General features: G+C 39.0%; 2 protein-coding genes, 1 non-coding gene and 4 pseudogenes across 6 annotated transcripts; 5 read left to right on the forward strand and 2 right to left on the reverse strand.

Annotated features, from left to right (window-relative positions):
• Nucleotides 1-115,184: 115,184 nt before the first annotated feature.
• PDE4D (phosphodiesterase 4D) lies at nucleotides 115,185-861,583 on the reverse strand. 4 transcript variants are annotated; one of them, XM_028119058.2, is made up of 15 exons: nucleotides 861,318-861,583; nucleotides 345,843-346,034; nucleotides 325,167-325,203; nucleotides 316,945-317,018; nucleotides 312,265-312,314; nucleotides 169,024-169,136; nucleotides 133,252-133,345; nucleotides 131,739-131,911; nucleotides 131,052-131,150; nucleotides 130,041-130,205; nucleotides 128,941-129,040; nucleotides 122,457-122,611; nucleotides 121,461-121,583; nucleotides 120,784-120,966; nucleotides 115,185-120,050 (listed from the first exon to the last, which is right to left on the reverse strand). In XM_028119058.2, the coding sequence occupies exons 1-15, from the start codon at nucleotides 861,581-861,583 to the stop codon at nucleotides 119,634-119,636; spliced, it is 2,241 nt and encodes a 746-aa protein (XP_027974859.1). In that variant the 3' UTR covers nucleotides 115,185-119,633. The 4 variants fall into 4 exon arrangements, with proteins under 4 accessions (XP_027974859.1, XP_027974860.1, XP_027974861.1 ...); XM_028119059.2 differs by lacking the exon at nucleotides 861,318-861,583 and adding an exon at nucleotides 673,585-673,707; XM_028119060.2 differs by lacking the exon at nucleotides 861,318-861,583 and adding an exon at nucleotides 474,240-474,393.
• LOC114220976 (U1 small nuclear ribonucleoprotein C pseudogene) lies at nucleotides 278,897-279,515 on the forward strand (annotated as a pseudogene).
• LOC114221042 (U6 spliceosomal RNA) lies at nucleotides 296,932-297,038 on the reverse strand. The gene has a single exon (XR_003611674.1). It is a non-coding gene; the product is annotated as a U6 spliceosomal RNA (small nuclear RNA).
• Nucleotides 441,915-442,961, forward strand: LOC114220974 (L-lactate dehydrogenase B chain-like). The gene has a single exon (XM_028119062.2). The coding sequence runs from the start codon at nucleotides 441,927-441,929 to the stop codon at nucleotides 442,929-442,931; it is 1,005 nt and encodes a 334-aa protein (XP_027974863.1). The 5' UTR covers nucleotides 441,915-441,926; the 3' UTR covers nucleotides 442,932-442,961.
• LOC114220977 (cytochrome c oxidase subunit 6B1 pseudogene) lies at nucleotides 800,413-800,789 on the forward strand (annotated as a pseudogene).
• A 252,100-nt stretch (nucleotides 861,584-1,113,683) lies between the features above and the next one.
• Nucleotides 1,113,684-1,114,002, forward strand: LOC148164348 (short coiled-coil protein B pseudogene; annotated as a pseudogene).
• A 30,554-nt stretch (nucleotides 1,114,003-1,144,556) lies between these two features.
• LOC114221034 (U6 spliceosomal RNA) lies at nucleotides 1,144,557-1,144,657 on the forward strand (annotated as a pseudogene).
• The last annotated feature ends 8,776 nt before the right edge of the window (nucleotides 1,144,658-1,153,433 follow it).

Genomic DNA, 1,153,433 nt, shown 5'->3' on the forward strand with positions numbered 1-1,153,433 from the left:
CAATCAGCTCATTGCTGCGGCCCTCTGCCCCTCCCCACCCTGCCTGCCCCTCCCCAGCTTCTACTGCCTTGGTGAACTTGACAGTAGGTTCTTACAGTTCCTGCTGAGGTTCACTTCAAGTCACTATCCCTTTGCTGCCCGGTAACTAAGTGCTAAGACTTTTATCTGTCAAGTGAGGGATGATGATGCCTTTGGTCATGGCAGAAAACTGCAACATCGTTATGATAAATGTGAAGTGTAAATACTAAAAACTATAACCAAACTTCTCCAAGACCCCTATGTCCTCAAACACATAGTATGTACACGGCACCTATTTAACTCTTATCCAGATGAAGGACAGACCTTTTGTTAAGCACACTGGTCATTTCTCAGACACCAATTTAAGCCTCCAATTCTAACTATGTCTATGCTGATAATAGACTTTCACATATTTTTTTAATAAAATATTCTATTATTAACTGAACTTCCCTAAAGCAACATGATTTTCAAGTGTGGTAGTCTGTTCTCAGAGGCTCATCATGATGGGCTCAGTCCACTGTATATCTTAGCACACAGTATGTTCTGTGCCTTCCTAGGTTGACTAGGTGGCATTTGTCAGACTGTATTTAAAATGTCTCCAGACTCTACCAAGCTCTCCCAAGGCTGAGGTAGCTGCTGCAGGTGAAAAACTGTGAGCTAAATCTTACCTTGAAGTCAGGACTAAAACCCTTTCAGACCAAAAAGTCTTAAACATTTTCATCTACTATTGGAATGCTCAACCAGGTATTGTTGGTGTGGGATACTTCGGAGGTGGTCTTTCTCTCTGAAGGATCCTCTCTCTGTAACTTAGAGACATTGCATGACTGGTGTTTCAAACTTTGTGTTCCTTTGTGTGTATACTCATCCAGTGTGCTAGGTCAGGGTAGCATGTGAGCAACTTGACCCCCGTGGCCTTTCTCCTCACCCTCTGGAAGATACAACCTCTGTGGCTTGGCTTCACTTTGCCTGTTTGTGTAGACTAACTGCGCTTGCAGAGTTTGCAAGTAAGTTGGAGAAGTCCTTCCGATGAGCTGGACCAGTCAGGTCAGCTTTCTGGATTGCTTTGTATTTAAAGTCATTTTTGGACCAAAGCCACTTAAAGACATAAACCTGTATCCTATTCGCGAATGAATTGGGACAAATTGGGTCAAAGAGAAACTGTATGATGACAAAAAAAAAAAAAAATTGTTCTCCCTGTAATGCACTTAAAGGGCTCCAGATTCTAGAATTACAGTATCCCCTAAGGGGGCAGCAACAGTCTGGGGAATTTATCTAAAATATATGTACCTATTGTTATTGCTATTTCATGAATAAATGTAGTTTGTCTTATAAACCTTTACAGAAATGCTTGACACTCCAGTCAACAAATAATTCCCTTCGGTAGATTAAAATATTTACACTTGGGCCACTTACATGGTGTTGTCTCTCCCAACACACACACACACACACACACACACACACACTTTTTTATGAAGGGAAATTTTCATAATATGGTGCTTTCTCAGTGCTAGGGAAAAGGGAGCTTTTGCTGTGTGCGAACTGTAACTCACATTTTGTTTAAAAAGGTCTACAAAATAGATTCCTTACACTGATTTGTATGTTTGTGCACATAATTTTCATGAAGAATAGAGAAAAATACATTTTGCAAACATTCTAGACAAAAAGAGTTCAAAACCTCTGTCAGAACATCTAGCTGGTAGACAAACTGAACTTTCCAATTGTGGTTCTCTTTTCCACTTTCTGATACTATTTTTCATTTCAGTTTTTAAAGCAGTCTCCTCTCACTGAACGACAGGACTAAGAATAGGAAGTGAGACTCAAATTTCACCATTTACCTGCAATCAGCACTATTGTTGGTGGAGTTTCAACCAGTCATTATCTGTTGAAATGAGGTGGGGGGTTTACCTGTGTATTTTCATTCACCTGTGTTCATACTTTCCTTCATAGTGGACAACTGAGAGTTGGTTGTGTTTTGTTTTGGTTTTTTTTTAGTGGTCATATTTCCATATTCACGTTTGGGGCTAGGGATTGCTTAGGTTCATGAATGCTGTTCTTAAGGACACAGATGGTATGTGAGCCACACAGGTGCCCAGCCTTTCAGGGACGTGAGTGTGACAGACACCTGGCTAGTGGTTCCCTGCTCCTCATACAAGTGAAACTGGGGATTGTTTGTTGTATCGGTAGGATGGTTTTCCATGCATTGTTTCATCATCCCTAGGATGTGTGCTAAATGAAAACTTCCTGTAATTCCTGTTAATATATTGTTGTCAGACGTGATGTGATACCGTTGGACTGTCCAAATGTACAACTATTTAATGGTGTTTGTGGGACTGAAATGTCTTAAATGTTGCATGAAATATGTTATAAAAATAGATTTGTTTTCTATTTTTCAACACCTCATAATTGAGGGTTCATGGGCCAATAAGTGCAATATTTAATGACTTACTCAGTGTATATAAACTAGCGTGAAAGAGTGCATTATAATGAATGTGTGAGATGCTTTGATGGTGTGTAACTTATTCAAATTATTTCTTGTAGCTGTATTTGTCTAGTGGTGCAATTTATACAGTAAATACCTTATTGGTGTCATGTGAAACTCCTCCGTGCCTATTTCAAAGTAATTTTTTCCCTATAAAACCAAACATTTAGCATTTGCAAATATATGTCAATTTTGCGCTTTAGAATTGTGGATTTTATTTTTAAGACAGAATGGATGTTCATTTATTTTATATAGGCATTCCCTTCTTAAATCCAGAAGTCTCTTAAAAGAGGCTAATTTAGATACCTAAGAAAAAATATGCACATAAAGTAAAGTCCTATTTATTCTTCTCAGAAATGTTGATCACTTGTTCTATGTAGTAAGAATTTTTCTTCTTGCATTTGTGTGTTTATTTTGTTGTTCAACCTTGTATTTTGTTTGCAAAGTTAACCCTGTCAACCCTGGGAATTCTAAAATATTGATGTCTTTTTAGGTTGTAGTTAATGTTATATTCACTTTCAATTCTCAATTGTCCACACTGGTGATACAGAAGAAGCAAAAGTCAGATTTCTTAAGTTGCTTTGGCATTTCAACAGAAACTTCTACATTCATCCTCAAACCCCCTTGGTTAATCTTAAAATTGGTGGCCTAGGACTTCAGTGAGATGCGAAAATTAAAAAAAAAAAAAAAAGAGTTTTTAATAATCCAGCAACCAGGCCTAAGTGTTTATTTATATGAAATTTAAAGTGGGTCACCTACCTTAAACTCCTATTTGCCATTAACTTTTAAGGCAAAACACTCATTTTAATACTGTGCTTTGCCTTTTCATTTAGTTAGCAGAGTGTAAATCATGATACCATTAGGAAGAAAAGTTATGACTTGTTCACTGAAAATGATGGAAAACAGTTGGTTTTAGATAACCTTGGCCATCTGTACATCATATGAAGCCTTCTGCTCTTTCTACAGCAGTTGCCTGAAACTGACATGTGAGGCCATGCCAATCATATTAAATGGCTTTGGGCTACCACCAGTGATGTGTGGCCCTATTTTAAAAATGATAGTGTGAACTTTGTACTCAGCTCTCAAACTGACTGAAGAAGTCACATGAATGTTGGAGAAGCAGGGAGATTAGGGATGACTTTGTGCCAAATTAAAAAAAAAAAGATAAACATAAGCACGTAGCCAACATTAGAATAATAATTTAAGAGCGTGTTTAAATGTTTAGTCATCACCGTTATTGAATACCAAGTGCTCAGTGCTGTGAGAATCAAACAGGGAAGAGTTGTAATTCCTATCCCCAGCAAACTTACTGACTGAAGAAGGAGTTAAAAAAAAAAAATCAGGATATTATGTAAATGCTAAATTATGTCCAGATATAGCAGCATAGAAAATGAGGGACCTCTAACAACTGGAACACTCAAGAATATGATCCCAGCAAGAATTGGATAATGAGGAGATTTTGCCAGACAGTAAATGGGAAAGGTCACATTCTGTTCCCTATGAATGAAAAGGTGGCAGAGGCAGCTGCTAAAGATCCTTGCTTTTCTCTAGAGAGCCCAACTAGCCCTGTAAAACCCAACAGATTGTCCACTGGGCTCTCTGGCTTTTGTCCCCATGAAGAAGACAAGCTGCAGCACTGACACAGTCCTCTGTGCTGAGCAGCCCCAGACTGCGCAACAGAACACAACCTGCTTTAAAGTCACATTAGAACAGTTGATTTAGACATCTTGCCCATGCACCAAACCACGAAACATTGTGTAATCCAATGTCAACAAGAAAGATGTGTGCCCAGAGATTTTCCTGGAGTTCCATGTCTCCCATCAAGGGTCTTGGGAAATGCACAGATGAAGACTTTCCTTTGTAACCGGGCACTTTCTGGCTCCTCAGTGATTATACTGTGGAGCTCTTCTTTAGAAAATCTTGAGTAACAGCTTAGTGTTTTCATATAGTGATTGTGACATGTAGTTGAAAACTAACAGCTGCACAGCAAATATTGTGACTCTTTATGTGTCCACAGGAGCTCTTGTCTGGGTTTAAAGCTACAAAGTATTCACATTGTGAAGTTTTAATTCTCTTTATTGAAATTAATTGTGTAAAACCTGTGCTCTATTAGGTATTAAGTTTGTATGTGAATTCTGTATAGAAAGTGGTTTTTGTCCTTTGGGTTTAATCTGGTTTTATTTTTTGGAGATTACAATAAATATCTAAGAGACTATATTCCTGAATTTCTCAGCCTTAGTCTGATAAATTTTTTCATTTCCTTTCAACTTATATTTTTTTTGGTCTTGGGATGCCTGTTTTCATTTTTTGTTACCTTCTCCTCCTGTAGTCCTAGGGACAATGATGAGCTTGAACTAAAGAATGCCAACACATTTTTATTTTAGCCTATGGTTTTCTAACGTGGATTTGGATTAGCATACGAGTTAATTCTAATAAATGCAACCTTTGAAGGTAAGTACTGTTTAATACATGATTGACTGCATTCCAGAGTCATAAAACTCTTGGTTGTAGAATCAAGAATAGCTATCAATGTATTCAAAAGTCACCTCTTCTACATGAACACTATCCCTGCATCTGGAGTTCAGGGTCCAATGATCATATGGGTATCCTACTAGCACAGTCTAAGAAAGGAGCACTCAACAAGGACAACATGTGTATTGGATGCGTAAGTGGTATGCGTCTGTTTAATGTGTGGTGCATGGTGTAGTAATGCTTCAGATGCCGTGCAGACTTGCCTTGGTCTTGGACCCCAGGGCATGCTGAAGCATCCTGCCATCAATCTATTTGCATCACAGCAGATCTAGTAATTTCAAGATCTCTTAGTGATTGAATTGTGCTACTAGCTCTATTTCTGGATATTTTCTTCTAAATGTGTTCTCGGGGCCATTTCCAGACTCTGTGCTAAGTAGAAGCCAAGTGAAGTCCCTGGAATAATCACATGGGTCCACATGGGTCAAAATAGCTTCCTAAACCAAACTCTGTGACAGGAATCTCACCTACCTAGGTAGACAAAACTGATAGCATACAAATCAAGGAAAAAATAACAAAAGGCTTCCATTTATATTGTCAACATTCATATATAGGATCTATTCTCTAGTTTCTTACTATACAGAAAAATACACACACTAGACTCCTGACCCTCAGTGAACTCATATAATTGTAATAAAGGGAAATTTATAAGTTAATATAAATTGCCAACAGCTCTAAATGTAATATTCCCTAATATGTGTGTCTAACAACTGAACATTAGAAATCTGTTTCATTTTGAGGCGCCTGGGTGGCTCAGCCAGTTGAGCGTCCAACTCTTGGTTTCGGCTCAGCTCGTGATCTCAGCGTTGTAAGACTGAGCCCCTGTTAGACTCCATGCTCAACACGGAGTCTGCCTGAGCGTCTCTCCCTCTCCCTCTGTCCCTCCCCACCCCCTGCTGATGCAGACTATCTAAATTTTTTGTTTCATTTTAAAAGATCTCATCAAAAAAAGTCTTCCTTGAAATGTTATAAAATACATTTTTTTAGACAATAGTCCTCTAATCCCCAGATAAAGTGGTAAAATTCTTGCCAGTGGCAAGACTTCAGAAAGATTTTATGTGCTTCCTGGTGATTCTGAGGTTACTGGGGCCAAACCAGTTCCAATAGGTTTTAAGCAGAAATTCCCTCTACTTTCACCTTACTACCTTAGTAATAACTCCTGAGTTTAAATTAATTTAAAAAATGAAGCATGCTTCTGTATGGCTATTTCTTTCTCAAAAGCATTAACAAGGTAGGAGATGAATACACCTGTTACCCTTGGAAGATGCTAGGCTTCCTACAGGACTTGAAAAAGCTGTATTCTAAAGAAAAGGGCACATGGCAGGTTCTGGTCTTTGGACACTTCCTGTGCAACAGCCACTTCTTGGTTATCTTATTTCACCCCACGCCCACCATGTCCAAAGACTCTTTAGTCTAGTGGAGAGGTAATCTGGCTGCCCCGCTATTCTTCCTGTTCTATTTATGTCCCCAGTCCTTTAACCCTAGACTTTCTTGTTTATGAATTCTAAGTCCCAGATAGTTTCAACTAAAAACTATATTCTCCATTTTTTCATGTTTTGTCTATCCCTTAAAGCAATTCTACTGATTGCCTTTCTTCCACTCAGAGGATGGAGACAATATAAGGCAGGCAGGTATTGGGAAAAAATCTGAATTAATGTTTCAAAATGATATCCTAGGCAACAATTACAGAACAATTTGTTAAGTGCCAAGAGAGGTTACACAGCGAAAGCACACAAGAGGGACAATTAACCCAAAATGGAGGCAAGGAAATTGGAATGTTCTAAGAAGGCCTACTTGAAGAAATGAGGCCTAAGCTAAAATATATAGGAGTTAGGTAGGGGCAGAGTGGAAGAAGACTGTTCCTAACAGAGGGAGAAGCAAATGCAAACCAGGGAGGTATCTCGAAGCATAGTGTACACATATGCTGAAGCCATTCACACAGGTGTTCACAGGGGGGCAGAAAAGGAGAATGAACCCAAGGCTGAGATCATGACACCTGTCTGAAATGCTTTCCAAGTCTGGATTTCATCCTCCAGCTGTGAAAAAGTCTTGAAGGAAGAAATTAGTTCCATCAGATTTGAGTTTTGAAGAATCCCTCAAATGGCAATATGGGAAATGGACTACTAGGAGACAATAGTGGAAATAGAACAAGTGCTAGAAAGCCATTATAATCATATACGGTTACATGCCTCAGTGAAATAGGACTTCGTACTGGGTTAGAGTGGGGGACACAAGACAGTTCAATTTAGAAGGCAGGTAGGTAACGGTAACCAGTAAGATTCCAATGGGGTGACAACTAGAAATCAAGGGTGACCCTGTGGTTTCTGGCTCAGCTTATTTGGTAGGTGTTAGTGCCATTACCTAAGAGAAAAAGTACGGGCTCCTGTGCAAGAAAGAGATGGAGCAAGATCCTGAACTCGCCTTATCCCACAGATACACCGAACCTGCAGCTACATATGGAACATCGCCCTCTGAAAAAAAGCCCCTAAAAACTGGTTGAACAACACCTAAACATCGGGCAAATGGCGGGGGGTGGGGGAGGGACGTACACACACACATGTTCAAGGTGTACAGGAAGGACAATTCTGCCATAAACCCCACCCTGGGCAAGGTGACCCCCTAATCAGGAGGGAACTCAAAACCTAGACCTTTTCCCTATGGAGCAAAGGCCTTGAACCCCATATTGGTCACCCCAACCTTCAAGACCTGAACCTGGAAGATGAGCCCACAAACTATCTGGCTTCAAAAACCAAAGGTACTCAAGTTGACCAGACTACAAGTGTATAGCAAACTAAGAGCAAACTCTTTCTGTGAAAGAGGCCTATTAGCTTATCTTGGTAATTTGGCCCAAGGGCCAGGATTACAATTAAGCACACATCTAAGAGGCAACACTAATCCTCAGTGGAGACCCCAGGGAATGGATACTGTATTTGTGTTCTCCCGCTACCACATTTAACAGTGCCAGTATCTCTCCAACACTGGTGCTCCAGACATATCTAAGAGCCCCATTCTATGTGTTTTGCCTACTTTTTAGGTCTTGTGCTTCAGTGTTTGTGGCTGCCACCTAGGAGATGCCCCTTAATTACCTAGCTGTGGTGGCCATCAAGAGTTGCATTCCTGGGTCCAGGAATTTTGCATAAGACCTTAACAAAAGGACTGGCATTTCTTGGCAGAGTACCACCCAAAGCACTGTGCAGACAGCAGAATAAAATACACCCCCAATCTTTCTATGCAAGAGGCTTATTTGCCACTCCTGGAGCTTCAGCCTGAGGAACAGGCTTCTCATTTGACACACGCTGAAGGGCCAAATGAGATGCACTGCAGGGATGAGGCCTCTGGAGGTCATCCTTGTGCTCTCCCTCTGCCTCACTCCAGGTCACTGGTATCTCTGGGAAAGGACCTTGTATGCTCTTCTGAGCTGATTTTTGTGACTGCCACCCAAGGGATGCCTCTAGATCGTAGCAGTGAGACTTTGATTGCAGTCACATAAGACTATACATCTGTGTACTTAAAGCTGCTGCCTGAGTGTCTGGCTCCAATCAGCCCAAACCTAAATGCCCCACTTAGGACACTAACACCATGAAATATTGGGAACCACTAAGAATAAATTTGGCTGTTTGGAAATCCCAAAGGTTTAAGAGACAACAAAGAGGGAGGCAGGGTTTAAAGAGAGAGAGAGCGAAAGGGAGAGAGAGAAAAAGAAAGAAAGAGAAAGAGAGAAAGCAAGCAAGCAAGCAAGCTTAAGGTACTTGGGGGCGGAGCAAGATGGCGGAGGAGGAGGAGACCTAAATTTCGTCTGGTCCCAGGAATTCAGCTGAATAGGGATCAAACCATTCTGAACACCTATGAACTCAACAGGAGATCGAAGAAAGAATAGCAGCAGCTCTCTGAACAGAAGAGTGACCACTTTCTGGAAGGTAGGACGTGCGGAGAAGTGAATCCGAGGCGATATTTGGGAGGATAGACGGGGGGGGGGGGGGGGGGGGGGGGGGGCCTCTGTCAGCCACTACCAGCAAGTGATGGAGCCACGGAGCACAAAATTGGAAATTTTAGAAGTCTGCTCTGCTTAGGGACGTCGCTCCAGTGGCTAAGCAGGGGGTGGAACCCTCGCGGGACAGTGTGGTCTCAGGACCCTTGGGGTCACAGAAAGACCAGGGGTGCCTGAGTGCAGCAGAGCTCCCAGGTATCGGAGCGGGGAAGCCGGCTGCAGAGACAGAGCCCAGGCGCGGGCTCTCAGCTCGGGGTGGCCATAAACTGTGATCCGCGGCCCAGTCGGGCCACTGCTCCTCCAGCAGGGACCCAACAAGCAGCAGAGCCGGGGAGACTCCCCTTCCTCCCCCTGGAGGAGCGGCGCGGGAGCGCACCACAGGGATCTGCTGGGTTTGGAGACTCCACACCGAGTCAGGAGCCAGAGATAGAAACGCTCGGTCACAGGCTGGGTGAGCACGGAGTGCGGCCGGAGACCAGGGAGACAGGAGTGACTGCTTTTCTCTGGGGGCACACTGAGGAGCAGAGCCCCGAGTTCTCAGCTCCTCTGGGCAGAGATTGGGAGGCCGCCATTTTCACTCTTGTCCTACAAAGCTGTACAGAAAGCTTACAGGGAACAAAAGCTCCCAAGAGCAAACCCGAGCAGATAACTTAGCCCAGACCTGGCGGGGGAGGGGCAATTCCACCTCCGGCAAAGACATTTGGGAACCACAGCAACAGGCCCCTCCCCCAGAAGATCAGCAAGAACAGCCAGCCAAGGCCAAGTTTACCGATCAATGAGAGTGGGAGAACTCCGGCGCTAGGGGAATACTGCACATAGAATCCATGGCTTTTTCCCCATGATTCTTTAGTCTTTCAAAGTTAAAGATTTTTTAAAAAGCTTTTTTTATTTTTCATGTTTAGAGCTATATTCTATCCCTTCATAGTAGTTAACCTTATTTTTGGTGTGTATATATATATATATATACATATATATATATATATGTTGTTCTATCTTTAAAATTTTGGCATACAGTTTCTTCAACCAGACGAAAATATACCCTAAATCTAAAAGTGTATGGTTTGTTCTAGTCTCCAGCCTGATTCCACTCACTCCTTTTTTATTTAATCCTTTCTTTTTTCAACCAACTTATCAATTCCTTTTATAAAATCTTTTATAATTTTCATCCTTACAATCATATACCATCCCTTCATCGTATTAACCCTTATTTTTCTACATATATAAGTTTTTCTTTCTTTAAAATTTTGGAAGGCACTTTCTTCTAACAGACCAGAATACACACAAAATCTAGTGTGTGGCACTGAACTATGCACCAGCCTGATCATATTTGATAATAATCTGGTTTTTGTTGTTGTTGTTTGTTTTTTATCTTTATCTTTTTTTTTCTTTCTTTCCCTTTCTTTTCCCTCGGTTTCAGGACTCTTCTGATTTGTTCAGTGTATATTTTTCTGGGGTCGTTGTTACCCTTTTAGTATTTTGTTCTCTCATTCACTTTTCTCCTCTGGACAAAATGACAAGACGGAAAAACTCACCTCCAAAAAAAAAGAACAAGAGGCAGTACCGACTGCCAGGGACCTAATCAATAGGGACATTAGTAAGATGTCAGAACTAGAGTTCAGATGACAATTATAAAGATACTAGCTGGGCTTGAAAAAAGCATGGAAGATACTAGAGAAACCCTTTCTGGAGAAATAAAAGAACTAAAATCAAACCAAGTTGAAATCAAAAAGGCTATTAATGAGGGGCAATAAAAAATGGAAGCTCTAACAGCTAGGATAAATGAGGCAAAAGAGAGAATTAGTGATATAGAAGACCAAATGATAGAAAATAAAGAAGCTGAGAAAAACAGTGATAAACAACTACTGGATCACGAGGGCAGAATTCAAGAGATAAATGATACCATAAGATGAAACAATATTAGAATAATTGGGATCCCAGAAGAAGAACGAAGAGAGAGGGGCAGAAGTATATTGGAGCAATGTATAGCAAAGAGCTTCCCTAATTTGGGGAAGGAAATGGGCCTCAAAATCCAGGAGGCACAGAGAACCCCTCTCAAAATCAATAAAAATAGATCAATACCCCGACATCTAATAGTAAAACTTATGAGTCTCAGAGACAAAGAGAAAATCCTGAAAGCAGCTTGGGACAAGAGATGGGTAACCTACAATGGTAGAAACATTAGTTTGGCAACAGACCTCTCCACAGAGACCTGGCAGGCCAGAAAAGACTGGCATGATATCTTCAGAGCACTAAATGAGAAAAATATGCAGCCAAGAATACTATATCCAGCTAGGCTGTCATTGAAAATAGAAGGAGAGATAAAAAGCATCCAGGACAAATAAAAACTAAAGGAATTTGCAAACATGAAACCAGCCCTCCAAGAAACATTGAAAGGGGTCCTCTAAGCAAAGAAAGAACCTTAAAGCAACATAGACCAGAAAGGAACACAGACAGTATACAGTAACAGTCACCTTACAGGCAATACGATGGTACTAAATTCATATCTTTCAATAGTTACCCTGAATGTAAATGGGCTAAATGCCCCAATCAAAAGACACAGGCTATCAGATTGGATAAAAAAAACAAGACCCATCAATATGCTGTCTGCAAGAGACTCATTTTAGACCCAAAGACACCCCCAGATTGAAAGTGAAGGGGTGGAAAACCATTTACCATGCTAATGGACACCAAAAGAAAGCTGGGGAGGCAATCCTTATATCAGACAAATCAGATTTTAAAAACAGAGTCTATAATAAGAGATAAGGAAGGACACTATATCCTACTTAAAGGGTCTGTCCAACAAGAAGACCTAACAATTGTAAATATCTATGCCCCTAACATGGGAGCAGCCAATTATATAAGCCAATTAATAACAAAAGCAAATAAATACATCAACAACAATACAATAATAGTGGGGGACTTTAACACCCTCCTCACTGAAATGGACAGATCATCTAAGCAAAAGAGCAACAGGGAAATAAAGACTTTAAATGACACACTGGACCAAAGGGACTTCACAGATATATTCAGAACATTCCATCCCAAAGCATCAGAATACATATTCTTCTCTAGTGCCCATGGAACCTTCTCCAGAATAGATCACATCCTAGGTCACAAATCAGGTCTCAACCGGTTCCAAAAGATTGGGATCATTCCCTGCATATTTTCAGACCACAATGCTTTGAAGCTAGAACTCAATCACAAGAGAAAAGTCGTAAAGAACTCAAATACATGGAGGCTAAAGAGCATCCTACTAAAGAATGAGTGGGTCAACCAGGAAATTAAAGAAGAATTAAAAAAATTAATGGAAACCAATGAAAATGAAAACACAACTGTTCAAAATCTTTGGGATACAGCAAAGGCAGTCCTAAGAGGAAAGTATATAGCAATACAGCCTTTCTCAAGAAACAAGAAAGGTCTCAAATACACAACCTAACCCTACACCTAAAGGAGCTGGAGAAAGAACAGCAAATAAAGCCTAAATCCAGCAGAAGAGAAATAATAAAGATCAGAACAGAAATCAACGAAATAGAAACCAAAAGAACAGTAGAACAAATCAACAAAACTAGGAGCTGGTTCTTTGAAAGAATTAACAAGATTGATAAACCCCTGGCCAGACTTATCAAAAAGAAAAGAGAAATGACCCAAATAAATAAAATCATGAATGAAAGAGGAGAGATCACAACCAACACCAAAGAAATACAAACAACTATAAGAACATATTATGAGCAACTATATGCCAGCAAATTAGATAATCTGGAAGAAATGGATGCATTTCTAGAGATGTATCAACTACCAAAACTGAACCAGGAAGAAATAGAAAACCTGAACAGACCCATAATCACTAAGGAAATTGAAGCAGTCATCAAAAATCTCCCAACAAACAAAAGCCCAGGGCCAGATGGCTTCCCAGGGGAATTCTACCAAACATTTGAAGAAGAAGGAATACCTATTCTTCTGGAACTGTTCCAAAAAATAGAAATGGAAGGAAAACTTCCAAACTCATTTTATGAGGCCAGCATTACCTTGATCCCCAAACCAAAGACCCCATCAAAAAGGAGAATTACAGACCAATATCCTTGATGAACATCAATGCAAAAATCCTCACCAAAATACTAACCAATAGGATCCCACAGTACATTCAAAGGATTATTCACCACGACCAAGTGGGATTTATCCCTGGGCTGCAAGGTTGGTTCAAAATCCACAAATCAATCATTGTGATACAATACATTAATAAAAGAAAGAACAAGAACCATATGATCCTCTCAATAGATGCAGAAAAAGAATTTGACAAAGTACAACATCCTTTCCTCATCAAAACTCTTCAGAGTAGAGGGATAGAGGGTACATACCTCAATATCATAAAAGCCAGCTATGAAAAACCCACAGCAAATATCATTCTCAATGGGGAAAAACTGAGAGCTTTCCCCCTAAGGTCAGGAACACGGCAGGGATGTCCACTATCACCACTGCTATTCAGCATAGCACTAGAAGTCCTAGCCACAGCAATCAGACAACAAAAAGAAATCAAAGGCATCCAGATCGGCAAGGAAGAAGTCAAACTCTCACTCTGCAGATGATATGATACTTTATGTGGAAAACCCAAAAGACTCCACCCCAAAACTGCTAGATCTCATATAGGAATTCAGTAAAGTGGCAGGATATAAAATCAATGCACAGAAATCAGTAGCATTCCTATACACCAACAACAAGACAGAAGAGAGAGAAATTAAGGAGTCGATCCCATTTACAATTGCACCCCAAACCATAAGATACCTAGGAATAAATCTATCCAAAGAGGCAAGGGATCTGTACTCAGAAAACTATAAAATACTCATGAAAGTAATTGAGGAAGACACAAAGAAATGGAAAAACATTCCATGCTCATGGATTGGAAGAACAAATATTGTGAAGATGTCAATGCTACCTAGAGCAATCTACACATTCAATCCAATCCTCATCAAAATACTATCCACGTTTTTCAAAGAAATGGAACAAATAATCCTAAAATTTGTATGGAATTAGAGAAGACCCCAAATAGCCAGAGGAATGTTGAAAAAGAAAAGCAAAGCTGATGACATCACAATTCCAGATTTCAAGTTCTATTACAAAGGTGTCATCATCAAGACAGTATGGTACTGGCACAAAAACAGACACATAGATCAATGTAACAGAACAGAGAACCCAGAAATAGACCCTCAACTCTATGATCAACTAATCTTCGACAGAGCAAGAAAGAATGTCCAATGGAAAAAAGATGGTCTCTTCAACAAATGGTGTTGGGAAAATTGGACAGCCACATGCAGAAGAATGAAATTGGACCATTTCCTTACACCACACACACAAATAGACTCAACAGGGTTGAAAGACCTAAACGTGAGGCAGGAGTCCATCAAAATCCTAAAGGAGAACACAGGCAGCAACCTCTTCGACCTCAGCCACAGCAACTGCTTCCTAGAAACATTGCCAAAGGCAAGGGAAGCAACGGCAAAAATGAACTATTGGGACCACATCAGGATAAAGAGCTTTTGCACAGCAAAAGAAATAGTCAACAAAACCAAAAGACAACCGACAGAATGGGAGAAAATATTTGCAAATGACATATCAGATAAAGGGCTGGTATCCAAAATCTATAAAGAACTTATCAAACTCAACACCCAAAGAACAAATGATCCAATCAAGAAATGGACAGAAGACATGAACAGACATTTTCCCAAAGAAGACATCCAAATGGCCACAGACACATGAAAAAGTGCTCAACATTGCTCGGCATCAGGGAAATCCAAATCAAAACCTCAATGAGATACCACCTCACACCAGTCAGCATGGCTAAAATTAACAAGTCAGGAAACGACAGATGTTGGTGGGGATGCGGAGAAAGGGGAACCCTCCTACACTGTTGGTGGGAATGCAAGCTGGTGCAGCCGCTCTGGAAAACAGTATGGAGGTTCCTCAAAAAGTTGAAAATAGAGCTACTATACGACCCAGCAATTGCACTACTGGGTACTTACCCCAAAGACACAAATGTAAGGATCCGAAGGGGTACATGCACCCCGATGTTTAAAGCAGCAATGTCCACAATAGCCAAACTGTGGAAAGAGCAAAGCTGTCCATCCACAGATGAATGGATAAAGAAGAAGTGGTATATATATACAATGGAATATTATGCAGCCATCAAAAGGAATGAAATCTTGCCATTTGCAACGACATGGATGGAACTGGAGGGTGTTATGCTGAGCAAAATAAGTCAATCAGAGGAAGACATGTATAATATGACCTCACTGATATGAGGAATTCTTAATCTCAGGAAACAAACTGAGGGTTGCTGGAGTGGTGGGGGGTGGGAGGGATGGGGTGGCTGGGTGATAGACATTGGGGAGGGTATGTGCTATGGTGAGCGCTGTGAATTGTGTAAGACTGTTGAATCACAGACCTGTACCTCTGAAACAAATAATACATTATATGTTAAAAAAGAAGAAGAAGAAGAAGAAGAAGAAGATAGCAGAAGGGGAAGAATGAAGGGGGAGAAATCGGAGGGGGAGATGAACCATGAGAGACGATGGACTCTGAAAAACAAACTGAGGGTTCTAGAGGGGAAGGGGGTGCAGGGATGGGTTAGCCTGGTGATGGGTATTAAAGAGTGCACATTCTGTGTGGAGCACTGCGTTTTATATGCAAACAATCATGGAATAGTACATCAGATGGTTAAGCATCTGCCTTTGGCTCAGGTCATGATCCCAGGGTCCTGGGATCGAGTCCCACATCGGGCTCCCTGCTCCTTGGGATCCTGCTTCTCCCTCTGCTTCTCTCTCTCTCTCTCTCTCTCCCTCTGTCTCTCATGAATAAATAAATAAAATCTTAAAAAAAACTAATGATGTAATATATGGTGATTAACATAATAAAAAAATAAATTAATTAAAAAAAGAACAACATGAAACAGACATTATTCTTTTTTTTTTTTTGCATTATTGGGGTCCCAGAAGGAGAAGAAAGGGACAGAAAGCTTATTTGAAAAAACAGTAAGTAAAAACTCACCTAACCTCAGGAAGGAAACAGACATCCAGATCCAAAATACTTAGGGACCAAAAGCAGATTTATCTGCTTTGGGGCAACGAAAGAAGTCACCGTTTAGAAGGCAACTAAAATATATAGGAACCAGGCTTAGAACTCTACTCAATGGTGGGGGAGTTGCTCCAACTCTCCTTGTGGGAGGGACTGGTGAGTACCACAGTTCATGTTGCCCTCCACCTTGTTAGTGTAAACAGGAGCAGGATGTGGGCATCCTAGCTAGCCTGCAACCCCAGCAAGCCCTGAGCTCTAAGACACACCAGCTCCAGATGTCATGGAACATAGGGAAAAAAATGCAGTTTAAAAGAGCAGTTAGAATAAAAAGGATGCAGCCTCAGAATTCCACAAAAACAATGAGGGAGCTACTGAAACTTTCTCTGGGCCAGAGGGACAGGTGAACATCACAATTTCATTCCCCCCTCCAACTTGATAGCACGAATGGGAGCAGAGTCTGGATGCCCCACCCAGCTTACCCCCTACATAAGCCCCAGGACCCTAATGCACACCAGACCATGCTGTCCAACCAAGGTGGACTCAGTGCACTGTACATGGGACATTACTGGTCAGGACTCACTACAACTCCAGCCATGTGGGAAAGGTGACACAGGTGCCAGTGACCCCAGAATACCCCAGGACCACAGCACCTCAATTTTCCAGGGCTCCTCCTACACAAAGCAACTGGGAAAGCCTGGCCTGCAACTGCCTCAGGTCTACCTACCACATCAGAGTGTCCCCCCAAGACGGTGACCTGAAAATCCCTGGCCTGTGCCTGCATCTGCTCCAGTCATTTGCCAGACCAACTCCTGTGCAGTGTGCCCTAAGTCACCCCAGCTTGCACCCACGTCAGCCTCAGCTATCCTGCCAGGGCACATTCCTTGCAGAGTCCCAGGATCACCCTGGCCCACACCCACTCCAATCTCCAGCCATCCCACCAGGACAGCCTAAGCATGGACAGCCCCAGAATCCCTCTCCACCAGCCACAGCACCAGCCAGCAAGCCAAAGTCACAGGGCACACACAGTCTCCATAGAGAATTATCATACACAAGGCATACACATCCTTCAAGTCTGGGAAAGTAACTGTTCCTCTTATCCATAGAAACAAACACAGACTGTTGAGTAAAATGAGGAGACAGAGGAATATGCCCCAACAAAAAAATAAGACAAAACCTCAGAAAAAGAATTAAATGAATTGGAAATAATCAATCTATCTAATAAAGAATTCAAAGTAATGGTCCTAAAGATGTTCACCTGACTGAAGAGAGAAATGAATGAACTCAGTAAGAACTTTAACAAAGGGAAAATATAAAAAAGAACCAATCAGAATTGAATAATACATGACTTAAAATGAAAAGTACACTACAGGCAATCAACAGAGTAGCAGATGCAGAAGGACAGATCAGCAATCTGGAAGACAGGCTAATGGAAAGCACTCAAGCGAAACAGCAAAAAGAAAAAAAGAATTGCAAAAATGTGGACAGGCTAAAGGAGATCTTGGACAACATCAAACCAGCAAACACCCTAGGGGCCCTGGAAGGAGAAGACAGAAAGAGGTAGAAATATTAGCTGAAGATATAACAGCTGAAAACTTCCCTACCTCGGGAAGGAAACAGATATCTATGTACAGCAAGCACAGAGAGTTCCAATCAAGATGAACCTAAGAATGTCCACACCAAACACATAATTAAAATGTCAACAGTTAAAGATAAATGGAGAATGTGAATTGGTGCAGCCAGTGTGGAAAACAATATGGATATCCCTCAGAAATTTAAAAATACAGCTACCCTATGACCCAGCAAGTGCAATACTAGGTATACCCAAAGAATACAAATATAGTAATTCATAGGGATACATGCACCCCGATGTTTACAGCAGCATTATATACAATAGCCAAATTATCAAAATAATGAAAGTGTCCTTTGCCCGCTGAATGGATAAAGAAGATGTGGGGTATATGTATGTGTGTGTTAATTATATATCTATATAATATATAAATATTATATTATTCAGCGAGGAAAAAAAAAGGAGGGAGAGAGAGAAAAAAATCTTCCCACTTGCAATGACCTGGGTGAGCTAGAGAGTATTTTGCTAAGCAAAATAAATCAATCAGAGGAAGACAAATACCATATGATTTCACTTATATGTGGAATTTAAGAAACAAAACAAATGAGCAAAGGGGGGAGAAAAAGGAAAACCAAAAAACAGACTCTTGACTGTAGAAAACAAACTGATGGTTACCAGAGGGCAGGTGGATAGGGAGAGGGGTTAAATAGGTGATAGTAAGGAGTACACTTCTTGTGGGGTGCCTGGGTGTCTCAGTTGGTTAAGCACCTGACTGGATTTTGGCTGAGGTCATGATCTCAGAGTTGTGAGATCAAGCCCTATGTTGGGCTCCGCACTGGGCATGGAGCCTGCCTAAGATTCTTTTTCTTCCTCTCCCTCTGCCCCTCTCCCCCTTAAAAGAATGCACTTGTTATGATGAACACTGGGTGATGTATGGAAGTGTTGAATCACTAAACCGTACACCCGAAACTAGTATTACACAGTATGTTAATTAACTGGAATTTAAATAACAACTTTTTAAAAAAGGGATATCTGTAAGGCTATCAGCTGATTTTCAACAGAAACTTAGCAGGCTAGAAGTGAGTGGCTGGTTATATTCAAAGTGATGAAAGGAAGAAACCTACAACCAAGAGTACTCTCTCTGGCAAGATTATCATTCAGAATTGAAAGAGAAATAAAGGTTCCCAGACAAACAAAGTTAAAGGAGTTTATCACCACTAAACTGGCCTAAAAGAAATAAAGCAATGTATTTAAGTGGAAAAGCAAAGGTCATAATTACATGTAAGAAAATAATGAAAGGAAAAAAATTCATGAGTAAATACATAGCAAACACATAGTAAATGTAGTAGATAAATCACTTATAGAGCTAGCATGAAGGTAAAAAAATTAAAACTAGTAAAATCAATTTTGTCTAAAAAACTAGTTATGGGGAGTAAAAATGAAGTTTTTTTAGAATGTTTTCAAACTTAAGCTACCACCAACTTAATAAGACAGCTATACAGACAGGATGTTATATATAAACCTCATGGTTACCATAAATGAAAAGCCTGTAAAAGATAAACAAAAATTAAAAATGAAAAAACAAGCATAAAACTAAACAAAACCATTAGCCCCAAGGAAAGAGTAAGGAAGGAAGGAACAGAGAACTTTCCAAACAACCAGAAGAAAATTAACAAAATGGCAATAACTAGATGCCTATCAACAATTACTTCAAATGTATGTAGTCTAAATTCTCCAAAGTCATAAGCTGACAGAATGAATTAAAAAAAAAAATGTATGCACTACCTATAAGAGACTGACTTCAAACATAATGACACATACAAACTGAAAGTGAAGGGATGGGAAAAGATACTCCATTCAAATAAAAGAGAGGAAAAAAAACCCCAAGGTAACAATATTTATATCAGAATAAAATGGATTTAAAACAAAAGACAAAAAAACTTTAAAAAATGATAAAGGGACCAATCCAATCAGAGGATAAATATCTATTCATCCATCATTGGAGCACCCAAATACATAAAGCAAGATTAACAGACATAATGGAAGAGGTTGACAGTATACAATGATAGTATAGGTCTTTAATACCCAACCAATATCAATAGATAGGTCAGTGAGGCAGAAAATCAATAAGGGAACTGTGGCTTTGAACAACAGATTAGACCAGATAGATAAATACAAAACATTTTAAACATGACAGAAGAATATACATCCTTTTCAAGTGCATATGAACACTGTCTAGAGTACCTATGTTATAGGTACTCTAGTACCTATTAGTATTAAATATAGTATTAAAAAATTTATATATAAAAAATATAGTATTAAAAAATTTAAGTAGGTTAAAATTCTATCAAGCATCTTTTTAGACCACAACTGTATGAAAATAAAATCAACTGTAAGAAAAAAAAATACTGGGGGGAAAAAAAACATGGCTAAACAATGGCTACTGAACAACCAATAGGTTAATGAAAAAATAAAGGTCTAAAAAGCCTTCTTACACCACTAAGAAAAAGAAATTCAAAATTGATGAAAGATATGAATGTAAGACCTGAACCATAAAACTCCTAGAAGAAACGTAGGCAATGCACTCCTTGCCATTGGTCTTGGTGATTATTTTTTTTAATCTGACTCCAAAAGCAAAGGCAACTAAAGCAAAACCAACACAGGATTACATTAAAATAAAAAAACTTGTACACACCAAAGGAAATCATCAACAAAATGGAAAGGCAACCTACTGAATGGGAGAAAATATGTGCAAACCATGTATTTGAGAAGGGGTTAATATACAAAATACATAAAAAACTCCTACAACTCAGGACCCCACCCTGAAAAAATTCTGATTAAAATATGGGAGGAGAATCTGAATAGGTTTTTTTCCAAAGAAGACATACAGATGACCAACAGGCATATGAAAAAAACATGTTCAACATTACTAGTCATCAAAAAAAAATTTAAACCAAAACCACAATGAGATATCCCCTCACAATTGTGAGAATAGCTATTATCAAAAAGATAAATAATAAGGGTTTGTGAGGATATGGAGAAAAGGGTACCCATGTGCACTGTTGGTGGGAATCTAACTTGGTGCAGGTACTGTGGAAAACAGTATGGAGTCTCCCCACAAAATTAGAACCACTACCATATGATCCAGAAATTCCACTTCTGGGTACTTATCCAAAGACGACAAAACACTAATTTGAAAAGATAGGTGCACACTCATGTTTACTTCAGCATTACTTAAAATAGTCAAGAAATCAAAAGACCCTAAGTGTTCACCAATGGACGGATGGAAGAAAAGATATGATGTGTGTGTGTGTGTGTGTGTGTGTGTGTGTGTGTGTGTGTGTGTGAGATGGAAAATTATTCAGCCATTAAAAAAAGCAAAGCCTGCCATTGCCATTTACAACAACATGGACAGACCTTGAGGACATTACATTAAGTGAAATAAGTTAGAGCAAGACAAATACATTTGATCTTGGGTGGCTGTGGCACTAGTCATGCCTTCAGCGGAGGAGGTGAAAAATCCAACTAGAGAGTGAAATTCTAAAGGGTGACACAGGGTAGAGTTGGAGAGCCCTGCTGCTCTTCAGCAACACTTCCATCTTTCAGGAAAGACCTTAATGATTTGGAGGAGGGAAAATAATGAGAAGGCGGCAGACCAGAACAGGGAGAACATGTTTTTTTTAACTGGACCCAGGGTTTTATTTATGTATTTATTTTGAAGATTTTTGTTTATTTATTTGAGAGAGAGAGTTCATGAGTGGGGGACAGGGAGGAGGAGCCTCAACCCAGGGCTCCATCCCAGGACCCTGAGATCATGACCTGAGTGGAAGGCACAAGCTTAACCAACTGAGGCACCCAGGCACCCCAGGTCCTGGGTTTTAGCAAGACATCCATGGTCAGACCCTCTGGAACTTCCCCATTCAAGAATTCCCCTACTGGACCAGAGGCGCATGGCAAGTCCCACACTTCCTCCAATTCTGTTTCCAATTTTTTTCCTCACTTTTTTTTTAAACATGCCTGTTCTCAACTTTATCAAAGAGTCAGTGCCAGTGAGAGAAACAAAAACTTGTGTTATATCGCCACCTTCTGGAAAGCGAAAGACAGATTTCTAACTGCCAAGCTGGTCAACTGTTAGAATTCAAAGTAAACCAAACCTTACCTAAAAAAAGGTGTTCCCCGCTTCCAGTGTGGCAGCACAGACACATTTCATCAAGCACTCTGAATAATTATGGTAAAATGGTACCGCAAAAACAAAATGACAATTCTCCAGCAAGTGAACTGAACAGTTAGAATCTAACTGATAAAGATTTCAAAATAGCTGTTATGAAGAAATTCAACAAGCTACAAGAAAATTCAAGAAGGCTCCTTAATGAACTCAGGAATAAAATAAACAGAAGTTCTTTACTAAAGAGATTGAAATTCTAAAAAAGAACCTAACAGAAATTCTAGAGCTAAAGCAATGAGTAAGTGAGGAAGAATACTTGAGAAAGCACTGGAAATACAGAAGATCAGGGGGAAGAGAGAATAAGAAATCTGGAAGATAGGAACTTAGAAGTTATTCAGAGGCGAGAGAACTAAGTTTTTGTTTTTATTTTTTAAAGTCGAGAAACCCTATGAGAGTTATCAGACTCCATTAGAAAAACAACAAGAATAATGATATACCAGAAGGGGAAGAGTAGGAGAATTGGGCATAGTTGACTTAAAGCAGTAATAGCTGAAAACATCACAAACCTGGGGGAGAAACTTGACATAAGAAGCTAATTAAGAGGGACGCCTGGGTGGCTCAGATGGCTAAACGTCTGCCTTCGGCTCAGGTCATGATTCCAGCGTCCTGGGATCGAGCCCCACATCGGGCCCCTGACTCAGCGGGGAGTCTGCTTCTCCCTCTCCCTCTGCCTCTCCCTCTGCCTCTCTCCCTGCTCGTGCTCTCTCTCTCTCTCTGTATCTCTGTGTCTCAAATGAATAAATAAAATCTTAAAAAAAAAAAAAGAAGCTTATTAAGAACACTTAATCACCTCAGGGCAAGAAGACCTTCTCCAAGATACATTATAAGGAAACAGTCAAAATCTATGACAAAGAATTGTAAAGATAAGAAAAAGGGGGCAGTAACCTACAAAGACAACTCCATTAGGGTATCAGCAGACTTTTCAGAAGAAACTGGACAGGCCAGGATAGAGTGGCAGTAGATATTCAAAGTATTGAAAGAAAAGTTGCTAACCAAAAATACTCTAGGTAGTAAAGTTATCCTTTAGACATGTTGGTGAAATAAAGGATTTCCCAGACACACAAAAGCTGAGGGAGTCTAGATCAGGCTGACAAAAAAAAAAAAAAAAAAATATATATATATATACATATATATATACATATATATATATATACAGACACACACATATATAATATATATAAAATTATATATAAAATATAAAATATATATATATATGCAAGCAGCTCTTCAATCTTTAAAAAAAAGCACCAAAAACTCTGTTTAAGGTGAAAAATACCTAGAATTAGAAAATTGTAACTCTATTTTAGAATACAGCATTTATCCATTATGCTGTAATTCAGCATTTAAGGGAAAAAAGCACCAAAAACATAGCTACAACAATTCTGTAATCAATTCATAACATAAGAAGAGGTAAATTGTGACATCAAGAATATAAAAGGAAGGGTAGGAGTAAAGAGATGTTGTACATAAACCTCAAGGTAACCACGAAGCAAAAGTCTAGAGCAGAGACCTAAAACATGAAAAAAGGGGTACTAAACCAATCACCATAGAAAATCATCAAGTTACAAAGGCAGACAGAACCAGAAGGTACTAGAAACAATGGAAACACAAAAATAACCAGAAAGCAAAAGATAAAATGGCAGAAGCAAGTCCTTACATGTCAATCATCTCCCTAAATCCAAGCCTACCTGAGGAAAGAAAAATCTCTAACAATCTAAACTTACACCTAAAGGAACTAAAAAAAAAAAAAAAAAGCCCAAAGTAACAGAAGGAAATAAAGAATAAAGATTGGAGCAGAAATAAATAGAACCCAAAATATAAAATAATTTAAAAAGATCAAGCAAACAAAAAGCTGGATCTTTGAAAAGATAAACAAAATTGATAACACTCCAGCCAGACTCATAAAGAAAAAAGATACATGGTCCACATATGAAATGAAAAAGGACAAGTTACAAATGATACCACAGAAATACAAAGGATTATAGAAGACTACTACAGACACTTATATGGCAAAAAATGGGACAACCTAGAAGAAAAGAATAAATACCTAGAAATATACAATCATTTGAGACTGAATCAAGAAGAAACAAAATCTTAACAGACCATTTACTAGTAATGTAATTGATTTAGTAACCAAAAAATCTCCCCCAATGAACTAAAGTCTAGGACCAGATGGCTTCACAGGTGAATTCTACCAAACATCTAAAAAGACTTAATATCTAGACTTTACAAAAATTAAGAGGAAGGAATGCTTCTAAAATTTATTCCACAAGTCCAAACTTACCTCAATACCAATACCAAATACAACACACACATACAACTGCAGACCAATATTCCTGAAGAATATAGATTTTTAAATCCTCTACAAAATATTAGCAAACCAAATTCAACACTATAGTAAGAGAATTCTACACTAGGATCTAGTGGGATTTATTTCGGGAATACAAAGATGATCCAATATGCACAAAACAATCAACATGATATACATATAAACTAAAAGAAGGATACAAATCAATGATCATCTCAATACATGCAGAAAAAGTATTTGATAAAGTTCAATACATTTGATAAAATTCAACATCCATTAATGATTTAAAAAAAAACTTTCAACAAAGTGGGTATAGTAGGAACATAATTCAAAATAGTAAAGGCTATATGTGACAAACCCACAACTAACATTATACTCAATGGAGAAAAATTGAAAGCACTTCCTCTAAGATGAGGAGCAAGACAAGGATGCTCAGTATTACTACTCCTATTTAATAGATTACTGAAATTCCAAGCTGGAGCAATTAGATAAGACAAAGAAAAATAAAAATGTACAAGTATAATTCTTGCTTTTTGCTGAGGATATAATTTGACATATAGAAACTCCCAGTTTCTATATATGTCAAACACACCACTCACAAATCTGTTGGAACTAATCAACAATTTCAGTCAAGTTTCAGGATACAAAATTAACATACAGAAGTCACTCATATTCATTTAAAATAATGATGAAACATTTGAAAAAGAATTAAAACTAACTTACAGTAGCATCAAAAACAATACTTAGGAATAAATTTAACCAAGAATGTGAAAAATCTATAACAAACAAACTACAAGACTTTGCTGAAAGTAATCTAAGACAACACAAACAAAAACATATCCCCTGTTCACAGATTGGAAGAATTGATATTATTAAAATATCCCGACTACCCAAAACCATCTACAGATTCAATGCAGTCCCCATCAAAATACTAAAGGCATTCTTCACAGAAGAGAAGAAGCAATCCTAAAATTTGTGTGGAACCACATAAGAGGTGAAGAGCCAAAGCAATCCTCTGAAAAAAGAGCAAAGTCGCAAGTATCACCTTTTCTGATTTCAAACTACACTACAAAATCATGGTAATATCAACAGTGTAGTACTGCCACAAAAATAGAACAATGCAACAGAATAGAGGGCCCAGAACTGCTTTCTGACATATGTGATTAACTAGTGTTCGTCAAGGAAGCCAACACCACCCAATGTACAAAGGATAGTCTGTTCAACAAATGGTGCTGGGAAAAGTGCAGAAACACATGCAGAACGATGAAACGGAACCACTATTTCACACCACTAACAAAAAATAACTCAAAATGCATGCCAGACTTAAATAGATCAGATAGTATAAAACTTCTAGAAGAAAACATAGGGAAAAACTTCCCCAATACTGCTCTTAACAATTACTTCTTTGACATGATGCCAAAAGCACTAATAGTAAAAGCAAAAATCAACAAACGGGGCTACAAATTCAAAAGCTTCTGCACCAAAAAAGATAGAAAATGGGAAGAACCTACAGAATGGGAGAACACTGTTGCATACCATATATTGGATAAGTGGCTAACATCTAAAATTTTACACAACTAAATATCATGATATGATTGAAAATCCAATTTAAAAAATGGGAGGAACTAAAGAGACCCTTTCCCAAAGAACACATCAAAATGGCCAACGAGGGCATGAAAGATGCTAATCATCAGGGAAATGCAAATCAAAACAATAATGAGATACACCTTACATCTATAACAATGTCTATTATCAAGAAGAAGAGAGACAATAGGTACTGTCAAGGATATGGTGAAAATGGAATCTTCATACACTGGTGGTAGGAATGTGAACTGATCTAACTACTAAGAACACAATATGGAAGTTCTTCAAAAAATTTAAAAAGGAGGTGCCTGTGTGGCTCAGTCAGTTAGGCATCTACCTTCAGCTTGGGTCATGGTCCCAGAGTCCTGGGATTGAGTCCCACATCAGGCTCCCTGCTCGGTGGGGAGTCTGCTTCTCTCTCTCCCTCTGCCCCTCCCCCTGTACATGTTCTCGCTCTCTCTCTAATAAGTAAAATTTAATTTAATTTAATTTAAAAAAGAACTACCAAATGCTCCAGCAATTCCACTTCTGGGTATATATTGTATAATATAATAAGAAATATATATCTAGATCTAGCTATAATATATCTGACCTTGGTTCCTGACACAGAGCTCCTAAAATCTTGTAATGATAAGAGCACTAGGAGGATATTTAGTTCTTTGAAAGTAACTATGGGTTGGCTCCTAGGTGGAGGGTGATGATCAGAAAAGACCAAGCCATCACAAGGAGTTGGAATTTTCAGTTTCACCCTTCATCCTCCAGAGAGAGAAGCAGGGCTGGAAATGGAGTGAATAAACGATTGTGCCTAAATGAAGAAGCCTTGGTAAAATACCAGAAGTACAGGGCTGAGAAAGCGTCCAAGTTGGTGAACATGTAGAGGTGCTGGGAACGTGGACTAATAGGGTATGGAAGTTCTGTGTTCTTCCCACATACGTCACTCTATTCACATCTTCCATCTGGATGTTACACTGTACCCCTTTGGCATATCCCTTTACAACAAGTCAGCAAAATAAATAAAATGTTTCTCTGAGTTCTGTGAGCCACTGCAGCAAATTAATTAAAACTGAGGTGGGGGTTGTTGGAGTATCTCATCTAAAGCTGGTTGGTCAAAAGCCTATGTGATGGAAAACCATTTACCATGCTAATGGACACCAAAAGAAAGCTGGGGAGGCAATCCTTATATCAGACAAATTAGATTTTAAAACAAAGACTATAATAAGAGATGAGGAAGGACACTATATCCTACTTAAAGGGTCTATCCAAAAAGAAGATCTAACAGTTGTAAATCTCTACTCCCCTAACATGGGAGCAGCCAATTATATAAGCCAATTAATAACAAAAGCAAATAAACACATCAACAACAATACAATAATAGTGCGGGACTTTAACACCCTCCTCACTGAAATGGACAGATCATCTAAGCAAAAGATCAACAAGGAAATAAAGACTTTAAATGACACACTGGACCAAAGGGACTTCACAGATATATTCAGAACATTCCATCCCAAAGCATCAGAATACACATTCTTCTCTAGTGCCCATGGAACCTTCTCTAGAATAGATCACATCCTAGGTCACAAATCAGGTCTCAACCGGTTCCAAAAGATTGGGATCATTCCCTGCATATTTTCAGACCACAATGCTTTGAAGCTAGAACTCAATCACAAGAGAAAAGTCGTAAAGAACTCAAATACATGGAGGCTAAAGAGCATCCTACTAAAGAATGAGTGGGTCAACCAGGAAATTAAAGAAGAATTAAAAAAATTAATGGAAACCAATGAAAATGGAAACACAACTGTTCAAAATCTTTGGGATGCAGCAAAGGCAGTCCTAAGAGGGAAGTATATAGCAATACAGCCTTTCTCAAGAAACAAGAAAGGTCTCAAATACACAACCTAACCCTACACCTAAAGGAGCTGGAGAAAGAACAGCAAATAAAGCCTAAACCCAGCAGGAGAAGCGAAATAATAAAGATCAGAGCAGAAATCAATGAAATAGAAACCAAAAGAACAGTAGAACAGATCAACAAAACTAGGAGCTGGTTCTTTGAAAGAATTAACAAGATTGATAAACCCCTGGCCAGACTTATCCAAAAGAAAAGAGAAATGACCCAAATAAATAAAATCATGAATGAAAGAGGAGCGATCACAACCAACACCAAAGAAATACAAACAACTATAAGAACATATTATGAGCAACTATATGCCAGCAAATTAGATAATCTGGAAGAAATGGATGCATCTCTAGAGATGTATCAACTACCAAAACTGAACCAGGAAGAAATAGAAAACCTGAACAGACCCATAATCACTAAGGAAATTGAAGCAGTCATCAAAAATCTCCCAACAAACAAAAGCCCAGGGCCAGATGGTTTCCCAGGGGAATTCTACCAAACATTTGAAGAAGAAGGAATACCTATTCTTCTGGAACTGTTCCAAAAAATAGAAATGGAAGGAAAAGTTCCAAACTCATTTTATGAGGTCACCATTACCTTGATCCCAAAACCAGACAAGACCCCATCAAAAAGGAGAGTTATAGACCAATATCCTTGCAATATCAATGCAAAAATTCTCACCAAAATACTAGCCAATAGGATTCCACAGTACATTCAAAGGATTATTCACCATGACCAAGTGGGATTTATCCCTGGGCTGCAAGGTTGGTTCAACATCCACAAATCAATCATTGTGATACAATACATTAATAAAAGAAAGAACAAGAAACATATGATCCTCTCAATAGATGCAGAAAAAGCATTTGACAAAGTACAGCATCCTTTCCTCATCAAAACTCTTCAGAGTAGAGGGATAGAGGGTACATACCTCAATATCATAAAAGCCAGCTATGAAAAATCCACAGCAAATATCATTCTCAATGGGGAAAAACTGAGAGCTTTCCCCCTAAGGTCAGGAACGCGGCAGGGATGTCCACTATCACCACTGCTATTCAACATAGCACTAGAAGTCCTAGCCACAGCAATCAGACAACAAAAAGAAATCAAAGGCATCCAGATCGGCAAGGAAGAAGTCAAACTCTCACTCTGCAGATGATATGATACTTTATGTGGAAAACCCAAAAGACTCCACCCCAAAACTGCTAGATCTCATACAGGAATTCAGTAAAGTGGCAGGATATAAAAATCAATGCACAGAAATCAGTGGCAATCCTATACACCAACAACAAGACAGAAGAAAGAGAAATTAAGGAGTCAATCCCATTTACAATTGCACCCAAAACCATAAGATACCTAGGAATAAATCTATCCAAAGAGGCAAAGAATCTGTACTCAGAAAACTATAAAATACTCATGAAAGTAATTGAGGAAGACACAAAGAAATGGAAAAACATTCCATGCTCATGGATTGGAAAAACAAATATTGTGGAGATGTCAAAGGTACATAGAGCAATCTACACATTCAATCCAATCCCCATCAAAATACCATCCACTTTTTTCAAAGAAATGGAACAAATAATCTGAAAATTTGTATGGAACTAGAGAAGACCCCAAATAGCCAGAGGAATGTTGAAAAAGAAAAGCAAAGCTGGCAGCATCACAATTCCAGACTTCAAGCTCTATTACAAAGGTGTCATCATCAAGACAGTATGGTACTGGCACAAAAACAGACACATAGATCAATGGAACAGAATCGAGAGCCCAGAAATGGACCCTCAACTCTATGGTCAACTAATCTTCGACAGAGCAAGAAAGAATGTCCAATGGAAAAAAGATGGTCTCTTCAACAAATGGTGTTGGGAAAATTGGACAGCCACATGCAGAAGAATGAAACTGGACCATTTCCTTACACCACACACACAAATAGACTCAACATGGTTGAAAGACCTAAATGTGAGACAGGAGTCCATCAAAATCCTAAAGGAGAACACAGGCAGCAACCTCTTCGACCTCAGCCACAGCAACTTCTTCCTAGAAACATTGCCAAAGGCAAGGGAAGCAATGGCAAAAATGAACTATTGGGACCACATCAGGATAAAAAGCTTTTGCACAGCAAAAGAAATAGTCAACAAAACCAAAAGACAACCGACAGAATGGGAGAAGTTATTTGCAAATGACATATCAGATAAAGGGCTAGTATCCAAAATCTATAAAGAACTTATTAAACTCAACACCCAAAGAACAAATGATCCAATCAAGAAATGGACAGAAGACATGAACAGACATTTTCCCAAAGAAGACATCCAAATGGCCACAGACACATGAAAAAGTGCTCAACATTGCTCGGCATCAGTGAAATCCAAATCAAAACCTCAGTGAGATATCACCTCACACCAGTCAGCATGGCTAAAATTAACAAGTCAGGAAACGACAGATGTTGGCGGGGATGCAGAGAAAGGGGAACCCTCCTACATTTTTGGTGGGAATGCAAGCTGGTGCAGCCCCTCTGGAAAACAGTATGGAGGTTCTTCAAACAGTTGAAAATAGAGCTCCCAAATGGGAGTATGTGCTATGGTGAGCGCTGTGAACTGTGCAAGACTGTTGAATCACAGATCTGTACCTCTGAAACAAATAATACATTATATGTTAAAAAAAAAAGAAGAAGAAGAAGAAAATAGTAGGAGGGAAAGAATGAAGGGGGGGAAATCGGAGGGGGGAGACAAACCATGAGAGACGATGGACTCTGAAAAACAAACTGAGGGTTCTAGAGGGGAGGTGGGTGGGAGGATGGGTTAGCCTGGTGATGAGTATTAAAGAGGGCACATTGTGCATGGAGCACTGGGTGTTATATGCAAACAATGAATCATGGAACACTACATCAAAAACTAATGATGTAATGTATGGTGATTAACATAACATAGAAAAAAAGAAAAGCCTATGTGAAAACCTTATCTTGAAACAGGTGTCTGAAGTCAGGGGTGGATGGGATTGAGCCTGTAACCTGTAGGATCTAATACTATTCAGGTAGAGAATGTTAGAATTAAGTTCAATTATAGGATACACAGATGGCATCATAAATATCTCCACACATTTAGTGACCAGACATTTCAGAGTGAAGAGTCTTGTCTAAGATGTTAAAGAGACTCAGGGGCGCCTGTATGGCTCAGATCTCATCAGATCATAGTCTCATCATCCAGGTCCTGGGATGGAGTCCCACATCAGGTTCCCTGCTCAGTGGGGAGTCTGCTTCTCCCTCTCCCTCTGCCTCTCCCCTCTGCTTGTTTTCTCTCTCAAATAAATAAATAAAATCTTTAAAAAAAAAGATGTTAAGGAGACTCACAGGGAATAAAGTCATTTATTTTTCATACAGAGAAAGGAAAAAGCTGAATTTTTCCTGTATTACTGTTGTTGTCAATGAAGTGGGATTTTGCTAAAATGGCCTAGCCCATGGAAGTATGTGGTTTGGGTAAAGAAAGGATCAAAGAGTGGCAAATGAGGAACTTTTTATTCCTGGGTGATCACAGGATTATCCACAGTTAGAGCAGCAATTGGGCTCTAATCAGTTACTAAAGATAAAAGTTACCAGTGGAATTCAGGGGTGGATTCAACTCCCAGGGAATTGGTTCACTCAATGTATAAGGAAATGCAAATAAGAAAAAGACAAAATAAATAATCCGTTGACTATTGTATAATAATACAATAACAAAATTCTAATAGCTAATCTAAAAGTAAAAAAGAATGCAGAGTTGGACATTGATGCTTGATCAAACTCAGATTTATTTTTTTTATTTTTTTAAGATTTTATTTATTTATTTGAGAAAGAGAAAATGAGAGAGAGCATGAGAGGGAGGAGGATCAGAAGAAGAAGCAGACTCCCTGCTGAGCAGGGAACCCGATGTGGGATTCCATCCCGGGACTCCAGGATCATGACCTGACCCGAAAGCAGTCACTTAACCAACTGAGCCACCCAGGTGCCCCTTCAAACTCAGATTTCAAGGAGTCTGACCTTCAGCCACTAGCCTCAAAGCCAGATCCCAAGGGAAAATGGCATAAGGACAACAAAGTACCTGTAAGACCTCTGGTTATCAAGAAGGTAGTCAACAAACAGAAAGGACAAAACCAAGAAGCCACTAAAACCAGAGGGTATTGTGTGAAAGCACTGTTTCCTTTTATATACATAATCACCAGTTCCAGAAGAACTTTTACTGAAATGGATTGTGAGCATGTCTAATTAAGGGGTATGTCTATGGCTCTGAATGCTGCAGAATGGAAGAGCATGTTTGGGTTGAAACAGGACTCAGCTCACTATGGAATAATCACAGATATGATCTAGGCACACAAGAAGTTACCCCTGAGGGAACAGCACACCTTGGGCACTGGATAAAAACCACAATAAGGTCTGTTTCCACTGAGAAGCAGGATTGTCCATCATCCACCTACAAATGCCAAATTGAAGACCTTAGAGCAATCAACTGATATGCCTCACATGCAAGCCATGTGGGACTGGCTTTATGATGATCAGGATATTCACCCACTAGGCCCATTAGTCATTCATAGTAAATGCTGTGGTTAAGGGGGGCCCTTTCTTATAGACACCCCATATAACATTGTTACAAAACCAAAGGGCATTTCAGAAAACCTTACTGAATTTGCTGTCTCAGCTTCCCCTTATGGGTTTTAGAGATACCAAAAGACATGAGATTACTAGAAAGTGGAAGATGGTAGAGTGGGAGGATCACTTCCTCCCATGGATACACCTAGGCAACAACTACATGCAATGCAACGCACTCTGAAAATGACATGTGTCCGGCACACCTTTCATGGCTAAAGCAGAAGAAGGCCACATGAAGAAGGGTGGAAGGGAAAACCACTGGCTCAGCAGTGACCCACAAGATCGAAGAATATCACAGACATGGAGGCATGCCCTGAGGACCAAGGGATTAAACCTACACCTGACCATGAAGACCTGTACTGGAAAGATGAGACTTCATAATGTCTGGCCTTGAAAATCTACAGGACTTAACCCTGGGAGCTTTGAAAATCAGCAGGGCTTACCTCAGAGAGAGGTGCAGGGTTTCAGGAAACCAAGTCTTTGCTCTCAAAGGGCCAGCATGCTAGAGCACTTTGCAGAAGACCCAGCACAGAAGCAGATTGAGAAGGAGATTTACTAATTTTAGAGCATGTGCCAGAGAGGCAGGGATCTGCAAGAGCTTTCTGAGAACAGAGGTGCCTTAGGCACCTTTTTTTTTTTTTTTAAATACCTTCAGCCTAGCTAGCCCAACACTTGTGGAACCAGTTCTAATACTCTTCATCTAGCTTGGTAGCACTGCCTGCCCCGCCCAGGTGCTCCTGAGGGACCGGCCCCACTCAATCCACCAGCTTCATCAAGTATACTCCCAGAGCAGCTCCCACACAGCCACACATAGTAGGCAGCCTCAGTAGGAACCTGTACCCCTCTAGAGTGATGCCCAGCCTGCCACACCAGCTAGCAATCCTGACTGGGACCAGTGCCCCTCCAGAGTGACTGCATCCTGGGGAATAGGGGTAACCTAGCCTCACTTGCCACCATCCACAGCAGCAGTGGCTGTAGCCCAGCCTCAATCAGTGGTGCCCATTAGTGCCCTCCACAGCACTCAAAGCCAGTAATTGCATACAGCCAGGCTGAGGACTGGCCCCATTCACAGGAGCACCTGTAGCAGTCATGGCCTCACCACAGCTGGAAGACATACACAGCCCACACAGGGAACACATCTGGAGTACCTGGTTCTGGTGACAGAGTTGGGGAGGGATTGCACTACTGGGCACCACAGAACACCTTCTATAGAAGGCCACTACTTTCAAGACCAGATGTAGATGACCAAGCTAATACACAGTAACACATACAGCAATCAGACAAAATTAGAGGAATATGAGCCAAATGAAGAAACAAGACAAAACCCCAGATAAAGAAAAACCAAAGGAAATGGAGATAAGCAATCTACTTGATAAGGACTTCAAAGTAATGGTCACAAAGATACTCACAAGGCTCTAGAGAGAAGTCCACGAACTCATGGATAATTTCAAAAAAGAGATTATATATATATATATATAAGAATGAGTCAGAGCTGAAGAATACACTAACTGAAATTAAAAATATGCTACAGGGACTTCTTGTTCAAGATGACAACGAAGGAAGAACATGATATCATTTCCTCCAAGGACACACCAAATCTACATCTATATATAGAGCAATTACTCCTGAAGACAAACAGAGGACTGACTTAATGGCTTCAGCCTAACAAAAGAAAGATAGACCACATAGAGAAGAGCAAGACACAGTAACTAAGGAACACCCACCCCCAATGCTGTGAACTGCAATGGGAAGAAATAGTAACGAAGGACTGTGAGCAGATCCATCTGCCCTGGGACATGGGGAAAAAAACCTGTGTTTACAAGAGCAACTAGAATATAAAAGATCCAGGGCGCCTGGGTGGCTCAGTCGTTAAGCTCCTGCCTTTGGCTCAGGTCATGATCCCAGGCTCCTGGGATCGAGCCCCATTACCGGGCTCCCCTGCTCACCTGGAAGCCTGCTTCTCCCTCTCTCACTCCCCCTGCTTGTGTTCCCTCTCTCGCTGTCTCTCTCTCTCTGTCAAATAAATAAATAAAATCTTAAAAAATATATATATAAAAGATCCTATCCTAGAATGTTGCCAAAAGGTGGGGGAGTTACTGGAACATTCTGGGTTGGAGGGGCTGGTGAGCACCACTGTTTATACTCCCTTTCCACCTTGACAATCCACACAAGAGCAGGGTCTGGACACATTAGCTGACTTATGGCCTCAATGAGCCCTGCCTGGGCCTCTAGATCACACCAGCCCAAGCCCTCCATCAAGGGAAGTCTCAGTGCCATGCCACTGGGACACCACAGGTTAGTGTTCACTATAGATCCAGGCATCTCACCAAGGTAATACAAGCACAAAGCCCTCTGATATACTCTAGGCCCACACTATTTCACTTCCAGACAACTTGCCAGGGCGTCCTTTCATGGAGCACCCCAGAACTCCTGGCTTGGAAAACAAGAAGAGTTGAATTTTGCAAGTCCTTGCAACCAGCAAGACTTAAAGCCTGGAGTTTTAAAGGTCAGTGGGCTTGGCTGGGATAGCCCTGAGCTGCTGTGCAGCTCCTGAACAGAAGGCAGGCCAACAACCCAGGGACAGACAGTGCAGAAACAACTCTCTGAAGAATGCCTGGGGCACAGAGTGGGGAGGTTATTCACTCTTCTTGTAGCCCCTCTCTGAGAGGCAGCATTCATGGACATGCTTCTCTGGGAACAAAGGAGCTGGCAGGTGCCATTTCCCTCCCTCACCCTTCAGCATAAACACAGGGCCACCTGCAGGAAGCAGCACAAAGCAGACACTGGCTGCTTTACTTACTACCTTGCTTACACCTAGCCCCACCCCCCTGTGCTCTTGCAGGACTGCCCTTTTCAGTCAGTTTGCCTCAGTCCCAGCACAGTGAGTCCCTCCCTCCTTCCCCTGCCCCCCGCCCAGAAAAGCAGCACAAACCCTGGCTCACACCATCTCTGCCTAACACAGAGTTCTGCAGGGCCTCAGTTCACAAGCAGATCAGAGCACATCTAGTTAAAACTCGCTACATTCAGGCCAAGGACCACACACTGCCCACAGCACAATGATGACTGGCCTGAGGTACAGAGCAACCAAAACACAACAGCAGAGTACACACAGCACACACCAGAGACCCTCCTTCAAGTGCGAGGCCCTGGGCACTACATGACCTCTTCTTCATGAAGCCATTCTTTTCAGGAGCAGGAAACATAATGGACTTTTCTAACACAGAGAAGGCCAAGACTTAGACAAAATACCAAGGCAAGCGAATTTATCCCAAATGAAAGAACAAGATAAGGCCATGGCCAGAAATCTAAGCCAATCAGATATAAGTAGCATGCTTAACAGAGAATTTAAAGCAACAATCATAAGGATATTCACTGGACTTGAGAAAAGAATAGAAGACATCAAGGAGACCCTTGTCACAGAGATAAAAGAGTTAAAGAATCAATCAGAGTTGAAGAATGCAATAGACAAGATTGGAAATAGTCTTGATGCAATATACAGCATGCTGGACAGAGGAATGAATTAGGGTTCTAGAAGACAAAGTAATGAAAGCTAATGAAGCTGAACAAAACAGAAAAAGAAATATGCAAAGAAAGAAAGAGAAAAAGAAAAAGAAGACATCAATGAAACCAGAAGCTGGTTCTTTGGGAAAAAAATACAATTGATAAATTTATAGCCAGACTTATCAAAAAGAAAAGATAAAGAATGCAAATAAAATAACAAATGACAGAGGAGAAATAACACCACAGAAAAACAATTATAAGAGAGTATTATCAAAAACTATAGGTCAACAAATCAGACAACCTAGAAGAAATGGATACATTCCTAGAAACATATAAAAACTGAAACAAGAAGAAATAGAAAACAAGAAAAATAGAAATAGAAAACTTGAACAGACTGATAAGCAGCAAAGAAACTGAATCAGTAATCAAAAAACTCCCAAGAAACAAAAGTCTAGGATCAGATGGCTTCACAGGTGAATTCTACCAAACATTTTAAGAACAGTTAATGGGGTGCCTGGGTGGAGCAGTTCATCGAGTGTCCAACACTTGGTTTCAGCTCAGGTTGGGGTCTCATGAACATGAGATCAAGCCCCACATCGGGCTCCATGCACAGTGCTGAGTCTGCTTGGGATTCTCTCCTTCTCCTTCTGCGCCTCCTGTTCATGCTCTCTCTCTCTAAAATAAATAAATAAATCTTTTCAAAATATTTATTATAAAGAAGAGTTAATACCTATTCTTCTCAAACTAGTCCAAAAAAAGGGAAGGAAAACTTCCAAATTCATGTAGGAGGCCAGCATTATCCTGATAACAAAACCAGATGAAGGCACCACTAAAAAAAAAAAAAAAAAAACTATAGGCCAATACCTCTGATGAACATGGACGCAAAAATTTTCAACAAAATACTAGCAAACCAAATTCAACAATACATTTAAAAAATCATTCACTACGATCAAGTGGGATTTATTCTCGTTTGCAAGGGTTCAATATTTGTAAATCAATGTGATATATCACATTAATAAGAGAACCATATGATCATTTCAAGAGATGCAGAAAAATCATCTGACAAAGTACAACATCATTCATGATAAAAACTCTCAACAAACTAGATTTACAGGGAACATACCTCAACATAAGGCCATCTATGAAAAATCCACAGCTATTATCATCCTCAATGGGGAAAAACTGAGAGCTTTTCCTGTTCAGGAACAAGACAGGGATGTCCACTATCACCATTTTTATTCTACATAGTACTGGAAGTCTCAGCCACAGCAGTCAGACAACAAAAAGAAAGAAAAGACATCCAAATTGGCAAGAAAGAAGTAAAACTTCTATTTCCACATGACATGATATTTTCTACAGAAAACCCAAAAACTCCACTAAAAAACTGCTAGAACTGGTAAATGAATTCAGTAAAATCAGAGGATACAAAAATCCAAGTACAGAAACCTATTGCATTTCTATACACCAATAATGAAGCAGCAGAAAGAGAAATCAAGGAATCCATCTCAGTTACAATTATAAAAACAATGAAGTACCTAGGAATAAACTTAACCAAAGAGGTAATAGACCTGTACTCTGAAAATTATAAAATGGTGATGAAAGAAACTGAACATGACACAAAGAAATGGAAACACATTCCATGCTTATGGATTAGAAGAATATTGCAAAAATGTCCGTACTCTGCAAAGCAATCTACACATTCAAAGCAATCCCTATCAAAATACCACCAGCATTTTTCACAGAGCTAGAACAAATAATCCTTAAATTTGTATGGAACCACAAAAGACCCTGAATAGCCAAAGCAATCTTGAAAAAGAAAAGCAAAGCTGGAAGCATCATGATTCAGGACTTCAAGTTATGTTACTAAGCTGTAGTGATCAAAATAGTATGGTACTGGCACCAAAATAGACACACTTGATCAATGGAGCAGAACAGAAAACCCAGAAATGAACCCACAATTATATGGTCAACTAATCTTCAACAAAGCAGGAAAGAATATCCAATGGGAAAAAGACCATTTCTTCAACAAATGGTGTTGGGAAAACTGGAGAGCAACATGCAGAAGAATGAAACTGGGTCACTTTCTTACACCACATGCAAAAATAAATTCAAAATGCACTAAAGACTTAAATGTGAGACCTGAAACTATTAAAATCCTAAGAATACAAAGTCATATCTTTGACATATGCCCTAGCAACTTCTTTCTAGATATGTCTCCTGAGGCAAGGTAAACAAAAGCAAAAATAAACTATTGGGACATCATTAAAATAAAAAGCTTCTGGACAGAGAAGCAAACAATGAATAAAACTAAAAGGCAACCTGTGGCATAGGAGAAGATATTTGCAAATGATGTATATGATAAAGGGTTAATATCCAAAATATACAAAGAATTTCTAAAACTCAACACCCCCCAAAAAATGGATAATCCAATTAAAAAAAGGGCAGAGGCCCTGAAAAGACGTTTTTCAAAAAAGACAGATGGCCAAAAGACAGATGAAAAGATGCTCAACATCACTCATCATCCAGGAAATGCAAATCAAAATTACAACTAAATATGACCTCACTCCTGTCAGAATGGCTAAAATGAACAACACAAGAAGTAAGTTTTAGCAAAGATGTGGAGAAACGGGAACCCTCTTGAACTCTTGGTGGGAATGGAAGCTTGTGCAGCCAATGCAGTAAACAGTATGGAGTCTCCTCAAAAAGCTAAAGATAGAATTAGATAGTATGATCCAGTATTTCCACTGCCAGGTATTTACCCAGGAAATATGAAAACAATAACTTGAAAAAAATTATGTACGCCCATGTTTATTACAACATTATTTACAGTAGCCAAATTATGGAAGCAGCCCAAGTGTCCATTGATAGATGAATGGATAAGGAAGTAGTGATATAAGTCACAATAAAAGAATAAGATCTTGCCATTTGCAACAACATGGATAGTTTTAGAAAGTATAATGCTAAGTGAAATAAGTTGGTCAGACAAAGACAAATTCCATATGACTTCACTCACACTGGAATTTAAAAAATGAAACAGACCAAGAAAGAAAAAGACGAAAATCAGACTTTTAAATATAGAAAACAGATGGTTACAGAGGGGAGGTGGGTGAGGGGATGGGTGAAATAGGTAAAGGGAATTAAGAGTACACTCATAGGAACCCTCCTACACTGTTGGTGGGAATGCAAGCTGGTGCAACCACTCTGGAAAACAGTATGGAGGTTCCTCAAACAGTTAAAGATAGAGCTACCCTATTACTCAGCAATTGCACTACTAGGTATTTATCCAAAGGATACAAACATAGTCATTCAAAGGGCACATGCACCCCAATGTTTATAGAAGCAATGTCCACAATAGCCAAAATATGGCGAGAGCCCAGATGTCCATCGACAGATGAATGGATAAAGATGTTATGTATATGTATATACATGTACAAACACACACACACACACAATGGAATATTACTCAGCCATGAGAAAGAATGAAATCTTGCCATTTGCAATGATGTAGATGGAACTAGAGGGTATTATGCTGAGTGAAATAAGACAGAGAAAGACAAGTATCATACGATTTCACTCATATGTGGAATCTAAGAAACAAAACAGATGAACATAGGGAAAAGGAAGGAAAAATAAGATGAAATCAGAGAGGGAGACAAACCATAAGAGACTCTTAACTACAGGAAACAAACTGAGGGTTGCTGGAGGGGAAGGGAGTAAGGAGATGTTATAACAAGGTGGTGGGTATTAAGGAGGGCAGTTGATGTAATGAGAACTGGGTATTATATTCAACTGATGAATCACTAAACTCTATATCTGAAACTAATACTATACTATATATTAATCGATTTTAAATAAGAAAAAAGTACATTTATGATGAGCACTGAGTAATGCATAGAGCTGTTGAATCACTATGTTGTACACCTGAAATTAATCTAACGGTATATTATACTGGAATTTATATATTATATATACAAACATATAAATATACATACACGAATTTTTTAAGTGGGTTAAATAAATGCATATTGATAGGATTAAATCAAAGGTTTAAATACAGCAGGATCAAAGAAACCCCCTGTTTGTCTCTCAACATTAGAGGGCCCTAAACAAGTAAGTTCTATTTACCCCAGTTTGGAAAAATTTTAAAGCAGAAATGTAGAGATTACTGTAAGAAATCTTACCAGCAATCTCTTAGGACAATAGTTAGGCACATTAATCAAGTTAAAGATTGACAAAAGGGCCAGGGTTCCTTGGCTGAACCCCTCACTGGGGATGCAAAGCCTTCTGTACAGGAGTGGGTAAAATGATCAGGGAGATTAAAAATAGAAGTTTCCAGGACTCCTTGATAAAGGAGGTCCCCAAACTATACTACCAAACCCATTCATTAAGTCCTGGTGGGACTACAATTAGATTGAAAGAGGATAAAAATGTGAGAGCTGCTAAGATTATGAAAGTTGCCATGTTCAAAGAGGCTTTAGGTAAAGAAGCTGTGTCTCCTTTACCTGAACGTTTCATGGGAATAAATAGTATGTCTGGCTGGGTAACAGTCCCCCTACCTAGTGTTATAAATCAAAATCTGTTGATAAAATCCTTAATAGAAGCTACAGTTAAGAGCAGAAGGGTTGATGGAATTAAGGTACAAGTGTGTAGGGAAACTGGTTTGTTTCGACATGACTCACATGAAATGGTTGTGCCTCCGCTGGCTGACCGTATTATGGGGATGAACACCGTATGTGACTTGACAGTGTTTCACATCCCCAGTATTGTAAAATAGAAGGCATGTAAATCTGCTTTTCAAGTCATGTTATAGCACACACTAAATGGAAACCAGTAAGATTGGGGGAACCCACACAGTGTCAAACAGAAGCTAGAATGACAGTACAAATTCTCTGTGCAGCACTCCGTGTGCAACCTAGACTGGGGCTATAGCAAAAGCCTGTGGGAACTTCCCAGCAAGGACTGTAGGACTTTGGACTAGAGAATCTCCATTTCAGGGATATTCACTATCCTACTGTCTAACATTAATTGATGCTCACCTGATGACTATAGAACACAAAGTGATCTTTAAACCTAGAATATCCAAAATGTCTAGAATGTTATCTGAGGGATGCTCTAATGGGGGTGAGGCAGTGTCCAGAAGAGTTCCATGATAAAATAGAAATGTTTTTTTCAGGATCATGCTACCTCCTGGGGAATCCGAGGAGGAGATACTCGCAAGCAGGGATCCTCTTTTCCCCTAGAACTGACTCAAACAGTGTGAGGACCTACTGGATTCTATTATCACTTGGACAGTGTCCTATCAACAGCTCTCAAGTGACCAAAGAGCTACCTGGATTGGGGATGGCAGTTCCATGACAAATAGATCCTGTTTGGAAAGCTCCTGCATTAAGAGCTTTGACACTTAGAACATTGGTTGCCTAAAATGGAGGAAAATAAAGACCTGAAAGGCTTTTGTACCCACCTTCATGAGTGTGTGCTTACACTCGACAGGAGTGGAATTAAAGGAGTGTCGTCATTGGATAGATGCCTTAATTTTTCTAGTAGATCTGGAGAAGAGGGGGTAGGGAAGGACACTGGTAGTGCCTTTCCTAAAGCACTTCATTTTTTCCCCCCTTTCCTTACCTGATGCAGGGGTCATATGACCAGGGCTTTAACCACAATGGCTGGAAGTAGGGATGATTTCAAAGCAACTAACCGTATTTTAAACCTCTAGGTCAGAATTCCTTAGGGCCTGATAGGAAAAGATGTGCCTTTACCTTATCTGACAAAATTGGGAGTAACAGTAAATGCAGCTATATTGCCTGATGGTCAAAATAGCTCACTCATTCTCCATGTAACCTTACCCTACATGAAAAGGAAGAGAGTAAGAGGGAGGCACTTGCTAGACTAGTATTGCTGCCTGCAATTCAGATCAGCGTGGTGGCCAAAACCAATGTCCCTTCCGAAGGAGAATTTGGATATAAACAGATAGGAGGAGGAGACCATTAGCTTAATGGTGGAGTAATGAATAAATGGGATATATAATTAAGGAAAACCAGTATTACTTTAACACCTCAAAAGAGGATCAGAGCAATAAAAGGTTATATCTTAACTCAGCTTTATATACATATATAGGCTTCAAAGGGTGAACCCCAGTGTTTATGGACACCACTCCTGCTTTTGGAACCTGAATACTGAATGGAAGCCTACAAAACTGAGTGGCCTTGCCTTGGGGGATTTTTTCTTTTTAGGTTAATATTTAAGGATTACTGACCACTACTTAAATAATCGATTCATGTATTTAAGTGGTCATATACAGGAGTTAATTTTTTAGTTTTTATTTTAAATTCCAATATAATAGCATTAGGTTTCAGGTGTACGATATAGTCATTCAATAATTCTATACATTATCAGTGCTCGTCAAGAGTAGTCTTAATCCCCTTCACCTATTTCACCCATCCTCCCACCCACCTTTCCCCTCTAGTAACACCAGTTTGTTCTCTATAATTAAGGCTTTTTTTAAAATCTGTTTGCTTTTCATATAGTAATGATGGTCTGCAAAGATTATTAATCACTGCATGGGATTCCACTAAGGTGTCAGTAGTCTTAGTCATTTAGCTTCTCTATCATTTTGCTTTAAGAAGTGTGTAGCCAGAGACCAAGGGGTGGACTGTTAGCTCAATGCCAAAAAAACAAAAACAAAAAACACTGTCCAGTTCTTCACACAGAGCTCCTAAAACTCTTGTAATTCTTTAAATGTTAAGAGCAGTAGATCCATCCTTTGTTCTATTGAAGTCAATGAGTGGGTTCTTGGATGGCTCCTGGATGGGGGCTGGTAAACAAAGATCAAGCCATGATTAGAAACTTGGAATTTTCAGCCCTCCCCTTCATCTTTCAGAGAGGAGAGGAACTGGAAAGGAGTTAATTGGTCATGCCTATGTGAAGGAGCCTCTATGAAAATCATATAGGAAGGGGTTTGGAGAACTTCCAGGCTGGTGAACACCTTGAGATGAAAGGAGTGTGACACTTCCAGAGGGCATGGAAGCACTCTGCATCTCTCCCTTGCCTTACTCATTTCTTCCGTGAGTATGTCCAACTGTATCCTTTAGCATGGTTGGTTTGTTTTTATAATTAACCACTATAAGTAAATACAATGTTTCAGTTCTGTCAGCCACTCCATCCAATTAGTAGAACCTGAGGCAGGGATTACTGGAATCTCTGATCTATACCTTGCAAATGGTGTGGTGGTATAGGAGTTTTGTGGGACTGAACCCTTAACCTGGGGGATCTAACACTATGCAGGTAGACAATGTTAGAATGGAATGGAGTTAAACTATAGGGTCAACTGTAGTCATAGTGAAGTGCTTAGTACGGGTAAAACCCTCCACACATTTGGTAGCTAGAAGTGTTTATTGTGCACAGTAAAGGACACTGACAGGCAAGGAACTCAGGGAGGGTCCCCCCCCGCCAAAGGAAAGAGGAAATGAAAACAGGATTTCCCAGAGAGATAGGGACATACCTGTATATTGCAGCATTATTCACGATTGACAAGATGGGGCACCTAAATGTCCATCAACATATGAAAGGATAAAAAAAGATGTGGCATTTATACACAATGGATTCTTCTTTAGCCAGGATAAAGCTGGTTATCCTGCCTTTTTGTTGTTGTTGACAACATGAATGGACCTTGAACACATTATACCAAGTGAGACAAGTCAGAAAGACAAAGTACTGCTGAGTATCCCTTATATGTGAAATCTCAAAGAATGCAACTTGCAAAAACAAAACAAGCCAGAGTAAAATGGTAGTTACTAGGGAATGGGTGGGATGGAGGAATACAATTCATGTTGTTTAAAAGGTACAAATGTGCAGCAAGTAGTGAATAAGCCACAGAGAACTAACATACAGTGTAATATCAGTATTGTACTAGAGTTAGGTAAGGTGGTAAGTATTGCTACAACTGTGTTCATATTACAGTACATCAATGTACCAAAGCAAAGTGGCATACATCTGAAATTCATACATTGTATTTTTTATTGAGTATATTTCACATAAAACCAATGATAATCAAAATTCTGGAAATGGAGGGAAAAATTCTTTCACATGAGCCAGGAGTGAACTGGGAACTAGGATTCAGCACATCTGCAGACAACTGAGGAAGGCAGGCTCACAAAGGAGACTTGAAAAGGGATGGCCAAAAAGATGGACAGAGAATGGCGTGAGAGTGGGGTACAAGGAACCAAGAAAGGAGCAAGTTGAGATGGAAGGAATGATGCACCACACACTGTCGAATGATATGAAGAAAAAAAACAAAGATTTCCAATCACCTTGACAAGAGCGGTTTTAGAGGAACAATGGAGAGACACACAGCCCTGAATGGAGCATGAACGATAGCGGTGAACACAGGATTCTATGCCGATGGGTACTTTGAAAGAAAACCCAAGAGAGAGTAATTGAATCATGACAGTCTAAGAAGGACTTATCCGGCCCCCCCGCCAAAATCAGAAGCTTATTTATCATTATATATTAAGAACACCAATAGAGTTTGAAGATAAAAGCAAAAATTGATATCCTTTCCATCCAAGGAGTGGACTCTCACTTCTATTCCCGTTCCTATCTCCTCTACTCCCACGCTACACACTTTTTCAATTAATTTGCTATAGTTGTGTTGATTTTTGTCCTTTCCTAAATATTACTCATTTCTAGGAGTTTCCAACAACTATTTGTGATGAAATCAACAATGCTCTCTATTTCTGATGTCCACACTGCAATAGACCTTTATTTTCCAACTAGCCAAGAAATGCACTATCTCATTATAACAGTGATGAATACACAGTTAATGTAATCAAGGCCAGAAGTCAGCCAACAAGTAGGTGACAAGCCTAACTGAGCTAGGGTTTTAAAGTGTGGTTTTCCCCAGCTTGCAAAACCATTCCCCAGACAAGTAAAAGCTATCCTGTTTCTGAAAAGTTGGCAGCTGCTTCTTTACCCTTTTTCCCCATCTCATCAGTATGCACCTGGTGTAATCCGTTTCCTGTGGTCAACATCACTCCAGAGCAAGTGTAAATTAGTGTATCTCTTGGCATCTTTCTGCGCTTGCCTCTATTCATAGAGCAGAGAAGTCAAAAGACAGGTCAGCTAATGGAGATCAAGCCAAAATTCAAAGGACATTTAAAAATAGAACTTGAGAGGGAGGAGTGGTATTGCTAATGGAAATCCTGGAAACCGACACATAACCATAGGCTTAGCAAGGAAGAAAATGGCCTTCACAAGAGAGCATGTGTTGACACTTGATCTAAAGGGGAAGACAGGTTTTGTGAGGTATGTGGCGGGGGGGGGGGGGGGGGGGGAGGGTATTTCTTAGAGATTTGATGGTATGAGCAAGAAATCAGTATCTGGTTTTAAAAAGTCTTGAAACAGATTCTCAGGTGTAAAGAATTCCAAACCTTGAGCTGAAAACAGTGTTTGGTCAACACCACAATATTTCTTTTATCATCAAAAATCGAATGAAACCTGAAGAAGACATCTACACAATCTCTTTTCTGCCTTTTCTGGAAAATACAGTCACTCTTAGGGCATACTACACATTGGCTGATGCTTGGGTCGGCTATTAAGGAAAAAAAAGCCCATTTCATTATTTCGCTTACACACCTGTCTCCCTTCAGATAGTAAAGATCTATAACATTTTCTTGTGCTATCAGTAGAAAAGAGAAAGCGCTTCAAAGTGCAGTGTTATATTTTAAAAACCAAATAACTTTCCAGAAGCTTTAAAATAATCATTTGATCCCCAGGCCTTCCCTGTCAATGCAATGATTTTCATCTAAAAGAAACAAACCCTGGATTTTAAATGTCATTTAGTATTAAGAGCACCCTAAAAAAAATCACTCCATGATCTCGTCATTAAAACCAAGTACAGGGGGCACCTGTGTGGCTCAGTCAGTTGAGCATCTGCCTTCAGCTCAGGTCATGATCCCAGCATTGTGGGATCGAGGCCCGTGTCAGGCTCCCTGCTCAGGGGGGAGCCTGCTTCTCCCTCTCCCTCAACCCCTTCCCCTGCTCATGCTCACTCTCATTCACCTTCTTTCAAATACGTAAATAAAATCTTAAAACAAGTACAGGTTTATGGTATCTCCAATCTTTTCCTCTAGGGCCTCAAGGTACATTATTTTATTCATCTACTCATTCTTTTATTTTAGAGTCTTTATCTATCAGGCATGTAAGTTGAATTCTTCATTACACTCTGAGGTTCTTTTCCATGAAAACAGCCAGTTAGCCAGCTGTCACCCTGATCCCCATAGTGATGAAAGTGACCCAGCTGAAACAAATTCTGCAGGGAAGATTCCAGAGAGAAAAGTTTTCCAAGTTCACTATCTCCACCTTGACTAATCAGAGCATATGGTGATGAAGCCCAGGATAAAAAAATTTTTTTAAAGTTTCTCAAGTGCTTTTCATGTGATCCAGTTTTGTGAAGCGTGCACACACACACAAATCCCAATAGGAGATAAACAATAGCACAATTTGGTACAGCTTTCCCCCAGTACAGAGCAAATTAGAGTTTTCTTTCCCCTCAAGGGTTCTACACCTATTCAAGAGTCGTTACACATGCTCTTCCACCTGTCCCCTATTCTTCACCAACCAGGACTTATCAAGTCCAAGAGTAACAGCTGCCTTACTTACATTAGGCTCGACATCTGAGCGTGCAAATTCAGCCCTGGGCAGAGCAACTTAAGCCATGGCAACATCGTGGAAAAAACAACTCCCCAAACAAACGGACTAACAGTGAATGATCCCTGAAAGACCTCCCCGTTTGTCTCCTTTTCAGGCAATTTCTAATTTCTGGTGGCGTCCCATGACAATGAATTTGCCCACTCCACTTTCAACAGTGCAGGGACATTAGAGTAACTTTCCCATTCATGGTACTGGCAGAGAGAGCTCTTCATTTACAGGTAAACCCAAGAGCAGCAGAAAGTGCTCTCCACTCTAGGAGACACTCTAGGAGACACTCATTCACCTGGCACAGACTCCGTGTGGTAAATAGCCCCTAATGATCCCATATCCTGGTTTTCATGCTTCTAGTCACTTCATAGTACAGCTGTAACAAATTACAATAGGCTTAGCTTAAAACACCACCCACATATTATCTTGCGATTCAGTAGGCAGAAGCCCTACTGGTACCACCAGCCTAAAATTAATGTGTTGGCAGGGACGTGTTCCTTACTAGAGGCTCTGGGTATGAATCTGTTCCCAAGCGCTTTCACGTTCTCGGACGAGTTCCGTTTCGTGGTTGTAGGACTGAGATCTTCAGTACTTCGCTATCACTCAGGAACCAATCTTTACTCCTACAGCCAGTCTGCATACATCCTTATGCTTTAGAATAAGTCCTAGAAGGCACTCTCTAGTCATTGTACTTCGTGCCTCAGAGCCGGCAAGCACACGTCAAATACCTTTCACCGTTAAAATCTTTCTGACTTTCCTTCTGCCCTTTCTCTGCACTTTCCTCTTCAGGCTGCCTCTTCTGCTTTTAAGGGCTCAGGTGATTTCATTGGACCCACTTTCCAGATTTATTTACTTTCCAGATTATTTCCCACATTATTCCAGAATAATCACTACACCTTAAGGTCCATAACCTTAATTACATTTGCAAACTCCCTTTTGCCATGTAATGTAACATATCAACAGGTCCCAGGAATTACAGAGTGAATATTTTTAGAAGGAGCCATTATGATGCCTAGCATATGCCTTTACCTAACTCCCTCCCCTTAACTAGGGAATGGATTTAGCAAGTACAATGCAACAGAGGTTATGAGATGTCACTTTCAAGACTAATTATAAAAAGAATGCAAATTCCGATTGGGGCACTCTCTCTCTCTCTCCATCCCTTGCTCTGGGCATGCCGCTTGCCAGGTTGTGAGGCAAACATACAATGAAGAGGTCCATGGGACTTAGCTTGGAAGCAGAAGATCTTCTTAGGACTGGTAACAGCCAAATGAATGACTTTGGAAGTACATCTACCTGAGTAAAGCCTTGAAAGATCTGCAGGTGCAGCCAACTTCTTGATTGTATCTTTGTTAAGAACCTGTGCCTGACATACTCAGCTAAGCCACTCCCAGGTTCCTGACATACAGAAACTAAAATAATGCTTGTTGTTTTAAGCTGCTAAATTCTGGAATTATTTGTTATGAATTTGGGACATATTAGCCTTGGATTCAAGGAGACTAGTCCATGTAAATAGGGGGAAAAAATACTGAGCATACAATATGATTGGCCACAACAGGGAAAAGAAGTGTTGGCCTTCTCTTTGGTAGCTGCAGCAGGGTACTGGAGCAGTGTTTCTCAAAGTGTGGTTCCCGGACCACTTTTTTGGAATTACCTAGGATGGCTGACTAAATTGCAGATTCCTGGGCCATCTAAATTAGAATCTCCGGGGAGTAAATGTGCCGTCCTAATAAGCTTCTCAAATGGTATTTATTCTCATAAAAGTTCTAGAACCACTGATATGGTGGTTAGGAATCAGACTTTGAGCAATCTGTATTTAAATCTCAACTCTTTTGAAAATGTTAACTATTTTGTTCCTTCAGGATCCCCAGCACCTAAACAGCACCTGGCACATAGCTGCTGGTCAAAAAATGTTTCTTGAAAACAGGGTTGATGGAGGGGACGGGCTAGATGGGTGAAGAGTATTAAGGAGGGCAGTCATTATGATGAACGATGGGTGTTTATTGTATCTAAGTGAGGAATCACTGAATTCTACTCCAGAAACCAATATTGCACTGTATGTTAACTACCTAAAACTTAAATAAAAAACTAAACTAAACTAAAAAAATAAAAAAATAAAAAGATACATATGATCTCTAAAAAAAAGTTTGTGAACAAATAACTGAATAGGTGATCAAGGACAATTGCCTTAATTTCACTGATTTTCTTATTAGAAAAAAATGAAAACAAGGCTGGTAACCCCTATGTTATAGGGCTATTGTAAGAATTAAATGAGCTAACGTGTGTGCAACGGTTTGCTCAGAGCCCAATAGCCATACAGAGTGTCTACTGCGTCGAGGTGGTAATGGCGCTTGTGATTCTATGGTCCTCACATAAGTGCTTGTGACAGTAACAACAACAGAGAAAACCCTTTGCTCTCAGAAAACCTCAGGAGCTGGAAAATGTGTTCTCTTTGTGCTTGTTGAAGAGATGCAGGGTGAGCATGCTAGGACTAAGGACATGTTTTCAGTGTGGATCAGAAAAAAAAACATTCTTTAGAAGGTCCAAATAATTTTCCAGTGAGTCTGAGAGGGGGTCAAAGGCCTGACATAAGGAAATATAAATTATGTGCATATTCTTATTTATCCTCTGCTGCATCCTTTCTCCTTTCTTTTTCCCCCAAATAAGGAATTTTTATATTTCTGGTTAGGTATCACTGGATGTTCATTGGCTTCAGGCATAAAAGATGTGCCAACTGCTCTCAGTACAATTTTGAAAACGCTTTAAAAATAATTCAGACTGAAAGGTGCTCTGTGAATACAAGGTAGCAGTGGAATTTGGAAAAATACTTTGTGCAATGTAATCACTTCACCAGAATTCAAATATTAGAGACAGTGACATTTAATTTGGCTTAGAATTTGATTAATACGGGGTGTTATTCTTTATCTTGATCATGTTGCTGATTTCGTGGCTGCAGGGATTTTAAAATGTGCTCACAGTTTCTCTGATACTCTTCCTTTTAAGGAATGGAACCTAATTCCCCTTCCCTGGAGTGTGAGCTGCACTTAGCGATCTGCTTCCAACAAACAGGAAAGAGAGGAAGTGATGATAGACTTCAGGGACTAGGTCATAACACACTGCAGTTTCCTCTTTCTTGCTCTCTCTTGGATCACACACTCTGAGGGAAGTCACTTGCCATTGCAAGGACACTGAAGTTAACGTAAGACATCCGGTCAACAGCCATGAGAGTCAGCCATCTTGGAAACAGATGCTCTGGCCTCAGTCAAACCGTCAGGTGTTTGCAGTTCTTTTAACATCCTGGCTGGCACCATAGGAGAGGTCCTGGGCCTGGGACACCCAGATAAGCTGCTCCCCAATTCCTGATCCACAGAAACTGTGTGATGACAAGCGCTTGCTGTTTTAAGCCACTAATTTGGGGGATAATTTGTTACATAACAAGAGATAACTAATGCAACAGGTATACACATATGTCAAATTTATCACATTATACACTTTAAATTTGTGCAGTTTATTATTTCTCAGTTATAACTCAATAAAACCAAAAAAGTAAAAGATGCAAAATAGAACTAAAATACTATGATTTATTACTGAATGGAAATTTGGGCTCTTAAGATGACCAATGTGCAGATTAAAGCCAGGTGTAGAACTGGATTTTTGGTCAACCAGACCCCCTCCCCCCATCCCAAAAAGAATTCCAGGAAATAATGATGTTGTTATATCAACTCCATATTCAAAATAAAGAGTCAGCCATGGTTGTTGGATTCCTATCCCCGTTGGTTGTCAAGATCTTTTCCTTATTCAGCCCAAGTCTCCTGATATGCTAAAAAGAAAATATGAACAAAACAATTTCTTTCTAAGAGGAGTGGAAATGCTTTAATTAACTACAATCCAGTCTTGATTAAAACAACAACTAGAGGAAAGAAAGAGTTCTGGAGTGACACAGAATATTCTGGGAGATCTTGAAGAAGGAAATTGACACTGGAAGGAAATCGTGTATTTATAACACAATGTTTATGTACATAATTTTGAGATAGATGAATGAGAGTTTATAGAATTGTATTTTCCCAGGTTATAGCCCATACAATAATTTTAATTTCTATTTATAGTTCATTTTCATATGAATACTGTAATTTTTATAAGCAATTTTCTGTTATTGATACATGGCTCATTTCTAACTTTTTGGTCATCAGTAATGCTTTGATGAGCATCCTTTTAGCTAAAGCTTTACTGGCTTCTCTCTTCAGGGCAGATTTTTTCAAAGTGAAAGTTCAACATGTCTGAACATTGTTAAAGGTCATATTACAAATTACCAATTGCTTTCCAAAAACACCAGGCCAATTTACAGACTCATTTACATGATATAAGAATTCCTGTCTCACCACATTCTTGTAAGCATTGTGGAATTTTTTTAAGTTGTACCATTTATTTTTCGTAAGTTTCTGAGGAATTTTAAGAGTTTTACAATCCCCACAACTGCTTCATACCATTTGTTTCCTTCATTGAAAACATGTTCGTTTGGCGATAACTCTGTTTTCAAGCATGGTAAGGCCTTTTGGTTGGCAGGTTTTAGCACCAAATAGTGACCAAATCTTCGATAAACCATTGAATTCGCAAATTCATAAATTTTTTTTATTAGGAGATACATTTCTAAATGACTTTGAATAGAATAATATAAAAGCAATAAAAGTTGAATGAACAGATTCTCATTTGAGGCTAAGTATCTACCCTTCGTTATTTAATAAAAACAAAGGCAACTCTCTCATAAACTAGACCCACTGAGGAAAAAATTCAGTTCCCAAGGTCAACTTTATGAGATGCCAAAGGACTGTAAGTACCTTTCTACCAGGGGAAGATTATATGGGGAAGTTATATAAAAGACAAGAACAACAACAACAAAAAAGTGTGCCTAATAAATTTGAGTTTGGAGCATGCACAATATTTTTCAACAGATTATGGTCATCAGACTTACCATGCAGTGGTTGCTTATCTTGTATTTTCATGAATTACCTCATTCAGTTCTCACCGAAGATGTCTGAAACATGGCCACTACTATCCTCATAGATAGTAGGAGATGAGAAACTTTGAGACATTAACTAACTTGTCAAAGGTAACAGAGACTAAGTGGCAGGGATAGGGTTTACAGCCACGTCTTTCTGACACCAAATCCTGTACTCTTCCCTGTACATAGGAATCAGAGACCCAATGCATAGTTTTGTTCGACTGTTCTTTGTCCAAGATGTTGGATTGGAGGCAGCATGGCGTAATAGAATGAACAGAGGCTTTACATTTGGACATCCTTAGATTTGAGTCTTGCCTCTAGATACTAGATTCTGACTTCTACGGCCTTCGGTTTCCTTAAAATAGCATCTCCAATTGTTGTGTGACTTAAATGATACAATGTCTGCCACAGGGCTCAGGTGATGCTCAGTATGTGTTACAGATTATTACGTATACCCTACAAAGTAAACAAGAGTAGAAAGGAAACAGTTGCACTCAATTACCTCCACTAGGGGGCAGAGTAAGAATTACTATGTCTTTTCCTGTGCCATTTTTTGATAAGGGAAACTAGAAGGTGAGGCAAGAGCATAGTTTATTTTTTTTTAAAGATTTTATTTATTTATTTTAGGGGGTAGACACAGAGGGAGAAGCAGACTCCTCGCTGAGCATGGAGCCGGATGCGGGGCTCCATCCCAGGACCCTGGTTCATGACCTGAGCTGAAGTCAGACACTTAACTGACTGAGCCACCCAGGTGCCCCATGAGTGCATAATTTAAATACCACTTACAAATCTTTAAATCTTGAGCATCTATAACACACTTAAAAAGAGAATAATAACATAAAAACTAAATATGTGGACAATAATAAACTGAATATTATTTTACATTCTATAAATTATTAAAGCTGGAAAGTTTGATAGTGAGGAAAAATATAAAGTCATTATAAGGGTTTTTAAAGTTCAAAAAGTAATCAGCAATATCCTTAAACTTATTCTAGAATATGATATAGGGGTAAATAGAACAAATAGAAAAATGAAAAAAAAATATACAATTGCCTATGTTAAAGAGTACAAGTGGCAAAATATTTCCCAGGAAAAAAAAGTTAAGATTTTTTAAATCACAGAAGTAAGACTGTACTAAAGGAAGAGAGGGAAGCAAAACTATGTCAGAGTGAAAACGAATCCTTGAATATAACCATTCCTGAGTTATCCAACACTCCCCGGGGGTGCAGGGAATATGCCTACCAAAGAAAATAAATCACTCCCTACTTCTTGTCAGTGTCTCACTCAGTGGCAACCACTTGTCGTTCTGTGTACATTTCCTCTAGAAAGACAGGGAGGACTTTGGGGTAGATGTATCAAAAGCCAACTTACTGCTACAGCTCTTTCAGAAACACCAAACCCATCATTAAAGAGGCTCAGTCTAATGATGCTTGCCATGTAAACTGGTCCCATGCAAAGTGTGTTTTATTCCTTAATTACTTGATCTTTCAAGGAAAAAGTAAGTCCTGGGTAATCGTTCTACTTCATGAGCTGAGAATGACCTTCCATTGTTGATACCTTAGACAAATCCTCACACTTTCTCAACTCAGGGCACTGATACAGTCTCGTCGGTGGCCATGAAGACAGACCTTCCATTAGGGGGTCTGCTCTCCCTCTTGCCAAGACCCCTCCCAGGTGTGCAAACATTCTGACATCCTCTGGTGCCTGCATACCTTTCAGGGGGAGCTGCCCTAACTGCCCATTATGAAGCAGAGCTACATTTTGTGGCCCTTACTGCCCAAGGGGTCAGATCCTCTAGGGATCTTTTCAGTGGGTCCCAAATGCCCACCCGTGAATGTGTCCAGAATCACAGGTGGGCATGTTACAATTACACATTCCCAGATCCAATCTCAGACCTACTGATTAGAATCTCCCAAACTGGATATCAAGAATCTATATGTTTAACTCTTTCATTAGAATCTCCATGAACCCTAGATTTCAGAACTGCTGAACTAGGGGAGAGCTAGCAAATTGGGTATAATGATAACACAGTACCAAATTCTCCACCGAGTTTACACGATGCAAAGGAACCTAACCTGCGTTTTCCCATTGACCATCCCATTAGGAACCTACTTGCATCACTTACTTACAGTCACTCTCTTGTATCCTCTAGGAGGTAGGTTCTATTACCTGGGATTGTTATTCTAACTGTGGTGAGGAGCAAAGGCTTTAAAAAAAAGATGTGGTTGTTCAAGATCAGATTCAGAAGTGAGTAGAGGTTTGATTCTAGACTCTCTAACTCCCAATCTTTCTACCACACAACACGATCTTGATAACTTCCAAGGTAGACAGAGGCAGGCCTTAGCTTTCAGGTGAGGAAATTTAGACCCAGAAGGTCTGGGACAACATCAGCATCCCCCTCATTTCCAAATACCTAGTGGTTAATTGCCTTGACAACAATATTTTTTGGAGGCAGATTTAATGTATTTTTTATTATTTTTAAAGACGTTCCTGGAACAGCTGCAGGTGGAATTCCTTTTCAAGCTCTGGAAATAAGTTTAGACTGACCCATCCATATTCTTCCTAGGTTTTTGTTAAAACAACCTTTGCCCTTAATGAGACACAGACATACTTGAGGGATTTCTCTGCAGCCATAGCAGACTCGAAAAAAAGATGAATTCCCTCTGACCGCAGTAAGCTGGCTGCAGCAGACCTTATTTTCTGAAAATGACCACAGAAGTATTTCCAGTCCTGCTTGCTTCTCCGGGACTTTGTCATTTACCCAAGAGGTGGTTTCTATGTCCCCTCCCCTTGATCCTAGGCAGGCTTTTGACTGTTCCATTCCATAGAATATAGCAGAAGTGATGCTAACTGACTTCCAAGCCTGGGTCATCCAAAAGGGATACAGCTTCTCCTGGGTCCATCTTTCAGGGACACATGTGTGAGCACAGGAAGCCCAAGTTAGCCCACGAGGAGATGAGGCTCCCAGCATGAAATTGGATGTTCTCTTACATCGTTTTCTTGGTTCCCATCATGTTAAGTCTGTTCTCCAGGAAGTTGTGCTATGTTTTTCCCTAGGAGGTTACCCAGGGGTACAATTATCTCACCATAAGAAGCATGGATTTACATACTATCCCCCGCAGAGCTATTCAAATTTTAATAACAGACCCAGCCTTAGAATAAATCTAACTGCAGTGTACAATATCAATGATGGGGAGGCATCCTGAAGGGCAGGTGAATTGTTTACATTTCTGTAAAATCATAGGAAGGATGCTGACCTCCACTTCGCTCCAGGGCGAAGCATGTGTTCAGCCAAGCCCTGGTGGCTTCTAATATGAACCAAAAGGAATTTGGGCAGCTTATCCAATTTCTCTTGATTGGATTTAATTTCTCTTTATTCTTTATTCAGAATAAAGTCCTTCAGATACAGCAAGACCCAATAATAGCTTGAACACTTGAACACTGTATTTTAGGCTAAGTTTGGTGAGAAACACTCTTGGTACACTGTGTATATTGGAGACATGGCATCACTGTACACGTAGAAGGAAGACAGAAAAGAACTTAAAGAACTTGCTATATATTAAAAATATGGTGCAATGTGGTCCTTCTAATAGAGTTGTACCAGACAATATCTCTTGGGTTCTCTACACATAGCCGTGTCACCAATTTGGTGTGTGATATTAGGAAGGTCCTATTACTTCTCTGGTTCTTACCTACTCATCAACAATAGGGAGTTTGTAGACCTACTTCAGTCATCATTTCACTAATATATACAAATTTGATATACAAATATCAAATCAGTATGTTGGACATATGAAACTAATACAATCAAATCTCACTAAAAGAGTAATAGGGAGTTTGAATCACATGGCTTTCTACTAAGTCTACCACTCTGTGATTCCAGGCTCCAGACTCGGCCTTCACCACAAGAAGACTCTGGCATTGTCCCAGAGAAGACTGCATTAGAAAACTCTCCTTTGACCTTATGCCAGGAATGAAATATCTCCCACTAATATCATCTAGGGTATTTTTGGCTGAAAATAAAAATCTAACTCAAAATGGCTTTAAATATCAATTTTGTAAAATTCCAACATAAAAATCTCAGAGGTAGGATTGCTCCAGAGCAGGTTACTATAATAGTGGCTTAACAATGTCATCCACACCCAGGGCGTTCTGAGCTTTGATGTTTACTTCAGCCACAGGCAGACAGCCAGGTAGCTTCCGTGGATCGCATTCACACCAAATATCATGAAGGAAAAAACAAAACAAAACACCAGTATCTCCTTCTGGCACCTTCTCTCAGGTAAGAGAGACCCTTCCCAAAATGACACCCCAACCTCCAACCAGCAGCAGCAGACTTCTTAAGTCATATGCTCTACCCTGACCCCATGACTGGCCAGGAGTGTGAGGGTCTCGTAGTTAGCTTAGATTAAGTATCTAGAGGGAAAGAGATGTTGAGAGTCAATTGTAACGTCCACTACATTCCCCCTCTGACTCTGCCTCAATCACTCCCAACAGAAGCACTGGCTGCTTCACCTTCCTCTTCCATCAAGCAGTAGTGGGTAGGTGATACCAAACTGTTGTTCTGTGCAATGGCTCTCAACACCGGATGTTCAGTAGAACCACATGGGAAGAATTTTAGAACCTAGTGAGTCTAAACCCCAGACCAATGATAATGGCATCTTTGATGGCAAGAGCTGATGATCCTGGTTTGCCCGGGATTGTAGAAAGTTAGGGAAGGAACCAAGTCTCCTGACTCCAGGTCCAATGTTCTTTCAGCTAATGGCTTCTACTCTCTTATCTTATGCAATTTGATATATGTTAAAATGATTTGACTAATAACTAACATTCTATAAACTTTCATTTCCATGAGAACAACAGAAGTCAAGCTTTGTATCAATACTTTTCTCCCCCAACTTTTCTTCTTTTTAGATTTCTTCAGAAATGATTGGGGGAAAAAAGACTCCTATCTGAACCTGACTTGTGTTTGATAGCCCCCTAATGTAGTTTTACAGTAAATGCATCTTCAGAAAATACTTTAGCAGAAAGTGCATGTCTCATAATAATCTGACATACAATGACATCCATAGATTCTCCACTTTGCAGTCAATCATTTAAAAAGATGCTCATTCCTCAGTGTGTTTTAAAATGGATCTCAGTGAGGACTCGACTTTGAACCATCGTAAGACAAAGAAAGATTTTTAGTTCCTTCCCCAGGGTCTCCTTATGGGGACAAAAGAAATAAGCATACAAAATCTTAATTTCACTTTGAAATCAAGGTGGATTTAAAAAAATCAAAAGTCAGTAATGTTCTATGCATAACATCCTACATTTTAAAACCGTTTATTTCAACTCCTGTTGGTTCTCTCTCCTCACAATAGGTATAGATTGCATAAACTAGAGACATTGAAAAAAATATCATTCTCTTTAAATTGAAATAAAAAGTGCTGGGTCAAATTAGGAAGAACAATATAAATAATAAGGACAGACAATGAGGCAAAAGAATGCTACTTCGTCCTTCTAGAAACCACAGCAAGCCAAGAACCCCTTCCCGCAGCGGATGGAGCTGTAAAAGTTAAGGACAAACTACCTCTCATCAGGCTCGCCCAAACCAAGGTGGGAGGAAATAGCATACTTAAGTAAAAAGCCTACTAAATATTTAATGAACCAAGATTACAAAACCCTTTCTATCTTTACAGTTCTGATTGCTTCCTGCCTTTTGCTGTTCTCCCTTCCTTTCCTCCGTAAAGTGAACACTCTTCTGGCTCCCGCTCTTGCCCGTACCTCTGCTGCTGGAAGACAGTCAGTGCCCAGGCTGACAGCTGCTTGCTCCACCTTTCCTCAGCTCCTCAAGCCAACTTTTCTGAGCTAGCTCCTCCATCCAGCCCTCCTGGCTGATTTAAGAAATATCTCTCCTTGGTAACAGTATCTTCTAGCCGCCCAGGCTTGAAGCCACTCATTGCCCTGGGCCCACCTGTGCCTTATCCCTCATTCCTGGTTCTCACCATGTCCTCCACTGCTATCAGCCTAGGACCTGCAGGGAGCAAGAATGTTAGGTGCATGCCAGTTGCAGTGAGCCTGGCTGCCTGCTGGTCCAGAGCCCCCAGCTCCCAGATTTAGGACCATATGGAAGTTATTTAACTGCTCTGTGACTCGTTTTCCTCAGCTACAAAAGAAAGTTGGTAATAATCATTCTTACCCCAGTGGCTTGTTGCGACAGGGTTAAATTAGATAACAGAGTACTTGGAGAGTGGACAGTGTTTGCTGCCTTTGAAGTGTAGGGCCTTATGGGTACACACCTGTACCTCTGCACCATCCTCCTCGCTGAGGTCACTCCTTAGTCCTCCAATGTCACCTGCACACTTGCACACATTCCAAAGATTAAGTCTGTTAATCCCACTCCACTGCTCCAACGGCGTCCGTGGCCCTCAGCTGCTAAAGAGGCTTGATTCATCCTCCATCAGCAGGATCCACAACAGATCCACAGTCTGCATTTCTGGCCCTCAAACAGCTTTTGCCAACCCTGTGTTCCAGCTCCATCTGTCCCCAACCCCATCCTCCTTAGCCTGTAGCCACCTTCCCTCTTCTTTTGCTCCCATTCCTCCCTCTACATGGCATTTCCTCCTTCTCCCTCCCAAATCCTTTGACTCTGAGATACTTCAAACAAGTAAAAAAAATATATGTAGCAGAAAATAATACAACGAACTTACCCTCCACCCAATGCTCACAATTCTCAATATTTACCACACCTGCTTCACATCTCTTTAAAGAGATAAAACACTACAGATGTATCTGGAGCAACTGCGTGTTCCTCCCCTGACTCCTTGGCCCTCAAAACATCCCTAGAGGTAAACAAGGCCCTGGATCTGGTATTTGTGATTTCCTTGCACTTTTAAAATACTCTTATTGATCAAGAACAAGGTAAGTCTGAGATACTATCGCAGCAAAGGGGAACCTAAGGACACGTGAAGACTAAATGTAATAGGATATCCTAGATGGAGCCTGAAGCAGAAAAAAGGAAATTAGGGAATAAGAAAGAAATCTCACTACTGTGGACTTTAGTTAATAGTGCATCAATATCTATTCATTATTTGTGAAAAATGTACCATACTATGTAAGATGTTAATAATAAGGGAAACTGGGTATAGGTATATGGGAATTATCTCTACTCTTCTCATAATTTTTCTGTAACTCTAAATTTATTCTACCATAAAAAGATTATCTTAAAAATGTTATAACCATCTTAGCCATTGACAACATATAACATTGTTCTAAGCATTCTATAGGTTTTCCAATTTGTATAAATGATATTACACATCACTATATACCATTATACATTTCATTACACAACTAGCTCTTTTAAGTATTTAGTCTCCAAAGCCCCACCCTGATTCTGTTCTCTGTCCTTCTTCATGACTCCCTATGCCCAAAATTGTGACCTCCATGAATTGCATCTTCAGGCTTCCTTGTCCTCTGCTGCTGGTTGAATCTGTCCATTGGAAAGCAACTGCAGGAGACTGCAAAGTGTCAAAAGGGAAAGTACAACATGGTAGGCAGAATAATGACCCCCAAAGATATGCTTGTCCCATTCTTCTCAAATAAACCTGAACTTATACCTTAACAAACTAGGAAAAGAAGAACAAACTAAAGTTAGCAGAAAGAAATAGCAAAGATCAGAGCAGAAATAAATCAGACAGTGACGAGAAAAACAATAACAAAGATCAATGAAATTGACTTGGGTTTTTGAAAAGATTAACAAAATTGACAAACATTTATCTAGATTAAGAAGAAAAGAGAGACTCAAATAAATAAAATTATAAATGAAAGATAAGACGTACTACATGAAAGACACTAATACTATAGAAACAGAAAAGATCATAAGAGACCACTCTGAACAGTTATATACCAACAAATTTGATAACTTAGAAAAAAATGGATAAATTCCTTTTTTTTTTTAAAGATTTTATTTATTTGACAGAGAGAGATGCAGCGAGGGAGGGAACACAAGCAGGGGGAGTGGGAGAGGGAGAAGCAGGCTTCCCATGGAGCAGAGAGCCAGATGTGGGGCTCAATCCCAGGACCTCGGGACCATGACCTGGGCCAAAGGCAGATGCCTAACAACTGAGCCACCCAGGTGCCCCCAAAATGGATAAATTCCTAAAAAAAACATACAACATATCAAGACTGAATCATGAAGTACAAGACTGAACAAACCAATAGAAAATAAAAAATCTATGGGTGGCTCAGTTGGTTAAGCATCTGACTCTTGATTTCACCTCAGGTCATGAACCTCAGGGTCATGAGATCGAGCCCCACGTTGGGCTCCACGCTGAGCATAGAGTCTGCTTAAGATTCTCTGTCTTCTTCTCCCTCTGTCCCTGCCCCACTATCGCACGCTCTCTCTCTTAAAAAAAAAAAATGTAAACAGACCAATAATGAGCAAGGAGGTTGAATATGTAATCAAAAATCTCCCAACAAATAAAATCCCAGGACCAGATGGCTTCACTGGTGAATTCTACTAAATATTTAAAGAAGAATTAATACCAATACTTTCCAAACTCTTCTAGAAAAAACTGAAGAGAAAGGAACACTGGCAAACTCAATTTAATGAGACAAGCATTACCCTGATACTGCACCCAGACAAGGACACTACAAGAAAAGAAAATTACAGGCCAACATCCCTAGTGAACATACATGCAAAATTCCTCAACAAAATACTAGCAAACTGGGGTGCCTCAGTGGCTCAGTTAAGTGACTGACTCTTGATCTCAGGGTTGTGAGTTCAAGCCCCGCATTGGCGTGGAGCCTATATTTTTTTAAAAAAAGAGTGTCTTTATTTTTTTAAAGATTTATTTATTTATTTGAGGGGGGGAGGGGCAGAGGGAGAAGAAAATAGAGACTCTTAAGTAGGCACCAAGCACAGACACCTACACGGGGCTGGATCCCATGACCACGAGATCGTGACCTGAGCCAAAACCAAGAGCCAGACACTTAACCCACAGAGCCATCCAGGCACCCCAAAAGAGTATCTTAAAAAAAAAAAAAAACTAACAAACTGAATTCAAAAACACATTAAAAGGATCATACTCCCTGATCAAGTGATATTTAGCCCTAGGATACAAGGATGGTTTAACATGTGCAAATCACTAAATGATACCACATTAATAGAATGAAGGATAAAAATCATATAATCATTTTATTTTTTTAAAGATTTTATTTATTTATTTGAGAGAGAGAATGAGAGATAGAGAGCACGAGAGGGAAGAGGGTCAGAGGGAGAAGCAGACTCCCTGCTGAGCAGGGAGCCCGATGTGGGACTCGATCCCAGGACTCCAGGATCATGACCTGAGCCGAAGGCAGTCGCTTAACCAACTGAGCCACCCAGGTGCCCTAAAAATCATATAATCATTTTAATAGATGCATAAACAACATTTGACAAAATTCACTATCCTTTTATAATAAAAACTCTTAACAAATGAGGTATAAAAGGAGTATACCTCAACATAGAAAGGTCCTATGTAAAAAGCTTGCAGCTAATATCATACTTGATGGTGAAAAGTTAATAGCCTTTCCTTTAAAATCAGGAACAGACAAGGATGCCCACTCTGTCCACATCTATTCAGCATAGTACTGGAAGTCCTAGCCACAGAAATTAGACAATAAAAACAAATAAAAGGCATCCAAATTGGAAGGGAATGAGTAAAAGTATTTTTATTTACAGATAACATGAACTTATATATATATATAAAACCCTAAAGACTCTACCTAAAAACTGTTAGAATATGTGAATTCAGTAAAATTGCAGGATACGAAATTAACATATAAAACGCAGTTGTGTTTCTATCTATATGTTAACAGCGAATTATCCAAAAGAGAAATTAAGAAAGCAGTCTCATTTATCAAGACAATCAAAGACAATAAAATACTTAGGTATAAATTTAACCAAGGAGGTAAAAGATCTGTACACTGAAAATTATAAGATGTTGATTAAAGAGTTGAAGAAGACACAACTAAATGGGAAGACATCTGTGTTAGAGAATGGAATTAGTATTGTTAAAATGCCCATACTACCCAAGGTGATCTACATTCTCAGGCAATCCCTATCAAAATTGTACACCCTGAAAGTAATAGTACACTGTATGTTAGTTAGCTAGAATTTAAATAAAAACTTGAAACTAAAAAAAAAAAAAAAAAAAAACTTCATTGTCATTTTTCACAGAAATAGAAAAACAATCCTAAATTTGTGTGGAGCCACAAGAGACCCTGGATAGTCAAAGCACTCTTAAAAAGCACAAAAAAAAAGCTGGAGGCATCACATTTCCTGATTTCAAAGTATATTACAAAGCTACATTAATCAAAACAGTAAAGTGAGAGCATAAAAACAAGCACATACACTGGCAGAATAGAACACAGAACCTGGAAATGAATTCATGCATATACAGTCAACCAATCTTTGGCAAGGATGCCAAAAACACACAATAGGAAAGAATAGTCTCTTCAGTAAATACTATTGAGAAAACTGGATATCCAGAAGGAAAAATAATGAAAGTGGATTCCTATTTTACATCACTCACAAAAATTAACTCAAAATGGATTAAAGACTTAAATGTAAGAGCAAAACCATTAAACTTCTAGAAGCAAACATAGGGAAAAGGCTTATTGACTTTGGTCTGGGCAATGATGTTTTTGGATAAGACACCAAAAACATAGGCAACAAAAGCTAAAGTAAACAAATGGCATTACATCAAACTAAACAACAGCAACAACAAAAAAACTTCTGCACAGCAAAAGAAATCGTCAAAAAATTGAAAAGGCAACCTTTTCAGAATGAGAGAAAATATTTTCAAACCATGTATCTGATAAAGGGTTAATATCCAAAACATATAAAGAACTCATACAACTCAATAGCAAAATAGCAAATAATCCAATTAAAAATTCAGCAGAGGACCCAAGGAGATATTTTACAAAAGACGACATACAAATGGCCAGTTGGTACATGAAAAGGTGTGTTCAACATCACTTATAATCAGAAAATACAAATCAAAACCACAAGGAGGTATCACCTCACTCCTGTTAAGATTGTTATTATCAGAAAGACAAAGGATATCAAATGTTGTCCAGGATGCACACTGTTAGCGGAAATGTAAATTGGTATAGCTACCACGGAAAACAGTATGGCGGTTTCTCAAAAAGATAAAAAAATAGGACAATTATATGATCTGGCCATCTCACTCCTGGCAATGTATCCAAAGGAAATGAAATCGGTATCTCTAAGAGATATCTCCCTTCCTGTGTTCATTGCCACATTATTCCCAGTAGCCAAGATATAGAAAAAAACAAAATGCCCTTAGACCGATGAATGGAGACACACCGTGAAATATTATTCAGCCATAAAAAAAGAAGAGCATCATGCTAAGTGAAATAAGCCAAACGGAGAAAGACAAATATTGTTTGGTATCATTTACACATAGAATTTTTTAAAAATTGTAAGTCAAACTCATAGAAACAGAGAATAGAATGGTGGTTGCCAGGGGGCAGGAGGTGGCGAAATGGGAAGATGTGGGTCAAAGGGACAAACTTGCAGTTATATGGTGAGTGAGTTCTGAGGGTCTCATGTACAGCACAGTGGTGACTACAGTTAACAGTACAGACAGTATTCTATTCTTGAAAGCTGCTGAGGATAGATCTTAAGTGTTCTCACCACCCTCCCCCCTCACACACACAGTTAACTATGTGGTGACAGGTGTGTTTAGTATCTTGATCTTGGCAATCATTCTACAATGTATGTGTCTATCAAATCATCCGGTTTGTATGCTGTAAATACAGACAATCATATTTGTCAATTATTCCTCAATAAGCTTGGAAAAGGAAAAAAATGCCATTCGGAGCCCGAATTCACTTACTATTCTCCCCTTCGTCCCAGCCCTCCATGACTGGATTCCTCCTTCTCCAAGTGTGTCTTGCTATTGTCCTTTATCCAAGCCTTTGTTCCTGCTTTCATCTGGAAGGCTCTCCTTTTGTTAAGATTTATTTATTTATTTATTTATTTATTTATTTATTTATTTGACAGAGAGAGAGAGAGAGAGCACACAAGCAGGGGGAGCGGCAGGCAGAGGGAGAAGCAGACGCCCCACTGAGCAAGGAGCCCGACGTGGGGCTCCATTCCAGGACTCTGGGATCATGGGATCCGAAGGCAGACGCTTAACTGACTGAGCCACCCGGGTGCCCCTTGAAAGGCTCTCCTTTTCCCCTGTTGAAATTTCCCTTTTCCTAAGATCTCTGCAAATGTTGCCTGTTAAAAAAGAAGGAATCCCTTCCTTTTCCCTTCCTAGGTCCACCTCCTGCCCTGGAGCCATTGCCACCATGTTGGGGTATCTTCTTGCCAATTGTAACTTGTGATTCCTAGCATGGCACTCAGGTTACTGGTGCCAGCATCATGCCGACTGTAGACCTCCACAAATCCTTGTCAGCTTACAGAGGACAGAGACTATGTTTTAATGATTACCCAAACCAACTCTACTATATTCTGTCTTTCTCTTCCTTAAATCCTTCAATTGCTCCCCATTCTCTAAGAATACCATCAAATTCTCAATATAGCCTAACACCTGCCTCTTCCCTGGCATCGTCCCGGGCCACACTGTTCCCTCCCCGTCCCACTCCAGCCTTGTCTCTCTTGCCTCAGGACTTTCATTGTGCTGGCTGTTCCTTTCCTACTGTTCTCCTTGCTATTTTGCTAAACAGCTCATTATCCATCCCTCAGGTCTCAGCCTACACTTCACTGCATTCACTTGTTCCTTCCATAGTATTCATTTGGTGCCTACTATGTGCCAGGAAGTCTCCTAGGCCCTGGGGTTAGAGCAGGAAACAAAGCACACCAAGATCCCTGCCCCCATGGGGCTCACATGCTTCCTCCAGGAAGTCTTTCTTGGTTTCCCCCAACATATACACACACAAGGTCTGTTTCCTCCTATCGTGTGCTGTCACAGCACCCTGACTTCTCAGCAGTACCTATCACTACTAAGCACGCTTACAGATTTAACCATGTCACAGTATCCATCTTCCTCAGTAAGCTGAAAGATTCTTGAAGGCGGGGTCATTGTGTCCTCACTTTACTTTGTACTGTTGTACTTTGTACATGAAGCACCTTGTGAGGCATGGAGTGGGTCCTCAGGAAATTTCTTGAATGAAAAAAGAAATGCAATAAAGCCCCTTGCTAGACGAAAGAAGAAACAGTAGTCCAGGGCATGGAGCGGAGAGGCCATTGGCCCCTTCCCATCCCATAATGAGGTAGCACAGGGAGGCGGGGCCGGGACGAGACCGGGGGACACCTGACTCCCGTTCCAGGGCACTTTTCCTTTCAATAAAATTGAAATGGAGAAGACAATGTGAGTGAGTGGGGGAAGGGACACAGGGCAAACGTAAAAGAGGGAAAAAATTACTAAGAGAAGAACAGGCAAAACTGTTAAAACAATTTTTGTGAACCCAGGACGAGAGAAGAGGAAAGGGAAGACGTGCCAACAGAAGAGACCACGGGTGTGGGAACGTCCAAGAGGAGGCGCGGCGGCAGCGCTGTGTGTGCTTCTATTCGCGTCCCTTTCCCGACACTGGGTAGGATGCGTTTTTTTCTCTCCCCTCCTCTCCTCTCCCCTCCCTTCCCCTCGCCTCTCCTCTCCTCTCTTTCTTTTCCTCTCCCCTCCTCTCCTCTCCTTTCCTATTCTTTTCTCTTTTCTTTTCTTTCCTTTTCTCTTCTCCTTCCTTTCCTTTTTCTTTTTCCTTTCCTTTCCTTTCCTTTTCTTTTTTCTTTTGATGGTTAGACCGTCTTCACCTTTGATCACCTTCCCAAGTGTTAGATGGTCTCCATTTGCCCCTTCATGTCCAATCTCTACCTTTCCTTACCTTGCTTTGTACTTGAAAGCCTCACCCCCAGGGACTGCATCATGGGCTCCCTGGACTATTGGCTTCTGACTGTGCTCAGTCAATGGGAGGCTCCAGCTGGAGACTGAAAAGTGGGACGAGAAAGGAACCAGGGTATTTATGCTCCCAGCTTCCCCAGTGCCAAGACACATGCTGATCATGGCTGTCTTCCTCTGCTTGAAACCACAACTCCTACAGCTATCAGTCTCACCACATTTCATTAATACTCCCCATCTTTTCAGGTCACAGGGTGGTCATGGCCTCCCACTTTTGTTGGCCCTGGGGAACTTGTTGGTTTCCCCTCTTGCTGTCCACATCTTTACAATTAGTCTCTCATTAAACTCCTGAATCAGTTGAGATGACCAAGAACTTAACTAAAACATTTGGTTTGAAGAATCGCCCACCTCCACCCCTTAGGAGGCAGAGACAGCTTTCTTTGTAGAAGCCCAGTGCTCACTTTCCCAGCTGCTCTTGCAACTAGGGTAGAGGCATTCTACCTGGGCTCCACGGATGGGGTGCACCCACATGAGAACTTGAATCTGACAGTGGGAAAGCAGGAGGATTAATCCATGCTGGGCACGGCCAGTTCCTAGCAGCACAGACACAAAGCCTGGTTTTTCAAACCCTTGCCAGGATTCTGAGAATCCTCTGCTTAATCAAGCCAGAGTTGGATTCTATTGTTGGCAAATGAAAACCATCAGTGATACCTCCCTCTCCTGGACCCATTTACACTGGATGCCTGGCTGATTTTCTTGACTTATTTTCCCAACTTCCAGCCACAGGTTACTGTTTGATTTTAATGCCTCCTATTCTTGCACTGGGGAATAAAAGATGTATTCTTCGCTTCCAGTCACCAAAGTTGAGCTAACTTGACTTCTAAAAATAATCCTTATAAAAGCCGATCACATGGAAATCAGGAAAATAGAGTTGTTTAGTATGTGGTCTACAGGAGGCCCCGGACCCAAATGTCCTCCTGTTCCTCGCTTCAACCCTGGCCTGACTCTATTCATTAGTGGTTGTGGGAGAAATTGGTCCTGACTCCTCGTGTGAGCATTCTATAAACGCTAATCATGAACAGCCACACATTTCTGACCCTGGGCTCTGCTGCTTTTCAAGGGACTCAGTTAAGAAAAAGGAGAAAACTCCTTTTCAAGTAACACGTGTCACCTATATTATCTACTGTGGGTTTCTACTGTGTACAATAGAAGAACACATGTGGCCACGTGCACATCAGTGTTTCAGTCCGAGGGACTAGAAAATGTGTCCCAATTTCATTGTGCTCATATGAACTGCTCAGAGACTAGAGACAGGGACTTTCACTTTTACCCTGAGACCCTTACTGAGGATCCAAGCCAGCCAGTCAGCTTCACATAGGGGTCTAGATAATAATGAGGTTGATTTGTCCATATCTAAAAGGTAGGGCACATGGTGCAGAATCACATGGGTGATATTAATGACACCTTCCGATCATTGTGCTATTTTTTTTTTTTTTATGTCTTTGCTCTCACAATCACCAACACCTAATAGTCCAGCTAGCAGGGGGCTTGAAATTCATCTGGTTAAATTCCTTCATTTTATAGATAAGGAAACTGGAATCCAGAAATGTTAAGTGTCTGCCCAGGTCAGACAGCTGCTAAGAGCCAGAGCCAGATGCAAGCCTGATTCTTTCTGGCTTCCAAACCAGTGTAATTTCAAACCTCGGGAATCCAACTTTCCAATGAATGGGGAAAAAAGTAGCCTTGGGTCTTTATTTAATAGGAGGTCTTTCCACAACCCAAAGATTCATTAAATTTTTCTGTACAGAACTTATTATCTATGGGGGAAAAATTGGGAATAATGTGCTATCCACATTTTGGATATGAGAAAACTGCAGAATAAAAAATACTTTAAAATGCCTTTTCCTATAGTAGCCAACTTTGTGCAGGGAGCCGATCTTGTAAAGTGAACAACCTGTGGCAGTAAGCGTGGCTGCAAGCTAAAGTAGTGACTCACAAAGAAATCCAAGCACTAATTACAGAATCTGTTGGGTCCCTCTCTTGAAGGCCACGTGTCTGATGTGGCAACACTGGCATCCAGGCTCTGTACATGGCTTGGGAAGGCGGAAAAGGGCAACGCTGGGGCCTGGGCTCTAGAATATGGCTGTTCAGACTTGCCCTGCTCCATGACTCATCTGTGTGATCTCCACACACTTCTCTGTGCCTGTGTTTGCTCATTTGCAAGATGGGGATACGATTGTCAGGGTAAATTCATCTAGGATCCCATAGGCATTAAGTGTTCAAAAAAGTTAGCTTATCATTATCAACAAAAGATCTAAAAGAGATCTAAGAGCTCACATAGGGGTTGTCTGAAATTACCTATTCCTGCATTTGGTGGGCTGGAAATTTAAGGAGCGTGCTCAGAACAGCCACTAGAGGGAGCCATCTGGTCAGACTGGAGAGGCCGAGGCCGAGGCCCGAGGCCCGAGGCCCAGGCAGAGAGCACCCGCACTCTCCTTGGCGCCCGCAAAACACAGGGCCTTGCAGAAAACCCACAACCTCTGGCTGAGGCCCATGGGATTTGTAAATCGGACGTCCACCTTGAGCTGAGGGTTCTGTCAGGGGCAGGTTTTTAGGATGTGTCACTGAATTCCATGATTTTCAAGTTCCTGAAGCTGCAGTTCCTCACTGTCGTCAGGACTGGGTCATGAAGAGCGTGACTGAGGATACAGTGAGGCACTCGAGCCTGAGGGGGTTGTGTGCATGTGTGTAGTCTCTCAGAGAGAGGGACAAAAGGAGTCACGGTCACCACTTCATCAGTGCCACCACATGCTGCATTCGGAGCGGCAGAGAGGAGGGTGTTGCTGGGAGCACGCAAACTCATGGGACTTCATCCATGTGTGTTTTGGAAGGCAGATCTTCTGGAAGTTTAGGACCAAGGCCTGGGCAGGGAGGGCAATGCTCATCTCCAAATGGCACAGCACCTCAGAAAGGCACTGTCTGCGGCCTGTTTAGGTTCCGTTCAGGCACAAGGTGTAGGCTCTGTCCCGGGTGAGGCAAACGAAGTGCCTGCAGCCAAGACTCAAAGCAGCGCTCACCCCGTGTTCCCTGCCCCACTCTGCCACCACCCACCCCCAAGCCCTTCTCAGGCACAGCCTCTGGTGTGATTATCCCTCCCTTCCCTTTCCCCCATCCAAAATGTTGGCAGGGTCTCCTCAGCTTGATTTCAGAACATCGTTAGCATTTCCAGAAGCATCCATGCGTTAACTTAGCTGTAGGGTTTGACTTAAAGGCTTTCTCCATCCCGTCCTTCTTTTACGTCCAACTTGATTTCAAGCCTCACCCCAAGCCCAGAACAGTGCCGGCCATCAGACTGAAGGTGTTTCCCAGACAGAGGTCTTGCTCTTTGCCTCTGTGGATTTCCAATTTCTTTATTGAAGACTACCCCAGCCCCCGACTTGTTCTCCAGCATATCCTGTCACTGAGCTCTTGTCCTGAGCTGCTTTAATCCTGCTAGTGGCATTTACACTTGTGGGGTGCAGGGATTCTGGTGGGGGCGGATGGAAATCACAAGCCCACTCCCAGGTCAGGGGTCAGAGCCTTAAGCAGCCTGTGGCAGACGCAGCGTGTGGTCATTTCTCCCTGCCAGGCTGGTCCAGGTCTTGCCAGGCGGGAGAAGAGTGAAGAGTCACCCAGCAGGTCGACTCTGGGTTTCCATCCCCTCAGGGCAGACTGTCGTTCCCTGGAGTGGTGGAACCATTTCTCTGCTGGCCTCACATGCGAGCTCTTTGACTTTTGCGTGCAAATGTTGTCGGAGCCACTGGTCTTCCCAACTTGGCACCTGTCCTCCGGGCTCTGCCCAAGGCGGGGGGGGGGGAGGTCTGTCTGGCTTTGCTCCGGTTGTGTCCTTGCTATCGTCCCCCTGATCTCTAACACTGCGTGGTCCCTGCTCCCCTTGCTGGACCTCCCATAGATCTATTCAGCCTCTCCTTGCCTAAGAAAAATCCATTTTGTGAAAGTGCCATTAACAGCCGGCCCAGATTTCCCCCCAAGTCACTAGTTTCCCTGATTAGGGTGCCCACTCCCCATACAGCCTCCCTCTCACATCCATCCCTCTGGGGGGGATTTGTAGTAAAAATGTGTAAATGTGTGTAGGTAGATATGCATATGAAAGGCAACCATCATCTTCCCCTCAGAAGTCCTGATGATCTCTCCTTAATGCTTTAAAAATAGTGAAACCTACAGTCGCTTCTTGAGGTGGGGCACTGCTGGCTGTTTGTTTTCAACCACACAAGCTTTTCCCTCCTTCCAAAACGCTATCGTGAGGGGGGAAAAAGCACCACTTAGGCCATACATTCTTGGTTTTTTGTTTTGTCTGAAAACTCCTTCATCACCCACCCTAAATTCTGACCTCATTCCTGGCCACTCTGAGATGCATACACTGAGACCAGGAGACCCATGGTGTTAGGATAGAAGAAAAACATCTTCTTTTTAAAATGTGTTTAGCTCTGAAAAAAAAGGAAAAGAAACATTGAGCAGACTGGACTTTATTGTTTTTGCCTCAAGTGGCCATCTCTTGTCATTGATTTCAGGGTACCTAGGGTAGATAATTTTGTTAGCCCTTTAATCGCAGTTTTAATAAATGAGATAAAATTGAGCAAATTTAAAAAAAAAAGTATGCTAGATTTCTCCTCAGCGCAGCAAACCCTAGTGTTCTCTCCTTCCCTCTCAGAAGAGCTACAACAACCCACTTCTGGCCACCGACAGAAGGGGACAGGGGCTGAGAGACCGGGGAGTTATAGGGAATTAAGGAGAATGTCTCTGCTCCCACATTCGGCATGGCATGCCCAAACACAGCGTGGACCCCGGCGCTGCAGGCAGATCTTCCTAAACCCAAGATACCCCACAGTGGATGCCTTAAACCTTGGGGATGGAAGCAATCTCAGAGAATCTGTGGCCAAGCACCTCCATTTTTCCAGACAAAATGACAAGCCTGTGATTCCCTGGAAGCAGAGAGGTGGATGGGGGCTTGGACTCTGGTGCCGGCTGCCTGGGTTCGAATTCAGACCGTCCAATTACTAGCTGCTGTGTGTGACCCTGGCGTAGTCCAGAATGAAACTGTGCTCAGCTTCTCCGCTTGTTAAATGGAAATAATGAGACTATTGACCTCTGAGGGCTGTAGAAGGGAGTTGATGTATTTAAAGTGCCGGGTGCTGTGTGAGTTCTGGATACAGGGCAGGGGGGACTCATTCTGCAGTCCTGGCAAGGATCAGAGTGCCAAGCGTTTGGCTGCGGTGCAGTAAATAGATCAGGAGTGCGTGAATAATTAAACAAGGACTAGTACCCCCATGTTGCAGATAAAGAAAGGAGGCTAGAGAAGTTAAGAGACACATACAGGGTTATAAACCTAATGAAAGGTGAAGCGGTGAACCACACCGCTGTCTCCCACTGATGACGACCATGGTGAGGCTCAGCAAGTGCACCCTTCAGGTCACCTCGACCGCGTCCTGCCTCCCACCCACACTAAGCACAGCCAGTGACCCTCTGTCCCCTGGCATGCATCAGACTCTGTTGCAAATTTACCCCGGCTCCTTCAGCCACTCCCAGAGGGCAAGTCCCGGAGGAGTCTTTCCCTGTGACACTCCGGGAGGAAACACCCAGCCTCTACTCATCCCCAGCTCCTTCTCCTTTTTTATTTTTATTTTATTTTATTTCCTTCTCCTTTTTTAAACTGAACTGCCAACCCGCTGCCTCGGCTCTCCTACAAACTCCCACAGGGCTGTCACAGAAGCCTGAGGATTCGGAGAGCTTGGTTCTCCCTTTGTTCTGAAGGCGGCTATTTCTGCAGGGCCCTCCTTCCAGCCCTCCCCTCTCCCTCCCACCTCTACTTACTATTCTGATGAAATTCTCTGAGAACCAGAACTCCCACTGGGTGGCCCCTCTCCCCCTCCCTCTCTCCTCTCACCCCATTCCCTGTCATCCTCTCTTAAACATCACTTCCCTTTCCCTGCCTGCTTTTCTTTGCCTGCACCTCTTGACTTACTTTGTCCTTCTGGGTTTTAAAGGGGAGGGGGAGACGGCTAGTGATAGCGATCAGCTCCCTGTTCCTCAGCGCAACCTGATCCACACGGGACAGTCTTGACACCTCATCCTTGGACTATTAAAATGTCTTCTTTGCTGTTTCACTCCCCAGCGGGCGCATTAAGGACACATGCATAACTGTCATTGTTCGGTTCTATTCTCCCAAGGAGCAGCCTCCTGACGTTACAGTGAGTGACCTTGAGCTCAAGAAAAATGCTGTGTCGGTACTAACAGTCACCACCAGAAGCCCCCCAGAGGAGTAGTTGTTCAAGGATGAATAGGAGGGAAAGCAGCACACAATCATGTCACTCATCTGAGAGAGAAGAGGATTTCAGGCTCTGCACTCTCCAATTAGGGACCAAGTTTTAGGTTTTGATTTCTTTCTCAGGAAGGGCAAGTTTAGCCTCAAGGTATCATTGTTCTGTGATGACACCCAGCTTCAGGGAGCGAGAACAGTGCACAGGCCACACTCCATCCTGGCCTTCGGGATGTAGAACTGTAGAATCCAGGCGGAATGATCCCTTTTGCTATAGGTTCCCCGTCTTAGTTGCACTGGCCCTTTAAGCACAGATTGTTAATGCAGTCTCCCTCTGTTGCCACCTGTGTCACTCTCCTCTTGTCCCACCTGTGCCTCTCTGCCTCCTCCACCCCTTTGTTTCCTTTGAGCCAGATGGGTTTCACTCTCTCTTTCAGCCACTGCTGCATGGGAGCTTAGTTTTGGTTCCCCAGAAATGCATCCTCAGCCTGAAGGGGAGACCCACCCTACAGGCTGCGGGGAGCCTACGGGAGGAAAAACGGGCTCAACGCTGCAGGTTGAAGGAACCACCACCAGATGGCACTCTACAGTGCTTTCTGCAGATGCGACTCTGATGAGAAATTCCTGACTGGTTCAAAAAAAAAAAAAAATCACTGGAAAGCACCATGAGACATCGCTAAGCCCAGTGGCCTCCAGATATTTTTTTAAATTTCTCACCTCTATACTTAATAACTTTCTAATCATGCAGACCCACATGGATTTATTTCTCAGTACTATGTACTATCAAGCTATATTAAACATCAGTAAAACTCCATAAAAATTATGTTTAGATGAAAATCAGAGTGTCTACTTATATAAACTTTGTAATATTTTCTTCCTACACTAAAGCTAATCACTTTATACACCTTCCAGAGGGATCAATGATCTGCTTCCTATTTCCTTTCTCCAAAAGGACATTTCAATAAAACAAGTACTTTCACGCTCCTACTGTGTACTCGGCACCATGGAAGGGACAAAAAGTGATTCAAAACAAGAATCAAATGTTTTTTTCTATCTACAAGTTTCTTATGTCATAGCTGCAGGAGGCAAGATCTAGCAATAGTTACAAAAGCTTTAAAGACAATGTAAAACACGATGCATGTGGCACTCAGAACATTTTACCTACAAACAATATAGCCACTCTTACTATTTCAAACAAAAAGAAATTTATTAGGTAGCTTACAGAATCTCTTAGAGGACCAATAAGTAAACCAGGACTGGATGCTAGGCAACAGCCAGGCAAAATAATCAACCACTCCAGGGCTGTGCAGGTGGAAATCAGCGGTATAATCTGTCGCTCAACACCAGTGACACCAGGGACCAGAGAGTGCAAACTGCTAGCGATGCCAGGGGAAACATACTTGGGCCACCCAGGCTTGCAAGGAGAGCTGGGCTCACTGCAGGCAGCACGTCCTCCTTCCCAGTAGTATGGGGCAGCATCGGCTAGGCGGAACTCAGGCTGTATCCAGGACCAGCCTTCAAGGACGGGCCTTTGTCTCTCCTGGCGCTAATGGGGAGGAAGCAACTAGAGGCTGGAATGAAGACTGACTGAGCCAGTCCACAGGATCTGCCATGTTACAATAGAGTCTACTTGAGGAAAAATGCCAAGGCGTGCCTTGAGCTCTCGTGTGAACAATGCAGGGAGGCTAGTCAAGACCTGTGGACATTTAAGGCAGGCTCGAGGTGGATCTCAGCCTCAGACGGCCATGAGTTCCTGCCCAACAGGCAAACTCTTAAGACACTTCCTATCTGTGACACTTTCCCCTAAGTTCCAAAGGTTCCTTGCCTATGTTCAGGTGTGTCTATTTTAACTCTCCCAAGTCTACAGTTGACTGTCACCCACTGCTTCATTTTAATTTCCAATGTCTCTGCTCTCCTCTGTTCTTACTTGACTCCGGAGCTCCATTTTGTATTGACCTCCATTTCTTCCTATTCCCTGACTCCTCCCTGCAAACAAATATTTGATTCACAGCTTCACCTGGTGTTTGGCTTTTATCTTATCCCTTGTCTTGCTATTAGCCTCATCATCTCCAGACTGCCTGAATCCCTGCTTATGCCTCGACTCTTAGGTATGTGGGCTCAGCCCCAGCTAGAGGTCCTGAGGGAGTGGGGCTCTGGGAACTGAGTGATATGGAGAACTAGAAGGACATTCTCTGTGGGGACGACCAAGGGCAGAGGTACTCTTTGGCTGGCCTGGAGGGAAGGAAGAGCAACTAATAAGAGGAGCATGGAAGGGCCTTACTTTCATAAGGAAAGTAAGATGAATGATATGATTTGCCAAAATCTGAATATCCCTTAGTGCCTTAGTTAGAAGGTGATACAACACAGAGACCAAAACAAAAGTGTTTTACATAGCTCAAAGTTTCTTTTTCTTTCTCATAAAAATCCAAGCTCCTCAAAGGTGCCAGGAGTCCAGGCTTCAGTTCTCGGTTTCCACTATTGGTGGCCACCATTTTGTCTAAACAGAAGGAAGGGTAAGAGAGGGTATGCTCTTCCCTTTAGAGAGGTGACCCAGATATTGCACACCTCATTTCCTCTCATATCCAGTTGACCAGAAAGTAGTCACTTGGCCACACCAAGCTGCAAGGGAAGCTGGGAAGTATGGATTTCACCAGCCATGTGCACAGCTAGAACCTCTGTTTCTATTTGAGAAGGGAAGAATGAATATTGGGGCAGAACCAGCACTCTGTGGACTGTGCTGTGACTAGGCTACAGGAGCAATTCTCAGGGAAAGATTGCTACTGTCTTGCAGGATGAGGTTGATCAAGGTGGTCTTCTCTGGAGGGAATGTGGGCCAACTGATAGCCAATGCCTTATTAGAAAACATCGTACTTACTGACGGGGGTAGGTAAAGGTACATGAGAGAATGCATTGTAACCCTACACAATGTAACCCACACTCCACCCACCCACACTCTGCCCCAAGCCACCACCTGGGGTGAGAGCCTCGTGGAGCCTTCAGAGCACTGTCATCTAGCACAGGTCCAGGTTCAAATCCCAGCTCACCCATTAACCACCTGTGCCATCTTGAGCAATTTGCCTTCCCTCCCTGTGCTTCCATCTGCTTATCTATAAAAGAAATAGTGATGGTACTTACCCCATAGGGTTTTTTGGAGGATTAAATGAACTAATGCATATTCATAGTACCTGATACATAGTAAAGACTCAATGATTCTTGGCTACATTACAACACAAACTATAAACATACAAATAGACCCTCACCCCCAATCTACAAACATGTACATAGTTCTTCCTGACTCTGATGTGGCAAAGGAGAAAGAGTAGATTTATGCCTGGTTCCTTCCATCACCTTCCATAACCCAGGCTCCACTGTGGGAGAAACAGTGCCAACAAGAAGGACAACAGCAAGATGCAAAGGTACAGAAGCAAGAGTGAAAATGGCTTTGGAAAACAACAAAAAGCCCAGACCCGCTAAAATGGAAGTAGAAAATAAATTTGGATAGTTCAATTCATGCACTCATCAATAAACACTGATAAAATGTGAAACCATCTAACAAGGAAGCTCTCCAGTTGTTCAAAATTCATTTGAGAAGGACATTCTTAGCACTAGCTGTGGCAGCAGGAATCCCTGCTACAATGGTTGCAATGAGCACCATCAGGACCAGGATCGATACACCCATGTTCTAACACCCAACGTGCTCTTAATACCCAACGTGCTCACAATGCTATGTCTGGACTCAAACTGTCTGGACAAAACTTTGAAAAATTAGCACCCATGTTCCTTATAATCTCCCCACCAAATGCCAGGAGCTTGCTCCATTTGTTAATTATCTACAAAGGTAATTCTCAATGATAGGGAATGAGGGTTGCTTGAAGTTCCCTTAGAGGAACTTCTCAGAATCATCTGGGGAGCGTTTCATCTGCATGCTACATAAGTCCCCCCAGAGACTGTAATACCCACTTACCTACTTACTAATGATGTGCTGGCGTGTGGGAGCTAGCTCCTACAAGCTCACAAGAGCAGATCTGCGTTTCTTCTTCCAACTCTGTGCTCAGTGGCATCCCGTTGATAGCTTGAAAGCAACATGGTGGGAATATTTACTTATTTATTATTTATTTATTTATTTGTTTATTTATTATTTGACAGAGAGAGAGACAGAGAGAGAGGGAACACAAGCAGGGGGAATGGGAGAGGGAGAAGCAGGCTACCCACTGAGCAGGGAGCCCGATGCGGGGCTCAATCCCAGGACCCCGGGATCCTGACCTGAGCCGAAGGCAGACGCTTAAGGACAGAGCCACCCAGGTGCCCCCGTGGTGGGAATATTTAAATGGAAAATGGCAACCACTATAAATCAGGGCTCCCCCGCCCCTGCCTCAGACAGCTGCTTTTTCAATATTTATCAACACACCACTGCCACACATTTTTAAGAATCACTGCAGTAAATGTTCGTGTTAGTAAGGATAACATATTTGCCTCCTGTTGTGTGGGAGTGGAAAGAGAGAATTCAATGTTCTATAGTATGTGCAGAACTATGCTGGGTGCTAGAAGGCCTTTGTTCTCTAGAAGGGTCAGATGTTTGATGACTCCAAGCAGAGTGATGAGCTCAGCTCTGATTGTGAGGAAGCCCTATGGAAGGTCCTACTGGGTAGAAACATGAGTATCTGCCCTTGTCATACTTCGGACTTGGGTGATAGGCAAGGTACAGAGCATATATATAATAGACAATAACATATGGAGAGGTGCCAAGTAACTGGTGTAGGTACTAAATACTCAAAAAAGAGGAGAGTTGACTGAGTGGTACTCAATGTGTGCCATGCACAATACTAGATTCTGGGGACTCTAGTGAGCAAGAAAGGCTTGCTTATTGACTGTGGAGTGCTCACCACTGAGTGCGGTGCCTTTCAAGGTCTGGTATGATGACTGCATCAGAATCATGACTAGTAATGAAAGCTAACAAGTATTAAGGGTATACTATGTGCCAGCCACTGAACTAAGTGCATTACATGTATTATAATTTCATTCTCAGAACACTATATTTGACCTATTATTATATTTCCATTTTACAGACTAGAAAACTGAAACCAAAAAACTAATTACCTTGCCCAAGTTTGCACCATTTGGAAACAACAAAGCCGTTAGTGAAACCTGGAAGTCTGGACTTGGTATCCATGTCCTCAACCTACATTAAAAAGATTGATTCCTTGGGCCCAGAGTAACTGAAGCAGAATCTTTGGGACTGGATCCACCCTAATTTTACATTTTAAATTGGATCCCTAAGTAGTTGTGATGCGTATAAGTATTGATACTCAGTGGCCTGGAGATGAAGTCTGACAATTCCAAAAGCAATCATAATAAAAATAACATGTGATAAGCATCCCATAAGGGGCAACTACAGGATATTAAGGGAGCACTTAGCCTAGATATGGTCAAGGAAGTCTTCCTCAGAGGATTGCTCACACCTGCCTCAGAGGTAGGTGCTAGCTAAGTATCAAGAGGGTAAGAAAGCTTCCAGACTGAGCAGATTTGGATCACAAGGCCAGAGGGAAGAAAACCGCTCGGCCTTTGAAGAAGTAGAATAAATCCACTGTGGCCAGAAAATAGTATGGTTGGGCCCCTGCCTAAGGAAGAAGGCAAAAGTGCCAGGTGGAGGTGAGTGAGGGCTTCCCGAAGGTTGTGCTGTTTGTGCACTGCATAAAATTTCTACATCCACTCAGGCAAGGGCCTTTTTGTAACTCAACCCCTCTCCCACATACCTTGCAGCAATTTGCATGGAGAGACTATCTGACTCTTGGGGGGGGCGGGGCCATCAGTGGTCTATCAGTGGCCCTGGGTCAGATCCGGAGGAGCTGTATTTGTAACTTCAGAAGCTCGGACAATGAGTAGCTCTTGGTGGATTTTAAAATAGGAGCAACATGGTTGGATTTAGGGATTTGAAGGATCATTGTGGCTGAGAAGCTCAGCAATTCTACAGAGCACACTTACTGGGAGCACAGAAGTCGCAAAGAGGGTTCCGTGGTGAGGTCGCCCCTGTGGCTCCTCCTGACCGATGAGGTGGCAGATTCTTTCCCACCATTGGGACAATGAGTTTCCTCTCATACATTCAGAATGTCATCCTGCCCACCCCCACTTCTCCACAAGCTAACCTCCACACAGCATGGCACTTAATCCTTACAACTATATTTACCCATAAAGAAACTGAAGGTCAGAGAGGTTATGTGCCCTAGGCCACACAGGTGCAAAAACAGAAGCTGAAACCAAGGAGTTTCTGTTCCAAAGCTCTTGCTCCCTGCCACTATACTCAACTGCCTCCAAGTCTATGTGAACAGGGTAAAGCCAGACTCTCCTACGGTCCCTATATGATAAAACCGGCATGGGAAATTAAGAAAAACTCCATTTCCTCTTCAACCTTTCACACCACATAAGGCTGTGAATGAATCCAAGCTCCTCATATCAGACAGGACTAGTGTAGCTCGCAGTGAAAGAACGCAAACCAACTGGCTTAAGCCAGGCATTTAAATAGCTTACAGAACTAAAAAATCTGATTCTGAGCCCAGCAGATCCTAAGACCTTGGTCACCCTCATTGCATCTTAGCTTCGCTTCTCTCTAGGTGGCTTCATCTGAAGGGGGCTCTCCCATGGTGACAAAAATAACAGACAAGAGCAGCTCCAGCTTATGTCTTGCCTGCTTAGACACCTCAGCTGGAAAAATGCCTTTTCTACTGTATCCAGAGAAAGTTCTGGCCAGGGACCTCAGAGGCCAAGTCTGAGCCATGTGCGAGCCTCTAGAGAGCAGATGTGGTCAACCCCACTTGACCACATGGTCTAAAGGTGGGAGTAGAGCACCCCTAAAGGAAAATGAAATGCTGTTATCAAAGAAAGAACCAGATAGGAGGATAGGGAAAACAGATTTCAAGACCACACAGAATTTTCTAATCCCTGCAATTTAGACCCAATAGGATCACAATGGCTTCACTTTCTCCACAAACTTCTAGGCCTCTCCTCACTCTCTAGGCAGTGATAATTTGAGATACTCCTTAATAAGAATTACCAGCCAAAAAAAAAAAAAAAGTCTCCCTTTGGTTTCATGTACTTTAACATAAGAAACAGAGTCCTTAATTTCATGGAAATATCAAATAACATACTTAATTAGTTGGAAATTTAGTAAGAAAGTAACAAACATGAAAGATGAAAAAATGATTTAGTTTAATAAAGTTCTGGGGCCAATGAGAATGAGCAAAGTTGGAAGACAGGAAGAAAAGGACAATTATTTTGCAAATTGAGGTAGCAGAGAAGGAAGAGCCAGTCAAGGTTAGTTGGATGTTTCAAGAAAGCAGAAATCCATCAACTCAACCAAGACATCTATGTGAAAATTGCTGAGCTGTCAAGTATGCTGCTGTTCTCAAGATGACAGGTTATAGAACCAGCCAAGATGGGTGCCTGGGTGGCTCAGTCAGTTAGGCATCTGCCTTCAGCTCAGGTCGTGATCTCAGGGTCCTGGGATGGAGCCCCACATCGGGCTCCCTGCTGAGCAGGGAGCCTGCTTCTCCCTCTCCTTCTGCTTGCTGCTCCCCCTGCTTGTGCTTTCTCTCTATGTCAAATAAAATCTTAAAAAAAAAAAAAAAAGAACGAGCCAAGAAGGCAAGAAGATTTTGCGATGCTAACTGGCTCCTCCATTGCCATGACAACAGCACAAGTAGAAAACAGTGATGCTGATAATGTCATAATCTAATTATTTTTCTCTTCCACCTCTGTTTTTCAGTGCTTAAGATGATGTCCATAAAGTGTCTTTGTTTACTTTATTCCACGCAGATTTTCCTCACTTTGGTGGAAACCGTAGATGCTATTCTATATAGCAGTTGGCTCAAAGGTAATAAGTTATTTAGAGAAATGTGTAGATGGTAGAGGAGAAAAATACTTTGTCCATGATTGAGCTAATAACACCTTATCATTTGGGGACAACTATCCACCTGCATGTGAAAAGCATCTCAGTGGGCTTGGTCCTCCATGGAGCACTGAACACTGTGGGTGCACACATCCTCTTAAGGTCTGGTGGTTTGAATTTTTTTTTAAGATGCTACAACAAACAACGGTCCTATTAGTTCAACCACAATTATCATCATCTTTGAAATCCTGAAAACAGTTACTGCTTATTAAGAGCTTGCTGTGTGCCAGCCATCATGCCAAACACTTCTTGTGTCCCATTTATTATACGAAACACTGAGGCGTGGAGGAAAACTGAGGCTCAAATTCCTTGAGCAAGGGAACAAATCTAGGGAGGAGCAGAACCAAGATGCACACACAGGGCTGGTCATCCCGGTTAGCACCCCACATTAATGGAGACAAACCAGAGATTAAACACATACCAGGACCAATGAGCCTTGCAATGTTCTAAGACCAGAGAGTTCATTCTTGTCCTTTGCCACTGAAGTGATTCCTCCAAAAGGGGGATGAGCAAAAGAATGTTCTTTAGCTACTAAAAGTCCAACTTGTGATGTGCACAGATGATAACCCTCATCACCTTCCTCAAATGTGGAGCCTAGCATATAATTATTTTATATTCACCAAATTCTACTGATGGATAATTTAATACATTGACTGCACACTCTGTGCAAGATACTGAGCTCATAACTTCAGTGGGAGAACCCTTACGAGTTAAAGTGAGACCATTGTTTCTGAGAGCTTACAATATGGAGCAGGGTAGGAGAGGACGAAGAAGCTCAGAGGAACCGTCTACAAGAAAACAAGCCATCATTGGAAAACCATAAAGGAGCTATAAACCAAGTGTTACAAGGGTTCAAAGACAGAGAGGAATCCCATCCATTTGTGGAAAGGCTTCACCAAGGATATACCATGTGATGGGGCCCTGAGAGGAGGCAGTTAGTTAGGCTTTAATGGGGTGCCTCGAGACCAGCAAAGGGGAATCAAGGCCCCTTACCAGGAAAGTTAGCGACCTGCCCTGGCAGCATCCCACAAACATGGCCACAAAGAAGCCACAAGAAGCCAGATCAAACCAGACAGGTCCAAGACAAGCAAGGTCGGAGACCCTGACCAAATAAAGAAGAAAAGGCTCAAAACCCTGCTCCCAAAGAAATCCCCTCCAAATAATAAATATCACACCCCTCAGTTAACAACTGTCAGTACAAGACAGAGACCCAAACCGTGGGCACAGCTCTCCCTTGAGCTCACCGGCTCCCCTGGCTCGAGAGTATACTCTTGCTCACTTTAATAAACCCTTCACTTGCGCCACTCGAACACGGTCTGGTCTGTCCTTGAATTCTTTTCTTGAGACAGACTAAGACCCTCCCATGATGTTCCCCCCATCCCCCAGCCACCCCAGCTGGGCAGAGGCCTCAGGCCCCCAAGGTCTCAGTCCACCCGGGAACATTCGCAATCTGACAAGATGTCACCATGCACAGAGGAAAGGAAAAGAGGGTGTATCAGACAGAAAGAACAGCATCAGGAAGGGCAAGCAACAGCATGAATGTGTGGTCGGGCACACACACTCGTGTGGTGAATGAAATACTCTCGTCTGAGGGGAGGTGAATGTGTGCATGAGGAGTGCTAAAGCAGGGACTGCAGAGTCTGGCTTGATCTCTTGGCCAAGCTGAAACACTGGGCTGGGTGTGCCAGGCGATGGGGAAAACCTACAGACCCATGAGCAGGGAGCAGTCAGGGTGGATAAAATAAACAGTTCAATCGGAATTGATACAATCAGGTTGTTATGACAACACCAACATTTAGGCCAGTGCTACTCAAACTTTAAAGTGCCTAAGAATCCCCAGGGGGCTTGTTAAAATACAAATTTGCTTTCAGTATCCCAGACAGGGAACCTGAGGTTCTGCATTTGTAACAAGCTCCCCCATAAGGCCCATACAGCTTACTTTGAAACCAGCACTCGAAAACCTCAGTCTCTACAAAACAACATGGAAGACATGCTTGGGCATTTGCCTTCACTGTTACTCCCACTGGGTTCTCTGCCCAGGTACTTGTTCGTTGTTTTGCATTTTCAACTGAACAGCTGAAATTTCCACCTGTGGCTCTTCCTGTCCCCGCATTTTTTTAACTCTTTAAATACCATCTTGAAGAATAGGAAAAACCAAGCGGATGAAATGAGGTCACTTAAGCAATTTGTGGTTTCAGCTGAAGCTTTGTGTTATCGTAAAAGGGAAGCAGAAAACATGTGGATGTATAAATAGAGGTGTAGAACACAAGTTCACAGAAATTTATTCTCTCACTGTATAAGGATGAGCTCACATTTAGAACGCAGGCTCCAAGCTGGTTGCCTTCGTGAGAAATGGGATACTGGTTTCGCTGAGGACAACTGGAGCAATTTAGTTCTTTCTGGCACTTGCCGTGGACCAGATGCTGGGGCATTGGCCTCTGGAGCAAATTAAACTGAAGACATTTAATAGCAACTTAAATCTTAATGGCTGAAAGAGGAAATGCAGCAGAGGATTTGAAACTAGGTCAAGGAGGAACCTCTGGTAAACCTCCCAAGATGGCTGAATTTCCAACATTATAATTCTTCCTATCAGTCATTTTCAAAAGGAAAGCGTGTTTTCCCAAATGGTATCCTTCCTGAGCTCAAAACAAGATAAGGAAGCAGTCACGCCTGGAGAGACATAGGGACAAAAATCCAAGCCAGCTGCACACCCTTACCTCTGCACCGCCAAACTTCCATTCCCACTTCGTGTGTATAGTTATGCTGCCTCCTGGCCATGGAGAACAATGGAGGCAGAAGCAAACTGACCTGGGATGAGAAATATCCATAAGGACACAGATTAATCCACAGTCTGAGGTCACTATAATTCAACCCATTTTAGATGGTTACTTGACTGAATAGATGGTGGTAGTGTCCAATGCATAAGCTCCAGTCAATTTCTTGACCCACGTCCACTCACACCACGGAAAAGATGAGCTGCCTGCAGCCGGCAGTCTAAAGCAAGATTAGAGGAGGTATCACCATGGCTTTCTAAAATTCTCCTGGCATTCTCTTGTGATGGTGTCCGTTCCCTTGTGAGTAAAGAAATAAAACTCTGCCTATCTCACTTGAATATTTCCTTCAAGGGAACTTAATGGTTGTCACAAAAAGGAAGTATCACCAAGGGAAAGAGCAATCGTTCCTATGTCAGATGAAAACATACAGGACAAGACACTACTGAAGCTATGGGCGTTTTTACTGAAACCGTGTTTGTGGCAGACGCTGTGTGAGACCCTCAGTCCTTTTGAGAAACACTGCCCCACCAAGGTAAGGAGCCTTGAGCAGTAATTCCAGTAGGATCAGCAATGTTCAGGCCAGAAGACCCACTCTGGGGTGAAAACTACCAATCCCCAGATTGTCCTGGGACCTGTCTCAAACAAAAAGTTCTGTAAAAATGGAAAAGGTAATTAGGAAGCCAGTCAGACCTTCCTCAAAAGTGAAGCTGGAAAAAGTGGAGAGAATGAGGTGAAGGTAGTCGTGGGTCATTTTAGAGGTCATCCATGGTCTGTCTGCGCAGGAGCGGTCAGGGGGTAAGCTCAAACTGGTCTGGGTGGTCTAGGCCAGCTGGAGTGCTTGTCAGGGTGGGTGCTATGGCTAGAGGGGCAGTTTCACTTTCCATTTGCCTGAGTTAAGAGATAAACTGGAGGAAGAGCTTAAGGGAAAGAGTGGGACAAAGATTGGTGAGTATAAGCCGGTGGGCAATAAAGGCCAGGTCTTGGGGTCTACCTGGTGACATTAGCATTTGATCTCTTTCAGTAATAGAGATTGGAGGGTTGGAGACTCAAGTGTTGCCATCGGGAATGTCAGCTGATAGCTGTGTCTTAGGGAAACTCATGAAGAATTTAATCATTAAGCTCCATAGAGCAGGCTTGTAAGGGTGGGTCTCACAAAGCCTGGGAGGGGTCAGATGGCTTTTTGGGACCACCCTCCCTCCAGTCTCTAAGCACCGGAGCAGCAGGATACACTCTCTCTTCCTTCTATGCTCTGCCTTTCCTGTGGGTCTGCTCCTCTCTGCTTCTCTTATCTTTGTATCTTCTTGCTTCCTTCCCCACTATTGGAAAAAGTAGAAAGACCCTAGATTTTGTGTGGCATAGCATTCTGTTCTTAAGATTTCTCAGTATTTTTTGGGGGGGCGCCTGCGTGGCTCAGTCATTAAGCGCCTGCCTTTGGCTCAGGTCATGATCCCAGGGTCCTGGGATCAAGCCCCGCATCGGGCTCCCTGCTCAGTGGGAAGCCTGCTTCTCTGTTTCCCACTCCCCCTGCTTGTGTTCCTGCTCTCTCTCTCTCTCTCTGTCAAATAAATAAATAAAATCTTTAAAAAAAAAGTTTTCTCAGTATTTTTAATTATTATCAAAATTCTAAAGACCACTAGAGTTTCTTGTTATTAATAAAGAATGGACTGTAGTTAGGCAGAAGAGAACAGTGCCCACCTTTTGTGAGGAAATCTGAAAAAGAGTGACACAGTTGGCTTCCTTTATAAAAGTTATACTCTCTATGGTGATTAACATAACAATAAAAAAATTTAAAAAAAAGTTATACTCTCTGCCTCGGAGAAAGTAAAAATTCCTAAATTGGCAAATTTCACTGAAAAGGGATAATTAGTTCTTTTCATTCAAACTTCTAGCTTGCTCTGACACAGTATGTCACCACGTTAAATACCTAGCTGTGTAACCATGGTCAGATTAACAACTTACTAAGTTAGGAGAGCTGAGTAATGGTGGTCAAATTACTCATCTCTCCAGATGGGAGAGCTGTGCTCTAACTACAGTATTATCACTAACTCACAGTATGACCATGAGCAAATCAATCCTCACACCTCATCCCCCCCCCCAAATGTCAAATGAAGGTTACGTGCTTGCTTTCCTATTTAGCTCGAGGCCATGCTCCTCAGCATTTTGTTCTTTAGGGTCATAACTGTAGACAACAGTCACACCCTGGATGCACTACCACAAGTCAAGATGGCTCATGAGAGGGCTAAGCAGGTTAGATTGCAGCTTATGCTCAATACCCCCCAAGTGCCACTAACTTCTTCTCTTGCTGATACCAGATTTATCAGTATGGTAGGCAGCCTCTAAGTTAGTTCCCTGTAACTCCCAGCCTCCTGGTATTGACACCATTGCACAGTTCTCTCCCCTTAGGTGTGGGCTGGACTAAGTGACTCTCTTCTAACAAAGAGAATATAGTAAAAGTTGTGAGATATCGCTTCTGAGACTACATGACAAAAAAACTGTGTCTTGCTCATTCCCTCTTGCTATTTTAGTCACTCTGATGAAATCAGTGAAGGATGTCCACAGGGAAATGAACTGAGGCAGGCCCCCAGCCAACATCTAGCAAAGAATTAAGACCTTCAAATCCTCTAAGGAACTGAGTCCTGTCAACAAGCATGTGAGTGAGCTTGGAAGTGGAATCTTCTGCTTTTCAGTTGAGCCTTCAGATAAGACCACTGCTCTGGCCAACATTTTGACTACAGCTTTTTCAGAGACTGTGAGACCATGAGGCCTATGCACCTAGCTAAGCAATGCCTGGATGCCCGACCCACAGAAACTCAGCTTATAAGGGGGTGTTGTTTTAAGCCACTTATTTTGGGGATAATTGTCAGGTGCAACAATAGATAGCTAATAACCAGTATGGTCAGAAATCATGATACAATATTTTCAATGAAGTGATGGTTTTTAAATGTCTATGTCTCAATCCACTCTAATGGTTATAACTCAATTTAGTGAGGTACTGAGCCTCAACAGGCATTTTTTAATGAAACAGAATGAAATGGAATGGAATATAAAAGAAAGTATATCAGAACTCATAAGTGTCGAAAATAAATATTGTCTTTAGAAACTTTTATTTCATAAATACATTTTATACATTGGGTCATGATATAAAATGTATTTTTTAATATGAATTGAGCTAAAAATGTTTGAAAGACACAGTCCTAAAGGGCAATTGTAGAAATCAAATGAGAAAATAAATTGAACTCTTGCTGTGGTCTGAATGTCTGTGTCTTCCCAAAATTCACGAGTTGGAATCCTAATGCAATGTGATATCAGAAAATCACATGGATAGAGCCCTCATGAATGGGATTATTGCTCTGATAAAAGAGATCCCCCCTCCTCCACCACCACCAACCAGAGCTCCCTGGTCCCTTCTACCATGTGAGGACACAATGAGAAGTCTGTGACCTGGATGACCATCTTCACCCAAACATGCTGGTGCCAGAATTCTAGCCTCCAGAACTGTGAGAAATACATTTTTTTCTTATTTATAAGCCACTTAGTCTGTGGCACTTTGTTATAGCTATCCAAATGGATTAAGACAACTCTCTTCCCCTCTGCCTGGCCAAATTCAACAAAATGTTAAGGCTTGGCTCAAGTCTTTCCCCTCTCTAGAGCCTTCTGTCACCACTCCAGCCCAGTGGCTTTCTCCACTCCTTCTTGGAATGTAAGGCTTATAAGAATCCAGTGTCAATGGCAATAAGTTATATTAATTTGAGGTGTTAGTTATTGTTGAACATGGGGTATTTCTCCTGAAATGATGGCACGATTTTTGAGAACAAGGGCCGTGATTTCACTTCTCCGTGTCCTCCACAGTATATACTGTGGCAAGTGTAAAACGTGTGAAGAAGAGGTTTTTGGATCACCTTTGATGATGGAGGTTTATTACGGAAGAGCACAGGAATGCAGAACAGCACCACAATTGTCTCCTTGTGTCGGGCTGAAGAACCGTCCCGACCCCAAAGAGATCCATATTCTAATCCCTGGAACCTGGAATTGTTACTTTATACGGAAAAAAGATCGTTCCATATGAGATTAAGTTAAGGATCCTGAGATGAGGAGATTATCCTATTTTATAAGAGTGACTCCTAAATGCAATCATATATATTCTTATATATGGGAGGCAGAGGGACTTAAGGCACAGATGAAGAGAAAATCACTGGGGCCTCAGAGACAGAGATTAGAGTAATGCGGGTCCAAACCAAAAAATGCTGGTAGGCACTAGAGACCAGAAGAAGAAACAGATTCTCCCCTAGAGCCTCCAGAGGGAGCATAGCCCCAGCGCCAATACCTTGCTTTTGACCTAATGGTACTGGTTTTGGACATCTGTATTCCAAAACTACGAGAGAATAAATTTCTACTATTTTATGCCACCTAGTTTGTGGTAATTTGTCCCAGTAGCCACAAGAAATTTACACACTCAATACCATTTTTACCTCTGTGTGCAGCATAACCAATATCATGATGTGCGGCAGGCTTTATTACTCTCAAAAATGTTTCTTCAGGAAACATTCCTATTTATTCAGGAATTTCCAGGAAAATAACCTAAAAAGCAGTGACCAACTTTCTTCCCAAGGAGACGATTAGGCTGGGCTGGTTGGTGCCACTAAGGATGGAATATCTCTAGTAGGCAATGCTCTTGACAAATTATCTTGAAGGCAACTGGACTTCCATGTATCCACACCATTTGTGGTAACTCTGGGGTCATGCCAGTCTTGATCAGGTTACCTGGAAGCAGAGTCTAAGACAGGCATTCTCGTTCAAATAATTTGTTGAGGGATGCTGTCAGGATAAGGGGAATAAGAGAAGAAGAGCAGGTGGGGCAAAACCGGATGTGGTCTCAGCCAGAGACGAGCTTCAGTCAGATCTTATGGAAAGTCGTTGCACCACAAAGTTGGTCCCATCTGGAGGCAAGAGGCCCAGTGTTTGTATCCCCACCCTGTCACCCAACAACTGAGAAATGGAAAGATGGGAGGAGAAACTAGGACCTCCCAGGCAGAGAGCAAATCGTTCCATGGGCTTGTTACAAGGAATCGTTAATAAAAATATCTGTAAATAAAATCACACACGCAAGGCATTATGTCAACAGTTAATGAGTGTACGCATTATAAAATATTATTAGGACAAATTCAGATGGCTCTGAAAGTGCTGGCACAAAGGCAGTCCATGAGTCTGAACTCTGGGTTCCCTTAGCCTGTGGCACAAGGTGGCAGCCTAGTAAATCTCAATCAGGCTACAGAAACAAACCTGACCTTCAGTAATCCCGGGATGACACTCAGCTCGAAGAAAGCCTTTACAAGGCATTACATAAAGGTGGCAACATGTTCCTACAGGCCAGTGGAAGGACCTCTTCATAGCAGGTGACGTCTATGAACTAGGGGAAGCAGGATCAGCAGGTGTTTGGGATCCTCGCTTGAGCCTAGGATGAAAAGCATGATCCAAACACAGCCTAGATGGAACCAGCGCTGTCTTGTTGGTTCTTACAGGCAGACAGAGTGAAACAGAAAAGTATCCACAGAGGTGTGAATCCTCCCCTTCATGTGGGGAAATGTGTGACCTGCGAAGACTTGCTTTTGATCATTTAAATCCAACACTTCTGAACAGGTCCTTGAAACTCAGAAAACGCCTTGTGAATTTTCAAGGCATTTCTGAGACATGCTAGACTGCCACACTGCCGAAGTCAGCTGGGTGCAAGAGTCCGGCAGAGATGGGGGAGTGAAGGAGGGGAGCCACGGCCACAGGGGCCCCTCCCCCCCCCGCCCCCCCAACCCCCGCCCCCTCAGCTCAGTCCTCAACCAGCATTTTCCAGACCCATGCCTGGGTAAAACAGATGAGAGAGAGGGGCCCCTGGGTGGCTCAGTCGTTAAACGTCTGCCTTTGGCTCAGGTCATGATCCCAGGGTCCTGGGTTCGAGCCCCGCATCGGGCTCCCTGCTCAGCGGGAAGCCTGCTTCTCCCTCTCCCACTCCCCCTGCTTGTGCTCTCTCTCTCTCACTCTCTCTCTGTCAAATAAATAAGATCTTTAAAGAAAAAAAAAAAAACAGATGAGAGAGAAGAGGAAACAGAGACAGAGAATGAAACAGCCCTGCAGACTCTTTTTATGACATTTCAAAACAGCAAAATACCAAAAAGTCATCCACCAAGCTACTTTTTCACAAATGAAAGCCATTTGAATTAAAAAAAAAAAAAACAAAGCAAATGATGTCAGAATAACAGGCAGTCCTTTAAGTTGAAGAGATTTCATTTTAGGAAAAACTCATTACCTTACACTTACTTTTTTTATTTTACCTCAAGTCAGTATTTTAGGTACCTCAAAGCCAGGATTTGAGACTTCAGTCCATTGAAGCTCCCTCCTTCTCATAAACATGGACAAGAGCTGGGCCCCTTCCAGCCCAACACAAATGAAGAACAAGTGAAATACCTGCCCCAAATAAAAGATGTGCAAAGTCATGGAAACTCTTCAACCAACCATTCCCAAATCTAGTTTTGTTCACTACCCTAGGGAATTTCTCATCTCAATAATGCTGCCAGAAAAAGTTCCGATAACCCAGAACAAATTAAAGTTTAGCTCTTATATCCCATGTTATTTAACACTTTAAAAAATAAAGATGACATTAACATTAATTGAGTGCCTGACTCTATGTCAGATGCTGTGCCAAGACATAGGGACACATGTATGCACTTCCCCTATATTTAAAAATTCAAATATTATTATTATTATTTTTTAAAGAGTTTATTTATTTATTTGATAGAGAGACAGCGAGAGAGGGAACACAAGCAGGGGGAGTGGCAGAGGGAGAAGCAGGCTCCCCGCGGAGCAGGGAGCCTGATGCGGGGCTCGATCCCAGGACCCCGGGATCACGACCTGAGCTGAAGGCAGACGCTTAAGGACTGAGCCACCCAGGTGCCCCTAAAAATTCAAGTATTATTTACATATAATAAAATTTAGACTTTTTTTACAGCGACATTCTAGGAATTAGACGAATACATACGTTGTGTCTCTGTCACCACAATGAAGATAGAGAACAGTTTCATTCGCTCCAAAATCTCTCCTTTGTAGTCAACCCTTAACCTTGGCCCCAATCCCTGGAAACCACTGATCTGTTTTCTGTCCCCACAGTTCTGCCCTTTCCAGAATGTCCATATAATAATTCTCCAGATTTCCATCTGAAAAGAATCATAAAGTAGATAGCCTTTTGAATCTGTTCTCTTGAACTTAGCATAGGACACCCGACATTGTTGTGTTGTACGGATCAGCAGTTCCTCCCGTTACTGCCCAGTATGACACACTCTGCTCATCTGCTCATCAGTCAAGGCACCGTTGGGTTGTTTTCTTTTAGGGGGAAGAAAGACTAAAAAAAAAACCCATAAACACTCAAATACTATTTTTATGTGAACCTAAGTTTTATTTCTCTTGGGTAAACACGTAGGAGTGGGATATTTGAGTCTGAAGGTACGAGTATGCTTAAAAGAAAAAAGAAAGAAACTACCAAACTATTTTCCAAAATGACTCTCATTTTTCATTCCCAACAGTGATGCATGAGAGTTATAGTTGCTCTGTATCTCTGCTAGCACTTGGTATTGTCAATTCTTATGCATATATATGTTTATATACATTTGTGTCTCCCATATATATATCTTACATATGTATCTCTCTCTCTCATATACATAGTTTCTATATATATTGAATATCTCATATACACAGAGATAGAACACACAGAGAGAGAGGGAGAAAGACTTTTTAGTAAATATATAGAGATATTTTCTGTGGTTTTTAACTTTTTAAATTAAAATTCACATAACATTAACAATTTCCACCACTTAAATGTATACATTTCAGGGGTTTCTGGTATATTCATAATGTTGTGCAACCATCACCATTATGTGATTCCAGAATATTAGACAGTGATGATCATTAATTTTATGTGTCATGTTGACTGGACTATGGGTACCAAGACGGTTACTCAAACAAACATTATTCTGGGTCTGGTCTTTTCTTTCTTTCCTTCCTTTCTTTCCTTCCTTCCCTCCTTCCTTCCTTCTTTCCTTCTTTTTATTCTGGGTGTTTCTATGAGGATATTTTTTAATGGAAATCCATGGTAAGAGAACTCCTTAAAGATTTTAAAAACTCTATCCAGTGGATCTGGACAGATTTGAGAGGAAAGGGCAGAAAGAGCCATATAAAATACTCACAGCACAACGTGATGAATACAGTCATTGGAGAACTGCTTGCACCTCAAAGCAGTCTGACCAAGAAATGTGTAGCATTGAGATTCTAAAAGAAAGCATTGCAAAGATGGGAGGAGAGCCAGGAAGGACATGCATAGACTGAGACTAGACCTGAGCTAAATTCTGCTCTCATGGGAGAGTATCTCCCTGAAGGGATTACCCAACTCACGTAGAAGTTAAACAAGATTTATATAAAATAAGGGATGTTTTTGATGGACCCAGAACGTATTGATGTGCTATTTTTCATGACTGGATAGCCCACAACACAAGAGCCAGAGGAGTGTGATTGAAAGCAAATGTCTGGACCAGAAGGCAAAGAACGTGTGAAAAGAAGGCAGGCTCTTAATTCCTGCAAATAATCTGAGGAAGAAGGGGAGCAGTTTGAGAAGAGAGTCAACTGTCAGGGACCCACTGAAGCCTCCCAGAGTAGAAGGGAAGACACAAGGAAGGGGGACATGGGAGGCAGAGTCAGGATGGCAGCGAGAGGTCGCAGAAGAAATGCTACTCAAGTCTGGACAGCCAAGAGCTAGAGAGGGCCTGGAGGTGCACCCAGCAGGGGCACATCTGTTGTCTAAGCCCCGGGGACACGAGCTGTTAAAATCCACAAAGACCGGAAAGCATCCACAATAGTAACAAAGGAAAGTCTTACAGGAAAAGAAGTGAGTGGAAGATCCCTGAGGAACTGTATTAGTCCGGGTCCTCCAGAGAAACAGAACCAATAGGATATAGAGAGACATATATCTCCGAGGTGATTTATTCTAGAAATTGGCTCAAGGGCTTATGGAGGCCAAGAAGTCTCATAATCTGCTACCTGCAAGTTGGAGAAGCGGGAAACAAGGTGGTGTCATTTAGTCCAAGTCCTTGAAACAGGAGCAAAGACATCCAGGGCAGGAGAAGACAGATGTCTCAGCTCAAGCAGGGAAACAGCCAGTTGGCCCTTCCACCACCTTTTTAGTCTATGATTTAGGCCCTCAACCAAATGGACGCTGCCCACCCACAACAGGGACGGTCATCCGCTTCACTGCTCCACTCAGCTCACCAAGTCTAATGCTAATGTCTTACAGAACACCCTCACAGACACACCCAGAAATAATGCTTTACCAGCTGTGTGGGCATCTCTTAGCCAAGCTGACATGTAAAATTAACCATCACAGGGCTACTCAGACAGTCAGAGTGAGACGTTTACGACCAAAGTTATGTTACCCTTATTCTTGCTCTTTATTTATATACTGCCTTTCCACCAAAGAGTAGAATGGAAGAAGGCAGTCCAATCCTAATTTTCTTCCCCCTCTTCCTAGACAAGTAAATGCTAAACAGAAAAGTGACACACACTTACAAAAGGGTAGAGACGTCCTTTGTGTTAAAGGGGGTCAGAGGACCTCTTCGTTCAGAGCAACCTGGCCCCAGGGATAAGCACAATGACGGGACTAGCTAGGTAAGGTCTCACTGATAAAATGAATTACTGCAAGATAAAGGAGCAGACGTGAAGTGTTCCAAGTACTACCTACATGTCCCAAATTAATGAAATAAATTAAAAAAGCAAAAGAAAAAGCAAAGCAAGTTCTGGCTTTGGGCTCCATACCCTGGAGCCATTACCCCAGCAACAGAAAACTCAAAACGGGAAACAACCTGATTGGCTGGTATCAGAGACACAGTGGCTTTTGCCAAGTGCTGCCTCAGTGTGATTCCCGGCCTCTTACACAGACCTTCTCTTCGTATGTCCCTCAACCATGGGAATCACCACTGATCTTATAAAGGAAAGAATCGAGCTTCTGCTTTGCTCCATTTGCAGCAGGAGAGGACACTAAGCAGATGGGGTCATCTAAGTAACGTTATTAGACAATATTCCTCTTCCTGGATTCTAAAACCTAAAACATTTGTCATTCTGTCTGCCAAACCAGAATTAGTTATCCTAATGGGTCACAATAACAGATTTTATTATATGAGTTTGTCAGGGAAGAAAACATAATAAGGTAATATTACCTTCTCCCTTTTTAATTTATCCACAGCCTGGCAATTTGGAAGCAGCTATATTTCATCTTGAACCATGTCCAGGTGCATCTATAACAAAAGGAGACTCTTGGGTAAAACGTTTCCTCTTTCTTTTATCTGAAGTCCCCCCGTGTTAAGGTCAACTTTCCTCATGAAGACCTCATTGTCCATTTTGTGGCTAGGGTGACCATATGATTTATTATCAAACAGGGACACTGGATGTAAAAGGGGGACAATGGGCATACACAGATTCCAGGCAAACGTGGTCACCATCTGGATGACATTTCCTCGATGACCTTGCTGTGTTAATGAATCGTTTTATCAGCTTCATGCATCATTAATTATTCTTTCAAGTCTGAGTTCTGAGTCAAGTTTTCCTGGTTGAAAATAACTGAGACACCTTAAACTAGCTGAAGCCAAAAAACAAAGGGGGAGAAGATTTATTTTAAGCACTTGGGCAATCCCATGGAGTCCAAGAGCAGAGAGCACAGCACGTCTCATGAGCCGCTTGTGTATCCAAGGACTGGGACAGCACTGGGAACCAGGATGATGTGCACCAGTCGGTGGTCTAACAATTCTCCAATCTCCACTTCTACCTATCTATTTAAGTCTTCTTTTTATCCAAGACTACAAATAAGATAGCTTCTGGGAAACCATGGGGTGCAAAATGCCTGCACTCAGAATGATACTTCCATGCACTCTGGTCACTTGGTGTCCTAATTTTTCAGTTCCTCATGCTCAGCTATGCAAGACACTTGAGGTTTTATTACTCACTGACTTCTTTTTATATAGTTTCTTAACTGCGTTTCTCTTTCCCAAAGGGACATCTGAAAATGCATATTGGCAGAGGGATTTAGTGTGGGTGATGGGGGGGCGTGGTGGGAGAGACATGCTACTCATTGCTCACTGCAGGGACAGCTCTGTACAATGAACTGCCCAAACCCCAACCCCTCTCACTCTCCTCTTCCTCCTTCCCCCAAATGCCAGTCGAGCTCCCACTGAGAGACACTGAAACATAGCTTGCTGCCTGCAGGAGCCTGGATGGCTGAGTGTGAAACAGGTCACTGGATTGAGATGAAGCACAACGCTCTGGGGTTCGTTAGCCGGGTGTGATTTCAGAGAAGGACCTTCAGTGGTACTAGATGGAAAAATAAAAACCATAGCAGAAGAGATTGTTGTTGCATGTGCCTTTATATACTAGCTAAAGGTCACTAAGACACATTTGTGGTTCTGGCTACACTAAATGTGGGCCGCGTCACAAAACATGGCTTAACAGCACTAAACATGACATCGCGCACACACCCTCAGGTCACGACAACCGTCTTCAGAAAGCGAATGTGAAAATCCCCCAGATTAAAGCAAGTGTCCCTTGTGTGCTGACAAGCTGCGGGGTGTTAAAATAGCCTGTTCGGGTCCCTGGGATATTTCAATCAATCTTATCAAAGCATTCTTAAATGCCAGAAGCTTCTATCACCTGCTATTTCCCACACTGATTTTAGGGGACGTTTGGTCCATAAACCACAAGAATCTTTGAGCCTCAGAATCTAGACCTGGTTGAACTGGCTTGGTTAGGAGGTCTGCAATTACTTCCCAGATGGGATTTTGGGCTTTTCGTGTCATAGATTCTTAAGCTGGGGAGCTATGAAGCCAGAGCTGTAATGGGAGCTTGGAGCCTCGGAGCACCCCTCCTACCTCCAGACACGCTGCCAGTCTTCCGGCCCTGTGCTGTCACTTGGCCACCACGTGGTTATGAGGGGGAAGCTTGGCTCCCCACGCCCTGCCCCACTCCCCCACACCCCTTGCCCCACTCCCGAGCTCATCCCTTGAAGACCATTTCAAACTGCTCCTATCTAGTATCAGAAGACAGAGAGGAGGTTTACAAAGACATCTTCCAGGGCTATCTAATAGCTTTCCTGAATGACGGAGGAAAAAAGAAATCCTGAGGTACAAAAATAAAACTCAGCACCATCATCCAGCTTCACAGAAAAAGAGCTTCTCTTTCCCTCTTCATTATTAATGAAGTCAAAAAAAGAGCCCGAAGTTTCGATCCAGGAAGCACCAAGGGCAAACGTGGTAAACCATCTCTGTATATTAACAGGCTCAGGGTGAACACCTTCCACGGCAGGCAGCTCAGTGTGTGAGCATCTGGCCCGCCATCCAGGTGTGGGCTTGCTGTGGGCGCGGGGCCAAGCCTGACGCAGGACGATGGCAGCTCGCGGGCGCATTTCCTCAGGCAGAATTCCCAGTGAGGAAACACAGACAAATGCACATGGTGCCTAGACTTTTCTGGACTATAATTGTTTGTGTCTTCCTCCTCTCAACCTGATGAGCTCTTTTATTTTCCTGGAACACTGAATTAAACTGTTTTTATTTTTATCCTGTGAACTCACGTCGTTTGAATGACAATTACAGTCATTGGTATTAATCGGTTCATTGAACAACCGAGATCTTTTCTGCATGAGGGTTGAGAATAAAAAGCATGGTGGGCATTCAAGTTTATTTCAGCTTATGTCGTGTCTTGTTTTTAGCTTTCCATTCTTTCTCTCTGAGTCAGACATCAGGAAAGGGTTTTTTTTTTTTTAATTACTTTAATTTAAAAAGTCTAATATTAAATGGATGGTGTGTGTGAAGTCCTAAGCCCATAAAAGGAAATCTAGTGATGGCTGCTCAGCTGGCTCATGATGCAGTAATGTGAGCTAAAATCGGAGCTTGACGTATATGACACACAAACACATAATTTATATGCACAGATAATTGTTCCAGACACGGCATCTCTGTGCAGAGAGAATTACCCTAGTCCCTCCTCAGGAGGTCTTGACTACCCAGGATGAGGAGACCTTGGTTAAACTTCTCCCATTCTGCTGTTCGTAACTGCTGACCAGCAGTTATCGGGATGACCTGCTGATACTGGGGTAGAATCTAGCTGTAGACTAGAGGTTTCCTCCGAGTGGAGCTCAAAGTCTAAAGGAGGTGGTTATTCGAAAGCTTGACACAATTAGCACCAGTGGTTTAACTGAGGCAGAGACTTACCTCGTTCCACATAGGACCACCCCACTCTTACTTTCATAGCTGGCCCTACAAAGACCATGCTGCCCCTTCTCTGCTTTGATACTATGCAAAATTGAGCAGCTAGATTATTTGGGCACCAAGCCAGTATAATTTCGGGGATCATAATCTAAGTGATACTGTCTGTATTCCCATAAATCTCTCTAGAAAAATAGTATTTTACATACGCTGTAAAAGGAAACATTTGGGCAATTTTTTTGGTTATGAAATAGAATACAAGAAAGGTGCATTTGGAGCAAAAGCTGTTTTTAAGCTCACTCTATTTGCTCTGCATCTTCACGGTAGTGGTGGTCTTCCTAGTGAGGGTCTGGTCACATCCCCAGTGAGGATTACATCTGCACTAATCAGACTGAAGGATGGTGGCCCAGCCACGCTACTCTGAGCAAAGCTATCGTGTGGGTGGATCCACTGCATGGACCACCTGGAAGCCAAGCAGGAGAGCAAGGGTGGCTTCTGGAAGAGCGTCTGGAAGAGTGGTAACCTTGGCTGTGGTTCCAGCAGTGGGAGGAGATGCGGAGCTACAGCTACTTCTATACTCCTGGGACTGGTGACCTGTCTGGCCTTTTGCTTGCTCACCAGCCCACTGGGACGTAAAAGGTCTTGAACCAGTCACTGGCCGGTTCACCCCATTATCAACACCTTCTTTCCTGAATGCCTATCTTAGAGAAATGAAGGAGACTAGAAGTTCCGGAGGCTAATACCCGTCAATAATTTAGGATAACATTCTCCTTAGATAACTTGTCACTGAGATGGAAGCAACAAGCTTCAGTGAATTAAGATGAAAGGAAAAGTGCACAAAATAAAAATAACTACTACAAATAGGAAGGGCCACCAAGAGCAAACTGCATTCTTTGTCCCAGTATATGATCCTTGTCTCCTTCACCGGAGGGCCTTGTTTCCCAACCTTGCCGGTCAAGTGTGAACTCAGAACATTTCCAAGGAAGTCTCAGCTTCTCGGGTATGAACGCTTTCAGTTTTGTCTCAGAACTTCACAGTGCAGAGGTGAGTTCTGGGGCTGGGGATACTGTGTGCTCATGACTACAACCTTCTCTTTTGTCTCCCTACCCACTCAACACACCCCACCGCCCAGCCCCAACCCACTCCATCAGCTCCAAGCAGTACGTTAGAACCAAATGTGTTGTGTCTCTTTAACAATTTGAAGATTTACAAACTCATGGCAGAACGTGTAGGAGTGGAAGAGACTTGAACTCTGAGGTAGAGTTGGCTTCTAAGTAAGAATGGAAGAAAAAAAATTCACTTTAGGGGATTTACCTCTTTGGGGCTTTAACAAGAAGCTAAAAACATTAACTCTTCAGTGATTTATTTGTATTGCCTGCACATGAAATTAGATACAAGGAAACTAGGACGTTTTGGGGAGATGATGATGATTACACCCTAGCCTAGTAGCGTCGTATCTGCAACTACAGTTAGACCCAAATTGGAACTCTGGAGGCATGAAACTCAGCCTGAAGCTGGGTGCTTTAAGTCAGCCCTGTGCCCAGGGTGTGGGAGAGCAGGGAGTTAGGGCCCTCATCCAGAAACTTCGATGAAGCGCAGAGCCATCACCAGGCACTACAGCTGTGCTGGGAGGGGATGGATAATCTGTTCACCAAATTCTCCACTTGCTCCAGCTCTTCACCCCGCCAACCCTGCCCCCACTCCCCAACTTATTACAGTGCCTGGAATTCCTGTATGAGAGAGTCTCTTTTCGGTATATTGAGGAGTGAAAGATTTTCAGGGTTCTTTGGGAGTGTAGTATGGACCCAAATCATTACTGGTTAAATATTTCCCCTACAAGCCTTCTACGGGAAGACCTCCGTTCACACTGTTCTGCTGTCCTTGTTTTAATAATAAAAAATAGGGTCCAGAAGCAGAAGTACGATAAGACAGAGTCAAGAAGATCACTTTTCAGGGGTGCCTGTGTGGCTCAGTCGTTGGGTGACTGCCTTCAGCTCAGGTCATGATCCCAGGGTCCTGGAATCGAGCCCTGCATCGGGCTCCCTGCTCAGCAGGAAGCCTGCTTCTCCCTCTCCCACTCCCCCTGCTTGTGTTCCCTCTCTCGCTGTCTCTCTCTGTCAAATAAATAAATAAAATCTTAAAAAAAAAAGAAGATCACTTTTCATAGGATAGTGTAGAAGTGCAGAAGCCCTGGATTAAAAAGCTGGAGAAGGGGGAGAGGAGAAAAGTGAGTGTGGGGGAATCAGGTGGGGAGAGAATCCTTAAGATCAGTTTTTAGACATTTTGTTGCTGTTTTCTGCTACCCATCTTTGCCACCTTATTTAAGATTTCAGGAGAGACAGCGTTTTTCTAAGGCTTTCTTGTTAGATTTTTGTTTTGAGATAAATGTTGAGGACGGAGCCCAGATTTACTTTATGTCTATCTACATGGTAGCACAGATGGCGAGAGCCAGCCAAGTCAGAGCAAGGTTTTGCTGAGTTGGTCTGAGGCAGGCAAAGGGACCAAGGGTGCTGGGAGGGGTGGCGTGCGGCAAGGCACCCCGGACACACTGCCTCTCCTCGGTTGTGCCCTGGGCTAGCCCTACAGAGCTCCTTGTTTTTGGCCTTCCGCGTGCCCTTGCTGCACCAAAGGAAGACGCAGGTAGTTGCCAGAGGGAGTGGAGCGGCGGCAGCTGGGAGGCTGGGTGGCCGTCCACTGGCTTGGGGCTGTCAGCACTGTGGGCCTGTCCACCCTCTCCACCCACATGCTCCTCATTAGGGCATCAGGGCAAACCTGAGCCGTCCTCAGTCCCCTCCACTTTCTCCCAACCCCGCCCCCCAACGTCCCAAGGATGACCTTGGGGTACGATCTGTAGGCAGAAGCACATTGCCCACTTCTCCCTTGAAGCCAGCCTCCGGCCAAATGCTCTTCTAGACTCGGCCTGTGAGGGGTGGGCCCTGGCACCTTGGGTAGAGGATGTTGGCATTTGGTAGCAAGTCTGGCTCCCTACAAAGAGACGGATCCCTTGGGAATTCAGTGCCTCTGTGGTGCTTTTAGAAACAGTTCCTAGCTTGACTGAGGAAGAGAAATTTTTGTGGAAAATGCCTGTCATTCATGTTCCTGGCAGACCTGCAAGCATTTTAATGGCACAGATGCGGCTCTGATTGCGCACGCTACAAACACGGACGGAAACTTTGTCAGGACACTGGCTGTGGCGGGGGCCAGGTAGCAGACCAACATGGCGGGGCTCAGACAAAGAGCAAAGGGTGATTTCTGAGCACCGGAGAGGTGAGGACATGCGCTCTCTCCAGCACCCTGATGCCACTCCAACATTGTCATCTCCACCTTAAGGATAAAGTTGTTCCTCCTGCCCAGAGTATCTAAGGGCGTGTGGGAGACGTGAACTTACATTTATCCCAGAGTTACGGGTTGAATCATGTACTTCCAAAAAGATATGCTAAAGTCCTAACCCCAATGCCTCAGAATCTGACCTTATATTTGGAAATAGGTCTTTGCAGAGGTCATTAGTTAAGATGGAGTCTTATTGGAGTAAGACGAGCTCTTAATCTAACGTGACGGTATGCTTCTAAGCCAAGAGAAGGTCATGTGAAGACACAGAGACACAGGGACAGGTTGGCTTTGGGCTCGGCAGAGGCACACTGCGGAGGGAGGCAGCTACAAACCAGGGAATGCCAAGGTCAAACTGCCAGGAGCTAGGAAGAGGCAAGTAATGATTCTCCTCTAAAGCCTCAGAGAGCATGGACCTGAGAGAGCATGGACCTGCTGACTCCCTAATTTCAGACTTACGGACTTCAAGAACCCTGAGAAAATAAATTTATGTTGTTGGAAGCCACCCAGTTTTGGGACTTGGTGATAGCAGCCCTAGAAAATGAGCAGACCACATAACATTGGCTTGGTGAGTGGCACCCTGAGCTGGCCAACGTGCAGAGGTTAGCTAAGGGAGATCCCAAGCGAACGCCCCATCAAGAGCACCAGGTAAAGAGCATGTACTACTGCAAACTATTTTTGTTGTTTTCTATCTGAAAATGCTTCTCTTCCATGGCCCTTGGATGGATCTGTAATCCCTTTTCCGTATCAAACAGACCAAAGGCGTCAACGGTGGTCACCACGTCCAGTAATAAACATGTTAATTCCTGGAGCCTTTGTCCTGTGACTGAGACTTGGCAGATAAGACAACGGTCCTTGGGAATAAAAGCTCAATCATGTCTATTTGGTCTCAATAAGGAAAGTTCGAATCCCTCCAGAAGAAAACAACCTACTCTCCTGATTGGGCCTAACAGCCTGGGAGGCTGGTCACACCGTCCCTGGGCTTTTAGCCACTCACTTCTGATTAGAGTCTGGGGCTGAATGAACATAACCTTAGCTTTCAGCCGTGGCAGAGAGTGACCTCGGAGGCCTTGAGCTGTCTATAAAGAAAGTCGACTTGGCATCACTTTGGGGATTAAATGGAAGGGAAATTTGGCTGGAGAGCATGGCAGGGCGGAGACGGTGTAATCTACGCACGATAAAGCCACTACTTGAGCCAGAGCAGGATAGTGAAGGTTAAGGGGACAGGGTAGCTTTCAGGGAAAGAAGCAACTTGAACATAAGGACAACAAGAAAGTTCCTAAAGACTGTGGCAAATGTCTGCGTGTGGTAATGGAATATTAAGGGAATTCACTTCATTTCACCCAGGGGAGAAAGGGTTTATCTGACTGATTTTTAAAACACCTAGATTTCCAGGAATATCCCAGGCATCTCATAAAATCAAATATTATATAAAATAGGAGGATTAAGAATTAAAGAACAAAAAAGATTATATAAAAAGAGACGAAGGGATAGAGTTTACAGGTACGTGCATAAAAGGAAGTGTTACAATTGAATGCCAAGGCAAAAAGAAATCATCTACATAGTTCTCCTTGCGTACAACAGACAAACTCATCTACAGACTTTTCCTAGAAGTGAGCGAGAACATTTTTATACCTTTAATCTATATTCTTTTTATGAAGAATTGATCATTACATATCTCCTTTTCTAGGTGTGGGGTGTTTCTTCATTTCTTCAAAACTTAACTGCACTGCATTGAGGTTCAATTTAAAGTTTGCAAATGCATTCCCTAATTTCTATGATTATTATCCTATCCTTAAGAAATAAGATTGTGCTAAGGAGCCCCATTAAAGATATGCATGATTTTACAATAAATACATTCTCTCTTAACTACTGCCGGGTCTTAGAGCCACAGACCGAGCAATGGGTGGTAATTGAAAGACAATCAGGTTTTAACAGGGCAAGAAAGCAGATGATACCTTTAATCCTTCAGAGGTGTAATTATCTCCTGCAAATCCCAGAGTGTGGAGAAGTCTCCTTGCTATTATTAGATTTCTTTCAGTTTGGGATGGAAGTAGATGCTGGAAGTCACTCACTGAAAAATACTGGTTTCTCTATCAGCGTGTTTGAAATCCGAGCTGTGTGGGTGATTAATTTGGTCCTTGAGCTAGGTGAAGCCTCGCTTTGGCTCTCCCAGAGTGCAGAGCTTCATTCTGAATGCCACTGCTGTGTTGCCCCTTATTCTACTTTTGCACGTGTTCCCGGAAAACAGCAGGACTGCTCTTATGGACAGCCAAGATTCTTCCAAGTTCAAGATTTTGTTCCGTTGACTCTTTTTTCCCGTCAGCAGTTTCAAAGGTTCTTAGTGGCATTTCTTTTGTAATGGCATAACCAAAGATTGGAAGGCTGCCCAAGTACCTGATCAAAACAAAGCCTTCTCGCCATGTCACCTGACTTCATGAGTCCCCCGCCACTCCCCTCTCCCCCTCCTGTTCTTTGTGGCTTATGCTGTCATGTTTTCCAGAACCAACTGTTTTAACAATGGACAAAAGGACTGACTTGCAGGTTCAAAATGATTAACAGAATTAAAGACGCCCAGTTTATATGGAAATGAGAGATGCAGTGTTAATGCCGTCTCTCACTCTCCACACATGCACACACACTTGTTAGCAAAGAAATATGGTGAAGAGTTAACTAAGGGACCAACTAAACATTTGTAGGGGAAAAGACCCATTCCAATATTTAGTGGCTAATGTTAATAATGGTCGGACCCCTCTGTAAGCCAGGCGGTACAGACACTTTATGGCATTACCTACAGTGTCCTAACTAACCCTGCTAGGTGACTACTGTTCGGTTCCCTGTGCCAATGAGGAAAGGGAGGCTTTAAGAGGTTAAGTGACTGCCCAAGACTGCTCATCTACAAGTATTAAAACAAGAACGTGACCTTGCATCTGTATTGTTTCTAAGCTATTCTTACTCTCTTTCTATTCTACCAAAGACAGAGAGCGGTCATCTAAATACAAAATAACTGACTTCCATAATACATGTATATGTTAACGATGTTCACTATAGCCACTTCTGAGTTAACTATGGCATAATCACTGAGGCCTCTCTTCTCCTGGGCAATAGTCAAATGAGATTTGCTAAACTCTCAACCCAGGTCAGTGTTTTCGCGCCAAACGCTCTGCAGCCTGGTGAGCCTGCTTCTTCCTCTTCTTTCCTTCCTCCCCAGAGCGCGGCAGCATGAGAGTTTAGCCCCACGGCCCATCTCTCTGTTCTTCCTGGGGTTTGCAAGCGAGCATGGCCAGCTCACTGACCCACAGAATCCTCAGCCTGGAAAATCCCACCCCTGATCTTCCATGGAACCGGCTCTCTGTGCACTCAAGCAATTGGAATTGCTCAGGGAGCAGCAGGGAAACGAAGACAAGCTGACCTAGGACATCAGAGGCCAACGCTGCTTCTCTTTGGTGGTTTCACGAGACTGTTAGCAATAGTGCCCCCTAGTCCTGGAATAGCTGCGACTCACTGTGCAGTGTCAGTCCCCCATACCGCTCCCCTGAGAACTTTCCACACGACTGGAACCTCTGCCGTCCTTCTTTCTTTCCTGTTCTTCCTTCCCTTCCATTTCCATTCCTTGTCTCTTCCTTTTTTTTTTTTAAATGACCTCCAGGTGCAGAGGAATGCCTTAATCATAGGTCTCAGTTTATGATACACTGTCCTCATGAACCCACACAAGGACGCTTTCTTGTTTCATATAAATGTCCTTCTTCCTCTTTCCTCCCGATCTCCATTCCTCCGTCCTCGGGTCCCCACGTTAATGTGCCTGATTTGCGTTACTTATGTACATGTTTGTGGCGGACACTGCTTCTTGTCCCCCTTACACACTAACAGAATTTGTAGCGGGCTGTTAGGCTGACGTCACTACCTAATTTTGGCAGTGGGACACGGGCAAAAGTGACATGCCAACCTCTAGGTTGCCCTATAGGCAGAAATGTGTACTTCTCCTTCCTCTTCTTCCTTCCCATGCCCCGACTGGGAGGATGAGGGAGGAGATCAAGCAGCCTCAGGGGACCCAGTCTATAAGCCACAATGAGGTGGGAAAGCACAAGGATAGAAGCAGTTGTGTCCTCAGTGATTTTCAGTCACAATGCTCCCGTGGGCTGCCCGCCTGAATTTTTACAGGAGAAAAAAAATGTATCTGGTTTAATCTATGATTATTTAGAGTGCTTCTGTTATAGCCATTCTAATTCCCTAAATAAATACAGCATCTTTGCAAAGTATTCAGGGCCATTTTCTGTGTCTGCATATGTTTCACATTGTGGATGGTATTGTTTTCTTTCTTTGGCTTTGGTTTTTCACTCAGCACTGTTTTTTAAAAATCTATCCTTCTACCCTAAGCACATCTAGTTCCTGCTTCTAAGTACTGAAGAGCAGACCACTGTGTGCTTCTACCATTTTCCCATACACTCCCCTAGCGACAGACACCTAGGTTTCCAGCTTCTCCTTACCAGGAACAACACCATGACGGTGTCCTCGGTGATGTCCCTACAGAAACTTTAAAGGACTTTCTCTTGGGTCTATGTCGAGAGAACAATCCCTGGTCACAGAGCAGTCTCACGTTTGTTCCATGAAGTTCTGCCAAATCACTTTCCAGAATGGCTTTACCAGTCTGCATGGCCATTAGCAATGTCTGAGGCCTCCTATGCCTCCACATTGTTGCCAATGCTTTATTTCAGTGTCTAATTTTTGCCAGTCTCCAACGATTCATTTTTGCTCACAGTTCTATGATTATTAGTGTTTATGTAACTGTTCATATACTCGTTAGCCATTTGGGTTTTTCCTTCTGTGAATTTCCTCTTTATACCCTTTTCCAACTTTGTGATATACTCGTGACACTAATTCTTGTTGGTTTTAGTCACTTCTAGTCATGATCCTTCAAGGCAGGAATCCCTATCACCTTATTAGCCTTTTAGTATTAGTTTCCACATTGGTCTGCAACCCCTATCAATTCCCACAGTTTGTGCCAGCGCCCCCCCCAGGGCCCCTAACATTCCCAATGTCACTGAGCTGCCCGCCAACTGCCAGATGTCCTCAGCTTCCTGTAACTCTGCTGGTGAGCCAACTCTCCCCCTCACTCCCCTCACTATTTTAGTCCCTAAATCTAAATACGGGCATCAGGTGGCGACCCTTTTCCTTTCCCATACTCTTTTTTGCTTCCTCTGTAGTTAAGGGGCAGAGGGGAATGGGCTGGGATTTGGATTATGCAGCTAGAGGCTAACACTTAAGACGTCAACATTTGGAGGCTGGGCTGGGGCAGGATGGGGGGTATGGAAGGTATAGAGGGGCGGGGGGGGTGGCATGCCCTGCAAGGTGGGGTCTAGGGATCCCCCCCTCATGCTGGCCTGCCACCTCCCAGGATGTGTTTCTCCTGATCTGGTGCCACAAGACCATCATCATCATGGAGGCCGAGGAGTGGAGCCCGGTGCTGGAGCTGAAGCCCATCGTTGAGGGCATCCTTAAGCGGCGCCCCGACATGCAGCTTTTCTACAGGGATGACCAGCTTCTGGATGGCGGCAGGGTGCTGGGAGAGTGTGGTTTCACCAGTGAGATTGGGCGGCCGCAGGTCCCAACCACTGAAGGGCTGGCCTCCCAGGCAGATGAAGTTTCTAGGCCCTGCACATGGAGCCCTGCCCCAGCCCACCTGGGCTGCCTGGTGTGATGACCCCACAGGACTCCAGGAGCAGCGCCAACGAATAGGGGCGCAGTGAGGGGGCCCCGGGCCCACCGCCGGGGCACCCGTCCCCAATAAGAGAGATTTGGGTGTCTGAGAAAAAACAAGATTTCAACATTTGGAAATGGAAATTTGGGTGAAAATTTAAACGAGAAACTTGTAAGGTCCCTCCTGATTCTAAAGAGTCCGACTCTTCAGAGTACATGTGGGAATTTACAGCACTTTTCAAACCAAGAGTTTTCCATTAGCTATACTTCCTATTTGCTGCTTAGTTTTTACTGATTGCCTCACCAAAGGGCTATTCTCCCTCCGGATTTGTTAACACTTGCCTTCGGCTTAGCAAAGCCCACCACCATCTACAATAGGAGGCCACGGAAGTTGTCAACCCTGGATTTTTTTCTTTACGGCAACCTGGGAAAATGGCAGCCCACGAAAGCCAGTGCCAAAAATTTCATTTGGCCAAACAGAGAAAAATATTTTAAAAGAGCCCCCCCCCCCCCAACTAACAAACCAAGTAGGGAATAAAGCTGATTTCACTGTTGGAATAGAAAGAGGAAGGTTGTACCACTGCTGGGGCGCCTGGTGTTGACCAGGGTCCTTTAGGTCATGATAGTTTCTTAGCCGTCGCTTTTGGCTCTAATCATGGGTCACTGCTACACCACTCAGTCTGCTAGTTAATACACATAATCTTTGACCTTTTATTCTTCTGTCATTCCTGCTTGGGAAAACTCCAACCTGAGATTAATTCAGCCATGCTCCTTCTGTGCTCCCACAGAGAAGCACTCTTGCTGAACACCTCTGGCAAAGGTCACACCATGGTACCGATGGAGGCTCTGCACAAATCTGTGGTTTCCAACCATATCTGGGCTTTCAAGACTGCCTGGCAATGTTCCCATGATCTGCAACACCATTCCCTCCAAGATACTCTTTTAGATTTCCCTCTCTCTTTTATGTCGATTTTATTACATTCACTTCCTTCCTCACTCTGAACACATCCTAACCTCCAACTTGACAAAGGATAAGGCACAGGATAACTCCCTCAACCCCATGTCCTCCCCTACTTCTCCTCATGTGTATCTCATCCACCTTTTTGACATTCCGGAGGCAGTGTCCAGTGCTTCTCCTGCTTCATGCTTCTATCTTTGCTGATGATTCTCAACTGAATCAGATCCAACAGCCTCATTTTTAAAAAATACTTTGCAAACCTCTTGCTCTTTATTACTGAGAAATCAACCTAACCTACCTAAGATACATACTTACATTGTAATTGATTTAATGCTGCAATTACAAAATAAAAGGGAAATTAAAGGGTAGTAATGAACATTTCAATACGTAAAAGTTCCGGCCCTACTATACTGAATACACAATTAGGCACACAAATGCTTGCACCTAGCTGTAGAGTCAACATATGATCGTTACGCGTGTGCAGGCTGATACACGTATTTGGTATTGGGACTCAAACAGGAGAGGCAAAAACGCCATCCCCAAAATGATGAACCCTTGCTAAAACTCTCAACAAAATACAGTATAATTTCCCCTCAATTTACATAACAGTTGAATCTTTGGAAAAATTATATTAACATTGCATAAAAATTCTTTTTTGTTTATGTGAAAACCAGAATTAGGTGCCAGGCTCAGATGATTCTAAACAGGTTCTTCACCCTCCCGTTTGGCGGGTCATTTGAAAGCTGTCCAGGACATAGAAACGTCCTCCCCTATGTTGCCCATCACAGAATGTTACCTCCCAGGGCTCTGCCCACTCAATGCCTTAATCCTCTCTCCCCCACCGACCCTGCTATAAATCACCTCAACCCTCCAGACTGTCCCACACATTTCCAAAATGCCTCTCAGGAGAGCCGCAACCCTGAGTGGAGACCTTCTGGTCTGTGTCCTGGATCTTTCCCCAGGGACCCCATTTCATTCTAACCCTTTCCCGTCAACCTTCGCCCTTACCTTCTCCACTTGCTGTTTTCCCTCAATTCTGTCTCATAATGAAGTCAAAACAAAACAGCGACTTTCCCGCCAACACTAGGTCCTCTGGTGAGCACACTGCCTCCCCGCCGTCCCAGATCACCTGCATGCCAGCCTGCCCTCCTGACACTGGCAGCTCTCTTGGCCCCTATGACACCAAAGGAATTGCTCTTGTCTGGATGACACGGAACTCTTCCTTCCTGGCTTTCCCCGTTTCTGAGGGGCTGTTTGCTGTCTTGTGTTCATCTTGATCCTCCTGGACAAGCTATCTCTTAGGTGAGCACCTCCATCAGTCTCATCTCACCAGCATCCGGGGTCCACCTGGAGGCCATGACATCACCACAGCCCAATCAGAAACCAGGGGCTCCGCCCGACCCTCGGCCCCCAACCTTTGGCCAGCCACGAACTTCTGTTGCTTCTCCTTCCTTAACATTGAGACTGCTACAGAAACCTAGAGGCGGATGGAAATTAACATGGACACACTAATGCTTCAGCAAGGCTTGACTCTAAACGGAACAAATTGTTCTCTTTCTTGCTCCTAGAGCCTCCCCCTCCCCTTCAGTTGCTTTTCTATAGGATCCTTTGTTCCAGGAACTCGGTATCAATATTGACATCTCGCCGGCCTCCACGTCTACTCAGCAATGAGACTCAGAGCCCAGTGTGGGCGCTAGTCAGGAGCCCACCGGGAAGGCACGGGAAGCCCGGACCAGATTCCTCCTGGATAACGCAGATCCTGTATTTCCCTACGACACCCTTCAGCCCTTCACTCTGGGTGGGTCTGCACTTGTAAAGGCAGTAGCCTGCTGCAGCCTCCTTTGCCTGGCAAAGTGATAAAATGAGCGTTCCTCTTCCTCCCCAAGCTCTGTGTTGTATTCCGGCTCTGGAGCACGGAGGTCGGTTTTCAATAACAGTATCTCCTCAATCTTTTCTCCTTTCTCCATATCTCCCAGGCCTCCATCTCTCGACTGGACTAGTGTAAAAACGTTCTCGTCTCTGCCCACTCCACATCCTGCACTGATCCCGCCACTGCCTTTGAAAACGTTTTCAATACAATGTCAGGATGAACTCTAAACCCCTAAGCAGAGCAGAAACCGGCCGGTCAGAGCCTGATGTCAGTCCCAGTGCCCAGTTCATCGCTTACCCTGACTCCCCTGCAGACCCACCAGCCAGATCAGTGACTGGCTGTCCCCCCACGCACCAGGCTCTCCACTGCTCCTTCGTACTAGCACGCGCTCTTGGTCCTTGGATTGCGGCCCCATCGTTCAGAGGCTTCATGTGCTTCAAGGTACAGCTCAGACCTGCTCTCCTCCAGAAAGCCGTCCCTGAACTACCTGTCCCCAGACTGCAGCCACGTCAGGGCGCCTAGCCCGCTGCCGAGTAAACAAGGCATCTTGTGTCTATCAGAGAGTGAGTTCTCTGCTGTCTCTCATCTCTGCATCCCAGGGTCTAGCCAAGTGCCTGGTACGAAATCAAAACTGTGAGATCAATCAATAAACAAACAGGAGTTCACGTCTACACCTACAGACTAACTAAGGGCGAGCTTATGGAACCTAAGGACTAGTCCAGTAGCTTACTTGAAAGAAACCACCACCACCACCACAAAAATCCTCTATTTGTCAGTGATGGACTCACCCTAAATCCTTGTCACTCCTTAAAGGATGTAATGGCTGGTTAAGTGTTCAGACAAACGCCACGTGTGGAGCTTTCTACTTCAAAGCTGGGTGCCAATCGCTTTGCACAGTCAGGCAAGAAGCAGTTTGCATCAGGATAGGAGGAAGATCCCTAACAGAGCCTAGAGAGCCCTAGGGGAGGGGGCTGTGTAGTGATGTGGGAAACAAAGGCAGAAGAGAACTTATTAACTGTCCTACAGCCCACTGACAAGTCCTTGAAACAGGCAGAGTGACATTCCTCTAGGGACTCAGCTGCCTCGATGTTAATACTTTGCTAAAGGCAAAAGGCAATCCTAGCCTGAACAACACCGCCCCCACCCCCCCCCCCAGGACCCTGTAAGCCTACTTTAACATATAAAAATTCCTTTGGAGACTTCCTTTATCTCTAACCCCCAAGATACGTGTTGACAATCACCCCCAAGCATATGGCCCACCGATATACATCTGAAGGGTCTCATGACTAAGGTTTTATTAGACGGTAATAAATGACTTTTCTCAACAATAGCTAGCCTCCTCAAGGTCCTGGAAACCTGGCTTCCAAAATTCCTTAGAGACACACTATTCCCTAGCCCCCTCCCAACTTGAGGGTATATAATGGGCCACTCCGCGTGACCCCGGTGCAGCTCCTTCTGCCCACGGGTCCCGTCCCGGTGCTTTAATAAAACCACCTTTTTGCACCAAAGACGTCTCAAGAATTCTTTCTTGGCTGTCGGCTTCGAACCCTAACATCTTTCCTACATTGCTTAGGGCTGTAGGGATAGAACGTCTGGAGACGTCTCCGACAGGGTGTCCGTGAACACTTGACTGCAGCCGAGGCCTAACTAACTACAAAACAAGTGTTAGAATGGGCAGAGGTTGAGGTGCTGGGAAAGGAACACACATTTTTACAAGATCAAGGACCTTGTCTCTTTACATCTGTATTTGCAGCAATTAGAATAAGTCCCGGTATTCTGTAAGTGCCCAATAAATATCTGATGAATTATTAAATAAATCTTTCATGGGTAACATGACAAAGTATGGACGGTGGTTGGCTCTGGGTGTGGTATTTGGAGTCTCTTCCCCCTCCCCCTTTTTATGCTTGTTGCTTCTACCCAAATACTCAACAGTAAGCCTGTATTCCTTTTAAAATTCCTTTTGTAGTTAGAAGTGTTTCGTGGACACAAAAGGAAGTGCTTGCGTAATGCATTTCTTTGGCAGTGGGGGTGGTGGGGGTGGTGACATTAGTGGGGAATAGAGTTTGTGCTCACTCATTCCTTCACGCCCTCCTAGGGGAAGGAGTATACCTTATACAGAGCAGTTAAGCAGGAAAGGCCATTGTAGAACCCTCTCCCCGCCCCCCCCATCCCTCTGTCTCTCTTTCACATGCAGCAAAGAACTATGTGGGCTGCCTGTGAAGACGATGCAGACAGGAAAATGATAGGGATTTTCCATGCATTTGAAAAACTGTGTGGGAATATGTTCTTTCAAATCACATGGAAAGCTATTTGAAAGGCAAGCCTATTGTGAATGGTGCACGAGGGGCGGATCTCTCAGGATGTTCTTGGTGTGTACAAATGCAATACTCCCACGAGTCCCCGAGCAGCCCAAGAATCCCCCAGTGCACGGGCACTAAACTAGATTTAAAGGTTACCGAGTTCTGACATCATGCTCCGGCCTCCCCAAAACAGCAGTATAAAACACTTCATACAGATGCCAATGAGGAGACAATCACCAAGGATTACTGATACGAAGCGGAAGCAAACCAAACTGCAAATTATGGGATATGACTAAAGGAGAAAAATTTTTTCAGCTGGTGTTTCAGAGGAACTGGAGCTGATGGACAAAAGAGTTGGGGGGCAGGGAAGATTCCAAAATCTAGGGGAAGTTATCAGGTAAATAAGCAGTCTGCAAATGGGCTTTCCACATTGACATATAAGTTCAAAGTCATTCCAAGCCTTCCAGGAAGCCCACAACGATCCTATTATTTTCCAAAGTGACCCTCCATTTGCACATATCTGGGGCTTTACCCCAGAGTAAACTGCTTGTCCTCCTACTTAAGAAACTCATAATTCTCTATTGAACTATCATCCAAATAGGGTAAAATAAAAATAAAACTTTTCACATTAAAAGTTTTGTAAACTTACCTGCTATGCACCCTTTCTTAGGAAGCTAATACATGAGCTATAGAAAACTAAGCAAAGTAATAGATAAACTAAGCCACTAATAACATCAGGATCCAGGAAGTGGAAGATTGAGTAGAGCCAGGAGGAAAGCGACTGTCCAGGAGGTTGCTGAACAAAGATCAAAGCCAGCGGTCAAGACAAGATCTCAGAGCCATATGCCAAGAGAATACCATCCCAGATAGAGTGGGCACGGGAGACTGAAAGCCAATGCCCCCTGACGTGTTCAACCCCAATAAAAGGAGGCTTGTTTCAATGGAGTGCACTGAGCGAATAGTAGTTAGGATTTTACAAACTAAGGTAATAAAAAAATAAAATAATTATCTCCAGGAAAGAAGCTACGTAAAAATGGAAATGTAATTATGACAAATGACATAGATTGGCTGTCAATTATTTTTTTACGACCATAACCATGCAAACTTTTAAATAATAATGCAACCAGAACATGTGATAGAATTCTAGTAGAAGACTTTAAGAGAGCATGTGAGGACGAGATCTGGGGGGAAATCCCCATCTGTCAGTCAGAAGTGTATACCTAAAATCAGAAAGGCAAGAGGTAGTGGTGCAAACAAGTCACTTACAAATATGGCAGTAAAAGCAGGAAGAAAGAGTAAAAGGGGGTCTCGGCTTTCAGTAGGTAGAAATCGGTGCAGCAGGTAAAGGATTTCCTTTTGTTGGCTCTTAGGGGTTGAACGGTGTCCCCCGCCAAGTCTCTATGTTGAAGCCCTAACCCCCAGTACCTCAGAACGTGGCTCTACTTGGAGATAGGGTATTTTGAAGAGGTAAGGTCATGTATGTAGTACTAACCCAATTTGATCGGTATCCTTATAAGGGGAGACTAGTTACACACAGACACCAGGGATGGGGACACATAGAGGAAAGGCTGTGTGAAGTCATAGGGAGAAGGTGGCTACCTACAAGCCAAGAAGAGAGGCTTCAGGAGACACCAAACCTGTTGATACACTGATCTTGAATTGCCAGACCCCAGAACCGTGAGGAAATAAATTTCTTTTGTTGAAGCCACCCAATCTGTGGTATTTTTTTAGGGCAGCCTAAGTCGACTAACACATAGTGGATCAGGTCAGAATTGACTTTTTAAACAATGTACCTGTGTTACTTTTACAAAATTAAAAAAAAATGGTTAAAAGAAACAAACAAACTAACCAACAGGTGAAGCAGTTCTTACAAGAAAAAACAAAAGACCAGAGCTCAGACTAGTTGAAGACTATGCCCAGGTGAGGCATCTGAAAGCCAGGTGTGTCTCTCGCCAGCCAGAGATCTCCCAGTTTCTCCGGGAGTCCGGGGAGGGGGGCAGGGGGACACCACAAAGCCCTCAGCCCTTTCGTGACGACATGACAGCACTAGCGCTGGGTACTTAGACCAGTACCTTGGACTGCCCCTGGGGAGAGGCTATGCATGGTTTCCCTGCAGGCCCCTGCCGCCGGGCCCTGGCTATGATCAGCCCAGCAGCTCTGTGGGTGGGATTTGAACAATAAAAACCTTAGAGGTCTCTTTGCCCATCAGCATACCCTTTGAATGCCACTGCCCAGCTCTTAGGGCAGGCCTGGGAGTGATTCTGGCAGAAAGGTGTGGTTGACCTTTGTACCTGGAGCTGAAAGCTGTAGTTCTCTTGAGGTCTGCGTTGATAGAGGAAACACTTCTGTTTCTCTTATAAAAGAAAAAGAGTCCATATGAGGCCATGGTGCTAAGAACCTGAGCAAAATGACAGGAAGAATTATAAGATGCTCGTGGAGAAACTTCTGTTTCTCCCCAAGGCGATCTGGGTTGAGGAAAGAGACAAGACCATAAACAAAAGTCCACTAAAGGAGTTACCTTACAGCTGCAACCACTCCAAAGCCAACACCTAAACCACCTGGGCCTTTGCCGTGGCACCCTGGTAGGCGTGCCTCATCAAGACGCTGGCCAGAATTCAGAGTCGAATTTGCAGTCAAGCAGGACAAAGGAAAATGGATTGTTTGGGAAGCTTTTGTCAAATAATTCCACACCAAAGAGAAAGCCCCCGTATCTATCGGTGAAGTAGAGCCCCACTCAGGGTTGACGGGACTCCCAGGGATTCTCCAGTAAACTGCTATCAGTCCCCTTAAACAGCAACGGGGAAAGTAAAATTAATGTAAAACCTTTCCAAATTCTAGTAGCTACCAGGGCTACACTGCTTAAAACCCCACTCACTGTGGAGCCCCGCCGGTGGGATCTCAGCAAACCTGACCCAAGGCAGCAAGGCTTACGAATTCTTACCAGAGTCTGCTCTCCTGGATCTCCGCAGTGCCCAGTCCCAGTTGGAAGAGGAAGGTAAGATTTCAAGTTCTCTCTTCCTTTCCAGATCCCGACTCCGTGGTTGTCCATCCTTTCTCTTCCAGGAATAGCAACTGCCTCCTTGTTTCTTTCGCTGAGAACTTAGCTTGGCTGAACTATTATTTAACGTATGCTATTCCTACAATGTTTTCTTTTCCATATTTCAAGTAATAGGATTCTTGTAGAGGGGAGGGGGGGACAGACAGTAGTCATAATCACCTCTAGTCTTTTTTTTTTTCTTTTTAAGTTTAATTCCAATGAAGAGCAAAATAAGGAAGGAAGGAGAGAGGAGTCGCTAGAGGCCAGTGGAGAGAGCGTCCCTGGGTTCAGGAGAAGGAGGGTTGCAGCTACTGGAGTAGGTAGTAAAGAGGCATTAAAAAAACAGGCTCTCTTTAGACACAAAAACTACATAATGAGTTTAAGGAAGTAGGTCCCCAACCTCAGCTTATATTACCTGTTTATCAATGCATGACCAGGAGGCAAAGGGCCGACAGACTGTAAGGAATCAGGGACTGGATGACACAGAGGCCAGGTGCTCAGGCTCAGCTGGAGATGAGAGAAGCTTTACTTTGGGAGGGAGGGGCGTATGCTAATGATGACAGAGATGGAAATTCCCAATACCCTGGAAAAACACGGAGCCCCAGTTAATTGACTGAAATGAAATAAAGTAGTATTTCTTGCTCACCCAAGTCCGTGGACTAAGATTCACACCCACTGCACTCAGTTTGACATTGAGTATTTGTGGGGGAAACGGCGCCCAAATCAGGAAGCTGGGAAAGCACAGGTGGAATTCCTCTGAAACGAGGCTCTGTGGATAAGTGCGTGCCCACTGCTGGTGGAGTGCTCTGGCAACCGGAAGTGGGCCCCTCCCTTGCCCCCCAAGTGTAGTGTTTTGCTATTTTAAGTTTGTAGCTGTGTATCTGAGGAAATGTCTCCAGGTGAAAGCCCTAAACTCAGATGGGCTCAACACACCCAAAACTGACCTAAATCAGTTGGGGGGGACAAGTGGGAAAGAAGGCAGATGGTTTTTTGGTCCCAAAGTCTCACCTTGGAACCATAGACTCTGAGGAATGGACCTCGGGTTTAGATCAAGAATTCCCTGAAGGTGTCAACTGGGCACCTTGTGGCCATAGTCACTGTCATTCTTTGTGGTAGTGGGAGGAAATTAGTGAGGGGCTAAGCATATCATTCTATTTAGTGATCCTTATTCTATTTAAGTTTTGAGGGTTCTGGGATTAAATTTTTGCTGAAATTTTTACTCTCATCACAATAAATGGATTTTTATTTTTGTCATGCAGAAAAAAAATTGTGAGGAAGAGGCAAGTAGAGTTTTTGGCTAGCAATAAGATAAAAAAAAAAAAAACCTCTAAACTTTATCTGGGATCTTAGCAAGCTCAAAAACCACCACCAGAGTATTTTTATGGTATCAACTTAACAAATTCTCTAAGACCCCAAAATGTTTTATCAGATTGAATTCTATCCAATATCAGTTTGGTGGCTCTATTAAATATTAAACACTTAAGAGCCCACAAGGCTGGTTTTAGGTGTAAGCAGATTTTGCTCTCATGAAGCTTTGTTCTGGTGGCATAGACAGAGAATGGACAAATACACAGATAGATAAGCCAGTTTGTAATAAGCATTGTCAAGGAAATTAAAGCAGGGTAAGGAATAAAGAGTAATGGGGGAGGATTGCTTTCTTTCCATTTCACCAGAGCTCTCAAGCTCATTGATACCTAAGGACTTCTGCAAGTGGTTTCTCATCTGGACCACATCTCCCTTCCTCTTCCTATCAACTCTCCCTTCTTGCCTGGTTACCTCTCACTACCCTTCAGCACTCAGTCCCAAATCGTTCTTAAGGAAGCCTTCTTTGGCCCTCCAGAAGAGATCAAGTTCCGGTGCCCACTTAATCACAGCACAGGAGCTTCTTCCTTTGTACTGAGCACTTAATGATGGCCTGTGTTTGGAAGTGTTAATGTCTGTGTCCCTTCCAAAGTCTGGCTCAGGAAAGCAGAGACTGTCTTGTTCTCTGCTGAATCCTTAGAATCTTGTCGTTGGTGGAGTATGTACCCGACAATAATTGTTGAACGTCTGCATCATCTCGGGTATACCAGAACACTTCATTAAGCGGAGATGTACCCTTCCCAACCCTGTTTAGAAAACACTGCTTAATCTTAGGGGCCATCTAATTTGGGCAATTTTTTCTGTAACAAGGTGAATCGACATAATTTGGTTTCATTTGATTATGAGTATCAGTACTAACTTATGCCACTATCCTTTCACTTCGTCCATCTGCATCACTCTTGAAAACCTGGGCTGAATAACCTACAGTTTAAAATGAATAATCTTTTATTTGTAAAAGATCGAGTCATAAATAGGCAGAATCAACCCATGCTTTTATTTTCATTGCATATAAAAATTTCATATGAAGGTATTGATGTACAGTACTATCCCCATGGGCTGTAAGAGAGGCTAAGAAACCACTAAAAGAATCATCATCATTTGTAATGCTCACACACAATTTACCACTCTGAAAACATATCCTAAGAAATAAAATTAAAAACAACCAAAATCAGTAAGGATGTTTTTCATAATTATAGTGTCCCCTTTGTACTGTTTAAAACAAAAGTAATCAAATTCCTTTGGGCCAGGGCTGCTAAAATCTACAGTTTGTGTCAAAAAAATAAAATAAAATAACAGGAGGCTCATTTTTTCCTAGAAAAAGGATCTCTCGCTAAGTCAAGTGCTCTGAGGGCTGGGCAAGAGTGGGAGGCAGTTTCCATACCACCCAGTGGGAATTTTTCATAACTTTTCATAACTTTTGGGAGCTGGCCATTATGCCAAGTTTAATTTTTAAAATTCGAAAGCCACAGTAGTTTCGCAGAAACAAATTCTAGAGAATGGTGAATCGTTTTTGTGTGAATTGGCATCATATAAAAACTGTTTTATCTATGGATTTACATACATTATGGAAATTTCGTTGATTTTAGTTGAAAAACTCCAGGGTTAAAAAAAAATGACCTTTTCCTATTATATATTCTCGTAACAGGAAGCTGATGAATAAATGACTGACCAACACGTGTGGCCTGAGGCTCTAGTTTCAAATCAAGTTCATTTGCCTATGTGCTTAAGAAGCCAAGAAGACTTTGTTATCATTGGATAAGAACATATTTTCCCAACTAGTGTTTGAGAGTGAAAAAAAACCCCAACAATCAGATGTAACTACCTGAAGTAGCTCCTGAAAGAATCATTATGTACGCAGTGCTGCTTCATGGCAAGAAATACTTAAAAGCTTGTATCTCAGAAGGGTCTCAGAATCTTCCAGCTGAAATCCAATTGGTTCAAAGCTTGGACGTAAAATGCCCAGCCCTAGCCCCCCCTCCCCCCCCACCCATTACCTTACTTTCAAATGCAGCAAAACAGAAGAAAATGTTGGTTAAAGTTAAGGCACAGCCCTGGGACCAAAGACCTGCAGCTCTGTTTTTTAAATTTATATATCTTTATGTATTTTATAGTTTTCTTGAATCTTCCATAAACAAGCTCTAAGGTGACAAGACTATATTACAGGAGAAAAGAAAATGTACAAGGAGTATGTACACACACCATTCATTCTCTCACCAAGAGTTTCCAAATATATCAACACCATCCCATCATGGGATGATGTTTTAATAAGAACTGATAATTTACAATTAACATTACAGTATGTACATTACAATAAATACATGGTTGTAAACAGACAAACAAGACTGTATTACAGGTAAGGTCATTTGGTGAGAAAAAAATGCATGGCACAAAAAATAAATAATGCATTCAAAAATTATCATAAAGCTTTCTGTAAAATCCATTTCATTCAAGTTTTTTTTCCTTGTCTGCAATTTGTTCTATCTACATTATTTTCTTGTGAATTTTAAGTGATGTAAAAGAAAATTAAAACAGCATTATTGTGTTTAGTAACTTGCAAGCTGAAATGTACTGGTTTTATGCAAACTTGGACATTTTTTCCCCATACAGTACCCAGATATTGCATTTTCTTATGGCATTTTAGGAAATGTAAAGCCACTTGTATAAGGATGTTCTCTTTAAAGCAGTGTATAATTCTGAAGCACACTTTGGCGAAAGAGAAGGAAAGAGAAAGAGGATAAGCAGATTGTACGGTGCAGGAGTCCCTGTCTCTTGGATATTATGCATGCCTTTTCTACAATTTTGATTGTCCACCGGTGAGCATCTTCACAACATGTGACCATTATAAACCAACAAACTGAAAACAAAAAACAAAAAAAACCTGTTTTTCAATGCAGTTACAAATCCTTCCAGGTCTGGATTTGTTTGTGATATATTGCTACTTTAATTTTTTCCCTATTATTATTAAGATTTTAGGCACTCTGGGGGGGAAATACCAAGCATTAGTGAGAGGAGAGAATGACAATATTTTGGATAAAGGAATAAGCTCTAGATGTTTGCCTTTTTTTTTTAGACCTCCATCAAGGACAAATAAAATTAAACAAGTTTCCAGATGTTCTTGCAAAACCACTTGGCTAAACACAGGACTTTACTTGAAAGATTACCGATTTTTTTTCAGGGAGAGGAGAGTGGAAATCTGATAATTAATTGGTTGATTCCTGTTCTGCTCTAAGAACAGATCCGAGCTACATAATTTTTCTATCAAAGTTTCCCCTGTGGATCTCAAGGTTTTAAAACAGGGACTATCTTCATCTTTGGGTCATTTCCCAGGCTGATGACTTAGTTATTAGTCCCCAGTAAACTCCTTGAGAAATCTCAAATATAAATGTTTTTCAGGGTTACAACTTTTCTTGACAGTTTATTTTCCATTTGGTCAGATAACCTTTTTGGTCTCTATTTCAATTTTTGGATATCAATGTGAAGAATGATTATTTGGGCTCCAAATTCTTCATAGAGAAGGCAAACACTTTATTAAGAGCTGAAATGGGAAGAAAGTCCAAAGTAAGTAAGTCCCCCAGGGTGCCAACCGAAGGTAAATACTGGGAAGTAATCCCAAAAGTTGTAATACATTTCTTGGTGCTAAATGCAGCCAAGAGCCATCTCTTTTACTTTGGTAGAATCCTCTTATCCAACCTAGTATTTTAGGGTGGCAGAATATTACCAAACCTCTGGTGCCATTGGCGTCATCAACTTCTTTCCCTCAGTGCATTTAAAGTTCTCCTCTACAAGACATACTTATGGACCAATGATAACTGAGAAAGCAATTTCTACATTATGTGGCTGTCCATTAAGGAAGAGTAGTTGCTACACTTAAAATCCCTTCTCAAGAATATTCCTCATCTAGTTCTTAATCCCATGGTGAAATCATGGAAACAAAAGAGCATTAGTTGTAGTGGTGTTTGTTAATATATTCTGCTAATATTGTTAAAAATCACCTAGCTGGCTGTTAACTTCTCTCTATGAATCAAGAGTAAAAGTTAGTCATTATATATGGCCTTGTGGTCAAAATGAATGGTGACTCTAGCCTGACTACCTGCTTCTCTTCATCAATCAGAATGGTGGTGATATATTTGATAAGACCCCATCTAGTGAACATGGACAGAGGTTCATACACACACTAAAGAATAAAGCAGCACAAGGGGAAAAAGTTTTTCTTACTACAACTGACTGTGAAAACAATAAAAATGAGCATAAAATGTGTGGGTTATTACAAAGACATGCACTTGTGAAATGAGGGTCTATTGACACAGCAAAAAGTTACCAGAAGACACTAAATAGGAAAATATCTAAAAAAGACTGACCATTTTAGCTACTGGATATTTATATATCTCTTACTTGTTTCAGACAACACCAACTGATGATTGTTTATGAGGCTTAAGACACAGTAGACAGAATGCACATCAAAGTATTACAGAACAAATATTTACTTTGTACACCGTGAAAAAAATGTCAGTGGGAGCAACTCTGAAAAGACTGAAATGAAAGCCAAGTAAATGAAGACCTACAAAAAGGGTTTCCTGCAACATAAAGTTGGGTTTTGTTTTAAAATATGGAAGTCATTGGTATATAAAACAATGAATCACTACAAATTATTTAATTGCTATGAACTCTAAGGTGCAAGTAAAATTCGTAAATTAGATTTATCCAGTGTAGCACAGATTTGTACTGAAAACTTGCAAGTTACTCCTTAGAAAAAAAACCAGTGGCAGATGAAGTTTTGAACATAGTTTTTTAAATATACCTCAATACATTTAATAATAAAAGTAAGCTCTACAAAAAATCTGTTTTACATATCATACAAAATGTAGAAGTCAGTGCAGCTCACGGAACCGCACTGTTCAGTCATGTATCAGGAAGACTTGAAATTAGAAAATTATGCAATTTCTGTGGCTCATCTTCCTCCCGGTAACAGACTCGCGCTGTGTCCTATTCCTGACACATTCGTTGCTTCATCCATGAGTTCACTCTGTGTAATGCCTTCTTTCTGCTGAAAATATTGCAAACAAATAAAAAGTAAAGAAACCCCAAAGCCTATCAACTCTTGGGCTGCCCGATGAGCCACACTCCCTTGAAAACATTTTGGAGTTGATTTTCTCTGCTCTGTCAGCTCTTACCAAGCTGAAGTCTTGTTAAAATGCTGTTCGTGAAGATGTCCCCCTTGCTCTGATGACACGGAGGTGAAAAACTGGTTACAGTATTCCTGAGCGCCAGACTGCGTAGTGAAGGTCAGTTTTGTTCAACAGACATCCTGGCAGACGACAGTGAGGTGTGACCATGGTTGTGGCATGTGACATGCACTTTGGAAACAATTTCTCTACTTAAATTAAAAAAAAAAAAGAAAAGGCGTGACATTCTTTGCACTGTTACGTGTCAGGAGAATGGTCTTCTATTACACAGGCTGTGGGCTGGCTGTCTTCTTCCTCCCCCACTGTCTCCTCTTCCACCTGCTCATCAAGGGGAATTTCGGTAGACTCCGAGTCTTGAGTACAGAGAGTCTTGGAGTCACTGCAGCTAGTGTCTTCTTCCACCTGACTTCCACTGTCCTTTTCGGTGTCGGACTCGCCATCTTCCTCCAAAGTGAGTTCAAACTGGAACTTCTCGGTTTGACCCTGCCGGCCTTCTTCCTGGTCATCAGGCGCTGGGGAGGGGCTCTGAGGAATTGTGCTCTGATACCATTCACGATTGTCCTCCAAAGTGTCCAGTATGTCCTGGGCGTCAGGATGCACGAGGTCTGCCCATGTCTCCCAGAGAGGATGAACGATATAGTCTATGAAGCCCACCTAGTTAAAAACAATTCCGATTTGAGTAGAAGACTTGGGACTAAGAAACAATGGAAAAGGTGAACGAGATCCTACAAAGGTATCTGATTATATATCTAATTATATCAATTTATATACATGTATATAATTTATGTTAAAATATAAAAAATACAACATGGCCCACAAACATAACACTGAACAGAAGACTTCTAGCCTGAGTGTGGTATAATCGGCACTATTTTGGGCAACAGAACATATAAAAGTGTTGTTACTATCTGGTGGAAATTAGCAAGAACTCTTGAGTTAAATTTAAAAGAGTATGTTTATGGTGTAAAAATTTCCCTTTGTTTATATATAAGTAGGGCTTGGGCATTAGACCTGGACTTTATTTTAGAATGGCCAATTTATAGGTGAGTCCAGATAAGTAAAGTCAGACCAGGTACTCTATATGGCTTCATATAACCGAATTAACTTATGAGTTCAGATGGCCCCAAATCTCTATATATGTATATACTATATGAATACGGTCATAATGGATAAATATAATGTCATGAGAAATGAATATATGACCATATGAATAAAAATAATAAGAATGAGAGTTTTCTGGCTCATAAACACTAAAGTGAAATTGAGCCTGTCAAAAACAAAGTAATTTTAAAGACCCAATGAAATACTGTGTGATGTGTAGACAAAGTGATCAAATGTTCAGGTTGGAGTTGTGTTCTCTCTGCAAACTTTATGCTTAATGTATCACCTGTGACTTTTCCACAGATGCGTTGTGCTTGTCACACATGGGACTGATCTCCATGCCCCGCTCCCTCTCTCTGTCTCCTTGGCGGAAGAACTCCTCCATGATGCGGTCCGTCCACTGGCGGTACAGTTGGAGAGGCTTTGTGGGGTTGCTCAGGTCTGCACAGTGCACCATATTCTGAAGGACCTATTAAAAGAGACGCTTTATTCAGCACCTGCTTTTTTTTTTTTTTACTAGAAATTCACAGTGGATGAATGTGACACTTAAAAATACATGCATTGTAAGATTCCTTCCAAATAGCTCAACTATGATGTGTCTGTGTATGGTTCACAGTTGTATTAATAGCCCCCAATAATGTCCCTTCCACCATACCTAAATATCACTTGAAACTGCTTATGTGTGCATGGCTGATTAAATTCAGGGCTGCTTAAGTGGTCAGTTTTGTGAGACATTAGGTTTTTTTTTCTTTTAATGCAAATGCAAATGCAAAAAACCAATAGAATCTTATCTGGTTAATTCTCAAGATTAAGAATTTGGTTAAAAATTCTGCTTAAAATTAAAATCTGCTTAAAATTAAAATCATAAGCTGGAAGAAAGGAAACAGAAATCTTATCAAAGTTACTCTTAACAAAGTTAGACATGTGCACACAAACACCGAACAAATTCAAATGATGTTTTACCTGAATCCTATCTGAATAATTATCAAGAAGAAGAACTCCAGAACTTGTCACTTTCTTTGTTTCAACCATAGTTTTCAAATCAGCCAGTAGATTCATGTGTTTTGACATGTCTGTTGCAAGTACCTTAAAAGAGTATTTTAGTAAGTAACAAAGTCCAGAGGAAAAGTCAGACTTTGCACATGAAAACATTAACGCAGAACGTGAAAGAAATGGAGAAACACTATGACATCTAACAGCAATGAATGGGAATTCTGTACTACTCCTTTGGGCAGCCTCTTGGACTTTGCTATAGGTTTTCTGGAAGCCCAGATAAACATGTGTAATATACAGAAGGTTAGCACCCAGCAACCACTTTCATGGTGAAGAAAGGGGATGAGATCTCCATGGATAAGAAATCAGCATACGTTCTGAAGTTTTTTCTGTTCCTTGGACTAGAAAGTGGTACCTGAACTATGACCAAGCAATTCAACGTTGCTCACAGAATACTTCAGAAAATGGTTAATTTTCTACTGTTCCAAGACAGATAATTCCTACCTTTGTAGGTATAAAGCTTAACACAGTAAGTTTCTGATAACCAGAGGCTTTCCTGTGTCTTCTAATTACTGTGAATAATATGCATAAAGAGAAGTCATGAATGTCTGTAAACAGCACCGTCTACTGACATAAATTTATTTTCCATTTCACAAGTGGAGAAAATCCATTTGAACTAACTGCTTTTGTTAGTCATTTTCCATGCCTGCCACCAGACTGGAGAAGTTCAGAAAATAAAACTAGAATGATGAGGACAAGCTGTCACTATTCTGAACTCCAAACTGCTGAAAGGAGAAAACCTACTGGAGAACCTCATTGCACAGCACAGGCGGCTTCTTGAATGTAAGAGGCAGCGTGAAATTTTGAAACACATGGTTCCATTTACCTGATATTCATCTCATTCTTACTCTTTTAAAAAAAACACTTGCATTACAACTTTCTTTTTTGCTTTTATCAGCTACTTACAATGTCAATGACCATCTTCCTTAATGATTGTCTTTGCTTTTTGGTCAAATTCTGGAAAATATCACAGTTTTCTTCCTGAAGCAACTTAAAGCCCACAGCCAAATGATGGTTCTCCAAGACAGAAGAATCATTGTACATCAAGGCAAGTTCGGAGTCTTGGAAGATAGAAAGGAGATAAAAGATAAGCAAAGCCATTTTTTCTGAGTTTATCTTAGTCTTCATATTCTGAGACAGTTTGGGTTTAAGAAGCAATTCCCCTCAACATCTCTGTTAGCCTTACCATGACATGACACCACCCAGGAGAGAATAAACTAGTTAGTGTAACCGTGGAAAGGACCACTGGAATCTTGGGAGTGAATTCTAATGCTACTGACCTGCGACAAGTCATTTCACTCTACGGTCCTCAGCTGCCTCTTTTCTAAAGTGGAAGAAGAGTTGGGCCAAATGTTCTTGAACCTCCCCTCCAGATGTACCACAGGCAGCTGCATGGGCAGCAGGACACGGCATCATTTCTAATAGCTGTAACATGTCAACAGCATAAGGTGCACGTTCCTGCTAACTGTGGACCACCTTCCCAACATTTCATAGAATGTGAGGATCATGTGATTTAGGATTATACTCAAGAACAGTCTGGAACAAATGAACAATATTAGATTTGTTCATCTGCTCTTACTCATTTTTTTTTCCATAGCACAGCTTTGGAAGTCAAAGTGTTACTCATTTTTTCCATGTTCTTTCCCAAGTATCATGGCAGTCGCTACATACAGATATATAGCCCTTCCCACCTGCATGCTTGTGACTTCACAGAGACAGGTGTTCAGCTGCCTACATAACTCCATGGTGAAGATTTTGCTGCTCCCTTATGACTGCCCTGGACCTGAGTATTTTAGGCAGTAAGATCCTGCTCCTTTCTTGGTTCCTGTAAATAGTAGACCAACTCCATAAGGTAGTCATTAAAAAAAATTGGTGCTTTATTCTGTTTCCACTTAGGTCACTGTAAAGACCAAAAGCACATGTATTTGATCTTTTTTCCTGACTAATGCATGGGAAATATACATTCATTTCTAAGAAAGAAATATCCAATACTACTCAATGACTATTTTAAAGGAACCAGGAAGGAAAAGAGAGGTTTAAGACATATTTCTATTGTGAAATCCTATGAATTTACCAGTACTATAGAAATAGGAATTTACACATCTAAATTTTTGCTCTCAAACTATAGGAACGGAGATGTTTAGAGTACCAAGGAGTAGGTATGTACAGTCTCTTTTGGGGGGATAAAACAATAGTGTTCACTCATTCATTCAGTTAGTATCTGGTCAAGTCTGACTTTCAAATAGTCTCTGAAAGCTTCTAACTGTGAACATTTATCTATAGATGTTAAACATAGAAATAAAAAAATTAACACTATATAGGATCTTAGCCCCTGGTATTTTTGTTTCTACAGTAGAATCCTATTAAAGAGATATATATTGGAAAGAAGGCAAATGTTTTCTGACTGGACAAATAACGCCCAATTCAACTTTCAGGGTTCTCATAAGGGAATAAATATGTTTATAGATAAGAGGCATTAATGCACCAGCTGACTCAGGCTTACAAAAACCCAGACAAGTTTATATACCTCATGAAGAAAGAAGAAAGAAAATAAGGCTGTGGAGCCTACAAAAGAACAAGGTGAGGATTGTTACTTTAAGGAAGAAGGTGATCTGTGGTACGGATGCTCTAACAACAAGTCTCAATTCTAATCAATGTAAAGATGACCTTGCACACAGAGGGCAGTCCAAAGAGTCCGGACAAAGCCTGCCTTGGAAAACTGTTGGCTCCTCACGTTTACTAAGAATCCAGACTGGCCAGAAAGGTGATGAAAAGATTTCTTACAAGTGGGTCTCCCCTGCCTCTCCAGTTTTGGGGCTGTTAACAAGAAGGTGGTGAAGACCACTGATTTTTAAATGAACATGTGGTAGCATTTAAGCAACTGAATCTCAGGGTAGTCATTTAACTTTCTACTCTTTAGGGCTGAAGGCACGTGGACACATCTAAAGGAGGTAAGATTATGCATCTCCTGAGAAGTTTTTCTCCAAAGACACTACTGTAGCACTTCTACATAGAATCCTTGAAGGTTCGGGCATTACCAGAAAGTTGCCTTCACACTTTGCTCTAAGGTACAGGAAGGTTGGGGGGGGTGAGAAAATAGTTTATAGAACATTTCTATTGAAACCCGTTCATCCTCAAGGCCCAGTACAAGTCACCTCTTGCATGAAGCCCTTCCTGATTACCATAGGCAGAGCTGCTCACTTTTTGCTATAAAGTCCTTTATAATTTGTACCACTGATTTGGCCCCAATCACATTCCACCTGACTTGTCATTATCTCTGTTCAAGTCTTAACAATCTCTTCCAAAGACCTCCCAACCCACTTAGAGACTTAAGACCCTATATAAAATGAAAAGTTATTCATGTAATGTGCATGGTTGTCTGGTTTCTCCAACACTTCTGAACAAAATATTTTTCCTTGAAATAGGGAAGGGAAGTGGTAGTTTTAAGATCTAGTTGCCAAGGACAAAGGATTAAAACTGGCTCACTCCCTCAATTCATTAATGCCCTATGCCTGTACCCTGCCTTATTTTTCTCCATGGGACTAGTCCCATCTGATATTCATGTGTTACAGTTTATTCTCTTCCAGTGGAATGCAAGCTCTTCAAAGCCAGGCCAGTACCTTGTTCACCCATTTATTCCTGATGCCTAGAACGTTGTTTGGCACACAGTAGACTCTCAGTATTTTTTTGTTGAATAAAATCTCAATCTCTGTAGTATTTCTATGTAATCACATTTGATAAAAATGAATTCATCCTTATTTTGAAAGTGTTAGATTTATGCAGAAAAGTAACACTCTCTATATAACCCACAGACAAAGCTATGGAAAGCTCACTTTAAATGAGACCAAAGAGAACAGTGTGTACACCGGCAGCTAAATACAGCTCCACTTTACTACAGTGAAATGTCTGCTCTTGGAAACCAAAACCATATGCTTCGAACACATGACCAATGTGAGTAAATCTTTTTCCCTAAAACTTAGGCATCCTTGCTATAAACAAAAATTACTTGTTTTCCAAGTAAAATGTAATACTATATATCATCTGTACTTTTGACGGTGCTTTATTGTTTCAGAAAATAATGCTGTGAAGTCAAACGCTTTTGTTATGATAAATACTCTCCAGCATGTTCTATTCAAAACTTTATGATTCCATTTACATTTTATGGGTTTATTTACATGTACTGTCCTTGGAAAAGACTGACGCAGCTCCCTACCCTGGAATTTCAACTTCTCAAAATCCTACTCGGGTTCCCCCATTCCCCCAAATCACTTACAAAACTTAACCAACTCTGCCAGTAGAAATGATGTCTCTGTTTCTCAAAACCTCTGGCATGTTTACCAAGAGTGTACGTATCATTAGTATCAAATCATTTGGCACCTACAAGTGGAACAAATGATGGGAACTGTTGTCATCACTAAGAAGCAGAGGAGTACTTGGACTGGGAAGCAGCCTGGTGAGCTCCAGAACCCTTCTACCAGAGGTGGTCATGCCACCTCACTGCGCCTCTGGAGCCTCCTTAAAATAGGACAAGTGACCTCCCAACTATGGGTATGTAACTGTGATGATTAGAAGTCTTTAGACTTCTCTATTATAAGAAACAGATTCAACCCTTGGCTTTGGACAAGTTGGCAGCACCAGCTCCAAGGTAAGAGCTGGGAGTGTGCTAGTCTGAACCGCTGAGGCTCAATCAATCCATGAAAAAAACAGAAAACATACACTTAATGTCTATATATTAAAAGAAAAAAGGGGGGGTTGCTGCAAACTAAAAATAATCACATAATTTTGATAGAGTATTTCAACAAAGCTATTTATTACAAGTTTACAAGTTATGAGAGGGACTCCTTTATAGAATGCTATGAAGTTCAAACTTACTTGTGATACTGGTTACTTATTAACCTCTCCTGTGTCCTGAAATAAAATACTTGCTGGCATGACCCCTAGTCAAAAGCTAACTAAGGCCTTGAATTGTCATAACGACCCGGGGCCCTGATCCACCCTGGGATACTTTCGTGTACCAGCTGATGATGCTGATTCATTCTCGCAAGAATAACACAGCCTCCTCACACCCTGCCCTGGAGAAAACATTAGGGATCCAAAGCTGCTTTGGGAACTGTTAACCTCCTAGTGTTGCTGAGGTCTCGGAGAAAGGAGATCATCCCACCATCACTGAATAACAAAGTACTTCTAGAAGTAGGATCGGTTACCCTTCCACCTCAGGCAGGTCATCAGCAAAATGACCTTAAACAGGCCGCTGTTACTGTATGTATTAGTGTCCCCTAAATCTGTTCATCATCTATCTCAGAGGGTCTCAAACTTTGGAGGGCATCTGACTCATCTGTGGACTGACGCCTTGCTAGCTTCAATTTTACACTCATGGGTACCCTAATGCCTGCCAGAGTTCTCCAGTGCCACCCTAAGCCCATTTGACCTTAGGGGGTCTCCGAGAGAGAATAACAGAGCCAGTTCTCATTTTTCTTAAAAACATTATCAGAGTACTTGGAAACAGTGACTTTATTATCCTCTGTTTTCATCTGGTCTCTAATCTCTTCTTAATTGTAATGCTACAGTAAGAGAAAAAAAGTACTGTATGGAGTAGAATGCAAAGATAACACACCAGTCTTTATCTTGGGTGTTAATTTAAAGAAAAAAAATGCATATCTTTTTTTAAAGGCTGACATTAAAACAACATTTTTATGTCTTTGTAAAACCTTGATATGCATGCATAAGAATCAAAATAATAAACCGGGTCAGGCTAAGGAAAAGTGCCAGTTATAGTACACTGTACTGTATGACCTCTCTGCCCTTCCCAGAAGGACACTCAACCCTAAGCACTGATACTGGAGACTCATATAGTTGCATTTGATGTGTATAAATAGTTATGTGTTAATATGTAGTAATGCCTTGATGACTCTTGAAAGCACCCCAGTATAGGTTCTCATAAGATAGCTGGAACATGAGATTTAGCCTCTCCAATCCTGGGTTAGTAAGTTCATAAACCAAACTTCTAAAATGTACTTGAGTAACCACACCTCTCAGGAAATCCATGACCTTCCCAACCCTCCTACGTATGAGTCACAGAGGTGCATTTTGTTATAGAGTAGTCCAGAGCCAACTGATATATAAAAAATAGATGTAAATAATCTTAAAGACCTGAGTTAAATCTCTCAAAATGAGGTTACATTTAAATTGCCTCTTTAAACCTGGCTACAGCAAAGTATAGGGAATAAAAGGGGAATGAAAAGATGCCAAAGAGTTCAACTTCTTTAGTCACAAGAAGGCTGTTAATCCACAATCTCACAGCAAAAAAAGGGCATATTTTTAACAGATATAAGAAATTCTCTAACAACTTTGCATTTTTTTGTATATAAATGTGAATTTATAACATTTGATATACCACAGTATATGGGAGGAAATTAAATAATACATTTAAATCATTTACCAATTAACTTCAAGTATCAAAAGAATAGAAATTTTGTAAAACTGAAACCTCTTTGCAAAGGCATAGCTCAAGTATTGCCTAAACATTCCCTACAGAGGTTTTTCTATGAAGCCGTGTGTCAGAGATGCCCCATATTAAACAGTCTCTATCACTCCTCATATGTCCAAATTCAGTGATGCCTTTTTTTTTTAAATAAAGATTTTATTTATTTACTTGAGGGGGGGGCAGGCAAGCACGTGCATGAGCAGAGGTTGGGGGTCTGCGGGTGAGAGAGAAGCTGGCTCCTCGCTGAGCAGGGAACCTGGGGCTCAATCCCAGGACCCTGTGATCATGACCTGAGCTGAAGGCAGACGCATAACCGACTGAGCCACCCAGGCGTCCCAAGGGCTGACTTCTTATTTGATGGTATGTCATGGGTTCAAGAAAAAATTTAATGGTTAAAAATATTTAAATAAAAGAGAAATCAGAAGAGATAAAAAGTCAAAGAGATGTTCCTACTGCCCTCAACAGAAGATGTAAAAAGGAAAGAACAGAGCTGGGCATGGTGGTGTATGAGGAAAGAGTAATCACAGCCTCTGAAGAGGATGAAATGACAACCTACATAAAGTGAGGAAGGTTTAACTTTTCCTGTTTTTATTTCAAACTTTAGGGACAATATAACTATCTAAATGTTTCTGCAAACTTTCACTTTTGATTATCCTTGTCTACTAACATATTATTTCTAGAGAAGTACTGGAATGCATGTTTTTCAAACAACATAAGCCTCATGGGATAGAATGATAATTTTCAGAGCTAGGTTACATTAACATACACTATCAATAAAATGCACATTTACACATCCCAAAAGAACATTATGGCTCTGGAAACATCCCAAGTTTATAAACAAGCTCAGTCATTCTAAAACATACAAAGGAAAAATTTTTTCTGCAAAAACAAACAAACTTCACTCACTTGTATTGATCAGAAACTGATTTGACACACCGGGATGATCTACATCATGTATTGCACTAGCAAAAATTGCTGCAAGAATCTCCAAATCTGTAAACACAGCCTATAAAATCAGAAAGACAGATAACATTATTATTCTGTAATAATATAATGGAAGACATATACAAATGTTGAAATTACTTCCTAGAATTTGTTGGAAAACAGAATGAAGCTTCAAAATATTTAATAGCTTGTTTTAAAAGTATTTAAGATGTTTAAGGATGTCCTGAAAATGTACATAAAATTAATGACATGAGCAATTATTTTCTTTCATTCAAACAGGGACTCTCAATCTCAGCAGAATTGACAACTGGGGCCAGATTATTCTTTGTTGTGGGAGGCTATCCTGTGCACTGTAGTATCAGGATCCTAGCATGAGATGTCAGAAGCATCTATCTCCCAAGTTGTGACAGACAACAAGGTCTCCACATATTGTCAAATGTCCCTGAGGATGGGGGGGTCAGGGCAGGGGGAATAGGGAGGAACCACCCCCAGTAGAGAACCACTTACTCAGATGATGAGGTATTAACACAATTTTATTATGAAAACAATCTGAACTATAAAATATATCAACAAGAGAATCTTTCCCCCAAATGATTAAGGAAATCAAATTGTCTTAATAAACATTTAATGGAACAACTTCTTAAAATCTGGTAGAATTAAAGATGTGTTTCTTTCTGAAAAATTCCATGAAAAATATCAAAGCATTGTCTCTATTTTGTAAATATCATCCGTTGAACTATAAATGTAAAAGGCATCAGGCTAAATTCCAAAAAAACTAAGTGAAACTGAATAAGCCAGATGTACTTTATGGAATGTCCACTAGGTCATTTCAAAGAAGCAGTATCATGGACAGATGAATCCCTAAATCTTTGATCAACTTTCACAGGCAAAATTCATCAAAGGCTGAACTGTTTATTAATCACAACATTTCTTCCCTATAACTCAACATACTTCCCATGAAGCCATTAGTTTTCTGCCCCATACACCCTTCAGTATTGAAGTTTAAGAGATGTTTATGAGTAGCAGGTTAGTGGTCTCAAAGTTTTAGAAACCAGATTTACCTCCAAAGCAGGTGTAGATAACAGCACATGTGTTGACTGGACTACATCTGCAGCATGAATATTGTTGTGGTAGGCCACGTCAGCATGATAATGGTCTTCCAGGGTCATAAGGTATGTAATTAAAGTGTCTACTGGAATTTTAAATGTTTTTAATAAATCCCGTTCCTGTAGGAAAGGAAATCCTCTTAACATTTTGTTTTCACATAAAAATATTTTCCACAGAGCATGTTAAGAGAAAAATCACACCAGTGTCATCTATGGATAACCCAGAAATAGAAATAGCATTCTTACAGTGTCTAGTGAGGAAAATGGAACCCTTTGAGAATATCCAGGGGCTCTGGGGACAAAGCCAGGGTAGGGCTGTCCTTCCGGGGCCCCACGTTGCTTTCCTCAAGAGGTATGGTGTCAGGAACGAGCTGCCAACTGTCAAGGTGTCTGTGTCTGATAATCATGAAGGCAGCTTCAGCCCAGTACTGCTGACTTAGCTAATGGATCACACCAGCTGGAACTCAGCATTTTCTCTAGGGTTGGAACTGCCATGCTAGTCCCATGTTGTCCACAGCCTCAACTCATTTATATCCTAATCCTGAGCTGGGGCAAAAGCTCAAGAGAATGGGGACATTGACATGAAGAGAGCAGTACAAGAAAGAGCAACTGAAGAAATTATATGCTAAGGTCGGTCAGCAAGGGGCTTACTCATTTTTTAGTTAGTACTCTACTCTGTGCAAATCAGGTCATGTAGATGATTTTTAAACTCTTGTTTTAATGAATTGCTTCAATTTTCCCACATGACTTCTTGGAATGGAAAAAATAACAAAATTGGTTTAGTTGTCTTTGATCCATACCCCATACTTTATCATTTGTCCCTTGGTAAAGGGGCAAATGAGAAAAAAAAGCATCAAAATAAGCAAAAGAGAGTGAATAGTAAAGAAGATAAAACACAAGCACATTTCACAGACTAGACATTATGTCACCCAATAAAGGAAAGGTGATAGAACTTAACCACATTACCTGAAAAATAGTATGCATGATAACAGTCAAAGGCCGGTTACCAGACAGCTCTGCTATTCTGAAAACATGAAGACCCCACTTATTCACATCTTCTAGTTCCTGGGGTTACAGAAAGATTGAAAAAATTAGGAAGCCGAAGTGGAATATAAATCAATAAACACAGTCATTTAAATGTTACTGACCTTAATAAAAAGAGTGTTAGATTTTTTAAAAAAAGGTTCATTTTAAATGTAATGGATCTAAGTACAGGCAAACTTCTAGGTAAACCCACTTAAATATACTGAAAACTGAATAGTATGCTTAAACTTACGCCTTTGACAATACAATGTAGTTATACACTTTAACTATCAATTTCAAAGCATTTCTTCAATAGATAAAATCTATTCACAAAACCTTAACTATTCTTATGAAACTGAAAAGATATAAAATATTTCTAACTCTTGAAAGTAAAACAGTCAAATGGAAATGTAAAAAAGCAACAAACACATACACCAAACCACCTAAGTCCACATATTAATAACATCCAAATAATTTGTAAAGAGCTTTATAAAGTACTTTGCCACCTTTCAAAAAAAAAAAGGACCCCACAAATTAATGAACTAGTCCATCTACTTAAAAGAGAAAGAATCAAAACTCATTAAAAGGCATCCCAACATATTATAATCATGATCCTTAAAATCACCTTACCTTGGCAAGGACATCCTCTTGTTCAGTTTTAACCCCAAATCTTGGGATGCTTGAATTCGTCAAACTGGAGCTGTGCATCAACTTCTTGACCCCACTGATCTGAGACATTGGCCTTTTCTTTTTCTCCTTTTCCTTCTGAGTTGGAGAAGGAATTTCCACTTCATGTTGCTTATCTGAAGAAAGTTAGAAAAGGTTCTACATTTACTGGTAAGTCTACCTGAATTGTTAATTTTTAATCATAATGTCCATAACTGGACAGGTTTTAATTAATTATATGTTCCAGAAAATGTTTCCAAGAAACACTTCTTTTATAGAAGTTGAGTATTTACAATTTGATATGGGCCTACTATGATACCCTCCAACACAAAATTGAGCAAATAAATCCCACTGCAAAATAATTAACATAAAATGTATTCAGTGGTTACTACTTGGATGGAATGCTGTAATAAATTTTTTTTTTTGCAAGACTTATGATAGCAGACTTGGAAAAAACAAAACATGTTGGTTATTTCCACTGTTTATCAACTCCATCCCTGTTTGAAATTCACCTAGTGGCTTGGAAACTGCTCTTGCCACCTAAGGATTCCAGTTTTAACACTTATTTTGAAAAGGAAGGAACTTCATACACAAATATAAAAACAGCACTGGGTGAACCTAATGGCTTATTGAAGTGGGTCATAATGTAAGAATACAAACAGTATATTTGAATGACTTACATTGTTTCTGCTATTTTATATTTTATATTTTATATACTATAGTGAGATAATTATGTTATGATGTAACAAAGGGAGCATAGGAAATTTCCAGTATCATCTGATAAAGTAACTGTCAGATTCGTTGTTTTCAAATAAAAGACATTAGATGCCTCAGTATTTTCATCAACTATTTCAAGGCAGTGAGCTCCTCTAAATCATCCTTGCACATAGCGTGTGTTCAATAAGTGTCTCTTTAGTGAAAGTGCTAATTAGAGATTACAGCAATTTTGAAAATAAATTCAAATCAAGGATATGTTCACATTATTGACTTTCACTAAATGAATTTTCTTCCCGTGGATGGGGGGTGGGGTGATGTCCCAGTACACCACACTGTCAACTATTATTATCAGCAAGCTTTTCTTTAGTTGTTGTATTATATCTGCCTCATCAGTCTACCAGGCTTGGTGTTCATGCCCAGCAATGTCTGAAATTTAACAAGAATTTGTTAACACATGCACAGATCTCTCCATAAAACACATTTTATGGTTTAGTGCTTTGGAAAAACTGGCAACCTACAACTTTAATCCATAGAATCCCTAAAGTCCTGAATAAAACTAAAAGATAAAAAAATGCATTTTGTCACCTTAGATTCCAAAGCTTAGAGGCTTAGATACTCAAATTATTAATAGGATGAATGAAAACAAATGGAATTCCTAATACTCGTTTGCTTTCCAAAATGAGTTGGTGCCCCAATCCACTGCCAAAAACAAACAACTCAAAAGAAAACTTTAAAATTGCATTTAAATTATTATTCTCACCTAAGAATGTGTTTGATATATACTCTGACACTTGATTTCCAGACCGACTCATTTCAGAGAGATGGGTGAGCTCCCGATTAAGCATCCTTTTAAACTGAAAAAGAGAAAAACAAAATGAAGTAACATAAGAGGAAAATGCAATTGAGGTAATATGAGCATACTGTAAGATAGAGAAAACATGCCCAAGAATTTTTAAATTGTCCTGACAGTTTAGATCAGTGAAATCCAACAGAACTTTCTACAATGTTGGAAAGTTCTAGAATCTGAGCTGTCCATTACTGTAGCCACTAGTCACATGTGGCTCTTAAGCACTTGAAATATGGTTAGTGAAAATGAGCTGAATTTTGAATTTTATTTCATTTAAATTTAAATTTAAATAGCCACATGCAGCATAGATTTAGACACTCAAGGACATTAAGGGGGAGAAAGGAATAAAAATTAAGGTGCATTATTAGTATTTAGAGAAGGAAAAATCCTAATCTATTGGCACACATATGTGCTGCCACACAATAGAACACAATTTATCAATTAATTTGTCATTTGCAGAAATTAATACGTATACTGGTTAGAGGTTAAAATGTTGTCTTTTACCCCAAAGCAAAAGTGAATAGATTTGAGAATTCTTTCAGAACTATAGAGAAGTAAAATATTTGAACAGATACTATATACTTTTTCCTTTTAAAGTTTTTCCAAGTAGAAAGTATAAGATTTTCTGATTCTCAGTATCTGTGGGATTTACCAAGCCATTTCTCTAAAGTCATATAAATACAAAACAGGTCAGTTTTCAATACTCAACTTCATTACTTCACAATTTATTTTATTGATGCCATGGTGCCTATTTTATCCTAAGAAACAGTGGAATTGGGGTGCCTGGGTGGCTCAGTCATTAAGCGTCTGCCTTCGGCTCAGGTCATGATCCCAGGGTCCTGAGATAGGCTCCCTGCTCAGCAGGAAGCCTGCTTCTCCCTCTCCCACTCCCCCTGCTTGTGTTCCCTCTCTGTCTCTCTCTGTCAAAAAATAAATAAAATCTTTAAAAAAAATGGAATTAACTTATAATCATCACATGGCATTACTCAAATCCAAGATTCTCTAGGACTTTATGCTTTTCCATCTATCAGCTGTTTGTTACTATGTTTTCTTTTGATTCCCAAAATAGCCCAGATGGTCCTTTAATTTAAGTATGCTTTAATATTTCTCTTAATATACAGAAACAATAATTTTTTCTGTTACATAGATTACTATTAGATACTTGATCAAAAAAGTCAAACACATTTTACTCTAATGTTTAGCAGCCTTTAGAATTTGAAATTTCACCATAAATTCTCATTTGAGCCTGGGGAAAAGAGAGTAGTGAATTTACCATTTAGTAATGTTTGAAATGTAATTCTAACTCAGTATTTAGTTTATTAGAATTTAAGAAAAAATCTTCTCTGAATAATTCATACCAAGGTGTCCTAATTCAAGATAATTTGGCAAATCGCTTCTAAAGGCAATCTTATTGGCCATTTAGATTAGGTATAGGAATTTATCACAAAAGTACTGAGGGAGATCAATAAAAACATTTCAACAGACTGCTGGGTGTAAGAAATGTATATTAGCATCGTCTTGTAGCCAAAACTGAAGAACTGGCCATAACCACTATTAATTTTCCTGGTTGTTAATTTATAGGTCTAGGGAGTTTATTCTTGAACTCAGGAACATAAAGTTCATTTTTTTTGGTTCATGTATTTTTTTCAATAAATTTTCTCTGATTATAAAGTGCATACATGATAGAGAAAATCTAAAAAGCTATGTGGAAAAAATTAGAAATCGTGCATATCCCCATTGCTCAGAGATAACCACAGATAATTACCTATATTTCCATCTATTGTCTTTTTTCCCAACATTTACTTGTATATATTTTAAATTGGCATCATGCAGTATACAAAACATAGGCTGCTGCTTGTTTCCACTCCGCATTATACATTATGATCTGCTGGGAAAAATCTGGGCCTCCTAAGAATATTCATGAAGACATTTATAATAGTGTACAAAACATTTTCTGTCCATTTTTCATAAAGTTATATTGAGTTAAGTTATAAGCTATTAACTAATTAAATGAGCTAATAGAAAGTATCTTGTTTTGGGCCTGGCACATAGCAGGTGCTTAACATTGAGTTCCTTCTATCTCCCAGTTCCCTGGGCCTTTTACAGTGATAGCTGATTTTTATCATTGCAGGACAAATAGATGGAAGATCTGACTAGTTAGGCCCACAAAAAAATACATATATAAACATCTAGCTCCCCTACCCATTCTAAAAAGTAATTTAGAATATTACTCACGTAGGAGATGATAACCATGCTTCAAAAATATGACAAAAAATACAATGAGCAAAGCAAAGGTAAGTAAATCCTTGCTTAACAAATGAAGTTTACTCTTGGAAAAACCTATTCTTTAGGCAAAACAAAATCAAAAGAGACTCTGCTAAACATTTAAAACATATACTGAGTGAATATCTCTTTGACCTGAAAGTGTCTGTGCTATGAATTAAAAGTTGCCATTAAGAGCAGCCTGGTCATGACGAAGTGTGTTCTGGGGAGGGGGGCATGCTGGGCAGGTGGGCGGGGCCTTCAGCCACTGCTAGCCCTTCTTCAGTCCATACAGCGGCTGCTGTCCACCTGCCCTCCATGCATTTCTCTCCGTGTAACTAAAAAATGATGTAAGCTAGCGCGTAGGGGAGGGTGCAATTGGAAAAGTTAGATACGGCCCAGTTTTTCCATAAAACTACCTTCTAAATTGGAAGCAACCTAGTATGAGGAATATGTTGCCATATGCTCAGCAGAAAAAATTACATGGTACCTGTAGATATGCAACACAAATTACTGGATTCTCTGGAATAATATAAATAATGAATTGTAATTTTCCTGGCAGTTCGTTTATATAATCCCTCAAAATAGCCAGTCAATAGAGATAACTAAGGCAAAAAAAGCCAGTGCAAGGAAATCTATTCTACAGACTGATAAATTGCAGGTTGCATATGCACTGATTGTACCTGCACATACCCATCTATTCCCAGGCTACGCTTATGCTGTTCAAAACCCAGAAGTGTGGGGTGGAGAAACCCTTCAGCGCACACCTACATCCCTGCCAAGGTTAAGGTTTGTCAGGTGCTCTAAGGAAGGCAACGTTTCCTCTTAACATGATTAGAAGAGACAGTATTTTCAGCAGTCCTCTTTCTTCCCAAGGGAAAGGCTGTGGGAGATTTCTTAAAGACAATTTTCAAAGAGTCAATTAAGTTATAACATAAGAGCATTTTCTAAAAGGAGTTAAAATTGCTTCCCTTTTTTGCTGTTGATATAGAACTTTCCGGGAAGCTAAATTAATAACCACAAAGATTACCATCAGGGCTTTCTCAACTGGTCTTACAGTACGATTTTGGAGTATAGAGCTGGCTGTACTAAAGAACAAGACACTAAACAATTCAACAATCATTTTAAAATCTAAGTGGAATCTTTCTCATTTAAGATGACTACATACCATTTAAGAGGATAACTACACAAAATTATCCTGAGAGGAAAATGATTAGAAAAGGTAATAAAATATGTTTTTCCTAGAACATTGCTACAGTCCTCAATTTATAGATTTAGAAGAGATACAATACAGAACTGATTAAAAAAAAAAACTGGTTGCAAGATGCAGAACAATTTAATTGAGCATTTAGATATTTTAAAAAATGACCTCTAAATATTTTCTGTTGATGAGTTATTCTGATTGCTTTTGGTCTAAACAGTATGAAAAAATAGATGGAATTACTGTTCCAACAATGAAAAAAAGAGGAAGATTTAAGTGAATGCTTTCAAATCCTTTGTTCTCATCATGCATCAGAATGTCTGCGTGCAGCATGTAAAGCATAAAGAAAAGTGAAAATGCAGTTGAAATAAATTCTGTATTTTGCTTTTTAAACTCCCATTTTCCAATTTATGTTCTACATTTAAGACTGTTGAGGAAGCAAAATTAAATAATAAAATAAAGTTAGAGTATTCTTAAATACAATCCCTGTATGCCAATGTCCTGGGTACATTTTATATTCTCCTAGTATATAATTAAGAAGGTGGTAAAGGTCAAACATTCAGAAAATCCTTGCCCTGTCCCACCCTTGACCCCAGCCAATATTCTGCTAAAAATCATTTGAATATGCTGCATTGTGATATATTACAAGTTTGGTAGATATAAGCATTAAAAGCTAAAATAAATACTGCATTGGCTGTATAAAAATAAATCTGTCAAAATGCATAACACTAAATATATTTGTATTTGCCCTTCTTAGGTGTTTTTAGCAGCATACTATTAAAACATAAACAAGGCTGGCCAGCAACAATTTTCCTCAAAAATATAAGCTCTACAATTCCTTAGATTCTTGGAAGTATTGTTCATAATCATAATACAAATATGAAGCCCTTCAAAAACAAAAAATGAGCAGTCTTAAAGCTAAGAGATGAGTTCTAGGGAGATTACGGGATTTTCCTTTATTCCTATAGTTTTCTGTACTAAAAAAATTTTTTAAGCCAAAAATGGCTAACAAAATTCAAATAATGGAAGTCTGTATATTTCAAAAACAATTTAAAAAATTTGGGCCATCCACTGACTTAAAATGAAGTGGGGAATCATGACTCCTTGGACAACTAAAAGTGAAATAAGTTTTCTTAGAATGCAAGAAAATCTCACAGCAAAGAGGATATTTTCCTCTACAAAGAAACAAAGAAAATGAAAAATATTTCAGTCTGCGAGTCCTTAAAGTAATGGGAAAGGATTCTTAAAAATTATGTATTTTGATTGGCTCAAATGTTCAAGAATAGATTTCAAGTTCTGAAGTGATGCTTCATTTAGGACTGAAGAAGGTTTCTCTACCTCCTGCTTCTGTTACAGAGATCAGATCGCCAGGCTAGCATTACCATGAGGCATGCGGGAGGCTTTGCCAAGCGGAACAGAATCTTAGTAAATTCAGTGATTTACTTCATTTCCTGAGATTAACAAAAGTAGCAGTATCAGATGAACTTATATATTTCTTTCAGTTTTACAAATAGATAATTAGGTTTTCATTTTAATAATATATCACTTAAATAGTCAAGTAATGTCAATTTTTAATGTCATCTAGAGCTTTATATCCAAAGATGAAAAAAAAAATACCCATCAGTTTAAAGTGGTATAGATTTTTAGAGTCACAAATTAATTTTCATAAACTTTACGTGCTACATATGAACTGGAACCCATACATCAGTGCAAGTAATTGGGCCCAATAATTTACTTCCAATGATTTTGTTTGATTACCTTGATATTAAAAAGCACAACTCAAATCTATACCCTATGACAAAAAGAACCACTGCACATTAAAAAGCTATTTTAACATGCAAACTACAATAAAAGTTATACATTTTCTCCTTATCTTGACCACTAAAAACACTTATTTCTTCTGTAGTTCACATCTAAGAAAAAATAAAAGACTGCTTACAAAGGTTGTCTCCATTGTAATTTATTAAAGCTATCAGTTATATAATCAGAGCAATTAGGAGCTAAATAAATCTTACCTTAATGTAGCCCCAAGACACTGACAGTAAATAGTTTGCTTCAGGCATTTTTGATTGATTATATAAAGAGATAGTAAGTTCTAAAACATGTATATCTTCAAAAGCTTGATACTTTTAACAAGATCCGTAAGCCAGAGTGTGGGTTTTTAAAGATTTTTGGTAATTAAGTATACACAAGAAAGCCTTGCACTAGATCCCATCCAGCCGTCTTTCCATTGAACACATTCCATTTGTAAAACTCCAGAATGGAACAGAATTCTACAACTATTCTGAATAAAGAAAATTCATGTGATAAAGAAATATCTAACGATCTAAGGGTCTGCATCTTTTTCTTCCTGAGCTCCAGGGCTTAATGAATAATGTATGTCAAGATGCTTAGCTGCAAGAAAGACTAGTTCTGTCAAAAGCTACCAAATAAGGAACTGCAGGGAAGCCAGGAAGAGTGACAAGAAACCCCTCCCATAAAAGCCCAACTATGCACCAATCACACTCCATCACTGGGTCTACCAGGGTGGGGGGTGTGTGTGGACTCAGAGCAGGCTGTGTCGTGATTGGTTGGCGGGGGCAAACCTCTGGGGAGGAGGTTTTCCTCCTCACCCCTGGTAAACGCCATTTAATAATGGTATCCCTACAGCTGAGGCTGCCGAGTAAAAAGATGAATGGGGTTTCCCGCTCGCAGATGATGAATAACGACCATAAAACTCTTCAAAATTCACAGTTCATTCTTAAATAAGGATTGCCAATCTTTTTGGAATCCTTCCTATGAGTTTTATTATTCTCTGACTTCTCTTCCTTCAAAATAAAAGCTGCTTTGAAAAGGGCCATTAGGCATTTTAACTGCCTCCCTCTCTCTCCAATCCAAAGCAAGGAGCTTCCCTGGTGACACAGATATAACCAAAGTTTTCCCTCCGCCCAACATAAAAGCATAGTGTGATTTTAAAATACAATCAATGTCCAGAATTGACAAATGGGAAGGATACATTTTCTCACCTGTGTGTATGGCTGTTCTCAGCTTTTTGTTTCTATTGTTACATGTAGCTGAGCTCCATCACCTTAAAAATCTAAGGGTGTGTATGATTTATATAATTCTGATTGCTAAAGCACTGTGTATGGTTAAAGAATGCAGCGTTCTGAGTACAGATTTTAAAATCTGTATTTTGACCAAAAGAGAACATATTTTTATGATTGCACACGAAGCTAAGAAAGGTATTAACAGTGGCTCTTGGAGGAATATAGCATTAAGCTCGAGTAATCAGGCCTTTTGAAGGAGAATTAAATAAGGAATCTAAATTTTTTAAAGAAAAACAATCTTTTCTTTTTGGTTTGGGGCAGTGTCATTCTTTAATTTGTATACTAAAGACTTGTGGATAAAAAAATGAGGGAAGTCTAGCTTTTACTCTATTTTAACATAAAATTCTGTCCTGTTCCTTTCTTCCTCATCTCCATCTCAAAGCATTTAACTGCTTTGTGCTTCTGTGCCTTGCTAATATTGTTACTTTTCAGTTTTACTGCTTTTGCTCTGTTTTAGATAGTGCACCCATCAGAAACATCCATATAATACTATTCCTCTTTGAATCTGTAATGGTCCTTTGCTTGCAAAGTCTTCAGGGGCAGTTCACACTTATTGTGTTAATTTCCTAAATTCCTCTTAATCCCTTACAAAAGAAAAAATTAAACCCCAAAAAGGCCACTAAAACTGCCTCCAGAAGAATACAAAAAGGTCCTCCTCTTTCCTAGTCTTTCATTCTCCTTCACTGCTCACAAGTGTTCATCAATGTACTCTCCCCACTCTCCTTCAAGTGCAGCATCCTCCACTGCTCTGCCTTTCTCCCCACTTCTCTGACCTTGCCTTCTTTGCCTTCTTCTATTCATCCTCTAACTTGGGATACCCACAAGACTCTGTCCTGGGCCACACTCTTCGATGACTGCTTCTAACATGAACTGCAGCACCATATTTCCAAATGACTACGGTTCCCTCCCCTGTCGAATGCCCTGCCACTCATCACAGACTTTTTCAAAATCGATGGATCTATTTATCTATTTAAAGTAGTTCTTACTATAACTACTCCCATTTCAGTCAGTGGGCTGATATTTCTCCCAGTATCACAGACTGAAATCTGTGACTCTTTGTTACCATTCAATAGGCATTTCATGTGAGTCAGCCACCATTAGATGTTTAATATAAATCATCTAACTGGATCCTTGAATAACCCTAATGTGTTCCCCATCTACATCACATTCCCTCCTTCACCAACTTTATTATCATGTTTTATCTTTTATAAAATGCTTTTTCATTTACTGTTCCTTCTCATCCCCACCCCCATCATCTAAACCCAAGGGCTGAACGCCTCTGAGAAATGGGAAGCATCTTCAATATCAAATCCTCTAATCTCATTTCCACATGAGAGAGAGAGAAAGTGACTTTCCCAAGTTCATCCAGGTACCAAGTACAGAGGCTTGAGTTCAAATCCTTTAGTGCATAATCTTTAACAAATAATCTCACCTTTTAGTGTTCTGGTTTCATCTGTAAAATTGGGTTATGATGGTAGCTAGTCTCCAAAGATGCCTACTAATGAGCCATCCAGCCCTACATTGAATCTGAGCTGGCTTGTACAACCAACCGGTAGTGCTGTCACAAGAAATGGAGGCTGTCAGAAGAAGTCTTGAAGCTTTCACCTTGGTTGCCTTGAATGCACTACTAGGATTCCGGAGCCACTCTGTTAGCAAGTCTGACTATTCTTAAGACTGCCATGCTATGAGAAAGCCCAGGCTAACATCACAGAGAGGCTGCCGAGAGAGTAAGGGTAAGGAGAGAGAGACAGAAAGAGCAGATGTGTGCCCGGACAATCTCTAGCTATGCCAGCCATCCTAGCCCAGAGCCAGACCTGACAGTGAAGAGGCCATCTTAGTCATCCTGACAGGGAAGCCTTTAGATGACTCCAGCCCCAGCTGCCAAATGACTAAAACCACATGAGGGACTTGAAGTGAGAATGCCTAAGCAAGCCCAGTTAGCCCATGAAACGATTAAAAAAAATAGCACATTGATATTTTAAGCCACTAAGTTTGAAGTGATTTGTTTAACAGCAATAAATAACTAGAACAGTTATTATGAGGATTAAATGAGATGGTATATGCAAAGCACTTAAAACAACATCTGGTACATAGTGACAAATAGGTATTAGGGGGTGGCGGTGATGATGATGAAGAAAACAATGATGTAGATTATGATAACTATCCCATTATGGTGACCAGATTTTTTAACTCCCAGGCTTATCCTGTGTGTGTGAGCGTGTGTGTGTGTGTAATTTATCATGTTTTAACTGCATCACATCATTATGCGTCATAGACCCAAAACACAATACTTGCTTCTTAGCTCATCTTCTTTGGCTTTTCTCCTTCTAATCCCATTCTTATCTTTGCTGCCAGGCCAAGTTTTCTCAAATCCAGCCTCAGCCTGCCACTCCAAAGCTATTACCTAAAAACTCGGCATCACCTCCCTCATCACATCCATATTCCTCTGTGAGCCCCAGACTGACAACCTCTGACCCTAATCCCTAACTCCAAGCCCATCTCCAGCTGCTCTTTACACTCACGCTCCGTTACTGAAAGGCTAGTATTCCACCCAGCTTTATGATTTAGCCGACAGTCCTATTTCTATTTTTACTTTCACTGAATTCACTGTCTAGAATACCCTCTTTCTTCTACTCCTTCTCCTTCAAGCTGGTTTTTCAGAAAAAGTCAGATTTAAATCATCCAAAATACATCTCAAGACCAAATTATCTCAGCCCCCTCCTAGCTTTATTTTGCATTCACTCCTTTATTTAATAAATACTTATTAAGCTCCTACTGTGTGCCAGGCTCTGTCCTGGATAATGAGGACACAGCAGTGAACAAAGGGAAGGTTTTTCACCTGTAGCTTACATTCAACAACTGAGTCAGCAAAAATATACTATGTCATGTGGTGATAAATTGAATGGGGGAAAAAGAAAGGATAAGGAGGCTATGGCATGTTAGCAATGGAGGTTCCTGTAGTATAAAATGGTCAGGGAGAGCCTCTGATGAGATGACATATGCTCAGAGATCTGGAGAAAGAGAGGGAGCAAGTCACCTGACTATCCAGGGCAGTGGAGAAAGGGGAGTCAAGTGAGGGGAACACCAACACCAAAAGCCCTGAGACAGGAGCATGCTTGGTGTGCTTCCAAAGAACAAGGTGTGTCATACAATGTCATTTACATCCAAATGATGCTTTCTATCCATCCATCAATCTATTTCATTCTTTAACTACCTTCAAACTAAGTTCCTTCTTTCTTTTTATAACAAATATTTTTGATGTTGGCGGGCATGCAGAGAAAGGGGAGCCCTCCTACACTGTTGGTGGGAATGCAAGCTGGTGCAACCACTCTGGAAAACAGTATGGAGGGTCCTCAAACAGTTGAAAATAGAGCTACCATACGATCCAGCAATTGCACTACTGGGTATTTACCACAAAGATACAAATGTAGGGATCCGAAGGGGTACGTGCACCCCGATGTTTATAGCAGCAATGTCCACAATAGCCAAACTGTGGAAAGAGCCAAGATGTCCATCGACAGATGAATGGATAAAGAAGATGTGGTATATATACACAATGGAATATGATGCAGCCATCCAAAGGAATGAGATCTTGCCATTTGCAATGACGTGGATGGAACTGGAGGGTGTTATGCTGAGTGAAATAAGCCCATCAGAGAAAGACATGTATCATATGACCTCACTGATATGAGGAATTCTTGATCTCAGGAAACAAACTGAAGGTTGCTGGAGTGGTGGGGGGTGGGAGGGATGGGGTGGCTGGGTGATAGACATTGGGGAGGGTATGTGCTATGGCGAGTGCTGCGAATTGTGCAAGACTGTTGAATCACAGATCTGTACTTCTGAAACCAATAATGCAATATATGTTAAGAAAAGAAAAAAAAAAGAAGATAGCAGGAGGGGAAGAATGAAGGTGGGTAAATCGGAGGGGAGACGAACCATGAGAGATGATGGACTCTGAAAAACAAACTGAGGGTTCTAGAAGGGAGGGGGGGTGGGGGATGGGTTAGCCTGGTGATGGGTATTAAAGAGGGCACATTCTGCGTGGAGCACTGGGTGTTATGCACAAACAATGAATCATGGAACACTACATCAAAAACTAATGATGTAATGTATGGTGATTAACATAACAATAAAAAATAAAAATAAAAAAAATTAAAAAAATATTTTACCCTGATAAAAAAATTCCTACTTTGCTAACATATGCACTTCACTAAATACATGCATACATACTAAATAATCCCTATATAGACACTTTAAAAAACCCATATAGTGGCTTATCAGTAACATAAAGGAAAAATAAAATTATATTACACACTGCAAAATATAGCGTGTACACAAGTACACTAAAAAGAAAAAGTAGTCAAAAGCTGAGATCTTACTATCACTTACTGTGTGACCTTGACAAAGTTATCTAAACTTTCTCACTTTACTTCATCTTCAGTTTACTCATCTGGAAAATGAGAATAATAATAGCATCCACCTTACAAGTTGTTGTAAGAATTAGCTGGTACATACATGTAAAGCACTTAGAACAGTAAGTGCTTTGCAAGTGTTTGCTCTGCTTCCTCTGATATGGAGAATTACGATGAATGTGACAGCAACAGGGAAATGAATACAGGAGTACTGTATTAGAAAGACAATCTTTTTCCAAAATGGTGAACGACTCTTGAAAGGTCTCAGATGTAACAAAGAACAATTCTCCTTTAGTATACACTGTGGTTACATTACTGAAAAAATAAGTGTGGATTAAAATCATGTAAAAATATTTTGTTTCATATATATAAAGTAGTTGTGTTCTAGGCTCAGGTAATTGTAAGTGAATATTTCACCTGCTTGAATGGTTTACTGGGACACAGAACAATTCCTCCTTGCTGAAGGACTGTTCCATGTATTCCAGGACACCTAGCCCCCCTGGCTTCTGTCCATGAAATGCCAGCAGGGCTCCCCAGTCAGTGCACCCTGAAATTGCCTAAATGTTCACCAGTGTTAAGAATCACTGTTCCAGTTACTTCAACTGCCTTGAACTTTGCCTCCTCAACCAAGGTCGAGGATCCTTTGGGCAAGAAAGATATCTAATTCTTTATCTTTCCCAAAATAATTAATGGACCACAGGCACAAAAGATTCAACTGTAAACCCCTAATCTGCTGTAGTAGAGGAGATAATAGTAATGATATTAGTAGTAGCAATAATTACAATAACATCAAGTAAAATGTACTAAATACAGTTTCCGTAATTCTAGTTAATAAGAAATCTTTAAGATTTTATTTTATTTATTTATTTGTTTGTTTGTTTGAGAGAGAGTGAGGACGAGCAGGGGAGGGGCAGAGGGAGAAGCAGACTCCCCACTGAAGAGGGAGCCCATTGCAGGGGCTTGGTGCCGGGACCCTGGGATCATGACCTGGGCTGAAGGCAGACACTTAACTGACTGAGCCACCCAGGCGCCCCTGAAATCTTTCTTAAGCTCTGAGCTAAATAAAAATTCATTTCATTTTCCCCATTGTCAGAGACCAACTAGAAGCTCCTTCCCTTTGCTACAGTAGTAGCAGATGGCAGAAAGAATCTGGACAACCCAGAGCAGAAATCTGGATGGGGCCAGAGAAATATAATTCTTAGAATTAGACTTAGCTTCTGACAGTTCTAAAAGGGGAAACTGGAATCTGTTAAAGCATTTGTTAAGACCTATTATGTACGAAGAGCTTTATATACCTTAATGCTAACCTTTGCAACATGCTGGTAAGATAGCTATTATCCCCACTTTAAGGTGAAAAGACAGATAGATACTCTTAAAAATTCAATAACCTGCCCAGTATATGACAAGGGCTGACAGCCAGGCCAGGTCGCTTTTAGTCTTTGCTCTTTATAGTGTTATGAGTCAGTCATCATATAATTAGGTGTTTGCAAATTCCTTGATAAACGGTATGAATCTAGGAGTGGACTCATTTATCCTCAATCTTTTTTTGAGCCCCATGTGGGGCTCAAACTCATGACCCTGAGATCAAGAGATGCATGCTCTTCCAGCTGAGCCAACCAGGCATCCCACTTTATCCTTAATCTTTGTGCTGATTTACAATGTCCTGAATTAAAGAACCACTGATCCTATTCCTGTGGTCAGATCTCTGGACAGCATGGTTCCTACTAACTAGTGAAGTCAGGAAGCTTGTGCCCAAAGACAGGCTGCCTCCCCTGATAAGGAGAGCTCCTGACATGTGGGACAGTGACACTTAGATGTGGGCGTGTTCCATGAATGAGACACAGATGCTCTCACACACAGCTAGAAGCCATATTTCCTGACTGGTAGTCTGCTGTGTTCAAACACCCAAATGTGTACATGTACTCAAATTAAAAAAAAAAAATATATATATATACATAATTTCCTTCAGCATTTAGTTCTCTTTTTCTGTCTTCTCCTAAAAATACTCCTCAAAATCTTTAGATAACAATCCTCTTTTATTATTCATTTTCTCAGTTCTTAAATGAGACACCAAGCAATCAAACTTTATGGAGTATCTTAGGATATTTCAGGATACTTAAAATTCTGCTGATGGAATTGAGGCTTTGATACATTAACCACTGCTGGAATTAGGGACTTTGCAACAGATGTTAAGACAGGTTAAGATATATTTTTGATTAGGGAAAAAGAAAAACAGACAAACTAAACTATGAGGAAACTGAGTCTCAGAAGTCAAAGTATCTTAACCAAGGTCACAAAGCCAAGCTGCAGAGCCGGGATTTAAACCCACTGTCCGGCTACTGGACCAAAATGCCAAAAAATATTTCAGGCATTAATCTATACAGTTATCCTAGAGCCTGTAAACAACATGTCTATTAACATAATAAATTCTAAGCTGTACATATTACAGTTTGAAATATTAAAGAAATATTATTTAAAGTTAAGTGTATTAATGACTCTTAGATTTCTACAACCTAAGGGATCTTCCTGGCAATAGCACTGTTTTCAGTAGGACTAATACCTTTGGAAAATATTTTATTTTATAATCAATCTATATTTATTTTACATATTTCTACTTAGGATCAACGTTCTGGGAATTGTTGTTAATCAAGAAGCTAATCTGTGTAAAGTGGGCTGCCACACATCCAATACTGTTCTGCTTAACATATGCAAATCCAGTTACTAAATGCCCCTGAAGAATTCTGAGGCAAGAGGAAACTTCAAATATTAAACACAATAAATACAACACACCAGTGTTTAAAAAATCACCGTTCCTTTGCTTTCACTACAAAAATCGTTATAGAGGCAGGCAATAATACAGAATTAATCTATAAGCTATGTTTTAAGTAACAGAATTTTAAATCTATTTTTACATTATAAAATTATACTTTCTTTGATTAATGCTAATATTACAAAAAACACCTTATATCCACTAAATCTGTTTGTGTTTACTGCCCTCTAGTGATGATGGATCCAAACACAATTTAAGGAACTTCTCTGTTCTAAGAGTCGTCATCTTAGAACGTATCTTACAAATATTATGGAAGCTTGAGATGAGGAGGAACTACAGCTTGATTTTTAAAAACAAAATCATCATCCAAAAAGGCTAAGGATCATTCTCCAATTAACCTGGCTTGAGAATTTTCACCAAAAAATTTTATTTAAGAAACACCTCTAACATTTACTAAAAAAGGAAGTTCCAATATAAGAAACTTTATTTTTGTTGAAAGGTACTCTGAGGCTGAAAGAACATCAAACTGATCAATGATTACTTAAATTTTGCTTCTACATGGTCTCTTTTGCGTGGCATTCTATAATTACTGATACATTTTGAATCATATACACTTGGTAGAAGATTTTCTATGTCCACAACTACTAAGCAAATCCAGCTGAAACCACTACTGCTACCACCAGCCACCATCATTATCACATCCACCAAGGATTTTTGTTTCAACGAAGAATAATTAAGGCGATGAATGCATGCACAAACCTCACATAAATGAAACCTCCAAACAAAAAAATCTTGTATAAATATAGACTTTGTACTTACAGGGAAAATTAGGACTCCCAATTCACTTAAACTGTTCTCAGTTAATACCAATTTTCCATGCTTATGATGGCCATGATAATCACCATAAAATACTTACTAATATTGCTTCTGTACTTCTTTGTGTGCTTTGTGAAAATAGTTTAAACAGAGAATACCTGTCTCCTAAAGCAATAATAAAAAAAGCAAACAGGCAGATTTCTGGAAATACATATTTGATCCTTTATAAAGCACACCACTTTTATTGTGGATCTTAGAGTAATTTTAAGTTATAAAACTTGGGCTATATATTCCTTTCAGCAAATAGCACTTAAACACATGGATGTCCATTCACAAAAAAATGAATTTCCACCTTTACTTTGCACCATATTAGTATACATCTACTCAAAATGGATCCTAGAACTAAATGTAAAACCTGAAACTATACAACTTCTAGTAGAAAATGCAGAAAATATTTGTGATCCTGGGTTAGGCAAAGATTTCTTAGAACACAAAAAAGCATGACACATAAAAGACAAGACTGATAAACTAGACTTCATCAAAGCTTTTCTTTGAAAGAAACTGATAAGAAAATAGAACCAGCCATAGACTTGTGGAAGAATATATGTGTAAAATATGTATCTGATATTTATATCTGGAATTATAAAAATTCTTACAACTTAAAAAGATCAATAAGCACATGTAAAGATGTGCAACATCATTAGTCATTAAGAAAACAAAAATTAAAACCAAAATGTAATGCTACTACATACTAGATACGAGCAATACAAAATGCTGGCCAGGATGCAGAGTCCATGGAACCCTTGTCCACTGTTGGTAAGACTGCAAAATGGGATAGTGACTTTGGAAAACAGTTTGGCATCTTCTTGTAAAGTTAACAATTATATTCACTACACGTCCCAGCAATCCCACTCCAAGTTATTTACCCAAGAGAAATGAAAAAGGTCTATGTGCAAACGTTTACAGCAATTCTATTTATAACAGCTGAAGCCTGCAAATAGCCCTGATGTCAATCAACTGGCGAACGAACACAAACTGTGGTATATCCATAAAATAAAATACTAGAAAGCAATAAAAATAAATTACTAATATATGCATAGTGTTATTACTGGGTGAATCTCAAAAGCATTATGCGAAGTGAAAGAAGCCATTAACAAAAGGCTTTTTATAATTGTATGATTTTATTCATATGATATTCTGGAAAAGGCAAAACTATAGGGAAATGAGATCACTGGTTGCCAGCAATTGGTAGTAGGGGGAAGGGAATGAATACAAAGGGAGCATTAGAACTCTTTTTGGGTGATGAAAATATTCTATATCTAGATTATGGTGGTAGTTATCCAATTGTATACATTTGTCAAAATGCACTCAACTAGATCTAAAAAGTGGACGTGTTACCAATATGTAAATTATACCTCAAAACTTGACTTTAAAAAATATTAGTTAGAGGCGCCTGGGTGGCTCAATTGTTTAAGTGTCTGCCTTCGTCTTAGGTCATGATCCCGAAGTCCTGGGATCAAGCCCCACATCAGGCTCCCTGCTCGGCGGGGAGTTGGCTTCTCCCTCTGCTCCTCACCCTGCTCGTGCTCCCTCCCTCTCAAATAAATGAATAAAATCTTAAAAAAAAAATGTTAGGTAATTTTACCCAATTACTTTAATCCCAAATTTGCTTAACTTTGCCTAAAGAGAAATGAAACAAAAATCTCAAGCTTGGAGCACCTGGGTGGCTCAGTCGGTTAAATATCTGACTCTTGATTTCTCCCAAGAGGTCATGGGATTGAGTCCTGTGTTGGGCCCCGTGCTTCTGGGCGTGAGTCCTGCTTAGGATTCTCTCTCTCCCACTCCCTCTGCCCCTCCCCTCCTCGGCCCCTCTCTCTTAAAACAAAACAAAACAAAACAAAAACCAAGCGTAGTTATATACGGTAAAATAAGTTTCACTCTAAGAGCTCCACCATTTTATCTCAAATAGGCATATGTTTGTCTATAAAATCCATGTTAGCTTTGAATAATGCAATATATGGTAAATTCCTAGTTATACAAAGCATTTACGCAATATAAGAACAGCTTAAGTATTCTCTTAAGTACTAATATTTTACTTTTAATTCTTTGGAATGAAACATTTCCTAAAATACTTTAGATATGTTCGTGCTTTTCCTAAACAAACCAAACTGATCTTAATTAACTTAACGATTTAACGGTGATCCTGGGCCACCTTTATGCACTCACTGATGAACAGTCAACAGATACTTACTGTATGTTCACTCTAGGCCAAGCACTGTGCCAGCGCTGGAGCTAGAAATATCCAAGAAAGCAGGAAGAGCTGTTCGCAGAAAACTCGATAGTCCCAGCTGCTGTATTCTTTTTGAATCCTTCCATCACTTTTTCATAGGTTTTATTTATTTTTTTTTCTGAGTCCTTGGTTGATAGCCTGTTCTCCTGAGAGTCAGTATAAATCTGCCTCCTTGTACTCCACATAGTGTCTCTTTCCCCCTGTCTATTATGATGGGTTTTTGTCTCAGGCAGCAGTTTTCAGAATGTGTTTTAAAGAACAGCAGTCTGATGTGATAATTCTCAAAGAAGACTTCCAGGGTCAAACTTTTGACATAGTGCCAACCTTCTTGGAGACTGTACATTAGCATATTAAAAGCTTTGCCAAGGACGATATATAACCCTGTTTTATTTTGTTTAATCTAGTATTTTCAAACTTGTTCTACTATCTAACTCTTTGCTCCCTTCCCATTTATTAACAAGTAAAATCAAACAAAAATACCAGGGTTTCAAGAAAACAAAAATAGAAAATAAAATCAATAATTCTTGTGGAAAGCAAAAGGCTTTAAATATCTGATAATGAATTGTTTAGGATGGTGATTCGCTTCTTCACTCAACAATTATCTATTACACAACCACTATGTGCCAGCACAGGGGGCACAGTGATAAACACAAAAGAGTTCCCTGAGCATGTAAATCTTGAACTCTTGGGGCAAAAAGACACAAAATGAGCAAGAAACATACTGAGTGGAAGAAAAGGGAGTAATGTGATACCATGATCGTGGACTATTCAACTAAATAGTCAGGAAAAGCTGCACTGAGAAGGTGGTATCTGACACGAGACCCAAAAGACTAGAAAGAACCAACCAGAAGATCTGGGGCAGAGCATTCCCAGCAAGGGCTGAAGAAACACAGCCAGCATGAGGGAGGACAGGTACACAGAATCAGATCAGAAGAACATCAAGGCAAGATTGTGTGGGTTCCTGTAAGCCTTGCAGAGAGTGCGGGCTATCACTGAAAGGTTCCGAGTTTTGTGGCGTGATTTACATTTTAAAAAGTTGTCTTTGTGGAGAATGGTTTATAGAAGGGCAGAGCAGACAGAGGAGGAGAGGAAGCAGTGAGGAAGAGCTGACCTGACTTGGTGAACTCAACATTGCAAGCGAAGAGAAGAATCAGCCCCTAGACTTCTGGTATGATCAGCATGTGACTTGGATGGATATTTGTGCCGTTTGCTGAAATGGAGAAGACTGGGGGAGGTACAGATGTAGAGGATGTAAGTAAAGCGACAGAAGAGTTATAGGAGTCAAGTGTAAGAAAATTTATAAATACATGTTTATTTTTCTGTTGAGGACCACCCCCCCAACCAGAAACTCTGCTGTACTTGTTCTTCCATATGTGAATCTAATACCCTAGCAGATAATGAGTCGATCACATATGTTAGGTGGAATGGGATCATCAAACACACCATAATTCTGTGATTCTGTGAAATATAGCCAAGTTGGAAAGCTCCACTGAAGACATTTAGTCCAACCTACACAGACAGGAGTCCTACAAGTCTTCATAAATAATAATCCACTTCTGGATTTCTTCTATTGCTGTGTAAGTCTGTTCCTCTTTGAGTGAAAGTAGTTTTAAAATGCTGAGCTAATACTGAGGTAATGACCATTAGCTTGCATTAAGCTAATACCATTTTTCAAAAGGTCTTTATAAACCCCTTGAAATTGATTTGACTCTGGACACAGCAATGGAAAAAAAAAATATGGCTCAAGGGATCTTATAGAAGTTGCAGTAAACAGAAGAGCAGTAAATATTCTTAAACTTTTGTGTAAAAAAAAAATTCTAGGTCTTATAAACAGTGACTAACAGCTAAGCATGAGTAATTATAGCTTGGGCTCTCACTTTCCCCTAACAGGTAGAAAAGCAAGGATGTGAATTAGGACATATGAACGCCCACTTGGGGTACTGAAGAAACACCCCATGCAAATGGCTTTTATACAGCTTCCAGAATAGCACGTGTAGTAAATCACAAAACTATCTGTCCCTAAAACCCACAGTAAAAAATAATAGCTAACATTTGCTGAGTGTCTACAATGTGACAAGGATACTGCTGAATACCTTCCTGACATTATTTCATTTATTTCTAGTAACAACCTTATGAGGACTAGTGTTATTCCCATTTTACAGAGGAGCCCTAAGGTCTTAACCACCAACCCTGCACAGGCAACCCCCAGCTAAGGTCCTATCCTACTACCAAAAATCCAGTCCTAACAACTGAAGCCCTACAGGGTGTTTTTCCTTTGATATGTGGTCTTACCTCAATTTCATGTCTAAAAATTTAACCACCTTTCACTCCACCTCAAACTGGCTTTCTAATTTTCCAACTGTTATCCTAACGTTTGCGTTTAGAATTTTGTCCTTTCTTATTTGCTGCAGTCCTGCCCCCCAAATCCTGTCACCCCAAATCCTGTCACCCCATATCCTGTCACCCCAAATCCTGTCACCCCAAATCCTGTCACCCCATATCCTGTCACCCCATATCCTGTCACCCCAAATCCTGTCACCCCATATCCTGTCACCCCAAATCCTGCCCCATATCCTGTCACCCCAAATCCTGTCCTCCTCTCACCCATTACTCTCCTCTCATCCCATCCTCTATCAGTCCCTCATCACTTACCTGCCTAATTTTCTAACAGACCCTTCTGGCTTTCACTATTTCCCCTCCATATGATCTAGACCACCACAAGACTTATCTTTATAAAATTATTTTGTTATTTTCCTTGCAATATTTTCCTTAAAATAAAATGCAAGTGTTCTTTAGGGCTTGGAAGATAATGTGGAGATGGCTTAGTCGGGCATTGAAGGTACTCTTTACTGTGGTCCCAAGTCCACATTTCTCAGACCTGCCTCAGTTCCCAGCATTAGATTTTCTGTCCCAGGCAGACCCATTCTTACAAAACACCCACTACGTGCCCACTTCCACAAACATACAATAAAGCTAAATCCACAATAGTGCCCCATCCTACCCTGCCTCATCTAACCCCTGGAATGCCATCTCTTCCTTTGTTAGCAACCCATATGAATCCTCCATGTTCGAGATCTAGCTTAAGTAACACTTTTTTCTGGGATGCTTCCCAATCATTTTCGTCCTCTGTGTTGAATGCATTCTAAACTTCTCTACAGGACCAGAAGACCGTGCACTACTCTATTATTCGTTAACACACAAGTTTACTTATATGACTAGTTATATTTTCAGTCTGTATATCTATATGCCTTTCTTTCTTTTCTATCATCTATCTATCTATCTACTTGAATACAAACACACATATAAAAATCTCATTTTGTCTCTAAAAACCTTTGGAGTAGATACATGTCCTACTGTAACTAGGCAAAAACAAAAATCCTTTAGTGAAAGCCTAAATACTGGATTGTGATTATCTAAAACAAATGGTACAAAACAACAACAAAAAACTTCCTAGTGATATAGTTGCCACATGAAAATGGTATCTGATCTAGAAAATGGTTAAGGATCAAACACAAATAATAAAAACTAAAAATTTCATTCAAAAGTGAATATGTCAATAAAGACCAAAACCTAGGTCTTATGTCTAGCAACAAAAAATTTGTATTTTCCACAAGAGAAAAGCCTTGACAAAAGTAACACAGTACTATTTTGTTCCAGGTCACTTCAACTCTCCTGTACCTTGTTACCTCATCTTAAAATGAAGGAGGCAAATAGGCCGATACCACAAATCTCTTTTACCTCTAAGGATATTTGGAATTTTAAGAAAAAAAAAAACCCACTTTTATTAAGCATGGCAAAGTATGATTTCTCTGCAAAATGGCTGAGAGTAAGTAGACAATGGAAAGGAATCAATCACCTATTCATTGACTCATTTTCAACTCTTAGAACAACTACACGGTTGGGGAATTTGTTCTTCCTCTGCTATGGCTAGTGTCAGATCTATGACTAAGATCGCATCATGAGCTGAAACCAGGTTCAAAGTGATTTCATCCAGGCTCTCTTTCGCAGCTGGATTGGCATTTTAAATCCATCCCATGATTAAAGATTCTATTTTTGGTTCTTGTTTCTATTTTTCCCAAGAAGAGACACCTAGTTACCTGATATGATTGATATTTGACACTCTAGTTAATAATCATAATCTCAGTATTTCACAATCATAAAAATCATTTGGAGGGGTCTTGAAGGTCTTCCAAGGTGAGGGAGAAGTGAAGCATAAGTGCTGCGCCCATTTTTAGACATGGTGGAATGAAGATCTACATGAGACCTCACAACTCTAATAAAAGTTTCTTTCATGGCTGCCTTCATACATATTCTTTCAAGGTAATCATAATTAAGTGGTCAGTGAGAGTGTAAATAAAAATATGCTATCACAGAGTGCTAGGTAACTGAGCTAAAACTAAAGTAAACAAACTCAGTGGGCCATCACATATGCAAGCTAGTAAGGTCCCATAAATCACCATGACTGGGTATCGGGATTTCAAAGGCACACTCTGTGAGCTCTTTCACCCAGACCTGCTGATTCAAGCTCAGGTTGCACTGGGTTACCTATATGGCAGCATATAAAGCTCACCTTTTAAGTTTATAAAAAATTCCAATCTCCATCCCTACTAAAGACAGGCCACTTTCTGTGCCTATTAGGTCTGTGTACCGCTCCACACACTTCGGAGAGGTTTTCATCTAATTCATACAACAAGCCTCTGAGATAGATATTTTAGTCCTGATTTACAGAGAAAATAGGTTCAGAGAAGTTGAAGCAATTATCCAAGGTGACAATCTAGTGTGGGGTAATACAGAAGAGGAATTGCTGAACTCACTGGAATTAGGAGATTAACGGCTGAATTTTAAAGATAAAGGTTCACACCGTCACCTGCTATTGTTTCACTTTACTCTTCTGCCATCCAGTGACTTACAGTATACTGGACTGAGCTCATCCATGCTTATTTTGACACATTCCCTCTTCACCCTGTTCCAGCTTGTACTTTGCTGTCCCCGGTCCTCACTCCCAGGCAGCTGGTTCCTTGAGGGATGGCCCAGCATTGAATGTGACAATCCACTCATGCTGCTACTGGGCTATGACTCAAGGAGGCAACAGGTGAAGGAAAGGATGCCAGCTATTGATGCTAAAAAAGACTCTAGCCTCATGCAGTATACTTCATCTGTAAATCTGCCCTCTCCAGTCATTTGCCCCAATCCCTAACCCCACAGCTGACTGTCCTGCCTTTGAAACATTCACACCCTCACCCTGACACGTCTGGATTTCTTTTTTTCTTCAAGAGTGTCCCAAAGGTTCATTCCAACCAGATTTCACCCTGCAGTGGAAAGGGGGAAGGAACATGAACACATCAGTCTGCCTCTAGCCAAGGAAAGCCCTGATCTAGGTGAGCCCGGTCTGAGGCTGTTCCTTCTTCCATACCTCCCCTTCCTCATCTCACTATCCGAAAAGTCACGTCTTTCTTTCCTTCCTTCAATCTTCATTTCTCACTCTATCCATGAGTCTTTCTTCCTTCTCCATTTTGCCCCTGCTAAGAAAACAGACCTCCAAGGCAACCTCACAGTAACAGATCATTTTAAAAATCCTGACACCTGCTTACACCTTCCCTGAGTTTATCCTATACCGTCTGCTGCCACACTCCCCACCATTAGTCAAGCTTCATCCCGTCCAGTTGTACCCACATCCTCTCCAAATCCTTGCCATCTCAGGGGCTCAGATCTGCTTTTGCCAATTGGTCTTCTCATCCCACTTACCCCGTTACCCATCATTTGATATCTGTGCCCTGTTAACTACCTGCCTGCTAGGTTCACTCCCAACCTAACATGCTATCTGTCTCGCCATCACACTCTTCCTAGGTCAGGAAACTAGGTCCTGTCTGCCCATCCTGACACGACAGAGAACAAGGGAAGCAGAATAAGCTGCACTAGGAATTACATTTTGCTGAAACTGTTCTTGCTATTTTGGAGTCTAATACTTATTAAAAAATTACATTAAGACATATTTTGAAAACATAGTCTCAGAACAAACACTTGTTTTTCTATTTCCCCATCCTCCCCCCGAGAAGCCACATTCAGAAAAATAATTACCTTTATATCTACTAAGAGGCACATGGATCTTGGTACAAGTCTAACTAAGCCTCAGTTTTTCATCTTTAAAAATAAGACCTACTGTTTTGGCATGTAGTGTACTGTTTCTGGGACTAAGTTAGAGACTTAGGGTTTGAAGTATGAGAGAACACCAGGATCATGCCTTTTATTAGAAAGTAAGTTATATACCAGTGTTTCCTGACCACTTGTAGTCAAAGACTGCTCATAGGTAACAAAGGTTACGTATGTTACACTGAAAATAAAGCCAAGGGGCAAAATGTTATTAATCTTTCCACTGAGTTTTACTTTTGAGAGAACAAATTGCTTTCAATCTGTAATGATGTAAGCTCTCTGTTTGTTTGTTTGTTCTACTATGTACCCTTTCATCATTTTACTGCTCATTAACACTGTAGGGAAAAATTAAGATTTAGGCCCAAACAGTATCTTCCAGGAGAAAAACTAATCTTTTCCTGATGTATAGTAAAGAAATTAGGATATTTCTAGTAAAACATTCCTAGGATTTCTTGAAACCTAATTATCACTTACCCTTATGGAGATCTCAAAGACCATGCTGAGAATATATGATTAAGAAAACAAAGAAAAAAATAAAAGTTTATGCCAAAGATAATATTAATTAGTTTCATTCTTATCACAGCATATTGTTGAAACAGACTTGAAATATTCAAAATAAAAAAAAATACAAGAGGATCAAGTGCTTATTTTAAAAGGGGTAGGAAAAAATCAGCAAATACCCACTGAATTCCTAATCTATGAAAGCCTTTGAACAAATCTCTCTCTTTCAAAAAAAAAAAATAAAGTTCAAATTTCAGGTCTCCTAAATCTAATTTCTGCATACTCTTTTAACAGAATTACAGCCTTTTTCATTCTTTGCAGTCTTTAACCTCTTTTGTGAAATAAGGTTGCCTTACAAATAATGAAATGACACCTACATATATTTAAAGCACCCATGACAGCATTTTATCTCTTTATTAAAAAGTGGTAAAGCCCTTCCAAATTTGAAATTTATCTTCCTGAGTTCTTGTGACAAAGCCCATCATTGTTAAAGCTGTAGTTCATTATTTTTCTGAAGCTTGAAAAAAACCGAGCAAACATAAAATAGAAACTTTCTTGGTCAAAGAATGTACTCCTTTTCTAAAACCTGAACTTGATGTAAGAGACATAAACAACAGAAAGTCAACTTACTGAGAAATGCTCTTTTCTTTGCAATTCTGTGTATCAGTATAATTTATGATTCTTTAAATAAACACATGATTATTTGATTTTTGTATATATTTTTTAATACTTTCCCATTGCAATGAAATGTCTGTTCTTTCTCCCTAATGGGTTTGCACTGGATGTCAGGTGAAATTAAAGGAGAAAAACAAAAGGGAAACACTTCGATATATTCTCTCAAAATATTTTGGAAAGTATTATTTAAGATGTTTTTATTCACACTTAGGTCTAACACAAAAACCAAGCAACAGAAACATGCTATGCCAACAGTGGAAAGCAGCCTGGGTTCTTTTCTGAAATGAGGAGAAAGCTCTCAGCCTGCACTTACTCCACGGTGGCAGCCTCGCTCATCTTTGCCTGTTGCTATGGACACGTCCCTGTCAGCCTTCGCCTTCTCCTCTCTAGGCCTGTTTATGACAGGCTGAGGTGTTTCCTATTATGGTGCCTATGTCTGCACAGCACACTGCTTGCCAGTAATAAAAGCCAGAGGCTGCCACGACAGGGATTACAGCACAGCGGACCAGAGATGCTGACGGAAACCCAAGCACGCCCTGGGTAAAACTGCACAGAACACTTCCTAACAGGCAAAAGCCGACAAACACATCCTTTCTTCCCAGGCTAACAGAGAAAGTACGCAGAAATGTCATTTTTAGTTGGAACCAACTTATATAAGAATGTTGTTGCTAAAATAGGTATGGAGGAGAGAGAACAGTTTATGGCCTTTGCCTGTGCACTATAGATTTTTAATTTAAATGAGACTAATCTGAGCATAAATTATGCTAAAATTTCTGAGACCTAAGTGTCTATGCTGAACGGAGACTCTTAAGTGGAAATGATCAGGATTCTTAGCAAGGAAAAAAATAAAAACCACCTTTCTTGCAAGGCATCAACCACAATGCACAGACTCTGAGTCTACAAATCCAAGATGAGAAATGGCATTTACATTAACCAACATTATGCATCTGGTACTAATTCATGTGATCAAAATACAAAATAATATATTGATACACACTACGTTTGAGCTACGAGCCACATGGAAGACCTCATCAATACTCCTAATGGCTGGGTAGAAAACTCACTGTTTATGCATTTAAACAGTTATAAAACCCATATGCTTATCAGAAATATGGCTTGTAGTCCATTAATACATTCAAATAAAAAAAGTATAATCTCCCTCCCACAATTATGAATATGATTTAAAATAAAGGCTCCATACATGAACCCAAACGATGCTGAGACCCTCCAGAAAGTGAACTACGTAAGTCATGAGATTTCTAGCTGTCCAGGTGGACCTGAACAAGGTTTGGGCCTCATTTTCCAACTCAAACTGGATGAGTTAGACAAATGATCACTTTTAACTTTTTTAGTTCTAAAACAAAGCTTCAGGATAACAGTACCAACGCTTTCAAATACTGATCATGCTAAATACCACCAAAACTATCAAAAACTGTGTGGTAGGCAGGAACAGATTATATTTTCATTTTATTAATTTACATTTGGACTCAAACAACATTAGACTGGAAAATTTCTTCAGTTCTTTGACCAAATGTTCAGTAACTTCCTTGCAAAGAGTGTGACAAACAGTAAAATTGAAGCTATTATTCATAAAAGAAGAACTTTGAGGGCTTTTAGGTCTTTTTTTTAAAGATTTTATTTATTTATTTTGACAGAGAGAGAGAGAGAGAGAGAGAGACAGTGAGAGAGGGAACACAAGCAGGGGGAGTGGGAGAAGGAGAAGCAGGCTTCCCGCGGAGCAGGGAGCCCGACGTGGGGCTTGATCCCAGGACCCTGGGATCATGACCTGAGCCAAAGGCAGAGGCTTAAGGACTGCTGAGCCACCCAGGCGCCCCCGAGGGCTTTTAGGTCTTAAAAAGAGTAAAGTCCCTGAGACTGATCAGTCATGATCCCTACGGTACTGAAGGCAAAAACACTTAAAGCTGCATTGCAAGGACCGTAATACCATTCACACAATTCACCCAATATTTATTGAGTGCCTACTTAACAAGGCTTTGTGTCCAATGCTATGGGTGCTGGAAAAATGAGTAAGACTAACAACCTAGTATACAACAAAACCCAGTAAAACAAAGAAACAAAATACAGTATTTAGAGTTAAGAGATCTACAAATAAAAGTCTTGTGGAAGATCAAAGAAGAAAGACATGACACGCAATCAGGGGAGGCTGGGGTGGGAGACACGGGAGAAGAGAGGACAGAAAAAACTTTGTGGAGGAGACAGCATTCCAAATAGACCTTAAAGGATGGTTAAGATTTGTTTAAAAATTTTTTATTTTGGAAAAGTTTTAGATTTACAGAAAAATTGTGAAGATAAGTAGAGAGTTCCCATATGCCCCATATCCAGTTTCCCCTATTATTAATACTACATTTAATGATACATTTGTCACAACTGCAGAATCAACACGGATGCATTATTATTAACTGCAGTCCACACTTTATTCAAATTTCCTTAGTTTTCACCTACTGTTCTTTTTCTGGTCCAGGATCCTATCCATGATCTCGTGTTACATTTAGTAACTTAGGCTCCTCTTGCCTGTGGCAGTTTCTCCGATTTTCCTTTTTCTTGTTAACTTCGACGGTTCTGAGAACTAGTCAGATATTTCGTAGAATGTTCCTTTGCTAGGAATTATCTGATGTTTTTCTCATGATTAGAATGGGGTTATATGTTTTCAGTAGGAAGACCACAGATGTAAAGAACCATTTTCATCAGAGCATATCAAGGGTGTATATACTACTACAACCTGGCATATCACGGTTGATGCTGACTTCAATGACCTAGTTGAAGCAGTGTGTGTGTGTGCTTGTGTGTGTGTATATATGTGGGTGCGTGTGTGTGTGTGTGTGTGTGTGGTTTCTCTACTACATTGTCATTTTTTTCCCTCTTTCCATATTGGCTTTTTGGAAGGAAGTCAATATGTATAGCCCACACTTCAGGAGAGAGTTTCGCTCTCCTTCCTTGAGAGCAGAGTATCTACATAAATTACGTGGAATTCTGTGCATGGAGATTTGTCCATTCTCCCCCATTTATTTATTTATTCAATAAATTATATCAGTATTAACACAAGGATATTTATTTTTTATTTTGGGTTATAATCCAATACCAGTTTATTTTCTTGATCAAATAGTTCCAGCTTTGGTAAATGGTAGCTCTTTCGGTTCGCTCTTGTGTCCCTCTGATATGTTCCCATCAATGTGGGATTCGGTTTGAGCACTTCCTTACTTTCTGGCACTACAACATGCTCCTGCCTCACTTCCTGCCCCACTCCTAGAATTAGATATTTTCCAAGGAATCCTGGTTTCTTTGGAGAATGGCATTAGAAACCAAGATGAGGGTGCTGGGTGTGTTCATTGCTACTGGGGTGTTGTTTCTTTAGGCCTTCTCAGTTGACAGAGCAAGGAAATATTTATATACATACTAGATGGTCAAGATGTTGAGAGGTGCAATGGGAGGCTATGTCCTTAACAGGATTTTCTTAACATTAAATATTAATGAGAAATTCTCTGCCTGGGTTATTTTCAGTCTCATTCACAGGAATAACTGGGATATATTCATTTATGATAAAAACTGGTTAGACTATTCTATTCTCTACTGTTTTAACTAGAAACAGCTCTGGGAGTTTTAGATATTCTGATAAATCTTTAGGTCAATTTGATGAGCTTTAGTGTAAAATTACACAAAGAAAATAGAGTTAAACTTCTTGAAAAGTCACTGAGTGGGAGAAGAGCCAGTGAAACATTCCAACAGTATTCTTTGGTTTACTTCAACATCACTAGGCCACTGCTGCCTCTTAAAAGCTCATTAGAGGGGCGCCTGGGTGGCTCAGTCGGTTAAGCGTCTGCCTTTGGCTCGGGTCATGATCCCAGGGTCCTGGGATCGAGCCCTACATCGGGCTCCCTGCTCAGCGGGGAGCCTGCTTCTCCCTCTGCCTCTGCCTGCCTGCCTGCCTACTTGTGCTCTCTCTCTCTCTGTCAAATAAATAAATAAAATCTTAAAAAAAAAAAGCTCATTAGAAGCATAGATATCAGGATGGCAAATAAACACCTTCTCTAGCCCTCACTTCGCAAAATAAGAAAAGAAAGATGATATTCCTTTATGGATGGAAATAAAGGATTTAACATTACTCAACATCTATGTTCCTGACTCTGTCTAGACAATTACTGTCTTTTAATTAATGAAATCATCATAGCAACTATTTAACAGATGAGGAACTGAGGCACAGAAGGTAAGCTGTCCAAATTACATCTAGCAAAGGGCAGCAGGAGAATCCAACTCAGGCAGTCTGGTTACAAAAGGGTGCTGCAAATCCATACACCATTCTGCCTGAGGAATGAATGCCTAATGAATGGGAGATTTCTGCTGGTGAAATTTGGCATTTTTCTCCTCCAGTGAGGAGGTCCCATTAGTGGCAGAGAAAGAAAACCATAGGTTGTTTAAAATAAACATATTTTTCTGACTAAAAGTGACTCCTAAAGTTGTTCTTGCTACTGGTTTAGTATATTCAAAAGCATACTCAGTATCTATGAGTGGTAAGCAAAATGCTTCAAGGTAGTATATGGAAGAATATTTTCTCACCTTGTTACATATTAATTTTAATGTATTTTTTCAAATGTATATCAGAAAAAAATATAAGTAGGACACCAAATCCATGGTTTCATAAATATCCTTACTTAAGATGAAGCACTCAGGGCGTGTGGGTGGCTCAGTTGGTTAAGCGACTGCCTTCGGCTCAGGTCATGATCCTGGAGTCCCGGGATCGAGTCCCACATTGGGCTCCCTGCTCAGCGGGGAGTCTGCTTCTCCCTCTGACCCTCTTCCCTCTCGTGCTCTCTATCTCTCATTCTCTCTCTCTCAAATAAATAAATAAAATCTTTAAAAAAAAAAAAAAGATGAAGCACTCAGATAGATGTCTGCATTTAAAAAATACCCTAAATAAAAACTCTCAAGATATAGCATATACAATATACACAGAAACAACAAAGTATGAGCAACACTAATTTAGACTTATTTGCTGCAGAAAAGAAAGGTAATGCTTTTCTTCTAAAAAATATTATGTTCTTACATTGCAAGGAGTATATGACACAGGGTTCTTCTTTATCTCTCTTTTTCAGTATATCCTAGGCATAGAATAAATTACATGTAATTTATTGAGCACTGAGTATGTGCTATGCACCAAACTGAGCTTTGCATACATTATATTTAATGCTCTCAATAACCTTTCAATTTTATTTTCTCTTTTTACTATCTCCCTTTATAATGAGGAAATTGAGAATCAGAGAGGTGATGCCTGTTGCCCCAAATATTAGGTCAGAAGCAGCAGAGCTGAAATTTGAAACCAAGTTCGCCTGACCGAAAAGAAAGAAAAGAAAAAAAGAAACAACTCTATTCTTTCCACTCTACAAAGCTGCCATAAGCATTGCTAGTGAACACTATCAAGCCAAGGAGTAAATATCACTTATCCTCATCATATACAAACTGTGGCCAAACAATAACCAAAAGTTCAGGGTATTAAACGATAATAATAATGAAAAATCCTTCATTAAAGATAAAGTTTTCTTTTAAAGAATCATACACCCATTACTACTACAGCTGGGAATCCAATGTAACTAATTTCCTAATGAACACTGCAGAATTGTTTGTTGCTTGAGCAAATTTCCCCTCCCCATCCTCAGTTAGAGTGAATAAAAGGAAATGCATTCCTAAAAGGTCTTTTAGGACCAGTGTGAATATTAAAATGAACGGCGACCCATCTCTCTATTTCCTAGAAAGATCTCAAACTAGTCGGGCCAATGAAGCCATCACGAGTACCAGGTACAGCCCGACTGCCCTAGCAGAGCTAGACCATCACAAAATAAACCCTAGCTATTTGCAGTTTTAAAGGGCTGGCCTCTTTCTAAAAATGAGATAATCAGCTTCTATATACTTGAGGGATAATCTGAAAATCATGACATTATCAACATTTCACATCTGCCATGTATGTGTATCTTAAGTAACAGCTATCATCTATGTGACTATCACGGAAATCTTCTTAAATTGAACAACAGCATTATCTATTATCCTTGTTACTTGGGAAAAAAGTTTGTTTAATCTGTCCATAGCATTGGGAAAAGTACTATTTTATCTTGGCCAAGCATATTTTTTGAAATTAAAAAAAAAAAAAAAGGACATAGTTCATTATGCTCTCAGGCCAAAGTCACCACTACCCTATAATGAAATAAAAATGTAATAACTGAAAGTGATTTCTCTAGTAATGACTAATTCACTGAACCACAAAAATTATAAGTTTTGGATAATTAAATGTTAGGCATATTGAAGCTTACTGCCACTAAATACTGACACAAGAACTGAGATGATGACAATAGAGACAAATTAAGATTTGTTTTAATGCTTAGTGTTTTATTAAGTCAAGGTTTTACTCTTCAACGAAAAATGAAAATTTTCATTTAAAAGTATTTCCTGCTTTCTATTATTACTTAAAATAAAAGCAAAAATGTATTTTTTTTCCTAATGGTGATCATAAAAACAAGCATTCCCAACTCTCCATATTAACTTTAAGGCACTACACGTAAACCACCTAAGTCTTTGCCAAATCTACTTTTATTAAGTGGACGGAAAAGGAGACAGCAAACTCAAAATATCAGTAAGTCGAGTTTCTACAGTTACAGAAGATAGATTCTTTTAAAACATAAGGTTTTCTTTTAGTCATGTTAATTCTTAATTCTCTTACGACCATATCAGTAAGTTTTAATGTAGAAAATAAGTGTTATTTGTGATTTGCTCTTCATTAAATTAAAATGCTTTTCCAACTAAACCTTCTTTCTTAGCAAAAGTTAAACATTTATTTCTGTTCTGAGAGTTATATCCTTGTAATGCTGAGATATTTTAGGATTTAACCACTCCTATGAACATTCTATATTCATTCCAGCACCCGTCTTGCCCAGAAGAAAAAATATCAGCAGCCACAGAAAGCTCTAATATTGCTTTATGTATGCACTGACTATTCAAAAGCACCAGGGGGAGCAGACAGTGGAAGAACGAAGAACAAGCACCCCAGAAAAGCAATTAATTTACAGGCAACATAAACATGATAGAGATGTTGGTTAATAAGTAAATTGACAAAATAAATTCCATAAGAAAGTCATGACCACATTTGCTAAGTTGGTAATGCTAGATGTCTATCTAGAATTAACTAAACAAAAATCTGAAGTCCCTTGGAAGGATGCTTGAATCCTAACTTCAAGAGACTTGCCACTTGAAGCATGGCAGTTTCCAGCAATGCCAAGCCTCGAAAGTGCCCCCAAATTAGAGAGGAGAAACAAAATATACTTTTATAGTGGTATATTTTAGGAGGAAATCAAAATGATTTTGTTTTCTCCTTTAAAACATCACTGCACTCACTCTGAAGGCCTGGTGAAATATGTATTATTAGGTCACAAGAGGATAAAGTGACAGGGTTCCACAGCAGAATCTTTTTTTTAAGATTTAATTATTAATTTTAGAGGTGGGGTGGGGCAGAGGCAGAGGGAGAGAGAGAATCTTAAGCAGACTCTGTTGAGCATGGAGCCCAATGTGGGATTTGATCTCACGATCACGAGATCATGACCTGAGCCAAAATCCTGAGGCAAAATCAAGGGTTGGATGCTCAACCAACTGAGCTACCCAGGCACCTCTCCAAAGCATAATTTTTGAAAGCCCTGAGGCTTAGACTCCTGGCCTGCCCTCCTCACATCCTCAACTTATTTTCCTTGAGAGAAAGGTAACCAAAAACACTGAGAAACTATTTTGCATTAAAAACAGTCTAAAAAGGTATTTTAGCTTTGCAAATTCTGTACAAAAGAATGGAAATGTCCTCACCAATCCCACATTATGGTTTAGCATATTCCAAGAATTAATAAAGTGCTGTGTTTTCAGTTTTAGAGTAAAACAGAAAAAGTATTTTGCACTTCTGTCTGGAATTCTGTAACTGGAATTTAAGGAAAGACTTGGAAGTTCAAAATGTTTCTATCTGAATTATACCAAAAATTGTGTAAATATAATATAAGCCTTTTTTCATAATATAGAGATGTGTACTAAAGACGGTTATCTAAGGACTGCATTGTAACAATTCGGGAAACCTAAAATGTCAAGCAAAAGTTATAACTGAATAGTAAAAAAACCGTATTTTAGCTAAGAAGACCATTAAGGAAGTTTGACCTAAATCTCAAATAATACCAGTAACAACAGGAATAGTGCCTACTATCATAAAGTTTTTATTAGACAGCTCTTTTATATATATTCTTTCAAACTCTTACATTGATCTTTCAAAATGGATATTATCGTGCTCATCTTATGCTAAAGAAACTGAAGCTAAAAGAGTTGAATGTAACTCAGCAAGCAAGGAACAAAACCAAGATTTAACTTCCAGGTCTGCCTACTTGCAAAGCTTTGAGACCTTACCAAAACCTCCCTCAACTGTAGCAATGAGGTTCCAAAGGAAATCTGTACAAATCTCAGGGAGATTAATGTGCTTATGAGGGTAAGTGCTGTAGATTTAATCACTCAAATTAAATGCCATCTGGAGTCTCTTACCCTACTTGGTACAAGCATTCTACATGTATTACAGTCCATTTTGGCCTTGGCCAAGAATTCAATAATTCTCCTGTCTTAGTAGCATCAATAAGCATTATGCACATTACAGTATCAGGAAATATAGGTAGTTACTTCTAAAGCATCATTTTAAAACTGCTAATTTGGATTCCTTTAATTAAGATTTTCAAAAACACAGAAATAATCTATTAACCCAAATGGTTAAATGGGTTGAAGGAATCAATTTCCTTCTTCCTAATACTCAAATCTGTATCTGTAATAAATATTTCCTCTCTATAAGCACTTAAAAATCATGACCTTACTAGTATTTTTATTATGTTACATTATACTATTAAATTTGAAAAAGAAACTCAAGTGAGAAGAACATGTAAAAATGTCATGATTTTTCAAAGGTGGAAAGAGAATAATCTGAAAATACTGGCTGGTTCAAACAAGTATATGTAAAAATAATGGACAGCAATAAAACATAACCAGAAAGCAATGTTTTCAGACGTTATTCATTCATCCTCAAGAGATGTGTGTTGCAAGCTGTCACATTTCCAGTTCAGACTTTGGTTGGGCATCACTCACAGGGACCTTCAGATCAGCTGTTCCCATTCAGTTTACAGCTTATGTGGACGTGACTTTTTCCTGCCCTTGTTATGAAAGCAGAAGGGTAACTTTACAACATTTACCAAGAGCTTTTTTTCCTTCTACGATAATCCCTTTTCACCTATAAAAAGTTACATGAGTTTAGCATTCTTGTAAAAATGAACGGGTTAAAAAAAGGAAATGGATAGCTTAGAAATTAGAAGTTTAAGCAACAGCTTCAGTCAAGCTGAGTTTTTTTAATGTTAAAAATAAGTGTCCTGTCAATAATCTTTCAACCACAAGACACAAACAGCTAGAATCACCTTCTTAAAAAGTCTTTTCTCACTTAACCTACATTTCCTTTCAACCAAATAAATGCACCTTCTCTACTAAATCTGTAAATAACTCAAAGTTTAACTGGGTGCTTTCACAATGGAGATTTTTAAAAAAAATCCTGTCTTATTTAGTGCCATTGAAGAAAGAAATCATCTTGATCAATTACTGTGACCTAAAGCTTTATTTTTTAAAAATCTTAAAGTATAGATAAACTAATTACTTGACAGTTGACATCACTTACAATACATTATTAGATTTCATGTTAATTTTTAAATTCAAATATAGGTCTCATCATTAAGAATATGGATTTCTGGGGAAAGTAATTATAACTGCTCAGGTTCATTTCTCTGAAAAAGTACTGTCAGATCACCTGGAAAACATAACCAAATGTGTGCATATCCCTTTGGGTGCCTTCCGATTCTGCTCTTCTTTTTTATACAGAATTAACCAGACAAGAGAATTAAGAACTCAATCCCCCTGCAGAATGGTCCCATTCAGCATGCAGGACATTGAAGATACTCAGCCTAGTCTACTGCTATTATCAATCAAATTATTTTTTTAAAAATTTCTATTTTATGAAATTAGTCAATGAACTAAGACTTTGTTAACCAGATGCAAACAATGGCACCTGATGCCACAGCAGGAAGTAAGAACCCAATGATGGGTTATTTTGATGAGGAGCCATACCAAATTTCAAAATGAGGCGGAAACAATACAAACAAAAAACCCAGATCTGATCCCCAGTGTGCATTTGGGTTAGGTCAGTGTGCTTGTGGGTAAGTTAGTGCCTGTAGACAGTGCGTGAGGAGTCTCTTTTATTCTATTTGAAGTTAACTTCTCACTTCAAAAACAATGCAATCTATGTAAGCATTGTCAACAGATAAGACAATCAAGTGACTGATATGCTATGGTATTTAAAAAAAAAACTGGGGGACAAAAAAAGTGGGATAAAAACTACAATAAGCTAAGAAAAAGCATCACCCAGTTAAAGATATGTGCACACAGATAAACCGTAAAATGGTATAACCTTCCTGACCTTGTAAATAGGTGGCCAAAATATTTAAATATCGTTAAGAGGCAACTGTTAGTAATTGCCACACAAAGTTAACAGTTTTTACTGGTTGAATCCCTCAGTCATCTGCATCCAACATGAATGTGCCTCCTTTCCTATCCCCTCAGCCAGAAAGTCATTAAAAACATACATAATCCCAGTTATTTCCTTACATAACTAAAGACACAAGGAAGAGAAATTCCAAAAAATACAGTAACACTGACAACACTATACCTTGCTTTAAGGCTGTCTCAGGCTGAAGGTTACTTCTCAGTCCCCCAAAACTCCACTGACCACCAAGGCCAGCACTTCAGCATACATGGCACAAATGACCCACTGAAGCATACTAAATGACCTCTGAAAACTGGATTTCTCCCCAAGATTCATGAAAACAAAGGTAATGATCATAATGAACTTTCTAACTTTCTTGATATTTCCTGTGGACACCTAAGGCTAAGTGAACATATAAAAGCTCAGTTCTTACAATGTACCCTAACATCTAGATAAATGAGAGTTAAGGTTCCAAGTTCAGGGAACTCTACTGAGCACTGAGTGCGGTAGGTGGTGACATCCCAGAGATTGCACTGACCTCCAGCAACTCTTATGTCCAACTGGGAATCCCAAGAATACCCTTAAGCATGCAATGCCAATGGCCCCGCCTGGGTTTCTGCCGCAAGGGCAAAGTGTCACTGACAAGCCCACTCCCCTCCCCCCCAAAAAATCCCCACTCACTGTGGCCTGGGGGTGCTGTAATCAAACTCTGTCAAAGTTGCTTTTGCAAAATGTTTACTTTATCTGGAGTGAATGTAAGAGACAGGGAAGGCACAGAGACAGGAACCTCCCTCCAAGGGAGCAAAACAGCCAACATGCAGTGTGACAAAATCTCTATGTATTTCTCAGGGCCACAGGGGCTGGCGGCTTCACCAGCGTGGGAATCAGCAGTCTAGGGGCCCTGGCGACAGGCAGAGCCGGGGCTTACCTTGTTGGAGGCCATCTCACTGACGGAGTGCCTGGTCTGCAGCGTCTCTAGCTGGTCCAGACACCAGTCCAGCTCCTCCAGGGTCTCGCTGGCCAGTTTCTGGTAGGCCTCCTCTGCGAAGAGACAGGGAAAGGGGGACTCAGTTCTCAAGCGCTTCACGGCGCCGCCAGCGAGTTCAAAGGGGGCCATCCTGCCATACCCCGCCATGCTCGGATGCCCAGTGCCCGCACATGAGGGCTGCTCCTTCATAGTGCCGAGCCGGCCACCACGCTGGGAGCCGAGGCTCAGCTAGCTGGGCGGCCGGCCTCGGGGAAGCACGGTTTCTCCAGCTTGGCGTCTCAGTCCCGCGTCCAGGGAGGGCGCACAAAGTGCGGCAAGCCAACTTTTACACGGAGACACGGGCAAAAACCCCACGGTGCGACTTTTCGACGGTGCGACGGGCCCGAGCGCCGGCCCGGGAGCTGGCGAAGGGGGCGGCGCGCGCGCCTTGGGGCCAGCCCCGCGGAGGGAGCGCCTGGTCCACGGCCCGATCTCGTCGCCGGCCGACCCGAGCCGCGTCCCCGCGCCCACTCCGCCTGCCGAGCTTTCTCACGACGCGAATGAATCAGCCGCGGCCGGGTGCGCGGCCACCACGTTTCCTGTTTTCTTTCTCAACTCCTCCGGCGCCCGGCACAGCGCGGCTCCATCACCGCCGCTTTCCGGGAACACTCCCCCTCACGCCCCTCGCGGCTCTCGCCGCTGCCTAGCCCCTCCTCAGCTCCCTTACAAGGAGCCTGCCAACTGCCAAGGCCCGCCCGCGCCCCCCGCCGCCGCCTTCCCCGAAGTCCCAGCCTCGACCGCCCCGCCGCCTCGCCGGGGCATCACCCCGCGCAGCCCGGGGCCGCTCGCTTTGAAGCCGAGCCCGGGAGGCGCGGGCGCGAGCGCGTGTGTCTGTGGGGCTGCCGTGGGGCTGCGCGAGGGGAGCGGCCCAAAACCCGGCGTGGAGCGCCCGCCACCCGGGGTCGCGCCCGCCGCGGGGCTCAGGCGAGACCTGGCGCGCACGCGCGCGCGGCCGCGCACCTGCCCCGCGGGGAGCCCGCGCGCCCCTCCCGGTCGCCCCGACTGCCCCAGCCTCAGCGTCTTCACCATCCGTTGCTCCCTGCGAGGTTTCGCGGGAGAGCCCGACGACGGGCGGCACAAATAACGTTACTTAGGACCCGGGCAACCGTTTCTGTGGGTTTGGGTTTTAGGTTTTTGAGGCTTCGTTTCTGAGGGCTTAGGATTTACCTACTTTAAGGGAACAGGGTGGTTGTGGGAATAAAATTACTTCTATTAAAACCAGACTCTTTCAGTACCCAGCCCGGCCCCTCCTAAGTACCAGACTTCTAAATGTTGGGGTGGACATAAACGAGCAAACAAAAACAATGTTGACGGCTTTAGAATATGCAGATTGGACAATATGCTGTATTTTCACATTCAGAATTGTCTAATAAGAGTTCTCTCTTAAAGGAACAGCAATGTGAATGCACCACGTAGTATGAGCACTTGACACATGTCCTGCATACGTGCTTCCTTCGTCTGTGGAATTGCAAATCAGAGACCGGGACGGTCTTCTGATGCCAAAGGAAAAAGTCTGGAAGGGTGTTTCTGCCCACCATGTGCAGAATAAACTACAAACGTGAGAAAATGAAAAGACCATATCCAAAGGCACAGTATGGAAGCTAGTCCTATTTACAAAAGCTGACCCTGGGGATCATGGGCGCTCTACATGAAAGGATCAATTGCAAGAACCTCACTACATTAGCAAGCAGATAAACGATACTTTCAGAGAGGAAAATAGCCCAAACTCTGAAGAGTCCCATCTTATAAAACTTGGTTATTGTCAATTACAAAGAATACATTGAAAAGCTCACATGAAGTCGGCGAGATCCCTTTTCTTTGTCTTCGAATCTACAGGTATTGAAGGAGAAGAAACTCTGCCCGTGAAGTTTAGACTCCATAAATGATCACTGGCACAACAGAGAATTTCACAGACTGAATCTCAGGCTCCCGGGGATTTACCAGATAGGTTTTTACGTAAAATTTGTAAAAGTTAGAATAACTTCCAAGTATTTGTTACATGGGCCACATGGCTCATTGTTATCAAGGATTCTTGAACTGTTTGGTATTCACTTTGGGGACTCTATGTTAAAATTTGCTTCTTTTATTCCTTTTTGTTTTCTGCAGCAATCTCTGTATAACAAACAGCCGCTTAAACCTTGCCAGGTAAATTAAAGAGTAAGATTGGGCCTTTCCCCCCCAACAAAAGTAACAACCTTAAAGATAATTTAAAATAGTATTAAATGTTTTATCTGCATAGCCTTTCCCTGATTATAAGAATGTAAAAATATAACGTGATTCTTCTAAAAATGGAAATATCACACAAGGATGTAATGTGAAAAAGTCCCTTGTAATCCCATACCCTAAGGACTACAAACAATAATTAAGCCTATGATCATAACACATTTTCATTTTACTTAATACCTTCCGTATGCAAGTATAGGGCAACCTAGTTGAAATGGTAGTACATCTACTATATGGTTTTTTGTTTTTGTATTTTCCCCCCTCCCTCTACTGTATGAAATAAGGATGTAGGACACTTTAAGAGGAAATCAACTTATTTTAGGTTATTTGAGTTGTCAATAGTGAGCACATCCAGTGGGTTATAGATGCAAAACCACTGTGCCTAGGATGTGTTCATTGCATCTTTCTGGTCACTGGTTACATACAGAAGCCAGGAATCCTCGCTCCATACCTCTAAAGCTTGGCTTTCCATGTTCCTTTCCCTGCACTCCAGTCTTTTAAAGTCTCAGCCTCAAAGGGACTTTCCCAGTATAAGTAATCTCCCCACCTTCACCAACTTCTCAAACTTTTCAGAAATACAGGCCTTGGACTTAGCTGGATGTGGCACTACATATTATATTCCAGTATTTACTTTTTAATTGTAAAAGGGGAAAATAATTCAGGAAAGTTTCAATGCTTTCACACATTATATATTTATATATAATTAAGAAGGCAGTATATCAACAAGAGGGACAACTTATTTCAGAAGATCTACTTTATATCCAAATCATAGATTAGCCATTTTGACAATCAGCATTTGAGTACAATAATAATGTGGTACATACATATATTTTAAGTTCTAACTACCTCTGCATGCATTGTATAAATCTGGAGAATGGAAAAAGAGTGACCTGAACACATCTACATACCAATAAGCAGGAAAATAATTACTGACAGAGTAAAGAAATTTGTTCTATAAAACTGTCGCTCAAATAAAGAATTATTGCTGATATTAGTATAGAGTTGAGAATACTACTTTTCCCAAATTCCGAGGTTTACAGGCAATATGGCTAGCCACAGTTTCTAGGGTCATTATTAAAGTTTAACTTCTAGGAATTTTACCCCAAATTTCTAAGACATCAAGTAACTGACCTTTTCATCCCCACTAAAAAAACCTCAGTGTGGAGTTGCCAGGTATCCTACAGGAAATTGAGTCACCACACCAAACAACACACCTAAATGTCATCGACAGCTAGCAGGACAAAAACAGTGACCTAGTTTAATTTTGGATTATACCAAGAACACATATTGCATTCATTAATAAAAGGCTTTCTCCCCAGAGAGTATTCACTGTGGCACTACTTGAAAATAGTACATGAAAACACTTTTTTCCCCAACTGTCCAAAATCTTGCTAAGTCAAGGAACTAGAGGGAGAAAAATGCCCAAGCAACAACTGTTAGCTAAATCCCATAAAAGCAAGGAGAGGACTGTGGAAGAGCAAATGAGAAATAACTTGAGCGCTTGGAAGTCCCCTCCTACAGCAGTGTCGGTTTTTTTCAAGGCACCCTTGAACTATATAACACCCCTGTTTCTGCTCGGGATCTTCTGTGAACAAACAGTCCTCCATGCTTGCAGGCCAGCACTTGGCTTCCGTCACTGTGATGCGATCAAGGATTCCCCTGACACATGGCCTGAACTGCTGCCAGGGGCTCCCAGAGAAGATGCTGAAGCAGCAGCTTCCCTTTGAAAAGGAAAAAAGTAATCACCTCCAAGCCCAGCAGTTAGTTAGAGGTTGAGGTCGTTTTCTTGGGAAATGTTCAGCCAATTACTCTTATCCGCAACTTACAGCAACACTGACCATTGAGATAAAAGGATCCATATGTAATTGTGTAGATATTGGTTTCTCTTTTTCTTTCTTTCTTTTTTTTTTTTTTTTTGCCAGTATTTGAATGATTAAAGGTCAATATAACTTAGTCGTAATTCCTAGACAGGCCTACTGGTGTAAATGAAGAGAACAAGTACAAAATCACTTACTTTGGGCACCATTTGCCTACACTTAGTTAAAAAATAAATATAAATTAAAACAGTTGATTCAGGTTTTCCTTAAAATTAAAAAAAAAACTTCACTAAATGCCTTCACAGAGCAAATACTTAAATATATATCTTCCTAACCAGTTCCAGCTTCTCCCATTCTAATTCCCACCAAAATTCCCTCTTTGTTCCAAAGGATGGAATTGATAGTGTCTAAAGTAGGTAGAACCAGAGAAAAATGATTCCCATTTCACCACGTATTGCTTCGAGCTAGTTACTCCCTGAGTTTGCTACAGCAGAAGATTTGTCCAGGTTAGTTCTAACTTTTGCTGACTTATTTTTTCCCCCCTCTATACATTTTATCTGATGGGAAATACATAAAGGAATTGGATTCGTTTTCAGTGTGTACATGTAACAGGTTTAAGCAGAGCACTGGCAAGCTGCTCTCATTTCCAAACGTATTACTGGCAGCAAGTTCTTGTTTTGAAGTATTTAAAAATCTTATGAAATATAAAAAATTTCACTTAGTACTTCCAAAATCTCTAAAGGGAAGATGTACATAATTTTGTGGGGTTTCTTTTTTTACTTTTATCTTCCCACAATCTATGATTTTTTTCTAGTGCCGCCTAAGGTTCTAGTAGAATTTTTTAAATGAAATAAACACAAGATTAGGTTTCATTGACTTCTAGGACCATCAGTAATTCAACAAATATTTGTTTAGCCCCAACTATGTGTCATGCATTTTATTAGAGTCTGCAAAAACAAGGTGTCTAAAAGACTGTGTCTCTTATCCAAGGAAAACCTAGACTTTGATAGTGGAGATGATTTCAGCATACTATACTGTAGAAAGCATTCTGAAAGAAGATAGCATGTAGGCTATTGGAGAATAAAACAAGGCTATTTAAATCAGACTGGGACAGAGGTGGAGTGGGAGGCCAAGTCCTAACGAATGAAAACAGGAAGTTAGTGGAGAGTGAGGGAAGGGGTTTTAAGAGAGAACATATGAGCAAGGACTTGGGCATATGTTCAATGAGATGTGTGTGTATGGGTATGTAAAGAAAGGAACTACCATGAATACTACCGAGGGCCTTGCTCGGGGGAAAGAGGCTGGAGAAATCTGCAGACACTGGCCATGAAAATATTGTCAGGCATCCGCAATACAGACTGGGACTGAATCTTCGAGAGCAGAAGCCACTGAGTGATTCAGAGTACTGTGTGTTATGGGATTGGATTTTATTTAGATGGAAAATTCTAGGGCTCCGAATAAATGGGGCTAAGGAAGCAAAGCTGACATTGGTAAGACCATTATCTTTGACCATATTATTGGTAGAATAAAATTAAAAATAATTTATAGAACATTTGCTTTCTGATGACTATTCTTATCTAAGACAATCTCAGTATTAAAATTTTACATAGGCATATGTCAGGCATGAAAGACTGTCCAGTGGGATAAGCTTCTTGCTCTGAACACTACAATCTTCCGGTCACTGGAATTTTAATCATACTGTATTCAACAGAATTTCTTGCAGGGAGAAACTGCCTGCAAAAAAAGCACCTGATACGGTTACCTATTACAGAAGGTGAGAGCCCTGGTTTGGGTGGAACTCATCTGTGATCTTTCTGACATAGGAAAGGGGAAGAATATGCTGCTTGTGTGTGTGTGTGTGTGTGTGTGTGTGTGTGTGTGTGTGTGTGTGTGTGTGTGTGTGTGTGTGTGTAACACAAAGGAGTCAGCTTGGCCTACGGGATAAGGATAATTCCACCCAATAGATCTCCCCCTCCTCCAATCTGTAATAAAGTTGCTGAAGGCACAAGATGCAGCAAGAGTTTTGTTTTGTTTTAATCCAGCGAAGGGACTGAGTTTGGAGGACAGATTGGCACAGACAGAAATGTCAGCCCGAGCTGACACTGGAAAGAAGAGGCAGAGGAAGAGAAGCAAGCTTTTGGAACTCATTGTAAGATGACGGAGGCTTTTGTCCAAGAAATTGGAGTCTGAGTTAAGTTTCATCAGACAGGTGGGCTGGGGACTCCACATGACTCCATATGACACCAGACCGTTAGCACTATTTTTCCTTGATTGAAACTGAAGGAGTAGAAGGAGGTTCCCATCTCCACTCCACCTCATATAAACCATAATCCCTGGGAGATCACCTAATTTTTCTTGGGCCACAATTTCCTCACCTGTAGATTGGAGATAATAAAATCTTGTTGATTATTTTAGTGTAAGTGAGAGACCATGGGTTAAGTAACTTCGCATTGCTCACCTGATAGATTCTTTTCTGGGCACTGCAACAAATGATGGAGATTCAGCAATGAGCAATGAAGTGAAAAGTTCCTGCCCGCTCTCTAGGAGTTTATATTCTACTGGTTACGATGCTCTTCTCTTCATTTTAATAAATATATATTGAATACCTGCTATGGGCCAGGTGCTGACTATACCAAAGAGAAGGAAGTAACTTTGGGTTTCAAGAAGTTCATAGTCCAGGGAGGAAGACAATTACAGTTGACCCTTGAACAACACAGGGTTTAGGGACACTGACCCCTTCTACGGTCCAAAATCCACATATAACTTTTGACTCCCCCTCAAATTTAACTACTACTAGCCTACTGTTGACCTGAAACCTTACTGATAACATAAATAGTGGATTAGCATATATTTAGTATGTTAAATGTATTATAGACTGTGTTCTTACAATAAAGGGAAAGAAAACATCATTAAGAAAATCATAAGGAAGAAAAAATACATTTATAGTTCTGTAGTGTATTTACCGAAAAAAATCCTCATAGAAGCGGACCCACACAGTTCAAACCTGTGTTGTTCAAGGGTCAACTGCCTAGGAGAGTATGTAGGTAAGTTGTCCACTAAAATTAGGCAGTAGGTGCAGGTGTAATGTAAGCACAAGACAGAGCTGGGGGACAGGGAAGGCACACCTACTGCAGCCTGGGAAAGACCCGGGAGAGATTTCTGAAAGAAAAAATGTGCACCCCGAGTCTCCAAAGATGAAGCAAAGCATTGGCTAGGTAAGGAATGGAAATTGCTATTTGAAATAGAGGGCAAATATGTGCCACTGACAGCTGGAGAACATAGGCCATTCAGGTAGCTGCAAGTGGTAAGGAGGTAAAGTGGGGTCTGGCAAAGGACAAAGATAAAGGTGGAGAAGTAGTCATGGGGGACTTAGCACACTAATCTAAGAGTTTATGTTTTTTTCTGCAAGACCTGTTAGAAATCTCAGCGAGGAAGTCACATGGTCAGATCTGCTTTTCAGAAAGCTTGCTCTGGGAATAGTATGAAAGGAAGATGAGAGAAGGAAAGGACCCATCGGGAGGCCTAGAGTGGGAGAAGCAGCAGCCAGAAAAGTAGAAGAGAACCTTTCATGAGCCAAGAAGCAGCAGAACTTCAAAGGAGAATATCTAGGCATACTCCCTGACACTCAAGGTAGGCCCTAAATACCCACCAATTTGGGCTAAGAAAAAATTTAATCTCTAATTCACATTTCAACCACACAGGACAAAAGAGGGTATTAAGCAAATGCTAGCGAAGATGAAGATTTTGCCGGGGAAGTTGTTTTAATAAAGTAACAATAAACTTTTTGCAAGAAGGCTGATAAAGGTACTAGAACTATACACATTATTTCCATATTCCCGTTACAGCCTTAGGAATCATTTTTATTCTGGTGGGCGGCTTGTAGGAGGCTATCTGTGTTTCCATCATATACAATCAACCTTCAAGTATGACGCAGGCTTTGGGACTTTATCTTTGTCAGTTACTGCACGAAGTATTCCTTATAGAAAATAAGGAGTTTGAAGAGATGGTAGATGATCTCTAGTGCCTATCCAGCTCCAACATTTATGTATTCTATGACTGCTGACACTATGTTTTCTGGGTGGGGTATTGGTTTTAAGGGTGTCCACTCCTGGTTAACCTGTGGGGGAGGAGGATCAGGAATTACTATAGAGGGAATTCTTGAATGGAGCAGATGCCTTCGAAGATGCCATTCAATTCCAGAATTCTGTAACTCTGTGAGGTTAGTTCAACTATTTATCAGGTATGGATGTTTTACACTTGAAATTGAGATTCTCTGACAAAGAAAGTTACTGATAAATAGAAAGTCTTGGAATATATTGACACCCATCTCTGCTGTATATTTACATCCATCTCCAACCCTGTCCCAAACATATTCCTATCTAATACTTTGCCATTTGATTTACCAATTTCTTAATTTCTATAAATGCCACCTTCAGTTAAATTCTCATCTATGTATTTCTAGATTCGTGTAAAAGCCTAGTACTGGATCTCCTGGGGTTCAATTTTTTTTCACCACAGTACTGTTTAGAAAGTCAGAATAATCTTCCTTAAACTGTTTTCTTTCTTTCTTTTTTAGAGAGAAAGATAGAGAAAGTGTGGCAGGGTGGGTGGGGGCGGGGGAGGGCAGAGGGAGAGAGAGAGAATCCCAAGCATACTCCATGCCTAGCACAGAGCCCGATGCAGGGCTCAATCTCATGACCCTGAGATCATGACCTGAGCCAAAACCAAGAGTGAGATGCTTAACCAAATGAGCTTCCAGGTGCCCACTTAAACTCTGTTTTTAATGTGTCAGTCCTTTGCTCAAATACCTTACTATATCAATGCCATACTCCTGTGTTCACATAAGGCCTTTCTTCAGTGGGCTTTTCAATAAAACTCTCAGCTCTCTTTTATTCACTCTCCCATCTAAGGCTGCCCTTCTCAGTCAATCCTTTCACCTGGATACAATTTGCTGACCACTGTCTCTGTGACTTTGTTTATATCATCTTTATATTTGTTTCTAGGCCTTTCTGTAAGTGTCTAGACCGGTTCCTGACATTTACAGGCATGCAACAAATGTTTTTCAGTAAATAACCAATAAGTACTCATGTATTATAACAAGTCAGAATATTTCTTTGCAAGTACTGTTCGAGCCGTAATACTATCCTGAGTATGGCTCTCTAGATGTATTCATCTTCATCTATCTATCTCTTATGCTCAGTCTACTGCTTTCATCTTCTCCTATTTGTCAGGAACTAACATTGCCAGAACTTCGATTAAGCACACCATGGTGTCTTTCTGGAGTGAAATATTAATATTAGACTTAAAGTGATAGATATTATAATATATATGCAGAATGATCTTTACAAAACTAAATGAAATTTTGAAGAACCCACCAATACCCAGGTATGAAGTTTGGGGGTAACAGGTGAATGAACTAAAGGTCATGCGCTATCCTACCAAGATCAGGAGAATGTAGATTAAAACCGGGAGGATAACTGAATCTCCTGCTTACTCTTGCTATTCTAAGTTTAGCCAATCTGTAGTGCTCATGTTACTTTCTAGCAGACATTTAAATATATATTTCTCTCTCAATATAACAAAATTAAATCCTGTCTATCCCCTCTCCATGAAATTATTCTGTGTTTTCACTGCTTCATTTCTACCATCACAATCCCATCTGCTTCCCCACCCTGTGCCACACACACATATGTACTCTGCTGGTTTTGTTTAGATTTTCCTTAGAACATGACTTAAGAACCACTTCTTAGTCTTTGTATTATAATGACCAGTTACATTTATGATGTATTTGTTTTCTCTATAAATTTTACTTGATTCGTTGCTCACTACCCTATCTTGGACATTCCATCATCTTCATCTCCTGATCTTTGTTCTGAGTTTTCACAAGGAAAGAGAACTTCCTTAAATGATTGCCCATAAAGGAGACACTGGTGGTAGGTATCCTTTTTGATTTCTTGCATTTCAAAAGTCACAGTGCTTCTTAACCTTTTTGGCAGTCTAATAAACTTTCTGAGAATCTCCCTAGGAAATTGGACATAAAAGTTGATGTGATCAACTTTTCTTTTTTTAAAAGTATTCACTGGCCTCCCTGAAGTCACCAGGGACTCCAGGCTGAGAATTCCCATCTGAATAGGGAAGAGAAAATACTTGTTTTAATCAATACTGCTCCAGAATCTTTCATTCAGAATCAGTACCTTTGCTGCCCTCTTTGTTCCCTAACTCCCCTCACTGTGAGATACCTAAAGAGAAGTAATGCCAAAGGGGCATTTCATTCCATTTAAAGGAATTGAAGTCAGAGCTAAGAAAAAAATATACAAAAGGTGTGCAAAAAAGACTAGGCTTTTATTTTTATTTATTTATTTTTTTTAAAGATTATTTTACTTATTGAGAGAGAGAGAGAATGATAGAGAGAGAGCATGAGAGGGAGGAGGGTCAGAGGGAGAAGCAGACTCCCTCCTGAACTGGGAGACCAATGCGGGACTTGATCCCGGGACTCCAGGATCATGACCTGAGCCGAAGGCAGCCGCTTAACCAACTGAGCCACCCAGGCGCCTAAGACTAGGCTTTTTAAACAGGCTATAAACAGAGTCCCAGCAGGGTCATTTATTATGTCCAATTTTTATTCTCACTACTTGTGCTGTAAATTGAATATATGAGTGAGAAGTCATGTTGGCCTACTGGTAAACCCGCATTTGTTAAATGTGTGTACATTATAGAACAAGTTTTGGAACTCAGGATCATATTAGGACTAATTGGCTTATTTACTTGTTTGTGAGCTGGCTCCATACACAAACTTAATTAAAAGAAATTAGTTTTCTAGATGTACAAGACTATCTAGGGATATTTAGATTTGGATAAGAAAGCTCTTACACAAATGTCCAAGAATCTATAACCTATAGAGTTCCCCATGGGAAGTGGTATGACAGATCAGAAAGGGTATGGCTTTTTGAGTCACCCAGAATTTAAATTCTTCTGCCATTGTTCTAGTTGTATTATCTTAAATTAGTCATTTAAATATCCAAACCTTTATATATAAGTCACAAATTAATTTTTATGAGAAATGCATATGAAAAATCCATGCAAAACCCCCAAGGGCCATATCTGACTTACAGTAGGTACTCAATCAGTAGTAACTATTATTCTGACTCACCTTACAAGGTTGTTTAAACAAGTTAATCTGCAATAAGGCATTTAACACATGAAGGGTTTCTTCCACTCTCATGGGTTCTTAATCCTTAACCAATTCTAATTTTCCTATCATCACCATCAAAACTCAACCATTAACCAGTTCTGGGCTGAATATTAGTGAGGAATCTAAGATCTAGAATAGCCTTCATAAGACCACCCCAATCATGCCAAGTCATAATGTATAAAAAATACAGATAAGATGTGTCACTGGTTAATAAAAGAGCACCATTTCCTGTGAGGTTCCTGGGAGGTTCATTCCAGTATTTCCCAAAGAACATTCAACTGATAATTACTCCTACAAGATTCTCCTTACCAAAAGAATTCTGTAGTCACACAGGTTTGGGAAATGTATTTGCAGCCTCTTTGCCATGATTTGTAATGGATGCGCACCTACCAAAAGCTAGAAGTTTCACAGCAAAGAAACCTAACATCATTTAACACATATTATCTAAACTTATTTGATCTTGAAACACTTTTTTTTCATGTGACCATTATCATCTTTTGAAGCATACTTTGGAAAACTTTGTCCTATACTATATATGGCAAGTCCCAAAACATAAACACAATGCCTGTGTTTTGTAGGTCCCCACGTATTTGAAATCTGTCATGTATTGGACATCTAATTTTTCCTCCTCAGGGCTTTGGGTACTGTTGAGAAATGGCCAGAAAGTAATCTATCTTCCTTCCTCCCTTCCTTCCCCCTTTCCTTCCTTCCTTCCTTCCTTCCTACCTTCCTTCCTTCCCCCTTTCCTTCCTTCCTTCCTCCCTCCCTCCCTTCCTTCCTTCCTTCCTCTTTTTCTTTTCCCCAGCAAAAGAGCAGTTAAAAAACCCATGCATATTTATTGAGTCTCTCTGATGTGCTGGTTGCTGTGGAATACAAGAACACGAAAGATTCAGTGGCCTGGACCTGGGTAGGAACTTAGAATATCCCGCTGAGAAAATCTGACATGTGACCAGCCTAGAGAAATTGTGAGGTGATGTAGAAATCATTCAGCTTGGAAGTGCTACTGCAGTTCAGAGAAAGGAGGGGAAGGGATGGACTGTAGCTAAGTGCATAGGGCTCCAGGAAGAAGGTGAACCTGGATGTAGGTCTTTGACAAAGTCTATGGTTTGAATGGCTGTGGGAGGAGGGCATCAGCTGGCATTCTTTTCAGGTGGAAGAAATGTCTGGAGCCTGAATAAGGGTCATGTGTGTTGGTGGTAAATAGCCTGGATGGAGTAGACTCCTTTGAGGGAGGAAAAGGAAAATCAGGTTGGATACTTAAATGTGTGGCCTTGAGCTAATGGATTTTGTGGGAATTGGAAAAGTGCACTGGTAGACCAGGAGGATGAAATAAAGAAGTGAGAAGGAGGGAGGTTACAAATCCATTCCAGTAGTCCAGATGTACAGTGGTAAGTAAGGAGTTCTAAAAGTATCCATTTTAATGGTCTACTGTGACAGTGATGAACAACAGAAAGAGCATGGCATTGGGGAGAGAGATCTAGGTTCAAAGGCTGGCTCTGTAACTTAGCAACCATGTGGCAAATTTAGGCAAATTATTTTACTTCTTTACCTTAGTTTTCTCTTTTGCAAAATAGGGTTAAAAATACACCACCAAAGGTTACCCTCCTAACGCTGGCTATTTTCCACATTTTACTTGAATTTTAAGACTAATGTTAATTTAATTTTTTTAGATTTTACTTATTTATTTGAGAGAGAGACATAGCAAGAGAGAGAGCATGAACAGGGGGAGGGGCAGAGAGAGAGGGAGAAGCAGACTCCCCGATGAGCAGAGAGCCAGATGTGGGGCTTGATTCCAGGACCCCAGGATCATGACCTGAACCGAAGGCAGACGCTTAACCAACTAAGCCACTCAGGCACCCCAAGACTAATGTTAGTTTTAAAATCTGTTCATCCGCCTATTTCGTTTTTGTTCATTTCAACTTAAATGCATGATTTGTTTAAAAAATTGTAAAAAGGGGCGCCTGGGTGGCTCAGTCGTTAAGCGTCTGCCTTCGGCTCAGGTCATGATCTCAGAGTCCTGGGATTGAGTCCCACATCAGGCTCCCTGCTCATCAGGGAGTCTGCTTCTCCCTCTCCCTCTGCCCCTCTCCCCATGCTCCTGCTGTCTCTCTCTCTCTCAAATAAATAAAATCTTTTAAAAAAATAAATAAAAAAATAAAAAAATAAATATTTATCAAGTCAGTTACATGCAATACATGACAGCTGCTTTTAACAGCAATGCATCTCCTCCCCATCTCTTCTTAAAACACAAAGTTATCAAAACAATTCTGTACATATTTTTGATACTAGTAGTAGTCAGCACCTGCATCACTCTGAAAATTAAACCAGTTAGTATTCATTACACCTGCTACGTTAGCAATTTAAAATGCAGTTCTTTTATTAAACAAAATGAATAAAGCAGGCTGTTCATATTTTATTTCATTCTTGAGATTAGATTTGGAAAATACATATTATTCCATAGCAATCTGAACACTTCTTGCCATGCCCTGATCTTGTAAACCCAAATTTTATTTTAAGTATTCCAGGTTTATGCTTAAATGATATCTCCTTCATAAGAGGAAAAAACATTGCTTAGCATCTTCTTCCTGTTGTTTAAAAACCAAATGGCTGTACACACACACACACATACACACACACACACACATTTATTTATGTAGGTATTCATAAATCTCCAGGGCACATTTACTAGCTAGAATTACTTTATTTAATGTGTGGGCATTTTGCATTGAGATCAGTAAGGCATTAACATGAGTAGAAGATTTTTGACTTAAGTTTGAGATCCACAAAAAGTAATTGTTGTAGTATGTCCTTCTGGCAATTTTATATTTTTTTAAACAGCATTACATAACTCTGGAAGTACAACTTTTAAGTTTTAGGAGTTTTGCCATTTTGCTAATACTACTATGCTCAGGACATCCACTATTTCATGGGGATTATTTATTTCATTCATACAAATTTTTGTTGCATATCAAAGCAATGGAGAAGCTTCTGGATACTCAGGTCGACATTCTAATTTCAGTTCTGTATATTTTGTTTTCATATTTTGTCCTTGGTAACCTAACAACCATACCTGCCCACCTTGAAAGTATCCTTTATTCATAAGCTTCAAGGTGGATAACCAGATTATTTCCTTTGGCATTCTTTGAGATCTTCCAATTGCAGAAATTATGGGGACCTTCAGCTCCTATGGAGAACTGCCATTTTCTTCTGAAGGCCCAGACTCCACCCATACAGAATTTTGGGGGAAGACTAAGTGAGATGAGGCAGTGACTTTCAAACTTTCTTGACACTGTACCACAGTAAGAAATACATTTTATACTATGACTAGCCCACTTGTTTAAAGTAGGAGCTGCAATGAATATTATTGTGCTTATTTTTTAAGTAGTGTGGGTGCTGACTCCTAGTACAAAAATATGTACAGTAATGTTTTGATACCTGTATTTGTTTAAAAAAGGTGGGGAGGAGTGAACTCTTATTAAAAGCAACTCCTGTGTGTTACATATAATAGTCATGACAAAATTTGTTCATGGTCTTTTTTTAAGAAACCATGCACTTAAGTGAAAGCAACAAAAATAATTATATATACACAGTATAAAGGAAATCTCTACATAATTGAAACAGTATATATACACATACATACATACACATACATATATTTGATCTAGTATATAAAGAATTCAAACAGAACTTACATGAAGTGATGTTTAGCCTTACCATGTATGATTCGCTCTGATGTTTCCTATTCTATTCTATTTAATTCAAAAAATATTGATTGTGACCCACTAATCTGATTTTGCAATCTACGAGTAAGTTTGTAAACGCTGAGGAAAGGTATCACTTAGCTTAATGAATGTTAGTTTTCTCTCCCTCTGCTCTCTTCCTCCCACTTTATAATAAAAATTCTTCTTGTACTCTCCTGCAAGGGAGAAGCAGAACACAAGGATTTCTACGGACAGTCTCCAATATGCAGATACTCTGTAAATCACTTCTCCTTATACGTGTGAGTTTCCTCAGGCAGTAGGGGTTTACCAGTTGAACACATAAAGCAGGGATAGCTCACTCAAGGTCCCACCAGAAGGAACGATGTGGTGGTTGGGGAGTTCAGGGGCAGTAGGTGGGGACTTCAGAGAGTGTACGTGGGAAAGCTGGCCAACTGCTGTCAGCTCTTCAGATTTTTTGAAAGAATCCCCACATTTGAATTTTTAAATGCAAAATCTACGTTGTTTAAACTTTGGCAACTAATTCAAAACAAGTTTTCAGGACGAAACAAGAGTCTATGGACATTCATGGCCAAATTGCAACCTCTAACATAAACAGCGTTTAGCACAAGTGACAGAAACCTTCCTGAGCGCAGTGTTTTAGACAAGCCCATAAGGACCTAATTATAAATTTCAAGGTAGAGAAATTAAGTTAAGAAGTGTTTCTGGAATCTAGAATGCTAATGTGGGGTTGTTAAAAGATGATATGAAGTCAAAAGACAGATTCTGTTCCAGGTTCCAGTGGTTGCTCAGGACTGGTCTGGGCTAAATAGTCTCAGCTGTCCATGCACCAACTGGACCCCTGTGAGATGTGCTATGAGGAATTAGGCCTGACAAAACTATCTAACTCCAATGACTTAACGATTACTACTAACAGCCCACCTAATCAGGGAGCTCTGTTCCCAAAAACTGCCACACATCCTAACCCTTTCATTGGCAAATGAATAGGAAAAATAAATCTTTCCATTTAGCCTTCATTTTCCTTTTTAGCTCTTACTATCTTACAAATAAATTCCTGGAACACCTATCTGTTTCCTCCATTTCTAGGGGACTTTTCCTTTGTCAACCCCCTCCTACATAATCTTATGTTCCCAAAGTACCTCTTGTATAATAGTATCTGCCCTTAAGCAAGACCATATTCTGCAATTTTAATCCCTGTTGGTTTGTATCCAAATTTGTTCGACTCTTGAGAGCCCCTCTAAAATCCATCTCCCCGGACCCATCTGTCCTCACCATCCCCTGTGGCTGACCCCACCTACACACCCACCTTTTGTCAGCAAGTTCCCTGAGAGTCCTATTTCTTCATATTTGGTCATGTTTGCCGCTTCCTGGTCCAGTCCTTCCCTCCCACTTTCCTTCCACCTATTCAGTTCCTGACTTTCACAGGTTAAGTCCTTTATGCAAAGGTTCCTTCAAAGGAAGCTCTGCATAGAAGCAGGTGACAAGCTCTCCCCAGGAATAGCAGGAAGGCCTGGGGTGGAGGGAGTCAGTCTTGAGATCACCTAGGGCCGGGCAGCACTCAAGACGAGATTAAGGGTAATAGGTTCCCAAGTTGGAAGGAAACCACATACTTAGTCTGTTTTGGTTTTACCTGGAGATGAGTACTTTCCATGGACAAAGTTGAGAAACTAGAAATTGTTACGTGATTCATCCTTTTCTACCTAAACTTTGGTTTGATTCAACAAGCCAACAAATACTTGTTAAACACCTGCCAGGGGTATCTGGTAGTTTAAGAGGTATTAAACTTGCAGAGCTAAATTCAGATCTCTGGCTTCAGGGAGTCTGCCCCTAGAGGTTATGAACAACAAATGAACAATTGCAGTAATTTCAAAAGAAACGCATGCGTGTGACAACAGAAGCATGTAGAAGGTAGGGAAAACTTAGAGGATCCAAATAGGCTTCCTGGAGAGCCTGTCCATGTCCTCCTCCACCTGCTAACTCATGATCAGAGTTTGCAAACTTGGCTGGGACTTTAGAGAACAGTGTGTGAACAACAGAGAGATGGATCTGGTGGCTCAGGTTGGGTGAGAACAAGCTCAGGCACAGGATGCACAAGAGAGTCTTCTCCTTCTCCAAACTTCCAAATTCTCTGGTGGAAGCCTAGGAATGAGGGAGAAAAGGAGGCGGGGAGCTCCACCCACTGTAGCCAAGAAGGAAAGAGTAGGCCTGAGTCTCTACAAGTGTAGAAACTCAGCCAACTGTAAGCTGGAACATCAAGAAGATAATGTTTATTCAAAAAGGATAATTAAAGAGGCAACTGTGGGAGGCAGAGGAGAAAAACTGGGGCTGCCTGATAAGTGGGTGAAGAAAATCCAGCACTTTAAGAACTTGATTGTATTTTGCAGCCTTAATTTCCTACTTGCTGCTCCCTCTGCCTGCCTCCCCCTCCTCCACAAGAGCTGGGCTCTGTGGCCCCAGAGTCATGCTCTTTTTGTGGGGAATGAACATTTAGAAATGAATTCATCTGGGCAAGCAACCATTGATAAGTAATTTTCCTTCAGGGTGAGTGAGACTGGCATTTGAATTTAACCTGTTTGGTTGGGTCCTAGAGGCATGTGCCTGTTCTGCCTACAGAAAGCCCCTATTCCAGCTCTGACCCCCTCCAGTTCTTTATTTAGAAACAAGGCCAGCAGGTCCTTGCTCTTTTTAATCACTGAATGGACAATATGCTGGCTTATTCTGGGACAGAGGGGGACCTTATGAGGACTGAAGATTCAAGAGAACAGTTTTTAGATTAAGGCAGTCCTTGTTTCCAAACCTAAGTTTTGCCACTGACTAACTAGAGATCCTCATATAAGCTCATTAACTTACCTAAGCTTGTTCTCTAATTTGTAAAATGAAGAAAGCAGTACCTATATCATATGATGATTTTGAAGATTAAATAGGATTCTGCACGTAAAGCAGTACTTGAGAAATAGTAAGTGCCCCCCAAATAATGATGATGATGAATTTTATATGCAGGCATACAGAGAATATTAGGATTTTCTGAATTATTTCCAGCTCACCCTAATGTTTCACTCTTCTTCCAGATTCTGTTATCTACTGGCTTACTGACAGGGTCTTCCAAGCATTTATCAATGTGATTAGGAACAGTAATTCTGGAAAGTACTCTCAAATTATTTATCTAATTAAACAAGCAAACCTTTTTAACCCAGACACCCTAAATCTCTGTAGCTTGTCTCTGCTGATTTGGTCAGAACAGCTCAGATGGTAGGGAAGGGCTTTCCGGGTGGAAAAAAAATAAATTAGCTGTCTGGAAAACAAGGACCTCTGAGTTAAAAAAAAAAAAAAAAAGCCTCCCTAAAGCAGACTGTTTACTTTTGCCATGGTGTCTCACATTCGTTGGGACTGGGAAAATCCAGGTTACCACCCAGCAGGAGTTCCCTCTAAAGATAGAGACTGGCAAATACCATATTTGATGCATGAGAGCCAAATCAGAAGGTCACTCTTCAAGTAATTAAATCACTAACCAGTCTCTCACAATGCTGTGTTTACTAGTAGACAGATTTTCTCCAGGGTTGGAACCAGATCAAATTCATTCTTCAATCTCTGGTGCTAGACATTGGCTGTCACATACCAGGTATCCAATACATGTTTTTGAATTGAACTAAAAAAGCCTGGAACAATCCCTTTACTAAGACTACCTTTTCTGTAATGTTTCCAGAGCTTCCAACACACCTGAGAATCAATAACTCCATTGTTAGAGGAATATTAATGTGGTTCAGGGGCTTGGAAACCTCACTATTATAAGATTACTGCAACTTTTTTTTTTTTACGTATTTATTTACTTACTTAACTGAAAGCTTTTTGAAAAACAAGCTGCTATACACAAAAGGTATTATTACTATTATGTACATGACCAGCATGGAATGTCAACTCAGGGTAATAAATCCTCCCTGGTGAGGTGATATGAGTGGGTAGGAAGGTGACATAAGCCTTAAATCACAAGCCTGGCACTTGATTAGGAGTCCATGGAAAGTAGTCCCAGGTGATGGGGAAGCTATTTCACAGATTGGGGTGGACGACACGGCCGACGGTCATTTCCTGGTTTGTCTTTGTTTGACTGTGCTTGCTTTTTCCTCGTTCTTGGTATTTAGATCCTGATATATAACTGAGTACATCCAAGGACTGCAAACTCAAATGCCTCTAATGGGGTCAGGCAGGTAAATTAAAGGAGGCAGTGAATTATATATTTTAGTCCCATGTTGCTATATGGGAGTGTGGGTCATCAGTGTACTATATCTTCTAAATTTTCAAGGGAAGTTACAAATGCTATTTTTATGGAAAGTCTCCTATTTTACAAATATCGGCAACTAGTTCAAAAAGTTTTAAATACTTCTGGACTCAATACAACACATCAATAGGCTAGGTATGATAACCTTGGGGCGGCCAGGTTTTGGTCTCTGATATGTGGCCATCTTGGATTTCCTAGCGACATTCTGAAATTAGCCTGGAGTTCTTACCCCTTCCTACTTCCATAGCAGGCTGATGTGTCTTCCCAATTGTTCTTAGTTCTTTATCTTTGACACTTAACATAGCCAATTGTGCAGTAATGCATCTTGGAAAAAACTGTCTGGGAAAATGAGCTTAAAAACTTGGCCAACTCCTGTAGAAGTTGATCTGGTGATAGATGATATGAACTTGTTAGTGCTACTTATCATTATCAGGCTTGTTTATGTAGGTAAGTCTCTTCTTAACTAGGCAGATATAAAATCTTTATTATGTCTTTTCTCCAGTCCATTAGTTGTCACTTTCTTTTCTTTTTTTTTTTTGATTTTTATTTTTATAGTCGTATCCCATCCCTTCATTATGAGTACAGTAACTTTTGTACTGGGGAGAGAAATCCCTGGTAGATGTGATCCAAATCTCCATTTCCCCCCTTCTAGTGTCCTACAGAACCATTTATTCTCCAGGCACCTAAAAATACCAATACATTTATTTGTTTACATATCTGTTCCTTACAGGTAGGAGGTTCATAAAACCCAACTGGCCCAGAATTTACCAGGCTTATGTCTGTTACCCAAGGGTAATTATGAATAGCATTGCCTTTCACTCTAAAAAGTGTCCTGCTTTGAATGCTAAATCATATGGGCACTCTACTTATGGGGGAGTTCATCACACATCATTTAGCTGCCCAGCCCTGCCTCTTCTGGAAGTCTGGGCACTAGGCCTGCCCAGGGCTTTCCTCTGTGGAGGTAGCTCCCTCAGTCACTGCATTCAGAAGCTTTGGACCCGCTCCTGAAAGAACAATCACCTCTCTCTGGAGAGAGTGTTGGTAGAAAAACAACAACAAAAATCAATTCGCTAAATTCAATTCTCTCCTTTCATCTCAGGCCCCTGGCAAATACTAAGAAACAAAGGATCCCTAATAATTACAACCCCAAATTTACTGAAATCTAGAAGACATATCTATTTGAAAATTCTAATCTAGTAATTATACTTAAGCTTCTCAGGTTATACTGCACCTTAATAAGGTAGCTTATTTTGTCAAAATCAGTTAAGGCCTTCTAATGTGATTTGGAAGAAATGGATAGACAAAAATTAAAATGTGGCTGGTCAAGGTAATCCAAAAGCTCAACTCATTCAGTAAATAAAAATGACACTTTAACAGGTTCTTTTTACTAATAGGATGTAATTGTGCTTGGCTTTAATTTGTTGTAATGATGGAACAAATTTGATTACTTCATACTTTTAGGGACATTTGGCTACATCATGTTTTGGTGTTTCCATAAGCCCTAGTGGAAATTAAATCAGCTCTGTGATTGCTCATTTCCCCTATTTAGTGACATGTCTGCCTCGTATCAGCAAAATGGTAACCATTGTCTACCTTAATCCAAGATACTGCAGGAGATTTAAAAGAAATTACCTCCTGTGCCCTTCTCCTTTCAGATCGCCCTATTTGTAGCTATCAAATTTTGGCATGCTTGCTGGGATGCAATCTTGTTTGAACAAGCGAAGTAATTCCCACGTAAGACTTTAGGATTCTCTGTACTGTAAGTTCTAAATGCACCTATAATTCAAATTTAGATGAGGGTTATGAGTTGGTAAGAACATGAAAAGCACCAAAAGTTTTAAGAACTTAAACTTTTATTTTGTGCTACCAGCTTCTCCTTTCCCCAATTCTAGGTGGACATACAAGTTTTGAGGTAGGGAGTTTACTGCCACATACTATGAAAAATAGTCATTAGTCTAGCACATTTAGTCTTTATGCCCTTACCCAGAGCAGGTAAAATATTCTGGCAGGACTTAACACAAGTTTCCTGACATTGTAGGTACTAAGCTCATACAGTGAAAGATCATACTACACAAACATTGCAAATATGGTACTGCAGACTGACATTGTTAAAAACACACATGGAACATTAATAGGCAACACTGTGGCAGAGACTGCTAGCTGTCCCCTAACATTGATGCTTTTCTTCCTCAGTTATATTAGAATCCTAATTTACCTAAGCATATGACTGCTTAAAATAGAGAACATTCCCAGACTCCTATGCAGCAAGGTACTGCCATATAAGTAAGTTCTGATAAATGGTTGAAAGTAGAAGTGTTATGTGGCGGTTTCAGGAACTGTCGTCAAAAGACATCTGTCCTGTATCTTTTATCTGTCCTTTTCCATTCTTTTCTCTTTCCTCCTGGCTAGAATAAGAAGTTGATGGCTGACACTAGAGCAGCCAAATTGGACCATGAGTTGAATTTAGTTAGAATAAAGGCCATATCTAAAGCATCAAAAGGAAAGGAGCATGTGTCTTTGAAGTCTTTGTGGAACAGTGTTGCCCATTAGTTCTAGATTGCCTACTTTCAGATTTTAACAGGATAGAGAAATGAACATCTGTCTTCTTTAAGTCACTTCTATTTTAAATCTGTATTTGAGTAAAACACTTTCCCAACTAATACAAACACCAGTAACAAAACTCTTATTCATCTATGATTTAAGACTGTATTTTAGTCTTGTTAACAAAGTGTGTTCACCTAGGCCAGGCTAAAATTTAGATATTGGACGACTGGTTGCCAGCTTACTATAATTCAAAGATATTGTGTAGTAACACATCGTTAGTTAAGAGCTTGTTCCAGGACTATCTCAAAATGATTTCTAGAAAATTTGCCAAACAAAATCCTATAAGCACCATGCTAAAGTTTCCCCTGAGGTTCAGATATTTGTCTTTCCATCCAGATTTGAAAGTCACTCAAGCCTGGAAGCCATTGCAATGGACCAAAAAGTGGTTTCCCTGCCATGAAGAAGAACACTGTCATTTCAGGGAGGGAGGTTCTCCTTTGGTCCCCTCTCCCACTCATTTATACACTTGAATACATGAATGTTTACATATTTTTTTCTGACTCAACAGTCTCTGAGCACATTGCTCTTGTTAAATCATTAAAAGCTGGAGGGTCTTTTCAAAATTCTTTCTGTGATTTATCATTTAAAGCCAATGTTCTCTCCTCCTGCAAATCCAACAGCTTTAAAACTAAATTCTTGCAGATCCGAGTCATGTCTGAAAGGTTTATAAAATGACATACTGTGATCATATGGTCAGTGCACAAATATCTCTGATTGTACAATATTTTAAGGCAAAACATTTTATGTGTAACCTCCATGAGGTTACAGAGCATGGCCTACTTATTTATTACCAAATCCCCAGCTTCTGGAACAGTGCCCCACAACATAAATCTGTTGAATGAATAAATGAAGAATCTGCCTGGTGTAGTAAAATTGTGATTTACATACATTTGAGGCTCATCTCTTTGTGTACGCTGGGTGTACACATAGTCTCCTGGATGATTCTGCAGTACTGTGCATCTATATTGTCCACCAACAGACCTGTTTACCATAGGGACCTGTTACCAAGGGACCTGTTTTTCATAAATGGCTCCAGCATCACACTTTCCTCCTACAGTGACTACTGCTGCCCATTCTAAATCCCTAAAGCACTGTCATTTTCACTTAGATCCTGCAATACAGAAACATATTGTTGGACATACTTGGGTGGAGAGGAATATGCATGCTCAAGCTTCCTTTGAAAAGAAATCGCAACTGTCAGAAATGTGTTATCAAAATTAGCTCCATAGATTATGGACATAAATCTTCGTTCTATTTGTTCATAGTAGTGTAAACTTGCATTTTTAAAATTAAGTTAGGAAATAAAAATAGCTGTAGGAACCATTTTGGGAGAGACCTTCCATTATCGGTCTCAGTGAAGGGACAGCTGGGGTGTGTATTAGGATGGTTCCCCACAGGACTCCAGCTTTCTAGAACCCACTCGCCAGTACCCTCTCCACTTCTCTACTGCTCACTGATACACAACTAGGCAAGGGCATTGTCTAAATAGAAACTCCTTCAGTCTTTCAAAACCTAGAGCTATCTGATCACAAAAAGAAAAACAGGATCAAAAATACAGAAAGACAAGATGTTCTGTCTGTCCAAGTGAATGCCAGCTAACGGTAATGCCATTGATAAGTTCACTAAACAGAGAAGATTTGTTAATTAAGGGGAATCTCTATTTGTATCAACTTATCAAATCTCCCTAAAACCAGTCATTTCACACATGTTGACATATAATATTTGTTTGCAAAATTTAAAATGTTAGTGACATGACTTTTTTTTTTTCAAGGTAATTCAGCTGCTCCTTCTCCCAGTTTCAGTATCAGTATCTGGGTTAGAATTTGAGGTAAAAGGTATAAATAAATAAGTCATCCTGAAACATTCAAAGGCAATCAGATGTTTGAGACTGTAATGTAGTTATAAGGAAAAGTGTCCTTGTTCTTGGGAGGTATACACTGGGGAGTTTGAGGATGGAGGGCCATGATGTATATAGCTCTCTCTAGGGTGGGTCAGAGAAGAAAAACAGTGTGTGTGTGTGTGTGTGTGTGTGTGTGTGTGTGTGTGTGTAAACAGAGAGAGATAAAGCACATGAAAGAGGATGTCGCCAACGGTGAGGGATATGCATGTATTCTTTCTACTATTCATGAAGCTATCCATTAAGTTTGGAATTGTTTCCAAATAAAGCATTTTTTAAAAAGGTGATCAGAACAGTGACAATAAATAAATTATTTCATATTTGAGCATTCTTTCCTGCCCCCACTATGTATACAGAACTCATACACACATAGATATACATAAGTGACACTCATTGTACTTTCTTGCCTACATAATGAGTATTATTAGCACAGTACATATTGGGAAATTTGTCTTGTAATCTGTTCATGAATTCAAGCTCTAAGTGATTCTAAGAGACCTTTTAGACAATGATCTGATTTTTAAGACAATGAATTTGAAGATGTGATGTCCTTCCTTGTAAGTGAGGCCACCCTTCATGATATATTTAATGTGCTGAATGGGAAAAATCTGCAGCCAAGAATACTCTATCCAGCACAGCTATCATTAAGAATAGAAGAGATAAAGAATTCCCCAAACAAAAACGAAACGAGTTCATGACCACTAAACCAGCCCTGAAAGAAATACTAAAGGGGACTTTTTGAGTGAGAAAGAAAGACCAAGTGTGACAATGACTAGAAAGGAAAGAGAAAATTTCTAGATTCAATGACAAAATAAGTAATAAAATGGCAATAAATATATATCTATCAGTAACTGCTCTGAATGTAAACAGACTAAACACTCCAATTAAAAGACACAGGGTGTCAGAATGGATAAAAAACACAAGACCTACCTATATGCTGCCTACAAGAGACTCATTTTAGACCTAAAGACACCTGCAGATTGAAATTGAGGGGATGGAGAAACAATTATCATGCAAGTGGAAGTCAAAAGAAAGCTGGAGTAGCAATATTTACATCAGACAAACGAGATTTTATATAATTAATTAATTAATTAATTAATTAATTTTTAAGTAGGCTCCATCCCCAGGATGGAGTCCAACATGTGGCTTGAACTCAAAACCCTGAGATCAAGACCTGAGCTGAGAGATCAAGAGTCAGATGCTTTACTGACTGAGCCACCCAGGCACCCCCAGAGAAGCTACATATTGAGCCAAAGACTATAACAAGAGATGAAGAAAGCCACTATATCATAACACAGGGGACTATCTAACAAGAAGATCTAACAATTGTAAATATGTATGCCCCCAACATGGGAGCACCTGAATATATAAAATAATTAATAACAAACATAAAGGAAATCATTCATAATAATACAATAATAGCAGGGGACTTTAACACCCCACTTACAGCAATGGATGTAGCATGTAAACAGAAGATCAACAAGGAAAAAATGGCTTTGAATGACACACGGGACCCGATGGACTTTACAGATACATTCAGAACATTTCATCCTAAAGCAGCAGAATACACATTCTTTTCTTTTTTTTTTTTTTGAAAGATTTTATTTATTTATTTTACAGAGAGAGTTAGCAAGAACAGAAACACAAGCAGGGAGAGTGGGAGAGGGAGAAGCAGGCCTCCCACTAAGCAGGGAGCCGGATGAGGGGCTCGATCCCAGGACCCTGGGATCATGACATGAGCCGAAGGCAGACGCTTAATGACTGAGCCACCCAGGTGCCCCTACACATTCTTTTCAAGTACACACGGGGACATTCTCCAGAATAGATCACATACTAGGTCACAAATCAGGCCTCAACAAGTACAATAAGACTGAGATCATAGCATGCATATTTTCTGACCACAAAGCTATGAAAGTTGAAGTCAACCACAAGAAAAAATTTGGAAAGACCATAAAAACATGAAGGTTAAACAACATGCTACTAAAGAATGAATGGGTCAATCAGGAAATGAAAGAAGAAATTAAAAAAAAATACACGGAAGCAAATGAAAATGAAAACACGATGGTCCAACACCTTTGGGATGCAGCAAAAGTGGTCCTAAGAGGGAAATATATAGCAATACAGGCTGACCTCGAGAAACAAGAAAAATCTCAAATATACAACCTAAACTTACACTGAAAGGAGCTAGAAAAAGAACAACCAAAGCCTAAAGCCGGCAGGAGAAGGGAAATAATAAAGATTAGAGCAGAGAGAAATGATATAGAACCCAAAAAAACAAAAAACAATAGAACAGATTAATGAAACCAGGAGTTGATTCTTTGAAAAAATTAATACAATTCATAACCCCCTTGCCAGACTATCAAAAAGAAAAAGAAAGGACCCAAATAAATAAAATCACAAATGAGAGAGGAGAAGTAACAACCAACACCACAGAAATACAAACAACTGTAAGAGTATATTATGAAAAATTGTATGCCAATAAACTGGACAATGTGGAAGAAATGCATAAATTCCTAGAAACATATAAACTACCAAAATTGAAACAGGAAGAAATAGAAAACTTGAACAGACTCATAACCAGTAAAGAAATTGAATCAGTAATCAAAAATCTCCCAACAAACAAAAGTCCAGGGCCAGATGGTTTCACAGGGGAATTCTACCAAGCATTTAAAGAACAGTTAATACCTATTCTTCTCAAACTATTCCAAAAAATATAAACGGAAGGAAAACTTCCAAACTCATTCTATGAGGCCAGCATTACCCTGATTCCAAAACCAGACAGACTCTCCACTAAAAAAGACAGCTACAGGCTCATATCCCTGATAAACACTGTTGCAAAAATTCTCAACAAAATACTAGCAAATTGAACCCAACAGTACATTAAAAGAATAATTCACTACGATCAAATGGGATTTATTCCTGGGCTGCACAGGTGGTTCAGTATTTGCAAATCAATCAACGTGATACACCACATTAATAAAAGAAAGGATAAGAACCATATGATCCTTTCAATAGATGCAGGAAAAGCATTTGACAAAGTACAACATCCACTCATGATAAAAACCTTCAACAAAGTAGGGCTAGAACATACCTCAACCTAATAAATACCACATATGAAAAACCCACAGCTAATATCATCCTCGGTGGGGAAAAACAGAGCTTTTCCTCTACAGTCAGGAACAAGACAGGGATGTCTACTCTCACCACTGTTATTTAACATAGTACTGCAAGTCCTAGGCTCAGCAATCAGACAACAAAAATAAATAAAAGGCATCCAAATAGGCAATGAAGAAGTCAAACTTTCACTATTTGCAGATGACATGGTACTTTATATAGAAAACCCAAAAACTCCACCAAAAAATTGCTAGAAATAATACACAAATTCAATACAGTCGCACAATGCAAAATCAAGGTACAGAAATCTGTAGCGTTTCTATACACCAATAGTGAAACAGCAGAAAGAGCAATCAAGGAATCAATCCCATTTACAATTGCACCAAAAACCGTAAGATACCTGGGAATAAACCTAACCAAAGAGGTAAAAGATGTGTACTCTAAAAAGTATAAAACACTGATGAAAGAAACTGAAGAGGACACAAAGAAATGGGAAGACATTCCATGCTTATGGATTGGAAGAACAATGTTGTTAAAATGTCTATACTACTCAAAGCTATCTACACATTTAATGCAATCCCTATCAAAATACCACCAGCATTTTTCACAGAGCTAGAACAAACAATCCTAAAATTTGTATGAAACCACAAAAGACCCCAAATAACCAAAGCAATCTCGAAAAAGAAAAGCAAACCTGGGGGTATCACAGTTCCAGACTTCAAGTTATATTACAAAGCTGTAGTGATCAAGACACTATGTTACTGGCACAAAAACAGACACACAAATCAATGGAACAGAATAGAAAACCCAGAAATAGACCCACAACTATATGGTCAACTAATCTTCGACAAAGCAGGAAAGAATATCCCATGGAGAAAAGACAGTCTCTTCAGTAACTGGTGTTGGGAAAATTGGACAGCCACATGCAGAAGAATGAAACTGGACCACTTTCTTATACCATACACAAAAGTAATTTCAAAATGGGTGGAAGACCTAAATGTGAGACAGGAAATCATCAAAACCCTAGAGGAGAACACAGGCAATAACCTCTTTGACATCGGCCATAGCAACTTCTTACTAGAAGTCTCCTGAGGCAAGGGAAACAAAAGCAAAAATAAACTACTGGGACTTCATCAATATAAAAAGCTTCTGCACAGTGAAGGAAACCACAGTGAAGGAAACCAACAAAACTAAAAGACAACCTAGGGAATGGGAGAAGATGTTTGCAAATGTTGTATCGGAGAAAGGGTTAGTATCCAAAATATGTAAAGAACTGATACAACTGAATACCCAAAAAACCAAATAATCCAGTTAAAAAATGGGCAGAAGACATGAATAGACATTTTCTCAAAGAAAACAGACAGATGGCTAATAGACATGAAAAGATGTTCGAAATCACTCATTATCAGGGAAATAACAAATCAAAACTACAATAAGATATCACCTCACACCAGTCAGAATGGCTAAAATTAACAACACAGAAAACAACTGACATTGGCAAGGATGCAGAGAAAGGGGAACCCTCTTACACTGTTGGTGGGAATGCAAACCGGTGCAGCCACTCTGGGAAACAGTATGGAGGTTCCTCAAAATTTTTAAAAACAGAACTACTGTATGATCCAGCAACTATTTTACAAGGGATTGGCCCAAAGGATACAACAATACTGATTCGAAGGGATATAGGCACCCCGATGTTTACAGCAGCATTATCAACAATAGCCAAACTATGGAAAGGGCCCTAATGTCCATCTACTGATGAATGGCTAAAGAAGAGGTTTTATATATATATATAGATATATATACACAATGGAATATTACTCAGCCACCAAAAAGAATGAAATCTTGCCATTTGCAATGACATGGATGGAGCTAGAAGTATTATGCTAAGCAAAATAAGTCAGTCAGAGAAAGATAAACACCATGTGATTTCACTTATATGTGGAATTCAAGAAACAAAACAGATGAACATAGCAGGGAAGAAAAAGAGAGGGAGGCAAACCAGGAAAAAGACTCTTTTAACTACAGAGAACAAACTGAGGGTTCCTGGAGGGGAAGTGGGTTAAATGGATAATGGGGATTAAGGAGAGCACTTGCCATGGTGAGCCCTGGGTGTTATATGTAAATGATAAATCACTAAATTCTATACCGGAAACTAATATTACACTGTATGTTAACTAGCTGGAATATAAATAAAAGCTTGAAAAAAAAATACACGAGGCCACCCTTTTGCCACTTGAGATTTGGTTGACACTGGCCCATGGCATCCAATTACCTGAGAACACACCCTGGAAAAAGACAGCTGAGGCATATTGCCTAAACCACAGGCTATTGAAAACTTGGCCGAAAGTGACTAGTTTGGATTGCTGACTTCAAAAGTGCTGATGAATACAATGAACTGTGGAAGATGTATGATTTGTTTTGCACACATTTACTATGATTGATAGCCCCAATTTGGCAAGTTCGTTCACTCCCAGTGGAGATGAAAGTTTCACTGCCTTGCTTCTTTCAACATTCCTGTTGAGACAGATTTCATTCTTATTGGCCAATGTACTAACAAATCACGTATAATTTGCAGCATAATGAATTTATTAGCTACACTGTGGATCAATGCTGTACATAATATTCCTGAGTCAACATGAGCTCTTAATTAAATTTCCTTATTATAATGCCTCTGGAAATTTTTCTTCAGACTAGTAAACTTCAAGACATGAGTCTAGGTTTCAACCAGTAATTATGCTAGTAATTTTTCTAAGATGGGCCAGGGCCAGGGTCAGGTTAGGAAGTGATCTATTATGAATGGCAGTTTATAAAGCGGATATATGCGATCAAAACCACCCATAACTGACTCAAACCATTCTATGTCTCAAGTTATTCTGACACCCAGAGCAGCCTCTGAGCAAGTCAGTTTCAGTTATTCCCTTATAAATAGAAAAGAAAAAAGATGGCAGTGGCAGAGGTGTGGGGAATGAAAAAGAAGTTAAAAATAAGGGAGAATAGGATAGAACTAGTTCTTTAGTACAAAACTGAAATCCTTATTTTTAAATTGAAGATCACTCAGAAGTACAAAAAGAGCAGTGAGGGAGTAAGAAACTAATTCTAAGGTAATTCCAAGGAAGGGGTTATTTCAACTAAAAATCTGACCGGGATTCTGTCCAAAACCGAAGTGTTTTGTTGTTGTCATTAATAATCATGAGAAATTATATTTTTCTCTTGGTACCTACCAAGAAAGAAAAAAAAAGGGAGGGAAGACAGAGAAGGGAGAGAGAGAGAAAGAGAGAGAAGAGAGAGGCTGACAAAGAGACAAAATCTCAGATGAGATTATCATGGTGATCATTTCATAATGCATATAAATATCAAATCACAGTTGTACACCTGAAACTGATTTAATATGGTATGTCAATTATACCTCAATAAAAAATAATAAGGGCACCTGGGTGGTGCAGTTGGTTAAGCAGCTGACTCTTGATTTTGGCTCAGGTCATGATCTCAGGGTTGTGAGATTGAACTCCTCCTCAGGCTTGGTGCTGGGCGTGGAGTCTGCTTAAGATTCTCTCTCTTCCTCTCCCTCTGCCCCTCCCCCCAACTCTCTCTCTCTCAAATAAATAAATAAATCTTTAAAAAGGTAAAAATAAAAATAAAAAATAAATAAATGCCACAAGAAAGAAAAAAAAAATACTCTTGCTTATCTGAAAGTTGTCAAGGGAGTAGATCTTACAAGTTCTCATCACAAGCCAAAGAAAAATTCGTAACAAGGTAAGGTGACAGACTGTTAACTAGACTTATTGTGGTGATCACTGTACAATATACACAACTATTGAATCATTATATTGTACACCTGAAACTAATATAATGTTATGAATCAATTATACCTCGATTAAAAACAAAAACAAGAACAAAGTCTGTCAAGAAATAAAAATCCAGCTTGAAGATCCCAAAATATGCTGTCATGCCCCCTTCAAAATATAAAATTTTGTTTAAATATATTAGAAAAGGTTTTTTTTTATTTTTAAAAATCAATTAGTAGGCCAGTTAGCCAGTGTGACATTTACATTCTTGGTACTCTCTCAAGTGAACTTCGTGGGCTCCCATCAGAAAGCCCTGGTCAAGCTCTCATTGGTCCACTTTGTGCAAGGTGCTGGGTACGCTACACAGCCTCTTAGAAAAAAACCACACAGCCCGATGCAGACGCTGTGAAAGTGGAGTTTGCTGTCAGGTCCTATAAGCTACTCATGCCCCAGTATTTTATCACAATGAATCAGATGGGAATGAAATACCTGGGAACAGGCCATAAATCTACTGGCAATGGATATTCAATATCTTGCACAACGTGGTGATTTGTTAATATAGATTTAGTCTCTTTTAAACTACTTTTTACTCCTCTTGAAAATATCAATAAACTATCTGCTTTTACTTGTTTACCAAATAACTTTTTAAAAATGTTTTAAATCCAAGAATCAGTAACCCATGAATCAATCCATCCATTAGTGATAATCCCCTCTCCTTGCTTTGTTTTCTTTTTAGGCACTGGCTTTGTTTCCTATCCTTCCAACATACAGCCTGACTTCCAAGAGTAAGGAGCATTTCAGTTGTAAAAATGTCCGCACAGTGCCCCACTTTCATAACAGGAAATAAATAAGTTTTACTAAAGAAAGAAAAGTCAGAACATTCTATGCTTGCCTTATACATCCAATTCAAGTTCACTCATACTTAATTTTCATATTTTGGGAGTTTTACTTCTTTCTGCACATGGGGCTCCTTTCATTCCCTGGCCACAAAGGATAAATGTGGTCTACTATTCACATTTATAATGTAAATAACATATCACAAACTTTTCTTTGCAGAATAAACACTTTAAAGCTAAGATTTCCTTGGAAAATAAGATCAGGAAATAATTGTCAAGAAAGTGTACATCATGGGGTGTGTGTGTGTGTGTGTGTGTATATATATAAATGGATAATGGGGATTATATATATGTATATATATATAAAATATCCCATTGTGTGTGTGTGTATATATATACACACACACAATGGGAATACACACACACACAATGGGATATTATGCAGCCATCAAAAGGAATGAAATCCTGCCATTTACAAAGACATGGATGGAACTGGAGGGTATTATGCTGAGCGAAATAAGTCAATCAGAGAAAGACATGTATCATATGACCTCACTGATATGAGGAATTCTTAATCTCAGGAAACAAACTGAGGGTTGCTGGAGTGGTGGTGGGGTGGGAGGGATGGGGTGGCTGGGTGACAGACCCTGGGGAGGGTATGTGCTATGGTGAGCGCTGTGAATTGTGTCAGACTGTTGAATCACAGACCTGTACCTCTGAAACAAATAATACATTATATGTTAAAAAGAAGAAGAAGAAGAAGATAGCAGGAGGGAAAAATGAAGGGGGGGAAATCGGAGGGGGAGACGAACCATGAGAGACTGTGGACTCTGAGAAACAAACTGAGGGTTCTAGAGGGGAGGGGGGTGAGGGGATGGGTTAGCCTGGTGATGGGTATTAAAGAGGGCATGTTCTGCGTGGAGCACAGGGTGTTATACGCAAACAATGAATCACGGAACACTACATCAAAAACTAATGATGTAATGTATGGTGATTAACATAACATAATTAAAAAACACACAAAAAGACAGTTTTAACAAATAATACAGTATATATTAAAAAAAAGAAGATAGTAGGAAGGGAAAAATGAAGAGGGGGAAATTGGAGGGGGAGATGAATCATGAGAGACTACGGACTCTGAGAAACAAACTGAGGGTTCTGGAGGGGAGGGGGTGGGGGGATGGGTTAGCCTGGTGATGGGTATTAAAGAGGGCACGTTCTGCATGGAGCACTGGGTGTTATACGCAAACAATGAATCATGGAACACTACATCAAAAACTAATGATGTAATGTATGGTGATTACCATAACAATAAAATAAAATTAAAAAAAGAAAGTATATATCAATAAAATATTCTGTCAAAGAATATCAAGTACACTGATAACCTAGAAATCCTGTTTCTTCCTTTGTCTCATACTGTTTTAATCATATGACATCCTGCATATCAGTATTTGAAAGCTATTGGCTATTGGGACATTTCAACATAATATTGTCCTTAAAATCTATGATCTGGGATCTCGTATAAAGAAAGTCCATTTTAGGGCACCTGGGTGGCTCAGTCGGTTAAACATCTGCCTTCAGCTCAGGTCATGATCCCAGGGTTCTGGGATCGAGTTCTGAGTCAGGGTCCTTGGGAGTCGGCTTCTCCCTCTGCTCTTCCCCTCCTCCCCATCCTGCTCACTCTCTCTCTCAAAATAAATAAATAAATAAATAAATAAATAAATAAATAAATAAATAAATAAATAAAATCTTAAAAGGAAAGTCCATTTTATACCAATTTGTTTGGTTCCTTGGCAACTAGATCTCCTTTGATAGGATCTGAGAATTAATATTCCTGTTTCATAAAGAATGTAAGAGAGACCTAAGCATATAATTTCAAAGGTGGTCTCTGTCCAAGTACTTTTTCCTCGAACAAAGTTGTCCTAATTTTCCCTGTGTGTTTTTCAGATTCTGTTCTAAGAAATCTACCTCATTCACTTTGCTAATGGAAAATCATTGATTTCTTGATTCATTCAACAAATATTTATTGAACGTGAAGTAGACACTAAACAATGGATAAGAGGCTGGACACAAACAATCCAAGTGTACCCCCTATGATAAGGGCTCCAACAGCACATACAGAATGCAGAGACATCTAATTTGGTCTTGGGGTTGGAAGGCTAACCTATAGGAGGATATTCTTGATATATCCAAAAAACAGGAAGAATTAGGTGTGAAGAAGAAGGAGCAAGGGTGGAGTGGAGGGAAGGAATGACTAGATGGGGAGTCCCAGACAGATCACATGGACAGAGGTGCAGACTCAGAGGAATACAGCACAGAGGTTACAGTAGAGGGGGTGTGTGCAGGAGAACAGTGTGAAATGAGACTGGAGAGACAGGAAAGAGAGGGTCAGGAAAGATCAATGATCAGTAGTGTCACTGCTTATCTGGTCATGTCCCAAAGTGCTGGGGGAGCATGGAGACATTTTTATTTGTAAGACACTGATTCTTCTTCTTTTTCTTTCTCATTCTATGGAGGATAGAAGAGACAATATGCCTTTATGGAAAGTGAGTTGAAAGGCAGAAAATAGCCATGGGTTTCTGAAAAGAGAGAAAGATAAATGATCAATACCCTGTCCCAATGAGGACTTTTTTTTTTGAAATGGACAAAGTCATCCACATTTCTGGTCTCTATGATGGTACTGAAATATTGACTAGGTTTCTGATATTCTGGAGTATGAATGTCACTACAGGGATGAATAAACCAAACAGATTGGATTCATATGGGTTTGCCATATGACATATTTTTTTCCACATAAGATCAGAGGAAAAACTGATTTCACTCAATTTCCTGCCTTATGTGGGTTAAAACTAAAGTCAGTGCTATTATCCCTTTGCCTATTCTTTCGTATTTAAATTTGATGTGGGATTGTGTTTTTACAGAAGAAATCATTTAATACCTTCTGCTACCTATTATTTCTTTTTTGTCATGGGTTTTAATTTTAAAAAGAAAAACAGGACATGGACTTTCTTTTCTATGAAAACCCCACGATTTCTAGACTTCAAGAACTTTTTGAGTTATCAAATAAAAAGATGTATTAATTTATCCTAACTACAGTATAATTCTTTACAGGCTAAGTATCTTGTAATATGTGCAATCTTTTATATTATCCTTATGTGGTCAGTTTTTAATAGCTCAAAAGTTAGGAAAACTTCATAAGACCACCAAAATGAAGTTGTATTACACGGAGATCCTATAGTGACAAAACGTGAACCACACTGGCTTGAGGCCCAGAGCTTAAAAGTGCCTACTCGCGCTCTAGTTAGAAAATACCTATATGTATGAAATACAGAATCTGACATCTCTACAGAGTATTCTGAAGTCTCAGTATCTTTGTTTATAAGAAGGTAAAACTTGTCCCTAACCCATACTGCCAACATGCTGAGATTCCCTTAGGATACAGATTTCATGTGCGTGAACACAGTTATTGATAGTGGGAGTATATTTCACACGTACTTAAGCTATCACTGTCTATTCAGACAATGAGGACAGTGAAAGTGAAAAAGTATTGTTTGGCTAGGAGCTGGATCTCACTCTTCCTGCTTCATTCTTTGTTCATTTGCACACTCATTTGTTAGTTTATTCACTCAAAAATATATATTGAGCAATTTCTGTGGTAGACACAGTGACAGGTGCTCAATTCAATGATGATTAAAACACATCTGGTTTCTATGATTGAGCATCTTGCCTGTGGAGTGCAGAGTCAAAGAATGTTAATAAAAACTAGAAATTTTAAATCTGATTTTTATATGTAAAAATGCCACCCTCCAAAAAAAGACAATTTATCTTTCAGAAGGAATGAAGATTCAGTCCATTGAGGAAGATAAACACGTAAACAAATATAAATCCGAATGATCGGTAGGTGATGGAGATTGCAAAAACAATAATAATAATAAAAGATTTCAGAGGCAGGAAGTCCTGGCTTTGGATTTGGGTTTCAAGTCTAGTCACGTGCCCTTCAGCCAGTTATTCAAGTCCTTTAAACCTCAGTCCTCTCTTCTGTAAAGTGAGGATAAAACTACCCTTGCTTATTGGATAGTATAAGAATTGGGTAAGGTACAGGCAGCTCATTAAATTGTAGTTATCATGATTGTTATTTCCTGGAGTCATGGAATTTTTCACATTGGAGGGAACATTTCAAGTTGGTCTGAAAGACAAGTAGAGTTTATCAGGCAGAAAAAGTTTGCTAGGATGTTCCAGAGAAAAGGAACAAAGTGTGCGAATTCATGTGACCAGAATTAAAATAGTTTCTTGGGAGAACAGCAAATGGCTGAGTGCAGGTGGAGCATAATGGTATCCAAATAATTGATTTTTCTACCCTTTCTTTCAACTGATAAACATAGGAAAGCATTCTAAAAATCAATTTAAATTCTTCTTTCTCTTTATCCTTTCTCCATACCCTATACCAATGAAATACATACATCTTTTAGAGTAACTCAATGTTAAGAGACTTGGTACATCAAGATTAGCAGATTTCACAGCACTGGACAAAAAAGAGAAAGACAACTTGAAAGCAAACATGTTTCGTGTGAGAGTTTGAGTGCTCCAGCAGGTTTAGAAGACACAGTTAAAGTGCTAAAAACTGGTTCAGAGGTATTTAGTGGAGCTCCTACCACCATCCCGATCACTTTTCTACCTAATAAAAAGTGATTTCTTATCACTTATACTATTTGTGAATTCCCTTCCAGGAAGGGAGTTCCTTTTTTAGGCAATGGGAAAGCCCTCTCCTTCTTCCCTGAGAGATTCCTGAGCAATCACCAGCAGTGACCATGAACACAGCCAGTACTTGTGTGGGTCCTCTTGTGCATGGCACCTGAATGACTCGCACTTCTGGATGGCCGTGTAAGCCTTCATCCAGACTCAACTCTTGGCAGTCTTAACCCGACCTGGGGCTGTGTCAATATGTAGCTTTTCTCTGTTGTAAGGACCAGGATTTTTAAAATTAAAACTGTCTACTGCTCTGATTTCTGAATATGAAAGTATCTTTCTTCAGTATAGATTATTTGGAAAAAATTGCAGAGAGAACAAAATTGAAAAATTGATGTATTTCTGTCTTATCTTTCTTTCTTTCCCTAAGTAGATCCCTAAGAGATTTCCAACAGGGGAATTACTAGGTCAAAGGAAATAAACATTTTTAAGTCTCTTGATGTATACTGTCAAATTGGTTTTTTTAGAAATATTAGAAATGTTTAGAAAAGCAATTTCTGCTTTTACAGGTACTGAGAATGTCACATGATATTCTAATCAACATATAATAAATATGTAAAAACTTGGCAAATATGTTATTTCTTTGTTTTAATTTCTACTTATTATAAGTAAGAAAGATTAATTTTTATTTTATTTATATTGTTTTCCTTTTTTTAAGTATAGTTGAGATAGTGTTACATTACTTTCTTTTTTTAAAAAATTCAATTAGCCAACATATAGTACATTGTTAGTTTCAGATGTAGTATTTAGTAATTCATCAGATGCATATAACACCCAGTGCTCATCACGTCACTTACATTACTTTCAGGTGATTCAACAAGTATGATTCAATAAGTCTATATCATCTATGCTATACTAAGCCCACCACAAGTAGAGGTATGATTTGAAGAAAGATCAATTTTTAAATTTATATTTTATTTTTAGCAAAGTTATATAGGCACATAAATAATTTAATAGTATTATACCAAGACAAAAAAAAAAAAAAATCCCCTGCACTGCTGCCTCTCCAACCCCTGTACATACAGGTACCTTCCATTCCCCAAAGGTAGTCACTTTCAAATTCTGCAGCTGATTTATTTGCTCTATTCTTCTATATCTCTAAATAACTTACCTGTATTGCTACTTCTTAATACTTCAATTTTAGGCATCGGTTATTGATATTCAATTAGAAGATGAGAATTTAGCTTCTCATCTATTCATACTTCTTATCTCCAATCCTTCTAATATAGATTGTAATTTTGGTTAGATTGAGTTATTGTGTTTATATTAGTGGGACTAAGGAAACACTATAAGTAGCTTAAACTATGTTGGATTAATTTTGTTTTCTTCACAAGTTTTTGCTTTCTTTGTAGTTGAAGATTCTTGTCTTGTTTGTTTCCTTAAATGTCTGTAAATTTATGATTAATTCAATCCCAAATTTTGCCCCAACTGCAAAGCTCTCCTCTTAAGTATGGTTCAAATACATCAATAATTTTATCATTTTCTTTAAGAAATATTTCCCAAAGGCCTCTTCTGATCTAGAACGGTTATTCCCTATATCTGTTGCACAGCTGTGACTTTGGGATGTTCCTTCATCATTATCCTGATGATAATGTTTTTTAAAGTTTACTCCCTTGTTTTGATAAGCACATTTCCAGGAGCTTCCTGAGAAAGTATGTATCCAAGGCAAATTTGTCGAGGACACGCATCTTTGAAATTCTTTATTCTACGCTCACTCCTGGTTAATGACTTGGGTGAGTATAGAATTCTTGGTTGGATCATTTTCCCTCAAAACTTAAAAGGCAGTGTTCCACTGTTTTCTAGGTTTCAATGTGCATCTTAAGAAGTCTGATGACTGGGGCGCCTGGGTGGCTCAGTCGTTAAGTGTCTGCCTTCGGCTCAGGTCATGGTCCCAGGGTCCTGGATCGAGTCCCACATCGGGCTCCCTGCTCCGTGGGAAGCCTGCTTCTCCCTCTCTCACTCCCTCTGCTTGTGTTCCCTCTCTCACTGTGTCTCTCTCTGTCAAATAAATAAACAAAATCTTAAAAAAACAAAACAATGCATCTTTATAAAAAAAAAGAAGTCTGATGACCTTTTGATTTTTGATCATTTGTATATGATCTGATGATGATCCTAAGGATAAGTCTTTTATATTCATATTGTGCCGGATGCTCCTATTAATGAGTTCTGAAAATTTTTATTTATTTATTGCCTCCTGCAGTTTTATTTTCCTTATAGAAATTGTATTATTTGGATGTTAGATTTCTTGGGCTGGTCCTCTAATTTTCTCATGTTTTTTTCCTATATTTTCTATTTCTTTGTCTTTTGGTCTATTTTCCTGATGATATTCTAAAATTTATCTTTTTATTCTATTGACTTTTTTTTATATCTGCTATCATATTTTACTTGTCAAGAATTCTTCTTGTTCTCTAAATGTTCCCTTTTTTATAGCATTCTGTTCTTGTTTCATGAAAGCAGTGCTAATAATACTGATAGATACATTATCAACAATAACTCCTCTTTTCTCTCTGAGCATATTTTATAAGTTTGCTTCTTCCTCCAGCATCTGTACTTCTTGTAAGCTGGTCTTTTAAAATTTATTTTGGTTTCCATCCTTCATTTAAATACTTTCCCCAAATATTTGGTAAATCTTATCTGGCTACTCATATTTAGATTAGAGCACTAAAAATTGGATTGGAAGCTCTGTTTTCACAGTAAGATTTGTCAACCATAATCTTTACCACAGAGTGATCTTGGGTGGCTGTTTCTTTGGGTCTTTTCTCTTGGGCTGGTGAATTCTCCACAGTATGCTTCAATCTCCTGTCCAGAAGGTTTATGCATAGTTGGAAAATCAGTGGAGTAAAAAGACTGGAACTCTCAATATTTAAAACTCATTCACCAGATAAGTGAGTATCTATATTTTCCAGCCTCTATTATAACCTCTGAAGTAAAAGCGGTAAATAAAATTGAAAAATCCTTACATTATTATGAACAAAAATATGTAAATGTTTACTTAATCCCTCTCTTTTCAGGATCACACCTCAATTTTCATCTATGCCTGTTGTTTCTCAGTCTAAAGACTGTTTTATACTCGGGCGTCTGGGTGGCTCAGTTGGTTAAGCGACTGCCTTCGGCTCAGGTTATGATCCTGGAGTCCTGGGATCAAGTCCCGCATCGGGCTCCCTGCTCAGCAGGGAGTCTGCTTCTCCCTCTGACCCTCTTCCCTCCCACGCTCTCTATCTCTCATTCTCTCTCTCTCAAATAAATAAATAAAATCTTTAAAAAAAAAAAGACTGTTTTATACTCTTCTGGGCCACTTTCTTACACCATCCAAAAAAATAAGCTCAAAATGGATTAAAGACTTAAATGTAAAACCTGAAACTCCTAGAAGAAAACAGTCAGTAAGTTCTTTGATATCAATCTTAGTGACATTTTTCGGTTTTGTTTTTGGATCTGTCTCCTCATGCAAGGACAACAAAAGCAAAAATAAACAAATGAGACTATATTAAACTAAAACGTTTTTACATAGTGAAAAGAAAATGAAAAAGCCAACCTACTGAACGAGAGAAGATATCTGCAGATGATATATATATATGATAAGGGGTTAACATATAAAATACACAAAAGAACTCATAAAACTCAATATAAAAAAAACCAGTCTGATTAAAAAATAGGGAGGACCTAAACAGACATTTTTCCAAAGAAGATATACAGATGGCCAACAGACACATGGAAAGATGCTTCATATCACTCATCCTCAGGGAAATACAGATCCAAACCACAATGAGATAACACTTCACAACACTCAGAATGGCTAGTATGAAAAAGACAAGAAATAAGGAGTGTGGGCAAGGATGTAGAGAAAAGGGAACCCTTGTGCACCACTGGTAGAAATATAAATTGATGCAGCTACTGTGGAAAACAGAATGAATGTTCCTCAAAAAATTAAAAACAGAACTATGATACGATCCAGCAATTCTACTTCCAGTTATTTATCTGAAGAAAACAAACACACTAATTTGAAAAGACATATGCGCCCTATGTTCATTGCAGTGTAATTGATTGGTTTGATTTGATTTATTTGAGAGAGAGAGAGAGTGCATGAATGGCAGGGAGGGGCAGAGGGAGAGGGAGAAGCAGACTCCCCTCAGAGCAAGGAACGGGATGCGGGGCTCAATCCCAAAACCCTGGGATCATGACCTGAGTCAAAGGCAGATGCTTAATAGAGCCACCCAGGCACCCTGCAGTGTGATTTACAATAGCCAGGACAGGGAAACACTCTAAATGTTCATTGATAGATATATGAATAAGGAAGATGTGTGTGAGAGAGATATATATAGCAGAACATCACTTGGCCATAAAAAAGAATAAAATCTTGCCATCTGCAATAACATGGATAGACTTGGAGGGCGTTATGCTAAGTGAAATAAGTCAGACAGAGAAAGACAAATACCATGTGATTACACTTATTTGTGGAATCTGAAAAAACAAAACAAACAAACAAAGCAAAACAGAAACAGACTCACAGATACAGAGAACAAACTGGTAGTTGCCAAAGGAGGGGGGGGGATAGGTAAAACAGGTAAAGGGATTAAGAGGGACAATCTTCCAGTTATAAAATAAATAAGACAAGAGGATGTAAGGTACAGCACGGGGAATATAGTCAGTAATATTATAACAATTCTGTGTGGCGACAGAGCTAGGGAGACTTCTTGTGGTGACCATTTTGTAACGTAAATATCAAATTACTATGTTGTACATCTGGCACTAATATAATATTGTACGTCAATTATTCTTCAATAAAAAAGTAAAGAAAAATTTTAAAAGTCCTTTAATGGTTTCAGAAGGTAGAGGTGTTAAAGGTGCTAATTGCTCTGTCTCAGCCAGAGGTTCAAATGTTTTTTAATATTCTAACTTGTCATTTATCTATCTTCTTTTGTGAATTGTCTGAACATATCTCTGATGAATTAACATTGACGCTTTAATGTTTTCCTTGCTTATTTGCATGAGCTCTTTCTTTGTTAGTGTATTAACCAATGACCCGAAATATGTTTAGGGTGACTGATCTCAAAGCCCACTGAGTAGTTCTAGTGGTTTAGAATGTATAGAGGTTATGAATTACTTAGATGGAAAAGATGTAATAAAACTTACTCTGAATATTTTGCCAAAATGTATGTATTTAAAAATCACATAAACAACAATCTTCAATCACTAGACTTTAAATTTGTAAAAGACAGATGTTGATCTTTAACTATATTAATTCAATAAACTTCCATTGAACAGCTGATATGTGTGAAGCACCACATCCCTAAGAGTACAAATACTAAGGGTCTGAGTCCTTTTCTTTACAGGATTTTCAGGAGAAAACAGATCAATAAATAATTATAAAACAATGAGGGTGATCTATATCAGAAGCACAAATCTGAGGACAACTCATTTGACCTGTTAGGGAGAACTGGTTAAGTTTTAGAGCTAAACAGTTGATATTTGAGTGGGACCTTGAAAGGTGAGTGCAGGTTTTGCTACGTTGCAAACGTGACAAAGGGCATCCCAGGATGAAAAAAGAGAATGTGCAAAATGTTGCAGATAAAAAAAAAAAAAAAGTGTATTTAGGGAATGGTGAAAAGTCTTAAAGGGTTACTGAAGGTATAGAAAATAAAAAGTTGAAACTGGACAGAATTTTAAAAAAAGAGTCTACCCTAACCTCCTTAATTTTATAGATTGGAAATGAGTGCTAGAGAAGTTACAAGTTGTCAAAGATTGCATACTTAATGACGGAACCGGTATTGAGATACTGAGACATAATATTCTGACTTCTTTTAGAGCATTTCTTATCATACAACATAATTACTTGCTTCTCACTATAGATGCATTTTTCTAAAAGCAAGTATAAAAAGAACTGATCAGAAGATTTGGGAGACGAATTAGAATTCAATTCTAATCTATTGCTAGTGGCTCCTTTGATGTCCTTTTCAAGAAGGATTCTAAGATCTAAAGAAAAAAGCCAATTTCTTAATTAGGTCTATCCACCACAGGCATAGGATGGGAAAAGTGCCATGTAATTATTTTCCATGGACAGGAGCCACCTAATGGGGAATGAGGAGTGGAGAATAAGAGAAAGAATACACCATATGTAATTTATGACTGATCTCATTTTGGCTTAGTTTACATTATAAATTTATTCTTTTGAAAAAGTCATTAAATTTTGGATTAGATCATCTGAAACCTCTCCCTTTTCAAATATGATTTCTTTTCTTGTTTTAGTTTGCTCTTTTGGATAGTGAATATGCTTACTATTCAGTATTTACGATTACACAAAAGTATTATTTAGTCACCGTAATTCCTTTGGAATAGAAAGTTTGTTGTTTTTGTAATCTTTCAAATTATTGGTATGTATATTTGAAGCAAAAAACACATTCTGTCAGATTTTAGTTTCTCACTCAAGTAATTAGGTATTTATTAAGATACTGCATTTCTTTGAAATGAAAAAAACTGTGTCCAAACGTGCTTATTTGGAATCAGGTACATAAGAAGAAAAAGACTTTCTATAATATAGAATTATTTCAAAATCTATTATTACTACTTACAAATGTAGAGCATACAAAAGATTCTCATCGTTTTTCTAAGATTAACATTAGGTAGGCATAAGTTACCTTTCAGCATACTATGTTAATTTTTTCCAAATTTTTCCAAAACCTATTTATTTTATCTGTATTTTCAGTTATAAATATCTACTGATGTTTTTTAAAGACCCACACTATTTTTTTCCTATTTGGTTTCACCTAAAATGACATTCTCTTATATGAGGTAATTTCTTTATTCATTTTTCTACTTTCTGATGCTTGCCAGTCCTAAATGCCATGGCAGATCCTTCTAGAAAGCACTTTTTAAGAATTGTGCTTTATTTTGGAGCTCTTCGGTAACCTGTTGAGAATTCTTGGAATAAGCCAGAAGGAAGGCTAGAGAGACAAAAGAACACTATAGCTTCCTTAAAGTTAATGAAACAGATTCCTCTGGCTCACTTTAACAGTCAGTGCAAACTAAAATGGCCATTTTCACATTAGTAACATATTTTATAGAGTGGATACTTTACGCTGATGTTTATAAATGAGAAAACAACACATTACTCTAGCCATAAATGGAGCCTTCTGGCAAATAAAAGAAAAACTTATTCCCATTAATAAAACACTGGAGTTTAAATCTAGAGAACAAGTATTTTTAAAATCTAATAGAAAAAGTCCCTGATTTGTAATCTATGTAAGCAATTAGACTTGAGAATATTGCTATACAATCAGAAAATACCAACTAGACTGTCTTCACTGACAATAAGAGAAACAGAAAAAAAGTAAGCTAACTCTACAACAGTGAAAATATGTAACCTTAGGAGTATCTGGTGACCATAAATATACACATTTATGAGCCTAACAATTGATATATAGTTCATGCAATTAGCAAGTTTGATAAATACGATCATTACTCTCAAGTTGAAACAAATACTGTTAGCTAAGAGAAAGGATTAGTATTGAGCAGATGGTATTACTTTTTATTGCCAATTTATATTCATAAAACTCCATAACTGCTTAGTCTTAGAAATGTCAAATAACTCAGATTTCGGGATAATACACACCAACTAACCTGCTCTGGCTTATCTCCACCCTGTCACTCTCCTCTTCAAGAGTTCAAACAAGATAGTCTGATTGACACAAATAAAAGGAAAAACCTTATTTTCTTTACTGCTACATGGTCTTATCTATAATGTACCATTTCAATGTCTTATAAAAGATGCCATAATTCAAAGCAATAATATATCCCAAAGTACTGAAGTGCTAATCTACAACATATATACATATATGTATACATATATACATAAATATCTACAACATATATGCATATATATGTATATATGGTATGTTGAACATTTTTTATTCTTGTGGGAATTGCCACCAATAAGAAAACATTTGATTGCCAACTAAATAAGAGCTGATTTCCAGTCTGGTGTTAAGAGGCAGAATTTTAAATATATAAAGAAATTGGGTTTGAATCCTAACTACCATTTATAAGCTGTGTGACAACTGGTCAAGGGACTTAACCTCTCTGGTCTCACAGCTTTCTTATTCATAAAGTTGTGAATGTAGGGCTCTTCTGAATGTTAAAAAGGCATTTATATCTAAAGGTCTTAGCATAATGTGTGCAGAGGATAAATATTTAACAAAATGGTTACTAATACTGGTTTAGTTATTAGAGAACTAAAGTTTTCCAAAAACTAAAGAGTTGTCTCTAAGATGCATTCAATGCCAGCATGATTGTTTTAAAATTCTTTTTTATCACTTTGATTTTCTAGGGAGAAAACCTCCCCCCATTTTTTTCAAGTTTGCTTCGGTAAAACAGATCTGTAGGCAGTTGAAGCAGTTACACCGTACCATCCATGCATAAGACTGACAGCTGATTTTCCAGGTTTGGCAAGAGTCCTCAACATTTTTTCTCACACACACCTGAAGGCTATCATGCAGAAGTGATCAGTCAGCTGCTCGGGGAGGGAGGGCTGTGGCAGGGAAAGGACAGGACGAGCCAAGACTCTGTCCTCCCCACCCACCAGACACCTGCCCCATCCCTTACCCACCCTAGGACGGCAACCTTCTGGCTGTAGATCAGAGGAGTAGCTCTTTCTTGAACAAGAACGACAAAGGCGAAAACCATCTCAGCAGTGTGGGTTTTTACCCGAACTTCCGAGGAGCCCCTGAATTCTCCCAAATCTCCATTCTTCAGTGGAATTGTTATTACTTGGGTGAGCATCTGAATCTTTTGTGGAGTCTGGTAAGACAGGGAGGAGGACTATTCTCTCTTCCAGAAACATCTGATCCTATCTCCTTTAGGCCCCTCTTATGTCCCTCTCCCCACTTACTGCCTTTCTTTCTATCTTTATAATTAGTTCCCTGAGTTAAAAATCAATAGAGCACATAAACAAGCATGTACAACAATGTTCACTGCAGAGCTGTTTGTAATTTTAAAAACTGTCCCTCTATAGGAAACAATTAAATGAGAAATTTGACATATATCCTATGCTGCAATTTAAAAACACTGGTATAAAAATAAAATAAAATAAAATACAAACACTAGTATAGACGTATATGTACTGAAACGAAATAATATCCAAAATATATTTTATTATCATTATTTTCTAAAGACTTTAATTTTTCAAGGAATCTCTACACCCAGCGCGGGACTTGAACCTAAACACCCGAGATCAAGAGTCGCATGCTCTGTCGACTGAGTCAGCCAGACACCCCCAAAATATATTAACTACAAAAGGCAGTCACAGAATAACATGTGTAGTATGCATGTCCAATAAAAAATAATTCCCATAATTCTAATATATGAATATTCAGTTAAAAATTCTGGAAGGATATATATCGAATTGTTTCCATTGCTAAGTGGATGAGTAAACCTAAAGGAGAGCAAAGCTAAAAAGGAGCACAAAGAGGGACTTTCTCATATTATGTAATTTTTTTCATAGTCTGTAATATTTTGAGAGTATTTTATGACATGAAAATACTTATCTATTACTTATGTAATAAAACTATATACATTTAAAAAAATCTCATGGTAGGAATCTTAGGAAATACAGGGGAAGTAGAAGAAATAATGAAGAAAAAGCACATGGAATTCTACAACTCCATGTTCATCACTATAAAAATTTTTATATTTTTTCCGAATACATTTCTATATATGTATGTACACATTAAATTTTTTAAGCATTATTGGGTCTCATTTCATTGGCCTGATACCCTAACAATTTTGAAATATAAAAAAAATTAATTCTTACTAAGAAATAGTATTAGGAATAAGAGGGTAAATAGGCTGTGGTTTTCTAGTTGTATAGCTTAAAGACCAGCTGAAAACATGAAGCACAGAAAAAGGATGCTACAATCTCACACACACACACACACACACACACACACACACACACACACACAAACACGTTTTCCATGTTCCCAATCCCAGTCAGGTCAGGGAAGCTGAAGATTGCCTGGGGGACTGCACTGTCTTAAGCTACTGACCTAATTCTCAGTATTTCACTTTGGTCCATTTCCTGCATGACCTCAGAATGTGTCATTGTGAATTCTGTAATACACAGCAGTTGCACATTGTGGAATGTGGATTCTGATAGGTGGCTTAAATAAATGCTAGGGACATGCCACTGGAGCTCTGTGGGCCTCAGGTTCCTCATCTCTCCACTGATCTCTATAGCCCCTTCCAGTACAAACAGTCTGTAATTTACTGAACACCACGAAGAATCGTGCTGAACGGACCACCACAGCTACTCTCAGAGTTCTCAAATTAATCCCACAGCCAAACTTCCTGCAAAATGACTTCACTGCTATATTGTGTGGCATTTGTCTCCATTCTCCAGAATGCTCACCAGATGGTGAAGGAGTGTCTCTCTCCATGTAGCAACATTTTCTTAGCGTTTCTTGCCACTCACTACTGAAAAGTTGTAAAAAACAACAACAACAACAACAACAACAACAACAAAACCTGTGGAAGTCAGTACTCAGCTGAAAAATGTGGCTTTCTCTTTAGGAAGTGTCTGCAGGGCAAAACACAGGCCCCAAACAGCTATCGTGTGATGATACAGATGATCCTTGGTTTTGATCTTCTTTGAAGTTTATTAAAAACAAACTTGAATCTGTACCAATCTTGACAGGCATGGGAGTCAGAAGCACAAATAGGAAATGTGAAGCTCTCCCAATATTCTATTTAATCTTATGATACAATCATGAAACTCATTATAATTCAAGGTCTGTACTATTATTACTATGAAGGAATTAGTACATAAATATATAATCTTACCCCAAGTATAATTAGATAAAATCTTAAAACTAAAACCATCGTGTGATACTATCAGCCACTGTGAAGGAGAATAACAAAAGTTTTCATCAACGTCCCAAGAAGTTTATGTTAGACACTTTAAAAAAAAATTTTACTTATTTGAGAGAAGGAGCATGCGCAGGTGTGCACGAAATGGGGGGTAGAGGGCAGATAGAGGGGGAGAAGCAGGCCGATGCCAGGTCCCTGAGACCCTGAGATCATGACCTGAGCTGAAGGCAGCCGCTTAACTGACTGAGCCACCCAGGAACCCCATACGTTAGATAGTTTTAATAAGATATAGGAATAGTAGATTAATTTCAAGTAAACATTCATACTCAAATTGCTGACTATTTTGTTTGGAAATTTGTTGTTCATAGAACAATGAGGAAAAAGCATCACGTCTTACTTAATATCTCCAAGGAGGAGTCATGTTTTTAATGATGCCAAGCCATCCATGACAGGAAAATTTTTTTATTTGAAAAAGCTTAAAAAATCATCAGAATGGATGGTGTGGGAGCCAAATATTATTTAAGAAATATTTTACAGAAACCACAAAATTGTTGAGAAGAGTGACTACAGTATCAATTACTGGTGTTCATGGTTTCAGAAGAGAAAGTTGAAGGCTGTCCTATCTCTAAGGAGTAATAACTTCCTGCTACTCAGTTTTGAGTTTTATAAGTGTATATAATAAGCAGGATTTTAATTGAAGTGTAATTGACATATAATATTCTCCTAGCTTCAGGTGTACATCACAGTTATTCATATACATTATATAATATCCCTACAACAAGTTTAGTTACCATCTGTCACTATACAAAGTTTTACAATATTATTGGCTATATTTCCTAGGTGGTACCTTACAGCCCCATAACATTTATTTTATAACTGGAAGTTTGTCCTTCACCTATTGTGCCTCACCCCCTACCATCTAGGTTTGTTTTTAGCAGTTACGTATAAAGTCCACTCAATATCAATATGGATGTTAAACTCCTTTGCTATCAAATATTCTGCATCTTATGGGCCAGAAGAAATCAGATAAGGGAAGTGGATTTGTTTTCTGACCCTTCTCTTAAGTTGTATCCTCCTGAATGTATTTCCTCTCCCTTTGTCCCAATGATTATACAAATATCACCGGATGGCTAAATTACTAAACAGTTGTCTATATATCTTTCTCAAAATCATATTTATTCTATGATGGTCCCCTGCAGGAGAAAATTGAATCCACAGTATTTTTCCTAGCATTCAGCAATGTCCATCAGGCAGCCCATCACAGTTATTAAAGAATTGATAGTAAAATAGGACTACTAGTACAGTAAAAATAGAACGTTCCTTATCATGCTAGTAAATAGCTTTCATTCAACATCTACAGTTAACATTGAAGCAAATCAGAAACAAAACAAGGCTGCTCACTGTGTCCAGTATTTCACGCTGCTCAGGAAATTTTAACCTAAGCAATCAGATAAGAAAACCAAATATGAGGTTCAAGTGTTTGAAAGGAGGGGGCAAAATTATATTTTTGGATGACAATTCTATAACTACAGCTCAGGAGAATCAACTAAAATGTGTAAGAAAGGCAGGACAGTATGGTTTATAGGAAAGGTAGAATGCTATAAAATACATATACACAATAGATTTTCCATATAACAGCAACAGTCACTTAGAAAATGGAGAAAGTATCCCATTTATAAGACACAAAACATAAAATACCTAGAAATAAACTTAGTAAAAAACGTAAAAGTCTTATATAAATAATACTGTAAAACTTCACTGAAGGACATTTTACAAAACTAAAAAATATGTAAAAACATTTAATTTCCTGGGTGGGAAGACTCAGTATCCTAAGGACAGATTAATTTATAACTTCAATGTACTTTGGACCTAAAAGGTTAAACGTTTCTTAAATATGCAATTTGATTTATGATATCTACTTTCTTCTTGAAGATATTCTTCTTGGAACCCTGTGAAGACTCTTTCTAATTTAGGTGCCCTGCTTTCTAGGCCTATTATACTGTTGTCATCCTGGAATTTATTTTCATAAGACATCTGAGCTAGGTCCAGTGCTCTTCGTATCCTGGGTTATCTTCTATATAGGATCCTTGTTGTTTTGTTTTGCTGAAACATATCTTCAAAAACTGTTTTTTAATTAGGAAGAATGTGTAGGAGGTGAACTTATAAACTTGAGCCCTTATGTATGTTTAACCGTGTCTTTAGTTTGTCCTAACACTCCATAGATTGGCTATCAATTCTGGGTTCTAATTAATCCTTCTCAAAACTTTGAAACATTGCCTCATCTGTCCCAGCTTCCAGCTTTGCTGATGAGAAGTCTGATAACTTTGAAAGATCCTTTTTTGTTCTCTAGAAGCTTTTAGGATCAATTTCTTATCCTTGGAATTTGGAAATTTCATCACGTGTCTTGGTATGCATTGTTTTTTTTTTTTTCCTCTGTTGGGCAATGGATAACCCTTTTCAATCTGAAGACTTTAATCACTCTTCAGGTCAAGATTTTTTCCCCCCAATTATTTCCCCCCTGCCCCTTGTCACTCTGCTACACTCTTGATTATTTCTTTTTTCCATTATATTTTATATTCTTGTCTTTTTGCCCCACTTTCTGGAAGTCTTGCTTAATTCAGGATTCAAAGCATGTTCAGTAGTTCATCCAATCTTCCTATTTTTTTTCAGCATCCTGCTCCTATTTCACAAAAACTTAATCATACTTAACAAACATATTTTTCCCTTTAATCTCTCCAAAAATTTAATATTTTAAATTTTTTTCCCATACTTTTTCTTTTCTCTGTTTCTTCCAGAAACAGAAGACAAATTTTCTCCAGAAAAATGCATTTGTTTTGTTCATTCATTAGTTTCTTTTCATTCATGCTATTGGTTCTCTTCAAATGTCTGGTGACCCTTTCTTGACTGAATATTTATAGTTTCAGAACCAGGAGTTTCTTAGATGGTTGGCAGGGGTTTCATAAGTATTTGTGTAGTACTTGTAAATGGATTAATTAGCAACCTAATGCAATTTCAATCACAAACCTAATGGGATTTCTTGGGAGGATTTCACAAATAGATTAGAAAATTAATTTTTTATAATTTAAAAATTAATATTTATGAATTAGCAAAATCAAATAAGGGTAACTGAGAAAATTCTGAAAAATAAGATTAGTTAAGAGGGTGCATGTTCTCTCACATACTAAACTGTATTTTTTTATCCATAATAATCATAACATGGCATTTTTGGTATAGGAATAGGCTATATGGGTTAAAAAACAGAGCCGAACATTATTAAATTTAGTAAAATATAGAAGTAAGGTCTCAAGCCAATGACAAAACTGGATTATTTAATAAATAGTGTTCTTTAAATTTAGGAATCCTAGGTAAAGAATATTAGTGTCCTAACTTACCATAAAATTTATCCCATAATTATCAATGATTTAAACATGTAATGCAAATCCACAAAGGACTAACATAAAATATAGGTATATATATATTGGGGTGGGAAAAGTCTTGCTGAGGACTTATAAAGTATATTTATATTTTAAAAATACTTACATACAGGCTATATAAACTGTTTAAAACTCCTGTTTATTAAAGGAAAATACCCATAAACATAAAATTCTAAATGAAGGTTGGGATGGTAGAGGGGCAAATAACAAAATATTCAGAAATAGCTAAACACCGTGTTGTGTACGTAAAATCATCCTGAGATTTCCAAGAAGTCTATACAGCAGAGTAAAAAAATAAACAATTTAGTGGTAAATTACTATTACTGTCCCCATTTTATACATGAAAAAACTGAGACTTGGAAGGTGACAAAGCTTGCTGAGGATCATGTAACTAAGAGTGTGGAGCTGGGACTTCAATCTAAGGAGTCTGGTTTCAGAGCCCGGCTCTCAGCCCAACGCTGTACTATTTTAGCCAACCCTCTGGGATGAATTTTACATACCACTCTGTGAGACTGCTTATAATACTTCCCGACCCAGAACCCATACCTCTTCTTTCCTGCCCTACCAGTTGCCCTTGTATTTCCACACCCAGTTCCATTAAAAACTTCACCACGAAGTTTTTCAACAATTCCAGCCCTTCCTGAAATTCCCTCCTCTCTTGGATTTGAGAACACTCTCCGGTTCCTCTACCTACGTCTCCGTCACTCTTTTTCAATCTCTTTGTTGGATTCTTCTTTCTCTACATGTTTCTTTTCTCACCCTACTCAATGCCCCTGCGAGTACATTTCTCCCCAAAACAGCAGTATCTACCTAGTTATGTTCTGAAAATGCTAGCTTAGATTGCTCTTCTGCATTCCACAGATCTCCATCTGAATGTTCAGACATCTCAAACTCCATATCTGCAACACTAGTTCTTATTTGTTTGCTATTTTTACTGTCTTACTGAGATGTCACCAACATTCACTCAGCTACTGAAGCCAGAAGTCCAAGCATGATCCTTAACTCTTCCCTCTCGTATCTCCTGGATGTCACCACATTCTGTCCATTTTACTTTGTAAATAACTACTAAGTTTTTCCCCTCTCTTCTGCATTCCCTTAGTTCAAGCCCCCTTTATTTCTCATGTGATTATTGTAGTAGGCTCTCAGTTGGTTCCTGTTTTTCCTCTATTCATTCCAATTTAATCTCTGCATCAGCATTTCTCAAATTTGAGAGGTCACAGATTTCCTAAGACACTTCCACAACTCTCACTGGCATACAGTTTCCATATGACAAACTTTGCAGCAAAAAGTTATGTACTTTTCATCAGGTGACTATGTATGGTTAATGCAATAATTCATGCACATTAGTAAATACAAAGGAAAAATTTAGGCACATGATCCAGAAAATGGTGGCATTTGATTTTTTTAAAAAGTATATTAAAAATGAAACTTCTACTATGAAAATTATAAAACATTAATGAAAGAAATTGAAGACAACACAAATGGAAAGATATTCCATGATCATAATTTGGAAGAACAAATATTGTTGAAATATCCATACTATCTAAAGCAATCTACATATTTAATGCAATCTCTATCAAAATACCAACAGGATTTTTCACAGAACTAGAACAAATAATCCTAAAATTTGTATGGAACCACAAATGACTTCTGAATAGTCAAAGCAATCTTAAAAAGATGATAGAACAGAACAGAGTCCAGAAAGAAACCCACAATTATACGGTCAATTAACCTTTGACAAAGGAGGCAAGAACATGCAACGGGAAAAAGACAGTCTCTTCAACAGATGGTGTTGGGAAAACTGGACAGCTACATACAAAAGAATAAAACTGGACCACTTTATTACACAATACACAAAAATAAACTCAAAATGAATTAAAGACATAAATGTGAGACCTGAAACCATAAAGATCTGAGAAGAGGGTACAGGCAACAATTTCTCTGACACAGGTCATAGCAACATTTTTCTAGATATGTCTCCTGAGGTAAGGGAAACAAAAGCAAAAATAAACTATTGGGACTACATCAAAATAAAAAGCTTCTGCACAGTGAAGGAAAGAATCAACAAAACCAAAAGTCAACCTACTGAATGCGGAAGATATTTGCAAGTGACATATCGGATGAAGGGTTAGCATCCAAAATATATAAAGAAATTGTACACCTCAACACACAAAAAAGCAAATAATGCAATTAAAAGTGGGCAGAAGACATAAACAAACCTCTCTCCAGAGAAGACATACAGATGGCCAAAACACACATGAAAAGATGCTCAACATCACTCATCATTGGGAAATGCAAATCAAAACCACAATGAAATATCACCTCACACCTGTCAGAATGGTTAAAATCAACAACACAAGAAACAAGTGTTGGCAAGGGTGTGGAGACAAAGGAACCCTCTTACGCTGTTGGTGGGAATGCAAACTGGTGCAGCCACTGTGGAAGACAGGATGGAGGTTCCTCTAAAAGTTAAAAATAGAGCTACCATATGACCCAGTAATTCTACTACTAGGTATTTACCCAGAGATTATGAAAACACTAATTTGAAAAGATATATGCACCCCTATGTTTATCACAGCATTATTGACAATAGCCAAATTGTGAAAGTGTCTATCGATAGATAAATGGATAAAGAAGATGTGGCATATATATACAATGAAATATTACCCAGCCATAAAAAAGGAAATCTTGCCATTTGTAACAACATGGATAGATCTAGAGAATATAATACTAAATGAAATAAGTCAGTCAGAAAAAGACAAATACCATATGATTTCACTCATACATGGAATTTAAGAAACAAAACAAAGAAGGAACAAACCAAGAAACAGACTCTTAACTACAGAGTATCAACCGATGGTGACCACAGGGCAGGTGGCTGTGGAGATGGGTGAAACAGGTGATGGGGATTAAGAGTTCTCTCATCATGCTGAGCACTGAGTAATGTACAGAACTGTTGAATCACTATATTGTCCTGTATTGTATTGTACGTTAATGATACCGGAATTAAAATAAAAATACATTAAAAATGAAAACACAAAATTAAAAAAAATATTACAAGGACTCCTTTAAGCATACAACTCTACATCGTGTCAAAATGTTTTCATGATAAAATTTTAGGCTGATATTTCTCCTTTTGAATAAAGTCACCCCAATGCTTAAAGAAAAAAAAATATACAAGCTCCTTGGTATGACTTTCAAGACTTAGGAAGTCATGATAGGTTGCTTCTCTTTAATCACCTCTCTTACCCTTCCCCATCACCCGTTGCGCCACATACTGCAACCTGTCTGGGGTTCACTGGTGTCTTTTACATGCAGTATTTGCTTGGATTATTGACACCCAACCACAATACATCTTTCCTGGTCTAGCTCATTTCTCATCCTCAAAGACTAGCTCAGTGATTTTCATCTCTGGGAGAAAATCTCTGATTTTCTTCTCTTCCCTTTTCCAGTCTTGGACTGGTATATGTGCACCTATGGCATGCCATGATGTAATTGACCATTTATCTTTCCGTTTAGTGCTCTTGGCTGCTGGGTCCTTGAAATCTGGGACGGTATTAATCCACTTTCCAGTCTCCAAGCCTACCACAATTATGAGGCACTCGATACATCTTTGTTAAATAGATCAGTGACCTTTCATCTATATTTACCTTTCTTTTTTTAATCGCAATTCATTCATTCATTCATTCATTTATTCATTTACTAGTCCATTATCTGCTAGTTTTGGAGAATATAAAGATGAATAAGACATAGCCCTGGCTCCTACAGAGCACTTTATTATTGTACTGTATCATCTCGTATTTTTTTTCCTCTAATCATTTAGTTGTATTAGTCTTTTCTTCAAAAGAATAGTAGGGACCCATCATAATATCTTCTCTGCTCCTCATAGTTCTTAGACTACTGCAGAAGTTCAATATGTGTTTCTGGAATAGCCTTATTTTGCCTTTAGGGGATGCCTATTAATGCATAGTTCTACCAGGGGACCCTATTCTGTGGAAACCCCAAGTGCTGCACTTCAAAGCAACTGAGGCAATTTATTTATTTTTTTTTATTTTTTTTTAAAGATTTTATTTATTTATTTGAGAGGGAGAGAATGAGAGACAGAGAGCACAAGAGGGAAGAGGGTCAGAGGGAGAAGCAGACTCCCTGCCGAGCAGGGAGCCCGATGCGGGACTCAATCCCGGGACTCCAGGATCATGACCTGAGCCGAAGGCAGTCGCTTAACCAACTGAGCCACCCAGGCGCCCGCAACTGAGGCAATTTATAGGTTTTTCTGGCATAACTGTGCTAAGTGGGCTGGCAGGTGGAATTACGAGTTCAGGAAAGAAAGAGAATGTTGTATGTGATTCCCGGTCATCAGCCAATCTCTGAGGGTGATACTGATTTCATCAAGATAAATAGACTAATTTCTTCTGAATTTTAGTCAACATTATATATTAGTTTTACAATATTTATTTCTATATTTACAGATTAAGAAAACAAAGCAACTGACCTAGGTTGATAGGTACAAAAATTACTTTTAGTTCTGGTGGCTCTCTCTCTTATTTTTTCTGGGTAAATATGTTACTGCTCTTTAATACTAGATAACAAGGGAAGATAACAGAGCTAACATTTGTTGAGCATTTATATTGGATAAGCTCAGCTTTAAGCAGTTTTACATGTATTAATACACTGAAGCTTTACAACAACTCTTATTATATCTATTTCATTGCTAGGGAAACTGAAGCATAGACAGCCTCAGTAACTTGCCCAAGGTAACTTGGCTACTTAGTGTGGAGCTGGAATTCACACACAGGCAGGCTGCACTTTTTACAAGTGATTTATACTGCCTATAAAAGGAGCACTGGACTGGTTGTTACAAAACCAGGCTTCAAATCTTAAACTCACAATACAATAGCGGAGTGAATTTAAGGACATCATTTCATTTTATCTTCTGAGTTTCATTGTCTTTGTACCCCTTACAGCCTGTGAGGAGGAGTAACTTTATATAGTCTTTTTTAAACTAAAAAGTGTTATAAATTCAAGAATTTTTTTTACATTAAAATTTTGTTTAAGAGCCTGAAAGAGAGTCTTCCAGAAAGTCTTTGTGAAGGCAGAGACAAGGTGAGACAACCAGCACTGAATGTTCAGACTCCTACTAACTGTGTTAAGCTGCACATTTTATTGCTAAACCTAAGGGAGGGATTAGAGGGGAGGAGAGTGGAAAGTAAAAAGGTATAAAGCCTGGCTTTTTAGAGAGTGGTATAAACTATTTTCTTGATTAGTTTCAGAGCATTAACAATTACTTCTAAGATAAGCAGAGTTAAAGGGGTCTCAGGAAGGAGTAAAATTATTTTTAAAAATACAGGCAAATTGTTAAAAATTATCAGAATCATCTGTGAAAAGTACATGAGGTTTCATCATCCCTTTCAAAAAAATTATGCTCTAGCTGCTTAGTATTAGCAATCAGGGGATGAACACTCCTCATGTTTTATGCATAGAACAGTTGACACCATGTCTAGTGCACTTGGTATTAGCCAAGGAGTTAGAAAGGCTGAGTTCTGTGCCCATTTTGTTCCAGGTCAATAAAGAAGCGGCCATCTTCCTCCGGGGAGATGTGTCTCCTCCAGTAACAAGGAGCATGTTGATGCACTTGCCTCCTCTGCATCGCCGAGGGAAGTTCTGAAGATTGGTAAGACAATGTCTATAAAGTCTTTCAACTCTTTACAAGGTAAAACATATGGAGACATACTGGCATGAGAAGCACGGTCATTAATTCTTTCATACATGAGAGCAACAAGAAGGAAAAAACAAAAACAAAGGCAGTCCCAAATTATAAAAACACTGGGTAGGGATGCAAAAAGTTTGAGAATAGAAAACAGCAACATTGGGGTGCCTGGGTGGCTCAGTCATTAAGCGTCTGCCTTCAGCTCAGGTCATGATCCCAGGGTCCTAGGATTGGGCCCCGCATCGGGCTCCCTGCTCGGCGGGAAGCCTGCTTCTCCCTCTCCCACTCCCCCTGCTTGTGTTCCCTCTCTCGCTCTGTCTCCCTCTGTCAAATAAATAAATAAAATCTTAAAAAAAAAAAAACAACAACATTGAATCCAAACTAATATTTGTACTCTATATTCTGCAGATTCTCAGAAGGGTACTTCACTGACCGCTCCAGGGTATTATCACCCTTTCTCATTGACATGTTGTAGCTAATATTTTAACTTATGTGGCCTTTGGCTCCCTAAAAGGTACTCAAAAATTCCTTTGAGAAATACTTTTTATGAAGAAGTATAATCACAACAAAAAAGAAAATTCAAATAGCTACTAAACTTACGAAAGAATGCTCATCCTCATTACTACTCAGGGAAAGGCAATAATCCTATTATAGAATCTCCATATTTGGAAAAAGACTAGAAAGTCTGACAATATCATGTGTTTCTGACTGGGATGTGGAGTGACAGGAATCCTCAGACACTTTTCATACACTTCATCAAACACTTGCCTTTTATCTAGTAAAGTTAAAGATATGCATTACCCAGGATTCCATTCTTTGGTATACTCCCCTACAGAAATGCATGCTATTTGTACCAACAAATGTTCATAATATTCCTTACTCATAATATTCCCAATCTAGAAACTGCTCAACTTCATAAGAAGAGAAGATAGGACAAATAAGTTGTTGTTCCTTTATACAACAGAACACTATATAGTCATGAAAATGTATAATCCTCAGCTACATGCAACACTGATGTATTGTACAAGTATGATACTGTGTAAAAGAAGGAAATCATAAAAGCATCCATGAGATTGGTCCATTTACATAAAATACAAAAACAAACTAAGCTGAACTCCATTGTTTTGAGATGCATACATAGTGGTAAACCATATCACAAAGAAAAGCAGGAAGAGAAAGAAAGGTTACGATAGTGGTTATCCCTTTGGAGAGGAAGAAATGGAAAAAAATAGAGTGCTTCTGAAGGATGATTAAAATAGGTATTTATTTTAGAACTATGTGAAACTGAACACTCACATTTTACATACTTTTCTAAGTGTTTGTTGTATTTCACAATTTAAAAATTTATGAAGACACCATAAGCTATAGTAATCAAGGCAGTATAGTATTGGAGAAAGAAGAGACAAATCAGTCAATGGAACAGAATAGAGAGCTCCCAAATAGACCCATATAAATGTAGTCAACTGATCTTTCCCAAAGAAGCAAAGGCAATAAAATGGAAAAAAGATATTTCAACAAATGGTGCTAGAACAATTGGACATCCACATGCAAAAAAAAAAAAAGGAGAGGGAGATCTAGACACAGACACTACACTCTTCACAAAAGTTAACTCAAAATGGATCACAGACCTAAATGTAAAACACAAAATGACAAAACTCCTAGATTATAACATAGTGAAAATCTAGATGACTTTGAGTTTACTCATGACTTTTTAGATACAACACCAGATGCATATAATCCATGAAAGAAATAGTTGATAAGCTAGACTTCATTAAAACTGAAAGTTTCTGTTCTGTGAAAGATAATGGCCACAAGAATGAGAAGACAATCCATAGACTTGGAGAAAATATTTGCAATGATATATCTGATCAAGGACGGTTATTCAAAATATACAAAAAAAATCTTAAAACTCAACAATAAGGGGCACCTGGGTGGCTCAGTTGGTTGAGCGACTGCCTTCGGCTCAGATCATGATCCTGGAGTCCCGGGATCGAGTCCCGCATTGGGCTCCCTGCTCAGCGGGGAGTCTGCTTCTCCCTCTGACCTTCCCCCCTCTCATGTACTCTCTCTCTCTCTCATTCTCTCTCTCAAATAAATAAATAAATAATCTTTAAAAAAAAAACTCAACAATAAGAAAATAAGCAACTAGATTAAAAATGAGCCAATTCCTTAAGAGACACCTAGCCAAATAAGATGCACAGACTGCAAATAAGCACATGAAAAGATTCTTCACATATGTCACCAGAAAAATGCCAATTAAAACAAGGAGATCCCACTACACACCTAATATAATGGCCAAAATCTGTAACACTGAGAGTAACTCTCATTCATTGCTGGTGCAAATGATTCAGGCACTTTGGAGGACAGTGTGGCAAGCTCCTACCAAAGTAAACATACTCTTAGCAAACGAGTTGGCAACTGGATTACTTGAAATTTACCCAAAAGAGGTGAAAATGTACATCCACACGAAAACCTGCAAGTGCCTATTTATATATAGCAGCCTTATTCATAATTGCCAGAACTTGGAAGCACTAAGCTGTCCTTCAGTAGGTGAATGGATAAATAAACTGTGGTACATCCAGACAATGGAGTATTATTCATCGCTAAAAAGAAATGAGCTATCGAGCATGAAAAAGACATAGAGGAACATAAAATGCACATTAGTAAATGAAAGAAGCTAATCTGAAAGGGCTACATACTGTATGATTCCAACTCTATGACATTCTGGAGGAGGCAAAACTTTGGAGATGGTAAAGAGATCACCGGTTGCCGAGGGGGTGAGGGATAATAAATAAATATGTGGAGCAGGGAGGATTTTTAGGCAATGAAAATACTGTCTCACTCTCAAGAGGGAGACCCAGTATAAACTAAAAATTTGGGGTGATAATGATAGGTTGACGTAGGTTCATCAATTGTAAAAAATGGGGAATGTTGATACTTGGGGAGACTGTGCATGTGTCCGGGTTGGGAGTATATGAGAAATCTCTACTTTCTGCTCAATTCTGCTGTCAAACTAAAACTGCTCTAAAAAATAAAGTCTACTAAAACAACAACAACCCAAACCCAAAAAAACGAAAGCCTGAGCACTCGTGGCTTCCTGGAAGTTTACAAAAATTTCACAAAGCCTAAAGTGATCAAAAAAAGATTAATTATTCGGAAACTTTTACCCCTCAATCAACTATATCAGTGCTGATGAAGATCACCTGGTGGATAATTCAGAGGTTTAATGTGAAAAGTCTCCTTAAATAACATACACTTATTGGGGAAGAGCCCAAAGTTCAAACTACAAACTGTTAGCAGGGGAAAGAACTGAAGACTTTTCTCTTCAAAACTGCCAAGCGAGTCTGGGTTAATTGAAATTGATGGCAAAGACAACAGAGCACACTTAATTGAATTTTAATCTGAATGATCTCTACGCCATGTTTGAAACATAAACATACATGTGAGAGTTCTTCAAGATGTTGGACATGAATCTGTTTTCATAATTCAAAAGCATACTTTGCTTATGAATCTCTTTTTAACAAGCTTTGGCTAGGCATTCTTTTCTTCCAGATGTTTGGTGTTGTATCGACACAACTTCCATCTCTCTGCATATAATTTAAAACAAAGTTATAAAGAATATATTTATTTTACAAACTGGTAAGATTCAAATGAATTGTCTATAGGTTTATATAACTATGAGTCCTTATGTGTCATAAAGCCCTACAGATAGCATCTCTTCATCTGAAGAAAGACCTCTTACTACTTTCAAACCCCAAAGCAGCAGCAGCATCTTCTAGAATCTTCCCGATCTTGCATCCAAATTGTTTTATCCCACTTATTTTTTTCTACTATGAAGTGCTTGTCCAGGCCACCTTCCTCCTCAGTTATGGTTCCCCTGGATTTCTAGCAAAAGGTGGTGAAATTATATATGCTTTTCTTCTCTTTCTCTTTCTGACACTTCAGTAAAATGAAAGTAAAGGAATAAAAACACACAAATCCACAAAGGCATAGGTCGTGGGGGAGGAGAGATCAGCAAAGGAGAGATTTCAACTGACTTTCCACTCTTCAGAGAGTGGATAGAGGAGTAGAAACTGCCTTAGCACAATGCAGGAAAACAGTAAATTTGAAGAGAAAGTGAACTAATGTGCTCTGCTAAACCCAGAAAGCCTTAGTGCTTAGAGGCAGCACACACTAAGGAAGGCAGGAGTTTAGTGAGAGGCTGAGAGCATATTACAGTTATACGGAGACTTTGGATCCCAACTACTTCTCTCTCCTCCTGGACACTGAATCTTTCCTTTCTGAAGAAAATAAGCTAGAGGGACTTCAAACTGAGAACATTAGGGACTGTAGCAGACAAGGTGAGGCTCAAAACTGAAAAATAGACACTACTTACTGAGGAGTTCCCAGTAAGATGCCCAGCCTCCTTATATGCCATGCTCCCCAAACACTGGTGTTCAGGTAAATGCCCCTAGGCAGATGTTTTCCAGACAGGATTTAGAGAATCTCTTCATAATGACACTGGAGAACTTCCCAAAGAATAAGCCAGCTGAACAACCAGTCATATTACAGTGAAGCCCTACAGCTGATGAGCCCCATCCACGTTTGCCCAACTTTGATGGTGTTGGTGTTGTCATGATTGTTGTTGTTTTATTATCTTTGTGCATGTGTGTGTGTGCCACTTTTATTTATTTTTGTAAAGATTTTATTTATTTAAGAGAGAGAGAGAGAGAGAAATAGCACGAGCGAGGGGGGGGAGCTGGTGAGGGCAGAGGCAGAGGGAGAAGCAGACTCCCCACTGAGAGCAGAGCCCTGATGCGGGGCTCAATCCCAGGACCCCGAGATCATAACCCAAGCTGAAGTCAGGAGTCAGAGGTTTAACCTACTGAGCCACCCAGGTACCCCTTTGTGTGTCACTTTTAAATAAGAACGGACAGGGGCACCTGGGTGGCTCAGTGGTTAAGGGTCTGCCTTTGGCTCAGGTCATGCTTCTCCCTCTCCCACTCCCCTTGCTTGTGTTCCCTCTCACACTGTCTCTTTCTCTGTCAAATAAAAAAAATAAAACTCTAAAAAAAATAAATAAGAATGGACAACCACAAGGGAATTCTCCAGAATGAAGAAAAGAGGCTAAAATAAGCATACCACATCAACTGAATATAGAAATCCACAGGAAACAGATAGTGAAAAACCTCTGAAGAGCTATCATTTGTGCCATTGGAAAGATAATGCGTTCCTGATGTAAGAATAGATGCTATTAAAAAGGAATTGTCAAAGAACAAGAGAGTATTGAAATCTCAAAAAATAAAATTTTAACCAAAAGGCTGGAAGATAAATTTGAAGAACTCTTCCAGAAGCCAGAACAAAACACTGAGGAGGTAAAAAATGGGAAGAAAAAAATGAGGAAATTAAGGGATCTGATCTAGGAGATCTGACGCTCAATGATGAGGAATCCCAGGAAGAGAGAATAGAGAAAATGGAGAAAGTAAAATTATTGATGAACTAATAAAAGCAAAAATTCCAGAATTAAAGGACCCATAGGTCTAGAGTGAAAAGATCTAGTATGTGTCCAGGACAATGGATGAAGACCCAGACCAGGATGACTGGCCATGAAATATAGAAATATTGGTGATGAAGAGAAGCTCATAAAAACCTTTTGCCAAGAAAAATAGGTTTTGAACAGATATCAGGATGTCATCCATGGTAGAAAACGATGGAATGATCCCTGCAAAATATGAGAAAATACATTTGTAATCTAGAATTCAACTGTAGTTAATCCATGCCTGAGATGACTGAGGGTTTAAATGCAGAGCAGGTGGAATCTAAGTAGCATACAGGGTTGGTTCCTGAAAAGGAGACCTCACAAGTTAGGTTTTATCCTCAACTTTGAAACTCAATGTTAGAGACACAAGAAAGAAAAAGGAGTACCCTCAGCACTACCTGAAGACTATGAACACCCTGCGAAAAACATTGCTTTTTTGCTAATACCACCGAGTCAGGGTATCAAGAGGTTGAGCAGATTTATAAAGTGTACCAGCCTTTGTGTTTTGGAAGAAGCAGACTTTCTTTTCATTCAGCTGATACTTCTTTTTTTTTTTTTTTAAGATTTTATTTATTTGATAGAGAGAGACAGCAAGAGAGGGAACACAAGCAGGGGGAGTGGGAGAGGGAGAAGCAGGCTTCCCGCTGAGCAGGGAGCCCGATGTGGGGCTCGATCCCAGGACCCTGGGATCATGACCTGAGCTGAAGGCAGACGCTTAATGACTTAGCTTAATGACTGAGCCACCCAGGCGCCCCCAGCTGATACTTCTGAATAGATGGGTCAGTAGATAAAATGCGGTAAGAAATAAAAGCCAAATACTAATTCGGAAGTCAGTTTTGCTTAGGCTTTGTATATTGCACCAAATTTTGTGAGCTACTAAAAAAATAACTAAGAATGACTCTTTGCCTTTAATTAATGATTTAACCATCTTGCATGACAAAGCAGACAAATATTTTTTGTTTTTATGCATATGAAATTGCCATGGACAATTTTATTAACAATCCCATGAGGTGTTGTTTTTAGATGCTAATTTCTTACCTCAAAGGAATGGAGCAACAAAAACAAAATAAACTAAGATAAAACCCAAAAATCCTTCTTGGTACTCTAGTATTCTTTTACAAAGGATCCAGCTTATCACAGTAATTGATTCCTTCTCCTACTTACACTGGCGATATTACTATATTAAATGGCTGAAGGATAAACGTAGGTAACAGTGGAGCTATAGTTCTTCCAGAAATAAGATAATTAAATAGCTATGTGTGCCAAGAAACCTTTCTTTGAACATTTCTATTGCACCCTCTCATTATTTCTGGCTACCTGATTAGTAGTAGACTTGGGTGACTGCTTTCTCCTGATACCACTTCCAGTCTGCTCTTGAGTTCTCCAGGCCTCACGCTGATTACCAGTAAAAAAAAAAAAAAAAAAATGAAGACAGCATTTTCTTCACTACTTAAACAATACGCTGAACTGTTTATAACATTCCCAGTTTTTCTCCTTCTCATTCCCCAAGATAATTTTATAATTGGCTAAGACTGATGATACTAGATTAATAAGTCTGAAATAATTATAAATAAACTCCTCCTTAAAAGAAGAAGAGTTTCCAGAAGCCGAAGATGAACAAGAATTCAAACAAAGCTGCTGAACAGGCTGTTTCTCGGGTTCTCAACTCATTCCTGCTAAGGGTAGATGGCTTCGTATTTCCCTCAAATGTCCTTTATTCATGTCACAAATATCACTTAACTGTGTACCACGAACCAAGCACTGTGGTGGTTACTGTGGAGGAAACCCAGGGGAAAAAAATTGAGTGTTTTCCTTCAAGATGGAGATGGGATTTAGTGGCAGGGGTACCTGAGGAGGAACTGATGAATGAGAAGGACTGGAGAAAGTCAGGACAAGGAACTAAGTTGTGAATAAAGGTGGGCCCTAGTGACAGTTAATCCAATAATTAGTGAAATGTGATCTGTGTTTAGCCCTGCTTTCCTGGGCAGTCCTCTTGAGCTGTGAAGAGACAGAACTGGCATCGAGTTCAAATGGGCAGTAAGACTTCAGAATCCACTCGTTAGCTCTGATTCATCTGTCATGAGCTGATATCCATGAGAAGTTGCCATCTCATCAAGAAATACGACTGCATCTCTAGTGAACAGCTGGTTGTTATGGATGACCAGCATTCAGTTCTCCTTTCTTTTGAAAACAATACCTGATTTCCTTTGAAGAAACTCCTTAATGTTAGGTGGGACCACTGTGATTGGTTCAGGGCAGGATCTACCATCTTTAATTATAAGGGAGCTACTAGAGAGAGATGCTCTTTTTTTCTGTTGATCATAAAACCTGGAAAGATAGAGCTCTAGCATTCTGACATGGGGGCTGTGCCTATGTATATGGAAACTGAGAATAAAGCCCAAAATGGAGAGAGAAAATCCTCATAAAGAGTTCTAAGGCAAATGGCACCCATAGTCTGCTTAAAACCTGAGGGAACCCCGTTGAGTGGCGGTTTGAAGCCATCCACCTGCTACCCGTAGGAGAGAAGCATCCAGGAGGACATTCTGCCGAGTGTGAAAATGAGTGTGTAACAACTGCTCAAGGGTGTGTGATACTCTTCACTATTATAATCCACAAGGTCAAATTTTGCTTGCTAAACTGACTGAGGAATATTTCTCAAGGGAATGGAAGAAACAAAGTTGCCTATCAATTTCCGGAAATATTTGCGTAATTGTCAGGTAAAACTTAAAAACAGATTTTAAAAAAGGAATTTTCTCTTGCAGAAAATAACTATGGAACGGGCATAGGACAAGCACTGTGATAACTGACACTTGTAAGTCAACATGCAAAACCAACCAAACAGGAAAACATCCAGATATGTGAAAAATGAAGCAGTTCTTCTGACAGCCAAAAAACACAACTTTACAAGACCGCTTGAGTTATGTATTTTGACTGGTAATGCGTCACGTTAGTACTTTTATTTAAACCACAACAACGTTTGTCTTCCTAAAAATAGTTCCTGCACTTTAGAAAAGTACAATCTGAAGTTTCAGACTAGTGCTGCGCTCAACACACCCACAGAGCTGTAAGAGATTTTCGAGGCCCCTGCTCATTGGATTTCACAAACATCCCATCTCCCCGACCAGTTCCACTCAAAACACACATGCAAGCAAATCACAACAAAGCATAATCACTGAAGAACATCATAACCTGCAAATTACAATCTGAAAAAGAGAATCACTGAAGAAAAACTGAAAAAAACAATCATATAATTATGTTAGAAGAGAACTTTTCTCCTTAAATATAATTTGTCTTTCCATTGAGCACGCACAAAAGCCACCCGTGAGCACTCATGTGGTTCCTTTTTAGCCTTTGTCTGTTTTCTTTAAAGACAAGACGAGAAGAATCTGCTTAAAAGCCAAATACACTGATAAATGTTTACCGATAAAATCTTCCAGATGGGACTACTTTCAAGGAAGGTCAATTACAAGCCTCGTGGCTCTCCTTTTAATGATATCCTTTAATGATCCCCTTCCTCTCCCAGAAAATTAAATCACAAAAACAGCTTTGGCTGAGAATGACCCAGTAATCCTCATAATCACATTGCAATAACAGACAAGGAGATCAAAGCACAGGTGTACTGAGAAATAGAGGTTTCCATCCTACTATAAAATGTGAACTTGCCTCAGACTAAGATCAAAGTGCTTTTAGCTCCCCCAGCCCCAACAACTTACAATATTTTAAAAATTCTGTGGTTTCCTTGGTTCATAAACTTCCTTCGATTTTCCTCCTCCCAATTTCTACCAAACACATTGGCAACTGTTCACATATCATGGCTGTTTTTTCATATCTAATAATTAATTAATTTTAGAAATCTGGTGAATTATGTTGAATCTCTAATTGCACCACGAAGACCCCCAAGTTCATTAGTAAGCTATTGCCTCCAGTATTGCAAAGACAGAACCGAATGATGGAAAATTATGTAAAGATAAATGTGATGCTAATATATGAGTTTAGAAATTGACTTAGGCAGCTAGTAGTGGCTTCAGTAAGAGAGGGATTTCTTTTTGTTTCATGTCTTTTTAAGATTTATTTGTTTGAGGGAGAGAGCATGCGCGCGCATGCATGAGTTCACATGGGGGGAGGGACAGAGGGAGAAAATCTTCAAGCAGACTCCCTGCTGAGTGGGGGCACCAACTGTGGGCTCCATCTCAAGACCTATGAAATCATGACCCGGGTCTGAAACCCAGAGTCGGACACTTAACTGACTGAGCCACCCAGGTGCCCCTTTGGTTTCATGTTAAGATAATTCAGTGATAGGCCAAGGCTGGAACGATGACACCATTTTCACCGGAGACCTGGGCTCCTATCATCTTCCTGCTCCACCAGCCCTCCCACATGCCGTTCATTCTCAAGGCCATGCAGGTCGCTGGATGGCCGCAGATGCTCCAGCCAGCACATGAACATTCACAAGTCCATGCTGTAGGAAGAGTGGCGAGGGTAAAAGACAGAGGAACTGAGAGCAGAAAGAGTACGTTGTTTTCCCCAAACTATAGAATCAGCCAAGAATGAGAAGCAAAATTCAGACCCTTAATCTATCAGTAAAGATCCAGGTTTTTGCCAACAAAGCAAACTTTAGCGAGGTTAGCCCAGGATATTCAGCTAACCAACTGAACGGTAACACATCTTACTACCTGGGTAAGACCCCGTGACTCATGCTTGAGGCTTTACGGTCATAAGTGCTCACAAACTGTAAAACCCACCCTCTTTGGTTATAAAGTGAGAATCACCATATTTACCACAAGTCATATACAGGTTTATAAGGCCAGTAAATTACCAAGAAAATGAGAGAGATGCTGGATAACGTGACGGTATGAGTTATAGTTTGCAGGGCAGCAGAATGTTCCACATTCAAGAGCAAAAACTGGTACTTGAATTTCAGGAGTGAACTCAAGGTCCTTCATGGTTGTAGCATTTGAAGCACACACACAAACATATTATTATGGTGTCTCCTGAAATTGATGTTCTCAAAATAGCATCTGCCATTATACAAAGGAGGATCGGATGTTTTGAGGCTTTTACTTTTTTTTTTTTTTTTTTTAAGACATTGCTCTGCTCCTCTTATCTCTTCTTCGATTATGGTCCTCACTTCCTCACCCTCTCCCAGCAGCCTTCTTTACCAACCACAGTGCACAAGGGTAATCCAGGTATGGCATGCTTTCTTCAGCACTTCCAACTACATGGTGAGGCACTTGCTCTCAGGTTGCACCTGTTTTGTGTCTCAAGCTTGTTGAGAGCAGGGTCTACATCTTATTTTCCCCAACACACAGCCTACGATAAAGATCTCAATTTTCTTCCACAATGTCATGCTTAGAACACTTCTTCTTTTTAAGATTTTATTTATTTATTTATTTGAGAGACAGAGAGAGAGAGAGAGAGAGATCAGGAGCATGGGGAGAGAGGGAGAGGGAGAAGCAGACTCCCTGCTGAACACGGAGCCTGATGTGGGACTCGATCCCAGGACTCTGAGATCACGACCCAAGCTGAAGGCAGACACTTAACTGACTGAGCCACCTGGGAGCCCCTAGAACATTTCAGCGTTCTCCCAAACTAGACTCCCTCCCTGCTTCCAGCAGTTCCATGAATCCTCTCCACTTAGCGGCACTCACAACCTGTCCCACCTACGTCACCTAAACTGCAGAATGTGGCATGACTCACTTATCCATATTTGGTGGTACACCACTGTTTATAAGTAAGATTTTTTAGAAGGTGGCCCCAACCTGCATTCACACCTAGTCTTATCCCTTGCCATTCCGTCTGCACCCTACATACTATAAGCTACTCAGAATAGTCACCTCTTTTTTTACGTGTCTGTGACTTTACACATGCTGTCCCCTCTGTCTGAAATGCCTTTTTAAAATTTCATTTATGAAGACATTACAAAAGGCCTCCAAAGTGTAAGTGAATTACCTACCATCTGTGAAACTCTATACTACATATATTTAGCATGCTCTAAAAGACAGGGAAACTTAAGCATATCTTTGCAAGTACTTTCACGATCACACCTATTCTATTGGATTTGGAAGATTCCATGAGGTTAGAGTTATGTTTATTTTAGTCCACTGTGGATCCCAGGTTCTGGCACAGAGGAGATACTCAATAGTTTGCTGAATGTATGAGTGTCAGTTTCCCTAACTAGATATGAGTAATTTTCTTGAGAGTCTTCCTGCTTGTCATTATGGGTCTTATCTCATTTGATTCTATATCCACAGAGGCTAGCAGAATGCTTAGATGTAAATATTGTCTCTTCCTTCTTGAACCGCCCCCCCTCCAAACTGCCCAAGAACCTCAGGAGTTATTCAGACTAAAATAAGGTCTTGCTTCTCAACCTCAGGTGGAGAGAGGATTGTCAGTTAGCATGAAGGCTTCTGCTGTTGTTACACTGTATCACACTGAACACTAGTCCTGTGAAGTCCTGGGTCTTGCTGGTGCAGATCTCCCCAGGCTTCTAGGATAGCCCAACCCTGGACTCCCAAGATTGTGGCTCTTTGATTTCATCTCGCTTATTTAGACAAAAATCAGCCCTCAATCAACACCCTTGGGCTGTTGCCTGGATCAGGCACCTGGGCTTTTCCTTGCCTCCAGATGTGTCAAGCCCTCTAGGGCCTGTTATTCAGCATTCTTTCCTGTCGATAACTTCCTGGTCCCACCTGATCTGTTCTCACGGGCTTCCCTTACGTGTAACAGCAGAGAGAGGTTACGACTCTCTTCTCCCAGTAGACTCCTCAAATTCTTAGGTAATTAGGTCTAGTCTCTCAAATTTTACCAAGGGGGAGGGGCAGCTTCTAATGAAAAGGGGGAGATCTCATCATACTCTTTCTCTAGGGAAAGAGAGGCCAACAAGGCCTTGTATTTACATACCAAGGGACTCCCCTCAGTGATTTTTTTTCCAAAAAATCATAAATATATGAACCCCCAGGACGTTTTCCAAAACTGGACTGAGAAATGGCGAGCATGGATTTAGAATGTCCGCCTCTCCAGTCATCCCCTTTCATACGCATGAAGATGCTTAGTGAAATGTAACAGTCATTTTTTCCAAGACCTCTTTTCTTAGGAACAGTAATTTATGACCATAAAGGCAAGGTAGAATTAGGACAGTGGAACAATCCTTGTCCTATAATTGTCCTTTTCTGAGAGGCCAAGGAAACAGTGAGTCGGATAATCAGTGGTGGGGAAAAAAAAAAAAAGGTGCATAGCCTTAACAATCTAATAAGACAAAAAGAGATGCAGGCCATAGTGAAGATCTGGCAGTGCAGGGTCATGTTTGAGTAGGAGAGGACAGACAGAATAACAATAAATTTCAATTAGATGACAAAGTCAGCCATAGATCACTGTGTCTCTTTCATTAAGAACTAGAAAAGGGAGGCTTACCATTCAGCTTGTGTTCGTGTAAAGAAGATACATAGCAATCCTTTCTTCATATGGGTCCACCCAGTTCAGCTTTATATAATATAATCTAGAGAATACCCCAAACCGAGGCTTACTTTACTGAATTGCAATGACTCTAAAAAAAGCACATTCTTTTCCCACAGTTGTAGTGCGTCTAAAATCCATGTGTCTTACAATCAATGGCATCTTGAATTCAATAAAATGAAGTAATTAGTCAAATATTTTTAATTAAATAAAATGCTTTAAAAATGTAAACACGGACAACCTAAAAATTGTCCAAACATCCAGGTTCGAGTTCCTGATCCTACATTAGCCTGTTAAAGCAGAGACACAGGTAACAGTGGCAGGTGAAGACAAGCTGGAGCTAGGTGGTTCTCAAAGAGGGTTCCCCATCAAGCAGTCCATGCGCATCAGCATCACTTGAGAAGTTGTTAGAAACGCAAAATTCTCAGGTCCCACCCCAGAAGTACTGAATCAGAATCCCTGGGGTATAGGGCCCTGCAATCTGAGTTTTAACAAAATCTCACCATGAGTTTGAGAACCACACCTCCAGTAGCAGAAACACCTGGCCAGCATTATTTGGCATATCTGGGTCCTAATATTTCAACCCAGTGGCAAGCCTACCATAAGGAGAGGAAGATTCCAGCATCTGACACAGGGAAACACTTCTTTAAAGTCCCTCAGTTCCCAGGTTCTGACTCAATATTCACAAAAGCAGCTTCTGATTAGGAGTTTGCTTCCCAGGGGCTGAATTACTAGGAAAGAATGAATTGAGCAGGCCAATATGGTGTCCTGTCTACTTGACAATGCATTTCTCACTGTAAATTACTTAATTAGTGTTCTTGCTGTCACATTAAATTCTTGAGTTCTGAGTATCAGTCACAGTACCCGGTCTAACTAGGTTCTGAGAAAATCAAATTTCTGCACCTGGAAAAAGAAAGGTCAGTCTCTGAAATTTGCATATACTGTGAAGAACTGCCCAGAAATGTCCACCATATACACAAGCCATTTAAATGGATTGTTTTTTTTAACTAGGTCAAGAGAAATACAGAATTAAGGACAGTTAGGTCAAGGCTGCAAACTAGCTGGCAGTCTTCTGGCCAGATGTGGTCCACGGATGTGGTCTGGCCCACACACATTGTTTAAAAATTGGGAAATTTCACATAAAATTTTGGATTTCTTCCTGTCTTAAAAAAGCTAAAGATTTGACAACAGGGATCCCACATCCTGGCACTTTAACAAGAGCCTGGAACTAAGCAGAAACTGCTTTCTTTAGATGGGCTGTTCCCTCCAGCTTGCCACTGTCCCTACAACTCCTTATTGCCTTATAGCTGGCTGGCTTGTCCTTTTCTATCACCTGCCTGACCCCTGATGCATTTGAGTTTGAGGACAACTGATTTATATAAATATTTTTCATGGGATGATTAATTGAGATGATCTGAATAAAATACATTACTCAGAAAATTAACTCAACTTGATTTTGTACCTTTATAGCTACTGGTATATACATGTGGGCAGGGGTATATGGGTTATTCTTTTTTTTTCTTTAAAGATTTATTTATTTATTTTACAGAGAGGGAGAGGGGAGGCAGGGGCAGAGAGAGAGGGAGAGAGAGAATCTTAAGCAGACTCCCCACTGAGCACGGAGCCTGATGCAGGGCTCAGTCGTACAACCCTGAGATCATGACCTGAGCCGAAACCAAGTCAGCCGCTTAACCGACTGAGCCACCCGGTGGCCCCTACGGGTTAGACATTCTTAAAAACAGATGCAGTGATGAGGGCAAACACTGTTGTGGTAAAATAGAAAGTGTACTGGACTGGGCCTCTAAAGCCTAGATTTGGATCTACCACTTTACTGAATGTAGAATTATCCCTGAGCCTCAGTTTATGGATGTTGTATGGGAATGATTACATCCACCACACATAGAGTTTACTGCGGTGATTAAATTAGATAATGTATGTTCAACTTCCTGACATACCATAGACTCACGAAATGTCTGTTGAATTAAAATTGGATGTGTTTGGTTACCTTACTTTAGAAATTATACATAACACGGATAAACGTTTGGAAAAAAAAATTCAAAACGGACTCCCGCAAAACCCTACATTGCAATGAGATAAAGGAACTGATGTCTACTGACTGTAAACTATGAACCATGCACTACCCTGGAAGTTTTATATACACTCTCCTCTACAGCAATACTATGGGTTAGTATTATCCCTCTTTTACACGTTGAAACTAAGGGCTTCAAAAGTTTAGGTAATTTACCCAAAGTCACCCAACTACTGTTGATAACCAGGGTGCAACTCACTCACAGCCTTTAATTGTGAGAACTGTAGCGGTTCTCAAACTAGCCTAATTATAAGAATCAGTTGGGCTGCTAGTTAAAAACAGCTTCTCTATTCCTTTCCAAGCTGAATGAATCAGATTCTGAAGCGAATAGCCTGGGACCCTGCATGTTGTATTAAAGCCTTAGGCAATTCTTATTAATAGCAAGGACACACTGCTTGAAAAAGCTGACAAAGAGTCAAAGTAAGCAGAAATAGAATTGATTTGCATTATGCTCAGTAGAAGGAAAAAAAGAAGGAAGGAAAAGAGGAAGGGACAGAGGGACACAAAGAATCCTGGAGCTCATGTCTATGCCATTTGAAGGATTATGAGAATGCACTTACTACATGGGTGCTTTCTTTCCAACTGTACCCAGGCTGTTTAACGCAAACACAAGGAGCCGGCCAACAGGAAGCTCAGCTTGCCACTGCAGAGGAGTAAAGCACTTTGAACTACAGGCATCTTGTACACCCAAATTACATGCTGTGATACACATAGTATTTGAGCTGTTCCGCAAGACAGAAGCCAATTATTCTTGGCACGCACTTCTATCGTGCTATCCAAATCACCATCCCTCACATGTGGAACTGTGCCACATCAAATGCACCAAGCCATAAATTCCTTAAACTCTTAGGGATGAAGGTCAAATATTGGAGAAAAAGATAGTTTGGTAGACACACTGTATAGCAGAAAAGATGTATGCTTAACTTAGCACTGTTGGATCTAGTATGAGAAAACGGGCAGCAAAATTCTGCTTTCAGAAATGTTTCCGAGTGTAAACTGAATTTTTTCAATGTAATTCAGCATAATGATGGCATTTTCAATTTTTGGGAAAGTCACCTCATTTATAGTATTCATCTTAAAATAATTGACTTTCCAGGCTCTTTCTCTAAATGTTTTTAAACTTGGTGGAAAAACATAGACACTAAAACCCAGAGTCGAGCTGTAGGTACCCTAGGATTCTGTTGGGGGGTCACAGAAACTACACCTATGCCCTGAACGGTAGTGTTATTTAATAATCAGACTGATTAGTTGATCCACTCCCCCTTCCCTTGCCTCCTGCAAATCTTGAAGTTAAGAGATTTCATGAAAACTGGTAGGTGATATTAAAATAGAAATACAATGATAATTGTTAATGTTATAGAGAATTTAAAAACACAGATCCTGAAAGACTGAAGAAACAGGACATGAGCTATTAGATGCACTAGGCTTCTAATATTTTAATGTGCTCAGCCACCTCCTAGCAACCTGCTTAAAATGCAGATTCTGATTGAGGAGGGCTGCATTTCTGAGTGCTGAGGTTCTGCAGCTCTAACAAGCGCTCAGGTGATGTTCATGCTGTTGGTCTAGGGATCACAATGGGACTAGCAAGTCCACCAAATTAAGAATGCTCACACTGGTGAAGTTGCCAGAGGCATGATAAGCAATCTCCATCAGGAGGGTTATAACATAACATCAGAGTTACCCAGAAGTAAAATGCAAAGATGAAAGACCGAAGGGTTTACATAAATGTCCAATTTCTCTGGGAAGAACTGGTTACACATGCAATTGAAAAAGAATCATATTTTTTGATTCAGAAGAGAGGGATTCTAAGAGGGCAGGCAGATTTAAAATCAATATAATTGGGATTCTTAAACTTTAAAATTCTGATGAGCTTACCGGACTGTCTCCCCAGAAAAATGTAGATGTGAACATGGACACACATTTCTGCCTGCAATTTCCGAAGGCTCACAGAACTTTCTTCCGAAAAGCACGAACCACCTCGGGGCCACAGATCACAATTTAAGGCTATCAGTGTACAAAATGGGTGCAGGGGGAAATCCAGAGTTCTAAGAGTGATAGGGCAACTTCAGACCTGCCTTTGTATTTGACTGATGATACTATTGTAAAAAAGCTATTGGTTCCTCAAACATTTCCATAAAACATAAGCTGGTTGAAATGTGTATTTTTCTAAGCTAAGACATTAAGCTTCTTCATGGTAGGTAGGAGGAAATCACCATATAAAAAAGTGAAATATAGGGGCGCCTGGGTGGCTCAGTTGGTTAAGTGACTGCCTTCGGCTCAGGTCATGATCCTGGAGTCCCAGGATCGAGTACCGCATCAGGCTCCCTGCTCAGCAGGGAGTCTGCTTCTCCCTCTGACCCTCCCCCAGCTCATGCTCTCTCTCTCTCTATCTCATTCTCTCTCTCAAATAAATAAATAAAATCTTAAAAAAAAAAGTTAAATATAAACTGGGGACAAAAACACAAGACAAATTTCTAGATATAAAAATTACTATATAGAAAACAGGTTTCTAAAGATATAAAGTGCAATTGTTTTATGCTGGTGCTCCATGTAGTGTGCTTTTATTCCCCCAATAGTTTTGAGCATCTCACCACCTATCTCTTTATACTAGTGAAAAATTATATTTAGAGTTGTCATTTAAGAGGCATAAGAACCAGTTTATTTTTTCAAGACTTAGTTATCACCTAATCTAGATAAGCAGCTTAGAATCTAGAAAGGAAGCTATACGTGTGTGTGTGTGTGCGCGCGCACGTGTGTGTGTGTGTACAACTATATGCCAAGGCATGATACGAAACGTAGCCATAAAGCTGTGTGAGTACTGAGTACTGAGAGTACTAATAAAAGGGTGATTCCTTCGAGCATGAGATAACGGGGCAGGGGGCATCAAGAAAAGAGTCACAGAAGTAGCTTTGAGCTGGACCCAGAAAGATGAGTAGGATTTCAATAGATGGAGAAACAAATGAAGGACAGTTGACCCCAAAAAAGGGCTCATATTGGCAAAGCATTTGCAGAGGTGGGATGCGGGGAAATGTACATTTTGGACCAAAAAGAGTATGATATTCTATTACATTTGTTATAATAATACGACTTGTAGAGTCTCTTTTCCTTGAATCTGGGCTGGGCCTGGGACTTGCTTTATGTGGCAAAACTGGCTGTATGCCAGTTCTGGGCTTATGCATTAAGATGGCCTGGCTTTTGTGTTCTGGGAGTTCTGAGCTGCCAGGTAAGGAAGTCTCACTACCTTGTAGGAGAGATCACATGGAGAGTCCACATGGAGAGACAGAGAAAAGCCTTGAGCCTGCAGGAAGTGGCCAGAAGGTAGGGTTATCCTAGCTGAGCCTCCAGCCTCCAGTCAACCCACCAAGGGAATGCAGTCACATTTAGAGCCACAGTAAGACGAGCAGAACTGCCTAGCTGAGCCCAGTGGGGGCTGCAGAGTAGAACAGTTGCTTTTTAGACATCAATTTTTGGAATAGTCTGTTATACAATAATATAAAACTGAAACAGAGTGTTTATTACCATTTTAAATCAGTACCTTCTTTTGATAAATATTAAACTCATATACCCACCTGGAGATTCAGATGTAGCCCTGTCCCCTTTGACACACACTAGTCAAGATTTGTTTTAAACCTTATTGCTGGAGTTTAGTATACAAAATTCTACCATTTTTTTTTTCTTTTTACCAATCAACACTGCCTGCATCACCCCTCCTTTCGCCCTTCCTTAATAAGAGCACCTTGGATTACAAAGTGTGTGTACCTTTGTGCACAAGCATGCCTGTATGTGTGCATGTGTGTGGGATGTGTTGTGTTATATAGATGTGTTTATCCTGAAACAAATTTACATTAAATAATTCCTTATGCATGATGCATGGTCATTTTTTCTATTTTATTCAATTTCTTCTTTTCTTACTTCTTGTTGTAACCCACTGAATTGGTTTCATAATGCATGAGTAGGTTGATACCTTTGGTTTTAAAAACACTGTCCTGCTACCTGTAAAAAAATGAAATTGGACCACCTTTTAACACCATACACAAAAATAAACTCAAAATGGATTAAAGAACAAAATGTGAGACCTGAAACCGTTAAAGGTCCCAGAAGAGAACACAAGCTTGACATGGGCCATAGCAACATTTTCCTATATACGTCTCCTAAGCAAAGAGAAACAAAAGCAAAAATAAACAAGTCCTAATTAGGACTGCATCAAAACTAAAACAAAACAAAACAACTTTTGCACATCAAAGGAAACCACCAATAAGACTAAAAGGCAAACTACAGAATGGGAGGAGATATTTGCAAAGGATATATCCTATAAGGGGTTAAAATCCAAAACAAATAAACTCATACAACTCAACACCAAAAAAAAATTCCAATTAAAAAATGGGCAGGGGATCTGAATAGACATTTTTTCCAAAGAAGACATATAGATGGCCAAGAGACAAATGAAAAGATGTTCAACATCATCAGGGAAATGCAAATCAAAACTACAATGAGATTTCACCCTATACCTGTCACAGTGGCTAGAATCAAAAAGACAAGAAATAAGCGTTGCCAAGGATGTGGAGCAAAGGGAACACTTTTGCATTGTGGTGGGAATGTAAATCGGTGCAACCACTGTGGAAAACAATATGAAGGTTCCTCAAAAAAATAAAAACAGAAATACCGTATGATCCAATAATTCTATTATTGGGTATTTACCCAAGGAAAATGAAAAAAAAAACTAATTAGAAATGATATATGCACCCCTATGCTTATTATTGCAGCATTACTTACAATACCAAACTATGGAAGCAACCTAAATGTCCATCAGTAGACAAAAATGGATAAGGGAGATGTGGTATATATACGCAATGGAATATTATGCAGCCATAAAAGGATGGGATCATGCCATTTGAGACAACATGGACAGACCTAGAGGGTATTTTGCTAAGTCAGGTAAGTCAGACTGAAAAAGACAAATACCATATGATTTTACTCAAAAGTGTAATCTAAAAAAAAAAAACAAAACCCAAATGAATAAACAAATAAAAAGCAGAATCAGATCTATAAATACGGAGAATGAACTGATGGCTACCAGAGGGGAAGGGGGTGGTAGTTTGGGCAAAATGGGTGAAGCGAAGTGGGAGGTACTGGTTTCTAGTTAGAGAATGAGTAAGTCATGGGAATGAAGGGCACAGCATAAGGAATATAGTCAATGATATTGTAAAAGGGATATATGGGGATGGATGGCCGTTACACTTGTGAACACAGCATAATGCATAAACTTGTTGAACCACTATGTTGTATTCCTGAAATAATGTACCGTTGTGTGTCAACTATACTCCAATAAAAAATAAATTAAATTAAATAAAAATTTAAACAAACAACTGAAAACACTGCCCTAAGGGGCATTAACATCCAGTGAATATTCATTAAACCCTTGTATGTGACATACAGTGTTTTAATCTCTTGGCTACAATAGTAAAAAGACAAACACAACTCCTTCTTTCATGTGCAAAATAGTCATTAAACAGTAAAAACAACAAAGTATGACTTAATTTCATTTTTAATACATGCTGAGAAACCACGATAAAGAGACATCACTGAATCTGGAGCATTGAGGTGGATCTCCTCATGGATGCCAAGTTAGGGCAAGTCTGAAGCAATAGAGGTCAGTCTTCAGACAGCATTTCCTGACTCTCTGGCCTTCCAAGGCGGGCAGAGGAGGACAGCAGGAAGCTGCTGAGAAAACTAAGTGGGGCCCAGGTTGGGCTCCTGCTTCCTCCAGTCCAAAAGGTGGTTGTAGGGGCTGGTATATGACTTTAGCCTGTTGGGCCCAGCTTGTACTTAACACTTTCCAACAATTCTTGGCTTCTTGGGTCTTCTTGGGAGAGAAGAGTCAAGCAGACAATATTGAAATATTCCTCTTTGAGCCCAGAATTGAACAAAGCAAAATTGCCTACCACATCTCAGGATCAAATTAAGAGACTGATCCAGAGTTACGCAAAATCATCTCCAAGAGACTCCCAAGGTGGACCCTGACAGTAACTGGTTGAGGGTGTTAACACATCTGGAATGTGAAAGAATGTGCCCATTAAAGGGAGGGTGGTAGCAAGTCACTCTGAGAAAAAGGACACATGTGCTGCCCACGAGGAAGGGAAGTGCCTCTGTGGGCCCAGGGAAGGGGCCTGTCCTACTGCAAAGCCTAGTCCTACTGCTTATGCCAACATCCTAGGTCCTCAAAAGCAGGAGACAGTAAACATTGTGATCGTGTGTAACTCTGTCCATTCTAAATCCATGCTATGTCATAATTTGGCTTTCTGAACTTACCTACAGAGGGAGAATGTGTGCACTGGCAAAGTCAAAACATTTCTGCAGCTTTTAAGCAATGAACTGATATTGTGGCTTTAAGGCTCTTGTGAACTTTGAGAATGGGAGTCAGTGTAGTCAAGTATCATCCTTCTAAGACTGCATGGCAGAGGGGCAGAGCCTGGGGTACAGTTAATTCACCAGGGAAAATACTACTCTGTAAGCACCTGCCTGGATGGCGAACAGTCCTTCCCCAGGCAATATTCCTAGATAATTCCCTTTCCCTTCCCTGAACACCATTTTTCATTTAAAATTTCTAGAAGGGTAGTAACTAACTACAGTAGCTATGCAGCACAACAGCAGCTGAGTTTTGTCCAATGCTGCCCACATACTAGGCATTGTGCCAAGCACAATGTGGATTACCTGAATCTTCACACTAGGGGAGGTCCTACTATTATTCCTCTTTTACCGCTATGAACACTGAGGTTAGGCCCAAGGTCTCACAAGCAGTAATGTCAGAGCTGGGATTCAGAGAAGTATGGTTCCAGAGCTGGCACCTTGAACCCATATATAATGCCGATGCCTCAAGGATTTGAGCTCTATCAAAAAGTCCATGGGTTTCCAAAATGTAGCTTGCAAAGTTGGTAGTCTTTAAAGGGAAGACAACAAAGGACCTCTACCTGTATGCAGTGATGATCTACACACGTTTCTTGGTGTCACACAGGATTTCAATGTTTCCTCCTCTGGGTTGTCCAGTGCTCCATTTAAATTCGGGTTCCTACCTGCAACCTCATCTTTTCTCCTGGCTTTTCTGTGGTCTCACAGGGTATAGTTCCTACATATTTCCAATTTGTTTCAGTTTGCCTCTTTCCAATCTAGGACTGTGTAGGCATGATCCCAGAACTAGAAAGTGTGGACTTAGCCTCCAGGGAACTCTCTGTAGTTTCTTAAGGTGATAATAGAAAGCTACTTAGGATCTCACTTTTGGATAGGTTCTTGGAGTTTTGACTGTCCCCCTAGATATCTCCTGCTGTGCACCTGGCCTAATGTAGGAATGGCCACTTACACAAACCTCGATCACTAACTAAGACGTTGTTTTTCAAAAGATGTCATCTTTCTTTTAAAATATTTCTTACATATGGGGTGTTTGAACCTACATTTTTCTATCCTAAATCCAGGGACAATTAGGCAGCCAGAAACCAAGACTGCAGCTTTCAGGGACCTTCATTGGTTTCCCATTAAAAGCATTGTTCTCATTGCTAAGCCCACCTCCCCAGTCAAGAGTTTCAGCTAGGAGAACATTACATTACACCATTAGTTTTTGATGTGCTGCCCACGAGGCAGGGAAGTGCCTCTGTGGGCCCCGGGAGGGGGCCTGTCCTACTGCAAAGCCTAGTCCTACTGCTCAATAGATTGAATGAATATATATATATATATATATGAAAAAGAAAAAGAAAAAAAAAGGATATACTGAACACCTACCATGACTAAAGCAATATTCTATATATATATCTGTATCAGTGAACAAAATAGGCAAAGATGTAGTAAATTATGTGTTAGAAAGAAAGACATGAAATATAAACAAACACACACACACACACACACATAGTACAGCAGGGACTGGAAATGAGAGTGATTCAGGATGCAGTTAAAAAGTATGATGGTCTCATACCAATGGCTAGTCTCATGTGGAAAATTAAACACGAGCAAAATCTTGAGGAAAATTAGGGAACTGGAGTGAAGTTACTGGGGAGAAGAGCAATCCATGCAGTGCCATGGTCTCAAGATGGAAGCATACATGATGTGCCTGAAGATCAGCAAGGAGTCTAGTGTGGCTGGTGCTGAGGGAACGACGGGGAGGAGAGTACAAAAGAAAGCCAGAGATGAGGGGCGCCTGGGTGGCTCAGTTGGTTAAGCGACTACCTTCGGCTCAGGTCATGATCCTGGAGTCCCTGGATCGAGTCCCGCATCGGGCTCCCTGCTCGGCAGGGAGTCTGCTTCTCCCTCTGACCCTCCCCCTCTCATGTGCTCTCTCTCTTTCATTCTCTCTCTCTCAAATAAATAAATAAAATCTTTAAAAAAAAAAAAAGAAAGCCAGAGATGAAACACATTCCAGATCAGGTTGGCTGATCTGTGGGCTGCAATAACCACTTGAACTCCAAGGAAAATGGCAGTCACTGCAAGATTGTGAGCAGAGGAATGACATGATCTGCACTGGCTCCTGTCTTCAGAACAGACTGCAGTGCCCTGAAGATAGAAGCAGAGTGACCTATTAAGAGGCTACTGCAATCATCCAGGCCGAAGAAGATGGTGGCTTGCAAGAGGGAAGTAATCATGGAGGTGATGGGAAGGAGTTGGGCTCTGGGTATATTCTGGCAGTAGGGGCTTCAGGGGTTCCTGATGGACTGAATATGAGATGTGATAGAAGGAAGTGACATGAGGATATCTTCAAACTCTGGCCTGAGCAAGTCTATGATTAAAGCAAATTGTGTGGGAGGAGGCTGGGGAAATTCTGGAGTTTAGTTCTTTCCTCCTCCCTTCCTTTCCACCTTTCTTTCCTCTTTTCCTTCCACCATTCCTTCTTTCCTTCCTTCCTTTCTTCCACCCTCGCCTCCTTCCTTCTCTCCCTCCTTTTCTTCTTCCCACCCTCTCTCACTTCCTTATTTCCTTCCCTCCTTCTGTGCACATCTACAAATGCCAGACACTGCACCTAAAGATACCACCGCCACAAAGCATCCTCCTCCCCAGCAAACAGAGTATGAAAGACAGAAGGAGGCAGAGAGGTGGAATTAATGGTAGAGGACTGCCTACATTCTATTACTGCTTAAAAATTTAGCTCTTGATGTTAGCATATTTAAATAATTCATGATTTTAAAACCATAATTTGGAAAATGTTCCAACACATTCACATTGATTCTCTTTAAAAAATTGTTAAACTTGAAATTAGGGTTCCACTGTCAAACTGCTGGTATATTTTCTTGCCCACCATACTATCAAAAACAAACCAGAATACCACTGATAAGAATGAAACATTCATCACTATCTCACAGAGATGGTGTCTTTTATTCTGTTTCTCTGTCCATTAAAGGTTTTGATAATTCAGCCAACTATATTATTTATTGGTTTTATTCTAAGAAATTGAATGCTAATAAGTGGTACACTCTAGTAGAAAGGATGCCCTAGGGTACAACAAAAGGCAGATCAGCACCGCTCTTAGGAGGCTGATCTTCGGAACAGACTGCCCAAATCTGGCTCCTGACTCTGTTTCTTATTACCTCCATGAACCTGGGCTAGTTATTTAATCCCTCTGCACCTTAGTTTCCACAACTATAAAATAAGAATAGTAATATATCCAACCTCACAGATGGGTGGTGAGGATTAAACAAAGTCTTTAGAAGCATGGGGCACACGGAAAGCACTCGGTGAATGGCATTCCTTATTGAGCTATTGAGTATACTCAGGCAAATATTACTGCTACTACCATACACCTGGAAGTTCTCACCTCTCATGCCAGGAGCTTATTTTTATATTTGATAACACTTTTTTTTTTTTAATAGCCATTTCTTTCCTAAGGAAAAAGCAAGAAGGGAAAGAAAATGGACAACGATGATATAAATGCTCAACACTGTAGGTTCAGGAACACTATTGGCTAGAATAGCAACAACTCCAAAACTAATTTTGGAAAAGTGTATTTTGAGGCAGAAGAATGTCTAAGATTTTTTGCTAAAATAAAAAAAAAAAAACTGTTGCAGCGGTAAATGGTCAAATGATATGATCTCATTAAAATATATTTTAAATATACAAACATTTGGAAGGATATAGGATATAAAGCAAATATGAATGGCGGTTATCTCTGCATGACTAGATTTATGGAGTTTTATTGTCTTTTGTGACTCATTTTTGTTTTATTTTCTGAATGTGTATGAAGTGCTCAGATGACTCAGTAGTGTCACCCAACCGAGATACAACAAGAGGAACAAATTTAGGGAAAAGCTAAATTTGATTTTGGATATGAAGAATTTGATCAACTTGTGAGATGCACAGATGAGAATTTTCAATAAATATACCAGTTTTCAAAACTTCATGAAAGTGTCTAAGACGGACTTGGATATGACTTTAGGGTTATCAGCAGAGAGATGGCGGTTAAAATAACAAGAATACGTGAGTGAATTCTGGAAAACACGCAGAGTGACCAACATCAAAGGAAGGGTGGAGGAAATGCAGACTAGGAGGAAACCAGAAAGAGTACATGGCCTCAAGGCAGGAGGAAGAGCCTTTCAAGGAGGACAAACTGACAATTGCCTTACTAAAGTCTAGTAAGAAATTAGCTGAAAAGTATCGATTTGATTTGACAAGTAGGAGATGGGAGGAACCACAGCAGGAGCAAGAGGGCTGAGAAAAGAAAAGGCAAGGAGTAAGGGTATACTCTCCTTTCCAGAAGTTTGGGTGAGAAAATCAGTAGTGATAAAGGCTGATAAATGGAGCAGGACACAGGATTAAAGAAGGGAGGAACCCAACCATTCTGAGGGAGAAGAAGGCACCAGAGAGTAGGTCGAAGACAGAAGAGGAAGAGGGGAAGATGAATGGAAGAACATCCAAGAAGAAGTGAAGGAACCAGAGGTTAAGTTGGAGGTTATTTTGTCCCCTTATTTTTAAGTGCACAAAATAGGTATCTTTCTATAATATGACCCAAGAAATCAATAGAGGCTGAACAAATTTTAATTTAGCCTTTCTTGGATAACTCCATGTCATCAGTTTGAATGTCAATTATACATCGCTGACCAGACAGAGATGCTGTTAGGGTTTCCCAAGACAGGTTGAGCTTATTGTACCTTCAAAAAGGCCCCCAAATAGCTATGCTTTTTTTGGGTGATGTTGACAGATTCTGTTTCTTCTTTTGTTTGCAGGTCATCAGCGGTCACTTGGCTACTCTCAGTTGTGATTTTCCCTAGAATCTCTTACTCACCCTTTTCTAATTTGCTCATCTGATTTTGAAAGACTTGGAACCACATGACTGAGCTCATATAAGTCACCGCTCATATACCGGCATACATTTCTCTTGCTAGCGAAGTGCATTATCTTTGGTAGGCAAAGTTCTGAACATCTATTTTGGGTGCTTAGAGACCTCTTTTGCTTCCTTCCTGGTGTTCATCTTTATTACAGGAAGAAAGGGACACTATGGGGGCTGCTGGATTCTTAATAGCTGGGATACATATTGCTGTTAATAAGTGAGATCTACATATATATTAGGTTTGCTAAAACATAATGTATATATAGAGAAAAGGCTGATGGAACACTCAGCTTAACTTATCAAGAGTTATTGCTCGGGCGCCCGGGTGGCTCAGTTGGTTGAGCGGCTGCCTTCGGCTCGGGTCATGATCCTGGAGTCCCGGGATCGAGTCCCATGTCAGGCTCCCTGCTCGGCGGGGAGTCTGCCTCTCCCTCTGACCCTCTTCCCTCTCGTGCTATTTCTCATTCTCTCTCTCTCGAATAAATAAATAAAATCTTAAAAAAAAAAAAGAGTTATTGCTCTTCCACAAAACCTGCACAATTTGTTGAATGACTTCATCAGATTCGTCTGCAAAGCCATAATCTATGATTACATAAATAATTAATGATAGTTTTAAAATACCTTTACAATAATTGTGGTTCTGTCTAGATCCCCAACAATGTAACTCCCACAATATTTTGGCAGGTTTATAATTACTATTGGAAAATACATTTCTTATCTCAGACAGTTGGTGAATTAATGCTTCCTGTAGACCTAATAAATATATAGCCAAAAAATGTGTAAAAGTTCAGGAAATGAAATGGAGATCTTTGTCCAAATTCATTATCAACCTCTTTTCAGCATGTATTGTGCATTATAATGTACTTTTCTTGAGCAAATATATTCAAGAAATTAAAATGGCATAAAGCATACAATTCCCCATTGTATAATCAGAATAAACAAGAAGACTGATTTTCAGAAAGCTCATCCCTTGGGCTTCTTTTTAATGTATACAACACTATAGGTAATTTACATTCTATGATGAGGATACTAACCAAACTTTTGCCCTCTGACCCTGATCTACCAATTTTTACACAGCTCAGACCTGCTAAGACAGGTTTCAAAAATCACATTTGCCAAGAACATGTGCAAGCATGCTCCAAGAGCATCTATGCACATGTATTTTACTACCTTTCCTTTCTTTTTCACTCTGAGTGCTTTTAAAAATCAACATAACTGCAATAAAAAGAAACCACAAGGGCCCCATTATGGAGTCACAAAGCAATGTGTGTGGGAAACACCCCTCTGGAGTTTTAAGAGAGTCAAAAGGAAGATGCTCTGCACGTACTCCACGGCTGCAGGAATTCTGGTGAAAGGAGATACCAGTCCAGAGCTGCTTGAATGATGGCTGTGCAGCCCGGCCAGAGGTGGGGAATGACTGGAAAGCTTGGGAAGCTGATTGGCAGGCAGGAGGGGCGGGCAGGGGGGAGTGGAAGGCCAAGGGCAGAGAAGACTGAGAAGTGCAGATATGTGGCTAGAGTAGACCTCCTATTCCAAGTTTCCATATTTCAAGCAAGTTTTTAAAAAGTTCAAAGGAAGATAACTTTCTGCAAGTTGCTTTAGGGACCTGGTTTTAAATAATTAATGGTTGGCAATTATTCAGTGAAATCATTAGCAACAACAATGGCAAGACTAAATACCAATAAAAATACTTCACAGTACACGGTGGATCCAGGTGCCAACTCCTTTATCTGAACTCAGTTTCTCTACACTTAGCCACTATTATTTTTCTGGCTTCATAGTGGCTTTACCCAACACGCCAGGGTACCACTTCTCCACATAGGGGTCCTTACAAAATGTCAAGATTGCTGCTAAGTCGAATTGCTCTCACCTACATGAAGTGGGTCTCACTAGCCTATTATTCTATTCTGGGGTCTCACTGCTACCAATTCATCTAATTGTCACATAAATCATCCTAAAATACTGTTTTTGTCAAAATATTGTTATGCGCCCTCTGTGTTCAAAAACCATTACCGACTGTCTGCTAACTTTAGGTTAACATCTGAAACATCTCAGTTTGACTGGCCAAGCCTTTCCCTTCTAATCTCACTCATCCCGACTCTCTTACTACAGGACTATCACACTCATCACACACATCTTTGATTCAACAACTGTGCCTCTCATGTGGGCTGCCTCCTCCTCTCTATTTAAATACTTTATCTGTAAGACCCAACTTACTTCCTCCATGGAGTCTTACTTCTCCCTGACTAATCTAGCTCTCAAACATCTCCCCCTCCTCTTCTGTTTCTCTGTCTTCATATCCATGTGATTTATTGGTTCTATTACTTATCCGATGTTAAGAATTACAGAATTACCATTGCAATAGTATGCTGGAGCGGGCTGCTGTCAAATGGGAAATATTTGAGAAATTTGCAAAAGGACTGTTACACCGGTGTCACTTAAAATGAGCCGTAATGGGAGCATTTACACTCTGGCAATAGGCAAATGCTGCAGATCATGTCTGTTTGCTTGTTTTTTTGGTGGGAAAGGGGGGAAAGGAAGAGAAATGGTTTACCAGCACACCACTGCAACAGACCCTCTAAGATGACTTTCTTTTTTTTTTTTAAGGAGGAGTTTTTTTTATTATGTTATGTTAATCACCATACATTACATCGTTAGTCCTTGATGCAGCGTTCCATGATTCATTGCCCACGCACAACACCCAGTGCTCCATTCAGTACGTGCCCTCTTTAATACCCATCACCAGGCTAACCCACGCCCCCACACCCCTCCCCTCTAGAACCCTCACTTTGTTTTTCAGAGTCCACAGTCTCTCATGGTTCGTCTCCCCCTCCGATTTCCTCCCCTTCATTTTTCCCTTCCTACTATCCTTTTTTTTTTTTTAACATATAATGTATTATTTGTTTCAGAGGTACAGGTCTGTGATTCACCAGTCTTACACAATTCACAGCGCTCACCATAGCACATGCCCTATTCTTAATACAGTTAAGATATTTTACCTATCGCCTATTATAGTTGGCCAGTATAAATTTAAATACTTCCAGGACTCAGTAAACCATGACCTCCCAAGGAATTAAATTCCATCATGGACATGTATCTGTATATATAAACTGACCTGTAAGCTCCATAATAGCTGGCTAAATCTCCTTTATATTTTGTATTCTTCATAGTGCCCAGCACAATATACAGTGAAAAGCAGGATTCTTCTACCTTTCTAGCTTCACTTGCCAGGTCTCTTCATTGCCCTTTCCAACGTATGCCTTATCAAACCTTAGAGCTTTTCCCTCAACATATCTGGTATTTCTTACCTTTGCAGTTTTCCAGAAGCTACTTCCGCACTTTGGCTGTGTGTGTGCAGCAACTCAGATAAATAAATGAAGCTATTTCTATAAGGTGGGTCCACTCTGGCTCTGGTCTACAGCATCGATTAAGGAATAGGTCTCAGTGACTTCGCTACAACTTTTTTTCTACAAAGCAGCCACGAGGGAATACATTTCAAAAGGAAAGAGTATATTCACAACTAAGTATTGCTTCCTTCCGAGGCACCATCCCATGTGCTTGACACCTCATTCTCCTGACTCTTCGGGACAATGGTCCGTTCTTCCAGTTTAGACGCTTTTCTTGCATGCATCTGTGCTCTTTCTCCACTTTATCTGCACCAACAGCAGAGGCACCACAATTCAAGTGAACTCTTGTTTACCTTGGGAAATCTTCACAGTGGTTCTGGGGTCTTATGCTTAATTAACCTTCCAAATGAAAATTAGGCCATAGGACTTGGGGGACTAAAGGAATTACGAAAGAAAGGAGAAAAGATACGAGAGTGAAGGAAAGCATGAGAGAATTGTATAAACTGGGGCGGGGAGGATGAAATAAAAAAAAAATATTTTCGGGAGCCAAAATGTAACAATGTTCTAAAACTCTTAATCCAACCTTACTGCCTGCCTCCTCCTTTAAGGAACATAGCTGGTAATCATATCCATAAAAGTGAGTTTCTTTCTAAGTTGCCAAATTCTTATTTTTTAATTTAAAGATCCTAGAATCCTTCCAACAATGGGCAAGCAAAATAAAAATAAATGCTTTTAGAAAAACCCCAATTAGTATTAAATATCAAGAGAAGAGAGGAAAGTTACGCTTTCTGTGTAGAATATGCAGGTTACCAACATATGGGTTCTGTCTACAAAAGTATATTATTTGGGCAGTTGAAATAATTCTTTAGACAGTCCAGGCAAAAGTTTTTAACACCAGAGCAGAGGATTAATTTTATGAAGACTGACTTCCTTTCTTGTTTATAGAGCACCAGATTGTTATTATGTTTTCCATCCCATCTCTAACTTGTGTGTTTTCAAAGGTGCTTATATGACAAAGAAAATAACAGAGGGCTGTAATAAAGAGACTTTAGCATATAGTGACTTTCATCTCAGTAACACTATTTTTCAATCACCGAGCTCTACTGTATGTCTTAGCATTTGCCATTCAGTCATGCTCTGAAAGGGATAAGGTGGAAACATCCTGTGATTCATTTCAATTCCACTACCTTCCCAGCTGTTCATAATCAGAGAAAGAGATATGAAGGTCCTGAGACAGAAATGCAGGACAAAAGAAAATCCTACTTGTAATCTGCAGTTCCAGAGAAGCTGATGGTATGACCTGGACAGAATCGTCTGTCCATTCATTGATCAAGTACATATGAATCCCATTTACGTGCCAGGCACTTTGAGTACATCGAATTCCAATATCAGTAAGACCTAGTATAAACTCTAAAGAACATCACAGGCTTATGGTTAGCCAAGGCCACATTTTTTAAAATTCATAAAGCTATACTCTGATATTCTTAGTGCTAAATTCTTATTTATTGAGGTGACATTCACATTATATAAAATTAAAATTTTAAAGTGAACAATTCAGTGGCATTTAGCACATTGACCATGTTGTGCAACTACCACCTCACTCTTATTCCAAACATTTCCGTCATTCTAATAACATCCCTGACCCATTAAACAGCTTCTCTCTCCAAGACCACCGTAAATTTCAACATGTAAGAAGTAGGAAGTTTTCATCTAAAAGCAGGCTTTGAAAAAACTCATCTATACCCATAATCACTCTAATTTAAATAATGGAACTGAGAAAAGATATTGAGGTCAAAGAGCCTTTCAAAATCAGAGCTCCAATCTTAGGATTTTAAAAATGGCATTCTGCATTTGGTTTGGGGGTTCTGCATTTTGTTTTTCAGTCATGGACAATTTCCCAGATTCTCATTTCCCAATGCCTGCAGATGTTTCCTTTGGTCTAGTGGCTAAGGCACTGTTGTACTGATAATATTAGGACACACCTAATTTCTAAAGACCAATTGATGCGAAGAATTTTCAGATCTGTGTGTTTGTTTATTCTCTATGCGCCTTAGGACTACATCTAAATCACAGAGCCTCCTTTTCTCTCTGCACCATAAGCAACAGCACAGCTGATTCTAAAAATGTCTCCACAGCATCTTCTTTGTTTAATTTTCTTTCAGTAAACCCTTCTTTGAGATTTACTTTCTCGGCCAATTCAGGTAACTTGGTTGATTAAAAAACCGAAACTCTCTCCAGGTAATCTTTGTTCCCCTTTCATAATCTGCTGTTTACAAATCTTCTTACTTCTTAATTTTGCTAAACTTACCTTCAATTGTTTGTTCCTACAACTGTTGCTTTGCCATCAGAATATTTGATTCCAAACCCTGTGACCTCTCTAGTTTGTTTATTTTTTTAAAAGATTTTATTTATTTATTCATGAGAGAGAGAGAGAGAGAGAGGCAGAGGCAGAGGGAGAAACAGCCTCTCGAGGAGCAGGGAGCCCGATGTGGGACTCGATTCCAGGACCCTGGGATCATGACCTGGCAGACGCTTAACGACTGAGCCCTCCAGGCACCCTCTCTAGTTCATTTAAAACATTAGTGCCCAAGTTTCTTGCTCTTGACACTGGAGTTCTTAATAGAAGCATCAAACCAAATGTTTTACCCTCAATTCTACTCCACTTCAGACACCATGTCCCCTAATACTTATAGACTGAAAATACGTAAGCCCCTGGAAATCTGACAACTTGTGGTTGTGGAGGCCTGAGTAGCAGACAGGTCAGAAATAAGTGCGTTCTAGAAGGAACCTGTCCGGAGGCAGTGGAGTGCAGTGCTCTGGCTAAACACATGTCCTGAAAGCCAGACAGGACTTGGGTCCACATCTTGACTCTACTACTGACAAACTAGAACTCTGCCCATGTTGTTTAAATTCCCTGAGCATCGGCTTTCTCAATGGCACAATGTAAAAAAGCAGTACTGTTTAACGGGCAGATCTTGTCTTGACATCACTTACAATATGCATACCACTGTAGTTCAGCGTTTTACCTCAGAAACCGTTGAAAAGTTTACCTGTCAAATGTCCTCAGAGAGGAACATTTCCTACTGCAAGCGCAGCTTCAGATTCTGCCCTGAGAGGTGTCTGTAAATCGTAACACCTTTCTCATCCTCACGTCCCTAGCTATGAACTAAGGGAGGTTGAGCAAGGAGTTGTATTCCTTGCATTCTCCCTCTGCAGCTCTGGCATTTGATTTTACACATGAGGACCACTGAGTACTCGAGAGAGGCTGCCGTGGGCTGAGGCTTGCTCCAGGCCTCCCAGAGAGACCTGCTGCAAACCGTCTCAGCCTAAACTGGTTCCCAGCAAGTTTGGTTTCCACTTTTGTCAAGCATACTCTCTTATTTCTCTCTTCTCATGTATCACAGCTCAGTCTGACGCTAAGCTGCTTGCACCTAATAACACTGCAGTCTAATGAACCTACCTCTCTGTGAGATTTTCTCACCTAAAGTGATTGTTCTATTAACCTCCCCGTATCTGTTACTTTACTGCTACTGATCTGTGGCAACCAATCAAAATCAATGGGAGCTATAAGGTAAAACAGAACAAGAGAAAAAGAAATCAAACACACACAATGTTGGGTTAAAAATTTTAAGCTCAAAGATACTGGTGAGTTTTCAAAAACACAATACATTATTTATGAATAAAATATATACAGCAAAAAAGATGAAAATGTGGACAGGATGACTATTTCCCAAATTTACAGCAGAGACTGTTCTGGAGAAGGAGGCAGGGAAATGGGCTTGGTGGTGGTGGTGGGGCCATGGGGTTTTCCCAAAATTCATCTCTATAGTTTTATTTCTTCTTTTCAAAAAAAATCTTGAGGTAACTATAGCCAATACTAAGACTTGTTCATCTTAATTTGTGGACACTTTTTTTTTTTTTTAGATCTTGGAATCCCTGGTAACTTTTTTTCCCAAGTTAATTCTAAAAGAGTAATACGTGATACTCAAAGAATTAAGACATCTTAGATCTCTCACCGAACAGTTCAAATGCTGAGGCGAGGCCTCTACTACAACTTTGTGTAACCAAAGCCACAGTGCTCTCAAGACTTCTAGTTTTGGATTTCAGCAGTTAGAGGAGATTGGGCTATTTTGTTTCCATGGCTCATTAAGCTAGAGTTAGACTGGTGTCCATAATCAAATTCACTGCATTTATCCCTGCCTCCTCCCTATGAAATGAGGCCAGACCTTAGGGAAAAGAAAGAGTAAAACATATCCCAAGTCCATGGTAATTCTGCCCATAAAGGAAATTAACACACCTGAAACAGATTAAATACTTTTTCCTTTTCTAAATGATCCCCTTCCTTAAGCTTCCTCTGTCAGTTGACTGCCAACCCTATTTGCTAATTCCCATCCCTCATCGGTCTCACTAGCACTTCCTGTTGCCAATTAGTGTTCCGTGAACCTGAGCCTGACATCTCCCAAACACACCCAGACTCCGGGGTGGGGGGGGCTTCTGGGCTTCCTGCTGGGGTGTCTGGTGCAAAGGGCACCCAAACATTGCCAGGGGCTGATCAATCAACTGGCCTGGGAGTGTTCCTGGTGTGAGGAAGGAACGGTAAGAGACAAAAGGAATTTGTCGGTGGGAAGGAGGGAGAGGGTTTTCATTATTTTCCAGTGGAGGAAATGATCTGGACTGAGAATAATGGAGCACCAAAGGAGAGAGGTGGGGCTCATGGAGAGATGACAGGCCCAAGGACAGGAGCAATTTGGAGTGACAGGTCACAACACTTGTCACCAAGGTAACACAGCAGAAAAGTTGCAGAGAATGTAACAGTTGGTTTCTATTGTGTTGACGGAATTAATATCAAAGCTTTTGAACCTTTTTGGGGACAAGAGCCTTGTGAGAAGACTCACCTCCACCCCATGCTTACCTCCTCACCCACGGTACCATCCCACACCCAGGCTTCTGCAGTTGGAGGGAGGGCTCTGATCCTCTCAGACCTGATCCAGGACCTTAGAAGGTCCTGGGACTGCAGCTGCAGAATCCTTTCTTTTTGGTTATAAAAACAAGAATGTAGTATTAAAAAAAAGAAGAAGAAGAGAAAGAAGAAAAGAAGGAAGAGAGGAAGGGAAAGAGGAAGGAAAGATTTCATTTATAAGCCTCAGACAAAACTAACACGAAAACAAAACAAAAACAGCCAATATGAGCCAAGGTACAGATTTATTTGTGTCCTTCCAGAGGGCACAACCTTCCAGAGGGCATGGGTAATTAGCCATCTTTCCGTGATGACACTGAACTAGACAGGGTAAGTGTCCATAGTAAACATGCTTTGCTAAAGTCCTTCCCCCTTATTTACTCTGTCACATTAAATGGAAGAAGCCCATTTTAATGTAATCTTGATTTTTCCAAAAAAATTTGAGAGAAGGGTGGGCTCTACCCCACGTACTAATTGTGTATTTGGAAGGCGTGCTGCCTGGTGTTTCTTCTTTTTCAAAAAGAAACAGGTCTTGGAAAACGAGGCACAGAAGAACCTTCCCTGTGTTTCTCTCTCCTGCAGCTGCTCCTCCAGGACCGGCCACTTAAAATAGGAGTTTCAAATAATGCAGTTTATTAAATCCATGTTTTCCGCCAGATTCTGCTTAATGTGCCTATGTTCTTTTGTTTCCCTCCTCACATTTCCATGGCTCAGAAGCCATTCTTTCTGGTATAGCTGAAGGATATGGGTATTAGAATCAGATCAGCAAACGATTGTATGGACTTGGGAGGCTGCCAATCAATGCTATAAAATAAAGCACGTTGTGTAGCTGATATCATCAAGTCTCTTCTGTGTAGTTTTAATATTGCGGGAGGAGGGGCTGGAGCGAGGGTGGACCTGGCAGAACAATGGGGAGTGGGCAAGAGAATGAAAGGATTAATTGTGGAATTTGAAAGTGGGGGGCAATTTACATTAAAGAATTGTTTTCAAAGTCTTCCTAACCTCCCAGACATTTTCCAGTCTAGGTAACCTTTGAAACACAGCTGGAGGTGATGTTCTTGGAGCCACCTCTGAAAGCTGCAATCACAACACGCCTGCAGTGTTCCCTTCCCAAACACACAACTTTGTCATTTTCCCAAGCAGACACACAAACACTCAAGAGTCCATAGTCATGTTTCAGCGGGGGAAGAAAGGGTTTGTTGCTTTGTAGCAGCTCTTTTGAAGTGTTTAATTCCTCCTTTGTAATCTGTTCAACAACACTCATTTCAAGCATATCAGTTTTAGCTCAACAATCGCATTCTCTGGGGCTTATTTTCTCCTGTGGCTCAGGGCCTCTGTCCAGCATCTGTGGCACAGTTTGGTTTGATCTGAATTCAGACATGTTAACAAAATTAAATTATTTCTCTCTCTCTCATCCTTTCCTCCGGCCAATTCAGGCTAAGGTGCCACTGAGGCGGAGTGTGAGCGAGTGTGTGTGTGTGTGTGTGTGTGTGTGTGTGTGTGTGCCCGCGTACAGGAGCACCCTGCGCCTGTCTTTGTAAAATACAGGAAATGCATAAAAGAAAGAAGAGTTCAGCTGGAGCCACTGCTGCTCAGCTTGGCTCCTTCCCCCTCCTCCTTTCTTCCCCCTCCCCCCACCCAGCACCGGCTTTTAATTTTCAAAAGCACTGCAATTGCTTGGTGTGGTTTCAAGAGCTGGGGTGCCATTCTCCCTGATGATGACTCTGCTGACGTCAATGGCATTCTTATCATGCCTAGTGCGACATCAGAAACCAGCCCTCAGAGGCTCCTCTTATTCACGGCTGCCTGGGCTCTCGGTAAAACGTGGACTGGATTTCTCAAATGAAAGGGACTCGCTCTCCCATTCTAGCAAGCCCTGCTCTCAGCCAGATACCCTTCTTCTGTAGGGCAGCTTGTCAGTTAAGGCTTTGCTCCTTAGCATTCTCTCCTGCTAAGACCCCCTGAAGAAGAAGAGAAGACTAAATGTAGCACAGCGTTACCTCTGTGTCTGAGCTTTCGGAGACCTGAGTGTGTGTGTGTGTGTTCCCTCCACCAAAGCAAGACTGCTTGACCTGATTATTCTTTCGGTTTTGCTAAAGCCTTTGATAAAGTGGTTCCCCCTATACAGTGGACCAGATCCATCCATTTAAGTACTCCTGGCTTACTCTCCGGGGCAGAACTGGAGCTCAGGTCCAAAAATCAAGCCCATATTCACTTCCAGATTACAGCAAACACCCCTCTCCTCTTTTTTTTTTTTAATTGAAGAAAATAAATAGGAGATTGGGAGAAGAGGGGAAATAATTACAGCTGAATAATGAGTAATAATAATAGCTGAATACAAAAACAATATCATTGAGAATTTAACACTTTCCTCTAAATACTCATATGAGTCTTTCAAGACATCTGATCTCAAAAGGTAGAATTATAAGGTAGCCACTTGATGCTAAAATCCACCATTCGCTCTCCACCCAGCAGTTTGAGAGCAGCTGTTACGCTGATGACGAAACTCTCTTTTGGTCCAAATCTACCCCAAAACATTCCAGATATGTCTACTGTTCAAATCCAGAGTCATGGCCATTTAACATGATGACAGAATGGTGCACATCTAGGTAGGTTTCCTCTGCCCAATCTTTGCTATAAACACATCAAAATGCTATAGACAAATCTATCAAACAAATAATGATGGTTCCTCTTGAAGATTACTGAGCCACCGTTAATACACTTTTTGGGAGCAACTGTTCTAGAAAGGGGCCATTTAGTAATGTTAAATTTAACAATATGAAATGTACAATTATTAATTCCCTCTAGAACTAGTTGGAGTTATAACATTAAGGAGACATGAGCTTACATCTAGTTTAACCCTTCCACCCTCATGTGGAGAAACTGAGGCCCAGGGGTAGTTTCAAGATTTACTCAAGGTCATGCAACAATGAAGTGGCAAGACTGACAAACTCAAGCTGTCTCACTCTATTCATATGTTCTTTTCGCTTCTGCTCCTGATTACTTACAGCCCACACTCTTTTGCCTGGAAGTTTTCATTTTTCATACAAATACGCATAATAATTCTGAATTTCTTGATTGGAATAAATTTTCAGGAGTTTTTAGATGAACAGAGTCCTTATAAATTTCTTCTCGTTTTCAGGGAGTTCCACAACTAGTGAAAAGATTATTAAATTAAATGGAACAAAATAAAATATGTTGGAATGCATGAAATTCAGGTGGCTTTTTAAAAATTAATGATGGAGCCTGAGAAGAGACATGAAAGATGTACCTAGACATTCCAATACCCGAGCCCCCTGCATTCCAGCCATCATTCTGCCTTATTTAATACCTAGCTTCTAGCTGCCTGATTGTAGCATGGTAATACTCATGTAATTTATTCCCTCTCTAATGGAAGCCATTGGCTTAATGTTTGCTCATTTGTCCATATGATATTTATACCTACCTTGTACCCTCCTCCTCCCACCCATACAGTTTTGCCCTCTCCTGAGAGCACTGTAACTGCTTTCATAAGTCACCTTATGACTCTCTCTTTTTGACAAACAAGTATCACGTTCTGGTCCAGAATGGAGAAGGGTTGGGATGGAGTTGAGAGATGCTGGCTTTAGTGTTGGCAACCGGGCTTGCTACTATACAATTTTAGGGCATTTCTTCACTTTTCTGAGTCTCAGCTTCCTTATCTGTATAATGGGAATAATGATCCCTACTAACCTGGAGGATTATTAGAAAGGTTAGTGATGATGTTTACTAAGCTCCTATCACAATACCTGGCACATAGTAGAAACTCAAGAAAGGATAATGATGATTACGATGATGATAAAAAATAATAAGTGGGGAGAATCATAAAATTAGTAAGGACTAATAAAGTGGGACAAACAAAGGAAGGACAGATAGTATTTTTCTCCTGGTAACCCCAGTTAGATCTAAGGACTGCTACTACAACTGAAAGAGCAATATTTCTTTAAAGAATTTTTCTAGTGAAAAACGAATGATCTGAACCAAACACATGAGCATAAGCCTGCATGATAAATTTCTGTAAGATGTTAGCGGAATGTGTTTTGCATTAGGTGTTTGATTGCAATTAGATGTCAAGTAGCTATAAAACCTAATTGTGCTCTTAAAAAATCTTCAAGGATTATCTTGAAACTGGTCTGTGAGAGCTACTTTAAGGGTAAGCGATCCTGGGCTGGTCAGTTTCTGGTTCTTCTTTCCCTGAGACAAACTGCCAGTACCCACTAGACGTTAAGTAGCTTTGTGTACACTGAGATAAGAAGCCAAATTAATTCCTTAAACTCAAAGGCAGACCCACATTAAGGTCACAAGGGTTTTGGAAAGCCTAGCTGTCCATTAGTGAGATAAACCACAGCGTCCCACAGTGCACATTCTCACTAAATACCACATTACTACAAAATTGAGTTCGTTTCATTAATAACAAAATTTATCAAAATATGCCTTCCCCTTTGCAGAAGTCAATAATTTAATATAAACTAACAACAGCATTTAACTCAGAAACAAATTACAGCCATGTCTGTTTAAGGTGGCTCACCCAAATTTCATAACATGAACCCCTGAAAAGAAGTGTGTGTGATTCAGAAAAGGGGGTTCATCTTGGCAATTTAGCCCTGAAACCAATCATTTCTGCCTGGGACACTAGAGGAAAAAAAGCTCTCCTTTCTAACGAGTCTTCAGGGTTTTACCCATCCAATAAAAGTTTTGCACACCATCAACAGCTTAGTCAACTTGTAATATTTGATGTCCTCTTCTGCCTCAACTCAAGCAAATGGTAAGAAAGGGTTTAGTCATATCTAACTATTTCAAACCAATAAGTAAAGTTAAAATGCAAATCTGATCATGTCCTTCCCCTTCCTTACAACCCTTCTTCTTCGACAATGGTCCATTCACTTATCCCTGGCCTTGGTGGGGCTAAGAATCCCTAATTATCTAGCCAAGGGGACTGCTCTTTTGTAACTATCTGCCTAGAGATGGCGCCTTTCAAAAATATACAAAAGGTGTCTTAAATATACAAAAGGCACAGAGGCTGTCCTTTCGGAATTAGCTTTGTGCTGATTTGATCATATGCTCCCGCAGCAACTTGTATTTTGCCTTCATGGTATTTAAGACATTTCAATCACGTATTCTTAATTTTTCTTTGCCCTACCAGACTGCAAGGTAGGAATTATGACCACATAATTCATTTATATATCTTCAGCTCCTAATATAGTGCTTGCTACAAAGTATTTGGTCAAAAAAACATTGTTATATAAAGTTGGATTGCTATGTTATGTTCAATAGTTGATGTGATTCTCACTAGAAGTTATTCTTGAAAGGATATAAAATAATTCTGTATCCTATGAATGACTTTATCATAGTCATTACCAAACACCAAGGGCATATACTTTCCAAAATAGAGTCTTATTGGCCCTTGGTGAAATAACAATAATAATAATGATAGGGCCGAACACAGTTACACACACACACACACACACACACACACACACATTAACGCAAGGTTTCAACAGCTCCCTTTTGGGGATGACCAGTCTTTAAGTCTTTTCCTATCTTGCAATATTAAATGTATGTGGGATGTAGGACATAAAGATCCTAATATGAAATCATGATTCTAGTAAATGGCAGTTGTTCTTTTGAAAATAGCTTTATTTGGCAAAAGTTAGTAAGAGTTGATGGGTTGGTAACCTATGTTGGGCCTCTCATTTTTTTTTTTTTTAATTTTGAAATTCCAAAGTCTGGGAATCATTGACTGAGCAGGATTTTCCCATCGGAACACAGACTTGAGGATTTTTGTGATGCACGTCTGAGTTTCTAATTGTGTGTGGCTCCAAATTACAATCCTTCCTTCATTTACTTCTCCATCCTTATATTTTGCCTTTTCTGATACTCCCCAGGACTACACCATTTCCCGACTTTATTGTTTTCAACAAGCAATTCTGTACAGTTCTTGTCCCCACTTAGGGCCACTTAAGGCCTCCATATCTTTTACATAGTATATTTTACTTTAAGAGAAATAGGTTAAGATTTTAAAATTCTAATTACATTCATTAGAATAATGGGTCTGATACATTCACCCACAGGTGACAGAAATAATTAAAGGTATAAACTTTATAGGTAAAAGTAAACTAAGTTTTCTTTACATACACTAAACTTCCTAATGGTTTGCTAGGGGTAGGTATCACAGTTGAGCCAGACAATGATTTCCCTCAGTCCTTGAAGCAAATGAGTAGGAGAATGAACACAAGCCACATTCTTTATTTACTCTAGCATCCACTAGAAATATAATTATCTACACGTGCCATTTGGGAAGCACTGACCCAAATGATTTACATGATTCAATACACATGTAAGTTGAAATGGACAATGCGAAATAGCAAAACTAGTCAGAGGGCCATATTCGATGGGATAGTAACATTTCAAATTTTAAATTCCGGCACAGTACATTCTCAAGTATAATTTTTTACAATGGTCAATATAGAGAAGCACACAATTAATGAACACATGAAAATCACACTATCCTCACCCTGCCTTTAAGAAAAGTTCCTATTGGTATTCCTGTTACAGATACAGGCTTGGGACTTTGTGGCATTTACGGCATGTTGACATTATTAACATTTTCACTTGATTGCGGGAAGTCGCTTTCATTTTTAGCTCTGCTTTCGAATACTATTAACCTGATTTCAAGATAATATATTAGAAATGTCCTTGTCAGTCAAACCCCCTGAGCTGTAGAAATGATCATGTTGTTCAACAAGTTCAGCCTAATTTGACAAGGTTGGCAAGTCAAGCCTGTTCCGGCAAAGAGGGCGCTTCCTATTGCAGCAAGAATGTCTTTATTCCTTTCGTGAAAATTAGTACTGGGATCCATGTCTGTTAAAGAAGATACTGGCATCATCTTATCCACTGTTTTTCCATTCTCTTATAATTTGGAGAATTGGAAAATTCACCACAAAAATCCACTGTGTCTCTTGTCTGTCTCTGTCTCTCTGTCCTCCCCCTGCCCCCCACGACCTATGAAAATCTTGCCATGTGAATAAAACACAAAAAGAAAAAAGGTAGAGATTTTGTTGTAAGCATGAAGCAGAAGAACTCTCCTCCTCACTGCTTCTCAGACCTAGAATTCGTACTTTTCTAGTGGGAACAGTAAAATAGATCCTGATTCTACAGCGTGGGTTAATGGACTTAGAAGGAGAAAGCCCAGGGTTCAGATTCTTGCCCTGCCACTTCCTAGCTCTGTGAGTCTCAATTTTCTCATCTATAAAATGGAGTCCAAAAAGTTTTGAGGATTACACAAGATCATTTACGTGAGGCATTTAGCACAACACCTTGTACAAATTAGGCACTCAAATGACAGGAGATATAGCACTAAACTATAGTACGCTATATCAGGACATCAGAGAACCTTAATTTAATAAATCTCTGGTCTCAGCCCTTCTGATTCTGTTAGTAAGCTGTGAGAACACGAGGCCCCGTTTATGGCCTTCCCAGGTCCACTCCGCCCAACCTACCCCTGGGGCAGAGGCTACTTTCCCAGCTTCCTAGCCAGAACAGCCCCCAACAAAGTCTCGGCCATCACTGCAATTGCCTGACCTTTTCTTCTGCCTCAGCACCCTGGAGGCCCTGGCATGGGCAACAGCCTCTGACTTGACAGGAACCATCCAGCTACAGGTAACATGGGGAGCCTCCGGCTTCCCCAGGGATTTCTGGGAGAGTCAGAGGAGTCAAGGTTCTGTAGAGCAAAGTGACCAATGAGAGACAAAAGACTTGTGAGCAGAAAAGCTGCTCATCCTTTCTCCCCTAGAGCGAATGTTCCAAGACACAGTGTCTCTATACAATCTCACAGGTGATATCTTTAGTAACTTAGTCACTAGCTGTGTTTCTGGTAAAGACGTGGCAAGCTTGGTAAGGCATGACCTTGTATTTACTTTTCTTCTCCTCTACTGCTCGTCCTTTCACCCCTACCCCCACTCCTCTCCTGCTTTCTCTGGATTGCATGACTCCCAGTCCCCCATAAAATGCTAGCAGGGCATCAGCCACCTCTTAGGAGGTTTGGGCTAAGACTGTGAGAGTTAGGAAAAGAAGGAGGCAATGAGAGTACAAGAATAAAAGAGAGAAAATTCAGTGTATTAGACACGAATCTACTTATCTATATAATTCCTTGGATTCTCTCAAGAGTGGAAGCTCTTAAGGCCACATTACCACCTTATTTTTATTATTTTTTAAATTTGCATCCTTATTTATTTATTTTTAAAAGATTTTATTTATTTATTTGACAGAGAGAGAGAGAGCGAGAGCAGGAACACAAGCAGGGGGAGAGGGAGAGGGAGAAGCAGGCTTCCCGCCGAGCAGGGAGCCCGATGTGGGGCTTGATCTAGGGACCCCGGGACCACGACCTGAGCCGAAGGCAGACGCTTAACGACTGAGCCACCCAGGTGCCCCCGCATCTTTATTTTTAAATATGGATAGTTTTGTCTATTATTCCATACAAGATTACCACCTTATTAACAAAGCATAACTGATCAAAGCAGTAAACAAGAGGCCTTTGAAGACAACACACTATTTCTTTCCTTCCATAGAGTTGAATTTCAGTTATAACGGAAGATAACATACTTGGAACCACTTAATCCTGTCTTGCAGGACAGAGGGACAGAGACACACACATAGAGAGAGAGAATGAGAGAGAAAAAGATTTTTCCCTTTGAAAGGTCATGTTCCTTTGTATTTAACTAAAATGCAACAGGATGCCAAAATGCAACCCTGGCATTTTTCTTTCCGTCAGAAATATGCCCACATTTTATAGAGAAAGCTATATATTGAGGTTCCATAAAAAAAGAAATGCAATTTTCACATTAAACATAGATTCTAACGTCTGGCATTTCTCCTAGTGCTTGCACATAATTATCCATAATTGCAGTTTTCCACCAGGGGACCCACAGTAGTCACTCTGATTCATTCTGCATTATATGACCCTCTCACACGGTGATAATGATCTTCAATTCCAGGGGCCCTGGCCCGCCATCTCTCTGCAACCTACATGGAACACTTCCTCTCGTGCCTCTTGACGTCAAATATATGAGCTCTAGGTTGTTATTCAGGCTTCTTTCACCCTCATTTTCTGTATTTTTTTATGACTGTTTTTTGCATAGGCACATTTGCTGAGTTGGCGCCTCACAGGTGGTTTGGTTTGTGGCATATTTTAATAGCTATGAAACCATGGGCTCAGCTATTGGGTTGCAATGAATTACATAATGCATGTGCAATTCAGGGCATTAACGAGAGGATTTTCCTAAGACCCCAAATGACCCGGGAAACTGACACATGGAAGGGACCACATCTCGCTGAACATCCTCTGACATGGATGCACTTATCCTGAAGGTCACACTCTTACTCTGAGGGATGGTGCTCTGTGGAGAGCAGATCTGGTCATCATCCAAGTAGACTAAGGCACATTTATTTCTGTTGCTGTTTGGTTCATTTTACTTTGGTTTGGTTTGTTTTCTGTTCTTAGCAATCAGGCCGTTTTATGAGGACTTGGCAAAGAAGGAGTAATAGTTGTTTTCTCTAGGAAAGTTTTAACCTTTCAACACAGTAGCAATGTGATAGACATTATGAATTCAATTAAATGTGGTCCCTGGTCCAGGTTGGTGGTCATAAACCTTTTTATTTCCCTTGCCACTCTTGGTTACTTAGAAATAAGTGTGATGCTCCAGCGATATTACAATAAATTGAATTCTGGGCCTGTACACACAACTGTTTCTCGTCTAAGCTTATTTTCAAGAAATGCTTGTCACTGGTACAGGAGGATAAAGTCCATCCCAGTTCTCTTCATCTCATCTTTCTCATCGTTCATTCATTCATTCCACACACAGTACCTTCTGTGTTCCAGCACTGTGCAAGGTGACAGGGATAACACGTTGAGCAAGATCCCTGCCCGGCTAAGATGACGCGCCAGGAGGTTCTGTTGAAATACAGGTTTTGGCATTCTTTTTCCAAATCTCCAAGATTATAAGGAGGAATAAGAAGAAGCAAATAATATCATTCATTTTATCCACACATTCATTATCCATTCATTTAAAAAAAATACTGAATATCTCCTATGTGATAGGCGCTGTACCAAATGCCAGCAAAACAAGGATAAAAGATAGGGAGTGTCTACAAGCCATAAGAAAAAGATGAATCTGAAAACAGAACTATTTTAAAAACCTAAATGTTAAAACACCCTAAACAAAGAAAATGGAAAGTTTGAAAAAAAAAAAGGCTCATTTTATTAATATACCCAGAACATTAACACATCAAACAAACCCCCCAAAGGATAACTGATTTAATGAATCTTTTACAGGGAGAAAGAGTGAACATAGGAAAAGGTGGTCCACTGTATTTATAATTAAATTAATTGACAAAATATTTTGTTTGTGAATGCCAGGGTCAGAGGGTATGGGGTATATATGCACTTCTTATGCTGACAGTGGGACTGCTACTTGATACAGTCTTTGGAAGACAGCTTAGCAATGCCTATGAAAATTTAAAGTGTAATTTCACTGCTAGTAATTTACCCAACAAATATACTCAAAAAAGGTTAGAAAAATGTTCAGGTACAAGGAAGCTCACAAATGTTATTTGCAGTAGTAAAAAACAAAACAAAAACGGAAGTGATCTAAAAGTCTATCAACAGAGTTAAATAGATTATTGAACGTAATGGCATACTAAGTATCAGGTAACAAGAATGAGAGGTAGATCATTATCTATATAAACACACACAAAAGAGCCTCAAGATGTGCTGTTAAATTAAAAAGAGCATGGTGCAGACTGATATTTATAATACTCTCTGGAAAGATATATGCCAAACTCCGAACGCCTTACTGCACACAGCCACAAGCAAGCAATTCGAGTTGGCACAAGTGACAACTGTTTGCTCTTCTGCTCTCCCACGTGGTACTGTTTACTCTAAGCAGGGTTCTCTCTGAGGTATGTTGGTCTAAGATCTTCATGGGGCGCCTGGGTGGCTCAGTCGTTTAAGTGTCTGCCATCGGCTCAGGTCATGATCCCAGGGTTCTGGGATCGAGCCCCACATCGGGCTCCCTGCTCGGCGTGAAGCCTGCTTCTCCCTCTCCCACTCCCCCTGCCTGTGTTCTCTCTCTCACTGTCTCCCTCTCTGTCAAATAAAAAAAAAAAATCTTCAGATATCTGCATACAGCTAGAATCAGGAAGAAATGAAGATCGATGCATGTTTTCAAAGGAATTAGGACTTAGCGAGAGAAAGAAAAGCATAAACAGCAAGGGGTAGGCAAGGGCATTAACTTATCCCAATTTGTCCAGGATTTTCCTAGTTTGACTACTGAGTGTCCCATGTGCTGGGAAACTCTTCAATACCAGGCAAACAACTGGGGGCTGTACTGGAACAGCTGGTCACCCTGGCCTGCCTTGGAGTTACTACAGAGACTTGTGCATTAACCATATGCACAGGAGAAGCGGAGGTGAGGTACTTTCTCTCCTGCCTATGTTGTGTTTCTTTATACCTCTTCCTAGATGCCAAAGGGTCCCTGCAATTTTCCCCAGCTGGAATTTTCATCACTGTCCTTTGGTGCAAAGATTTTGACACTTGTTTTGCTGACGTGACTTTCCAGATTAGGATTTCTAAAACTGGGGTTTTCTGGAGTTTGTATAGAGTTTATAGGAGCAAAGAAGTTATTGTAAAAGCCTTAAAAGGGAAGGAATTCAGATATGTTATTTGTGGGACTAAGAATAAGAAATCCAGAGGTTTTCAAGGCAAGGAAAATCTTTATGGTATGGATGGCAGGGGTAAAGCAATATTCATTAGAAAAATTGAGATGGTGTCTAAAATTAAGTTAGGTAAAAATGGGGGCCTTTTAGGGGGGCAACTGGGTGGCTCAGTTGGTTAAGCGTCTGCCTTTGGCTCAGGTCATGATCCCAGGGTCCTGCAATTGAGCTCCACATGGGGCTCCCTGCTCAGCGGGGAGTCTGCTTGAGATTCTCTCTCTCTCTCTCTCCTTCTGCCCCTTTGCCCACTTGCATGCTCTCTCTCTCTCAAATAAATCAATCTTAAAAAAAATGGGGGCATTTTAGGGGAAAACTTTCAAAACAAAACATGCCAACGCTTAGGACCTACTGGATGTAATCAACAATTTACATGCTTCTGGCCCTTTCCATAGGACCCAGGATGCTGTGGAAGGAATAGCTGGCTAATGCAAAAGACTGCAATTATCCCTGGTGGCAGGTGCTGGGCTGTGTGCATACGATCACCCTAACAAGGTTAAAGGAGAAACCCCTGGAGAATCTCATTGTTTTCAGTGTCTATGGCAAGAGGGAAGCCAAACACTGGGGACACATGTTACTACAGTTTGGTCCAGAAAGCAAGTGATGTTTCAGATTTAAGAATGGCACCAGAAGCATAGCTATTCAGTGTGTGTGTTTCTCATCATGACGTTGGTATTCCTCTCACATGTGTCCCCACAGTAACCATTTACGGAAGGAAAGCTGAAGCCATTTTAGCCTGGCTGCATTTTCTAAGACTTCCTACAGAAAGAACTCTTCGCTCTTACAAGTCACTAAGTCTGTTGCCTTCCTAATTTCTGCCCATCTAAGGACGGGTGTGTTGCTTTTTGTGTTGACAGATTAGGAGCTATGCCACTTTTTCAAAACCATATTTATTCTGCACTCTGGACCATTCATTCAATCGTCTAACATTTGCGAGGAAATGTGTGGGGGCCTGGGGCTTCATAGATGAGTAAGACACAGATGCCTCTCTCAAGAGGTAATGGCACATTAGTGAACCTAAGACCAACTAATATGACAATGTAAGATGGAGGACGTGTGAGAAAGATTTTATGGAAAGATTAAACTCAAGAGGAATTCAGGAAGTGTCTTCAGGGGCAAGGAGACACCCTCCAGTTTCTGTAAGAGATGAGGGTGGGAAAGATCTCGAGGGGTGGCAGAACAACGTATGCAAAAGCTACAGAGGTGTGGGAGAGCGTGGCTTCCCCCAGGAAACTGCCAACTGTGGGCGGGAATCCAGGGTAGCACAGGATGGAAGCGCGCATATGTGGGAGGAAGGAGCCAGACAGAGGAAGGGGGGAGCAAGGGCGCTCATACTTACTGAGCATTTATTTTGTCCCAGGCTTTTTCCATCTGGTATCTCACATGAGGACTTTAATGACCTCCTGACATGGTTCATTACTCCATTATGCCAATGAGGAAACAGAAGATGAGAAAGGTTACACCTGAGCTGACCCACGGTTTGAGGCCAAGCATATCTAATGCCAAAGCCCCTGGTCAATTTACCACAGGGCACAGTTTCTAGGTGAAAGGTAGAGTTTAAACTGTACCCTGAAGGCTCTGAGTACTCTCTAGTGGGGATCAGTACGAGAGAGACATGATCACAACTGCATTTGAGAAAAAAAAAAATTACTCTGAAATCATGTATGTGAGGGGTAAGTGGAGGCAGCGAAAACAGGGAAGGGGCTTTTCCTAGGAAGACAGAGAAACAGCTTTCTCATTTTTGTGCAACAAAGATCAGAATCTAGTGGCACACCCAGAAAAGTCAAGGTTTCCTTAGGCCTTGACTTTGTCGTATTTGCATTACGCTTCGAAACAGTCAAGTGTGAAATACAAGTTATGATTCTGAAGACGATGGATCCCAGGAACTCTGACCCATCTTAGAGAGGAGTGGGAGTGGAGAAGGAGCATAAGGGCAAAATAATAATGGATTTCTAAAATTGAGAAGCATAATGAAAATATATGCAGATGCAGTCCCATATGGATGGCCAGGCTGCCATTCTTCTTAAGGACAAAGAGTCGGAGATGCTGGGAGCAGGTAAAGCAGTTGTAACTTGCACTTGTGTAATCGTTGCAGAGGCTTACACTTTGGTTAAGCGATCCCATTGCTTTAGAAGTCCGAGATGATGCCTGGCCTAAGAGTTTAGCTGCATATCTCACTGTAGCTATAAATTTCAGTCAAGTTATGTCCTGCAAACTGGGTCTAGTTAAAGACCTCGGGAATGGGGAGAGAGGTGTGGATAGGGATATAGACTCAGGGCTGGGAAGTTAATTGACTTTTTGGATTGAAAATCTGATAACCATTTTCATCCTCTTTGGTTTGAAAAAGTAGGTCCTTAAAATACATTCATTTGGCACAAATGAAAGAAGTAAAACAAAAATCAGGGAGTGTTAAAATTCTTAGACTAAGGACTACCTTAATAAGCTCTCGTAAACAAGGATAGAGACTATTTTGGGTAGAACTGGGAAATTTTTTTGCCTGATCTTTTTCAGAAACCATAACAAGACATCTATATTCTATAGTAGGTACAGATGTTTGCTACAGAGGGTCAAGATTTTGAGATGGTAAGCAAACATTCTTAGCATGGTTGCAGGAATTAACTTTGAGAGCAGTAATATTCCTTGATGAGATCTTGTCATAAAAGGTTAAAACCTCTACTAGGTTTACATCTTAGGGTCAAGAAAATATTCTTTGAAGGTTGCAAAGGCCTGGCTAGATTCAGGAATCACTAGAGTGCTCCACTGAAGGCAAACTCTGTTCCTTTGAAGGTAAAATTTATATCTATGCATACATGTTCCATTTGTAAAACTGGAAAGAATCTTCCATCTATAAACTGTAAATGGCTTATACTTACTATAAATGGACACTTTACTTTTATGGCAGAGGGAAAGTTCTAGAGGTTTGAAGATCCATAGGAGGAAAGAAAATGCAATGTACCTGGCTGACAAATGGCAACTCATTTGGTGATTTTAAAACTAATAATAAAACTAAAAAAAAAAATTAGTTTTGGAATAAAAATTATTCCAAAACTAAAAATTCCTACAGATGCTGTTACTTGAAGATTTACACTTATGTAATAATTTCTTTACACTTACAAAACAAAGACATCCCAAAGTGTATATTGGACCAGTTTAATAATCTTTCAGTTCCTTTTTGTGCTTGCTCCCGTATGTTGTGATAGCTGTTAAAAACAGTTTGGTTCATAGCTAAAACCATCTTTAAAAAGTAGTTTAGGCTACATTCATAGTTCACTGATAAGGTCCAGAAAGGTAAAATAATTTTTTTCGAGGTCATGTATGTGCTCATAGTCTGTTATTAACAAAATCAAGACAATAACAACTGCAGGATCTTGTTTTTGTTTTTTGGGGGGTTTTTTTTGGTGTTTTTTGGTGTTTTGTTGGTTCTGAGGAGTTTCCTGAGAGGCCTATCCTGGAAAGTAAATAAAATAAGGAGGCAACCAGGTGGTGTTCATGACCCCACACCTGACTTCATCTAAAGCAGGTCTGCTGCGTTAGGCAGAATTATATGTCGGGGGGCGCCTGGGTGGCTCAGTTGGTTAATCGACTGCCTTCGGCTCAGGTCATGATCCTGGAGTCCCGGGATCGAGTCCCACATCGGGCTCCCTGCTGAGTGGGGAGTCTGCTTCTCCCTCTGAACCTCTTGCCTCTCATGCTATCTCTCATTCTCTCTCTCTCTCAAATAAATAAATAAAATCTTTAAAAAAAAAAAAAGAAAGCCAGTGATACTGGGAAATACCTTCCATTTAAAAAAAAAAAAGAATTATATGTTAGGCTTCTTTCTGAATAACATTTATTTAAAGAAAGACCTCTTCTGCTAAATGAAATTTTTAAATGAGTACACGCTGAACCACACTGCTATACTGGGCATGTGGAAGAGAAGATGTTCAGATATCGGTGGGCACTCTGCATATTCCAGAAGGCCAGAGCTCTGTCCTACTCAACTTGGAATTTTTCCCAGAATGGAAATTGGTGTCTTAGGGCCTTTAGGGTCTGAAGGTTATACCTCTTGTAGTTATACCTCCAGGGGTTTCCTTCTGACCTCACATAGTTTTCTAATTATCTTCTTGTTTTCCTCCACTGACCCATGGGATGCAGTCAGCTTGCGTCTCTAAAGGCCAATCCTGACTTTTTCTTGACATACATACTTTAGAGTTGGTGATATAGTCTCCCAGTCGGGACCCACCCTTTTGTCTCTGCACAAGCCTTGAAATATATGCGAATGAATGAATGAATGAATATTAGGTTGAGTATAACTGCAGGGAAAGAGATAAGAGGTAACAAAAATAACACTGATGAAATTTATACGATAGTAGAGTCCCTGATACCTAAGAAAGGAAAATGAGTTCAATCTAGCTTTCCACTGTTCTTCTTAGAAATTTTTACGACTGCTTTTGAGTAAGGGACAGGTGGGGCTAGGTAAGGAGAGATAGGTAGGGGGCTACGGGATTAGGCTCACAAAAATCCCCAAAATGTGGAGGTGTAAGGAAACCAGGGAACAAACCAGACCACCCTGCCTTAGGTGTCAGAGGTGGGGTCTTGTTGTAACAGTCACTTGTGAGCAACAGCGAATTACCAGACCCTAAAAAGGAAGTAAGCCATTAAAGATGTTATCACCAGTCCTTACTCAAACCAAGACATCACAAGAATGATAAGGCCACAAGTTCCCTGGTTAGCTGTCAATAAAAGACCAACCCTAAAATCCCTCAGTGGCATCCTGGCAGGGACCGCTCTCACTCCTGAGAGTTTTTTCTGTAATCTCACTTAATAAAACTCTATCTCTTTACTCTCTCCCCTTTGCGAGATTTATTCTTTGACTCCATGAGACAAGAACCTCGCTCTCCTGCTTCACATTCTCTCCTCTTTTACTATTTTATTCTTGAGAGGCATCTCATCCTTTCCTACCTATAACGTCTTCGTAATTCTTCCCTGAAGGTATTTTCTTGGTGAATCCTGAAGAATCTTTTCTCCCCTAAAATGGGAGTTCGTCAAGGTGATGGACAATGATCTCTAAGTAATATATGATTTGGGGTTAAGAGGGAATATAAAGTAGCATTGGGAAGTGTGTTCTAAAATTTATATTATAAAAACAACATAGTAATAGAGGTTCTAGGGAGGCACTAAGTTCCTTTCCCTTTCCTTTTTTTTCCCATCACCCCTTCCTTTCTTTCCCTTTATCCTTCCCTCCCTTCCATCCTTCTTAGAATCCTCAAATGTTCACTTTTATTCAAATACAAACTCCAATTTGACTGGGTTTTACAGTGACAATCCCATTTCAAAGAAAACTAAAATGAAATGTCACCATCAATAAATCAACTAAAGGATCAAGAAGATTTATAGCATGAGCGCAGAAATCAATTTAGCATAGGGATTAAGAGGTTATTGACTCAGCCAGAACCCAGTCTAGACTCGAGCTCTACCATTATTGTGCACGTCCTTGAGTTAACTAAAGTAAATCACACATCTTCCTATGAAAAGTGGAGATAACACAATCTCCACGTGTAATTGTAAAGATTAGATGATAATGTGCACATGAAAAGCTTAGATGTGCCTGGAATACAGCGAGTATTCAATAAATATGATAATTAATATAGCATTACAAAATCTTATAATATCTTATACTAGCCATAGTATTGTGAAATGATAAAGCAAAAGACATTCCAATACTCCAGCTAATTAAGCAAATGAGTATTTAAGCAATAATTCGTGTACTTCCCGTGTTGTTTACTATTATTTCATTCAAATGACATCTTGTAAAAACCATTTGATCCTCCAGTTGACTTGGATTTTAGAACCAATAGTGAATTGACAGGCTTTGAACTTGGGAAAGCTCAATCGAGTCTTGGGAATTCCACGGGTTGACGTTGATTCACTGCTCATCAAATGTGTACCTCTACTCTGAAGCTGGCTAGCAATGCAGAATAGGGCAAAGGTACTTCAATTCTTTCATAATCACATGTTTTCATTTTAATCCAATTATAGCTATTAGCCACATGTTTTAAAGATCACAGATCAAAAAAAAAAAGGAACCATCAGGAATTTCTCTATGGTTTATAAAAGGGAAACATTTTTTATGACTTCATTAGTCTAATTTTCTATTATTGGTAAAGAGAAAAAAAATTCCTTTGTTCTTTGCCTTCTTAAGAAAACCAAGTGTGCTGTGAGTCAGGAGATGTGAGTTCTGGCCACCGACCAGCTGTGACCACTGAGTGCCGAGACGAGTCTTGTCTCTAAAATGGACCCTGCACTGATGATCAGTGAGATCCTTTCCAGCTCTAACAGCCTATTATTTCACACCAAGTTACTTTCCCAGATGAACTAGAAGGCTGTAAATGGTATATTCAGAGAAGACAAGAGGGGACGGAGTGAAAAACAAGGTGTGTGTCCTCAGAAAGCAAAGAAAAAAAATCAATGGATGCTATTCATTAGATGGTTAATGAGCAGAAAGATGAGTGGTGTTTTGAATATTGATTTTCGTGATATGTCAGCTGTTAAAATTAGCTTTATTGTGAATGGACTGCATACAACAGGGCTTTGTAAGTCTTAAGCAAGCATTTGTTGAGCACTGACAGTGTACAGAGTTTATATTTAGCTGCCAGGGAGTTTGACGAAGTTTGGGTGTAACGGAGTCTGTCCTGCAGCAGCTTGCAATCCAGTGGACAGGCAAGAACAATGAAGATTTAAAATAAATTGCTTCGGGGCGCCTGGGTGGCTCAGTCGTTAAGCGTCTGCCTTCGGCTCAGGTCAGGATCCCAGGGTCCTGGGATCGAGCCCCGCATCGGGCTCCCTGCTTAGCAGGAAGCCTGCTTCTCCCTCTCCCACTCCCCCTGCTTGTGTTCCCTCTCTCGCTGTCTCTCTCTCTCTGTCAAATAAATAAATAAAATCTTTAAAAAAAAAAAATAAATAAAATAAAATAAATTGCTTCAGAGGTGACAGAGAAGTCATGTCTAAATCAAATCTCATCCAGGTTAAGTTGACTAACTTGGGGTTATGGACTTAAATGGTTTACATGTTCAACACATGTTTTTGGATTTCCCTTTTAGAGACTCCCCCCACTTAACAATTTAAAAATTCTTACCCAGGGAGTGGCCAACGGCCTGCAGAGCAACATGCCTAAGTTCTATTGTGACTACTGCGACACGTACCTCACCCATGACTCTCCATCTGTGAGAAAGACACACTGCAGTGGTAGGAAACGCAAAGAGAATGTGAAAGACTACTATCAGAAAGGCATGGAAGAGCAGGCTCAGAGCCTGATCGACAAAACAACCGCTGCATTTCAACAAGGAAAGATACCTCCTACTCCATTCTCTGCTCCTCCTCCTGCAGGGGCAATGATCCCACCTCCTCCCAGTCTCCCGGGTCCTCCTCGCCCTGGTATGATGCCAGCGCCCCATATGGTGGGCCCTCCCATGATGCCAATGATGGGCCCTCCTCCTCCTGGGATGATGCCAGTGGGACCTGCTCCTGGAATGAGACCACCTATGGGAGGCCACATGCCAATGATGCCTGGGCCCCCAATGATGAGACCTCCTGCCGGTCCCATCATGGTGCCCACTCGGCCAGGAATGACTCGACCAGACAGATAAGAAGAGATAGGAACCTCTTTATGTTCATTTTATATTACTTGTTTACTTCACCAGGAGATCATGGTGTTGTGACTCTGGGTGTTTTCTCACAGCAGGACAAGGAAGACTTGCTCCCCCTTCCTATCTAAGAGAGAATAGTTTTTGCCGGGGAGTAGTGGGACAAAAAAAAAAAAAAAAGCAATCTTCATTTGTATTGTGAAATGTGAAAATAAAATTGTCAACTGTTTTAGTTAAAAAAAAAAAATTCTTACCCAGAAGCAACTTTATTATTTTATAGATGCTCTTCCTCTTTTAAAGAGATGTTAAAGTCGTGTGTGATTTTTATTACAGAATATATACCCATTAAAGATACTACATTAGAAAATACAGAAGAGATTTTTTTTATTCTAAAGAAAATAAAGGGTATATAGAATGCAAAGATCATTTTCAAGTGCAAAGCTGTATTTGTTGAATGCTTTTTGTGTTGTGTATTGCGTACTCTCCATACAGTCTCATTTAATCTTTAATAACACATGGTATTATCACCATTCTGTGTGACAGATGAGAGAAATGAGACTCATGGAGGCCCAGCGATTTTCCTGAAATCACCAGGCAAATAAATTAGGGAGGTGTAATAGGCTCCAAATCTCATGTTCTTCCTGCTTTCTCATGCTTCTTCTCATTCTTAGTGCTTCTCTGGAATTGTTCACATACAGACAGAAGTCAGGAGGCAGCTGCTTTTACCTCTGCTCGACAGAGAGGATGAAAAATAATCCTATGAGACTTATTGACCAGCCTGGGTTACGAAAAATGTATGTCTATCTTCCCTGTAGGATTTTATAAAAAATCAGATTTGCAATGCATGAATTTTAGATGCAATTTTCCATTCTCCTACCAAGAATGTATAGGTCCTTCCTAGAGATATAAGAAATCTATTGAAATCAAGAAAAACACTATGCCAGAGATTCAAAGGGTCAAAGCATGACTGATTGCCATAAAAGATATCCTATATCTAATATTATCAAGTCTTACTTGAAAACTGCTGATTTCATTTACATAATTCCATGGTCAGGCAAATTATGCATTGTTTCCAATGGAAGTAAATATATTTACAAACACCTAAGAAAAATTTAAAATATGTCTTTGAAGACATTTAATAGGTTTTGAAAAATAAAATCCTGTTCTTATTTTAAAAAAATACTAAAGAAACCATAGGAAGCTTTCTTTCCCTATTGATACCTTTCAAAATATTAACCTAATAAGATTAAACATTTCCTATTATATATTTTTTTAAGATTTTATTTATTTATTTGACAGAGAGAGAGACACAGCGAGAGAGGGAGCACAAGTAGGGGGAGTGGGAGAGGGAGAAGCAGGCTTCCTGCGGAGCAGGGAGCCCGACGTGGGGCTCGATCCCAGGACCCCGGGATCATGACCTGAGCCGAAGGCAGACGCTTAATGACTGAGCCACCCAGGAGCCCCTCCTATTATATTTTTAAAAGGTTGCTAGAAAATTCATGTCTTGCTTGTATATGCATAAGATGTGCTTACCTAACACAAAAGAAACTATTCACATTTTGATTTTTGGAACCCTTTTGAATTTTGTATTTGGAAGCATGAGAATCTATTATTTATTAAAAATATTTTCAATTGTAAACAAAGTCCTAGGTATGAGTGGTCATCACTACAAATAGCATAGGATAGAAATGTTAACTTTCCAAGCCACTGAAGAGAGCCATTTCCTTAAAGTCGGTAAATGAGAGAGTTATTTCATCAAGAAATGGAAACGGTCTGACTCACTTTCTTCCAAATCAAATAATGTGGTCCAGTGCAAAACTGTTGAAAGAGTTTTGATTCTTTGATTTCTAAATTGGATTTTGAGAGTTTCTTCTTATTCAGACTCTGTCGCGGGCAGGAGCAGAGCCGCAGGACCGAGCCTGATAGTGTAATTGGATGAGGCTCTCTACAGAAACAGTGCAGAACACAATTGCCTAGGACTTTATTTCCTCAGTAAAAAATATACCTTGATAAAATAGATAGAAATGTTGAAAAGAGTATATTTAAGTTAGACTTGTACTCTCCTTGAACAACTCTTCCACACCTCTGGCCAGAACGTCAATAGTTAAGGATATAAGGCAGTACACTAAGCCAATTTGAAAAATCGAGTGTCTTTGCAACTTGTGTTTCAAATATTCCTTACCATACAACAACAAAAAATACATTCTTATGGTACAGTTGAGAGGAGAGAGAGGTACTTTGAAAAATAGAAAAGAAATACCTATTAAGAGCTTTCAGTTGAACCGGAAGAGACTTTTTTTAAACCCAAATATTGTCTAAACCCTCAAGTCATTCTTAAGATGGATCGTTTGGAATAAAATTGATAACATTTCACTGCTTGTCAAAGCTGCCTACATTTTTCAGTGAATCGGGCAGTGTGAGTCATCTACAGTCTCATCTTGACTTTGACCCCTGAAAACCACAAGTTGTGAAACTGTTTAAATCTCTTCTCTTTTAACACTTCTCTAAATAGATGGCATTTAGAATTTCTTAAGGTCTTGTTTTTGTCTCCAAAATCCTAACTCAGATTTTAAGACATTTCTACGGTAAACTCAAAAGAGTTTTAACTTAGTAACTATATGTCCTATCACTGGTTCTTTTGCCAAAATTTGTTTCTCTCCAACTACATCCAATGAGATACAGTAATTATACCCCCCTCCAAAATTCTATCATTTGAATAGTGTTTTCTTGACCTTCCCATTCGATTGTCTCCACAATCCTTCAAGTAAGAGAACAGTTATGAATATCACCCACACTAAACTGTATTAGGCCCCAGCGTGTGATTTATTGGTATGAGGGGATTTTCAAATGTCTTCCTAACTCAGCAGCCATTTTCATCATTTATATCTGAGTTATTTCCTGTTTTTCTTAGTACAGGAATGATTTGGTACTCAGGCCAGTAATCTTGGTGATTTAGTCATGTCATTATTGGAAGTATCCTCAGTTAGAAAAAAATACGCATTTTCCTGAATTGCTGACTTACTTTGTTGGGATTTTGGTGGCAGTGACTTGAGAGTCCTGTTTCTATAATGTATAGGCTGGGTGACCTTATTTCAGTTGACAGTAGAAGAGAAAAAATATATTTTAAAAGTGGGAAAGAAACACTAAGACTTTTCAGTTGAACTGAAGGAGGCTTTTTTCTTCTCACTGTAACTCCTCAAATATTATCTAACCCCTTAAGTCATTCCTCTTCTCTCAGCTTCTGGGTTCTCCTCTGTCCCATGGGAATAACAATGACAGACCTGCACCTCACACAGCATGGGGAGGAAGAAATAACAAGGCAAGCAGGAAGCTTAGCCCAGCCCCTGGCATAACAAGCACTCAGTACAAGTTGTGTGTTATTACTTTAACTGGGTATTAATTGTATTTTATATATAACCTATTCTCCCCAGAATAAATCCATCACCAACGAAGACTTTTTAAAAGGAACTCCACAGAATCACAGATCTGTACTTCTGAAACAAATAATGCAACATATTTTAAGAAAAAAGAAAAAGAAGAAGATAGCAGGAGAGGAAGAATGAAGGGGAGTAAGTCAGAGGGGGAGACGAACCATGAGAGATGATGGACTCTGAAAAACAAACTGAGGTTTCTGGAGGGGAGGAGGGTAGCGGGATGGGTTAGCCTGGTGATGGGTTTTAAAGAGGGCACATTCTGCATGGAGCACTGGGTGTTATGAACAAACAATGAATCATGGAACACTACATCAAAAACAAATGATGTAATATATGGTGATTAACATAACAATAAAAAATTTAAAAAAAATAAAAGGAACTCCACAGATGATAGATTATTCAGTGGACCTCTAAATAAAGATTCACTGGAAATAAAACTGTTTACTAAAAGCAAATACGGATCAGATTATCTATCTATCCATCTATCTATCTGATCTGATATACACATATATACATATATGTAAAGTATATATGTACAATTTATGTATATATGTATATATATGTAAAGTATAATATATGTACAATTCTTTAAAGAATTGGTTTTGTTCTGGGCGCCTGGGTGGCTCAGATGGGTAAGCGTCTGCCTTCGGCTCAGGTCATGATCCCAGGGTCCTGGGATCGAGTCCCGCATCGGGCTCCCTGCTCCTTGGGAGCCTGCTTCTCCCTCTGCTTCTCTCTCTCTCTCTCTCTCATGAATAAATAAATAAAATCTTAAAAAAAAAAAAAAAAGAATTGGTTTTGTTCTAAATAGCAGGAAAAATATTTCCATTACTCTAAGCCACATGTGATTCAAATACACCGATGATGTTTATTGTTCCAAGGAAAAGCTGACCAATATTAGGCTGTAGAATCCTATAATGCTTCTGCTCAGTGTGGGCCTGGGCATCGGGATTATGTGTAAGAGATGCCAGACCTATTCTGGTGGTAGTGGCACTAATCATTGCCCAAACTTGGCAATCATCAGCTCATAGAATTTGGTGCTTTGAGCAAAGGTGTTTTTAGTCCCCTCCCCCCTTTCTTTAAGAGTACCCTTGTCTCTTAAACTAACACACATCCTCAGGCTTAACTAGACAGAAAAGCAAACATGGGCAAAGTAGATGGGCATACAACAGTGAATCTGAGGGTATACCCTGCATTTGATTCCAAAACTAATGCCAAACTCAGTTTGGTCAATAGTAAACATTTCCTCTTAAGCATATAGGGGTCAACAGAAACAACAAGAATTAGGGGTCAACACCCTTCCACAGTGTTAAGTTCTTTCACTAAGGGACCAGGTTCTTTCAGGTGCTCTCTTATTTGGATTTTCGTTTGTCCTGACATCCCTCCAAGAACGATTACAGCACACCACATCACTGTATTCCATTTAGCTCCCAAACCACGGGGAAACTGGCTGCAGCATCAAACAACACTATTAAAAATACCACAGGGGAACCTTGGAGTAGGAATTCCAGGCACAAGCGACAGCCTAGGGACAAAGAGAGGCTGTAAAGACTTTGAGTGATACTGGGATGGAGATTTAGCAGAATTTCAGAGTCTGAAAGAAAACAGTCTGTATAACTTTTATGTTAGGTTCCTAGGGATGGTTCTCTGTGGTTGCATGCAGGTTTGTTAAAAGAGAAGAATCAAACTAATGGTGTAGTGTACGGTGACTAACATAACATAAAAAAAAAAAAAAAGACAAGAATAAACTTCCTCTCTCCCTACCTCCCTTAAATTTTTCTTGTCAATAGATCTGTGACCAAGTGTAACTACAACTCACGGTGGCTTGGCAAAGTTGTCCAAAAGGGAGGTTCCCCATTACTGGGCCTTGCAAAGAACAGCAGACTCATTAGTACATATTTTCTCTTTTAACTTGGATATCTTTATTGTGCCATCTAAGCAATTACTTGGAAGTCTTCTGGTGAAATCCTGACTCTAAGGGTTTAAGATGCAAGTGTGGAAATTAACACAGCCCGGCTACATGAGAGGCCCCAGGCATCCAAATGTGAATGAGTGTTTTGAAAATCTAGCAGACTTAATGGATTAGTCAAGAGTCCTGCCACTTGGGAGGTCCAAATTCAGGGCCTTAGATCTGGGAGGAAGATGTTACAGTTGTGTTGGTGAAGGAAGAGGAGGAAGGGGAGCCAGCACTCATCTTTCAAAGAAAGACACCTTTTCTGGGTGGGAGAACAGCAAGAAGCCGGTGCTGCCTTTCAAGTTCTGCCACAGAGTCATCACTAACTGGGTACGACAATGGAAGAAAAGGCTTTTGGCATAAACTCGCTTATTCTGGTTGACTGGCTTTCATGCTTCTGGATTCTTCTCAGAAGATCCAGTCAGCTAGACATGATTATTTATTTTTGCAGGAGATTCCAGCAGCATGGGCAGACTGGGCTTCTTCTGGTCTGCCCCTCTCCTGGAGATTTTCCTTCATATCACATACTTCAGTTTGGAATTTTACACTCTGTATTATGATTATCTGAATAATGTATATCTCCCTTCTCCTGGCTCCCAGATTAGAGGGACTCAGGACAGGGATAATGCTGCTTTTCGGTCATCTTTGTATCCCAAGAGCCCTGCTTAGGTCTGGCACATGGAGACTCTCAAAAAAATTACTTGTTAAAAGAATATTGTCTAAAATGTTAAATAGACCAGATCTGGAGATCTAACCGCAAAGCAAGCAATTCATGGGCTCAGTAGTTAACAATGGCTTATTTCATATGTGCCTAGAATAAAAAATGGTCTAATTTACTTGTAAATCTGTAGGTTCTATTTGACTGTAATTGTCAATAAGACATTGTAAACATGCTAACGGGTATCAGGAGAAGTAAAAAACAAATCCATCTATAGGTGCTCTGAAGTCAAGTCGGAGTTCGAAAAGCTATGGTAAGCCATGTGCAGGCGGGGACGATGAACACGCAGAGCATGAAGAGCAGAAGAAGTGGGCCCAGAACAAGAAAACACCAGATAGGCAAACAAACAAACAGATGGCAGAGTCTCAAGAAAGATACCCAATGTCCTACCAGCAAAAGATGAAGTTGTAGCTCTCTAGAGATGATGATTCCTCAAAACTGTTACACCCTAATCCTTGTAAGAATGACATTTATTTCGATCTAGTTATTTCTGATAACTAAGCCAATGTGATGGGAATGCTACTATATGCTGATGCGGGACCTTTGTGAAGTACTGTGTGAAGGCACCCACTCTTTGCCAATAGCCTGGAAATCTGGAGTTCTTTCCTGGAACTCTTAAGAGTGGTTCCAGGAAAAGTTACTTAATAGCCTTGATTCAAGGAAATGAAACTCTTCTGTCTTGTACTGGCTGTTTGAAAATAAGGTCACTCAAGCAAGATATAAATTTTTTCAAAGTACTACATCATGGTGTACCCCTTAACATTTACTGCAATTGTACATAGGAATTCTCCTTGTCTTGGGTCTCAGAGTCCTAGAGTTGGTTTCTATTTGCTGCCTGGTGCTCACTTCCTGGTAGTGATGATAGCCAAGATGGATTTTCTTTTTTGAGTCACTAGAGACCATCTGGAGTTCAACAGAAACCCAACTTGGGAGATCTCTGGCAGCAATGAAATTCCCTTTTATCATCACTTTAGAATCACGAACGGCACTCCTTGTGTATGGGAACAGAGTGGCACAGGCTCTTCTTGAACATAACCTTGCTTTGTCTTGCGCTTCAAACCACACCCCACTCCCAGCTCACACACAGATGCTGGGAAAGCAGCAGTCAAGAATGGCAGAGGAGCAGGGTCTCGGGCTGGGAGATGCTGCCATGAGAAAGGAGGAGGTGTCATGAGGGGAGAAGGGGACGGGTTCTGGGAGCTTGGAATTAACAGGGTATAGAGGACAAGGAAAGCACCATTAGATAAGATACAGGAGATCATAGAGAAATAAGGGAAGGAGGCAGAGAAGAGAATAGGAAAAAACGAGGCAGAGGATATAATGAAAGAAGTGTGGGAGACTGCAGTGGAGAACACGAGAATAGAGAGAATAGCGAAGAAACAAAAACGAACGGCAAGGACATGAGAGCGAAGGGATAGAGGGTTGTGTTCTGGGTGTAGAATCTGAACTGTAACTGCCAGGGTTGGAATCCCAGCCATACAACTTTTTGGAATAATGACTATGGGAAATAATGACTATGAGCCTCAACTTGCTCTTCTGTAAAAGGTGTAATAATTCTACCTTACAAAGTTGTGAGAATCCAGTGTGATCACGTGTGTTGTCTCAGCACAGGGCTTGGCACAGAGTTGGTGTTACCGTGAGTGGAGTTAAAAGAGATGGGAACAGAAGGGCAACGGAAAGCACAAGATGGAGAAAGTCAGAAGGAGAGAGATTCAGACAGAAGAATGAAAAAGAAAGAAGTGAATTTCTCATAATGATTTTAACCTTTCTTTTCCCATATTATAATCCAAGTTTCTATGCCCACTCTATTATTTCTACCTGTTTTCATGACACTTGGGAAAAACGGGTAACTGTTGAATATTTTTTTTAAAGATTTTATTTATTTATTTGACAGAGAGAGACACAGCGAGAGAGGGAACACAAGCAGGGGGAGTGGGAGAGGGAGAAGCAGGCTTCCTACAGAGCAGGGAGCCCGATGCGGGGCTCGATCCCAGGACCCCGGGATCATGACCTGAGCCGAAGGCAGATGCTTAACGACTGAGCCACCCAGGCGCCCCAGGTCCATGTTGAATATGAATACCTTTTTAAATGTATTTTTGTATTAAACTAACCTGCAATAGGTTGCATTTCTTTTAAGAGTTGAAATTATTCCTCAGAAATGAGTAAGATCAAGGTTACATGATGCTAAACCAGTCATCCAAAAAACCCACTTATTTTCCCTTCTTCCTTACTGTATTGACTAGCCGTTTGATGGAACTAAATGAACTGAATGGTTATTTTGAAATGTGCAAACCCAGCTGTAGCCTGTAGGGAGAATAGAGCACCTAGTGTTCTTGGTGGTGTATTTCCAAGTTTCTCTCCACAACATGAACCACTTCCTTTTACTTGAAGTCATTTTGCTTTTCTCATTAGTCTCATGGTCCAGGGCTAGTGTTGAGTACTGAGGCAGCTCTAAGCCCAAGACCATAAAACAACACAATGGAATTGGCCCAAAGCATAAAAGGAAGGCACTATGGAGTTGTTCTTACCCTCTCAAGGAAAGGAAGAAGAAAAGTGGAGCCGTAGGTAAAGTATGAAGAAGATATCAAAGAGATCTATTCTTACATTAGGGAGGAGAAATGAAGCCACAGCCCAAATCAGAAGGAAAAAACTCTTTACACTCATCACACAGATGCTCCAAAGTGCACCTGGCACAGAGCTGAGTACTTGTCAATCACGGACATGCCTCCCTAGTATTTCCACAAAGCTGGGTAAATGGTGGGCTCCCGGACCTGCCGGTGGCAGTGAGGTGAGAGGTTTACCTTCACTGACCGTGAGTGAGCCTACTCTTAAATGCCACTCAGAATAAGCCAAAAGCAGTTTTATCTTTTTCATATAAACATGCCCTTTTGGAGGACCATGGGACTTATTTAAAATATTGGCCAGTGAACAATAGGCCAGTACTGGCACCGCTTCTCACATTTTCCTCATTCCAATTCAGGGGTATGACAATACGGAAGTCATCCATCCTTTCCTTCTTTCAAATTCTTCTCTTCTGTCAAAGGGGTTAAGAGGCAGTTTTATTCCACTTTCCTTCTTGTGCAGGAGAAACAGTTTTCAACGTTGGTGTCTACTGCCCTCTGTTTGGCTTCCAGATTCTACTTCATAGACATTTTAAGACGTTCCGAGAAGAGATACATAAGGACCTCTTGACCCCAGGACTATCGGACACACAAGTCAAACAAGATGGTATTCTAGCACTAGACGCTGCATGAAAACACAACAAAAGAACTGACGTAGTAATGGACAGGCTGTATGGGAATAAAGAGGCATAAACTACAATTTTTAGAACAATTTTACTAGAGGGGCGCCTGGGTGGCTCAGTTGGTTAAACGTCCAACTCTTGGATTTCAGCTCAGATCATGATCCCAGGGTCGTGAGATCGAGCCCTCCCCATGCTTGGTGGGGAATCTGCTTGAGATTCTCTCCCTCTCCCTTGGCCCGTCCCCTCGCTCTCTCTCTCAAATAAATAAAGTTTTAAAAAAATTTCATTAGAGTTGAGCTGGAGGTAGGTATGCACGTTATGGAAACACAGAGAAGGTCCTGACCCAGCCTGGGGAAGACGACAGGGCTTGGACTCAGGTGTCACCTTACCCAAAGAATGAGGTGAAGTGAGCCAGGCAATTAAGAGAGTAAAGTGAGTTCTAGATGAAGAGAAGAGAAGGAGCAAACACAGAGAGCTGTGAAACATGTTATCTATGGGTGGGAGAAATTTGCTGCTGGAAGAGTCAGGTGGGTCTTTGGTACCCACTGCCAAGGAGATAAGATTTTATCTGGTGCCTGATGGGAGGTACAGAAGGGTTTTAAGCAGGGCAATGCCATTTTCAGACTAATTTTTCAACTATATCAATTTGGTTGCACTGCAGAAGGCAGAGCTAAGGGGAATACACCAAAGATACACTATTTAAGAAAGTGGTTCTCAAATTTTTTGATATATACTAAGATATACATTTTCCTGGTAAAATAGCTGTATTTGTGTGTATGTCAACAATATCATAAAACAATATTTACCCTAGATACTATAATTTTTTTTTATAAAATGCCAAATGCAACTGATGGTTTCAAAATACTATTTCAGGGACTCCTGCAGTAATCTGGGGAGAGCTGATGAGTACCTGAACTGGAGAAGGATCAGTGGGGTGGACAGGAGAGCACAGATTTGACAAATATTTAGAAAGTAAAATAAAAAGATAGTTATTTATTTGATGGAGAGGCATATGATGTCCAAGTTTCAGTCTAGGATAATCGGAGCGGGAGACGAACCATGAAAGACGATGGACTCTGAGAAACAAACTGAGGGTTCTAGAGGGGAGGGGGGTGGGGGGATGGGTTAGCCTGGTGATGGGTATTAAAGAGGGCATGTTCTGCGTGGAACACTGGGTATTATGCACAAACAATGAATCATGGAACACTACATCAAAAACTAATGGTGTAATGTATGGTGATTAACATAACAATAAAAAATTTAAAAAATAATAAAAAGAAAAAAAAAGAAAGGATATTCGGAGCAGCAAGAAAAGAAGAGAGTAGAATCATTCGGGAGAGAATGGTTCCTAATAAATTTGTGTTGAATAAAGGCTTAGCAAGTAATTGAATAAGGGGAGGGTTTCAGAGGAAGGTCTCTCAGATCAGAGCGGAGAAGGCGAAAAGGAGCTCCCTGGACACCGTGGTGAGGGCGGTGGGAGCACAGGTGTATGAGAAAGTCCACCTACCATGGCTTGGGTGGTGCCTGGGAGGTGAGAAGGGGGAGCAGCTTGGCCAAGAAGGGAAAAAGGAATGAGCTAAGGGATCAACAAGGGGTCTGTCACTGGGCTTTGCTATTGTTTTGTCTTGTTTTTTAAGACTGAGAGACATGGGGGCACCTGGGTGGCTCATTCAATAAGTATCTGCCTTCGGCTCAGGTCATGACCCCAGGGCCCTGGGATGGAGCCCCGCATCGGGCTCCCGGCTCTGTGGGAAGCCTGCTTCTCCCTCTCCTACCCACCCCTGCTTGTGTTCCCTCTCTCGCTCTCTCTCTCTCTCTGTCGAATAAATAAATAAAATCTTTAAAAAAAAAAAAAGACTGAGAGAAATGACTAGGGAAAGAGGCAGAAGAAAAAGAGAGATTGCAGATGTGAGAAAAAGAAAGGAAAAAGTGGGAGCAAGGTCCTGGAGGTACTGAGAAGAAAGGGCCCAGGGCATAGAGGCAGAGGTTGCCTTAGAGCCAGGAAAGGGAAGGGACACATCACCTGCTGAGACCAGAAGGGAGAAAAGGATGGGTATGGGTGTCACTAAGAGGACGCAGACCTGAGGAAGTTCATATCCTTATAGTGACTTTCTTCATTAGGCAGCAAGTAAAGGCATTTGCTGCAAAGTGGTGAGCAGCTGCGGGGTCAGGAGGCTTGACAAGGGGAAGGAAGGTTAGAATAAGCACCAAGGGAAGTAAGAGAGGGCAGAGAGCAAGGATAAAGTGTCAAGTGGCACTGAGGGTCCAGCCAAGGGGACAGCCTTGACTTTACTCCAATTCCAGCTTGAAGTCATGTGGATTTTTCCCGCCAAGAGTTCAGATAAGGAAGTGGAGCAGGCAATTCCTGAAACTGACAGTGCTGGGTTTTTCCTGCGAGGTGTAAGGAGATCAGGATGGCGTGGAATTGAGAGCCTGGGTAAGCAAGAAGGAGAGGAAAGGAGCCTGAAATCCCCGAATTAGGGGATTGCCAGAGAACATATTCTATTTCCCAGGGTCCTTTGCAGCTAGATGTGGCAGGTATCTAAGTGAGCCAAAGAAGCTATAAATAGAAGCATCATGTGGGGTTTCTGGGAATTCTCTTCCAAAGGAGGGGCTGTGCTGGCAATTTAGATGTGATGACTAGAGCTTTCTAGACGTTACCTTGGACCATGGAGGCAAAGCCTATATGGTGGAGGAATTAGCTGAAAAAATCGTAGGTCCCTAATGATGTTAGAGCAGCTGTACCAGCCTGGACTGCCCACTCCAGGTCTTTTTTACAGGAAAGAGAAATAAACTTCTATCTCGATTAAAGCGTAACTTTTCAGGTCTCTTTCATTCCTGCTGAACCAAAGTCCAGCTACAACAGCACGCACACATAGTGACCAGAACACTTAGAAGGCTGCCTTGGCAGAGGATGTTTACCTTCCACCACCCAATGCCAAGCAGGGAACACATTTTACAATAAGCAAAGAAGCTTTGGTCTTTCTAGAAGATTACAGACTGCTCTTGATTTGAAAGGAGAGGACACAAAAGCTAAAACTTGGATTTCTTCATTAAATTTTTTTAAAATAAAAGAAAGCCACAGCAATGTTATTGCTTTTTTCCTGTGACAGTTGTCGCTGCACTTTTTGTAAAGAAATGTACTAAAATTAATGACAACATTAACACCCAGCATGACACATTTCCACTGTCTTACACATTTTTTTTCCTTCCCTGAAGGGTCAGAATTCCCATCGGTTGGCATAAAATGGTCTAAGTCCAAGCCTAGTAAATCATTTGTATTGCTTTGTTTTTAAAGTGACTAAGCAGCTGGAGTTTTCAAGGTCAGCCGAATCATTTGCCAGGGTCACATGTGTTTCGCATGTCAAGTAACGTATATGGGTCCCACTCCATCCAGGATTGTACGGAAAAAGACATTTGCAAACAAGTGATCCGAAGCCATGTTTCCAAACAGCTGCTATGGTTATGCGGATAAGAGTTACTATGTAAATTGTGTAAGTTGAGGACTATGTTTCCAATCACTCAAAAAGAATATTCATTACAATCCATAATGTCCAAACCGAGAAGGTCAGTTTCTGATAATGAAGACACACAATAAATATTCAATCAGGATAAAAAGTAAAAGTATATGATTGCTGTTATTATCATAATGAACTTGCTCATGTGCAAGTGGGAAGAATGTGTACTGGGTATAAAAATAACACCAAGGAAACACGTAAGATGGGACCTAGTTAAATAGCTAAAGACGGAGGACTTCAGGTAACGAGACTTGGCTAATACTTCTCCTTCCATTTCATACTGCAGGCAACACTGACTAGAAGTTGCAGACATGATGCTAATAACTTCCTTAACAAGCTGGAGTAATTGGTATTATGGAGCCAGACTCATGGCACAGGGAGGGGATGACCTGAGGATTTAGGAGTTTAGGAATAGAAAAACTTTTTTTTTTAACTTCACATTTTAACTTAGAGCATAGTTAGAGATGTCTGGCTTCAACAAAGAGAAGGATAGGGGTATTGATTTTTGTGAACAGCTCCTCCAGTGGGCTGTCCTAACTCAAAAGGGATAACTGGCTTTGAAGAGTAGCTCTTACATTGAATTTTATTGAGTTCTTAAAATGTTCTTGGTCTGTGCTCTTCAAAGCCCACAGTCAGCCTCTTCATCTTGTTTGTATTTACTAGTCTTAATGATCTCTCATGTGCGAGATGTGCTACATGAAGATTGCCTTCTGACCAGTTAACCCCTCTGCAGGTTTCAAGGTTGGCTTCTGTATTCTGGAAGCAAAATAACAGGCACCTCCCAGTCAGCGGAGTGGCGCAGACAGGCATAGACAAATACCCACTCTAGCTAAGTATGGGCTCCAGTCAAGCTGGAAAAGGTCTCTCAGCTCTGAGTCACTTATACAATCAAGTCCCTGAACATGTTTCTGTCCCTAATATTTTGTTGCTCTAGGCAACCATCAAGTTCACACGAAGACTTCTGCCAACTGGAGAACATGACTAGCCAGGGGAGCCAGAATTTTCTTTTAACTCTTTGTTGAAAATTCAAGAGCAAATGGTGGGTGTCATGGATATTCTCTACAGGATCTATATTGGGGAAAGTGGAATTCACATACATTGACTTAGTGTATCTTTTATTCACTTCTTAGGGAAATATAATTATACAGAAAATATAATTATAGAAAGGCAATCAGAAGCATGCATGTTTTAAAAAATAAAAAAGAAAACAAGAAAGAGCTGGTTGGATTTTTGGATATCAACTAGTCCAATATCCTCATTTTATAGATGGAAAACCAGCTTAAATTACTGACCCAAGGTTAAACAGGGAGCTAATGACAGAGCTGGGATTATAACTGTGGTCCCCAAACCCCAGGGTTATTGCTCTTTCTACAAGTTTCCCAAATTTAGGGCCACATGTAGGATGAAGGAATGTTAATAAATCACAAGTGAGGGGCGCCTGGGTAGTTTGGTTGGTTAGGCATCCAACTCTTGATTTCGGCTCAGGTCATGATCTCGGGGTTGTGGGATGAAGCCCTGCATTGGGCTCCATGCTCAGTGGGGAATTTGCTTGAGATTCTCTCTCTCTTTCTCCCTCTGCTCCTCCCGCCACCTACTCGCTCTCTCTCTCTCTCAAATAAACAAATCCTTAAAAAAAAAATAAATCGCAAGGGATCATCTCTCTTTTGTAATAGCAAATAGCAAATGTTCCTACAAAGGGCTATTTTGCTAGGATGCTGGAAGCAATCCTAAACCTCTGTGGCTAGGTAGTGATCATCCGTTAACACGCCCCTTATGAGAGTCTGGCCAGGGGGGACATTTACCTAAAGTATTTGAAAAGCATTCAAGGTATATCATTGCTTATCTGAATTTGATCTTTGCTTCCTCTGAATTCTTAAGACACGTATTCTCTGTGACACAATCCTGGAGAGTATCTAAGATTCTTGGTTATCTTTTTCATATGAACAATTATATCTTGCTAAGTCCTTGCAAGTAGGACTGCAACTTATTCATTTCCATTTCCCTGAAACCCAGAGTACAGAATTAAACATGTTTTTGTTGACTGCTTGATGATAAGTCAATATTAATTTTATTAGCTCTAGTAGTTTAGTAATAACCTATTTACCCAGAAACTGTCCAGGAACTTCTACAATTCAATACCAGTAAATAGGTGCAGAGAACACCAGAACAGTCAACAAATGCATTTAAAAGCTTAGTTGTTAAAAAGCAGAATCAGGCCTATAAATACAGAGAACAAACTGATGGCTGCCAGAGGGAACAGGGGTCGGGGATGGGCAAGATGGGTGAAGGGGAGTGGGAGACCCAGGCTTCCAGTTATGGAATGAACAAGTCACAGGGACGAAAGGCACAGCGTAGGGAACGTAGTCGATGATACTGTAACGGCGTTTTACAGCAGCGGATGGGAGCTACACTGGTGGTGAGCACAGCATAACGAGAAGCTGAATCACTATGTCCTACACCTGAAACTAATGTAACACTGTGTAGCAACTATACTCAAATTGAAAAAAAATAAAAAAAAACCTTATTTGTTTTTTTAATTTCATTTTTTTAAAGATTTTTAATTTATTCACTTGAGACACAGAGATACAGAGAGAGGGAGCATGAGCAGGGGGAGAGGCAGAGGGAGAGGGAGAAGCAGGCTGCCCGCTGAGCAGGGAGCCCGATGCGGGGCTCGATCCCAGGACCCTGGGACCATGACCTGAGCCGAAGGCAGGTGCTTAACGACTGAGCCACCCAGGCGCCCCAAACCCTTATTTGTTATATGCATTAAATACCCTAAAGCTTACCTCAGAGATGGATTGGCCCCAACCCCACTCTTATTTTGAGTTCATTTGTTCTTAGTTTAGACTCAATGCAATGGCTAGGACTCTGATTTGCCAAGGTGAAAGAAGCAGCAGATCAGAAGAGGCCACTAAAGCCAGGTTCACTAACAACGTTAAGAGGTAATCATTGGGAGCAGCAGATGAGAAGTTAAAATGCAGCAACATTTGGGGCTCTTAAATATTGGGGGAGAAATCCATAGGTCATTAGCTCCAAAGGGCATCTGTGAATGTCAAAGAAGTGTAAAAGTAGATGTATATAATCATGACCAGAGCCACTAAAAATAATTTCCTTACATTCAACGCATGCCTTTAAGAGGTTAAGAATGAGCATAATACCTTTCAAAGATTTTCATTCCAAATGATTAAAATAAGATTATGAACTTTGGTTTCCCAGAATATTTGACATATGGATCATTTTCTCCTAAATGAAATGTAGGTAATCTATGCACTGAGATAAACCAGCCTTAAATTCCAAACTGGAATTCAAGCATCAAACTATTTTTATCCGATATATAATCCTATATATACTATATATAATAGCAAGGATCATAAGGGTTCATATATTGTCAGAGCCATTTTACATCCACTCAAAATCATACAATTACCAGTTACTAAATCCCATACACCTGTTCTTTTATCATTTGCAACAATCTTTTGCTCTATATTTCTGTGATCTAGCTATTTTGCTAGTATAGGGCCATTATTAGACCTTACTCTTTAAACATCTCTATTGTGCTCTAACTGGTCTCTGAAACTTTTATATTTTCTTCTTTCACTCTTTGGAATTTTAAAAGGATTCCCAGGTGATCCTAATGAACAAACAAGTTTGTGAACCACTACCCTAAATGCTTAGTGCAATATTCATTTGACTCTTAACTACACCCTTAAATGGAACTAACTCCTTTAGTGGCCGACAACATGTGTCTGTGATTTCTGAGCTCAGCTGCTCTTAAAGAATGTTTCCCTTCGTTTCCGTTTTTCCCTTCGGTTTACTTAACAACTATTTAATAATTCTTAGGTGCCGCTCCTTCCATTAGACCTTCCATATCTTGTTTTAGATCTCCAGCAGAGATGTACTAATGTTTTCTCTGCTTCTCTTTTTAGGGGTGCCATTTGATGCTTAGGCTCAAAGAGACAAAGATGGTGGGGTGGGAGTGGCTCTCTCAGTTTTACTTTTTCTTTGTAGGGAAACACCTAAGGGGGGATCTGTCACACTCATGAATCTACCCTTGTTTGAAGGTCTGATTTGAAAGCAGATTGGGCTACACTTTGCACAAAGGCATTTTAAGTGTGCAGGTGTGACTGCCCAAATCAACAACAATACTTTGAACTTTTACAGAACCTTTCATCAAATGATATCAAAACAATTCAGCTTATAAAGTCTTAGGAAGCTGGAAGACAAAATTTTCTATTGATATATAAATGGGGATTTACTGCATTAGCTATGTGGGTGATTTGTTTCAAGTCCCCAAACAACGGGACGTTTAGGTGGAGGAAACTATTTTCGGTGGGCTACGTCTCCATCCAAACTGTGACATTTAATTTCAAAAACCTTTAAGAAAAAACAATCCTTTTCTTTTTAAATTTTTGCTGAATTTTGGTTACCAGTTCACAGGTACTTGTGTTGAGAACTTAATAATCCTTTTTTCTTGGGTGCCTGGGTGGCTCAGATGGTTAAGCGTCTGCCTTCGGCTCAGGTCATGATCCCGGGGTCCTGGGATCGAGTCCCACATCGGGCTCCCTGCTCCTTGGGAGCCTGCTTCTCCCTCTGCTTCTCTCTCTCTCTCCCTCTCTCATGAATAAATAAATAAAATCTTTAAAAAAAATAATCCTTTTTTCTTAAAAAAAAAATTAAGGAATGCTTCACCAATTTGCATGTCATCCTCAAGCAGGGGCCATGCTAATCTTCTCTGCATCATTCCAATTTTAGTGTATGTGCTGCTGAAACGAGCACAGAACCTAATAATTATTTTTCCCTCTTAATTTGACCAAGCATTAGCTTCTTTTTGATAATCCAAAGAAGCCCACTGAACACACTAAAACGGACTTCACCTGTGGTGAGGGAGAACAATATTTACCAATGGTTTTTAAATGAACAAAAGTGTGGTACAAATCTGTTTGAGTCTTGTATTATTTAAATGTGTAGCTGTGTACCACGTCTCTCCAAAAACACTTACAAATCTAATCCTTTTCTGTTTTCCTCCTGGCTTCTTTCGCTGTTTTTCCTCACATACAATTCTGTGAGCTCTAGACTGGGAAGAGCAGTGCCTTCCCATTTTCCCGTATTTTAAATCTGTTGTAAAGTAAATATGAGCAAAATGTGTCTGAGGAATGTTTATCAGACTATGGTTTTTATTTGGCTTTGTCCTAGCATATTAGTTTTTTTTTTAATTTTTTGCCCCATTGCAATGGTTTCTTTGATGTCTTGTTTTGACCAGCTGCTGAGCTTTTTGTGGCTGTCCATTTACATCACTTTAAAAAATGGTACATAAATGAAATTTGAACAAAATGAACAGTACTTTCACATTGTTTCAAAATCAAACATGTTCCTAAGGAATCTGATTTATGGCAGATGGAGAACAAAACCTTCCAGAGGGAGGGCTGTTAAATGAGTCTTAATTGCTTGCACATGAAAATATAGTGACTAAGATTGTGTGCACAATTAGGAATTTAAACATGTAGAAAAGAACTGGCCATGGAAACATTTTTGCAGGCATAGCTAGTTTGTATGAACACAGACAATAGAAGACAAGTTAGTAAAGGAAAATAATTTTAAGAGAAATTTAGTTGTTTACTTGTTCTTTTTTATGTCAAGCTTCCAATTGTAAAGATGATTCATTTACCTCTGAAACTCACTGTACACTCAAGAAAAAAAAGTTTATTCAAGATTTAGAATTTCTTTTTTAGTCCCCACTATGTGCTAGATACTAGGCTTGGTGCTTATTCATTTCATTTAATCCTAATAATAACTCTCTGAGATAGGTTGGTTAGTGATCTACATTTTATAGATGACAAATTGAGGCTCAGAGCATAAGTTGCTTAAAGTGAAATGGCTAACAAGTGGCATAGCCAGGATTCTCTGTATTGACTGAATAAATCAAAGCTGCCTTCCCTACTCCCTCCCCGCCAGCCTCCACCGTGCCTAGCTCTTTCCCTGGAAAAAAATACACACCTGGGCGCCTGGGTGGCTCAGTCGGTTAAGCGACTGCCTTCGGCTCCGGTCATGATCCTGGAGTCCCGGGATCGAGTCCCACATCGGGCTCCCTGCTCGGCAGGGAGTCTGCTTCTCCCTCTGACCCTCTTCCCTCTCGTGCTCTCTCTCTCTCAAATAAATAAATAAAATCTTTAAAAAAAAAGAAAAAATACACACCTTTCAAAAAAAGTAAACTAAGGTGTTCTACTTTCAGTTTCCAATCAAAATGCCTTCCTTGTGTTGGGTGATATGGCATGGTGAGGTTGGGTGGACGGGCCAGAGTTAGTCAGTCAGGTCTGGGGTACAAGGTTGGGACAAAGATGGTAGGTTTAGACACACAGGCCAAAGTGGGTTGGCTTCAGAAGCTCTGCCTGAGTGTGGGGGTCAGGTGGAAGCATCTAGTCAAGAGATTCAGTGCCTTAGTGGCTTTGTAGACAGCAACTGTGAGGACAGTGAGGTTCTATCTGACTGGTTCTGCCACAGTGTGTGGCACTCAGTCTAGCTCCCCACAGCCCAGGGCTGTGCCCTCCTCCTCACGATAATGCTGACATTCCAAATGAGTAGTTTGTGTGGTGTTCTACAGTGAGTTTCCATTTGTCTTCAGAGATCTAAGTCCATTTCATGCCTCTGATGGACTAGATTCCCAGGGATACATTAATGAACATGTGCCATCCACATTTCTAAGAACCTTAATATCATAAAGAGCAGCTTGCTGAGAAATATATATTAGCAAAGTAAAGTGTGTTGTGGCCAACCTTCTTATCTCACTATAATCAACAATAATTTTTGATCCACCAACATTTATTTCCCTTTTCTAATGGTACCCTACTTTGCTTCAGGGAATTATTTAGTGTCTCCATGGATAATTTAATAACAGCATAGCCCACAATGATCAAGTGCTTTCTATGTGCCATGCATTGTGCTTAGTTTTTTTTTTTATAAATAATACCTCAATTTTCATGAACTCCTTACGAGATAATTACTATTACTATGCCCACTTCAAAAATGAGGGACTTGAGGCTCTGGAAGGCTAAATGAAGTGTTTGAGGAGAAACATCTATAAGCGGCACAGCTGAGATATGAATCCACACAATCTGGCCTCATAATTTAGGCTCTTAGTACTACATTATATTACACAGTCTGACAGAAGAGCCAGATACCCTGTTCTCCTGTAGTCAAGACCCAAGACCCAAACTAGACCAATTAGACCCCTTCCTGGAATGTGACATGACACAGATGAACAAAGAAACTAAAAACAGTTGCAGGAGGCTCACTAGGTTGCTCCTGCCATGAGAATTTCCCTTTATTTGTGCCTTTCTCGCACTCTGAAGATGAACTGATTCCTTCAACCCTGATCCTCCAGCATCCCCACTAATATTCCAGGAATTGGAGGGTGACTGGGTGGCTCAGTTGGTTAAGCGACTGCCTTCGGCTCAGATTATGATCCTGGAGTCCCGGGATCGAGTCCCGCATCGGGCTCCCCGCTCAGCGGGGAGTCTGCTTCTCCCTCTCACCCTCCTCCCTCTCATGCTCTCTGTCTCTCATTCTCTCTCTCAAATAAATAAATAAAATCTTTTAAAAAAGTACTCCAGGAATTGGAAATTATCCCAATATTCTATTTTACTTAAGGAGATTAGATTTCATTTTACTAGATTCTATTTTACATAAGTTAGCAGAGTTGGTTTTTACCTTGCAACCAGAGGATCACTGCTGACACACCATTATCTAAGGAGGGGTAGAAGCCAGCCTAGGAGAGAATGGTATGAATCCTCAAAGAACAGGATGTTGAAGCACAGTAAGTGCCCAGGGATAATGTGATAGACTCAGTGAGAAGTACCGTGTGCCAGAATGCCAGGTTGACTTCCTCTGCTGCCCTTTCTGTTGAAATGATGAGGGCTTGGGTCCCCCTCTAAGCCAGTGGGCTGGGACACGCTGGCCTTCTCCTTTATCTCTGGGACTTTGAGCCGTTTCCAGTGAATGGGACGGGCTTGGAAGATCTTTAGAAATACAGACTGTACAAGGTATGACTGAAGAGGCAAAAAGACTCCTAGAGATCATTGCTTTCCCCTCACAAACTGACAAGATTTCAGATGAAGCTGACTCTTTCAAAGTGTCCCCTGGGAAAACCTAACTATATGCTTATTCCATATGTTGCCGTCACTCTACGATTCTAGGACACTGTCTTGGGAATGCCTCCCTTCAGAGTCCACGCTATATTTCTTTCAAATCCCTCAAAATTGTCTTATCCCTTGGAATGGATTCATTTCTAGAATTAGCCTGATCCAGGCTATTCTGACATCCTGTTTGTTGACTAGGGTTGGTAATCATATTGGAAATAATATTTCTGGTCAAAAGTGAAGCATGGCAGCAAACCAATCAGGTGACTTTTTCCTAATATGGCCTATGAAATATCTCTAAAACCATTTCTAAAATGCTCTCAGCAGGGGTAGGTGGGCTAAAAAAAGGTACAGTTTACAAAGATAACTACTTTGAGGATCAACATGAATAGTGCAATAGTGTCTATAGGTAGTCTTGTAATGCTTTTCAGTATATAAGGTGCTTTTCGCCTACCAGGCACTGTGCCAAATTTTCTACACACATTACCTTGTGTAATCCTCACAATTGGGAGGGTATTATTCTAGTTATTCACTGCATTTTAAGAGAAAAGACTCAGGGCATAGAGTAAGTTGTCTAAGATCACAAAGTGGGTGAGCAGGAGAACCAGCCATGAAACCCCAATCCCCTGCTCTTCCTCCTCTAGGTTCTGATCTGTATGTCAAACGAGCAAACAACACTTGTAACAGTTTGGAATTTTTTTCAAAACAAAAACCTGCAGGAAAAGAAAACCTAGGCCTACTTCTAGGTGAACAATTTTAGTTAAAGAACCTAGTCACACAGTCACTGACTTGAGGCATTTCAGAAGCCCTTGTCTGCTCCTCAGCTTCAAGCTCTCAGTTCCAGGACCTGTCCTGTTCTGTTCCCTTCCCTAGTGATGGGGAAAACATTTCCTCTTTTACTACTCTGTCTTCTACTTTCTCGTGCTGCTAAGTTTTCCCTAAGTTCATGAACTGGGTCTACAGACCCTTTCCAGTCTGTGAGCTAAATAACAGTGTAGACAGCTTCTCGGTTCTCTAGAGAAAAGACCTCTCATCCTGACTCATTTCTTCCTCTTTTATTCAGCTACTTAATTCATTTACAAGCCCTTTCGTTTTCTCTTACCTTAATGCTCTTTGTCAATCAACAGGGCACATTTTTATCTTTTTCAGTTCTGAGAACCTCTGGGAGGATGGTTCTAAAGCTCAGTGGAGGTATTTTATGCCTCACTGGGTCCTCAGAGCCTAAACACAGTCTCTCACATCTCAGAAACAGAGAGAAAAAGAGCAAAGCCAGGAGGGAACACAGAAATGAGGTTCTCCACATGGACAATTCAGTGTGCAGTATGCAAACATCGGAAACATATCAGAAAGAAGATACACAACAAAAGCACTCATTTGTGTTACCAGGCATGTAAAATACAGTGAACTAGAAGTACTTCCAGAGTGCCGACATGCCAGGAGAGAAACACAAAAAGAGAGAGCGGATAACACACTAAAAACACTGGATATTTAAACATCAGAAACATCTAGAGGAAGTCTGGGGGGAGAGAGAGCCAAGGAATTTCACGGCTAGAAATAGAACCCAAGAAAATGACATGGGTATGAAGAGCCTATGGCAAATCTACAACAAAAAGATGGTGAATCTCATCACTCCATAGAAACTGCTATTTCAGGGGCTAATAGTGAGTGGTCCTAGAAGCAAGGGGAGTGCTGAGTCTCAAGCACTGCCTTGCCCCCATCCTCTTAAAATTTTTTTAAGATTTATTTAATCTTAGAGAGACAGAGCATGAGCGGGAGAGGCAGAGGGAGGGAGAGAGAGAACCCCAAGCACACCCCACGCCGAGTGCGGCGGAGCCCGTTGTGGGGCTTGATCCCAGGACCCGGAGATCATCACCTGAGCTGAAACCAACAGTCGGACGCTTAACTCACTGGGCCACCCAGGCGCCCCTGCCCCCAAACTTCTGACATAGTCCATCTGAGTGAGGCACTTCTCACACGGACCATGCAGCCTTTTCCCTAAGTTCCTGCCCTGGGCACTCTCACTGAACACGTACTTCAGTCGGAGGAGTCAGGAAGGGGACCGTGGGAATTAAAGAATGCTCGAGGAATTCTATGTCCCAGGCAGGAGTCCTTTCCTTAGCTTACATAACTGAGTTCTTAGGATTTCCCAAAGGTTTCTCTGTATCCATAGACCTTAGCCATTCTCTTTTTCCTACTCTCCATTCATCGCCATTCAGGAAAAGGACCCTATAAATTCATTTTCTGCTCTCCTTTAAAAAATAGAAAAGAAGAACAGGAAAAGAAATTTCTGGGAAAGAACTCTCCAAGGCGAGAGGCAGATGACAATAGATGGTGTGTTTTTGTGTGCACATGTCAATAAATCTTAAGAAGAGAAACCTTAAAGATATGCCTTTGAGTCAACTATAACCTATACTTTGTCATTTGCAGCTGTATCTCGGATTCTCATAGACTTAAAGGAGATTATGCATGTAGAGTCTTTAGTACATACTAAATGTCAGAAAATGTTACCTTTTATTAACATTAGTAGTCATGACATATCCAACGGATTTTGAAAAAACATTTTCTTAGATGGTAGAAGAAGGCTGCTAGAAGTGAACTCCCCATTGATTCATGGAGTCAAACAATTCAGTGTTTAACCAGTAAAATTTGGGAAATTAGACCCAAAGGAAATTTCACTACTTTGCCCCACCACAGTAATGTGTTTCTGAGTAGGCCTAGAATATTCTCTAAGGCATACATGGGTGGGAAGCACTTTGTGGGTAGAGGGAGCGACTTAAAAATGCAGCTTTTGTTCTTTCCTTTTTTTTTTTAAAGGAAACTTGGTACTGTGTCTAAGAAGACAAAAAGGATACAGTTACTAAACATAACATTTCCCAAGCCCGCTCCCACCCCCGTACACAAACATGGACACGATCCTTCATTTTCTGCTAGGAGAAGAGCAAGCTGGGCTAATTAAAATCTTGTATACATTTCGAGAGATAACAACGATGACAGCCCGCTGATGACGACGATGATGACGTGCTTTGTGCTGATAATAGTATCACCTCGTCTTGCTTCCTAATCATACAGCACTTTCACACATAGTATCTTGTTTGTCCTGGACTGCATTGTTTGTTACATGGGGGGTGTGGGTGTCACCAATGCACTTTCCAGAAAGACAGTGATTTTCCAGCAAGTTATGAGCAACCCCGTGACAACGCTGTACTCTGCCCTCTTACCCACATCATTCAGTATCCCATTATTCCCCCAAATTTGGCCGGCCAAATGGTTCACCCGGGAGCCCTCGTTAGTAATATAAAGATCGTGGGCCTTCTCCCAAAGATTCTGTTCTGGACTGTCTGGGAATCCATTTGTTTTCCACCATCCCCTGGTGATCTCTTTGGTCCAGGGGGTTTGGGAAATACTGTCCTTTTCAAACTCGGGGAAGTGAGGAAGGGATACTGGCTGCAGGGGACTTGGGTGACGTTCGGATCCGCTCTTTGGTGGTAGCTTTGCTGATCACTGGGAGGATCATGGAACGGTCCTGCCATAGGTATCACAGGCTCAGTACCTACAGACACGGTACTGTCCTATTCAAGGGATATTCTTTGAAAATACAGTTAATTCTTCACTATGGCTCCCGAATACTGAAATATCACTGGGCAGCATGTCAGTAGTACCTTTTCCAGGTGGGGAGAGGCAACCAACGACTGAGACCTGAGAAATACTTACACGTTTGTCACTAGATTCTAGGTAAAACAGTGAAGCTATCTGCCTTTGCTACTTACTAGTCAACAGCTAAGAAAAGTCTTAAATCCATTACACTTAGCACTTTATCAAGTATTCTTTAAAACAGAAGCATTTTTACATGACTAAAATTTTCTCATAAATCATTTAAAAACCTTTTTATTATAGAATTTTTTATACCTAAATAGAATTCATATATTATTTAGCATTTGGGGTTGTTTTCAATCTTTGATGCATATATATATATATATATATATATATATGTGTGTGTGTGTGTGCTGTGATGAACATCTGTGTATATAACTAAAGCTTTCACGTCTTTTCTCATCACTCCTCAAGCTAATCAACTGCCAAGTCTTCTCAGCTTGGTCTCTGGAGAGAGCTGTGAATCTATGCCCTCATCCTCAATGGCCACACCACCACCCTAGTTCAGAGCTGCATTATCTTTAGCGTGTACTTGATAGATAACAGCCTCCTAATGAGTATGGGGCTGCCTCTGCTCTGTTTTTTGGTCTGTTTCCATTTCATTTCTTTTATTTTTTTCTTTTGGGGGGGAAGGGCAGAGGGAGAGGGAGAGAAAGAAAATTTTAAGCAGGCTCTATGCTCGCCATGGAGCAGACATGGGGCTCGATCTCACAACCCTGAAATCAAGACCTGAGCCAAAATCAAAAGTCAGACGCTTAACCGACTGGGCCACCCAGGCGCCCCTTCCAATGTTGTCATCCTAAAATACATACTTACTTCTCTGCATAGAAATGATTGATGGTTTTCCCTTGCCCATAAAATACAGTCCACAACGATCAACACTGGCTTCCAATACTCTTCACACCACTGCCTTAATCTGCTCCTGCAGCCTCCTATTTGGTAGGTCCATACACTTTCAACTCTCTTTGTCCTTTACTGTCTCCAGTCCCCTGATCTGACAGGCATTCTCTCTCTGCTTCTACTTCTCACTCTTACTGATCCCTTGGGGTCAGGTGATCATCCCCTAACTAACTATAAGCAGAACTCTATGTTCTTCAAAGCTCAGCAGGGAGACTTCCTCGGGTGGTACATGTATTTGAAGTTGCTTCAATCATGGCCCTTCACTTGCACATTATTCATGATTCCTTCTCCCCTCAACTGTGAATTCCTTGATGCCAGTAGTCACATTTTACTCATCTCTTGATCTCCAACGCTTACCTTATTGCAGGCCATATAGAAGGTGCACAGAAAATATTTATTCACCAAATGGTTGATAACAATAATAAAATTATAGCATTTACACTACCTACCACTTGTTGAATACATTTGGGTACCAATCACTGACTTAGGATTTACTGATGAGAAAATAAATGCTTAGAGAATTTAAGTAAATTGACCACAATTACACAGCTAATAAAAGTAAAGCTAGGGTTTCAACCTATATGGTTTGACTCATAACGTTTTTACTGTGCTGACCAAATGAATATGTAATCTCATTTAATTATGTCATTTAAAGTTATAAAAAAATACCCAGAGCAGATATTCAGGCAAAAGAGATTCAATTAATTATTTTTCCCACAATTATGCATTTGTTTTCACTGTTTAAAAAACCAAGTATGACGGGGCGCCTGGGTGGCTCAGATGGTTAAGCGTCTGCCTTCGGCTCAGGTCATGATCCCAGGGTCCTGGGATCGAGTCCCGCATCAGGCTCCCTGCTCCTTGGGAGCCTGCTTCTCCCTCTGCCTCTCTCTCTCTCTCTCTCTCTGTCTCTCATGAATAAATAAATAAAATCTTTAAAAAAAAAAAAAAACAAGTATGACGTCAATTAATTCCTGGTTGAAAAGTTACTGTGTCAGACCTGGGTTTTTTTATATATTAGTGTGTGTGTGTGTGTGTGTGTGTGTGTGTGTGTGTGTGTATTCTACTAATCTAAATAAGACTAAAGAAAGGCAAAATAAGTTAGCTTATAAGAAAGAAAACAGACTTTTACACCTCTAATGTAACAGTCATATAGTTATATTCCATGCATTTAAGCAAATCTTTTAGTTTGACACTTTTTCCAGGAAAGTCTTTTAATTTTTGTAAAAGTAACCTCCTTTAGCTTAAAAAATTTTATTTATTTATTTTTTAAAGACTTTATTCATTTATTTGAGAGAGAGTGCAAACAGGGGGAGGAGCAGAGGGAGAGAGACGAGCAGACTCCACACTGAGCACAGAGCCCAATGTGGGGCTGGATCTCACAACCCTGAGATCATGACCAGAGCTGAAATCAAGAGTCAAACGCTTAACTGACTGAGCCAACCTGGCACCCCTGACTTAAAAACTTCTAAACACTCAGTAGTCATTAGATGTATCAAGTGTAAAAGTAAAATAAGCAAAAAACTTCCCAAAAAGTCAATATACAAACACTTACATACACAATCTTCATCAATTTTTCATTCAAGCTATTAAACCACATGTACTCAGCATTTTTCAATCACATTCCTAAAAAAGCTAACTGAGCTCTCATTTTCTGCAATTATTAGAAAGGAGAGGACATCTGGGTGCCTCAGTCATTAAGCATCTGACTTCAGCTCAGGTCATGATCCCAGGGTCCTGGGATCGAGCCCCACATCGGGCTCCCCGCTCAGTGGGGAGCCTGCTTCTCCCTCTCCCACTCCCCTGCTTGTGTTCCCTCTCTCGCTGTCTCTCCCTGTAAAATAAATAAATAAAATCTTAAAAAAAATAAAAAGAAAGGGGAAAAAAAGGAACTACGTGATGAAGCAGTGCCTGCTACTGGTTGATGAGGACTTCTGTGGACTGGCTTAGACCTCCTCCTCCTTGCACATTGTCCTATCACACATTTTAGCTCAGAGTCTCCCCGTGCCTCGCTCCCCCTACATCCATTTTGCCTTCTTTATGCAGATCTTGCTTTCAATTATTATCTGTTATATTACATATATTTTTTTTATATTATATACACTACTTGTTTTTATTCCCCCCCATACACACAGACTTAAAAGGACCTAAGTACCTAGTACCATTACTGTTACCATAAAATAGTTTCTTGGTTTCTTTTCTTTAATAAGCTCAAAATGTTAAATGATTAGTCCAGATAATAACATAGTAATTGTTCAGTTAAGTATTTTTGTTTCTTTTCCCCCTTGTTGGATTTTAGGAATGGCTTTGTGCTTTAGAAGAACAATAATCCTACAAGCTCAAGTTTCTACTCATTGTGTTTTGACTGATTAGTACTATTTGGATAATTTACTTTTTAAGTCCTCTACTTACCAACTAACTAAATTCTATTTAGAACACAGTCATTTTTTAAGGAGTTGTGAATATTCAGGATGAAAAAATATGAAGTGGAGTGGAGACTTACACCAAAATGTTTTTTGGACTAAAACCAATTTTGTTTTATGCTTGTCACTGCATCAACTGTGTCCCTCTACAGGTAAAGTGTAAGCAGTTATACTCACTCTATTGCTTGGAGAAAAAAGCTTGTATTTTCTAAAATCTCAAGTCTTTTGCCTTAGACAACCAAGCTCTACTTATCTGAGGGTCTATAAGTTATATTCAGTGAACATAATCAAAAGAGCTCTAAATATAAAGACCTGTCTAGTGAGAAGGTGGGACATGATATTTTCTAATTTTCAAGTTTATATACAAGAAATAAAATGTTCTATTGCGCAGAATAATATCATCATCACAATTAATATCCTTTAATTCTTCTTTTACTTTCCCCAAATATACACTTCCACGGTGGGTCTGAAGGCTACCCTACTAAGATGGATGATTTTACAGGGTGTAAGAAGGTCCCTGACTCAGAGATATTTATTCCTGGATCTATGTCTAAGTAGCATTGGCTCTTACAAGGTTTCAGTTTTCTCAACTCTATTTGAGAGAGGGAGAGAGAGAGAGAGAGTGAGAGAATGAGCCAGAAGGGCAGAGGGAAAGAGAGAGAGAGAGAGAGAGAGAACACGAAGCAGGCTCCACGCTGAGCATGGAGCCCAATGCAGGGTTCCATCTCACGACCCTGAGATCATGACCTCAGCCAAAATCAAGAGTTGGACGTGTAACCGACTGAACCACCCAGGTGCCCCTCAGTTTTCTCATGTTTACGATAGAGAAGCTTAAATAAAATCTCCCTGGGTTACTTTCTTGTGTGAAAATCCTTAATTTGAAAATGATTAAATAAAGCAATTGAAAATATGGAAATTAGAAACGTAGTAAAAAGTGATATTGTGAAGACATGATAAGGTTTTATGAGATGACTTTTCCTGAGTTAACATCGTTTGAAAACGAAATGCTCCAAAGGACTAATTATACCCAAAGAGATGTGGCTGTACTCCCAAACCAATACAGAACAGCACGATACCGTCATGGCTTGGGCATCCCTGACGCTTTGCTGCCCCCTCATGTTCCAACACACTCTTCAGTTCTATTCTTTATGGCTCCTCAAGGACCTGTGCAGGTGAGTCTTGCTCTAAGTAATACAAAGATTCCTAAAAATGTCCTGTTGTTACTATTTAAAAACAATCATAAATGAAATGTTCCAGAGAGGCTGACACATGATCACCATCTTCCTCCTCTACTTTCTGAGTTTTCAAATTAGCTTTAAGAACAACAATAAAAATGCCAGGCATGGATTATGGTTGTAGGAAGAAGCACTTGGTGAGTTACTCATAACCTGCTGACTTCTGGTGTTTGTCTAACTTATCTCCCTGAGTTTTTTCCACAGCACGGAGAGCTAGCTACTCACGTCTCCATTCTTCAAATGACGGAGACAGGCTTTGCACTCCAGCTCCAAATGCCACACACCCTGTTTTTGTTACATCATAGTAAAGAACAAAATAGCTATTTAGCAATAAGACTCTTATAAATGTGCATTTGGAAACTTTTTTTGAAAATTGTGAGATCATTTTAGAACTGTGTATTTACCTATCAGGTATGGACACAAAAACTGCCAAGTGATTTACATGCTTTAACTCTAATGATACAAAATCATACTCTCCTGGCTTTAAAACATGTCAATTGGAAAAACCTCAAAGGGGAAAAGGGGTTTCTAAGTTCTACAGGAGAAAGCCTTAGAAAACATAGCGTGACATATGTAGACTCTTAAAGTTCTTACCTCTTCTTTTTAAAAAAAATCAAACAGTGATTTATGGAAAAAGTTATAAAGAGTTCATTATTTTCCTTCAAAGAGCTATGACTCCAATGTAAGTTGTTCGATTTTGAAAATGATTCTGAACCACACTTTATTGCCCATATCACAAAGGCACCGATGTCTGTGGCAGTGAGGAGAGGAAGGGACAGAGCACTGGGAACAATGGAAGGGCCCATTTTTGACGGCACCAAAGAAGTATGTCCATTTTGGGGGCTCCATATTTCATGCGCCTGCAAGCTGTCTTTCTCTCATTCTTCTTTCATCATTCTGCCCTATTCTTTCCATTACCCCTCATTCTACATCCAGAGAATAAAAACAAGGGCAAAGTGAAAGAGAAAATGATGCACTGAGTGCCTACTCTGTGAAGCACTATGCTAAGAGCATCCACATGTGAACTCATTTAATTTGGCAATAACTATGAGATATGATAACCAATTTATAAATGGGGAAACTGAGGCAGAGAAAGGTTATGTGGCCAGCTCAGGGTCACGCAGCTATCATGGCAGAGCATGATTTGAATTCTAGATAGGCAGAGCACCCACGCTGCACAACTCCAGGGACTCCTGTCAGTGATGTTCTATGGGGTTGCCCCCCAGGGGCCCTTGGAGATGTCACCACAGTACCCATTTGGACCCCTCATGGACTTTGCCATATGCTACACTTTTCCTCTAGATCCTCAACAAAGTATCAAAGAAGGTCAAGTTCATCCTAAAGGATGTCCCACTGACTCTTTTTAACACTCTTCCCTGTCCTTCCCAGGACCACCACAGAGGTGTAGCTGGGTTCCAACAGCAGGGGGAGTGAACTTGGAGGTAGAACCTGAATAGTCAGCTGCTGAGGGAGAGAATTCACTTTTCTGTGTGTCTCAACTCTTACCACTGTCGAAGTTTATGTTTTTAAGGGTCTGCTTTTCCGGAATGGGCTTAGAGAGGGGAATCTTTTCCTGCTATTGCCTTCATTCCCTTATCCCCCATTCCACTTTTCCACCTTGGTTTGCTAGGCTGAGGCAAGGAAAACGACTTCCATTTTCTAGTTAATCTCCTGGTGTGCTTTGTGATGAACACGGCTGCGCTAAGCAGTTAATGACAGTTAATCAGTTTCACTTCCTAGGTAAGATATTTCTGTAGTCCCACTGTCCCTAGGCCCCAGGTCAGAAACTTGTGGGTACAAATGAGGCCATGTTAACCTTAATTCCCAGATTTCAGTTCCCTCTGGCATTGCTCCTGGGTCTCAATACTATGTGAACATTTCTGGGAGCTGCTAGAGGGTCTCTCACATGTGTTTAAGACAAAGTCTGTGCCCTTTGAGTGCAATTACTCTCCCTTTAATCACTTCCAGGCATCTGCCAGGGTGGCTGGACAGCTGCCCGGACCGCTGACCACCCACCACTTCTTGATGGACACAACCATCTCCACTGGGACCTGCAGCTGCTCTCAGGGAGGATGCTCCTGTGGGGCTGGCTCCTATGTGACCCTCAAGCTACAAAAGCTTTCAGGAACCAAAATAGCCCTGCATTCTGCTCAAACCGCAACATCAGAGTCCTGCCTGTGGCAAAAATAGCAGGGGGGGGGGATGGTCCCTCCTCATAGGGGTAAGATCTAGGGCCCGGAGCTGGGCTGGGGACAAGCTTCCATGCGGTCTCTCACACTAGAGTCCCCAGCTGCATGCCCACAAAGGTTGGCCTGCTTGTCCCTCAACATAAAATGCAAGTGCACAGAGACAAAGCCATTCACTTCTACACCCCAGTTTCAGTGTAGGCTCATTGAGCATCGAATTTGGCTATCTGGAAAGAAATTTGTTATCCAAAGAACTTATTTTGATATATAGGAATTTCAGTTATTTTCCACCTCTTGACCAACGACAGAGAGGAAAACTGGTGGGCCAGGCATTCACAATGAAATGATAGTGGAAAATCGTCACCAATAAGATCTTGAAAGATAAGCATGGGAAAGAGAATCAACAATTTAATATTCATTGAAGTACAAATCCCATTCAAGAGACATTCAGAAAAGAACTACATTACCAACTGTTCCAGATTCAACTCTGAGGTAGTGACCACAAAGGAGACCAGAGGAAAAGTGCTGACCTGAACAGTGAAGTTAACTTTTAAGCAAAGTGTTCTCACTAATAACTTAATAAGGAGCTCTCAGAATATTCGGAGTTGGAGTCCAAGGAAGGCACTTGAATCAAATGAAGTATTGGTCTAATTTGGAGACTATGTTAATTTTCTTCTGGTAATAATTTTAGAAAACATAGGTTTGCTTTTTCCAGGCAATTATTTTAATGAATCAATTGGGGTTTCAAGAAATGATTAAATGAGTTCAATTTGGTTTCAGGTTCAGCAAAATGAGATCATTTGTTCTGTTTTTGGTTCAGATGAGGTCAAGTCCTGTGTCCAAAAAAGACTAATAGGAATCGGGATAAATTTTTTTTTTTTTTTTTTTTTTTTGCCTTTTACGTCCCTCATCCTTCCTTCCCCCTCTCTTCCCCAAACAGCTGTTCTTTTGATCTCACTGAACTTTGCTGTGTTGTATAATTACTTCTTCTCTCCCCTCCCAAAGTAAATTTCTTCTCAATTCTGAGTCCAAATCAGGACTACTGGAATGGGGTTCCTTCCTACACACAACTGGGATATCAATTAACCAGGAAGGTCCCTTTTATTTATGCTTTCACTTTCATTAAACCAAACTACCACATATTAATATCATGCTGGTAGCATAAGACTGGAAACAACACAGTCAACATTTGGAAGGTAACACTATCTCTTAAAATATAAATGCCCAGAGCAATGTTAAACTCAGCACAAGCACAGATTTAAATGGTTTTTTAAAATGGCACATCAGTAAAGATTTCCCAAGTAACAGCTTAAATGGACAACTTGTGGGCTCAATGAAATAAGTCATAATAGAAAAAGGATCAACTTCTTTAAAATTATAGAATTGCAATATAAAATTGGTGGTAGTCTTGTGTCAAACCTTGGAAGATAGGGTTTCTTTCTAGACATAAGAAGACAAAGCTATTAGATCTTCCTTACCTGTTATGGTGGCTTTGTTGATGGACGGTTGGTTGCACATGGGTGATCTTCTGACAAAGAGAAAAAAGTACAAAGTAGTAAATATGTGGTGCGTGTTAATTTGAGGACTCTTTGAGTCATTTCAGACATGTCATTTTAATTTAAAGAATTATTTTTAAGCTAGGACATGCAAATGAAGACTTCTTTCAGACTAGCCACTTAAGTTCCCAAGCACCCTTTGCACTATAGTTCAGATCACACATGTCAAAAAAGAAAATAGTTAAATCTCATAGTGATAGACTTTGGGGCAAATAAAGCTGAAGTAAATGTCATAGGGACATGATAGAGGAGGACGTTCCTATTGATTGACTACGTTCCATTAAACCAGGGCGTATAGAGCAAACACAGACTTGGTGAATTTGAAAAGCAGTCAATCTACCAGTCATTTCCCAAATATGGTGGTGAGAAACTTATTTTTGGCACAAATTCTCAGAGGTGAACGACTCCTTGTAAAATGTATTACAATTATAGAAGCTATTTAAACCCTTTCGTTTCTCCTTCCTCATATTGAGTAACATCTCTGATGCATTTGTTAGAGAGGCATATTAATGCTTTGTCCAAATACATGCTACAGAGGCTTTAGAAATACTATAAAGGTACTTGAATAGATTCTATCTTGTGTCCTCTAAGTTTTCAGATGTTTCCCAAGTTTCACAAGGTGATTATAAACCCCTTGACCTAAAAAACGCTGCTATAAAACTAATTTGTTTTCTCTACAGAGCCCAGAACAATGTATCCAGTATTCAATCAATGCTTAATAAATTATACTGAAAAGAATATCATTTACGAAATACAACTTCAGAAAGTTGTTACTTATCATTGGAAACTTTTAAAATATTGCATAGTGATCTTTAACACTTAACCAACACTTATGAAACATTTATTGTGTGTCAGACACTGTGCTACATGAGCACTTTACATGAATAGTCTACTTTGATCCTCAAAAGAAACCTTAGGGCAGGTAATCTCACTGTTTCAATTTTACCAGTGAGGAAAACAAAGCTTTGGGAAGTTGAATCACTTGTTCAGAGGAAGAGGGCTAGGATTTGAACTAAAGCAGTGGAATTCTAGGGTGAGCGGTCTGCTATACTGCCTTACTTTTAGGATGCTTTTGAGGAACCTGGACAAACAGCCACACATCTGTGCACATGGGAGGCCCTTGCAAAGCCATGTTCACATCTGCTCTCCTGAGATGACAATTCTCTTAACTGGGGAATGCAATCAAATGCTTCGTAAATTCTCACTGCCTTGGTTCCAGTCAGTATCTGGCTCTGTCTTATTGCTCTTAAGTTTACTGATGTCAGTTTGGGACTGAAGTTTTCGTGTTTGACTGGAAATGCATCAAAATCAACTATGAAATTATTTTAGTTTTTATTAGTAAATCAAATGAGGAAATTTGAAACTTGATTAATGCTTCATAAAACAGAAAGGTTAATGTTCTAAATTGCTACTCTGAAATAGATCTGATCTCCATATAAACAGTTATCTTGCTAAGAGTTTATTATTTAAATAATTTATAACTGAATTTAGTTCTTTCTCTGTGAAAATTTTGGAAGCATTTTATCTGAAAACGGTATAACATGAATTGTCCTAAACTTTTCTACTGTTTTGGAAAACTAAATTATTGACTTGTTACTTATTATCTTTTTTAATATCAATCCTACAACTTGGGGACTTGATATTTCAACAAGTAATGACAAGCAGAAACTATTAATCATGTGATTCATGGTTACAGTGATAAATGATTTAATGAAGAATGAGCCAGAACTCACTCTGGAATTGAAAATCTCAAAGGCATGCAAGAGCAAGGTGATAGGAACCAACGGTAGGCTAGCAAAGTCAGCAATGCACATTTGAGTACCCACAGGGGCTAGGCTTCCCATGCCTTCTTCCTGGACTGACTCCTTTCCTGGAGCAAACAAAAAGGGTGGATTGTGCAAGGTAGCACATGCCTTCCATAAAATCCATGGGTCAGCTTGGAAATGTTTTAGTGGCACTGTAAGCGTCCATCAGGGAAAATTCTGATTCCCTCATGGTCATCATGTGATGGGCCAGAGTTATAACCATTTCACTGTCACTGAACACAGCAGAGCTTAGCTGTGTGTAGACTGAATCCTACTAGTCTGATACCGGAAAACATTGGTTTGATTTGAATCAGTAAAGAAGGTACAAATCTGCATTAACCGAAAGAGAGACCACAAAGTCCTTCACTTAGAGGCTATCAGCTACTATTGTTTGGTTAGATGTCACTGGGCATACAGTTAGTCAGATTTAGGCATGAACTATGAGTTTCTATCCTCCTCTAGCTGGTCTTTTCCCTCTAATCTGTTTTGTCCTTGTAAATCAGTTGAAAACTTCTGTTTTGCAAGGATTGGGCTTTAGGTCATCTCTTTAGAGACAGAAGGCCAGTCTGATGCCTTCACACCTGTCTGGCCAACGGCTTGCCTGCCACAGGTTTAGATGCTGGCACCCAAGTGACCATGTCTGAAGGAAGTGTAAAGGCATTTTACAGTTTCTTGTTGCCTTTTAAAGATCTTGACTGAATTTCCTGGATATTTGGGACTAAAGAATTTGGGAATGACACCAGTAATTTCATGCCTTCTGTGAGGCTGAGACTCAGAGAGGTCAGAGGAGGTGACCTCACCTATGAGTTATCAAATGTCAAAAGCCCCATGAGGCTGTTGAGGTTGAGTGTGGTATTGTATGGCCATGGAGCACAGAAGACATGTTTGGTGATGAACAAATACCTCAAGTACACCCTCTGATTCCACATGCTACATTATCAGTTCATTCTTCCAGCCAACAAACACATGCCGAGTGATTTCTCTGTGCCGTGTATTATGCTAGGCACCCAGGGTACACATGTGAGCCAGATACAAGCCCTGCTCACTGCAGACTGATGTTCTTAAGGGGCACTAGGACAAGTAAGTAGGCATGTGGAGCACAGAGCGAGAGCTGCTAACACAGGAGTTAGGTGCAGGATGCTGTCGATGGAGATGGAAGGGCATACCTTCCAGTTTGAGACCTGTGGGCATGTGTGTATGCTGAGTGTTAGTTAGGGATGATGGCCCCAAATAAATTATATTTAAGCTGCCACCTAAAGAATGAATTATAGTTAGTCCAATGGATGGGGTTGAGGTGGGGGGAAGAAGGTGAGAAATGTTCAAACTGAGGAAACAGGACTGCAAAAATTCATTACCTGGAAAAAACGACAAGTGACTGAAGCTTCTGGGTCCCATTCGAATTATTTGCATTGTGGCTTTTATACTGATTTTTTAAAAACATTTTCTATCATAGGAAATGCATGCATAATGGCCAAAGCTTTTTTTAATCATAGAAATGTGAATTGGGGAGGTCAATTACAGTATTATGGGATGGAAAATTCAGATTTTTCATATTCTTTTATACACTTAGCTAAGTTATAATTCCAAATAAATTTCTATTCACTGTCCTCTTACTATGGATTTTTTTTATTACTATGGATTTTTTTTAAAGATTTTATTTATTTTTGACTTATTTGAGAAAGATAAAACAAGAGAGAGAGAGAAAGAGAGAGAGAGCATGAGGCGGGGAGGGTCAGAGGGAGAAGTAGACTCACTGCTGAGCAGGGAGCCCGATGTGGGACTTGATCCCGGGACTCCAGGATCATGACCTGAGCCAAAGGCAGTCACTTAATCAACTGAACCACCCAAGCGCCCCCTCTTACTATGGATTTTAAAAATGTGTTTTTTTTTCCTTTTGGAAATATCTTTAGAGTTGACATTTTAATAACTTTTTGTTTATTATTAACAACAGATTGTCAAATTAAGCAGTATTTTAATAATTAGTTTTCCACTTAATCATGAAAATTATTTTCTCTTTTTAGATTTTTCGCTTTTATTAGCACTTCCAAATAATAATCAATTCCCATCTCAGCTTTCCTTTTTTCAACTGCTTCCTCTGTTATCACAAAAATCAGTTTTAGGGATGCCTGGGTGGCTCAGTCAGTTAAGTGTCTGCCTTCGGCTCAGGTCATGATCCCAGGGTCCAGGGATCGATCCCCGCATCGGGCTCCCTGCTCCGCGGGAAGCCTGCTTCTCCCTCTCCCACTCTCCCTGCTTGTGTTCTTTCTCTCACTGTGTCTCTTTCTGTCAAATAAATAAAAACAATCTTTAAAAAAAAATCACAACTTTATTAATTGCTCCATGACACTCCTGATCTGAGTTTCAGTAACAGCAGGAGAATCAAAAGATCTTTGGTATGATATGATGCTTCTCCAAGTAATTGTTGCTTAGAATTAAGAGGATGACTTTGGACTGACTTTAAAGTCTTGATGAGATTCTTTGTCCATGGTTAATTTATGAAGTAAGCCGAAACTATAAAGTTACCCTGAGTGTAAATAACTGGGCAGAGGACTGATTATGCCAGATGATTTCTGACAGACGCAATCACCATATTTATTTCTCATACTACTTCATTTCTGATATTAGAACCATCACTACAAAGTATTTATAGAAAATTAACAGAACATCTTATGACTTAGTGTAAATGGTTAGACAACATGGCAACGACTCAGAGAAATCTAATTTATTGCCCTGAGTTCAAACTGAGAAAACACCGTCTAAACGTTCAGCAAGAAGGAGTGGGGAAAGAATAACTTACTTGCTAGGTGCTCGATCTTGCAAATTAGTTAACGCAGCAAAGTTGTTTCGCACAGTTCGCAGGCTGGCCAAGACCTACAACAAAAAGGGATTATTTAAGCTACTTGGAGTACGGCTATCTTTAATGCAATTTAAAATGGTTTGGTGATTTAAAAAGTAGTCTGTTAAATGAAAACCTGATATTGCTTTCAACCTAGTTTCATATACCATTAAAGAATCTTCTAGCCCTTAGTGAAGTTTACATGTATCTATTTGAAATCTAGGGAGGCCTAGATTCTGGGCCTCCAGAGTCTAGGGGAGGCCCGGACTGCAAAGATTTTCCAGACATTTCTCTTCATTGTCTATGAATATGGTGACAGTAGCAACAGTTTCCACAGTATTCCTGTATTCCTCAGCCACCAGAACAATGTCCCAGGCAATATACATAGAGTGTTGCTACACTTTAGGCAAATCTGAAACAGTATAATATAAAATAATAATAAACTCTCACTTTAAGGGTTAAAATTGTAAATGTATATATCCCCAAATTCTCCTCAAACATTCACCAAGAATGTTAGACTTTCAAAGACAGAAAGCTAGGTGAATTTTTAAATTGTTTTTTTCACCTTTGCTATATGGCTATCTAGTAAAGAGAAATTATTTTCTTTGTTAAGGTTATCTGAATCACTAAGGGATGCATTTTCACATAAAACAGGACCACCCTGATGTGCACAGAGGTGGGCCCATAGAAGATACTAAAAAAAAAAAAAATGTGTTGCATAAATGAATACATAGACACAACATACCTACACACCTAAGGCAGGACCAATATGTCCCCCTACCTCTGAAGGTCCTTCTTTTTCTAATTCTAGTGCAACCAGAAGGTGGCAAAAGAATTGGAAGTAAGCCTAGGAGAGAAAATTTACAATAGCTTTACCTGTCTCCCTTTCCACTAGTATGGGCAAGTTTCCCCCAGGCTGGAGCCCATATTAGGTGAGACTATAATTAATCTGGGTGACAATGAGAATGTTGAAGTTGCACTAAAACAAAGATTTCAAATGCCTAGTAGGTACTACCTAACAACCCAGATAGCCTGACTCGGTTATGTATTCACTGTGTGAACTAAAACAAGTTACACAGTCTCTGTGTGCCTCAGTTTCCTTTTCTATAACCTAGGATAGTGATAGCTATCTCTGAGGGTTGTTCTGAAGATGATAGGATAAGTGCCAAGGACAGTGCCCGGCAAACAGAAAGCACTCAACGAATATAAGCCCATTATGGCAACATGCCAGCTGATTAATGATTTGGCACGTGCATGGGGAGTTTACTTAATGCCTGTCATTCGGTAAACAAGGGGGGGGGTGAGGCATGCAAATTTATAATTGCTCCAAGTGTTCCAGAACTATATCCAGAATGTTCTCATCTGGCACTGACTTAGACTAAAGTCAGTCTAAATGTTTTTCTAAGACAAAAATGTCTCAGACATTTCTGAAACTGGCATTAATTCTTGTAAGTCACTGGGGTGCTGTTTACACCCTGGGACGGTGACCTACAGCATTTTCCCCTGAAGGAGTTAACGGTGCTTCCTGAGGTGCCAACCATGATTAACTCAGTCAGTGGAAAAACCTGGCTCATTACCACATATAAACAACTCACAGCACTGAAAGGTCATGCTGCCTATGACGGAGTATTCAAATAGCGCACTGTTGACATCAGAGCATGCTGTCTTTCATTAGGCATGAAATCTTGAATGATGCAGAAATAAATCTGATCAGTGATCCACTGTCATTAAATCATGCAGGCCTAATTTATGCTTTAAGAATTGAATATCAAATACACTAATAAAACATTTTAAATAAGATTACTGCACTCTCTAAATGCTCCTTTTTCTAGGCGAAATTTAACCTCAGAATTCTGAGGACTCTGTTCTAATAAGTTACAGTAAGCGCACTGCACTTGACACCTACGTAAATAGAAACACTGCTGCAGGTAATGCAAGTTCTACACTCATTTGAAAGGAAACATTAGTTCATGAAAGATATAGTATAATTATTTCTTCACTCTGGTATAATAAAAATATTAAATCAAATGATTTTGTTTCAGTTTTTAATTTAAATTTAATGTATTTCTTTTGTATAATCTGTATCTTCACATGGTACAGAATTTAACCAGAATATAAAGGCAGAATGTAGAATGCATCCCCCTCATTAAAAAAGACAAAAACCAAAATTATTGTTATTTGTGAGAGGAGGCAGGTAGATGAAATCAGGGAAGTATGCTCTGGGGTATTAAAAATATTGGTACTGTTCTAATTCTTTAACTGTGATTTTAGTGTTCTTCGTATTTTAGATAGTCACTGCTATATTCTCTTATTATGTATGAAGAATTTCCAAATAAAAAATGAAAAAAGAAATTGCCTTCCCAGCCTCTCCCTCCAGAAATTCTGCCTGTCCCCTCTACCAATGGACTTTTAGGTTGTCTCCTAGAGTTTGCTTTTACAAACACCGCCGCAGTAAATAATTTTGTAAATCCATCGTCCCTTATGCGTGCAAGTATTAGACCACTGTTTTTGTGATAGGACAAATAATACTCTGTAAATTTTATATTAAGGATTATTATATCCTGCCCTACGGCACACATAGGATAATGGCAGAAGTGTAAATAAAAGTTCCAGACAGGGGCGCCTGGGTGGCTCAGTCGGATAAGCAGCTGATTCTTGGTTGACGCTCAGGTCATGATCTCATGGGTGGAGGGATCCAGTCCCTCCAGGGGCTCCAAGCTCAGCAAGGAGCTGGCTTGGGATTCTCTCCCTCTGCCAGCCACCCACCCCCACTCCCCACCCCATTCATACGTGCGCATTCTCTCTCTCTCAAATAAATACATTTCTTTTTTTAAGTTCCAGACAATTGTTATGGAAAGCATCGCCCTAGATTTAGCTGATTGATTCTAGGTGCCTCCACCACCAATGCGCTGAGTTAGTCTTTCATGCTCTTACTTATCTTGCAGACTACAGAGTGAGGCATCTGGTTCTATAGGCTGTGGGGGAGAACCGGAAACAGTTTTACTCAAGCCCTTGAGTCAGGATTCAATTATTCTTTGCTTTTGCTCTAGGGCAGTTCTCACTCCCCTTGAATTCAACCTTTTAAGAACTGTAGTCAGGGCTTTAACGCTCCTATGCTTTTCTCCACGCCTCAGTGCTTGCTAACCAAAAAGAACCTTGAGGTTTGCCCTTACACAGCTCAATGGTTAGAAAATTAAGGCCATTTCTTTCTCTTCGGCCACTCCAAGCAAAACTGTAATCAGTCAAAGTCAAAAATGCATTTGAAATGATGAGAAATATATACATTTTAGGAAAGGAATCATGATGGTGCTATGGAAAACTGTGGCAGAAATGGATCATGTACTGGCTCAGGAGAAGGATTAAATGTTATTTATACACACTAATCTCAGATTTTCTTAAATACTTTTAACATTTATTAACCAATACAATTCACTGAATCTTAACTTTTCATTGAAAAGTTAAACAACTGAACATATAGCCTAAAAGCAATGTATACTTCTATAGTAATGATTACTTGAAAAGATTTGAAGAGGAGGTTGCTGTAAATAAACAAAAAAGATGTGGCAACAACGTTCTCCTTAAAAACCCCTGCTTAAAAAGTGAACAAAGAATTTTGAGAATTGTTTTTCATTACAAATACACTTGACGTCACTAGATGGTGCTAAAACACAGATCAAGAGTTGTCACAGTTGCCATGGGCGTTGGGGTAAAGGAGAAGGAGAAAAAATTCCTTGTCTTGATTTTACTTCCAGAAAAAACAAAAACAAAAACAAAAACAAAACAAAACAAAACAAGCAAACAATAACAATAAAAAAATGGAGTCAAATTATGATTACTTACAAGATAGAAAGGTCATTTTGATAGAAACCTTTCCAAGTTATGTTTTGGTTAAATTGTATGAAATTGCTCTTCTTGTATGTCAACAAAGGTTGAACATTGATGATTTCATATAGTTTGATCTAAAAAGTACTTTGATTTATAGACGATGCTAGCGGAAATGTGATGACTAGCTTCCAGCAGGGGGCGCCTGGTAGCTTCATCAACCTGGGGATTAAGATGAGGCCACAAGGTAGCTGTGGCTGGGTGAAATGGGGCAGGGACAATCAGGGGCATAAAAAAAAAATACTGGCAATGTTCTATTACCAAATGGAATAGTAATGTTCTATGGCGTTAAATACTAGTACATTTTTTACAAAATTATCCCAGATGCTGTGTTTTGATTAAAGCTAAAATGACTAATCTGTTCCTACCCTGTAGATTTAAATCAGGCATATCTCCTTAGTCTGAATAACATGAGGGTTCTCCAGGGATCTGAGAAAATAGTTGGGTAATTTCTGTCTCTTCCTTAAGCAAATATTCCACTTCTTTTAACAGTCCATACTTCAAGATGAGAATTCTAATTGACTTGTAGTCATATCACATATCTGGGTGGGTGTGGCCGGAGGCAACTGATTACAAAGGTCTCCTACATTTCATCGGTGTTGTGACTTGCTGGTATTCCCGAATCCCCCTAAAGAGCTCTGGCCAAACTGTTACTATACTTTTGGACGGAAAAGGCAAATTGTGGAGTGGCATGATGTGGCATGGCACTGGGATTCCTCTCAACAGCTCGCCTTTGTGCCTAAGAAAATCCCCACACTAAAAGATCTCAACAAAAACAGAGAATATTTCAAAAGGAACTAAATCACATCTATAAAAATGTCATGTTTGTGAGGACCAAAAGGATTCTGAGCTTTTAGGGAAAACATAAGAAATTGGAAGTGGCAAACGGTATAGGGTAAACACCAGAAAGAATTTCTTACCCTGACAGTGTTGGAGACATGGGAACACGACCTGAAGCAGGGTTGTAGGACCCTTTCTGAAGATGACACCTATCCCGGATGGGTTAGGGTTCAGCCCTGTCCATCAAATTGGATGTCTTTCTAAATTCTCTTCTAACAAGATTCTGTTCTCTTAGCTTCACAGGAAACCATGACTGGCAAACAAACGAGGGAGGTGTCCTTTCATGTTTTGGGGAGGCACTCAGGCATAAAGAAATGAGTTCTCAGGTGGAGGTGGATGAGGTGGGTTTGGAAGACTTTTGACCACTTTAGACAGTGCGAGGCCAGTTACTAAGAATTATGGGAAGGAAAACACACACAGAAAAATATACCTAGGAGGATATAAAGTAAAATGTCAATACTAGTTATTAAGGGAGTTGGAATTATGGGAAATTTTCATTTTCTTCCTTTTCTTTATATTTTTTCTAAACTTTTTTATGGAAAAAAATTCTATTTTGAAAGCAGTGTGTCTTTTTAATATTTTATTTATTTATTTATTTGAGAGAGAGAGAGAATGGAAGTGGGGGCAGAGGCAGAGGGAGAAGGAGAGAGAATCCTCAAGCAGACTCCCCGCTGAGCACAGAGCCCGACATGGGGCTCATTCTCATGACCCTGAGAGCATGACCTGAGCCGAAATCAAGAGTCAGGCGCTTAACCAACTGAGCCACCCAGGAACCCCCAAAAGCAGTATGTCTTTTTAACCAGAATAATTTAGTGTGAGATTCTAAACTCCAAAGCACGCTGGAGGAAGGAGATAATTCTTTGGCCTATTTGAACATTGCCCTGAGTGACTTGTCTAAAATCAAGTCTCCTGTCCATTTGCAAAAGCAACTATGGTATATTAAGCCAAATAACGTTGTTATCACTTCAGGTGACATAAACATCTCTCATTTTAAACGTTATATTATATTATATTATATTATATTATATTATATTATATTATATTATATTATACTATATTATATTATATTTAAACATTATATTTAAACATTGAATATTATGTCCTGTATTAAAAATTTGAGATGTTACTGGATCGGTGAACAAAATATGCTAGCAGGGCTTAAGAGATGGTCATAGACAAACTGCTGCTACTGGTCCTTACCTGCTTTCCCAAAGATGCTCTATCAGTGGTGAAACTGCTCAGGATTTAACAAGCTTTTTATTTAAAAAAATTTTTTAATTCTAGTATAGCTTTCCAGATCATATACCCAAGTAAAAGGCCATTTGTGCAAAATATGAAGTGCTTAAAAAAAAAAAAAACCCTGCAACCTCTGGGACAATGACCATTTTCCATAAGGTGTTACAAGTCATTAAGCTAATCATAAGCAAACTTTTCTAAATACATTCCAGGATTATTTTTAGGCATCAGATATGCCTACATATTACACAGAGTTGGTTTATATTCAAAGTCCTAATTTCAAATGTATTAAATATATATGTTTATTTTAATAGCTTACTAACCTAGACTAAATGATTTTTTTACATCTGTATATATTTCTCAGTGTACTAAAATTCTGTTAGTTTTTTTGTAGTTTATAGGTATACTACAGAATATGTCTAATTATATAAAAGACTAGATTTCCTAGGAATTTAAGACCATTGATGGCAAGGACCAAATCAAATTTATTAATCTATTTATTGGAGAAAAAAATCTTTTTTTAATCAAATAAAAGTATTTTTATTTGTAAATATTTTTTGTACAAATTTTTATTTGTAAAAGTTGTAAATGTTTTTGAACATAGAAATATAGGTACTAGAAAGAATCTATGATTTCCAGCAAAGCCTTAAGCAAACAAAACATTAACTTCTAAAAGATATGGTGGTCATATTCTATTTCCAATTGACTGCAGTAATGAAAAAAAATCACTATTATATGGTGTATTACTTATGGATTCATTCAATTTTGGTCTGAATTATAGCAATCACAGAATTTCAGGAAATTTGAAAAAAGGGAAGAATTACACATAATCTAAACACTGCCATTATGTATTTAAAAAATAACCTATTATAACATTTTTGAGATGAAAGCTCTTACTAATTACAACATTTAAAATTCATCTTGTTTTCTAGAAATTGTGCTTAGCGTTTCACAAGCTTGGTGTTATTTTAATATCTTATAAGCCTCACGAAATGGGTTCTCTTGGAACTTTCATCTAGCAGAGGAGTAAACCAGGCTTGAAAAAGTCCAGTGACTTGCCCAAGGCCATTCACTGAGCAAGAGGAACAGATGGGGTTTGAACTGAGGTCTACCTTTATCCAGGCAAGTCGTCTAGTTTTACCAGTTGAAAAAAGAAGTCGTAGAGAGGTTAAATGAGTTGCCCCCCGAGGCACTAAAACTAGTTTTGATTATGATTATGATTAGCCCCGATTATCATTTTTATAATCTGTCTGGATCACTTGTATCCTAATATTCAACATTTCTTTTTAGAGTTAGTGTCAGCTTTAACCCTGTTTTACGCCCTAGTTAAATCAGTATACCCCGTCCTGTTCCCAGGAAAAATACCGGTCCTTTAAAAAACACAGGTGCTTGTGTACTGCATGGAGCACTGGGTGTTATACGCAAACAATGAACCATGGAACACTACATCAGAAACTAATGATGTAATGTACAGTGATTAACATAATAAAAAAATTAAAAAATAAAAAAAAATACAGGTGCTTGGATCCAACCCCCAGATTTTTGGATCTGGGATCCAAAAGTTGATCAGGGATACGGCCTGGGATAACAGCTTTCTAGGTGATTCTAATGGGCAGCTAGGGTAGCAAAGCACTGGCCTTTATAGATATATCTTTATAAAGATATTCTTTATAGAATATCTGCCTATCAACCATTTTATATATATTCCAAATGCTTTAGATTGTTTTATCACCTTCTAGTATTTATGTTATATGGTTAAAGTATTTTCATGATTTGTATGCCTAAAAGGAACAAATAAAGATAAATTTAAATCTGTACAAATGACACATAAAAAAGGAGTAAATAAAGCATCAGGTTGAACTGAAATATTAAATTTCAAGCACTGATCAGGCATCTAGTTACACTAAATGTAATTTAATCCATGATATAGCCCTCTGCTTCTAGTGTTTATATAAGTTAAGTAACTATGGTCCCATTTAAATATGTCACTTAGGTAATTTGTAATCTGAAGCAAAGACATTCTTTGGGTCTAGGGATTTATAAGGAAACAGTCCAATATGGTTAAGGTCACATTCTCCAGCACTGCCTTTGATTTACTTAAATGAACCACAGAATTTTTATTGTATTTGCATCTGACTTAAAATGAAATTAAGAACCAGAACTAATCCCCCAAATTAAATTTTCACATCTGTGAGAAACCTGCCCATTCACCAAACTGTGCTTACCTGAGCAAATGGAGTCACAATCAAGTCATCTCCATGTCTGAAAAATAAACCAAATCCCATGTTAGAAATTATAACTCTATGACCACATTTGATCAGTATTAAATAGTAAGTTGCACTTTCATAAATTTCCATAAAGAATTACAGTAATTCCATCCTTATTCTTCAGCACGTGTTCTTCCCAGCCAGTGGGGTGAAAAACTGTCTTCTGGGATATTAACCATTGTCCAGCTGTCTGGGTTAAAAGGGGCTTCTTGATCATCAAGCAAGGTCACTGTTGCTTTTTATGTGCACATGATATACAACAGAAGAAAGACAGTTCCGGCCGCGGGGCCTGAGTTTTACTCGTGGCTTCTTATTGTAGAGGCATTAGTAAGGGGTGCTGTGGAAGGAGCTAGCAACTGCAGTGGCCTCAATGAGAGGCCCCTGGACCAGCTAACATTTGAAGGTGATGAGCATCGAGTGTCCCGCATCATGGTGTATGAGGTTTGGACAGGCTAGCAACTGTAGATGACATGGGACTGCATCATACACTAATAAAAACCCGGCCTAACTTTTCGACTGACTCACGTCCCGATGCTGTAGCTAATGGGAGAATGTTAGCCCGTGTGTGCTGTTGCCGCAGCAACGTCGGCCACACCGAGCCTGGGATGCAGGAGCAAGGTGTCAGCATGACGTGTCTCGGAGAAACCGGGAAAGGCAAGGAAAGTTTTGCAACATTCTACTTGGAGGAAAGCAAGGAGCCAGGGCCCAGAGTTCTTTCGTGGTATTTCTTAGCATGGGTGACTCGTGAGAAGGATTTCCAAAATCTCCATGGGGTATTTCATGATCTAGCTAGCTGAAGCTCTCTCATCAAAAGTGAATGTAATTACTCTACACAGAAAGCTTCCTGGACATGACTTTGACTGAGAACACTGCAACTGAACTGTGCACTCAGTCATGAACAATTCAGAAAAGGACTGAACGACCTCAAACACCACCCATGAAATATGTTTCAGCCCAAGCAGCATATGGGTGACGTCAGTACCTGGATCGTTACCAGTGATTAGACCATTCGTTACGGCCATCATCAAATTCCACAGAGATCTTGAAATTCAAAGTGTGGGAAAATAAAAAGCAGGAAAGGTCGGCACACACTTTAAAGGAAACGTGTTATTTTGCACCCCGTTGCTCCAGGATTACATTGGGGGGGGGGGTACTTGTTTTTTCTGTAGATTATTTGGATGGTCAAAATTAAAGTAATATGAAATCTAGATGTTTTCCCAAGGGACAGTCTTCTCTCCCATTTCATTCTTTATAATTGCCTGGCTACAAAGTTTATTTTCTAAGAATTAAGTTATGCTGACAAAGGCACACCACTAATCTGAAATTGATCCCTGGAAATAAGTCTTCTCATTTTCTATATGAATTACATTGGATGACTCTAAACTAAAAAGGGTGTGAATGTTTATTAAAACATGAATTCTTTCTTTGGTTGTAAGCTCTGTAAAAGATATATTTAGAATATACAATATTTAGGATGATTTACCAGTCTTGCTTCCCTTTCCTGTCAAAGCAGAAAGAAAGACAGTTATAATTTTAGGGATGGAGATACTTCATTCTTTTGAATTGCTCAGAAATTGATTTTGCCAAATATCTCAAGATTGTCTCATTTCAGTAACAGTAAAATTATTTCTACTCTTTCAATGGGCAAATGTCCTCAATCAAGGGCAGGTTACAGTCTATCGTTTTCTTTTCAAAATGATGTAATGCTTAAATAATCTGAATATATAACTTCTAAGCCTTTGTCTAAGTCCTCACCTCAATATTGAAATGTCTTATCAGACCTACTGTCATAAGTACAATGATGCAGGTAAAATATATGTTATTTTGTGTATGGAAGAAAATAAATATTATGTGAACATATATTTTAAATGTACCCTGTAATATGTTTATAATAATAAAAGATTATTAAGTTCCAAGGAATTCATTTCATTGTTACCTCTAATTTGGCTTAAAGTATGTGTGAGTTTTAATCACCTGTAAATGCACACACACACTCAAAAGCCTATGACAGACTATGATTCTGAAATGCTGCATTTGAACGACCTTACCAACATGGAACTTTTGAAACAAAGAAACTTAGCCAATAAAAGCACAGCTAGAAGGAGTTACAATACCACACAATAAGATTATTGGGGCTCCCTAAAATGGGAAGAGACTACTAGGATCCTCTATAACCTGATGAGAAGCTAGATTCAAATTTGCACAGTGAGCACTGTCTGGAGACTTGAAATTGTACCCCCTGGTGATAAGATTCTTCTGAAGAGGATTATGTAATATTGTCTCTCATTTAAATAAAATCAAACAAACATAGCAACAAAAAACTTTAACAAAAAAGGAAGAGGAACAGTTTTAAGGAGAGAAAATAGCTTTTGCAGGGGGGATTGGTATATTTATAGGGACAGGGAGTGATATGGGATGGGGGTGAGATCAGAAAAGAGGCTCCATTTCAGACATTGTATGTATGTATGCATGTGTGTATGTATGCATATGTGTGTGCATGTATAAATGCATGCATGTGGGCAATGAGGACATTCGTACCCAGGTAACAGCCACAGCAGTCAGTGCCAGGCACCTCCAGTCTCATGATGTGCAAGGAGGTGCTCAGTAGCCCGCCCTGGCTACCACAGATTGAAACAGAGTCACCCACTCTAGGCAGGGAGGGCTTGGCTGTCCCCTCTCCCAAGAACTTGCTGAACGCGCACTGCTGAATTTTCTCTCCCAAAGAGGCATGACAATGAGAGTCCAGAACTACTCCCCAGGCCTTTGGCCATCCTTCCCCTACTTCTGTATCACTTCCCACTTTATTTTCTGCCCTCATTCTTTCTACAACAAGAAGCCAGAAACATTAGCAAAAAGCTGAAGAGAACAACCCAAAAGCAAACCCTCACAGAGACTTCATTGGTTTCCGGAAACTATTCAAGTCCTTAAATGTGGCAAAGCCCCTGGTCATCTAACAAAATGAATTCAACTAACAGCAACCTCTTATAAACTAGCTCTTTTCAAAATTGTGTTGAAGCACATGAGGCCGCAACCTCTCCACGTTTCATTATGACCAAACCAGAAGGAAAAGCAGATGACGTTATTCAGAAGAAAGTCTTACTTTATTAATCAAAGATCCCTAATCCTATGGTACCAAAATCACTAAGGGCCACAAAGTACCGGCTGCCTCCAATGAGCATGCCCGGCAGTGACATTGGGCACGACCAGCGGTCATATGAACTAGCACTCTGAAGCGAAGCCAAAGGCTTAGTTTCTGAATCTAATCTCATGCAAACTTCTAGGTCTTCTGTGCTTCACTCGGTCTGGCTCTAAAACAAGAAAGAAATTCTCCCCTGGAGTTTGTCAGAGAGGATTAGGGAACGGATGAACTTATAGATAACTGACCGGTCTTTTGAAATCCTGGTGTCTTTCTTCCCTTTGACTCAAAACTATCACCCATTCCCCAACTCACTCTTGATCCACCTCTCTGGAAATGTAGAGAAACAAGCATGTTCTCATTTCTAGTATGTACATAAAAATGTTTTTGGGCATCTAGGCTATCTGACAACCCCCGAGAATTAGCTACAGGAGGAACACATCTACTCACCACTCTACTCCCATGTTCACAGAAGTACGAACATATAAAATACACAAGCAAACAAATATGGAAACAGATTTCTATACTTGACCTTTCGAAAAACTAATATATACATTTTGAATGTAAATTGCATATTAATTGTAGAAACTTCAGAAAATACAAAAAAAACTTGCAGGACTACCCAAAAATAACTGTCAATAACATTTTCCTTCTGGATGCATGTAAGCACATGTATGTTATATATGATTTTTATGGAATGCATGATTTCTTACACAATTAGAATCATACTGTGTATTTCATTTTATATCTTGCTTTTAATAATAAACATACTGAGTCATGAAGAATTGCACATGCCTTTATACTTTTAAAACATTTTTTAATGATTCCAGTCTATTTTTAGTAATCTCTAAATTTTTCAAGTAGATATCCAAATGTATTAAAATCTAAGTGCTGATTCTATTTTAAAATGAAAACAATTTTAAATAATGTGTGAATACTCAAATTCATTTCAGTTCTTCATTCCTTTAAAAACAACTCACTAAAGAAAATGTGCCTATTTTGATAAAACACTCATAAGATAAAGCTAAATATTAAAATACTACATGAAAAACTGGGTTCACTGAGTACAAATTCATGAGGATGTTGAATATTTTATGTTGTTACCCTTTTAAATTAAAATCATAAAACTATGATTTCAGACAATAAAGGTACCAAGTACATTTTGTGAAACTAAATTATATTTTTCCATAGATGTCATTTTTAAAAGGTGACCTGTTTTTTTTTCCAAAAAATAATGTTGGCTATGAGAAACTACAGGTGTCACATTTAAGAATATAATGAACCCTTGGGGCACCTGAGTGGCTCAGCTGGTTAAGAGCCTGCCTTCGGCTCAGGTCATGATCACAGGGTCCTGGGATTGAGTCCCTCATCGGGCTCCCTGCTCAGTGGGGAGTCTGATTCTCCTTCTCTTTCTGCCCCTTCCCCTGCTCAGGCTCTCTTTCTCTCTCTCACAAATAAATAAATAAAATCTTTTAAAAAGAAGAATATAATGAACCCTTTAAAATTACTTATGAAGACAATATGATTTTGGTAAACTCCTAGTAGGCATTATACTGCTAAAATAAACAAAAAACAAATGAAAAAAATGTGCTTCATTTGTATCAGATTCACCTGATGATAGTGCTCCTCTGTATTGCTTGGCCTTTTAACTTAGAACTGGCTCCACTCTAAGTAAAAAAAAAAAAAAAAATTAAGTAATACCATATTTATGGAACCCTAGGGATTGAAGTTTCTTTGTAACAAAGCCAACCTCCGCCAGACCTGAAATCTGATTTTCCTCTTTGAAGCTACTGCCATGTAGAATTCAAGTAGTCCATTACCACAAAAGCTTGGTTCTGTGGTCAAAAGTCACAACTACCAAAACTTGCATTTTGGCAGGAATGTTCAACATTTTACTGAGAACCCAAAATAATGTAAATTAATATAAGGGCAAAATTAAAGCTGTTCAGTATTGTGTAAGGCAGTATCTTCCAATCTGAATTTTTTCAGTGTCAAACTCCAAGTCACATTTGTGTGTATTTGTATATATAATTGTGATGGTGTTTTGATAATGCTAACTATAGTTATGAGTCATCAAGTTGGAATGTTTACCCTAACTGAAGAGCACCTTTGTATTTATATTCCATACCAGCACAAAAAGGAAAAAACAAACTTATAGTTCTTTCCTCACTTTTAACAGACAAATAAGCTAATATAAAAACAGGTAAGGGGCACCTGGGTGGCCTAGTCAGTTGATTAGTGGACTCTTGATTTTGGCTCAGGTCATGGTCACACGGTCTTGGGATCAAGTCCAGAGTTGGGCTCTGAGCTCACTGGTGAGTCTGCTTGGGATTCTCTCTCTCCCCCTCTGCTCCTCCCCACCACCCCCTCTCTCTATAGTAAATAAATAAATCTTAAAAACAAAGCAAACAGGTGAATGAGGCCATCTAAGTTCTTAAGTTTATTGAGGAAACAGCCTGTCTTATATTTATATACTTTTAACCCTTTCTTTGCCCTTGAATTGTAGTTTCCTAATATACTTGAGTGATAACTTATTCTGAAGTCTTTTTCACTGATGCCCTGTGGAATACCCCAATGTCATGTTGGTTTTAGCACTGGAGGCCCTTGTAATATGTTACCATTATTTTTTTTTTTAATTTCTAAACTGGGCTTTCAATATAATTATTTTAGAAAAATCAGAGTACAAATATCCAGCAAAATTGTAAATAATAATGGTAATAATCACAAAGAATGATAATGATTATGAAACAATAATGATAACATTTATTGAATGATTACTGTGTGCCAGGCACTGTGCAAAGCACTTTACATTGAGTATCTCTTATTAAAGTCTTTTTGTAGATGAGGAAAGGGAAGCCCAAGAAGGACAAAAAGTCACATGCCTGTGGAGTGATGAGGCCAGGATTCAAATTTGGGCAGTATGGCTTTGGTGGGTCTGCACTTAAATACTGCAAATCTATACCTGTCATATATTTATCATTGCCAAAAGCACATTCGAAACAATAGCCAACCTCTAGTACATTTTCCATTTCATGAAGGTGATATGTATGATAAAGATAATAAACAGAAATTACATATAAATACAAAAAATAAAAAACCAAACCAAGCCAAAAAAAACCCATCATTACCAATGACTTACAAAACAAAACAAGCTTTGTCTACCTACTGAATTGCATGTCCTTCCACCCAAAAATAAAATAATAAATGCAATGAAATAAAATAACTTTTGGTTTCTAACCAGGTGATTGTTCTGGCTGATAACCGAATATCATATGTCCATATTCAGAGTGTAGCAAGACTGTATGCATGCTGTATGTAACAAAGTCCTCTGGAGATAGCATTTACGTGCCTATACATTTATATGTAAATATATGTAAATGTGTGTGTGTGTGTGCGTGTGTGTGTGTGCGCACACGTGCACGTGCACATAATCCTTAGGGAAATTTTCTGGGCTCTCTTTCCTTTGACGTAAGTATGTTGGTTTTCTGCCTCTGTACTTCAAATAAGAGGGAAAAAAGGTACTGTGGGAGAGAAAACCCACCACCATCCTCATTAGCATAAAGAGAATTTACTTTATTATTTTGCCTGTATGACTCAATGGAAAAAACTCTTTAAAGAACATCTGCTCTGCAAACATTACATTTTAAGGAGTATTTCATAGATTAAAACAACATCTAATGTGTCCACGCAGACCCTGCATTCTGGGGTGGGGTAGGACAGATATAGGAAATTTCTGTGCCTTCCTCTTAATTTTGCTGTGAAATTGAAACTACTTTTAAAAGTAAAGTCCTAAAATTAAATATCTATCTATCTATCTATCTATCTATCTATCTATCTATCTATCTATCTATAATCTATATCTTTAGAAATGGATGTGACCTTAGAAGTTATTTAGTCTTCCGAAATTTAACCCATTTGTTCACTTCTTATTCACATTTTAAGAATTACGGCCTAGACTGGTACTTGACCCCCCAAAATTCTTAAAACAAAACTCAATATTTGGCCCACATGCGTTCTTCTTACATGCACTGATGATAAAGCAAATGGAAGTGGAGTTAATGCAGCATGAGCACAAATTCTCTAGTCTGAAGTGTCATCTCTTCTTTATTTGTCATAAAACAAAAATTTCGGCATCATTAGAGAAGGTACATTATACCAATAAATCCCCTCAAATTTGTTAGTTACATGATAGAACAAAAGACAGTCTCTTTTTAAAATTATGTATCAAAACCTTTTCCAATTTTAGTAGGATAAAAGTGTCCATAGATACAGTCACTAAAGCATATTAGTTATTTTGTTTAATAAAAGCCACTACATTGGAGGGATTCTTCCAGGGGTGTGGCTGTCACAAATTACCGTCATCGCTTTGAATACGGACTTCTGTGGAGGGGGCGGAGTGAAGGGAGGGCTGAGGACTCAGCAAGCTTTCACAAGTGCCCTCACTTTGTGTTCTAGAACAGGTTCTTCTTTCACAGAAACGTATCTTATTTGATGGTCCCATTCTTAAGGTCAGTGACCCTGCCCTCTTGGTTTTTCTCCAGGATGGGTTTTAGGAAGAAAGATTTATGGGGAGCTAATGCAACAATTTTTAAAGATCTTCATGTGGTAAAAGGACTCAGTATATAAAAAGAAGGGCACGATCAAACAGAGAAGAGTGAGAGCAGTACCATTTTATGCATGCCTACTATGCACCAGACACTGTGTTCTACTGGCATAAAGTATTTAATTCTGATGAGTATGCATTAAAAGGATACTCATATTCCCATTCTAAGATAAGGAACGAGGCTCAGGGGACCTAAGTGGCGGTCATGCCCTTGGCAAGTGGTAGAGTTCAATGGTTTCCAAATGACAAGCCGAGAGCTGGTGCTTGCCCAACAGAATGTTCACTGGTCCTTGTCAAAATAAAAACAAACATGGACCATGGGGTGAGGTTTCAAACAAGGTAAACACATTCCTTTTGAAAACTTTCCTTCATTCTGAGATCATGCCTTTTCATTTTTATTGAAATGAAAATGCCTTTCAAAAATAAAGTGATTGTGTATATTGATGAGGATTTTCTTGTTAGTGTCCTTTATTTGGCAAAGTATGTGCTTTGCAACCCTTGGTCAGTCTCCCAGGTAGTTTCTGAAATCTGACTGGGTCATGAAATCTCAAGGCATGGAAATGCGTAGTGTAGCTGGATTTAAACACAGGCTTTTAAGATAACTATTTAGTTTCTACCACACCATGTTGCTCTCTGCGTACTTAAATGGATTCAGACTACTCTGCAACCACATAGTAGCACATACCCCAGACTCTGAAACAGCACTGTCCAACAGAAACTTCTGCAAAGATGGAAATATTAAATATTCTCTATCCATGCTGTCCGAAACAGTATCCACCAGCCACATGTGGTTACTTAGGACATGAAATGTGCCTAGTGAGACTGGGAAACTGAATTTTGCTTTTATTTAATTTTAATTAATTTAAATTATGAGAAGGTCACATGTGGCTAATGGCTACCATGTTAACCACTGCAACTCTTGAGCAATCTTTAGAAAACTTCAGTTGCAAGTCTTCTGAGTCATCTTTAACATAACTGAATAAAAAAGTATCTACTCTAAACTTGGAGGCAAAAGAATGTTGACATATTAACATAACAAAAATTCCTGATTGTTTGGCAAAGGCCCTAAGTTAAAAAAATTTGCCCAGAAGCCCATTAAGATTCTCCATCCCTTAAAGAGAAATAAAGATTTCAGTTTAATTGTTTTACTGATTTATTACATTCTCATCTAAAGGCTGTTGGACCTGAAAGCAAATGCCAAACCGTTGATCAAAATCATTATGTTCGGGGTCAAGATATCTGAATTCTAATTCATTGGGTGTGCATGCATGTATTCAATCACACGCAAGACACAATATTTTTGAGCAGAATTTTGTGATTTCTAAAACTGAGCTTATGATAGTTTCCTTAGTTTTCCTAATATGATTGTTTTGAGGATCAAGCATTACACTTCCTGGGAGAATTCTCCATCAACCTAAAGACCTTACAGATGCCAGACAATTTGAAGAACATGTTCCTCCTCTGTATATTTCCAGGCATGTACCAATTACTTGTCAAGAACTAAAAGGTATATACTTCACTCAAAGAGTCTACTGAAGTTTAGCTACAAAGGAGGGAACATGGTAGACCTTGTGAACATCCCAAACTTGAACTGATGAGTGCAAGGTTTGTTTAGGAATCTTTAAAACATATTTTTGTCACTTTGCTTCTGTGTTTGGAGAACTGGATTCTAGACAAGCTGTCTGCCTGGGAAACAACTAGTCCCTTTCCTTGATACATAATACAAGATGGGCTACCTGTCAACAATGCAAAACAAACAAATGAGAAACCAAGAAATAGTGACACATAGAAATTTTACCTCATCTCTATAGCAGGTGGAATAAATGAATAGAAACTCAGTGTACTGAACATAAAGAATACATACAAAAACCATGTGTGTGTCAACACATGCAATTAACTCTATGATTTAATGTAAAATATTTCTTTTTATCAACTGCCTTCTGTTTGGTTTCTGTAGCAATGTATTCATAATTGAAAATAATAACAATGGGATGAAAGTTTTGTTCTACTGCACTTAAAAAAAGTTGCCATAGGGACCTATAGATAACACATAAATCGTAATGCTTGTTTTCTGACTTTTTTGGCAAAACAAAACAAAAAACCAAAAATCAAAAAGAGACACAAAAAATAACCAGCCAAACAAACACAACTGGCCCTCGTGCAGAGAACAAATTCAGTTTGAAGTTCTCTAAGTTTCTGAGAAGTTTTGAAGTTGCAAAGAAGGACTGGACATTTGAGACAGGGAAACGCGTGATCTGCATACAAGCCTCGCTCTCCCTGGGAGTGAAACAATGAGCTGAAAGGTCTTGGTTTGGGGACCACTCATGACTAGGAGACAAGGTCATCCACTGAATTCCTTCAGTGATTCCCTGTCACAGGCAATTCCCACATATGCAGAGGTGCACACAGCTACTCTCTCTTCCTGTTTTTAAATTTTCCTCTCCCAGTGAGAAGTTGCAGGAACTGACGTCTTACAGATGTCTAGACATAACTGTCCACTGATCAATGACAACACGTTTTTCTGCACCAAGGTTAAGAAAACCCCTGAAATCTCAAAACAATTAAGGGAAAGCTGACACAAAACCAGAGAGAAATTGCGATAGGCAGGTGGAATTAATTGCACTATTTCTTTTTTTTTTAAGATTTTATTTATTTATTTGAGAGAGAGAGAGAATGAGAGATAGAGAGCACGAGAAGGAAGAGGGTCAGAGGGAGAAGCAGACTCCCTGCTGAGCAGGGAGCCCGATGCGAGATTCAATCCCGGGACTCCAGGGTCATGACCTGAGCCGAAGGCAGTCGCTTAACCAACTGAGCCACCCAGGCGCCCTGCACTATTTCTTCAGCAAATCTCACCTGAGCTACACGACAAAGTGCCAGGAATCTGATAGCAAAGCCCAGTGTTTATATAGTCTTTATTTGGTTTTTCTGAAGAAAAAACATGGGTCTGGTTGAAGGCCTTATTTGTCCATTTTTGTAATAGTATATCTTTGAATGTTTCATACTGCATGGGTTTAGTGAGAATGAGTTACTCATACTCCTTAGTACATCTTATCTCAAGAAACACATCCCATAAATGTTCCAGCACTGTGATTACTTTTCCTTATGAGGCTCAGACAATAATTCACTAAGGATCTAAGACTGACAAGCAAAATAAATGTTTAAAGTCACTGATATGGTAGTGAAAACAGGGATATATTTATAAGAATCTTAATATTGACTGGATAAGTCTCCTATGTACAATTTACAAAAAAAATGACAGGAATGCATGATATCAACAAAAGTTTTCTTTTGTTTTCATAGGTCTATGGCATCTTCAGACAGTACCCTGGCATGGAGTAGGCACTGTCAATATTTGCTAAATGAGGAAAAGCATGACACTCTCATTAAAAATGCACCAATATACTCCTTTATTTGGAATGTGGTCGAAGACACAGATTGGGCACCTCCCTCAGGAATGGACTGTCTTCTTTCTCTGGGCCTGTCACCAACTGCCCATTCCTACCACCCATCATCAGAATTTAAAATTTAGAATTTTCATTTTCTAATATACTGTCGCATTGTTTTCATCTTAGTCCTCCTAAATACACAGGGGAAAGAGCATTGGGGAAAGGAAACAAATGAGAGCCACCAGGTCTGGCCCACAACCGAAAGAACTAGAACCTCTTTTGTAATGGCCATCTGCCCCTTACAAGTCAAGGGAGAGGAAGAGCCAATAATTTCAACCCGAGTCACTCACCGAGGGCAACTCGGCATTGACAGCACGGGTCAGGCTACCATGCTAGTTTTTCCTCTTAGAGATGGTTTTCAAAATTTCCTAATTTTAGTTATTTTACTCACAAATTGCTCTGAGGGGTTGTGTTCTTTGTACACACTGAAAAATAAGCCAGTTCCTCCTTGACCGAGGTTGATCCAAGTTTCCTCTTTGGCAGGGGTCTGATGACTCACAGAATTGTGGGGTGATCATTTTTATTTTAAGCCACCCTTTCTTCTCATTTTTTTAAAAAGTAGATGTTACCCTTTATTAAGTCTAAGGTAAAAAGTACAGCTGCATAATCAAACATTTAGAAGTTTAAATAGCTCACCTTCACAGTGCCTTTTCTCTTAGGTATGGGAGTTGACGAACACGCAGGTGACTATTTTTTTGTTTCTTTTTTTTTTCCTCCATAGTTACAACTAGAGTCCAAACACCAAGGAACATACAGGATATGAAGGAAATTCAGAAAGGAAAATTGCACGCTAAATATTAGGGCAAATTCCCCTGAAGGTGTAAAAGATTGCAGAAATCTTATCACAGAAATAATGAATTTTTTTTGAGAGACTGAGAGAGTGTGATGGCAGGGGAGGGGCAGAGGGAGAGAGAGAGGGTCTTACGCAGGCTCCATGCCCAGTGCAGAGCCCATTGTGGGGCTGTATCTCATAACCCTGAGATCATGACCTGAGCCGAAATCAAGAGCTGGATGCTTAACTGATTGAGTCATCCAGGCACCCCAGAAATAATGAACTTTTAATATTTGGTCATTCTCCTTTTCTTTTTCCACCTGCTTTAAGAACTTTTCAAGACTAATATTTATCTCTCCACGTCCCCTAAAACCTCAAGATATATCTATTACTTTGACAGCAATAATCAAGGGGTATTACAACACATAACTAGTTATTTAAAAGACTGGAGTAGGGGCTCCTGGGTGGCTCAGCCAGTTAAGCGGCTGCCTTCAGCTTGGGTCATGATTCCGGGGTCCTGGGATCGAGCCCCACGTTGGGCTCCCTGCTCAGCGGGGAGTCTGCTTCTGCTTCTCCCTCTCCCTCTGACCCTCCTCCCCACTTGTGCTCTCTCTCTCAAATAAATAAATAAAATCTTTAAAAATAAATAAATAAAAGACTGGAGGACAGTACAGTGACACCCAAACACACTGACACCATCTTGGAGTAATATAGTAAATTCAACTCTTTAGTTTTACCCTCTGGCATCAACAAACAAGATAATTCAAAATGTCAGAACATTAGAATTTCCTTTTTATGATTTTTTTAAAAGCATGAGATTAAAAACATATAAAATGTGTACCTGACTGGTATTTTTAATTCCTTAATTCAAAGACTGAAGAAGTATGTTTAACTACTTTATAAGTATTATTTTTTACCATTCATGGAGCTCCTGTTTTTTTGTGTATGGTTTTTCTTCTTGTTGTTGTTTTGGTTTCTTGAGACAGAAATAAAATGACCTCAGTGACTGGGCAAAGAAGTGGAATTTTTAAAAAAGAGAAGAAAAAAAGTAGCAATGAAGGTAATTCTAGTAGCCAATGACCCAAGAATACTCTGTCAATAGAGTTCTTGGTATTTAATGGCTAGTGTTAGTGTCTGCCTCAATTCTCTACAGCAATAATAGCAATAGTGGCCAACCCACTGGGAATGGAAAAAAAAAAAAAAAGCCTGCTTTATCAGGCTCATTATCAAAATAATACTGCTTTTGACAATAATAAAAGATTTTCTCTACTTGGGGTCCTAACAGAGTTAGAAATAGAACAAATTCTCTAGCGCTCATCAAGAAGTTTATGGCTTTAAATTTGTCGAGTTGTTTTTTTCTTTCTCTTAACAAAATCTCTCTTCACACAGACATTTGATTTAGCTCCAGTCCTAAGGACATGTATAAACACCCTAACACAGAGGTTCTCAGACTTTCTCAGTTCACAACACTCTTAGCTTCTCAGGTAATTGTTTACGGCAAATCACCGGCCAAAAGAAATAACTAATAGTTCCAAATATTAAGTAGTTAGGTCCAAATTGTTGAATAAGGGTTTGTCACAGCAGTTCAGTGCCTGTTGAGGTCTACACAACTTCTCACTTTAGAATAAGATCAGACGCTGCCTGCCCCATATCTTGTTCCACGTTGATTTTTGTGTAGCACCTGCTTTTGATCACAGCAATCCTCAAAAACTCAGTTTTGCAAAGCTATGGTATCACAGAAACAAAAGTAATGACTAGGGCGCCTGGGTGGCTCAGTTCGTTGGGCGACTGCCTTCGGCTCAGGTCATGATCCTGGAGTCCCGGGATCAAGTCCCACATTGGGCTCCGTGCTCGGTGGGGAGTCTGCTTCTCCCTCTGACCCTCTTCCCTCTCGTGCTCTCTATCTCTCATTCTCTCTCTCTTAAATAAATAAAATCTTTAAAAAAAAAAAAAAGAAAAGTAACGACTAAAGTTGAAACTGGGAACTACGTCTAGCTATTGGTTCCCCAGGGGACTGACAGATGTTTTGATGTTTCCCTTAATATATCCCAGGCAGCCATGTGAGTTCCTGGGGTGCCCCAGGGACCTCGGCACATGTTTTGAGAACCCTGGCCCTGGTCTTGTTACTCTCACACCATGCATGATGGGATGAGAACTCCTTAGTTGAGAAAATTCAGGAATTTGGGCAGAGATTATGTGGCCATGATACCTTTCCATGTTTAGACAATGTTAGAGGATTCTCAAACGGTAAATCAAGGCTAAGAAAGGAGATGGACTCACTGGTGTAATAAGATCTAAAATCTAGCTAGGTGGGACTATAAACATTTCATGTAGAACCCAGGAGGACTAGAACTTTTGTAATGCAACGTATCTTTTTCTTTCTTCTTTCTTTTTTTTTTGATGATTTTGTTTATTTATTTGAGAGAGAGAGAGCACAGACAGGGGGTAGAGGCAGAGGGAGAAGCAGACTCCCAGCTGAGCAGGGAGCCCCACCCTGGGCTTGATCCCAGGACCCTGGGATCATGACCTGAGCCAAAGGCAGAAGGTTAACCTACTGAGCCACCCAGGTGCCCCTTATTTTTCTTTTTAGAGATCCCCTAGTAAGGCCAAGCAAGAATAATGTAACCTGTAACAGAAGAGATGAACAGACATATCAACAATCATCCTTCCTTTTTCAAACTCAGGACCGGGGGCACAGCATCCTTCTATTCAAGAAGTGGTGAAGAATGGCTAGGACTGAAAACTCTCATTAGGGACTCAAGAGGTGGTGAGGGAGTTGCTACCTGCTAAAGAAAGGGTAGCAATTTGGGAAGCGGATGAGGGATATCCATTACCTGGCAGAATGTCCACATGCGGCTGATCAAGGGACTGATCAATGCAGTCTTGCACTTCTATAAGATGATGGGGACTAATGAGCTAGACTGCCAAGTGGGCCCCAGTGTCCTATGGTATGCTGAGTCCACTCACCTCCTTCTTGTTGCCCCTTCTCCACCTTCCCCCCCCCTTCTGTATATATAAGTAAGTATGGCTAAAGAGCTGCTTGCATTGCCTCTGGATTCTCTATGTTAATGTTTACTCAGCAGAAGATAGGGACTAGAAGGCCCGTTCCCCAGGTGAACTGAAAACTTTTTAACTGAAGTGGTTTGCCAGGCACTTTGTCCTCAATAAACTCATAGCTTTAGGACTAAATTCTATTTGTCTTGTCTCTGATAATTCTCCTGTTAAATTTCCCAGGATATCCGTGTATTTGCAAATACAAACAACAATACATTCCTGGAGGGAGTGCAACAAGAGAAATAACTGTTATTCAGAAGTTAAAACAATTTTAAACGCATTTTGAGGAAATTTAAGAGGGAAACAACTGCATACATTTTATATAATTACTCATTTAATCTGTAATGTTCTTTGTGTTTCTTCATGACAGCGTTTGGGCAACCTTCTGCTATGTAGTCATTTCTATTGTTATAAGATACCTCTTATTATTAATGGTAGTTTAAATTCACTTTTCATGTATTTATTTCTCTACTGTGCTTACGCTAATACTGAAAATTTTCTTCTTTCTTATTATTCTTGCTACGGGGGACACATTGAACAAACTATATGGCAGTCTTCTGAGCAGAAGCTGCCAGAAATTTCTCTTTTGCCTTAAATAAGCTAGTTTTTTAGATGCAAAGTTTAGCCTCAACCTATTCATCCTATAGATTTGTATATATTTTCCATGAAAAATCAGTCACATATTTTCTTTACTGTTTCTTTGACACATCTGAGCTTTCTATTTAATTTTATTCTTTTTTTAAATTTTTTTAAAGAATTTATTTATTTATTTATTTGAGAGAGTGAGAATGAGAGAGAGAGAGAGAGCACATGAGAGGGGGGAGGGTTAGAGGGAGAAGCAGACTCCCCGCTGAGCAGGGAGCCCGATGTGGGACCCGATCCCGCGACTCCAGGATCATGACCTGAGCTGAAGGCAGTCGCTTAACCAACTGAGCCACCAAGGCGCCCTTAATTTTATTCTTAAAATATAATTAAAACCCAAATTTTCATAATGCCAAGTAATCCATTTGGTCAAAAGAATTTGGTCGACAGCGAGTTCTATTCTTAGCAGTTTCTGCTGCAACAGTGGCCAGCACTTTGTTTATAATGGCATTATCAACATAATGTTCTAGAAATGATCCAAATGCTTGCCGTGCTTTAAAAACAGTTTAAGCTGTGAGGACCTTGGATTTCTTAATTGTAAAATGGCAGAATGATGTTTCTATCCATAGGACTATGCAAAGTATTAAAGTAATCAAAGTATCAGATTGCAGTTGTGAAAATACTTGCCCAGTGAAGGGTGACATACACAGCCAATGAGTGCTATGATTATCATTATGCCCATTATTAGTCTTATTCTCTCCCGATGTCTCCACTATTTAACTAGTATCTATTTATAGAAGATAGGATGATGACATCCCATCTATTAAGGAAGCAATGATTTTCCACCTCACTTTTTCAATAAATTAAACAATTATATTTCAACTTAAAGAGCATTTAAAAGTTCTCCAAAACAATTCACTTACATAGAAAAGCAAAGACCTTCACTGCTACTGTTTGTATTTGAGGTTTCTAAGGGGTTTTCTCAATGGAAATGTTAACTGGAACAATAAATATAAAACCATCGAAAGTGATTAAGATATATGATGATGTCATTCCCTGTAAAGGACAGTTGACTTACAGACACTGAATAATCTTCCCAGCATTATCAGAAACCAGGTGAGATAAGAAAATAGAGGTTTACATGTGGCCACGTTTGGCGTCAAATGAAGAGAAGGCATAATCCTTTATGTATAGAAGATATGTGTACTATCAGATTAAAGACTAAAATGGTAATTATTTATTCTATTCACCTTGCTTCTCAGAGAAACTTGATCTTCCTAGTAGAAAGTATGCTTTCCAGGAGCCTATAATCTTATTGCTCCAGTGTAATATCCAGGGGGAATGAGAAAGCTGAACATGTCAAGACACTATTTTTTCAAAAGTTTATCGAGTTGCATCAAGGCCTGATTAAATTTGTCATTCTTACATGAGTCCAGTCAAATAAAGAAACTCTTGAACAGGTACAGGGAAAAATGAGGTCATCCTTGTAAGTTTGCTTTGGAAAGAAAAGCACCATTTAAATATAAAATATAGACTTTTTATAAAATGCATGGAATATTTAATCTTTACTAGAGTAGAGGGTCTAAGAGAAATAATCTATACACTGGTATCCAAAAATCAATTTTAGGGCGCCTGGGTGGCTCAGTTGGTTAAGCGACTGCCTTCGGCTCAGGTCATGATCCTGGAGTCCCGGGATCGAGTCCCACATCGGGCTCCCTGCTCAGCAGGGAGTCTGCTTCTCCCTCTGACCCTCTTCCCTCTCATGCTCTCTATCTCTCATTCTCTCTCTCTCTCAAGTAAATAAATAAAATCTTTAAAAAAAATCAATTTTAGAGAATAGGTGGCATCACTTGTCTGTGACTTTACCGAAGTTAATCCCTTACTTGAGCTCATGATGGTTATTTTTGTCAGCAGCTACAGCTCCATATTTAATGTCCCCTCCTTGCCTCAGCTCAAGTGTCCTGAATTCAAAGAAATTTTTCCTTGAACCTAATTCTCCCTGAAGCAGCTTTAGTTCTCTTTCCCCCTTTAACTTGTCAACTTTGAAAGAGATGCTTGCATCTGCTGATATCTCTCCTTTGAATTCACTCCTCAACCCAGTGGGCTTCTAGTTCTATTACCTTCACTCAGGTGTCAACCCAAACCTAGCAATTACAGAAGGTAACTGGTTCTTCTAATTTCTCCTCATCCTCGCGACAGTTGTTTCTGCTCTCTGCGCTTGTCCTTTAATTGTAGTCTCGTTTCCCATAGAGTTCTATCTTCATCATGTAAAACCCAAATTCATTATCCATTATCTGCCATCATGTTGTCCACCCTCTATCCTGTGTTCCTCAAGTCAATATCATCACTCATTTACTTGTTCAGGGTGAAAACTTCAGCATCCTTTTTGATTCTCTTACCCACTGGCTGTCCCCCAACACACACACACACACACACACACACACACACACACACACACACCCCATTTTGTAAGCCTCCTGCCACTAGACCAACTTCATCATCCAACCTCCACGTCCTTCACCTGGGCTTGCATTATGTTTAGCGAACTTTGTTGCTACAAATTTTAACATGATCTACTTGCCCTATGGGCAAGATTCACTCTCTACAATCATTTAACAATAGAGTAATCAGAAGCAATAAAAATAAGAATATGAGCATGTCAAATCCCAGCTAAAAACCTCTGTGACTCTCAGGTCCCAAAGACTGGATTCAAATCTTTCTCTCCTGCCACATTTCACTATTGACACCAACCAGACTGTCACTGTTTAAGTGAGCCATGATTTTCTAGGCCTCACCTTATGCAAATGTTACCCCCTTAGCTGCCTTTCCCTGACTGGCAAACTGTCCTTCTCTCTCTGCTCCCATAGTTTTGTAAATGCCTCAAGGATGGTGCTCACCATTTTTTATTATAATGGTCTGAAACGTCAGCCCTCCCACTATCTGCAGATTGGCAGCTTTGAATATACCATATTTGCTCAATAAGTGTTTTCATTATGTGTGAAGGAATAAATGAATGTCTTGAATTTCAAACGTGAGAATATGGGACAAAAATAACATAGAGACAGGGCCATTGGGAAAAGGGAGTTGTTTCGGGGTGAAGAAGAATGGACACCATTGTCCATATTATACAATGACTTAATGATGAACATATACTGATAATGAGCATAATAGTTGAATAGAAACTATAAATTCCCAGAAAGCATTTAAGTGTTACGGATCTGGAGCTCAACTGAGGTTGCAGGACAAGAGATACTGAACAGTATGTCATTTGATGAAAGCTGATAGTTGAACCCATACACAAAAGAGTTTCCCGAAGCACAGACCAGAGGTCAGGGGCTATATTTTTGGGGAAATATGTTGCAGAGTGATAAAATATGCTGCTGAAGAAGAGGTTTGTGAGCAGGAAGAGAGGACACACAGTGATAAGGCCAGGAGATAAGATGCACCTTGTATTTCCTCTAATGACTGGCACCATTCCTTCCACCTATGGGTAACTGAGAAATATTACTTAAATTAATGGATTTTCTGAGGTCAATAGGAATGGAAGATAGATTTCAGAATATTAACGCAATACAACATGGTAAGGAACCATAGAGAACAGATGCAGATCTGTGGGATAGAGGCAGGAGGATAGGGAGACCTAGAGCCAACTGAAAAAGTTTCATTGCCAAAAAAGCAGAGAAAAACAAAAGTAGATTAAATATTTTTGGAAAGATGGTCCAGATCTGTGCATAATGAAAGGCAGGTGGTGAGACACCTTTACCTGTAGCTCACAGGGACACACATCAGGGCTTACGTGTCATCTTTCCCAGTAATGACTAGATCTGAGACCTGTCATTCCATGAGATGATTAGTTAACTGAGATCAAGAATCCTGTTTTATAGTTTTCTTATATCTCCTGCACTGCTTCAAAGACAGCTACAATAAGAGGGGTTTAGTAATTCAGTATCTGAATCAAAATGACTGCAGTTTCATTGTTCATTCCTGGAAAGAATATAGTATCATCATCTTACAGCTATTAATAAAATGGCAACCAGAACCATAGGTTGTGAGAAATGCGTAAAACATGATTTCATTTCTAGAGCCTCATTTACACCTATTGGCCATATGTTGATCATCTGTTGGCATACCATGAATAACACTGACCCTCAGGGACCCCATCCCACCTAATTCCTATATGATGAATTGCAACTTGTACTGAGTTTTTGAGATGGTGTCATGAAAGATGGTGAGTGTTATTGGACAAACATCCAGATGCAGAGGAGGAAAGTAGAGACCGACTCTATACGGGGGCAGTTACAAATGATAGCACAAGTATTGAGTGAGAATAAGGTCCTAATTAGGAGCTTCCAGAAATTAGAATACTAATGAACACAACAGTAAACACAAAAATGGAGTGTTCTGAGAAAACGAGTTAACGACGGTATATGATCTGCAAACCTGCTTATCAGTTTTAATTATTTTCTAAGCAGTGCCATGTCTTAAATGATATTCAAATCTGTCTAATGTTTTCAGTGCTTGCCTCTAGTGATTAATATTCCAAAAATGGTTTAATTTTAGCAAAACCCTCCCAAGATCTCTCAAATGATATGGCATACCAGTGCAAACATCTATAGAGTACATCAACTGAGATATATTCACACTGCTATTCATTCTATTACCACAAGGTTTTCAAACTTGAGTTTAAAGCATTTTGAAATATTAGGAAATGTTCATGTGGCTAGGTAGCTAAAACTCAGGTCCTACATGAATATAAGCTAATATTTTAAGTATAAATGTTTCCATTAAATATTTAATTTTCACTTTTCTCAGACTGTATTCTCCGAGAAAATAAATGTTTCTTTTCAAGAGTGACAGGGTATTTAAGTTAAATCTACCATTTATCTTCAGCTTGTATAATTTTACTCACTATTCTTTCGAACATAGAGAATGATGGAGTTGAACAAATGTCATTGGTTTTCTTATGTCACCAACCGACCAGGTAAATGTACCCGATTTTCTACAGAAGCTCCCTCTTCTCTTTTCTCATCATTGTACTTACATATCACTGGCAATGGAGGAGTTCCGGGACATAGACTTTGGAGACAGGTCATAATCACTGTCAGATCGATACAGAAAGGACTCTCGACGTTGACTGTGGACAAAGTTTGCTTGGAGAATTAGCCCAGATCCTGGGCTGGTCATGGGATCCAAGGGACTCCGTCCCGCAGATGTGCCATTGTCCACATCAAAACTGTAAAAGAAGGAGAAGGAATAACATTGTTATGAATGCTTGCATGCTGATGTTTTAGTAAAGGGAGATTTCGGTTTAGGAAGTCAGAGTGGGAACATTTACAGCTGATTCCCACTATTAAGGAATGACAATATTAAAACACACAAAAGTAAAAAAGGACACATAGCTTCATATTCTTGTCTTCCTTAAGTTTTGGGTACTTTTGTTAATCAACTAGATACAAGACATGTGTCTCTCTAAACCTGAGTTAAAAAGGAATCATTCTGCAAAGAATAGTTCTACTAAGTAAATTCTACTAAGGAACCATTCTACTAAGAATAGTTCTACTAAAATCTTTAGGAAAGAACAAAACCATAGTAATCCTGTAACGATTTGGGTTCAATTCAACAAGTTCCCATTATATGCCTAACATCATCGCTTTCCCAGACCTGGGCTCTCTCTTCCTCCTGCCTACACCCATCCAAACACGAATTTCTGCTATATCCATTTCCCTCCACCCGCAAGTCCAATATATTAAGTTCAGGATTTCATCAACTCTCACCTACACTATTATAAGACCCTTTAAGTTAGTCTCTTGAATCCATTTTCCACTCTGTACCCTGTGGAGCGTCTTCCTAAAGTGTAAATCGGACCATGATCTTTGTCAGGTCAAAACCTTTCAGTAGTTCTCTCCTGTCCTCGGGATAAAGTCCGAATTTCTTGGCTAGACTGACAGAGTCTGAACTACCCATTTTCAGTTGCAGTTAACCATTTTGCCAACCTCAACATGCAACCTTCTTCCGTCAGCCACTTTATGCTCCACTCATTGAATTACCACCTCCTTGTCTCACTCAGGCCATCATTACCTAATCTCCTGCTCCCCTGACTACTCAACCCTCTTATCCCCTGCCTCATTGTTACTTATCCTTGAGGACTTACCCTTTACCTGAAACGCTGCCCTGATGTCCCACACCTTTGCGAAATGCCTTTCTCTGTGCTCCCAGGACATCTTCCTGCTCCCTATTGGTAGTATTTACAACGAACTGAAAATGCTTACCACTTGGTCTCTATTCCTAGACTGTTAGTTCTCTGAGAATAGAGACTCTGCGTGTTCTTAGCACTTCACATGGCAGCTCAGAAACCATTACTAAGCAGTTTGAATAGATGACTGAATAAATAGAAGGTACTGTGCTGGGCAATACAGATTTTAGAGTTGGGAAAAGACAGAACCACAAGTGCACCGTTCTTAATGTCATGGTCCTTACAATTGAGATAAACTTTCTACAAAGAGCTTTTCTAGTCAGGTATCAACGAGTATTAACGTCAAGTCTCATGTGCTCTTATGAGAGGACTGGAATAGCTCAGACAGCCCAGTAAGTATGTGGTTTAAAAAACAGTTGAACGAATAAATAAATGATTTCAAGTTTAGCTGTTATCAATGTTTTTCCCATTACATTTACCCAAACTATTAACTAGTTAATTTAAAAACATTATTTTACTTTCTCCATCAGAGTTATTAATAAATAGTGTTATGACCCCAAGATTTGGAGGCCAATGTGGAAGTGAAGGGTTTGATGTTTCATGAATCACCTATGAGTCTATAACTAAAGAAACACTGACTCCAAATTAATCCATCTAGTAAAAAAAAAAAAAAAAAAAGGAAAAACCCATAATCTAATTTGGCCATTCATAAATAAGTTTTCCAATTTAAATTTTTTAAAGAGTTGCCTCACTTTATAGATGTATTTATTTGGTCACCAAAGACAATGAGAAGTTCTCGAGTTGAACAGTCATTTTATAGACATGGATACCAGTTCCTAGAAAAGTTAACTGACCAAAGTTACTGAGCTAACTTTGGATTTAATCATCTACTGTTCCTGAAACTCTTCCAGCTCTAATGAATAATTGTGTAAACCATAAATGTATGTTAGCAACTGTGACGCGCAAGCAGGGGACATCTGTTTCACCTGGACAAGGCACTTCATGCATGTGGGACTTTGGGCAATCCTGAGGGTGGTCAGGGGGAAAGGATCTCCAATCAGGAAAGACTTATTCAGGACCTCAGACAAGCTCTTCTTGGATATGCTTAATTAAATGAGCACTTGTTGGGGCGCCTGGGTGGCTCAGTCATTAAGCATCTGCCTTTGGCTCAGGTCATGGTCTCAGGGTCCTGGGATAGAGCCCCGCATCGGGCTTCCTGCTCCACGGGGGGCCTGCTTCTCCCTCTCCCACTCCCCCTACTTGTGTTCCCTCTCTCACTGTGTCTCTCTCTGTCAAATAAATAAAATCTTTAAATAAATAAATAAATAAATGAGCACTTGTTAAGCACCTATTATGAGCACACTAAGATACAAAAATAAAGGTGATAAGATTAATCCAAGCTGGGTTTAATCCAGACTTCTGAGAAGTTTTCATATAATAGTCGTATTTTAAGAAGGCTTTTAAAGGTATTTGGCATTCAGCTGAAAGACACTAAAGTCCATTGAACAGGAAGAAAGAAAGAGGAGATTTCTGCTCTGGGGACACAGTCATTGCAGCTCTTCAGTATGAGAAGGACCTAATGTGAACACATAAGAAAACGTTTATGTCTATTTCCCTTCAATATCAAGATGCTCTTACTGTTTTAATAAAGATACTTACTGCTATGCACAAGCAGAAATATAAGAGATACAGGAATGTGACAGTTCAACTGAGTAATACCAATACAATCCCCCAAATCAGTAAATTCTTTTTTTATTATTACAATTTTTCCAGTTAAGTTAAGCAACTTCTTAAAGAAACATTTCACTGTAAGTTTTGGAAAACAATAGTGCTAAGTATCTTAAAATATTTAATAATCTTTACAATAACGCTACTTACTAAAACCAAAAATTTATTAATAGGTCAATAAAATGCTTGATACGGGCTATTGTAGGGGCTTTATTTTTCTACGTAGGCTGTATTATAAAAATTTGTCCACTAGATGGAGACCACCACCCTAAGGAATATCTACGGTAAATAAGGACCAAAACTATTTTTTTAAACTCATGAAAACAACCGCTTAACGATTATCACCAAAATAAAACCTCACAATCTGTAGAAAGTGATTACCAAAGGTTGGCAAAATTATATTAACTAGTAAATATTAGTATTAGGTTGACAGATTGAGAATGATCGGAAAGACGGTCCCTGATGTTTTATTAGACATTTACTTAAAACCAAAAAAAACCCTGAGAAGCTCTTTTGTTCAAAAATTAGAACTAAGGAGCTTCCTTCAGAGAAGACAGGTTTGGGACAAATCAAGGCAGTACTGCTTCTCTCCGTGAATAGCAAATTAACTTGATTTAGGCTGAAAATATAGACGGGTTCACATAAGCTACTTATTTTTGAAACATAACTTTATAAACAGTCCATGTCAAGGCATGATTAATAAAACAAGAAGTCAGTGAAGGTTAACCCTAACCTTAGATATTAGAACAGAAGAGACCAGCTGTGAACTTCCTAAGCACATTCTTTGGCAAACACTTTCATATAACGAATTCTCCCATGACTCACAGCCAAAGAGATAGAGTCCAAGTAAAAGATTAGCAGAAGCTTGGGAAAGTAATTGAAGAATTGGGGAGGGTAGTAATGATGATGGTGATCATTGTAATCATATTGATGATAATGACAGTAAAACTTTTGGAATACTTTCCAGGAGCCAGACCTTGCGCTCTGTGCTTTATATACATTATCTCATTGAATCTCCACAATAACCCTTTGAAGTAGGCATTATATTTTCTGCTTGACAAGTGAGTAATCTGGGTCACAGAGAAGTGGCTCTACATTAAGTAATGTGTTCGAGGCTATGCAGTTTGTAAGTGGGTTTTAAACTCAAGATGTCTTTATTCCAGAGCCCAGGTGAACGATCCCTGTGTGTCTGTCTCTATTGCAAATCCACCTACTAACCATTAGAAAAGTACAAGAACATCTCTTAGTTTCCTTCCCTGGATGGAACTTCAAATGGTAACTCTTTGAAAGGATCATTCAAATATAAGTATCCTTAACTTATAGATCTGGCATGCCAAGTCTAATTCTGAGACTGCCTTCATAAGTCCCCAAATTTTGGAACTGGCCACATTTCTTATTTTTCCAGTTTTGAATACAACAGTAAGGTATAAAAGAGTGTTTGCTGTAACCCGTCTGATGGATTTCTTTATAGAGTTTAGGAGTTCATTTGGAATAAGGACAGTCAGTGGGTCTGCACAAGGTCTTAGCAAATGGAGCTAAGTGAGATGCTCTGTTATTCTACATGTTTGCTGTCCTTAATGCAGTTCAAGGATGCATACATTCTCTAACGGAGCTGGCTTTCACCCAGAAGGCATCTGTGGAGAAACACCGATGCAGCTGTGGATGGCCCCCCACAACGGGGCGGGAAGAGTAATGATCAGCTGACCTGTTGCAGTCAAACTGTTAAAGGCCATGAATACTAGGACTACTCAGGACCATTCCCTCCACAGGCCCGTCCCTTTCTGTGGACCCTATTCCACACAAAAACCATACAGATAACAGACAAACTGACCAATCAGCCAAACGGCTCCCTATCTCTCCACACGGTGCCGTGTGGGTAGAACTACCGGCTACCCTTCCTGACCCACCTTCACTCCAGCTTCCTCCACTGCTCCCACGGTTTGGGTCTCCTGATCTTGCGGTTATTTGCTTGGAGTCATTTCCCACCCTTTGGCCTGATGCTTCTGGCTGAGACATTTTGCCTCTCTTCTTGGCCATAATTTGGGCTCTCCCCTGAGCCACAGTCCTGCTATTGCACTGGGTAAGCAGCTCATCTCATGTAGCCTGACCCTCAGGACCTTGCATCTCCGGGGTGGAGCCCAGAGGAGGTGAGACACATGAGGACTCCAGAGGGCAGCTGCTGGAAGCCCCTATCAACAGATGTCCCATTATCAAAGCATCTGTGAAGAGCTCCCAAGGCAAGACCCCAGAGAGGACGAGCAGCTGCTGAAAGCTGTATGCTGGTGGGAACCCGGTAAGTCTCCCCTAATGCCAGGAGCATCTGAGAGCTGCCTCTGTCACTGTGTATTAAGGACACTGGCATGTTGACAATAAAAGATCTTACTGCCCCGGATAGGGAGATATCCAATGGTCCTGTTAAAACACTCACTTGGGAGATAGAAAAGGTGGGTTAAATTTCAAACCTTGGTTCTGCCACTTTCTGGCTTCATGCTCTTGGGTAAGTTACTGTACCTCTCTAAGCCCCCAGCTCTGATAAGGATAATTCCAGGGCCTAGCTCCAGGGCCACGAAAGGGATTAGAAGAGAAAACATTTGGAAAGCATTTAGCACACTGCCTGGCAGCTAGTACCTTCCCAGTATTTAGCAGCTATTGTCATTGTTATTGTTATTGCCCTTTTTCGTTGAGGGGGACTTTCCTTCTAGGTCATTCTCTGTACCTGAATACACTGCTTTGGGAAGGACCTAAACGGAGAGAGAGAGAAAGCAAACCAGGAGGGTGGGGCAACCAAACCACCTGAATCAAACCTGGGGAAGCAGTGAGGTAAGAGCCACTGCACCCAGAAGGCTCTTCCAGCTTTAGCTGCTGTTTGGTCTCCACCCAGTGTCATGATTCCAGTGTGATAACATCTGGGGAGAGGAGTGGAGCCGCTTGATTTTTCTCAAGATACTCCTCACTGAGGAGAAAGAACCATTTCCTGCTAGGAACTATGGAGGGCATGGAGGTCCCAACCACCTGGGTGGGGTTCCAACCGAATATAATGCGAATATAATGAGCAGAAACAGTCCTACAGTACTGGGTGTACTTGGGGGACGTGGAATCACAAAGACATTGCTGTTTTCTTCCTATGCCCGACTCTCCTATGTACACTGCAGCCCATGCTGTTGGCTCTACAAGGGAATCCAATCGAACTGGGGGGGAGGGTGCGGGGGTCGGTTCATCTGCAAGCTTAATATAAGTGTAACCAGAGCTGGATAATCTGTTTAAAATATCTTTTCTCTTTATAATAAATATTTTATCCATTTTTATCAATACCATAAGGCTATGAAACCTGTTTATAATTAATGCCAGAGGTATTTCCCATTCGAGATCTCCCTGCAGGTCAAACAGCTTCTCTGGAGTAAAGACAATCCTGCTTCTGAAATTTCCCCATTTTAATATTTACTTAGCTCAGATTATCTATAGAAATGAGACTGTAGCAAAAAGCATTCTTTTCCAATCAATCAAACACTGCATCTCAAGTTTAAATAGGACACCCTGGCAGGACATGATATTTAGCCACGCTGGTGGATTATACAGTTAAATGATGGTATGCATTGCTAGTTTGCATCATACTTACATTTGCACAGAGGATTAGCATTTAAGAACAGGAACATTTCACCCTTTGTTTTCACAGATGATTTTTTATAAACGAAAGCTTGGCACAAAGGTGAAAGGTGTACGCTTATTTACGAGTAAAATTATCAAGTGATCTCTGGAAACACACATCATTTTGTTTGTGACTTGTCAATGACACTCCCAAGTGACACAGGACAATAAAAAAGATTCCAGATGAAAAAGACAGCATACGTTTAATGTTTGGACTGGAAGCCAGAAGGGACAAGCTGGATTTGGGCAGTAGATTTTTGCCAAATGAGATGGCAAAAGGCCAAGTTTTCCAAAAAAGTTTTGTTAGCTCTAACATTTTAAAAAAGTCCAAACCAAGAATTATTTTACTTGAGGCTTACAGATTTTTCAATGATCATTTTAAAGGAATCTCTTCTTAAATGAGATTCTGCTTAACCAAGGATCTCGAATGGGTCCTCACATGGAAGCAGGGGGTTGTGAGTCAGCGGCAAAACCTGCAGGCGTGGGCTGAGGCCCCTACTGGCAGCAATTCTCTACAAATAACCAACAGTCCAAGTCATAAATACAGATTTAACCTGATACATGGCCGACAATGGGATGTGTCTATTTTCATTGTTGTTAGTGGCCCTGAATTTATATAAAAAAAAGTCATTCAGGCTTCTCTGTGATTGAGAATAAAACAAGCAAGCACGCATGCCTTTCCCCTGCCACCGTTTTCATTTGCTGATCTCACACGGAGAGTAGGGAGGGGACGGGGAGAGCAGCGAAGACCTGAGCATCAGAGGCAGTTCTGCCAAGTTTCTCCGCTTTACTTTCCTCATGTTGCATGTAACGGGTCACTGCCAACCTGCTGTTCTCTAAGACCACTTCTAAGCTGTGATATTTCCAAAATGCAGTCTTCCTCATCTAGGCTTCGGCAAGCACAAGCCCAAAGAGGAACAGGGTCGTGTTAACCAGGTGGAGGTGAGGGGGTTTCTGTATTTATTTATTTTTCTGTGATTCAGAGCAACCAAGACCACTTGGATAAGCCCTCAGTGGAACACTGTTTTTTAATGGTGTGCCCCTTACTTCCGCCACACACATGCTTATTCTTTGTGCTGCAGACAGAGGGATACTGCTAACATACCATCACATCCCTGCCACCCCAGCTCGCCATCCTCCAGTGGCTTCCTATTTTATTAATAGTAACTACTATGTCCTCACAGTGGCTCATGGCCTTCTAGGAGTGATCTGGGTCCCTGAGGCCTCTCTAATCTTATCCTGTACCTCCTTCCCTCTTGTTCACTCTGCCTCAATCTCTTAGCCGCCTGGCAGTTCTTTGAACACATGCAAGCAGCCCGTCTTCGGGGCCTTTGTGCTTGGAGTTCCCTCTGCCTCCAATATTCTCTACCCAGATATCAGCTCAATGTCACCTTCATGAAGAGATATTCCCAGGCTACTCTATTTACAACTGTCACCCTAATCTCCTAGCCTTTTCTAGCCCCCTAGTGGGAGGAACCACGGTGCACTGTTGGTGGGAATGTCAATCGGTGTAGCCACAATGGAAAACAGCTTGGAGGTTCCCGAAGAAATTAGAAATGGAACTACCATATGTGAGCCAGCATTCCCACTTCTGAGTATAGATCCAAAGGAAATGAAATCACTATTTTGAAGAGATCCCTGCACCCCCACGTTCACTGTGGCATTATTTACAATAGCTGAGTCATGTAAACAACCAAAGTGTCTATCGACCATGAATGGATAAAAAACAATGGAATATTATTCAGCTATAAAAAAGGAGGAAATCCTGCCCTTTACAACAGCATGGATGAAATCAGAGGGCACTATGTTAAGTGAAATAAATCAGAAAGAAAAAGTCAAATACTGTATGATCACATTGCATGGACTCTAAAAAAACAAACAAACTACTCACAGCTAGAACAGATTAGTGGTTGCCAGGGGCAGAGGGAAGGTAGGGGAAATAATGAAGGTGGTCAAAAGCTACAAACCTCCAGTTGTAAGATGAGAAAGTGCAGGAACATAATGTACGGCACAGTGACTATAGATGATAATACTGTATTAAATATTCGAAGATTGCTAAGAGTAAATTTTAAAGGCTTTCACCACACACACACAACAGGTTGTCACTATGTGAAGTAATGAATGTGCTAACTAACCTTATGTTGGTAATCATTTTATATATTAAAAAAGTGATGAACAGATATCAAATCATTGTACTGTACACCTTAAATTTACACAATGTTTTATGTGTATTATATCTCAGTGACGCTGGAAAAAAATTACCAGAAAAAAATTAAATAAATTCCTACTCTAATCTCCTAGCCTTTTCTAAATTCCTTCTATTATTGTTTTTTTTTTTCCTCCACAGCATTTATCAGGCTCGGATAAGCTTTATTTATTTTGTTTATCTTATTCTCCCCATTAGAATGTAACCTCTACAAAGGCAAAGATTTGTATCTATTTTGGTCATTAATGTATCCCCAGCACCTAAAATAATGTCTGGCACATAGTAGTTGCTCAAGAAATATCTGTATTATGAATGCATTAATATCCTTAGATGCAGCACTATTCATTATGTCCTCATTATTTACCATGGTTACCTGTGTGGCTCTCTTCAAATGGACCTTATTATTATTTTTAACTTTGGCCAGGAATCAGTCACTTTTCAAAACAAAGAATCCTACCAACTAATGAGATTGATTAGTTCTCCTGAAGAAATTATCTGGAAAGGCATTTAGAAAGCTAGGGTGTTAAAAGGCATTTTGTTTTTTTATTTTTACTTTTTCTTAAAGATTTTATTTATTTATTTGAGAGAGTGCATGAGAGAAAGAGAGAGAGAGAGCATGAGCAGGGGGGAGGGGCAGAGGGAGAGGAAGAAGCAGACTCCCCACTGAGCAGAGAGCCTGATGTGGGGCTTGATTCCAGGACCCCAGGGATCATGACCTGAGCCAAAGGCAGACGCTTAACCGATTGAGCCACCCAGGTATCCAAAAAAAGGCATTTTAATATGAGTTATTTTGAGTATCTTTCTGACCACCAATCAGTCACAGAATCAGGGGCGGGATCCAGGTTTTGTGGTACATGAAGGTTATAAAGTTTTGAGAGTCTGCTTTGAGAAAAATCATACCAAAAAAAATCTTAGTTTTACAAATTTTACAAAACCTGTTACTATGTGAAGCTCCAATACCCCTCCCTCCTAGAACCTGGAAAGGGCCTGGCGAGTGAGGGGCTCTGAGCTTGATGTGCATTGATTTCCCAGTTGATCTGCACGTGAGGCAATGATGGAGCATGAGAGCACAGGAAAAACAACAGAATGACTGAAATGGGAAATGTAGTACCATGTTTTTTCATAAAAGATGAATTGTTCTAGAGGTGATTTCTTTCTTCATCCTTTATTTTCTATTTATTTACTGATGTATTTATTGCTCAAATTTTCAAAGCTTACTCCTGTTTTTCAGAATTTTTCTTGCTATTTGCACTTGCATAGTCTTCCAGATCAGTGATTATCAGCTGTCCTGGAGGAGTCGGGAGTGAGTCCACCAGGTAGGATATTAGAATCACTTTGAAGGTTTGAAGACGGATGTTCTTTAAACCATACCTGTCTCACAGAAATTATGATTATCTTTTTGAGGGGTGGGCTTTTAAAATGGGGTTCTTAGTCTCACTCCTGGCTATTCATGTATTTAGACTTATCAAAAAGTAATTTCCAAATGGCTTCATTGAATGACTAAGAATTATTAAATTATGAATCCTTTGTGAAAATACCATTTAAAATATTATAAGTCAAGTAGATTAAGTCTAGGCAAGATTATAACTGAAAACAAAAACTATAATAGTTCTACTAGAATTGCCTTTAAAAATATAACCTAAATCTGATTTTTTTCCACTAATGAATATGAAGACTCATACACCATGTTTTTCTCTGGGTCTGGACTCTCCCTTAAACAGGTCAGGAAACAATTTACCAGCCATACTATTAAATCTATTTTGGAGAAGTGATATTACTCCGTTTCCAACCTCAATGATCCAAACAGATGGGTTTTTTCTACTTTGATGGGGATAGAAGAGAACAGAGAAGGGCTGCCAAGAGCTGTGGGGCCTGAATTTGATATCATTTCTTCTAGTCTACCAGGGTAAAGCAATTAGAAGAATATTACCCTCTGATGGCCATAAACAAGCACTCTCTTCTGCAATTCTTTAAAAATGTATCACGGAGAATAAAATGCTCACACCAAACAGCACGCATCTCATTGCATTACGGGCACACTGAAATTAGCTTTCCTTTGTGAGCTCTTATTCTGGGTGAATTGCACATACTTACAAATTATCCTTCAAAGATTTAAAGACATTGGGGTGGACAGCCAAAAAGTTGTGGGATCCGCTTCAACAATGATTTTAAAGAGTAAAGATATCTTTTATATTTCCTTGAAATGGTTTTGTATATAATCCTGACTAAAGACAAAACAATCTTGGAAAAGCATAGAATTCAATCATCAGGACCGTGAATGTGGCAAATTCTGCTTGCTGTCCACCAAATTCCATTCTTTCCATTCTCCGCTTGTTCCTGGGCATACAAGAAGTCCTCCTTTCCACGCTTCTTTTGCAATTAGATTTGGCCACATGAATGTGAGCAGAAATATCGTATGCCACTTTCAGGACTGGCTCACGACCCCTCCCACAGGCTCATCTACGGGCTCTTTCTCTAGCCAGCAGTATGCTAGGAGGGCTGAAGCTGTGAAGGATGGTAAGAAACACAGGATGGTAAGAAACACAGATCCTGGCACCTGAATGAGAGCAAGAAAAGCTGCCCTGCCCCCTAAGCCCCACTCTAGACAGTGACTTGATGAAAACCGAGCTTATTTTTTTACGACACTTGATTTGGGGGGTTCATGTGTTAGCACAGTATCATCTAAGACACTGCATTGCACCAAACTAAATTGGCAGTACTGGAAGGAAAACTGTCTAACGTTTCACACTCGATCTACCTCTGGACTAAAAAAGTTCCCCACAGAGGCCCAAGTGAAACCCACTAGCTCTCTGATTCTACCATTTTTCACACTTCGTTTGGTTCCCCCACCCCCTTGATCTCCTTTAGTTACACATACTTTCATGATCTCATGAAGACATTTCTTAGCATCCAAGTGCTTAAGTGTTAGAGAGTAAGTTTATAATCATTACACACAGTTGTAATTGTTCTGTAAAGAGCAAAAGCCAATCCGTTTCTGTTCTGCCTTGATGCCAATCAGAAAAGCTGGAGAGAATCAGTTCAAGCATGAGGTTGACGCATGAATGTGTCTCTGAATCACGGAAGAGTTACCGTAAGAAAGGAATCTGTTTCCCTCAGGATTTGGAGCCATGCTCCACTTGAGTCAATGAGGTCTCTGAAGTACCAGACCCAGCTAGACTTGCGTTATTTAGAGTGGGATTCTGGGGGCACCTGGGTGGCTCATTCTTCAAGTGTCTGCCTTCGGCTCAGGTCATGATCCCGGGGTTCTAGGATCGGGCCCTGCATCAGGCTCCCTGCTAGGCCGGAAGCTTTCTTCTCCCTCTCCCACTTGCCCTGTTTGTGTTCCTGCCCTCACTCTCTCTGTCTGTCAAATAAATAAATAAAATCTTTAAAAAAAAATAGAATGGGATTCTGGACCAGAATGCCATTCTGAATGTGTACATTTCTAGGAGTATGGGCCAGAGTCTGTGGGAAAAAATTCTAGGAATATTTCATAGCTTACCCAAATCTAGAATAGAACTACTCTTTACTGTTGTCTAGCTCATTTGCAAGGAATAAGGGCTGAGTTGGTTCTTCAGTCTGGGAACATTGTGGGTTGAATCAGATGCCTAAGGCCCTTCCTGTTCTGAACTCTTAAGACTAAATAGAGAGTCAGATGTACTTCTCCAGAGGAAGGAAAGGAAATTACTGAGGATTCTTTTGGCTACAGAGCTTCTTAAATAATGGAGTGGAGTTCAGTTTTTGGTTTCCTTCACTAAGCTTCAATGTATTTCTGGTATGAGAAAGCATTTTGTTGTCCCCTTAGAGATCAAACTCAAATGACCCATACATTCTGAAGGTGACGGAATATGTCACAGAAATGAGTCTCCCCATTCTGCAAATATTCATCAACCATCTACTATTGCCAGACACTGTTGGGGAGGAATGAAGTTAACTGAGAAGACATAGGACTAGTAGTTGCAGTGAGTTTCTGCTTCTAAATTAAAATGGGACTTTCTACCCTCAGGACAACCAAATTCATGGTGAGACTGTTCATAAATCCTATTGACTCGCCAAGTCCATAGCTAAGAGAAATGCATGGCTATTTTCTAAACACATTTGACCTCTTGTCAATTCATCTCAAGGGGCAAAGCAATTCTATTGCCTACCTCCTTTGCTTTGACATTAACTATGTTTTTGAAAAAAAGTTAAATTTTCCTTTAGCCATTAAAATTCCTTTTAATGATATATTCCACATATTTGGATATAGTCATCCATTTCTGCCAACTTGCCCATTTTCTGGATGGACTCTGTTATTCAACTGTGTATATTTTGTCCCTCTTTTTTCACCTTTATCGAATTTTTTCTGTGTAATGCTGCTCCCATTTTTGGATTATTTCCCATTTAAACTCTTTTTAAAAAATGACTTAACACTTTTTTGGGATAGGTGAAATGAGTGAAAGGAGTCAAAGTGAAAGGAGTCAAGAGTTATAAAATAAATAAATCATGGGAATGTAATGTACAGCATGGTGACTATAATCAATAACATTGTAGCGCATACCTGAAAGTTACCAAAAGAATAAATCTTAAAATTTCTCATCACAAGAAAATTCTTTTTTTGTAATTTTGTGTGGTGATAGAGGGTAACTAGACGTATTGGGGTGATCACTGTGCAGTATATGTAAATACAGAATCATTATGTTGTAAACCTGAAACTAATTTAACGTTATACGTCAATTATATCTCTATTAAAAAGAAAAAAGACATACCATTTTTTTTAGAGAGAGTGAGCAGAGTGAGCACGCACTAGGTTGTGGGGGGAGCGGCAGAGGGAAAGGAAGAGACAATCTTAGGCAGACTGCTTGCTGAGTGCAGAGCCTGGAGCCCCACATGGGGCTCCATCTCACAACCCGAGATCATGATCTGTGTGAAAACCAAGAGTCAAGACACTTAACTGACTGAGCCACCCAGGCGCCCCTGTCTGGAACTTTTATTTACACTTCTGTCATTATCCTATGTGTGCCGTAGGGCAGGATATAATAATCCTTAATATAAAATTTACAGAGTATTATTTGTCCTATCACAAAAACAGTGGTCTAATACTTGCACGCATAAGGGACGATGGATTTACAAAATTATTTACTGCAGCAGTGTTTGTAAAAGCAAACTCTAGGAGACAACCTAAAAGTCCGTTGGTAGAGGGGACAGGCAGAATGTCTGGAGGGAGGGGCTGGGAAGGTAACTTTTTTAAGGAGGAATCCAAAATGGTACATAGAGCTCTAAGGACAGTATAAACGGGGCCATCTGTAATAATGGGACAGCCTTTCAACATAGCAAAGATTTCTCTAACTGGCTAAAAATGGTCATGCCAGAATTTTAAATATAGTATTTCTTAACAGGCACTGTAAATGTTTTGATTCCTGGCCTGCAAAATATTTAGTACTACATTGTACTACCATAGTGAAATATGTGAATAGAACCTCCATCTCTAGCCTGCCTAGATAAATAAGTACCACTGATAGATAATTTAATTTGAAATTTACTTTTATAGAAAATAAATTTTATAAGATAAATTTTATTCTTTTTCATATATTAAGCTACTGAGAGGTCTAAAAAAAAGAATAGATGTCAGTTTTTTAACTTAGTTTGGAAGAAAAAACCCCAAACAGTACTATATACTTTGCTAACTTTGAAAATTTAATTTTACCACATGTTGAAAATAGGTCTAGAGATGCCTGTAGTCCACAAATTCCAAATCAGAGTATAAGCATTTATTCAATGTAGGTAACTTTCTTGCTTTTTTCCTATCTTTAGAACGTAAAAAAAAAAAAAAAAACCTTAAAATGTGACTTTTTTACCCTTCATCTTTTCCTGTAAAATTTAGAACTAGAAATTAAATTTGACAAGAGGGGGAAAAAAATCCAAACCATGTCTACGCTTCTTCTGCTCTTGGCTTCTCCGTACACAGCTGTCCTTTGGTGGGGTTCAGAGCAGGTTGCCCCAGAAGGTACCACTTTGGCATGTGGATTATTTTAGCAATTAAGGCTAACAGACTCAAGAGGAGCTCTGAACCTCCCCCTTAAGTCCCTAAAAAAAATGTAGATTGGGAGTCTGTACCAAGAAGAGAGCTATTACCAAAGACAGCTTTCTACATCAGAAAGACACTTGCATGGCAGGGCAAACATTTGTTCTTCTCATCTTCCTGTGGATTGTCTTCCTTCCCTTTGGAGCCCCAAACTCCTAGAGCCTTCTTCTGAGGTCAGGAAGGCATATAAGCCTCAATTGCCTATCTTTGACCCTCCCATGACTATGGGAGGCTCCTTTATGGACAAAATTAAATTTGTTTTTCTCCTGTTAATTTGTCTTAAGTCAACTTATTATTATTAGGCCAGCCAAAAAACCTAGAAGGGTAGAAGGGAAAAGATTTCCTCCCCCATGCCTTTAAACTTGGAGCGTAATTATGAGTTTGAATACCATGTTTGCCATTAATGTAGCTGGTCCTTCAGGCAGCAGGGAAATCATCTCTCAGGGCACTTGCCTTGTCCATGAGCTCCAGCTGTGCCTCTATTATGAGCCGGACTATGATGTCCTGTCCTGGGGGAAACAAAGGAATTCCTCCTGAAGGCCTTTCCCTCCTGTGCTTCTGGCATAGTCCCACAGTGTTTCTAAAGCCCTTTCATAGCCATTGTTCAGTGGCGTTCACACAGTGACCCTGGGCACTCCGCGGCGGGGCTGGGGGGCGGGGGGGCATGGATTCTTATCCTCCTTTGCAAAGAGGAAATTGAGACTCAGGAAGGAGGGCAATGGTTGGCCCAGAGTCTCACTGATTTAAGTGGCTGTATTATGATTCACACCAAAATCTTCTGATCTTTGCACTAAAGATTTACAGGGAAGATTGAACGATTGGATTAGTTTTAATTCCATAAAGCTTGAAACAAAGACAAATTCTTATTCTAATGTCCCCCTATTAGAACTCACTGTGAGATATTATCGAACTGCCTTGAGCACAATGTTCAAAACCTTTGCGCAGAATGTGACATTTTGCTGAAATGAATGGATGTATTTACAGGTCTCTAAATAATAGTATGACAAAATCTTAAGAGGGACTATAGTAAGGGTCCTCCACTTTGGTTACCTTGTTAATCATCTTAACCACATTGTGATGCCTTACCCGTGTGGTAAATGCTTAATAAAACTTGGGGGAGGGTATAGCAAACAACAATGTGATTAAACTTATTTAAATACATCACAGACCAGCTTTGTAAAACAAAGACGTTCCTATTTCTTAATCTAAGGAACTTTTGAGGGAAAAAAAGGAATCTATTTCTTTATAACAGAAAGGTAAGAACTGACCCTGGGCCAAAGCACTGAGCTGGGAATTGAGAGCCCTGAGTTTGAGTTCTAACTCCTCTACCAACTAGTTGTGACTTTGGCGCAACTTGACTTTGACAGCTCTTGACTTTTGTGGGATTCAGTAATTTTAAGTAACGTAAAGAGAATGACTACCAGTCATTCTTGATTACTGATCTGCATACTACTCAAGAAAGACTTTTAAAAACACAGATTCTGGGGCACCTGGGTGGCTCAGTCGTTGAGCATCTCACCCGATTTCGGCTCAGGTCCTGATCTCAGGGTCCTGAGATTGAACCCCGCAGCAACAAGTCTGCGCTCAGTGGAGAGCTTGCTTGAGGTTCTCTCTTTCCCTCCCCCTCTACCCCTCCCTCCGCTTGCATGCACATGCGTGCACACATGCTAAATAAATAATAATAAAATCTTTTTAAAAATACAGATTCTTAGGCCTCCTTTTGCATACTCCTGAGTCAGTAGATCTGCGGTTGGGCCCAGGACTCTCTATTTTTAGAAAGCTGCCCAAGCCATTCGATGTGTTGTCAAGTTAGGAACACCAGATTTGTCTGCAAGGCCCCTTCCAGCTTTAGCATTCCTGTTTTCAACTGCACAGCACTGAACTCCTGTTCCTGTAGTCTGCTCACTTGGGAGGAAAGGCATTCAGATCCAAAGCTGTTCTCACCCAAAATATCACGCCAGCTTCCTAGGAGGTGTCCCTGCTCACATGTCCTATTGCTCTACACCCTTCTCTACACTGCTGTCAGGATTTTGTATGTCCTTTGGCCCCACTTACCCATGGTTTCCCTATCGGTAGTTTCAGTTACCCAGGGTCGGTCACAGTCTGGAAGCAGATGATCCCCTTTTTGACATATTATCAGAAGGTCAACAGTAGCCTAATGCCATGTCACAATGTCATTCACCTCACTTCATCCTGTCACATAGGCATTTTATCATTTTACATCATCACAAAAGAATAAGGGTGAGTAGAGTGCAATGAGATATTTTGAGAGAGAGAGAGCCCATATTCACACAACTTATTACAGTATACTGTTATAATTGTTCTATTTTATTAATTATTGTTGTTAGTCTCTTACTGTGCCTAATTTATAAACTTTGTCATAGGTTTGTATGTATAGGGAAAAATAGTGTATGTAGGGTTTGATATCATCTTCAGTTTCAGGCATCCACTGCGAGGCTTGGAATTATTTTCCCCATGGAAAGGGGAGACTACTGTAGTTGAATGGAAGTAAGAAAGAAAGGAAGGGGAAAGAGGAAGGGAAGGAGGGAGGGAGGGAAAGGAGAGGGAAGATAAGTTGAAGCGGTGAGAAAATGTGATTATGTTGTTTTCTTGAATAACTACTCTTGTAGTTACTCAAACTACAAAAGAAGATTAAAATCCTTTTTTTTTAAGATAAAATTCTTTATCACAATATTTAAATTACTAAAATCTAGACCCAACCTCCTTCAAATCTAAGTTCTGGTCTCTCCAAAGATACTTTTTATTTTATTTTATTTTATTATGTTATATTAATCACCATACGTTACATCCTTAGTTTTTGATGTAGTGTTCCATGATTCATCGTTTGCGTGTAACACCCAGTGCTCCATGCAGTCCGTGTCCTCCTTAATACCCGTCACCAGGCTAACCCATCCCCCCACCCCCTCCCCTCTAGAACCCTCAGTTTGTTTCTCAGGGTCCATAGTCTCTCATGGTTCATCTCCCCCTCTGATCCCCCACCCCTTCATTTTTCCCTTCCTGCTATCTTCTTCTTCTTCTTCTTTTTTTTTTTTAACATATAATATATTATTTGTTTCAGAGGTACAGCTCTGTGATTCATCAGTCTTACACAATTCACAGCGCTCCAAAGATACTTTTGCTCAAGCTGTTCTCAGACCTGGAGTACATTTTACACATGATGAAGTTTCATCCGATTCCCACCATTTCTACCCATGAAATCTTGCTTCTTATTCAAAGCTCCAGATGTACTAACCTGACATCTAATATGTGTCCAGTTCCTGCTCCTGCAATTCCAGATATCTTATTAAGGTCCTCAATAAAGTATTACCTCAGGGTATTGCAACTGGCTTCAGAAACCTTTCTTCCCTTATCAACTGCCCCAGGCCAGCTATTTGAGGTTGGGAGGCTACATACCATTTGCTTTAATCATCATAATAGAAATAGCATTTACGTAATGCTTTACTATTTACCAAATGCTTTTGCACCCATTATTTTATTTGCTCACAATATCTATGAAAAACATTTTATTGTCACCCCCTATTTTATGGATGATGAAATTGCAACTCAGAGAAATCGAATGACTTGTTAGTTAATGATGGTGCTGAGATTTGAACCTTGATGCTATGAATTTAAATGTTGTGCTTGCTCTATACTGCCTAACAAGACATCAGCAGACAGCAGATGCTCCATAAATGCATATTAAATGATCAAGTGAATGAAAGGGGAGAGGAGGCACCATGGGGTAGTGGGAAAATAACAGACTTGGGCGACAGAGAAATTCTCTGCGTCTTGAATCTGCCACTTGCTAATCGGAAAATTGTTAAACAACTTACTTAATCTGCCTGAGTTTCTGTTTCCTCATCTATAGCATGAAGAGATAGAACTGCCCTCATAAAGTTGAGTGCGTGTGTGTGCGCGCGTGAACTCAGCAATATAAAATCTGAAATGCATTTTCTCAAGTGCGTGCACAGAGTAAGTACTCATTATGTGCCGGATTGTTTACTTCGTAGGAGAGAGTCTTTCGACTAGCACTTGCTTTTTTTTTTTCTCGACTATCAATTGTTTTTTTGTTTTTCTTTTTTGAGGGTGCCTGGTCATTTATTTTTGCGTGACGGAGGACAAGCCTCACAGCCATGTGATGAGGGGGCCACGGGGAGGGCAGTTTAGTCTTTTTTTTTTTTATTTTTTATTGTTATGTTAATCACCATATATTACATCATTAGTTTTTGATGTAGTGTTCCATGATTCCTTGTTTGTTCATAACACCGAGTGCTCCATGCAGAATGTGCCCTCTTTAATACCCATCACCAGGCTGACCCATCCCCCTACCCTCCTCCCCTCTAGAACCCTCAGTTTGTTTTTCAGAGTCCATCATCTCTCATGGTTCGTCTATCAATTGTTTTTGAGTTTTATGCATATGCCTTCCTGTGGAGGGTAGCCAGCTTCTGAGAATTTAACCTCTCCTCTTCAGAGAACACTTCAAGGCACTATATCCTGAGGGTTAAGAACACATGGGTTAGGCTGCCTGGGTTCCAAACTTCACTCTCTCTCCCTTACTAGCTCTGTGAGCTTGGCCAAGTTATTTGACCTCTCCATGCCTCAGTTTCCTCTTCCACGAAATGGGGAAAACAGATTAGTTAGAAAACAGATTTACGGTCCTGGCATGTGACCAGGACTCCGTAAACACTGGCTATTTCCTGTGTCACAGAAAGGCACTTAGCTAATAAAAGCCCTGCTTAGCATAAGGAGAGATTTGTCCTTCATGTTTCTCAGCCAAATAGATTGATAACTTCTGTAAACTAGGAACAGAAGTAACACTAAAACCTTGTCATGTCCATTTGGATTACTAAATAATGTAATTAACTGAGTATTCGGCCAATAGGTTTGAGCTCACAAATCTATAGAAAAAAGAAATGGGAATGCGTGTTTTGTACTTAAACACAATGAAATACCAGTTCTTGTGGATTTATGAAAGAAGTAGGAAAAACAAGTCAATTGCCTTCTGTTGTTACTGCCTTTGATGCTGTCATCTGGAATAACGAAATCTGCCTCTTATTAGCCCCAGCTCCACTACCGAAGAGAAAAAAACTAGAAGGAGAAAGGGGTGCTGTCCTTTAGAAATGGTTCCCCTGAATCAGACTTATCCCTTTTGAATACTATAGCAAAGGCTCCACTTCACCTGAGAAATCTCACATGTTTCAAAATTCAAAATAAAAACTGTAATAAAATATGTGCTACCTGTGCCAAAATAGTATCGAGCAGAATACAGTGATTGCTCTCATTTTCCAGTCTTGCTTATAGTGTGAGGTGAAAGCAAAGGTATTTTTTGACCGTAAGATGGTAAGTAATGTGAGATCGGCGTCCTTGAGAGTAACTAGAAGCCTGAGCTATTTACTGCATAGAGATAATGTTTTGTGTCCTCTACTGATGTTGAGATTACCTCAGAAAAGTTATCTTTGGAATGGTGGCGATTAAGTTGCTTCTGGAAGCCAGGCATTCCTGTTACCAAAATAAATACCGCTTAAGTAATGGCAAACATGGAAACGGAACCACAGAAGAAGGGTTTTTCCCATCTCCTTGCTGGAGTTCTGTTTGGTAAAAGAGGCCAACAATTTTGGGAGGCCAGCATTCAAATCTACCCCCATGGGGTATGAGTTCCAGAGCTCTGTTGCGTGTGGATACACCCATGCTTTCTTCTGGAGGCTTCAAACTTTGGCTGGTGTCCCTGAGAGAAAGTGTGATCTTTCACATCTTTCTTAGCTCTGGTAACAGCGATTACCTTGCTGAAGGATCTCCTCACGGAAGACCTACCTGTCCAGCTCTCCCTAACCCTGCCCTCTGCTGCTGCATTCCCAGGCAGAATTAGAGCTGATAGCCTAGCAGCCAGCCCTCCCAGACAGTCCCCATGTGGGCGATCCACTGCCCATGGGAACCCTACCGCTCCTGTTCTCAGGGCCTTTCTCTGGGCCTTTGTTTAAGGATAACACAATAATAATAGTAGATAAATACAAGAGAGAACTTACTATTCTTGGCATTTCATATCCATCGTCGATTCTTATTACTACATTGGATAAAGAAACCATGCTCAGAGAAGTTAAGTAACCTGCCTGAAGTTCATGTTTTTATCCGTTATACTTTAGTGCTTCCCTAGGGTCCCTTCTCTAGATCCCTTACTAAAAAAATTGATACAGTTAACCAAAACTGGGTCCCCAGATGCTATTTAGCTCCCCGAAAGTATCATATCTTAGCAGAAACCACATAGGCTTTGGAATAGATCTGGATTTTGAACGAGCTCTGTTCCTTGCCAGCCCTGGGACCTTAAGCAATAGCTCCTTAGGCACTCTCAGCCTGAGATTCCACACTAGTTGAAATGGAGTATAAAACACTCAACATTTAGAAAACCAAAACAGGCTAATGAATGTAAAAGCGCCAAGGCAGTGTTTTCAAAGTGGTATATCAATTAATTGTTAATTCTCTTTTTATTCTTTCTCCTTTAAATATACCAGAATGTCCCATCTATTTCTTTGATAGTTCAATAAGATGGTCTTTTTTTTAAAGATTTTTAAAAAAAATTTATTTGTGAGAGAGAGCTTGCAAGCAGGGGGAGCAGCAGGCAGAGGGAAAGGAAGGCTCCCCATTGAGCAGGGAGCCCGATGCGGGACTCGATCCCAGACCCTGGGATCATGACCTGAGCCAAAGGCAGACGCTCAACCGACTGAGCCACCCAGGCACCCCAAGAGGGTCTTAATTTGGCTCACTGCATGTACCTTGAGGCCAGCAAAACACTAAAGAAATGGTCATTTGCAAGCCTTCCAGCCACTGAAACTAATGTCTAACACACAACCTCCTCAGTTCAGACACTCCACCTCTATTTTTAATGGAGGTGTTAGTATATTTATAGTTTCTATCATAAAAAAAAATTCTGTGATTACTTTGACTCTAAGACTTCTTTTACAGTGGCTGGGCCTTTGTAAGAGCAGAGGGGAGGATGTGACTTTGATCCTTTTTTTTCTTTTTTTCTTTAAAAAGAGGAATCTCACTACTATCAACTAGTTGAAAACTCTTTATTATTGACTAGCATATTCCAATCTTTGCCTAGGGTAACAGGCCAGTTTTAGCAAGATAAGATCAAGCTAAATGGAATGCTCCAAATTTATGATTTCTTTGTCCCTGAGCTCACCTCTTATTTTCCTGCATCTCTTCTAGTTCTCTGGATATTTAATGTGTGGCCTAAGTTTCATTTTTTGAAAGCTAGTATCAACCTGGTGTTGGGGCCCAAGGAGAGGTGTGGTCAAATGGTAGTGGTAGTGAGCCACACATGTCTATGAAGCACATGTTTCTCCGTTCCAGACCTGCAGATCTCCCACTATGAAAAGTGGTTAAATGGACAGCCCAAGTGTAGACAGCACAAGTGTAGACTATGGAACAGACTGTTTCTGCTGGGGCCGTTCTAGTCTATACATACAGCCACCCTGTGCAGAGAGTTTCAAATTTTGGAGATCAGAGATCCCTTTAAGAATCAAACGACTTGAAAATCTTCATAAATATAGGCTTCAGAAAAAATCATAAACACACACACACATACCCTTGGACATAATTCCAGAAAGTTCAGTATGGCCTAGTGATTCAGCCTAAGGACTGTAGAGTCAGATAGCCTTGGTAAACACCCTCACTCTGGTGCTATGTAGGTATAGAGCTTCTGCAAGTTATTTAACCTCCTTAAATCTCATTTTCCTCATCTTCAAAATGGAAATAAATACAGTACCTATTTGACAGGGCCATTATGAGGTTTAAATGAGATAAAGCATGCAAACTGCTTAGCACGCTGTGGGACACTAAGTGCTTTGTAAATTTTTATTGTTATTCTTTTAAGGGAGTTACAGCTCCTTAACGCCTATTTACGAACTCCATGGTAAGAATTTCTGCTATGAAACTGGACGAAGTTCAAACCAATTAAGGACAATCTCACTACCATAAAAGCAACAAGATCCTACTGAAGTAAAACAACTGTCAATAAAAGGGCATGAAACAAGGGCTATCCTGCCTGGCCCTGAGCAAGCAGGACAATGGGTCCAGCCATGTTCCCTGTTCTTAAAGAGCACCAGCCTGTACCAGCCACAAAAACTTGGCAGGAATGGCTTCTTTCTGCACTTGGGCAAAACAGCCTTTTGGCTGCCTGAACCCCATAAGGCTATTGTTCTGTTCCTAACATATTGTTCACAAGGTCCTTGGTATAAGAAAGGCCTTTAGAAGGGTTTAATGAGAGAATATTTAAGTCACCAGTTGAATGACTGACATACCACAACCTCTCAAGAAATGCTGTCTCTTTCCATGGCTCAGGAAGGAGGGTAACTTGGCTTGACAAAGTCACAGCTCTGGGAGAAATTCCACTGGCACTCAGGGGAATGTCTAAGTTATGTAGTTTAACTAAATATGACTTGAAGTAAGTAGGCCTTTGAGAGGGTTTTTCCTTGGGGATTATATAAAATTATGCTGCCATATTGATATTTTCTCTTAAGACATTTGACCTCTGCTCTAAGGTATCCTATTTTAGTCAAAGTAGAGTCTTTAGCCAAATTAGTCCAACTTAAATTGTTTGGCATATCTAGCAGCCAGCCATTTCAGATACATTAATCTTCACTAGGAAGTAGCCACAAATTAAAAAGTGCCTGAAGGTTCTGTATCAGACTTTTTTTGTTCAGAAAACTTATCACAGAAAACAGATGAATCAAATTACTCTGATATATTCATTTCTGTATAGGAACTTAATAACTCTTTATGGAGTGATTTTGCTATGTAGGGACTTCACTATCCACGTAAAGAAAAATTAGTACTTACTGACTATCTACTATGTGTTTAAGATTATGCTGAATCCTTTTGCAGGGCTAATTTTCTTTTTTTAATTTTTTTAATCCTCACAACAATCCCAGGCAGAGAAAGCTAAAGTTTCCTGACTCTCTTTGTAGATAAGGAAATTGAGGCAGAGACATGTAATTTAATTTCCATCTAAATTACAGATAGATGGAAAGCTGGTGTCAAAGCACCAAAGTCAGAATTCTTCATCATCATACCCAGTATTTCTAAGAGTGTGGCCATGGACCATCTGCCTCACAATTAACTGGGGTGCTCATTAAAATGAATAGTTATCAGTCTGACACAGAGCTTACCGAATCGATCTGAAGGATGAAGCCCAGGACTCTATATTTAAAATATGAACACACAACATTTTTTCTGTACACCATAGTTTGAGAACCATTGTCTGGGCAGCATGAATTTCATTGCATGCTATGGCTACATGAACCAGACTGAATACAATGATTCTTATTTTTACTAGAGGGGCCCTACTTATAAGGGTCAAAATATATCACCACATTTAAAATAAAATATTGAAATATTCTCCACCAAAAAATGTCCCAAACTGTTTCTCTACTGAATTGATAATATAAATGTAACTGGTTTTGGCCAGATTTCGAAGAAAGATTTTTGTGCTACTCTTTTTTATGGACTTTGGGCCGTATTTTTCCATCTATAAGACAAGAGTGTCTGACTGGATGACATGTTAAAAAAAATTAAGATTTTATTAAATACCAATGACAAATTTTTGCTTTTTTTTTTTAAAAAGAATCTGCCATAGTATTTCTTTAAAGAACAATTATCTTTAAGTAAGAGTCAAATCTGTTTCAGTAAATATCTGGCAATATAGTATGTATTGGGAGATTTATAAACATATAAACTCTTTGACCCAGTAATGGTATTTCCAAGAATTTTGCCTAAGTAATTAGTCGCAGATACAGATTAAGATTTCTATTACAAATATGTTCAATGAACCATTACTCATAACAGAGAAAAAAGGGGAAAACATCAATGTACAACAATTAAAAGAAAGGCTCAATTAATCATTTTATTATATGTAAAAAGAAATCTATACCACCATCAGAGTATCAGGTTTTCTTAGAATACTGAATGATATGGGAAAATGCTTATTAAAAAGGTTAAGTAAAAACTGCCAAATAAAATATACATTAAAAAAATTACAGAGAGTCAGCTGACACACAACAAAATATATATGGCAATAACTATGTTTCAAATGTTCAACTTCCAGGACCCAATTTTGTTCATTCTTAATTTATATCTACGTGTGTGTGTGTGTGTGTGTGTGTGTGTGTGTGTGTGTGTTGAATATGGTTGTGTATGAGTATGTGCTTTAAGAAGTGATGCAGGAAATAAACCAATATGTTTTAATAATGGCTATCCCTGATGCTGCATTTACAGGTTATTCATATTTTATAACATGTATTTTCTGTAGTTCCCACTTTTTCCACAATGAACATGTTTATTTTGTACTTATAAAAATATGTGTTATTACGACACAATTCAGTGAGTAACTACTTTTGGAAATACATTTATGATGCAAAATGAAACCTGTCTGCCTTGTGCTCCTCGCTGACAAAGAGGTCTCTGAGGCAGGCCTCACCAAGGTGCCCGCCGACGGTAAATTTGGTGCTAATTGTGTTGTCAGGGGAGCTCCAAACTCAAACACTGCAATTATGAGCTTGGGCACACAAAGACACATTCGAAGTGGCAGGCAATGTCAGATTCCGCCAAAATAATGATCGAGTGACTGTGTGCTTTTGCCCAAAAAGGAAAGTAATGGGGCTGTAACTGGATATTGTAAATAAGTGGTCAAAGGATCCCTAAATAAGCAACATCACATAAGCCTCCTTGCAGCATATTTTTCCTTCTGGGATCCGTGTCAGGCTCACAGACATGAAGGCAGCCAGAAAACTGTTATCTGTTTACTTGTAATTTATTTTTATAACCATACATGCCAGCAATGGGAGAAAATGTTTAAGAGAAAAATAAAATTGACAATAAACCCTCTGAGTTTTTGAAAAATTTTAACAAACTCAAACTTCTACTTATCATGTGGTTGTCAAACCTAGCCTCATCAAAACTTTATTTTCAATTGACTTTGAGTATGTATGTATGTGTGCGTGCATGAGTGTATGTATGTATGCATATATGTGTGTTATGTATGTGTGTGTGTGTGAATCGCAATCTTGAGACTTGGCCTCAAATCCTGGCTCTGCCAGGAGTTTTGTGCCTTTGGGGAAGATTTTGTGGCCTCTCTACATCTTGGTTTTGTCATCTATAAATGTAGACAGTCTTATGCAACACAGGGTTCTGGGAGGTTGGGTGAGCCAATGAGAATAAAGTACAGAGCACAAAGCCAGGCACATTGTAAATACTGAATAAAAATCAACTTCATCCCATTCCCCTCCTAGTATCTGCTTAAACAACAACTAAACCTTTGAAAATCCTTTATTGTCCCTGGCGAGTTCTATTCAGGTGCCAATGCTCCTGGTCAAAGAAAAAAACAATCCATTTCTCTTCTACAAAGTCAGCTTTGTTTAAACAACACAATGGCATCTATTTAGAAAGGTACTCATCTTATTTCTTTTCAAATATTTCTTTTTAAACCTCTCTGAGGTTTCTTTAAAGCCAATGGCAATAAACATGTTTCAACCTCTGTTTTGCTTCACCATGGGCTCTGTGTGTGGTTAGGTTATGAAATAAAAATGAGTTTGACATTACAGATATTATTTTAAAATGAAAAAAATATATATACAGAATGATGTTGATAAATCTGTGCTCATTATCCTAATAAAAACACATAAATGTCCACAAAGAAATACACAATTACCCATTAGGTCTTCCATCTGTTATTAAACAACAGTGGTTAACATCACAGTTCTGGTCAAAACTAACCCTGATCTTAATAAATCTGATATAAGAACATATCGCCAGATGGGGACTATGTTAACCTTACGTATTATTTTCTACCATGATGACTAGTTCTATAATTTGTATATGGACGCTCTTACTGAGAGAAGAGTAACCATTCTGGAGGTATACTACCTCCTTGAAAGGAAGGCCACATCGACATACATGTCAACATACTAATAAAAAGTAAACACACAATGAAATTAGTCAACAATCTGGAATCAAGGTCATTTTTATAGTTGCAGATGCTGATCTTTATCTAGATAAAGTGAAACTATTTTATTTTTTTCAAAACTCTAAAAATGAAATATTTATATCAAATACATAGACAAATACTCTATCACAGTGTGTGTATAAATGTGCATGCACGTATGCTTATGTTATGAGAATCCAATTTGATTTTGCAAAATTTATTTCAGCTATAAGCTATCATGCTTGTATGACACATTTTGTTGGTAAAAACCAACCTACAACCCCGCACTATTATAAGATGGCTTTTTAAACTATTTCATGTACTTGACTATATTTGATCATAACAGGAACCATAATCTAATTGAAATAACTGCCTCTGTCATGAAACTAAGTCAGTTAATTAGTGACTGTAAAAGCAGTTGATTTATAGGACTGTCCATTCTACTGCCATGCTAACTGAGCAAATTAATGACATGTGTCATGCAATGCTCATTAAATTAGTGAATGCTCTTACATTAAAAGGCACACAGTAAATAACCCCTTTAAAGCACAGTTTAAACACTTCACTCAGATAAAAAGTGTAAGTAAACAGATCATCTTACTTTTATACAGAAAACATATGAGTCTACTCTTTGTTACTTACATACATTTTGAGGGTTCTAGTGTATTAGCACAAACACTTGTTCAATAGTTTTAATGAATAAAGAAATGAAAGTATAAATACCTTACCTTCTTATAGCAAAATATTTATTTAGCTAAAATCTAAAATAAAGTGGGTAGGCAGTTATCCAACAACCGCCAAAAAAGAACTAATGTTGTTCATTTATTGACAATTTTAATTAAAATCTTTGAGGTTATGCAAAGCAAAAGAAAATCCCAAATTGTGAAAATTATGGGTTTTATACTTTGTCACAGAGTCATCTTAAAGAGCTGTTGTCACGACCTACTGCGTACATATGTATACACTATACATGTACATTGTAATGACTCTAGTTTGGATCACTGGCCACTTCAACAGAGAAATTAGAAGACTTTAGAATGAAGGCTGAAGTTTTAATCTACTTCCGACTAACAATCTGTAATAAAGATCAAATACTTCAGAAGTGAAACTCTGATGTAGAAAATGTGACTAAGCATGTTAAAGATGAATTCACACTTGATTTTTCCTACAGCATCTTATTGTATAACTCAAAGTCTACACTTAATTGATACATGGTCAAAATGAGAAAAAAAATGAAGTTCCTCTGGGGTGCCTGGTTGGCTCAGTTGGTTAAGTGGCTGACTCTTGGTTTCCTGGTTCACCTCAGGTCATGATCTCAGGGTCCTGGGATGAGGCCTCACGTTGAGCCCGTCTCTGCTTGTGGATTCTCTCTCTCACATTCCCTCTGCCCCTCCCCCTGATCATGCTCTCTCTCTCACTCTCTAAAATAAATAAATATTTTTTTTAAAAAAATTGAAGTCTCTCAACCAATGTCTAAATAAGCACTCTAGAGTGCATACTCTTTATGACGGTTATCTTAAACTCAGACAAATGCTGGGCATGATTTTGTGAAAATGGAGTAAAGTGCTGCTTTTCAGGAGGTGAACTAGTACTTTCAAAAAAATGTTTGTGGGCACCATTTAATGCAGAAGAAGTCTACGTTCACCGAGTGAAAGAGAAAAATAAGAGGCACTGACCACATTCTCTCAAGGCTAAAGGAAATTTCAGTTTCCCAGAGCTTCAACAATGGGCTCTTCAGGAAGGGTGTGGTCAAGATGGTTAGACGGGATCGAATAAAATGGCTTTTTACAATGATAAAATTTGCTGTACAATTTTTACTGATGGACTTCTTTTTATAGAAATGGAATATAGCCACAGCCATCATTGATCAAGGATTCCCTCTACTGTGTATTAGAAACATGCTTGAACAAAGCAAAATAAGTCAATCAGAGAAAGACAATTATCATCTGAGTTCACTCATTTGTGGAATTTAAGAAACAAAACAGAGGAGCATAGAGGAAGGGAGGGAAAAATAAAACAAGACAAAATCAGAGAGGGAGACAAACCAGAAGAGACTCTTAACCATAGGAAACAAACTGAGGGTTGCTGGAGGGGAGGTGGCAGGATGGGGTAACTGGGTGATGGGCATTAAGGGCACGTGATGTAATGAGCACTGGGTGTTAGATACAACTGATGAATCACTGAACGCTACCTCTGAAATTAATAATACACAATATGTTAATTAATTGAATTTAAATAAAAATATGAAAACATACAAAAAATTTTAAAAAATTAAAAATATTGATAAAAAAAGAAAAATGGAAATTTGATAAACAGGTGCCCTGGACCACAATTTCTGCAACCTGATCCTCTCTCCACTGTTGACACTTGACCCTTAACCTGATGCTCTCCCTCCTCCTTGGTCTCAAGAAATAATCTGGATTTTAAGCAGGAGCAAATTTAGGTACTGTCCTGCAGCACTTTGGGAGATGGCATCACACCACCCTTGCCACGGTCACCTTGAATACATGTCCCATCTCTGATTACTGACTTCTGCCTTGGTTCCTTGTGCCTGTCTTTGCTTTCTAAGAATCCAGTTCATATGACCTTCAGATGTGGACTTGTGTTCCTGTTCCATCTCTGAATCACAAGCTGATTACGTATAGGCCTTCCTGAGGTCGCATGATCTAGACCCGTGATCTCAAATCTTATGAGAGAATATATTCCTAAATGCATGCACCTCCATCATGTATTTATTTTTAGTAAGTTAGGTTATATTCTTGTATTACAATACAATACAAAATATTCTACTTCATTACAGAAATAAATTTTGAAAGGTTGAGAAAAAATATAATCTTTTCTTTCCAAATTCCAATAAATTGTCTTGTTATATCCTTGTCATAGATTTCTAAGATCCACCTGCTCTGAGCCACTTGTTAGAACACTGTCATGTTTTGTCCCTAAATATCAGTTAGTAGATCATATTACCATCATGTCTGACCAGATGGAACTTCCCTTCATGCTCATTAGGGAAATGTCCTCCATCTACCACCCCCACCCACCTCCCACCAGGTCCCATCGATCTCTGCTTTCTTTATCTTAGTGAAAGGGCTCATCCATGGGGTGCCTAGGTGGCTCAGCCGTTAAGTGGCTGCCTTTGGCTCAGGTCATGATCCCGGTGTCCTGGGATCAAGCCCCATGTCAGGCTCCCTGCTCAGCGGGGAGCCTGCTTCTCCTTCTCTAGCTCCCCCTTGCTTGTGTTCCCTGTCAAATAAATAAATAAAATCTTAAAAACAAAACAAAACAAAACACGAAAGGGCTCATGCAGGTTCCAACCTCTCTCATTTTGCCTTACCTAATATAATTAACTAATCAAGTCTCTCAGACAAGAAAAGATCAAGGTTACTACAGGGGTTAGCAAATGGACACAAGCAATAAAAAGTGTTCAAAGGCAAATATAAAAATAGACAAGTGTAATAGTTTTAATAAAGTATGTTTCAATCAATGGGCTGCACAGGGTTCTTTTTTTTTTTTTTACTGGCTTCTATTATGACGCTAATTGAAAAATGTAATTTTTATACCTAAAAAGGGTCCAAATGATAGATGATATATGAAATTTTATATGTAATACAAAGTAGAGAGTATTTATTTATTTACTTATTTTTAAAGATTTATTTATTTAAGGAATCTCGACATCCAACGTGGGGCTCAAACTCACAGCTCTGAGATTAAGAGTCACACACTCCGTTGAATCAGCCAGGCGCCCTAAAGTAGGGGGTGTTTAACAAATGGTCCTGGAATATATGGTTAACTATTTGGGAATAGAATAAACTTAGATCCTTATGTTAAAATAAATTCCAAACAGATAAAAGAATTGGATAAAAAATTAATCCACAAATAGAGAAAATGCAGCCAAATACGTATCCACTCTTAGTATAGAAAAAAAAAACCCTCATATTGTTAAAGCAAAGAAAGAAGTTACAAAAGAAAAAAAAATCAATAGATTTGTCTATAAAAGACACATAAATAGCTTTTTATAATAAAAAACTATTTTAATAAAAGAAAATACATAGGGACTAGGGTGGCTCGATTGTAAATATTTTGCACATTATCTGGCAACAAGGTTAAAATTAGTACTGTTTTCCTATTTGAATAAAATATGAAGGAATCCTCAACAACGGAATGAAGTTAGAACCAGTGAAATATTTTATTTTATATTTGACTTGGGAGCAAGCCATTACTGTGCTACAGTTTGTTTAAAGCACTGTATTAAGGCAGTTTCCAAAGGCAAGTTGTGTGAGATGCACACAACTTGTGTGCATGATGCGTGAAGGGCACAGGCTCTCGTGTCCAGCAGTCTGGCTTGGAGTTGACCAAGTTCCACGTTCCACCACCACCTTCACCTCTACAAGCCTCAGCCCAACCGACCAGACAGACGTCACTGTTTTCCCTGCAGAGATGCCTTATCAACCCCACTTTCTTACAACTAAATAATGAGTTAATACGGTAATTCATGTCATCCAGATTGTAAACAGCGAAGTGATAGTATGGAATGGACAGGATGAGATCCAGAAATAAACACATGCCCTAGTGATAATCTTGCCATTGTTTTCTTCACTGGACACTGCGCTCCGAGCACAACAATAACGCACAACACCCACTGCCAGGCTCCCTAGCACTTGCATCTAGATCAGGATTAACAGTACAGTCACATTACATATAAAAATGTCAAGGAATTTTTTTTGTTGTTGTTGAGGTATAAGATTAGTCTACTGAAAGGTTTTTACAAAACAAAATTCTTTGTTAACTCTGTTGACGTTTGGCAAATAAATTACTGGTTGCCTCATGGCGGCAAAATCTCATGGATGTAAAAAAAATGCTGTGATTACTCAGTGTCTTGTCTAAAAGTAAACAACAGTCCTGCCAAAGGGAAAATGTATCATGAGTTAAAAGGAATAAATTTTATGATGTAAAATATCTCCATATTTAAATAAAATGAAATGTAACAAGAACTTCTCTTTAGTTATAATCCTCTTTATAAACGAATTCTTCAGGAACAGATGTTAATAGGCAGGTTAACTGGATGTAGTACTTGTTCTGGTAGCATCTTTCTTAATTCCCTCACTAACCCCCTCTCCATTCCCAAACACAGTTACCACACATAGCATATTCCTCATTCTGCAGCAGGATGTAAACAATTATTGCAGAAAAATAAACTCATGGTTTTATTCCTCTGAAAAAGACTTTAGCTTGAAGGAATTTGTTTTATAAATTTCTGACAAAACCAAATTATTATACAACCTTCTTTAAGATTTAATTCTTATAGAATCTTTTCTCTATATCTTGATGTATTTTTAAGCTAATTCATATTGATTGCTGACATTACCTTTTTCATTTTACAGAAGAACTGAGTGAGCCAAAGTCATGTAATTTTCAAAATCAGGTTTGGTTTATGTATCTTAAAAACAAAACAAAACAAAACAAAAAGCCCTTTAAGGATTTTGACCATTAAGGGAGGCTAAATTATTCTTCGTCCAGCTGGAAATCATGCCATCGAAGGTACCAGAGAAGGAGCCATCACTCACTAAGGAGTGGTGTCATAGCGGTGTTGAAAGAATACATGCTCAGTGAATAAATGAGTGACTGCACAGATGGATAAATCAACAAGCAAATTAACGTGAGCACTTTTCTCTCACATAGTAAGGCAAGCTAATTTAACCAAAGGCAGAAGTCAGAATCTACTCGTGTTAAGATATAATCACTATAGGTTTTGTCTTAAAAAAGAGAAAAGCTCATACTACAACAGCTGATTTTTGAGCACAGATGAAAGCAACACAAGGCCATTTTAGAGCTAGGTGACGGATGCGGAGATAAGAGGTGTTCCCTCTTTCAGTCACGTAAGACTTAGACAGACTACATAGGGAACTGTGAAAGACTCCAGACCAACCAGTCCCGCTCATTAACGTAGCATCTTTCATGCTCCATTTGCCCATCCTTCTCTTGTTTCTCAATCCCATGGTTCACACAGATGTTCACCCTAGACTTTTTTTTTTCCTTTTATGTGGCTACGTTTTATAAGACAGTTGGGAAACATTATATTAGAGTAAAAACTCACAATGTCTTTCTCTGAAATGATATCATGGCTCTTAAAGATAGAAAAGCAGACATTAAATTTTTGCCCTAACAATTAAAATGACATCAAACTAGGCAGTAAACAAGAAGATAGGTTGTGTGGCCTCGCAGTGCAGGATGACTGATACAAAGCACAGGTCAGGGAGCTCCTACCTTGTCAACCATTTGTCACAAGAGTACCAAAAAAAAAAAAAAAATCTGCTTTTTTACCCTAAGGATTCATATTCTCAATTGAAAAACTAATCAGTGCACTAGCAAAAATCTTCTAAATTCAAAACAGTGAGTATTCAACCCTTTTCCACCTCAGATTCCCAAGCCTGTGGCCACCTTTTCTCCAAAGTTAGCAACTATTACCATTGTCTTGAGAGTACATGCAGTAAAACACTTGCAGGTAAAAACATATTCATGTGTGCTGACAGTCTCTGCATACTTACATAAATGGAAATGTGGAGCCGTAACTTTTTCATTTAAAAAATATACTCAAACTAAATTAGTAATGATGCAGTTACTCCATGGAATAATTTTCTGCAGTGAAAAAAGAGTGAGAATACAGCCACTTGGGAAAACAGAAAGTTAAACCCAGAGATACCATTTGATCCAGCAATGCCACTACTGGGTATATGCCCAAGAGAAATAAAATCGTATGGCCACACAAAAACTTTTACATAAATATTCACAGCAGCACAGTCCATACTAGCCAAAAGTTGATCATAACCCAAATGTCTAATAACTAATTAATGAATAAACAAAATGTTGTATAGCGATACAATAGAATGCTATTTGTTCATAAAAAGGAGTGAAATAATGTTCACTGCTACAACACAGAGGAACCCTGAAAACATTAAACTGAGGGAAAGAAGCCAGTCATGGAAGATTACATATTATTTGACTCTATTTGTATAAAACATTCTGAACAGACACAACTAGAGAAATAAAAAACAGATTAGTAGTTGCGTAGGGCTGAGAGTGGAGACAGTGAAGGGGAAATGGAGGGTGACAGCTAGATTATACTGGGTTTCTTTGAGGGTGACACAATGTTCTAAAACTGTGATGATGGTTGCACAACTGTGTGAATATACTAAAAATCAATGAATCATAGACTTTCAATAGATGACTAGGATGGTATGTGAATTACATCTCAATAAAGCTCCTTCAAGGAAGAGCAGGAAGGCTCTTCATGTACGAGCATGTTGTCAAGTGAAAAACGCAAGCTGCAGAACTAAGTGTAAAGTGATTTTTTGTATAAAAAAGGAGGAATGAATAGAATTCATATTCTCTTTGTCTGCATTTACATAAACTCTGAGAGATACACAAAATTAATGAAAGTGGATACCTGTGAGTATGAGTATAATCTTTTCAAATTATGACAATAATAGTAAACGTCACCTGGAGAGAGCTCTGTACCAGAACATAAGAGATCATCCTCAGAGCTACACAATATTCCATTATAATTTCCCATAAACTGTTCAATCAACTGCATTCTGATATTTAGGCTGTTTCTAGACTTCTATTACAAAAACTGCTGTAGCATATCTTTGTGCATATACTTTTTCAACTATACACAGGCATACAGGTAAATATTAAAAAGTAGAATTGCTAGATTAAAGACAGACCATCTAAGAAATCCTTAAAGTAATGCAACCAAAAAATACCCCTTAAATGTCTTACAGCTGTAGCAGCTGTTAAACTCCAACAGAGTTTAATTACAATTATCAAGCAAAATACATTTCTCTGAAAAAGATTAAATGAAAATTTAGGATGTTCTCATTTTCTGTTGTGAGTGCATTAAAGAAATAGCACAATAAGCTCTATATAAAAAAATTCTGTCGAAACCCAATGGTTTATTCAACGTAAGCTCTGGAACTTGAGACAGAGAAGCCTCCTTTTAATAGGCATGAATTTATTTGAATTCATTATGTGGTTTTCCAAATAATGTGCACATTTAAAGTGGCCTTTCAGCCTCAGAGTAGGAGGCTCAGAACAAAAGGATGAAGAAAATCTCAGTTTCAATTAAGATAAACATCAACTGTAAGTCCCAATTAGACTACTTAGCGCCCAAGAAGGCAAAACTATCATCAAAAGAAATGGAAAGCATCTAGGCAACAGTAAACTTGATAAAATTTAAATGTGTGAAATTTTGATGGTACAAAGTGATATTACTGAGTGTTCATGGAATACAGGGCTATGTCTGGATGCATTCATCTCTTGTCTTCCTTCCACTGCCTCTGGCTCATTTTGAAGTTGTTTCTGAATGGTTCTATTTAGCTGCATTATCGTCTCTGCTTAAATAGACATATCTGGGCAGAGTAAACTCTGTCATTCACTGTGGTCAAAGAATGTTAGGATTTAATTAACAAAATGCTAAGGTTGACAGAATATATATACATATATGTATACACGTACACATATAGTATATATGTATATGTGCATATGTATCTCTCTGTATCTATCTAACTTTCTATCTATCTATAGTGCACGTTAGGATGCCAAAAGAATTAGAAAGCAATCTATTTCACACTAAAACCTTAATTTACTTATTTTTAGTTGTTATTGTTCCTTTTACCATTATTATGTTGTTTTAAGATGCAGAAAGTACTTGAGTTCTTGGAGGATGAGTAGAGAATGATGGCTGTGGTGATAATTAGTGATGGGTTTTGGTTAATACAGGCCAATAGTGTATTTGCTGTTTGAAGCTAACAGAACTCATTTATGAACTACTCAAGGGTGGCCAGGGAAAAGAACACTACATATGCCAAGAGCATTCTTGCCCACTAGAACTTCTGTCTTTTGCATCATTCATCTTTTCACAGTGGGCACACCCTATTATCAGCTGAAGGTCAACATTATATGCTTTGGGAAGATTATTCCAGCCAGTTTGGACAACTATTGTTTTTACACACCTATATCTATTAACCAATTACATATTGAAAACTCAAATCTTAACTAAATTTAGTCCATAGCGGCATTAGGACACTGAAACCTATGTACTCATAGCAAGAGACAATTCAATACGGGTTGCCTTATGGGCAACTTGCTACCTAAAGTTAAAGAAAATTTACCATGAAAAGACACAGATGTTACTGTTGCTTTTTAAGAGTAATCACAGGACTAAGTAGTTCTTAGTGATTTCGGGAAGTTCTTTCTTTTCCTTGGCTGGGAGAGGCACTGGAAAGCAGAGATCTTAAGCCTAGTAAAAATGCACTTCGAGAATCGAGCAAGTCAAATCCCAGGAGGCTCTTAAACTTCCCATAAAGAGATTTGCAACAACAAAGCATCCTGAGGGCACTTTTACTCTAGGAGGCTTTCTTTCTATCCCTAAATCAAGTTCACTTTCTCTGACTTTGGCTCACTGGGGCTTGCAGGAACACATTCTAGCACCAGAGGTCAAGGTCAGATACAGACAAAAAAAACCCAGACAAAGATGGACACGGAGGATTGACAGTGGGGAACCCATCATTTTGGGATTTTCAACTCTTCCCTGCAAATGTGAATGTGAAGACCATATAAATGCAAGGTTTTTAGAGAGCATTCTCTCATTTCTTTTCCTTTTTTAAATGATTGCAAAAGATGGCTTTCTTTCTGTTCCTCATACCTACTAGATAGATATTCAAGGGCTTTGTACTGTAATCCTCTTCTACCCAATTTTTGCTCAACGGTTACTTTAGTTCTCAGGTTTCCTGACTACCTTGACAAAAAGTACATCTTCGCGCGCACGCACACACACACACACACATCTCATTAACGCAGTCCTTTGTGTATTATCTTCACTGCATTTAACAATATTGGAAATCATTTTATTTCATTATTTTTGCTCAGTAAGCTCCATGAAGGGAGGGAGGCACTATGATATCTCCAGTGCCTCACACATAAAAGGGACTAAATACATATTTGTTCTTAAGAGAAATATACAGAAACTACCCAATACAAAACTGTAGAAAATTATCCTAAGTAAAAAGTCGTGTTGAACTTTAAAAAAGAAAACTATTCATACCTTTATCTTCTTGTGGCATTGTTGCAGGCTACTAGTGAAATAGATAGGAATCATTCATGTATATTAAAGAATGAAACATAAAGTAACATATTCCTAAATAATACAGTACTTAGAAAATAATATATATTTTTAAGAAGGCTATCTCAAAGAAGTTTCCAGTCTAGATTTAGCTAGAAGTGAAGTTAATTCCTTCCATATTCATGTAAATTTATTTAACAGAATAAGTTTAGATTAAGTCAAGATTTACACATATTAATCTTCAAATTAAATGATAACTAGGTTTTACCTACAGCTGTCATGACATTTTCTCGGTAAAATTTCCATTATCATTTCACTTGAGAAAGATCTTATGTGAAAATCACATATATGTCACATCATATATCATTTTGGAAAGGGTAAAAATCCCTACAACCTCAAATAGTAACTTGTATCAAAGCGTAACTTGTGTCAAAACTAACAACTTTACGTTATGAGAGCATAAACAAGAAAATGTTAATGGGAGTTTTTTCCCTTCTGATAATAATAAATGGGAGAATATTTATGTGGTTTGCTGTGTGCCCGGCATTGAGCCAGGCGAGGACTCTCCATGTATTCTTCCATTGAACCTTCATAAGGACCCCATGGGTAGTTTTTCCCCTCGTCCAAAATCACCCAGTTTGTAAGTGGAGGACCCTAGTTTTGAACTTCACTGGCTTCAGGAGCCGCCCCATCTCTTCAGTACCTATGTCAGCAATTCCAAACTGCCCTTGAATTTCATTAACTCTACTCGAGGATCTCATACACTGTTTTCCCAGGGCCTAAAGAGATCGAGATATTTTGAATGCAGTCAAGCAGATAAAGTCTGGTATCAAAATGATATCAAAGATTAAAACTACCCCTTAACTTGGTACATGGAACAAAAGGAATATCTACACAGCCATAGAGAACATGGCCATCTGGCCTAGTCCTGGGGCAGGAAGCTTAAACATGGGACACCAAACTTTCTAAGTGCTTTTTATTTCTGCCTGCAAAAGGGTTAGTGGGTTTCTTAGATAATAGAGAAAAACAGAACTCACTCTCTCTTAAAGATTCCTGATTAAATATCTTTATATGCAGCATCATCTCCCCCTTCACCTGCCAGTAAAATCAACTCAGACCTACTCAGAGTCCTTCCCCAAATCTCTTGGAAGTCACCAGAATTATTTTGAGGAACCAGCCCTTGTTTTCTCAGTATTACTCCCCATAGTCAGAACTCACTTTACGAGGGATATTTCCTTCTCTCCAATGGTAGGAATTAATTTACTCAGGATGTTATAAAGAAATCAGAAATTGCTAGGATTGAGACCAAAATCTATAGAAGTTTTCACGGATTTAACTTCCTTTCCCACCAAACGTCTTCACAAGCTCCAACGTGAGTTGATACCCAAGATGCTACTTTTTCTTCTATCTGACTCCCTGAATCTACTCCATCTTAGTGCGAACAGATTATCACCCATCTAAAAAAGACCGTCCTGAGAGTATTTTTTCATTTTTTCTCTTCAAGTAGATTCACATTCTAAATCTGGGCACTAATAAATATAGAAAGTCAAGAAAGAATTTAAAGCAACTTTTTATTCAGAAATATTTGAGAAGACACCAAGGTATTCATTTGGTATTCAATTAAATCTTACCTTGAAGACCAGAGCTTCTTTATGTGAGTTGAAATTTACAGGGTAAGTTACACCTGTGCGATATTTAGGAAGCAACTGGGTGAACACGAAATGCCTAGAGAGACTGGTGCCAAGAGAATTTGGTCCTTTAAAATATTTTGGGAAGCCCAAGATGGCAAGTGTAGGTCTGTATTCTGTATTCTTTCTGCATCTCTTATGTATCCATTCACTAATACACAAATGGCATGAATTATGGAAGCAAATGTGTTTGCTTGGTGCTTTGAACAAATTATCCAGTTTATTGTAGTAAATTGTCTAAAACTTCTTTGTGTGTTGGAAATTCAGGAATTTTTGACTAGAAAATTACACATGTGTGGGTTTTAAAAGAATTATACATGAAATTACCAGCACTTTATAAAGAAAGTAAACTCACCAACAGGACAAAACCAGAAGTGGAAAAAACAAAAAACCAAAAAACCTTCAAAAGTTAGTTACATAAGAAGCGATGACTAAGGGTATAAAGTTTGCAGAAAGGGGAGATTCAAGTGTGAAATTACTTTAAAATTTGCTAAAGTCTTATAAACAAAGTTCATGAACAAAATCGCACAGTTTTTCTGACTGCTGGCTAAAGTTCATAAAAGTTGTTTATGGAATTGCCCACAGTCGGTACCGAAGAGACAGGGTTTACTGAACGGGGTGGGTTCTGAAGTCAGACTGAGTTCCCAACTAGCAGTACAACCAGAGCTGTTAAAATGGCACGGAAATGCCAGTAGTCTAGATGTGTGACTGAGAACCATGGGATAACGTGGCTCATTGGGAAAGCCCGATGATAATTTGACATTCTGTCGGCAAACAGGTTTTCCATTGTTCCCTTAGAGGGCAGTCGTAATCCGTAAGGGCAAATCCTTTACAGTGAACTGCAGCGGGGACATGAATGACATTTTCTCCCGATTTTCAACATGGAATCTGTGTTTGACAATTCTCTCAAAAGCTCCTATTGGATCCCTGTTGGATGAAACGGCCTTACTTAGATTAATTCAGCTAAAGCCATGGATTATGCGTGACGTTATAAAGGAATATAACTGGGAATATAACAATAACTCAACCGTGGCAATAGTAAAATGAGTTTATTTAGAGGGCAGGCAAACCAGCTAGTAGTGGTTATTTGTGGAAAGGAAAGTTTATCTCCCTTATTAGTGAAACAAGGTCCTCAAAGATTTTACAACATTTAACTAAGATCTATAAAAATAAAAGTCTCCTGGAGATTATCTGTAAAAACAAACATTTGACAGTAAGTTAAATTATGTCAAATATTAATTTTATGAGTCATTTTTTAAAATTCACTTCTTTCTAGCTATTTTTCCTGATGTTCCCTTCTCATGTTCCCTTCCTGTATATACATTAAAATTTCCTAGTTTATACATTTTAAGTTTGAAAAACTAAAGGCTAAATTCATCTAAATAAAAAAGAAATTTGTTGGTTTTAAGGTTTATTTAAATAAAATAAATTTAAATATTTAATTTGGCTAGCACAGCCTTGTTAAGAGGTGACTAAATAAACAATGTATTTAGAATGAAAATATCCCTCTAGCCCAGGGAAAATATTTTGGCCTAAAAAATCAAATATTCCAGATTTATTTCCTATTACCCCCCCCCACACACACACACACAAATTCAAGCAGTGAGAATAATTCTTAAATTATTCTGTTCACCACTGGATTTCGGAAAGCAAGTGAAACAACTTTTAAACCCTAAATGTTCTCCCTTATAATGAAACTGAAAAGTATGCCAGAGATGTAGTAGTAAAACTAAAAATCCTCTGCCCCTGCAGGAATATTTTAGAGAGTCACTAGACTGGAAATTTTATGAAGGTGAGGGCTATATATTTTATCAACGTCTCTCTAACAGCCAGCAGAATGCCTGGAGCAAAACCATGTTAATAAACATTGTTAAATGAAGCGATGAAAAATGCTCCTTTACTTTTGCAACTAACAGAAAAGCTACAGAGATAAAACTCTTCTTTAAGGACTGTACCTTTTAGGCTACAGAATCAAACGGTCCCGTGGCTAGAAAATTTTTTTGTACAACAATAAAAGCAAATCACTTCCTCTATCATTAAGGATTAGGCCTTAATTTCTTAGCATTCCAAATATTTAAGTCTAGAAGTGTGGTAAAACTAAAGGCTAACTTAATAATGGGAAAAGTTCACAGTACAAGTAGGAATGCTAACCCTGACTTTGGAGGTCAGTGGTCAACTCCATTTGTTAGGGCTCTAGGACAAGGCTGACACTTTGACTCAGGATCTGGGCTGTGGAATCTGCCAGTGGTGACAGCTGTGATGAGCTTCAAAATGTTCCCAGTGAGGCTGAAGTGAGCCTGGTGGGGGTGGTCTTAGCACTTACCTCCAGTCGGTCCCTCAGAGGCCCATAAGAACCACCCCCACGGACAGGGCAGACGTCAGCCATGTTCCCTGGGCGATTAACGTGGCAACACACATTAGCATTTTCTGTTTGCACTGTTCCTCACTAGTTGATGGTGCTGAGAGGAGTCACTCAGGCAAGGAGAAAATGCTGAGGGAAACTGGAGACTGCAGAGTCTAAAGTGAGAGACGTGTGACGGAATGGAGAGAAGGACTGAGACCGGTATTACTAGTGGGGATGGTATACCATGGGGGAAAGCCACGGGACAGCAAAAGTCCTCTCAGATACTTTACAACGGCTTGCACAGAGAGTAAACTGTCTCACAACTCACTCCGTACAATTGCTAGCAGAATGGCATCTATTTTAAAAAAAAATTAAAATGGAAACAGACTGTAACATTTCCTTCGTAATATAGAACAACTCACGGCTCTTGTCCCTGCACGCAACAGGCCGATCTTGAACGCCCAGGGTGGCAGAGGCACCGCGCTGAGCACAGAGCTACAGGGAACAAGCCCAGGTTCCCACAACACGCTCACGTCCAAGCAGCGCGGCGGGCAACGAGGTAGACAACTGCGGCAAGGCTCTCATACAGAAATGGACCGGGTTTCACGAGGACACGGAGAAGGCAGTTTTAATTCCGAATGCGGAGGTCTAGGAAGGCTTCCCGGAAGAAATGTCCCACTGGGGGCAAATCTAAGCAATGGAGTTTGGCCATGAAATTGTATTCAAACAATTACCGTAAACTGACAACAGCTTTAGTGCTCATATAGTCCTATATACCAAATTATGATTTAAACAATTAGCACATCAGGGCCCTGGGTGACTCAGTTGGTTAAGCGTCCGACTCTTGATTTCAGCTTAGGTCATGATCTCAGCATCATGCAATTAAGCCCCCTGCCCCCCCCCCCCCATGGTGCTCTGTACTCAGCGTGGAGTCTGCTTGATATTCTCTCTCTCCCTCTTCCTCTGCTCCTCCCCCACACCCCCCGCTTGCATGTTCTCTGTCAAAATAAATAAATAACAGTTAGCGCATCTAATTTTCACCCTGAATTCATATTTCAAATCAAAGTTTGTGAGAATTTATGAACTACATATACATCAACATGGGATAAATCTCAAACATCGTTTGGCAGGAAAAAAAAACCAGACAGACACAAAATAGTATACACTGTATTATTACTTTTAGATAAAATTCAAAAGCAGAAAATAATAATGTGTGATCTTTGAAATCAGGGCAGTTGTTACATACGAGGGGGTGGGCAGTGGCTGAGAGCGGCACAAAGGTGGCTTCAAGACTGCTGGTAGGAGTATTTTTATTCTAGGTGGTGATGACAGGGGTGGCCATTGATAATTAAAATTACCTTTTTTGGAGGTGGGGGGTTACAATATCCAAAAAGAGTTTTTATGCTTTACACTATTCACATATAGTGCGTTCTTCACAGGTGACAAATTACTAAAAACATGTCAAAAATTTCTAAAAATTACACGTGTATGCATATATAAACCCTGCTTCTGCTACAATGGTATTTGCATGCAAATTTAATGGCAGAGTTTACGCATAAAGCATTATTTTGAGGTCACCAGGGCCACACAGATGGCAAGCAGCCACATTACTCCCCTCTCTCTGCAGATATCACCAGCTGATGGCAGCAATCTTTGTCTCCAAGCCCCAAAGCAGCATCCAGTACTTTACTGCATGTGGCTATTACTAATTGAGAGAGATGAAAAAGATTAGCCATCTTGGCTTTAAACAATGGGGACTAATTCTTTTGTTATGTACATGAGAAATGCTTTACAATTATGGAGGAATTTCAGGTGCATTTCTAGGGAAGGGTATAATTTCAGGCCTATGTATGTAAGATGGCTTTCCCAATTACAATAACATCTTAAATAAAGGCATGTTTCCTAAAAGCAGGCTTCATATTACCATAGAAACACTTACAGATTCATATACAATTAGACTCAGTTTTAACAAGAAGACACAGATAAACAATTGGGACTTATTTTTCCAAGCAGGAGACTCAGAGAATCTTTCGTGGGCCAATATTTTCCCCCCAGGTAGTTCACGTCACCCTCAACCACACATTTTAACCTAAGGTACAGTGGTTAATTATGACAAAGTAATGCTTTTACACATTCTTATTGATAACTATTCATGAAAAAATAAGTAGGGGCATCTGGGTGGCTCAGTCGTTAAGCGTCTGCCTTCGGCTCAGGTCATGATCCCAGGCTCCTGGAATCGAGTCCCATATCGGGCTCCCTGCTCCCCGGGAAGCCCGATTCCTCCTCCCCACCCCCCCATCCCCGGTTGTGTTCCCTCTCTTGCTGTCTCTCTCTCTGTCAAATAAATAAATAAAATCTTTAAAAAAAAAAATAAGTAGACACCAGAGACCATGGAATGCTAACTGCCACTCTCACGAAGCCACTGCATTCTCCACATTTCTAGCCCCTCTGCCTCAGAGCCCATCCTGAAATAACACTCAGGCCCCAGGAACTGATCTTCTTTTTTTTTTTTTTTTAAGATTTTATTTATTTATTTATTTATTTGAGAGAGAGAGAATGAGAGAGAGAGAGAGAGAGAGAGCGAGCACATGAGAGGGGGAAGGGTCAGAGGGACAAGCAGACTCCCTGCTGAGCAGGGAGCCTGATGCAGGACTTGATCCTGAGACTCCAGGATCATGACCTGAGCCGAAAGCAGTCCCTTAACCAACTGAGCCACCCAGGCGCCCCAGGAACTGATCTTCTAATCAGATGTCATATTTTGCCTGTTGTCTTTCTAGAAATGGAGAAGGAGGCTGAAGCCCTTTTTTGCTGAGCTAGGAGGAAAGGGTAAACTAAACAGAATTCCTGCCCAACCTGGGGCCTGCAAAGGAGGAGGAGATTCAGGCTGAACAATGTGAAAGCGACACAACCAAGAATAGGAGGGGAGCAGTGGATCCGGACAGGTGGGGAAGGTCCTGGCGGTGAGAGTACGGTAAGGCTGAGCCACCAGGCAGCCCCGAGTGAGGAGATTACCGGGAGAAAGTCTTCACAGGTGCGCCCAGGGACAACGCCCAGGCACCGGCCCTTCCTTTCAGATTCAAACCCTGCTGGAACCGCTTCCCTAGAGGATGCTGACCAATTTTTAAAAAGACAAAATCAGAGCTGTTTTAGCTTCCAGCTGACCAGTTCTTATACTCCCACCTTCTCCGTGTCCTTTATTTCTTTAACCCATCGGAATGGAAGGAGGTCTTCTTTGAATCACAGTGCTGGTGTGATTGATTCACAAGACCCAGCTTTGCGTAAGTGCTCAATTCTGAGATGTGCCCAAGAAGGCTGCCTTATGGAGAAAGAGCCCTTACAGATGAAATCAGTTTTCATATGCTGAGTTCTTGATTTTTTAAAAAGTCACACGAACATAGAAACTTGAAAAATGCATCACACAAGCTAACATTTCCTAGGTGCTCACAGGAGTCAGCCCCTGTGCTAAGGACAGTAGGTTTAGTAACACAACTGACATACGAATATATGTATCATCCTTAAAGGTGACATTTTATAATTTTTCAGGGTACATGAATCCATGAAGTTCTCTTATTTTCCATGCAATCTTGGGTAAGTCAGTTTACTTCACAAGGCCTCAGTGTTCTCATTTATAACATGAAGAAGAGCAACAGAAACCTCATAGGATTTATGATGAGGACCTGATGGGACCATTCTTGTCAAACGCATAGCAGAGCATTCAGTAAATAGTAATTACCACTCTTTTTATTGCCGTGAATACTATATTGGGGGAGCAGAAAGGGGTGAAGTTAGAATTTCAAGACATGAATTTTAGCTACTTAATTAACTATGTGAGTTCCAAAAAATTTAATGATCAGGTTCAGTTGTCTGGTGAGGACTTTGGTCAAAACAATGTCTTGAGTTTCCTTCAGGGGATTGCTGGGGCCTCAAGCTCCACACCTCTCCACACATAACCCTCCAATCCAGTTTGTGAGAAGTGATGATACAATTAACATGGTATTAGTTAACTTCACAGACACAGTTTAGAATTAAAGTCCCATACAAATTATAATAGCACTGCCTTCACACACTTCCCTGATAGACTAAGTTTTAACTCTTTACTTCACCTCAAACTTCATTTTTGTGTTTTTTCAAAAAATATTTCTCCAATATAAACCTTTGCCACATAAGCACTGACATTGTTTCTAACAGCTTCTCTTGACCCTATTTGACTAGAAATGTTAAAGACTAGCAAAACTTTTCTGCTTCCAAAATGGGGTCAGGGATGGGGAGAATTAGATTATAGGTTACTCTCTGTGGTCCCTTTCATTTCAAAGGGTTTATGGTTCTACGGACTGGTCAAATGCCAGAGAGGAAGAAGGCAGTGCAGTTTATAGTCAGACTGAGGGAGAGAGTCAATAAACTGAACGTGTCAGGAACTAGCTAGATTTCCAAAGAAGGGAGCTGTGTCAAAGTCCATTTTCTATTTCTTGACACATGTCTGTGGTCCATGGTTAAGGCTTGTATGCAAATCTCAAGAAAGAAGGCAGACAAAATATAAAGATGTTCTTGAGATGCACAAGGGTAAAAGGAGAAACGACCAAGCTAGGGCAGGAAGGAAAGGTATTCGTCACAGCCAACTGCGTACTTTTTGGAATACTATGAGGCAGGACACTGTGTCACCAAGGCAGTTCAGAAAGTGGACAGAAGTAAATAAAACAAGGACAACAACAGTGGTAACAACTAACCTGGCATTTAGAATGAGACCACATTTTTTCTTTAGCTCCGTGATTTATAAGCTGCGTGATTTCAGTTGTACCTCATATGGTGCTTTTGAGGGCAAAAGGAGCTAAGTTGTGTAAAGCACCATGTCCAACGTCTGACAAACAGTAAATACTCAATATATTGTAGCGACTGTCATTACAACAGCTACTACTGCTCGGACTATGACTGGAGGCCTGGGAGCTGCTGTCCTAGCTAGCTGGTGGTCCAGGCACCAGTCCGTTACCTGCTATTACCCTACAAAGCTGTAGGATCAGAGGGACTGTTACCGCAACACTCACTCGCAATCTAGAATGCTACTGCTTAAAAGTGGACACACTTTGCAGTAATTTATCCTAACTAAAACAGTATCAGTCATACAAATTCCTTGACACAAAGAGGAATTCGTTGCCGCATTGCAATGGAATGAAATCATGGATGTTAGGAGGTATTATTTGCTCTATTCCAGATATATATGAGTATTTCACGCATGTTATTTAAAAGGAGTTGAATTTCTCATCTTGGATGTATTGCAAACAAGAAGGAGAATTAGGTACAATGGGAACACTCTTCTGTGTGAAGCCTGAAAACAATTACATATTGAAACTATGTTTTACAAAACATTTTTTTTTTAACAGGTCACACTGGTGCCGTCTACTTTATAATTCAAAATTAACATTGCGCAGTGTGACCCGAGAAAAGACCACAGTCCCTTACTAGCAGTTTTCACATGTCTTAAAGAAGAATCTACTTATTGTTTGTTTCACTATCCCTCTATCCACTGTAACTAGGAAGAAATGGGTTAGATTTTAAGCAAGAGAGATTCGAATTAGATATAAATAAAATGTCTTAACTGTGTGGATTGTAAAACATCAGGGCTGTTTGCTGTAAGAAAGTTTCAGAAGCTGCAGTCCCAATGTGCACATATTCTAGTTTTTACTTTTCTAATTTCTTGTTCTCCCTCATGTGTGGTAGAAAAGTAAGATTTGCAGTTGACTCTGGCATAAGTTTTTTTTTTAACATTTTATTTATTTTTATTATTATGTTATGTTAATCACCATACATTACATCATTAGTTTTTGATGTAGTGTTCCATGATTCATTGTTTGTGTACAACACCCAAGGCTCCATGCAGAACGTGCCCTCTTTACTACCCATCACCAGGCTAACCCATCCCCCCACCTCCCTGGCATAAGTCTTTAAGACTGAGATATGAGGGGATAAAATGTCTTCGACATTCAAATCCATTAATAACAGCTTTTGCCCGGCAGGTGGCAGTGTGATTAAATGGGGCAGGGCTCTACGTGGTGGACGTCTGGTGCGAGACTGGCTGGAGTTCTTCCATATTGGCCTCCTTTCTGATCTTCCTTCCAACTTCTCTAGCCACACTTCCTCAGTTCTTATCCAGAATGTTTTCTTTCTATTCTTTTTCTAACTTTTATTCTGAAGAACAGTTTAGCTTAGCTTCCCCAATTCACATCTTCACCCATCATCCCCCAGAATGCTCCTAGGAGAGACAATTCCCTTAAAAGGCTGAGGGTGAATAATAAATACATATAGTTGATATTTCCCTGTTAAGAGAAACTGAACTAAGAGACTGCATACATGGGTTCTGGCTTCTCCCTATTCTCCATTCTTTTGAAAGACTTCCTATTTTATGCTAAACTTGACCACGGAGCAAGACATTTTGAGAGGCATCGACACAGCCTCCCGTTAGTTCACATGGTTACACTTAATAGTACCTTACCCAGGCTCACTGTCTTCGGCCCCTCTAATATCCCAGTCCTTTCTGTGGGCCCTGATCCCTGGAGAGATTTGGTGCTTTTGGCTAGAATATACCATACTTCCACTATCCATTTTCTAATACATCTTTTTTTTTTTTTAAACACTTTATTTATTTATTTAAGAGAGAGAGAATGAGATAGAGAGCACGAGAGGGAAGAGGGTCAGAGGGAGAAGCAGACTCCCTGCCGAGCAGGGAGACCGATGTGGGACTCAATCCCAGGACTCCAGGATCATGACCTGAGCCGAAGGCAGTCTCTTAACCAACTGAGCCACCCAGGCGCCCCATTTTCTAATAAATCTTAAACCTCAGTTTCATCTCTTGAGAAGCTGGATAATCTCTGGAAGGGCTCCTAAGAAAATCTATGTTGGCTTTTAACTAAGACTGTACTTTCTCTGTGACTACATTCCTCACCAACCTAGTTAATAGCCCCCAGGTCCCATTCTTGATATCTTCATCCAGGCTTTAACAAGTCGATATGTTTAGTATTAGTATTATTCAGAACACTTATACATAGCTCTCAGGTATCTTTTCCTAAGGAAAATCTCCTTGAAGACCTCATTAACATTCTTCCTTCTCAGCTTCATCTTAGAATCTACCTTTCTCATCTTGCTAATGACAGTTGGGTGGACACACAACTAACCACTCCTATGGTGGTTGATTATGAATGATTACATTCATGTCCTCATTTCTTCTGATTTAATAAAATTTACTGTATGATTGGAATGACTGACAAAGGGACTAACAAGTGAGCTAAACTTTATCTCTCCTAAAAGGCAAATTTCACTGGTGGGGACAAAACCATGGCATGCTCCAGATCAACAGGGAGGAAAAGAGGAGAGCCAGAGATAGGAAAAAGTGTGACTGCACAGATAACCACAACTAGTTCGATTAACGTGGAGTCTAAAGAGGGCAATGTCCCTGAAGAGAGTGTTGCATGGGGCAACATTACCGATGAACTTTATTTACCAGTGACATGACAGAAAAAGTGGGTTGAGAATCCCATTATGAAATGCCCAAACTAAAGAAACACCTTTCTTCAGAAGCATTCGCTACCAATTCAGCATTTCTTTACCAACCACCATGCTGAATTCCTGACATTCCAGCTATATAGCACATATTTAATCAATGATGATTTTCCCATCCAAAACAAGCCTAAACAACTCTTCTGTGATTTCTCCGAAATGAGAATCATCCCATAACTTTACAGTCTTCTGAGGTAGAAGTATGTGAACTGTTGTTATTTGAACTTCCCAGAAAGTTTTACTACCAGCAAGTTTATCCTGGTCCATGCTGGGGTACAGAAAACACAAATGGCTCTTCAGTGGAAGGGGAACACTAAAGAAAGTAGAACGAAAAAGGATCTTAGTAGTTTATTAGCTCTCAAACAATATTTCTTGGAACCCTAGAGCTCCTTAGAGGTATTGCAAGGACAGGGATTGGATTTGGGATGGGGAGAAAGGTGCAAATTCAGTGGTGATTTTGTTATATGTATGTTTATGTATTCTTACCTATATATTTCATAAATATATATGTTTTAACAATTTTACCTCTAGGTATCAGATATACATATAATTTTAAATCTTCCATATATACTCACTTATGTATATTAGCATTTCATTTATAAAAAGTGTTCCATTGAAAAAAGCGTATTTGAAATTCATGGATCTAGCCCACTCCCTTTATTTTACAGTGAGTGAACGTGGCTATCAAGGGACTAGGTGGCTTCTCCAGGGCCACAGCAAGTTAGAAGTAGGGTGGACAAAGGACAAAGGGCTTTTTCAGGGAATCTCAAAATTTACGACTTTAAAGATTATACATATCTGTAATCTACTCTGTGCTTCCCTAGTTATGTTTTAAATGACACTCAAGGGGGGCGCCTGGGTGGCTCAGTCGTTAAGCGTCTGCCTTCGGCTCAGGTCATGATCGCTGGGTCCTGGGATCGAGCCCCGCATCGGGCTCCCTGCTCGGTGGGAAGCCTGCTTCTCCCTCTCCCACTCCCCCTGCTCGTGTTCCCTCTCTCGGTGTGTCTGTCTGTCGAATGGATAAATAAAATCTTTAAAAATAAATAAATAATAAATGATACTCAAGGGATCTTAATCACTTCTCTTAAAAGCTGTGTATCTTTAAGTCTATTATATAACAGAAGTGATACAAGCTTCAGGAAGAGGATCAGAAAAGTTTATCATATGGTCAAAACTCTGAGCCAACCTAAGCCATGTCACAGAGTATTCTGCACAGGGAGAAAGTATGCAAATTCCACTTGTTTTCCCCCTCATAAATGCTTCTAAGATAAAAGGTATAGGAAAGAAGATTCTGTACCTTTTTCAGAGCTGACTTAAAACAGTAAAAAACTTCATACAAAGTCTGAGATATAGTATTTATTTCTAAACTGAAGCCTTACAGAGCTTTCAGAGAACAAAGAAAGAACATCTATTCAAAACTGGGAGGCACTGAACTTTTGCTCTTTATTTCTCTATAATAGGGAACTTATTTGCCACCAAAAAAGAATATACTAGCCTAGAGGCTATAATTGCAGGCATCTTTCAAACAGTGGTTTTCAACACCCATCATCAGCCCTAAACTTCATAGGCTATCATACATCTAAAAAGACATCTTCCAATTTATTTCCTCAATATCTAACCAAATATTTTCCTGCATTTAGATAATATTCACAAGATGGACACTTTTACAGTCATTAAAACGATAATCGCATAGACAGCAGAGGGAGGCAACATGCTGAAGTAAAAAGAGCAGTCTCTGGAGCAGGCCCACTGGAGTTCTGATTCCAGCCTTCCCTGAAAACTGAATTGCCTTGACCAAGTTATTTCATATTTTAGGCTCATTTCCTCTTCTGCAAAATGTAGATCGACAACTCTTTCCATGTTGTTATGAAGACAAAATAAGATACTGTATGTAAAATTCTCCGCAGAGTTTTCATTCACAAAACACACCCGATAAAATGAAAGCTACAAGTATTGTTATAAGAAAAGTAGAAAAATGCCACTATGTTAAGTGAAGCAGAGCACAGAATGGTATTTACAACCACTGATTAAAATATGCAAGTTAAATTAAAAAAAATGAAAACAGTTGAGGATGGGATACTGGCAGTTATGAGTAACTTGCCCTCCAAAATATTAATCAATATTATTACATCTTTTTATTTTCAGTTATAAAACTGGTGGTTTTAGTCCACTCAGTGCTTTTCACTGGCATCTTGAGGTCAATATAAGAATTCTCAGCCAGACTGAATTTTTACCTTAGGAGAAGAGAGTCGACAGGAAAAAAAAAAAAGCAATAATTTATTGATCTGAGCAGCAGTATTATTCAGAAAATCTAATCTGCTCAGTATTGAAACGCTTATTCCCCATATTTTGGACACTGAGCACACTGTTGTTTACCAGATGTGTAGACATCTACACATAAAAAGATGAGCTTGCTACTGCACATGGTATTTTTTTTTTAAGATTTTATTTATTTATTTGAGAGAGAGCGAGAGAGATCACAGAGGGAGAAGGAGAAGCAGACACGCCGCTGAGTGGAGAGCCGAATGTGGGGCTCAATCCCAGGACACTGAGATCATGACCTGAGCTGAAGGCAGATGCTTAACCGACTGAGCCACCCAGGAGCCCCTGCACATGGTAGTTCTATTTTGAACCTATTTAAACTTAAAGGTATAATACTTGCTTGAGGAAAACACTCATACAATATTGAAGTACAGTGATAAGAGAAGAGAAATTCTCCCTTACCTCCCTTCCTGTCATTTTTACCCTCACAATTAAGCAACTACTATGAAAGGCTTTGGAAGAGCCTTCAAGACTTTTTGTATATCTACAATCCTAAGTATAACTTTTACATATTTAATAATAGTAATCTGTTTCAAAATTTGCTTTATAAAACTCCAGTTATATTTCAGACAGTAGCATCTCTTTTATCCCCAGTACACATAATGAACAATCTTAAATATAACAAGTATATGCCAAATAATGAACACCTGATAGCAAAAAAGAACAAAATCCAGTTTTACAAGCCAAAATTCTCTTTATATTTATATTTGGAAAGTTAATCATTTTTTATTTAAACCGAATTACATAAGTCTTAATTAACAAAAGTATCTCTGGGATAGGTTTGTAAATGGCAAAATGCTATAATATTATAGTATTATTATAATATATAATTGCTGACTAAAATTGAATTTAAGACATGAAAAATTAAAATATTTATGGAAATGTAACTCCATCAGTGCTTTCTTATATACAATTTAAAGGTAGACTATTGTTGGCGCCTGTGTGGCTCAGTCGTTAAGCGTCTGCCTTTGGCTCAGGTCATGATCCCAGGGTCCTGGGATGGAGCCCCGCATTGGGCCCCCTGCTTGGTGGGAGGCCTGCTTCTCCCTCTCCCACTCCCCCTGCTTGTGTTCCCTCTCTCACTGTGTCTCTCTCTGTCAAATAAATAAAATCTTTAAAAAAAATAAAAAATAAAAATAAAGGTAGACTATTGTTAATGAAATGACCAGAAAGGCAAACAATGCCCCAACCAATGAGCTTGCTAATTTTATTAACTTTATGAGCATAAAAAAATACATATAGTAAGTTTTTCTCAATTTCATGCATGCATATTTTTTAAAGGAAAGCTAAAGGACAAATGCCATAATCATATTCTACTAAAACCTGGCACATACTATGTACTCAATAAATACCAGCTGAATAAATAGAAATAGCCTAGTATTTATTCTTATTATATAATATTTTAAATTTCTGATACCTATAACTACAAGGAAACAAATTTCAAGATTAATTTTTACTATTTCAAAATTCATAAAATTTTAACTATAAGGCTTTTCTTCTAAGTCTATGGACTAAAAGGAAAGGTATAGGCTATCATTAGGAGTTTGTATGTAATCCCTTTTAAAAATGTGACTATATCTCACAGGGATTTAATCAGGGCTGTAAACAACAAGCTGGTATGGATTGCTTTTTCTGGTATACTGGATGGGGAGAAACAGGAAAAAATAAAGGAAAAGTAATCTGAAATGTTGGATTCTTGTAGAAGGCAGTTAGCAAACCTCCAAAGGTAGCATTTAGCTTGGAGGTGTCTGAGAGGAAAGTAGACAGTTTTGGAGAAAGCAGGCCAATGGAACAGAAAATAGATTTAGAAAAGCAAAATGAAGATGGTAAAGCCAAAAGATGGGTCCCCAAGAACAAAGTACTCAGATGTCCAGAACGAAATAAAATCATCTGAAATAGGGATTAATGGTAAATCGGGGGGTCTCACTTGTGGGTAAGTCAACTGTTAAGAGGATGAAGTAGTCTTTGGCATTTGAAAAGGAAAGGAGGTGTAAGGTGGGGTGGGGGGGTGTGATGGAGAAGTTAGAACAGAAAAGCTGGTAAGGAGAAGACATTGTCCCACAGAGCTCTCTGGGGCCTGTAGGTGCAGAGGCACAGGGAGAAAAATGCTATTTTTTTTAATTAAGTAAATATATATATATATGCATGTATGCATCTATACACACATATATGTTTCCTCTATATACCTAATCTATAATCTGTGTAGATTTCACTATATATAACTATAAAGGTATGCATAATATTTGAATTGATAAAAGGGATAATAAAATGTTAAACCTATAATTACAGCACTTACAACCTCAGGCCTAATGATTTAGAGGCAGCAGTGATGTACTCGAGCAGTTATGTTGTTAATAAGTCAGATATAAGATTAATAACTGGAGAGGTATCCCAGGTATGCTGTTAAATCCAGGACTCATTTAGCATAAAGAGACGAAACATCTATTTCTTACATGAAAACCATTCTGACCCCAACACTATGCAAAATATTTAAACTTAAATGGAACAATATACACATTCACAAGTTAATATTTTTTAAAATATATTTTGAACTGTTTCATTTGTTTACAGAAAATAACTTAGAGAGTTTAGAATAATAGAATAGTTGTGGATAAAAATAAACTGTCAGCCTCGGAGGAGTAAAGGATGTTAATGTTACTAGACACCTGAAATGAACCAATCATTACCCATTGAACCTGGAATTTAAAAATAAGTCTCCTGGAAGTTTAGGCAGAAAGGGAAATAGGTTGGCTAAGTACTATTTATTCAAGTATCAGATTAGTTTTTCACATAGGCGGGAGAGAAATCACAGATGAATAAAATGCACGTATTGAATAAATTCTGATTACCCATTTATTTTGGTCAGTGATTTATATTAGTTATGGTAATTAATAAAAGGATTATAAGTATTTACCAGTATTCATTATTTGGCATAAAAGAGCTGTACAAATTAATTTGCAGATGCGAGCTTTTCTTTAAATAAGCTCAAGGAGGAACTTATTGCATATAGTCTTTAAAACAATTTTTTTGCATGTATTATTTTATGAGGAATCACAAGTGATATAAGAGAAAACCTGCATCTATAGTTTTTAAGACACAGAAATACTACTGAAGGGACAGTTCTTGATTCTAGGTCCCTATGAAACACTAGTACAATAATAGCAAATGATAACCCAACCACATAAATGTGGGCTGAATTCCTTACGCAATTATCATGAGTATTTGCATGTGTGTTTGACTGCTCGTATAATAATACATAATAGATTTTGCCTGCCTACTTCTATCCTCTCCCCAACCACCTGCCCTTGATCATTGCTTTTATTTCCCCTATGTGAACTCTAGTGATTTCCATTTCAAAGAGTTGAGCTTATTTTTTTATAATCAAGCACTAAGATAAACAAAGTAAGATTAACCTCTGAAAAGTACTCTGTAAATAGCTATTCTAGACACAGAAGTCACTTTATTGAGAAACTATCCCTTAAGGGCTATTTGCTTATGAGCATATCAAATCAGTATTGAGGGAAATAGTAGATTAAAATATTAGAATAAATTGAAATTAAGATACTTTTTAATAAATACTTGCTTTACTGCTGTGTTTCACAAAGTAATAAATATCAAGCACTCATTTTTACTGTATCTTTACCTATACACCTGTATTTAGGCTGAATTTATAATTTTTATAATCTTAAACAGATACTTTTCATTAGATTGAAAACATTAAAGTTACCAAAAAAATATTACCAGGGAACATTATAAATAAAATAAAACATAGAAGATGACTGAATGATAAGCAACTTCATATACACTTAGCCACATGGTTAAATTTTAGTCATATGATTAAAGATACGTAACATTATTAATTTCTCCAACATATCTGTATCTGTGCTAAAATCCAAGACATCTTCTGAACACAATGGCAAAGACTGCCAAGTACCAGCCTGCTTGCAGCAGGCAAGAAACATGAGAAAACAAGACCGGACAGTGAAAATGACAAGTTTTCATCTAAACTCCCAACATACATGCAAGTTTCTTTCCTTCCTAAAAATTACCATCAAATGAATCGCTGTAGTCCACATGGAGTTAAAAAAAGTGAGCACCCCTGTTTTTAGAACAGACAAAAATGGGCACAAAATAGACAATGAAAGTGCTCCCAATCCTGTGCTTTCCTCCAAAGCCTTAACATCACACCTAACTCTTGAACCTCATCAGCAATTACTAAAAACTCAAGTGTTACGTCAACCTTAAAAGGAAAGAAGGGGAGAAGCACGAGAGAAAAGCACATTACCAAGCTGCGTCTGTGGTCCTTAAGGAACTTGTAGATCGGGATCTTGGCTTCATAATAATGCTCATTTTGGGGGGGGGAAAGAAAGGAAAAAAGAAAAAGAAAAAAAAAGAAAAATGTCTTCAAGTATTCTGATTAATACATTTCAGCTGTCTTTCTACAAAGATGATTTTAAATATATTCCATTTCCAAGGGAGGCTGCTTGAAGAAATCCAAATTTCCCAGGGTCCAGCTCAGGCCCCCAGTCTGGAACATAAGGAAGCTTCTAAGACACAGGAGCTCTTTTCCTCTTTCATGCTGAATTTACTCCAGCACCAGGCGGTTCGGAAGTGAACAGTTTCTTTTATGTTTTGCATTGCCAAGGGAGGAACTGAATTTTGAATCTATTCTTCATCTGGTCACAAGGGAAACACTGTGAAAGAGCCTCTTGATCTTGTCTTTGCTGCAAATCTCTCTTAAAGGCTTCCAACACTCTCCAAGTACTCAGGTAGAGTGAAAGGGAAAGAAAATGACTGCAAGTTACTGAACAACAGAGAGCTGTCAGGGAAGTTCCATTTCAGGGCGACCACAGGAAAACACTCTTCTCCGGGGAGCCAGGAAGTTAGGGAGTGAACAGAGCTCTCCACACTTCAGCTGGGCCCCGTGCTTTACCTGTGAATGCAATTTCCGCTGTGTCCCCTGCTTAGAATCTGACTCCAAGCCTTTGTGAATGAGAACTATCATTCAATCTCGCCAGGCAGAAACTATTCCTCAAGGGCTGTATGACGTCTGTAGGAAGGCAGTTCAAAACATCGCAGGGAAGTGAGAGAGGAAAAAAAAAAAAAACAAAACACAAAAAACAAAAAACCCAGCGCCCAGCCCCGCATTGTCAATTGCTGAAACTTACAAAGCGAAGGGGCAGACAGACCCAGCGCCAGGGACCAGGACTGTAAACCAGCCAAGCAGACAGACCTCTCCAAACTTATAAAAATGTTTCTTCCTCTGGGAAATGAGGTGTCTGTATTATTCAGGGTAAGATTCCCTGACCACCTTTATGAGGAATACACCCCTTTGCAACTGACTTGTTTCTCTTCCCTTCAACAAAAAGGTGATTTTCTCAAAGTCCCACACTGAAACTAAAATTTCTCATCAGAAGCAAAGTTGAGAGAACTTGAGGGCTTAGCAGTTGTTATTCTGAGCCTATTTAATGAAATGTCACGCTTCGAGTTTGGTTGCAGAGACGCAAACTGCCTCTTGAAAATTAAACTCTGTAGCAGACATCGCTGCATCAGATCGCGCTGGAATGCCTAAACTGAAAACTCTAATATATTACTGCTGGACAAGTGGCTACATGTACTAAGCCTGTTCCCTTGCACAATGTTTTCTAAATCTTATTTCTTTTTGAAAATCATATGCAAATTTTATTGATCTTTATATACTGAAGGCTCTGCATTTGTTAAGTCTTAACGGCCTTCAGTAAGGAATGAAGCTCTTACCATATCATCTTAACATCTCTTACTATTGTGAAGACCAATCCCTGCCATCTGAAATGAAAACTGTTCTATTATAGTAGACATAATCTACACTGATTTGAATTGCTCCTAGGAGAAGGAACATTTGACCACCCTGGCTATCCCCCTCTGAACATTTGCATAGAGGATATATATTCGTCAGGGTGTGCCAAATTGTTATTTTGCGTGTGAATTAGCGACTGAAAATAATTTAAGGATTCTGATTCTTTAAATGACATTAGTTAGTACGTTGGTTCTCTAGTCTGACGTGAACTTGGTATTTATTTAGCATTTGCAGGCAGGATGTTGGAGTGCAACTGTGACCCACCCAAAGGATTTGGAAAATTAATGTAGTAAGGCACCCCGCCAGGGACTCTGGCTGCTTACTGCAACAAAACCTCCAATTCCTTCTCTGGTCACATTTCAAGGTACCGTTGTGATTTTTGTCTCCTCTCCGTGACCCTCATGCCACTTAAGGTAAATGCTAATAAACTACTTCCCATAGCATTATTTCCTTAAGCTTTTCAGTTTTTCTATGACTGCTCAGGGATAGTCACACATTCCCAGTTCTGTCCCATGTTTAGTGCATTTCTGGCACTGTAAGGCACGTTAACCAATCACGTATTTTTAGAAATTCAAAAGGTTTGTGATACTACTCATTTTGGGGGGGGTATGGGGTTTACAGGAGGAGATTTATCTTTCATCTCCTTAGAATTTTAATGTGGGGAAAGGATGAAAGAACAGAGTGCAAGTAAGCAACTACTATTATTTACGTGAAGCACCATTCTCTTCTGTGTAAGGTCTATCAAATATCCTCTGGTTGCCATTTCAGCAAGAAAATGATAATGATCACAGAATGTAATGTCTGAATGTTGTGTGTTAAATTTTCCTGAAATAATCAGTCCTGTATTTTACCATCTCCCAGAAGGCTCTCTGTAGCAGTGAGATTACTTAGCTCACTGTCAATCCCTTGGCGTCACATACACAGAAGAGGTTAGTGCTGCCCCAGGAGCTTTTCCTTACTTACTTGCTCAATGTTCTGTGTATTCCAAGGATCTATCTCTGAAAATCCTAACCCACTTACTGGGTATCTCCTAAACACTGTATAACAGTCCTATAATGACAAACATACCATCCTTGTCCCCAAAGAAGACAAGTTGAAGTGGGGTATCTGACAATGTGCTCAACTAACCAGAACACTCAAAGCTTCTTGGATGGGTAACTCAAGGTTGTTCACAGAGAAAGAAAGATGCACAGTACCATCAGGTCTCTGAGATTTGAGTTTTTATTTTACTTTTACTTGTAATATTTAAGGTAGTGACAGATTAAAAAACTAACAGTACTCATTCAATATTACAGTGTCTTCTCCATTCTGTCAGTTTTTCACACATCCATTTCTGAAATAATGTTTTGTAAACTGACAGTTGTTGTCTGTTTTCCTCTGAAAAGCTTCTCAGAATGGAGCAGATATCGCACTGCTCCCCAAATTCCTGTTAGTAAACAAGTATATGATATTATACAGGCTGACAAAGATGTCTGAATCTAGGAAGACTGGACATTAGGAACCATACATCTCTTGTCTAAAGAGCTTTGGAGAATATGCATTTGATCCAGAAGCTGCTATTTTTTCTAGCATTCACCTGATGTATTCAATTATATAATGTTATATAGACTTCTATATGTCTCTTGTCACCACAACTTTTCAATGGACCTGAGATGTATAAATTCCTTTGGGTCATTTATCCTTATGTATTTTTGTTGAATTAAACCACTATGTAATACAATGTTTCCTAAACTTCAGTCATTTGGACATGATTTCCACAAGTTTTGCCATATTGGCACACAATCTATACGATTACTTACTTGATATTTTTCTTCACTGACTCAATTTTTAACTTAAATAACATAGATTTAAAAGGTAACCTTATACTTATTTGGTAAATGTGTTTGATATGTTGGTTATTCCCAGCCCCATGACCCAAGTATTAATAGAAAAAAAAAAAAAAGAGTCCAAATACCACCTAAAATCTCTCCCATATCTAATAGGGTCTGTAATGCTCATGTGGAAAACACCAATTGCATACAAGTAAATTAGATGCACCTTAAAATATGATTTCCCCTTCTCTTATCATTTAATGGTGAGCATGACTTATGAGACTAATGTCACTTACCAAGTGCTAAGAACTAAATATGAAGCAGTAACTGGAACCAATTAAATGAGGTGTTAAGGAATGATTCTGCCATACAATGCAAGTTTTCTCAGATATTACTTTGAAATACTCTGCCCATTTTGAAATCTTCTGTTTTCTGAGTCAACTCTTATTTTCAGATTACAGTAGATACTCTACACTTTCCAATCTGTCATGGGCAAATTTTTGAGAACCACATTATGAACGAACAGAACATTCAAGCCTGTCAAATGGGCTTAAATTCAGCACTGCAGATATGTCTAGTAACATTTTGGGAAAAATGACCACGGAGCTGCAGTTTTTAAAAAGTTTCCTGGTATTCTATATTGTACTCTAACATTCGTAAGAACAAGTCACTTTGAAGTCTTATATTATTTCCTCATTATTGAGAAATAATGTGGTATTTTTCTTATCTGGAGGGGAATTTGGGGCAGATTCAAGCAGTTTCTCATCTTATTACACTCACTAAGTAAACAGTTGGATTCAAAGACTTTCTTATATGTGTGAACCTCCTTGGAGCTAAATTCCTTCATTCCTGAGGAAAAGCCCAGAGTATTATATTTTGAAGGCTTCTGACCTTCAGATTTTCTACCTCTTTTGTAAAACATTAGGTTAGAATCATAATCATCATGTTTTTATGTCCCACATATACTAATTTTGCTTTTGTTGTCATATCCAAAGAAATCATCACCAAGACCAACGTTAAGGAGTTTTCCCCCTGTTTTCTTCTAGGAGTTTCTTATAGTTTCGAGCCTCATATTTAAGTCTTCAATTCATGTTGGGTTAATTTTTTTTTAATTTTATTTTATCATGTTATGTTAATCACCATACATTACATCATTAGTTTTTGATGTAGTGTTCCATGATTCATTGTTTGCGTATAACACACAGTGCTCCATTCAATACGTGCCCTCTTTAATACCCATCACCAGGCTAACCCACTCCCCCAACCCCCTCCCCTTTAGAACCCTCAGTTTGTTTCTCAGAGTCCATAGTCTCACATGGTTCATCTCCCCCTCCAATTTCCCACCTTCATTTATCCCTTCCTACTATCTTTTTTTTTCTTTTTTTTAACATATAATGTATTATTTGTTTCAGAGGTACAGGTCTGTGATTCACCAGTCTTACACAATTCACAGCGCTCACCATATCACATACCCTCCCAATGTCTATCACCCAGCCACCCCATCCCTCCCACCCCCTACCACTCCAGCAACCCTCAGTTTGTTTCCTGAGATTAAGAATTCCTCATATCAGTGAGATCATAGGATACATGTCTTTCTCTGATTGACTTATTTTGCTTAGCATAATACCCTCTAGTTCCAACCACGTCGTTGCAAATGGCAAGATTTCAGGGTTTTTTTGATGGCTGCATAATATTCCAGTGTGTGTGTGTGTGTGTGTGTGTGTGTGTGTGTGTGTGTGTGTGTGTGTGTGTGTGTGTATACCACATCTTCAACCATTCATCTGTTGATGGACATCTAGGCTCTTTCCATAGTTTGGTTATTGTGGACATTGCTGCTGTAAACATCGGGGTGCATGTACCCCTTTGGATCCCTATATTTGTATCTTTGGGGTAAATACAGTAGTGCAATTGCTGGGTCATATGGTAGCTGTATTTTCAACTTTTTGAGGAACCTCCATACTGTTTTCCAGAGTGGCTGCACCAGCTTGCATTCCCACCAACAGTGTAGGAGGGTTCCCCTTTCTCTGCATCTCCGCCAACATCTGTTGTTTCCTGAATTGTTAATTTTAGCCATTCTGACGGGTGTGAGGTGGTATCTCATTGAGGTTTTGATTTGGATTTCCCTGATGCCGAGCGATGTTGAGCACTTTTTCATGTGTCTGTTGGCCATTTGGATGTCTTCTTTGGAAAAATGTCTGTTCATGTCTTCTGTCCATTTCTTGATTGGATCATTTGTCTTTTGGTTTTGTCGACTGTTTCCTTTTGCTGTGCAAAAGCTTTTCATCTTGATGAAGTCCCAATAGTTCATTTTTGCCCTCGCTTCCCTTGCCTTTGGCGATGTTTCTAGGAAGAAGTTGCTGCGGCTGAGGTGGAAGAGGCTGCTGCCTGTGTTCTCCTCTAGGATTTTGATGGACTCCTGTCTCACATTTAGGTCTTTCATCCATTTTGAGTCTATTTTTGTGTGTGGTGTAAGGAAATGGTTCAGTTTCATTCTTCTGCATGTGGCTGTCCAATTTTCCCAACGCCATTTGTTGAAGAGACTGTCTTTTTTCCGTTGGACATTTTTTCCTGCTTGGTCGAAGATTTGTTGACCATAGAGTTGAGGGTCCATTTCTGGGCTCTCTATTCTGTTCCATTGATCTATGTGTCTGTTTTTGTGCCAGTACCATACTCTCTTGATGATGACAGCTTTGTAATAGAGCTTGAAGTCCGGATTTGTGATGCCACCAGCTTTGCTTTTCTTTTTCAACATTCTTCTGGCTATTCGGGGTCTTTTCTGGTTCCATACAAATTTTAGGATTATTTGTTCCATTTCTTTGAAAAAAGTGGATGGCGATTGCATTACATGTGTAGATTGCTCTAGGTAGTATTGACATCATCACAATATTTGTTCTTCCAAAAGCCATCTATGAAAAACCCACAATGAATATCATTCTCAATGGGGAAACACTGAGAACTTTTCCCCTAAGGTCAGGAACACGGCAGGGATGTCCACTATCACCACTCCTATTCAACATAGTTCTAGAAGTCCTAGCCACAGAAATCAGACAACAAAAAGAAATGAAAGGCATCTGAATTGGCGAAGAAGTCAAACTCTTACTCTTTGCAGATGCTATGATACTTTATGTGGAAAACCCAAAAGACTCCACCCCAAAACTGCTAGAACTCATACAAGAATTCAGTAAGGTGGTAGGATATAAAATCAATGCACAGAAATCAGTCGCATTACTATACACCAACAAGACAGAAGAAAGAGAAATTAAGGAGTTGATCCCACTTACAGTTGCACCCAAAACCATAAGATACCTAGGAATAAATCTAACCAAAGAGGCAAAGAATCTCTACTCAGAAAACTATAAAATACTCATGTTGAGTTAATTTTTGTGAGTGATATAAGATGGGGATCCACTTTCATTCTTTTTCATGTGGACATCCAGTTTTCTCAACACTATTTATTGATGAGATCATCCTTGCCCTATTGTATGTTCTTGGCTCCCTTGTTGGAAATTAACTGACCATAGATGGCACAGCTTTACTTCTGGACTTTTTGTCCTATTTCGTTGATCTATAAGTCTTGTTTTCATGTCAGTACTAGAGCTTTGGGTTTGGGTTACTAGAGCTTTGTAATATGGTTTGAAATCAGGAAGTATGATGCCTCCAGCTTTATCCTTTCTCAAGATTGCCCTGGCTATTTATGGTCATGGTCCTTCACGGTCACATGACTTTTAAGATTTTTTTTTCTATTTTTGTGAAAAATGCCATTGGGATTTTGATAGGAATTGCAATGAATCTTTACATCAAACTAAAAAGTTTCTTCACAAATGAAACCATCAAAAAAATTCTTTTTGGTTCTGTACCCAATTCTAACATGTATATGTGTCTGCGGGGAAGTGGGCTTCCTCACACCAACAAAGCAATTATTTGACACCAGTAGAGTGTCCCAGAATTCAAATCAATTCTGACCACTATCTACTCAAGGCATCAGATTCCAGAGGTTAAGGGCACAGTCCCATAAGAATGCACTCTCTCCCCTTCAGATGCCAGTCACAAGCCTGAGTTGTTAACATGTTTTTCTGAACAGCCAGCTAGAGATTGGCAGTTCCCACAACCCCTTCCTTGGAATCAGTTGTTACCTGTACTTCTGACCAAGTGGCTATAAATCAGAGATTACCCCCCTTTGATCCCCTCCTTGCGTTCGATTAATTTGCTATTTGCTAGAGTGTCTCCCAGAACTTATGAAACTTATTTACTAAATTATCAATTTATTATAAAAGGATAATTAAGGAACAGCCAGCCAGATGGAAGAGGTGCACAGGGCAAAGTATGGGAAAAGGGTGCAGAGCTTCCTGGTTCTCTTCCCTTTATAGCCACTCTGCCCCCATCTCCACATGTTCACCAACCTAGAAGCTCTCTGAACCCAATCCTTTTGGGTTTTTATGGAGACTTCATTACATAAGCAGGATTGATTAAATCACTGATCATTGGTCACTGATTCAACCTTCAGCCCTTCTCCCCTCCCCAGAGGTCATGGTCTTTGACCATGGTTGGGTGGGGCTGAAAGTTCTAACCCTTTTATCAAGGCTGGTTCCCCTGGCAACCAGTCCCCAGCCTTGGGTGACCTAGGGGGTTTCCCAAAGTCACCTTATTAGCATAACATAGGATACTTTTATCATTATTATCACAGGAAATTCAAGGGTTCTAGGAGCTGAGAGCCCGTAACTAGTGGATTAAGACTAAGTATATATGAAAAATACATTTTGTTCATCTGAATAACTAAATATATATTTCTCACAAATCACAATATCACAAATATCAAAAGGCAACCTATGGAATAGAAGACACTTTTTTGCAAACCACATATCTGAGAAGGGATTAATATCCAAAGTGTATAAGGAATTCATACACCTTAATAGCAAAAAAATCCAAATAATACAATTAAAACATAGGCAAAGGACCTGAGTACACATTTTTCCAAGATGTACGAACGACAAATAGGTATATGAAAAGGTGTTCAACATCACTAATCATTATAGTAATGCAAATCAAAACCACAATAAGATATCAGCTCACATATATTAGGACAGCTTTTATCAAAAAGACTAGAGATTAGTGCTTGCAAAGGTATGGAGAAAAGGGAACCCTTGTGCACTGGTGGAGGGAATGTAAACTGGTGCAGCCACGTGGAAAACAGTATGGAGGTTCCTCAAAAAATTAAAAATAGAGCTTACATATGAGCCAGCAATCCCACTACTGATTCTATATCCAAAAATAAATAAATAATTAAAATCAGTATCTCAAAGGATATCTGCACTCCCATGTTCACTGCAGCATTATTCACAATACCCAAGATATGGAAACAACCTCAGTGTTAGTGGATGGATGAGTGGATAAAGATGAGGTGTGTATGTATATACATATATGTATCATATATAAATATAAGTATATATCATATATATGTATATTCATGTATGTATCATATATAACAATAATATCCCATTATATATGTATATACATGCATGTTTATATATATGTGTGTGTATGTGTACGTATATATAACAGAATATTATTCAGCCATGAGAAAGAAGGAAATCATGTCATTTGTGACAACATATATATGGAGTCTAAAAGAAAAAAAGAGAAGTCAAACTGTTAGAAACGGGAAGTTGAATGGTGGTACCAGGAACTGGGGGTATGTGGGAAATGGTGGGATGCTGGTCAAAGCATACAAGACTTCAGGTTCCTGCAGATCTAATGAACAATATGGTGACTTTGGTTAATCCTGTACTGGATATTTGCAATTTGCTAAGACAGTAGATCTTAAGCATTTTAACCCCCGCCCCCAGTGGTTAGCTATGTGAGGTGATGGATGTGTTAATTACCCTGACTGTGATAATCACTTCATAATGTATTTGTGTATCAAAAATCATCACATTATACACTTCAATTTAAATATATAAAATTTTATTCATGATTTATACTTCAAGACAGCTGGGGGAAAAAGGAGAAGAATTGACATTTTACTTGACATAATATCAAGAAATTAAACTTCTAACAGAATAAAATAAAATGTAAACAGAGTACAAAACAATGACACACAAAAAATGTATATAAAAAAGAGAATCATCAAAGCCAAAGCTGGTTCCTTGTAAAGAATAAGAAATTGACACACGCCTAGCAATTCTGATCAAGAACTAAATTGAGAAAGCACAAATTATCAGTATCAATTCCTACAGACATAAAAAATAACGAAACTATATTATGAACAAGTTTATGCCAATGAATTTGAAAATTTAAGCAACATGACCAAATTCCTTAAAAATTGAAAAAAGAAACGAAACAGATGAAAAGAGGGGAAGGGAAGGAAAAATAAAATAAGATGAAAATAAAGAGGGAGGCAAACCATAAGAGGCGCTGAACTCTAGGAAACAAAAGGAAGGTTGCCGGTGGGGAGGTGAGTTGGGGAAGGGATAATTGGGTGATGGGCATTAGGAGGGCACTTGATGTAATGAGCACTGGGTGCTATCACTAAGTTCTACTCCCGAAAATAATAATACAGTATAGGTTAACTAAATTGAATTTAAATAAAGAATTAAAGAAAACTGAGAAGACATAGAAAAACTAATCATTCTGCACTGATTAGATATTAAATCTGTATTTAAAAATTAATTAAGAATAATAAAGCTTTCCTCCTGAGGCAAGGGAAACAAAATACATTTTAAAAAAGAATAAAGCTTTCATACACAAAAATAATAATAATCACTATTATTTATTAATCGCCTGCTAAGTATATTAGATATACTTTATTATTTATTCATAACAACACCCCTACAAGTTAGGTGTTATAATACTAATTTTATGAATAAAGAAAAGTAGTGATTTGTTCAAGTCCCATCACTGGTGGCAGAAAAAGTATTTGTATCCAGATGTATCTGGTGTGTGTGTGTGTGTGTGTGTGTGTGTGTGTGTGCGTGCGCGTGCATGCACATGCATGATGGAAGAAGGTGGGAGATTAAAAATTGCTACTATGTTATTTGGAATTGTTTTTAAGCCACCTATCCCCTTCAGCTGGACAGTGGCAATGAAGAAAGATCCATTAAAAATGGTGTGTAAGTTACAGGTATAACAACAAACATATCTAATAGCCAGCAAACTTGCGAGTTTTAAAGATATCCAGGATTAAACAATCTAGCTCACTGTCCTTGTTTCTAATTTTTAGGTTCATTTTTTAGGCTATGATGAAGGTATATATAACACTATCGCAAGTCTGTTAGCCATAAAACGTGATAAGGTCTTCAGACATACTCATAACATGGGTAGTGGTGGTTTGCTGTTACCTACACAATAGATGGCATTTTGATGCCTCATTAGATAAAACCGGCTAACAAATGATCATTTTAAAAGGTAACAATATGTGAGACCTCTGATAACGTATGGACTTCAACATTTGTCAACAAATTACATTTTCTACTAAAAAGGCAGAAAAGCACTTTTTAAAAATGAATCCAACTTTTCTGCACGGGATCAGTAATGTGGACACGAAATGCATTTTGTGACTGACTTCCAGAACTTTGCACTAATTCAAAATATTGGGTAAAGAAACCACTGCAGGGATCAAATAAATGATCTAACCCAAAATTTCATAAGTGATGTTGTATTTCCTTTCTATTCTATCTCTTCTTCTCTTCCCCTGTTACTCTTCAGGTTCTTTCTGATTCTCAAATGCATCTTTGCAAATTTAACCTCACTTTTAACTAAACATTTGAATATTATTCAAGAAGCGGATGCAAATAGACCACCAAAGTGGTAAGAGCAGGATCCTCAAATTCCTGCATTGATCCTTGACCCCAGTTGATAAATGGAGGTGGGCCCTCGAAAGGTGAAGGGAAGCTCTGGGTGCGCAGGTGGGGCTTGTGCCCTGGGAGCTTTACTACAGCACACTCAGGTGCCCAGCAAGCGTTCTATCTGGGCAGCCCAGATATCACTGGATGATTCCTTCCTCTGGGGTAGCTTGGCTTTTTTTAGAGATGGATGCAGATCTGCTTGCTCACATTCTGGTGCGGGCAGAGAAGGGAGCAGAGATCTTGCCAATCAGTTTGCAGATGGTCATTTAATTATCCCCTTTTCTCCCCTCTGCCAATTATTCCAGAATATGTCTTTTGTTGGGAGGGATGTGAGGTATAGTGACTATACTGAGAAAGAGTGAGGGCTGGTTGATAAGTATATGTTATACACACTTTTATCCACTCCCTATTTTCAGAGCTCACTCATCTTCCAAAGAACTTTCTGGGGTCCTGGGGGCAGCTCAGCTTACTTGTCTTCAGTATTTTACCCTTATTTGGTTAAATCATTGGCCACTTCTCTATCCACTTCTGTCTTTACTCATCATGGCTTGAAGTTACAGAGAGCTCCTAGTTTCCTCAAATATGGGATCTACCTTTTTGTTTCTTGCACTAATTATTGATTTGGGGGATTTTTTTTTAAAAGATTTTATTTATTTGACAGAGAGAGCACAAGCAGAGGGAGAGAGAGGGAGAAGCAGGCTCCCTGCTGAGCAAGGAGCCTGATGTGGGACTCGATCCCAGGACCCTGGGATCATGACCCGGGCCGAAGGCAGCCGCTTAACCGACTGAGCCACCCAGGAGTCCCAATTTGGGGGATGTTTTTAGCGAAAAATGGAGCAGGGAGGTCTTTTATCCACCATTTGAAAGCTAAAAATCTATATATTTCACTTTAAAATAAAGGAATTGGCTGTATCTATCAAAGCCCAAGTATTAAAAATTCTTTTTATCAAGTGACTAAATATATTTTGGTTCTCTATAAGTATGTGTCAAGATTATTTTTTGTTGTAAAATATATATAACATAAGATTTACCATTTTAATCCTTTTTAATGTACGGTTCAATGGCATTAAGCACATTCACATTTGCTGTGTAACCGAAGTCACCATCCATCTCCAGATCTTTCTCATTTCACCAAACTGAAACTCTGTACCCATTAAACAATAACTCTCTACTCCCCACGCCCCCAGCCTCTGACAACCACCATTCTACTTTCTGTCTCTGTAAATTTGACTCCTCTAGATACCTCATGTAAGTGGAATCAAGAAGATTAAAGTTTAATGGTAGATTTAAAATCTGATAGCAAGTCTTGTTCTAGATGTCTCATTCTTAAAGAGAAAAAGCATTAGAAAGAAAAGGTTTAAGACAGCAGCAATTCTCACCTCAAGAAATCAATGTACTTGCTTTATTCAGCACTGATTCTTTATAAAATATTGCTGGCTATTATATAGACACAGACAAAACCAAGAACAAAAATATTGGCCTTGACCAACATCTGGTGTGTTTTCTTTTAAATCATCTCTTTATCTGTTATTTTGTTTCAATGTATACAAACGTCATCAGTGCATATCCAGACTAGTCATGTCAAAACTTTGGTTCTGAGGGGCGCCTGGGTGGCTCAGTCAGTTATGCATCTGCCTTCAGCTCAGGCCATGATCCCGGGGTCCTGGGACGGAGCCCCGAGTTGCTTCTCCCTCTCACTCTGCCCCTCCCGCGCATGAGCTCTTGCTCCGTCTCTCTCAAATGAATAAATAAAAAATCTTAAAAAAAAAACAACCAGAAACTTTAGTTCCAATTTCAAATTTATAATAGCCCCAATGTTAAATGAAGTGGTTCCTAACTATACGTAACCCAAGAATTAAAGTAATATTCTAAAATTAAATTGTATTGATAAAAATCATTTTTAGAAGATTTTTTGAAAGAGACAAAACAACTGGAAAAATCACATTGCCACATTACCTCTTTGTAATATTGTGAAGCGAATGGAGGTATTCATTAAAGTAGGGTTTGGAAAATAGTCTGTCAGAAACGTGTGCACACAGAATGTGCTCTAATGATAATTTAATGACTGATGCAAGAGACAATGCCAAAAATGGATTAGAAAGGAAACTTTCATTGGGCCCATTTAATTTACATTTATGTGATAACATTTTCTCCTGCCCATGTTAAAAGTAATGGTAAAATAATCCAGGCAACACAAGCAATTTCTCCTTGACCACATTACAAATAAGTTCTATTTAATATGAAAGATCTGCTCTTTGAGATAATGTCTATTAATTATGGAGGGCATATAGGATCAAGTTAAATAGTGACCTTTGGCATCAGGCTGCGTGCATGCAAATCCAAGTTCCACTAATGACTAGTTGTTTGACCTTGAACAAGTTACGTAGCCTATCCAAGCCCTAGTTTCCTCCACTATAAATGGAGATAAAATAGGACTTTGTGAGGATTAAATGAGACACGGAAAACCTTGGCAAAGTGTTTGGCATATATTAAAGGCTCAATAAATAATACGTATTATTAAAGATAAATTTTAAAAGAGTTCAGTGAGTATGGAGGAAAGCAGTTTTACAAGTGAGAAGTATGTGATACTATAATACTTTGATTTAAAAAAATTATTTTGTGTTTTCATCTTAGTTTTGACCCAGACCCCCTGACTCCCTCTACACAATAGATTGTAAATAGTTTTCCCCACCCCGCCTCGGTCTCAGACTTTGAAGGGTTAGTGTCTGCATTGTCTCTGGGTTATTTTTCAAAGACACAAGACTTAAAATGTTAAATTCCCTGCTTACAAACCTTCAGGAGCTTCCCATTCCTTATAAAATCGACGGCAACCTTCTCTTTGTGTTAAAATAAAACTTATACCATTTGGATGCAATTTATCATTGAGTCTGGCCTAATTTTTCATAACCTAGCATGGCAGCCACATAACAGAGCATGCCTTGCTCCAAATCTGCCTGGGCTGTTTCTCCTGCCTGGGAAGTGCTGCACATTCTTCTCCCTTCTCTGCAAGCAAATGTCCTACCTCTCCTTCAAGGTCTAGCACAAGTAGTAGTAAAGGCCACTTAAGTCCAAGGCAAACTTAGAAATTCTGTCTCCTTGGCTTCATTCAATCTATGAACATCTTGGGTTAATTTTGATGATGATGATGATAATGATGATGGTGATGATGATGATGATATTCTGGAAATTATAGGGACATTGGAGTTCCTTAGTCACTGCTGAGCCACTGTTTTGACTGTGTTACCTTCAAAAACAACTTAATCTCAATTAATGCTCAACACCTTCTATAAAATGGGACAATACAAGCACCTACCTTCTTCCAGGGTGGTTTTAGGATGAATGAGAAAACATATTGGTTTATCTGCACTCCCGTGCTGTCACTTTCAGATCTTTGCACATGCTTCTCTGGCAGCATTATGCTTCTTCCCTTTTCCTCTCTTTTTTTGGTCAGGAATTAACTCAGGGGTCAACTCCTCTAGTTTCACTGCTTTGCAGTTTGAATGAGGTGTCCTGGGCCCCGCAAATCTCTAGATTCTGATGCTAATTCCAACCAGGGTGCTGGTGAACACTCAAGTGTGAGCTTCTCATTTGGCTAAGGGGACGGCATCATGGCTTTGCATGCACGTGTTCCCAGGGTCTGGCCCCGAAGAGACACGTGGGCCTCCACAATATGTGAGTTCCCTGAAAACAGGGAATGGGGTTTATTCACCTTTGTATTCACAGTACCTAGCATAATATCTGGCTCACAGGGTGTTTGCTTAACAGAATAAATCTTCAGTCAACAGTGGCAAAGAAGCGTTTTACAGATTTTCTTCCTGTGCCCTTTTGTGGGATTTGCTTCATGGCTGGAATTTCAAAAATTGAGTCTTGTCTGTTTTCTTTTTCATAAGCCTCTATCCCTGAAAGCTACTCTTGACACCTTCTTTGCCAAAACAGAGTTCTCATATCCTTACGATAAAAATTTTCTCCCAAAGAAAAAGGAACACGGTAAGAAATACACTGGGAAAAGTCATAGGCAAGCACTGAATGGACCCGAGCATCACTGTTAAGGAGAGAAGGTTCTTTCCTAAAATTTAGGAAAAACAGCCTTAATCTAGAGAAAATATTAGGTAATGTACTGTTCAACCCAGAGATATTTGAATTCTCCTAGGGACCTTTTGGAAGCTCAGTTCAAAGGAATGACTTTTCCAGGAAGAGTTTCCCCACATCTGGCAAGAAAATGCTTGTGGCATCCTATAAAATCTGCCCAATTCAGGCTACCTGCCAGCCTACGAATGAGATGGCTGTGCCTCTGAGGGGGACAGCTACATTCCGGCCAGTGCTCTGAAAACCTGTTTGGAGTCACTGAGTGTTTTACACGTGTTAGCACATTCACTTCTACGCTAATCATGTGAAGCCTTTATCTACTCATTTATCAGATGATGGAACTCAAGTACAAAGAGAGTGCTTGCCCAGCTACTTGAGTGGGAGAACCAGACCAGAGAGAACTCAGGGTTTCTGACTCCAGAGGAAGGAATCTGAAAACGATAGGCTCATCACGTTCCGGGCACAAGGTAAGAGGCTCTGCACACACGTCATGTCATTTAATTTTTAAAATAGACTCATGAAATAGGTACTATAATTTCCTCAGTTGGGGAAGCTGAGGTTCCGACGAAGTTAGGTAACATGCTCAGGGCTTCAAGTTGGGACTTAGATTTGTCTTTTATAAGAGCCAAACATCATTTGGGGAAAAAGAGGACCTCAAGAACTAAACAGCATCTCAAAAAGAGAATTATTTATTTATTTTTAAAGATTTTATTTATTTATTTGACAGAGAGAGACACAGCGAGAGAGGGAACACAAGCAGGGGGAGTGGGAGAGGGAGAAGCAGGCTCCCCGCCGAGCAGGGAGCCCCATGCGATGCGGCACTCGATCCCAGGACTCTGGGATCATGATGTGAGCCAAAGGCAGATGCTTAACAACTGAGCCACCCAGGCACCCCCAAAAGAATTATTTTTTAACTTGTTTAAGCAACTGTTAGACAAATATGACAGGATGGGTACACTTAACCACCCCTGAGCACAGTTTCGTTTTTGTGGACATGACACTGAAATCTTTAGAAATTAATCATTATTTCATTCTAGGAACTAAGACTCACAAATATTTCAAGTATTTACATACCTGACTGTAGGTGTATAGAAATGTGGTATTCAACAGTAACTTTTGAAAAAAATGCATTTTTATTTTACTATGTTGATTCTTTTTTCAAAATTAAGACTACTTTTGGGCACCTGGGTGGTTCAGATGGTTAAGCGTCTGCCTTTGGCTCAGGTCATGATCCCGGGGTCCTGGGATTGAGTCCCGCATCGGGCTCCCTGCTCCTTGGGAGCCTGCTTCTCCCTCCGCCTCTCTCTCTCTCTCTCTCTCTCTCTCTGTCTCTCATGAATAAATAAATTAAATCTTTAAAAAAAAATTAAGACTACTTTTTCCTTCCTTACCCAAGAAAAATTTCTATAGGTATATTATACTTACAGTTAAATTTTGTTTTTAGGACACAGCTCCTAAAGAAAGTAACTTAGACACTGTTTAACCTGACCTTGTGTGTCCATCTGTGATCTTCTAGGAAGAAAGACAGCCTGTTCATTCCAGGCATGCAGTGAACTCTAAAAAAACACTTGCAAACAACACAGTACTGGGATTTTCAGAGAAACTACTCTAGGGTGTTCCCTTTGTTCTTGAAGAGAGTGCTTTGTTTGATATTTCTGCAAAATAGTTGAGTCTTAAGGGATAACAGCTGGCAGGTACTGCTTTATGGAAAACTGAAAGCAAATGAGCTAGAAGAGATACTGCCAAAAGGCTTTGTACTTTGAGGGCAGATTGTTATTCCATATGGGTAGAGAATACGAAAGTTTCCCCATCCAAGTCCATGAAATTTAAGCTGAATTTCATTCAGCAGACAATTCCCTTTTTTAAATTTTAAAAATTTTTATTTATTTATTTTTTTAAAGTTTTATTTATTCATTTGAGAGAGAGAGAGCAGGAATGTGGAGGGGAGGGGCAGAGGGAGAAGCAGCCTCCTTGCTGAGCATCCCAGGACCTCAGGATCATGACCTGAGCTGAAGGCAGATGCTTAACTGACTGAGCCACCCAGGCACCCCTCCGCTGACAATTCTGTAAGATTCCTGCAAGACCTAAGTTATTCTCTGGTTGACTCACAGACTTCTCTACTGATGGTTAATCTTTTTCTTATGAGTTACCTTACAGTAACTCTAAAGTATAATTGATTTAAAATGCAGCCATTTAAAATAACAATAAAATAAAAAAACAAGTTATTTTAAAAGTAACAATTGTGCAAATAGGTAGTAGCTTAAGCAAGGCTGTTTTAACAGCTTTGTAGCCCCACCACCACATCACATCCAACAAATTAAAATGGACTCACTTCTCACATTCTACAATATGTTTGCTATAAAAATCTGGAAAGGATCTTTATATAATTTTGATTTTAAAATTACTTGGTTAAAATAATAATGATAATAATAATACTTGGTTAATCTTAAATTCATTTAACTAATGATTGGCCCTAATTTCTCTGCAATCATCCAGCATGTTCGAGAAATACCTGCAAGATGACAAAAAATTCAGCCCACAAGTTTTCCTCAAATGTAATAAAGTTTTTTATGAATAACTTGTTTGACAATTATTGAAGTTGACAGATTATACTTTGAATATTTCACTAAACTCTAATCTTAATTTTGCCATTTCCTTTTTGCATTTTGGAGTCAATTGCTTCGTTTTTCAATTGTCACGTATTTTTGTAGGCCCATTAAAAAGCTCAAATGCTCTAAACACTGAGGACCATAATATGTGCCATGGATAACAGGGCCCCAGAAGATGGGATCGGGTAGGAAAGGGAATTCTTGTAAGAAGTGATTCGTGCAAGGTGGCATGTTGACTATTTCCAGGTAGTGTACTATTTCCTGCTAGTGAGGTGAAGTAAGGCATCGAGCATTCCCCACAGGGACTTACTCCTGATTTAGCTCATACTAGAAATCGTAGGTGATGAAAAAGCACGAGACATGGTTGCTACCATTGAGAACCTACTAGTTTAGTTGGGAAGAAAAATATTACTCTCCTTAAGGTTTTCTCCATAATAACTGAACACATAAGACTGCAAGATAATAAATCCAGTGTTTGGGTACTTGAATGACCAAATTAAAACAATAATATTGCTGCATGGTTGTGGCAAAATGTGTTAAATTGCCCTTTAAAATACCTGGTTAGTGACTTGTGAACCAAGATAGTTGCTGGGGCCCAGCAGTGTCTCCATAACCTAGGAGGAAGTATTAGAGTCCTTATGAGGGCCAATTTTATTTTCACTCAGTCCCAGGAATGTAGCTTTGAACTGGGGTTGCACTTCTACTCAATTAGAGAAAATAGAAACATGGAGAGCCGATTTTAGCCCAAAGTGAAACAGGTGTATCTAAGTTTAAACCTCTGACTCCCGCTCTGCTTGATGGCTCAGTGAGGATGGTCAATATTTTTTCTCTGAGGTAGACTTTGTTTTCTAAGAATAACTGGGATGAAGTGTTTTGAAACAGCATGAGATATTCAACAGAGGCCTCAATTACCAAATTCTTTTTCTCCATTGTTGTTGTCTTCAAGGGCCCTATAATGGAAATAATATAGCTTCAGGAATGCTGAGGAGTTCTTGCCTTTTTGTAACTGGGTCAGTGCATGTGCACAGAGGCCACCGGGTCAAATTTTAGTGCTTGAGCGACTCTCCTGCCTCAATGGGAGTCACACACCACTGGGCACACACTGGGTCACTGTGCGTTCTACCGGAGGAGGATGGTGAGTCACCATTTTATACTCAGCTCTGCAACGGCATGGAAAAGTTACCGCCCCACTGGCCCATCTCAGGGAAACCTGTAAGCTCCCTGCCTCCAACTCCTCAGAGGTCATTTCTGAGAAAGTTTGTCTTCAACTGTTTCTTGACATGACTGGCAGCAGAAGAAATAGCTGGAGAGGATTTCACTTCACCCTGAGGAACTGCCCAGCAATCTTGAGAGGATGTAAAACCAGCTGTAGAAACTTAACCCTGTTCTTTCATTCCTAGCATGAGGAGAGACTGAAGTAGAAACTGTTACTGAGGGGCCGCAAGTGTCACTAAGAATCATTTAAAGGAATAAAGAGGAAAACCCTTTGGTGTGTGGGGTCACTTGAGCAAGGCTACGACAGGTGTGGGCAAGCTGTCCATTGCAAGATCCAGAGGCTACCACTGACACGAGCCACAGTGTGAACTGTACCTTCGGAATCACGCAAAATGGTGATCCTACCTTTGTTTCTCAAATCATGGGACAATACAGTGATATTTTTCATCTTTAAATAAATCCCAAAAGCCTAAGTTGGAGCACAGAGGCTAATGCTCTGAGCGCTACAGAGAAAGCAGTATCAGCCAAGTAGTGGTTAGAAACACCTTATACGCAGAGTGGCATGGTGTAAACCCCCAACTTGGTCCCCTGCCCCAGTCATGTTAATTAACTTTTCTATCCCTCAGGCTTTTCAGTTGTAAAATGGGTGTAATCAGGGTGGCTGGGAGAATTATATTAGATATTGCAGGTAAAATACTTACAACAGTGCTCAACACACAGTCAAGGACTCAATAAATGTTAACCTTTACCATTAAAGAAGATGGTGTCTCCCTTTTGTTCCACTATTAGGATTCTGGAATGAATAAAAATGATCACTGCTGTATTATTATGATTCTCATGTTTCAAGTGTGTTTATGGCTCCAGAGGAAACACTGTCTGTGTCTTTTAAGGATAAAAACTAGGAACAGCTTAAAAGGACACTTTTGGAGAAAATGCAAAATAGCATTTTGTGATTGTCATTAAGAATGTTAAGAAGCTGGGACGCCTGGGTGGCTTAGTCACTGGGTGTCTGCCTTCGACTCAGGTCATGATCCCAGGGTCCTGGGATTGAGCCCCGCGTCGGGCTCCCTGCTCAGCGGGAAGCCTGCTTCTCCCACTTCTACTCCCCCTGCTTGTGTTCCCTCTCTCGCTGTGTCTCTCTCTGCCCAATAAATAAATAAAATCTTAAAAAAAAATTAAGTTTGTTGTAGGACTTTTTGTCCGCTGTATACTTATACTTTCAAATGTAATTACTGCTAAAGGCTGATAGAAATCCAGAAATATTCAGATGTTGATAGAAAATGATAGGCATTCCAAAAAATGAATATGAGTAGAAACTACAAAAATAGTACTACCCTTTCCCTGCCTTTTTTTTTTCTCTCAAAAGGCACTGAAAGCAAGGCCAAGGGTCACTAAGCAATTTGAAGAGTTTTAAATATTAGGATAATCCCCCAGAGAGCCCAATGTGACCAATTTTTCTCATTTGTAAAGAGAAATTTGAAATTATATGAGACATCTTCCCATATTAAATACTGGTGCTAACTCAAACTCTTAAAAAAAGCTGTCTGGACAGTAGTATGAAGCCAAACAAAGTAAGTTTGGGGCACGCGTGGTGGTGGTTTTACCAGATTTTCTTTGCATCACTGTTTAGGACTACTCACTGATTTATTGTTCTATTAATCTCTGAGAAACTCCTTTATGTGAAGTAGCTAATGCATCAGCAGGCTATCAGGTATTTATATTTTAATAGTACATATGGTAAATAACATAACACAGTGGAATTTCCAATGGTAAACATTCCAGGCCTCTAATGAGGAAACGTTTGAATTGGAGAATTAATTGTGATGAAATGTCAAATGCCTATTCCATCCATGCATAAAACCAACCAATCCTAGTGACTTAATTAAAAAAAAATCTGTATTGTTACTCTTTAGCTAATCATTAGTCAAAATCTGAGTGACTAGTTGAATGAGTATTTGGTTACATAAACCAGAGAAGGTGGAAGAAAACTAGCATTTATTCAATGCTACTATCAACTTGGTTCTTTATCGATATTTTCTCTTCCCATATTCAAAATGACGCTCTAAAATAGTTATAATTATTCTTTACTTTGTAGCTGTAAGTTGATGTCTGGAGAGGCCTAACTCCTTTAGACACTGCTATGCCTTTATACAATCGATGTTGATGTTGCCAAATACTAGCTCAGAAACTGGTTCAGTAAGCAATCAGTAAAGTGTGTGCATGCACACATACATGCGCACACACCAGCATTTAAGAAAAGGTTAAATTCACTAGGTGAAAGAAGGTCAGCTGCCATGTTATTCAAAGGGAAGAATTCTATGCTGATAAACAGAAGCCTTTTCACCTAATTGGAGTCATCATGTATCATTGTTGGGCACTGTATGTAGAGTATTCATTAACTGGGAACTCGGACTTCCTCATGTCCATCATGAAGATTAACACAGGGCTAAAAGTGAAATTAAATGTAAGTAGGTGATTTAAGCTTTCAGATCTTTCTAAAGGAGAGATGGGGGTCTGATGTGTTGCTGTGGGAGGGGTCAATAGAGATTAGGGGGATTAAGAAACCAGCAGGGTCTGTTTTGATTTCAAAGGAGGTAAAGGACAGAGAGCTGAAAGGGAAAGTAAGTATACATCTCCATGACAGCTTCAGATGTAACCATTTATAACAAAATCTACCAACTGTGATATTGGTTAAGCCTCCCACAAGTGTAAAATGTGTCCCTCCTTGCAATAGCTACTGTAGTTATGACATTATCAACTTAATCCAACTTCACATAAATCCCAAATCGTCAAATATTTAGAAGAGTATCACACACTTAAGAAGATGGATCAGTAGATATTTATGGGTCACTGTGGTAAATACGAATAAATAAAAGAAGGGAGTGTTGCTTCGGGAGGTTATAATAAAAATAGAGATGGATAGTAAAAGACGTATGCCCAGGAAAAACAGGACATGACTGTGTTTTATTCACTTCATAGTTCTTATCATATCTGAAAAGGTTTTGTTCTCCATTGTAGGTCTCACCTTCCAGGGCAGTTCTATGTCTAGAACTAGTTCTAGTTCTACCCCTATGTCTGTGTTCTATGAGCACAGGCACTGCCTGTGTTGTATCTTCCTATGTCTTTAGAACTACAGCAGTGCCTGGCACACGGGAATCCCTCAGTGAATACGGGGCAAGTGGACGAATGAATGAATGACACAGATCATGAATATTAGGACAAGAAAGTAGAGAAGGAAAATGCCTTGTGAAGCGGTCAGTCAGAAGATTTCAAGGAGAGAGGATCCTCTTAGACACGGGGCTTACAAGCTGGTGGAAGAGAAAGCCATTCCCTCGTGAAGCATGGCAGAGACAAAAAGCACGAGTGAGGCAGGAGAGGTATCTGCAGCAGTATCTAATGTTACCCCATCAGAAAAATCTTGATGAAGAAATTGGGGTTAGATCAAGAACTTTTCAACCAAACTGGAATGGGCTCTTTAGGGTCGGTGAAAGGGACAATTTATGAGAGGAGCGGTGTTGGGAGATCTGGGTAGAAGACCACACAAGGAAACTGTGGTAGAAGGTAGTCAGGCCCTGACCTGAGAAGTGGCCTCTGACCTTGGCATTCCAGGCCTCTGTTTTTGCCTTATTGCTGAAATGATTTAGGAGAAATTCTTAAAATCCTTGAATTACTCATAAATAGAGCCTTGCATTTTTCTTCCTAAACCAAGAGAAAGCTCAATTAACCACAGGGTTATTTGATCTTGTATCTGGTGAGACCGCATTTTAGCCAGTAGGGAAACAGTTGTTTTACCACTTAGCTCTGGAAGTGGTAATTGAGAGTGACATTTAAGAAATATTTCCTACAGATTTCATGAGATGATTAATCATTTTGTTTTGAAGGTTTACAATATGATAAAGTATTTTTAAAGCCCCTTATAATTAAACAGCTTACAGAAAAATACCTTTAAATCTCACCCTATGGAAGCTCTTATTTCAAATGGCAGTCTACAGAGAACTTCAAATAAACCCATGACTGTACATCTGATTTTGTGATAAATAAAACAAATTTGCTCTATATTAAGATCATCTTTGGTGTTACAGATTCGAAATCCAAAATACGAATACAAAAATAATAGTTCTTTATAAATTTTTCAAACACATAGAACGAAGAGAGGTCTTGATTCATAATACTCATACACACATGCAGATAAAATTGACTCAGTGTCTATGACCCCTAAAACTGGTTACCTCTCAAAACCGGTTACTCCAAATACCTGCAACTCCCTGCCTGAGGGTTTTTGGTTCTCTTTCTCTCTCTCTCTCTCTCTCTCTCTGTCTTTCTTTTATACCTATGAGTCTCTGCTTAAGGGCTATATTCTGGCCATGGTTACATGCTTACCCCATACATAAAAAAAAAACAGAATCGGTGGGTTGTTAATGATCCCCAGAAACAGGTGACGGATGGAGGGTTGGCAGATAAGTACTCCAGCTTTCTCACCCCTTGGATGGGATAACTCTGAGGAGTTCTGCACACATTGCCTCGCGGAGGCTGGGAGTCAGGCTGGGCATCACTTCCCTGTGGTAACCGGCCTGATGAAGCATGATTTGTGTTCTTCCATTTCATGCCTGACTTCCCTACACCCCTTTACTTTTTTTTTAAAGATTTCATGTATTCATTTGACAGAGAGAGGGAGAGAGCACAAGCAGGGGTGCAGCAGAGGGAGAAGGAGGCTCCCCGCTGAGCAGGGAACCCCACTCGGGGCTCGATTCCAGGACCTTGGGATCATGACCTGAGCTGAAGGCAGACGCTTAACTGACTGAGCCACCCAGGCACCCCTCCTTCACTTCTTTTAGATGAACTTCCTAAATAAACTGCTTGTATTCCTGGTCTTGGGGTTTATTTCTAGGGGAACTTAGACCAGAACATGTTCTTCCACTATTTTGTGACACCAAAGAAGAGTTTTAATCGAGACTTGGGAACTATAAATGAAAGTTGATTAAAGTGAGAGTGAGATTGTTATATTTGTTTGTTCTTTGTCAACCACTGAATTTGCTATCATTTTAATTTAATAAATTGTTGAGTTTTCTCAAGTCCCTCCTTTCTTTTCTATATCCCCTCTCTTTTTTGTCCTTTGGCCTTTTCAATATCTGGCACATACATATGAGCTAGGATGCCACAGGGAAGGTTAATGAGAAACAGTGAAATGAAAAAAAAATTACAGCCTCACAGTGCTTACAACATGAACCGATAATACACTTTACTATTTTTGCGTGTGTGTTAGGGGGTCATATGGATAGATTATATATTAGCAAATGAATGTATTATTTCTAGAAGAAATGGAAATATCAATTTATTTGCCTGGGTTAAATCAGTATATTTTCTTACAGGTGAAACCAACATACACAAATGGAAACAGAAACACACACACACACCTCTACGTGCATGTGCACTTGCTTGACGTAGATTCCTTAATAAAATGAACACACTAAAGATACTGTCAAATCAAATCAACAATAAATCTTCAATTCAGAGTTATTGCCTGAATCATGTCCCTTTTCTAGCAAGGTCTGTCTAAAATAAAACAAACAAACAAACACCAAACCTGGAGCCACCATAGACTCATATTATGTTGCTCATTAGTGAACACTATTTAAAAGCCAGCTATATCAGAATGGCTTCTGAATCTCCAATTATTTATAGCAAGTATTCTAACTTGGGGAGAAGAAAAGGACAGATTTTCTTCAGATATGAGGCCAGTAAAGGACCTTTTTGACTCTTTTCCTCGCTAAATCCTTAGGAAGGAAAAAGCCCATCTGAAATGTTAAGTGGGGGGAGAGGAGTAGATAGACATTTTGGTGTGATTTGGATCTCCATTTCATAAGTAGAAATAGGAGTTTTTTTTTTAAGGTTTTATTTATTGATTTGAGAGAGAGAGAGCATGAGCAGGGTGAGGGGCAGAGAGAGAGAGAAGCGGACTCCCCACTGAGCAGGGACCCTGACCCCCGGGACCCTGGGACCATGACCTGAGCCGAAGGCAGACGCTTATCTGACTGAGCCACCCAGGTGCCCCTGAAATAGAAAGGAGTTTTGAGGTGGTTTGAATGTAAGAGAGAGAGAATAAGAAAAGAAATGAGAGAACAAATAAGGGTAAGACGTTTTCAGACTTTTCATAATCACTTAAATATTTGACCAAAAGGTAAAGACAGATAATGGCCCCAACCCCAACATTATAAATGCTTGTAGCTTCAGATATACAAGGCTTTACAATCACAAAGGCATATTGGGGATCTCTATTTGGATTTGGAATCAGTATAACCATAACGTTTATGAAATACTGAAAATGACTTTTTCTTACATGTTTATGATCACTAAAGCTAGCTCTTTAAAAAAATATTATCTGAGCTCTTTTTTTTTTAAGATTTTATTTATTTATTTGACAGAGAGAGACACAACGAGAGAGGGAACACAAGCAGGGGGAGTGGGAGAGGGAGTAGCAGGCTCCCCTCTGAGCAGGGAGCCTGATGTGGGGCTCGATCCCAGGATCCCGATCCCAGGATCCCGAAATCATGACCTGAGCCGAAGGCAAACGCTTAACGACTGAGCCACCCAGGCGCCCCTGAGCTCCTTTTTTGAATACTGAATGTGTTTTTTTTTATGTTATAGAAGTAGCTTAAATATTGACAACAGGGTAGGAGCTTCCTGGCTTTGGTCCTGGCAATGATTTTTTGGATGTGGTCCTCAAAGCACAGGCAAAAAAAAAAAAAAAAAAGCAAAAATAAAGATAAATAAAAATAAAAACATAAGAATAAATAAATGGGACTATATCAAGCTAAAAAGCTTCTGCACAGCAAAGGAAAGCATCAACAAAATGAAAAGGCAACCTTCAGAATGGGAGAAAATATTTGCAAACCACATATCTGAAATGGGTGACTATCCAAAATATATAAGGAACTCATACAACTCAATAGAAAAAACCCTAAATAATCTAGTTAAAAACTAGGCAGAGACTCTGAATAGACATTTTCCCAAAGAAGACACACAAACGGCCAACAAGTACATGAAAGGGTGTTCAACATCACTAGTCATCAGAGAAAAGCAAATCAAAACCACAGTGAGCTATCACCTCACACCTGTTAGAATAGTTTTCATCAAAAAGTCAAGAGATAAGTATTGGCAAGGGTGTGGGGAAAGGGAACACTTGTGCACTGTTGGTGGGAATATAAATTGGTGCAGCCACATGGAAAACAGTACAGAGGTCCTCAAAAAATAGAACCACCACATGATCCAGGAATCCCACTACGGTACAGGGTATATATCCAAAGGAAATGAAAGCACCATCTTGAAGAGAGATCTGTGCTCCCATGTCCATCACAGCGTTATTCACAATAGCCAAGACATGCAAAAAACCTATTTCCATTGAGAGATGACTGGATGTAGAAAATGTACACAGCACAATGGAATATTATTCAGTCGTATGAAAGTAAGAAATCCTGTCATTAGAGAAAATATTGATGAACCTGGAAGACATTACGGTAAGTGGAATAAGCCAGACAGAGAAAGACAAATAGTGTAGAATCCCACTTATGTATGGAATATAAAAAAGTCGAACTCATAGAAACAAAGTAAACAGTAGTTACTAAGGGCCGGGGTGGGGGGTGGGGTGGGAAAAATGGAAATATGTCAGTCAAAGGGTACCAACTTTCACTTCCAGGATGAATGAATTCTGGAGATCTAACGTGCAGCATGGTAACTATGGTGCATGTTGTTCTGTATACATGAAATACGCTGAGAGAGTAGATCTTAAGTGATCTTACCACACACACACACACAAAAGGGGGGGCACTCTAAGGTGATGGATGTGCTCATTAACTCGACTGTGAAAAAATAGATGATCATGTTCTAGAGCAAGTGATGGAAAGTGTATTTTGGGTTAGAAATGGGGAAGAAGGAAATGTATAAAGGGTTAGGTACCTCAGCAGGTTAAAAACATCATAAAGCTCAGAGTGAATTTCCATCTTGCTGCTGATTTGCATACAAACTATACTCAGGTAGAGGAAGAAGTGGGGAAATCATCTGGCTTACATGGAAGAGGAAAAGGCTACATCCAGTTGATTTTTCAAAACTCCTTATTAACTTATCCGCAGACACAGCTTTGCATAATGAACTCTAGAATGTGGGTAGTGTCAGTTTCAATTGTGGATGGAGGAAGCAGTTTCCACCAAACTTAGCTGATGATGTCTGTAAAAGTTGGCACAGCGACTGGACTGAGGAGAACAGATGCCAGGATAACCACTGGCCACCTGTCTTTCTTGGCTCTATGAAAATATCTGCTACCTTATACATGGGCAGAGGTAGAGAAATGAGAAAGCACGTCCTTAGACACTGAAGTCCCAAACCTGATGCCAAGGTCAAGTGCTGTGTCACCGGAGTATTTCCAAATCTATTTAGGGATTGAGACTATGGTCACTCAAGAAACACTGGTCACAGCCTCAAGGCTACAGGACAGACAGGTACCAACGCCGCAGGTGTCAAGCCATGTTGATAATTTGAGATGTCAGAGCTGGTGATACTCCTTCTTCACACACCAGCTGCCTCTACTAGGCCAGTGCCCATCTCAGCCAAAGGAGATTTTTCTGGCGCTTGTCTAGACGTTGAGAGCACCCACTGGCTTGGTGGACAACAACTGGCAAGAAGGGAAACCCCTGGCCAAGGAGGGTTGTGAGAAGGCCCTATTCTGGCCTTTCAGGAGTAGCTGCATTCATACCACTCACTAGAGGAGGAGCACAGAGCCACTGTACATGCGTTCTCTGCCTTCTTCAGTCAGTGGGAGGGAGGCCAGTTACTGATTTTTTTCAACTCTTTATCAAAATCAATTAACACATTGCTACACTTAGATAGTAGCATCTACGCAGGGGACCACCAGACTTCCCCAAGAGCCTTTTCATTAAGGAGATACATTTTAGGTCATCGTACCCTACATCTCTGCAGCATAATATGACACCCCAAATTACAGGCCTGTTGGTCTAACAAAGAGTCACAGCCCCTTCAGGCAGCAGAGTCAACTTAAGTCTGACTTAACCTCTTTTTTACCGTCATCAACAACTGAAGACTGGCTCAGGCACAGGCAGAGAATTAGCAGGAAGACACGATGTGAGGACATGGGGATATGATTAGAGAAGGGGAGGGGATGTGCTGCTCACAGGAAATGAAAAGCTCTAAAGCCCAAAGCATCTCCTTTCATTTTTCCATGTAGTTCCCTTGAGTTTATGCAGCTGAATAGTCTCAGAGCTAAGAGCAGACTGCTTATTATAAACCAGTCCTCTCTACCTTCTGATATTTCCAGGCCCTCTGTTATGATGATAGACTCAGCACTCAGTTATTCCTCAAATCAAAGCAGATGTGCGTCTAAGGTGTCCGATCCTAGTGTCTTGGAAGGCAGCAAGATTAAAGAACATACGGAATCTTGGTTGTCACTGACCTTATTTCTTCCTTTAAAGACCATTCTCCTGTTTATGTAAACTAAGCCTGGAACAATAGAGTTTTGACAAATGAGAAAGGGAAGAACTTTTAAGTTAACTAATGACATATACCTTGAGAAGGAACACATAATGAACATTTCATAAATAAAAATACATAATAAACATTTAAAATAAGTCACAGTTTCTTCCGGTCTGGGATATACTGAAGACATTTCAAAAAATGTCACATGGTTTACTAACAAATCTAGTGCACTGTCCCAGATTGGTCTTTTCTGTTAGATCAGAGGAAATTTTAGACTAAAAATAATACTAACAATAACAATACAGCATTTAGCCATTACCGGCTCTGTATCTTATCCACATTTTACAGATGAGAAAATTGAGGTACAGTACAGTTGAATAATTTGCTTATATCACATAACTATAGACACATACTTATAAACTGGCAAGGATATGAGATTGAATTTAATGACATGCAGCCATGAATTAATTTAAACCACAAAATTCTCTGTATTCTCTTCCATTTTTGAAAGAAAAATCTGTCTGTTCCCTGAGGGGCAGCAACTTATAGAATATACACAGTAGAGTTAAACCGAAATTGTTTAACTGAAACGTACCAAAAAAGTCATTAAAATACAAAAAAGATTCTCAACGAGGGGAATTCTCTTGTAGTCAATGAAGCAGAGCCAAAAAGTACATTTGTAGATTGATTATAATTCATGGAAAAATAAAATATATAAAGAAATGTTTAAAAAAATGTTAACTAGGGGCACCTGGGTGGCTCCTTCGGCTCAGGTCATGATCTCAGGGTCCTGGGATCAAGCCCTGTGTCAGGCTCTCTGCTCAGCAGGGAGTCTGTTTCTCCCCCTCTCGGCTCATGCTCTCTCTCAAATAATAAAATCTTTAAAAAACTAAAATAAAAACATGTTAACTATAATTATTGTGCACTTGTGTTAGAACGATAGGCAAGATTTTTTTTAACTTCTTGTTCTACAATTGGGTGTGTGTGTTTGTGTGTTTGTAATTAACAGTGTGTTTAAGAAATAAACTATGTAAGGGGTTTCTGGGTGGCTCAGTCGTTAAGCGACTGCCTTGGGCTCAGGTCATGATCCCAGGGTCCTGGGACTGAGCCCCACATCGGGCTCCCTGCTCCGCGGGAAGCCTGATTCTCCCTCTCCTACTCCACCTGCTTGTGTTCCTTCTCTCGCTGTGTCTCTCTCTGTCAGATAAATAAATCGAATCTAAAAAAAGAAAGAAAGAAAGAAAGAAACTATGTAAGCCTAGTCTCTTTCTGCACAAGATGGCTGTAGATGTTATAATATTTTAGCTCAATCTACATATAGATTAATTTTTATGATCTTTTATCACCGGTCATGAAGTTGGGAAATTCTTCCTGTAAGAAGACGGAAGAATATAGTCTTTATATTCATTTTGGGCAGTCGTTAGTTAAGACAACACACAGAAAAAGGAGAACAAGTTATTAAGTACGAAGGGTATTTTATTTAAAAAAAAGCAAAGTCCCTACTTTCAAAGTGCTTAGAATCTATTGAAAGACAAGTTAAACTCAATTGTGGAACTGGTGTTCAGTACCCTTAGACTGCATGCTAATTTCAAATATGGGAGAATATGTATACATTTTTCTTCCCAGAGGCCCTTCCTCCCCATTTAAAAAAAAATATCATTTTGCCAAGGGAAAATAAATGAAACGAAATGGTTTGGAGTTGATTCAAACTATGACTATTTGAATTCTAATTTGGCTCTAAACTCAGGAAAAAAAGTCTAGCCTCCTGGTATAATACTTTTAAAGCAAATGGAATCCATCATGCATGAAAAACTAATCTCTGACCTTTAATGGTAATTTTACCAATTGAAAAGAGTTTCAAACACTCAGTTGTGAAAAGGAAACAGACATTTGCTCACAGTCTGTAGACTCCAGCTCAGCTGAGAGTAATTTTCCACTGATGGGGAGAAATCATGGAAATGACACAGCTATGGCTAGCCTTAGGCTGGTCCTATATAAACGTCAGCCATGATACTGTGTTTTTTCTTTTGTGTGGGTAAAATACCAGCCAAGTCTGTGTAAAAGGACGTTACTAATATTTCTGAGGTGACCTATACTTACGGTATGCTATAGTTTTGTCTCTTAGGTTTACTGACTATAGTTGATGCACTTGCAATACTTACACAAGCCCAGTTAAAATTCTGCTGGGAAAGCAAAAAGTACTCTGTTTGAAATTGTTTTTACAAACAATATAGAAAAGTTTTCAATGACTTGAAATTTTCCATATCAGACGGTGTCGAAATGTATTTTTCCAAATGCAGAGATGGGAGGATACCTTCTAAACCCTGAGCCATTTCTGTAGGTACGAAGAAGAACATCAAAGAGTAAAATAAAACAAAAATCCATGCCCCACTTAGAAAGCAATGAAATAAAACTACTGCCAAGGATTGGTGAGGAGCCAATCACATAAATGTGGCCCCCACGCCTAAATGCCAGGATAGTCCTGATGACATCCCCAAGCACATTTTTCTGAATCTTTGTGGCCAATCTTGTGCTCTCATGTTTTAGAATTCCACAATAATCAGAATTCCAACTGCAAAAGTGTGTGTGTGTGTGTGTGTGTGTGTGTGTGTGTGTGTGTGTAGGGAAACTCACTTTTAGGGGTGAAGTGTTGATAAAGCTACAGAAATACTAACCAAGCAGCCTAAATGAATTAATGCATATAAAGCACTTAGAACAATTCTTGACACTTAGTCTGGAAACACAGGTGACTACACATAATATCAAAAAGGACATCTTTAGTCTATTAAAATAGAAACTTATCTGTGTTTCCAGACTTTACAGACACTCTATAAGACATTATTTATGAGAAGCCTTTAAACAAGGGGAAAGTAGGGTGAAATACTTTTAATCATAACACCTTATTGAATTTTAACTTAAAAGCATTTACTTATAATTATACTTATTTGATATAATTTGTTATCTATATTTTGTCTTCAGCAACCTGTAAAAAAACTTTGAGATGCTAATAATCACCTATTTAAAATCCAAAAACCATTGAGATGTGATGAATCTAGGTCATGAAGACTGAAAAAAGTAGTACAAGGTTTGATTAGAGGTTATAATTTATTAATGATAAAGTGTGGCTTTCAAAAACAGTAAAATCAGAGCCCTATTTTCCTGCCTGATCTCCTTCCCTTGCATCCTTTCCTCCTTCATTTCTTTCCATCCTCCCCCTTCCCTTCCTTACTTTTTGTTTATTCACTCCCCATGCAACCCACCAACCGAGCAGCAATGATTTGCTGAATTTGGTAATTTTTCAAGACAAACCAATTAAGTACTCCACCAGTTTTTCAACTGATAAATTTGAAGCAAATAGAATAAAGTTCTTCCATTTCCAAAGTCTGCTGCTCTAAGGACTCACCCCAGCCGGAAAAGTCCTTAACCCACAGACGGAACACAGTCTCACAGTGTTCATATTAAACTTGACCTGACTCTATCTGTACCTTGTTCAGTTCCCATTTGTTATGTCAACTGTGCTTTCATTCTTCTGACTTCTCTTCTACTCTTATTCATCCAACCCATGGCATCCTCATGGGTTCTCAAAATACATCTGCTATGTTACCAAGACTACGTCTTCTCTCCCGCTCCCTGGGAGAGTGCTCTGGGCAACTGGCTTTGACTGAGACCTCCTCCCATGACAGGTGCAGTGATGAGTCCTCAGATGTACAAGATACTTAGGCTCAGGGCTGGAATCTGATTTTTCAAGCACAATCCCTGGAACAGCTAATATTTAAGGATCTCAGGAAGATTTAATTTGTGAAAGATTAAATACGAATATAATTTTTAAATATGGTTTCTTGCTCATCTTCTTGTTTTCGTGTTTCCCCTGTTCTCCCCTCTCTCTCCAAGTCCTCCAATATCAAGAAAAGTCTGCAATGGAAAAGTAATCAGAAGAGAAAAGCCAGAGCTTTGTTCTGAAATGTCTATGGGATGGAGAGAAGAGAAGCAGTCACACGTTATCGTCTCTGATATGAAAAAGAATCTCAGGACAGAACTATTCCTGGAGAAGCCACTTTTTTTCACTGTACGTGGTCTTCTTGGGTCCCTGGTCATTGCTAGCAGCACAGAAGCCACAGAACGAACTGAGAAAGGCGCCGAGTGGAGTTTCGGAAGTGAAGAGAGACAAGAAGTGAGCTCCCCTCGAGTATTTTATAACTATTGTCACCAGTAGCCATATTAAACGATGATCTTCTAAAAATAGGACACACCCACACGCACAGACGGCTCTACTCAAGCACCATGAGACTATTTGGGCTTGAGAATTTATGGACCAATTAACGCAATTATAGTCGCAATTAGGAACTCAAAAATGGCTAAAATCTCTTGCTTATGAAGCAATTAAGGAGAGATTTAGAGACAGCATAGGTGGAGGATATCTACAGGTCTAACATACGTAACTTAGCTGTGCCATGATGGGAAAATTATGTCACTTCCATGGGCCACATATTTTCTCAGAGATAATTAAGACACATTATTAGTATAATAACCAGCACAAGGCCTTAGCATGGCTTTCACAAATGTGCTACATTTTTGGAAGAAGTCCAGAAACTACATATTAAAGAAAATAGTGAAATCACTTTTTTAAATGTTTTAGTTCTTATCACTCACACGTAGTGCTGGCGGGGGAGGTAATGTTAACCTCTAACCAGTCCTTGAGGAATAGACTGATACTGTTGCATGAAACTAAAAGAAACTAATCATGACCATGAGATGGTCATGAAGCTTCTGGTTCTGATTCTGACCAATAATTAATCAGCTCCATAAGCAGTTTATGGGCCCCTGTCATCCCTTTGGAAAGCATAAGTATATGCAAAAAAAGGAGGCCACTCAAATTTGGTTGCTCTCCTGATTTTGTCTAAGAAGCCAAATGGATACTCCCCAGTTGAGAACCCTGATGTTCCAGGAACTGTGTGGCGGATGGTCAAATCCCATGACAACTCAAGTTTCTTTTTTTTTTTTTTTTTAAAAGGTTTTATTTATTTATCTGACAGAGACACAGCGAGAGAGGGAACACAAGCAGGGGGAGAGGGAGAGGGAGAAGCAGGCTTCCCGCCGAGCAGGGAGCCCGATGCGGGGCTCGATCCCAGGACCCCGGGACCATGACCCGAGCCGAAGGCAGACGCTTAACGACTGAGCCACCCAGGCACCCCACAACTCAAGTTTCTATCTATCCTCGTGTCACAGATTAGATTATTATTCAGCAAATTATTCTCTGCCTTCCCTGTCCTCTCCCTCCCCCACCAACTCCCTGAATGATATTGGGCTTGGCCATATTGTACGTTTTGACCAACAGAATGTGGGCACGAATGATACTGCCTATTTCAAATTGAGGTCTTACAAGTTATAAAATGTTTCCACTTGCCACTCTGGGAGTTCTCAACTCGGCCATGAGAAGAACAGGCCCTGGGAAACCGCTGATTGAAGAAGGAGAAACAGGAGGAACAAACATGAAGGTAACCGGCAGCCTGAAACAGAGCCACCCCAGCGCACTAGCAGACCCAGGAGCACGAAACAATTGCCTTATTGTTACATGCTACTGATATTTTATGGTTGGTTGTTATGTAGCATTACTGTGTCTATAACTAACACACCTTGCAATAAAGATTATTATAGGTAATATGTATAATTTTTTTCTCCTGGGATCCTAGGTGTTCTGACCAATACAAACTGCATTTTATCGTACCCATTCGAACTTGCCCTAGCAACCCAGCGAATTGCCATGCCTCGTAGAGAGTACAGTGCTCCCATCCCTCTACAATTCCCATTTGTCTAATTTCAGATTCTCCTGTTCTTTTATTCCTCAGGAAGAAGCATTTCCTTCTTCTCTAAACCATATCTGACTTTTTTTTTACTTCGCATCTTTAGCAATAAATTATATAGTACCTCTAGAAAGGTCTACATCACTTCCTGGGGAATATATCCCTTAGCACTTGAAAGTACTCTAAGAACAGGAATATCTCTCTTGAATTTCAGACAGAATAGGCCTCTCGAACTAATTAAGTACAATGTAAATTTGTCCATCTCCCCTCCAAGTTGGCTTCTCCTTTGTTATCCTAAATAAACATCATCTCTATCCTTCTAGGTACCATGTCAAAACTCTGAGTAATTATGGATCGCCACTCCTCTCCTCTCCTTTTAACCAAGTCTTGTTTAGTCAAAACTCCCAAATATCAATTAAATCTATCCACCTGTCTGCAGCCGCATCACCATTTTTTCCCCCGGGATTGCTGTAATTGATTCTCACCCTTTCCTACCTCCACTCTTAATCATATACAAACCAATTTCTCACAGCCGCTAAAGAGATTTTTTTTTTGAGTGCAAATCTGATTATGTCATTTGCTACCTAAAAATCTTTCATTGGCTCCCCACTGCAGAAATATGAGGTATAAATTTCTATATGACTTATTAGACTTATTATTTAGCTTAGTATTCCTCTCCAGTCTGATTTCAAATTGATGCCTTCCTTGTGCTCTATACCTTAGGCAAACTGAATTTTTTGCATTTCCCCAAGCCCACTATGTTCTCTCTTATCCCCAGTCACTTGCATGTGATATTCCATCTGATACTTTCTTTCGCCGCCCACCACCCTTCCCTTGCTTATTTTCTCATACCCTTTATTTCTCTGGTCAGGTAACTTTCTTTAGGAGACCACTCTCTCTGACTCTCTCTCCCTTGTTCTCATAACCCTAGCTAGATGTCCTTCTTGTGTGTTTCTATAGTGTCCTGAACTTAGATGCTTCCTCTTGCACTTATTACCCTATAATACTGTTCTGATTACATTGTGGCTGACTCTAGAGGGGTCCTAATCAAAAGCCATTTCTCCTTCTAATTAGACCCTTAATACGATTCAAATATCCACACACCATTGCATGTACGTAACAGTGAGGCGAGTCTCAGACCCAGCTCCCATGAGGGAAACCCAACTGTCCCAACTAATCATGGAGGTATCATTTCTGCGGTAGTAATTGGTTAGGACATGTGATACAATTCTGAAAAATGAGACGTTGAAGAGAAGTCAGACACAGGAAGTATGTTTGGGAAACATGTTTTTTCATCTTAAAAGAAGACTTAAAAAGAAAGATTTTTTTTTTAAACCTCTCATAATTATCTGAATTTTGATAGCTACAACTGTGACAGACGTCTTGAGATCATGGGGGAACAAGCCAAAAAAAAAAAAAAATCACCAGTACTTGAGGGTGGCAAAAATTAACGAAGGACAGGACTTTGATAATGTCATTGAATTACTTAGAGTGACTTGAGTTTCCCACTTCGGGCTTATGTTTTAAGCCAGTTGAGTTACAGTTTTCTGTTACAGCTAAAAAGATTCTAACACTTGTCTATCTTCCTCACTGCACTGATATTAATAACAATCCGTGCTTGTATATAGGAACTGTAAAAGAACAAAGAATTAAAAAAAAAAAAATCTTGGAAGGCTGCACGGCCTGATGACAGCTGAAAAGGAAAACATTATTAATGTGGTACCATGTAGAGAATTGGAGTCAGCGTTTGAGGAAAAGGCTGTAGAAGTCAACTGATTTATCCCCTGGGCCAGAAAATAAAATGAAACTGTGATAGCCCTTTGAAAAGCTGAGTATGAAATGATCACAGGGATCATGCTGTAGCAAATTCAGAAGCCTAGAGAAATGTCACCTAGCTTTTCTGTTCTGCTTCCTGCCTTTCTCTTTCTTTCTCAGGCCAGCTCTGGTTTTACTTCGAAAGCTGACAAATGTAAAAGAGGAAAGCCTCCCCCAACATATTCACCTAAGCTTTGAGCAAAGATCCAAGAAAAGGTCAAGGTGACAGCCAAACCCACAATTACATTAGCTTTTTGTGGACTGAACATCGAATAATGCAGTAGCCTCTACTGCTGCAGAATTTCTCATTAGAAACAGGAATTTGAAGAATAGCGAGAAAGAGAAAACCTCGATTTTTGGTCTATAAATCTCTAAAAATAATTGGCAAGCTTAGATTCCTCTGACGGATAACTTCTTCCTACTTTCTTTCTTCTTCTTTTTTTTTTTTTCATTTACTATGAAGTGCTAAGCACAGAGGGCCTATACAGCAGTCTGTTAAACAGTAGCATCCTGCTATTTCTCCATAATAAAACTAATTGTCCATTTTCAGAAGGAAGTGAAAAATAATGATAGTAATGATAACTAAGATTATTGTCTGATCACATTTAAAAAATTAGTTAACAATTTAAGCTTCTACTAGTGCTGCAAAGGAAACTGTATACTTAAGGATAGTCACTTGTAAAATGAGACAATTTGTAAAAGGGACAAGTTCCCTCTTCTTTGAAAGTTTGGTAGAAGTTGTAGGTAGAATGATCTGAGTCAATACTTTCGACGATTGGTTTATTTACTAATTTGGAGGGGGTGGTTAAAATGGTACTGATTCAATTTCTCTAATGGTTACAGGTCATTCTAATTTTTTTTTTATCTTGTTGAGTCAGTTAGGTAGAATTTTACTTTTGGGCCTTTACATTAAAATCAAACTTTAAAAATAAGAAATAATAAAAAAAACTGTAGCTTTAAAAAAGCATAGTAATCTTACCCCTGTGATACTAGAGCTATATTGTCTCATAGGGTAGCCCCAAGCCACATGGACCTACCTATGAAGTACTTGAAATATGGCTAGTCCAAACTGATATTGTCAAAAGTATAATATATACTCTGGATTTTGAGAACTTAGTACAAAAAAATTTAACATAGCCAATTAACAATTTTTATATTGATTACATCTTGAAATTATATTCTGGATATATGCAGTTAAATAAAATACATTCTAAAATTAATTTCACTTTTTTGAACCCTTTAAAGGTGGCTATTAAAAAATTAAAATTGCGGTATGCATTATATATATTTTTAAAAGATTTGATTTATTTATTTGACACAGGGAGAGAGAATTAGAGAGGGAAGCAGGGGGAGTGGCAGAGAGAGAAGCAGGCTTCCCGCCGAGCAGGGAGCCCGATGCGGGGCTCGATCCCAGGACCCTGGGATCATGACCTGAGCTGAAGGCAGACGCTTAACGACTGAGCCACCCAGGCGCCCTGCATTATATTTTCATTCGGTAATACTGTTCTAGGACATTCATCAGCTCCTCTCCCATGATGCTCTGCACCGTAGATACTGACATAGGTGTAATCTCTAAAACACATCATGATGATGAAAACAGTATCCTCCCAAATAGATGTGTGTTCTTGGAAAATTCATACAATTTGCCTGGGTTCTCCACTGCGTCATCTCTTAAAAATAAAAGGGCTATATGAGATGATTCTTAAATTCCATGAAATATATGATCTTCGTATATTTCATGAATTCATAAGTTCCTGACTAGATACCAAGGCAGGGGGATACAGTTCATAGGATAACCCATTTCAGCTTAACAAGTATTTCTGGAGCATCTACCATGTGTCCGGTCCTGTGATAAGCTAATTTTACATCTAAACATTTCCCATTATATTTAGCACTATTCTTCACTCTTGGTAACTCTTAGAGAAATATTAATGAATGAATAAATACGTTATTATGCTGCCCTGTCTTACATGTTAATACAGAAAGGAAAAATTTACATGCATACACCCTGATACTCCAAGAAACTGGCTGTAAATGAAATATCAAAAAAAAGTTTTTTGAAAAACTGAGTTGTGATTCTTAGCAGAGAAGCTCAAGTGCTCATACAACTGAATGGTTTCTGAACCTCACAGCTAAAAATGCCTTGCTCCTTCTGAAAAATGGAAAATGCATTTTGATTGTACATAAAGAGCACTTCAATTTTACCTGCCTTTGTCCTCTTCGAGGCTTGCCTGGGTCAATAATTAGCAACACAGCTTCTGGGGCTGAGTGAAGGAAGGGAATGATAAACGAGTGCAAATGAGCTACCTTAAAAAAGCAATAGCAAAAAGCAAGAGAGCACTTGAGACTTGTCCTCTCAAGGTGTTCACATTAGCTGGCCAAGAAATGAAAATTAATAAGCCGGAACCGAGCTATGTGCACTTAACTTGACCTAGCCCACCGTTAACATAATGTGTTTTCACCTTCTACTTTAGTGAGAACTAAAATTATCTAAAATTATTCTAAATGTTTCTCACAAAATTGTTCACCGGTTTTGTTAGGATTCTTAAACTTCTCACTTTTTTTTTTTTTTCAAACTATAAGACAAAGAAATGAGGGAACAGTATGACATTCTGGAAAAAGGGCTGTAGATTGAGAGCCAGGAAATCTGATTTCTGGTCTTAGAACTGCTACAAACTTGTGATGTGAAGCTGAACAAACTGTTTAATCTTTCTGATGTTTCTTCATTTGCAAAAAGAGGATAAAGCCCTATGCATTCTAAAGACTAATGAGGGGATCAAATGAGATAACCATAAGGAGAAACATTTAACAATACATAAATTTACTACAAATGTAAACTATTTTATGTATGATCATCAGAGAAGTTTCTTATGAGCTAAAATCTGGTAATATTACATGTGCTCCTAGATCCAAAGGAGAAGACAAAGAAGAAATATAAATAACAGAAAAACCTTATGTCTACTATTAGAAATAGCACAATAGTCATAAACCAATATTTTAAAAGCATATGGTACAGCAGTCAATTGTATAGACTTGGAGACAGACCAGTAAGATCTGAGGTCTGACTGCCGTTTCCTAGCTGTGGCTGTGTGATTCGGAACACACCACTTCATCTCTCTATTCCTTAGTTTTCACATCTGTAAAATGGGGGTAATCATAGTTACATACCTCATATGTTTATTGTTAAGAATAAAGTACTTACTACATATAAAACATTAGAATGGTGTTGGCATATAGTAGGTATTACATACGTGTAGCTGCTTTTTAGGAGTTCATTCTATGATGCTTTAAACACTAGGCTAACCTAGCTGGGCATTTGTCTCACATTGTTTGAAAAAGTGCACAGATTTCCCACGTGCACAGCAGATGGTGGAAGTATCGCCAGGGCGTGTTGTAGAACAAAGGAAAGTGACTTCAATACTCAGTTCACAAATCGACAGCCTAGATGAGCTACACGTTCTAGATGCCTGCAGTAGGTGGGAAAACAACGCTATCTCATATGGGACCTTGTAAAATTGGTGGCTCTCTTTATTTTTACATTCTCCTCAGGTACTGAAATAATGACTAAAAGTTATCTTGTACTTGCATTGTGATTTCAAAAATCACTTTCACATCCATCACATCATTAGAACCTCAGGGCAATTAAAGGTCAACAATGAACTCACTTTCACCGGCACATAGCTCTTTGAGGAATCGAGTCAATTGAATACTTGCACAGGAGAAAACAGGTGGGCTCTGTGCCAGACACTTTCTGGCAGCTCGTAAGCCTGAGCTTTTCATCTGAGCCAAGTGCAGGCCTGGAAGGATGCAAAGGGGCAGCTCACCTGCTCATCAGATCTTGCTGCCGCTGTACTGTGGCGGGGCCACACTTTCCACAAGCAGCTCTCTGTCAATAGGTGAATCACTGACTGCATCTTCCTCTAAAGGAAGGACATTTTGAATGCTTTACCAAGTTCAAGAATGGGAGGCAGAGAAGACTGACCAGTGGGGACTTCCTTTAGGATTTTCCCTTTGGCTACACCCAGTGGCCTCATTCCATCTGTTGGATTCAAAGGTGATTTTCCATGAGACTATACCTACTGGAAGGGAAAGTCTTGGGCTGTTACTTATCTCATTTGACAACTGTTACATCAGCATTGTTGACTTAGAGCCCCAAGATGAGGCAAATATGGCAGACTTCCATGCCAATGTTTTCATGGAGTCATACCTTAAGAGACCTCCCTAGAGAAAAGCATTGACATAAACCATTTTGGAAGGCCCAGGTTAAATCTAATCAGAATGCTTGCTTCATAAGTAAATTGTTCTCAGAAATTACACTGTCTGACCAAGTTTCTCTCTTTTGTCTAAACACTTAATTGAAATCCTTAAATATATCTTGACAATGAAATGTACTAAACACAGGTTAATGTTTCATCATGAAACACAGCGTAATTCTGGAGGTCCAAGATTTGGATTAACAATCATAAGACTTTAGGTATTGAATGTATAAAATTGAGCACATCTGTATTCACTCAGGAACAAAACAAGGTGGTTCTAAAAATTCTTTCATCATCTTGTGTTCTTTGATTTTGGTCCTTCCTCCTATGATTTGAACTTAACACCTTTAAGGGTTAAACAAGAACGTAAAAGAATGTAAAACACCTAAAGGCAATTACACATTTTCTACTTTTTCAGAATCTTTCCCCCAACACCTAGAGCACTGCTTAAAATACAGTAGTTATTAAAAAATATTTATAAAGACGCAGCTAACATTGTCTTCTTCGCACGACTCTCCCCGTGGGTTCTCTCTGGGCACAATGGCAACTCTTAAGGAAAAACTGATTGCACCAGTTGCAGAAGAAGAGGCAACCATCCCAAACAATAAGATCACTGTAGTGGGTGTTGGACAAGTTGGTATGGCGTGTGCCATCAGCATTCTGGGAAAGTCTCTGGCTGATGAACTTGCCCTTGTGGATGTTTTAGAAGATAAACTCAAAGGAGAAATGATGGATCTGCAACATGGGAGCTTATTTCTTCAGACACCTAAAATTGTGGAGGATAAAGATTACTCTGTGACTGCCAATTCTAAGATTGTGGTGGTGACTACAGGAGTCCGCCAGCAGGAAGGGGAGAGCTGGCTCAATCTGGTGCAGAGGAATGTTAATGTCCTCAAATTCATTATTCCGCAGATAGTCAAGTACAGTCCTGATTGTATCATAATTGTGGTTTCCAACCCAGTGGATATTCTCACATATGTTACCTGGAAACTAAGTGGACTACCCAAGCACCGTGTAATTGGAAGTGGGTGTAATCTGGATTCTGCTAGATTTCGCTATCTCATGGCTGAAAAACTTGGCATTCATCCCAGCAGCTGCCATGGATGGATTTTGGGAGAACATGGCAATTCAAGTGTGGCTGTGTGGAGTGGAATGAATGTGGCAGGCGTTTCTCTTCAGGAACTGAATCCAGAAATGGGAACAGACAACGACAGTGAAAATTGGAAGGAAGTGCATAAGATGGTTGTGGAAAGTGCCTACGAAGTCATCAAGCTAAAAGGATATACCAACTGGGCTATTGGATTAAGTGTGGCTGATCTCATTGAATCCATGTTGAAAAATCTATCCAGGATTCATCCAGTGTCAACAATGGTGAAGGGGATGTATGGCATTGAGAACGAAGTCTTCCTGAGCCTTCCATGTATCCTGAACGCTCGGGGCTTAACCAGTGTGATCAACCAGAAGCTGAAGGATGATGAGGTTGCCCAGCTCAAGAAAAGTGCAGATACCTTGTGGGACATCCAGAAAGACCTAAAAGATCTGTGACTTCTGGCTTCTAGGCTGTAGACATTTAAAACTATGATGTGATTAACTGTGAGCCTTTATTTTTTCATCCATATACATGGATCACAGTTTGCTTTTATCTTCCTAAATATGTGAATCTGGGCTCACAAAATCAAAGCCCATGCTTGCTTTAATGCTTGCAATATGAGCCCTTGAACAAATAAAATTAACTATTGCAGTGCGAAAAAAAAATTTATAAAATAAACAGCTATCTCAGAAGTTTGGGTCATTCGAACCACACTAACATTTTTATTTATCTATAGACATTAAGGGGAATTGATCACTATTAAATAACAGCAGCGAAAATGTTTTCGTTTGCAGGAACTTAATGCTAAATTGCACAAAGTCAAAAAGTAATCTACAAATTAATTACAGAGCATTATTAAATGAGTCAAAACCATTCTATAAATAAATAATGCAGTACTTTGCTAAAGGTTGTTGCTATTATGCGTAAGCCCTCAGGATGAAAACTAGGAGTCCTATTTTTAATATGTTCGTCACATTAATTAATGAACAATATAAACAATTCATGCAAGCACGTCAGCTAAGCTTCACTCTTGGGATCCAGTGGGACATTTTAGTAACAAGAGATAAAAGCAGGGAACACTCTTTTGACTTGGAAAGCTAATTCTAAATTCTTGATTTTCCCCAATGGGTAGGGTTTAAGCAAAATACGGCACAGAAGTGAAATATATAATCAAAGCCAACTTTCCCTTAGTAAGGGAAATATGATCCTTTCACTATTTTGAGACGATTTGGATGCCGTCTCCCAACTGGCCACAGGCAACCTCTTCTGTGTGGTACTCACGGCACCTCCTCTTGCACCATATGCTCTCTTGCAGAAGGAGGGGGAGTGTGTCTCAATGTTTCCCACTCTCCACTAATGCCAATTAAAATCTATTCTCAGGAAAGAATCTAATCTCATATATTCATACTTGTATGAATTCAAATCATCATTTGACCTTTCCATGAAGCATTTGCCTTTTTGGTCTTACCAAAATATAAAAGCTTTAGGTTTTTTTTTTTTTTCTCCTTTTCAAAAGAAATTTTAAGCATTAGACATCAGAAAGATAAGGTTGCTTAGTTGGTTTATTTGGTTTTAAAATCAAAGAGCTTTGTCTGTCACTGAAATGATATATAAAGAAATTCAGTGATACTGTTTCAGCTATTTAAAAGGAACTGTACAGTTCATTTTTTGGTGGTTCGGGCTCTGGCACTTTGTTTATACTCAATACTGGCTTACTTGGCCATCTCATCAGTTTCTGAATGTCTGACACACATTTCTGACTTCTTGATGGATGCCTCTACCATAAGGATCCAGCACCTTCTGAATGGAAACACAGCTGAAACCATATCCATCTTTTTCTTCTACCAACCCAGTGTCCTTTTGGACTTGCCTATTTCCCAGTCTTTACAGCTCAGTCATGACTGACCTTTTATCCCCATGCCCCACTGCATTAGTTGTGAATTTCAGGGATGTTCTACCTACAGAATACGTCCAGAAACTTCCTTTGTTCTAATTTTACTTCCACGAGTTTAGTTTATTATCTCACTACTTTTTTTTTTTAACAAAAGTAATATTTGCTCATTGTATTAGTTTGCTAGGGCTGCCATAACAAATAGCACACACTCTGTGGCCTATACAACAGAAATTTATTTTCTTCCAGGTCTGGAGGCTAGAAGTCCACGATCAAGGTGTGGACAGGATTGGTTTCTTCTGGAGGCCACTCTCCTTGTCTTGTAGGTGGTCATCTCCCTTTAATCTTCACAAAGTCTCTGTGCCTGTCTGTGTTCTAATCTCTTAAGGACACCAGTTACATGGGTGTTATATGGGTTAGGCTATATGGGTTATATGGGTCCTTCTTATAAGGACACCAGTTACATGGGTTAGGGTCTACCCAGATGACCTCATTTTTTACCTTAAACATGTCTTTAAAGGCCCTATCTCCAAATATAATCACATTCTGAGGTACTGGAGTTAGGACCTCAACATGAATTTTAGGAGAACACAATTCAGTCTGTAACACTCATATGTTTCCTGTGGCACATGCCCTCATCCCAGAATGTTGTAGTTCTCCCTTATCCACGGGAGATACGTTTCAAGACTCCCCGTGGATGTGTGAAACTGCAGAGAGTACTGAACCCTATATATCCTGTTGTTTTCTTTTTTTTTTAAAGATTTTATTTATTTATTTGAGAGAGAGAATGAGAGAGAGAGAGAGAGAGAGCATGAGAGGGGGGAGGGTCAGAGGGAGAAGCAGACTCCCCGCTGAGCGGGGAGCCCGATGCGGGACTCGATCCCGGGACTCCAGGATCATGACCTGAGCCGAAGGCAGTTGCTTAACCAACTGAGCGACCCAGGCGCCCCTATCCTGTTGTTTTCTATATATGCATACCTATGAGAAAATTTAATTTAAACATTAGGCACAGTAAGAGATGAACAACAATAACTCATAATCGAACAGTTATAACAAGCTAACCATAATAAAAGTGATGTGAAGGTGGTCTTTCTTTCCCTCTAAAACATCTTATCATACTGTACTCTGTGGTCACGTGAGATGGTAAAATGCCTATGTGAGGAGATGTCGTGAGGGGAATGACGTGGGTATTCTGACGTAGCGTTAGGCGGCTACTGACCTTCTGAAGATATGTCAGAAGGAGGATCATCTGCTTCTGGACTGTGGTTGGCTGTGGTAACGGCAACCGTGGGTTAGGGAGGATTACACTAATATTTTTTCCCAGGACCATTTTGATAGTCTTTAGAAAAACCGTGTTCTGCAGCCATAGACACATCTTTTTAAACAAAGCACCGCTCAGGGCTCCTGGGTGGCTCAGTCATTAAGTGTCTGCCTTCGGCTCAGGTCAAGATCCCAGGGTCCTGGGATCGAGCCCCGTGTCCGGCTCCCTGCTCCGCAGGAAGCCTGCTTCTCCCTCTCCTACTCCCCCTGCTTGTGTTCCCTCTCTCGCTGTCTCTCTCTGTCAAATAAATAAATAAAACCTTTAAAAAAAAATAAACAAAGTACTGCTCTTCAGAATGTCCCGTGTTAATTTCCTCATTTCCTCATTTCAGGACTTCTACAATTCAAATTTCCATCTTCCAAGTTTTCTTTCCTATGATTCCAGTAAAACACAGTCACTCTCGATTACTCACACACAGACCTCTATATCCCATGTCTGTTGCTTCCACCCATTTTCTAGGAGTGGCATCATTCTGCAAGACTCTGATCGAATGCTCGCATACTTTAGCATAACCCTTCTCAAACTTATACACACCCTTCCAAACAACAATTGTTCCCAGTTCCTTGAGCCACAGCCCATCTATTCGACCTTGTCCTATTTCATTTATCATTCTCTGCCAGTTTCCTCACTCCCCAAATCCTAAGTACTCCTTTAGCAGAAGACTTGTTGCAACATGGGTACTGAATAAACCATTGATTGAGTTGATGAAAGCCAGTTTATTCACCATCATTTGTTTCAGGGGATAATATGATTAAAATGTCCCAGGCAATTATTATTTATTCTTGTGTTCATCCTATAGACAGGGCATAAATCATGGTTGATGACTAAGAGACAGCAATGGTTATTTTGGTTGATTGTTTTTCTCCTGCAAATAACAAATTTTTCACCTTAAATAATTACAGATTGGTAATGTTATATCTTTCCATTTATTTTTATAAATTTATATACTTCACCAAGATATTTTTGGTGTTATTTGTGAAAACTAGGAGAAATACTCTTATTTTCTACATTACGGGTTAGAGAACCTTAGGATCCATGACTGACTGGCTTACCTAAAGTTTTATTAAGATCTGGTGTCAAGGCACTTTTTGATCATTTCTAGTTGATTTTCCATCGTACTTCACTCTTTCCAAGGGTTACGTTGCATTTGGCACGAAGATTTTAGCTCTTCTCTATCCTCTTGTCCTTGAGAAAGCTTAACAAATTAACTTAAGGCTTTGAAAACAATATATGAATATAGAGCAAATGTGTCCATGATAGTCTTGTTCGTATAGCCTTTTCCATCTCCCAATCATCCTTGCTGCACTTATTATAGAGACTAGAGAGTAAATATTAACTTTCCGATTTCCTTCCCATTAGAGATGGCCATATGGTATGGTTCTGGCTAATGGGCTATAAGCTGAAATCTTTTAAGGGCTTTGAGGAAGGCTTTTGTGTTTCTGATAAATGGAATAGAAACAACTAGAGCTGCCTCTCTCCTCCCCAGTCCTCTTCTTTCTCCTCATCACCACATGTAACACCAACATGGTGTCTGTAGTCGCACTAGCATCTTGCCGTCGTGAAGAACAACCAAGAAAACTGCATAGACGTTGGCCTTCTGCACTTGGTGCTAACATCATAAACAGCTGAAATGCCTCCAGTGGTCACTTCATCAAAAGCAACGCCTATCTCTTCAAGCCATTGTAGGTCCTGGTATCTCATTACTTACAGCCAAAAATATTTAAAACGAATACAACAAAGTTAGTAGTTCGAGTTTTTCTTCTATGGCCACAGAATGTGCTTCCTAATCAAAATCCAGTTACAAACCCACAAATTCAGTTCCCTAGGTAAAAAGGAGGCAAGGGAAAGTGAGCTGGCTGTTTTCACATAAATTGCTCACCAGTAAGGGAATCTCTGTTACCCTCTTCCCTCAGGGATTATTGCTATTTTTTCTACATATTGGAAGACAAGGAAAGAGCTACATTAAAAATTAGATGGAAAGGAGGAACTTTGTGAGTTATTCATTGATAGCCTTCATGCAAGCATTATTATCATCTGCTTCTCGTTAGTGAAGGAGGCATAGAATGGTATAGAATTTTGTTGTCCCTCTGTTTCTGTTTTGTTTTTACATTCCCCATACAGAATCCCTCATAACTGTGGGGGCGCCTTGGTGGTTCAGTTAAGCATCTGACTCTTAATTTCAGCTCAGGTCTCGATCTCAGGGTCATGAGTTCAAGACCCATGTTGGGCTCCACTCTGGGCATGGTGCCTACTCGAAAAAAAAAAAAAAAAAAGAATACCTCATAACTGATCCAGAGCTGACAAGAATATCATTCACTTCTTTTTTTTTTTTTAAGATTTTATTTATTTATTTGAGAGAGAGAAAGCACGAGAGGGAAGAGGGTCAGAGGGAGAAGCAGACTCCCCGCTGAGCAGGGAGCCCGATGTGGGACTCGATCCCGGGACTCCAGGATCATGACCTGAGCCGAAGGCAGTCGCCCAACCAACTGAGCCACCCAGGCGACCAATATCATTCACTTCTAAAAGAAATTCAGGAAGCTCAGTGTGCCTCTCCTGAGCTCATTTTTAAAACAATTAAAATCAGCTGTTATAATGCTGTTTTTTAGGGTTCAGATTTTGTTAATTTATGTGACCTGAGGCATTGTTCATTTTTATGGAGAGATTTTGGTTCCAGTTCTGCCAAGTCCTAAAGAGTTCTAATTAAAGACTCCTTAGGGAGTTTTTCCTTCATCTGCTGGATTCGAGATTTTTTACTCAATAACCTGCTAAGATTATTTCTGGTGGAGATTGTTTATCTTTAATTTTAATGCCTTAACTGTTTTTTACACACATCCTGAAACCCAAGGACAGTAATCTCATTAAGAAATACAAAACTGTATTTATAATATGTTAAAATGAAAACAATACATTGTTTAAGGATGTATGCAAATTGTTAAACCTGCAGGTCTTGTTTATGCTGAAACAAAGCTGAAAAGTAATATTGCTGCTTATCTGAATAATAGATACCCTCACATGTTTAATGCTACTTATAGTTCTCTTTCAGGGACAAAACTTAAACATAAAATGCACAGAATCATTATTATGCCTCTGAGCAGTTTCAAACTGAATTGTGTCCTTTCTCCATACGTCCGATAGCCTTTTAAGACTGGTAACTTGTCTGACAAAAGCCGCTTAACGTAAGGAATGAGAGGAAACAAGTGGGAGGAGCTGACCTGGAGGACTTTCCTTGAAGCTGTGTTTGCATAGTAAGCACTTTGGTTGCAAGGGGTATTTACATTTTTATGTTGGTTGTCAGCACACTGGGAAAACCAGTGCCTTCCAGCAACTCCTTCATACCACCGCTGTTTGACCGAGGTTAACAGGGAGGAGAGCAGAACTGTATGAACACAGTTGTATAATAACATTAATGCGGCTCTCCCCTTATTCCTTGAAACAAACCTCTTCTTATATTTTATCAATTACATTGTACATATATCATCTATGGAAGAGATAAACCGGTGAATCAGTCACTCCTTAGTAAAAATAATGGAAATCACCTGGCACTTCCCACCTCTTCCTGAAAGTTACTGGTACGTGTTTTTTCCCTTTTCTAAAACACTCTTTCTTCTGTTTTTCCCTTGGCTAGTTCCTATTCACCCTTCATTTCTCAGCTTTTATATTATTTTCTCCCATAAGCTCTGATTTTCCAACCCCATATTAACTGGTTTTCCCCTTTATAGTATCTTTTGGGCTTTTTACTTCCCCTTTGATATGCTTTATCTGATTATGCATTTAATTTTGGTATGACAAGTTTAATGTTTGTCCTCCCTACTCATTGGTCAGGCTTGTGAGGGCAGAGACCATACCTGTTTTATTCACCAATGTTTTCTCAGAGCCCAGCCCCGGCCAGGATAATATAAGTGCTCTATACGCTAATCAACAGTAAAGGGCTCAGATTGCCTTCCTGGACTGAGAGCATGGGAACCAGCCCTGAATAACAGCAACAGTAGGAGTCTTCAGAGAGTAGAACACCCATTTTGCAGAGGAGAAACCTGCGAAGACTGGAAGGTGGCCAGACTCTGGAACTAAGGAGGAAGAGAAGGAAGAATTGCATTTTTTTCACAGTCTTGCTCAGGGTCATGGTGGTGGCTAATCATCTTTGTTACTCAAGAAACATATACTTTTTGCCTCTATGGGGGGGGGGGTCAGTGCTTAGTGATTGTAAATGGAGTTGAACCATACAACATGCATTCATCAATTTTACCCAAAGATCAACTTAAAGAAAGACACCAGTAGAATAATAATGAGAGCTTTTTTTGTTGTTTTCTTTCTTTTTACAGATTCTGTGGTACCTCTACAAGTGTCTCCCTCTCAGGGATGAAAGAAGAATTGCTTCTTTAGCACCTACCTTTCTGTGTGACGGGGGAAATGCCTGAAAGTAGAAACGGGAAAAACTAGATGGTAGCAGACTGCTTTGGTCTTATCATAAGCTTCCCATACCCTTATTAATGAACAGAGAGGAGCAGGCTTACAATCGATGCAGTATTCACATAAACCATAGAAATAGCTCAAAAGATTCCAAAAATAAATTCTGAAGCCACTCCCTGCCATTTGGAACAAGGATGGTTTGGAATGTTCCCCATCTCTGTAATTCTGAGAAAAATGGTCTAGACTAGACGGTCCATGACTATATTCAGATGATCCCAATTCATAAAATGAGAACAGAAGAGAACCGGCCTCTGTAACAGTGACACCACTGGGAGAACAAATTGGCTCAAGAAGCAATAAAACAACCGGGAAGGCACCCTAAGGTAATCAATTTTGCTGTATCGCTTTCTGCTGTGACTCTGAAGAAAGCTAATTTAGTTTCTGAAAGTAGTATCTTGCTGCCTGGAATTGGTACCCACAAGCTTCAAATAAACTCTGCCATGAACTGTAAGCTGCCCTTGACAGAAAGAAGGGCACACTCAGCTGCCAGCCACCAGGGAAGGTATAATTTCACAAAGCCAGACAGCCAGGGAAAGCGATCCTCAGAGGGAACCCTTGCAGGGAAAAAAAACTTTACATTTCTTTTTGCCTCTCCATCAGTAACCTCAACAGAGCTATTTTTGGATTATTTCTCTTTATCCCTATTTCTGGCTATTATCATATTTTTTGGAAATGTATTTTTGGTGCTTGTTGTCAGATGCAGGTACAGTCCCTAAGAGTTTAAATGCAGAGCGAGGCATCCCAGTTTCAAACCTCAGCTACCTAGCTCCTCATGAGCCAGCAGGCCCCTTACCCACATGACTTCCGTTTTCAGAGCCGTTAACAAAAAGTATGTGTGCAATAATAATGCCCACCTCTCAGAACTGTTGTGAGAATTAGTCAAATGACCACTGAAAATGCCCAGCACGAGGCCAGGCCTATAAAATGGACTTAATACATCGAAATCTTGTTCCCTTTAATTTTTTTGGCCTTCTCTCCTTCCTGTTTTTTTCCATCTTCAGCGTATCAGCCTCACTAGTAGATGATTATCTGGCATGCCCGCCAAACCTGCTGCCCACAGAGAAGTCCTGTGTGCCTGACGCAGGATGCAGCTCCATTAGGGATTTAGTCTGTGCACTCAGTGCTCAGTTCATGTCAGCATGCAAGTGCTCCTGAGAGGAAAAAAAAAAAAGCACTAATTCGTGTCTAATGATTTATTTACACTTTGAAGTCTTCTTCACTTGTCAGCAGATTCTGCTAAGGAATATACAGGAAGAACAGCTCTGAGGACATGGAGGTGTGCAGGGGGCACAGAGGGGAAGAAGGGAGAGGGGGCTGTCAAAAGCAAGCTGCCTGCATCAGTTGCTCTTTTGAAACCACCCACCCCACCCCCGCCCAATTCCTGGGTAAATCAAACAGGCATGCTTTTTTAAACTGTCTACTGTTAGTTTCCATGTTTTAATGACCAAAATATTTAGGTGTAATATTTGTGAATGGCAGTGTTTCGTTTTCACAGGTGATGTTTTACAGAGTCAACCAAAAACTAATCCTCAATCCTGCCTGTTCCAGTAATCTGATCCATTCCTGAAAGCTCTTCTAGGTTAGGATTCTTTGAAACTATTTCAGAGATTGGTACATTAACATTGTATTAGTTCTAGGACGCCGGGGTGGCTCAGTCGGTTCAGTGTCTGCCTTCGGCTCAGGTCGTGATCCCAGGGTCCTGGGATGGAGCCCCGCATCAGGCTCCCTGCTTGGCGGGGAGCCTGCTTCTCTCCCTCTGCCTGCCGCTTCCCCTGTTTGTGCCCTCTCTCTGACAAATAAATAAAATCTTAAGAAAAAACACTGTATTAGTTCTAGGGGTAGTTATATTAAAAATTAAAAACAAACTGGGGACAATAAATTGTATGTATTTTAAATATATGGATCTAAAAAATAGGAATCTTATCTTTAAAAATCTAGCAGCCTATCTAAAGTTGGAGTGGGAATCTAGAATGTCCTACATTGAGATAGCACCCAGAAAGATGCTATTAAAGTGAAATGTCTTCCCTTTTGTTAAAGAGTACTAGTTGACAGTTATCTTCCAATTATTTTTAGAGTAAGTTGCACCTATATGAGGCAAGCACATCAATGACTGGATGCTTTAAGGGTTTACAGGTTTTAAGAGCCTCATTTTCTCCATCCTTAAGATGTAGCTCATCTTTATTATATATTTGAAGTGGGCATAAAATCTATGTTAAGTTTTGCATGATTTATGCTAAATATTTTCCTGACACTTGCTGACTGTATTTAATGCGTTCGACAGGAATTTTGTTAAAGTTACATATCAAGCAATACTGTCACTAAAGAAAAATTTTTAAAATTCTAAAATGCTGTTAAAAGGGCACTTCTAATCATCAAGAAAATTAATTTTAATATTCTGAGAAGTAAACAGAAAAGTATAAATTTCATTTGTTCGTAGGTGTGTATTGAGAATGACTTCAGAAGTTATGGTAGACTACTATTCTTTGGATAAAAAGAAAATATAAGAGGTGTAGGACCCTTAGAATCCAAGTTACTCTCTTCAAGTATAATCACAGACTTGGTGAATGAGTTTAGCCAAAGTTAATTATTTTGTTTCCTAAACAGTATCTTGAAAAAAATATCACCTATATAAACTTCTCTTAACCCTGAATACAGAAGTGTTGACTTGCCAAAAAAAGAGGGAATAGCCATTATTCATTCTCTATTCATTTTTATAATACAGGGAACATTTCAAACAAGTTGCAGTTTTGCCAGAACAGAATTTAGTAGCCAAGAGCCTATTGTCATTTGCAATTATTATTAGCCCTTTTATAGTCTCTTAATGGAGCTACTGGTATTTTTTAAAAGAATTAGTACAAGTAAAGGGAATTCATCAAGCCCTGTCTTTAATGATGATGGTTGCAAACAGCAGCAGCAGACGTAGTAACAGCTAATGTTTCTGGGGTACTCACCATATGTCAGGCACTATATTGAGCATTTTACAATACTATCTCACTAATTTCCACAGAAACCTTATGAGGTGGGTACTACCGTTATTTCCACTTACAGATGGGGACACTGAAGCCGAGAGCGGGTTCACAGCTAGTAAGTGAAGGAATCAGCTTGTAGGCAATAGCCCAAACCCGGTCTCACTCCAGAGACCAGGACTATGCGTCTCTTGGATGAACTCCATAGGACCTGCACATGATTCTACCAGAACATTCAAAATGATTTCATAAGGTCATTTTTTTTTCTGCCTCTAAAGTGATTCTTAGAGGACATGGAGAAATTTTAAGAGATCACAGGATGATTAGCTTAAATCTAGGAATGGCATGAGAATCCTCCATCTTCTGGACTCTCTTACCTACCACCTCCATTCCCATCTTCATTCACGTTACACAACACATTACTGTAAACTACTTTTTTTTGGTAGTGGGGAGGGATGTTGTGAGGAAGAGTCATGGGAAATTTTATAGGTTAAAAATCAGGAGAACCACTGGTTTTATATATAATTTCACATGAATGTTTAAGACAATCTCTCAAGGATTCTTTAAGGTTCCATAATCTATGATGCCCACCAGCAAATGTTGTATCACATGATAAAACTTTATACTCCTATGGTATTTCACAAACAAACCTCATTTGACTCTCACAGAAAACCTCTGAGCTGATGCGGAAAGAGAAATATAGCCCTACTTCACAGAGACAAAGATAAGGATCAAGGCTACATGGTGCAGTACAAACAGGATCCAAAGCTAGCCTCTAGGTTCTTAACCCCAATCAGTCTTTCATGAGTGCAAAGGTGTTCTGCTGTATAATAGCCTATGGCTTGGTGAACACAGTCTTCTCAGTGAACTGCACTTTGCAGAAGGAAACCAAGGGCTCCGTAATCTCATGTCCTTGTTTAGTGTATCTCAGGATTCACTGAAGTGTCAAATCTAAAGAAGCTGGCTATCTCAAAAGAATGTCTGGTGAAGCAGGGCTGGAAGAATGCATGTCTTTAACTCTTGAAACTTGTTACCACTGAGTTTGTGTTCCTAAATTGTTTCTTTCTGGGAGGAAGCTGGAGGATCATGTTCTGAACCCAAGATAATCAAAGTCAGGTGGACAGGACAGGAATGTGACCAGGATACTAATCAGGAACTCCGTGGTAAGTATGCAGCTCCCAAGGTCCCAGAGACAGAAGTGCCTCTGAGAAATGCTCAATTTCCAAATATAGAAGAGCTAAGTAACAAGATTTTGCTTTTTGTTTGAACTCTTTCAAATTTCTCACTGCTGTAGGAACTCGACAACAGTCTGTTTTCATGATCCTTGATGGCATTTTTTGCACAATTTATAGAAAAATAGTCATAAAATGAAAAATAATGTAAACCAGGAAATACGTTATGAAACTTTTGTCATTAGGTAATCAGTACCAATTGTGGGGCCATTACATTTCTGATGGCAATGATGCATTTGTTATGTTGCCAATGCTTCTTCAAGTCCCAAGTTCTTACTTAGAAGTGTAATCTTATTAGAAGCAAACCCTACCCTATGTCCCCTGAAAACAGACTCCTAGACAGTGATGAGTCTAAATACAGCTTTCTTTGAATGTCTCTGGATCACACGCTATGGATATAATAACTAAGAAATGCATCCAAGTGTATTTTTAAATCCCAGGTTTGATTCTCTGATCAAGCTAGAAGGGAGCCATCTGAACATGACATGATATATCATCCTGAAGATTTTATATTTTCTCAAAGTCACCTTCACTTGTAATTCATAATTAAAAATCAACAGTGACAGATAATAGGAAGCAGCTGAATATATTTCAGCTTTTCCAAGTCTTGTTCTCGAGATGAGTTCCGGCATATACAGGTGATATGTGATATATAAATGCACGTGAAGGGGAAGAGGTGCTCTGTGGTAAAGTAAGTTTGAGAAAAAAATGTAACAAAGTTCAATAGATTTTCAGTACTTCCCAGTGCCTTTAATATACTAACAAATGGATAATGTTCCACAGGGAAACAGAATATGCAGCTTTTCTGAAAACTATTGAGCATAAAAGCATTATTTTGCAGAGCAGTTCCAGGGACCAAGGTCTCAAGGCTATATTTTGTCACAGGAGCCTGGGAATCACACAGGTGTGGATTCCTAGTATAGCTCAACATTGCTGTGCAACCTTGAGAGAGTTAATGAAATACAGTAGCCCCTCCCTTTATTCGCAGTTTCTCCTTCTGCAGTTTCGGTTAGCTGTGGCCAACCACAGTCTGGAAGCAGACGATCCTCCTTCTGACATATATGCAGAAGGTCAGTAGTAACCTAATGCTACATCACAATGCCTACGTCATTCACCATTGACCTCACCTCATCCTGTCACATGGGCACTTTATCATCTCACACCATCACAAGAAGAAGGATGAGTACAGTACAATAATACACTTTGAGAGAGAGACCACATTCACATTACTTTTATTACGGTATATTGTCATAATTTCTCTATTTTATTGTTATTGTTGTTCATCTCTTACTGTGTCTAATTTACAAACTAAACTTCATCATAGGTATGTATTTATAGGAAAAAAAAACCAGTATATACAGGGTATTGTACTATCTGTGGTTTCAGGCGTCCACTGGGGGTCTAGGAACATATCCCCCACAGATAAGAGGGGACTACTGTATTCTAAGCTTTGATGTCTTGAGGTTAAAAAAAAGGTTATAAAATTAAAAAAATACTAGGGAAAACCACATTATATCCTCGACATTCAAATGCATCTAGGATCTTCACAAATCCCCAAATTTACTAATATCACCATAAGATACACTTTTCCCTTAGAAAATTGACTAAAATAAATACTCTCATTGCTGCTTTCACCCCATCACTTTATAGAAATGTTTTCAGTTCTCTTGCCTCTCCTAGAATCTGACTTCCATTAACAGCTCTAGTTTGCTAAAGTTTCAATTCTCACTTGGTGAACAATTTTGCATTGACTGGAACACTATATGAAATATTCAAAATCTTTTTTGGGGGGAATACAAGCATATTGCCGACTATGGTGGACTTGTTCATAGAAGTTATTGTTATTTATCACTTTAAATTTCATACCTTCTATCATTTTTCTAAGAATTATTTTCTTAGCTGTTTTCTTTCTTGTCACTTCTGCCGAGATCGGGGCTATTCAATAGAAATATAATGTGAACCATGAATGGGGACCGTATCTGTAATTTTAAATTTTCTAAAAGCCACATTACAAAAAGTTTTTTAAAGACCAGGTGAAATTGGGGCGACTGGGTGGCTCAGTCGTTAAGTGTCTGCCTTCGGCTCAGGTCATGATCCCGGGGTCCTGGGATCAAGTCCCGCATCGGGCTCCCTGCTCAGCGGGAAGCCTGCTTCTCCCTCTCCCACTCCCCCTGCTTGTGTTCCTGCTCTCACTGTCTCTCTCTGTCAAATAAATAATAAAATCTTAAAAAAAAAGACCAGGTGAAATTAATTTTTTTAAAGATTTTATTTTTAAGTAATCTCTACACCCAACGGGGGGTTGGAACCCACAACCCCTAGATCGAGTCATACATTCTACTGACTGAGCCAGTCAGGTGCCTCCCATGAAATTAATTTTAAAATAATATATTTTATTTAACCCAATATATGCAAAATATTATCACATACATGTAATCTTAATAAAAATTATTGAGATTTTTTTCACTTTTGTTCATACCAAGTATTTGAAATCTCTGCATTTTACACCTACAGTACATCTCAAATGGATTAGCCACAGTTCAAGTGCTCTGGGGCCAGTAGCTACCTTGTTGGACAGCCCAGGTCTAGATTAGCAATCAACTTTCTTTGGAGGCCGTTTTTCCACACAGATACAAAATACACTGATACACAGAGCTACTGCATCTGCAAGGAAGAATAGAGAAAGAGACTACCAATACTGTGATGTGGATACTGGGTGATCCATAGGCTCATTCAATAATAGTTAAGTACCTTACATCCACCGAAGAGCTTAGCTATACATGGGCTCCTATTACTACTTGACACGAAGCCCCAGAGTCCTTTATAATAGCTCAGTTTGCTAAAGCCAAGGGGTTTTTGTAACTGATTTGCAAGTAGAAAAAGCAGTAACAGTAATCTGAAATGTAAAAAAAATTAAATTCTGTAAATAAACACCATTTGCATACATAGCACCTGACTAGGTCCTGACATTCTGGAACAGTTATTAGATATAAGAAGTTCAATCTCCCAGGCTGTGGTATGTATGTATGTATGTACACAAGCACACACACATATCCAAACATACACATAAATGCACATAGGCGCATATGTATGTTTGGTATAAATCCCACTTTTTTATAAAAGAGTATTTATTTATTTATTTATTTGACAGAGAGAGAGAGAGAGAGAGAGAGAGAGAGCGCGCGCGCGCGCAAGGGAGCACAAGCAGGGAGAAGCAGAGGAAGAGGCAGAAGCAGACTCCCCACTGAGCAGGGGCTCGATCCCAGGACTCTGGGATCATGACTTGAGCCGAAGGCAGCCCCTTAACTGACTGAGCCACCCAGGCGCCCCTAAGTCCCACTTTTTAAGGGGTCGGTGGTTGTTGATTGTTATTTCTCTTTTTTTAAATAACGGGCACTACAGAACAGAAGGCAGAGAATCATTCATGTTCCATAGACAAGCTTGCTATTCACACTTAAGCTTGCCTTCAATGGAAAGAAATACGCAGCTTATTCTTGCCAGTAATGATAATTACTGTAAACGGACTGCTTCTATATGTCACAGTGGTCTAAGGGTCATGCGAGCATTCTCTCAATACTGCAGTTAATGATGTATGTGCAGAGGCAACTGAACAGAGTCCCTTTAAGAAGCTTAATAAATGCCAAACAACCCATAAACGGAAACGATTTGAACTTAGGAATCTCTGCTCAGCCATGAAGCTAAACTATTCACTTTAAATGCATGATGTTCTAAACACTCTCTTTCTAGATACGATTTTTTATCTAACCTGAATTAGGTACTTATAAGCAATACTGATATTTCTTAGGACTTAAATATCTCTGAAGATCTTAATGGGAAAAAACTTTGTAAATACCTAGTTTTATACTGAGCATAACCTCTCATTTTATTCTATTAGAAGACCCATCCAGGAATAGGCTCAGCTTCTTTCCTTATCTCTGACAAATACCAGAATCTATAACATATGGTGCCTTTTCCTGGCATCATTTCTCCCAGTGCTTGCATTCATCTTTAATGTGATTATTTTGTGGTCTGCTGGCTCTTGAGATGATAGACACCTTCTCCTTTGAACTGTGAATTACCATATTTGGACTTGCTTCTTCATATGCTTTTTACTAGTCCCTTTCGTTTCTCTCATTTGTTAAACTGAAACATTAAAATGATCAAATTTATCCTAATAGTACCTCAATTTTTGTTTTGGAAATGCGACAGAGTTTAATTTACGAGTAGTTGCACATAAACTGGTTGAATCAACTAGACAAGTAAATAGCCCACTGATTTCACAGGAATCCAGCAACAGGGAGGTTTCTTTCTTGGAACACCAGAATATACAATATAAGGTAAAAAACCAGTCTTCATTTTCACAACTATCCTCTTGCTTGCACTTACCAGCATTCAAAAGAATAATTACTACTGTTCAGAAGAACAATGTTACCAATAGGGTCACTTTTGAAAGTCTGCCAAGCCCTGATTTAAGCAACATATATCAGAATTGAACATATAAAACTTGAGGCTTCATATGTCTAGCAGATTATACATCCCCATACATTGGTTGAATGAATGCTTGAATTGCATATAAGCTTACAGGGACATTGAACTATTCATTGATCATTCTTTGATCTTTCCTGAACTTGGTGTTAGTATCAGGAATACCTGCTTGGTTATGAAGGAATATTTAGGCAAATACCCTGGGTCATTTACAGTTTTTTATGCTTCTGTAATGCTATTTCTATAAATTTAAAGAGATATAGTAATTGTATAGTTTATACATTCAATTTCACACGAGGAGGCTGAGGTCTATGGAAGTTAAGTAACTTGCCTGATACTGTATAATGAGCCAAGATAAGAGTGGAAATCTAGTAGTGCTGACTGCTGCTATTCCAAGCAAAAACTGGTATAGTCCATATTATGATTACCATAAAAAATAACCTCAATAAATACTGCATCTGGGACTTTATCACTATGATAATAAAGAACATTTATATCAAAAATAAGAAATTATATTTTGTGTGGTGAGTTACACAATAAATAGTAAATAGATGAAGTCTGATACTGGATTTGAATATGAAAACTTACATTAGGTCTTCATACAATATACAAAATAATTTATGGAAAGGATTTTTTCCTCAGGTGTTATAATAACAATCCCTTCTATCTATTTACTCCTCCCTTAGTTGTCATTTTAAACCAAGGGAAACTAAAAAAGGTCCTGGCTCCCCATAATTCACTGTCACTGATACTAAAAGATGTGTAAAAATGCTTGAAAAATGATCACTAAGTTTTTAACACAAACTTCCTGATATTTCCGGTGTTACAGGACACTCGTCAGCTTCCTCAGAAGCATTACAAATTTGTCTCTGAGGATGGGGACAATATTGGTGGATGGGGATGGCTTCCAGACTTGGCCTCTTAAATTCATACTTCAGCTATGCCTCAAAGCTCTATTTTAGTGGTTTAAATCATTCATGGAAAAGCAAATGTTCTGGCAATCTCATTCTGAACATCTCAAGAAACAAAACAGCTTAAATTCTCTATCTTTCCTTCTCATCTTCCCTGTCAGTGCTGTCATCTTAAAACTATTTCTATCAATTGAACCTGGAGTACACCATTGAAAGCTGCGGATATGTATTTATTTTAAGCATTTACAAAAGTTCCCATGATTCATTTTCAGTGTCTACATATTTTGTTAGTGTATCACTGCATTATGTCATGAAGTCTCTACTATAATACTAACAAGAAGGAGGAATACATCTGGATTCTACTAGGGGATCACAATTAAATTTTGACTGATTTCACATGGAAGCAGACATACGTATTTTACTTGCAAGATTAACGCTATCTTAAAAATTTACTCTTTTTTTTGGTAGGAGAATCTTTATTACTTCTGTGTACAGAAAACTGAACAGCATACACTTTGCCTAATTTTTCGGCTACTTCTTCAGCCTTTGCCTTTTCCAGCTTGGCACTGTGAGCCACTGATTTTGGACCCAGGACATTGTCTTCCCAGTGATGGCAGATCTCATCATATCTGTCATTATAATTGGTCCTGATGGCTTCTACCAGCTTAGTCAGAGCTCCTTTGTCTCCCGAGTTAACCTATGTGAAGGCAATGGTGGTGCAGATCTTCCTGTGGACCAGATGCCCCAGCTTGGCCCTTCTCTTGATAATGCAGAGGGAACCCTCATCTGATGACACAAGCCAGGTGGGGAGACTGCCAGCTTGATGGGATCCACATCATGTGCAATCACTACCAGATGAGTCTTCTTGTTTCCCCCCAAGATGGGACAGTATTAATCCCTGCTGGAAGGACTCTCGGTGGGGATGTGTCCTTTGCACTTCCTATCTCCTAAACCCTTTCTGCTCATACTGGGGGGTCCAAGGAATAGCAGCAGTAGCACCATCCTGGAGCTTGGTGGAGATGCAGAGTCTCAGGCCTTACTCTTGACCTATTCAGTCAGAAGTTTCATTCTAACAAGATCCCCAGGAGATGTGTGTGCATTCCGTTTTTAGAGGCACTGGCCTAAGGCATGGTATTCAGTAATTACAAACTGTCATATTCTTTGCAGCAAAAGTGTCAGTTCTTCAGTTTCTGATACTGAGCCTAACTATATATTCGTTCAAATATAGTAAAATGAGGGGCTCCTGGGTGGCTCAGTTTGTTAAGCGTCTGCCTTGGGCTCAGGTCATGATTCTATGGTCCTGGGATCGAGTCTTACATCGGCTCCTTGCTCAGTGGGGAGCCCCGTTTTTCCCTCTGCCTGCCGCTCCCCCTGCTTGTGCTCTCTCTCTCTGACAAATAAATAAATAAAATCTTAAAAAAAAGAAATATAGTAAAATGATTGAAAACAAAGAACAAAAGAAAAAATCTAAGATAAAAATAAAGCCTGTAAAATATCATGTCTTTTGTTTATTTTACTCTCCAAAGTTGTGGTTTGGTTTTTTGTTTGCTTGTTTGTTTGCTGTCAGATTCTTCTATAAAGCACTGTCTCAGAATAAGTTCCCCAATAGAGGTTGAATGCTATCATGCCTGGTGGACCCATCTGCATTCGATGACCATTAGGCTGATTATCTACTTAAAGGATGATCCTTATTCCTAGAACTCCCCTTTCTGTTTGAATTTGGATATTTCATATCTTGTGGTCACCCCTGGCAGCAGGTAGGACAACAGGGAATTGAAAACAAAGATAAGCCATTCTGCTTTTCTTCAGCAGTTTTGCTAAAAGATTCAATAGTTTGAAATATTTGATAGGTTAAAATGAATTCTGTGGACTCTTATTTACCAAGGCTCAATGACAAATTTTCATTTATCACTGACAAAATGATTAGCGATGCTAAGCTGCTATCTGGTATGTACTGGAAATAACATTTTAGTGACCTGGAAGAATTCATATGAGTTCCAGTGGGACCCAGGGAGTTTTAGGCACCGGGAAAGTTTGGTTCTGAGGATTATATTTTTAGTAAAACCTCATTTCTAAGGAACCTAAAAGTGAAGCTCAAATATAACAACTTCAGGAGCCCACAAAGTTAGAGATTAAAATTTAAAAGAGAACATTATAAATCCTTAATGCCTTTCCCAATTTTCAAGTCAGGTGACCTTATGTAGAAACTCTTATTTTCAAAGTTCATGATTTAAAGTATCTGTATGGTAATAAAGTATACATTGTTTCATATCATGAAACCTGCAATATACATTTATACTGCCTTAACTTTCCTTTTTGTTCTATGGAATATGCCACCAATTAGAGAGACTTGGGATTGGATTTTGAAAGCTTCAAGAAATAGGACCCACAGATACTGCACACGCTAAATTTCTCCAGTCATCATCTAAAATTAATGATCACATTTTGACATGGTACAAACTGAACCTGGGTCAGCTTACTTACTTGATGTACCAATAGTCAGACTGGTATCATAAATCAGAAGGGATGACATACAAAAGAAGATTATATGTCACCAGGATCTTGACATTAAAAAAAAATAAATCTTGACATTAAAAATAAATAATAAATAAAGACAAAGAAAGAAGAAAAAGAATAAAGGGAATGTACTGTATCGTGACTTGTATTGTCTATGTATTCAATAGTGTGTTTACACAAGTTAACTTGGCTCGGGAAAAGCCCTAACCAACTTTTCCAAGAAATAATTTATAGGATGGAAAAACCTCATTTAAAGTGAGCATAGGATATATAGCTAGAACTAAAAGTAGGAGATGGTCATTTTAAAATAGAATAAAAAGATTATTAATTGGTTTTGCTCACAGAGGTTATTGTTGGGTTGACAAATGACTCTGAATAAAATGTAAGAATAAGATTACAGACTTACACTGAATATGGGTCAAAGACAGGGTCAATTCTCTTTCTGCACAGCGAGTCAAGTTTTCTACTAGGGGCACTCATTTCATAGGTGTGGACTATTTACCATGAGGAGAAGTAGAATTTGCTTCACTATTCCTGGAAAAAGAGGTCCCGTAAATCAGAATATCCATCTCCTAGATAATCATTTATTAAGATGCTGTCACTGAAAATGGAATATCTAGATGGCCTGCCCTTTGGCAAGGAGGTGGAAAACTGGAACGCAGCTTTGGGAATTATATAAATGGTACAGTCACTTTAGGAACCTATTTGGTGGTATCTAAAAACATGCATAAATGGCAACCCAGAAATACTACTCTTCGGGATACACCCAACATATGTGTATGTATACAAACTTATGCATACTCCACGCACACTTGTTTATCAAGTGACATATCCTAGAATGTTCACAGCATCTCTTATTCATTATAGCCTCAAACTAAAATACCCAACTATCCATCAACAAATTAATGAGTAATTTGCAGTATATTCACTTGATGAAATATAATCACGAGAATGAACAATTGACAACCACACAAAACAATATAGATGAATACTACTATCACAATGTTGATGGGAAGAAGCCAAAATAGAAGAGTTTATAATTGTATAATTTCATTCATTAAAGAAGTTGAGAAACAGGCAAAACAAATCTATACTCGTGGAAGTCAGGATGGTGGTTATCTTTGGAAGCATAGTGACTGAAGGGAGGATGAAAGGGTATCCTTGGTCATGTTTTATTTCTGGATCTGAGTGCTGGTTATATGAATATGGCTAAGCATTGTTTTCTCTCACCCAGTTGCATATTCGAACCTATCATCTACCGATCAGATTCTCTTAGAGGGCTAAGGGCTACATATACATAATTTAACAAGGAAGGAGAGTCTCTTCCCTTTTTTACCAATACTGGCTAGGCAAGATACTTACATTTTAAATTCTTTAGGGCTGACACAAACATTAAGCCTTTCAAATTCATTTCAAAACACAAGATAATTGTTTCCCTCGCCAAAAATGTCTTCTTTCCCTTTCTTGCCATTTCTGCAAGTGAGATTTCTCTGATGATTCTGTTGCCTCAGTCCAAATGGATTTTCTTTAGGAAGAGACATCTAGGGTTGAGGTTTTTTTGTCCCTGAGTATCACAGCCAAGGATCAGGGGAGCAGCATACACAACAGAAGTTGTAGTAATCCTCCTCCTCCACCAGGGGGGACAGAACGAAAACGTACCCACCAGCAGCACCAGCACTACTCGCAACAGGCAACTAACTGCCTTTGCTCGAGACATTGTGAACTGTAATAAATGGCTAGAGAAGGTTATGGTAGGAAAGTATCTAGTCATTTTATAGGCAATGGTAAGATACAGAAATAAAACAATTATATGACTATATGAGCATATGAGATATATGTCTTTTAGTTCATCTGAGATCGGGGCAGTGATACTTTGTGGAACCCACAGATGAGAACTTTTTATCAAATATGACCCAAAAATGGCAAAAGGATTTTTTGGTCACGTTTTTCTCTCCCCTACGGTGACCCCTCTTTCACTAGGGAATGTACTTACATCATCAAATCAATGTGATTCTTAAACAGGACATAAACATTCCCTTTCGATGAGAACTCCAATCAGATTCAGCTAGTTTTTCATTTTCCATCTATCTAAACACTGCCATTATGTGGAAAGAAAAATCCCTGAAAAACCAAGGCTACTTTACAGAGTTAGACCTCTCTTCCCAGCCAGTCCATTTTATCACTCTATATAAACAAATTCTGCCATTGCATTCCTTTATCCATAGCAACTTCAAGTAGATAATCCACAAATCAATTAAAGACAAGTTAATTGCCAGAAAGGATCAAGGAACAAGCATTAGAAACATAATATTTACAGGCACCATCCTAAAACTGATGCGTTAGAGAAAAGTTGGTCTGACTAGCTTTCCTTCTAATCCAACGTTTGAATTTGTATGATTGCTTTTGAAAATAAAAAAGTCATCACACCATTACTCTTACCTTATGACTTCCATGTTTTGGGCTGACATGGACAGATAAACCAAGCAAAAAAAAAAAAAAAAAAAAGATACTACTATACGATATGCTACTGCTATTGATTTTTAACTTTAATTTTTTTATCTTTAACATTTTCTACGTTTGGAACTTTTTGAGGATTGCACAAAATAATGCAACAGAAAGTACGATATCCACTCCCCTCTCCTCCTCCTCCTTACACGTCTACAATAAAGGAGAAAGAGAGGCAAATTCAGTGAGGAGACTGGACTCTGATCTGCCCAAGAACACAGTCAGTGATGAGGTCAATATTCATATGTTTCCATCAACTTGGTGCAGTTCTGAGTTATGTCTTGTCTGCCTAGGACTGCAATGTACTTAGGGATATACGGAATGGATACACTTCAACTTCTATGTAAATAAATTGTTGTTTTCTTTACGCAGGCTTCTTGACTTTTCCAAGCAGAATCTCTTATCTCAGTACATACGTTGTTTTATTTCATTGTTAACTTGGTTTGTTTTCTCCCTTCTTCTACCACAATGTAAGCTTTATGAGAGCAAAGACCTAATCCGTTTTACTCATCATTCTATCCCTATTATACGGTCAGTAGTTTTAGGTGGCTAAGAAAGCAGGAGGCATGGTGGGGTGCGAGAGCTGTCCATACCAGCTGACAAAAGCAGACTCTTAAATTTTTAGGAGTATGGATAAATTGGTTGTTAGACCCAGCAACTATAAAAAGTTAAATTATATAAACTTATAATTCAAAAAAGTAATTTAATTAAATAATTAAATAAATTATGTTATAATTACATAATAAATATTCAAGACTCTTCACTTCCTTATAGTTTGCCTACGTTGTGATATCACGTATGTTCTTGAGGTCATTTACATGTACATATCTGTATGTGTTATAGTGCTTGCTAACTCTCTATTTAGTGCCCTCTATAACTTTAAATGGGCCGCGGGGAGCATTTTTGCCTTGGAAATCAGCAAATACTACAAATAGACTTTGTCTGTGTGTGTGTGTGTGTGTGTCTTCACAGAAAGCTGGCTGTTAACATTCACCAGCCCACTAATGAAAAGGCTTATCATAGGCATTCAAAAATAGTTTCTGAATGAATGTATTCATCTTTTATATGAATTCTGATTACATTTGAGTGATTTGTTCGTGGTCACATTAGTTCTTAGTTTATTCCCTTAGCCCACCACAAAGCTTCTCTTTTTCAGGTTCACTTTCAAGCCCTCTTTTCAGAACAGGGCGTACAGACTTGTTGCTCTTGGGAAATGTCTATCTTTTGCATTTGATTGACTTCACAGAGTTAAAGTAGTGCGTATCTACTCTGTTCACAAATCCGTCTTTTCTCTTTAACATTTGAGTTGTTCCCTTCCAAATTCACATTATCATCAGGTATTAAATTATACAATTCGACAAGTTTATTAGTTCCATATTGTCCTCTCCTTTGCCAATGGAATTTTCTTTTGCTCTGATTCACAGTAACTCTGCATACTTCTCTAACTCAGCCTTACAGGAAGTCAGAGGCTTTCTTTAGCCCCTTGTCAAGAAAATTAGAAAAGCTTTCCAATTATGGTTTGAAAGTGAAAAACATAATGGAAGTTATGAGGGGGCATAGCCAAGGCAGGAGGTGGGTAAATGGCTGGGGCAAAACATATCGGGGCTGGGGCCTCCACAATGAGAAGCAGCAAAGGAAGGGGTACAGAAGCAAATGCTCCCTGTTTCGTAAAGTGTTCATTATTTGCTCTGCTCAGACTAAACAAGTCTTCTCCGGGCTGCTCACTAAAGGTACTATCCCTTAAAATTATGTGCTGGGGATTCCTCAGTTTCATGACTTACAGTCAAAATACTACTAGCTGAAAATCATAAAATCAACCTTATGACAATAATATAAATTTTATTACCCACAAATTAAACATGGATGCTCACTTCCATTACACATTCAGAAATGGTATACTTTAAAAGCATGGTATGGCTCTCATGTGGACCATCAGAACTCTTCACAAGCGTAATTACAAGCTCTCAGCCCCTGGGGGGGTGTCTCTGCTTCTTCTGCCACCTTGATTTCTGCCTCTCTTGCCTGTCCACATTTGACAGTGCTCCATGCCGGTTGGTAGCCCACAGCCACCTCTTAATCAGTACTTTTGTAATAATCACACAGTTTTATGTCTTTCTGTGGTTGCTCCGTGTGTCGTCTTGATAGTACAGAGAACTCACAAGCCTTATTTCCCCTCTCCATTTCTGTTTCTGGTCAGCATTGCTTTGCTAATTGCACAGATCCCTTTGAATGCTCGAGACAGGACTTTCTTTCAATTTAGGAAATCTCAGCTAATGCCTTCCACAAAAAATCTATTTACAAAAAGGTCCCTGCAAAAACGCTATTGCAGCTGTTGTAGGACGGGATTGTTAGACTTGTAAGTCAAGTGTCTAAGTTTAGTTTTACTTGAAGGAGTCTTTCTAATATTTAGAAGCTCATCCTTTTGTGGTAGCTGCCCAAATCTGACTTTTGCACTCCTCGTTGCAGAAAGTGGCAACCATTCTGCTTACTGCCTTACCAAAGTCAATGAATAAGATGGGATCTACATTGAAGTGAGGTGCTGGAACGCTGGAGAAAAAATTTCTGCAGAAGTGCACAGAGCCATGGTTTCAAGCACTGGCTATGACACTATCAAATTTCATGACCTGGGCTCTCTCTAGGTCTTGAGGTTTTTCTTTTTTTTTTAGAGTTGGGGGGTGGGGCGCAGGCGGAGGAGAGGGAGAATCCCAAGCAGGCTCCACACCCAGCATGGAGCCCTAGGCAGGGCTTGATCTCACGACTCTGAGAATGTGACCTGAGCCAAAGTCAAGAGTCTGACGCTCAACCAACTGAGCCACCCAGGCGCCCTGGTCTCTAGATTTTTCAATGTTAGTTGATGGGTCTGAGCAGATGAACTCTTGGGTCTCTTCAGCTTTTGCCCTCTGCTCTGTGAATGTGGGGGAAGGAAGTAGAGTGTCCCCATTCTTGACAGGGGTCTAAAAACATTTGTTGGTAGTTTCATTCATTGAAGGCATATTCATCAACCACCTACACCATGTCACACACCCTTACAGGCATTAAAGATAAAGAGGTGGAAAAGAGAAGGCAAAAATTACTGTCATATGGAGCTTCTATTCTAGTATTAATAACAGCTCACACTTATTTTAGTGTTTTCATGTGCCAGGAATTCTATATGATGAACAGGCTTAATCCTCACAACATCCCATTTTACAGATCAGAAAACCAAGGCAATCAAGTTCAATACTCCACAGCACCTTTCAAAGATGCAGCTGCTTATACATGCAACCTGCCACTGTATTGTACTATTCGGTAACCCAATGTGGCCCTGGTGACAATGGCTAACCTATAAACCCATTTGACAAAGAAGCATCACAAAATTGGTGAGATGATAAGAGGACGGTGGAAAATGCTGTAAAAGAGGGGGCTAGGCAACCCACTTTTCTGTACATATTCTCACTGAGGGGCGAAATGGCCTTTTGAAGGAGGCATTAATATTTTCCATTTACAGACATGGAATCTACTAATGCAGGTTAGCGAAACTGCCCAGGCAAGAAAGCAGCAGAGTTGGATGCAAACTTCATGTGTTCAGCTCTAAAGTCTTTCCCCAATACCATGCTACCTCCCCACGTGTGCTATGATTGTTAGCCTTCCTGTTATTCCTATAACGGTTGTTATGTTGCCTTTATGGTAACTATTTTTCCCATTTTCAATTATGTTATTATTAGTCCCGATTTGGAATATCATGAAGAAGGCCCATTTAATGTTCAAAACAATGCCAGTGGCGTGAAACGGCATGAAGTTGACCTCTTTTGCTCAGAGAATCTTCAGGCTCCACTGAACAGCTGGCTAAGGAGCAGCATTCTGGCAGTGCAACGCAACCACATGACCAATGTTTCTGGCTAGATGAAATGGACCAGATGGAAGCCCGTGGAGCGAAATCCAGGGAGAGGGTAGAGCCAGGCTGCTTTAATCACTGATTCGTGTTTTGTTTTTGTTTTTGTTTATGATTGTTTTACTTAAGAAATCCTTTTCTTTTTTTTTTTTTTTTTTTTAGAGAGAAAGTGAGCAGGAGGAGGGGCAGAGGGAGGGGGAGAGAGAGAACCTTAAGTAGGCTCCAGGCCTAGTGAAGAGCTGGAGGAGGGGCTCAATCTGACAGCTCCGAGATCATGACCTGAGCCTAAATCAAGAGTCAGCCGCTTAACTGACTGAGCTACCCACCCAGGTGCCCCAGGAAATACTTACATTTTGATGCTCTTGTTTAACACTGCTTTAAAGCAGTATCAATTAGGTTAGATGACAGTTCAGATATTATTTAGTAAGTTTATATTTTAATTGACCACTAAGCCATGTTCTACATCAAATTACAAGGTGCTCTCTCTTCAGGGAAAGATTCTGAGGTGAACCGAGGAGGATAGTGGATCTATTAGAATAGTACCTCTCATGACGGAACTCCTCCTTGTGTGGTCATGGGAAGATGTGGTCAGGAAACTGGAGGTAGCAGAGTGACTATTTAGAATTCTAGGCTCTAGGACAGACTGCTGGGGATCAAACTTGGGCACATTTCTTAAACCATGCCTAGTTTCCTCAGCTGTAAAATAAAGACAATACTAGATCCATCTCGTGGGGTTTTGTGCAATGAAATGAGATAATGTGTGTATGTTACTGGGAATGTGGCATGGCCCAGAGTAAGTGTCTACTAGAAATTAGATCTTATTACTTATTACTTATTATTACGCCAGACTTGACTGCCCTCCTGTGTCTGTGTGGCCTCTGATCTCTGAACCTTCCATTCTTCCTCCCCCATTTAGTGGTAAGTGTTCCCATTCTCTTCCCTACAGAATTAAATGAGATGAGCTGTGGGGCACTAAAGAGTCATTACACCTTTCACATCTGGAAAGCTTTTAAAAAAAATGCTACACAATGGGAGGCATGAATGTGGTATCTGTGAAGTGACATCCCAGGGTACTGACTCCATGTTGGTGGCACCCATTCCCCCTCCTAAGGCCTTGGCGCTGCCTGCATTTCTAGTGCGTACTGCTAGGTTTACTTTGACAGCAACTGACGTGCTACTGCTCAGGTTTTCCTGGTAACACAGTAGTGGAAACCACACTCTCCTCTTGCCCTTGCTATCAGATGTCCAGATCGACGTTGCAGGTCTGAACATAACTTTCTAAGAGCACAGGGGATGATTTAAGGTCATTGAGGGCTTTTCGTTTTAGTAAATACGGCTTTATCTTTCCATGGCTCGAAATCACTTAGGCTTTTTATTTCTCCATCCGATTGCTTGTTAATCCTCCTTTCCACTGATGGGTGTGTTTCCCACTAAAAAGTTTACCTGTTAGCCCTTCTACAACAGGTGCAAGTATGCTTACATGGATTTAATTAATCACCTATTTGGCAGCTCTGTTAAAATGCTGGGGGAGGGATGTTGATGTTGACGTTGAAACTATTGGCAAAAAAGAGATCTGGAGAGTTTCTGAGTGTCTCAATTATTGAGTGTATCCCACAACCCCTATTAGTATAAGAGATGGGAAAAACTAGAACTGCTTTCTGTTTCGTCTCTGTCCTAAGTGTACCTTGGATGACTTTCTCTTCTACCCACCTCATAGTCACCCCATATGTTTTTTTCTTTGTTTTAATGTCCCTTTCTGAGAAGAGAGAAAGCAGACAGTTTTGTGATTTGTTCTGGTTGGAAGACAGGACCATGTCTTGAAGAGTAACTTTCTATTTAAAGTTTCCTTAAATGTTACTATACTTTTAAACAATAACATTTAGAAAAACAAAATGTCCCAACCTAGTTCCCCTGGGGAGTTGGCAGAGTCCACCAACCTGCTAAGTCTTACTCCTCATTCTTTCTTTGCTTCCCAGATCATTTTCTTTCCAATTTTTTTTAGGTACTATATTTAAAACTCCAACATAAATTCACTCATTTGCATTATCTCCTCAAACCTAATGTGATGAACACACCATTCCCTTCTCTCTCCTCTAAAAAGATAGGAGAGGTGTGGCTCTAAAGAAGGACTGACACTCATTCCAGATCCACAGAGGAAAGTTAGCCTCCTAAGTATGTAATCCTCTCTTTCTCTCTCTGTATCAAGTCAAATTTGGCTTAACAAGTTATATATTAATCATATTTGGCTTTTTATAAAAACGTATTTTACCCACAAAAGACAAAAATTTGTCACTGCCGAAAAACCACTTTCAAATCAATTTTAAGCATTGCATAACTGTCCAAAATCGTATTTCTCAGGGATGAATACTCATCCAATGTATATGATTTGCTATTACTTTAACAAAGCAGACTCTTTAACTGAATTTCACATATTATAGACTTGGCTTTCCTTTACCCTGAATGTTACAAGAAAGGGAAGACAATCCCAAAGAAAACTATTCCAGTTTTAAAGTTAAGTGTACCACCAGTATCAGGCATTCATGTCCATTCTATCTTCAAAGAAAAAAAAATTATATTACACTAGACACATTTGAGGATTTTACAGACCAACGGTCTCATAAAGGAGAAATTCAATGAAGAAATATAGGTTAATGCCCAGTTATTTCAGTTGCTTCAATAGTAAAATCATATCCAAAGCCTCTCAAAGGTCAAGGTAAGCTTAAGCTACTCCCATGCTTTAAGGATCTTATATATATTATTTTTAAAGATTTTATTTATTTATTTGAGAGATAGAATGAGAGAGAGAGAGAGCACGAGAGGGGGGAGAGTCAGAGGGAGAAACAGACTCCCCACTGAGCAGGGAGCCCAATGCGGGACTCGATCCTGGGACTCCAGGATCATGACCCGAGCCGAAGGCAGTCGCTCAACCAACTGAGCCATCCAAGCGCCCAGGATCTTATATATTTAAAAAACGCAAAAACAGAATTGCAAAATTGTGGGGAAATTTAAATGTTCACATCAAACAGTTTAATACCTTTAACTCTAGGAATGCTCTGCAACAAGAATGTGCTATTCAAAAGATAACTGTAGAATTTAAGTGTGTGTGTGTGTGTGTGTGTGTGTGTGTGTGTGTACACATACGTATATATTTTTTTTTTTTTAAAGATTTTATTTATTTGTTTGAGAGAGAGAGAGAGAGCATGAGAGGGGGGAGGGTCAGAGGGAGAAGCAGACTCCCCGCCGAGCAGGGAGCCCGATGCGGGACTCGATCCTGGGACTCCAGGATCATGACCTGAGCCAAAGGCAGCCGCCTAACCAACTGAGCCACCCAGGCGCCCCACATACGTATATTGATTCATGGTTCATCTGAGATGGTGTGGCCTGTTAAAAGTTTATAGCTATAGGATAAACATCCTTTTTATTATTGTCAGTATATTGCTATAGTTGAATGCAAAATCTTTTTGAGCACTGACAGACCTCTGAAAATATGAGACCAGAGTGGCCAACTGCCCTCCTAGTTCCCTAACTTTCTACTGGACTCTTTGCCTGTGATAGGCCCTGATTATTCAAGTTGACTTTGCAAATAAAGGGGTGATACCAACTAAGACCGTGGAGCAAGATGCCTCATCAAATATACATTAATGGCACTCCTGTCACATAAAAGGGAGCCTCTGGCATCAAAGGATTTATAGTCCAAATGGAGAGACAAAAGAGGACCCACAGAACAGTAAAGACAGTATGTATAAATAGTTTAATTATTACATGTGCTATTCACATACAAATTAAAAGCAAATCAATGAGGGACAAGGTCTCTCAAGCTCCAAAGGAGACTGGCCCAATGATGGTCACTCTAACCTCTTATTAGGAAAAAGGCATGTTAGAACTACCAACATGGGCACTTAAATGCATGGAACACTCATCCTTAGACATCCCAGTGGCTTGTTGTATTTTGGAAAGGATCAGAACTTGACCAAAGGACAACGAAATAACTTTGCCAGATGAAGGCAAGTTTCATAATGTATCTGCAAATCATACGGTAGAGCTTAAACGGCATTTTTTGTGGAGATTTCTGAAACACTAGTGTCACATGCTATTCCTTTCACACTATTCAGTAGTTAGACATGTACGATATCCCAGGACGCGTTATCAGCTCTCATTAATGAGGAGAGTCTAGAAGTCAACATCTGTTGGAAATAAGCACTGTAATGCCTACAAATCTTTGATGAGAATACAACTTAGTACACGAGAAGCACAAGATACAATAAGCATGAGATGTGCATTCAGTAGAATGCAAAGCATATAGTAAGGTGTATCATTTCTAATGTTGAACTGTATTCATAACTAATAAATTAATATAATTAGTAAAATAAATGGTATTTATTTTGTTTTGAACTAGAAATAAATGGAATTGCTACTTACACTTTTAGCTGCCAATTTTTATCCTTTGTCAAAGTTTGCTTATGCATTGTTACTGTAAGTGAAGTATATAATTTGATTTCTCTGATTTTACAGTTCCCTAGTAAGTTCCAAGGGCACTATCTTCCATACTGTCTAAAATAAATAACTCCCATGAATTATTGTAAACCAAAACTCAAATGTTTTTATGCAAATAAATCAGAATACATTATAATTCAAATTTAATGCATACTTCTATATAGGCCAAGTAGTCTCCAGATATGTTGCATTTGGTCTAAATAAGAAAGATATTCTCAAGACTTTGCAAACAGTTTCAGCTGTATTTGCTCTTCCTGAAATGGCTTTCACTGCTTACAGACTAACCAATCAGAAACAAACAAAAAAAGTGTGAAGAATCAATCTTTTCCTTATAAATAGCTAGACTACTCAAGCAAAGAAGGAAATCAAAGATTTTTTTTTTCCTCACTGTCTTCTTTCTTTTTTCTAGTTACTTGGTTAAAATAAGCTAACTTGGATGTAAAACAAAGTTGTCATTGACAATTTATTGAGACTGTGAAGTCAAGATCTTTCATGTGACTTCTATAGAACTCTTCAGAAAGAAAAGACTAATAGAACATCGATTTTGATTTTATGGTGTCTAATTCTCCTAGACAAGACTAAAACACTGAATTACCGTCTAGATCCCAGAGATAGTTGCCACTTTTCCACGTGAATGTGCCCCGGAAACCCTTATAAACAAGATAGTATTATTTCCTCTTTGTTGCTTGATTGCCTGTTTAATCAAGCATGACACTTTTCCTGACATTTAAAGGGTTAACTGAACGTTTTAGCACGACCAGCGTTGGCTCTTTTAACTCCGGCAGGGATGCTAATACCCTTGTTTTCCAGATGCTAGTAACAGGAATGCTGGTTTTTTTTTTTAAGTTCACCATTTAACACTCAAAATCAGCTTTTAGAGTTAGTCAACTTCTTGCTACTTCTCAGGTTCCCATGTACCCCCTGACTATTTTAAGGTTCATCTCTTTGTCACTCATATTTCATATATGCCAACTTAATGCCTGTTAGGAGTTAAATAGATCAACACAGGCCAAAAGCATATTGGGGGGGGGCGTGGAGGGGCAGGCTAAAGCTACAGAGACTGATTTAAAAAATTCTTCCCGGCTACAAAAAGTAAACAGTGATACCTGTAGGACTTTGAGAAACGCAATCTTGTTTTGGCTCTGGGAGATGGTCCTGGCACTGTGACTCCCTGAGGATCCCAAACAAAAGCCATTTTTGAGGAAGGTGCCAGGATCGCTGGAAACCGCAGAAAGTCAGAGTTGGTGCAGGGCCTGGGGGCCGGAGGGCCCCGCGCTGAGCAGGAGGCACTTGTGGCTGAGGGAGGGCATTTCCTCTGTGCGGTGGTATGCGCTGACAAGGAGGTGGCAGGCTGGCTGAAGCAGGCTGGCTGAAGCAGGCGTGGAAGGGATGGCCAGGACTTCCTGCTGTGTGACACTTGCCCTTTGCAACAGAGCTTGCTTCACTCGGACCTTATCTCATTAATAACATGAGCGACACTCTCTCACAAATTTGTTTTTAAATATAGTCCTGATTAAACAACATAGTCATATGCCACTCCTGAAAAGTGCAATACACAGACACACACACACACACACACACACACACACACACACACACACACACTATGAAAAGTACGACTGAATGTGGGTGAACCTTTATATCAAGTGTGAAGTTCAAAAAAAAAAAAAAGGTAAACAGAGGGCCTTTGTTAAAAAAGAAGTAATTACATATCTACAATGGGGAAATTCAACAAAGATTACTACATTTCACACAACTAGCTGCCAAATATAATTTTCCTTGCTCCAACTTCTCTTAGAAACAGGGATGGGCATCGTTATTTGCAAACCTTCCACAAGAATTTAATCATCTTGAAATACTAGCACCTCCCTGCAAGTCAGTGTAAGAAGAAAACAGGCAGATCACTTTCAAAGCTTTTGGCAGCTTCTCCCTCAAGGAGATGGTGCGTCACCTTGGAGAGTGAATTCTAATGCATGACTTTGACAACAAAGATCAATTTTCTTGTTCACTTTCTATTCCCTAGAAACATTTCTTAACTCTCTGATAAATACCTTAAAACAACTTTCTTTCAAATTAAATAAATGATGAAAGCCAAACAGAGCCCTTCGCATGTTTTATGAGTCAGCACATTTCAGGGAGGCATATATTTCAAGATATTGTGTGCAAGGAGTCAAAGGACCCCAATGCCGTCATCAGTCCTCACCAGGGAGTGGTATTTAATGTTAACAGTGCAGCATAATTCCATCAGTCCCTGTCCAAACACTGCCCCATGGGTGACCTCAACTGTAAACCAAGGCAGAGCTCCACTTCTCCTGGATAAGATTAGAGAGGCTTGGAGAGCCAGAGAGTGAATTTAACCCACTCTGAGCAGGACAAAATTGGCTGACAGCTGAGCTTACTGATGGACACCACATCTGCCAAATTTTGAGACCCATATGACCCCGTCTATCTCTTACATAGCTGAGGGGTCCAAAATATTCATGTACTTTCCATGGAAGCTGAAGTAAGTAAATAGGACACTTATTTTCCCAACAGCATCTGGCACACCAGGGGTTCTTGAGAGCACGACATGTTCCATATCGGCTTTGTGAATGAGTAAGAGAAAACATTTTTGGGGTTTCAGCTCTTTGTTATCTGGCAGACGGGCTCCAAGAGTGGGTAGGTGAGAGCTGACTGAACAGCAGCCAACTCGGAGGAGCCAAGAGTTCATAAACAAACACGTTCTCTCTGAATCAATCATCAATATTTGAATGCTTCACAAATCACAACTTTCTGCTCTTGTACGCGGATCCACACCTCACAAGAGCGAAATCAGAGGCCACCTTCCACGTATTCTTTGAGAAAGATCGAGAAAGTGCCTGTGTCTATACCCATGTGAGTCTGCCCTTCTTAGTGGATGAAATTCCACTATTATCATTTCATTTTTTTATACTATTTGATTTCCACGTCAGGACAGCTCGAAGAAAATGCAAACACTCCTGGCAGAGTTAACAAGCTGCTCAACAACTTGGTATTTAGTAGCATGGTTTATCTGAAACTGAAGTCAGAAAGTATAGGAGAATGGGGAGTGAGGAGGAACCCCTGAGAGCAAGTGTGCGGAGACAGTGGGGGGAGGGGGGACCCAAAGACAGGCATGAGAGCAGGAGGGGTGGGACTAACGAGGATGAGCTCCTCTCACCTTCCATGCAGGACAGAACTCTCCTTCTAACTGGTGGCATTTTACATTTTACAGGTGAAATAGCCTCAGTGTGCCCTGAAAATAAAAGCTGCAGTCCACATATACGACTCTGGGAGCAAAAAAACATGACTTGCTTTGTTACCCCGATTATACTGGTAAGGGCCAGATGGACCCTATCTCCCTGTGCAAGCTGAAGCCAGTCATAGGTATTTTGGCTAATATCTGTCTTTGTCTCCATTCCAATTTACATTTTTAAAAGAATGTTCTATTAATTTCTATCTGATAAAATATCAGGGCATAATAATAACGCAGAATGGAAATACTGTGGAATGTCCAACTTTTTCTAAAAGAAATGTACAATGAAGGAGATGCAAAGTTGTCTTTTTCATTACTGCCAAAGTATTTCTTCCTTCTTTTCTCCCTTGATTCTTGACATTGGACAACTGGAATCCTTAAGCAGGATAAAAACAATGTAAATGTAAGTGGTGCCTGAGTGGCTCAGTCGGTTGAGCGTCTGACCGTGGCTCAGGCCCTGATCTCAGGGTCCTGGGATAGAGCCCTACATCGGGCTCCTCACTCAGTGGGGAGTCTGCTTGTCTCTCTCCCTCTGCCCCTCCGCTCATGCTCTCGTCCTCTCAAATAAATAAATATTTAAAAAAATAAATGTAAATGTAAAATGATGACCAGGGAAATGGAAAATTTGGTCCTTTTTAAAGCCTAGTGTGAAATTGGATATGGACACAAGAAGTGTCTTCCAACGTTAATGTTATTTTTTCCTTAAATAATTACTCACTTCCTCCTTTTCATTTCTTCTGTACAGCCATATATAATCCCCCCGGAGGTTCCCAGGCCTCAACAAGGTCACAGAAATAAGCTACTTATTTCTGACATTAAGCATGAGTAAAATTAAGACTTGATTTCAGGTATAAATACCAATATCCTTCGGAAGGACTGGCTAGTACTTCATAGACATGAGAATTTAGACAACTGGAAAAAAATAAAAATTAAATAAGATGTTTGCTAGGATGAACCTTTGCTGTCATTTACGTTTTAAACAGTTGTTTTTAACTTTCACTACACATGTATTAAAGAGTAGAAAAAGAAATAAGGTAATATTTTGAATATTTTAACATGTCACTTTTCAACACTCCTTTATCCATAAGAGTATTAGTAGAAACAGGATTTGGTGGCAGAGAAGTTCCACCCCCGAGACAAACTTCTTCTACAACTTGGAAACTAAACTTATACACCCAGGAAAACCAGATTCTGAAATCTAAACTTTGCCTCCACCAAACTGCTATCCAATAATTCCCAACCTCCCTAAAAGCTCAACAACTTGCCCACCTCCTCCCATTAATGTAGATCTTATGCTCTGCAGCTCTATATAAGGCATTTTCTTTGCCTCTTGAATATTTCTGGGATTTTGGTTCCAAGATTCCACATGTTACAAGTGGCAAATTTGGGGTTTGGTGTATGACACAGAAACTCAGCATTTCCTTTATAGGAGATAGCCTCTATGAATCAAATTGGAAGTCCCAAATTTTGAAGTGGAAGACTTTAAACACAACCCAACATAGATATTTGCTTACTCCAAGTCACTATATTTTGACAGGTGGGGGTTGGTGAGCTGAGCTTGAGAGAAACAAAAAGTTACATTAGTGGGGTTGCATTATGTTGAAATACATTGCCTCAGGAAGCCAGAGCAGGCAGAGATAGGGTCCAGGATAATGCTGTATTTTGAAATCATAGCTAGTCACAGACTCGAAGGTGGCAGAAGTGAACATGGGGGCAAATAATCTCATTTCATGTTCATTTATCAGCTACCTCTGACAGGAGTTTCATTGTAAGAATTCTATTTTCACGGTGATCAATTGCAAAAGAGCGTGCCAGAAGGAAATTTAACAATCAGACTTGCACACTTCTCTAACCTAGTATTCATATGGTATCAGTAACTATGGGTTTGATTACATTCATGTATTATCAAAATCAACTATCAATTTTTTTAAAGATGTATTTATTTATTTGAGAGAGAGTGTGTGTTGGGGGGAGAGGGGCAGTGGAAGAAGGAGAGAGAGAAAATCTCAAGCAGACTCCCTGCTGAGCATGGAGCCCAATTCAGGGCTCTATCTCACAACACGGAGATCATGACCTGAGCTGAAATCAAGAGTCAGATGCTTAACTGACTGAGGCACTCAGGCGCCCCTCAGCTATCGATTATTATTCCAAATGGAAATGCCACAAAATAACGCTAGCCTTTTTTTGATCTGCTTTCAAATAGTCGTTCTAAACCTTACATGTGCCTACTTGATTTAGAGGTCAATTTGTCTGTGTTCTAAAATGGAGGACAATTATCTTATAAGTTGTAACACTAACAGAATGCCAACAGAATTGACATGGGTACCATGGTCTTAAGACCTCACGATATGAGGAATTCTTAATCTCAGGAAACAAACTGAGGGTTGCTGGAGTGGTGGGGGGTGGGAGGGATGGGGTGGCTGGGTGATAGACATTGGGGAGGGTATGTGCTATGGTGAGCACTGTGAATTGTGTAAGACTGTTGAATCACAGACCTGTACCCCTGAAACAAATAATATATTATATGTTTTTTTAAAAAAAGAAGATAGTAGGAAGGAGAAATGAAGGGAGGGAAATCAGAGGGGGAGACGAACCATGAGAGACTGTGGACTCTGAGAAACAAACTGAGGGTTCTAGAGGGGAGGGGGTGGGGGGATGGGTTAGCCTGGTGATGGGTATTAAAGAGGGCACATATTGAATGGAGCACTGGGTGTTATACGCAAACAATGAATCATGGAACACTACATCAAAAACTAACGATGTATGGTGATTACTATAACATAATAAAAAAAAGAGCATTAGGAAAGCATGCTCTGTATTTTAAGCCGCTACAAACACATCCTTTATTCATTTATGTCTCAGAACACAATCAGAAATAAAATGTAGGGTGCCTGGGTGGCTCAGTTGGTTGGGCGACTGCCTTCGGCTCAGGTCATGATCCTGGAGTCCTGGGATCGAGTCCCGCATCAGGCTCCCTGCTCAGTGGGGAGCCTGCTTCTCCCTCTGACTCTCTCCCCTCTCATGCTGTTTCTCTCTCGCTCGCTAATAAATAAATAAAATCTTAAAAAAATAAATAAAATGTAATTAAAGAGCTAACATTATTAAGACATAGAATAAAACAACTGAAAAGAGGCATGATTAAATATCAGAATAAAAGATAACTAAAACTGGATTGTGAACCCAAATGCTTTTAAGCTTCCCATCTACATTAGAGTATTTTAGGATTCTTTTTATCAATTCAGAAGATAATTAAGTCAAACCCTTTCTAACCAAAAAAGCACTGAGTTCGTTCTAAATACTTGGGTAAAAAGGGGGTGAAGGAAAGAAATCAAGGAGGAAAAAACTAGCAGGAAGGGAAATACATTTTATGTTTATTAATCATCTACTAGATGACTGATAAAATCTGAAGAGATTTTTCTAAGCAGTCAAGAGGAAATATTTTAGAGTCAAATTCTTTAAAAAATTTGGAATTAGTATATGCTAATCACTTGAAATGAAAAAAACACGATGTTTTTGATGTGTGTAAAAGTATCCTTGGGTCAATAATTGTCCAATTGTCCAGTTTTCTGTGCATGAAATTTTTAAAAGTCAGAAAACCTTTTTCTTTTCCAATATTACATTCATGCGTGCAGACTGAAAAAAACAAAAACAAAAATAAAACACCTCTCCTTTGGTCTTAACTAGTAAGCGAAAAGGTGAATTAGAGAATTTCATTTTGAAAGCTACTTCCTCCGAGAAGCCTTCCCTGCTTTCCCAGACCAAGGGAAGTCTCCACAGCACTCTGCGCTTCTCTTTGTCACCGTCAGCACATTTGTAATCACTACTTATTCAACATCAGGCTTCCCTGATGGACCTAGTCATCTAAAGGACACAGACCATGTTTGCTTTTCCACTGGATGCCCAGTGCCTGGCAAATGACCCAGGAAAATAAGTCACGATAATGTTTGTTTAATGAATGAACAAACCAATAACCTCAGGGCCTCCTGACAAGAAGATGCATCACCTTTATTATATTCTTTTGTGTTCCCAAATAGGGGCAAAACATTTTTGCCATGGTAGGACTTACTTATTTTCTCTTTCCTTACATGTTCCCTTTGTCAAAGCCATAACTGTAGCAACAAGTAAATAAATAAAACAATAAAACCAGAAAAAATACTGTCACTGTTATGACCAAATGAATTACAGGCCTATCCTCAGATTAGGGTTTTGTTGTTGTTGTTGTTGTTGCTTTGGTTTGTTTTGTTTTTTGATGAATCATCATTGGGCAAATATGCAGGGCAGTCCTGATAGAGGGTATTAGAGCAATAGTAATGCCATAAACTTGCCACGTGACCTTGAGCACTGTTACCCGACCTTGCTGAGTTTCAGTGCCTCACTTACCCAAATGAGAACTACTGTAAAGAGGTTTGGAGAAGAATGAATAGGGTACTTTACACAAAAGTTTTCTGAAAAGACCACACAAGGTTTTAAGCATTACTACTGACAATGTCAAGCTTTTTGGTCAGCTGGGAAAATTATTTATTTTACTGTTAGAAATATTTCCAATGTTCAAAATCATACTGTAAAATGGGTCACCTCATAAACATGGTAAGTAGCAATACCATTCTACCAGTTGCAAAAGGGGTATCAATATTCAATTTTGATGGGTAATTTTTTTTTCTATTTGAAATCTTTTTTATCCTAAGTGTAAAGGGACAGAATATCAAGCCGTTATATTTTACAAGTTAGTCCTTTAACAAAATCTTAATGTTTTATTTGCAGAATGAAACCCCTCTCCTTGTTCTGTGCACTAGAAGTAAAAAAATAAATAAATAAGGGACAAGAAATTCTACTAAAATTAGCTAATGGAATTTTTCACAATTGTTCAAAATCCTGGGCTTCACCTAAATATAGAAACATTTCCATTTATTTTTTGAAAACTTAAGGGATGCTGCAGACAGGTTGTTTAACTGAAAAAGCATTTGCAACACTGACTCCAACTCATGCTGCTCCCATTGTTGACCACAAACCAAATAAGGACAGAAATGGCCTCTTTTCAGCTTTTTAGAACTATGTTAACAAGCAAGCGAAAGCAGTGATGGAATGAATTACCAGGCTGAGAAACAAAATCACTCTCTGGGGAGAAAGAAAAAGACCCCAAATACCAAGACTCTCTAAATAACAACAACTTCATGTGTTCAAATTTGGCACTGTCATTTTTTTCCATGACCGTGTTCAATATCTCGCTAAATCTGGATATCCATTTATTGGAGACAACATTCATGAACTTTTCCGTTCCTGGGTACTTACTGTCACCCCTGTTACCCGCAGACCCCCTTTCCTCACCCTGACACTCACTCCTCATGTGTTGACTGAGTCTGTGAAGCAAATGTTACCACAAGGTCAGGGGTATCCTTTTGTGATTCCTTATCTTACTATGATGGTATCAACCACTAATTTGGTATTTATTCTGTGATAAGGGCATAACATACCTTATATCATCCCCATAATACTGTATCTATGAGTTTAGTCTATTTTTATTCTGTTTTATGACAGAAGAAAAAGAGGCTTAGAAAGTTGAGGTGACTTGCCCCTCTGGTCATGCAGCCAAGGAGCAGGAGATCTGAGACTAAGACTGGGGTCTTTCCAATTAGAAAACCTGTGCTCTTAGCCAACAGAGGCCTAGAATATAACTGAAAGAGGAATGAAGGAGCGCAGGTCCCTTTCTCCGGAGAGGTAAGTCATGGCGGAAGTTTTGCATTTTTACAGAAGGAACAGGCAATATGTACAACAGTTACATAATCTTGTTTAATCTTAACCCACCCTTTCAGATAGACATATTGTTGTGATTTTATTTTTTTTTAAAGATTTATTTATTCATTCTATAGAGAGAGTTTGAACGAGGGAGAGGGAGAATCCCAGACTCCCCGCTGAGCGCAGAGCCCCAGGCAGGGCTGGGCCCACAGGTCATGAGCTGAGCTGAAACCAGGAGTCAGACACTCAGCTGACTGCGCCACCCAGGTGCCCCTATTGTTGCCATTTTATAGATGAGAACCCTGAGGCTCGCAGACACCACAAAACTAATATACGATGGAGATGTGTGTCCAAGTCAGTTCTGCCTATCCCGAATCTTGTCTCCACGGTAGCTGGCTTCCCCAAGTTCTTTAAATTCCTAATTCTAGGGCCTGAGCACCGAGGCTGAGAACAGGGCCGCGTGAGCTCAGCTGTGGTAACCAGAGTGTTACGGAGGCAGGGAGAGAGGAGGCCTGGCAGAGGATGGCGAGGCTTGAGGAAAAGTGACAATGTCAGTGTTTTTGAATGCCCTGTGTACTGCTCTGCATTCTCCCTCTGTATAGTTTACATCAAGAGAAACAGAAACACTTTTCAGTCTGTCTAACCAATGGCAGCAATTCACTAGGGGCTACAATAGAAATCTGGGTATTTCAGTAATGGTGAAAGAAAGCAAAGTGTGTTTATGTTATTGGTTTTTATTTTGTAATAGGATGCAGATAACTTAAGGTACCATTTTCTAGCTATCCCTCAAAACCACCTAAGAAATTTATAACAGACATTTATACAATTAGGGCATAAATAAGAAAATAGGGTACATTCTGGCCCTTGCTTCTGCTGCCATCACTAAATTTACTTCTATTGGTTCAGCGGAGTTGAGTGACTTTCTCAAGTTTGGTAAGTGGTAAATAATGAGCCTTGATTGAAACTTCAGCTTACCTCTAAATTTTGGAAAATAAGCCATTTCTAAATTAGGGACTTACTCTATTAAATTCACTGCCTTTAAAATGTAGACGTAAATTGGAGAAGGCACAGTTGTTTTTCATTGGTCAGATGATATCAAGTAAAATAATCTATTTATAGTAAATTCTGATTCCAATGCTGATTTAAATTGTACCTATATTAGTTTGATATGTAAGTTATACCTAAGTATTAAGGGATTGAATTTACATTTGAAAATAAAATAAATTGCAGTCAAAGAAACAAAACCATAGCCGTGGGTTTTCAAGCAGTATTGAATACTAGATAATGAAATATTTTGCGGCAGTGAGTATTTTTCTTGATACTCTAAGAGTGAGCTTAACTAAATCACAAAATCCTAAAAGATATGGCCTATAGTAAAGTAGTTTCCATATGAAATTTTATTCAACAGGTAACTCTTCTTCCCTTCCTTTCTCCCCTCCCTTTCTTCCTCCTTCCCTCCCATCCACTCATAAATACCTATTAGGCATCTACTATATACCAAGGGCTAAGCCATATGCATGCTAACAATTAATGGTGAAGATAATCATGCCCAAACAGACCTTAGAACTGCCTGAACCAAAGACTGAAACTTCAGCCTTATAAGAAATTGGGACTGGGGTTTACATTTTTTAAAAGGGTCAAGGAAGTAGAAAGAGAAGGGATATAAAATATTTATAGAAGTAGAAAATTGCTTGAGGTCTTGTTTATGAAAATACAACTAAGGAGAAGGTGATTCTTCAGATGATCAACATTAAAAACAGATCAAATGAGATATTTTTGGTGAAACACTTTCCTCAGCAGCTGGCCCAGGGGAAACACTTCTCTGACAGTAAATTCATAGTATTTTATGAAACTGGGAGGGTGGCGGGAGAGACACATTCATAAAGAAGCTCTTGTCTCATGACTAGTGCCAAGCGTGGGTGTAAATCCGTGCTAGGTTGTTGGGAATACAAAAGAAAATGGAAACCGGTCCCTCTTTGGAGAGGCTTGCAACCGGGAAAAATCTCACCTCATAAAAACATTATTGTAACCTATGCTGATTAATGTTTTCTTAAGAAAGCATATCAATAGTGCTCACAACATTAAAACTGACACACTGTCCCTCGGCATCTTTTACAAATCAAGAGAAAAATAAACATGCCGTAAATAGGGCAATCATCACTGCAGTAATCCAGATCAAGCCGAATTACAGATGTTTAAAACACAAACTTGACGGGCACATAAAACTTGTTTCAGAAAAAAAAAATGCAGAATATGGTTCTTGCCATATCAAAAAGGGATTTTTTTCCCAAAATAGTATTATAAAAATTTTCAAAAATACCTAAAAGTTAAAAGAATTTTACAGTGAACACCTGGGTATTTACCCCTTAGATTATGCTGGTAACATTCAAGAGACTTTCTTTCTCTCTCTCTCTTTCTTTTAAAGATTTTATTTATTTACTTGACAGAGAGTGAGAGAGCACAAGCAGCGGGAGTGGGAGAGGGAGAAGCAGGCTCCCTGCTGAGCAGGGAGGGCCCGATGTGGGACTCGATCCCAGGACCCTGGGATCATGACCTGAGCTGGAGGCAGACACTTAACCGCCTGAACTACCCAGGCGCCCCTTAAGAGACTGTTTCGTAATAGGAAATTATCATATTGGATTTGAACAATGAGAACTGTGCTGTTATAGTACTATTCATCTGAATAATATTTACAGATTGTTTATTATGTTAAACCTAAATTATAAGTCTCTGTGCTTTAATATTTAGTCTATTTTAAAGGGTGGCCTTTGTACAGGCAGACACGTGGGTTTTTTTTTCTATGTAATATAAAGAACATAGTAAATTTGAATTCCTAAATCTTGCTAAAAAATAAGTTAATGATAAAAAGTAAATGTTAAAGATATGATCAAAGATTATGAATTATCAAAATCAATATCCATTTAAGTGATAAAACTGTTAACCATGAGGTTTTTCTCCAGTTTAGATAATATGTTTTCTCCAGTCCTAGGTAATACGTTTTCAGGATTGTTTCATACACAGTTATTCTTAGAAAATTATGAGTTCAGTCAGGTGATTAGAAATGGGATAATTGGGAATATTCCAGTTACTAATATGACACAAAATATCCTAGAAAATCTGTAAATCAGGTGCTCTGTGGGAGGAGGGGAAGGGGGGGGAAGAGAGAGAGAGAATATCCAAGCAGACTCTGTGCTGAACTCGAAGCCCCACAAGGGGCTCGATCCCATGACCCGAGCCGAAACCAAGAGTTGGACACTTAACCGACTGAGCCACCCAGGTTCCCCTTGTTATATTTTTTTAATGAATATAATATAATATAAATGTCAAGTCTAGTTCATTAAGGACAAGAAAGAGACTCTGCGTCAGTAATAAATGAAATAGTAAATCCCAACATCATTGAATCCGTTTTTCACTTACTATTTCTGATGTGCCTATGACCTTCTCAACAATTTGACATACAAGTTCAAATGACATCACCAGAGTGACAGAGGAAACCTAATTTTAGTCTCCATGATACTGAAAGAACACAGATAAGTACTGAATACTCTCAGCTCATGTTTAGAGTTGATACTGGAAAAGGAATCCAATCAAGGAGCACGTATTGCAGAGTGTTGCCCAAAGCTGGGGCTCTCAGGTGCTCCAAGGATTGTGGAGCATCTCAGATTCAGACGATCAACTTTTCATGTACATTTAAGGGTGTGTATTTTCAACTCTAATACCACCTCATTACAGCAGTCCAGTGAGAATAGCAAATATAGCTATAAAAAGCAGGCAGTGGCCTTTTCAAGATGTTAGTGTTAATACTTTGTTAAGGAGCGCATCATGAAGTGGTATGTATACATAATGGGATATTATTCAGCCATGGGAAAGAAGGAAATACCACCATTTGTGACAATATGGACGGGCCTTGTGGGTATTATGCTAAGTGGGATGTCAGAGAAAGACAAATACTGTATGTTATCACTTATATGTGGGATCTAAAGAAGTCAAACTCATCAAAACAGAGAGTAAAATGGGGGTTACCAGACGCTGGCGGTGGGGAATTAGGGGAAGTGTGGTTGAAGGGTACAAACTTGTAACTACTAGTTAAATAAGTCCTGGAGATCTAATGCACAGCAGTGATTACAGATAACAATATTGTATTATGACCATCAAACTAGCTAATTGACTGGATCTTAATTAGTCCCAACACAAAAAAGAACTGACAATTATATGAAGGGATAGAGGTTTTAGCTAATGCTATAATGCAAGCATATTACAATATATAAATGTATCAAATCAACATGTTAGCCACTGTAAATTTACACAATTTTATATATCAACTATATTTCAATAAAAGAGAAATGCATTATGACATTGCTGATACTAAATAGACTCTAATTACTCACGGCAAGTATTTTACAATTAAATCCAATTAATTAAAATATACACCAAAGTGCTGATAGTGCTGGGTATTAGGATTGCAGGCATTTTTAAACTTTCTTTTCTAGGGTGCCTGGGTGGCTCAGTCGGTTAAGCGTCTGCCTTCGGCTCAGGTCACGATCTCAGGGTTCTGGGATCAAGCCCCACATTGGGCTCCTTCTCAGCAGGGAGCCTGCTTCTTCTCTCCCTCTCCTCTTCCCCCTTGCTCGTTCTCTCTCTCTCTCAAACAAAATCTTAAAAAAAAAAACTTTCTTTTCTATAGTGTTCAAATTTTCTACGACAAATATAAATTACTTTTACAATAATATAAAACTAAATATAGGCTACAAGAAACTCAGTAAAATTTCTTTTTTCCCCACCAGGAGTTTTTTTTATTTTGATCAGATTTCAACCAAGGGTCCATGAATAAAAACTTTTGAATTTATACTAACTTAAGTACATCTTATAGTTTACACATTGTTGAGATGGTAAAGGGTCAGAGAGAAAGGGCTGTAAAGCCAGGTAAGCATACACATCATTTAACACCTATGATGATCTGGATTTAAAATCCAATGAAAAACAGAATGATGCGGTCTGCAGACATTTCACTGGAGAGGACAGAGCAGTCTGCCCCCTAGAGGTAGAAGAGCCAGGGCCAGAAAAAAAGCAAGAAGGCTGCAGAACTCGTTAGAGATTTGAAGAGGCTCTTCATGTCATTCTGTGAGAAAATGTTCTTCTGTGAAAAGAGCTAGATGTTTGAACAGTGCCCCCTTGTGAAGAGAGGTTCTCATGACTGTGCCTTCACCCAAAGAAAGAGCCAAGAGCTTCTACTAGCCGTAAAAGCATCTGGTTAGCCTTCATGATCTGATGACTGACTTCTAAACCTTACAGAAGACACATATGTGCACAGAGGTGATGCACAGACAAGGTATCCTACATGTTATTAAAGGTGTACATAAACATTTCACATGGTTGTATGTTTTAATGGGAATGCTTTAAAAATAACTTCTTAAAATAGGAAAGCAACATTATTTGCCCCCATTACTTCAGAAAACTTGTTCTTTTGCTCTGTTTCTCAATTTGACAAAAGAAAATTGAGTACGGAAAATTGGGGAATACATTTAAAAATCAAATATTGACGATTTATCTTAATAATATAGAGCCATTTATTTATAAAATGTTTCTATGAATGTGAGTACCATTTGGAAATGTATCAGTCACCTGAAACTTCATGTGAGAGCCACTGATAAGAATATTACCATCTTAGTAATGTGAAAGTGGGGGTACCTTTAGGTGTTGGAATTAACTCTTCAGTTAGAATAAAAAATCTCATTCATATAAATGATTTCACTAATTTAAAAGTATCTGAATAACTGTTCATCAGGAAAAACCAAATTCTGGATGATGTTCCATGCAAAGGGGAAATTACTCTGAAATATGATACAGTGTATATAAGAAGAGTTGTGCCTTGTTTGAGTCAAAACAGGAGAGAGAATGATCTGTTTTCACATTCAGTTTAACAATTGATTGGAAATGAGTACAGTCTTCACATCGCCTGTTGCTGGCTACACTATGCCATAGAAGAGTCATGCTTTTGAACCCTGAGCCAAGGTAGTGAACAAGTATCAGTTAGCACAAACGACATTTAAAAAGCAACCAAAGGATGGCGTTAGGTAGCCCTCCATAATCTCCATCAGTTTTTCCAAAACCACCCCAAATAAACATATAGGGAAAGTAAAAACAATGTCCTTCCTACGCAACTGCAGATTCAAGACGAGTCCTCAAGAACCCCTTAAGTGCAATCAAATTGTCATCACTATTCAAACTACTACTATCTAGAAATTCTGCTGTAGCTTCTGCTAAAAGCTCAGACTGTTCATTGACAAGCATCATTGTGTCCATGTGGAAAAGAGAAATGAAGCACTGGAAAGGAACAAGTATGTGTAGGAACCTACCCATATTCAGATCTTGGGCAATAGGCTTTCAAATACGCTTGTAAACAACTAATCCTTTCCCGTCTTATCTCCATCCCTGACATTTTACCTGACGTCCAAAAGAGTATTTCCACCTCCTTCTCCGATCTCTAATAGTGTTAGGGTAAATTCCTCCCAGGCAGACCCTGCAAAGTCTTGGCATGGTGTTTAATTTGGAGAGGAGGTGGGGAGCTAATTATATGAAGTTAGGGCAGCAGGAAGAGAGGAAAGTCAATAAAGTGTGCATTAATAAGCTGTGGGTAAATGGAACTCAATCTTCTTGGGAACCTTCCAAGTGGTATTGACATGCCTTGGCATTGTCCCTCTGCAGAATGTGAAACTTGGGGTGTATAAATATTCCCTAGTCCCTCAATGCATGCAGGTTACCCCGGGAGCACTTAGTCACAAGCCCTTCTAGGTGGCCCACACACAGTATAGCAAGCTCCTTTGAACTGGAGAAGGTGTTTGGATGCCGCAGATGAGAAGCTGACCTGGTACACAGAAAGCGGCCATCACACATGCAGGGGAACTCTGGGGTCGGTCAGTAAGAGATGGGGTGGGGCTCAAAGCCTCTACCACAAAGAGGACGCTCAAACTTAAGATGCCCAAACTGAATTTCTAGTTCATGTCTCCATCATCCCATCACTAAACTACTCTTCCCTTGTTCTTTCCCCAACTCAGCAAATGAAAGCACATGTTTTTAATATTTTCAGGCTAAAATCCTTGAAGCATCTTTGGCTCATTTACTTTTCTCTTACCCCATGTGAAATTCCATCATTCAATGCTGTCAGCTCAGTTTTCAAATTATAGCCAGAATCGGTCACTTCTTACCAATTCCACTGCCACTACCCTGGCCCAGGTCACCATTGTCTCCTGCCCAAATTACTGCAATGGCTTCTTAACCCTTTCCCCTGCTTCTGCCCTTGCTCCAAGGCCATTCTTCACAAAATACCAGACTACTCAGAGTGACCCTTTGAAACGGTATATCACTTCTCCTCTCAAAACCCTCTACTAGTTTCCCACTTCACTTGGGATAAAATCCCGACTCTTTACCATGGCTTACAGAAGCCCTTTCCTATCTCTCTAACCTGTTTTCCTTCTCCTGTCCCTTTTGCTTACTTGATTCTACCCATACTGGTCTTTTTTTTTTTTTTTTAATTGATCTCTTTCCTAATCCTTGAACACAAGGTAGCTGCTCCTACCTCAGGATCTTTGCACTTGCTATTTCCCTTCCTGAAACGCTCTTCCTTCAGATATCTGCATAGTTCTTTCATTTTGTTAAGATCCAAATGTCAGTTTAATACAGAGGACTACCTGTTCTATTTGATCTAAAATAGCACTGCAATCACTCTCTTTCTTTCCTCTGCATGATTTTTCTTGATAGAACTTAGCATCATGACATAGTTATTTTGTATATGTTTGTGTATTTTACATTGCTTATTCCCCCACAAAAAAATAAAGTTACACACACACACACACACACGAAGAAGAGACTCTGCTTTTTTCACTGCTGCATGCCAGCAACTGGAATAGGGACCGTTAGTGGTAGGGGTCCAATATATATTTGCTTAGTGAATGAACTCACTGATCTGACAGCCATAGGAGATAAATATTGATACATATTAATCAAATATTTATCAAACACTGTGACTGCTATTGTCCTATAGTAAGTATAAGCAGCTGAGGCTCTTTAGAAGCAAGATACAGCCAGTGCGTGAGGACACAAGACACAACCAGTGCGTGGTGAAATCAGTGGTGTTCAGAGGGGAGCTTATTATAGACCGTGATAGCTAGGAAAAGATAGGAAAGAAAGGCTGAGACCAGACTGTGAAAAACTTTGAATGTTATGTTAGGAATGGGGAACTTTGTTCCTTTTAGAAATGAAACGGCCTCCAAAGTTTCTGAGCAAGGGAGTAAAATAATGAAAGAAGAATTTTACAACAATTAATATTTTACTCTATTCCCATAAGGATTCGAGCAAGAAAGACTGGAGCCAGGTGGACAGTGTCATGAATTTTTTCCCTCTCAAATCCTCCTTTTTCTAAATATCCAAGACATTGACATATATAATAACCATAGTTAAAAAAACCCCACCTGTAGAGTGGAATAATTGGTACACAAAATATGCACATATTTGATGTATACAATTTGATGGGTTTAGACATACGCATACATTCATGAAACGATCACCACAGTCAAGATAACAGACATATCTCCATCACCTCCACAACTCTTCTTGGGTCTCGTTGGTTTTGGATGTGTGTGTGGGGGTGGGGTGGGGTAATAACACATTACATGAGCTCTACCATCTTAAATTATCAAGTGTACCAACACAGCGTTGTTAACTATAGGCACAATATTGCACAGCAGATCTCTAGAACTTACTCATCCTTTCAACATAGTTTTTATACTGCTGTATCATTCCATACTTTTCATATTAAGTTAGGAAACTTTTTGTCCTTACTGGGAACGTTAACTTTAGCTGAAAAAAGATTGGTCCGTAGTTTCCCTGGACTTTTCACATGAACCTACTACAGGTGTGAAAAAAGCGCAGATCCATTCTCCTTCAGGTTATCTGAGAACTAATAAATAAGGAAGTGAAAAAAGATAAGGCTGGACACGAGCGAACGTGCTATGGGTTATCTGGTGAGATATGGATATGAGTAAATGGAAATAAACATGTCAAAGGCGTCTATGGTGAATGGCAAGTATTTTTCACTTCTTTAATTTTTGTCTTTTCTAGGGCATAATACACACTGCAGTCTCCCTTTCTCTCTGAAGGAGTGCTGAGAATAAAATGAGAGCAATATGCTCAGTGTCTACTGGGCTGCGAACTTCTGGGGCAATGTATCCCTGGGACTGCCCAGTGCAGTAGGAGCTAAGTAAACGTATGTTAAATGAATCCCTCCAAATCTTTACAAGACAGATTCCAGGGGAATTTCATTATTTACCTCTAAATTCTGTTATTCCTTCTTCTAATGAATATTTAATTCTGCTCTGTTCCAGAAAGGATTAAAAGCTTCTCTGTTTCCTTTGGTAATTAGTTTAGATAAGCCATTTCATCCATTTCTCCACCTACCCAATGGCCAATAGCCAATACTTAAATATTTATAGCTTTGTTTGCACCTTGCAATGTTTGAGAACATTTCATATATATAAAGCAGTAAGTATCACTTGAGGATAATAAGCTAGCAAACTTAAGAATGTCTGACATATCTTCATAAACAATTCCAAACAGCTGATTCTGTCAGTTTATGTTAAAAGACAATTTGGTTCAAAATTTAAAAATAAGAAGAAAATTGTATGTAGAGAAAATTAAGTCACAAAATTGTTTGATGGAATTAGCTAGTCTCAATTCCATCTCATCACATAGTTCTCATTCTCCTAGGTACTAGGGATTAAAAGCTCTGAGGAAAATGTTAAATAGTTCATAGTGCGTTAAGAAAAACAATTATTCCATGTAGCCCAAACTTTGTGCCTTTGCTTATGCCATGTTCACCCTTCCAGATATCTTTTTACAAAATAAAAAAGGAAAAAGCTACATTTTTAGCACATCATTCCTGCTACTAAAAGACTCACAAGGAAAAGTTGAATTGAAACTAGTGACAAGCTTTTGCTTTGTCATATGATTGTGGCATTTTTTGTCAGTATTATTTATGGGACTCCTTCCAATATTTAATGCAAAGCCATCCTGTGGAATTTTGTGTTCAGAGCGAAGTCCAGTGTGGCATTCTCCAGGCTCCTGTTTCTATCTCCAGCCCTCGCCATACACATTTCCCTGATGTCCATTTGTAAGGAAAAGCAAGGGCGGAAAGCAGATGCTGAAGGGAGAAAGGGGTGAGGGCGATGTGCATGTGTGCACATGCTCATGTGTGTTTTGCATGTGGCCTGCTTTACCACAGTCCAGGGAGCTTCTGGGGAAGTTCTGTGCTCAATCTCGGCACCACTGGCCTTTGCAGCAGGCTTTTGCTTCCCTGGTCTGCTTCCCAGGCCTCATTCCCCTCTTCCTGCCCCAGGGCACGGAAGCTCACCCACAACACAGAAGCAAGACAAATTAGCTTATCCCACAGGGTTGAAAAGGTGACTCTACCGATGGACCTGCCTAACAATTAATAATTCATTTAAATGCCTTTTCTGATGCATAAAATAACATATTTTTCTTATAACTGGCTAACTTTTTACCAGCACTGACCTAAGGATCAGACCCAAAAAAGGGCTGTGAGATGCTGAAATCATTTTCAGTTTGAATAACATTTTATGACTATATAAATGATGAATGAATATAAAAAATTTGGAAAATGTAAAAGAGTAAAAGAAGAAAAGAAAAATCATCTATATCCAGAGGTAATTGTTGTAAATCTCCGGGCTCATTTTTTTCCTTATTTTTATGTGTACACACATAAATTTATCCACCTAAATTAAACATTTGATTGAGATTTTAGTATATTTGATATGGAATTCTGCTTTGCATTTCATTTTATCCTATAAACAATTTCCCATATCATTTAAATTTATTTGAAAACCTTTTTAATGGTTGATAAGATTCTACTGGCTGAGTCTAATATCAAAATTTATTTAAACGTTAGCTTATCTGGAAAACGTAGAATATATGCAGCTTTTCAATAATATAGGTACTTGTGTGGCAATAATTTCAATGTAAATCTTTTTATTATCTCAGATTACCTCCCTAACCGAAATGCCTGTAAGCAGAATTACTAGAGAAAGGGTATGAGCATTTTTGAGGCTTGAGGTCCTGAGGAGTTTTAATCATTTTTATGGAATAAGACCCTCCAACTAGTTCAAAAATCAACAGAACACACTATATTTGTACACATTATTTTCTTATGACTTGTTTTTAAGATTAGAAAAAATAAGGTAATGGAAGATAACCTGTTTTACTGCCAAAAGGACCCATACCACATGAAAATCAGAACCTAGAGCAATTAAAAAAATGATTCTTCTCTTATAAGATGGGAAAAAAATTCCACTATATAAATCCATAAGTTTGGCTACATTGCATGAAAAGGTCAAAGGCAAGCATTAAAAAAAAAAGACATATGGCTGTTATTACAGCAACACAGAGTTGGTCAACCACTTCAAGATCTTGCGGCCTCAGGTGACAAATTATGCACACTGAGGTCACATTGCTCTCCTCGAGGCAGTTTTTCATAATTGTAGAGTTCTGTTTCCAAAATATCCTTACTTAAAAATATCCTTTTGTGCCCTCTAGTGTTTAAATTCATCAGAGCTTTTGAGAAATGTATTTTTTATTTCTAAACTATAGTTGAACACTGTTTCGTTCTTATTTACACAAAGGGTTAACCTATATTAGGAGATGGCCAAAATACATACCTTTCCAAAAATTTTTTAACTTGCTTAAAATTTTTCATTTCAAGGGGAGTTAGAGCAGGGGCTGGAAACCTGACACAGGGCAAATCCGCCCCCCCCCCACCTCTTTCTGTAAATAAGGTTTTCCTGGGACGGCCCTGGCTGATTCGTTACACGTTGTCTGAATATCCCTGCATTTACTTGAACCGCAGAGTTGAGTAGTTACTTCAGAGAACTTCTGTCCTGCAAAGTCTAAAATTATATCTTGCCCTTCACAGAGAAAGTTGACCCATGGGCTACAGAATTTCTCTGATACTTAGATTACTAGAGAGACAGAAAAAAACACATATATTTTCCTAAAGATATCATGGCATTTTACATGTCCTTTAATTCTAATTTTTTCCATCAACTACTGAAATACTAGTTAAAATGAAGAGAGCTGGAGGCCATTAGTTTTGTGGTTCAAGTGCCAAACGGATATTTTCTCAGTGAAAACATTTGCAGTCCTGGCTTTTTTTGTAAGATCTACTCAGGGTGATAATATTGACTCCATCATGACTTTGACATTGATATGATTATATTGGTGAAAATATAATGAGATCAAAGTTCTCTACCCATCAAGGTCAGGGGCTCAAGAACATTTTTAACTCCTGAGCTATATCAACTCTTATTGATTAGGTGGAACTCAGACTAGGAATAGATTTAGTGTTCCCACCTCTGTTTATTTTTATACATTTAAATAATAAAGCTTACAATAACCTTTAAAGCCCATACAGTCTGTTAAAAAAGAAAACCACAGGCTCCAAATAGCATCACTTGGGCAGAGTCCCCAAACTGGGGCTTCATACAAAATCCAATTGCAGTTTCAACCTGCCCGGAAATAATGGTCTTAACCAGCCAGTCAGGACAATTCTGATGGGGACCAAAGAGTCCACCACTGGGAACCTCTGAACCTCTTCACCCCCCCAAGGGAAGATAAGGTAAACTGCATGATAAAACCCTCTGCTCTTCTCCCTAAGGGGAAGTGACCTTGCCTGGAACAATCCTTTACTTTTGTTAATATCTTTCTTGCCTCATCCTTCTATAAAAGCCTTCCATTTCGTACAACTCCTCAGAGCTCCTCTCTACTTGCTGGGTGGGCTGTTGCCAAATTCATGAATCATTTAATAAAGCAATTAGATCCTCAAATTCACTCGGTTGAATTTCATTTTTTAATAAGTCATCCTACAATAAACATACCATTTATAACTAACATGGAGTTTACTTCAGTTATGTGCTTTGTTCAATCTCACACAATCCCATCCTTCATATATGAATGAAAGCACAGTGCACAATAAGGCCATAGACCTATGGAGGCAATTTAACAGGCTGCCTTCCTTCCCCAGTACAAATCCCACATCTCCAGTGCCTCTGGTATTTTATCTTCTCTTTTGTGTATCTAGAAGCTTTACTGAAATTTCCTTCCCCTTTTCTGAAATGGTTAATATATTGTTCATTAGAGGTGGGTTTTTTTTTTTTTTTCCTTTTTTCCTTTCTCACATGGTTTCCAGGAGTGGATCTATTTTTATTGTTTTCTAACTTAAAATTTGACTTTGGTTCAAAGTGGTACAGCCATTCCTTTTTCAGAGATACAGATCAGCAATAGCCTGGCCAGAAATTTTGCATGATAATAGAAGAAAACACAAAACCGAGGGCTTAGAAGAGCAAATGAAAACAGCTTCTGCTTGATTGCCCGTGCTCAGGAAGAGGCATCTTATTCTTGGGACACACATTCACAGCCATCGTACAGTATATGCCTGGAGCTGAAGGTCGCTGCCCTTCTCAGCTTTACAGACTCCCACTGCATGCATATTCTTTGCTCTTCTTATATTTCCCTTATTCCTGATACAATCCCCTTCCTTGTACACGACACAGAAACCCAAATACATACCCTGCACAGGCTTACTTTATGGAATCACAGACTAAAAACACCTGAATCAAATTCCTTAAACCCATAATGTCACCTTCAAAAATTTGCAATAACGACAGAGACAAGAACAAGAACAAAATGCAAGTTGAAACATGTCATCTCCCACGCCCCATGTTAAAAGCAATTAAAATAAAATGCAAGAAAAAGTGACATCATACCTCTATTCCATAAGTAAAATAAATTATTTCCAAACTTACCTGCAAAAGAAAAGAAAAAAGCAATAAATCTCAAATCAGAGTGCATTTTAATTCATTTTTCTCTAGTAAATTAGGCAAAATTGTCATCCTAAACACAGTTCATTCTTAATTATCACTGGGAATCATTCTCTGCAAATGATGCTTTCTAGTTCTTGTAAGATGCCAGTAGGGCTGGCGGTGACATTTGCTACAGACCAATTGTCACTATGCATAGAAACACTTGCGGTATTTAGTCTGAACCTAGTAGGTGAATTTTTAGACCAAAAACTTAAGTAATTTCCTGGACCCGGGAAATCTGTGTGTTACAAGACATAGTTTTGGGAGTCAAATGCAGACAGTGCAGCAAATGGTTTTAGAGTCAGAACAACGTGAGGTTAAATCCCAGTTCTACTACAGCCTGATAAGTCATTTTACACTCCTTAAGTCTCAGTATTCTCATCTGTAAAGTGTGAATGTTGTATTTAACTAACTGGATTATTCTGAGCATTAAATAAAGGCATGTTGTAGAAGTCAACTTCCGACCATCCTGAGATTTGTTCAAGCAATCTATGTGTATTTTATTTTTTAAATTTTTTTAAAGATTTTATTTATTTTACAGAGAGAGAGAGAGACAGCAAAAGAGGGAACACAAGCAGGGGGAGCTGCAGGCAGAGGGAGAAGCAGGCTTCCCGCTGAGCAGGGAGCCCAATACGGGGCTCGATCCCAGGACCCTGGGATCATGACCTGAGCCGAAGGCAGACGCTTAACGACTGAGCCACCCAGGCGCCCCATATCTGTGTATATTTTAAAATCTATCTTACCACCACAGTGGGTTATATGTAGGACCTGATATTCGAAGACTGGCACTGAGGGCCAGTGCAGGGCTTATTTCATTCGGTTTACCACAGTTCACAAAGTGTTGACATAATCCACCCTTATAATACGAGATCAGTTGTTACTCACGTACGGAAATAACATGAAAAATGGAGCTTTTTCATGAACTTTACACTGTCCAGCACTCTGCTGATCATCCAGGTCAATTCAAGAAGTATAGTCGGAGTACCTGCTGTGTTTCAAGTACTGTGATCAGCACTATCGGATTCTGCTACCTTTACTCAAACTTCCTAGGAAATCGATTCTACTTTCAGCTGTTCGTAAATGCGACAGACGGTGCAATCTGGGGCTGCTCACCTGTTCCTGGTTTGCTGCTCTATCTGCTCTCCCTGCTGGAAAACATTGTTTGTTACTGTGATTTTCCTGGGAATCAGTGTATGATGTCACTGCCTCTTTTTTAAGTCTTTAATTGTTTTGTGTTCATTTTAAGGAAACCCACTAAATCAAGTTAATATTAAAGGAGGACCACTTATTAAGAAAAAAAACATAAAATCTATCTATCTTTGTATCTCTAGTTCAGCTTCTGCCAAAATGTTTCCTAAGAAGCACCAACTCCATTAGATATTCTGAAAACAAGTTCCATCTTTAATGAAGTTTGAGATATTTACATAGTATCTCTTTCTTGGAGATTTAAAATATTTATTCAATCTGTTAAAGACTTCGGGAAACTCCCAGTAATATATCAGCTTAACTTTGTGAATCTCAGCTTATTTGACCATAGAACCATTTTGTGTGTTGCCCCTGTTAATACGATTCGGAACTAGCATTCCACAGAACCTACTTTAGGATATACTGACTTAGGCTACTTAGGGTTTTTGATCCCAAGAGATGAAAACATAAACTACTATAAATGTTAAAGGAAAAAAATAAAGAGCCCCAGTGGTCCTGACTAAGAGAGGTGATTTTTGTGAATGCACCCAGTTTCTTAATGAAAAAGGATGAGGGAATAGAGAACTAGCAGTTTGGCTGTATTTATGTACTGAGGGTAGCATATGGCTCAGGACCCTTTGCTCAAATGTATCAACCTCATAGTATCATGGCTTAAGTAACCCATGATTGTGGGTTCAAGGGTAAGCTGTAATTCCAAAATACATCTTTTATTTTGGATAGAAGGAACATCAAGGATCTTTGACATATCATGAATGATATGAGCTTAATATCAAAATTTTATCTTTGTTGATATTAGGCACATTAAGAAACTAAAAACTATAAATAATAAGATTTAGCTTAAAGACTCAAACAATATAGCAAAAAATATTTCATCATGATTTTGTCTATCTTATGAAATTGTGTGATCATGGGGTTTTGGGGATAAAGAGATAATGGAATCAAAATTTAGTTTTCAACCCCAAACCTTCCAGATCTTCCTCGTGTATTATGTATTGTAGGAATTTAAAGTATGAAGTCCATGAGCAGGTTCATGAGTAAACTGCGGGGAGCTGGTGAAACATCTGAAATTATATGCAAAATTGTGTATATATTTGCATTTCTCAGGGGAGTGGAATGATAGATTTAATCAGATTTTCAAAGTACCCCTAAACTTCCAAAAAGTGATAGATGATTTGAAGAGATAATCTCTAAGGGCTCTTTTTCTTTTCTGATTTTTATTTTGTAAGGTATCTTATGGATGATGCATAAGTCATGTTTTGATATTTAGTACTTTCTTTGCTGGGATCCTCATTTTTAGACATTCAAAAAATTTTAAAAATACTGTAAAGACTACAATTAGTTTATGGGAATTGGTTAAAATATGCTTAGTTATATAAAATTTTAATAAATTTTTTTTTTTCATTTTGCTGCTAGGACAGAGAGAACCGCTTTATCTAAAGATCTTATTTGAGTGAGAAACTGAATTGCCCACAAGATGGCTCTCCATAATCTTAGATATATGAGTTTCCCGAACCAGTTTCTCACAAAGTGATTTCTAATGTCTTCTCTTCCCTTAAAAATCTTATATTTGCAGTAAGTCATTCTCTCTTTTATTCCCAAGCTTGAAAATCTAGCAATGCCTAACAAAGCATTTATTAATATTTTTTGCATGAACAGTTTAATTGAACAGATGTTTCAGACATTCATGAATCACTCACTGCATTATTATTACATTATTATTTATCTGCTACATACATAGCCTGGTACTATGCACAGTTGGTCGATTTAAAAACAAACAAAAAGAAAGTTTAAAAAGCAAATCATCGTTCTCATATTTGAGGGAAGGTAAGATTTTCATACCAAAATATTTCAGAGGATATTTAGATGAAAACTGATTGGTATAGACAAATAATAGAAGTACAAAGAATAGGAGACATCAATGAGGGGTTCAATTAGATAAAAGACCTTAAGAGGTTAGTTTGGCCTATAAAGAACCGCAAACGTTATATGAGAAGAAGGTAAGGGGGAAATATTTCTGAAAGGGCAAATAGAACAAGAAAAAAATTGGAATTATGTGGTCATCCACACAAGAAATTGGCCTCTCCGTAGTTAAGACTGGGTGAGTTATAGAGTGTTAAAAGTCATTCCAAGGGGAAAGAAAGGCAATTAATATTCATTGAGGATATACTATTCATGCTTGATTAAATGATCCCTCTACTATGACAATATATGTGCCTCTTATTAAATATTGGAATTGCAGTGCTATATTTGGAAATTTTGAGGGTAGGTGGTTCTTTCTGAATTGTTGTAGTAAATCGCAGTATACAATCACCAGAGCAAAAGAAAGATCCTCAGTGGAAAACCTAGAATTAAGGAAGTGGGCCGTAAGTAAGCAGAAGAGGAGACTAAGCTCTTCTGTCTTGATTCTGAATGTCTCACATGCAGATGTGTCTTTTAGAACTCTCTGTTGGGGTAAGGTTAAAAATGGCTTCTGCTGCCCAGTGTGGAGTGGGGGCCAGAAGGAAAACTTTCCTAAGGGACCGAATTTGAGGAAAATATATCCTATAAGAACTCAAATTCTCTAGTTTCATGATGTTTTGATGTCACATACTTCCTTTTGTCAGCGAAGTCTCGCTTAAAAATTTCTGCTTTGTCTTAGCTGCTGATACCAAAGAGAGGAGGTTTGTTTGTTTTTATCCATATTTGGATCAAATTGGGTTAGGAGAAGCAATCTCTATCTCTCCAAAGGATGACGATAGCGACAACAAAAAATTAGAAAGGAAAAAGAGTTCATCCTAAGGGAAAGAGAGTTGAAGCATGTGGTCTAGCTACTTCATTCCAAATTGAGAATTTCCCTCCATTCCAACCTTGAACTTCAAACTTAGGTGTCAAAAGGTCTACTCAACATCCCCTTATAAACATCTTAATTTAATATGTTCATAACAAAACTTCTAATCTTCCCTCCCCAAGCCTTCTTTTTCTAACACCTTGTCCCAGCTCTGTTTCTGGCAACTCCATTCTTCCAGTAGTTCGGCCCAGAACTTTGGTCACCCACCGTCATTTCTTATGATAAAGTGTCCTCCTTGGACTCTACTCCTTCCCTTTCTTCCAAATTAGTAGTCAGAGTGATCTTGTTAAAACCTGTTCAAAGCTCCTTTCTGGCTTATTGTTTCACTCAGAATTAAGGCCAAAGTCACTAAGAGCCACAAAGCCCGATAGGATTTCCCCCCAATCTGCCCCCCAGCCCTTTCCCATAACCCCCTTATGTTTCATCTTCCAACTTTGTCTCCTCTTGATTTCTACTTTGCTACTTCCCCTCAGCCCTGGAGCCTCCTTACTGTTCCTCATCATGGCAGCAATACTCCCTCTAGGACATGGCCTAAGACACTCTTTCCTCACATATCCACCTCCTTCACGTATTTACTGAAATGCCACCTTTTCAGTGACATCTTTCCTAACCACCCTACTTAAAATTTTACTACATGCACACATACTCAAGAACTTCTTTTCTCATATATCTTTCTTCTAAGCATTTATCACAAAATCATTCTTAATCTCTATCTTATTTTTTTTTCTTTTTCCTCTAACAAGAAGCATCATGAAGGTAGAATTTTTGACAGTTTTTTCCCTGTTGTATCTCCTCTAGCACATAGAATAAAGTTCAGTAATAGAATTCTTTCAATAGATATTTATTGAATAAATTTTTTCTTTAAGTCTTGATTTCTGTGTTCTGAAAAATGAGAAAATCTGCCAACACTGGCCTGTGTTTTCACATGGCAACAACCGGTAGGGGTTTAGACAGACGTAGCTACACCGGCAGATGGGGATGTACTTTCCCATTGGCCAGGATCACCACCTGTGTGAGTTGTGCCCTCTGCTGGGAGAGCTCTGATAGGGAGTGACAGGATCCAGTGTCAGTATACCAGCTGGGGGGGGGGGCGGGGGTGTGAGATTGATGTAGTAGTGAGCCTGGATACAGACATTATAGTGGTGTCTACTGTCCAAGTCCGGGCAGGAATGCGTGAGGATTTGTGCAAGGGTCCCATGGTGCAGAATGAAGGACAGAGGAAGCCAAGTTTGAAGGAAACGTGAATTGAACTTGTGGATGGACTGCATTTGGAAATGAAAGAAAAGTGAGGAATGATGACTAAAATTTCTAACCTGGTGGATTAGGAGAATGGCAACCCCTGATGTTAAAAGAGAATTTGGAAAAGAATCAATCTAGGAGATCAGAAGGCCTACAAATGCAAAACAATATACAATCTCAATGAATATAACTTGAGTTTGATGCTACAGATTCAAAGGCATTTGATAACAAAAATGGACTTTGAGATCAATGTCAGAGATGAGGACTCAGGATCCGATTTTGCATACTGTTTATATACTGCCTATGAGGAGGCACATTATTGTAAAGACCACTCATGAACAGAATATCTAGAACAAGAGATAAAAAATAGGGCACAAAAGAGAAGATTGCCAATCATAGGTCAAGTGGGTAGAATGAGATTTAAAGGCGAAACTCCTCTCCTTCCCCCCACCAAAAGCACAGACTTACACAAACGTAAGTGTCAATAATTGAGTGTGTTGAAGGCTGCCACTTCCACACTCTGTGTGTGCCCACATTTCCCCACTCCATATCCAGGATAATCTCACTGTAGCGAAGACAAATTATAAATGACACCATGGATATCTGAAAAGTTTCCCTCCTTCTTCTTTCCTGACTTTGTATTTCCAAACCATATATACTCTGTGGAAATCTCTGGATAAAGAGAAAATAGTTCTATGTGCTGGCTTTTAAGTTATTTAAAAAGAGACTGGTTATTTTTAACTCAAATGCCATGTGAAATTCTTCTTCAACAAAGGGCATATACCAGGTCCAGCACCACGAGTCTAACAGGTGGTCTGGTTTCCTTCCCTTTCCTCTGAAGCTTGAATAAAGCCTATGCTGTATCATTCCAGAAAATATGTAATTTAATTAAAAGTGGAAGAAAAAAGTGATGAAAAGTTTTCCTCAAGCTCTTTCAAGCAAGTTCAATCTACATAGGTTGGAAATATTATTTTTACTCTTCTACTAAGGGACATTGCCTTGGGGGGCCTAATGTTTCAGATTTGGGATACTCATTTCTTTGGATTGAAGGTGTCGTGAGGTATTGGAAAATCTTTAATGCTCAGAAGTGGCTTCCTTTGAGTTGCTAAAATATAGTCTGTCATTTTGGCTGCCAAACAGACCTACAGAGGCCTGCTATTTGTATTTGGCAGATAAATGACAGCAGATGGAATCAAGCATGCATCCTGTCTCCTTGGCAAGCTTGCAGCCTTAGAAAAAGGGATGTGTCCCCGAAGCGTTATGCAGGTTATTCGACTAGCATCAGTGTCACTGTCATAGCTGGTGAAAGGGAAATTGGCAAATCACTATACATAGTAGGCAAACCGCCACCCTCACAATTCCCGGAGGCATATTTTCCTCACTCACATCTTGTCTTTTTGCCGAGGGCAGGCTTCTGGGCCAAGATGTTTTGCCATCCTAGAACTTTTTTTGCCCAGTGTGTAGAAAGATAATTAATATTATCATCAAAGTATGTGCTGCCATTAATATTCCATTAGTGCTATCCATGTATTAGGAAACAAACACAAAAGTTTTTAATTACAACTTACTGGGCATATACTATGTTATCAGCTTACCACGCTATACAATCACCTTTTTTATTATTATTTTTAGAAATAACAAAAGTAAACACTTTTATAGTGCTTATCATAAACAAGGCATAGTTCCAAGGCTTTCATAAATATTAACTTTTAAAATCCTTACAGCAACCTTATAAGCTTAGCATTGCCAACCTCATTTTAGATATAAGAGAGAACCATAATAATAGTTATTGCTTATACTAACCCTAGTGATAATGATGGCCAACATGAGTGTTTACTGTTAGGCTCTAGTATATGTATGTATGTATATTATATATATGTGTATATATGGATATATGAAAGTATATGTATATATTCACGTGCATGTGTACATATGTATATACATGTAGATAGTGTGTGAATACATATAGATGTATTATACACAAACACAAACACACACTCTTTTAATTCTCACAATAACACTGTGAGTTTGGCATCATCATTTTCACTTAGAAATAAGGAAACTAACAATAGTAATAATAAATAATGTTAATAAGAGCAATAATAGCTATGTATCAGCATATTAACATCTGCAACGCAGATATTATCTCATTTTGTCTTTGGAGAGGCCGACATTACATCCTGGTTCTAGAGATGATGAATCTTTAAGAATTCAAGGACAAATAAATAACGAGTAAGTGGGGGCTGGGTTTTTACATTAGATAGAGTCCAAAGTTGACTCCTTCACTGGGATGCTAGACCACAGGCAATGCATTCTGGAAAAACAGGAGTGAGTGAGACACAGGGAGTTAATACAGAGTGAAGGGTGTTTTACAACATATTACATCAATTGGAAAATGCAATTTAAAAAATCTGTTTTTTGAGGCCCCACTATGTGCAAAACTAAGAGCTAAGCCATGGGAGAAATGCAAGATGAAAATAATACATGGGCCCCACCTTCGTAGGAACTTGGGATCCTACAGGGGATAGAGATATGCATGTGAATAATGCAAGAGAGTGACTGAAGGGGGCAGAACTGCGAGGAGAAGTGAGAGCTGAACTCTGTGCTGGAATGCCAGGCTTACGGTGCAGAACGCTAGGGTATTACACTAAAATATTTGAGTTTCTCACTGGGCTATTTGTCTCTCTCTATTGACTCCATTTACATTTAGCTCTGCTGATGTTGCTCTTGCAGCCACTGGTTTTCTCAATTAACAGGAAAGCGAGGGAACAGCGGGAGGCATTGGTTCTTGCTGCTCAGCAATGGAACAGCGCCGCTCTGAATGTTGTGTGGTTCGGTTTGTTTACTGCATTGCTGACACACCTGGCTTTCAGGAAGCCTGGCAGTCGGATATGCCCAATGAACCTGCACTGGAAAGCCCTTCATTTGGACAAAGCACCGGACTTGCCTGTTAAATCAAGGAGTTCTCACAGTGTGTGTTCTGCCAGCCATGCTGAAGGTCACAAAAACTGTTGGGATGCTTTTGAGGCAAAGGGAACTGGAAACCTGCAAAGAGCAGCCTGGGTCATGGTAACTCTGATAGACAAGATGGGACTGAAAAGGAGCCAGATGTATTCTGCAAAGCCCTGCACAGAAAACCAACCTCATTATGCTGCCCTTTCACTCAAGTAGGGTCAACAATGGCACGAAAATCATGGGTTTTATTTTACTCTTCGTAAAGATTACTTCATTGCAGTGGGAATTCAACAACGCATAGTGGTATAGTGACTTCTTTTTATCTTGATTATTTTACATGATTATCTTGCTTACCAGTGAGAAGACGAGAGGTGGAGAGTATTAGTGATAAGTCATCTATAGAGTGACAATTGCACAGGATAATCTAATACCTGAACAACCTAACTGCCCTCAATGTCTACAACCTCACTCATCACCAGCACTAAATCTGCTGGTGTGGTTAGCCAGGTGTTCATGTCTCCTTTCTTCTGATAGGTCAGGGGAAACCAGTCCTACCCCTGCCAATAAACAGTACCACTGGTTCCTGCTTTACAGGAAGTAACAGTGTGAAATCTATCAAGGATTAAAGGGGAAATAGAATATTCCATTCAAATATTGAACAATCCCAATCCAAGACATTTAACTGTGACCGTGCTAATTATACAGAGGACATTTATCATATTGGGAAATTTGATTGCTTTGGTTCCTATCAAATTTACAAAACAATTGTTTAACTATTTTCCCCCCAGTTGTATTACACAAACTTAGAACAAGAAACAGGGTTCCTGTGTGCCCCTCGTCTCACTCTCTGAAACTCTTTTAATCCATTCTTCTGGTATTTTAACTCCACATGCTTATTAACTTCCCATTATGGATGATGATGATTTCACACTCCTTTACCATCTCAATTCCCCCCTTCCCACCTTCTATTCTCCTACTACAGTTAAGTAACGATTGATGGCTAATAAAAATTCAGGTTTTATCTTATTATCCCTGGGAAGTAAAGTTTATTAATAGGTTACACAGTGTGCCATGATTATGTTTCACTTACTGAACAAGGTTTTCTTTTTTCTGAAGTTGTAAATTGCCTCTTTTTAAAAAAAATTTTGCTTAATTTTATGTGGCATTATCACTAATTCTTCCAGAACTTCCCAGTATGACTCTAAAAAGCCTTTTGAAAAATATTTTCTGCCTGGGTCAACACATCAATTATTTTCTCAGTTGCTCACACTTGATTGATGATTTAGCTGGGGTTAGAGTTCCGGACTGCAAATCATTTTTACTTAGAATTTTGCATACCTTGCTCCATTGTCTTATAGGTATCAATGTGCTTTTGAGAGAATAAATTGATACCACATGAACCCCTATGAGAAATGTACTGTGGGCTTTTTTTTTTTTTCTCCTCTTCTCAAAGCTTTTAGGACATTCTATTTGTAGCTGTGGTCTGAAATGTCCAGATATGTTTTTCACATGGGTCTGTTTCCTTTGTTGTGATAGTACTCATAGGCCATTTTAATGAAGAGAAATATGTCTCTCTCTCTCAGTATGAGGAAATTTTTGTATTCTTTATTGGATGAGCTTATTCCCTCTATTTTCTGTTTTGTTTTTCTTTCTCAAACTCCTAGTAGTTAGATCTTAGTCACAGAATTATTTTTCCATTTTTCCTAACTTCTATTGTCCATCTCTTTGTCTCTTTGTCTTACTTGCTGGAAGATTTCTAAAACTGTATCTTTCAGCTCTCTCATTGAGTGTTTAATTTTATCTATCATTGTTTTAAATTTTAACGACTTCTTTGTTCTTATTAATTTTGTATGGTATCATCTTGTTTTATGAATGTAATAAGTTTATTATATTTTGTCTAAAATTTCTTTTTGTTCCATAACTTGTTTTTGTATCTTTTTATTATTATTATTATTATTATTATCATTGTAATTTGTTTGTTTTAGACTTTATGTTGGAGAGTTTCTTTAAGGTTTGTGGGGCCTTGGCTGTCCATTCATTTTAAAGAGAAAGACATTAAAATGCTGCCTGGGAGCTCTGCATGACTTAAAGTGTGCTTGTAGAGTCTTGGCATTTACAGCAGGGTATATGGGGAATTAAGAACCTTGCCTTTTTCACTAGGTAGCCACGTAGTGCTGGTATCTGTAGGTCTCTTCCCTGGGTGGTGATTCTAATTTTCTAGAGAAGAATTCTTCAATCTCTTGACTAAGCATTATATGCCTAACTGACACAGTTCCTATTCCTAAGTGCTACTAGAGAAGTCAGGGCTTCCCTATTCAATTGATAGACTTTTATTTAATCATCCACTTTCCACTGTGCCTGGTATCGCCAAGTTGGAACCCCTCTCGTCAAATAAATTTCCAGTCTTCTGATGAGGATGGAGTGGGATTGGTCTCTAGCTGTGCAGGGTAAGAAGAAGATCCATGGAAGAACTCACTTTATGTGCAGACTTTCCACCAATTTCTGCCTACATTTAATTATACACCATTCCTCAATTCCCAAGTCTTCCCAGATTTCCACAAAGGCAGTTGTTTCCTTCTCCCGATACCCTCCTCTTTGAGCATTTTATAATTAGCATTCCCAACCTGGCTAATTTCCGGTCTCTATTTTCCATTTCTAAAACACTCCTTTCTCATCTCCAGTTGTCTCCTTTCTCATTCTTCTACTCTTGAGGATTTATACTCTCCTATTTGCTTACCATCATTTTAAGAGAGGATTTTCAAAGGTAGCAATTTACAAAAGGTTGTGAGTTTGCTTAACCTGCCACAGCAAATACCACAGACTGTGTGGTTTAAACAACAGAGACTTGCTTTCTTAACAGTTCTGGAGGCTGGACATCCAAGATCCAAGTGGCAGCAGGTTTGGCTTTTTCGGAGGCCTCTTTCCTTGGCTTGCAGATGGCTGCCCTCTTGCTGTGTGTTCACATGGCTCTCTCTGTGTACATGTCTGGTATCTCTCTTTGTGTTTCCAATTTTTCTCTTCTTATAAGAACATAAATTATACTGGATTAGGACCTACCCTAAAGACCTCATTTTAACCTAATCATCTTTAAAGACCTTACCTCCAAAAATAGCTACATTTTGAGGTCCTGGGTAATAGAAGTTCAACATATGAATTTGGGGAAGATATAATTCAACCTATAACAAAGGTCATGTTTTAAAATTATTTTAAAAATTCTTAAGAGTACTCCAAGCATTCAAATATCCTGTATTTTTTTATTAAAATGACACTAGACTCACCTATCCAAATTAATAGTGTTCTCTCTGAAATAGCACATCCTTCATTAATTCATTCACTCACTTATTAAATACTGATTGGGCATCTCTTTTTGCAAGGTTTTTAGTTTAGCAGCACAAGGGATATAAAAGTAAGTCAGACCCAATCTCTGAATATCAGAGAGTTTCACTAGGAGTGATAAGAGCTAAGGGTTTGCAGCACATGACAAAAGTTCTAACAAGTCTGGCACATGGCTTTTCTCACTTGGCAAATATATGGGGTTGAAGAGCATGGCTGCATCTTTTGCTTCTAAGGCATACCGATCCACAGAAAAATATTAATGATTAACCTAAAGTTAAGCAATGAGAGGTTGTTACTTTGTACCAGCGATTTTTTGCCTCGACCATCTATATAAATTTCCTGCAGAATTAGAATAAAGCAATAAGTAAATGATAATTTCTTTATGGGTAAGTTTTCCTGGTCCTTTACCAAAATAGGAGGATTAACTTTAGTCTGACCTGAGACTCCCTAATGAGCAGTCCTAACTGTTATCCCCAGAATATTCTGTGCATATATCTCTCGGGTCCTCCATTGGCTATAGGGGATTTTCTGTGTGTGTAAATTTAAGCTTAAAAACAATAATTATGCAAGGGCTTCTTTGCTCTGTACCTCTTACAGGCAATTTTCTATATTTTGGCATGACTCTTGCTGTATTGTGGTACAGATATGAAATTCAGCAAACCTTAAACGTTGCTGATACTAGAGAGGATTTGGGGAAAATATAATCGAAATTTTAGGGTTTTCCAATCAAAAGACTATTCTCTTCAGCAAAGACTTTTTACATATTATGTTTAAGTATTAATTGTATTTACCAACAGACTGTTTTTACTCTTTTTCAGGAAAAAGAAATTCAAGTGTCATTTGTCATTCCCGACAGCAATGCTGAACACTGGAGATTTATACTCTATTATTCCCTTAACATTATTTTAGGAGAGGATTTTCAAAGGTAGCAATTTAAAAAGGTTGCATGTGGGAATGTGGGAAAAAATAGAATTGAACAGATTTGGACAAAAATGTATAAACGCTGTTTGAATTTCCTGTCTCTATCACTTTAAGATCTGGATTGATTTGGGAAGGACTCAAATCCTTCAAGTCCCAGTTCTTTGTGGATAAAACAGAAACATTATCAACTTCCGCATGGAATGGTGCCTCCTTGTGGGGATTAAATGAGTCAATACACATGAAAGCACCCCTCTTTCTTCTGATATCTGTAAGTATCCCCATATGTATCCGCTTTTGTATGTGTGCCCACCATTCAACTAGGTGCTAGTTGTAGCCCAGAAACTTGTAGTCTAGTTTGAAATAAAGCATATATTGTAGAGTGATCCAAATGACAATGAAATCCTACACTAAAAGATATCTTAGAAGCTACATGATTAGATGCCCTATGATCATACTGAAAACAACAGAGCTCACATACTCTCTCTGAACCCTCACTGAATACCAATATATATATTATCCTTAATATTCAAGATAACCTTGAAACTTAGGTTTTGTTACTCTAATTACATACAGTAAGAATGTGAGGCTCATAGCAGATAGGCAATTTGGTCAGCAAAACAGACAGATCCACTTGGACCCCAAGTCTGATGTAATCCTTAATCCACAGCCCAGTGCAGTGCATGATGTTCTGCGATGTCATCATGGCAGAAAGATGAACTAGAACTTAACAAAAGGGTAGAATTTGGGCAGGTCAAGAGGAGACTGGGGACACTTCAGGAGAGGGGATAGTGAGCCAAGGCATGGAGAGGGAAAACAGAAAGCATATCTGAGACAGTTACATACTAGTTTGACTAGAGATAAACTATGTGGAGGAGAAGCAGAGATAGGACCAGGAAAGTAGATTGGGGCTACTTTTGGAGGCCTTGGATGACAGACAAGGAGTGTGATTAGCTAGATCATACAAAAAATGAGAATTTACAGAGGAACTACTGTGGTGTATTGTAGAGAGATCAAGACATAAAAGAAACAAACAACAATAAAAAACCCATAAAGCAAAACCAGCAATAAAACAGCCTCTGTCTTTTTGAAGCTAAGGGCCCACAGTGGGGTCACTGTGGGTCTACAGTGGGGTCACTGTATGGAATCAAGTTCTGGGGCTTTGGTAGATATCTGAGTGGAAGATGCAATGATACACGCAAGGGGATTATCACTTGGACCCCCTATCATGGGCACAGAATTTGTCAAGAAAGGCTTTATAGAGGAGATGGTTTTATTCCGGAAGTCACGGGCAGTGAAGAAAGGATTTAAACAACGGAATTGTATAATAGGAATACCATTTTCAGAAGATTAATTCAATAGCAGCATATGACAGCCACAATGTAATGGTTAGAGAGTGGTAGCTGAAGTTCAGTAATTAGGGGACCATTGCAGCTGTCCAGGCAAGATGAGGGGGTGGTGGCTGTGGATATGAAAAGGCAGGAAAGCATGAGGTTTTATGCTGAAAATCTGGGGGCACCTGATGATTGCTCACAAGGGTGAGGAGAGAGGAGGATTCAGTGATGATTCTAAGGTCCTGGGTTTAGATAAATGGAAAAATAGCATTGTCCTGGAGAGAAATATGTGAGTTTTACTCAGCAAAGCTGATGTAAGCAGAAAGGGGAGTTGAAGTTAGCCAGGTTGACACTCTAACAGCAGGATATCTAAGCAGTTGGAGATAGGGATCTGGAACAGAAGGGGCTTACATTTCTGCATGTGGTCCAGCATCTGTCTGCTTCACAAACCCAAAAAATGAGAACTTGATTTCTGCCAGACACTCAAAAGTTGATAATGTTACAAATTATGAAAGCAAATACATGACGACAGCACAAACAATAATAATAATAATAATAATTAATAATAAAAGCTAATATTTGTTGAGGCCTCATTATGTATTGGGCACTGTGGTAAGTGTTTAGCTGTATTATTGGTATTATTTCACTTAATCCTAATATTAACCTTCTGATGTAGGTACTATTATTATCTCCATTTTAGAGATGAGGAAACTAAGCCAACAAAGAGAAACCAACACACTCAAGAAAATGCAGTCAATGAGTGGCACAGTCTGAGGTCAAACCCAGACAGTCTAAGCATGCACTTTCCAATATGGCAGACACCAACCACACAAGGCGATGAAGAATTGAAAGGGGCTAATGTGACTGAAGAACTAAATTTTTAGTCTTATTTAATTTTTACTAATTCATACCTAAATGTTAAAATCGATAATTGATTCAGTTATTGGAGAACTTTTAAGTATATTTGGAACAACTTGAGTAAGTGCATCTACATTTCTGATTGTAAATTTTATGAAATCTAAATACAGATTAAGTACAATTAATGAAAAGTTAGCATCCCAGTTGATACATATATAAAACACACAAAGGATTTCCAAGATTTTAGGATGGGGAAAGAATTTTAAATATCTCAATGATAGTTTATTATATATTGATTGCAAACTGAAATGCTATTTTTGTATAGTGGGTCAAATAAAATACAGAGTTGAAATTGGTCTTTCCTGTTGCTTTTTATTTTTTAAATGTGGTACTAGAAAATTTAAAGTTACAGGTGTGGCTCACCTAATATTTCTATTGGCCAGCATAGGCCTAAATACTGAGAAATAAATAAATAAGAGGCCAAATGCATGACAAAACAACTGACATGGTTAATGAGACACAAGTTATTCCTTTTCCTGTTCTGGGTTCCTATTTTTTGAGGATGCCTGTGAAGAATAAAGAAATTGTCTTAGTTCAATGGGACAGTGAGCCCTCGATCCGATGGCATTGTTGATCTTCCCACTTTTCTGTCTAGGCCAATGCTTCCATGGTTTGTAGGGAAAACAACTGTAACTACCTTCTCTTATGTGTGTGTCTTATATTTGTTTACTTCACAAAGGTGAATTATTAGGCTCACAGCTGTTTTCCTTCTTCCAACCACAAGCTTGATCTTCACGTCAATCTCAATCTAGAACCCAGAAGAGAGCCCAATAGAGCCTCTTGAAGCTGTTCTGAGAAAATAGTAACTAGAAAACTGAGAGTTATTCAATATCAGCGTATAGCTTTCTACGCTGGATTTTTTCGGAGGGGGGATTATAGTCTGATAGTGTGTACACACATAAATGGTGTGTTTGAGAACTGTTGATAATAATTCAGATGTTTGCTCTTCTAAGAGTTATATGTGCGATAGATAAAAGGTAGACGATTTTAACTAAATGGAAAAAAAGGATGATAGCTAAGCACTTGAGAATCTTTGGGTATTGCAAAAATTAAGGCAGCATCATTTATCAAGAAAAGAAATCTAAAATTCTACCAATTTTCAGGCATTCAGTGTATATAAAGCAATATGTCCCCAAAGTTAGAATCATCCAGATGTTTTAAATTGGTCAGAGTAAACATTCGATTCATCACAGATTCACCAAAGTCAGAAGTAGAAAATTCACATCTCCTTGCAAGCTAAGGGGAGTAGTGCTTTTTGCATTCTCTCAGCCAGCTGTCTTGACATACTTAGCATCTACCTCACAGAGTAATTCAGGTCAGTGGATTTGGAGCCAAATGCCACTATAGGAAACTCTGAGAAAATGATATTTCCATATTTATACAATACACGTATGGAATATTTCATCCTCCATGAGATCTTCCAATTTTTGAATATATTGTATATTAAGTCTCAGTGAGACAGATTAAAAACTGATCTACTTCACTCCTTTCTAAGGTCTAGTTATTTTTTTTATTTTTTTAAAGATTTTATTTATTTATTTGACATAGAGAGACACAGCGAGAGAGGGAACACAAGCAGGGAGAGTGGGAGAGGGAGAAGCAGGCTTCCCGGAGCAGGGAGCCTGATGCGGGGTTCAATCCCAGGACCCTGGGATCATGACCTGAGCTGAAGGCAGCCGCTTAACGACTGAGCCACCCAGGCGCCCCTATTTTTTTTTAAATATTTTATTTATTTATTTGACAGAGAGAGAGAGACAGTGAGAGAGGGAACACAAGCAGGGTGAGTGGGGGAGGGAGAAGCAGGCTTCCCGCTGAGCAGGGAGCCCATTGCGGGGCTCGATCCCAGGACCCTGGGATCATGACCTGAGCCGAAGGCAGATGCTTAACCATCTGAGCCACCCAGGTGCCCCTATAAAACAGATTTAAGCATAAACTCTTCACAAATTTTAATTTTAAGTTATCTATAATTCATATCATATTACAGGTATGAATGGAATGCCAAAATGCCATAATTATGGGTTATAGCAATGAGGTCCTCACATTATAAGGCAAATGAAAATTAACTTCCCTGGGCAAGTGAAAAGAGAGCTTCAGGAAAAAGATAAACAAACCCCTTAGAGAGGACACTAAACGCATTTGAAATGGCCTCAATAAAATAGGTAAGCTCCTGGGAAAATAATGTATCTAACTACTGATAAAAGTGCTTTTAGAACTACTAAACGGGAAGAGCACAAATATCCACATCTAGTCTACTGAATTTCCAGGAAGACATGTTTGGTTAAAAAGAAAAGCCTGTTTTAACATTTCTTCTTTTTTTAACAAGCAACACAATAGAAATGATAGAACACAACCTCAAAACTAATTCGCACCGTGTGACTACAAACTTCTTTCCAGTGACTGGGGAATGGCACACTATTTTTTGTTGGTCCCTTCTCTGTTCTCTTCTATAATTCCAAAATCAGGTAATTCCATTCATAAGCAACAAATCCCTAATTATCAGGCCAATTTTGGTTGATATCTGGAAATTGTGCCACTTAAACAAATTCTCATTTAATATTTATTGCTGAGAATGTAATAATAGTGTTGGGTTGGTTGTGTCTTATTAATATTTACTTTTTGTAAACATTTGTTGGTTCCAAAACATTTCAGGATTCAATAGGATGAGTTGATTTGAAATTAATGGTCAGTTTAAAAATGAATGCTGTTTCACAAAGCACTTGCAATTTATGTGTCTTATAATCTAGCCAGCATCTGAGTGATCTCAGCAATAAAATATTTAGGAACAAAGTCTGATTTATTTGGGATGTTTCTGTAAATTATTTATCTTCTATTCAAACTGCATTTAGAGGTCTGCATGATATATTACAAGGCTCTGAATTGCAAACAAATAAACAAAAAAATTGATTGTGTCTTTGGGGAAAAAAAAAAAAGCTTTGTTAAATTAAGTCTAACTCCCAAATGTAGATGTTCCTAAAGGATCTTTCCTTGGCCGTCTTCAGTTTTCATCTCCAGTTCTGACTTCTTTCTCTTGGTTTGAAAATTGTTGGCTCATCTTCATCTATTTGTTCTGACAAATTTTCAAGGTCAGTTTATCCATCAATACATCATTATTTTTCCTATCAAACCTGCTCCTCCTCTTCCTAGTCTGATTACTGTTCACTGTACAACTCTCCTGCCAGAAATCCAGGACTCAATGTGGTGTCCAGGTATCATCATGGAAACCACATCCTTTTTTCCTTTCTTACACAAGTTTTCAAGTCTTGCCAGTCCTTCCTCTGTATGTCTCCATCTTATCCAAATTTATTACTACATGCATCACTTTGTTTTAGGCCCTAAATATCTGCTCTCTTAAAAATTTACTTTCCTCATAAATTTTTATATAGTCACTGCAGAAAATATAGAAGATACAAAAAATATAACCAAAATTAATACTGTGATCGATCATCTTGTGTTAACTAGCACTTTCTTACCTCTGAAGTACATTACTCTTCTAACTCCTCTACTAGTTTCTTTAGTCTTCCACTGTTCCAAGTTATGTCTTCATTAATGTCACTTTCATCTTTCTTAAGCAAAACTAAAACTGTAGGATTCCCCTGTTCAAAAATCTTCAATAGCTCACCTTGGTCTAGAAAATACTTCTTAGCTTGGTTTTCATGACCCTAAAAATGCAATCTCATGGTCTCTTTCCAATTTCATTTCCCATGATTGCTTCTCAGCTTTACTTAGTTTTGGCCACAATCATCAATTTTCGTAGAAATGTTCCCTTATTTTCCTATATCTGTATCTTTGCCAGATTCTCAACTCCACATAACTAAAGACAAACTGCCACACCCAATGCCATTTTGCCCACAAAGCACTCTATGACCTCCAGTTAGAAGTAAACGCTCCCCCTCCAGAGCCGTCAGAGCATTTCACTTCTACTCTCCCTACGGTGCTTAATAGAACCTAGAGTGCAGATGACTGGGGCTCAGGTACTGATTCTAGCATTTAAGTAACTCTATGCCATGAACAAAACCCTTAAGCCCTTAGGGTCTCAGTTTTCTCATCAGTTGATACGATTTCAAAGAAGATGATATAGGAAAATCTCCTTTCTAAACTACAGAGTGCTGCTATATAATAGGAGTTCCTTCTCTGCTGAGTGTTCCCTTTCAAGTACCCCCTTTCAGGAGAATTCTTCATTCTCTTTCAGCACCTCATTTGTAAGATCTTCCCTGAACGGCCCAGCTGTTGGTGGTGTTTGGCCCTGTGTGCTCCCAGAGGACTCTTAAAGTCCCTCTGCGGTATAATTTAATTTTTCCTTTAAGTTTTGCTTGAGCAATTAGACTGTGATCTCTTTGAAGGCTGGGAATTTGTCTTACCCAGTTTTGTAATCCTAGCAGAGAGCTCTGAACTCAGTATCTTGTTCAGCAAGTATTTGTTGAATGAATGAATGCATCAGTGAATGAGTACATGAATGGATGACATGTCAATCTTATGGAACATTTATTTATGTGTGGTATTTGTCATCTGGCTTTAGACTCTAAGCTCCATTAGGGTAGGCTCTTTGTGTTATCCATCTTTGTATCTCTATAGTTCCAAGTACGTGATATGAAATAAATATTTACAGAAAGTTGAATAGAAAAATGTAGCTAAGCTGGATCATGAACTGGGATGCTCATGCATGTAAAGCTTTCCTATATACCAGGTTTTTTCCTGGTGTGCATGTAACCTTAATATCCTTTTAACTTTGCAAAAGAAGCTAATTACATTTACCATCAACATCAGAGTTCCTTCTCAAATTGAATATAAGGACGTTCATAAACATAGATACATCTTTCAATGATACAGAAATAGAAACTTCAGTGGGGTCATATCTTAGTTTAAGTTCTAACATCAACCTTTGTGGCAAAAATCTAGTATAGTTAATACTACCATGCAGAATCCCTTAAATAACCCAAATATAAGGCAAGCTGTTCATATTGTGGCAGGCCTACAGGAACTGAGATGGGGAAAGAGCATATCCCATCCCACACTAGTGGCCATAGATCCATCCATTGTGGTGGCACATGAAGAAAGTGGCACTGCCCTATTTACATTGCTATTTCTCTCTCACTTATTTCTTCCCTTCTGCGTAGTATGTATATTTAAATTTGCATTATTAAGTGCTCAGACAGTGTAACTCTATTGAATTGTTCTTTTATAGCATGTCCTTAGTCACAATAGCCTGGAAAGATGAATGAGTCTGTCTAAATCTCATTAGTCCTTGACTAACTTAACCCCAATCATCCCTATACTAACTTGAATCTAGATCGGACATGGAGAGTATTGTGGGCTGAGTCAAAATAGCAATTTATCATTAAAAACTGCCAGTAATGCAAAGGTTGACTTTCATTTTACTTTTTTTTTTTTTTTTTAAGATTTTATTTGTTTGAGAGACAGTGAGAGAGAAAGAAGGAGCAAGGGGAGGGGCAGAGGAAGAAGCAGACTCCCAGATGAGCAGGGAGCCCAATGTGGGGCTCGATTCCAGGACTCTGGGATCATGACCCGAGCTGAAGGCAGACGCCTAACCGACTGAGCCACCTGGGCGCCCCTTCTTATTATTTTTGGGTGATTTTGAAGATATCCTGGAGTCAGAGACAACGGTAACCCCAGGGCTGGAATGTCCTGCTTCCACAGGACTCATCATACTGAATTTCTGACTTCTCTCAGCCTTAGGATTCAAATTATTTTTCCCCCAGAGGGAAGAAAACTTTACGAACAACAACAACTCTCTTGCAAGCAAAATCTCTTGCAAGTCAAAATGACTAAGAACTCCCTTGGTAGCAGAGTATGACTCCAACCACAAGCAAGAGAAAGGGAAAATGGGACTGTGTTATTCTTTCTGGATTCCAAAGAGAGAGAGAGAGAGAAGTGGGTGAAAGAAAAAGAGAAAGAAAGAGAGAGAAAAGGGCAGGAAGGAAAGGGAAGAGAAGGGAAGGGACAAAAAGAGGAACTCTAAGAGAAGAGAAAACTGCTGGTGTTCTTGACTTTGGTATATACAAGAGGAATTACCATGGTAACACCAGTATCATATAACTCATCTTACATCGGATACCAGTATGTATTGTTCAGAAATAACAGTACAGGGGCACCTGGGTGGCTCAGTCAGTTAAGCATCCGACTCTTGGTTTCAGCTCAGGTCATGTTCTCAGGGTTGTGAGATTGAGCCCTGCGTCAGGCTCCGTGCTCAGTGCAGAGTCTGCTTGAGATTCTCTCTCTTTCCCTCTCCCTCCCCCTCTGCTCCTCTCCCCACTGGTGCACTTGCTCTCTCTCTCTCTAAATGTTTAAAAATCTTAAAAAATAAAGAAATAACAGTACAAACAAAAGTACGTATTTTGAATTAAAGTGGCAGGGGCCAGAGGGAAATTACAAATTTAGGAAAATTGTATGCCCAGAACAAGAGCAAGTTGAATAATTTGTGACTGTTCAACAGACTTTGAGGATTCTGTAGCTGTATTCATATATATATATATATATATTTTTTTTTCTCCAACTTTGCCTGGATTAAAAGGCAATGACTAAATGCTACATACTTACAGTAATCTCTCATGTATTATGATAAACCGAGGGCTACATGTTTGTGAGATGGTTTACTGTGAATTCTCATAAAATCATAAGCTCAGATTTCAAGAAATCTTAGGGGAATTTTAAGTGTTTTCCTCATGCATATCAGGCAAATTCATTGTTTTCTGACTCAGCCATTGCTGAGAAAGAAATACCACAGAGGTGGAATTTGTATTTTTATACTTGGGGTCAATTATAAAATTTTGGAACTGAATATCTACCACCCAAAGGGTTTTGTTGAATTTACTGGTATTGGAGAAAAGTGAATGTCAGTGTAATAAAGAAAATAAACCAACAAACACACAAGCAGCCCTTCTGGGTAGAGTCTATAGAACCAGTGATGTAAAGATCACTTAAGAATCTCTAATCATAGATTACATTCATAAGCAGTATTAGTTAAGACAGAGTGGAAGTGACTCACAGAAGGATTTAATAGCAGATAAAGGGAATTCATTGATGATGGAGGGAGCTGAGATAAAGGCCGGCAAGTAAGGTGACTCCTGTGTTTCTGGTTTGGATAAGTGGGTAGTAATCAATTAAGTTTTCCAACCAAGGAACAGGAGAAAAGGAATAGATTTTTTTAAAAAAGATTTATTTATTTATTTTAGAGAGAAAGAGAGAACATGGGAGGAGGGATAGAGGGAGGGAGAGGGAGGGAGAGCTGGAGAGGGAGAGAGAGAGAAACAGAGAGAGAGAGACAGACAGACAGACAAGCAGACTCTGTGCAGAGCGCAGGGCTCAATGCGGGGCTCGATCTCACTAACCTGAGATCGTGGCCTGAGTGGAAACCAAGAGTCGGATGTTTAAATGACTGAGCCACCCAGGCACACCCAGGAAAGGAACAGATTTTAAGAGTAAGACAATAAGTTCAATTTTGGCCAAAAAAACCCACCCTGATTTCAGGCAGTGAGTATCACACATTTTTAAATGAGAAGAGTGGTCGGGGCTTGAGATGCAGGTTTGGAAGTTGCTGAAATGAATTTAATATGTTTTCCAAAAGGTACACATTTATTTAACTGTCTCTGATTACTTTCTTATTCCTAGTTGGAAAAACGAATTTAACAAGAACTGCTTGAATGTCTATTATATGTCAGGCCCTGTACAAAGCACTTGACACACTGTGAATTAAAACACCGGGTTAGACCCTGTTCCCATGGTTCCATAACTGAATGTGGAAGGAGGCTGTTAGGCCAACAAAATATATAAATATGTGATTACAATTGTGAGAACAGCTAAAAAGAAGATAATGGTGCAATAAGAGTATATAAATAGATGCCTTTAACACTGTCTGGGCATTTAGGGATATTTCCCTGGGGATGTTAAGGCCTGAAGAGTGAGTAACACCATGTGCCACCAAGAACCACATGAATGGAGCCCTGACCATCTTTCAAAATTCAGAGCACATTCCACCTTGTCTGGGAAGCTGATTATCCTTCCCTTGGACATCTGCAACTTCCTTCTCATCAAACTTCTCTCCAGGGTACCTCTCTTTCTCACGACTGGCAGAACTATCTTCTTTGCTGGAGCAGCCTTCCTCTTAGGGCCATAGAAAACATAGCATTATGGATCCAGGCCAAGGTCATCACTCTTGTTTCAAAGGCTTTTGGTAGACTGACTGACAACTCCTCTTTTTTGCTTTTTTTTCTTTCAGATATTCTATACTCATCTATAAACTGTTTGATAACCAGTTTCTATCCTAAACCTGAAAAGCTTTGTCAGAATTCACTACTTCATTCATCACAGTTTCCAATGTAAAATTAACAGTGATAATAGAAGCTTTCCTTTTTCTGCACCAGTTTACTTGTGTAAATAATTTTGTTCAGCGCAAGACCGAAGCTACGGAGAACTAAAAATTAACAGCAACAAAACAACAACAACAATAATGAAAAAAATTCAAAGGGCTTTGTAATTTAACATCTCTAATTGGATGTAGAAATATGACTAACACATGAAGGTCACCGTGATTACATAGTCTTCTGCACTTCACTGGCAGTAAACATACTAAGTATTCTTAATGGTCCCATTCTACTCCTTTTGGCACAGGTACAGTTAGGTCATGGGTGAATGCAGAAGGACAAAGGTTAATGTTTATGACTGTTTTTATTTATCCCTTGCAGTTGGCAATGGATTGGAAAATTGACCTTTTTTTTAAACTTCGGTTGGAAGATTTTATCAACTGTTTATCTCAATGTTTTTAAATCCTAAATCATAAATAAGACACTAATAATATATTCTTAGATTGCATTTCCAGTGAATAAATTAGAAAACTATTTAACGTTTCTCTCTGAAACAGAATGAATTATTTAGTAGATTCACCTTTAAAAAAGAGCCATCTCCCTCCCTATCTTCTCCACTTGGTTTCTGCCACTCTCCTCCCTGTCTCATTATATTTCAGACACCTTATCTTTTTAGTTTCTTTAACATTCACATCAGGGCTTGATTCACAGTTCTCCACAGAACATGTTGCTCATCTTCAGACCTCATCATCCCCGGAAGAATATTTTCCAAATGTGCAGACTATGTTAGGTACTGATTCATATACTCTTAGTGGGCCCTTTCCTCCTTTTGAGCAGTTCTCACAATTGTAATCACATATTTATGTATTTTGTAATTGTAATGAAACTGTCCCTGCCAAAATTTTACACCACTCGCTTCTACAAAGATAGGGCTTAAGCCTTTTCCATTTGAATTTATGTTGCGTGCCATAGCCAAACTATTCTCCCTAAAACAGCTGTTTCCCTCACACCATTCTTAAGGAGCAGGAAAGATATGAAATACACAAACGATTAAGGTTCATTATGAGAAAGCTGTGATAGACGTGTAAGAAAAGGAAGAGCTGCAAGCTGAAGGAGAAACTCCCATTTGGAAACAGGGAATTGGAAAAGGCTTAATGAAAAAGATGTCAGGAGCAGTTGGAGTTCACAAAATGTGGGGAGAGGGGAATTGTAGGCAAAATCGGAGGTATGGTCAATACTTCTTACATCCAAAATGCAGAGTATAGTGGGTGATGAGCGATATTTACAAGGATAGAGAAATCAGAACAGAATAGATCATCATCATTTGGAATTTAGACTTTTTTTGTAGGCAATGAAAAGCTACTGTTATTGGGCGTGGAGGTATCGTGAGGAAATTTGAGAAAAATTAATCTGTGGATGATGAGTCAGAACAAGGATGACAGTAGAATAAAGACACCAAATATGAAGTTAGTGGTCTTTCAGGCAAAAGAGCACCAGGGTTTGGATTAGGGTGGCATAGTGGGGATGACAACAAAGGGAAGAGGGAAGTAGGCACCAGCCACCAGCTAGTGGTGGAGCAGTAATGCCGAAGGGAGGAAGCATGGAGGAGGACTTCTTGGTCTCGTCATGGATCGCTGAGGAAATGGAAGATGGTGAGGATCCCTGGGTCATTTTAATTTCAAATATATTGAACTTAAGTTTTCTGGAGGACCTTTGGATCATAGGTAGTTGGATCTACTTGGATCTACTATTCTGGAACTCAGGAGAGAATGAGGAAGATGGAAACACGTTCTAGTTTGAACTGTTACTGCCAACAATTTTTACCTAGATGTAAGAAGGGTCAGAAGACATCCTGATTTGGGGACCAGACAAAGACCCCTTCAAAAAGGAGAATTACATGAACATGGATGCAAAAATTCTCACCAAAATACTAGCTAAGAGGATCCAACAGTACATTAAAAGGATTATTCACCACGACCAAGTGGGATTTATCCCTGGGCTGCAAAATTGGTTCAACATCCGCAAATCAATCAATGTGATACAATACATTCATAAAAGAAAGAACAAGAACCATATGATCCTCTCAATAGATGCAGAAAAAGCATTTGACAAAGTACAGCAACCTTTCTTGATCAAAACTCTTCAGAGTATAGGGATAGAGGGTACATGCCTCAATATCATAGAAGCCATCTATGAAAAACCCACAACGAATATCAATTCTCAATGGGGAAAAACTGAGAGCTTTCCCCTTAAGGTCAGGAACACGGCAGGGATGTCCACTATCACCACTGCTATTCAACATATTACTAGAAGTCCTAGCCACAGCAAATTAGACAACAAAAAGAAAACAAAGGCACCCGAATTGGCAAAGAAGAAGTCAAACTCTCACTCTTTGCAGATGATATGATACTGTATGTGGAAAACCCAAAAGACTCCACCCCAAAACTGCTAGAACTCATACAGGAATTCAGTAAAGTGGCAGGATATAAAATCAATGCACAGAAATCAGTGGCATTCCTATACACCAACAAGACAGAAGAGAGACAAATTAAGGATTTGATCCCGTTTACAACTGCACCCAAAACCATAAGATACCTAGGAATAAATCTAACCAAAGAGGCAAAGAATCTGTACTCAGAAAACTATAAAATACTCATGAAAGAAATTGAGGAAGACACAAAGAAATGGAAAAACGTTCCATGTTCACGGATCGGAAGAATAAACATTGTGAAGATGTCAATCTACCTAGAGTAATCTACACATTCAATGAAATCCCTATCAAAATACCATCAACTTTTTTCAAAGAAATGGAACAAATAATCCTAAAATTTGTATGGAACCAGAAAAGACCCCAAATAGCCAGACGAATGTTGAAAAAGAAAAGCAAAGCTGGTGGCATCACAATTCCGGACTTAAAGCTCTATTACAAAGCTGTCATCATCAAGACAGTATGGTACTGGCACAAAAACAGATGCATAGATCAATGGAACAGAATAGAGAGCCCAGAAATGGACCCCCAACTCTATGATCAACTAATCTTCAACCAAGCAGGAAAGAATGTCCAATGGAAAAAAGACAGCCTCTTCCAACAAATGGTGTTGGGAAAATTGGACAGCCACATGCCGAAGAATGAAACTGGACCATTTCCTTACACCACACACACAAATAGACTCAACATGGTTGAAAGACCTAAATGTGAGACAGGAGTCCATCAAAATCCTAAAGGAGAACACAGGCAGCAACCTCTTCGACCTCAGCCACAGCAACTTCTTCCTAGAAACATCGCCAAAGGCAAGGGAAGCAAGGGCAAAAATGAACTATTGGGACTTCATCAAGATGAAAAGCTTTTGCACAGCCAAAGAAACAGTCAACAAAACCAAAAGACAACCGACAGAATGGGAGAAGAATTTGCAAATTACATATCAGATAAAGGGCTAGTATCCAAAGTCTATAAAGAACCTATCAAACTCAACACCCAAAGAACAAATGATCCAATCAAGAAATGGACAGAAGACATGAACAGACATTTTTCCAAAGAAGACATCCAAATGGTCAACAGTCACATGAAAAAGTGCTCAACATCACTCAGCATCAGGGAAATCCAAATCAAAACCTCAATGAGATACCACCTCACACCAGTCAGAATGGCTAAAATTAACAAGTCAGGAAACGACAGATGTTGGCGAGGATGCGAAAAAAGGGGAACCCTCCTACACTGTTGGTGGGAATGCAAGCTGGTGCAACCACTCTGGAAAACAGTATGGAGGTTCCTCAAACAGTTGAAAATAGAGCTACCATACGGTCCAGCAATTGCACTACTGGGTATTTACCCCAAAGATACAAATGTAGGGATCCGAAGGGGTACGTGTACCCCAATGTTTTTAGCAGCAATGTCCACAATAGCCAAACTGTGGAAAGAGCCAAGATGTCCATTGACAGATGAATGGATAAAGAAGATGTGGTATATATATACAATGGAATATTATGAAGCCATCAAAAGGAATGAAATCTTGCCATTTGCAATGACGTGGACAGAACTGGAGGGTATTATGCTGAGTGAAATAAGTCAATCAGAGAAAGACATGTATCATATGACCTCACTGATATGAGGAATTCTTAATCTCAGGAAACAAACTGAGGGTTGCTGGAGTGGTGGGGGGTGGGAGGGATGGGCTGGCTGGGTGATGGACATTGGGGAGGGTATGTGCTATGGTAAGCACTGTGAATTGTGTAAGACTGATGAATCATAGACCTGTACCTCTGAAACAAATAATACATTATATGTTAAAAAAAAAAAAAAGAAGATAGCAGGAAGGAAAAATGAAGGGAGGGAAATTGGAGGGGGAGACGAACCATGAGAGACTATGGACTCTGAGAAACAAACTGAGGGTTCTAGAGGGGAGGGGGTGAGGGGATGGGTTAGCCTGGTGATGGGTATTAAAGAGGGCATGTATTGAATGAAGCACTGGGTGTTACACGCAAACAATGAATCATGGAACAGTACTTCAAAAACTAATGATGTAATGTATGGTGATTAACATAATAAAATAAAATAAAATAAAATAAAAAAGAAGACATCCCGAGGATAATTAGAAATTTTATTTAGTGAAAAGAAGGACCTTTCGTCAAAGAAAGCACTCCCTTTCCCTCAGAGTTTTTCCTTTATGAAACGTGCTCTTTGCTATCAGGATGAGCTGGTTACGAGGAAAACATACATGTGTCTCACACATTCACAGTCAATGTGCCCAGGCTTGTCATTGTGGGGATGGGTGGCAAGGGTCCAGCAGAGCTTCATTATACCATGCCAACAGCATGATCACTTAATATTCGTTATCTTCTGTGTAATTTCACCTAGTATTTTTCACTTCACTTTGAAAAGCAGATCAATGTTTAGCACCTAGCCTGGAGCTCTAAGAATGTATTAGATCATTTATTCTGCTTTCTGTAATGAAATCTCAGTAGTACCTCTACTGAAAGAATAATAGGCCCTGACAATGCAATAAAGCCACTAATTCAGACAAATCAGAAGATTGGGCAGTTTGAATCATAGAATATTTTAGACCATTTTAAAAGTGTGGCGGGTGTCTTTTTTTAACCAGGCTAAGAGAGTATTATCTATTAGTTACTACGAGAAAGAGAAGAGAAAGTGTTTTATGAATACATAAAAAATATCAGTAGTCTGGATATAAATACAGGCTTTCAGAGAGCTTCGAAGTACTCCCCAACCCAAGCCATTTACATAAGGATTTCTCCATCTCAGCACTATGAGATTTGGGGGTCAAATAATGCTTTGTTGTAGAGGCTGTCCTATGTGCTGTATGCTATTTAACTACATCCCTGTCTTCTACCTTATCTTGATACCATTAGCCAGCCCCCAACGTATGAAAATAAAAATGTCCCTACATGTTGCCAAATGTCCCTGGGAGTAAAACTGCCCTAGTTGAGAACCACTAGCTACAGTGACAATTAATTTAATACCCATTTAAAATAAAAGAATATAGGGGACCCTGGGTGGCTCAGCCGGTTACGTGTCTGCCTTTGGCTCAGGTCGTGATCTCCAGGTCCTGAGATCAAGCCCTGAGTCAGGCTTCCTGCTCAGCAGTGAGTCTGCTTCTCTCTCTCTCTCTCTCTCTCTCTCTCTCCCTCTCCTCATTCTCTCTCTCAAATAAATAAATACAATCTTTAAAAAATAAAAGATATAGAAAAGCAAATGCTGGTCTAGGCTCGGTTTGAATGATTATAGATTCCAAATGAAAGAGGTTCTATTTGATGAAGATTGATTGTTCATAATGTGTAACTGTTTTCTTTGGTACAAAAAGTGGGAAATATTTTTTTTATACTCTGTAATGCCTCACTCCTGCAGGTTCAGATTTACTGATGAGATACATTTTTATGAACACAAGGTCACTGATTCTGGAGGAATCGTAGCACAATTCCTATGCTCCTCTATAGTCATTACTAGCAAATCATTTCTATGGATACAAGTTGCTATGTGCTGAATTGGGTCTCCCAAAATTCTTATACTGCATCCCTAATCCCCAGTACCTCAGAATGGGACTGTTTCTGAGACAGGGTCTTTAAGTAGGTAATCAATGAGACCATCAGGGTGCACTTTAATCCAGTCTGACTGGTGTTCTTATCAGAAGAGTAAATTTGGACACACACAGACACCAGGAACGCACACACGGAGGAATGACCACGTGAGGACGCAGGGAGAAGGCGGCCATCTGCAGGCCAAGAAGAGAGGCCTCAGGAGAAACCAACCAGGTTGACACATTGATCTTGAACTCCCAGCCTCCAGAGCCAAGAGCTCAAGCCACTCTGCCTGTCGTGTTTTGTTATACCAGTCCTAGCACAATAATACAGCATTTGAGTCAATGAATAAGCTTGACAATTGGTCAGACATCTAAGTTCGCAACTTTGTAATTTTTCCCCAAAGAGGAAATGGGCTGATTAACTTATACTCAAACTTGTTATTTTTATTCCCGTCTTCTGGCTTTTTGTATCCTGCTTTTTCCTAATCCCAGAGAGAATAGGTAGAACAAGCCCACCTCCAGGATTTAGATAAAGAGAGGCCAGAGCATGAATGAGAGAAGCAGATGGGAACAAGAAGGAGCAGCAGACGCGGGTAGAAGCCCTGAATGTCTGGGCAGAGGGCTGGCCTAGACCCAGCGCTGCACTTGTCTGTGAAAGGCGGTGTGCTAGAACACAGAAGCTTTCCACAAGGCTGGGGGGCTAGTGAGCTCTGGCTCATCTCTTCACTCCCCCTCGTTTTGTTTTCTATTTTGATTAACATTTCTGTGAGTTTTACATTACAGCAGGACAAACAGAACCAGGGCTTACCTTTCATAATTTTGGTAACTTACTTTAAGAATTTACGTGCTTATATCTCATTTCTTATAGTTGCGAGGCTTTTCCCCCTCTAGGAGCTCCCCTCTGTCCCCTCCCACATTGACTTTTCCTCCTCCTTTCTACCACATGGAGCTTTATATATATACTTATGAATACAGAAATGACTTTCAGGTTCTGCTTTGCTGAACTGGTAATAACAAAAGCGGTGATCCCCAACCACTTGAGTTCCTAGTCACTGCTGCACGTAGCTTCTATAGGTAAATAAGGAAGGAGAATACAAGTGATCTGGAAGAATAGCAGAGGCAAAGTCTTGCCAAAGTCTCTTTAGGGTAGCACCCAGGGGAGTGATATGTATGCCTGTGCCAAGATGGGTAATATACACTTTCTCATCATTTATTTATTAAACAAGCATTTATCCTCTGATGTGTGCTGGGTTCTTTGGTGGGCACTAAAAATATAACAACAAACAGGACATGATCTACGCGATCAAAAACCCTGCAGCCTAATTGGGTGAGGAGGGAGTGGAAAAGCCAGATTAAATCTGATTACTCAATTTCTATGTATTAAATTGAGACATCAAGTTTTTATAAAATTAAAAGGAAATTATATTTCTTTCAGGAGTAAAAATAGAGCTCTAGAGTCTGTGGAATCTACAAATAATTAAAAGGAAAAAAATTAAACTAAAGAATATGGAAATTCATAAGGATCACAGATGGTAGGATGGCCATTCTCTGCAACATTGAGCTTAATTAACATTTAACAGTGTTCACTGCTTTGTTAATCTCTTCATTGATGCTTGAAATAAAAATTAAGAACTATTAAATGACCATGTGGTCACACTTCTAATATAGCTAATTTTTAATTTGGAAATTTTTTCCCCGTGTTCCAAGAAAACATGCTGTTCTTTCAATAAGGCATTATAAATAAGGATATATTTGTATTTAAATTGAGCTATATTTTGGGGTGCCTGGGTGGCTCAGTTGGTTAGGTGTCTGCCTTTGGCTCAGGTCATGATCCCAGGGTCCTGAGATCGAGCCCTACATCGGGCTCCCTGCCCGGCTGGAAGCCTGCTTCTCCCTCTCCCTATGCCCCTCCCCCTGCTTGTGCTCTCTCCCTCTCTCTCAGATAAATAAATAAAATCTTAAAAAAAATAAATACATCGAGCTATATTTTGCATTTATGGTTAGAGTTCCTTCTTTAGCCTCCCAATTTAGTAAAAAGTCAAATTTCTTTTTATCACCTCAATTTTATGCTTCACTGAAATAGGTTACAACATCAACATATAGTCCCTCTTCTTTAGATTTCTTTCTTTTTCTCTCTCTTTCCTTCTGTCCTTCCTTCCTTTTAGTAATTAAGAAAGCAATGACCTTTTTGGCCAATTAGCACAACTGTGACTACATGACAATAAACTTAAACATGTTTTAGACAAATCTTGGATGAGTCCTAGCAAGCATTCCTGAAAACTTAACTGGTTAATTTGGGATAGATTTTAGTGGGTCTAGGATGATAACCTATCACCATTCCAGGTGTACTATTTTCTTAGCAGACCAGAAAGAAGTTCAAATAAAGGTTTTAAAATGTACAACTTAAAAAAAATGAGTTATACAATAAAAAAGGCATTCTCTATGATTTGGATCTTCATTCATTCATCTACCCCTCCAACCATTGTTTCCATTACACATTTGTTGTCATACCTCCATGGGATAAAAGCTCTAGATAGAATGATTTAATGATTACATATCTTTTCACAGAAAGCCATCTATTTGATTTACCCTCTCTATATGAGCAATGTATTATGCTAAAAGAAAAGTCGGACCTGACATTTTTACATTTCAAGGTCTATGCTACAAAAGGCTGGTTATTGCCAAATGCCTTGCAAGAATTCCTGCTTGCAAAATACAGTGTGATGCTCAATGTCAAAACTGATTGGGGTTGAGTCTGAAATTGCCTAGTTATAATACAGTATGCTGTGGATCCACCTTCTATGCACATTTACATCAGTTTACATCAACATATGATTCCCTTTATATAGAAAGTTGACTTTTAAGCAGAAAAAAAATAAGGTAACATGAATAGGGATATAACATCTACATGTGGACTTGGCAACTTACAAGGTTTGCTGTATCACACCACTGATTACAGAAGGGAGTGAGAAGGCAGCAACTGAGACAGGTCATGTGTCTCAGGAAGTTATCTTGAAATCGTTAGTTGCTGTTAGCCTGTTATAAGTAAAGATGGTGCTAGAACTGGACAGAAAAACCTTGACACCCTGGATAAAAGAATAAAATATTTCCCCTCAAAAACATTTAAAAAGTTTAATCCCATCAAATCATCATCACCAACACCCCCCCCCACAGCCTCTTTTTTTTTTCCTTCTGTTGGAAAAACTAACCCCAAGGCATTTCTGAAGGTTTGGAAATTTTTTTAAATTAATCAAATGTCTGAATGTTACTTCATGTTTATAACCAGGTCAAACCCGGCAAAATGTATGCTTTCTCTGTGAGTCTGTGTGTGTGTTACTAGAAAAAGAAAAGTAGAAGAGTAAGATGATAATGATACTCTTCAAGCAAAATATGTTACTTTTAGAATTTTAGATTTTTCTTCCAAGACTTCATCAACTTAGGGAGAACCGGCATTTTCATAGACAGAATGGAACATCCTTATAAAATGCTTCTGACGTTCACCGTGAAATTCTAAATAAAATGACTTTGTTTAAAACCAAAACTGAGGAATGATTTTTGGACCCATGAGTCAAACATCTCATCCCTGTTCTGACACTGCAGAGAAATGCTGGGAGACAGAACGGGCTTACTTATTGTACACCCTCTTTCCTTCTAATGAAAACACTGAGCTCAACTCTGAGATTCCTAATTACACAGCCTGAGTCTGCCTGTGTAGTGTGTGTGTGTGTGTGTGTGTGTGTGTGTGTGTGTACACGCATGTGTGTGTGCTATGGGGGTGTATGGAGTTAGCAGAATCCTGGAACACTGATGTACAAATGACATTTTCTTTGGAGGAAAAATATCTATCCCTGTTCTTGCCTCCATAGTGACCACATGAAAATTAATGCTTTTAGTAGAATTTTAACATATTTATTGCAAACTGGCCTTGAGGAATGTTACGGGTAGATCATGAGATAATGGGCATCGGGTAATAAGAGCCATTAATAAATACACCCATTATTCGGCTAAGTCCTCCTTCAAATATTCATTATGGATGATTCTGATGGTAGTATAAACACTAACCGTGTTTCAAAATCTTAAAATCTACAGACCCTGAAACCAGATCAGCTTTTGCTGAACAGCTAAGAATATTTTCCAGCTTTTTCTCTTTGGTTAATTTTTTTCCTAACTGTTCAGTAGGCTGAATTTTAAAAGTAATCTCTCACCATGACCCTCCCACCTCAGCAGACCTCCAAAGCAGCTACCAAAGGGTAAGGGTAACAAAACACAATTTCACTGACAAACAGCTAGAAGAAAGGAAAGCAGTTACCGTCTCCTCTGTGGCTTAATATCAATTGGCTTGTTGATTGCATAAGGCGATCCATGCACATAAGGGCTTCGGAATCTAGCTACCTTCCCCAGCGTTAGGTACTCACAGCCGGTTGGCAAACTCATTTTATCCAAAAGACAGGAAGTAAAAACAAATCTTAGCAGTCAGACCAGCATTCCTGGGAACGCTGGAAAGAACATGTCAGATAAAGGATTTCAGACATATGCTGCTTACTGGTCGGGGTGTGCAGCTTTTCTTCAAAAGTAAATGCGTGTTTCTCCGGGGCTACATGCGCTACCTTGTTTTCTGTTCATGGATACAGGAAGCTTGTTGCTTATTTCTAACCAGAGTCGTGCTCCGACCAATTATTGGCTGAGCAGATTAAGTAGAAATTCTGTAGCTCCACAAAACCCTATTTCCACTCCAACCAAATCTCGGAGTAGGCAGCGTGGTATAATCCATTTGTGTCTAATGTCTAAAAGAACATCAACCTAATGTAACAGTGGTTGGGAAATCAGTTATTTACCTATACACCAAGCATGCAACTGATAAGGAGGAAATAATCAATTATTTGGTATATTTTCAAAAGGGGAAAATTGTTTGCTAAATTGATGATAGATATGTAGAAAATGAAATGGAAATGATTACGGGTGCTTTTCCAATGTTTCGGTCAAAAAATTGTGGGTTCTTATTCATAAATTACTGTTCACAATACAATTGAACTCAGCCTCTCAGGAACATAAAATTGTAAGCTAAGGTCTTTATACACTAACATTTTGACTTTGGTGGTGATTTTTTTCCTCATTAGAAATATTCTCTAAGAAATACAATCTTTATCGGCTCACTGGATTAAGATCTATTGAAAAATTGATAGGATATTCTTTAACAATTGTTTGTAAGTCAGTTTTTCATAACAACGAGAGACAAATTGGAGAAACTGCAAATGACATCAAGTAAGTCCACGTAAAGTGGTGGGGTCAGAGCCAAGTCCAGCTTTAATCTGCCCACAGTTCTCGCTAGCCCTTACCCCATTTCCTACAGTTCTAGCAACAAAACCGCTGAGGCCCTCGTGTGGAGCCTCCAGATAGGAGGAGTTCAGAGTACTCTGAAGGGTAATTTTTATATTTGAAAATGATTTCTTATCTAGGATTTGAATAAACACAACCTATTTATTTAAGAGTCCGGACCTGAGCAAACACAAAGTTGCTGAGAGAAAGCCATATTCCGTTGTGTAGTGGCCAAGTTCAGACACTGTTTGGGTTTAAATAACAGACATCATTTAAATTCAGAATTTCTTTTTAAGTTCAAAAGGGAAGATGGTTTTCCAGTTCATAATAAGCATTTCTGTCCAATGATTCTCTTTTTTTATACTTTTTTTATTATGAAATGACGCATGCTCATTTTAACATCTAAAATGACACAGAAGTGTACAAATAAAAAATGCTTGTCTTTTCCTTCCTATTAATCCTAGCTTTTATGTTAATTGTATCAATGTATATGTAGACACATAATATATACATAAGACACACACACTGACACCTATCTCCTTCCTTTTTGTGCAAACTAGGCTTATACTATACATAATCCTAAGTATTTTTGTACTTAAAAAAATCACGGACGATTTTTCAGTAAATGCAGAGCTCTAGCATGCTCTTTTTAATAGTTACATAAGATTCCATAGAATAGATGCATTATTTATGCAGCCAATCCTTTACTGGCAGACATATAATTGTGAAATTCTATAAACAATAAACACATTTGTTAATATATTTTCTTACTGTTTGGTGCTTTTATTTCTGGAACTAGGTTGCAAGATCACAAACTACATACAGTTTTCCCTTTAATAGGCTCCAGCAGTTCACCCTCTTACGAGTCATGCAGAAAGATGTCCATTTCCCCATACTCTTGACAACACTATCTATTGATGTTCAAAGCCAGCTCTCCAAAATGCCCAGGGACTGCATACATTTCCTGGCTAATAGGAAACTGTTATTAAGGTGCCTACAAAGGTAAGAGCAGTCTATCTGAACTAATCCCTACCAACCAAAAGTCTAGCCTCTACATCAAAATGAGAAAAAATCTAAGCAAAACAGAGAGAATTTGCTGCTTAATTTGCATAATTAAAGAAGATAAAATAGAGAGGGAGTCCCAGCTGTGTTTCTACTCTTTCTTAATCGGGATTATAGTTCATAATTTGGGGCAAGTCGCATAATTTTATCATGTGGAGGTAGTGCTTAATGACTAGCACTTGATTGCAATGCATAACTGTGTGTAATTTAGTTTTTTGAATTTACGAGGCCCTTTGGACCCACTGCCTCATCTTAAAAGTCCTAAAAACAAATGCGCAGTATTTTTAACTGTAAGCTAATTTAGGGTCTTTGTCCAGCATTAGAGAATAAGAGCTGCTTCACATAAGAATTTCCTAAAAAGGAAAAAAAATAAAAAAGTGAAGAGTAAGACATAAACCTCTGTGGGAGGGAAATACGTGTCCTGGGATGGGTATTGGTTGGATTCCTTGGTTTTCTTAGCAGGGACAGTTTTGCTTGTACCTGGTCAATGATTTACCATGAGTGGGGCAGGGTCTCATGGGAATTACTTGTACTTAATTGGGATGAGAAGAGATTACTGCTAAAATCCACCCCACCAAGAGTCTAGAATTTGTGAGAACACTGGCCCATTAGCAGGGAGTGGCCTCTGAGGGAAACTCAAATCCTCCTGTCTTCCACAATTCCCTTTCTCTCAGGCTGGGTGGAGGTAGTTGGAGCCTTTTTCTTTGAGAAAATAAAAACACACTGGGGAACCTAAATTCATCTACAGATTAAAACCACAGTCTGTAACGAGTTTACAGCAAAATAGGGCTCCAATCACTCCAAGGAATGGTCAGGCCTACCCACTGACATTTTGTTTGCTTTTGCATACTGGGATTTCTGTGGTGGGATGGGCACAGCATCAAATCTCACTCATCACTCCCACGATTCTAAGCTCTTGAGAACACGCAAACAAGGGCAAGTATCACACCAGACTATCTAGAACATCAATATTTTTCAGTGCATTAGAGGTTGCGATGTTAGTAATGTCCTTAACAGCAATTAAAAGCAATTGCTAGCAAGCAACATTTTGAGGCCACAGGACTTTTCTAATAATTCTAATATTTATTAAAGATGATTCTTTCAGCTGTTAGTTCTAACCTAGCCTGAATTTGGCAATTTTAAAAGCTGGAGGAGTTCGTTCAGGACATGAGGATGTCATCTGTTCATGACCATGTCAGAGAATAAGAAATGACTGAATCATTTCCCTTTGTTTATGGCTGGGAAAGACTCCCCACACCAGAGAGCAATAATCCTGGGGTCAAAAACTTGCACATCTTTTTCCATAGTCCATACCTTTCTGCTGTTATAATCAAATGCTCATGAGAAAATTCCATTTGGAAGTCCACCGGTACCTCATTCCAGCATTTAGAATGGAATTCACATCTATTCTCTTTCTCTACCCTCAAAATGCATTTCTTTTTGTGTTCTCTGACACTATCCCATTCAACCAACCATAAGACAATAACTTCTAATCAGGCCACAAATCCTAGAGATATGAATGCTAAATAATATAATATTATATTAAAAATAATATATTGCATTATTATAAAATTATAATGATGTTATATTATAACATTATATTAACAATAGTATTAATGGTAACAATAAATAAGAGCTAATATCGATCAGATGATTTTTATGGTGCTGGACATTGTTAATGATAATAATTCGCTCCTTTAATCTTCATAAAATTGTATGAGTTGGATGCTTTTGCTATGCTAATTTTGTGGATGAGCAAAACAAGGCAAAGGAGAAATGAGACACATGCCCCAGGTCACACAGCATGTTAAGTGGTGGAGTCAGAGTTAGAAACCAGTTAATCTGGCTCCAAAGATCAGACCAAATTATCCCTCTCCACAGATTGTAATTTCCTCATTATCTTTCTTATTTATCTCTTTGCCCCCCATAATTTGCCTAGAGTTAATACTTTCAGCCTTCTCCTCCTTAATTCTATCCTTCACTTGAATGCCATGTGGATCATTATAAGATGAAAATCTGAATATGTGATTCTCTTTGCTTGTAATCATTCAATGGCTCCCCATTCCTTTAGTGATGAAGTTAAAAATTGAAGTTCCAAAGCTTAGCACCGGGATTCCCTAGGGTCATGCTCTGACTTTCGCTCCAGTTTCTGCCACAAGTAACCCTGCAAATCTCCTGCACACAGCCTGCTCATTCACACCACTGGCCCCTCAAAGATGATAAGCCCTCATGACCAGAACATTTCTGTCTCCCTTCTATGAGTGGCTGTTTCTAAGTGTCATCTTTTCCCCAAAACTTACTCTTCGCTCCTCAGTTTTATTTAGATGCCTCCTACCTATTTCCCCCATCTACATATGACTAGATCATACTGGTTCATGGCTGTTGATATATTTATAACTCCTCACCTTGGAACCATAGTTTCTGGAGGGCAGATATTCGGCTTTATTTGTTCTTTGCAATACCAGTGCCCAGAACAATACTTACTTGTTAAATAAAGCTGCTGAAATTACAAGGTGCTGGATGTTCCAAAAACCTGCTTAACTCTCTCCTTAACTCCCTCATTTTAGCTACTCCTCCAGAATAATAATAAAAATATCTGCCATTGAAATACATTGGAAGTAGAGGCACTATTCACTGTATGCTAGCAGACAGAAATATTTCACAAACAGCACCCACCATAATATGAGAGCAATGTCTCTTCTCAGGGAGTGAGGGACATATATGGATTTTAGTTGGAGGTGATGGAGATGTGTCTGTCTGGGTTGACAATTTCAGTTCAATAAATAAAAATTGTCAAAAGTAGTTATTCCAGCACTTGAATAAGCTTGCGATTATGGCTTTATTTAATCATGTTCTCTGCTTTGAGAACAGGCAAATTCAAAATTAATTAATGAATCAATCTTGCCCTATTAAGGGTTAGCTACTTGTTTTAATACATTTGACTTTTCTGATAACCCATTTCTTTCTTTTTTTTTTTTAAGATTTTATTTATTTATTTGAGAGAGAGAGAGCGAGAGGGAGAGCACAAGCAGGTAGGGGAGAGGGAGAAGCAGGCTCCCTGAGCAGGGAGCCTGATGCAGGACTTGATCCCAGGACCTGAGCCGAAGGCAAATGCTTAACCGACTGAGCCACCCAGGCGCCTCGTCTGATAACCCATTTCTTAAATACTGAACATATAACATTTCACACAGCTTGTACAAAATGGCTTCAATCAGAAGGGAATTCCAGAAGTCCACAGTGTTTTCCAAAATAGTGAAATATCCTTAGTGTCCAAATGCCCAAATAAAATGTGGAATATCCACTTAATGTAAATATCATAAACCCATTAAAGGGACTGTGTTGAAATACTTCTTTATGTCTATACTAAGATATGCTAATAAGTAACTTAAACACATAAGCACAGAGAAATACACATGAATTCCAAAGCCACATACATTTGGGAAATTCTAGGTTAAATAAAGACAGACTTTACAAGGAAGCAGTTCTCAGAGTTTTTCTTATGCTAACATTTGCTCTGAATTGTCAATAAAGTATGGATAGAGTATATAGCATCCTCCATGGGAATTTATGAAGACAAAACATCTCACATGACACCCTGGGAATTGTTTTAAAAATAATACTTAAGGACATGGAGAAGTATTCATAAACATCAACTTAGTAAAAAATTAAGTTATAACACAATATAACAGAATGAGATTATTTTTGACCAAGGAAAAATATATTCATACATTGAAAAATAAGAGAATAAAAAGAATATACATTGAATATAAAAAAATACCTGGATAGGAAAAAAATGTATGATTTTAATTTTCTTCTTCTCCCCATCTATGTTATCTAAATATTCTAGATGTCTTTTGTGTTAACTATTTTAATAACAAAAATGGGGTTGTTATTAAAGTTTCAAAATCTGGATTCTATCAACTAAAAATAAAAAGTATTGATTGTGATCAATTAGCACATTACATACCAGAGAGTAAGAGAAACAGTGATGACTTTTTCTTTGTGTTTGCTGTCTGTGGCATTTTTGCATGTCTTCATGTACAGCTGTAGAAGTAGCAAAGAATTACTCTAATTTGATTAGCAAACTAAAAGAGAATATAGTTCTTGTAAATAAGGGAGGCCCTAAAATCTGGGTATCCTTTAGAGCTAAAGCTAATAAGAAATCACAGTATGGATGAAATTCACAGCCCATAGAATGTTTTCAAAAACTTAGACCATTAAGGTTTATTAAAGTGCTCCCTTATTTATTATTAGTAACATATTTCAATCAAAATAAATCTGTAAACTTTGGCAATTATAGTACTTTGAAAATGTAGTGAAATAAAGGAGGACAATAGGCTAACTGTAAATACAAACAGAGGGGCTAGTGGTCTTGCTGACGTTGGGAAAAAATAATTCATTTATAATAACAACAGTGTTGAGTATTCTAAATCCAACTAACTTGATTTAGTTATTTATATGGAATTTTTAAAGATTTTATTTATTTATTTATTTATTTATTTATTTATTTATTTAGAGCATGCAAGTAGAGGGAGGGGCAAAGGGACAGGGAGAGAATCTCAAGCAGACTCCCCACTGAGCTTGGAGCCTGAAGCAGGGCTCAGTCCCACAATTTTGAGATCATGACCTGAGCAAAAATCAAGAGTCAGAAGTTCAACTGCCTGAGTCACCCAGACACCCCATGGACAAATTCTTAAAGAATAATTATAAAGTGAAATATAGTGGAAAGTGAAAAAGCTTAATACCTTCTTAAGAAGATACAATTCTCCCTGATCTGACTGACATTCAGAAGCAACTTCCTGATCTACAATTTGGCTTCTTAAGTAGAGTTATCTAGAAAATGGGAGTCACGTGGAAATGGTGTTTTTCATAGACCAGTTATATCTTCAGTTATAAAGGACAGTGCTAGCCATTATGATGTATAAATTATTATTCTCTTGGAAATTTTATAAGCATGACTCAGTTCCTCAGATTGTGAAAACCAACAAGACTCAACTGTGTATGCCTTTTAGAACTTAAAGAATATAAAGCACCATAAATCAGGAAGTCATTAGGCTTAATTCAACTTTATAGCAAGGATAATTTTTATTTAAATCAATAAGCTGCTTCACTTCAAAAGAAGGCAATTTGGGGATGAATGAACCAAAGGTTCTCAGCTTCTTAAAAAAAGTCTTATTCATCTAGTAGAGTCCCCGTTGGGAGCAATTTCTCTCAAATTCTTATTTTATTTGTTAACTTTCAATTCTTCAAAAGCCCAGCAGAAATCTATTGATCACATAAAGTTAAATTTATTAAACTGACTGCAGTAAGGGAGAAGAGCCCTTGAACCAGGCATTATTAATACCTTAGAAGAAGAAATCAGGAGTGAAAAGTTATTTCTGCTTGTCCTCAGTTTTGTTTAATCCAAGGACAGGAAATTCTGTTGGTTTCACTTTCACTCCCAATAACTGCCCATGACAGCTGATAATCTTAACAAACCCATTAGATAACCGAAGTTTAGGCTGAGTTAAAGTAGCAATCAAATCAACTGAATAAAATGATGCTCATTCATTGAAATTTCAGGTAGGCCCACACAATTCATATCTCCAAGTTTTTTAGTAAACTGTTTGAATGTTAAATGGGGTGACAATTTGCTTTAAAAGGTATAGGAATGGAAACAAATGAGTTCAATATACATAATGGGCTGTGACAACATGACTTCTTCAACAGATGTCCTATACTACTTCCCACACTTTCATCCTTAAAAAGCACAGTCTACTTGCCAAGATATACACTGTTGCCAAAATTCAGCTGGGAAAGAACTTCCAACAGTAGGAACCAGTGGAAAGAATTAAAGCACGTTTAAGCTTATTTCCAAATAACCAGATGTCTTATATCATTATAAAATCTGAAGATGAAAATTAATCATGCTGTAAGTTCTTCCTCCAGTTGGTCAAGCAAAAAGACTAGCTGGTCAAGCAAAGAGGGGGGTGTCTTTGGCAAAGATTGTTCTACATCTGGTTGCTAGATGATTTTTAAAAAATACATCAATTCATTCCTCTACCTCAGTCAGTTGGCCGGCCAGCCAGCCAACGGGAGTTGAACATTTACTCTATATATACACAGAAGCAAATGGTCTGACTCTTAACTAGAAAAAGTCACACAATCCATTCAACGTCCAATTCATGTATCATGACAGGATGCACTTCGAATGACCACCTATGAGATAGAAATGAAACGTGGCACAGTATCAGCGATCCTATTTGAAACCTTGTGGTTGGCTAGTATCACATCAAGCTTACACTTAGCTTCAGCCATCATTTACTTCTTTATATTGTGTTGTTAATGTTCTCTCTCCCATGTGGCTTATAAAGCACAAGACGGTCAGATCCGTGGCTTACTCATCTTTGAATTCTCCCCAGTGCCTGATACATTGCTCTCCATATAGTAGATGCTCAGTAACTATTTGTTAGAAAAAGAACTTGCACCCCACGTTTTATAGTTAATTTTTTAAACTAGGGGACCATATTCTTCAGTTTGCCTGAAGAGCATAAACTGTTGTGCCAGTGTGACTATTAAATGGTGCTTCCTTTGATTCTCAAAAGTATCACTTGTTTGGGTTATAAGTTGTCTGGTTATCATCTGGGTCTGAGACTGCACCTGTACAAGGCTGCCTCAGCCACTAGACTGAAAACAGCTTCAAGGCAAACACTGGGTCTTACTCGTTACTGCTTCTCTAAATCCATCACTGCATGCACTGTTTCTAGGATCTGCATTAACGATTCAAGAAACAATAACAGTAATAAGAGGGAAACTCATGATAGATTTAACCAGATTGAACAAATCCAGGGAGAAAACAAAACGTAAAGGAGTGTTCTGCATAGACATGGGTGAGGTAGATAAACACCGACCTGGATAGTCTCTTAAGTTCAGATGATAGCAAAAGTTATCCCCTTGCATTCAAATCCACAGAGCAGGAAAATTCTGGAGTGATTTGTACTCGAGGGAGAGAGCAAGAATGAGGATGCTAGTTTTGAAGCCAAGTGACTTTGGTTCACAACACTGCACTGCCAAAAACGGGTTAGGTAACCCTGGAGGATACATGACACCTCTCTAGTATCAGTTTCCGTGACATTTAAGCTTTATTCGTTCATTCAACAAATATTTACCAAGTCACTATTCTAGGTGTTAGGAATCTGGGAGCAAATAACACAGACAAATATTCCTGCCTTCATGGAATGGACATTCCAGTAGAGGCAGGTAGATGGACATACAGGTAAGTAAATTATATAAGAGAGGTGATAAATGACAGGAAGAAAAATGCAGCAGGAAGGGACATAAAGAGTTCAGGGACAGGGGCCTCAGGGTCAGGGTCTGGGGCTCTGAGGTGTCTGAGGGTCTGCTCTTCCTCTAGTGACCGATTCAGAAGGAAAGAAAGGGAAAGGACACTGATACAGAGGTGAGGAGACAGGTGCAGGCCCAGTTAGTGCTGGTACATCACTTGTTGGCTGAATAAGTGAGTGAACTAGTGAATGCCTTCAACAGAGAGCAGCTGCAATCCTGAGAGGTAAACAAATCTATCACCTGAGAAAAAAATTCAACAGAGCTAACACGACCTAGAATATTACCGCTCCTAAGATTCTACAACCCCCTTAACTGAAACATTCCTCTTAATTAATGGAAGAGATGCATTTTTTTTCCTGACATGATTCATTCCTTTGTTGATGGACTATTGCTATGTTAGTCACTAGATAATTTAATATAAGCAACTGTGATTTAGCAAGTGCTTAGAATTTTCCTGTTAAATTTGATGAACAAATCCCCAATCTAGGCAATATAGAATGTAAAGGCAATTATAGAAACCATAAAGTGGTAACAAATGAACAGTAAATCAGTTACATGTACCACAGGCCCTTATTAATTACCTTAATTATTTAGCAACAGAAGCTGTGCTAAAATTTTAAAGAGTTGCCTTCTCTTTATTTATTCCCCTTAGACAAATAGCTACAAATTCATAAATTAGCATCTACCAATAACAATTATAGCTAATATCTACTGAGTAATTGATGACATCAGGCACGATGTTAAGGACTTTTCATAAAATCAATTCTCCTAATTGAAAGGTTTATTAGAAGTGATTGGAAATGTAGTCTTTTCCGAATGCATGAACACTCTCCAGGGAGAAGCAAGTATCTGCTCTCGGGTGAGTGCATCTTGGTATGAGGTCCACCCTGCTTCATGGGGCAGCATGCTTACTTGGAGCAGATCCAAATATTACAAAGTCATTTGTACCAAATTAATTTTCACCTTTCTAGAAGTACTGTCTCTTAATTGTAGACTTGGAATCATTCTAACATAGGCCTAATTCTTTTTTTTTTAATATGACAGCCTGGTGATCATCTAAAGAAAGGTTCCAGTTTCCCTTTCCAGGCCCCTTGATCAAAGTTCTTTTCGTTGTTCTTATCATGCTTCTGGACTTATTCCTGCTTGTTGATTCCTCTTAACCTGTTATATCTGAAATTAAACTGACATTCCGGGTGTGGTATGCCTCTTCTGGGGCAGAAAGGGACAATCATCTCCGTTTCTCTCTTCATTGTAAATCTATGAATGAGGTTTAAGACAATTCTCCTCACACTCTTAATTCATGTACCATTTCCATTAGGATTCCACTGTCCAGTTCAGATTAATTGCGAACTTGAAACTGTAGTCATTTTGATTAGCAAACATATATAATTGCTAATCCTAACATCGCATTCCAGTGTATTCACATCACTTTCAAGTCCATTTCTCTGTACCTTTGATTGGATGAATAATCTTCCATCCAGGAAAACAGTTACTCCTTATTCATTATTTCTCATCTATGTTGTTCAACTGGGAATAAGTCCATTTAACTGCATTTTCAACTAGCCCATATGTCCACTCTATCTGCAACTATACCACAAGGGATTTTTTCAAATACTTTACCAAAATAAAAACATGGTATTTGTACAGCCTTTATCTGATCTACCCACACAACAGGGAGATATGACTAATTCTGTGTGAACTGGAAAAAGCAAATGATAAAAATGGGCTTTGGGCCTAGACATTTTTATTAATGAGACCGAATGCTTTGTGAGAGAGAAGTCAAAGAAATGTTAGGTAGCATCTTGGACGATCATTCAGATATTAAATTGAATATGGATATTTTGTAATACAGAAAACCAATTTAGTTGAACCAAGGCAGTGTAACTTGTGGTGAACATCAAACAGTGTATACAAAAGGGGAATGAAAATGTGCATTGTCAACAACAAGTGTTATATCACCGATAATTCATTGATAAATCAACAAGTTAACAGCTCAGTACAAAAGCAAGAAGGTCTAATGAATGGGTGACGAAAAGGATCAAGGCATGAGGGTCTTTGAGCTCACTCTCCCTGTATAGACTCCCTGACCAAGTGAGAGACCTCTCTCAGTTTGAAGAGGGGCACTCACAGAACGTTCATAGGAGAAGATACTGTGACTGAGAATGTTTAAATAAATTGGTATCGTTTTGCCTAGAGATGAGAAGACACAGCCGATTTAATGCATGGTTCAGAGATGTTTGGCAAAGATGTCTACCTAATTCTACCCTCTCTTAAGAAATAAGGTGGGACTGGGGCGCCTGGGTGGCTCAGTCGTTAAGCGTCTGCCTTCGGCTCAGGCCATGATCCCGGGGTCCTGGGACGGAGCCCCGCGTCGGGCTCCCGGTTCTTCAGGGAGCCTGCTTCTCCCCCTCCTCCCCACTCATGTTCTCTCTTGATATCTCTGTCTCTCTCTCTCAAATAAATATGTAAATCTTAAAAAAAAGAAGAAGAAGAAGAAAGAAGGTGGGATTTTAAAGAAAAGCGGAGAAATGGAATATGGCAATATAGGGAGATTACCTGGCAGGAAAGGCCTATTGAGCACCAGGCATTTGTTGGAAAGGCTTTCAAAATGTCCTCAAGGTCCCTTTCATCTACACTCTAATGCCACAGAAGTTCACACAGGAAGAGCCCTGGCTAAGAATAAACAGTTTATACACCTGAATTAGGTGTGGATAAAAGAAGCCATTGACCTTCACCCGTCCACAACATGTGCTAACTTAAGCAACAACTTTTTTGAAAACTTTCCCCCTATTTTACAGCATTAAAAATCATTTACTTCTTATTTATTGGGCCCTTAGAAAAGTCCAGCAGAATGAGAGACACAAAAGGAGAATAAATGGTCCCCAATTTCACAAAGCTTACAATATTCTTTAGAAGAAAGACTCAAACACATGAATAAATTTTCTGTCATTGTGAGAGAGTACATACGTGTGTGGCTCAAACATGAAATGTTGTAAGAGCTCAGGGAGAGCAAGATCAATATCCACCCCGATGTAAACTCATTTCAGTTTACACAGAGACTCTTGCTCTAGATCTTTCCAGACAGACAACAGAATCCCAGAAGATAATTGACTGCACAGTTCTAAAATATGCATAAGACAATCTGATCATTTCTCTTATGAATTTACATAAAGAAGTAGATAAAACAGCAAATATTATGCCCAAATGCCTATATAATGTTACCTTCAAAGATGGCATATGTTTGCACTTGATTTTTTATTTCCATAAAAGAAATGTTAGAATTTCTGAACTGACAGTCTATTTAAGAAGAAGCATGTACTTAGTTATTCTCCTTTCCAACATGGGAAAAGTCAATGATATAATTACATGGAGAGAGAAAAAGCCTAGGTCATCTGCATTTCCAATGTCATTGCTATTATCAACGAGAGTACAGTATCTAGAATTTATTTAACATGTGATTATTTTGCTATCGTGGATAATGTTAATACCCAAGAGAACAGATGGTATAAGCATATTTTAAATTATTCAACGAAGGGTATTTTTTAAACCGCAAATGTGTATTAGCAGAGTGGATTTATTTGGCATTTAATCCTTCCTTCTATTTTTGCCCTCTTATATTGGAAGAGATAACCTTAGTCAACTGAGAAGTATCCCTTTCTTTCTCCCGACTTTTTGAATACAAAGTAACAGAAAACAGGTAATAAGGGGGGGGGGGGAGTCACAAAATTTAGTCTGGGGGTGGGAAAAAAAGAAAAGAGACAAACAAGAGAAAATATACAATTTTTCTTGGGTGGTACAGTGGGTTTTTACCATGAGAGGCCATCTTTATTTAGCAAATTGCTAAGAACTAAATTAGTTGAGATCAAGTAGGAAAGTACCTTATCCCACCCTTTAGTGCCTTTCTTTAGGGATACCCCGTTCACATGAAATACACCCTAATTTTAGAACTGACCTGACCGTTTCAAGGCTCACAAGAGCCAAGGCACTTTGCCTTTTTGTTTTGGGCTACCTATCCTTACAGCATGGTGAGAAAAATAGGAGAACCTTTCTGGGCATTTTCTAAAGGTACCAGAAGTAAATCCAGGGCTTGGCTATAGACCTCTGGCCTTACACAGAGCTGAAGATAAATCAGAGAGTACTTCCACAAAAGGGGACACAGGGAAGCACTCCAGCACCAACAGGGTGTAGGATGGAGTAGGTGAGCTGGCTGTCCTTGAGCCATCCACGGCTAGCAGACCTGGGTTTGACTGACACACTGTTATTTTTTCTTTTAGTCCAATATTTAAAGCACACAGGAAATGCCACAAAAAAGTTGAGATTTTGAATTCTTTTGAAAATTTATAAGGTCTAAAATGTGGGACACCTTCCCCCCCCAATCCATTCCTATATGGTGACTTGAAACCAGAGCAGACCATTCACTATCTTCTTTGGACAAGGCAGGCGTTCTTCAATGTGACGCAACTCCCACCCAAGCTACACAACTCTGATGTGTTTCTTCCTGGCTTCTTTAAGTGCTTGTCTTGAAGACGTTTCAAGTGAAACTCGGAGGTGGGAAAGAAGTATATCTGCTATCACCTTGTCAAATTCTAATCCAAACATTAGCACTCAGCTAGAGTCCTGGCCTTCACATCACATCTTGCCATTCCCAGAAACGATTTTCACCTCTCAACAAAGAGCTCTTTACAAAGTTGTACAGAGCTTTACCACAGCCCTGGCATGACCTCGTTTGTATGTATCTGCAACTCTTCACTATACAATTAAACAGAATGTTTTAATTTACCAATACAGAGCTGTATTTAAACCAAGATCAATAAATATAATCACTTTTTGTGAAAGAAGGAATTATCTGATAGGACATTTTTTATATATTCAAGAATCATATAAGGGCGCCTGGGTGGCTCAGTCGGTTAAGTGTCCAACTCTTGGTTTCAGCTCAGGTCATGATCTCATAGGTTTTTGAGATGGAGCCCTGGGTAGGCCTCTGTGCTCAGTGGGGAGTGGGCTTGGGAATTTCTCCCTCTGCCCCTCCCCCCACTCGTATGCATGCATTCCTCTCTCTCTCTCTCTCCAATAAAATAAAAAAATCTTTAAAAAAAACAAAGAAAGAAACACGTACTGAGTTTATGCCAGGAAATACTTTTTCAGAGGGACTGACATTTATTGTTGGGTCTGGTTTATGGTGACATGTCCGAAGTTTCTGAAAATTCTGTTTTCAACATTTATATGCTATGAAATTGCAGATTAAGCTGCCTGAATATATAGATCTTATTGCAACTGTAAAGACAGTCAATTATTTAATGAGAATTTAAGAAGACTATTTACATGATCTCGATAATACCAAATGATTTAGTCAAAATTGTACTTTTCAAATACTTTCAGACATGAAGACACAGCTTAAAGCTAGTCTTAAATGCTTCAGACTCATAGCAGAAAATTTCACAGTTTGGGAATTATGTTATTTTATGTTGCTTATACACATATGTATATATTTATTTACAATATTTGTACAAAGAAGACACACAACACTTTAGAAAAATGCATGTCTTTCTGTCCTACAGGATAATATATTTTTAATAGCTAGAAATGCTAAAGAACAGAAAGTGTGATACATAGCACACTACAGATAGTTTAGTCTTTTGTCACTGACTATCCCACATGGTAATATATAGCCGAGTTTGAAGAGTATAAAGGAAGCTCCATCAGTCTACAGATACAATATCCAATAATGAAATAATTTATCTGGTATTATCTGCTAGTTAGGGGTTTCTGATATAATAAAGTAATTGCTTCAGAGCATAATATGGATTTTTTTGGAAATTGAAAACAGCTGTAAAAGAATAATTTAATTTGCTAATTGGGCTTGTGTATATATACATAAATGCATATGTGTGTGTATATATACATATGTGTGTAATCTTTTATGTATTCAAATATCATATAAATATTACAAATAACCTATCATTTTATTAATATTAATTTCAAGAAATTACTAAGTAAACTGCCTATAAAACAATGAGAATGACTATGCAGTGGATGAATAGAGCTTGCCTGCTGAGTGAATGCTACCAGGGCTGATGACATTTTTGGCTAATCCCTTAGGAATTATCATTACAGCCATTTCCAGTGTGCACGAGGAAACAGTTTCTTGATTTTATAGTCACTTCCCATTTGACCCAGACAACATTAGCTAAGTGGATCATCCGCTTTAATCATCAGACTTAATGCCAAAGAACTTTTGGCAGCATCACGGAATCAGATCCACCTTAGCAGATGGAGATGTGTCATCAGCGAACTAAAAAGAAAATGTGTAGCCCAGGCTCTGAAGGGAAGTTCAAAAGGGGAACCCTCCAAACATGTGTACAATGGAAAATCCCTAGAAGAAGGGGAGAGCTTGCTTCCCACAGGCATCATTTCGGAGGGCTCAATCTGCATTGATCAATGTTTTAAATGTATAAAATCTGGTTTGTTCTAGTCGATCTCTCTCCCTTTCTTCTCTTCATATGTGTTTTAAAAATAGTAAAACAAAATTTAATTTCCAGAGTCAATGTCAGATGTTAATGCTGTATTTAGACTTTTTGACAGGACAGATTTTCATTAATGAGTAAACAATTAATAAAATGTCACATCAAAAATCATGAAAAATGTTACTGATTTACATATTCCTTTAGTGACTTTATGTCATCTGTACAGGTGATTCAAGATCTGTTTTCTTGAGAATCTAATAAGGGTTAGACTTGTCAGACTGGGTACAGCATTGGCAGTTTATTGTCCCAGTTCCTTAGTGCTCTGGGATAGGTCAGACTTGGCAGGGACCAAGCTTGAAGTTACATGGACTTGTGTTCAGCATGCAAAATTCAAGAAGAATTTTACCTTCACTGAACAATACAAGGGAATCCATCAACATTTCTTTCCTTGGATTTGCCTCTCCATACTTTCCACCTAGCAAACACCAAGCCATGCTTCAAGATTCCACTGTGATTTCTACTTCTTTTACAAGATGGCTTGTTGGAGCGGGGTGGGGTGTTGAGGTGGAGAAAGCATATGCAAACACTCCCTCATGGATCTATTAATTCATTAACAGTCAATAGCTGTTTATAAGGGTGTCTGTTACAAGCCAGCCACATGCTAGGGACTCACGGATGAACATCACATTGCTCCTGCTCTCAAGGGCCCACCATCGAGTAAAGGAGACAGACAAGTAAACCTGCACAACAGAGCTCCTGGGTAATATGTGAGTTCGTAAGCACAGCTAAGAAGAAAAACAACAGTAATTTATCAGAATGACAAAGTAACATTAGGGACAACATGAGGGCGGTACACAGAATATATGTTAAAGATTTCAAGTCATTTTTGTCATTAATTTGGAAGACTGTGATAGATTAGGTTATTTACAAAATATTTAATGGATTTCTGAACCCATTCCTATCCAAGGGTCCTTCTTCCTGCTTCATGGTTTTTCAAAAGCGTGGCCGTGCAACTTACTTTGGCCAGGGGCATAAGGGAAGAGATCTGTGGCATTTCTGAATAGCAGCTTTAAAAGCCATTGTGTGGCCCTGCCACCTCCTACTTCTAGTGCCTTCCCAGGACAGGCTGGTCCTTAATGAAAAAGGTAAGGAACAGAGAGCAACATGGGGCGCCTAAGGACGCGCACCAAGAGCAAGAAACAAAACTGTGGTCGCAGCCCCTGCAATATCAGGGTGGTCTGGGTCAGCATAACTAGTCTAAACTGGCAGAAACAAAAATAAGTTCATCGTTGTCTGAACAGATGGTGGGGAGAGCTTTTTAATTTTCTTTACACAAAGAAGGCTGACAAAGAGAGCTTCAGTTGGAAAAGATTATGGGATTTTGTCAAAGAAAATGGTACCTTCTCTTATTTTTCATGATGTTTTTGGTAATGAACTCTAAGAAGATCCTCTGGCTGCTGTTGGAGGCAAAGTTCCATGCTTTAGCACTCCCTCAGCTGCCCTGAAGGCAAGGTTTTTCCTGTTTCCCTTTTCTCAGTTCCCTGCTCTGGGCTCTGTTCTGCCAAGCGCCTCAGGCATTCCTCTCCTTGGGCTTTCGGAGTGCTGGTTGAGTTGGGAATGAAGTTCCTTGAATTTTCAACACACCAGAGTATCATTCCCGGGATCATTATAACCATAATTCATGTAAATTTACAACCAAAGTAATTGCAGCTACAATTCAGAGAACAACCTTTACAGTGGTGATTCTCAATGCTGGTTGTTGTTCTCCCCCCCCCCGCCGTGCCAACACAGAGAGTGAAGGCAAGGATGTTGTAGTTTGGGAATAAAAATTTTAACATAGAAAATAAAAAAGCTTTTCCCCATGTGAATCTGTTTCAACCCTCCACCTTCCCACCCACGTGTTGTCTGGTGACTCTAATTCCAGGTTGGGAGGTTGAGAGGACCTTCTTCATAGGAGACCTGAGAGATTATTGATCACATAACAACGCGTGTGATGCACCAAAAGATACAAATACTACCATTTGCAGACACGTGCTCAAATGTGAATGGCTTCAATGCCCCTTCCCCAAGAGTATTCCACATTGCCCATGATCTCCCCGCTCTGCCTGAGATAGCCCTGCTTTTACCTGTTTCTGGGTTTGCTCCTGTTTGTCTGTGAAATTATTAAGAGTCCACCTTTTAGTCCTGGACAGCGAATTATTTGGCCACTCCGAATCGAGGCTCATTACCAAGTCGTGTTAAGGTACTGGAAAGCTTGTGCCAGGAATTTTCCACAGTGCTCTCTCACACCGGGCTTTACTAGCTTTCTTCCCAGATCTACCCCTTCAAAAATGCTAAAAAAAAATCTTTTAAAATATCCTACCCAACAAAATCTGGATCTAAGTGTACAGAAGTATTCTTTACTTCACCTGGGGAACTTTATATTAATTATTCATATTGAACTCCCTTTTCCTACATGTCATAAATCCCTTGCAAGGACAGAGGCATCTATCAAATCACTGGAGTTCGGGAGTCAGAAGGACAGCTTTCTTTTCCGTGCTTTAAGAATGTCTGTATTGTTAACTCGGTTACTTGTGTTGGTTTTCTCGGTCTAACATATCACGCTGGGGCACGGTGGGAACATAGGGAGTTGACAGGGGCAGGAAAAGGCCACCGGCCATGGTCCACTCCCATTCCCAAACTTCACTATGAAACAGTAAGGAAACTCCCGAGAATGACTTGATTTCCTTGAATCACTTCAACTTAAACAGCACTATTTGCAGGACCTTTTTAAAAGCAAAGATTTGGATGAATATCTGACATTTCATTTACTCAAGAGCATACATATGTTCACCAAATGGGAGCCAACTGATGGAATTCAGTTTCTATGTGGTGTTTGCCATTTGGAAGTTGTCTTTCCAGCATTCTGGCTCTATGTACCATACTGGCATCCAGAGCAATGCAATTTCTGGTTTATTTTCAAAAAAATGTGAAGTCAAAGCTCTATTCTGACTATGCAAATAGCCTCCTAGTGCCAAATGATTAGCATTTTTGAGGCAAATAATTTGGGTGAGATGGTATGTGAGAGCATATTACACTTGGTGTGAAAGCAATTCGTGTGTTTCCTAAGGTTGTTGTGGTACTATAGTCTTTCTCTGCCCCATCAACTGTAGGTCAAATTGAGGGATGTGTTATTTAAGATTTCTTTTTAAAGAAAATAGTTCACATCGAGGAGTTAGTAAGTCAATTTACCGTTCTATCAGTCAGTATTGGCTGGTAACAAAAGGAACATGGCAGGTCAGCCTTTTGGCAGAGAGTGCGTCATTTCCATCTAGTGGCCAAACGGGTGACTGTGTACTTTGAAGAAGTTTAGCAGCATGAGAAATAAAATGCAAAAAGGCAAGGCTGCTAATAATTCTTAAATCACTATATATAATCCAAGCAGTTTACATACATTTTAAAATTCTAACAACTATCAATCATCTCTCTCCCATTTTCTCTAAAGACTATGGAAAATATCCTTTCTTCTTTTTCTCAAACACTTGCTTCCTACTTGCCACACACAGCAGATGATTTTTCTCCTCAGAAAGGAATGTAACCATCAAAAATGAAAGTTCTCCACGTCCAGCCACCAAACTGACAAACTCAGCTGCACCCACATTCACAATTTCCATTTTACCCTCCTTCCACCTGGGCTGTGGGTCTCAATCCCTCTCACGTCCTCAAAAGCCCAGCTTCATCAATTATCCCCCACTACCGTCTTCCTCTTCATCAAATCCTTTCCATAAGGATTCAAATGGAATCAATTATCTCCCATCTTTGATACAACCTTATTCAATTTCTACTTCTTTGTACAGTTACCTTTATACCTCCCTCTCATTCTGTGCCAAATCTTGAAACACTTTCCTTTATATCCACTGTTGTGACTCTCCCTTCGTACTTACACCATAAACAACCATCATCTGGTTTCTGCTCCCGCCACTATGGGTATTTCTCTCATGGGTCACCAAGTGATGTATGTTCTATTAGTCAATGAACATTTCCAAACCTGCTGACCCCTTACCTCCTTTGTGAAACACTCGTTTCTCTTGGCTTCCACCACACACACCTAACTCTCTTCATTTTCTTAACTTTCTATTCATGTCTCAGTTTATTTTTCAGCCTCTTCCTTACCCTCCCGTTCCAAGGCTGGTGTTGCTCAGGGCTGAGACAGGGCCCACTTGTTCTCCTAGTTTTGCATACTGTTTGGTTGATCTCATTAACCATTACTCCCCTCCAGTAAGTATTCCCTCTTGCTGTGAATAATACCCCACGGATTTATCTAGTTGCCCTATCTTGAATCCTGAGAACAATTCGAACTCCATCCTAAGCCTTATCTCCTAGAGCCTATCGATTACCAAGACCTGCAGACTCTACTTTTACCTCTGTTCCTCAAATTGGTTCACTATTCTCTGTTGCCATGCCCTCATTCTCAAGACTTCACCATCACCATCTGCAACTGTTCTAAATGGTTCTTGGCCTCCTTTCCAAACAATTCTATTCACTGGGGCCACTGACTTTAGAAAACAACAATGCCCATATCACTCTACTCTTCCAGGACCCTGAGATCATGACCTGAACACCACATCTTGCTCTCCACTCAGGGGCGAGTCTGCTTCTCCCTCTCTCTCTCTCTCTCTCTCTCTGTCATCTTTTTCGCTTTTGCGCTCTCTCAAATAAATAAATAAAATCCTAAAAAAAAAAAAGAAAGAAAGAAAGGAAAGGGGCGGCTGGGTGACTCAGTCAGCTAAGCAACAGACTCTTGATCTCAGTTTAGGTCATGATCTTAGGGTCATGAGATCGAGTCCCACATTGGGCTCCCTGCTCTGTGTGGAGTCTGTTTGTCCCACTCCACGCCCCCCCCATGCATATATGTGCTCTCTCTCAAATAAATAAATAAATTACATTACATAAATACATTCTGGAAAATAACTACACAATTGATGAATGAGTAATTTTAAACCATTATTGAGGTCTAACTATCTGAGGCTCCAAGAGATAGATGGGCTGACTCTAAACAAAGAAATATAAATCTAGGGAACGCCTGGATGGCTCAGTCGGTTAAGCGTCTGCCTTAAGTTCAAGTCATGATCCCGGGGTCCTGGGATCCTGTTTCGCATCAGGCTTTCTGCTCAGTGGGGAGTCTGCTTCCCCCTCTGCCCCTCCCCCTGCTTGTGCGCCCTCTCTCTGTGACAAATAAATAAATAAAATCTTGAAAAAAAAAGAAATCTAAATCTATTGGGTAAAAAAAAATCAGATGTAAATATAATATTCTCTTTTGGTGCTTCTATGACCACTAAAATAACCTGGCTGGAATTTTCCACTTTGTGGTGGTTGTTGTTTTTCATTGTATCGATAGTCTTATAGGTTTAAAGATAATTATCAATTTAATTAAATAATTTTGTAAAAATTAACAACACCTATAAAATAATAAGAATCAACTATAGTGCCTTGTAACCGAACCTAAGGAATCCCATTTCCTAACTGGGAAAATAAGACTCAACGTGTTCCTTGAAACTGAGGAATAGGGATTTGCTTTAAGAGAAAAAAGAAAAATGGAACAGTAGTCAAATAGGGGCCAGTTAATTAAGCCAGGGAAAAAAAAACAGTCATATTGGTAACTTGTTGATCTATAACAATCTCTCTTTTGCCAGAATAAAATGGCATGCATAAAAAGAATGCAGAAAGATCAGCTGACATTGTTCTGTTTCAATAGGCTAGATCTGCAATGAAATTTGATTTCTTTCACTTATATGAAACTTGTCATTGAGATCCCTGCCCCTTGTCAACCTTATATTTTATTGGTAATGAGAAAAGACATAATTTGCACGACAGAAAGTAGAAAATTAGAAAAATTAACTACAAAGTTGTTTACTTATAATAGTTTATGTTTATCTTAATTATAAATAATTAATGCATATTTTTCCTTCATGATTGAACTTGTAATGAATAACTAGTCAATGTTTAATTTGTTCTTTTAGAATAAAAACTGTTCTCAGGGACCATCTTAGCTGGACTCTCTTTAGTTTTCACTGTTATCAAAGCAGAAAGATTGCTTACTTCATCCCTAAGTAATTTGAAGGGAAAATTGTGTTAAAGTTTAAACAATGGTATTTCAAAAGACCAAGTTAATTTTTAAAAGTATCCATTTGGGGGGTGGGGTATCTTTCTGATAGGTAAAATATTCTTCTACAAGTTAAGATAGGGGAGAGTGCCTGGGTTGTTTTTTTTTTTTTTTTCCTATCTTGATTGTTCCAACAGCGCTTAACCTATTTCATGTTCTATTCATTCAAGCTTTCAGTCCAGTGGTTCTCAACTCTGGCTGCACCTTGACTTGACCCCTACCCTGACCATTTAATAGAATCAATATCTACCAGGTAGAGGATTAGGCATCAGTATTTTTAACATTACACAGGTGAAACATAATGTGCAGCTAAGGTTTCAATCTAACAAATTTGAAACAGCTTGGCTGCTTGGATGATCCTATGATACTGAAATCACACCAAAGTTGGCTACCAAGTTCTAGGAGTCCAAAAATCGAAATAACTTTCTGGCTCTAATTAGGCATTCACTTAACTTGTTCAATCTATTTTGCTCTTTTAGCTATGGAAGGAATGTTGACTCAGTCCTGTGTGGTTCTTAATTTATCATAGATCTCTGACCATCTGATGAGGCTAAGGATACACTCTCCAGAATACTGCATGTTTGTACAAAATTTTATGTACAATTTCAGTATCCCCAGATGTGTGAAACCAGCCATCTATTTCTCTTAGGCACAAAGCTAAGAACATAACTGACTTAAAATCAGGCAAACTTAAAATCAGTATAAAACAAAAACTTCTAACAATTAGAGCTTCCCTATAATATAATACTATGAAGGCATTAAATAAGGAAAATGATGATCATGTGAAAATAATATAGATAAGTTTTTAAAAAACAAACATAAGTGAAAAAAGTGCAGGGCAAAATTATATATACCCTTTGGTTAAATGCGCATGTTATATAGATACTAATTGGAAAAAATGTAAATAAGAAAAAACAGGAAATGAATTAATATTTTATTGCAAAATTCTTTTAATAAAATTATATTTTCTAGAAAAATGACAACAAACAAGTATTACGCTATCTGAAAAGATGATTTTTATTATCTTGCCTTTGTGAAAGACATGGCAGGATTAAACAACACCAAATTAGTTGGAAGAAGGTAATGCAGAAACCAACTGTGTTAGAAAATTAAACAGGGGTCAAAAAAAAAAAAAAAAAAGAAAATTAAACAGGGATCACCAAACAAGGAAGTGGTGCCAAGATGTCAGTTTTGTTATTATTCAAGCCTGTCTAGGAATAATGATTTAACCAGGAGAACACCATGTGTGGCATTTTCCAAAAATGACCTTGATAGCTCACTCTGGGTTGTTTGGACAATGAACTAGCTGTTGGCAGCTGCCCCGGTCTCTCATCTAGAGAGGTTTCATCCACACTCAGCTTCCCGCGAGACTGGTGGCCATCTTTTCCTGGCTGAAGGGGCTGCAACTTCCCATGCCTCTCTGAGGTCTCTAGGGCTGGGCAGCTAGTCTTCCTACACAACCCCTCTAAAAACAGCTTGCATCTACACCAAAACAATTCAGCAACCAAAAAGGCTGTCTGTATCCCACTGACAAAGTTCTTCTCTACATATGTCCTAAAAATGAGTCAGCTAAAGGGATGATGCAGGGACAATGGACCACAACCCCTTCTCTTCTTACCAATACTTGAATAGTAAGGTACTCAAAGCCTGCTCCTTAACCCATACTACCTACTGCTGGGGGCACATGAGCTCTCCAGGACATGTGACAACCATGAAGGAACCCACAAGCCCAATGGGTTGAACAAGGTGGGATGGGGAGGACAGTAGCTTTCTCAGGCAAAGACCCAAACTTTAAGTTGGCCCAAACTTTATGGACCATTCTCAGATAGCCAGGGTTTCTCTTGGGAGTATTCTGCTTTGTTCTACATAAAACTTCATAGAGGGCACCTGGGTGGCTCAGTTGGTTAAGCGACTGCCTTTGGCTCAGGTCATGATCCTGGAGTCCCGGGATCGAGTCCCGCATCGGGCTCCCTGCTCGGCGGGGAATCTGCTTCTCCCTCTGACCCTTCCCCCTCTCATGTGCTCTATCTCTCTCACTCTCTCTCTCTCAAATAAAAATAAATTTAAAAAATTAAAAAACAACTTCAAAGATAGCTATTTATCTACATCAATACACACTGGTCTAACAAATTTTATGTTAAAAAAATGTTGAAAAGCACTTAGTGAATTTCCATTTCAGTAAAAATACTTATAGACTAAACTTTATATTTTCTCCACAAAGTTAGCCATTTGCTGTTTGTTTTAACTAGTATATTTGTGTAGACCTGAATTCATCATTGCCTTAGAGAAAACTGGACGTTTTCCAAAGGATTGTTCTTCAGATCGCTAATTTGTTTCTCCTAATCTGCCACCTTGTAAACTGGACAGATTTTTCTGGAATCTGGTGATCCTTTCCATAGACTCTCAGTAAAATCTCCCGCACATGGTCATATCTGATCCCTATTTCTTGTCCATTTTAGAAGTTCTTAATGGAAGGGGCACCTGGGTAGCTCAGTTGGTTAGGCGTCTGCCTTTGGCTCAGGTCATGATCCCAGAGTCCTGGGACTGAGACCTGCATCTCTTCTTCTCCCTCTCCTGCTCTCCCTGCGCGTGCTCTCTCTCTCTGTTACATAAATAAAATTGTAAAAAAAAAATTCTTAATGGAAAAATAGACTGTTTATGATTTCATGTAAAAATTGTTAGTATTTTGCTAACCAAGATACTGGCCTATGTGGTTGGTATTTGCAAGCTCTCATTCCTTTTTAAGATTTTATTTATTTTGAGAGAGAGAGTGAGAGTGAGTACACTAGTGGGGGAAGGCGGGGAGGGGCAGAGGGAGAAGGAGAGAGAATATCAAGCAGACTCCACACTGAGCATGGAGCCCTACTCTGGGCTAGATTCCAGGACCATGAGATCATGACCTGAGCCAAAATCAAGAGTTGGACACTTAACCGACTGAGTCACCCAGGTGCCCCATGAGCTCGCGTTCTGAAGAGCCTAGCTATGCTAAAATGGTCAGGTTAAGTAACGGAAGCGAATAACATACGATAGCATTCAAAAAATTGTTTTGAATAAGTAAATTAACACATCAGTAAATGCAATTATTTAATAGTCCATTGTTCTTTTTCTAAAGCTGAAAAAATATTTCTGAGAAGAACAAGTAGAACAATTTAACCTAAATTATCTCCATATCTCTTTCCCAAATTATTTTTGTCTTCATTATATTATTGTGTAATTTGACTAATTCTGTCACTTGACAAAACAAATTTCTTGGATTCTACAATTTAGCCTGGCAAGATTAGTTAGTATCTGTAGATGGTACCAAGATATCCCAGCTGTCTGGGCTCATACTGCCAGGCATACCTCAGCCAAACGACGTGCATGCTGTTCCTCTTTCTAACCAGCACCTCCAGCAAGTCAGATTAGTTCTGAGCATCCTGGGACTTTGTGAGAGTCAGAAGAGTACAAATGCATACTATCTTATCATTTTTTCTTTCACATATGCAAAAGTCAGTCTGCAAACAGATGCATTTTTCTTCCTAAACATCAAACATGTATTGTCAGCAACAGCTTTTTTGTCCATGAATGGAATTCACCTGTATATGTTTGATTTGTTTAGATCAATATTTTGCATGAAATCTACTAAATGGGGCAAACAAAGCAAGGAAGAAGAACCTGGACTGGCACACACCAAAGTTACATCTTTGGATATAAGACATACAGTGATGCTACATTTAACAGTAAAACAGATTACATCTTTAATAAGTGGAATTAACTTTCTATTTTCTGACGTTCCATCTTTGCTAATAGTACGTCATAGGAGTATTTAAAAACAAAATAGGCACGGGACACCTGGGTGGCTCAGTCGTTAAGCATCTGCCTTAGGCTCAGGTCATGATCCCAGGGTCCTGGAATAGAGCCCCGCGTCGGGCTCCTTGCTCAGCGGGGAGTCTGCTTCTCCCTCTCCCTCTGCTGCTCCCCCCTGCTCCTGTTCTCTCACTCACGCTCTCTCTCTCTCTCTCAAATAAATAAATAAAATCTTAAAAAAAAACCCGAAACAGGATGAGTGAAGGGGGAGAAATCACTTATAATAAGGCGATTGTAAGCAACCTGCAGATACGTTCTTCTTTCATCACTATTTATTTAAACATCATATCATACTTGGTGATACCTGTGTTCTTCATACTTTCCATGTAATTAGTTAAGAAGCTGCAATGACTAAAGTCCCTTTGGTTAGTCATTAAAGTCAAATTTATTGCATATCCAGTAGGTATTGTCACAGTTCAACATTAACATGGGGCCTCTCATTAAGAACTGGATAAAATGTTATGTTTATTAACTTGGACTACTTAAATTGGGGGTAGATGAGAAGGACGCTGTTGAAATGGCAGGATGGAGATGCATTCATATCATCCTGAAACATGAACTTTGCTGTGAAAACAAATGTACTCTAAGGAAACCCTCTGATTCCCTACACTTCTGAAATACATCTTTACTGATTACAGTATGCATTGTTTCAGATGGTTAACAGAGAACATTTCAAGAAGAAATGGAAAAGGAAGTTAAATTCACGTAAGTGACAGCTGCAAGTAAAATTTCTTGCCAGTGAAACAAAGCAAAAATTTCTCCTTATTAAAATCCATGACTGGTGCCAACATGGTTCACAGGATGGCTTGAGGATCAAGAGGGGTGGATGTCCCCTCTTAGAATCACACAAGTTTTCTACTAAAACCAGGTGGCCCAGGGTTCACCTATGACAACAAAGGTGCTGCAAGGGAATTATGACAGTCACTCTATTGTTTGACGTTCCCATTGCGGGACCGTACAACTCCTCAGTGAAATTAGCAGAGAGGTTTTTGCCAGAATGTTTTTCTCTGATAATTGGGTCAAATTAGCAGCTGCACTTGGAAGTTGAAATCAGCATTTCTTTGTAAGTGTCACTGATCCAGAAAATAGAATATGCTGGGCCCTTAAAAGATCTCCGGTCATTCAGGAATCCTATGTGCAAAGTTAATGCAATAAAAACACACCTATAAGGGGAAAAACTTCTGTGTGTTTTCTGTAAATGCGCATACTCTGAATTTCTATGTTCTTGCAAAAGCATTGGAGGATGAAACAAACCTTTTCAAAATACAAATGTGACTATGTTATGGAACTCACTTTCTCACCCACTAAAGCCTTTTAGTGGCTTCCTATAATTCTTAGGGTAGAAGACAAACTCCTTAAGTAGTCTGCATGGCTCTGCCTCAGTGGGTCCCTACCCTCTTCTCTAGGCACTATCTTACTTTGTGTTCCTGCATCTTGGCCTCACTGGTCTTCTTTTGGCAAAGGATACTCTCCCTTCTGCTTCCATGTCAAGACTCTGCACATGTTGTTTTCTGAATACTTACCTTCTATTTATTTTATCCTCCTGCTTCTCCCTTCCAGCACCACCGTTACTACCACCATTACCCTAACCACTATTACTACTGGAACACACACACACACACACACACACACACTTTCCAACTTAGCTCACGTGTTATATTCTAAGAAATATTTCCCAATGTCTCCCACATGCTCTCAAAGAAAACCCCAAACCCAAGCCAAAACAAAATAGAAAACCTGGTCTCCCTGTTACAAAATCTCCTAGCACTGCATAACACTTATCATTGCTTTAATTTTACATATATCTTTGGACCTTTTAATGTCCACCTCTCCAAGAGAATTGGGACTCTGTTTCTTCTCACTATTATTTACCCAACATCTAGCATGAAATCAAGATAGAGTGGATACTAACACCTAAATATTGCTGAAATGAGAGAATGAGTGAAAAATCAACCAATCAAATCTGCACCCCTTTTCTATGATAGATTCTAATCCCCTGGGCAAAATTCAGTCTGAGGGAGTGATTTAAAAAAGGGAACATTTGTTGAGCTCAACTATTTTGCAAGGACTAGGCTAACTGCTTTGCATATCTTAATTTAATACCAGCAACTTCCCAGTAAAGTAGGTATTCTGATTCTCATTTTACAGATGGAGAATCTTAAACTCACTTGAGCTTAGTAACTTGTCCAAGGATGCACATCTAGTAAGAGAAAGAACACGGTTATGCTGAAGTTTGGTGGGTTTTGTAGTTTGTTAGGATTTTCTATAAAACATGGAGTCATGTTTATAACTACATTAAATGAGCATTTGTATAATTTGAATTTAGGATGATTCTATTTTAAAGCACTGAAAATACTTTTTGAATGTCAGCTCTAGAAATTATAGAATATGACAAAAACTAAAGTATCCAAATGGAGCCAGCGCTTTCAGTGTTGGGAATTTAAGGAGGTAATCACATGACATACAAATTAGAATACATACATTTAGAATTATTAGTGAAGGGTTAAGCAGGATTTCAGAACTTAAATATGATTTCAAGAACTAAACCTTATTTTCATTCCAGAATACTCAGTTTACTACCTTGGAACCATCAATGTGTTCACAGTTTTACCCTTCAGAAACCTGCCTCTAGTTCCAAAGACTCTTAATTAGGTAATTATTTTCCATGAGCCCAAATGGTCATCTGTGGTGTGTGTCCGGGTTCAACATCCTTTACATTTTCACCCATTTGCAGAAGTCAACATTTCCTTTCCAGGGATTGCCTCTACTGACCAGAATGCTGATGGGGCTCCCAGGAATAAAACAGACACCATGCACTTGCCCAACGCCTGACCCTGAGATGGTACTGGTTTCATTCTGTCAAGACCAGGGAGCTGAAGTCATCACAAACTGACAAAAAGACTCACTTTGGTCCTTTTACTCTGTTCTTTCCAACATTTCCAAACATCAAATATTTACTTTTTATTATTATGTGCCTGGCCCTATAGGTACTATGAATGAAGTAAATAAAATTTAAAATATGATCAGTACTTATCTTTGAGACTTGTGTTCTAAGTGGGGAAGACAGAACTAATTTACATGGAATGATAAGAAAACTTAAGTGAGAAACTGTAATATGAATTGTTATGAACTGTGTGTCCTCACTCCCACAAAAAAATTCATAGGTTGAAATCGTAAGCCCTAGTATCTTGGAATGTGACTGCACTTGTAGGTAGTGTTAAGTTTTTAGCATGGACCCTACTCGATTAGGACTAGTGTCCTTTAAAAAGAGGAGATCAGGACACATACAGAGGGGAAGACCATGATGATATGGGGAAAAAACAGCCATCTACAAAACCAGAGATGGGCTTCAGAAGCTGACATCTTAATCTCTGACTTCCTGCCTCCAGAAGAATGAGGAAATAAATTCTACTGTTTAAGCCACCAGTCTGTGGTACTTTGTTATAGTGGCCTGAGCAAACATATATAGACTCTCTTGAAGAATAATTTAAGGCAGGGATGAACCAGGATGTGTTGGAAGGTTTTATGTGGGACACGGGGTCAGAATTGAACACAGACAAAAACCAGGTGAAGGAGAGGCAGAGAGATGATATTTCGGGAGAGCAGCAACTCAATGCAGTAAGTGTAGTAACTGGTAGAGAAAATAATTTAGTCATTGGCAGCAGTCACTGAAGTCTTTGAACCTTTGCTATTTGTTCATATTAAGTATTAATGTCTTTCTATTAACATATTTTCATTTATGTTGAATAGAAAATTTCCATTTACATTACATAATGTGCAATTAAAAGGGCTACACTGACATTGATATAAACATATACGATACCATTCATATTTAAATCTTGAGATATATAGCCAAATAAAAAATGACTGTGCAGGCAAAATACTGTTGAAGCATTATAAATGCAACTGTATTTTATATGTTATTTCCCATGTACCCAGAAGCTATCTATGTACAATGAGACAGGATCCCTGCAATAGATGACATTAAAAAGAAAAAAAGAAACTATGTTTGAGTCAACTGATATTTGTCTCTCATCGACCGCATTATATGCATTTATCATCCAAAGCTTCAAGTATTTTTTTCTGGATGAAGTTTATACATATATTCATGATCATATGTTACTGAAGCTTTTAAGTAGATAGTCTCATGCCAGTGCAAATAAAAAATTAAATGTTAAAATATTTTATTCTTGACTCCCTGTTAGAAACAGACAGAGGGACAGACAAAAACTTGTAGGCATTGCCCACATCTGTTTACATTTGTGATTTTCAGAAAATGTTTAAAAGCAGCATTGAGGTGAATAATTTCCAATCTGGAAAATGGCAAGCCAGCTCAGAACCACAGCTATTCATCTGCCCAAAAAGCAGGTGAGAATACATATTTCATGAACATTCCTTATAACTTTCTTACTCTCGACAGCAACAACCCCATCCCCCATCTTCCCATACCGTCAGCTCCCTTGCTTAGAAAAGAGAAGGGTGTTTCAATGCCACTTCCCATTCTTACCAGTAGCAGGCAGCGTGTCATACTTTACTGTCCACATTATTTTTTATCTTTGGGTTTTGGTGTTTATGAGCCATTTGCTTTACATCAAGCAGATGCATTTTCTTTCAGCATTAGGGAAGAGGAAAACGAAAAGTACTTACCTAAAAAACAAAACAGAGAAAGAGAAGGATTAAAGTGAATTCAGTGGAACACCTGATCGCTTGACAAAGCACTGAGGTGGAGGTAAAGACCCCGAAAGCGCCTAACACCCTAACAGCACCGAGCCCTCCAGCAAACAAAGCGCGTGAAGCAGCCAGAAGCAGCTGAGGAATGCACACAGAAGGCGCACACTATTCTCAAAGTGAACAAAGCAAAGGCGTATTCCTTCTTATTTAAGAAAAATGAACAGGTAAAGCAAAGTTTTCACTTGACACTCTTTTCAATTTTCTAAACAACTTAGATGACCACAAACCCCACCCTGTGTTTATCATCTCTCTCTCTCTCTCTCTCTCTCTCTCTCTCTCTCTCGGTACTTTAACAGGTTTTGTTGACTGCCTGTAATAACGCTTTGATAATGATAAAAACCAGGAGACCATGACCCTAGATCTTATATCTACTCTAAATCAGAGACTCAGTGCTGTGTCTCCCAACATCAGCGGTTAGAGAGGACAGGGACATGCGTGACATTGATAAGGTATGAGAGAAACAAAGGTTTTGCTAACAGTTATCTTCCTGACTATGAGGCTTCCCTTGATAGGAGCCATTGTAATATTGGTAGAAGGGTCCTTTTATGAGATTTTGGTGCAGGATTAACATGGATGGCATCCAAGCTAACACACAAAATCAGATGCAGCATATGACGAACAATAGCAGGCTTTATACAGAGTTAGGAAAAGTTACATTCAAATCATAAATGGCAAATATCTGTGGTTTTCATCAATGTGTCATCTTTGTCTAGGTATGACATCTTTGACAATACGCGGATCACAGAAAGCCCTCCACACCGGGAAAGCAGGAAATGTGCTTGTCAGAGCTTTAGTGAGTGACAGTTCTGGAATGGTTGGTAGAAGGCACAGGACATACCAAGTGAAGAAATTTGTTCACTCTGTCATTTATCAAAAGCCAAAGGAACAGTTCCTTCAGAAGTAATGATTTTCCCATTCTTTTCTTGACAGACAAGAGCCAAGCAAAAGAAAGAGTCCCAAGAGAAAAAGGGACTTTTGAGAGGGGAGCAGACGAGGCCCCATTTATAATGAGGACATGGTGCCCACCTAGAGCTGCTGGCCCCCGTGCTGGCTGGTGAACCAATGCAAAGGGCAGAGGCACAAAAAGGCATTGCTTCCCAAGGCGTGTGTCACAAATTGTGACACGTCACAATTGCTTGGTAAAAATAGGACATTCCTAGGGCCTACCTAGACCTCTTGAATCAGTGTCTCTGGAGGTGAGATCTTGGACTTTCATTTTAAATAAGCTCCCCAGGTGGATTTTATCAAGCCAGCCTGGTGCGAATCAACACACTTAGGAACCACATACTAGAAGGTTTGGGCTGTCTCCTTTTTAAGTGCTGCTTGTCAGAGATCATTCTCTGAGGTGACTGAGTTATATCACTGTGTCAGAATTTAGTAAAACATCATGATTTCATGAAACATCATTTACAGTGAGAGGGAATATGTCTCTTCTTTATCTAATTTTTCTTCACCAACAACCTGCTGATAAGAAAAAAAATAGCATAGTTTATTATTTTAGCTAATAGTGGCCGGTGCCACTAATCATGCTCTTTTCCATTCCTACAATATAAGAATTCTTGCTAATCAGACGCATTCTGGGGGCACCTGGGTGGCTCCGTCGGTTAAGTGTCCAACTCTTGATTTTGGCTCAGGTCATGATTTCAGGGTCTTGAGATGGAGCCCTATTTTTGGCACTGCGCTGGGCATGGGGCCTGCTTAAGATTCTCTCTCTCCCTCTGCCTGTTCTCTCTTGAACACGCGCTCTCGCTCTCTCAAAATAAAATAAATTTTAAAAAAAGGATGCATTCTGCACTCCCACTCATAGAGGGCACTACTTTCCTGTTTGTTCATTCTGTTGTAGACAGTTGGTAACAATAACAAACAAAGCAAACAAAACTCTTCCACAGTCTCATCAGGGAGTTGATCCAAGAACTAGTTCTTAATGTTACAGAATGCACAGAGAAAATCTCTTTAGTGCAAACTCCCATGAACCTGAGCAGACTGTAGCATCCTTAATCCACAGTCTTTTAGTATACCTCCATTTTTTTCTTCAGAAAATGTTTTGATTACATTCTAATATTTCTTTGCTTTTGACATTTGGAAATGTTGATCTCACTTTCAGGATGAACTGGCATATTTAAAAGGATGAAACAGCGCCTCACAGGAGTATATCGAATTTCATACTATATCCAAAGAGATGCTTTCTTTCAGTCTAAGGTGCTCTACTGCTAAGTAAAAAAGAAAAAAAAAAGAAAAGAAAACTAGTCATGATACCAGCAAACTGTGAACTGACCTCAATATTAATACCTACATTCATCAGAGTCTAAATGGAAATGGCTTTATGTTTCATATTTGCAGGTGAACCTGTACGATGATTTTAAAAGATTTTCTACATGTCTATCTTGGCATATAAGCTTTCGTTTGGTGTTTCTTACAAAGGGGAAAAGATGATGAAGATTCAAAGAAGGGCACAGCGTTGGCCAGAGCTGAAAGATTTGGGGGTGGAGGTCAGTGGAATAATTTTTAGAATATCTCCTATATTTTAGAACATAAAAATGGAGGAAAGATGAAATATTAACTGGCACAGGGCACAAGGCACCACAAAGCAGCACAGACAGCTTTGAAGGCTTCTGTAAATCCCAAGGATCATCCTAAGACTCACATCCCTCCACACTCCTCCAACTCATGTTATTCATTTCCTTTTCCCTTTCCAATTGCCCAAGTGGCAACAGCTAGAAAATGCATCATCCAAAGGCAGATGGTTAGAATGGCCTGGAAGAATATAAAGGGACATGTGGTTCGGCTCTGTATGGCCTTTCACCAGTAGCTCACAGAGTGTTGTCTCTCCTTCCTCATTTTTATGGTGACAGTATAACATGGTATAGGCCTAAACCCATCACCAAGTAGCCAAGCTTCCAGAAGTAGCTACTCTGTGTTCAAAATAACTTGTTTACAGTACAGATTTCATTTTTGTATTTATGAAAAAAAAGGTTAAAAAACTGTAACTTTCCTTATTCCACATGAAAATAGTTTAGGGGCGCCTGGGTGGCTCAGTTGGTTCAGTGTCTGCCTTCGGCTCAGATCATGATCTCAGGGTCGTGGGATCGAGCCCCATGTCAGGCTCCCTGCTCAGCCGGAGTCTCCTTCTTCCTCTCCCTCTGCCCCTTCCCCTGCCCCAAATAAATAAATAAATAAACAAATCATAAAAAAAAGGAAATTGTTTAATGCATACATAATAACTAGGGATATGACCTAAGTACCCCTACCAGAGACAGGTCAGTCAGCAGAGAAACGAGGGAAACACGCAAGGAGAACGGAAGGGCTAATGTTTACAAAAAGAGGAATCACGTATTCTTTTATTCTACATAGTCTGTGACAGTCCAACAATTTTTAGGCTCAAATTAAGCAGACTGCATTCAAGTTTAGCCAGTTAAATTACAAAGAGTAAGTAAATACAAACCTAAAGTAAATATGCCTGTTTACTGAAGCATCCAGTGAGATTGGTCTCATTACTGAAAATCATACCAAGAATACACATGACTGGAAGCCAAGTCTGGACAGTGTTTTTCATATACAAAGGCTGATTTTGTGCTGGAAACGGGAAAGGAGAGAGAGCCAAAAAGTTGGAAGAGAGATGTGCCACAGTCAACCTGGCTCCTAAACCCAGGATGCTTTTTATACGCTGTAAACCATTTCCCCAAAGGCAACAACCCATTTCACTTGCGGACATCGCTCTTGAACAGCCTGCCTGACAAACAGCTTTTCATTAGCTCTCAAAGACTTCCTATCTGGGCCCTTCATCTCCTGCAAATGCATGGATATAACCTTTCTGTCACCTTCACTTTTAATTCCCCTTCAAAATAGGAATCTTCTGAATTGTTTTGACAGGTCATATAAGTCTTTCAACACAATTCATAAAATTTGTTGTTTCACATGCTTTAAAATTAAGACTGTAAACCACTTCCATATTTTCATAATAATGCCTTTCTGAAATCTATGCTGAAGACTGCAGGCTAGCCATACTGGGCCTAATTAAAGGGCTAATAATTCACAAACTGATTTAAAAATTACCGGAGACTGAGTACTCCTGCTTGTTAACAGCTTAAAACAAACAGAAAGAGCTCCGACTAGAAATGCTGTCAACGTGCATGGAAAATAAAGATTAAAAGCCTCTCAACCCCTCCAGACACTGTGACCAAGAGTACCTTTAGTCTAGTAACAAGAGCATAGGTCATCTTGTCAGAGACAGATACATTCATGACCCTTAATCTAGTCATATCTGGTTTGAACCACTCTATTTTTTCATGAAAAAAAAAAGGAGGGGAGAATACTGAAGGAAAGAAATAAAGAATGATTTAGAAGAAAGCCTAGAATGTGGTATGTACAGATTAAATGGTATTTGTTACAGTGATTAGGGGCAAAAGTAGTTCAAAGTACAAAAATGAGTCCAAAATTGGTCTCATGAGTCCAAAGGGTAAGACTTTAGTCTTTTTTTTTTTTTTTTTTAAGACTTTAGTCTTTTTAAGTAAGGACAAAATTCTGCAAAGAGCCGATCATCCCTGCTGTGTTTAAAATTAGATTCTGATACAAGAAATCTGTGAAACACAGGCACATCGACATAACTTGCAAGTACTCTTTCCAGGCCACAGAATGTAGTCCCTAATCTGGAATATAAACAGACCCCATGCTAAAACCTCTTTCCTGACAAGTGATTACTTACCGATAATTTGGAACCTATCGCTTAAGAACATTGCTCATCTCACTGCTAGTTGTCACAGGGTGAGAGTACTTCCCCACAACCCATGCATGGCAGTGACGGGACATGGTTCGGTTCCATCATTTGTGGAAAGTGCACTTTGAATTCTTTTCCTTGTCTTCTCTCTATTTCTTCTTTAACTTTCCATGAAGGATATTCTCAAGACTGTTCTAGATCTTTCGCTTTATCACACGAACTAGCTCAGTGAACTAATTTACTCTCATATTTTTAATTATAGAATGCCTTCCGAATATGTCGTTCAGACCCTGATTTCTAATCAAAGCTCTGCTCTTTCCTTTCCAGTGGCCAGGAGAGAAATGTCACATAATCCATCACGGCATTACAACAATAATCCATGCATTTTAGTCAGGAATTTTTGATGAAGTGATACACACTGACAATTATATCTAAAGCCTATAATTAGTTGTGCTATGTAAATTGTAGCCAATGCCAGACCACTCCATCAAATCCGCCAATGACACCTTCCCTTTCTCTGGAAAATGGTCAGGAAGGCTTGGTCAGAATTCCTATTTATTTTGCAAGGACAAGAATTTCATGCTTCTTGTGGCTACCTTCTTAAAATACCTCTGCTTTCACAAAAAGAGCTCTGTGCTAGGTCTTTTCGATGTCCAAATTTCCAGATGTTATTATTGCTGACAATGGATCTGCATTGATTTCATATGTGTTTAAGAAATCTGTGAAGCTAGGGCTCATCCAACCTGTCACTATCACTCCTCATCACCCTTAAGGAAATGGTCAGGCTGAAAGAACAGTGAAGACCACTAAGGACACCCTCAAGTGAGCTGTGAGAGGAAAATGACCAAGAAGATTTGCCAAGTTTCTCATCACTCAACATGTCACTCCAAGTGGGACAACAGGAGTCAGTTCTGCTGAATAAAAAATGGAGCAATCCTGTAATTGTTCCTATGACAGTTTCTATAAAAAGCTTAGAATTTATAGATAAACCAGAATGTATTTTGGACGTTGCATCACTCTTAATTTAATTTTTCCATTAAAGTTGGTCTTGACTGATAATTTTAAAGGTAAGCAGATAGGGGCTTGTTCCTACATAATTTAAATCACAGTGCATGTGATATTATAAGGGCTAGACTATCGGTCATCCCGGGTGAAATAAAACTAAGAATGATTTATTGTTCTGTTAAGTTTTGTTTTTAAATTCCTGCTTGTATTTTATTTCTTTTGAGTTTATTATAGGCTAATGTGTACCCATTTATTTTAAGTTCAGGTTCATTATATAACATAGTTCCTCTGAGGTATTTTTTTCACAAAAAAAAAAAAAAAAAAGAGTTAAGCCCCCTTTCCCTACTTAACTGCAACCAAATCTCCAAAAAGTTAGGAAAAATTGGAGGGAGTCCCGAAAAGTGTAAAGTCATGATAAATGTGTCTACCAAATATTCTTAGCTCTTCTCTTTCTGGACACATGATAGGATTGCCCTTACCCTCTCTCCCCCTCTTTTATGTCAGGCATGGTCATGTGATATACTTTGACCAATGGATTTAAGCAAAAGTAGTATGTGTCACTTCTGGGTGAAGGTATTAAGATCCTATGCCTGATAGACTACATTCTTCTTCCCTGTTAAGGTAACTGTGGGAAGCATGGGTAACTGGAGAAGAAGCATCAGCCACCCTGGGTCCCAGATTGGCTGCAAAGCTGAGCCACCTTGCCAGTCTATCTTGGATATGTAGGAAGGGTAAGAAATAAACTATTGTTGTATTAAACTACTGACATTTTGGGTTACTGAAGAATAATCTAGCCTATCCTGTCTTGTACAATGAGTGACCAAAATAATAAAATAATAGTAACTGCAGCCATGGAGAGTTTTATGCTAAAAAAGGGGGGATTATTGATACCAAGTATTTAAGTTAAAAATTGAGAAGCCACTTAAGATTGATTTAATCCCTGCTATCAAGTTACAGAAACAGGGCTGTGTTTCCTTTTTCTTTCTACTAGACATGTACTTCTAAAAGAAATGTACTTCTGTTTAACAAAAATGAAACTAACTTGAAGCAGGATAATTTTGGTTTGGTAATAAGAAAAAAATAAAATAATTTTCAGCTTATGAAGGAAGAAGATGAAACTGAGCAAGGGGTAAATAATGAAGGCTCCTGCCCTAGAGAACTATAAGAAGACAGAAACTTCCATCACCACCAGATTGTTTCCACTGCTGGACTTCGGAATTTTGGAATTCAGAATAAGGACTAAAGGATTAGTTTAGGGATCCTCAAAGGGGTTCATGGATTAGTTTAAGAGGGTCTGTGACCTTGACTAAGCCAGTAGCTAAAGTGTGTATGGCTCTGACTTTCAGAGAAGGCCTATAGCTTTAGTCATATTCTTCAAGGGGTCTCTAATCCAAAATAAGGCTAAAAACTATGGCTAGATACTGACCCTACTTTAAGTAGGAAATTATAAAATATAATCTTAGTTTTATTCCATAACTCTCTTGGGTATGGCAAATCTGTAGCCTTACTTTCATCCTCAAATCAGTATGGAAGCACCCCAAGAATTTTTATTTTACTTCTGCCATCTTAAGCTGAAAATTAGCCTTGCAAAGCAGAAACCCTAACTTGAATTCTATCTAAGATGTTAATCAGAATTAAGTTCAAGGAATTTGCAGAAGATGTCTTAGAGGGGCTGAGAATTCTCAGTTTTCTATCTTATATCTAAGGTCTACTCATGTCTCTCTCTTTTTAAAAAGACAAAGGTTGGCTTAGCCTCCCACACATTGCTTTTTTGACAGAATGCTTTATTTGACTGTCAGAATCTAAGATTTCCAGGCATAACGGCTGTGGGGCTGAGCTTGCTGATCGCCATATGCCTCAATGTCCCTAGGCTTCTAGGGTGTTTCCCCTGGCCACTCAAGCCCAAAAGGAAAATATAGGGCAGGCAGTTTCTTTAAAAACTCTCTTCTTCCCTTTATATTTCTGTCTGTTTCATTTTTATCATTAAACTATACAAAATAAAGGTCTACAATAAATGTGTAAGGGACCAAAAGTAGTCGTTTTCAAAAACTTCACCAAGCACCTCACTAAAAGACACAAAGCAAGGCTCTTAAAACCTTGGTTATGTATGTCATTGTGTAGAATGAATGAGAAGTAGGAGTTTCTCCCTAGCAATCTATACAACTTCCCCTCCCTCCATTTTATGGAGAAAATGGTGAAATTAAAATCTGAGTTCTATTTCTGGCTATGATAAAATATATTAGGAAAAAGCAACATCCGATACAAGAACACATAATTGTTAAAAAAAAAAAAAAAAGACAAAACTTAATCTGATGTGATAGAAGCCAGGATTTTGGTTACTCTTGTGGGGCACAGTGGGAGGGTTGGTGATTAGAGTATGGTACCAAGGACTTCTGGAAGACTTGATAATATTCTATTTTCTGATCTGGATGATGGTTACATAAATATGTTAATTTTGTGGGCATTCATCAAGCTGTGCACTTACAATTGGGTGCTTTTATGTAGGTTTTATTTCAGTAACATATATATATATTTTTAAATGGCTCAGTCGGTTAAGCATTCCACACTTGTTTTCTGCTCAGGTCATGATCTCATGGGTTGTGAGATCGAGCTCTGCATTGGGCTCCATACCCAGCATGCAGCCTGCTTGAGATTCTCTCTCTCCCTCCGCCCATCCCTCCATCCTCTCTCTCTCTAAAAAAAAAAAATAATAATAATAATAAAAATAAAATAAAAATGTTAACTGATCGTAATAGGCCTGGTGAATGCCTAGAAATACAACATTAGCAAAATGCAAGCATATGTATATTGTCTCTGAGGACCTTAAAGTTTGGCCATTTTGCTGAATGTGTTCAAATTTATTCCCATGGAATTATTCTCCTCTGGCACTTTTATATAAGTTTGAGATGAGATGGGACTGTCTTTGGTTGGCAAGTTCATGTATAACACAATCTTGTATAAAGCACTGCCCATTTGGCATTGCATTTGCCTCAAATATGGTTTTGTGTTACGCACTTTGGAAAACCACATTGCATGTGATCAAATGTCCATCATCTTCCCTCACTCCCATAACTCAACTCAACATAAGTTTCATGTTGGAAAAGGAGGCTATTTTATACAGAATCTATGTAGCCTATAATTACAAAACAAATATCCTGTACTACATTTTAAATAGACAAAACTTTGAAATATTGCTTGCAAACTACACTTCTTAATGGCATTACAACATGTAACAATAGATCATTTTAGATGGTAATTGAATTAAATCTCATAATAAGTTTCAACAGTCTATAGAGAAATATTCAGAGGTAACAGTAACACATGAAAAAGAATAACAGGACCATCAGTCTGCGAAAAGAAGCTAGGCAACACAAACATTTCACCATTATTGAATTCAGTAATTTGACTTTCTATTCACAATTGACAGAGAATATTCTAAGGCAGCTATAAAAACCACCTACAGAAAATTAAAATGAGGATATTAATTCTGCTTGAGAAAAAAAGAACTTGGTAGTGATATTAAGATAAACATTTCTATAACTTGCTTTTTCACTGAGCAACAGTGGCTACTAAATTGATTTTACTCTCAAAATAATCATATGAATAGAATTCATATGACTCAGTATCTTTTATTCTTGAAAAGCAAAAACAAAGAGACAGATTATTGATGTTATAAAATATTAAAATATGTATGTATAAAAATAGTAAAAATTATTAAAATATTAAGGAAGAAGTATGCTCACTGCTCAACAAAACAAACAGTGAAGGCTAAAAGTGCATATAATAAAAAGAAATGGATTCTGGCAGGTTCAAGTTACAAACTCTTATAGAATTTTAAAATACTAAATTTAGTTGAGAACATCAGTAAGTATCATATGGGGATATCCATATCTGGTTTTGTTTTAGGCATTAGTAATTTTTGCCAGAGTGGTATCTAATTAGAAATGGTAAAAATCTGTGTATGCACAGAGCTGAGGTTTATAACCAGACTATTTTTTCTCAGATAGATTAAAAACATCTAAACATCTAAACTAAATTTGGGAAAAAGATTGCAGAGGCAGTGTTAAAATTACCTAAAAGAACAACCTGTTTTTAAGAACTCAAGTGTCTGTTTATATGTGAAAAATGGATATGCTAACTACAAATCATTTTATCTTATTAAACTGGGCACCGAAAGATCTTCTATTTGTCAGTAGTTTAAAACTCTAAATTAGTTTACTCAATGTTCAAGATACTGTGGAAAACAATTCAGTCATTACATACCAAAGAGATTAAAAGCTACAATATGGGGCGCCTGGGTGGCTCAGTTGGTTAAGCGACTGCCTTCGGCTCAGGTCATGGTCCTGCAGTCCCGGGATCGAGTCCCGCATCGGGCTCCCTGCTCAGCAGGGAGTCTGCTTCTCCCTCTGACCCTCTTCCCTCTCATGCTCTCTATCTCTCAAATAAATAAATAAAATCTTTAAAAAAAAAAAGCTACACTATGTGTTTGTGCAACAATTTTAACTAAAATCTATGGCAAAGTTACACAATTCATTTTTGATTTTGAAAGATAATCAATAACATATCTAAGGATTATTTAAGTGTATTATTTGAATAAATATAAGTACTCCAAACTATCCATTCTATGCAATGTTAATTAGATTTCTCCCGAGCCATATTCAACTAGCAAAACAGTACTTAAAATATAGCCTTGCTCAACGGATTCTTAATAAGATTTTAAATAAACTACAGGTATAATACTTTAGTAATAAGTATCTTAAAATGTAAGGCTTAACAATGCATAATTATTTACTCTATCTAACCTCAGTCATTTTTAAATACTTCTTGCTCTTGGGTGATGGACATGATACATCTCAAAAAATATCACGTAAAAAAGAATTGATAGAGTGACAAAAGTATTCAATGCACAAGACATAATCATGGGCTCAGAATAACCAATGATGGTTTGAACCCTAACTGCATATTAGAGTTACCTGGGGAGCTTCCTGGAAATACTGATGCCCATGCCTGCTGTTCAGAGATTCTGATTCAACTGGCCTGGACTTCATCTTCCAACGTTCCCCAGGTGATTCTAAAGCACCACTAGGGCTGGAAGACCCACTCCACAACAACTTTTAGGCAGATACCGTGCTAATAAAAACAAAGTCTGCCCTCACCAGCTACGGTTAAGTCCAAATGATTCCAGATCAGATCAATACCTAAGTACGTTTTTGACTCATTTCCTTTGATCTGTCCTCAGAAGAAAGAGAGACCAAATAATCCAACTTCCTGTTTATTGATCCTTCCAACCTTGATTGTGTTTTCAGATCCCCATTTGGATTTTTACCTTGGATCAGCATATTTCACTGTGGGCTTGGGGCCAACAGGAAAGTTGTGTAACAAGTGGCATGGCCTGTGACAAATTTTAAACAACTAACAGAATAGATGAGACTCACAACTGACCTACCTGTAGTAAGAGTAAGTACGACTTGGTGAAACTTTTGCCTCAGTTAAATTTACATATATATGTGTATGAATGCGTATGCTGGGTGAGAAAATAAAAGTATTTCTGCACCAGGTTGTTGGGTTCTCAGGCATTTCTAGCTGCTTCTCCTTTCTCACTGTCAGAAAATTGATACACTTCTATAAGCTCATGAAAAGTAGTAGTTTATCCAGCCATAATTTTAATTAAAACAGCACTGACCTCATAAAAATATCTTCTAATAGAATAACCAGGCATATATCCTGTAAATGCAGATTGGGGTAGGGAGGGTAGGCAAATTAATTTCTAATTTCCACTGCTACAGATTATCTTGTCTTTTTCTCTAAATATTTCACTAATATCTTGTGGCAAAATAAAATGGACCTCCTACTCACAGGGGACATTTTTGGAAGCTGTTTTTAATTCTGTTTTTTCAATAGTGAAGATTTTTAGAAGTGTGAAAACTTCAATAACTTCATTAAAGGAGAAATTCTCCAAGATATTTTTCCACGAATATTCTATGAGTTTTTTTAGTTAACTATTCAGTGATGTTTTTAAATTTGCAAAGTTATCAAAAAAGGGTTGGATAATTTACATGAGAAAATGATGCTGCTTTTGGCAATATTATTGTCCAGGCACATGGAAAGTATGTATATCTCTTTGAAAAAACTGTCCTTTCAGCATGTATAGTGTTAACAGGGAGATAATGTTTCTCTATGTTCTCTGAATGTTCTAGGATAAACACTGTCAGTGTCACAGATGACCTCCCTTATTTTATTTCCCACTTTTACCCAACACCCAGGTTCTGGTCCCATCTAGGGTATTCAAGAACTTTTCTCTCTTTTTTTTTTCATTCATGATGGGCACTGTAGATGCACTATCATGGTACCGAGCCATGTTGGCTCACTGAGATTTATCAGCAGAGAAGTCAATGGAACCAACATGCTAGGATGGGGCACCTTATGAAGCTAGGCATACTTAACGGCATGTGGTTTCATTCAAATAATTTTGCATCCTTCCAATAAATCTTTTTACTTGAACTAATTTGATTTCTGTTCATTCATTCACTTATTGAGCACCTACCATGTTCCAGAGAGGTAATATTATGTAACATGGCAAAGTTGTCCCTGCCTTTAGGGAGTCTACTTCTTTATAGGCAAATTGCCCCTACTAAAATAGTTTATATCATTCTCCTCCCTTGAAATGAACTTAAAGTCAAGGCTTATATGCTTTAGTGTTTGCAGAATAACCAAGATAGAAATGACCAGGCAGCACCATGTACATGGTATGCTTGAACTCAATGACTGTTTGTGTACCAAGTTGATTGTGGGAGCTCTTTCTCTCCCATTTCACCAGAGGTCCTAAAAAAGCAAAAGACATGGGAGCCTTGGTGGTTCAGTTGGTTAAGCATCTGACTCTTGATTTCAGGTCAGGTCATGATCTCAGGGTCCTGGGATCAAGCCACGTCTTGTTGGGCTCCTTGCTCAGTGGGGAGTCTGCTTCTCCCTCTCCCTCTTCCCCCACTCACGCTCACACACTCTCTCTCAAATAAATACATAAAATCTTTAAAAAAAGAAAAAGCTAAAAACAAAGCAAGAGAAGGCAAATAATCCTAAACCCTGGAGTTGTTAGATGATCTTGTAGGACTTGCAAAGGTGCTTTTCTGATCCCTTAGCTGACATTCCACACCCAGCTTCTAAAAGAGGCCAGAAGGACCAATAAAGAAGAAACAAGAAATTCAAGAGAGAATTTCTCTTGAGAGAGTTGTAGGCATTTTGGGTCTCACTTCTCCATTGAGTTTTAAAGTCAGTGGAGGAAAAGACAAATGTTTTCTGACTCTGTTTCACGAGTCCTACTTGTTCAACTGGGCAGTTACATTTTCTGATAAATTGAGAATATTATGTCGGCAAATCTTCCTCTCCCTAAAAGAAAACCAAAAAAATATGAATCAGGAAGTCTAGTCCGGGATTGGCACCATCTAGCTGTGTGTCTCTAAATATGTCATTAGACGCACTGAGCCACACCTGCTTCATCTCTAAAATGGGATTGAATTAGGCCTGCAAATGCTGCACATTGTAAATCTCCCTAAAATCTCTGGCCCCTCTTCTTGGTCTGTAGGTGCCTCTGGGTGATGGTGGGGAAAGGCTGTCCCAAGGACACAGTTTGAAAACCTCTTGGCCAGAATACTGTGGTCTTTCCCAACATTAAGATTCTAGGATTTGACTTTTTTTGGAAGTAAAGCCCTTGGTCACTGTGGTGTTCCCATCACTGTCACCATTAACCCACCCTCTTTGTCAAAACTATTCCTCACTTTGTGGGCATGATTCTCTTTATACTTTTTGTGCATACGAGATAGACTTCACAGGAAAAACAACAACATACTAAAAAAGACTGCAACTCTCATGTTCTCAGTTTGTGCATCAGACTTAAAACAGCAAACCTGTAGTCTCCAACATCCCCTCACTCTTCAGACTCTCTCCAGGTTGCTAATTAACAAATGACAGACATTTCTTCATAGCTGGATTGATTTGAGGCTTCTTGTATTCTCTACCATTACATGTTCTAACTCCTTAAAAAATAATTTTGGAAAATTGCTTCAGTAATAATGTATTTATTGAAACATGTTGGTTCAACTATGGTCTATACTGTATACTTTCTAGGGAATGAGTGTTAAGGGAAAAAAGAGGGACCATTTATTTTGGCATTGTTCTTTAAAATGCTCTCTTTAAAATGACCCCTGCTACGGTGATGAGCTCTGTAAGAAGTGATTTTGCCATTTCAAATACACCAAGACAAAATCATCTTTGTAGTAACTGGGGAATATGCTCTTGAAAATGCAAGATTTTTCATAAACTATTCAAAATAAATTGAAAAAATATCAAAACGAAAGAAAAAAATTAAGTGATTTTCTCTTTTGTTGTTGTTGTTGTTGTTGTTGAAACAGCCCCAAATAAGGTATTGTGATATACTAGTTAATAAGGCCAGGTTTTAAAAGTGTGCATAAATCATTATCCTAACAGTGCAAACCTTTCTGACTCTTGCTTAATGATCATCAGCAAAGACATCTTTCTAATGGTAATTACCATCTTACGCTCCTCACTAATAAAACCCCATATTTTGCATATCCCATATGAATTCAATCATTGTTTACACCAAAATATACATACTTAGAAATATTTTTTTAAATCCTTTAAATAATAAAATATGTGAGCACCTCACATATTTTACCTTGAGTCCATCTCCTTCTTGAAAGTCCATAGATAAAAATATCCATAATCTTTAGTCTTTTACTATTCTCAAGGGCCTGCCTAGAGCAGCAAAGCTGCTGAAGGGGTACTCTTCCTGCTTCTTTTTATTTAAGTGACTGATATCAATCAGGGACTAGAAGAGGTAGTAGAAAGTTCATTTCAGTTGGTGTCAAAATGACCATACATAAAGCTCACCAGCATGTATGTCCTGTTAAGGCTGGTTGCCTGGCAACAGTGGCCTCTCCCCCATAATGGACTCAGGATGCAAATTAGTGTTTAGAAACACACTTGCACCTCCCTTTGTCTCTAAAGCTGAGTCTTATATTTACTAGAAAGGACCATGCTCTCTTCTTCCTTATTAACACTAACGTTAATGGTCATTAACTAGGTGGGCAAACATTCACACTATAAACAATGAAATTGAACCAAAGTGGCAAAGAGTATTAATGTTTCTGTTCAAGGGGCAATGTAGCTACATTTCAACAGGAAGGACACAGTTCACTGGGGGTTAGGGACAAGCACATCCTGGTTTTCACTTGGGTCTCTTTCACTTATGGGGCACTCCTGACACAGCTCTGCTGTCTCCCCTGCTTACGCCCTTCTTCCCAGTAGCATCATCTACAAAGAATTCCAACTGAGCCAAACATCTCTGATAATTCCACTGGCACCCAGGCTTCCCCATGACTGGAAGTTTCTTAAAAGGCGAGTCAAAACTATGGTTCTCCAGGGATTTCACATCTGTATACTCTAAGCAAAATGTATTTATCTTGATACCAGTACTAACTAGTGATTAAGTAGCTGATAAATAAGGTTTTCATTTTCATGCCCAACGTGTAATGTACTGTGGGTGTCTAAAGCCAACCAATTAGCATATCTTTATTTTCCCAGACTGGTCCTATAAATATCATATCTAGGAAAATGACATCCTATAATTCAAGTCTCTATGACTACGGGGTTCTGTACTTTGAGAGAGTCTAGGTAATCCTACACCAGTCAGAAAACCCACTAAGACTTGTGGAGCCAGATCTTATTTTCTTATTTTACACATCCCCATCATCATTCCAGAACAAATACATGAATTGGGTACACGGGTGATATTTGTGCCCCTGCCTTTTTCCTTCCCATCTTTAGTCAAAGACGGCAGCAAACCCAAGATACTGTGCGCCCCCATTGCCATGATGGCGCTTTTGATCCCACACATTTCTGTGATGTAGTAACACTAGAAAAAACATCAGATCTGTTAGCAGTCTATAGTTGAAGCCTCAGTTTTGACACTAACTAGTTGCCTTGCCCTGGTGAAATCACTTAGTCATTTATTTCACATTTTCTCTTCTGTAAAAACAACTTGAGTCGGCTCTGAATTTCTCTGAGTTCTGAAATTTCCTTCGTTCCATGATTCATCAACCACTGCTTGACAACCAGTAATATCCACCATGATGCATGAGACTCAAGCTAGTAAACAGGCTAGTTAAGCAGCCACCACAGCAAACTCAGCTCTGGTTTTGGATTGCTTTTGAAAATAACTGCGACAAACCCAGGGAAGCCTAGAGTCTAAGGATAATAGAAATAAAAGCAAATGGTGTTATGGCAGTGTGTTTTTATAATCCCCCTGGTCAGTAGCACAGTGCTTTGTTCATAGAAGACACAGTAGATACTTGTCATTTGATTGATGAATAGATAAAAAGATGATCTGTATTATCTATTAGTATTCAGGAAACTAAGGAATGACTATATCGTACATCCAATGATTTGTGCAATGTGTCACCCATCTGGGCTTTATTTTCACTGTATGTCATTGTTATTTATTAAAGAGTAGGAATAATTAAGACAGAGACATCTGGCCCTGCCTATCTACCCACACTGAAAGTTTTTAAAAAAGATATACACAGGAAACTAACATTTAGATTTGGACATAAAAGGAGAGCTTCATTTTTTTCAGTCCCTACCAGTAAGATTTTACAAAATAACCTCTCTTCCTAAGAATGGTGCCTTGAAGCAAGACTTCTACCAAACTTTGTAGGTATATATTTTTAGATTTGTTATATAGGTACATATATTTATTGTATAGCTATATACAATCTTACCGCAGAACAGTTTTTCTAGAAGAAATGTCCTGACTGAAGACCAAGAAGGTAAAGTTTCCAAGTGCTTTTATTTTTACATAAGATCAGAGCTAACACTGTCAGAAAATGACTAACACTCAGACATTGTCACTATTGTCGAAGTAGTCCACAAAGAAGCAGAATGTAGGATTGCCTTGGGCATTCCCAGCCCCCTGATGTCAATGCAGATCAAATTCAGATAACTTGCTATGCCAACTGCTTGATTCTCCTGGGTTCTGTGAGAATATAGTTCTCTTTAAAATGAGGTTGTCATCTAAATACCATCAAAGCTACTTTGAAATACTGGCAAAAGAGTTTAAGTTTTTTCAAATGCCTTTGACCAACCCACAAAAGCAAGCCTGAAAAAAAATGGTCAACTCTTTCCTATTCCTTTCAATTATGATCACGATCATGATATAAAATATTTTTTTCTGAAGCCCACTGTTTGATTTGGAGTGGAGACAACTGGCGCCCTGTTAAAATTTACCTCATATGGTTTCATGGGTATGATTTTGTTGTGGGCTCTGTAATGCACGCGCCACCTCTGGGGTTCTGAAGGCAGCGTTACCTAGGAAACCATATTATTTGATTCATTTGCGCCCCACCTCTCATTTCCCATCTTCACCTTCCTCAGTCTTTTCCCCGTTGTTACATAATGTCACAATCGACGTTTCATGGTTGCTTTTCAGAAACTGAAAAAGTCTTTCAAATATTTGAGCTATCATCATAATTCTTTGTCCACTAACAGCTGTAAACTTTTCATCACAGTTACCACAGATGTTTTCCTTAAAGCATCTTAAATTAATCTTAAATTATTAAGAAATTAATAATAATAACTAACACTTAGGAAATATTATGGTGTGCTCTACCGTATGCTTTATACAAATGTCTTATTTCAGTTAACTCTTACAACACCGTTAGGAGACAGATATTATTATTATCCCCATTTTATAGCTGAAGAACCACATGCCTGTAGCTGTTAAGATATTTAAAATTTTCATTTGTATTCAGTTAAGCGGAGACCAAGAGAAAATGAGTAAATATGATAGCAAGCTGTAGACAGGAAGGCGAGGGTCAGGAGCCAGGCTTGCATGCCTCTCACATAAGAAATTCACTGGGTGATGTTGGGCAAGCTACTTAAATTTTGCTTCCTTAGGGCTAAAATGATGCTATCAGCTACATCCCCTTCCTAGTTAGTTGTCTAGTTAATTATATACGTTCTTACTCCATAGAAAGGGTTTAGAGCAGTTTTTAAGGATTTGTAAAGCTAAAAGATTTTTAAAAAGCAGATCAGGAAGGGGAGGTGCAACCAAAAAGTGCCAGAAATTATTAGAAAAGGCATGTCTTGGAGAATTAGACCCTGGCTATGAACTTGACTCTAAGTCTTTGAGGGGCACCTGGGTGGCTCAATCGGTTAAGCGTCTGACTTCAGCTCAGGTCATGACCCCAGGGTCCTGGGATGGAGCCTGGAGCCCCATGCCAGGCTCCCTGCTTAAGCCTCCAGCTTGCTTCTCCCTCTCCCTCTGCCCCGCCCCAACTTGCGCTCCCTCTCTCACTCTCTCTCTCTCTCTCTCTCTTTCTCAAATAAATAAATAAAATCTTAAAAAAATTAAAGCAATCATTGAACAAGTGAAACCTGGTGAGTTGCATAAGTTCAGAGGAGAAGTATCTGTCTCCTAGCATTGCAAGCTCAAAGAGATCCCACAACAACTAATGTTAATTTCCTCTCCCCTCTGCTCTATGGGATGGGAGGCGGGACAGGAGCTGCCAAGAAAGGAAGCCTGTCAAGACAGGCGCTTTACAGAACTACCGTAGGGTCCTTCCCACCGCTCCGCTTGCCCCTGCTCTCTGCCTCTGTACGTCAGACACCCATTTGTGGACACACGGGGGCATCACTCTTCCACCCACACTGCCCTTGCCCTTCTGTGGCAAGGATTCTTTTTTTTTTTTATAATTTTTTATTGTTATGTTAATCACCATACATTACATCATTAGTTCTCGATGTAGTGTTCCATGATTCATTGTTTGTGCATAACACCCAGTGCTCCACGCAGAATGTGCCCTCTTTAATACACATCACCAGGCTAACCCATCCCCCCACCCCCTCCCCTCTAGAACCCTCAGTTTGTTTCTCAGAGTCCATCGTCTCTCATGGTTCGTCTCCCCCTCCGACTTACTCCCCTTCATTCTTCCCCTCCTGCTATCTTCTTCTTCTTTTTTTTTTCTTAACATATATTGCATTATTTGTTTCAGAAGTACAGATCTGTGATTCAACAGTCTTGTACAATTCACAGTGCTCACCATAGCACATACCCTCCCCAATGTCTATCACCCAGCCACCCCATCCCTCCCACCCCCACCACTCCAGCAACCCTCAGTTTGTTTCCTGAGATTAAGAATTCCTCATATCAGTGAGGTCATATGATACATGTCTTTCTCTGATTGACTTATTTCACTCAGCATAACACCCTCCACTTCCATCCACGTCGTTGCAAATGGCAAGATCTCATTCCTTTGGATGGCTGCATCATATTCCATTGTGTATATATACCACATCTTCTTTATCCATTCATCTGTCGATGGACATCTTGGCTCTTTCCACAGTTTGGCTATTGTGGACATTGCTGCTATAAACATGGGGGTGCACGTACCCCTTCGGATCCCTACATTTGTAGCTTTGGGGTAAATACCCAGTGGTGCAATTGCTGGATCGTATGGTAGCTCTATTTTCAACTGTTTGAGGAACCTCCATACTGTTTTCCAGAGTGGTTGCACCAGCTTGCATTCCCACCAACAGTGTAGGAGGGTTCCCCTTTCTCCACATCCCTGCCAACATCTGTCGTTTCCTGACTTGTTAATTTTAGCTATTCTGACGGGTGTGAGGTGGTATCTCATTGAGGTTTTGATTTGGATTTCCCTGATGCCGAGCGATGTTGAGCACTTTTTCATGTGTCTGTTGGCCATTTGGATGTCTTCTTTGGAAAAATGTCTGTTCATGTCTTCTGTGTGGCAAGGATTCTTGAGCTAATTACTCTGAGTGCCCCCTAGTTCTCTCATGTTTTAGACCTCTCACACAGATCTTATGATATCAGAAAGAGCAAAAAAAAAAAAAAAAAAAAAGTAATAATAAAGTTTCGCAGTTGAAGCAAAATAAAATAGATACAAAAGCACTACAGTTTTTAAAGTCTGGAGGCCACTGGGTCTATAGCTTTCATTTCCTTTTTTTATCTCATATTTTCATGCTCTACCAGCACCAAATAATTCGAGCTATTCAGCTGATGCAAGCCGGGGGTGGGGGGTGGGGAGAGTGAAGAGATGTGCATCTTGTAAGACTTGGAATGCAGCTATTTAATTTATCAGAAATGAATTTAGAGTAGATAAGCTGTTTAAATATGCATTTGAAATACCATTACCAGGAACATCTCTTCTCTTTGCTATGTATTGTGTTTTTTTAATAAAACAGGTAACGGTGCCATTAGCATGCACACTGCTTAGCAAACAGTTACTTAATGCCAATATATGCATTCGTATAAAAAATAACCAGATACATATTTAGCAGAACAATAAACTTTTTAAAGAAATGTAATCACCGGGATAATCTTTCTTTTCCCAAGGAGTCTTCAGAAAGCTTTCAAAATAGGATTGGGATATCCACGGTTTCAAGACATTTGTATGCACTCAAATACAACAGTTGAATTATCACCATGATAAAATATTTTTGGATGTATTAGGATTGATGGTTCAGCTGGTAAGTAGAATTTAAGGGTGAGTGGGAGAGAGACAGATATAGAGAACATCTGTGCTTTCCAACTGAGATGTGTCAAAAAAGGAGAAAAACGACAAAGTCCTCTGGTAAATAAGCGGTGGGCTGCTTTCCAATCCAAGCGCATTTCTTTATTTTAATATTAATAACTATTGCTGCGGCTCACTCTGCAATCCTGTTCTCCTCCTGGGGCCTCCACTTACTTAGGCTCTTTTGTTTCTTATAAAAGCACATGCCTCTAGAAGTATTAATTAGTTTCTCTCTTGATATGTCAGAGCTATTCTTTAATTAAATGCAATTTTAGTTGATAAATGGAATTACTTTGTTTTTCAGACCTCCATACTTCTAGGGAGAATCACATATAATGTTTAAAGTTCATATCTTAAGGAACCTCGCCTGGAAAATATGGAGTTGTTTGGTATAAGAATCAGATATATTTGCTTTTTTAATGAAAGCAAGTATATGGAGTTCCAGTATTCTTTTTTTCCTTCATCGCTTTAAGTCTCTCAACAATTACATTACTAAGATTTGGGGTGCCTTAGCAGTGGGAATAGATTTTTATTCATTTCTATGTGCCCACATAAAAAGGGCTCAAAATGACTCATTAGTGGGAAAGAAATCTTAAAAGGAAAGAATTATGTCATGGTTGGGTCTCAAGGGAAACTTGACAATATCATAGAATTGTTTTCTTCTTATTTCTTTATATTTTAATAACCCACCAACTCTGCCTTCCCCATGAAGTTGTTTTCTTACACATATAGTGGTGATAACAGTATCCAAGATTTCCACTTTTTAAAAGTATGTGTTTAGGGGCACCTGGGTGGCTCAGTTGGTTAAGCATCTGCCTTCGGCTCAGGTCATGATCCCAGGGCCCTGGGATTGAGCCCCGCGTCGGGCTCCCTGCTCAGTGGAGAGCCTGCTTCTTCCTCTCTCTCTGCCTGCCATTCTGCCTGCTTGTGCTCTCTATCTCTCTGTCAAATAAATAAATAAAATCTTTAAAAAATAAAAATAAAAAATAAAAGTGTGTGTTTAATAAAATCCCTGGTATTTCTCTAGAGAAAATGAAATTATAAAACAACATCCCTTTAATAAAATAACAATAATATTTTAATTGGTTAGTACTGCCTGTGTAGCAAGAAAATAATTTTTCAAATATTTGTTTATCTCTTTGAACTCTCATACGTCCACAAAAATGAGACACCTTTATAAGTAAAGTCAATTGATTTTTTTTTCTCTCTCTCTTCTCTAAATCAACTACAGAGTAAGTACCCTCTTAAGATAGGTTCCCATGTGCCAAATGATTTTTTAAACAGCAGCTGGTAGAACTTAGTCAAATAAAATTATTATAGAAATATTTCATATATTGGCTGTTTCCCAACCACCTCCCCCCACCCACCACATGCAAAAATAGCTTTTTGTTTTCCAAGTGACGGGGGGGGGGGGGCCAGTAAGTAGGGAGTAGTTACTTCACACCAATCACTCTGTCAAATGCCTTCAGAGGCATCATCTCGGTTATGTATGCGAGTCCCATGAAATACATATGCTGATCCCCACTTTACAGATGACGCTTAGGGACCTAAATAACAAATGTGGAAAAGAAATAAAACCAACTAAAAATGGTTTCCTCACTTTAAAAAAGATCCCATTCAAAGAATATATGCTCAAGCCCAGAATTTAAACCACTTAGAAATGCAGCATTACTTCTTTGCTACACTCTACATTTGTCATTTTTGTGCACTGCTGTATGCACGTGCATTTGTGCACTATAATAACTAATTATATTAAATTGAAGTAAATGAAGCTAATATAACTAAATTATCTTGTTCTCTTGATGTGGTACAGAAAATAACGGAACAGGTGAACATATCATACTTTATTAAGTGCCAAAATTAATTGGAAACTGATATGGTACCACAAAAGTAAAAGGCTCAATCACCTCCCCCACCATAAAGCAGCTCTACAAAATACGTTTCTAGCGGGGCTATGAATCTAATAGGGAGTACAGAGAAAGTCTGTAAAACAGAGGGAAGGAACATGAGCTCCTGAGCCCATTCATAGCAGATCCAATCTCAGCTCTATATACTAGCGGAGTGAATTTGCGCAAGTTATTTCATCACTTTCTCAACTTATTTTTCCTCAGCTTGAACATGTAGGGGTTAAAAGGTATTTCAAATGTATCAATAATAGTTTATATATTTCTAAAAGTCATCTGCAGCAAATCTGCCTTTTGATGAGAGGGTTAAAATCAGTTATTTCTGTGCAATGGCTATATGTATGACTTTATATTGCTTTCTCAACTTTTCCACATGTTTGAAATATCTCAGTTGTTTAAAAAGAATAAAATGAATGTATTAATAACATGACAACAGATAATATCTACTTCTAGGTGGAGGGCTGAAGTGGACTTTAAGTCAGATCTCATATATAAAGTAGATAACACATAGGAGGTACCTCTCAAATATTTGTCACCCTTTCCATGTACAATTATTTTCTCGCAATACACCATTACCTTCTACATCACCAAATTCAACCACAAACCCTAACACGGACTTTCCAGTAAAGCAAATCAGTACTGATGTCAGTAGGCACTGATAAGATACTAATTAAGCATCTACTACATAGGGAAATCACATAACACTGAAAGCAAATTTTATTTAAAATTTTTAGAGAACCTCCGTATTCTCATTTTGAACAGTAACTGATAGCTAGTTACATAAGATTCAGATATTTTTCTCAGTGTTTCTCTGAAAAGATGAAATAAAAATTTAAAGTACTTTTGGTATCACTGTTGAAATGTATATACATCCATACAGATCCAAAAAGGAACTCAGATACCTTATGTTTTACTTTATCTTATTATAATAATTTCTATAGTTAAACCTAAAGAACAAGACATGCAAAAATTAACTGTCAGATCAGTTCCAAACTATTATATTTTTCCTTCAATAACTGATTTCAGGCATTTTGGCAAAAAAGCAAACCACGCGTTGGGAACATCAACAAAAGAGACTATTCTGAAGAAAAGCTATTTCTTTTGCAGGTGGCTAAAATCCTTTGTAAAGATTCAAAGATTAATGTAAAGCTGTTGAAACATGATAAGGCCCCATTTTTTCTCATCTTCTCTCATTCTCAAATGGCATATTAAATGTCCCATCCAGTTATAAATATAAATTAAATAATTTTTTCTCTAATAAACAGAGACTCAAGTTATAGAGTCCAAATGATAGGTGTCCCAGTGTTTAAATATATAATTGCAGTGTTTGAATGTGTAGATAAATTACTAGGACAGAAACTACATGATTGACTATTGATTGATGTTGCAGGGTATTTTAGGATCCACAGTAATGGGAGAACTGAATCTATTTATTTGTGAAAATACATGACTGTTTAAGTTAGATTCATGAAGCCACGCAATTCTAGAAGGACATGCAGCATAACAGAATATGGGAGCATTATGGAAGAAGGTGGGCCACATGTGTCTGCACATGAAACAGTGATCTGATCACAGTTGACCACGTTACAAAACAGGTCTTTTTTCTCAGTTATATTAAGGACTACTTCAAAAGTTAAATGGCTTAATATACAGGCATGGAAATAGGATTAGAAACAACATGAGCTTTGCAAACTTGGCTTTGACCCTAGTAACCCCAATTAAGATCAGAGAAATATTTCCTTTAACAGTCTGCAGGTGTGCTATCAAAAATGCAGTGGAACCCAGTAAGACAATGTAATGCTCTGAGTGTTACTACCTGGCGTGATACTGAAAATGCAATGCAACCTAGTGAGACAGACAATGTGACGCTCTGAGTGTCGCTATCTGGTGAGTTCGGACCAATAACAACAGGGAAAATATCATCTAAGCTGCCAGATTTGTCTGTGCTCCATTTGTGAACATCACAATGTGCCAGACATGCAATGAAGGAGTTTTCTAGAATTTGCATAACCATTAAAAACCTCCGAAGTATTGCCATGTTAGTAGACCGATGGCTTATAGAACCAAAAATAAATACTAGCTAGAACTAAGATACAAATTCAGCTCCTGAACATCTGTTAGTGAAAGTCAGTGTCCTAATTTGACACGGGTATCAGATCTGTGAACCCAAGCAAAAAACCTGGAAACTTCTTTCCTGGTCCATATTAATTCTTACAGAAAGTGAGACATCAGGAGAAAGTTGAAATGTTAGTCATAGTTTTCACCTCATTAAGATGTTTTAAATTCTTCTATGCTTAAGCCTTAGCATTTTTTTTGTGTGAGTTTCATTAATTATTGTAAAAAAAAAAAAAATGTGACCAAGGTTGCGCAATAATCTTTTAAACTATTATTAACTATCTCTAAACTCTGGCTTCCAAAGCATCAGAAAAAGCTCTCAACATCTAACAGACCCCTTGCACCTGCACTGGAACTTTGAAGCAGCCCCACTGGCAGCCTGCACGTCCCAACAAGCCCAGAAAAATATCACTCATTGATAGAGACTTTGAGATATGCCCGAATCTTATTCCTCACTTGGAGCCTCCCTTGAAGGAATGAATTTGTTCTGTACGTTTCTGTAACAAAAAACTAGTCTCTAACACAGGATCCTGTGTTCAAAACCCGTTCAGGCAACTCTCCAGTTACCAACCAAGGCAGAAATCTCTCTAAGCTGCTACTTTTGTCAATTTGTTCTCTTTGCCATATCCAGGCCATTTTAGGCTTACCTCCTCCACCAACAATTACCTCTCATTGAGGTAAGATGGGTCTTCTCTAGCTTTCGTGATACGGTAAGCAAACTTACATATATGCCTGATCAGTTCTGAAGATAACTTGTTCAGGCCCTTGACCACACTGAAATCAAGCTTCCCCTGATGGCACTAACTTGCAAAATTTTTTCTATCAGAAGGGGTTTCCTTGTTTGTTATGCCTCTTGGAGTCCATTAGTCTATCTCCACCCTTCAAGAAGGCTTCCACTTTGCAAGCACATCACATCCTCTTACGCCCCTCTCTCTGGGCTTATCATATTATCATATATCAGCTTTTGAATCTTTTGTTTCCATGGTAAAATTTATCATCAAACTTCAAAAAGCCTCAACACAAATCCTTACCTCCCGTATCTCCATTCCATTTCCATCCTTCAGAAGTATAGATGCCTCTCCCACTCTGATCTGACTGGTCATTGTATTACTTCTAGGGATGAAGTTAATAAATTTTAATTGTTCTGTTTCTCCTCTTGTTCATCCCTTCTAATCTTTCTTTCCCCAATGTCACTTCCAGTACTGTATTTCCATCCTGTTGTTCCAAATTAAAACCTCACATGCTAGACCAGCTTACTTTCTTCCTCATTTAGCTTGAACTCCAGAATTCAATTTACCAGCCACAGGCACACTAGCACTCCTGAATCGTATCCTTGGCCTCCAGAAGTTCCACCTTGGGAAACCCACTGCCTCTCTCATTATAGCATTTTTCCCCATTAAAATAAAGTCTTAACTTTGAAGACTTTTTACACATATTCCCCTCAGTCTGTCTGCCTTCTAATTTGGATTATGTTTGTCTATAGAGATTTTTTTTATTGGGCAGCCTAAACTGTCAGCCTTTTATTTCCTATTAAAAAGAAGTAGGGATGCCTGGGTGTCTCAGTCATTAAGCGTCTGTCTTCGGCTCAGGTCATGATCCCAGGGTCCTGGGTTCTTTGCTCAGCGGGGAGCCTGCTTCTCCCTCCGCCTGCCGTGCTCTCTCTCTCTCTCTCTCTCTGGCAAATAAAGAAAATCTTAAAAAAAAAAGAAAGAGAAGCAATGGTGGGGCACCTGGGTGGCTCAGTAAGTTAAGTGCCCTCTACTCCTCCCCTTGCTTGTGCTCTAGGTGTCTGTCTCTCTCTAAAGGAAATAAATAAATCTTTTAAAAAAATCAATGCCATATCCTTTACCTATGCTGGGATATGGAGAGTATACTGATGAACTTGAGGTTCAAATTTGGTCACTTCAATAAACATTTATTAGATACATACACACTGGACAGAGTGGATAAGTAAAAGAATAGCTCCTAGTCTTAAGGAGCTTGCAATCTTTGGGGACAAATGAACACAGAAGCAAATTTCCACATTACATAGCAAGTGCAATGAGAGATGAATACAGCATATAGGAGTACAAAGGAGGTATCAAATGCCTCTTGGAAGTCAGGAACATGACAGGATGTATCCAGAGGAGGATGGAATTTGTGGTGAATCTCAGAAAGTCAGAAAGAGGCATCTGGGGAAGAAAGAGGGGTAGATGTTCTAGAAAGAGAAAACAGCAGGCTGTGTACGAGACCATGAAAGCACTTAGATAGGAACAAAGAGTAGGATGGCCATATGTGCCATCACTTTCTGAATCTGCATCCCCAACATAAGAATTAATAGCCTCCTCATTTATTCTCAAAAGTTCCCTGTTTCAACAATAAATTAAATCATAATAAGACTATTCAAAGGCGAAAGCTGAAGAAATTCATTTGGAGAAGTTATTGTAGAACTTCCTACAGTTTGAGGATCCTATCCTGTAGTTTCTGAAGTCCCCAAAGAATCATAAGCGGAAATGTTGCCTGGTTAGATTTCCATTTTTGATAGGTTTCTCCCATGCCTGTGTGAGCGATGCATTTAAGTGAACAGAAGACTGGAGGAACGGAACCCAGTTAGAAAGCTGTTACCAGGGTCCCGTGAGGGCTGATGAGGATCTCAATGGGTGCAGTCATGATAGAGCTGATAAGAAGTGGGGACCTGAGAGATACTGAGCACATAAAACCAGCATATGATTGAGTGATTGGATGTACTAGCTAACTATACCGGGGAAATACTTCTGCAGTGAGAGATCAGGCGAGTGATACGATTTCACATTCTGACAGGTGGAGGGTGAGCTGCTAACCGGAATGTCAAGTGGAATAGACAGTAGAGAGTCTACATTTTAATGGAGAGTTTGGGGATTACCTGAAGGTTCCCCAGGAAATTTAAAACTTCCTTTGGAGACCTGGAGAAGCTGTCTTGTTCTTCTAAGTTCCTTCCTTGCATTGGTGTTCCCCGCACTGTTATATTTTCCCGAGGATTTGAGCTATGCTCAGTCTATCTGTATATGCCTTATATCTCTTAGAAGAGAACAATTACTCAATAAATGTTTATTAAATTAAAAGGTTCTTAATGGTAGAGAATACCACTTCATTCTATGGAGGACATATAACTAATGACTGGATTAAATTTAAGTGGGATACCAAAGGACAACAAAATGCCTAAATGCATCTGTTCCATTAATAGATAACTCCATCTGAGACTATAACCCAAAGCAAAGAGAAAGAGGTCAGACTTTCATGACATGACTTTCAAAGGTAAAACACCCAACCGCATAGTTGCCTTTAGAACAGATATTTACTCAATCACCTCTAACCTGTGGAAATCAGGTCTGTCTCAAGCAATATGGCTCAGATTCAGAAAACTGTCAACTTGGGCTATGAGCAATAGGAGTTTCCTCAATATATGGCCACCCAATTAAAACCTGGAGTGGATATCAAAAAAATAGAAACACTTTGTTCACTTCAGGAACAAGACAAATTAGACCTGGATAATTGTTTGAATTCAATTAGGAAAATCATTATTTTCCACTTAGATAACTTCTTTATCCATAAAGGTGTTTTTGGCTTTGTTGTTTTGTTTTGGTTTTTGTTTTTTTTGGCTGGTGTTTTGTTTTTTCTTGTAAGACACCCCCCAGGGAATATTGCAAGACTTATTTTTCTTTACACTGATACGGAAAATAAAAATGGAGAAATTCTAGTGGAAAGAACAAATTAATATCTGATACCACACTATTTCTAAACCTAACTCACTGTATCTTAAAGGGATGGAGGCATTTTGTAGGAGGTTAAAAGTTCTTATTTTATTTATTTACTTATTTTTTTTTTTTTACTGAGATTGCTTTAATTTGATCATTTTTAAGAGGTTGGTCTCAGTCTTTTAATCGTCATTTATGTACAGTGTAAATTCTATATTCGGAGAAAAAAATCCAGAAGGATCCAAAGACAAATGCATAGCATCCGAAAGTATAATTTAAAGAGGGTTCTGCTATGGAGATTCCCCCATCTCAGTATCCTTCAGGGTAGGAAAAAAAAGGAGGTTAGACTACAATATCCCTGAATATTATTTTCACGTTCTGGAATTCTCAGGTAATTTTACAGAGTGTCCAAAGTGACGAAAGTTCAATAGGTCCATTATCTATGACAACTCCTGGAAAATCAGAGAAGAAACTATACCTACATTCTCAGAAACATGTGCTTTCAAGTGAAGGGAAAATTAAAAGAGTAAAGTTACTCAAAGCAATGATGGATGTCTGAGGGCAGGTTCATCTCGTTGGAAGTGCTCTCACTCTTGGTGCATAACAAAGGTTCTCATAAAAACCAAGACTGCACAATACAGTGGTAGTGCTATATATCTAGTGATATTCTGCTGGTAATATAACTAGATAAAGACATGTGGTCTAAAGTACTTAGGTACTGTGGTCCATGGCCATCCATAAATGACAACTCTCCAGTAGAATGGAATGCACAGAGCAGGATTTATTTAAAATTCGATGAACTTGAGGTTTTACTTCCTCACTTTCTAAAAACTTTAGAGGATATGTTCTCAGATTTCTTTCACTTTCTTTTGCTGTGATTTTCAAGCTTGGTTTCATCCTGGATTATGACCTTTCAGTGAGCCAAAGCAGCAATATGGCTCTGAATGCCACAGGTCAGCCCATCTGAAGCAGAATGTGATTTACTCTCTTGGTATGAGCAAACACTTTATTTTGAGTCAGAAGTCTGCAAACAGTATGTGATAGAAGATAAAACAAGAAACAAATAAGGTATTGATGGCTTTTCTCACAATCATAATGAATCTGTCCTGTTAAAAATATATATATATATATTTAAGATTTATTTTTATTTTTGGGGGAAAGAAGGGGGAGAGGGAGAGGGAGAGAGAGTCTTAAGCAGGCTCCCAGCTGAGCACGGAGCCCTATGTGGGGCTACATCGCATGACCCTGAGATTATGACCTGATCCGAAACCATGCGTCGGATACTTAACTAACTGTGCCAACCAGGTGCCCCAAAACATATTTATTTATAAGGGTTCTGGAAGTCTCAAACAACATATCCAGAATAATCAGTATACTTCTCTACCAGAGACCTTACAATATTGCATATCTGTTATTATTCTGTGTTCTTATTTTTCTAAAAGACTATGAACTTCTTAAGACAAGCATAAAATATTAATTTTTAAAATACTGGATCTGAAGCATGTTGGGGGAACAGTAAAATATTCAGTGAATGAACAAAAGATAGAATGATTGGAAAATAAGCAACCTATATATATATATATATATATATATATATATATATATATATATAATGACATGTAATAGATATAATGCATATACCAGACTTGACATCATGTCATGAGACCTAAGAGTTATATTGAGCCCCTTTGAATCCCAATACTGCTTGTCATCCTATTTTTTAAGAAAGTTACATGCTATATCATTTCATAATATCATTGTACCAAGTACGAGTTATATACATATGCATATTTAGTAACAATGAATTTTGCATTTATCAGTAGAAAAATATATTATTTTAAGTAATTCAAAAGAAACAGAATTATTCCTATTTGTATGACCAAAGTTCAGAGGGAAAACTCAAAATCTCCATGTAATACAATTTGGTTAAATAATCAAATAGAAATGTCATCAATAGAAACACACGCTTCTAAAAAGCTCCCCTAGATCTCAGTCCTAGGAAACACGGGTTGTGTATCATTGCGGTCCATTGCTCTGTTCTCATACATCTTAATCTCTGTAAAAGAAGTCTGACTCCATTTTTTGACGTTGGCCGACGGCTTTTACGTCTCACCTCTCCCTCTTCATCCCTGTCCCCCACCTGCGCAAGCTGATAAGGAAGCCCAGTTGTTCTCTCCTTCAGTGTTGGTGAGAGAGTCACACCACACAAGCCTCCAACAAGCAACCCTCTCAGCTTGGGCTCCATCCTTAAATATCGTAAAATCCCCACGGCAGTCAACTTTCTCAGTTTTCTCCAGAAAAATCTCAATTATGCAGGTAATGAGTGTTTTGCTAACTACTGTGTGTGTGCGTGTGTCTATGTATGTGTATGGGGGCATCATTAGTTTCAACGTTCAAACCAAATTTTGGGTTGGGGTTCATCTAAATCTATACCATGGCTACCACAGTCTAATCTAGATTTCGGTAATTTGGTTATCCTCCTCTGCTTCTCCCCTTAGGAGGAGAGCAAAAAGCTGAAATAATATGTGTCCCCAGGTTATACTCAGAAGCTAGTCAAAGGGAACTGCAGCTTTAATATAACAAGAACTTAGGGGGAAGTACAGAAGTGATATTATTATTAGCAGAACTTAAAAACACCCACCTGCCTAATTCTCAATTGGCCCTGGCATCAACAGTCTTTCTAGAATATGTTCAAACAGGATTATTAGCGGAGGGTGCTGAGAAGAGCAGGAAATTACTCTTTTTACGCCTACATTTGATTGGCCTCTTGCAGTGCATTAATATAAGGGTATGTGGCACCATTTCCAAAACTAATGTTAAGGAAATTATCATGGACAGAAGAAAAGCAGATTTTCAATATTTAAATAGCACATTCTCAAGAGGAAAATGCCCACTTATGGCTTATTCATAAGACAATAACTGTTTAACATACAGCTTAGAATTTACCATGTGCCAAGTACGGTGCTAAGCTTTTTATGCACATTATTGCCTTTATCATGATAAAAACCCTACAGATTGGACGTTATCATTACTGAGATCCATATTCAAGGTCCATTATCTCATGAACTCATTATATGGCTTCAAATCTACATTGTTAAGGCTATGAATTTTCTTGCCTTTTGATGCTTTTTAAAGTATAATAGGTCTTTACAAAGCTAAACTGCCAAGCTTGAGAAAGGGATGCCTTTTTTATGATGTGATGTACGGAGACATTATCTGTCACAGTTGATGAAGTACATATAAACACTGCACAGGGAGCTGTACTCACTTCAGCTACATTTGCCCTAAAGAAAGGTACACCATGAATTTGGATGTAGCAAGAAGAGTTGAATAAACACCTTTCGATTTTTTTCAATGGCTAATTACTGAATTAGGTCAAAGTAAATATTCTGGGAACCATGAGGAAGTAGAGAAAGATACCAAGTCATGACTCCAACACATTTACTGTATACCCGAAGAGATAACATATGACTCTGTAATTTGCCTAGTGTTTAACCATTCAAAGTGTTAATTTATTACATTAATACAAATAGGTTTACATGACAAGTATGTTTTTTAAAAACTACCAGTTTTTAAGTATTACTTTTAAATCTCTTTTGTCCTAAGTCAGTATCTAAATTGATTGACACCCTCTGCTTTTGGAAAAAAGGAAACGTTTCTGTTTAAAATAGCTTATTATCTAAGAATTCATCGTTTTAAAGCGAATTATGCATCATCAACAGGTATATAATTTAAGTGGAAAACAGCAGGGGGAGCTCAAAGACAGGATGGACAAATTAAGGGTTGTACTTCTGTACTTTAAGAGTACAGAAACAATTATTTTAAGACAGTTTTGAGGAGAAGAAAAAGAAATAAGAACAGAAATGCACAGTGAAATTAGTAGATGACATTTATACAGGCTGAAGTAATTCCTAACAAAATAATGAACTAGGTGCACAGAGGAACACTTGCCAATAGGGAACACTTCAAAAGGCTGGATAAAAATGGCCAAGAAAGATTTTTTTAAACAGGCAAAGAGTCACTAGATATCAGGAAAATGCAAATTAAAACTACAATGACATACCCCTACATACCCATCAGAATGGTTAAAATGAAAAAAAGACATATAATAACAAGCGTTGGCAAGAATGTGGGGCAATTAGAAAACAGAGACAATATTGCTTGAAATCTAAATTTGAAAACCTACTTGGGAAAGCTGTTGGCAGTATCTTCTAAAACAGAAAAAAACTCATGACTCACGATCAAGCAATTTCATTTCTGGCCACACACCTAACAGAAATGTAAACTTATGTACACAAAAAGAGATGTATAATAATGTTCATAGTAGCATGATTTGTAATAACTTCAAATGAAAACAAAAAGGCTTATCAACGATAAAACAGATAAATAATATATGGCATACTCTTACGAGGATGAAAATGAAATCTTTATATAAAAAGACAGATGAATTTTCCAAATATAATAGTGGGGGAAAAAAAAAAGCCAGACATTAGTAGTACATGAGAAGCTAGACACTTACAGGGTATATTCTCTTTAGTGAATAATGTCATCGATGGTGTCAGAAGCCAGGTTAGCAGTTACTCCTGGGAGAGCATATCTGGAAGAAGGCACAAGAAGGGCTTCTGCAGTTTGGTAACGTTCTGCTTCTTGAACCAGTTGCTAGTTAATGGGCAAATTCATTTCATGAACATTCATCATGCTGTGCATTTAGGTTTGTGTGTTTTTCTCTATAATGACATAAATCATCAAAATCTGCTCTAAATATTATACTGGATGTTTGTTTTAAAGCATTAACTTAAAAGTTATAATTTGAGGGCGCCTGGGTGGCTCAGTTGGTTAAGCAACTGCCTTCGGCTCAGGTCATGATCCTGGAGTCCTGGGATCGAGTCCCGCATCGGGTTCCCTCCTTGGCAAGGGGCCTGCTTCTCCCTCTAACCCTCTCCGCTCTCATGTACTCTCTCTCTCTCTCTCTCTCATTCTCACTCTCTCAAAATAAATAAATAAATCTTTAAAAAAAAGTTATAATTTGAGGACTGAAGTCAAGAAAGAATAGTTTTACAGAGATAACGAAACACTAGAGTTGATGTTTACCTTGAAGGCATCTGCCAGTCCTTTGTCTGCCAGGGAAAGAATCAAAGCTGGGGGCCTACATAGAGAAAGTCACATTCAAACTCCTCACGAAACCTCACACCTAAAAGTTAATACCCAGAGTGAGTGTACTAGATAAATTTCCATGCAGAACAAGATGTATCTTGGTTCCAGGTAGCTTATTAAAAAAGAAAAATGCTTCTTTTGAAAATTTCTAATCACAAGTGTGTACTCATATGAGATTGGATACTTGTCTGGCTGGCCTGGAAGTTGAACATTTAGTTTAAAGTGGGTCTATGGTTGGTAGATCATGCAGTTACTTGGTGTAAGCAAATTACCTCTGGAAAAATATACTTTAAACACAAATAATTCCCACAGATAAAATACTAAGGAGCATCACAGAAAAATTAGTGAATGCATAAAAGTAAACTCCCATGAAAAACAATCAACAGAAATAATAAGCTATAGAAATAGACCATAAGGACTGCAGATATTTGAAATATCAAATAACTATAATAAAATATTTAATCTACTTAAAGGAATACAAGAAATGATAGAATAGCAGATGAGCAGGAAACCATTAAAAGTCACCAGGCGTATTTAAAATAAAAATACACAGAACCTTTAAAATTGAACGTCTAGGGGCGCCTGGGTGGCTCAGTCACTTAAGCCTCTGCCTTTGGCTCAGGTCATGATCCCAGGGTCCTGGGACTGAGCCCCGCGTTGGACTCCCTGCTCAGTGGGGAGCCTGTTTCCCCCTCTCCCACTCCCTCTGCTTGTACTCTCTCTCTCTGTCAAATAAATAAAATCTTAAAAAAATTAAAATTAAACATATAATAACTGAAATTAAAAACTTAACAGAAAGATTAAGCAACAGATGAGACAGAGATGAAGGCTTCAGTAGTAGGACAGAAAACATAAATGAATGAAACTTTCAGAAAGTGATACAGAGAAAAAAGAGATGAAAAATACAAAAGACAGGTTAAGAGAAGTGGATGATAGAGTGAGAAGGTTGAAATATGTGGTTTCAGAGGGAAGAATAAAAGGAACGGTAGGGAGTTAATATTTGACAGTATAATGGCTAAGAGTTGTCGAAAGCAATAAAAGACACCTATGCTTATGTGTAGGGAGGTCGGTGAATCTTTCATAGGGCAAATTTTAATAAAATCAACGTCTGGACCTATTAGTTGAAATTGTGCCACAAAGATAAAAAGAAGAATTTAAAAGCACCCACAGTGAAGAGATAGAGCCAAAAAACACCAATCAGACTGGAAGGTGATTTCTTTTTTTTTTTTTAATTTTTTATTGTTATGTGAATCACCATACATTACATCATTAGTTTTTGATGGAGTGTTCCATGATTCATTGTTTGTGCATAACACCCAGTGCTCCACGCAGAACGTGCCCTCTTTAATACCCATCACCAGGCTAACCCATTCCCCCACGCTCCTCCCCTCTAAAACCCTCAGTTTGTTTCTCAGAGTCCATCGTCTCTCATGGTTCGTCTCCCCCTCTGACTTACTCCCCTTCATTCTTTGGAAGGTGATTTCTTAAGAGACAATTTAGTACTATCTTTAATGAAGTGCTGAGAGGAAAGTTGCCAACCCAGAAATACACATACAGCAAAACCATCTTTTAAGTACAAGTGCAAAATAAAGATTGTAAGAAAATCAAACATTAAGAGAATTGTCTACTATGGGGCACTAGTGGAACTTCTAAGAAGATGTATTTTAAGAATAAGGAAGGGCAGAGATGCCAAGAACAGTGGTGAACAAAAAATAAAATAAAATAGAATATACATAGTAAACACTCAGAAAAATAAACTTATCAAAATTATAATAATAATGTCTAAAATGTTAGGTAAGCATGAGGAGAACTAAAATCCATTTTTCTTATATTGTTGAAGGGGAGGGTAAAGACACTTACATTTTAGCCTTTAATAAATTCAATATACAAAGAAATTTTTCTGGGGTTATTACTAAAATTGAGAAAAAAACTCAAAATTAGAAGGAAAAATACAATGAGAAAAGGATGGAGCTCATTTTGATCCAAAATGATACAAGGAAAGAAGGAAGTAAAGAGAAAGCAAATATAAAATAAGATAAATAGGAAGCCTAAAATAATAGATTTGCATATTATGATTATAAATAACCAAATGTTCATGAACCCACTAATATTTCCAGTTAAAGCAAGTTTCTACACGTCAGAGAATAAGTATTATACAAATATCTTTTTTGATAACAATGAAACAAAGTTAGAAATTAGTAACTATATATATTATATATATATTATATATATATATAAACCCTTTCCTTTGGGAAAAAAATTAGAAGCATTTCTAAATAATGCTTGGGTCAGAGGCGATATCATGGCATAATGTAGGAAATACTTAAAATTGAATAATATATATCTTGTGAATCAAATGCATGGGATGCAAGTAAACAGAATTAAATGAAAATATCAGAAATAAATGAAAGCTAAAAATCAATGCCAAGGCAACTTGCTTAAGAATACAGTAAAAATAGAAAAATAAATCCAAAGAAAGTAGAAGGAAAAAATAATAATGGTAAGGAAAAAATAATTATAACGGAGAAAAAATACAGTAATAGAAATTTAAAAATTGAAAGCTCTTTGAATAAACCAACAATGTAGTCTGGCAAATTGACAAAAAGAATAGAGGAAGAAAGAAAACAATATATATTTTTTTTAATTTTGGAAAGGAAACTTGGGAAGGAAAAGAATGGCAAAATATGAAAGACAGAGATGGGTAAGTGATAGGGTAGGCACACAGACGGGTAGAGAGAAAGACAGATACACATACAAATTATAGTAAGCACTTAATGGAGGCGTAACTTACCCAGAAAAATATAGAACAGGAAGTGTAGATAAAAGAACCAGATTGCATTTATGTGCATAAAGCAAGAAAATGCAATGGATCAGGTAAAGTTCTCAGTGAAAACTGCTGAGCAAGGCAAAAGGAACACAATGAAAAGTGGTTGCACCACTGATCCCGACAGATGCGGTGAGGGGGCTTAAACATATAACTATACTTTCTATCACTCAGTCTCTCTTTTTTTATTTTTTAAAGTCCTTTCTGTTTTACTATAAAAAACTTAAACCTAAGTTATAAAAAGATTTAATTCGAGAAAGGTAGGATTTGACTCATTTATGATCGAAAACAAAATAAGGATAAAAAGCAAATTAACAAGCAGGGCTTAGTCAAGAGCATCTTTTTGGCCACAAAATGGCAAGAGATGTGACTATGACCGTAGAGTCCGACCTAGTGATTCTACCGCTCGGAATTTATCCTAAACAGATAATTTAAAAGATGAAAAAAATTCAGAAGATGTTTCCAGAACCATTATTTGTAACAGCAGTAAATGAGGCAAAACCAGAAACATACATAAAAACAAACATACACATAGAAAATCTCAAGTCATAATCAAAATGATATGTTTGAAGACCGGCAGACGACAAAAAGCGTTTAAGGAATAATGTTAGGTTTTGAAAGTAGGATAAAAACTCATATATGATTATAGCTACATAAAATCTGTGTACCAACAAAGAACATTTGGAAGGGAAAGAAGAAATGAAAATTGTTGCATTTCAGTGGTAGACTTACGGCTAATTTTAAAAATCTGTGTTTTTGTATATATTTGGAGACTAATATATTTTTTTAAATTTTACGTCTGCCTATTGACTAACATGCACAATTGTAGTAGAGACAGACAGACCATTAGTTAGTATTTTTATAAAGTCACAGGAAATTCACAAAGCTAAGGAAAAAAAGCATAAAATTCTTTAACATTAGATCCTCTTTAACATTAGATCCAAAAGTGCAATCATTATGTTGTTTTCCAATTTTGCTTAATTAAATATAAAAATGAATAATTTTCAAATATATAGAAAAGTACATGTTACAAGGCTACATCTGATGCAGGCTTATAATGAACAAATAGTATCCAATTAATTCAATGTTCTTAGAAGCTATGGTAACAGGCCAAATTACAGCTAGTTGGATAATGTGACTTTGGGAAATTTCCCACATGATATTCTCAGTAGCCACACAGAAACACTGCATTTCTGTTCCATGGACTCAGCACCCCATGAGATATTCCTAATAAGTCTTCCTTAAAAATGTGGCAATTTGAGGTCTAAATTAAATTCAAAGATGCAAGAGAGTTTAGTGTTCCAGGATACAAACAAAACATAAAATGGGTGTGGATTTCTAAACTTTTGAATATATCCAATCTTAACATCTGGTTTGTATGCTCAACTGCTTTCCGAGTACATAAAATGCCTACAATGTTAATGATTCAGTGTTCAGCATGAAAAAAAAATTAAGCTCAGCCATTTAATAGATTGTAAAATATCCATCTTTAGAGATCTTAAAAATGTTCATAGACAACTCCTTTTTGTTGATGTGGTTACTTATCTCCTGGAAGGAGCAGGGTAGGTCAAATGACCTAAAAACGTTTTTCCTGCCTTTGTTTCCATTAAGGTTACATTTCTGTCTGAGTCAGTAATACCAATCGCAGTGTGTGCGTGTCTATTGCAAAATCACTCATCTATCAAAACACTCTTTTCTCCTGAGTCTCAGAACCCCATATGGCTCATAATCTTTAAAAAGACATATTCCAGGAAGCCACTATCAATCAATGAAAACAATTTTCAACCAGATTTAATTAAAGAGAAGAAGACTAGATGAATGAACATGAGGTGAATGTTTTGAAATGTCTCTCCAATTTTACTTCAGGAACACTCAACCCCATCGAACTGTTAAACCAAAAATTCTAGATATATTTGAAGTCTATACAGCTATAGACTTCATCGTATTAAATGGTTTAACATCAGATTTTCTATTTCAAAGGAACGGAAGTCAAGAAGATAGTATTCATTCAGAGAGCAGTTTATGTCAGTTAAATCAAGGGACATTTGTAAAAACAGTTTACTGTTCAAGTACAGATAGGGACATTTTTGCTAATAAAATTTTGCTTCACACAAAAGTAGTATCACCAAACAAACAAGTATGAAGCCATACCGAGGACAAAGAGAGAAAGTTACTTCTGTTTTTGAAAAGAAGTTAGGTGGTGTCTAGTTTAAAAAGGAAAGAAAACATGTCAAACTATAAAATTCAGTCATTTTATTTGACCATACAGTTTAGGTTGTCTTTCTCATTGTCACACAAAAATATTATCAGTAACTTCCAAAGTCTAAATGTGATTTTAAAATATCAGTGATAAATACAAAAGGCAAAGTAGTCACCTTAAAATATGATAAAAATATAGAAGTTTCTCATGCCTATATCAGTTTACATTTTGTTAGAATAAGTTAATACTATTTTTGTACTTAGGCCACTAAATCTAGCATTTCAAAATTGTCAGTGGTGATATGCCTGAAAGAATGATTCAGGCTTGGAAATGTTCAGCAACTCTATACCCTATTAACAATATTAATGAGATAAAAAAAGAGTGGAGTCAACACTGATATTGACAAAAATCAGTCTACCACATCATCTAGATAATGGGTTTCTGAACCTTCTAGGAAAATGATACATGGCATTAATTATGCATATTTGTGTTTGAATGAGAAAATACTGTCTAAGGATGAACAAAATCCTTAAAGGTAGAGCTGGTAGACAGGTGAGAGACTGTCTAGCTCAAACACTTTTCTCAGATGAGGAAACTGATTTTTTAAGAGATTAAATAATATGTGCAGGTTGTACACGTCATGGGCAGGATAATGTCTCTTCTATTTTCCTCCATTATCATATCTATACAGCAAAGAGAAAAAAATCCCTGAGTTTGTACCAATGTGGCAACAAGTAAGAATTTACGGAAAACCATTTGATAAAACCTGAAGAATCAAACGTCGAGTAGTAACAAAGTAAACGTATATTAATGCGTACAATAGGACTTCATGAAGGATTATGACAGGTTCTTGCATCATTCTGAAGTCAGCTGTGAAAAGATAGGTTTAAGGTCATAAAGAGAGACGGAGATTCATTTACAAAGGAAAACTTCTTAAAGTTGAAGTTCTTACGTTAGGACCAAGAAAGGTTATAAAAAGGGATAGACTCCTACCTATGATTAATTATGCTAAATCACTGCTGAATTCAGACAAAGGTCTACATACTAAACAAAATCATTAGCTTTTAGCATAGGCCACTGAGTCACAGAGCCAAGGAAAGCTTATTTTTCAATTTAGAATCCAGAGTCTACTACCACGGCTTGATAGGGGTTGGGAAGCTGTTACAAATTACCAAGGAACCCACTTTTGCAGGTGACCTGAAAAAATGTGTTGTTTTTTTTTTTCCCCCACAAGGATCTAGGTCTGCTTTTAGTAGTCTTGAAAACTGTTTGGAACTGAAGTAATGAATTCAACTCAAGACTGAATAAATGAATCAGTGACTAAAACCAACTTTTTTTCCTTATCATTACTTTCATTGTTCAAGAGACACAATATTAATGAACCTTAGCTTCATCATTTAACTAGCTGTGTGACTTTGAGCAACTGTAGAACCTCTATGTATCCCAGTTTGTATATCAGTAAAATGCTGTAATAATAAAATGTATCTCAAAACATTACTACAAGAAATGAGTTAAATATAAAGAGCTTAAAATAAGAGGGTATACACCTAATTCACTTTCTAATGATATTTTTTTAAATTAGAAATCATCAAAGATTGCACATAGTCACTCAAAATCACAGAGACAGGTTAAAAATTCTAAACCAAATCTTAGCAAATAAAGCAGTAATAAATACACATTTGTGTGTGTAAACATATATGTGTGTATATATGTATGGTGAATAATATGGAAAACTATAAACACTACAGGTTCTAACGATTTAGACACTGATAGATTAAAGGAGAAAAACCATCAACATATCTCAATAAATGCTGAAAATGCTTTGGCAAAATTCAATAACCATTCATGATAAAACATTATAACAAATTTGGAAGAGAGGGAACTTACTAAAAGTGGAGAAATGTAGAAGCATGACTTTTAAACTTAGAAACAAAAAAATAATGCTTGCTATCTCTATTTCTACTTAACAATTTACTCAAAGTCTAGTTATATCCAACTAACATCATCCCCATCACCTGGGACCATGTTAGAAATGCAGACTCTCGGACCCTAACCCACTACTAAGCCAGGATCTTCATTTGAATATGATCTCCAGATGACTTACACACATTTTAAAGTTTGAGAAGCACTGGCCTAAGTGGGGTATCAAGACAATAAATCTTTTTACAAGTGGCATAAAATACGAGTATAAAAATTGGAATGGAAGAAACAAATCTTATTATTCAGAGATGATATGATTGTCTACCTAAAAGAATCAGAAGAAAAATTATTAATAGTATAAAAAAAATTTGATAAATTTTCTGGATATTTGGAAAACATAAAAAATGACTAGATTTGTATACAATTGCAGCAAGCATTTAGAAAACGTATTTTGAAAATTATTGCCATTTTGCAATGACAACAGAAGTATACAGTGCAAATGAGTAAAAGATGCACAAGATCTTTAGAGCAAAATTTATAAAACTTACTGAAAAACACTAAAAAAGAACCAATGGGAAATACCCCGAAATTATAGATAGAAATAGAATATCCTGAATACATCACTTTTTCTTAAATTGATCTAGAGATTCAATGAATTTCAATAGTACTATAATAGTTGACTTCAGGGGATTTAATAAACTGATTCAAAAATGTTTTATGGAGGTGATAAAGGTAAAGAACAGCTAACACACAAATGAAGGAAAAAAATTAGGCAGGGGGAATTATTTCCCTGATATGCATTATTGTAATGTTGTAGAAATTAGGGCCACGTGGATTTGGAACAGAGATAGAAAAAAATAGGCAAATGAAACAGAATAGAAACCCCAGAAAGAACCCAGCAGGGTTAAGAAATGAGGTATGTGTCAAAGGTAGTACTACCAGTCAGTGGGAAATGATGGAGTAGTCAATCAGTGGTTAGCCATGTGGAAAATGTATATAAAATTAGATTCCTTCTCACACCATATGCAAAATTCCATTCAATATGTCTAGTGACTTCAATGTAAAAGGCAGAACTTGAAAACTTTTTGAGAAATTCTTGCCAAAAAAAAAAAAAAAGAAAACTCCTACTTCTCAAAAGCCTCCAATAGTAACTTACTGAGAGAAGATATTACCAGCACTTACCATCAACAAGGAATTGCAGACTATATAAAGAATCCTAAAAATTGATCAGAAAAAGACAGCTCAGGAGAAAAATGGGCAAAAGACTTGGGTAAGAGTTTTATGGAAGAGGAAAAATGAATGACGAATAATCATACTTTTAAATGCTCAAGTTTATTAGTTATCAGAGAAACTAAAATTAATACCACAATTAGTTTCATTTTCAATTCATACTAGATTGAAAGACTATTTAGCTCTGACAAAAAAAGAATCACTTAAGAGAGCTCTGACAAACTGCATATGACCACACATCCCATTTGCTCTAACACTCATAGAGAATCACTAAATGTTACACACACACACACACACACACACACACACACACACACACAGCCATTCAAGGTTAAATTATGGTAGCATTTCCTAACTCACTTAAAAATTATTGTGTTGATTTTTCATCTAAAATGTTAAACTCTTTTTCAATGTTTGAACTTGTTACTGAGAAATGAGAAAAATACTTTAATATTTAATTTCTTAGTTTATAAAGGGAAAAATTGTAGGCCCTGAGATTTTCTTATTTTAATATTATATCAATTAAAAGTATACTAGAAAATGCATCTCACCTCCATTTTACCAGTCTATCCTTAAAAAGTTCTTTAACCTCGTATAAAATGCATTCATATTCTTCAAAAAGCTCTTTTTGTAGAAGAATACCAGGATTTTAATGTAAATCACAATAAATTTTCTGATTGCAAATGCCATTAAGATCAAATTCTCTAGTTTTTAAGGATCAAATGCTTACTTTTATGCCACCTTTCAAACTGTGTTTTAGGTTCTGGGACTCATTTGCTGTGGTTTTATCTACTTAGACCACAGTTTCCTGAGGGACTGAGCAGCATTCAGATACTGCGTCGCTGTATGACCGTGGGTAAGTAACTGTGTCTTGCTGAGTTTTGATTCCTTTTGAGTTAAATGAGGCTTATAGGAGCACCTACCTCATGAGTTGTGGCATTTATATGAGTTAAAACACACAAAGGGCTTAAGCAGTGCCTGGTACACAGCAAGTGTCTATGAATGTTAGCTACTGTTATTCACATTACTCGTGTTTAATAATAGATCAGGCTGCAGAAAATGCCATCAAAGCAATTGTCATGTCAGACAATCTAAGTGGCTTTTCCTCTTGACAGTATTTTCTATTTAAAAGTTTCCAGTAAAAGTATAATGCTAACCCCATTTATAATAGCAAAACAGGGCAACAAGATCTTCCCCGACAATCAGAATATCTAAATATATTAAATAAATTAATTATCTTTTGTTTCTTACTTCCATTAATATTTCCATGAATGGCATCATCCCATTCTGGTCAGTACTTCTAGCTGATGTTCTCAAGCATTCAAATTAGATGTGCTAGAATTTGGCCCTGATTACTTCAAGATTTTGCTCTAGGGATTAATGTCTCTTAACAAATTAAATAAACATGCGTATTATTTTTACTAGTGGCAACATAGTGATTTTAGTTTTACAAGACAAATAATGTTTGCTCTCTATAATCACTCTTTAGTTTAAAAAAATATGCGTCATAAAGCATGCTTAGGTGCTTTTGCTGTCTGAATACTCTAACCCCATTCCTCATTGTACAGGTGAGTCAGGATGAAAATAACAAATGAATATTATTAATTCCCATTACAGCAGTGCTAGGATGTGCAATTTGGCGGTTGCTTCGAAAGAGGGGGAGCAGGACATGATTACTCACATCAAGGATCCTGCATCAGTTTAAGGAGACAGATCTAAAAGACCCCAAACAACAGTGAGCCATAACAAATAGTTTCAGGTCAACCTATTGATAGCATACAGGGGTCTAATAAAAAATAAGAGAGAAAGAGGTGAGGAGGGCAGTAGTCAAGGAAGGTTTCATGGATGAAGTGGGAATTGCAATGGCCCTTGAAGAAAAATAGAATTTTTGTAGGTCAGTTACCCCAGACTTCAAGCGTTAGACCACTAGCTTTATATTTTGCCATGTCCACACTTCTATCTCATGATTTTTTTTTTTTTTTTTTTGTATCTGAGTTTCCCTATGCCATTACTGGGGTTTTCTAAAATTCTGAAACAGAAAATATTTTGAAAACCCCAAATATTGTTATCTGCAGGGAAATGGAGAGTCAACATCTCTTGCCATAAAAAGAGGGAGGGATTTGAAAATAAGTACAATGTAAACAGAACAACTTTATTAGTTTTTATACAGAGAATGCTGCTTCCCAAAGGCCCCAGGCTAGAGGCCAGTTTTGTCTTTGTTTAAAAGAGATATTAAGTAGATATTAAGAAGTGTTAGGGACTTAGTGACACTACCATGAGACTTTCCAATCCTTCCTTCCTCTCTACCATCCTTCTTCCTTCCTTCTCTTCTTTTCCAGACTTCCTCCTTTTCTGCTTCCCTTTCTTTCAGTCCTGCCTTAGCCTCCCTCCCTCCCTCCCTCCCTTCCTTCCTTCCTCCCTCCTTCCCTCTCTCCTTTCCTTTCCTTTCACATTTACTGAGCACATATTCTGTGCCAGGTACCATTCCAGGCACTGGAGATGCAATGGTGAACAAATTGACAAAACTCCTTGCCTTCACTGAGCTTAGATTTTCACTGGAGGAGGGCAGTCAATAAATAAAGAAACAAGACAAGGTATAGTAGATCATAGGTGCTCTGAAGAAAAGTAGAGCAGGGAGTCTGCGGGGGGCAGGAATATTATGGACAGGGAAGGATTCACTGTTAAAGTGACAAATGAGCAGTGATTTGAAGGACACAATGGGACCAGACAGGCAGATACTTAAAGGAAGAGATTATCCAGCAGTGGGAACAGTAAGTTCCAAGGCTGTGATACAGAATATGCCTGGTATGTTCAAGGAACAGCAATGACGACAGAGTGGCTGAAGTGAGGGGTGATGGGAGAGCAGCTTGAGAAGAGTTTGGATCACTGGAAGTGGACGGTAGAGATCAGATCACGCCGACCTTTCAAAGTCACCACAAGAACATTGACTTTGACTCCAAATGATATAGGAAGCCAATGGATTGCTTTGAGCAGAAAGCAATGCAATATAAGCTAATTACTGGTTTTGTGGAATAACTCCACTGTGTAGAGATTGGACCGGAAGGTGCAAGAGTCTAAGTAAGGAAATTGGTTACAGGGGTATTGCAATAATCTAAGAGAGAGATGACAGAATACTGAGTCCTGGGGGAAGCACCAGAAATAGTCAGAAATATTGGATTCATACAGCAAAGTGAACCCAATCTCTCCCTCCCTCCCACACTATATAAAAAAAACAACAACCTCTATTTCAGCACTCATGTATTTATAGGTCTATTTTCCCTGTCCCATGGCTGTTGCCAGGGACCAGGAATCATGCCTTATTCATCTGTAATTCTTAGTCCTGACCACAGTGCCTGATAAAGGTGCTTCAAAGGTTTATAGAGCTGAATTCCAAACAAGTGGCATAATGAAAGGCACAGAGTCAAGAAGGGTCACAGTAGATATCTGGGACAAAACCCATGTGGGAAGAGGAAAGACAGCATGAGAAGTGAGAAGTGCCTTGCCGGGAAACTGAGGCTCACGTGAGAATGAGTTTTCACAAAAGGAGAACTAAGAGGGGTATATAAGAGAAAAGTACATTTAAAATGATGGAAAAGAGGAACAGTTCCAGGGAAACTTTCATTCAAAGAAAAATGTAATATGGGTAAAGAGGCATAATCGGGTTCAGGATTTACTACACAGCTTTTATTTTAAAACCAGTAAAAATCCTCTGAAATCCTAAGGCTTCACCTAGTAATTCACTGAATATTGGCAATATTTTTTTTTGTTATTTTGCTTCTTTTATGAGAGAAAAAAAGAACAGCTCATAACCTATGGAATATATATGCATACTCCTCAGTTTCAAAGACTGGTGAGGAATTGCTCCTTTAGATACACAAGGAACCTTCCATTCCTGAGGTTTACAGATATGCTGGCATCCTGAAGGTTCACCGAAGTTAACTAGGTGTATTTCAAGGGATCCAAAGGAACAATAGAGCATCATGCCTATAAAAATCTCCACTGCAAAATAAGACTAATAGGAATTAAGTAGGACAGGGTCAGCCACAGTGAATGATACGCAGCTGTGAAGGAAGAAAGAGGAGCTGAGGCATGGGAATCCGGAGGAAAGGTGGCTGGAGGGAGCAGAAGGTGCCTTGACTTTATGTAAATGTATTCCTGACGTTGAATCAGGGAGATGTGGCTGATATTGCATGAGGCAAACAAGTCAGAATAAAAGGCAAAATACATGCGTGAGTGTCCCATCTCCTGCCTGTAGCATGGGACACCCAAGCCTGGCATGGAGGAAAGAGGGCCCACAATCATTTTATAGGTAAAAGACAATGCTTTCTGTTTCCTAATGCAGGTCAGCCTCATCCCTTGCCTTTACTATAGACATGACTTCTTAATTGGCCTTGCACATCTACACTTGCCCCCATGCACTCCCTTCTTCACCAGCCAACCACAATGGCCTCTGAGTGCTCCTTAACTAACTACCAAGTCTTACATAATCTAGCTCTACCTCATTCCCTAACAATTCCACCTTTTCTCACTCCCAACCCCCCCAATTACATAATTTCCCGATGAAGTTTTAGAAAAGTTACCTGTTCTAACAGCAGACCCTGCTTCTTCCCACCCCCCCCACTTCTCTGTTATAATATTTGAATCACTTGTAATTCCACATCTGTCTTCCCCAGAGGGTAGAAAAGTAAGCACTTAAATATCTGTTAACCACTGAAGTTTGAAAGTTGAATGTTGACTACTGATGAACATGAAGATATGAAGACAGTAGCTGATAGTTTATTGAGAATGTAAAAGGTTTTTATATTAATTTACATTTCAGATAAGGTGCAGCTGGCTCTCAGATACCTTAAAAAGTGTGCTGAATGAATAGGAACAGTTTTTCTCTGAGATGAAAAGATAAGGAAACTCAGGTTTAGAATTATTATAGAACATTGTATAATCACCCACATTCACAAATTAAAAAAAAAATAAATGCAGTACAATATAACCAAAATTAAATTCGTGTAAAGTATGCTTGAGAATTTATTCAGCTTCTCAGAGGAAAAAAAAAATTAAAATTTACCTGGAATGGTCATTGAATGGTTATCATTTAAATATTTGTTCTTGAACTAAGACTAAGTATGCAGAAATGTGAGAAAAATTAAATTTAAAAGGGTATTTATTTGGAGTAGTATTAAAGCAAGTCCTATGAATCAAGGTCAATACTCACATATGTGTGCTCATGGAACTGGAGTGCACTTTATTCTCCTATAAACCCAAGTCTTAGATACAGTTGCTAGCCACACATAAACAGCTTCACTATTCACTGTTTCACACAAACAGCAATCGAGTTGCAAGAGAGGGTAATTCTCCAGTCCTGAGTTACTTCCCAGTGTGTATCAGATGTTTAATCTGCACATCCACTAACTCATTTAGGCTACCAGAGTAACTTTTCATGCACTGAAGCTGTAATTTGAGAAGACGATTTCATCTTGAAGATAAATGGCCCAAAAAAGAGAAATGGCCAAAAACTTTTAGCACTTGCTCTTATTAAAATGTAAATTCTGGGCAAAGAACCTTGTGGTCGAGTGAAGTTGCTTATGCCATTTGACATTAACGATCTCCAGGATGTGATTCTAATACGTCTGCCATTTTCAGAAAGTTGCACATAGAAAACTTTCTCAACTCACAGAGGGACTCTACTGCTACAGGGATTGTATTTCTGTTAACCTGAGTAAAAATTATCCTTAAAGGGGACAGAAAAGGTCAGGAGCAGAACACTGACTTTCCAACATTCACAAGGCATACAGTTTATAAGTATTTAGTCTTGAAAGAGAGTCTCTTCTATCATTGTTAATACGAATATTTATGAAGCACCATCAGTAGGCTTAACACAGTTCCTGTCCAATCAGCTTATAATTTAATTAGTCATAAATGCAAATCCTCTAAATTGGGGTAGTTGGTTCTGAAATCGATGCCAACCAATACCATTGTCAGTGGCTCTCTATCTTTTGGCTCTTTCTCTTTCCCTTTTTTCCTTTTTCATGCATTTCACTTATTCACACACACCCCACGCTCATTTTTTTCTCACTGAAAAGATGTAAAAATCAAGGTGTACCTTTAAAAGAACAAATCTTATGGTCAACACTAAATTTTAAAATCTGTAATATGCTTTGAAGATTAAGAAGATATTTTTTGAATATTTAAAGATGATCTAACACATATTTATACAGTTTTCAAGTATGAGTTTTGAACCATGAAAACATTCCTCGGATATTTAAACAAACTGATTTCTACATCGAGTTTTCCATCTTTTTCCATTTGAATTTCACACATCTGGATTTCCAATACAGTTTCTGAGAGTGCTCCCTATCTGTCTTGGCTCTTACAGGATTAGAGAATGTACCTTGTTTTGTGCTATATTCTCTCTCGAAAGGCTTCAGCCGTATTACCAGTTGTATTACCATGATCATAGAAGATCACTCACTAATATAGAAAGTGGAAAAAAGTTGGCCCCTAAGAAAACTGACTTTAATAAGCTGCTTTGTTAACAACAACAACAAAAAAAGATACACTTCTCTTGACTAAAAACAAACAACTCTTGCACTCACAAACACTTTCATTTTGAAGCACTATGAAAAACAGACGTACGGCAAATTTCTCTATTATTGCTTCCTGTGCCCTTTGCTACATAGCAGAGCCTGTTGCGCTTGCTGAGGCACCGACGTACTCATCTCCAGATAAACGTGTTCCAGTGACGTCACAGGGCCAACAGTCTCATGGAAACTGACTGCACAGCTTCAGAAAAGGATATGCTGCATACCACAATGAGGCAATAAGGAGAAACTTCCTACCACTGTCAATAACAAAGAATGTTTCTCTTAAGCCCTCAAAGCTCTATCTGGCTCTGTGAAGCCACGCACTGATGACTTCTAAGGACCGGGCAGGGAAAAACACAGAATGATGTCTACTCACCATTTCCGTGATGGTTTGACAAGAGAACACTGAAACTGAGAGCAATGGTTTAAAAAAAAAAAAAAGTCTATGTTTGCTTCAATGCATTTTTTTTCTCTCCACTTTTATTGTAAAGTCAGGGAAAATTAAACATTTATCTGTTCTTATTATTTTTAACAGTTACTATTTCAGGAAGTTATCTTGTCACTGAATACCATAGGAAATCTGCATGTTGATCAGCTTTTAAAATGACCACAATAATCTTTTCCCATTGCTTAATTTTCTTAGGTTTCCTTTTCTGTTTACATAGCCTTTCCCCTATTGATACATATTTTATTCATTTCTGTTTTTCACTATTACAAAGTATGCTTTGAGGAAATTTTTATTTTTATTATTTTTTTAAAGATTTTATTTATTTATTTATTTGTCAGAGAGAGAGAGAGACAGAGCGAGAGAGCACAAGCAGGGCAAGCAGCAGGCAGGGGGAGAAGCAGGCTCCCCGCTGAGCAAGGAGCCGGACGCAGGACTCGATCCCAGGACCCCAGGATCAGGACCTGAGCCAAAGGCAGCCACTTAACCAAGACTGAGCCACCCAGGTATCTCTGGGGAAATTTTTAATTAAAACTTTCTATTTTTCTTCTTATGCCAAGAGGAAAGCTTATAAGAGAAAATATGGAAAAGCAAAAATGTGAAAATATTTAGAAGTGTCTACAATCCTACTTTGAAATAATCACCTAATAATTCGGTGGTGTGTGTTTGTAAGTGTGTTCATACAGGATGCTTTACTCTCTGAGTACAAGCATATATGGTAAGTGAACAAATTTACATATATGTAAATAAACAAATGCATCAACTTATAAAATTTAGATGGTACTAAACATACTTTCTATGAAGTGTTGATTTTTAATCCTGTGAGGCTTCTGAAGTATCTGAAACAGTATCCACTTTCTAGCAATATATTCAGAGTTTGCATTTTTTAACCACCAAAGGAAAGTATATTACAGTAGGCAAAGAAAAGGTAACTTGAGGGGCGCCTGGGTGGCTCAGTCATTAAGCATCTGCCTTTGGCTCAGGTCATGATCCCAGGGTCCTGGGATCGAGCGCCAGGTCGGGCTCCCTGCTCGGCGGGAAGCCTGCTTCTCCCTCTCCCGCTCCCCCTGCTTGTGTTCCCTCTCTCGCTGTCTCTCTCCCTCTGTCAAAGAAATAAAAATCTTAAAAAAAAAAAAAGAAAGAAAAGGTAACTTGAAAGTTATCCTCCTAACATTTGAGAGAACTTCATAGATGAGGCTTGATGTACTTAATTTAAATGAGATAAAGTGAAATCTAACTTGAAATATTCAAGTATTTTTCACAAAGTAGAATCCAAACCCTTCTTATTCCTTCAAAAATGTTACATGGTTAATGAGTTAAGGTGTCTCCAACTGAAAGGAATAATATTATGGTCTTGCTTCTAAATTTTATATAATTCCTTCTGTTTTGATTCTTCTGTCACAGACATTTAATTAGTAAGAGTCACTGCAGCAAGGGGTTTGTCTATAATTTGATTGAGTCACCCATTTCTGAGTCATCAACTTCTGATTTGCTTTAAAATCAAAAGCAAGATCAATCACCACGGGCTAGGAACTCAAAAGAATAAACCAATTATAGCCTTCTTTGATGCACCCCTAACTTCATTTGAACCCTCTATTTTGCTAACAAAAGTCAGAGTTCTATTCCTTAAAAGGCATTTCCTAAGTAAGCATCCTTCTGGTATTATCTGAAACACCAAGTCCTCAATTCATCTTTTGTTATCAGTAAACCATCAACCACCATCCAGTCAGAGTCAATAATATTAACTGTGTACTTAAAGGTAAGCAAAACTGTAAAGAGAAAACAGAAGACCCCTGAAAACAGGAGTTTGTAATCTAATAGAGGAATAGTGATTAATTGACATATTTAAGAACACATACACATGTGCCAGGAAATAAATTCCTACTTAGTAACATCACTTACATGTGATTAAAGCTTATTTAAAGCAGATTAAGGGAGCAGTTACAGACTTTATTAATAGAGAAGGGTCTGGTTTGGGGAATGAATTTGATGACTTCAAGCTGGGAAGAATAGTTAATAGAATGCATGATAGAATCAGGATATAAAAAGAGCTTAATGGCCCCAAAGTAACCATATGGAGTTAAATAGGGACACATTTCAAAGTCCTGCCCTTTAGTTAGAACAAAATCATCTAATTGAGCAGCTACTAATGGGGAAGGGGATGGTTGCTAAGCTGAGTGTGTTTAGTGAAATGTATGTCACATGGGACAACAAGAGGATGTGGTAGCCAAAGAGCTGACATGATTTAAAGTCACATTCACTGATAAGGTCCAGGAATAGGTAATAAAATAAAAGATGGTCTTTCTGATGCTCTGAGATACTTGGGTTACATTTGAAATAATTTGCTCATTTGTGGTCCACAAATTGAAAAGAAAAAGTGCCGTAAGATAGGAGATAATCTAAAGGGGAGTCACTAGGATACAGAAAGGATAGTATAAGGCTTTTTTTTTAACTTAAAGAATAGAACCTAGTGGGGACAGGCCTGATGATTAAAGACACAAAAGAGTGTCGAGTAAAAGCTGCATTTCATTTGCCTTGTGCGTCTCCAAGCTTCAGAAACAGGAGCATCGCTACTTGGAAGCTTCATGGAGGCAGAAGTAGATTCAAGGAAAGCAAGAACAAGGCAACAGCACAGAGCTGGCTGACAACATGTAATACAAAGTGCCTGGGAGGAAGGTGAGTTCCCTGAGTGAGCACGGACAGGAGCATCAAGCACTGGCCTTTGAAAGATCAAGTGCTAGCTTGCATTCGCTCTGAGCCAGAGGGTGCTGGCTGCTTCCTGCAACCTGAAAATTCTGATTCAACAAGAAGTTTGTACTCTTCTTTCTTATCCTTTGTGTTTTCAATTTACCTTCCGCTAAACCAGTTAAATGTCTACACACTTCAACTTACGCTGTTACATCTTTAAAAATATGTCAGCCAATTTAAGGTTTTGAAATCTAAACCAGAAGCGTCCAGAAGGTTTGCTAGTGTCTCAGAAAGCCCAACACTACCGACTTCTGTGTACCTATCTCCAGAGCTCTAAGATACTAAGCTCCCCTCGATGAAAACAACTTCTCAAAATATGATATGCTAGAGCACTGAATTCAGAATAATGTGAGATCATGTGCGCTTGCCAAGATCTAAACTTAGTGGCAAGATTCATCATCAGAGTTTCAGGTACAGCCTCAGTGCGTCCTTTTTACACTTAATGTGCCCATGGATCGCCTGGGATCTTGTTAAACTGCAAACTGTGACCTGTTAGGTCAGGGGTGGGGTCCCAGGATGTACATTTCTACCCATTTCCCAGGTGCTGCTCAGGCTTCTGGTTCATGGGCCACACTTTGAGTAGCAAGGTAAGGCACGTTTATTGTGAAATATCATTGCAGAATGTCTATTATTATACCAGTAATTACCTCCACATTTGTTTTCCGTATACATTAACATTTCTATTGACACAGATCATAGACTTTCCATTCTCCTTCCTTTGAAAATTAAAATAAATGCTACCGTGAAACAATAAGAATCAGACACCCAGTTCTTTTTTCCCAGGTACTTAAGAGGATGACTACAGGAAACCATTGACTTGGTCTCTACAGTCGGATTACTTCAAACTACCAACAGACAATTCCATCAAGATTAATGACCAATTGTTGCACTGAATTAGCAGTCTGATTTTATTTTTATTTATTTAGTATGTGAGAGACAGTCTATGATAATAAAATAATTACAGTAGCTTCCCCCCTAGCACTTAATTTATCGTAGCAACAATTCAGAGTCAGATATTGTCTGAAATGCCTTTGTAGTGCTATGAACAGTTGATTGATAATCATGTTAATAAATAGTCCCAAGGGACTCAAGTCTGATGGGTCCCCAAATTGTTTGCTTTAGACCAAGTTTTAAGATATCTTTTCTTTTAATGCTGTGCAAATCAAATAATCCTGAATTTTTCCATATATTCCCCAGAAAATATGAAAAAGTGACCATGTTATTTAAGACAGGATGTTTACTTCCTTACAGAAAAATCAGAATATCATCTTCTGAGTTTTGAGCTTTTATCTTAAATATATGGTCACTGGGGGAAGCTGGGATATTCTGGAATGGTCATTGCTCTCTTGATGTTGATATTCAGGATCTCCTTGTGCAGCTCCATTGTTTTGGACTGAGAGAGTTTGGCTTCCTGTTCTCTCTCTGAAGTGTTCCTTCCCCTCCCTTACCTCCTTCAAGTCTTTACACAATGTCAACGTGGTAGGCTATTCTATCTAACATTGCATTCCCTCCTGATACATCCCTGACTTATTTTTCTCCTTAGTACTTATTACTATCCAAAATATAATACACTTTGCTTATTTTTCTTGCAAATTGTCTCTCTTCCTCTCCATTAGTTTTCTATTGCTGGTATGACAAATTACCACAAATACAGTGGTCTAACAATGAAAATTTATTATTTTATAGTTCTGTAGGTTGAAAGTCTAACACTCACTGGCCTAAAATCAAGACGTTGGCAGGACTGCACTCCTTTCTGGAGGCTCTAGGGAAAATCTGTGTCTTTTCTTTTGCCAGATTCTAGAGGTCACCCACACTCCTTGGCTCACGGGCCCCTTCCTCCATCCTCAAAGCCAGCGACACTGCATCCTTCTGACCTTCTGGTGTCATCACATCTTTTTCTTTCACTGTTACAAAAGAGTTTGTGCTTGTAAAGACTCAAGTGATTGGACTGGGCCCACCAGAATAACCCAGGACAATCTACATCTCAAGGTCTCAATCACATCTGCAGAGTCTCCTTTTCCATGTAAGACAACACATCCACAGGATCTGTCCATCAGGCAGTGAAATCTTTGTGGGGGCCATTATTCTGCCTACCGTACCCCCCACTGCAATGCAAGCTCCATGAGGTCATGACAATTTGTTTTGTTGTATCCTAAGCACTTAGAACAGCATCTTGCACATAGTATGTGCTCAATAAATCTTTTTTCAATGAATGCATGAATGAAATCCAGATTTCGTTGACAATGGGCACATATTTGAAGTGCTCTGCTAGAACACAGGCCTCCAGCTGCATTTGAAGAGTGTATCCCTTGAATTGAAGAGGCCTTATTAGCCCTCATTTGAAAAACAAGGTGAGCACTTTGTCCAATTCACAGAGTCAATATGATTTACACTGAAATGGTGTGAATATTCTTAAAGAGATGTAAAGGACTACCAGAATACTTTTTAAGTTGGTCTTAGTGTCCTTACCTAAAATATAAATTTCTGCAAGCTCAAAATATCAGCAATCCTGGTCGGAGGTTCTCTTTCCAGCTTTGGGAAGCCCCATCCAAAGAGGTTAAAAAAGATACTTGGGAAGACCTTACAGTGAGACTGTAACCTTCTTTGATCTCTCTTCCTGCTAGATAAGCCATCCTGAGGGCCACGCCCCCAGACCAAGTGCAGTGTACCTGGACCACCTTAGGAGGGGTGGGAGAGCAGGAGGTTATAGGGTATCTCCAAACCTCAGTCTACTCCAGGCTTTTGACCAATTTGGGCATATCAGTGAATTTCTCCAAGGCTCCTGTCCCTTACAGTCTATCATTCTCAGTCACATGTTACTAAAAGATGCTGGCAAATACAAAGGTACACTATCAACCTTATGTTTTATTTCCTTAAGACAGAACTAGGACATGATTTGTCCAACACACTGGCTTCAGGTAACACCAGTATCCAACCAATAACAGACTAAAGTTAATAACATGCCAGCAAATACTGGTAGAACTTTTTTGCTGATTTTTTCAAAAAGAACAGGTGGAACTCTTTCCATTTATTTGTAGAATACCTATGCAAAGAAATGAGTCTCTCTGACTTTATTGTCAGAGATTTCATTAAGTTAAAAAAAATCCAATATGCCTTTAAAAAATAGAGGTTGCCTGGAACTCACATGCTTATATTTACTAGAAGAGTGAAAATCAAAATGTTTAAGATAGAAACTTCTGTTGTTTCAAAAAAAAATCTGTGATGCTAAGATTAGAAAACATTTATTTTTTCTCCAGGATTGATGTAATTAAACATACTAAAGTAGGCCAAAACAGCAACAACAGCAAAACAGTCTTTTTTTTTTTAAGATTTATTTATTTATTTTAGAGAGAAAAAGAGCACAAGCACAAGCAGGGGGAAGGGCAAAAGGAGAGGGAGAGACAGAATCAGACTCCCTGTTGAGCCTGACATGGGGCTTGATCTGAAGACCCGGAGATCATGACCTGAGCCAAAACTAAGAGTTGGATGCTTAACTGACTGAGCCACCCAGGCGCCCCCAACAGCAAAAAGATCTTAATATAAACATGGTTTACTTCTGTGGGTCTATGACTATATACAGATATCTCCAAACATTAGGATGTTTGGTGACAATCAGGCTAATCACTGTTAGTCAACGGGTATATGCATTGTAGTTAAAGCTCAACTGCTAAATGGTTAAAATAATCCAGTCATTCTCGAAATGGGGTCACTAGACCAGAGCCACCTGGGACTTGTTGGATGAACACAACTGGGGGCTCACCACAGACCTACAGGATCAGGAACTTTAGGGAAGGGGTCCACAGTGTGTGTTTCATTAGCCCGTCCCCCCCATTTGGATGCTCACTCAGGTCGGAGAAACCCTTGGCTGAAGTCACAATGAATGCCTTTCTATTTTATTCTAAAATGTTGTGTCTTACTGTTTGACACAGTAGTCTTGTTTGATGGTATGTGCAGAAAAGTAAAACTGCTTGTTAAACGGTGAAAATTGGAATAAACCATTAGCTGTTTGGGCTAAATTCTATCTAAATCATGTGGGCAGATTATTTTGGAAGCTGAATATTTGAATCTGCTGAAAATATGATAGCACCTCCCACAATCCAAATCTAAAAGTCTCATTTACTCTTCAACAGTTAACAAAAATCGCTCATGCAAAAAAGCATTATATATTATATCAAGAAATTCTTTTTGGATATTAATAGAAATCTGGCATATTTTATTAGCATTCCTCTCTCGTTCTTTAGACATATTTTCCAGATTGACTTTCTCTCTCAACAAAAATCTAGGGGTGAAACATGAAAAAGCAAAACCAAACAAATAAACAAAATCCTATTTGTATACAACCCTATTTTAAAATCTTCAGAGTCTTCAAAAATACGGGTATTTTCCTTTGTGAGTTAAAATAAGCACAAAACACATGTATTGTGGTGTTTTTTGTTTTTTAAAGATTTAATTAACCAATTAATTAATTAGAGAGTGTGAGCAGAGGGAGGCGCGGAGGGAGAGGGAAAGAGAGCATCCCAAGCAGATTCTCTGCCCCCAAGTGCAGAGCCCCACTCGGGGCTTGATCCCACGATGCTGAGATAAATGACCTGAGCCGAAGAAATCAAGAGTGCGTTGCTTAGCCCACTGACCCACCCAGGCGCCCCACAAACCACATATATTGTATTGTCTATCGTTCTATTTGAGTAACCAAAAGTGGCATTTTAGTTACATAACATTTGCTATAATAAAGGTGGAGCCGACCTGCTGAGAGAACCCAGAGCGCATAGCAGCTAATTCTTTCTGGAGAACCAGGGACAGTGGCCCAGAAGAGGCACTATTGAGCTGTTGGATGATGAGTTTCCAAGGTACAGAATGGGACTGAAGACTTTTTCCACAAAACGTGCGTGCACAAGAACACCCCGTCATGAAGTAGTGGAGTGAATCTGTCAGCGGTGGAGTTGGGCCAAGCTGGACTTCATGTGAGTTAAGGGTTTTTTTTTTTTTGAAGGCAGCAAGCGGAGAGCCAATGAGAGTTTCTAGGCAGTGAATTTACGTAACACAATCTCTTGTTAGAAATTTGGGTTCTGAGCTCTGGACTGAATCTCACAGAATGTCGTCAGAGAATCCTGGCAACTTCTAACCTGACCAAAGACCAGGCCAGTGCAGGAGTGATGGAGATACAGGCAAGAACTTGAGAGGCATTTGAGCTGGGTGTGAATGTGATGGCCGGGAGAGGGGGGGCAAGGAGGAATTTTAAGCGTCTTATTAAGCATTTCTTAATATTAGGTGTGATGCTTATTTTTGCATTTGTTTTTCGTGCAAATTGTTGAAAGCTAAATAGGGCTTTTATGCTCAGATTGCAACTGGGAGGGGGGCGGAGTCCTCCTCTCATGTGTCCAGCTGGTTCAAATGATCGCTCTTCAAAATGACAGGAACAGGTGGAAAGTAGTAACACTGGGAGGCACAGCAGGTGTGGGGGAAGCATTACTTAACCAAGCACTTCCATGAGTGGAGCTTAGTGAGTCTTTGAAGTGGTGGAGTCCCTGGGGGCAGGGGCTGGTTAAATGTGCTGTCTCCTGAGGCATTTCCCCTGAAACTCTCTTGTCATTAGTCCAGGTATCTGGCCTGGGCATGAGATTTTTAAAAGTTCCCCAAATGATTTAAGGTGGGTGAGAAATATTGCTTGAAAATATAAGTGAAGGCTTTTTCAGTTAGATAATGTAGCTTTAAATTTTCATTCTGTTGATTTGCCTAATAATCTGTTGTGATGCTAATGAAACAAGAGTGTCATATATTGACCTCCTAGCGATGATGTAAAAGCAAATAGGATAATATGTGTGAAAGTACATTGAGCTGGTCTTTGTTTAGGGCCTATTATCAGCACCAGTGTTTCAAAAATTTCTTATGGGAGGTAAATACTTACATAAATCATTGGGAAAAATACAACAAAAGAGCATACTTTCTTCACTTTTATCTTTAACACATAGACTATAAACTTTTCATAAACACTATCTGCCACAGCTTATAATAAATATGTCCTTTTTACTGACATAAGATGAGTGGATATATTTTTAAAAGGCATCAGAGAGGCTATAAATGCAAACTGAATATTAACACTCATCTTTGGGGGGTTTCACTTTTCTTTATAAAATCTTATAAATGACAGATCCCACAGATCCTATATTATCCTAACCTTGCATTGTCTGGGGCCGGGTTGTGGCTGAAGAAACTGATCTCTTACAAGCCTTAAAGAATAGTGACCAAAACATACCAGCATGATAATCTGGGCAAAGATGTAACTACAATGCTCTTAAATAATTCAAATGCCTAAAACAAGGAATGGAAATATTTTTTTTAGGGTGCTGAGGGAAATATGATTTTAAAAATTATTTGAAGAAAGAAGCCATAGAGAAAAAACAGAAAACAATGTTGGGCGTCCAAGAAGAGAAGAAAAGAGAAGAGAAGAGAGAGAAGAGAAGAGAAGAGAAGAGAAGAGAAGAGAAGAGAAGAGAAGAGAAGAGAAGAGAGAAATGTCAGAGGCAATGTCAAAATACAGGGCTCAGTGGATTATATTTTAAAAATAATAAGGATGCAAAACAAAAGAATAGATCATGGTTTCTGGATGCGGAAATTGGAGTAATAGCAAGTACATTTTAAAATTTTTATCTGTAATCTGTGATTAGAAAAGAGAATTCTTACCTACTCAAAGCTTTTCAACATGAATATTGGTACTTCCCAGGTCAGGATCCAATTCAGATCTCTCAACCCTGTGTATTTATAATATTTAACTCCTCCCACTTCTTCAACTCTCTTACATTTCAGCTTATATGGCTTATTTCTAAAGATTTTATCCACTTATTCCACTTGCAGTCTTTTAAAAAAGAATTTTTGGGAGCCTGGGTGGCTCAGTTGGTTAAGCAACTGCCTTCAGCTCAGGTCATGATCCTGGAGTCCTGGGATCGAGTCCCGCATCGGGCTCCCTGCTCAGCAGGGAGTCTGCTCCTCCCTCTGACTCCCCCCTCTCGTGCTCTCTCTATCTATCTCATTCTCTCTCTCAAAATAAATAAATAAGATCTTTAAAAAAAAATTAAAAAAGAATTTTCTTTTCTTTTTGGTATGAGATTTACCATGTACCTACTGCAGTGAATGACGTTATGAAAAAAGACACATAATTCTGTAGTTCTGTATTCTCTGTAAATTAGCTCATCTAATTTGTTTACCACCACAAATCTGGGACATCCTATATGACGTAGGATCTCAGTTCTAAATATAATACTGCTCCATATATGACGTCCAATATATAGTTAGTATATGAACCACTGTTAGGTTGCAATAATTATCCACCCCCCAATTTAAACAAGCTTATCCTGAATGTGCAGAAGATTTAACATAGTTTATTGAATAGTTAAGTGTATATGTGTGTGTATGTGTATGTGCGCGCGCACACACACACACACACATACATATTTTATTGAATGGCTAAAGACAAAGTCATGATAGAACATGAGGATGAACACCGTCCTGGCTGGAATAAAGCTTTTGTTAGTGAGAATAAGGGTTCTAGTGACCTGAATTATGACAAAGAGCTCAGGAAAAGAAAATGGGCCTGCAGAAGACACACTTTAACAGTTTTGACCAGCTCCCAACCTGTCCAGCTTTAATCTACATTATGTATGAGCAGGAATTTTGTATTTCAAATAGAATTATTAATCAGAAAATTAATTATGAATCAGAAGAGGTTTTCATGTAGTACATCACAAGAGTAGGCTTAATCGTCTACTTAATAGACTAAAGTAATGCAGGTGTTAAAAAGAATTTATCATCAGAAATATTTCCTACGTGCTTCCCTACTTTTTCTAATTTGGTTACTTGCAAATGGTAAGATTTTACTATTCTAAATTTTGTTGAGGACGCTTGCTCTCATTATTCTGCAGGCTAGCAGAAATTTATGTGTTTTTGTATTAATTTGTGTGACAGGGCGCCTGGGTGGCTCAGTCGTTAAGCGTCTGCCTTCGGCTCAGGTCACGATCCCAGGGTCCTGGGATCGAGCCCCACATCGGGCTCCTTGCTCGGCAGGAAGCCTGCTTCTCCCTCTCCCCCTCTCCCTGCTTGTGTTCCTTCTCTCGCTGTGTCTCTCTCTGTCAAATAAATAAATAAAATCTTTAAAAAAAATTTGTGTGACAACTTGTGGTTTCTCAAAAATAGCTTCAAAAGTTCCATCATTATGGAGAGAATTTTGGGTAAAAATTTAGAGTAATTAATAATTTATATGAGTTTTTTTTAAGTTTTTGACAGCCATTACTTGTACATGCAATTACTCAGTAAATAAGAGGCCCTCAAAGTCTTTTTCGACATGACAAAGCTTCTAACATTCAAATTTAAATATTTTATGTGAAAATGCACTGCTACATCATTATAAAACTAAGGACAGTTGTGTGATAACTGTAATTCCTCTTTCTCAAAATAAGAACATTTGTCTTGCTCTTTAGCTGTTATATTCACCCGTTCGTTTTCTAGTGTTGCTCACACCAAGCAACAAATCTACAGCAGAAGTATTTACAGTTTACTCTTAGAGGGAAATGATCTGTGATGTAAATGAGGATAGGCATATTTAAATTGGGCTGAGACCATTCCAGTTCTCTCCTATCTTCCACCGTTGAAATAAAATACCAACTGAAAGGTAATATATGTGGTTGGTTGGTAAGCATGTTTCACTGAGTAAACCAAACTGCTTCCTAGGATGTCTTGCAGAAAAATACCTCACTCTAAAATTCACTTAGCACTTAAAACTGGCAGCTAAAGTAGTGCCAAATCACTATGGGAGCAATCAAGGACATAAAGAAAGTTCTTTGGTTTAAGCTTCTCCATGATAAAGCATGGAAAGCATTTAGGAGGACGGAGCGGCCTAAGAGAGGAGCCCAGATTACTTGTGTTCCAGGCCTACATTGCATTTCCAACAGTTTGTCATGGGCAACCACAGAATACTCAGACTCAGCATGTCCATATGGAAGTGTCATTTCACTCTAGAACCTGTGAGCTCTCCTGCGCCCTTGGCTCAGTGAATAGCCCACAAGCTGATTGGGGTGTCTGCTTCCCCGTCACGTCCACACCTAATCAATCACCAGGTCCAGTGAATCTGCTTCCTGACTAGCTAATTTCTCAATCTTTTTATTCCTCCGCATCCTCACTTTGCTGCTGATCCAAGTGATGAATACTTGTCTGAATTATTACAACAGTGTCTCTACTGGTCTCCTTTCCTCCAGCACCATGCTTCCCCAATTCAGTCTCTACAGAGTGCAGCCCAAACCTACAACCTCAAAGGCTTTCCATTTTGTTGGATTAAAGTCCTGAATCCTTAGCATGGCTAGCAAGGCCTTTTTCCCCTCCCCCCTGCTTCCTTGTGTTCTTTGCCAGCTTTATCTCTCTCTCTCTCCAGAACCTGTGTAGTCACCACCTGCCCCCATCTCCACCAGACGGGGCTATGGTCAGCCACTTGAGAGCTCTAAGAACTCACTGCCTTAGTGCTTTGCGTATGCTCTTCTCAGTCTGCCCATGCTTCGTCTGGCTAGTTTCTACTCAGCCTGGAAATTCTAGCACATCTTCCACGAACTCTCTCTTCCTGACCACCCCACCCCCTTGCCCGTGCCTCAAGTCTAGGAGGGCTGCTCTCACAGCATCTGCCTCATCTGAAAATACTAGACTTCAGTTATTGCTTGTTTACTCATGTAGCTTTACCTTTGGATCTTTGTCTTCACAAGGACCATGGCTGTGTCTGTCTTGCTCATTTGTCCAACCCTGTGCATTAGAGTGAGAAGTTCATGGCAGATGTTCCACAGACACTTGTGAAATGAACAAATCCGAATGGAGTTATGTACAAAGGCTTGAGAGTTCAGATGTCTGTTGATGCCCTTAGCTATCTGGTCAAAGTACTACAGGAAATAGTATGTGATAATTAGCTGTCCGCTTTTAAAAAGTTACCTCCCTGCTACAAAGTTTCACCACCCTGCCCCCTCTCCCCCCAGTGCCCTCCCAAATCCAATAACTGGCTAGATTTAAATCTATTTGACTTCTCTCAGACTTGGTAAGAACTGTAGCAACCATTGTTATATTTAAGAAAATTAAATTACTAATATCGGTCTACCCATTTCTCCAAGAAAATGAAATTATTTCTCTACAGAATTAAAACACCATTTCCTTGAACTTGATGAAGCAGCCAATTTTCTATTGTGTTTCCTGCCTCAAAAAAGAATGTGTGTCTAGACATAATATTAGTGAAGTTTTTCATGAGATACACTTTCCACTAGAACAAACTCCATTATTCCTACACAACGACATAAATAGCTCACTGTACCTTTTTGCTTCTTAATTAAAAAAAAAGTGAAAGAAATTCTAACTCCTATCTCCAAACATAGAATTCTGCTTAAAAAACAAAGCAACAACAAAAAACCCACTCTGGATTATATATGGTTTCTCCAACTTTCTAAGTATTACCATACTGATTTTGAGAGGTGCTGTGGTATTCATTGTAGTAACAACTGTCAGACTTTAGCACACCTCAGAATCTCCTGCGGGTTTTTTTAAAACACAGGTTTCTGGGCACATGCCTTAGACCTGAGACGGAACCAGAAAATTTGCCTCTCTAACAAGTTCCCAAGTGACACCTACACAGCTGGCCTGGAGACCACACTTGGAGATGGAAATTACACAATCAACTCTCCTTTCCCTTTTTTTAAAATATTTGGTCATCGGTGTCTAAACCAGTTTTGCTGCCTAAAAATGTGAAACATGTACTCAGTGCTGAAACTTAACAGCACAAGGGCACATCACTTTCTTAAAAAGAAGCCTCTTTCTGCAAGCTTAAAAAATGCAATGGAAAAACAGCCTGAAGAAGGGACGTTTTACCTTCAACCACAAACATGTTTTGCCTCTGTTCTGATTTCTTTGTTCCGGTGCCAAGCTGGCACAAGGAACAGGTGCCATGGGTTTACTATGATGATAGTGTAGCCCTTGTAAGCCCCGGAACAAGGAGGGTCCACACATAAGCTCCTGCCAAGGAAGTTCTAGTTCCTTCTCTTGCTACCTAGATGGTGCTGCTCATTCTGAGTTCTCAGTGCCACAAAGGAAGGGGAAGATTTTCTTTTGATCCTGTCACACCCTCCCCCATTTATACCATTTTATAGCCTTAACTTATAGAAGCAATCTTAATCTTCTTTAAACGAGAGAACTAATTGTAAAGTCCACCAACAAAGTGGCACTTTGGAATCTCTTTGCTGCAAAGACTTTCCATTACCCCTGTTCCTCTGCACAATCACTGGCTGAGAAGAGCACGTTGAAAACCCTATCTTGGGCTGAGCTTGTTAGAAGGGTTATTTTTGTCTTACAGCTTTTGTATTTTAATCTTCTTAGAATTTCTTAGGAAGTTCTAATTCTCATCAGTTCTGGCATAAGCTGAGTCAAATAAAGGGTCTCAGAATTTCAAGAGCGATGCCCTTAGTAAGGACTGCTGAAGAAACCAGGCACACCATGCTGGGACCATTACAAGGCACTATGCCAGTTCTCATTCTTCTCAAAGGTTCTTGCAGACTGGGGACCTTTGCCTTGTTCACCGCTATATCCCTATGTTTTAAAATAATGCCCCCAAAATATAAAGGACTCAATACATAATATTTATTGCCTGACTGGCTCTCGCTATAAGCTTTACAGGTGGCACACAATAAAAATGAAGGAACTGTAGCATTACACTGAAATTCATGAATTAAATGTTACCAAAACTGAGATTGCTCCTACAAATGAAAAAAATGAACCAGAAGATAGGTTGTGTTTTATTTGTTTGTTTTTTAGAGAGGGAGAGAGAGATGGGGATGGGCAGAGGGAAAGGGAGAGGGAGAGAGAGAGAGAATCCTAAGCAGGTTCCACGCCCAGCACAGAGCCTGATGCCTGGCTTCATCTCACAACCCTGAGATCATGACCTGAGCCGCAATCAGGAGTCGTACACTTAACCAACTGAGCCACCCAGGTGCCCCAAAGATACCTTATTAGAATATAACCTCCTCTACCCCCCAGTCTACAAATATATCCATCACCAGACTTAGGGGCAAATGTTCAACATAAATACACATTTACATTTCAGGACTTAAATCCCTGGTTCTGTATTCGGGAATTACCCAAACTAGTAACACTTTCCCCCTACCCACTTTAAATCGTCTATCACTTTATAAATGGAAAGGAATTCCCCATGGGACACCCCCCCCACACACACACACCCTTTATATAGGGAACACAGTTTTGGCTAAATCCTTTTCAATTGTGTAGCAAGAGCATATATTTAGTAGGCAGACAAATGTGACGGCCATTTCTCTTTAACACCAATGGTTTCCTCAAGGTTGCTTCCCCATTTTATAGTTATATCAGTTTATCTATCTTTTTTTATTTTTTAAAATATTTTATTTATTTATTTGACAGAGAGAGACACAGTGAGAGAGGGAACACAAGCAGGGGGAGTGGGAGAGGGAGAAGCAGGCTTCGCAATGAGCAGGGAGCCCGATGTGGGGCTCGATCCCAGGACCCTGGGATCATGACCTGAGCCAAAGGCAGATGCTTAACGACAGAGCCACCCAGGCGCCCCTCAGTTTATCTATCTTTACAGCCCCTTCTGTTGCAGCTAGCTACTCTCTAGCCTCAGCCTATCTGCTCATGAAAGAATCCAGCCAGGGAGGAATCCATTACAAGAACTTTAGGTGCAACTAAGTCATGCCTCTCAGATATGGCCCTAGAGGTCAGCCTTGACTGCTGGCTCCTCAGTAATCTACTCTTCCACCCACGTTACTCATCCCCTGAGGTCTGTTTCACGGACACTAGACCCTGCGTCAAATGCCCAAATTAGGAGGGCCTTGCACCGTGAGGCTTTATTGCCCTTTCTAGCTTTGGATCTCCTGTAACCCAATACCTCCTAATCCAAGCCAGACTCTCTTGGGCCCTTTGGATACTCTTCCTCTAATGAGTCATAAGCCAGTTCTCCCAAGTCCCTTCTAGCACCTATGTTCGATTTTTTTTCTTCCAGGTTCTCATTTCTTTCCCAGTTCCTGTTGCTGAAATACCACTGAACCCCTCATGGGCAACCCAAATCCTGGCAAGTTACAGTGTTGCTGTCTTAAGTTCATTTTCAGGGCTGAAGGCATAGCAATGACTAGTCAGCACCCAACAAGCACATTGGACAGACAGGACAGAAATTGGGGTGGAAGGAGGCCAGAGATAAGGCCCTAGGTGCTAACACATATTTCCACAGAATAATACAATTGGTGAATTCTCATCTCCAGCAAGGACCAAATCGATGTACTATTTTAGCACTCCCGCAAGAATTCTCCTACGTCATTTCTGCAGAGTTTTATTTTATGGAAACGTTCCATGCTTTTTAACATACTATATCATCTCCTCATGCCAAGTAGTTTCACATTTTAAGAATTATAAAATGTACTCATCAAAAATTTTTGGCACCCCATGTGCTGTGTATTACATGCTTAGATATGTTTAAAAATCCTGAACAAATCTCTTTTGAGGTTCTATTTAAACTACAACCACCAGCACAGCAAAGTATGATAGAAACACAGAACGACTCACAGAAGACTAGCACCTGCCCCACAGGTACCATACTTTGAAATTTTGTTGAAATACTTTGAAAATCAGCTGTGGAGTATATAAGAACAAAGGCAAGCTAGCATATTTCCTTCTTCTGCACAACATTAAAGCCTCAGAAATGAAATGTCCAAACCTCTTCTAGAAATAAAAATCAATAGAGAAGAGCAGCCCAGAAAGCATTAATGCAATCAGTCTGCATGCTGCCAGCTAATTTACAATCCATGACAAGCAGAGCCAAGTGAGAGTTATTTACGTTTGTTCTTCTGGTATAATAGGAAGGATGAGAGTGAACAGGACCTGCTGAATCAGATCATGTTTGACTGAGGAGTGACAGAGGAGTTTTCTTCAATTAATTGCCAGCTGCATAACTTGAGCTAATACCAGCTGGGCTTTCGTCATGAAGTGACACAAAAATAAATTACTCTGTACTTGGGTGCTGGCTGTGATGCAGTTAATTCATCCATCCAAAGTTGGAGGAGGGGGAGGGGCAGTGGTGATGCTACCTGAATTTTATGAGCGTATTTTGGCAACTGTTTTAACAATGCTGAGTTCATATTAATTATCAAAGTGTCCAAATGTATCCATTTAGGCTCAAATTTGGATGAAGAGATTCTTAGAAGGGATGAACCAAAGAGGGGAGAGAAGTGGCCCGGTCAAGGTCATGTTGATTTCTTTCACCATTAGTGAAATCCATATTCACATTCAAGTCACATGGTCAAGGGCTGGAAAAGGCAAAAAGGGTTTTATTAAGGGATATCCTTATGGGGGAATCCTGAGGAGGGGAAAAGTGATGACTCGAGTGACGTAAAGAGATCCAGTATAAGGTTTAAAGAAGTCAAACGTCTGCTGGTACATTCAGAAGAGATTAACAGGCCCAGCTGCTGGGACTTTTCGAGCGAGGTGACTGTCCTGGTGGTCACAAGTCCATGTGTCTTCTGGCTGCCTCGCCACATTCCCGTCTGTCTGGATGGAAGAGTGCCCACCCACAAGCCAGACCTTTTCATTACGGGAAAGTTTCCGAGGTTCCATGTGTCAGGCAAACTTCACTTACCCATCACTTCATGTAAACACCTCTTCTATGGAGATTTCTTACAGAAAAACCCACTTGAAAACGTCTAACCAAAGAAATGAAGGTCAGAAAACCAGAAGCTACATGGGAATCTAGGTATGGAATATACAGACATGAAAGAAGTTCTCCAAATGAGGAAGCAGTAGCAGCTTGACCTCTGAATTCTTTGCTGTCTGTTTGCTCCATCGGTTTTCAAAACTGTAGCCCTGGATATATAAACACAGTTCTAAACATTCACAGGCCTGCGGCATTTCAGCTTCACAACTGGGGCGTGCAGACCATAAATTCTGTGGTGGGAGGAGGGGAGGTCCAGAAATGGCCTGGCACTGGTCAGCACCCTTCACCAAAGAAAACTGGGCACAAGCAAGAGGCCACTGGCAGCCCACTCCTGGGTTTTCTCATTCATTGAAGTAGGATCCCAAGGATTGAATTACCCAGTTGACGCTAGTTCTACCCATGCCAGGGGGCAAGAGTGAGAAGACCGCCCAAGGCCATAGCTGTTTTGGATTTCGGCAGAACTGTTTGGTCTCGAGTGTGGTCATGAACACTCCCATTCTGACACGGAGTTTAGAGAAGGACTCGGGGACAACCCGCCCAGGGTTTGACTCTAACTCTGTCCGCAGGAGAGAAAAACCTAATTTGTGTGACAGATGAGAAATAGTCTTTGCTCCTGACGACACAGAACGGAAAGGGCAAGACAAGAAAACCAACGCTATTAGTTACATTCAGAGCAATGGAGAGCAATGCCTACAACCACCTAGCACCCTGTTCCATTAGCGGTTGGTTAGTCCGGGAGACTCTAAGCCATTAACTGAAAACTATCTTCACAGTGAGTCCTGGGGGAGGTGAGCTGTTAGCAAGCTGAATTAACAACTCCTTTTTCAACTGCCACATGTAATGGCAATGGGCGCCCTAAGTGTAACTCCCTTCCAAGCCAGTGATTTTTAGCAAGAATATCGGCGAAATTTCTAGGTATGAGTATCGCATGACATCGTTTCCCAAACATTAGCTTACCTCTTTCTTGTAACGTGAAACACTTTAGTTTTAATTTTCTAGCTCCCTCTACCTCACAACCAAATGTATAACTGGAAACAGAAAATTCTGATCATTCCTGTTTAAGAACTTTGTTTTGTTTCTGTAATCTTTACACAGAGCAGACGGAGATTCTTTTTCTGGAATAATACCTATACTTGGGATAAATGATACATACGGACGTATTAACAGACTCTCTGACTGAAACACAAACATATAGAGTTCATGAGACATGAATATACTCATCGCTTTCATTCAGGGCCTGATTATCTAATCAGTGATTCATTTTCTTCCCCATTTTTCCCCTTTGACGTTCTCTTTATCAAAAAAAGAAGTGAAAGAAATGGAAACTGCAAAAGGCATGTCCCTGGTTTGATGTTGGATAATATTTATACATTTTGTCTTTAAACCTAACAACCTCCTGAGGGTAATATCCACTTACATGGAGATCAAGAGAAGCTCAGTGGCAGAGAGATGCGCCAAAACATCACTTCCTCCAAGGCTTACTTGATGGCATAACCTGATTTAAGAGATGCTCAGACACTTTTGCTTTATCCTATCATTCTTTTCAGAAGCTCTCCATTTACTTATCTTCCTTTTTAAACTGTGATTTCCTTGAAGATAGGACCTGCATCTTACTCAGCTTTTTACCCACAGAGCCCTGAACGGTGCCTGGCCCCTGGTAGGCCATCACATATGCCAGGAATAAGTGTAAGCCATGCAGCCCATAGGCAACAACACTGGATTTTCAATCTAGAAACGTCTGATTCCAACACCTACCAAGTAAAACCCACTGGAGTTTATCAGTTAATATTTGGCAGGAGAATAGGTATTGAGAAGAGTTTATCCAGTTTTATTCTGGATCGTTTACAACCAAAAAGTTCTCAAGACATAAATGTTGACAGAATTTGTGTGACCAGGTTAGCTGTGTTTGCTGAAACCACAGACAACTGGAAACTAAAGATTCAGAAAAGAGTCAGCTTCAAGGAAGGAACAGGAGCCTTCATTGAACATATGAATGAGCACTTACTTTGTTAAAATGTAGGCTGGCTTTTCCCCTGGATTACAGGGAAAATACTCCAACATCAATTTTACTTTGGAGAACTATATTCAGTAAAACCCTAAGTGTTCTCTGCATGAAAAATTCTAGTTTTTCCTTACTATACAAATTCACAATGTAAATATAATCACAATGGCATGTCCTTTCTCAGCATCATTTAAAAACACAAACCTTTGAAGAACAAGGATTTTGGCCAACTAAGTAAAACAGCTTTAAATCCCGTGAAAAGAAATTGCAGACACAAAACCTGAGAAGGATTTTCAGAGGTAGCTTCACTGATGGAGCATTATACCAGATTATATCAGCTTCCTTTCCAAACTCTGGGTCTCCCTCCTCCTGCCTGACTTGTAACTGATGTTAATAATACAAACATACTTACACTAAAAAGATGAAGGATAGGTAGAAAACAGTTGTTTGGCTTAAAATGTAACCAATGTAACTAGGAGAAGGCCACCTTCACTTCAGTAATAGGCACAGTAGATACCTTGCCCTGGGCCCATAATACTATTAGAAACCCATGAAAATGTTTTCACTTCTTTAAAAAAAAAAATTGAACGTAATCCAGGTTATATTTGTTTTATACCAATGTAGTCGTAAAGTATAATTTTTAGTATTTTTTTAATGGAAGAAGAGGCCGACAAAGCCCAAGTGAATAGAACCCACAAAAGTCAAAATATGTTCCCCAGCTAGGCTACTTTTAATCTTAATAAATTTGTTATGGCATTATTATTTGTTGGAATTATTTCAGCCATTTATTTCTTCTCTCCACCATAAAAACCAACCCCTCAAAAAACAATGGAAATTCTTATTTACCGGATTGGATATGGACAGGATTTTAATGGATATCAGCCACAAATTCAATTCATCTGTGCCATGAAAGATTTCTTAGGATTTCCTAAGAAAGCCTTCCCTTTCCCTATCTCACATCTTGTACCTGGAAGGCAACAATTTAGAAATAATCCCAATTTCAGAGGAATAAATAAAGACGAACTGCGAGAGCACTGTACCTTATTTTTTGTGGTTATTACAATGCATCTCTGCATACTTGTCATGCATCCTCCCTTTCCTCTGTTCTGTTAGAGAATCACACTCCAAAGGATGGGGTGGACCTCTGTGATGGGGTACACAGAGGCCTGGTCAGTCACATGACTGATTCAAGCCTGGCACTTAATCCATTTCAAGTCAGCTCTGAGTCTCCTCTGGACTCATTGCAAAATATATGCTCTCATGCCACTGGAATTTCTCCAGGAAGAATTACACCTGGTGTTGCCTCAGCTCTCTTCACCACCACATGGGGAAAGCCTGAGAAAGACCGTAATGCAGAGAGGGACAGAGAAAGACAGAGATTGATATCCTCATCACATCTCAAGAGCACCTGGAACAAGCCCTGCACCCACGAAAATCAGCTGCACTCCTTGGATTTCCCAGTTTCAAGATCCCATAAACTGCCTTTCTATTTGCTGAAATCAGTTTAAATTTAGTTTCTATTGCTTGCAAATAATGGGGGGGGGGAAACTCTGATGAATATACTATTTCACCACATGGATCATTTTTTCAGTATTAAGGAATGTAATAGAAATCCTGATGAGATGCAAATCTACTCCGCTTAGCCCTCTCTTTGCTGCCTTTGTATTTGGTCGACAATAAGAGAATACAATTGTTTGTTGTTGCACCATTGGGGCAAATTCATTAACTCATTCATAAATCCAGCAGATGCTCACTGCACACCTATTATGTGTCAGGTAACCAATGAAGATTCATAATTTAACAGAACACACAAATGGTCTCCTTTCATAAAGTTTACAATCTTATGGAAAGGAGTCAACACTTAAAGAGAGAGACCACATTTAGATGAGGGATAGCTGTATGTGGTAGAGAGAAAAGTAATGCAGGAAAGAGAATACAGAGTGTCTGGGTTTGATGATGGGTTTTGTTTTGTTGTTGTTAAGATTTTATTTTATTTATTTGAGAGAGAGAGTGAGAGACCACAAGAGGGGGCAGGTTCAGAGGGAGAAGCAGGCTCCTTACTGAGCAGGGAGCCCGATGCGGGACTCAATCCCGGGACTCTGGGATCATGACCTGAGCCGAAGGCAGTCGCTTAACCAACTGAGCCACCCAGGCGCCCCTGTTTTGTTGGTTTTTAAATAGTCAGGGAAGGTCTCATTAAGGAATTGATACTTGAGCAAAGACCTAAAGAAAGGGAGTTAGTTCTTCACTCAGGAAGGTATGGGTCCTGGAACAAAATATAGTAAGATTCAACTCAGTAGGGTGGATGGCAAATTTTCCTTACAGGAGTTGACCTATTTACGCAAGAGAGAGCCTCCCATTGATGGCCCACTAGAAACTTTTGCTGCGAGCTCTCTGAGGGAAACCAGCGTATTTGTTTTATTTCACTGGGCAAACACAAGTATGGGTTAGGGATGACTGTATGTTCCATGAATCATTGTTATTTTCAGTGTGCACTCTCAGGCGTAAAGGCTGTGATGTGAATTGCTGACTAATTTTATAAAGCACCTGGGGCTCCTCAGGGCAAAGGCACTATGTCAATACCAACATTAAACAAATAGCAATAATTGGCCAAATCCTTGGGTGGTGTAAGGCAAATAAAATATGTTCCCTCTTGGAAGCTCATGACGTCTGCCAGGTTTACCACTCCGCAACCTGGATTAAGCAAGAAAGAGGCAAAGGATTTTTAGAGAGCCACTTTTGCTACCATTGTAACCGGCTTCCAAACAACCGCTGTGAAATGTTGAGTATTTAACAGCAAATTAAAACTGAGTATGTTTTTTATTTCACTATCACAATAACGTACTGAATAACCACTTGAAATATTAGGCCTTTTCATTTTCCAGGCAATTTCACTATTAGTCAGAAATAAGAATAGAGCAATATTCATTAGATAAAAGCAGAACCAATTTCCAAGCTCCAATTTTTAGAGCACATACAAATCTCTACTTAGCAAAAGCACTTTTTAAAGCATTGCATCTCTTACAATTTCTCATTATGAATTTTGATTAAAGAAAATTTCCAAAACCAAGAACAGCTGGTAGGGTTCTAAATTATAGATGAAACTCTAAAAATGTATATAACATATTAACAAGATGTCTTTGTGTTTCTAAGAATTCTATAAGGAAACGTACCTAATTTTAGTACAATTCTTTACTCACTCTACCCTACTCCACACAAAAATAGGCATGCATAAATGAGAAAAGGCAATATATATATATACAATTTATAAAGAAATTATCAGGATTTGAATTTTAACTTAACAAGGGATAGCTCAGAATAACTTGATTTTACTTTAACTCTGAAGTTCAATGGGAAAAAAAAGCCTGATCATTTTCTCAAAGTTATTAAACTATCATTGCTCTTAGAATTATGAGACAATTTTTTTCTGAAGGATTTTAGAATTAATCTAGTATGACTTTTATTTCACAGATGAAGAGACTACATCTCAGAAGGGTCACCTCTGTAGGAATATAAAAATCAATTATCATACCTTGAGCCATAGCTACTGTTAGTATTTTGGGATGTCCTTCCAGATGTTTTCCGGCGATTTATTATATATAGTTCTTTTTTTTTTTTAAGCTGTCTCTCATTTTACATGTTGTTTTTATATTGTTTTCATTTAACATACCATGAATATCCACCATGCTAAAAATTCTCCTTGTACATCAGTATTCCATCACGTGTATCTACTTTGATAAACTAATCCTCATTACTGGACAGGTATTAGAGTAACTTGCAATTTTCAACTATAATATACAAAGATGTAGCTAAACTTTTTTATACATTCTTAATTATTTCCTTAGGATAAATTCTTAAAACAGAAATCACTCTTTCACGGAGTATGGATTTCTTTTTTTTTAGGTTTTTGGTAATTATTATTGAATTGCCTTTTAGAAAGGCTAATCAAATTTTCACTTTCACTGCTAGGGAATAAGAATGTCCCAACTTGAATCAATATTTGGTTTTATCTGGATTTGTTTTTTAATCTTTAACATTTTCATTAGACAAACTGCCCCCCCATTGTTGTTGTTGTTATTTTAAGATTTTATTTATTTATTTGAGAGAGAGCGAGAGCATGGATGCATGAGTTGGGGTGGGGTGGAGCAGAGGGAGAAAGACAATCAGACTCTGTGCTGAGCTCAGAGCCCCACTCAGCGCTTAAGCTTAAAACACTGACATCATGGCCCGAGCGAAATCAAGAGTCTGAGGCTTAAGCTACTGAGCCACCTAGGGGTCCCACCCCCATTGTTTAATTTGCATTTATCTTTAATGGGCTTTGGGCTTTTACTCACCTTACTGGAAAACTGGGTTTCTTTTCTTATGAATTGATTGTGTGCTGATTTTTCTCTGAGGATGCTCATCATTTCTGTTATTGACTTCTAAGGAATTTTTAATACATTAGAGTTAATGCCCCTTTAGCAATGTTAAAAACTGACCTCCTGATTTGTCAAGTGCCTTTACATTTTATGTGTGGCATTTTTTTTAATGTGCAGAAATATTTAATTTTTTGAAAGCTTTTATTTTAATTCCAGTTAGATAACATACAGTGTTATATTAGTTTCAGGTGCACAATATAGTGATTCAACACTTCCATACGTCACCTGGTGCGCATCATGACACGTGCCCTCTTTAATCCCCATCACCTGTTTCACCCCCCCCCCCACCTACCTCCCCTCTGGTGACCCTCATTGTGTTCTCTATAGTGAAGGGTCTGTTGGTTTGTCTCGCTCTCTCTCTCTTTTTATTCTCCTTTGCTCATTTGTTTTGTTTCTTAGATTCCACAAATGAGTAAGATCATATGGTATTTGTCTTTCTCTGACTGACTTGTTTCACTTAGCATTATACTCTCTAGCTCCATCCATGAAAATATTTTATTTTTATGTGCACATATTTACTAGACATTTTTTTCAATTTTGTAGCTCTGGTCATATGCTTAGAAATACTTCCCCACTTTGAAATAAATATTCACCTATATTTATAGTAATTTTATACTTTTCAGTTGGTGCATTTCTTTAAAAACTTATTTTTTTAAGATTTTACTTATTTGAGAGAGAGAGAAAGTGAGAGATACAGCACAAGCGGGGGACAGGGCAGAGAGAGGTAGAAGCAGACTCCCCACTGAGCAGGGAGCCTGACGTGGGTCTTGATTCCAGGACCCTCAGATCATGACCTGAGCCAAAATATAGAAGCAGGCCAAGTATCCAACAATGGATGAATGGATAAAGAAGATGTGGTATATACTTACAATGGAGTATAGCTTAGCCATAAAAGAGAATGAAATCTTGCCATTCACAACAACATAGACAGACCTAGAGGGTATTATGCTAAATGAAATAAGTCAGACAGAAAAAAGATAAATACCATATGATTTCACTTATATGTGGACTCTAACGAAACAAAACACAGAAGTAGACCCATAAATACAGAGGACAAACTGGTAGTTGCCAGAGGTGGGAGGGGTGGGGGGATAAAGAGGTACAAACTTCAAGTTATAAAATGAATAATTCACAGGATTAAAAGTACAGCATAGGAAATATAGCCAATAATATTGTAATAACTTTGTATGGTGACAGAGGGTAACTACACTTACCACAGTGAGCATTTAGTAATGAATATAATTGCTGAATCACTATGTTGTACACCTGAAACTAATATAATATTGTATGTCAATATACTTCAATAAAAATAAAAGTTAAAAAATAAAATGAAATCATACTATTTAATAATGCATAATATATAATTTTATTAATGTACCAACTGAGGGGCGCCTGGGTGGCTCAGTCAGTTAGGCATCTGCCTGCAGTTCAGGTCATGATCCCGGGGTCTTGGGATCGAGCCCACTTGGGCTTCCTGCTCATCAGGGAGTTTGCTTCTCTCGCTCCCTCTGCCCTTCCCCACCGGCTCATGCTCCTGAATGCTCTCTCTCTCTCAAATGAATAAATAAAAAATCTTTTAAAAATGTGAAAAAAATTAGAGTTTTTGTATTCTTCAGGTAAATACCTAAGAGTGGAATCACTGGGTCCTATAGTATCTCTATTTTTAATTTTTGGAGGAACCTCCCATACTGTTTTCCAATCTGGTTGTACCAATTTACATTTTCTCCAACAGTGCTTATTTTATGTTATGTTATGTTATTTTTATTTTTTTACTTTATTTCATTTTATTTTTTATGTCATTTTATTTCATTTTAATTAAATCCTTAATATGTATTTTTATGGGAGGTATAAGAAAAAAATATGTTTATTTTATTTTCCCGAATGATTAGCTATTTCCTTAACACTACTTGTTGAATAACCATCCCTTTTCTCATTGAATAAAATGTTACTTTAATCCTATATGTATATCTATATGTTTGAGTACACACACACACTCATACACACAAAGTCTAATTAGGAATCTGTAGACTTGCCAATAATCTTTATCTAGTTCTTCACCTGAACCAATGTCCTAATTCTTACAGTTTTTATAACATGTTACAATTTCTGGAATGGTGAGTTCTCCATCTCTCCACTCCTCAACCTCTGTGCTTCTTTTCAAGTTGTTCTTGGCATTCTCATGTATTTACTCCTTTAGATGAACTTTTGAAATATTTCATCAAAATAAGAAATAATATCTCATTGGTATTGAGTGTAACTGAATAAACTGGGTAACCAGCCAGAACTGGCATTTTTAGCTTTTTTTCCTTTTTAAAAGATTTATTTATTTATTTATTTGGAGAGAGAGAGAGCGCGCATGAGGGGGGTTAGGGTTAGAGGGGGAGAGAGAGAGAAACCAAAGCAGACTCTGCACTGACCGTGGAGCTCTACGTGGAGCTCAATCTCAGGACCCTGAGATCACTACCTGAACCTAAAGCAAGAGTCCGTTGCTTAAATGACTGTGCTACCCAGGTGCCCCATTTTTAGTTTTTTTTTTTTTTTTTTTGCTGGGAAATTCTTTTTTCTCTAATTTTATTTTATTATGTTAGTCACCATACATTACATCATTAGTTTTTGATGCAGTGTTCCATGATTCATTGTTTGTGTATAACACCCAGTGCTCCAAGCAGAACGTGCCCTCTTTAAGACCCATCACTGGGCTAACCCATCCCCCACCCCCCTCCCCTCTAGAACCCTCAGTTTGTTTCTCAGAGTCCATAGTCTCTCATGGTTTGTCTCCCCCTCCGATTTCTCCCCCTTCATTTTTCCCTTCCTACTATCTTTTTATTTTTTTTTAACATATAACGTATCACTTGTTTCAGAGGTACAGGTCTGTGATTCATCAGTCTTACACAATTCACAGCGCTCACCACAGCACATACCCTCCTCAATGTCCATCACCCAGTCACCCCATCCCTCCCACCCCCCACCACTCCAGCAACCCTCAGTTTGTTTCCTGAGATTAAGAGTCTCTTATGGTTTGTCTCTGGTTTCATCTTGTTTCATTTTTTTCCTCCCTTCCCCTATGATCCTCTGTCTTGTTTCTCAAACTCCTCATATCAGTGAGATCATGTGATACTTGTCTTTCTCTGACTGACTTATTTCGCTTAGCATGATACCCTCTAGTTCCATCCACATTGTTGTAAATGGCAAGATTTTGTTTTTTTGATGGCTGCATAATATTCCATTGTATATATACACCACCCATTTTTAGCTTCTTAATAGGTCTTCCCATGGCATAGTAAGAGTGAAGTTCAGAAATAATCTGCATAGATTAGAATCATAGCTTCAGCTTTTAGCAGCTCTGTGATTTTGGGCAAGGGTCTTAATTTCTCTGAATCCTAGCAACCACATTTGTAAAATTGGGATAATAACACTAGCTGCACCTTCATAGGATCATATAAAATTAACAGATGATTTAATATGCACTGTACAAGGCACTTAAATCCTTAATTAGTATGATATGATTATGATGCCTTTAAGTTTTCTTTAGTTACAATTAATTGTTTTCCTCATTAAAAACTCCTACTAATTTCTTATTATTTTCATTCATAAGGACAGTGTGTTTTGTGACTTGAATCTTGGGTAGTTAAAAGATATTTTCCCACTATGGTTTCTAAAATACTCTTTTACAGAAAAGGTAAAAATGATTTCCTTATACATATTTTTATTTGGCCACCTCACTGAATCTCCACATTATTTAACAATATTTCAACTAATTCCTTTGGCTCTTCCACGTGAATACCCAGAGAGTTATAAAACCACTTTTCATTTTATATTTTATGTTTCAAATAACTGGACTAATTAGAACTTCCCAAATATTACATATAAATATTTTAATACTACATGATAGTGCTTATAAACTGAGCTGATTTTAATAGAACTGACTCACTCTTAAAAATCTCTTCAACTATTGAGATAGGCACTACATCCCACTGTTATTTCACCTGTTCTTTTTTTTAACAATAAATGGATATTAAATTCGAATCAAATGCTATTCTCACATCTGTCATTATAAGCCTATTGCTCTCTCTTTTCACCTATTAATATGATGGATTCTGTGAGTGGATTCCCTCACAATGAACCAGGTGTGCACTTACAGAATCAACCGTATTTGACATGAGCATTATTTTTTTAGCAAAATGTAGGGTTTGATTTACTATTATTGTACCTAGAAATTTATCTCTTTATTAGTAAGTAGTAATAACTAATTAATTAATTGTAAGTAATTAGTAAAAGTAAGATGTTGAGAGACTTCCTATCACACTTAAGTCTAGTTCATACAATGAATTGTGAAGTTGAGTTTCTTCTCATACTCTCTAAAAAATTCTAAATAACTTACCACCTTTTTATTCTTCAAAGACTGTAAACACTTTCAAAGAAATTCTCTCAGCCTGATGTCCTTTGCAAGGCTGTTTTCCAAAAGCAAAGTTTCCAATTTTTTTTCTAACAGATAATGCTTTATCAGGTTATGTACTTCAATTTTTATCAATTTTAGAAATATATGTGTACATATACACAAATATAGGTTTTTTAAAATAGAAAGGTATCATTTTAATCAAGACTTTTTGGTAAATATTATTCTATTACATATAATTAATGCAATTTTCTCTTTGTCTTTCTGTCTATATGTGTGATTATATAAATAGTGACATATATAGGTATGTATACACACACACACACACACACACACACACATTATGTATGTAACTTTTACCAACTGTTAGGTATCACCGCGTCTCATTTTCTCTCACCATAGAAAACTGGGAAAGACATTTAGGAGGTGAGAAATAAAGCATCCTCTCCCAACTTTCACCATCTCCCAAGAGAAATATTATTGTCTCACAGATGGGTCTCTGTACCAATAGTGCATACCTCTGTGATCATTTTCCCTACTAACCTGGGAGCCATTCCCCACTTTGCACTTCAAAAGAATTAGCAGGGATCCCCTGCTTATCACCTAGCTGCTAAGTGATTTAATAGATGTTTCATAAAATTCAAAAGCAGTAGTAAGCTTTATAACAGAAACACTTCTCAACTGTCTCCATTCTCACATGCTGGCTCTGAATACAGGGAGTTCTTTAGGCCTAATTTCGGAAAGAACATGTACTTTTTTCCCTATTATGTAACATTTTGAGCAGCATTTAAATGAATGCTCAGTGAGATTTTTCAAATAGAAATTTAAAATATTTTCATGCTACTAACTAAGAAAGGTTCACAGAGCAAAACAAACCATACTTAATATTTCAGGAACAAGTGTAGTAAACTGCTGTTTAAAAAATAAAAGTCAAGGTAAACATTACAAAGTGAAACCTGGAGGAACCAAAGCTCTTAAAATAATTAAACCTTCCCTCTAGCAGACCCTCATGGAGTTCTCTATTACTGAGTTGGTAACAAATGGAGCAAAGTATGGAAGGTAATAATAGCTACACTGTCTTGAGCACTTGCCACATATCTGGCATAATGCTGAGTGTTGTATGCATTAGCTCTACTCCTCAAGACAACCATAAGGAGGCATAGCAGAGGACAGGGGACATTGCCTATACCTCTTAACTGCTAGACACCTGAACCAATGAGTTCTTTGTAGGAACCATCTCAGTACATTTCCAAAACCATCTTGCAGAACAATTATTATTGCCCCCATCTTGGAGATGAGAAAACTGAGTCTCAGATCCCAAAGTCAGGGAGCTAGGAAGTGGCAATTAATAAGAAAAAAGTCCACACTGTTTACATTGTACCACTGTTTCAAGTTTGACTCAACTTGTTTCTGAGAACAATGGCTAACTTGTTAGCTACTTAGAACATTGTAATAAGCAGTACTTTATATGTATCACCTTCTTAAATCCTCGCAGCAACCTTAAAAAAATAGGGCCCAGGAAGGACCCCTTAATCCCGACTTAATAGAGAAGGAAACTGGAGACTTAGGTTGACCTGCCCAAGGTCACACAAGTGATGAGTGCCAGGGCCAGGCTATGTACCCAGACTACCTACTTCCAGACTGCAAGCTTTTAATCACTATACTTTGGGAAATGCCCACCATGCAAGATGGCTGAATTTGGGGAATACTATTTATAAAACCTAAGTGAACATGAATAAATTAGCATTCGGAAGAGATGTCTATGATTTCTAAGTCAGTGATGGGCAGTTTCCCTTAGACGGCAAGTATTCTGAGTCTCCACTGAGGAGGGAACACAACGAAATACCACTGAAATGGTGACAGGAAGGTGAACCAGAAAACAACTGTAGGCACCTGAGTCAGAAGCAGGTATCACTTTTCCAAAAGAGGTCGGTTACATTTTGCCTCACTACAAAGATTTTAGGATCCTGTTTCTGCCTTCAACGTGGTAATTTAGAATGAGGCAGTAAAGGGAAGAAAAACAAAGGGTAGATAACTATCTGAGTAAATGTGTTCCCATTCTAAACCTCTAAGGGGGTAGGGGTGGGAGAAGACGAAACACACAGAGTGAAGGTAAACTTAATTGTGGAAGAGTTTCCGGGAAGAACAAAAGGAAACACTGGCCCCTGGACAAGAAGTCTATCTCCTTTCTTAAGGTCTTCCTGCTCATCACCTCTCGTCCCTAACTTGTTACAAAACCTTAAGATTTCTGACCCTCTGAACTCTCCTTCCATTCGGCCCTCTGGGGACTGAAGCAAAAAGAGTCCTTGGCACCAGTGACATTTTCAGATGCTGAGGTGGGTATGCTAATTCATGCCTGTCTTTTCTGCCGCTTCTCTCTCAACTGTAATGAGAGTATTCCAAGGCCAATGAGGATGTCTCAGAATCCCCATTCCTCCTGTAAAAAGACGAAGCACTGTGACCTTGTTTCCAGCTGGTGCTGGGATGAGCACGAGCTTCATTAGAACGTGTCAGTCTGTGCTCTGTGAAACCCTGGTCGCTGCCTGTTATTTGCGGGAGGAGGTGCAATTCACCTTAGCTCAGGTGAATAAATATACAGCTCAGGTTTCCATAATTTTTTCAAACCTACTCTGTTTTATGCCCTTTCTTATCGGTTTCCAGAATTTATGAACCCCAGCCTTGATATATTTTTTTCTTAGAAATAAGCTTTCTAGAGAGTATCAGTACTTTTTCTTCCCCTTTCTGACTATGCTGAGTCCTCTTGAGGGACAGTGAATGTTACACTACGTGACGAGAAGCCTGCACACCTGAGATAGAGGACCTCTCGAGCACCTGGCAAAACTGCGATTGAATTTCTAACCTGTGTCATAATGTTCTGATTCTGACATGTTAGTCAAATTATCTCTCATTCTCTGTGTATTTATTTTATACTAGGTGTCCACCGTGCTAAGTGCTTCTCGTTTAACCAGCACAGCAATCCTATAAGAAAGACACTCTGGCTAAAAAAAAAAAGAAAGACTCTCTGGCTTCCAAATATCAGAGCAGGGAGATGGGAGGTGGAGAGAGTCTAAGTGACCTGCATAGAGCCATGGCCATGACTTGGGAATTCTGCTTTGCCAGGAGGCCGCACTAAAGACAGTGGCTATTACAACACTCATTGTTCTTTATCCACATAGTATGCCACAAGAAAATACATTTCAGGGTTGGAGACAAGGAAAGTTTTTGTCTTCCCCGAGAAATGGATATTGTGTTCTTCTCATCTAGCATTTCTCTTGTTTTACTGCAAAGTTTGGACACTCTGTAGCTATGAGACAGATTTCTGGGCTCCTTCAGAGGAAACACAATGACCTGTATTATTGGAATATTCACTTTCCTTTCATCCAATTTTCCTTTTCAATTTCTGAATAAAAAGAGAAGACTTTTGTCTTCTTTTTGCCTTTGTACTTTTTGTAAGATCCTGCAAGTCCTTTTTGGAAACAGGCAGGGCATCAATAAAGGAAGGGAGGGAGAGGAAGAGAAAAAGCTGGCCAGAAGTCAAGGAGGCAGACATGTAACATGACTGCCATTTATATTTTTTAAATAATGGGAAGATAGTTTTCCCATAACTAAAACCTTAATAAAATGCTACACAGAACTGCTATCTCTAGGAATCGTTTATGTAAAGTTTTGTCAAATAAGAAAAGGAGTAAGAGTAGTATGCTAAAACAAGTGAACTTTTGGTAAGCAGAGGAGTCTTTGACCTACCGTTCCCTGCTGGCTACACCTAAAGGTTTCCCAAGAGTAAACCTGAACCGTGTGAGGACTTTTGCTAAATGCAGTCTTATGATATGCACTACTGTAAAACCAAATGTCGTACGGCTGTGACTTACACTTTCACCATGACAATCCTTTAGACTATTCTAAGCAATGTTGTAATAACGACTGAAAATACTGCATGCTCTGATTTTACACCAATTTGCAAGTCATGTCAGCCTTCCTCACCCCCTGCGTTGGCAGATAATTGTGGCAACCGTAACACACAGCGTGTGTTATTTCCTGGCCACGTCAGCATCTTGGGATCGAGAACCTTCACATACCAGCCCTGCCATCTTGATAATTGGCTCCATGTCTAAAAGCCATAGAGACACTGAGCACAGCTGAAGATTGCGGTCAGCCTTTCTCACTTTGTCAAATGTTTAAAGTCCAATGACGGTTTGTAGAATATACCTTAGAAATAATTTTTGTCAATAGGTCATGTCCATTAGTGTATGTCCTGTGAGTTAATAGAAGCGTTTTACACTAACCACCGTAGCTGGTATACCCTTCTTTTAGTTGCAGACATCCTGAGAGAACAAGGCATTTAATTAAATAAAGAATGAGCTAAAATAGCAATGTGAGAATAAGGAAAATAAACATTGAAGCCACACAATGCTAAACACGGATCAGCATTGCTATATTTGCAGATGAAATCAGCTAAAGGAAGGAAAGTGTAAACTTACAAGGCAATGCATGCACTGGAGAAAATGAGAACCTGTGGAAGGAAAAACCCAACAGTACCTTCCTTCAGGTCTTCCAGTTGGAAAGGACTGCTGACAGGGTGATCTGTCATTAACACTCCACCTCCTTTTAAGATGGTGTGCATTTACTATAGAACATCATTGGGAGCTATAGAGGGCGTATACTTGGTTGTGCAGAAACCATAAATATTAGGGATACTACTAAACAATGAACATTTGCAGATTTACAGCAGAAGAAATTTGTCCATTTTTCCCCTACAAATCTTCTTCTAAGATTTTATTTCTTTTTTGAGAGAGCGAGCGAGCATGTGCACAAGTAAGGGGAATGCAGGCAGAAGAGAAACAGGCTCCCTGCTGAACAAGGAGACCGACCTGGGACTCAATCCCAGGACCCCGAGATCATGACCTGAGCCGAAGGCAGACGCTTAACCGACTGAGCCACCCAGGCGCCCCTCCCCTACAAATCTTAATTGAGCATCTACCATATACTAAGTGCTGATCTAGGCACAGGGATATGACAGGAAACAAAACAGACCAAATGTCTTTTCTTATGGAGTTCATATTGTGGTTGGAGGAATATGAACATTAAAATAAACAGGTAAATTATAAGGTATAATAGAAAGAGATAAGTATGATAGAGAAAAATACAACAGAGAAGTCTACAAGGGTAGGAGTTAGGAATGGAGACTGCAGTTCTCAATCTGTTGGTTAAAAAACACCACACTAAGGTGACTTTTGAGCGAAGACTCAAGGGAGAGAACCATGCAAATATCAGGTGGAAAGCAAACCGCTTCCTCATTTGGATATAAATGTGCCGGGGGGAGAAAAGCATTTTTTCTACTCCTGGACTGTGCCTCTCAAGCAGCAGCATGCAGATGACAGAATAGTAGAAGGGAAATCAAAGCCAACAATTTGAAGAAAAAGAACATATTTTTATGTTGAAAAAAAATAGAGAAAAGTAAAGGATCAGAACACATAGATTTTTAAGATAAAACTGGAGGCGTTAAAAAAATTATATTTGACACCATAATTCCAGGCTACTCCCCCGGACACCAGGTGCACATGTTCAGTTTCTTCTGGCATGAAAAGTTGTCGTGTAAGAGTTAGACAAGTCCTCATCCCACTGCTGCAAAAGTCCTGTTAGGGTGATGGCTGGGTTCAGGGGAATTCAAGGTCACTAACATACCCTTGGGTTCATCCCATGTGCAAGACATCGGGGCTACAGCATGTGGGCTACCCTTCATCTCCCAAGTAGTCTGCATGGATTTCACACAGATCTAAGCTACACGAAATAGGTGGGGACATACATCAGTGAATGGAGTGGGAAGACTGTGACCCTCAGAACTACAAGCAAGCCATTTTTTTTTTTTTTTGAACTAGTGCAGCCTTGACTGATGGCAATGGAGGAAAAAGAAAGCCCATGAGCCAAATGATCCATACCCAAATGAAATCATGGGTCTGTCCTCTGTGGTCATGAGGAAACTGCCTAATTTCAGATACTTCATTCATTGAATGAGTTATGAACCAATCTAATACATGTAAACTCATAACATGGTACCTCTCCACCTATCATCTTATGAGACTAATGGTTTAGTATCTTTTTTTTTAAAGATTTTTTATTTATTTGACAGAGAGAGACACAGTGAGAGAGCGAACACAAGCAGGGGGAGTGGGAGAGGGAGAAGCCGGCTTCCCGCGGAGCAGGGAGCCCAATGCGGGGCTCAATCCCAGGACCCTGGGCTCATGACCTGAGCCAAAGGCAGACGCCCAACGACTGAGCCACCCAGGCGCCCCTGGTTTAGCATCTTTTAAAGAGAGATATTCATTGAAAAAAGGCCTGAATATAGGTAACTACTTTACTATTTATTATTATAGTTTTTAAATAAGCTGTACAATTAAAAATAATACAATTCTTAGTTCATATGAACCATGTTATGATTTCCAGTAATTTGGGACCCATTGATATGTGTGGTTCATTACAATGTTGTTTGAAAGAGATGATTCCATTTATTACACGAATGCTGTTTGAGGAAATTAATAGAAAAAATGTAAATGTTTGTTCTGGAGAGGTTTCATGCTATTAACTTCAAAGCACCGAAGCCTCCAGTGACCCTCTTGGACCTGAGCTGCAGATATGAGTGTGAATGACGCTGATTGTTCTGGTGTGGAAACATTTCATGAAGTCATTCTCAAAGTTCACCTGTGATGTCAAAGGTCAGCTGTAGCTGATAGCTCTTGAACATATTCCCACAATACTGAATTCATTGTTCAAATACACTTTTCAGGCCTGCTGGTTAGGAAAGCTAAAATTTAAACTTTAAATTTAAAATTGAAACATTTCCTAGGAATACACTGAATATTTTGAAAAGCTGCTTATAGCACTCACGAAGGATTTCTGCATCTTTGTTCTTGTTTTCTGGAACGATGTCCTCATGGATCAATCACATTCTTTAAGGGCTAAGTATATTTTCACAATTTCCATTTTTTTCCTACCCAAAGCACATGAGAATAATTTACATATAAATGAAGAAACATGCCACCCTTTTAAAATGTCATTTTCTTGACATACAGTCCAATGAATTGCCGCAATTTTAAGGCTTCAATAGATTCAAGGTTAAAGAAATGGCCTGTTACTTAAGAAAGAGTTTCCAAAGCACATGGGTTGCCTTGTTTTGTAGACAATGTTTCTTAAATATTTGGTTTAGGATATGACACCAGAGGCTTTGGCAATGGATACTCTGTAGAAATGTAAAGTTTAATAAATCCATGAAAATGAGACCCAGATGTGGTTTATGACTGACTCCCTGTTTTTAAACATATCCAGTATATCAAGTCTAAATGTAACAGAGAGCAGAAATCTATTCCTAGTGATAGGACAAGGTAAACTCAATTAATTTAAGCACTTTTTGTGTACTACTACTCTATGAAATGCTCATTGTAGGTCCTATGGGCTACACCAAGAAGAAAAACATACTGCCCTAAAGAACATGAACAGTCAGGCAGAGTAAAGCAGGTAAAAACCATTCATCTATTATTCATTCATTGAACAGATATATATTGAGCCCCTACTCTGGGTTAGACACTCTTTGGGTGATATCAAGATAAGTGAGATTTGATTCTTGTTCTTTTTTTTTTTTTTTTTTTTTAGATTTTATTCATTTATTTGAGAGAGAGAGAGGGAGAGAGAAACAGAGAGAGAGAGCGAGCAAAGGCAGGGTGAGGGGCAGAGGGAGAAGCAGACTCCCTGCTAAGAAGGGAGCCAGATGCGGGGCTGGATCCCGGGACCCCGGGATCATGGCCTGAACTGAAAGCAGACGCTTAACCAACTGAGCCAACCACGCACCCCTGGTTCTTGTTCTCTAGTGCTTTTCCTGGTTAGTAGGGAGGAGAGAGACAGGTAAACAGCTCATTATAACCCAGTAAGAATTACGTTAAAAATCACTAATGAAGCTCACAGGAGGAGCACCAGCAATAATCCAGTCCTCAGGTCTGGAGCCTGAAGGAAGTTAGTGGCATTTTGAAAGAATTACCAAAGGAGATAGATGTGAGGCTGGTTGGGGAAGGGTGATCCCAACAGATGAAGCCGACTGTACAAAGGTAGGAGAAATAAGCAGGAAATGGAGAACAATGAGGTCCTTGTTCGTAGAGGGAATCTTATGGGACATGGCAAACAGAGAGAGAGAGGGCCCGGTGAGAGACGCAGGCGCTGGGTTACTGGCAGGCGAAAGGCCCAGCTAAAGAGTCTGGATTCTTCTATCTTCAGTGCTCTGGGAAGCCGCGGAAAGATTTTATGCAAAAGATTTTGAAAAACATGACAGTGTAAGATTATACTATGATCCTCATTTACAAATTGAGGCAGACATTTTCAACTGGACCAATTTCCAGTTTTTCTTCTTCCTCTGACCCCATAGGGGACTTGTGCTTCCTTGTGTCCTTGAAGTTAACAAAGTCACACTGCTCTGAAAAATAAAATGATTCCTTTTTTTCTGGGTGGAAGTATTTAATTGCAACTGCTTGGACCTCTAACCCTTTCTTCTGTTGTGGGGACTGCAGACTCCCGTGGTTGGTATGGAAGTGGCGCTCTAATGGATCACATGAACCTGCTGGCCTGACAGCTCACCCGGATTCACAGTGGGATTGTTTGTGACCGGAGTATAACTTTGCCTGCTGTGACTAACACACTAACCCAAGGAATGGGGGTATTCTTATAATTAACAAGCTCTTAGCACTATTTTGTAATTTGTTCAAAACAAACAAGTTAAATATGTTCCTATTTAGAACGGCTCACCTGTCAAAAATGTTTCCTATACTGATACACCAAATCATTCCTGCCAGATTTTGGAAGTGGCAGTTAATAGAGCTTTTGTTTCTTTATTTACTTATGATTAGGTTTTATTTTAAAAATGCAGAGTACGGAGAAGAAGGTGTGCATTTTATTTTGATAACTTTTAGAAAGAAGCAGCACATTAGTAATATGGTATCAGTATTAAAACATTTTAGAAGAGTGGGTTAGCTCCTAAAAGTGAATATTGTACATGTTTGTATGCATCTTATTCTTTGTGCTTTCTGATGTTGCTTGCTTACTGTTTGCTTCCCATCACTGATTTGTCTCTGCCTCATATGTCAAAAAATGTTTAGAAACGTTGAAGGATGCAGAGGAAGCCAGAAGTCTTCTTTCTCAGGGATGCATCTAAATGTTTTCTATGAAAATGGGAAAATTCACTGAGAAGCCATTCTTTAGACATGCTTTTAAACCTTTTGTACCAGCAGGGATTTATTATTTAGTATGACAAAGGGGAAAATTGTTCATTCTTATGCTTATAGAATCAGATAATTTATCCCATTTAAAATGTGACATGGACTAGGTCTCAGGAGAGGAATACAGTATGTCCGTGTACTATACAAATAAGATATTTCTGAAAAGATGGTAGCGCTGGAAACACTTCCTGAAATGACAAGATATAAATTTGCCTGTAAAATCAGAATGCCTTAGCTAATCCTTTGGGATTTGGTCAGGATGATCCCCTGGGTAAGGAATCTGACCCTTTCGAATTGCATGAAAATTAGAAGACAAATGAAGATGTCATGGATGAAAATTCATTTCCAAATAAACCACTGGATGGAAATCATTAGGATGAAAGTTGTTTTTTTAAACTATGTTTTTTTTTTCCCTCTGTCACTCACGATTATCTCAGACATGTGCACTTTGCTTAAAGCATAAAATATCTAGTTAGGTTTGAGTCCTCATTTAGAAAAATCTCTTAGAGTGGTTTTGTTTTGTTTTGTTTTGTTTTTGAAAAATATTACTACTTTAAACAAAGAATCTTAACATGAACACGGATGTTAGTGGCCAAGGAAAGCATTTTATTTTGTATTTTCTGTGTACTAGGAAGGGAAAGAAAATCCATTTCTCGCTGCCTTACATGGTAACTGTATCTCCGGAGAGCTAAGTACTCAGGACAACAGGGCATATTACTGTGAGGCATTTTACACTTGGCTTAGCCATTTTATAAAATCACAGATAGTGATTAACCCAGAGGTTCTTTCTCATTTCCTTTTCAGTGGCGTTTAGCTATTGATAAATATTTAAATTGTGTGATCTGGTTGCCCAATTCAGAGAAAGGAGCTGTCAGTTTGCCAATTCCAAACTGTGTTACCAGAGGGCTCCTAGCTGGCATGGCCCCTCTGGGCACTGCCAGGTCGCCGAGGAAGTGGCCGAGTCGGGTGGCAGTAGGTGTCAGACATGCCGCTGAGCAGAACATCTCCGCAGCACTGAGAAGAGGAGAGGAGAGAAAGGCTGCCGCATGAAGGGCTTAGCTGAGACCCCAGAGGAATCTCAGAGTCAAAGAAATTTGAGGAGAAAAAGGTTTCACAACATTTCACTTCCCCAGGGCTGGAGCAGCACGACTTATTGATAGAGAAGCAAATAAAAGTCCCATTAGTTAACAGAACTCTCCAATAAAAATGAGATCCCTGGCAGCCCCAGCAGCCAGTTGGAAGATACCGGGCAACAGTCACTCAACTGAGATTTAGGGATATTGCTTAGGTGCAAGGGACGTCTAGCTGTGAGGGAATGACAGTAGGTGATGTCCACGGCAAAGTCATTACGTACCAGGCTTGGGCATGGCTGTTAGTGCTTTTTGGGCTCATTTAGCTCACTCCGTCTTCACAGCCACGCTCTGAGGGAAGTATTATAACTTGCCCCATTGTGCAGATGCAGAAAGAGAGGCACAGAAAAGTGAAGGAACTTGCCCAAGGTGATACACCTCCTACCAAGGAGAGCCACAATATAAACCTGAGAAGCCTACCTCTAGAACCCCCACTCTTAACCACCAAACTGTATCAGCTGTCAGTGAGGAAATTACAAAGCAGAAAATCCCCACAGTTTGCTTCCAAGAGGAGACACAAGTTATGTCCATGAAAAGATAATGATCATGAGATTACAGAAAATGACAGAGGCCCAGTGAGTGCCAAGACATAATCTAGTTGTTGAAATAGGGCCATAGGAAAGGAGGTAAGAAGAAGCAAAAAAAAAAAAAGAAACAACCCTTGAGAAGTGGATCCTTGAATTGGATGTGGGTAAGTAGGGAGTGCGTGGTGTGGAAAGAAGGGCCTGAGCTCAGATCCCAGCTCTGCCACGTGCAAGCTGTGTGTGCTTGAGTAAGTTACTTGGTTCTCTGTGCTTTAGTTTCCCTGTCTGAAGGATAATAAAACCTATTTCAAAGGATCTTCATGAAGATTAAGCAAGATTTGTTAAACACAGGTCTTAACATAGTACCTGGCACAGGGTGACCATTTAATATATTTATTTTTCTCCAGTTGAGGGTTGATGGGAAGAGGATTTCAGATGAGGAGGAAAGACTATGAAATAAACCTGTAAAAGCCAGAAATACAACTTCCATCAGCTCAGTTGAAGCTCCTCGATGGGTTATGTGACTGACTTGAGCTTAGAATTGAGAGAAAAACAGCCTTGGACATTCACCAGGGGGTCCCAAGGCTGAGAAGAACTGCATGTGGTCATTTTGACCAATAAGCATTAGGCATTAAGTGTAGGAAAAGACTTAGAGACACCTGGAAAAGGGAAACTTATTCTATTTGTGGTGATACAGTCTGGAGCCTGGAGAAAATGGAATGATTGACCAGAAGAGCAGAAAAATAGGGATTCATTCATTAATCAAAAAAAAAAAATTGTCTGATACCAAGCAGGTGCCAATCTCCAGCTGGCTGTTACGGTGTGCAATGAATGAAGTAGAGAAGGCTAGGAGCCCCCAGGAAACTCAATCTTGGGAGGGAGACAGATAAGAAAACACCACGCACAGTCCTATTTAAGAACCCAAACAAGAAGCAATGCACAAGCTGCGGGGGGTGGGGTGGGGTGCACAGAAACTTAGGCTACAACACAGGGGGTGGGGTAGGAAAGACTTCTTTTTTCTTTTCAGGTAACATCTTTTTTTTTTTTAATTCAAGTTAGTTAACATATAGCATATTATTAATTTCAGGAGTAGTATTTAGTGATTCATAGTTGCATATAACACCCAGTGCTCACCACATCACGTGCCCTCCTTAACACCCATCAACCAGGTACCCCATCCTCCCACCCACCCCTCCAGCAACCCTCAGTTTGTTCCCTATAGTTAAGCATCTCTTATGGTTTGCCTCCCTCTCTGTTATCCCTATCTTATTTTATTTTTCTTTCTCTTTCCCTAAGTTCATCTGTTTTGTTTCTTAAATTCCATACATAAGTGAAATTATATATTTGTCTTTCTCTGACTTATTTTGATGAGCATAATACACTCTAGTTCTATCCATGTTGTTGCAAATGGCAAGATTTCATTCCTGTTGACGGCTGAGTAATATTCCATTATATGTATGTATATCCCACATATGTATATATATGTTTGTGTGTGTATGAATACACACACACACACACACACACACACACATATCCATCCCACATCTTCTTTATCTATTCATTGGTCGATGGACATTTGGGCTCTTCCATATTTTGGCTATTATGGACATTGCAGCTATAAACACTAGGGTGCATGTGCCCCTTCAAATCACTATTTTTATATCCTGTGGATAAATACCTAGTAGTGCAATTGCTGGGTCGTAGGGTAGTTCTATTTTTCAGTTTTTGAGGAACCTCCATACCGTTTTCCAGAGTGGCTGCACCGGTTTGCATTCCCACCAACAGTGTAAGAGGGTTCCCCTTTCTCTGCATCCTCACCAACATCTGCTGTTTCCTGGGTTGTTAATTTTAGCCGTTCTGACTGGTGTGAGGTGGTATCTCACTGTGGTTTTGATTTGGATTTCCCTGATGCTGAGCGATGTTGAGTATTTTTTTCGTGTGTCTGTTGGCCATTTGGATGTCTTCTTTGGAGAAATCTCTGTTCGTGTCTTCTGCCCATTTCTTGACTGGAGATTTTTGTTCTTTGGGTGAGTTTGATAAGTTCTTTACAGATTTTGGATATTAGCCCTTTATCTGATATTCATTTTCAAATATCTTCTTCCATTCCATAGGTTGTCTTTTACTTTTGTGGACTGGAAAAGACTTTTAAGAAGAGACAGCCTGCCACTGAGTCTCACGGGGAGAGGCAGGTCTCACCAAGCAGCTGGAGGGAGGGTGGGGAAACACTGTGATCAGAGGGAACAGCACGGGCAGAAGGTGATAATGAAATAAGAGGACACATTTAAGGAGCTGTAAACACTTCTCATGGACAGGGTACAGGTGGGGTGCAGCACGCAAGGTTGAGAAATCATGTTCTAAAGACTCTGGAGACCCACAAAGGAAGATGTAGGAGAGGGATGGGATTGGGCTTTCCTCTTTAGAGAGGTCCCTATGGAAGGAGAATGGAGTAAGTGGTGAGACTAGAGGCCTGCACACTCTTTAGAAAGTGATTGCATGGAATGCAGGTGAGATATAGTTTCAGTGTCATGGGGTGACAAAGGGAGGGACTCAGTTGATGAACTGTGACATAAGCCTAATGAGAAAAGTTAGAGCACCACATTCTCCTTAGCTCAAGTAAAGATGGCCAAGTGTTGGGGAAAGGGAAGGCCCCAGACAGATGCTCAAGATGATGGATCACAGCCTCTGAACACTCGGTGCAGCTGCCCCTCTCTAGCACTCTCTCTCCTGTACCCCACACCACACTGTCCTTCTCTGCTCTCTGGGATACCTCCCCTCATCACATAATTGAGAAATGAAGTGGAGGGCAATGAGTACTAGAGAGATAGTCAGAATAACAAAGGGCAATAGAGAGAGAGAAGGAGATAAACAAAAAGAGACTTGAGGAGACAGGCAGTCCTTTTGCTAATGTCACCAAGAAAATGAAACATGAAAATAGATTTTATCTATAAACACAAACACATGCCTCCGTGTGTGGATTATCAATGATGTCCCCTCTGGGCCAGCATGATCTTTTCTAACAGATTAAGAAATGGAAGTATCAGAGGCTCGGATGGGTGGCATTTGGTCCCCTTTGAAAAATGGGTCATATTTTTATTTTTAGAGGAACATGGGGGAGAATGCCTTCTTGATCTTGGAAATGCAGTGGCTGCCCAGCACTCTCAGGATCACGTGAGTAGGGGACTTTCACAGGGCCAATAAGGCCCGGATGAGCTGGCCCTGCCCATCTGCTTAGCTTTATCTCCTACTTCCGCACCTACCTCCACTCAGGCTCTTTGACTTCCTTTATATTCACCACTCACCCCTTGTTCATTTACCATACCAGGCTCTCTCTCTTGTCTTTCTTCCCCTGGTTAATTCTTATTGATCCTTCAAATGACAGGATCCCTGGTTCCTCAGGGAACCCAGTCCTGATAGCCCTAATCAGGTCAAATACTACCTAATGGATTCTCTGAACCCTGTCTGCTTTTCTTCCAAAACATCTGCCCCAGGTCTAGTTTCATGTGCGTGTAAGTGACCCTGAAAGAGAGAGGGAGAGAGAGAGAGAGAGTGTGTGTGAGAGATGATTTGATTAATACTTCTCTGCCCCACTTGATTATAAATTCCATGTGGGCAGGAACCATGTTTGATTTTGCATACCATTTTACCCTTAATGTCTCAAATGAGTGCTAAATGGAAATGGGGGCATGGGGAGATAATGTCAGGATCAGATAAGAGGTTGAGGGAGCTGAAGCTGAAAAGTGGTGTCAAAGAGCAACTTAATCTATTGACCATTTTATCTACCCCATGTTCACACTATATTTCTCGTTTTCTGAGTGAGAAAATACAGCTATTCAAAGTTTTACTTAATTTTTTTTTAGTTTCCTAAAATCTTAAGACTACACACAAGAGCACTGCTGGGTAGTATACTTTTGTTACAATCCAAAGGCATGTGGGTGTTCATGAGTCCTATAATTGTTACATTACAGATTTTCTATATTAGCTGTCAACCTAACACAAAATTAAGTGCATATTGAAGGCGTATTAACTATTTTATGTAAAATCCTAACATTAGTTCCTTTAGGACAATCATTGAAAGTATGGCTCATTATTGAAAATCCATTCCTCAGTGTGTTTCTGTCTAACCACCACAAAAAGACTTGATTTAATGTCTGAAGCCAAATCCCTGCTTTCTTCTGGAATTATAAGAACTCTCAGTAAATCAGAGCATGGCCAATGTCCAACTGCTAAAAGTGGGTCCTACAAGTTACTCTTCTCAAGCTACCTACAGGAGATGGCCAACATGTAGTTCTTTGGTATCTCTCTAAGAAATGTAGAGATTTATAGGTAAAGAAGATAAGATTCAAATTAGTCAATTTTTTATTATAGATATAGTAAGCATGTAGAGAGCATACTTGTTAGAAAAGACGGTTAAAGCAAGAGATAAACTTAAATTGTGGAACTATCTGAGAATTTACCTTATTTATATATAACTCAACTTACCATGAGCAAGTTGGCTATATCAACCTTATACAGAAAAGTTTCTGGGACCCAGACTTTAAAGTCATTAGAGTTTGCGGAGTAAAAAACATTTTTATTTTTTGGGAAAAAATATCTAATTCCTCTAAGGCTTTGAGAAAAAAATCAGCTTTCGTTTATGTATTTCAACTTCAGCCAGGATAAATGGAACAGCTCCATTGGACATTCACTGAATAATAGTGGATGGTGGGAGCTAGGTTTCCAACTGTTGGGGTGGAAGGTTACAGATCAGCAAGGGGAAGAAGCTATAATAATCCATGTAGTAATGGATTAAAGTTGGAAACATCAGAATAAACTCATGCTTTTTTATCAACCTACCAATCTATCAATATAAAGATAGTTACATACAGACATATTTATAGATACATGTATACACTCAGGTTAGTATACACACATATATCCCCTTGCTCTGTCAGACAAGATGGCCGAGAGGCAATGACATGCAGTAGCAATGAGCATACCTAGCACCCAAATGTTGGTTTTTAATATCATTTTCCAATGAAGGAAACCAGAGATCCTTGGAGAAGTGGCTGAATCTCAGACTGGGAAAGAAAATATACAAGATGAGCCTGCATCTTATAATGGCAGAAAGTAAAAAAAATCACACACTGATGGGAATATGTCAAAGGGACCCAAGAGCCAACTGAAAGAACCCTCAATGGCTAAAGCTGGAACAATGTATGCAACAGCATATTACTGAATTATAACCTAAAGTAGAAAATCAATACCCATGGGCCCATACTAATACTCACAAATGATTAAGATAAATATATAAATGGAACAGAACAGATAACTCTATGGAGAAGAATTCTAAATATTTTATGTAGATATTCTGCCTTCAAGGAGGTTGAGCGTAACTCTCTCCCCCTTAAAGTGTAGACTGGTCATAATGACTTCTTTCTGGAGAGTACAGTATGAAAATAAAAAGAATAAGTCTACAGTGGAAAACATGACAAAAAAAAAAAAACACCTCAACTAGGTGATCAAGGTTAACATCAATAGCAGTAAGTCATTTTGATAGTGTGATGGAGATGGTACTTTACCCTCTGTGGTCTTCCTCCTCAAAATACATAACCCCAGGCAGTAACGAGAAAGAAAAACATCAGAAAATCCCAACTTTGAGGGATATTCTACAAAATACCTGACCAGTACTCCTCAAAACTGTCAAGGTGATCAAAAACAAAGAAAATCTGAGAAAATGTCAGGCAAGAGGACTCTAAGGAACCACGATAACTAAACATAATGTGTATTCTTTTCTTAGAATAGAGAAAGGATGTTGGGTAAAACTAAGGAAATACGACTCCAGTACAGACTTTGGTTAATAATACTATATTAATATTGATTCATCAATTATAACAAAAGTATCATACTCATGTAAGGTATTTACAACAATACAGGAACGTGGGAATGGGGTCCATGCACTCTCCTTGCAATTTTTCTATAAATCTAAAACTTTTAAAATAGGAAGTTTATTTTACAGAAAACCTACAAGGCTATACATTTACTTTACACTGGTAGAATTAAATAGTAAGATCTAATCTTACTGATATAAGCTGATATTTAATTCTCTTAAACAAAAAGCCATAGTATTCTTCATGTATTAACCTCTATGACCAATTGCTTTCTCCACATTTCTTTAGAAAACATTAGCTCAAGTTACACATCACCAATTCAAGCCAGGTTACAATGTTAGGGAACTGCTGAATATCTGACTCATTTAAAGAAGAGTTTACTAAAAGGCAGGAAACATTTACATGAGATATGCATTAGCTATACAAATATATCTTTCAAAGGGACAAAGAAGAGTCAAGAATGGTTTAGTGTTCTAAGACACAAAAAAACACAGCATAAACTAGGGAAGAAATGTGAAGTTTTAAATCAACCAGAAAAAAAGATAAATTTCATCAAACGGTTATCATTTACTCTTGTTTTTTGATCGTAGCAAACAATGCACATTTGCCCATCCCTACATCCTCACCTAGACCCACGCAAACTATATCTCAGGAAATGCTGCTTCTGTCCATGAAAGCAATCCACACCCATTCTGGGGTGAAATCTCTGTTATCACAGGGGCACTCACTAGTTACATTTCAGATTCGCAGCCACAAAGAACAACTCTCATCCAAGTACCAGTCCTTCAATTGCTGCATTGTGTTCTTTCTTCAACTGCAGTCCTTCAACCACTTTATATGTGACAAGGCGTGAGTTTGCTTCCATCCTTGTCACTCCTTGGAGTCATCTCTAATAGGTGTGCAGCCCCGAGGTGAGCACAATCCTCCAGCTGATGTATGAGTGATTCAGGGTCATGTGCACTCATTAGCTCTTTATTTTGGGTCATCTGAGTTCTAGGAAGGGAGCCCAGTTATTACATTATTACTTCAAAACTGGATGATAGATGCAAATACTACACCATCTGTGATTACTGTGAAGGAAGTTAGTACATTATTCTTTGGTTGTAAATATCATACTTGGCTGCCTGGAAGCCCTCCTATGATGACCCAGTCAGAGGCACTCTCAGATGACACACAGTCCATCCTTCCTTTACTCTAAAAAAAAAAAAAAAAAACCCAAAACCAAACTCCACCTTCTTGTTTGTTTGTTCTAGCTATATAGATACAAAATCAGAACCGAACGTAATGGTGGAAAGTGAGCACTCTTTAACCTCAGTGCTTAATTTATTAGTATTTTCTGAACATCTTCAAGTACATGTATTCCCAGGAGAAATATTATTGCCCGTCTCATAATGCTGTCATACAAAATTAACAATTTAAGGACACTCTAAAATTCAAGTGCCAAAGAATATATTTTTCTAGTTTTTTATAGAAAATATGCAAAATAATACAAATTTCATTTGTATATTGTGAAAACTGTGTTGGAACAAAATGATTTAATGCAGATGATAGCTTTCTTTGAAATGCACTTAAAGTCCTGTTATTGATCCATCTGATTCAATTCCATCAATTCTATTGACCAAGATAGAGATATTTTAAACATTAATGCTTTCAGGAATATACAACACTAATAAATATGCCAAAAATGAAAAATATCCAAGAAAAAAATAAGTAGTGAATGCCAGCTAAATTTTCAACTGAAATAAGTAAGCTACTCAGTGATATTATTGGTATCTTTAATCTAGAAAGAAGAATCACATTAGTCTTAGAAGTTTATTTATAGCGGACTTAGATTAACTAATACAAGTAACAGCTATAGAATTTGTAGATCGGTATCAGAGGACAAGAAAAACATATTAATCAAGTAGACATGTTAACAAAATAAGAGATTAGCCAGGATTACATTTGAATAAATTAGCAGAGGAAAAAGATATCCATAAAAATAGCTAGTTTTAGGTTCCTTACAAGAAAATGGTCTGTTTTGCAGACTAATTCACACAAATGTCCAAGAAATAAGTACTCAATTCTACTCTTCAAATATACTGTAGCATATATGAAACAACAATTTGCTCCTCCCTAAAGAATTTTGATTTGAGATTTTTTTTAAGTAATGTGGGAATGAAGGAGAGGCTCTTCCATGCTAGACAGAAGGTTCCTACACACAACATTTTGTTGAGGCAAAGCACAATGCAAAAGGCACCAGGAACCTTAATTTAAGAACAATAGACATGAGGGGTGCCTGGGTGGTTGGTCGTTAAGCATCTGCCTTCAGCTCAGGTCATGATCCCAGGGTCCTAGGATCGAGCCCCACATCGGGCTCCCTGCTCAGCGGGAAGCCTGCTTCTCCCTCTCCCACTCCCCCTGCTTGTGTTCCCTCTCTCGCTGTGTCACCCTCTGTCAAATAAATAAATAAAATATTAAAAAAAAAAAGAATAATAGACACGAAAGGGGCACCTGGATGGCTCAGACAGGTAAGCATCCGACTCCTTATTTCAGTTCAGGTCATGATCTCAGTGTCATGAGATGGGGCCCCGGGGTGGGATTCCTCGTTGAGCCGGGAGTCTGCTTAAGATTCTCTCTCTCCAAGGGGAACCCTCCTACAATGTTGGTGGGAATGCAGGTTGGTGCAACCACTCTGGAAAACAGTATGGAGGTTCCTCAAACAGTTGAAAATAGAGCTACCATACGATCCAGCAATTGCACTACTGGGTATTTACCCCAAAGCTACAAATGTAGGGATCTGAAGGGGTACGTGCACCCCAATGTTTATAGCAGCAATGTCCACAATAGCCAAACTGTGGAAAGAGCCAAGATGTCCCTCGACAGATGAATGGATAAAGAAGATGTGGTATATATACACAGTGGAATATGATGCAGCCATCCAAAGGAATGAGATCTTGCCATTTGCAACGACGTGGATGGAAGTGGAGGGTGTTATGCTGAGTGAAATAAGCCCATCAGAGAAAGACATGTATCATATGACCTCGCTGATATGAGGAATTCTTAATCTCAGGAAACAAACTGAGGGTTGCTGGAGTGGTAGGGGGGTGGGAGGGATGGGGTGGCTGGGTGATAGACATTGGGGAGGGTATGTGCTATGGTGAGCGCTGTGAATTGTGCAAGACTGTTGAATCACAGATCTGTATTTCTGAAACAAATAAGGCAATATATGTTAAGAAAAAAAAAAAGAAGAAGATAGCAGGAGAGGAAGATTGAAGGGGAGGAAATCGGAGGGGGAGATGAACCATGAGAGACGATGGTCTCTGAAAAACAAACTGGGGGTTCTAGAGGGGAGGGGGTGGGGGGATGGGTTAGCCTGATGATGGGTATTAAAGGGGGCACGTTCTGCGTGGAGCACTGGGTGTTATGCACAAACAATGAATCATGGAACACTACACCCAAAACTAATGATGTAATGTATGGGGGTGATTAACATAACAATAAAAAATTAAAAAAATTCTCTCTCTCTCCCTCTCCCTCTGCTCCTCCTCCTGCCCATGCTCTCTCTCTCTAAAATTAATAAATAAATCTTTAAAAAAAGAAAGAAAAATAGGCACGAGGCTGATGTGCTGGTTGCTTCCTGAACACTGTACTCAGCAGTTCTGGGGCACTTAGTGATGAATAGGTGTGAAGAACAGGGTTCTGAGAAGCCATTTCCTTGGAAATGAAACCTTCCCCCCCCCCTTTTATCTTTTGCCTGTCTCGACTGAAGCTCTGAAGAAACCAAGGCTACAGAAGGTGTGGGAAAATATGCAACTCAGATTACCCAAAGGAGACACTCATGACGAGTCTAAATGAAAATAGATTCTGAGGAAAGGTGGGGTGTGGGGTGGGGTCACCATAATCTTCAAAATTCTTCTGATGTGTATTGCTTTCAAAGCAGTGGATTTTCTCAAGGTAAAGCTGTGTGATACACTTTGTCTATACACTCCTCTCCAGGCTGCCTGTCATTTTATAATCATTTTCCTGATTTCCACTATGCTTACCATATGAATTTATGCCTGAAACATTTCAAGCACAGGGAAGCAATCTTGTGAATTGGCAAGAACTGACAGATCCCACTGGCCTCGCTCAGAAGTTTGACTTCAACATTCTTACACAACAAAAGTCCACAGACTCCAGAACATTTGCCTCTCAGCTGTAGATCTCCTTAAAAGTCACACCAGGCTGCACCACTGTATACTACTTTTGCCATTACAAATGGAACAGGAGTCCCGATTCCAAAACCCGGCTATGATAGGCCATGAGAGGCAAGAGTGTGGGAGTGTTTCTAACTCCAAGATAGTCACTTGGAAAGACAGAACTTTATATATATATAACAAACATATTTTTATTCAGATTGTCCTTTTATGAATATCTCAATATTTGCAATGGTATTTAATGAAATTTTAAAGTCTTATGTATGGAAGTTCTTTCGATCATTAACTGACAACAGCTTCTGCAATTTTCAAACAGCTTTCAAATATACTACAACATTCATAGAAACTTGTGGGGAACGAAAAGGGCGGGAGGGGAAGTAAAATGCATCAAACACCTTATGTATATCAGGTGCTATGATTTTTATATAACTCATTCTTCTTTATGTGCTTCCACAGGACAAATTTCCCTCCAATCGGTATCAGAAGTAGGGGTGCTTCCTCTGAGCCACTGAGTTGCTTATATCTAGGGACACTGGGATTTGTATGTAAGCTTCCCGATTTACACTAGCTTCTAGAAAGCTTAAGGAAAACTTTTACTTTTTTATTTTTTAGAGAGAACTTTATATTTCATCTGGTATACCTGTAAACTTCATGGACTGCTAAAGGCTTAGAAGCTGGAGGGTTCTCTGTTTCCCTTGAGATTTAGACAAAATCAGTTTGGACTTCCCAATTTCATGACCAGTAAGAGTCCCAAAACTCAGCCTTTGATCTGTGATAACCTCCTAGGGGCAGGGCTCAATGACCTCTCTTGCTAATCTAAAATGATTCCTTTTAGATTTGCAAACCATGACCACCACCAGAAGCACTGACTTTTACTCAGGAAGGCTTGAAGCGAGACATACATACATTGGTGGTCTTTTTTTTTTTTCCCTTCTCTCTCTCTCTCTCTCTCTCTCCCCCCCTCGTTGCTGGGGAGGGCTGTTTATGGACAGAGTGCACATAGTTCTCAGCCTTCCTTAGGCTTCCCGTCTCCCTCACCCGTCTTATCTCCCTTCCTCATCTCCACCACTCTACTTGGCTCTGTAGGACCAAAGTCCCCCTCTCTTACACAGAGTGGCTTGTACCTTCATTTCACCTGAGCACCTACCCATGACCAAATTCTCAGGGGACTCTCTTTCTCCCTGAAGGGCATCTTCAAAGTATCTCTTCCAGTGCAGGCATTTCTCTTCCCCAAGGTTTTGGTGCCCTTTGTTCAGGTGATATAAGTGTCTTCACCGCATTACATATGTGTGTAAGTATTAACATTACGCCTTGTTTACTTTGGCTCTCCCATCACTCTTCCCTATAAATCATAGTTATATATCTTTGCTGGCTGTCTTAAATGCTGCCTGGAACAAGGCAAGGTTTAAACAAACAAATAAATAATAACTTATCTCACTGAATCCTGACAACAAATCTGGGTGATTGGTACTGTCGTTGGATTTTTCTTTTATGAATGAGGAAAGCGATGCTCATGAAAGTCGGGTAATTTGCTCAAAATCAATCCGTCAACATCTGACTTCAATCTGAACTTAGCTCAGATTGAAGCATGGGCTCCTTCCTTGCATCATACAACTATCTGCTAAGAGAGATGGGTATGAGACCTCTCAAATGCTTTGTCACAATACACGTGCTATTTCTTCTTCGTCCCCACCTCTCCACTCTCAGATTCTGATACTCCTTGTTACTAGGAGGGGAAGATGAGGGCCGGATGGTTTTTTGCACACTCTTGCAGGCATTTCTGGTACTATACAACTATCTCCTTCTAAAACACCTTCTCCAACCCTCACCATGCCCATCACTTAGAGAAAGACAGGTCTAGATCCTTAAAATGTTGAAATTTGAGTTAACTTTCCAGGATATGATCTTACTGAAAAATACATAAATACATAAAGTAGTTCTTGATGTTCTTTCACAATAAAACATGAGTAAGTCCTTATTCTAATGGGCAAAGGGATTTCAAGTTTTTAATTATCATTTATCTAGTAGATATGGTTGAGGTTTTAAGTAAAATATGAAAAATATATCACACTCTACCCATTTCAAAGTCTCAACTGACAAATTATTTTTCATATAAGATGCCAATATTTTTTATTTCAAATATCAATATTTTTCTTGAGATGTCACTTAATGTTTACTTTTGACCACAACTAAAATCAAAACGAGAGCAACATCAGAAACTAAAGAAGAACAACAAAAATTTAAGATGATATTGAGCACTTCAGAGTCAAGAATCTGGCAGATCCTGTTAACTGAGCACCTACTTCTTGAGGAGAACTGTAGGAAGCATTTTACGTACAGTATCTCCTTTAATCCTTACAGCGATATGATGAGGTAGGGTTATTAGCCATATTTTCTGGATGAGGAAAAAAGAGATACAAGTAAGTTATACAAGATCATAAGTTGCTCAAGATCATAAAGCTCCTCAGTGGCAGAACAAGGATGCAACTATGGTTGTCTAACTCCAAAACCCACACATTACTGTCTCTCAGTGTTTAGTATGCTCACTATGCATGATGTGGCCAAGTTTGTGAAAAAGACAAGAGATATATAAAACATAGATATTTTAGTTTAGCCCTAAAACTTGTGTCAATTACGGAACCTCACCAGTCAGCAGATAGTCAGACACTAAATTGTGCGGTCTTCTTCATGCTAATGGCACTTTGGAGAAGTGACCTATCTGAAGTCAAAGAAGGTTTCATGGAAGAGATGAACTGGTGGGAATAAGGGGACCTTGAAGGGTAGAGGCAGACTTTTGACAGGCAGGGCGGGGGGCCGAGCGTCCCCTGTGAGGCAATCAGATGGGTTTCTTTGGGAACGCTGAGGAGACTGACATTATTAAAGAAGAGGAATTTGGTTCCAGAATCATGAGAATTAAAGATAGACTGGGCGAGACACAATTACAGAGAGCTTTGAAGGACAAGCAGAAAAAAAAATCCACGTGTTAAAAGCCTTCACTCGTTCCCCACAGATCTAGTACATGGGCCAGGGAAAATAAAGAGAACAGAGTAACACAGGAAGCGCTGAAGAGTTCTGTCTGTAGTCCTGCAGCAATCGCTATCAGAAGCCTGCCTGTCCGTATCCCTCTGGCATACCATCCCGATGGAATCTTAGTCTAAGCATGGGCAATTCTCCATGTAAGGTTTGGCCTGTGTGCAGGCCGGGATGGACATGCCAGGAATTGATTCATAGAAGTAGCCATGGGCCCGGTGAAGATGGAAGTTGGATGACAAATTCTCCAGTGTCCTCATTTCTTAGGCAGGACAATTCTGAAGCAAGTTCTACATCATCTCCCAAAGATCCTAATAGGATTGAATCCAGTTGCCTATCTCAGTTACCCGAGCATTAATGTGCCCAGCATGGGCCTTTTTCTTTCCTTTCCTGTCTCAGTTCTCCACTCCCCCACTAGTTTTTCCTCAGATCACCTCCTGAATAAGTGATTTGTACTTGCATCCTGCTCTTGGGGCTTGCTGCTGAGGCAACCCAACCCAGTACTGATACACAACAGCTCTAGTAATGACCAACCGTGGAAGAGCATCAGTATGCCAGACACCCTTCTAAGCACTTTACATATGGCACAACATCTCATCCTACCAACAGCCTCTGAGGTACACACTACTATTGCTTCCATTTTACAGATAAGGAAACTGAGGTGGAGGGAGGTTGACCAACCTTCCCAGGGTCCCACAGCCAGGAAGCTTGGATCCAGGTTTGAATAAGGCACTCTGGATCTTAGCGCTCTTAACCACTAAGTCAGCTGCCTCTCTGTAAGTGGATATAAACTACTGTAGAGCAGCACAAATTATGCTCTGGGAAGTACAAGAGTCTCCAAAAGAATAGAAGGGCGGCTTCACTCTACTTAGAATTCAGGGAAGGCCGAGCAAACCAAATTCTGATGGATTAGAGTGTTTGCCATGGCAAAAGGCAAGAGGGTGGGAGTGCCTTCCAAGAGGAGGTCCATCACACAGCAGGGCAATGTTTTCTGACACCACGGAGCCCCATCAAGGGTGCTAGCAAAGGGTAGAGGGAGTCATGGCGGGGGGCTGTTGATTAGCCAGGCTCCAGCTTCCCCAGCCCTTCTTCAAAAGTGCAGCATTTAGGGCGCCTGGGTGGCTCAGTTGGTTAAGCGACTGCCTTCGGCTCAGGTCATGATCCTGGAGTCCCGGGATCGAGTCCCGCATCGGGCTCCCTGCTGAGCAGGGAGTCTGCTTCTCCCTCTGACCCTCCTCCCTCTCATGCTCTATCTCATTCTCTCTCTCAAATAAATAAATAAAATCTTTCAAAAAAAGTGCAGCATTTATGCAAAGCTGCTCCTCAACACCTGTCAGATCTCTATTAGGTCACTGCCAGAGCTTTTATTTGACGGAAGTGTTCTGTGACTTAAAAATACACGTTTGTAACCTCTATGCTAAAGAATGTATATACTTAAAAACTCATATATAGGATTATGTACTGTGGAATAATGAGGGGAATAACACTAATACTAATGGTGGCTAGCATTTATGCATGAAGTTAGAAACGTAGAGGCCAGAGGAGGCAAGGCCTTATGCTTGCTGCCTGTATGCAACACAGAGCCAATACATTTTTGAGGCGAGAGAATATATACAAAGGAGATGATTCTTTTAGAGTGTGATTCAATAGTGCAAGAGGGATGAGAAGAGAAGAGCCACAGGTGGAGGCTGGTTTGTATCTGAGAGCTGTACCCTGTCTTTTGGGGAAAAAAAAAACAATTAAAATGTAACATAAGTGTTATAAATGAAGAAACAGAATATGCCATAAATGAAGAAAGGGACCAGCTGCAGAAGTAATTTACACAATTTTGACTGGCCAGAAAGATAAAACATAGATCTCTTCAAGAAAAGAAAGACTGCTATAAATAAAAGCAAAAGAACTGGTTATTAGTTTTAAAGAAATAATTAGTGTCTTAGATAAGGAGGTGATTTGGAGCAATAGCATGTGGATTTTGCAGGTCAACACAATTCAGCAGGATGGCTGTCTTTGCAAACGCAGTTCAATTCTCCCAAGTATCAGAAATTTAGATGTGCGGGAATTATTCATGCTCAAGATGACAGTTTTTATAGACATTTTACTTATCCAAACACATGGGCTATTTGCTGGAAAATAAAAATAAAATAATCTTGAGAGCACAAAATTCCAGGCACACAAATTTGGAAATGTAATTTTGCACTCTAAAGCACTGACTGAGTCCTTACTAGATGCCAGGCACTGTGCTAGGAACTGAGAATCTAATGATGAAGGACATGAGTAAGACAACCCCTAAAGGCAAAATTCATCCCGCATGAAGCAGGAGCTGATTCAAAACTGGAGAGCATAGCAACTTCCCAAAGGTAGGTGATTCTTGCAGAGATTAGAGAGATGAGGAGGAATGCATTCTTCCCCATAATTCAAACTCAACCCAAGGCGTTGTCTTTGGTATATGCCGAAAAGTTCCAAGAACGTGACACACCAAAGAAGCAGTTTTGTCCTCCGAGCAATCTAGAGCTATGGGCAGTCCTAGGCTGGAGGAGCCTGTAACTGAGCAACCAGATTACCCTCGGCCACCCGGCTACCCTCTCAGAGCCTTGTCTCCTGATCTGGGCGATAACAGTAGCTGCCATTAATTGGTTACTTACTGAGTGGCAGGTGCCCTTCCAAGCACGTGACAGGTTTTCTCATCTAATCTTCACAGCAACCCTATGAAGTGAGAACTATTTATTGCCCCCAGTTGACAAGAGGCGAAACTGAAGTACAGAGAGGTTAGATAACTTACCAGAGCGTGTACCCTTGGTAAATGGATAGCACACCCTCAGGCACGAATTTTGGGAGCCTCTTTCCAAAATCAGATAGTTATATGAAAAGCTTAGTCCACACATGGCATTATAGAACCTTTTAAATGTGATGTTATCTTTATTATATGTGTAGCAGAAGTTTGCTTGTTTCATCTCAAAACATGGCACAATAGTGCTATTTGAATAATGCAAAAAATGAATTACATAATATTCCAACCATGTAATTTTTATTACTCATCCTTTTCTTTGCACAGATGCATTTACTGAGGAAAACTTTACATCACACCTACTGGGTGGGACACTGGGCCGAGTGCTGGGGCTACGAAGTGGACAAAGTAGTCGAGGTAGCTACTCATGAACAGAATGCAGTGTGACGGGTTACTATGAAGTCTCAAAGGTTAGCCCGGTCACAGAGAGTTCCTTGAAGGAAAAGGATGTGCGGAGAAGGCTTCACAGAACGTGGTCATCCTTTAACATGGTGACATCCTGATCTGCCTTAACATTCAACCTCTCTTAAGAATCAAACCTGTGCGGATTACTTTCTAGAAAATGGGACTCTTCAACAAGTATTTCCTTCTTTTAGAACTCAAATGCTCAGGATTCCACGCCTGCTTATGACGTGAGAGGTCTCCTCCACTACCCTCGACGCTGTGGGTTTCAATGTGCCCGCTCTCCACTGCTGGCTTTCCTTTCTCCTCTAAAACAGCAAGGGTCTCCCCGTAATTATGTAAATCATTTGTTTTAAATTTACTGAGCAAAGACGTATACACAAACAAGCCGACAACAAGGTTTCTGATACTGAGAACTTCATTCCCTGTTATTTTTTAAGACCAGATGGGAGCTAGCCTAGGGAAGAGGCTGAGATCTCTGGCCGAGAGTGGGGAAGACATAAAAGACACATACGCGGTATATGAGATGTATTTTCTCAGCTACTGTGACTATCAGCATTAATGGGCATCAGATTGCCATTTGACCCATGAACAAGGCTGATCTTTAAAGTACAGTTTTGTGAGGAAGGAAATAAGCCAAATACCTAAGGCTGAGAGACTAAGGGTTTTTCACAGGAGGGGCCAAATACTTCAGAAGGGCCTCAAGGTTAGGTCTCCGTGGAGTTTGCTGATCACTGTACTATTTCTCAGCATTCCCTTCAAAGGACAGTTAAGCCTCAACAATATAGAAATGAGTAAATTAATGAGGTAAGATATAGACTCTTAGGTTTTTAGAGCACCACTAGCAATCATTTAGTTCAACCTCCTCACCTTCAGATTTAAAAAAGGAAAACGTGACAACTCCAAGGAAGGGAATCACAAAGTTCCCTTGTAAGTGAGTAGGACTGCTTGGGACCCTATTTAGATGTTTAGAGCTTCAGCAGAAATCCCACAAAGAAAGCCCAAAGTAATTATGAGCACTGAACACCAAGAACATTAAAGAGGAAGATGTGCTGACCTCAGGGAAAGTGCTGATGATCAGAAAAGATGAAAGGAATTCATAATATCTCCTCAACTCACTATATACTATAGGGTTTATAATTAACCTATAAGGTATTTTAGAAGTTCCTTTAATTTGCATCTTATATTTGACATTCTTCCCCTTGAGATATCATGGAAACATAAAAGATAATGTAAATTTATAAATATTTAAAATAGGTTATGCCAGTTCTGGTTGAAGTCATAGTAGGTTTTCTCATTTTCAGTAAGTTTCTCAGAGATGGGTGACACTTGCAAGCCAACTTCAGAAGGGTTTTGCAGAAATCTTTGTAAAAGCAGGTTATATATATATATATGGATTTGTGACATTCCAACATAAACCACAGAAAGGTTCTTATTAAAAAAGTGAACAAAGCTGAATCACTTTGCCTTCTCTTCCCACTGTGATTTTTATTCATTTGAAGATAAAATTCAAAGCAAACATCTTAGAGCTTCTGTTTGTCACCCAAGAGTTATTTCCAGGAAGCTTAGGAAATCTACATTTCCAAAATTAGGTCATGACACTGTCACAGCAATCTACTTAATATGTTCTTAAAAAGGCCTCCTCCACTACCAAATAGAGAACCCTAACGGTAAAGTCAATTCCGCATTCTTTGGAATCCCCAAAAATATAATCAACAGGAGAAATTCTAATGACAAAACAGCTTCTTAATTTAGTGATTAAGAATTGTAGATTTCTGCTACATCTCTGCCCCTTTTCCTGACATGATACTTTGTGAAAATAATTTTGTGTAAGTGAAATGTCCTTTATCGACTTTATCTATCCATTATCACTGACTTCCTCCATCTTGCTTGGTATGCTCACACTTCTCTCCAATTCCCCACAGACACTGTTCCACAATGTGGCCATGGTCCTCCTTCTGAGATACAATCTTGAATTCCACTCTCCTCCCACCCCCCCAAAAAAGAGAGCAGAGGGCATGAGACCAAAACTTCCTCAGCCTCTCCTTCCACCCACCTAAACTCTACATTACTTGCATCCATCCTCCCCGTCTCCCTCTTATCGAGAAGGAAGTCATGTCCTTCACTGTCTTGATCCTCTCTATGGACACTTCCCTTGCGGTATGCCCCCTGATCCTTAGAAATACCTGGTATTCCTCATTAACTACTGATTCTACTCTCCTTCTTCCTTCTGCCCCCCACTCTCTCTTCCTCTTTCTGTCCTTGTCCACAATTGTGAAAGTAGTGTGCACTAATTTTTTCTGCTTAAATAACCCCTGAAATAGAACTCGCCCCCAGATTTCCCTTAAACCACTCTCCAAAGTGTTGCCAATAACTACTAATTGTCAAGTCCGTCAGGTATTTTTTTTTAGTTCCTCATTTCTAGACTTCTTTAAAGTATTTGGACCACCCCGTTGTTTCTCCCTTTGAATTCCTATAACTTTGTATATACCAAACATACTAATACGCTCCCTACTGTTCTATAATTATTTGCTTCTGTGGCTGTTCTCAAGAGTCTCTAAGCGTCTTCAAGGCAGGACTGTTTTCATACGTATCTGGGCATCCCCTATGCTTAAATGAATCAGTATGTTCCACATGTTCTAATGCAATTGAGTAAGAATGACATTTTTCAGCAGCTAAGATATTGGGCTCTTTCATGATCAAAATGTTTCTTTGGCAGTTTGGCACTGGCTCGGATTTCAGAAAATGTGAATATTCTTTATCCATGCAAAAAATAATAATTTTCAAGACTTGTAATTATAACATCTTGAAGAAAATAATAACGATGGTAGTAAGACTCAAAACTTCAATGACGTTTTATCGTCGGCAAAGCACTCTCAAAGACATTTCATCTGACTGTCGGAACTGCCCTTCGAGGTGGAGGTGGAGCCCAGGTCAAAAGAGGGCCGGGGCTGGGCCATTTGATCACCCCCAACAGCACAGTAAGCAAAGTTCAACTCACGCCTGCTCTGCTTGCTGAGTATGTGCCCAGAGGAAGGGCTGCCTTTTGCTTTGCAAGGAGGCTCTAGCCATTCACGAGACACCACGCTCTGCATTTCTAATTCATCTGCCCGAAGTGGGACGTCTTTCCTAAAATATCTGCCTAGAGAAGCACCTTTTCCTAATTCACAGAAAGGACCCCGCTGACCAGAGTGCCCCTGGGAACAGGATTCACCTCAAATTCCTTATAAAATTTCTCATTCTGAGAAAACACAAAAAGAGCCGCTGACATGGTGGAAGTGTAGGTCAGGAACTAACATGACCAGGAAGGGTTTCTCGGGAAAAGCCCACGGACATTTGCTAGGCATCCCATGTACTTACCCAACTTGCTAACTAATACAGTGAAACTGCTTCTTTTCTCTGCTCTTCCTGCTAGTCTATTTTCCAGAAGGTCCACAGAGTACTAAGGCATCTGCCACAGAACAACATACAGTGATATAAACACGCTGGGTTTTAAAATGGGGCCGGACCTTGTTTTGAATGGGTCAGTAACCCTAAGTTATAGATACGGGACCTCGGGCAAGTTTTTTACCTTCTTTGAGCATTCCTTTCCTCATCTGAAAACAGGGATTCAAATCAGACCCACCTCTAAAAGCTACTGTTGCCATTAAAGGATGCATTTATGTGAAACCAGGGGGGGCATGTGCAGGGTGGGGGGTTTGGGAATGGTGTTCAGTCAATGTTCATCTCTTCTATGAAGCAGCCAATGGTTACATTTGGTACCTATATTTTAAGAAATTCTCTCAAGAGGTTTCAGCATGCCATGGTCTAGCAGTCTAATAAATTATTATTCCCCATGTGCTATGTGAGTTTCTTTAATAGTCTATTCTTCGACAGGAAGCAGGGAAATACCTGCCGCACTCATTTTCAACAGGTAGTGAAGAGCTCAGGGAGCCTTCACAAGGTCACAGAAAGCATTAACACCAGAATTTAGAGATAGAAACCTGAGGGGTTTTTTGTTTGTTTGTTTTGTATTTCCTGAGCCAATAACCTGATGGTATAGAATCTCGATTATCCATCCTCGAAACCAAATATATATTCCACAACTGCACACAATATAGTCGCTAGTTAAAATATCACATCTTAAGTGTGTTTACAGGCTGGTTTCTCTAACAACTGGAAACACCGTCCAAGAGTCCATCAAGTGATAAACAGGGTCAGCAGCTAATTTATGGCTTGGAGGCATCTGGAGCTATTGTAAAAATGATGGCAATGATGCTGCAGCTAGATGGGTATTGATGAGCATTCATGTTTGTGGGGTGTGATCAAAGGAGAAGAGGAAGAGGCAAAGTGTGGATACTGTGGAAGGAAATAAGGAAAGAAGGAAGGAAGGAAGGGAGGGAGGGAGGGAGAGAGGGAGGGAGGGAGGGAGGGATGAAGGAAGGAAGTTAGTTTTAGCCTGCAGCAAGTGAGAAACTGGTTGTCAGTTTCCCTCCTTGGGGTATTCTTCCTCTCAGAATTCTGAACTATTTTCCTTTTCCTTTACTTGCCTATTTTTCTCTGAGCCCAAATACCTAAACATTAGTGGAAGTAACTCAGCAATAGCTAAAAAGGATACAGAAACAAGGCGGGGGGGTTGGGAAGTGAAGAATTTAACAGAAGCAAAACATCCCAAATTCATAGCTAATTATTTTCACATGATGGAGAATATTTTCTTCCTTTCTTTCTTTTGTAGGGATTGTCTACAACCTTTCTGACATGGACCACCCACTTAGCTCACTGAGGATGTAACCTATCAGCAGTTTAAAGAGCACTGTTTTACTAAGTCTGCTTAGACTAAAAATTACATTTAATTTCCATAAGTTCTGGGCATGCTGATATGACTGATGCCCACTTTACTCCTCTATTATACCATTCCATAATCAACTTTTACAAAAAATGACTTCTTACTTTTATTTTAAAAGTATAAGATATTGCTAACAGAAACTAAGAAGAATACAGCTAAAGCAATACAGGAGAATAAAACAGAAAACCTAGGGAAAATTATATGTTTACTATTAAACATATAACTATTTCTCTACATAAACATAACACTATTTCTCTAAAGGAATATCTTTGCTGTATTATATCTAAACCTGAATTTCTGCCTTAAACAATGGCCGACTTTTCGATCAAACCCAGGGGATTTGTGAACAAGATGAGTTTGTATAATTATGATCTCTACCTAAATTCTATTGGCCATAAGTTGTATTTGGCCATACAGGAATTCCGGATCAATCTGAAAATTTGATATTAGTATTCCAGAATTAATGGGTAGTTTTGTCACTCAGGGGAAGAGATGGTACCGAAGCGAGATCAGCAATGACCTGAAATCTCATCAGACGACAGACAAACACTGGCAGAAATTTTAGGTCGACTAAAATGAGCAGACTCTGTTATCTCGTGTGAGACTTCGTGCATTTTGTCCTTCACTACATACAGTCATCAAACTCAATGTTCCTCCCACTCGCCAAAATTCTCATAAGACAAGCGAGGTTATTATATTGGCCAAAACATAAAACTCTAGAAAATGCAATTCTGGGTTGAGTTTCTATAGTTTCAATAAATGAAGGAAAGAAAAACTTAAAAGATCAGAGTCTAAGAGGCCAGATGAGAAGGATGATCCTTGCATCAGGAATCAGGCCAGCTTGCCTTTCTCTGATTATTTATTCATTGTGTTTGCTGTTGGAAATATATCTATCTATCTATCTATACACACACACATATATTTATATATTTATATATTTATATATATACATACATATATGCACAAGATAGTATTAATATATTGATTTATATCTTGTTTCATTCCATAAAGTGATCAAAGAACACAAAATGAGTCAGTACACAAGTTTAACCCTTGGTTCACAGAAGAACAGTAAACCCCGACTTGCTGGAGTAAGCTTTATTAGGGACCTGGGAAGGGCAAGATCAATGAAGGGATGTGGGGGCCTAGAAAAAGGGAAAAGAAGCCTCAATGTGGCGTCAAGTGACCATAATCACCCTATTTTGCCTCTTGACTGGAATCACCTCTCAGCACCATAAAGAAAGCTTGATAAAATAATTTAAACATGTAGCCTTTAAACAATTAAATCCTGAGGACCAAATAAGTAAAAGAGTTAATCACCATCTACAGTCACTAATCCCAACTCTTCCTCAGGTTTCCTCAGAGGAGCATGCTGATAGCAGCACCGCGCAGCCTCCCGGAGCAGAGTCCTTTGGCTTCCGTTTCCCATTGTCTTCCCTCAGAGTCACTTGAGTCCATCATAAAAAGGAGGCAAAGGCATTTAAATAAAGCACCCTCCTAAATCTTAAAAGTGTACAGTTCAGTGTCATTCAACACAGTCCTGGTGTTTCTGGAATAAAATTATAGCATCTTCATAAATCAGATGACACGAAGTTGTTATACTTTTACATTAGGCAAAAATCTACAAACATATCCTCGGCACACTATGTTATGTCATTCTGGTTAGACCCCTGAATATGATTCTAGGCCACGATGCTTCTGAAGAGTCCTCTTAACTGCTACTAAATGAAATTTAAATTCCTAGAAAGTGGACTTTCATTTCCCTTTTTCTAACTATGCAAGAAGACCCATTCCTGAATTGCCAGACTATCACCATATTCTCAGAACCAGCCAGAATGAAAAATAAGAAGAGCTATATAGTACTTATTTACCTAGTGAAGCAAACCCTAATCTTTGTTTGGTTTGGAAGGAAAAAGGTCAACAAGTGTAATGGAAAGAAGCCTTTGCAATAAAAATCTTCGGCAAGTATTTCTAATGTAGCTTTAAACAAGAAAAGCACATTCGTCATACCACTCTCTTAGCACTTATGGGTTAGTGTTCTATTAAGACAAGTAAAAAGACCACTTATTAACTTTAACTTGTAACCAATAAACAATGAATTTGTAATACTATTGCTCAATTCTCAGCACAGTAGCCCTAGGGCAAGAGGATGAGCCTCCAAGTGGGAGCAGTATACACAGGCTTCTCCTTGAATCATTACCTCTGATAACTGTTTGAAAACTACTCTAGATCTCAATTTTCCTTCTTGCTCTTCAAAAAGCAGAGAGAAAAAAGAGCACGCACCTCTCTGTCCTGCCTATATCCAAAGGGGTTAGGGCCTTCCTAGAGATGAGCCAGGCTCATCAAACCAAGGCACACATCTCCTTTAAAATGTTTATTAGTCCCTGACATTGATTTGCTGCCAACTTCTGACCTGCCCTTTGTGAAATAAAATAATAATAATAATAATAATAATAATAGTAAAAGAAAAGAAGAAGAAGAGAAAAAAGACCAGACCAGACCAGACCTACATGTGAGAATGAGGAAAGAGCCCACGGAGATGAAAAGGAGAACAACCTGGCAAATCCTTTCTTCTCAGCACAGTAATTCATGAGCATGGAATCCAGTCCAATAGGGACTCTTACAGTAGGACAAAGGGAGGGAAGGTTTTCTGTCAACAAACACCTAGAATCTCTTACCGCAGTACTGAAAGGTGAGGTTATAAATAAGAGGAAAACAACAATCAGGCAAGTTGAGAACCAAGCACAACATTAATTGGGTCACCTGGAAAAAAACACCACCTTCTTCCTTTGAGGTCAACGTCTTACTAATGAATCCTTCTAAAGGGCCCAGGCAAGAATAGATCTACAGAACACTCACACTCCACGTTGGCTCAGTTTGGCCACAACAACCACAACAAATCGGCACACGATGCAATGAAGTATATGAAGGGTTCCCGAGCTTCAGGCACAGAGGAAAACCACCAGGACCCTCAACTTCTCTATACAGCTTTCACACATATATGTTACAGACCTAGAGGAGCATGAATAAGCACATTTGCACTCTTTCAAAAACTACAGAGTTGAATAGCTCATTCCTTTCCCGTTAAAAGTACAGGTGAGGTAAATGTAACAAAATATGAGGTGATTATAATGTTAGGTATTCAAAGAGTACATGCATTCTACCTATTGCAACATAAACAAATGGACACCAACAACCCGGCTCAGGCAGAACAAAAACTGTTGCTTTACAGTAAGGTACATTTTTAGAAATGAGACTGGTAACTTCCCCCTAAACAAATTGCAATAACTACAAAATTAACCTTGAACAAAGGCAGAGGAATAGAAGAAAAAAAAATATTTGACAAATGCCTACTACGTGCCAGGGACTGTTTCCAAGACCTTCTTACCTTAAGGTTAAAGACTATGTATGTGATTGATACTATAAGAATGGCAAGAACCTTATTGCTGATGCCAGAACCTCACCATCACGCCCCGTAAGGCCTTAGAACCAAAGCTCCCACTGAGTTGGGAACTCTGCTGATGCACTTGGAAGGGGGCCATTAAAGGTTTGCAGGCCTGTCACCCAGACTTCCTCCCAAACACATTAGAGATTGGGGACGGTGGCTCTGTAAGGCAGAGAAGGAAGATACGTCACAACATCAGTTCTGGATGTATCTGGTAGTGACAGAAAATGAGTACCTTCCCAGAGTGACAGAGGATGTCACCCACCCTTCTCTACAACTGACCTTTAGCTAACAAGCTCAAACATCTGTAACAAACCAGCAGATGATTTTGGCAGAGCCTTAAGATACCAGGAAGCTTTCATCTGAGACACTGTCATAAAAGCAGTTAGAAAAACCCTCAGAAACCTCTATTTTGATATTTATGACTTATCTTGAGACCACCCAAAAAATTCACCTGGAAAATATATTTTCAAAATCAGACACGTTGCAGTTTCCAAAGCAAACCATGTTAGTAACCACAAAACCTTAAAATGTGCCTTTATCAAGGTTGACAAAGTTTTTGCTATGAGATTTAAATCCGGTCAACCTTAAAGGTGTGGTTAAAAACAAGCAATTTTAAAATAATGAGCTCTGTCCTTATAATACCCTCCGCAATTATTTCCTATACACATTTACTCATAAACTCTAGTAAGAAATGGTACATGATGTCATATGTCCTGGAAGCTTAATAAATTGCATTGAGCCTTAATACACAATAAAATATCAATGCACTAAGTAAATTCTTTTAGAGTCTGAACACTTCATGATTCATGTGTTAGAATTCTATTAAATTGGTTCATTCCAGTGGAAATATTTCTACACAGTTATATTAGAATATATATAGCTACTTAACTTCTAAATAGTTAAATTCCTTAAATGTGAGGCACCAACACATCTTAGTATTATTTTAAAACTGAGTCAACATTCTAAGTTTTCCCTTAACCTTCTTTTGGAAATTTGAAAAGACCTAAGGGTAAGCAAGTTGACATGAGACATTAGATATCAGAAATACATGTGTGTCCTTCCCCAGGGAATTTTCAAATAAAACAGAAAAAAAAATCTAAACCTCCCTTTTTCTTTTATTTATTAGTTAAATACCTGCCATTCTCAAAATTATTGGTTTTTTTCTCTATGAAATGTTAGCAATTGTAAATGTCCTCATATTAGAATTCTTATTTTGGGATGCTTTTATATTAACAAGTAATTTGTTATTGCATAACCATTACTTTCTCAGACAACATTAGGTTTTAAACATGTTTCACTTTTCACGCTCACTTGATACCAATATTCTTGTTCAAGAAAAATTCACCTCTGGCACCTGTCAAGGAATTTTTAAATTCTGAGTTTTACAAACTGAAGGAGGGGTATTGATTACTCACCATATCCAGGAATGCCTTCTAAAGGGGAAATTATTCACGTGCATCATGTTTGCAGATCTTCTGTCATTAATATTTTCCTTGTCTCATATGTTACATGTAGTGATTTTCATAGATGAATTCGAACTCTCCTGTTTGAGCAGCTATCATGGGCAATTATTGCAACAAGTATTGAATTCCAAAACCCCCCCCAAAAAAAACAAACAGCAACAACAAAAGCCCTTCCAGGATTTGGAAAAAGAAATATCACAGAGCACTGCAGGTATGGGTCCATCCATTTAGGTTCCACTAGTTAGTCAACACACTAAAATAACCAGTTCAATCGCTAATCCTAAATGGTGGCAAATATTGTCCTGGTAAAATCCAACTGCCTAGAGTGTAAATTAATGCATCCTCTCAGGAAGGACTCTGGAATGTGGGAAAAAAGGAGTCAAAAGACAGTTTCTTGTTATCCTTGTTAAAGAAGTGTTAGAAGGGAAATGGAAAACTTCAGGTTGCTTTGCCATGCTGTCCTTTAGAAATGAATATTGCTTTTTCTTCTTTCTTAGGCACATATTCATGTGTGGTCACTTTAACGCAGTGCTGCCTTCTGAGACACGTCGGACAAAGACCTGGGCAGAGGGGCTAGAAACCATGTATAATCAAAGCCAACTTCGTTCCCAAATCTCAGAATTGCTGGTTTTCAACGGTAAAAGTAGGAAGGCAAGGAGCAATTTCTGCTTTGCAGGACAGGATTACCATTAGCTACCATCCTGACTTCAGAAGGTGCTGTCATGAGAAAATTCATTTCTGCTGCCTAACCCCATAATAAGGCTGTCTGTTCTCCTTAAGTAAAATGACTAAGCTATTGATCCTTTCACTGCAGAAACCCCTTTAATTTGTTATCAAAACCGTGTGCGGGCTTTTCATATGTTGCCTTGGAAAGAAAATGAATTTCACGGCTGCAAGTCAGACGTTGTCTAAGAATTTCTTCCCCCGCTGTCTTTCTTTTCTCTTCTCTCTCTCCCTCTCTCTCTCTGTTTTACCCCAAATTCAATTCCCAAATAGGTGTCATTTACTCTGATGCGCTGACATCTTCTGAAAGATTCTCATGCCCAAGCTATACAGACCTTGCATGCTTTTAAAACACAAAGGCAACAGGCTCCTGCTGGGGTCTCCCAGCTCCGAATTTCCAGCAGAACCTTTGGGATCGTCGCAGCCGCCTTGTCTGCCCTGGGCTGTGCCGCCCAGCTCTGAGCAGCTCAGGACACTTGCAGGCTCCGTGGTACTGTACATTAACTCTGCAGCAGCCCGCTCCGGCTGCAGACACTGCTGCCTGACAGGGGATGTGCTCGCGTCAAGGGGGCCCTCTAGGTGGGTTCCCAGACACTGCAGCACGCCCTTGCTCGCCTCCAAGGAAGAGTGAGCCAAAGGGGTTAAAGAAACAGCTCACCCTAAAGAGCAGATTTCTTTCAGTAAGTAATTATCAGGCAAGACAAGCGAAGCAGTAAGAAATCTGTAAATAACCTCCCAGGGAAATGACACCTTGAACAAACAGATATTACGAAGGGAGGGTTTTTGTTTGCTTGTTTTTGTTTTTCCCTTCTTAGCCAGGGCAAAGAATGGGAATAAAAGAAGTCCAGGAGAATTTGCAAATGACAGGGTTGGGTCACTTTGTCTCCTTTAAAAAAAAAAAGGCTATGAGTGTCTTGCTAACTTTAATGATTTGTAACCATTTGGCTACAGATGACCACACGGTAATTTTTGGACAGGAAATCCTGTGGAAGCCCGTTCTGCGGAAGTCGGTTATACTTCAGTTGCAATTGCGCATGCCATAAAGCTGCTTGTTTGATTAGGGGGTGTGTAGATTTGAGGAGTGCTGAGATAAAGCATTGCAATGCCTACGGTTGATAATTTGTATTTCCTCAAGCCTACCCTTTGTTGCAAAAATTCTGTTCAACAATCCCCTGAAAGCCCCCCATCACTGTTGATGCCATTTTGGAGCAAGAATAAAATAGTAAACTCTTGTAATAGTAGGTTGGCACTTAAATGGTGTTTGTTGAAGATCAGTAGGAGAATGGACCTTACAAGTAGCAGTGTACTCAATATGAATGTATCAGTTTTAACTTAGGCATTTAAAAAAGCTGTTATGTAATTGCTTAATATTAAATGGAATATTGGCAACATTTAATATATCACGCCATTATCTTTAGTTAAGATTCCTCTGGTGAGGCCCTGTCATCACAGAAAATACTACCCAGAACTGGGGGAGGAAGGGGTATTTCCCACAAATTCGAAACCAGGTATAAATTTAGTCTTGAAAACTGCCATGATTTGGGAAGTTTTCATTTTGATCAAATGATGATCTTAATGGAAGTATTCCTGGGATGAGGAAGAACTGAATGATTACTTTAAAAGCAGTTTGAACTTGTAGGTTCAGATGGTACCCACAGCTTGAAAGAAACTTGAGAATATATTTGGGGATTTTCTATAGCCTACGAGTGTCTTCATGACCTCCTTTTTCTAAAGGGAATAAAACTCTTCCATTAGGTCATTTGTGTTCTGAACCAGAAAACTTCCATCTGAATTATTTTTGACAAGCTTCGAATGCTGGGAATTAAGCATCACAGAGTAATTCAATATTTGATATTATATGACATATTTAAATATTACCTATTTAAGAGCAAGGAAAAGTTACCATGCCCCTCATGTCCACCTTGCCCTGGGGCCCTGTACTAAGGATGTTATGCTATTATCTCATTTAATCCTCACAACACTTATTAGGTAAGGACCATTATTAACGTCATTATACAGCTGAGGAAATTGAGGCACTCTGATATTAAGTAGCATGCCTAAGGCCAAACATCTAATAAGAGTCATGATTTGAACCAAGAAAGTTTGGCTCCAGAGCCTGAATGAATTACCCCTATATAGTGTTAATGCTTTGAGAAAAAAAAAAAAAAACTATTTTCACAGGTATTACTTTAGCCTTACAGAATCATGCTGAGGAGACTATGACATTTATTGTGCCAATTTTGGAGACGAGTCCCCAAAAGGATAGTGTTTCTTCATTATCACACATCATGTTAGCCGTAGATTTGGAAGAGAATTCAGATCATAGGTCAGTGTTTTATTTGATGATGATGATGATACGATGATGAACATGAACTTATTTCAAAACCAATACTTACTCCTCACACTGTGTAAAAAGTAGGTCTCCGTGGAAAGGGGCAAGTACAAATATTTACAAAATGACGTGGAAATTGATTTTTCCTTATAATAGGTACTATTTATTTGAAATTTCTTTTCTTTTCTTTTTTTTTTTTAGTCCATTCTACTCTACTCTGTTCATATGCCAGATGGGCCATCGGATACCCAAAACATCTCTGAATATTTTTCAATTACCACACAGTTCAACATTCTATACTTGTTCCCATTTGTGGGCAATCATATATGCAAAGCACTTTAGAAGTAAAAAAACATATACGAATTACCCAGCAGATTACTAAAGGAGATGTAAAATTAAAATATATTTAAACCAAAAGGAGATTTCAATGAATATTTTCTAGGTGGACTTTTTTTGGCTTTTTATTTCTATTTTTATATACGCAACTCTGTAGAATAAGGCATAACAAATTAGAATGAAAGGACACACAACTGAGAAGCTATGACAAATAGTAGAAAAGCCAAATTTCTGCTTGAGGGATAATAAAGAAAAAGAAATGTAATTTATTTCACAGTTCAGAGAACCAAGACTATTGTAGTTTATTATTAGGCATTAATAAACAATCCTAAATTGAGTATTTTGAAAACTCAAGGCAATATATATAAAAGAATGGGCTTGCTTAGAGGATAGTAATAGCTTTTCCAACATTTTTATTCATGTATATTAGAAACAGGGTCTTCAGAGTTAGGACTCGTACTTTACAAACTGATACTTTACAAGACTTAGTATTTTACAAGTGTTCAAGAAACAACATTTGAGCAGAACTAACAGGTTTGTAATTTAAAAGCAAAAACAAAAACAAAAAAAACAAATTCTCAAAGATGAGTAACACTGACAGACTAGAGTAATACAAATCTATTTTTTCTACTGAAAGGTAGAACCTTTCATGGAACTTCTAAGAAACGCGAGGAACATACATAAGAGATTACTGTTATTGCTGATCCCAGCTCCGCTAAAGGAGTACTAATTATTAGCTGAGCATCATAGATTGGCATAAACTTGCTGAGATCCTTAGAGCCATGGTGCAGCCTTAGCTCTACTGGCACAAAGGGTGGTTTTTGTCTCTCTTTGTTTTAAAAATCTTAATCCCACAGCAAACACAAGAGTAATCAGCCTTTCAGGGACAGACTCACATTAACCATCATCATATGAGGCTGATGTAAGAACAAATAAAAAAAAAACAGTCAACTTATTGATAAAGTGTAAACTACAATAATCTAACCAGCATTTTCATGAAAGATTGTTTAGTGCTCTCAGAATCAAAGAAGTATTAACTAGCTAGTGTCACCACATCCTTTTCCAACAACCAAAATCCTCTCCTGCCCTGGCTAGCAGATGATGCTTGCAACGGTGATGGTTTTTTAACTCAATTTCTTGTTGCCCTGTGGTTTTGCAAATTCAGGGCAAGTGCAGGACAGAGGAGGCCAGGTTTCAACCAGAGCCCCTTTGCTTCTACCTATTTTATTTTGAGGTTTGGTTTGAAAAAGGGAGTCTGGTTCCTAAAAATGTTTAGAGAAACTTCATGGTAGGAATACAAAATTAACACTTTCTAGGCAAAATCTTATCCTTGTATTGTCAGTTTTGAGATTCCATTGAGAGTTCTTCAAACCCCTTCAACTGACAGGCTTCCCTCACAATGACTGTCATACAAACAATGAAGTTAGACCTTTATGCTAATACAAGCACAGCATAATACAGACACAACCTAGTTTCTGAGCTTGGGTGTTTCTTAAACTCTTCAGTCACTCATCTGATAGAGAGGGTGTAATGACTTACCTCACAGATTTCCCTGAGTTTCACTTTCAGAATGGAACGGTATTTCCACTTGTTAAGGTATATCTTTCTGTCACCGTCACATTCTGCTATAACCAATAGCTAAAATCAGTGACTCCCTTTTAATTAACTTACATAATAAAAGCTCCTCTAGATTTAGATATGAAATAACAAGGATCTAAAAGGTGATCTCTTATTAATCTTTTATGAATACTAATTATTAATTTTAGGGACGTGTCCCATATTTTCAAAGGGCTGGAGAACTTTTGTCCCGTAGTTGTCAAATGAAAAAACTGATCCCTCTATTCTACATATTGATTTTGTATAAAAATATGTACATATGCAAATACCTCTACAAACTTTTTTAAGCACATTCTCTATATTTGTAGCATAAATATATCATATTTTAGGAAACAGAAGCTACAGTCATTGGCTATCTTGGGGGATATGACTTTTTCACCTAAAATCAGAAAAACAGTATTTTTTAAAAAATTTCCAATATTTCCAATAAAAATGAAATTTATGTGCACTTCGTACACACACACACACACACACACACATATATGGTTTTTTCTGTATTATATATATCACCAATTAACAAAGAGGTGAGAGTAGCACTCTAATATGTAGAATGAAATGTAAGATGACAGCACATTCCCCACCCCTACCTCCCAGTGGAGCAGACATTCAAAAGCAAATTTTGTCTCCCACTCTTAAAGAAAACCAATCCCTCCGGAAAGAAACAGCATCTTCCTCTGTGTATTTGTTAACACCAAAAACATTGTTGGCACTCAGTAAATGTTAACTAATGTTAACTAATGACCATGTTGATAGAGATGACTTCCCACTTCTGGCAAGTTCTAGCAAAGTCTGAAGGCATTTATAACTTCAGTACATTTATAACTGAAAGAAGAGAAGCTCTTCACGAAGCCATGGTTTCCACTGCTAAGAGTCAGAGGGAACTGTGTCATGTTTCAGCAAGTTGTTAGCACATTCAATTTCTACATATTTTATAATCAAGGATACAACCACTAATTGAAAAGTGAAAAAAAAAAAATCACTAGTCGTCTGTTTGGATCACCTAAAAGCAACAGTTGCTTTGGTAGAAATTTTCATGATTTAACTAATACAAGTCATTTTGAATCATCACCTTCTCAGTTTAAATGATAAATCAATACATTTTGCAAGAAAAAAAAATTCTCATATCAAACACAACACATTTTATAATTGGGATATTTAGAATGCTTGTTAAATTCTACTTTTAATATTTTCCAAAGTAGAAGTGGTAGAATACCTAACGCTAGAATACAAAGAAAGCACTTAATACTTATTATTCAAAAATCAAATGTGGAAAAAATCCACAGCAACTTTGAAAAGAAAAAGTTGAATTTGTATTCTGTCTTAGAGTCTCAAAACATGACCCCTTAATTTCAGGTTTTGCCTTTTACTTTTTGTGTAATTTTGAACAACTCACTAAACCTCCATGAGACTCCATTTCCTTATCTGGAACATAGAAATAATAGCAAATTCATAGGCTATTGTAATTTTTAACTTACTCAGGTAAATTATAGAAAAATACTATGTAATGAAAAGAGAGCTTTTTAAATGCTGTTCACATATACTTTAAATTCAGTGATTAGAAAATGTAATAAAATATAGACTCTTTACTGGGTCTGCAACTTACTTAAATTGAAATGGGAAAAAAAATAGAAAAATCCAATGAGATAATGTTTGAAGTCCCTTCTGAAATGGAATTATATTTTATTTCTACCTTTAACTTTTCTAAAGGCTTTATATCATATTTGTTTCAGAATTCAAAGGAATAAAAATATTTCCTGCCTGATAAGGTTCAGCTTCAAAATATACCCGTGTTTATAAGAGTCCTAAGAATTACTTGGAAAAGTATCTGAAATATTGGTAGGAGAAAAAGAATAAAAAGAAAAACAACTCAGATTGTCAGAATAATATCTTAGTATGGATTATTTGATACAGTTAATATGATTTTAAATGTGCAGGTGTATACAAATATATTGATGCCAATGTAGAAGAAAAGAACCAGAAAGATATATACCAAACTACCGACAAACTAATTACCTCTGAGATAGGGAATTTAAAAGTGGGCCTCATTAAAAAATTTACTTTTTACTTTACTTATTTCTGAGTTGATTAATCTTCTCAATGAGACTATTTCCATATATTATTTGCATAATTAAAATACCAATGAGGACAAAAACATATTTAGTATTATTTTTATATTTATTGTTAATTAAGGAAGAACAGTCATTCTTAGTTTTTTTTTTATTATGTTATGTTATTCACCATACATTACATCATTAAGTTTCTGATGGAGTGTTCCATGATTCATTGTTTGCGTATAACACCCAGTGCTCCACGCAGTACGTGCCCTCTTTAATACCCATCACCGGTCTAACCCATCCCCCCACCCCCCTCCTCTCTAGAACCCTCAGTTTGTTTCTCAGAGTCCAGAGTCTCTCATGGTTCGTCTTCCCCACTGATTCCCCCCCTTCATTTCTCCCTTCCTACTATCTTCTTTTTTAAACATATAATGTATTATTTGTTTCAGAGGTACAGGTCTGTGATTCATCAGTCTTACACAATTCACAGTGCTCACCGTAGCACATACCCTCCCCAATGTCTTTCTTAGTTAATAGCTATGTATTGGAATATGAAATCCAAGTTTTTAATATTTATCAGATAGAATCTCTGGTAGACTTGAAAAATCCAACCTCAAACCTCAAAGCTAAACAGTCAAATTCAAAAGATATATTTAATAAGAGTTTACATGTACCACCAGAGCTATTAGCTGAATCAATAACAAGCGTTAAAAACAAAAATGGATAACTGAGTCACTCTTTTTCCAGGCCCACAGGAACACTGTAGCTGGGGCCAGAAGCAATACTCGTTCGCAGTTGGGAGCATCAACACTAAAGTTACGTCTACCTGCACAGTGAAGCTTCTGATCACACATCTTGGTAACAGTATGTGTTTATTTTACTCCAGCTCAAATATGTGATTACTTGCAAACTCTAACTCCTTAATTTTGATCTATCTTTGGTCTGCTGGTATATCTCCTTTCTTTAGTTACACATCTACTATAGTAATAGTATAGTAATATATATGATAATAATATATAGAGTAATAATATATATATTTCCAACCAAATTTATTGGTTCTTTAATTCTCTAGCAATGAATCGCCATCAATCCTGGGTTTTAGTGACTTTTTAATCGTATTTTTTGAAGGGTATATTTTCATAGTCATTTTAATAGAAAGTTAGAGGCTGTATCAAAGTGTGCAAATCAGATGCCATTTAAAAGGCAAAGACCTCAGCTGCTGCTCCCAGTGCATATACATATGCCCACGCACACACCACTGACAGTTAAGAAGATTACCTAAAAGCCAATATGACTATGATATTTACAAATAACCTATATTTATAATATAGATACTATACAGATACAGACACATGTGTATTGTTATTTCCACATCTTGTATTTACTGTATGAAGACATTAATATTCCAGTTATCTTTAAAATACATGGTTAAAGATCACCATTAAAATGTAAACTCCCGGGGTGCCTGGGTGGCCCAGTTAGTTAAGCGTCCGACTCTTGGTTTTGGCTCAGGTCATGATCTCATGGGTTGTGATATCGAGCCCCACATTGAGCGAGTCTGCTTGAAGATTCTCTCCCTTTGCCCTTCCCCCCAACTCTCCTTCTCTCTCTCTCAAATAAACAAATAAATGTTAAAAACAAAAAAAAAAAGTAAACTCCACAGGGGCCCTGAGATTTTTTGGTCTGTTTTGTCCTTGCTGTATCCCCATTACCTTGAACAGTGTCTGGTATATCAGTGGTCAATGAAGTATTTGCTGAGTTGAGTCAATGATTATCATAAATAAATAAACAGCTACACCAAACATGATTATTTGTCTGCCTAAAGCTCCTTCTAAAGAGCTTGCCTCTCCTACACTCTATCCTTATAAAACCTGATTGGAATATGTTTGAAAACTACCCACTGCCACCTGATTCATTCACTGTGTAGTGAATATTAATAGTCTATCTTTGGAACGTGAATGGTCATAAGAAAAACAGAGACTCTAATCAGTTCTAATTTGGCTTGAACCAAAATATCATGTGGACTTGGGAGCTGAAGCTGCCATTTTGGGTCAAGTGCAAACTGATGACTAAGGAGATTGTGGCAATCATAGAGAGAAGTTCCAAAGAGCCAAAGAGGAATGGAAGACGATATGGCCACAAAAAGAGGAGTTGCTTCAATTCTTGAGTTTTACAAGTCCAACAAGGCCCATTTAAACGTTGTTCCTGAGAATTTCGATGTCTTTATAGTAACTGTATTCTCTCCTTTTTTACAAAAGCTGGTCTGAGATGGTTTCTTTTCCTTGTAATCAAAATCTGAACTAGACGAGTCACCATATTAAGAAACATTATTTTGCTGTTCATAAATCCTTTCCTTCCCTCCAAAAGTAAAGCAATTTAAAATTAATACTCTATTGTAATATTGAATAGCCACAGTGAATTAGCTTGACACTGAATTAAGGATTACCTGATCAAGAGGCTTAAATTAAAACACACACAGAGTAACTAATAGTTAGTGTATCTTCATCTATATCCACATCCAGAGGTTCTGGAGAGAGCATTCTTTTGCTATGACTGACATCTGGTACACTCCCAGTCAAAATATTAGCTTCTTTTTCTCAAACCCCTTTCACCATTTTCTTCACTGAATGTTAATGTGTTTCAGATAAGGAGGCAAAAGACAGAGAGAAAGAGAGAGATTAAGGAAGGGAGAAAATACTGAGAGTTTCATTAGCTTTGCGGAATAAGAAAATTTAGTACTTGAAACGCATAATTCCTTTTTTTTTTTAAGATTTTATTTATTTATTTGAGAGAGAGAATGAGAGAGAGCACGAGAGGGAAGAGGGTCAGAGGGAGAAGCAGGCTCCCTGCTGAGCAGGGAGCCCGATGCGGGACTCGATCCCGGGACTCCAGGATCATGACCTGAGCCGAAGGCAGTCGCTTAACCAACTGAGCCACCCAGGCGCCCACGCATAATTCCTTTTAAAGGGAAGAAAGGGTATAGATGTTATTATTTTAACACAATCATTTAGAAGATTTAAAATATTAAAATGTATTAAAACCAGAATTTGATATTTTGGAACAACAGCTGTGAAGTCATTTTGATATAATCAAGTAAAACATTCTGTGCATTTGAGCACAAAATAAATTCAAGGCCAGTTATTAAATACTAGCTGCCTATTTTAGATTGATCCCCTCTCTTTCACCTAGAATTTTATACCCTCTGCTCTGTTTTGTTTTTGTAAGATTTTATTTATTTATTTGACAGAGAGAGAGACAGCGAGAGAGGGAACACAAGCAGGCTTCCCGCCGAGCAGGGAGTCCGATGCGGGGGCTCGATCCCAGGACCCTGGGGTCATGACCCGAACCGAAGGCAGCCGCTCAACGACTGAGCCACCCAGCTGCCCCTGCTCTGTTGTTTTTAATTATGACTTGGGGATGAATTCATAATGCTCAGTATCTTTCTCTACAATTGCCATATTTCACCCCTAAAGACATCACCATAGACCCTACAAATCACTTACTAGATACAAATGGGCAAAACATAACATAGGCCCCACAGTGAATGAGGCAGAAAGCTCTTATAATATGAAATCCAATTGCCTAGCAATGTATCTTATACTTTTCTCTACAGGAAGCACGTAAAGAGTGGGAAAAAATTCAAAGTACAATATAACCTCACTTCATCTGTTGTTCTTAGCCACAAAAAGAAAAAGAAGAGAAAAAGGATGAAGACACAAACAAACCTTAAATTTTTCCAAAAAAACAAAGCGGCAAAACTGATCAAATGGTAAATTCACTGTGAGGATTTCTCCCCTTTTTCCTTTGACTCTTCCCCTTTAGATTGGTGATAGAACAGGAGGCGGAGCAAAACTAAAAAGCAGAACGTGGACAGATGAGCATCCAGTGCTTTGTTGTCAGGACCCTCAACAAACTTTTTTGGTTTTTGAAATTCCTGCCTCATTTTTAAAAGAATGGAAGTTATACAAGGAGCAGGAACAAAGTTAATGAAAATAAAAACTCACTTTTCTCCCTCTCCCCGGTAATTACCCACTGATTACAGGTACAGGCCAATTGGGATGAGGTTGACAGGATTGAATATTTTTGTTCCAGAAGGAGAAGGATCAAGGGACTGTTGCAGCTCCAAATCCCCGGTGGCCTCTCCTCACTGACTGTAGCTATAATGAGCAAATGACAGTCCTAAACTCCCAGTCTAAAGGAGTCTGAAGGGAGGCAGTGTTGAATAAGGACAAGGGTAAGTGATTGACGGTTGAGTGGGATTCGGTGGGTATTACTACCCTGTACTAGCTTTCCCATTTGTCTGACTTTCCAAATGACTTACAGCTTCCCACTCTTTTCGAGCTGACCTACACTGAGAGCTTTCTACTGGAGCGCAAGTGTTTTAAAGATCAGAACGTTTGTTGGACGGTATAAATAATTTTCCTTGATTCTCCTCTCAAATAGTAGAGGACAATAGGATAAACATCCAAGTAGAGACACAAATGTATTGTGGTATTGTCAGGATATTTTTTAAAAAATATGTATATAACAGTATCAATATTGTAACAAAATCATTGAAAATAAGAACATGTGACACATTTTATTTGGTTTCTTAACTACCCCTTTAAGTTTTTTTCTTTTTTTCTTTTTTTATTGTTATGTTAATCACCATACATTACAGCATTAGTTTTTGATGGAGTGTTCCGTGATTCATTGTTTGTGCATAACACCCAGTGCTCCATGCAGAATGTGCCCTCTTTAACTACCCCTTTAAGTTTTATTTAGGAAGAAAGTCTTGGGACTTTTCAGGGCACTCGTAGGCAATACAGAGCTTTACATTCACTTTAAACTATCAGCCCAGATTCTATTCAGAAATTAGAACAGCCATTCCAAATTGTCAGCCAAAAATCTGACCATGATTCAACTCACGTTTCCTTGCTGCTCACAGCGGCGGGCAGTAAGGTGAGTGGGTGGGGCAAGTCAGCTCTTCTGACTTGCCAGGTGTTGGTAGTGAACACTCTGGGGTTGAAGAGCACGGGAGGACATGATGAAAGGAAGGGCAAAGTTGTTCTCCTTGAACTGGCACTGTTATCAGATGTATCTTGCATCAGGGGCCTGGCAGATGTTGAGAGCTGCCTCCTTGTCTCGTGGGCACTTTTGTGGGCTCATCAGCTGCATCCCTGCTGGGCTCCCTGGCTGCAACTCCTATGAGTCAGGCAGAGCTTTGCTTTCAAAGTGCTGCTCGTTCATCAGCCCCCCACCAAGCCTCTGGTTTTCCAGTGGTCCAGTCCCTACAAACTCCGGCTGTTGGAGTCCAAGTGCTTTTTCTAGATAGTTCTCATGGGAAAGACATAAAATGGCTTTACAGCCAGCCATCTCTCTAGTGTGGTGTACGTCTGGTCCATGAGAAAGATTCCCACCACTGAATCCTCTCTCTGGGCTTGACTGGAATGAAGGGACAGCAGCCCTCTTTGAGGGAGGGCAAGGCAGTACTCACAGCAATGCCCAGTTATTTCTTAAAAAGAAAACCAAACAGACAAGCAAACGCCTTCTTGTAAACTACTCTTCCTGTTCCCTCTCTGAACTCTTTTATAGTCTCAGTCTGAGCTAAGGGCATTTGTATCAGGGGCCCAAATGTCATGAAATTGATTTCTGACCACCTATTTTGAAAACTGGAATTTAGGATTGGGATCATATTTTGAGATGAGCTTCTATTGCATCTCACTGCCTTTGCTGACACTTCAGTTTTAACATTTGTAACCATGTGATCAACATCACAGTTCCTTTAGCATTCCTAATAAGCGGCTCAATATCCACCCTCCCTTCTTCCTTACTGGCAGAAACCCCATTATTTTTTGTGGGAATCTACTTTTTGAAGCAGCTAAGTAATCAAAGAAAGAAGCTCCATACTCATCTCAGGGGTAAATCCTAAACAGTCTAATTCCATTTAATGGGCAGTAATTCATTTATGTCCCAAGACCAAATCTGCCAAAGAGATATAAAGTTAGCTGACATGACTTCTGGGTGAAGTGTTTTCTAAAAAGAGAAGCACAAGGAACAACAGGTTCATTTTCTACCTTTGGACCTTGTGCCTGGCCAGGGCCATCATCTTGTGATAATGGGGAGAGTCAACCTGAGCAAACGGACAACATGCTAACATGGCAAAGCAGAACCGACATGATATTCCCAAGCCTCTTAATAATAGCCATCCCTCGGGCACTCTACCTTGAGACTTCATGTTTTAAGACAGTAAGTTATTTTCATGTTCCCGTTCAACCATTGAGTTGGCAGCTCCAAACTTGTGCCATCTTCACTAAGGTATCTTCATTGAGACATTTCACCATGAAATATTTATTGTAATCCAAACAAGGGCACTTCTTAATAGGTAATCAAGTTAGACAGTAGAGGGAAACTTACGTTTTCTCACTTTTTCTTCCTAAATTGTGAGGGGTGCGCTCATCTGCTACAAAGAGCGCTTTAAAATCAGATGTTCAAGATAATTCCACAAATTGCAAATGCTATTCTTGAATTGAAACAACAGTTGTGATGACACCTACCATAACAAATGTAAATAAAAACAAAAGCTATGTTCAATTTGCAAATCCACCATTTATCAGTAGGCTTGGCTCTCTCTTGGAGTTCATGGGGAAACCAAAGAGATCTCGAATATTACATGGTATTGTCAATATTCAGGGCAACGATCACTTTCCAGTCTTAGCAAATCAGAAGATGATGTGTGTGCCAAAAACCCCTTGGAAAGTGAATCGTACTTAATGCTGAATTCCATTTAGAGGACCAAGCAAGAACCTATTTTACTATTCCATATTATGATGTGGGTGTGCTTATATTAAATTACTTTCAGAGAAACACTAGGTGACTAATTTGTGACAATGATATGTTTGCAGGCTAATACATTCATAAGAACAGCAGAATAATGAGCTAATTTGTAAAGTACCAGATGGAATTTACTGAAAGCTGGTGGCCCAAGCTATCATAATTGTCCTTTATACTCTAAGAAGACACTTCTAGTAATCCTCTACCCATAGTTTTGCTTTTGGATAAATAGGCCAAGGTATAACCAATCCTCTCCCCACAAAGGCAGGTCTCTGGTATTTGAATATACTTGCTGCCAGGAGAAGCTGGTGGCTGGGTGTATGTAGTTCTGCTTTATTTAACTCCGCTGTCTGAATGGCATTCCGTAATGAGGGACCATCAATCTTAGCGCTGGCGAGTCCATGTTGTTGTTGTTGTTGTTGTTGTTTTGATGTTTCTTTGGCAGGTCACAAACACTTAAGTGTGTTCCCATTTATACTTAGGCTGTCTCGTTTTCCTCTGCATTTGTAGTTTGCAGGCTTCAGCTCACTGAAGACAAGGCACTGTGGCCTCAGTACTTTTGAGATTGCCTTTTTCATTTTTCTTTCCCTTCCTCAGGTCAATCGCGGGACGGCTTTATCCCTCTTAAAATAAGCCTCACCCTCCCTCCTTTAGTCCCCAGCCAAAGCTTGAGATTGATAAACCTAAGCCTCAGTTTTGGCCCTGTCTGCATTACATCTCCTTAGAGCCCCAAGTGCACTGCAAAGTAGCTCAGGTGTGCTGCTCAGTTCAGAGAACTTGTACTGAAGAAAGCAGGGGCAGCCGGAAGGAGTACTGGTTTCTGGTATCATCAGACAGACTTGAGGTCTCTTATTACTTCATTTACCTTGGGCTCATTTCCCCACCTTCACTGAATCTTAATGTTTGCATCTGGAAAGTAACGAAGATACAGATTTCCTAGATGTGTTGGAATTACACTGAAAGGTAGAGGTAAACCACATGGCACCTATGTGTTCACCTCGCCACCCTCAAGCATGTGCCATCTAAGCTGCTGACTGCAGGAGTGGGAAGGCTGAATTAGGAAAGAAGGAAAACAACAGTGGCGAAATATGAAGAGGCCAAATGACACAGGGTTCTCAAGCAATTACTCATGCAGTGTGAGTTAGCAGGATGGACTATAAACATAGCTGTCGTGTGGCTTTTGTATCATTGCCTTAAGAAGAGCCTATAAATTAATTAGAGTAAGACCAATAACCTAAAAGATAAATGGGAAATGGATGCGAGCAAGCATCCTACTAGGAGAACTACAAATACCCGATAGCTATTTGAGAAGATGTTCAGGTGCACCTAGGTGGATCAGAGGCTTAGGCGTCTGCCTTTGGGTCAGGTCATGAAATCTGGGTCCTGGGATCAAACCCCGAGTAGAGCTCCCTGCTCCGCGGGGAGTCTGCTTCTCCCTCTCCCTCTGCCTCTCCCCCACTCGTGCTCTCTCTCTCTCAAATGAATAAATAAAATCTTAAAAAAAAAGGAAAAGATGTTCAATCTCACTGGGAACCAAAGAAATAAAATTAGAATGAGATATTTTGCCTACATGTTGGTAAAAATTAAAGACAAAAATATCCAGAGATGGTGAGGGGGTGGGAAATAGGTACAGCCATACACAACTGATGGAAACAAGGATTGGGAAAGACTTTCTTGGCGTACATTTTTGTAGACTTTTTTTTTTTTTAAGTTTTTTTTTTTTTTTTTTTTTTTTTTTAAGAGAGAGAGAGAGAGCGCGCATGCATGCACCCATGCGTGGGGTGGTAGAGGGGCAGAAGGAGAGGGAGAGAGGAAGTCTTAAGCAGACTCTGTGCTGAGCATGGGCTCAGGGCTCGATCTCACCACCCTAAGATCCTGACCTGAGCCAAAACCAAGAGTCAGTCTCTCAACCAACTGTGCCACCCAGGTGCCCCTAGTAGACTTTTAAAATTGCAGAACACAAAAAGCCTTGACTGGCAAAAAAGTCCATTCTACAAAAGTGACTGCTCAAGTGCAAGGGTGCATGTGCACACTCACACACAAAGATACTCATTTTGTAATCACTTATAATAATACAAGAATCCTGTTTCTGTTTCTCTGACCACATGCTGAGTTCTAGAAGGAGCCATACTTTTCTCCTTCCTCCCTCCTTAGTAACTTTCAAGCCTCCAAACATAGAACAGGGTTGAAGATGTTTAAGAATGCACACTAACAAATACAAAATAGCAACACATGATCAAAATACTTTCATTATGCATAAAGACAGTAATATAGATTTATGAAGTTTGTAGGATATTTGCTATTTCCAGAGATAAAAAATAAGTATTTAATAAATGGCAATTCAAAAGTTTATTCCTTTTTTTCTAACCATTTAAAAATTTTGGAACATTGTGCAATATAATTGATTGATACCCAGCTTTCCAACCCTATATAAAACTTATTTATATTTTTGATAATAAATTTATTTCTAAAGATTTAACATATTTAAAAAAATTAAAACATCCCATAAAACTCTACTGTGTTTTTATGTCTGTCTTTCTTGTTTTATTCTCCACCCTGCCCCCATGGAATACACAAAAGTTTGCTATGCTGCCACACTTTCTCCAACATCTGGAAAACACTGCGAACACTGTCATAATGGCCAAAATTGATCTCACCTACCTCAAGAATACAACATTTCTCAAATGAAAATTTGAGAAACTCCTGTTATTACAACTCCTGGGCGCTGTTCTTTCAATTAGAATCTAATTTTCTTGCAACATGGGATGTGGGGAAGGAAGACGGTGTCTTTCAGATACAAAGACCATGCTTGTGATATCATCAGAAAAGAGTGCTTCTGGATCACTTTTACCAACAGTGAGACTGACCCTCTTCAGTTACACCATCTGGACCAAAGTGGCATGGTTAAGAGTATCCATTAATAAGCCGTCTGGCCTAGGCCATGAAACAGACTTGATGGAACTAATCCAGCAGAGACCCATTAGACCAGTGGTCAGTCCAACTTCACTATTATAGATAACTAAAATCCAATATTATAAAATGAAATACTACTTTATTTCTCAAGCAGAACTATACTATATAAGACAGGAGATATATATAAAACTTTAATCAGTGAGAGCCCCAGATCAGGCTGGTGTAAACCATGTATCTGTATATCTTAGCTACATAAATTGAGCCGAGCTTCTCAAAAGAGCACTGTATTAATTAAAGCATTAAAATAAGAAACTAATTAGCTTTCTTCCATATGCCATTTAGAAACAATAGTGCAATATCGCATCGCAATAGTGCATTGCAAATGAGGGGAGAAAGATAAAATAAAGCTAGCATTTTTAAGAAAGATTATTTATTTATTTATTTATTTATTTAGTGCAAGCAGGGAGAGGAGCAGAGGGAGAGAGGGAGAAAGAGAGAGAGAGAGAGAATCCCAAGCAGACTCCACACTGAGCACGGAGCCGGAGGCAGGGCTCGATCTCACGACCCTTAGATCATGACATGACCTGAGCCAAAATCAAGAGTCAGAAGCTTAACTGATTGAACCACCCAAGTGCACCTGACATTTTTTTTTTTTTTTTACTCTCCTTTCTGGGGAAAGTTTTGTGCACTGAGTTTTACACAAGTTGTTTTAATACCTGCAATAACCCTACAAAGCTGAGTATTAACACCCCCCCACTTTATAGATGAAGAACCTGAAGAAACTAGAGGAGTTATTTATTACTCAAAGACCCAGAAAGTAAGTGGCTGAACAGCGAGTGGACTCCAAAACCCACTTTACCCACCACACTGAGAGCAGCCTTGCCCTGGTGAGTTAGACATGGCTGGAAAGGACTGGCTGCGAGGGAGGTACCATTATAGAGACAGTAGCTAGGGTAATGATGATCATGAGCTACGTATTTAGCAAGTGCCAGACGAGATGCTAAACACTTGACTTGCTTCTCCACATGTAATCTTCCAGAACAGTACAGCCAGTTGTCCATTTTCAGTGAGGAAACCAAAGCACAGAATAGTTAAGCAAGTCATCTATAGTTTATGCAGCTAGTTAATAAATCTTATGGTCAGATCATAATATTTCATTGTTTCTTTTCCTATACTTATCTTTTTTTCATATTTATTTCTTACAGAGGGAAAAAACAAATGACTTATTCTACAATTGACTGATTTCATACATGTTTGGGAGTTCTACTGCCTTTCAGATAAAAAATAATGTTTTCTCCATCCTTGAGATGCCAAGATGCTATTTGGGGATATTGGGAGGTGCTTCGCTGACGTCCTGCTTATGTCAACAGATACGCATAGAATTAGGCTGCAGTTTGATTCCTAACCCTATCACTGACTTTCTAAATCCTCATCAAAAACATCTTGTTTTAGTTCTTCCATACACAAAATTAAAACAGCTAGGTGTCTTTGTTTAAAAATGCTAATACGTGATTTGGCAAAGGCTGATACTTTATATTGTCTCCTTGGCTGGTGTTTGGGGATTATTCATCTAGCATTGAGTGAGCAGCCAGTGCCCAAGCCCCTCCCCTTTCCTATTTATTATCAGGCTGCTGCAGTGCAGTGTTGAGACATCTGATGATTTAGATCATTAAAAATCAATCCAATGACCAAACATTTCTGTACATTTTACAGAAATGACAGAAAGTACAGTATTAGATCGCCATTAACTTGCTCTGGGTTTTCTTTTTACAGCTGCCAGGAAAGTCATTTGGTAAAATTGATTAAACCAGCATGCCAAGGAGAGAGAGGAAAAGAGCAGAGAAACGTAAACACAGTGAACTTAGAGGGGAGGGTGATGTTTTTCTTGGGAATGAAATGAGATGTCACTGGGGGAGGGAGGAGGAGGCGGGTAGGAGGAGAAACCCTGCATATAGTGAGCATACTATAATTTGGGGTATAAGAGATTCAAGATGGTAGGATTAAAGCAACCAAAATGCAGAAACAATAGAGGCAGACGAAATGAGAAAGGAGCAAGCTATCCATGTGCTTCTAACAGACTGTCTGCATTGGTCACACTGAACGGTTTGACTGAACTAACCCAAAAGACATCACTGGTGCAATGATCAGATGCTGATTTGAAGAATTCAGTAAATCAAACTCTTTCAATATCAGGAGAAGGAAGGGAGTAGTGCCTAGTTTCCTGCACAGTAGGGTTTATTTCTGTAGGAACAATTAACAAAGAAAAGAAATCTTTCTACTCTTGCTCAGTAAAACCATGAATTCGTGGAAGTTCACATATGCATTTCCTTATTTGTTATTATAGTGGCCATACATATTCCCTTCCTCTAAATATGAACTTCCTTCCCCTTACAAAATTGTGTTTTCCCTCTAATATCTTTCAATGATTTCTTGATTAACCCGAAAGGAATGTGGAATGTGGAATCATGGAGTGCTGACAAGGATAAATTTTAATGTGGGGTTTGGGCAACCATTCCACTCTTTCTAATTCCTCCCTGTATCCTATTTAAAGTCATGCTTGGCTCACATAGCTCGTGCTTCTACAGAAATGGGCAGGAAAAACTATGAAGTATTTATTTGCTATATATTATGTCTGCTTACATTTAAAGTACAACCACCTAAACAAAAATGACTTAAAAATAGCATTTTAAACATAAATAAAGCAAATGCTCTGTGGAAGAGTGAATGTACTTCCTTGGATACAGGACATAGAAAATGATAAGATACAAGAAGCATTTAATTGCAGAGGAGATGACCAACACTAAATGAAGTGACCCCCTAGAAAGAAGTTCTAAATTATATTTGCTCTGTATTGGTATGCTGCTTGGCAAAAGCTGAGATTCAGAAAGCATTTATTTGAAGCTATGGTTTACATGGGAGGTGAGTATTCTTCTTAAAGAAGAGTAGTAGCCAAATTCCATGATGGCTCCCAATCACCCACCCCCTTGTATTCACATCTTTGTGTAGTCTCTCCTCCCACATTGTACCAGCCGTGATCTGGCAGAAGGTAATGACATGTTCCTTTCAAGATAAGATTATAAAAGACTGTGGCTTCTATCTTGAGATTATCTCTTTCTTTCTGATCTCTCCCTGTGGGGGAATACAAGCTGTCATACTATGAGCAGCAGCTATGGAGAAGCCAACATGGCTAGGAACTGAGGACTGACAACTTTCTGAGTGACCTTAAAGAAAGATGAGCCCTGAGATGATTGAAACCCAAGTCAACAACTCAAGAGAGACCTTTAGTCAGAGCCACTGACAAATGTGGGGGAACCCTGAGCCATTTACATGACTGAAGTTTATACACATAGAACTATGTCATTAGGGGCAGGGCCATGGATAAAGAGAGGGGGAAAGATCATAGAAACAAAATTTCAAGGAAGGAGGTGTAATCATACCTACATGCTCAGTTCTCCTCCTTCAAGGCACATGCAGAATTACACTTCCTTGTCTTCTGAAATAACGCATGATCACCTGACTTACTCTGACCAATGAAACTTGAGCAAAAGTAATACATGTCACTTCCAGGGGAAAATTGTTAAGAACTGGTATATGATGTCCCCTATCCTCTGCCACACTGATTGGACACTTTCCAAATGGTGTGGTCTCCCACTAGCCATGTCCCTAAGTAGAAAACAGAACTCTCCTCTCTCTACTCCCAACCTATGATGAACATAGAGCATGAGTGAGGAATAAATCTGCTTTGTGTGAAGCAACTGAAGTTTTGGAGTTGCTGGTTGTAGCATGATCTAGACCATCCTCACTGTAACAGATCATAAGTCTCTGGGTAAGAATTCACTCTAAGGAAAGAAGAAATCTACAATGAATAACCAGACTCAGCCTCAAAGCCTAAAGTTCCCCAAAGGTGTAGCAATTTTGGGTAGACCATGGTGATGAGCATATGAACTCTTCCAGTCATTTCCTGGAAGGACAAAGGGTTGAGTGTGAGAACTGGAAGGTGTTTTCCACTAAATTCCTAAGGCTTGAGTTAAAAAAAAAAAAAAAAAAAAGGCACTGCTGTGGGACAACCCTGAGAGAAAAAGAAGGGAGAAGGCATTCTCCTTTCCACTGTGCAAGGGAACAATGTCCCAGCACCACTCTAGAAGGAAAGAAGAGCATTAACAGCTAGAACAAACTTGCCGCTGAATGCTGCCAGGCAGTCTGAACACCAATGAACATCGGTTGAAGTCACAGGTAGAGCAAGGGCCAGTACAAAGTGGTATCCTAGGTAAATCAATGCAGAAGTGATTGCTAGGTGCCCCTGAGAGTCTTGGAAAAGCTTGAGTGAGAGATTGTGTGAGTCTCTGGGATATACAACAGAGTAGGCAGACATACTCCTACTGAGAACGGAACATTCATTTGAATGTGACCTAATGTAGGCCCACTGACTTGGAGAATAAACATCTAAAAACCCACCCTTTTGGGCGCCTGGGTGGCTCAGTTGGTTAAGCGACTGCCTTCGGCTCAGGTCATGATCCTGGAGTCCCGGGATCGGGTCCCGCATCGGGCTCCCTGCTCAGCAGGGAGTCTGCTTCTCCCTCTGACCCTCTTCCCTCTCGTGCTCTCTATCTCTTATTCCCTCTCTCTCAAGTAAATAAATAAAATCTTTAAAAAAAATAAAAAATAAAAACCCGCCCTTTTTCATATATTATTAATTTGGTTATAAATTTATTATTTACACTTTATTACAATAGTCCATTCCACATCTACCTTGTGTCATATGTCAATACATGGTTCTACCTTGATCAGGTCTCAACCTAAAAATTTAAAACCTTTTTGGTAAGAGCCTCATTTTAGTTGAGAACAATTTAATCTGTTCTCAACTGCCACGTCTTGTGAGACAGTATATAAATAACATGATAACTTAGTCATTATCTTAAGATACAGTGGCTTAGTATAAAAAGACATGGGTGCTTGAAGCAAAGATTTAAGTAGTTCAGCTGAATCAAAACCTTGAGTACATGTGCATTAGCTTTCTTGATAGATCTATGTCTCAGAAACCCATTTAAAGATTTTATTTATTTATTCGAGGGAGAGGTGGGGCAGGGAGGAGCAGAGGGAGAGCGATAAGCAGACTCAGTGCTGAGCCAAGAGCCCAGTGCAGAGCTTGATCTCAGGACTCTGAGATCTGACCTGCGCCGAAACCAAGAGTCAGACGCCCAACTGACTGAGCCACCCAGGTGCCCCTCAGAAACCCATTTAAAACACACCTGGGTAAAGCAAAAAATCAACAAGTGGGAAGGAGGGAACTAAGGGAGGCTTTTAGTGGTGAGGAAATGAAATCAGGAAAGCTGGGAAGAATTCAAATGTGATGTTTTTATTTCAAAATAGGAGAGGCTTGATAATAGCAGAGGGTGGGGAGTCAGTGGAGGAAAACAAAGTGTCAGCATAGGGAAATGGGGGCTAAGGGTAGACTGTGTCTCAGAAGGTGTGAAGAAGTGGACCATAAATCTGCACATGCTTAGAGAGGATTGTCCTACATAGCTTCCTCAAATACTCCATGTGTTGAACCTTCAGGGTGGCTTCTCATGAGACCTGGTTTAACACGCACAGCTCTGTTATCCTCTCCCCTGGCACCCTTCCCTTCCACTTTTCCCTTTTGGCACTCACCACAATTTGCACTTATATATTTATCTGTCTGCTGAATGCCTATTACCTCAACTAGGACAGAAGCTGCCTGAGGGCAGGGATCCTATCTGCCGTGGTCACCCTCCCTGGCATAAGCCCTGGTACACAGTAGATGTTCCATAAACAGTTGTGGACCAAACAAATCAGGATAGGCACAAGAATAAATTTAGAATTATCTATCTTCACTGGTGAAAATTCTAGTACTGGAATTGTCCTGGTCCCTCTCTGGCCTACCTGCTGTTCTTAAATGAAGTCCTAGAATCAATTGTTACCCAGTAGTCTTTGTACCTTTGAAAGATCTTGTTGATATGTGGAAATTTTCAGTCTACTTTGGATGACATAGCAGCCAAATCTATCCACAACACTAAACCCAATCAGCCAGACTGTCATTCTTACTCCGATGCTATTTAGAATGTGCAGTGAGCCACCCGATTCTACTTCCTAAAAGCTAATTTCCCTAGAGCTTTTGCTCTATTATTTCATCAATGCCCCTGAGGTCAGAAACTATGATTTCTTCTCTCCTGAACAGTACAATGTCTCATTAAAACTTCTTCCCATAAGCCTGAATATTTCTTTAGAAATTCAAAGAAGTTTCAAGGATCATGAAGGACCTTTGGTTCGATATCAGCTATATTTAGTGCTTTGGGAGCAACGGCACAGTCAAGTTCCTTAATGACCCAGAAACAACTAATTCAATATAATTCTGATTTCTTGATTGCCAGTGTTTTTTTTTTTTAGATTTGAAAAAAAAACAGTATTTGATCAAGCTTTTAAAAATGTATGTTCTTAAAATATTTTTTACCTATCCCAACAACCAAGTTGGATTATATTTATACATGAATATGGGGTAAGTCTGATTATCTAATAATTTAGGTTATATTTTCATATTTTTATAGTTCCTGCTTCTACCTAGGGAGAGGAAGATGGGAAGTAATCATTTATTTATTCACTCAACAAATATTTATTGACTACCCCCATGTTCTAGGAACTAGTCAAGAGGTTGGGGATATAGCAGTGACCTATGAAATAGACTAGGGGCTTTCATTCTAGCTGGAGGAGGGTCAGAAAATCAACAAAATGAATAAGTAAAATCTATAGACATTAATATAAGTAGTAAGTTTTAGGGAGAAAAGTTAAAAAGAAAGATGGAGATGGAGGTCTCCAGGAATGGGGATTATGTGGATATAAATATCAAAAAGAATGGACAGGGAAGGCCTCACCAAGAAGATACTTGAATAAGGAACGAGAGATGTGAGGAAGTCAAACAAAGGGGTATTGCGGAGTTGCAGGTTCTGCCCTAAAGTAACAGAAAAAATAGAGCCCTGAAACAGGACTATGCTTTGCGAGCTGATAAAATAGGAGGAAGTCAGTGTTCCAAAGCAGCAGTAGGAGCTGAATCAGAGGCAGCAGGAACCCACAGGTGGAAGGCTATTGTGAGGATTTTAATTTATTTTTAAGATTTATTTATTTATTTGAGAGAGAGAGAGAGAGAGAGAGAGAGAGAGGTCGGGGAGGGGAAGGGCAGAGGAAAAGGGAGATAGAGTCTCCCAGCATGGAACCTCATGTGGGGCTTGATCTCATGACCCTGTGATCACAACCTGAGCCCATACCAAGAATCCGACGCTTAACCGACTGTGCCACCCAGATGCCCCATGAGGATTTTAATTTTGATGAAGATCAGAGGTCACCTAAGTGTTATGGGCAGAGGAGTGACCCACCATGACCCAGGAGGTGGAAATGCCACTCTGCTGATGTGTGGAAAACAGACTGAAGTGAGCAAAGGGGGTAAGAGGGATGCTGGTCAGGGACAGTTGTCTCGCAATCCAGATGAGAAAGAATGGTGGCCAGGAGCAAGCTGGCAGCCATGGAGGGGGTCAGAAATGATCAGATTCTGAGTTCTGTTTGGAGTCGCTGACTGGATTGGATGGGGAAGGTGGGGGGTGGGAAGCAGGGAAGAGCCGAAGTAACAGCAGAGTTTGGCCTGAGATGGGGAATTCACTGGAGGAGTGCTTTGGCAGGGAAGAACAAGACTTTGTTAGGTTTCAGGTAGACAGTAGACAACCAGGTAGAAACGGCAGGTAGGCAGTTGAATATTAAAGTCTGATTTCAGGAGAGAGGTCGGGATGGGTGGTAGCAATTTGCCAACGGCATACAAACCCTCAGGCGGTGCGATCAGATGAGACATACAGGGGATATGGAGAAAGAGCATGGATATGGAGAAACTAAGCTGGAGACATACCAATGCTAAGATTTTGAGTTGCTGAGGAGGAAGCAGCAAAGGAGAATGAGAAGGAGCAGCCAAGGCAAAAGAAGGAAAATCAGGAGAACGAGATGCTCTGAAATCCTAGTGAAGAGAGTATTCTCTAAATGTTCCTGAGCATCAGCATAAAGATACCAGCTTTGCAAGTTTTATTTGATCACAGGATTCAATATACTTTCCAATAAACTTTCATCTGAATTAACATTAACTGGAGTTGCAAATTTTGGAGAGTCAGGTAACCTATGAAAGAGAAACAAAAAAGGAAGGAGGAAATGCCAGAAATTATGAAATCTGCAAGCATAACTCATAAATCGTTAACCAAAATGAAACTGTATTAAGGTAGATATCAATTTATGTTAATAACGTTACACAGTGGAAATTACCTTACTCCTTGGCTCAATTTTTTTTATTTTTTATTATTTTTTTATTTTTTATTGTTGTGTTAATCACCATATATTACATCATTAGTTTTTGATGTAGTGTTCCATGATTCATTGTTTGTGCATAACACCCAGTGCTCCACGCAGAACGTGCCCTCTTTAATACCCATCACCAGGCTAACCCATCCCCCTACCCTCCTCCCCTCTAGAACCCTCAGTTTGTTTTTCGGAGTCCATCGTCTCTCATGGTTCATCTCCCCGTCCGACTTACTCCCCTTCATTCTTCCCCTTCTGCTATCTTCTTCTTTTTCTTTTTTCTTAACGTATCTTGCATTATTTGTTTCAGAAGTACAGATCTATGATTCAACAGTCTTGCACAATTCACAGCACTCACCATAGCACATACCCTCCCCAATGTCTATCACCCAGCCAGCCCATCCCTCCCACCCCCCACCACTTCAGCAACACTCAGTTTGTTTCCTGAGATTAAGAATTCCTCATATCAGTGAGGTCATATGATACGTGTCTTTCTCTGATTGACTTATTTCACTCAGCATAACACCCTCCAGTTCCATCCACGCCGTTGCAAATGGCAAGATCTCATTCCTTTGGATGGCTGCATCATATTCCATTGTGTACATATACCACATCTTCTTTATCCATTCATCTGTCGATGGACATCTTGGCTCTTTCCACTGTTTGGCTATTGTGGACATTGCTGCTATAAACGTTGGGGTGCACGTACCCCTTCGGATCCCTACATTTGTAGCTTTGGGGTAAATACCCAGTAGTGCAATTGCTGGATCGTATGGTAGCTCTATTTTCAACTGTTTGAGGAACCTCCATACTGTTTTCCAGAGTGGTTGCACCAGCTTGCATTCCCACCAACAGTGTAGGAGGGTTCCCCTTTCTCCACATCCCCGCCAACATCTGTCATTTCCCGACTTGTTAATTTTAGCCATTCTGACGGGTGTGAGGTGGTATCTCATTGAGGTTTTGATTTGGATTTCCCTGATGCCGAGCGATGTTGAGCACTTTTTCATGTGCCTGTTGGCCATTTGGATGTCTTCTTTGGAAAAATGTCTGTTCATGTCTTCTGCCCATGTCTTGATTGGATCATTTGTTCTTTGGGTGTTGAGTTTGATAACTTCTTTATAGATTTTGGATACTAGCCCTTTATCTGATATGTCATTTGCAACTATTTTCCCCCATTCTGTCAGTTGTCTTTTGGTTTTGTGGACTGTTTCTTTTGTTGTGCAAAAGCTTTTTATCTTGATGAAATCCCAACAGTTCATTTTTGCCCTGGCTTCCCTTGCCTTTGGGGATGTTTCTAGGAAGAAGTTGCTGCGGCTGAGGTCGAAGAGGTTGCTGCCTGTGTTCTCCTTTAGGATGTTGATGGACTCCTGTCTCACGTTTAGGTCTTTCAAGCATTTGGAGTCTATTTTTGTGTGTGGTGTAAGGAAATGGTCCAGTTTCATTCTTCTGCATGTGGCTGTCCAATTTTCCCAACACCACTTGTTGAAGAGACTGTCTTTTTGCCATTGGACATTCTTTCCTGCTCTGTCAAAGATGAGTTGACCATAGAGTTGAGGGTCCATTTCTGATCCTTGGCTCAATTTTTTTAAACATGAATGATTTGAGTTATAGTTTATTAAAGGAGAAAAAAAATTCTCCATTTACGTTTTGCAACATACTTGCATAAGTTAAACTTATTTCTAGACAACTACATAATTTAAACAGGTTACACAAAATTTAAACAGCCCATTTCTTAGTTTCGGCCCTGATGGGACTGACCTGACCATGGAGTACATAGTGAGTTCGAAGTCTGCTCTAAACTCTTTTTTTTTTTTTTAAGATTTCATTTATTTATTTGAGACAGAGAGAGAGAGAGAGAGAGAGAGAGAGAGAGCATACAAGTAGGGGGAAGCGGCAGAGGGAGAGGGAGAAGCAGACTCTCCACTGAGCAGGGAGCCCGACAAAGGACGAGATCCCAGGACCCTGAGATCATGACCCGAGCCGAAGGCAGATGCCCAACCAACTGAGCCACCCAGACACCCCAAAGACTGCTCTACACTTACATTACTCCATAGGAAAAGGCAATTTTAAAATGCAAATATGTAGATTTAGGAAGGAAGGCAATCACACTGCAGTGTGCATCTTATTTTTGAAGAAAAACCAGAACAGAATTTTATGCCAATTATAATACCTAAGTTTTGTGTTTTAACAGGAATTACGTTTTTGTTTTGTTTTTTTACTAAAACCCCCCAGAGATTTCTTTGCAAGTGTGGGAAAGACAGATTTAAAGATAAAGTAGAGCTAGGTGGGATAGAGGTAGCACTAGCCTTATTGCATATGATCACGGCTCAGAGCTATAAAATCAAGTATAATATGCAACTAAAGCAACAACATTCAAAGTTACACAAATTCCATTTCCCCCTTTTAAAAATAGAGATCATAATACCAGTCCCCTTGACTTAACCAGATGAGGTCATGTATTTTAAAGCATTTACAAACAAAACAAAACAAAACAAAACAAAACCACTACAGACTATTACAGAATGTCAAAGGATTAATTCTGTGTCAACCTTCTTTTGATGGGTGAAAATTTTAAAAGCCCCAGTTGTTTCCCAGTCACTTGGAAGGAATTTATCTTTAAATCCACACATCCTCAGGCCACAGTGCAGATACTCAATTAAACTGAGTTATTTAAAATGTGGGTTTGGGATATTTTTAATGCTGAACATTCTTGTTCTAGCCCTGCACTCCTTGTTTGGATATCACTAGTACATATAAAGATTAGAATAGCATTGAGACTTCAGAAATTAGGAGTCGACTCCAGCATTTTCTAGGATGTATTAGTCAAAATGAAATTGACCCCCAGTATGTTTAAATTCTCTGTATTCTCGGTACACTGTGACTTTCTGGTTCAGAAATGAATGCCTTAAATGGCCTCATAAACTTTAAAGTTTCTTGGACATTCAATATCCTCCTATGACATTTTGATGAGTCTAGTGTAAATGAATCAAAAGCACATGGATTAAATTCCCCATGAACTACTACTCTTGGCTATGAGACACCTTTGGGAAAGTGTTTTGGCAGGGGATCAAATATGCTTTGCTGACCCTTCAATATTTTCAAGATACTCAGTGGACAAAGACTCAGTCAGCATATTCAAAACAAGATAAAACTGACCAGAAGTGCCCATGTTTGTCTGGATGTCACGGGTCTTTGTGTCGCCTTCAATTGTGAGGAAAGGGAGCTCTTTAACAGTACAGTCTCTGTGAGCTGGGGGCAACCTGATCTCCTGGTTTTGCCGTTAGTTTATTCTGAAGGCCACCTTAGTAAGTTTAAAATTCTTTAGACTGCCCACCCTAAACTCTCAACTAGCTAGTTAGCTAAACAGAAATGAGTTTAGACCCAAAAAGGACTACCTTGTGAATTAGACTGGATTCTATCCTTGAAATAGTTAAGATTTTCTAAATTATCTCTAACTTTTTATGAGGTTCTCCCCTCCCCCGATTCTTTATATCAATAATCAGTAAAAAAAAAAGAAAAGATTATTTATATTTGATCCATTCAGAATCATCTGAGTATTTGAGATATTGTAAAACAGCTTATGGGTGAAATGATCTTATAAAGAGATAAACAGTGGGGCACCTGAGTGATTTAGTAGGTTAAGCAACTGCCTTTGGCTCAGGTCATGATCCCGGGGTCCTGGGACTGAGTCCCCCCTATGGGCTCCCTGCTCAGGGAGGAGTCTGCTTCTCTCTCTCTCCCTCTGCCCTTCCCCCCACTCATGCTCTCCAGCACTCTCTCTCAAATAAAAACATAAAATCCTTTTAAATAAATAGATAAACAGTTCTTGAAAGACTTTAGGAAGGATCTAGTTTATACCAACATAATTTAGTCCAGTATTAAGCAAAGTATGGGAAGTTTCCAATATATTTGGTAAGTTATCACCAAAGTCCTCAAAATGACCTGCTGGGGCTTAAAAAAAGTAATTATATTTTCTGTAAGCATCCACAATCTGTCTCAATAGTAAACCAAGCAGTAAGGCTTTCTAACTTCCAAGGCAAGTCAAGTGTATTTGCAAACATGCTGGTTTTTTTAAAACAGTATTTTAGACTATAATTTACAATGGCATTTCAAAAATGCAGTCATTTCCACCCATTTGATTCTTATTTTATTTTATATACAAACCAGTTGTTTTTTAGTTTTAAAGAATTCAGCACAGTATTTTGGAGTCTCAGCACTTTCTTTGCATTTTGAAAATGTGCCAAGTATTGATGTGGTCTGGTCTAGGACTCCTCAAACCATTAGAAATTATAACTGTGTGATAAATATAACGTACCAGTTTTCCAAACTGGCAACTCATGTTGAATTTAAGAATAAGAGCTACCTACGAAAAACTATTTCCAAGTCACCAGATGCCTGTCCCTGCAATAGGGAGATGTTCCCTAGCGATGCTTCCGATCGATGGAATGATTCGCTGGCCCTTGTCTTTTCAAATCTTATCTGTGAAAATGAAAAGTAAACTGCTGACGTTAATCTAAAATTTAGTTTTCCGACAGATTCCAAACAGAACTACTTCTGTGGTTTTGGTATAATGTTGCTCCCACGGAGATTATAATTCTTTTTTGTTTTTTCTATTCTATGAATTTCAACAGCTACAATTTCGGTAGGGGAGTCTTCTATATATACTCTTTATAACTTACAAATGTATAACTTAGACCTAATAATGATATATCTATCCAAGATTTTAAAGTATTAGATAATACAGGGACATAACATTTTATGCTTTTTTTTTTCTTTTTTCCTTTTGTTTTTCATTTTCTTTCAAAAGATTATCTGTCAGTTTTCTTATCTCCCACTGCTGAGGGTATAGATTGTCTTCTTATTTTCTATCAACAGTATGACTAAAAATATACCCTCCAACATGCCTACAAGCTGTATTTTAGATAGGTAGGTTTCAAGCCTTCTTTGCATGTGGGTGAATTAGCTAAAGAGTTGCCATGGCTGAGGACCTCCTTTTCCCCCATGTCCAACTGTGGACAGCACAGCTTGGAAGTCAGTGTTGCAGCCCTGGGCAGCGAAAGTCATTTAGGTACTTCTCGTCCATGGCCACCACAATAGACATTATGCTATAATGCAGACCCTTAAATAGGAGATTAAAAGCCAGTATTGATCTATGAATGTCTGACCATAGAGCTATGAATAAATAGAAGAGTCTGGAAATTATTCTTTAATTCCCACTTGTTATGGATTGAGTTGTGTCTCCTCAAAATTTATACACTGAAGTTCTAATTCCCAGTACCTAAGAACCTGACCTTCCTTGAAAAACAAGGTTACTGCAGGTGCAAGTAATTAAGATGAGGCCACACTGGAGTAGATTAGGGTGGGCCCCTAATCCAACAGGCCTGCAGTTCTTATAAAAAGAATAGCATGTGAAGAGACAGGCAGGTGAACAGAGAGAATGCCATGTGAAGACTGAAGTTATGCTGCCAGAAGCTAGAGAAGAATCCTTTTCTAACACCTTCAGAGGGAGCAGGCCCTGCCAACACCTAGATCTTGGATTTTTCAACTCCAGAACTGTGAAGCAATACATTTCTGCTGTTTATATCACTCAGTTTGTGGCACCTCGCTACAGCAGCCCTAGCAAACTAATAAGCCATCGACCCCCCATTTCCTGCATTCTGACTTCGGTTCTTACCATGCCAATGAAACAACTTTCCACCAAGCAATAACCTCTATTCAGGTCGCTCAGCTCATCCTACTTGTAGCTTCTGACCTGCTGATCACCCCTCTTTAAACCTCTCTTTACCATTACTTTCCATTTTTTGTTTTGCTGACATTTCTGAATACCCCTTCTCATCTCATTTCTTCAACAGTTATTGGGAGTTTTCTATGTGTCATGCAAAAAAAAGTATTGTGCAATGAATCAGAGTCTCCGCATTTAAGGAACATTAAGTCAGGCGTGAGAGAGAAGTAAATCATTAAGCAGAAGACAGTCTTCTACTATAAAAAGTCTTGTGATAGAAGAATATGTAGGCAGCAATCCCAAGTCCAACCTTCAGGTTTAGGCAAAGATCTTTTTAAAAAAAATGGCGTATAAGCTAGAATATAAAGAGGGGTTACTGGAGGCCGGAGTGGAAAGTGGGAGAGCTGGGCCAAGGGAAAAAGGTGCTCTAGGCACACGGGGCAAGAAAGGCCTGCACTTCCAAGTGACTAGAGGGCACAATGAACACACAAGATGATACGATGAACTGCGAGAAACGGAAGCAGACAACCAGAAACTATTTAAAAATAGAGAGTGGTCAACACTGTAAATACTGAAGAGAGTTAAAGTAAAATAAAGAATGGACATCACCCACTGGATTTAGCACTAAAGATTTCCATATCTTTGCTGGGGGGATATGCAAAATCAGGAGAAAGAACGTAAAATCCTTTGGCTGCAAAGGTGAGGAGGTCAGTAGGCCAAGGGGGAAAGAAAGGCTAATAAAACTTTGCTTTTTCATTGCTTTGGTGGTTTTTTTTTTTAAAGATTTTATTTATTTATTTGAGAGAGAGAGAATGAGAGACAGAGAGCGTGAGAGGGAGGAGGGTCAGAGGGAGAAGCAGACTCCCCGCTGAGCGGGGAGCCCAATGTGGGACTCGATCCCGGGACTCCAGCATCATGACCTGAGCCGAAGGCAGTTGCTTAACCGACTGAGCCACCCAGGCGCCCTCATTGCTTTGGTTTTTAAAGGGAGCATTTTGAGCATGTGTATTTCTTTTAAAATTTTCCAGCTTTACTGAGGTATGACTAACAAAAATTACATATAAAGTATAAAAGTGAGGTTTTGATATATACATATAGTTAAATGATTACCACAATCCAGCTAACTAGCATATCCATCACCTCACATAGTTACCATTTTGTGTGTATGTGTGTGTGTGGTGAGAACACTCGAGATCTACTCGTAACAAATTTCAAATATACAATACATTATTATTAACTATAGTCACCATGATGTGCATTAGGTCTCCAGAACTTATTCTAAGTGAAAATTTGTACCCTTTGATCAATATCTTTCCCCTTTTCCCCTACCGTGCAGCCTCTGATAACCACCATTCTATTCTTTATTACTAAGAGTTTGACTTTATGTTTAATATTCCACATACAAGAGAGATCATACAGTCTTTGTTTTTCTGTGTCTGGTTTATTTCACTTAGCATGATGTCCTCCAGGCTCATCTGTGTTGTGGAAATGCTGATGTTAATGAGTCAATACCTGGAGTGGTGTGAGAGATACAAGTGAAGGGACAGGTGAAGGAGGAAGTCCACTGAGGAGGTAGAAGAGGGTAGGATTCAACGCACAGGTGTAGGGTTCTTCCCCAAACAACAGAGATGGAAGCTCCCAAGCAACAGAAGGGAATGGGTTTTAGCATAGGAGAAATGGAGACAAGGCCGACCAGAGAAACACGTGGAGATTTTGGCAGTGTTGAGGCTCCCTCTGGTTGGGAGAAGAGACCATGAACTTTCTGTGGCACCAGTGTATGTGGCTATGATTTTCTCTGGAAACCACAGGGTAAAGACGGAGAGATCACACAGGTATTATAACCCTGGCCTTTAATTTTCCTATTTGGGGACAGCAGGAGAACAATGAAGGGTTTACTAAGCCAGCAGCTGGAATGGACTACAAGGTCTTTAACATAATAAGCAGAGCTAGAAAGAAAGAAGGGCATGTTGGGGGAGTATGGGATATTTGAGCTTAAGATTTCAAGGTTGGCTGGAGCAATTCTCGGTGGTTACAAGGTTTGAGAGTGGCCATGGGGGTGAGTAGTCAGAGTAGAACTAAAGCCAAAGTCAACAGATTTGAGGAAGGTGAAGATGACAGAGTACAACTCTGGTTTTCACCCTTGGCTGTGCATTAGAATCGCTCGGGGAGCTACAAAATTTCTCAGTACACAGGCCCTGGTAAAATCAGGATCACTGTGGGCAGGACCAAAACATGAATGTTTTTTTAAAGGTACAAAGGTTGAGAACCAGAGGACGGGTGCTATTGCCTTTTTGTCTAACTGGGTTCCAAAGTCACTCAAAATGGTGAATTGCACTCAATATGGATCCTTTTGGTTTTAAAACTCTTACTTAGGAAAACATTAAGGGAGATGAAGGAAATGGCAAAATAGCCAGCACGGGGAAGTAACAAAGAGTTCCAAGAGCTCTTTAATACTTTGTGGCTTATATTAAAAGATAAACGCAACTCAAATGGTATTTATTGTTAGACTTCTTTCTTACAGGAACCTAGAGAAACCTCCTATAACCTCATTCCCTCTTTTTTCTCCCTAGACTTGAATTTCAAATATATCTCCACTTTCTCTCTTTTTAAAAGTTCAATCAGACAGGTTAGAGCCACTGGCCTTATAAAACATTACCAGACTCAACTCTGCAATCCCCATCCTCGACTTCAGAGGAGTCTTGGATTTAGTTTCTTAGACTGGGGCCTGCCCTGGCTAGTGTTTCAATCACCACCCACTCCCAGAGACTGGAGAACTGCTCAGACCCCTTCCAGAGGTTGCGTGTTAGCATAACCCTTTGCTTCACAAATAAACTAACAGATGTTCTTAATGTTTCTTGGAGAGAGCACCTTCATCCAGGATGCACTGAATAGGAAACCAGCTGAGTTCCTCTTGTCGCCATGGTGACCTCAGTATCCTGGAATTAGAGGTTTTCACAGGAGTTCACCCAGGTTTTAAGGCTTTAAATACGATCACAAAACAAATCTGCTAGGCCCATATATGACGTTTCAGCTTACAAAAGCAGCAAGAGAATAATGGGGTATCCTTTGGCACAGTAGGTAAATCATAGCAGTTTCTTGCTGAATAAATCAGAGGGACATTTTTCTTCCTATTTTTCTGCCTGCAGGGACAGAGGCAGAGACCTTTACCCCGAGAGGTCTAGGGCGGTAAAAGACCTTGTTATAAACAAAAACATTCATAATCCTTGTGGCCTGGAGTCCTCACCTAGTCTGATTTTAGACTTAGACTGAGGTATCGAAATCATCTTATTTGATTTTTTCCCTACCTAATAAATCATAATATATGTTGCTAAATTAGGCTGTATAACAGTGGAAGCCAAACAAAGGATTTTTAGGGCAGTAAAAATACTGTGTATGATATTAGAATAATAATTATATATCATTATACATTTGTCTAAACCCAAAGAATGTACAACACCAGGAGTGAACCCTAAGGTAAACTATGGATTGGGGTATTTATAATGTGTGAATGTAGGTTTGTCCTTGGTGAACAGTGTACCATCCTACTGAGTAACGCTGATAATGAAAGAGACTGTTCGTGTATGAGGGTAGGAGATAGGAGGAAATCTCTGTACCTTCCTCTCAATTTGTTGTAAACCTAAAGCTGATCTAAAAACATAAAGACTTAGGAAAAAAAAAAAGTGACCTATGACTTCAAAAGATGAAACGTGCCCCAAATTTAAGTCGGAAATTAACTGACATGCTGGAGTCTAAGTTCAAAATCGGATATTTTCACTCGGGAAACAGAATTCCTTCTGCTACACTGTTTTTACATGAATGTATATGTATACACACAAACATATATGGATATATTTACACATATACATAAATGTTTTGAGAAACAAACATTTCAGGGAAAAAAGTATTATAGTACATGTTAATAACCACATGGGATAGGGGCGCCTGGGTGGCTTAGTCGTTAAGCGTCTGCCTTCAGCTCAGGTCATGGTCCCAGGGTCCTGGGATCGAGCCCCGCATCGGGCTCCCTGCTCCGCGGGAAGCCTGCTTCTCCCTCTCCCACTCCCCCTGCTTGTGTTCCCTCTCTCGCTGTGTCAAATAAATAAAATCTTTTTAAAAAATTAACCACATGGGATAAATTTAAAAGGTCATAATTCTAATTTTCTATAAAAAGTCATGATAGAGTTATTGTAGCATCAACAGACCAAACAACAGAGCAAGTAAACAAAAACATTCAGTTCCAATCTGACTCTCTGCTGGGACTGGGACTGTGTAGCTCATTCTTATCCAAGTTTAGATCTCAAGTCTAAATCCTGATGAATAGCTATTGAACTTAAGTATCACAATGGCTTTTCCTTTGTTTTGGACACACCTCTGTTTCTCTCCCTTTCTACAGGTTTTCCCCACCCAAAGAAAAAGGGGTAACCCTTCCATCCTTTTCCCTCCCAACCCCTCATGCCCAATCTTAAGGAAGTCATGCTATAGCTGTCAAAGCCAGCTCAACACCATCCAGAAGAATTCTTTACAATGACTGAAGTCATTAGCCTGAGACTCACCATCAACCCAATTTTTGGTCAATAGGAATACTGAGAATCTTGAATCAGACACTAGGAACCGGAGAAAGTTAACTGTTGCCAATACACCATTACTAGAAAGTTCCAACTGGTGCCTTAGGGCTAGTATTTTCTAAATTTAGCTCATTTCCCATTATCACACATCTCTCTAGTCCTCCTGTCAACACTCCTGACTCTATCTTTGTGATTACTACCCAAGATGAAAATCCCTTTGGCTTTGTTGTTACCATATTTCACTGATATTAAGATGCCACTGATTGTGAGATGCATCACCAATTTGTTAATAGTTCTTCAGAAGAAAAAAAGCCCTACCTTATTAAATGAGCACATCCACTCACTGTATGACTCATACTAATTTCAGAAGTGCTAAAATAATAAAAGAATATTTCAAAATTGTCAAATACAGACAGAATGTCCTTGTTTATATCCTTGTTAGGTATAGTTTTCTTCTGCTCCAATATGTTCTATAAGACCCTGCACTCTCACTTCCACTGTACCTCCAGTATGGCACTATCCATTGGAATTTTTTTTCCATTAGAAATTTTTATGGTGCTATAAATGTTCTAAAATTGGTGCTGTCTGATATATTGAACTACAATGGCTGTTGAGCGTTTGAACTGAGAAATGAAATATTTTACTTTATTTGAACTTAACATGTAAATGACCACATGTAGTTAACTATTACATGTCCTGGTTAGCATGGTTCTGGGATTCCAGATTCAGCATCCTCGGGATCCATTAAGTGGGCACTACTTCTCCTGCAGTTCTCAAAAAATGTAATTATTTGCCTCTCTCATGTTACTATACTTGAGGAGTGGATAACAGTGGATAACAATCATGGTTCTCCACTGCCCTTCTGGCCTATCATTCCACCATCTTCTTTCAACTCCCACTGCCTGCTCTGAGGTCCACGCCATCTATTATTTCCTAATATCCAGAACCTCCTTCTACCAACTGCACAAGAATCCTACAGATGGGTCACAGTTTTTCCTCTTGCCCCAGCTTTGTACTGTCACCCTCAATCACAACCTTTGTCATGTGGTAATTTTTTTCATATTCAGCTCCATTTCACTTTGGAAAGCCAAAGTTATCAAGATGGTCATCTTGAACTCTGCTCTCTAATACTTTAAACTCTGTAGTCATCCCTCTTTTCCTTCAGGTACTTAGGGTATTTTAAAACACTTTTCAATTTTCAAAATTTTAAAATTAAAAATACTGCCAGAATTTTCATCTCTGACTCAGTGTGTTATTTTAAACCTCCTAGTTCACTCTGAACTTTGGATTCACCCTCATGAAAACAACCTGATCCCAGAGCTCCTACCTCTGACTTTTTATAAACCTTGATGCCCATTGCTTTCTCTGTACCTTCCAGAATGTTAAGCATTGTTAGAAAAAAGACTAACCATGGTGACTGGATGCTTCATGAACAATGCTGATTACGTTTGCCAAGGGCTCAATGTTTTTCAGCAATACTATTATTCAACAAGTTATTAAAAACCTTTTTAGGGGCGCCTGGGTGGCTCAGTTGGTTAAGCACCTGCGTTCAGGTCAGGTCATGATCCCAGGGTCCTGGGATCGAGCCCCACGTCGGGCTCCCTGCTCAGCGGAGAGCCTGCTTCTCCCTCTCCCTCTGCTGCTCCCCCTGCTGTGCTCTCTCACTCTCTGTCAAGTAAATAAATAAAATCTTTTTTTAAAAAAATCTTTTTATTTTTAAGTCACAACCTTACCTCATTTTTTCTTTATAGTCAGTAGAAAATAATGACAACAATACTAGAAATAGCTAACATTTCTGAACATTTATAATGTGGCATGCCCTATTCCAAGCATGTTACATGTATTACATCATTTAATACTCATAAACACTATTTGACAGTGTTCTATTTGCCCTATTTTTTGTCACTTTACAGAGAAGAAAATATATGTAAAATTTTCTCATTACAATGAAAGGATAAAAACCACCCTACATGAACCGGTTTGACATCTCTCATCTGAAACCACTACTCAGCCTTTTTCCTTTTCCTGCATTGCAGAAAAATAATACTTCTCTTTCCCAAGCAAATTGATCCATGAAGGCTCTTAATTCTTTCCCCTTTTTATCTTTCAAGACCTTTCTCTTGCATTCCTTCCACACTGTCATCTCTTTCTCCTTCCCTGGCATCTTCAGTCTATTCCTCCCTTCCCTTATATGCCCTCATCCCTGCCCCACAAGTATTCTATCCCATCTACAAATTCTCTTTGAAAAACCCAAAACCCCCCAATTCTCTTTCAAATTCACCTGTTTTTCCCCCTCATTCCCTTTTCTTTCCTCTCTTATCTCTTCTAACTTCCTTAGAGAGTGCAGGGGCAGTATAGCAATGTGCAAGCATGACCCTAGGCAAGGGTGACGGAGGAGGTCATGGATAAGTGGTGGCACCCACACAGTAGCGTTCAGCTTTAATATGCAGCAACTTCCAATGTCCAAGCAGAGTGCTGCATAGAAATATTATATGGCTGTTGCTGCCTGATCCTATCATCAAGACATTTAGTCTCTATTTTACCCTTAAGAATTATTTCAATTGCCTGGTCATTTCTTCATTTTACTTGGTAGTTCTTCCTTACTCAAATAATAAAACCCTCAGTATTCCTTTAAGCCCTTACTGTTGGATTTCTGTAGCAGTGCTGATCCCTACATTGTAATTCCTAAAAGATCATTAAGTCACATTTTATGGCTATTATTATTTGTCTTAGCATTTACATGCTAAGGGTTAGTCATCCCTCCTTTTATGTTCTTTCCATTGTTCAAATTTCTCCACAAAAATTATACCTGTTGGCTGATGCAGAATCCTAGGATGGCCCCATTACCTTCAGCCCTGGTTATACTCCATGATCAAAGTAAACGGAAAAGGGAATGTTTGTAGCTGTGATTAAGGTTACTAATCAATTGATTATTATGATGGATTTTGGAGGTATGTCTAGCTTAATCACATGAGCTCTTTAAAAGGAGGCAGTTTTCTTTGGCTGAAAGTAGAAGAGGAAGACAGGGAGATTAGAGACATGTGAGAGATCTGGCATGAGGGCAGTTTTTCAATGCTGACGTGGAGATGACCACTGGGGCAAGCACCTGAGTGGCCCCCACGTCAGAAGGGACCCCAGCCAATAGCCAGCAAAGAAATAGGGACCTCAGTCCTAGAACTACAAGGAACTGAATTCTTCCAATGAGAGGAATGAGTTTGGAAGATGACCTTGAGCGGCAGACAAGACACAGCCAGCCAATACCTTAATTTCAGCCCTGTGAGATGCTGAGCCCAGCCTAGCCTAGTCAACCTGGATTTTGTGCCTAAGAACAGTGAGATGAAAAAAGTAAAAAGAAAAGAAAAGAAAAAAGGGTACTGTTTTAAGCTGCTAATTTTGTGGTAATTTGTCATCAGTAATAGAAAACAAATACAGCAAAAGCATCTGGGTAATTTGTTGCCACATCCTCTGTATCTTTAGATAAGAGGAACTTATATCTCATAGCTTTGAAACATAAATTTGTGAATTTTCTTTTAAAATGAAGTCTCACTTCGGGGTTATTTGGAAAACACAGGGTTTCCAGCAATAGTCTCTTTAAAAGATCAGTTAGATTACCTTCTTAGTCATGGATTCCTTATAACATTCCAAAACAAGGTAATTTATTTAACTGAAGGCTAGTGTCTTTATTTGGGCCTGCTAATGCATTAAAATAATATTTGTTGAATAAAGTCACAGCTGGATTCTGAAGCATTCACTGAAGCGAGCTTCCCTTATCTCAAACACTCAAAATGTTAACATGGAACCATGGACTTGGTTGGTTAATGGCTATTACTTTACAGAACAAATGGGTGACTTAATTAACTTCTTCATTTGGAGAGTCTATTATATACATTTTGGTTAAACAAACTTCAAGTTTGCAGTTTGCAAACACAGAAAGTTTTTATAAAAAACCTCTAAAGTAGAAATATAATATAAACATTAATATTTGGATGGTGAAAGGATGAGCATTATTTTGTTTAGCTTTCAGTGGTAAAAACATATTAAGATCCAAATCATATCACAAGTTATTTGCAGCATGAGAATAGAATCAATATTTTGATTGAATAAATTAAGGTAATAACCTTAATGAGCAGTGAGCTAAAATACCAAAATGAAGTCAGGAATGGATGCATTTTGAGAGCCTATGAATGTATGTGCTTTCATTGCTTCCTGTTCCAAAAATCTAAACAAGATCTTCAGTCTACACCTTAAGAATTATTAAAAATGTTTTCTAATCTTGCTTTTTTAAGATTCCACAATCCTTATATGGTAAGGCTTATTTGTCTTTTGAAAAATGGCCTGACGGACTTACCATAACATTTTGTATTTTGCACACATTTATTTTTTCACAATTGCCCTATCCAGTTACTAGAAAAGAGTGTGCTCTACAACCACATTTAGGTCACAAAGAACCAGTTATGTACCAACCTAGAGTCTAAGCCCTCCAACAGTATTTTTTTGTTCTTTAGGGTAAATATGCCTGGCTCACTGGAGGCAATCAATTAATGTTTCTTATTAAGTCATTAATTAATTAAACTGGATGATGATGAGTTTGATGATGTCCTTGGTATTACAGTAGGAAATACCGAGACCACCTATTATTTTCAGATAAGCCACTAAGCAGGTGGCATGGATATTTTTGCTGCTGTTCAAATAAGGATTAAAATAATAAAAATAGAGCTTATTAAATATGTATTGAATTCTAAGAATTTTTGCAATATAGAAGCATATTCTAAGTTCAGTGTCCTACACATTTAATACCTTATTCTTATCAAGACACCGAATTTTATATAAACAATATGCATTCTTTTTTTTCCTTTTTAGAGAGAGTGAGAGCCAGCAGAGGGGGTGTGGGGGGAGGGGCAGAGGGAGATGGAGAGACACGGGGCTTGATTTCACGACCCTGAGATCATAACCTGAGCTGAAATCAAGAGTCAGATGCTTAACCAACTAAGCCACTCAGGCGCCCCATATGTAAACAATATGCATCCAATTACTAACTGCCTTTTGCATTAGTTATGCCCTCCCTCCCTACACCCTTTCATTTGGCAGGTGATGCCACTGAATCTATCATTAAGGAGTATGATCCAGGAGTCAATAACGTATTCGAAGGTATGCTATTGCCCTGAAGCATCAGCCAGATTTTTAATATGAAGCCAGCTCTTTTTTGTGTAGATTCTTATTCATAGCAATGGCTCACACCGCCAACCATGAGAGATGTTCATTAACCTTTGGGTTGTTTTCTGAGCATGAAATTACCGTAGCATTTGCTTATACCTATGGCAGAGGCTGAAGAAGGGTGGTGAAAATCTGTGTATTTCCCAGGGTTGAGGGAAGAAATGAGCTCATATATAGACACCTGCTGGCTCCCAGCTAGCCACACCTGCACCTGCATCCGTATTTTATCCTTAAGCAAGAAATAGCTCAGTACTGTGTCCTTAAAGACTTTGTTTCTCAAAGAGCCATTTGTAAGTTTTGCAAAACAGAGTCTGTAGGTTAATCATCTACACCTACCTCTTACTTATCTGAATAGCAAAGAGGAAAGAAATTAAAATAAAAAATTGCTGCTGCAGAATCCACAGCAATTATGTTAATGTGATTCTCATGACAACCCCTTTACAGCCTTCTAAAACTTCAAGTTACAGTTTTTTAACTTAATAACTGAAGAAAAGAATGTTTGCAATATACCTGTACCATAAGGAGGCGAGAAAAAAGGAGAACCTGGTCAGGGACATAAGGGAGCAGCAGTGCAGGGTCATGGCGTTCCATCAGGCAGCACTGGCCCAGGCCTGCATTATCCCCAGTACCCTCATCAGGCTTCCGTGGTTCTCTCTGTGTGTCCAGCAGGGTCCCACGGGGCATTCTGCAATAATGGGGATTATTTTGTACCAGGCACTGTTCTATGTCCCAGTATAGAATGATGAAATCCCATTGGGATTTCAGACTAGTGTGGGCAATAGCAAAGGAATAAGAAAATAGATAACAATTTGATTTACTTTTCTTTAGTTATACATATTATGTAGGCAAGGGACTAAGTGTGTTGGGGAGGGCTAGGAGCATTCTTAGAAAATGTTGTCAGTGGGCACCTGGGTGGCTCAGATGGTTAAGCATCTGCCTTTGGCTCAGGTCATGATCTCCAGGTCCTGGGATCGAGCCCCACATCGGGCTCCCAGCTGGCACACTGGAGAGCTTGCTTCTCCTTCTCCCTCTGCCTCTGCCTCTCCTCCTGCTTGTGTGCTCTCACTCTCTCTCTCTCTCAAATGAATAAATAAAATCTTAAAAAATATATTGTCAAACTAGATTATCTCATGAGACTTCAAATAGTGTTATGGATTGAAATTCATATGTTGGAGTCCTGACCCTCCAGGACCTGAGGATATGACCTTATTTAGAATGAGGGTCATTGCAGAAGTAGAGAGGACAAAACCACAGGGAGAGGGCCATCTACCAGCCAAGAAGGGGGCCTGGACCAGAGCCTTCCCTCATAGCCCTCAGAAAAAAAACACTGCCAGTATCTGGATATCAGACTTCTAGCGTCCACAACTGTGAGACAATAAATTTCTCTTGTTTAAACCACCCAGTCTGTGGTACTTTGTTATGGCAGTTCTTAGCAAATAATACAAGTAGCCTTGGATGGGCAAGCCCTGTGAATCGTGCATACCATTTAATCCTCAAAGTTGTCCTATGGGTTAGGCACTGGTATCCCCAATTATCAGATGAAAAGATATGGAATTTAAAGAGATTAACTAATTTGCCTGAGGAAATTTTGCTGTTATGTGGCAGAAATACGAGTTAGCCTGACTCCTATGCCTGAAAGGCTTTTAATACTATTCACGCCGACTGCTTTGACTTATCTTTCCCTGACTCCACCCTATATCTGATTCAATGGAAATGAAAAATTTTGTATGTAAATAAAATTAAACTATATAATAATGGCTATAATGTAGTGCTTCACTTAACATAAAAACTTATCATCTAGCTGAAATATCTTATTTGACTTTTTTGTTTAAAACTAAATTCTATATTTGTCTCAACCATCTGTAAATCTTGGCCTTTGGAGTGCTTGTAGATGTCTATCAATCTCTGTACCATGACATACATACATGTGCATACATATACAGATAATGTTTAGGCTATTTTAAATCTTAGGTAAATTAAAATTTACCTAAATTCTATAATCCTTTTGTCTTGCGTGTGGACAGGTCGACACTCTCACACTGTCTTGCTTCAGAAGATATCAAATTGTTGTAAATTGTATTTCCATACAGACAGGTAACTCCCTTCTGGATGAATGAGTGTACCCGTTTACAGACCCTTCCCTTTGTCAAAGAAACTGTGGCGTTCTCTTCTGGACAGTGTGCAAAGTTCACTTCTGAAAATATCAGTTTAACACTAGCACACCTGGGAACGGGGTGGCAGGGAGCAAGGCCCTGTGAGGAGACGGTCCATGATTTGGTTTGTTCAACTGGTGAAAAGCAACCATTCCAGTGGGCAGAAACATTTATCCAAATGAGAAAGGCTTTTTAGAAATGTTCCAAATGTGGCCTTACTTTAATCAAGCGGTGCCATCTGTTCAGTGAGTGGCAAGGTTGCAACTTTTATAATAGGAATAGCATCCAGTGCCAGAAATGAACATACAGAAATGCAACTGCAGCCTATACTAAATATGCCTACTTATATTCTAGGAGCTGGAGAGATATAGAAATAGATACAGATACAGGAGTAGACACAGACAGACACAGACAGACACAGACATATCCATTAGTGTCTGCTATGACCTCTACTGGAGACACTTTGGTCCTAGTGCTGCTACTGACAAGCTGTGGAATCTTTGCTAAGTCACTGAACTTTCCTGAGACTCACTTACAATGCCTCTGGGCCATATTTGTGGTAAGAATAAAATGAGGTCATGTTTGCGAAGGTACTTCGTGCACTATAAAGTGAAATGTAAGCAAAAGGCATAATTTGTACTAACTGTAAAGAAAAGCTCTTAGAAAAGTTAAAATTAATTTAAAAATATCTTTTGAGTACCAAGCACACTGTCAATCACTTTACATGGATGGCATTATCTCGTCTTATCTCATAATGGCACGATCGATCATGTACTATTACTATTGCCATTTTGCAGAAGAAGAAACTAATTTAAACAGCTCAAATGAGTTGCCTCAAGTTATCCAGCTAGTAAATTCTAGAAAGTGTATTAGAGCGCAGGCTGATCTCACCCCAGAGCCTATTTTCTTAGGAACACTTCCTCTCCCCTTACCCTGTACCCCTAAAAAAAGAGAGAGAGAGTTTTTGTTTGTTTTAACTTTATTACTGAGATAAGTACTTTGCCTCTGTTTTTGGAGAAAAGTTTTTAATATTCATGATTAGTTTTTCAAATTCTAAAGACTAATAAAGTTTGCATTATATATATATATGGCTTTCTGTAACAGAAAAGTCAATACGTATATTGAAAACCTTTAGGATGGAGTCTTTTAAAATACTATCCTGCTATACATTTGAAAGACCTACCTTTCAGATCTAACAAGTCCTCATGAAAATACTAAAAGTACCAGGATTCACTATTTTTAGCTCTTTTTCAGAGTTCTCCATTAATTTTTGTACGCTGATATTTAAATCAATAGTTTATAATATTTGACTTAATATTGTTACTCATGCCAATTATATTTGATAGTATAAAGGAGATGTGGGGAGGGGCAGAGGGAAACAACAAAGAAAGTAAAAGTTTGGAGAAGAGATTAAGGTCTAATCAGTTTTCTGCCTGACAATATTAAGATACTTTCTATGAAGCAATAAAAAAAAAGTTTTTTATTTATTATCAAATAAAAAACTCCTAAAATGCCACACTACATAGAAGTTTTTTTAATCTTTTTATTGTTATGTTAATCACCATACATTACATCATTAGTTTTTGATGTAGTGTGCCATGATTCATTGTTTGTGCATAACGCCCAGTGCTCCACGCAGAACGTGCCCTCTTTAATACCCATCACCAGGCTAACCCCTCCCCCCACCCCCTCCCCTCTAGAACCCTCAGTTTGTTTCTCGGAGTCCATCGTCTCTCATGGTTTGTCTCCTCCTCCGACTTACTCCCCTTCATTCTTCCCCTCCTGCTATCTTCTTCTTTTTCTTTTTTCTTAACATATGTTGCATTATTTGTTTCAGAACACACTACATAGAATTTAATAAAAGCATCTCTGTAAAAATAATGAACTGTCCCACCAGTGTCAAAATGTATGCAAACTGCAAAGCCACTGTGTGTGTGTGTGAGCGTGTGTGTGTGTGTGTGTGCGTGTGTGTGTGTGTGTGTGTGTGTGTGTGTGCGTGCACGCGCGCGCACAAGCACATGGGCACAAATATTGAGCCTTGGCCCCTCAAACCTTCTGACTGGGCAAGGCTAATATGTAACACCAGATCCCGCCACCAATAGGAAGCCTAATAATAAATGCTATTTGAGAGACAGGAATGAGCCAACAGAAGCATGTGAGAATAGCTAACTCCTATCAGGAACGTTATCAGGAGACACAGAAACAGAACCAAAAAATTTAGGCAGCAGAGCTTTGCCTGCCACTTGCCCTCTTTGTCAGTCTTTTCACCCTTACTTTTCTTTGCCTTTAGAGATACGTTTGAACATAGTTTTTTTATTTCGTTTTGTATCAAAGAAATGTAAAGAGAGCACAGAGTTGTGGATAGAGTGAACCAGAGCGGACTGAGGACAGTACGTGGTGCTCTATATCAGAGATTCTACAGAAATTTTTCTTGAAAAAATGGGGCAGATATGGGATGTCCCGAAGCCCTGGGTTTTCAAAACTTTTAAGGCATTAGTGGATTTGATGTGGAGCATTTCACATTTTTTTTATGCTAGGTTATAGGATTGGGCTGGTTCCTGAAATCCTTGCCAGAAGTGCTACTTTTTGTCAAGAGCCACCTTGCAGGGTTTTTGTTCTGTTTTTGTTTCATTTTGCTTTTAATTTTTGGGGAGGTGGGGCCAGAAAAATTCTGCTGAATTCCACCCCCTAGAAATCTCTCTTTATAGTATAGTCTCCGCAGCTTTTTCTATGAACATTACTCAGTAATTTGATTTTTATAACTAATATTATCAATTATTTCTCATTAAATACAGATCCAAAGCACCTTTTAAATGCTCTTTTATAGTCTATTGGTATAATTAATTCTGTCTTTTGGGACTGTTAGGATCCTTTTCTTAGTTTTCTTTCCTAAACACTACTGTGGCGAACATATTTGTAGCACACATCTTGGTGAATGTATCTGAATACACTCTACAGTTATTACAGAGGAGAGAATGCCTTGTTTGGGGAAGATAACGTGCTACAGAATGATAGTTCTTGGTGGCAGGCATTGAGGGATGGGCTGGTGGGAGGAAGAATAAAGACTGAGAAGCCTGTAATTTAAACTAGGAAGTGGCACCAGGAGCACAGATGATGAGCACAGGAAAGATACTTGGAAGGTGAAATCAACAGGATGTGGAGACTGATCCATATGGGGTGGGAGAGAGATTTCAGGAGAGAGAGGGGTCAAGGGTGACCTGAGGCTTGCAAGCTTGAACAACTGGGGAGTAGATAATGAGTTCCAAAGGGACCATGCTGAGCATGAGGTGCCTTCAGGGCATCCTCGTAGAAACGGTCAGTGGGCAGGCACAGGTAGAACTCTGATAGAATCCCAGGGCAGAGACCTGCTCAGATCTATACCAATAAGACTAACACAGTAACATCTAGTTGTATTTCACAACCCTTGCCCTACTACCACAAGTCCCTTTGCTTGCTCCTGTTACCTTCTTTCACCCCTCAAATTTTAAAGACACGATGTGTACATGATGAGGTGGGGATTACACAGTAAATTCCCATGCTTGTTATCCAAAGTCACTGAATTTGATGTAACATTTTTTCTTTTTTTTTTTTTTTTTGGCATTAATACCTTAACCTTAAAGAACATCTTCAGTTTTACTATGGAGTATACCGATTGAGGAAGAGAAAAATCATTGTAGATTTAAAACCAGAGTTCACATGGAACAAAAAAACATAACTGGAAAGTAACAAAAGTAGTGTTATATTTTGAAAAATACTGATACACGCATTAAGACATTTGATTTTTACCATAACCTTAGAAGGCGTATAAGTTTTTTTTATTACCAATTTACAGAACTGAGGAAACTGAGGTTCTAAAAAGCTAAACAACTTATTCCATTGTTTTTCACAGCGGATAGATGTCAAAGTTCAGACTTGAACCCTGCGCTTGAGACTCCAACACCAGACTTCTTCCCACTATCTGTCAAGTGCATCAAAAATACTTTTCTCTACTGCCTCTTCCTTCTCTTTCTCTTCTCCTCCTCCTCCTAATCAAGATACTTTGATGCTGTTGTGAATTCAAAGTTTATGTCATTCTTAAGGCAAAGAAGGTTTCAAGTCATTTCATGAAAATTACGAAAGTGCTCTGCGCTACAGAGCAGGGGCAGTGGGCCATACTCTCAGGCACTTCCCACTCTGAAGCTTCAGCTTGCTGCCCCAGTGGGCTAGGGCTTGAGCCCTGGCAGACCCACTGTTCTAGTAACCTGTTCTTCTAGTACATTCTTCAGTCATCTCCCCTCCATAAATCCTGCCTGATCACTGTGGCTGCAACTCAAGCTCAAACTGCGTTTTGGGGTCTTTAAATTGTCACCTCTGGCACTACACGGATTTTTAAGTGTGCCTCTTTCTCCATACTGAAATCTCTAAAATTTTATAAGATCATGATCATGCTTTAGCTACATGGTTCAAGTTTAAAGCAATCCTATATCCTCTTTCTCTCTTGCTTTACCTCAGTTCCAGATATTTAATAGACTTTAATTCCCACATAAAGCTACTCAGAAGTCATATTTATGTTTCAGTTTTTTATAGACAGAGTTTAATCTGGAAGCTTTTGTTTTACTAGTCCAGTTTCCTTAATCTTAAAGGTGAAAGGTAGTTTCTTTGGGTTCCCAATTTATTTTGGAAAGCCATCATAACTGTGACAGGAGAAATTTAACCAAGGTAACAGAAAAACTATTCTAATCAAACTCAATTTTTATGTTAGTTTACTGAATGCTTGGTGCTACTTGTTTTAAAGATCAGCTTTATCAAGCCACAACTGAGATACCATAAACTGTACCTACTTAAAGTATACAACTTGACAGTTTCTGACATATGTATATACTTGTGAAAGCATCACCACAAGCAAGGCAAGGGATTTATCCATCACTTCCAAAATTTTTCTTGTGTTATTTCTGAACGCCTGCTTTCCCCTCCACCCTGGCCCTCCCTTTGCAGACAACCACTGAGGCATGTTATAGTCAGCCATTCAATCCTCTCCAATTTTTCTATAAACTCAGTTTTATTTTAATAAAAACCACAACCAGATTCTTTTAAAAGGTGGCAAAGTTATCATGGGAAGGGGAACTCTTAAGATGAGTTGTTACAAATTAGAAAATAAAACAACGGGGGCACCTGGGTGGCCCATGGTTAAGCCTCCAACTCTTGATTTCTGCTCAGGTGATGATCTCAGGGTGATGAGATCGCCCCGTGCTAGGTCTGGAGCCTGCTTAAGATTCTCCCCCCCCCAAAAAAAATTCTCTCTCTCCCTCTCCCTCTGCCCCTCTTCCCTCCTCCCTCAATTAAAAAAAAAAAAGGAAAGGGGAAAAAAAGAAAAGAAAAGAAAACAATGAACATGCCAGTATAAAACTAGGCAAAATCCATCAGTGGAGAGTGCCTATTCCCTCAAAAGCCTGAGAAAGAAGCTGAAATCTAACAATCAAATGGCAATTAAACTAACAGATATTAATTCATATGAATCTTTAAAAAAAAGATTTTATTTATTTATTTGAAAGAGAGAGTGTGTGAGCAGGGGGAGGAGCAGAGGGGGGAAGAATCTCAAGAAAACTCTGCACTGAGTGAGGACCCAGACTCAGGGCTCAATCTCACAACCCCGATATCATGGCCTGAGCCAAAACCAAGAGTCGGATGCTTAACTGACTGAGCCTCCCAGGTGCCCTATATGAATCTTTTTGATAAAGACGTAAAAGATAAAATAATTCTAAGGGTTGGATGCGTTTTTGAAAGCATCATATATTGCTGGAAAAAAGTGCAGATTTTTGGAGGGAAATTTGGCTATAACCATTTTATGGCTACACCACACCTATACATATAGTAACATGGCTATACTATATTAAATGCACATATTTTTTGGTCAAGCCACTTATCTAAAAATTAATACTAAGAAAATACATGAACAATGTCAACAAGTTAGGAGAAACATAAATGTCTGTCATTAGCAAATTGGTTAAATATACTTGGTTCACCCATACGATGGAACAGAAGCCATTTAAATGGCTTAGTTTATCTCTATGGAGTAAGGTGGAAAGAAAAAGAATAAAAGAGAAGGAAATATTACAGAATGATTTATTTTGTATGGAAAAATACTCATAGTGTGTTGTGCATGCATAGAAACAACTGTGGAAAAAAACTATATGACATTTAACGGAAGTTCTCTCTGAGAGTGGGTGTAAAAGTACAATTTTTGCTATATATATACACACACATATATAAGTTTATATATAAGTTTATATATAAGTTTATATATATAATTTTACTGAGAAGTATTTAATACTTTTATAGTTTAAAATATTTCATTTAAGTATCAGTATGTAAATGTGTTCCTATATTTTTCAATATTCTATAAATATCCAGCTAAGAAAATTCTAAAAAAAAAAAAAAACACTACAAAATGTTGACCATCATTTCTAATTACAGGGAGTATTTTTAACAACTTTTGTTAACCTGGATTTTTCTCATATTTTTTACAATGATCTTTTATAACTTGTGTAACAAAATGCTTCTAATAAACTTCCTCTGTTTAAGTAAAATCGATGTAACAAAAACATCACTTAATATGAAATAATCAATCTCTAAAACGTTCTTTTCAGTTGCTGACCTTAACAATCAAATATATGTGGTCACTGGGGAGATTTCTGCTTCCTGCCAAGATGGAGCAAAAGGAGCCAGGTTTACACCTCCTCATGGAAGAATTGCAAAGCTAGACAAAATATATGAAACAACCATTTTTAGACGTTAGGCAACAGGTTGCATGGGACAGTGAACAGTGGAAAGGAAAATACATCAGGTGAGTCCCATAGCTGCCCCAGCTCTCTGCCTGCAGTTTCTAGGCTTCAGCACAGGGAGGGGGAACCCAGCCAGAGCCCGCCAGGGTCCAGGAACTTGGGGAGGTCAAGGCAGATGGTTTGCTGAGCAGAATGACACAGGAGACAAATAGCGGCACGTGCAGAGAACTTGGGACACCTGCCCTGGCTTCCCTTGAGTCCATGTAAGCACTGATCAGCTTCTGGAAGGTTGTAATGAAAAAATACATAGTGAAAAATGAACTGATAAGAATAGGGAATGGTTAAAATTAACTCTTTCATGTGCACAATACAACCTAGCCTCAATTCACAGGTCTTCATGTTATCCAATGATACGGTAAGAAAGCAAGAGAGGATGCTACAAAAACACCTATATACTTTGCATCCAGAAGTAGTAAATTACTTTGAAAAATCTTGGTGGTTCTCCTTAATAGACCAAAATTTTCCTAACATGTGACTATTTAATCATGACTTATCATGCTAAGAAACCATAATTCACTAACAACACATAAGGCCGTAAACCAGATTTTGCCCGCCGCCTCCCCCCATAATATCGATAATACCTAGTATCTTTAGAAGACAGGCCAAGGTTATTACCTCCAAAAGGGAAAGGATTCTAGGCCAAGACAGGTACAATCAGGCATGGGGTAGAGTGTAGGGAATGAGAAGAAGCCTTGGTTTAACTGAACACTGAGAACCATTCTTTGATTAGGACATTTGTAGGAGAGCAGGTCAGCTAGGTGACTGTATTATATGGAGCTGGCCTGAGCTGTATCTGGTGGACAATGTATGTTCCCTGAATCAGCAAATTATTAGTGGGACAAATTTATCTATATTGACTGTTCTTAACCAAATTATGTGAGGTAAAATAGTATCTTGGCAGCCGATTGTGGGGATTTTGGATACTGCACCGGTCTAAGTAATGTATTATTGATCTATAGTTAAATTGATCTGAAGGTCAGACTTCTAGGATTTCTCTCAGTCTCACATTCTGAATCAATTGTTGTCTTTTAGGAAAGGCTACATTAGAGTTTCCTGACTCATCCTTAGCCAGGATAACAGGGACAAACCCGGTGTTGCAGTATGTGGGCTGTAAATGCAACAAAATTAGTGCCTCTATATTTTGCCTTACAGATTGTTCCCGAATTATGGCCCCAGAGTCACGTGCATTGTTCACCTGAAGTTTCTGTATTGAGAGAGAATTTAAATAGCCCATTTGTTTACATTGGAACTTAGTCCATAAGTTCCCATCACCATTTATTTCAGGTTTTTTAGATGAACAATGCTGCCAATTAATAGGTGAGTTCACAGAGAATTTTTATTTCTTATGTATATGTATGTGTGTGTGTGTTTGTGTGTTTTAACCAGACAATGGTGGATTTTCAGCTTCTTGAGGACTAAACTGGAAAACATAAAGGACAATCCAGATCGTAAATAGCATATTCTACTCCTTGAATTTGATTTCCATCCCATTATCACACAATACCATTTGTGCTTTAAAATAAACCAAGGGGAACATTTCACATAAAAGGTATTACTTCTTACTAGGCAGATCCCCTACTGGGAAACAAATGGATGTTTAAAGCTTACTACAGCCCAACTGTTTTCCCTCTCAAAAGATTATACTATTAAATGACTGGGGTGACTTGAAAAAGTTGTGTAATTTGCAGAATATTGGCTATCAGAAAAACTTCTAAAGGAGCGTGCACAAGAAGTACTATGAAATATCTGAGAAGTGGTGGCTAAACTCTAGGAAAATTATAACTATTTCTGTGTCACCGTAAAGTCAATTTCTCCATTTCCTCAGGCAAGCCACTTTGCTGTGGTCTAGAAATTTTACAGTCCACTATAGGAGCGGGTTTATCATGAAGCTAGGAAGCTTCACAGCCTCTTTCCAAGGCGCTGGAGATGGTTCTAACTCTGGGGTGACATTCTCAGATGATCTGGGAATTTTACAAAAGTAAGATACTTCCACTACAGTTGTTTAAGACTAATGTCTCCTCACTCTTTTTCGTACTGCTGCTTTCCCTTAGGTGGGGTGGTACTGATTTGACCATGGCCTTTCTGGGAGCTAGCTAATTAGAAGTTGAATGAAAGGCACAGTTAGTTGTTGTGGTTTGGTGAGTGTATAGGACTGTCAAATCACTATACTGTACAATTGAAACTAATATAGCTAATATAACACACTAAGTCAATAATAAAAATAAAAAATAAATTTTTAAATATTAAAAAATAAAACAAGAAAAGATATATTGGTAAAATACGGTTAATATTTTTAAAAAACACTAAAAAAGCCTTTGCCTTTAGCTAATAATAATAGAATTATTATTTTTAAAACTATGAATCTACATAGGATATGCTGAATAGCTCCCTTTATGCTTCATGCTATTATGTCCTATCTTTCCTTGTACATTATTTGTACATATACATTTTAAATTTATTTTTGAAGTTGGGGATTTTCTTTTTTTTTTAAGATTTATTTATTTGAGAGGGAGAGAGAGCGTGAGCTCAAGGGGGGTCGGGGGGAGGGGCAAAGGGAGTGGGAAAGAATCTCAGACTCCCCACTGAGCATGCAGCCAGGACCCTAAGATCATGACCTAAGCCCAAAGAGCTGGATGTTTAATCGACTGAGCCATCCAGGTGCCCCTAAAGTTGGGGATTTTCAAAACATTTTTAAAAGATAAGGAAAATACTGATTTCAAATATACCTGTGTGTGTGTGTGTGTGTGTGTGTGTGTGTATGTATGCATGCATATTTTACAGGTATATTTATAAAGCTAGTGACATACTTTAAAGAATTAAAAGTTGTCCTAAGATGGTTCATCTTCCATGTGTGGGAGATAACTGTAAAGAAGACTCAAGAAGTTTGGGGTTTGAGGATTTACAGAGAAAAATATTTTTAAATATTTTTAATTATGAAAATACTTTAAAGAAAGGATTCAGAAGAAAAAGTGTGTATCAAAAAATTATATGATTGTGTTCACATTAAGAAACCCAATATTCTAGGGGTGCCTGCCTGGGTGGCTCAGTCGTTAAGTGTCTGCCTTCGGCTCAGATCATGATCCTAAGGTCCTGGGATTGAGCCCCGCCTCCGGCTCCCTGCTCAGCGGAAAGCCGGCTTCTCCCTCTCCCACTCCCCCTGCTTGTGTTCCCTCTCTCGCTGTCTCTCTCTGTCAAATAAATAAATAAAATCTTAAAAAAAAAAGAAACCCAATATTCTATAAAGATTTGAATTAAAATTAGTTTAGGAAATAATTTTGCCTTAAAGATTACTGAATGGAGCTAAGAAACACATAACTTATTAATATAATTTTATTTTTATATCTCTTTATAGGAAGGGAAGAGATATATGTAACTGAAGTACAACCAAATCAGTGATTTTCAACCTGGAATCAGTACCCTGTTATTGGAAACATGGATATGATTTCAGTGGCACTTGTAATCCTAAAATTAAATGCCAGCTCTCTGTGTGGTCATATGGACATGTAAAGTTTCCAAGAGAGTACTGCCAGATCTCAAGATTCTTTTTTTTTAATGTTATGTTAATTGCCATACATTACATCATTAGTTTTTGATGTAGTGTTCCATGATTCATTGTTTGCATATAACACCCAGTGCTCCATTCACTACGTGCCCTCTTTAATACCTATCACCAGGCTAACCCATCCCTCCAGATCTCATTAGATTCTTAGAGGATTCCAGAACCCCTAGAAGAGTAAAAAACATAAACCTAACTTGTTCTATTTTCCAACTGGAATAGAGAGAATTTTCACTGGGAAAAACAAGGAAAAGAAATAGTTCTCATTATGATAGTGATGGCCCAATCCCACCCATGCATCGAAAACCAGGGAGGAACAGAAAATCCAAGGAAGATTTGATAATTTCAAGGAGCAAAGTGTTCAGGAGACATAGTCATTGAACAATTCCCAAAGTGCTCATGTGTGAGCAATGTGAAAATCCTGAAAATACTGTTCAGTGTCATCTCAAAAGTTCTTTGAAATACTAGACTAAAAAAAAGACTCTTTTTCCAAGTCAGTCTCAAATATGATTATGTTACCCCTATGTTTTTAGAATCATTGAACAATATTAAGTACTTTTTGAGTCTATGAATATTAAGGGTATGAATATGAGCTTTTGCATTCATTAAATGAAAAAGAAGGTGATTAATCATAATTTGTGTTAAGGTTATAAAAACTACCTTCAATATGGGACAGCAACATTTAGACCAATGCTGACAGCAAGCTTCCCTGTGAGGTTTGCTGACCAGCTTATATCAGAGATGCAGTAGGACAAGAGTGAAACTTTTCAAAAAGTCTGCCACTTGAAGCAGCTTGGACATCTAACCCCAAACAGAAAAGGTTTAATCTCTTAAAAGGCCATAATCTCTTATGGCCATGTTCAGTTGTACATTCAAAGTTAGAAGAGATTATTAGAATTATTTTGTGTCTTTCCAGTGACATGCCTCATATCAAGAGTACGGGTTGGTAGGGAACCAGACTTCAGCACAAAGAAGACTTTTCTCAAAAGAAGTCCTGTGCAACAAGGAAAGAGCTTATCTTTGTGAGTTGACTTCCTCTCCTGACAAAGCGATTTAGGGATCAGGAATGTTCTGAGATGGATTTCTGTAACGGGAAGTTGGAGTCTTATATGTGGGGAATCCTTGTCTGTACTTAAATTCTATGGTTCTATGACTTAATTTTTTTAAAAAACTGCTTGCTACCACAGAGAACACGGCCTGGAAATAAGGCATCTGCTTAAGGAACACCCTTAGACAGCTCCAGGTGAAAGCTAACGTGAGACCAAAGGAACAGAGGGGTCAGTCAGTACCAAGTAGAGTTGTGCACAAAGCCCAGCATCTTACCGCCAGTTGCATTAGTGAATTTTGAACCACAGCTCAATTACTTTTTTCTCTGAGAAGATATGAGAAGAAGGTTAAAGTTCTTCAAGGCAAAAGCATTATATAAATCCAAAGCATTCTCCTACTTTGGAAATGTGCTTGCATGTAGAAATGTGAGCAAAGGGAGAATTCGGAAGTGATAAGAAGGAAGGCGTAAGCAGGGCCAGAGTGGTGAATGACCTTCAAGATAAGGGTAAGTAATTTGAAATTGGTTAGCAAAGCAATAGGGAGCCAGTAGAAGGAATTGACATGATGAGTAATGGAAAGTTAGAAGATTAGAAAAGCAAGACAGATTACCTTGGGAGGCAGGATTTTGAAATGATTAGAGTATAATGGCCAGAGAAGAGATTGTAGAATTGAGATAGGAAAACCAAAAGACAAGGATGGAGAGACCTATTCCTGAAACAGGAATAATACCTTCATTGGGATCCAGGAAGGCACTTTGTAAACGGCAGAACCGAGGCCTTTACTGAAACTTGGGTGTTCTATAGCTTTGATCCCAGAAATGGCTTATCCATGTGCCACTTCCTAGACAACTATCAGGAATTGTTTGTTGCATAAATTAAGAAAAACATAGTTCTTATACACAACAATAATTTAAAATCATCACTTTGAGACACAAGAGTTGACCATTAAATGAGAAAGCCTTCATAGTTTACACAATGGTTTCCTTTAAAGAACTGCTTAGACTTTCATCTACAAATCAAAGAAGAGCATTAATTCTTCAGGTCTCAATCTGAAAACGTCATTGAATTTGTTCTCAATGTACTAGAGGCTGATGAGAAAAATACAGGCAAGCTAACAACTGCAAATAACATGTAACTTCAAAGAGAAAAAAAATCCAATACTTCTCCCAGATCTTTCCAAACTAGATTCAGCAACCTGATTAATTTTTACTTACATGGTTTAGAACCAAGACGAATGAATTAGAAGAATGGTTCCATTCAAAACACCTTTTCCCTTTTTAGTAAATCTAACACAGTTGTCGATAAAACAATTATTCTTTTAGTCACAGAAAGCTTCAGAAGCTGTTCTGATTCTCCTATTCTTTTGGCAGATGCAAATTATATCTAGAGGGAACTAATTCCAATAGTTAATGGAATAAGGTGGCTGAAGATGGGGAAATCAGCACCTTGAGTTATCTCTCTGTGCATCTTCCAGGCCTTACTCTGTGTTTGCTGCAGAGTCAACAATGACAACAGCTATCCTGAGCAGGAAGTGGGCTTTAAAAAAAGTCCATAGAAATCTTTTTTTTTTTTAAAGATTTTATTTAGTTATTTGAGAGAGAGAATGAGATAGAGAGAGAGAGCATGAGAGGGAGGAGGGTCCAAGGGAGAAGCAGACTCCCCGCTGAGCAGGGAGCCCGATGCAGGACTCCATCCCGGGACTCCAGGATCATGACCTGAGCTGAAGGCAGTCGCTTAACCAACTGAGCCACCCAGGCGCCCAAGGGTCCAGGGAAATCTTAAAAGACTCCAGACATTAGCCAATTCTTAAGGGCCATTTAAGTGACCCTTCCAATTCTCTTAAAAAATACATAATTAAAAACATCTAGGAAAAGCTAAGAAGTTTTCTGGTTAGTAGTTTCTATACTATGTTTAATGGTAGAGTTGTTTTATTGTAATGTCTTGCTAAAAAAATCAGTATTTAATAAGTAAAGTTGTTTTGTTACCAACTCGATATCTTGATTTTATATCATTTACCAGATTCTTGACCATTTGCTATTTTTTGGATGCTTCAAAAGCCATGCAATAGCTAAATAAAGGCCCCTCAAAAGTGAATAGTCAACCAAACAACAAATCAGCCCAAATGAATATGCTGTCGTTTTTATAAAGTGTTATGTTTACACGTTGTGTAATCATAAGAGACTCAACTCCAGTAAACAAACTGTGGGCTGCTGGAGGGGAGGAGGGGTGTGACGGGGTAATGTGGTGATGAACACTAAGGAGGGCACTTGAAGTAATGAGCACTGGGTGTTGTATGCGACTGATGAATCACTAAATTCTACCTCTGAAACTAATAATACAGTATATGTTAATTTAAAAAAGCAAGAATTTGGAATTAAAAAAATAATAAATTTTTATTCCATAAAAAAATAGTGGTTAAAAGAGAACAAAACTTGTCAAACCAATGTACTGTTTCATTTCTTATCAACTTCTATTACACATAAGAATGATCTTTGATGTTACATTTAGTGGGCACTCAATAAATATGCTTTATTTTTTTTCTAATACAAAAGAAAAAAACTTAATTTTATCTGGACTTTCCTTCTGACATAGGGACTGTCACAGGAAGTATTTGGGTCATCAGATATATGGAACTAACTTTTCCACAGAAAACAATTGTGGTTGTTGAGTATAATAATTACTAATTCCTGTCTTGACGTGAAAATAGGTGGATTTATGATAACCAAGAGCCTAGTCCTTTAAAGTATTTTTGGAAAAAAAAAACAAAACACTAGATTGGGGGAGAGAAAGAAGAAAAGAATGAAAGAAGCAAGGAATCCATCCACACGGCATTTCTCAAAGCCTGTTAGTTCCAAAATATCTCACAATTTGCAGTGGATGCTGTGATGATAACCCCTTCAAGAATGAATGACTCATCTTCCTAGGTTCAGGAAGCGCTCTCAGCTATCAGCCCCCTTTGTGAATTGCCTCAGCTAATGAGGGCCACCTTGTCCAAGCATCTAATATTGAGTCAATAAGAGGATATCAAGGCCCAGCTCCAGAGTTGTTTAAGATAACTCTGAAGAGCCACCCTAGCTTCAGAACTCTCTACTGGGTCTGCTGAGGCCTGCTTAGAAACTGTATTGCAGACCAACTTTTTCTTCTTCTTCCTCTCCTGATTCTGCTTTCTTCCCTCCCCTTCCCATAGGTCATGGTCCCAAGAATCTCCTTCTCAGTCTGTTTCCCAGGAAACCTAGTCTGTGAACCAATCACATTAAGAGTACCCAGTTAGTCCCTGCCTCTGACCATTCACTCTTTGTAAGAGTTCACGATTGAAATAGAGCCCCTGAAAAAATGAACCCTAGACATTTCCAATTTTCCATATTTTCCCCTATGTGCATCTCCACTGATACACCACCTAAGTGTTCACACACACCAGCACAGATTCTCTGCTTTCACAATAGGTTTATGTTTCAAGCTCAGGGTAGGTAATGATAAGCACATAGAGTATGCTAAGAAAACTTTCCTCCTGCAAAACATACAAAACTCTTATAACGAATATTGATATCTATTTTAGATAGATATCAACGGTAATATAATTAAGAGGTGTGCATTTCACTGTGGCCTTTTTAACTTCCTTATGATTGTGCATTTGTTTGATAGTAGAGATCTCAGGCTTTATTGCCTACCCATTTTTTTTTTTTTCCCAGAAGAGCAATCATAAAACTTTAACTCTTCAACCATTCTTAAGATCTCTAGATTTCCATTAATTGGAGATCAGGAAATACTCATTTAAATACAGCAGTTCAGATCTGATTGTATGTTCATTTTTAAAAAATTCCATCATGGAAACTGTCAGAAATACAAATGCAGTTGATTGACAAACAAGAGATGCCAAATTCTCTTATTTGGTAAGTCACTGATTCACTCATGCCCAGGAAGCTAACTTAGATAGTATTCCATGATACATTAAGTACCACTTATCTGACTCTGTTTATTCAAAACAAATTCATGGATATTTAATAATAGCAATTAGAATTGAAGTGTCACATTCTAGAAACATTTCACTGAAAAAAGTACTTTATAGAAATATCAATTTTTAAAACTGAAAGATATTATCCCACATTTCAAAACTGAAGCTAGTAAAATATATCTATTGGTTAGGTTTCCCATGACTGCCTATTGAGCTGACTATTCTTTAATTAAATGTTAAGCCAAAAAAAGGGGCAAAGGGGTGGTGGGGTGTTAAAAGACAGTGATTATAGGTGAGGATGTAATGGGAGCATACATCCTGTTCCTGAGAGATCATCTGACACTATGGTGAATGCGCTATTTGTGTCTAGAAGTGGAACAGTGTGGAAATGGTGAAGACTATACACAGAACATGGCAGAACATACTGCCATACTTTATAGGATTAGAGATGGAATTAGGAGCCACAGAAATAGGAGAGAATGAGGGAGTTCATACATAAAAATTTTTCCTATTAGCAATTTGGCCACTGAGGGTTTACTCCAACTCTGCACTTGCCCCAGTCTTGTCTAAGAAAATACTTCAAAATCATAGAAACAAAGAAAAATTCCTCCAAATGTATACTCAACTCTAATTCTTCTAAATTAATTCATCACAATAGCAGTGTATGGGGAGAAAAGTTCAAGAGGAACGGAGAGGGAAGAAAAGAAAATGACTCTCTTCACATAGCATTCCTCAGACCCTGCTGATTCCAGAATATATTGTCATATACTAAAAAGTCGAGGGTTGCTCATCTATTCACCACTGCTGGTCATTCAACCCTTGACAAAAGCGTTGGTTTCCAGGCAGACTTTGTGGGCTGGAATGCTTTGTTAATATAATCGCCTCCTATTCTATGTTTGCTGATTTGTATCCAGTACAGTTGTGACTGGCTCCTCCTAGAACTATTGGTAGAGTAGTTGGGGAGGGTTCATTCACTATGCAGGAAAATTGTATTTTTTAAGAGTTTTATCAAGAGGTAATTCAAATACCACACAATTCACCCACTTAAAATATATGATTTTAGGTATATTTTAATGTATTCACAGAGTTTGTACACCCATCACTATAAATTTTGAACATTTTCATTATTCCCAAAAAGAAATCTTTCACTCCTCAGGCATCAATCTCCTATCCCACATGCCTCCTCTATCCCTATATAACCACTAATATACTTGTTATCTCTGTAAGCTTGTCTATTAGGGACCTTTCATATAAATGGAATCATGTTAATACACCATTCTGACTTCTTTCACTTTGTATATTTTCTCAGAGTTCATCCATATAATAGCATGTATTAGTTCTGAATAAATTTTATTGTCAAGTAATACTCCATTGTATGGATAACACACTTGTTTATCCATTTATCAGTTAATGGACATTTGGACTGTTTGCGCTCTTTGGCTATTATGAATAACGCTGCTATGAACATTCATTTACATTTTTTTGTGAGAACATATGTTTTCAATTCTTCAGGGCATATACCTCAGAGCATAACTGCTAGATTCCACGGTAACTCTATGTTTAATCATTTAAGGAATGGCTGTTTCTATATCATTTTCTTCCATTCCTATATGTCTAAAAGCTAAGTATCCAAAAAACTCAATGCCAAATTCTTCTGATATGGTATAGCTTGCTGCCCCACATCTTAGGCCAAAGCTCCTAGTTAAAGTGGTCTTGGTTGTTCCATGAATTAACACAGCAAATGCTTAATATCCCAGACGTTCACTAGACATAGAACTATAACAGCGTAAGTCTTGTTGATACAACATACCATATGTTATCAATAAAAATTAAGTTTAAAAGAATGAAGCGTATAATGATAGGTGTCTTAGAATAATACTCTGCATGTTATGGTTTTTTTTTGGACTTTCAATATAAGACACATAGGAAAAATAACGTCACCATTAATAAAAACAGGCAATATCTTACATTTATGTAGTATTCTAAAGTTTATCAGTAACTTCAACCTGAACATGATTCATCTAACCCTCATAGCATTTAAATTAAAAATTCTCCTCTTGCAGAGATGAGAGAACCACAATTCAAGCAGGCTAAGCAGCTTCCAAATATTAAACAGCTAGTTACAGAGCTGAGTCAGACTTGATCCAAGACTTCGAAGTTGAAGTATAGAACACTGTCAGTTATAACTATTCCAGTAGAAGGAGGACTCTGAGCTATGAGCATTTGCCCAATCTCCCCTTTTGCCTTTCTTTTCTATATCCCCCACCTCCCACACGCCACACACCACACTCAAGCCACATGCTCAATTCATGCACATGCATACACAACACACATACCACAAGCACATATATACCTCACATACACTCTACACACATAAACACAACACAAACACACCGAAGACACTCCTCCACACACGCACTACACTACGACACGCATAAAAATTCCATGCACATGACAGCCATCCATACACACACTACACACAGACCTCACACACATTCACACCTCACACATACATAACAACTCTCACACACATTAACACACAAGAGAAGAAAAGTTGTGAATTTGATGCATCAGATTACAAGGCATTAGGCCAAGTTCTATAGGAAAGGGACACAACGGGATAAGGGGACCTGTTGCACTCTCTCTTAACCTTCTTTCCTCCAGTGCTAGCCAGGTAAGGAGAGTCAAATTGTGCCATCGCTCTTGCTAGAAAGCACCTCCCAAGTCCACGTGTCATGTGGGTGACAAGAAAGCAATCAGAGCCAAAGATTTGGATCTGGGCTTTGGGGACAGTGTGCATCCCTGCCTCAGACCTAAACTGTATGTAGGACGCATTGGGAGAGGATTCTGACATTTCTAAGCCCTCAGCTATATCTTCATTGCTAGTTGTGAGAACTTGAGTTTAGAAGTTTCTTAGACTTTGAAATCTCAGTGTCTTTATTATGATAATAATAGAGAACCTACCACCTACGACTGTTTTAAGATGTAGGAGCAAAGACCTCACATAAAATACGAAGCACAGAGTAAGAATTGAATAAACGGCAGTTACTGCTACTATTACAATTATTTTTATCCCCACAAAAGTATAGAGACTTAGAATTGTAGTTGCAACAGAAGTTTTCTTGTTTTTTTTCCCCTGTCTTGCCCATAAGTGGACCTTTTCATCACCAACAATTTAAGCATGTGCCTGTTTCTTACTCTCCAAATCTGTGAAGTGCAAGTGAATCTATACCTCAAATGAATCTACACCTGATTTTACCTGAACAGGTGAAAGTTTGTAATTAAATTTCTGTTGAAAAATAAATGCCATCATTTAGTTCTTAAAAAATAAGTGCACCTCAGGGCGCGTGGGTGGCTCAGTCGGTTAAGCATCTGCCTTCGGCTCAGGTCATGATCTCAGGGTCCTGGGATCGAGCCCCGCATCGGGCTCCCTGCTCAGTGGGGAGTCTGCTTCTTCCTTTGCCCATCCCCCTGCTTATGCTCTTGCATGCTCTCTCTCTCACTCTCGGTCTCTCAAATAAATAAACAAAATCTTAAAAAAAATAATTGCAGCTCCGTATTTTTTCTCCATTATATATATTAGATGGAGTATATAGATGGTATAATATATGTGTTATACACCATCTAATTACTTCAACTCAGTGAGGAGGATTGAAATTTGTGTGCTGATCTATTGGTATTTAGATTCCTCCAAAATGTTATTCATTACAGTCATCTTCCTTCTTCAAACTGGCTTCCATACATGTCATCAGCTCATAACAGCAGATTTATAAAATAAATACAAAGATAAATCTTCTTCATACCAAAGAATGCTAAAACACTGTATATACGTTAGAACAAGGCTTTTTCTGAATCATACTTGTATTGTATAATCACTTTTTAACATTTAGCAATCTAAATTTAATCAGTGTTTATGTTACTCCTCTCTGCAAATTAATACAGCCCTTATAATCACAAATATGGAAATATTTGAATTTCTTTATTACTTAAAAATGCACATTGGCTTTAACTCCCCCCCTTAAGTATCCTTATAAACAGGTTTAGGGGAAATTTTAAATTATTCTTTGCTATATTATCCTTTGAGTGAAATTTAATAACTGTTCAGTTAGAATCATCATAAAAGAAAAAAAATTGTGAATACCACTTATTAAAAATAAAAAAAAATAAAAAATACCACTTTTTGTTTGTTTACTCTATGCCACATATAGTAGTAATCAGTTTTTAAATACATCTTATTTAATCCTTAAAAAAACATATGAGAGAGATATCATTATCTGTACCTTATAGGTTAACAAAGACAGACCTGAAGCTTAGGCACATATGACTTACCAAAGTCTCATGCCTGGCAAGTGTTGGTCCTGGGTGCTAGAATTCTCAGGTCTGCTGAATTCAAACCCTAGGCTTTGAGATGCTCTACTCTATAACACCTACATAGGAGCTCAAAGTGGATAGCTAGATTTTCAAATGGGCCACTTGGTGGATGCTGCCTGAATGATTACAGTGGTCCATAAATATCAATGCCAAAGCCAAAGATTCTCTTTTAGTGCATGGTTTTAAAACTAACTTCATAATATTTTAGAATATTTTAATGCTACTTAAACATTTTAGGGCCAAGCCCTCACTGTATAATCAAAAGCTACAAACTCCAAAGGAGAGCTCTATGCTAGGAAAGGATGTATTTAACCAATAAATAAAAGCAGCTTTTGTAAATTTCAAGTAATGTCTGATGGGAGACATTGCTTAGAATGAATCACTTAGGTGGATGAACAAACTTACTTGTTCCTCATTGGCAAACATAAGGTAAATGGTGTCTTAATCTTTCTTTTGAGAACTAGAAGGGAATTTTTAACAGAAGAGAACTGAAGCCCTAAAAAAATGACTATGTCACATGAAAGAGGCAGAAAAGACCTCTACAGATAGGCAGGTAGGGTCAGAGTATTAGTAAAGAGAAGTGACTAATGGCATTTTGATCTCTTCTGCAAACTAGAGGAGTGAGGAAAACCAGAACCACAAGTGAGAAATGCTTTTCTTCTCCAAGTATAGCATCTAGGCCTCCCTAGTAACAAGGCTACAAGAGAAAAGTTTAGGAGTCTTAGCAGGTAAGGAATCTGAAGGATAGTCCATTCAAAAATATTGCTTAGTACTTTGTTTCAGCTGTGTCCTTTCTCTGACAGTGTTCAACTACATTAACACTATACCAAACTGCCTAAAGATTGACCATATTTGAATGCATTCTGTATTAACACCCCTTGCTCCCCCACCAAAGGGTGAGCCTTCTGTTCCAGTGTACACAACACGTTCTGAACGACACTGTGCATCCCTGGGCTCCAAATGCATCAAGGGATGGGCAGCGAGAAAACTCCCAGTCCCTTGCAAGTGTCTCATAACAACTAGACATTTAAAAAAAACTTCTAATAATGTCAATAATATCTGAATAAAAAGCAGGAAAAAAAACATTGAATTAATAATCTTTGCATTTCAACCCCTGATTATATCTATATCTACACACACACACACACACACACACACACACACACACACACGTGTAAGATTATCTATCTACCTGTCTTATCTCTCTATCTCTTGGAGGTGATACTATTTTATTCTAATGAAGTCTTTCTGTCCAATGTTTGGTAAGCAGAACTTACTTTTCCTCTGGGCTTCAGGCCAAAACTGTTATATCTTTAAAGTTTTCTTTTGTGTTTATGGAACCTATATTTAAAAACACTTCCATTTATTTATGTATGTATGTATGTATGTATGTATGTATGTATTTACTTAAGATTATTTGAGAGAGAGTGAGCCAGGGAAAGAGTGAGATAGAGCACAAGTGGGGAGAGGGGAGAGGGAGAAGCAGACTCCCCCACTGAGCAGGGAGCCCGATACAGGGCTCCACCCCAGGACCCCGGGATCATGACCTGAGTGGAAGGCAGAATCTCAACCAACTGAGCCACCCAGGCACCCCTAAAACCACTTACTTTTATTTATCTTCTGTCCCTGAAGGACAAATGACCATGAGTTATCTTTTTTCCTTTTTCAAATGTCATCTTTCCAAAAGCAATTTATTCTCTAAAATTAAACAGCCACCCAACTAGAGAGCAGGTAATGTTTTAGGGTAACTGAAAGTGGGTGTATATTTGCCTTTTTAAAAATTAGAGTTGTGACTGCATTCATATCAGGCTTTGTGTTCTAGGGTGTCTGGAATCCAAACCTCAAGGATTGAGAATACTACCCAGGAAAAAAGATGCTAATTGGAACTATAAGTCTACTTTACAATTTTGTCCTGTAGATTCAATTTAACGAAGGCTAGACAATCAGCAAGGTTGAAAAAATGAACTATTGAAATATGCCTCATAGTCATATGAATGGGATAAAAGCTGCCGAAACAGTGTTCGAAGCAAGTTCTCACAAATTGAGTGTTGTAACTACATTCACAGGGAAAATACGTATTTTAAAAATACCACTTATTATTTCTTCAAGCTTTAATCCACCACTCTAAGATCATAATGCCTAGAGTAACCCCTACTGGCCAGTCGACTTTCTGGCTAATGCTGAAGGATACAGGAGAAAGGATGAGACACAGTTGTAAACACAGGAGCACGAATAGTTTTCCAACACTGCATTTAGTGGCAATGTTATTACCTTGTTTCCCCTTTCGGTCATCTAGCTTCTGTAGTTATCCTCCTGAAGATCTTAGCATGTTTCACTTTTATGAAGCCAAGTTTTAATAAACATGTTAGAATTTTAATTCTTGGCAATATAAATAACATTTAAAAATCAACAGACAAAATTAATTTTGCCCAAGTGAAATAGCCTTTCCTAAGTATTACTTTCTGAAGAGGTAAAATTTTCCAATGATGTTTGAAAACTTGAATACCTGCTCTAAGTTAAGGTGCCTGACAGAGGAAAGAATGAACAGAGTGAGGGTGTGCCAGCACAATGTTAATTTATATGACAAAAATGAAGGAGAGATGAAGTAAGCAACATGTGGACATACCCAGCTCACACACCCTACACTTTGTCTACTTGCAAAGTAGCATATACGACTCTGGGCTTTTGCATTAACAACATGCAAATGCCTCTCTTTATGGCAGGTTCTGGATGCCAATAATTGACTTGTGCTTTCTGAGCTAAAATTAGGTAAATAAACTTGTGCATAAGGAATTTGCCATGCAAGCCTATTAATTTCCCCTATCAAGATTCCAGGAATGCAGCAGAACCCAGAGTCTAGAATAAATCACATGTACGGTGATATTCTCACTTCTTCCTGGCCCACTGTATCTCTCTTGCCTTCCTTTTAGGTCTGTAAAAATCAGATTAAAATGAACTGAGGGCGGTTCATTTTAGATAAGAAAGAAGATGCAAAGGAGCCCTGTAGTACAGAAGAAAGCTGGCCTGGGGTACGCATTTTGGCTTTTCTGCCTGCTTACGGTTGCTGGATTTATGGACATCACGTACTGTGGCAGATTACATTCTTGTTCCCACAGTTCACTCCTTTCTCTGTAAGAACATTTGCCGAGTGAACTTACAGGCCTTCTGGTAGAGGATAGATACACTGCTTTGCCCAACTGTCCAGATGGCCATGAGCTTGCTTGGATCAATGAAAAGTGAGTGGAAGGGACAGTATGTCATTTCAGAGGCAAAACTCTAAGCAGCAGCATGTGCTTCTACCAGCTTCCTGCTCTTTTCCAACAACTCCATGTAGGAGTTGTTCCTTTAGCATGGATCCCAGAATGGGAAGACACATGGAGGAGAACTGCCTACTAGCCCTCACCAACATGTAACAAAGCAAGATACAAGTTTGGAATTTTAAGCCACTGAGATTGCTGCTTCTTTTCACTATAGCAAAGCAAATTGGTACATAATTCTTGATCTAACTGTAAGAAAGATTAACAAAAGAATAGCACCAGCTCAAGAGGCCTGCTTCTTCTCCCCACTAAATTTCATTTTCTTCGAGCATTAGGTTGAGAGTCCATCAGGGTTGGTTTGGTGGCCTGGCGACAGCAAGAGTAGCAATTCAATGATCATCAACCCTACAAACTGTTCCCTGTAGAAGGTTTCACCGAACCCACTCCTCTACTTTCTTCCAGTGAATCTAATAGTCCAGCTTACTGAACTGACTGTGAAAAGAAGAAAATACTTTGCGTGGAGAGAAACTATTCTACATCATCTCAGGGGAAATCTTGGGCAGTTCACATTTCTCTTCGAAAATCTTACCTGCCCATGGGCAAGGTATGGGAGGAAGAACAGGTATATGCAACATCTGGACCTTATTTTTTGCCAACAATGGAGCAGATGGAGTGATTATCTGTAGTCTTACTTGCACTGACCCTGAATATCTGTTGTTTGTCAAAACAGTTTGTGTGCTTTTGGTTTTGGTTTCCCACACATATGATCACATTATTCATAGAGTTTACCTTTGAAAAGATTTAAAAAGAAAAAGCATGAGAATGAAACATCACTGGTGCACTGAGGTTGCTATTTCTAAAATAATTTTATAAATTCAATAGAAAAATAAAACACTCTTTTAAGGAAACCACATTTACTCTCTCTTTCTAATTGCATCTAAAAAACTGAGCAAATCAGCCTCAATGAAGAGAACTTAATCAGATACTCATTATTTTATATTTTAGTTTTATAAAATTTCATATGTCAACAGAGTAAATATGAAAAACAGGCAGAGGCAGAGCAGAGTGAGAATCCTAAATTCCAGAAAGATAACTTTTACTTCTGCTATTCATTATTGTTTTTCTTCCTTTCAAAATAGGGTCTATAATTTCAGATATTTCTAATTTTACTGAAATCCACTGATAAAGAAGGCATTGTATGTGCAAACAAATAAACATCTAGAATTCTCTATAAATGATTAATTTCAGATGGAAAATGTTAACCCCAGCTGAATGTGCCCTACGCTTAAGGAAAGTATTTATTTCAAGCCAGCGCTTCATATTAAACTGTGTGATTTGTCGCCCCAATACTTCTAAAACAAGCTTATTTCTTAATCACTTACATAGAAAATAGGTTTAGAAATTACCCATCTTCTTATTTGCACTGCTATCTTTTCAAATGGAAAATCGAATTTAAGTTTTTTCTTAGCCACTTGAAAGAAATACTGAATAATCATTTTATTTAATCTATCTGATGCTTGCTTGGTTATATTTTGATATTTCTAACTATTTATATTTTTCTGAGCAAATGAACTATTTCACCATATGTTTAGTTTCCCGCAGAATCTTATATGGTCTCCTAAATAATGGCGTCTATGAAGCAGAATGATTTATTTATAAATGAATTGCATTTCCAGTATCATTACTGGCAACATATTCCTGAACAACTGCTATGGAGACAGAAAGTATCAAAATATACAGCGGAAATTTGAACCACATCAAGCCAGCGGCTTGACAAAGGTTACCAGGATAATGTAACATTCAGCTCTGCTTCTTTTCTGACATTTGCCTCATCTCAACACACATGCAGGAAATATCTCCTTTTTGGCCCCTCCTTCATATTCTAAAAAGGATGTACTGCTTTGTTTTAAAATTGAAGCCAAAGTAACCAATGTTTCCCTGTTTTTAAAAGCATTTCCTTCATTCTGATGTACTTTAGTCACAATGTTGGAAGGAACTCTGTAGAGTCAATGAAAGTTCTGATGCCAATACCAACCTTCTCTTCTTTGTTGCTCTCTCACTGAGTTCCCAAGGACTGATGTATATAAATACTACAGAATGCCACACATGGATTTTAGCCCCCATTCCATCCAAAAAAATTAATAGTCCTTGTTTATTAACATTTTTGGAGTGAGAGTGATGTAGACATTTCATGCCATAGAGTGTGACTGTTGTGTTGGCTCAGCTGAAATCACAACATAACTAGATCCGTAAGTGACTAAGGTGCTATGCACTAATATATTTATTTTGACAACACAAATCATTTAGTATTTTGACAAGTGTACATTATTTCATAAGAGCTTTCATACGTACCATTTCATTTTAGTTTTTGGGAAGTAGACAACAGCTGGTTCATCAACAGCCCTGTCTTCTGTGTTAAGAATTTAGATTTTACCTAGTAGTCACTGAGAGCTCTTGAAGGACTTAAAGCACTTAGCTTCATTTCAGAAAGATTTCTCTGACAGGCATAGAGCAATAGTGTCCAAAGTGAGATATGTGTGTGCTAGAGTGTAGTCAAGGCCATCCCCCGGGTATGAGAAGAAAACACAGATATGTCATATGTGTGTGTACGTATATACAAATATATATATATATGTTTGTGTGTGTATATAATACTATTTAATTTTGATATTTGTTTTAAATTTTACATATTATTACATGTATATATTTTAAAAATCATACCTAGTTAAATAAACATATTAATTCATGTTCAATCTTTAATTTTTTCCTTTTCTGATGACATATGAGATCAAAAAATTTAGAAACTATTAAATGAATCAAAAGCAAAAAACTAGTGAGGGTCCTATGAAAATAGTCCAAATAAAAGAAAAAAAAAGAGCCTGAATGAAGACATCATCAGGAATCGAGAAGAGAAGGGAGATGCATACATATTCTTATGAGAAAGAAATGATAAAGCCTGATTAAATGTGAAAAGAGAGGATAAAGGAGAATGATTCTGGGGTGCACATCCCAATGGTTTGATGGAGCTCAAACTCGAGGAGAAACTCATCAAATGTTGAGAGACTCAACAAAGATTTTTTTCTTTTTTGTAAAAAGTTTGAGGGAAGCTAGAGCAGATAGAGGAGAGATGCAAAAAGAAAAATAAATGGGTAAATCTCCAGACTGCCTACCTCAACAATAATGATGCAGTTTTATCTGTTTTATATATTGGGAGTTTTATGCAATATTTTGTTTGTAAAGAAAAATAAATGGGTAAATCTCCAGACTGCCTACCTCCACAATAATGATGCAGTTTTATCTGTTTTATATATTGGGAGTTTTATGCAATATTTTGTTTGTAAAAAGAGGTTTCCTGGCTTGAATGAAATAAATGAAATAAAATTAGATAATTACTGCTATGAGGTTCAGTACCTAAATCTGAGAAATCAACATTCAAGCGCAGGGAAAAATATGCAAAAGATAAAAATAAAGATCTGTAAATAAAGATCATGGAGCTAACCTATTTATCCTTTAAAAAAAAAAAAAAAAAAAACCTAACTTTGGAGCGCCTGGGTGGCTCAGTCGTTAAGTGTCTGCCTTCGGCTCAGGTCATGGTCCCAGGGTCCTGGGATCGAGCCCCGCATCAGGCTCCCTGCTCGGCAGGAAGCCTGCTTCTCCCTCTCCAACTCCCCCTGCTTGTGTTCCCCTCTCTCGCTGTGTCTCTCTCTCTGTCAAATAAATAAATATTAAAAAAAACACACACACACAACTTTTTAAATGGCAAAGAAAGTTCTGTCCATCAGATTAAGATGAACACATGCCCCCAATTATCATTACTTTTAGATAATATCAATTTTCTGTGGACAGAACTTTTTGGAATGCCATCCCATATCCAAAATGGATGCTGTTAATGCTTAAATCAAATTTGTGGAGTCATCCACCTAATCACCAATATAAGGTAACTATTCTTTTCATTATCATGACCTCTCACCCTTGTACAGCTACATGTCCTTCCAGAATTGGACAAAATGCTCTATATAAATAACAAAGTTGAAATGTCGCCAAAGGAGTATCAACTGGTTGTCTTCCTAGAGTCTTCATAGGGTGGTAGTAGTAAATTTGTTATGGTAGAAACTTGAGTATGTACCTTCATCTCCCTCCAGGTATTCTGGAAAGCAAGGTTTAAAAGGAACTGTGACCTTATAATCAGTATTAATGGACAGACTTCTGTGCTTTATGTTAGTTTAGGTGCTAGAGCAATGTTACAATGCTTCAAGGATTGTTATCGATGCTAACATTCCAAACAGAACTCCAAGCCAATGGAGTAATTAGCTTAATTATCTTACTTTTTTTTTCCCTCAGATTTCATTTATTTATTTGACAGAGAGAGACACAGCGAGAGAGGGAACACAAGCAGGGGGAGCAGGAGAGGGAGAAGCAGGCTTCCCGTGGAGCAGGGAGCCCAACACGGGGCTCGATCCCAGGACCCTAGGATCATGACCCGAGCCGAAGGCAGACGCCTAATGACTGAGCCACCCAGGCGCCCCTATCTTACTTTCTTATGAATATACTTTTCCTGCCTCAGGTCCCTGAACCTTTTATTTTTTTCTTTTATTTTTTTTATTTTTGGATAGAAATAAAATTTCTATCCAAAAAGAAATCTAATAAAACTGAGGACAAAGTCTATAATAGTATTACATTCAGAAGAATCCATTCTGAGGTTCTCAAGTGCTATGATTGGGTAGTATAGATATTACCTATGTGCAGAAGCACAATTATCACAGCAAAATTTAATGTGAAGATTATCTAAAATAACCTAATCTACTCTCAGCGCCAAAAGGGCTAATTCCCCCACTCTTCCCTGGAATCTGAAACAGTTCAATGGGCCTTTCCCTAAAAATAATAGTAACAACAATATCTCCAAAAACATTATTTTTGAAAAGGGCCTATGGAATCCTATAAACTTCCTTGCTGTTTGCTAAACATAGTCCCAAATCTTTTGGAATTTTTCAATAAGCAATAAAGGGACTCTGCCTAAGCACGTTTAAAAAAAAAAAAAAAATATTCCAAGGAGGAGCCAAAGAGCTCAGTCCCTGTATTTGGATGCAGCTGTTGTGCATTTTATTCATAGGAATGCATAGCGTGGCTTACTGTCGCTGAAGAAGACTGCTGAAAGGCAGATTTTTTTTTTTTTTTAAGCAAGCAACTGAATTGTAAAAGGCCCTAGCAGTAATATATTTCCCAATCCCTTAAGAATGTGCCCCCTCAACCCTCCTGGTTTTTGGATTCCAGGAAGAATGGAAGTGGTGGCTTATAACTGTGTGAGGGGCAAGACAGATGCTATTGGCCAAGCCTGCTGTCAGAGTAAAATCTGTGTCTTCCCTGTTAATATTCAAGCCATCTTCCCCGTGATGGACTGCAGCACCCTCTTCAGATTGCAGGCACAGCACATGGTTTTGCTGCATGTCAGGAGCATAGATAAGGAAGGGCCTAGGTGCTGTGCAGATGAATCATGTGTTTGTCTGGACCAGGCTACAGCACAGGAAATGCCAAAATGAACAAAAGCAGAGCAATTCCATGAAATAGACATTGTGAGGGAATATTACATTCCAATATCACTTCCTGTCCAATTCAAAAATTTAATTTGCCAACCAAAGCCTGTTAGCAGAACACACACATTGTCAGTTAGCCTGAGAATCTTCACTAGGCTTGCCCAGCTTCCCTGCCAGAAATAGTTATTATAGATCCAAAGACAATATTTCTTTGATTCAACCCTCCTCTGGGGGCTGCTTCACCCGGAGGCTTTGGCAATTTCACAATGATAAAAATAAAGTTAAAAGGAAAACTTCATATCTTGTATCAGTTGGCATGCTTTTGGCTTCAAATAATAGAAAACTATGACCCTGCTGGGGTTAAAAATGAGGAAATATCAAATTTCTGCTGCCACAAAGTGCAGAGACAGGTGACTGCAGGTGTGGTTAAAGTTGCAAGGCAGTGACATCAAGGAAGTACATCCTTTCCATCTTTCTGCTCCATATCCTCTGTGTCAGGATTCCTCTGACGCCCAGGATGGCACTGAGAAAGCTTGCAGACATGACAAAGCAGGGTCAATGCTCCTCCTGAGTGTCTTTAAGAAGCCTTCCAGCAAACCTATCCCGTACTTCACATTCCGTAAATGTGCCGCCTGCCCAGCTTGGAGGATATTTGACTGCCCCTCATCTACCTTCTAACAATACAGTACTGGATGTGATTCGAAATCAATTCCCCATCTGTGTGTGTTTAATAAAAAGTATTGCAGAAGGTAGGAGTCACTAAAATCCCCCTTCTCTCATTGAATTCCAGACAGTGCCACAATTTATCAGTCAGGTTGATGTAACGATTGAATCACTATGGCTTATCCCCCCTTCCATGAAATTCTGCTAGAGTTTGCAGGACATCAAATCCCTCCGATGAGAGATAACCACTTGTATCACCTGTGCGCGCTCCAACTCAACAAATCATTCCCGCTTCCCCTCCCAAGTTAGCATCTTCTCCTGATTTCCCCATCTCTCTTCCCAAGTCATCGTTCCTCCGGTCATTCAGGCCTGAACCTGAGAATCATCCTGGGTGTCTCTCTCTTTCTCAACTACCGTATTAATTTGGATAATATGGTATAATATCTTTGAGATAGCTCTAGTATCTGTCCCTGAGCCTTTCCTTTATCACAAGACCTAACTCCACATTACCTCTTACCCTGTTGAATCCACCAGTCTTAATGCTTCTTAGACCACACACCCAGTCTGTGCTCTCCTGAAACCATTCCAGATGAATCTTCCTATGGCACTGCATCAACATCTGCCTGCTAATTTGCTCCATACTGTGCTTGAATTCACTGGCGTACTGGCTCTTTCCCCAAATTGCACCACACTTCCTGTTTCTGTGCCTTCCTCCAGTGTTCTTTCTTCTTTCTGTAACTCTGCTGTCCCTGCTTCTGTGGAAATCCTACCCACCCTAAACCTCAGAGGGTTGAGAGGAAATGTATCCCTAAGACGATATATGATGACTACGGTGCTTCAAGTCTCTGTGGTATTTATTAAGTGATATTGAGCAAATCAATTCTATGAGATTCAGGTACTCCTCCGTAAATGGGGAAAGAAGATAATACTTTTCCTGCCTTGTCATAGGATAATTGAAATTAACAGAAATTTTAAATGATATTAATATATAAAAGCAAGTGTAAAAGCTAACATGCTAATGCTAAGTGTTATTACCAGCATCTTCTTTAAGGTATGTATTCACAGTATGCTTATAAGGCATCCTCCTGGGATTCTACTTATGGTCATCACACTTATGGTCAATGTTGATGATGATTTCTCTCCTAGTATTAGTTTAGCCACTTAAAAACAGGCCTGCTGAGGTTCATTGACTCTTTTGGAATGTAGATTCACATTTAGAAGACATAACAGATTCAGAAACTGCATGGCATATTTAGTTAAGGTATGAAAGAAATAGAAGACATTAGTTGTAATATCATGATCATATAGAAGATTCCCTGTACTGAAATGTAAATAATTGTTTTTATACTCCACATAAGTCCATAATTTGAAATAAATATTTATATAAATATTGATTGAGGAATTGATCTTTTACTCATGCTCAAGTTACCTGGGTATCCCTTGAAAAGCTGTTTTACACTAATATACGCCACGAAATGTTTAAGATTCAACTATTTCTGGAGAGTTGCAGTTACATGCTAGGCATGATAGGATGCTATGGGCCTATTGAGAGTCCTGGTCTAAGAGATTGCTTTTTAGCATTTAAAATACTTCAAGGGAAATTTCTTTCTTTTTGTTTTATATTTTATTTATTTATTTGACAGAGAGAGAGACACAGCGAGAGAGGGAACACAAGCAGGGGGAGTGGGAGAGGGAGAAGCAGGCTTCCTGCTGAGCAGGGAGCCCGATGCAGGGCTCGATCCCGGGACCCTGGGATCATGACCTGAGCTGAAGGCAGATGCTTAACGACTGAGCCACCCAGGTGCCCCTCAAGGGAAATTTCTAAAACCATGGTATTCATTCCATATTTGATGTTACAGTATGGACGATAAGATTTTTTTCCTCTTTCTTTTTTCTTTTCTTTTTCCTTTTATCCCTTTCTTTCTCTCTTTCTCTCTCTTTCCTTCTTTTTTTTTAAAGATTTTATTTATTTGAGAGAGAGAGAATGAGAGAGAGAGAGCACGAGAGGGAAGAGGGTCAGAGGGAGAAGCAGACTCCCTGCTGAGCAGGGAGCCCGATGTGGGACTCGATCCCGGGACTCCAGGATCATGACCTGAGTCGAAGGCAGTCACTTAACCGACTGAGCCACCCTCTTTCCTTCTTTTTGCAAACTTGCAACTCCTCCCACAGCCTCAGAATTTTCTATCCATTTTCATCCTTTTTTTAGTCGATAATGTTAAAACATTAAACAAATTCAAGTCTGTATTGTCAGTCAGTGCCACCATTTAAAACACAAAATTTGAGGGACCATCTAGCTCAACCCTTAATTTTATATATGTGGATCCATAACAAAGCACACTGTCCACTCCCCAACTGTTCCTTAAGTTTCACTTTCACGTTATGCAAAATTAATTAGTGCTCTACTCTGTCAATTCTATTGTGCACCCCCATCAACCAAAAACAGAAAAGGCAGTGGCAGGTTCATTAAAAAGAACAGTGTTATGGTAAAAAGGACAGATTCAATTACCTGTTTCTCAGTTTTCTCATCTAAAAACGGGGAATACAAGCATGCATCTAACTCAAGTTGTTGTGAAGATTAATCGAGTTAATACAGGCAAAATGCTCAGAGTAGTACTGGACATATAAGTACTCTGTAAGTATCAGCTACTATTATATTTGTTGGTTTTGTTTTTTTACTATTACAGGATTTCATTATTTCAATGCATGTGGTGAGCAGGTTTCCATCCTGGATAAAGCTAACAGCATGACCATGAGCACCCTCCTTTGACTTGCAGGATCAGAAGAAGAAATTATCAAAGGTTCAAACGGCAATCAGGCTGGCAGAGCACCATGTCAAGGAGCAGTAACTCCTCCATTTCAAGGAAGGATAACTCCTGTTAGGGCAGTGTGATGTTTTCCAGTTATGGAAATGACTTTGCCATGAATGGTAGGCAATAAAAATACAAAATGGCATATAGGGGTTGACAAAGACAGCAACCATGATAATTAGTTACCCCTCCAAACAACAAAGAGAAACCAAGTATTGGTTATTCTTTCCCTATTAAAAAATATATTTCACATTAAAAGCACTAGCCATGGAATATTCGGCAAATTCTGGAATTCACTGTCCCCAGATATCTCTAAATGATTAAAATCTTCATTTCTAAGAGAACTTGCATTTAAGCATATTATTCTTAAACTCGGGATCTTTAAGAGATTGGAGTTGTTCAGTATCTCTATAGCACACTCTTGGAGATAAGATGTTTCACATATTCATGGACTCTCCCATGAATCTTGGAAAGTCTTCAGGCGAAACAGCAAAGCTGTAGCCCAAGTTGAGGCAGAGCCTCATTTCTGCCAACAATATCATGCCTGGCCAGGCCGAAAAACTTTGCCAAGACCACACAGACAGACTAGATGGTAAGTAAGTTGGAGTTATAATTCTTTGTGCAACTGGAAGCCATTCTGAACACTTGCCTCAAGTTGGAGAAAGCTAAGAGGGGCCAAAACCAGAAACCATTAAGGCTCAGAAATAACTATTATGAAAAACCAACAAGCATTTACCTAATGATTCCCCAGAGCCACTCCTAGAAGAAGGAATGAAAAGGAAAAGTTTACACCATCCACAACACAAGGATTCAATGCAGTCAATGAACCAAAGAAGAAAAATCCAGTTCTGAAATTTTATAATAACGTGGTACTACTCCCTTCTGAATTTCTGAATAGTTGGCCACACCATGTGTTATAATGTAGCCAAGTATATAATTGGTTTTATGCATGTATCCTTAAAATACCAACATCAAATTAAAATCACCACACTGAGAAACACTGTCATCAGGAATTCTTTTTGCAAAATCTACTTTAATTTTTATCATTGAAAATTTTTTGCCACTAAGTCCACAGAGCAAATTGTTCAACATGATATGATACAAAAAGTCCAGGATTATCTCTCTAGGATATAATCACTACATATATAAAATGAAAGGGTGTCATGTGATGTTTAAAATCCTTTCCAGTTCTAAAATCCTATGAAATAGGTATTTTTTTTCAAGTGGCAGAAGAGCGGGAAGGATATTTAATATTCTGAGCTACTAATACTTCACTTCCCAGACTGTAACCACTGAGCCTACACATTTGTTGACAAATAACTTTGAAATCATAACATGAAAATGTGCCACAAACGTATTGCGCTTTGGCCCACTAATGTCTTAAGTACATGAGTTAGCTGCCTTCATATTTTCTCCATCTCTAGAATAAGGACATTGAAAAGACATCCTCTGAGTCCCTTTTAACTCAATTTTCCAAATCTACAATTTTATAACAATAAATAGCACTTCCTACAGAGGAGTCCTCTACTCTACCTTACCAAGTGTAAATCTTTGCTCAGGAAGGTTAAATGGACACTCTAGCTACTTCCCTGTGCTCTGAGGGATATGGCAAAGCTTTTTTGGGTGGGACAGTAAATGGTCCATGACTGTTTGCCTATGACTGGGCAGAATGCAATTTCTTTTACTTGGTTTGTTGAAAATGACTCTGTAAACTTTACCACATTCACCAGTATCCCTATTCTTTAATACATGGCTCACTGACTAGGACCCAGTTTTGCAAGCAGGGGCAATATGTTTCCTTGTTTCTGATGAGTTTTTGGAAAGTTAAACAAACCTTCTGAATTACCTCTTAAAGGCATGCTTCAGGTCTGTCCTAAGTAACGATTATTTCCTTAACATTTTACAAACCAATCGTTAATCCCTTTTTGAATGCAAAGTGACATGTGCTGACTGTAGATTTGATGACTTTAATATATCAAAGCCCTATGGGAAGTACATCTGTCTCATCCTCTTCCCTGCTTCTATGTGAAGTGCACTGGTAAATTCTGAGCAGCTTCATTCTATGGGGAAGCACGATGCCACCTAGTGATCACACAGGAAATCACATCTGCTCACTTTCCCTCTGGACTAGGTAATACAAGGAGGAATTGGGTGGGACTACACATTAGAATTGAAAGAGAAACAGAACAGAAACTGCTCAGGCAGGAACTTTACCTAATCATTTGCTATGTACATCATTCTGCATAGTCATTACTAAGAATATGATGATAACAATATGAACATGGCATTCTCACTCCCGGGGTTACTTTCAATCTACTATTGTTACAGTCATAGTTTGCAAAATAAACGACTTTATGTGGAATATTTAGTATCAATAAACCAGGTCTTTGTTCATTAAAAGTTAATGGGATTTTTAAAACATAATTCCAAACACTGCACTGTAAAATACATGTACTTAAAACTGCATCATTTTATTGACTTCAAGTGATAACTTGCTAGGATGCTATTAAATTGCTGAACATTTAAAAACACAGCAAAATTTTAGATGAAATAAATGGCATGCTATTTAAAAAGTTCCTCAATATAGAACCAAAAATTGTTCCTCATTGTCAGGAAAAAGAACCTGATCGTATTTCCAGTTTTATCATGGTATTATGGCAGGTATCAAGGATAAGATACACTTGTCTGCGCCAGGTTAGATGTCCACAATATCCTGGCAGATTATGTCCAGTTTTCTTCCTCTGGAAGGTTCTACAAATATAAGGAATATGTGTGATGCATCTTTTCATCCCCATCTACCAACCCCCCCCCCCCACCTCCCATTTGTCAGCACAACACCTGGTGTGTCACAGGGACTCATTTACAACTCTTCAATCATGGTTTTGGAGATTTTTATTCACAATGGAAAAAAATGCTCTCTCTTATCTATGCTTTCCTGCTTTTCTTCTGAGATGCCCTTTCTACAAGTTGGGCTTTGACTTGTTTGATATGTACCCTGTTGGTTCCTGAAGTCTTTTTTTTTTTTTAAGATTTTATTTATTTATTTGACAGAGAGACACAGTGAGAGAGGGAACACAAGCAGGGGGAGTGGGAGAGGGAGAAGCAGGCTTCCCACAGAGCAGGGAGCCCGACCTGGGGCTCGATCCCGGGACCCCAGGATCATGACCTGAGCCGAAGGCAGACACTTAATGACTGAGCCACCCTGGTGCCCTGGTTCCTGAAGTCTTTATAGTCCTGAGTATCTGTGTCCAAATGGCTTCCCTTCCATGAGTTATCGCTTTAACAGGCAGGTGACTATAATTACTGCACCATTTGGTGAGTTGGATACACAACGATGGGAAGGAGGAACTCTAAATTCTTGGTATTTTCAATGGTAGTATTAATACTCCATTATAAGGAGATTTCAGTCCTATAACACACACAGTATCATTTACGGTTTAAAACCAGAGTTTTTGGAATAATTAAATTGGGCCACAATGCATTGCATACTATTGTGTGGCTCACACACACACACACACACAAAAGTATACTTTATTTTCAAATACTGCACAGGAATACTCCTTAATCATACTTACTATCCAGGGACTTCCTGGTAAATCACAGCATATATGTGTCAATCTCAACCACAAAATATCTCTACCTGCACTCCAACAAACGATAACTAGGTTTTCACTGTGGGGTATAACGAACTTCAGTGATCCAAAAACATTTAATTTCTCTGCAGAATAAAAGTCAAAAAAGGTAGATTTGTCTTTCTCTGGAATTGCTGAACTGGGATTCAAGTCCGTAACGAAGTCAGTAACTTCTCCACAGCAGTAAGTTTCTCATGACGCTGCTCCTTCCCAAGTAAAGGCTGTCACAAGGTGGAAAGAAGTTCTTTTTTCACAGACACCTCCACAAGTACTTAATGCTCACCCATAGGACTCTCACTCATAAAGTCACAGCTGATTGTCCCTAAGGCAATTAAGTGTGTTTGTGGGCTACAGCCCCAGAGTTTACAGAGTTACCATTACCTCCTGATTTACAGGCGTTTGAAGGATCTGAAATGACTGTGGACAAATAAAATGTCATGATATACACGGCCACAATTTAAGCAGTGTTCGTAATGGAAACTGAAAGGACTTCAGAGCCCCGTGACCTGGATTCAAATCCGAATCTTTTACTCTATAGTCTGAGCAGTTACTGTTCCCTCCAAGTCCAAGTTTCCTGTGTGCATACGGAGAGGCTCTCTGCTAATCTTGATGACCCAAAGTTCTAATTTCGGCACACGCCAAATTTTAAAGACAGAACTGTTTTCAAGTTTGAAATGTCTGTTAAGAAACATGCTTGTGACAAATACAAATTAAAGGGATCACAGCGTGGGCCTACAAATATTTTAAATTTAGAGAGGGTTGGTTGCTGAGATTAGGCATAAAGCTGTATATTCAATTCAAGCACACACTTCCATTTTGTTAAGCAGAACATAGACTTGCTAAGCAATGACAGTGCAAACTGCATTTATCTTTCAAGATAAGGAAAATAAAATCAGTTACAAGAGATTTTTAATGACTAGTTCTAACAAATAAATCCAAATGGTTGTATATATGGAAGAGTTTTCTCAGGAATGAATTTTATGTTTAGCATTGCCTTTGAGACAGCTAATACTTTTTAGACATTTTCCATATATTTCAAAGAAGTAAAAACATTTATTCACTTATATTTCCATTGAGTCAATAGATATTTATTAAAGGTCTTCTCTGTGACAAGCATAGATTTGGAAATGGTCTACTTGTATTTTATAATGCAGATTAAGCTAAGAGACAGTATTAAACTTGTAATAAACTATTAAACCAGCAGAGAGATACCAAAAAAATGAGGGATTTCAATTTCATAGAGTTCAAAGATGCATTTCATCTACTTTAATTATCAAATGACTCTGTGTTTTAGAAGAAAATTAGACAAAGTATATATAAAGTATATATTTTAACGGATGAGAAAGCAGCAAAGAAACAGGAGTGGCTTTAAAAGGGGGAGAAAAAAGAAGAAAAGAATAGCCCAAACTCCGAATACCCCCGTCTTGTGAATTGAAGGAAAAATTGTTTAAAGTGTATTTTAAAGTTAGTATTTATCTGTATGTATGTCCACAGAAAGTCGTAATTAAAACAGACATTATCATTCTGCCACATATGTGCATAGAGGCAAATGCGGGATGGAACAATTTAAATGTTTCTTCACTGTTTAGCAGTCTTACACCAGTGATTTAATTTCTGTGCTATCTATATATTCCAGTGATCTGGCCTCTCTTGATCCACCTAAATAGCACACTTCTTAGCATTTATCTAGCCTTTTCTAAGTAGAAGCTTAAGGTTTTTTTGAATTAATCATCTTACTGACTCTTATCACACTAAGAGACAGCAATCAACATGAACCATCTGGGATGAATGAGCAATGCAGAGGCATAGAAAACCATGTGACACTGGCAATAATTTGTTCCCATTGTTCTTTCTCATTGTTCTTCTGAAAAAGAACAATGGGCATTGTGGATTTCTCAGAACTATGGATTATAAAGTTCAGCCAGATGCTTTTTCATATAGACAGACATAGCTGACACGTGGAGTGACATTTCTACGGGAGCAGGACTAGTATTGATCAACACTAATGTACTAGCAGCAGAATGTACACAGAGAGAATTACAATGACATTTAATACAAGCATTAGAAATGGAAAGGTTTTCTGAATTAGCCCTAAATTAAACAAGCCATCCAGAAAACAGGTCACCCCACCACCCAGTCATTTGTCCCCTCTCTGGCCCCTTTTGGTGTGTGACTCATTAAGGGAGTCACTTGTGACCAACTCTATTCCTGAATCACATTTGGTCACATTGTGGCACAGCCCAGCATGTATTTTTGTATGTTTATGATCATCTCTCCACTAAATTTTTAGTTCTTAGGGGCAAAACCTTCACTTACTTTTGTATTCTCAAGCCCTATTAAACATTATAATAAGCACCCAATAAATGATGAATTAAGTAAGTAAATGATCTCAAAAACTGAGACTGGTAAAAACTGAGGTACATACACAATTCACCAAGACCAAAAATGATGACTTATTCCCCCAAGAACTGTTCGAATACTATAACTTATCACCAAAGGAATGAAAAAAATTGTCATTGGCTAGCTTTCAAGAAATACATGATGTTAAAGAAAATACTTGCTAGATTGTTTTTATTGTAATATTCTTTTAAAGCTTTGTATTGGAAAAGTATTTTTTTTCAAAATTTAAGGTATAAATTTAATAAAGGAAGTAAAAATTTTCTATAATCCTATCAGATAGAATTCGTTTTATATTTAAACATAAATATTTAAAAATGTATAACGAAAATAATTTTAAATGTGTAAAGAATTCCATTATGTATAGTTTTGTGACAAATTTTAAAGTATCTCTATTATCACTTTTTGTAAATATGTGGAAGCACAATTTTTAATACAGTGCTACTGATATATATTCACCCCCGAATATTAGACTATTATCAGCTCATTAATGAGAATCCTTACACAATTAGCTTTGCCCATTTCTCTTATTACTACCTGAAGATAAATGTCTAGCAGAGAAATTGCTACATCTAAAGAGTATGCATATTTTTAAGGCTTTTGACATGGAGTACTAAAATTACCTTTGTCAGTATATCCAGTTTATAGTCTCTCAAAAAATATACATGTGCCCATTTCCTTACCCCTTGCTTGACCTGATTGTTACTAATCTTGCTAACATTTTACAGTCTATTTCTAAAAAGTTTTCAAATTAATGTCAAAGAAGATCAGAGACAAGCATATTCCCTCAATTTCTGTTCTATAGTTTGGCAAAAGTCAACAATAGAAGAGTTCAATTTATTTTTAACCCGTGCTACATGTTACATGATCCGTCTCTCTTTTTTTTTTTTTTTAATTTTATTTGTTTATTTGACAGAGAGACAGCGAGAGCAGAAACACAAGCAGGGGGAGTGGGAGAGGGAGAAGCAGGCTTCCCGCCGAGCAGGGAGCCCGATGCGGGGCTCGATCCCGGGACCCCAGGACCATGACCTGAGCTGAAGGCAGACGCTTAACGACTGAGCCACCCAGGCGCCCACATGATCAGTCTCTCTTATAATGACACAATTCCTATTTGTACAGCTATATCATAGGGAAGGTGCAGTAAATTTTAATTCCTGGAAACATTTTCTGGAGTACATAAGTGTCATAGTAAAAATGGCCTAAAGGAAGGATGTTTTCCATAACAACTGAAATAAAACTAATTTTCCTGATACAGTGATTCCTTTTCATTGGGAAGAAGGAGAAGTCTCGAAAAGGAGATGAAGAACACAAAGGAGGAGGAGGAGGAGGGAGGGGGAGGGGAGGAGGAGGAAGAGAAAATGCTTTCTAGTTTATTTTGTTGCTTTTGAGCACAACAAAACAGTAAGAAATTCCACCGCAAGCGCTTCAGATAGGTAATCAGATACATCTGTGGTTATCTTGCCTCCATAAACATTTCCTGGTGATTTTGCTAACTATAATCCTGTACTAGAAACCCTCTGATTTTTACTCCAGTAGAAATCCCAGATTATTACCGCTCTAGACAAAGAGCCAAATGTTGAATTGACAGCCATCTAGCTTCTGTAATGAAGTTCTTGCCAAGTTAAATTGAGAAAAGTGATATATGAGAAAGCTAATCCGAAGGCAAAGGTGAAAGGCCATTCTGTAACATATGCTAAGCTCTATCCCAATATCAGGTCTTCAGACCTGTAATGACTGAATTCCTACAGAAATCCTTATGTAGGACAATGGTTTCATAGCTAGCCCTGGATCAAGGCCAGATATAAGAACACATACTCACTCATAATAAATAATGTGCTTTTACATAACTCACATAAAATTGCTGCTAAAGACACCGTTGCTCTACTTTATTTTTTTGTGTTTTTGTTGTTGTTGTTGCTCTACCTTATACAGAGATGCTTATGAGAAGTTTTACAATTAGTTATGGGAAGAAAGTTTTCTCTCCTCAAGACACAATTATTATCAGGCTTCCTTATTTTACTATGTTTTTAAGGAAGCTCAGATCTAAATTTAACTCCAAATACAAAATATACTTTCACATTTGTGCTCTGATTTAGATTTCCATAGTCCTTCTATATAGTTTTAAAAATTAGGATAGCTTAAATTGTTTTTTTTTTTTTGAGACAGAAAACATGAAAAATAAACACATGAACAATGAGATGGCTTTTATGTCCTAATCTTGATCATCCACACTGATGAAAACGACATGAGGTACAAGTAACCAGAGGTCAAAACCCAGAAACCCCACATGCATTTGGAATTTACTTAAAAACATGCTTGAATATACTCATGCACCAGCATTTGTCCTTATTTTTTTTCAGATGATCCTGAAGTTTGGTCCAAGATAAAGCTCAGCAGACATTTTGACTTAAGTCATAGTTAACTACTCCAGGAAAAAAAATGGGTATCTACCTGAGTTAGATATTTAGTGGTGCTAGGCAATCATTATTATAGTGGGAATGCATTTATTAGTGCCATATTTTACATATAAAAGATGCCAACCCCCATATTGCTTGATTCAGCGCTAGGTGAAAACACACTTACCAACTGAAACAAATGAACTGAACCATAATTCAAATGAGCAGTCATTTGCTGGGTGAGAATGGGGGTTAGGGGAGAACTAAAAAGGATTAGGCATATAAGACAAAAAGATTCTAAAAATATAAATAAAAGGCTTGCATTCTTTTCTTATTTTATATACAAGGATGGGTTAGCAATTATGAAACTACTGTCTACAACTACATTCTAGGATTGAACAAATATGTAATACACCAGAAATAATGGAGCCAGGTCTCTCACTGTTGTGAGGAAGTTACAGATGAAAATGGAGAGGGACAGAAGGAACACTGTAGTGTTGGACTGGAACCGGAAGTATCGGTGTGAAATCACAGACATACTACAGAGATACCTAGATATACACACAGATGCAGATATGTGTAAGTATGTTTTTCATGTTCACATTTCTGTATAGGAGTACATACCTACATCTACTTTTTCACAGATCTGTCTGCTCACAGGACCTGAAAGCAAAAATTCCCCAGTAGCAATGAGCGTACCTACACTCTTCCCCAAATTTTTGGATCTAAATACCATTTCCTATTAAAAGGAACCCAGCCACCCCATCCCTCCCACCCCCACCACTCAGCAACACTCTGTTTGTTTCCTGAGATTAAGTCATTGGGTAGGGTATGTGCTATGGTGAGCGCTGTGAATTGTGCAAGACTGTTGAATCACAGATCTGTACTTCTGAAACAAATAATGCAAGATATGTTAAGAAAAAAGAAAAAGAAGATAGCAGGGGAGGGGAAGAATGAAGGGGAGTAAGTCGGAGCGGGAGACAAACCATGAGAGACGATGGACTCTGAAAAACAAACTGAGGGTTCTAGAGGGGAGGGGGGTGGGGGGATGGGTTAGCCTGGTGATGGGTATTAAAGAGGGCACATTCTGCATGGAGCACTGGGTGTTATGCACAAACAATGAATCATGGAACACTACATCAAGAACTAATGATGTAATGTATGGTGGTTAACATAACAATAAAAAAATTAAAAAAAAAAAAGGAACCAAGAATCCTTAGAAAAGCAGCTGATTCCAAAGCTGGGGCAGGGAAAAATACAAGACTCTTGCATATTTTGTGCCATAAAGTAAGAAAGTTCTCAAGGAATGACAGGGACATGTCAAAATGACAATAAAACAAGTGGAGGGAGCTCCTCTTGTCCAAATCTAGAACAGTATGAGCATCAAAATAAATATTAATTGACAATGTTAAAGGATTATAATCCACTAAATAAAGAATCCATGAGTTTCTATAGAAACACACAGGAAGGGAATATTCTTCCATATAATAAAAACCCAACTAATAAATGAAGAAGAAATGATCACCATTAGCAAACCATCATAATCACTGATTCAGGCAGAAATTATTGATGAATTCTAATTATTGGGTAAAAATTTGAGAAATAACAGGACATTTACTTGGTCTCAAAGCATTACTCTACAAGTTACTTTTTAATTACAAAGAGGAAAAAGAGTAATTTTACAGTAGAGAAAAAGCAGACATTGCTCTAACCAAATGACCAAAGTTAAATTATAGTAATGGAACTACACAACAGCATGTGCCTCTGAATGCAAGTATTCAGCATCATTCCCGTAGAACTCTTGCCCAAACTGCCTGACCTGAATCTCATCACAAGGAAACATAAAACTCATACTGAAAGATAGTCTATAAAACAACTGGCCTGTATTTTTCAAAAACATCAATGCCATGAAACACAATGGAAGTCAAAGAAATTGTTTCAGTTTAAAGGATATTAAAAAGACAGGACAACCAATTGCAAAGCACTCTTTTGTATTTTCTTCTGTCATAAAGAACATTATTGGGACAATTATCAAAATTTGAAATAAGGTCTGGAGATTACATAAGAGCATTGGAACAGTGTTGATTTGTTAATTTTGGTCGTTGAACTGTAACTATGTAAGATAATTCCATGTTTTTAGGAAATACCTAAGTATTCAGAAGTAAAAGGGTATTATGTCTACAAGTTTACTGTTAAGTAGTTCAGAAGGGAAAATCTACAAATAAACATATATATTTGTGTATATGTATGAGTTTATTTGGATAGATGTAAATAGACATGATAGATTGACCAATACATGGATGGATGGATGGTTGGATGGATAGGTAGATAGAGACAGGTGCAGAAGCAGAAGGAAGGAGAGAGAGAATGAGAATTTTAGAGGACTCTTGATAGAGGGCATCCAGGAACTTTTTGTGCTACTCTTGCATTTACAGTAAATCTGAAATTATGTTAAATAAAAAATTAAATTCCTTTGTTAGTGAGAAAGTACGTAGACTCTGTCTGGCTTCTGTTTTCCGGGCCTAACTGTAATAAATGTCTCTAATAGATTTATTTCTGAATAACAATACACATGTATATTTTTCCCCACGTAAGCATTTTTCAAACTATGAACGGCAATCTGTTAGTAGGTTATGAAATCTATTTCGTTGAATACGACCAGCATTTTTTTTTTAAAGATTTTATTTATTTATTTGACAGAGAGAGACACAGCGAGAGAGGGAACACAAGCAGGGGGAGTGGGAGCGGGAGAAGCAGGCCTCCCGCTGAGCAGGGAGCCCGATGCGGGGCTCGATCCCAGGACCCTGCATTTTTGAGTGAGCTAGAATAAAGGAGAGAATATCAGAATGTATCATACTTTGTAGCGCTTAGTATCTGTCTTTGACCCTTCTATTACAATTACATAGAATTGTATGTATATGTTTGTGTGCCCTGGGTCTTAATGTAAAATTTTTTCTCACTACAATTCACTATCAAAAAACAAATGAAAAGACTGAGAATACTCTACTCTTTTTTTTTTATTCCTAGAAGTTTACCTTCATGTGTATGCATATACACATTCAATTTACCATACATTGAATTCCTTTAATAATCTCATATTGATTGAACACCTTCTGTTTCTCAGGTACCATATTGACGATGGCTACTCTTCTAAAACTTGTCATCTCTTCTGGTCTCCTTCTCTCTCAGAGACAATCTTGCCTTCTGAGTTAGTAAAAGCTAATACATCTTAAAAGTACCCAACAAGAGATGTGAATCTATATGACAAATTACAGAATATTCCTTCTGAGGAAAGCAATAATTCTATAGTATTTATCCTGGTAATACAATTTTCTTATTTTTAAGTTATTTATTCAACAATCGTGTTTAGAGGCATCAATGCCTTTCATAGCTTGACTCTGGGCATGTGCTAGAAAAATGCACAAAATAATAAGCTAACATCAAGCAAATACACACAAAAATATTCAGGAACCATCAAATGGGATTAGTTTCAACAGCTTCGAATTACTTTGTAAGCATATGCTTCTGTATAAATATATGTATTTAGATAAATGTGTCTAACCTGAGTTTTCAGGCAATTATATTCTAGCCTTTTCTGCTCTTGCCATAATCAAAAGGTCAATTTAATTTCTCTCCCATCCTGGAAAACTTTCCCTTAAATCATAATCTCTGTACACTGGTAATTTAGTAAAGAATGATATAATTACCCCACTTCAAATTGCCTTCTTTAAAATAAAAATTATGGGCATAACTACAGTTTTTATAAAATGAAATAATATATTTACTTCAGGGATTATGGATATATAAAGTTAGAACTGTCAGGTAACATGCTAGTGAATTTCTACATCTAGTTTCCCAAACATTACAAAGCATGTTTACCATAAAATCTGCTTTTTAATACCTTATCTATTTGAAATATAACCAGATTTTCCAACCGTGTCTTTATGAGCACACAGTACAAAAAGTAAATGTATGCAGAGAAGAAAATGATCATTTGTGACAGATCTCACACCTGCGATTAAAAGTTCTCTAAGTCTTCCCATTATATTTGGACCTTGAGCCCTATTTTTTTACGTTATTTTATCAAAATCTAATTTCTTCATTGTACTTTATTTTAGTAGTTTTTAAATAAAGGAAACTGTAGAAAAAATAAAGGGAACTGTAGAAAAAACTAAAAAAATAGTTATATTTCTGATATGACATAATGGGATTATATACATCAACATTTTTGTGATGCAGCCAGGCCCACACGACTTTCAGATGTTCTGAATTAGAGTGACAGTCAGAGGATAAAGTCTAAACCACTTACCAAGATGAGAAGCCTCATAAAATCTGGCTTTTAGGTGAATTTTGCAGAGTCACTTTCTAGCATAATCCCATAAATATACTATGTCATTTAAGGTTCATTGTACTTTCTACCTTCCCTTTGCTCTTCCATACCACCATGCCTTTGGACATGCTGCCTACTCAGCCATTAACCCCTAGCTACCTGATCATCCTTCAAGACAAAGTTCATAAAATTTCCCCTCTCTCTTTTAGCACTACTTTCCCCTCCTCTTCGGAAGATAATTCTTCCTTCTTCTGTCTCCCCATGCCTCTTTGCTCATACTTTTTTTTTTTTAATGCTGTATTTTTTACACTGTATTTTATATAATGTATTTTACAATATTGTCTCTATTAGACCATTATGAGCTTTTCAAAATGTTCTCCAGCCATTCACTATTTCTGACCTCCCAGAGTCAAAGATATCCAGACACAAGCACAACTCTAAATTATTTTTGACCAAGTAGATAATAAAAAGCAACATATACCACAGGAAAATACAAAGAATTATAAAATTCCCAAAGAGAATGATAATTTTTAGCCACATGCTTGTCCAGATCACAAAGGAAGTGATAACTGATTAAGGTATGAAGAAGAAGTATGATATGGATCAAAAATGATGGTACGATGGGGATTGTAACAGATGACAAGAAACTGAAAGAACCAAGACTTAGGAGCCTAAGTTTGGTGGCCACAAGAATGTGCTGCAGATCTCCAACTATAAGGACCATAATAGGCCAAGGGCTCACAGATGCTGCCTCTGAAATCCATTGCAGAATCTGAGCTGTGGCCATACTTCCCAAGTCCTGCTCCCAGGCAATGACTGAACACAGTAGAGATACTGAAGCAGAGAGATCCATTCCCAGGAATCACAGAACTCCTCTGTTGGCTGATTTTGCTTTTGAACTCCCCCTACAGTTTTACCTAAGCCAATCTAGGATGCTTCTACCCAAACTCTCTCCCTTCTTCACCTAGGGTCAAACTTGCATCTGAATCTGAGGTTTCACTCAACCTTAGCTGGCTCCTTTCGTATTTTCTGTTACATGGACATTTCCTAAAAATCCTTGCATTTTTAATCCCATTTTAGCATTGGCTTCCTAGAAGACCATTCTAACACACAGAATATAGAGTATATTTGGCTAAGTAATAGAAATTGAAACTGGAGAAGCAAAATGGGACTTGATTATTGAGGACAACTAGTCAATTCAATACTCTGCTTCAAGGCAGGATAAATCTTACTTTCCTTATACAAATAAAACCGTCTATGTAGTTTATAAAAATTACTGGTGACAGAAATGTCTAACTTCCTTTTGTGAATTGTTTCATAGCTTAATCATCTTTCACATTTGATGTAGGTCTACACTAAATCCCTTACTGTGATTTAAGGTCATTTCTTCCAGTACAGGTGTCTATGGGGATAGATTACAGCCAAACATGGAAATAATGAATTAACTATGTGAACTGTCACTCGTAACTGGAATTCTTCTACAATATTCTGCATACATGGTCTTGAGGGCCGCTGGCTCCCTTTTCTATTTGGTACAGAATTACGTCTCATTAACCTCATGTAATCATGGAATACTTGCTTTTTATGCACTGAAAAAAAATGATTCGTCATTTGCAAGCAGAAAAATAAAGGTTTGCATGTTTACTTCAGAGAGGTTTTTATGATTCTTAGTAGAAAGGAAATCGGTTTTTTTTTTCTATCCTAAAGTCTTTCAAATACTCTGCCTTCTACTGACAGTAAAAAACTCAATCTTCAATTATTTATATTAAACATAGCACTTTATCCAATTTAAAATAATGGGTATATATGTTTTTCTGCCCAAGATTTGAAACAGAGATTGAATGCGTGTGGGAAATGCTGTTATCTTCCCAGATCTCTGCTTGAATAAAATAAAGGCATTTGTCTGACTGTGATAAGCACATTGTCTGGTCCAGATTCTCCAAGTATGTAAATCAACATGAAAAACTCCAACAGCAAGACTTACCCATCTGCATAAAGCTTCAAAAATGGTGATGTACTTACCTAAAACAGAAGGAGAGACGACATTAGTGACATTCATCACAGCTTAGGCATATAGTGAAAAAAACACATTCTAGAAGGCATGCAGAGCATCTGTTCCCCTCACCACTGCCAGACCCAGTTTTAGGGCTTTTGTTTATAACACAACAGGCCAGATGGTGGTATCTCTCTCACTATCCAAGTTTACTCTGAGTACACTTCATAAGTATCTGCTCAATAAATGTTGAAAGATGATGACAATCAATTAGCCAAGCACTGTGACTTATTTAATAACAGTAACACTTAATAACATCTATTGAATTTTTACTGCCTGCCAAACCCAGTGCAATACGCTTTATGTGCATTTCTTATTTACTCTTCAGAAAATGGAGGTGAGGTAAATACTCTTATTATCCCCACTGCAAAGACGATGTAAATGAGGCTGAGAGAGGGTCATTAACTTGCTCAAAGCCACACAGCCAGAAAATGAGGGAGCTCGGATTTTCACAGGTTCTCTCATTCTAGAGCTCATTCTTACAATCTATACGATACTGCCAAAACCCAATGGAAGAGATACTCAGCACTACTGGTACTCTGTTAAATAGGAAATCATAAAAAATAGAACTGATACAATTTTAAAACTTGAAAGGATGAACAATTCCTGGTACATAGCAGCTGCTCAATAATATTTGCTGAATGAATAAATAATAACCAAATGGATTTACTAATATTTAATAAATGTACTCAGGTTTTACCCAACACAACAAATATTTGCAGAACAAAGCACTCTAATGTATAAGCGATTTCTGTCTTCCTGCAGCTGGCCCTGTACCAGGGCTTTATTACCCTTATCACCTAAGTTGAGAACGGAATGCTCTTAAGGAGAAAGATGAGGGATGGCTCTGGAACAAAGAGCCAGGGAGCTACAAGAAAAGGATGGAATCCTCAAGTCCTCAAATGGTGTGTTAAGTCTAAATATAAAATCCTCCGGCTGCTCAAGAAACAATGAGCAAGCACCATTTAGCAGTTGGGTTTTCTTCAGGTTTCGGTCAATCTTGTAGAGATTCTGATTAGCAGCAATATGTTAAAGAAAGAAGTAGCTGAGGAAGGAACAGAAACAAGGTGGCCAGTTATTAGAGAGAATATAGTAAACTGAAAAACAGATATAAGAAAGACCAGGCACCTCAAATTCAGGAAGAAGTTAACCACCGACTAATCTCATGTTTTCATGTTCATAACATATCCAAAAATAATTAATACCAAGGGCAAATTGTCCTTTAGAAATGTAAGTCTGTTTCCATAATCTGGGAACACAGTGAAATAAACCAATGAAGCTGGAGACACTTCATACAAATATCCAGTCTTTACCAAATAAATCAATCTTAACATGTTGTATTAGAAAAATCTTCATATCCATGGAGGTTTTTCACTATTTTTCTCAGCATCATATATAGATTTATAGATTTATATAATGGTTACTAAAGTTAAGCTCCCCCTTAAAAAAAAAAAAAGGCGACAAACCTTAAAAAAATGTCTTAAACAGTTTCGTTGATTTGTTTCAAGCACAAATTAAACTCAAATAAAATAGAGGTCATAGGTATCTGCAAATTTTAGTGAAATAAATGTAATTTTATTCTGGTCTCACTGTTCACCCATAAAGATAACTGGACTCAATGTAGGAAACTTTACTTACAAGGCAGTTAAAAAAATGTGTTTGGTTCCATTTTGATAAAGACTGGAGAGAGTCCACAGAGCACAGTTAGTGACCTGTACATTAGACAGGATCTGATGCGACACACTTGTTGAATAAGAATGACTGAACAGTGGTTTTTCTTTATCTACTTCTGTGTGATGATACTAAGGTTCTAGGCAACATATCAATTGCTCAGTGAGCAAATAAGAGAAGATACTAAATATGATTCCATTTTAATAAGCCTGAAATATTCTATGGATCAGGTTTTATATCACTGTTTTCCTGAATATTTCTATCAGTTCTAATAGATAAATGGATATGAAAATAAGACATCAAAGTCTGCTGTATTAAGGGTTGAGGGAAATAGGGGGAACTCAAATGTGGACAGCATTTGAATTTCTTCTGGGAAGAGGGGTGGAAAACTTCAAAGGACAGTGACATTTATTCATTAGAATAAGGCAGAAATTCTTCTAGCACTAAGTTGTTCTTCATCCCTAACCAACCCCAATCGCCATTTCCAGATCTGTTGGTCAAACAGCAGTTTATTCATTTCTTTTTAAGATTTTATTTACTTATTTGAGACAGAAAGAGAGAGAGAGCGCATGAGCAAGGGGAGGAGCAGAGGGAGAGAAAGAAGCACGCTCGATCAATGTGGGGCTCGATCCCAGGACCCTGGGATCATGACCTGGGCCAAAGACAGATACTCAACTGACTGAGCCATCCAGGCACCCCAGCAGTTTCTTTAAAAAAAAAAATCTGCATTATTTTATTGGAAGTCTTGTCACTTTGTTCATGTACTCCTGTTAACTTGGTGTATCTGTTCCTACATTAAGTAGATGCAAGTCAGAAGAATGAGATTTATGCCAGAGTGGCCTTGTGTCCTGGGAAGATGGTTCAGTAAATTTGAGGTGAAGCCATTGTTCATGGTTTATTCCATGTCTGTACCTGGCACTGTGCAGTGAGCCCATGTTCTTGAAGAAATTTTTAAAAAAATTTTAGGAAGCCAACACATTCATACTTCAAAAACTATCAAATGAAGGGGCGGAGCAAGATGGCGGAGGAGTAGGAGACCTGGATTTGGTCTGGTCTCAGGAATTCAGCTGGACAGGGATCAAACCTACGAACTCAACAGAGACCAAAGAAAAGAATAGCAACAACTCTCTGAACAGAAAAGTGACCACTTTCTGGAAGATCTTTTCTGATTTGTTTAGAGTATCTTTTCTGGGGACATTGTTACCCTGTTAGCATTTTGTTCTCTCATTCATCTATTCTCCTCTGGACAAAATGACAAGACAGAAAGAAAAAACCTCAACAAAAAGAACAAGAGTAGTACCGACATCCAGGGACCTACTCAATATGGACATTAGTAAAATGTCAGACCGAGACTTCAGAATCATGATTTTAAAGATACTAGCTGGGCTTGAAAAAACCATGGAAGTTATTAGAGAAACGCTTTCTGGAGAAATAAAAGAACTAAAATCTAACAAGTTGAAATCAAAAAGGCTATTAATGAGGTGCAATAAAAAAAATGGGGGTGCTAACTGCTAGGATAAATGAGACAGAAGAGAGAATCAGTGATAGAGAAGACCAAATGATGGAAAATAAAGAAGCTGAGAAAAAGAGAGATAAACAACTACTGGATCACGAGGGCAGAATCCGAGAGATAAACGATACCATAAGATGAAACAACATTAGAATAATTGGGATCCCAGAAGAAGAAGAAAGAGACAGAGGGGCAGAAAGTATATTGGAGCAAATTATAGCAGAGAACTTCCCTAATGTGGGGAAGGAAACAGGCATCAAAATCCAGGAGGCACAGAGAACCCCTCTCAAAATCAATAAAAAGAGGTCAACACCCCGACATCTAATAGTAAAAACTTACAAGTCTCAGAGACAGAGAAAATCTGAAAGCAGCTCGGTAGAAGAGATATGTAATCCACAATGGTAGAAACATTAGACTGGCAACAGACCTATCCACAGAGACCTGGCAGGTCAGAAAGGACTGACATGATATATTCAGAGCACTAAATGAGAAAAATATGCAGCCAAGAATACTCTATCCAGCTAGGCTGTCATTGAAAATTGAAGGAGAGATAAAAAGCTTCCAGGACAAACAAAAACTAAAGGAATTTGCAAACACGAAACCAGACCTCCAAGAAATATTGAAAGGGGTCCTCTAAGCAAAGCAACATAGACCAGAAAGGAACACAGACAATATACAGTCACAGTCACCTTACAGGCAATACAATGGCACTAAATTCATATCTTTCAATAGTTACCCTGTATGTAAATGGGCTACATGCCCCAATCAAAAGACACAGGCTATCAGATTGGATTAAAAAACAAGACCCATCAATATGCTGTCTGCAAGAGACCCATTTTAGACCCAAACACCCCCAGATTGAAAGTGAGGGGGTGGAAAACCATTTACCATGCTAATGGACACCAAAAGAAAGCTGGGGTGGCAATCCTTATATCAGACAAATTAGATTTTAAACCAAAGACTGTAATAAGAGATGAGGAAGGACACTATATCCTACTTAAAGGGTCTATCCACCAAGAAGATCTAACAATTGTAAATATCTATGCCCCTAATGTGGGAGTAGCCAATTATATAAGGCAATTAATAACAAAAGCAAAGAAACACATTGACAACAATACAATAATAGTGGGGGACTTTAATACCACCCTCACTGAAATGGACAGATCATCTAAGCAAAAGATCAACAAGGAAATAAAGACTTTAAACGACACACTGAACCAGATGGACTTCACAGACATATTCCGAACATTCCATCCCAAGGCAACGGAATACACATTCTTCTCTAGTGCCCATGGAACATTCTCCAGAATAGATCACATCCTAGGTCACAAATCAGGTCTCAACTGGTACCAAAAGATTGGGATCATTCCCTGCATATTTTCAGACCACAATGCTTTGAAACTAGAACTCAATCACAAGAGGAAAGTCGGAAAGAACTCAAATACATGGAGGCTAAAGAACATCCTACTAAAGAATGAATGGGTCAACCAGGAAATTAAAGAAGAACTAAAGAAATTCATGGAAACCAATGAAAATGAAAACACAACTCTTCAAAATCTTTGGGATACAGCCAAGACAGTCCCAAGAGAAAGTATATAGCAATACAAGCCTTTCTCAAGAAGCAAGAATGGTCTCAAATATACAACCTAACCCTACACCTAAAGGAGCTAGAGAAAAACAGCAAATAAAGCCTAAACCCAGCAGGAGAAGAGAAATAATAAAGATCAGAGCAGAAATCAATGAAATAGAAACCAAAAGAACAGGAGAACAGATCAGTGAAACTAGGAGCTGGTTCTTTGAAAGAATTAACAAGAGTAAGTCCCTGGCCAGACTTATCCAAAAGAAAAGAGAAATGACCCATATCAACAAAATCATGAATGAAAGAGGAGAGATCATAACCAACACCAAAGAAATACAAACATTTATAAGAACATATTATGAGCAATGAGCAACTCTATGCCAGCAAATTAGATAACCTGGACGAAATGGATGCATTCCTAGAGATATATCAAGTACCAAAATTGAACCAGGAAGAAATAGAAAACCTATACCACTATAGGTTATAGACCTATAACCACTAAGGAAACTGAAGCAGTAATCAAAAATCTCTCAACAAACAAAAGCCCGGGGCCAGATGGCTTCCCAGGGGAATTCTGCCAAACATTTAAAGAAGAATTAATACATGTTCTTCTGAAACTGTTCCAAAAAAATAGAAATGGAAGGAAAACTTCCAAACTTGTTTTATGAGGGCACCATTACCTTGATCCCAAAACCAGACAAAGACCCCATCAAAAAGGAGAACTACAGACCAATATCCTTGATGAACATGGATGCAAAAATCCTCACCAACATACTAGACAATAGGATCCAACAGTACATTCAAAGGATTATTCACTACGACCAAGTGGGATTTATCCCTGGGCTGCAAGGTTGGTTCAACATCTGCAAATCAATCAACGTGATACAATACATTAACAAAAGAAAGAACAAGAATCATATGATCCTCTCAATAGATGCAGAAAAAGCATTTGACAAAGTACAGCATCCTTTCTTGATCAAAACTTTTCAGAGTAGAGGGATAGAGGGTACATACCTCAGTATCATAAAAGCCATCTATGAAAAACCTACAGCAAATATCATTCTCAATGGGGAAAAGCTGAGAGCTTTCCCCTTAAGGTCAGGAATGCAGCAGGGATGTCCACTATCACCACTGCTATTCAACATAGATTAGAAGTCCTAGCCACAGCAATCAGACAACAAAAAGAAATCAATGGCATCCGAATTGGCAAAGAAGAAATCAAACTCTCACTCTTTGCAGATGATATGATACTTTATGTGGAAAACCCAAAGGACTCCACCCCAAAACTGCTAGAACTCATACAGAATTCAGTAAAGTGGCAGGATATAAAATCAATGCATAGAAATCAGTGGCATTCCTACACACCACCACCAAGACAGAAGAAAGAGAAATTACGGAGTCGATCCCATTTACAATTGCACCCAAAACTGTAAGATACCTAGGAATAAATCTAACCAAAGAGGCAAAGGATCTGTACTCAGAAAACTTTTATAAAATACTCATTAAAGTAATTGAGGAAGACACAAAGAAATGGAAAAACGTTCCATGCTCATGGATTGGAAGAACAAATATTGTGAAGATGTCAATCTACCTAGAGCAATCTACACATTCAATGCAATCCCTATCAAAATACCATCCACTTTTTTCAAAGAAATGGAACAAATAATCCTAAAATTTGTATGGAACCAGTAGAGACCCCGAATAGCCAGAGGAATGTTGACAAAGAAAAGCAAAGCCGGTGGCATCACAATTCCGGACTTCAAGCTCTATTACAAAACTGTAATCATCAAGACAGTATGGTACTAGCACAAAAATAGACCCATAGATCAATGGAACAGAATCGCGAGCCCAGAAATGGACCCTCAACTCTATGGTCAACTCATCTTCGACAAAGCAGGAAAGAATGTCCAACAGAAAAAAGACAGTCTCTTCAACAAGTGGTGTTGGGAAAATTGGACAGCCACATGCAGAAGAATGAAACTGGACCGTTTCCTTATACCACACACAAAAATAGACTCCAAATGCTTGAAAAGACCTAAACGTGAGACAGGGGTCCATCAAAATCCTAAAGGAGAACACAGGCAGCAACCTCTTCGACCTCAGCCGCAGCAACTTCTTCCTAGAAACATTGCCAAAGGCAAGGGAAGCAAGGGCAAAAATGAACTTTTGGGACTTCATCAAGATGAAAAGCTTTTGCACAGCAAAAGAAACAGTCCACAAAACCAAAAGACAACCGACAGAATGGGAGAAGATATTTGCAAATGACGTATCAGATAAAGGGCTAGTACCCAAAATCTGTAAAGAACTTATCAAATTCAACACCCAAAGAACAAATGATCCAATCAAGAAATGGGCAGAAGACATGAACAGACATTTTTCCAAAGAAGACATCCAAATGGCCAACAGACACATGAAAAAGTGCTCAACATTGCTCGGCATCAGGGAAATCCAAATCAAAACCTCAATGAGATACCACCTCACACCCGTCAGAATGGCTAAAATTAACAAGTCAGGAAATGACAGATGCTGGCGGGGATGTGGAGAAAGGGGAACCCTCCTACACTGTTGGTGGGAATGGAAGCTGGTGCAGCCTCTCTGGAAAACAGTATGGAGGTTCCTCAAACAGTTGAAAATAGAGCTACCATACGATCCAGCAATTGCACTACTGGGTATTTACCCCAAATCTACAAATGTAGGGATCCGAAGGGGTATGTGCACCCCGACGTTTATAGCAGCAATGTCCACAATAGCCAAACTGTAGAAAGAGCCAAGATGTCCATCGACAGAGGAATGGATAAAGAAGATGTGGTATATATATACACACACACACACACACACACACACACACACACACACACACACACACACAATGGAATATTATGCAGCCATCAAAAGGAATGGGATCTTGCATTTGCAACGACGTGGATGGAACTGGAGGGTGTTATGCTGAGCGAAATAAGTCAATCTGAGAAAGACATGTATCATATGACCTCACTGATATGAGGAATTCTTCATCTCAGGAAACAAACTGAGGGTTGCTGGAGTGGGGGGGGGTGGAAGGGATGGGGTGGCTGGGTGACCGACATCAGGGAGGGTATGTGCTATAGGGAGGGTATGTGCTATAGTGAGCGCTGTGAATCGTGCAAGACTGTTGAATCACAGATCTGTACCTCTGAAACAAATAATGCAATATATGTTAAGAAAAAAAAGAAGAAGAAGAAGATAGCAGGAGGGGAAGAATGAAGGGGGGGAAATTGGAGGGGGAGACAAACCATGAGAGATGATGGACTCTAAAAAACAAACTGAGGGTTCTAGAGGGGAGCGGGGTGGGGGGATGGGTCAGCCTGGTGATGGGTATTAAAGAGGGCACGTTCTGCGTGGAGCACTGGGTGTTATGCACAAATAATGAATCATGGAACACTACATCCAAAACTAATGATGTAATGTATGGTGATTAACATAACAATAAAAATTAAAAAAAAAGAAAAGCTATCAATGATGGAAAACAACTTATAATTAAATGTAAATTACATGGTAGAGACATTAAATGCTACAGGAATTTAAGAAATGAGAAAAAGATGTTTCAGCTGTTGTGTGGGATTAGAACAATATGCTGTAACTGGGTGGAAAATCATCAAGAGAGTTTTTGGACTTCTGATCTTGATGCACAACCAGTGTACACTCTTCTTGCCAGAGTCTAGAGTAAAAGATTTCATACAGAGATTTCAGGATCAGTATGGGGGCTGATTAAGGACCAAGTCAAAGACTTGCAATGGACCATGTGCCTGCAGCGATTTTAGGGAAGCAGAGCCAAAGAATACTCTGACTCCCTATGATCCTTTCTTCCTACAAATCACAGACTGATAGTTGGCTGTGACAAGTAACAAGTTAACACAGTTAACAGGCTACTTTTAAAGAAACATGATCACACATTACTAGATTTTGCTGAAGAATGTTCACTTATCACTCAGTATCAATCAGCTCTGTCTCATGGAACCACACAGAAATGCTCCCAGTCACATTACGTTGAGATTGTCGTAAGTCAGGACCCCATTTACGCACATCTGAATTATGTTGATTTATATCTGACCCAATGTCAGCCACCTGGAAATCTCCATGGTCTCTATCCTTCTAGGACCATCTTTTCCTTCCAAATTCAATGAACAGCTCAAATCCCTATCTCAGATTTATTATGGAACTCAAACATCCATGATATCACTCTATTTTTAAAAAACAAACAAAACCAAAACAAAAAACAGAGCAGGCTCAAGGACTGCCTCCTCTAACAAGTCTATTACTCACTGCTACCCTGCCTACCCATCTCAGCTGTAGGTGCCCTCTCCACCCTGTGGTCTTCACAGTATATTACAATTGCTTCCTCAATGACTGAACTGCTTCCTCAACTACCCCACAGATTAACTCTTCAGGCCAATATGAGTCCACTTTTGTTTGTGTTCTAATGACTCTGCATAATACATATTGGATCTTAAACTCCTTTCAGATGAATTATATGGGCTGGGATACACTTGAGAATGGTGTATATTTGATTTTATTCTCATTAAACTGGTTTCAACTCACGTTATTTGTATTTCTCAATGTCATTCAAGTCAAAGTATAGACTCACTCTGGGAATAGTTACATAGTAATGTTAACACATTTAGCTACTGTCTTTAAAAATGGGAAAATCAAGTATGGCTTATGTGTACATAGGAAAGAAGAGTGAATTAATTTTACAAATAGCTTGGTGCTTTACACACGATTCGTTTTATCTTCCCACCAACTCCAGGAGACAGTGGAGGTGGGGCAGAATATACCACCTGCAAATATACTACTTTGGCATAAGGATTATTTTGAGCTAAAGGCACCTGAAAAAACAGCAGGTGCAAGAAGAACATACTTACCCCACCTCCCTTTCCTTCCAGAAGGCAAGAGATGAAACTCCCATGTGAAAGATGCCCTCCCTATACCAGGAGGAGAGAAACATTCTTATCATCAGAGACAGAGAGCTGAGACCAAGATGGTTATATACAAACAGACCTTGTTAAAATCTTTTTCTGATCTGCTTTAGCCTCCCAATACATTTTAGTTACACTTCCACAATTGCCTCTCTGTTCAACCTAGTATTATACCATTTAGGTTTTGCTACTTCTTTGGGTTTTATTCATATCTTTATGAGGGCTCTCATATTACATAAAACTGATATTAAATAAATGTATTTGTTCTTCTCCTGTTAATCTGTTTTATGTCAATTTAATCTTCAGGCCCAGCAGGAGACCCTAAAGGGGAGAGGTAAAATTCTCTTTCTCCTACAGTAGATATATCTGGGAAATGAGAAGACTGAAATAAATCATCTGAGATCATACAGCTGAAAGTTGTAGAGTCAGGCCATTTGTCCAGTCTCAATGCATAACTGCTAATCCCTACTTCATTTAATACATTCATTCAACAAATATCCATTTAATGCCTACTACGTATCAGGTGCTTGTTCTAGGGATACAGAAATGACTAACAAATCCTGACCCACATGGAGCTCACATTCTAGTGGAGGGAGACAGACGATAAGTAAATGTGTAATATACAAGTACATTATACAGTATTAAAGAAGGTGATGAGTGCTATGGAGTCAGTTGAGTGGGAAGCAGAAGTAGAGAATGGTGGTAGGGTAGGGGAGCACCCTGCAACAGTAAGTAGGGGAGTCAAGGTACACCTCACTGGAAAGGAACATCTGAGTAATGACTTAAAGGAGTTATACTTGAGCACAATTATTTGGTGAGAAACCAGGAGGAATCGAGTATGCAGAACAGAATAACAGGTGCATAAAGTACTTAAACTCTTGGTTTCTATCTTTTTTTTTATTTTTTCTTCCAAGTTTTCATTTGAATACCAGTTAGTTAACATATAGTGTAATATTAGTTTCAGGTGCACAATTCATTACATAAAACAGCTGGTGCTCATCACAGCAAGAGCACTCCTTAATCCCATCACCTGTTTCTCCCACCCCCCCCAACCTCCCCTCTGGCAACTGTTTGTTAAGAGTCTGTTTCTTGGTTTGCCTCTCTTTTTCTCCCGCACCATGTTCATTTGTTTTGTTTCTTAAATTCCACATATGAGTGAAATCATGTGGTATTTGTCTTTCTCTGACAGACTTATTTTGCTTAGCATAATAAATACTCTCTAGCTCCATCCATGTTATTGCAAACAGCAGGATTTCATTCTCTTTGATGGCTGAGCAATATTCCATCACACACACACACACACACACACACACACACACACACACACACACAACACACCCCACATCTTCTATATCCATTGATCAATAGATGGACATTTGGGCTCTCTCCATAATTTGGCTATGTTGATAATGCTGCTATGAACATCAGGGTGCATTGTATACCTTCAAATTAGTATTTTTGTATCCTTTGGTTAAATATCTGGTAGTACAATTGCTAGACTGTAGGGTAGTTCTATTTTTAACTTTTTGAGGAACCTCCATACTGTTTTCCAGAGTGGCTGCAAATATTGTTAAAATGTCTAAATTATCCAAAGCCATCTACACATTTCATGCAATCTCTATCAAAATGTCAACATCATTTTTCACAGAGCTAGAACAAACAATCCTAAAATTTGTATGGAACCACAAAAGACTCCGCCCCAATAGCCAAAGCAACCTTGGAAGTCTGGAATTGTGATGCCTCCAGCTTTGCTTTTCTATTCTATCTCAAGAAAAGCAAAGCTGGAGGCATCACAATTCCAGACTTCAAGTTATATTACAAAGCTGTAGTGATCAAGACAGTATAGTACTGGCACAAAAACAGACACATAAATCAATGGGACAGAATTGAAAATTCAGAAATGGATCCACAACTCTATGGTCAACTAATCTTCGACAAAGCAGGGAAGAATATCCAGTGGAAAAAAAGACAAGTTTCTTCAACAAATGGTGTTGGGAAAACTGGACAGCAATATGCAAAAGAATGAAACTGGACCACCTGCTTACACCATATACAAAAATAAATTCAAAATGGATGAAAGGCCTAAATGTGAGACAGGAAGCCATTAAAATACTAGAGGTTTGTATCTTTTTTAAGCTATTTGTCCAGGGGCTCCTGGGTGGCTCAGTTGATTCAGCATCTGACTGCTGATCTCAGCTCAGGTCTTGATCTCAGGGTCATGTGTTTAAGCCCTGCATTGGGCTCCATGCTGGGCATGAGCCTACTTAAAAAAAAAGAAAAAAAAAAAGATGGGGGCATTGTCCCATAGTCTTATACTCAACTAAGCCTGCACATGCATTACTTCTATTACTCTGTAAGTTCCTTACTGGAATAACTGTGCGCCACACATCTTTACATCCCTCCCCCTCCACAGTGCTTAGAGCAGTGACTGCCACAACAAAGACCTGTTGAAGGAATACATATCTAATGAAAAGAGTTAAATACATAAGAATTAAGAAATCGGGGGAAAAAGTGATCAAATCAATAGTTAACAATCATCAGTAACCAAACCCAAAAATAGATCTAGTATGGAAAAGAAATTCAAGGGAAAGTTGTTTATGATGATGGCAAATGCTGAGATAATATGTTTTAATGTAGAATTAGAGTAGTTTTGTTAAACTTGGGGCTGAAGGAGTTGAGAAAGCCTTCCAGAACTGGGAATAATTTGGGGTGAATCTAAATTAGAGGCCATAGTTAGCAAGTTCAATGAGGTTTACTTATCCATTCATACATACCCTGTACTAGGCACTGGAGATAAATCATTTAATATAAGAGACAGTGTCTAAATTTGTGGACTTATATTCTAAAAGAGGAGACATCTGTTAAGCAAAAAGTTGTGTAATTAATTGATCATCATTATTTTAAGTGCTATAAAGGAAGCATATAGAGGGGTAAGAGAATAGGTAACAAGGGGACTAAATCTCCTCTGGGGTGTCAGCAAGGCAAACCCAAAGGGCATATGAAGGGTAATTGAGGAAAAAATGGGAATGCTTCTCTACTTTGGGCACTATGCTTATTCCTTCAGTGAATACTTATCAAGTGTTACTATATTCCTGTACTGTGCATCCAACACATACCATCTCATTTAATCTTCACAATAAACCTGTTAATTAAGGTTTTCTTAGGCTCACCTAAGAGATGAAAAAACCGAAGCCCAGGGAGATAAAATATCTAGGTCAAGATCACACAGGTTGTGAGACAGGATTCCAACCCACACCTGCTCAGGATTTCCCCATATCAGCCAGGAGTCAGGCAACCTGTTACCAAGATCTCTGCTATTATGATGAGTTGAGATCATAGATTTACGGAAAAACAGTCAGGGAAGGGGCTCAGATGTGAGTACTAACTGACACAAGGCAGGCTGATGTGGGCTGGAATGGCCAGGAATTAACTCAGCTGAACCGTCCCACTGGGATCTAGCCTTTGGTCCCATTTGCCATAACAACTCTTCCTAATTCTCCTCTCCGTATTTACTTATTTTAGGCAACAAACGAATACTGAAGGTCTACAGACATCAGATTTATTGCTGATGTCTGTAATAAGCAATAAGGAGCTCAAGGAGCTCAGTCTAATGAGGACTCAGCCCCATAAATAGATAAATGGAGTCTAATATGGCAAATGCTGTACTACTGTTAGAAAAACATTTAAGAACTGAGACCCGGTGGAAGAGGCTCCTCATTTTGCCCGACAGCTACTGAGAGGAACTGCCCTTTGACCTGGAGATTGGAGAAGAGCAGAACAATGCTAGGGCAAAGAAGGAGGAAGAGGGCCATCTCTATGGGGACCAGAGAAAGCCTGCCGTGTTTTTCAAACTGTGAGTGGTTGGCAGAGGGGTGTCTGTGTATGCGTTAGAGCGGAGAGAAATGGCCCTGTCCCCCCTGAGGCTGATCACAAAGTTATTAGCTTTGCCTCTGACTTTCTATATTGTATGGATATTTGAAAAGTTGGCAGTGCTGTGGTATACTCTTCCACGTGGGCCCTTAAAAACCATTACCAACACGAAGGGTAAGGTAGAAGGCCAGAAGCACCACATACACGCGCGCTCAAATCCTATCACAAGGAACCTTACCTGTGAACTGCTGTATTGTTTGAAAACATTATAAGACTAAATGTGAAAAGAATGCTGGCCTACATATGGTCGTTAAGAGACATTCTGGATTTACTGATTTGTTTTTTGAGGTTGGGAGATAGCAAGAACATGAAATAACGGGAATTGTTTTATACCCCGAAAGCAATCTATTTAGAGCAAAACCATAATTACACATATAGCTCTTGTGACAGGGATAACAGCATCACATATTATTCTACTTGTGAAGAACCACAACAACAAGCATTTGATTCAAAGAACCACCTTCATTAGCCACAGACTATCACTAGCTCATCACGCATTCAGATAAGAAACTCAATCTCTGTGCCTGTAAAAGCTGCAAACCACCATGGCAGTTGCCTAATTTCCCTGAGAGTGGAGGTTTCACTTGGCACTTGGGTTGAGAGAGTCCTCAAAACGGGCAATTAGCTTGTTGGGTACGCAGTGCACTTTGTACCTCTCTATTACCACATCCTCCATCAGGCTCAAGCAGAACAGAAGAGCTTTCAACATCAATGGTTTTTTACCATTTGAGACCTTGAAGCAGAATTTCTTAACCCATTCATTTCTACTATTTCTCAGTAGCTGAGAAAATGTATGATTCTCATTAGTCTGTAAAGAAATTATAGTTTCAGGGCGCCTGGGTGGCTCAGCTGGTTAAGCGTCTGCCTTCGGCTCAGGTCATGGTCCCAGGGTCCTGCGATCGAGCCCCGCGTCAGGCTCCCTGATCAGCGGGAAGCCTGCTTCTCCCTCTCCCACTCCCCCTGTTTGTGTTCCCTCTCTCGCTGTGTCTCTCTCTGTCAAATAAATAAATAAAATCTTAAAAAAAAAAAAGAAATAGCTTCACGGAACAGACAGGAGATATGCTAAATTAAAAAACTGATTTTTTTTTTTTTAGAGGGAGAAGAGAGTAAAAAGAATCAGAAATAACTGTCACGATTTAATACACTACACATGGCAATATATTATAGTTATATAGCTGGTGGTTATATGTATCTCAAAAAAAATTTTAAATATAAAGTATTTACTCTTCTGATATCACCTCTGACAATTATATAAAAGAGAACCAAGAGAAACAGAACTTACTGGATCTCAAGTCCATTTTAAGGACTTTATTTATTCACTTATTTGAGAGAGAGACAGCGAAAGCATGGGGAAGGACAGAGGGAGAAGGAGAGGGAGAGAGAGAATCTCAAGCAGACTCCACACTGAGCTTGGAGCCCAACACCGGGCTCAATCTCACGACCCTGAGATCATGACATGAGCCAACATCAAGAGTCGGATGCTTAAGTGACTGAGCCCCAGGTGCCCGGGATCTCAAATCCATTTTAAAAGCACAACACCAACTTTTCCTTTTCTCTTTGTGAGAGTCTGAGCTATCAGAAACGTGATCACGGAATGGAAGTTAAGAACAAAGGCTTTGGACACAGATGCCTGGTTCAAACAGAGGCAAACCTGAGCACCCAAGAAGTGGCAGCTATCAGATGATGATGAGGAGGAGAATGAGGAGGATGATGATGCTAGTGGTGATGATTGCAATGACTTCAACAAAAAGAGGAAGACGGGGAAGATGCTTTGGTGGTCAAAGGTCAGTGAAGCTTGTCTGTGGACTGACTTGTGCCATTTTCCTGATAAATACTGAAGAACCAATAGAACAAGAGATATTTTTCCTCTCTATCCCTTGCAAGCTGAATCAAAAAGAAATTTGTTTTTGTTTTGCAAAGTCTTCCTAAGGATAGATTGATGCCAAATAAGTGTCAGTATATCCCTTATTTAAATCACCATCTACTAGTTAGACCCAATTTAGGCAGTTTATCTCCTGAGAGAATCTTAAGAGCTTCTTCTTCGCGGAGACTATAGAGTATTGACCAGTCTCAGGCAGGCTCCCTTGAGCTTGTACAGACACATTTAATCTAACAGAGGGCAGAAATTCCAATAGCAGCTCTGTAGGAATCCCTGGTCACAAATTTCAATACCCCGCATGAGGAAGTTTCATAACCATTACTGAACTGTATCCAGTTGCCAACTGGGAATATCTAGAGAACTAATAAAAAAGAGAACAAAACATTTGGAACTGCAGGGATAAGTGATCACAATCTCTATTGGTTCTGAGCTAGAGTGAAATCGTCAATTAACTGTGAACATTACTAATATAACTTTGCAGTAGTTGGCTAACTTAGAAAATCATTTTCTGATATTATATCATTTTACCAACATCCCAAGCTTGGGCAAACATATCTTTGACATTTTTATTTTCCTTCTATAAATCATGCCACTGAGGTTAAAAAAACAAAAAACAAAAACAAAAAACAGCACCACCACTTAGGTACTTTATTAACAATCAAAATGAAATAAGAATGTGACTTTGCAAAGATTAAATAGAAATGGTCATCTCTTTATGATTCACATTTATCACATACCAAAAAGTGATATGGGAGAAAAGAATCACTGGACAACACAACTATATTTATATAAAATACCCATAAATGAACAAAGGAGAATAAATTTATAGCGTGCATTATATACATGTACACATGAGGTGTTTGGATACATACTTATACTTATTTGTCTGCTATATTTCCCCACCCTCCTATTCACAATAGAACTTCAATCCCCTGACTACCTTCAAAAATCGTTCTACCTGTCCCCAAACGTCACCTTCGTCTTCTGTGTCTTATTTATAAATTACCAATAACTACTCATCAAACAACCTATCCCCTTCTCCCAACTACACTCCTACAACATGCTTATTATACCTACTAAACATTTATGGAACTAGCATTCTTCTCCCCGTCTCTAGAACTACGAACCCAGCTCAAGCCCATGTGATATTTTGCCTGAGCCATAGCAGCGTCCACCTTTTATACTCCTAGCCTCCTATCCAGTCCCTGGCATGTTTATTCTGCATTTAGCCACCATGATATGACCTTGTCCCACCATTGCTTGAGTATTTCATGGTTCCAGGACAAAATCAAAATCTTCATGCTGGCACACAGGGTTGCCAGGACCTGGTCTTTGTTTACTTCTAGTGTTACATCTTGTCAGTGACCTACTTATCATTTGTCTCTTTGTCACACAAACCATGTGACTTCCCTGAACATCTCTGCTTCTGTTATTTCTCTCCTCATGGAACCTCTACTTCTCCCCTCAACCCCGCACTCACTCTTTAAGATTCACTGAGGTCATGCCTTTCACCCCAGGCTAGCTTAGGTCCTGCTCCTATCCACTCCCATAAAGCCCTACACATATTGCTAATCATGGCACTCACCACAGGTTTGTCTTGATAACCTATTTAAATCTCTACTCCCCCCCCCCATTTAAACTCCTTTCATTTGAATTCCTTTGGAAATGGGTTTTATTTATTTATTTACGTTAATGTCTCCTGCATCTAGAACATAGTGGATACACATGTTTATTAAGTGAGTAAGTGAAGGCACTTCTCTAGAAAAATTAATACTGAAAAGCAAAGTAAACAAGGAGGAGAAAATGCTATTCCTGGGAATTCAGGGATGGGAGTGGGGGGTGAGATCCTGGGACACATCCCCAGGGAGTTTCACAATTGGGGGAGTCATATGGTCAGAGAAGAGGTGCTGATTCTGGAAAGCTAGGACTCCATGAGGTGCACGTAGGTGAGGACACAGGACCTGCAAGATAACAAAAGGCTGTGTGGTGCATGATCAAGGTGAATATTCCTCACAATACCTCAAGGTTTTAGTAAAGCAGTCAAATCCACCTGTGCTACAGGTTCATGGATTTCTGGTGAAAAACAGCTCAAGTCTTGTACAGCTTTGTATCTGTGTGTGAGGACTTGCAGGAGAAAGAGCACATAGCGATGGACACAGAGGTCTGAAGGCACAGAGAAGCACGAAGATGTAAAGTGTGGTCCTGGCAGGGGGAACATGGCAACAGAGAATGAAATCTCCAAGGAACAAGAGAGCCCTACTCAACAGAAATATGACAAAAGAAAATAAGGCGGAAAGGTGGAGGACAGATACATTCACACCTCAACAGCAATCTCATCTGGAAACAGTTTTTGATTTATTATGCATTTATTAATTATATCATGACTAAAAAAAAGATTTGGTGGTGTTGAGGAAGAATATGAAAACAAAATTATTGTTCAAAATGTACCCCACATGTTCTACATGTGAAAAGCGACTTCTTAGCAGCCAATATGAAAAGAGAACACAATCTTTTTTTAAAATTTTTCTATTGTTATGTTAATCACCATACATTACATCATTAGTTCTTGATGTAGTGTTCCATGATTCATTGTTTGTGCATAACACCCAGTGCTCCATGCAGAACGTGCCCTCCTTAATACCCATCACGAGGCTAACGCATCCCCCCACCCCCCTCCCCTCTAGAACCCTCAGTTTGTTTTTCAGAGTCCATCGTCTCTCATGGTTCGCCTCCCCCTCCGACTTACTCCCCTTCATTCTTCCCCTCATGCTATCTTCTTCTTCTTTTTTCTTAACATATATTGCATTATTTGTTTCAGAAGTACAGATCTGTGATTCAACAGTCTTGCACAATTCACAGCACTCACCATAGCACATACCCTCCCCAATGTCTATCACCCAGCCACCCCATCCCTCCCACCCCCCACCACTCAGCAACAGTTTGTTTCCTGCGATTAAGAATTCCTCATATCAGTGAGGTCATATGATACATGTCTTTCTCAGATTGACTTATTTCGCTCAGCATAACACCCTACAGTTCCATCCACATCGTTGCAAATGGCAAGATCTCATTCCTTTTGATGGTTGCATCATATTCCATTGTGTATATATACCACATCTTCTTTATCCATTCATCTGTCAATGGACATCTTGGCTCTTTCCACAGTTTGGCTATTGTGGACATTGCTGCTATAAACATTGGGGTACACATAACCCTTCGGATCCCTACATTTGTATCTTTGGGGTAAATACCCAGTAGTGCAATTGCTGGATCGTATGGTAGCTCTGTTTTCAACTGTTTGAGGAACCTCCATACTGTTTTCCAGAGAGGCTGCACCAGCTTCCATTCCCACCAACAGTGTAGGAGGGTTCCCCTTTCTCCACATCCCTGCCAACATCTGTCGTTTCCTGACTTGTTACTTTTAGCCATTCTAACGGGTGTTAGGTGGTATCTCATTGAGGTTTTGATTTGGATTTCCCTGATGCCGAGCGATGTTGAGCACTTTTTCATGTGTCTGTTGGCCATTTGGATGTCTTCTTTGGAAAAATGTCTGTTCATGTCTTCTGCCCATTTCTTGACTGGATCATTTGTTCTTTGGGTGTTGAGTTTGCTAAGTTCTTTATAGATTTTGGATACTAGCCCTTTATCTGATATGTCATTTGCAAATATTTTCTCCCATTCTGTCGGTTGTCTTTTGGTTTTGTGGACTGTTTCTTTTGCTGTGCAAAAGCTTTTCATCTTGATGAAATCCCAATAGATCATTTTTGCCCTGGCTTCCCTTGCCTTTGGCGATGTTTCTAGGAAGAATTTAATGCGGCTGAGGTCGAAGAGGTTGCTGCCTGTGTTCTCCTTTAGGATTTTGATGGACCCCTGTCTCACGTTTAGGTCTTTCAACCATTTGGCGTCTATTTTTGTGTGTGGTGTAAGGAAACGGTCCAGTTTCATTCTTCTGCATGTGGCTGTCCAATTTTCCCAACACCATTTGTTGCAGAGCCTGTCTTTTTTCTGTTGGACATTCTTTCCTGCTTTGTCAAAGATGAGTTGACCATAGAGTTGAGGGTCCATTTCTGGACTCGCGATTCTGTTCCATTGATCTATGGGTCTATTTTTGTGCCAGTACCATACTGTCTTGATGATGACAGCTTTGTAATAGAGCTGGAAGTCTGGAATTGTGATGCCGCCAGCTTTGCTTTTCTTTTTCAAGATTCCTTGAAAAGGAATTCCTGGCTATTCGGGGTCTCTTCTGGTTCCATACAAATTTTAGGATTATTTGTTCCATTTCTTTGAAAAAGGTGGATGGTATTTTGATGGGGATTGCATTGAATGTGTAGATTGCTCTAGGTAGCACTGACATCTTCACAATGTTTGTTCTTCCAATCCATGAGCATGGAACGTTTTTCCATTTCTTTGCGTCTTCTTCAATTTCTTTCATGAGTATTTTATAGTTTTCTGAGTACAGATCCTTTGCCTCTTTGGTTCAATTTATTCCTAGGTATCTTATGGTTTTGGGCGCAACTGTAAATGGGATCGACTCCTTGATTTGTCTCTCTTCTGTCTTGTTGTGGGTGTATAGGAATGCCACTGATTTCTGTGCATTGATTTTATATCCTGCCACTTTACTGAATTCCTGTATGAGTTCTAGCAGTTTTGGGGTGGAGTCTTTTGGGTTTTCCACATACAGTATCATATCATCTGCAAAGAGTGAGAGTTTGACTTCCTCTTTGCCGATTTGGATGCCTTTGATTTCTTTTTGTTGTCTGATTGCTGTGGCTAGGACTTCTAATACTATGTTGAATAGCAGTGGTGAGAGTGGACATCCCTGCCGCGTTCCTGACCTTAGGGGAAAAGCTCTCAGCTTTTCCCCATTGAGAATGATATTCGCTGTAGGTTTTTCATAGATGGCTTTTATGATATTGAGGTATGTACCCTCTATCCCTATACTCTGAAGAGTTTTGATCAAGAAAGGATGCTGTACTTTGTCAAATGCTTTTTCTGCATCTATTGAGAGGATCATATGATTCTTGTTCTTTCTTTTGTTGGTGTATTGTATCACGTTGATTGATTTGCGGATGTTGAACCAGCCTTGCAGCCCAGGGATAAATCCCACTTGGTCATGGTGAATAATCCTTTTAATGTACTGTGGGATCCTGTTGGCTAGTATTTTGGTGAGAATTTTTGCATCCATGTTCATCAAGGATATTGGTCTGTAGTTCTCCTTTTTGATGGGGTCTTTGTCTGGTTTTGGGATCAAGGTAATGGTGGCCTCATAAAACGAGTTTGGAAGTTTTCCTTCCATTTCTATTTTTTGGAACAGTTTCAGGAGAATAGGTATTAATTCTTCTTTAAATGTCTGATAGAATTCCCCTGGGAAGCCATCTGGCCCCGGGCTTTTGTTTGTTGGGAGATTTTTGATGACTGCTTCAATTTCCTTAGTGGTTATCGGTCTGTTCAGGTTTTCTATTTCTTCCTGGTTCAATTTTGGTAGTTGATACATCTCTAGGAATGCACCCATTTCTTCCCGGTTATCTAGTTTGCTGGCATAGAGTTGCTCATAATATGTTCTTATAATTGTTTGTATTTCTTTGGTGTTGGTTGTGATCTCTCCTCTTTCATTCATGATTTTGTTGATTTGGGTCATTTCTCTTTGCTTTTGGATAAGTCTGGCCAGTGGTTTATCAATCTTGTTAATTCTTTCAAAGAACCAGCTCCTAGTTTCGTTGATCTGTTCTCCTGTTCCTTTGGTTTCTATTTCATTGATTTCTGCTCTGATCTTTATGATTTCTCTTCTCCTGCTGGGCTTAGGCTTTATTTGCTGTTCTTTCTCCAGCTCCTTTAGGTGTAGGGTTAGGTTGTGTATTTGAGACCTTTCTTGTTTCTTCAGAAAGGCGTGTATTGAGAACACAATCTTGTACACGGTTTGAAATTACTCAAAAGACATGGAGCTCAGCTTGATACTGAAGCCTCAGGTAGAAATGTTCCCTGGGTCCTCATAGCGAAAACATTCTGAGACAATGAATAATAGCTTTACCATAATGTTTTGTGAATACGGTGTGACATCAAGAGTAAGAAACTTGTTTTGGATACTTATTCCAAAATAGAATAGTCATCTAAAAGCTTCTTGCTCTTGACCACAAGTGTACATGGAGACATTCCCTCCTATAAACTGCAAATGACTATTTCACATCAGATTTTACATCTCACATCGCATATCTCACTTAAGTCCAGAGACAGAACTATCAATAAAAGAACCAGGCCTTATTTAAAAAAAAAAAACAAAACTTTTTATTGTTCATATCCTTGGTTATTTTCAGACAATAATTAACACATAGTATCACTTTCTATGGTGGCAGCACATTACACTTCAAATAAGCCTCACCACAAGAATGGCTGGTGGCTGGTACGTGTGAGCTTATACAGCATTACAAATTAACGATAATTCAAAGAGGCACCACTGTAGCTTCTATTTGAGAAGGAATTTTCCCTTGGCATACTGAAAGGGAATCTGGCAGTGTTTTCTTTGTTCCCAGCTGACTTCTCAATGAAATGTTACCACTTTGCACCCTTTGGGTTCAGTTGTTCAACTGGTTACAATTAGCTAGATTAGTAACTGTTTGAAGAACTGTAACCAAAGAGTACAGATTGAAGTGTTGAGGTCTACTAGAGAGAGGTCTGCTAGTGGTGATCAGCAGAGCTCTGTCTGTCCTCTTCAATGTCTGCATGAATGACTTGAAGTGAGAAACATACTTTCAGGAGAAATTCATTAAACATTGTTTTAGTATCTCGTAATTATCTGCTATAGGGACAGGGACTGAGGGTACTGAGAGAATTTCATTTATACGTCCCTGATGCCAAGCTGGGGAGTGAAAGAGACAGAGATTATATTACACAACAGGAAATTGAACACTTGGCCTCTATCCAGAAAAATTTGGATGAAGAAAAATATTTCAAGAAGAAATGAAAGAGATGACCCCTCGGCAAATTACAATTTGCAAATTACAATTTACAAATAAACATTGTCATTGTCAACACTATGGAACATATCTGAGATTTTACCTTTATTTAGTCAAACTCACACAGTATTACATAGGTGACAAGTTAACAAGTCTTACTTAATAACACAAACAAGAAAAACAAAAGCCCTGTTCATTAAACTGAAAGCAGAGGACTCTCATCAACCCAAGGCCTAGGCTACTCCCTGGCATTAATTTGGATACTTTGCAAAACTCATTCTTCCAAGCACCAAATGTTCATTTATTATAATTAATGTGCCATATTTAATGAGATCTTGGCTGTCTGTAGTAGTTATTCCATTCCCTAATCACCTAATATTTTTGCCATGGGACAGACTTCTGCTTAAGGGCACACCTAGCTAATACTGTCATCTGAATTTTGTGGATTCTTTTTCAATTCTTCAATGTTGACTGAGAACTTCAAGAGTTCCCAGCAATGTGCATGGAGAAATCAGAGAGAGCAAAGTTAAGTTCCTATTCAGAGAATCTACTAATCCACTGCGTTGCTTCGCTACAACTCAGAAACCCAGGGTGATTAACTGTTGAGTATTTCCTGGTATTTGAAAAACTAATTTTTCCCCCACTCTAGTTATGCACCAGCAATGAACATTTACACAAAGACAGTGTGGTGCCCGTGAGCAAGGCCTTCAGTGAGATCCAACTCTGGGCTTAAATGATCTCTCTCAGGTTTTAGACTGACAAAATCCAGTTTACAGACAAGATGGAAAAAATGGAACTATGGGAGCGAGATACTTCAAAATATTTTCTGTGTTACATACATGTCTTTCCGTCAGATTCATCTTAATTTTTGAAAACTTTGTAGAACTTCATACTCCAACTACAGATATTAGTCAAAGCTGTTTAAAACCAGGCTTTCCTTATTTACAAAAGGCAGTTTTTACAAGACAACTATCAAGAATAAACACAAAAAGAAATGGAAACTTTTCCATTTCTAGCAATTTGCCAGAGTAAACTGGCTGTATATTGAACACAGCTGTTTCTGTAAGAGATTTTTGTTTGGGGAGGGGGGCATTTAATATGGACTGTGGTCATGTGACATGAGTATAGTAAAGGAAAGATTGTTCTGAGCTTGATAAGGGGGACCAGAAATAATTGCTCCCACAGGTTTTCCCCTGCTTGAGCAGCCAGACTCTTATCCAGGGCCTCCATGTAAGGGCCCATCATTTGTCATGTTGATTACAAACAAACAAAACATTCTAGGACTTTTCTTGCCACCTTCCATAAACCAAGGAAGACCCAGACCCAGCCAGGAGAAGGTTCTGAAGATAAAGTTGAAAGTAGGAAGGCAAACAAAAAGTCTCTTTTTGTCTACACTTCTCCCTTTTCAACCACTGAAAGCTATTTTTTTTTCTCAGTTCAAAGCTTTAAAAAGAGGAACCAAAACAGTTTTCTTAGACTACAGTACATATGTCGTCTTGCATGCTGAGTTTTTGGTTTAACAACAATACTAATAAAATTAGATACTTTTAGCACATTATTTAAATAAAATTAAGAAGACTTTTCCTTCAAATTTGCCCAAAGCCTATCTGGATTATTAATATTAACAGTTAACATTTGATCCACTGCTTAATGTTGTGCCAGAAACTGTACACAGCAGTAGACATACATTATGGCATTTATTGTTCCCAGCAATCTGATAGGCTAATGCTTGGCCCAGCAATCCAGGGATCGCTACTTATCTTTTGTGGGATCAACTCTTCAAAATGGGGAATTGTAGCCCGATGTTAAAAAGTCAGTACTTGGAATGCCTGGGTGGCTCAGTCATTAAGTGTCTGCCTTCGGCTCAGGTCATGATTTCAGGGTCCTGGGATAGAGTCCCACATCGGGGGGGGGGGGGTTCCTGCTCAGCAGGGAGTCTGCATCTCCCTCTCCCACTCCCCCTGCCTGTGTTCCCTCTCTCACTGTCTGTCAAATAAATAAGGAAAATCTTAAAAAAAAAAAAAAAAAAAAGTCAGTGCTTGGAGTTAAACGGTGTATATTTGAATCCAGGCTGCAAGAAGTTGAGCAAGTGGCAAAATGAAGATAACAGTACTGCCAACCTCCTAGTATAATTCTGGAGACTAAATCTGATACATCTTTGGTTGATGCATCTCTAGACCTGTACTGGACCTCTGGAACCCTTCCAAAGGTGTGCCATGTTTATAAATCTGCAGAAATGAAATACAGACCCTGAAATCCCCAAAGATACCAGTGCCTTGAAGGCCAGCCAAGCGGGTTCTCAAGTTCTATTTACTTGGCTCTGACTAATGTTCCTCGCCCAAGCTAATCCCTTTATAAAAGTTCATTTCTGTTCTTTTTTCTGAAGCTTCTCTTGGACCTAGGGAAAGGCGTGGCCAGCGAGGATTTCATGGTTATTTGTGCTCCACTTGGTTTGAGTGCTTTAGATCAGGAAGTGACTGGGTTGGACACAGGGATCAATGACAACCTTTTCAGCCGGTAGCTTAACGCTAACTAACCTGGCACAGGCCCACCTTCTTGAGCAAAAATAGGAATTCAAACAATTAAAGGCTAGGCTATCAGAAACAATGTGATTGAACCGAAGAGCTAAAGTAATGGAATCCTGACATTCTGTGCTCAAGTTACAAGGCTATCAAGAGTGAGAACTAGAAATATCTCTCTTCTAGGCTAGAATAAACACAGCTCTACCTGACTTAGATTTTTCTTTCACTGTGGCTTACAGAGGTTTCAGGGAGCTTACCAACTTATTTATGAATGGCGCTTCGTAGTTTAGGAAGAAATGAACTCTAGAATGCATCATTTGTTCAGAAGATGTAATTCACATTTATACAGATATTTTCAGTAAGGTACAGCTAGGGATGGTGCTAGGCAGAGCACAAAATTGTATTATATAGAGATACAGGTCGTTGTTCCAGCTGTTTCTCCTTAATATACACATATACTTATTTGATACATTAATGGCTCTAAATAAATATTACAGAGTGGATTTCTCAAACCTAAAGAAGACAGTAAGCATAACAGTGATTCTCAATTATTTTTGATTATGGACAACAAAAAACAAATTGGATCAATCATAATGAAAAACTTCAAATGATAACAGCAATATATACATGGTACCCAGTAAAGCTTTATAACAGAACATCAGCAAGACAGCCGAAACTAACTGCATGAAGCAGCACCTCAGCTTTGCTAGAGGACTTATTTTCTATCTCTTGATGAAACAGTTCTGTTATGATTAGTAACATATTTTTAGAGCCTGTACAACTCCTGAGCTATACATGAGGGTAAGACAGAGCCAGAGACTGCAATAGAACCGTCTTCAGTTACAAACAACATAGCTCATGTTCAGGGAAAGCAAATGGTAAAACAATGGGTTGATTTTACACCTCTTCTGGGAATGAATTCTTTAATTCAAAAACCATTTGTTGAATTACTGTTCACCTGGGTACTGGGGAGAATTGGAGATGATAAGATACAGTCCCTGCCTTTAAGAAACTCCCAATTTTGGGGAAACTCATTCACAAGTTGGTCACTTCCAGATGTTGGTCTAGTTGTAGGGCTCAGCAAACTCTGGCCCTCAGGCCAAATCAAGCCTGTAGCCTGTTTCTGAAATAAGATTTTATTGAAATACAGCCACACTCATTAGTTTACATATTGCCATGGCTGCTTTCATGCTATGATGACAGATATGAGTAGTTGTGGCAGAAGCCTTATGGCCCCCAAAGCCTAAAATATTTACTAATTTGGCCCTTTACTTAAAAAAAAAAAAAAAAGCTTGCCAACCTATGGTCTCATGAATAATAGAATTTATCAGTTTAAATTAGACCTAATATTTTCAAAAATGGAGTAATCACATGATTATGATCAATCTGTGACTCTAGTGAAGAATACACTACATTGGACATGGATTTTGTAACAAACATGGACTCTTTTGGAAATGATAAAATATAATTTATAAATTATAAAATATATTCTCACATAAATATATTGAAGAAAAGAGTTGCTTTCTATATGCTGCTATAGAAAGATATTCAGAGGAATTTGTTAAAAAACAACCTAAGATGCATACAGTAATTATTACATGTTCTTATTTATGTAAAATAAAAGGTGTTTAGCTACATGTACATGTTTTTATATTCATTGACTATTTCTTCAAGTTATGTAAAATTAGTAGTTTTATTTCTAAACAGAGACACCATCCTTGGTACTACTAGAAATTTTTATCATGTTGTTATATAGCCTGAAATAACATATCTAAAAGTATTTCAACACACACACACACACACACACACACACACACACACACACGTGTGAAATAGAGAAACACAGACAGAGATGGTTTTATTTTTCATCTTAGGGGCATTCTTGACATCTGAAAAATCTTAATGTGGTCTCCACTCCAAATATGGCTATTCCACAAAAGCATGAACTATTTGTTAATTTGAGCTACAACTAAAAGATTTGTTAATTCACATAATGGACTTTAAAAGTCATTTTCAGGGGCACCTGGGTGGCTCAGTCACTTAGGCATCTGACTCTTGATTTCAGTTTAGATCACAATCTCAGGGTTCTGGGATTGAGCCCCATGTCGGGCTCCACACTCTGTGTGAAGTCTGTTTGGGATTCTCTCTCTCTTTCTCTCTGCCACTCCCGCTGCTCACACACTCTCTCTCTCTAAAATAAATAAATAATCTTTTTAAAAAGTCATTTTCATACTGAGTGGTGTTCAAGAAAAAATGTGCACCTTTACTGCTGATGAATAGTCAGCAGTAAAGGTACTGATGAACAGAGAAACAGGGATCTAAATGGTGTCCTAAGCCTGGGACTCTAAGTGGGTCTTGTGTCCTGTCACTTTAAGTGGAATCTGTCACCTAATTCTGACCAGAGAGGCAGGTAATCCTGCCTCAAGAACACTGTCATACCAGTCTGGCATGAACACTGCATGTAAGACACTTATCATAATGTCTAAGGGACAGAGAGCTGGGAGTATATGGAGCTTATGAAAATAGGCTGTATGACAGTTTGTACCTCCTTGATAGCAATAGCTTGCCCATCAGTCACAATTCCATTTGAGATTTGCTTTCGGTTATTACATTATTCTTGATGACTTGGTTATGGAGAGAAGACCTATGTACATTATTCTCTTCTCATTAGTGCAGACTATGTTATTCACCAAAAAGAACCTCAGAGCTATAAAGGGTCAGACTGGCTATGTCAATCCACAATGACTAATTTAAAAATAAGTGATTAATCTTGACAAAAGAGGTATTACCTAAGCCTCAATTAATGAATGTTCCGCTTGCATCTACTTAGGACATGAAAGTCATCCTGACTATAAGTCAACAGCATTGGCCCAGAAGTCTTCATTTTTCACTGGATTCTCTCTCTCTCTTTTTTTAATCAAGAATATCCCCAAATATGTATTCATCAACACTAATGCTAGGTCTTGTCTGGTATTGAAAAGCTATGAATTCAATGGTAGAATCATAGCATTTTAGTCTCCAAAGGGGCTTTATTTTCTTTTTAAAGATACTATTTATTTATTTGAGAGAGAGAGAGTGACAGAGCACGAGAGGGGGAAGGTCAGAGGGAGAAGCAGACTCCCTGCTGAGCAGGGAGCCTGATGAGGGACTCAATCCTGGGACTCCAGGATCATGACCTGAGCTGAAGGCAGTCGCTTAACCAACTGAGCCACCCAATCGCCCTCCAAAGGTGCTTTAAAGAGCAACACTTTCATCTGCCCACTGTACTCATCATTTTTTTTATTATTTATTTATTTGAGGGAGAGAATGAGAGAGAGAGAGAGAACACATGAGAGAGGGGAGGGTCAGAGGGAGAAGCAGACTCCCTGCCAAGCAGGGAACCCGATATGGGACTCGATCCCGGGACTCCAGGATCACGACCCGAGCCGAAGGCAGTCGCTTAACCAACTGAGCCACCCAGGCGCCCTGTACTCATCATTTTATATAGGAGGAAGTGGAAATCCACGGAAGAAAAGGAACTTCCCTAAAATGGCAAAGCTAGAGTCTGAACCAGGATCAGAGCCCTTAACTACTAACCTTTACCCCTGCAGACCCAGGAAGAAAAATTAATATTGAGGAAATAAGTAAATGTGTTTAATACTTCCAGCTAAGCCAAACTTCCTAGGAACTCTTCTCCATAAACAGAAAATCTGAATTCTTCCAGGGGAAAAAAAAAAAAAAAGGCTCCTCTTTTGCTGAAACACATGCTTTGAAGTTATTTCACTTCAGAAAGCCTAACACCGATTCCTGGGTAGTTTTATGAAAATAGAGTTTCCTGAAAAACAAACTAACATGCCAAGGAAGAATATAGAATTTGAGAGAGGAAAAGAACTATTGGTGCCAAGAGTCTTGGCAAACTCGGCTGAGAAGTTTCCAGATAGCAGGAAACACGGCAGGGAGTAGAGAAAGAAAGGGAAATCATAGATGAAGTTGCTCTTCAGACACAAATTTGGTTTCTGACAGCTTTTGTTGAAAACTCTGGGAGAAACTGAACAGAAGCATTAGTCCAGAAGCAGCCCCAGGACTCAAGTGCTCAAGGCTCATCCATCTCAGTGTAAATACTGCAACTTCCTCTCATCCTTCTGGGGAGAGAAGGGTGACCTAGGAGAGCAGAAGACTGAGCAGCAGCTTCTAATTGAGCGTTGCTCAGCGGAATACAGAAAATCACACAGTTAGCTTGGATCCCAACAACCATTTCTTCAAAAATAAAGGAAGTAATAACCATTAGCATAATGATAATACACATCCCAAGCTTCAATTACTTTAGCCAGAGCTCTGCTGAAGACCACCTCCGGGAATTGGGGCCGGCGGGGGAGGCTCCAGTCAACTGCAGTGGGTTTACCCAGTCCCTTCTGTGGGCACAGCATGGCACTGAGTGCTTTGTGGATTACTAGGGAAAGAGAGGATGTGCTTTGTCTCCTTGAGAGCTTCCGAATCTGGATGGGATAGGGTAAATACATGCATGCAAACACGTCACAAGTATATAAACAATTACAAAATGAGCAGAGCTGTGCTGGCTCAGTACTGACAGAAACGGGAAGAATTCACGTGGGGGCCCGAGACAGGCAGAAGGCAAGAGCGATTTTGTGGAGAAGTCAGCTGAGTTTTACCACCAAGAGGGGACCTTGTCAGTTTAGCTTAAAAGTGCAGGAGGGGCTTATACCTAGCAGGAGAGGCAGGAAAGTAGGAAAACCTTCATTTAAAATATGATAGAAGAAACAACAAAGGCTTCTGAAACCGCCATTCCTAGAGAGAACTTACTCTTTATCCAAAATAAAATGTGGGGATTCTTGCAAAGGCAGAACTCTAAACTGAGCACGTAATAATTCAATGAGGATGCCTATTACACCCCAATTTCTCCAAGTCTCAGTAACACAATTCTACATTTTCTTATTTTTTAAAGATTTTATTTATTTATTCTTGAGAAGCAGAGACAGAGACAGAGAGACAGAGGCAGAGAGGGAAGCAGGGTCCCCGTGGCACAGGGGGCCTGACCTGATACTCCATCCCAGGACCCTGGGATCATGACCTCAGCCGAAGGCAGACACTCAACCGACTGAACCACCCAGGTGCCCCAATTCTGCATTTTCTTATAACGGGAGAGAAAAGGTTAATCTAAAGTAACAAAAGATAATATTTAACTTAATGTCATTCTTTAAAATGAAGTCATAAGACCCAGTCTAATGATACACTGTTATTGTAAATTCTATGAATGTCGTATTTCGATTAACTTTTGTGAGGAAAATATTCCAACTGTGTAGTTCTAACACTGCTTTTGGGAGAAAGCAAAATTTCTCATCAATATTTCTATTCTGATTATTTTTATATTTTAAAGTCACAGCTCTTACTTTCAATTACCTCCTAAAGCAACGGGTTAACCAACAGCTACCCACCGTGGGTAGGTAGGGGGGCTGACAGCCCCAGGCATCAGCTAAGATTTTTACAGAATTTATAATTGACAATAATAGCCTATTAAGGTACCCTATTTTCCAGACCAGGAAACTAAGATGTAGAAAGCTGACGTAATTCGCAGTTGCTCACAGCTAATCATGGGCAGAAACGTCAAGTCAGAATCTATTAGCACTTAGATCTACTGCCTCTCAGAGGGTTCTGTAGTATGTTCTCTAGTAAGAGTTACAGATGAGAAGATACAGTAGTCCCACTCTGCTTTTCCTCTGCAGTACACGGAATGTCTCTCACGCTGACTCTTTTCTATGGGTGTCTTACCAATCTTCATATGTCTTAAGGAAATTCTTTTTATTTTTTTTATGACAAGCCTTATTAACTATATTTGGAAAGTTCTGCATTCTGACAGATTATACTCCCAGGAAATTCTTCTTGATAAGAAATCTTTTTTTTTTTAAGATTTTATTTATTTATTCGACAGAGAGAGACATAGTGAGAGAGGGAACACAAGCAGGGGGGAGTGGGAGAGGGAGAAGCAGGCTTCCCACGAAGCAGGGAGCCCGATGCAGGGCTTGATCCCAGGACCCTGGGATCACGACCCGAGCTGAAGGCAGACGCTTAACGACTGAGCCACCCAGGTGCCCCTGATAAGAAATCTTTATTTTGTCCCAGTAATTCTCATAATTGCTCTTAGTATCACCCCTTAATTCTCTTTCCCTTGAAGCGTTTATTCTCTTTTAAAAATAAAGTAACTAAATAAAAATCAAGTAAAAATAATTTAAATTTTATTTAAAAATAGAAAAATGAATATGTCCATTCATTTATTTAGCCAGGCTGTAAATACTCTTCTGTTGCATAACCTTTCAATTCTTTCATCATACTTTCTTATAATCTCTCCACTACCTTAAAATTGTCTGCATTTTTCTCCCCCACTTGGTGGAAACTGCTCTGGGTGAGGCTCTACTTAAAAGCTGGCAGGGAATCACAATCAGAATGGACTGTGAACAACTTGCTACTACCTACCCATACTTTCTAGTTTGTTTCTTAACCTAATACAAGCTCTGTTCTCATGTCTTCATCACTGTCAGTACAGAATTATTCCAGAGATTTTTAATTGATAACATACTATTCATACACTATACATCTTCCTTCTTTTGGATATTATGGATACATCACTTCTTGCAGTATCGCAACCATGGAGAATAGTTTAGAGAAATGCTTACAAAGCTGACATAATGTTGAAGTTTTATTCATTAGCAGTTCTCACGAAATTATCTTGGGTAAAGAAGAAGAAACAGAGAAGGGACGCTTACGATTGTTTGTGGAATCTGTCATGAGTGCTCATATTGGACTGCACTGTTCTTCATCAATTATATCATCAAAGTCAAGTACATTTTCATCAGGTTTTTCTGAAAGTTTTCTCCAGTGACTCTGAATTTGACTTCTGTTACCTGGACCTGCTTTAACAATAGTCAGTATAGAAATATTTTTCCTACTGCTTGTAGGGTATAAACTGTTACCAGGAGCCAAAAGTCGTAACAAACTAAGTTTTCCTGGGTAGAATATAAGTAATGAACAATAAAGTCCTCATCGTCTCCAACTCCATCTATTTCCACTATACTCATTCTCTTTCCATAGTCTCATAATCTTTTTCTGTCTTTACAGCCTCAATGATCTCATTTTGTCTGTTTTTGTCTGTCTGCCTCAACCCTTCCTCCCCTTCCCTCTCAGTGTTTACATATCAGAGAACTGCATTAATACAAATATATAAGTAACAATTAAAGTTACCTAAGTTTTTTAAAGAAAATTCGAAGTTTTTTTATGTTGCTCATTTAAAACTTACTAGTGCTGCTATGGATTATAATAGGATATTAACCTATTGAATTTATCCTGCCCAATAAGCTCTGATAAAGACTGATACACTGTCCAATGGGCTTTAACTAATTTTATTTTTTTAAAGATTTTATTTATCTATTTGAGAAAGAATGAGTGAGAGAGAGAGTACAAGTTGGGGGGAGGGGCAGAGGGAGAGGGATAAGAACACTCCCCACTGAGCAGGGAGCCTGATACAGAGCTTGATTCCAGGACACTGGGATCATGACCTGAACCAGATGTTTAACAAACTGAGCCACCCAGGCACCCCTAATTTTAAAAATATAATAGCATCAGTATGTATTTGCTCTATGGCCGTTAACAGAGTAAGTTTAACCGTCAAAGAACAGTACATAACTTTTTTTAAGTTTTCATTTAAATTCTAGCTAGTTAATACATAGTGTAATATCAGTTTCAGGAGTAGAATTTAGTGATTCATCACTTACATACAACACCCAACGCTCATCAAAACAAGTGCCCTCCTTAACAACCATTATCCGTCTACTCCTTCCCCCACCTACCTCCCCTCCAGCAATCCTCAGGTTGTTCTCTATAGTTAAGAGTCTATTTTATGGTTTGCTGTGCTCACTTTTTTTTTTTTTCAGTCCCCTATGTTCATCAGCTTTGTTTCTTAAATTCCACATACGAGAGGTTCCTGGGTGGCTCAGTTGGTTAAGTGTCTGCCTTTGGCTCAGGTCATGATCCCAGGGTCCTGAGATTGAGCCCCATGTTTTGCTCCTGCTCGGTGGGAGGTCTGCTTCTCCCTCTCCCTCTGCCCCTCCCCACTCTCCAGCTTGTGCTCTCTCATTCTCTCACTCTTGCTCTTTTCAAACAAATAAATAAAATCTTTTAAAAACATTCCATACATGAGTAAAATCATATGATATTTGTCTTTCTCTGATTGGCTTATTTCCCTTGGCATAATACTCTCTTGCTCCATCCTGTCATTGCAAATGGCAAGATTTTATTCTTTTGATGGTTGAGTAATATTCCATTGCATATATATCCCACATCTTATCTATCCATTCATCAGCTGATGGACATTTGGGCTCTTACCATAATTTGGCTATTGCTGATAATGCTACCATAAACATCAAGGTGCTTGTGCCCCTTCGAATCAGTATTTTTGTATCCTTTGGGTAAAGAACTGTACATAAAATTAATTTCACAATTACTGAAACTAGGAGACTGAGGTTCTGAGCAAGGGCCTAAGATTTATGCTCCGGGTATAATAAAATTAGTGGACAAGACTTTTATTTTCAGAGACATAGTATCATAATCTATATTTGAAGTTATAATTATCATAGGTAAAGAAGGATGATAATTGTTTAAAGAGTTTTTGAGTGACTAGTTCAGTATTAATATTTTACTGTACACTGTGAGATATTTAGTGATTAAAGCTGTTTATCATCTAAGAATTTAAACTGCAAATAGTTTGGCATGGATATTGTCAATCTGCATTTAGTCCTTCTGTGACATAAGAATATATTTTAAGGAGATATAACAAAGTTATAATAGTCCTGCTTAAATCAGACGCAATAGCTCACAGGACAAAAATGATTAATGAAAAGATATACCACTGTGTTTGCAAAAAAGGTAAATAATTAAAATAATAAGGACAAAACTCTCATCTAACAAATGGGTATTTCAAAATATCTGATAGAATGGTACTGTGACATTGTGACAAACAGATAACCGCCACAGGCTGACTATGGCGGGGGGTGGTGAACGGAGATATTTCAGAGTGTAATTGAACATTATATAGTGTAATCAGTAATCCTATTGACTCTAAGACCCAGCAATTCCACTTCTGGTCAGGTCCCTCAGAGCAACTTCTCACATGTGCACAAGCAAACACTGACGATCACGGCGATAGTCATTCATTTATTCATTTCACACATATTCATTGACAGCACAGTCCTCTTTGCTTGAGATTATCTCTGAGAAGGACACAGACAATTCTCCTCACTTTCATTAGTATGTTCCAGGACACTCTTTTTGATATGAAAAAGTTTAAAATGATCTAAATAACCACCAATAAGGCACAGACAAGTAAAAGAGTGTATAGTCATGGACTGGAGAAAAAAAAATTCTGTTGAGTGAAAGAAGCATGTTGAAGATACTTTCATGATATGTAATTTCTGTAAAATTTAAAACCATATTTAAGATACTATACAATATTGTATGTGTGTGTGTGTAAAAGCAACATAAAACTGAGTAGGTAGTATACATATTAATTACATGATCGCGGTTGATTTTGTAAGGGTAATTGGATCAGGATGCAGAATAAAAAGAATTTCAACATTATGTATAACTTTTAAATATAAAATAAGTATGACAAAATGCTAAAAATCTGATTTTAAATGGTCTAAATGTGTGTTTATATTAATCTTTGAATTTTTGTATTTTTAATATTTTTTAAATCTACCTATTGTATCCATAAAATTATTTTTGCATAATCATATGTAACCACAGTTTTATAAGTGTCTCTAAGAGAAACTTGTAAAAACAATGGTTCCACAAATAATCTAACCTAATTAGCTTATTACAGGGAGACTGAAAACTTACAGCATAAACAGAGCATAGTGAGCCAAATAAAATGAATTTATAATAGCTAAGTAATTATTACACAATCAAATCAACCGAAAGAAATTAAAAACAGGTAGTAGTTGTTTTGTTTTTGCTTTTATTTTTGTTTTACTTTTTTTTTTTTTAAGAAGCTACAGGATGAGAAAGGAGTTGTTAAAAAGGGCACAGGCGGGGGGGGCGGAGCAAGATGGCGGAGGAGTAGGAGATCTGGATTTTGTCTGGTCTCAGGAATTCAGCTGAATAGGGATCAAACCATTCTGAACACCTATGAACTCAACAGGAGATCGAAGATAAGAAGAGTAACAACACTCTAAACAGAAAAGCGACCACTTTCTGGAAGGTAGGAGGTGCGGAGAAGTGAATCCGAGCCGATATTCGGGAGGATAGACGGTGGGGAAGGGGGCCTCCGTCGGCCGCTTCTGGCAAGTGCTAGAAATCGGAGCACAAAATCGGAACTTTTAGAAGTCGGCTCCGCTGAGGGACGTCGCTGCAGTTGGCTAAGCGGGGGGTGGAACCCTCGCGGGACAGTGTGATCTCAGGACCCTCGGGGTCACAGAAAGACCGGGGGTGCCTGAGTGCAGCAGAGCCCCCAGGTATCGGAGCGGGGAAGCCGGCTGCAGAGACGGAGCCGAGGCGCGGGCTCTCAGCTCGGGGTGGCCATAAACTGTGATCCGCGGCCCAGTCGGGCCACTGCTCCTGCAGCAGGGACCCAACAAGGACAGATCCGGGGAGACTCCCCTTCCTCCCCCGGGAGGAGCGGCGCAGAAGCGCACCGCAGGGATCTGCTGGGTTTGGAGACTCCACACCAAGTCAGGAGCCAGAGATAGAAACGATCGGTCACAGGCCGGGTGAGCACGCAGTGCGGCCAGAGACCGGGGAGACGGGAGTGACTGCTTTTCTCTGGGGGCGCACTGAGGAGCGGGGCCCCGAGTTCTCAGCTCCTCCGGACGGAGATTGGGAGGCCACCATTTTCACCCTGGTCCTCCAAAGCTGTACCGAGAGCTTGCAGGGAACAAAAGCTCCTGAGAGCAAACCGGAGCAGCCTGCTTAGCCCGGACCGACAAGGGCAGGGCAATTACGCCTCCGGCAAAGACATTTGGGAACCACAGCAACAGGCCCCTCCCCCAGAAGATCAGCACGAACAGCCAGCAAGCCAAGACCAAGTTTACCGATCAAGGAGAACGGGAGAACTCCAGCGCTAGGGGAATACTGCACATAGAATTCATGGCTTTTTTACCATAATTCATTAGTTTTTCAAAGTTAATTTTTTAACTGGTTTTTTTTTTGAATTTTTCTTTTTCCCTTTTTCAAACAACATCTTATCAATCCCTTTTTTAAAAAAAAACATTTTATTTTTCATTTTTAGAGTCATATTTTTTATCCCTTCATAGTAGTTACCCTTATTTTTGGCATATATATATAAGTTGTTCTCTCTTTAAAATTTTGAGATACAATTTCTTCTAACAGATCAAAATATACCCTAAATCACTAGCATATGGCTTTGTTCTATTCTCCTGCCTGATCACATTCTCTCCCTTTTTTCCTTTTTTTTCTTTTTTCTTTTTCTTTTTAAATCTTCTTTTTAAAAACAACTTCTTACCAATTCCTTTTATAAAATCTTTTATAATTTTCATCTTTACAGTCATCTGCCATCCCTTCATTGTATCAACCCTTATTTTGTACATTATGTCTTTCTTCCTTTAAAATTTTAGCAGGCACTTTCTTCTAACAGACCAAAATATGCCCAAAAGCTAGTATGTGGCACTGATCTCTGCACTAGCCTGATCATATTTGATCATATTCTGTTTTGTTTTCTTTTGTTCTGTTTTTGTTTGTTTTTATCTTTTTCTTTTTCCTTTTTTTTTTTTTTTTCTCTTCTTTCTTTCCCTTTCTTGTCCCCTGGTTTCAGGTCTTTTCTGATTTGTATAGAGTATATTTGCTGGAGACGTTGTTAACCTGTTAGCATTCTGTTCTCTCATTCATCTCTTCTCCTCTGGACAAAATGACAAAATGAAAAAAGTCACCTCAGCAAAAAGAACAAGAGGTAGTACCGTCTGCCAGGGACCTACTCAATATGGACATTAGTATGATGTCGGACCTAGAGTTCAGAATCATGACTTTAAAGATACTAGCTGGGCTTGAAAAAAGTGTGGAAGTTATTAGAGAAACCCTTTCTGGAGAAATAAAAGAACTAAAATCTAACCAAGTCGAAATCAAAAAGGCTATTAATGAGGTGCAATAAAAAATGGGGGCACTGATTGAGCTGCGAGGTGCTGCTGTGGTGTGTTTAGAATCAGCACCATGGCAGAAGACATCAAGACCAAAATCAGGAACTACCAGACCGCCCCTTTTGACAGCCACTTCCCCAACCAGAACCAGACCAGGAACTGCTGGCAGAACTACCTGGACTTCCACCTCTGTGAGAAGGCAATGACTGCTAAAGGGGGTGATGTCTCCGTGTGCAAATGGTACCGTCGTGTGTACAAGTCCCTCTACCCCATATCCTGGGTATCAGCCTGGGACGACCGGCGGGCAGAAGGCACATTTCCTGGGAAGATCTGAACTGGCTTCACCCACCTCTCCTCTGTCCTCCCTCCTTCTCCCAGGGAGGTGAAGGGGGACCTGGGTGCATGGTGATCCCCACCCTGGGATTCTGAATCATGGATTAACTAATAATAAATACTCATTGGAAAAGTGTAAAAAAAAAAAAAAAAATGGGGGCACTAACTGCTAGGATAAATGAGGCAGAAGAGAGAATCAGCGATATAGAAGACCAAATGATGGAAAATAAAGAGGCTGAGAAAAAGAGAGAGAAACAGCTATAGGATCACGAGGGCAGAATTCGAGAGATAAGTGATACAATAAGACGAAACAACATTAGAAAAATTGGGATCCCAGAAGAAGAAGAAAGAGACAGAGGGGCAGAAGATATATTGGAGCAAATAATAGCAGAGAACTTCCCTAATGTGGGGAAGGAAACAGGCATCAAAATCCAGGAGGCACAAAGAACCCCTCTCAAAATCAATAAAAAGAGGTCAACACCCCGACATCTAATAGTAAACCTTACGAGTCTCAGCGACAAAGAGAAAATCCTGAAAGCGGCTTGGGAGAACAGATATGTAACCTACAATGGTAGAAACATTAGATTGGCAACAGACCTATCCACAGAGACCTGGCAGGCCAGAAAGGACTGGCATGATATCTTCAGAGCACTAAACGAGAAAAATATGCAGCCAAGAATACTATATCCAGCTAGGCTATCACTGAAAATTGAAGGAGAGATAAAAAGCTTCCAGGGCAAACAAAAACTAAAGGAATTTGCAAACACAAAACCAGCCCTCCAAGAAATATTGAAAGGGGTCCTCTAAGCAAAGGGAGAGCCTAAAACTAACATAGACCACAAAGTAACACAGACAACATACAGTAACAGTCACCTTACAAGCAATACAATGGCACTAAATTCATACCTTTCAATAGTTACCCTGAATGTAAATGGGCTAAATGCCCCAATCAAAAGACACAGGCTATCAGATTGGATTAAAAAACAAGACCCATCAATATGCTGTCTGCAAGAGACCCATTTTAGACCCAAAGACACCCCCAGATTGAAAGTGAGGGGGTGGAAAACCATTGACCATGCTAATGGACACCAAAAGAAAGCTGGGGTGGCAATCCTTATATCAGACAAATTAGATTTTAAAACAAAGACTGTAATAAGAGATGAAGAAGGACACTATATCCCACTTAAAGGGTCTATCCAACAAGAAGATCTAACAACTGTAAATATCTATGCCCCTAACGTGGGAGCAGCCAATTATATAAGGCAATTAATAACAAAAGCAAAGAAACATATTGACAACAATACAATAATAGTGGGGGACTTTAACACCCCCCTAACTGAAATGGACAGATCACCTAAGCAAAAGATCAACAAGGAAATAAAGACTTTAAATGAAACACTGGACCAAATGGACTTCACAGACATATTCAGAACATTCCATCCCAAAGCAACAGAATACACATTCTTCTCTAGTGCCCATGGAACATTCTACAGAATTGACCACATCCTAGGTCACAAATCAGGTCTCAACCGGTACCAAAGATTGGGATCATTCCCTGCATAATTTCAGACCACAATGCTTTGAAACTAGAACTCAATCACAAGAGGAAAGTCAGAAAGAACTCAAATATATGGAGGCTAAAGAGCATCCTACTAAAGAATGAATGGGTAAACGAGGACATTAAAGAAGAATTTAAAAAATTCATGGAAACCAATGAAAATGAAAACACAACTGTTCAACATCTTTGGGATACAGCAAAGGCAGTCCCGAGAGGAAAGTATATATCAGTACAAGCCTTCCTCAAGAAACAAGAAAGGTCTCAAATACACAACCTAACCCTACACCTAAAGGAGCTGGAGAAAGAACAGCAAATAAAGCCTAAGCCCAGCAGGAGAAGAGAAATCATAAAGATCAGAGCAGAAATCAATGAAATAGAAACCAAAAGAACAGGAGAACAGATCAACGAAACTAGGAGCTGGTTCTTTGAAAGAATTAACAAGATTGATAAACCCCTGGCCAGACTTATCCAAAAGCAAAGAGAAATGACCCAAATCAACAAAATCATGAATGAAAGAGGAGAGATCACAACCAACACCAAAGAAATACAAACAATTATAAGAACATATTATGAGCAACTCTATGCCAGCAAACTAGATAACCGGGAAGAAATGGGTGCATTCCTAGAGATGTATCAACTACCAAAATTGAACCAGGAAGAAATAGAAAACCTGAACAGACCGATAACCACTAAGGAAATTGAAGCAGTCATCAAAAATCTCCCAACAAACAAAAGCCCGGGGCCAGATGGCTTCCCAGGGGAATTCTATCAGACATTTAAAGAAGAATTAATACCTATTCTCCTGAAACTGTTCCAAAAAATAGAAATGGAAGGAAAACTTCCAAACTCGTTTTATGAGGCCACCATTACCTTGATCCCAAAACCAGACAAAGACCCCATCAAAAAGGAGAACTACAGACCAATATCCTTGATGAACATGGATGCAAAAATTCTCACCAAAATACTAGCCAACAGGATCCCACAGTACATTAAAAGGATTATTCACCATGACCAAGTGGGATTTATCCCTGGGCTGCAAGGCTGGTTCAACATCCCCAAATCAATCAACGTGATACAATACACCAACAAAAGAAAGAACAAGAATCATATGATCCTCTCAATAGATGCAGAAAAAGCATTTGACAAAGTACAGCATCCTTTCTTGATCAAAACTCTTCAGAGTATAGGGATAGAGGGTACATACCTCAATATCATAAAAGCCATCTATGAAAAACCTACAGCGAATATCATTCTCAATGGGGAAAAGCTGAGAGCTTTTCCCCTAAGGTCAGGAACGCGGCAGGGATGTCCACTCTCACCACTGCTATTCAACATAGTATTAGAAGTCCTAGCCACAGCAATCAGACAACAAAAAGAAATCAAAGGCATCCAAATCGGCAAAGAGGAAGTCAAACTCTCACTCTTTGCAGATGATATGATACTGTATGTGGAAAACCCAAAAGACTCCACCCCAAAACTGCTAGAACTCATACAGGAATTCAGTAAAGTGGCAGGATATAAAATCAATGCACAGAAATCAGTGGCATTCCTATACACCCACAACAAGACAGAAGAGAGACAAATCAAGGAGTGGATCCCATTTACAGTTGCGCCCAAAACCATAAGATACCTAGGAATAAATTGAACCAAAGAGGCAAAGGATCTGTACTCAGAAAACTATAAAATACTCATGAAAGAAATTGAAGAAGACACAAAGAAATGGAAAAACGTTCCATGCTCATGGATTGGAAGAACAAACACTGTGAAGATGTCAGTGCTACCTAGAGCAATCTACACGTTCAATGCAATCCCCATCAAAATACCATCCACCTTTTTCAAAGAAATGGAACAAATAATCCTAAAATTTGTATGGAACCAGTAGCAACCCCGAATAGCCAGAGGAATATTGAAAAAGAAAAGCAAAGCTGGTGGCATCACAATTCCAGACTTCAAGCTCTATTACAAAACTGTAATCATCAAGACAGTATGGTACTGGCACAAAAACAGACCCATAGATCAATGGAACAGAATCGCGAGCCCAGAAATGGACCCTCAACTCTATGGTCAACTCATCTTTGACAAAGCAGGAAAGAATGTCCAACGGAAAAAAGACAGTCTTCCACAAATGGTGTTGGGAAAATTGGACAGCCACATGCAGAAGAATGAAACTGGACCGTTTCCTTACACCACACACAAAAATAGACTCCAAATGCTTGAAAGACCTAAATGTGAGACAGGAGACCATCAAAATCCTAAAGGAGAACACAGGCAGCAACCTCTTCGACCTCAGCCACATTAAATTCTTCCTAGAAACATCGCCAAAGGCATGGGAAGCCAGGGCAAAAATGAACTATTGGGATTTCATCAAGATAAAAAGCTTTTGCACAGCCAAATAAACAGTCCACAAAACCAAAAGACAACCAACAGAATGGGAGAAGATATTTGCAAATGACATATCAGATAAAGGGCTAGTATCCAAAATCTGTAAAGAACTTAGCAAACTCAACACCCAAAGAACAAATGATCCAATCAAGAAATGGGCAGAAGACATGTACAGACATTTTTCCAAAAAAGACATCCAAATGGCCAACAGACACATGAAAAAGTGCTCAACATCGCTCGGCATCAGGGAAATCCAAATCAAAACCTCAATGAGATACCACCTCACACCCGTCAGAATGGCTAAAAGTAACAAGTCAGGAAACGACAGATGTTGGCAGGGATGTGGAGAAAGGGGAACCCTCCTACACTGTTGGTGGGAATGCAAGCTGGTGCAGCCCCTCTGGAAAACAGTACGGAGGTTCCTCAAACAGTTGAAAATAGAGCTACCATACGATCCAGCAATTGCACTACTGGGTATTTACCCCAAAGATACAAATGTAGGGATCCGAAGGGGTACGTGCACCCCAATGTTTATAGCAGCAATGTCCACAATAGCCAAACCGTGGAAAGAGCCAAGATGTCCATCGACAGATGAATGGATAAAGAAGATGTGGCATATATACACAATGGAATATGATGCAGCCATCAAAAGGAATGAGATCTTGCCATTTGCAACGACATGGATGGAACTGGAAGGTGTTATACTGAGTGAAATAAGTCAATCAGAGAAAGACATGTATCATATGACCTCGCTGATATGAGGAATTCTTAACCTCAGGAAACAAACTGAGGGTTGCTGGAGTGGTGGGGGGTGGGAGGGATGGGGTGGCTGGGTGATAGACATTGGGGAGGGTATGTGCTATGGTGAGCACTGTGAATTGTAGAAGTCTGATGAATCACGGATCTGTACTTCTGAAACAAATAATGCAATATATGTTAAGAAAAAAAAAAGAAGAAGAAGATAGCAGGAGGGGAAGAATGAAGGGGAGTAAGTCGGAGGGGGAGACGAACCATGAGAGACGATGGACTCTGAAAAACAAACTGAGGGTTCTAGAGGGGAGGGGGGGTAGGGGATGGGTTAGCTTGGTGATGGGTATTAAAGAGGGCACATTCTGCGTGGGGCTCTGGGTGTTATGCACAAACAATGAATCATGGAACACTACATCAAAAACTAATGTAATGTATGGTGATTAACATAAGAATAAAAAATTATTTAAAAAAATAAATAAATAAAAAGGGCACAGGGAAAAAGACACTACAGTAGGTGTCTGCCAGGCATCCCTGCCTCACTTAGCCCTTCAAGCCATGAAAATAGAAGAATTTGTTTTAGTGTTCAACCTTACTCCTCCCTATAAGTTTACTGAATTAACCTAGTGGGCAACTAGATAATTTGTTTACCAAGTCTAAAAAGCCATTACCCCAGATTTTAACAAACTCCTCTGGAAGACCTCCATGGATCATACTTAGTAGGCTCTGTGACCTTAGGAAAGGTAATTAACCTTTCTTGCCTCAAATTCCACATCTATAAAACGTGGCTATTAATAGGAGCTATCTAAAAGGGTGACATGTTACTTGCAGTTTCAAGCATTTATACTGTATATTCTAGGTGCCATATACTGACACAGAATTAGTGCTGTTTGTTAAATAACTAAGCAAGCTGATCCAGAAACCGTTTCATGTCATTTAATTGAGGTACATTCTATTTGCCCCCATATATCTTTTATTTTTTTTTTAAAGATTTTATTTATTTATTTGAGAGGGAGAGAATGAGAGACAGAGAGCACAAGAGGGAAGAGGGTCAGAGGGAGAAGCAGACTCCCTGCCGAGCAGGGAGCCCGATGCGGGACTCGATCCCGGGACTCCAGGTTCATGACCTGAGCCGAAGGCAGTCGCTTAACCAACTGAGCCACCCAGGCGCCCCTGCCCCCATATATCTTTTAATAACTTCCATCTAATATGCTTTTATAAAAATCTTAAATTTCATTGCAATACATTCTGTGTCATGTGAAGCAGATCAGAATCTACTCACATCCACATTTTTATGTATCTTAGAAAATAGATCTGAGGAGGAATTATTTAAAATACAAATGCCTCAATGTCTCCAACATGTCATTAGATTACAGGAAAATGTATTTGATTTGGTGATTCCAATTCATGACCCTTCCTGCAAAACACAAAACTCTAATGATAAATACAAGGCCATTTATTTAAACATAATAGAACTCCAAACCGTGTGCCTACTAAACACATGTCAGAAACTAAATGAAATCATCACCAGCTTGGCACTCTCATTCTGGGATCATTTTTCATCATTTTTCTGAAAGACTGTCATGGAGTTAAGCATACTACCATTAGACATTGATAAAAATTTAGCATAAGAAGAGTGTGTGGGGAGAGCACTCTTTTCTTAGAGATAAAACCTTTTCATCTTTGTTCTTCTTAAGCTAACTGCCACGCACAAATGATGTGTGTGCCATCTATGGAGAACTAGAGGAAAATGCTCCCCACCTTCATTCTTTCCCAGCTGAATCATGATAAATGATCCCAGCAGATTTTGTCATTTTGTGCCCTCCCTGCATCAAGCCTTCGTTCACTTCGTGCCCTGTAGTGCACCTCTACCAGCATGACCTTCACCTGGAAGGAGTGCCCACTCTCCAGTAGACGATACGAACAAACTCTCACTCACAGAGCAGTGCACTTAGCACCGCACACATTCTTCCTGCCTCAGGGACCTGTAAATGCAGTGAAGAGCTGAGTCGCTAAAGGAACTCATGTAAATGACCATCGCATATTATGACTCACTGTTACCCCACCATTATTTTTTTATAAATGCCATTTGTTTGTAAAGAATATAAAAATTGAATTCCACATGCAAGACAGCTATGATTTCTAGAATGACTCATGACATTTCTGAAGATCTGAAAATAAATGTAACCCTCTCAAAAAAAAAAAAAAATAGTGTTTAAGGGGCACCTGGGTGGCACAGTCGGTTAAGCATCTGATTCTTGGTTTTGACTCAGGTGATGATCTCAGGGTTGTGAGACTGAGCCCCGTGTCAGGCTCTGCCCTCAGTTCAGAGTCTGCTTAAGTTTCTCTCTGCCTCTTCCTCTGCCTGCACCCCCTCGACTTCCCCCCACTGCCACGCATGTGCATATGCACGCTCACGCTCTCTCTCTCTCTCTCGTAAATAAATATCTTTACAAGAAAAAAATGAACTGTTTAAACCAAAAATCTGCATATACAATAGGAAACTATGAATATTAGGATGGATATTCAATATCCAAGATTATATTAAATTGAGGATAGCTCTTCCACTGTGTGTTGGCGTCAGCATGGTATTTAAGGCATCTGATAGTTGTGATGACTAGAAGCATTCTCCTTCATTTCCATTTCAGGTAGTACAATCTCTTGAAAAAAGTCAAAACAAGAACAACAGTAGCGATAACAGCCAATAACATTGTACTTACTCGAAAATAGCACATTGTTCTAACCACTTTATAGACTCATTCGATCCTCCAACAACACTGCTTTTACTCTCTCCACTCTGCAGTTGAAGAAATTGAGGGAAATTTTCAGTTACAGTTTCTAAATCAGTAGGCTATAACTTTAGTGTGCATAAAAATCTTCTCAGGACTCTGAAAAAATGCCAATTTTCTGACTATCTTAGTCCATTTTGCCACAGTTGGTTAAGGGCAGACAGCCAAAATTTTAGTGTTAGAAACTCAATTCTCATGTGGTCTGAGGACCAAGCTTGGAAACACTATAAATCACGCTATTCCCAAGGATATTCCCATTTACCTTCAAGGTCTCTCTGGTGATGTTTGGGTCTTTGTTTTTATGTTTCTGGGCATCCCTTTTCTTTTTTTTTTATCCCGTTGCCATTCGTTTCAGAGTAAGAATATTTGATCTCAATGAATTTGATTATTCTATCTGCATCTAAATTTAATGAAAACAAACTAATTGGTATGTTTACACTTTAATTATGTCAGCTTGAATCAAAGCTATAGCACTGTCCTTGAGAAGCCACACTTCTCACAACAAATTTGCCACAGGCTGGTGAACAGCTTTCTTAATTTTTTAAAATACCCTGAAAGGGAAATTGTCCAGAATCCTTCCTTAAATAGATGTCTGCTTAAGTAAGGATTATGACTCTCAAAGGCAAATACCTGTGAAATTCAGAAATCCCTGAAGAATGCTCAGCCACATCATCATTCAAAACCACATAAAATAACATTCATGAGCACAGTTTGCTTCAATGGGGACCCTCATAAGAGGAAGATTCTTTGATTTTTACAGCAGAACTATAAGCTTAAAGAAGCCCCCATACTGTAAGAAGAGAGGCTGTTAGAAAGATCTTGCCATTGTTCTTGACAAAACAAAACATTTCATTTTCTTATTTCCACAAAGATGAAGAATGATTTTATATAGTGAAAGGAGAACTAAACCATTGTTTACTTCATCCACGGCTACATTCTCCTTCCCTTTCAAGACAGATTGCAAAAGTCTTCAAATTCTAGTAATTTGAAAAGCTATAAAAGATGATAAAATAGAGGCATATGTATGAGACTCTGGAGGTAAATTTCTTTTTTTTAAAGGTTCTGAGATATTTTTGAAAGGAGCCTACAATGAAGTACACACAAGGCACCAGCTCTCTGTTCTTAGAACTAAAGCAGTTCACTTGTGGAACTTAAAAATATCCCCGTTTCTGGTCTTACATGGGGACATGGGGGAAGGCAGTTCATGCTGGAAGGGGGCATTACTGAATGGACTACCTTTTAAATTATGTCATGGAGCAAAGCAAATCTCTCCCTCAAAACAATGAGATCTTTCTATACGTGTCGTCCCTGGTGTACTGGTAAATATTTATGCTTATTAGTTGGCTCTCCGGGGGCAAGAAGGCCTGATTTGTAGGGTTTGGCAATTTCCATGGTCTAAATATCACGACCTTGTCTGATTTCAAGCTCCCAATATAACACCACTAAATGTGGAGTTGGGAAGACATGTGCAGTATCACTTCCTTACATGGTATTTCTACCACACAGATATATAAACTTAACCCCAAGAGCATAGTAAAATGTAGTAAAATAATTAGAGAATAATGAGTTTTGAGTATAGATTATCCTTGCTTTACATATAATTTATTTAATTGCAGGTTTATATAATTCACTAATGTCTATGCTTAACAGTAGGCTCTCAAAATCTCTGAAAATGTAACAATTGGCTCTCATGAGCTGATACTACCTGACTTCAGCCTATTATTTCAAAACTTAAGCACACCTTCCACATACTGATTCATTATTACATGCAGCTATTTATGAGCAAAATTTCTCATTTATATAAAATTTAGTTAAGTGTTTAACTAAAATTTATTCAAGTAGAAAACATTGCCCCATGAACACAAACTACGTAACTAGTACACCTCAATATCTACAATTTCATGAATGACAGCACTATATGATTTCAGTGTTAATAGATACTTGAGAGGTCATGCATGTAATCCAATCGCCCCCAAAGACTTGCCATGAAAACTACTGGGGGCACCAACCTTACTCATTCTCGTACTTCAGAATTACCACTTCAGGCAAAGAGTCACATTCAGCTCAAAACTCCTCTGATGGCTCCTCAAGGACATCCATAATTTTACCCTGCTAACTCTATATTTTTCCCATTGCTACTGCATCTAGCACAGCAAATCTCTTTATCTTGTACATGCCATGCTTATTTATTCTCCCTCCTAAAAGTGTTTCCTCAGCTCTGTGACACTTTCATTCATCTACCTTTTTCACATTTGTTTTTTTTGTTGTTGTTTTTTAAAAGAATGGTGAACTATTTACAGGCTCATTACAAATGCTCCTTTCAACTACGGAATCAGAGTATCTGAGCCACGGAGTCTAGAAATCTGCTCAAAACAAGGAGCTCAGATGATCGTAAGACGTCTAATGTGTCAAGATCAACTGATTTATTGAGTATTAACTAAATGTGAAGGTGAGACTAAGAGGACGCTCAATGTGAAATTTAATAGTCTGGTGACATAAAACTGTGAACAATCATAACTCAGCATGATAAGTGTTACAGTGGAATAGTGTCCAGGGTCAGCATTAAAATAAGAGAATGATGAGACAAGCCACAGACTGGGTGGGAAAAACACTTGGAAAAGACACATTTGATAAGGGACTGTTGTTCAAAATATACAGAGAAATCTTAAAACTCAACAATAAGAAAACAAACAGTTTTTAAAAATGGGCCAAAATCTGGAACATTGACAATATCAAACACTGGTGAGAATGTGGACCAACAGAAACGCTAATTCATTGGTGATGGGAACGCAACTGGTATGGCCCCACTGAAGACAGTTTGGTGGTTTCTTATAGAACTAAAAATACCCTTACCTTATGATCCAACAGTCACACTCCTTAATATTTACCCAAAAGAGCTGAAAGCTATATCCACACAAAAACCTACACATAGATGTTTATAGAAGTTTTATTCACCATTGCCAAAACTCGGAAGTAACAAAGACGTTCTTTAGTAGGTGAATGGATGAACCGTGGTACATCCAGATGATGGCATATTATTCAGTGCTAAAAAAGAACTCAGCTGTCCAGCCATGAAAAGACATGGAAAAACCTCAAATGCATATGACTAAGTGAGAGAAACCAATCTGAAAAGGGTGCATACTGTATGATTCCAAGTATACAGTATTCGGCAAAGGCCAAACTATGGATAGAGTAAAAATATTAGCAGTTGCCAAGGGTTTAGGGGAGAGAATAGATGAGCACAGAGGATTTTTAGGGCAGTGAAAACACTCAGATACTTTAAATGGTGGATACAGGTCATACATGTACCTAAAACCACAGAATGCAACACCAAGAGTGAGCCCCAAGGGAAACTAGGGACTTCGGGTAATAATGATATTGCAATATTGGTTCATCCACTGCCACGAATGAACCACACTAGTGGGGGATGTTGATAATGGGGGAGGCCATGCATGTGTGGAGCATAGGGGGTATATGGGAAATCTCTGTATCTTCCTCTCAATTTTGCGGTGAACCTAAAACTTGCTCAAAAAGATCCCAGAAGTCTTGATAAGGGACAGAGAATGAGGAAAGCTGATCAGGAAAGGGTGGCTTCTTCACAAAAGTAAGGGCCAAGCCAGGTGCTGAGGAAAGCTGTTCCATTTTGGGACTTCTCAAAGTTCAAGGACAAGACCGGCTGAAATGAAGTACATAGAGTGAAAATAAGGCCTTAATAAGTTTGCAGTTCTCAGAGATAGAATTTTCATTGTTTGATAAAAATTACTTGGGTTCCACACAAATGCAGATTGCTAAGTACTGTAATCTTGTATTAGAGATTCTGATGGAATAGGATGGGAAACTGCTGGAAAATCAGCAGTTTCAACCTTAGAGAACTTGCTGTAGGAGCAAGGGGCATAGAAAGGTCTTGTATAGGGTGGTATCACTTTCAAATTTAAGTTTTAAACTAAAATTTCTAAATCTTCTTGGGTCAGTTCAAGTTCAGCACACAGTAAATCTTATCTGATTATTATAGCTCACAGCAGCCTCTTCTTTCTTCCATCCAGCATTGAACTTAGAGTTTGAATTATATCATTACTTATTTTATTTCCTTCTATTGCCAGCTCCTAGGAGTCTAAGTGGCTCATCTTGCTGTATTCCTCATGATACCTAATGTTGGCAAAGGCACCCAGATACACAACAAATATCTGTAAATTAGTTGGTTCTCGGTATCTAATCCTGTTTCTAGAACACGTTAATTAGGAATAAAATAATAAAAGCAAGCAATTAATGAGTATTTATGTACTGGACATTTCTGGAAATACTTTATATGTATTAATTCATTTAATTCACTCAACAACTTTATGAGATAGATACTATTTTTTTTTAAAGATTTTATTTATTTATTTGACAGAGAGAGATAGCGAGAGCAGGAACACAGGCAGGGGGAGTGGGAGAGGGAGAAGCAGGCTTCCTGCCAAGCAGGGAGCCCCATGTGGGACTCGATCCCAGGACGCTGGGATCACGACCTGAGCCGAAGGCAGACGCTTAACGACTGAGCCACCCAGGCGCCCTGAGATAGATACTATTATCATCTCCATTTTACAGATGGGAAAATGGAGGCTTGGTAAGTTTCCAAGGCAGACTGGCTTCAAATCTTGTGCCTTTTGTTACCAAGCCATACTGCTTCTCCCTACTATGCCCACTAGAAATGCTGTTTAAATACAGAATGTATACAAGAAAGCTATGATGAAATTATAGTCAGCACTTATTATTTAAATAATTAGTAAAACTCCTCCATAAAAGATACTACTATACACTCTAAGGTAGTCAGAAATATCGTAAAAATTCCCAGGCTGAAATCTGCATCTGCCAGCTATGCCTCACTGACTCCCACACAGACTCTGGATTAACAACCTCCTGTGAGCCTTCACACTCTCAATGCCAAGTCACACATCAAGAGAGGTGCATCCAAGGGTGCAGCAGCAAAAGCAACAATAACACATCACAGCCTCATAACCTGTGATGAGCCCAGCCCTTTGACAGTCTAGTGAGGGGGTGTGCATCTTGAATATTACTAAATGTGTCACGATCTTTGTTCCCCACTGACTCCCTTTTGGATAACAAAACAGCCAAAGACACTATTCAGGAAAATAAAATAGGTTCTAATACTCCCATACCCTATAATTAATCTTCACTCAATCACAAGCATTTCTGTTTAACCTATTGCTTGAAATAAAATGCTAATAAGGGAAGAGAACGTGACTCTAGGACAATACTAGAAAAATAGCCTTCGTTTCTCTTCTTTTGAGAGAAATAAGATGCTTTTGATCATATCAATGAGTGAGTAATGCCTAAGTCTCTCATAATAAAAGATTTAGTTAAATCATATTCATCTTGGGAGATGAATAACCTGAATTTAAAAGAATAATTTAAGTGTAAAAAAGGCAAAGCGCATTGCAACTAAAAGTCTAATCTTTTTGAGTGTGATTTTATATATTCTAGAGCCTTTAAAAATATGCATTACAAAAAATCTCCTCGTTTTCAGTTTTTTTTTCTAGATCTTACTGTTTCCTTAATTCTATCCCTATACATGTTTCCATGATAGTTCTATTTATTCTGGACTTCTTGCTTCTCTAAAGATTGTTTTGGGTGCTGGATACTATCTGGCAGAAACCTAAGGAGAACAGCATAATCTGCTTCAGGATATATTAAGCAAGCCTCATTGAGGCTCACTGAGTTCATACACACCTAGTACGCAAAGATTTTGCTCCTGAAAGCACACAGTAGCAACTCAGTATGTGTGTAGGCAATGAATGTGCTTACCCTTCTACTGCTACTTTATGCCTCTGAAAAGTTCAGGAAATGAAAGTGAATACTGCTTTTATTTTTCACAATTGCTCCACTGTTATGTAGTCATAGTTTGGACTCTGTTAAAAACTAACAATCTTTATAATATGCTTTCAAAGTTGATCAAGATATGACCTAACACTGTGTCAGATACGAAGGGCAATGAGGTCACATAAAGCCAAAGCAATTTTCCATCCCACAGATCAAGGTCTAGATGGGTAGATGAACAAGAAAAGAGGAGCTGCATATCCCTTTAATGCCCTTGGATGATAGAAAGGGAACCTTAATAACACAAGCATACAAGGAGTTTCCTAGGGCACTTAAATGTCAAAATTTAAGCTGTGAGGTAATAATGAAACATGGGCTTAAATCTCCTGGGTCCTCTGGTTTTCTCATGACTGGCTGTGTCAATGAGGACAAATTACTTAAATAGTTAAACATGCTCTCTTACCCTTACAAGAAAAAATAGCAAATCCCTCATGGGATGTTGTGAAGACTGAATGAGATATTGCAAACAAAATGTTTCACACATAGCCCAGCACAGAACAGATGCTCAATAAATATGGACCATTGTTGTATTCTCAGGGGATTTCTTTTTTATTACTTTGGGTAAATATAAATATGGGAATCCCATTAAAAGGAAACTACAAGTTGTGACGTATGAGACATCATTCATGTATTAATAGGCATGGGAAAAATGGATATAAATGCACTATCCTTTGCAGGAATGGCACGAGTCTATTTGGGCAATATACCACATGTTTGAACCACAGAAAATACCCCGTAAACCAAATGCCCATAAGGGTTTTCATAGAGGAAAATATTTGAATGCTTTGTTTAGAGATGCATTTTTGTGACCCACCTAAACAACTGTTCAAAATAATACTGCACGCGTGTGACATGAAAATTGGGTGTGGAAAAGTGCTTTCTGGAAAAGCAGCAGACACTGATTAACTTTTCTCCTTGCAGTTGGTTACAGTAAATAATTTCATATACAGAAGGGAGAGAGAAGCTAAAATCCAGGTCACAGAACATTCTGCCAGGTTTTGTTTTCCCCCCCTTCGCCACATGTAGCAAAAAATCATGGGCTGTCAGAGGAGCCAACCTGGATAGGCTTTTCAAACTCCTTCCATCCCTTGCTTGGAAAAAGGAAAATCAAGGTGTGGGGATAACAGGAAGCAACACTTGATTATCTTTGAGCCTGCTAGGACGTACCTGAGCACTATTCCAGAGGAGGCTATTGGCTGAGGTTCATAGCTACTTAATCATTGGAAGCCTGTAAGTAATCTGGATTGTTACAATCCTCCAAGTATGGAAGTTTCTATGTACAGAAGAACCAAAACATCGCTGGTTCCTTCAGGGACGATTTAGACACTTCAATCCAATCTAAAGAATGTAAAACATCATGATCACTTCAGCAAGATCTCAAATTATTCTGATAGAGCAAGGATGTTGTAAACAAGACTGGATCAGGATGGGTATTTGTCAAACAGTACATGTTTTTGTTCATTTGCATTTAGTTATTCATAATTAAAAGTACAGATTGTGAAGTCATGGTGCCAGTAAGTGCTCTCATTGACTTGGGGGCAGATGTCCCTCTGTTCTCTAACTGTGTTTCCCTTGCAGTGAATTTGAGAGCGCCCTCAAGTGGTGACACAGTGAAGTGCCAGGAACGTGAGAATTTTTCTACTTGGGGAGAATTTTGTCTGAATGCCAAGCTCAGCTGGAAATAACTGCACAAACACGGCCATATTCCTGGAACTTTAGGTGACTTGCAGTTTTGTTTTTGTTTTTGAAGTGTGATAAAAATTAAAATATATGATGAAATTATAATAAAATACCTCTTAGGAAGTAGAGTTTAAAAATCTGAGTCAAACAGACTTTCATCAAACCCTGGCTCAGCTGCTTACTAATTTTGTCACACGGAGCAAGTTACTTAATATTTTTGAGTCTTGTTTCCTCACCCATATAATTAAATATATTAATGGCACTTTGGTAATACTACCTCTGAATACCTCTCTGAGATTCCTTCCCTGCTGTACCTCATTTCTTTTTTTTTTTTTAAAGATTTTATTTATTTATTGGACAGAGAGAGACACACAGAGAGAGGGAACAGAAGCAGCGGGAGAAGAAGAGGGAGAAGCAGGCTTCCCGCTGAGCAGGGAGCCCGATGCGGGGCTCGATCCCAGGACCCTGAGACCATGACCCAAGCGGAAGGCAGACGCCCAACAACTGAGCCACCCAGGCGCCCCCTTGCTGTACCTCATTTCTCATCACGACCTTTGCACATATTAATCCTGGGGTTTCCTTTACTTTGGTTTCATGGGGGAATAAATACCCACATATACATCACCTCTTCAGGCAGAGCTGTTCAGCCAGCCCCTATGCTCCAATGTCACATCTGATGCAGCCTTTGGTTTTTGCATTCTCCACACCTCATAACAATCTCTTGCTTCCCTGAGTTTCGTTCACTACTGGACTGGAAGGGCTGGTTCCTATTGTGGTGCATCTTCTTATTTACCTAGCTACCATGCCTACCACATCATCACATCTGTAGATGCTCAGGGAGTGCGGGTTAGATATTTTTCAAAAACAGCAAAAATTCTTGAAATGTTAAGAAGCAAGAGCAAACAGTAAGAAGACTTTCTGGAGGAGTTACATTCATTGCCCAAAAAAGGAGATAAATCACTTGGGAGAAAGAGGTGAAGCTCTTGTACTTAGCTTGGAAATATGATCAGTGGGATACACTGCATGTAAATTTGATTTATAGCCCTGATCCTCTATAGAAATTCATAGTAACTCTAACTCTAAATGTTATTTGAAAAGAAATTAGCATTTAAGTCTAAAGTGTTTAATTTAAATTGTTCAGAGTTAGACTGCACTGCTCTTTATTGGAATTTTTCAGACTTAGGAAACAATTAGAAATCTTGAGGGCTTTATTTAAATAGTTTCCATAAACATCAAGGTTAGTTGTTTTTTCACATAAATAAGAGATCAGGTCCCTAAAACACTACTGTATTTGGAAACAGAAAGACTTTGATTTAAGACCATTCTCAACCCATTATGTGACCCTGGCCAATTAGTAAACTTCTCTGAATCTCAATTTCCCCATAAAATGGATGATAAAACCATCCTAAGGGGTGTAATAAACATTAAATGAAATAACTCATTAACAAGCACCTAGCACTGTACCTGCCATTTCTTTTTTTCCCACCCACACCTTTCCTCTATTTTTCTCTAAATTTTCTCTAAAATTAATGTTTTCTCAATAAGCATTTTGTAAGTTAAATACTATGAAATTATTAATTGCTTTTTGGGAAAGTAATATTTTTCCAACGCTTTAATGTTTAAAATGAATTTCAGGCATTAGATGACACATGAACAAATCAATGCCATAAAATACTTTTATCCAATTTTTGTACACCATGTATCTTAGAACTATATTGTCATAAGCACATAAGCTATGTATGTACCAAAATAGCATAATTTTGGTCATAAATTCAATGTCGATGTAAAATTAGTTAAAGGAATTAAATCTACATGAGAAATAATATAACTTTTCAACAATATGAAGATACAACTCTCTTTATTCTAAAATATACAACATACATACTGCATACAGATGTGTAAAATATTTTGAACACAGGAGACCATTTATATCACCGTAAAATTCCAACTCACTAATCAACTAATTCAACAGATTTATGAGTGCCAGCTTCGTGCCAGCAAATGAGCTAAGAACTGGCAAATAAGATGAACAAGACACATTCTTCTAGAAAGAACCAATCACCCAATGAAAGAGAAAGACAAGGCATAAGGCAAGTAAAAGATGATAAATGCCATGATAGAGGGTTCAAGATTATAACTAATAAGAGTTCTAATACTTTAGAACTGTTCTTTCCTGAAACTATCTCTACTGACTTTTTCTACCTTAATAAAAAATATTGTCCCCTCATATTCTCACTAAGATTTATTTTAGGAGGTATCTAAAGCAGAACAAGGTTTTCTACCTTCAGGTCAAAAACACTAACAATGTTAGAAGTGAAAATGAAACATAATTTACAAGTTTCAGCCCCCATCAATTTAAATGAAAACAGACAGTTGGCTCAGCATATGTTGATTTCTTAAAATTGAAAATCGACTTTCCCAGCATTATGTCTCAAGGAAAATAAAATGCGTGAGCTGGTTTAATTCACTTATATTAAATGATGTTTACAGCTGATGTTTGATTACATTCCTGAAGGGAGGAAAAAAAAAAAAGACTGTAATGAAAGAATTACAATTATTTTTTTTTTCCTCGGGAACAAAGATTCCTGAGTTGCTCAAGTCTGAGAACGTATTTCAAATTACTGCTTTGAACATAAACAAACAAAAAGGAAAAGACGTCAGGATGGGATCCTTGGAATAGCTACTAACTCTGAGTAATGAGATAACAAAACCCAAAGATGTTTGTATCAGTTTCACAAATGATACATTTTATCACTGTACATTTATGAAGAAACTGTTGAACCACTTGTCCTTAAATGAAAGAGCAAGAGAGAAGGATCACTGTGAACAGGTTAATCCTGTAAGCACCTTGGCCTGATGCACAGGCCTTCCTAGACTGGGTAGTTTTTACCAAGAGACCTTTCCAATTCATGCTATCACTGTCAATTACAATTAGCTTTCCAAAAATTTAAAGCTTAAAGAGGTTGCTTTAATTTAAAGCCTTTGATATAGCATCTATGCTAGCAGTTCCTAAACATCAAGGTTTTTCCTTGAGAAAGCTTCCACCAGTCCATATAGAGAAGAGTAAACTAGGAATAGTTCCATATATTTGTCATTAAGCTAAATTTACCCAATTCAAAGAATATGTTAAAAAAATTATGTTTTACTCTCACAGGATTTTTACCATGTTTTATTTCTTTTTAAATATTTATTTATTTACTTGAGAGAGAGAGAAAGAGAGAGAGAGCAAGCACGAGCTAGAGGGGGAGGAGAGAAAATCTGAAGCAGATGCCGTGCTGAGCGTGGAGCCTGCCATGGGGCTTGATCTCATGACACTGAGACCCGACCGGAGCCAAAACCAAGAGCTCTTCGCTCAACAGACTGTGCCACCCAGACACCCCTACTCCTTTTTTAAACCTGAAATATCTGTGGGGCTCGTGGCTGACTCAGTCAGTGGCTTTTGATCTCAGGGTTTTAAGTTTGAGCCCCACACTGTGAGTAGGGATTACTTAAAAAATTAAAAAATCTAAAATAAAAAAATTAAAATACCTGTGATTTTATGAAATGGTAAGAGTATAGTGTAGGATATTTTAAAAAATTACCTCACATGGCAAACCAGAAGTAGGTAGCCTAATATAAGCTACCACATTTTTAAAATCAGTGTTTAAAAAACTCAAAGGCCAGAAATGACTATTCTATATCACATATATTTACCAGTAGATTCAATAATATAATGACTTAAGCACTTTTTCCCTCTAAGTATATTTTAATTATTTTTAAACTGGGAAAATACATATGAAGTTGAATTTAGAAAAGTTGAATTTGGGGCACCTGGGTGGCTCAGTCAATTAAGCAACTGCCTTCGGCTTAGGTCATGATCCCAGGGTCCTGCGATCAAGCCCCGCATTGGGCTCCCTGCTCTGCAAGGAGCCTGTTTCTCTCTCTCCCTCTGCCTGCCGCTCCCCCTGCTTGTACTTTCTCTGTCTGCCAAACAAATAAATAAAATCTTAAGAAAAAAACCCTAATATCAGTCCACCTTTATCCCATGTTCTTTGGAGGGATGTGTAACATCTGAATCTTTTGTCTTGCTACATAATTCTAGCTACATAATCAGAGTTAAATGAAGAGTATTTGAACATTTGAAATTTTGTAGGTATATCACACTGCATAAATGAAATTTTAAAATAAAAAGTACAAAAGGAGCCATTCTTCAGGAAAAAGGAGTCACTATTCCATTAATAATGTATTATCTTGCAAAGACCTTAGAAAAAATAATGAATCTGCAGAAAAGAGAAAAGCATAATGAAAGATCTGGGAAGGAGAAATGGCATCAAATGTTAATTAATGCATTTTCAGATCATTATCGTAATGTTGATGGAATTGAGGGGAAAAAAGAGCACAAGCCAGATCATTATTTGAGGTTATTGCAGTATAGTGCAAAGTGAATACAGTAAAATCACTGACACAAAATTATTTTTATTTCAAGGCTACCCATAAAATAGAGTACTTAGAAAGCAGAATTAATGTAACTATCATTAATTTGTTGTTCTCATCACATCCTGTTTGGAGAATGTCTACAATGCCCTTGGGAGAAGGTTCTCATTGAGAAAAGAGGTAACACATCTGAAAGGGGAAATATGAGTTGAGTTGCATTTTGATGCAAATTTTTGGTCTCAAATTTTTTAATTAAAAATGAATCCCCACGTTATCAATATAACTTCTGTGGAAAACTGGTAGTATTTGTTGAAGCTGAATTATCCATACCATGTAAACTAACAACTCAAATAGAAATGTGTACATATTTTATCCAAAGGGCATGGACTAGAATGTTTATAGCAGCAGTGTTTGTAATAGCCCTAAACCCATAACTAGCCAAATGTTCATCAACAAATAAATTGTAGTCTATTCCCACAATAGAATATGAATGACTGCACCAACTAATGCTGAAGGAAAAGAGACCGTCATAAAACAAAGTAAATATTGCATCATTCCATCTATAAAAAGTACAAAAAGAGGCCAAATGATTCTATGCTGTGGGAAGTGAGGATAGTGAGCAGCCTTGAAGGGGGGGAGTAGTGACCGGAGGGGAAGAGGAGAGAGGCAGGGATGAGGGGTGGGGACTTACAAGCTTTGGCTTCTTCATCTGGGATCTGGTTACATCAGCACGAAAGCTTATGTCGCTGTAGTCTTCAGATACGTATAATTTTCTGCATGTAGGGCTATATCTAGCATGCTACAACTCAAAATTACAAATAAAAATGAATTCCAAAAATAAATAAATGAGTTGTCAAGAGATAAATATCCAGCAGTTTCTAATACAATAACAATATGATGCTTTTTCTAAACCTAGAGAGTAGCTAAGGAGTTTGAAAAAGAAAATATCAGAAGGACATTTAGAACAGATCTTATATTTACAAAGCATTATACCCAAAAAAGCACTTTTTAGATCTTCAGCATGTCTCACAGACAATATTACTTCCCGTGACATACTTCTTTATTCTTTATTATCTATATTATTTTTTTTTAAGAGAGGGAGGGGAAGGGGCAGAGAGAGAATCTTAAGCAGGCTCCAAGCCCAGTGCAGAGCCCTACCGAGGGCTCAATCTCACAACCCTGAGATCATGACCTAACCTGAAATCAAGAGTCAGATGCTCAACCAACTGAGCCACCCACAAACCCCAGTGACATAATTGTTTAGAAAAGGAAAAATATGAACACTTACCTTCGAAAAAATATTTGCATGTATCTCCTAATGTTGCACTAGAATAATTATCTCCTTCTATTATGGTCTGCTTTGGGCCTAAAACTTTAATTTTGAGAAATCAGGGTTTTCTTTTAAGTTTTTTTTTTTTTTTTTTTTTTTTTTTTTATTTAGCAGAGAGAGAGAGAGCATGCACAAGCAGGGGGAGTGGCAGGCAGAGGGAAAGGGAGAAGCAAGCTTCCCACTGAGCAGAGAGCCTGACGTGTGGCCCCATCCCAGGACCCTGGGATCATGACCTGAGTTGAATGCAGCCGCTTAACTGGCTGAGCCACCCAGGTGCTCTGAGAAAGTAGGTTTTAAAGTAACATCATTTGGATTTCCCTGATGCCAAGTGATGTTGAGAAACCTCAATGAGGTGTCACCTCACACTAGTCCGAATGGCTAAAATTAAAGGTCAGGAAACGACAGATGTTGGCGGGGATGAGGAGCAAGGGGAACCCTCCTACACTGTTGGTGGGAATGCAAGCTGGTGCAGCCACTCTGGAAAAAGTATGGAGGTTCCTCAAAAAGTTGAAAATAGAGCTACCATACGATCCAGCAATTGCACTACTGGGTATTTACCCCAAAGATACAAATGTAGGGATCCAAGGCGGTACATGAACCCCGATGTTTATAGCAGCAATGTCCACAATAGCCAAACCATGGAAAGAACCAAGATGTCCATCAACAGATGAATGGATAAAGATGTGGTATATATATATATATATATATATATATATATATGCTGGAATATTACGCAGTCATCAAAAGGAATGAAATCTTGCCATTTGCAATGACGTGGATAGAACTGGAAAGTATTATGCTGAGCGAAATAAGTCAATCAGAGAAAGACAGTTATCATATGATCTCAGTGATATGAGGAATTCTTAATCTCAGGAAACAAACTGAGGGTTGCTGGAGTGCTGGGGGGGTGGGAGAGATGGGGTGGCTGGGTGATAGACATTGGGGAGGGTATGTGCTATGGTGAGCACTGTGAATTGTGCAAGACTGTTGAATCACAGACCTGTACCTCTGAAACAAATAATACATTACATGTTAAAAAAAAGAAGGGGAAGATAGCAGGAAGGGATAAATGAAGGGGGGGAAATCGGAGGGGGAGATAAACAATGAGAGACTATGGACTCAGAAACAAACTGAGGGTTCTAGAGGGGAGTGGGGCGGGGGGATGGGCTAGCCTGGTGATGGGTATTAAAGAGGGCACATTCTGCTTGGAGCACTGGGTGTTATACGCAAACAATGAATCATGGCATCAAAAACTAATGATGTAATGTATGGTGATTAACATAACATAATAATTTAAAAAAATAAATAAAATAAAGTAACATCATTTGTGTATGTGAGACTTTTCTTCTTCTTGAGACAGGCCTGTATTGCTATGTACTTCCCTCTTATGACTGCTTTTGCTGCATCCCAAAGATTTTGGACTCTCCTATTTGCATTTTCATTTGCTTCCATGTATTTTTTAAATTTCTTCTTTAATTTCCTGGTTAACCCATTCATTCTTTAGTAGGGTGTTCTTTAACCTCTGAAACCCCTAGCCAGACTTATCAAAAAGAAAAGAGAAAGGACCCAAATAAATAAAATCATGAATGAAAGAGGAGAGATCACAACCAACACCACAGAAATACAAACAATTATAAGAGAATATTATGACTAATCATATGCCAACAAATTGGGGAATCTGGAAGAAATGGATAAATTCCTAGAAACATATAAACTACCAAAACTAAAATAGGAAGAAACAGAAAATTTGAACAGGCCCATAACCAGCAAAGAAATTGAATGAGTAATCAAAATCTCCCAACACACAGAAGTCCAGGGCCAGACAGCTTCCCCGGGGAATTCTACCAAACATTTAAAGAAGAGTCAATACCTATTCTTCTCAAACTATTCCAAAAATAGAAATGGAAGGAACTTCCAAACTCATTCTACAAGGCCAGCATTACCTTGATTCCAAAACCAGACAAAGATCCAACTAAAAAGGAGAATTACAGAGCAATATTCCTGGATGCAAAAATTCTCAAGAAGATACTAGCTAACTGAATCCAACAGTGCATTCAAAGAAATTGTCACCACGATCAAGTGGGATTTATTATTCCTGGGCTGCAAGGGTGGTTCAATAATCACAAATCAATCAGCATGATACACCACATTAATAAAAGAAAGGGTAAGAACCATATGATCCTCTCAATAGATGCAGAAAAAGCCTTTGACAAAGTACAGCATCCACCCTTGATAAAACCCTCAACAAAGTAGGGATAGAGGGAACATAAAAGGCCATATATGAAAGACCCACAGCAAATATCATCCACAATGGGGAAAAACTGAGAGCATGTCCTCTACGGTCAGGAAGAAGAAAGGGATGTCCACTCTCATCATTGTTATTTAACATAGTACTGGAAGTCTTAGCCTCAGCAATCAGACAACGAAAAGAAGTAAAAGGCATACAAATCGGTAAGGAAGAAGTTAAACTTTCACTCTTCACAGATGACATGATACTCTATGTAGAAAACCTGAAAGATTCCACCAAAAAAATACTAAAACAGATACACGAATTCAGTAAAGTCACAAGATACAAAATTAATATACAGAAATCTGTTGCATTTCCATACCCAAATAGTGAAGCAGCAGAAAGAGAAACCAAGGAATCGATCCTGTTTACAACTGCACCAAAAACCATAAGATACCTAGGCATAAACCTAACCAAAGAGGTAAAGGATCTGTACTCTGAAAACAAAAGGACACATGAAAGAAATTGAAGAGGACACAGAGAAATGGAAAAACAGTCCATGCTCATGGATTGGAAGAAAAAATATTCTTAAAATATCTCTATTACGCAAAGCAATCTACACATATCATGCCATCCCTATCAAAATACCAACATCATTTCTCACAGAGCTAGAAAAAACAATCCTGAAATTTGTATGGAACCACAAAAGACCCCGAATAGCCAAAGCAATCTTGAAAAAGAAAAGCAAAGCAGGAGGCATCACAATCCCAGACTTTAAGCTCTATTACAAAGCTGTCATCATCAAGACATTATGGTATTAGCACAAAAACAGACACATAGATCAATGGAACAAGAGAAAACCCAGAAATGGACCCACACCTATATGGTCAACTAATCTTCCACAAAGCAGGAAAGAAATCCGATGGAAAAAAAACAAGTCTCTTCAAACAGTGTTGGAAAAACAGGACAGCAGCATGCAGGAGAATGAAACTGGACCACTTTCTTGTATCATACACAAAAATAAATTCAAAATGGATGAAAGACCTAAATGTAAGATCAAAATCCTAGAGGAAAACACAGGCAGCAACTTCTCTGACCTTGGCTGTAACAATTTCTTACTAGACACACCTCCAGAGGTGGGGAAACAAAAGCAAAAATGAACTATCAGGACTTCATTAAGATAAAAAGCTTCTGCACAGTGAAGGAAACAAGCAACAAAACTAAAAGGCAACTTATGGAATGGGAGAAGATATTTGCAAATGACATATCTGATAAAGAGTTAGTATCCAAAATCCATAAAGAACTTATCAAACTCAACACCAAAAAAACAAATAATCCAGCAAAGAAATGGTCAGAAAACATGAATAGGCATCTTTTTTCAGAGAAGTCATGCAGATGGCTAATGGAACAGATGCTGAATATCACTCATCATCAGGGAAATACAAATCAAAACCACAATGAGATACCACCTCACACCTGTCAGAATGGCTGAAATTAACAACACAGGAAACAACAGATGTTGGCAAGGATGCAGAGAAATCCCACACTGTTGGTAGGAATGCAAACCAGTGTAGCCACTCTGAAAAACGGCATGGGGGTTCCTTAAAAAGTCAAAAATAGAACCACCCTAGGATCCAGCAATGCACTATTAGGTATTTACACAGAGGACACGAAAATGCTGATTTGAAGGGGCACAGGCACCACAATGTTTATAGCAGCATCATCAACAATAGCCAAATTATGGAAAGACCCCAAATATCCATCACCTGATGAATAGATAAAGAAGATGTGGTATGTGTATACACAGACACATACACACACGGAATATTACTCAGTCATCAAAAAGAATGCAATCTTGCCATCTGCAATGACGTGGATGGAGCTAGAACGGATTATGCTAAGTGAATAAGTCAGTCAGAGAAAGACAAATACCATATGATTTCACTCATGTGTGGAATTTAAGAAACAAAACAGATGAACACAGGGGAAGGGGGGGAAAAAGAGAGGAAGGCAAACCATAAGAGACTCTTAACCATAAAGAAGGAACTGGAGGTGGCTGGAGGGCAGGTGGCTGAGCTAGATGGGTGATGGGGATTAAGAAGGGCACTTGTTGTGATGAGCCCTGGGTGTTATACCTAAGTGCTGAATCACTAAATTCTACTCCTGAAACCAATATTACACTATATGTTAACAAACTAGAATTCAAATAAAAACTTAAAAAAAATAAAAGAACATCATTTGCCAGGTCTACCTAATAGGTACTTGCAGTTTTAGGATGTTTATTAAACTTCTTAGGCAATCTACAGGGTTTTCTTTAAAAGATTTTATTTATTTATTTGAGAGAGAGAGAGCACAGTGAGGGGAAGGGGCAGAGGGAGAGAGAGAAGTAGACTCCCCACTGAGAAGGCAGCCTGACTTGGGGCTGGATCCCAGAACCCTGGGATCACGACCTGAGCTGAAGGCAGATGCCTAACTGACTGAGCCACCCAGGCGCCCTAGCAATCTACATTTTTTATGAAAATATAGCATGGTCAGAAGGTCAGGTTCTACTATAATAGCTTCCAATCTGATTTTTAGCTAGTTGGTCACTGTAAAAGGGATTATACTACTGACTGCTCATCAAAATCCTTTTCTTCTTGGGCACATGACTAGATTTCATTTCCCAGCCTCCCTTACAGTTAGGTGTGATCATGTGATGGGTTTCTATCCAAACTCTTTTTTCTCTTTGGCTGTCTGGAATGATGTCCCTAAGATCAACCTTGGAAACCAAGTATTAAAGATGGCAAATCGTCCACCAGCCTAGTCCCTAAACTACTGGTTTCAGGAAGACAAGACCTGATCTTCTCTTCGGTTTGTGCCACATGTTTTTATTGCAAACATTAGCCTACTCTAAATCATATACTCTTGTAACACAATTTGGGGCTTTAAAATAAAATTGGTGGGCGCCTGGGTGGCTCAGTCGGTTAAGCGGCTGCCTTTGGCTCAGGTCATGATCCTGGAGTCCCGGGATCGAGTCCCACATCAGGCTCCCTGCTCAGCGGGGAGTCTGCTTCTCCCTCTGACCCTCTTCCCTCTCGTGCTGTCTATCTTTCATTCTCTCTCTCTCAAATAAAATCTTTAAAAAAAATAAATAAAATTGGTAAATGATTGCTTTTATGTGTGGTAGAGTGGCGTTCTCTGTCCTCCTTACCCTCTCTTTGTATTTCTGCAGTCTCATCCCTGATGGGAAAGTAAAGGATATTTCAGCAAAAACAATGCATTCATGTTACAATAATATAAACTCTTCTTACCAGAAGAGACTATGTCCTAGATGTATTCCATTCTTAAGAAGAAGGGGGATGGGCCATGGGCTAGGGATAGAAAATAAAAAGCAGGTCCTATCTGGAATGAAAAAGTGCGCAGTGGAATAATAAAAGAATGATTTGCAAGACTTTTCTGGATTCCAGACTATCCAAGACCTGCCATAAGTAAAACAGAATTATCTCTGGTAATGGCCAATAAGTATATACCCTTTTCAGATATAGTGGGGAATACTGGGTGGATTCTCATTAGAGAAAAGAGGGATAACTATCTTGTAAACATAAACATAAGCAAAGTTAATGACAAGAAATTGTACTTCTTCAAGTGAAAGATGTAAAACATTGGATTTTATACCCTCTACAAATTAACATAAATACCAACCTTCACTTTTCTGAGCATAGGGACGTGGCTATGAGGCTCATTCATTATGCCCATGAGACCAACTCAAACATTGGCGATCTTCAGAAAGTCATCTTTCTACACAACTGCAAGTAATGACCCTGAGTAGAAGCCTGATTGTGTGCCCCTAGACAGTTAGGAGCAGAGAGTCTTCATCTTCACAAACTCCTGGGACTTAGGACAGCCCTGACATGCAAGGGGCACTCTGTAGGCTACGGAAGGAGCACATTCTAAGCTGGCCAGCTCTTGCAATGAACCTTGCTTTTGCATGATACTTTCCAACCCAAGTGATACTGCAGACCAAGTAATGAAATTCGTTCCTGGTCAGGATACTCTTGGCTTTAGTGAGCTGGAGCAGGGAGGAAAGAAGCCACAATATCTATCAATGAGAAAAGAAATAGAGGAAGTAAAGGGCTGAAGCTCTATTCTGGACAGTGATCTGTAGACAATGAACTGGGGTAAAACCGCGCTAAAGAGAGGTAATATTTTGGCGGTATACAAAAGCTATTTCTTTTTCCAAATCAGAATAAAAAAAAAATTAGAACACAGTTCTTTCTTCTAATAATATTAGCTATGGGTTGAGATAAACACTTTAATTTTCAGGCTTTATGAAGTTATTTTGATTTACAAACTTTTATTTTCAGGCTCTACTTACACATACATGGGATAGTGGAGAGTTGAAACATTTATCATTTAAACTAGCTCCGACAGTGAGATTTGTTTATCAAGCTGGTTCAGTCCAGTGGGGAACTAGGGACTGTCATTAATCAGAGAGGTACCGCATTCTCTCCTTTCATTTTTGTTTCAGCTATAAATAGCCACCAATCTGTCCATTTAGTATTCTCTGCTGCCTTCAGTTTGATTTCTGCACTGCTTGATAAAGCAGGATCACTCTGAATTAAAGATCAGAGAGACTCCAGTTCAATTATTTTAGACATGTCCCCATAGGCTTTGCACAAATTATGCTAGACCATTTGTCTATGAAACAAAGGATGTCTTGATAGTGCAGAAAACTTGTTATTAATCTGAATTTACCTCTTTTTTGGTATTAGATTCCTAACATAATTGTATACAGGTTAGTATCAACTGATTTTCTGTTTAAAAATCCTTATCTTTTCTTCCTCACCATTCTTGGACACTATATGAGAACATCTATTTTTCCTAATAAGTTGGATATTGTTATATTGCTTTTCGCATTTCATCAGCCGTTTTTCCAATCTCCCCAAATTTAGCTCTGTCTGGACTACCAGACTACAGCAGACTGCTGGTTGTATGGCCAATGTCCATTGTCTTCTTTATTCTCATGTATAAAGCCCACTGTTGTTCACCCCAAAACATGCCAGTTAAAAAGACAAGCTGCCCAGCCTCTCCTGAATGTAGGAGCGAGCGTGTGCCTTTCCTATCTCCTATCACGGAGATATAAGCTGAGGGTTCCTAGGAAGTCCTGTCTTGCCTGATAAACACACCATCCCTTCCCACTTCCCTATTTCCTTTCTCTACCATGCTTGGAATGAGGACCCAGTGCTGGGGGAGTAGTAGTCACACCATACGTGATCATGAGGTGACAATCACAGGATAGGACAGTATGCTAAGCCTGGCAGAGAACAAAGAATAAAAGGAACTTATGCCTTTGATATCATAGGATCACTGTGTTAGCCTCAGACTGCTACCTCCAGACATCCTTTTGCACAAGACAAATAAATCCTTAGATGGTTAAATAGCTGTTTGTTTTCTGTTACTCACAGCTGAATGCATTCCTAACTGATTAAAAAAAAAAAGACTCTCATCTTCTTGCAATAAAGACTTTCTCACATACCTGCCATGTTTTTAAAATATGAGCATTCTAAAGGAGTTGATGCCAGACTATAATAATTCCAGGAGCTGTGTTCTTTCTCATGTTATAACATTAAGACACATTAATTAGCTTTTATTGCAGTTAACGTTCCCTTCACTCATTTCTTTGCCTATAAGGCATTTTGAAAGTAAATATACACAAATCATGTATCTTAGAAATTTCAAAAAAGCAGAAATATGTGTAACTCATCTAGTTTAGTTCTTGATCCCTTTCCTAAACTATTAATTCTTTTGGTATAAAATACATTATAATTGAATGCCACTCCTAGTATTTTATGCACACTGGCTGTCATGCTAATGTGCACAGAAGGTTTTATCAAGCATGAATGTATCAAGTAAATCCCAATCCTTGCCACTGCAAATGCTGACAGGCTAAATCAAATTGCTGACAATTGCCAAAATCTGTCCACAAAGATGACTGTTATGCAAACATCACTACAGGTTCTAGGGGATAAGCTAATTCTTTCATATTTGATGTTTGTCTTATTTTAAAATAATAATGATGTATTATTAAATTCTATCTATACATTCCCTGTAATTCTCTGGTAGCCCACTGAACAGTGCGAATTTCAATAAAATTCACTGACTTCCTTCTATATGTGATCTTAACCAAGACTTAAAAATAAGCCCATCGATTAACCCACCCTTCTCTGAAATACTGTATCTTACTTTATGCTAAGACCTTTAGTGAAAGTTATAGCTTTTTGATCTTATTGACTGTTAAATTGCATATTGTATTTCAAATGTCATTAGAGAGGGAGGGAGGGAAGGAGGAAAGGAGGGAAAGAGAGGAAGCGGAAACAGGCAGAATTTCCCCTCTACCAAAACGGCTTTGTTTTCATAAGGAAATTTTCTGGATTAATTAAACAACTTAAGTCACACATTAACAAAACTCCACTATGAAGATCTGATGGAAAGAGGAATGGAAAACTCCTGACATTTTGGATTCTAATCTCCCAATTAGCTTTGTCCCATGTTCCCCCCATTAAATGCTGGTTGTAATCAGTATCAGCTTTCAGATTTAGGCAAAGAAGCTAAAAGCCAAAATCTGCCTTTTGACTAAGATGGCAAAGGGAGAACTGGTAGTAATTAAATAATAAAATTGGTTTACAGAGCCTTCACTTCTAATCTCTGTCAGATGGAAACAAACTAAGAACCTATTTATGTCAACTAAAGGCTTCATCAGTTGGATTCGTTCATTATGTAAATATGACCTTTAGACTCATATCACAGCTATAATGTGAATAATATACCTATGAATAATTGAGAATTGACAACATTTAATATTTATTAAGTGCCTTTTATACAGATTTGACTCAAGTAAGTCAATTCCATGGACCCAGTGATGGTATCCACCTAATGATTTATTCAGCCTCTAAATACGATGAGTAATGTTCTGTATAAGGAAGTAAGAAATTGCACAATGGAGATTTCAAGATGAATGAGGCACTGTCCTTATTTTCATGTGATAAGCTCCTTAGGGAAGAAATAATAGTTCTTTACAAAAGGGAAAGGTCAACCCCACATGCGATGGTAAGTAACTTGAGTTTGAGGTAATGTTTGGGTAGGACCTTAAAGGACAGATTTTGATATGTGGTGATGTCAAGCTTATGGAAGAGCAAAATCAAAGTGTGATGAGTATTCAGAAAGTAATACTGTTGAGCAAAAATGAGAAAAAAATCCTGTACAGGTAGGGTGGAACAAGGATTTTAAAGAACTCATTGAGTACTTTAGATGATTTTGAGAAGATAGTGAGTCTTATCAGGTGAGAGACAAGAATAAATTGGTGAGATGTAGTATAATCAGTTTCAATGTCTCCCCACCCCAATAAGGACATACATGATATATGTTCTATGTAGAGGGAAGGAAGACTAGAAATTTTTTGAATTAGATTTATATCTGCTTCTCCTTATGATTGCATGGATTAGGATGTTATCTATGTTGAAACAAAGCTGAAATCTACTAATCTTCTAAGTGTGTGATTACAACTACTAATTTTTCAATGGCCAAAAAATTGAAACGTCCGATTACTTACCCCTGACCATTAATTTTGTCTTTGTGAGTGGAAAGTCCCCATCATTCCTATGTTTTCTTTCCTTTCTTCCCTCTCTCTTCACAATCTTTAATTTCTTAATCATTTAAACTTTATGAGCAAATATTAAGCTCATATAGTAGAAAGTACCAATTTTATCAATTTTTAAATGCTAAAAAAATTATTTTTAATGAGGTTACTATTGACAATCACTTCCTGTTACAGAATGAGTAAACTTGAGTTTTGAGCCAAAGGGTTAAGAATTAAATCTGTATGAATCGAAGTAGGTAATTTTTATCGATTTTCATAATCACAGTCTAGGGAATTATAAACTTTTACTTAGTGAAAAGATAATATGAACCTCTGCTCCATTTCATAGTCTGATGGAAAAAAAAATTCACAGGGGCAAAAGCATAACTATAATGTTCAAATTATATATATATATATTCCTCCCTGGATACTACTTTTATTTAAAACATTCTCTTTTTCTTAAGCTATGCTTAAATCATGGTTCATTGTTTAAGGAAAGAATGAATATGACAAAATAGAGGGCACAGTATTCACAGTAACAAACTCAGTGTAATAGATTCTATACTGTATCTGACTTTGGGCTTTTAAAATATGTACAGAGAATCACATACAACTTATAAATTATTCAACTATTCTACATTGTTATATCTCTTTGCCCTCAGAATTCACAAAAACTTAAGTTCCTTCCAGTGAACAGCATTATAAGTGCCGTATCACTGAGACAGGCTCAGAAAGGAAAGGAAGATGTTCTGATTTGTGTGTTGTGGTCTCCTTGCAGCGCTGAAACATGGTAATGCACAAAATGCCCAAATATCTTATAAACAGAGTAAAGCGCATTTTTTAAAATCAGACATCTTCTAGATAGAGGGAAGAAAACTCTCAAGAAGAAAGTAAAAATTACTGAGGTAACTCCACATATGAATTCCATGGGGTATACCATAGACTTCCTTTCTCTCTCTCTTTCTCTCTCGCTCCCTCTCTCACCTTCTCTCTCCTTTTCTCTATCTCTCCCACACTCTCTCCCCATATTCTCTTCCTCTTTTCCTTTTTTTAAAGAAAGTTCAAGACACAGGGGAAAAAAGAAAAAAAGGAGAGTCTGGAAATAATGTGCGGAAGAGATAAAGAAAATTTCTGCAGCTGACCCTAAGAGTCACCGAAAGTAGTCCACTCATGTTCAAAACTTGAGGAATTCCAGTCAGCAATGTCTGTGATTAAATCTCAAGCTGGCTTTCTAATTCTCAGGGATAGCATGTCCCATGATGTCCCCCACAGTCATGCCTATAGATGAAATCCTTAATGGGAATTGCATACTTTTCTAAGTACTGTGCTCATAAAATCTCTTAAACTCCATAAATCTCAACGTTGAAGTTTTGAGCTCCTTCTACTCAGAAAAACCTCAGATTTATTCGTTACCCATAAGATATTTGTTGAAAGGGAATACCTTTCAACAGTCCCTGTCTCCTGAAAAGTTTTATGAAAGACATTACTCATTTGAATGTCAATGGACTAGTTGAGTACAGAATCCCATCTATACATTTTAAAGTGACATAGCAATTATGAAACATAAATTTTAAATGTGAAATGGGACACATAAAGACATGAGGAGGGGATGCTTGGGTGGCTCAGTTGGTTAAGCATCTGTCTTTGGTTCAGGTCATGATCTCAGAGTCCTGGGATGGAGCCCCATAGAGGCAGCCTGCTTCTCCCTCTTCCTCTGCTTGTCGCTCCCCCTACTTTGTTTGTGCTCTCTCTCTCTCTCTCTCTCTCTGTCAAATAAATAAATAAAATCTTTAAAAAAAAGACACCAGGAGATGAGACTTGAGAATAATGTAAAGGAATGAACACTAATGTCAGGGAAGGTAATTGGAGGAAATATTTTGTTTTCTATTAACTGTATTCAGGCAATCTGCATTACAGAGTTGGGGTTCTAAATTATTCAGCTGATGTCTTAAAATACTGTCAAATAAATTCTAAGATGTAACACTTGAGGGGGATCCTTATGTCTATTTTTTAAGTCCTTGGCAATAGGATCCTTCAAAACATTAAACCAAGATGTTAAACAGGTTTTACAAGATACTAAGAATTATTTATTTTATAAATAATACTGAGGTAACAAATACTGCATTGTTTACCAAAGTATATTTCAGATGGAATATATTTAGTTTCTCTCAATTTAAAAGACAAGCATACTATGAAGGAGAATTATCTGTCATAGAAACAAAACTTCCAGACAATAAAAATTTCAAAGCTGAAATAAAAAGCAAAAGACCTGGAAACAGAGGTTTCAAATAAAATATGTATGGGAGGGAAACACACTAATATACACTGTATAAGAAACAAACCATCATGAAGATCCATTAAGTAGTTGCCAAAAGGATATGAGAAAATGGAATTACAAAGGGCAAATGAAAAAAATACTGTTCTCTACTGAGAATAATATTGAGATAGTATTTTATGCCATCTAAAGAGGCATACATTTCAAGAAAATTATAGTATTCAATAATGCCTAAAATGACACAGTATTCTTGAGACATTGTAACTTCGTAAAATTCTTTTAAAAGCAATGTGACAAAATGTAGGGGAAATCATGAAATAAGCAATCAGTTCCAGACAAGTTAAAAGATACGTGTACAGGAGATGTTCACAGCAGCATTATCTACACCAGCAAAAGTGTAACAGTGGAGAATAATTATTTCATAGGTGAGTGTATCGTTGTTTTTTAACTGTTCTCTTTTTCACTTCAGAAAACTAATAATTATGCCATTTTTCCTGTGATTCTGTTTTACAAATTTTACTAATACGTTTAATTATAAACAAGCAAATAATATCACACCACTTTTTCTTCTCTCCTATTCATGGGGGAATAAAATTTCTTGTTTTTAATGCAAAATTTGACATTCTTACATTGTATTTCCCTATACTCTGCAAATCTAACAACAAAATACAGTATTTGATGAATATCATGAACAAGTCAGTATATGTCCCATGTATGACTCAATTTTACCTATATGAAGTTGTGACATTTATTTAAATAATCCTGGTCTCAAAACCTACACACATTTTGTTTGATATATGTAGATATTTGAGGCAATTATGTCACATCAACAGTATCTCTTCCTGATTGAATTTTAAATATTCTACCCACAGAAGCAGTAGCATGAATGAATTTTTAATGTAAAATATGAACTGGTAGAGAAACATGGCTCTGCAAATTTTCTGCATAAAAATAAATGTCTTTTGAGGAACATAGTTCTGATTCTGACTTTGCAAAAATGGGAGTCAAGAGAACAGTAATACTTGATTCTATATAGTGTATTACATGTATGGGTAAATTTAGCTGTTTATATAAATTCATATATGGACATATACACACATTTACATGTATTCATTATGAAAATGGCAGAACCTAGATAATGAGTTAAACACTAAGGTCAACAGCATGATATTTTATATATGTTATTTTTAAATATACAAAGTTGGGCTCATTTTTAGTCTTTATGTGGGTATTTGGGATTTTATCAACAAGACTAACAATATGCTTTGCCATACTGTAAAAATTTATTAAATTTAATAAAATATTATTTTGTTTATAAAATTGTTTTTCACAATACTGTGAACTACCAGAGTGCTAAGGAATTATGTATGTCAACTCTTTTATTATACAGATGTTGACAGTGATAGAGAGGTAGGGCAAATCTCCCAGGTCACACCTTTTTAAAAAAATTTCAGAGCTGGTTCTTCTTTGCACTTTGTTGCAGTCATCAAACATATAAAAGTATTACTTTAGTAATCTAGAAACATATCTGTTAATAAAAATGTTATATGCATAATATAGTGAAAAATAAATATAATTACATTAGGTTGTAGATTTTTTCACAGCAATTAAAATTATTTAGAAAACAATTTAACATGTTCACTCTTGGAAATTGTTTTTTTACTCACTCTGTATTTATGAGAAGACATTTGACTAGTTATAGCACTAATCTGGAATTCAAGCCAATGACTTATTTTTTATTTATTATTTTTTTCCAATCCAATGACTTTGATGGCATAACATAAAGCTTATGATTTTCAAGTGGCCTTCTTGGAAAAGACATTTGGAAGACTTTGCTTTTAAAAATGTTAAAATGTTATTTTATGACTATCCTTGCTTTTCGTATGGTTTCTGATAATTTACAAAACACTTTTAGGTATGTTTTTAAGTTCCTTATTTTGCTTACAGTAGAGTAATAAATGAATACTGGATAGAGATTCCTCATTTCTTTATCTTTTATGCTTTTCAATCTTAAGCAAAATGGTAGAACTTCACACAAATTTTAAACTCAATATCACGTTTTAATTATTTCCAGAGTGATTAAAAATAGAGTGTTCTTTTAACAAACTAGAAGAAAATAAAAGTAAAATTCTAACCTAATTTCAGGAAAGCTTTTCCATGGATGGAAGTAGTAGATAAAATTGTCTAAACAAAAAATAATTGTTCTAGCAATAATTAAAAAACAAAATCTCTTCACATCAAAAATCAATGTAAAAAATTACATGACAAATAACTGAGAAAAATCTTTTTGCAAAAAACATGATATAGAAAGGAACAATTAAGGCCCCAATAGACAAATAACACTAAAGTGCAAGTCACATAAGAAGATACCAAAAATTCCTATGCACAGGTGAAAAACTTGGTAGTCTCAATATTAATCAACTGAAACACGTTAGATGGTATTCTTCAACCTACTAATTTGACAAATCCTTATTATCTGTAAAATATCCAATACTGGGAAGAGTGCAGGAATATGGTAGTGCGATAACTATGAACACACTAATAATAGTTTTTGGAAAAGCAGTTCGCAATGTCACTTAAAATACCTTCTTTAACTCTCTACATCACACATCTGAGGAATCCATCCTAATCCTAAAGCAGCAATTCAGAAATGACCTTTATTTTAGGATCAAAGAAGACAATGAAATGTCCGATATTAAGAAAATGATTGAATAATGGGTAGGAATATAAAATTATGTTATCAAAGTTTATGAAATAACATAGGAAAGTACAAAATCATTAAAAATATTTAAATTTTAATTTGAATCTTGCTTTACTGTTTTAAATTATTAATCAAGCACAGAAAGTCTCATTAAAGGCTGAAGGTCTGAAATGTAATTATTCTGGCCCCAATGTAACTGCATTATGAATAGTTCCTCATACATCCTTGAGAACATTAGTGGACCTCTAGAGAAATGCTCTACCTGAGCTATTTCTGAAGGCAGGAAATACTATATTACTGTTGGCGTTCTGAAACTGAATAATGAATTAATTCATAAAACATTTGATACCCTAATGTCTGTTGCCCATTTTTTTTTGTTAAGGAAAGAAAATTATTAGCAGTCTGGACATTCCAAGTACATAATCTTCTTTGTTTTATTAAGTGCGCACATATTTAAACTATTTATAGTGATGACCAAATGATCTACCCCCTTGTATTTATTGGTATACTCATCCATTTCTTTTTTCTATTGGTATTTTATTCTAAAAAAACGGGTCGGGGAAAGGATGAGAGTTTTTTTTTTTTAAGATTTCATTTATTTGATGAAGAGAGAGCGACAGCAAGACAGGGAACACAAGCAGGGAGAGTGGGAGAGGGAGAAGCAGTCTTCCTGCGTAGCAGGGAGCCCGATGCGGGGCTTGATCCCAGGACCCTGGGATCATGACCCAAGCCGGAGGCAGACGCTTAACGACTGAGCCACCCAGGCGCCCCAGGATGAGAGATCATTTTATAAACATTGTCTTCAGTATACTTGGCAACAATGGGCAATTCTCATAAACTTTTAAATTTGTGACCCACTTATAACTCGTATGGAAACAAATAGTGGCACAGTTATGCGGAATTTAGTTGTAAGAGGTTTTCCTTCCTTTAACCATCATTCAATTTTTTGAAAGAAACTTTCGCATGAGGCTACAGAATCTATGAGCCGCAGATACCCGAATGCAAACAGAGGCAAATTCAATAGTGGAATTAAATTTGGGGTTTCCTTTTCTTTCACAGTTAAGGGGAAGATGGCAATTGGTAGCTAAGGACCAAGCTACTGTTGCCGTCGCAGCAACCTGTGAAATTATTCAGGTAAAGATAAAGGGGCAGGGCATTTTGTCCTGGAGAGAACTTTAGAGACCAACTACCGAATACTCTCTTCTTATCTTTGAGGAAATGGAGCCAATGAGAATTTATATAATGTGCCTGAGATCATTCAGCTAGCAAGTGGCAGAAGGAACAACCACAAAGATCTCAAGAGTTATAGTAAATGGTTCTGCTTATTCACTTCTACATAATTGCCTCTTGCATTCAGGGCACCTTAATCTAAGCCAAAGTTGGGTATGCAATGTTGCACTCCAAATCTGGGGTCAAACAAGAGGAAAATACAACAAAAGTTATAGAAAAATAAAACAAGTGGCCAATGAACAGAGAGGCTGAATAAACGACAAGTTCTCTCTACCTTCCTTCCATCCCCGCAGGCTCTGGGTCACACTAACGAAACACTGAACTTCATCAAATAATCTGTGTTCTGGACCTCACACTGTCCTTGTGTGTAGCGGTGGGTAGTTTTCTGGACGCCTCTGTCCCTGGGTTTCATCTTCTAGTCAAAAGTCGAGAAGATCTCTCTCTCTCTCTCTCTCTCTCTCTGAGGCCTCCTTCCATTTATGTCTCCAAGCAGGTGGCATTACCTCTTCTCTCTTCCCTTCTTTCCCTTCCTTTCCTGTTCACCCCTCTGTCCAGGGAATAAGCTCATCTTCAAGAAATTCCTGCACTTATACTGAAAAGCAGCAAAATTTCAGTGGATGTGCCCAACACTAGGCGTCCTTAAGAACTACAGTTGGACCACGAACATTTCGGTGTTTCAGAGTAATAACAGCTCACTGAAGGAGAACGACGAGCTACCGCGGGGAAGTTGTCTTGAGAAATTCCTACTGCATACTAGTTCTAAGTTTTACGTATTTTCTTTCACAGAACCTGCCCTCCTCCTGGCAAGTCGTAGGAGAGAAGGAACTTCTAATTTAGAAACGGTGGCTAATTACATCCCCAAAAGAACCATCTTTACACATCCAGGATTTTTCCTTTCAAGCAACTTGAAGTTACATTCTTCAAACAGTCAATAAAATCTCCGAAGTTGGTAAAATAAAGAGGAGATGAGAAGAAGGAAAAGCAGGCTAGAGAAAATATTTCTAACAGTATGTCACCAGAGTTTAATAGCTTACTAATAACCTTTTGGGTTTTAATGCTTCAAATGAATTCATACCCTTAATGGTTTTTTATACAACACAGGGATTCGGGAGTCTAGCTCTGCTGCCGTAGTCGTGCGTACCGTGTTGGAAATGGACTGCTCGGAAGAACGTGTGTTGCCCCAGCAGAATCTCCTCTCACCATAATTACTGTTGTTGTTACTGATAACAATTATTACCATCATCTTTTTAGCATGTAATACTGTATGAAGCCCATATCCTACAAATTATCATGTTTAGTCTCTCAATCTTTTCAAACTCCCCATGTATGTTATTTATCCCCATTTAGCAAATTAGAAAACTAAAGCTCAGAAGAATTAGAAGACTTAATTCAATCTTACAGCCAACTTATAGTGAGGCCAGGCCTTAGCAACCCAACTCCAGAATTCCTATTCTTTCATCTGTCCCTGATGATGATAAGTATCATTTCATATAGGCACAAGGATTTTACATCGCCCTACCAGGTGTGGGACTGCCAAGGATACTAAATTCAGCCCAAATTAGGGTAAATGTCCTGAAATAGACATCTCTTCTTATGTAGGGACTGTGTCATCATTTCACATTTGAAGTAAGAATCATTCTATAAAAGCCATTCTTTCTCACTGGCTCCCAAATCACTGAAAACATTTCTCTTTCTTTACTGCCCCCCAAAAGGAATGTTTTGGGGAAACATAGTTAATATTTATTTTTAAAGGAAATAGGCTCAACAAATGAAACAATAGACTATTTTAAGCCTACCTTCCAAATATTTAAGCTATATTAATAGCTGAAGTTTATCATTCAAAATAGTGCAAAGACAATCTAACAAGATACCACTGCACTTAGTATAATCATTACTGTAGTAGGTGTGGCAAATGTGGCACTCGATAAGAAAACCTTATGAGTTAGTACATGATCGGCATGTACTGGGGTAGCTGGCCAAAAAAGCTGGACCCTTTCCTTATTCTTCATATCGAAATAAATGACAGAAAGATCAAAAGTTAAACATAAAAAGAGAAATCTTGGCACGTCTGGGTGGCTCAGTCAGTCAAGCCTCTGCTTTTAGCTCAGGGCATGATCCTACGGTCCTGGGATCGAGCCCTGCATCACCCCACAGTGGGCTCCCTGCTCGGCGGGGAGTCTGCTTCTCCCTCTCCCTCTGCCCCTCCTTTCCCCCACCCCCACTGTGCTCTCTGTTGCTCTCTCTAATAAATAAAATCTTAAAAAGAGAGAGACCAAATGTTAAAAGGACTAGGCTACAAGGTGAAAAGAAATTTAATGATTTTAAAAGGGAGTCACACTCCTTAATAAGGACATAAAAGGACCACACGGAGGAAAGTTTGCTAAACTGTGCTATATGAAAAACATTTTACAGACAAAAAATTAAATAACCTAATTAAAAACTAGGCAAATGACTTGAATAGACATTTCTTCACAGATGATATTCCAATGTTCAACAACCATATAAAAGATGCTCAACATCACTCATCATGAAAGAAATGCAACAAAAACTAAAATGAAATATAATCCCACACTCATTAGTACAGTTACTATGAAAAAAGAAAAAGAAAAGAAGTATTGAAGAGTACGACGATAAATTAGAACCCTGTGCACTGCTGGTAGGGTTTTAAAATGGTACGGTCACTAAGGAAAACAGTATGAGCATTCTTCAAAAGAAATTAGAAACAGAACTACCATATGACCCAGCGATGCCACTTCTGAATATATACCCCAGGGAACTGAAATCAGGGTGTTAAAGAGATACCTGTACACACATGTTCACAGCAGCAGTATTCACTACAGCCAACAGAGGGAAGCAATCCAAATATCCATCAACAGTTGAGTGAATACAATGTAGTATTATACATATAATAAAATATTATTCTGACTTAAAAAGGAAGAGAATCTTGTCACGTGATCTATCACAGGTGACTTCTGAAAACATTATGCTAAGTGGAATAAGCCAGTCACAGAAAAACAAATACAGTCTGATTCCACTTATATGAGCTATCTAACAAAGTCAAAGTCATAGAAAGTCGAATGGTGACTACCAGAGGTTGGCAAGAGGAGGCTGTTGTTGCTTCATGGGTATAGAGTTTCAGTTTTGCAAAATGAGAAAGTTCTAGAGATGTGTTCTATAACAATGTGAATATAATTAACACTACTGAACGATATACTTAAAAATGGTCAAGACAGCATATTTTATGTTATATGGTTTCATCCAGAATAAATTTAAAAAATAATATTTACATGTGACTTTTTAAAACTACAAAATAAAAGAAAAAAATAGACTGAGAAACTATTTTTTAGAAGATTTTATTTGTTTATTTGAGAGAAAATGAGTGGGAGGAGGGGCAGAGGGAGAAGCAGACTCCCTGCGGAGCAGGAAGCCTGATGCTTGACTGGATCCCAGGACCCTGGGATCATGACCTGAGCTACAGGCAGATGCTTAACTGACTGAGCCACCCAGGCGCCCTCCCTGGTAGAAATCTATCTTACAGATATACTTCAGGTTTGTAGTGAAAAGTAAATGTAATCGCTGAAAATACCTGGCAATGTTCTTAATACATATAAGTTACACAATAAGTGTGATCACTGTTTTTATTATATTTACTTAAATACGTATAAATTATTTCTGGGAGGCCACACCACACAACGCTAAGAGAGCCCATGAAAAGCTGTGAGCACGAAGGAGTGGCATCAAGGGAATTACACACCATTATATTTTATAGGAATTTTTACCATAAACACATACCACGTTTGTGGTTTTAAAATGCTAATTTTAGTCATTGAGACCAGGACCAAACATTCACAAAAAAACAGGGAAAATACCCACTGTTCTCCTTTCCTAATTCTTTATGCCTACAGTTTTCCTTCCTTTCTCTCTGAAAAGAGTTCTAAATGCAAAGGATACAAAATAAATACCATTTCCCTATTTCTCTTTTTCTCATGCCTTTTCTGAGCCTTGGGAAGAAACATGACCACAGTAAGACTGGACATCCAGTGACCACGGCAGTCACCCACTTGAGAATTTTAATGTTCTTGGCTTCTTGCCCCACATAGAACCTATTGCCTTAGCTCTTCATACTGGAACGCCATAAGCTGTTGCAGTAATCAGAAAGGACTGTCCACATGAGTGTGGCCCAGATCTCATGCTATCTGGAAGGCCTTCTCAGGGACTCTCACAGAAGGCATATCCTTAGATGCTCTAAGGGGCCCAATGGTGATCCCAAATAAGATATATCTGCATCCTAAACTCCAGAACCTATGAATGTTACCCTATTTGGAAAAAGGGTTTTTGTAGATGTAATTAAGTAAAGAATCTTGAGATGAGAAGACTGTCCTAGATTATCCAAGTGAGACCTAAATCCAATGACAAATATCCTTATAGGAGACACAAAAAGGAAAAGACCAAAGGAGGAGAAGGCATATGAAACACAGGCAAAGACTGGAGTGATGTAGCCAAAAGCCAAGGGACCCAGCAACCACTAGAAGCTAGTGAGGAATGAAACCGATTCTCCTCTAGAGCCTCTGTAGAGAGTGCAGCCCTACCAACACCTTGATTTTGGACTTCTGGTCTTGAGAACTGTGGATGAATAAATTTCAGTTGTTCTAAGCCACTAAATTTGTGGTAATTTATGATGGCAGGTCTTGGAAACTAATTTGGATGCCCTTCTCTGGAGGACATTTGTCTGAGAATAAATGTTTCAATGTGTTTCAGCAACGATCCTCACTTTTACATCACTTCCTTGTATATATTTTTGTCATTGTCTCAACAGTCATTACTTCAGGGTGGGGTGCTTAGGTGAAACAACCTAACAGTACCACATCTTGATGTGGTTGATCTGAACCTCATCCCACAAATCTATAACTGTACAAGTTGAGATTCATATACTTAAGTCCCAAAGGCTTTTCTGTGTTCAAAAAAAAAAAAAAAAAACAACCTTATTAAAATGTGAAACTCCCTAAAAGTAACATCATATTCGAGGATGAAAGCTGTAACATTCAGGGTGCCCCTCTATGTTACTGGATCTGAGAGGGGGTAAGGCGGAGGAAGGAAAGCGTCCAGAAAATTCCCAACACTGCCTGTGAGTGCTGAACACATTTCCTAGAACAGCTGACCAAATTCTGTAAGACGTCGGACCCTCAGAAAAACAAACAAACAAAAGCGAACTCTACCCTGGGTTAAATGTTAGATGTGTCAGAAAATTAATTTCAAAGTATAAGTCATGATTGTCTCACCAAACACCTTCTATTGAGGAAAAGGATTAAGGAAACGGAACACTGCACCTTTTCCTCATTCTTACTGTGATTACAGCTTTAAAATGTGTAAATACAAAAAGCTTCCTACCAAGGTTCCTAGTGAAAATATTCAGAGCATGGCAAGGGAGAGGAGTTTCACCTGGGAAGATTAGCAGATTTTTTTTCCAAAGGCCTTCAAGATAGACAATACCTCGGAGAAATTACTAGGATTAGAATCTGGCAATGAATGTTGTACACTCAGAAACTGAAATCTCTCAGCACATGAAAGGAACCTCTTCTCTCCCGAGCAAACCCATATTGTTTAAGCTCATGGAATTGCTGAAGAGAAACGAAATGCCAATTAATTTCTTTTCATTGAGCATAACAATTATTGTGCAGATTAAAACGCTCAACCATCTGACCCAGTGCTTTCTTTCTCACTAGAAATCCTATATAATAATGAAGACTATAATCAGAAGATGGCTTTGTGAACACAGAACCAAAAAAATATACAGAGATAAATAGGTGATCGATGAGACAGACAAATTTGAAAGATGATTAGTAAGATGATTAACATAGTTTTAATGTCAAATGTCATTCTGTTAACCAATAGTTCCTCTCGGACAATGTTTGAAAAGCACTGCCAATTTTTATTTTGTGATTGTCTTTTATGCTTACCCAAATTCTGACCAATCCTACCATCTGATAGGCCTATAAACTCATCTCTTTAAAGTGTTGCATCTTGGGTGCCTGGGTGGCTCAGTTGGTTAAGCGACTGCCTTCAGCTCAGGTCATGATCCTGGAGTCCCCGGATCGAGTCCCACATCGGGCTCCCTGCTCAGCGGGGAGTCTGCTTCTCCCTCTGACCCTCTTCCCTCTCGTGCTCTCTATCTCTCATTCTCTCTCTCTCAAATAAATAAATAAAATCTTTAAAAAAAATAAATAAAGTGTTGCATCTTGGCTCTGATAAGTACAGATTTCATGTGTTAATTCACAGGAGAAAGATCTTATTTCCTTATTTCTACATATTTTGTTTCCCTCCATTCTACATGCAAACAGCATAGAACACTTTGGAGTTAATTACAACAATATCAAATTCTAGACAAAATACAGCAGATGAAACAACATGGCAGAACATTTTTTAAAAAAAAATTCCTGTACTGTAGCCGACAACTTTTGGTCACTTTGCACGGTCAACCTTTATTATGGCTAGGCATGACAGTGACCCAGTAGCTATAACAAGAAGCTGATGGCCTCGACTTCCCAGGTGGCCCCTGGTGTAAAGCTTGACTTTGATGTGTCTAAACAAGCAAAATATAGAATTTATGATGAGGTCTATTAGGATTATAAAATCTTCTGAGAAGAAGCTGTCTAGAGCTGCCCTGCTTAAGAGATTTAAAAGCAGGCAGATCAAAGCATGTGTCATTGAAAAATCCCGTTGGCTGTCATGAGAGAAGGGGTAAAAACTGCAAACCCATTCAGTTGTATCCATTACTGTAATGACTTAGAATAGACTAGGATGATGAAAATGAAGGGTGAGTAGTATAGGGTCATAATAACAGTAATCACAGGTCATGTGCCACTGATACTGAATTTTTCTTCTGTACAACAAAGACAGTTTTATATATATTTTTTCTGAATAGCTATGGTAACAGGTTTTATTTCTGAGTGCCTGGTTTCCTGTCTATAGACCCACGCGTCTGAGTAATATGCCCATCCCAAACATTCATTAGGATATTGAGGATGAGTCAAAAAGCAAGATGGACAAATGCCAAAAGGTTTCATGCTAATAGTAAAATCTATTTATCCATTGAGTTGCCAAACTGAATTTTGGGCAGTCAATAAGCAATGTTGTTACATCATATTGCATGTCATTAGCTCTAGCATGTCATACTCTCTTTAATGAATCCATAACAGAGTTAGGATTATGTAGATAGGAAGAGGAGAGGCCAGGAATGCCTACATTTCTAGCATGCTAAGAAGGAAAGTCTGGAATAGAGGGATTTTCTTCCAGATAACCAACTCTTTAGGAGTGAGTGACATACAATTTCTAGGGGGAAAAGTCTTGCAAAACGCTGATTATAATTCTGGGCTCTGTGGAGCATTCAATTGACAGTGTATTTCTTACAATGCTTCCCTTAAAATACAGTCCTCTTCAAAGTGATGCTATGCCTCTTTTAAATGGGCCACCCTGTGTATTCCAAAGGAACTTTTTCCAGTTAAGAACTGTGTTGATGTAAATCTACGTTGGCAAGAGCGTCATCAGAGTCAGCTGGGAGTGACAGGCATGTTCTAGCCAATTCTGGATGGTGTGTTGAAATATGCTTCCCAGGCTACAAGAGCAAACGCACAAAAGCATGCCCACGTCTTCATGGGGGCGACGTGCAGATCAGCAAAGCCATGACTCTGTCAGAACATAAAACACATACCAGGAGCATTTCTGGAAGAAGAGCCAACAAATCAATCACAGCAAAAGCTACATAATCCTCACAGGTTAAAAGGTGCCAGGGCTCACCCTTTCCCTTAGGGCAAGAAAAAAAAAGTTTGTACATGTTGCTTTGCAGGGCACACTCTTAAGACACAAAAGATCATATTTCTTAGTAATAGCCAGCTAGCCCACACAATATAAATATGCAAGCAGGCAATACAAACCAACAATTCGAACTCCAAAGAGAAAGCTATCTATGTTCTACCCATTGCATATTTGTTCTGTTTACAAATAGAATCATGAAACCATTCCCGTATAAATGTTAAAATGTGGCATAGTCCTGCTTTCTTTTGGAAATATTTTATTGCCTACACAGAAAACCTATGTATTTAATAAAAGCAGTATCATTATAATGACATGTATGAGCCATTGGGGCAAGTGTGCTTATTTTTTCAGAAATTATTTTGGTTCTTCAATATCTAGTTGTAACATCATGCTGAAGAGCAGGGATTTTTTTATCCAGTGCATGAACAAAATGGCAAGTTCAGGTTAGGAAATCTGCCCCAGGGCCATACATCTGGAAGCTAGAAATTTCCTACTTGCCTTTCTGCATCTTCTCTCACATCTCTCTTCCCTCAAGCATAAGTGTATGGTAAGAGGTGGGAGGAACACGGTATTACTAAGACAAGAAGTTGGAGTGAAGACTTCTGGGTGGACCTGGCCAGCCCAGTTCCCACTGCCTCTCCCCGCCATTACTATAAATACGCTACAGGTGAATTAGCGAGCCCGAGAGAGTTATAAAAACAGACCCAAAAGAATGGCCATTCCAGCTGATGAGTTGTGCTTTTCCAACTGCATGGCCTCTGATGAGATCCTTGTCTTTGACTCACACTCATCACCACAGGGACTCCAAGTCTGCCAGGATATTGCTCATCACCAGCCTCTCATCCTCAGAGGGCTCTGTAAACCCCCTCACATCTGGTTTAAATCCCCAGCCCTCCCCCAAACCTCCAAACTTTCCACTGTAACTTCTAGTGCTCCTACTCTGTCATCAGTAAAATCACCTTCATTCTCAACCTCTTCTCTGTCTCCTGAACCTTCTCGTGCAAACACACTGGCTGCCCATTGAGGATGTTGCTTTACTTCAGCCTGCTGAGCGGTGGCTAGTTTTCCTTCCATATCTTTGTACCACTGCCCCTAAAGGAGGAGTGTCTTTCTTACTCTTCTGTTATTTCCAGAAAGTATCGTGACCATTTTTTCCTACCTCTCCTTTTCCTATTTACTCTGCACCACCATTATATCTCACCTGGATTCCGGCAGTAGCATCTCAACTGGTTTCCCTATTTTTACCTCTTCCCCACATCTATATTTTCCATACAGGAGCCTGGACAATTCTGCTAACACTCAAGACAGAATATGCCCTCCCTTAGGCAGACACTCCCATTGTTAATCCTCCTTTCTTTGATACATCACCAAGAAAAAAATCTTCCCACATTCCCAAATTCTTTACTACAGCCTCAAAACACTGCATGATCTGGCCTCCTTCTAGGTCTCTGACCTCATTCTCTACAACATCCCCCTCCCTCAAACACACCAGGCACATCCTCCCTCAGGGCCTTTGCACTTCTCATCTCTGCCTGAAATGCTCTTCCCCTGGATGATCATAAAATCACCTCCCTCCAATCTCTGCTCAAAGGTCACCTTTAGAGTCCTCCCCAAAAACCTTATGGAAAACCCTTTCCTCTTGTCCTGCTTTATTCTTGACTGTCCTTGCCATTCTCGGACCCACTGAAATATTCATTTGTATGTTGTCTCCCACTCCCCATTAGAGTGCTGCTCCACGGGGGCAGAACTCTTTGTTTTTGTTCAGTGCTATCTCCCTAGAGGAGCGACAGAGAGAGTAGACGCTCAGAAATTATTTTTCGGATGGATGAAAGGATAGCAGGATATTCAGCTCCTGATTCTTACCCTGGTGAGCCAGTCTGGAAACAGAGCAAATGCGTTTAGAGCAAGACGGTTTTCTGTATAGAGACTACCAGAACTGCTAGATATGTTCTAAGTATCACATTCTCTTGCAAATTAATGAAAATGCAGGCACAGTCTTCACATAAATAATGTCTCTGTTCTATGCATTAGAACGTAAGTGCCACCAGTGGAATTGACACATCTGATTTGAATGGAAACAAACTTGTGTATTCTGCTATTTCAGGAGGATTATCTTAGGAGTAGGATATTAGCTAACTGAAAGATAGCATAGATTGGTCTAATTGCACTGAATCTCACATTCTAACTAGTGAGAGTGTTCAGTGCACACACTTGAAGCTTAGCAAGCTTAGCATGGGGTAATAACTCAAAATGTCGCTTCCTTTTATTTGGAGTGAAGCTGTTAATAAAGATAAAATTGATCGTGTTTCATTTAAGCATATAAATCACGGCGTGTGTGTGTGTGTGTGCACGCGCGCGCGTGCACGCGCGTGTGTGCGCGCACGCGTGCGTGCATGTCAGACAGAGAGAGAGAGAGAGAGAGAGAGAGAGAGAAAATGAGAATGCTAGCAGATGTTCAAAACCTGATTCCAGCCTCCCTTTATGGTCCACCTTCCCCAGAGATACTCGGAGCTGGACTCAAAGTCACCCAAACCCCATGTAGTCCCCATAGAGATTCAGTTGTTCTTTTGGCAAAAAGAATTCACCTCCTGCCACTTCCTCTCCTTCCATACTTCACTCCAGTCCCCCTCCCTACTGAAATCTTCCATGCTGTATGTTCATATCAAATTCCTGTCTAGGCCTCATTTTTCTCTTTTTAAAAATATGATACTTAGATGAACATTAGGGAAAAAAGAAGAGGAGCGAGAGGGAGGCAAACCTTAAAAAATAAGATATTCTTTTTTTTTTAAAGATTATTTATTTATTTGAGAGAGAGAGAATGAGATATATAGAGAGAGAGCATGAGGGTCAGAGGGAGAAGCAGACTCCCCGCTGAGCAGGGAGCCCGATGCGGGACTCGATCCCGGGACTCCAGGATCATGACCCGAGCCGAAGGCAGTCGCTTAACCAACTGAGCCACCCAGGCACCCAAAAAATAAGATATTCTTAAGGATAGGGAACAAACTGAGGGTGGCTGGAGGGGAGGCGGGGGTATGGGCTAGATGGTGACAGGTATGAAGAAGGGCACTTGTGATGAGCACTGAGTGCTGTATGTAAGTAATGAATCAGTAAACTCTACTCCTGAAGCCAATATCACACTATATGTTAACTAGAATTTAAATAAAAATTTGGAAGAAAAAATAAACTACAACTAACTCAATTGTAGTCAATATTAAATAAGATAATCTAACAAAATACTCAGGCCATTCTTTGTGACTATGTCATCTCATACTCCATCTCAAATCTTAAGGCAGTCCCACTTCCAGAAACAAATCTCTACCTCCTATAAACTCCTTCCACTCTGCAATTTTGGCTGTTGTTTCACAGTTACTTGAGTAATCACATTCTATGCCCTATCACATCATAATTCTTGAGAGCAAAGACAATGCCCCAATAGCATCCCATACAGTGACTCTCAGTGGGTAGACACGGTATGTGAGGTGATGAAACTTCTAGATTTCAAGAGGTTCAGATTACCCTCACTGTCCCACCAATACTATTTTCACATTATGCGTGATTAGCACTTTATTCTTTCCAAAGATCTTTTCATTAACTCTATCATTTGAACTTTTCAAGAACTTTATGAAGCATATATGAATTAATAATAGTTCCATTTTACAGATGAACTTAATGGTGGCCTGTGGAGTGTAAAAGATACATTTAAGAGCTCACAGTAAGTGAGGAGCAAAGTCAGACCAGGCAGTATGTTTCTGGACCTCTTTCTGTGTCACAAGACTGTGCTAGGTGCTAGGGACACAGTGAATGAGTCAGAACTCATTTCTCCCTTCATAAGGCTTACCCTCTTAGATGAGCGCTTCTTAACTAGGCACAATTTGCACGCTCCCACTCTGGGGAATATTTGACAATGTTTGGAAGCATTTAGGATTTTCATAATTGGGTGGGATTATTGCCATCTAATGGGTAGTGGTCAGGAGTGCTCCTAACATCCTACAATACACAGGACAGTCCCCATGATAAAGCATTATTTGGACATCCGATTTTACGTCTTGGGCTGTTTTTGCACTACAGTGGCATAACTGAATAGATGCCACAGAGACTGTAGCCCATAAAGCTTGAGACATTTACTCTCTGGTCCTTTACAGAAAAACATCAGCTTACCCCCACTATAGATGGCAGGAAGACACAGCAGAACTTGGGCATAATTAATGAGACAGCAGGTAGCACATCCTCGGGGAGAAGGGGAGAAGGGGAGAAGGGCCTGGTGGCACAAAGATAGTCAGGATGTTTTTGAACTAGCCCAAACATAAGGCTGATGCTGAAATAGGTAGCGGTATCAGGAAAAAAAAAACAAAAAAACAAAAACAGAAAAGCAAGAAATATCAGATGAAATAATCTAAAGGCCTGGGCAGAGAAAGGGCAAAGCAGAAGTCAAAGATGACCAAGAAAGCAGTGGTTCTAGGAACAGAAATAGAAAAACCAGAAATGGGGAAATAGTGAGCTCAGTTTTTCACATTACATCTGAGGTGAGAGTAGAGCTCACAAGTGGAAATGTCCAGAAGAGACACACAGATCTTGAGCCAGGCTTCAGAGTTGAATTTGGTTGTATTTTAAATGGAGCTAGCAACTGGAGCTGGGGCAGACTTCAGGCGGATGGTGCAGGGAGCATACTGAAACAAGGCCAAAGGGCTAATTATATAACCGGAGGGCACTTCAATTGCTGGAGAAGAAGTCAACGGAGGAAACAGAGATCTCAGGGAAGTAAGAGTTAAACCAGTGAATGAGACAGTTTCAAAGAGGGGTCAGCATCAGTATAAAATACTAATAACATACACCATTGCCGATGCTGAGCATTATCAAGAAATGATTTTAAATGCAAAGGCAAAACTGCATTTAATTTATGCATGCACTTGTTCCTCTGTGAAGAAAACCCTCAAGATGAAGGGAAGATAATGCTCCTCCTTTACTTACAGCTGGTACATTGTTGACTTTCATTGACACTTTCATTTTTTCTCCAAAGCATATCAGTCTTCTGGAGTCTCAATAGTGTAAAAGGAGAAGGAGGTGATCACTGAAGATGTTCCTCTCTAAGAAAGTTTGTGGAAAGCATGTTTCAGCATCACTTGTAGAGCCGTTTACAAATGTGACTTCTGGGGCCCCAGCTCAGATCTGCTGTGGGTGCAGGGCCGGTTTCACAGACATGACCTGAGCAGCTGTGTAAGGACGACACTCTCCAAAGGGCTCTGTGCTGGACTGAACGCTCTGCTCTTGCTGTCAGGAAATTCCTCATAGTCTTTTCAACAAGTGTTACTGTATTTTCACTTCACATTGGGTCTTGCAAATTACAAAGCCTGTCCTATGAGGGAGTTATAGTCTAGAATTAAATAAGTTCTCCAGAAGATTACAGAGGTATAGAAAAATCAGACACCTCACCTACCTCAGCTTTCACTTATTTGTATGGAGATCCTACATTAAAATGTCCATGTTTGTGCTCTTTGGCTTGAAAGCTACCATTAGGAGGTACGTATTTTTCATAGAACAGTTCTATGCTTCTTTACATCTGGGTAGCTACCAGGTAGGTAGGAAGTATAGGGCAGTGGTAAAGCAGGATACCAACACCTCACGTTCTGCTTAGGAATTGGAATCACACAGCCCAAATTCAATGTGTTTACTTTCAACTAAGGGATTCAGATCTGAAGAGTCTGTAAGAACCAATGTCCTTCTTCCAACAGCGGAAGTATCAGTGGTTCAGGTATCATGGGGATGGTGTATTATAAGGTCTGATATTGCACCAAGATAATTTTAGGCATAGGTGCTGTGGTTTAGTGAATTTTTAAGTGGTGAATTAAATAATGAGAAAGTTATTTCCTTTCCAAATCTCTTTCAGTCATTCTTTCTATCTTAAGGAGAAAGTCTTAACTGGGCCTTCACATCTCTGTATTACTTGCTAACTACCATTTTAAACAGAGAGCAGACTTCAGGCTCAAAACCTCTAGCAGGTCATAGAATCAAGTTACACTTGAATCTTTGTAGTCTTTCTTAATTGCATTTGTTTCAGTGATCTTCTAATGTATGATAAATGACACAGGTTTCCAATTTACAGTAATGTTATAAAGCTTCTTTTTTAAACATATAGACCTTTAAATAAAAATGTAAATCCACTTAAAAAAATTAAATATAAAACAGTGCAAATTATTCACAGATGGACCTTAAACTGGGAAGGTGATACAGGAATGATCACATTATTAATGATGCTATTGTTATAAGAGGATTTTATTAAAGGAAGCCAGGTTCTATTCAGAAGAGAGCCACATCATTCCACCTTGTGCATCATCAGCCTCCAATTCATACATGGTTTAGTTATTACTACCCATAAATACATATGCTGTCCTCTTTGGCACTCACTCAAACAGTCATAAAAAAAAAATCACGCTGCACAGAATGAAGCAACGAAAACAAATACTATAAACCTAAAGAAGATAAACAAGCAGAAATGATAATCCCAAGTATCCTTATTAATCAGAAAGTTGCTTACTTCCAAAGACCAACAGTACACACTCACCATATATGACTGTAAATATGAAATCAGTCCTATAAGAAAATGAAAAAAAAACCATAACCTATTAATAATAATATACAGAGGAAACCACTTTATTTTAATAATAGCTAATTTGATCAGAGGACTATCTCATAAGGGTAATGGAAAGGAAATTGGTTGGTTTGAAACTACTGCAATGTAAAAATAAATATAGATTGAACTATAGAGAAAATATTTACATTAAAGTAACATTTCTATGCTAAATATATTCAAAAAGGTTTTCTATTATTCAATTTTAGTTATTCTGAAGATCTACTTTGGAGAAGTGATGCTTAGTTTCTGACAGTTCAAAGTTTCTCCAAATTGTCATCCTAAAAAAGGAACTATAAAAGGTGTTTTTCTTTTTTCTTTTTTTTTCAAATTTCTCCTCAAAATCTTGACATCTCCTTTATAAGCTTAGGTCTTGGTGTATAATTTAACCACTATGAATTCTAATAAAGAATAGTCATTAGAGCTTTACAAGTTATTCAATAATTTCCTATGAATCATAAATATATGTTTATTTTCTTTAGAAATACAACAGGCATAATTTACTTTCAAAGTGTAAACTAAATATTGTTAAAATGCATATATTTGACAAATTTGTGACACCCTCACGTACTAATTCAAACATATATGGTAAGGTTAAATTATACCAGTCTAGTTGTGTGCAAAACCCAGAATACACACACACATATGCACAGTCATGGTGACAAAGTCCATATAAATGGTTAATCATTGAGTTTGAAATTTCTTTCCACTAGGGCACTGAAACACCACATTACCAGGACTTTTAGGCTGGAAGAGTATGGATCTCCCCAGCTGTTTAGCAAAAGCAATGGTCTGATATTGCACAGTAATGAAAGGTATGTTTCTCAATTAAACAATAAATATTTACTAAATGCATATTATACAGATGGCACTTAGCACTTCATATGGATACAGAGATTGCTACATTTTAGGAACTAATAGTTCAGCTATACAGGCAAATCGCACCCATGAAATAGAAGAGAGCAAAAGATATAAAATGCCAAACAAATCGCAACACACTGTGCTCTCAGAGTTCAAGGGCAGGTATCACCAAATGAAATCAGGCAATTTGGCCGCGTACACATTGGCTCACAAAAACTCAAAGTCAGGCCACTAATCCCAATGTTTTCACTTCTTTTCTTTCATTAAACCTTACATTTTCAAATGATATCCTAACCCGAAGATGACGATCTCAGAAATGTCACTTGAAAGAGGAAAGACAACATTTATTTCTGGCCCCAGAGAGAGTTCCATTCTAAAAGCAGGTATCTTGTTAGGTCAAGGAGACGAGCCCATAACGGAGGGATATGGCATGCAGGCTGGCAGATGAACAGGAGGAGACTGTTTTGAGGTAAGATGGGCTTTGGTCCTCCTATCCGGCTATCCGGTCGTTCACAGCCAGCCTGTGAGTCAGGCCAGCTCTGGTTACCAAGCAGTTTGCTGCTCTGTTGCTTAGTGACTTGAGCCTGCAGACCATCATTTCCAGCTGGCTCTTGTGGAACTAAACAGTAATAGATTTTTGACTTGATCTTTCTCTTTAGAGCCCAAGCCTTCCCTGCCTTTTCCTCTGCATCAGTGAAAATAAAATTATTCTGATTGGTTTTGTTTTTATGCCAGTCTTATTTTAAAAACTACTCTAAATCAGAATGCTCTCTGCTGACTCTGAAGCCCTCCTTCAACAAAGACATGTATTTCTCCTCTACATACATACACTTTCATCACCAAAAGGACATCTACATTCCTACAAGCCACATGTGTAAACAAACTGAGATTCCATACAAAGAACGAATTCTGCCCCTGCCCCTCTGTTAACTTCACCACCATTCTGCAAAATCACTGAACATTCATGGTTTTCGCTTTGATATACATTCAAGGTAGAGTCATAAATGTGACTGTGACTCTTAACTCAAAGGGAGCTTTGCCGAAAGAACACAGGATAAAAGTTCGGCAGACCTGGGTTCAAGTCTGAACTCAACTCACTTCATGGCTGCAGATCTACATGATCTTGATTATACAACAATTTTTGTGGGCCCCAGCATCTGCACATGGAAAATACAGCTAATGATACTTAAATTCAATACTTGTTTGTTTTGAAGGGTCAATGTACATAAAGTACCTGACACACAGCTGGAGCGAAATTAAATGCTATGTTATAATAAACCTAAGATTATAAGCTATGTTATGAACGTAAAGGCTTTTTTTTTTGTTTTTTTAAAGATTTTATTTATTTATTTGACAGAGAGAGACACAGCGAGAGCGGGAACACAAGCAGGGGGAGCGGGAGAGGGAGAAGCAGGCTTCCCGCGCAGCAGGGAGCCCGATGCGGGGCTCGATCCCAGGACCCCGGGATCATGACCTGAGCCGAAGGCAGACACTTAATGACTGAGTCACCCAGGCACCCCGAACCTAAAGTTTTTTTTTTTTAAGATTTTATTTATTTATTCATGAGAGGCAGAGAGAGAGAGAGAGAGAGAGAGAGAGAGGCAGAGGGAAAAGCAGGCTCCCAAGGAGCAGGGAGCCCGATGCGGGACTCGATCCCAGGACCCTGGGATCATGACCTGAGCAGAAGGCAGACGCTTAACCATCTGAGCCACCCAGGCGCCCCCGAACCTAACGTTTTTATGCCAAAATGAAATTGGAGGATTCTTCTCGTATCAACTGAAGATTTCATTTTGAGAATAAGTACTTCACGTGAAACAGAGAGCACTTATGCCCTTGACATTGAAGATAAAATGATTTTTTCTATTTTATATATATAGCAGAAGAGACTGATATGTTGAAATGGTATATAATTGAAGATGCAATAGAAGAAAAATCTTAATTAGAATTTTTATTATTATCTGTAGATTTCCATATTTCCTACCTAAAATCATGGCTTCTGGATTGTGTCCTAGAGTGAATACCCTTGATAACTTTCATTCTGAAAGCCCTGCAGCCTTTTTATGAGTCACAGAATTAAAGAATTCTGTCCCTCTTTTCACTCATGTGGCATCTACCTCACTCACAACACCAAGTTGGAACTTGTTTTTAATTACTTATCTTAAATGTACTGTAGTTTGTTATCACTTTGTAAATTTAATTAGTCAATTTTTTACTTGTAAATATCAAATGCCTTTATGACCATATGACTTATGAACAGAGACTCTACAATTGAAAAAGTTTGAGTAACTAAGGTCAAATATAAGTGGCCAGTGGAACTAGAGATATAGGGCTTCAACTCTACTAAAGTGATCACAGTTTTAAAAACATGATTTTTTTCAAAAGCAAATCCATTAAAAACAATGACATAATTTTGCTACACTTGTGATAATAAAACTTCTTCCTGAAACTGCTACTTGAAGAATAATTTTAGTAGTTTCCTGTCGAAGTAAAACATAAAAAGTGCCGAAGCTCATTTAATTACCTAACCTCACAGGAACTTGTTATTTATAAGGATATGTATACAAAGAGTAACTGAAAATTAAAACCATGATTTAAAAATAACTTTAATGAACGCTGAGATTCAATTCTTTTCTTCTCAACACTTCTGCCAAGTTTACAGAAAAGATTGTTTTTGCTTAAAGGTATTTTTACCATGAGTAGCAATGGCTTCGGCTGGTGTAGACATGCTTCATGTGTTTTCTCTTTCTTTAATATAAATGTCAAAGGTCACAGAAAGCACATATGTGTAATAAACTGCCAGGTCATTTCGGTGTTTTCTTCATTTTTCCTCAGCAACCATTTGTCAAGTTTTTTTCTTTGTAATTTCTTAAATATTGCAAGCCAATTGGCAAGTTCTTCAAGAGGAATGTCTTCCTGGGCTCTTCTGATTTGTAGGAAAGGCTAATTAACCTTTTAAAAGCTACAGACATGCTGAACTCGCATGGCCCCCAAGATTTCCGCTGAAGACACACAACCAGTTACACCAAGGACACAGCTAAAGACTCAGCCAACTGACCCCCCCAACATGCCTGCAGTACTTCCTGTTGTGCTCCCCAGATAATTTCCCCAGAAAGTTCCTTCCCACCTCCTGATATCACACTCTACCCACAGCTTACCTCTGGGTTCTCAGCTCCTCAGAGAACACCAGCAAGGCCTGTCTTCATGTGCCTGTACCATAAAGGACAGAGAAAAGATAACCCTAAAGTTACATAGGGCAAATATAGGAGAACCAGAACAAGGGAGAGAGTTCTCAAATAGAATCACTAATACTGGCTTTGAAAACCTACTCGTGTGTGTGTGTGTGTGTGTGTGTGTGTGTGTGTGTGTGTGTGTGTGTGTGTGTGGTGTGCTACAAACCCTCTAAATGGCTGGATTTCTCCTTTATAGATAGTAAAGGGTTTCTTCTCCCTTCTGTAACTTGAAGAAAATTTATAGCATATTTCTCTCTTAACAACCATATAAACAAGTACAGTTGCTGAACAAATTATGACTCAAGAAAGCAAATGTTTACTTTTAAACATGAACAATTTTGTATCTAATGCCAATGCTGGGTAAAGAGAAATCTATAATAAATCAAAAATATGGTCAAAAGCACTTATCTAGCTCCCTAAAATCTTTAAGATTTCCTAAAAGTCTCCTGCAAGATGCCTTTCAAAAATACACCTAAAGAAATTATTTTGTTGTTTAAGGATGTTACTGATTCTTCTACCTTTGAATGTTGTAATTAAAAACACACATGTATACACAGAAATTATAAAGGTAAGGCATATGATGACTATTACCTAAGATACCAACTTACCCGGAGAAACCTTAATCCCTAATCTTACGTATATACCCTCTAGAACACTTTCCTTCATTCACAGTGTAAATTAAAAAGAAAACCTGAAAAGCATAAAGATTTTCCTATTTGATTTTCCTGAAATAAACTTACATTGGAAATTATGTTTTTCTCACCAGAGATCACACTGACTTTGGAGTTCCTGCTAACATCAGAGGGATTCTCCTACTCAGATGAAAGCAGAGTCCTGTCTATAACCACTAGACTACAAGGTACTAGATATTAAGTAAAAATGATAAAACAGAGTGGTAAAAATCACAGACACAGAGGGTTCTAGTTTAACACAGTACCAAACCAAAAAAAAAAACAAAACCCCAAAACCCAAAAAACAAAACAAAAAAACACTGTTCAATAAACATTAGCTAGTGATGTAATTATTATGAATAATCACTGAAGGAACAGCAGAAGTAAAATGTGCTATAGATTATGAAGAAGCAGCAGATGATTTCCATTTGGGGGGAACAGGAGGAAGCTCTCAGGAACTGAGAGATTTGAATGACATGCGGAATGGGAGTAAGAAGGGGAGAGGCATCAAGTTCTATGGTTCCTCCTCAGTAATATCTCCCCTTTCTGCCTCTTCCTTTTCCATAGTCAAGAAACTGACATATACCTATCATTCTCGCAAACTCTTGGTCTCTTTGTATATTTTCTCTTTAGCCCAATCCATTCACAATTAACAGGATAATCATCACGTGATCCTAAAGATCTAGGCCGACCAAGGTTGGAATAATGGATATATTGCACATAAGGAAAATATTTGCTTACAATGACATTCATTCAGTGTCTATCCCTATACAATACACTGTAATCTACACATGACCATACTTAATAAAACCACAACACATAATAGATACTATTACTATTCCCAGAAAATCGGATAATAGGGAAATTGAGGTATAGGACAAGTAATTTGTCCAAAATCACGCAACTCGTAAATGGGAAGTCAGAATTTAAACTCAGGTAATCTGGCTTCTGCTTAGATGCTCTCTGTACAAGTCACACAGCACCTGAAGTATTGTGTCAACAGTATGATACTCTTGAAATGGGTCGTGAAAATCCAAACGAATTTTGGGTAAGAATAACCACAATCAACCTGGTAAATACAGCACATAAAGGTTTAGGATGCTTAGCTAAGAAAAGAAAAGAATTTGTTTAAGAAAAATAAACAGGGCGCCTGGGTGGCTCAGATGGTTAAGCGTCTGCCTTCGGCTCAGGTCATGATCCCAGGATCCTGGGATCGAGTCCTGCATCGGGCTCCCTGCTCCTTGGGAGCCTGCTTCTCCCTCTGCCTCTCTCTCTCTCTCTCTCTCTGTCTCTCATGAATAAATAAATAAAAAAGTTTAAAAAAAAAGAAAAAACATGTTAACACTGAAAATATTGATTAATGGGTGTATGAGGAATAACTGAACAAGGTCTTGGCTCTCTCGTAGGTTACTCCATGCCTCTTACCTTAAGGGCGACATTAAGGAAGACAGGAGAGATCCAGGCTGTGGGATTTTCAAAGCAGATCCTGGACCCAAGTATGACAATTACAGGGAAGAAGACTTCAACTGCATATTAGCAAGGACTTCCCAATCAATAGACTTGCCAAAAAATAGAATTTCTCTGTATGATTCTCATCCAGGAAGTGTGCAAAGATGTTAAAGGGCTGGTCATCATAAATATTATTCCATGAATTCAACTATGGTATAAAGGGTAAACCAGGTGGCCATAATGTTCTGTGATTTAGATGGGCTAGCTATTCACCCAGCCTTATTCCTGGACACAGCTCAGATAGGTTTCCCATCATCCTTTGCAGTTAGATGTGACCATTGAGCTGAGTTCTAACCAAGGAATATCAGTATAAGTGGTATGTGTACTTCTAGGCCTGCCTCATAAAAACTCACACATGCCATCTTCCACATTAGTTTCCCAATTCCACTGAGCCTGGTATCCTTAAAAATCATGTGTCACAAAAAGTGACAAATGAACTACAAGGTGGTAGGATCCCAAGTCCCTGAAACACCCCAGCGTAGCACAGGTAGCCATGAGAAGCAGAAGCAGACGTAACCATTTAGGGTGTCAATCCACTGAGATTTGGAGAGTATGTTGTAGAGCAACATGATTACCTTACTCAGAACAGATGCCTTCCAATAGGATTTATTTTTTCAACTAGAGGGCAAATTATTTCAAACCAAAGAATAGCTCATATTCAGTTTTTGTCATCAGTATGTACAAATTAAACACTTTCAGCTCAGTAGGTATTAAACTTAAAAATATTGGAAGGACAGGAATAACAGGCACAGTAACCAACATTCTCAGGTGAACACATAAGGCATGTATTTAAATGGCTGATCATCTAATTTAGGAGGAGGAGAGGATTTGAATGTGGTGGTAGTAGCAGCAGTTTAGATAGCAAAAAATGTCTATACATCAGAACAGTTTGGAATTTTTTTTAATTCTGCATAGTGTTTAGTCCAAGTTATGAAAGCACAGGTAGAACAATGTTTGTTAAAAAAATCATATTACAAAAGTCTTGGGGATCATTGAACCGACATGGAGGATGTGAGGTACTCTTTCCAACTCCCTCGCTGGATGCTTTTATTCCACAAGAGATAATGTATCCTTCTGAGTTACTGAGAATTGATATTATGATTTTTATTTTCCATTTCCATTGCTCTTTTGATGCCTCCCTGATCTGGCTGAGACACGATATATCAAAATAAAGTATCGGCAGAAAATTATGCTCTTGGAGTTTCCCCAAACAGCACCAGAAAAGGAAGTGCCAGAAATTTCAGAAGAAAGCCTGTTTTCATGAGATTTCCTGCCTTCCTTACATCTCAACATGTCTAAATAGTTCAGATAACCTTCAGATGAACTCTAGGTTGCTTCACTCAGTTGGAAATCAAGCAACCGAGCTGAGGCTTACCCATTCAACAATGGGTACAATTTAGGAAGTATAATTTCAAAAAAGTATCTCAACCAAAAGAGACATTGGATACCAAAATTCTGGGCCTGACTCTTCATGAACCGGAGCCAGCGCTCCTGCTCTGGCACCCTACTCTGGCCTGATTCTTTATGAGTATGCATAAAACAAATTCACCCATTATAAAGAAGATAACAATATTCATGAGGAAAATAAATGAGCAGCTTTCCTGTTCTGGTCTCAAGCCATCCCTCTCCCTCAGAGCATCTCCCAGTGTTTAGCTAGGTCTTTCACTCACTACTTACCTCTGTCAAATTTTTTCAACAATACCTTACTAGAGAAAAGTCACTTTTTCCCAATAATTTCTTTTTTAAGCTTGAATAATGCATTTTTTTACCCCTCTTACGAGGATTATGTCTAAATAACATAGAAATGCCATCTAGTTAAAATCCTGGAGGAAATAAGAACACTTCTCCAGTGAGAGATCTAGCTATCTGAAATTAAAATTCTGAGGCCAGATATTTCTTTGGGTGGGATATGTATTTCCTTTGTCATCTATTTTCATCTACGATATTAATACGGTCCACTGTATGGCCATGTGGCTAGTTTAGATTTTGACTCTACTTCTTGTTGTTTCTTTCCTACAAGTCTTGTTTCTGTTTTATTTATTTATTTGTTTGGTCTGGTTTTCCATTCCTGGCATGATCTTTGGTTTTCTATGGAAAAAATGTATAAAAATCATCCAGTCGGTTTCTCAACTACCAGGTTCATTATTTCTTATTACAGCAGTTTTCTTTATCATAGTTAATGTTCATTTTACCAAAATGTGCAGGTAGTGTGTAGAACCTACTACTACCCAAAATAAGCTAAGTATGCATCACAGATGACCCCCCCCACCCCATCATAGCTTGGAACTGCCTCTTCTCAGGCAAAACACTGTAACAAGCTTACACAATAGTAAATTTTAATATTTGCTTTTTATAAAAGCAGGAAAATATCAAGAATCATCTAAAAAACTATGAAAAATATGCATAAAACTCACCCATTATAAAGAAGATAACAATATTCATGAAGAAAATAAAAATATTGACAAAACAAAGAATCCAAAATCAAAGAACACAACAATATTACCAAGTAGCAGCTGGAAATTTCCTGCACAGAATTCCTAAACCCTTTCTTCTTTCCATTGGAAAGACATGTTTGAGATTATAAATACATTAAAGTCAGTAGCAAAGGAGGGGTTTGAGGGGGCACACCATTACACACACAAGCACACACTCTCTATACACATCTCCGCTCAACTGGGAGTTATGCAGAAAGGAGAGTAAACTATGATTTTCCTCCTCTCCTTTCTGGTCCTTTCTTTCCGTTGTTGTTGCAGGATCTGGCAGGGATATTAGCTTAGGAAATCAAAGAAACGCCACCACATCGGTATGGGAGTAAAACTGCATTCTTATTTGACATCTGGAATCCAATTTTCTTGTAGGAACTTGCAATAGAAATTGAACTTTGAGAACCACCCACTTCAAGGATTCCCAGTCTCAAGAACTGCTGCTTTGACTAGGACATCTGTGGGATTTGTTGGTAAGGTAGAATACTTCACATAAATCACAGGTGAGGAATCATGAGAGTCCTCCCTCCCCACCCCAAAAGTGAAAGGGCGGGAGGCGCACTGATTACCCAGGGGGAACCGCCACCAATTCCGCGAGCCTTTCAAACCTTACCACGTATGTGCCACCGTGAAACGCCGCTGTTTAGGGATGTTGCTGCTGAGAAGCATCCTCCGCAGGAGCCTGGGGGAATTTCTCGGAGAAATCACTGGAGAGAGCTTGGGAGAAACCGATTTCCTTGCTGGCTTGGACTTCTCCTGCTGCAACAGGTTTTCCCGCAAGGATTTCACAAGATCCTCATTCAGCCAGGGGTTTGGACAATGCGGATTATCCACTTCGGGTACTGTTAAGGTGTCCGGGCTTGTCGTCTGCTGAGCCATTTTCCGGGTCAACTTTGTACAGTTGGCAACAATCCAGGGCAACGTGGTTCCCTGGCCTCTTTCCAGTGGCTGCTTCTCCCAGAGTCCGGGGAAATGTCCAGAGAAGCAGGTCGGATCCAGGGGCTGTTAGTTCATTCGGTCGCCTGCCCCAGTCTCTCCGTGGAGATGGGGCCGGGTGTAGACGAGAAGAGCGCACTCCTCCGCGGAAGCCTGTTAAACGTCACCTCTCCTGGGCTGATCCCCTGCCAAAGATCACTGCCGAGCTCGCAGGGCAGGGGAATATGGAGGGAAGCCACTGCGTTAGCACGGCTTTGTCAGCGCCACAAAGCAGCCTGTTAAACTATTGGAACTAATGCGCCGCAGCTGCTCCAGTGACTTGGGCTTATGTACATAAAAGTCCTGGGGGGAGGGCTTAACCATCAGATGCCTGCTGCCTGGTTGTTTGGCTAGTCTTTCCATTTGCTTATTCCTGAATCCAAAGGAAAGAAAAACTTTGAACTTGACCTTCCTCTCCCCGCAAGGGTTATTTATCTGCCTTTAGTCCACGTTCATAAAAGAAAATTGCTAGTCCTTTGCTTTTTATAAGGGAAGAATAAACAAGCACTAGCTAGATAAGGACGAATACTTCCCTGTTTGCTAAATTCAATCTGATGCACCTTATAGACAAATCTCAAGGGAATAAAATGGACTCTTTTTTCCTCTAGTTAGAAACTAAAACAAAATGTTTCAAAACACCACACATGGGACACATTACAGGTCGTTGCTGTGTTGTACAACCTTGCTAATTATGGCCCTTTCAAAGCATGGAACAACAGTATTTACATCCCAGAATGGTATTTGTTATCTCTTTGACGACCTTCCAGAGGGACAGGCTGTTTTCCTAAGAGTAGTTAAAAATGATTTTAAAGTTTCAGTTATGGTATACAAAACTTTATGTAGTCAACTATAAAAGAATAAAATAAATCTAGCTTTTCATAGTTATTTATTTTTCTTTTGATGTAAGATTTTCGTTTGTGATTAACATAGCTTCAACACACGCAAAGGAGGTTTAAAATTTAAAATAAATTATTTCTTGCCTATTTAATTTACTACTGGAAATAAATTTAAAATGTTACCATTTAAGTAAGTAAGCAAGTGATAATAAAGCCTGTTAAATCTCATTGTATGGACATTGGAAATGCAAACATTAAAAGTGGATCGTAAGGGAGCCCAAACCTTTGCATAGAGATGTCCCCAGCAGTCTAGGGATGCTACAGAGAGTTCAGGATGGAAATCAAATCACTTTTCTCAGGAACTAAGAATATTTTTTTCATATTTTAAAAATACAATGATTTAAGAAGGAATTAAGAAATACATCCAGATAAAATGGAAAACAGAATAGTCTGATTCATTTGGGGGCTTTTTTGTTTGTTTTTTGGTTTCTATGATTACTCTTAGGTCAGTTTTTATTTTTATTGTTTTATTATTTATTTATTTTTATTTTATTTTTTTTTTTAAGATTTTATTTAGGGGGAGAGACAGAGGGAGAGGGAGAAGCTGACTCCCTGCCAAGCAAGGAGCCTGATGCGGGACTCGATCCCAGGACCCTGGAACCATGACCGGAGCCGAAGGCAGACGCTTAACCATCTGAGCCACCCAGGCACCCTTAGATCAGTTTTTAAAGTTTCTCCCGCTTCCCTCCCTCCCTCCCTAGTTATTCCACCTGAAATTTAAATTCTTTGTCTTTAAAATGTTACAGAAAAGGATACACTGAGATTGTTTACAGGAGCACGGGGTCACCACCTGGTATAACTATAACAATTTAATCCATACGTTCCATGACTTAATCAGAAAATCTGTTCTACAAATACTCAAATTGTTAAAAATCACGCTGTGGTGATCGTTCTTAAAGAATTTTCACCAGTACAGAAGGTTTTGTCACTGCTAAACATTAAGTGGCAAGCTCCCTTAGCTTACTTATTTTTTTTAACATGTCTTTTTTTTATTATGTTATGTTAGTCACCATACAAACTCCCTTAGTTTAAACAAGCTAAAGATATCCATTTCTTCATACCTTTTAGCACTATATATAAATATATATATAATCACTAAACGAGTAAACAATTTCTATAAAGTGGGCTGAAGGACTAATTGTATGAGGAGTTGTGCAAAACATGTATGCAATGCTTGCCCTCAAAGAACTCGTAAGTTAATGGAAAAGACTGGACAATACTCAGAAGACACCAGAACACCTAGTGATAATTATCAAGTGCAGAAAAATACAATGAAAAAGGTATGCATAACTGATGAGGGAATGCTGAGGTGGATAAAGCTTGAAGATAGGGAGGATCAAAAATTAGTGGAAAGGAAGGTGAAAAAGAAGTGCTTTCCAGGATAAGGAACTAGAATGTGCAAATGCAATAAAGAAGAAATAGGCAAGTTTGGAAAAAAAAATATAAAGCCCAGTAGTCAGTAGATGTAAAACCTATTCAGGTTTGTAGAAATAAAAAAAAAAAAAAAAATCAGATAACAGGATAAAGTGGGGGGGGACAAAACAACAGGTAGCAAATTGACATGCCCCACCCTCAAAATATTAGAAAAATTTCCCACTATCTAAAGACAGTTCTATTCAGCAAACATCTGTGAGCATTTATTTTGTGCTAGGCACTATATGAAGTGCTCTAGAATATTTAAAGATTAGCTAGATGCTGTCCACGTTGTCTGGGCATTTATTATCTTGTAAATTAACTGCAAACAATTCACATGTCAAAGTATAGCCCAAGTGTGGAGCACTGGGTTTTATGCACAAACAATGAATCATGGAACACTACATCAAAAACTAATGATGTAATGTATGGTGATTAACATAACAATAAAAAAGAAATGTGACTACAAAAAAAAAAAAACAAAAAAACAAACACACAAACAAAAGTATAGCCCAAGGACCTAGATGAAAGCCGGGAAGCTGAAGATACTTAATGTCTGGTTTTAAGTAGAGAAAAGTGATTCTCAGTGACCAAATAAAGAAATCAATATGACTAAGAACACTATGGGCCATAAAATGGAAACTCATTGAGTTCAGGATATTCTAGGTTCTAGTTCTTGCTTTCAGTGACCTTCCATTTAAGAGTAAAATATTTACAAGCTAGTGATCTCATAAGTGCTATGTCACATGGATGCTCAGAGATTAGGCACTCTGTTGAGAATAACTAAGCTAAAATGGAAGATATAGTAATATTCTATTGAAAATTCATTGAGGGTTGTGGATAAACATGTTCTAAAACTGAACAAAGGCATTCTACAAATTTCCCATTGCTTTGGTGCTTGTTAAAGGATTCCACTGTAGATGCAGAATTGGCTGCCTTTCTACAGGTTCCTCTCATTATTGGTCAATATCCTAACATCTACAATTACCTTCCCGAATCCCCCAAATGATATATGGCACTCATGCTGCTTTTTGAAAATAAAATTAATTTTGTTTTGAGAATTCTTTGCTATCCTCCCTTTAAATAACTTGGAAAACCCCACAGCATTTCAAAATCATGCTTGAAAATCACTGCCTTAAGAAATACAAATTGTAAAGTTCTGAAGATGACCAAAAGTGGGCGAGGTTTGGATAAACTGGCAATTTTCTTTATAATAATGCAGAGGGTCAGGGGAACTCTTCCAACAGGAATACGACACAGCTTGCCTTTTTTTTTTCCTTTTTAACAAAATCTCTTTAAAATTAGTTGCCAGAAACTCTTCTGAAAAGCACAGTACTGCAAATGACAGCCAAAAAAGGCCTTTCGTTTTAACAAGTGGAAATGTAAAAGTGGACGAAATGTTTTGATAAAGTCGCCCACACCTAGAACAGCAGATAATATCTCTTAATTTCATAAAGGTTTTCCTAAATACCTTTTTGTGGATTTTCTAAATTTGTTTTTTTAGATTATTCAGAATCCTTGGTCATATTTATCTAATTAATTATTCACAGGCAACAAACAAATATGAAATAAAATTTGCACAAGTTCTGGAACAAGGGTTGAAAAATGCACCCTTGTCTAGGTAAGATACAAGCAAGGCTGAATTTCCCACAATTGAAAGGGAGCAATGGTGCAGCTAATTCAAAAGGATATACAAATTGACTATAGAATGCATTGTATGCTGCTTCTGCCAACTGTGTTTTAATTAGGTAAACAGTTTGTTAAAACTCACTGCTTTTTAACCTGCCCATAGGATATAGTCTGTGGAAATGATCTGATACTGGGAAAGGTTATATTGTCTAGTAGTTAAGAAGAGTGTGTTTGGAACCCAAAAGCTTGTTTTGAACTCCAGCTATATACTTACTATGTTACTTTGTGTGTGGATCAGTCCCTCAACTGTGAAACTGAATGATAATAATAGCTATTGCATAAGAATGCTGCAAAAATTAAATATGTTAATACCCATGATATAGAGAGCTTAGAAGAATGCTTGGTATACAGTAAACACCCAATAAATGTCACCTGCCACTAGCTGATACAAGAAACTGACAGAAATTTATACTCAGAAGATAACAACTCTCTGCCAGGCATTTTGTGTTGTATTTCATTTAATTCTTGCAATAACTCTTAGGGTATTATTTCATTGCCACTATTTTACTGATGAGGGCATAAGGAGGTTAAATAACTTGCCCAAAATTGGGGCCTGTGGGTGGCTCAGTCGGTTAGGTGTCCAACTCTTGACTTCAGCTCAGGTCATGATCTCAGTGTCGTGATTTCAGGGTCCTGAGATCAGGCCCCATGTCAGGCTCCCCACTCAGCAGGGAGTCTGCTTCTCTCCCTCACTCTCTCCATCTGCCCTTCCCCCTGCTCACACATTCTGTCTCTCAAATAAATAATCTTTAAAAAAGATAACTTGCCCACAGTCATATAGTTCAACAGGGCAGAACCAAGATTTCATTGTCTATGAAGTACCAGGGCCTCCTATTTCAACTCTACACTAAATCACCCCCAAAAAGAAAGTTGATCCAGTATTTAAAATCTATGATGGATCTTTTTATTGAAAAAATAGTAGAGATCTGAGTGCCCTGAGCTCTTGGTCTAGTTAACACTAACTTTTGCCCTTGGATCCACTCAGGACATACGCCATGGCAACCTGTGAAGCCAGCCAAGTCATGAAATTCTAACAAAGGCACGGTATTCTAGTAAGGGCAGCTTGAGGTGGAATTCCTGAGTGTTTTTTCATCTATATGTCTGTACTCCTTTGATACAAAGGCGTTTTTATTAAACTCCGTGGTAGTTTTCCAGTTTGCAAAAGAATATATTCTAAATTTATTTCATTTTAAATTTTCATTGTGATTATTTTTCATTTAGAATTTATATCATTATAAACTCTGACAATAAAATTATATCATCCCTACACTGAAAAGCACATCTGGACATTGTGGATCAGGGCTTTTGAAATGATCATCATCACTAAATTTTGATCAGATACTGGGCTGGTTGGCAGAGATTAAAAATAGTAAAATACCTACTTGAAAATAGGAGATACACACAACCCCTCCAACAAAGGAGATAAAGGATATCAAATTAATAATAGAAAAAAAAATCAGTGCCTCAAGGATTGAGGAGTAACTAATAATATATGTATCTTGACCATGTAACTTGAAGAAGCAGCAGGAGTTGAATTTGGCCTTGAAAGAAGGTACATGTGGAAGAATAATTATAAGACAGTCTGGAGGAGTAGATTATCATGGAAAGGAAAGAGATGTTGGATTTTTAGACTCTTTCCTATGGAAAAATTAGTAAAATTTACTTGGGATATAAGTAAATAATAGAGATATTTAAATAAGATTAATTTGGTGGCAGTGTGTACTATGATTTGGAGGAATTGTAAAGGCTGCTTAATAGTTCCATTTCAATATAAATTTGTGTAGAAATGGAAAGAAAGGGGTTAATGACCCAATGTTTGGAAGGATTTGTTCACTGACTATGAGCATTCAAGCCAATAGGGAAGTCAAAAATAGACTGGACATTTTTTAACCTAATCAATTATATTTTCCATCTGTTTAAGTATGGTTCACCTAATTAATCATCAAAAGGCTGTTAATGTAAAAGAAAAAAAGCATCTATGGTTCACTGAACACAAGAAACTTATTTGTCTTGATTTATATTAGAGCTATACTTTGAGCATACAACGTGAGGTTCCCAGCTCAATTTAATAAAAAGATTAAATGTTTTTTTCTAGATTAAAGCAGTTAAGTGTAGTTTTTTATTCCGCTAAATTAAAACTAAGTGTTAGAGATCCTGCTATTGAAATAGTAAGTCAGTATTTCATTTAAAAGAAAAATTATTTTATAGGGCACAACTTATACTAGCAACATTAGCACAACATTTATTTTATTTCTGACAAAATAGTTGCACTACAATTTAGGTAACACTTTCCTTTCCTCCTGATTAATTCACTTATAAAAGCTTCCAATTCTGGAACAGAATTACTCTTAGTTAGTATGCTAAAATGATATACTAGAATACCCTCTTTAAATATTAGCCAAACTTCAGTAAAGGCCGTGGTTTTGATGGCCACTAAAATTTTAACACATTGTAAGATTCTGTATTTCTGGGTCTTCTTTCAGTGGGCAGAAGAGTCCAGCATTTTGCCTTCAACTTGCTGACAAAAAAATCCCCTATAGTCCATTATCTCTGTAGTAAACCATCCCTCAGCATACTGAATAACTGAAAAAAGTCACTAGCTCTAAGTAGAGAACACATATGCCCTAAGCATAAGCCCTTTGCATCATGACCTAATTTGGCCACCACAATCATTCCAATGAGGTAGGTACTATTAACCTCATTTTAAAGGTGAGAAAACTCTGGCATGGAAGTTAAACTACTTCCTTAAGGTCATATCCACACTCGGTAGGTAACAGAGTTGAGATGTTAAACCAGACAATCCTAGTCCAGAGACTATGCTTGTAAACCACTGCACTATACTACCTTTGCATTTAAAAAATAAAAGTCAACCAAATTAATAAAGCTACTCTTAGCAAAATTAGTTCATATAACTTGACATGTGCAAATCTAATCTACTACAAAATATCTGTTTCAACAGTTTTTGAAGTGAAATGTTTCCAAGAAACTAACCAATGCCAACAGCAATAGTATTTTTGAGGCTTTGACAGAAATTTCTTCATAAGCAAAAGATCTCAAACTCCTCAAAACTGTTCATTGTATTAGAAAAAAGGGACGGTGAATGCACAAAATAACTTGGGTACACCTTCCGAGTCTTCTGCTCTTTTCGTGCACATAACAGACATGTTAGTGAACAAAATCCAACATATATCCCAAGTTCAGAGTAATACCATACAGTAGTAGTCTATTCAAAACTTGGACACCAAGGAGCACATTTCCTCATCTCTTTTGTAGTTTCTGTACCCCTCCCCCACTGGCCCCAGGATAAGGATTTTTATTCTTCTTCAAATTAGCATAATATGACTGGAGAGCCTCCTTCTAACCCTGACACATAACATCTGTTTCAGTCATTTTGTTTTTTGGATATGGTTTTTATGAGACAAAATAGTACATTTCACTGAAAGCGTCCATAATTCCGGGGTTTATAATTGTAGCTCGCAATTTACTTTCTAAAGCTTAACATATTTAGACAATGACTCCTCATAAGCCAATCGTATTTTTAGGGTGATACTTTTCATATCTAACCTTCTCCAACCTAGTCATTTATGTGGGATGTTTTACAAAAGGCGTTACAAAAACTGCAGTTTTATTCCCAATTTTGTAATTAACTAGCTAAGTCACCTTGAATAAGTTCATTCAGTTTCTCTGGAACTCTGTTTTCTGGTTAAAAGTCCTATAACTTTCCTAGGGTTTTATAACTTTAAAAAAAGAAGAAAAACCAGATACTGTCTTTGATTGCAAGTGTTAGCTGCCATTTAAGAAAAATTGTTATCCCAAGTGCATCCCAAGGCAATATGGTCTCCACCATTTGCACATACTAATAGTATGTTTCCCGGTGTTTTAAAAAGAGAAACAGAAAAGATACATTCAATGTTTAAGAAAACAAAAGGGGACCGCTCCAACAAGGTGCCTGACTAATGCTTTTATGGCCCTAAACTTGGGAAAATTCCTTCCCCAACTAGGTAACAAAATTTATTCTGACATCTGAGTCACAGCTTGAGAGACAGAGTGGGAGAGCAATGCCTAAGTTAATTTAATATTTGGAATCAAAGCATTGTTTTACTTCTAAAATAATGAAACTACAGAGCTACGTATACATATTAAGTGTTAGTAAGTCAGATTCTCTAACATTTCAGGACCTAACTTACCACTGAATAAAAGAAAAACTTCTGCACTCATTTTTCATAAAGTTGTCCCACCAGATACTAGTTTTGCACAAATTTAATGAGCACTGAATGGGGGGAAAAAAGCATTTTGTGAATAAAAAAATGGGGCAGCACTGAATACAGTTAAACAGGTTTCCTTATAGTAAGATCTCTTAGTCCTTTAATATGCTAATGTGCTTTAGGAGAGCCAACTTGGTTGGCTCTGAATCCACCTGCATCTTCCAGCATGTCCAGAGACGGTTATTCACAGAACCCTTACCTGTGCTTACTACAAACATCCCTTTGAACATAGCTGATAGATAATATGAACCTTCCCAGGCTTCTGGTATGCTTTTATTTTCTTCTTCTGAACTGCAGTCAAACAGAATGCTTTCAGCAGAACCAGGAGCAGTCCAGGTGCTGCCTGGTACCAGCCCCTGCAGACTCTCGGTTATTGTTATGCTCCTGTGCTGAGGCTGAGGTTAAGTCCACCCTCTTTAATTGGTGTTCTTCCCCTTGTAAAAGCATAACTTTAGCAGAGGCTATGAAATAACTGAGCTGTGAGTCTAAATGACAACTCTGTTGACAGCATGCTAGTTAGAAGGCTGTGAACAGGCTAAGGGGCCAAAGAAAGACTGGTCTACAAGTCACTGTTGTGCAAAGGCAACTGAAGGCCAAACAAGTGCTTTGCAAGCTTTGAATTACTCAAGAATCATGTGGAAACCATGCCAAAGACAGATTCTGATTCAGTAGGTCTGGGGTAGGGCTCGAGAGTTTGGATTTCCAAAGCTCCCAGGTGATGTTAATGCTGGTCCACGGAGCCCTCCTTAAGTCTCTAGGGACTAGAATAAGTAGAGATTGATGGAATTGAAGTCTAGCAAGCAAAGGTATTAACTTGTACCCAGGTGATGCCATTTCAAATTTTAATTCAGCCATTTTTGTAGTGCTCAAACTTGTTGCTGATATTTTTTTAAAGGAAGAGATTTTTATTTTATTTTTTTAAGTAAATTTTATCCCCAACATGGGGTTCAAACTGATGACCCCAAGATCAAAAGTCACATGTTCTACTGATGCCCTGGTTGCTAATATTTTAATAAATAATGGATTTTTAAAAGTAGACATTACTGCATAACAATACCATAAACCATTTTTTTCCAAAGGAGCTCAAAACACTATAAAAGATTCAATTCTAAAAGCGAATTTTGCTATATTAGACCCACACTTTTAAGATGAGGCAAAAAAAAAAAAGACTTACTAGAAGTGGAAAAAGAAACTCCTCCAAGTTTGGCAAAATTCTTTGCCTGTTTCTATATCATTAATTGAAACTAAAAGGCAAATTGTATTTAAGACTTATAATTTCCAGGAAGTAATTTAATTAATTTGAAATCATTTAATTGGACAAATGCTATGTGTTAAGTTCTGGATATAAGGGAGACGCTGATCTTTGTGTATCTGAAGACACCAGATTCATTCTTTTCTGTGTTCACAGTTAGCTGGGGCTTTCAGTCAAGTCTTCTGTGTGTACACCGTTTGTCAAGGACACTCATAATCAAGATTTACCCCATACTACTGACCTCTCTATCTGTCATCTAAACAGTTAGTGGGGAACGTGTTTGTGCTTCCATCAATCCAAAACACCTAGCCCTACAGTAAGTCAATGTTTATTTGTATAAGCAAGTATATGCTTTTCTTTCTGATGCTTTCAAAGAACTTTTTCTGACCCAGAAGTGCTCGAATGATTGCTAAATTATGAAGACCAATCTGAGTTTTTTCCCAAATTATTATTATTTTTAAGCCCTAATAAAATAAATGTGAATACCTATTGCACTAATATAAAAATATGCATTCTAGCAGGTTGAATAAACACTGTATAGTCTGTAATTATATAAGCATTGCATAAAGCCAGCTAGTAATTACTTAATCAGTTACAAAGGAAAAATAATGCATGACAAAGAAATCATCTTGCTGTGCCCATGGTGAATACACTTCATTCTGAGCAGCAGTTGCCTTGTGATTCTTATATGTTAAATGCCTGGAATATAGTGTGCTCAGCAGACATGTGTTAAAGGAAGGAAAGGAGTCAGTGGTTTGTACAGTTGGTTTTAGTATTGTGAGCTTTTAGATAGTTAGACTAAAAGGGACTAAAAGGAAGGTGTGTCCAAGTCCATTTACACTGATCTACCCACTAAAAGTTTAAAATGTTTTAGAAATCCTATTAGACATGCTTCCAATTTTACAAATGCATTACTTTTAAATTATCCATGTAATATACAATCTATTCTCACTACAAAAAACTTTAAAGTTACCAGAAATCTAAAGGTCCATCCCCAAATTCGGCCCTCATCATAGGGAATGCTGTGATCACTTGTGTCTCTTTCAAGACTCTGCAGTCCATTATAGGAACCCCTAGCTCCATGTGGCTATTCAGTACTTGAAAGGTGGCTAATGCAACTGAGGAACAGAATTTTTATTTTTTTAATTTTTATTAATTGAAATTTAAATAGTCTTCCTTGGCTAATGTCTACCATACTAGACAGCAAAATTCTAGACCTCCATGTGATTTCATGAATAATTATGTGCCTAGAAGAACATATACTACTGTTTTCGGAGGCTTTTGTTGTTGAGCAGTGTGTTGTACTTAATGATCATTCTCATCACTCAGCAACTTGTTTTGTCCTTCGATGAAGATCTCCCTTGTAATCTTTAGCTAAGGCACAGTATTCCATACCATTTCTCAGCTCTGTTCGCTGTTTCCATATTGATGGGCATTCAGGTGTCCAGTTGTGCACTACCACGTACAAAGGACAGCCTTGCAAACTCCTCATTGGGCACACATCCTAAGATTTTTTTATAATAGATACATAGAAGCAGGGTTCTTAAATGATAAGGTATAAGCATTTTTCATTTTAATAGAAACTGCCAAATTGTTCTTCAAAGTGGCTGATTCAATTTACACTCCCCCAACAGTGTTTGAGTTCCCGCATTTTCTCCTCAAACAGCCTTGTGGTGCCATCAATTTCCTTGCATTAGTTGTCAGAGCCTTTTTTTTTCTTCCCTCAAGAATATCTTCTATTTTGGGTGGAAGGAATTAAGAAGAGCATCAATGGCTACCATTAAAATTCACAGAAGTAGGGAAAATACAGTTCACTTTGCTTCCAAGTCAATGTTCAATTTTTGCTTCTTAACAATTTCAGTTGACCAAGCGTTTCCCTGGAGTGTCTCTAATATGACAATATCTACACATTATAGAAGCTTTTTTCAAAGGAAAAAGCATTAACTTTCTTTCTCAGCATTGTTCTGGCACTACTCCGTGAAATATGTTTTAAATTGCTTTTCCTATAATAGATTGTGTTGAGCATTTATCCTTCTTGCCTGGTCCCTGTTTTATACAACAGCATAGAATTTTCCAATGCATGACCAGGACTCTATTACTATTTTGTGGAATTTTTTTCTTCGAGCAAAATTAATGGTCTAGATAAGGACTGAATTTGTAAGTTCACTGGATCCTGGTCTGACAATACTGTCACTGCAGCATCCTTAGGTAAAGAGTTTTGTGCAACTGAAAGAGCACTTGACCATGAGTCAAGTCCTAACTCTTTTACTACTTGTCCTAAGGCCTGAAGCAAGCCCCCTACTCTCTAGGCCTCAGTTTCCTTATTGGACTATGATGGTGATAAAACAGATGACCACAGAGATCCCCTTCACTGGTAAAATGCACTGTTCCTAAGAACAAATCACCCTCAAAATGTTAAATGTTAGTTGTAAAGATTGTGGTAGTATTTGAACAATCAGAGAAAGAAGTCATCAGGAATGGTTTTATGTCAAATCAGTAAACACTCATTAATATGTGAGGCCAAGTACGCATGTTCGGCAACGACACATAACGTGTATGCTTTTCTGCCTATCTGGGGTGTTCACTGCAATGCCATCCTACTCATTCTCCAGAAGTAAGGGCCACGTGCCTGAGAAAAATTTAGGAATCACAGAGAGAGGCAGAGGTACTGATCTCTTAGAGAAATGCTTTACAGCTTTATATTCAAAAGACAGAGCAGAAGAAGATTTACAAAACTTAAGAGATTTTCATGCTAATCCCTGGCAAACTCTTGAATAAGTTACTCAAGCAATTAACCACCTTTCCAGAGAAGCTGACTATGCTAATAGATGAGGGAATGAGTACCTGGTTTTCATGAAGACATTTGACAAGATCTTTCAGAATATACTTGTAGGCATACTGGAGCAAAGTGGGCTAGGTGGATGGGTACATCGGGGTCCTAAAAACTTGGACAATGGTCCCCAAAAGGTGTGGAGTAATAGAGTCCCCATAATCCTGAAGAGCAGTCACTGCCATGCCATCATATGCAATGTTTAAGCATTTTAAGACACAGACTTTATGATATGTATTTCATGTTTACCATACCTGACTCTAACAAAAAGCTGGAGGGATGGCTAAAGTGATAGGTTAGTAGTTTCCCAAACCAGACTGATAGTTACAATTTTCTAGGGGAAATGTTAAATAGAACTCAGAACCCCAACCTACAACTACTGAATTAGAACCAGCAGGGTTAGGTCCAGGAAACTTTCTCCAGTGCTTCTAAGGATCAGTCAAGTTTGAAAGCCACTGTCCTAGATGATAAAATCAAACCCCAGGAATAAATGTTTTAAAAGGTAAATATTTTTTTAAAAGAAAATCTTCACAGGGTGGAAGAGCAGAGCGAATATTAAAATTAATTTGGAAAGATGTAAAATCTTGTAGCTCAAGTAAAAATGCCAACAACAGTTGAGATTTATGGCTGTTAGATCTAAAAGATCTAACAGAATCGACAGAAAACAGTAATGTCATCAAAAGCTGCATTTGCACAGATTACAGAGAATGCAATGGTCAGGACTGCAGCATGTGGATTTGTGGCACAGATGGACCCTGCACAGTCCCGGAGGGAGACATTCACAAATTCACATCTAAGTAGTAAAAACCTACCATGTTCTGACCAAACTGGGAAATTGTTGTCAGTCTTGGAGGCCACTTTTTTAATGAGTGTTTACTTTTTAAATGACATATATCCTAAATTTACATTAAGTACAAAAATCATAAATGTATAGCTTGGTGTTTTTTTGTATATACGTATGTAATGTTCATACATGCATATATAACCAACGTCCAGATCAAGATATAGAATGTACTTTTCTCAGGCAATACTCACCCCAGAGGTAACCACTATTTTGACCTCTCTCACCATAAATGTGTTTTGCCTCTTCTTGAACATCATATAAACAGAAACAGATACTATATACCATTTTGCATCTGGTTTCTTTCATGTGACATAATGACTGTGAAAATATTCTCACTTTGTGTGTAACAGTAATCTCTTTTTCATTGCTTTGAAGTAACCCACTGTTTGAATATACCACAATTTACGCATCCATTCTACCACTGATAGACATTTAGACTGTTCCCAACTTGGACTACTATAAATCAAGCTGGAATGAATATTCTTGCTCATATATTTTATTGGACATAAGCACTCATTTTGTTGAATATATGCCCAGGAGTGGATGAGTGCATCATAGGCCCGAGTATAGGGCCAGTTTCCAAAGTGATCTTTTCAACCGAAACTCCTACCAGCACCGTGTGAGAGTAGATATTCCATATCTTTATCCACATTTGGTATTTTCAGTTAATTTTAGCCACTGTGATGAAGGTATAGTACTAGCTTATTGTGGCTTTAATTGCATTTTCCTAGTGAATAATGATGATGAGTGTTTTTCCATATGAATTGGCCAGTGGTATTGTAAATGTGTTATTAACAACCACCATCTGGGGGAAAATATATACATAAAGTATATTATAAATTTTACTACATACAGTGCATGTAACAACAATAAAAAGTACACAATAGTCTTTAATTTGGAATTCCACAAAGCCAATTGATTTTCACAGAATGCATTCACTGATTTTTTGCTGAACTCTTGTACATGTAACCAAACTGGGGTCACAATTGACAAAGGAGTGTAGTTTCTATATGACTATGGGTTGACATTTCAGTTTACATGAACAAATAAGACAAAAGTGAAGCAAGAAGATGTATGTTGGAGTTCTACTCATTTGTCAGTGACTAGGGCAATTTCTTTGCTGCAACAGATCACAGTTTCAAAATTCTAGAAGAAAGTTTCCTCAGTTTTTTTTGTGCGTTCTTTAAAATACAATGGCTATAGACATGCTACACTCAATTTTAATCTCTATTATTAACATTTTTCTCCACTACTTTCTTAAGTCTAGACTGTCAAGAAAACCATCAATCCCTGATTTGAGCATCTGCTGACTTCCTTGATATAAATACCCCCATAGTTCATTTCAAGCTACCAACATGACATCACTGAACAGAGGTGGGAAGAGAAGTACAGTAGATCACCACTATGTAGTGTTTCCACCATACAGATACAACAGACAAATGGGCTCAAGAGCACAGACAATAATAAAATGTAGTAAAATAATTAGGACTGATGAGTTTTGCATATGTATTACCTTTTTTTTAAATATAATTTACTTTATTGGGGCGCCTGCGTGGTTCAGTTGGCTAAGCAACTGCCTTCGGCTCAGGTCACGATCCTGGTGTCCCAGGATGGAGTCCCGCATCGGGCTCCCTGCTCAGCAGGGAGTCTGCTTCTCCCTCTGCCCCTCCCCCCTCTCATGTGCTCTCTCTCTCTCTCTCTCTATTCTCTCTCTCAAATAAATAAATAAAATCTTTAAAAAATATATAATTTACTTTATTGAAAGTTTATGTAATTTAATTTTAAACAATGACATATTTAACAGTTGGCTCACCAAATTCATGAACATTTCAAAATCGGTGCTTCTGAGCCAGTACAGGCAGACCCTAGAACACTGATGCTTACTGCCCATTTGGATATCCTTTAACTTGAAATGCCTGCTTTTTTTGTGATTTTCTAAAATCGGATTGTTCCATTGATTTGTAGAAGTTCTTTATAGTTTCTAGATGTGAGGCCTTTATCCAATATATATTGCCAAAATCATTCTTAAACCTAGGGCCCACTTTTTCAGAGAGAACTTGTCAAACCCAGTATTTTATGCGACTAAGTACGGCCTGAAGGGGGATATGGACATCTAAAGATTATCATGAGCTCCTGGACTCAAGCCACATACTGCTTATGTTACATGGAAAAACTTTTCAAAGAAGGTTCATTATTAATTTGTGGCATGTTTCAGTATTTTATAAGCATATAAATGACCTACTCTAGTGGTTACCAACCACCCCACCTACAGTGGAAGTAGCTGTAAATACAGAATCATATTTTCTTGAGATTGTAAAGGAATTTAAAGACCCACTTTCGCCTCACCATTACATGTTGAATGCATAAGCCATGTAGCATCCTTTCCACCAAAGTGCTACAATCTGTGCATTCATTTCAGAATTGGTGAATTATAAACAATTTTATTCTAACAATCATTGAGAATTTTGCAACAATGATAGGCAGTAATTAAAACCAGGGATAGAAGACAATGAAATTTAAATCCAAGTTACCTAATTAAGGTGATGACCCAGCATCTCCTTTTTGTTCCACTGGTTTATACTGACTCCCTTCACCCCAGGCAAGTCTTCTAATACTTTGGGACTTTCCCTATTCTTACTTTTCTTCTTTCCCCAAATTCACCTTGTTTCATGGTCCTCTCCAAACTATCTTAACACCTGAGCGACAGTACAAATGTGTTAATGCACTACTCCATCGAAAGTAATAGAATTCATACTAACCAGGAGCTGCTTGAAACAATGCCCAAACCAATGCCCATTGGATAAACAACAATGAGGAGAAACTCAGACACCAGAGGGGAACTAATTTTGGTTATATCTCAATCTACAGAATGGTGGCTCTCAACCTTAACTGCACCTGGGAGTTTTATAAATTTCAGTCAGTATCCAGGCCATGTTCCAAACCAAATAAATGAGGATCTCTGAGTGTGGGCCCCAGCATCAATGCACAGCCAAGTTTAAGAGTAACCCCAGGTTGAGAAATATTGATATAAAACAGCATCTATATCTATAAATCAAGGTCATTCATTCCACACAGTCCTGAGTACAAGTACACATCTGCTTTCTACCTCTGTGATGAAGCACTACTTATTAATCAAAGATAGGTTAGAACATCCTTTCCTTCCCGGGGCTACATAATCTTAGCTCTTCTGTCTTCTCTGTCTTAAGTATTCCTCGGTCAGGCTCCTATGCCAATGCTCAATTCATTGTCATGTTCTAGCATAAAAATTCATTTTATATGAAAGGGAAGATATCAGCCTCTACTAAATTGGAGCAGGATGCAATTCATACATGTGTATTTACAAAATACAGTTTGATATGTGGCCACATTTAATCGGCCTGCAAGCCACTTAAAAACTTTTTCTTGACATCGTGGTTACATATCAAAAAGTGCGAAGCAACTTGTCAGAACTCCCAAAAGAGCTAACCTAGGATTAAAGCAGAATTAATGTACCTCAGAGATAAGTGACAGCAAATCAGTGGAGAGAGGGTTTCCCTCCCATAGCCCACACCTCTCCAGAAGAAGGAAGTACATTTCCATGATTCCCAGAAGCAATTTCCAAAATTAAAAAAAAAAAATTAAATTTTAAAAAGGAATAGTGTTTTTTTTAAAAAAACATTTATACTTGTGAATCAAAGTCTTAGATTCAGAACCAAAGATCAAAGTCAAGTACAAATGATACTCTAAATGTGCAGAAGGAGGTTCTAGATCCTCTCAGTTCTTTCTGACTAAAAGAAAAAAGTAGAGAGTAAAATCTTACAGGCCTTAACAGAGGGATATAATGCAGGGCACGGCACAGGACAGGTTGAAACACATTTTTAAAACCTGTAGAGTAGCACACCAGGTGTCACCTTTTTCATTTATTTTGCTAATTAGTTTCAGTGTTAATATCTTATAATATATTTGGGTTATTATTAACATGAGGATTAAGCAATATGTGGGAGGACCCTATTTCAAAAAGCAAATATTTTACCATCTCAGTCGCCGAAAATTTAAAACTACACAAATTCCATTTTTCTAGTACCAAATTAATGTCTTAAACTAAACCTACTTTAAAATAGACACACCATTTTGGAAAACTTCTTTGACTACAAAGACATTCTGGTCTCAAACACTGGCACGATATTTACAGTTCACAATACCATGTACAAATACATGAGTTCGTACTTAAACCCCACTCTCTCCCGTCAGAAGCAGAGTCAGAAGTGCATTTGGAACCTATGGTTCAGGAGATGGAAAGATGGCTTATAATCCAACAATTCGAGTATATTTCATTTTCATTTGTGAATACAGCAAATGTCTCCTACTAGGAAAGTGTGCCTAAGGATTAGCACTTCATTCACTGATTCACTCACTCATTTGCTCAGCCAGCATTTATTGAGTACCTGCTAAGTGCCAGGTTTGGATGATGTGCAAATGGACAGGATCACGGACCTCTCCTAGTCCCCTAGTCTGACTCACTATGTTTCGGCCAAGGATGGCGAGCTACTGAAATGCCCTTTCACTTCTTTGGTGTTTTTTATGAGGATGAGGATGAGGAAAGTGCTGCTATTTTTCATGTTCAGTAAACAGACAGGTGGCTGTTCCACAAACCAGCTTTAGACAAAATAGTTTGCAATAGCAATTATAGGAAAGGTGTCAAAACAACTAGCTTGTACAGGTGTTTTCATTTTATTTTTTATTTATTTTTTTTAAAGATTTTATTTGAGAGAGAGAATGAGAGAGAGAGAGAGCATGAGAGGGGGTTGGGTCAGAGGGAGAAGCAGATTCCCTGCTGAGCAGGGAGCCCGATGCAGGACTCGATCCCAGGACTCCAGGACCATGACCCGGGCCGAAGGCAGTCACCCAACCAACTGAGCCACCCAGGCGCCCCTTTATTTTATTTTATTTATTTTTTTAAAAGATTTTATTTATTTATTAGAGAGAGAGAGAGAGAGAGATCATGGGCACAAGCAGGGGGAGAAGCAGGCTCCCCACTGAGCAGGGAGCCAGATGCTAGACTTGATCCCAGAACCTGGAAATCATGACCTGAGCCAAAGGCAGATGCTTAACTAACTGAGCCACCCGGGCATCCCCATGTGTTTTCTTTTCTAATTTAATATGGACTTTCCGATATAGCTTTGTTTTATTGTTATCATGTACTTAATAAAGGGTATTGCCCCATTTTGGCAGTTTCTACTCTAACATTCTGCTCCGTCAAGTAAAGAATGTGGTGTACTTGTGATGCAACCCCTGTGTTTGTTGCCAATGACAACCATTGTTTTCTTGATTAGGTTTCATGTGGTTGGTCAGGTTATGTCATGAGATTACATTAAGGAGACGAGTTGTGGGTTTGTTGAGTGCGAGCTCTGAGCGGTAAGCATGGAGGATAGCAGGGGGAGCCACACCGTTTCTTTTGGCAGGAGATCAGAGATGCAGACTCCTAGGCACTCTACATGCACCTTTCCACATCGTGTGGCCTCCCTTTCTCCCACACTGGCATCTGCTTTCTAGACTCTGGAAAAGTGCACATGTGGAAAGCACCATCAACCAATTCTCTTTCACAGTTCTTCACATTTCTGGGGCTTCAAGAAACCTTGAACCACAATCTCCTTCTCTCAGGATAGGTAATTGAGAACAGCTTAAATCGACTGTAATTTTCAACAGATTCCAAACCGGGATTTGGAAAGGTAAAGTGGTTATTGAATTGAATTATAATAAATTCAGGCTGCGGTCCAATTTGCTTCCAGCTCTTCTCCTCTCTCTGTGGGTTAACAAGTATTTCCAAAGCCATAGGGCATTAAGAATCCTGAAGCAGCTAATTAACGGTGCTGATCCACATCATATGTAGCATGTGGGTTTCAGGCAGCTGCAAAACCTCAGCTTCCTCAGGCTATCCGAATGACGACGAAGCTCTTAGAATTATATTTTGACATTCTGCTCCCTGCCTGTGGCTGAAAATAACCTTCTCAATAGGCACTTTAGGCCAGGATAGTACTCTGGGCATAAAAAAGTCTCATTGCCATGACTCTGAAAAAGTAAATGAACATTTCCTCATGTCCAGACTGTGACTCACAACTGGCCTGTTAATGGACAAAGGAGGCCTGAGGCATTCTCTTGACACATCATCCAACCAAATAAAATACGGCATTGGTGAGATGTTGACTTTCATAGCTTTCGATCAGTTACCTTCTAAAAGACAGATAAACCCTAGGTGAAGGAGGTTCCTGATACCCCTTTTCAACTTTTTCTATTTCCTACCTATTTAAAGATTTCTTCAAGGGAAATAGAGGACCAGTCTACTACAGGTCTACTGCAGGTAAATAAACAAAATCAATAATAAAAAGGGTACCATTTTTCCAAAAACCCTGGACAAGTTGAGAGGAATCTGTTATATCTTACATATATCTGAGTAGAAGTTGTGTGTTTTATTAATAAAATAGCCTGTCACACTGACACAGAAAAGCCTTATCTCTTGCCTCCAGCCCATAATCCATCCTCCAGAGTGTTATCAAAAATGTGTTTCTGAAACATCTCATTCCCCTACTTGAACAACCTTGATTTTTTTTTTTTTTTCTGTTTCATGGTAGATATCATGCACATGGTCTTTAAAGGCTTTTACTACCAGACTCACATCTTTGCTACTTCATCTTAGGTACTAGGTGTAATCTAAGGCTGTAGCTACAAAAATTTACTCAACCTGCCATGGCTTTCCTGGTCTGTTACCCAACCCATAAAATCCCTTGCTAGATTCTTTGTTCTTTTTAAGGTATATCTTAAATGTTACTTCCTTGGAAATCCTTCCTTCTCCTACCAGAGAGTAAGAATCACACTCGTTATCACTTCTATTCATTCCTTTATCATCCATATTACAAGGACAATGTCTGGTTCTTACCTTTTTTAATTTTTTTTCCAGTAGGCTCTGTGCCCAACGTGGAGCTTGAACTCACAACCCTGAAATCAAGAGTTACATGCTCTACCGGTAAACTGAGCCAGCCAGGCACCCCTAAAATATTCTTTTTTAAAAAAAAATCTCTACGCCCAATGTGGGCTCAAAATCACAACCCTGAGATCAAGAGATACATGCTCTACCCACTAAGCCAGCCGGCCATGTGGCTTACCTTTTTATACTGTCCTGAGGATATAGATGGAAGATGATAAATGGCTTGTTGAAGAAAGAGGTAAGTGGATGCATGGTTGAAATTAGGTCACTAAACTAGACCATACCTAAAGGTTCTTTTAAATCTACAACTCATTTTATATAATGTATATTTAATGAAGAGGTTTTGAAGTTATTACTTGGAAATAAATCCGTTAGTAATGGACATTTAATAGTCAGTGACATTTGAAATTACAAGTGAAATTACAACATGAGATTCACTCTGGCATATAGTATCTCTCTTTTATCAAGAGGCTTTACAACACCGGATGGAAGCTCCACAGCCTGAAATATAAAAGCTGGGTCTATAAGCAGCTAAAATTTGGTGTGATGGTTAAAAAGTTAGAGGTTCTTCTTAAAGATGCATATCTAAAGCCAAAACCTATGAATGATACTAATACACTGAATGCCACAATTCAGGTAAGAAATTATCCATCAATGCTAAAAATGGGCTGAAAATAAGAGCATAATAGGAGCAAGGCAGAGCACAATACTTGCTTAAAATAATGTGGTATATATGAAACCCAATATCCTCAACAATAGAAAAATGGGCAAATAAGTTCTAGCAGGGTATATTCATAAGATGGTTATTATGGAGGAATTAAAAATGATGACTTTGAAGATGTTTAATGATTTGGCAAAAATGTTCATAGTACAATGTTTCTTTCAAGAGGAAAAAGATTCGAAAAGATCTAATCAAAGACTATTTGCAGCAGGGTTAGTGGCTTCTTCGTAGAGAGTTCTTGCTACAATAGCAGGAGTTGGGCACCAGAAACTCAGCCCAGTAACAAAGCCTCAGCTATTAAATGGGAGAACCATTCTGAAAGGAACATGGTGGCTGTTACTTGAATTCATTTCCAGAGATGAATCTTTGGGTTGTAGGGACAGCAGAGAGCTGTAAGGGAAGAGATGTTGGAAAAAGAAAAACAAACAGTGTGGGGGGGGAGGGGGAGACAGTAGTGCCTGGCTGGCTCGGTCGGTGGAGCACTAGACTCTTGATCTCAGGGTTTTGAGTTCGAGCCCCTCGCTGGGTGGAGAGATGACATAAAAATAAAATCCTTTTTAAAAAGGAGATGTTGCATATAATTTTGTACAATATTAGGAACAGAGGGAGAAAGTTAAATGTCAGTGGGGCAGATGCAAAGTAGAAGCATGGCCTTGTGGAGTCTGCCTGACTCCCTAGGTAGCAGGGGTTCCTTTATAAAGGAATTTATGAAACACACTTGGGGACTCCCAGAAATAATTAGTTGGATTGTATAGGAAAAGCACCTCAGCAAATGTGGGCAAAAGCTAATGAAAAAAAATTTTTTTAAGATTTCATTTATTTTATTTTTTTAAAGATTTCATTTATTTATTTGACAGAGACAGACAGCGAGAGAGGGAACACAAGCAGGGGGAGTGGGAGAGGGAGAAGCAGGCTTCCCACAGAGCATGGAGCCCAACGTGGGGCTCGATCCCAGGACCCCAGGATCATGACCTGAGCCGAAGGCAGACACTTAACATCTGAGCCACCCAGGCGCCCCAAGCTAATGAAATTTAAATTATTAAAGTTAACATAACCTCATTTGTTGTCACAGGCTGGTAAGGTCTGGCAACATTTAAGGTAAAGATTCTTCTTAAAAATCTGGCGCGCCTGGCTAGTTCAGTCAGTAGAGTGTGTGACTCTTGAGCTCTCTGTGTTGTGAGTTTGAGCCCCATGTTGGATGTAAAAATTACTTAAAAATAAAATCTTAAAAAAATTATATGGGTATAGAAGATTTATAATGCTCATTTATCATAAGTTTGTTATACATAGTGATGTAGGTTTTGTAAAAAGAAAATAAAGGGGAAAAAGCAACAAAACAAAATCCAAAATAAACCCAGTGTAATTTTAGACGTCTCTGACCTCAACAGTAAAAATACTGTCTCACAGGAGACAGTGAGTTCACTGTTCTCTGAGCTTGGTGAGGGGTTGCCTGAAGCAGATAGCCATGGTTCTAATAGGAGCAGGGATGTTGAGGAGTCTAGAAGGATTGCATGAGAGAAAGGGTTCCAAAACGGGGAAGCTGAACCTAAAGAAGAACACTAAGAGTGGGCATGCCAGTTGTTCCAAATAGTGAAGGTCATTTCAAGGAAGAAAAATTAGCAGAAATCTCTTACTCAGAATTAAGAGCCTGAGGTGGGCAGTGCAAAGAGGCAGACAAACAGCTCCTTATAAAGACTGGTTTCTAAATGACTGGAGCCATCTCATGACACATCAGGCTTCCTTGAAAGGCAATATGTATTAGGTCATTCTATGTTCCCAGGAAAAAGCTATCTGATGCCTGATCAAGGGAGTCTCTGTGCTGGATAAGTGATTAGGCTTAATGACGTCCATGTTCCTTCCAGTGCTAAAGAGTCAAGATTCTCTGGGTTTTGTCTCCTGAAAACAATATTACTTGGAATTATTGTAATTTTGGGGCTCCTTTAAAGCCACACTGTATATTTAATTGGTCATTGTATTTTAAGCTTTATACAGGTGTAAATCTCCTCTAGGGAGTAAAAAATATACCCAAAATGGATATAAGTGACATTTTAAAACAGAAATCCTTGATTTGGTTCCATGCGTGTTTTGGATCCCAAGAGGTCTTCATATTTAGTGTCTGCCCCTTTACCTGGTCATTCAGGATTCTGCAAAACAGGAGTTTGGGGCCAGCATCCTTCTAGGAGCAGAATGAGATCCAGGTAAAATGTTACCTAACACCGGAGGGATGTTGCTCTGAGCTCAGAGTACACAGAACTGCAACCCTGAAAACAATCCTGTGCCTTGGGAGCTAATGTGATTATTCCATTCAGTGTGATCAATGGAAATTAAAAGGCAGGAAGAGTTCTTTTTGTATTTTTTGTTCACTCGGTAAGAGTACCACTGGGGGTTCTGGGAGGGTGGAACTGACTCATCATTCTGTCTACTTTATGCCAGACCTGGGATGTGGGCACACGGGGCGTCACGGCACCCTCGGGAGAAGTGTGCAGGCATGGGCTCTCTGTGCTCCAGACGAGGACATGGGGGTTCACAGGCAATGGTGGTTCAGTCAAATGTGGAGCTTGGATTAAAATACAGCTGTGGTCAATCAAAGCTTGTCTGCTTTCAAATGATTAAACACAGCAAAAGAATGATAATAATGCTAATGAATATTTTAAAATATTATATTTCAATTATTATAGAAAGAAGCCACTCAACTGCATTTTGGAACTGTTAAAGTGGCCCCGAATTAAGATTAAAATGGAAAGAGTCAAGGCAGAATGCATTATTTTACCCATTTCCCAACATTCAAGACTGTATGAAAAGAAAACCTTAAAAAAACCCAGCCCTCCAAGATTGAAAATAAGAGCAGATAAGCAATTTCCCAGTAAAGAAAGAGTGCTCCCAAATCATTGTACAGTGTGAGGAAATTTCAAAGGGTAGTGAAAATGCACTCCGATGCCCAAAGTGAATAACAGGATGTGTGACTAAAGCTGCTGACCTACGACCAGCTCTGTCACCTCAGAACCCAGGAGCCGCTGACGTTACTTTTCGTTTTCTTTCTCTTTCCTCTTCCTCTCTTTGTCCTGGTTTTTCATTCCACCCTCTGCCTTGATTCTGTTTCCTTTTCTTCCATACTCTCCGTCCTCTTATCATCCTCCTTTATCTTTCCTTTAATTACCCTAATATGAATGTCAAATAGTTGAAAATTTATTATATATCATGAAAAATTTCTGTCGACTACCACTCTCCAGGTTCAACCCAGGCAGGTACAATGTGTTTCTTTCTCTGACAGTTTTACTTTTATTGTGTTTTACATCGATCCTTCTGAGCTACCCTCCACGCTAACCCCCACCTCTGCCGCAATGTGTGCATGTGGTAGGGACAAGGAGGCCAAAGGGCAATGTCACTAACTCCTTGTGAGAAAGAGAATGTTCCTTATTCCCATCTAAGGAATACTTCTTGGGATGCAGGCTGAGTCACTACAGTGCGTCCAGCATCACAGAATAATCTACTGTGGCATTTTATAGGAACAATGTCGATGGAAGAATGGCATCCGAGAGAATTCAAATAAATCTCTTGTTCAAAAATTTTCTGTCAAAGGAGCTTAATATTTTTAATGCACATGCAGTCTAAATATGTTGTCCTTGGATGGAGAAAACATCAGTTGTTAAAAGCCTCAAGAACAAACACTCTACTTGATCTTAGCCAAAGGCTACAAAGCTATGAATACAATGGCGGGGTTCACAGTGCTCAGAGCCACACAAAGGCACTTTAGAGAACCTGCGATGTGAATTGTTTCTTCTCAGCTGATGGCACTGAATGCTTCCTTTAACCTCATGATTCTGTGTTTTAGAATAAAGACATTGTGCTGCTAATCCTTGGAGAAATAGTATAAATGGTGGAGAGGCCAAGCACAAGGTAACTCACCCCCCAAATACATAGAGAATTGGCCCTCAAGCTCCCAGGATTATTTTACAGTATTAATATGGTCTATAGTATTCATTTATGTACTCCTTCACAAATATTAATAGTGTCCTCTTCTCAATTTTAGTCAGTCACAGGACCTTAACCTGTAAGTACTGAATTGTAAGCAAACAAAAATTTAAATACTGAAATGTATTTAAATATGAATTTAAATACTGAAATGTTAGCAATCAAAAAATAAGTTCCTGTCCTTAAGATTACAGCTCTGGGAGGGAGGTAACAGCCGTGCGTTTAGCATCACGGGACTTGGATTCAAGTCCTACTTCTGCCACTTGCTCTGAGTGAGCTGAGGCAACCCCCTGAAACCTCCTAGCGCTCTCTTTTCCTTCCTACAAAACAGAGATTCCATCCACCTCCCTGATGGGAGAATAAGCAAGAAAATGTGTAAAAAAGAGCACGGAGTACTACGACTATTCAAAAATGAAGGACCATCACCAAAGCATTTACAGGCCCGTAGAGGATACGACGCGTGCCTCCAGAACACAAGAAATACAAATCCAGGAGGCACCTCGAAGAAGCAAAGGATGATTCTCCACAGGCAGGATAACAGAAATTGGGGCTATGGTTTCAGAAGAGAAAGAAATCTTTGGTGGGGAGGTCATGAAAGGCTCCACTGGGGAGAAAAGATGGTAGAGAAAGGAAACTTAAAATGAATTAAGAAAGAGCAACATGCTGTAAGGCATTATTCCCATTGTACTAGTGTGGAAACTGAGGCTGAGAAGTATTAGAGAACAAGCCTGAGGCTACACTAGAACCAATTAGTGGCAACACCTACGTCCAAAAAGAGTTAGTTTACTCTCATTTATTTTTTAATTACAAAGTCCAGGCACTTGAAAATATTAGCAAAAAGCATTGAAGCTCAAAGGGGCTGTGTGTGTGTGTGTGTGTGTGTGTGTGTGTGTGTGTGTGTGTTGGGGGCATGGCATGGAATGAAGGAGGACAACAAGAACAGAACAGGGGAAATAAACTAACAGGGAATGCCCAATGCATGTGACATATTTGAGGGACTGTGAATGAAAAGTCTAACTGGCATAGAGGTTTGCATAATGAAGGATAAAGAAACAAAAGATAAAGGAGTGTTGGGATGTGGTAAATATGTGAAGAAATTTGAACATTTTCCACTATGAAATAAAGTCTCACTGAAAATCTTCCAACAGGAGAGTGATCTAATCCAGGCAGTTTTAGGAAGGCCAGTTGGGTTACCATGTAAAATAACTGAAAGGGGCAAAAACACAGAAAAGGAAATCTACTGACAGGTGGTGGCATGGCTCGGCTCAGGGTACCCGAGATGAAAGGAAAGGAACCGATATGAGAGAAGAATTAAGAAAACAGTGATTGCTGGGAATTGGGAGTTGAAAGAGGTGGCTCTTTTCAAAAATGACTATAGTGGACATTGGAAAGAGCCAAGATGTCCATCGACAGATGAATGGATAAAGAAGATGTGGTATATATATACAACGGAATATTATGCAGCCATCAAAAAACCTGAAATCTTGCCATTTGCAACGACGTGGATGGAACTGGAGGGTGTTATGCTGAGTGAAATAAGTCAATCAGAGAAAGACATGTATCATATGATCTCACTGATATGAGGAATTCTGAATCTCAGGAAACAAACTAAGGATTGCTGGAACAGTGGGGGGTGGGAGGGACGGGGTGGCTGGGTGATGGAAACTGGGGAGGGGGTAGGGGCGCCTGGGTGGCTCAGTTGTTAAGTGTCTGCCCTCGGTGCTCAGGTCATGATCCCAGGGTCCTGGGATCAAGCCCCGCATCAGGCTCCCTGCTCCACGGGGAGCCTGCTTCTCCCTCTCCCGCTCCCCCTGCTTGTGTTCCTGTTTTCACTATGTCTCTCTCTCTGTCAAATAAATAAAATCTTAAAAAAAAAAAAAAGAAAGAAATTGGGGAGGGTATGTGCTATGGTGAGCGCTGTGAATTGTGTAAGACTGTTGAATCACAGACCTGTACCTCTGAAACAAATAATACATTATATGTTAAAAAAAAAAAAGAAGATAGTAGGAAGGGAAAAATGAAGGGGGAAATCGGAGGGGGAGACCAACCATGAGAGATGATGGACTCTGAAAAACAAACTGAGGGTTCTAGAGGGGAGGGGGTGGGGGGATGGGTTAGCCTGGTGATGGGTATTAAAGAGGGCACGTTCTGCATGGAGCACTGGGTGTTATGCACAAACAATGAATCATGGAACACTACATCAAAAACTAATGATGTAATGTATGGTGATTAACATAACATAATAAAATAAATTTAAAAAAATGACTATAGGCTTTAGGTGGCAGAATAATGAGGACCACGTTAACAGAAATGGAGAAGTCCAGGGGCAGGGAGCAGGCATTGATTTTGCAGGAAAGAGAAGTCTGCTAACAAACACAGAGTTAAGCTAACAGACAATCAGGGGCACCTGGGTGGCTCAGTCAGTTAAGCGCCCAACTCTTAGTTTCGGCTCAGGTCATAATCTCAGGGTTGTGAGAACAAGCCCCCATTGGGGCTCCGTCCTGGGCATGGAGTCTGCTTAAGATTCTCTATCTCCCTCTCCCTCTGCCCCTCTCTCCCACACTCACTCTCTCACACTCTCTCTCACCTAATCTCTAAAAAAAAAAAAGGTAAGACAGTCAAACGAAATGTTCAAAAGGTAGCTGGAGTAGGACAGGGGTCTGATCACCGCCTTGGCAACTTCTGTAGAAGTTGTAGTTAATGGCGTTGGTACAATTTTCATGGAAGGGATAAACTCAGAGACAATGATACAAGAAGCACTCCTCAGGAAATTTCCAATGTCCTGCTGTGACAACTGAAAACTGTTGTCTATAAGGATGACAAAATATTGACCGTAGAATTCTGTTTTGTTGCTTTAAGTGAGATTGAGAAATGACGACCAAATACCTGAAGGGTCAGAATTGGTTTTATAATTTATTTCATGCTTGATAATAAACGTTTAATCAGTGATGTCCTCATACAAATCAGAATTTAATCTGAAACTTGCTTTCTAACTGAGTGGTAAGATTATAAAGAAGTAGTTAACTTTTATCATCTCAAACTTCACGGGCAGTTACAGATGTCCAACCACAACAACAAAAAACCCAATTTGGGGGCGCCTGGGTGGCTCAGTTGGTTGGGCGACCGCCTTCAGCTCAAGTCATGATCTCAGGGTCCTGGGATCAAGCCCCGCATCGGGCTCCCTGCTCGGCGGGAAGCCTGCTTCTCCCTCTGACCCTCCCCCGCTTGTGTTCCCTCTCTCGCTGTCTCTCTCTGTCAATTAAATAAATAAAATCTTTAAAAAAACAAAAAACAAAACAAAACAAAACAAAAAAACCCCACTTGTTCATAATCCATATTGGCTTAGGTCAGTTGCCAACACAGATGAGCCTGAGCATCTAGTCTTTTAAGGAATGAAGATTAATTCATAATGGCTCATTACCTAAAAGAAAGGAATGGTCTCTCCCTCTCTCTCTTTTTTTTAAGTGTATTTATTTAAAGTAATCTCTTTCTCTAATCCCAACATGGGGCTCGAACTCACAACCCTGAGATCAAGAGTCACATGCTCCACCAACTGAGCCAGCCAGGCGCCTCAGGAATGATCTTTAGCAATGTATTCCAAGTAACTTTAATGGCAAAGGAAAGTTCTAGTCAAATGATTAACCACTTGACCTGTTCACGTCATAAGTATGCAGATCCATACCTTCTGGAAAACATCTGCCTGTTCAGCAATTAAGCTGTACAAAGGGCTTTTTTACATTATTTTTCCCCTTAGGGGCTTGCTCATGTGGTGACAGAGCGCAATTGTATCTTTAAAATGTGACTATTTAGGTATACATGGTGATAATATGATTTAAATACCTATTCCAAAGGACTGTTCTAAAAATATAAGAAACAGCTCCTAGGTTGTGCAGGAGATTACCACGTGGTATCTGCCAGTGTGGGGCTTTGCCCGCATGCATATATGCACATTCGCGCGCGAGCGAGCGCGTGCGCACACACACACACACACACACACACACACACACACACCCCTTTAGCTGTCTTTGAGGTAATTCAACAAATCCTGCATCTGGCCTCATCTTCATTTTCAGAAACCCTGAAGAACAGTCTTACCTGAGGGAGAAAGGGAATGAGTCACACTGAGGTAAAAATTCTTAAAGTAGAAAAGGTGCAAAAATGCCTCTCCAAGACGTTCATAAAAAAGGGACAAAAGAAAAACCATTTCACTGAACCTATCATCTGTGATGCTGGCACAGCAAAGCAACGTCCCCTGGGCCCTCCAGGCAAGCCTGGAGGAGCCACCTCCCTGGTCCTCTCTCCTGCTTTGCAGAGCCCCGTTTTTTTTTTTTTTTTGAGTCTTTCCCTCAGGGCTTATGTTCCACTGACCTATAAATGTTCACTGTAACTATACTGATTTCCCCCTCCTGCTTTGTTCAGCATCCTCTCTCTACTTTTTATATTGTCTTCACAACAGCATTCTTTTCGGTAAAAACAAGTAACGTGTATAGTAAAACAACAAAACATAGTTAATTAAGGTATGTAAAACAACCCTAAGTAATAACATCTTTTTTTTTAAAGATTTTATTTATTTGAGAGAAAGAGAATGAGAGAGAGAGAGAGAGAGCACAAGAGGGGGGAGGGTCAGAGGGAGAAGCAGACTCCCTGCTAAGCAGGGAGCCTGATGCGGGACTCGATCCTGGGACTCCAGGATCATGACCTGAGCCGAAGGCAGTTGCTCAACCAACTGCGCCACCCAGGCGCCCCTAAGTAATGACATCTTAAAAGTTACTGAGCTACTAGTTTATTGTGCGGGGGGGGGGGGGGGGGGGGGAGTGGAAGATGTCAACTCTATGCCTATGTCTCTTTTCTTAGCCAGGAAAACCAACAATGAATGAAAGACCTGGAGGGGTACAGGCAAATCATCATTGGAGAGGCTGGTCCTGGCGGGGGTAGCACTGCTCCCCCAGAGCCTGGAGCCGAATCCTGGGGGACTGTGGGTGATTCCAGAGGGTCACACCTGGCCCTCTCCTCCTCCCCCTGTCCACTCCGCAGAGCTCCTGTGTGACTGAAACTTAGTCTCCTCACCTGCCACACTAGGTCTCACATCCTGGGGGTCTGTGAAGATTAGGGGAAACCCACATGAGGCTCTGCCATATGCTGTGCTCCAAGAATGCTTGCTGTTAGAATTAGCTAATGAAGTCACAGAAGGCTAAAGTCAAAGGTCAACCTGTTTTTATCAATGAATAGTGATTAAGTGCTCACAATTCAAAAGGCAGTACCTCCAAAATCTAACAGAGTTTTGCTTCCTCTGAAATGTGTCACAGAACCTCTGTATGTGAAGATAATAGAGACAGTTGATTGATTTCTGTGGGCATAGAGGAACAAGAAAAATTAGGAGGTCCTAGAGAGAAAAATGGAGACATTGGGTGCATTCTTTCATTTGGGGACTCAAAGCTGGTCCTACTGAAAGAATCCAGGGTGGGCAAGACCACTCATTACACATTTATTTCTGTGGCAAATAGGTAGAAGTAGAAACATGAAGCCATCTTTCCAAAAACTTTAATGAAATGACTATAGCAAGGAAATCCTTTAAATACATTGCATCCAACCTGATAAAATACATTCCAAGTGTGACATAAAATGTTATAGCAGAAATCAGTCAGTCTAGTCCATCTTCCACAGAAGGGAAACTTTCTTCAGACCACACCAGGGGATACCATGCTTCTACTTCCATATAGTTCTCTGGTTCAGAAGCTGGTGTTATGGGTTGGACTGCGTCCCTGCAACAACATATGTTGAAGTCCTAACCCTGAGTACCTCAGAATGTGACCATATTTAGAAATACCATCTTTAGAGGTAATCAAGTTAAGAAAATGTCATTAAGGTGGCCCCTAATCTAACACAATTGGTGTGCTTATAAGAAGAGATGAGGATGGAGAAAGAAGACAACCATCTACAAATCAAGAGAGAGGCCTGGGACGGATTCTTCCTCAGTACCTTCAGAGGAAGCCTGCCCCTGCTGACACTTTGATTTCAGACTTCTGGTCTCCAGAGCTGTGAAACAATAAATGTCTGTTGTTCCAAGCCACCCATTTCATGATGCTTTGTTAGGGCAGCCCTAGGAAACTAATAGAGCTGGCAATCAGAACTTTACTCAAATAACAGAGTAGGAAGGAGGGTTTGCTTTCTCTGGAGGAAGTTTTAGATCATAGGAGTCACTTAATCTCATAAGTTTGAAAAATAAATCCACTTCAAATATTGCCTGTAGTGCAAAGGTCCATAGAAATCCAATTATACAAATTTACAGTCCAGACAAGGGAAAGAAATCAAATTACTATTCATGGAAATTTAAGCAGAGTTTATGATTGGAAAAATAAATAGGGCTCTACCAACTGTGGAGCACTGTGATTAACAACTCAGCCACTGGTTTGAGCCTCAGCTCTGCCATTTTCTGAGTACATGACCTTCAGTAAGCTGCCGACATTCACTGATCCTCAGTTCCCTCCAAGGAGATTACTGTGTAGACTCTCAGAGGTGATGCATTTGAGGTGTTCAGCATGTGGTTTCAAAACACATGGTGATCATTAAATGTATTTTAGCTATTATGATGATTAGTAATGGCAAATAATACCTTTTTTAAAATTTAAAGCCAAACATCCAAAAGCTAAAAATGACAAGTCTGTTGGCTTTTCATCTTTTCAGATGACTCTTACTTATGTTTTCCTTTTTTGTGATTGATTCCATGTCTCTATTCTGGATCACTGAGTCCTTTGAAGGCAATGTAACACACAGATGCCAAGTGTGAACATCAGATGCAAGAATATGGTAAGCGACTTAGCTGTCTAGTTAACCAGAAGAGTAAAAAACATTTTCTTTGTCCAAAGTCATTCTTTTCATGAACTTGGAAATATTGCAAAATAAGTTTGCCGATTTCTGATTTGGACCATACTAGCACAATGCCAAACCACCTTTGAACAAACTTCACCAACTTGTCAACTGTTATCATTCAGAATTGGTAGCAAGGATGGAAAGACAAATTCCTTATCACACTTATCTCAGTTGTTGTATTGATTTGTTGGGTCAAGGCTAAAACACAGTGCTTACTAGATACAGGAGAGAAAATGAAAAATCAACCAAATCAGTTGTACTTTTCAAAGTAAAAGAAAAGATAAGCACTCTACACAGGGAAATGGAAGCTCTTGTTGGCTTGTGGGAAATAGAGTATTTGTTCTGAAAAAATCTAGGAATTAGATCAGTAGGTATTACAGGTGTGGACATGCCAATAGGTGAGAGGAAGAAATCTGCTGAAAATGGTTGATGTGCACCAAGAAAATCTCAAGAATCATGTTCATCAGCATGCTACGCACTTGCATAAATGGACAAGCTATTTCGCTTCTCTTGAAAAATGAAAATACCCTGGCCAGTTACTTTGTTATGCCAGGAGCCCTAAGTCCTCCCTGCAACATGAAATATTATTTGGCTTCTTAAAATATAAATATGGCTTTTAGCAATATAAATATATTTACCCTCCGAGTTCTTGAGGATCACACTTGAGGCTTAGGAAGTATGTCTTATAACACACCCAGAAACAGTTAGGCTTCTAGAAACAGACAGACTGCTACAAACACAGTCACTTACAGAAGGAAACTCAAAGGGTGAGGGCTGAGCCTACTTCCAACATGGAATAGATCAAAAACTCAAAGACTTCCAGAATATCAGGCTTTGCCCTAAGGGCTTCACACATATTAAATGATATAATCCTCTTAGCAAAGTCACAGGCAGGTATTGTGATTATTCTCATAAAAAACTTTTGTTTTTATGTCTGATAAAATAGAAATATAAAATTTGCCATTTTTTTGTAAAGATTTTATTTATTTATTTGAGAGAGAGAGAATGAGAGACAGAGAGCACGAGAGGGAAGAGGGTCAGAGGGAGAAGCAGACTCCCTGCTGAGCAGGGAGCCTGATGTGGGACTCGATCCTGGGACTCCAGGATCATGACCTGAGCCCAAGGCAGTCGCTAAACCAACTAAGCCACCCAGGTGCCCCAAATTTGCCATTTTTAACTATACACAAGCTCAGTAGTGTTTCGTATATTCACATTGTTATGCAACAGATCTCCAGAAATCTTTCATCTTGCCAAATTGAAACTCTAAATCCATTAAACAACAGTTATGATGACTCCCATTTTATGTAGGAGAAAACTGAGATGCAGAGAGATACAAGGCCACACAGTTGGTGAGAGAGACGTAATTCAGAAGCATGCAGTCTCTCTCTAATACCTACAGTCTTATTTATTTAGCTATGAGAGAAAATGATTTGAAATAGAAAAACAAACATTGGCACTTTAAAAAGTATATTCTTCTGAACACATAATAGTTATATGATTGAAAATTAAAATCACATACATACATATAAAAACATGTGGGTATGGTATATGTACATACATGACTACATATATAATCAGACACACACAGATGAAGCGCTATATACCTTCCTCTGTTTTGAATCCATTGAGTTTCTCCTTTGCCCTCCAGGTAAATACTTATTCTCTTATTGCATATCCTTTCAAATTATCTCCATGCAAATAAAAATGTAAATATGTGTTATTATACCTTCTCCCATTTGTACACAAAAATGTAGCCTCCTTTATTACACCATTTTGTAACATCCTTTTTTCATGGAATGTTTTTGGACATTATTTCATGACCATTCATAAAAAGCATATTATTCAGTTGCATGGAAGTGTAATTTACTGAACGAGTCACTTTTTGATGGGCCTCCGTGTTGTTTTCAAGTGCTCACGATTACCTATTTTTTTGCAGTGGACAATTCTGTACATGAGTCATTTCAAATGTGTGGAAGTAACCTGTGGAATAAATGTGCAGAGGTGGAACTGCTGAATCAAAGGGTATATACATTTGTAAATGCAGCATTGGTAAATGCTGCCAAATGCCCAATGTACAAACTCACCAGGAAGTTCCTCAGAGCCTCACCAACAAAATATGTTACCAAACTTTCAGCTTTTTGTCAATTACATAAGTGGAAACTGGTATCTTAGTACCACTGTAATGTGCCAAAAGCTGAAGTTTTAACTGCCGAATAAAATCATACAAAGACACTGAAGTGGAATGCAATTTTCTTAGAGTATTAAAGTGTCCACAGAGAATACAGACACCATACGTTATAAGTATTTTATATTCTCCATGCACAAAAACGCATAATTTCTTTACTCTGTTAACGTTTCAAGTATTTACCACTTCCTATGTGGATTAAAGAATTTGACTAATATTTGTGAGTAATAGACACTCTTACTCAACTCACCGGAAATGGAATCCTAGAACTTTAAAGGAGGAAGGAAAAGAATGTCAGCTTCACACATGAACATAGGAAAGTTTGAGGGGGAGGCATTAGAACATGAAAAAGAAATAAAGTTTACAATCTAGGACAATGGGTGTGGGTAGGAAAGAGGGGAGGGGAGGAGAAAGACAGATTGACTAGGCTAGGGTTGACTGACTTGGCTATCCCTGCTTCCACGCCACTCTACACAACCATCATGGGATTCCAGCAATGGTGGCCGACTGGCTCCCAACAATCTAAAGCTACCCCCACCATCCATTCCCCATACCACAGGCAGAATGATCTTTTGAAGTAAAAAACCATTTTCCCTGATTTTTCCCATGAAGGACTGAATGTGTCTATTCTTCCAAAATTCATATATTGAAGCCCTAACACCCAATGTGATGGTATTTGGAGATGGGGCCTTTGGGAGGTGATTAGGATTGGATGAGGTCATAAGGATGAGCCTCTCATGATGGGATTAGTGCCCGTATAAGAAGAGACACCCATGAGCTTTCTCTCTCTCCCCCATCTCCCTTTCCCCTTCACCTTTTCTCCACCCCGCCCCCCGCAATGTGAGAAGACAGCTGTCTAAAAGTCAGAGACTGAATTCTCACCAGAAACCAACCATGCCAGCACCCTGGTATCATCAGACTTCTAGCCCCTAAACTAGAAGAAAATACCTATTGGTTAAGCCACCTAGTCTACGGTATTTTTTTTATGGCAGCCCAAATAGACTGACATTTCCTGTTATAGCTTCTTAAAGCACTGCATACCCTTCCTTCATAGGGATTATTATAGTTTAGAAGTAGAAATGGACATTCCTGATATTTGATTATTCACTAGACCATCAGCTTCAACAGAGAAGGAATTATATTTCTCTTTGCAAGTAAATGTTCAGTAACTATTTGTTGAATGAATGAATGAATTCTAAGACTGGCGATATGGAATTGTGAGATCAAATATGAGTTGAATGGACAAGTCAGTTTGGTTATCTTACCCCATGTAACCACACACACACACACACACACACACACACAACGGTTTACAACCAAAAGTATATTCTAAAGGTATATTCTCTGGAAGGGGACACTAATAAATGAACAACCATTTTGTTCTGCTGAGCACCTGGGTAGGTCTGGGAGTTAAAAGTTGCTTGGAGCAGAAGGAGAGAGGTAAAGTGCTAAATCCCATCAAATGAGAAAAATTTGCAGCTCCTGTGGCCAATTTTGGATGAAAGATACAGAAGGTAAGGAAGAAACAGGAGGGCCAAGCAAAAATGGTAGAAGACTAGCACTTTAGTCATAGCAATGACTAGGTAACTTCTTTTTTTTTTTTTTAAGATTTTACTTATTTATTTGACAGAGAGAGACACAGCGAGAGAGGGAACACAAGCAGGGGGAGTGGGAGAGGGAGAAGCAGGCTTCCCGCAGAGCAGGGAGCCCGACGCGGGGCTCGATCCCAGGACCCCGGGATCATGACCTGAGCCGAAGGCAGACGCTCAACGACTGAGCCACCCAGGCGCCCCGGTAACTTACTTCTTAATACGAATGTCTGGATACTGTTCCATTTCACATTATTTGTGAATGCAAATTGCTTTTATCTCCTCCAACTGTCAATAAAGTCTGATACATACATAAATGTCATGTGTGAACAAGCTTCCTTCAGTGGGAGCGGGAAAGCTAGTGGCTGGGAAAATGAAGGCAGAGGCTCAGTCCTGCCGCCAGCCTCTGTGATGTGGAAAAAGGGAAATCATGAGGACTTCCATGGGCCAGTTCCTAAACCAAACTAATTCTGCTGAGGCAGAGACGTGGGGTCTGATGTCATCAAGAGACTGGCTCTAAGTCTCTCGGAAATTCTTAAAAGCTTTGGAGAGAAGACAGGACTTTTCACAATTTGTACAATGGGGTTTTGAGCCAATTCTTTCTAGATCTTAGGAAACAGGGTGAACTCACTTGACCCCTATGAGGAAAAATTTCCACATCCCACAAACAATAAAACTCACCACTGAAGTTCAACGTGGTAGCAACCAGAAACTCGGCTTCCTGTGGCTCTTGAGCAAGTTCATCTTCACACACCCAGGTAACCACCCCCACCCCCACACTGAGCAGAGGAACAGTTCAGCTGGTCACTGTAGGGTCTGATTCAATCTTGGAGTTTTGTTAATTGCACAGAACAATTGCAAAGAAGGATTGTACGGGGACACATTACATAAATGCTTATATTCAACAATGAGAGAACTTTAAGGAAGTAGGAACAGGCAGTAAAATTGTACAGAAATAATTCCTGGAGGATGTGAGAAGTCCGAGGGCCTGATTTCACTGAATAAAAGAAGGGATGGGGGCGCCTGGGTGGCTCAGTCGTTAAGCGTCTGCCTTCGGCTCAGGTCATGATCCCAGGGTCCTGGGATCGAGCCCCCTATAGGGCTCCCTGCTCAGTGGGAAGCCTGCTTCTCCCTCTCCTACTCCCCCTGCTTGTGTTCCCTCTCTCTCTCTATGTCTCTCTGTGTCAAATAAATAAAATCTTAAAAAAAAAAAAAAAGGGATGGCCTCTCACTTTTTGATCGGGTGTGTAAAGAACGAGAACCTGAAACACAGGTTTGGCTGTGAAAGGGAGTTAGTAAAGAAAACTGATTGTGTTAGGAGAATCAACAGTCACTGGGGATAAAAAAAAAGAACAGGAAATGGTTGACTTTCAGATTCTAGGCTTAGGTGACTAATGACAAATGCAGTAAAGCGTTGGCCTTCGCCCGATACCATACAAGTAGCTGGTGTGAATGAATTTTTGTTTGTTCTACTTTTGCTAGGGAAATCAGATGGCCTAAACAAAACATAGAGAAGCCTTCTACTGGATATTCCAGGGTGACTCTGTAAAAGTTCAGCAATGTAACATCGATAGCAGACAAAAATTTGGTACCGAGGGTGGTTCCGGGTACTCTGAAACTTGCTTCTGGATACAAATTCCCAGTTGTTCCCCAAGCTGGCAGATGCACATGTCCTTAAGGCTACTGTTGTTGTGCTTCCCCAGAACATAGTGTCCAAAGAAAATCAATTTGCCTTGCAGAAGGGCTTGTAACACCGCATCATTTAAATAAAACCAGGATGAGAGGACAAATTTGTTCAAGAAGTATCTGGAAGCAAGGGTCTGTATGGTCATTAAAAAACCCAAAGAAGACTCTTGAATCACAAAGTCCTTACTCTGTTCCCACTAGGGGAAAACAGCTTCCCTGTCCATGAAATGTTTCCAATCAGAGTCAAAAGTTCCAATCCCAGAGCATATCTGACATTACTGACTAAAGACTACCCTCTAGTGGCCCTTTCCAAGAACTACAAAAACTGGCAAAGGGGAGACCTCTGTTTAAGAAATGTGATAAAGAAAATGCAATAAAAAATAATGAAATAACTGATCATTCTATGCACTAAATGCAGATGCAGCAGAAAGCATGACTGTTCTTAACTACTCTTATGATCTACATGAGCTTCCAGATATCCCAACTGCATGTTTAGAGTTTTGCTGTTTACAACCTAAATATAGCACCCGTATGGGGACGTTTCTAACAATGACAAGTTGACTGTAAAAAAAATCCTTTATAAAAGTGATGAAAATACAACACATAAGAGAACTGCTGTTTTTCTTCACTATACTTCATAGCGTTCTCAAGTAGCCGCTCTATAGGTGGCTGGGATAGAAGAGTCAATTCAGAGTCAGAATATTTGGGTGGTTCCCAAACTTCAGGCCATTTTGCCCTAGGTTATCCATTTAACATCTCTGAGACTCACTTTGAAAAGATATGTAATATGTAAATCATGCTTCCAATCTCCCTGGGTTCAGGGGAAAATACAACAAAATGTATATAAAAGTACTTTGTAAATTCTAAAGTACTACATAAAGCTTCTAGTAGTCTTAAACTCTTTAGGCGAGGCTGATGAGGTTGATGAAACTGATAATTGAGGTGCTACTAAAATTTGTTTTTAAGTTTTTTAAAAAATCAAAAATTTAGAAACCCATCTGTTCTAAAATTGTTGACTAACCATGTTTGAGGAGGGTTGAGGGATTCAATTCCCAAGTTTATCCTGCAAATTCATATGTTGAATCAACGACTAAACTCAGAACATATCTTGTGTCCTGGGGTTTATCACTCTAGAAATCTTATTACTTTGTTAATATTTTTTCACAGAAGACTGATGGTTCTAAATTATTAAAAAAGCTATCAATAAATCATAACTAAATTTCAATACATGCTTAATTATTCTGAGATACAAGGGCTCAGTCTTAACAAAAAATCAAATAGAAGTGAGCCAACTGATTGGACATACTGATACCATCATTATTTTCGAGAAAGAGCTATTTCCTAGGTTTACTCTAGGGATGTCTTTCATCTGGTGATATCTATCTACTTACTAACTTCTGGCATGGGGTAGAAATGAATTGACTCTTTCCATAATAGCTAGTAGATCAGAAAACAATTAGTTTCTAAACAGATTACATTTAAGCTATTTCCAAATAACTTCACTTGACTGACATCAGTGTGTTTGACTTTCCAAACCAGTGGGAGAGTAGACACAGGGTCATTACATTTAGAATGACATGGCATTGTGATGAATCCTAGTATTACAGCGGTACTTCTGCCTTTATGCCTAATTGTTACATAATGGGAACACGTTCCTGGAAGTTAGAGAACTGTTCCAAAACGAATCATTTACTCCTAACAACCCTGTTCTAGTCATTAATTACAAGAACAACAAACTCTTTCCTGCCCAGTCCTTATGGACTTGCTAACTTGAGTCCGGAAATGTAGGACACAACAGATTTTATTATTTTTCATCTCTAGCTTAGAGTGCACTTATCCAAGACTCAAAGTGAATTTAATGCTTTGTGCAACATGTAAATAGCAGTTTGTTATATTTTCTTGTTTACGGAAGCAAAATTCAAAAGGAAAGCATCCACAAGAGGCACATAAATAAAGCAAGGATAGGCGTTTCTGAAAATAACCCTGTGGAAAAAATGTGGCTTCTTTTCAAACTCATAAAGAGAACAAGGCACTTCAGAAGTTCTAAAACTTTTCTACGTATTAGGATCACCTGGAAGTTTTGACAATGTCTATGTCCAGACCAAAGCCCCCATCAGTTAAAAGAACGACTGGGGATTGGGACTCATGCATCAGTATTTGTTAAAGCTCTCTAGGAGATGCCAGCGGCAACCAAGTCTGACAAACACTTGAAAAACACGTAACTGACAGCATGAAAAGTAAGTAATGGTTCTTTTTTTTTTTTTTTAAAGACTGGTCATGATATGATCACCAATTGCTGTTATCACCTCACTATTCTTACAATAGCAAGAAGCAAGCTTCATGTGATAGGTATTTAAGCAGATGAACAAAGCACATGCAGGTAAGAAGCAGGGCTGATAGGGACTCAATCAAAGGGCCAGCAGAAAATATAACAAATGAGTTCAGCAGTGCATGCAGGACTCCTTGCTAGAGACTGCAGGGAGAGACAAGTGGCTGGTTCGATGTCTTTCATGTGGTGACAAATACCTGGGGCCACCAGTATGCCAGCAGAGCAAGAAGAAATGAACTATGTGTTTTCCAATGAACGATGAGCAGAGTTGCCTTGTAAGGCACAGCAGGATAACAGGTATTAATGATTCAAGAAGGCAAACGTGGACAAAACTAAAATCCTAACGCGTTCATTCCAGGGACTCTAAAGAAACAAATGCATGTTGGGGAGAACCTCACCAGGGGGACACAGGAAAGGAACAGAAACATAACTTTATTTGCAGGCTCTAAGGCAGTGGTTCTCAAAATGCTTCCCCCAAGCCTGTGGCATCAGCATCAGCTGGGAGCCTGTGAAACAGGCGCATGGTTGGACCCCACCCCAGACCCACTAAATCAGAAGCCTGGGGAGGGGGACCAGCAATGAGCTTTTACCAACACTTGAGATGAGTCCAATACACAATGAAGTTTGAGTTTGAGAATAAAACTCTCTCTATGCTCTGGGATGTACTTGGAATGATGTCATATAAAACTCACCATCATATCATCTACATTTACTGAAGTAGAGACATTATAATGGTACAGGGTGATAGGTCACTGATCCTTCAACACTGACAAAATTGTTTTTGCTGGGAACCACTCAAAAAGCCAGCAATCTTAGTTGAGGTCTTAGAATATCAAAAACTAGTTATTGAAAACACACCAGCACTGAAATGGTGGCAGTGCAATTTTGCTGACTGTAGGTACTAAGAAACATGGATAAACTTATACTTTGTACAAGGCTTACAATATTTTAGATATCTGTCACGACCATCTCCTCTTTTCTTTTTAATCCTTAGTTCTTTATTTCAACTTAAAAAAAAAATAGAAACATCACACAACCACAAGAATGAACCAACTATAACTACATGCAACAACATGGCTAGATCTTACACACATAACGTTGACCTAAAGAAGCCAGACACAGGAGTATGTAGAGCATGAATGTATCTACATAAAGCTTAAAAACGGGGGGGGGAACCCATTTTTTTTTAGTATTAGAAGTCTGATAGTGAGTATCTGGGGAGTTAGTAACCAGAAGGAGGCTCCAAGGAGGTTTCCCGGGTGCTAACAACATTCTGTTTCTTGATCTGGGTGCTAGTGACCCCAGTGAGATCACCTTACGAAAAATCACTGATCTCTACACGTATTTGTATCTATGGTTCCTTTGACACAACGTTTACAAATGTTAAGAATAGGGGGTGCCTGGGTGACTCAGTCGTTAAGCGTCTGCCTTCGGCTCAGGTCATGATCCCAGGGTCCTGGGATCGAGCCCAGCATCGGGCTCCCCCCTCCGCAGGAAGCCTGCCTCTCCCTCTCCCACTCCCCCTGCTTGTGTTCCCTCTCTCGCTGTGTCTCTCTCTGTCAAATAAATAAATAAAATCTTTAAAAAATAATAAATTAAAATGTAAGAATAGGATTAACACTATGTTAGAATTTTAAGCAGTTAGGATACCTTCACTTCCCTTTAGCACTTAAAGACGTATTGGATGTTGGGGTGGTGGTGGGGAAGTCAGTGGCTCTTCATCCACTGCAGTGAACAAAGCTGGAGCCCTTGGACTCCAAATCCCCAAAAGACGACACGGGGATGATCAGGTGCCAATGATGCTGGGCAGTTCATTCTGGCCTCGATGTGCACTAAGTCAGGACAAGACAAATCTGGAGAGTAGATAAGGTTTTCAACAGTGCCATAAATAACCATCTGGTGGTCTATACCTGAGAGCATGTTTGTTCCCCAGGTCTTGTCTGGGTCACGCTTCTATCGAGTCACTGCCACCATGTCCAGCTGTGGCCCAGATCCTGACTTAATGCTTCCTTGGCCCTGTCCTCCACTTTCTTGCCGCTGCTCTTCTCCTTCCTTCTTTTCTCCTTCCTTCTCCTCAAAACCTACCTGGTCTCCACTTTATTATCTCAGAAACGTTGATATTAGCCAGTTCATTAAAAAAACTGGTAGTCCTCAACCCTGGTTGCATGTTAGTGTCCTAAAAACACTGATATCTGGGCAACTGTGGACCAATTACGCAGGAATCTATGGCGATGCCCCCACCATGAGTACTTTCATCAGCTCCCTCAGTGATACTGAAGTCAGAGTTGAGAAGCTCTAAGCTGGCTTACAGAGCTGACAGAACATCATTTATGTGGCACTCCTCCCTACAGCCCTATCTGGGTTTTCCCATAGCCGGCAGCTTAAACAGAGAGTGAGGAATCCTACATATTGTCCTCAGCTCCACGGAGCACAGGTTCCCTGGGCTTTGGCTGGGCAAAGCTGACCCACTCTACCTGGCTACAGTCCCAGACTTCCCCAGACACAACCCGGGCCTTCTTCTGGGGACTTGGTTCATACTGCAGCAACTCCACCACAGATGTCCCCACTCACCGTAAGGAATGCCTGCCAAAAACAATACTTTTTTAAACAAATAAGGTTTTAAGGCATCTACTAAAGAACTAATGGTGTGGTCATTGTCCTAATGGGTTTTTAATGATGTGTAAAGTTCTCAGCTGATAGTCAACAAGATGTAAAGTTTTATAGAAGCATTTCATTAGTTTGAAATTATATCCTCTTTTGAGTCATACTTACTGTGTCTGTAATCTCAAACTCAAGAGTCTTGATATGAGAAAGATGTCTCCAAAAATTTTTACTTTCTTTTTAGATGCTGCTTGGAGTCGGGGGAGAAAGTGTTTTTCCTTGATTTTATTTTGGGAAATGTTATGAAGGTGGGAGGGGGGAGAAGCAAGGCAGGGGTTTCCCACCTCAGTTGCCCTGACTGTGCCAGGTGCCTCTGGAGTGTTATCACCCTAATGGCAACCAACAAGCCCTTTCTTGCCAGTACTGCAAGATCCATGCTCCATGGCACTGGGGCCTAAGACCAGCGGTCAAGATGAGTCACCTGCATTCAGTACTCACCTTAGACCAGGCAAAAAGAGGCCTAGCCCTCAGAGCCTTAAAAGGTGTCTGCTCTGCCCCTCCTCCAGCCCTGCTCCTTCCCTGGGAGAAAGCATCTGTGGGAGTGGGACATATACCCACACCCTCTGTTCACAGTGACCCTGGAAACTGAGATCTTGGAATTGCCTACTAAATGGCCCAAGGCAGCCAACAGGGCCCATGTGGTCCCATTCCCCCATCTGGGGGCAGACATGTCTCTAGGGGGCAGACATGTCACCCCTCAGCCTGGGAAGCAGTGGCTTGGGGGTGAAGGTGAAGGGTATTTGCTTGGAACTTAGGCATGGGTACTGGCATGTCCCCACATAGGATGCGACTGGGAACCATGCATAGGACTGGCTCATGGTTCCAGATGGAGACAGATGGAAAGAGAAGAGTGGGTGAGCCACAGATCCTTTCCTCAGCCCTGAGACTTAAAAATGCTAAATTTGAACTTAGCCTTCCAAGCTATTACAGAGGCAAATTTGTCAAAGTAGGAGGATAAACCTTTGACACTGAGGTAGGGGATAGAACCTAAACATTAAGGTTCAACATTTGAACTTAACCTTCCAGGTCATAAAATAGGCTTATTTGTCAAGAAAGGAAGTGTGAGCATCCTTAATAGTCTGTTAGTGTGATTTAAAATTTTAAATATTTAGACATGTGGTATGTAGTCGTCCATCTGCATTCTTATTTCACAATCACAAATTTCAAAAGTAGCTGTGCTCCAAGCCCTTACCCTGGCTAGACCTGCCAAATCAAAATGTCTCGGGTTGGGCTGGTGAGTTTGAAACTTAACAAGTTCCTCTGATGAGGTGCACCCACAGCTCCTTTGCCAACCACCACCCTAGACCCTCTTGTCCTTTTCAGGTTTTACACTAAGTCCATGTGCCAACAAAGCAGTGGTAATTCACGTGCAAGCAGTGACAGCAGATAAAGGATTACAGATTTTACTGGAAAGTGAGGCACATACCAAGTCCAACTCTGTTAGGAGACAGGCTTACTGAGCCCCAAGGCCTGTGGCTTCCAGTCTGATTTTTCTCCGTGCAAAGTCGAGCTGTGGGAGAGCCCTGACAGCCCCCCCCAACAGCCACTACGAGTTCAGACCATTTCCCTTCACCAATACAATTCTCAGTTTTCAGAGCGGCTGTTCTTGCCTACAGGTTCCTGAGTCTCGTTCTCTGACCTAATGTCTATTTTCCTCCCCTAACTGGCTCTGCTCCTCAGTGACTGGAATTTTTGTTTGACCATACAACTCTCTCACTCAGAGGCGTGTGACCCTTCTTGGCAGGTGAGAAACACTTCCTGTTTGCACGGAGCCTGTAAATACCCTGTCGGTACATTAGGATCACCTGGGGAGCCTTAAAAAATTCCCAAGCCTGGGCCCCATTCCAACCAATTAAATCCTGATCTGACTATGATGGATGACATATGTGTGTGACAAAATTACAGGGAACAGGTGAGTTTTCAAAATTTTGCCCACACATCAGAACTGTCTTAGAACCCTTTCCCTACAAATACCCAGAGACTTTGGCCATTCCTCTAGTATTTTTTTGGCATTAAGCAAACTCTGCCCATTTCATTAATGCCTGCAAATGCTGACCACCGGATTTTGACATTCTACCAAAATCCACTCTAAGGACTTCTGTGAAGAAGCTTATGGCCAAGGATAGGTAGCACCAACGTGACCTTTCAAAGCTTTAAATGGAGGCTGAATGTAGTTCAACCCCCAAGGCCTTCTTGGTTAGCAGAGTATTAGGAGAGTACTCTTTTTTTGGGGGGGGGGGGCACTATTACAATACATTCCATGACATATCCAGTCCACACTATAATTTCAAAACTTAATGTGTACAAGTAATTCATGGAAGACAAAAAGTTGTACTTGAAATTCAAATACAGTGACTTAGTAGAAAGTTGGCTATTAACACCATTCTCCCCCAATTAAGAAGGAAGAGGGACTGAGATGGTATCAGTTAGATACTGTCCAAGAGATTCCTATTCCAGAGACTTCGTCTCAAGCACCGTCATTTTCAAAATTAGTAAGGAAAACGCACATGTAAAATAAGCCAAACCAAGTGATCCGGATCCATGAAGTTGGGATTTAAAAGTCTTTATTATTTCTAAGCAATAAAAAAAAATCCATGTAGCTAATTATGTAAGAACTACTAAATCTGACCCTCCAGTTTTTAATTGTTAGAGCAATTTTCAAGTATAAATTTCATAGTAAAGAAGAAAACCCAAGAGAACGGAGATAATAAAGAGAATAAGAAATAAAATAAAATCAAGAGAATGGAGATAGTACCACAATAAACCATACCTCTTGTCAAATTTACCCTTTGTAATTTCTGTTTTCTCAAATTCACCAGAAAGGAGTATTTTTAGGATATAGTATTACCTGCCTTTATCATAAAAGTGTGCTTAAGAGGTTGAACATATATCTCAGAGGTACATCTTCACACTGTGCAGATGGGGCTTATGCTGGATTTTGCATCAAGGCCAGTTTTAGTCATTCAACTATCGACAAGAAATGTCCTTTTCTCCCCCACTGAGGAAGGGACAAAATTCAGTTCTACCAAGAGGACTTCTTTGTACAGTTCTGTTCCACCTCAGACTTAGTTTTAGAGTCAGAGAACTGGGCTTAGTACTTTATTTTTTTTAAGATTTTATTTATTTTTTGACAGAGAGACAGCGAGAGAGGGAACACAAGCAGGGAGAGTGGGAGCCCGATGTGGGGCTCCATCCCAGGACCCTGGGACCATGACCTGAGCAGAAGGCAGAGGCTTAACGACTGAGCCACCCAGGCGCCCCTTAGTATTGCCTTTAAATTGTTAATCTGTACCCTGGGGGTCTGTGGGCCCCTTTCTGCCTGGAGGGCATATGGAAACTCCTTGATTGTGCTAGTGTATTACTTATTTTGACAAGGACAGTTGACACCAGAGACAATGATGCATACTGAATAAACATTGTAAACGGCTTGGAAGGAGAGAAAAAGGCTGCCCAGAAGTCATGTGGATCCTTAGGTGATTACTGTGCTTTAGAAACCGAAAGATAATGTCAATTCCACGGCCTCCTTAAGGCCGGTTCACAAACACCCTTTGCCACATGGCTGCTGAGCAATCCTCTCAGTGGCCAGAAGGTGGTGCTCCCTTCTTAGAAATATCAAAATGTAAGGTTGGCGAACCCTAATCCACGAAGAACCAGAACAAGTCTAACATAAAAACGTCTTTCTATTAATAAGAAGATCAGTGGATTTTCGCAGAATTAGACATTTACCCATTAAGTGCATGAGCAGTGGTGTTCACAAAGGTAGACAGTTGCTGACATTCATAAAATGGGGGATATACAGAACAGAAAGATTTCCTGCGTATTTTCTTATTTGAATTTGTTTCCTTAGTCACTACAAGGTAATTAACATATATTGATTTCTCCTTAATGCGTTAAGTGCTGCACCAAATTAAAAATGATGACTCCTTTCTACCTGGAACTTGGAATGAAAAGGCAGCTCAGTAGAGACTGGAAACCTCCGGGGCACGTCCTCGGTCTGGCTTAGTTCTTCAAGTCAGTGGACCGGGCTGTCACGCTCACCCCTTGCGTGCCAGATCACCAATCCCCCCCCCCCCGTCTGCCCCTCAGGGGCACTACAGTCTCCGGCCAGCTGGTCTGCAGAGCCTCCAGCCTTCTGGCCATCTCCCTCCTTCCTCTTTATTCCCATCAGCCTTCCTGTCTCATTTGAAGAATAAAACAATGAGAATTTAAATGTTTATTTGCACTTTAAAAAAACAGTGCATTTTTCATTTGTATATGCTTGTGGGTATGGGCCACGGTGGAAAAATCAAGAATGATTTCTGTGTTTACTGACCTTGAACAAATAAGATAGATAGACATATCCTGAGCAAAAGTAAACGGACTCACTGTTCATGTGGCCCCTCTCCCTGAACACACAACGAGACAGAAATTGATGTGAGAAAGAATTCGAGGATGGGGGTAAAGGGGCTTAAAATAGAGGCTGCAGAAGGTGCAGTGAAGCTGGAGGCCTGGGGACAGGGAACCAAGAAGAAAGAAGAGAGAAGGAAAGTGAAAGAGGCAGGGGGAACTGAACCGCCAGGGAAATGTGAATCTTGTCCAGAATGTCCTGAAAACGTTGAACTGTCAGATAGAACAAATGATGTGGACAACATCTAGGCAAAGAAGCATAGTTTCCCTTGCAGAATTTTCAATAGATTAGAAAGCCTCTAAACGTTCATCCTTTCGACGTACTCTCCTCCCTAGTTAGCAACCAACCTACTTTAGTTATTTTTGTTCAGCCACTTCTGATCAATTGATTTCTGCTGGAGCATCACACACCCCAAATGCGCAAACCTACGGTAGACTCATTGTGTCTCACTTCATCTGTGTCCTCAGTAGTAACTGTTAATGACCCACAGAGAATTCTCTCACATTATCACAGGGGATGTTTCAAAACTCTGTCACTTTTTTAAAGCATTCTGACAAGACTAGACCTGTCCCCTCTCCATTAGATGAATCTGCAACCTACTTTCCTGTCCTCAGCCACTCTCCATGGGTTCAGATTTCCAGGGAGCAGTCATCCCCATCCCTTCCTCCCTCCAAGATGAGTCTGCTCTTATCTCAGGGGAACCTCCCATCTAGCTGTAAGAGGCCACAGAACAGAGTAAAAACTGTGTGAACTTCAGACTCAGCACATCTGGGTTTGAATCTCGATGCTTCAACTACCTGATTATGGGTCCCTGCACAAGAGACACAATTTTACCAAGACTCTGTTTTCTCATCCGTAAACTTTGCTGTCATAGACAACTTCTCTGCAATGTTTTTGGGATTGCTGATGTGTTATTTGTGAATGCACTTTCCACACTACTTAGCAATATTGTAAACTCAATCAGATCCCTACCTGTTGACTTTAAAATCAAGTAAGTCTAAGCCCAGAAAGTACACTACTTTCCCAAGTCACCAGGATTGGGATGAGGGTGAGGAGAGTGACCTAGGCTGGGCATGATCTGCCGCCTCACATCGTCCAGTGTCCCCCACCCCCACCCCCTCCTGTGATAGTACCATTTCCTTCTTCTCATCTGTGGCTCCTTACCTTCTCCTGAGTCCAAGTACAGAGTTTCCCCAGGATTCCATCCTGGGCCTTCTCTTCTCCCCCTGCACACCCATTCTTGGATGATCCTGTGCACTGTGACCATTTCTGGCCTTGGCAGTGAATGTGAAGTGTATGTCTCCAGCCCTGAAACATGCTTCCTCTCCTTCCTGAGTGATACCAAGATGTATCTGAGGATGGGTGATAACCCTGTTTATAAATTCACAGACTTAATTTCAAGACTTTAGGAGACCCTCTAATTTAATAAGTAAAAGACATTTTTAAAGAATCTAGTTTATAAAGAAAAGCATTCCTGCTGACAATGGAATATAGTTTTCTGTTACCCTCAGCCTGAAGCACAAGCTGTTAATATTTTGCTGACTTCTTGGTAGCAGCCCCAAATGGCTCCCTCTGGCAAAAATATATGCAGTAAAAGAGGTCAAAGGGCAAGCACTGAATCTGGCTGTAGGGAAGGAAAACCACTTCCCAGATTTCTGCCAGGTCAGCCTTCTACATTCCATTTAAACTAGGACACAAAGTAATATTACCAAATTCTACTGCTGAAGGGCCTGAGGATCTCCTCCACACTTGTGAGGTTTGCTGCTAAGATTTTCTCTTCTTTGTTTCCAAGCACTTAATCTCCATATAGAAGTGATGATTTTCTGGACATTTGCTTCTTGCCCAACGCCTGTCTCCTTGGGTGCTCAGTTGCTCTTACTGTTAAAGAAAACTGTCATTCTTGTCTCCCTAAGAACTATCAGAGAGTTTTGGCAAAGTTTGCTAAGCAAGTCAGCTTTGCATTTTTCAAGCCTCTCATACAGTAATGCCACCAACAAGTGTTGGTGTCTCTTTGTCATACAGCTCTGAGGCACTGACTCCTCCCACAAGACTGGCAAGGTATATGTCTGTGTGTAGAGACTATCTATGATAATGATTACCCATCATTATTAACTTGAATGTTTTGCTCCCCAACTAATTTCCTTTTGCTATCCAACTTGCACATGCATGTGTACACACGTGCTCACATGCGTGTGCACACACATACGCACAAATGGATGCACCTGTCATTGGTTACTTTTTGCCCAGGGAATGAAAACTAATCTTAATAAGAAATCATAAGGCATATTTATGACTGTGAACGGAAAAATATGAAAAGAATTCCTAAGAAAATAAGAAATTTTTTTCAAGTCTTCCAGCTTTCCTTTTTCTAGACAATAGCAGGAACATTAGACTAAAGAGTCTGCTAGGGAGAAAACCTTGTACTCACAAAAGCAATCTGCATAAACTATGGGCCTGTTGAAGGAAACTCTTCAATAAAGTCAAACTGCAGATCTTTAGAGTTAGCGAGGGCTTGGCACATCACTGTCTGGGCTGGGTGGTCTGTTCTTAAAACCAAACCCTAGTTACTTCTCTGTATGGCTGCAGCCACCCTCTTAGCCTCAAGGTGGCAGTGTCGGCCCCTTCAGGTAGGTATGGCACAGCTGAAATACTTAATCAACTCTAAAAAATCTGAAACAGAACAAAATGGAAAAATAACTCAAAATAACATAAAACTAGATATTCTGGCCCAAAATTAATATAAGATAGTCACATCGCCTAGGAACAGCAGGTGATTTAGTTACTGGATTCAGAAAAAAGTAAATGCAAGACTTCTGAGAAGTGGTTCTCCTTCTCTGGGTCTATTCTTTATTTCGTCCTTCTTCCTTCAAGACATTAGGGAATGGCAAATTATAGACCTATGGGCCAAACAGAAAACAGCCTGTTTTCTGTTTTTTTGGTGAACAAAGTTACATTGGAACGCAGCCATGCTCATTTGTTTGTATACTGTCGACGGCGGCTTTCATTCCTCATCTGAGCCGAGTAGTTGCTACAGAGACCGTGTGTCCTAGGAAGTGCAAAATATTTACTATCAGCCCTTTACAGAACAAGCTGGACGACTCCTGCCCTCCGTCTATAGTACTCTTCAAAACGGGACCCAGAGGTGACAATGGTGGATAGAGGGAAATGTGGCTGGTCAGCCAGCAGGAGTGCCAGCTTCTTAAAGCATATATCTGCAGCATGATGAAATTACCATCTGCGAGCCATTTCTACTGAGTCACACTCAGGCAAATGATAGCAATAAAAAAGAAACCTCGGATGCATACCCAGCGACTATAATGTATCAGACATGCATCTTGCGGGGATGTAAGTGGGGTTTTCAGCTCTGCTTCCAGCTGAGAGTTGTACCAATGAAAGAAAAACCCAGATCTCTGGCCACACATGGGGCTTGGCTTCAGTCATGGGGCTTTGGGCTCTCCACTGGGGACAGCCTGCACTTTACAATGCTGGAAAACCTGTATTTGTTCAGAGTTGTAATTCCCAATCTGATCACAAGAGTTCAAAGTGGAAAATGTGCTAAGGAGGACAGAAAATGTTCAGATAAAGAGGGGAAGTAGAAGGCTTTGTGACAGAGAGAGGGAAAAAAACAATGATGAGAAGCATTGAAGACATCAGCGTTAGCAGGAGATAGGACAAAGAAGGTGACTGCGAACAGCACATGCATGCTGATCAAGGACATATGTTTGCATAGAGTCTGGCTAATGACACAGATGACAGACTTTAGCCCAATAACACTGTATCTATCAAGGAAATAGACATCCATCAGGAAATTCTCAACATGGGGGCAAGAGTATACTAGAGGAGTGATGTATGCTTGAAGAATAACACAAAGAACAGAGATAATAGAGGTAAGTCACTTTCCAGGGAAGCGAGTGAAGCTGAGCAGGTGACTCAGGCTGTGGGAAAAGGAGAGCTGACAGCTGGACAGGGGACCTCGATCAGGAAAATATTATGCTGACAGGGGACCTTGATCAGGAAATCTTTTTTTTTTTTAAGATTTTATTTATTTATTTGACAGAGAGACAGGCACAGCGAGAGCAGAAGCAGAGGAGCAGCAGAGGGAGAGGGAGAAGCAGGCTCTCCGTTGAGCAGGGAGCCTGATGCAGGACTCGATCCCAGAACCCTGGGATCATGATCTGAGCCGAAGGCAGAAGCTTAATGGACTGAGCCACTAGGTGCCCCTTGATCAGGAAAATCTTATTCTTCCCAAAAGAGGAGGAAAGATCCATCTCTGCAACTGTATCACAGGTGATTTTGGTATTGGTCCCTGAAAACATTGCAGAACTAATTAGCAAATGGTTTTTGAATACGAGAGGGGAAAGCGAGCTCTGGGGAGCCAGCGTGATTCACAAGGATTCCTGAGTATGCAGTGCCCTGTGGAGCTGGCCCCTCTGGGGTCTGAGCTGGTCCTGCCACTTCCTCGCTGTATGACCCTGGGCAAGTTACTTAACTTCTCTCTTCCTTAGTTTTCTCAGTTGTCAAGTAAGCATAATAATAGCACCCTGGGAATGGGATTATGGTAAGGATGAAGTAAGTTAATACATATAAAGGAGTTAGAACTGGGGCTGGCTCAGGTTGGTGCTATGTGATTGATCATCGGCTATTACTGATAACACCTGTCAGACCAGGGGCCAGCAGAATGCTAAGGACCTGGATGAAACCGAATTTCAGCAAAGCATTTCAGAGTCTCACTTGATGTAACTGAAAAGGTAGTCTGAATGACAGTACAGATAAATAGATCCACGTCTGGTTGCATAACTACTAATTTCACTCCAGCTCGATGAAACCTCTCTAATTTTAAGACTTGTGGTTGTCTTCAGCCCTTCCCTGTTCACCATTTCTTTATCAATAAGGCAGGAAATTATTTTATTGTGAAAATTGTCAAATACCATGAAATACTCTAAGTATACAAAATAATTTTCAACATTTTTTTAAAAGATTTTATTTATTTATTTGAGAGAGAGAGAATGAGAGAGAGAGAGCACGAGAGGGAAGAGGGTCAGAGGGAGAAGCAGACTCCCCGCTGAGCAGGGAGCCCGATGTGGGACTCGATCCCGGGACTCCAGGACCATGACCTGAGCCGAAGGCCATCGCCCAACCAACTGAGCCACCCAGGTGCCCCAATTTTCAACATTTTAAAACTGACAAAATATGGAAATGTCACACCTAAAGCACTAGTGATTTCTTTCTTATGGAACACATTCAAATAAAGACTGAGAGGCCCCTTAGTGAAGCAACTGCAGAGTGTCACATAAAGCTTGTGTTGAGATAAACCTCGCACATTCTATTCACTCTTAGATTCATCAAGTGTTTATTAAGTATCTCATATACGTTAAGCACTATCCTAGGTACTTGGAATTCATTTGTGGATAATTTGTGGAACCTACATTCAGGTAGGATCCTTGCTAACCAGAAGGTTCTATGAATCATGAAATCTTGGTTTCATTTTAAGATTTGCCATTTGCTATATAAACTTGTTAAACCCCCTAACTTTTTCTCATCTGTAATATGGTGATAAAAAAACCATCCCTTTGCAGCATGATGTAGGATCATTAATATGATAAACAAGCATTCGTTACTTAGTGCTAAACTGAAGAAAATGAATGAGACAAGCTGTCTGCCCCTGGGGAACTTCTCTTATTACCAGGTAGATAAAATCAGGTAGTTAACATTAGTATTAGTATTTAGATATAAACGGAAGCTGTGATTGGTATATCCAGGTATAAACATGGTTTTGTGAGGCTTTGGTAGGCTTCTTGGAGATAGTCAATATAAATTTTGACTGTTACCTCCACCCCACGCTAACATCGCAGCCAGCACTACCAGCATGTGCACAGATGTACTCACAGAGGCAGGGGAACCCTAGCATTTCCACAAAACCTAGAAAAATCTCCTTCCTAGGAAGTATCCAGTTTTGTTACCAAACACTGTCCCCTCCTACACGGAGGCCTGAGGCAAGAGGTACCGTGAGTGGGAGAAGTTACCCTCCAAGTCACCAGAACCTGAGCATGTATATTTTGACATGAATTTCTGAATGGACGTTCCTAAATCCACAACAAGCCAAACAAGAAGCACACTGAAGCTTAGTCCCTAGAAGTGGAGCCACCTTGAATGGGCAGGGAGCAACTCCTTTGAGGTGGGAGTGGGTAGATGATCAGAGGACTAGTCATTCCTCAACTGTGAACCTGTTCCCTGTGAACCTGCTCTTTTCTTGCGCTCTCTGGTACCAACTGAAGCCAGGTCCTCAGTCCTCAGGTGTGTTTCACAAGTGGCAGCCTGGTGTGCAACTCCACTTGCTTCTGTACCCTCCTGGGAGAGGCTGTGGACGGTGACAAGCAGGGTACCTAGATGGTCAGCTACAGGAGCCGTGGATTTACTCAGAAGTGAAGTGGCTCCATAGATTTGGAAGATAATGTGAAGTTGGTTCTTCCTCTCCCTCATTTAGGCTGCACATATTTTCCAGTAGAGTAGGGAGAAGAGGAATCCTTTCATTCTTTATTCATCTAACACACTGAGAACCTACCATGTGTGGGGCAGTGTCCCAGGTATTAGGAACACAACAAAGAATAATCCAAATCCTTACGAATAGTGATGAGGGCAGGGCTGGGAAGACACACAAAAAATATACAGATAATATGTTAAATATTGACTGGGTCAATACTAGGGACTGAATTGCATCCCTACCTCAATTCATATAATGAAGCCCTAAGCCATGATATAATTAGATTCGGAGATGAGCCCTTTAGGAGGCAGTTAAGGTTAAGTGGGGTCATAAAGATTAAGTCCTAATCCGATAGATAGGTGATCTGATAGACCCCTTCCCCATCCACTGCATACATGGAGAAAAGGCCTTGTGAGCACAGAGTGAGAAGACTGGCATCTGCAAGCCAGGAAGGGCGGTCTCACCAGGACCTGACCATGCTCCCCTCTATTCCTGGACTTGCAGCCTCCAGAACAATGGGAAAATATTTATCTATTATTTAAGCCACCCAGTATATGGCAGCCCAAATAGATGAAGACAGACAGCGGTAAGAGCTCAGTATTAAAATCAAGTGGAGTAAAAGCACAGAGAGAGATGATGGAGAAGTGGTCGTGGGGGGTCCTATGAGGATCAGACACTGAGCGGAGAGCTGAATGAAGCTAAGATTCATTCAAAAGCAGCCTCTCGTCTCAGGTTTATAAATGGTAACAATCAGGGTAAGATAGGACTCATCTTTAGAAGCAAATGCGATGTCCCCAACAGATTTTTTTTTTTTTTTTTTTTTTTACAAAGATACTTCTCTTGCTTGGAGGAAGTGTGACTGATGGTTGCATAGCTGTATGAGCTTAAACAAAGCCCTTAAACCCCATGCTTCAGTTCCCTGGGCTGTGAAAAGAGTAATATTCATCTGGACCTCACTGGGTTGTTGGGAGGTTTACACGAGTTAACAGTACACGTAAAACACATGGACCAATGCCCAACACATAGTCAGTGCTCAATAAATACTAGCAATTTTGATTACTACCACTACTACTGCTATCTTTACTATTATAACAACTGCTGCTATTATTATTGGAAAGCCATAGGCAGAATATTAGAAAAGAAACTTCAGCAATGGTATCTTTCAATTTTATTTTTTCTGAGCATCCTAGCTCAGACAATCTCTGGGAAATTAACTTTGTCTTTCTCTCCCACCTCCATCAGAGGGGCAAAACCAGTGATTAGTGATCATCTTTTGTGAACTGGGAAGTCCTCTGCATGCTTTCAAGGCCCTCAGTGACAAAAACTTTCTCCTGATGGAACAAGCGCTTTCTTTTTTTTTTTTTTTAAGATTTTATTTATTTATTTGACAGAGAAAGACAGCGAGAGCAGGAACACAAGCAGGGGGAGTGGGAGAGGGAGAAGCAGGCTTCCCGCGGAGCAGGGAGCCCGATGTGGGGCTCGATCCCAGGACCCTGGGATCATGACCTGAGCCGAAGGCAGACGCTTAACGACTGAGCCACCCAGGCGCCTGGAACAAGCTCTTTCTGCTCCTCGATGCCAGAACACTCCTGGGAACCTTTTCTGGCACTCTTTTTCATAGATCAGGGTGTAATAAAACACCCTTTCTAGAACCAGAAACTGTCAGCAAGATGAAGATGCCCCTTCAGCTCCCCTCGAGGGAGAATAAGAAAAAGAAGATGGAATAAAACGAGCAAGAAACAAAAGCACAGGAGCGGGAATAAAGAAAGAAGTGGAAAGAAAGAGGTGAATGTGGGGAGACTGCAAGGGACGTTGAAATTTACCGTTGACGCCATTGTTGACACAAGCAATCAACATGGAACTGGAGAAAGGGATTTGTAAGGACAGACACTGTCCACCTGAATCCATATTTGCCTCACACTGGTAGGTATTTAAAGAAATTACTTTGTACAGAGTTTGAGGGAATTAAAATGTGTAAATGATATTGACAAATGTTTTCGTCTAGACTTTGCTTTTACGGAGGCATTTTTACAATTACATAAAGTGTAGTGAAATTGTTTTGAACCTGCCAGATTGTAACTTTCCTAAGGGCAGAATCTGTGCCTGTAGGTTTTTTTTGAGCATTCTCTCTTTAATACCAGTTTGAAATTGAGTGCAAGTGTGGTCAATAGGTGGCTCTCTGCAGTTCTCTGGCAGCTTTTTGCCTGTTTTCTTCCAAAGGACTCCAAACCCACTAGTTTCCACAGGTTTCTGCTTTTTAAATTTTTCTTCTATTCTTCTAGAAAATTATTTTATTTTTAACATATTGTCATCAGAATTTTGTACACCACAATGCTGCCTGTTAAATGGGTCTATTATTCATAAATACTGGCTTTTATTCTTACATTTCAGAGTTGTCCTCCTTGATTGTTTATACTACCCTGTGAAAGCCATGTGATCTATGCATCACTTTACTTTGTTTTTTGAAGGGAAATTATGATGTTAGACGGTAGGTCTGATTACAAAATCTTTCTCATTAATGATGATTACACTGTGGGTCAAAGGAAAAAAGGGTTATTATTATTTTTTTAAGATTTATTTATTTATTTATTTATTTAAAGCATGTGAGTTGGGGAGGGGCAGAGGGAGAGGAAAAGAGAGAATCTCCCCCAAACTCCCCGCTCAGTGGGGAGCCCAACATTGAGCTCCATCTCACAACCCTGAGATCATGACCTGAGCCAAAATCAAGAGTTGGATGTTCAACCAACAGAGCCACCCAGGTGCCCCAAAGATTATTTTTAAGTAAGGTCTCTTAGCAAGAATATCTGGACAGTAGCTAGCATTCCCTTCCATAGCAATGAAATTAAGGTTGAAGAGGAGGTAGTAAAAAAAGAACCAAGAATTATAAAGTTTTGAGACAAACGCATGCAAATTAGAACTATAGCAGAATATGTTGATTCTGAAGCAATTTCCCTAGAGGCAACAGTGGTCCTTTAAAACAACCATTAGATTTATAATCAGCAGATATGTGTCCATTATCTGCTACTGCCAAAAACTAGGGATTTTACCTTTAATTGTCATTTGACCTTGAACAGTAGCTTGGCCTGTCAGATTGGCAATGGCCTTGTATGTCAAGTGACAAGGATGTGTGCATCTCACAGGGGATGGTAAGGGTGCTGTGGGCAGGTGCTTTGTGAACAGTAAATTAATATTTAAATATTTTCCAGTGTTTTTATCTGTATTTCATGTTCTGGACTTTTCCCATTTTTCTAAAGTCTCCAGTACAATGTTATTATCTCTTAGCATGCGTGTCTTGGGCCCTTTGCCCTCTTCTTCATTTAGTATCAGTAATACTCACCTCCCGGTATATATGTATATCTTACTCAAGCGATTAACATTGAAATATTAAGTTTAAATTTGTGTTTAATGTCTCAGTGAGAATTAAGTACTTTTACAGTTGGTTAGAGCATATAATAATTTATAAAACACACTAAAAACATCTAAGCTGCCATTTTCCAGTAGCAAATCCGATTTTTAGCAAAGGAAGTAAATGAAAATTAGTGTTTGGTTAAACTATAAAATTTAAGAAGGAAATGACATGATTAACTCTCATATCATATTAAGTCAGTTACTGATGCTTCAAAAGATAACTCCACTTTGAATCCATCATGGCTTGCTTATTTATTCATTAAAAATTCTTTTAAACCAAGGCATCTATAAATATACTTGTATATAATAAATATTATATGTCATTTATCAAATTTATGGATTATCTCATTAAATTCTATTACATTACTATATTTTTTTGGATCTTTACAATTTTGAAAAAGTAGATTAACATATACCAATATGATTGGTTTTTTTTTATTTTTTAATTTATTTGTCAGAGAGAGAGAACACAAGCAGGGGAACTGCAGGCAGAGGGAGAAGCAGGCTCCCCGCTGAGCAAGGAGCCCAATGTGGGACTTGATCCCAGGACCCCGGGATCATGACCTGAGCCAGAAGGCAGACGCTTAACCAACTGAGGCACCCAGGTGTCCCTGATTGTATATTTTAAATAGTTTTCTTACATTTCTAATAAGTTTCGTTATTTTGTTTTTTTGCTTTGTTTTGTAGTTTTAATTGCTATATTGCTTACCACATACACATTTCAGGATAATTTTAATTTCACCAATTGTATCAAGGGGTATGTTGGACAATGTTTAACAACTGGCTCTGGGGGAGCGGAGCTCTGATGTGTATCATTTGCTAATTTCCATGGTGTAAATAATCACACCATGGCCAATTTCAAGGTGACATTATAGAATACAGGGTTGGGAATAAGTACTAACAACAGGCTCTTATAAGCCAGTTCCAGCCAACTCCTGAACATTAGGGATCTTCTCTTTTTTCATCATTTCCTTCTTTATCCTGTTGGTGTTTAAGCTTTACGTTCCACCTTGTTTAATATTAATATTGTTACTTCTTCATTATTTTGGTTTACATCCACTTTCTAGGTCTTTGCCTATTTCTTTATTTCCAATCTACATAAATAAATTTTAACTATGTTCTTGTGATTTTAAAGTGATTTGTGTATGTGTTTTGGAGTGACAGATTTTTCTACTTATCTGTTTGTTAATCCAATCTGATATTGAATAGGAGAAACTGGTCCATTCATATACAGCCTAACATTATTTTTTTATTATTTATGTATTATTGGGAAGGCCATGTGTTACTAAACTTTATACTCAAAGAATTAGAGATAGGAAAACACACTTTTATGAACATCCAGATAAACACAGAGAACTTCCTCTATTGAAACAAACATATTTTTATGATCTTGATGAGTAGGAACTATTGCAATATATTTTCTACTTTTGCTTTGTATACTCATTGCACACTCAAACAGATGACAGATAGATAATAGGAAGACATCACTTTGTATTGAGGGTAATGATTTCATATTACAATTTTTATTATAGACTTTGTTAGATTTAATTTATATTTTATATCACCTCCTCCCTTTTTAAAAAATGAAGTGATATCTTGGTGCACCTGGCTGGCTCAGTCAGTTGAGTGTCTGACTCTTGGTTTCAGCTCAGGTCAGGATCTCAGGGTTGTGAGATGGAGCCCAGAGTTGCACTCCATGCTCAGCCTGGAATCTGCTTGGGATTCTTTCCTTCTTCACCTCCCCACCACCGCCCTTCCCCCACCCCCCACACACATGCTCTCTCTCTCTCAAAAAATCTTTAAAGGGGCACCTGGGTGGCTCAGTAGGTTAAGCGTCTGTCTTTGGTTCAGGTCATGGTCCCAGGGTCCTGGGATGGAGCCCACATCAGGCTCCCTGCTCAGCAGGGAATCTGCTTCTCCCTCTGCTCCTCTACCACCCACTCGTGCTCTCTCTCTTAAATAAATAAATAAAATCTTGAAAAAAATCTTTAAAGAAAAACAATAAAGTGGTGTCCTAGGTGTTAAAAAAAACATGTGAGAGTAAAAAGAGAGGAAAAGAGAAGACTGTGAACAAAATGCTGAGCTTCAGCATATTTAGTAGCCCAGCCACTGTGCAGTTTCCAGTGTGGCTCTTAATTAGACTGATTTGCTGTCACCCAACTCAAAGATTCTTCCTCCAAATAAGACACTTTACAAGGACTACTGAAACCGTAGCTCACCCAGCTGTGAGCGAAATGCAATCTGTGCTTAAGTGTGCTCTCGGTTTCAGCTACAGGGCCCGAGGCTATGCAGGCCCTCGGTGGACGTTCCTCAACTGACTGCTTGGCAGCTGCAAGCAACACAGTCAAGGAACAGCAACTGTCCCTACAAATCAGAGTTTTCAAGGAAACATGTTTTGATTTTCTTTCCCTATAAACCTACTGTGATTTCCACGCTTCTAGAAGCTGAAAATGCCTCAGAGTTGCACTACCCTGTGCTGTGGTGCTTCTCAACCCAGGCCTTTCCAGGAGCTTTCCAAGAGTTCTGTCTGTCAGCTAAGACTAATAAAGTCAGACTCTAGTCTCTCACACCCTTGTTTAATGCCTTCCTGTATAATCCTCTAATGTAGATTCTAGCCACGGGCTGATAAAGCAATTCCTTCCCCTTTTCTGATTTCCTGCCTTTTTTCTCATTCTTTGAAAAACAACATGAACAATGGTGCTTTTAGTTTATCTCTAACTGCATGCAAAAAAGCAAAACTGGAGAGGACAGAATCTTGTCCCGCAAAGTTTCAGCTGAAAGGAGTTGGCCAGTTTGTGGCTCCTCATTTACCCCAGAGAACACTTTTAAAAGACTTAAAGCAGCTCCATGAACTCCTGTCCACCACAAAACACTAGAACTTTCTGTACATACTTTTCTGACCCTATGTCATGACTGTTATTTATTTTCACTCCAGGGAAAATGAACATTAGCAACTTTTGGGTAGAATTGGTGGAATCCATCCACACTTAGATGAAAGTATGTTCCAGTAAGAAGCTGGTGATAACAGAAAAATGTCAGTATCCAGACCTTTAGGTACAATATGCTGAAACACAAATTAACATGATAGCTTAAAGGAACATAAGCTCCCTCTCAAAATTTATACCTCTTGCTCTGGTTTCTCCACTAAACTCCAAACTTAACGGACATCTCCTAACTTAACTTTCTAATTGGAATCTCAGTCTTAACATGGGCAAAACAGAATACCTATGCCCTCCCCAATCTGTTTTTCTCTTAATTTCCCTATCTTGGTAAGTGGCATCACCACCTATACCTCAAGCCAGAAACCCAGGAGTGACCCCTCATCCATCTCCATCCTTCCCCTCCCTTGTCCAAGCAATCAGCAAGATTCCAAAAGGTGAAAGTCCAAAGTGCGTTTTGAGTATCTGTCCACTTTTTGGCATCACCCTTGCTTACCCCAGTGCCACCCACCAACATCTTTTGCCAGCTCTACTGAGATGGCCTTTAATCTCCCTGCTTCCCTTCTTGCCCATGTGCATGTGAACCTCCTTAAAGCAGAGAGAGAGGTCTTTCTAAAAATGGAAATCAGTTCATGCCATTCTGCTAAGAACCCTTCTGTGGTTTCCCATTGCACTTCAAATACAGCCCATCTCATTTCCAGATCTGTAAGCTCCTTGAGGAACTGGCCTCTGCCTACCATTCTGACCTCATCTCACACCACTCTCTCTCTGGCTTATTACTATTTAACCCCATGGGACATCTGTGTTTAGACGATGACAAGCTATTCCTTGGGACCTTTACTATTTCTCTACCTAGAATGTTGCTCTTCCCACAGAAGTTCACCTGGCTGGCTCCTGCATACCATCCATATGTCAGTAAAAACTGTTTTTCAGGAAAGCCTTCCTTAGCTGATTGATTTAATGCAGTGCCTGCCACTCTCCATTGCACCATCCAGATTTATTTTCTTTATAGCACTTATCACTCTGAGAAACCTTCTTGTTCAGTTATTTGTGAAATACTTTATTTTTTCACTCTTCCCTCTTGAGAGTGAGCAGCACTGTCCAATAGGAATTCCAGCCACTAATGCAATGATAAAATTTTAGTGGCTACATTATAAAAGCAAAAGAAAAATTATCCATTTAATGTTATATTTTATTTAACTGATTACAACCAAAATATTAGCATTTCAACATGTGATCAATATTAATTTTTTTTTTTTAAAGAGAGGGAGAGTGGTGGGGGGAGGGGGCAGAGGAAGAAGGGCAGAGAGAATCCTAAGCAGGCTCCATGTCTAGCACAGAGGCTGATGCAGGGCTCGATCTCACAAGCCTGAGATCACAACCAAAGCCAAAATCGAGAGTCAGACACTTAACCAACTGAGCCACCCAGGTGCCCCAATAATAAAAATTATTATTATTTTTTAAGATTTTATTTATTTGACAGAGAGAGACACAGCGAGAGAGGGGACACAAGCAGGGGGAGTGGGAGAGGGAGAAGCAGGCTTCCTGCGGAGCAGGGAGCCCGATGTGGGGCTCGATCCCAGGACCCTGGGATCATGGCCTGAGCCGAAGGCAGACGCTTGACGACTGAGCCACCCAGGCACCCCCAATATTAAAAATTATTAATGAGATATTTTCCATTCTTTTATTTCACACAAAGTCTTTGAAATCTAGTGTGAACATTACTTTTCCAGCACATCTCTATCAGGACTAACCACATTGCAAGTGCCCAATAGCCATATGTGACTGACGGTGACTGTACTGGACAGGGCAGCTCTAGAATATAAGCTCCATGTGAGGAGGGACCTTGCCTGTCCTGTTCACTGCCACATCCCTTATATTTATAGATAGAATCATGGCTGACACATAGTAGGCACTCAAGAAACATTTCATGGGTGAGACAATAGTTAAAAGAATTCTGAGATCTCACTGGACTGCTTCAGTAAAGACTGAATACATATTTTTAATGTATAATTTCAGGGGTTTAAAATGTACTAAATAGGGGTTCCTGGGTGGCTCCATCGGTCAAGCGTCTGCCTTCAGCTCAGGTCATGACCCCTGGGTCCTGGGATCGAGCCCCGTGTCGGGTTCCCTGCTCAGTGGGGAGCCAGCTTCTCTCTCTGCCTCTGCTACTCTCTCCCTCTCTCTCTCTCTGGGAAGTAAATAAATAAAATCCTTAAAAAATATAATAAAATAAAATGTACTAAATAAATCAATTAGTTTCCATGAGTGAAAAAAAGGACTGATTTAATAATGTCAATAGAGACTTGTGGGAAAAAGTTCTCCATTTTTTTTTTTTTTTGCATTCTCCATAATCTCTATGATATTGCTCAGCTCTCCCTTGGCACCTACTAAACCCATAAATGAAATGCTCTCTCTCCGCCATCTCACTAGAAAATTCTACTCAGGCTTCACATCTCAGCTCAAATTCTCACTACAATGGAAAGCAGGTCTCTTCCAGGCATCCTTGAACACACCTTCATTTGGAATTTCACTGCACTTGGGATGGTCCTCCGATGCAGCATTGAACCTATTCTTAAAATAGAGGTGTCATACCTCTTTGTCTTGATTTCTGTGTGGAGACTTCTGATCCCACTCCCAGGTTGCTAACAGTAACATTTTAGACCTCTCCATGGGAAGCCGATTAATTTACCTGATTGGCCTGATGTAAAAAGTCTGACATATACTGGTCCACGTGTGTTAATTGGGTGCAACTCATGTGTCTCAACTGTCCTGAACTCAGAGGGAAAAGGAATGTGATGGCTCTTCAGAGATCTCCACAAGTGCTGCATTGGTTAGAAAATGGTAAATAGACAAAATGATCAGATAGGGATCAAAATATCATCTTTGTTGCTCAAAAATTTGGATTGGATATTGCCAGCAAATTAGGGTCAGGTCTGGGCTGACCCAGCCTGCCTGGTAGAAGCATCTCAGAGTCTGCCTTCCCATAGGGCTCTCTGCCTGAAAACGACAGAGTGAAAATAAATGTGGAAGGCTCTATCCTCCCTGTTTGCTGATGGCACAGTACCCAGGCAGGGGATCTGTGGGATGGCATGGAGGCTGGGGCTTCTCTAACTAGAACAGTTTCTCAGAGTTAAGATAGAAACAGAGGACAGACCTTTTGTGTGTTAAGGTGAGTCTCATGCACCTGGCTCTTGCCCACGGCAGCCATACCCACTCAATGAGGGAGCAAAAGGAGCTGTGTGCTTGGGTGGGTGCATGCTTGGATTGGGTGCTGCATCCTCTGACAACATGAAGATGCTTCACCTGGTCTATCTTGTATTCTGTATCCTTCTATGAAGCTGAGCAAATATAATATTAGGTGAAAGTCTGTGTCTTGTGAGTTTGACAACCTGAACCTGTAACATCCACTGTATCAGGGCAGAGACCGGCAGCCAGAATCAGGCTTTCTAATACTTCCTTTCAAGTGTTAGTCCTGAGACTTAGCAGCTGCAAAGGGCTGCTTGCAGAGGACACTTACTCATTTGCTTTACAATAAAAGGAAGCCTCCCTTTCACACATCTGAAAGCCCCGAGAGTGAGGACAAAGAGAACAAGACCACCTGTGCTCAGGACCTGATCCATGAGGAGGGGAGGTCATGAGAATGAGAAATGAGAACACAGAGAACAAGATCATGTGTGCCCTTGGTTTCTAATGTACAACTTTACCCAACTGGAAGACTTGAACCAATGAATGCCAAATCCTTATCATTTTACCAAATTGATAAATCAATCTTTTCCTAAGAAATAGGTGTGACTAAGGGGTGGAAACAATTTGTGTTTCCCTGACAGAAATCTAAAAGAAAGAAAACATTTTGCAAGCATGTCTCTCTCCAGCAGACAGCTCACTCCTTATAGCCTAGGCCTTTGTTCACCCATGTGGCCATAGCTAGTGGCGAATTGCCAAGGACTCAAGGAATAATATCACTGAATAAATGAACGAAAAATTAATGTCTAACCAATCCTAAATCTTCAACGTCTACACTATACAAATCTTTTTTTTTTCTTTTTTTCTTATTTTAAGTTTTAGACTTTACCAAAGTGTACAGTAGGGAGCCATGCAAAGACTATGCATTATATGAGATTTACATTGCGTCTTCCCTCAGAAGACAGCAAATCGTGTACATGAAAAACACTCTTGCAAAATTAATCTCATTCATGTTCCTACTGAACTCTAATGCCAGAAATACACTCAGTATTGAAAAACTGCAAACATTTTGAAAAAGTACCAAGGACCAAGAGGCTATTTCAATTCTTGTAACTTCACACAAAACCCAAATGTTTTGGGAATCATAAAGACCAGTTTCCTCAAGGCACTTAAGATGGAAGTCAATTCTAACCAAGGGAATAGAGGCTACGAAAATGGGAAATGGATAGAAAAGATGTTTTTGTTTTGTTTGTTTTCATAAAAGAGAAAAAGGAAAACAACCACAAAAGGAAAAGCTACTGTCAAATAAGTGGCAAACACAAATAGACAACAGAGAAATTATTTGAATAATCTGACTGTTAAGACATCTAAGAGCTTTTCCTGACATTATACTTAGAAAAATACTATTTAACAGGAATTGTTTATAGGAATATCAGAGACAGCAAGGGAGAAGATGAAGGGAAATGAGCCTAAACAAAGAAACATCTAGACTGTTACTCACTTCAAACTTTTTGGGATATGGTTAATTACCCATCCAGGTTTAAGTTAAATTATCTGATTGGAACTTTGAACTTATGGCCAGATTTCAATAGCCTCTGTGCTTTTTTTTTTTAAGATTTTATTTATTTATTTGACAGAGAGAGACATCGAGAGAGGGAAAACAAACAAGGGGAGCTGAAGAGGGAGAAGCATGCTCTCTGCTAAGCAGGGAGCCCGATGCAGGGCTCAATCCCAGGACCCTGGGATTGTGACCTGAGCCGAAGGCAGATGCTTAATGACTGAGCCACTCAGGTGCCCCAGCTTCTGTGCTTGAACGGATTTTTAGCCTATTTTTAAAAAGGGTTGATATTTGCTGAGACAGGCCCAAGGCACACTAGGTAAAAAGGTAAGGGGGGAGTGTTAAGCAATAGTAGTTAAGACTGGTTGCATATTCATCTGACTTAAAGCTAGACACCTATCCTGTAAAAAGGACAAAGAATGGGTCAACAAATAAGGGTAATTTATGAGCCAGATTTTCCGAATGCACTCAGCTACTCAGTTTTTGGTAAGAATGACTTCATAAGAATGATTTCAGGATCCCTGAAGAAGTACTCTACTGCAGCAGTCTAAAAGTGTTAAAATTATGGCATCATTAAAACATGCTTTTATCTAATGACATGATACTAAAATTAATCTTGAGTATTTCTAAATTGCACTTTCAAGTTCAACTGCACAGCATATTGCTGATTATTTCAGCCATCCAATATTTGTTTTACACTTTTCACAATTCTGTTTAACCCTTACTAATTTTTAGGGCCCAGAAGAAGAATGCTAGTTTAGAACCAGAAAATACTCATTAGGAAACTATGGCATAGAAAGAAGACCAGCGGGGCACCTGGGTGGCCCAGTCAGTTAAGCAACTGCCTCCAGCTCTGGTCATGATCCGGGGTCCTGAGAGAGAACTTGCTCAGAGTGGGGGGGGGGGCTGCTTCTCCCTCTCCTCCCCACTCTTGCTCTCTGTCCCTATCTCAGTCTCTCTCTCTCTCAAATAAATAAACAAAACCAAAAAGAAAGAAAGAGAGAGAGAGAGAGAAAGGAAGGAAGGAAGGAAGGAAGGAAGGAAGGAAGGAAGGAAGGAAGGAAGGAAAGAAGGAAGGAAGGAAGGAAGAAAGAAAAAAGACCAGGGACAGAAGGGGTAGCAGGTCAGGGTTTGCTCTCATTCTGAGATGGTGGGTGCTCCTGAGGGGGCATTACAGAAAGGACAGACAGCTGAATGTCCAAATAACTCAATCTGAATTTGATTGCCACAAAATGTTTTTTTAATAACGTGGCTGAAAAATAATATCATAAAGGCTCACATTAAACTGTACATATGAAAGACATATTAAAATCAAAATTAGGCTCTTAGAATTATTTCTGCCATTTCCACTTGTATTAGGAGAGTTAATTGAGGTCTTAATGTATCTGTTAACTTATTACTTTCACATAATGTTTACAGAGATTAAGGGAAACTATATACTTTATGGAAAATATAAATGCTTACTTGATAGTAGAGGGTTGGCAGAAGGAAAGGAAAAAAAAACAAAAGGAAAGGAGGAGGAAAAAGAACAAAGGAAATACAAAAATAATATGAGGCCAAATAAAAAAAAGAAAATATGGTGAATAGCTTGTTAAAGATCTAAAATATTTTCAAAATCTAAAAGAAAAGAGAGATCTGAAAAAAAAAAAGAATCTGGAAGTAGAGCAAAATGGAACACTGGCATGAAAATGTGAAACTATAAATCTAAAATCACAACTTCCAAAAATATGTAAATGAAAAATATTTCATTTTTAATTTTTTTATAAAGAGCTAACAATCTAGGGGACAATAAGACTCTAAAGATAATTAAAGGAAAGGGGGTGTAAAACACATCTTTTGGTAATGCTTTTGAAGCCTTTCAATGACCTAGAGAAGGTGAACAAATTTTAATGATGTATCCATGCCTCAAAAGAGTTGGGGGATTCTCTTTAAGATTTGTCTTCAAAGTCTATTGTGTTATTTTTATATGCTTGGTTCTTTCATTTGGGACTGATTCCTACCACTGGTCATCAAGCTGGAGGAGCTTCAGATCGGCAGGCACTGGCAAACCTCCACAAGAGGTTAGCTTAATCCTGAACTATATCCTATAATGTAACACTAATAGGCAATCCACAGAACAGAACTCTATGAAGGCTGCATTCCCTGAAACCAAGTAGGTAAAGCACTAAGTATCACATGTGGGGTAAAATACAAGCTAAATCTATAACATCTATATCATTTCAAGCACCAGCTCTGATTCATTCATCGTGGCTGTCTGCAGCACTTTCAGAAAGATTACTAGGCCTAGTCTCAGGTCAGAGGCAAAAAAAAAAAAAAAAAATACTGGAATAAATGCACTTATAATGTGGGAGTAGTAGGAATCATACATATTTGACACCTAACTTGTCACTCCTGATTTACAGAGTTTCTAGAGAGATTTTCTTGCGTTGTTCATGGAGTGGCCAGCCCTAAAGCAAATGTAGAAGAGATGAAGCATACAGTCACAGAAAGACATTCTACACACAAATATAGGCACACATACACACAGACAGTATACATTATATGCATATACAAAAATAATCCTAACGAGGGACAAAGGATATAGTAACAGGAAAACATTATTTTGACAATGGTATATATTAGAATATGTAATTGCTTGGTTAAAAAATCAAGCTCTTTATTCAATAGTCAACTATTGGGGAGATTTGATTTTTCTACATTAAAAGAATAACTTAGGGAAAAATTCACTTTATATATACTCAATTATGTAAGTTACATAACATTTACACAATTATGTGGATTGCTTCCTCACTCTCTTCATAATTAATTGTCTCTGAAGCCAGTGGGTGGGGGGGTTAGGAGGGTCTGGTGGCCTCTGCTTATATCACGACTGTTTTTCCCACATTTCAGCAGCATCAGCTTCCAGTTTGTCAGGGATCCCACAAAGAAAGAAAAGTAACTCTCTCTGTAAGAAATTGTGAGGTTAACCACAAAAACTAATGGCTTTATTCTGATGCGCATTTCATTGAAAAAGAATCCAAAATCATCAGTTATACGTATGAAGATTTGGTCAGTGCTATGTTACGATGTCTCAAAGCCCTTCACAAAATTGCTATTATAATCTAATTATACAATTATCCCTTCATTGCTCAATTTTTGATGATTCTATTTAAGTAGTTTTCAAATTTATTTTCATTTCCCTTATTAATTAAAAAGAAATAGGACAAAAGAGGCTACTAATAAACCTAGTGTCACACACATCTAATGGACATAATATGCAACTGAAATTCATCTTCTCTCATTTAAATACCCGGGAAAGATGTTTTGTTTTTGTGATTAAAATAACTCCTTTAATGTTTATTTCTTTTTATTTATTTATTTATTTATTTTTAAACTTTTTTATTTTTTTATTTATTCATGAGAGTCAGAGAGAGAGAGAGAGAGAGAGAGAGAGGCAGAGGCAGAAGGAGAAGCAGGCTCCCTGCCGAGCAGGGAGCCCAATGTGGGACTCGATCCCAGGACCCCGGGATCATGACCTGAGCCGAAGGCAGACGCTTAACCATCTGAGCCACCTAGGCACGCTGTTTATTTCTTTTTAAAATCCTGAGGTAAGAGGCTATATTTACGTATCTCTATCTATATCTACATCTCTATATCGGAAATGTTCAGGATCACACAGTTACCAATGCTCCTCCTTACTGGCTACCTGTTAAGTACTCTGTTTACAAGTACAGCCAGCTTTGGCCAAAACGTCAATACAAGACCCAGTATGTGGCTCGTTCATATTAGCAAGAAGTACATAAAAGACAAATGACAGATCTTTTCTCTATTTGAATTCAAATGACAGCTTGAAAGATAGCATCTTCTCACCTGTAATTGGACCAAAAAAGGACCCAGGGAGAGGGAGGACTTCCTGCTGGTGTTCCAGCACATCATCTGTTAGCCACCTGAGGGCCTAGTTACAGCAGGATCCATTAAGGGTGGGACAGGATTAATATCGTTTGAACTTTCTCTAACTTCAGTGTTATTTGTAAACCCCAAACAAAGAAACATAAGACTTAGAAATAAAGCAACGGGAAGCAAGCTTAGATTTTCAAAAAAATTAGTGATTTCTAAGAAGTCCAGGAAACAAGCATTGAAAAACAGTTTCATTCCAAGCTGACTTTCTCATCATCATCCAATAAAACAATGTCTGCAACTTAAAAAAAAAAAAAATGTATACCTTCTCATGTGAGACACTTTGGGGGAAGAATGAGGAGCAAAATTTATTTACCATTAGGTATCATGGTTGTCACCATTACTACCATCATCATCATCTTCTGAGAGCATTGCCAAACATCTGCACATTTCATTAACAGCCAGCTGCTGGCCTTTGGGCATTGACAAATTAGAATAATCCACACTGGCAAAGAAATAAAGAATATGTAGAGAACTGAAAAACATCAACTACATGCTCAAAGAAGTAAAGAACATATCTAGATTTCATGTATGAGTAGAGCATTAACAAAAGAGAGTCGAGAGAATTGCTTATTCTGATGGGCTCAGATCACCGAGAAACATTTTTTTCTTTTCTAACCGGAAATTTTTTAAAAAACCTCTCAGTAATCCTTCAAAATGAAAGAGTATTCAAATGTCATTTTAATGGTTAAGAAACCATCCTTGTAATACCATTTAATTAGGACACACAAAGCAAGAAGCTGTAAAAGTGCTTAAAAGGGCTTTTCTTTGGGGATAGCAACAGTTTGACTAGAAGCCTCAGCATAGTAATATTGCTCCATAACTTGCTTAAAGAAAGAGAATTAGTTTCTGAAATGGAATAAGAAAAGGTTAGAAACAAAAATAATCTATTTTTCTTAAGAGATTGGTTTAGAAGTGGCATTTTACTTAAAAACTATTGTGTTCTGCCAAGAAAACACTAGAACAGAAAAACAGCACTTTTTAGCTTTGGGGAAAGAAAACTCACAGGATCAATAAAATGTGAAAATAAGTAAGTGCAGACAGAATGGTCAAGGTGAGGGTAGACTGGTTGTCCTAGTGATCATAAAAGCTAGGGAAATGAGATGAACAATATCACTGCCCTTCCAGGCTCAGTGGCCAAAGCCAGGATTTTCTGAAAGAACTGGTTACTTTTAGTAATGATAACACACCACCATTAGTAACTCGTATTAAATGTTTCATGCACCAGGCTCTGTGTCCAGGGTTATATATGCATTATCTCATGTAATCACGGCACCAATCTGATGCAGCCGAATGTTAAGTATTACAATTCCCCTTTTAAGCATGGGAACACTGAGGCTTAAAGATGTCATGCAGCTTGACCTTGATCATGTCCTAAGTGCTAGAGCCCAAATTTGAACTCATCTTTGTCTGACTCTAAAGCTCTTAGATCCACTCTACATAGAGCCTTCTTAAGGTTTCACATTCTATGAGCCATCTACTGTCTTAAAATAAAAGTGAAATCTTAAGAAGCAGTGCAAGAAGAAAGCACAGGTTGCCTAGTGGTCAGTCTCAAGGGAAAGGTGATCCCCATAGAGCCAATGCAGCAGCGGACGGCAAAGCAGGTCAGATGAAAAGAAGGGTCTTCATTATGGAGCCTTTGACTCTGTTAATGTAAGTGAGCACAGGAAAGAGTGTAAGTGAGACAAACCAAAATGGATGAAAAGCAGAAACATAGGCAAAGCAAAATGACAATGGCAGCCATTCATAAAGAAAAGACGTATCAACATGAATTTCAATGCAAGTAAGCACTAGGGTAGCTCAGAGTGATGGTAGCCCACCTAATCGAGAGAGAGTACTGCTGGAAAAGATCACTGGTCTGGCAGGAAAAAGTGTGGGACCCCAAGATCAAACAACATGAACAAGTTGCAGGACAAAGCCTGAGGTCAGCTCTGGCCATCCATGTCTACTGCTCAAAGAGAAATTCCTGAACCCTCACAGACCCAAAGGAATAGGTTTTAGTGTCTTTTCAAGGATTACTTGTGTGAGATTCTGCTAGGCTTCCAACTCCTGATATCACTGCCCTGGGTTCCATATGGAAACTCAGGCTTAGTATGTGCTTCTTCGAAAGATGCTGAGATCATGGAAGAAAGAAATTAGGAAATGAGTCATGATGTAAACACTTTAAAAATAAAACTGTTTTTTGGCATCAGGATTCAAGAATCAAAAGCATCTTAAGTGTCAATAGCTTCAGCCCCCATCTGTAAGTTTACATGCTGCCTAAAGCAGCAATGGTCAATCCTTTCCTAGTCAAGAATCCCCACTGCTCCTACAGAATATGTATAGACTATATATGTAGGAGATAAATATCTTTATACATAATTAATGAGTTTTTCAACAACTTAGCAATAATTCCTAAAATTGGTGTATTACAAAAACAGACTTGAAACATCAAAAAACTAAATGTTCATGTAAAGATGGTTTCTTACCTCATTTTTAATCTTTGATAATTTGTATTTCTGTAAATACAAATCTGAATAGAATCCCGACATATAGAACAGAGAAAAACAGGCCCATTCTGATTGCAACAGAGGTGGGAGACTGAAGGAAAGTAAGGGTGAGGTTAATCCGATGGAGGGGTCAGTGCACGAGTTGACAAGTAGAGGAGAAGTCTCGGGGTGAAGTGGCATAGTTAAACTGGAAAACAGAAGTGGCTACTCACGAATGGGCTGTGGGAGCTAGTGATTCTGGAGGTGGAGCAGTTTTGCATTATGACAGTTAAAGCAAGGTTAAGAGTGTGTAGGCCACTGTGGAGAGTTAAGGTGCTTTGTGTAAAGGGCTCAGGAAACCAAGTGATTCAGGTAACAAATAGGTTGGCCAGTAGAGTGAATGAATTTGGGAAGGGAGACTGACTAATGTGGAAGATTCTAGAAAGACAGTGAATGACAGGACAAGAGTGAGAAAGGGCAGTCCGCTTAGCATCAGCCGCCAAGGAAGTGAGGGAAGAGAAATGTTGAAATGACAATGGAGGAGAAAAAGGACACCCACTCAGTCTCTTAACCCTGAAGTGAGTAGGATATGAAAGAGTAATAGCAATCACCACAGAGACCTGGACGGGGACAAGTAGTTGTAGTTGAGTCAAATTCCAAATAAGTTTCAAATGTCAAAGAAGGAAGTGCAGAGAGAATTTTCTGAGAAGCCACTGGGGATATAGGGAGAAGTTAACTCATTTTAAAGAACAAATTTTCTCTGGAATTATTGAACAGTGACAGTGTTTCTACTTCAGGCATTGTCCAGGGTCAATTTGAGATTAACAGTCAGCTCAGACTCCACTGTTCAGAAGTCTTGGTCTGAACAGGGTGGTGGGGATTATGGTGGTGGTGGTGGTGGGGGTGGTGTGTGTATGTGGGTGTGCATGGTGGTCAGGGTTGTAGGATAGGAGGTCAGAAGCAGTCTTCTAGAAAAATCACTCCGAAGGATTACAAAAATTACTATATCCAAGCCTTAAACACAGATATCAAATATTGTATCTGATAGATATATGCAATCTGATTTCCTCTTTTATGTGTCAGTTGATATGCCAAGTCAATAATTTAAGTCAAAAGAGACAGATGGCAGAGGTGTGAGAGAGCAAGTAGGAAATAACTTTATGTCAGTTCTTAACTGACAAGAAACCAACAAGTGTTTATAATTGCGGGGGGGGGGCGTGGCAACAATCGATAGTTGGTCATGACAAAGTTCTATACTGGGGCGCCTGGGTGGCTCAGTTGGTTAAGTGTTCAACTCTTGATTTCGGCTCAGGTCATGATCTCAGGGTTGTGAGATTGAGCCCCATGTCGGAGCTTAAGATTTTCTCTCTCCCTCTCCCTCTGCCCCTTCTCCCTGTCTCTAAAAAGTTCTATATCAACATGGTCTGGAGGCTGTCCTATAGAATTAAATGCTTATAATACCAAATTGCATTTCTCTGAAGTAATGAAATACACATTCAGCCACCCTCTTTGTATAAACAAATACACCCTGCTCTGTGTAAACAAATCTACCTACTACAAAAGGAACCCAAGGAACAAAACTACACCATAAAAACCCCCAAAATGACAACTTTATTGAATGCCTATTGTACTTACCTTGACTTATTATCAACAGATAATGCTATGTCCCCCATCTCCACTTCCCATCTTACCCTCCAAAAGCAAGAGGCCCTGTAGGAAGGGAGCATGTCCTTGTTGTATACTATTAGAAAACATCATCTGCTGGACAGTACTGACATTTCCACATACATAAATTGATAATAATAGCTGCACCAGAATAACCACATTAGTGAAAGCTTAAAAATGACAGCATTTTACAGGGAACTTTTGGGAATGGAATGATTATCTTTAAATTTGACATCTGATCGTGCAAAGTTGTAAATGGAATTTAGAGGCCGTGTGGACTATTGGGGAAGATCAATGCACCGACCCGTGAAACATTATCCTTTGTAATCTCCAAATTCAAAGGCTAAACATTCACTTGTCATGCTTCCTGCTCTCTGATCACACTCTTTAAGCAAAGAAAGTGTTGACTAAGCACTGTTCCCCAGTAAGGCCTGTGAAAATCAAATACATTTGTGAACTGTAAATACAATTTCATAGGTTAATAGTCACTATTAATAGCTTGTAATCAATGAACAGCCTGTTAGGTAAATAGGCCACTTTGAAGTTTTAGAAGTGGTGGGCTTCTCCTCACAAATACTTCAAAGGAGGTCATCTTTTGGGCAAAATGTTTTGTACTTTTACCATCTACCATCTCAAAACTTAGTTGCCTCTTTCCACTTTCCAATTAAAACCTGCTTTCAGAAAAAGATCTAACCATACTAATACACAAGCAGATGGTCCTTGCATTTTAAATGGCACGAGGAACCTTCTATCAAGAAATAACGTAATGCAATTTAGTTCAAAGAAGTAGTGCTGTTTTGGAGGATGAGGGTCTTTGGATCCATACTGGCTTAGGTTTGAGCGTTTGCTTTGTTCATCCCTGGATGTGGGTTCTTGAGAAATAACTTAACCTCCTGATTTTTAATTTCTACATTTGTAAAATAAGGGTAATCATTTCCAGGACAACATTAACTTAGGTGAGGACTCTGTGCATACTGGAAAAGGACCCACCCCCCTTTGGGTAGGTGCCTCCCCTGAGATACTTGGATTGGCAGGAGGAGCAGCTTGGATTTGAGCCCTACTCTGCCTCTTTCTCAACTATATGCATTTTTTCAGTGCGCCAATGGCACTGTGTACATGATAGTTACCTAATTGGGCTGTTACGACAAATATAGAAGATGGTGTGCAGGGACATGACTTATCACAGGGTCCACGTCCTGGGCATTATCATTTTTTCAAAGCTATTTTCTTATATTCCCCCCAGCTTGTATTTGATAACTGCATCCATATACGTGAGTGTGTGCACATATACACACTCATTGAATAAATTGGATAATAAATAATAAATTTATATTAACAATTAATTAGTAATGATAATGCATTGACTCAAAATCTTGAGACTCTGTGGGGCAAGTTATTTCCAGCTTAAATCATCAGAGTACTTTTGCACGTATGTGATGTGTATCAGACCAGAGAATACATAGTGTTGCCTACTGTGTTTAGGAATAAACTTGGTAGAAAATTTCATGAGGAACAAATGGTGTGGTTTATCTATCACTCTGTGTTTATGAACAGAAAGAAAAGCAATAAATTAAGGTTATGCATTTAACCAGGCTAGATCCCTACCCCAGGAATTGTCTGTCTATTCTAACTATGCTTACAAAGTAATCAATCTTGCTAGAGTGACTTGGTGTACTGTTCCCTCCATTATGAAGATAGTTCAGTTTGAGGCCACAATGTGACATAACATTTATCGTCACAGAAAAAAAGTGGATCATCTACGGTCCTGCCTATGGGCAGAATGTTGTGAGGTTCGAAGGGCTTTTCCAGGTAGAGACCAGCACCTGCCTTATTTTTGACTCATTTTTCCCTGGGTTATGGTGCAGTTCTGACAGTGAATGTGTTGGTATGAGAGAGAGAGGGGGCTGGAGGGAAGAGGGGAGAAGAGAGGGAGAGTGAAAAATTCCAAATAGCAAACCCACTTGGATTCTTTGTAGTGCACACTCTTTCGCATGGCTAAATGTTGCTTCCTGGCAGAACAAACAAAATAACTTTAGCTACCTGCTAATAAATACACACCAACAAACTCACACATACACAATTATAATTAGTTCAGTGACACGGAGACCTGAGGACTTCAAGGAAAAATCCACCAAGTTTAGGAAATGCAAGATTCTTACGCCAGGTTTGGAACCAGCTGAAAACAATTCCAATACCAATTTAAAGTTGCAGTCCTTCTATAATGTGTATTCTACTGAACTCTGAGAGACAATTTCTCTGTATTCTTCTCTCAGGGCTTCACAGAATGAAAATCAAGACAGGCATGTTATTTTTCTTCCTCCCAACAAGCTCCTCGACACTACTATCAATAATTTTACAATATAATACCCTATGCCATATAAATCAGATGTAAAAATAAAGTGTTTTTAATGACAAGAAAGTATCAGGTTGAGAAATGATGGCACTTCATGTAATATCATTGGCATTCAGATCCCATTTACACATGGTAAAATGGGAACTTTATTGTCCCATTTGGCTCTGTCAGTATTCTGTCCACCAAGTGACCAGCTGACTGCCCCCAGGGTGGAGAGAAAACCCTGGTAAAATTAACCTTGCAGAGGGGAACGATGTCACCATACTCTCTCCTCAACTCAACTCATGAAAATAAAACATATTTCAAATAAGAAGGATTATGGGAGAGGAATGTTCCTCTAAACTATATTTGTACTATTGTTTCCTGTAGTCATTTGTTTGGATAATTGGCTTTTCTAAATTCAAATGCTGGAATCACAGTGAATGACCCTTTGTTGAAAGCTTTAGCAAATGCATTAGTTACATTTAAATTGCAAACTCTGTTCCACTTTTCCAAGCTTGCTAAGGCCTCTCTTTCTCAGTCATGGATCTGAAATGGGGCTCCATTCACTTATCAGAGCTATTTTGTATCTTCAGCATCTCACCTAGGGCTTTGCAGGTATTTACTCTATGTCCATCCCTGTTCCAACTGGCTATGGCAAAAGACACAGGAACAAATAGCGTTGTGTGTGTGGAGAGAAGAAGGTCACCTGGTCTATAGATGTCCGCTGGTGCTGGCCAGTTCTCTAGAAGTCAATTAGCTCGGCAGGCAACGGCTAACCTGTTTACCACAAAATGTTCCATCTGGTGCTGCACTGAAGCATTCTTTTATTTATTTATTTTTAACAACTGAAGCATTTCATTTTTACCTAAAATTTCAGAAAACTACATAACTAACACTCCATAGGATAATGAGTCTGGGTCTATGAATAATTTCTGATAATGTTGAAGACATGTAGAAAGAAGTTTATTCAGTCATTCCTTAACTGACATTATAAGTCACATGCTTATGAAATTTCATTTGTCCCACCGTGCCCTGTAATCCTACAAATTAAAAGAGATTCTTTCTCATTGCAAAGGAGACAAACAGCGTGCTTTCTAACACAAAGAGCTCCTCAGTCCACTTGCTTTTAAATATACACAGTTCATCAGCCACTTGAAGTCGACAGCCACAGCAGGGGCTTAAATGTTACCAAAATAAATTCTTCTCCCGTCCCTGTTCTGGGCTGTCTTTGCCTATCACCCCTTCCTGAGGAGCTGTATCCCCCACAGGAAAGGCAGTCTTGGCAGCAAGAACACTCTGCAGCAATGCCACAGGGCATGGAGCTGGTAACCACCTATCTCAGGGGTTTGGTCACACAGCAAGTTGCTTATCACTGATGCAAAGGTCCATAGTGATTATCTGCTGGAGTATGTTTATGACCTTTGTGGTTAAGCACTCCTGCTCAGAGTAAACTGTTGTTTTGCCACCAACTACATGGATGAGTTATTCTAGAGAGAAATCTAGAAACTAATAGGGAGGAAAACATATCCATCACCCAAGGCTACTACAGACTTGAAACTCAGTAGTACCTGCAAAGTTTGAGCCCTTCTCCCTGGGTCGTATCACACCTCTGCCACTTTCCAGTGTGTGTTCATGCCCAGGTCACTAAACATCTCTGCCTTAGAGTCCTCATCTTTAAAAAATATGTAAATATGTAAACATAAATATATAAATGTAAATATGCATATATATAATAAAAGGGAGGAGAGAATAATAATACCTCTTGGGGTTACTGTGAAGATTATGAGTAAATACATACAAATGCTTAAAACAGTGCCTTGCACACAGTCAAATCTAAGTGTTGGCCATTGCCGTCAACATCATCATCACCATCATCACAACAATCATCAGGGGCATTGTTGTAACACTTAGAACATTATTTATTATTTTATGTGACTGAGTTCTAAATGACATCCTATATGTGATATTACTGTTTCCTCTCTTATCTGTATCTCCTAATTTTTCTGCACTGAATACATATCTCTTTGGAGTGAGGAAAAATAGAAGTTGTAATTAGAATATAATGGTTTAAATTATTTTGGTGCTAAGAAATAAACACAGAAAGGTATACGAATAATCTCTCTCTCAAGGATGTGAATATGTGGATGGAGAGTCAGAGCGTATTATAACCAGATTAAGAGGCAGAGCGTAAACAAATTTTAAGATTTATTTATTTATTTTAGAGAGAGAGAAAGAGAGAATGAGTGCAGGAGCAGGAGGGGCAGAGGGAGAGGCAAACAGAATCTCAAGCAGACCCCGCACTGAGCCCCAGGCGGGGCTCTATCTCACCACGTGGGGTTTGATCCCAGGACCCTGAGATCACGACCTGAGCCAAAACCAAGAGTCAGAGAGGTTTAAGGGCTGGTGCCAACCAGGTGCCCCAAGGGAATTGGTTTGAAGTCTTCCTTCTACCTCTTACCTTGCCTGCATCACCTTAAAGTTACACTCAGTACTTTGCCACAGTCCCACCACTTGAGACAGAGAAATGGAGAGAGACAGATGCACCCAAAACAGGGTTGACTGACTAGATTTTGCTAAGTATTTCGTGTTGACATGGGGAAAAGGAATGACGTCGGGCAGATCCATGGTAAAATTCCCATTGTATACCCTGGTTCCTCTCCTGCTCCCAGGCACCTTGCCTCTCCCACTGATCTTCTCCTGACACAGACTCTAAAGGACTCATCTATCCTCTATAGTCTCTATTATTAATTCTCTTCCACTCACAAGGCATTCCAAGAAGCAAACAGAAGTGTCCTCTTCATCGGGTGCACACTCTTGGGAAGGTCAAGCAGATGTTACAAATAAAGACCCTTTTAACTTGATTTCTCTATTTGGCAATTCATCTTTCTGGGCATAGCTTCTATTTTTTTTTTTTTTAATGAGACATAATTTACACAGTGAAATGCACAGGTCTTAGTGTACAGTTTGGTTTTTTTATTTTTTTAAAGATTTTTATTTATTTCAGAGAGCAAGAGAGACAGTGCAAGCATTGTGAGGGGACAGAGGGAGAAGCAGACTCCCCGCTGAGCAGGGAGCCCGATGCGGGGCTGGATCCCAGGTCCCTGGGATCATGACCTGAGCCGAAGGCAGATGCTTAACCGACTGAGCCACCCAGGTGCCCTCTTAAGTGTACAGTTTCATTATTTTTGACAAATGAATGTACAAGTGTAACCCATAACTCTAGCAGGGCATAGAACATTTCCACCACTCCAGAAAGTCCCTGTGTGGGACCCAGGTTCTTAATATGCAAAATGAGTATTGAACAATGATTTGAACAAACTAGAAGGACTTCTGGGAGAACCAAAATGAAATGCTCTTCACATAAGCACCTTGCTGTCCATTGAATATGTGTTAGTAAGCACAATAATCAGAAAGGGAGAGAGGGCTGGGAGCAGGGAAGCAGGCAGTTCTATTTCAGAAGAAAAGAAGCAGGGATGGAAAGTAGTGTCAGGAATGCACACATCGTATTCCTTGTGCAACACATAAAGAAGTCAGACTTGAGCAGAGTCCAGAAGCCATGTCAGGTTTCCAGGGCTATGAAGCAGGGTACCAGCCGCATTCCAGAAAAACCCATTGTTATCACCAGAAGCTGCATTCTCTTTGTGCAACAGAGACCACTGGAAGAACAAACCATGCCTACTTGGCCTGTCCTTGGAAGGCGGCTCCAGGCCAGCCAGATGACAGCAGACAGTGGTGAGCAGAGGAAGCGATGCCCCGACACAGCACTACCAGATCCATGGTCTCTCCTAAAAAGGGAACTCCCTGTACCACCCCCACTCTTCTCCCTAGTCAAGCAACCATACTGATATTTTGTAAATCTGTCTGGTATAGAGCACAAAGTAGCAGCTAGATGAAACCCAGCAGGATATTAGAATCCAGAATACCAGAGCTTCAGTCCACACTCAAACCTCCACACTCTACTAACTCTGGGGCATCCTCAAGACAGGATCTCTGTGTCCCCACAGCTGTCAGTGGCACCCCCCAGTGTGTTCACTAGATAAATAACTGACCCTGGTTCTACCATACTTCTTAGCATCTATTGTGTGCAAGGCACTGCCCCAGGTTGCATGTGGCAGAGAGCAAGACACCTGCCCATCCACACCCTCAACCATAAAATGAGGAGCCTTCAGAGGAACTTTGCCTCCTGACTTCAGGGTGACTCAGTGACCTCACACACATTCTCAGTGCAGTGTGGGGAGTGGGGCGGCACAGAGACAGCCCCCCTCCCCTCATCTATGCACCTTAGGCTCCCTTAGCCTAACTGCTAAACACTTAAGTATTTAAAGGCCATTTACTTCTCACAAACTCCTATGCTTTAAAGTAGAGACTACGTTATCATTCTCATCTGATAGATGAGGAGACTCAGTCACCGAGAAATTAAATAGCTTGCTAAAGGTCACAGGCTATTAGCAGGAGCCTGGGGGCTCACAAGAGGCAAGACTCTGGCAGTCTGGCCTTCCTGGCCTATGAACATCACTGCCATGCTAGTTGGCCTCTCAAATAGAAGGTAGCTTCGTGCCCCCCAAAACTTGAGACTCCTGCCTCATTTCTTCAGTTCCTCTCCCTCTCAGTATACCCTATGTCCAAATACAATTGATTTTCACGCCACCCCTTTGTTCTACATTCTACCACCGCTAAGCCAAGGCCATCATGTTTTCACAGTATGGGAAAAGGTCCCGACAGGTCTCCGTGCCTCCCGAGGCCCTTTCTGCAGGAAACTATCTTGGGACAGATTCACACTCTTGCTTCTCTTGTGTTATGCTCGCCACCCCCACACACATACACACACCTGACTCCAAAACCTTTAGCTGTAATGCAAGACTTCCTTCACTTAGGCTCATTTAACCCCCCCCAAATTACTTTCCTATTACTTCAGTGTGTGAATTGCCTATCCAGTAAGTCCTGGTTCCTTATTTACTAAACACATACTTACTGAGCAACTATAATGTGAAAGACATTAAGCCACGGCTATCTAATTCTACTCCCTGTTCAAGGTCTACCCAAGTCCAACTATCTGCTTCCTCTGAAATTACTGTAGTACTTGGGAGTCCACACCACCCATTTCAATCTCTAATTGCTCTAGCGTTGACATTTATTTTATTTTTTTAAAAGACTTTATTTATTTATTCGACAGAGAGAGAGACAGCACAAGCAGAGAGTGGCACGCAGAGGGAGAGGGAGAAGCGGGCTCTCCGCCGAGCAGGGAGCCCGATGTGGGGCTCGATCCCAGGACTCTGGGATCATGACCTGAGCCAAAGTCAGACGCTTAACTGACTGAGCCATCCATACGCCCCTAGTGTTGGCATTTAATTTGCCCTACTGGATGTGAAGCTTCTTGCAAGAAAGAGATATATCACTGGCATCTAAGTCTTCAATCCACCATCTAGAATATATGTTATACTAAGGCTGGGATGTGTGTTGTCTGTTTTGTTCATGATGAATCCAGTTGCCCAGAGTGTGCCTGTTACATGGTAGGTACTCAGGAAACATTTGCTGAATGATGAGTGAATCTCCCCCTGTACTTGGTAGGATGCTGAACACATATTATGTGCTTTAAATCCACACCTACATAGTTGAGTGTTTAACACTAATTAATCCTTTCAGAACATCTGAAAAAATTGAACAACCCTTGAAGAGTTAAAAAAAACCAAACAAACAGCTTTTTCACTCAAGGATATACTAGCAGCTTCTAGAGTTCCCAGATAGTTGTGGCAAGAACAGATAGAACACTATAGCTCCTCACGAATGAAAGCTGATCAATCTTTTGAAAAATAAAAATAATTATTGTAATGAACTCATTATTTGTACAATGCATTAGCCATAGCTTATCAATAGTATTCATTGCTCATTGATATTTTCTGCTTGCTAGGATTCAGTTAATTCTACTACTTTGGTGTTACTATCACTGCTTAGTAATAGCAACAATTTTTTAATCTTTAAAGATAGTAGTATGTCATTTACATACTTTAATTAGAATGTTAGAATCATAATATTTGAGAATTGGAAGGAATCAATACTAGAAGTCTACAAGATTTATTTTAAGTATTGAAAGTTTTGTGTTTTGTTTTTAACTAGGATCTTACAAAAACATTCAATGTTTAAAGAGGTAAAAATAGAGTTGTTCTGGTTGACACAGGGAGAGGAACAGGAGAGCTGCCGGAGCCCCACCTCACACTCTCCTCTTCACAAGCCCCGCGGGTATACCCCCTCTGCTGCTGCAAAACCCGTAAGTTATGCAGGACACAGCTTGAATTACACCTGCCCAAGGCTAGCCCCTTACTTAAGAGAGAAGAAAGGAGATTCAGAGAGGGTTACAAGGCCTGCCAAATATCACTGAGCTGGGCAGCAGGGTCGGGATTCCCGACCTCAGGTGAGGGGTGCTTCTATCACACTGAACTGCCTCAACACCAAGGTCATTACTGACAATTGCTACTCTACCTAAATCCTTCCAGGCATTTTCCTACCTCCATGATGGAGGTCTGCTTCTCTCCTACAAGACTGGCATTGATGCCTCTTACTAGTTGCCCTTGGTTCCTAAGTCCAGTTTTTAGGAAATGTCAGATTACCAGCCTGTTTAACAATTTCTATCCATGGCCCCTAATTGCTTCCAGCTATCTTTCTGAAACTTCTGTCATGAAGGTAGTCAGGATTGCACTTAGAGCGGTGTTCTGGTAAACTATTTAGTGCCTATAGAGTGGCTTTCACCTCAAAAGCCACTGTCTACAGGGCAATTTTCATGGCTGAAAGCTGTAGGCAAACATTCACATATGTCGATCCATTTATAAAGTGGCTTCATTTAAAGACCCATGACTTTAAAATGGTACCTTTACAAATGGATATCTTTTCTTTTTATTATTACTATACATTTACACAGACACACATCATTAATTCTTTATTGACATCCTGTTTTATTTTTATCTAGTTTTAATGCTAGTTGTGAATGTCATCCTAAAACCGTCTTCCAGAATACCTACTGATAGGGATGAGGAAAGTGATGAAACAAAACTCAGCGCCATATGGGAGAGGAGAGTCCCGAGGAGCCCCGCTGCCTGACCGACCGAACAGCAGATGCAAGCGTGCAGGGCGGACACTGAACTGAGCCAGGGGACTGACGGCGCGCACAAGCTGCCTGGGAGTGCATCGGTGCTCACAGCTCGGCATTAAAATGGAACGCAGGTAGTCACCAGAGCTGTCAGCTCTGAGGCCTGACTCCCACAGTTCAGAGAAAAGCCCAAGGCTGCTGGAGGAAAGGCAATTAGGGCTCCCAGAAGGTGGAAAACCAACATTTAATTGGCTCATACCAAGTGAAGTACCAAGAAATTCTTTTCATCCCCAACTCCTGCGTGGTTGGAGTTATTGATTATTATAATCTTCTCTGTTTTGAAGGGTTAGACTTCATTCTGTTCTTATCATTCAGTTTTGCTTTGGGAGGCAAGCTCTCAAGAAATGCATTTGCAGGACGATTCAGATTATCTCATTTCAATGACTGACTGAATTTCAAATATGTAATTTAGGCTTCCCCAAGCTGGGTTGCTTTGGACCGTATATTATTTTTCATATGGTGGAAGCGTGATGTGAATCATTTTAATAACTCCTTGAATCACATCCACCTACTCTCTCTCTTGTGCAAGTAATATGCAGGCATGTGAGCAGTGCTCGTCAAAAAACGAACAGGAAGTATCAGTGGGGCCCAGAGGTATAACATGGCTTCCCAAAAAGTCACATAATGTTGGCCTGCATTAACAGAAATGCAGTGCCCATTATAGGAAGAGGTAAATAAATATGACTTCTCTAGGCAGACTATATGTGCAGCTACGTGTGCAGTTTTTGTCCAGACACATTTTAAGATGATATTCCCATACAACCATTTAGAATTCAAGCTGAATTCTTGCCTTGGCCTCCATGATCTCCACGATGAGTTCCCTCTGCACTTTATCAGGCTCATTCCCCAAAACTCTCCTCCTCTAAATATTTTGTTTGCTTGTTTCTAGATCAAGGCTGGCTCATTCTACCCAAAGCCTTTCACTGATGCCCCCTGCTTCAAAAGCTCCTCTGCCACACAGGTTATTTCTCCTCATTCAGGTGCTGAGGGCACCTTCCCTGACTGCAAAATCTATAGGACATCCATATACACACTCATGCATGCGTGCACACACACAAGCCTTGTCATTCTCCTACCCATGCCTGTATGCTTTCATCTTGGCACTACTATCTGAAGTGATCGTGTGTGTATATGTGTGTGCAGTGGTTTATCATCCACCTTCCTCCACTACTCTTCTGTAAAAAGCTTCATGAACGAGGGGCGCCTGGGTGGCTCAGTTGGTTAAGCGACTGCCTTCGGCTCAGGTCATGATCCTGGAGTTCCGGGATCGAGTCCCACATCGGGCTCCCTGCTCGGCAGGGGAGTCTGCTTCTCCCTCTGACCCTCCTCCCTCTCATGCTCTCTATCTCTCATTCTCTCTCTCTCAAATAAATAAATAAAATCTTAAAAAAAAAAAAAGCTTCATGAACGAAAAGGCCTTATTTGCTTTGTTGTCCTCTGTATCACCAGTCCCCAGAATAGTGCTGGCACATGATAGACACTCAGTAAGTGTCAGTTAAATGAATCATAAATAAATGAAGAGAGTATGTCTGGTGTCAGCTGACCAGGGTAGTGAGAATACAGAAAGGATTATCTGAAAAAGTACTGAAACAAGTGGAATTTTTAGCCTGGGAAAGAGGACATTTAGAGAAACCACGGTAATTGTCATAAACGATCTGAGGGACTGCCACACTGAAGATAGACTGGTGAGGTCAGTGGCAAGAAATCTGTGTATTGTGCATTTTGTTCAGCCCTTGCCAGGGAAAAGATTATGACAAAGAGAGCTCTTGAAAAAGGATGTGTTTCTTCATTACATGGGGCTTCCTCTAAATGTGAAATATCCAAGAAAGACCTGGACCAACTATCCAGTTTAGAAGATATTTCCACTATGGACAAGAGAATATATGGGAGTTATAGAATGAGAGAAAGTTGATTCTGGAAGAAATATCATTTATTTCAACTCTTTACTCTGAAAAGAGGAAAGTAAAGAGAAGCAAAGTAACATGGTTTGTCCCCAAGGTGTTGGCTGACTAACCCCACACCTATTCCCAAACTTACTGTCTCTTCCCCATTTCTGATATAAAGGTTGGGAACGCAAAACACTAATTATCCTAGCTTCTCTTACCTTTAGGGTGACAACTGACACAGTTCTAGCCAATGAGAAGTAAATGAAAGATGATGGATACTTCTAGAACAGCACTGCTTTCCTGACAAAGGAGACAGAAGTGGCTATTGTTGTCTTTCTCTTTCTTCTTGAGTTGAAGGTAGATGTGGTGGCTGGAGCCTCAGTAGCCACTTTGTGATCATTAGAGAAAAGCCAAAAGAAGCACAGCGATGCTGGCCCTAACACTGTACTGAACCACAGCCAGCAGCTAACTCTTTTCAGACTTCCTTATCTGTTTAAAAGATTGTTAGCAGGGTTTTCTGGCAGCCAAAAGCATTTCTAACTGACATGCAGATATTACAGTGTCAGAGTTAAGATTAACTTTATTATAATATTTTATATTCTATAATTTGATATATATTATATATATTTGTGTATTGCATACTAATATATTGATTTTGTATTTCCTAATGCTCAGGCAGGTGGATCTTTCATTGTATATACTTAACTCAATTGTCAACTATTATGAAATGCATATTTTGTCCTAGACACAGTGCTAAGACCTAGGAAGTTCTTTGGGATCACTGGCTGTACAAAAATCTACTCTGCTAGAAAAAAAAGACTAGTGAATACATGATTAAAATTCAGTGAGATAAGAGCTATGACAGAGGGGTGCACAGGATGCAAAGACAACAGAGAAGCCCCAATTCCAAGATGCAAAGGGACAAAGAGCACATCCTCAAGGAGAAGACATCTGCCCAGAACCGAGAGGTTAATCAGATGGAACAAAGGCAGGAGGTAAAGAAATTTCTAGGCAGAAGGAGACTACAGTGCAGAGAGGGAAGCCCACTTAAGAAACTGCAAATAGTTTGGCAAGACTAAAATTCAGGGGTGCATATTGAGACAGGGAATAACAGGGGGATGGAGATGCCAAAGCTGAGTGTGGAGGGATAAGTAGGAGCCTGATAAGGAAAGGGTCTTATTTGCCAAGATGATGTGCTGTACATGCATTTAAGAACAGGTCCTAGGAAGCTACTGAAGTCTGAAAAGCAGGTGAGTGACCAATAAGCATACAGTGGTAAGAAGAGGTGTAAGGGTCGTTCAAGACTGGGAGTCAGGAAGGTGAATTAGGAGGCAGAGATGATGGGGTTGGAATTTAAGAGAATACCTGTGATTACTCAATAAAGTGGAAAACTTATGTCCACACAAAACCTGCACAGAGATGTTTATAGCAGCTTACTTCATAATTGTCAAAACTTAGAAGCAACCAAGATGCCCTTTAGTAAGTGAATGGATAAATATACTGTGATCCAACCAGGCAGTGTAATATTAATCAGTGCTAAAAAGAAATGAACTATCCAGCCATGAAAGGCCATGAAAGAACCTTAAATGAACATGACTAAGGGAAAGAAAACAATCTGAGAAGGCTACATACTGTATGATTTCAGATACATGACATTTTGTAAAAGGTAAAACTAGAGAGACAGTAAAAAGATGAAGGGAGTCGGGGAGAAGGAGAGACGAATAGGCAGAGCACAGAGGATTTTTTAGGGCAACAAAACTACTTGGTCTGATACTGTAATGATGGATACATGTCATTACACACTTGTCCAAACCCACAGAATGTACAACATCAAGAGTGAACCATAATGTAAACTATGGACTCTGGGTGTTGCTGTGTCAATGTAGGTTCATCAATTGTACAGATACGCCACTCTGGATGGGGAGGGTGATAATAGGGAGACTATACACCTGCAGGGGTAAGGGGACAGATGAAATCTCAGTACATTTGCTCAACTTTGCTATGAGCCTAAAACTGCTCTTAAAAAATTATAATAAAGTTTATGAAAAGAGAACAAGAATATCTGTGAGATACTGAGAAGGCAGAAGTGAAAGGACCTGGGGATAATTAGGCAAAGACTACAAGGAGGAGTTAAGGATGATGGCCAGGTTTCTGACCTGCGTGACTGGGAGGATGGAGCTACCTTTCCAAAGCGAGGTAACATGAAGGGTAGGTAGGAACAGCCTGGGGCAGGGAGATCCAGGGCTCGGTAAGTGTAATAGGAAACGCTGAACTTAAGATATAAATTTACTGTTTGTATAGAACCTGTCTTCTATTTCTAAATCTATGGCCCTAAAAGAAAAAAAAACAAACAGTAATGGAATGAAATGTCAAATGATTTGACTACCAAGTGGGAAACTCAGGGATTCCTTAGTTGGGACCCTGATTGTCATTTATTAATAATTTTCTCTATACGTACCAACCCATCTCTTAAATGGAATATACACTTCCTAGGAGTTTTACAGCAGTAATTTTATATTATGCAAAGACATTTGAATTAAAATGTTGTTAATAATCATAAAATAAATTCATTTTGATTTCTACTGGCCACAGAATAATTTGTCCCATTATCTTACAGTCACAGCTTGTACACATGCAAGAATGTTACTAAATGTCAATTAAAGTAATATTTTTCTTATTAAATGTTAATTCTTTTTCAGTTAGTTTAACAAAAGCTTCCTTACCTCAAAAATTTCCCACTTCTTCATATAAAGTACATTTCAGTAGTATCTGTGTTTCATTGCTAAACTCTTTTTGTATTCTGCCTTTTTTCTTAATGACAAAACTAACATCACAATGATTACTTCTAATTTATATTCATAAATGTATCTAATGGCTACACCAGCCAAACAGTTAACATAATTTCATTTTCTAGAAATCAACATTAATAAACTGCATGCCCCCAAAAGTATACTTTTAAGTGATTTTATAATGTTTTGTTCACATCTCATTAACTGTATAGGAAAACAGAAAAACCTTAAAAAATATGATTTTTTTTTTTTAACCTCAGGAAACATATGGTCTAAATGTTTAAGGAAATGTGAGTCATGTCTGATGAGGCAACTACTGAAGAGCCAGCTCCTTCTGCTACATCATAAATAGCATGATAAGCCCTATCGAAGGTCAGAAATCTTATTTTAAAATATGTATTTTAAGAGTTTTTATTTTAGCCATCTTGCCATATATTAGCAATGTGGTCTGTTCAGTGACCGACTCATACATTTTCTAGTGCACTTGCTTCTCATTTTTTGAAGGAACGGAGATGAAAACCTTAATTTCATTATATTTTGACTCGAAGATCCCTGAGATACTGCAGTGCCACAAAAAAACAAAACAAAACAAAAAAATCTCCTCTACTCATTCTCTGCCCTCCTCCCCTCAGAAAAATCCTTTCACCTCCCAAACAACTTCTAAAAATACATTTTTCTTTTCTGTTAACCGCTCTCTTGAAACTTAAAGATGTGTCTGAAGGCTTTGGTTGTCAATGTTACTTATTTCCAAATTGCCTTCTGGCTCTCAAAGGACCCTTCCCTCCTCTTCCCAAATGAACCCCTCTGAAAGTTATAATGGATTTGGCAATATGACATTTGTGAAATAACACTTGGCAATTCCAGCCATCTCCCCCTAATTGTGAGCTACGTGTGTCCAGCGGGTGCTTGGTAAGTGGAAGTGATTAAATAAATCCCCCAGGAAGAAAGCCCCCAGGGGCTTGATTGACAGGTGAAGTTCAGGCCACTTATATATATAATCCTTTCTCTTAAATGTGGGCCAGGCCTGTGAGCATGAAACACCACTCCCGTAGATAGGTGATAGTATTTGCCCAAGGTGAAAGGATTTTGCAGACCTAATTCAGGGTCCCCAATCAGCTGATTTTTGAGTCAGTCAAAAGGGGGAATTATCTTAGATGGACCTGATTTTTATTTCAGGAGAAAGTCCTTAAAAGAGGAAGTGGGCCTTCCTGAAGAGACACAGTCTCCGCTAGTCTTGAAGCAGCAGCTAAGCTGCCATGTTGTGGGAGGGCCCGTGGGAAGGGAAGGAACCGCAGATGGCCTCTAGCACCAGGGAGCAGCCCTGGGCTGACCGCCAGCAAGAAAGTGGGGAATCTCTAAAACCGCAAACAACTAAATTCTGCCAACAACCTGAAGGCGTTTAGAGAGACCCCAGCCCCAGAAGTGAATGCACCTGGTTGCCACCTGACTGCAGATTTGTGGGCTTCTGCACAGAGAACCTGGTTAAGACAGAACCAGAGTCCTGACCCAGGAAAACTGCGAGATCCTAAATGTTGCTTTAAGCCACTGAGTGTGTGGCAGTGTGATACTCAGCAATAAAACACGAATGCATTCCCTTTCTCTCTTCCTTTGGCAATTTCTATTCATCTTTCAGGTCTGAGCTTTGATGTCCTTTCCTTCAAGGAGCCTCCCGGGACTCTCCTATTGATTGTTCTGACTCCTTAATAGCAATCACAGGTGGGATAGCAGCTGCCTGTTTTCTCACCTGCATGTGTCTAACACACTAAACAAGTGTGAATACTGAGGCTCAGACAGGTGAGGATATATTTGTTTGATGGTCAAAATACCTACAGGACATCTGAGGAAAAGCAACATATGTGAACTACAACACATGCTCAAATTTTAACAAACAATACAGTTGGAATCAAAATATTGTGAAATGACCATAATGTATAATATTTAATGTATTATTGAAACTGGCAACAGATTGTGATGACTCAGAAAAACCCACTGAAGCCAATCTCATTGAATAATTCAAATGTGCATTAACTGTGTAGATACACAGAACCTGAATCTAGACACAATTTGTTACATAGCATTGTTAGTTGTTATGTAAAAATCAGAATGAATAAAACTGCATATTTATGGTAATTTCTCATTTACTGATTACCTCTGAAGAAAACACACAGTTCTTTCCCCTGGGTTTCCAAGCCTGGTTAGCAGACAGGCTCTCAGAAGCAATTCTGTGCTGGGGTTGTGGGATGACTCATCTGTGAGATTATAAGAGATGAACATGCCCTACATGCTAATTACGTCAGGCTGAAACTCTTTCAGACATTAGAAATGAAAGCAAATAACATGTGATTTTTTTTTTCTTATCTGTGGTATTTTAATCCCACATTAAAGATAGGACTTAAAATAATAATGCAGCTAAAATAAACATACAGGTCCAGTAAATTCCCTGCCTTTTTATGATGACTAGGATAAAAATAACTTTGTTATATACAAAACTATATATTAATCTACCTTATCTAATCTAACGCTGGACACTTACTGAAAAGGGTCAGCATAGATTGGTTTTTGATAAGGATAAAATTCTGCATCTTCAGCCTTGCGAGACCGGTGAGTTGGGAGTATTTCCTAGGCCCATCAGCTCCCTCTAACTGGATCTGTCAAGCAAAGGAGCTGTCCGATTTAGGAACAATTCAGTAATTCTCCAACTTTGTGATTCAGAAAAATCACCTGGGATGCTTCTTTAATGTTCAGATGCCTGGCTCCTCTCCGAGAAATTCTGATTCCCTTAGGTTTGAGGTGGGGCCCTGGCATATGTGTTTTTAAAAAGCCCCAGAGATAATTATGATCCATGTGATTTAGCTCTCACAGTTTCAGAATTGTTGAGCAGATCACTGAGATATTTGCCATCACTGCTTCTCAGAAGACTTACTTTTAAGACCAGAAAGTGACTGCTTAGTATTCTCTGTTCCGCATAAGAAAGACCATTCAAAAAGTCCAGCTGTCCCGCTTCTAATCTAAATGAAGGGCAGAAAACTCAGATGCCCACAGGGTTTAAGCAGGGATGCCAATGCATAAAGCAGCCAGGTGAGGACTCCCCCAAACCAAAGAGAGTCAGCCCTAAGGAAAGGCCACTACTCAGTGTGCCTCACTGTTGGCAGGTGGGAAACGTGAGCAGACTATTGCCAGATTGATTATGTTTGCAGGAGAAACAGAAAATGTGATTTTTATTTAAGTTCCTCTGATTTTCCTAAACACATGATTATAAAAATAAAATCTATGACTGGGCTAAGGGATCCCAGTTTTCAACCTGGCGTGACATGAAAACATGAACATGAACTTCATAGGTGAGAGACAAGACAGGATACCCATCCATGTGATGCTCCTCAAGGAAAGATGATTGAGAAAGGGGCTGCCTTTTCGCAAGAAAATCAACACTGCGAACAGGAGATGTTTTCTAGTGCTCAAAACGTGAAAACTCTCAAAATGGAATTTCTTCTCCTTTTCTCCTCCTCCTCTTCGTCCACCCCCCTCCTCCTAAGGAAAAAAGGTTTTTGGATTTTCATTCCTACAATATCCCACAAGTCATTATCCATAATCCTCTCGAATAAGTAGACTCAAGATCATATCTACAATATATTAAGATGCTATGGAGTAAAGCAGATTTTTTGCATTTGTCCTGGACTCAACCTCATTTCCTCAGGCTGTCCTGTAGCTGATGTCATCGTGGGCTGTAAGGAGTGCTCCGGAGGAGGTGCACAGGGAAGGAGACCACTGGTACCATTCGCATAAGGCTGTGTCAGACTATTAGCAGTCCTTGGGGATAACAGGAACTGTCTGCTGTTTCCAGTGAAGTTCACTAGCCACACACTTCTCGGAAATGCCAGGGACCATGGAAACCTCCAAAATATCAAACTTCACTTTTTTCCAGAGATGTCAGTTTCTTCCAAACACATACTCTATGCTTGGAGAAAATCCTGGAGAGCACTGATAATTCCTAAATTAGGCAAACAACCAGGAAGACCTCTATGATCTGAGCCCAATAACTCCATATGGCAAATTTGACAGAAGTCTGCTCTGAAAATCCCTCCTGAAAACAAGGGTTGTGCCAAGCTATACACTGCCAGTTCCTCTGCCCCCAAACCAAAAAGATCAAATAATATTTTGAGATTTTCAGCTCTGCTTCTTTGTGTGAAGACCATAAATACAAAAATATATGCCCTGTGTGGGGCAGAAGGTTTCAACTATTCCATTATAAGCCTTTCATTTCATAATATATAATGGAGATCTTGATAATGATCTCAATAGTTTAAGATCCATTGGTTAGTATTTTCAAAAGAGTAGTTCTCCAGAGGAAAGCTAGGCTTAACTGAACTGAACATGTTTTCAATGATAAGATCTAGTTGGTTTATACCTTAAGGACATTTCTTATTTTAAAACCTTTATTTAAAAAATAAGAGACACTGGTCATCTAATTACACAAAGAAAAAAAAATCTGTTGATAGCTTATTGCCTGAGATATCTGATGGGTTAAATTACCTAATGCTTGTTCTTAATTTTGTTTATTGTAATTTTAAGTGAATTTAGTATTTAAATAAGTTAATGTAATAACAGAAGGTATTACGAAAATTCACCTGTTTCCTTGTATCCATGGAATTTCTGTTGTTAAAGCTAGAATCTGCTTTGTATTAAGATTGCCAATATCCATTAAAATCCATTATTTTAGGTATGCCAGTATTCAATTAAAATGGACACATACGTACAAGAGAATATCTTTCTTTATGTAAGTGTATATGAATTCCTATACACCAACAAGACAGAAGAAAGAGAAATTAAGGAGTCGATCCCATTTACAACTGCACCCAAAACTGTAAGATACCTAGGAATAAATCTAACCAAAGAGGCAAAGAATCTGTACTCAGAAAACTATAAAATACTCATGAAAGAATTTGAGGAAGACACAAAGAAATGGAAAAACGTTCCATGCTCATGGATTGGAAGAACAAATATTGTGAGGATGACAATGCTACCTAGAGCAATCTACACATTTAATGCAATCCCTATCAAAATACCATCCACTTTTTTCAAAGAAGTGGAACAAATAATCCTAAAATTTGTATAGAACCAGAAAAGACCCCGAATAGCCAGAGGAATGTTGACAAAGAAAAGCAAAGCTGGCGGCAGCACAATTCCGGACTTCCAGCTCTATTACAAAGCTGTCACCATCAAGACAGTATGGTACTGGCACAAAAACAGACACACAGATCAATGGAACAGAATAGAGAGCCCAGAAATGGACCCTCAACTCTATGGTCAACTAATCTTCAACACAGCAGGAAAGAATGTCCAATGGAAAAAAAGACAGTCTCTTCAACAAAGGGTGCTGGGAAAACTGGACAGCCACATGTGGAAGAATGAAACTGGACCATTTCCTTACACCACACACAAAAATAGACTCCAAATGGTTGAAAGACCTAAACGTGAGACAGGAGTCCATCAAAATCCTAAAGGAGAACACAGGCAGCAACCTCTTCACCCTCAGCCGCAGCAACTTCTTCCTAGAAACATCACCAAAGGCCAGGGAAGCAAGGGCGAAAATGAACTATTGGGACTTCATCAAGATGTGGAGGTGTATAAACCTACCAAAAATGGTGTTCACAAAGAATGTTCACAAAGGTTTAGAGTTACAATTCAAATATCAGTGGAGACTCATCACCTCTAGTCAGCATCCAAAATATATAGATTGTGTTCAGTTCCATTTGAAAATAAGCTCTATCTAGTTGGTGGACAAACTACAATCATGGAATGCTACGACCTTGAACAAAATGAATGGAGAGAGACAGCTCCCATGATAGGAAGGAAGATGGAGTGTGATGATGTCATCATGAATGGATGAATTTATGTCACTGAGGGATATTCCTACTCAAAGAGAATAGATTTTCAGAGCACTGGGGGGAAAATGGCATAATAAAGTACTTCTAAATGCAGATTGCCAAACTATATCCTATGACCCCAATTTAAAAAAAAAAGTATGAATAGAAAAAAATGGAAAATATATCCAGTGTTAACAATAACAATAAATAAATGAAAAGATGAAGACTGAATGAAGCAAATCAAAACCACAGTGAGATGCCACTTCACTTCCATTAGGATGGCTATTATCAAAAATATTTTTAAAAGAGGGTAATGGATGAACACAACTATCATCTTTAAAGCAAAATACACGTAACTGCTGAAAATCTAAAATGTATTAAATTTATACCTTTTCATCAAAAACTCATGATGTATGTATAGTGATTAACATAACATAATGAAATAAAATTAAAAAATAAATTCATACCTTTTAACAGAAGGCAGGCGAAAAAAGCAGGATAAGAGACTCATTATCAGAAGCCTACTACTGTAAATGATCAGCTGGAACACTCAAACAATAAAAGTATCAATTGTATTCTTAAGAAACAGATCTTTATCTAACAGAGATTACCTCTGGAGTATTGGTGTGGATCAAGGGCTTAACTGTTTTGTTCCATACAAGTTTAAGCTACTGAGGCATGACTTTGATAACAAAAATAAAAATTTTAAGAACTACTTGAGCAACAAAGAGAAATAAAGGTTAAGATCACCAGTAAAATATGAGTAACTTGTAAAGAAAATGAGTTCAGGTAGACATCTACCCTGTGTTCATTAAACTCACTGTTTATGCACATGGCCTGTTGGAAAGCATGAGTGTCCCCTGCAAGCTGCACTCATTTCCCTTATTCATATTATTAACTGACTTATTTTAGAGAGTGCAAAGATGAACTTCAGCCTGATTCTCTAAATGTCAATTTTCTTCAATTACAATCACTGAGGTTTCACCAATGCTAAGGGAAACAGAAATGAATGTATTTTTCAATTTTCTGTGAGACCTCTAAACCATAGATATAGACAAAAGGGAGTTCATATTGCGGTCCCTGAAACTTCATGATCTTTTGGTCAGTTATTTAAGATGGTATTTCTGAGGCGCACCTAGGTGGCTCAGTCGGTTAAACGGCTGCCTTTGGCTTAGGTCGTGATCTCAGGGTCCTGGGATTGAGCCCCATCTCAGGCTCTGAAATGTGTAGTGCCTTAAAAATGTTTAACAACACTTCTTTAAAATCTCAATTTTTGTTATGATTTGAAATCGAAGGATATTTAATTCTTTAAGTTAGAATGGGTGCTATAATTTATTGCTAAAAGCAAACAATATTGAAAATACAATATTTAGATAGTGTTCTAAAGGTCTGGATTAATACACGTGGATTAATCCTTTAACTTAGCGATATGAAGCAAATAAGCTGCTCATGAAACCGTGTAAAGAAATTTAGAAAGAGAAAAATGGGCAAAATAGCCATATTGGAGATCTAAATTGATTAATATGTTTTTCACTTGACAGTTCAACAACCAACCCCATATCTCCTTTGTCAGAGAAAAAAAAAATCAAAATCAGATTATCAACTTCTTCCTCTACTCTACACCTGCAATACATACACACACTCACATACATACTTTTTTTTAGATTTTATTTATTTGAGAGAGAGAGAGAGAGATAGAAAGAGCACAAGCAGGGGGAGAGGCAGAGAGAGAGGGAGAAGTAGACTCCCCACTGAGCAGGGAGCCTGACGTTGGGCTGGGTCCCTGGACACTGGGATCATGACCTGAGCCAAAGGCAGATGCTTAACCTACTAAGCCACCCAGGTGCATCCATGCATACTTTTTGAAACAAAGTTCAACTTAATTTGGTCAGACATACCTAAATTTGGTTATTAGCAAATTAGAATCATAAAACTTGGTATTTTCAAGCTATTTGCATGGGGAAAAATAAAGACGTTTATGGAGGAACGTCCAAATTCCTCTCTAGAGTCTCCATTTTTTACCATTATGCATATGGAGTTAGAAGAGCCCTTTTGTAGGACAGTAATAATAGTTACCATATAAGGTTATGGCAATTGCACTATCCAATGTGTGCTTTAGCACAGTAACTGCCTCATTGTTAGGAAATGCATAGTCACAACTACTTGTCACTCATTTCAGGCAGAGAGAATAGGATAAACAAAGGCCAGCAGAGACATGGCAGAGCCTGGTATGTTTTGGGAAAACAGTAAGGGGGGTTCAGCATGACTGAAATATAAAAATAATTAGAGGGTGAGAGGAATAAAAAGGATGAAGCAAGAGAGGTGTGCACAGATGATGGCCTAGGGGGCCTTGTTAAGAACTTTACTCATAGGGTTATAAAATATAAAAGTAGGAGCTCCCATGCCTTTTATCTAGACCTTTTGGAAGGGCTTTAAAAGGAATGATGTTGCAAACAAGAGCAGAAGTCATAAAGCTACCGCAGTGCTGCAAAACAGAGCTGAGAACCTGAATGCTATAGCAATGGACAGGACAGAAAATGTACAGTTTCCAGAGATTTCTTTCTTCCATTTAAGAAAATGTGTTTATTTCACTGTTGTTGTTAACTGGGGTTGTAATAGCTAGCCTTAAAGATGGCTCCAATGATACTTGCCTACTGGTGTTCATGGTCCCTTCTACACTGTATCAGGATTGGTCTGTGTGACCAATAGAAGGTAAGAGAAGTGATGGTGTGTAACTCTTGAAGCTTGGCCATAAAATGCATTGCTGCTTTTGCCTTGTTCTCTTTCAACACTTCACCTCCAGTGGAAGTCAGCCACCATGTCATGAAGACATTCATGCAGCCTGGGGAGCTGCCAGTCTATAAAGGAAGAGCCAAGACCAACCAAGAGCCAACACCAACGTGATAATCATGCAAGTGAATCACCTTAGAAGCACAACTTTTAGCCCCATTCAGGCCTTTAGATGTCTATAACCCTGGCTGACTTCTTAATTTTTTTTTTTATTTTCAAAAATTTTTTCTTGTATCTTTAATTTAATTTTAATTTTAATTCCAATATAGTTAGCATATTGTGTTATATTAGTTTCAGGTACACAATATAATGATTCAACAACCTGGCTGACTTCTTGAATGCAACTTCATGAGAGACCCCAATCCAGAATCACCCAACTAAGATCCTTCTGACCATAAGTAACTGAATTCTGCCAACAACCTAAAGGAGCCTGAAAGAAAACCCCAAGCTCAAGATGCAGATGGCAGCCCTGGCTAAAAGTCTGATTTTAGCCCTGTGAGTTCCTGTGTTAAGAACTGAGCTACTACGTGCTGAGGTGTCTGACCTACGGAACTGTAAGATAATTAAATGGGCATTGTTTTAACCTGCCAGATTTGTGTCATTTTTTTACGGAGAAACAGGAAAGTAATGTACATGGTTTAGATGATAAGACCCTAAACTTTGAGCTGATGCCATAATAGAATGAGACTTTGGGGGACCGCAATGGCTAAACTTGCAGTCCTTGTTGTCATAGTTAATGGATTACATGTCACTGGTTAAAAAAAAGAGAGAGAACTAAAGACAAAAGGCCTTGACAACTGGATCAGATGAAAAGATTAAGAATTCTTCTATCTCCTGGCTGTTCTCCTTAACACCTTGCATTAACTTTAATACTCCCTTAACATCTTTCTTTGTCTTGTACAAAAAAGGCAGCAAAACAGAAGAAAAATCCTTCTGGACCAAATGATGACAAAGTGGGAACACATGCCTCTTAGACATAGTGGAGATCATGGTAAGAAGGACTCCTTTGTCCTGGGGAACAGTGACTATATTCTAGAATGAGGAATTTAAATGCCACACGGGAGTGCAACTTAACTCATTGCTAATTTTTCACTGGATTTCAAGATAAATCTAATGTTTCAAAAATATTTAGATTGGAAATGTTGAAGCCATGTTGAATACACAACTTGAGAATGAAAATAAGCAAATAAGCTTAAAGGAAGTCTTAAAAGTCATTTGTTTTTGATCATAAAAATCACAAACACTTACTATAAAAATTTTGAAATAAAGAGTAAAGAATATAAAATTTATCTATAACCCCATACTTAGAGTTGAAATATTTCTGCCCTTGTATTTTTCATCTACATTTAACTTGCATTAATAAAATAATTTTCCTGTGCTTTTAAAATTATTTTTAAGCTATATCTAACTACTTTCTTTAATAGTTTAAATACAAGAATATACTCAATGCTAAAATCTAGGAGGCAAGGCAGAAACAGGCAAACACCTAGGGGGAAAAGCGTACTACCTTTTAATCTTTAAAAATATATACATGTATGCCTCCATATTTTCAAAGACGATATGTTATGTATACTGTGTTCACCTTGTTCTTTTTTTTGGTTAGCAAAATAATGAGAATAATGTTTCAATAAAAATATTCTTATAACATGATTTAATGGGCGCATAGTATTTTATCATATGAACATAATTTACATATTTATGAAAAGTTTCCATTGTGGTGGATTTATTTTTTTGATGAAAATTTTGAACACACATATCTCTTCAAGTCTAGATTATTTCCTTAGGATAAATTCCCAAAAGCATAGTTACTGGGTGAAAAAATTATAAATAAATTTAAAGTTTTGATATAGTCAGTTTTCAATAAATATTGGAGCTATTTATATGTTGACCAAGAGTGAAAAGGGGACCCTTTCCTCCTCCACTGTGACATCACAGGTTATGAGCACTTCTTCATTGTTAAAACAATCTGATAAGTGAAAAATGCTATCTTGGTTGTTTTCATTTACATCTCTTTTGTGAGTAGTGAAGTGATATTTTTCATGTACACTAGGCACCAAACAGCACTTTTACCTGTTCCTATATTTAATCCTCAAAATGGATTTGTAGAATAGAAAATGTATTACTTCAAAGATGAGCAAAGTGGGACCCAGAAAAAGAAAAGGATGCTAGAGATTACAGCGATGAGTGCCCAACAAATACGAACATGTATGTGAGTTGCTGAGAATGTTGTTAAAATGCAAATTCTTCCTCAGTGCATCTAGGAGGGCCTGAGATTCACCCTTCTAACCAGATCCCAGGTGATGCTGATGCTGATGGTCCAGAGAACATACTCTGAGTAGCAAGAACAAAGATGACAACTGAGTGGTGGCACTTGATATATAGCTGGGTTTTTAGACAGCTGTCTCTTTCCACTCTATTATGCTTCCTCTAGCTTCTGTAAGCACACATGTGTCCTGCTAACCAGGTTCCAGCCCAAAACAAAGTTTTGGGTTTCTCAAACCCCACTTTTACTTACAAGGATAAACATAGTAACAAAGTCAAAAGAAATTTAAAAGATAAAAACCCAAACACGTATATTACAGAAGTTCCAAGTATGCTTTCCAAGGGAATTTATGAATTTCTGAAATTACTTTACAGAAGATGAGAAAATTATATTCTGAAGATAAACCTGAAGGGCTAAAATATTGAGTTTATACTTCATCATCTACCTATTTGTTAAATAAGGAACATTCACAATTATTGCTAGGATCTATGCATATTACAGATATCTTTGATATGAGAACATTCTTTACCTATAATCTAACATCCTCAATGTATTCTGAGGAGACAGGAAGAAGAAATTCCTGCCATTTAAGAGGAGACTAAACATTTTTAATAGTAAATTTGGAAAGGAACGGCATTTGTTTCACACAAATACAACTTTTAGATTCACATTAATTATGGTATCCACAAAAGGCTTAATTTGAACTTGACAACAATAATTATTTTAAATATATGCATCAAGTATTCTAGGCTATTGCCCTTGAATTAAACAAAGTTCCATACGATTCAGGCAATTTTTTTTCTGGTTTGTTCACTAAAATATGACAACTGTAGGACATATTATAACTCAGGACTAAAGGATCAAATGGGAATTATCTCCCCTAAAATAAGACCACAATCCAGTTATGGAAGGTGATTGAACACAGAGCTCATAATTCTAGTTCAATACCACCATTTTCCAGTTAGAAGAATTACAGCATTCTCAGCTGAAAAGCAATGTTAGAGATCATTTTATTTACCCCTCCTCTTGACAGTGACTTTGCTCCTGCTTTTGTCAAAAATGGAATAGAATAAATGATATTTTTCTTTTGGCATTGGGATTCTATACACAGACATGTCTTTGTTATTCCAGCCTAATGAGCCATTCTAATGTTCATACTCATAATACAGATGAAGAGAAGACTGTCTACAAGAGATTATTTTAGTGGAGGAAAAATGAAGTCAGGATTAAATGTCACATTAATGTGGAAAAAAATATATTTCTGTAGGAGCGTGTTTCTCTTATCAATGAGTGGGACAGTTAAATGCATAAATCTCCCATGCATCAAAGGGAGAATAAATCTTGTAGCGATGAGTACATGAAAGATTTTCCTTTGAATAGTGGAGAATATACAGTCTTAGTAGCTGCAAGTAAGTTTGTAATTACATTACTCTATTACTGATGTAGCACCTGCTCAATACACTGAGACCTTTTCCTCTCATCACTGATTTTCACATTTAATTTGCATAATGTGCCAAAGAAGAAAAATAATGGATCTGGCTGAAATTTCAACTGAAGTAAATCATGGAGAAAAATGCAGAAGCAGGCAACTCCCTAAAAATATAATACAATACAGGGGAAATCAACATGAAGTCTCAAAATGTTCATTTCCAAGGATCAAAACTGCTTTATTTCCAGACTTCTATAAGAAATCTTGAATGCTTAGTCCTGTTTTAAAAATATTCTTCAAAAAAAAAGTAGATTTCAAAGAAAATGAGTCTTGGTAAGATTTCTTTTTATCTACAACCCACCTACTTGGTAAAAAGCAGGAGTACTTCATTTTACATAATAGCTTCTTAGCATCACAGATTCAGAAATATGAAAAACTGGGTGATGCTCAGCACTGTTCCCATCACATACAAGAGCTCTGATTGCCCAGTCAGTCTCTTTGTCACCTGTCTGATTCTAAATCTTATTCTGGAATTCAGAACCAAGAAATGCCCAGCAAGGGTACAGAATCAGGGATGAGCTGAGAGTCAAGAGAAATTGGACTGCATTGGATACGATTACTGAAGATGCAGACCCACACTCGTCCTGTGCCCTTGGTCAGTCTGGATTTACACATCATGCACGTGCCTAGAGCAGGGAATACCCGACTCAGCCTGATAGGAAAAATGACAATTTGTTGTTACTGTAGTTGTCGTGCCTTCTGGAAAATCACATTTGTCCTGAACTAGTCTGTGAGCGATTTACTGGGACTTTCCTAACTCTAGAGAAGCCATTCTTTATTCTGTTTTTAAAGATTCTAACTCCTAAAATACATCAAAGGCTGTTATATTTTCAAAATATATGAAAAGAATACTTGAATTTTTCTTCAATTCAAACTTCATCACTGAATATAACATGGGAGGGATTATAAATAAATTATGACTTAAGTTACTAGGTTTATTTCCCTGATGGGCAAGTCCATTTCTGAATCAATATTTATTTTTATGAACTATTGACTATTACATTTAGAACTAATAATATTTGGAAATATGGGACCTTTGAATTCATTTCTGAATGTGTTTGATGCACCAATAAATCTATCAGCCAGATTCTGTTTCTACAACTCCAAAAAATATTGCTACGGGACACGGGGCGGGGGGCGGAGATCTATAAGCATCACATGAAACCTCATTAACTAGATACCCAAAAGATCAGAATTTTTTTTTAAAGATTTTATTTATTTATCTGAAAGAGAGAGAACACATGAGTGGGGGGGGGATGGGCAGAGGGAGAGGAAGAGAAGCAGACTCCCAGCTGAGCACTGACCCCAGGACCCCGAGATCATGACCTGAGCTGAAGGCAGATGCTTAACCTACTGAGCCACCCAGGCACCCCCCAAAATATCAGAATTGAAGGAAGGAAGGAAGGAAGGAAGGAAGGAAGGAAGGAAGGAAGGAAGGAAGGAAGGGCAGGCAAGGGGGGAGGGAGGAGAAAGAGAATAGGTTGGATTCTATTTGGAACTCTTTCTCCATACAAAGACAAATGTCTGAGTTTTACTTTAGCCCATCACACAAAATAGGTACCTTTTATGGATGACAGATTATCTGAAAGGTGAATGTTGTGCTTATATTCTTGTGAAGCTGCTAAGACTGACCTTGGCATTTGTTCTTGATGTCCTCATAGGTGAACTCTGAACTGTGGTGGGCTGTTTAAAACAAAGGCACTGGAAAGCCTAGAATCTCCTTCTGCCCCACTTCCTGTCCCACCTCTCCTTTGGACTCAATTCCTTGTTTCCATATTCTTCGTCATGGTGTCATAGTACCACCAACTAGAGTGAGAGAACCCAACCTGACTTTGCCCTGCCACAGGATATTAGTAAGTGTAAGGTAAGAACTTTGAAAGAATGCTGCTGTGTTAGGCTTGTTCCCTTCTACCTTTCTCATTTCTATAAGAATACTCCCAGGCAAGTCCATGGCCCCAGGAGGAAGGTAAGAGAGAGAGAAATGGAACAGAGCCACACCCAGCCTGCAAAGATGTTGAGTCTACCCAACACTCACGGAACTACCCACAAGTTCAACATGGATCAACTGGACACCACTTGACCCTCAGAATGGTTAGAAATAATAAATAATTTTTGTTTCAAGCCACTGTAATAGCTACCTTATATATTCTCTTGGTCCCATAATGGGGTAAATGTAACAAAATTAGGTTCTCTATGGGTATCAGTCTCGGTGACAGCTCATAATTCTTTGCCAACTACTCAGTTGGGTAAAAAATGAGAAGAAAGAGTGAGCTTTTTAAAAGTAAGCTCTATGAGTTCATGAGTGGGGCTCCCCAATGTGGGCCTTGAACTCATGACTCCAAGATCAAGAATCACATGTTCTAGCAACTGGGCCCAGCAGGCACCGCAGAAGAAAGGGTGAAATTTTTTACAAGGGTCTTGCTGAGGAACTACTATATGCTGGTTGATACTAAATGAAGGCTCAGCATCAACATTATACGAGTACTAAAACAATAGTGGAATTTATGCTTTGATGACAGGAATAATTGCTACAAATTCATTAGTGTTGTTATCGGTCAAGGCAACTGAAAGTATGTTTCTTTAAATTTATGGCTGTTATAAAAATCTTTAGTAAGTGCTTGTCTTTCCCAAACAGGTAAGAAGTACACATCTTTCATTTCCTGGGGAGAACCAATTCAAGCAAAATTTCAGGCTCATACATGACAAACAAGAACCTATTTGCCAGTAATTGCCACCGAGATATTTTTATAAAGACATGAGAGATACCTCTCATTTTCTCAGCCTTGCCTTTCTTGGTTAACAAAGGACAGTTGTATGTTTGATGTCAAAGAAGGCAGTACACGAATAAAGAGGAGATAATTTGTAATGGATGAATTAGATCCATTCATATTATTTCTACCATTTCTACCATCTCCAACCCCTTCTGTCTGACAAGGCCTCAGACAGAAACCCCTGTTGAGAGGGGTTCAAAAGTAATTCCAAGCACTTCAAATGATAGAAGGTGTTCTTACTTTAGCAACTCTCAATAAAGGAAAAAAACACTAAGGATATGTCATTATCTTTAAAAGGCAAAATTATTCTCGAGTTTTTTTTTAAAGCATATCTTATGATTTTGGGGGGAAACTTCAAATATAAATATAGAGGATAAATGACCAAAGTTTTAACCAAATTTCCTAAAAATTAGCTGAAATCAACGTCTTCAGTGTGTGCTAAAAGAAAATGAATTTGTGCTACCACTGCTGGATAATAAAACGGTGTGATTCACAGCACCTTGGTAAGATTCCACCCAAGTGAGTCACTCATGGAGAGAGTACTCAGAATCCAAGGTGACTGAGGAAGACGAGGTCCTTGAGTGCAGATGTAAGGCTTATCAAGTTGGCTGTGTGTTCCTAGAGGACTTCAACATGGATGAAGTTTCAGGCGTGATCAAATTTACAAATGGGTCCTCTAAAAGTATGATGACCACTGCTGAAGATGGGCACACAGGGACTACAGTTGGAAGAGGCTCCCAGAATCCTGAGCCCAACAGCATTTGGGAAGGATGTCAAGTTTGACAGGTTGAACTGGGGTTTATGAACGACAGGTTCATGAGTTGCTCCAAAATAACAGGTATAATGAAAGTAAGAAAAGTAAAGGAGAAACCAGTGAGAGTTAGAGACGGTTTATATGGGCCTGTAGAGTAAGAGGGGGGCCTGTGATGTTCCTAGTGATTTGGGGATAACGGGTCACATTTCCAAAATAATACAAAAGGGTCTGGAGAGAACAAAAAGCTTGTGCAGAGGATGCATTAATTAGGATGACCTTGGGACCCACGGAGTGGGATATTATGAAACAGATGCACAAACCTGGAAACCGGAGGCATCGAAATAACTCACTTATTATTGATTTGTCTTCATGCTAATGATGAAATGATATTTAATTAAGAGCATTTCCTCAGAAATTCTACAGTGAGGTAGACAACCTTCATCTTGTTCCATGTACACACACTGCACTCTTATTTTTTACTAAATATATTATATAATAAGGAACGATTACTTTACTTACTGAAGTTAATAGTTCCTATTGTAGTAATAATTAATAATTAGTTTAGTGACAACATTTGTGCTAATTGCTGAACAGAGAATTCTCATGAATCATTTTTAAAGTATACAACTGTATAATAAAAATAGGTTAGACTCTACAAAGTAACATAAACAAGTGTAAATTTCATTGCTAATAAAACATAAACTCAGGGTCCTTGAAAGAATCCAAACTGCAATATTCTTTTTTATTCTAAATTTATTTTAAATTCAAACACAAAGCTATATTTCATTTAGCAACACTTTCAGTGGAAATTTGGGAATCAAGAAGCCCAATTCATTTTTTTAACCCCAGCATCAAGTTACCAAGTTACCTATTTTTTTTTTTTTAAACAAAGTCTTAAGTAACCTTGGCTGGAAGAGTTTCCAAACCAGTTTGTTAGCCAGTTAACAGACAAAAACTGTGAAATGGTAAGTAGACTTCTACTTCTCAATAAGGCTACTGAATCTCCCACATCCCCCAAACCTCCAATTCAATTCACTACATTAAATCAAGCAACCATTCAAACCAGTGGGAAAGTAATCAATTTGAGTCACTCTTTGATAGCACAGAGAAAAATGGAGGGAAGGAGTAACTAAATGTTTCATTTTTCACAGCATCTGCATTCTTGTTCTTTGACTAATGTTCTTCCTTGTCTCTGCTCTCATCTCAATGCATTGGGCACTAAGCTTACTCTGTGAAGAGGCATGAACCTCACCTGTTGCAAAGGACTGTCCTTGCACCTCTGCATTGCAGTTCCCTGGACAAGATCCTTCTTAAAAATGAATATTCTCAAACTTAGGAATTGAAAACTGTGGGTGTGGGGCTCTGAATCTGCAGTTTAAAAAAATCTGTTCGAGTTTGGTGAAAATAAAGCTGTTCTCCTGACAGTCAGGGGCTTGCAAGAAGTAAGAGAACACCCGGCAAAGGCCCAACTAGACCCAGCCTTGGGCAAAATTGTAAACTAGTTCAAACTTAGAATTTCTCTCTCAGTTCATCCTTGAGTCCACTTAGCGCAGCTTGTTTGACCTGTTGTGATCTGGGCAGCCCAGCACTTGTGGCCTCTCTTCTCACTGCCCAGAAGACCTCTCAACCCTATCAGCAGCTGAACATCCTGAATGTGATCGCCACACTCCTGAACGCAGTCCCCATCTGGTCATGCTTTGTCTCCTTGGACGTTTCCAAGACTTTATGTCCTTAAGCCATCAAAATCTCTTCTGTCTTGTTGCTTTACTTCAGGGCTCTAGTCAATAATGCTAGCAGTCTTGACCACCTAACCCATTTTAACTTACGAGTGGGTTCATTAAGTTTTAATAACATTTAAAATTTTTACACAAAAGTAATACTTGCTTAGAACATAATAATTTGAAAACTCAGAAAAAATGAAGGGAAAAGTCATACATAAGCCGACTAGCAGTGCGCATTCCCACCTTATCCTGACTGCTAAAATATGTATAGTATATATTCATGTGTTTTGTGTGTGTCTGTGTGTGTGTGTCTGTGTCTACAGTACACTGTGTTGGCTTAACTCCCACCTCTGGAGCCAGACTGGCTGAGTTTGAATCCTGGTTCTCTCACCTTAGGCAAATTACTTAATCTCTCTATGCCTCGGTCTCCACATCTGTATAGTGGGAATACTAATAAGACCAACCTTGTGGGGTAGATTTGAAGACAGATGTGGGTGCTCTTAGCCACAGTATGTGCTGTGGTTAGGAGCATGTGCTCTCCATTCCACTGCCTGGATTTGAATCTCAGTTCCAGATCTAATACCGTGGAAGAGTTTCTTAAGATCTCTGTGCCTCGGTTTCCTTATCTGTAACATATGGAACTTATGGGGCAAAATAAATAAACAGATAAAAGGTCAAGGGGCGCCTGGGTGGCTCAGTCGTTAAGCGTCTGCCTTTGGCTCAGGTCATGATCCTGGGGTCCTGGGATCGAGCCCCGCATCGGGCTCCCTGCTCAGCGGGAAGCCTGCTTCTCCCTCTCCCACTCCTGCTGCTTGTGTTCCCTCTCTAGCTTCCTCTCTCTGTCAAATAAATAAATAAAATCTTTTAAAAAAAAAGTCAAATAATATGCTGTTTTACAGCTTCTATACCGCTGGAACTAAAGAAGGCAAAAGGGAAAATTACAAACTATAGTCATTTTAGATAAATATGGCGTTTCTGTTCTTGGGATCCATGCTTTCCTACACTAAGATCAACTTCCATACCACTGTTTTACTTAAAGAAAATTGTAAAAGTCTATTTGTTCTAAGGAGAGGGACACTAAATTCTTCTCAGTTTCTCAAAGATACCCATGACCCGAGCAATGCTAAAAACTACTGTGGCACTAGAGGGTCTTCCTGCTGCAACATTCAGGAAGTTTAAGTTTTACATTACCTATTTTCAGAATCCACTCTGTTTTAATTTTTCTGCTAGAATGACATCAAACATCCTCTAAATTCATGTTTCTTTTCTTTTTTTTTAAGATTTTATTTATTTATTTGACAGAGAGAGACACAGCGAGAGAGGGAACACAAGCAGGGGGAGTGGGAGAGGGAGAAGCAGGCTCCCCACTGAGCAGGGAGCCCGATGTGGGGCTCGATCCTAGGACCCTGGGATCATGACCTGAGCTGGAGGCAGACGCTTAACAACTGAGCCACGCAGGTGCCCCTAAATTCATGTTTCTAATACTAAATTCCATGAGATATTATATTTGGTCACATGCTCACAAATGGACCGCCAGTGTTCAGAAAGATAATCTCAGAAATATATTTTCTTTTATCAAAGTCAGATATAATGTTGGCCTGCCATTTCTATATCCGAATAATACTGTATCATTTTGTTTTATTAATATTTTGCTGTTTTTCCTAATTTAAGCCTAAAACAGTATTTTTAAAGAAAATTTTTTATGTGTTTGCTATAGGAAATAGTCCTATGGGCTTCAAGGTTTATAAATCAATACACCGAACACCACTAAATAGCAGCTTTTAACTGAGGAGTCAACTGTCTTTTGGATTCAGTTTGGTAAGAATAAACTTGCTTCTATCAAGGCATTGAAACAACCACTGGACTAATTTTTTTGTTGTAGGTATCATGTTATTTTTGCTTAGTTGTTTATTTTCCATCATTGATCTGAATTTATCCTCTACATATGCATCTTATTTTGGTACCCATCTCTATCTACTGACCTGAGCTCTGATGGGAACTATAACAAATGTTAAGTGTCTTTGACTTAGCAGAGTACCTAATATTTTAGTCTGGGATTCATTTTTTTCCTCCAAGTAACATGTTTGTTAGAGTGTCGGCATTATGACTAGGAGAGAGACCTTTTGCCAGTCCTCAAAAATCTACATTGTTTTAAAAATATCGCTTCACGCCATTGATGAAATCCAAAGGAACTTCAAGGATGGAAGGGATGATGCAGTTTCAAACCCTCGAATGGCTCTCTGCAAGGGTGAGTCACTGAGCGCGCTCCACGTGCAGCATTCCTGGGAAGAACACACCATGCAGCAGCATGCTGGCAGGGAGCAAAAAGTAACCAAAATAGCCTCCTCTTGGAGGCTCTTCAGAAAAGGATTTGCTTTCTGTTCAGTAACCTCGTGGCTCAAGCAGGGCATTCACAGGCTTCGGTGGGACGTGCACACTGACATTCTCCTCAGATGTCTTGGATGAAGCCCATGAAGTCCACGGGATGCTTAGCAATGGGCAGCTGTGAGTCTGAAACCTTACAGAATTAAAAGCTTTAATCGGACCTGGTAGAATCTTTAATATTTTCAGATACCCACACAAGCCCAAAAATAGGACTTTGCAAGTGAAATTGTAAAATGTGTAGGCTATTTTCTTTCTCTTCTTTGGCTATAACCTGAACGTGAAAGAGACTTCCTGCGAATTGATTCTGACAAATGCTTTTAAACACCTGTTTGATCAATCAACACTTTGAAGTAGTACCTTTCTAAAAATAAACTAGCTCTACTTCCTTTTTCACTTGCCCTTCTACTCTCTCACCAATGATTATTCAGTGTTGGCTAATGATTGATTGTGATGAAAGAAACATTTGTCCTCATAAACAGCTGTGCATATGTACAGAATGTGTGCCATATGTCTATGAATGCCTACAGAAGCTTGCCCTTTGGGCTTGAATGTGTTATTTCTGGGGGTGTTATTTCCTCTGTAGCTCTATAGGAATAACAACCCCAACAGACTGGCAGTACTTTTCTCCCTTAGATGCCCGGAGAGCATGCCCTTTGGGTAATGATTACAGCCACACCCTGCAGGGCTTGCTCCTTTGTAAGACTGGAAAGATGTGGGGCTACAGGACAGATATGCTGGCACAGGGTGACACCTGACCTCACTCCCACAAGGTTCTCCAGTGGACCCTACTCAGAGCTGAGCGGGATGCTGCCAGGCTGCTTCAGAGGACTGTGGTGCCCAGCACAGCAGCAAACATTGTCTCTGAGTGGCCTGGGAGTTAGCAAGTCCCACTCCAGGTCACCTAACACTCTCTGGGATAGGCTTGGCGAGGAATAATAACTACCTCGTAATCAGGAAGAGGCTTTCTATGAAATAGCCCTGTATTCTCTACATGGCTTCCTGGAGGTGAATTTGTAAGACATATTCAAAATGAAGATAAATGTTTGATGCCCAAACTCGGTGGCCTTTAAAACTTAAGGGTGTAATTTATGTGCAAAACACTTTTTTAGAATTCTTCAGAAAATAAAACATAAAAGCAAGCTGAATTTAACTAGAAGATGTTGGGTTGCTTTTTTTTTTTTTAAAGCTACCTTTAAATTATTTATATTTATTTTTATATTTATATTTATACCTATAAATTATTTATAAATGACAGATATATTTTGACAATTCTTCTATGTGGTGTAAATAATCACAATAATTTAAAGGCTCTAAATACAATTAAAATTCTTAGTTAAGCTCAAATCTGTGAAAGGAAAGACAGAGGTGAAACTGGGGTTTCTTCATGCAGTTTACTCAAGGGCCTTGCTGCAGGCTTTTGTGGAGCCAGGAAAAATCCTTCCCCCACATGCAGCAGTTAAACACCAAATTCAAGAGAGACATTACCACAACATTCTGACTAAATGTTACCACAAATCACTCTTTATTTTGATACAGGATGAATATGTTACACCTAAATTCATCTATTTCATAGATGAATTTAGTAATTTGACTTTTTTTATATCTGATTGCAGATGGTGGCTACTTACTACAGTAACAACGATGATAAACTATTATTTATTGAGTGCTGATCTATGCATGGGATTTCATGTGCATTATCTGCTTTAATTCTCTAATTGCAAGGTAAGTTTTGCTATTATCAGAGGAGGAAACTGAGAATTAGAGAAACAAAGACACACTAAAATCATATAACTAGTAAGTGTGTGGTGCAGAAAATCCAGTAAGTCATTTGGACATATGATTGCTGAACATAAGGGCACTTTGTCTCTAGCCTTGTTAGGTCACCTGGATTCCTCTAAGTCCTTTATATGCTCTGACATACTATAAAATGTAATTTACTAGTAATTTACTGTGGAGCAAGTTTATGTGTAAGAAATGATATTCAATCAACAATTCTACTTTCCATCTTCACTATCTTCCTGATCATTTGTTCCATTTGTTTAGAGCAGTTGAGAGTTAAGCAATGACACTTAACTATATTTTGCCAGAAAACTATTCCGAAAATTTGCAGCAGGCAGGACTCATATTTATTACTTTTTTGTTTGTTTACTGAAGATCTTATTATCTGAATTCTGCCTGATTATACTTTAACATTTCACCAGCACCTTGTGTTATCCACAGCAACATTTTCACGTTGGTGCTAAGACATAATTGTTGAATCTCAAAACCGCACTCTAGCAAAAGGAATAATGGTGTTGCCATCACAGATGAGAAATCCTTTTTCTTATCTATGCCAAATTCTAAAACGTCTTGAGATAAACAGAACCAGGGGATAAATCGCTTATTCCATCACAGAATAAAAGAGGTATCAGACATTTATGTAAATTTACACATGAAGGTACAAGCAAAGCTCTAGTATCAGTAATATCTCTAAAACATAAATAGCCATTCCTTCCTTTTGAAACTCTTTTCTTGATTTTGAGGAGTCTCTGGAGCACAGATGACAGACAAAACTGAAATTGTCACGATCCGCTTAATCAAGTATCTCTTCAACAGTGTCCGCAGGGAGTACACAATGTCTAATGAGGTTTTAGAATGATTTGTTAGACTAAGGTTTCCATCAGGCAGAGTTCTTCATTAATTATGATTCACCCCTAGAGACTCAGCAGTGTTTCCCTATCTTAAAAAAAATTTCTTCTTAAGTATATATGAATTCATAAAGTAGAAAGGGAAAGCTGTCTCCACTCCCTGAAGACAATTTGCAAACTAAAATCAAACTGGATGACACAGGTCACCTACATCTGGAATCCTAAAGACTCTTCTGCTTTAGAGGGTCAGAAAGGAAGCTGACTTAATTGAAGCATGGAGAGAGAGAAGGGTCTGAGGTGAGGATTATGAGTTGAGACGCTTGAACCTGGGGAAGGTCTTCAAGAGTACACTGCTGTGACCTGGCAATGGTTCAAAGACGTACGTGAAATGAGTACACATTTGTGGAAACTAATGGGCTTCACTGAAAAAGAAAAGTACATACTGTTTTATTTCCCTTCAACTAAAGAAAAAAAAATCAACCTCATTCATAAAAAGAAAAATTAAAACTACAATTAAATACTATTTTTCATTTAACTAACTGGCAAATATTAAAACTTTTACAGTGTGCTGTATGATAAAATAAAATGGGAATAGGGAAAAATAGTCATGGGAGGGCAAATTTGGTAGCTTTTTTGGAGTATAATTTGATGATACCTATCAACCTTAAAAATATATGATTCCTCTTAGAAATTCTATCACCAAATATTAATTCTGTAGATATATTTACTTTATATATGCAAGTAATTAAGTAAAAGAATAGTCATTGGAACACTGGGTAGTGGCAAAAATGGGAACAACCTGAACATCCATGAACAGGAGACTGAAGAAATCAATTTTATCTCATCCACACAATGGCCGACACTGCAACTGTTCAAAGTAATGTGGTAGAATCTGATATCACTCATACGTGAAGTTTAAGAAAAAAAAAATGAGCAAAGGAAAGAAAAAAAGAGAGAGAGACAAACCAAGAAACAGACTATAAACTATAGAGAACAAATTGATGGTTCCCAGACAGAGGCTGGGGTGGGGAATGGGTAAAATAGGTAATAGGGATTAAGCAGTACACTTACGATGAAAAAATAAATTTAAAAAATGAAATAAAATAAAATGTAATGTCAATCTACATGCACTGTTAGGAATCAATCTCCTTGCTATACCATTAAGGGAAATAAGCAATAAAATGGGGTGTATTAGAGCCCAGCATTTAGGTCAACATATCAAAGTTCTCCATCAGGAAATGTATGAATAGAAGTTGGCACATGGAAAGGAAATCGGAGCCCTGAGAGACTAAGTGGGGAAGGGGATTTATTGTTTGTGAATATCTTTTAATACACTATTTATGTGCTTGTATTACTTCTTGAAACAGATTAATCAATCTTTTAGAAGGCTTTGAAAGGAACACCTATCTAAATATAGGTTGCAAAGTCAGGTGAATATGGGTACACTGTGTCATTTAGATGGCTCAGAGAAGTGGTTCTCAAACCTCCTGGTCTCAGGATCTTTTCACAGTTTTTAAAGATTATTGAAGACACAAAGATATTCTATGTAAAATATACTCTAAACAGATATTTTATTTATTAGTTCATTTTCAAAAACAATAATGAACACATTTTTATGAAAAATAATTGCTTTTCAAAAAAATTATTGAGAAGAATGATGTTTTCCATCTTTGCAATGTCTAGCTTAATAGAAGACAGCTGGATTTTTATATCTGCTCCTGTGTTGCGACATGACCTAAGTCAGTACTGTGTAGCTTCTGGAGAACACTCCATGGAGAAAATGTAGTGTGAAAAGGACAAATGACAGGTTGGTATTATTATGAAAATACTTATGGTCTCATTGAATGCCTAAAAGAGCACTGAGGACCATGTCTTGAGATCCAGCAGTCAAAATAAGAATAGAACATTATACCTAACTTGCCATGATAGAAAAAAAAATCAGTTTCATTAGTAGCAGTGCACTTTCCAGAACTCTCTAACTCCATTAGTAATATTTGCCTGTCCTAACACAGGTTCATGAAACTCAAAGAAGGCAACAGGGCTTGATAAAAAACAATTTTCCAGGAGCAACAGCTTACCAAATTCAGCTTTCCAATGGAGTAATCCTGGCAAATTATTCTTCTTCGTGCAGTACAGTTTCCAACACTGGCCAAAAAGATTACCCTTTTGGAAATAAAAATCTAGCTCCACCACGTTAATATTTTAATTTAAGAAACAGCAAACCATTTTCCCATTCTCCCTAAAATCACTGTCTTCACATGACCCAATCTCTACAGAATGGGAACTGTAGCATCTAAGGGAGAAGCCGGTAATGGGTAAATAAAAGTTGTGATTAATGTGGCATTAAATAACACTAATTTATCCTTCAGCTAATTTTTTATTCAATGTGCATTATGCTCATTTACTATGCTCTAGTGATACAGCGGTGAGCAAAATAAGCCTGCAACCCATCTTCATGGAATTGACAGTCTGGCTGATAGGCATTAGTCACAAAGTCTCATAAATTACTAACATTGATGAAATAAAACTAAAGTAAGCTCTGACAGCACGTTACAGGGCCTGCTACCTGCCAAGGTTTGGGGAATCAGGAACATGTTCTCAGAAGAAGAGATTTCATCTGAGAGCTGAAGTTTAAGTGTTAACAGGCACTGAGGATGGGGCTTGGAGGGGCTCTTCCATGCAGGGGAAACAATATGCACAAAGATCCTGAAGTAGGAAGTAGTGTAGGAGGTTCCAGGTACTGCAGTTAGGTCTGTGTGGTCGAATCACAGAGAGCACTGTCAAGAATGACATAAGATGGAGCTGATAACATGGGCAGGGAAGCAGTTCATGCAGATTCTTGAATGCCGTGGTAAGGATTTTGGTATTTATACTGAGAGCAACAAGGAGCTCTGTTGAAAGGCATTAGAGAAACCTGTCAGAATTTTACCGGTATGTTTACTAGAGGCAAAGTAAGGTGGCCTTGTATCCAGCCTAATGATTAGTTTCCTTGTAATTCCCAGTGGAAAGTGAACCTTATCATCTGCTTATTTGAAGTTCAAAGAATACTCCCTGATCTCAATCAGCAATGTGTGATATAACAAACATTCTAAGTCTTCCCAGAGAGCATTACTTGAAATTTTCTTCCCAATTGCTATGAAAAGCTTCAGAGAGAAATGTATTTTCAGGATAATTATCTAAGAAACATGTTAATTTTTTTTTCAATTCTCTGTTCCGTTATTAACCAGAACTGTCCCTACTGAGACCACACTAGGTTAGCTTTTGAATCACCTGCCCTGACTTCAACTTCAATGTTCCATCCTCTTAACGAGGGCTGCTATAAGAAAATATTCTATGATAGTTACATCTCAATTTGTTGCCAACATGCTATTATGACAGGTCTATTATGTTAGCAAGAGTTTTCCATGAAGTCCCACATGAAAAACATTGTTAGAATTTAATACCTGAAGACACACTGTTTTCCCTAAGGAATTGAGATCTATCTATCTATCTATCTATATATATATAGATAGCTAGATTGATCTATCTATATATATTTGCATTAATGAAAACAAATTAAATTTCCACATTGGCCCAACTGTGACTGTCAGAGTTAAGCTAAATGGCATTAACTATGATGACTCTTGTGTTTTTCTTCTTTCCTTTATTCTAATTATATTTTGCTTATATTACACCAACCTAAAATCTATCTTGTGAACAATCTCTAATCCTTTTATGGAGTGACAAGTGGAACACATATACACACATATAGCAAACCTATGCCTTCAGTTCCAAGAAGTTCACACAATATATTGAAAGAAGCTCAAAATAGAACTTCAATGTGACCATTTCATTACAGACGCCATTTCTTTTCACCTCACTGGATTAGGTGTAACAAAAAAGGGCTACTATCTATCTGTGTCTCTGTCAGAATAACTGAATATAACATAAAATAAAGAATAGTAAAACATGCTTAAGAAGACATTGTGTATTTACCTAAGTGATATAGTCTCCATTGTAAAAATCAGACTGGTGGCTTCAAACATCTGGGCCATGGCCTCACTCCGAACTGCTGAAGCTCATTCTGGATCACTAATGATTTACTAAAGGCTCACTCACCACTGCTACCAAGATAGGAAAAGTGTACTGAAATGTAACTTCAGAGCCAAATTGAATGCTTTCTCGTCTAAGAAAGATGAAGCCAGGACAATACACCAAAGGAGAGATCTAACAATGGGAGTAGAAGACCCTGAGAAAATTCAGGGAAAAGAATCCCAAATAAGAAGGTGAAAGTTATGTAGCTGCCACCATGATGATTCTGAGGCTTTTGAATACTTGTAACTTACCTCTGTGCAGAAATACATGCTCACACATACTTCAGAAACATGATTCTGTAGGCAAAAGTCCAAGATGGCCCCCAATGACCCATGAAATGTTCTCTGTCCTTGAGAGTGACCAAAATTTGTAACTTGCTTTTAACCAGTGAAATTAGCTACAGCAAAGGTGGAGGACTTTTCAGAAGTAATTAAGGTCTCCAATCAGTTGACTTTAAGTCATTCCAAAAAGAGATTTTCCAGGGTGGGACTGTCCTAAGCAGGTAAACCCTTCAAATGAGGGCTTAGAAATCAGACATTCTTTCTCCTATTGGCCTAGAAGAAGCAAGGCTTCATGAATTTTACAATTCTAGGGAAATGAATTGCTGCTGGTGGCAAAAACTACATGAGTCTAGAAGGGGAACATAAGCCTTTGATGAGACTCCAGCCCTGACCAACACCTTGCCTGAAGCCTTTTGAGACTCTGAGCAGTAAACCCAACGAAGCAAGTCCAGCCTCCTGGCCATAGAAACTGTGAGACAGTAAATGTGTATTGTTTTAAAATGGTACATTTGTGGTAATTCTTTAAATGTTGCAATAGAAACCTAATAAAATGATGTAAAGGGTACCATGCTGAAAGCATGTATGTTGTTTAATTAGTGCAACTTCAGTATCTGAAATAAATTGGAGGAAAACTGCATGAGTATTCACAAATGCACATGCACCTATGTGTGTACATGCATACACATTCAAATTTTTCATCAAGGGAGAAAAACCAAACATGCTTCCCTTACCTCAATCCCCAAATTTGCTCCATCCTTTGTCCTACACATCTTAGTTTAAAGGAAAATACATTCATTTAATACACAACTGGAAGCCTGAGAATCATCATGGACTAGTGACTGTCCCAGATCCCTTCTAAAATACGATCACCAAATGCTACCACTTCCTTTTCACAATTTTCACCACATTCTTTAACTCGATCTGTCATGCCACTCATGAGCTCTTCTGTGGAATAAACAAGCTTTCTTATTGATCTTCCAGTCCCTAATTTCTTCACCACTCCCCCAAAGCCCACAGTCTCTTACAATCATAGGTGCTCTTCACAGAGCAGTCTGTGGGAAGGAAGTGACTACAAGGTGATGGAGGAGGAAGGTAAGAGATGAGACACCAGACGTGCACAGGAGATTGTGGATACATTTACAGGCCGTGCTATGAACTGATTATCCTTAAATCAATGAGAAACAGTTGAAGGATTTACAAGAGAAGAGTAATTAGAAAAGAAAAAAAAAAGCTCAGTATAGTCTTCCCTTATAGGAAATCACTCCTAATTTGGAAATGAAAGTTCTAGCATGAAGCAGCAACTTTTTTTTTTTTTTACAGGAAAACCTGCTTATTAACTCTGTGACCTCTGATAAGTTAGTTCAAAATCATAATTTTTGGCCAAAAGAATTTGGAAGCTGAAATTACTGTAAGTGCCTGGCATAGTTCAATAAAACTGAGTTCTGGTTCCTTCTCCTCCCATTTTCTCAATGGTAAGACGTGAAACAGTATTCATTCTGTCCATTAATACTGAATTAAAGCTTACTGAGGGAGTTTGATCTCAAGAAGTGGGCATACCTAAATGGCTGACAAAGTTAACATCTAATTAGCAGGTTGTAAACAAAGTTAGGAAAAAGGAAGACGTTGTCAATAGGAAATATTTTTATATTTGGACAATTAGTACATATCAGCAGAAACAACTTCTGCTGACTGATATGACATGACATAAAATGTGGGTCCCCTCAGTGAAAATGCAGGGATTTTTCATATGTCACCTCTATTTCTACAACTCTACATTACAAAACAAAAACACTTAAGAGATTGTGTTTGGTCCATCCTCAAATATTCTTGAGAAGAAAGCAGCCATGCCTAACCAGCTTACTCCGCATATGAATTACCAAAGGTATATTTCTGGGGCTGAAACACTAAACTTGCTCTCCCCCTTCACTTCCTATCTCTTCCCATGCCTGCAGATCATATATTCTTCAGGAAAAACCATACTACATGGACCCAAATCATAAAAAAAAGTCTCAGTCCATATCTCTAGTTTTATGGGTTAGAAGGAAAATTTTGGAGAATTTAAAAAGAGAGAAAGAGAACATTCTTCTCATTCTCTATACTCAGATGACACAGATTTTTAAAGGATGACACAATCAAGGGGATGACTGGGCAGATCGTGAAGCAATCTGGTGGTCACATGGGGATAGTCTTTTTTAAGGCCACACTCACATTTTTGGGATGTGGTTGTTGGAGCTGTGTAGCAAAGTGTCAGAACTACTAACTGCACAGCTCACCAGATGCAGGAGTGGGATCTGCCACTCCAACTATGCTGAAGCCCGGATTGAGCCAACAATCTGGAAAGAGAAAATAGGAAGAGGGTTCTCTTCTCCAAGGCCTAAATGGGCATGAAATTCTCTTATGTTAAACCTTGTGAAAGTGGCAATATGTGACTTTTACCAATAAAGATGGTTAAACCTTACTAAGAATAAAAGGTAAGAATTAGCTTTAAAATATTGGTTTGAAGATACACGCATGCACGTGTACACACACACACACATACATATGTGTGTGTGTGTGTGTATACACACACACACACACACACACCAAACTAATGAAAGTACATAAGCAGAAAAACGTGCTGATACAATAAGAAGCTTGGCTTTTACAGTCCTTTCAAAGGCTTCTTTGTATGTTTTGAAAAATAGTGAGTTATGCCAATACTTTTATTCCAACAAAATGTTCTTAAATAAGTCAAAGAGATTCGTTGAAATACAAAACGTCAAGTAATCTAATTCAAAACAGCCTTGATTCTTTGTTCACAACTGCATGTATAAGAAGTGAGATTCAGAGCAGATGGTGCCAAATGTTGGGGTCCAGATAAGGCCCCTCACTCTACCTCTCAGCACCCCGTTTCTTTGCACAAACACATCTATTCCCATTGCTCTAAGGAAATTACATCGCATCACTTCCCTTCCAACACCTTGAAGAACAATTGAAATATAAAGACTGGAGAAAGTGAATATGCACCAGAAGGGAACCTCAGCTGCCAAAAATGTGTTCTTACTGCAGAGACAATCTTCACTTAGCATGATTGGGAAGACTGTGAATAATAGGCTTATAAACCCAAGAGTGCTAATATTTATGGAAAGAAATAAACCCAACTGTTTTCTTCTTTTTCTACTGGTTATTTCTTACTCATTTTTAAAAGTAAAAGTATTTGGAAAATCCAAAGTAATACTGTATGTAAAAAATAACCAGCACTACTACTCTCTCTTCTCACACAAAGCAAATGTGATGCCAGGATGGGGTTCTTGTCCTGACTAGGTCAGCTTTCATGGTTTATCTTCCCTGCCTTCAATCATTCCCAGGACTTTCAATTTGACTTGGCAGCCCCTCCTCCCTTTCTCAAAGAGATAGAACTAATGTAAAACAAATAGTACATTTACGTGACAAGGAAGTGAATAAATTTCAACTTTAATTTTTCTAACCTGAAGGTATGATTCTTTTCCTTCTTGGGCCAGTAAGCAATTAGATTCCTTAAAGAGCGACTCTATGGGGCAGCATTTGAGGTCCAATCTGGTAAGTACACAGGGTATAAAAATCTACAAGTATCCTCCTTTGCCTGGTAATATAGAAAGCTCCTGGCGTCCAGTAATCTTTTTCCATATATTAGTGATTAAGGGTGCCACACACATAACTTGATGAAATGTTCACAAATCCTGCACTCTTCTTATATACAAATCATGACAGAAGGCTCATTTATTTGAGCATCCAAGATGACAAACTGTCCTTTGTCTAGAGTTCATGTTTCAAATAAACACAATGAGGAATTTTGTTTTGCTTGAAAAAGCACAAGGCTAGGATTCCTCCTTAGGTTCCATCACTGTCTCCTCTTCTCCTACTTGTACTTTAAATGTTGGTGTTCCCCTGGCTTCCACCCTTGAGCCTCTTCTCCACTGACATCACTTCCTTGGGTGCTCTTATTAATGCCTAATATATTTTGCTGGTAACTACCAAACCAACCTATACCATTCTCCCATTTTTCTGACCTCTGAAACATGAAGTACTGGAAGAACGTGAACTTGGAATCAGAGGGCTCTGGCTTTGAGCAAGGTAAATCTACAAGTTCTATAACTTTGCTAAGTATCATTGTCCATGTTTGCATACAGAGATAATAGTATTTATGCCATGGACTGCTGTAAGGATTACATGATATGTGATCTCTGTAAAGCTCCTAGGAGTACCAGGCCAGTAGATTTATTCAATAAATGGTTATCGTGGAGGAGATGATGACAAGGATGATGATAATTATCTACTAGACATTTCTATGTGTACATGCCCAAACTCAAAACTGCGTTTATCAACTTTCTTCACCTGACCTGGTCAGCAGAACCATCATCCCCCCAGGTGGCCAAGTTCATAGCCTAGGACTTCCATCTTGGCTTTATTTCTCATCCACCCACCTTTCTTCCAGATGACTGCTAAGAATGAACAAACCTAGACTATTAATATTATCCTCATTTCTTCTGCAGCTCTACTTTATGCCTTTTTCAACTTTCCTCCTGGATTTTTGTCATAATGTCTCAACTGACCTCCACACCTTGCTTTCTTCCTCTCTTCCTTCTTCTTCTTCTTTGATACCACCAAAGGAAGCTTTTTTAGAATATGCTATGTTTCTCTTCAGCTTAAAACTTTTCAATATGACAGTCAGTTGGGAAAGTATACATTAAAACACTATGAAAAAGTCTTTTAAACTTTAAACAAAGCTGCTTTTACTATTATCTTAGAAGGAAGTATTGGGGTGCCTGGCTCAGTTGGTTAAGTGTCCACCTCTTGATTTTGGCTCAGGTCATGATCTCTCAGACCTTTCCCCACCCTAAAAAGGCTACAAATTAGATCTCAGTAATGAAATCGAGCCCTGTGTCAGGCTCTACACTCAATGGGGAGTACGCTTCTCTCCCTTTCTCTCTCCCTCTCACTCTGCCCACCCCCCACAACCAACTCGCACTCTCTAAAATAAATCTTTAAAAAAAAAGAAGCACAAGTTCTTTTTATCTTGGAAAGGGAAAATAATTGTTATGTACTTACCTGAGAGTAAGTTATAGGATAAGGGGAAAAAAGAAATATAAGATAACAAAGAAAGAAAGAAATACATTCTAATTGTTCTATACATTAATGGTGCTATGAAAATACACACCAAACCAAAAAGTATATACATAGAATGGAAATATGTGAAAATATATCGACAAAAAAGATTTGGAAACAAATTTCTTTGTTTACACCATATTTACAACTCCATACAGTAAGAAAGTACCTAAATTCTAAGAAAATGAAAAGGTAAGGAATTATTCCTGTCACATATGGTTTATAAGAATAGAGAAATAGTTCATTTCCTAGATGAAATGAACCTTCAGAAAGACAAACAAGGGGCAAAAAAAAAAAAAAGAGTAAGGGGTGCTTACTACTGTTGCTGTTTGGTTTGTTTGTGAGATGTGTATCAAACACGAACATGTGAGTTAGTAAACTGCATGTAAACAGACCTAACCAGAGACAAGAGCCCATGGTAGACATTAAAAAGAAATATAATTGAATAAAAATGAGAAAAATCATAGGCAAGTTTTCAAAAGATTTTAAACACAAAGCAAAAAAGTAACTCTGCAGTAACACACAAATACAAATTTGAAGGATTTCCTGGAATGAATGGATACAGAAATAACTGGTGTCAGAAAACCAAAGCTGGAAAGACTGCTGTACCACATTCCTAGTTAAGATTTATTTATTTATTTGAGAGAGAGAGAGAGAGCACACGTGCACAGGAGCGGGAGGGGCAGAGGGAGAGAGAATCTCAACCTGACTCCACACTGAGAGTGGAGCCCTACATGGGGCTGGATCCCATGACCCTTAGATCACGATCTTAGCCAAAATCAAGAGTCCAATGCTTAACTGACTGTGTGACCCAGGTGCCCCAACACATTCCTAGTTAAAAAATGAGATAGAGAGAGAAAGAGACATCTTGGAAAAAAGGAAGTGCATTAACTTTATGATGTCTCCTAAAAGGAAAGAGTTGCATTATTTTTCACCTTTTTCAAATGAGTTGAGAAAGCCAACTTAAGTGAATTAACACAATTAATTAGTGGTATCCTGGAACGGAATATACCTACCAATGTATTCATCATTAAAAAGCAGTGGTTATGTTTTATATGATGGCATGAGTGATCTATCTAAAACAACACTGCAAATTTCATCTGCAGGCAAGTGTTTTAAAAACTATCTTAACTAACATTTCAACCTTTCCCCAACCTAAAAAGGCTACAAATTAGATGACTGCATCTAAAACAAAAATGTAAGATTTTAAATTTACCTTAAACATCAAAACAACTGTGGGCTCATTACATTTTTCAGAAATACAATTCCTTTTCTCTAACATCATTAAGTCAGTCAAATCACATCCTAGTCATTTATAAAATCTCTCTTAAATTCAGCTCTTCCTTTCCATGCTTACTGCCATAACTCAGTTTCAGACTATCATGGCTTATTCCTAATCTGGTTTGATGCAATAAGCACATAAATCGTACCTCCAATTTCTTCCCACTCCACACTCCACGTATCTGCCAGAATGAGCTTTAAAAAATTCAAAGCTAAACATAAAACTTCCCTGCTGAAAATCCATCTCTAACGTCCAGAGGAAAGTTGAGAGACCTTGAGCACACCCTTATTTCCTTCTTCTCCCATGCTCCCCACCAGCTCCACCCGCCACCGCCTGAACTCCATGCATAAGGAACTACTCTCAGGCTGGTGTCTTAGAAAATACCAACTGATAGATACCCTAGCCATTAGCCACCCACCTAACAAGTCCTATTATTTAATAAAAATCAAATGATAGCCACGTCCTGGTAAATAAACTGGTGGTGATCATTTGAGGAGACAACTACTATGTTTCAGTTTGGTCTTGCATCATTCGTGACTTGTTGGTATTTGTTTTTTAGAAGCAGATGTTTATAATAGAGAAGATTCAAAATACTCTATCAGTTAACTACATCAGATATTTAAAGCAAATGTTTAGGCACAAGCAGCATTTAAAGCAATAAACAGGCTGCTGGACTGACTGGTTGAGGGCCAATGCTAGCTATATTATTGCTTTCCTACAGGCTTTCACTATGTCCTCAGGAGCTTTTTTATGGGTTCAAACATTTCTAAAATTTTTTCATGAGTTCCAGTAGATGTTGTGACAAATATTCAAAGGAGTGCCTGACCCAGTATTGTCAATTCAATAATCTAATTTGGTCAAAGCAGTTAAAAAAGTCTCTAGGGAAACATTACATTAAATTTGCTTGGCAACATTTACCAACCAGGTCAGAGATCTGGTTACTTCCATTGTTCATACATAGTCAGTCATGTCTTAGAGCTAGCTAAGGAAGTATGATTTTTTAAAGTGCTTTGGATATATGATATACCAGAAAGCATACTATTTTTTCCCTTCATTTGTGTTTCATGAGATACATAATCATTATATTTGAACTCACTGAAAACTGAATAGCACTCCACCCAGAAAGTAAATGGTACTGCAGTTTAGTCTAGGGTCCATGTCAGGTCTGCATTAAAAACAAATACAAAATTGTTTTCCCTAAGTAGATATTTTTTTCTGAAGTACTGGAATAGTATGATTATTATGTGTTTATGTGACTTCTTATTAATGATTTTCATTACATTCCTTTATGACTTTGGTTTATAAAATATTTCATGTCAACAGAAATAATGACTCATTTAACAGCTTCCATGCCTTGCTACTCCAAAAATAAAATTAACATGTGATGTAAAAGGACAACATTTATGAAATTAAAGTGGCATTTTGTCAGAATAATGGTGTATACTTTTACTTTCCCCTGTAATTGTTAAAGTTTTTAGATCATTTTCAAATAGCTGCTATATTCTCCGGCAAAAAATTTACTTATTTTTACTCCCGGGCTTTACTGTCACAAAGAACTACCAGATGTTGGGGCGCCTGGGTGGCTCAGTCGTTAAGCGTCTGCCTTCGGCTCAGGTCATGATCCCAGGGTCCTGGGATCAAGCCCCGCATCGAGCCCCGCATCGAGCCCCGCATCGAGCCCCGCATCAAGCCCCGCATCGAGCCCCGCATCGGGTTCCCTGCTCGGTGGGAAGCCTGCTTCTCCCTCTCCCACTCCCCCTGCTTGTGTTCCCGCTCTTGCTGTGTCTCTCTCTGTCAAATAAATACATAAAATCTTTAAAAAAAAAAAAAAAAGAACTACCAGATGTTGACTAGTTAAGAATACTTTATATTTGCTTGAACAAGAGTAACAGAAACATAACGGACTTTAAGCGGAATGCATCAATGCTAAGTAAATTAAATAACTATGAAAACAAATCACAAAATAGCATTAAAATTACTATGTAATGCCTTCATTTTCATTTTTCCTTGCTAGTCCCTTAAATATAACTCTTCTACAATATCATCATATTGACAATCCATGATGCTACTTCTTTACTGACTTCCTGTCCTGCAGACTTCTTTCCAGAAATGATACTTAAACCTACTAACACCTGGGGTACCTGGACGGCTCAGTCGGTTAAGCGTCTACCTTCAGCTCAGGTCATGATCCCACGGTCCTGGGGCCAAGCCCTGCATTTGTGTGCATGCACGCTCTCTCTCTCTCACAAATAAATAAAATCTTAAAAAAAAAAAAAAACCCGCTAACACTCAAGTGTCTTTTTTTTAATTATGTTATGTTAATCACCATACATTACATCATTAGTTTTTGATGTAGTGTTCCATGATTCATTGTTTGCATATAACACCCAGTGCTCCATGCAGAACGTGCCCTCTTTAATACCCATCACCACGCTAACCCTTCCCCCCATGCCCCTCCCCTCTAGAACCCTCAGTTTGTTTTTCAGAGTCCATAGTCTCTCAAATGTCTTTTACATCAAATAAAAAAAAAATAGTAACTTGACTCTAACTAAATGAAGTACATGTTGAAGACTCTCTGCATTAGAACTGTTTTTGCTCTCTTTTAATACTGGATTCCTAGTTTTATAAACTTATTAACTGTTAAGTTTCATTTATATATTTAGTAAATCTTTTTTTTTTAAGATTTTATTTATTTGAGAGAGAGCACGCATGCAGGTGAGCACGGAGAGGAGCAGGGGGAGAAGGAGAGGCAGAGAATCTCAGGCAGACTCCTGCTGAGTGCAAAGCCCCTCATGGGCTTGATCTCACAACCCTGAAATCATGACCTGAGCCAAAACCAAGAGTCAGACGCTTTAACTGACTGAGACACTCAGGCGCTCCTCTATAATAAATCTTTAAGGGCAAACAATGTGCAAGTACTGTAGATGTGAATGAAACTGACAGGGTCCTTGCTTTCACTGGGGGATATAGTTTGATGGGGAGAGATTGGCATTAATCAAAACAATTAAACATGTAATTTTAAAATATGATAAATGTGACAAAAAAGAAATATAAGGTGTTATGACATGTTTGGAATAACTGAAAATCTTAACTGAAAAGGTGATGTCTAAGTTACAATCTGAAGTATAAATACATGTTATTAAAGCTAATGAGTGGAGAGGAGAGGTCCTCTCAGGCAGAGGAATCAGTACACACAGAACTCCAAGTGTGGGAAGACACATAGGTAGACACAAAGAGCAGCCTAGTCTACTAAAACCATCAAGAACTTTCCATTTTCCACAAACTGTGGATCTGTTGACTTACTGGATATTTCAGTCAATGTATATGGCAGCTTCTGAGCTGTTAATGTATGAGTTTCTTAGACCCATATTCTATATAATAATCATTCTTATACTCTTTATTATTTCTCAAAAAATCTGATGAGAACAACATAGAGTATTTCTCAGTGTTTGGTGATCTTTCTTTGGTGCCTGTAGTAGAAAGTCCCACGATGAGCTCTATGATTTTAGTAGAGACCTCTGATTATTGTCATTGGAGTCCTCTTGGAACCTGGTCCACAATACAACTGAAAGACCCCAGGTGGTGAGGATGATTCTGAGTGGTGATAAAACAAAAATGTGTATAGAGGACTCCAAACTTCTACTTTATATTCTAATGATTTTAACTCGCTTCCAGATGAACAACAACAACAACAACAGCAACAGGAAAACAGTTTCAGAGAGAAGGGCTGCAAGTAAATTAGTCTAAAACACCAACCTCAATTTCGGTACATAATTTCTAACATTTGTTGATCGATATTTAAGTAGGCCAATCTTTGTATTTACCAGGGCTACATTTTGTAACTAGCTAATCTTGGAGTGTTCAACTAGAAGTAGATACTCTATGAAAATCTAGAGAACTAGGTGATTATGCCAGGAAATCAGAGCTGAGTACCAAGAATGAATTTTCTTATTCCATTGTTCCCATTTTCATGTCACAAATAAGAGGGACCCAGATGGAACTGAAGTGTACCAGAATTCTGAGCTAATCTTGGGAGTTAGTCAAATTGGACTTAATTGAGGGCTGTGATTATAGGAATCGACCAAGTCAAAAAGCACATAGGAGATAGAGTCTGGAAGAATTCTTAAAGTTGGAGATACACCCACTTTTAATTGAGCACATGCAGCATTTGGCACTAAAGGGAAAGCACTGTTAAGAATGCTAACTGGGGGCGCCTGGGTGGCTCAGATGGTTAAGAGTCTGCCTTCAGCTCAGGTCATGATCCCAGGGTCCTGGGATCGAGTCCCGCATCGGGCTCCCTGCTCCTTGGGAGGCTGCTTCTCCCTCTGCCTCTCTCTCTCTCTCTCTCTCTCTCTCTGTCTCTCATGAATAAATAAATAAAATCTTTAAAAAAAAAAAAGAATGCTAACTGGGTATCCCACTGACAGACTTTCAATAAACTGCACATTGACAACAGGACATCAATATGCAGTTTTATAAGAAATAGCCATAGTTATAGTAAACATTTATACTTATTTCATACCTTATATGGTGTAGGCTAGTTATTGAGAACTTATGCAACATATTACACAGTATCTTTTTTATAAGAAAACGTGGGGAAACATTTAATTCTCAGAGTTAAGGAGCAATGCATTGCCTGCACCAACTCACTTTTTTAAAAAGTTTACAATACTATGGATCTTGAACTGATAGTATTTCCTTCCTTGGATTAGCTAATTGGAAGCTCACAGCCAATTCTGTGACTCGTTTCTAGCAATTACTTAGAAATCTGTGGATTGTTTTTTGCTTCATATTTCATTCTGTCTTCATGTTCTTATGTTTTCTTCTCTTTGACATCCTCACTTTACTCTTCTGTACTGAATTGTTCTGTGACACAGTCCTTTGCTTTTGAGGGAGGAGAGAAAGGTGGGATATAAATAAAATATGCTAACCTAAGTAAGCGGAAAATACAGTTTTTTTAACAAAAGAGGAAAATAAATGATTTTACTTATTATAAAAGCAACATATACTGATTTTATTTATTTTTAAAGATTTTATTCATTTATTTGAGAGAGAGAGATTGAGGGAACGAGTGGAAAGAGGGGCAGAGGGAGAAGAAGACTCCCCACAGAGCAGGGAGCACGACTCACAACTCCATCCCAGGACCCTGGGATCATGACCTGAGCTGAAGGCAGACACTTAACCAACTGAGCCACCCAGGTGCCCCATATGCTCATTTTAAAGGAAATCAAATAAGAAAGAAGACCATAAAACAGAATATCAAAGACCTCTCTTAAATATTCTCTCTTCTTACACCTATAACTGTTTAGCACTTCTCTTCTAGAGAGGATTTTATACATACATACACACACACACACACACTCATACCATAATATGCATACACACTATATCTATCTATCTATATATAGGTATACACATACAGACATAACCTCATATGTGTAAATATAAGTATGCATGACTACACATAAGTAAATAGTATCATGTTCTGTGATTCAGTCTCTAAATAATTTTTTCCCTTAACAACTTGTAGGGTTTGTAATTGCATTTCAGTAGATGTACATCTCTCTCATTCTTTATCTAGTAGTCCTTTGTTGTACATATGACGTAATTTGCTTTACCAGTTCTCTATGGAAAGATACTTGGCTGGCTTTCAGATGTTTATTATCCCACACAATTTTGCAATATAGTACTTCTTTGCTCACTCGTTCAGTTATATTCTTAGGCTAAATTCCTGGGTCAAAAGCACTCCCATTTAAAATTTTGGCATACATTATTTGATTACTCACCAAGGTCTTCCTAATTTATACTATCACAAAAAATTGTATACAAGAGACTGCCTACTTTACCACACCTTTTCTAATTCTTTTGAATTATTCATCTTTTGCTTTTTCCAAAATAATAGGCGATAAATTAAATAACACTGATGTTTTATTTTTTATTTTTTTAAAGATTTTATTTATTTATTTGACAGAGAGAGAGACACACAGTGAGATAGGGCACACAAGCAGGGGGAGTGGGGAGAGGGAGAAGCAGGCTTCCCGCGGAGCAGGGAGCCTGATGTGGGGCTCGATCCCAGGACCCTGGGATCAGAACCTGAGCCAAAGGCAGATGCTTAACGAATGAGCCACTCAGGCGCCCCAACACTGATGTTTTAATTTTTATTTTTGTCTGTTTGCAAAGTAGAGAATCTTTGCAAATATATTTTGTTATTAATCTTTCTTCCTTTTTGAATTTCCTCTTTATGTCTTTTGTCTATCTACTTTCATCTTAAGTTTTTAATGTTATTATTGATTTTAAGTGCTTTTTATTATGGTGTGAGGTAAGGATGCATTTTTATTTCCATAAACTAATAAACACCGTATTTCCTAGTCTCACTGAGTTAGAATGCTGCGCTTAGAAAATCCTAAATTTCCACATATATGTGGGTCTCACGTTTGACCCTTTATTCAGTTCCATAGGACAACTGGTTTGTTCCCAAATTAATATCACATTGTTTGAATTAAAAGACTATATGTTCTGATTTTTTTTAAAGATTTTATTTATTTAGAGAGAGTGTGTGTGAATGGGGGAGGGGCAAAGGGAGAGGGAGAGAGAGAATCTCAAGTAGACTCTGCACAGAGCATGGGGCCCAATGTGGGGCTCAATCTCATGACCCTGAGATCACGACCTGAGCCAAAATCAAGAGTTGGATGCATAACCGAATGAGCCACCCAGGTGCCCCTGTTCCGATATCTTAAAGAGAAAAACATTCTTTTTCTTTTTCTTTTTTTCAAGTGTTCTTTACTATTCTTTCACATATTTTTAATCAAATTTTAAGTCAATTAATTCCCAAAAATTCCACTGGGGATATAATATTTTTAAATAAGCCTATGACCTTTTCTGTCTAAAGTGCTGCATTTTTCTAAAATCTCATTACAAATTACTTTCAGCCACTCCAATGAGAATATCATTTGACTGGTATACAATGTCTCACAGTTGTTCCCTTAGTGAATCAGCAATAACTTAGTTCACTTTAGAACACAGTGTCTTAAATTTTGTGGATCAAGGACTTGTTGAGAATCTGATGAATGTTCTCTCCAAAATGTGCACCTATCCCCAAATCTAATGAATCCTCTTAACCCAAAGTTAAGAATTAGTTCTGTAAAAGCATCTCTCGAAATAAAAAAGGAGACTTTATTCCAACAAATTTTCATTCTGTTGTTTTCTTACAATCTGTACTGTAATGACTACTCTCTCTCTCTTCATAATCATTATAACTTCTCTCTGTTTTCATAGTTTTAGTCAAATGATGGTCTTCCTCTCATCCAATACCATCCACAATTGGATGAAAAGATCACCATACTAGCAGTTTTAAGGTTCAAGCCTGAGTTCTTTCTTTGAACATGCACGTGTCTATTTCTCTGAGAGTTCCCTTTGTTACATATAAAATGAGCAAAATATCACTAGTTCTGTTTACTTCACACAGATTATTAAGGAAACCAAATACATCCTGTCTGAGTAAGCACTAACAGAAGAGGCAAGTTTTCATCATTATAATTTCCACATTTAAAGGTTCATCATTTATTGAGGACCTATACAGACCACACATTGTACAAGATCCTAATGTACTTAATGGGGGAGACACATATAAAATTGCTAGAAAAAAATATATATATAAAATGCAATGTGAAAAGCCCTGAAGAGAAAAATATTCCTCTGCTTATAAGACCACACACACAAGTGGTATGAGATAAGTTTGAAAGGATATTTGTGAGTTTTCCAAATAGATAAAGAGGGGATGGAATAGGGTAGAGGGAAAGCAGTCTAGAAGGAAGAAACAGGTTTTCAAAACAAAAGAGTTGTTAAAAGGCACAGAGAGCTCAGCACATGGCAAGAAGGTGAGTGTGGTGATTTCATGGGGTTCATGGAAGAGGATGAATAGGAACACTTTCAGGGAGCAAGATAAACTGGGCTAGCGTTTTGAAGAGTCAAGTAAGAAATCTATATTTTATCTTACAGGTGAAAAGAAATCACCCAAGTATTTCAGACAAGGGGATGATGAGATTGGGTGGTCTGGAGTATAAAAAAGACTGGAGTCAGGAGACATTAAAGGCTTAGGACAGATGATAAGCACTTGATCTAGGGAAGGGGCAATGGAGAAATACAAGAGGTATTTCTGAGGTGGGGAGTAAAAAGGTCTTGGTTGTCTCTAAGATCTGGGAGTTCAGGGAAGGAAGAATCTAAGGATACCACTCACTTGAGACCACTAGATGAATGGTGATACACACACTGACACAGATGGAATTATAATGCTTATTCAGAAGACAAAGCATACCTTATTTTTCATTTAATCTCCAAGATGGTGTCATGAAGATCATAATGATGGTGGTATATGTGTATATGGGGTCAAGTCAATTTAGCTGATGAGTTTTTATTTTATTTTATTTTATTATGTTATGTTAGTTACCATACAATACATCATTAGTTTTTGATGTAGTGTTCCACGATTCATTGTTTGCGTGTAACACCCAGTGCTCCATGCAGTACGTGCCCTCCTTAATACCCATCACCAGGCTAACCCATCCCCCACTCCCTTCCCCTCTAAAACCCTCAGATTGTTTCTCAGAGTCCATAGTCTATGGTTCACCACCCCTCCGATTTCCGCCCCTTCATTTTTCCCTTCCTTCTCCTAATGTCCTCCATGTTGTTCCTTACGTTCCACAAGTGAAACCATATGATAAATGACTTTCTCTGCTTGACTTATGCACCCCAATGTTCATAGGAGCAATGTCCGCAATAGCCAAACTGTGGAAAGAGCCGAGATGCCCTTCAACAGATGAATGGATAAAGAAGATGTGGTCCATATATACAATGGAATATTATGCAGCCATCAGAAAGGATGAATACCCAACTTTTACATCAACATGGGTGGGACTGGAGGAGATGATGCTAAGTGAAGTAAGTCTGGCTGATGAGTTTTAAAAAATAATGTGAAATGCCCTCTTCCTTGGGAGAAATTAGATTTCCTATTTTTAAATGTAGGAAAATGTTCCTTGGGGTAAAAAAAACTACAACATCTTTTCAAATATAATACAGTGCTATTTGGTGTAATCCCTTAGAAACATTCCTGCCTGAGCCAGGACTAGCAGCACTGAAGTTACAGACTCACATATTATATATTTTTAAACATGTAGACGGATAATAAGCTGTGAGAAGGACAAAATTTTACTCATGTTAGACTTCAGGGCTTTGAATAACTACCCAAATTTGCTAAAAGGGTTTAATCTTTTTAGATTATTATTCTATGTGATGTTTAAGAACCTTCCCCAAGATACTCTCCCAAACCCATATTAAAGTTTACAAATAGGAATTACTGACAAGTTCATCATTATGTTTGTATGTATGTGTGTGGACGAATGCATCCAATTTGGAAAGTGAAAAAAGTTTTGTGTTCTGCAGTGATCTCTCTTGCCAATATTTGGAGATCTCATTAATCTAACACTGTTTGGGTAATATTATGAAATGAGAAAGATACAAATTTTGCCATACATTTTTGCTGACTAAGTAAACTTAATGTCTTCACTTATTAAAACTTAAAGATGGCAACCTATGTCAGTTATCCAACATTAAAAAAAAACTTTCCTAAAATCCAAAGTCTTAGATTCACTGATAGAGTCAGTTTAAAGTGTAGTCAGTTTTTATTCAGTTACTTTGGTGATGTGAAACTAAAATTTTGCATGATGAACTTAGATCACCATTACATTTTTTAATAAAGAAAAAATACACTAAAAAACATTAACAAAATTACTAGAAATAATGGAAAAATTTATAATTCAGAATAGAAAAGCAAAAACTTGATATTTTAGTATTTCAATATTGCAATATAATTATAATAATTAGTATTTCCTTTTATTTAATATATTAATGTATTTAAAAGGCTACTGTCAAATATTTTATATCATGCATGGGATTTATGTTGAATACAACTATAGTTTTTATCTATTTTTCCTCTAAAATAATTAAATCAAATTTCACCTTCCTAATATTTATATCTGTCATGTAGAATATTTTCATAATACCCAAGGAATCATCTATGCTATCTGAGTTTCCAAATTTAATTGTTTTTTCAATTTATTTAAACTAAAAACAAAACAACTGTTCACCCATTTCTCTCATACCCAGCTCAACCTCTGACAACCACCACCCGTTTTTTGCATCTGTGAGCTTAGTTTCTGTTTTGTTTTAGATTCCAAATATAAGAGAGATAATATTGTATTTGTCTTTCTCTGACTTATTTCACTTATCATAATGCTGCTGAAGTCTATGCATGTCACAAATAGCAAGATTTCATTCTTTTTTATGGCTGAATAGTATTCCATTATATCTACATAATCACAATTTTCTTATCCATTCATCTATTAATGGACATACAGATTGTTTCCATATCTTGGCTATTGTAAATAATGCTGCAATGAACATTGGCATGCATATATCTCTTTGAATTAGTATTTTCATTTTCTTTGTATAAATACCCAGAAGTAGAATTGCTGGATTATATGGTAGTTCTATTTTTAATTTACTGAGTAACCTCCATATTGTTTTCCATAGTGGCTGCACCAATTTACTTTCCCACCAGTGTACAAGGGTCCACATCCTCTCCAACACTTGTTATTTCTTCTCTTTTTTATAATAGCCAGTCGGACAGGTGTGAGGTGAGATCTCACTGTGGTTTTCATTTGCATTTCCCTGATGATTAAAGATGTTGACCATTAATTTGTCATTGAAAATATAAGTTCCTGGGTGCCTGGGTGGCTCAGTCGGTTAAGCGTCTGCTTTCGGCTCAGGTCATGATCCCAGAGTCCTGGGATCGAGCCCTGCATCTGGGTCCCCGCTCAGCGGGGAGTCTGCTTCTCCCTCTCCCTCTGCCCCTCCCCCTGCTTATGCTCGCTCACTCTCTCTCTCTAATAAATAAATAAAATCTTTTAAAAAAGAGAGAATATATACTTACTGCACATTTAGAAATGCATGTTACTGATAAAGAAAATATCATGTTACGTAAAAAGAAGTCAAAGAAATAATTAAATCCTTTATCAGTTCAGTTGAACAATTATTACATTTTGAAGAACTATTGGTTAAAGTGATTAATTTCACATATATTTTTATAAGTTTTTTTTAATATCTCATTTGGTTTTCTTGGTAACGTACTCATTCCTTGTAATTTTATTATTTCAAATAACTTTTATGTTAATATTAAAAATTGAATCTACCTTCTTAGATATAACTTGATAAAAAATTTATTTCACTTACCTATGTCTCCCATAGAATCAAAAGAATTGGCCACAATTTTACAAATTTTACAAATTTCCTCATTAAACCAAGTGCACCTCTTTCCCATTGCTTCACATACTGCAGTTTTCAAAATTTCAGTCAATACAATAATAATACCAGGAAATGCTAGGATGCATGCTAAAAATGGCCTTTCAAAGGACGTATTTTTCTTGGTAGTCCATAGGGAATCATTTACCCATCCAACCATGAGGATTTTTCAGAGACATTAACTTGACAGACAAGTTAAGCCCTCCATTTGAATGATGGCACATGCACACATGAACACACATACACACACACCCACTTTACACATGTCTCACACTTCTGTTCCCTTTTAGAAGATCACTGAAAACAACATGAAGTAATCTGATTAACTTTAATTCTCTGAACATTGTTTCATATTTATTATTTTATTATATGTAATGTAGAAAGTCAACAAATAACTGATTTGCCTCTATTGTGATAATTAACACCAAGTGTAACAGCTAGGATTTCAAAAGTTAAAAATAAAAGTTAAAATTTCTCATTGCTTCCAGAGCCTATACTGTCTTTTTTTTCTTTAAATGTTTTAAACCATATCTCATTTTTCATTGGGACTTTATGTCCTGTGGTATCAATCAATATAAACTTCATGTTTGGTTTTATATATTTCTCAATGCTGTGAACATGCCCAGGTTCTGCGCACATTTATTTTTGGAGCACCCACTGTCTTTGCTGAGGCAGGAGACCGAGGTTTCAGTCTCAGCTCTGGCACTCACAATCAATGTGCTACTGAACAAGTCACTCATATCCTCTAGGGCTCAATGTTCTTATCTATAAAGACAATACCATTTCATTTCAGTATTGTTAATGGGTTCAAATAAGTTAATAAATGTGATTTTTTGATAATTTTAAAGCATTCCTACCATTCTCCTTAAAGAATGAGAGTAATATTGATACCCTTCTTGAAAAGTACATTTATTTACAAAAGCAATTCTATTAAGGAAAAGCTTGACATGCAATGAATGAGTGTTTGGGAAATACATAAGTGATGTAAAGAATTTTAAGTCCAATAATTCTTAAATAGAATGAGAATGATTTATCAGATGAGCTACAGTGAAAGCTATGTGTAAATATTATACATCTTTAGTTCTCTGTGAACCATTCAATTAACAAATTTCAAACAGAACAATTAATCAGTGTAGCAAGCACAGCAAAAAATAAATTCAACTCAATGATGCAATACCTCTACTCCAATTAGCTTATTTTCCCTCTCCACCCTCTCAGACATATTCTGTTTTATTTAAAAATGAATATAATTAAGAGACTCTACAAAGTCAATCAACCCACAGATTTATCTAGAACTCTTGTTCTTATTTAATATTTGTTAAAACCTCAGTCTCACAAATGTTAATAGCTCAAACATACAAAGCGCCATGCTTGCCTTTATTCCACCACTGGGGACCCACATATATAGTGCTCTACCCAAGTGGAGGACATTTAACTCTTCAAACAAAGGGTAACACAGCTTGTGGGTTTTAGCAGTTTGAGGTATAAAAATGAAACTTGCATATTAATTCGTGAATGTTTGAAATCACAACAATCTTCAAAACTTAAATTGATCTGAATGGTGATTATTAACCACAATTCTTATTCTTTTTATCTAACAGGTATAAGGACATTACCACAAAAAATGTCCAGTACCTAAGTGTGTGAGGAAGGCAAAGGGTATGAGGAGCATGTGGGCATATCGGGGATGGGATATTCTATTTGGCTGGATTTCCTTTGACCATAGTGTACACAACACACAGAGAAATGCTCATAAAAAAGAAAAAGATAAAGAGAGAGGAGGGGGGAGGGAGGGAAAAAGAGAAAGGGGGAGAGAGAGAGAGACGGAGGGTGGAAGGGAAGGAGGAAGGAAGGGGGGAGGGGAGAAAGATACATTTGAACACTATTACTATTTTTTGATAAACCCAACCTACTGTCAATTACAGTTGGACAAACAATCCCAGCCCCAGGTTTTCCTATTTCTGCACCCCTACCTGATTTACAGTTTTCGATTACCCAGCGTCCGGATATATGGCTTGGATGTGTAGTCCATCAACGGCTTCCCACCTCTAAGGTTAGATAATGACAGCTCTACTTTGCCAGCATCTTCTGAAACCTTATTTGTGTGCATTTTATGTGGGGCAGGGCATTCCTTGCTTGGAGGGCCTGGGACAGGCAAGAAAGGAGCTGTTTCTGGGTTGCAGGGAAAGGGCCCAACTTCCACCTCCATGGCTGAGTTAAGAATCTGAGCTGAGTTCTCAGAGTAGCTGTAATTGGTTCTTTACACTACTCATTTCCTTGGAATAGGAGCAGTTGGCTTCTATTAAAACTCCGGGTGACATGCGGCTTCCTTGCCCTGTCTTCCAGAGCACATTACATTAAGGGGAAATCACTGTAATCAAATCTCTGCGTCTTTCCTGCTGCTAAATAAAACGAGGTACTTTCTTCCTGGGATTTTGCAAAGACAACTGGATAGATACACATACAGCCTGCACACACACCACATACCGACACAGTGTAACTCCCACAGAGTCCCCCCTCCCTCCTTCCATCCCTCCCTCTTCCCTCTCCTGAGCATTGCTGAACATTTTGCTCCAAACTCTCCAAGTCACCCACGTGTTTGTTCTCCCCTTTAGCTGTTCAATTTACTTCCCGACTTGACAAAGAGAAAGAGTTGTTCTCAGGCTGTGAGCTACAATCCTGGGACCAAGCTGTCTCACCCATTCCCAGTCACCATCAGATCTGTCCCACCAACCCCCCTCACTCTGGGGGGAGTGGACTGATTACTGGGAGTCTCCCTGGCTCAACAACCCCACCCCTTTCCTTCACTCTTCCTCCTACTGCAACAGAGCAAACTGAATTTGCCTGTTTAGTCCCACTTGCCAGGGTGGGATGGAAGTGGATGGGGAGGGGATGGTGGGTGGTATAGACAACTGGAAATCTTTCTTTCATTCTCTTAGACACACACACAGGCACACACACACATGCACACACTCGCGCGTGCGCCCCCCCCCCCACATTTATACCGTATTTTCAGGGTCTCTTACACACACGTGAATCCTAGCCCTCTCAAGCAAGGACAGACACGCCCCTGCTTTCCCTCCCCCAATTCCCAGAATAGAATTTAGCCCTGGGTCCTGGATTGCTAGTGATAAATAGACCAATGAGGAGAATTTGAGAACTGGGGAGGTGACCCCTTGCCTGAATGGGGGAGGGGGCGCTCTCCACTCACCGCCTGAGTCCCTGGAAGGAGGAGGGCCAGGACATCCTGGATTTCTTCAGGCCGGGCCGGTGGCCGGTCTCCACGGCGTAGGAGGTGCGGTCCATGGCACGGCAGTACAGGTAGCGCTCTGTGTCTGAGTAGCCGCGATGTCGGACCCTGCCGGTGGCCCCGCTCGAGGCGTAGCGGCCGCGAGCAGCCCCGGGAAGCGGCGGGGGAGGTGGCAGGGGGGGTGGCGGGGGCGGCTGCAGCGGACACTGGGGCTGGGGCTGGGGCTGGGGCGAGGGCGGCGGTGGCGGGGGCAGGTGGTGATGGGGGTGCAGGAGGCGGAACTGGGGCTGCCGGAGCGGGTATTGGTGGTGCTGCTCGTGCCTCCAGAGGTGCTTGGGGGCTTTGAGTGTGGCCCCTCCAGCGCCGTCGCTGCCCTCGTCGCTGCCCGCCCGGGCTGGCACGCTGCTGCCCTCTGCCTCCATCCTGGCTCGCAGCTCCGAGCCCTGCTGTCCAGCCAGTTTCACCGCGCTGGCCCGAGCGCCTCCCGGATGCTGCTGCTGCTGCCGCCGCCGCTTCTGGCGCCGAACAGAGGCTGGGCTCGGCTTCCCACTTGAAGCCACCAGAGGCTCCGGGCAACCAAGAAGAGGCTCTGCTAGCGGGAGGGGTCACATAACGTGACAGGGCTCCCTTCACAGTGGTTGTGGCAGAGACACGCTCCTGGGCTCCCCAGTTCACCAAGACTAGGACGCGCGGTGCGCGGCTTCACCAACAGCCGGTCCCCTCCTTCCTCCCTTTTTTCTTTCCTTCCTTCCTTTGGGCGCCTGCGGCGAAAGCAGTAATTGTTAGCAGCTCGAGATGCAGAAAAAGCAGCAGCAGTAGTGGTAGCAGCCTCCTCAGTCCAGAGCGCCTGAACCCTGAGACCGGAGCTGCTGAAAAGTTGGACAGCTCCTGACTGGTGAGCCCTGCGGCGACTTTCTCCAAAACCACCCCAGCCAGTCAGAAGTCAGACCTGTTCTCCTGATCCTTCCCCTCCCCGTGCCCCCGCCTCCCCCCCCCACGGCCCCCCACTGCCCCTGAGCTTTCTTCTGCACCTCCACTTGCTTCAGTCTTCTTCCAGAAATGGAGTTCGGTGTTCCTGTCTGATTCTCACAGCTTGTTGATGATGAGCCCCATGCTGGGGCTCCCAAAGATAAGGGATGTGACCCGGCAAAGTTGCCCAGAATGGTTTTTGTGCAGGTTGCTGAAAATTTGGATCTGGGTGAGGGCCCAATATCTGGATTATTTCAGCCTCTTTCCCTGACATAAGATTAAATATTGTGTGGATCTTTCCCGTAGCAGGGAGAATGCCCACTGTTTCCTCTTGAAGATCTTCCTCCAGCTATTATCTCATGTTGCTGTTCCTTCTGTGATTAAGGTCCCCAGGAGTGGTCCTAGCTGGAAATCAAAGTGAACGGTTGTCAAGGCTGAGAGACAGCTGGCCACAGTTAAGGTTGGGGAACCTTTTCCATTACAAACCTCCGTTTATCTTCAGGGGTTTCTACTGTCAGTGCCTGCCTGCAATTTTGTCATTCTGCCACTTTCAGCAGAACACAGCTCTATTACCAGAGCGTTTAAAAACATGTATCACTATTATCGCACAGAAATAAGAGTCATATTTGGCACTAAAATCCAAATTCCATTTCTATTTGTCTTGCTTTATTTAGTATTTTCCTGCAATGTTAGCCATTTTTGAGAGGTCAAGAAAGTTTCAGAGCAATATATGTCACATACTTTTCTTGTACTTTTTCTATAGTTTAAGTTATATTTAATCTTAGAATTAGAGTTTATGGGAACTAGTACTGTACCATTCATTATGTGAAATATAATTTTATTTAGGGGTGACAGTAGCTTGTTAGCAGTGTAATTATTCTATTTACCATACACAGTCAATTTTGACACACTTAAATATGTACATTTTATTCATTTCATATAATGAATACTAAAGTACCAGAATCAGGAACCATCTCTCAGACTCTCCAGAGTGCTAGAAATCCAAAGTTCTCCAGACAGTGAATGCTCAATATAAAAGCCAGTGATGAAATATCATCAATGAAAATAAATGCTCACTTTGCTTGCTGTTCCCTTCTCTAAGTGGAGCAATTAAATTTAATGCTTTGCAAAAATGACCCTTGGCATTTCTACATGGGTATATTTCTTCCTCCTCCTTCTCTCCTTCTCCTTTTCTTCCTTGTCCTCCTTCTCCTTCAAGGTAGGCAATGTCTCCTCCAACATTTCAGTATTGGCATTATGCCCATAGGGCCCATGTACAAAGCCTGAGAAAGGCTTGACCTGAGAAGAGCAAGGCAGTCTCCTAAGTACCACTTCTCTACGTAGCACTGAAAACATACCTGACTAAGGCATTCTTCTCTCCCCTTTACAGACACAAGTATGACTAGTGGCAGTGGCCAAAGAATTTTCTATGCCTACGAAGGCATTGAGCTGGTATCTTTCCAAACAAGAGAGGAGAGAAAAGGAAATGCTTGCAGTATAAATCATTTTTTTCCAATTCATCGCATTATTAATATTTGGAACCATTTTGAAGAAGTATACAGATTTCTTTTTTCCCTATGAAATTCTTGCCACCTTTCTCCTTGATAGAGCTATGGCAGAATAGCCATCTGAAGCTCATAATCTCGCTTTTCAAACACTAACAGTACAAACAAGTAGTATGTGATCTTCTTTCCAGAATGAAGAGAATTATTCAAACCTAACCTGCTTCTCACTGTCGGTTCTCTTCTTTCTTTTAATTAATGAACAGTTTATTTTTCTTATATTCTCCATTTTTTGTAAATGATTATTTTGTTTTTACTATATAATTACAAGCCAGGTATATTTTTAAATATAAGAAAATCATTTATCAAACTGAAAAGCTTTTGCACAAGAAAAGAAACCATCAACAAAATAATAAGGCAATCCATTGAATGAAAGAAGATATTTATAAATCATACATCTGATAATGGGATTAATATCCAAAATATATAAAGAACTTAATATAATTTAATATCAAAATAACATACAACCCAATTTAAAAATGGGCAGAGAACTTTAATAGACATTTTTCCAAAGAAGACATACAGATGGCCAGTAGGCACATGAAAAAGCTTTCAATATCAATAATCAGCAAAATGCAAATCAAAATCACAATGAGCTCTATCACCTCACACCTGTCAAATTTGCTATTATCAAAAAGCCAAGAAAAAGCAAGTGCTGGTGAGGACTTGGAGAAAAGGAAACCCTCCTATACTATTGGTAGAAATGTAAATTGGTGCAGCAATCATGGAAAACAGTATAGAGATTACTCAAAAAATTTTAAAAAATAGAACTGCCATATGATTCAACAATTCCACTTCTGAATATCTGAATGAAAATGAAAATACCAATTCAAATAAATACATGCACTCCTATGTTCATTACAGCATTAGTTACAATAGCCAAGATATGGAAGCAACATAATTGTCTACTGATAGGTGTATACACACACACACACACACACACACACACACAATGGACTATGACTCTGTCAAAAAAGAAGGGCATTCTGCCATTTGCAACAACATGGATGGACCTCGAGGGCATTATACTAAGTGAAATAAATCAGAGAAAGACAAATATCATATGATTTCGTATACGTGAAATCAAAACAACAACAACAAAAATAGAAACACAGTCATACCTACAGGAAACAAACTGTTGGTTATAAGAGTGGGGAAGAATTGAGGGGATGAGTGAAATAGGTGGAGGGGATTCAGAGGTACAGACTATCAGTTATAAAAAAAAATAAGTCATGGGGATGTTATGTACAGCATGGGGAATATAGTCAATAATACTGCAATAACTGTATAAGGTGACAGATGGTATCTAGACCTAAGGTGGGGATCATTTCATAATATACAAAAATATCAAATCACTATGAAGTATACTTGAAACTAAAAGGATATTGTATGTAAATTATACTTCAGTAAAAATTGCAAAAGAAAATCATGTAAGTACCTTCTAACATGTTCCCAATTTGAGAGTTTTCAGCTTCTCCTATAATTCCAAAAGATAACTTATAGTAGTAGTTTATTGTGTGACTTGTGAGGTAAAACAGCTTAGGTTCCAATCCACCACTTCTTATTCATGTGACCTTAGCTCTAAATTACTTACTCTCCATGTCTATTATATGCAAAGTAGTATTAGTACCCACCTCAAAGGGTCTTGTGATTATTTAATGAGATAATACTTAGCACAATGCCTTATACACAATAACTACTTAATAAAAGCTACCAATTTGGATCATTCTTGATAGAGTTGGAAGAATCCTAAATTTGACTTTACTCAGTGGTTTCCAACCATGGCTGCACCTAAGGAGTATATTTTGGAGACCTTTAAAAACTTCTGATGTTAAACTCTAGACCAGTGATTTCAAACCGTGATGTTACCAGAATCACCTACAGAACAAGTTAAGAATACAAAAGCCCAAGCTCCTTGAAGCAGATTAAGCTTAGGGCTTTGTACATTTACCAAGTTGGCCAGGCTATTCTGAATCCAACTAAAACTTGAAAACCATTGCCACACTTAAACAAATGAAATCAGTATTTCTGCAGGGAGAAGCCAGATGACAGCATTTTTAAAAACTCCTTAGCTGACTTCAATATATCAATAACTACCAATCCAGACCTATTCCCTCACTATAGAGCCACAAAATTACTTTAGGTTCTCTTAGTTGACTTGCCCACATGACTCAAATACTTTCTGGCAAACCTAGTTTAAGAGTCCAGATCTCATGAAAATTTATAGTTTATCTATGACTGACTCTTGTTGTCTGTATGTTAAAAGAAAATCTTACACGGTTAAAAAAATGAGACTTCTAGTTTTCCATTTAAAAACTCTTTTCATTAATCTAACAGTTGTGCACTCATATTTAAAATAACCAAAAATGGAAATATTCAATAGGGACATCAGTTTTCCATACTTATATGTCAAACAAATTATCCATTTTTCCCACTGATTGATCATAAATGTTGGAGTTTTATGGGTACAATCTGAGAGGGTCTTTCAAAACTATTGGGTTCATATGGGGCTTCCTTGAAAGCTTTCACTACTCATCATCAGCACATCTGTATAAAAAGTGAAAAATTCCGGTAAATTATCCATGCATTTTTCCTGAACAAACCTAAATAATAAGTTAGTTGGTGCCATTACCATGGTACAGAGATTATACACCACCACCACCACCACCCTATTTTGCCAATGCATTTCAAGTCTGCCCTAGCAATCCAATCAATCACTGAATGTTCTGCTGGACAATTAACAAGGGAGAACATTCCTGTCAATAATGATGGAGTGTTCTGACAGAAATGATGTCAATAAAAAGCTAAGAGTGAGCAAGCACCATTTCAATTCAGAACAAAGAATTAAATGTAAGTTATGATAACTAAGGGTCCACTGCTAACTTAATGATGAGAGGAAGATTTAAATGAAACTTGCGTTTTGCATATATCCTAAGTATACTTGAACACCTGTTATTTTATTTGTTAGGATGTATCAATCTGATGCCAAACAGTCAGCATAGAGTTAGAAATTTTCATCATCAAATGATGTCTTACACAAGGCCAAACTGCTGCCTAGTTAGAAATATCCAAAGGACGCATTCAGAGTCTAGATTTCACCCAAGTGTTCAATGTTTTTCAGAAACAAGGTTAGGGCATTTCCTATGGATATAAGAAGGGCTTTTAGAATTGTAAAAATCTATACATATATTAAATTGTATTATCAATATTACCACTCTAAGTACTAGTACTAAAGTCCCTACCCCATTGTTTCAATATGTTAGGTCATTTTTAGTAATTTTTTTCTCTAATATGAAACAAAGAGCAATATGTGATAAATGTTGAACTAAGAAATGCTACACTTGAGCACATTTTTCTTTGATTAGCACACTGACAGAAATTCAGCAGTAAGTGCTTGGCTGGCCCTACAGGTTTCAGTACTACCAGAAACCAGTCTTGTAACTTTCTAACGACACTACTCCACTTGTCAATTCAAAATGAAAATATTGGTTATGTGTCAGTTCCCATGCAGACTTCGGTATTTAATTGATGAACATGAAAAAATACTTGTCTTCAAGGAGCTTTGTATCTTTAAAGGAAGTAAACAAATAGACAAACAAGTATAACTCAGGGAGGGGCGCCTGGGTGGCTCAGATGGTTAAGCGTCTGCCTTCGGCTCAGGTCATGATCCCAGGGTCCTGGGATCAAGTCCTGCATCGGGGTCCCTGCTCAGCGGGGAGCCTGCTTCTCCCTCTGCTTCTCCCTCTCTCTCTCTCTCTCTCTCCCCCCCTCTCTGTCTCTCATGAATAAATAAATAAAATCTTTAAAAAAAGACAAGTATAACTCAGGGAGAGAGAGAGAGTTTGTGAGACATGGGTGTTGATGGGGATATGTAATGTCTGGTACATAAGAGGAACAATCCATGTTTAAGTGTCAGTAGTCTTCACAATGAAGATGATGATGCCAAAACCTCAAGCACAAGGTGAAATCAGTTAATCATACCTTGTATGAACATTTAGGTATGACTGTATATGTTTGTCTTGGGGAGCATCAAAATGAATTCTGTGCAGAAATTGGCACTGGCAAAATCTCAGAGATGAGAGGAACTGTGGGGCACTGGAAATTCAGAAAACGTCAAGTAATTTTATGAATCTGTAAGAAGGACAGGTAGGTAAGTATGCAAGTATCTCATAATGAATCACCTTTTAGGAAGGCCCCCCTCAAGGCAATACAGTAAATTATCAAAAGGGGCCCCTCTGTGTGAATCAGGTAAGATGACGAGTAGGAAGCAAACAGAGAAGAAATCAAGGATATGAGATGAAGAAGGAAAATAATAGATGATAGGCTGTCTCTCAGAAGGCAAAAGTGGATTGAACTCTAAGGTACAGATGGAAGAATTTGCCTTAAGCCAGACCAAAGCCAACATTTCCATTGTGATAGCAGAGAAAGAGGAAATGATGAATTCTGATGGAAGTAAATTTATTGCATTTATCAAACATTTAGCTTTTGGCATTCTGCCAAGTAATTTTCATACCCTGTTTTATTTAATCCTTACAACAATGTACTTCTTTCTTCACATTTTAACATTTTGAAAATCATAAGGATCTTTCTACAGAGACTAAAAGGACTGTGCGAGTCTCCTGCAGATGTTGAGTGTAACCCATGTGACCTTAACTCTACATAGAAAACATCTGTTACCTCATTGTCTCAACATTAATTTATTCATTCAACCAATGCTTACTGAACATTTAATATGTGCCAAACATAAGATCTGGAGGAAAAGGACTGAATAAAACAGTACAGTTTTGGCTCTCCTGTTCTAATTGGAAGAAAGAGAACAAAAACTCAAACAAATATATAAATATGCCAGATGAGGCTAAGTGCCATAAAGCAAATAGAAGCAAATTGAGAAGTTAGTGTATGATGTTTGGGAGTGAAGGAAGGGTGTCAGCCAGCATCCCAGGCTATGAAAAATACAAGTGCAAAGACACTGCCATATAGCAGTAGTTTGTCGTATTGGGGAATACCAAGCTGACCAGTGGCCTGGGGTGAAGTAAAGTGGAGGCTATTTGGAAATGAATTAAAATCAAGGAGGGCCATGTTGGAATGGTAAAGATTTTTGGTGTGTTAGTTGTATTCATAGAACAGTACATAGTTTAATTTTAGACTTAATTAAATGAGATTTAGACACCTAATATTCACTTAAAATGTCTTCAAAAGACTATACTATATTGCCTCACTGAAGAGATAACTTACTCCATATGTAGAAATAATGAAAATATGCCTGGGAGACAAACATCTATTGTAAGTAAAGAAAATATTTCTTTCAGGGAGAAAGACTATACTTCCATATTTTATTATAAAGCAATAAGATATTCATAAGTACTTGAAGCTGTATATTGTTTAATCATTGAAGTAACTACAAAATCATGTCTGATCATACAACAGCAATGCACTTAAAAAGACAAGATATTCCTAAATCCCTTGGAAGATGTCACAGAACTTTCAAAGTGACTGATTCATGAGACCTGAAGGATAATTACTCAGGTGCTAAATGCCCATCTGTCAAAAGCTTCTAGCTGACTTTTAAGAGAGCATCCTAAGCTTCTAGTGTTTGACAATTAAATTTAAAAAAGGAATCAACATGCCTTGAAATGTCACTCTCAATCTCAATATGCAAAAGAGATTATGAGAAGTAGCTTGTTATTATGAAATTAGGCCTAACCTACCAAAGGCCAAAAATAGTTATGAATCCTTCAATTTTTTTGAAAAGATTTATTTATTTATTTGATTGAGAGAGAGAGAGCATGAGAGAGAGAGCCCGACTGTTGCGCACGGGGCGGGAGGGGGGGTTGGGGGGATGAGAATATCCAGGTAGACTCCTGCTGAGTGCTGAGCCCAATGCTGGGCTCTAACTCAGGACCCTGAGATCATGACCTGAGTGGAAAGCAAGAGTCAGACACTTAACCAACTGCACCACCCAGGCACCCCAAGAATCTTTAAATTCTTAATGTGAAGAAATTTAATCATAGACTTTAAGATGCTGGAAAGTAACAAGGTAGGCAGTGGTATGGCAAAATTATTCATTTTCCCTTTAAGAAAATGTAAATTTAATGTAATATTTCTCATTTTATAAAGTTCCTATTAAATTGAGTTGAATATTATAATTAATGTGTTTCTTAAAGGATTTCTAGCATTAACTCCAGTTTACACCCGAGGAATTGGAGGCTGATAGTAGCAATTATTGGCCTAAGGTCAGATATTTGTTGAGTTTGAAAGCCAGAACTTGAGCCCCTGCCAACCTCAGTCTGAAACCTGTGATCTTACCTAGAAGACAAAGGGATAAACTAAATACAGAACTTTTTAAATTAAAATGTCACTGGATAAATTGTTTAATAATATCAGTGGATGGGTGGTTTAATATAAAATTAGAGAGCTAAAAAGATATAAGCTGAAATATTGGATATATCTTGTGTGAGGGACAAGATACAAATGTTCATTATCAATACTTCTAATCAACAGTAAACCATAAATCCTAGATACCTTAATAAGACAAACACACACATAGATATTGAAGATAAATGGATTGAAAAGGAAGAATCAAAACTGTCATTATTTGCTGATGATAACATTATCTACATACAAAACACAAAGGAGTATGGAGACAAATTATTAGAATGTAAAGGGAGTTTAGAGGGGGGCAACACATTTATAAGAATCAGTGGCAGAAAACCCACATCATCACCAACAGAACAGATACACCTGAGGTGGGTAGGAACAAGCAGTGAGCAGTGTGGAACTGAAAATTCCATCTTTGAGAGAGAAAGCTGAAAGAGATGCTAAACACTTTGTATTTGTAACCTTCCCAAACTAAATCACTGGACAAACATTTAAAACTGTGGCAGCATAAAAAAATGTGATGGGTCCAAATAGAATCCTGAGCTAAAAATAATTGTGAACTTCTTTAAAATAGATTTCATCCTCCTTTCAAAGCTTAGCTGTTAAATTAACACTAAATTAGAATAACAATTTTTATGAAAAGATATGTGTAGCTCTCAGGCAGACGGTGAACCTGCTTCATTCTTTGGCTATGATTCTCCCCTTCCCAGAACACATATATTCCTCAGTATTTTTTTAAAGATTTTATTTATTTATTTGACAGATAGAGTGTGTGCAAAAGAGGGAACACAAGCAGGGGGATTGGTAGAGGGAGAAGCAAACTCCCCGCTGAGCAGGGAGCCCAATGTGGGGCTTGATTCCAGGACCCTGGGATCATGACCTGAGCTAAAGGCAGACACTTCATGACTAAGCCACCCAGGCACCCCCATATATTCCTCAATATTAACTCCCTACATCCTCCTGGTTGCCAGAAAGTTTCCTTCTTAGGGTCAGGAAAGATTTTAATTTCTCAAATATGTGCCATCTGATGGGTCTGTGAATATTTTTTGATACTTATCCAACATCACCAAATTCAATTCCTACAATAGCTCTAGCTGATACTAATCGAAAGATAGTAAGTTTAACTCATTAAGTCAAAAGGCTTTTCCTCCAGTAATAATAAATGTGTTATTTTTCAGCAGTATCTCAATTCACCCTTACAATCTGAAGTAAACAAGACTGCAAAGAGGCTTCCTATATTGAGAGAAGACAAGCTTCTTAATCTATCCTGAAGAAATACATGTTCCCTCCAAAAAAGAGAATTTGGATCAGTACCTGGGGCATACTCACAAACTAACTTAAATTTTAACCAAGGTACTCACTTTCTTTGTGAATGCAAAATTTTTAATAAAATAGTACTTTTAAAAAACATTAAGAAAATGTGCTACTTATTTTGATAGAATTTAAAATTTCTGTGCAACTTAATGAGCAGAATAGAAGGAAATAAGAACACTGGGAGAGGAAAAATATATAGAATTCATATAGAATTCTATGTGAATATATAGAAGTCTATAAAAATATATAGAATTTAATGTTTCTGCTTGCTTATTCTATCTTCTTACAGACTTGACACCATGATACAAGATTTTATTTATTTTAATCAATGTAGTTTTTTTATTTTTATTTTTTTATATTTTAAAGATTTTATTTATTTATTCATGAGAGACAGAGAGAGAGAGAGAGAGAGAGAGAGAGAGAAGCAGAGGGAGAAGCAGGCTCCCAAGCAGCAGGGAGTCCGATGCGGGACTCGATCCCAGGACCCTGGGACCATGACCTGAGCTGAAGGCATACGCTCAACCATCTGAGCCACCCAGGCGCCCATTAATCAATGTAGTTTTTTTAAAGATTTTATTTATTTATTTGACAGAGACAGACACAGATTTTATTTATTTGACAGAGAGAGACACAGCGAGAGAGGGAACACAAGCAGGGGGAGTGGGAGAGGGAGAAGCAGGCTTCCTGCTGAGCAGGGAGCCCGATGCAGGGCTCTATCCCAGGACCCTGGGCTCATGACCTGAGCCGAAGGCAGACACTTAACGACTGAGCCACCCAGGCGTCCCTTAATCAATGTAGTTTTGACATTGTATTTGGAAGAAGAAGAAGAAAGATATTAACCATTTTTCTCCTCAGCACGACACTACCATTTTAAAATAAATGGAAGATCCATGGTCTAATATTACTAAGGCTGAGTAATTCCCCCCCTGGCTCAGTGCATGGAAAACAGCATATTCTCCTCATGCATAAATAATGGAAATCTCATCATCGAATTGTTCAGAATGCTTTGTGCAGTGTGCCAAATGTAGACCTAGATTTATTTGCAATGACCTCTGTGCAGGTTCAAAGATGTGGACCAAGTGACCAGTTATAAACTTCACACTATGCTTATTAATCCAGTCCCTCTTTGATGTTGGTCAAGTAACCCATAAATGCTGAAGGTATTCAGTAAAAATGGTCAAACCAGTAGTCTTACTGAATTTAAACATTTTTCTAAAAGGTATGTCATTCATCATCCTTACTAAGGGAATGCTCACCATAGCCAGAAAGTCCTGAATTTCAGTTCCAGCTCTGAGATGTTCTAGACGTCTGACTACAGGCTACATTACCACTCTAAGTATCAGTTTCTCATCTATAAAATGGGGGTAATAACAGAACCGACTATGCAATGTTACTGTAAGGATTAAATGAAATAACAAATGTAAAATTCTCAGCACAGTATCTGGCACGTAAGTAATGCATACACACACACACATATACATTATTTTATATATTTATGTATATATGCATATGTACACATATATTACATATAATTTAGGAAATGAGGAAAATGGAGAACCAAACACCCCTACAGTATTATACTGGAGCTCTTGAAAATCCTGAGCCGCATCCAAGCAGTAATAGGACCGTACCTTTCAGCCAGCAATGAGTATTTCAGTTAGAAAAAGAGTCACATACAAATATCTTAAATGTGAAATTAGTTCTGCCTTCTACTTTGCCTTGTTTCTACTTTTATTTCTACTCCATATGTGTTTTCTGGCATATGGAAAAGAAGGATGAAAACCAACATTTACTGAGGGTCTACTGTATGACAGATGTTACTGTAATGAGCGTTTCACTTATGCTACAGCAATTGATAGTCACGGACTTTTAATCAGGTAGAGATTATCATTCCTACTTTACATAACTGGCCCAAATAACTGGCCAAAATTTACACAACTAGAGGGGCTCCTGGCTGGCTCAGTCAGCAGAGCATGCAACTCTTGATCTTGGGGTCGTGAGTATAAGCCCCACCTGGGATGTAGAGCTCACCCCCCCAAAAAAAATTACACATCCAGAAAATACTGGAACCCAATTTCTAGCCACTCTTTGTGTTACCTCCAAAGCCTTTTACATTTCTTTACTTAAGGAATTTACTAGCTGTAGTAGGAGGTCAGGTTCCTATCTATTTTGAGTCGGGAACCTACTGCTTTAGGGAAACTATGCTAGGAAAGTAGTTAGCTTTCTAACCAGCTGAAGTGGTAGCTTTCTAACCAACCTACTACTCCATAATAGAAATACCATATACTGCATTAAAACAAGGGTCAGCAAGCCATGGCTACAGGGTGAATCCAACTTATCGCCTGTTTTTGTAAATTAAGTTTCACTGGGACACAGCCACATCCATTCATTTACTTATTGTCTATGACTGCTTTCACACTGTGACAGAGTTGAGTAGTTCTGACAGAGGCTGTGTAGCCCACAATGTCTAAAATATTCACTATCTGGGTCTTTATAGAAACAGTTTGCTGACTGTTAATGAATAAGAAAGTACTAGATGACTAACAAACCATCATCTATAATATTCTCCCCATGAGGAATTAGTCTTTGTTGTGTTTGGGCAAAATTGAGTGTCAAGGTTCCAGAAGACAATTTCAGCAGCCTCCGAGTCAGCCTAAGGGGACCAGGGGAGGAGAGGCTGTGTGATCTCAAGACCACAGGTCTGACAGGTAGTTCGCCCCCAAAGGAAGAGCTCCTCTGTTCATGATGCCCAGGTGCCCCGCACAAATAGAGACCTGGTGCCTGCTTCTCCTCCGTGCTGTTTCTTTGCTAGTTCTTTTCCCCCTCAGCTGAAACTTCTCCCAAGTCCTCACTCTTTATTTGACTTCAAGATCATTTTCAAGAGGTCAAAGCCTTTCCTCTTTCAAACCAAGCGTCCTTTTGAAGCATGAAGAGTATGATTATTTTTTTAAAGATTTTACTTATTTATTTGACAGAGAGAAAAGAGAGAGCACAAGCCAGGGGGAGCAGCAGAGGGAGAGAAACAAGCAGACTCCCCGCTGAGCTGAATCCCAGGACCCAGGATCATGACCTGAGCTGAAGGGAGAGGCTTAACCAACTGAGCCACCCAGGCACCGCTGAGGAATATGATTATTATTTATTCTTAACTGAAACTGATTTATATACAAGTTTCTAACTCTTCAAGTTACTTGAATTTCTTTATCTTTTTCCTTCTGTTGGTGAACTAAAGATTTTGAAATGTCAGTAATTTTAAGCAATATCCATGCAAAAGAAACATTTCCGGTTCCTAATTTCTCCTTAAAATTTAATTTTTCTTACAACTTTCATCAGTACCATTCCCGATGACTTGATGATATAAACTAGAATCTAACAGTAATAACCTTCTTAATATTTTCTTTTGAGTTTGCCCTGGCACCTACTGAGAATAAGCCCCAAAACTGCATATTTTATCCACTATCTACTGTAATTCCACTAACTGCATTGTCCAAACCAAGAATTGGGGTTCATAGTCTGATAGATCTCTAGAAAATGTAAATGACTATTTTTTTTTAAAGATTTTATTTATTTAATTGACAGAGAGAGAGAGAGACAGAGAAAGAGGGAACACAAGCAGGGGGAGTGGGAGAGGGAGAAGCAGGCTTCCCGCCGAGCAGGGAGCCCGATGCGGGGCTCGATCCCAGGACCCTGGAATCATGACCTGAGCCGAAGGCAGTTGCTTAACCAACTGAGCCACCCAGGCGCCCCATGTAAACGACTATTTTTAATGAGATATAATTGATATATAACTACAAGTAATGATTTGATATATGTTATATTACACAATGATCACCACAAAAAAATCTCGTTAGTATTCAGCATCATACATATCTACAATTTTTTTTCTTGTCAGAAGAACTTTTGAGACCTACTCTCTTAGTAACTTTCATATAAGCAATACAGTATTATTTATTTCAGTCAGTGCTATACATTACCTCCTTAGGGCTTTTTTATTTTTAAAACTGGAAGTTTGTGGGCACCTGGGTGGCTCAGTCAGATAAGCGGCCAACTTTGATTTCTGCTCAGTTTCCTCGGAGTCCTTGGGTCTTGCCCTGTGTAGGGCTCTGCACTCAATGGGGAGTCTGCCTCTCTCCCTCTCCCTCTTCCTCTGACCCTCCCCACCCCCACTCACTCTTCTCTCTCTCTCTAAAATAAATAAATAAATCTTTAAAAGAAAAAACCTGGAAGTTTGTACCTTTCGATCATCTTCACCCATTTGTGCCTCCCCTCCCCACATCCTACCTCTGGCAACCACCAATCTATTCCCTGTATCTATGAGTTCAGGATATGATTATTTTTAATCAGATTTTTCCCCCAAATCCAGGATATAGAATAATCATAACTACGGAGATGCTCCAATATATTCCCTAGAGTTGCCCTCTTAGCTATATGGGGAAGATGTGGATAATTGTGAAATCTACACCCATCTTTAATGATGAAAGACATTCAGGAACTCTAACTAAGAATCACTTAAATCCACAATGGGGAAAGTAATCATTAGAATATATCTGAATATAATACAAAATGGTGGATTAATTTTTTCAGGATTTCTTATTTACACGTATTACCACATGCATTATATTGCATTTTCTCTTTAGTTCACACCTGGGCATTATCTTTACATGTGCTGATTCTTTTCAGTAAATTAACTGACTAGCAAATCCAGTTGTAAAAGCAAAAATTATCAAATACATTGAATTAAATACATTAATGTCATCTTAGACTATTTCTTCCCTTTGATTTCTTGTATCCAAACATTTCTAAGTTGTATCAATTCTTCCATAACCATAATCCTTACAGTCATCACTTCCTTTTCTTTCCTACTTCCAAATTATAGTACAAACTTTCACCACTTCACTCCTTTATTATTGTGACAGACTTCTATTTTAGTATTATTCAAAATGTGGTCTGAAGACCACTTAAATCAGAATCACATTGATCCTTGTTAAGATGGAGATTAAGGGCCCTCTCCAGACTTACTCAATCAGAATCTCAGTTAAGCTCAGAAATCTGCAACTTCAACAAGCTACCTAGGTGGATTCTTAAGCACATTAAAGTTTAAAAACCACTGTTCAAAAGGCTTTCTTCCTTTCTCATCTCTCCCTAGTTTCAAGATATTGTGCACATTTCTATGACATGTCATTGTAATGTGATGAATTTTCCTTCCACTTCCCTGTAGAAAACCTTCCATGAGTCCCATTATTCTCTGGATAAAGTACAAATGTCTTATTAACCTGGCAATCAAAGACCCACACAATATGGTCAGGCACTAATTTTGCAATTCCCCACTGTCTCCCAAGATCACAACCTAATTTCTAGTTTCAGGCATCCATCTCTATGTTGAATCCCCTCCCCCAGGTTAGGACACCCTCCATTTATTCAATTCCAACTCATTCATAATCCACTCCAAAAATAAGGCAATTCCCAGTTTTTTCATAAGGCCTCCCTTGATCCTTCCTTTGTATGAGCTCATAGCATTCATTGTTCATACTATTCAGATGGCACTTAATCACAGACTGCCTGTGCTGCCTCTTGAATTGTTACTTAATTTTTAATGTGAGTATGCATGTCTCATTGTCATACCTCAATAGTGAAATTTCTGAGGGTAAAAACATTGGGAATATAACTGAGCTGCTAGCATACTTATAAAGAATGAATACATATTTTTGAAATGACTAAATGAATACAAAATTGAGTAAGTCACCTCCGATTTCACCAATGACTTGTCTGATACAGTTGACTGTTTTGGCACTGCACATACTCTGCGTTAAGAGACTCCCTTATTTTATGAGCTTACACTTCTTTCATCTTTATATGCTAAAGAGCTATTCATGACAACCAAATTAATCCCAAACCAGACAAAATGCCAGCAACAAAAGCATCAGTACTCTGGTTCAAATACCATATGAAGATCTTGCTGGCTGGTCCATCCCGGAAGGTAGAGCTTGAAATTCTAAACGTCATTCTGTCCATTTTATACCCAGTCACACATCACAAAACACTTCATGTCTCAGTTAATGCTCTCAGAGATGCTGGTAATTTAGCTGTATGACTGCCTAAGAGATGCTGGTAATTTAGCTGTATGACTGCCAAAACATCACAAGCCCCAGATTACCTACTGGAAGCACTTACATCCATGGTACTTAAAATCACAAACATCTCCTTACCTCCAAATGATTCCATGTCCAAAATACAAAGTCAGAATTAATAATGAAGTAGAATCCCTGGTTCAGGGCTAGGGTCCACATCACCATTGCCCAGGGACTAGACAGCAAGCTAGGTGAAGGATTAGTATAGGAATATTGGTTGACTTAAAGACTGGCTTATCTGTCTACCAGAATCTAATGTCCACCCTATTAAAAACTTCAAAGCACTTAGAGCTATTTTAATGACCACACTTTGAACAATAACTGATAAACTATGCATCTGAATGTTTTTTTAATGAGTCTAATTTATACTATAATCCATTTTTTAGACATTTAAAGTAATATATTATGGTACAGTTTCCATGACCAACATATATAGCCAAATTATCTATTTGAATGGGTAATTTATTTTTTGTAAAAATTATAATTATTTCAATGCCTTACAAGGCTCACATTTTTGTCATTGTTCATATTTAAATTTTCATAGAATATTCTTTTTCCAAACAATAAAGTACAAAGGGAGGCTTTGGAGTAATGAAAATTTATGTTCAAATCCCAACTGTGCAACTAACAGTGTGAATCAAGGATACTTTGTCTTACTCCTCTGAGGTTAATAAGATGTTAACAGAAAAAGGAATAATAATTCCTACATCAAAGAATTACGTTAAGGATATAATAACACGTGAATAGATTAAGCACAACACTTGCCATACAGATAATTATTTATCGTTTGCTTCTCCCCATTAAAAAGAAAAAAAAACTCACTGAGAAAAGAACCTGGTACAGAGTAGATGCTCAAAGACCATTTGTTGAATTGATATAATTAAACTGTTTTACTGATAAGAAAAAAGATTTCAGGTGATTTTTCTAATTTTAATATAAGTCATCTTAGGTATGGAGTAAAATATTTCCTAGAAAGGAAAACATTAAGAAACCAGTCCTATCTTTCTTCTTCCAGATGCTGTGAAACAAGGCTGCACTTGGTGAAGGAAGATGCATTATCATCAATAAACTAATAACATACTGTGATTAATGTTTATCACAGAATAGTCTACCAATATCAAAAACACCTGGGCATATTACCCTGATGACCTATGAAGATTGGAGCAATTAATCTGGTGTTTCGTTAATGACCCATGATGAGGCTGGAGGGGAGTCCATAATCGTTGAGTTCTATATGCTTAGGTCCCTGATAGCTTTTAATCATTTAAACAAATATGACAAGTAATGGGGATTATGTCATTTACTCATTAAATGAAGAATTATGGAGCAACAACTCACTGCCAAGAAATGTTCTAGTCACTGGGGATAAAGCAGTGAACAACACAATCAAGGCTGATGTTGTCTGTATTAAAGGTAGTGAGATACACAATAAACACATAATAAATGTAAAAATAAATACTCCAGAGAGAAGATAGTGAGGCGTTCTATTCTGAGAGTTAAAATAAGGAATGTGCTAGGTTACTAAATGCTGCTTTAGATTGGGTTGGCAAGGAAGACCTCTTTGAGCAAGTGACCTTTAAGCTGAGACCCAAATGAGATGGAGGAACCAGGAATACAAACATCAGAGAAAATCATTATAGAAGAACAACCAGTCTAGTGCGGCGACCTTGAATAACGGTTTGGCCAGGTTGAATGAACAGACATCAAACTACTGCAAGTGAGATTCAATTAAGCCAGCAATTATTCCAGGACATAAAGAATATTTTCATTTTCCTTATTGTTATATGGAAGGTGTTCGATGAGATAATTGTGAAAGACCATTTTCTACTAAAAAAAGAAAAATCCAAAATGTTTTGGTCAAGATGGTTCTGTTCATTCCAACTGAACACTGAATCTTTCAATTCCCTTAGTAGAAAATTCCCATGGCCTGGGGAGCTGCACCTCTTGACCAATGAAGCTATAGACGTGACAGCTGTTATAACGTTCTGTGTGTAGAAAAGCAAAAAAGAACTCCTTTCCACGTATGTGACAGAGCCAAACAAATGTGTCTAAATTTTTCATTAATAAGACTTACAATGGAGAGAGAAAAAAGGAACATATACAAAATTTAATACACAAAAGTAAAGAAGGCTATTTTCTTCCTTGTAATCTGGAAACCCTAACTGTAAATATTAGAGCTTTTGTGGGAAGAAATCAGGTAATTAATTCCTATAGTATTAAGATACTGAATTTCCAAAAAGAGTATAGAAAATATAGCACATTTGTGTTGCCAGTATAATACATATATCACTCTATAAAAATCCTGAGTTCGAGTTGACATATTGACTCCCACTTGTATAAACCAGCTGCAAAAGTGATTTAATTAAATAACTTATTTAATAAATGTGAACAACTGCTACATGTTCTACGTACCAGAGTATAACATAAACATAACAAAATTCTTGACATCCTTCAAATAGACAACAGAAAGTAAACAAACATATATTCTATCCGGTGATTATAAGTTCTATGGAGAAAAATAAAAGCATGGGGAACAAGGAATGTGGGAGAGGAGAGTGTGCAGCTTTATAAGACAGATAAGGAAAGCCATCTATGATAATGTGATATTTGAGCAGACACCTGAAGGGAATCAGGAAAAAGCATTACAGGTAGAGTGGGCTGTCAGTGTAAAGTCCCTGAGGCAGGAAAAGACAGCAAGGAGGCTTCTGTGGTTGGAGTGGGTTGAGTGAACGAGGCACCAGAGAAAATAAAGCTGGGGTGCAAGTGGGTGGGGACGGTGTAGTGTGTGTGTTTCTGAGAAGAGGTTTTGGCTTTGACTCAGAATGAAATGAAGGGTTTTGAGAAGAGAAATAGCATAGTCTGAGTTATAGTCTAAGAGGATTACACTGTGACTGCCATGTTGAAAACACATCATGGAGTGGCAGGTGTGAAGGCAGAGAGACAAGACAGAAAGCTATTTCAGTAATCAATCTGTGGGGCACCTGGTGGCTGTCAGTTAAGGGTCAGACTCGATTTTGGCTCAGGTCCTGATCTCAGGGTTGTGGGAAAGAGCCCCTTGTAGGCGCTGCACTCAGCAGGGAGTCTGTTTGTTCCTTTCTCTCTGCCCCTCCCCTGACTCACTCACTCTCTCTCTCAAATAAATAAATAAATCTTTAAAAAAAATAATCAATCTGCATATTTACTGACCAGGCAGGTTGAACATCTACTCATATATTTTACCTCACCAGGGACTACAGTATTGCATTATGTTAGGATTGCATTAATATTTTCCCCTCACTTTTGTGAGACTTATTCTTTTTATTTTTAACTTTTTATTTTGAAACGACTATAGACTCACAGGAAATTGCAAAAATACCACAGGGACGGAGGTACTATGTGTCTATGACCCATTTTTTCCTTAATAGTAAGATGTGAGACTTATTCTTAATAGTAAAAATGAGTAACCAGATATTTCTCTGAAAGTAACTTACATTTCTTTACAACTCATTCCTTCTTGGTGATGTGAATTATCTGGAATATTACCACTCTAGAATAACAAAACAGGGCATTCTCTCATATCCCTTAAAGATCACACTGATCTAAATCTGAAACATAGAATATTTATTTTTCTGAAATAATTCCATGTAAATTACTTCTCCCCTCACCCTTTTCTTCCTTCTTTAATTTTCTACTCTCCAGAACTGTATCTAACCAGGTTTTTCTATTCTTTACCTCTGCTCATCACCCCACATTGCCCCCCAATATGAGGAGTCAACCACAGATTATAATCATGGAGAGATTTTTTTTGAACTTCTACATTTGGAGGAGAAAAAAACAATGGCAAACCCTCTCCTGGAAATCCTGCCTGATACAGCAAGACCTAAACTAAATAGAAAATAATCTAGGCAACAAGCTCACATATCAGTTGAGAAATACTATTTGTCAACTTGTACAAGAAAATGAAGGGATGCACACATACAACTGAATTAAAACAATGAGCTATTCTGCCTTTATTATACTTTTACCAACAGTTTTCTTAATATAAGAAAAATAGACTTCATGCAGACAAGTTCATGCAAAAAAATTTTTAAAGATGCAGGCATAAAGTGAACAATAAAAAATATACTAACTCTGGTCAAAATAATATATGCCAACTGCACTTCTCAAAAGGTAAACTGTAGGAAAATAACAGCTTTCTCAGTATGAAATCAATGTATTTAATAACTAGAATCTGACAAGCCAACAGGATATACATATAATTTAGTTTTAAAACCTGCTTAAATTGCCATTAATCAAGCTGTTGTTTCATCATGAATTACCACTGACACTACATGGGAAATATGTTTTTTTAAAGATGGCTCTGGATGTTACTACCATTTAGTAAATACTGTCAAGAATCACTGCAAACAAACTGGGAATGTAGTGGGTTTTTTTTTTGCAAAACCATGAGATGAAAGAGAATACTTCTTAAAGATGCCTTTCATTACATACTATTAAACAGAATGGGTGCAAGTCAAAGGAAAAGAGAAAAAAAGCAGCATGCAGACTGAATTTGACATTGATATCTATGACTGGCTAGTACATTTAGGTAGAGCATGGTGCTTAGGAAGTCAGTCAAAAGGCTTGATTTTGATATGTGTCACTTAACCTCATTCAGTTTCTTGTTTCCAAGCTGAACTCCAGCCACCACCAGCTGACTCATGACTTAGCTGTTCTCCAGGCTAGAGAGTTTGTACGGACCAACACAAAGTTTGAAAAACTTCAGTGAAAATGATTTTAAAGGGTTCAGCTTCCTTATAGCGATTCATTAATTACCTTCCCTAAGAAATGAAGGACAAGGCATTACTTAGGAGCCACAAGAGGCAGTGAAAGGATATTAAACTTTGATATAGTAGACCTGGGTTTCAGTCCCAGTTCTAGGGTCTCTGAATTTGTGACCTGAAATATATCAATTAACTCTCTGACTTCTAATGTCTTCATTCATTTCATTAATTATTCCATATTAATACTCTCCCAGCCTTACCCCGAACATTAAAAGCATCAAGTAAAATGTGACATGGTCATTCTTGTATTGCAAGCTTCTAGAATACAGTTAATGCTTGCTTAATAAGTATTTACTGAATAAATTATCAGAGTGAATTTAGAGAAATGGTGCATACAATTACAATGAAACGTATTTAGCCCAAATGACCATTTGTAAACATTTAATGTAACCTAATCTACTTGCCAATATGTTATAGATCTTTATATAAAAATATATTTAACATTTATTAACATCATATTGAACAAAAGGTTATATAATCACATCTCCTCTTACAATCTGCTACAAATAATCATATGCTTATGTAGATAATAATTCATCAACAGTCTTCTAAACTTAATCACATTCTAAAATGACAATCTAATGACCTGTGATTTTATTTTAGATATACATCATCAGTTCTAAAAAAGGAAAAATTATGGAATAAATCTGGTGAAAACACAGCATTATATATAATACTGATAAAAATATAATCATCATTTTAAAAGAAAATGATATTCCAACATGGTCTGGAAGATAAATACCATTAAGAAAACAAATTAATACTCGAGTCAATTATAGGCACACTTTACCTCTGCTTTAAAATGTGTATTTATATATGCTGTTTATTATTTGTTTTAAAAGGTACCTGTTTGTGCTGCAGTTAAACACCACGCAAACAATGGTTTATTTAAAGTTGATTTTCTGCAGTGCCTGGGTGGCTCAGTCAGTTAAATGTCTGCCCTCAGCTCAGGTCATGATCCCAGAGTCCTGGGATCAAGCTCTGCACTGGACTCTCTGCTCAGCAGGAAGCCTGCTTCTCTCTCTCTCCCTCTGCCTGCCGCTTCCCCTGCTTGTGCTTCCATGCTCTCCCTCTCTCTGTCAAATAAATAAATAAAATATTTAAAAAAAATAAAGTTGATTTTCTGATTTACCAGAAATTTTGCAAAAATATCTCAGACTGGAATAGATTGCCTTTTTTGGAATGTGGCAGGCAGACATTAAAGTGGCCCCCATGATATTCATAGCTTTGTATAACTCCCTCATCTTCAGTGTGGGCAGGAACTGTGACTTGCTTCTAACAAACAGAACATGGCAAAGATAACGGGCTGTCTCTCTTGTGCTTGCTTACATTATGTTATATGAGACTCATGATAGCAAATGTGCTCTCCTCCTCCTTTGCTTTGAAGAAATGAGCCTTGAAGAAATGAGTTGTAAAGGGTCTATGGAGAGGGCTACCTAGCAATGAACTGAGAACAATCTCAAGAAGCTGACAGTGACCTCTGGCCAATAGCCACCAAGAGGCCAGGACCCCTCAGTCTCACAGCTGCAAGGAAATTAATTCTGCTAATAACATGAGTGAGCTCAGAAGTGGATCCAACCTGAGCTTCCAGATGAGAATGGAGCCCTGGCTGACATCTTGATAGCAACCTTGCAGAGGATCCAGTTAAGCCATGTCTGGACTCCTGACCCACAGAAACTATAAGATAATAAATACATGTGTCATAAGCCTCTAAATTTAAGACAATTGGTTACATAGCAATAGAAATTTAATACTTGGAATCCTGGAGGAAGTGAAATTGTTTTGACATGAATATCACAGACTAAAAAAATGCATACATACATGTATGTACATCACATAAACAAGCACACTGGCCTTTTTTTTTTCTTTTGAAAATAGCTGAATTTAATAACAACAACATCTTTTTTGGAAACTAGTTGAAATCAAATTAAAAGGTATTGCTCTCTAATTGTTTACAGCCAGAGAGATTCCACAAACTACTTCCCAAGCTGGTTAATAACACCAATGATCTTCTAAATTTATATTCATGAAACAGCCAATTGTCAACCCCATTCTAAGAGCATCAGCTGGCTTTGGTATGAGTGTTCAGAATAAAGCTATGAGCCTTGAGCAGGTCTACATTACTCAATTCCTACCTTCCTTCCTCTAATCCTTATCTTTTCTAAAGACAAATTAAAATCTTCACCAGACAATCCACGTGGACTTTCTAGGAGGTCTTTTCTTTTGTTAAATGTACCAGATTCTGATTATCAAACAAACTGGATTAATTATAACTGTGCTTTACTAACAAATGCCTTTCCTCATCTAGCAAACTACTACTCATTCTTAAATTCTGGTCAAATTCAGGTGATTTGAAAGCCATATGTGGAACTCTTCTATGTAGTCTGATTTAGGTACTTTCATCTGCACTTGAAGAGAGCTCCATACAAATCACTGGACCTGGTAATCATGCCATTTACTCCTCTATTTCTTCCTTTTTGAGGAGCAAACCTGCCTATTCTTCTTCTTCCCTCAGCTCAGTGCTTGACACATTGTAGACATTTAATGAATATTTAGGAGCTTTTATTTTTCAAAATGGTTTTACATGTAAATGCACATACACTTTAACTTTATAAACATTCAAATGGTAATCTGGTAAAAATTAATTTGCAACTATGTTGGTTTAATGATAAAGCAGATGCTTTCTGATAACACTGCCCCTTTATTAAACAAAGCATGTATGTATTTCTCTAATGCACATAGTAAACTGTAATTAACATTCTCTGATAAAAGATGCAGGTAATAATAACTGCATTGAGATGATACAAAATGAACTTTTATTGTTTAAGTGTTAAAAACATGAACTAAATCCACAAATACAATTCAGATAAAACCTTAATATCGTGCTAGTGATAATAACCTATGAAGGGACAGTGATGAGGTGCATGAAGAGACATATGTCTTTTATCTTGGCGCTCATCTAACTGTGACCCTGTCATCAGTTTCAATATCCTATCTCAGTTCAAAACCTACATAACCCTATATGGCCCTAGATAATAACTAATAACAAAATGGATAAGCTAAAAAGAAACAATTTACAATTCTTATTTCTGCCATTTCCCAAGCCCATTTTCAAAGAAAAATAGCTATATTTGTATCATGATCACTGTTTTTGTTCCTATATACTACTCTACCATCCCATGAAAATGCTGACATGCTAGATCTATAATTCTCCTTTAATGTAAATGGACCCTCTTGAGGTATTTGGTATTTGCAGCTAAAAATGCATTTGAACACCTTCTTCAGCTAAACTAAGGAGTGGTTTTTGTCCCCCTGGCTTTGAAACAGTAATATGCAACATCTAGAGTAAGTTGGAAATTGACTTCATTAGGGAATAGTGGTTAAGGGCAAATACCTGGAGTTAGGTGACCAAGGTTTGAATCCTGGCTCCACCATTTACTAGGTGGTGACTTTTGGTGAGCTATTTAAGTTCTCTGAGTTTCAGTCTCTTCATCTGTAAAGGGATAACAAACTGCCTGCCTCATCAGGTTGGGGAGAACATTAAATAAGATAATGAGTAATATAATACTAAGAAGAATGCCTGTACATAAAAAGCCCTCAAAAACATTAGCTACTATTAACGGCCCATCTCATACATGGTCCCCTCTGATGTCAACTTTTCAAAATGGGCAGCACAGCAAATGTAATCAGTGAAACATTATCATTATTAGGGTTATGACAGATATAAAGGTTTAAGATAACTAATGTATCCTACTGATAACCTGAGAAGTAATTTTATTACAAAACATTAATCTTTAGATAATGTCATTGAAGTTATACTGGAAAACCAAAGACAACAAAAATAAAAATGAGCTAAAACAAGGCCATAGAGGATGAAAAAATGGTAAGAGACAAGGAGAAGACTGATTTCCTGAAGGAGACGGTGGATAAACTAGAAAATATGAAAACCTGCAGAAAACCCATAGAAAATCAAAAAGGATATTTTAATTTTGTCTAGCCACACTTTCAAATAATCCTCCTTAAAGCATTTATCCAGGTGTTTGAAAGAAATATTAAAACTGAGATTTCAATAAAAGCTTACTTTTATCTCTCAAAAATAGTATATTCTATTTCATGACATGTTATTGGTATTAATCAAAATTCAAACCCTCAAGGACATTAAGTTATACTAAGTTACACAGAACTACATTTTCTGAGTTTATGAGGACTTTCCCCCCAACTACAATCATAAAATGCATACAATGTACCATCACTCTGAGCTCTCAGTAGCATCCATTTTCTAAAGTTTTGAGGTGAAATTACTGAAGTATACACTGTTGAAAGATGATTAATAATATTCATTAAAAAGTTTCAGTAGAGGTTAGTTATAGATTTTTAGTGATTTTTTATACTAAGGATCATAATTTCAAACATTTATCATGCATTTTCTCTTCTAGAAAGTCTTCCAAGGCCACACATAGTCCAAACATATTCTTTATAACATTACAGACATTATCTCATATATTAAAAACTTCAAATTACTGCCCTATGTTCAAAATAATTTAGGTCCTGGGCACCTGGGTGACTCAATCTGTTTAGCATCCAACTCTTGATTTCGGCTCAGGCCATGATCTCAGGGTTGGAAATCGAGCCCCACATGGAGCCTGCTTAAGATTCTCTCTCTCCCTCTCACTCTGCCTCTCCCCCACCACTCGTACTCTCTCTCCCTCTTAAAAAAAAAAAAAAAATCAGAATTTAGGCCCCCAAATTAATGTATTTTTTCGAACATATCATATAAACTTATTTCTTGAAAGGGAAGAAAACAATAATAACTATTCCTATAATATTAATGGTGCTGTTCATTCTCATTAAACATAAAGCCCAACTTTTAAAATCAAAAGTCTAGGTTATTGTGAATTTCAACAATAGAAAATGGGATATATTTGAAGACTATAGTCTCAAATATGTGCTATTAATTCCTACAAGGATATAGATCATTAACTATCACTGATAACATCTCAAAGAGTATGCAGTAAACACTGGAGATAATACTCAGAATTAGTCATGTTCAACTAAGCTCATTCCCTTTTTATTCACAGATTTAACTTAGGGGAAGCTTTAAGATGTATTTATTATAGAATAATCCTAACAGCCTTCCATGACATCCTGATGGATAAAATTGTGAAATGTGACATGAATGACAGGTTAATTGCTGGTCATATATTATATTCAGATAATACTGCTAAATAGCTTGAGATCAACTTGAAAACATGACTCAAAGTTCAAGATTTCAATTCTATATTTTTATCAATGACCTGGGTAAAGATAAGGAAGTCCAGTTTGTTAGTTTTGTGAATAACAGAAAAACACAAATAATAAGAACAATTTTGAAATTTTTAATAGAGGGAACCAAAAAATTGAAATTCAACATGGATACTTGCAAAGGTCTACATTTAGTTAAAAGAAATATTACAAATTATAATAAGAAAGATCTGGCCTTACACAGTTTTTACAGAACAAAAAGTTTGACCACTAAGTGATATAAGTTATGGTATATAGTAATCACAAATAGTCAAGCCATCCTGGATGGCATTAAAGGAGAAGAACACTCAAATTGGGGAAATGGCACTTCATCATGCTCTGTGCTAGTCAAATAGTATCTGGACTATCATGGTTATTTCTAATTTATCCTTTAATATTTAAAAAAACTAGTAACAGTACAGCTATCTAAACCCAAAATTTGGAAGGATAACAAAAATTATACATACTTGTGTCTGGTGTTTACTGGTTCTAAATGCTTGTTGGTTGCATGGATATTTAATGGATGAATAAAAGGGAGGAAGGTCAGAAAGAAGCAATGGAAAGTAGGGAAATGATGAAGAAATTAAGAATGGATACATTGGAAAAGAAAAATGTCAACACAAGGAATTAGAGCTATTCCTTTATGTATTCATGGAACTTGATGAGCAGATGGAATAAAGAGGCCTGTTGTTATTCCAGAAAAGAGCGCTAGCACTGTCAGACATTACCAAGAGACAGATGAATGGGACCTAAGGAAAGACGAGATTACAATCAGTGCCCTCTAACAGTGGATAAAGATTCCCTGGGGGTGCCTGGGTGGCTCAGTGGGTTAAGTGTCAGACTCTTGATTTCAGCTCAGGTCATAATTTTAGGGTGTGAGATCGAGCCCCACATTCGGTCCACCCAGTGTGGACCCTGCCTAAGATTCATTCTCTCCTTCTCTCTCTGCTCCTCCCCACCCTTCTTTCTCCAAAAAAAAAAAAAAGTTCCCTGTAAAATAATGAGTCATTGGAAGTATTTTTTTAAAGATTTTTTTATTTTTATTTATTTATTTGAGAGAGAGAGAGAATGACAGATAGAAAGCACGAGAGGGAAGAGGGTCAGAGGGAGAAGCAGACTCCCCGCTGAGCAGGAAGCCCAATGTGGGACTCGATCCCGGGACTCCAGGATCATGACCTGAGCCAAAGGCAGTCGCTTAACCAACTGAGCCACCCAGGCGCCTGAGTCATTGGAAGTATTAAAAGAAAGTTGGACTGGTCTTCATTATAGGAATACTAGAAGGTGGGTCAGACTCCAGGGAGGAACATGAAAAACCATGGATTCTGTCTTCAACTGTCTAGCTGGAAGACAGATTTGCCACAATTAGAAAATATATAGGTGATTGCCATAATTGAGATATGGCAATATGGAAGATGTAGGCTTTGGTTTACATAAAGTTAGCAACACCTGAAATCAAAGGATGAGTGAATTTTGCTAGTTTGATGACACTGCATTTGAGAGCATTTAAGCTGCCTAAAATTAATCTGCTCTCCATGCTCTGCCCCTGGTTCACAAAACATTTTCTTCTTCAATTCCTACCTAACCTCTTCTCTATTTTCTTTCTCTTTTGATCTCTTAAAACATCCTTCAAGATCCAGTTCAAATGTTCCTTCAAATGTAGTCTTGCATTACTGCCTGACTCTCCTTTATCTTCTCTTTCTATTCCCACATTGAGTACATGAAAATAATTCAAAAACATATCCTGTAAATGTGGTAAATACCATCCTGCATTTGTTCACCACAATTCTCGTATTAGAATGTAAATCTGCAACCGGATCAAGTACATTACAGCATAGTATGATGCTACTAGTGTGGTTGTATTTGTATATACCAAAATAAAGTATACATAATTTCCCATCCTTTAAGAAGGCACATGTGTGTGAGAATACCAATAAAATATACTGCCCATATGTGTCACTTAGAAATCTAGGAACTTGGAATTTTTTTTCCCGTTCACAGACAGCTTGACTTGGTTTGATTCAATTCAGGTGCAGGTGCTAATTAGTATCAAGGCAGTAAATCTAGATAGAAAGGTAAACAGAGAACATATGGAAAGAGAAATGTCACCAAAACAAAGGTTCTTTTGGATGATATGCATGGTTTTAAATGGTTTCAAAATAAGAATGCAAGCCAGTGGATGGGAATGTTCTTACATCTCTCATACTAAAATAAAGCCACCAAGATGAAGCATTTATTACTAAGAAATGTGATTGTCTAGTTGTTCACTGCTTGAATATTTATGAAGTTTACAGTCTGCATGTGGCATTTCTATAAACTGCCTTGATTAATGAATTTAATTGTAAATGTTGTGAGCTTATTTCTTAAATTGTATTTCATTTTGTTTATGTGCTTGATAAAGTCAATTTTCAGAGTGAATAATGCTAAGCAGATATGAAGCAGGTGACAAAGCTGTGAAGCTAGGTAATGTGAGCAGTGCATAATGAATATGGCTGCACAAGTATAGAGTTTAACCAAAGTATGTGTATGCAGGGCCTTGTACTAGATTCAGTAAGCTGATCTTGTACTAGATTCAACTCAGCTGATCTGAGTTGACCCAAAAGTTTATCGAGGGGACTCACTAAATAAGCACCAAGGCTGAAAAGTAAAAATGAAAAGACTGATATGAAATTCTTTGGATATACAGGATCTGATGGACAGGGAATTTCACAACTTTTCAGTTTTTAAACAGTGTGAAGGGATAAGGGATGTATAATGGAAGCAGACTATTGCGCCCTCCCTAGGCCCTTGGGGTTTTATTTTGTCCTGTAAAAGAATAAACTAGGACAAGTATGGGATTGATACCGGACCACAAATCACCCATTCTACTCCTGGGACTACCTGTATCTCTCTCCTTAAACTTTCTTATAAGACTTGATACCCCTAAATGTCTAGACCTCAAAATGTTAAGTTTCTAAATGTTAGACCAAATACCCTCGCTCATTTTTTAGAGTTCTCATCCTCAAATCAGAATAGAGCAGTCAGATAATTTAGTGGACATTAACACGTTCAGCTATGGTAAAAGAGCTCAAATAAGGATTCTTCTCTGGGTCATGAAAAGACAGATGTGCTTAAAGACTATATATATAAAATTTTGACTTTTTACAATCTGCAAATGCACTAATTTTGTATGTACTAACATAAAAATTAAACTTACAAAACTCTCACTGTGGGGTGCCTGGGTGGCTGAGTTGGTTAAGTGTCTGCCTTTGGCTCAGGTCATGATCCCAGGATCCTGGGATCAAGCCCCCGAGTGGAGTCGGAGTCCCTATTCAGCAGGGAGTCTGCTTCTCCCTATTCCTCCACCCCCCCCCCCACCGCTTGTGCTCATGCTCTCTCTCTCTCTCTCACATAAACAAATAAAATCTTAAAAAAAAAAATAAAACTCTCACTATATGCTCTTCATACCAGCTTAGCTTACTACAGGCCACCAAAGTATAATCTTGAACATATTTAGACATTTTATTGCACTCTCCCCTGTTCTCAGCTATCTTAAAACACATCATCTTCACACCCATTCCATTTTGACTCAACTTTTAAAAATAGTCTTTGGTACAAAACTTTTGAATAATTTATGAATAATGTATCTATAGTCTTTCCTTTTTCAAAACTGATGTGCTCCCTACTGCAGAGAATCCTACAGGTTAGACATTATGTCCTCTTTAATGTCAATTCCCCCAATATATTAAGTGTCTGAAAATGTGGAAAGATTTAGGCAAGCACATGGGAACTTGGTGAATACAATGGGAATATATTTGCCTATGAAATGCATTTATGCCCATCCCACTCGGAGATAATTTTCTAACAGGACATTTTGATGAATTGTCAGTGGATCTCTAGAAATAGTTACATATAAGCCCAGCCTACTTTACAGAACAGGCCACAAAAGGATTAGACACCACTTCCCTGGGAAAATGCTTTTCCTCAAAGTCAATGAATAAGGACACTCTAGACATCTCTCTTAGAAAGAAAGTCATAATGTAGGATTGGGCAATGCAGTCAAATAGTCCTGAAGAAATGCTGGCTTCGGGAAAGTACAGCCTTTGTGTCCAGTACATCTCCGACCAGAGTATAGCCAGCCTTAGTCCCAAAGAACCAGTGGTGGGTTGAAAACTGACCCCACTAAAGATATGTCCACTTGGACCCTGTGAATGTGAATTTATTTGATAAAAGGATGTCTGCAGATATAATTAAGTTAAGGAGCTTGAGATATCATCCTGGATGAAGATGGACCCTAAATCCAATAATAAGTGTCCTTACATGGGAAGAGAAGGGGAGAAACACACAGAGAAAAAGGCCATACGAGGACAGGGGCAGAGATGGAGGTTATGCTTCCATAAGCCATAAAAGCCCTGGAGCTATTGAAAGTTAGGTAAGAGACAGAATAGACTCCCCCTAAATCCTCCTGAAGGAATGAATCCTGCTGGCACCTTGACTTCAGACTTCTGGCTTCCAGAATTGTGAGAGAATAAATCTCTGCTGATTTAAGCCATCTGAACTGTAGTAATTGGTTACGGCAGTTGTGGAAACTGTTACAGAATCAATCCGATCGTGGGGTTTGGGCTCGCTCAAAGCTATCTGTGCCAGGAAAGGTGGAGAAAACCAGGTGAAGGAGATGTGCCAATGCTCAAAGAGAAGATGTTCTCTATCACTGTATTCAGAACATGAAGCAGGAATTTTACTTACATTCACTGAAAGAAATGATTGTTTAGAACAATGTGCAGAAATATGACTAAACACACTTTTGTCTTGAATGTTAAAATACTGGCAATTTTAGGTTTCAGGCCAGAAAAAAAGCAAATTAAAAGAAAAAACTTTATTCAGGAGCACAGTGTTTGCCGAAACAAATGTGACAGACTTCTAATATTTCAGGAATTCTTAATCTTGTCCTCCTTTTATTAAAGCTTTTAAAGAAAACAAAAAACTGCACTGAGGTGAAATGTTCCAATTTATTCTACCTTTACAAATAAGACATTCCTGTAGAAACAGATTTTAATCTAGGTAACACATCTCAAGAAAGGAGAATTATACCAAATATTTCCTTATCTTTCCCATTTTGCCTATTGACATGCTGTGTGAGGAAAACTTTATATGTGGAAATTTGAAAGTTTAAATTATGCTTGTGATAATTTCTGTATGTTTTTTAAAAAATGTTTATTTAGCCTTCTTTTGTTATATAAAACAGTACAATAAAAGTTAAGAAGATATCTATACATTAGGTAATTTGGTTTACATGCTTCTGGTTCTGCCACACCTTCTACATTGTAGCATGAAAAGCTATTCTACTTTTAGCAACCATCACATTCATATAAGCCATACATTAGAAGCATAGGCATCATGACTTCCATCACAATGTGAATAGAAAACAGGATTTTTTAAGCCAAAACTGTCAAAAATAAAGTTCAACAGATAATTTATTGGCCACTGACCATATCAACAACAAAATAAACGTGTGATGGTCACCACCATCAAAGAGCTTTCTACCTGTTATGACAGGAAGAGTCTACAAGCAATAATAGTGACATTTACTGACAATTTACCGTGTAGTAAGTCCTGTTTAAGAACTCATATGCATCATCACATTTAACCCTAACAAAAAATCATGACATAGCTACATTAATATGCCCATTTTATAGATGAGGAAATTGATGCAGAGTGGGGTTAAGTAACCTGCCCAGAGTCAAACAGATGGTAAGGGGAAATCTGACTTTCCTCTTTGAGCTTTAAGATACTACACTATACTGACCTCCCACTATCATGAGTAAACAAATATTCCGATAAGTGCTTTTATTTTTATGCTGTAAGAATATAAAGGAGGAAATGATGATTTATTACAACTTGGGGCAATCTGGAAAGGCTGTAGGTACCAATTTGCTTCTGCATTGGACTTTGAAAGACAGAACATTTTATACATGGAAGAAAAAGCATTTCAGCTGGAGAGATTAGTCAATAAAACCTGGAAACCTCTACTGAGAACTTGCTGCAGAAGGGTTTCGTGCAGTTCCAGGGCATAATGGAAATTTCCACACCCCAATTTCTACCACCCATCTCTCATCTCCAGAGAATGGCTATCCCTTCTAGAAACTGAGGTCTCCTCTTTCTGGGGGCAACATGAGAGTTCTGGAGACCTACCCAAATGTCATGGGACTCAGAGATTTGGAGGTGGTTATCTGGTCCCCTACACCACTGCTCTTAAACAAGATTCACAGGATTTGTATCTGGAACATCTTGTACTGCATATATAATGCCAGAAATTCAAGTGATTTTCCTCACAAAGTCCTAACCCTGGTCAGATTAATTCAGTGGTTTTGACTGCTAGCACAAAGGCAGAGGAAAACATGACAATCTGAAAAGATACTTCCATAATTACCGATATGTCTATAAACCAATGTGCCATTTATTCTTAACATTATAAGTTTTAAAGTCGTGATTTCCTGTCTCTTCAGTTAAAGGTAGAACTCTATGGAACTGACTCCAGAGTAAATATGATGATATTCAGAAAGGAAAATCAGAGTATCTAGTAGGTTTTGGGATCCTGCAGAAAACACTACACCCAACTATTTAATAAAGCTCACTGCAGTAACCTTTTTGCACTCAACCATTTTAAACTGGTACTGAGAGCAGGACTCCCAATATGTGCCAGGACTCTCATAAAATGATTTAACAGAAATTTTCTAAATCCTCACATTTTTATGAGGTAGAATTTACTGTACTTGTTTTGTAGGGCAGGAAGCTGAGGTTTCCCACGGAAAATTGCTTTCCTAAAGTCACAAACCTCATATATGATGGATTAAGGTTTGAACTCCGTTTTGTTCCTAAATGGTGATGCATAAAATGTTTGGGCTATATGGCCATTTCCTAAATATGTTTGCAACCTAGATGGAAACAAATGAGACACATATAAAAACAGACGGATAAGAATTTCGCCGATCTCCTAGTGCCGTGGTTACAAAAGTTCATTTACTTTAAGCTGGTTGACCCAAAACAACATCAGGGCTGCCGAATTCCACTGAGGGACAGAATTGCTCTCAAGCTTAGGAAAACACTTAAAAATGTATTCAATTAGGGAAGGTGAGGTCCTTGTATGTTTAATATACAGGTGCGGTTCAAACAACAACAACAAAAATGGTGAAACACCCTGCCTAAGAAGAAGGTTTGAAATTTGGCATTTTGTGAGGGCTGATGGTAGAAGAGATGGGAGAGGACAGGCTTGAAGATGGGGAGCTGCAAGGGAATGGAGTTGGTTAGGGAGCGTCTGGTAAATGTTCAGGAACTCTGCTTCTAGCATTCGAATTGCAGTTGACTTCTGCTTGTATAATTAGCCTGCATGACCCTAAAACGTGCAGCAAAAGTCTATCACTGGCAATAAGCTGCTGCTAGTGGTGGTTTTGAGGAATGACAGAGAAGAGGTAGAGGCGGGCAGCCCAGACGGTGGCCAACAGGAAGAAAGCAGGGCTGCAGGCAGAGCTAGAAACAACTGCCAGGCGCAGGGTAAGTGAAGAGAAGGCGCCTGTGGAGGGAAGGGATTTTTGGAACTGATGTGTGGCAACTTGACCTTCCCCTAAATGTAGCAGAGGAATATGAGCCTAAGACGAAAGGAAAGAAGTCAGATTCTGTCATTCCAGGAGATGGGGTTTGAACCACAATCTGTGGGTGTGAACGTAGAAGTGATGCCAGAAAGCGGGAGGATGTGGGACATCTAGGTGGCAGACATTTGATTAGATATAACACAGATCATAGTGTGAGGTGCCATCTAAATAGCCTGGAATGCGTATTAAAGCCATCCAGAGGAGGAGGAATTCCTTTCAAGGAGGGGAACAGAGAACATACCACAAAAGATGTAGCTTTGCATGTAGGCCTTGAGAGATACACAGCATTTTGATATGCAGGGACTGGTATTAAGGATTTTCGGTTTAGAGCAAAAGTGGCACGAAGGCCAAGAACGTTAATGCATGCTCCGGAAACAGGAGGATTCAGACCAACTTAAATCAACACACACTTCAAAACAATGGAAGAGACGAGTAGGAAAAAAAAAAAAGATTGACATTAGAGAGAGGAGGGTTTCAATGTCAGAAGAAGAAGTTAGAGATTTATTCCATAACAAACAACAAGTCACTGGAAGTTTCGATTAAGGGAGCAAAATAACCTGGTGTGGCCTGCAGTATGGAGATAAGAAGTACTTACGAGAACTCTGGTTTTCATCATGTTGAGTCGGAAGTGCAGGTGGGTCATAAATATCAAATCCATGGAGCATTCATGATTAAAACTCAGGTGAGCCTTCAAGATAAAAGAGAGCAATCTACAGATAAAGTAGTCACTTCAGGCCTTGGGCATCACTAGCGATTCCAAATCACACCCTAGTGATTCCCAAGGCCTGAAGTAACCAGTGAATCTGTGGCAGTGGGTGGGAGTTCCCAAGAACAGTGTAAAAGAGATGAGGAGATGCCGGAGAACAGGATTCAGGCACGACTTGTAGGTGAGAACTGGAAACTCAAGAAAGTACAGGTCAGAAAACAAGGAGTTTTTTCCAGGAAGGATGAGATGATTTAATGGGTTACAGAGGATAGATGGTGAGAAATTAATAAAACTGAAAGAACACCACTTTCCCATTTGATGGAAAAGGGCTAGAAAATAAAACCACCGTGAATGATTTAGGAATACACAACATATGGAGAAACAAACTGAAGCATTTAAATTTAAAATGTGTTAATTTTTTTCCCATTGGTATTAAAAAAAAGTTTTGCATTCAGAGTACATTTGAGTGAATTAAAAAAAATGGACTCACAAGCAAAACAAAAGCGGCAAAAAAATCTTCAAAGTCACTGTTGCTAAAAGCATCTACCTTCTTGCTACTCAAAGAATTGTCTGAAGACCAGCAGTACTCAGAATCATCTGGGAACTTATTAAAAATGCAGAATTCCAGGTCCCATCCTAGACTTCCTGAGTCAGAACCTGCATTTTAGCATCCTCCTCAGGTTCATTAAAGTTTGAGAAACCATGCTGTGCATAATATAATTTTGTCTATGCATCAGCTTAGGCTATCCATGACTGGTACATCCAACAATATATTTATGGATTCCTCGCTTCACACTGTCAGATAATAACCAGGCTGCAAGTCTGGTCTTTACTTCTCAAGTCCGCCACTAAATAGCTGTGAGCAAATCTCCCTCACCAGTCTCCGCAGTCACATCCGGTCCTATGACTCTGTTGGCTTAAGTAAGTCAAGTTTAAGGGGCATGGTCTCTGCCCTTTAGCATCTGTAATGTAACAGTGCCATCATGATGGAAAGAGAGGCATTAAGGGCCTGTATTACAAAGAAGCAAAAACGCAGAAAGCAAATATCTCAGAATGAGAAAGTAGAGGTGAGACGGATTCGGGGAAGTAAATTTTTAGAGTTGCAAGTTTGAGGAGAAATTGCTATTACCTGTTCCTCCAAGGAGCGCAAGGATTTCTGGAGAGGGCAGTTTCTTACTTAGATAATGCAAAAGAGGAAGCTCTGCAAAACTCTGATAAGGACACTAAATGGCATGTATAGAATGCTCACCATGTGCTGGACATATTACATGCACATCTCCTTTCATCCTCACTACAACCCTAAGAGGCAGGCAGCACTACTATTATTCCCACTTACAGATATGCAAACTGAGGCTTAGAGATGTTAGTAAGTTGAACAAGGTCATACGGTTTATAAGAGGCCGAGCTGAGATGTGTCTGACTTGAAAAGTAGAATTCTTAAGTATCATACAATCAAATGAGGGGTTAGGGAGGGAAATTATACAAATAATAATAGCTAATGTCTATTAAGTACCTACTGCTTTCCAAACATCATTTTAAGAGCTCAGCATATATAAATACATTCAATCTTCACAAACACACTATCAGAAAGGCATAATTATTATTTTCCTTTTATAGGAGAGTGCAGTAGTCAGCTCAGGCTATCACAACAAAATACCATAGACTGGGTGGTATAAAAAACAAAAATTTATTTTCTCACAATTTTGGAGGCTGGAAGTCTGAGATCAGGGTGCCAGTATGGTCAGACACCAGTGAGGAGCCTCTTCTTGACTACAGAGGGGTGCCAACTTGCTGTGTGCTCACATGACCTTTCCTGGGTGAGTGCACAGAAGGAAAAAGAGAGCTCCTTCTCTTCCTCTTCTTCTTCTTTTTTTTTAAGATTTTATTTATTTATTTGACAGAGAGAGACACAGCGAGAGAGGGAACACAAGTAGGGGGGAGCAGGAGAGGGAGAAGCAGGCTTCACGCGGAGCAGGGAGCCCGATGCGGGGCTCGATCCCAGGACCCTGAGATCACGACCTGAGCCGAAGGCAGACGCCCAACGACTGAGCCACCCAGGCGCCCCTCTCTTCCTCTTAAGGCCACCAATCCTATCAGATTAGGACCTTACCCTACGATTTCATTTAACCGTAAGTACCTTCTCAAAGTCCTATCTCCAAACACACTCACCTTGGAGGTTAGGGCTCCAACACAGGAATTTTTCAGGGATACGATTAGTCTGTAGCAGTAAGGAATTGCAATTTGAGCATGATTAAATGACCTTCTCACACCCAGCTGTGAATGGTAGGGTTTCAGTTTAAATCTTGGCAGCTGGTCCTAGTGACCACACTTGGTCACTCTACTATGCTCTTTCTAGGGATCAGTGATCAGAGGGCATATTAAGCATGGCATTGCTCTCTCCACTAATGGTTACTCTGTAGTCAATATTTTACTGTGATTTTTGTTTAACAAATACTTTTATTCAGATATAATTTCCCCAAAATATCTGTTTTCTTTTAGTGGAACTCTAATGGTATGGCTTTTTTCTTTTCCAAAGCCAGTACAACCAACAAATGTAAGGTGAGAGAAAATAGGTTCATTTGTTGACTGAGTGCTACTAGCTTCTAGGGACAGATTTATTGAATGGCATCCTTCAAGTGCATCCAGGTTTCCATAAAATCTATTATTCTACATTATCCTTCACTTTATATCATTGTTAAGGGTCTCTGCAACTCAATTTAAATCCCTACAATGCCAACTAAAGGCGAGATTAAAGACATTCAACTCACAAGCTGGCAGAGCACTGATGTTTCCCTGCTCATGAACTGAAAGAGGCCTGAAAAGAGGGTGGGTCAGTCGGTTAAGCATCCAACTCATGATCTCAGCTCAGGTCATCATCTCCTGCTCGTGGGATCGAGCCCTGTGTCAGACTTTGCTCTCAGTGTGGAGTCTGCTTCAGATTGTTTCTCCCTCTGCCTCTCCTCTCTCTCTTTCTCTTTCTCTCTCTCTCTCTCTCTCTCTCTCTCAAATAAATAAGTTAAAAATAAAAAAAGGGAATAAGTCAGGTCTGGGTCTTTCTGGACTGCTCTACCCACCAAAAACAGTCTTGGAGAAATGCAGTTGTAAATCTGGAATTCTAGAAGTGAAGAAAGTACAACCAAGTCAAGGTGACTGATACATCTAAAGTTCTATACCAAATTCCTTATGCTGAGGATATGTCTACATTAAGACTGAAAATAGTTGAAGGAGTGTGGATATGCTAATGGTCAAATCCGTCACTTCAAACTTACCTCCCATGGTCCCTCAATACCCGCTCTCCACTTTAGCAAGGATCACTCTTCACTGTGACCCAGGCACATGCTTATACATATTTTCTGATTATATTCCTGGTGTTTCCTCTACTGGCAATGCCTTTTCACCCAGACTATCCAAATCTCATCCTTTAGACCAGTTCAGTTACCATATCCTCATGAATTTTTCTACCATTCCTTCAAATTCAATTTGAACTTTAACACACACAACTCTACACTAATACACCACTGGGAAGACTTCTAATGGTCATGCATATCTGATTCTTCTTTCCTTTTCAGTGCATGAGAGAATTACATTTCCCTGCCTCCTTTACAGATGGGAAGGGTCCTGAGACTAGTTCTGGTTAATGGACTGTATATGGAGATGAAGTACATCACTTCCTTACTCAGGTACTTAATCATCAGCATCAAACCAGTCTTTTCTCTCTTTCCCTTGCCACTGAAATAGACAATGTCCCAGATGGTAACTTCCGTCAGCCTGGGTCACAGAATAAAGATGAGATGGAGCAGAGTACCCTGATAAGGCACAATGGGAATTCAGCATGAGTGAGATATAAACCTTTGTGAGCGTATGTGGGAAGGCAGTGGGGGATAGGAAGGTAGGGGAGACAGTGTGTTATTACAGCAGAACTTAGTTTATTCTAACTAATACAGTATCTTCTTGCTTTGAGATTATATATCTAATATTATTAAGAGCTTTCATGTATTCCATACTTAATAAATATTTATAAAAGCACCTACTATGGGCCAACCAATGGCTTTGGTGCTGAGGATACAATGGTGAAAAAAGATATAAAGTCACTGACCTCAGGGTGATCATAATCTAGTAAAGGAGATAAACATCCATCAAATATGACATGAATAAATGTAAAGTTTAAAACAAAAGCAGTGCCATGAAGAAAAAGTACATCTGACCTAGTTGGGAGGAAACAGTGAGGTGTCATGGAAGGTCTTTGTGAGAAAGTGATTTTTCAAGCTGAGTTATATAGATAATTAAGGGTGAACTAAGAAAGACTGGCAGGAGTGAGGAAGGAGCAGAACACTTCAGGCAGAAGGTACCGCATGTATGTGTCCTCAGGCACTGGGGAACATGACTAATGAAAATCAAAGAAACCAATGAGATGGGGACTAAGCATATAGAACCCTGTAGGCCAAACTAGGAATTGTAGACTTTATTATAAAAGTAAATGGAATGGAGGCCACGGAAGAATTTAAAGATGGCAGGGACAGGGTGTCACTGCATCCTCACTGTGACACGATAAAGTTCTTCCCCAAGGTTAAGGTCCATTGTCAAAACTCATGGTACTATACCACAGACTCTTACTTTGCTTTCTGAATTTTTATAAGTATTTTTGAACAGATGTTTCTTCCTATGCTGTTTGTCCTTACGACCATTTCCAGTGGCTTTAAAACTTTTGAATAATTTTCACCCGTTTCACTGGGGAGCAGGTCAATGTCATGCCAGAAGTCTCTTGCCTCTCTCTATGTTTGTCTCGGGTAGGGCCCTCTCACACTACCTCTGGGCATTAGCCAGGACATTGTTAGCAAACGTGATATAAGTAGAACCTTGAACACTGCTTGCTCGGTAGGACTTGTCCTCCTTTGATGCTGGGAACCTTCTTACCCCCATTTGAACAAGCCTGAGCTAGTCTCCAGGAGCCTGGTGATTCCACGTGGAGACAGAGTGCCTAGCTATCCCAGGTGTTCCGGACACCACAGATTAGGCCAAGAGAGAGTGTTGTTAGAGGAGCCAGGAGAAGAGAACATTCCGAAGATGGGATGCCAAAAGCACTGAATTCTGCTGAGAGATCAAGAGAAAGACTGGAAAGTTCATTATATTTAGACGTATTGAAGCTACTGCGCATCTGAACAAGAACCATTTTACTAATGAAATGGGGACAAGAGACAGAGCAGAATAGACTCAAGAGTGACAAGGAAGTGAGGAAATGGAGCTAGTGGGGAAGAGACAAAACTGTGAGAATGTGCAGTTTTGCAGCGCACCGGAGATGGGACAGTCGTGAGGGCAGTAGTTCTCAACTGGGGGAGATTTTGCCCTCCCAGCGGATATTTGGCCGTATCTGGAGACATTTTTGATTGTCACAAATGGGGGGGTGCACATCTCGAGGTCTGAGATGCTGCTATACATTCTACAATGCACAGAACAGTCCCACAATAATGCACTACCCAATCCAAAGAATTAAGAGAAACCCTAACAAAGAAGAAAAAGTGAGTGAGAGCAAAAATTTTGTTTTGGTATAGTTTGTTTTGTTTTGTTTTTGGTTCATTTCTTTGCTTTAAATGCAGATGATAATTGAATATAATTTGATTGTTATGGAAAGGATCTAACTGAGAGTAACAGGTTGAGGATACAGAAAGGTATAATTTTCTTTGGGTAAGAATGATTAACAACCTTTTTTACAGAGGAGGGCACTGAGACTCTGGAGGATAAATGGTTTGTCCCAGGTGAGGAAGTCAGTGAGTGGTGGGGCCCAGATTCACACTTGGGCCTATTTAGCTCTAGACCAAGCAGCTAAAGGAGCTCTTAATCCTGCTATATTGCCAACCAACAACTGCATTAGCAACCCAAACCCAAAGAAGCTAATATCACAGACTGGTTCTTCCTGCCGTCTGAAAGCTTTGCTCTTACTACTCACCCATTTTCTCTATTGAACCATGTTTTTAGCTTATTACTGAGGCTGAGTATGTCATTTAGGGAAGAGGACCTTCACCTATAGTCCAGGCTCTAATCCTTTTGGTCCCATTTGGGGCCACGTGGCCTCTGCCATATGGCAAACACCGTTGCTTCTCTGGGACCCGTCAGAGGAGTCCACCACGCCTATCCCTTCCTGTCCTCGAAATGCTCTGCAGTCCCAGCCATTGCTCCGTGAGCTCTGCTTTATCTGAGAAGGACAGCTGGCTCACGTGTGCAGCGCACGCACACGCATGCACACACACACACACACGCACGCAAAAATGGTCCAGCTCACATGAAATCTGGACTCGGACACTTTCTCAGGTGTTCTGATGTGCCTTACCCTGAAGGAATGATATTACAGAATTCTAAGCATTACCATTTTATAACAGCCAAATACCTTAATCACACAGTAAAAACAAATGTGCAGTTAGAGGAGCTAGAAGCACTTAGGCTGTACCGCAGGGACTATTATGGTGGACGAAGGGAAGTAAGAAGATGAATGGCAAATGAGGAAATGCAGGGAGGGAAGGCAACTTGGAGTCAAATAATGCATTAATATGCTGACATATCTGCGGAAGAAACTTTTAAACCTGTACCCATGCGCATACTCCAGACAGGGCCTGAAAGTGTCCAGGGAACATATACCTCCCTCCCAAGGAACCTGGCTGGCCCCAGGGGAAACTAGGGAAGTGTTAAGTTAATGCAATAAAGCATGTAAGATTAGAAAGAACTACGCATCCACTTTGTTGTTTTAACAGGTTCCATATCTGAGCTCTGTTTCAGACTCTACATAGATTTCACAAACTCCCTTTCCTACTTTTTCCAGTTTCTAATACATTTAAGTTTCAGGAAATTCTTGCATTAGGATTGTATTAGGCATATTTCCTGCTTGAGAAACCTTGAAATTCCCTGCTTACTCAATGAAGATAAAGATACACTTCAGCACAACTTGTAAGACAACTCTTCCTGGATCTGAGGTATTTCTCCCTCCTCCCTGCCATCTTCCTTTCTCCTACATATCATTCTTCCTCCTTTCCCTCTATCCCTTTCCCTCTCCCCTTACCTGTCTTTTCTCTGCGGTTTTCTTAGGCCTTGAACCCAGATGTGGTTGACACAAAATCCCACAAAATGTAGACTATGCAAAATAGAAATAACCACCCTGGACTATGAGGTTATTTTTTGATTTAACATAGGCACTATGATCTATGAGAATGTTAAAATGCAATTTCCAAGGACATGGATGGAGCTAGGGAGTGTTATGCTAAGCTAAATAAGCCAGTCAGAGAAAGACAAACACCGTATGATTCCACTCATATGTGGAATGTAAGAAACAAAACAAAGGAGCAGAGGGAAAAGAGAGAGAAACCAGGCAACAGACTCTTCACCATAGAGAACAAACTGATGGTTACCAGAGTGGAGGCGGGTGGGAGGGTGGGTGAAATAGGTGATGGGGATTAAGGAGGGCTCTTGCTATGGTGAGCACTGGGTGTTGTATCCAAGTGTTGGATCCCTATATTGTACACCTGAAACTAATATAACACTGTGTTAACTAACTGGAGTTAAAAACTTAAAACCAAACAAAAAAGCCCCCGGATTTATCTTGGGGTGAGAACAGACATCGCAGACATCTACTGAGCTGAGGCAAGGAGGGGATTTGGGGCTCTAAATACTCCTTAAATAGATAGTCAACGGGTCCTTCTATTTTTATCTCTACCTTCTCACCCATTTTCAGAAATACTGCCAATTCTTGTATATTTGGGGTCTTCTCCAGGGTAACTAAGCTGCTTCTCAACTTTTCTTATCTTGTGTTCAGGAAGCCACTTTCTCAGATCTGGGGTTAGGGCTAAGGTTAGGGTTAGGGTGTGTACGTGGTATTTTGCAGTTTAGAGACCTCTCCAGAGAATAAAACCCCAGACTTCGGCTGGGGTTAGGGTTAGGATTAGCATTAGGGTTAGGGCTTACAGGTTAGGGGTCAGAGTATATGCCTAGAAATTCTGCCGTAAAAGAAAATGTTAAAGTACAGAATTTTAAATCTAGACTATTATCAAATATATCAATCAGCTGAGAAGCAATATAATTATACTATTATTATTACTTTGGCATGTTTTTCTATGGCTTCTTTTGAAAATGTACAGAAGTAGTTTAGTTAATTTCCCCCATTTTCCATACTTTCAACACAGCATTGCTGGAGCAGACTAAATGGCTGAAATGGCAATTTGCCACCAACTCTTGTACCACTCTGAGAGGAGTATATCAGAAGAGAGTATCATTTACTGTTGACTAAAACATTAAAAGATGAAATAATAACATTTGAATCAAGTGCTTTTCATGAAAAATCACTAAAAATCTACTAGAAAAATATTGAAAACACTTTGGATCAGAGCCTAGCCTTTTATTACAGAGCTTGAATTACTATTTGGCATTTCGGCTATTTTCCATAGAGGCCAAGCCTAAGAGAGGCAGGATCCAATGAGGATCTAGGATATGCTTTAATCTTAGCAGATTCCATTCCTGAACAGTGACTGAGACAAAGATATGAACAATTTTATTCAGCTAAAATTGAACAGGGAAAGATCACCTTCCAGTATCTCTTTACACAATAGTTGCTTTCATTCTCCTAACATTTGCATACCAAAGCTTGCTATGACAGTGACTTGGATGACACATAAAAAGGAAGCATCTTCCATGTGGGAACCATGTCCAAAAGCCTGACGCCAATAAAGTATGGAAGAGGCCAGGTGATCAAACAGCAGTGAGCAGTGCTATAATAAATCATCTCCAGGCACTGGATAGAGATTCCTGGACTTCTTTATTAAAAACACATGCCCCTCTTATTCGCTTCCACTTAAAGGAATGACCCAAGGCTGGTTTGTTGAGACTATCGGCTCATGTGAATTCTCTGTGGGCAAATGTATAGCACCCACAGCCCCTGAGCAGTTAGCAGAGAGCAGCAGTTAGAGCACCCACCTAATTATGGCAAAAATCACAGCTGAGGTAGAGGGCTTCGCAAAAGAGCCTCCTCTCTTTTTCAAGTAAAAATGGTGAGGAACAGCTCACAGATCTTACTGTGTGGTCTTCTGAACAAACTGACCCATGTCTGAGCTGCCTTCCACACTGCGGATGGTCCCAGAGTGGGCGTGGGGGGGCGGGAAGGGCCAGCATTCTGGTTAATAGGGCTCATTCTGGCTAATTGATTTATCTCTGTCACCCCTGCCATTCAAGTGCTGAGGCTCAGTCAAGCTGTCCCTTCCATTAGTTTCAAGTCACAGATAATGAAATGGCACCATCTCATACCCCACAACTTCTCATATTTAGCAATTATTACAGCAATGTCAGGAATTATATTGTTTTCCAGGAGCTAAAAGAGTTTACACCACTGTGCCTTAGGTAAACGGGGAACTAGAGAATAGCCAAACAATTATCAAGATTAATTCTGCACAAGTCAGAATGTTGGACCAAGAGACTTTCTGAAGTATCTCGCATTTCTAACATGCTATGCATTGGAGACACACTGGTCTTCACTAACTTTATTTAAAGAAAATTACTCAAACATGCAAGCCATTTGCATCTAATTGTGGAGTCATTAGCATTTGTTAGGCTACTATAATGACAGGCTGATTTTTTTTAATGGATTATCTTTTTTTTAAATTTTTTATTGTTATGTTAATTACCATATATTACATCATTAGTTTTTGATGTAGTGTTCCATGATTCATTGTTTGCGTATAACACCCAGTGCTCCACGCAGAATGTGCCCTCTTCAATACCCATCACCAGGCTAACCCATCCCCCTACCCTCCTCCCTTCTAGAACCCTCAGTTTGTTTTTCAGAGTCCATTGTCTCTCATGGTTCCTCTAATGACAGGCTGATTTTGATCAATGTATTACCAGACCCAGGCCCTCACTTGCCCCAAGTCACCTAATGTGAAAAGTGGCTCATGGAAAGCACTCTCTAACTGGTAAAATACTACCCACATATTAGGGATTCTTATGTAAATTAACGAGATATCATGGTATCTATTCTAATGGACCCATAACTCATGGCTACATTGGGTAAACTGGGCTCTCTTCAGTTGTGTGTTACATTCTGGTACTTATTCTGACTCATGGGGAACTCTCTCCCCTTCAAACTATTATGTTCTACATATTTATAATACAAAAACTTTCCTTGTATGTTCTTTCTCTCATATCCCTGTTGATATATAACGAAGTTTTACCCTAGTTTGCAAACAGAAAAGTTTTGCTTCTCAAAATGCCAGACTCCTGGTAAGGCTTAGTAAATTCTGTTTATGGCTAACGAGATCAAGCTGGAAACCAAGAATTCCTAGAGGAGTGTCACATGACAGCAAACTTCGAAATTGCTTGTTATGTTATTACAACTGGCTATTTTCAAGTCATCTTAAAGTTCCCTTTTCATAATACAATATAAATGCACTTCTCCCAGAAACTTCCTACAGAGAACACTTTATAGTCCTCCGAGTAAATCCCCGCTATTCCTCGAAAGGCAGGGCTGGGCAAGTTTTCCCCTCTCTCTTAACCTGCAATACTCTTCCTGATCCATACTTAAACAGGAGATGAATTCCTGCTTATACAGTTTACGAGTAGAAACCTGGGGGAGCTCTTAAGGGCCAGATAACAGGCTCCAGGTTTGTAAGTCTACAGAAGGACAAAGTAGTAGATCACATGTCCATCTGGTCATATAAGTGAGAGTTACTAGTAGCTCCCTTGTGTGGGTATTAGCTACATCCTGAGGATCAAGCGAAAACTGAAAATTGTAGAATATGCGTACGTGCTGCTGAAAGTTTATGAATTCTGAAATGTGAAATGCAGATATTGATAAAAAGGAATTTTAACCTTTCAAAGTCATATTTAAAAGGAATCTCCTTTTGGCAACTGATTTTCAGGGATATGGTTGACTCCTAGAAGTAAATGCAAAGGTACTCAAGGTGGTAATTTGTAATGTTTAGTATGTTAGTACACTCTAATAGAAATGTATAAAATATACCTCAAATATTAGTTTACTAGTGAGTGTAGTTAATGCTAGAAATGCATTATGAGTGAAGCTCCTATTATATAAAAGTTATTATTCAATGCTAAAAATAATCCCCACTCAAGATGTTCTACCAGGCTTTCCCTATGGATACTTGTTATATTCTTGGGATCATTCTGTGGACTGAGTTATGCCCAAATTTACATAACAATATGCCAGATTATAATGGAATTCTTTTGTGATTGAGTAATGCTGTATACAAATTCTATATATGGAGAAACCAAAGCACAGACGAATTATATTACTTTCCTCACATTGGAGAAATCTAGGAGGAAAGTGCATGTTCTTCTCTGGGGAGTTATAGAGGAAGGAGCTGCTTGTGCACCGTGCAATTCTAATTTTGTAATGGCTGGCTGTTCTCACATATTGAACTACTGAAGAAGGGATGAGAAATATGGATGAATAAAATAACTTCACTTGGAATATTATGTTAAAAGCTCATCACTAACAAATGAACACTGAGTCCCCAATATGAAGAGCTCTCTACTAGAGCCTGTAGTTGATAAGAAACGAACTCATGCTTCTAGCTTCTAAGACACTTAAAATTTACTTGAGAGGCCAAGACAAAGAAATACAAAAGATATACACAAGAAAGTAGATCACTAGCTGCCAATTAATGGGACAGCTCAGTGTAAAGGAAACAACACTGAGCTGGGAATCATTATACAGATTCTAATCCTGATTAGCCATGAACTACCTTAGCAACCTTGAGCATGTCATGATCTCCCTGGGCCTCAATTTTCTTACCTAGTTATATTTATTAAGTGTCCACTATGTGTGCCAGCCATCTTATACATATTTCTCATTTCATACTCAAAGCCACTTTAGAAGGCAGATAAGATTATTCTATTATTGGGCCCCACTTTACTGATAAGGAAACTGAAGCAAAACAATGTTAACTTGTCCAGCATTATACTGTCGGTATGTGGCAGAGGATTCAAACTTATATTCTCAGACAGGAGAAGGTTGGGCAGCATGAGAACGATGCATGTGTGTGTGTGTGTGTGTGTGTGTGTGTGTGTGAGAGAGAGAGAGAGAGAGAGAGAGAGAGAGAGAGAAAGTACAAATGTCAGGGAGGTTTTTTGATTTGTATTATATGATATGTGATATCATACTTGATAAAGGAATTACCAACTAACTGGACAAGCTATGAAACGTGATAAGGTTCTGTTCATATCACATGCTAGTAGTGAGCCCCATTCCTTGAAGTTGTCTCCTTGACCACATGGGCCTGATTCTCTGGTTCATTTCTTTACAATATGATCATGTCGAGCACACATAAATTACTCTCAACATTAAGAAGGAACTTTCCCATAGATAGTAACCTGCTACATTTTATATTTGAAATGACATGAATTATCCACACACTAAATCTAGCATACTTGTTTCTGTCTAGACCTGAGTTACCGGAATATTCATGGTACCTGATAATTATTCCTCATCTAATATAGGCATAGCATAAAACATGAGTGCTTTTGTTTTGCTTGTTTTCTGGCTTTATATTACTTTAAGGAGAAACATGGAGCTATCTAAACTTAAATCCATTTTATGATAATACTACCAAAGTTATGTGTTTATATGTGACTCATAAGCACTCAAACCTGTTTTCATTTGTACTGGTCACTTCAAATATCATAGTTACAGCTTCTTTGGGTAGAATTTTAAAATGATATAAGCAGAGTACAGTATTGGTCTAACAGTATCTACCTTAAATGTTATTTGTATTTAGAAATCTTGAAGCTTTTTGTGCTTTATTCATGACTCATTTTTTTTTTTGACGATTTTATTTATTTATTTGACAGAGAGCAAGTGAGCTCAAGCAGGGGGAGTTGCAGGCAGAGGGAGAGGTAGAAGCCGCTCCCTGCCAAGCAAGGAGCCTGATGAGGGGCTCCATCCCAAGACCTTGGGATCATCATGACCTGAGCTGAAGGCAGACGCTTAACCAAATGAGCCACCCAGGCACCCCAATAATGACCCATTTCAAATTAACACTTTCCTGTTTTGTTGTTGCTGTTGTTCTGCATATCTCACGATATCTTCAGATAAAAACCACACATCTCTGAGCTAAGGCCCCTGACTGACTCTGCACCAAGGTGTATTGTTCAGTGTCTTTAGCCCTCCAGCGACGCAGTCAGTTCCATCTTTTTTGGAAGGATGGCAGATATATAAGAAATATAAGTGAAACTTCCAACTGCTATAATTATACCTGGTTATATAAACTCATTAAGAAAATTTATATTTCAAAAATGACTTAATTTATTTTACAATTCAGTCCTGAATAAAAATTAACAGTGGTTATGAAATGGATGCTAGATTTTCCTGGACTAAATGTGGCTATCTTATGTGTCTTGTGTCTCTGGAACAGAGACACTTAATTTCTGTTGAATGGATGAATAATAAATAGGTAGATGAATATCTAATCACGATAAAGGGCACACTATGTGAATAAAGAAGCAAGGCTCAGGATATCACTTACTACAATCTGGGCTGCCCTCTCTCTTAACTGCTTGAGTCTAGACTACGAGGTGGGTAAATCCTCTCCTCTCTATCAAGGCCTGTATTTAGTTAAGGTTTGTTCTGTCGTTTCCTTTGGGTTTTTCTACACATTGGTTTTACTTAATTACCAATATAGTTTTATGTCTTTTTTTCTTTGCTTTATTTCTGAGTAATTTAAAACTAAGTAAGTTTAAAGAAGTGTATGAGTCATTATTTAAGAAACAACAGTTAATCCAGCCTAAGTCTGAATACAGCATTATCAAGTCTGGCTCAAGATACTTAAAAATCAAATGGCACAAATTGGGTGGTACAGCATAAAAGCTGTACTTCCAGAGGGATCATTATCAATGTCATCAACAGCAACATTTACTGAGTCCCTGCTGTGTGCCAGGCCTGACTAAGTTCTTTACAAATATTAACTTACAGAATTCTCATAACAAACCAATATAAGGAAGATAATGTTGGGTTCTCTATATTTTCAAGTAGCCTTAGCATTAGTAATAGCTATTGTTAGTACAGAGAAGAAAACAATAACTGGGGAATAAGCCTTTGGCATTACAAGAAGTAAAGGAAATTTTCTATGCATTCAGATAAATTTACATTATCCTTTTATATCCAATATCAATAAAATGTTTTCTACCAAACACAATGCAATTTAGAGTGGCAGTTAAGTGTTTCAAGAAACAGTGTAGTGGTCAATGACTTTTTATTTTTCCAAGTATGGAGAGTTAAAAATCTAAAACACAAATACCATCTATTGTCACCATCATTTCATAAGATAAATACCATTTTAAACTAAAAATGCTGGAAGGATATAAGCTTATAATAAAGGTCATTTCCTTGAATTGAATAAGACTATGAAAGATTCATGAGGTTTAATTTCTGATTTCAGAGCTAGCTAATGAAAATTTCCCCCACTGACTGGCGTAAGTCTGTGTACTGGTATTTGGGAATCACCAAACATCAGGCCATGGCAGCCACATTTATGAATAAAGTTTTCTGAAAACAGATGTAACCTAGATTCGGCAGGCTCTACTTTTCCCCATCTTTACACTGACAACATATTCATTGGCTTATTGCATCTTTTCAAAAAACAAATCCAGCACTACAATTCACTGGGATATTATTTTCTTGAGATTATAACAATATGGAGAAAGTATTTTACCTCACATACCACATAGAAAAGCTTTATAAATATTCCCTTTAAATATCTTCTTTCTTCCCTCAAAGTCCATCTCTGAATGCCAGATTCCTCATCCTTCCTCTCTCTGTGCCGCCTTCTATCTAACAGTTCACAAGTTCCTTACAGCCCCCACCCCCACCCCACCACTTCTGCCCTTTAACTTTTGTGTCCTTCTCACTGAAACCCTAACCTGGCATTAGCTAAACCTATCCCCACCTGCCCAAAGCAAATTGTATTACCCAAAGATGAATATATAGATCTCACATTATGTTATGACTATCAGTTCTCTCACAGGTACTATGTTCTCTCCCTTTAAATCCTGGAAGAAGCTTGTGAATGACCTCAACAATGAAGTATGGCCAAAGTGACGCCCTACAGTTTCCAAAGTTAGATCATAAAAAAAAGACACTGCTTCTGGCAGGCTCTCTCGCTCTCACTTGCTTTCTCTCTCCCCCTCACCTCTCTCTCTCTCTCTCTTTCTCTCTCTCTGTCCCTCTCTCCCCCTCTCTCTCTGCTTGCTCTTGGATCCCATCCACTATGCTGTGAAGAAGCCCAAACTACCCTTAGGGAGAGAATGCTTGGACAGGAACTGTATTGTCTGTATGAATCATCACAAATACAAGCAAATGGTCTTTTAGATAATTCTAGTCACCAACCTTTAAAGTCTGCAGCTGAGGCCTTAGCCATTGTAGAGAAGAGATCAGTCATCTCCACTCTACCTGGTTCAATTTCTTAACTCACAGAAACCATGAGAGATAATAAAATATTATTGTAGCTCTGAGTCACTAAGTTTTGGGGTGTTTCAGTATGGAGAAGTAGATAATTAACACATCCCCTTACGAAGGAGCTCCCTGACCATTTATTATTACTCCTATCTTCCCCTTGGGAAGGTTAAGGAGGGGGTGGTTAATGTTTCACCACCTTCTTTGTTAAACTGCTTTTCAAAATCTCCACCAAATAAGCACTGGTCTAATACAATCATAGGCAGTAGTCCTTCTAGCTACTTAAATAGAAATGTTTATAAGTCTTTTAAAAAATGGTCTAATGTTTATATGAGAAACATGAGATTTGGAAACATGTCCTAGTTATGCAGAAGAGAAACACTCCAAGTGTAAATTATATTTTGATAATTAAATATATCAAAACATTTATCTGTTTAATATTTTATTCTGTAAAACTTTGAAACAAAAAAATGAAGTAGACTATCATTTTAAGTTTAATTCATACTTCTCACAAAAAATAGGAATTATAACCGTTATAGAGCCAACCAACTTCTTCATTAGCATTCACTTGATAAAGCTGGAAAAAAACTTAACATTAATTTGATCATAAAAGCAAGCCTTAATATTGCAGAATACATTTTTCACTAAGCTTGGAAATCTGCATTTACTAACACAATTTCATAGTTCTCAATCTATTCTGGGCAAGATATTACAATGCTGAGCAGGCCCAGTGCTTATCAAATTATTTATATTGCTCACAGTACGATAAGCTACAAGGAATATTGTGAACATTTTTAATATTATATAATACATCTGTTTAAATGATACCTAGAAAGGCAGCAATGTTTTCCTACCTGGCTTACTTACACAATTTAAATTATATAGTTTAGAGTATGGAAAGAATTAGTAACAAGGCTTTGGGAAGAGGAGAGTCATTCAAAAGTCACACTGAATCTGGACCACACTAAAGGCTCAATTCCTTAGAAGGTTTTTATATTCCTTATTTGAAGAAGGAGAGGAATAGCAAGGAGTGATATAATGAGGAATATTACTGCCAGTCTAGAAGAACGGGGCACCTATAAAAGGGACACCTTTCCCAAAATTATTTTAGTATATGAAGCCAATATCCTGGTTCAGGATTTACTGACCTCATTATTTGGGCAGTTATTTCAGCAGCATGAAGGAATGTGTTCGGGTGACAGGGTCAGACCCAAGGGTAACAGAAGAAAAGCATGAAAGACTAAAAAGTCAGAGATGATTGTTATTATTAGAGATCACAGACCTAAAGCTATTTTAGCCCAAACTGTGGCACTGGCATATTGAATAAGAACTCTTTCTTATTCCCAAAGACCCAGCTGCAAAATGTCACCACCTTGAAGTTACCCTCCTTATCTTTCAAGATTTTACTAGAGATCACTTTTCAGACAGATTTATAAGAATGACATATAAAGTGCCCCAAGTCCTTTTTTTCTTGGTTCTCATAATGAAGTTTAGTGAATACTTGTATTAAGTTCATGTATGTGAATGACATACAGGACAATACCTGAAATATAATGGATGCACAAAAATATTCCTTTAATCTAAACCTCCTACCAAAATTACATAACACATACCTGGAATGCATAACATATAGTTGTACTAACCCTCTAAGAATATAATATTTGACTCAATAAGTCTTCCATTAGAAATTTACCCAAAGTAAAGCAATTCAAAGCAATCCTTACCAAAACACCAACAGCAGTTTTCATGAAACTAGAACAAATAACACTAAACTTTGTATGGAACCACAAAAGACGATGAATAGACAAAAAAATCTTGAAAAAGTAGAACAAAGCTGATGGTATCACACTCCCAGATTTCAAGATACACTACCAAGCTACAGTAATCAAAATAGTATGGTACTAGAACAAAAAAAGGCACATAGATCAATAGAGCAGAATAGAGACCCCAGAAATAAACTGATGATTATATACTAAATTAATCTTTGACAAAGAAGCCAAGATTATACAGTGGAGAAAAGACAGTCTTTTCAATAAATGGTGCCAGGAAAACTGGACTGCTACATGTAAAAGAATGAAACTGAACCACCTTTGAACACCCTACACAAAAATAAACTCAAAATGGATTAAAGACCAAAATGTGAGTCCCTAAACTATAAAAATCCTAGAAGAGAGCACAGGTAGTAATTTCTCTAACACTGGCAGTAGCAACATTTTTCTTGATATGCCTCTTAAGGCCAGGGAAGCAAAACCAAAAATAAACTATTGGGATTATATAAAAATAAAAAGCTTTTGCAGAGCAAAGGAAGCCATCAACAAAACAGAAAGGAAACCTGCTGAATGGAAGAAGATATTTGCAAATGATATATCCAATAAAGGGTTAAGAGCCAAAATATATAAACAACGTATACAACTCAACACCAAAGAAACAAACAGTCCAATTAAAAAATGGGCAGAGGACCTGAATGAACATTTTCCTAAAGAAGACATACAGATGGCCAACAGGTACATGAAAAAAATGCTCAGCAGCACTAATCATCAGGGAAATGCAAATCAAAGCCACAATGAGATAGCACTTTACACCTGTTAGAATGGTTAAAATACAAAAGACAAGAAATAACAAATGTTGGTGAGGATGTAGAAAAAAATGAACCCTCATACCCTGTTGGTGGACATGTAAATTGGTACAGCTACTGTGGAAAAGAGTAAGGAGGTTCCTCAAATATTAAGAATAGAAATACCTTATGATCCAATAATCCCACTATTGGGTATTTATCTAAAGAAAATGAAAACACTAACTTAAAAAATATATATGCATGCTTAAGTTTACTGCAGTATTATTTATAACAGCCAAGATATGGAAGCAACCTAAAGGTCCATCAGTAGATGAATGGATAAGGAAGAAGTGATACACACACACACACACACACACACACACACACACACACACAGTATTACACAGTCATAAAAAAGGATGAGAGCATGGCATCTGAAACATCATGGATGGATGGAGAGGGCATGCTAAGTAAAATAAGTAAGACTGAGAAATACAAATGCCATATGATTTCACTTATAAGTGGAATCTAAAAAAATAAAAAACCAAACAACCAAAAGACTCAACAACAAATGAATAAACAAAAAGCAGAATCAGACCTATAAATACAGAAAACTGATGGTTGCCAGAGGGGATGGGGATGGGAAGATGGGCAAAATGGGTGAAGGGGAGTGGGTGATACAAGCTTCCAGTTATAGAATGTATTAGTCGTGGGAATAAAAGACATAGCATAAGGAATACTGTCAATGATATTTTAATAGCAATGTATCTAGACAGATGTAATTATAGTTACACGTGTGGTGAACATAGCATAATGCATAAACTTGTTGAATCACTATGTTGTATACCTGAAACTAATGTAGCATTGTCTTTCAACTGTACTCAAATAAAAAAATTAAAAATAAAAAATTGAAAATATAAAATAATAAAAATTTCAAAAGCAATTTTCCCAAGGAAAAATTAAAGATATACAAAATGTTTATAGAATGTGGGAATTTCCCCCAAGTTGGTAATCAGAAATGTTCAAAAACTTTATGTGCATAAGTTTTTCTAGGGGTGAAAATATTGAAATAATCCAGCAGAGACGCAATGGAATTAAAGCATTGAAAATATTAATCTGCAAACTTATCATTATCTTGAAATTTTTATGATATGAAGCGTGTTAAAAAACTTAAATAAAAATGCCAGTGAATTACTATAGCTTTGTAATATAGCTATAGTAATCAAAACACCATGCTACTGGCATAGAATCTGACATATAGGTCAATGGAATAGAACAGATCAATGGACTACAACAGAGAGCCCCCAAATGAACCAATGCATATATGGTCAATTAATTTTTGACAAAGGTGTCACAAATGCACAATGGAAAAAAGATACTCTCTTAAAGTAATGGTGCTTGGAAAACTGGATAGCCACACGTAAAAAAAAATTTTTTTTAATTGGACCCCTATTTTACACAATACATAAAAATCAACTAAAATGGATTGAAGACTTAAACATAAGAACTGAAACCATAAAACTCTTAGAAAGAAAACACAGGGAAAAAGTTCCTTGACAATGCTCTTGGCAATGGTTTTTTGGTTTGACAGCAAAAGTAAAGGCGACAAAAGCCAAGGTAAATAAGGGGCACTGTACGAAACTAAAAGGCTTCGGCACAGACCAAAAAAAACAACAAAATTGAAAGGCGATCTATGGAATGGGAGAAAATTCTTGCAAAGCACTTATCAGATAAGGGATTAATATCCAAAATAGACAAAGAACTCATATAACTCAATCGAAAAAAAATAACCCAATTAAATAATGGGTGAAGGACTTAGCCATTTTTTAAGACCTACAAATGGCCAGCAGGTACATGAAAAGGTGCTCAAAATCACTAATTATCAGAGAAATACAAATCAAAACCATAGTGAGGTATCACCTCACACCTATTAAGATGTCAGTTATCAAAAAGACAAGAGATAAATGCTTATGAGGATGTGGAGGAAAATGAATCCTTGTGTGTTGCTGGTGGAAATGCAAACTGGTACAGCCACTATGAAAACCAGTACGGAGGCTCCTCAAAAAATTAAAACTAGAACTACCGTATTATCCAGTATTCCCACTTCTGGATACAGATATACATAGAAAGGAAATGAAATCACTATCTTGAAGAGCTATCTGTACATCCAAGTCCAAAGCAGAATTATTCATGGAAACTACCTTGGTGTCCACTGATGGAATACAAATCAATAAAGAGAATAAGAAAGAGAGAGAAATCAATAAAGAGAATGATACACACACATACACAGAGGGTAATGGAATTCAGCCTTAAGGAAAAAAAGGAAATCCTGTCACATGACAACATGGATGAACCTGGAGGACATTATTGCTAAATGAAATAAGCTAGATATAGAAAGACAAATACTGCATGATATCACTTCAATGTGAAATCTAAAAATGACAATAATAATAAAATTTTTTAAAATAGCCAAACTCGGGGTGCCTGGGTGGCTCAGTCGTTAAGCATCTGCTTTCGGCTCAGGTCGTGATCCCAGGGTCCTGGGATCAAGCCCCGCATCGGGCTCCTTGCTCAGTGGGGAGCCTGCTTCTCCCTCTCCCACTCCCCCCTGCTTATGTTCCCTCTCTAGCTGTGTCTCTCTCGGTCAAATAAATAAATAAAATCATAAATAAATAAATAAATAAATAAATAAATAAAATAAAATAATAAAATAGCCAAACTCATAGAAAGAGAGACTAGAATGGTGGTTGCTGGGGGTTGAGGAAAATGAAGAAAGGTTAGTAAAAGGTACAGACTTTCAGTTACAAGATTAATAACTTGTAAGGATTTAATGTACAGCATGGTGACTATAATTAAAAATATTATATTGCATACTTGTAATATGCTAAAAGAGTAAATCTTAAGCATTCTTAAGAAAGGTAACTATGTGAAGTAATGGATATGTTAATAAACTTGATTGTGGGATTTACTTCACAAGGTATGCATATATTAAATCATCATATTGTATACTTCAAATGTATTACAAATTTGTAAATGATATCTCAACAAAGTTGGAAAAATACTGTGATAAACATTGTTTTTCTGTTATAACAAAATTATTTTAAATTTTCTTCTTTATACTTTTCCATATCTTCCAAATTTTCTAGAATGAACATTCCTCATAAAGGTAAGTTGAAAAAAGAGAAAATAACTGATTTCTAAGCATCTAACAGAAATATTTACAGATTTTCTTTTTCCTAAGCTGGCATGAAGTTTAAAACAAAACAAACAGAAAAGAATAAGAAAATATATGAAAGTAATTGTAATTATTACAGTCAAATTCTATATGCCTACTCTAATAATTAACATGGGTATTTAATAAATGAAAATTAGTTATATATGCTTGTATATGCATAAATTCTATGGTGGCTGTGCCTCAGAGACTGGAAACTGGAAATCTGGGGTAAGAAAATGAGACTATCTAGCACAAATTCTTCTTAAATTTTTTATCTGTGCATATAACATTTTTTAAAAATTAAAACACTATGTATAACAACAGTTGACACTGGTAAGTTGCCAATCCATCTAGTTAGTAACCCTTTCAATTTTAGCAGGTTATTTTCCCCAGGCAATGTCTCCTTGGCAATTCAATTGGCATGTACGGCACAAGTAGCAAATCAGTTATTCTGTTAACTGGGTGCCTGCCAACTTGCAGGAACATGCTGCCTCATCCAAGTCCATTCCTCTGCTCAAAATAAGAAGGAAATCCCTGGGGATATCACAGAAATTGGCTTGAACTGGCTCAAGCTTCCAGCTTTCAGGACACTACAGGGATTGTTCTGCTCCTCTACGTCTAAGCCTGAGGATTCCACCTGATAGAGCTGAGAGAATTTTCCTGTTTAATATTCTGTCCCAGTTATTTTAACCACAACAACTGCCAGCTATGAGCATTGCCTTTCGGAGGTAGGCAGGTATTAGGCTATCTCTCATACCTTCCTCTTTCTACTGGAGCCACCCTTTTTGTCCTTCTGGAGGGGAATGTCCTCCATTTCAGAGCCACCTCATTCCTTTACCACCATCCCTCCCACCTACCCGAAGTGTCTTTCATTCAGATCTTTCTCCATGTGAAGATTTACCACCAAATAAGATCAACAAGTTTTCTTTATGGGACTGCTGCTGGTAATTAAAAGGAATAATTAAATGCCATTGCATTCTTTTTTTTTTTTTGACTTTTTAAAAATTTTATTATGTTATGTTAATCACCATACATCATTAGTTTTTGATGTAGTGTTCCATGATTCACTGTTTGCATGTAACACCCAGTGCTCCATGCAGTACGTGCCCTCTTTAATACCCATCACCAGGCTGACCCATCCCCCCCACCCCCCTCCCCTCTAGAACCCTCAGTTTGTTTCTCAGAGTCCATAGTCTCTCATGGTTCGTCAATAAATGCCATTGCATTCTGCTCCCTCTCTAATCTAAGTCTCTCTTGTGTTGCAATCAGAGAAAACTGTTTCACTTCCTCACAAAGTTAGATACCTGACACTCTTTCTGGAAGAAAAAAATAAGACCTCACATATAAGACTCCTTGACTTCTAGAACCCACAGACAAAGTGGAAAGGGAATTAACTCAATTCTGAGTCAGACAATGGTGCAAAAGCAAGAGCTCAAAATCAGGTGATTGGTCCAGGTCTTAGATGGCAGGAAACCCTGATAATAAAGGAGGTCAGAGTTATCAATAGGATGTTGACCTATAATCAAGAACATGAGCTCTGAATGGGCCCAAGCAACTACTGTGCCCTTTGGTGAAGTTAACCAACAGCTTTCAGCCTGAAGGACAGTTCTGTGCCCCTGGCCACTTGGAGACATGCCCTGCCCCCTTGCCTTTCCTCACAATGACTCCACCACCTCCCTGACTGCTTTTCCCAGAGGCCATAGTCCTGTGCCCAAGACTGACTTTGGGTGTACCACAACCACAGCCAAGGCATCATTTTAGATTCATGTGTTGTAAAATCTTTCAATAACCTTATAGCACCCACATAGAGTGAAAAACCAAGAAACATTATGGGTATATGGATGTGTGTTTGTGGGAGGTGCTGGAGAGAAAGAAGAGGAGCAGAGTGGGTTTATAGTGAAGATAATGAAGTATAAGAGGCCAGGCTCCTGCTTGCATAGTCACCTTATAAGGCCCTGGGGTGGGGCCCTGGCAATGTGTTTAGTACTATGCTCTTATAAAATTTCCAAAAGTAAAATAAAAATTCTTCCAATATCAAGATGTTAAATCTAAAAAAGATATTTTGAATGTTTCAGTAGGACAGGTGAGAAATGACTGACTCCTGATTTGTACCTATATGAAAGACATTTTTATCCTTAAATTCTTAATTCAAAAACTAAGGAAGAAACAAGTAAGAGAAAAATTTCTAATGAAATTATTGGAATTTGAAAAAATACATTAAGACTAAGTGATTAAATCAACAGAGATTATTCAAACATCAAGCAGCAAATTGAACAGTATTTTTCAGATCATCTCAAATGTGGTAATTCAATTAGAAAAAAATAAGTTTCTAAACAAATGACAAATTGGCTCCCGAGTTGCTTAAAAAGTGAATTAATGAAGAAGACTGAATCAAACTAACACAATGAAAAATTTCTAAATTTTTTCCAGATCTGACGTAAAATGCTGACATTGATGGAGATGATCTAAAACACATCTAAACCAGTTATGACTTTATAGTGAGGATCTCAGTGACAAACTGTTAAACCAGTTAAATCAGATATCTCTGAGATTAGTCACCACACATGTACAAAACCCAAAATGCCCTAAAATCTTAGAGCTCATATATGAAAGAAACATATTAAAGATTTCTTTAAATTTGACAACCTTAACAATATATATGACAATTATTACCTAACTTTTCAAATAATTTATTAAAACAACCATCCCAGAGAAAAGTTTGGGTTATCTTTCTAATGTTTCCATAGAAAATATTGTTAATTCGGTGTCATTTAAAGAGATACTCAAATAATACGCAGCCAAAAGTGTAGGGAAAAGGTATTACAGTATTACATTCATAAGTAGGTCATATATTGTGACTTCTAATATTTTTTGATATTTGTGATATATGCCAACATAAATTTGTAATTTGTCATGATTTCTAATTTTAAATATTCACTTTGTACTTGATTAACAGTATATTGGTAATACTTAATTTTGTTCTTAAAGAGGACACCATTTCTTAATCAGCTTCAGGCCCAAGCTTTAGCCACCCTCCCCTCCCCCCCCCCCAACCCTATATCTGCTCTGTAGTTGACTAGAAGACTAAAAGAGGACAGGGGAACATCCACATAACCAGCCTTGGGGATCCAAAAAAGTCAAGGTCTTATAGAAAGACACTGAATTAAAGTCACTTTTCTTTTTTTTTTTAAGTTTTGTTTATTTATTTTAGAGAGAGCCAACATGCACACACGTGAGTGCAAGTGGGGGGATGGGCTGAGGGAGCGTGAGGGAGATAAATGTCAAGCTGACTCTCTGCCCCCAGCAGGGAGCCCTGGGGGGGGTGAGGGTGTTAGACCCCAAGACCCATGAGACCATGACCTAAGCTGAAACCAAGAGTCACATGCCAACTGACTGAGCGACCCAGGCGCCCCAAAGTCACTTTTCTTAATAAGAGGAGAGAAGCATCTAAGAATAGCAGAGAGAGGTGTGGCTCAAAAGGTTGCACAACATTTTCTCTCTACTTTCTTTTTTTATTAGCATATGATCAGTGGAAGCTCTTTCTATATTCTATTCTGGATCCAAAGGTTATATTCTCATCTCTATCTTGGCCTAAAATCTCAGAGGAATAGGAACCAGGTTTTTCTTTTCTTTTTTTTTTTTTTCAATAACATTCTGACTAATTCCCCCAAAGCTTCATCCCACAGACTTGAAGATTTTAACCAAGACTGTTTTCGGGTTTGAAACAGTCTGAATAAGGACTCTCCCCTCACACCTGTCCACTCACACCCCTGTGCTTTCAGCCACATGCAACCCAGTCACTCCCTGCTTTGCTCTCTTAGCAGTCTATCAAAGGAAATGTTTACTAGAACATAATGGCATCAAGTCATACCAAAAGCAAAAAAATAAGAGGACACAGAAACAGGCTGGTTTCTGAAGTACAGATTCCTCATCTGAATTTACCTTAGAATCAGGAAGATAGTTCTCCCTATAGAATATAGCAACCTCTATTGTGAAATCAGATTCCTTAAATTTTTCCATTTGGCTTTTCATGGTAATCTACATTTATATACTTTTAATGTTAGATAGGCTTTTCCTCTAACTTAAAGTGGGCTTTTATTAAAAATAAAATGTCTTGGGCGCCTGGGTGGCTCAGTTGGTTAAGTGACTGCCTTCGGCTCAGGTCATGATCCTGGAGTCCCAAGATCGAGTCCCACATCGGGCTCCCTGCTCAGCAGGGAGTCTGCTTCTCCCTCTGACCCTCTTCCCTCTCGTGCTCTCTGTCTCTCATTCTCTCTCTCTCAAATAAATAAATACAATCTTTAAAAAAAATAAAATGTCTTCTTCCTACTGCTGAGATGAGAAACACAGTCCTATTCAGAGCAAGGTGACTTGTTCCATTCATTGTTTTTTTAGCTTAAAATCACATCTAAGATACCAAATCTTCTAGCCTGACTAATAGGACTGGACTACTGAGACCAGCTTTCATTCTTTTACTCGCATAGCAATTTCTTACCTCCACCTAATAATAATCTCTTTGACAGGGTCTGCAGGGTTCTAATTCTTTATGAGCAGAATTATTTAGCAATGTAAGAGATGGATGCATATTGCAGGCTACTTGCATCTGAAAGGAATAAAGAGGTTTTATTCACAGTGTCTGTGTTCTACACATACTTAGGAGAGATGCAGAAATTAAAATGCAGTCAGTTCTATGACAGAAACTTCAAAAGAGGAAAGGTCTCTGATGGGACGGAACATGACAACTGGGAGTGGCCACTGGCATCATGTCAATCAACATGATTGTTAAGTTCCGATTCCTTCTCCCCTTAAGACTTTGACCTTTACTTTGGTCTCATTATGAAAATGAGAAGTTCAACTTTTTTTGTTGTTGTTACAAGTAAAATTAGTCAATTTCAGAATTTTTTTAAAAAAATCAGAAATAACTAGCATTTAGGCCCAACCAGACTAATCTAACAGAGAGTGTGCCTGCCTTCCACACCATATAATTCTGTTGACTGACCTTTTCACTACTAGCCAGTTGTGAGTTTGGCTCTCCTCTTGAACAATGCTGAGCTTCCTCACTCAGTTCTCTAAACCAAGATCACCATCCTCTCTTCCAAGTGTCCCTCTCTACTCCTAGGCTCTCCTCTGTATCTCTTTGCTCTACATGAGCAATCTCTTCTATTCCCAAATATAGACAGGTAAGTCTGTCTATTCCGCCTGTAAATATTTCTCAAAAGCTGGCCATTTTTCTTCTACCCACTGCCTCTACTCTAGACTATGGTGTCATTTTCCCTCAGTGAATTACCACAATAGGTTTTTTAAATCAGTTCCAGGGGTAGAATTTAGTGATTCATCTATTGCCTATAGCACCCAGTGCTCATTATATCACTTGCCCTCCCCTTAAAGCCCATCACCCAACTACCTCCCCTCCAGCAACCCTCAGTTTGTTTCCTAGAGTTCAGTGTCTCTTATGGTTTGCCTTCCTCTCAATTTTCACCTTACTTTATTTGTCCTTCCTTAACAATAATTTTTGATGGCCTTGCCATGAATACTCTGGTTCCACCCTCCCACCTAATCTCTAACATAGCTACAATGATCTTCTGAAAAAGAAAAGCTGGTTTCATCCCATTCCTCATTGGTTTCCCACCACCAACCATATCCTTAGTCTGGCTTACATCTGCATCCTGTTTACCTCTTCAACCTCATCTTGCTCCATGCTACTGCTTACTTATAGTTCAGTTATGTTTCCCTCATTTCAGTTCCTGATTATACCATGTTCTGTTTTGCCTAAGGGCCGTCACACATGCTAAGAAAAAATAAAGCACTTAACAAAAGAACTTCTACAATCTTCAGCCACCACATCTACCCCACTTATCTGCATCTGTGCCATATACTCTACTTTCTTTCATATTACTAGCGATAAAGTATCCTTCTCTGATGGCAAAGCCACTCCTCCTCTTGTACTTCAGGTCCACTCCTCTTATCTAGTCAAAGCCATTACCCTAGCAACTATCTGCATCATCCGTTTTTCCTTCTTACTATAGCATCCTTGCTATGGTCTGAATGCTTGGGTCCACCTAAAATTCATATGTTGGAATCCTAACAACCAAGAGGGTGGTATTGGCGGGAGGGGGGGTTCCTTTGGGAGGAGCTTAGGTTGTATGGGTATAGCCCTCATGAATGGGATTAGTATTCTTTTTTTAAATTTTTATTGTTATGTTAATCACCATCCATTACATCATTAGTTTTTGATGTAGTGTTCCATGATTCATTGTTTGTGCATAACACCCAGTGCTCCATGCAGAACGTGCCCCCTTTAATACCCATCACCAGGCTAACCCATCCCCCCACCCCCCTCCCCTCTAGAACCCTCAGTTTGTTTCTCAGAGTCCATCGACTCTCATGGTTCGTCTCCCCTCTGACTTACTCCCCTTCATTCTTCCCCTCCTGCTATCTTCTTCTTTCTTTTCTTAACATATATTGCATTATTTGTTTCAGAGGTACAGATCTGTGACTCAACAGGCTTGCACGATTCACAGCGCTCACCATAGCACATACCCTCCCCAATGTCTATCACCCAGCCACCCCATCCCTCCCACCCCCCACCACTCCAGCAGCCCTCAGTTTGTTTCCTGAGATTAAGAATTCCTCATATCAGTGAGGTCATATGATACATGTCTTTCTCGGATTGACTTATTTCACTCAGCATAACACCCTCCAGTTCCATCTACGTCATTGCAAATGGCAAGATCTCATTCCTTCTGATGGCTGCATCATATTCCATTGTGTATATATACCACCTCTTCTTTATCCATTCATCTGTCGATGGACATCTTGGCTCTTTCCACAGTTTGGCTATTGTGGACATTGCTGCTATAAACATTGGGGTGCACGTACCCCTTCGGATGGGATTAGTATTCTTATAAGAGACCGAGAGAGCTCCCTAGCCCTTTGCATTATGTGAGAACACAGCAAGAAGGCTCTCACCAGAACACAACCAAACTGGCTCCTTGATCTTGGACTTCCCAGCCTCCAGAATGATGAAAAGTCAATTTCCATGAGCCACCCAGCCTGTGATACTTTGTTACAGCACTGCAAATGGACTAAGACAGTTCCCATCAGCATACAAACATGCTGTTAATTCTCCAACTTAAAAAAAGGAAAAAAAAAGTGGTTCTATGTTGCCCTTTGTTTAGGCCGCATCACTCCTCTACCCTCTAGACAGAATCTCCAGGAACACAACAGATAGCATAGCTAGCTCTCTCAAGTCCGCACACCTTTACTCAAAGTCCCATTCCCAGTGAGATCTCCCCTGGTCACTCCAAGTAAGATTCCAACCTCTCCAGACACACCATGTCCCTTCCCCTGCTTCCCTCCGGCCCCACCAAAATGGAAGATTCAGGAGAGCTGGGATATTTGTCTGCATCAGACAGTACTTTATCCCAGTGTCCATCTCCACATGAGCAAGGACTCTGCCTCTTCACACTCTTGAGTGCCTGGCGTCACCCCTGTCGCTCAGACATGGCATTCCATCCTTGCAGTGAGTGAAGGAATGCATGCATGTGCCTGATAACAGCTCCATCTCTCGGGCTTCCTCTTTGCCACAGGAAACAGACATTTATAGTCTCTTCATACTTGAAAAGCTTCAATCTCCTGATAAGTTGTAACTCAGTAACTGCCTACAGTCTAGTCAGGGGTCAGCAAACATTTTCTCTAAAGGGTCGGACAGTAAGCATTTTAGGCTCTACAGGCCCAAATGGCCTCAATCTCAACTATTCTGCAGTAGCAGTGTGTGCTCCAAGAAAAATTCATTTACAAAACAGGGGTCAAGTGGGATTTGGCCTGTAGGTCCTTGTGTGCCACCCCCTGGTCTAAGTTGGTCTTCTGGATCTTAACTCATCCTCTAAGCAGTATATGGGGGGAAAAATGGTACAACTCTTCCCTTTCCAAGCATGCAGATTTGGCCCCTTCACTGTCTCACAGACTCTTTGATCCTTCACAAGTGAAAATCTCACCCACTATCCCCAACTCCACTGAAATCTCCAGGTCACTACCAGTTTACAACACAAAATTATTTTAGAAAGACAATTAAAGCCAACAGTACAAATGAAGAATAGTAAAAGAAATGCTACTTGACAGCATCACATGATTTTTACCTCAATATGCCTCAAATGGCATTACTGCCCCATGACCTCTCCAAGGAAAGTACATTAGAATTTTTCTTCTTCTGGAGCATTATTAGATAAATAACCTCTAGGAGGTAAAGAATGCAGATCCTTATAATTCCTTTTCAGAGGTGTTTACTAAAACCCATAGTTTTTAATTTTGTAGATGATATATTTCTCTCTCAGGTGGATAGGCCTATGTCACTCAAACAATTTTTTGTTTGCTTGTGCTTACAAAATGCTGCCATGGGGATAATTTAAATGCAAATTAGAAGCCATCCAAAGACAACTTTATTTTGTTGTTGTGATGTGAGGCTAATGGAAGCAGTCAGTCATTTTCCAGGATAAAAATGTCCTTTAAATAAGAGAAATGGTACAGATGTTTCAACTGATGACAATTTTAATTTTTGCAAATGTCATTTGATTTTTTTTCCTCAATAGACTCTAATAAGTTATTGCACAAAGTCATTTTTCTAAAAATAATAGTTTTCAAATTGTTAAAGCAATACTCTGGCAGTTTAATAATAGATCTTGGTATTATATGAGAATACATGTTATTGTGAACTAAAGTTTTTATAGTGCTATTTTATAACAGTGAAACTGAACTGGCTTTAGGTGACCACTGCTGAGGCCAATTTTTGCCATGTTTAAGATATTCCTAGGAGAGCTCTTTTGTATTTGTTAAAGGTGCATTAACTCTTTCACACCAAGTCAGAGACCATTTAAGTACTCAAGATATAATTTCCTAATTGGTAAATTGGGCTCCAGGTGTGGGGGATTTACAGGAAGCATCAACCTGCTGTCTTCTCAGGATCTCCAGGGCCCTAGGAACCTTGTCATCTTCAGGCTCCTTCGTACCAGGTAAAAGTTACTTTGGCATTATAATCTTCAGCTTGTGTCACTGTTTCAGATCATTATAGATGTCAGTGAGACCTTCTTTAGAAAGAGGGGAGTAGGGGCGCCTGGGTGGCTCAGTTGGTTAAGCGTCCAACTCTTGGTTTCAGCTAAAGTCATGATCTCGGGGTCCTGGGATGGAACCCCGTGTCAGTCAGGCTCTTTGCTCAGTGTGGAGTCTGTTAGAGATTATCTCCCTCTCCATCTGCTCCTCCCTCTGCACTTCTTCCTCCATGTGCATGCTCTCTCTAATAAATAAATAAAATCTTAAAAAAAAGAAGAGAGAGAGAGGGGAGTAACTTTAGTAACTTCAGACAGGTATCAGAGAAGGTTCAGGTCTCCTGGAAGGAAGACTGCCAATGCCAGAACCTTTCTAAACTATTGCAATTGCATTTTTTGTTAACCTAACCAGGTTTTTCTCCACTATAAGAGATAGTACTGGATATGGAATTAATATTCTAAAGAATTGGGGAAATTCAAATATCCATCCATTTTTCCTCACAATTCCACCACTAATATTGGAACAAGCCATTAAGTTAATTGAAACAATTTCCATCTCATGGAGAATGGCCTTATTTGATCCTTTCTATTTGACCAGAACAGACTCCCTGAAGAATAGATATTTTTCTAAAAGGGAAACAAATTCTGAAGCATGGAATTATAATTGAGGTTAAAAACCTCTGGATATAATTAAGATACTCTATTAAGATAGAAAGAAGGTATCAAGAAGGAAAGGCATGTGTGCAAGTGTTTCTGAGAATGCTGAGGTTACATGCCTATGTCCTCTCTGCAGATTGATGATAAGGTTTGGGAAATCATCTCTCTCTGAAATACTTCAGACCACACTCATGTGCATGCACCTATGGAGACACACACACATGGACACATTACAACAAAGATAAATGTGGGGCACCCGGGTGGCTCAGATGGTTAAGCATCTGCCTTCAGCTCAGGTCATGATCCCAGGGTCCTGGGATCAAGCCCCGCATCGGGCTCCCTGCTCCGTGGGAAGCCTGCTTTTCCCTCTGCCAGCCACTCCCCCTGCTTGTGTGCTCGCGCGCTCTCTCTCTCTCTGTCAAATAAATAAGTAAAATCTTAAAAAAAATACAACAAAGATAAATGACTTCTAAAGGATAAGAGCACCTTTAAGGAAAGTTTAACTGACAGTTTCTCATCTTTTTCCTCACAATTGCCTTCAAAATTCTATATGAGGAACAACTCTGATTAGCTTAGTACTACATATAAGGAAGAGTCAGAGAGAAGTATGCTCCCATATCCAAAGGGCAAGCTTTCTCAATAAACTCACAACAGAGTTAATTTTCCTTCAGAGAAAACTTTTTTTTAAAAAAAAAAGAGAGAAATTAAAATAAACTAGTACTTATAGAGGAAGAATATTCTCCAGAGAGAAAAGACATGCAGTTTGTAATTTCATGCACTTAATTAATGCAGTGCAAACCACTCTCATTAGGAGTCCATTTTAAGCCTACCAGCTTGGACAGCCAAAAGGGAATAATTACAATGAAACCCTGTCCTTGTCTCCTTACTGAGAGTTTCACAAACTTTGCCAGGGACATCTTGAGAGATTCTTCCTTCCACCACTCTCCTTTTTGTTACCTTTTTATGTAAAAGCAACGCACTGACGTGAAAACTTGATTTTCCCTTTTGGTTCCTCCCTGTTAACTTTTACTACTGATTTTACAATGAAAGGTCTGAAAAACTCAAAGCACTTCCCATACATTATTTTCTAGAGTGGTAAAGCCTTATAATGAATTCATTAATGGTGGTGTACCTGTCGGGGTTCTGGGTTGCAAACAACAGAAATCAATACTGATGAACTTTAGCAGGGAAAGAAATTCATCAAAAGAATATAGGATAGAAGTCAGAATGGACAGGGAGCTTGAAGAACCAGACATGAGTTGGATCCGGGAGGGGGTAATGAGCTGCCAGAATGCAACCACACCATCAGTCTGCGCGGGACCCTGCTGCTCACCAGCTGGACACACACACTGCTGGTCGCGCTGTCAGCAGCCACAACCACCATACCATTGACTTTTCCCATCAGTAGTGCCACAAGTCACGGTGGGTCTAAGCCATGAAGTAACAGATTGACCACACCGACGTCTAACTGCCCGAGAGTTGTGCATTGGGAATATCCATCCCCTGTAGCTTCCCTGTGCGAGGGTAGGCCCTCTCTCTTACCTACTCCGCGTTTCTGTCCAAACAGAAGGGTGCTGGATACTGGCCGGCCAAACCAGTTTTCTATTCCGGGATCTCCTTTGAGTTCTCAGCCCTTTGCCTTTCCCCAGAGTTACATTCCCAAGCAATGGAGTGACGGTAATAAAAGTTCAAAACAAAACAAAACAAAGAGCGTACAGAGCACAGGTCTTGTTGCAATGTCTGGCTAAATGAGTATAATAAACATAGTGTCTTAGTCTATTCAGGCTGTTATAACAAAATACCATAAACTGGGTGACTTATAAAGACTAGAAATTTATTTTCACAATCCTGGTGTCTAGGAAGTCCAAGATCAAAGCTTGGCATATTTGTTGTCTTCTGAGAGCCTACCTCCCACACCACAGATGGCTTTCTCGCTACGTCCAGTCAAAGGGGTGAGGGAATCTCTCTGGAGCCTCTTTTACAAGAGCACTAATTCCATTCATGAAGGCTCTACCTTCATGACCTAATCACCTCCACAAAGACTCCACATCCTAATACCATCCCCTTGGGGGTTAGGATTTCAAAATATGAATTTGAGGTGTAGAGCACAAACATTTAGACCACAGCACCTAGGCTCACTCACAAAGAAGGTGGAAAGAACTAAAACCAAAATATTCTCCTGCCCTAGTGCTATACAATTTGGGGTCAAAGCTTAAGTGCCTGCTTTCGTGCTAAACAAATACTGGGACCAGATAATAATAACTTAGGTACTTGCTCTGGGGAATACTTCTTCCTGGAAAGACTGTAAAACAAAGAAAATAGCTTATTTACCAAAATGAACAGTTTATTCATCAGAGCTTGCTTTAAGACCCTCACTTTACTTCAAGACTCCATTAATCCAAAACTATTAGGCCTTTATTTTTTAAAAGATTGTATTTATTTGAGAGAGAGAGAGAGCATGAACGGGGTAGGGGAAAGAAGGGGAGGGATAGAGGGAGAGGGAGAGAGTCTTCAAACAGACTCCCCACTGAGTGCAGAGCCCAAATCGGGGCTCCATCCCATGACCCTGAGATCATGAACAGAGCTGAAACCAAGAGTTGGATACTTAACTGACTGAGCCACCCAGGCGCCCCAAGCTATTAGTTCTTTAAATCAGGTGCAGTCCCAACCATTTTTCTACCTAGCAAGACCAGGCTCTAAGACTACAAATATTCTCTCTTTACTTTCCCCTTCTGAAATATTTCTAAGTTTAAAGGTAGTGTTCCTTATTCCAAGGAGACTAATCTTTAGTTTTGTTTAATCAATAGATTCTGCTGGTGATCCTTCTGGGGACCTTCCTGCAAACGGAGACATAGTTACACAAAATGATCAAGAGATCCCTGAAAGGCCCCGGTATCCCTCCTCCACATATTTGCCAAAAATACCTATTGAATTATATGTGAGAAACAAAATACCAAGAGTTTTATTTTTATCTATTCATAAATATACTCTCAGCACCTAAAATAGTATCTATTATATACTAAAGACTCAATAAATATTTGGATGAATGAAACTGCAAATAATCATGAGTGCAATTTTTAATGTAGTTTTACTTAATAGATAAACATATTTTGTAAGAGAAATCAAGATGAGAGAAAAAATGACCACAATCCTGTTGTTGCAAAAAATTTAATTACTTTCATATTACTTTCCCATCCTTAGCCACATGCAGGCATCTATTTTGCAGTGCTGTAACTTTAACACAAATGTACTCATATATTTTGCTTTTCTTCCCAAAAGGCCCCAAGCACTTCCATGGTACAATACAGTTATCATAATGATCATCTTAATGATGAGATAATGGTCCATGAATGTGAATTTTCATTACCATCCATTCACTGTTTTTGCCAACTGCAAAGAATGACTTTCACTTACAAAGCAGTTTTATAAAAACACTAAATAAACCAAAAATCATTAGCCCTCACTTCAGATTTTTCAGTGGATACTGAATACAACATACCAGAAGTTATAAAACAAAATGAGACAATGTGGGTTCTGGTCTTTATTTGTTATAGTTATCCTCTGAAAATCAATTAACTTTTATATTTCTTCTTAAGACAAATGGAACCCTCTCTGCTTGGGTCTCTGTGCAGTATAATACCCTTTGCTAAGGCATTTTCTAAGTATGATACATTCCACAGTTGCTAAATTTTAGTCACAAACACTATTCCAGATGGTGAGGATAAAAACAAAGAGAGAAAATGACCTTCACAAGGTCACAGGAAAGAACAAAAATAAAAATTGTGTTTACAGAGGCATCATATCAAGATTTTTCAGGTCTTAACCAGGCAACTGAATATCAGCATGAACACAGTCTGCTAGAAGATGAAATCTGAAGATAATATGTAATATCCAAGTTAAGGGAAAAAACATAGACACATGTCTTTCTGGTGTTTCATTTCACATTAGTAGTCCAATTTATTGAAGAAAGTTTTCTACAAATAGTATTTGTCCACATCAAATTCAATTTCACTCTAGATTTCACTGCTACAATTAGCAGCACGGTGACCTGGAATAATGCTTGAATCCCAGAAATAGTATTTAAGAATATTTAAGAAAGCAGTATTGTTTAAGACAATGATCATTTCTAATAAAGGAAATTCTCAAAAGAAAAACCCAAATGCTAATTCAAAATACCTAAGTTGTTATTATAACTGGCAAAATAGAGTTAAATATAAAAAAACCAATTGTTTAAAATAGAATAATACTCTGACTGAAAAGATAATGCACATTAAAAAAAATCAGATCCTTCACCATATTCCACAGCCTATAATAAATCTAGGACACAGCTGAATAACTTGAAAGATGCAAAATTCCCCAAACACCACAAGCTGCTGCTGTTTCCAAAAGATGAAAGTCCTGAGAAGCAGAGAACGCCATTGTGAACCTGCTTATTTGGAGCAGAACAACCCCCATGGCCTTTCTAAAAGACTTCATAACTATTGTACACTTCCCCTTCCCTGAATCTGTCTGTCAAAGGACAGTTGGGCCGATTCTTGAAAACGTTTTGGAATTCAGCTATAATAGTCACACCTCAGAGAAACACCTGAGATAGAAATTCTTCTCCTCTGTGCTCTTCCAGTTCACTATCCTCACATTGCTCTATGATTTCTCTCCCTTGTTCAAAACCCCACTCTTGTTCTCCCCAGATTTTTCGATTTTTCTAGAACTCTCTTTCCATGGTAAACAGACTTCCATTCATCCTTAGCCTCACTACTGAACAGGCAACCCACATACTGCCGTCCTTCAAACTTGGTTCTTCACTGAGGATGTCACTTCCCTTCAGGGCAACCAGAGGGGAGGCTGCTCTTGTTCTTGGTGCCCTGTGCCTCTCCCTAAGATGAGTTTTGCGCTCTCCTGGTTATTTGCATTAACTTACTGATTGTTACTCCCCAACTCTCTTGCGAAGTGCCAATCAACTCTGCTTCATCAATGACTTCTGCTAGTGTCCCTGGTCACTGGGTCCTATTTTTTGAAAAGGGTCCACAATTTTAGCACCCTGACATTGTGAGTCTTGCTGTTTGACCTCAGTGTCCACGTGGAAGAGTCACCTCATTACTAAATCTCTCAGTTCCTCAACTACGCCTTGCCCACTGCAACACTCTCTTCCTTAGCATCCCCCACATCTTGATAACATCTTAAATGACCCCCAATACTTAAATCTTAACTTCAAACATGTCCTCCAAATGTAACTTCCTATCCTTTCAGCCTGTTCAGTCATTCTAATCTCACCTGTTTGCCATCATAGAGGCCTCTAAAGACCCTGAACTCTTTCTCAATCTGTACCTTCTTATATTCACTCATTTCCATAATACAGCTTAGCCACCACACAATTCATTACTTCTTTCACTCTCTTGCAAATACCTCAATTCCCTTTCCCTGTGTTTCTTACACTGCATCCCCACTTTGCAATTTTGGATCAAACAACGATTTGCCTTGGTGGTGCTTATACCTTGGACGCTCAGCACTATTAGAGAACATTCCAAACACTCACATATTGGTTACAAGAAAAATTAATGGTAATGATTATCAACTGTACCTTCAATATGACTCACTGATCTAAAGTTTTAGTTATCCAAATGCAAACACTGTTCCCTTTTGTCCCCAGACTGTGTCCCTACTGTTCTCCCTGCTGGGTACCATCTCCTTTTAGGTCTCAGCTAAAGTGTCAGTTGCTCACAGGCCTGCATTAGTTTGCCCCCACCACACCATGATATCCCATATTACTCTGCATGTCCTCAGTCATATTTGTACTTTATATCTAACCAACAGGGCTGTAGTTGCCTGTTTTCTTGTTTGATGCCCTACTGGTTCTAAACTCCAGGAAGGAAGAGACTAGAATGGTCTTGTTGAGTCTTCCATCTCCAGTTCATAGCTCGGTATATAGCAAATAAGAGACACTAACTATTTACTGAAAAAATGTATAAGTGAATGCATAAATACTTGACTAATACATGACTGTATAGATGAATATATTCATCAATATAACTTATAGTTATTCTTCTGTATATACAAAATTTAACTCGATTCTGCAAAATGTGTGGGAAAATAAGGCTTTAAGAAATAGTTAATTTGAATTAAATCATATTAGATATGTGTATGTATGTTTGTGTGTACACATGTTTATTATGACATTTAGCATTAATGGCAATTTTTTTAGGAATTATGCTGGAAAAAGAGTCAGAATACCTTGAGACAGAATCCATCTGGAAATGTAGACAAAGGTCTTACCTATCCCAGATTCCAAGCTACCAACTTTAATTAATTAATTAATTTATTTATTTTAAAGATTTTATTTATTTATTCAGAAGAGACAGAGACAGGCAGAGGGAGAAGCAGGCTCCCCGCTGAGCAGGGAGCCTGATGTGGGACTCGATCCCAGGCCCCTGGGATCATGACCTGAGCCGAAGGCAGACGCTTAACGACTGAGCCACCCAGGCGCCCCCAACTTTAATTTAAAGGGTGCTAATCCATTAAACCCAATACATTATCCAGATAGATTGCATAAATGACATCAAACAACTTAACAAAATGGCATGTTACTTTGATTGAATTCCACAGATTTGGAATAGCTGTGAAAATGTCTGGCTCAGGGCGCCCGGGTGGCTCAGGGGTTAAGCGTCTGCCTTCCACTCAGGTCATGATCCCAGGGTCCTGGGATCAAGCCCCACATCGGGCTCCCTGCTCCACGGGAAGCCTGCTTCTCCCTCTCCCACTCCCCCTGCTTGTGTTCCCTCTCTCGCTGTGTCTCTCTCTGTCAAATAAATAAATAAAATCTTTAAAAAAAATGCCTGGCTCTATCTACCTTCAAGTGGATAGAAGACTCTAAACAAATGAGATAAATAAGTATGATGAATGATACCGAAGTCCCAAAATGTTAGAAAAAATTCTAACCAACTAGCCAGGATTTTCAGCAAAACCAAACCACCTAAAAGAAAACAAACAACAACAACATCAGAAATACAGGAGCTCACATATTTTTCCTATAGTTTGTTTTCTATAGTTTTATTTTCGTGAAAACTCTTTGCCCTTTCTAGTGCTCATATGGGGGGGATTTTTATATTTTCATCCTTTCCTAAATTTCAGCTGAACACATTTTTCTTGTTCTGCATTTCTCAAAGTAATATACTGCAGTCAGTATTAAGTTTGAATCAGTATATACATTATGCAATACATGCATAATAATTAAATGAAAGCCACTCAAGGTGCTTTTGCCTACTTTCTTCTTCATGAACACAATACTGCAAGTCAGGAGAACATAACTTTTAAAGAATTATAAACTCTCCCTAAACATTTCAGTGATGAGTAATTTTGGGTTATATAAGAATAGTCAAGCAGGGGAGTGTTTATGGAAAACAAGCTATGTGAGGAGCTGAAAATTATGAATCCTGGACAAAAATAAAGTGCCTTTATTCAGCTCTGTACTTCGCAGGCCCTAGTATTGTGGTCTTCAATCAACTTTTAATAGCAAAATAAATGCTTCACTGGGCTCATTATTGGGAAATATGGGATTCCCAACCAATCTATACTATTAAACAAAATTGGCATAAGAAAGGTTTGGAAGCAGGGACCACATGCTCTGAGGTGGTAAATGCAAAGTCACCACTCTCTTTAGTGTTTTTAAGAACACAAGAGCCTGGTGACATAGAAACTCTGACTACAACAGTAAACCCTCCCCTGGTATATGTTACTTTGCTGACATACAGATATAGAGTAAAATACTGTAGTGTAGTAACAGTATATTTGCAGTATCTTTAATTAGAATGCCCAAAATTATTACAAGAATGAAAGAAAGGGCACTATAGTAGTCTGAAAGGGAAATTTGGAGTTTGATAATTATCTTATTCTTTTGTAAATTTAAGGCATGACAAATATCATAAAACATTCAGAGGTTCTATGATGTAGGAGGAAAAACAGCCAATGCTATTTAGCTGTTTATTTTAGGTTAGATCCAAGAATTGCTACTGATTCTGGAAAAAAAGATGTTGTTCTTCAAGATACTATATATTAAAGATACAGTGTTCCATCAGTCCACAAGTCTAATTTTAATCTTGAAAATCACCAATTTCAAGGCAAAAATAAAACTAGATTTAATTAAATAGACTAAACACTTTGGAAACAAAAGGCTTGTGATGCTTTATGGGTATCCTGGGAAGTTTTGACAAACACTATGCCAACAAATTGCATTTAAATAAGTCAAAGACAAAGGAATACAATTTCTTTCTCACAGTATCTTCAAGATTGCTGGAAGCATTACTTCCCAATTTCTTTGCAGTCATTACTTTTAACCCCAAATCCAGCTCAAGAAAACTGTATTTCTAAGGAATAAACACAAACACAATCATATGTGCCCAATTTTCAATTTGGAAAGTTTTGCCTATAGATCTTCCACATAACTTTCAACAAGAACTTACCAGATAAATCTCTCAAAAATTGTACACATATCCAATATGAAGGTGCAAGTCTTGTGGGTACACTGTGAAACACAACCCTTTGGCTTCATAAGCCCTTAGATCCAAAATATTCCAAATACGGAATGCCCACTGTTAATGCTTTTTTTTTTTTAATTTATTTATTTGACAGAGAGAGACATAGCGAGAGAGGGAACACAAGCAGGGGGAGTGGGAGAGGGAGAAGCAGGCTTCCTGCGGATGTGGGGCTTGATCCCATGACCCTGGCAGGCGCTTAACGACTGAGCCACCCAGGCACCCTATTAATGTCTTTTTAAGACCAAATATCAAAGATCAGGTATGTCTGCTTTAACTAAATTTCTGTTTTTCTTACTTTACTTTGTTTGGATTTTGACTCAGTAACAAAACATACAAAATTACATTTTTTATGTTCTCTCTAATGTACTGTGTGTACTCAAGAACACTAGATGATGGGTAGTTCATCAGAAAATCAATGTTTAACTGGCATCTGAAATAGCTCCTCTGTGCATGGCACATAACTCTTGGAAATATTTCTGGAAGATCCTTGTAAAATGAAACCTTATCTGACTAATGTAATTCTTCCCTCTATGTTGGGGAGTTTATTTTATTTTCCAAGAGTGACCATTTCTTCCTTTAAATTCTGTTCATTTTCTTTTTCTTTCCCTCCCTTTTTCTTTTCTTTTCTTTCTCTTTCTTTCTTCCTTCCTTTTTTTTTTTTTTTGGAACATAGTAATATAAATGCACACAGCGTACTTCTTCAGACAGGTATAGGACACAAGTGATGAGAAAGTGTTTCTAATATTCCCCACTCACCCCTATCCCCACATATACATCCATCTAGAGGTGTGTCAACATGTCACAAGGGAACAACTTGCTCTTTGGCTTTCATATTATTATAGCTGATGCAGCCGTGAAACACAGCTAGAGAGATTTAGCATTACCTCTACTTACTAGCTCTCTGCTCCCTTAACTTCCTACCTGTGTGCAGGGAGCAATCTCCACACGTGTGGAAAGCTAAACCTCCTCAGAGCATCTGGTGGCACATGGACCAACCTGGGAAAGTAAGCCAGGATCAGAGGTGCAGCCAGCAAAAGCTCCTAATTCCTCTTGAGGATTCTGGCCAGACAAATACGTAGAAGTCAGCAAGAGTTGTTATAGAGATGAAGCAAGGAAAATGAAGTAAAGAAGACCTCCACTCTCATCTCAAACATAATTGAACAGTACTTGAAAGCACGACATGTCTGTGGACAAATATCAAGAGCAAAATATAGACTTCCAGTTTTCTTATTGGAAACTACAAATTCAAAACAACAAACATGATCTGTTCTGATATTTTCCCAAAAAAGCATAGCAGTAGCAGTAGGTGATGTTATTATATAATAAGTACTTACTAAGTATTTTATCCTCACAACAAAGCCGTAAGGTAAGTACTCCCATTATTCCTATTTTGCCCTTGAAAAATTAGAAAGTTGGAATAGTTCAGTAACTTTTCCAAGGCCACAGCACTAGTAAGTAGTGAGGCAGGATACAAATTCAATCTCAACCACTTACTACTCTGCTGTGGGCCACCACAAACATACTGTCATTTCATTCTCAACATTTCTTTGCCCCCTTAATGCCTGGATGTCCCATTTGCTAGCATTCAATATTCAAGGGACAACTGTCCTCGTCTTTAAATAAAACTGCCCTGCAGGTTAAGTGTCATTCTTGTCACCCGCTTTCCCTTTATCAAGCTGTGTTCATCTCCCCCTTCCATTTTCTTCTCCAGCTTACACACTTACCTCTTTTCCTTTTCACTGTTTTTTCCCTTCATTTGCTTATTCTCCTCCCTCCCCCCTTATTCCACTGTCATCTCGCTTCTCCTCACTTCCTTGACATCCCACTGTTATACTTTTCCCTACACACACACACACACACACACACACACACACTGACACACACATGCACACATTTCAGAGGTCCTTAATGTTACCACCATCACAAACAGAAAGTAAAAACGGAAGCCATGTTCAAGAGAAAATATTTATTTTACAATGCATATATCTAACAAAGGACTTAGAATATATATCTAAAATATATAAGGAGCCCCCAGAAGCCAATAAGTAAAAGAAAAACTGGATAAATTTTTTAAATGGGCATAGCATAAAATAAGATACCCATATCTTCAATAAATATATTAGAAGGTAAACAATATCACTACTCATCGGGGTAATATAAATTAAAACCATAGTAAGATACCACTACACATTCACCAGAATGGATAAAATGAAAAAGACTGAGAATACCAAGTGTCAGTGAGGATGCAGAGCAAATGGAACTCCCACACATTGCTGCCGGAAGGGTAAAATAGTACATCACTTTGGAAAATTGTTGGGTGGTAACAAAAAATAAACATATATTTACCTATGACTCAGAAATTCCACTAAGAATATAACCAAGAGAAATATTTGCATATGTCCACAAAAAGACTTATATACAAAAGTACACAGCAACATTATTCATAATAGCTCCATAAAAGAAAAATCTCAAATGGCTATGGATAAGAGAGCATGGAAAAATAAATTATGGTATATTCATACAGTGGAATAGTGCACCACAATAAAAAAAGAACTACTGATACATACACCAACATGGATAAACATAAAAAAAAATTATGTTTTGATAGAAGCCAAACACAAAGAGCACATACCATACAATCCCATTTATATGATATCCAAGAAGGGGCCAAACTAATCTTCAGTGATAGGAGTTAGGAAACTGCGAGGTTGCTACATGGGTCTATAAATATATATAAAAATTTATCACATTGTATACTTAAGATTTGCGTATGTTACTGCTTGTAAATTGTCCCTTAATAAAAAAGTTTTTAAAAAGTGGAGAGAAACTATTTAAGGAAAATATGAAAAGCTATGACATTCCAAATTACTTCTTTACCAAGTTCACAGCATCTCAAGCCCATTAAAAGATGTCCCTCTTGTATTATGCTAAGAGAAATAAGTCAATCAGAGAAAGGCATGTATCATATGATCTCACTGATACGAGGAATTTTTTTTTAAGATTTTATTTATTTATTTGACAGAGAAAGACACAGTGAGAGAGGGAACACAAGCAGGGGGAGTGGGAGAGGGAGAAGCAGGCTTCCCGCCGAGCAGGGAGCGCGATGCAGGGCTCGATCCCAGGACCCTTGGATCATGACCTGAGCCGAAGGCAAACGCTTAACGACCAAGCCACCCAGGCACCCCTGATATGAGGAATTCTTAATCTCAGGAAACAAACTGAGGGTTGCTGGAGTGGTGGGGGGTGGGAGGGATGGGGTAGCTGGGTGATAGACATTGGGGAGGGTATGTGCTATGGTGAGCGCTGTGAATTCTGTAAGACTGATGAACCACAGACCTGTACCTCTGAAACAAATAATACATTATGTGTCGGAAAAAAAAAAAAAAGAAGATAATAGGAAGGGAAAAATGAAGGGGGGAAATCGGAGGGGGAGACAAACCATGAGAGACTATGGACTCTGAGAAACAAATTGAGGGTTCTAGAGGGGAGGGGGGTAGGGGGATGTGTTAGCCTGGTGATGGGTATTAAAGAGGGCACGTTCTGCATGGAGCACTGGGTGTTATGCACAACCAATGAATCATGGAACACTACATCAAAAACTAATGATGTAATGTATGGTGATTAACATAACATAATTAAAAAACAAAAAAAAGATGTCCCTCTTACCTCAGTGAAAGTCAATACATAGCTATGAAACCTGAGTGACCATACCCCATATGGAAAGCTAACTGGTAGATACATTCAAGGTTTTCAGCATCTCAGATCTTACAATTCTGTTTCGTCATCCTTAAAAGTTTCTAAAGGTTGCTAAATCACAGCTCATACAAGCTAAATCACAGCTCATCAAGCATACTCAAAAAAGTTGTTAAATGGCATACATTTGAACACATTCATATTGCCTGGTCAAAAAAACCCAAAGTAGAATTGTGGAACAGTTAATTTAAAAAAGCGCTCTTGAACTCAATCTCTTGACCCAGGCACTTCATGAGGAAGCTAACAACGCCATCCATAATGCTCAAGAAACGAGTTACTCCTAGGGCTGTATCTTTCTAAAGGGGTGGCATAAGGCTCTTAGACTCACCGTGCAATATAAGACAGAGCAAGTGTCTGGTGTACTGATACACCAGAAGAAAGAGCAAAAAGTAATGATGTTAAGGAAGTAAGGAAAAGAAATCCAAAGGACATAAAAAGCCTCCTTTCCCGTCAAAGATTTATAGTTACCAATGTCTCAGTGTCGATTGACAGTGGGGCCTGGGGGCATACTCACCTTTAACAATGGGGTACTGAGACAACCAAGCTAAAATAATCTCAATTCCCCAACAGCCCTTTCTGTGAAGGAATTGGGGGTTTTGGTTAACTGAAGTGGCTACAGAATGTAACCCCTAACTTTACCTTGTGCTTCCCTTCCAAAGCTTAGGTAGTCCAGAAAAGTATATATCTGATTTTTATATTTCTCAAATACTCAATTCACAAATGATTTTTGCTTCAGAAGGTAATAACTATCCTTTAATACATTCCTAGTCTTTGTTTCTTGTTGGTCACTCTTGTCCATGGAATCTCCCGGCTGCCTTCAGGTACAGACAAGTTACCCTGGTTTTATTTCTCTCGAAGACAAATTCTTTCCTCCAAAATCCTGAGTATTTTACAAATGGTAAGCACAATTCCGCTTACACTTGATTCTTAGATTCTTATTAAGAAGGAAACAAACTTTGAACCAACAGAAGTGCTACCATATAGACAATTCTGAACCTCTAAATTCTTTGGCACGTAGGGACTATTTGTTTTTAGCAACACATTCAAATTTCATTAAATCAGTTTGGCTTTTACCTGAGATTTTTAATTATGCACATTGCCAACTACATAGAGATGTAGTAGATAACACTGCATCATTTTCTTTGAGTAGCAGATGATATAACATAAGGTTTGAATAAGAAATCATGGTTAGCCACCAATTTTTTGGAGATACCAAAGTTAATTGAATGTATCACAGGCTTAAATTAGTTTAATTTTAATTATAAATATAATCTCTTCTTACTCAAATGTAGAAAAAGCAAGATAATGATTCTAAGATAAATCTGCTGTGCAGAAAAGAGTTAACATCAGGCCTGTGACTATTATCTTTAGAAAAGCTTGTTTGAAAGGTTGGCCCTAGAAACTTGGATTTCAGGAGGGTGCCCACCATTCCCTGAATGGTAAGAGTGGTTCACTGTGCCTAAACTGATTCTGCCAAAAAATGTGGTTTGTGCTGAATGACTGCTTTCCTTCTGGGAATCTGAAATTTAGGCACATACTAGCTAGAGGGTGCCTAAGTGACCAGCTCCCAGTAAAAATTCTGGGCACTGAGTCTATTTTTTATTTTGTGGCTTTTTTTTTCTTTATTGTGCTAAGAACATTTAGCATGAGATCTACCCTAGTGACAAATTTTTAAGCACACATAACAGTATTGTTCTCCATAGGCATAATGTTGTATGGCAGATCTCTAGAGCTGATTCATTTTGCATAGCTGAAACTATATACCCATTGAATAGCAATTTTCCATTTCCCCTACCCCAGCTTCCCGCAAGCCTCCTTCTACTGTGTCTATGAGTTTCACTATTTTAGATTCCTATATATAAGCACCGAGTCTTTCATAAATTTCTCTGGCAGAAGGCTTCTACACATTTCACATGTGCTGTCACATCTCATTTCTAGAGGACTTAAGTGCATCCTGTCTGACTCCACTGGGACTGGAGACTCTGGAAGCTTCTGTCTGGTTTCCTCTAGATTTTGCCCTATGTGCCTTTTTCTTTTCTGATTTTGCTTTGTCTTCTTTTGCTGTAAGAAATTTCAGCCATGAATATGACTATTTGCTGAGTACTGGAAGCTCATCTAGCAAACCATGGAAACTAGGGGTGGTCTTGGTGACCCCCGACACCCCTGATATCTGGGTGATATCAGGGTGACACAAGATGAACAGTAATGGTATTGATCCCAAAGGGAGGGGAAATCAGTTTTTTGAGATAGCATTTTTCAAGAATGTTCAGGTCAAGCTGTCATACAAAATTCCCAAAGGCTTTAGTGTGTTTGATGAATAGGTATACACTCTTCTCTGGCTCTAGAAACCCCATTCCCCCCGCCCCCTCAAATCAAGCAATGAGCCACAAAATCTCAAAAGACCAAAGATAACAATCACCATCCAAAATACAAAATGGGAAAACGTCGCCCAAAGGCACTCACCCACTGGAGTCTGCAGAAGTGATAGCAATCAGCGGTAGAATCTTCAGGGGAAGGCTGGTCGGTCTTGGAATGTTCTCTGATTCACTTTTCAAGTCTGCTTGTTCCAACTGTCTGAAGGCAAGAGGGGGAAGCTGAACATTGCGGCAAGAAAGTCTCCGTACAAGATAGGGTTCCATTCCTCGGAAAGGGTCTTCCTCTTCGTTACTGGAATGCAGTGTTTCCTCAGAGGCCTAAGGCAAGAGTTGAAGAAAGTATAGTTCTCAATGAAAGTCCCAGCATTGAACAATACATGGTAGCTCCATACTTCTTGGAGAAAGAAATTAAGGGAAAAGTATACATGAAAAATGCTAACTATGAAGCAACAACACTAACAGAACAATATTTGGTGACAAGATTAGAATAACTGAAATCCAGATTTATTTTTAAAACAGTAAATTTGTTCACCAGTATATTTAGATATGGCTCAGTTGTTACAGTTAACTGACATCTCCAATAATTTTAGAATTTATGAGCTTTGTGCATGAATTCTATAAAATCAAGGGCAAGTCAAAATATTTTTCTGCCTTCTATAAAATGACTTACAGAAAATTCACACATATATCTTGACACATGATGTATCTATACCTACATGCCTATGAAAAGCTAGGGAGAAAATGAGTCCTATTCTTTTTCTCCATACTTAGGACCATACTTGTAACACATTTTCATATGGTTTGTGTTACTTGGATGAGTATTCTTTGCAAACTTTTATCGTAAGACTTTGCGAAGGGAATTTAACAAAAAAGGACATGAAAAGAAAGCTGAGCACCCAGTAGAATCCTGTTAAAATCATGGTTGAATTTTGCAAATTAGATCTTTATTATCCACATGCAAGGCAAATCAAGTCTAGAATAAAGTAGAAAATTGAATATTTTGATGTTAGTTGGAAACAACATACTGTTACATGAGCAATTATTATTTCCCAGGGGTTGGAAAGTCTATTCTAACAATGTTTATTATATCCATGTCCTCAGAATGATAGAGTCACCAAATGTTACCAGGTAACATGCTGGGTTTTAGTCTTTGTGTTGCCACTTAGCTGTGTTCTTAGAGTGCTGCTTCATCTCCCTGAGTTTTCTGTTTCTTTATCAGAAACATAATAAACTGCATTGCTCATTACCTGCATGTGATAAACAATCATAAATAACAATTTTGCTTCCTTCTGAACTTTACAGGTAAAGAAACTAGTCAAGGGAGGCAAAGTACTTTTCCCAAAATTAACCTGTCCATTATAACTTAAAAACTGACTTTGGAGAGCCCATACCTAGTTTAGAATTTCTATTGTACTCCTTATTATACTACTATTTTTGGACAAGTAAGGTTGGTTCTTCATTTGAACATTTAGGATAATAATTTTTACCTCTCAAGGTTATTGTCTGGAACAGAGATATGAAGTATTTAAAGCACCAATATCTGGCACAGTTTGTACTCAACAAAAGGGCAGCTACTATTATTATAATCCAGGTTAATTTCCTTTATATTTTCACAGAACTATGCTGCCTTTGATACTTCATTCATCTATATCAATTCCACAAAGAAAATTTGTCTTTTTCTGGCTTATATCTTGAAAAATGTAAAAGGATATGCAGTGGTGTACTCTATTCAGCCTTTCATTTTATTATCTAATTTTACGGATAAACAGAATAAAATAAGGGCACCAAAAAGGTAAAGAAGATGTCTAAGCTAAAGTCAAAGTTCATTTCTTTCAAATCCTAGATACGAAGATCCAGATTCTGAAAATCTGCGCTCTGAGGAATCTTCTTGATTTGTAAAACATTAACAATACCAGCTTCAAAAAGGAGTCAATCCTACCATATGACCCAGCAATTGCACTACTGGGTATTTACCCCAAAGATACAAATGTAGTGATCTGAAGGGGTACATGCACCCCAGTGTTTATAGCAGCCAAAAAAAAAAAAAGGAGCCAATCCTGACATTTGCAACAACATGGATGGACCTTGAGAGCATTATGCTAAGTTATATAAGTCAGGAAAAACAAATTCTGTATGATCTCACTTATATGTAGTACCTAAGAGAGAAAAAAAAAACTCACAGAAGAAAGAGATCCAAATTGTGGTTACCAGAAGTAGGGTACAGGAGGGAGGGGAAACTGAATGAAAGTGGTCAAAAAGAACAAACTTCCCATTATAAGATAAATACATACTAGGGATAGAATGTACCACATGATAACTTCAGTTACCACTGCCATATGATATATATGAAAGTTGTTAAGAGAATAAATCCTAAGAGTTCTCATCATGAGGAAATTTTTTTTTCTTTTTCCATGCAGTATCTATTTGAAATGATGAATATTAACTAAATTTATTGTGGTAATGATTTCACGTTTGTAAGTCAAATCACAGTGCTGTTACACTTTAAACTTACATACTGCTGCTCTATTTCAGTTACATCTCAACAAATCTGAGAAAAATTTTAATAATAATAATGACTAATATTTGTTGAGTCCTTATTAAATGGTGCTGTTTTACATATACCAACTCGCAAATTTTACCGAAATCCTCTGAGTTAGGTGCTGTTACTTCTCCCATTTTACACACAGAGAAAGAGAAACCTATAAAACATCAGGCCTGCATCACACAGCCACGTGGTTGGCAGGGTAACCCTTCCGGTTTGCCTGGGACTTTCTGGTCTTAGCACTGCAAGTTCCATGTCTGGGGAAATCACCAGACCCAAACTAGGATGGCCAATTACCCTTCAGATCAAGATCCAAAACCAAATCTCTTTTAGTTAAAGGTGGAGCTAAGAACAACTGTGTTTTACTACCTCTACCAAGTAGAGTAAGGCAGGGTGCAGATTACTAGAGGAGAACAATTACTAATTGACCAAAACTTAATAAGCTTCACATTTTCATTGAAATAACAACAACAACAGAACTGAGATCAGGATAGTCTTACATAAACACTGAAAATTAATAATAATCCTTGTTGATTAAATCAGGAGATAAGAGTTTCTAGGATAATTATTTTTGTGGTGTTAAGGGGTCATTGAACCTTTCCGGGCTTTAGTTTCCTTAGACATAAAATTGAGGGGTTGTACACAATGAACCGTAAGACCACTTTCAGTTTTGAATACTCTGATTTTATAATAGCCAATGGCAAAATCAATGTGTAGCGAGAAGGCAAGCACAGAAAATAAAAAGAAAAGGTAATAAATGTAACATTCTTGGCCTTTAGATTGAGAAAGTGAGCCTCTATGTGTTTGTGAAGTTCTGTGTCTTCATCTAAGGACGTTAAGTGCAAAATGAACCCACATTCTGGGATTGCTAACAGGTCATAATTTGCCTTATACATTTCTCAAGAGCAGTTAATGACTGAAGTGTATAGATACCCTTCTTCGGGATGAATATGGAAAAGAACAAAGGATGAGTCTAGCAGAGCTGAACACTGAATGTAATTGGCGAAAGCTAATATATTTTTATAAGTGCTGAGCTGCCCACTCTGACAGTAGCATTGCTACTGCAAAAATGCTTTATATCACCCAGGCTATCTGATGAAAGACTCAATGTTTGTGACATTCTCTTTTGAGATAAAACCACCTCGAGAGGTAACCTCTTTTGAGAGAACAACCTCTATTAAAAATAAAGTGTAGGGGCGCCTGGGTGGCTCAGTCATTAAGCGTCTGCCTTCGGCTCAGGTCATGATCCCGGCGGGGTCCTGGGATCGAGCCCCGCATCCCTGGGATCGAGCCCCGCATCGGGCTCCCTGCTCAGTGGGAAGCCTGCTTCTCCCTCTCCCACCCACCCCCTGCTTGTGTTCCCGCTCTCGCTGTGTCTCTCTCTGTCAAATAAATAAAATCTTTAAAAAAAAAGTGTAGTATTTTTTATCTTTAAATTTTTTATTGTTATGTTAATCACCATACATTACATCATTAGTTTTTGATGTAGTGTTCCATGATTCATTGTTTGTGCATAAAGTGTAGTATTTTTATCTTGACAATAAAAATGACAAAACAGCATATATCTATATCCTAACATTTCCATTCAAAAAACAGTATGACAAATGGCTCTTTAAAAATTCCAGATCAATGTGTATCAATATTTCAAAAATAAATAGAACAACTGTATCTGGTAGAAGGCAGGAGGTCAAATGGCCTTATTTTGGAAAGAAATGTAAAACTGACCACTAGGACACATATATCTTATTGCTGGAAAACGGCATTTTTGCAAAGGTTGGAGGGATAAGATAGTATTTATATTATCTCTAAGCCATTATTTCTCAAAATGTGATGCCCAAACTCCCTGCATGATAATCACAGATGGTGCTTGCTAAAATTCAGACTCCCAGGCCTTATTCCAGATCTGCCTAATCAGAATCTCTCTGACTAGGGCTTGGAAGTCGGAATAAGTCCCCAGGATGATTCCTATGCATACTAATACTTGGGAACTAATGGTTTTGACATTTTAGACATAGTCCAATAACACTGGCAAAGATCCAAGTACAAAGATGTTCATCCCATCTTATTTATAATAACCAATAACTGGAAGTAATCTAATTGTTGTATTGAGGGATTGGCTTAATAACTTTTGATTTATCATATTATAAAATACTATGAGGTTGTTAATGCAGGATATGTGATTATGTTTATGATATAACATTGACTAAGGAAAACAGATTACAAAATGATCTTATTTTTGTAAAACTCTGCTAAAACAAACCAAAATGAAAAATCAACATATTATATTCATAGAAAAATTCTGAAAGGATATATCCCAATTATCTAAAATGTCTTTTTCTGAGTGATGGTATTGGTGGTGATTTTCATATTTTTATTACTTGTTCCTATATTCTCTATAAAAATGTATTACTTGGGGATTAAAAAGTACAAGTGAGAGTCTCAATAATAAAATGAAACAACACTCATCTTGTTATTAATGGGACTCATAAATACCACTTAATCTGCTTTAAGATATACAACATCAAAAGAGAAAAAATACTAACATGTTTGAATGAGTTAAATGAAAACCTGTTAACCTGTAATAAAATGAAATTCTCTTTGGCAATCAAATCATTTGTTTGGAATAGCTGACCGAAAAAAATAACTTTGAGATAATTCTTTTTACTGTTAGGACAAATATGTCTCTGGAAGTCATACCTAAAGAAAATAATTCCACGATAATAACACTTAAGATGAATGAGTGAGCATTAAATATGTTGTCACCATTATCATTGTTATTATTTTCCTTTCTGTTTTCTTCAGCTTCTATGCAGGCTATTTAATTAATTTCTTTGTTCTCTTTTTTTTCCATCCCAAAGTAAGTATCAAATCAGTTTACAAGGCCCTAAGAATAGGGACATATACGTAACTGTGTTAAATAAATTGCCATGGTTGCTGATAATCTCATAGTTTTTGATATTTGTTTCTTACATGTATATATAAATGACGTTTTCTATAGAAAAATTATCTTAAAATGTGGTAGAAGGCACATTGTAGGGGAGAATGTTTCTGGGTACACAGCTACATCACATTTCCAGACTCTGTTGCAGGTAGCTGTAGACATTATCAATGGTGTTACATTACAAGCAATGGATTACAAGCCACTTTCACACCTGGCCCATAAAAACTGCAAATGCAACCCTTCCTTCCTCTCACCCTCTGTAACCCCCTGCCTTACACTGAAGATTGTGGAGACAAAAAATGGAAGGGGTCAGGGTTCCCAAATCACTCTTCAGAGCAGAACCCCTCGAACATCAAAAACACTTAATTTGGGCTACATGAGCCACAAATAATTTTTCAGTCTGGGAAGCCACTAAAATTTGGGGTTTGCTTATTATAGCTAGTGCTATATTACATATAATCACGTCTCGGTGAGTTCAAGTTATCTTAATCATGACATCATTCTTTCCCAGTTAATTCCTCAATTAAGAACTGATTAAGTATCTACTAACTTCCAGGACTGTGTAGGGTGCTGGAAATACAGATGAACGAGGCACTTCCTTTCCCCTTAAGTGTTTATAGTCATGTGGGGACAAAGATAAGTAGATAATAGCCAGTAGAATGAGAGCTGTAACCAAGAACTTAGGGCCCTTTGGGAGTACTGAGGCAGGGTGACACTTTTGTGAGAGAAAGGGGCTGCTGGTAAAAGTGACATGGCCAATGTAGAAAAGCCGGATTTTCTGAGGCCAACTGAGATCTATGATTCTGTCTGCTTGTCCAGTCAGGTCCGTTTAGTCCCACACCTGGATCCGCGACTGTCTCTCCCATCTAAGCAATGCTCTAGGATACTATCCTCCTAGCGTCTCTCTTCTCGTCTGACACACTGCTGGTTCGAAACCTCGGGAGCCTCCTGGGTGACTCTGAACCTGGCACGCGCACATGGCGGGCAGAAGGAGACGGGCGGGGCAGGCAGGGCCCCCAGGTGGGCAGGGGGCAGCCCGGACGCAGCCAGGGAACTTACACACCAGGCGGGTCCTGGGCATCACCAGCCGCGGGGATCGCCGCACCAGCCGCCGTGGTCTGGAGTTGACGCGGACGCCTCCTCCCCTGCGCTCAGACACCCCGAAGCCTCCACAGCACATGGCTCCCTCGAGGCTGCGCCCCGGAAACAAGCTCCCGCTGCGGAAATGGTGCGCGGAAGGGACACTCCAAGGACTGGGCGCGGCCTCGGGGCCTCTGAGTGCCCGATCCAGCTGGGGGTCGGCCAGAGGTCATGACCTCTCCGTGATCTCCGCGGACACTGCACCCCTGCGGCGGCTCTTACAACCGCCCACAGCCCACCTTCTACGGTGGACCCGGAGCAGTCAGCAAGGGGTTCCCCTATCAGGGAGGCGGCTTATGTGAGGGCTGTGGGGTACATTGGAGGCACGTACCAAAGCAGCAATATAGGCGCGTGACAGAGAAGACCCACATCAAGATAATGGTTCCCAAAATAAGTAAGTTTTTCTGCCCAGAGTCCCGTGCTCCTAACCACTGATTTATTAAGTCCCGCAGAATGGGGGTCCAATCACAGGGCATTCACTTGTGCCCTCGCGTGATTTAATAAAGATGACACATTAGCCGACTCATCAGATATACACACATACTTTGTTTGGATAATGGCACAGGTACCTCCTCCTGAGGCAGTAATAATGTCCATTCTATTTCAGAGGACAGCTTTGCTCATTAGAGAGAGTTCAGTGTTCATTAAAAACAGGCTTTGCCAACCATCACTTAAAGCTTGTTGGGGGAATTTAACAAAGGCTTCTATGTGTCCTATAACATTTTGCAGGCCAGTGGAGGGAACAAAGATGGCAGCTAAATGATCATACTGGTGGAAAACAGAATGTGCCTGGAGGAAACAGAGGCTGGTAATTTTTGTTACCGTGGAGCGGATTCTCCCCTGTGGCCAAAGAAAACCCAGGGTGCAGAAGCCCAACCACTAAGGTGGAAGCCACATAGATTGTGCCATACAACCACTGGGTCCCATTGAGGGCTATCCAAAAATATCCAGATGGCATGACCAGTCAGTGCCAAACCAGTTAGTGCTAAAGCAGTCACTATCCTTTCATGTGACAGAGTGACCATGCAGCTTTGGTAATATCCATCCCATATCCCTGGTATAACTGGGTTCATTCCATTTAGAGTGATATTTCGCTTCCCAACAAAGGGGTGCCTGAGTGCTCAAAATGTTCACAACCCAGGGCGAGCCAAATGAACCCATCCCAAATTTGAGCATAGTCATCCATGGCTTTTGTTTTTTTTTTTTTTTTTCAAGATTTATTTATTTTTTTTATTTGAGACAGAGGTGGGGGAGGGGCAAAGGGATAAGGAGAGAGAGACTTAAGCAGCTTCCACACTGAGTGCTGTGCCCAACAGGGGGCTCCATCCCACAAAGCTGAGATCATGACCTCAACCAAAACCAAGGGTCAGCCACTTAACTAACTTCACCACCCAAGTGCCCCTAGCCATCCATGGCTTTGATGGTGGTATTTTTAGGACCCTTCTGGTCAACAGTTTGTTGGGCTACCTGTGCAGGCCAGTTATTGATAGTGTGTGCCACAGCCCAGGTTTCTGGATCAATATTAGTAGTAGCAGAAGAATTAAGAGTAAGAGCACGAGGTCGTTATTCCTTAATATACTGCTTTAAGGCCCTCCGATCCCCTCTCTGGAGTGGTGATACCCACTAGGGCAATCCCGACAAGCTAGAGAGTGGCAGGTGCCCACTTACCAAAAGTTGCATTGATTCCTTTGCCGAGCACACAAGTGGGCCTGTTGTAGAAAGCTATCTCCATCAAAGTGCCCATCTTGTGACCTGACACCGGAAGAATGGTACAAGTCCAGGGTTGAAAAGACAGATCTTTAGTAGGAAACTGTATGGGAAAATATCCACCTTGTATAAGAATTACACCTGTGCCCTGATCATTAGGTGTCAACGTGGCTGCAGCTTCAAGAGTTTGACGTGGTTGTGTTTACCATGCCAGGAGAAGGCAGCGCTGTCAGATGAGAAGAGACAGACTAGCAGCAGGATGTACCAACCCAGGATTTCCATCTTTTTCTGTCTTTAAGTGGTGTGTGTTCCATTCCAAGTATAGTGTGTCTCAAGAGGTTCACCTTGCAGCAGGACAATGGGGTCCCAGTTGAGTTTACGTAGTAGCTCCTCCTCACCCAAAGATGCAAAGTAACTCACCCATCCTGGTAGGACATCCCATTACAAATTCCAATAGAATACACCTGTCCCAGGTGTGATGGGGCTTGGTGCCCTCGGCAGCATAGCATGTTGATCCTTGGTGAGTCAGGGCAGTGGCTGTCTCTCACAATATTTACAGCCTTAGGTGTCTCCATAAGAGTCCCCAGTCAGGAAGATGAGGCAATAGGCCACAGTGGCTGATCATTCAAATGTTTTAAAGCCTGAGACAGTACTTTAATCCACCCAGCCAAAGTGGTTTTACCTGTTAGTAATTTAATTTCTGCTTTAGTATCCATTATTCCTTTCTACTGACTCTGCTACTTGGGGGTTGAGCCTTCATTCAGTATCATATTCCATGTCATGACCTTGGAAATGTGACTCCTGATCACTACCTATTTGGTGAGGGTATCCACTGAGTTTCTCTAATCCCCTATTAGTGGCAGCCTGGTTTGCACAGCAATGGGGGAGAGCGTGGGTTAGGCTAAACACAGTGTCCACACAAACCAAGGCATATTTAGAACCTTCACTTGGAGGAAGGGGCCGGTATAATCAATTTGCCAGTCCCTCACTGAATGGGAACTTCTATGGATGGCTCCAGACTCCTTTGGCAGTTGCCTTAGGCATTATTTAGAACATACAGGACGTGCTGTTACTGCATTAACCAAGTTGCTAGATTTCAAAGGTAATCTGACATCCTTGGCAATGGGCAATCCCACCAGGTGCTACAGTGGCTGCCCTTTCTCTGACCCAATCTGTTGTATCTACTAAAGGGTCAGGGGCTAAAGTTTGTACTCTGAGCTAGGGCATCAGTTTCCTGATTGCCAGGGGTTGTCATTTCCTTGAGCCATAAAGGTAAGGACGGGGAAGACTACCTCAGACTCCTGTAGAAGAGCCCAAATGTCTTCCACCTTACCTGACCCTACAAGGGCTTATTTATGATCACCTACTTCTGTGCTTCCCATTGTCCATGCCACAGGGTTAATTCCTTTATGACAGCCCCACTGTTTGTGCAGAGGGTTAATGGCCAGGGATCATGAGTGATAACCAGCCAAACTGCTATTCCTTTAGCCCACTGGCTGCTGGACTTGTTCCTGTTTCCATCCAGATGGTGTCAGTGTTGGGCTGAAGAGTGACTGCAGTCCTTGTGGGTGGGCTGTCCATCTGTATGCCAGGCATTAGCAGGAATTTCCCCCACTCCCTCTTCATAGGCCACCGCAAGGATAGGGGTGGAGGCATTTGGACGATCTGCCCACTCCACCGGGCCTAGTAGCACCCATATTTCTAGAGACAGTGGGCTAGCCAACTGGGTGTTCCTCTGTTGCAATTTGCGAGGGGTGAGACATATTCTCCACCCACCCCATGAGAAGAAGGGGAGTTCTTACTGTGATAGGCTGTTCCTTCATAAGAAGCTCAACCTGGAAGAGTACTGTGTATGCTCCTAGGAGCTGTTGCTCTATGGAGGTACATCTGGTTTCCGGTCCCTTCAGAGCTGGGGCCAAAATCCTAGGGACACTCTCTCCTCCTATTATCTCTGCCATAGTGCCCAACCCATACCTTCTGGAGTCACAGACATATCAAATTCAAATGGTAGCCCTGCTTGCTTGGGAGATGCCCAGAGCTTTAAGCTGCTTCATTAGTGCTTTTGTCTTCTCAAAGGCAGCTTGGTGTTCTGATCCCCAGTCTCGTAGGTGCCGTTTTTTTACCAGGCAGTCTAAGGAACAGAAGTACTATGCCAGGTGGGAAATAAAAGTCCTCCAAAACCCCCAAATCCATACAAAATCTTGTACCTTTTTCAGGTTCTTAGGAGTAGGATAGGCTCATATCTTGTTAATCACAGCTTGCGGGACAATGCGTGACTTATCCAACAATACAGTTCCCAAAAACTTTACAGCAGTTCCTGGGCCTTACATTTTCTGTGGGTTCACCACTCATCCTCCCCTTGAAGATGTTCCAGCAAAATCTGCAGAATGTCCTACAGCAGAGGCAAGTCTTCACATCTTAACATGATATCATAATCCGTGTAATGGATGCATTTTACTAACGCAGTGACGGAGAACAGGGACAGATCTCAGGCTACCATCCCATGAAATATTGTGGGACCATACCGATAGCTTTGGAAAGGCACTTGAAAAGTCCACTGTTGTCCCTTCCATATGGAAGCAAATTGATTTTGTGACTCAGCGGCCAGGGTTATACTGAAAAAAGCATTTCCTCAGTCCAGTACAGCGTGATACACTCCCAGGACTGTAGCCCAAGTATCTAAGATAAATGCAATGTTGGGCACGGCCCCATAGATGAGGGAACACTACCTTGTCCAATTCTCAGTTCACAGACTTTTGCCATGACCCATCTGGTTTTTTTACCATCCGTACTGGACTTCTGAAGACACTATGAGCAGGGAGTACAATACCCCCTCAATGCAGCTCTTGGATAGTTTGTCCTGTGCCCCTACCTCTTAGCGTCCCATCAGGTTTGGTCACAAACACTTAGACCTTATTTCTCAGCAGCTTGTACCCCACCTCAGCTTTGCAAAATGGTACCTTAAGGCCTCCAACTTATCAACCTGCTTTCCCACCTGTCTGCCAGCCCTGAGGCTGACAGAGTAGTGGACACCTGCATGTACTTCTTTAACCTCAGCTCTTCTCCCCACTTTCTAACTTGAGCTTTGGCCCTTAATCGGGATCAGTGGGCAGTCAGCCTAATTACCCATCATAGAGCCCAGCCTACTGTTGCAGCCAATCATTTCCCTTCTCTGCCACAGTGTGCTGTGCGTGGGTCCTCAAACAAATGTGCCAAACCATACAGCTTTTCCGGGTTGTTCCCATATTCATGTGGCAGTCCACAAGCATCTAAATATGGACCACTGCTCCCCACACAGAGATGGATAACCAACTCAGTATCTCCCCTACAGATGCCTTTATTCCAAGACCCATTTCTTCAGTCTCCTGGCTGCCTTGCTGATTATTGGTTCAAAACCTCAGGAGCTTCCTGGTTGAAATCTGAAGCCGTCCCTTGTACACAGAGGGCAAGGAAAGACCAAAGAAAGAGGCTACTCCAGATTGGTAGGTGACAGGTTTAATAAGCTAGGGAACTTACATACAAGGCTTCTCTTGGGCAGCTGCAAAAAAGAGTAGATCTCTTCACCCAGCCACAAGAATTGTAAAAGTTTATGAAGAGGTCTTAGCTGGGTTCAGTCACGTATAATGTACTGATGGTCTCAACAACACATTGTCCCCTCAGTGCTGCATCCTTGAAAATAGCTTCCAGGGCGCCTGGGTGGCTCAGTCGTTAAGCGTCTGCCTTCGGCTCAGGTCATGATCCCAGGGTCCTGGGATCGAGTCCCACATCGGGCTCCCTGCTCAGCGGGAAGCCTGCTTCTCCCTCTCCCACTCCCCCTGCTTGTGTTCCTGCTCTCACTGTCTCTCTCTGTCAAATAAATAAATAAATAAATAAATAAATAAAATCTTAAAAAAAAAAAAAAGAAAATAGCTTCCACTGTGGGGATGGGGGGCAGAACATATATCTAAAGACAGGGAGCGGGAGAGAAGCCTCCAACTGCCTGGGTCCAACTTGCGGGTCAACTGGTGGTCATGTTCTCTCAATGACCTCCTCCTCAACATGTTGAAAATATTATCCAAGACAATGAAAACAAATAACTGCTGCCCTTTAATTTATGGCCTTAAGTCAGCCTTAGGCCTGCCAAGTATAGTGAGATGATTTGTTTACGTGTCTATTTCCATCCTTAGCTTGGACACATCTGGAAGGAAAGGAATGTGTCACCACAACTTTTGTGCCTCCAGCACTCAGGCAGTGCCTGGGACAAAACATATGTGAAGTAAACCTTGTTGAAGGAATCAGTGAAGGAAATAGATAAACCTGACTCTATTCCTTCAACCGTAAGAAAGTGGGAAATGGGGAAATAGTATTAGACATTGGTATTACTAGTGTTGTGCTTGTAGCTATTAATGTAAGTTAGGTTAACAACTGCAAAGTCCTTTTTGCAATGTAAGAAACATATTCACATGTTGTAAGCTTTTGAACATAGACATCTTTGAGTACCATTATTCTGTCTACCACAGATATGTTCTCTTGCCCTTCCTTTTTTGGCAAACCCCGAATTATGAAAGGAAGGTCAGGAATGGCTGCACTGGCTGGGATTTCTCCCTTCACTTCTTCCTCCTAATGAAGTCATTCATCATCCCCATTTTGTTAACTCAAGGACTCCCAAGCTTTGCGATTTCTGCCAAAACAGAAATTTGACATCTATTTAACATTCATTTTTCAGTGGCACTTTATATCACTCCTTAATCTGGGTGCTTTGTCCTCCCTATGACTCTACCTCCCTCCTCCTCCTGGGACTACTATACTTCTCCTGCTCCAACGATGGAGTTGAGCTAGGGTTACCGATATAAATCCCCCAACCCCATAGCTATAAGCATGGACATCTGGTCCAAGGATGGAGAAACGACGTCCTTTTGGAGATGTATATTGCTGAAGTGGGGACATATAAACCCACTCTTAACCATTGTTGTTGAAAGGCAAGATGAACTCTGGAAGAACCTGTGTCATGTCTCCTCAACAATCAGAAGAAACTGGACTGTGGTAGGAAGGAATGAAGCTGAGCCTCAAGGGAGCAAGATGAACAAGATGCATAGTAGGTTCTTTGGGCAATTTGATTCCCTCAATTTATGTGAGCTAGGGACCCACCCCCTCTATCCTTCCCCATTATCAAAGTCATGCAATCCTTTTGTTTGTTTGTTTAAGCTAATTTGAATTGGATTTCAATTATTTGCAGCAGAAACACTCTTTTTGGTATAGTCCTGTTCTGAGTATAACACTTACAATATCACTTGAAATTCTCAAAACAACAAAATACATTAGCTTAGCGGCTCCGGCACACAAAAAGGAATTTCTTTTAAAATTCCAAAATTTTAGTCACTCAAATTGCTTTTGTTTATCCCCACATTTGAAACTTCTTTCAAATATGTATTCATTACGATAAGTATTTTCACCTAAGTTTTTAAGTAAGTATTAAAGATTTCAGGGACTCAGTGCTTCCAGAGTACCTGCGTTATGCTGAGCATTGTAGAAGTTAGCATGTTAAATAGTTGTACAGGTTTCAGGGAAAAGAACAGACTCAGCTGAAGATAGATTTGTATCACTTCCAATGTTACATTTCTTTCTCCTGTATAATTAGTTTCCTCCAAAATTAAGCTCTGAAAAAGTAGTTTCCCTGTGTCTGAATTTGCAGTATAAACAAGACAATTTTTGAAAACTGAGCCAACACTTTAAGGACTAGGATACTATTTAATAGGTTACTATGACAATAAATTGAAGATCATAACAATTCAAAAGCACTCTATACCAACAGTAGGCATTTTCTATATGTATTATACTGCTATGTCTCCATGAAATTGTTCATGATACGTAAAGCAATAATTGAAAATCTGCCTTAAGATTCCCTAAGCCTTCTGCCAGATATTTTTCCCCTATCTCATTACTCATTATATGTATTTTATCTTAAAATCCAATGCTGAGCTTGCCCAAATAATCTTATAAGAAATTCAGAAGTCAAGGCAATAAAGATAAATACCTAAGGTCTTTCAATATTAAAAAGGGCAGGCATTGCACTGAATTAACACAATCCATTTTCATATGGATATTTGTAAACTGAAAGGCACTCTTGCTAAAATGAATTGCATATGAAAATGAAAATCTCCACCCCAGGTTAACACAAAGATAGCAGATAGATCTCAAATATCACAGAACATAATCCAAATAGAGGCTGTGATTTCAAATGGATTAAAAGACACAGAAATTACCGAAGACTTTGTAAAGTTATCCCCTATAATTCATTCATCAAACCTTCTAAAAAGTTCCTAAAAGGAATACAAAATTTCCCATTCAGCAATATTCTACTGTATATCTTCATCAAAAAGAAGGTCTGAAACTATGGGATTCAATCAACTTTCTATAAATAGCACAGTACCTTTCCTGGATGACCTTGAAAAATGAAGCAGATTCTATTTCGTTAGCAGAGGAAGCAAAGAAAATTTAAGGAAAAATGTGTCTTCTATCAATTACTTACTTCACGGTGATGTACAGTAATAGAATCATAACTACAAAAAAGAAACTAACAATTTTTTGGACCCCTGAAAATCATGTCTTCCTAGGAGAATGGGTTAAAACTCAGCTGGCTTATTCTCTAGTGTTTTGAAAAATCTCTTACTTGAGTAATCAGGTGTCAAAGCACAACATTAAGAGGCACACAAAGACCTACTGTTCTTCACTTTCAAATTTTATTTAAATACCAATATCAATCAGAAATGTATCTACAAACATGAAAGCAAAAACTAAAATGATCATTTAAGAGAAAATGTATTTATAATAATAAACTAGGCCTGTAATTCTAGATTAAACTAACAAAGGCTGAAGTGTAGAGAGGAAAGAAGAGACAAAGTAATGCTAAATTCCCTCTTCAAATGGAAGGAGCCAGGAATTATGCTCTCACTCTTGGCTCTCATGCTCAGATAACTATAAAATATTTCATTCATCTATAGATCAAAATAACATTTATATTGTCTACATTCAACATTATACTAAATGGTGAAACGTAACATTTATTCTTATTAAAATAAAAAAATGCAAGATTGCTCCCAACTACCCCTTTTATTTAGCATTATCAAAAATATTTACTGTATTACATGTTCTGTATAAGTAGCTGCTTGATCTATGAGCACCGAATAATGTACAGAATTGTTGAATCATTGTATTGTACACCTGAAACTAATATAACAATGTATGTTAGTTGTACTGGAATGAAGAATGAGTGACTAAATTAATAAAACTTCATCTTAAAAAAAAAAACTACATGAAGGACTATTATTCCCATTTTACAGATTTGTAAAATGAGGCTTAGGGAGGTTAGTTTGCCACTTAACTTCCACTTTAGGGAGGGTTAAGAGAAACTATTAGTAGGTGGTAAAGCCAGGTTTTCAGACCAGGTTTAAGTAACACTAATGCTCATCATTTTAATCCAAATGCAGCATTGTCCCAAATTTTCAAGTACTTCAGGCCTATCAGGGATATGAAAATAGAAATAAAAGTCACAAGACTATAGTAATGATGAAGAAATCGTTATCATTCTTTGATTAAAACCTGGTTTAATGTAGAAAACCCAAAAAATTCAATTGAAAAATACTTGAAGAAAGAAGAGCTGGATAAATTTGTCCAGTTATAAAATAGAATATGGAAAAGATTTTCTTTATGAAATCAAAGAGCTGTTAAAACTACAAGAGAAAAATATCTTACTTTAAAAAAAAAGCTTAAAAAGAAATAGGTGAAAACTATATTAAGAGATCTACATGAATATCTTAAGCCTGATGTAATCAAGCCTGATATTCCTTGCAATTATTTTCTAGGTTTAATGTCATTGCAAAAGAACAAACAAAAAAACTGATTTTCTTCCTTTTTAAAAAATATTAGAGAGGTCTTTAAAAGAAAAGAAGTGAGAATAGAAATATTTTTAGAATAAAAAATAATAGGAGGATAATCTTGCCCTACTACATTTAAAATTATACTATGATACTACAATCACAAAAACAGTTTGGTACTTGCAAATAATTGACAGAAAGATCAGTGAAACAATACAGAATTTCCTTAAATCTTTCTTATGTAAGAACTTAAGATGTGTTAATATGTATTAAAGGAAACACTATCAACTAATGGGGAAGGAGCTGTTGTATAGGTGTTGGGGAAAGTGGCTCTATTCACCATGTGAGGTGGAACAGGAAGCTCCAGACCTCATTCTCCTACCAAGACACCAACTTAACAACAATATAAAGTCTGGAGAATACTTATGAGAACTCCAGGAAGCAGTTAATAAGTTGCAGTTGCACTCCAAATAATTTCAAAGCCAAGAATAGTCACACTGAAATGGGTAAGAAAAGCCATTTTATCTCCATCATGATAACTTCTTCCCAAGATAGCCAGTTTGGTGCAAAGAGAAGAAAAAGCCCAACTTGTGGCTTTTCTTTTGGGAAGGAAAGAGAAGAATGCACTGTACATTCAGTGTTCCACCCTTTGTGGGGCAGCCCAAGGGACTGGTTTTTGTCTCACCTAACTTGGAGCACTGATAGGGAACCAGAATACTGTAGATGTGTGGGAGCCACCAAGAACAGAAGAGAGCCAGCAGGGCTATAGAACTTTCAAGGTACTGCAGACAGACATCAGAGGGGGCAAGAAAGTATAAACTCCTGAAAAAGAAACTGGCAAATCTCCCTAATTGAGAAATTACATGTACAAGTTCACAGAAGATGCATCCCCAGAAAAGGCTTGAGAAGCCCCCAGAATTTCTAGCCATGCTGGCAGCTCTTCTCTACAAAGCTAGTTTGTAAAGACTAGGAAAGATGGCTGTTTTGTCAAATGCACAAATCACAGCAAAATAATAATAATAAAAATAATGCACATGGACACATAGGGAAACCATGGCCCATTCAAAGGAACAAAATAAATTTCCAGAAATTGACCCTAAGGGAAAAAATTTATGAAATGCCTGACAAAAAATTCAAAAGAATTGTCCTAAAGAACCTCAGTGTGCTACAAGAGAACACAGATAGTCAAAATTGAAATAAAGACAATTATGCGTGAACAAAATGACTATATCAACAAAGAGAAACTATAAAAGAATTAATAATTCTGGACTTGAAGAATGCAGTAACTGAATTGAAAAATTCACTAGAGGAAGTCAACAGCAGACTTAAGCAGAAGAAAGAATCAATGAACCTAAAGACAGGTCATTTGAAATTATGAAAACAGAAGAAAAAAAAAGAAAAAAAAATTTAAAAGTGAGAAAATCCTAAGGGACTTATATAAGCATTATGGGAGTCCCAGAAAGAAAAGAAAGAGAGAAAGTGGCAGAGAGCTGATTTGAAGAAATAATGTCTGAAAACTTCCCAGTTCCAAGGAAGGAAACAAACATCCAAATTCAAGAACAAAAAGGACTCGAGATAAACTCAAAGAAGCCTCCACTAAGACACATTAAATAAACAGTCAGAAGTCCAAGACAAAGAGAAAATCTAGGAAGCAGCAAGAGAAAAGTGACTCATCACATAAGAAAGAGCCCTTATAAGATTGTCAGTGAATTTCTCAGCAGAAATATTACAGGCCAGAGGAGAGCGGGATGATATATTCAAAATGCTAAAAGAAAAACACCACAAACCAAGAATATGATAGCTAGCAAAACTGTCCTTTGAAATGAAAGAGCTATAAAGAATTTTTCCAGATAAACAAAATTTGGTGGGGATGGTTTATCATCACTCTATCTGCCTTACGAGAATTGTTAAAGGGAGTTCTTCAACTTGAAACAAGAGGACGCCAGACAGCAACACAAAGTCGTATGAAGATATAAAACTCTCTGGTAAAATATTTAGGTAAAGGTAAGTATTGAGACAAATACAGAATTCTGTGGTGCATAAATCATTTTAAATTCTAGTGTAGATTTAAAATATAAGAGCATTAAAAACTCAAACTATGTTAATGGATACATTGGGGAGGGTATGTGCTATGGTGAGCGCTGTGAATTGTGCAAGACTGATGAATCATGGATCTGTACTTCTGAAACAAATAATGCAATATATGTTAAGAAAAAAAAAGAAGAAGATGATAGCAGGAGGGGAAGAATGAAGGGGAGTAAGTTGGAGGGGAGACGAACCATGAGAGACGATGGACTCTGAGAAACAAACCGAGGGTTCTAGAGGGGAGGGGGGTGGGGGGATGGGTCAGCATGGTGATGGGTATTAAGGAGGGCACGTTCTGCTTGGAGCACTGGGTGTTATACGCAAACAATGAATCATGGAACACTACATCCAAAACTAATGATGTAATGGATGGTGATTAACATAACAATAAAAAATTATTAAAAAAATGGATACAAAGTATAAAAATTTATAATCTGTAAAATTGACAATGTAAAGTGAAGGGGATGAAAGGAGTCGCATTTTTGTATATGATGGAAATTATCAGTTTGAAATAGATTGCTCTAACTATAAACTGTCTTAAGTAATCCTTATGGCACCCATAAAGAAAAGACCTATAGAAAACACAGAATGAAAATGAGAAAATACTTGTAAATATTATATCTGATAAGGGGTTTATATCTAAATTATATAAACACCTAAAGCTAAACAACAAAAGTCAAATAACTCACATAAATATTAACAAAGAACTTGAATAAACATTTCTCCAAAGATGATATACAAATGAATACTAAGCAAATGAAATGATGTTCAACATCACTAATCATTAGAAGAAAGCAAACCAAAGCCACGGTGAGATATCTCACATGCATTAGGATGACTACCAACAATGACAAAAATAACATGTTTCAGGAAAAATGCAGAGAAAAACCCTTCTGCACTATTGATGGGATAGTAAAATGGTGTAAATGCTTTATTAAATAATATGGAAGTTCCACAAAACATTTTAAGAAGAACTATCATATGATCTAACAATCCAGCTTTTGGGTATATAACCGAAAGAACTGAAAACAAGACTTCAAGAAGGTATTTGTTTACTGGTATTCGCAGCAGCTCTATTCACAATAGCCAAGAGGTATACACAACTCAAATGTGCATCAACAGATGAATGTATAAAGAAAATGTGATATATATATATATATATATACACACACACACACATACATACATATATATATATACACACATATGTACACACACACACACAATGGATTATGGTTCAGCCTTAGAAAAGAAGAAAATCCTGTCACATGCTACAACACAGATGAACCTTGAGGACATGAGGACATTACACTAAGGGAAATAAGTTAGTGATAAAAATCTCAAATACTAAATGATTCCACTTGTATGATGTATCTTCAGTAGTCAAACTCTTAGTAAAATGGTGGCTGCCAGGGGCTGGGGGGAAAAGGGAAGGGGATTTACTGCACAATGGGTATAGTTTCAGTTTTGTAAGATAAAACGTTTTAGAAAGCTGTTGCACAATAATGTGTATATAGTTAACACTACTATGCTATACAATTAACAATTATCATTAAGATGGTAAATTTTGTTAGGTGTTTTTAACAAAAAAAGTAAGCCACAAAACTAAAATATAAGTAAATATTTCATTGATCTTGGGATGGGAAGGTGTTTATAAGCACAATAACAATGGGAGAGATGATGAAGTAAATTTTAAAATATTAAAAACTGCCATTTATAAAAAATATACAAAAAATTCAGGTAAATGATAAATTGAAAATACTAGCAATAGGTACGCCAAATGGCTAATAGCCTTGATATGTAAAATCGTTTACAAATTAGTAAAGAAAACACCTTCTCTCAGTGGAAAAATTAGCTCAGAACATTAACAACAATTCACAAGAAAAAAAAAGAGTCATCTTTCTAATAATAATAAATTCCCATGAAATCATTAATATGTTCCTATTTTTTACCGATTACGTTGACAACTTTTTTTTAAAGATTTTATTTATTTATTTGAGAGAGAGAGAGAGAGAGACAACATGAGCACATGGGGGGAGGCAGAGGGAGAAGCCGACTCCCCGCTGAGCAGGAGCCCAATGTGGGGCTCGATCCCAGGACCCTGGGATCATGACCTGAGCCAAAGGTAGATACTTAACCAACTTAGGCCCCCAGGCACCCCTGTTGACAACTTTTTTTTTTTTAAGATTTTATTTATTTATTTGACAGAGACAGAGCGAGAGAGGGAACACAAGCAGGGGGAGTGGGAGAGGGAGAAGCAGGCTTCCCGCTGAGCAGGGAGCCCGATGCGGGGCTGGATCCCAGGACCCTGGGATCATGACCTGAGCTGAAGGCAGACCCTTAACGACTGAGCCACCCAGGCGCCCCCTTTTTTAATGATAATAAAACTATGATAATCAAGAGCTTACATGTGCAATTAGAGAGAAAAGTATGACAGAAACTTTCCGAAAAGTCAGTTTGAAGTGTACATTAAGAGCATCAAAAGCCATTCATGTCCTTTAACCTAGTTATACCACTTCTCTGGAAATTAATTTAAGAAGGTTGTCAGCAATGCAGCTCCAAGTTTTGAATAAGGATATTATTTGTAACATGATTAAGGGTAAATACTTTGAGACAACCAAAAATTGTCCAGCTATAAGGAAATGACCCTAAAAATACATGTATATAATACTAGGTAGCTACTAAAAAGAATCTATTGAAGAAATTTAGATAGCATTCTGTCAAATGGAAAGAGTAGGAGGAGCCAATAAGATGGATGTGCATGCTCTCAAAATTGGTATTTCTCTCTCTTTCTCTCACACACACAAACTAACAGACTAGAAGGAAATACATCATAATGATTATCTTAGGTTGTTTTCTTAGGGTTATCTAAAGCACCCACATTCAAAACCAATTACACATAAGAGAATTTTCAAAACCAAAGAGCCAACTAGTGAACATTACTGCAATCTGAGTCAAAAGATGTGACCATTTCCCTGGCTTACCATCCCCACACAACCTTTGTCTCCTGACATTGTCACTCTATTCCTCTTCTCCCTCCACCTGCAATACTGGCAAGAAGTGTGGAGGTGAATAAGAAGGAAAAGTCTCCAAGAGACAAGGAAGGAGGAAGAGGAGGCACAAAAAGGGGTAGGAATTTAAGAACTATAAGGGGGGAAAAGTTGAGACTATGATAAAGAAAAAAAAGAATTAGATGCAATAAAACAACAACCAAAGCAGTTAAAGTAGTTATGGTAAGTATCTCATGTCTTTAATAAATGAAATTTTGAGAGAAAAGCTACATTTCAAAATGCATTTATGCCCCTTGCAATAATGAAATGTAAGTCAGTTATCAAGCCTTTGTATTTAACTACTAATTATAGAAAATTCAAGAGACAGTTTTATATGTTGAATACCACCATAAGAAAGCAATCAACAAAATCCAATCTGTGAGAAACTCTCTAAGATATATGACCCAGTTTTTTCAACAAAGAATTGCAGAGAGAGAGAAAGAAATTTATAGTCTAAAAGCACTAAGATATAATAATTTTGATCTATTTACCTTGTTTAGAACTCATGTCAAACAAACCAAAAATTATTTTAAGTCAGATAAATTTGACATTAAGAAATTATTACAAAAATTTAAAGGTGTTTTTATCTTATTGATATAATTTTTTAAAAGTCTATTTTAGACACATAATAAAATATTTACAGGTGAAGTAATATGGTATGTTGGATTTGCTTCCAAATCATCCTAGTAGAGGGAACTGTGGGTGGGGATACCGATGAAACGAGAGTAGTACGTAGTTAGAATTCCTGAAACTGGGTGATGAGCACTTAGGGTGTATTATGCTGTTCTTTCTACTCTTTCCCATACTTGAAATTTTCCATTATATGTCTTGTAAAATACATTTTCTTTAAATCAAGGAAGGAGAAATAAGATGCTATGCAAAGAAGAGGGGTCCCTTCAAGCAGAAGAGTCATGAAGTAAAATAGTGTATATATCACCACGTTACCTAAGGCTGGCTCTAAAACTGGCACTAAGGCTATTATGTTCACCATGCCCTATGAGGAAGCTGTGAAAACTAAAAAAATTCGTACACTGCTAAGTACTTCTCAGAGAATAGTAGCTGGGTACATTCAACACATGATGATGATGATGGAGGTGGTAGGGGTGATGATGATGGTGATGGTGACGGGATGATGATGGCATGATGATGAACAAGACAACAACATAGGAGTCCAAGGTTATGGGGTACCAGTCTGTGACAGGACTTTCTCTGTTGTTCCTTATCTGCTATAAAAGCAACGATTCATAGATCTAATATCACCACCAGGTCTCCATTAACTTTACACAATTGGGTGCTGCTTTTCTTTCTTTGTCCCAAAGCCAAATACTCAGAGGATAATGTTATTCCTTATAAATAGCATTTAGCAAAAAACCAATCACCGTATTCCCTTCAAATAAACTGAAAGTTTCCCAGAACTTAATAAGCTATTGCTTTTCACAGTTAGCATACACCCCCTCAAAACTGCATTCTAAATACATTCATCCCTGGCACGCAACATCAGGACTTTAGATTTTTCTTTCCTTCAAGCTTATAAAGTAATTTCTCCTTTTTCTTGATTTTGAGAATAGTAAAATTGCTAGAGCTTCACAATAAAAGGTGCATAGAATTTTCACAACAAAGCATTTAAAAAGTAGATACTTAATTTTGTTCCTTTGGCACATCTTGGCCTCGAAATATTTTCTAGGTTAGTTATAAGATGATTTTTCAGAACATTGCCTTCAATAACCACCCTGAACAATGAAAATTGAATTCAGTTCCCAATGGTTTGATTTATTATCTTGGTTTCCTTGAAGGAGAAAATAACAAATCACTCCAAACCTCAAGGCAACATGGATTTTGTAAGTTAAATTACAAATATGAGGGGATAAAAACGTATTTTCATCACATGGGAATGATTAACAGTTGAAAAGCAAAATAAACACAGACATCAATATGGATATGAAATACAGTCAAATATCAGAAGAATCTTGTTAAACAACTGATTATTGCAATTTAAAAAATCCAGCAAATCATTTTCTTGTCCATACCATAAAAAAATAATTGGCTAACTGCTTTGCCTCTCAGGTTTGTTACTACAAGTACACATTCTACTTTACTGTCACTATGTTTAATATTTGGTGTAAAATACATAATCTCACTCCATGTCACTTGACTGATAGATTCCCAGGGGTGGAAGTGACTTTAAATGACATCTATTTCAATATTCTCCATGAATATTATTATGTCATTATTCCATGACACCCCACATGTATAGCTAATTGATTTTTCCTACAGTATAGCAAGTATACCATGATTCTTTCTTGAATACTCCATTCATGGAATGCACAAATATTTAATGAGCACCTCCTATGTGGTCATACTGATTTAGGTACTTAGATATAGCTATAAACAAAATGGACAAAGATCTCTGCTCTCAGAGAGCTTACATTCTAGTAGTTCCTGGCATGGGATTCACCACTCACAACATGCTTGTGTCAGAAACCCTTCTCAATACTGATGAACCAAAAATAAAATACAGCAAGTCTCAGGTCATGGTGAGAAAGTTATTCTACATATTGGATAGGAATGTTCTTCTCTATAATTGCCACCAGTATTTAGCTCTCTGGGGTCACACAGATTAGGTGCAATTGCTCTGCCCTGTGAAATCTCTTTAGATATACTTGTGTCATTCCCACCTCCAACCTTGTTTTACAGGTTATGCATTCCCTGGGCCTTTTCTTTCAGGTGCCAAGCACTCAGATTAACATATGGACCAGGAATTTAAAGCAAATGAGTGAAGTGGGAGGAGAGGAGTACCAAGATAGGATCACACATTTTCGTGGTTGGTTTCCATATAAGAATGTAACAGCAAACCCAGAATCCTATATTTAATGAAACATCTACTTATTTTGAAGCATCTGGTACTAAATCAGATTTGTAAAAAAAACTCCATGTGGGCCATATAAAATACATCTGAAGGCCACAAGTTCGAGACCCAGCTTCAGGTACACTTCACGTGATACAGTTTTGACTTTTCTCTCCGTAATAATGGCACGTTTTTTAATATACTCCAGCTTTTCTATGCCCTCCTTAAAGTGCATTGCCCGGAACTGGCATCACAGTTGTGGTCTGGAAGAACCAACGCCAAGTGACAATTGCCTTTCCTGTTTTAGATCCAGTTCTATTCATGAAACCCAAGGATGAATAAATATTTGGGGAGATAGGGGACTTCTATCATATTACTGATTCATACTTACTTTCAACCACCTTAATCTCCTGATGCTGTTAAACTAGTTCTCACCTCTGTCTTTAGTGCTTCTCAAACAACATTAATTAGTACTTTTCTCCTTGGCGTTTTAGAGTTTTATATTTTCACTTTTTAAGTTTTATTATATTAACTTTTCCCCTCAACTTTTTGTATGCGGATTTTGTAAATGACCGTTATTAGCTATTCCTTCCAGTTTTGCTTCACCTGTGGATTCGCTCTTTTTGCCATTAATGCCACTACCAAAATTAATGATAAAAATGGTGAATGAGAAACGCACCTGCCTGGCTCAGTTGGTGAAGGATATTCCTCCTGATCTCAGGGTTGTGAGCCCATGTTGGGCATGGAGCCTACTTTAAAAATAAATTTTTTTTTTTTAAATGGGGAACAGGACAGACCTAAAGACCAAATCCTCCAATCAGTTACTAGAGGCCTCTCTGTAAACAGACACTAATTTATGAATGCAGTTACTCAATTATGACTTTGTATATTGGTACCATCAACTGCCTTTCTCCATCTTAATCCCAAACTTGTATGGAAGATTTTATCAGGTGCTTGCTGAAATCTAAGTGGACAGTGGGCATAGCACTCCTCTGATATACTGGTCTTTCAGGAAAAGGAAATTAAGTTTAATCTGACATATTCTATTAGTGACCTAACACAAATTCCATACGATCACCACTTTTCTAACGGCTCACAAAAAGATGTTTTTAAAGATCCATTTTAGAACTGCATCTAAGATTAATCAACTGATTCATTCATTCATTCAATAATTATTTATTGAGTGCCTATGTTAGGCATTAGAAATGCAGTACTGATAGACAAAAATTCCTGTTTAGAATTTCACTAATGTAGGGGAATAAAAATAAACAATATAAATTAAATAAGTGAATATAGAGAACGTTGGACAGGGACAAATGTTCAAGAAAAAAAATAAAAGATGGAAGGTAGCTAGAAAGTCTCAACTGTGAGATCTGGGGTAATTTTATGTAGAAATCCATAGAAGTCTTCTGAGAAAGTATTTATGGAAAATTTATGAAAAAATGAACTAAAGGAAACAATACTAATGTCCTACTCCATAAGGATATAACTGAAGGGAATTCACTTTCTTCTTCTTCCTGAAAATTGGGATTATTCAACCATCTCTAATATACTGTCATGTATTTCCTCAAAGACTTCAGCAAGTTATTCACTTCTGTAGGTCTCCTCATTTGTGAAGTGGGCATGAGAAAAGTGCCTACATCATGCAGTTATCATTAAGATTCAATGAGACAAATCATGTAAAGACTTTACAACAGTGCCTGGGACGTGATAGGTATGATATATTCTGCTACACGTTCCTGTATACAAATAAACTCTTCGAGAACTGGTAAATTCGGGATTAACGCCAATATACCTTGGGAAGTTTTTAGTTCAGACAGGAGTTTTTCCCAGCACATTATTTCCTCACAAAGTTAGAACAGTCAAATGTAAATAAACCAAGAAAGCTGAACACGGCACATTGGGGAGGGATATGACACTGTTCATGAGGTCTATCTACTATATATACTTCTTGCCTCATTTTGATCACATGCTTCATTTTGGAAAAGCCTGTGGCATGGATCACTTGGTTCTTTGTGCATTTTGTTCTTGTCTTTATAGCATTAATTTTAGAGGTTTAGTAATCACATCTAAAAGTTCTTATTATGCGATTCCATTCACATTACGTAGGCTCTTTTTGGGGGGGTGGAGGTTCACCTAGTTTAACTTCCCTTCCTTACCATATTTATTCTACTTTTTCTAATCCGAATATATCATCTTTGGGGAAAGTCCATTTTATTTCCATGTATCCAATTTTAATATGCACCATGAATAAGTTAAGAGACTTCTTCTTAGACATTATTGAAAAAGTTGCAAATGATCCCAATATTGTATGTGATTAATGTCCTATTTCAAAATTATATATGAGGTGGCCAATTATATTTTTATACTTCAATTGTAATAAATAATTAAGAAGGAAACACAGACAAATTGTTACTGTCCTAGGTCCTTACTCTGAGGGTAAAAGACAGAATCTAGAGAACTGAGGGTGGTGTCGGGTTTAAAGTCTTAAATTCACATTTCTAAATGTGTTCAACATTAGATAAATCTCATTTTTTCTGCATAAATATAGACAGCTTAAACAAAAAGCCTAAAATCACCATACTTAAGCTAACACTTTATCAGTTGTGATTAAATACTAATAAATGTTCTCAACTGGAAATAACAAATAATTGGGGGTCATTAAAGCCCCAAACTCATATTCGTCTGTACTATTTTTTTAACTTTTGAAAATCTATGCCCTCAAAGGTAGATTTGACATAATAAAACATTGCCCCTTGATAAAAGCTATATGATTTTCTCACTTGCATCATCTTTTATAAAGACATGAAATGTCACAGTCCTTTTAATATAGTATGATATAGACTGAATGTTTTCCTATAACATACTATAGCTAACTAATGTGTAATTTTGAGATTTTGGGTTCTAAATTATTTTTATTTTAATTTTAAGATAGTATGATTTCCCAAACCTTCATAGAAGCACTAGTAAAACATCCAGTTACTGGTATTACCCAAAATAAATTCAAGTTAAAACCTCTTAATACCCTCTCATTTATATCAACAACAGCACAAAGTATGCTCCATATGACAGAAAGTTAAGTGTATAAAAGGCAGATACTTCCAGCTGAATTGTATCATTGCACAGGAGAAATTTATCTCAACCTGCACTGAGTTCAGCATGTACGGTGCAAGCACAGTGATGATGAGGACAAGATTATAATTCCGATTCCTGACCCCTGTGTTAGCTTCACTGAGGGCAACAGGTCTGCAAACACAAAAGTTCCAGCAATCATTTCACAAAAGATGCCATTTTTATAGAGAATGCCAAACAAAAGAAGATGGAAGCTCCTCCAATCTGCCAGCCCTATTGGAGGTGAGACTCCAGACAACACGTGGTCTGCTGACCTGTGCCTCAGTGACCTACACAGAGACTCCTCATTTCAATACCCATGGCATAAGAGGAAAGGACAAGGCATGAGATTTGGCTGGTGGGCTATAGCTTGTTGATACCTGTCCCAGACTGTCTCTAAAGATTTTATTTGAGAGAGACAGAGAGAGAGCAGGGGAAGGGGCAGAGGGAGAGTGAGAAGCAGACTCCCCACTAAGCAAGGAGCCCAATGTTGGTCTCAATCCCAGGGCCCCGGGATCATGGCCTGAGCCTAAGGCAGACACTTAACTAATTGAGCCACTCAGGCACCCCTAGACTGTTTCTATATATGAACAAATCGTGCTGAGAGAAAAGAGAGAGCCCTGTTTACAAATGGGGTATCATTCATGAGGGCCAGGAAAGGGACCTAACATTCCAAAAGTTTTCATAATGTTTCCTTTTATACATTTTTAAAATTTTATGCCAAGGTCAGAAAAAGAAAATGGGTAGTAGAAAATAAATGCTTTACTAGACGTTAAAAAATTCAACCTATATATTTAAATGCTATAGATTTGCAGACTACTGATGGTTATAGCCACTAATGAAGTCATCACTGTGACAATGGCACATGAAGGCAGGAATAACATAAATTTGACTATGGGGTAGATATACTTGTGTGCTCATACACTGCTAAGAATTCTCAGAAAACCTATAAAAATAGATACTGTATAAAAATAAATAACATTTAAAAATGCCTATCAAATGCCTAAGATGCATTCATAATCAAAATCGTTAAAGGAAACTAACAGAATTTTTGTGATGGGTCTAATGGGAAGAAAAGGAACTATTTTTCACATGACTTGAACTTCATGAATGTATGCTGCTATCTTTTTTTTTAAATGTACTTTTTTAAATGCCACTCTAATTTTTTCCTTTTTAATCAAGAAAGTGCACTTTGCCTAAACATGATTTTAAATTATTCTGTTTTATTCTATTCAGAATAGTTCAATGAAAAATGAAAGTAACACAATGACTTTATAAGATACATGAGCTTTTAGACTGAAACAATAATCAGCATGAGGAAAGGGAAGAGGTTCACAATGAATCAGAAAAATCTTGACTTCTGCAACTAAACCTCAGACAGTAGCATTGGTAATTCCAATTTCCCTCTGGGTGAGACCACATTCAAGGAAGAAGATTGCTATAACCAAAGAATGGACCATTCTGCAATTGGAACAAAAGATGGTAGAGACGGCCTCATTCTTTTGAACCATATTGGTACCACAAATGCCACAGACAGCTTTATAGTCTGATAGTGTCCGCATGGGAGGCCTCTTCTTAGGAAAACATCATCTTCCCAAGCAGATAAACACTAGATCATTGAATTGATTGAAAGGATGAAGAATCATGAAAATCTAAAAGAATTCCAGTGTCAGGGGCTGACTAATCTGCTGTATCCCAGACGTTTTTTTGCACCTGTGGGTCTGGATCTGTCCACACACAGAGACCAGTTTCTCATTTTGGTTGCAATAATGTTTGGAGTCTTCGACCTCAAGAGCTTTGCAAACTGCCAAGTTTCTCTCTTGACTCTCTGACCCATAACTAAATATATTCTCTGTATTCTGAGTCTTAATTTCCTGGATTCCTAGCCTGCATCCCCAATTTCTACCTGACTCCCTAAGCTTCTATATCTGGTTTGATTCCATAAGAATTGCCTGACCCTGCCTTTTTGCACATCGACTCCTGATATATCTTCTGACTCCAATCTTCATTATCATGCACATTCCCATGCCACTTTGAGCCCCGGTCTCAAACTCCCATCTCTACCAAGGTCAACAGCCTTTGGCCAAGAACTTCTCTTATGTCCACCTGTCCTTCCTAAAATGTACTAACAATTTGTCGAGTACTGCTGTGTGCACTGTGTTTATTCATGTCTACATCTATGCACAGGCCTCACAAAAACCTAGTAATGACTATACCATGTTTTTCATTTTATAGGCAGCACACAAGAAGGCCAAACATATAGCAATTTACCCTAAGTCACACCATTAATAAAAGGTAGAAGGAGGTGACAGATCTATTTCTGTCTGGCAATAAAATCATCCTCTGTGGGAGATTGTTACAGGGGCGCCCCTCAATAAATGGCTACATCGTATCATACCTGTCTTTCTGTTGTCTCTCCCATGCTGATCCTTGCTTAGCTATATGAATGGCTTCAGCTAAAGTGACGATGGCGACATGATACAAGCAAAGGCTTGATAAGCTCTTGCACATTGGGCAGACCTTATTCATTTAAAACATCCCTTGTAGCCAGGTACCATATAAGAATCCTGACCAGCTTGAGTATGCCATGCTGCAAGGAAGCCCAAGCTTATTACATGTAGAAGCCATGTAAATGAGCTTAGAGGTGCCAGGTATGGGAGTGAAGCTCTCTCTTGGATCTCCCACCCCAGACCAGCTACTGATAAAAGGCAGCCAAGTGAGTGACTTAATCAACACCACATAGAGCAGAAGACTTTCTCGGGCAAGTTCTGCCCATGAGAAATAATAAATTGTTTTAAGCCACAAAGTCCAACCCAGGTCTTGCTGGGTTAGAAAATAAAATTATTACTCATTTTCAGCCCTCCAGATGGCAAAAGGTTCTCAGAGTACGAAATAGCCTCTGATCAAATTTAGGGAGCTGCTCTTAAAATGTGGCCTCTGGGTAATTATCAAATCAAGGATCTGGCAGAAAGAAATCTCTTAAGACCCTTGTAAAATCCAGTCAGCCAGAAGACAAGAAATTCTATAATCCTTAAGGATGTTGCCCTCTAGCATCTTGACTTTCAGCCTAAAGCAGAAAATTGTCTTAAGGAGATTTGTGTGAGTATCTTTCACTTAATGGACTGGAATATAATTGACTACATGGGAAAACCACCAAGTTTTTAAAGGAAACATATCATCTTGAACTAAAAGGGAAAGAGGCTGAACAAAATGAAAAGAGGCCTCCATACTTTCACAGGCATAAAAAAGCCTGAGAAAGCTACTTAGCTGCAAACATGGGTCACTTCTTGTGCAAAAGGAACAATGACTTAGAGGACAGAGCCAAGATCCACTGAGAGCAATGAAATAGAAAATCACATGCAAAGAATTGGGTCATTTTCAAGAAACATTTCTTGTCCCTAGATTTGAGGGAATCGGTAACATATTTCCAGTTGGATTTCAGAGTTGCTTTGAAACGGTGAGTGCTTTTTTGCTCCCCATTTCCCTTCTTTTCAGTATCCAGGTCTATGGTCAGAGAAACATAATACCTGTTTCATCATTGTATGTTGCAGGGGGAGAGGAATGTATAGAGATTATATTAATCTCTTGAGAGATCAAGTCTCTGGATTAAGAAAAGTTACATCAGAAGACCCTCAACTTCAGATGTATTGATTTACATGATATGATCTTGGACGTAGAATCTGAGAACTAAAACTGTAATGCAATGAAACTTTCAGGGAAGGACATGAATTGCTTAGCCGGAGGGAAGACTGTAATGCTAGTTGACAACAATTCCTCTCCTCCCTTTGAACATATGCTGCTCCTCATACCATAAAATATCCTATTTTTCTTCCCCTGGGCTATAAGCTAGAGCTTTGATGAAAGAGAATGACCAGACCAAAGCCAAGAGCTTTGACTTGCTTTGACCAAGAGAATACAACAGAATGATGTCCTAAGACTTCTGAGCCCAGCATGACAGATTATACTTCCTCTACCTGGGAAGGCAGCTGGCATAGTATAAAGAAGCTTGGACTAGACTACTGAATGCTGAGAAACCACATTGAGTCTTGGTTGGTGGAATTTATGGGGTAACTTGACTATATCACAATACCCAGATATTTGGTCAAACACATCTGGATGTTGCTTTGAAGGTATTTTTTAGATGAGATTAACAACTCTTCAGGAGACTTTGAATAAGGCTGATTATGCTCCATAACTGGATGTGACTCATCAAATCAGCTGAAGGCCTTTAAAAAAAAAAAAGACAGAGGTCTCCAAAGGAAGAGGGAATTCTTCCAGCAGTCTGCCTTTATACTTGAGAGGCAATATCAAGTGCTTCCTGGGTCTCCAGCCTGCTAGCCTACTCTATAGGTTTTGGACTTTCCATCCTCTATAGTCATTTGAGCCAGTTCATTAAAATCAGTGTGTGTGTGTGTGTGTGTGTGTGTGTGTGTGTGTGTGTGTCTGTGTCTGTGTTTGTGTACACAGCTTGTTAGTTTTGTTTCTCTGGAGACCACTGACTACTACGTAGAGAGAAAGAGACACTAGACAGAGAAGTCATGAAGCAGGATACATGTGGGTGAAGAAGGATCCTTGGACTTTCCAGCTCAGTGCAGCCACCCATTGGATGCAACCAATTTGATACCACATGAAGCAGAAGAATCACCCAACCAATCCCTGCCCAAATTTCTGACCTAACAATTTGGGAGGAGAAAAATAAATTATTGTTTTAAGTCACTAGGTTTGGGGTTCATCACATTGCATTAGGTAAATAAATCATTTCTCTCTTTATTTCCACCCCCCCCCCAGCCACTCTCTCTTCCCTCCTGGACATGAACTTAATCTTTCTCAGAGTTTTAGCTCTGAGGGCAGTCCAAGGGCAACCTGTAACTTGGAATCTGCCAACGTCCAATCAGTGAAGCCACAATTTCATTCAGACCAGTTATTTGGGATCATGTTTCATTCTATATAATGATCTTTGGGGGACTTTTTAATAGGTAGACCAGCTATTTGGTGATCTTACAGCGTCAGAGTCCATCTAAAGGCCTATTTTTAAAAATAGTAAAGAGGGCTAAACCCAGACAAAGATACCCTACGGGGAAAAGGAAGCTCAGCCCTCTTATACAATAACCCATTTGGCCCCTAGAGTCCCCAAGTCACTGTGAATTCAGGAATGGATTCGTTGGAATGCAAGAAGGGCTGCGGCAAGTGTCACGGGGTCACTCAATGACATGCAACACGAATAATTGGACACAGCTTTACAGCCCAAGAGAACGGTATTAGTGAATGGGCATGGCCACAGAAGCCTTTGAGACTCTAAGAATCATGAGGTCAATTAAATCCTGCCTATCTGTGTTCTGAGAAAATGTCACACTGTAGCTACCTTGAGACCCAGACTCGGGGCAGAGGCAGTGCCATAACATGTGGCAAACAACAAGAGTGGATGCTGAGTGCTGTGTAAAGCTGCTCAGAATAAAAATTCACTGTAATTTTGAGCATGTGATCCATCTGTCAATGCAGAAAAACAACACGTTTGAGAGCATGTTTATTTATGTGAAGAGTACAAATTTTATACCCTCATTAGCACACTGAATGAAAGGCTGAAGTCAAATTCCAAGTCAATTTTCTGGGGCTCTGTGTTAGATACAAGAACACTAAATACACCAGGCATACTTGTTATTAACACTTCTGTAAGTCTGGACATTGTCCTTCCATCTCCAAACCCCTCACACCCCCCACCCCCAAAATTAGCTGACTCCGTCTTTAATGTGCCCTGTTGGTGGACCATTTCAAGTTCATCATCTAGAAGCACATACTAGTGGTGAATATTGAATACTTCTGTATAATTAATAGGACCAAACATCTCTTCACCTTTATCCATAGAGCTGTATTAACGGCTGCTGTCTTCTAGCTGTGGTTTTGTCAAAGATTCCAGTTTAGATATCTAAAGCCTGGGAGCAACAGCTTGAAAAGTCATTATGGGACTGGTTCTGGCAGCTTCATTTTCCCTAAAAAGAGCTCCTTTTCCAAGACTGACTTAACTTAGAAGATAGAATAAAGGGGCGCCTGGGTGGCTCAGTCATTCAGCGTCTGCCTTTGGCTCAGGTCATGATCCCAGGGTCCTGGGATCAAGCCCCGCATCGGGCTCCCTGCTCGGTGGGAAGCCTGCTTCTCCCTCTCCCACTCCCCCTGCTTGTGTTCCCTCTCTCGCTGTGTCTCTCTCTGTCAAATAAATAAATAAAATATTTAAAAAAACTAAGATAGAATAAAACATTTCTTCAAATTCTTCTGTTATCTCTACCTCACTAGGTTCCCTACAATCCTCTGAAAAACAATAGTCACTGTGCTTATTGAATTCCTATAACAAATACTGCAGTAGGAGAAGTAGGAAATTAACTGAAGATACAGAGAGTGCCTAGACTCAAGAGTTTTACAATCTTTTAGATAAGGTCTTAAAAGTCCTTCTTTTAATGGTAATCTACTAAAAATTGTGCAAACCCACCATGGCTACAACTTTCTGCCATACTTATTTATTTCCTTCTGTTAAAGACAGAGATGCTCCTGAGAGCATTTCAGCTCTCTAAGAAGTCACCACACCTTGAGAAACCACAACACCTTCCTTCTCCTCTACGTATGGCTGCAAAAATGACAGCATCCACTACAAGTGTGTTCCTTTGCCTATGCTGCCCCCCCATTGTAATTTGGTAATTACTAATCTCCTCAAGTGATTCCCTATCACATGTCACACAGTGATTATTCCAATTCATTCCATTTTCCTTAGGCTCTTTTGCTTCCTTGGTCCTCTAGCTAGCAAGGTATTTCTTTCTGTCCCAAGTGGAAACCACTAACTTGTCATATCTCCCCCTTCTCTATTTCAAAAATACTAAGTCCTCAGGCATCTTCATCTCGTTCCTCCTCCTCTGATGCTGATTTCTCAGTGCACCTGTAATCTCATCCTGACCTGTGACCAGCTCAGAGACATTAACACTCCATTGAATGTCCCTTTCTCTCTAGCACAGAAAGGCAGTATGGTAGAGTGGTTAAGAGCAAGTCCCTGGAGCTAACCCTTCTGGTTTTAAATCCCGACACCATTGCCTGTTTGTATGACCTTGGGCAAGTTAGGTAACTTCCTTGTGCCCCAGTCTCCTCACCCCAAATATAAATAATAATAGAAGTATTTCTCTCCACAGGTGTGTTATGAAGATTAAATTAGCCAAAGCATTTAGCACACTGGTACATAGTAAGTACTCAAATATTGTTAGCTATTACTACCTTCAACTTTCCTTAAATTCTTTCTTTGTCTCAGCCATTTTCTTAATTCTTACATGTCCTTAAGCATCTGTGCTTTTTGTCTTCATTACTTCAATGCCAATCTTCTTTTGAAAGAGCAGTTAATATTTACAGCTAAACTTGCTTCCTGACTCATTAACTCCTGGTACATTCCGCTGTAGGCCCCACACCAATAATATCCCAGAAATTGAGCTCCAAAGGCCTGTATTTGTTCTAATTTTTCTTCTTTTCTCCACTACCACTGCTCTTATCTTATTTTTTTAAGACTTTATTTATTTATTTGACAGAGAGAGAGAGAGAGAAAGCACAAGCAGGGGGAGGGGCAGAGGAAGAGGGAGAAGCAGACTCCCTGCTGAGCAGGGAGCCAGATGGGATGGGGGGAGAGGGGGGGCATGGGGGGGTCTCCATCCCAGGACCCTGAGATCATGACCTTAGCCAAAGGCAGATGCCTACCTGACTGAGGCACCCAGGTGCCCCACTGCTCTTATTTTCAACATTTCTTCCTGCTTCACCTGCAATACTCTGGATGCTCCTGATTTTCCTCTTACCTTCCAGATTATTTTCTCTGTTTCTTTGGGCCTTTCCTTCCATCTGCTCCTAATTCAAGGTATTCTCTGAGATTTGGCTCTACTCTTCCTGCATCTCTGTTTCTCATACTGGGATGTACTACAAGGCTGTGCAGTGAGCAAAAACATATCTACAGGCTCAGGAAGAACAAGGTAGGTTTGAACATCTCGGGCCATCATTGTGTTAGTATACTTCGCTAAAGCGCCCTTAGACACAAGCAAAATCCTACTATTCCAAGTCAGTACATTTTTTTAACCTGCCAAATAAAAAATATTCACATGCACACTGATTGGAAAGTGTGGTACTTTAGAGTTGTTGCAGAACCAAGTATCACTATCACTACAACCAAATCAAGGTGAATTTATGCATTGCCACGATCACAGATGGCATGCATAACTCCTGACCTAGGACTGACTAGTGCTTCTCTAAAAAAGTAGGTCATATTTTTGAAAAAAGTTTTTTTTTAACAAACTACTGTGTTTTCTTAATTTCATTTTAGATTAAACATCCACACACAAAACACACAAACAACACCTTGGGCTCCCACAAAGTGATTAAACTTCCTACCACCAATGTATTCAGACAAATAAATGTTCTATTTACAAACGTGAATCTATGTTTAGTTAGATATCTCCTTGAAGTTAGTCTGAAAATAGCAACAAGTCTAGAGACTCTGACTTTAGAGAACTAAGTGTCACTATTTATTGTTTTAAATATATATTTATTTTAAATTATAATTTCAGTTAGAAGTACTGAGAAGTGGTCACAAACAGTAATGTTTGGAGCAAAAGCTTGTAACTGATAAAAATGCAAAAAATAACAAGGGAAATGCAGAATAATCTTGAAGCAGAAGGTATATCACAGGGAATTTGATGGCTCAAAACATCAGAGCGCAGTCCCCACCCCAACTAGGGAACTCAAAGTGAGCATAGCAGCTGGTCACAAATTTGTACGGTGTATATTGCTATTCATGTAAAATAAAGGTCTTTAATCATTGTGGAGAGGCAAATGAGCCTGACCTGATGGGCCCTAAGTGGAAAAATCCCGAGAAATAGCTCCATGAAAATATCTCATTGCATATATAATATTTAAGACAATTTTGGAAACAGTTTGAAAGCTAAAGAGCAAGAAAGAAATCCTGGCTTTGAGGAATGCTTCAAAGACACAATCAAACAAACAGAGAAAAAACTGCTTGAAGTATCATCAAAGTTAGCTTCAGAATCACCGTGGGAGGCACAGGTCCCGAGACAAGGGCCGTTTGGTGGAGCATGGTATGGCAGGGTGGGTTGAATCTGTTTTAATTCAAAAAGACGCAATCAAGATGACAAAGTGTATTTTTACAAGGAAAGGTATTGCTGAATAATCAAGAATCTGAAAATAAACTGGATTTTTACCTAATACTAGGGTGAAAACACAGATATGGATGATAGAACCACCTTATTAGTCATCTACACTGATAACATAGTCTCTCAAAGTGTGTGACTTGCCAAAGTACTTGAAGGTAGAACTGGTGATAAAATCTTCAACAAGATATAAGGATCTTAGCATGATATTAACTAGGAAAAAATGTTGGACTGAAATCTATCTTAGGCAGGCCTTTGTTTTGTTTTTGTTTTTTATTGTTATGTTAATCACCATACATTACATCATTAGTTTTTGATGTAGTGTTCCATGATTCATTGTATGCGCATAACACCCAGTGCTCCATGCCGTAAGTGCCCTCCTTAATACCCATCACCAGGCTAACCCATCCCCCCACCCCCTCCCCTCTAGAACCCCCAGTTTGTTTTTCAGAGTCCATCGTCTCTCATGGTTCGTCATTAGGCAGACCTTTGAATCACTAGTATGCATCAAACACATGATGGCCTTGACTGCTCCAGCAACCAGTGATTTTATTCATTCATCAAAAAATAGGGGCACCTGGGTGGCTCAGCTGGTTAAGCAACTGCCTTCAGGTCTTGGGATCTAGCCCCGCGTTGGGCTCCCTGCTCTCCCTTTGCTGTTCCCCCTGCTTGTGCTCTCTTGCTCGCTTGTTCTTTCTCAAATAAATAAATAAAATCTTTAAAAAATATATTTTTGAGGCCAGTCAGTCCATGTTTGGGGGCCTGAGGTGTCCTCCTGATCCCTCTCACTCCCGGCATCTCCAAAGGCGGACCATTCATCAGGGATTTTAGATATAAGGCCCAAAAATTTGTTACCCAAGATGACAAATTCCAACATGGATGCAGTTGATGCTGAAAAGCAAGTGGGCCTGGAGGACAAAGCACGACTTATTAGTTAAGTGTTGAAACTTCAACACACACTTGAAGGATCTCGCTGCAAGAGTAGGTGCAGTTAGGGAAGAAAATCGGAAGCTAAAATCAGAAAACCAAGTTCTTGGACAATATATGGAAAACCTCATGTCAGCTTCCAGTGTTTTTCAAAAAATTAACGCAAAAAGAAAAGAAAGTAAGGGGCTGATGTTCCTTCTGTTTTATGAAATTGCTGCTAATCTTCCTTTCTTTAAAAGTGGGATAGATTAAAAAAGTTATAGTAGTTTTGTTTGTGGTTTAATTGAATATTTATGAAGATAATGTCAGATCTAGGCAAAATTAAGAGCATAACAGAAGACTTACATGAGTTTGTGTATTATATGTTAGCCTGGGAAAATGTGCAAATGTTATCGTAGAAACTTTATAATTAGAAATGCATATATTTATGAAACTCGAAAATGAATATTTTATAAAATTTGCTTTGATTTATAGGTTTAGCACTGTCTTTTATTATACGTATAGTAAGAGATACAAGAAAATAACCACTATGTTGTGAAAAGTGATCAAAACCATGTACTGAACACACAGCTTTATGTACCCTGTCCACCATGTTTCCTATCTTCTCCATTCACTTCGACCTTCTCATTTCCCTTCCCCTAAGGAAAAATTGCTTTCACGTTTGTAAAAGTAATTTTAATAGTGAATCATCTGTGAGAGTAACCTGAACTTGACTTGTTGAAACTTAACCAAAATAAGACACTTTCTCAGGGCCTGTCATATTTTTTTTGAGAAAAATAGAAAATTTTTCTATTTTTAGAAAAAGAGATTTAGAAAATATATAATAAATAACATATATAATATGTATATATACATATTTATATATGTATAATATATATAAATAAAAATATATTTAGAGAAGTAGAAATAAGATGGGAAAAGTACTTGGCATACAGTAGTAACCAACCCCAAATGTTTTTACTCCAGATTTGTGTGACCTCTGGCAAAGACTAGATCTTTTGGGGAATATATATATGAAAGTAGATTAAATATGACTAACCTTATGTCAACAACATCTAGAAGAGAACAGTTACGCAGCGTTGTCTCAAGGTTTATTTGTAGTACCCAGCTGATCAACTTTTGGAAAACTGCTTTAGAGTGCATTAAGTATCAGAATCATGAATAAAACGGGGGAGTTTTACATGTACACTAATTGATATTATCAGTATTTTATCTCACTTCTCCCAGAATTTTCTTGAAACCTAACTACTTGGTGTGCAGAGTTTTAGTCACTTTTTGACAATTCCTAAAAACATAGTTTGTTGATTCCATTTGGTAAGAAAATTAGTATCAGAAGTAATGTTAAAATGTTAAATAGGAAAGGAGATCCACTAATATAGTTTTGGTTATTAGATTTGGGCTACTTTTTTTTTTTTTCAAGATTTTATTCATCCATTTGACAGAGAGAAACCTAGAGAGCACAAGCAGGGGGAGCTGCAGAGGGAGAAGCAGGCTCCCCTGCTGAGCAGGGAGGTTGATGCGGGGCTTGATCCCAGGACCTTGGGATCATAACCTGAGCCAAAGGCAGATGCTTAACCTACTGAGCCACCCAGGTGCCCCAGATTTGGGGCTACTTTTAATCATGTAATATTCTTATGTTTGTACTGATGTAAGATTTGACGAATGACTTCACCTGGATGAATGTAATAATTATACTGCAAACATTTTGCCTCCCTTTTGTGACCTAATTTACAAACATTTCAAATTGTACTGCAGTTTTGCTTTGCTGTTTAATAAAAAGCTGTTTCAGAAATATGTGTGTGTGTGTGTGTGTGTGTGTGTGTGTGTGTGTGTATAAAATTTGTTTTGTTTTTCTTTTAGCTCCTGCTGTGCCTACCACCATGCTAGATCCTGGGGATTTCACTCTGGATAAAGCAGACAGTCTAATCCTTAGAGTGTTTACATTTGCCAAGAGACTTCTTCAAACTTTTTTTATCTTATTTTCCTTAATTTTTCTCAGGGTATTCAACGACTTAGTAAAACTAGATAATTTTGCAAAATGCAGTATTTTTAATGTTTATTACTTTAGATAAATGTAATATAATGAGAAGAGAATGAGAGAGCTTATACTACCACCTAGATGCATTCTTGCTCAAACAAAAAATAGTACTCATAGAGTTCTCTAATTCAGCTATAAATTAATTTATTTCCTTGGAAATAAAAAAAAAGCCATCATGATAAAAAACCGTAAGTATTATGAGTTAATTTATTTTTCATTTCTAACAAATTGGGTCACACGGGATTATGTATTTAGCCGATTTCCCCCGAAAGTCAGAACACCCTCATTCACCCACTGGAAGGTAAAACTGAGGTTATGGTTTTCACAGAGTTTAACAAATTATAACATGGTATAGAAGCCTGACAGTTGAATGGAGATGTCAGAGTGTAAATAATTTGAGACTCACTTGATTTACATGTGACAAAAATTATAGCATCAGTCACAAAACCAAGGTCATTATTCATATTTCTTCATTGAAAATATCCTTTATCCTTTTTGACTATTTCCATGGGTATAAAAGACACTAACCAGTGGATGAGAGACTCTTTTTATCCCGTACTAGGCAAGTAGGCAAGTAAGCCAACAACTCAGCAAACAGATGAAGTCATTGAAATTTTTGGCGAGAAAGGCTTGACAACACGGCATCACCTTTCCATTTGTGGCTCTGGCTTGCTTCTCCTATGGGACTCCCCACACAGCTCATTGTGTCTTCAAAAATTATTTTTTGAGTACCCACCTGTACTTGTGAATTTGCTTCCTAAGAATAAGAAAAACACCAAGAAGAAAAAGTCCAAAAATCTGAACTCAGTGGATGTAATTAGCTGTCTTTAATTCAGTCCAATTTGTGAAAGTGATAAATTCAATGAATAAAATTTCAGGCATCTTTTGGTTATCACTTTCCCTCAACATCTACATGAATTAATCAGTCATTCCCTTCAGCTGTTTCCCCAGTTTTTACTTCGGGCCCCATACAACCCATTTTCCACACAGCAGGCAGAGGAATCATTTAAAAATCTACATCAGATCATTAATCACCATGTTTAACGACCTCGATATTTTGCTGGGGCATTTAAAACAAAATCCACTGCTTGGCATGGCCTGCCAGGCCTCTGCTCACTCTTTCAATTCATTTGGCACCATAATTCCCTAGACCTCTTTTTCTTCTCCATAGTAGCTTCCTCACATCCAAAGGCCTTGACATGTGCAGTATTTTGCTCGGGGCACTTGTCCCCCACCCTTCACATCAACTGTATCATCCTAGTTATTCAAAAGCTTCTTTGACCATATCTTCTCACTCCCCACCACTCTAGACTTCATTATGTTTTGCTTCCATCATAGAACTTATTTTCTGGACTATCCTATTTATTGAATTACCTCCCTGTGATCTCTCTCCCTCTCACTATACTGTAAGCTCCAAGACAAGCTTTATTTCAATCATGGCATATCCCAGGTGTCTGAAATGGTGTCTAGTATATGCTGGGTTCTCATCAAAGAATTGTTGATTAAATAGATGAATATAGCAGAATCTTGCCCATTAATAAATGAATCACGAAGAAATTAGGTGTGATTAGATCATAGAGTAGAATAAAGAATCTACACATTTAAAAAAAATAAAACACATGATGCTAAGGAAATGTTGCACTTTGAACTATGCCTCCGAATAATCTGGATTAAAACTTTAGTACCCTCTGTTATTCTGGGTTTGTGCTCCATATTCTACCCCTGATAATATCATGTTATCAAGTGTTACTCACTTCTAAGCAGAGAACCCTTAAGTATTTCTCTCAGTTTCCATGCTCCATCTGCCCAAACATATCATCATTCCTCAGAGATGGACCCTCTTTCTCTGCTCCTTATCTTGGTCAAGCTGGTAGCCTTCCAGGAATTCTCTTTGCCTCTTTCCTCTATCTACTGTGTTTTTTCCCCTCCTCTCAATACACATCTTGGCAAAATTCTTCAAATTTGACCCTTTGTTTCTGTATCCACTACCCTGGGTCAAATGTCCCTCGCTACTTGCCTAAACTATTGTTAAACATTTATAAATGGTCTTCTTTAGTATAACTTTCCTCCTTCCAATCCATCAACCCTAAATCCTACCTCTATTCATTTCACTCCTCAACTCAAAACCTTCCAATGACTGCAGAAAGTAATCCCAATCTCTGAGCATAAAAATGAGCACACTCCATAAAATGCCCCTGACAGATGTTTTTAGTTTATAATCCTCAACCTTCCCATTTCCTCCCACAGATCTTTGCATTAAAAACTCTCCATGACTCAACATTCTACAAACAGCCTCCATATTTTTGTCACCACTGACCTTTGCTTTCTATATTATCTCTACCCAGCGTGCCCTTCCCCTGACCTCTAGAGGTATTCTGGACACTTAACACAGTTTGAATTGGCTGAGTAAATAAACCCCTGTCCTTCTTTCAAGACCAAGCCTAAGACAACTTCATGAAACCTCCCCCAATCCCTCTAGTCAGATTACCCTCTCCCTCCCCCAAGCTTCTATTGTACTTGGTAACTCTATTTTAGTATTGTAAGAATACTCTGTTTTCCAGTATAACTGGTTGGGTACACATCTGTCCTTCCTAGTAAACTGAAATTTTCATGATGGCTAGGACTATTGTTAATCCATAAAGAATTCTTCTGTGGCACAGATTAGGTTAATTGAAGGTGACTGTTGAAGTCAGGATGAGGGTAGAGTGTTTGTGGAGGTGTTGGTGAGTGTAAGGTGGTGAGGATGTGGTAGATGTGGTGAGCTGTGTGTGGGACAGTAGGGGTATGAAGTCCCAGCATTAGCCTCGGTGGTGTGGAAATTTCTTACATTGTGAATTATATTTTCCACTTTTGGCTATCAGAATCCTGAATCAATCCAAGTTTAGTCACCAAGATGCTCTTACACCATAAACTGAGGTTATATAGTCATTCCAATCATCATCCATTAATATCTAAAGAGCTTGGTGGAAGCCTTGGGCAGAAATAAAGTGTAAATGATCTAATTAATTCCCTTACCCTAAAGCCCTAACTGCACAGACTTTCCCTTCAATAATCATGACCCAAACTGTGCTCAAAGAGTAGGGTAATATCTAGGATCAGAAGAGCTGAAAACTGTAAGTCTTGCAGCAAAACATTCATTCCCATCTCCAGATGAAAAAATATCTACTCACATTTTGAAGTCTGCAGAAACCAAACCTTGAACAGCTATGTAATTTTCAAATAAACACAGTCCACAGTCATATTTTATTTATAGTTGAGGTGGCATCTTAAAATTCAAGGCTTTTGTCAAAATGGGTAGAAAATAATATAGAACATGAAAATGTAATGGACAACTCAGACTCCTTTACATTTTATTTCTGAAAAAGAAAGTATTTCCTTATATTCAGAGATACGTATCTTCCCTGACATCTTTAGCATCTTTTGGAAATTTATTTGGGGAAAGGGGTGGGAAGATTACACCCATGATTAAAGAAACTCCACTTTATTCCATAGATACCAGAAGAAAACTTTTGATTGAACAAACATTAATTATGAACAAAATTTTTAAAGGTGTTTCATGTGGCAAATAGCTCTTAAAGGAAATTCAACATTACAGGGGCTATTTGCTTCCCTCTAGTTCTCTACCTTATCAGTTCCCACCACATCTAGACATTGGAGGTACATCAAAATAAGAGTCATGAAAAAAACATATGAGCCAAAAAAAAAAAAAAAATGGTGCTGCAGAGACTCAGAACTGCAGCAGTGAGAAAGCCAGGGGTAACTGACATGTATATTCTGCCTCTAAATCTGCGTTTGAGTCAAAACCAGAGAATATTTCAGTCATCTAATTCTGCCTCATGAAGAAAAAAAAAGTTTATGTACGCTACTTAAATCTACTTTTTTACCTGCTGCTAAACCACTGAGCTTTTTACCTGAAATTCTCCATTTAAAAAGTGTAAGGTATTGATAATAAGAATAAACTACTGAAATACCCATCCAAATTATGCCAAATCTGGATCTAAGGAGGCTAGATAAAATCAAATAGTTTGTCTTAGAATAACAGAGAGAAACCATATATCATTCACTACAGGTTACAATAACTAGAATTATTTTAGTTCATAGACAAAATAATCAGAAACTGGTATGATTACATATATAAGAAGTGTAGACTAACAGTGAAGTTAAAGCAAATTAGAAGTAATAATGAAAACCACCTTTACTTTCTAGCTATTATCTAAGGAAGTATTTTATTATCAGCTGGTTAATGAGAGACATTATAAATGATCTTTTTAATAGAGCTTTGGAAATAGAATTTGCTAATTCAGGGAAATACAGTAAAATCTTATTACAGATTAGGCTATATTTAAGAAAAATGAAGACTCTGATGAAGACAGTAGCCAAAAGAACTAATGACTTATTGGAGAGAATATAAATCTACTCCTTTAGACTGTAGTAAGTTGACATTTATCCATTTCATTTGATCAATGTGTACAGTCACACTGAATAATTCAGGCTTTTTACTTTGGTAAAACTTACCTCCTAATTTCTACTTCTCTATCATGTTCTTATCTGTAGAATTACAATATTATTTTTAACTCCTCTTTGATGACCTCAAAACGTTCTATTTTCTGAACCATTCCATAACTAACACGGGTAAGACAGTGTACAGAGATTCATTTGTTCTAAACAAAAAAGATGCCCATTCCCATGATACGTTACTTTGGTGTCATACAGAATACACTGTGGGCTTTAGAAAAGCATAGATCTGTGTTCAAATCCTCCCTCTTCTAGGGAAGTCATTTAACCTCTCTGAACTGGGTCCTCTCACCGTACAATGGGGATAATTTACAGGGTAAGATAATCTGTGAGAATCAAATGAGATAACATATGTGAAGCACCTGCCATAGAGCGTTCCACACAGCAGTCATTTAAAACATATTATCCCGGCCCCTCCCAGCTACTTTGCCATGAGTCCTTTTAGGTGAGCATGTTAAGTGAAAGATAGTACATAAACTCGTGAAACTTTGTGGCTGTTCAAAATTCCTCGAACAGAAAAACTACACCTGTCTTTGAAATCCGTATTGCATATTTTGAAGAAGTTCAGTTCTTCTTCTTGCAAAATCTTTACGTCTCTACAGGGAGGTCAACAGAAAACTTATTATGGCAACATTCTGTGGGTAAGCCATGGTTGTCACCACCAAACAGAACATCTCTGTATCAAGTGTCTCACTCCTATGACAGCGCTATTATGATTAGAAATTTATCTCCAGATTTGGCAAAACAATAATGTCTCCGTTGAGATCTGCACAAATTCTCTCTCTCCCAGCATGCTTTTAACTGAATTTATATGCACTGAGATCTACATATCACTGGGAAAGTATCACCCTTTTCATCTGTGCTGTTTTGGCGAAGCACCAATTTTCCTTGAGAGATGGGCAGCATGTCCTTTCACTGTCAAAATTCTATCTTTGGTTATATAATGGGAACCAAAATACAAAATTCCTCAGCAGTTTATCACCAGTGTTTGATAACTGCCATTGATCCCTTCGGGTTTTGAAGGGCTCTGCAGTAGGAATTTCAAAGAAAAGATATTCAAACCTCCCTTCAAAAGTCACTATTGATGGTTCTACATGAAAGAAATTTCCTTGGTTATCCTACCACTCTTACATTCCAGGAACTCAAAACATACTCTCAAAAAGAGTGAATAAAATGGTAAATTTTATGTCATGCATTTTTTACCAAAATCAAGAAAAGAGCAAATGATACTAGCTAGCTCTAAAATCTCACTGGTAAAAGTCAAGTAATTGTCCTTAGCCTTAACCATTAATTTCAGTATTAATTTTACCCATCTCCCAGGCTGATGTGCCCTTCATTTTTGATGACACCCTAAGGACTTAGAGATTCTGTCCCTTGGCATGTTGAAAATTGCTGTGGGCTTTCTGGAGGGGAGCATTTTCACACCATCCGGATGAGCTAAAGGGTCATGCACATCCCATTTATCAAAACAACCTCTAGAAGCCATGTGGTGAAAGTACAGCACACAAAGAAATTTGGCAAAGAGCATGTGGGAAAAAGAGAAAGGGTTTGCTCCTAGATTTTTTTTCCTCCACTAAAAATATTTCTAGGGTGTAGTTCTTAGATGAAATAACAATTATATACATTGTTAGCTCAGAGTCCTTTTCATGAGGCAAAGGACTATAATGTTTCAATTAAGTCTTAAGACTACTTTCTTTACTAGCAGACTTTATCTTATAAATTCTGGTCTTCCCTCTCAGATGATAAGTAAGAATATTCTAGGTAGAGAAGATGTCAAAAGGGCAATATTGTGGGAGGGGTAGGAGTGGATAAGACGAGCTTATATGCAAAAACAACAACCATACAAGTGAAGGAGAGTTTCAGGGGCTGGTTAAAAGTTCAAGATTTTGGGGGGGCAGAGCAAGATGGCGGAGGAGTAGGAGACCTGGATTTCGTCTGGTCTCAGGAATCAGCTGAAAAGGGATCAAACCATTCTGAACACCTACAAACTCAATAGGAGATCGAAGAAAGGAATAGCAACAACTCTCTGAACACAGAAGCGACCACTTTCTGGAAGGTAGGACGTGCGGAGAAGTGAATCCGAGGCGATATTCGGGAGGATAGACGGTGGGGGAGGGGCCTCCGCCAGCCACTTCTGGCAAGTGATAGAGCCGCGGAGCACAAAATCGGACCTTTTAGAAGTCGGCTCCGCTGAGGGACGTCGCTCCAGTGGCTAAGCGGGGGGTGGAACCCTTGCGGGACAGTGTGGTCTCAGGACCCTCGGGGTCACAAAAAGACCGGGGGTGCCTGAGTGCAGCAGAGCTCCCAGATATCGAGCGGGGAAGCCGGCTGCAGAGACGGAGCCGAGGCGCGGGCTCTCAGCTCAGGGTTGCCATAAAGTGTGATCCACGGCCCAGTCGGGCCACTGCTCCTCCAGCAGGGACCCAACAAGCGGCAGAGCCAGGGAGACTCCCCTTCCTTCCCGGGGAGGAACGGCGCGGGAGCGCACTGCAGGGATCTGCTGGGTTTGGAGACTCCACACGGGGTCGGGTGCCAGAGATAGAAACGCTCGGTCACAGGCCGGGTGAGCACCGAGTGCGGCCAGAGACTGGGGAGATGGGAGTGATTGAATGCTTTTCTCTGGGGGCGCACTGAGGAGCGGGGCCCCGAGTTCTCAGATCCTCCGGGCAGAGAGTGGGAGGCCACCATTTTCACCCTGATCCTCCAAAGCTGTACCGAGAGGTTGCAGGGAACAAAATCTCCTGAGAGCAAACCCCAGCAGCTTCCTTAGCCCCGACCAACAAGGGCAGGGCAATTCTGCCTCCAACAAAGACATTTGGGAACCACAGCAACAGGCCCCTCCCCCAGAAGATCAGCACAAACAGCCAGCAAGCCAAGACCAAGTTTACTGAGCAAGGAGAACGGGAGAACTCCAGCGCTAGGGGAATACTGCACAAAGAATTCATGGCTTTTTTACCATGATTCATTAGTTTTTCAAAGTTAATTTTTTTAACTGTTTTTTGGGTTTTTTTTTTGAATTTTTCTTTTTCCCTTTTTCAACCAACATCTTATCAATCCCTTTTTTAAAAAAACATTTTTTATTTTTCATTTTTAGAGTCATATTTTATCCCTTCATAGTAGTTACCCTTATTTTTGGCATATATATATATAAGTTCTTCTCTCTTTAAAATTATGAGATAGAGTTTCTTCTAACAGATCAAAATATACCCTAAATCACTAGTGTACGGCTTTGTTCTAGTCTCCTGCCTGATTACAGTCTCTCCCATTTTTTTCTTTTCCTTTTTCTTTTTTTTAAATCTTCTTCTTTCTTCTTTCAAACAACTTCTTATCAATTCCGTTTATAAAACCTTTTATAAGTTTCATCTTTACAGTCATCTTCCATCCCTTCATTGTATCAACCCTTATTTTGTACACATATAAGTCTTTCTTCCTTTAAAATTTTAGGAGGCACTTTCTTCTAACAGACCAAAATACACCCAAAATCTAGTGTGTGGCACTGATATATGCACTAGCCTGAACATATTTGATCATATTCTGTTTCTTTTGTTTTGTTTTGTTCTGTTTTTGTTTGTTTTTTTCTTTTTCTTCTTCTTTTTTTCTCTTTCTTTTTTCTCTCTTTCCCTTTCTTTTCCCCTGGCTTCCGGTCTTTTCTGATTTGTATAGAGTATATTTGCTGGGGATGTTGTTAACCTGTTAGCATTTTGTTCTCTCATTTATCTGTTCTCCTCTGGACAAAATGACAAGATGAAAAAAATCACCTCAGCCAAAAGAACAAGAGGTAGTACCGTCTGCCAGGGACCTACTCAATATGGACATTAGTACGATGTCGGACATAGAGTTCAGAATCATGACTTTAAAGATACTAGCTGGGCTTGAAAAAAGTGTGGAAGTTATTAGTGAAACCCTTTCTGGAGAAATAAAAGAACTAAAATCTAACCAAGTCGAAATCAAAAAGGCTATTAATGAGGTGCAATCAAAAATGGGGGCACTAACTGCTAGGATAAATGAGGCAGAAGAGAGAATCAGCAATATAGAAGACCAAATGATGGAAAATAAAGAGGCTGAGAAAAAGAGAGAGAAACAACTACAGGATCACGAGGGCAGAATTCGAGAGATAAGCGATATGATAAGACGAAACAACATTAGAATAATTGGGATCCCAGAAGCAGAAGAAAGAGAGAGAGGGGCAGAAGGTATATTGGAGCAAATTATGGCAGAGAACTTCCCTAATGTGAGGAAGGAAAAAGGCATTAAAATCCAGGAGGCACAGAGAACCCCTCTCAAAATCAATAAAAATTGGTCAATACCACGACATCTAATAGTAAAACTTATGAGTCTCAGAGACAAAGAGAAAATCCTGAAAGCAGCTCGGAAGAAGAGATATGTAACCTACAATGGCAGAAACATTAGATTGGCAACAGACCTATCCAGAGACCTGGCAGGCCAGAAAGGACTGGCATGATATCTTTAGAGCACTAAACGAGAAAAATATGCAGCCAAGAATACTATATCCAGCTAGGCTGTCATTGAAAATAGAAGGAGAGGTAAAAAGCTTCCAGGACAAACAAAAACTAAAGGAATTTGAAAACACAAAACCAGCCCTGAAAGAAATATTGAAAGGGGTCCTCTAAGCAAACAGAGAGCCTAAAAGCAGCATAGATCAGAAAGGAACACAGACAATATACAGTCACAGTCACCATACAGGCAATACAATGGCACTAAATTCCTATCTTTCAATAGTTACCCTGAATGTAAATGGGCTAAATGCCCCAATCAAAAGACACAGGCTATCAGATTGGATTAAAAAACAAGGCCCATCAATACGCTGTCTGCAAGAGACTCATTTTAGACCCAAAGACACCCCCACATTGAAAGTGAGGGGGTGGAAAACCATTTACCATGCTAATGGACACCAAAAGAAAGCTGGGGTGGCAATTCTTATATCAGACAAATTAGATTTTAAAACGAAGACTGTAATAAGAGATGAAGAAGGACACTATATCTTACTTAAAGGGTCTATCCAACCAGAAGATCTAACAACTGTAAATATCTATGCCCCTAACATGGGAGCAGCCAATTATATCAGGCAATTAATAACAAAAACGAAGAAACACATTGACAACAATACAATAATAGTGGGGGATTTTAACACCCCTTGACTGAAATGGACAGATCATCTAAGCAAAAGATCAACAAGGAAATAAAGACTTTAAATGACACACTGGACCAAATGGACTTCACAGACATATTCAGAACATTCCATCCCAAAGCAATGGAATACACATTCTTCTCTAGTGACCATGGAACATTCTCCAGAATTGATCACATCGTAGGTCACAAATCAGGTCTCAATGGGTACCAAAAGATGGGGATTATTCCCTGCATATTTTCAGACCACAATGCTTTGAAACTAGAACTCAATCACAAGAGGAAAGTCGGAAAGAACTCAAATACATGGAGGCTAAAGAGCATCCTACTGAAGAATGAATGGGTCAACCAGGAAATTAAAGAAGAATTCAAAAAATTCATGGAAACCAATGAAAATGAGAACACAACTGTTCAACATCTTTGGGATACTGCAAAGGCAGTCCGGAGAGGAAAGTATATAGCAAAGAAGCCTTTCTCAAGAAACAAGAAAGGTCTCAAATACACAACCTAACCCTATACCTAAAGGAGCTAGAGAAAGAACAGCAAATAAAGCCTAAACCCAGCAGGAGAGAGGAATAATAAAGATCAGAGCAGAAATCAATGAAATAGAAACCAAAAGAACAGTAGAACACATCAACGAAACTAGGAGGTGCTTCTTCGAAACAATTAACAAGATTGATAACCCCCTGGCCAGACTTATCAAAAAGAAAGAGAAATGACAAATCAACAAAATCATGAATGAAGGAGGAGAGATCACAACCAACACCAAAGAAATACAAACAATTATAAGAACATATTATGAGCAACTCTATGCCAGCAAATTAGATAACCTGGAAGAAATGGGTGCATTCCTAGAGATGTATCAACTACCAAAATTGAACCAGGAAGAAATAGAAAACCTGAACAGACCGATAACCACTAAGGAAATTGAAGCAGTCATCAAAAATCTCCCAAGAAACAAAAGTCCAGGGCCAGATGGCTTCCCAGGGGAATTCTATCAAACATTTAAAGAAGAATTAATACCTATTCTCCTGAAACTGTTCTAAAAAATAGAAATGGAAGGAAAACTTCCAAACTCGTTTTATGAGGCCACCATTACCTTGATCCCCAAACCAGACAAAGACCCCATCAAAAAGGAGAATTACAGACCAATATCCTTGATGAACATGGATGCAAAAATTCTCACCAAAACACTAGCCAATAGGATCCAACAGTACATTAAAAGGATTATTCACCATGACCAAGTGGGATTTACTCCTGGGCTGCAAGGTTGGTTCAACATCCACAAATCAATCAACGTGATACAATACATTAACAAAAGAAAGAACAAGAGTCATATGATCCTCTCAATAGATGCAGAAAAAGCATTTGACAAAGTACAGCATCCTTTCTTGATCAAAACTCTTCAGAGTATAGGGATAGAGGGTACATACCTCAATATCATAAAAGCCATCTATGAAAAACCTACAGCAAATATCATTCTCAATGGGGAAAAGCTGAGAGCTTTTCCCCTAAGGTCAGGAACGTGGCAGGGATGTCCACTCTCACCACTGCTATTCAACATAGTATTAGAAGTCCTAGCCACAGCAATCAGACAACAAAAAGAAATCAAAGGCATCCAAATCGGCAAAGAGGAAGTCAAACTCTCACTCTTTGCAGATGATATGATACTGTATGTGGAGAACCCAAAAGACTCTACCCCAAAACTGCTAGAACTCATACAGGAATTCAGTAAAGTGGCAGGATATAATATCAATGTACAGAGATCAGTGGCATTCCTATACACCAACAACAAGACAGAAGAGAGACAAATCAAGGAGTCGATCCCATTTACAACTGCACCCAAAACCATAAGATACCTACGAATAAATTGAACCAAAGAGGCAAAGGATCTGTACTCAGAAAACTATAAAATACTCATGAAAGAAACTGAAGACACAAAGAAATGGAAAAATGTTCCATGCTCATGGATTGGAAGAACAAACATTGTGAAGATGTCAGTGCTACCTAGAGCAATCTACACATTCAAGGCAATCCCCATCAAAATACCATCCACTTTTTTCAAAGAAATGGAACAAATAATCCTAAAATTGGCATGGAACCAGAAGAGACCCCGAATAGCCAGAGGAATGTTGAAAAAGAAAAGCAAAGATGGCGGCAGCACAATTCCGGACTTCCAGCTCTATTACAAAGCTGTCATCATCAAGACAGTATGGTATGGGCACAAAAACAGACACATAGATCAATGGAACAGAATCGAGAGCCCAGAAATGGACCCTCAACTCTATGGTCAACTGATCTTTGACAAAGCAGGAAAGAATGTCCAATGGAAAAGACAGTCTCTTCAACAAATGGTGTTGGGAACATTGGACAGCCACATGCAGAAGAATGAAACTGGACCATTTCCTTACACCACACACACTAATAGACTCCAAATGGTTGAAAGACCTAAACGTGAGACAGGAGTCCATCAAAATCCTGAAGGAGAACACAGGCAGCAACCTCTTCGACCTCAGCCGCAGCAACTTCTTCCTAGAAACATCGCCAAAGGCAAGGGAAGCAAGGGCAAAAATGAACTATTGGGATTTCATCAAGATAAAAAGCTTTTGCACAGCACAAGAAACAGTCCACAAAACTAAAAGACAACCGACAGAATGGGAGAAGATATTTGCAAATGACATATCAGATAAAGGGCTAGTATCCAAAACCTATAAAGAACTTATCAAACTCAACACCCAAAGAACAAAGGATCCAATCAAGAAATGGGCAGAAGACATGAACAGACATTTTTCCAAAGAAGACATCCAAATGGCCAACAGACACATGAAAAAGTGCTCAACATCGCTCGGCATCAGGGAAATCCAAATCAAAACCTCCATGAGATACCACCTCACACCAGTCAGAATGGCTAAAATTAACAAGTCAGGAAACGACAGATGTTGGCAGGGATGTGGAGAAAGGGGAACCCTCCTACACTGTTGGTGGGAATGCAAGCTGGTGCAACTACTCTGGAAAACAGTATGGAGGTTCCTCAAACAGTTGAAAATAGAGCTACCATACGATCCAGCAATTGCACTACTGGGTATTTACCCCAGAGATACAAATGTAGGGATCCGAAGGGGTACGTGCACCCCAATGTTTATAGCAGCAAGGTCCACAATAGCCAAACTGTGGAAAGAGCCAAGATGTCCATCAACAGATGAATGGATAAAGAAGATGTGGTATATATACACAATGAAATATGATGCAGCCATCAAAAGGAATGAGCTCTTGCCATTTGCAACGACGTGGATGGAACTGGAGGGTGTTATGCTGAGTGAAATAAGTCAATCAGAGAAAGACATGTATCATATGACCTCGCTGATATGAGGAATTCTTAACCTCAGGAAACTGAGGGTTGCTGGCGTGGTGGGGGGTGGGAGGGAGGGGGTGGCTGGGTGACAGACATTGGGGAGGGTATGTGCTATGGTGAGCGCTGTGAATTGTGCAAGACTGTTGAATCACAGATAGGTACTTCTGAAACAAATAATGCAATATATGTTAAGAAAAAAAAAAGAAGAAAAATTCAGAATCTTCATCTCCAGATGAAATCCCAATAGTTCATTTTTGCCCTTGCTTCCCTTGCCTTTGGCGATGTTTCTAGGAAGAAGTTGCTGCGGCTGAGGTCGAAGACGTTGCTGCCTGTGTTCTCCTTTAGGATTTTGATGGACTCCTGTCTCACGTTTAGGTCTTTCAACCATTTGGAGTCTATTAGTGAAGGAATAGGGTTACGATGGGAAATGCATGAGTTTCCCATTGCCTCTATAACCAATTACTACAATCTAGTGGCTTAAAACAGCACAGATTTATTCTCTCATAGTTCTGGAAGTCAGAAGTCCAAAATGAGTTTTATAAAGCTAAAAGTAAGATTTTGGCAGACTTGGTTCTTTCTGGAGATGCTAGGCGGGGGGATGGGATCTATTCTGTTCATCTCGTAATGATTAAAGATGGTATTTATTTATTTATTTATTTATTTAAAGATTTTATTTATTTATTTGAGATAGAAAGAATGAGAGACAGAGAGCATGAGAGGGAGGAGGATCAGAGGGAGAAGCAGACTCCCCGCTGAGCAGGGAGCCTGTTGCGGGACTCGATCCTGGGACTCCAGAATCATGACCTGACCTGAAGGCAGTCGCTTAACCAACTGAGCCACCCAGGTGCCCCTAAAGATGGTATTTAAAATATTTAAAAACTTGTACATCAGTGCAGTGAGCAATCAGACTGGATTCCAGATATAGTTCTGGAGTTGTCACAGCTGTGTAACTGAGAGAGTTCCATGTTGTCCCAGGAATGCATTCTGGAAAGCCATAATGTACAAATGTGAGCCCACCAATTAAATTCTCAGCCTGAGGAGAAGCTTACTAAGCAACTAATGGAGGCAGGCCTTCTGCAAGGTACTTTCCAAGCATTAACATAATTTATCCTTACATTAACTTTCTTGGGGAAGAGGCTGTCATCACTATTTTACAGATGAAGGAAATAAGGCTCAGGGAAGTTAAATGACTTGCCCATGTCCACGGTGAGACTCACTGGCATCAGCAGGAGCCAAACCCTGGGTGACTGTAACTTCCCTTTTCCTCCATCAGGTTACACTGAGTCTTATGCAAAAATCTAACATAATAATATAGTCTAGAGATACTTAAGGATTATCAAAGCAATATGATGGTCTAAATAATGAATTAAATATTAGATTTGTGAAATATGAAAATAATGTAGTGAGCCCTTCTTCAATGACTTGAGTCAGTATGGCCACCATTGCTCCTCAACAGAGAGGGTCTAATCATCTTATCAAATGACTCACTCAGTTAATTCTTGGGAGAGGCCCAGAAAGGCTCATTCCCACAAGTGCATTGCCAAAGTAATCTAAGTGGTATCCTGTGGGCCTCCCAAGCATGGGGCTTGGCACAAGAAAGTCTTTGGCTGTCTAATATCCTTACCACTGGCTTTTCTACCAGTGCCATGTATCATTCCCAGCATATTCAATCTAATTTTTAAAGTTATGCAACAGTAAAATTAATTATACTCTTCTTGGTTTGCTTAGGCCTACAGAATTTAATAGCCGCCAACTATATAAGACATTGACTGATGAGTTTCAAAATAAAGTTTGGTTGGAAATATCACAGTCATCAACCCTCATCATTACTTGGAAGTATCATATTCATTTTTTGTTTGATATGCAACAAATGTATTTATTTATGTGAGCCTGACAGATTTTTTGCTAGTTTTCAAAGAGAATAATTATTTAAAGGAACCATGAGAAATCAAGTGCAAATTCATAAGATAAACACAGATCAAAATATTTCAAATCATGGATTATCACTGGATCCAGGTGCAAATGTCCTATTATTTATGCACACACCCTTGTATAGACACTCAGCACACAATAATTTAATACACCTATCAGTGCCTTCTGGGTATCCCGAGGAGGAAGTTTGGTTTATTTTCAGCAACATCCGATCCCCTGACATATGGTAATTCCTATATTTGAAAAAAAAGGGTATGAGCCCATCAGCAGAGCACATCACAGTAACTCAAACAGGGTGGCTGATGACATAGGGAAAGGTGTTGGTAAATTTACACAGGCCATTAACCTTATCATTTATTCAACTTTCTCTGCAAATTCCCATGAATACATCCAAAAAGGAATATATATTCATACCTTCAGAATCTTGTTAAAAGAACATTGGGAAATTCAAAAAATTCTTGGAATTCTGGGTGGAAAAAAATGAACAGATCCTAAGTCTCCTTTATAACCTAACATTGAAGCCAGGGTTGTCACCCCATCCAAAAGACCGGGCCAGAGCTTTTGTTGCCTAGTTATGCTCATGTCCCTGGGTACCTAACCTGTGGAAATGAATTCAGTCCAGCAAATGATCCCTGACTCAGACACTTCAGGGTCCATTGATTTACCCAAACAAAACAGTGTTTTGTTTATAAATGGTCTTAGAATTTCATTCATTCCTTGAAGGTGGGGACAAGGGAAGGAGGGAAACAGAGAACATGAAACACATACAAACCCAAATGTATATTATTTCTAAATATTTTAATTTATGATAAACATTAATGTCATTGCTGGCTGCAAGGATAGGAATTCACTGTGAGATGTTACCAGAGACCAGAAGAATCCAATGTACTTCAATTACCCGCATGCTACGTTAATTCAGATAGGATGTTACTTAATGGTTTTCTACCGTACCACAAAACCAAAGCAAGAATATAGTCATGTTGGGGCACCTGGGTGGCTCAGATGGTTAAGCGTCTGTCTTCAGCTCAGGTCACGATCCCAGCATCCTGGGATCGAGCCCCGCATCAAGCTCCCTGCTTGGCGGGGAGCCTGCTTCTCCCTCTGCCTCTAACGTTCCCCCTGCTTGTGCACTGTCCCTCTCTCTCTCAAATAAATAAAATCTTAAAAAAAAAAAAAGAATATAGTCATGTTAATGCCATTTTCTGGGTAGGGATGGGGAGAGAATGAATGATTATAAAATCTTAAAGCTTAGGGAATCAGAGAATATTATAAGCATTATAAGTTAAAATGTTTAGTGCCGATAAATTCATTTTTAATAGATGTATAAAGGGCAGAAGCTTAGTTGAACATTTTCCCAAACCATTCTCATACCATTTCAATGGAGGAAAAAGGATGAGCATTGTTGTTTCCAGTTTATAGGAATGAGATCTTTACATAGTTTTAAGTTTCATAAATAACCCCTAATTTGTTTTAGCTAAAAATTAGACATTGGCTTATTAATTTATAGTTGGCTCTCACTAATACTTATAATATATCTTCCACTCTGAGCCCATTTGTTCATTTATTCATTGATTTACTCATTCATCGGTCCTATTACTATTTATGAGTTCTATTGTGTGCCAGTGGCTATGGTATGTCTTAAAAATTCAAGAGTGAACAAGAGAATGTCCTCTACCCTTGTAAAGTTTCTAGTGAAGGATAGAAGACAGATTTTGGACAAATAATTTCGAAAACAATTAATTAATTAAAACAACTATTATAAAGGAGATATAAAGCACATTCTGAAAGCATATAACTCCTAACCTTTTTATGCACATTACTTTTCAACTGAAGAAATCAAAGTTAGTACCGAAATATGGAATATAAGCAGCAAGTTTTCATTCTGACATTTTTTATTTTTAAAGGGAATTCTTAAACGCCACTAAAAGATCTTTCTTATTTTATTTTAAATTCCAGTATAGTTAACATTCAGAACACTACACGATCTTAAGATGACACTTTTTTAGTGTTATGCATGTTATCAAATTGAAACACAAAAATTAAACAATCAAAACGAAATACAAATGATGTATTATATCACCATCATTTGGAGGATCGGGGAAGAATTAGTGGGTTCCACATTCTTCTTGCAAGTCATAACCATTTTTATAAAAAAAAAGCCCATATACTACAAGCATCTTAGTATGTCTTTGGCCCTGAAACATGTAATCCTGGGTCTTTAGTTTAATCCACAGCAAAATATTTGTTTTATTTTTTAAGATTTTTATTTATTTATTGAGAGAGAGAGAATGATAGAGAGAGAGCATGAGAGGGAGGAGGGTCAGAGGGAGAAGCAGACTCCCTGCTGAGCAGGGAGCCCGATGCAGGACTCACTCCTAGAACTCCAGGATCATGACCTGAGACGAAGGCAGTTGCTTAAACAATGAGCCACCCAGGTGCCCCACACACCAAAATATTTGTGTATAATTTCTGATTTTAAGACATTTTCTAGGTTTATCAAAACCTACAGATGCCCTTTCTTCAGCAGTAAAATTTTACCCTGAGGAATTGTACCACTGTACTGAGGGTTCTTCATTCTCTTTTGGATGATGACAAACACAGCTCTTTGCAGCACGATGGCAGTTCAGGTGGCCGCACTTAATTTTCCAGAACATACTATGTGTTGTAGAAAATAAACTCTGATTATATTATAAGTGCTATATGTTATCATTCATTTAGAAATAGATTTTGAATGTCAAATCCACTCGATTCACCAAACCGGAAACATGTCCTCTTTCAAGTTACCTAATTGTCTTTACTTCTTGAGGTGAATTCTTTAAATTTCACTAAGGACAACACTGGACACATTTATCTATCTGTAGCTTCCATCAGCCACAACTTTCACATTTTATTAGGTTCTAAGCATAATTCTCTTTTGAGTTTTTCTAATATGAAGACTTACAGCTCACCACACACACACACACACACACACACACACACACACACACACACACACAGACATGAATCAATACCTCTTTTTTGGTACAAATGCATCATTGTATAAAAAGACAAGAGTGCTATTGTCACCAGCAGGACACAAGCTCTAGCCTGCTTTTCTCATAGTGAAGTGAGACTTTGTGATCACCTGTCTCCATCCTCACACCCATTTTTTCTGTTAATAAAAGGTAAATGCTGATGAGCCTGCTGGGTGGGTGGAGACTCCACCTTGGACACAGAATGACAATATCCTAATTAAAGTTGTGTATGGCTACAGTCCATGTCATTTATGTTACTATAACTTTGACCAAATGAGTTAATCAGCTTTCATTTTGATTATATCCAACTATTACTCAGAGCCTCATATTCTGTGGACCTTTTATCCATGTTCTTAATCATTTAAATTGGCATTTGGGGTATGAGGTAATATTCATAAACCAAAATAACCAGTTATATATTATTGCTATAGGTGATATTAGGTGTGTGCTCATTCAAGACTAATGTCACCTTATAATGACCAACTTCTCCACAATGCCAGAGGCAGTCCCTAAGCAATATGTCAGATATGCTCATATGTCAGATAACAGACCCTGGCATTAACTCTCTTGATACCCTCAATGTGTGCTCTTGTTTCATTTACTTCAGGACTGATGAGGTAATATTTTCAGCAATAAGGTGTTTTTTGCTTCTTTAAGATTCCTACTTATAATTAGGTGAACCCAGAATTCTTTCATAACTGTGACATTTCATAAAGAAGAATTCCTTCTCACTATGAAGTAGAATACTTTAATTATTTTAGCTGATTAAAATAAAAGCTCATAACGTCGCACTGACTCTGATTATTAACTTCAGTTTTATAATTCAACTATCATTAGTAGTTCTGCTAACAACACCAGTCATTAAGTCATAAACTGCTCAGAATTTTTATTTTGAGAAGTAATGACTGCATGAATAAAACTCCAGAATTACACACACACACACACACACACACACACACACACACACACACGATTTAAAAATAAAATCTTAAAAAATACATTAAAAAATAACACAGATTTAAGTAATCTCTAGACCCAAAGTGGGGCTTGAACTCAACCCCAAGACCAACAGTCGCATGCTTCACCGAAGGAACCAGCCAGGTACCCTTTGTCCTATCTCCTTCTCCCCACCACTGACAGTATGATCACCCACCCAGGAAATCAAGCTAGAAATACAGACATTATTCCTGACTGTCTCTCACTCTCAGCATCCAAACAGGCATCAAGTCATGCTGATTTTTACTTTCTAATTTTTTAGATCTAATTTATCTTGCTTCCATTCTGACTACCTTTGGACAGTTTCTCACTCTTACCTTGGCTATTAAAATAACATTTTAGTTGGTCTTTTGCCTCATAAATTTATTCCTTGTGCAGCCAATAGAGAGATCTTTGAAAAACACAATTCCATCTATTTCTCTCCCCTGCTGAACATACTTCAGTATCTTCTGAGGCCTTTGAGCCTCTCCCACCCTTAGCGTCACACAGAGGATTATTCCCTTGGGAGCTGATCCCTCTCAGCCAACCCCTCCAGGTTCATCTCTCATGACTCCATAACTTATTTGTTTTGTTTTAGCAACACTAAAATACTTGGATTCCTCCACATATCTGGCCTTAGCTAATATGTGATTTCAATAAGCATTCTTTGCCCAAAAACACCATGATGCCCTTCTTTAAACTTTCCTATATCAACCTAAATAAATTTTTCACATCTGTTAATACTCAGCTCTGCCAACACCTCATCTCAGAAGCCTTTCTTCATTCACTTCCTCCTCAATAGCCCCTTCCCCCTTGTGCTTCCCAGCCCTGGGGTACTATCTCTACCTTCCACTTAGAACATTTGTATTGCTCTTATTTTCTTATTTCTGGGCTGGTTTCTCTCACTAGCACGCTATGAGATCACTGAGGTCAGATTATTTGACTAGCATGATGTCTGGCACTCCATAAATACTGAATTAAATAACTAATATAAACACGATACCAGATTCCTAACTTCAGTCTTTCGTTCATGAAGAGTATTTAAATGAGATCTGGATGTAGGTACTAATAACTAAAGCCATTTTTTCATTTGAAGGAAATAGATGACACATTCAGAGAGAAGTTAAGTTACATAATTCCCGTCTCTAGGTTTGGAACACAGTCTTACAACTGACTGTGATCGTGTTGTTATAAAATGTTTGTGTAAGTATGACTGTTCTGGATGGAAACTTAATAAGATTCTCCAAATGTGCTGTTTTATACCTTGTTGGATTTAGATCTTTTGTTTAAAGTGTAGAAAAATTACAAGAAAATATCCTACAATTGACCCTCAGGTTAGCGAAAGCCATGGAAAAGCAAGGGGCCAAAATTTGATGTTTAAAAGACACTTAAGGGCACCTGAGTGGTGCAGTCAGTTAAGAGACCGACTCTTGGTTTTGATCTCAGGCTCGTGAGATGGAGCCCCGCCTCCGGCTCCCCACTGAGTCTGCTTGAGATTCTCTCTCCCTCCTCCCTCTGCCCCTCCGGCTTGTGTGCACTCTCTAAAATAAATAAATATATCTTTTTAAAATATAAAACAAAATAAAGGACACTTGAAAAAGTGGTGAGATTTAAAAGGCTCCTGAACGTTTAACTAAAGCTTTGAGCATTTTGAGTGAGGTGATTGCTCTCACTTCTATCTCAGAACCATTAAAACTCTACCAGACTATTATAAAAAATGAGTAGTGTAATAAACTCTGGGCACTCTTGGTTTTATTTTTATTTTTTCTGCATTTAATCTACTGATTTTATATGGTGCTAAGAGAATACTATTCTATAAGCAGTCTCTCAAACCAAAATAATGAAAAGTGAAAGAAAGAAAGCCTTCAGAGTTAAATGATAAATCCCCTTAAGAATTATTTATACTTGGGCGCCTGGGTGGCTCAGTCGGTTGGGCATCTGCCTTCGGCTCAGGTCATGATCCCAGGGTCCTGGGATCGAGCCCCACATCAGGCTCCCTGCTCAGCGGGGAGCCTGCTTCTCCATCTCCCACTCTCCCTGCTTGTGTTCCCTCTCTTGCTGTGTCTCTCTCTCTGTCAAATAAATAAATAAACTCTTAAAAAAAAAGGATTATTTATACTTTGTAAAATATTCCTCTTTTTGTTTTGGATTTTAACACTGTTATTGTGAAAACTGTCTATGCAAATTTATAAAGATACAAATGAAAGTAATATCCTCGGAAAATGCCATCTGTACTCTTAACTTGTCCCCTGGGGGAAGAGAAGATAAAATAAACAAAGCCTACTAAAAAGTATTTCTATAAGAAGCTCTTTTATGGAATGAAGCTAACAGGGACCTGGCAAAAGAAAGATCATAAATGTTAGAACAGCCCATAATAACATCTGCAAGGTCACTGTTAAAATACAATAAAAGAGTCTATACTGCCAACCTCTTAATCCCCTGTAACATTTTAGAGAAGAAAAGTGCAAGGTAGTATTGCCATTCATAAGATAGATGCCAAATGAAAACTCTGTAATAGGAAAATCCTCCTTTTCCATTTTTATGAAGAAAAATAAATTCCAAATCATAGTTATTTATTGTTATGGAATCCCGAATGATTACCTTAACTCAAACCTTTATGTCAAAACAAGAATGTACACACACACACACACACACTTTATTGAAAGGTGCCTCCCATACTGATACAGTGTTTCTAACCTCTTTGGGAAACTAAGAACAAAAATGAAGTTCGAAATTCTACCTATCCTGGCATTATCTAGTATTAATACTTTTTTTTTCAATAAGAATGTACTTCCTCTTTTCTGCATGATACTGTAATGGCAGGTACGTGGCATTATGCATTTGGCAAAACCCATGAAACACTGAGATTTTTGCTAAGAATTACTCACTTTTGTGTTGTGGTCATCTGAGAATGCTAGTGCCAACTGTCTGTAATCTTCGCACTTCCTGGTTTCTTAAATTCTAGTAGCAGCTCTCCTGATTCCCTAGCTCTGAGCTCTTGGAACAACCATATAATTTTATAATTACTTGTATTATATACTGTCCTGTGTGAAATTCCTAGAATATGGTCATATATATTTATTATCTCTCCCATCCTAGATGCCACCAAAGGAGAGAAATGTACAAAACCATAATGGTAGTAAGGAACCAGAAGAGTCATCAGAAAGCAGAATATTTCAACAAATGAAGGAGCCAAAGCAGAGAAAGAAGTGATACTTAATGAAACAAAGTAAAATAAACCAGAATTTGAAGTGTCTAGAAGGGATATAAATGAGGTAGAGAGAAATTGAGATTGCCTTGTCCAACCAAAAAAGGTTTAGAAATCCAAAACATCAAGTACTGTGAAGTCCAGAAAGAGGACGGGAGTGAAAAGCGTAACTGATAATAAGAGTTATAATACTAAGTCTCTAAATATAGAAGTAGCCGTTATGTCTCACTGCCAGAGGGAAATATTTGAAGACCCTTCACTAAAAACAAAAACTTCACTGATATAAGTAAATAAAGGAAAATACTAATAGCTCCACAGGAAAGACCTCCACAATCTGCCATGTTCTGATCCTCCATAAAACTATCAATTCAGCCCTATCACCCTAAAGCAAAATTCAAGTCAGAATTCATTCAACTTTTCATCCCTTGAACTTGAATAAAAAGATGATCATGGCTCATCAGGCATCTGAAGAAAATCTGCGTTGAAAGAAACAAACAGAGGAAAATAAAATGACCCAAATGAAAAAAATAATTTGGAGAAAATTCATTAATATTTTCAACTACTATCCTAAGAGAAATGTCAGAAAATATTCCTTCACTATAACAAGATCAAGATGTCATGATAATGTAACAATCAGAGAACAAGGAAGAGCTAATAAAAACAGGAACGCTAAAATAAAAGATTCAATGGAAGAGTTAGAATATAAATATGAGGGAAGTTCCTAGAAAGTAGAATTTCTTTTAAAAAAATGATTTATTTATTTATTTATTTGAGAGAGAGAGAGAGAGAGAGAGAGAGAGAGAGAAAGAGAGAGCACGAGCACAACCGGGGGTGGGGGGGGGGAAGGCAGAGGGAAAAGTAGACTTCCGGCTGAGCAGGGAGCCGGACGCGGGGCTCGACCCAGGACCCTGGGATCACGACCTGAGCCAAAGGCAGACACTTAACTGACTGAGCCACCCAGGCACCCCTAGAATTTCTTTAAAAGATAAAAAATAAGATAGGAAAGATAAGAGACGGTGAAATTGATCTAAGAGATTCTACATCCAACTAATATTCCTGGAATAAGAGAATGGAGAATAGTGAAGATGATAAATTATCACAGAAATACTGTAAGAGTATTTCGCAGAGCTTATGGATTCAAATCTGGAGATTCAAAAGACCCACAGCAGTGGGTAGAGGTTGTACCAATAAGCTAAGGCTGCCTAAGGAATCTGCTATAGGGCTGCAAGGAAAATTTTACCAGCCATAAGAAGAAACCACCCCACGTGTGATACTGAAGACTACATCAGCCACTGTTTTCATTACACTCTCTTGGAATCATTTCTTTCATTCTCATAAGTTTAAATGCAATCTGCATGTGATGACTCCTAAAATTGTATCTTCAGTTGCAAATTCCATACTTCAGGTAGTCTGCTGTACCTGCAAATCTTGCAGGAAAGTCAAATGTACCATGTTCAAATTTGATTTACCATCCTTTCCCACATATTAGCTCTCCCTTCTGTTTCTTTATTCTGCCTGTTCCTGTTTTCCCTTGATGTTGTAGGGGCCAAGGGTAGGCCACCCCCAAAATGTGTCACTTTGGCATGCAGATAATCTTAAGCTGAAAACGAATCAAGACCCAAAGAGTCAGGAAGAAACTTTAACCTTCCCTCTAACTGCCTAAAAAAGAATTTAGATAGAGGACCTGCTCCATTAAGAGAGCTATCACCATAGATAGCCACATTATAATGTGAACTAGTAGTGGTAGACAGGGAGGAATTTAGCAAAGTCTATTTGTTAAAATTCTTGCCTATCTCCCATTGTTTCTGAACAGGTCAGCAAACATTTGTTTACAAAACATTTACTCTTTTGTATCCTTCTGTGAATTGCTTTTCTTCCCTGTGAAGTGCCAGACCCCAATCTCCTCCTTAATTCAGGATGACATTTATTACTCATTTTGCCTGAGGGTCTTTGGAGTCTCATCTTTATGCAAATTCTCCACACATATGAAATTACACTTGATTTTCTCCTGTTGATCTGTCTCGTGCCAATTTAATTGAGTCCAGCTATCAGAATCTTGAAGGATGGAGGAAATTTTTTTTTTCTCCAACAATTGGACAATCATCCATCAAACAGAAACAACTGGGTATTTGGGAGTCACCCTTTATTCTGCTCTCTCTCACGATCAGCATACAAACAGCCACAGAGTTCTGTCAATTTTGCTTGCTTTAAAAAAAAACCCTCCAAACCATCTTCCATTTTCCATTCTTACTAGCTTTACGTAGAGTCATATAAATTTGCAGCAATCAAAGGTAATAATGGCAAGGCACTAAACAAATTTATTATGGAACAGAATACAGGTCAAGACCAGATGATGTATATATGAAAACTTACCACAACAACACGGAAATCTTACCATAATCAAGGTGGCGTTTCAAGTAGATGAGGAAAATATGGCTATTTCAGTATACGGTGATGGGACCAGGGGTTATCCATTCAGAAAAAAAATAAAGTTATAATCCTTTATGTCGTAAGCATAATCACATTTACAGATGGATTTAAAACTTAAATGTAAAAAACAGAACTATGGAAGTATTAAAAGAAAAAATAGATTATAAGACCTTGGATTAAAGACCTCTTCAACAGAGGAGATAAGAAAAATACAGTATGCAAATCATTGAACGCAAAGCAGTAGAGCCTTCCATATTCCCTCTGTGGTATAAACAAGAGTGATTGTGAAAATTGTAAGCAAGCTTTCCCAATATATTGCTTTTCTTTGCTCCATTTCTCTTTCCATACCCATCCTATTATGCTATTTTATAACCTTGCTCCATATCATCTATATCATCATCATCTTGATTTTCAAGCCTAAGTGCTCCAAACTGTGTTGGCCATCGCCCATGGAGCCTCCCTACCTCTTTGTCCATCAAATGCAAAAACACACAAGTGAATTAGAGTTATCCTATGTAGCACTCACTGTATTTCATGCTTTGTGCCAAGCACCTTACATACCTCATTTTTAATCTTCAAGACAACTTTCAAGGGAGTTTTTGTTACAACCATTTGGTACAATTGCTTCAATCTCAGTCTCTTTTTCTTAGGAAAACCACTTCCTCTTTTTTTTCTTTTTTTAAATTTAAATTCAATTATTCAACATATAATGTATTATTAGCTTCAGAGACAGAGTTCAGTGATTTCACCAGTCTTATATAACACCCAGGGCTCATTACATCATGTGCTCCAATGTCTATCACCCAGTTACCCATCCCCTACCCACCTCCCTTCCAGTAGCCCTCACTTTGTTTCCTATGATTAAGAGCCTCTTACGGTTTGTCTCCCTCTCTGATTTCATCTTGGAAAGCCACTTTTCTAAAAAGCTGATACGTATTTACCTTAAATAACTTACATATAAGAGAAAGAACAAGGATGGAATGAAAACAAATGACTGTACAATTTTGCCACCAGACAGAAAGCATTAACATTAGGTAAACATGATTCCAGACATCTTTCCAAGAATGTATTATGATAGACGGTTTGGTGGAGAGAGAGAAAGAAAAAGAGAAATGAGGGAAATATTTTCCTAAAAATGTGAGTCATATACCACTGTTATTTTTATTTAAAATTATTAAATTTAATTGTAATTGCTGTCAACAGAAGGTAAATAACTTGAAGATATAATTGTTAAGCTTTATATAACCATAAGATATTGTGCGAGAGAAAGCAGACAACTCACTCTCCTCTATTTTTTTTAAAAAAGAGCATTTTAGTGTTTTCATATTCTCTCCTTCTATCCTCCCCTCCCTTCCTCCCATCATCCTCTTTCTTCTCCTAATTGTTATTCTTACAATAACCAGGTTTATAACATGTATGGTCTCTCTGTAATCATTGTTTCTAATTCATCCTATAGATGCATTTATCATAGAGCAATTACTCTGGAACATTCCTTGTAAGATTTAACACTGTTTGTAAGTTGTGTATGTGTGAGTATTTGATTCGTACATTTTTTTCTCCCCAAAGACTTAAGTTCCATCAAGTCAGGGACCACTGTCACACCACACCTCATGCAATGCCTGACACAGAAAAAGTACTCAATATATATTTGTTGAAGAAGCAAATGTGTTAAGGGCCCCATGGAATGAGCATATAGTACGATAATAATGGTGATTCAAAAAAGGGTGAGGTACTCAAGAAAAACTTTATAGAAGATGAAACCTTTGAGGACCATTGGGTTGTGCTCGATGACAGTGTCACAGGTTAATTTGTATTTTTATTTTAGTGGTGGAATGGAGTAGGAATCAGCAGGAGATTGGCCCAATGAGATAGGTGCGTGACATAATTTTATACATTATGGGTTTTACACACAGAAAACTATCTTGAAGAATAATACCTAAATGTTTACTGTAGTTATCTGAGGGCAAATGGATTCCAAATAACTTTTTTTCTTCTTCTATCTATCTCTAAAATCTGTCTCTTAAACAATAAACACATACCACTTTTATCATTAGATAAAAAATAATAAAGCAATTTTCACTGTGGAAAAGTGCATATCCATAACAATGAACATCTATGGAGGGCTTATTTTGTGCCAAAAATGCCCTAAATACCTAAACAGTATCGATTTATTTCATATTCGAAACACAACAGTGAGGTAAGATTTATTGCTGTGCTCATTTATGGATGAGAATAATTAGAACCAAGAGAGGTTAAATACTTTGCTCAAGGTCATATAGCTATTAAGGAGAGGAACTAGCATTTGAAACCAAGCTGTCTAGCACCAGAGTTTATGCCACTACCCAAAACTACCCCTCAGAGCAGAGCAACATTTTGATAATCTGAGCTCTCTTCGTACTGTTTTCAATTAGAAGAAATCCAGGCAGCGTTACTGACAGGCACAGACAGCCTCCACTGTGCAATCTCCTCATTTTCCTCTCATCCATTTTAAAATAGGAAGAACTTCAAGCTCATTCATTTGATTCTCCCTACCAACAACAAGCCACACGAATAGCTAGGAACATGCCATTTAAAATCCTTTAAGATGCTGTCTCCTGAACAAGTTGTGTATGAAATCAAACCCCTTTATTTTTTCTCCATCCTCTCTTCTTAGATTAAATCAATGGATAATTCATCACCTTTCTTCAACGGGCCGTTTCCAATACCTTCCATTATATTGGCATTTCTTATCCTAATATAAATGTCATGCCTCATCAGGGTCACATAATGAAAGGCGCTGTACTCTATTTGCCGGAGTTTTCAAGGGCGTTTGGTGACTGCTGTTGTGTGTAGCTAATGCATCATTCTGCACTGACTTAACTAAAAAAAGAGCAGGAACTGCAGGTAATTCTTACCCTCTAGGCAAAGTCCATGCCTTAATGTAGGATGGAAAACCAAACACACTCGTGAAACAAACTAATAGATACACATCTTGCATTGTGACTTCTGGGCCTTTTTAGTTTCCTTTTTGGCTCAACTCAGAAAGATACAGAGAAGCAGGTTTTGAGTAAAACCTTCTTTCTCCAAAGAAGTTCTTTATTCTACTATTAAGAAATTGGATAAGTCAGATAGAGTCCATGTTTAATCATGACTCCTTTAATAACTAGGCTATTGCAAATACATGTGTGTGGAGGACCCAGTCTTTTTTCATGAACAAAATTTATGTTTTCCATGAACTTTCTGTATTATATCTTACAGTAATTAAGTGCGTGAGTTGGTTGCATGACCCTAAAATTTTTTCGATACTTTAAAACATATCGTATGTCCCTGCCCACAGCATATTCTTGCATAGTAGTTCTACTTAGTTCATGGAGATGTTTTTGAGCCATCTCCTGATAGCATAGTAGAATTTTTACAACCAACTCAGTTCACTGAAACAATGAAGACAGGTGACCTAGAAAACAGAAGTGAAATATTCAATTTGGGGTCTAGAATCATTTAATTCAGCTAGCCATATAATTATCAATTCTCTGTCTCATTCATGTATTGTGTGACTCCTCCTTAACGCATAAACCTCAGGAAAAGGACCAATAAAATCTAAGATGAAACAACACTTCTTCTCATTTATGCTTTTATTAGGTGAGTCATCTCTTTCATAATCATTACTCGGCCTTGGCCTACGTTATTTAAGTTCCTTCTTTTAACTAATCTCATTTGCTTCCATCTATGCTGAACTGCATTGTTTTCTCCTGAGACACAGTGAAAAGAAAATTGTTGTGCTTTTATCTACTCGTGTTCTTTCTCTAATCCAGCAGGGAGCTCGGTACTCAATAGAGCATTTTACTGTCACACGATTTCATCGTCATCCATCACCATCTATAATTTTTCCAGAGAAACCACTCTGCTTTTTTGTAATTTCTGATGCTTCTGCAATGATCACAATCAAATAACAAAATAAAAGAGGAAAGAGCAGTTTTAAAAACAAGAGCAATAAATGGATAGCATTCTCTGCTCTCTTTTGACACAAATAAATTCAGTCCCCTGACATCTGATGTATTCACTCATATATGCCCACATTTCACTTATTCATGTTCCCCAAGTCTCTTCACTCTGGGAAAAAAAAAAAAAACTGTTGAGGTGTCTTGCACCCTCCCTGCTAAGCCCGGATGCTTGCTTCCGCACTGAGGTATGATGAGTGTTCTCATCAAGTGTTCTGCGCTTCAGCAGCACATATACTAAAATTGTAACGACAGCAAAGATCAGCATGGCCCCCGTGCAAGGACAACATGCAAATTCGTGAAGCGTTCCATATTTAAAAAAAAAAAAGGAAAAATGAATAAAGGGAATCTATGTGGCAGAAAAGGACAGTAGAAAAACAGATTGGATAGGCCCAGTTATAGGTCTCTTCACCCGGCTTTGCAAATATAAACTTGCACTGAAAGAGACTAGAAGGAAAGCTTAGTCTATTTTCTTGAACATCAGGAAAGAAGACACATTAAAATTCTCCTATAATTTTCTTATCAATTGTTCCATGTCTCAAAAAAACATGAACTGTTTGTATAAATACAAGAATATACCTAAAATTTAGAAAATCTAATTGAGCTTGAGAAGAAAAACTACATTAGAATACCACCATGTCAGGCTGCATGGGTAGCTCAGTCGTTAAGCGTCTGCCTTTGGCTCAGGTCATGATCCCAGGGTCCTGGAATCAAGCCCCGCATTGAGCTCCCTGCTCTGCGGGAAGCCTGCTTCTCCCTCTCCCACTCCCCCTGCTTATGTTCCCTCTCTCGCTGTGTCTCTCTCTGTCAAATTGTCAAATGAATAAATAAAATCTTAAAAAAAAAAAAAGAATACCACCACGTCTTGACAGATCCCAAATTTCCAACATTTGGAGAATTTCAGCACCTCACTGCTTATTTAATTTACCAGCATGGTTTTCCCACCTTTTGCTTCTAAAAATGCTGTAGTTTGTTTTGGCAAATGAAAGATCATTTTGATGACTTCAGAGTACCCCTGAAGCAAATTCCTCCTTCTTCTCTTTCTTCTCCGAAGCATCATGTAACAAGTCAGTAAGCCACACTTCAGGTATAATCCTGGGTGCATACTAGTTCATTACCTTTAATTTTCAAAAGTTCTGCACGGGTAAGTATTATTCATTTTCTTCATTTGCTGAAGAATGAAATTCAGTGTGGGAGAGGTTACATAGCTCTCCACCTCCTGGCAGGTAGTAAATAATACAGCTAGTATTCAGAATCAGGTCTGACTGGTTGCAAATTTTCGGTCTTTAATTCTACAACTCCAGGGTGTGTCAGTAGGCTTAACCCTAATCATAGAGGCTTCCCCAGGCAGTAGAGAGCTATAGCGCACAGCTGGTTATAGGTGGGATTTGAAAAAGGACATTTTCAATGTTTGATGTTTGTGGACCCTGCTCCTGGGCTCCCAGGGAAGCTACACTTGAACATTTACCATGGTCAGAATGACTTAACCAAACCTCAAAGTATGGGCTCTGTTTCTGCCCTGAACACACGGTGTACATCTGCTTTGTTAGCCAATAACCTAAAAGGAACATTTCAAACTAAAGAGTAAAAATTTCCCTAAGTTCCATTCCCATTCTTCCAAAGCCTGTAACCTTGCACATAATAAAAGCATAAGATAAAGTTTGTAATTTTCTGAGCTATCCTTCATCATGATGATTTGTAATTCCTGATGTAACAAAACCATATATAACCCCATATTAAACATTCCTTCTCTGGAGCACTCTCTTCTTCCTGAAGACTGTGTATCTACCAGGCAGCTGTCCTCACTGGGGCTCAAATAAAACTCTCTCTTTTTTTTTTTTTTTTTTCAGAAATTCTAAAAGGTTTGAGTTTGAGAAGTTCTTTATAGATCTTGGATACCAGCCCTTTATCTGTAGTATCATTTGCAAATATCTTCTCCCATTCTGTGGGTTGACTCTTTGTTTTGTTGACTGTTTCCTTTGCTGTGCAGAAGATTTTTATCTTGATGAAGTCCCAATAGTTCATTTTTGCTTTTGTTTCACTAGCCTTTGGAGATGTATCTTGAAATACACTGGCTGTGGCTGATGTCGAAGAGGTTACTGCCTATGTTCTCCTCTAGGATTTTGATGGATTCCTCTCTCACATTGAGGTCTTTCATCCATTTTGAGTTTATCTTTGTGTATGGTGTTAGAGAATGGTCAAGTTTCATTCTTCTGCATGTGGCTGTCCAATTTTCCCAGCACCATTTACTGAAGAGACTGTCTTTTTTCCATTGCATATTTTTTCCTGCTTTGTTGAAGATTATTTGACCATAGAGTTGAGGGTCCATATCTGGGTTCTCTATTCTGTTCCATTGGTTTATATGTCTGTTTTTGTGCCAGTACCATGCTGTCTTGGTGATCACTGCTTTGTAATATAGCTTGAAATCGGGCAACATGATGCCCTCAGCTTTGTTTTTCTTTTTCAACATTTCCTTGGTGATTCGGGGTCTTTTCTGATTCCATACAAGTTTTAGGATTGTTTGTGCTAGCACTTTGAAAAAAGTCATTGGAATTTTGATCAGGACGATGTTGAAAGTATAGATTGCTCTGGATAGCATAGACATTTTAACAATGTTTATTCTTCTGATCCATGAGCATGGAATGTTTTTCCATCTTTTTGTGTCTTCTTCAATTTCTTTCATGAGTTCTGTAGTTCCTAGAGTATAGATACTTTATCTCTTTGGTTAGATTTATTCTGAGGTATCTTATGGTTTTTGGTACTATTATAAATGGAATAATTTCTTTAATTTCTTTTTCTACAGTTGCATTATTAGTGTATAAGAAAGCAACTGATTTCTGTGCATTGATTTTGAATACCCAACTTTTACATCAAAATGGATGGGACTGGAGGAGATTATGCTAAGTGAAATAAGTCAAGCAGAGAAAGTCAATTATCATATGGTTTCACTTATTTGTGGAACATAAAGAATAGCATGTAGGACATTAGGAGAAGGAAGAGAAAAATGAAGGGGGGGAAATTGGAGGGAGCGATGAACCATGAGAGATGATGGACTCTGTAAAACAAACTGAAGGTTCTAGAGCGGAGGGGGGTGGGGGGATGGGTTAGCCCAGTGATGGGTATTAGGGAGGACACGTACTGCATGGAGCACTGCGTATTATACGAAAACAGTGAATCGTGGATCGCTACATCAAAAACTAATGATGTATTGTATGGTGACTAATATAACATAATAAAATTAAATTAAATTTAAAAAGAAAAAGAAATTCTAAAAGGTTTATTAGGGAATATTCCAGAATGAAGGTTAAGTATTCCATGCAATGAGAGAAGTTCTGACTTCTGCAATACGAGTTATATACCACAGTTGTCCTAAATGTGCCCAAAATTGAATTTGCAATCTGGCTATTTGCTGTGGCAGTACTATAGGCCTGAGCTGATTACCACAGACACTTTTACTTTGGAAGGTGAGCTAGGAAGGAGAGTTATACCTCAATTTGCAGTTGTTGTTTTGTGAGAGGAACAAAACACAAGAGAATAATGGGTGCTATGGACTGAATTGTATACCCCTGAATTTATAGGTTAAAACCTGATCCCCCAACACTACCATATTTGGAGATAGGGCCTTTAGGAGAATATTAAGGTTACTTGTGGTCATAAGGATCTGCTGCCCTTATCAGAAGAGGACAAGACATCAAAGCTCTGTCTCTCGGCCATGTGAGGAGGACACAGCAGCAAGGCAGCTACCAAAAAGCCAGGAAGAGATCTCACCAAAAACTGAACCATGATCTCAGACTTCCAGACTCCAAAACAGGGAGAAAATAAATTTCTGTCATTTAAGCCACCCATTCTATGTGACCGTGTTACGGTAGCCCAAACTAATACAGTGGGGGTTTGGGGAATGTCATGGTGTCCGTCACCTTTCTTCCTGAAAGACATGGTATATCCCTACACACAATATATTCACAAATGATGATTTGGTTTTTAGTCCACATGAAGAAACGGGTTATAGTCAGATGATGAAATAACTATATTTGTTAAAAACAAAACAAAACGCTGAGCACAAACAGTTCTGCCTCAGGGTGCAAGGGTGCATGGGACAAAACAGAGCATGGAGGTGGGCAAAGGGTTAGCTCCGCCACCATCTCACACATATGGCTATCAGAGACCACAGACGCATCATCCACAGAGAGAGGGATTGGGTGCCACCAAAATGTGGCCCTGCCTGGAAGACAGCCCTCCTCATACGGCAGCAAGGAAAGGGACTGGGATGAGGGACGACAAGGAGCACAACCGTTTACAGGGCATATAAAACACTGAAGACTCTCAGGAATAAAGGGAGGAGATTGGAACAGGAAGAGAAAGAGGGAGGACGGGAGAGACCGAGGTGCTACAGTCACGCAAAGGGGGGTCAATGCATGCAGTTAGGATAGACAACACTGTTAATGGGACCTCATTTGTATTCATCGGCTTTGAGGGATCAAGTGACATTCATATTCAAGCAGTGACATTTTACAATATACATTAATGTTTGAGCTTCATGTTTATCATAACAGATTTTAAAGTTCTGCCTGAAATGTAGTAAGTGTAGTAGCATTCTTTTTCTTTTCCTTCATTCTGTTTTTACAGAAGAAACGGTTTTATTATCCACGTCAGATACTTTTGCCTGATATTTTCAGGAAAAGCTCTGACATGCTACTAAAAAAAGCCCACATTCTTTTTTAACTTCCATAAATGTTTAGGTTAGTCAGACATTGCTCTGCTTCTAGAAATATATATATCTTAAAGTAAAATGATCCTCCCAGGAATAAAAAATTGCCAGGAAAACATACTAAGTGACATGATGCTCACAAGGCTGGTATCCCTGAGAAAAGGCCTAGGAAGAATCTGACAAATTACTGTCAGGTAGCCCATTTAAGAAACACTCACTAAAAGACAGCATTAGAATCGAATTCCTTGACGCTGCTGGAGTCCATTTTTAAAGCAAGTGATTCAAGCTTCCAGGTTATTTCATACGCATATCTACGCTTTTGCTAAAATTTATTCATCACTACTGAACATCGTCGATAAGAGACCAGAAGAGGACAAGACAACAGTCCCAGTGGTCTATGATAAGCAGCACCTGGAGGGCCCAGGGGAAGAGAACTCCCGTCCCCAGAGCAGATCTAGGTATGGTAGCATGGGGGAAACTCTGTGCTTGGGGAAATGCTGTGGTTCAAGCTACTGGAAGCTGAAAATGGCTCAGGGCCACTTGAAGAGAAGTTGACTATACCAAAAAAAAAAGAAAGAAAAACCTGAGAGTGACAAACAGCCATCAGTCTCCTTCATCTAACTGCCCCTTTCTTTCTGCACGCACTTGGCAACCTACCCGAAGGATTTCCTTTGCCTTGCTGGGCAGCACGGAGGACACTGGGGCTAGCCTGGGCTGGGATTCAGATTCTCATTTACTGCAGGGCCGCACTGATGGGCACAGTGACGTGGGACCCTGTCTTCCATTAGGGCATCAGAAGTTGGAGAGCACATGCCTTCTTCTATTTGGGGGAATGAGAAGCAAGGCTCCACTCTGTGTATGGGCTCCTTTATTCTCCCCAAACTTCCCTCCATTAGCTTTCAGAGACAACCAATTCTACCACAGACAAATGTGGCAACGTAAATGCCATGTATCCTGGAGATGATGCAAGGCCCCGCCTTCCCAGTCTCTCCCCAAGCCGCCTTGTCACGTGGTCACCTGTGTTATCTATGCAGGGATGGCCCCGCTGAATAATCTTTCCAACACAATGTTGAAATATAATGTACTGGCTTGCTTGGGGCCAAGCTCAGCCACTCTTCTGTTTGAGCTATTTGTATTAGGGAAACATAGCTAACCTTGTGAGGACTCCCCCCATTCACTGGGGTGCACGCTACCAGGCCTTACTGGAAGAAGAGACAGAGGACCCTTCTCGGCTCACCTAGCACTAAGTCACCATGCTCTCAACTTCTGCTCCCCACCCATCTTTTTCTATCACCCTTTCACCTCCAACTGTTCATTACTTATTTTTAAAAGACTTTCAGGTTTTGTTTTGTTTTGTTTTGTTTTTACTTTCTTTAGTTCTAAATTTTTCTTAACCTTTAATTTTCTTTGCATGTTTGTTTTCATGACATAAGCCTACTCTTTTAATGCTTTATCTGCTTTAATTTTATCTCTAACCTTTGGCCTCATTTGTTTCTGACTTTTTACCTATTGTTCTAAATCTAATATATTTCATCCTACCATGAATTTTACCTATTTGGTTGTCTGTTAGGATTAGTTCTTTTTTCCCCTTACTTTCTGATCTTAAATTGCTTTCAACTTAAAAATAAAAATTCCTTCCCCTTCTAACCTACTCTTCTCCATCTCTTATTTCTAACTGGGCATGTTCTTCTCTTTCTCCAATAGGCTTGTTCACTCTGACCAGGAAAGTCAGAAGGCTTTTCTCCCCAGGCTTTTCCAGTGTGCACCCCTCCAGATATCTATACTTGCCTTTTCAAGGACATCCCTTCAACATTCTAATCCCAAGAAACTCAAAAGACCACAGGTTAATCATTTTCATCAGGGCTATAATTCTCTAGATTATTGTTGCCTGCTAACACTTTATGCAATCTAGTTCATGTCCCCAATTTCTATGTATTTTTTAGCATACCTGACATTTGAATTTGGCTTAACCGTGACTACAGTTGGCAATAGTCTATATAAGGATATTTAGAATAGGAGGTCAGACCCGGCAAGAAACCCTCAATGCCAGTGACTGTCAAACTTCAGGTTTATATTACCTAAAATACTTTGATACAAACTATTTAGTCTTTCATGTATCTTCAAGTCAAACTTATTTTTTTCATCATAAGTTTAAATATTTGCTAAATAAATAAATAAATAGTTAAAAGGAATGGGTTATCTGATTGTGAAATTCACATTTTAAAATAAAATTGTTAAATAATTTTCTGAAACTGAATCCAGTGAAATCAAAATGCCATGGTAATTTGGTCTCCATTATCCGTTAAAATTTCATGAACAAAGTCTTCATTAATAACCAAAAATTTATTATTGTTAATATTTCCCCTTAAACTTGTATTTCTATTCTATTTACTTAGAAATTGTTATCAAACTTATAATGTATTTTAAATTTCAATGCATTTTATAGCCCTACCAAATGTCTATGCAACAAAAAAGCATTAAATGGACATTTAATTGTAAAACTATACTGTGACCATAATGCCTTGAGTATTAAAATTTTTCTTCTGAGTGGAGTTATCATTATAGTCACATCGTTTAGTACATAGTTATTCAAAACATTTAATAAGTTTTAATAACTCAATGTAAAACTAAAATTTCATTGGAAATTCATCTCTTAATGAGACAAATGGGTTTGAATTTCTCAACCTGTTCATTTATTTGATGGTGAATATATTTCACTGTTAGAATAAATTATATTCCTATATTTCAGTTTTATAAGTGCTACAACTAAATAGGTATGTGGGAATGGGGAAAGTTTCATTATGGTAATATTATTAGAGCCCTTAAATCCAGACACATGCCAAAAAAACACCCCAAAACTGAGGATGTGATATCAACATCATTCTCAAATGTCTATCAGCTGTAGACTTGAAATAAGTCCTTCAATTCTGTTAAAAGAATTGATATGTACTTTTCTTGCACAATAAAAAAAAAGGTTACTCAATCAGTAGAGTAATTCACTTTTTTAATACCAATACCAAGATAGTAATTCAAATTGTCCTTTTGATTTCTATTGGAAACATGTTAGATATTTTGCATAGCAATGCACCATAGTGAAATCTGTGGTGGGAAAGAAGTGACTGTCTCCTTGTCAAGCGGGAGAGGGAAACTTATGAAAAGGGAAATTGGAAAAGAGAAATTGTAACTCCATCTGGATTGGCTGTCAGGCAGATCTGTTTCAGAGAAGGGAACACACATTAATTGAGAGTTTGAAATGGTGTTCTTGAAAGTACGCGCAGCAAGGTAACCTTTGTGATCCCTTCTCATACGAAAGAATTCACAGACCCGGTTGGAAGAGCACAGCTCCCTGTAATGCCCATGGTCTGACTTTAGTAGGGCACTATGAAGTGTTGAATCTTTTCAAAGATGCGAATGGGGGAAGGTACAATATCATGTTCCCCAGCAGGCCTCAGGCATAGCTCTACACCAGGTAGAGTCTAACAGCTATCAAAGGATGGGGTCACCTGCCTTCCTGACAGGATCACAGGTTCTTGAGTTCTGAGCAGGCAGGACTGATAAACAGCCTACATCAATGGCCTTGGGTCACTCTGGAAATGTTCTTAGGTGACTAACACTTCATCCTTGATTCCTAGGAAGCATTAGAGGCCGAGAAGGGCAACTTCACCAAGGTCACAGGCTCTACTTCGCATCCTTCTCTTCCTTCTTCACATGAAAGCAGGGTTCTTTCCACCCACCTGCCTGCCACCCCCCATTCTAGCAGAACCTACTACAACATCACACGAAATAATTTTACCTCTCAGTTCTGCCTCTGAAAGAGACCTTTCCCTCTTCTTCCTGACCTCTGCTTCCCTTTATATAGCACCCAACACCACTTTTTCTCTTTGTTCTGCAGATGGCTAAGAGCCCCAACGCCAGGGCAGAGGTGATCTGAACTGTTACTAGCCTTATTTAGGAATTGACCAGAACATTACATGCATCACTTGTGCTCACAACTCACCGGTTAGCTCAAGCATCATGACCCTACCCAAACACAATGGAGCCAGTAGCTTGTGTCTGGCCAGAGGCAGAACGCCACATACTTGGTGAACAGCACCAGGGTTTCCACAAAGCTCTGTCTTTCTTCATTTCATGCCACTCTCTCCCCCACTCATTTTCTCCATACTGGCCTTCCTTCAGCTCCTGAGTAGACCTTGGGCCATGCTACTCTCTCTCCTTAGGTCTTCCTTCTCCCACAATTGCTGACATCTTCTCATTCTTCAGGTCATTGCTAACACATTTCCTTCCCAAAGACGTCTGCTACATCTCCCTTCTCTCCATCAGAGGTAACCCCTTCTATTACTTTTCCAAGCTCTCTGATCTTTTTTTTCTTTTCTTTTTCTTTTTTTT

The sequence above is a fragment of the Eumetopias jubatus genome, unplaced genomic scaffold (assembly GCF_037043125.1).
Source record: "Eumetopias jubatus isolate StellerSeaLion01/CBP00866 unplaced genomic scaffold, mEumJub1_p1.0 scaffold_5, whole genome shotgun sequence".
Lineage (NCBI taxonomy): Eukaryota > Metazoa > Chordata > Mammalia > Carnivora > Otariidae > Eumetopias > Eumetopias jubatus.

Coding starts and splice junctions, on each gene's coding strand:
- LOC114220974 (XM_028119062.2), top strand. CDS start 441,927: ATGGCAACTCTTAAGGAAAAACTGATTGCACCAGTTGCAGAAGAAGAG.
- PDE4D (XM_028119058.2), bottom strand. CDS start 861,583: ATGGCTCAGCAGACGACAAGCCCGGACACCTTAACAGTACCCGAAGTG. Junction 169,137..312,264: donor CAACAAAGCCACCATAACAG/GTAAGGAAGATC, acceptor GTCTCTTCGCAG/AGGAGGCCTACCAGAAACTG. Junction 130,206..131,051: donor TCATGCATACTATTTTTCAG/GTAATGTGGTTA, acceptor CCTTTCCTACAG/GAACGGGATTTATTAAAAAC.